Source organism: Rousettus aegyptiacus, unplaced genomic scaffold (assembly GCF_014176215.1).
Source record: "Rousettus aegyptiacus isolate mRouAeg1 unplaced genomic scaffold, mRouAeg1.p scaffold_m13_p_1, whole genome shotgun sequence".
Taxonomy (NCBI): domain Eukaryota; kingdom Metazoa; phylum Chordata; class Mammalia; order Chiroptera; family Pteropodidae; genus Rousettus; species Rousettus aegyptiacus.
Window position 1 is genome coordinate 154771492 of NW_023416284.1, and position 1104301 is coordinate 155875792.

Genomic DNA, 1104301 nt, shown 5'->3' on the forward strand with positions numbered 1-1104301 from the left:
ATGCCATGTATCTCTGTGCTTGCTGCTTCATCTGCCTGGAATGCACTTACCCACTATTTCCAGCAGTAGCAAACTTCTCATCCTTAAAGACAGTTTACATGTCTCCTCTTTAGGCATTCTCTATCACTTTTCACTTTTATCCAAGCGTAGTGGGTTTATGTCTATACACCAATACGTATCTCTATTTTTGCACCAATCACTCAGTGTTGTAATTATTTCTTGAAGATTTTTTTCTTCCCTCATATTATGACTTTGAATAAAAGCCACATTACATTTGATGTTCTGTCCCAAATCTTAATTTATGGCATGACATATGATAGATATTCAATAAATATTTGAATAAATGAATAGGTAAAGAAATCTATTATGGTTCACTTCGATCTGGCTACCTAATAGCACTGCAAATACTCTTGGCTGATAACTCTTAAAATGCCAGAGCTAAAGGAGCAGCATAGAAAGAACTTATCTGAAATACCAGGGCATGTAAAGTCAATCAATACAATAGCACATGCTGTTGTTATAAGTAAGGATCTGCAGGAAGACAGGAGTCCAGCAAGGTAAATAATGGATTAGTGATTAGATAAGCATCACAGCAGGTAGAAGGAAAGAACTAATGCAGACTATTGTAGACAACTGAACAGAATCTAGTATATCAGAATCAGGTTGCAAACAGGCTTTGTGCTAGGCCTTCTAAGAAACAAGGACTCTTAGCCTTACAAGCTTTGTTAACTTGATCTCAGTTAAATTTGGTCAACTTAAAGACTTGAAAGCCTGATTTGCCTCTTTTCTGGAAAAATCTGGTTTTGTCTTTCTTATTGTTAATTTGTATAGTGTCCAGATTTGCTTCACCTTTGTTTCATTCTCTCAACATAACTTTGTTTTATGTTTCTGAACATTTGGGAGTCTGAGGGAGTTTACTGTCAGTAGAATAGTCAGCGACGGGTCATCTGAGGACATGGCACAATGCTATGATTATCGCACAGGTGTAAAGCTGTGCAATAGTGAGAATGTGATATGATGAAGAAGTAGAGCACTTTCTGAGCCCAGTGTTTGCAACATAAATGATTCTGAAAACAGGAAACCCTGATATCATTTCATGTGCTCTCAGCAATTGATAAGATCCAGAAGTGACTCTCAGGGGGTATTATCCTCAGTGATACCTCTGCTAAGAACATGCTAAAAAAAGTTTTTGCTGGGGTGAAGGAAGTAGCTCTCATGGAAACTCCCAAACATACCTAGATTCTGCTTCTTTCTGTCATCATTTGATCCTTCTCTTTCAAATAAAATGCAGACTGCAGAAATTTGGTATTACATTTTTTAACCTGCAGCAACCCTGCGGTCCTGCAGTGGGGGAATATATAATTAATCCCTCATAATAAGATTCTCTGACCTGTAGTTACTAGGCTGGCAAAGCATGCTAAGCCAGCATTTTATAGATATCCTTATCTGGATGAGACTTTGATTCTCTGATCTATATTAGAGGTCAAAATAAGTCAAAAGATAAAGTATTTGGACAGGTAGAATATGTATTCAGGAATTAAGGCACATATAGATTTGTTTAAGTTCATATACATGTATATATGGATAAGGTTTTTTTCTTGCTCCAGCTAGCTTCAATCACATGTCAATGTGTCTGTGAGCTATGAACTGTCAGCTACTAGAAGTTTAACAATAAAAGAAATATGACCATAGGGATTTGAATTACATAGGTCGAAGCGTTTGTCAAAATTTTCCTGGAATGGAATATTTATAATCTGAGTATTTCCTTGTGTATAAATTTTACTGCTAAAAACTCAAATAGAATAAAAAATTATTGAACTCTAGTTAATGATATGCATGCTAAAATGTTTTTTGCAACTAGCTTTGAAAGGCATCAAAAATAAGATAAATTGTTGGATGCATAACAGGATATGTATGTTGCAAACTCAGTGTGGTTAAACATTAATTGTAGAATCTCAGTGGTAGAATGTTACTGTGCATTTGAGATTTTTAATAATAAAATTTAAAAAAAATTAAAAAGGACCGGCCAAGTTAAAATTGGGAGCAAAGGAGAGCTCTAATAAGATATAGCTCAATAAAATATAACTAACATAAGGAAGTTAGATACAGATTGGCAAAAAATGTTGTCATATCTATAAGGTGTATATGAAAATCAGATTTCAAGATAAAATCTGACTTTGAAACCAATAAAAGTCAACCAGAAGGCAAGGACAGGAGAAGTTCATAGGAACACTCATGGATAGAAATTACTGCTATTGGTATTTGTTTGTTTGCCTTAGACCTAATCCCTGAGAGTATGCCTTTGTAAATTTTAAATGCAAAGTCTTTTAAACCCAGTGTCTCATAAATATACTTGAACAGAATTTACCTAATTAACATATATTTTCTGATTGTATATATCATGCATTAAGGCAGGCAATCATGCTTCATGATAAGCTTCCAACTGGATAAAACTCAAAATTACATTCTAGCCATAAAAGAAGTTATTTCAATTGGGTAATAAGTGCTCACAATGAGTACTTTTTCATGATTACAAAAATAAAAAAGTTCTGATTGGGAAAATATGCTTACTACAGCAACTTCTATGTAGCAGTTACATAAATTACCCTTCATTTTTCATCCAATACTATACAAAATTGTTAGTTTTCTATACTTTTTATGTGGTCGTATTGTCATCTCTGAAGGATCACATGACCTGGATAACTCACAGCATAGTTAAACAAAGGCAGAAATAAGAGCCATCGTGAAAAGGCTGCAGGGGAAATAGTACTGAGATCAATAAACATATACTTGGTCATGGAAATAAAAGAAAAAATATGAGAAGTATGTGCAAATAAGAGCTATGATAAAGCAGGAAATGAGACAATTAAAACTCAGCGAAATTTAATTTTGTTGGAACTAATGTTAAAGATTTAAAAGAGGTATGTTCCTTTTCAACATGCTATTATCTCTTTTCTCTCCCCAAATGCTGTTACTTACTTCTTCCTCTCAATATCACATCGAACTGAACAAAGAAAAGAGCAAAAATTTAATATAATTATCTGTAGGAGTAGCAAAAACTAGAACAGTCTCTTCAACAGGCCTGAAGATTTGATTAATTTCTGGGAGATAGAAGGCTTGTCATCCTTATAAGATTATTGTGCTGTCAGCTCATTATGAAACTCGAACAAGAGCTACCTAGTGAAAAAGTGGGCAGGTTTCACCCAGTAAGGATGTGTGCTAGTCCAGGCCCTGTGAGAAGTAAGCTATAAGAGAAAATGGGAAGAAATCCAAGAGAAGCTAGGAAAACCATCACATTATGATTCAAATCTGACCCTGAGTGAAGGACAGAGGAAAGAGAAGATGCAATGTTCGGCGAAAACATCACTGACTTAAGTTTAAAGGAAAATTTGGCAAGACTGTTTGGGAGCCAAAGTTGCTATCAAAGGAGTCCAATCCAGGACAAGCCTGCCTTTGAATCTCTGCCATCATTACTCCTGGGCAAGAGCAGTCTGTGAGAAATATGTCCTCCATTAAAATGTGGCAGTGAATATCAGAACATAGCATCTGAGTTTCTCGGCGAACTTTGCTTCCTGCAGCTCCAGTCCTGAGAGGGGTACGTTCATGGCTGTTGCGGTCCACACTTTGCATCCACTACACACGTATGCAAAGGAAAGCTCCTCCATGGTTCCCAGAGTTCTCTCTTCCTGAGAGAAATTTTAAATAATATCAATAATTTGAATTTTGAATAGGGAGTTTCGCGAGAAGAACTATAGATAATCTCTGCAGCTGATCTGGGAGCTGCCATTGTTCATTCTCCCTCCTCTATTTGTTTCAGATTTCCCTCATCCTTGGCTCTCACCTCGGCAGGTCATGGTGTTCCATGGTGGTATGATCCATACCTTCTTTCTGAGGGCAGTGACTTCTTGATAATTATACCCTTCTTAGTCTGGGTTTGCTGCAAATGTCCATTTGGAGTTACAATGAGGCAATGGAACACCAAAAGGTGTCCAGGTGAATCATCGGGGTTCCGTACTTATTCTTTCCTGTCTCCAACTGGAAGAGCAACTTTACTGACTCCTAAGAGTCAGCATCAATTTCCCATACCACTGACTCCTCTTCTTGCCTGCTGGTCACTGGCAGGAAGGACTTCAGTGTGCCCTGGGAGCAGCCACAGCTTGTATGTCAGTGGTCCCCATAGTGCATACTTGCTATGGTGATGCCCTTAAAGGCACAGCTTGTCCTTACTCAGAATCCATTGCTTTTTGGTAGATGAAACAATTTCTGATGTGATAACAAGTGTTTGTGCTGTGTTATGTTTCTGATTTGCTCTTTTTAATTTGAATCTTAAAGCCATAAAATCACTTTGAAATGAAGCATATCTGTTCCCTCCTCTCAAAGCATGCGAAGATTGTTGAAAAAAGTAAATAAGATAATACATGTAAAAGAGATTAATGCAGCATTTCATACAAAGTAGGACTAAATAAATATTGAATCTTTATCCAAATCTTTCCCAATGATAAACTATAATATACTTAGAATGAACATTTTATTTCATATTGCTATTGTAGTATCTGTTTTTCATGTAACACACAATAACTGAGGACCAATCTGTGTCATGTGCAGCACTAGGCATGGGAATGATTAAGAAGAAGTTACCTTTAAGACATTTTGAGTTGAGCCCTATACTCTCTGGTTCCTCTTTTATAATCAGTCAATAAAAATGCCACAGGTGCTTATGTCTTACACAAATAATTTTACCACTTAAAAAAATATTAAAATATCCTTGAACATTTAAATATATTATTATTGAAATGATGGCCCTTTTTTTTTAGGGGAAATTACAAAAAAATATATATATATATATATCCTAGTCACTTTAATGTATTGGTATGTAGCACGGTTTTCAACTAGTTCGTAATAGATGTATGTAGTGTAAATTTGGTTCTAGAAATTATTCACAATTCAGATATTTAGTGTAGTTTACACTGTCTGATAGTAATCAGCAAGCAGAATTTATTAAGAAATAGTGAATAGCATATCTCAGTAAAGAAATCGGTATCCTTAGTAACACTAAATTTTCATTGCCCACAGGCAAAAAAAAAAAAAAAAAAAAAAAAAACACTTTTTCTTTCTTTGGTCTTTTCTTTGGTCCTGTCATAATGTATTGAATATTTTGTTTTGATTAATGTTCTATCCCGGTGCTCTGTACAATTACAGTAAAAGCTCTACACTTATCAAAAATATCAGCTTTATAGCACTGTTGAATTTACTAAAAAAGTAGACTATTTGAGCAACAAAAAAATTCCTTTAAACAATAAAATACAAGTTGAAGAAAAAATAACAAATCTTTAAATCTTTACAGTGAAAAAGTGAAGCAAATAGAGTCAACAGGAAAAAAAGATAAAAGAATGAGCAAGGGAACAAATGATAAGAAAGTTGAGAATGTAATTATAAGATATATAATGTCAGGGACATTTTCAAATAATTTTTAATCCATGTCATAGTTCAATCTTAGCACATAAATAGCAAGTTCCAAAAATGGAAATTTAAACCTTTTTTTAGGGTTTTTGTTATAGCCTAAGATTGTTCCTATTGACTTAAACGTAGAAGGGGCCAATACAAATGGTTTTTGAAGATTGACTCCAAACTTTTTGGTCACTTTTGAAATGGATGGTTTAATTATCATTACTAAAAGCAATAATCCACTCTAGTCTTCCAGAAATTCTGGAAGACTAAATTCTTTTTATTTTGCACATTGTTATTTTTCAGGATAAAAAATATTGCTCTAATTTTGTGATTAAAAAAATAAGACATTGATTTAAATGATGTTATAATGGCTTGGGGCCAGCCCTTAGGATAGAAGCAAAAGAGGGCAGGTTTTATGGGTGACCTAAAGTGAGAGGCTCTAAAATCTTACTAATGAATACATATCTCATGCCTGCTTGCCATGGAATATTACAATCCCAACAGAGTCATTGTTAAAGTTAATGATTCCAAAAGGCCTCCATAATAATGCAAATGTTTCACCAGCAGTCAAAATATTAATTTATTATTATTAATTTTAAAAATTATAAATATCTGCCTGCCATGTCTTAAAGTATGTGGATTACTAAAAAGATATGACAGAGAAATGCTGAGAGGAGGCAGAAAGAATGTATCATATCAAGTGTGGACTCAGGACACTAAAGTTGGAAGATGAGCTTCTGAAACAGGGAAGTGTAATAAATCAATGTGTTAGATATTGTCCTTTGGCACACAATGAAATGTTTCATTTTCTTCTTATTTTATGTTTCTATCACCTGTATAACAGGAGCTATGTGGCTAAAAACTACATATCCCATATACCCTTGCAACTAGTTTTCTGCAAGAGATGAGCTTCTATCAGTGAAATGCACACATTCGAGTTCAGAAAATGGAAGAGGTGGAGGTCATTTTCATTATTTAGTGGAGCAGTCCTGATAAGCAGGATGCAGTAGATGTTCCATATGCTAAGTAGAGCCAGCCTGTTTGCCCACACCAATGAAATGCATGTAGTGGGTGGTAACTGTGAAGTTGGCAGTGGTGTAAGCACTTTCCTGAACACTGGATGGCAGTAGCATTTTTTAACCTCTAACTTTTCATCCAGGAAATTTCTAAGCACCTAAATTCTGGTATTGAATTCCTTTCTGCTTAAAAACATTAAGCTATCTATTCCCTGCTTGAATACCGACAAACAATGTCCAAATATTCAGGAATTAGGAATACTAAAGAACTACCAAAGGAAGAAGGAAAATAGATGACAGGGCCTGTAAAGGGAAGATTTGCCTAAACCAAGGAATTTATATGTGCTACTTAATAGGAAAGTGGCCACTACCCATGAAATACAATCATCCTCTGGACACAGTGAGGTGTAAGAAGGCAGCTGCAAGTACATGGGGTCTGGGAAAGGCAGACTTTGTCACAGGTCTGGATCTGAAGTAATATCTCGAGGCAATAGACTAAGGTAAAACAGAGCAATAGACTGGTAGAAGGGAAAAACAAGAAAGCTTGCTTGTATAATTTGCTAAATATTAGAAAATTTTGGCATTGGGTAAGATTATTCATTCATTTAAGTCTGCTTTGACAATTTGACATTTATAGCATAGATTAATAGCAATGACAAGATTATCTTTCAAGTTTATAAATGATAAGGAGGTTTTTGTCAAGAGAAGAAAGAGAGAAAAACTTAATGAGAAATTGAGGTCTAGATGGCTCCCTACGCATTCTTGGTAAGAAGTGGTAAAAGCCTTGTAGAAGATTCTGGGGACAAGTTTTATCAACTGCCATTCAGTATTTTAGTTTAACAGATTTAGTTTAGATTCGGAAAGCCCTCAATTTAAATTTTGTTAGAGATGCTGCTATTAACCTCATTTATTATAGGACTATAGGTTTGTAGTTCCCTTTGGAAGAATGTCAGGTAATTTGCTATGCTATTGTAACTCAATTAAAATAATTAATCATTAGAATCTATAACCAAGATACAGGATTAGAGAATGAACAACACTCCAGAGTCCTGGCTTTATTCCCAGCTCAGTCAATATCTATTACAAATAAATAATCTCACCTGCCTATTTCGTTTTCTCCGTCTATAAATCAAAATGCTTAGAGCCACTTAGTTAAGCCTTCAGAGCAAGTTGCAAAGATAAAGAAGGTAATGGTTGTAAAGCTGTTTGTAAATCCTCAACTATGAATTATCATGCAAGGGTTATGATTATGCAGTTATTATTTAAGTAAACAATATATAGTTATATAATTATATTTAATTTTGGAGTAACTGGCCAGATAGAACTGCTAATATCAGATACACACACACACACACACACACACACACACACACACACACACACAAAAACACACAAATGGCTATTTATTTCTATATTTCTAAGACATATTTGAAGACTGGTACAACTGGTGATGACATCAGATGTGGTAGACCCAAGTTGTTCAGTTTTGTATTGTTCCTGGAGTCATTCCAAGAGCCCCTGCTTAAAAACTGCCAGTCAATCACATCCAACAATTTTGCAAAGCATTTAAATTCCTGTATTAAATTACATATTGTTTAAAAATCTAGAGTGGTTTCTGTTTCTAACACTAAATGCTCCCTGATTATTTTCTTTGGCTACTTTACCCAAAATACTCACTGAAATATAAAACTACAAAAATTGTAAAACAATATACTTTTTTTAAAAAGTTTCTCTCCTTCTTCATGGGTAAAGATCTTTCTTATTAAAATATCTATGTAAGGTAAAAGCGTGACATGCCGAGAGAAGTTTTAAAAGCAAGTTTTTATTGGGAGAGGGCTCTCAGGCGAGATTCACTGGTCCAGAAAGGAGAGGGGCCGGAGAGGTCACACCCTAGGACCAGGGGGCATAGTTTCTATGGGATTATGTGGGGGTAGGGTATAGAATGGGGAATGTCAGTTGAGCATCCAGATTAGGGCAGTGGTGCCAGGGCTTTAGGGTGGGGCCCTTGTCCAGATTCGGATGTCAAAAGAGGAGGTCTGAATTCTGATATCAAGCTGGGAAGCCTCCAGGTAGGCATCTGGCTGACCCTCCCACCGACCTAACAGTCTACTCATCCACAGTGTGAGTTTCTCTTTCTATACGCCCTTACCAATACCAATTTTCTTATCTTTGTCAAAAAAAAGGATGAAAAACAGCAACATTATTAGTTTATAGTAAATTTCACCTGATTCTTGTTCTGCGACTTGCTCATTTTTCTATTTTTCTATTGTTTTGCTCATGTTATTGGAAATTCTATGTCTATAATTGAGTACCACGCCCATTCTGCCCTGTATATTAAAATGTTATCACTGCATCTATCTGTCATTTTTTCACCTATTCTATGATGGCTTCACATTCTTTTATTACAGGTATAATCAAATATATTAATCTTTTTTATTTATTTTGCATTTATGTATCTTGTATTAGAAACAATATTCTCTAATATTGTCTTCTAATAAATTTAATGATTTTTGTTAAAACAAACATGGTCTTTATTATATCTGAAACTTATTTTTTTGAAATATGAGCAGTAATGATTTAGCCTTACTTTAAACATGGATGGTAAATTGTGGTAAATTGATTTATCAAATAATTCACTATTGCCTGCTAATTTTACATACCAATTTTATCATCTATATTTCCATGTATAAAAAGTACTACTTTTAATCTTTACTTATTGTGTTACATTGAATTTTTGTAACACCAGTCTTTTTACTTATTATAGATTTATAAAGTATTTGAATATCTGCAAGGAAAAATTTCCCTTTTTATATTTCTTTCAAAACTTTTGTTGACTGTTATGAATTTAATTTCTAAAAAATAATGTAGGTATACTTGGTGATTGTATTGAATTTGTAGCTTAGTTTTGGCTTCACAACATTGAGTATGGCTCCTCAATTCCATAATGCACCTCTTTATCTAAATGTCCTTCAATGTTCTTAAATATAGTTATAACATTTTTCCCATTAAAATCTTCCATAGTGCAAGATCATAATAAAGACTTAATTCTAGCTATAACTAGTAAAATCATCTTGGAAAAGTCAACATATATATTTTTAATATTAAAAATAAAGAAAGATTTATCTGCGCATAGAGATAAAAAGTTAAATGTATAGGGAAGAAAAACAGAGTAACATTAGATTTTCTTATAGCAACTCTTTATATCTAAATAAAATGATGCAACAAGTATATGAAACTTAAATGAAGAAAAATGTCAATAAAGGATTTTATATACCATCCAGTCAGTCAATCTGCAAACATAAAGATCACAGGCAAGTCTTTGTAATTGTGTAAGAATGTAGATTTTACAACCGATAAGAAACTATCAAAGTGAAATCAGAACAAAAGTCTAAAGCAAATCTTGTGCATTTAACTATGACACAGTGTAGTGAGCAAAATGAAAGCCAAAATTTTTTAAATATGTGAAAATGATTCATGAAGTCATATCATGGGATTGTATTTGGTCTACTGTTGTTGGCTCTAATTCTAAGACTATAACTTTAATCCAGGCAACCTTCCTGCAGATACAAATGTACGAGTGGTTTAAAAAAGTCTTTGCAGAAGCATGGTGCATGGGTGGTTTAGCCAAAATTCGTATACATAACTGTACAAGTAACTTATGAAACTCTCATCTTTTCTTAGAATAGTGTCTTATCTTGATCTATTAGTAGGTTCTTAATAGCTTAACAAGTGTTCATATCCAATTATTTGAATAAAGTCTAGACTAGAAAAAAATAAGTTACTTTTATTCAGAAAAGTTCAGAATAGACTAATAGATTAAATTATGTAACAATAAGTTAAAATAATATGTGAAGAATTATAATTTTAGTAATAATGGTATAATCAGGAATTATGGAAGAACAAAAAAGTCCAAACCCAATTAAGATTGTTTCTAAATATGTTGTAAACATCCTGTCAGTTTTTGTGTATCTTATTTTTATAACCTCTAAAGTGTCCAGCACTAAACCCACATTGCAACTGAAAATGTTTAACAAATTTTGATTGAAAAAGAAAGAAAAGACTTTTAGTCTATAAAATCAATGTACAAAAGAACTATCAATAAGGAAAATATAGAATATTTCTGTGGCCTTGAAATTGTGAAGAAACTAATAACTATAATAAAAAAGATTGATAAATTGAAATTCATTAAAGTTGAGGATCTTTATCTCATAATACTTAAATCAAAAAACATAATTAAAAATGAAAATCTATGCCACGAACTGTAAGAAAGCATTTAAACATATACAACCCAACATAGGTTTATTATCTATAGTATATAAGGAACTTCTACAAATAAATAAGAAAAAGACAAATAATTTACAAATAATAGAAATTTAAACAAAATATATAAAAGACATTTTATTTTATTTATTTTTTATGAAGTTTATTGGGGTAACATTGGTTAATACAATTATATAATTTTCAGGTGTACATTATAATTTGACATCTATATATTCTATTGTGTTTACCATCCAAAGTCCAGTTTTCTTCAGCTACCATATATTTGACCCCCTTTACCTTGTCTACCTTCCCCCTCCTCCCTCACCCCCTACCCTCTGGTAACCACTAGTCTTAAAAGGCATTTTAGATCAAGGAAACATGTATGGAAAATAAACATAGAGAGAGGCTTGACTTCCCTAGAGATCAGATAGATAAATACTAATATCATGAGATATCTTTTTAACTTAAATAATAAGCAATAACCAGGAACTTTGACAATATCAATTATTATAGAAGATGTGAATAAGTAGGGACATTTCTGGGAGTAGCGTGAATTGATACGACCATTTTGGGAAACAAGTTATCCTCAATTTGTAAGGCTGACATTTGTTCATTTTATAACTAGAAATAACTAGAAATTTCACATCAAGGTGTATACCATAGGAAACACTTGCTGTCGTGCATCAGGCTTCATGCACAAGAATGTTCACAGAATCACATTTGTAACAGCCACAAACTGGACATAATACAAATTTCAATATGTGATATTATTAAAATAAAGTTAAGTATAGCCTCTCAATGAAACATTCATCAGTAAAAAACAAAATGACTACTTAGATGAAATATTTTGTCATTTGAAGAAAGACATGTTTATGAAGGAAGAAATGAAGGCAGCATCTATTACCTAAAGTTAAACACCTGTTTCACCTCAGACTTAACAGGGCAGTTTTACTTGTTCTTTTTTGTATGTGAGTATAACCCATGCCCCCTGCCCTCAATACATATATACACAAGGACTTATTCAGAAATTGTTTTGGAATCCACACAGGTTTATTTATTCACAAGTAAATTTTGTTTTAAAAAATGATTAGAGTAAACATTTTAAATATTTTGGAAAAAGGGGAGTTACAGTAAACAAGGAGAGCATACACCAAAAAAAAAGACAAAGATATTCATTTGAAATAAAGTCACAGTGTTGTATTATTTCAGAATTTTTAACTAGTAGAGAAGTATGTGGCTGTTTTATTATGAAGACAATGTGTCTTAATTTTTCCACAGAAACTTTGCAGGCCAGAGGGATTGGCATAAAATATTCAAAGTGATAAAAAGTTAGGACCTAAAATCAAGATTACTCTACCTAGCAAAGCTATCATCCAGAATTAAAGGACAGATAAAGAGCGTCCCAGACAAGAAAAAACTAAAGGAGTTAATCAACACCAAAGTAGTATTATAAGCAATGTTAAAATAACTTTTTCAAGGAGAAGGAAAAAAAGATCAAAAATATAAACAATAAAGTGGCAATAACTACATGTCTACCAATGATTACTTTAAATATAAATGGATTAAATGCTTCAATCAAAAGGCAGGGTGGCTGAATGGATTACAAAACAAGACCCTCACGTATGCTGCCTACAAGAGACTCACTCCCGACTGAATGACGCACACAGACTGAAAGTAAAGAGATGAAAAAAAATATTGCATAAAAATGGAAATGATGAAAAAAAGAAACGGCTGGAGTAACGATACTTATTATACCAGACAGAATAAACTTTAAAGTAAAGTCTATAACAAGATACAAAGAAGGACCCAATAATCTCACTTCTGGGTATTTATTTGAAGAAACTCAAAATATTACTTCCAAGGGACATGCAAATACCTATGTTCTTTGCAGTATTGTGTATTATAACCAAGACATGGAAGCAACCTCGATGTCCATAAATGAATGGATAACAAAGAAGTGGTACATATATAAAATGGAATATTACTCAGCCATAAAAAGAATGAAATCTTGCCATCTGCAACAACATAGACCTAGAGGATATTGTGCTGAGTGGAATAAGTCAGACATAGATAGACAAATGCCATATGATTTTACTTATGTGTGGGATCTAAAGAACAAATAAATAAAACAGAAACAAACATAGATATAGGGAACATTTTGATGGTTGTCAGATGGGAGAGGTGTTGGGAAATTGGGTGAAAAAGGGGAAGAGATAAAGTAGTACAAATTGGTTATTACAAAATAGTCACAGGGATATAAAGTATAGCATAGGAATATAGTGGATAATATTGTTATTACTATGTATGATATCAGATCGGTATGAGATTTATCAGGGTGATCACTCTACAAGTTATATAAATCCTAATCACTATGTTTCATACCTGAAACTAATATAATATTGTATGCCAACTGTAATTAAAAAACAAAAAAATATTTAAAAATAAAAAATAAATTTAAAAAAGACAATGTGTCCTAGAAACAATATTAACTAGAAAAATCACTTCCCAGATGACTGTAAAAAAGATGATACAACTAAAAATATATATACATATATAAACATAAATGTATGATTAATTTATAACTGAGGGAGAGGTGGTCCAGATGGGGCACAGGAAAATCCTAAACTCATCTCCCATAGCTATAGCTATATATGGACAAATTTTCTCTGGGGGGGGGGGGACCTTAAAGCTGGCTGAACGGTGAACACAAATAGTGAAAGAGCCAAATTAAGGTGGGTAGGCAAGGCAGAGATATGGTCATGCCAACTTCTCCACCCCAGTACAGTGGGATCTCACAAATCTGGAGCTTGTCCCTGAGGAATGAGGGGATTGTACCCTGCATTAGGAACCTCACCTCTTGGGAGTTGTCCTGATAAGACAAACTCCCAAAATGACTGGCTTTGAAAACCAATGGGGCTCACATCCAAGAAACCCAAAATGCCATAGAGAATTGAGATACTTCCCTTAAAAAGCTCACACACAGACTCACTTACTCCAGGAACCAGTGCAAAAGGAGCAACTTGAAAAGCTGCTACACAGTCATGTGCCGCTTAATGACAGTGATATGTTCTGAAAAATACATCATTAGGCAATTCTGTCTGTGTGAAAAAATCATGGATTGCACTTACACAAGCCTAGATGGTATAACCTATTATACATCTAAGTTATATGGTATAGTCTATTGCTCCTAGGCTACAAACTTGTACAGCATGTTCCTGGACAAAATAACACCAGACTAAATCAAGCACAAGAGAAAATGATGCAATCAAGAAGTGCTGTAAACACAGATGTATGAGGCTGCTACCAGCTTAACACTGCATATTGTTCTATAGTAAAATTTTTTATAAGTAGAAAAGAGTATATTCTAAAATAATAATAAAAGTATGATAAATATATAAACCAGTAACATAACTGTTTATTATCATTATCAAGTATTATGTACTGTATATAATTGTATGCACTGTACTTCTATATAACAAGCAGCACAGTAGATTTGTTTACATCAACATCTCCACAAACATGTGAGTAATGTGTTGCATTATGATGTTACAATGGCTATGATGTCATTAGGCGAAAAATTTTTCAGCTCCATTATAATCTTATGGGACCACTATTGTATAATCAGTACATTGTTGATCAGAACATTGTTATGCAGGGTATGATTGTATGTGAAGGAGATTAATTTGTTAATCCTAAAGCATCTGCCAAAGGGCCTGTTGGGACTCTCTCTCTACATGGACAGAGGCCCTGGTGGACACCTTTTTTGCATTCTCCCACAAGCAGGCACAACTTGCCCTGTGCTCTCTCACAGCCTCACTAAAGCCAGCTGGCATCATAAGAGACTCTGATGAACAATTATATGCCAGCAAATTGGACAAACCAGAAAAAAATAAATTTCTAGAAACATACAATCTTGCAAGACTGAATTATGAAGAAATAGAAAATCTGAATATAACAATTACTAGCAAGGAGAATGATTCAGTAATCAAAGATCTCCCAACAAACCAAATTTCAGGACCATGTGGCTTCACTGGCAAATTCTAGCAAACACTTGAAAAAGGCTGAATACCTATCCTTCTCAAACTTAGTTTCTTTAACCGAAGCATAGTCTTAGAAATGAAAATCTGAGCATTAGGTTTACTATTGGTGTGTCATTGCTTCTAGGCCTTTGCAGATGAGTTATATGTATCTATACAAACCTGCGTGTGTGTGAGGATATAGATATAGATGTAGATGTAGATATAGATATAGATATAGATGATATAGATACAGATATAGGTAGACAGATATATATATAGATAGATATACACACACACATATATACATACACATATATATCTATATATATTCATATAAATAACTATCTCTATATTAAGCTAAATATGAGGTCATACTTATATGTCCAATCTGAGTTCACTATTCTTACTCCTTTATAAGTAGAATATTTTTCTCTGACTTCCTTTAAGAATTTGCCTTCCTTTTTGGTGTTCTGAAGTTTTAATATGATATTGCATAGGTTGATGAAGAAGAAGAAGAAGAAGAAGAAGAAGAAGAAGAAGAAGAAGAAGAAGAAGAAGAAGAAGAAGAAGAAGAAGAAGAAGAAGAAGAAAAGAATTGGGTATTTATTCTGTTTTTGCTGTTCTCCAAACTCTTAGATCTGTGGTTAGGTATCTGTCATTAATTGTGAAAAGTTCTTGGCCGCTTTTTCCTTTAAATATTTTTTCTTCTAAGTTTTCTCTTTGCCTTCTGGTATTTCAGTTACACATTTGTTGCATTTTTTTTTTTTTGAAATTGTCCCACCATTTTGGATGTTATGTAATGTTTCCTTAATTTTTTTCTCTCTTTATATTTTCAGTTTGAGAAGTTTCTATTTACTTATGTTCATGCTCATTGATTTGTCAGTCATGTCAAATCAACTTATGAGTTCATTAAACCATTCTTCATTTCTGTTACAGTATTTTTGATTTCAAATATTTTCTTTTGACTCTTTATTATAATTTTTTCTCTCTTCTTAAAATACTGTTATTTTTTTTCATGTTATCTGTGTTTTCCATTATACTTCTTAAAATGTTAATTATTATTATTTTAAATTCCCTATCTGATACGCTGTTGGTGGAAATGTAAAGTAGTATAGCAGCTATGGAAAATAGTCTAGAAATTTCTCAAAAAATTAAAAATAAAAACACCATATGATTCATCAATCCCACTTCTGGGTGTATATCCAAAATAATTTAAATCAAAATCACAAGGTGATATCTGTATTCTCATGTTCATTATAGTTTTATTCACAATAGCCAACACATTGAAACATATAGTTTACTGATAGATGAATGGATAAAGAAAATGTAGTATCTAAATAAAATAAAATATTATTCACCCTTTAAAAAGCAGAAAACTCTGCTATTTGCAACAACATGGTTCAATCTGGAGCACATTATACTAAGTAAGGTTAACCAGTAACAGAAAGGCAAATACTGTATGATTTCTTTTACAAGGGGTATCTAAAATAATCAAACTTATAGAAGCAGACACTAAAATAAGTAGCCGCCAGGGGCTAGGGGTGAGAAAAATACAGAGCTGATGTTGAATGGGTATGCTATTTTAATTATGTTCTGGAAATCTGCTGTACAACTTTGCACCTATAGTTAATAATACTTAACAATATTGTGTTATACACTTTAATTTTTGTTAAGATATTAGAGGTCATATTGTGTTCTTAACACAATTAAAAAAAAATTCCTGCCTAATAATTCCAACATTTATATTATATGTGAGTCTGGTTCTGGTGCTTGCTTTGTCTCTCAAGTCTATTTTTTCTTTTTTTCTTTCTTTCTTTTTTTTTTTTTGTTTGTTTGTTCTTCTTTCAGCATTTGTCATGCCTTACGATTTTATGTTAAAGGCAGATATTTTGTATATGGTAATAAGAGCTGAGGTAAGTAGTCCTCTAATCTGAAGATTTATGTTATTCTTGGTAAGATTGGGAATAAGTGCCAAAGGATCGAAGTTCCTCTAGTGTCTTTGCATTTATTTCCCTATGTTAGTTTGCTAGTGTTGTAAATTCTTGGCACAAGTCTTTTATCCCATCATGGACTGGCCACCATCAGTTTTCTGACTAGCATCTTAAAGTATAACTACTCAACTTGATATCCATCATATATTTTCTACTACTACATATGTTGTGGAAAATATAAAATGTAAATTACCAGCACATACCTCTCTCTAATGTCCTTAGTCTGATTCTGGTATAGGTTATCTCCCAAGTCATACACATAATCCTGAGAATAGCAATATTGTTACAGAGCCAACAATCACCATTCTTTTTATATGTATCCTAAGGTAATACTTTTTTCAGAACATTAAATTGCCAAAATGGACAATTTTTTCAATGACTGAGTAAGAAATTTGTGATATTATTTTATTGATAGAACTCAATGTTATATTCAATATATTTAATATTTGAAATTAAGAGTAAGCGAGGCTGTATGTTTATCAACAGTAAAAATAAATATTGAATTTATAGCACTTAAGAAACTGTGTAAAATTTTAAGTTCTTGAACTCATTAACATATTTGTGAATTATTATTAGTAAATATTATTAGTCAATATTCTTCTGCCTTTATTACCTAAGGATCTTATTAGTATATCTTCCTAGGTTGGAATCATCAAATACTTTCAAAATTCTGGAAAATTCTTTTTATGATGCCATTATATATTGCTAAAAACAATATATGCAACCAAATAAGTAAAAAATATTCTAACTTTCTAAACTAAAAATGTCTGAAAGAGTCTGGAATATTTCCCAGAAAGAATTCATTGAATGCAGGTTACCATGGTGATTAGCAAAAATGTGGAATGAAGTTCATTTCATGATAATTGCTACATATTTGCAGCTGAAGTGCATCTTTCAGTTTCAGTCTCAGACTTTGAGACCATAATAATAGCTCTGGAATCTGAGTTGTATATTTAAACCTATAATATTGTGCAGAGACATATCTAATTTGGTGATATTTTTTTGGTGGTGACTAACATGGTAATTTTTAAAAGCTTATCCCTATTTATTGAAATGTCTGTGTATAGTTAATTGAGATTATGTTTGGTTCTTAAAAAAAAACAACAGAATTTATTATGTCCACAAATCAATTTAAAGATAAAAGAAAAGAAAAGAATAAAAGGATTTATTTTAAAATCCTCCCCCTTTAAAAAGAACTTATTTTTAAGGCAATCGCATGCTTCTGCTTTGTAATTATTTCTAAAGAAGTTTATAGTCTAATGCCAACTTTCGTGAATTAATAATTTTGAAGAATGGTGCCAAATTCAGAAAGTCGATGCTTTGAAAAGCTATTTTAACTCTTTGGGGCTAAGTGAAATTTAAATATAAAAACACAAATTGCTAAAGGATTAGTATGTCATATTATAATCATATAAATAAATCCAATCAAAAATTTGTAATATTAGATACAGAATAAAGCTATGTCAAATTGCTTTATTGTGTACCGCTACTTTAAATTTTTGTAATGATTTGATTTTAGAATATTGTCTATGTTTTTTTCTTAATTCTTATGACTCTCTGAACAAAAATAATATTGAAAATAAAAATAATAGCATTCATTGAAGAATTATGATATTACAGACACTATATATACTAACTCATTTAATCCTTACAACAATATTAAGAAATAGGTCATTATCATTATTACTATCTTCATTTTATGAATGATAAAACCAAGACACAGAGAAATGAAGCAATTTGTCAGACACCATACAATTAGTATAGGCAAGAGCCAGAAATCAGATTCAGAGAGGCTGGCTCTAGCATCTACACTCTTAACCATATAATATTATACTGCTGATATGAAGTATTCTTATTCCCAATTAATAGAATCAAAATTGAAGTTTCAAAGAGCCAAGTACTGCCAATGCTACACAGTTATCAAATGGTAGAAATAGAACTGAAGTTTGTTTTCTGATTCTAAATCTAGGGAACATTCCATCACAGTTTATGGTCTCCTTTAACTTAAACATAAACTATTGTTCTTTCCTACTTGGCCAGCTGAAATTTAAAAAGGTTAGTTTAAACTCCTTGTTATAGTTATAGCCTTCAGGTTGGACTTCCCTATTTGTTGTATATATCATATGTGCCCTTTCCATATATCACTGATACATAAGGATTAAAACCCCAAATAAGCAGTTTGCTAATATTAACAACTTGTCTATCAATTAACTTTTTTAAAAAAGATTTTAATTGAAAGGAAAATAAAATGACTTTCACTATTAAGAAGCTATGGAGGCAGTCTTTACATTTTATAAGGAATTTTTAATCTGATTATAATAGTCCTTTTAAAATTAAAAAAAAAAGGAAATGAAGCATGCATAGCTTCAAAGTGCTAGCTAAGAAATGAAATTTTTCATGTGATTAGCAGGAGAAAGGAAGAATTAATTCTGAAATTTGGTCTCTAATAAATACCATAGGAGTAACCCTATCTATGAAGTGGTTCAAAGTATGTTCTGTGTGTGTGTGTATGTGTGTGTGTAATAGGAGCAATTGAAACCGATGTACACATTTTTTAAAAAATCAAAACAAAGAGAAACCTCCCCCAAAAGCCTACATCGCATCCCAATTTAGTAGGATAATCTACTATAGAAAGGCACAAAGTGTTCTGTCAGGGAAAGGAAAGCACTTAGTAGTAGGAGAATCAGAGAAATCAAACCACTGGCTAGTGACTCTCGGAAATAGCTGTTAGAAATACTTTAATACATATTTAAGGAGAGAATTTTCATACTGTTTTAAATGTTAGGTTTAAATCAATAACAATCAGATACAACTAATATTTTTTGACTCTGCAATATAGCCATAACATTAAAAAGACAAAACATTATAATAACTTCCCTTATAAGTGTCCTACCAGAGATGACATATCCAGCATTCATTTAAGGATAACTGTGTACTCTTTGTTTATGATTGTACTTGCATAGATCCTACCAGCATAATTATGTGGAAACATTTGTAAAGAAAATTAGTGTATTAGAACAAAATATAGGAAATTTTACTTAAAAAAAGAACAAAATATAATGAATGATTTTATTGATATAAAATATTTTTATAAAATTGCATTATAGCAACATGCATTAATAGTAGTAAATTTTGATAAATTAAACACTGTTTCCAAATTCTTATTCTTTACAAATAATTGCAAATGAGCACTTTTTTTTTTAGCTCTTTCATAATAAATTACCTTTGAGAGTAATATGATTGTCTTATCAGTAAAGTAGTAGACTAGCTAGTTACTAAGTGTCAAAGTCTATGAAATATTTCATGAATTAGTTCTCACTGATATAAAAGGATAAAACCCTTAAACCAAGTTTGCTACTAAATGCTCTTTTTTTTTTTTTTTTAATTGTGGTTGTTATGTCCATACAATCCTTATTGGGTTTTACAATTAGTTAAATTGTGAGGATTCTTTAGAAAGGAATGATTAAAATGAAAATGTTTCTGCTTTTATCTTGACCATTTAGCAAGGGTATATTGGTTTATTATGGTTTGAGAAGTAGAGAATACACCTGACATTGTCTGAAGAAATAATAGAGACTTTTGTTACGCCTCAAATTTGCCAATGATATTTTAATATATAATGTTCACTGTAAAACATATTAAAATACAACTGAATATGTTAAGGAATGACTTTAAATACTTAAGGATTCAATAAATACAGGGCAGAAATGATAAATTTATTAAAGTTAGTTTTCCAGCTAAAATAAAGTAGGCATTAATATATGTCTCATTCTATTGTTAGTATAGCTAGATTTAGTTACCACTTTTTTTTTTTTTTTTTTTTTTTTAAAGCACAAGAGTTATTGCTGATGTGCTGATGCCTCAGATTAAATAAAGTACAACAAATCCATGTTAGATTGTGGAGAGTTGGGAGGTCGCCAGCCTCACCCATTAGCTATATGAGTCATTTCCACATACTCCTCTCACAAGGTTGTGATTCAAATTTGTGCCTCATCGAAATTGCACGTGAGTTCACATCACAGGCCTACTATTCACAAGAATAGAAACTCCAAGTGTTAAGTTGACAAATGCCAAGTATATGTTACTAACAGAGACCGTTTCAAAAGAAAAATATCTTTTCAAAGCATAAATAATTTAGTTGGCAGAAAGAAGACTTTCGTGAAACAAAACAAACAGCCAAATTACAAAAAAAATATAGTACAAACTAAATGATTCTCTTTCTTCTATAAGAATTTTCTTAAAAATCATCTCCTCTGTTAAGTGTCCCTAACTTCTCTAAGCAAATTAATCACTTCTTCTACTCTGAATATGTTTATTAAGCATTTCTCGGTATTCGTTTCAATTTTTTTTTTCATATTGTGTCTATCTGCAGCTAGAATTTGAGAATGTGAAACAACATAGTAATGTTATCAAGTTCATTTTTGTATTTCTTAGCATATTGCCTGAAATGTATAATTGTTTATCAAATTAATTCATTCACAAGAAGCTCTATTGTGCATGGATTATTGGGCACAAATGACTATCCTGCCCCTATTTGGTTCAAGAAGGCACTTAATCAAGAGTTGTCTGGATGCAGAGCATGAGCAGTGACATTTAAGTACATTCCACACTAGTTGTCACACCCTCTGAACACTACACACACAGATACACAGAGAGAGGACATGCAAAGGTATTATGATTAGAAAGATATATGTTGATGTGGCAGTAGAAAGTTCCCTTCAAGAGAAGATGCTGATAGTTTATCTTCGTTTTCTGATTTCTCTCCAGATGAAAGATTTGCATGTTTACACTTTCACAAAAGAGAAAATATGACAGTGTATTTTACCATTCACTGTGGATTTATGTATTACATTTAATTTTCTGTCATGATTCAGACAGGGACATTTTCCCCTTTCTGTGACTTCCATATGTTAAGTTGTGATAGTAGGAAGTATTTTGATTCTCTGCTACCAGAATCAACCCCCCTCATAGGTAGCTGCTGACTGCTAAGAAAGTGATGATTTGGACCTGTTGGAACACACAGGTAAGACACACCTCTACTACGAATTCCCTGACACCAGATCTTTTATCACTAAGGATTCATTATTATGATTTAATGATGTTATCTACTTTAAAAATGAAACTACTCATCAGAGAGAAATTCTTACTATGAATGAACTGATCAGATTGCTTCCTTTCTAGATTGAAGGGATCTTAAAATTTCCTCAAAGGACTTGTTTGTTAGAGGAGTTCACGGATGGTACATTTCAGCCCTATCTTCCTGTCCTTATACTGATTAACTACGGCATTTGGTATTTTTTAAATTATCATTAAGAAGAAGAGTTCAGTGTGATTCCTTTTCAGCATAATCTTTTCTATTTACCATAGAAAGTAGCATAGTGTTATGCTAACCAAAAATATTTAATAATTACCTTTCCATCAATTAATTAATGAAATATTTGCCATTTCTCTTACAAATGTCAAAATATTTCCCCTAAAATTGTTATTGTAACAGACATGTAATTCTAGGATTTTTGTTAAGAAAGTGCGTTCATTTAAAAACTCCAGAATTTTGATGCTTCATTTACCAACTATTCAAAAACCATGCTGAGTTGGCACTTGCTTGGCAGCCTAGATTCAGTGGCACTATTGTGGAAACACTTAGCTAATTTAGAGAGTTGTACAGTCTAATTCAACATGATATTTAAACAATATAGAGGGTTTTCAGAAAAAGAAAATATGAAGATCTGAATTTGTGTCATACTAAATTATACTAAATATTGATAAACTGCCATATAAACAGAAAGACTTTTGCTATTTTTCTTGTAAACCCTCGTGAGAGTCAGTATTATCTGTCATTTCATTTTTTTAAACTATTTTCAACATGTTCTTCTTGGCTATGAAATAAAGACTAACGAGCTTTTTTTTTTTTTGATTCTAGAAGTGTTTGAATGTATTCCTTCTGTTTTTGGTTATTTTCAAAAATATTTTCTTAAAGACTTTATTTTCTTAAAGATTAATAGTAAAAAAAAAGGAAAGAAGGAACCAGAAGACAGAAGGAAGGAAGAGGAAGGAAGGATAGACAAGAGAAAGAAATAAAAAGAAGAAGAAAGAAAGAAAGAAAGAAGAAAGAAAGAAAGAACCCCATGCACGACTCCAGAACACCGACAGACAACTCACTCACCCTCCCTCCCCCCCCATCCCTCCCCTCCCGTCCCTCCCCCCCTCCCTCACTCCTAGAAGAAAGAAAAAGACGTGGACTAACAACATAATTTGGATGATGGATATTTGGATTAAGAAATCAAGTTCATACATCTGTAAAATTTAAAACATACAGACATTTTTATTTTTTGTCAATTATTGCTCATCTCAAAATTCATAACTACTTCAGTAGATCATGTAGTTTGAGATATATAGCTAGATCCATACAGTTATAGATCCAAAGTTGTATATGGATCCAGATATATAATCTTTATATAGATATATATTTGCATTTCGAATATCCAAAGTTTTATTGGCAGTGTTGAAGATAGCCAATTAGCAGGAGAAAATATTACTATTTTTTAATAGAAGCAGTAACTAAGTAAATTATTCATTTAGTTATTAAAGTTTAAAAATGTTATTTATGTTTACAACATTTAAAGGAAGATGATGTTCATTCATTCATTGAATACACAAAAACATATTAAGTGCTTACTATATACTAAGCACTGTTCTAGGTCTTGAGAATAACACGGTGAATAAAACAAAAAAATGCCTATCTTTTCACTTATATTCCTAATGAGGGGATATAAAATAAAAATAAATTAATAAAGTTAGATAAATAATTATAGAAAAAAATGAAGCACTGAAAGAGGATGACAATTTTTTTAAAAGTTAGCTGAAGTATACAAACCAGATGATAGTTAAAATATTTATATATTTGCTAATACTCTGTGTAGCTTTTTCAGAGTTTTAATGACCTAGTTGAGATAGCACATGTTTCTTCATAAACTCTGTAAACTCCAATGATAATCTTGAGACAGAATCTTTACTGTTTACCAGAGACGCCCTAATGAATAAGTATGAAAACACCTCAAGGCACAAACAGTGTGTTTTTTCTGATCTTAGAGATGATTTTAACCACTAAAAAAAAACTTTGTGCTTTTTTATTCTGAAAAACCAAGAAAATTTTTCAAGAGTTCCAATGAAGATAGCAGAGTAGGTAAACACTGTGCATGCCTCATGAGAGGAGTCTCATGACCACATAAGAATTACAACTAAACTACAGAACAGCCATCACTGAGAATCACCTGAAGTCTAGCTGAATAGTCTTATAACTAAGGACATACAAAAGAAGCCACATTGAGACTGATAAGAGGACAAGAGACACAGAACAAGCTAGTCCCACACCCATGTGTGGTGGTTAAAAATCAGGAGTGATATCTCAGGTACAGAGGTACTCCTAAGGAGCAAAAGGTCGCAGCCGCACACCAGGCTCCCTGCCTCAGGGATCTAGTAATGGGAAGAAAAATCCCTATAACTTCTGGCTATGAAAACCAGTGAGGATTATGGCTGAGTGAGATGGAGAGCAGCTGGAGTTACAAGCAATGCTCTTAAAGGGTTGCTGCATGGACTTACTTGCTGACAGACTCATTTGCTCTGGACTCCAGTGCTGGGGCAGCAGCTCAAAAGTCACCAGAGGCATATGGGAAAGAACTGAATTATCCGGTTTCAGTACAAAGGCTAGAGAGGCAGGTTTCTCCCAGACAGAAGTGATAGTAGAATCTATTGTTCCTTTATTGAGCCCTCCCCTAACCCAGAGTACAGATACAGATGGCCACCATATCTGAGACTCCTTCATACTGGCTAACACTGGTTCCCCTGCCCCCAGTAATTACCTGAGACCCCATCCAACTTACGGGCCCAACTAAGCCACTTCCAGTGGCTTTTCTATACAAGCATCCTGCCTTGGTTCATTCTATGAACTTACCTAAAATCTCTCAAAGTTGTGCAAATTCCAAACAAGCAGCATCTGGCCTCAACATGCTCTGTACCTTTTGCTAATCAGTCCCAAGCCCAGCACTAGGAGCAGTCAGCCTCAGTTCACAGCTTAGTCTCTCCCAAACACCTTCAAGACCAGAACAAGTGGAAGCCATCTGCAGATCACTTTGTAGCTCATACCAAGTAGCTCCAAGTAGAGATAGGCAACCCCTAAGCTTGGCCTACAGCAAAGCCTCTCCCAAGTGGCCTCAGAACCAAAATGCCCATGGATAGCTTCAGATTACACCTGAGCACCACTAACTACTTTCACAAAGAACATGCCCAAGGGCAGAATTGGCAGGCACCAGAGCTCTGCTAAAGTGAATCCTACTCTGTAGGATCAGCCACTTCACAACAGTTCTTCCACTGTAGTCATGGCCAGCCCTCATCACCAATCAGCCTGAGGATCAATCCTTCCCATTGATGTGCAAACAACAACCAAGCTTCAACTACAACAGGAGGGCACGCACAACCCTAGGGACACACCTAGAGTACCTGGCTCAGATGACTGGGGAGACTGCACCACTGGGTCCCACAGAACATCTACTAAATAAGGACCTCTACCAAGACTGAGAGACACAGCAGCTCTACCTAATATATAGAAGCAAACACAGCCAGGCAGCCAAGAAAAGTGAGTTGAAGAAACATGTCCCAAATTAAAGAAAGAATAAAGCTTCAGAAAAAGAAATACACAAAATAGAACAAGTAATCTACCAGATGCAACAGAATTTAAAACACTAGTATTAAGGATGCTCAATGATCTCAGTGAGAACTTCAATAAAGAGATAGAACACAGAAAAATAGAAATAGAAAACAAAAAAGAACCAGTCATAAATGAAGAATACGTTAGAAGGAGTCAAGAGTAAATTAGATGAAGCAGGTCTGCAATTTGGAAGATCAAATAGCAGAAAACACCCAATTGAAACAATGACAACAAAAAGAATCCAAAAAAAAAAAAAAGGATATTTCAAAGGGCCTCTGGGACAATATCAAGCATACAATATTCATATCATTGAAATATCAGAAGAAGAAGAGAGCAAAAAAATGAAAATCTATTTGAAAAAAATAATGATGGAAAACTTTCCTAATATGATGAAGGAAAGAGATATACAAGCCCAACACAGAGAGTCTCAAATGACATGACCCTAAACAGGCCTAAATGCATAAGATTGTCAGTTGATGTAATGTTGCAAGCCAGAAGGGATTGATATGAAATATTCAAAATGATGAAAAGCAAGGACCTACAACCAAGATAATTCTACCCAGCAAAGCTATTATTTAGAATCAAAGGACAGATAAAGAGCTTCACAGACAACAAAAAGCTAAAATAATTTATCACCAACAACCCAGTATTACAAGATATGTTAGACTTTAAGAAAAAGAAAAGAAAAAGATAAAAAATGAATAATAAAATGGCAATAATACATATCAACAATTACTTCAAATGTAAATGGATTAAACATTCCAATCAAAGATTTAGGGAGCCTGAATGGATAAGAAAACAAAACCCTTATATATGTTGCCTAAAGGCAACTCACTTCAGATCGAAAGACATATAGACTAAAAGCAAAGGAATGGAAAAAGGTATTTCATGAAAATGATAATAATAACAAAAAATCTGGGGTAGCAATACTTAGAATAGACTTTAAAACAAAGGCTATAACAAAAAAAAAAAAAACTAAAACAGGACCCAGTAATTTCACATTTGAGTATTATCCAAAAAAGCTCAAAAATGAACTCCTATTTGTTTATTTTTTGGTTTTGCTTACTTCAAAGAGACATGCATTTATATGTTCATTGCAGCATCATTTACAATAGCCAAGACATGGAGGCAACCTGGGTGTCTATCAATGGATAAATGGATAAAGAGGTAGTATGTATGTACAGTGGAATACTACTCAGCCATAAAAAAGAACAAAATGTTGGAATAAATCAGCCATAGATAAACATTGTATTATTTCATTTATATGTGGAATCTAGAGAACAAGATAAATAGATAAACAAAACAGAAATAGATTCACAGATGCTGAGAATTTTTTTTTTCTGCAAAAATATTTATCGTTTCAGTTTGGTCCAAACCATGGGAGAAGGCTCCATGGTGGTTAGAAGGCTGCCTAGTGGTTACTGAGAGAGGCTTAGGTACAAGGCCAACACTGGGAGGATGCAGAGGGGTCCCTCAAAAACCTCTGGACTCCAAAAGCTCCTAGTCATGCTTGAGGGTGAGCCTTTCGAAGAGATACTCACCGAGCCCAGCCTGGTGATCAATCTGCCTTCAGAAGTTAGTCAGATGGTCACCTATCTTCTTGATGAGTTTCACCTCCTCATCTAGGAACTGACTCTCCTGAAAATCACAGAGATGGGGGTCTGCACAGGCAAGAACCCATGGCATTCAGATCCAAAATGTCCTGGTTCAGGTTCTTCTCCATGACTATGAAAGTTTCCATGGCATCCTGAGTTTTGCCCCACTTATCTTAGGAAGGGTTCTGCAGTTCTAGAAGAGGAGGCAGGCGCCACACACTGGTTTTGCATCTTGAAGAGACTCTCAGTGCCCTCATGTTTTTCCTCAGCCAACTTGCAGAAAAAGTGGCCCTCGCCTTCCAGCGCCACATCATCATGGTCAAAATAGAAGCCCAGAGAGAGGTAGGTGCAGGAGGCCCACAAATGTAAGTTGACCAGGAAGTTGACCAAGGCCTCCACCTCCATGGAATAATTCTGACAGATTTGAGAGCTCTTGGTTTTTCAGCAATAAGCAGTTAAGCTCAAAAAACGGTGTTGGCTGGTCTTCAAGGCCAAGGATGGCTGAGAAGGTTCTGAAAGCTGCAAGTGAAAAAGAGATTAGAGGGTGGTCGAAGGCTGGAAAAAGGGGCATCCGTGGGTCTGTTATGTCCAGACACTGTTGAAGCAAGAGACAGATCTGGGGAACCACGAAGGCACTGCCTGTACAGAGAACATTTTGATAGTTGCCAGATGAGGGGAGTGAAGGAATGCATGAAGCGGGGAGGGGACTAATAAATACAAATTGGTAGTTACAAAATAGTCTTGGGTATGTAGAGTATAGCATGGGGAATATAGGCAATACTATTGCAATAACTACATATTGTGTCACATAGGTACTAGATTTATCAGGGTGTTCACTTTGTAAGTTATATAAATGTCTAATCACTGTGTTGTACACCTGAAACTAATACAATATTGTATGTCAACTGTAATTGAAAAATAAACATTTTTAAAAAGAAGAAAATCAAGACTGGTTGTGGAGATGGAGGAGGAGGCATAGAATGTTTCCTTTTCTGATATATTGAAGGTTAGAATCTGATATTTGTTTAACCACTCAATTTGATCAAAAGTAATAATTTTCCATAAGTAGTAAGATTAATCATGGGGTTTCTTTTACATTTTGAAACCTGGCTCAGTAATGATGAAGTAACATTAGCTGAAAAAGTCATTGTTTTGAAATAAAAAATTTTTATGAGGTAATAAGAGATTTATAAGTGAAAAAGGTAATAATAATGATGAAGTGCCAAAAAGATCAATGTCATGATACATGTAACAGCAAAATCTATGAGAATAAATGATTTTGTAATTTAATCTTTTATAAAAAGAAAATAAATGAGAAAACATTTAAATGCTTGTTTAATTTTTATTTGTGGTACGAAACAAGTTCGTTTTAAATTTGTCTTATCCCTCTCTTTTAACGCTATTGGGTGAGAGAAAAGCTTAAAACTAAGGTTCATATAGGACAATCTTTTATTCTGACACATCAAATTATGAGTTAACCACAAATAATAATAATTATAGTTGACATTTATTGAAGGGTTACTATGTGCTAGATGTAATCACATTGAATCCTTACAGAAACCTCATGTGGTTATTATTGTTTTATTGATGATGGAATTGAGACTCAGAGATATTGTTACTTCATCCAGATAAGATAGGAAGTAAATGACAGATAGGAATTAGAGTAAATCTACAACCCATATTCCTGAATTATGTAAATTTTACTCTTCTAAGTAATATCTTTGAATCAATCAACTGTTATAACCAAAAAAAAACAAAAAAAAAAACAAAAACAAAAAACTGAAATCATAAGATTAAAAGAGAAAACATATATATTGTAAAGATAAACATAATAAAAAATGTTTGAATGACCTTGATTATAATGGAAAATTTAAGGATTTTAAGAAAAATTGGGGTCATATCCTGGATATATATATTTTTTCAATTACAGTTAACATTCAATATTATTTTATATTAGTTTCAGATGGAACAGCATACTGGTTTGACTTTTATGTCATTTATGAAGTCATTCCCCTCAATTAATGTAGTACTCTCCTGGCACTGTATAGTTATTACAATATAATTGACTGTATTCCCCATGCTGTACTTTACACCCCCATGACTATTTTGTAACTATCTGTTTGTATTTCTTAATCTCGTCACCATTTGCACCCAGCCCCTTGACCCCCTCCCATTTGGCAACCATCGGTTTATCCTATCTATGGGTCTGTTTCTGGTTTTTTTTTGTTTGTTTATTTTGTTCTTTAGATTTCATATATAAGTCAGATCACATGGCATTTGTCTTTCTCTGTCTAGCTTATTTCACTTAGCATAATAAGAATGGTAAGATTTCATTCTTCTTCTGTGGCCAAGTAATATTCTATTATATATGTGTACCACTTCTTTATCCACTTGTCTCTTGATGAGCACTTACCTGGGCATCAGCTCCACAAATGATAATATATGCATTGAAGGTTGGTAATCATGTAAACAGAACTGTGCAGGCCACAGCATAAAATCTAATTTTATTCCACATGTGATGGGTACCATTAGCGGGTTTCAAATAGGTAGAGTGCCTTGATCTGCCTTACATTTTAAAGACAAGGATTACTCTGACTGCCTTGAGGGGGGAAAAGCTTTAGAAGAGCAAGAGTAGAAGAAAAGAAACCAGTTAGAAGATTATTTTATGGTTAGACCACTCAGGAATAAAAATGGTTTAGACTAGGGTGATAGGAAAATTGGTCATATGTAGAATATATTTTGATGGTGGGGCAAATAAGATTTTCTACTTAAATGCAAATGACATAAATATAAAAAGGAGAAAAGTAAGAGAGAGAAATATAATTCAAAGCTGATATTTTTTAGAATGAAATTAATGATGCAGTTCCCTGAAATGAGAACATTTGAGGAGGAGCATATTTGATGGAGAGGGTTTGACCATCATGAGATGAAGATGATTAAATATGCAAATGATCGTGTCAAGAAGGCAGCTAGATCTGGACTTCCAGGAAATGTGCAGTCCTGGAGATGTTCATCAGGGAGTCAGTGACATTTAAAGTCATGAGAGACATTTTAGCCAAAAAATGTAGATGAGAAGAAACTGAGGATAAAGCCTTAGGGACCACCTGAATTTAGAGAAAAACAAAAAAGATCTCGCTCAAGAGCTTGAGAAAAGGCATCAGTCCAGGAGATGAAAGACCAGAGGAGAACCTAGTCACAGGCCTCTAGATTGAAGGTTACTGACAGTCAGATGACACAAACGGGAAACAGTATTCTTGCTCTTCAGTTGTCCTCATCATCAACATTTACATTTATGGCCCATCTTCCCCATAAAAGTGAGAAGGGGATTCCTTCAGAGAAAATATTTCATTTTTCTTTTTTTTTATTTGAAATTTTCATTGAGATAAATGTAAAGTAATAGCAGTTAGAAGAAATAATACAGAGACATCCTATACATTTTACTCTTTCTCCCAGTGATAACATCTTGCAAAACTAGTACAATATCACGACCAAGATATGATAGTTCCTTTTTACCCAATTTTACCTTCGGCAGTTTCAGTTACTGGAAGTCAACAGCAGTCTGAAAATGTTAAATAAAAAATAAATCATTTGTGTTTTAAATTTAAATTGCATGGTATTCTGAATAGAGTGATGAAATTTCAAGCTATCAGCTCCCTTCCAACCCAGATGTGAAACATCCCTTTGTCCAGCATCTCCACCCTGGAAACACTCCCTCTGTTAGTCACATTGTAGACACTATCTTGGTTATGAGATCTAATGTGGTTGTATCACAATGTTTGTGTTCAACAGACCTTTCTTCTACTTAGTAACAGTCCCAAAGTGCAGGAGTAGTGATGCTGGAAATTTGGATTTTCCAAAGAGAAATCAAAAAGTGCTTTAACTAAAAATGTGAAAGTTCTCAATAAGGAAAGAAAAAAAATGTGTGCTAAGGTTGCTAAGATCTATGGTAAGAATAAATCTGCTATCTGTGAAATTGTGAAGGAAAAAGAAATTTGTGCTAGTTTTCTGTTGCACCTCAAACTTCAAAGTTACAGCCATGGTGCATGATAAGTACTTCGTTAATATGGAAAGGGTATTAAATTTGTGGGTAGAAGACATGACATGACAGAAAACATGTGATCGACGGCGATGTGTTGGGCTAGAAAACACTGAGCCTATACAAAGACGTCAGCAAGGGATGCTCTGAAACAAGGGACACCGGACCATTTACTGAAAGTTAGAGACAGTTGCACAGATTTAGGAATAGGTATGGCATTTTATCAGCTTAGATCATCACAAGAAGCAAGAATACAGTACAATAAGATACTTTGAGAGGGAGAGACTACATTCACATAACTTTTGTTACAGTATATTGTTATAATTGTTTTATTTTATTATTGCTGTTGTTAATCTCTTATTGTATTAATTTGTAAATTAAATCTTATTATAGGTATGCATGTATAGGAAAAAAACATAGTATATATAGGATTCAGTGCTTCCTGTGGTTTCAGACATCTACTGGAGGTCTCGGAACATAGTCTCTGTGGATAAGTGGGGGCTATTGTATTGACATCGATATTATCCACAAATCTGTTTAGATTTTTCAAATTTTCCTTTTTGAATTCATTAGTATCTCTCTGTATATTTAATTCAACACAGTTGCATGAGATGTAGGTTCATGTATTCACCACCAGAAATAGGATAAGAATAGCTCTATTGTTAAGAATCCCTCATGTTATTCTTTTATAACCATCCCTCCCCTTGGTTCCCAGTAATCTCTTCATTTCTAAAACTTTGTTATTTCAAAAATGTTATATAAAGGAAATCATACAATATGAAACCTTTATGATTGGATTTTTTTGCTCAGCATAATTCCCTGGGGATTCATTCAAGTTGTTGCATTTATCTATTTTATTGCTCAGTGGTATTGATGTACCACAATATGTTTAACCATTTGTTCATTGAAAAAATATTTGACCTGTTCTCAATGTTAGCTATTATGAATAAAGCTTTTATTTATCTGGAACAAGTACTCAATTGTATTATTACCTTGTCATATGCTAATTGCATTTTTAGTTTTTTATGAAACTTCCAAATTGTTTTTCAGAATGAACATATTTTTTCACATTTCCATCAACAATGTATAAGTGATCTAATTGTTTGTATCTTCACAAGCATTTATAATTGTTATTTTTTAAAATCTTAGCCAGTCTGACATATGTCTAGTGATATCACATTGTAGTATTAATTTGTATTTTCCTGAATGCAAATTAAATTTAGCAAATGTAGAAAAATATTTTTTCATATATTTATTTGTTATCTTAGTCCATTCACGCTGCTATAACAAAACTATGATTCACTGGGTCACTTCAACAAACATTTATTTTTCACAGTCTGGAAGGAACTCCAAGATCAAGGCACTAGATGATTCAGTGTCTGATGAGGGCCTACTTCCTGTTCTTAAACAGATGTCTTTTTCTTAATGTGTCCTCACATGGTGGAAGGGGCAGGAAGCAATCTGGGGTCTTTTTTTCGGGGAACTAATCCTATTCATGAGAGCTCCACCCACATGACCTAATAATTTCTCAAAGGCCCCAGCTCCAAATATCATCACATTGGGGGAATAAGTTTCAATTTATAAATTTTGGGATGCACAAATATGTTTAGTCTATAGCACTTATAAATTGTACATCTTTTTTAGTGAAATGTTTGTTCATTTCATTTGCTTATTTTCTAATTAGATTTTTTTTAATATTGAGTTTTGAGAATTCTTATTTATATTCCAGATGCTAGTCCTTTATCTGATATGTATTTTTAAAATATCGTTTCCTGACTTGTAGATTATCTTTTTACTATCTTCACCTGGCTTTACAGAAAATAAAAGTTTTAATTTTGATAAGGTCCAGTTTCTCAATTTTTTTTTTAATGGAGTCTACATTTAGTGTCAATTTTAAGAACTCCTTGTCCAACTCTAGATACAGAAGATTATTTTCTCTTCTCTTATTCTTCCAAAAATCTTAGAATTTATGTCTTACATTTAAGTATATGATCAACTTCCAACTAATCTTGTATAAGGAGTGAAGTTGATCATGTTTATGATGGTTGCTTTAAAATTCTTGTCAAATAATATCAATACCTGATTCATCTCAGTATTTGTGTCAGTTGATTTTCTTTTCTAATTCAAGTTGTAATTTTCCTTGTTGGTATGATGAATGATTTTCGATTGCATACTGGGCACTTTGTTATGGTAGGAGACTCTGGGTCCTATTTAGATCTTTTATTGTCATAGGCAGTCACTCTCTTTTGCTGTAGCATGCAGATTCTAGTCTACTTCTGTGAGCTGTGATTCCAATGACAAAAATTTCACAGTTTTATTTTTGTTCCCTTGGATTATCGTGTGGCTCTGTAGCTCCCACTTGTCCTTACTAGTGTTGGCTATGGGGGAGGAAGGGATTTCCCTAGGCTGAGGAGACCATTGTGTCTTGATGGATAAGGAAAGTCTTAGATCTACTAAGGTGTAGAATATAAACACTTTCTTGACTCCTGGCAAAATGGATCAACATATGGTGTCCCAAAATTATAGGAATATGAGCCATAAGTCAGATGAGAAGATCTTTCCTTCTGAAATATCTTTTTTCTTATTCACGCCTTTCTTTCCTCTCAATTCTTAGCTTTCTTTATTTAATTCTATTTTTACTGCGATTATACTGCTGGAATATTTAGGAGAGAATCTTACTGAGCTTCACTCCCTTTCCCACCGCTCCAAACCTCCCACCTACACAGAGCTCAGCCACGATAGAGCTACTTTGGTCTGTCACGACTTGTCCCCATACAGATGCCTAAGACTGAGTAGCTAAAGCAGAGAAGGGGGAGTTTATGCATATTTTAATTTTTGGAAATGGGGAGTTTATATTTCTTGTGTGGAATATAGAAAATAAGTACACACACAAATAATATAACTTCAGATATAGTAAGTGCTATAAGAAAAGAGACAATGGTATAAACAGTGGTGGGGAATGTGTGTGTAGCTAATTCAGCAGACTTCCAGAAAGACCTCAGAAATGCTAAGGTATGAGGTGGGTTTGAACTTGGTGAGTTTAAGAGACAAGTAAGAAAGCCAGTGGAGCTGGTGTATAACTTGCTTCAGGTCCATGGTACAAAGCAACACTAGTAATTAGTACAATCCCCTTTTTTCAAAGATCAGACTGGTTTATCTGACTTTGACAAACCAGTGCCAACTAATTTTGGATCAGCTGAAATTATCCTTTATAGCACATCTTGTAACCATAATTTTTTTTGAAGGATAGGTGAATTTCCAGTGGTTTTTAAGAGAACCGTACCACTTAGGTAGAAATAAGAACAAGCAAGACAGTGAGACAAGAAAAATGTGTTAAAAAAGAAAGAACACCTCTTAGCATCCTAGATAAACAAAATAATTCAAAGAACTGAAGGGATTGGCAATAAAAATAAGAGAGAAAAAAAGAAATTTAAGATTATAATGAATAGTCATATTTAGAATTCTGTGTATCAGGGTAGAGACAGTTACCATTCTTCCCTAACATATTCTTAGAAATAGCATCTGACAGTGGATCAGCTTTTCATCTAAGAGCATTCTAATTTAAGATTGATTATTAACCAAATATATGACATGGAGACCATCAAAAATATAACATGAAAATAATTAAATCATGCACTCCTGGATTTATTTAAAATAATTTTTTTGTGAATTTTTTATAGTTTTTATAAAATTACAATATAGCTTGCTTATACAAAGAATCAAAAAAAGTATAAGTTCATTTAAACCACGAATCTTTATTGAACACTAAGTACATACTGAACATTGCACTAATTTTATGTACTTAATTTAATTTAATCTTCACAAAATATATTTATAGTTCATATTACTATACTCATTTTTTCAGATGATGAAACTAATGCACAGTTAAAAAAGATGGCTGAGCAAGAATTTGAATGCAGGTTATTTGATCCAGAACCCATTCTCGTCATCCCCAAGGCTACATTATGTAACATTAGTTTCTGATCTCAAGGTACTCAAATTAATGGAGAAGACAGACAAATGAAAAATGACAACATATTATAAAAAATATATTCCATAGAGTGCCATAGAGGCATTTGGAAGAAATAGCTAGCTCAGCAAGGGACTTGTCAGAAAGGCTTCCTAAAGAAGAAAGTAGAATAAAAAATTGAGATTTAAACAGCAAATGGAAATGCACAATGAGAAGATCAGGTGAGAAAAGTATTTTCAGCAAGGAGTACAAAACATTTATTCCAAAAGTATGAACCTAAGAAAAAAAGCATTGAGGAAAAGGAAATATTTGAGGGGGAAGAATAAGATAGGTAAATGGGATCACATTTTAGAAGGTTTTATCCATCTTATTATGGAATTTTAAAATGCCAGTGGTTGTTTGTAAATATTAAAGAATCTCAAAGAGTAGAGTTAATAATAAATATATTTGAAAACTATGCAGAAAATAAATTGAGGATGAGAAACCAAATGTGCATAGACAATAATGAGCAACTGAATTAAGATATTGGCAATTGGGTTAGAGACATAAGAGAAGGTTCAATAGTTATTGGGAGGAAGAAACATTTTAACCTAGAAAATAAACTGATGGATAACCCCAAACAGAAGGAGGATGTAAAATCAAAGTAGTGACTTTAAGAAGGTCAAACTTTCACATAATTTTGTGCTAAAATGCAAGAAGTGCTGAAAACATGAAGCTATGAAATTTGATGTGCCTTAAGTCAAATCATGACTCTACTGTTTCGAAACCATATGATCTTATGCAAAATACTTCAATTCTACAAGCCAAAATTTCTTTATATCCACTTTTTTAGTGTCTTCAAATGCTATCACTTCTATTTCTTAAAAACAATTTGAAACTATAACTTATTGGCCTTTCTAATCCTTTGTAACTTGCTTGATCTGCAGGCTGCTCTTAACCAGTCTTGTTGGCCTCTAATATCTTCTCATTTTAGTCCATCTTACACATGGCATCTTTCAAAACAAAGAAAGATAACATTTTTCTTTAAAGAACACTGGCTTTGGTGTGGACAATGAAGGGAGTCAAGGGAGACAAGAATTGTCCAAGGAGATTAGCTGGGATTGTTACAATATTCTAGAAGTGGCTTGATGGTTCAGAAGGGAGAGACTAGAGATGTAGTATCAGAGGTGCACAATATGGATGGATTTGAAAGACTCAGTTCTAGATAGCATGGAAAGGAAGAAATATGTGAAAGATGACTCTTTGATTTCTAATTTGAGTTACTGAATGAAAAAGGGTCAAAAGAGACAGAAAGTTGAGTTTGGTTTTGGACAAATTGATGGTGAAATGATTCTCAGAGATCTAAGAGGATGTACAGAGGAAGTAACTGAGTTCAAGTCTGAGTTAGAGCTATATGTGTAAGTGTCATGAGTATGCAGATATATGTGAATTTATAGATGTGTATAAGATTGTTAAATAGTGAATATAGAATGGAAAAATCTAAAGACTATGACATTAGAATGCCAACATTTAATGGTAAGTAGAAGAGGAGGAATCTACGAGGCACATAAGTAGCCAGAAAGGTAGAAGGAAAACAAAGAGGGTATAGTGTAATGGTTGCTACCAGAAAGACTGTTTCTAGAAGGACAGAGTAGCCACAACATTTATCAATACTGAGCAGTGAAGTAAAATGATTTCTGAAAAGTTTCCCTTGGATTTAGCAAGATTAATGTCATGTAAGGGCATTAGTGGGTAGTTTACCCCTGGAGTAAGGGGTATGAAAATAAAGAGTGAGTTGAGGAATAAGTTCGAGATGAGGAAAGGAGAAAGTAAAAATAACTAAGAAGTTGAACTGAAGAAAAGATAGAGATAGAGATGAGAGAGAGAAAGAGAGAGAGATTTGTCTCTCAAGGGATATAGGTGATGTAAGAAAAGAATGCATTTAGTTGTGAAGTTCATCAGTGCCCAATAGAGCCATGTTGGTCTGAGATAAAAGCAAAATGTATGTCCCTAATACACTTATCAACATGTCCTTCCATATTTTGAACCAAGTGTTAAAAGTTAATACAATAAAAGTTTTACAATAAAATATGCTGACTACAAATAAAGCTTCTGACTACCCAGTCTGTTTGCACACCATTGTGAATCCTTGTGAACTTACACTGGGCAGGAACCTGGGGACTGCCAGATGGCAGGAATACTGTTGTGTTGCACAATAACGTAAAGTTATAAAGAAGCCTATTTTTATTTAAAATTTCACTGTTTTGTTTATTATGCATTTTTAAATAGTGCAATAAACTATCATTTATATTGATTAGAGTTTATTAACACCTCTTTAAGTTTTATACCTGAATTGGGTGGCATACTCACCTCACTTTAACAATGAACTTAATCTAAAAGCAAGACATCTGGCCAGATAATTATGTTAATAGTGGAGATAATGGGATTAGGACTATTCATCACAATTTAGGAAGTACATTAAGTCCTTAGGAAAGAGCTGTAAATAGAGATGATGTAGCTAACATGAAAGCATATATTAAAGGAACATTCATTTATTCATTCAAGCAGAAAAAATTTAAATATACAAAACACTAATTTGAATTTTAAAATCTCCATATTTACTTTTCTGATACAATTCCTTTCTAAAGAATCCTGTAGTCTAATTTTGCTTCAACACTTTGTGCGTAAGAAATCATACTTACATGAGTTGAGAAGCATCAAGTTATAACATATTCTAGAGTGAGAAAGAGGGATGACTTTTAATGTAATTTAATTAGCACTTAGACTAAGTTTGGGTGAGAAACTATAATTCAGTGTCACTTTAGTATTAATTTTGAGTCATGTCAATAAAATGCAATCTTATGAGGAGATAGGTGCTTGATTGTTTCTTCGGTGCACAAAAACACAGTAATTGTGCATATGCATTTTTTATTAGCACCTCATTTTCCATGAAGGCTGAAAATATGAAACATTTACTGAGGTCTTTTTAACAGTATCTTGAATGTTTAATCTTCATTTTGTTTATCTGTATTAAATATTCTACTAGAATAATGTTTGGTGTTTAACAAGTATATTACAAGTCAAACCCGGATCAGTGATTTTGCTACTTTATGATTCTCATTCTGAGCTCCTACTCTATCTAGGTATATAATCTGTGAAGAGAAAGTTATATGTTTAAGGAACAGGTATTCTTTTCCACTAACTATTTCATTAGTTTATAAATCCAAACTATTCAAAATTGTTTGCTTGGGTCTTCTCTTTAGTTTCTTTAAAATTTTATGTACTTTTGTTGGGTAGTTAGGCAGCCTGAGCCATAGGAGTGAAGGCCCAGCTCTGTAAGCATAGAAATGACAACACTGAGTGTCCAACCCAAAAGGCTGCTCCTAGGACCTCCCAGCGAAAACTCATTTTTCAAATAACAATACCCCTACAACCTGGAGTACGAGGAAATAAATGACCATAGCATAGCAACAAGTTTAGCTCAGCCACAAATGCTTGCCCAGTAAGGATTACGCTGGCCTTCTTTTCATTGAAGCTTCATTATACTATCATTATAATGTCATACATATGCCCAGAGAGTCATACATCTAACTATAACAGACTGAATTCTGGGTAAAGAATGCACAGTTGACAATAGGCTAAATAACAGCCAACTGTCAATTAACCTCACACATCGATCAGCTAGTACCACCCTTGTAACATCCCACCAAGGCCCAGATATATGACAGACCTCCCCACCTCTACGAGGCTACAACCCTCTCTGGTGTAGCCCATTTCTCTTTTGAAATGTGCTTCAATAAATCTTACTTTTCCTCAACTTCGTTGATCTTTAATTCTTTACCCCAGTACCATCAGGACAACGAGCTTAGATCACCAACAACAGTAACACTTTCTAGATTATAGATATGCATAATTATACATATTACCTAAAATTAAAATGTTACTTAACAGCTCAAGTGTGAGATTTTTTCAATGTACTCCCTTGTTATAGCTGACATTGTATTTTCAAGGCAATATGGCTTTGGACAGCCCAGCATATGTTCTTCCATTTGCTGGCGTTTAAGGGAGTCAATAAATAACACTCATGGCTTCTACTCTTGTGCTCAAAACTAGTTGAGAGATCAGCACAACAGTCAGACAGATGGAGATAAATATTTTAACCTTTTTTATTTTCCTGATAAATGCTTATCAGAAATATGTGTTTTTAGCTTCGCACAAAATGGACAGTGATACCCTAGAATTCAGCAGACTTAGAGGTTGTACCATAGAATTCTAAAACATCCCTGGGGTGGGGGGTCCTGCCCTACAAAATAAATGACGTGGAGAGGATCCCACTTCTTTTTTTAAGTCATCCATCAAGAAATCCATGGCTTCTCCCTGGAGTGAATAATTGGTGATACAGAGACTAGGAGGGTTTCTTTAAAGAGTAATTCTCAAAGTGTAATGAGAAGATCCCTGGGGCCTCCTTTTAAAGGTCTGCAAGGTCCTCCCTTCCAACCACATATCTGTGTGAGGCTGCACCCTCTTCAGGTACTTCATCTAAAACAATAAATGTACCTGAGTGAACGAGAAGACAATTTAAAGACCCAGCTGTCTTCTATTCAGTTAAGACATTAAAGTTTTGCCAAAAAAAAAAAAAAAAAAGTAAAATGGTGCATCTCATCTCTCTAATTTTTTGGTTGAAAAATGTAGTTATTTTATAAAACTGTTATGTATGTTAACATGTTAAAATTTATTATTTCTTTTAACTAATAATTACATATTTTTAAAAAATTTCTCAGTTTCTTATACAGCAGATATAACCCCATAGAATCAAAAGTTCTTTGGTGGCCTCAGAAATACTTGAAAATGTAAAGGTGTCCTGAGACAGAAAGTTTAAGAACTATTGTTCTAATGAAAGATCCTTTATTTAGAAACATGAGTGGAAAATAATTACTTTTGTTCTTCTAATTCTCAGCATAAGATATTAGGGATATTCGCTTCATTGCAGGCTATTTTTTGAGATGCTGATATACTAATCAAAAATATAAGTATTCATTAAACTTTTTTGAACAGATATTGGTAGTCTTCAACATTAGTTCATGGTAAATATTGATTAAAACTCTCTCCTTGACCAAATTCTAATCTCCTCTGAGCTCTCTCTTTAACTAGGACTCAGATGTGAACTTCTGTGTCTTTGCCGGACCTACACTGCCCAGTCATAGTGAGAATTCTGTTAAGTCGGTTTTTCAAGAACCCCCCTATCCTGGATATCTGATCAAGTTCCTCATCCACTACCTCTGTTGTGTAAGTCCTTAACCTGCCTTTAGCAAGAATTCTGTAAAGCCAGTTTAGCAAGGATCTTCCTACCTTTGATGTCTCATCTTAGTAATTTTTAATCCACAGTCCCCATCACCCTGCTCCATGACCATAAAGACTCACATGTCTTTGTTTTTGTACTTGAGCTTGATCTCTCTCCCTACTGCAATACTCTGTTGCAATAGTCTTGAATAAAGTCCTTCTTATCATTTTGACAAGTACTAAAATATTTTTTTCTTTAATACTATCTGGGGTAAACTTTAAATTTCATTTGCTAACCTTGCTTTTCAGTATTATGTCATTGGCTTAAACTGAGGAACATGAAAACAACAAATTGCTAAAAAAAAAAAAAAAAAGCTCGTTTCCCCTAGAAAACTTTATTTCTTTAACAATTTTCATATAAAATGTAATTTAACTTTTTCAAAAATTACAACATAGTACTATCTCTGAAAGGACTCAGGAGAAATATTTTCCAGGTCTCAGCAACAAAGAATATTGTACTTATTTTAATCCACTGACTTTTCCTTACATTGTAGAGGTAGTCAATCAAGTCCTTACCTTCAGACCTCATTTTGCTGACTGCTAGAAAGTTTAGGCCAAATTTGTAGTCCTCTATTAAATACTATTAAGTACTGCTCAGCATGAGGAAGTTATTGTATGCATGCTCATTTAGTTCCTAGCTCCAGTTTAGCTTCTTCACTCTCATTTTGTTCTCTATTTATATTAATTTACTCTGTTATCTACCCTATATTGCTTTAGTTTTTTTAAGTCATTTAAAATCTTTTCTAGAAACAGGCAAATTTTCAAGAAATGGTTTAAAAACAGTAAGCCAAGTGAATCACAGGGGCTGAAAAAGCAGTGGTTTTGAACTCATCCCATATCTACATTGTTATTACCTTCCCGTATTTCTGGGTTAGAAAACAAAGAAAGAAACAAACCTATGTAAATTTGCAAGGCTAATGTTTTTAAACTAATTAAACAAGGGGACCTCAGGGTTTTATCTGTTTTTTTTTTTCTCCCTCCATAATTAGTCTATGATGCCTCTGTCACAGAGTGCTGCCACTTTTTCATTTGGAAATTTTACAGATCAGTGATATAAATGCAAATATAAATGAAAAAACTTAAAACATCCAAATTCCTATCTTGACTCATTTACTAAAATATTCTCCCATATTATCCTTTTTCCTCCCTCTACACAAAAGGTATTTATTTCTTTATTGAAAAACTCATTACATATGCTTGTACAATGTCAATTAGCCATGTTACAACAAGAATTTTATGTTTGAGCTACAATGAATTTCTAAGAAAATCTGTTGTTTTCAAGTCTAAGGCTGCAATTGGAAAGGATCCAAATCGTTACCTAAATTTACATTCTATTGTTATGCATGAATCTTTTTACAACTTCCTATAGGGTATTTAGAAATAAACAAAAGTTTTCTTTTTTCTTTTTCCTTTCATTGTGCTAAAACCTTTTTATATAGCTAGCATTTGGGGGTAAAAATCTAAATTAGGGGGAAAAACAGAACTAAATCTCATAAGAAATTCTACATGGAAAGGAAGGAAATTGGTTGGTTGGAATTAGAGCGTCCTTGCAGCATCAGAAGAGAAATAAAAATTAAAAGTAACAGTAGAATCTATGCTTTGCTAAAAGAGTGTTTGCATTGTCTGGGAATTAATTTAGCCAGTTACATTTCTATAATTTTTGTATTTGAAATCCACTTCTTTAAAAACACTATTTATTTTATAATGAAAAATCAAGCAATTGAGAAAATACTGTGGGGAAGAGGAAAAATTCCCCTTTCTCTCCTCTGGTTCTTTTGGCTGGTCAAATAATCAGATTAACAAGAGGCAGACTGACAAGAGAAATTCAAAGTTAATCTCATGTGCACTTAAAACCTACATACCTAAGAAAGTCAGAGACTTCACATACCTAAGAGCTTCAGAGATAGAAAGGGGCACTGAGGTATGTAAGACATTCTGAGCTAGGGTTAAGGTAAAGTGCCTTGGGAGCTTTAAAATGTCTTTGCTGGATGATAAGAAAAGCAGACATTCCGTAATCAGTAGTTTGCCTGCCCTATACTTAGGTTGAAAGAAGCTATCTCTGATAATCTCTTATGGGCAAGGCCTTTAATTCAAATTATTCGAGGTGGTTAAGGGATGGGGGAAAAAGTTTCCCTTGAGCCTGAAGCCAAACTTGCCTTTAGCTCAAAGTAACCTGCATTTTACTGAGCCACATCCTGGGGTAGCTCATTCTGGACCTACAATACCATAAGGTTACTGTCTCACAGTGTATCCCCCAGAAAACAGACTCCGGGATTGCTATCTGTGTGAAGGAGGTTGATGGGGAAGTCATACCACAAAAACACTTGTAAAGGAGTGAGGGCAGCAGGATTGGAGAGAGGAAATTCTACTGAAACGCAGGCACAACAGAGGCCTCAGCCAATCCCACAGGGAGTTCAGGATCTAAATATACCTTCAGAGTTGTGACAAATTATCTCAAATTGAGGCAGGAGCCCAATTTGTAGCTCCAACATGGTCAAGTCATTAGATGAAAGCTGACTGATAGAGGGGGACATAACCTTGGGCCAAGTGGTGCTTTTCACCTGAGGGCAATTTTGGAAATAGAACTCAACTCTGAGCTGTTAGCAAGTAATGAATGATCCAGGCAGCTGAGGTGGTGGTCTTGGTCCCCAGGGGGCATCTGAGTGGCACACTGCATTTGTGAGTGCTTGGATCCACTTGTTTTGCATAAATTTATTTCATTTAGGAAAAGTTTCTTCAGGTTTCTGGTCGGTCTCTGTCCTCAAGGAGATTTGCAAGAAAAAGATTAGTAGGATAAATTATAGTCTCCACTTCCGTGGCTGGTTTTGAGGACACAAGTGATACTCATCTTTTTTCTCCTTTACTATCCATTCTAGATTTCCTCTTCCTAGTACCTCTGCTGGTCTAGATGGCTTACCTGATGGGTTAACCCTGATCCTCTTTTTGAGGTGTCTTATCTTGTTTATCAGGTCATGGCTGCTATATCTGTCTATCTTCTATCACAATTGGGCAAAAAGAATTGGGATCACTTGAATGCTAAACATTTTCTTCCTTGCCTTGTTTACCTAACAGGGACCCTACCTCCTCCCAAGGGACAGTGTTAATTCCACCTATGACAACGGTGACTCAGTTCCTTTCTTCTTGTTAGTCTCTTTGCATAAGGTGCTCAAAGAGATGGAAACCCAGCCGCAGCTAAGTGTTTTATGGGAGACTTGTCATGTTTCCTGGTGGAACCAGCACATCTAGACCTACAAAGCCTAGATCTGCAGGTGACAAAAACACACTCTCAAAGTGAATCACAGAAGTGATGGTAAGTAAGAAGGACTACTCCTATTTACTCCCTTGGGTTGTAGCTACTGTTCATTTTCAGCTTAAAAGCTAACATATACCAAGCCAACCCATCCTTAAAGAAGAGTTCAGTAATTTTCTTCCTGTCATTTGATCTCATGAGACACTCTCCTCCCTCCCCAGTATGGTTATAGATATTAGTCTGAGGAGAGGTGACAGTGTGATAATGGTGAGTGACAGGAGTTTTGCCCACTTGTTTGGGCAACTTACTTTTTCTTTGGGCCCCGCTCAAACTTGATCTTAGATGTACCGCTTATATTTTACAGTGGATAGCTTCTGGCCTGGCCTAACTTATGCCTTGACAATATCCAGCTCAAGATAGTTCTTGCCATATAGTCACTTGATATCCCCTAATCAGGTACTATATCTTAGGACCCAGTTGCAAACCAGGGTCTCTTTGGGAATGGTATATTCTCTTCTGAAAATGACATGCTTTGGTTTAGAACTCTAGGTATTTATCTTGTAATTCTTTTACTAGGATTTTCTATAACCTCCACATGACATCATTTCTCATCACAGATGCCTCTGAAACAATAGATACTACCATGTCATGTGGCTCAAATGCTAGGTCTGCTCATACTCTTGCCTGAATCTGCTATGGAGAACTTTTCTGGTCTGAGCCCCACTCAAAAGCTGGTAGATTTTCATGTCACTTGATAAGGCCAGAGAAGAATATTCCTAAATGAAGAATATGCTGCCTATAATTCCAAAGAGGCCTACCAGGCATTGTGCTTTTTTCTTAATGGTGGGAATGCAAGATGCCATACTTCGTTTTTTATTTTAAAAGTGACATCTCAGAATGCCCCCAAACACTTGACTACTAAAAAAGAAGTCTCATGTGGAAGTCCCTGGATTCTTCATAAGTTTTATCTCATTAGTGCATTTCTTTCCCTACATTTGCCCTCAATGAACCCACAGCTATCAGCCTAACACACTTAATCGCTTCCCTTGTTCTTGAAAATGTTTTCTCAGTTGGCCTCCAGGACACTCTTAATCATTTCCTGGTTTGCAGTTCATTCCTTACCAGTCTCTTTGGTGTATTCCTTCTCATCAACCTGACCTCTAAACATCAGAAGGCCCCAGGACTCCCCTCTCAAAACACTTTCCTATCTATACTTAATTCCTACATGATCTCCTCTAATTGCATGGATTTAAATACCATCAATAATATGATAACTCCCAATTTTTTAATTCTTTCAGGGAATTCTCCCCTAAACCCCAGCCTGAAATATCCAACTGCTGATTCAGCATCTCCATTTGAATATCTGAAAGACATCTCAAATTCAAAATGTTGAAAACTAAAATCTTCATTCCCCTCCTTTGTACCCCACTTCACACCCCCACAAAAAAAGTTTTCTTATCTAGTCAACTCTATCTCTACCAAAGAAATCTTCATTCTTCCAGTTGCTTAAGCCAAAGATATTTGGGCTATTCTTGAATCTTCTTTTCACTTACATTCCACATCCAACCCATTAGAAATTTCTTTGAATTCCTGCTTTGAATCATGCCTCATATGTGAATATTTCCCATATCACAAGTATTCTGGTCAATCCACCATCATCTCTTGCCTAAATTGTAACACTTCCAAACTGGTCTCTCACATTCTCCCCGCCAACCCCCCCATCCACAGTCCACCAGGTTGCCTGAAGCCGGGGTGTCTCTTTTACAATATAAACCAGATTATGCTTCTCCTCAGATCAAATTCTTAAATGGCTTTTTATATTAGGATAAGAATAAAATTTAAATGCATCAAATAGCTTACATAGCCTTACAGTATTTCTCTGCACTCCTCTCTAAACCCTCTTAGCTCGAACTACATAATTTCTCATACACTCCAAGTTCATTTCTACTGCAGGGCTTTGCTCTTGTTCCTTTTGCCTAAAATGTTCTTCCTTAAAACTTCTGAAATCTTTTAAAGTGTTCCTTTGTAAGAGGTGCCTCACCTAACTACCTTATGTAAAATAATACCTCATCACTCTCTATCCCCCTTACCCTAAGTTATTTCTCTTCATCATGACTACTTCCACTTGATGTGCATTTATTCATTTATTTACTTATTTTCTTCCTTATTTATCATTTATTGTTTCTCTTTTCTAGAATGTAAAATCCACAAAAGAACTGATCTTCTCTTTTCCGTTTACTATGGAATCATTGCACCAAAAATAGCGCCTGTCACAGAATGTTAATACATATTCATTGAATAAATGAATGAACATAATTCTATAATTATTAAAACAGTGAACTAAACATAAACTTCCTTTTAGACATGGAAATGAAATGTGTAAACTTTCACACAAGCATATTATATTATGATATGTGTTTATGATATGTACTTATTTTAGAGTATTTCTTATATTTTGATTTTATTATTTTTCATATTTTTAATCATTAAGATAATAACTGGATGAGAGTTTTAAACATTATCTTTTACAGATTTTTAAAAAAAATTTATTTATTTAAATTGGTTTCAAGAATACAGTACATTGGTTAGACATCAATATAGCTCATAAAACGATCCCTCCAATTGCTCCCTCCCTTCCCTGGCCCTTGACCTAGCCATCATATTAATGCTAACTGCATTCCCTATGCCATGCTCCCCATCCCCATGCCAAACTATCAACTACTAATTTGTACTTCTTTAACCCTTTACTCCATTCCCCTAAACCCCCAACTCCTCTCCCCTCTGTCCATCACCAAATTGTCCACTACATTTGTGAGTCTATTTTTGATTATTTTTTTCTTTTTGTTCCTTAGATTCTGCATATAAATGTCTGGCTTATTTCACTCAGCATAATAACCTCTAGGTCCATCCATGTCATTACAAATGGTAGGATTTCACTTCTTTTAAATGGCTGAGTAATATTCCATTGTATATTTGAACCATTATTTCTCAATCATCTATGGATAGGCACTTAGGTTGTTTCCATATCTTGACTATTGTAAATTGTGCTGCCATTAATATCGGAGTGCAGAGATCTTTACGAATTATTGTTTTGGTTTTCTTTGAATAAATATCTAGAAGTGCAATTGCTGGGTCAAAAGGTATATCCACTTTTAATTTTTTGAGAAACCTCCAGACTGTTTTTCATAGCGGCTGTACCAATTTGCAATGCCACCAACAATGTATGAGGGTTGCTTTTTCTTGGCATCCTCGCCAACACTTGTTCTTTGATTTATTGATGATAGCCATTCTAACAGGTGTGAGGTGATATCTCACCGTGGTTTTAATTTGCATTTCTCTGATGATTAGGGACCTTGAGCATCTTTTCATATGTCTGTTAGCCATCTGTATTTCCTCTTTGGAGAAGTATATGTTTAGGTCTTCTGCCCATTTTTTAATTGGATTGTTTGTATTTTTGTTGTTGAGTTATCTCATTTCTTTATATATTTTGGCTATTAACCCCTTATCAGATGTATCATTAACGAATATCTTCTCTCAAACAGTTGGTCGTCTTTTGTTTTGTTGATGGTTTCCTTTGTTGTACAAGAACTTTTTAGTTTGATGTAGCCCCACTTGTTTATTTTTTCTTTTGTTTCCCTTGCCTGAGGAGATAAGTTGAAAATAAATTCTTGTTAGTAATATTAGAGAGTTTACTGCTTATGTTTTTTTCTAAAAGTTTTTATGTTTTCAGGTCTTACATTTAAATCTTTAATCCATTTTGAGTCTATTCTTGTATATGGTTTAAGAAGATGGTCCAGCTGCTGCTGTTGCTGCTGCTGCTGCTGCTGCTGCTGCTGCTGCTGCTGCTGCTGCTGCTGCTGCTGCTTCTTCTTCTTCTTCCTTCTTCTTTGTTTTGCAAGTATCTGTCCAATTTTCCCAGCACCATTTACTGAAGAAACTGTCTTTACTCCATTGTATATTCTTACCTGCTCTGTCATATATTAAATGAGTGTATAGGTATGGATTTATTTCTAGGCTCTCTATTCTGTTCCATTGATCAGTGTATCTGTTTTTGTTCTAGTACCATATTATTTTGATTACTGTAGCCTTGTAGTATAGTTTGATATCAGGTAGTGTGATACCGCCAACTTTGTTCTTTCTCAAGCTTGCCCTGGCTATTTGGGGTCTTATATGGCTCCATATAAATTTTAGGATTATTTGTTCTAGCTCTCTAAAAAATGTCATTGATATTTTGATAGGGATTGCATTGAATCTATAGATTGCTTTGGGTAGTATGGCCATTTTAACGATGTTAATTCTTCCTACCCATGAACATGGTATATGCTTCCATTTATTTGTATCTTCTTCAATTTCTTGTTTCAATGACTTAGAATTTTCTGAAAACAGGGCTTCTACCTCCTTGGTTAATTTGATTCCCAGGTATTTTATAGTTTTTGACATAATTGTAAATAGGATTGTTTTCTTCATTTCTCTTTCTGAGAGTTCATCATTGGTGTATAAAAATTCCACTGACTTCTGAATATTTATTTTGTATCCTGCTACTTAATTCATTGATCAGTTCTAACAGTTTTTTGATAGAATCTAATTTGGATGCCTTTTAATTCTCTTTCTTGTCTTATTTCTGTGGCTAAGACTTCCCATACAGTATTGAAGAAGAGTGGTGAAAGTGGGCATCTTGTTCCTGATCATAAGGAAAATGCTTTTAGCCTTTCCCCATTGAGTATATGATGTTAGCTATAGATTTGTCATATATGGCTTTTATAATGTTGAGGTATATTCCCTCTATTCACACTTTGCCAAGAGTTTTTATTATAAATGGATGCTGGATTTTGTCAAATGCTTTTTCTGCATCTATTGATTTGATCGTATGGTTTTCATCTTTTGATTTGTTATTGCAGTGTATCACATTAATTGATTTGAGAATATTGAACCAACCTTGCACCCCAGGAATAAATCCAACTTGATCATGGTGTATGATATTTTTAATGTATTGCTGAATTCGGTTTGCTAATATTTTGTTGAAGATTTTTACATCAATGTTCATAAGAGATATTGATCTATAGTTTTCTTTTCTTGTAATGTTTATGCCTGGTTTTGGAATCAAGGTAATGGTGACCTCATAAAAGAAGTTAGGAAGCTTTCCCTCTTCTTGAATTTTTTGGAATAGTTTGAAAAGAATAAGTGATAATTCTTCTTTGAATGTTTGGTAAAATTCACCTATGAAGCCATCTGGTCCAGGACTTTTGTTTTTTGGGAGGTTTTTGATTACTGATTTGATTTCATTTGTAGTAATCAGTCAGTTCAGATTTTCTGTTTCTTCTTGACTCAGTCTTGGGAGATTGTATGTTTCTAGGAATGTATCCATGTCTTCTAGATTGTCCAATTTGTTGATATATGATTGCTCATATATTTTCTTATGATCCATTGTATTTCTGTGGAATCCATGGTTATTTCTAGTCTTTCATTTATGATTTAATTTTTTGAGTTCTCTCTCTTTTTTTCTTGATGAATTTTGCTAAGGGTCTGTCAATTTTGTTTATCCTTTCAAAGAACAAGCTCTTGGTTTCATTAATATTTTGTATTGTTTTTCTAGACTCTATTTAATTTATTTCCACTCTGATCTTTATTATTTCCTTCCTTCTATTCACTTTGGGCTTTGTTTGTTGTTCTTTTCTAATTCTTTTAATTGTAAGGTTAGATTGTTTATTTGAGATTTTTCTTGTTTCTAGAGGTAGGCCTGTATTGCTATAAACTTCCCTCTAGGATTGCTTTTGTGGTGTCTAATAAATTTTGAGTTGTTGTGTTTTCATCTATCTCTAGGTATCTTTTGGTTTCTTTCTTGATCTCATTAATAACCCATTCATTGTTCAGTAGCATGTTATTTAGCCTCCGTGTGCTTGTACATTCTCTAGTTTTTTTCTAGTTGATATTTAGTTTCATACTATTGTGATCGGAGAAGACGGTTGATATGATTTCAATCTTCTTAAACTTATTGATACTTGATTTGTGTCCTAACATGTGGTCTATCCTTGAAAATGTTCCATGTGCCCTTGAGATGAATGTATATTTTGCTGCTTTGGGGTAAAATACTCTGAAAATATCTATTAATTCCATCTGGTCTAGTGTGTCTTTTAGGCCCTTTGTTTCCTTGTTGATTCTTTGCCTGGAAGACCTGTCCATTGGTGTCAATGGGGTGTTAAAGACTCCTACTCTGAGTGTTTTACTGTTGATCTCTTCCTTTACATCAGTCAATAATTGCTTTATGTATGTAGATGCTTCTATGTTGGGTGTGTATATGTTTAATAGAGTTAAGTCCTCTTGATTTATCGATCCCTTTATTATTATGTAATGCCCTTTTGTCTCATATTATAGCCTTTGTTTTAAAGTCTTTTTTATCTGGTATTAGTATTGCTACTCCGGCTTTTTTTTTTTTTTTTTTCATTTTCATTTGCGTGAAATATCTTTTTCTATCCCTTTACTTTCAGTCTGTGAGTGTCATTTGATCTAAAGTGGGTCTCTTGTAGACAGCATATGTATGGGTCTTGTTTTCTTATCCATTCAGTTACCCTATGTCTTTTGATTGGAGCATTTAATCCATTTACATTTAAGGTGATTACTGATAGATGCATTGTTACTGCCATTTTATTATTCATATTTGTTATTTCCTTTTTTTTTTTTACCCCCCCCCCTTTTTTTTACAGAAGACCCTTTAACATTTCTTGTAATGCTGCCTTGTTGGTGATGAATTCTTTAAGCTTTTTCCTGTCTTGGAAGTTCTTTATCTTACCTTCCATTTTAATTGAAAGCCTTGCTGGGTAGAGTATTCATGGTTATAGAATCTTTTTTTATATATATAACTTTGAATATTTCTTGTCATTCTCTTCCAACCTGCAAAATTTCCATGGAAAAATCATTCTTATGGGAGTACCCTCGTAGGTAACCAGCTTCCTTTCTCTTGCTGATTTTAAGATTCTCTCTTTGTCTTTGACCTTTGCCAATTTAATTATGGTGTCTTTTGGTGTGAGTCTGTTTGAATTCCTCTTGTTTAGGACTCTTTGTGCTTCCTGAACTTGTATGTCTAATTCCTTTGCAGATTAGGGAAGTTTTCAGTCATCATTTCTTCAAATAGAATCTTAATCCATTGCTCTCTCTCTTCTTCTTCAAGTACTCTTATGATTTGAATGTTTTTATGCTTCATGTTGTCTCAGAGGTCTCTTAAACTATCCTCATTTTTTAAAAATTCTGTTTTCTTTTTGTTGTTCTGATTGGGTATATTCAGCTATTTTTTCTTCTAATTCACTGATTTGATCATCTACTGTCGAATTCTTCTTCATTTCAGTTATTGTATTCCTCATCTCTGTCTGGTTCTTTTTTTTATGATTTCTATGTCCTTTTTTATGCTTACTATTTCTCTGTTGAGGTTCTCATTGTGCTCATGCATTCTTCCCATAAGTTCATTGAGCATCTTGTAACTGGTATTCTGAACTCTGTCATTGATAGGTTGCTTGTCTCCATTTCATTTAGTTTATTTTTTGGAGTTTTCTCCTGTTGTTTCATTTGTAGCATGTTACTTTGTTTTCTCATTTTATTAGCCTCTCTGTTTTCATTTCTATGTGTCAGGAATATTTGTTTCATCTCTCAGCCTTGGCCAGATGGCCTAATGTGGAAGGTATTCTATGTGGCCCAATGGCATATTCTCCCTTATTCCTTGTGCCAGGAGCTCTGGACACAACCTTTGTGTGGGTTGTGTGTGATCTTCTGTTGTTGCCAAGCTCTTATTGTTATTAGTAGATCAGTGGGTGGGGTTAACATTCAGGCTGACTAATTGTGGGAATTGGCTGCACCCTCAGGATAAGAGTTGTTGTGTGGGGGCTGACCCTGCTGAGTGGGATTTGCCCTAGCAAGTTTGTGTACTTGTTTCAACCACCTTTTGTGTGTATCACTAATGGAACTAGTCAGGAGTTGCTCTGTTGTAGTCTGGTGCCAGCTGCCAGATGTGTTGGTTTTGTGGCCCCTTGAGAGGAGCTTTCCCATAGGCCATGGTCAGCTGCTGCTTTTGATTGCTCAGGGCTACCTGGTGAGAATTACAAAGCAATCCATTGATGGTTGTTGCCTATGCTAGATCTAGTCTACCATCTTGCCTGTATCCTACAGTAGATGTTTTAATTGCTTAATTGCTGGAAGTAAACTGAATCCAGGCACAGATCTTGCACATGGTCACCCTGTTATAGAAGGAAAAAAGAGGAAAGCAAATGATATAGGCAATGATAAGCGCCATGGAGAGGCTGATGAAGAAGGAGGCGTCTTTGAAGGTACCCAAGGGCAGCATGGAGAAGTCTGTAAAGATGTCCCTGCAGGTCAGCTCCCAAGAGTAGCCATTGCTGATGCAGTAGGAGAAGAGCCCAAAATAGCCAGCTTGCATGTGTCCACACTGTCACTGATCCAAGAGGGCTGGATGGAGCACATCATGTTGACGATGACAAAGTAGATGATGATGGCCCACAGCATGCTAATCTTTTTCACAGATTTTTTTTTGGCTCTCTAACCCTTTATGCAGTAAAGGTGATATCAAACTTATGTTTGATAAGTTTATCTAATTACAATAAAAAGTTTTTCTAGATAACCAGGCTATGAGACTAAAAAAACTCCATTGCTATTGATATTATCTAAATGTACTTAAATTTCCAAAGGAACAACTAGGTAAGTGTAATATATTAACAAGAATTATCTACACTACTTAACTAGTGTTTCCTTGAACTAGAAAGATGATAAAGGTAATAAAATGTGGACAGAGCATTAAGTTAAAGAATGGTAGAAAAGAGGGGAAAAATGAACAATTCATTAAATCTCAATACTAGTTAGGAATGTAGAAATTTAGATAAGCAGTAAAATAATAAATAACAGATAAATCTAAAAATCATAGCTCGGAATATTGAGCACTCACTATGTGCTAAAAATCTGTGAAATGCTATTTTAGTTTGTTTGGGCTGCTATAACAAATTGTTACAGACTGGGTGGCTTATAAACAACAGAAATTTAATTCTCACAATTCTGGAAGCTAGAAGCCAGACCAGGGTGCCAGCATGGTAGGTGAGGGCTTTCTTCCAGATTGCAGACTTCTCTCTCCATCTTCACGTGGTGGAAGGGGCTAAGGAGCTCCCCGGGGCCTCTTTTATATGGGCAAAAATCCCACTGGTGTCGCCCTCATGATTTAAGCACCTCCCAAAGGCCCTACCTCTGAATACCATCTCATTACATAGAATTCTTTGAAACTGATGATAAAAGACATTACCTGTGACTATAAAACAAGAGAGCTGAAAGTTATTTTTAATGCTATACAATAGTTTGAAACTGTTCTTCTTCTAGCTGATAATGCAGTAATACACTTTTGAGCAAATCCCTGAGTAGAAATCTTGAGTATTACCATAGTTCAAGCTGGTTAAAGAACTGCTCAGACAAAAAAGAAATACATCCATTCCTCTAAAGTTAGAAACAGCTGGGTAATGAAGTTCCAGTGGTATATGTTTCATTTAGGCATTTAAACTTCTAAATTTCCATTCAGGCATTTATTTTTAACATTTTAACCTAGAACAAGGATTGCTCCTTGAGATGAATTTAAAACATCGTTGGAATGTTTCTTCAGTATGCAGAGATTAGCACTGAGTACTTTAAGTGTCACAAAGAAACAAGATTTAATCCCAGGTCCTCAAAACACTTTATTCAAAAATATTAATCTTTGAACAATCTAACCTTCAACATACATCAAATGAATCCATACTGGTCCTTGGAAGGAATTGCTTTGTGATGAGAGGCCTTAAAAGAAATTATGTTGCATGGAATAGGCTGCACCAATCATTCATAAGGACATATGTCTTGATGTATAGCACAGACTATTCTGTTTTTCTTAGTCTAATAGTTTCAGGCTTAAAGCATTAGCCACATGAGGTCACTGTTGTTCATACATGAATTATAACTTCTGGATAAATCTTGATTCTCCTTGTTGAGTGGTCTTGGTATCTATAACTTGAATAAAGAGTGTGCGTGTGGTGAGGGGTGGATAGAAGATTGTATAGGGTATACTTTAGAACTTCATTTAACTTCTTTAAAATTCTTTTATGGGTAAATCAACGATTATTTTCAATAAATCCAGAATTTAAAAATGTTAGGGTAGTTTGATTAAGAAAAAAGATAGAAGATTTAATAATGCATACAAAAGCTGATTTTGTCTTTAGAGTAATTCTGAAATGATCTGCATATGAGACTCTTAGTCATTTAGTCTTTGCTGGTGGTTTTTCAAGAGCACGCTAAGGTTCATAGTCTTACATGCAGTCAATTATTGTGGAATATCTTTAGAAATATAAGAAATAAATTACATATTATTTAGGTAGCATATTTCAAATCCATGGGCCAAACCATTGATGTCGTTACTTTCTTATAGTCAGAGGTCCATTTCGAATTTTGAATTGAGGCTCTTCAGAGGTATTGAATTAAACCATGGACATAGAAATACTAGGCTTTCTAAATAATGGGAGATCCTAGATATAGTGTACATTTACCAGAGGACATTGTAATTGTGTGTGTGTGTTCTTATCTAGTTCTCCTACAGTGTCACCAAAGTTAACCTTGTCAAAGTCGCCAATGGCCTCCATGACACTAAGTCACATGGACCCTACTTAGTCCACTCTTTACTGGATATCTCAGGAACATTAAGCAGAACTGACTACTCCCTCATTCTTGAAGTTCTTTTTTGTCTGCTTTCTATAATGCCACCCTCTTCTAGTTTTTCTCCCACTTCAATAGCTGCTCTCTGTCTATAACACTCAATCCTTAAATATTGGTATTTTTTAGGTCTCGCTTTAATCCTCTCCTCATCTCTCTCTACTACCACCCCAAGCGATCTTATCCATTTTCAATTTTAAAATACCATTTATATCCTGATGACTACCTAATATATATCTGTAGCCCAGTTTCTTCTTTTTACCTCCAGACTAGCATATCCAAACTGCCTAGTTAATAGCTCCCTTGAGCTATTACACAGACATTGTACCTCAGCACCTAGTGCATTTCTGGCATATAGTGGCAGCATAATGGATACTTCTTGAGTGAATTAGTGTATGAGTGCACGTGTGCATCCTGTGTGCACTAGCTCATGTATAAGTTATTTGTGTTGGGGTTATCTTAATTCACTTACGTGGCTATGAGAAGAAGCATGTAAAATAAAATGCTAGCATATATGGAATAAGTCCCTAATGCTCTTCTCTGTGCCAATATTTTTTGCAGATCGTTGGTAAACCATATAAAATATGCTTTCTTATCACATAAAATATTGAGAGTCATAAGGACTGGTAACTGAATTTCTTCCCACACTTGGTCACTTTTTCACATTCCTGTCTAAATGTTCTAACATCCTTTCCCAACTCTGTTTTCTCCATTGCCTTTTAGAGTTCCACTGTGAAATAGGGTTCTTTATTCCATATACTCCCTCTCAAATATTAATGAGAAAAAGAATAAATATTGTAATAGCCTCATTAAAATACTCACATTTTTATCACAAATATTTCCATTGAATATTTGACATCTGATTATTTTTAGAATACTTTTTAAAAACAAACTCACCAACTTGATTTAGTGGAGGCATAAATGATAAGATCTTTGTAAAGATTAGATAAAGAGAAAAGAAAAAATATTTATTGATGAATATCATTCAGCATTTTAATATTAGGATCATGTGAGATAAAACTAATAGATGTATTAAATAGAATAAAATAGGTCTGGTGCTTCTTCAGGGTATTTTCAATGTTAGAGAGTCTACTTACCTATTCATTTCTCTTTTTATGATTAGTAGGTTAATTAATTTTGAAAAGCTATATTTGGCAAGCCCTTATTAAACTAGGATTATGTAGTCTTGATTGTCTCCTTTATGGGACCAGAGATGACTAATGAGTAAAATACACTAACTTCAGATTTTGTTAAAGTTTCTCACTTAATGAGTTCATTCTGGATGGTTAATTTTAAGACTTACTTCAGTCACTAACTTTTCCACTTTCCTATTACTGTAAATTATGATATATTGATATCTTTATCCCTTGATAGTCCTCCATAAGGTTCAATTTAAGCCTGTTTCTATTTATAAGTTGTAAGCATTAAATTTTCATCCGATGCAACATATGCTGAAGTCATATATCAGGGCACTTGACTGTTTTGTGTGTAAATACTCGTAAGATTGATTGACACCTCTAAGGCTTAAAAATGATAAGGACATCATTATTGCCTAGCATTTTGTGTTCTTTTTAATATTTATAATATTCCTGGATGTAGAGTGAACAATAACATATAATAAATCATTTTTTGATTTGTAAAATAACATTCTTTTCCTATTTGGTAATAAATACACTTTCTTACAAAGAGAAACATTTTTCACCTTTCAAACCAGTGCTATCAATTAGAGACAGAACATAGGACCTGGCATGACTGATAACAGCTGTCCTTCATGGCATTTTTTTTCCCCATTAGTTTCAGAAATTATTGCTAACCTAGCTGACATCCAATTAAAGACACTGGGAAGGAACAGAACTTAGAGTCTTCAGAGATTGTTGATTATTAACACGTGTGTATGTGTGTGTGCGTGTGTGTGTGTTTAATACATATCTATATCCATTGCAGGTAGAAGAAATAAGCAGATTCCAGTAGAGCTATTTTTTCTCTATGATTTCTAGATCAGAGTTGCCTGGTTTTTATTTTAATGTATAGTCAAAATTTATATACTGTGGTTGCTGTGAGATATAATATATGTGCTGTGGTAAATTCTATTATTCTCAATTTTATGTTGTCCTCACTGTAAGAGATTATACTTCCATATTCTATTGACATTGGTTTGGCCACGTGACTTGCTTTGGAAATGATGTTGCCACATCCTAGCAAAAGCTCTAAGAGCCATCGTGTGGTTTTGCCATTGATTTTTTTTTTTCTTCCAGCACACAAACAGTATTTAACATTAGTGAGCTTTATTTCAATTTAAATATTGTTGGAATTGTATTAATAATACAGTCTATCTAGATAGGGCCTGATCCTTCAGCTTAGATTTCAGGTAGCAAAAGTGTGAAGCCAGGCTGTAGCTGACCTGCACTTGAGATATAATTGAGTAAGATATAATCTTTATTGTTGTAAGCCACCAAGAGTTTCAGGTCATTTTTTAACATATAATAACTTAGTGATAGCTTACTAATATGTGTACATAAGCCTCCAGCATAGTAGGTCATAACCCAAATAAGTGCTATTCTATTTTAACAACTTAATTCTCATGACAATAAACAGATCAATTAATATACTTTATGGTTTCAAATGTTTGTTATTAAAACTGAATGTAGTTAATCTGGTAGGTAACCATTTTGTTTTTAATAAAATCTTTTATTTTTATGTATTTTTTATTTTTTAATCCTATAAGGTCTCCTTTCATGACGTAGGACCTGCCTACCTCTATAGGCTCATTGTTTTCTGTTTCTAGGTTCCTTTCTATTACATTTCAGTCACTCTCGTTGTCTTCCTGCCTTTTGGATTGATAAGTGTGTTTTCTTTTGGGACCATTATTTATTTATTCTGCCTAAAATGGTTTTCTCCCTATATATACTTTCATGATTACCACTTTCACATTTTTAGATTTCAGGTCAACTTTTATTTCCTTAGAGAGGTCTTCTCTAATCATCCTACTTAAAGAAGGATTACTCCACCCTTGGCAAAATATTTTTATTGTGTATTTACTTACCACTACCAACTACTATCCTGTGTATGTGTGCTGTATGCATATATGTGTTCAATTTACTGTTTTTTTTTTTCAGTAGTTTTATTTTTCTCTAAAGGCAGGAACTTTGTCTTTTCCATTACAGTATTCTCAATATCCAAAATATTCCTGGCACATAGTGGATGCTCAAAATATAGTTGCCGAATATATGACATTTGTTCTCTATTCTGTTCCCTAAGCTTTGCTAGTTTTCTTCATACACATGCATTCACCAAGGCGTCAATAATAGTGTAAAGAATAAAACACCAGCCCTCACCTATAGCTTTACAGGCCAAATTATCACTCTGAAGGAATAAGCAACAGAATCATGGTGTTGACCCAGGCCTAATAAATACTGTCAACTGAGAAACAATGCAATAAATAAGGCAACTTAAAGCTACTGTAACAACTTTATTACAGATAAAGTTGATATTAGAGAATGTATCTGCAGGGAAGTGAGATTCCTAATACTGAATTAGGCATGACCTAATAATCAGGGCCTCCTTAGACAGAAGGTTGTATGTAAAACTTAGGGCATAGTGTATTCTTAGAATGAGAAACAGACAGGCTGCTTAGGCTGGTTTCTCCTTTTGAATTTACTACTCAGATTAAGCCCCTTTTTCTCCCCTGCAGAGATGTGAATAAGAGGGCAGAGCTAGGCATCAGTGGTGTAATCACTGTTGCCAATAGACAGAGCATAACAAGTAGTAAAGAAGCATCCCCAAGTCTATGACTAATACTGTGCTTTTTAAAATGTATGTTTTTTTATTAGATTAATGCTCATATGTTATCTTTCCTCATTCTTAACTTTTCAAAAAAATTTTCACTAATCACATGAGTAAAAGAGGTAGACCATAATGTTTATTATTCTAGACCAAGATGTAATGGCTATAGCTTTAGGGAAAACTAGTAATTTTTAAAAGTAACTTTTATAAATGTGATCCTTGAAAATTATCATAATAAAACTAACATTCGAAATGTATTTTAAGCCAACATTTTAATTCTATAAGCACTTATGTGGAAGCTGAAATGGAGAAAATATCCATTTTTATTGAAAAATGATTGCTTATTATGACTAAATTTGGAAGCTCTACATTATTTACCCAGTGTGATAGCAGACATTAACATGACCATTACTAAAAGAAGGTCTTAGGTTCAATTTTTTCTTCTCTAAACATTACAAAATGTATTGAACATAAAGTGTTTTGAGCTCAGTGCAAACTTATGTTAATAGTACTATTTTCTTTTCAAGTTTAAAACCAAATAGTTTCAAAATGTCTTTGGAATTTTATGTTATTTTAGTTTTCAAAGGTTTTTAGCATCTCTAAATAAAGATTATCTCCTATGCAAATCATTGTAACATATGATTAATGAAGAAATTAGTACGATGTAAATTTTAGGAGTAAATGGAGAGTTTACTGAGAAGAGGGAATGACACTTTACCTCGATTTTGTCCCTAGAGAAGGATTGGTACCATCATGATGACCCTGCTCAAATGACCCTACTGGCCATTTTCTGTGTCCTACAGTCCCTCCTCAATATCTCTTTGACTTTATTTCTCCATCAGGTATCTTTTACTGAATAAATCTCATGTCATTACATTAATTAATTCTGTAATCCCTATTAGCTAAATCAGGAACTCCACTCAGTGTTTTTCACCTAGCAGATATTTGCCTCTTCCTTCCCTAAATTATTACAGGATGGTAAATTGTCTCACTCCAGGCATACGTAACACCAATTGTTCGTTTATCTTAATCCAGTATCTAACATGAGGAAAGTGTGAAACAACAGAATTACAGCAGCAGGAGCATAAACAATGCTATGGCCTCTCTGGAGACTCAGAACCATGGACAACAATGGCACCTGTCAGCAATGCAAACCCCATCAAACTGTGTGGGTTCAGAAAAACTTCAATATTTTGTCTTCGGTCCACAGTGTGTGGTAGATCTTGGTTTGAATATGACCTTCTCCACAGACTGTGAATGATATTATAAACATTTTTGCAGGATATGAGGCTATGTTCATTTGTCCATAACAAATATTGTGGTGTGATATGGTTAGCATGTTTGCAAGTAGGGAGATATCAGTTTGATGGGCTCTCAGGTGGCTCAATTATTACAGGTTTCACAGGTTTAAAAATGGTTTGTTGGCCTCAGGCATCTTAGATATAAGCTTGCATAAGATGGTCAAGTGAATTGAATCTACTGTCAAGTGCTGGAATTGTTTAGTCAGTAATAGGTCTGAGGTTAGAATTCAATGGTATAAGAGCATAAGAAAGAAAGTGGGAATTAAAAAAACTTTAAAGGGAAATATGCATTTTTCTATTATTAATTATGCAGTGTGTTTTGGTGTGTTCAAATCTAAGACCCACAGAGCCAATTGAAATTAATTATGAGCCTTTATTAGCCAGCCGGGTACTGATTCTCCCCACAGAGAATCAGCCCCGAGCTTCCAGAGGGGATAACTTAAAAAGCCCCCAAACCCCTTCCAGCAAGCAAGCAGGTTTACAGAAGCAGATGTTGGTAGTTAGTCTTGTTATCTATACTCAGGCAGCAATATTGTTTTATTGTTCTTCTTGGGAGCCTTGGGAGCTATTTTCTCCTAGGCAGCTAGTGCCTGGAGATATCACTCTCTGCCCTGTCCTTGGGGCTGACATACTGAGGAATTGAGACCGATAACCATAACATATTTTCCAAAGTAGTCATGGCCGGAATAAACAGGGGAGATGTGAACAAGGAAGATGTTATTTAAATGCACTTTTACACTGTTACAAGTGCCCAATAATAATATGCAAAGAGTTACTAAAATGAAGTTTTGGAAATATTTACATTATTTAATGTAATTTTCAGGCAATTATATAATGTAATTATTGTGTTATCATTCCCACATTACCGATAAAGTTACACAGGGTTAGAAAAATTAAATAAGTCTACAGTTGCATAAATTATAAATAGCAAAGGGGCATACTGAATGCAGGACTGGCTGACTCCAAAGCCCACGTTCTGTATATTGTTGTACCTTCACATTTGCATTATTTCCTAGAAGCTTTGTGCTAGTATTAGAAAGCTGGATCTTGAGCTCTACACTGTCTCTTCTAACTCTTTGATCTTCTTCAAGTTGCTTAATCTCTTTAAGCTTCAGTTTTCTGAACTGTAGAATGGGGATAATAGCATCTATTTCAGATTCAATTGTGAAAAATGAGTGAGAATGTATATAATTAGCATAGTGCAGGAACCCTGATAAGCACTCATTAAATAGTAGTAGAAAAAAAAAAGAACAGTAAAAATTATAAGACTTTGATGAGAGAAATTGAAAATTATACAAGTAAATTCAAGATATCTTGTGTTCATGGATTATAGAAGTTACTATTGTTAATATGTTCATACTACTCAAAACCATCTACAGACTCAATGTAATTCACATCAAAACTCCAATGGCATTTTTAACAGAAATAGAAAAAACAATATTAAAATTTTTATGGAGCTACAAAGACCACAAATAGCCAAACCAATCCTGAGAAAGAACAAAGGTAAAGACATCACACTTCTTGATCTCAAACTATACTACAAAGTCATAGTAATAAAAACAGTATAGGGTTGGTATAAAAGTAGACACAGACCAATGGAAAAAAATTAAAAGCTCAAAAATAAACCTGTGTATATGTGGTCAACTGATATTTGACAAGGGAGCCAAGAATACTCAATGGGGAAGAATAGTCTCTTCAATAAATGGTATTGCAAAAATAAGAAAACCATATGCAGAAGAATGAAATTGGATTCTTATCTTACAACACTCACAAAAATTAACTCTAAGTGCATTAAAGACTGAAGGATAAACCCTGAAACTGTAAGACTCTTAGAAGGAAACTTAGGGAAATGCTCCTTGACAGTCTTGGCAATGTTTTTTGGGGGTATGACACCAAAAGCACAAGCAACAAAAGAAAAGTTTCTATACAACAAAGGAAACATCAACAAAATTTAAAAAAGGCAATCTCCTGAATAAGAGAAACTGTTTGCAAACCATATATTTGATATGGGATTGATATATAAAATATATAAGGAACTCAAAACTCGAAAGCAAAAAAAAAAAAAAAAAAACCCACACCAAAAAAACACCAAAAAAGAGCAGAGGCACTAAATAAACATTTTCCCAAAGACATATTGGCAGTCAAGAGGTACATGAAATGGTGTTCAACAACATTAATCATCAAGGAAATGCAAATCCACAATAAGACATTACTTCACACCTGTTAGAATGGCTATCATCAAGAAAACGAGTGCTGGTGAGGCTATGGAGAAAAGCAAATCCTGGTACACTGTTGGTGGAATGTAAATTAATACAGCCCATATGGAAAACAGTATTGAAGTTCCTCAAAAATTTAAAAATAGAACTACCATACGGTCAGCAATTTCACTTCTGGGTAAATATCCAAAAAAAGAGATGGAATCGGATCTTGAAGAGACATCTACACTCCCATGTTCACTACAGCATTATTCACAAAAGCCAAGTGTCTGTTAGTGGATGAAAGAATAAAGATGTGGCATATAAGTACAATAGAATATTTATTCAGCCATGAGAAGGAAGGAAATCCCTCCTTTTGCAACAACATGCATGGATTTTGAAGGTATTATACTAAGTGATATGTCAGACAGAGAAAGACAAATAAATACTCTATGATATCTCTTACATGTGGAATCTGAAAGAGCTGAATTCATAGCGAGTAGAATGGTGGTTACCAGGGGCTGGGGCTAGAGGAAATGGGAAGATGTTGGTGAAAGTACAAATTCAGTTATACGGTGAATAAATTTTGGCCACCTAATGTACAGTATAATGATTATAGTTAACAAAAGTGTAATTTATACTTAAGAGTTGCTACGAGACTAAATCTTAAGTGTTCTCACGGCAAAAAAGAAACAGTAATTATGTGGTAATACAGGGTTTAGCTAATGCTATAGTGGTAATAGTTTTATAATATATGTGTATCAAATCATTCTGGTATATGCTTTTAACCTATGTGATATTATATGTCAATTATATTTCAATAAAGCTAGAAGAAAAAAACAAGAAACAAAGGAAGGAAGAAAGGAAGGAAGGAAGGAAGGAAGGAAGGAAGGAAGGAAGGAAGGAAGGAAGGAAGGAAGGAAGGAAAGAAGGAAGGAAGGAAAGGAGGAAGGAAGGAAGGAAAGAAGGAAGGAAGGAAAGGAGGAAGGAAGGAAGAAAAGAAGGAAGGAAGGAAAGGAGGAAGGAAGGAAGGAAAGAAAGACTGGGTATAAATTAAATGATTTGATGCTAGATTCCTACAAGGAGTTCATCACTGAGAGGAACTCTGTAGCAATATTTTTTCTAAAATGATTACTACCACCTAATTTTGACTTAAAGTCTGATTTTCACATTTTGTTTGTTTTTAGCCATGTTAATTTTCCATGTTGTTTTTACCCATTGTGGCATTATATTATTTGGACTCAGAACATGCAGGAATATGTCAAAATAGGTGTTTTTAGTGTACGAATTTTGTTGTAAATGATATATAAAATATTTAAATAGTGAATATTTGTGTGTAGGTAACTTTTTGAAAATGCTTTGTAACCTGTTGATAACTATGTACTTGTAGAATATCATTCTACTGCATTAAGTTCTTATCTATGACAATGTGGTATGATTTTTTTCTTGTTCTTGAACATCCAAAACATTTAACAGCTTATGATATTTTTCCCTTTAGCAAAGAAAAAAGAAAACTCCAAAATTTGTTTTTACTTGGTTAAAGTAAAGTTTTTCTTTAAGAGCTCTTTCTAGAAACAGCTGTAGTTAAAAAGATTTTAAGTATAAGACAATCTGACACATTTGTCACAATGCAAAATGTGAAAACTAATTAACACAAGGCATTTCACAAAAATACATGAAAATATAAATGTCACTTGGGCAATCAAATTTTGAAATTCTGTAGGAGAAAGAGGGGGTAAAAGCATTTGGCCTTACATCTTCATAGGAACCATAGGCCTATCATAATTTGATATTATGGTAATCCTGCTAGAATAAATACAAACAACTCTAAGAACCATAAACTTCCAATAATTTTTATTATATATTAATTATACAAATATTTTCCTGGCTTTATCTTTCTGCCTACATCATAAAACATTTTCTAGTGCATTATTTTAAAATGACACTCTTTATTCCCACATTGATATCTAATTACATATTGTCATTCAAATAAACATTTAATTCTTATCTTTTCATCCAAATAGTCACATTTTAATGGGAATATGTGAAAAACCTAATAACTTATGTCTAAGTATAATCACATGTCTTAATACATTTAAACAAGCCATAATGAAGTTATTAAGAGACAAAAATGTGTTCCATGTTTCGTTTAGAAATGAAGCTTATGATATATTTGAATCTGCAATACATGTGTGACTACAACAACTGAGATAAAAAAGTATATTTTTTAATTCTTAGAATTCAAATATTAAAATATTTGCTGAAAGATCTTAGAATTAAGTCCATCATATACATTTACATTGGCAAAGGGTTGAAAAACTGAGTAAACCACATTTATCTAATATGTTAGATTAAAAATTAACTTCTAGATGCCTTGGCTTTAGTATACAACATGGAGCAATGATTTCTGGCTCTCTTCCTTTCAATTCTTTTTATGCACAGCTGCTATGTAAATCTTCCTGGGGCATAGTGCTTGTTATTTTTCTGCTTAAGGACTATAATAGGTTCCTTATTGCCTGTTCAATAAAGTCCAAACTCTTCAGACTGACGTTCAGACCTGCCATTCCAACAGCGTTGCCCTCTATCCTCCTCCAGGTTCCTTCATTGCAACTAAACTGACCTATTTGCTGAGTGTGGATCTGTAATTTTTCTTTACCTCTAAGACTTGAGTCAGCTTAAATATTCTCTTTCTGATTTACCTAAATGGTAGAAACTTCCCCTTATCAGAACTGCCATAACACTTAGCTCTCACCTCAACTGCTATATATGGTTGTTTATATATATATTTGCTATGGTAACTTTTAGAATATCTCCACCCCATTCCAAATGTTAGCCCCTGAAGGCAATATCTTTTTCACTCACCTTGCAGGTATAACAATTTTGTTCCCTTTCTTCTGGCTGCTCTCTTCCTGTACTCCACTCTATTATTGTGCCCTCTTGGGACAAAAAGATATTGTTCAGTGGAGGTTGCTGACCAGGCAAGGAGAGGAGAGAAAACTCACCGTTTCCAGCCATTGGAGAGATGGTAGAAAGTGGCCAAAGTAGGAGTAGTAGACAAAGTGTAAGGTGTTTCTTCATATCTTTCCTACCTGCTGTAGTTGAGGTTGAAATTTTTGCATGGTGCATGTAGATTAAAGGCAAGGCCTGTAAGAGAATTGTCGTTGCTACATTTCCCACTACAACTCCACCATGGGGCGACACACAGCACAGCAAAATTGGACAGGGTGAGGGCCTGGGAATAGTTCTCCAGTGTGTCTCCTGGACTCCTAAGTCATGAGGACAGTATACAGACGTTTTCTATGGACCCACAAGAGAATTCTTAAGTTAAGCTGGTGGTTCTAGCTAGAGATTTACAATGACAATGTTGAGACACCCAGAGCGTTGGTTATTAGGTTGAACTGCATGATGAGTAATGATAATTTTATTGATTCAAAGTTAGAGCCTAGGTGGTCTTGCCAAAGAGGCATAAATGAAGACAAAAATACTATGAAAAGGGGGATCGTTGGCCATGCCTCCATCCCTAAGACCATTATCAAAAGATATCAAAGAAACACCCAAATTTACCACAAAGCACCTGGGTAAAGCTCCTTGGAAGTATATCAGAATCACTGTTTCTTTATGAGATAGTTTCAGGATGAGCAATGAAACCTGAATTGACTTATAAGGAAGTCACAGTTTTATATTCCAACTCACAGCAAAAGAAGGTGTCGAATGCCTTTCTGCTTCATCCACCTTCAGATTTAAAAAGGACAATTTGAATTCAGTATCCCATTAAAGAATTCACTTCTCTTTCAAAAAAGGGAAAACAAACATTTTATTAGAATACTGTATTTATATTGATTAATATCTTCACTTTAAAAATAATACAACTCTATTTAGGGATTTATTCTTCTTTCCTCTAGAAAAAAACATACCACTGTGTAAGGATTTTGAATTAATCCTACTATGAGTACACTAATCTAGTTTCCTAACATTTCTCATTGTCACTTTTTCATATTCTATTAAGTTGGTATTTATTAGAGTTGTAGAAGGATAAACTGGGGAAAGCACAGCAAATAAAGAAGTTTTACAGTAACTACATTATCTAGATAGATACTGTGAAACTATAATAAATCTTAATTATATTGAAAAAATGTAGAGTACATATTACTATTGCTCACTAAAGATGAATCATGTGTTTATTCTTATTCTATTGAATAGTTTAAATACTCTATTCCTCATCTCATAATTATAGAAAATGAATTCTAACTTTTAACTGAGCCTTGATAAGTGAAGCCATTTGAATGGATAGAATATGGATTTTCTATTTGCCTTGTTCATAATATGTGAAAATCACAGTCAAATTATTATTAATCAATTCATATTGTGGTTAATTCAGAGTAACACTTTCTTTTTTATTCAATCAGCTGTTTTCTCTGAGATTTTAGTATAAAGGTAAGTTTCTAAATGTGACATAATATCATTAATGTCTAAATTTTAATTTTTACTTATTTTAATTTTCAAGAAACAATAAGTACCCTTTAATTATGATTCAAAAGTTAAAATGGAGGTTTGAAAACATGGCCCTCTACTTCTTTGGCATTCCTTCATGTATAGGTGGGGATCTAGGTCTTCCTCTCTTTACCTTATAACTAATAAAATATGGTGGAAGTGGAGCTGGGTGACTTTTGAGGCTGGGTGATGAAAGACAGTACAGCTTCTGCCTTGTTTGCTGGCAACTTATGCTTGGAGCTCTTAGCTGCCATGTAAGAAGTCAGACCACTCTGAGACAGCCATGTTTTGAGGAAATCAAGCTGCAAAAAAGAGTAGATCACATGATTACATGTAGGTAATCAGTTTGGCAGTCCTGATCTTTAAGTTCTTCCTGTGTGTCATATGTGAGCGAATGAATCTTCAGGTAATCCCTATCTTCAGCCATGAAACCACCCCTAGCCTTGGAGCCCCAGATAGTATGGAGCAGAGACAAACTTACCTTACCGATTTCAGATTCCTGAACCACAGAATCCAGAGCCTAATAATATCATTGTTTAAAGTCATTATATTTGGAATGGGTTGTTACACAACAATAACACCTAGAACACTAGGTTTACCCTTACATTTATTTACCAATTTTTCATGTTAAAACAAAAATCAGCACAAATTAGAGGAAAATAAAACAAGATGAAAATATGGCTTTTCTAATCTCTGACAAATATTTTATTCCACGTATTGTATGTTCTATATGAGATAATTTACTAAAATAATACTTATAACTAAGAGTCTTGCATTTGTAAAATAATTGTATTAATATGCCTTAGGATATCTCATATTTAACATGACTAAAATGTTGCAAATATTCAAGTCAATGGATGTACCTGATTACCAGCAAATAAATATTGAGATTCCAGCATACTCAGGGCACTTTACTTCATATTATATAAAATTTATATAAATTACAAATTAAATTAATTTAATTTAGAAGGATATAACCCAAACAGCATTTAATACAAAAAGATGACTTGTTAGGTATTGATGAGAACCATAGCTCTCATCATCATAATGGCATGATCTGTCTACTTGGCTTATCAACATCTCTTCAAAATGTTCTCTGCATTTTGGTCAAATAGATAAATGGAAATGATCTAACATAGTCAAAAACATATCTACAAGTGTAAATGTTATAAAATTTATAATACGAAAACATTGGAAACAAATTGTATGGGTTTCCTACTGCTGCTATAACAAATTACCAGAAATTTAGTGGCTTAAAATGAAACACATATTAATTATATTATAGTTATGACATGGGTCTCAGTGGACTAAATTCAAGCTGTGAGCATGAATGCCTTCCTTCTGAAGGCTATGGAAAAGACTCTGTTTCCTTACCCTCTCTAGCTTCTAGAGCAGCAGTCCTTATCCTTTTTGGCCTCAGGGACCAGTGCTCCTATGAGAATCTAATGCCTGATAATTTCAGGTGGAGCTGAGGCATTGATGCTAGTGCTGTGGAGTGGCTGCAAATACAGATGAAGATTTGCTTGCTGGCCCGCTGCTCACCTCCTGCTGTGCGGCCCGGTTCCTAACAGGCCACGGACCGGTACTGGTCCATGGCTCTGGGGTTGAAGACCTCTATTCTAGAGGACTCCTACATTCCTTGACTCAAGGCCTCCTTCCATCTACAAATCCAGCAATGGTAGATTGTCTCTGCTCATCCTTGAATCTTCATGATCCTTCTTTTACTACTTTCATTAACCTCTCTTCTGCATCCCTCAGCTGGAAAAAGTTCTTTTGGTAAGGGTTCAGGTAATTAGATTAGTCCCATCTTGGTAATCCAGGCTACTTTCTCCATCCTAAAGTTTTTAATCACATATTCAAAGTATCTTTTGCTGTGCAAGGTAACATATTCACAGATCCCCGAGATTACACTGTGGCCAAATTAGAGGGGCCATTATTCTGCTCACCACAAAATCCGTATTTCTAAGAATAGGATATGAATTAAATAATTGGGATACACTCTTACATTGGAATGTTACGTAGTCATTAAAACTATATTGTATGCAGAATAATGGTAATTAAAAATCTTAAAATGTTAACTGTGTTGGGGACTATTCTAAAAGCTTTACATATTTTGACATTTGCTTAATTCTTCCAGCAATCTGACATATGTGCATTATTACTCCCTGAACTCTCCTTTATAGATAAGGAACCTAAAGCAAGACATCTAAGTGATTTGCCTAAGGTTACAAGGTTGCTAAACAGGAGAGCTTGGACTATGAAGTCAAGCTGGCTGCGGAGTTCATGTGCATAGTAGTTAATGAATCAGATATTATGTTATTGATCTATTGTTAAGTAAAAAAAAAACGTTTAAAATCTAGTATGCATGATATAATTCAATTTTTGTAAAAAGATGGTTTGCGCGAAAATGAGAGATTATCAGAGGAAAGATTATGAATGATTACTTTCTTTTTAAAATTTATTTTGAAAATACCATTTTTATTTTCCAAACAAGAAAACAAGTCCAAGTTAGTATAAAATATTCAATGAATTAAATGTTGATTTTGTAATTGTAAAGATAATTGCTGCCTTTATATTTTTAGACTATAATGAAGTAAAACTCAAAATGAAATGATCCATGGTGTTACAAAGTCCAGCTTGAGCTTTTGCTCTTGCTGAAGCAACTGAGTACTGAGCAGACAGCAACTCACTTTGTGGTTGTGTACCTATGGCATCCCATGAGTTGTTCTGAGAGATAAGTGAGATAAAAGGTGTCAAATAACCTTGAAAAGTACTTTAAAGCAGGATGCTAAGGTAGCCAGATGGAGATGTGTAACATGTAACACATTCTTCCCACAGAAGGAGGTTAACAATAGTTATGTTAACAAACTAGTCAAGGAAAGCCTTATGTAGCTGAATAGTATATGGCTTTATCTCTCAATGAAAGTACAAACAGTATTCCAATTTGAGGCATTTCTTTCCTTTATACACTGCTACGGGACAGTTTAGATTCTCTTTATAATATTTTCCACTAAGGCTGTAGGGTCAATAGGAAATGGAATAAAGGCACGGCTACCTTAAGGCATATAATTGAGTTCTTAACTTGGGGACCTTTATATAAATCAGGCATTGCCTATATAGCATCTAAAACATGTGGCATAAATTTAGAGATAATAAAATCTGATCTTAATAAAGCTGGGGAAAAAAGAGATAAAGTATGTGTGATTATTCTAAATATTTTAAAATCATCACTTCTCTGTGGAATTCCAAAAGAATGATGATGTATAGTAGTATAGTAAAATGAATACTAGTGTTACATACTATCATATAATACATATAGCAGGTATAATATATAATGTAAAAAAGTATATTAAAATATAAAGGACTATAGCCCAGTGGTTTGGAAAGTAGATTTTGATGTTCCACTGACAAGTTTTCACACTCTAATGCTGCCATGAACATGTGCACCTGTGATTATAGATTTATCTAAACCCCTTGGTTTCTGTATCTTTAAAATGACCAAATAACTTATCAATTTCTTGTGAATAACGAAGAAAACATAGGTATAACACGTAAGGATGTAGATGCACACAACAAATGCTCAACACTGAGCATGTATCTCATTCACTCTCTTAAAGAAAATATTGTGCCAACGGTACCAAATCAGGAATAAAAGCCATTGTGGATTGCCTTATGTTTCTCAAGTGGTAGCCCTGACAAATGTTTGAGTAAAGTGGTATATTTTGGAGGTGGGGAAGCACCGACTGGTAAAGGAGAAGAGATATGAGGCAGGAAAGAAAGAGAACTACTTAAGAGTGCGTGAATGAGCAGGTTACCACTATAGGCAACTGTGGGCTCAGTCCTGGTGGGGAAGTCAATGGGGTGTAGAGTATGTCTCATGTTCCTATCTCTGGGTTGAGAAGCTGGAGTATTTATCCACAAACACCCACCCATTACTGGGTGAGAGTTGGTCTCAGGGCTGTAACTTGACTCTTGAATCAAGTACTTACTGTGGATAGAAAAAAACCCATACACAGTCCCAAGTATTTCAGAAAGAAGGTGAGCATGTACTGAAAGGCATGTATCCGGGGGCTAGGAGCAGGACACTAAGAGTCAGCTACAGATAGCATTATGCTTCCCTTCAAACTATATAGCCCAGAGACTACTCAGACTTCTGCTGGTTATAGAGAAACTACTTCAGGATTATTGATAGAGCCACATAAATGCATTGTTGCAATTATGAATTTAAAAAGGTAATAATAGAATGCTTTTCACTATATGGCAGCAGCTTCTTCAATATTCATCATCAACTTAAGGCTTTCTTTTTGTTTGGCAATACAAATATCTGCATTCCCAGCAGCTACTAGACAGCTAATGTGTGTAAAGACAGAATAATAATGACTAACAGAAACATCTGGCACTAGATACCTCTAGCTTCAGTTTCACCAAGGGTTGTGGAGCAGCTATTACCTTCCAGGCCCGCAGTGGGTAAGAGCATGTATTGAGATCTTGTAATTTCATTAAAGTGAAAAGGATTTTTCAGAGAAAAGTATATTTACAAATGGGGAGATTGAAAGTAGGCATTGCCATTACAGTAATAAAAATATCCATATTCCACAAATTTAACAAATCAAATCCTCTTTTGGCTCTCTATGATTGACAAAATATTTCTGAAAATTCAGTGTCACGCTTCTGGTCCCTATGCCCTATCCAATTTATGTTTAGTCATTCCGATATGCCAAAATATTTATTCAAAGGAAGCAATCATTTGGGATCTTTATTTGCGGTTTCAAGCATAACCTTATCCCACACAAATGCCATTTTCTCAGTAGGGCCAAATTCCATTTGCTATGGAAAGCTCTTTGCTTGATGTGGTTTCAACTGTCTTAATCTCTTAAAGGGGTGTAGAAAGAGGCTTGCTATTTTGTGTCCTAAACCGTTCTTTTATCAATCTCGGCACCTCATTTTACTCAGTACTGCAGCAGATCTCAACATCACATCTTCACTTCCCTGGAAAGTGAGTCAGGAATGCTAGCTGCCTGGGGGATGTAAAGGAAACTGGACCCTTGGACCCTGAATACCAAGGCCCCAAGGGCCGCCACCAAGGACAGGCTGCTTCACTCTTCCGATTTCGGCCCGCAGGTGGCAGCAACGGGCTCCGAAGCTTGCCTCTGCAGGTTACAGCAACTGCTGCTGCACAGCTCCTGGCCGGTGCTCTCCAGCCGGGTCTGCATGGACCTACCGGAATCCTCACTCAGCCAGGACGGTCCGCGGGCCAAAGTATGAGTGCTAAAACTGTCTCTGATCCTTTACTTTCTTGAGTGAAAACCAGCAACAGTTCGAAGCAGCAACTGCAACTCATCGAGTCCCTACTCCCTCCCGTTCCCAATTTCCCCATCAACTCCAGCAGCAGTCCGCTCCCTTTGCCAGAACAGCGTCTGCTCCGTGCTCTCCGCGCTCCGGCCCTCGCAGTTTCAGAGGAGTCGGGCGCCGAGCAGGTGGCAGTGCGTCGGCGGCCGGGGCACCCCTTCTATTCTGCACCGACCCTCCGACACACGGGCTTTCCGTACAGTCGTACTGCCTCGGCTGCACCCCTACTTCACCACCCCACCCCCTTCCCTAACCCTCCTCTTCGTCCCTCTGCCCCAAACACACACGCACACACGCGTCTCGCTTGCCCATAGTGCTCCAGGCTCGGCTGTGGGCGCAGGACTGACACAAGCCCAGCAAGCCACAGACATGCCACCCGGACGCTTCGCCCCTCGGTCCCCAGCGCCACCACCGCCACAGCTGCCGCTTCTGCGCCGCTTCTTTTCGCCTAGACACTGGCGCCGACAGCCCCCTCGGTGGCACGCCGAGCCGTGCTGGAAGAAGTTGACGTCTTGGGAGGGAGCGGCGGGGAGCAGGTTGAAGGATTTGTTGGAGGAGGATTAACACATCTGGGCGAGGGGAGGGGCAGCGCCGCTTCCAGACGCGGCGCAGACCCCGCATCATTGCGCGCAGTAGCCGCCGCCGCCGCCGCCGCCGCCGCCGCCCGGGACCGCGGAGCCCGGACGCCCCCTCCTGGCCCGCGCCCCGCGGGGCCCCGCAGCGCCGGGCGCAGAGGAACCGCGGGCAGCCGCCCCCCGCAGCCGGCGCGCGGAGAGCGTGGGGCTAGCGCGCGCTGGGCGGCGGCCGCGCTGGGGGGCGTGGGGCGAGCCGGCGCAGGGAGCGGCTGGGGCGAAACTTCGCGGCCAGATGCCCGAGGGCGCGGCGGCGCTGCGAGGCTGCCGCTGCTGCCCCTGCGGGCCCCGGGCGCGTCTCTGCGGGCGGCGCTGCCCGCGGCGCGGCGTGTGCGGCGAGCGAGTGAAGGTATGTGTGGCGGGCGCGGCTGGAGCTACCGCCGCCGCGGCGCCAGCAGGTCCTAATGCCTGTCACTTCCCAGGACGCTGGCAGCAGCAGCCGGGAGCCCCCGAGCCCTCGGCAGGTTTGCCTGTCCTTCCCCGCGATCTGATTGGATAAAGTGGGGGCTCGACGGTGGCCGACGTGGGACAGTCTGGCAGTGGCAGGGGTCTCGGAAACCATGGGTTATTGCAATGGCAGGTGCACGCTTATCTTTATCTGTGGCATGCAACTGGTAAGTGACTCTTGGGTCCTCTTATTCTGTTATGTGCCTTTGAGATAGTGGGCAGGGGGATGCCTAAAGCTTCTGCCATTCATTAGAATGGAAGAAAAAGTAAAAGAGAAAAGGTGACAGATAAATTGCTTGTATTTAAAATGATTTCAGGGAGACGCGCTGTGGGGTATGGGAGGGGTGAGCCTTTCTGCCACTACCTATTTCTGTCCCTCTGAAGACAGTTTGGCAAGTGTGGGTTAAACTTGTCTTTAATTTCTTTAAGCAAAGCAAGATGTAGCTCTTGTTCCTTCATTCTTTGCATTCCTATAATGTAACAACGTGATAGTCACATATAATTTAATATTACAGGTGTTAAAACAGAAATATGGAATTTTCGACTTTTCTTCCAAATACTAATTTTACATTATCTTTGTTTCTTCATTGACAAGTGTTATTTTTCATGGACTGTATTGTCTTATAAGTATAATGCTCTAAAAAGCCACTATGTAGGACAGATGGTATCCTTATAGCTGTCTGATCTGTAAGCCACGTTGAGTTTTAAAAGTATGTAGATTGAAGACGTATACTTAGATGAACTCTGCCACACCATTGCCTTAGACTGACCAGTAGCCTTTAAATCACAAATATTACGAGCGGTTCTAAGGAGAACTATTGTCTTACATTATGAGTGTAATTGTTCCTGAAATGGATACTGTTGTCTGATTCCATAGGATGGAGACTTATATGTACTTTTTGAAGAATGTTGTTCAGTTGTAAAGAGGCAAGAAGCCAATAATAGAAAAACATCTTGTCTCTGAATTTAGATTCACTAAAGGCAATAGAAAGAAGGACTGAGAATACTTTAGAGATAAAAAATGTACCACTGTAAGTGGTTAATTTGAGGTCGGAGCTACTTGCTCACTCCTGTTATCAAGTAGCTTTCCCTGGAAAGTTAAATTAATCTGAAGAGCCACCTACGTTTCCAACAATTGTTTCATAAAGGCTGAAAGGACTATGAGACTGAAGGAAATTTCTGAGAACCCATTCAGTAAAGTGTTCAAAAGAGCAAGTGTTTGCTACTGAAACTGATAGAAGAAATCTTTAAGTATTCTTCATTGTTTATTAGTTGTCATGAAGCCCATGAGTGGTGGTTGCTGTTGTTTTATTTAGTTTTTAGCTAGAGTAGTGCTTTTTCTTGTATATTACCTCAGGATGTTTTTCTTTCCTAAGAGAGGTATTTTGTTTTGTGAATTACTTAGGTGCTTGGTTTAAGAAAAAGAATAGAAATATAATTTTAAGAATAATATTTTCTTGATGATGTGTAAACCACTTTATATTTCCTACCAAATGTTAATTTAAGTTTTGCAATACACGATTTTTACTCTTAATGATAAAGCTAATCAAAACAATAACAGAGCTTACTTCGTTAAACTACAGTAGGCCAAGTATGCCAAACTGCATAAATGTTTTCAAAACATTCTTAGGTTCCTATATGTTTCAGAAAAGAAGACACTTGATACACTGTGTAAAATCTTAAAACTGTCAGAATGAATAGATGGGTAAGAGCAGAGAATTCTTATGGTCTTTTCAATTTTCAGTTTTAAAAATGTGGTTTAACTTTTAATCATTTAACATAGTAGGGGTTTATTATGGCAAATGTAGGCATGTGTATGACATTTTGTATGATAAGTACAAACTTAAGAACTTAAACAATTTTAGAAAAACAAATATACAAATAGAGAAGCTAACTATACAAAGTAGCAGGAAAATGCTAAAGTTTTCTGTGTGTGTGTGTGTGTGTGTGTGTGTGTGTTCACGTACATGCATACATACAATGGTGTGTTGGAGAGATGCTACATCACTTATGAAACAGAAATTCTGAACCAAAGCTAAGTTCTCTAGCAAAACAGTTCACTGCAGTTTAAGAGTATTCAATCTAAGCAAGTATACATTTGAATCCTAAGGAATATTTTATGCTCTATAAGAATCATGAGATTTTTCCCATTCAGATTTATGTACTACCAGGATAATATAATTAGCAGCCATGTTCATGAAGATGCAGAACAAAAAGGATGAAGAATATCTCATTGGTTTGGCAGAATAAAATGATCACATTTCAAAGACCTCAGAGATTTTTTGGTAATTGTCACTTCTTAGAAATATAGTATTTTGTTTTAAATAAAATACTTCTTTTGCAAATCAATAGTTGCAAAACACTGGACAAAAAATAGGTGAATATGTAGATATATGTATATATATACATATATGTACATATATATATATATTTGCTCTTAATAGGTCTTCAAAGACTTTTTGTCTCTTTGAGCCATTAAAAGATTGTTTTATAAGTAGACAGGTTTCAAGAATAAGTTACAACTATGTACCCTGATTGACACAAAAGTTCACTCAGTTTTATTTACTTTTGAAATGTATAGTGCGCATTTTTGTAACACATGGGTGTTGTTTTTTGTAGCTGTACAGGAAAATCTTAGTTTATTAAAATTGAAGACAGAGTTTAAAATAGAAACTTTATTAAATTTCTTTAAGTAACTTTATTAAGTTTCTGGAAATATTTACCTACAATTCTGTAAGTAGAGTGTACTTTCATTGCACTTAAAGAAATATTTGTCAACATAAATTTGCAACTAATGTTAGTAGATGATGAAGTTGCTTTTGGTATTGTGGAGATGGGGAACCTTATTCATCGATTTGTGAATCAGAGCAGACATGGTGTTTTGATCCTCTTAACAAGTGAAGGGCAGAGACAAACCCTCCAGAGAAGGTTACCTGTCAAGATTCTGTAGCTTTGCTTTTAATTATGTTCAGTGAGCTTTTAGTTTAATGTTTGTCAGACTACAAGTTTGAACAAATATATTCTTTCAAAAATCAGGAAATTGGTTTATAAAACAAGAAATTAGAATTTCATACCATAGAGATTTAGTACAAAACTTACATTTTATGAAAAAGTGTCTGTTTCTATCCTAAATTAAGGTATTTGAGACATATGGTTATCCCAACTTCAGATTTTAAGGTGATTCCTTTGAAAAAGGGGTGTGATCTCTGGAAACCGACTTGCTGCATGTGTAGAATCCAGAATTTAAGCTCATAATCTGAAGAAGTTAATTTTTTTTTTATCATTGCTGTTCTTAATACTCAGAAACTCAAGATTTCAAATAGTAACAAAAATCATGGCATTTGAAGTGGTAGATATAGTGAGTATAGGACAAGAACAATTTAACTTCTTATTTACAACTTTTCAGCAGTTGTGAAAGTTTCAGCTTTTCTTTTCACTGTTTGGTTGAATGAAAAGAGTCCTTTATATAATCGTTGAAGAGTATTACTCAGATATTTCTCAGTGAAAAGTCACTCAGTTATATGAAAGAATATAACTTATTTTGGATGGAAGAGACAGCTTTGTTTTCAAGTACAGAAATTCTAAATCACCCACATTTTTGTACAGCAGGCTCCTATATATGGCACAAAGCATATGAGCCATTAACTACTGAAAGAAAGCATAGATTTACATGCAACAGATTTACACTTGAAAATGCCATTCTTGCCATGTACTCTATGACATATTCCTAACTTGGAGCAGGTGCAACTAACAATTAGGTTAGTACACATGTGTGTGCAGCTGTGTAAAGAGGCACATTTGAAACTTAATTAAGAATGATCAGTTGCTTTCTATGCACAGTTAAGCATTTTCAGAGGTACACATTTATTAGAGAAGGTCATGAGTACATAGATGGACTAAATAAAAACAAATTTATTATAATTATGGAGTATTTCAGTGTTGTCAATCGTGATTTGATGCAGCATTCATACTTACATGCTCTTTGATTACTTTGTAGAAAACAAAGCATTACATGAATTGGCTTGAAAATTGCTGGTAGAATCCTTTGATTTTCCTAGGATACTTTTGACAAGTTTGAAAGTTTTCCAGAAGTGTTGAACTTCACCTGTCACAAACCTTTCTGATCTGAGAGTTAAAAATTTTAGATTTGAATATCATTGATAATAAAATCTTGAGGTAGTAAACCAATCTGATTCATGGAGAAGACTAAAAATTTCCATATAGTATTTCAGAAATTTATAATGTAAGAAATACGCTAATAGTCTGCTAAGTTATAATGTAATTTTCTTCTTTTTAAATGTTTTTTACTTTTGCACCCCCACATTTTGTCATGCGTGTGTGTGTGTGTGTGTGTGTGTGTGTGTGTGTTTAATTTGCTCTTTCGTTGTAATTTGGCACTACTTTGCTCTAAGGTTTACCGAGAAAGATTCTCCAGTGTCCAGTTCTCTTTCTTGGTTCATAAACCAAGTGGCAGCTTTTTTTTTCTCATATACCCGAAGTTTCAGAAAGCCAATCTGTGCAGAGCTGTTTCCCTTTCTCGAATACAATAAAGGCTTGGATGGGCAGCATCCCCCATGCAGAAGGCCAAAGTCTTCCCTGGCACGGGGCCCGTATGTGGGCAATGGCCCAGAAACGCGAATGGGCAATGCCACCTCCTTTTCCCTCTAATGCTACTTTACTTTGGGGTCAAATTCTCTAATTGCCCAGTCAAGAATGGCAGCCAGAGATGCCTTAAAATTGGAAGTCTTTATTTCCTGGTCTGTTTTTTTTTGTGTGTGTGTATGTGTGTGCTTGACAAAAGGAAAACCCAAGACAAGCACATTTTAACATTTCTATATTTATACTGGAAGGAAAAATATTAAAATTATGATATCGATTGCGTTAAATATTTGTATATACTACTAATGGCTAAAATTTCAAAAGATATATTTCAGTTACTTAGTAAAACTTTAAGCAGCTCAGTGTAATTTTTCCAAAAGTAGCTTTGAAACTAATATTGCTAATAATGGAGATTACTGTTATTTCCATGCCTTATAATACACAAATGTCAGTAATTAAACACACACACAGGAAAAATATTTCTAGTCTGTTTTTTCACCTAGACAATGAACTCTTCCAATTTAGTCCCCTGACTCCTCTCAGAAACTTGATTATTATTTATTTTTAATATAATAAAATACATAAAGATATGATGTTTATCTAGGATTCTTTTTTCTCTCTAACAATAGAAATAGGTACTATTTTACACCTGCTTCATTTCTGTAAGGTGGCTATATTAGTGTATGAAACATTTGTTCTTACCAACCTCAAGAAATACTTTGTAGGCATTTTGAAAAGTTACAAATAAACTTTTATGCACATTTTGAAAAAAATAGCTTTTTAATTTTGTGTTTTTATAATTTGTTATGCTTTAAAAATCTAGCTTTGTAAAATGATAATAAAAACTTAATTTGTATTGGAAGCTTGTTCTAAGCTAAATGCTAAACATGTGTTTTTCACTGATTCCTTTCTAATAATCCCATGAGGTAGGTAAGAGATATTAGTATTCCCATTTTACAGAGGAGGAAATAGCACTCTGAAAGTTTAACCAGCTTTCTAAGTCGCTCCCAGAGGAAGTGGGAGAGCTTGCTTTCAGACCCAGGTGTGTCTGACTTTAGCCTGGCTGATTTTGTGCCACCGGGCTACGGGCTACGCTGCCTCCTAAACAACATCAGTAGCTTACATTTGTTTCACTAACAAAGGCAACTAATACCTACTAATTTCTGGTTGACACAGTAATCAACACAAGGCTAAGCAGACTCAGAGAGGGAAGGCTTATGTCAGTTTCTTATCCAAACCTGACTGGCTCGGGTGGACTTGGGTTTCAAGACAATGAGATGCGGATATATGGACAAGAAAATGAGAAGCTGCCTCCTGCAGAGTCAGCGTCCCTTGCTGATCAAGTGTGCCCTGATATTGCAAAAACACTCTTGTAGTTTTACTCTAGAGAAATAATCACTGGTAATAGGTTGTGTTTCTGTTGTTTAAGGATGAGGGAAGAAAAGGTATAGCTACTATACATTTCTGATCGGTTATTGAGAAATAGCCTCTTAGTAGTGGCTTGAACACCTTGGTATGTATGCTAAAAACAGTTTCCATGGGAAGAAATGTATTCATTTTTCTTAAATTTAAGTTCTGTTTGAAACCAATTCCCAATCTCTGATGAATGGGTAATGCAGACTAATGTCATTTGCCTTTTTTTTTTAAAGATGTCCCAAATTCTAAGTCCATCCAGACCGCTATTGGTGAGAATATTAGTTAACATTTTTGTTTTTGGCAATGACTTTGGGTAATATGTTGTTTAAAATGTGCATTGAATATCCTAGAACACTTCTAGGATTTCAATATGTATCAGAATCACCGGCAGGCCTTTTTCTTCACCAGCCAATGGGCCCTCTCCCCAGAGTATCTGATTCAGTAGGTCAAGGGCAGGGCTTAGCCCTAGAAATTCTAATCAGTTATCAGGTGACACTGATGGTGCTGGTCAGGGACCAAACTTTGAGAACTACTGGCCTAGAATAAAGGTCTCCAGTTAATGGTGTGTGAGAGCATGACTAGCTTATGAAATTCTTCAACCCAACTGGATCATTATCTCGTTTTGTCCTTTGGACCAACTATGCCTGTTTCTGACTTATAGCTTAGTCCCTATTCAGAAGTTTAAAAAGGAAAATGGAAAGTCTTTTTTACAGCATTTGTGTCTTTGTAATGAATAAAGATATAGAAAAATCTGAAAGTGATTCAGTGCCTCTAGTCTCTCTTCTTTATGCCTGGTGATGCCGGAGCAGAATTGGTTCCTTCAACTGCCTCTCTTTGCTAGCCTAGCCCTTCAGTCTAGATTTCTGGAGAGGGGGTAGGGAGAAATCGAGAGAGATGGAGTGGAGAGTGAAGAAAGATGGATACTGAAAAAACACTAGACTAAGTACAAAGGCAGATTTTCCTATGCCCAGTCTAGTGCTTTTATACTGGACAAGTATATAACCGTGACTTTGCTCTGGCCATTTATATTCCCGAGTACCATTTCCTCATTTGAAAAATAGGGCAAATAATCCTGACCTATTTACCCTATGGAACACTTGGGAGAATCTGGGGAGAAAATGTGCTTAAAGTTTACATGAAAGGCTTTATTGTTGTGTTACTTCTGATACCTAGAAAATCTTTGTAATTATTAATGGTTTAATCTTCAGAAATGTTCATCTAGTGAGAGCAGGAGTAGTTAGGGGGTGTTTATATCTCATTTGGCCCTTGGCCCTAGGTGCAAAATCTAGTTTCTTGTAGAAATTTTTTTTCTTCAACTACCATCATTTTTAGGAGGCTTTATAAATAAGATTGATATCCCCTATCAATCTTCTAAAGAACTAGTATTAGAGACACATTTCAGCAAAAATTTTACTCTAGGCTAATGATGCAGTCTAAAAGTTAATATTAAATTATCATCTAAACAATATTTAAGGGCTAAGAATTCTGTATGGAAGCTCTTAGGCAGTTAAACAAGTATCTAACAAATAGTAATATATAAAGATGTTTAAGAATATCAAATATTATGACATAATTAATTGAAGGGAGCCTTGTTTTCAGATATTTGGCTGTTATTTTTTTATCTGTGTACTTGAGTTTCTTGAAATTATGTTTCAGCCACTGAAATCACAACCCTTAACATTGAAAGTCAATCAAGTCCAATTGCTGATGTTGCAAAGAACATGACATGTTGCAGCAGATTTCCAAGGATAGTTGGGACTTCAGAACACCTGGCAGAGGGCATCTGCAGAAGCACTTTCTTTAAAAGCAGTGGGTGAGGAACAATGTCTGTATCCTACATCTAAAACAAAACTCACTTCCAGCATCATACCCTAAATGTTTTGCCTTTGCAGACCCGGTGGTGAGGAGTGAGTCCTTATACTGACTTTTGTTTTCTAATCAATGCATACATTCTAAAACAGTAGCACATTAAAAAACCCCAACAATGTTTCATTCTTTGAAAACAAATGGGTCTTAGTTTGAAATGGAGGGATCAAATCTCTCCTGTTAACAGAAGTCTTTGTATGCCTCTGTATGATGCTAATTACCCAACAGAATAAGGAGGTGTTTCAAACCCTTTAACTGACAGCTATGTGCCAAATGATGGAAGGAGCAGTGTTTTGTCTGAAATGTTCAGTGGTAGGGAATTCATATGTGTCTACACAATACGGGCTTCTAGCCATAGGAGATGTACAAGGCAGATCTCTCAGAGTATTATATTTATAAAGGACAATCTCTGATGGCACTGGGAAACAAGCAGTGGGGAGGACCTCTACAAGCCCCAGTGAAGAGAGAGCATTATAGCTTGGTGGTATGCTGCCTTCAATGGTCTTGGACCCTGGGGAATAGGTCTGCTGACTCGCCTTGGCATTGAGTACCTCCTTTTTTCTGGCACCTGCAGTGGTGTGAGGCAGCTTGCCCTTGGAGGTCACAGTTTATCCCTGTAGACACAGAGATTCTGACCTCATTCTTTTTATAAGATAGGGATCATGAACCCTGTCGGATATGGTGAATCCAGGTGCTACCTGTTTGTTTTACTTATTTACTCTGAGGTGCAAAGATGAGATTCGAGTTTGTGGATGTGCTTAACTCCAGGTATCAGGAGCAGTGAGTGAGCTACATGTATCAAAGCTTTAGAAGCTATTATGAATTTGATGCTACACAGGTGGTATATAAAGGGTCCTGGGTCTCTTTTTTCCTTTTTTCATTTTTTTAATAAAGCTTGCCCACAAATTTGATGATAGTCAACCTATAACTTATGATTTTCTAAAATATTGGAGCTATGTATAGAGTTATGTCTTTCTTACCCTTATCAACAGGAATTAATTTTTTAGCAGGAGTTTCATTTTTGTCCATCTTTCATAAAATATGGTTCCATTTTATTTGATCAAAGGATAGTAGTTAAATTATTGGCTGTTGAAAAGCATTTGTGAATGTAAGTTTTGCTTTTCTTTTGGCCTGGTATTAAAGTTTCCCTCTAATACAGTACTGGGGTCGGGTGGGAGTGACTGGTTCTTGAATGTCTATGAATTCAAAAGCAAATTACACTACTCTGCTTACAACAATGGATATTTTTTTAAAGGATATTCTTGTGAAGTCTGCGAAGTTGACTGTGAATTCATTAATAGTCTTCTTAAGAACATATTTCTGGTTTTGTGTAAAACATTCCTGGTAAGTTCCACAGGCTCTTAGATATGTGGGACAGTGCTTTTCTGGTTTACCATTTTATATTGCTAGGATTAGATTTGTTTTTGTTCCAAAAACACTGCCCTAAAAATTACGCAAAAGGCATAAGTTCAGTCTACATTTAGTAAATGTAAATCTTGTAACAACAGTGTTTGGTGACCTTTAATTATATGTCTCTTATTTTAACCCTTAAGGGAAACCGGTTGATTTTCACTTTCTTTTCATAAGAAGGAGGTAGTAGTGCTTTGAGTTTCTTCAGATAAATACCCAGGAGTGGAATTACTAGATACTGCTTTGTTTCTTGTTCTAGACTTAGTTTAAAGTCTTTTTTTGTCTGGTATAAGTATTGCTACTCCACTTTTTTTTTTCATTTCTGTTTTCATGAAACATCTTTTAATTTTCTTTCAATTTGTATGCATCTTTCAATGTGAAGTAAGTCTCTCGTAAGCAGCATATGTAAGGATCTTTATTTTTTTTTAGCCATTCAGCCACCTTATGTCTTTTGATTGGAGTGTTTAATCCATTTACATTTAAAGTAAATATTGGAGCTATGTATAGAATTATGTCTTTCTTACCCTAATCTACAGGAATTAATTTTTGTTGCTAGATATGAGTTATTACTACATAGATATGTAGTTATTGCTATTTTATTATTCATATTTTTAATCTTTTTTTCTACTTCTTAAAAAAGTCCCTTTAACATTCCTTGTAATACTGATTTCATGGTGATTAACTCCTGTTGCTTTTTCTTGCCTGGGAAGCTCTCCATGTGTTATTGTAGCATTATTTACAATAGCCAAGATATGGAGGCAACCTGAGTGTCCATTAATGGATGAATGGATAAAGAAGAAATGGTACATATATATAATGGAAAATTTCTCAGCTATCGAAAAAGAATGAAATCTTGCCATTTGCAACAATCTGGCTGGACCTAGAGGGTATTGTGCTGAGTAAAGTCAGACAGAGAAAGACAAATGTTCCATGATTTCATTTATATGTGGAATCTAAAGAACAAAATAAATGAACAAAACAAACATTTTAATAGTTATCAGATTGGAGGAGGATTTGCGGGGAAGAGTGAAAAAGGGGAAGGGATTGAGATTTGCAAATTCCAAGTTATAAAAACAGTCACAGGGATGTAAATTACAGTATAGTCAATGGTATTGTAATAATTGTGTGTGGAGTCAGATTTACTGGTAAATAGTGAAGCAGAGAATGGAAGGGGTAGGGGTGCAGTTTGTGGATGGACTTGAGCACCTATGGAGGGAGTTTAAACTTTATAGAATAGGATCTATGTTACTATAGTTGTTAATTCTTAAAGTAAATGGCCAATTCCCTATAGTAGAATAAGAAACGACTTGATGTGAGAATGAGAGTTGAGGTTTGGAGCAAGCCCCGTGAGGAATATAAGGACAAAGCAGCAACACATTAAAGGATTATCAAATTGCATCCAAGGCCTTAGTGAAACTGGGTGACATGCATTTATAGGGGAACCAGTTACTTCTTTATCGTCCCCTGACTTTCTAAGAACTGGAATGGAAAAGGAGAAAACAGAAACTCCCTTGTTCTTAGATTGAAGAAAACAGGGTTCATGAGAACATTAAGGTGCCTTGGAGAATAAAATGTCTGACAGCAAGTAGGCCTGGGTGGGAAAGAGTGATGTCAGAATGGGAAGGGGTAGTCCGGTTACTGGAATGCCATTGAAAGCATTTGAGAATAGGGAGGTGGGTTCAGCACAAGGAAGATAATAGAAAAGGTAGGAGATAAGATGCTAGTGGTGAGGGGCAACAAATGCAGTGTAGATCTTGGAGAGGCATACTTCTTGGGTGATGCAGAGGCCCTTGATTGGCCACAGAATTCAGTGGAGGGTTTAGTAGTCAAGAATGATGAGAGACAATGAGGACCAGCTGTTAGAAGAGCTGTTGTTATGTATTTAGGCTTTATTAAAATGATCTGAAATAAGGGACTGAAAAGGAACACAGCCAGGAGAGAATGAATATTGTGGGGATTGTAGAGTAGCTATGAAAATTGAGGAGAGTCTGGGTTAAGCAGGTTATTGGACTGAAAAAGAAAGATGGTTAGGGACAATCTGGAGGTCACTGACCCAGGGAGGATGAATTGGGAGGAATGGGTATGTTTAATGAGTAGATTAAATAAAGTGATAAAGGCAAGGGAGAGGTAGGCTTCAGGTGAAGCACTTTCTCAATCTCAGCAATGATGCCATTTTGGACAATTCTTTGTTGTGGGGGGTGTTTTATGCTTTTCAGGATGTTTAATAGCATTAACATCCTCTACATGTTAGTACCAGTAGCAAACTCCCAGCTGTGACAACCAAAAATGTCTGCAGACATTGCCAAATTGCAAAATAGCTCCCTTGTTGAGATTCATTGAGCTAAAGCAAGGTGCTAGAAAGAGCACTGAGAAATAACAGCAGGTGTTCTTTAGAGTTTGAATTGTCCAGAAGATAGTGGAGGCCATTGCATGAAGGCGTGGCTAGCCTTGAGCCGGGTCATGTGGATCTGTGAGAGTACTGCCCCGCTCACCGTGCCCCTGGGTTGCAATCATGGGGAGTTTTCTAATAATTCAACCCCAGCACCCCTTTACCCCAGCCCCTTGGACTATGGAAATAAAATCTTCAGGGAGGCAACCTAGCCATCTAGACATTTTGACAACTCTCTAGATGATTTTGGGTTTCCAAGCATGCAATAAATGAGGAGAGCAGGCTGGTGGATTAGTTTTCATGAAGGCATAGGGAATAGTAGGAGGAAAGCCAAAAGAGATTGGGAGGTAGGTTGAGACATACATTAGGGAAGGAGAGTGCTGAGTACGCATTTGTGGGAATATCGACTGGAGAGGCAATGTTGAATCTAGATTTATTTGAAAGCTACTTTTTATTGTTAATTATGTGCACAACCAATCCTTTATATTCTTGGCTGTTTTGCTTACTTTAGTTTGAGCCAGGTGGCTATTGTCTAAGACTTGGTGAATGTCATCTTTCCTTTGGTGCCAGCAGAGACTGTAAATAACTATTTGACACTTTTACTGTCCTCTCTCGATAGTCTGCTAAAATGTGCATATTGTGTGTGTGTATATCTTCATGACATTTCTTAAGAAAGATTTCAGATAAGGAATACATATTAATTATGAGACAGATATGTAATTATTTATATGAAGAGTGAGATGAAAAGTTTTGGGTCAAGTTATGAGTTTCTAATTCAATTAAAATTTGGATGAGTTAATAATATGACAATAAATTTAAAAATAAGCATTTTATAAGAATAAAGAATTTAGAAAGCTTTCCTCACTCTTTTGGAACACACACATGTGCACAATTATAAGCATTGACTTTCAGGAACTTACAATTAAAACTACCTAAGCAATTAATATTCTTAGGTCATCCCCCAAACCCAAGAATATTCAACAGTATTTTAATATTTGATGTCCTGATTTACCAGAAGGCCAAGTTGTTCCTAAGGAAGTATAGTAAAAGGGTAGAGATTAATTTTTTAAATTATCCTATCTTAGACTGCATAATTTCTCTTGGTCCAACTTGATTTCTTTTGGTAACTCAGACTTTTGTTGGACTTTAATTTGCATGCCTGGAGGGAGGGGAGTAAATTACAGGACTTCTTGAAGGTTCTTTCAGCTTGATTTTATGATTAAATCTTGCATTTAAAAATTGCCTTGTTCTGGGAGATGCAGGCTAGAAGGTGCTTTTCCAACTTCATGTTTGTGTAGAGATCAATTAATGATATCACCTCATATATTTTTCTTTAACACACTGCAGGGCAAAATAGTATTAACAGAGTCTACCCCCCAAAACAAATAAAAACTGTACATGATAAAACTGCATGAAGCTTTTATTTGTCGTTGTGTACCATTCTTCTAAAGATGTGTTTAGGTGTATAGAAGGAGTGTGTGTGTGTGTGTGTGTGTGTGTGTGTGTGTGTGTAGTGGGTATAGTGGGTATAGGATGGGAGGAAGGGAGAGAATAAAAAGGATGCCGTTCATACAAGTTGACTTATGTGTTCTGCATAAATGTAAGAAGAGGAATGTGGGTTTTCTTAGAATACACTACACTTCTTAGTCCATTGTTCTGGATGTGGTAGGTGTTCAGCAGTTCTCCTTAACTTAATATCTGCAGTGCTCAGGGTAAAAAGCAGGAGCCCTCATGAAACATCAGTGAAGAATGAAATAGAGACAGAGAATGGAGAAGACTACTGTATTTAGATGAAATCAGTGGAAGTTTACATACGCCAGACTGCAGTGATCCCCCACTGGAATTTAGCCAAGACACACATTAGTGCATGCTTCTTTCTGTCTAGCCTAATTAAAGGATTGTTGAGAACTAACAAAGTTGGCCGACTTGCAAAAGTCGGTGCTTGCTAAAATTTGTAAGTTAGAAGTGCTTAACGGTATGATCTGATTTTTATTCTGGGGTCATGTTATTAATTAAAGTATTCTGATCATCTAATTAGAAAACACAGTCTGAACTGAATCTGTAGAATCCCCAGTCTTACTTGCTAATTTAAAGAAAAGTGAAATGAAAAAGAACACTCAATTAAAGCAATGGAAAGCTAGATTTTGGACATGCCTTTCGAGATGCCCCAAACCAGTAATTATTTAGGATGTACTTCCAGTAGAGACATTAAAGGGACACCAGTGAGTTAGCTTTTAAACATAGAAATTGTTCCAGCCCCCAAATTAGATCATGGACTAGAATACGAGTGCACAATGGACAGCTGGAAGGCATGACCAACATTACTGATTTGACTAAGCAATTTGCTCATTGACATCTTGCCTTATGTTTTCAACTCGAATAGTACTTTGTCCAAATAGAAAGAGAAGGAAAAGTCGGATAAGATTTTAGATGATTACCTGACACTTAAAAACATCACCTTAAGGTGGGGGGAGTAGATAAAGTATTCTGGGTGTTTTCTAAAGGTAAGGTCCTGTATCCGAGATATCATATTAGTCTTTAATAGCCTGGAGTTTCATTGTTAGTTTCTTTTTATATTCACACCATACTTGGAATAGTGCTATATCAAAAATAAATAAAGAACTTTCAAAACATTTTATTAAACATCTGATATGTGCCATCTATTGTCCTAAGCAGGAGGTATTAAAAGAAGGACAGAAAGAACGTCCAGTGAAACAGAGACCTAGATCATTGGATGTCTAGCAGTTAAGTAATCACAGTTTTTCATTCTGTTTAAGTTGCCAAATTGACTCATTATTTCTCTATAGGCACTAGGAAATGAAGTATTGGTACAAAGAGATTTTTGAAAAAGAACTTACGTCTTCACAATTGAACAAAAAAGGATAGAAGGGGACTTTTAATTTTTATTGGAAATTTGAAAATAAGCTGCCTGTATTCTAAGTCGTCTTGATTAGTTATCGAGACACATGTTTGTAGATGCATTTCCCATTGATGTGGCAGCAACAGAATGCAGCATAGTGAGACATGAGCGCTTTTCGATGCTGGCCATCCAGATGCTTCACAGCTGAACAAGCCATGCCAGCATCCAGGTGGCTGTGCCAAACCAGAATCTCTCCATGACAGCCGTTTTATAGCTCCTGCCTACAGAGCATGGGTTCACCATGGGTATATTTATTTATGTGTTTTATAGCTGAATTGAATTTAAAAATTTATTACTTGCTTTGAAATTATTTGAGGTATTATTGCCAACCTTTTGCTATTTAGCAATACCATCACAACAATTTTAATTTTTTTTTAAAGCCTAGAGGAAGGTGCTACCTAACAATTTAAAAAAGTTAAAATATTACTTATACCCATTGTTCTGTGAGATTTTAAAATAATACATGTTAAATTAAAATTACAGCTTTAAGCCTCACTGAAGAAGCAATTAGAATGAATATATTACCAACCATACATGATAAAACATTCTAGATGTTTCTCAGTTGTTTGGCCTAAAAAATAAAGCAGCTGATGGTTTGTACCAACAACATTGCTCAGGAGTCACTTGGGCTGCTGCTACTGAGTTTTTAATGAGTAATAATACATGCCAGCCAGTCACATATACTTGATTATTATATAAATTGACAATTGTAGGAGTGAGGTGTTTAAGTAGCCAATGGATGGAGCTGCAGATATAGATATATAAAATCAGTTTTCAATTGAAAAATTGAAATAACCCTTTATTGAACCATGAATCCCTCATATTGTTCCTCACTGTTTTAGATCAGGCTTCTTATTTTTAGTTTAGAAGATGAGAGCAGCTGGTTCAGACGAGGTGCTGATAGTACTAATGTTGGTGTAAGATGCCGCTTAGATGGATAGTGCAAAGGGAATCATTGTTCCTCGATTTGATCATGCTGGCTCTAAAATTTATTTTTTGATCTGGCCTTTGACTTCTCATTATACTCAGAGAGTTGGAAATCACAAAGCTGTGCACCTGCAGAAGATATCTCAATACAGACCCTGTAACATTGCCTCACACACCCGGCACTCAATATTAGCGATCTTCGTCAATGGAAGATTCTGCTGTGTAATGAAAGCTGGTTATTTTTCTGGTAGCTGTAAGAGAGGCCTAACGTTTGAACTGCTGTGAGTGTGTGGAGGGGCATAACGGGTAGAGGACTGGGCCAAGGAATGGGGCTGTGGGAAGATTATGGAGCTAGCAAGTTCAAAACTCCTGTTTCCTTATAAGATCGCCTTGATCCTTGAATGTGCATATGGATAAAGTGATTTTAGAATCTGATTCAGATTTTTAATCTTGTTCTTAAAGCTGGTAAAAGAGCTGAACTGTGTGAAAACTAGGGAAAAAGAGAAGTTGGTTACTATGCATACAGTTGATTGAATTAGAATTTTTTTTTCCTGCCATACTTTTGATTCGATGATTTTTTTTTCCATTGAGAATATATGCTTGAAATAAAATAATCATTTACTTAAGATAAATTAAGTGGCTCAAAATCTTATATGGACTTAAAAAAACCTATTGCTTGGAAAGTATTACTTTGGCCCCTGTTACCACATTTAATGAGATAATTTGCCATATCCAGGGTGTGATTTACAAAAATGTCATAATTCTTTATAAAGTAATAGATGTGAAAACATTACTCTTAGGCTTCTGACAACTTATTTTTATACCTCTGTTATCTCCTGATTTCTTCTCGCTTCCTAACTTTAGACATTTCTGAAGGCCTAGTTTTCTCTTTGCCATTAAGTTTTGCTCTTGGGATTATACATTCTGGAGTTGATAAATCAGTTGGTCAATAAATATTGATTGAATATATGCCATGGGACTTGTACTAAGCTTAATGTTGTATAATATGTAGGGGAGGAAAAGGATTTTCTTCACCCTTTTAGGATTTCTGGCTGGGTCTGGAAATTAAACTGACAATACAGATTAATAGGAGAAAAGTACACAAATTTGTTTAATATAAGTTTCATGTGACATAGGAGCCTTCATAAGGAAATTAAGCCCTAAAGAAACAACTAGTATATTTATGCTAGGTTTGATGAAGAGTGGACAGTCATGTAGAAATATGATAGATTAAGGAGTATGAGGTAATTGAAGTAAACTGGGAGAAACTTGGCAAGGCCTGTTTGTTAGGATTTTTCTTGGTGTCTCTTTGTCTTCAGTGATAAGGACGCTCCTTTCCTCCCTGTGTGGACAGGGCACCTTCCACACGTATGACTTGTTCAAGGGAGAAGTGTAAAGGGAAGGTCAGAGTGACTGTGCTGCTTCTGTTTTCTCAAACTCCTTCAGCTTAAAATATCCAATATGCCAAGGTGCTACATTTTGGGAGTAGCATGTCTTGAACCCCATCAAATATAAGTAAGGAAGAGAACAATATGGAACTTTCCATCTGGTCATCAATACTAGAATGATTAGACTGTATTAGGGAAGGTTTATTGATGTATGAGTCTAGTTTAGTGTCGAAGCATGGATAAAATTTAGATGATTTAATTTCAAAGTTAAAAAGGGAGGAATGAGGCTGGGTTGATCTGAGACATGACTCCTCCATTCAGATTGAAATATTTATGTAGGTGTACTGGGGGTTATGAATGAGTAGTTAGAATTAGTTAAGATTATGGATTTTATAGTATAATGTGATTTTGAAGAGCTTAGTTGCTGGAATCAAATTCTCAAATGCTGACTCTACAATTTATGTCACTTTACACAAATTCCTGTACCTCTCTGCACCTCACTTTTTAAATCTGTACAGTGATTATAATATTTATCTCATACAGCTATTGGAAGAATTAAAATAAGTAATGCTAAATGGTTAGAATAGTCACTGGCTCCTGTTAAGCAACAAATGCAACTTTTGTTATGATTAAGAGTTTTGAAATCTGAGAAGAGTTTAAATTTTATGTGATAAATAACACACGGCTAGGATAGTTTCTTATATATTGACATGTTCAAAGTGACATTTAAGAAAAAATAGGTAGAAGATACAGGGACAATTCACATGGAAAAAGTCTCCAGCCAGGGAGACCACCTATTAATCCGTAGTAGGTAATAATCTGGTTTTAAGATAATGAGAGCCTAGGATAATAGCTACAACAAAAATGATAATGACAAAAACAAAAGCTGTGTTTTGTTTACAGAACCCTTTTGACATAACAATGTCTCTATTGCTATAACAATATCTCCAGTTCAGGTATGAAAACAATGGAAACTTGGCTCTGGCTTCCATGGGCGGGGGGGGGGGGGGGGGAGGGTAAGAGTAAACAGGGTAAAGAGCTGATAGCAGAGGATCTTTAGAAAAGTAATTGTTGATATGGAATGATAGATAGGCTAGTTGGATAGAGGGGTTGAGAGGATGCTAGGTCAAAGTTCTCAGTGAGAGAGAGGGAGAGTAGTGACCTTACTGGGAGGTAATCAAGTTGGGAGAGGGAACTGGTTAAGTGACAATGAATAGGAGCTTGTTTTGAATTCTTTTGCACTTAGTGACAGTAGTACAATGATGGAAATGTCCTTCAGACGGTAGCAGAATTATTTTAGAGGTCAAGCATAGTATCACAGTCTTGGGTCTTTTCTGAGTAGTGGGAAATAGGAATAGGGCTAGGGACTCTGTTTTTAGAAATGCCATTCATGGGATTTGAAGAGAAAAAGGAATTATTGAAGGAAAAAAGTCCATTACTTGGAGTAGCTAGACAAGGATCAGGTAGTATATCGTCAAGGGATGACGGGAGTAGGGAGAATGAGATCCAGAAGAGAAGAACATTGAAGAGAAAGTCGAAGAGAGCAGGGACATTTGGATTCAAAACTCAGGGAATTTTTGATAACACAGTTTCATTAGAATGGGGAAAATTAACTGGAGGGATTTAGGAAGAAATAAGTAGTTGGGAAAGGAGGCAGAATATATGGAACATTTCTTTAAGAAGTTAAAACTGCTTAAGTGGGAGGCAGGATTCTTGGAGTTTAGTTCTGGATTTGCCATTAACTGCATGACCTTTGACAATTTGTTACTGACAGAATTTATCTGTCCATAACTGAAAGTACTTATTTTCACATTTAGGAAGCACTTTTAACCTTTTTGATAATCTTAATGTGGATAGTAATATAATACATAAGATCCTTACACGTGAACAAGGCCCTTGAGCATCCATGCTGATTGGTGTCACAAAGTCCATACATTAAAGCCCAGACACCTTAAATATAAGCGGGAACCACAGGCCCTCACTGAATTGCCTACCCTTAGATTGAAACTAACATAATTACCTGGTATTGTAAACCACAGCAGACCATTTTTAGGGGCAAAGTAAAGAAAGGGCTTGTGGCAGGCTCACTGATGGCAGTAAAATTATATTAGTAAAATCCTAAAGGGGCAAAAGATAAGTTTAGCAAATATAAGAGTTAAAAAGTGTAGCAATATGTGGAAGTTTTGGGGGAAGATATAATCAGCTCCTACTTACTTGATTTGCCTTTGAAAGGCATTATTGTAGTTGCTTAAAGGAGTTTACAGTTGAAAAGTTACTGTCCCATAACCCAGTTAGCGAGTGACAGGTTTGCTTTCCAGGAGTAGATCTGCTGATCTGGAGTCAAGACAGCGGGCTGGATGCCTTGTGCTTTTGTGCCTAACGGATAAGTTCAGTTGCTGTGCTCTGTTTCGGAATTCAAGGAAGTGGATGATATGCTTTTTGAAAGATTTCCAGTCATTAAGACTGAACAAAATTGATTTTTAAAGCTAATCTTTCATTTTCTGGGAAATAGCAATGATCTTCAAAAGGTGTCTCTAGCTTATAATGTATTAATGATACTAGTTAATTGGTAAGGTTTATCTAAAATTCCGTTTTGCAAGTATACTAAGATACTAGTACCTATTTTTGAGTATTATATCCTAGTCCTGAAATAATGTTTTGTAGCCCAACCCCAAATCAGCCAGCTATTGCATACCATTCACAGTGGTAATCCCCCTGCCTCAGATATTATTAAAGGGGTCATTAGAGTATTTAGGATGAGTTTAAATGGAAATATTTAATTGCCCTAAAGCAAAATTTCAAGTTGAGTTTTGGTTTGAAAAATCTCTTAAACCAACTTTGTATATTTCAGTAACTTTGTTTATATCAGACGAACTTATTTTGCCTTCTATTAAAATCTCCTACTGTGCGTGTTTCAAAATTTCATTTGCTTTAAAAACAATGATGAAAACCCTTATGCAGCATTCAGACCGATATGTGTTTTCAAACAGCAGCCCATCTCATTTCAAGAGATGGAATAAGTATCATTAAAATAGTAACTCAAAATCAGTTAAAGCACTTTTCTGGAAGATTTAGATTAAAAGTGATTAAGAACTGCCGTGATTTGCCAATTGACATTATTTTGTTTTATATTAATTTCATCATTTAAAAATAGATGACGGCTTTTAGTGCTTTAGTGAAATTCAGTGTCCCCTGAAATGCATGGGTGTAGTGGGGTGATCCCATTTCATGGTGTCTTTGGCCTGAAAAGAACAGTACTGTAGAAGATATCCCAGCAAGGCTACTCTCTCAGCATCAACAGATTCACTGCAGAGACTGCAGGGAAAACAGAAATTTGTCAGCTTTTGCCTTTAGATTGGCTAGGAAAAATTTAAAGAAAGAAAGTGTAACTAAAGATGTAAAAAATAGTCGCGCATTCCCAAAATGTAATTTTGAACAAAACTGGTTAGACACTTAGTCTTGAAGAGTGTTAATAATCTTGGCAAGAGATCAGGCAAGTTGAACAAATGGATTTCCTGTCCCACATGTCTACTTTGGTTCAGACAACTCTGGAATGACTTTGCAGCTTTAATTCATTTCCTTAATTTATGCCTTTTCTGGGACATTTCTTGCTTATGTATGTACCAGATTATGTTAAAAAAAAAAAATGAAATTCAACTACCTGAGAGATTTTGTTTTTTAGTGAATTTAGTGGCAGCCAAAGAGAGTCATCAAATTTTCTACTAGATTAGATAACTGTATATTATTTCTTTATGGATCAAATCTTTTCAACAAGTCTGATTTAGAAGAATATGGAATATGTGAAATTATTAACATATGTACCCTTTAACAAATGTAGTCTTTGCATTTGAGGTTTTTTTCTTTCTTTTCTTTTTTTATGAAATGGTATTATGTTTAACAGTAAAAACTGAAATATTTAAAGATATTTTCCAAGTTCTTTCATATTTTGTAAGAGCAATGGTTAAATCTAAAGCAAAAAGATGAGAATAAAGGAAGAGAGGAGAAAAAAAAACATTGTTTATTAAATAGTTTGGGGCTGTGGAGTTAAGCTTTCAAAACATCACAGCATAGTGACGTCATGCATTTAAATTATAGGGATCTATTGGAATTGTTACTAGAAATTATGTTTAAGTTAAAAAGAGGATTAAATTGCTAATCATTTTAAGGATTTTCTCATGTTTTAAAATATTAATAGGTAACACTTAAGGGCATAATTATTTCCATATGTATTATCTCTAAACATTGGGAGAAATTTCTAGTAATAAGACTCTAAGGTAGAATGCTACAGCACCCAGGGATCACCCTCCCAGTCTGCTGGTGTTTTACCTGACAGTTCCTAAATTCTGTTATTTTTCTAGCAGGGCAGTGGAAGAGACATTGTGGGGCATAGAACTGGTAATCTGGAAGATGAGCTGGATGATGAGCTGGACATGTTCCATCAGAAATCTTTTGGGCCTGGCAGTAAAGGTCAGGATACTCCAAAGAACCCTTTGTCAGCCTTATATTCTGAACATATATTGATTCCTCAGTAGTATGCTTTGGTAATTTGCAAGATATGGAGAAATCTATGACAAAACCAAATCCCTGAAGAAGTTAACTATTCATTTAATTTAGTAGGATATCAGTTGTTGAATCACCTGCGGGAAAGGCTGGGGAATGGAAAGGAACTGACAAGAATGGAGTGCCACTCTGTGTCTGGCTCCTCCCCCACACTATTTGCTCTGAACTTCATGACAAGTACATGGAGTAGATATGTTAACTTCAGTAATTTGGATGAACTCTGAGTCGGTCCTTCATCTTTTTTTCCCCCTAAATACCTATTTAGAAAATGATTCAATCTTACATTTACTAATTAATATGATGTTGGATCTTTATTTTACATTGAAATTAAGAGGGCACAGAGGGGTGAAGAGACTTTACCAAGACAGTCTTGTTCCTTTTGTTCTTTATTATCTTATTTATAAATCAAATATAGCTACTGAAATTGATTACAATGATGGAGGTTAATTTAATAAAAAGATTAAAACACTGAAAAGTATTTTTTTAGAGCCTGCCTATGAGGCATCTTGCTGTAGCCACTATGAGGTACCAAGTAACTTACTGCACTTGGCCCTGATGCTCCCCATTGGGAAAAGTGTACAGAAAGAGGGATGCTTGCTTTTCAGCTTGAGAATGATGGCCCAGCCTCTCATTCTTAGGTTAGATTTGAATTTAGAAGCCATTAAAAAGTAATCTTCATTTTCAAACTACAACTATTACGGAATTGTCATCTGTAGATTTTACTTTTTTCTCTGAACATTTTGTGAAAAGCTTTTAAAATGTAATTTTACTAATGGTTGTTTGCATCAGGAAGCTACCATTACAAGCAGAAGTAAAGTTGTAAGTACTTTATTAGAACCTAAGTCATTTCCCCCTTTATTTCAAAATTAATTGCATTCAAATTTGTTAAATAATACTGTCACAGCAGAAAACAGTTTAGCCAATATGTAGTGTACGTGTGTTTTTTTAAATTTTTTTGATGGAGATGTTCTGTTTTTTGATGTAAGGATATTTCTGTAGAAATGTCCAAAAATCGTATGTGAACATGACTATTTAAACTATTAAATAAAAATGCTCTTTTAATGAACAAAAGGCTAAATGATTGCACAAGAGTTCTCACTTTTACCTCAGCTAATTTTTAAATTACCACTAGAAGCAGCTCAACATTTTGCTAAATGAAATCGATTGTACCTCTTCTTTGCCATCTAAAAAGAAAGACTTTATCTAATCTGCGAAGTTTAATGTTGAACTAAAAATGTGATAGGCCAGATGGGGCTCTGGGGTAAGGGTGAAGAGATAATTGTAGTATGATGTTATGATTTATAAGGGTATAAATTAAAAAACTTACAACCCCTCTTTTCTTTAATTTTTATTTAGAACAGACTGGTTCCTTTCGTAAGAAATACTGTTCAGGTAATCTCAGTGCAGCTAACCTCCTATTTAAGTAACTATTGGAAGCTTTCTCTTGCACCTGTGGAACTGAAAGAAATCTGAAAAGCAAATGTCACTAATGGCCCATAGACATCCTGTTTTCACTGACTTGTGAAGTTTAGAGGAATAGTGGTAAAATCTTTAGATGTTAACAACAGTTTAAAATCCAATCTAGAATGGGAAGACCAGCAAGAAAATCACCATTGCTGACTCTGGACAGCTCTAATGAATTTGACTTATTTTATCTTAAAAAATAATAATTAAATCAAGTCAAGGTATTTGAATAGGGGAATTAAATATCCATTATTATTTTTTTTAATCTTCTACCTTGTGAACCTTGCCCTGGAACTCTAAACTAGAGATTTGTAAAAATATATTTTACCCCTGTATTTGTCTTTACATTGAAAAAAAATGCAACTTGCTTCTCAGGCTACCTTCCAAGCTACTATAAGTGTATATTTTAGCATTATCATAATATGCTTGAATTTCTTTTATACAGTTACTCATTGTTTGAAGTAACTCTCGATGTTCTTATATCAGATTTTTTCTATCTTCCTCATCTATCACTCTTCCTTTCCCATTCAGTTTTCAGGAAAAGAGGTGAAATTATTATTTCTCTTTATTCATTGTTCTTGAGCGGCCCATTTCTCCTTCACTGATACTACTATTCTCTTGAGTAATAAAATAAAAGTTTTAAATGTAAACCTTATGTAATAAAGTCGCTTAATGCTATTTATTTAATTTTAATTCAATTAAAGAACAACTTAAAAATGTGTTCATACTCAGACACTTGTGCAATCAGGAAATCCATAGGAAATAATGACATTTTGGAGCCATTTCCTTTACAATTTGAAAAGGAACAAGATGATATCAATATCCTGTAAGGTCTGGGATTTGATATTACCCTCTTTACAGGCTAATAAGTTACCCTGTTAATGTTTCATGATTGGTATTAGAAGACATGAAATTCCTGGATCAAAGACAGGGGAATTGTTATTCATAGCACCCCAAGCACCACGAGCTATATTATGCGAATTAGATCCTCTTGTGCCCTAATTAGTCCTAAGGTGGGGATGGAGGGAGGGATGACTCCATGGACCTGGATGGCTACTACAATGCAGTAGAACTCCCTTTTCCAGGCTCACTTTTAAGTAAGGGGAGACCATGTGTCTCATTCTGGCCAATGGGCTATACACGGAAGTAATGTGACTTCCCACTAAGAAAGGGATGTGATGACAAAAACACCATGTTTTGAAGATGCAGGTAATATAATGGAGAGAAGCTAGGGGAAGAAATTGTTAGAAACTCTATTTCTAATTATTTTCATCTCTTAAAGGAAATTTCTGTTTTACATCACTTATCATTTATTCATATATTAGTGTAGTGAATGGGGATATAAATAAGCCAATTTACATGTTTATGATATGAATTCAAGTAGTTTTAACTGATAGGTTTGTGTGATAAAATCCATTTTGAAGACAATATGGACTCACAGAATATTTTTTATTAACCATATTTATTGAGTATCTACTATATGCTTAGCACCCATCTAGGTGTTTTAGTTACTTCAAGGAACAGAACAAAGATTCCTGGCTCCCTGGTGATAGAACTTACATTCTACTGGGAGAAAGGAGGGAATAAACAATAAACATAATACACACATAAAGCATATATTATGTTAGGAGTTAAGTGCTGTGTTAGAAAAAGCAGAACGAGATAAGGGAGGTGAAGTTTGCTGTGTGTGCCATTTTATGAAGGGTTATCAGTAGGTAAAATTCTTTGCCTGGACTAAAAGACCATTCTAGAATGAACTTACCTATTTAATATTTACTTTTTTATGTTTGTCATACAATTTCATTCCTCATTTGATTTTGTTTTTCTCTTTCTTTAGAATGCAGCTCTCAAGCACTATCTGTTAAAATTTTGTTTACCTTTTGTGGTTCTGCTCAAATATTATCTCTTCGAAGCCTTCCCTGAGGCCTCCAACTTCCCTCTGCTCTTATCTATTACTTAAGAACTCGTGATGCTGGCTTGTCATTATTTTTTCTCTCTCTACTTCTAAATAGTCAGCTTCTTGAGGGCAGAAAACAGGTCTTATTTGCCTTTGTATTACCTGGTCAATTCAGTGTTTGTTGATTGTACAATGTTTGAGTCTTTGGTTAAACTTAATTGATGTGCATAAAGAGGGCTCCAAAATTGTGTTGAAGTTTTGTAGAATGTGTGGTGACACTATGTTGCTGACTGAAGGGTATTTATATGGGTAATTTATATAGTGCAGTAAAAAGGAGTCTCAGACCTAGCTTCAATGGGTGTGGAAGTTTCCCCACACCTATAAGAAATGCTAAGACACCAGCAGAGTGTCCAAGAATTCAATTCAGTTCTGGCACTATCTGCCCAGAGATAGAATCCAATTCCACAAGTAGAGGGCTTAGTCTCACAAGACTGCCCTCCACTTCAGATACCAGTCGCAAGCCCTTATTGTTACCTGTACTTCTGACTGACTGGCTATAAATTAGAGATTCCCTAAGACCCCCTCCTTAATTAATTTGCTCACAGAACCCAAGAAAACCAATTTACTCTCTAGATTATCAATTTATTACAAAAGACATTAAAGGGTAGTAACCAACAGCCAGAAGAGATACATAGGGTGAGGGCCTGAACAAAGGAGCTTCTGCTGTCTTGGAGCTTAGTAGAGCCTGGCATGGTAGCACCTGGAAGTGTTTTGGTCTCCGGTATGGATGATTTTGAACAAAGGTCCAATGAGCTGTCCTCCTGGGCTTTTATGGAGGCTTTATGACATATCTATGATCGATTTACGTCTTTGGCAGATGGCAGTTAAACTCAGTCTCCAGGTCCTCTCCAGCCCCTCTCCCTTCCCTAGAGGTCAGGGTGTGTGTGTGTGTATGTGTGTGTGTGTGTGTGTGTGTGTGTGTGTGTGTGCGCGCGCGCGCGCCTGTGTGTATGTTCCAAATCTCTAATCACTAGGTTGGTGCTCCTGGCAACAGGCCTCCACCCCTGGGCAGGGTCCAAAAGTCACCTCATTAACAGAACAAAAGGCACCTTTATCACTCTCACACTTAGGAAATTCTAATGGATTCGGAGCTGTGAGCCCATACCTTTGGATGAAGATCAAATATCTTATAAATCACAATATCACAGCAGTAATACTCAAATAACAAAGGATTTTAGTTACCAATAGTTTATAAAAAGTGTTTGGCACTCTGAAAGAGTTTTCTCTTGGAAATAAAATGTGATGTTTCCATTGTTAAACAGTTCATAAAAGTCTACTTAAAATCACAAACATGAAACACAATTCTTGTGTTACTGTTCTGTGCCCTGCCTCTGCATAAAATCATCATAGTATTTCATCAAGCCCAAAACTGTTAATGTGGAACCTAAGGCTTCTTGAATGTTCTGATTCCTACTTAACTTTTGGTCCTCCTTTTCCCCTTACCACATTGTCACTAAAATGTCTCAGCCTTCTTCACAGGAGCTCATTCTGTCCCCAGCCCAGAAATGGTCTATCCAGCCACACTCACTCCAGCCAGCCTAGCTCCTACTAAGCTTTCAGGCCTCAGTTTAAAAGATTCTTGACAAAACTCTCCCTGATGAATCAATCGTAGCAATCTTTCTGAGAACTTTATAAACATCGCATTTGTGTGCCCTGAATGGTGTCTGACATATAGTAGATACTCAATAAATATTCATGGAGTAAAAATAGGAATGTAGGAAGGCTGCTTAACTGTCATTGAATAGATGATGCTTCTGGATACCAGCGTGGATGTAAGAAATGTTCAAACATGTAGAGAATTTTTATGATTTTATTTGAGCCAAACTGACAATTGCCAGGAAGCAAAAGTCTCAATAGATTGAGAAAATGCTCTTGCAGATTATTTTATACATTAGAATCAAAGAAGGAGACATAAAGATATGGAATCATTGGGGGTAGATTAAAGGGGCGAGAGAAAGCAAAGCAGAAAATCTCTAGGATTGGATGAAAAGGCAAAATAGAGAAACACATACCTTTTTTACACTGGTGGGTACAAGATAGTTAATAATTAACATTTATAGCCCACAGAGATTGTTCGGGGGAACAAGATAACAATGAGGGGGTTCTGTGGCCTCCAGTTCTGGTACAGATATAGTGCCTTAAGGGGTCTGGAAAAGATTACTCTGACATTTCAAAGGTCTATTATCTTAGATGCAAAAAGACAATAGACAGGGTCACTCAAAGTAAAGGTTGACCTTTGTCAAAGAAGCTACGGGCCTAGGACTTGAACACCTACCATGACCCACTTTTAGTCAGGAATTTTTATGTTCAGACTATCCTATGTGATTCTTTCCAGTTTCTGAGTTTGTAAGGCCCGCCATGCAGACTTTCCCTGAGCTTTCCAGGTTTAGTATGTGGCCCCTTTTTTGTCCACACTAGTAGCTATCTGCTATACCTCTACATCTGTAAGAAGAAAAAAAGCTTTATTCTTCTGTACCTGCATAAGTGAGTTCTCTACTGTTGAACTAAGAGTCTCTCCCTTTCTAAATATATTGTCTCCTTAAGCAATTTCATCCATGCCAACAGCTTTAATTATCATCCTTACCCAGCTGACTCTCAAATTAAAATCTTTGGAGTTCTTCTTTGATTTCTAGATTTATTTATCTAATCTACCTGACAGCTTCCCACGGATGTCTCAAAGGCACCTCAACCTGTAAACATTAGTTAAGTTATCACTAGCTGTTGTAACAAACATAGTCCAATATTCTGGAAAGTGGTGTAGCCTAATAAAACTTGATTTCTTCCTCACGTAACAGCCCAATTCAAGGGTTCTAGTTGTCAACCAGCCTTCTACTTAGTCATTTAGGGAAGCCGACTCCATCCTTCTTATAGCTTTATTTTAAAGCTTGTAGACTTTTACATGAGGCCAGTAGATCGGGAATGGAGGATGGAAGAAGCACTATTTACTTCTTAAGCTTCATGGCCCAGTACTATTGTCTTTACTCCATGAGAGAGAACCAACCACTTGGCTCCCACTAAATGCAAAGTAGTGTAGAGGCTTGGGAAATACAGTACTTGGTAGAGCAGCTAATTTCCATGACAATTCCCCACCATGATATGTCAAGTGTAAATCTTTGGCATACAGCTAGTTATCTTTGACATGTTTAACAAGACCAAAATACAACTAATTTCCCAAAGTAATCAAAGTAACCAACCCATCAAGCAAACGGACAGGTAAACCCTGGACTTTTTCCAGTGTTCCTTAGTTCAGATACTGCTTCATTTCTACATTAACTGGAGACATAGATACTGCTTTTGACATCCTCTTTTCCTTAGCTCTTTTATCAGAGAGGTCTGTAATTTGCCTGCTGCTTTAATTAATGACCAAAAATCTGGGAAAATAAAAAAAAAACTTTAAAGGTTAGGAAAATGGGAATCAAAAGCCTCAGAATTATCTGTCTCTTCCTTCATTCCATGTACAGTCATTACCTAGTCTTGTTGATTTTCCTTCTAAATAGATATGTTGACTATGTCTGTGTCTCTCTAGCAGCTACCCTCCTTGTTTGGACCGAGAAATAGTCTAACTGCACTTCCGCTTGTCCTCTGGGTCCCCTCTTGTCTTCTTTACACAGCAGCCAAAGTGAAGATTTAAAATGCATATCTAATCACATTATCTCCCTGCTGTTAACACTTCAAAACCATCCTATTGCTCTTGGCATAAAGGCAGAACTCCTTAATGTGATTTATAGCACAGGCTAGCCTGGCTCCTACCTTGATCACCCTCTTCTACTACATTCTCTTTTCTAGCCTCATTGTCACTTGGTATTCTCCATGCTACCTTCTGCCATAGAGGCTCATCTTCAACATTCTTTCCTCTTTTTCTCACATAGTTAACACTTACATATCCTTGATATCATCATCAGGTGTTACTTCCTCAAGAAAGCTTTTCCTGATCACTGTAATCAGGTCAGCTTCACCCATTTAAAAATTTTGAAGCAACTTGTAATTCTCTTTCTTCACACTTATGCCAGTGAAAATTTCACATTTCTTTGTGTGACTGTTGGATTACTATGTGTGTCCACTATTGGATTTTATTTTCCCAGTGGGCAGGAAATGTGTTTTCCTCACTTTTCTCTCTTCAATGTCTTTATCACAATGCTTTACAAGTGATCAATATTTACTAATTTTTTTGAATGAATTAGTGGATGACAAATGAATGAATAATTTTGTATACCAGGTTATGTTATCAACTGAGGAGTGAATGGCCATTATCTCCACAGATATGCTCCAATATCTTATAGAGATAATGATATAAGAATTTAGACAATCCCTGATATTTTTGTAGCTACATGGTTTTGTAAGTTGCATATTTAAGAGTCTTTATGGAACAGCACAAGTCTTGGAGCATAAAGGTTGGAGCATAAAGACCAGAAATGAATTTGTTCTGCTAGAGATTTACATCAGATCTTTACATGGTTGAAACTTTGTTTTTTTCTTCTTTTCACTGGGTTTCCTAGCAACATGTGTCACCCTTGTGGTACATTCCACAGATAGTGATATCCTTCATGCCATTCTGAAGTTTTGCATTTATCTATCCTGAAATAATATACTTCGCAATTACATTTTCTAAATATTTATATATATCTATATGCATATTTATGATATTTGAAAATAGTATATATTATGTATGCATGTTGTGCAAAATTTAAATCTTTTGTAATTATGAGTAAAATCTCCTTGGCAATAACATTTATTTTTAATTTCTGGAAAAAGTTATCCCACTGTCTAAATACTTAGGTTTTACTTCTTCCTCCTTGTAGGTGTTAGATTTGCTTCTCAAGTGCTCTAATCAAATATTTGGATCTGAGGTCTTCATAAAGCATATTTATATTATTTTGGCCTTTACATTTCCATGCTGCCTTTTGGACCCCATAATAAAACAAAAAATCTTTTTTTTTAGCCTGTTTAATCAATGTGAGGTTTGGAAAATTGGGATTTTCTATAGTAGTAACATATTTGGCATCTATATACTTTTTTCATTGTCCATTCATTTTTCTTTTGATACACAAAGTAAATAAAAGCATATGGAAGGTGATCAGTTACCTTTTCCCTGTTTCCAGAATTGACTTTATGTTTTCATCCTTTGATACTGAAGGAATCAATATTACACAAGAAAGCCTGGGTAGCCATTTTTATCAAAAATTTTAAAAAATCTTTTCAGCAGTTTACGGATTCAAAATGAACTACTGAGAATGAACTTATAAATTCTGTGCTTTGTTTTTAGATTTGTAAAGGTCTTTCTTTAAAGGGTATTTTATGCCATGTAGAACTACAACCTGAGTACTCCCTGTCACATCTGACTCCCAGGGTTCTGAACGACGAGCACAGAGTGTTGGTGTTACTTGCAAGACTTCCAGACCTGACACTGCTTGGTAACTGTGTAATGTTAGGGAACCCTCCTACTCACTGCATTCATAGTCAGGTGGGCCCAAGCCTGTTTACTTAAGTTAGGGAGTGAACTGAGATAGGGTTCTGAGGCAGCTGATTGTGTATATTAAGACAGTTCATGTCATAGTTTGAAAGCAATGAAATGTAAATGTATGTTAAATGTTTATTTGAGTTCTACCCATGTGACACAGACTGTTCTTAAACCAGCAGTCTGAGTGATTGCATTAACAAAAACTCATGCCTTTCGTTCATTCAAAATCCTTCACTGGTCTCCCTTATCACTCAGAATAACACCAAAGTTCTTATTGCACGCTGCCTTTTTTTTTTCTGAAATCTCCCCACCCCATTTTATTATGAATTTTAGTGTTGGATTATTTCTTAGAAGAAATCTGAGATGGTTTTTATTACCATTCCACTGAAGAACATTCTGTTTTTTGGTAAGGGATGTGAAATTTTCTTTCAGTATATTCTTTTCAATAAATCCTTGTGCATGGAAATAGTAGCACTGATTGTGGGAATTTTGTAGATGAACTTTGCTTTAATTTAAGAAAGAGGACAAGTTTATAAAAAGAAGTCATGCAACTGATGCAGGACAGGGCAGATTTCCCCGAGTGAGGCGGGGAGACCAAGCCCTGTATGGAGAGAAGAGGGTCCTTTGGTGGAGAGTGTAGACAGAATTCAACACACATGCCAAAGTTAGAGTAAAAAGGAAAGTTTATTAGAGAAGGTGTAACACTCCACAGAGTATGGTCTCCTCTCAGAGGCAGAGAGTGAGAGGGACAATAAGAGAGAGAGAGAGAGAGAGAGAGAGAGAGAGAGAGAGAGAGAGAGAGAGAAAGAAAGTAAGTAAATGCCCTGAGAGGGACCCTGAGTGTTCAGAGAATTCAGTTTATATGTCATTCTTTAGTTCTCATTTCCTTTGATATGGACATACAATGAGGAAGGGGGAAAAGTATATAGCATGAAATGGTTAGAATATGTAGCGTGAAAGGACTGTTGGCAGTTCCCAGCCTTTAATCCTAGGTTCCTTTTGATTTTAGCCAAAGGGAATGACTCTGTTGGCTCCTGTTTCCCATTCACAGGTGTGGGAAATGGGTTGTTAGCAAACCCAGGTTGTAAGCAATCCTTGCAGAAATCTTCTTTTGTTCTGAAGGTATCCTCCTGGCCTGGTTGCAGGGCTGATCAGTTTATTGCCATCTCTGATTGTGGCTTAACATTTTAATTTTCTTGCCTCCTTCCACATTACAAGTATATTTGGTCAATAGCATCTTGAGAAAGAAGCAAGACTTTGAAGCAATAGTAGATAATAGGAGGAAAAAGTTACCCTAAACAGTATTTTCCAAAAAAGATTGACAGAGTAATTAATGCAGTGTTAGAAATCAAATGCCAAAAGTTTATTTCATGAATATAAGCATGATTAAGTGATTTTTAATTTTCTTTTATCTCTGAAATAAAGAGAACTGGATTAAGGTAAATATGATATTTTAATAAATGATAAGTAGAAGCTAAAATTCTGAAATCTACCCTTTCCTTTCTAATATATATGAGAAATTAACTGAAAGGGGTTTGAATCTTACTTTATAAACTTTCCTGTTTGAATCTATATTATTTACCTTTTATTACCTTGTAAATTTTGATGGATGATTTCTTTAAGTGTCCTTGTCCTTCCATGGCTTATCAAGAGAGCACTTAAATCAGTCTGTGATAGAAAAATTATAACCTTATTCATTATGCTGTTGTCTGAATGTAGTCATTTTTTTATTCGGGTTATGCCAAATTTCTATTCTTAGGAAAGGTTTTTGATTTCATATTTGAAAAAAACACACTATAAAATTCTTTTTGATAAGAAATAACTAATATATTGATTTTATTTCCCATACAGAGTAAAAATAAATGTGCCTCAAGCCAAACAGTCTATCAACAGACACAGCAAACACAGCACATGGAGGGATCATTATGTTAAAGCAGTGTTTTTTATTGCAGTTCTACTGAAGGGGGCTAGGGACCTAGGAATCTTTTTTAAAGGGATAATTACCTTTTAAATATACATTTGAAATAAGTGTCTTTCAAAGAGTGTAAGATTTCACCCTCTGTGCCTGAAAAAGGCAATTTACCTCCCAAGGTTAGATGAGAGAATTTATTCATTCTTCCTTTGCTTGCTTAAGGATGTTGTTAGCAATGTGCTTTCTTGGATGTGGAAGAGGATCCTCTCTCATGATTTAACCTGGAGAATTGCTGCTCATACTTGGCTTTCAGGTCCAACTTTACTACAGTTAGTATTGTGTTTCAAGTCCCGGGAGCAGAGCAGCTCAGAAACTGAAGACAACCGTCCTTTCCTGCTTAGGTTTCCCCTCTGCATGACCTATTTGGTCATCTCAAGACACTGGCAGGGCAGAACATACCCTCACATTTTCAACTTGCAGGAGGCAAAAGAGTCACGAAAGGTTATAATGATCCTTCAAAACCTGAATATTCAACAAAAGAAAAAAATCGAAGAGGCCATTTCAAAGGAATTTTTCCAAGTTGTGAAATTTCTAATTAAAACAATTTTTAATGATTAAAAAACAATACAATGAAATTATTTTAAATGCTTTATAGGTTCCTCATATGTAAAAGTTCTACTTTTATTTTGACTTGATTTATTAGAGAATTTCTGCATTTAGGAAAATTGTTGTGGTGCAAACAAATTTAAGACCCACGGAGCCAATTGAGATTAATTATGAGCCTTTATTAGCCGGCTGGCGACTGACTCTCCCCTCTAGAGAATCAGCCCCAAGCCTCTAGAAGGAATAGCTTAAAAAGCCCCAAAACCCCCTCTAGCAAGAAAGTAGGTTTACAGAAGCAGAGGCTGGCCATTAACATATCTTTACACAGGATAACTACACCCTTAACATTTACATATCTTTGCAAAGAATATCTCCTGGAACTATATCCTGTTTAACATTGATTGCCATTTGAAAATCTTCCACCCTTAACAAAATGTTGATAGACAATCTTGAGATACTTAAGCGTGTCTAGAGAGGCATACACTCCAATCTTATTCTTTCTATAGTTATTCCTAAAAAATATAAAATAAGCAAATATCTTTGTTTTATCTTATATTTTAAAAAGTTTTAGAGTTTATATTTACCATTAATAGCCTATTATTTTTCTCACAAGAAAAAAAATACTAAGCATAACCCCCTTAAAAATAAATCAGCCATTCAAAAACTGTCCCAGTAATTGGATGGGATTAAAAATAAATTGGTTTGTCACATTTTTTTTTATTTTTGTTTTTTATATTTTCAATTAAATAGATGTTATTTTTGACCTAAAGTTGGGGATAATAATCACCTTTAAACCTTTTCCTTATAACCTATAGAATTCAATAAATACAACAGGAACTGTATTGAAAAATACTTTATGTGTATGTATACATTTAAGTATGTATGTTTATGTGTATTTAATTACTATTATTATCCAAAGAATACTTAGGTAAATGCTGTCTTCTTTGTATGATTATATGATATTTCTAAAAATATTTACTTTTTTAAACTGTTAAAGTTATACTAATAACACTTGCATAGAAATTAGATCTCTTGTGCCAAGAAATTATGCAACACACAGAAATGAAGCAGTTTTTTCATTCACTCAGAGATGGATATCAAGCTTGCAAACTGTAAGCAAAAATCTCAATGTATTTATGGCAAAAGTTATGTAAGTTTGAAGGTAAACTCAATTGTTTAACCTGATTATACTTTTATAATTCCAAATAATGGCTTATGTAGTTATCGTCAGTCTCAAAATAAAGAACAAAGTCATGGATGTCAAAGATCTAAAATGTATTTGGGGCACTTTTTGTTCTTTTGAAATACACATTTTAAACTTTTACAGAACTTAGAAAAATATAAATACAATATACAGATTTTTATTTTTTTTGAATATCCAAAATATACTCTTGTTACTAGAGAATAGGGTCCTCTCCAGTGCATTGTCCAGTTTCTTGATGTCTCGAACAAAGAATTGAGCAAGACACCGAAATACAGTAATAAAGAAAAGTTTTATTAGAAAGGAAAGTACACTTCCAGAAGTGGATATGGGCCTGAGCAAAAAAAGTGTGGCTCAAAAGGCCTGGTAACAAAGACTTCAGAGTTTTTATCCTTTTTTGCTGTGGGTGATTACAGAGTGGGCTTCTTTGATTGACAACTAAGATTGACAGGACTCAGTGGGTCACTATTTTGCTTTCTGCGCACGTTTGTTCCCAGAATTCAGTCTGTTATAATGATATTAATGAACTTCTGAACATATGCATCATATTGTAATGGTGGTATAAAAAGACTCGGGTGACTTGAAGGTTGTTGGGGTCTTCATGTAGGTGCGAGTGAGACTGGCTTAAACTGGTACCTAAATCTTTGCCTACTGGTTTCTTTGAATTAAAAAAATGCCTTCTGGCTTGCTTAATTGTGGGCGGTTTAGGGTGAACCCCTTCTAAGATAGGATGACCTCAGTATCTTTGCAGGCAGACCCGAAACCCCCTAACTAACTTTCCTGCTTACCTCTTTTTCTAAGAGACATGAACCCCCTTATTTTTAGTATGGATGTTGAAGGAAGGGAGGTCTCTTTTTTCGTATCCGCTTCCTGCTGAGAATGGCCGTAGTCCCTGCTTACAGGGGTTTCATGGAGCTCTTTCCCTTTCTACCTCAGTCACCAGTGGGGTCTTGGGTTTGCTGCTGAAGTGCCACCTCAGTCCCTAGACAAGGAAAAGAAAATACAAACTCGTATTTAAATCATACATCTATTAATTTCTATTATTGATTTGCCTATTAAGTGAGTAAAGGGAAACAGGCTTGATTAATACATCTCTTAAAGAGTAAAAAGAAAAGCCTTTGGTTTAACACCCCTCAACCTCATCCCAGCTCTAAGGGCCTTGCCTGGCTTGACACCATTTTTGCATAATTATGAGCTGATGACCCTTGTCAATAGCCAGAGGATCTGAGTCGCCAGGGCAGTTATCAAGATTTGAGGGAGAGGGTCTTTTTCCCAAAGAAAGGAGGGAAGAAATCTTAACTGGGTTTACTAAAAAGATTAACTCTGCAAGAGATATCCCATTTCATTTTCTGCTAAAAGATTAAGAATTTTACAAGTGATGTCCACTCTCACTCCTGTTTTACACACCAAAAGGGGAAAAAATGTATACAATACTTTATTTCATCTTCCTGAGATTTGTATGTTGGTAGAAAGGACCCCTTTATTTCTTTTATTTGGTACTTTAATAATTTATGTACCACTCTTGAGTATCTCATGTAAAACTGTTAGAAACATATTTAGAGTATGTTCTAGATAGGATTTTATAGCTTTACACAAAAGGAAAATAAATTTTATCTTTTAAACCATTAAAATTATCACTGTTCTTTCCATTTCACAACTGACTGAGGTTACAGACTAGTAGGACTTCTTCCCTTTGTTTTAGGAGCAATGGCAAATTCAGTGAAAATCCTGCAACTCTGGGCACTTTAGGCCTTATCACGATTGCTCTTTTTACACCTCCATTAAGAAAGTTACCTAGTCTGAAAATGTGAATACAGCAGTATGTGTACACAATAGAAGAAAAAGAAAAAGAAACTTAGACTTTTGTTTCTTCTTTTTTTTGGGCCATATCTTTGGGAACTTTAGTATAGTACTCTCATTGGGACCAATTTGCAGGTAAGATCATCTTGCACCAAGGTACTTTAGATATTCTTAATTAAATTCTCCTGGATACAGTCCAAAATAAACTGGCCTAATACCAAACTCTACCCTATAGTGAATGTTGTGGTAGTGAGATGTCAAAGTATAATGTGTATTTTTTAAGACACAATAATTAAATATGAACAGATAAGGCTGAAGGGAGTGACCTGCTTAATAGCACTGTATAATATGGCTCCTTTGGAAACTAAGCAGGCCTCTGCCCTTATCACTTCAGGGAAGAAGAATTCAGTTATGACAGTAATTTACACCTCAATAACTTTCTTTTATGGTATCCATCCGTCATCAACAGCAAGGTTGTACACAGTCTGAGGAGGTTTCTCAGATGCGACATTCTGGGTAGGGCTCCCATCTCCTGAAGACTAATGCCACCAAGAGCCAGGGGAACCACTTCACTTCAGCTGCTGAGACAGTCCTGCTGTGGCTTTTGAGACATTTCAATCACATTTATCAGCAAAAGGAAAACAGTGGAGCTAACAGTAGCAATAGTCAAGGGGTCTTCTGTCATCGTTAAGAGCTTGGCTTGAGCTTTCTTGGGCCAGTTATTGTGTAACCTTGTCAGTCATACATTTTTAGAAGCAGCTGTAGCATGACTTTTACAGGATGACAGATGAAGGATGAGTTCGGAAAGCCTAATTGAGAACTCAGTTTTATTTTATTTTATTTATTTATTTTTTAATTTTTTTTAAAGTTTGTTAGAGTAACATTGGTTAATGCAATTATATTAGTTTCAGGTGTACATTATAATTTGACAACTAAATATTCTATTGTGTGATTACCACCCAAAGTCCTTTCCTTCAGCTACCATATTTTTGACCCCCTTTACCCTGTCTATCTCCCCCATTCCTCCTCCACCCCCTATTCTCTGGTAACCACTAGTCTACTGTCCATGTCCCTGAGTCTCTCTTTGTCCTATTTATTTGTTGCTTTTAGGTTTATAGCCCACATATAAGTGATATCATGTTATTTTCTACTATTTCAGTTTGGCTTATTTCTCTTAGCATGATTATCTCGAAGTCCATCTATGTTGCAAATGTCAGTATTTCATCTCTTCGTATGGCTGAGTAATATTCCATTGTATATATGTACAACAAGAGCTCAATTTTATTGACCGCTAAACTGGATACCATTAGCAGATAATAGGCAATTCCATAGTAGATGACATGGAATTGGATACCATTAGCAGATAATAGGCAATTCCATAGTAGATGACATGGAATTGTTAATTAGTCCATTGTGGTTTTAGGAGGATCTGTTTAGATATGAGTAGCATTTCAGTTTTGCTCTGTTTGCCTTCCTCCAATGTGGTAAAATAATGCTGACAAGACAAACACACTTTATTCAATTTATTTTGAGACATTATACACGCACAAAAAAATAATTTTGATGTATATATTAGTCTGCTTGGTATGGGATAACAAAAATCAGACTGAGTGGGTTAAACAATAGAATTCATTTCTCACTGTTTTGAAGGTTGGAAAGTCCAAGATCAAGGTGCCAACTGTTTTGGTTCCTGGTGAGGGTTCGCTTTATGTTTTTTAAATGCTTCCTTGTCCTTGCGTCCTCTTATCATGGAGAAATAGAGAGAGTCCTGATGTCTCTTTCTCTTCTTATAAGGACACCAGCTCTGTTAGATTAGGGTCACACCATATGAACTCATTTAACCTTTATCACCTCTTCACAGGTCCTGTCTCCAAACACATTCACTTTGGAAATTAGGGCTTCAACATAAGAATTTTGGGAGGACACAAACTTATGCTTCATATAGTGTATAAAGAATTAGGTTAATATATTCTTTTGGCCTTCTTGGGAACATCACCGTTTCAGGTTCTTGGCAATGATGATTGATTTAACTCTCTTCTACAGTTTTCCTTCAAATTTAACCACCACTTAGAGAATTAATTCTGCTCCATGCTGGAGGATTATTCTTGTTCAGAAACTAGGGACATCTAAGGGCTCCTATGCTAGTAGTTTAGTGAATCTTGAAGTCTGTGTATCTGGTGTTTTTGCTACATATTTCTACTTGGGTTCCAACAATGAGCTTCCTTCCTCTTATTTGGTCTAGTCCTATATCCTAGACCTAGTAACCAGGTCCTGGTCTTGTGTATTTAGTGCCACAACAGTGTCTTGGTTTACTGGTTTCTTGGGAAGCAGATTTTCTTTTTTTTCTTTTTTTATTTTATTTTATTTTATTTTATTCCTTTCCTTCCTTTCTGTCTTCCATGCCTTTTTCTTTCTCTTTCTTTCTTTCTTTCTTTCTTTCTTTCTTTCTTTCTTTCTTTCTTTCTTTCTTTCTTTCTTTCTCTCTCTCTCTCTCTCTCTCTCTCTCTCTCTCTCTCTCTCTCTTTCTTCCCTTTCCTTCCTTTTTTTTTTTTCTTCCTTTCCTTTCCTTTCCTTTCCTTCCCTCAGATAAGAAATACTTCATTGTTTTCCTATTGGCTAGTCTGTTAAGGGCAAGAACCAAAACTGTGAATAAGAAATTTTAAAGCTTCAGGTTTCCAACCTCAATATATCTCTACTGATATAACACTAATGTGTTATCTGCCTGATAGCCAACAAGGTATTTTATTTTTCTGGTTACTATCTGACGTAGAATAGACCCAAATAAACAGGCAATTTCAATATAGTATACTAAATGTCAGAATAAGGAGAAGGTTACAGGATGATATAACAAGACAGTAGGATAGCTAAACATGACTCAGAGAGCTGGACACAGTTTCTTGAACAACCTGATAGTTATTTTAAGTCTTGAGGATGAAGAATTAGCTAAAGACTTGAGAGTGATTCTGGCAGAAGGAACTGGATATACAAGGCATTCTGAACTGAGTGTCTAGCTAAAGCACAGGTTGTTGGAATGCTGAGTTTGAATTACCATTTTTGTGGGTTTATTTCTCTCTGCTCTCTGCATATGCTGCCCAAATTTTCTTTATCTACTGGTCTCTACCAAACTTGATTACATTACTTGCCTCCCCTGAATCATTCATGGGTTGTGTGTGTGTGTGTGTGTGTGTGTGTGTATCCTACTGTCTTGTCACACACACACACACACACACACACACACATGCATATGTGTGTGTTTGATTATGAATGGCATTGTGCAAAGAAAGTAATCAATCTAGATTTGATGGCGAAGCTTACGTATTTATCAATACCACACGAGTGGCATAGGATTTTAGTACTATAAGGGAACTAAGAGATCATCTGATCCCAACCTTGCTACATAAGTCTAAGAGATATGATAATTTCTGAGATACGGTTTTGAGTTTTTTCTGCATCACCACACGGCTTCCATAATTATACAGTGTTAGTGATATACTCTTTCTTAAGGATTATTTTCAATTTGGAATCATTTAGGAGATATTTGCTATATAGGCAGTCCTATGGCTAAATCTCAATTAGTGAAGCTGAACTAGATTACTTAGTTTGAGTGACAGGGAATTTAAAAAAAATTAAACATTACCCAAGAAGAAACATGTATTAAGATGTTAATTGGAAAACAGCTTTGAATCCCAATTGAATGGATAGCTTTTGAATTTTGAGAGGTTATTTTAGGCTTTTGAGAACAAATAAATGTTGAAGTGGAATATTCTGATTACAGTTGACCCTTGACCTTTGAACAATGTAGAGTTTAGGGGTGCCAACCCCCAGTGCAATAGAAAATCTGCATATAACTTTGACTCCCCCAAAACTTAACTACTGATAGACTACTATTTATTGGAAGCCTTACTGATAACATAAATAGTTGATTAACACATATTTTGTATGTTATATTATTATATATTGTATTCTTACAATAAAGTCAGCTAGAGAAAAGAAAATACTAATAAGATCATAAGGAGGAAAAATACGTTTACAGTATTTATTGAAAAAAATCTACATATAAGTGGACCTGCATAGTTCAAACTTATGTTGTTCAATGGTCAATTGTATAGGTTTATACTTGGAATGAAATCAATAAATGTATTCTTTTTTTTCCTTTGCTGGTAGCTTGCTACATTTCTGAATTAGGTCTGAATACAAATACTACCAAATGTGATACCTTCTATAACATGCAACAATTCAATAATATAAAAAATCTTATCATCTGTGATAGTTTTAAAAAAGGCATGGAATCACTTAAAAGTCTTTTGACAGAAATAAAATGTAATAATTTTTAAACATTTCATAAGTAGACATGCAGTCATCAAAAAGAATAATACAAAAAATGACGTGAAAAGTAGAGGTTTAACAATTTTTGTCTTATATGATATATTTTCGTTTTATACTTATGACAAATGCTGTATTATTTATCTCAAGTGAATTGCACATTTTGTATATCTCTTTATTGATTTTTATTATATACGCCATATTTCTGATAGTTATAAAGAAGAGGCCATATCAGTGATGATAAAAGATTCTAAGTAAAAATATTATTTGACAAAGTTATGTAAAATTTTGGTTTCTTTTATTCAATTTATATATAAACCATTTTTTTTTCTTTTTTCTTCAGTCTCTTCTAATACTCTTTGTTCTTGTTCTATGAAAACTTTACCAGCTCTTTCTGACTCATGCTAATCTCTCTTCTTTGATTTCTGCCCACTCTAATTTTATAACTGTGCTTTTGGAAGCTTATATTTTTACTTGAATGTTTTATATGCATCTTATTTCCCTAACTAGAAAGAAACTACTTTTTTTTTTTTGCCCTCTTAATGTGCTAAATTTGGAGAACTCAATGTGTATATGCTGAGTTGGAAGCAGGCTCTCGATCCTGTTGTTTGGATTTATTTAAACCTAGAAGAGGTAGAAAAGGCTGTGAAACTGGCTTGAATGAGGGGGTTTCCTTGCTCAATTCCTCAGAGGCTAAAGCTATTGCCCTTTTCCTGCCACCCCAGCTAGAGCAGTGCTTTTGCCTAATTGCTTAAAAAGTGAGCCCAATACTTGATTCTGTTCTTATGAAAACATGGGGCCTAGTAATGGAGAAATGAATGTAGCTATGCACTGTTTTTATTTAAAATCTCTACTCCATGATCTTTCTTGAAATTATCTCGTCTAATTTGTAGACATCTGTTACATAAACTTCCAATCCTTTGTGATCTATGTTTTCCTTTTTAGCAGTGATGTTATCTCAATTGTGATAAAATAATTGGGATGTTAATAGGAATAAAAAATGATTTTTATTGCAACATTGCATCAAGGAAAGTTAGGTTGATCCATATAGGGTGTGAGAGCAGTAAATTCAGAGAAAAGGGTAGCAAGCAGTATTTGTCCATGGACTCTTTACCATTTCAGTATTTTTCAAACCCAAGCTTCTTGGTGCAAGTGTTAATGGAAAATATGGTTAGAAATCTCTTTCCTAGAGGCATACTCACTCCATTAATATACACACATGTGTGCGTGTACACATACACATACGTCTCTTGATTACTCTTTTGTTCATAGATATCTAGTTAGTGCCACTTTGTGCCAGAGACTGTACTGGAGGTGGGCTACAAGGTGGAACATGCCTCTATGGGTCATTTAGTTTAGTCCTGTGTAGTATAGTTAAGAACCGAGAGACATTGCTGACTAGGCACAAATTCTTTACCTCAGAGTTCTATACCTTGGCTAAAAGGCTAATAATTCACAGATATGCTTGCATCTCTTTCTAAATCAGCCAGGTTATCATTACTGATGCATTTGTATCCACCAAAGTGAACAAATATACCCACATAATGGAAACATACAGGCAGAAACATAGTCTACAGTCTTTGAAGGCATTTTATTGCTAGATGACTTTAGAGAATTCTCAGTATATGGATACCAATTTGCTGAAAGATGGTGGAAAGGGATTAAATCTTACAGTAATAATGATCTCTCCTCTTAGCTCACATTAAAACATTTCACCTAAGTAGAAAAAAAAAATAATGTACACAGATATTGGCACTATTCAGCAAAGGGGTCTAAAAGATGTTATTTTTTTAAATAGACAAAATTTTAGAGCTATTTTGGGTTCATAACAAAATTGAGAAGAAAGTACAGAGATTTCCCATATATAATTGATGAATCTACATTGACACATCATAAAACAAAAAGTTCATAGTTTATGTTAGGGTTCATTCTCGATGTTAAGCATTCTATGAGTTTGGACAAAAGTTATATTGCGTGTATCTACCATTACAGTTTCATATAGAATATTTCACTGCTTTCAAAATATTACATGCTCCACCTCTTCATCCTTTTCCCTCCCCTTGGATGTTAAGTTTTAAAGCATCAAACTAGGTGGTGCGTTCCTTGGTAGATGGAATTCTCTACATGAAATTAGCTGTTGTGTCCTGGTTCTACTACTTGCTATTCTACAACTTTGCATATAATACATATATTTTCTTTGAGTTAGTTTTCTTTCCTCTAAAATTATTAAAATAAATACTGCTTTTGACTCAGGGATAATAGAATATAAACTGACAGGAATTATACAAATGTATCATTGTTTTGAACTATTGTATCAACTGTCATCAAAATTCTCAATTATAATATTAAAATTGATGCATCTCAGATTCAGACCTATCAGTCTAAATAAAGTGTTGGTGTCATTGAGAACCACCTGAAGAGCTATTAAAAAATATCATTGCCTAGGTAATAAGATGGAATGGAGCCTGGGAGTCATATTATTATTATTTTTAAACTCTTGCGTGATTCCACTGTGCAGTCAGGGTGAGAATTTCTGGTTTAAATGTCAAGTCATTCAAACATGAGCAACTTTATAAATGGTCAAACAGCAACATTCCAACAGCTAAAGCAGTTAACTTCATCTGTAATCAAGAAATAAACAGCATTTTTTTTTTTTTCAGAAAGCTATTATAATGGTGGATACTGTTAGATGAAGGTGGAAATACTGCCTCAGAGTATGACTCTGTGGTCACGAAACTATATGCATCAATGCCTGGAAGTATTGTACTATTATTTTATGGTCTGGAGGTGAAACATGCTTTAGAAACCATATAGCTTGGATTGATTAATAGCCATGTGTCAGTGGGATACTAAGGAAGAAGATATAGGGCGTCAACAGACTAATGCCAACTTGCATGTGACTTCAAAGTGTGAATGTTTACACAATGCCACAGTCCATTTAAGGACTGGTGACCATTTGAAACAGAGGGGTATGTTCTCTCTTTCAGAGTTCACCTGCATTTCAGAATAGACAGAATTCTGAATGTTTGGTGCTATTTTATTAATATACTTTATACCAACATCCGTATTTGGAAAGAAAGGACTACAAAGCATAGCATCTCTGCTGATTTTGAAGAGGTCCACTTATATTACATCCATAAAGAACAGAAAAGTTTTAAGACTTAGTGATATTTTTACTGAATTACTTAAGCTAAACTTATTATTTGACATCAATGACTTTTAGGCATTGATGCACATAGTGTTGCTCTGTTATAATGTTAATGAGATGCCATAGGAACTTAACTCTTGTTTATGTCAATTAGCCTATGATAAAATTGGTTTCATTATATGTCATTTTACCACAGTTCCAAGAACCTATCGATGACATTAAATGAGGACATACTGTGCTTGCTCAGTGATCGCTTTCATTTTGGGTAACTTTTGAGAAAACTATCTCATTCATCTTTGTATTATTTTCAATCACCCTTAGTAATAATAGATATAATACTACTAATAGTTATCTGTCTCCAGAAGCTGTCCTTAAGACGGGATTCATGTGAAAGTGATATATTAGGAAGTGTTCCTGGAAAAAAAAATCCAGTAGCCAGGTGAGGAAATAGATACACATGGAATGAAAGGAAGAGAAGTGAGTGTAAGATATCCAGGAAAATTCCACAGTGGGTAGTGGTAACATGACTCTGTCTTGCAGGGTAGCTCTGGAGACAATGTGAGACATACCAGAGATGTTCTAATTAGGAGGCAAGGGGACTTGAGTATTTATATCTTTACCCCTTTAGTCATTAGCTAAGTGCTCAGAGTAGGAAGGTGACATGAACTCCCTGGTGCTTGCCCCTCTATGTGCATGTTGGCTAAAGCAGTTCTGGCACCCTTTTAGGCAGCCTTCTAACAAGAACCTGGAGGTGCTCGTGCTGAGAATACAGTTGGAGCTGGTGTGCAGGAGACTGGTAAAGGGATTCTATGGGATGTGTGCGCGCTTGCACAGGCGCTCGCTCTCTCTGTCTCTCTCTCTGTCTCTCTCTCTGTCTCTCTCTCTCTCTCTGTGTCTCTCTGTCTGTCTGTCTGTCTGTCTGTTTTTCTCTGTGTCTGTCTCTGTCTCTGTCTGTCTGTCTGTCTGTCTCTCTCACTCTCTATATTTGTGTGTGTATATATATGTGTGTGTATACACACACACACAAACGCATACACAGATACACATTTTATATATAGTGTTAAATTACTTTTTGGATTGGAAGCTCCTTGAAAGCAAATATGTTATTTCTTTTCTATCACTAACTCCTACAACACCTTATCCAAAATAGGAAAATGTACCTTCATAAATATTTATTCAGTGATTGAGTGGATGAGTCAGGGTTTATTTTTCCCTTTCATTTTCTTTCTTCAAATGCTTCCTTATATCTGTGCTGGTCCTGAACATCAAGCTGCAGAACATGTGCACTGGGAATGCTATTGGATGTGATCAGAATCTCATGGTACTCATCACAGAACACACCCTCTGAGCTCAGTCAAACAGCTAGGTTGGCAGGAATCCAGATTAGGTGTTAGTTAGGGAGCTGATTTAAGATGGCTCAGAATGAAAAGAACAAAATCACATTTCCTTACATAACTGGGATCGACCAGAAGACAATTAAAGATAATAGCACTTGCAAGTTGCCAAAATGATATATATTTGTTTGAGCTAAGAGCCAATGAGGGGTCTACAAGTTAATGTCATGACCAGGGACAAGCATTTTAAATTGAAAGGATAAGTAATCAAAGGACATTGTGCTCATGGTCATTATAGCAACAACTTTTTCACTGCTTAGCTTCTCTGACTCTTCTTTGCATGAAACACTCCCATTGTCTTTCAGTAGAAGCTCCTCTTTCCAAGAGTTCACTTTGAATATTTCTAGCCTCTTCCATACACACTGTCACAGAAAACCCCTTTAAGAATTAAATTAGATGTGGTACTCCAAGTAGGTCTTTGGAATCAAGAAAGGAACAACTTAGATGTGTGCAATGATACAGCATTAATTAAATTAAGAAGAAAAAGTTGTACCATCTTTTAGAGGTTTAGATGCTAACACCAGTCATCTGTAGGTTGGTTTCATTATCATCATGCTGAGTATTGCTGACATATCTTAAATAAGCACAGTGATCAATTTATGACCCACATTTCTTTATACTATGCACCACACTGTATGATAAATAAAATCACATATTTTAATGTGAATGGTAAAAATTTTTTTCATCAGTTTTCTGCAAATAGTTCTACTTTGAAAAAAAAAGATTTCTATTGTGATAGGGGGAATTTAGTAATTACCCCTGTTAAAAAACAGAACAAAATATTTTACTCATCTTAAGCTTACTCTACTTAAATGGGCATATGTCAAAGTTTAGTAAAGTACAGTGCTCTTTTTATGCATAATTCACAAATCGACAGTAGCGAAACAAAATGATATCTTCAGTCTGTAGGCAAAGTACATAGTAAAAAATATTTTTGAGGAAGATTTGCTCGATACTTCTCAAGTAAAGTAGTTACAAAGAAGAGAAAACCTATAAGAAATTTAATAATAATCAAAACAAAAGCAGAGAATTAGATGTGACTTTCCATTCATTCATTCCACAAACATTTATTATGCTATAGTGAAATCTTGATTATTGCATTATCAGATAAGCAGAAACCAAGTGCTATGTTAGAAACAGTAGCCTTTCCATTATATTTATGAAGACATACAGAAAAAAAAAGTAAATACAGGTGACATTCAAGTACTTAGAGTAATGACAAAAAAAGGTGAATATTCAGTAAAGAAAATTCAGACATGTAAAATAATTTATGTGATTTCTAATGTTTATCTGAAGTTTACTTTTGGATGGACTTGTAAAGGAAAATTTTTCTTTTATTATCTTCTTAGAGTTGACTTAGGGGTTTACAGGTAAACCATGAGGAGAATTTAATTTCAAAGATGTATGGGAATCAATGCTTTCGAAACAAAATTTGAAATATACTTTGCTGTGTCTTTTTATGCTATACAAAATTCATCATTTATAAAGCTACTTATTTGACAGTGCCTTTTGCAACACAGGACATAATGCAGAGCAATCAAAAGGCATTTTAATTTTTAAAATGCTCTCATCTGCTTTTCCATTGCCTTTGGTAGCTTATACAATTTTAGAACATATGCTGCATGCCAAGTTGTCTGGCTTTATCTTATCTATAGAGGAAAAAATGTCACCACAGCAGTGCTTGACTGTTTGCTGGAAATGGAGATTTTTTTTCATGGATCAAACTTATTGTGAATATTAAAATGCTAACAATTGTCATTATTAGTTAATAATCATCACTATAATTAAGTACTGTTTATGTGCCAGGCACCTTGCCAAATGCTTTATATACTCTGTCACATTTTATCTTCATAGCAACCTTACAAAGTAATCATCACCATCCACATTTTACGGGCCAGGAAGATGAGAGTGAAAGTGCACGAGTATCTTGTGCAAGGTTCATGATCTTCCCAAGTACCTGGGGAAGGCTCGTTGCCTGGAGAGGGAGTGTAACTTCCCTGTACTTTCCTGGCAGAGAATCATAAGATCATTAACGTGATTGGATCTCCAGGTCTTTCTGAGAGGGATGATGAACACTGATGCAGAGCCAAAGTAGCTTTGTTCTTCTGGACCTTTCCTTGACTGGGGCAGGACCTTAAGGACTCCTTGTGTTTGTCATCTGGCCTTAGACCTATCACTGAAACAGAAACACTCTTTACTGTTCTGGAAGCAGCGTTCATCCTTCTACTTTGTTTAGAATGTCCTTCTAGTCTAAAATCAAAGTCAGGTAGGTGGAGATCAGTTTGAGGAGTGATAAAACGAAATATTGTACTAGGAAATAGTATAAATGTGTCTCTTTACATTAGCAAATTTAATAACTTACACGAAATTTGTGTTGTCTGAAGTTCTTATTAATCACATCATTGCTGGAGGTTTTCAACTTACTGCATTTATCAGCTTTCTTAGTAGCATCTCTTTTCTAATTTTCATGAATTAAAATATTGTGAACAAATATTATTGCCCTTCTATCACAATACATATGGCTGAATCAAACCTAGTGAAAAATATTCTTAGATGTTTTAAGTCTGACATTTAGAAACTGGGTGACACATACAAAATACTGCCAAGGTGACACCATATTTCCTACTGATTCTGGAAACCGATTCAAATGGCAGACATTTAAATTTGTATTTTTATATGATGTTATTTAAGAGGTCTGTGACTATTGCAAATTAACCCAGAAGTGATGTGTGAAAAATGATACTAGTTAGCACTTATTCTTTCTGGTTAGGAGTTTCCATACTTCTCAGACCATTGTATTTCCCACCCATCCTTGTCGGACTACTGCTGATCAGCTGGGGTTACTGCAGTTTCCTGTCAGTCACCCTTATTGTGCTGTATGTGCCATGTCTGAGGATGATGGAAATGAGACAGATATGCTGGTGTTTTTGAATTAAGGCAGTTCCTGAGTGACAAGGCTATTTGTGTACGAAGTACATAAATATTGCCTAATGATGTCTGAGTTCACATGAATTCACTGTAGAAAACTTGCATAAGTGCCAGAAAATTAATTGCAGTGCTTTGACTTTCATTGAAATGATTAAAATGATGACTATATTTTGAAGAATTTGAGATTGGCCTTCTTAGTTGTACCCTTCAGGGTGTAACTGCATTTTTAGTAATCATCAGGGTTATATTGTTTTGAAGTTTTACACTTAAGTGCATTTTACCCTTCCATAATATATTTTAAGGTTCAGTAGTTTCAAATGACCTATTAATTAAAGGCCCTGATTTGGAAATAATGGTTAAAATCTTTCCTGTACCCTTGATTTCTTTAGATTTCTTACTTTTTCACTAATTATAAGGAGCTGTCAAACTTATAAGACTTATTAATTTTAGACCTGGGAATACAAATTTTCTGTTTGTTTCTGTTTGTTAGATATATAAAACTAATCGAATGTTTGAGAATTAACTAGAAATCTCAGAATTGTTCTGAAAATTTTGTGATCCTATAACCCCAACATTATAGGGGTGTAAAAAGTACTCTTATTATACTGAGGCATAGTTGGGAATACAAAATAAAATTTATTTATGTTTTTACCTTCAATCTCACAGTAACTATAAACTAAAATTAGATTATCTGGCTTTCCCTTATTCCTTTCTCATTTATTTCAGTGGATGATAGTTAATAAGATGACCTTCGAGATTATCATTTGCTATCATGAAAATTCTTGAAAGTAATATTGACATATAAGTATTTCTTATAGATATACTCTATTATAGCATCTATAACTTAGATTGCCTTTTGGAAAAAAATGCTAATAAACAGAATCTTGCCTCAGGGTGCCTGGTTTACAAATTATAGCAAGCACAAACCATTTAAGGAGAAATTTTTAATGGATTGGAAGGAATGCAGTGTTTCTCACCAGGTGTTCTGTTGACTGCTTATATCTGTATCACCGCCTGTGCTGGGTAAGCGGGGTGGTTCCTGGCTCCATCACAGTTCTGTAGAACCTCCTGAGTATAAGAAGCCCCAGGTGATTGAGCACACAAGTTTACTTAAGTTTGAGAATAGCTGATGTCCTTCAGTACCCTCCTTTCCAATATCATAAGTTTTGTCACATTGGCAACATAAATAACTGTGATTTCTGACACCTAAAGCAGAGAGTGAGAGTGAGCAAGAAAAAGAGAGATTGAGGTTCCTAATTTTTACTTTCTGGCCCCAATAATTAGATCTAGATTTAATTCTCTATCTTCTTTGTAATATTTTTATTTCTCCTAGTTGAAGCATAAAACTCTTAAAGTTTTATTTATTTATGTTTTGATGGGAGGTACGATGGATTGCTTTAACGATGTAGGAAAGGGACCTCTGTCCAGAAAAATGCATTTTTGCATATAATATCAGGAGTTTATGGAACACTTGGATCTCACCTTGATCCCTAAAATAGGAATCTCCACACCAGTAGGAGCTGGTAACAAGCCTGTGATTTAGAGGATTTACTTATTTTTTTGCATATGTGGTAATTATTGGACAGTGTAACAGAGGGTTTTTTAATGTATATATTATTTACTTATAGTCTATAATGGGTCCTAAAGAGCTATAAGTATGTAAAGTTGTAATTTTGGAATTAATAAAATCTATACAGTTCTTTAGATAGTTCATAATAGCAACAATGCATAAACATGCAATTATGTTTTTTTAAAGTTCAAGTTACTTGGTAGGCCATGGAAATTTCAAAAATTTCTTTTTCAAGTGTGCAGAAAGACTAAACTCAAAAATTTATGTTAAAGCAGAACATATTGTCAAATAGACATGGATGTACCTTATAAGACCTTATGTTAAATTTTTACATGAGAAGACATTTCTTCAGTTCTTTTGGGTATATACTGAGATGTGGGATCGCTGGATCAGATGATAATTCTGTTTTTAATTTCTTGAGGAATCCCCATACTGTTTTCCATAGCAGCTGCACCATTTCACATTTCTATCAGTTGTGAGCAAGAGTTCCAGCTTCTCTTGAAATGCCAAGGGTGTCATTTGGTACATTACTGCATTCTATTTGATAATTAAAAAAAATTCCACCTCTATATTTTCTGATTCCACATATGAAATTGATTATATATGTATATTTATATTATTATTAGATTTTGGTGTTATATTTATGCTTACTTAAAATTAATTTGAGGATATTTTGATATTTTTCTATAGCCTAGATACTTTAAATAATTTTGGGATTGCAGAATTCTTCTCTGAAAAAACTTTTTATATTCAGAGATTTATTTAATGCAGGAAAAATCACACTTATTTAGTATAGCTCTTCAGAAGGTTCAACATGCTTGATAAAGACTTGTTTAAATAACTGTTTCTTAGGAAAAAAGACCACACATATTAAAGCACACAGCTATCACTTGTATTCATCAGATACACTGCAAAGCAAATCAGAGCTTCTCCTTTCATAATTTCATTTAACCTGTCCAAAATGTAGTCTGCTGCCCCATATGTTCGTACAATCATTGTTTGAAGACTGAGAATGACACAGATTATTGGCCAGACAAGGCTAAACTGCTAAACAAAGACATATCAGATTTATCTGATGATTTGAAGAGATGTTTGGACGTGTTGTTTTGTCATTTTGAGAACAGATTATGGAGATATGAAACTGAGCAATGAAAAATATCCACTCATGAGAAGAAAGGAATTTAAATATGTTTCTACATATTAGTTACTAAATCATCCTTTCTAGCATTATCTTTTTAATTTGTTAAACTTATTTTATAGATGAGGAAATTGAGGCCAAGAGTTTTTAAGGGGAAACATAATTTGCCCAGATACATATGTATACTTATGGGGGAGGATAACATGGAGTTATAGAGGAATGCAGGCTAGATCTCATTAAAGTATAAAGCATTGCATTTAGAACTATGAAAACTGTTCTCTCCTTGGTAGTAGAACTCAAGAACCAGGCTAATGGACTTCAAGTCAGACCGTGTGGGTCAAAATCAGACCATATTGGGCCAGGATCAGAAAATAATGAGCAGGAAATGAGTTCTACACAATATCGAATATGGAGGGTTGTGGAGACAGCTGAAGTCAGTGTCATGAAATTCTGGAAAACACTGAGTGTGTTGTGCCAGAAGGTTAATTGAGAGCAAGGCCAGGTAAGCAACTTTGGTAATAGGAATGGCTCCGAGGACCTTAAAAGCTCAGATAAGCGACTCAATGTTGTTGGAAAGATTCTTACCCAAAGGGTAAGATTTTATCAATATCTGTTTATAAGCATAAGCACATATATATTATATATGTGTATATATGGATGTAAGTGTATACATATAATAATAATTATTTTTTAATTACTAGAAGGCTAATTTACTATTTTAAATGAAGAATTCCTTCATAGGACATGATGACAATTTAGTAAGAGCTCATTGTTCTTGAGTGATATAAGAAATAAAATCACAAGTAGAAGCTATTCTTTTGCATCAGTATATGAATTTACAGTCACCATGAACAGACATACAAATTCCATGTGATACGTACATTCTTTCCATATAGATAGACTTACATGAAAAACCAAATCATAATTAAAAAGCAATGTAATATCTCTTTACCTCTAATTCAATCGAACTTGGTTTTGGCTTCCTTGAGGAAGCTAACAGAAATAATAGCTAGCAGTTTTGGAGTGCCTGCTGTATTCCAGGCACATTGCCAGCTACCTTCTCAAAGACTCTACTGCTCACCCAGTATTGTTAAGTGAGTGTTCTTCACAGATGACTGATGGGGGAATAGAGGCTTTGAGAGGCCACGTAGATTCACACTGACCAGCTCCATATCTGTGTTCTTTCCATATCATGTCACCTCCTGTACCTATTAAAGTACTTGGGACAGATAATGATGTCCATGTAAGTACTCAGTGTAGAGTACTTACCACCAAAGCCCCTAAATCTTTTTATTTTTTAAATAAATACTTCTAATAAATCACAGCTAGACAAAGGAAAGTAAATGTAAACTGAGCCAGAAGTAAATGGGAGGAAGCTTATTTTATTTCAGTAACATTTCTTAGAGGTCAGGAGCACAGTTTTCTGAATATCTGTTTAGGGTCTAATATTCTATTGTATGTGTGTCCAAATGAAGTCAGTCTATAAAGGGCAATCATGTAAAATGTATTCATGTGTTTCGCATTAAAATTTATGATGTGCCACAGTATGATGTCTCATTAGTTTATTGCCCTGGTGATATACTATTGGAAGACATTTGGAAGTGATAAAATAAAGGCAGATTATGTCATTTCCTTATAGAAACAATAACGTGAAAGTCATACTGAATTTCATTGAGATTCTTTCCTTAGTAATATTAAAATAAGTATTTTTCTATCTCTAATTCTTTCATCTTAGAGGATCTAAGAAAATCTAGAAAATATGTCAAGTAATCTAATATGTAATTTGTTTCATTGTTTTTCAACAATGAACAAAGCACCAGAATATGAAATATAAGTTCTACATTTTTTTTGTGCTAGATTGTCCTCTTGAGTATTGTTAAATCACATATTTCTCTTTAAATTTTCCCTCTTTATTTTTTAAATTTATTTGATTTTGATAATTGATTTGCATCAAAACCTTTTTTGTACTATACCATTACCAATTTATTATGTATTACAGAAGTGAGGAAGATTAAATAAATAAGGTTAGTAGATTAAAAAATGTATGCATTTGATAATTTGATATCAATTATAAATTTGTATATGCGGGAAGAACCATGGAAAGCATGGTTCTATTAGTAGTAGTAGTATGACCACACATATTCTCCTAGAAGTTATGATATAATCAAACCATTTTTAATCCAGATTCTAAATTTGTCATTTACTACAGTACAAGTTGTACATCTTTTCTAAGCCTCAATTTTCTTGTATGTAAAATGAGAGGATTGTTTATTTTTTTGTTTTAGTGAGGAGTAAATGATGTATATAAAGTCCTAGGAAGTTGTGTAGTACTTCCTGATGTCACTGATGCTCAGTATCTCAGAATTGTCATTGACATGTCCGTTTCTGGTGTCCCTGTAGCCAATCCTTTGCAAATCCAGTCTTTTATTCTATCTTAATTCTATTGCTGTTGCTCATTTTGATTATCATCAGTTTATTCCAGACCTAATCACAGTTTGGCTGGACTATGGTGATTGCATCCTAATGAGACATCCTGTTTCCTCACTTCTCCGTCTCAGTTCATCCTCATTGCTGTTGGATTACTAGTCATAATAAATAAACCCAATAAAAGCCTTACCTTGTTTAAATTCTTTCTAATTCTGACTTTTGCATATTGAGTTCTTATGTAGCATTTTAACATTTGTGGCCTTCTATAATATGACCTCCCAGTCTATTTCCTACTTCCCCACTGTGTGTATCCTTTGATATAAATAAACTGAACTGCTTTCTGTTTCTACTTATTCTTCCTTATTCCTTACTTTTACTTCTACAGTTCTTTTTGCTTATGGTAGCCGTTCTTACAATCCATTCCTCGTGACTTATTTTCATATCGGATCTCACAAAAACATACAGTATTGTCTCGAATCTTAGAGTTTTTGGCTTTCCTTTCCTTACAGCATGTATTTTATCTTTTTTTCTAGTAGATATGTGTGTCTCTCCCCACCCACCACCCGCCCCCAATATACTGTAAAGGCTTTGTTGGATAAAGACTTAGTTTTATTTACCATTGAGTCTCTGGGAGCATCCAGGGCTGTACACATTGCAGTTGGCTAATGACTAAATGCTTAATGGAATAGCTGTATCTCAAAGCCGCCCCCTTTCCTGTTATCAGTTCTGCGGGTTTCTGTAGGTATACAAATCATCATCATAATACTTGGAGCAGAGTTGTTATGTTCCTTGGCATGTTCCTGGCCAGATGTTTCTCCCTGGCCTAGAAGAACACCAACACCTATGTCTATGCTCTGTGCCAAGGGCAGCAGTATAGTGTGCTGAAGGTAAAAAAACTCACCCCTAATAAATGCAGTCCTGATTTTCCTCTCCTTTCACCTTGACTTTTTCCATCTTAGCTGGGGAAAATGAACGACGCTAATTCACCAAAGCCAATTATTTATGCTTAACAGTAAAGCTATGTCATATGTCATATCATATATTTACCATGAAAGGTATACATAAGTAAAGAAGAGACAGTTCAAGATTACATTTTGTACATATATTTTTCCTTCTTGCAGCTATAAAGATTAAAATATCATAGAACATATGACAATCTTTTAAAGGCATATATTAACTCCTACAGCTTGAGTCTGTTTTCCTTTCTGTTGTTGTTGGTTTGCTTGTTTTGTTTTTCTTTTATTCCTGTTGTTGAAAGCATGAGGAAAGCAAAAAAAAAAAAAAAAGTTTTGGGATCTATCAGTCGGTGTTCCTCAGATCGCAACGGCCTGTTTAAGATACTGTAAGAACTAGGGAGACTGTAATTGGTTCCCGTGTTATGAGCTTTATATTGTAAATAAATAGACAGGACATTATGGATAACTTACAGAGTAGATTTCAATAATTCAGATTTCTCCGTTTCAAAATCAAATAAATAATTTCATCTCTGGATTCTTAAATTTATTCATAGGTATTGATTGATCGATTGATTTTTATGCACCAAGGAAGATCTGGAGATGTAGTAGTAAACAAAACTAAGTCTCTACTATTATGCAGCTATCTTAGTCCATTTGGGCTCTGTGACAAAATACCATAGATAGAGTAGCTTATAAACAACAGAAATTTGTTTTTTAAATTCTGGATGCTAAGGAGTTCCAAGTTCGAGGCTCTGGCAGATTAGATATCTGGTAAGGGCCTGCTGCCTGGTAGCTATCTTTTTGCTGTGTTCTCACATGGTAGAAGGGGCAATCTTTGCCTGGAAACTAAAAAAATATACTAGCCGAATCTCAGTTAATCTCCTAAGAATTAATAGGTTATGTAGGACAATTAGTGGAAACATTATATCAACCTTTAATATTTAAACTTTTATACAGCAATATCCTTTTTAATTATCTTTGCTTTTGTTGAGGCTTTATTGCATTTTTATAGTCATCTGTGTTCTGAGAATACTTTAACATTTTTCTCTTTTCTTTTTAATTAGGTTAAATGAACTATCTGAGAAAAGACCAAATTTTTTAGGACTCTTTTAGTCAAAAAGAGAAAAATATTTTTACAAGTTTCTTAAAATCATCAATAGGTCATACAAAGCCTCTTTTGATGTGAGCAGTCCATAGCTATTAGCAAATTAATATATAAAAGTCTATTGTATCATTTATGAAATCAGTCTCTCAGAAATTTTGGTTATTTAATCCTGATGCTTGAATTTTTTTTCAAAGCAATAAATATGGTAAAAAAAATACAGAAAGATATTAAATGTTAATAAAAAGCTGTATCTGACACTATATCAGGATAAGATATCTTTAATTTCAGTTGATTCTAAAAGAGACCTGATGAAAACATAACTCTAGGTTGGCATTCATTCTGGCAATAAACATTTTTTACACTATTTATTACGCTGTATGTATATTTCTAATTTCTTTTAACTCTATCTTATAACCATGCTTTAATTTTATGATTGATTCAAAACAAGAGTTAGAGTTAGACACATTGTGTTTCGCTTATTTTTATTATATATTATAGTCTTAGAAGAATATATTTCCAAATCTTAACTTTAATATAATTATTCTACAGTTTGCCTTTAAAAATAATAATACTAATATTCTCAAGAATGAACTTCAGAATTTCAAATGGTTTAACTTCTTTGGGCTCTCCCTGGGACTATATGATTCCGTGGTTCTGAGTCAAGTCATTAATGTACTGCAAAGGTCAACTGTGCTTGGGACAATCAAATGAAGGTAAGATTAGCTTTTTTGAATACTGAGAAAACAAAATGCATGAATCAGTATATAGTGAGGGAAAATTTAAAGGATGCAAATCACTTTAAAAACATAAGTATGCAGGACAAGGCAAGATTTTCAAAAATTTTGATTGTACAATGCACCAAAGTGTTTTATTTTTCACTTATGTTTTATTTAGACCTAGCTCTCTTTGCAAAATGGTAGAAATCTCTCAAGGGTATTTAAGAAGGATTCTGTAGGTGGTTTTTGGAGTCTGTTCTCCCTAGAATAAATGTAACAATATGATTTATTTGATAAAGCTGACTTCCTTATGGCAGATGTAGCTAGAGGGAAATTTCCCTTGATCACTCAAGGCCTTGGCTCATTCAGTTTCACCTCTCTTCTGTACCCTCAATTTCTCCCTCATACTGACACTTTTCTCTCTCCTTTCAACCTTTGTCCCCATCTGACTTTTACCTTATCTCACTCTTATCCTTAGCAGCCAAGTTTCTTAAAAGAATAATTTACGTTCATTGTTCTGTTTCTTCAAGTCCCTTTTCTTCTTCAACCTCTTGTAATCTCCTTCTATCCAGACTCTCCAAAGAAATGCTCTAAGGGAACAACTAGCATCTTAATTAGTAATCATGGGGTATGCACTTTTAGTATTTGTCTGAGCAGCATTTGACAATGGACTCATGTTAAAAGTTGCTTTTTCCCCATAGTTATTATAGCATTATATTCTTTCTCTTGATTACTTTAGCCTTTCTGGGTTGCTTCCTTTTAGCTTTCTTTTTTTAAAATCATTCCTCATCAAACACATAAATTTGGTATTCCTTCAGATTCCACTTTTAGTACCCCACTTTTTCTATTTATAAAATTCTCATACTTTTCCATAGTGACTTTTATTCCTATATGTTTTTTAATACTGTAAACATATTTCTCTCTAGATTCTTCTCCTGAGCTCTAGAGTGTATCTACTTATTACTCAAGCCAGGGCTTTAGTTGTCCCTCTCATCACTCACGCCTAATCAGCTATGAGTCTTCTTGATCCTACCTCCTGAAGATCTCTTGCCATTAGGTATTTCTCATTATTCATCTCCACTATTACCCTTGGATTTTATTTGCTCTAACTTGGAACATTATAGTAACTTTTATTTGACATGTATAATTCCTCATCTTAAAATCTGTTAATGGCTGCTTTTGCTGTTAGAGACAAGTCCATGCTTCTCAGTAGAATATTATATCATTCTTTGATTATGTCTATATTTTTTTTCTTTAGTCACTGTACTTTTATTAACCTTAAGACAGTCCAGTGTATTGGTTGATCAGTAATCTGTGAAATCAGATTACTTGAGTTCAAGTCTAAATTTTATGTGAATTGCACAAGTTTGTTTCCTTATAAAAACTATGAGACTAGAAGGATTTAATTTACAATATTGTTAAATGAATGCTTATTAGTATGTGTGGTACATGAATAGGTACTCAGAAATGTTAACTATTGTTAATTATTTGTGGTTTCCAGGTTGTTTTATACTATTTCAAATGTATAGATACCTTTGCATAAACCATTACTCATTTGAGAGTGCACTTTCTTGCCTTTATCTTATTGTCAAGATTTAGTTCAAGTATTTCTCTTCTCGCAACCTTTTCCTAAGGGCAGTCCATCCAAGCTCCTTTCCCCTGCCCCACACTGTAGTTCAAATGAGAGCTTTTGCGGTATCTGAGAATTTTTTGTTATTTGTTGTTATGCTGGGCTTTCATAGTTGTCCTATTCCACTCTTCTTGAGGTTGTGAGCTTCTCGGGGACAGGGTTATGTCACATACATCTCTTGTTCTCCAGCATTGCTCAGAATCTGCTGGTACTGAGCAGCTTCTCAATAAAGATTTGAAGAAAAAATAATGACTGGCTGATACGAGAAATGAATGAAAGTCTAGGAGATAATATTTATATATGTGTTTATATGTATATGTATCCATATAAATTAAGTTTATCAGGAACATCTATTCCTTTTCAGTTTGCTATTAGAAGTATTCTACTACTTAATCATTGACTTTTGTTAATTACCAAATTGCTTATGTTACTTTTCTAAATCCTTAAAATGAAAGTAAATCCATTCTTCCTGACTACAAATAAGATGTAGTCCCAAGTTGAGATTTTCCAGTAAAACATGAAAAGAGTTTGCTAGTAATATCATTTATTTGATTTGTCTGAACAGACAAGTAGAATGTTTTAGAAATTAATCAATTTCAAAATTATTTATAAATCTTTACTTTGTATTACATGATTATAAGGACATTGAGAAAAGTTGGCTACAAACCAAATTACCCCATTGGTTTCTTTATTTAACATCTTTCACATTTTAAGTAGACATACTTACTTCACCATATGTCCCATTATACCTTATACTAAGAACTCCAAGTAATATTAGGAAATAATAATAATAGGGTAATGATAGGAAACATCTGGTCAGTTATTTGTATTTTGAAGATAGTGAATAGTTACAAAAGCAACAAAGAATAAAAAGGGTGAAAAGGAAAGAAAGAAAACTACCTACTAATCAAGTATAATCATTTATCAGGAGAAATTTGCCTGTCTCAAACAAGTCTTTTATTCATTGTTTTTAAATCTTAAATGTTCAAAGAACTAGAAGATCTCGAAGATTACTTCTAAATCCAAAGCACTTTAAAGACAAATCAAAAACCAGGGGTATGTGCTTTCAACAAAAAAGAAAACAAAACACCTTGGGAAATAAACTTTGCTTTCAGTGGCTTTATTTGTCATTAAAGTCTGTAGCCATATCCATTAAAATATCCCAAATTTGCCCATTCCTACCCCTTAATTGACCTCCTATCAGAAAGTGCTCTGTATGTTCAAGTTAAAAAAAGTAACCTTTTGCTGAGGCCATTGCACTGACCATTAGCTATTTACAGCTGTGAAATCTGGAAAAGATTTTAGTCCAACCAACAACAGAACGAGTGAGTTGCCTTCTTCAACCCTTATATCCCCTTCCACAATGCTAAGTTCATGTAATTATGAATTGATTTGAAAGCTAAATTATTACCTCGTTAAACTTGCATCAATCCCTGGTTACAGTTTGTACACAGAAGGAGTGGGAAGAACATAATGATCCTCCTGTCATTACGTGGCAGCTGAACAAATCACATAGTTCAGCATCTGCAGGGACACTAAGTCACTCGGTTTGATTCATATTCATTTCTTGAATGACTATGTGCTTTCAGGTGCTTTCTGTGGGAAGAATTTGGGGAACACGTGAACAAATGCCTTTCTATTTAGTTCACCTGCAAAAACTTCCCCCCAACAAGGGACTTGATTTGTACTGATGGCACCCACTTCCCATAACAAGGCATTTGTTTATGGGTAGTTATCAGGAAAAGTCAATACTTCGAAAGATAACCCTGGTGAAAGCAAAGGTAAATAAAGTAACATTTAAGACAGTGTTATAAACCATTCTTTCACATAGGAAGAGGAAGTGTTGTTTTTGTGGACTAGACATACAGCCTGATTTTCCATAAAAGTGTTTTCATTCATGTTGTTTTATGATATGTTGAAAGATTTTTTTTGACAGAACTTGATAACCTCTGCACCATTTTACACTGAGTAACTAGTGTTGGCGGTATCGTAAGGTGGTGGTAAAGAGGTCAGATTCTAGATTCATGAATTTTCAAGCAAATTCAACAATTATTTTTAGACTCTATTCTGTGCCAGATGCTCATCTGAGCACTGAGGAGATGACTGACAAAACAGGCAAAAATCCTTGTTCTTATGAAGCTTACATTTAATTGATAAGACTGACAATATACAATAAAAATGAATAGACTATGTGGTATGTCAGATGGAGAAGTGTTGTGGAAAAAAGAAAGCACCCAAGGGTTAGGGTATGCTGTGTGTGTGTGTGTGTGTGTGTGTGTGTGTGTGTGTGTGTGTGTGTGTGTTGGGAGAGAGAATTGATTTCTATTAGAAATAGATACTTAAGAGAATTTTCCTAAGATGATGAGATTTGTACACAGACCTGAAGGAGGTTAGGATAGTGAGTGATATGAATTTCTGCAGAACAAGCATTCTTACTAGAGAGAACAGAAATCTCACTGCTGCCACTTTCTGCATGTGAGATTTTGAGCAAAGATTGACATTTTCTAAAAGTTAGTTTCCTCCTCCATAATTTGGGGACACTTGTCCTACCTGCCTCAAAGGAGTACTGTGAGAATTAAATAATGTATGCATTACAGACACATAATAAACACTGGATAAGTGTTACTTATTATTGCTATTTAGAAATGTTGAGTTTCTTTTCCAAATCACTTTATTCAAAGCTTTGAACTATTGATTAGTACCCTGTAGGATTCCTTGTTTGAACTAATCAACTGTAATAGAAAACATTCTACTCTTTCCAGTGAATATAAATAATATTAAATGCTCAGCTATTAGGTAAGAGAGAAATTGCTCAAAGCTCTTTTATTCTTTTTTTTAAAGTTGTGTTTTACTAGTTACATATGTACATAAATGAAAGTCTTTTTTTTGTTTCACTTCTATAGTCCCATTTCCCAGTTTATTCATAGCTACACAATTAACATCTTTTCCTTTCTTTTATGCCTTTTGCTTCCTTTAGTTAATATTTGTCTTTGTTACTGATTTGTTTCATTTGTTTAGCAATCTTCCCCCAATATTTCCTCAGAATAAATTGACTTGCAGTATGTTCCAACATTTCGGGTAGCCTCTCAGCTTATTCTTCTTGGAGGTACTTTGCTTAAAGATACATTCCCACTACTTGGCCTGGCTGCTCTGTAAGTCAGCTTCAGAGCCATTTTTTTTTTTTTTTTTTTGGTCACCATCATCTTTTGGAGACCCTTTTTGCCTCCTCTCTTGAGTTGGATCCTGTTTTTAGAATATCATATATTCCTTCTCTTTGCCTTATCTTCTTTTTTAATGGAGTACACATCTAAGAGCTTCCTGGAAAAAGGTGCATAAGAGATATAGTTTGACAATTTCCATATCTGCATGTCTATTTTGCTCACAATTAATAGTTGCCTGAGTATAGAATTATACTGTAGAAATAATTTCTTCTTAGACTTTTGAAGATTTTTTTCTCTCTTCTAGCATTGCTGTTCAAATGTCTGATACAATTCTGATTTTTAAAAAATTAAACAGTCATTTAATTTTAAACATATAAATGCTCATTCATTTGCTAGTATTTTTATTAATAAGGCAAGATCTCTTCTTTGAATATGAATTCCTGATTGATTTTCCTGGTCAAGGTCTCATGAAACACACCATTAATGTGTCATCTAAAATTTATGCTTATTTTTCTTTAAAGTGGAATGAATCCTAGATTTTTCATGTTTCCCACAATCTTCTACCATTGACGTGTTTATTCTCAATTTTATGTCTCTTTAAGCTACTCACATTATTATTATCTACGTGCTCACAGTTTTTTGCATTTGGGTAGCATCACCAACAATCCAGCTATGTTTAAAATAATTTTTTACTCATTTTTCATTTTGCTTATATTATTTTTCTTAGGTTGAATTCACTAGAAGCAGATCTAAGATGAAGATTTGTGTGACAGCAATTTATTAGGAAGCATTCTCTGGGGAAAAAAAAAATGGTAGAAAAGTAAAGAAGTGGGTCTGGAAAGGAAAAAGGGCCAAACAAGATGTGATATTGAGTGTAGTCCTACTGAGGAAGCTTTAGTGTAGGACATACCTTAGAGTTAGTCTCACCAGTGCCCAGGGAGCCAGATTGTTTATACCCGGGCACCCTTTGGTCAGAGCTTAAGGATTGATCCAGGAGGACATAAATTTCCAGGCTCTCTGCAGGCTGAGGGAAGATGAATTCCAGCTCCCTGGGGTAACTCTCCTATGAAAGACTCAAGTGGTGATGTTGGGACTGAAAGTGTGCCAGGAACTGATGTTCACAAAAAATGGTCTAGGGGTCTGAGGGGACATGGGCAAACCACTGACTGTCTGCAGCATTTGTTTATAAAAAATAGCTGATGAGAAGCATAGGTGTGACCCCAGTGCCTCTGACACATAGATGCTATTTATTAAGCATGCTGAAAGTGAGATTACTTCAATCTCAATCAGGCATTCATTGCCCTTAAATCACTTGACTCATATATTCAATTATGGAGGAATAAAACATACTAAAAGATGTTTATAAGTGCTGTCTACATTATCGAAATTGTCTGAAAGGTTAATATAACTATGGGACTCTGTAATATTTTTACCTCTCCAGGAAGTGAATCATTATTATTTCACCTAAGGTTATTAATGAACAGTCACATATTTTTCTATCATACATGTTTTCAGGAACATCTTATTCTCTCAAACATTTGTTGAGGACTTACCTTGTGCTAGGCTCTATTTTTGGTTCTGGTGTTAACACTTTCAACAAGATCCATATGGTCTGGACTCACAGGTTGCATGCATTCCAGTGGGAAGAGACAATAAATAAATAATGAGTGAAATAAAAATATCAGATAATGATAATAACTGTGAAGAAAGTAAAATGGAGTGAAGAAATAATAGAATACCAGAGAACTAATTGGATGTTCAAGAAAGACCTCTCTGAAGAGGTACTATTTAAGCTGGGGTACGAATGATAAGAATGTGCCAAACATGGGAGAATTTATTCCAGGAAGAGGGAACTCAGGTGCAGAGGGATGAGTAAGCTTGATGTGTTAGAGGATCTGAAAGATCATTACCCTCTTTTTATTAGCATTATTATTTCCTAATATTGCTCAGAGTTCTGGGTACAAGGTATAATGGGACTTATGGTGAAGTAACTATGTCTACATAAACTGGAAGTTCTTAAATGAAGAAAGCAGTGAGGGGTGATTTGGTTTATAATCAACTTTTTTCTATTTACTTATACTCATGTAATTCAAAGGAAAGGCAGAGATTTATAAATAACTTTGAAATTGATTGGAGTATTTGACCAAGCCGGAGATGAGGTTCAAAGTTATGCAGGGCTAAATCATGAAAGCTGTGGGAACAGATTTTGTGTTTTATCACTTTGTTTTAAGAGTCATAGGAAGCCACGGGAGAGTTTTAAGCAGGGCAGTGGCATGATGTGCTTTATATTTTTGAAGTTTGCACTGAAAATTTTATGGAAAATGAGGGCAAGAAGTAGAGTGAGAAAATATGTAAGATGGCATCTCTTTGGACTGAAAGATGACAATGGAGTTAGAAATAGGCATCTTCTGAAAATTATTTTGCAGTGGAGTTGATAGGCATATTGATAGGGAATAAATAAGGGGATGAGGAATGAGTAAAGTAAATAATGACTCCTAGACTGTGGCAGGAGAGACCAAGTGGATGCAAGGACCATTTTCTTACCTTTTCTTATGTCTGTATTTATCAAAGTAGAAGCGGTTATAAGCAATATTGCTTTACTCTTCATCATGCACAGATTTAACTGTAGGTAAATGCACACTATTTATCCAGATCCGCATTGTAGTTCATGACTGATGGCTTTTGCCTTTTTTCTGTTTTTAAATTTTCTTGGCTTAAAATAATTTTTAACATACAGAAGAGCAAGAAAAAATTTGCTCATATTATGCCATCTGCTCCTTTTAAATTTCTTTCAAGAAAATTCTCCGGGGGAATGTGTAGTCTTTTTCATTCAAATTTTGTTTTCAAGGACTGTTACATCCCAGGTTTTAACACTGATGTGTTGTGTAGCCATCAGCACTGGCTTACTGGATACTTCCTTTCCACCACAGAGAACATCTAGCTTATGCATCCTGCTGGGCCTTTAGGAGAGGGATACTTTCCTTCCCTCTTTTGAGGCTAAAACTTGGGCTGAATTCATAAGTCCTGGTTTTTGACATGATCGTGTTATATCTGTATCTCAGCAGACTTGTAAACTATTTCTGATTCAAAAATCACATTACAAACATTCCAGATTACCTGGTTTATCTAAGTTTATCTAATCTCTTGTCTTTAAATGCTGGACCCTGACTTCAGAATCATGTCCACCTGTCTATAGTCCTGACTGGGAAAAGGCAAGATGAAAAGAAAACAGATTGTACACCATCCATACTGAATGCATTTCAGTTACTATCTGGATTAGCATAGCTCCTAATACAGAGCCTGAAGGTACTTATTTTGGTATTATGTGAAATAATTTTTTAGAAACAAAACGGTCAATGCAACTTAAAAGTTTAACTTATTGCTCTAGAAATGTGTTTTTTAGAATTATCAATTCTCAATACGAGATACATTACACTGAAAAAGGTTTGTGAAATTAGGTGTGTAAAAATACTTTTGTTTCTTGTGATTTAAAAAAATATGTCTACTGTAGAAAGTTAGAAAAAAAATAAAATTGTTAAGAAGAAAATAAAAACTTGTAATCCACTGACAGAAGACATCTACCATAGCCATTATATGGTAATTCTTTGATCTTTTCTCTGTGTACATATATGTGTATATGCACACACATCTATATAAAATATATGAAAAATATTTATGATTATATATAGAGTTTAAGATTTGAAAACATAGTGTTTAGAGCATTTTGTATCCCACTTGTTTACAAAATGTGCCCATATAAGGTGGCAAACTTAACTGATAAATGTTGTGTTCTGACTGCTCCACTGACAGGCTGTTCCCCCATCTCTCTCCCTCTCTTTGAGCCTCCTATTCCTTGAGACACAGCAGTATTGAAATTAGGCCAATTAATAATATTATGATAGCCTCAAAGTGTCTTACATCTCTCATTTTAAATCAAAAGCTAGAAATGATTAAGCTTAGTGAGGAAGGCATGTCAAAAGCTGAGACAGGCTGAAAGCTAAGCCTCTTGTGCCAAACATTAGCTAAGCTGTGAATGCAAAGGAAAAGTTCTCGAAGGAAATTAAAAGTGCTATTCCATAGAAGACTCAAACGATAGAAAAGCAAAACAGCCGTATTTCTGATATGGAGGAAGGTTTGGTGGCCTGGATAGAAGATCATACCAGCTACAATATTCCCTTAAGCCAAAACCTAACCCAGAGCAAGGCCATAACTCTCTTTAGGTTTTTTTTGTTTTGTTTTGTTTTGTTTTGTTTTGTTTAAGGCTAAGAGAGGAGAGGAAGCTGGAGAAGAAAAGCTTGAAGTTCACAGTGGTTGGTTTAAAAGGTTTAAGGAATGAAGCTGCCTCTGTAACATAAAAGTGCAAAATGAAGCAGCAAATGCTGATGTAGGAGCTGCAGCAAGTTATCCAGAAGATCTAGCTAAGATAATTAATGAAGGTATCTAGACTGAACAGCAGATTTTCAGTGCAGACAAAGTAGACTTGCATTGGTAGAAGATGCCATTTGGACTTTCGTGGCTAGAGAGGAGAAATCAGTGCCTGGCTACAAAGCTTCGAAGGATAGGTTGACTCTCTTGTTAGTTTCTAATGTATATGGTGACTTTAAGTTTAAGCCAATGGTCATTTACTATTTCAAAAATTCCAGGGTTCGTAAGAATTATGCCAAATCTATTCTGCCTGTGATCTGTAAATAAAACAACAAAGCCAGGTGACAGCACATCTGTTTACAGCATGGTTACTGAATATTTAAAGCCCACTGTTGAGACCACTGTTGGAAAAAAGATTCCTTTCAAAACATTATTGTTCATTGTCAATGCAGCTGGTCACCCAGGAGCTCTAATGGAGATAGACAATGAGATTAATGCTGTTTTCATACTTGTTAACACAACATTCAAGGAGTATTAAGGAGTAATTTCAACTTTCAGGTCTTATTAAGAAATACGTTCCATAAGGCTATTGGTACCACTGACAGTGATTTCTCTAGTGGATCTGGGCCAACTAAATTGAAAACCTCTGGAAAGGATTCACCTTTATATATGTCATTAAGAGAATTTGTGATTCATGAGAAGACATCAAAATATCAACATTAACAGGAGTTTGGAAGAAAATGCGTCCAACCCTTATGGATGACTTTGAGGGGTTCAAGACTTCAGTGGAGGAAGAAATGCAGATGTGGTGGAAATAACGATAACTTGACTTAGAAATGGAACTTAAAGTTGTGATTGAATTGCTACAAACTCATGTTAAAACTTTAGTGGATGAGGAGTTGCTTCTTAAAGATGAGCAAAGAAGGTATTCTCTTGATGTGGAATATACTCCTGGTGAATATGCTGTGAAAATTGTTGAAATGATGATAAAGTATTTAGAATATTACATAAATTTAGTTGATAAAGCAGAGGAAGTATTTGAGAGGATTGACTCCAATTTTGAATGAAGTTTTGCTGTGAGTAAAATGCTATCAAACAGCATGGCATGCTACAAAGAAACAGCAAAAGGAAGAGACAATCGATGAGGCAACTTTATTGTTGTCTTATTTTAAGAAATTGCCACAACCTTCAGTAACCATCGTCCTGATCAGTCAGCAGTTATCAACATCAAACCAAGATCCTCTACCAGCAAAAAGTATGATTCATTGAAGGCTCACTTGATGGTTAGCATAATTTTAGTAATGAATTGCACAGTAAATAGACTATAGTATAATGTAAACATCACATTTTATATACACTGAGAGACCAAAATGTTTTGTGTGACTTGCTTTATTATGATATTTGCTTTAGTGTAGTAGTCAGGAAATGAACATGCAATATCTCTGAGGTATGCCTGTACAATAAATTGCTTCATTTTTTTTCCTATTCTAGGAAGTGTGTTTAAAATCAAGAATGCATATTAAGATTTATTAAATGTTTTTTTGATCCTATTGAATTTGTCACTTTTTCTTTGACCTGTTACTGTGCTGTATTTGATTAGTTGGTTTCTAAATGTTAAATCATCCTTGCGTTACTGGGATATTCCTTACCAGGTCATAGTAGCTACTGCTTTTCACGTATTATTGAATTCACATTGCTTGCATTTTATAAGAAATGTATTCATCTATAATCAGAATTCAATGGGCATATAGAATTTATGAGAAATAGATTTCAGGCCAACTACAATCCATTTTTAGTGGCAACAAGCATTGCTATGTTGAGAATTATTATGAGGTCGCAAGTTCAGTTTCTTGGACTCTGTAGATAGTGGTAGAATAGTGGTAGGTTGTAACTGAGTACTACTCTGTAGACGGAGGTCTGTATATTCCTTCTTTTTCTCCTTCATGTCTTACTCTTCTTCCTTCTTGTGGACCTGTAATGCCCTCCTCCATCCTCTCCCCGCCCCCTCCTGGGACACAGGCATAGGTATATCCTTGCTTACCTAGCAAACCATTACTCCAGACTTCATTTGAAATCAATTTTTCCACAGAATTTTTCAATGACCTCACTAGCAGTCATAATGCTTCTTTCTACTTTCTTCTATTGTGCTCCCCCCTTTTTCCTATTTAAGTGCTGAAATTCTTTGAGTGGCTTTTTTTTTTTTTCCTAGAAGGGTATGTTCTTTTTATCTTTTAATCTCTAAAGCTTAAAAAACAATGGTAATTTATTAAGAGATCATATTAAATGTATTTTCTAGGCATTTGCTTGATTCTTGGGAACTAAGTTGAACTGTTGGTGCTAGAAAGTCATCAGAGTTCTGCCATCAGTTCAAGGTCAAATGGAACTTGAATATATAATCTAAACTTTTTTTATGAATATGTTTCATGTCCATTGCTCAGATAGATGTATCGTCTATTTATGAAGCAATATTATCTTTTAACAAATATACAAAAACAATGAACATAGTTAATCTAAAATGCAGAATTTCATGTTTTTTCCTTCATGCTCTCTCCCACTCCATCTCATATTTGAGTGAAGGATGAGTTGCTGTAACAAAGAAACACCGAAATACAGTGCTTCAGGAATGTAGAAATTTGTATTGCTTATACAGTATTCATAAAGGGAGTGGTTCAGGTTGTTGGCACGACTCTGCTCCTTGTGGTCACTCAGGAACTCAGTTTCCTTCTGCCTTGTCCATCCACCATCACCTGATGGCATAATAACAACAGGAGCATGAGCATGTTAGTATTCTAGGAGGAATAGGAAAGGCAGAAAAGAGAGAACATTCAAGGCTCAGAAATGACACATATCACTTCTGCTTACATTTATTTAAGGAGACCTTGATATCATGAGAACACCTGCAAGGAAACTTAACAATATAGCTGGGCACCTATAGCACCCTTACTGGTGGAGGAGAGAAAGAAATTTGATGGTCCTCTAGCACCCCCTGTCCCGTAAACACATTTCTACTCAAAGTCTGCATATTTGGCTAGGACAATTTGGGCCTTGACGTACTGAAAAGAAACCTAAAAAGATGGATGCATAGAAAGTTTACCACTGCCTATGTTTTAGAACTACCAATTAGTTGGAACTTGCCATAATAAAAAAAAAAGGCTTATGTAATGTATCTTGGTATACTTTTGTTGAATCATTTGGGTACAATCAAAGGTTAAAGTGCTAGTTTTCAAAAAGTAGAACCTTGGGCAATGAAGATAGTTTTTCACATCATTTTACATCTTCAATTCCTATTTTAATGTAAAAAATTATCTTTGATGAAATAGTAAATATATTTTGAAAAACATCTAATTTGAAGTGGTTCTTTAGTCAGCTTTAGTGTGAATGACAAGAATTGCCAGATATGATTCTGCAGATTTCCTTCCATCTAAGTCACATTAAGGGATGATGGGGCTGTGAGCAAGAAAAAAGCCCAACAGGGACCACTCATAGTGTACTGCGTCGTCTGTGGGCAGGGATTTCATTCCAAAGAATGAGTCAGAAAAATAGAAACAAGTTTGTGTATGTGATGAATGGTGTCATCTCTTACCACTGAATGGGAACCCAAGGAGGGCAAAAGGAGGAGCAATAGATTATGTGAAATGAAATGAGGCTGTGTACAGTGAAACCTGATGTAGTGTATCTAGTGTCATAATTTAGATTGCTCAGCAGGAAAGTAGCTTGGCTTTAACTGTATGAAGAGATCAGCTAACAATAGCATAGCAAATACATTGTCTTTCATAAGGAACTGTTTCTAGGGTGTGTATGCCCTGTTTTGTGTGTATGCTCATTTAAAAATGTTTTCTATTTGTGCAATTCATATATAATGCTTCACTTGTGGTAATAAAAAAAATGCAGTTCAAAGCATGAAATCATATTAGGATAGTTCCCTAGTGACTAATATGACAGAAATATGGGACTGATGTTATATTCTATAAACTGCTATCATGATATATATATATATATATATATATATATATTTATTTATTTCATACACATTACATAGATGTGAAAGAAAAACATAGACATATTAGATTACATATAGACCTATCACACAAAAAGGAGGTGAATTGAGCAGGGTACTTTTAGATGATATTCTGTAGATCTTTATTAAGGTTTTACTCTTAAATTCAATGTTACTATTACTGTTATTATTCATGATATTATTATTAAAATTCAGTAGACCATATTACTAAAATAGAAGCTATATTTTAAATTTTGGATTAACTTTTATTTGATGAGATATTTGAATTTACATACAGAATGCACAGACTAAATATCTATGCAATTTTTTTGGAACTTAAATTAAAATTTTTTTTTCATATTGCTAAAATATGTAATTGGTAATTTCCACCAACTATAAAGACTGATGTCTTCATATTATTTAATGCTAACTCTTGGTTTAAGTTTTTGCATAGTGAAATATGTCAATTATATATGTTTAAAAGATAAGTTTAAATGTATAAACTGTTATTTGGGTAAACTCAGGTGCAAGGCATTCTGAGACTTAGGTCATTAATTTTGGAACAATCACTCCTTTGGATATAATGTTGAGATAGATGACATGTGTGTGTCTCTTTTACTCAATAATCAGACCAGGGTGTATGTGTATGTCTTACTTTTATGTTAACAAAAATGCAAAAATCTTCCCTCCAATAAAAAGGTCATTTTCCAATCATCTTATTGAAGTAGTTGCGTTTTTAAAATGTTTGATAACTGGAATGTTGCAGCACAAATTTGTTTTTCATTAATCATGGTGATTTACTTAATGATATTTAAAAAGAACACCCCAAAGCCTTATAAAAGTTAAAATGAAAAGAGCCACTGTTTAAAGAAAGTCAAAACAAAATATACTGGTGTAGTTGACTCTACGTGTCTGTGTCTCGTCATGTTTAGTAAATTTAAAATACACCAAAATTTTAAATATGCTGGTGAAACTGTGGCTTTTTGTTTTGTCTGATTTATGCACACATGTGTGTATGTGTGTATAAACACACAGTACATTTTTCTTCCTTTTAAAGAAGCAAACATAAGAATTAAGTAATTGTAAGGACTGAATGTAGATAATAAAAAGATTTTTTAAACCAGTTGTGTGTGTGAATGTCTGTGTACGCACACACACACACTGTATGTTATGAGCAAACAACCTTCCTGAAGGAATTTCTTACACTCTTGATTTTAGTTTAATACTCTAATGATTTGACTTGAGTAGGAGAAATTTAATAATGAAAAAGTAATGACAAAATTGATTGCTATTTTTACATTGTTGTAATTCTGAAAATCTGTCCAGATACTGCCTAGGTTTACAATTAACAGACAGTAAAAGTAACTCACTGCAAACAATTCATGCCCATTGCTCATAATATGAGCTAAAGTATTCACTCAACTCAGTGTGGAGACTGGTGAATAAGTCTGTGACTTAATGAACATGATACACTATTGTAACTCAGATTACTGTTACAGCTGAGCAACAGGCAGTGTCCTGATTATATCCTGATTATTTCAGTTGTTTTAATGATATCTGTATTTTTATGTGATTGATTGTACTAAACATACAGCTCATTTTGGTGATTATTTATCCCTGTTCTTTATGGCTATTAGATTTCTCATTATCTCAGGTGAAAATAGGAAGCAATTTTAACCAGCTCAATGCACAAGGTTCGGTCCAGTTTTAAGTGACAGACTGAAGTGATGATATAATCATGTATCATTTTTAAATACTTTATTTGATTTTATGCTTTTTAAATAGATTTATTTACATAGGAATGCATTAGCATTTTTCTTATGCATATTTACCCCTAAGTCCTGTAGTCTGTATTTCTTTCTGTCTGAACAATGTCAAAAGGTTCCAGTGTAATTTCACTTTTTAATCAGGCCTGAAGGACAGTTGGCCTCTGATAGGATTACAGGGTAGCCTTGTATTGAATTTGCTTCTGATTAGCAGTTATACAATTGGCCTCCTGCAGCTTTGGTGTTTATCTCTTATCAGTTTTTCTGATAGTATCCTCTCCAGTAGCTAGATTTTAATCATTTCTGACACATTGATAGTGAAAAGGGGAAAAAAGAAGTTTTGGTGGAAATTTTTGTTGTTGATTAAATTTGGTATGCTTTAGTTTTCAAAGAAAGTTTTTTTTTTTGAAATAGTTAATATTTAGCTTAAAAATAGTCAAATATAAATAATTCACATGATAGGAAAATAACTTTGGCTACAGAGTTTGAAGAATTTTAAGAACAATTAGCAATGAATCTAAATTCTAAATTTGAGGCAAATATATTTTCTGTGATACAATAACAGCCACTGTTCTAAATACAAAAAGAGACTTTTTTTTTCGTTGAGCTATATATTATTTTAGTTTTTATAGACTATGTTGGCTTGCCAGTCAGAGGTTCTTTTTAGTTCACCATTGCCTCTTATTTCATACAAATGTTGAATTTTGCAAACAAAGACAAAAAATCAGTACTTTTTAAAAAGTTTGTCTAGGACAACATACTTTCTTGGACTTTTTATGGTGCTGTTTCCACATCAGTTGATGAAGAGTGAAAAATCCAGCTCAGCTAGAACAATGATCAAAAGAAAAAATAAGATTCCTAGTTAAAAAAAAAAAAAATGGTAAAGATTTAGGTAGTTCAAAGAAGGGACAGTACAAATGGTAAATTAACACATGAAAAAGTTTAAATTCACTCATAATAAGACAGGCAGATAGATTCGTTTTTACCAATGAAATTAGCCAGGACAAAAACATACACTTCAGTGATGATGAAAAGCATCATATATATCAGCTGGTGAAAGTAAATGTTCACACAGAATTCAAGTTGAGAATTTGTAAAGATTAATATAATCTTCAAAAATATTCATACTTTTTGATATAAGGTGTTTTATTTTTAGAAACTTTCTGTAATGGAAAAAATACAGATGATTAGTTTATAAATATAATTTAAGAGTATTTTGTTATTTCCACATGAGAGCATATTTTGCAGTCATAAAAATATTTTGTAAGAATAGTAAAGAATTGGAATATGCTCAGTATATAATTATAAATATGAAACAAAAGACACTACATATACATACTTTAGTATCTAAAGCATGTGAAAATATATGTACATCAGAAAAGTGTAGAAGGAAATAGAGAATGCTGCTAGGTCTATGTCGTATTTGGGATTATGAATTTCCTACAACAAATGTGTTAATTATAGTGTAATAATGAAAATTGCATATAAAAGAAAATTATAAACTAAACTCAAGCAAATAAATGCTTATTTTTCTACCTAGAACATGTTGAATAGAAAAGTGGAAGTATATAAAATTAATTTTTGATGGATTGTCTACAAAAATAACCAATCAATTTAGTAAAAAGGAAAATCAATCAGCTGGTCAGTTCTTTTTAGAACAGTAAAACATTTTGTCAGTTGCTCCAATGAAATTATTCCTCAATTGACTATATCGACTAGCTTTTTTGCAGTTGTGTAGACATATTTTTGGAGAAAGTATTGCTGAAAAATACTTAGTCAGTGAAAGTTAATAACAGGACACAGTGGGAGATCATTCAAATGAATCCTCCTGCTTCATTGAGGTAACATATTGTAATGCAGACTGTATTGATTTATGGCAAATATCTGTATGAAATTGATGTTCCCTTAAAGTGAATCTACATATTGAAATCTGTATGTTATAAAAGTCAGAATGAAAGTTTGTTTGATATTGTTTTAAAGAACAACCAAGTTTGACTATTACGTAGTTAGATACTGGATCATCTTAAGATTTCTTTCTAACATTACACAGGAATTCATTAACTAATTTACATTCTCTATTTTCTATCTCTAGTGGGTACTTAGAAGAATGGTCAATTCAGTACTTGTCCTCTAAGCTGCTTGTAAAGATGGTTCTGTATTTGTGACATTTAGTGGAAATATACTACTCGTTCACAAGGTCTACACTCAGATATGGCATAGTGTAGTTCCCCATAGTTAAGAAGAAGCTTACTCTTATTTGCTTTCGTTTAAGTGCTTGGCTTATTCATACAGTTTGTTTATTTGTTTGTTTGTTTATTTATTTTGCAGTAACTCTATTTTCCACTTATCTGTACACTGAGCAGTCATTTTGAACATTAAAACCAGATGGAAAAGTCAGGAATAATTAGTGGAAAGCTATAGCAAAGGGCATTCATTCTAAAGCAGGTCATGCTGTGTCCTTGTCTATGTATTTTCAGCTCTTGGTGTCTTCAGCATTTATGTGCCAAGGTTTTTCAAACTCTGTTGCTGATATTCTTAACTACTGTAAATACATTGAAGGGCGGTAGCTCTGAATTATAGAAGTTTAGGAGAAGAGATCTTAATAAAGACCTTTCATTACCTTAATGAAAAATAAGAGGTCCAAAGAATTTATGGAAATTGCCTAAGATCTGATCTAGTGAAAAAAAATCAGAATTATACTTTTGTTCTCCTTTCTAATTATCTATCATTTCTTTCTTCTTTGAGAAGCTGTAAATGAAGCCTCTCAGTAGCACCGTGATTAACACTGTATAATCTGGAACCAGACTTTCTCGATTTGAATTTTGGCCCTTTTTGTTACTAGCTTTGTGACTATGGGAAAATTACTTAACCTTGCTGTCTATCAGTTTCCTTATTTATACAATGAGAATAAGAATACTACCCATTTAATAGGGGTAATTGTGAAGATTAAATGAACTAATATTTGTAAGGTGTATGAAATAGTGCCTGGGATAAATTAAGTACTCTATAAATATTTCTTAATAGAAATACCAAGGGGAAAAGCAAACTAGACAAAGATACATTATGCCATATGCATATATATCACTTATAATATTATAGCTAATGTTTATTTTAATAATACTAATTTAATATAAAGGAAATATAGGCACCATATAACATGAGTTGTAAAGATTAATGGTCATATATTATGGCTTTACTTAATATCTTCAGACCATACATTTTCAAACACACCCTCTTATTTTGCTGTTGCTTAGAAAATGCTGTTCAGTTGGGATTTTTTTTGAATTGATAGTCTTTAATATGCACTTTTTGATAATAAAAATAAAATATCAAGTCTTACCAAAAAATGAGTGGAGAGATCATTGTGGGCGGAAGGGGGGAATGCAGAGCTACATCTAAAACTTGATAATGCTTAAGTTTTATTTCATTATAAATTAGCATTTGGCAATATGACATTTTTAGTCTTTTGTATTTCTCTTTAGTAATCCTTGAGAGTTATTATTGACATCTTTTACTAACAATATGCAATCAATATTAAAGTTCTTATATAATACTTTAAATTTGCCTGAGAATATTTTTTTTGTTTAAATAAAAAAAAAGTGATCTTTGTTTCCTTTGGTTTGGGAACCATCTTTCTACCCAATTAGAGGCCAAATGATCCTTCTGTATTAGCTTTTTTTTTTTTTAAATGACCTCTATTTGCAGAGAATATTTTAGAAGAGAGTTTTAACTATTTCTCTTAGGGACTGTCCAAACTTGAGAAAAATAGCCTCAGGCTAAACATTTTCTGTGCATGTTTGAAATGGTAACTGCACCGTCATGCAGGCTTCACATTCTTGAGCTATTTTCAGCGGCGGCTGCTTTTTAAAACAGAGTGGAGAGCGAAACAGCAGCTACAGAAGGCCAAGCTGGATCGTGCACTTTCAAGTGTCAACCTGGCCTTAAAGTACAATCTGCGGAATGGTATTGAAAGGACAAGGCCCAGAAGAGAGATTATTTTCTCTATTTTAATGCTTTCTGAATGCCTTGAAAGTGATACCTGACCTGTATATCATAAATCCAAGCCAGAACATTTTAGAAGAGTCATTTATATCTCAGCTTTTCATGCCTCCATTGCTTCCCCTGATAATGCATATCATCATATTATTAGTTAGACTAAGTGCTTCTTAGGGGGCATGGTGAGTTGACATGTGTGAAGCTAGTCGATCTGAATGGCATATTCTAAATGAGGCTTACTGCTTAAGTGACTAAGAATGGTTTCAGGGTGACCATTATATTTTGCCCTTTCTACCCTGGAATGACCTGAAATGGAATACAACTGGGTTTATTCTGCTGAGATGAACCTCTTGCTCTGCCTAAGTTTAGGTTTCTTGGCATTTATTCCAGTACCAGAAGAGAGGATAGAAGAATTAACTGTATAGTTCATTTGCTAATGGTGACAGGAACAGGCTTTCTCCATGTGTATAAAAGATTGAGAAAATGCAAGGGAGAAAAAGAAGAAAAAATAGTTTTGGGATGATGGGGAAAAATTCTTATGTTACATCTTAAATGAGTGTACTATATACCTCAAGTAAAAAGGACTCAAAGAAGAGGCTTATTTCAGACTTCTTTGAAATAATTGTTTGCACAAAGGAGAACTGGTTACATAAAACACCGATTGAGTCATTAAGTTTAAAATAAAATTTAATCAACTCATGAATGTTGGGAATGTATTAGAGATGAGGGGGCGTATGATTTATGGCACTAACCTCCATGTTTTTGTCTCCTTTAAATGAATTTTGTTTCTTTAATTTTTAAACCCTGGACATAGAATCAATGTTCTAGATATTTTAGTTTTCTTTTAATTTTGGGGGTGATTCCTCCTATTTTTCTTCTCATGCATAAGCCACAAATATGTCATTTTTAAATGTCATATGTATGGCTTCCATTCATCTATATTCATTGATAAAAATGTGCCATTCCTCTATGGTTCAGTCCCATTTTCTTGTCCATACGTAAAGTCCCCTGCTGTGATTACAGCTGAACAATTTGGATTCTTTTGGCCTCAAATATCAGAAACCCAATCTCACAAAGGCTTTAAAAATACAGCAGTTTATTACCTCACATAAGAAGACCTGCAGAGGTAGAGTGTATTCTTTGGATGAATGATTTTGGCTTAGTACGTCATCAAGGATTCAGATTTTTTCTGTTTTTCTGCTTTGTCATCTTTGAAGTTTCAGTCTTGTCTGCAGGCTGGTTCCTCTTGTAGTTACAAGCTGACTCCAACAAAAACTAGGACAGCATGTTCTCTATTGACAGTATTGGGGGGCATGGTAAGGTGTAAAGAGAGAGAGATCACGGAGCATCTTTCAAGCTCTTTATTTTTTCTGATTGCATCCATCCTGGACTAAATTCAGTTATAGGAAATACCATGAGCCAAGTGGCTGACTAATCGACATCACCATCTAGACCTGCGAATGCAGTTGATATTTGAGTAAAATGAAATTCTTTAGAAAGGGGAAAAGAAGAAATAGATGTTGGGTAAGTAATCATCAGTACCCATCTTAATCAGAAGTATTATGTAAGAAACAGTATAACCAGTTCATACGCATTAGAATGGCCATTATCAAAAAAAGAAAGAAAGAAAGAAAGAAAGAAAGAAAGAAAGAAAGAAAGAAAGAAAGAAAGAAAGAAAGGAGAAAGAAAGAAAGAAAATAACAAGTGCCGATAAGGATTTGGAGATATTGAAACCCTCATACATGACCGATGGGAATGTGGAGTAGCCACTGTGGAACAGTTTGGTAGTTTCTCAAAAAAAGATAGACCTTGAAAAAATTATGCTAAATGAAATATGCCAGACACAAAAGGACAAAAATTGTATGATTCCACTTATATAAAGTACCTAGAATAGGCAAATTCATGGAGCAGAAAGTAGAATAGAAGTTAACAGGAGCTGGTATAGGAGAAATGGAGAGTTATTTAATGGGTACAGAGTTTCAGTTTGGGATGATGAAAACATTCTGGAAATAGTGGTGGTGATTATACAATGTCAGAGAGGTGCTTAATGCCACTGAATTGTACAAGTATAAATGATTAAAATGGTAAGTTTTATGTTATACGTGTTTGACAACATAAAAAGATCTATACAGAATAATGTTGTCATATGTTGGTCATTTCAAGAGATTGTGAATATTTCAAGGATTGAGAAATTAGTTTCTTCACTGTTTTTCCTCTCCCAGCACATCAAGATAAAGAGGAACCAAATTTGGAGTATTGATCTAATATTATTCACCAATACTCGACTCTGATTTTCAAAGATCAACTCTCAAGCCTCGGTGTTTGTTACCCATAAGAAACTTGGTTTCTATAAACTTCTAATAAACTAAGTTCAGCCTTTCTTATAAAACAAGTGTAACTACAGCGATAATCTTCAGCAATAAATGCAAGGCAAAATAAGCAACATCTTCCATGAGTTTCTATTCTTAGTATTTATTCTTAAATTTCTTAACATACTGATAAGTTAGAAGTTTACAGAGGAAAATGCCCAATCTGCCTTTCTTGCTTTATTTTCTAAATGAAAGAATAGATACAAAAATAAAGTGTAGACGAGAGTAACAGCTTTATTATTGGTTGTCAAGGACCCACTTTCCCACATAAAATAGTACTGTAATCTGTATGATATAGTGAGACTTCTACCTACAACCCAGACAGCCTTTTAGCTACTTTGGAACAGATCAGTGGGCAAGGCCAGCTTTTTAGGCCAGACTTAACCTAACTCATCCAATCAACCCAGAAAACTGGAAGAGAGAGAGGGAATGTGTTTTTTAAACAATGTGGAGGTCTTGCCCAGGTGCGCCTAAAGGGGGAAAAAATAATGAGCACCCTATTATATCTGGGCACAGGCAGGTCAAACGGCGTTATATACTACTTGACCCTAGCTACATGTGAGTGATGACCTTTCACACATGAATCCCATCTACTAAAGGAATGTAATTCAGTGACTATCATACTTTCCCCAGTTAGATTAGCTGCTACTCCTTCCTTGGGGAGGAACATGCTCTTTTTATGCTCATCGAATTGACCTGGAAACAAGTCTAGATTTTCAACTAACAGATAAAGCATGCCCTTTGGTGGAGTCATACAGATGAGCATGGCAAACCTAAGTGTATCTGGCTAGAGGGGTTTCTACCCCAATCTTAATTCTTATACAGTCTTAAATCCTAAGAGTGAGAGTTCCAGATGTCATTTACTTCAAGTTTATCTCTTGACATTGATTGAGCTCAATCTTTTAGTATTTTTTTCTGAAATAAAGTTAGGCAACAAACAGAAGGCAAAACCAACTTAAATCTTATAATGCTAAAGAGGAAATAACTGTAAATTTTGATTTTTTATATTGGATATAGGCTATCTTTATGTGCCTCTCTTTCAAACAAATTGTATGCAAAAATGTCTAGCTTTTATAGTTCTTTCACTGAAGCTTATTAGTAAATATCAATAACTTCTAAAAAGTTCTCCCAGCTCAGACTTCTTATTCTTGTTGCATTGAAAACCAAAGAAATGTATATTATAAAATCTTACAGTTGTAAGAGATGGCAAATATCTGTTCCATCCACTCATTTTTAAGGGTTAGGCAATTAATACGTACAGCTTCTAAGTGACTTGTAAGCTCAGCGTTCCACAGCTGGTTGCTGATAGGGCTAAGTCTGGGATGTGGGTTATTTGTCCCTTTTTGTTAGAATTTATTCAAATATTTAAATAAAAGTCTACAACAAAACCTTTAGAAATATGGAGCTGTAATGTATTAAGATATTGGAGAAGGTCATCAAGGAGATGTGATTGCCAGTTGACCTGTTAGCTGGACCCAGGCAATTGGAGACTACCCACCTCTTTCCTTGTCCTTGAAAGTGAAATGTGTGTTCTGCTTGCCTTTCCCTCCCAGAAGCTGCCCCAAGATCACAGCCTTAAGAAAGACATGTGGTATTGAGCCTATATGAATGGTATATGTGACTAATCCCAGGAAAGCCTCCATACAGGCTTTTAAGACTTGGCGGGAGAGTGCAGAAAGCTACTAGTTTTGTGGCTGCCCAAGACAAGCCTCGTAAGTTCCCTTTTTGTTAAAATTACCACCTACCAATCTAGAGTGGTCTGCCTCTTTCTTAGGCTTTTCCCTACTCTCAGTGTGTGGGACCAGTTTCAGACTATACACAGAAAGCTCCTGATGAAGTTGAGAATCAACATAAGATCATACCTGTCCCTTGGGTGTCATGCCAGTACCATTTCCATAAGATTTCTGGCAAGGATTATTCCAGAGGAAGGATCCCCATTTACCCAAGGGTCATAGAAAACCTAGAATTATAAATATAGATGTTTCACCTTAATTTTCTTTGGCTAAAAACAGTGGCCTTTCTGAGGAGATAAAACTCAGAACTCCAGAAAATGAGCACAAGAATATTGTCTGATGGTTTAGGTTGAAAGTGTTAATATGTTTTTAAAAATCTGTTTTGGCTTTTTTTTTTTTTTTCCTAGTTTTTGATGTTCTAGGTATCTCAAAAAATGGGAGCATTGTTGGAGTTTCTCTGGAGCCTTGAGCAGCCCTCTCCGGGCTGTTGGCCACACAGCAGCCTACAACCTACATGGCCAAGCACATGTTGCTCATTGTGGGGGAACAAGTTCTGCGTCTGATAGGGCTCACTGTCAGAAACTCCAGCTGTTCAAAGTGTGGATAATATGTAATGTTTCATGTGTTTCTCCATGGACTTTTAAGAATTTTGCAATTACATATTCATACTAACAGGAGATAATGTGTGATTTTATATAATAAAATTTTGTGTATTTTGTATTGGTAAATAAAATGGATATAGACAGGAAAAAAAAATCTGACTGTTCAAACTCTAGCCTTCTGAATCATAACAAGCTTTTAGAATTTCTCAGGACTCAATAAATGAATAAAATCTAGAAACTATTACGTTGTCTGTGAAAGAGAAGAAATCGAAATGACGATGAAGAGCACAGATTGTGAAGATTAGAGAAGGTTCTTTGGATGGAATGCAGATTGGCTGTCACGTAACCTGAGGAGCATTCAAGGAAGGGAATGAGGCAGAAGCTACCAAGAAAGGAAAAGCAGAGGAGAAAAAAAAGGAGGAAGAGCAGCAGTAAGTAGTGTAGAAAGAGAACCAATTAAAGGGGCAACAAACTGAACGTTCTGAGAGAGTAAAACCAAGGACTCCAGAAAATGAGTCATCTATACTCCAGAGTTCTATAGAAGCATATCATGTCTCTACAGTGTGATATGTGGATGGGAAGGGGGGCAGGGAATGACCTGAACTGTAAAGTGAAGCAAAACCTATGGTAACCATCGCAATTTAGCACATTATAGAAGATGAACTTGACGGAAGCATTATAAGTTGTGTTCTGACACCACTGTAATGTATCAATCAGGCTAAACTGATTGAAAAACGAAGATCCTTTTAAGTAATCTCATTAAAAAAAAAAAAGGCAGTGTATTTTAAAGAAAAACTCAGAGTGAAAGTAGAGCTTAAAAGCCCTTGGAGCTCAGAGCATCTTCAGAGATTAATGGATTTCTCCTCCTCTAGTTTAATTTTAGTCTCTGTCTGTCTGTCTGTCTGTCTCTCTCCCCTAACACACACACTGAGAGGTCTCTCAGCACTTCTGAGCTCTGTCTCTCTCTATACATCTAATTTATTCTCTCTACACTACCAGGTGACTTCATCCTTTTCCTCCTCTATCTTTTTTGGTCCCTTCAAACTTTGAATTATATGTGGCATTATTTCACCATTAGCTCACTGTTGGCTGGCACTATTTCTTGGCATTTCTCTTTATATATTTTGGAAACAAAGAATCTAAATGGCTTAGCTCACCCTTTCAGATCTACCCATAGGCTATGTTATATGCTAGAGTATGAATCAGCTGTCTATGCATCTGATGCTGATTCTTGGGGCCAGTCATCTGGGGGCAGGGCCAGGGTAGGGTCACAGTCCTGTGAAATGTGGATGTTTAGCCAGAAGAGACTAGAATTGGGATGTGGAGCTAGCCAGGAGAGATCCTTTGACATTGCTAGTGCAGGCTTAGCTCAAATGTATTGCAAGATAATGGACACAAATGCAGAACAGAGCTGTGTTGTGATGTAGAATACAGTGTGATACAACACAGATTCCAGACTTCATTTATGAAAGACAAGGTCAGAAACATAAGAAAGTGTGTTAGCTGTAAAAGAAAAACAAACGTTGGACTTGAGAGGTTGATGAATCACTATAACATTTGTTCATCTCTCTTCTATAATATCAAATCTGAAAAAGGCAGCTGTTCATGTTTTTTTTGGTGCCTGGTAAATCATCTTAAGCTGCTGCGGATTCAGTATCACGCATGTGACAAAATGAGGCAAGTCAACTGTGTGTTACATGAGTGGCTCATTTTGCCTATTATATTTGCAGCTGCATCTGCATCTCAGACATGTAACATTAAATGATGTTCATAATGATAACGTTGAGTCATTAAAGAAATGTATTATGTCTGATACAGTGTACTTGAGAAGTAAAGAGATGCAAGAAGTTAGATACAAGAAGATAGAAGAACTAAGACCTACTGAATACCTATCAAATTGCAGACACAGGAGAGATGAAGTCCTTACCCTGTTGCCTTGAGGCATTAGGATCTTGCGAGGCAGGTTCAGTTACACCTAATTTACAACCTAAAAAACATTTTCAGATAGGTTAAGTAAATCCAGAGTCAGATCAGGAATCCAAACTCTTCTTACTCCAGGACTTTCACTGTCGCCCTTACACCATGAGGTGGTTCAATTTTTTTTTTTTTAATAAAAATTTGCAAGTCAGAATTTACAGAAGTTCCTCTTAACTAGTCAAGATTAGCTAGTATGTGCCTCAGACCTGAAATATCAATAAGAAAGAAGAGAATTAACATTTGGGTGTATGACTGCTTGATTGCTTATTTTCCTGTGAGCTTCCTATTATCCTCAAGTTATGAGTTGAGAAAATTGAGATTTCTTGAGGCAAAGTGACTTGCCTCAGAGCACACACTTAGAAAACTGTGGCTTTAGTCTCCTTTGCAGGCTTCTCTTTCTCAATCCAATATTTAATTAAATGTTGGTTTTCTTAAGTGAGTTCTGACATCTGACTTTTTTTCTTCCCTTTCAATATAGTTTTGCTTAAGGTAGTTTCAAAAGTAGTAAGTCTGAAATTTATAACTTCAGACCTCACCTCTCTCTCACATTCTCTACCTTAGATACTTCCTTCTTCATATTCTATGAGACACTCAAAATCAAAATATGGGATTTGTTATTTTCATCAATCTCCAAATGAGCCTTGCATTCCACATGCTTTGTCTTAGTGAATAGCCCCAGTTTACCAAGTCAAATTCTAAGCGATATTATGCTTTTGTCAATAAATACTGACAAGTTACCCTCTGGTATTCTTGATATTCATCTTCTTCTTTCTCTTATGCTATTTCTCTAGGCCAATCCTATACCATTACAGTGGTCATTCTATTGAGTAATTTTGGTCATGTCACTTTCTGCTCACAGTTCTTCAGTGGCTCCCCAAAGCCCAAAGGTTTGCATCCATACTTCTTTGCATAGTATCTACAACTCTCATGACCTGGCCTCCATTTGCTTTTTTAATCTTACCACTTCCACTCACACTAATAATATAGTAATTTTAAGATGCTTGTGGATCACCAGACATACCAAATATTTTGCAGTTTACTGACTTTCGATGTTGTTCTCTTTACCAGCTGCGTCACCTAACTATTTGTTAAGCTTCATCTCAAATGCTATTTGATATTTAAGCCATTTCATTTTTTTTTCAGCACTGTTACTACTCTTCATTACACTTCCCATATAGTGGGTGTCATAGTATGCAGTAATTAAACTTGGACCTTTGCTCCCTTGACTGGTAATACTGAACTGAGATGCGGTTTGCCCAAACAGCATGGTCTTACTGCTGCTGTTTGTGGCAGGCATTCTTTATGATTGAACAGGCATCTCTTCTGATTAATCAGTGTTCGTGCGGATAGTTGTTAAATATTTTGAATATTAACTCCAGCTTAATATCAAGCAACGTGTGGCATACAGAGGGTGATCAGAAATACTTGTTGATTCATGAATAATGAATGATTAGATGCTTGAGTTATGGCTGGCTCCAAAGCTCCATCTTATGCTCTTCCTCTCAGGGCCTCTGGTTTTGCTGCACTGAACCAGATGAATTCCTCTAACATACCACCCTGCGTTGGTCCTGTTCTTTAGCAAAGCAAAGAACAAATGTGTTTTATGACAAGCTCGCACTTATTTGAAGAAAGTTAGCATGTCTTGTTGAGTCTTTAGTCTTAAAATAATATACTCACTTACCTTAGTTATTTCTCAAATAATTCTAAGACCTCATACTCCCCTTAGGTTAGGTATGCTCTAATCATCCAAATTTCCTTTTAAATCGCAGGAATCATAACTAAGAATAATAAGTCATCGCGGGGCGAAGTATGATGGTTGGTTCTCGTGAGCTGGAAAGGCTCTGGCTGGTATTGATGTAGGCTTGATAACACTGGCTCCCCTTGCAGCCATATCACGTTGACCGTGTGGTCACTTAAAGCCCAGGATTTTATTATGCTTTTTTTTTTTTTCCATTTGAGCTGCTATCAAGTTAGATTATTCTACTTTTATATTTGTACAATTAATTCTTGACATCTAAATGCAAAGCTTTAATGTGTTCCTTCCCATTTAAAAAACTAGACGCATGTTTCTGATGATCTTGTCCAGCATACCCCTGTGCTCTTCTTCCTGGTTTGCTATCTGCAGCAAGACAATTTTGTTTTCTATATTTTTCTTACAAATCACTGATGAAAAGACATGAACAGGAAAGTAAATCACAGAGCGCTATGTTACAGCACCACTTTTCTTTCAACTTCAGATTGATTTAATAATCAACATTGTGTGTAAAATGTTTGGATATAGATTCTTGATTCTTGGAGTGTCTTTTATTTCCCCCTGTTTTATTTCCTTACCTGATTCACAAGATATCATTGGATACTTAATTAAATGACTTGCCTTTATTAATGAGCACCAGGTCTGAAAGTTTACTTATTCTATCAATTACCTGCCCTTATTGGGAAAGAAGCAGCAGCAACAGCAGCACCACCTCTGCCGCCGCCATCATCATCATCATCATCATCATCATCATCATCATCATCATCCATCTTTTGAAATCAATTTACATATGTAATGCCTGGGCATAGTTGTTAGCTGGGCCCCAGTCCTGCATCTCAGACTGATTTTTAACTTAGATTAGGCTCCCATTCCATGGCACGTTCTCTCCAGGGTCTCTCTTGAGTTCTGAAAGAGCTCACTCATATGACCTTTTTTGCCTCTTTCTCTGCTTAGCTGCCTTTGTAAACTCAGATACAAACTAATTTCAGTAGAGTGTTCTTATTCTGCGATTTTTGTCATTGCCACAAATAATGTTTACTTATGGGTCAGAAGTAAATTTATAGTAGATATTTTCCTTCCTACCGCCTCTACGTATCAGTCATTTTTACTGCAAAGAAAGTGAAAATTTATTGAATGGCAAACTTTGAAACATCATGGAATTCTATTTCTGTGTTGTGGGCATTTTTCATGTTGTTGAATAGAGACTTTTGTTTATTCTCATATTATAAACAATGATCTGTATTATAACTGGTCTAAAGCAAGAGTTTCCAAGATACAATTAATTGATAATTTTAGAGAATTGAGAAAAAGAGAGGATAAATTGATCTTGGATACAATCCTCTCTTTATTCTGAGACTTGAAGAACTTTGATAGAAAGACTGATATTAGTTTTCTTGGTATGGTCTTAGTTATGTTAAATAACTTTTAGTCAATTGAAAGACAAATTTTAGGAAAACAAAACTGTATAGAATAGTCTATGTCTCTGTAGAAGCAGAGCCTTACATTTATAGCCTGGAAATGTAAGAGGGTGGTAGATAATTTAAAAACTGATGGACACAATTTATTAAATGGTAAGTCAAGTGCAAAAATGGCCTTGTAAAAAGATGACTCTATTAAAGGAGGAACTAAAGCATTTAGTAAAGGTGGAAACATAAAACTACAGAAGACAACCTTACTTGGGACTAGATGGATTTGATAATGAACATCAATGACCCTTAGGAATGGAAGTTTTTGTGTTTTGCTGCTTCTGTGCAACAGAAAATAGTCTTACTCAACAAAACCAAAATGAAAAATGCCACCGAATTTATTTTATTTTGCTTTAAAATAGGAATTCCTGCATGTAGTGTGAGATAGGTGCTTCAATTACATCAGTATATACATTGTTGGCATTAATATGTTGCACTACTATTTTTATATTAAATGTCATTCTAAAAAGTGACCTCCTTAATATTGATATTGAAACAGCACTATTTCCTAAAGTCATGCAATCAATCCTCATTAAACATTACCACAAAATCTGGGCTATCAGGAAGTTTTTTGGTTCAGTCTTAAAACTTATGATTGCAGAATTGATTTAATAACCCTGTTTGGGAATAATACATTCCAAAAAGAGATTTAAAGAAGCATCAATTTATTCAAAGGGGTTATATCTGCTTCATATGCATTCTTCAGTGGTATTCAGGAAACAGCTGTCAAATAAATTATAAAAATACATGATAAACAAAACCAACTCATCTTTTTAATTGATTTTAATCTAACTTCATCTAGGCAGCATAATGCTCTTCACTGATAGTAGGATGAATAATATGTGTGCAATTACTTAGCAATTCACCACGACTTAAAAATACCCAGAGCCTTCATCTATTACTAATGTCATCTAATGCCAAAGTGGCAAATTATTGGTAGGAGCTATTGAAGATCAACTGCTAATTAGTCATACTGCTTTGTTCAAGTTTAATTTCAAGAAACAAAGGAGGAGACTTGATTACTGGTAGTAATAGCAGTGACTTATGGGAAATTGCAACCAAAAAAATTATTGATTGATAGTGATTGAAAGTCATTATCTTCTGATGGCTGTTCGAACAGCTAATATGAAACAATGCAACTGATCTTGATCATGAAACCCCTGCCATATAAGCTCTTTCCTAATTGTTGCTTTTATTCCTTGCAGCTGAAAATGGAAATTATATGGAAGAGTCATGACTAAATTTGTTTTTTTGCTGATGGAGCAAGTGCTTTTCAGTTTTAAATGCCTGTCAAAATAATAGGGAATAGAATTTATTTAGTTACTTGAAGAAATATTAAATACTAAATGATGAAGCTATCATTGTTTCTGTCTCATGATGTACTTTCACATTAAAAGTTAGCACAGGCTCTTCTATAAATTGAGAGTGGCTCGTGATACTGCTATCAACCATGTAAAAAAAAGAGGAGGTGGACTCTGGCAGCTATTATCATTTATTTATCTTTCAAACTTAGCCATCTCACTACATATCAATTGGCTGGATTTCTCTTGAATTTCGTATTGCTTATCATGAGCTGTCAGGAATACAGTAAGGTTTCAGGATAGTGTTTATAGGATAGACCCAATTATCTTGAAAAATCAGATATTGGAAATATGCAGAGGATATAATCAAAGTGTAGTCATGTCATTTATCTACTTAATTTTAAACATGGCTAATAAAGACAATCTATCAATGTGATAAAAACTCATGCCTTGAAAATTATCAACCGATGACAGTTTTTGTCATTAAACTGTACAAAGCTATTCCAATCCATTATATGGAATTTTCTATAAAGACAAGAAGCACTCAATTTTATGTGTCTGATTTAGGAACTGAGTGTTGACAACTTTTCTTTTCTAATAAATTTGGTCCATAATGGAAGTTTATCAAAATATCAAACAGTTATCAGGCTGCATTGGCAGGTTATCTTTGTGTTCCTGTCATCTTCAAATTGATCAAATGCTTATTATCTACCAATTTTGTGCACAAAACTTGACCATTATCAGAAGCATAATACAGTCAGTTGGCTATTTCTCAGGTTACTCTCCTAACACCCTTGCAATGTTCAGCTTTGTTTTAATGATTTCTCATAGTGCAGAGGATACATCTTAAATATGACACTAGATATTTTTCTCCAAAAGGGTTATATATGGGATTGTCTGGGGGAAGTCTGTAATTGAGTAGTTAATAAGCTTTTCACTTAGTCAACATGTCTATAACTCTGAGAAGAGTTTGTTTTGACATATCAGAAATGATATGCTAAATGATCTCTTTCAGTTGTTGATTAGCAAGACTCCATCTAAAATTTTCAAATTTTTTACCCTCTCACTTGGATGTAAGACTAACTAGCTGAACTGGATAGGGAAAGAGAATGGGTTGGTGGGGGCAACTTGATTTGCCCTGTTTTGGGGATGTGTCCTATAAATCTTTTTTTTTTTTTAATAGTCATCCTCTTCTTTCATTATTTTATTATTTTTTTGTTTTATTTATTTATTTTAATTGAAGAAATGATATAAATTCCCCCCATCTACTTGTCCTGTAAATCTTAATCCATCTGAGCTCAAATTGCCAGTAATTATATTTTTTTTAGAAATCAGTAATCATGAAGGTATTCATATTATTTGTATATTTACAAGTAGTTCCTGAAGGGTCTAATTACTATTTTATAATCTTTAAAAAAACTAGGAAATGGAAAATTGTTACCAAAATTCATTTATTGTTTTTATGAGAGATGTTTGGGTTCCTATTAAAAAGGTAAAGGGTCTGAGAATTTTTCCTACTTTCAGATCAACGATTGAGTCTACGAGTTTCATGGCAGATTTTAGCAGGAGATATGATACTTTGGGATCGTAGACAAAGACTTTATTACTAACAGCAAAGCATGAACTCCATTATCCTTTCAAGTGCTTTGGGGAGGACATGAAGGGGACCAGGGGGATGCTGTTTACACAATGGGTTAGTGTCATAGCTGAGGAACCTTGATTTTGGAAATTCAAATCTTTTATAATGGACACTAAGTGAATCTGCCTGAACTTTATTTTGGAGAGAGCCATTATCTTGATTATACTGGACAGTAAACAAATCTGCCCTCTGTTCCATGGGAAACACTAACTCCATTTTCCAAAACAGTTTATTAAACTATAGGGCAATTAGTATTGTCTGCTCTCAATATGTACAGAAAAATGAGAAATCCATGGATATCCAGCTTCTAATGTACCTCCTATGCATTAGAGATTGTACTAGAGTATGGTAAGATCATGTCCAGGACTGACAAGACTCTTGATGAGCTTGCATATGGTATATATTTCTGAATCAGATAAAATAAAGGGAATATATAGAAATGAATGTGAGCTATTTTCACCAATAAAATGTTTTAAATAGTATACCTAAGACAAGAATAGCTATAATCTCAGGTTGAATTAATATATGCTGTCATACATCAAGTTTGAGTGCTATTAACTTTTGACTATGTATTTGAAAAAATATATTTTGATCTCATATTGTTAGTTTAACATGTATATCTCATATATACTAAATTAAGATTGTTTTGTAATTGTGTTCTGCCATTTAAAGCAATATAATATTATTTTTACCTGCTACACTTCTTTTTTCTTAAGTCTGTTAAAACTAAATACTGAAATTCACAACCCATTCTGAAAACCAGTCTAAACTATTTCTTGAATTATATAGTAATAAATATGTCTGTGTAAAATTTCCCTTGATCTCATTTTTTTCAGATTACTTAAATAAAAAATTGTTTGGCTTTCTATACCTTTACACAATTCTTCAATGACTTTGCTAAATCATAACTTAGTGAAATTTTCAGCTTAATTATCACCATCACCACATTCTTTTAACCTCATCAGACTTTTATCACCTCCCATAGTAACTGGCTGTTTTAATGAAGTTTTGTAGTCAAATTTGATATATGCCCTTTGGTAGGTTTTTATGGGAAATTTTTATCTGACGATAAGGTATTGCATCAAAGTACTTTATAATAATTTCTCATTTCCTCAAAATTGTTGGACGGTATAATATTCAGGTTAACTAAGCATTCTAGTGAACTGAAAATTATTGACACATATGTAGCACAATATATATATATAATACCATAATAAGTTTTTAAAGGACTCAAAGCCAAGTATGTTTTAAACTAAAGTTCTGATTTGATCTTTACATTGCATCCAGTCTCTTGTGAACAATTGTTATTTTTGAATAGTTTTGAAGATTTAATATATTTGGCCACATCTTTATTTACCCAGTATTTCATTTACTATTTGCTCCTTTCTCCTCTTAGTATGATCATCATCATGTTTTACTTTTAAAAGCCTGAATACAAATTTTATAGGAAAAGATACTGGTTACTTCTATTTCATGTTTATTAGCATTTCAAATGAACAGGAATTATAGTGAACCAAGTTTCTCTCTCTCTCTATATATATATATATTTAAGATAAATTTTTTTTTTAGGTACTAAAAATTAATGAAATTTATAAAACTAGTACCTTAGCAGTGATCTAGCCCAACATCTTCATTTTACAAGTGAGCAAATTGGGGCCTGATAATTTAATAGACTGACTACTGGTTTCCAAGATTATTATTTAAAGAGTTGAGACTAGAACTCTTCCATCTGCCAGTCAATTGCACTTTCATAACCATATCGATGATGTTAATTGTAAGATGTACCATCATTTCACTTATCATTAAGAAAAAAATGCTTCTGATGAATTATGACAGTTTCGTTTATGATAGTTCTATCCAACTCCTGAATTCATCATATCTGTCCCTCATTGCTTTGAAACATTTTTTTGTCTGTTCTGAGGGATTGGGCAAATTTGTCTTTTCCGTCAACTGCACCTAGTGGCATATGAGACAATTCTTTTTTGTACAAGTATCAGTAAAAGAATATAACATAGCTTCATGTAATTGTGGATATTTTTCTCATGTTTCATAGAACATGTGGTTTTTTACAGAAAACCAGAAATTGTGTTCATCCCATTAATGAATAATATTTTAACTAAGACCAAATTTATGTCTTATCCTTTGTTGCTGTGCATTTCAGAGTAAACAATAAATTTATGTTTCAGTGATGAATCATACTGTTAACATTTTGAAGATATTTTAAACATCTATTGAACTTAGCATGTATTGTACCAACAATGCACATGGCTCAGTCAGGAGAAAGACAGTTTGCTTAGCTATGACCAAGAGCAGGTAATAACACTCATGTATTGACTGTTACTTGTGTTTGATTTCCAGTATTTGAAAGATCTTATCAATTGTAAGAGGCATCTTGATCTCAGAGATGTTAAAATGTAATAATAATAATAATGATGATGATGATGATAACAGTGATGATGATGATGATGATGATAATAAAATCTGAGTCTTGGAATTGGTGAAATATGATACTTTCTGAAGATTGGCTAGAAGCATTCCTCTGAATATTTCTTCTTGAATAGTAGTTTTGCAAAATCCTATGATTATTTACCTCTAAAGGCCCTTTATCTCTCATTAGTATATCCAAACAGAAAAATACTTTGGGACTTTGGAGTTCATGCATATCTCATTATATTTTTATATTTTGCCAAATCTAATAGGTTGCTTAGTAAATGCTTCTTAATACAAATATCCAGATTTCTAACTTTGTGTTTGGTAGGATAGTCTTATTTTAGAAAATATAATTATACATAATAAATGTCATAAATGACTGGATTTTTAAAATTGAGAGTGGTTTATTCATTATTTTTTAAAATAGAAATATATTTTAAGTGAACATGATTTTAAAATCATTAAACCTCTCAAAGCATTTCCCATTTATATACTGTTTATCTGAATCATGTTGCTGAATATTCAATAAGAAACAGTTTGATTAGTTTTTTTTAAATACCTTGGTTTGGAATGTGCTGAGTCTGTATAGGCAACAGGAATTTAATTTCAAACAAGTTTTCAGACTGTTTCTCGCTCACCAAGTCATAATTACTATTTTGACAGTTATGTCTCATAGACATTTATTTTAATTGCATATGTTAGCAATTCATTTTGGCATGACAGTCTCTGCCATTGTTGTGTTGCCAAATTATGCTTACAGAAACTATGTCAGAAATTCAACATGTGGAGAACAGTAATTAACCTGAATCATCAATTAGCTTTTGTGAATACAGATGTCCTACGAACACACCCCAGTTGTTTTTTTTTTCCTTTTTAATTTAAGTTAAAATCTCACTAATCTCGACTCTCTCTCCTCACCCCCTATTTCTAACCCATTGCTAAGTCACCTTGATTTCTTTTAAAAATATGTTTTAGACCTGTCCTCTTTTATCTCCACTATCACTACCCTCTTATAGCTTAACATTAGATCTCATCTGGATTCTGCTTATGGTCTGCTGTCTCCATACACACACTCTTACCCTCCAATTCATCTTCCATCTTGCAAACAGAGGATGTTTATAAAAGTGAGTCATACCTTATCACACCTACTTGCTTGAAATGATTTCCTGGAGGGGAGTTGCTACTGCATAGAAAAAGGCTAACATCCTTAAAAGAGGCCACAAGGTTGTGCAAAATTAATTCCCTTACCCTCTCTGAGTCTTGTTGTGTGTCCTTGTCTACGCCCACTAGCCCCATTGGCCCTCATTCAGTACCCTGAAGGTGGACATTATACTTTCTCCTCTACAAGGCCCTTGCACATGCACTTAATTCTCCTGCCTAGATTAGTAATTCCACCCTACCCATCTTTTCTCAGCCAACTTGCCCAGTTTGCACATCAAGTTACTTCAGACGTTGCCTTCTCTGACCACCCAGACTAGATTAGGTCTTCTTTATGTGTTCCAATAGAAATTTGAACTTGTCCTACATCATTTTAATCACAGAGTGCGAACATATATTTTTGTGTTTATTTTAGTAGAGTGTCTATGCTGGACTACAGTGAGGTTCACAAGGATAGGAATTCTTTCTATTTACCACAGTATTCCCAGGAATTGGCACAAAAGTTGGCAGATGATCAGTGTGCAGTAGTTGCTTGTTAAACAAAATAATAACTTTAATACAGTGAAATGAGTGGTTATAAAATCTGAGCTAAAGTTAGGTTGACTTTTTTAAAAAAAAATTTGTCATGAAAAATAACATAACCAATACAGTGGTCCTTTTAAATGGCCTTTGAGGAGTTTAATAATACATTTGGAAATGCTCTTAATTAAAAATGTATCTTATCATTTTAAGTTAAACAGCTTATATATTTGATTGGTCATTGCCTCTTCCTGGCTGTGTGAAAATGAATAATTAGTTACCTTCCTGATCTACCTGCTCTAAATATTTCTTTGGCTTGTTGTAAAGAGAAAGCAGGTAAGGTGAGTTGTGAATGATAAAGCACAATTTATTAGGTTTAACTATTTAAATATGCAAAGCAGATTCGCTGGCAGCCATTGATTTGGTTTTTACAATATCTTTGAAAATAATTTCTCAAATGCCTGTAAAATGTTCTGCACTTCAGATTTTCCACAAATTAAAACTGATTTCCTTGAAAGTAGTCTAGATTCTTATGTACTTTCTTATATCATAAATATTTGTTTCATTAATCATCATTATTTTAAAGACGATACATTCAATGCATACTTTTAAATCTAGAAGTTTCAACTCACCTAAAGAAAAGCTCATAATGAATATAAAGTAGTTTTATGTTAAGGTTATTTTTTCTGCTGTCATATAAAATCCTTATTAAACATTTAGCTCTTTCTTACAGCTAATGGGTAATCATGTAAATTATAGAGGACATTATTAAAATTAATCCAGTGACTATTTTAATAGCATATATATATTCAGCTCAAATGTAGACTTTTATCTAGATTGCTATTTTTGCATTATATATATATGTACCATATGATACACATTTTTATAAATATACATTTAAGTGCAAAGGGTATGTGTAAACTATCTTTTAAAACCTTAAATACATTTGAAAACCTTTCTATTCTGACGAGGCCATGTCATGCTATTATCTTATATACAAATTTGGAGAAGAAATATTTGGAGTAGATTGGTCAAATTCTCATTAACTTTTATCTTGAGTTTTTTTTTTTTTAACCATAATAGTTTATAGCAATAAACACTGTCTTACATCTATATTGTAGTAAGATAGTGTATATCAATATCAATATCTATATCTATCCACAATGGCATATTTTCCCAACAAAGTATCAAATATTTGACATTTTAAGTTATTTAATAGTAAATTAGATATTAAGATTAACCATGCTTTTTACCTCCTAGTTGGTCTTGAATCATTAGAAATTATGATACTCTTCAGCAAAATATAGGGAGGTAGGTACTTTTCTTGGTTAGTAAACCAACTCCCATAGTTTACTTCTCTAATTATGATAAGTAAAGTATTTAAAGACCTTTTTATTGTTAAAATGAATAATGTTTTTTCGGTGTCAAAAATATTCTTGAATGAAATATAAGCCTCATGGTTGGAATTCAGATATAATTTGTAATACATAATAGTTTATGTACTTTGAAATTTGCATGTATGCAATAATATAATTTATGACACACTTTAGTAAGTCACAGTATTTAATTCTGAGTCTATTTCAATTTGAGTCGAATTATTGGCAGTGTCCAGCCTAAGTTGTATTTGAAGTATATTAGCTTTACTCCAAATAAGGTCTATTTTTGTTTTTGTTAAGATGTTGAGTTAAAATTTGTCTTTTTCAACTAATACTGTATTGACTTTTGCACATTTCCTTTTGTAAATGTCTATTGAAGAATCTATTAACTACTGTGCTTTAGCTTAAGACTCCTTATTAAAGAGGTTATGTACTTATTTATTTCTATTATCCCTAAGTTGAAACTTGTAGGCTCCTTAGACATCCCAATCAGAGCTTCTGAAACTACTTAATCCAATATTATAACACCTGCTACTGCAGGCCAGTGTGTATAGTTCTATTCACATTCAGGATTGCTAACTTCATGAAAATATTTGTGAAAATATTCTTGCAGAAACTAGGGTTTGAGAGAACCTTACATGTTAACGCAGGTTAAATTGTTCCTCAACTCACCAACATAACATCCTCATACTCCAGGGGTGATTGAAAATGGGTACATTATAGGAATTGATTAAAACCAATGAAACATGATGAAACATGAAAACTAATAGTGCCGAAAATCAACCATTTAATTCAGAAGTCATCAGAGAGACATATCTTTATTGACTATACTGGAAATTATTCAGGGAACACTTGGTTCTTTTACAAATGGTTGGACTTACTAAAAGAGAAGATAAAGAAGTTTTATTTCTCTTCTAATATTGAAATTTTTATGTGATTATATGTTAATCATCATGAAATATTAATATCAATTATTCTCATCTCCAAAATGAAGATTTTGTAAGACACATGTAGTATTAGTCAACACTTAATATTTTCTATGTGTCTGAGACCATTCTAAATGCTTTTACATGTATTATTTAATTTCACCTTTATCTTCTGAGTTAGTCTGCACTAGCTGCCATAGCAAAATACCACAGCCTGGGTGACTTCAAGAACAAAAATTGATTTTCTCACAGTTCTGGAGGCTGGAAGTCTGAGATCATAGTGCCAACATGATTGGATTCTGGCTTGTACTTGGCAGTGTTCTCATTATGCCTTCATAGGACCATTTCTTTGTGCACACATGAAGATCTTAAGCTCTGTGGTGTCTCTTCTTATAAGGACACTTAGTTTATCCAACCAGGGCCCTACAACTATGACGTCAATTACCCTTAATTACTTTCTTAGAGGCCCCATCTCTAAATACAGCCTTATTGGGGTTAGGGTTTCAACATGAACTTTTGAGGGGGGACACAGACATTTATTCTATAACACCCTCCAAAGCAGGTTCTGTTATAATCATCCCCAGTTTACAGAAGAGGCAATTGAGTTTAATGATTTGCCAGGTGTCACATAGTAGCAAGTGTTAGAGCTAGTATTCAAACCCAGGCTGTTTCACTCAAGCCTCATGCCCTTAACCATAACTCTATCCTCTGCATTAACCTGAGATCACATAGAAAAGGGAAATGGAGTAGATATAGTTTGTGATATGAATAAGAGATGAGAAATGGAACTGAGAAGATTCAGATGTCCCCCTTAAAGTAATAGAACTTGTGAAATTGCTCTAATCTGGAATGAACACATACTTGCATCTATCAACCTGTTACCTGTCAGTCTCAAATTACTGAAACTAATCAACCATCTCAGGGCTCTAAACTTAAGATATCAATGTCATAGCCCTCTCTAAAACCTTTTTAAAATTGTGACATTGCTGAGCGAAAAATGGCCTAATACCCCGATGTGTGTGAAGACAAGAGCACTGTCATAAATTAAAACGTGTTTTTATTTTTACTTTCAAATACATCCATTGGTTTCAAATTAGCAAATACTTTAAATCATTTTTATTACTGTTCTTAGAACCTCTTTTTCTGAAAACAGAGTTTGAACATTTTCTGTAAAGTTTTTTTAAGAAACAAACTCTTTAATCAATTCGATAGAAGCAAGTGAGGTTGGATTTCATTCCTTTTCATTTTCCATTAACATAAATATATTAGTAAAATTCATGTTTACCTTAGGTTGTGACAATAATGATTGCACCCTCTGTAGGCTAATATAGTTTTTTGGAAGTAGATATAAAAATATATAGTCTAAGTTCACTTTTCTCAAATTTTAGCTTGAAATCACAAACCAGAATATGTACTTTTAGGCAAAAACTCTAAATTTGAATACTATCTGAAAGTTTATAGTCAAACTCAGCAATTGAAATTTCTCAGTATTTGCATTAATGTCATAGCAATGTCTGTAACACATGAAAGGCCACTCCTAACCTAAATTCGGCACATTTTACTTCTGTGAGAGACTCCTCTTGGGTCTATTTCCTTTTCCACTTGTGTTTTATTTTCTACACCCCTTCACATGTCTTCATACTATCACTGTTCATCAAAGCCTGCCCTCAGGAAAGGAGCTATTAGGTGAGTTTATAATGAGAATTAGTTAACTGATAAGGCTGAAGTTGTTACAGGAGGAGTTGATTATATTTTATCAATGTTAATCCTTGATTTCAGGTGAATTAAGTTCTCTTTGTTAAATTCCATCCGCCAGCAATGATTAGGAAATATAAGGCTGTAGTGGCTTGCTGGAGCCAGCTTGTACCAGGTCTCAAAAACTGTTAAAATTTTTAGGAATTATGACTGGTATGATATGGCTATTATAAAAAAGTAAATCATAATGAACTAATAATTAAGCAAATCTTATTAAAAACGAAGATTCTACTCAAAGCTTTTTCATGTCCTAATTATACTACTATATTCCAATACTGTCTGTGTTCTCAAAGATATTTACTCTATTGGATCAGTGGCTTTTGTAACTACATGTCTTTGGTGAAGTGACATTATATTGGTAGCTTGAAATTGACCATGTAAGGTGTATTTACACTATGGAAATTAGCAAATACTTTAAATCAGAATTTTGCTTATTGTTTTGCCATTTGTCTAGACTTAAAAGGTCCTGAAGAAAATAATAGTGCAGATCAAACTTAAAAGTGTGGTGTATCTGTAGATTTTACATTGTTTAATACCAAAGAAATTGAGAAAAATGTTCTTTTAGTATTTTGTAAACTATTATTCAGTCCAAAAGAGGAGTTACTCCTGTCATTCTGACACAAATTTTCTTTATATCACTTTCTTAGTATTCATTAAAGTAAGAGAGAATATCAACCACCATTCATGATGAAAATACCGTTTGTCCATTGTGAACATAGGTTAGATACTGTCATGGTTAATTTTATGTGTCAAATAGGCTAGGCCATGGCACTCATATATTTGACCAAACATTATTCTAGGTGTTTCTTTGTAGTTATTCTTTAGATGAGATTAACATTTAAATTAGTATATTTTGACTAAAGCACATCACCCTCTATAATGTGAGAGGACCTCACCCAGATGAGAGTTTTACTAGAAAAAGACCTTTCTGAAAGCAGATGGAATTCTGCCAGCAGACTGAGTTCACACTGTAGCATCAGTTCTTCCCTAGGTTTCCATCCTGCTATCTAACCTTGCAGATTTTGGATTTTCCACCCTGCACAATTGTGTGAGCCAATTCCTTAACATAAGTCAGTCAGTCTCTGGCTTGCTCTCTCACTCACTCATATATCTCATTTATATATCTCAAATATCTTTCATATGTACACATACACATGAACATATATACACATACATCCATTGGTAACATTTCTCTGGAGCATCCTGACCAACATATGTATATATATATATGTGTGTGTGTGTATATATATATATATAGATATATAGATGTGTATGTGTGTATATGCATTTTTCTTTCTCAGAGATCCAAGTGTTAGATATTCTGTAGTCAACCACTGGTAAGAGTGTACATGAGTTCTCTTAATCTGTCTCTGTGTATGTGAATATTTACTAAAAATTTAGAGCTCCTTAATTTTTATTTCGCCAAATGTTTATGAAACGTATTTAATATATGAAAAGAAAACCATTGTTATCCATTACGAACATTAGTTGAAGGATGAGAAATTTTTGTTTTCTAAATGTGGAATAGCTGATAATATTCACCATATTGCCCCTTTTAATGCAACATTCCAACAGAAATTATAGTTTAATAAATATTATATTTTCACAAACAGTGCTGTTGGGATGGGATACTTCTGCAAAGGCAAAGTTCATGTATGAACTGCAGGTGGTCTGTTTTCAAAGCCTCTGAAAACACTTGAACATTGAAACCTACGGTGGTATTTTATTTCCTGAAGAGATATATAGTTTGAGTGGATTTCACGGTTGTTTGAAGTGTGTAGTTTCATAATGCTTCTGCATTTAAAATTCAAGATTTAATAATATCCTACCTACCAGATCATCAAAAGTCCTTTCATACTAAGATGATCTAGTACCGTTCATTTCAATGGCAGCCACAGGATAAAATGGTCTCAAGCCATTGATATTGGTGAGAACCTGCAGAGCATCAGGGGGAAAAATATCCAGCCTGGATTTAATATGTTTTTCCTCCTTCAAATGACAGGAGAATATTAACTTTTATTTATTCAGTTACGCTTTTTTTTTCCCCCCAACCTGCAGCATAACATAATGTGGAAAATAAAAAAGAATAGATATGCAAAATAATAGTAAGCCCTTTGTATGAACAGTGCTTCCTTAATCTTTAGTTATTGATTTTCTTTGTGTGATTTGACTTTGCAATGAATATGATGAAAAAAAAAAAGCAATGTGAAATTAAATTTACATAAGGGATGTTTTTGTGGGATACAGATTTTATACATTTCTAGAGTATGTAACTTTGTCTTTGCAAAGCAGTTTAGAAAGAAGCACATGAATCAGTAGCAATAATAATGTGACAGAAAAAGTACTTTATTTCGGGAGTGGTGGTAATACAATCCTGTTTTATAGTTGCTACTTTATAGCACTGACAGGTTTTAAAATGGGCTGATTTGGTCTGCATACTCCTTTAGCTATGTGTGGACCTTAACCCTAAACTCAGAGCCAGTTCTACTTATTCGTATACAGTGTTATGAACAAAATGTTTCCATCGATATTATTTTATTTTAGCTACAAAAAGCCAAGGATGAGGGAAAGGCTAAATAGCTGCCTCTAGACCCCATTTTATATGTGAGAATCTGGCATAGAATGATGAAATGTCAGGTTTGAAACTAAAGTTTCTTAATTCTCTGTCTTATCCCAACCACACAGTCTATGTCATCATTGTTTGCTCTGCTACATCTCAATGAAGAATTAGGAAAACAGTTTGTATTTCTTAAATATTCATATAATATCCACATTCACATTTTGGCTACATCTATTCAATTGTGACAGATAGGACCAAATTATTTAACTTTATTAACCACTTCTGTCTATCAAGATGACTATAATGAACAATAGCAGGAAATTAGCTATAGCTGTATCATTACTTGAATCATCATCTTTAGAAGTAATAAAAAATGTGCTAATATCATTGTAAAATAAACTGGAACAGAATATATATAGTGTTTGTAGCATAAGAACACTTTGGTTCTTTTTCTCACCAAGACCTGGATTGTGACTCTGTGGTGCAATGGAAAGAATAAATGGATGAGCAGCCAGAGATTTGTTCCCTTGTAATAGTACTTGCTCATACTTGAGGATGGAAATAACAATGAATTTTTAGGGCAGAAGGGAAACACCAGAAATTATTAGCTTAACTGAGAAATGAGAGCACAAAACAGAGAAGCTCAAAGAGGAAAGGAGACCACAGCGTCACAGAGATCTGTTAAAGTCAGCCAGTCTGAATGCCCATCTGTAAGCCCTACCTTCTGTAACAGCTGAGGGAAGGGGCACAGTTTTGGGGCACACTCTCCTCTTAGAGACAATCCATTCCACTGTTGGACAGCTATAATTTATCTTTTTTTTTTTTTTTTCATACATTAAAACAAAACACTGCCTTCCTATAACTTGCACCTAACTCTGTGATTCTAGAGTAATTTTCTGGCTCTGGAGATAATCAGCAAGTGATTTCCATATTAATTGATTGATCACCTCAGTCATAGAGTCAATGTTTAATGAGTATCTATAACATACTGAGCATTAGGCCAGATACTGAGTATGTCTAGCTCTTTTGAAAAAAAAAAAAAAATCCTTGAAATATTTGAAGTCCTGGAGCCCTGAACATATCCTATTTATGCCCCAGATGCCATAATTCTGTCTTTCGCTATTCTGATTTCTTCTGCTTACCTCCAATATGTCAAATAGAATGGGGAAGATGACCGCTGGAGAAATCTATTGAGAAATTTTCTTGTTAACTACGGTATGTTTTCTTATTTCAGGAGACTACATAGTGTGTATCACATACCAGAAATTCAAATTCTGGTATTGCCACTTTATGGTCATTATTCCATTAGTTTATTTTAAAAATTGCCACGTTTGATGAATTGTAGTAGTTTATAAATTATTGAGTGTTTTTGTTTCAAGGTATATGCCTGCTATTATGCAGTGTCCATCAGTTTATTTTAGGATTTCTGTCTTCATTTCAGAGACATGTCTAAATGTTTCCCTTTTTTAAGAAAAGTTAGAATGAACTTGTCCAGCAACTTAATTCTCTTTCATTTCTCAATAGATCACCTATTTGAAAAATATAAATATTCTTCGTTGATAGGCAACTTATATAAATAGTTAAACAAGTTTTCAAACTTCTCAGCCAGTCAGTATTATTTCAAATTCATGCTATTTAGATTCTAAGAAAAAATATCTATGGAAATGAGAAATGGATAGCTTATACTCAGGCTATGAAAATAAATCCTTACCTGGATTAAGTCTCATCTGTATGTATTGTACATTGTTAGGGAGTGACTGTTTTACATATAAGAATTATGTTGGGCTTTAATAACTTCTTGGTGCTTATTGATTTTTGTAGAACTCTGTCTAGACCCGAAAGCCTTATAGATAGTAAACTGTTAGACTGATATTATGAATGCCTTATAATTTTTTTCAGTCTTTTCCTTACGGGGTGCCTAGTTCTAGCATTTCCAGGTACATAGCTTCTAGTCAGTTTTGGGGCAAGGAAAGAGCAACCCAGATTTATAATAATATGCTATAGTCATAATTAATTGTGTCTGACTATTTACTGGGCTGATGAAGCCTCACTTTTCTCAATGTATATGGATTAGAGTGCATAAGAATCCAATCTGTGTTGTTAGTTCAGTATTATTTTTTAATTATTCTTTTGTTCTAAAAGTGTGTATCAGATAGAAATGGTGGTTAGGAGGTAATTAGGAAAGAATATTTTACTGAATTGGCCTCTTCTAACTTTATTGAAATACAAACCATAATTTACTTATAATATTTTGGCTTTTCACATTAAAGACATTTAGTGTACTATAGTTACAACTCAGCTCATTGTCCATACATTCCCAGTCAAGTAGTATATAATTATTTTTTGTACTACTTTGGGTTTATCCTTAGAACATGCTTAGTTTCTTTCTGTAGGTAGTGTGCGACTGGTGAGAAAGTATAGCATTGTAGCTAAATACATGGGCTCTTGAGTCAGATTACTTGATAGTCTTCCCTGCTGGGTGATTTCAGTCAAGTTTAATGCTTTTGCATTTCATTTTCCTGTTCTATAAGAACAGGGGTCTATAAGAGTAATTTATGAGATCAAAGAGTTATTGAAGGGATTAACTGAAATAATACCGTAAATAGCAATGCTAATGTTAGCTATCATTACTACTTTGAGAAAACAACTTAGTTGTACTCACTCACTTAATTTTGGTGATAGGAAAAATATAGTAGATAATTCTGGCAATTAAATAAAGCCTATGAAAGTTTTGGTTTGTATTAAAATGGACACCTGTAACATTCCACTATAAGCTTCTTATTTTTTTTACAATTTTTCCTAAATGGTTCTGAAGATGCTGTTTGCTCACTTCATAGGAAATAAATTTTGTTTTGTTTTTGGAATTCATTATATTACTGTCTCTAAAGAAAACCTTTGGCACATTTAACAGATAGTTTAGATTTTTTAATGTCCATTCATGGCAGCAGGTGGACATGTCCATATTAACCTGACTACCTCTGAGAGAAGGAATTTGTTAAAGGAGGTGACACATTAATTTTAAACATCAAACATCTTTTCTAATGTGATCCTTGTTTTAATGGTTTTAAATACATGGATGGTTAAGATTAATTGTAGTTTTGACAATTTATAATTTTTTTTGTCAAGCACCTGTTTGTTGACAACTGAATTGGAGAAATGCATTTGACAGTGATTTAGGGCATTGGGTAGATGAAAGCATTACCTGTGAGGGCAGTATGAAAGTAAGGTAGCTATCTAATGGCCAGACTTGCTTATAAAATTCAATCATGGAAGTGGTATTGCTAAGTCTTTGTACTCTGCCTGACTTTACTTCCATAGTTTTGTGATGTAAACAACCATTTTATATTTAATCTTAGATATATGTATGTAAAATAATCAGAAAAAATGCTAGATTCACTCCCTGGGTGACTGAGTAAAAATCACTTAACCATTCTGTTTTCTTATCTATAAACAAGAAACAATCTTTCCATTGTTACATTTCATAGATTTTATAGTAGAGATCAGAGCTTTATAATTTATAAGGAATGAAATGTTTATAAAATAATGTTATTCTGTGGAACTTATAATCTTCTGCAGAATTTATTTATTGCTCAAAGACTTATTTTTTGCTGTAACGGAGATTTAGCATACAATAGAAAGAGTATAGGGTTGGGATTCAGTAGGCCTTGATCATTTAGTTAAGCTTTGTGTCTCCATCTTTTCATCTGTTGAATGAATGAACTGGACTTGATACTGTCTAACTAAAGGTGCCATATAGTTCTAAACTTTAACTGCAGTGTAATTTCATGGTATCTTCTTATTTTTCTCAAGGAATTGTTTCTTGTGTAAAATCACAAAATGAAGGAAATACTTTTACTCTTTGTATATAATACAAAAATGAAAGAAACTAGGAGATAATATGTTATACTTAAAGATCATTATATATTTATAATGAATATATATGTTGTTATAATTAGGTTTGATTGATAAGTAAAATATTATAATTATTATATTATTTTATAATTGAAAAATATAACTAAAGCTAAAAGAAAACATTTTTATAAAGAGACTAAAAATATAGATCTGTTTATTTCATTAAGTATAGAATTTTCTGATTTTTCTAATTGTCTAAGTGACAATAATTTCTGTTACAGGTGCTACAATGAGTGTGTTTATTTAAAGTACTAACTTTGCATATAAGTATAATGTATATTTTTAACCAAATTATTTGATCCACAGAAGAGAGAAAATAAGTCAATTGGCTCATGTTTTTATACCTAATGAAAATTTTGAATATAAAACATTGTGTTATAATTTGTATTCAAGAAAAGGACCTCAGATTAAGACCCAAGTAAAAAAGCACTGGATCTAGAAACACTAGCAATGCTTTAGAAATATCCAAAAGCTATATAACAAAGTGGATTTGACTAGAACTGTTTTCAATTTGCACTTGCCTCCTGGGTATCTGTTCAAACCTGCTTATGAATAGACTCAGATTGATTTGTGAAGGGGGTTTAGTTTTTGTTTCAGAGCAAAGCATTCTTGTATAAGCCACACCACTTCCTTGTTTTGTTATATATTACACTACAAGTTGTCTTCTGTAAATTAAAAAAAAAGAGTCATAAAGATTAAATGCAAATTGATGTTTGTTGCTTTGGTTAGGTTCGCATATGAAATAGCTCTGAAATCATTATTGTGACTGTATTATTGAGGATTTAGGAGACATTATTTGATGAATTTCTTTCTGCTCATAGCATTTCTATGTTCTCTTCAGAACTATCCAATTGATTTACTTTTGTTCATTGATTCTTTTTTTCTGCTCTTGCATACTTTTTATCCTTCATTCTCTATGCTTCTTGTTCTGTTCTACTCAGACAAACTCATGGTTGTAGCCACAACTGTATGGTATTCCAGCCCCTTTATGGATATCCTGGAAAATATTTACAACTTTCTTTAGGGCATTTAAGTGATCTGCAATTATCTTTAAGCATTCTGTCTTGAACCTAAATCTCTCTTTACTTCCCCCAATCCCTGCTGTAGTGTTTACTATCTTGGTTTCCTAAGCTAAAACCTTGAGTGAGTTTTACCACTTTCCTTTCTCTCTTTTCACATTATCTTGAGAAATATTGCCTAAATTTTGGCATTTGTCTTTATTTTCAAGGACATTGTTTTGCTCCAGATTATGTAAATATTTTCCTTATTTAAATTAGTGGCCTTCCAAAAGCTCTCCCTACCACCAGTTTATCTCCAGTCAATCTTGGAATATACAACCAGATTGGTTATTATTCTGTTGCTTAAAAAGTTTGTTTTGTCACTTAATTTTTTAGATCCTTCATAATCTTTATCTTTAAGATCCTTCATAATCTGACCAAATTCATTTTTTATGTTCATTTTTCTCCTTCTCTATGACCTCTCATTTATTCTAATTTTGCTAGTGGTCTACCAAAATCCAATCTGTTCTTCTAGGACATAAGGCAACACTTGCAGCATTTTCGCAATTAAGGTGTGACAATGTGATTACATTTCTGGTAATGAAATGAGAGCAAATGTGATATGTACCACTTCTAGATTTATACTCTAAGACATTAGGTACAGTCTCTTTTTCCCTTTTCCTTCCTACTGGCTAGAATCTGAGGCAGCCATTTTAACCATCGAGAAGATGACAGTGGAAGGAACCTAATTACCTGAGCAAATTTTTTGGGCCTGTCCTGCCTCCACCAACTTTGATTTTCTTTCTTAGGGTGATTATATGGAAGTGGAATAGACTCTTTTTCTCTAAGCCACTAAGTTCTTTGTAGTCTGAGATCTCTAAATAGTATTTTTAATTTTTCACATAAACATTCTGTTTTGTCCCTGGGAATTCAAATTTTTGCAGAATGGAGATAATCAAAAAGCTTCACGTTAGTCAGTGAAACTGTCTCCAGGAATTGCAAATATATTTTTGTAGACACACTTATCTTATATTCCAATATAAGGAATTACCTTTATATTCATGGTGAGAGAATTGAAACTATATCCTGGCCCCTGGATTGCTGAACTATCTTAGCCATCTCCATCTCTCTCTCCCATGTGTTAGGATATCATTTAGTATGTGTGCACCTGAAGCAGGCGCATTAGGATATCATTTAAATTGTTTAACAAACCAAAAGAGAACATGGTTTAAGCAATAAAGATGCTTATTTCTAGAGTAAATATCTAAAAAATATACAGGAGACAATAGGAGCAACTCTGTTCTACAAGAGGCTTCTTCAGTCTTATTGTTCTACTATTCTTGACTATGTTGCCCTCGTTCACATGGCAAAGATCTCATGGAGGCACCTGTACATTTCCTTTTCAGTTAGAGGAGAGGAAGAAGTAGGAGAGGCCCAACCATTGTTACTGGGGCCGTGACTTGTAACTTGTAGAATAACTTCTGTCCAAATTTCATTGTTCAGAACTTAATCACATAACCACACCTACCTACACGAGAGGCTATGAAATGTAATCTTTAATTGTAAGGCCTTGAACCCAGCTAAAACTTCTATAATTAAAAAGAAAAAGATGATGAGAATTGGGGGAAAACTGGTGATACTGGACATACTGCATGCCCACATAAAATCTATAAAATTACCTACTAGATTGTTCCAAAATGGAAATCTTTTTTTTCTTAAATATTTTTCTCCTACAGTCTACATGATCTTATCAACCAGCACCAACATTCACCTATTCAACAAAATGGAAAAAAACAAACAAACAAATACTTCTTTTTCTTCATATTCATGTCTAATCCATGACACATCTTTTTGATAGTGCCTCATTAACATTGTGTTCACTTATTTCTCTTCCTCCCTTCTGCAAAGGTTGAAGTATAAGCCATCATTGCCATCTTGCTCTTTGAGTATTATAGTGGATCTTTAACTAGTGTTGGGTTTTCAATATTGTGTCTCTCTAGTCCATCCTCTAAAACTATAATGATCTTTCTGAAATCCAAGTATGATCATTTTACTCCTTTGCTAAAAGCTCTTCGATGGTTTCTTAATATTTATGAAATGAAGCCCTAAATCCTTAGCAGAGTACTTAAGGCACTCTATGGTTTTACTCCACCTTCCTCAATTTAGTTAATTAATTAATTTTTATGGTAACATTAATTAATGAATGATTTTTCTTTTTATTTTGGAATATTTTATCCTTATCACTTGTACTCTACACTTTAGCTCTCCTGTTCCAGTTTTTCTATTGGCATGCTGACAAAATTTTGATGCCTTTGTTCACACATTTTTCTTTCCTTGGAAAGTTCTTCCCCCTTTGGTATACCTGGCAGAAAACCATCTTTTAAGGCCAGTCTTAATATTGTTACTTTATGAAGGCTTTCTTGATTCTTGCATTCATCTAGGTTTAACGGCTTACTCGTTAATGCCTATAACATCTCCTATATAATCATTCAAACTAGAGTGAGTGTCGATTATGTGCATGTCATAGAGGCAGAAATATTTTAAGATTATACAGATATTTATATTATAATATCTTTAGATTGCTTTTTTTTTTTTTTTTTTTTTTTTGCAGTTTGGAAGTATACCTGTTACTTCTATTTGACTGAAAAGTCCTCAAGAGAATATTCTTGAGTCATATTTGTCCCTTAGTCATATTTTCAGGCTTAGAAATTAACAAGGTTTCTGGAATAAGTAGGTATGCAATAAACTTATTTTTAAAGATCTAAGAATATACTCTCAAATACTAATGGTGGATAAGTGAATTGGTACAGCCCATTTGTAAAACAGTCTGGCAGTGTTTACAAATGACAGTGTAGGCTGAAGTACAACCTAGTGTACTCTATGACCTAGTAATTTTATTTCTAGTCATATATTCAACATAAATGCTTGAACACATGTGCCAAGAGACATGAGCAAAAATGTCCAGAGCAGCATTGTTTCTAATAGAAAAAAAATGGGAAATAAAGCCCAGATGTCTATCAGTATCATAATGGATAAATAAATTGTGGTATATGCACACAATAGACTTTTATACAGCAAAAGAAATGGATAAACTACAGATATATGCAATACTTTGGATGACTTTCCCAAACCAAAAAAAAAAAAAAAGTAGAAACAAACAAAAATGCTTAAAGCGTATGATCCTATTTGAATGGAATTATAAAACAGAAACTACAGTGTTAGAATCAGGGTAATGGTTTCTTTGGGAGGAAAAGGGGAGGGGAGCGATGAGGAATGGAGATGTGGTTTTGATTACTGACATTGTTGTCTACCCTGGCCTAATAGTCGGTTGCATTTTCACTTTGTGGTAATTTATTGAATTGTGTGTTTTATACTTCAGTGAAACTGGAAAATGAATGACTGAATGATTGATATGCTAGAGTAAACAAAGGATCCATAATGGGTCAGATATAATTTGTTGCCATAGCTTTTTGGATGGATGTCTTGGGATAGTCCCTCTGAGTTTCACCTTCTCTCACAGAGGATAAAGAAGATTGATCATTCGTCCCTGATGTTTATTCCAGCTCTGGCATTCTGTGTAAAAATTAAAAATGAAAGGCCTCTTTCTATTTCATGTCTTTTTTTGAGACTGCCTTATGCATTCATTATTATCTCAGGCCATATTAAAAAAAAATTCCAACTTTTTGCTATAGTCATGCGTAAGTCAAGTCAGAGTTCTGAGACACATTGACGCTAGGCAGCCTAAACATTAAATCCGTTATAAAGTATTTACATTGCTATTACTTTCATTATACCGCAAATCAAATAAATTTCCCATTGGCATAGGGAAAGAGGTATGCATCCCTCTCTGTAGCATATAGAGCACACATTGTGTAGATCTTTATCATTTGTAATTTAAAAGTGGTTGCCTGGTGGGGGGGGGGTAGATTGTTTAGTGAAAATGTACTCTGAATAGGAAGCATCGCCTTTAGTAGTTTCAGTTCATCCAACATTTAAAATCAAGACCAGTGTACAACTCTCCAAAATTCAAACAAAAGTGAAATAATTGTCCCGTGCACTTGGATATTGATGCCAGTCAACATAGTTAAACAGTTTCTAAGTATCATCTCATACTTTAAAACAAAATACAAATTGAAAAAAAATGCTAATTAAGAAAATTTATTCAATTATTGTATATTTTAGAAAAATAAAATTTTGGCCAGGATTATTTGTATAATTCTTTTATTCATAACTTTTTAAAGTGTAGATTTATCTGGAGGATATTTTGATTTCAGTTATCCAGATTACATAGGTATTTAATTTTTTTGAACTTTATTTTGTCCTATGACCTATGGTAGAATTGGGGATAGAATGTATAATAATCCTGCTTCTTTGATTATACCATATTATCTTAAAGGAAAATTTTCTTTAAAATTCTTGAAAGCTAGTGAAGTGAAAAATTATTTTGACTATGAAGTCTTTATTTTGAATTACACTAACACTGCTTCTGTGGCATTTGTTTGCACAAGTCATGTAATAGATACACAATTCAGTATAATAAATCCCCTATGATAACAGAGGAGGGCTGAATCTCCCCTTTATATTTGCTTGCAATACTTCTACCTCCTCTTTCAGTTAATTAGGAAATATTTATTGCAAGTCCACTCTGCAGACACTGGAAAAGACATAGATTAAGAATAAAGTATGCCACCTGTCTTTCTTCTTTCTGAGTCTCTAGTTAGGCACAGATAAGATTTAGAATAAAAAAGAAAAATAGAGCACCGAGCAGAAGAGTGTATAGTAACATGTGGAACATACTATAAGGATAATAGAAATTCAGGAAGGAGGATGATTGTTGTGTACCATTGCAATCTTAGGTGATTTCAAGAGGAAAACAAGCTCTTAAAAATAACCAGGTGTATTCTGCCTGAGAGGAGGGGTGTGGGTGTTCCAGACAGTTTGAATAGATAGAGTCAGTTAAAAGTTCTATTGATCTTTTCTTTATAGAGGCTCTCACAGATGTTCTTACCTTCTCTCTCAGCAGGTAAGGTTAACTCTTAACTCACTGAGACCATCAACGCTTTCTGCCTTGAGTTCTCTCATCTAAAACAGTTTGATATTGCATTTTCTTCTCATTTACACAGCTCTGTAGTTTCACATGTTATTCTCTCTTTCCTGCTTGTCTTTCAGGAAGAGATCCTGGTATTTTAATTCTTGGTCCCTTTTCTTCCCTTTCTAACACCAGCCTTGAGTATCTTTTTCAATTCTTCTATTTCTTACTTTCCACCGAAATTTACATGACACTTTGGTATTTAAAAAAACAATTTGGCATCTTTCTTTATTTTATTATGACATTTACTAGATTCTGCTTTGATATTTAGTTAACAGTTGACTTGGAAATATATCCCCTACTATAAGCTTCCTGAGGGCGGCATATATATTTTCGTTCTTGTATTTCCTCATGGTATCTTGCATATAGCAGACATATTTGTTGGATAAAAAGGAGACTACACATTTGTTCATTCTTCAGTATTTTTTTCTTTTATCTTTTCTTCTATTCTTCCATCTGTCCCTTCATTATTCGAAAGATTGTAGGTGGTCTATAAAAATAATATAAAACATTAAGTTGATGATAGAAACAGAAATATATATTTAAAATGCTGGTTCATTTCCTCTGAAAAAATTTTCACTTGATTCTACTAACCCTGCTCACTTTTCTTCTATTTAACTTTATTCTTACAAATCACATTTAAAAGTGAGCAGTACAGGGGAAGGTCCAAGATGGTGGGATAGGAAGACCCTGAACTTACCTCTGCATGTACACATCATATGTGCATGTACAAATGGAGAAATTCTTTCTGAAGGACAACTGAGAGATAATTGAAGTGCTTCTGTATGATAAATGAGAGAGGTCCTGCAAAGAGAAGATTAGAAGGTTTAGAGACCTGGTAACAGCAAAAACTTTAGCCTGACAGTAGGTAGGGATGTCATTGAAGGTCCATGTAGGCAGACTTACCCATTCTGCGGCACAGTGATAGAACAGAGATTTAAAAGACACTTAAACAATACATAGAAAATCCATTTACTAAATCAAAGGCATCTGGCAAATGGGTGGGAAACTGCGGGAACTCTTAGGGATCTCCAGTATCAGTGGTGCTGGCAAACACTATTATTAATTACCCCTCTACCTAGATAGCATGAGTAGAAGCTCAGTCCATGTACTTTAGTTGCCTTGGGCCACCTCAGCTAGGGCCTGCTGCAGCCCCAGGCAAATGGCACCCTAGGCCATCACTAGAGTCCAGTGCCCCAAGCCACTTCAGTCAGGACTTGCTGTAGCCCCAGCCAGCCCACCCGCTGGGCACCCTCAGAGCTGCATGTCTTGGACCACCTTGCTAGTGCCCACTGCAGCCCTGGTTATCTTTGCTTACCAGAGCACCACGGGACCAATATGTACCTGCTTCAGCTCCAGCAGCTTGCCAAAACCACCTTGAACATGCAATCTACACAGAGGTCACTTCTATACAAGTTCACTCCTTCGGGATCAGGAGGCATAGCTGTGTTGTCAAATTCATAGAAAGAAACACAGAAAGACAAAAAAGAGAGAAGGCCAAGGAACGTGTTCCAAATGAGGGAATGAGAAACAAAACAAAACAAGGAAGCCCAAAATAAACAGAGAAAAGGAATTTGCCTGATAAAGGATTTATAGTAATAATGATCATAATGCTATGCTACAAACTTGGGAGAAGAATAAAGGAACTCAGTGATAACTTTAACAATGATTTAGAAAATGTAATAACCAATTAAAGTTGAAGAATACAATAACTGAAATAAAAAATACACTAGAGGAAATCAAAAGTAGATTAGATAATACAGAAAAACTGATAGTGACTTGGAAGACAGAGTAGTGGAAATCACCCAATCAGAACAACAAAAGGAAAAAAAAAATAAAAAAGAAAGCAAGGATACTCTAAAGGACCTTAGAGACAACATCAAATACCTTAATGTTTGCATTATAGGGACCTCAGGAGAAGAGGGAGAGAAAAGGGCAGAAAATTTATTTGAATAAATAATAGCTGAAAACTTTCCTAATCTGGGAAAGGAAACATCTAGGTCCAGGAAGCACAGAGTTTTGAAACAAATGAACCCAAAGAGCTCTTCACCAAGACATTAGAATTAAAATGGCAAAAGTTAGAGAATCTTAAGGGCAGCACAGGAAAACAACCACTCATATACGAAGGAAACCCCCTAAGGCCATTAACTGATTCCTCAACAGCAACTTTGTAGGCAAGAAGGAAGTGGAAGTATATATTTAAAGGGCTGAAAAAAAGGAATATACGACCTAGAATATTCTACCCAGCAAGGTTATCATTCAGGATTGAAGCAGAGAGAGTTTCCCAGACAAGCAAAAACTAAAGGATTTTATTACCACTAAACCACCTTTACATAAAATGTTAAAGGGTCTTCTTTAAGTGGAAAAGAATTTAAAACGGCCATAATCAGGTAAAAAAAATATATAAAGGAAAAAATTTCACAAAAAATGGCAAATATATGGTAAAGGCTGTGGATCTGTCATTTAAAAAGGTAGTACGAAGGTTAAAAGACAAAAATAACAAAATCAAATAAATATACAATAAGTAGGAGATACAGAAAACCAAAAAAATTAAAATTGATGTTAATAATATAAAATTCAGATGGGGAGTAAAAATACAGCTTTTTTAAAAGTACATTCAAATTTATATGCATGTCACTTAAAATACAATGATATGTATATATGTGAATATATATGTATATATACACATGTATATATAGATACACACACAAAACAGCCACAAGGAACAGAGAAAAAGTACAAAAACAACCAAAAACAATTAAGTTAAAATATAAGTGGACTAAATGTGCCAATCAAAAAAAGAAAATATGAGACCCATCTCTATGCTGCCTACAAGACACACACTTCAGTTCAAAAGAAACACACAGACTGAAAATGACAGGATGAAAAAGATATTTCATGCAAATGGAAGTGAAAAAAAAAGCTGACATAACAATACGTAGACAAAATAAACTTTAAAACAGACTATAGAAAGGGACAAAGGAGGGCATTGCATAATGACCTCAAGGGGTAAATTTCAGAAGAAGGTATAATACTCGTAAATTATTACCTGGCATATGAGCATCTATATATTTTAAGCAGCTATTTCAGACACAGAGAAATCTGACAGTAACAATAATACTAAGGGACGTTAATACCTGAATTATATCATCATACAGAAAATGAATAAGGAAACATTCCCATTAACACATTACAGCAAGTAGAGTTAATATAGAACACTTCATCTAAAAGCTGCACAATATATACTTTGTAAGTGAACATGGAACATTCTTCAGGGTAGATCACATGTTAGACCACAAGTCTTAATAACTTTAAGAAGATAGAAATCGTATCAAGTATTTTTCCTACAGTTACACTAATTAATTACAAAAAGAAAACTGCAAAAACCACAAACTCATGGAGACTAAACAACATGCTACTAAATAATCAATGTATTAAGAAATTGAAGAAGTGATCAAAAAGTATCTTGAGATAAATGAAGATGGAAACAGAACTATCCAAAATCTATGGGATGCAACAAAGGAAGTTCTAAGAGGAAAGTTCATAGCTATTCAGGCTTGCCTCAAGAAACAAGAAAAATCCAAAATAAACAATGTAACTTTATACTAGGAAAAAAATGCAAAATTAGTAGGAGGAAGGAAATAATAAAGATCGGAGTGAAATAAATGAAAAAAACCTAAAAGTTAAAAGATCAAAGAAACTAAGAGCTGTTCTTTGAAAGGGTAAAATTGATAAACCTTTAGCCAAACCTATCAAGATAAAAAAAGAGAAAATACCCAAATAAATAAAATCAGCAATGAAAGAGAAATTACCACCAACACCACAGAAATACAAAAGATTATAAAAGAATACAAACATATGTGAATAAATTGGACAAATTAGAAGTAGATACATTTCTAGAAACATACAGCCTTTCCAAGACAGAACCAGAAAGAAAGAGAAAATCTAAATAAACTGAATACTAGTAACAAAATTGAATTAGTAATCAAAAAATTCCCAATTAACAAATTCTAGGACCAAATGTCACAGGTAAATTCTACCAAACATTTAATGGAGCTTTAGTACCTATTCTTCTTAAACTATTCTGAAATATTCAAGAGGAAGGAATGCTACTAACTCATTCTGTGAAGCCAGCATTACCTTGATACCAAAACTAGAAAAAGATATTACGGAAAAAAAATTGTGGCCAGTTTCCCTGATAAATAATAGGTACAAAAATTCTCAACAAAATAATAGCAAACTGAATTCGATGATACATTGAAAGGATCATATAACATGATCAAGTGAGATTTATTCCAGCAATTTGAGGATGGTTCAACATTGAGAAATCAATGAACATGATACACTACATTAACAAAAGCAAGGATAAAAATTATATGATCATCTCAATAGATGCAGAAAAAGCATTTGACAAAATTCAACATCCATTTTTGATTAAAAAAAAAATCTCTTAACAAAGTAGGTATTGAGGGAACATACCTCAATATAATAGAGACTATCCTTGACAAACCTGTTATACTCAACTGTGAAAGACAAGAGGGCTTTCTCAGAGATGAGAAACTAGTAAATGATGTCCACTTTCACAACTTTTATTCATTGTCACATTGCAATTCTTAGCCACAGCGATCAGATAAGAAAAAGAAATAACAGCCATCTGAATTAGAAAGGAAGTAAAAGTGTCACTTTTTGCAAAAGAAAAGAAGTATAAGTGTCATGATACTGCGTATAGAGAACCCTAAAGACTGTCGAAAAGCTATTAGAACCAATAAATGCATTCAGTGATGTTGCAGGATACAAAATAAGCATTTTCTATACACTAAAAACAATCAGAAAGATAAATTAAGAAAACAATTCCATTTACAATTGCATCAAAAAAATACTATGGAATAAATTTAATTGAAGAGGTAAAGGACCTGTACTCTGAAAACTGTAAGACACTAATAAAAGAAATTGAATATAAAACAAATAAATGGAAGCATATACTGAACTAATAGATTGGAAGGACTAATATTGGTAAAATGTCTATACTACTCCAAACAATCTACAGATTTAATGTAATCTCTATCAAATAACCAAGAGCATTTTTCACATAACCAGAACAAGTAACCTAAAAATTATTTGGAACCAAGAATGTCCTCAAATTGCCAAAGCAATCTTGAGAAAGAAGAACAAAGTTGGAGTTACCACACTCCTTGATTTCAAGCTATGCTACAAAGCTATAGTAAACAAAACACTATGGTACTGGCACCGAAACAGACACACATAGATCAATGGAACAGAGTAGAGAGCCCAGAAATAAAACCATGTGTATAAAGACAATTATTGTACCACAAGGGGTGTGAGTATACAATGTGGAAATGACAGTTTCTTCAATAAATGGTGTTGGGAAAACTGGATAGGTATATCAAAAAAATAAAAATAAAAATAAATGTAGGACTCGAAACCGTAAAACTCCTAGAAGAAAACATAGGCAGCAAACTCTGACATTGCTCTTAGTGATATATATATATATATTTTCTGATCTATATCCTTTGGCAAGGGAAACCAAAGAAATAATAAACAAATGAGACTACATCAGACTAACAAGTTTCTGCACATCAAAAGAAACCATCAACAAAACATAAAGACAGCCTAGCAAATGGGAGAAGATATTTGCCAGTGATATATCTGATAAGGGGGTAATGTCCAAAATTTATAAAGAACCCATACAACTCAGCACCAAAAAAACAAACAATCCTATTAAAAAGTGAGTAGAAAACCTGAATAGACATTTTTCCAAAGGGGACTTACAGATGGCCAGTAGATATATTAAAAGATGTTGAACATCACTAATCATCAGAGAAGTGCAAATTAAAACCACAATGAGACATCACTTTGCACCTGTGGAAATGGCTATCATCAATAAATCAACAGATAAGTGTTGGCAAGAATGTGGAGAAAAAGGAACCCTCATGTACTGTTGATGGCTTGCAAACTGGTACAACCACAATGGAAAACAGTATGGTGTTTTCTCAAAGAATTAAAAATAGAACTGCCCATAACCCAGCAATTTCACTTCTGGGTATTTAGTTGGAAAAATCCAAAACACTAATTCAAAAATACATATGAACCCCTATGTTCACTGCAGTACTATTTACAATAGCCAAAGTATGGAAGCAACCTAAGTGCTCATCAATAGATGAATGGATAAAGAAGTGGTACATGTATACAATGGAATATTACTTGACCATAAAAAAAGAATGAAATCTTACCATTTGTGACAACAGGATGGACCTAGAAGATATTATGCTAAGTAAAATAAGTCAGACAAAGAAAAACAAATATTATATGATTTTACTTGTATGTGAAATCTAAAAAACAAAAAAAATACTCATAAAGAAAACAAATTGATGGCTGCCAGATGGGAGTAGGGAATGGGTGAAAAAGTGATGGGGAATAAGAGGTATAACCTCTGAGTTATAAATAAGTCATGATGATATAATGTACCATACAGGAAGTATAGTCAATAACATTGTTATAATTCTGTTTGGTGACAGATGGTTATTAAACTTATCATTGTGATCACATCCTAAGGTATTTAAATGTAGAATTACTATGTTGTACACCTGAAACTGATATAATTGTGTGTCAATGATACTTTAATGTATTTTTTAAATGAGTAGTACAATTGAAACCTCAATTTCATCACTGCCCACTTATTTTTAAACTCTCATGAGCCATTGTGAATACTACATATGAATGGAATGATAAGGAATGGCAGCAGATAAAAGAATGATAAAATTATTAAGAATTTTATGATGGCTACAGCAGAATATGCAAATAAGTTTGAGGCCCTTATTACCATGGGGCCCTGTGGGACTGCACAGGTTGCATGCCCATGATGTTGGCACTATATCTGTAGATTGTTTGTGAAATAGTCATAAATCCCAGCCTCTGGGAATTCACATCTCTAGAATGAATCCTCGACATGTGTGTTTGAAACTAACAATAACAATTAATAAAAACAATACCTTCACTAGTGATTTTGTGTTTATATGAAAGTTCGTATTTCCTTGGACTAGCATCGAAAGATCTTTATAATCGATTCCTTAACTACTTGCTTAATTTTATCATACTACTCCCTATGCTAAGCTCTTGTAGGTGACCCGCCCGATAGGATTATTTGATATTTCTGGTTATATTTCCTGTTTTGGTTTGTCCTGTATTGTTCACATCATTATCCGCAATTTCGGTGCTCACTCTACTAATGGAGATGGCACCATCCTCTTTCTCAAACTCATATCAAAGCCTAACTCCTCGATGAAATCGTTTTTCATTACTACAGCCCACGGTGAACTCTCCTTTTCTTCAGTTTTTGTAGCCTATGTTCTAGGCCATTGACTGAATGTGCAGTATTCTACAGTGTGCTATTACTACACTGTTAAGTGCATATTCTTTTTCCCCACACGATTCAACATGTCCCAAACATTTGCTTTTCTATTGAGGTTTAAAATGGTCTAAATTATGATTGTTCCTAGAAAATCTTAAAGTATACATAACTCTAATAAACAAGCTGATTTCTCTTTCTAAATCTGATTGGACCACAGTACTTTTCAGAAAGGAATTTCTATTCAGAATTTATTTTTGTCTGTCACCATGACAGCCCTTAAATTATTTTCTGAAATGTGATGCCTTAACTGTGCTGTCACAAGTCTCTACAAGGGTTGTTAAATTTGTTTTCTGCAATGTTTTTCTCCCTCCAAAAGACATTTGAGAAGTTTTTTAAAAATAATTTTCAAATAAAATTAAGAAATTAAGAGAAGGTCTTTTTCAATTATTAAAGAAGGTAACTTTTATCAGGCTTTTTTTCCTGTAAACTCAATTTGGAACCAGAAAGAAAGAGATATAATTCAAAGTTTTCTTTTAGTTTGTTTTTCCCCCTTGGCTGAAAATAATTAGCAATATAGAGAAATCTTATGCAGTGATGTCTTTTCTGGGGAAGAAGTGTGAAATTATAAGGCTATATCCAAGTGGCTTACAATTTCTGTATTTATTGAAAAAGCCATTATTTTATAAAGTGAATTTGAATAGTAACATGTGTTCCAAGTAACACACAGGCATGCATGTGAAATTCTTGTGATAAATTAATTAAAATCATCACATTTTTTTGGATAAACTGTCAGTATAATTTATCTAGATGATTTCTAAGCCTCCTTCCAAGTTTAAAAAAGTTATTTTATAATTCCATGTTTGTGTAAGTGTGAGTGTTTTAAAGCTTATTCCCGATGAAAATGTTTTATATGACATTAGACAAAAGAGTTTTTTAAAGATAAATATATTAATACTATATCAAATTTAGAAAAATAAGTGATAATTTGCATACCAATTATTTAATGTAATTTAATCATATAAATAAAATATCTCTGAGTTCTAGCAGAGTTAAATACAGTGTCCTCTTCTAATTCAGTTATTAAATTTAATTCTCTAACTGTGTAAATTATACTATGTTTATAATCACCTAGAACTTCCTGCAGATTCTTTTGTGTTTTTTTTTTCTTTAGGGAGACTGGTGGATAGCCATACTTTCCATTGCTATGCTTTTATTCATCCTTTCTTTGGGAGTGGGAGTGAGGAATAGACAAGAAAAAGAATAAAAAGAAATTCATCCTTGCCATGGCATTTCATGACATTTCTACTTTTGAACATCTGGAAAGCCTAGTGCGACAGTGACAACCAAATTGACAAAGCTGCTGACTGCATCCACTATCACACACACAAAAATATAGATAGGCACTAAAAGCACCACTTTAATTCTGAAAAGCGCAATACAGTGTCTTCCCATTTTGGCCTTGAAGATAGAAAGAGAAGCCACATTTATTTTGAAGATGCATTCTGAGTATTGTACATCACACACATTGGAAAACAACAGCTCCAAAGAAAGGAACATGCATTATAGGAAAAGAGAAGAGAGCAGCTGCAGAACCAGCTCTAATTGCAGATCCTGGATGGATTTGATAATCAAATGACTACTCTGCATAAACTAGGAGTAAAATAGCAAAACATTAATTACTCCTATTATTGCTTTTAGATATTGAGATGTGAGACCAAAAAAAAAAAAAATTGCCTAAAACATTTTAAGAACAGAAATCTAACGGAAAGTAAAATTTCCATATTGAAATATCTGCAATGGTGATGAAAAGATGTCATGGGAAGAAATGAGTCCTAAAATAGAATGCTGACAGAAACAAAATAAAAGTTATACATCTACAAAATGCTATTATTTCAAGAAGTTACAAAGTGAGGGGAGGTTATAATATAAAGATAATATATTAAATGTTTAAAAGAAGCAGCATTTACGGTGTCTGAGTCTGTTGGGCTGTTATAACAAAATGCCACAGACTGGGCAGCGTATATACAACAGAAATTTATTGCTCCCAGTTCTGGAAACTGAGAAGCCTAAGATCACAGTGGCAACATGATAGCCTTATGGTGAGGACCCTCTTCCTGATTCATAGTTGGCACCTTTTTATTGTCTTCAAATGGTGGAAGAGGCTAGAGAGGTCTGTGAGATCTCTTTTATAAGAGCACCAATCCGATTCTTGAGTTTTCCACTACCAATGGCCTCACTTTCTAACAGCAGACATCACATTGGGCATTAAGATTCCAATACTTGAATTTTGGTGGTTGGGGTAGGGGTGGACACAGACATTCAGACTTCAACATAGGAAATAATTTGGTTAATTGGCAGGAATTAAATAAGACTTCTGATATTAGGGCTAATTATGCTAAAGTATTGTTATTTATGTACCAATAAATTTTAGGATTTACCTCAATAAATTATGTCTGAAATTTATGGAGCTATGATTCAGTGAGCAGAGAATTGATGAATACAAAATGAATTGATATTATAGAACATGATCTTTAATATGATTATTCTAGAAGAAATAACTCCTTGATCCACCAGTTTTTCTGAAACGAAAATCTCTTCGTTAAAAATAGGCATTCTTCTGTTGTTACAAGAATCTGGAGATGAGTTCCCAGTTAAGCTCTAGAGAAATTGTAACTAGTTTAGCGACTACTATACACTACTAGCACTATAAGCGGCTAGTTCCATATGTGAAGGAGCAACAGACCACCACCACCATCGCTATCATAACTAGTACAACAGGCTTTGCTATTCTGACACTAGGTTCCTGGAGATGTCTGTTACACTGATTTTTCAACGAGGATGTTGTAACATAATGGTTATATGGACCTTGATAAACCATAAGTCCAGTCCCTGGCCCATACCTCAGGAATCGCCTCTTAAATTGTTCTAGAAAGTTAAATCGTTTTTTGAGCTGGAGCAAATTTATCATTAAATCTAACAGCTACCATTGGAACTATTTTGATTTCCTGAAAAGGTATGACTTTCAGAAAAGGCTTGATTTGTTCAGGATTTCTCTATTGGTAAGAGACACAATTCGATCTTCTATCTAGATATTCATATGTCAATCTTTCATTTACTCTTCTAATTAAATTTGAATACCTTCTTTTAGAACTGGGGTTGCAGACCACTCAGGGAATGAATTGTTCCAGTTTATATAATAAAAAAAAAAATTAAAGTATACCATTGTTTATGAGAACAAGGACAACATTTTTAAAAAATTGCTCTGTCACCGCCCAAGGGCTAAGGAATGTTTGGTGATCTCTTACATTTCACATTATAAGGACTCAGCTATTCATGAATATAGACAGAAAGTATCCACATTCCTTTAACCCATCAACTTTGTAGTTTGAGGTGGCATGTAGTTCGAGATGGTGAACTCTGTTCACTGCAGACTTAATACTCATTTCCACTGTCCTCATTCTTAATAGAACCCAGTTTGTTTTGGGTAGTAATGACACAAGAATGGATTATTTCGGTTAATTTTGACAATTCTTTTCCTAATTTGCACAGCCTTATTTGTAGTAACAAGGTGTCCATATGACCCAGTCTGGTTGCTGTAATGGTTTCTCAAGAAGTTCTTGTTTCTAGTTGAAAGGAATCAGATGTGGCTGGCACTGTCATTTCTGTTCTCCCGTGTTGTGCCTTGAGCATGGGTCCAATGGGACCCATGAGCATTGGGAAAGGCCAAAAGAATCCCAGAAATCTCAGGCCTGATATTTTTGAGTTGCTGAACTAGTAACAGAGCCATTTACCTCCACCTGGTCTTCTACAGTGAGAAAAATAAACCCTTATTTGTTTAAGCTACTGTTAGCTGGGTTTTCACTTGCTTATAGTCAAAAGCATTCCTAACTAAAATCACATAGCTTAGAATTGAATAAGCTCATTTCCAACACTAGGGGAAGAAATAAAAGCTAAAGGACAAATGCCAAGAAAACACACTCCAAAATTGTTTTGGTTTCTTAGAAGTTCATTTGAGCACTTTGTGGTTCGCTGTGATTACCTTGACAATTCCTCAGTCAAGTGCTCAGAGATGGAACAATCTGCAGCTACCATGAAACCAGGACTCATTTATAAGGGCAGCTCTTGAAAAATATATTTTCCTAAGCAGACTCAGAGAATGGCCTGCATTTAAGTATTGCAGACCTACCTGATACCAAAAAGCTGGAAGAAAGTGTCCATTTACGGAATCATGGAAAGTCAGAGTGGAAGTTGTTTTAACTCAGGCTCTGCTGAATCTATTTGGACTTACACTAGTTAGTAGTGAAGAGTGAGCATCGGCTATGTAGAACTGACACTTGTGGAGGGTTAGTTCTTAAAGGGACAGTCATTGACCTGCCTACAACATCTGAAGAACATAATAAATTCCAGCGTTGTCTTTCAGGAAATTAAATTTTGGTGGCTAGGATAAGGTAGAAGGAGGGTCCAAGAAGTAGGCAACAGTTTTAGAATGTCAGGTGGGCATTACAGCTATAGTTCGTATCCAGAGCACATCACTGGGCAGACTTTGAACATTTAAACACAATGTGATGGAAAGAAGAGTCAGAAGGATTTAAGCAAGATGTTAAGGCTTGGACCAAGAGAGTTTGGGATCTTAATAAGTCTCCAGTCTTACTGAAGTCATGGTGTACCTTCAGTAAATTGAAGAGCCCAAAGATATAATTATCTGGGGAGAGTGGTAATGCTTGCTGGTGGTGGACGGCACTTTGTACGCAGGTGCCCGTATTCCACAAAAACATAAATGATATTAGTACACAGAGAGAAACAAATTCCTGCACACTTCTCAAGCTGAGATTTGTATCCTCAGAGCCCATTTTCTGTGGGGAGTACATTTCATGAAATGGAGATGATAACTCAGTACTGCTTCTGATAGTTTATACTTAGGCTGTTGGCTTTCATATATTTTAAAATGTGACCCATGATTAGACAGCATATGACATAAATGGACATAAATTAGAAATGAAGCTAAAATTGTGTGGCCAATAGTTAACTTTACTGTGAATGACACACTGTGGTCTTTTTATTTTATTGAATTTTGTCCTGTTATTATATACATAAAAAAAGAGATTGTGATCCACAAAACTGATTTCATGACCCACTAATAGGGCTGGGCCTGTAGTTTGAAGAGTCTGGCTTAGTTCCCAGGAAGAGTCATCCTTAACATCCAATTTTCGTTACTGAAGTCAGGATTCCTTCAGCAACAGTTTCTTCCAGGTACCATTCAAGCAAGTGTTGTCCCAGACTTCCAGGCTCCAGTGGTCAGTGATGACTTCTGTAATGCCAGAAGGCTTTTGTGGATCCCGGATATCCTGAAGATCTTTACATAATGTTTTCTCAACCATTTTCTGGAAGAAACCTGGAGGCATCTTAACACAGGCATGTTGACAACCAGTATTGTGCATTCATTTGTTTTCTGCTAGCAAGTCTAGCCTATATTTGTCAGCCATTATGGGCCCGAACTGCTCATCAGAACACAAAATAAGTAGCCAAAGACGATACAACAATGAGAAGAAAATACCTCGATGAAAATATTTCACCCAGATTAAAATCGGAGAGCGCTGTTGGCTGAGAGTGCTGGCAGTCTGGTCTCATGGGCCAAAGCTTAAATTGTTCAGTCTGCCAGGTTCACCACCACTGGCAGAAATCATGCAGACAATGCTTAACGCATGAGAAACAGTCACATAAACTATGAACTGCATGAATTACATTTATACATATATCGTTTTTTTAGGATGGTATTTCAGAGACAAATGCTATTAAAATTTGCACAACGGCATTACGCAGAATGCTTATTCGATCTGTTCTGCTGTTACATAACTTCTGGAAGCAAGATCTCCAGGCATTTCTTACTGTCCTTCAGAGTTTAGAAAGGAGTCTGGATGAAGAAACACTACAAGACAGTCTCCTGTGAGTTTCTTACATCTGTCGTATTGTAGGTATGCCCCCACGAAATGTTACTGTGCGCCTCCTCATTTTTTTCCCCTGAGCCCTTCTTTGCAGATTATATTCTTGGTCTTCAGCTTCAGTTTGACTTCACTTCACTCTGTGGTTCTGGTTTCCTCTACATCAGGCCAAGATATAGCACCCTAAAACAGCTAGTTGACTTTTGCTAACGTCATCGGTTTACGGGTGTATATAAAATTAGATCATTTTATTTTTTTATATGTTACTGGTGAGTCCCTAAAATAGGTGTGTCAATGGTTTTGTAGTCTGAAATTTGTTACTGATTAGCACTTGAGAAAGTATTTTTCTATTTATGAAGTAAAACAAAAATCGAGCTTATTGGAATGGAATGTTCGCTTACTTTCTAAATCAGCGCAAAGGAAAAACCATAATAATGACTAATATTAATAGAAAAGACATAATATTAATGAAATTTAATAACTAAATGGAAACCAGTAATAGAGTTTTTCTGCACATAGTTCTAGAGAGTGAAAAATTCCTTGAAGAGCATGATAAAATAAGATTAAAATAAATATTATAAAAATATCTGTCCCTGGAGTAAAGTTCTGAATTCTACTAAGGAGATACTGTTTAGAGATTTCATATTCTAAGTTATATTCTTTGATTTTTTTTTACTGTGATGCAAGACCGAATTTTACCCTGGAGCTCAGTATTGTTTTCTGCCATGTGTTAATTTCTTGCATGAATGCCTTATTTACCATCATTTAGACTATGCTGCAGGTGGAATGTGAGCAGTACTTATTGCTGATATTTTTGTTGGCCAGAGCTGAAGGACAGCTCAGGGTCTTGCACAGCTCTAGGGTTTTATGCCTCTGAAGGCAATTTTGAGGTGTGATTTGTCATCATGGAAGAAGACTGCCTCCTTAAATATTATCCTTTGAGCCATGATTTAAATTAATAAATTTTCTCAATAGCTTCAGAACAGTCGGTGTCTGTTTTAAAGGCCTCACTTTTTATTTAAGTCTTCATTGAAACCACAATCGAGTTCATTTCTGTAGGAGTGCTTATTTATATAATAATTGAGTCAAGTATTCTAGTAAACCATTGTTAGATTTGAGCTGCTGTGTTAGAAGCTATTTTTTTTTTCTTTATTAAAGCAGCCAAGGTATTACATGTTATCCAGTCCCGTGTGCATTACAGAACATATGGCCATAAATTTTACAGTGTGGTCTTCTTTAATTCAATTTTAATTCAATTTCATTTACTTTGGTAGTTTTAATAATTAGACTTTTCCATCAGGGGTGGTTGGAAAGGACTACAGTGACAAACTACTATAATAGGTTGACATCTACTGAGCTTATAAAAGAACCTATTAGTTTTCTCTGAGCTATAATTAGTAAGTATGTACAATACATCTAGATCTTTCAGAGGTACTTATCACCTATTAAATATGACTATTATTCTTTCCTCAAATGCTTGTAAATTGGGACAATTACGTAGGGCTTGCTTTCACCTAAATAGTAAATTAGTGCTTAAAAAGGTATTTTATATGACTTGAATTATGATTTGAGTCATTCAAGAAAAATATTGATACAAAGATGTGATAAAACCATCTTTAAATATTCTAGTATTTCTCTAGAGGTGATTCTTACTTTATTCCCTTGTGGAAAGCGGACATGCTTTGGAGTTGGCAATCTTTAGCTCAATTCTTTCTATCTTCCAGCTTTATTTAGATGTTATTGACATATAACATTGTGTAAGTTTAAGGTTTTGTTTTGATACATCTATATATTGTAAAATGATTACCACTATAGCTAGAGCTAATACCTACCTACATCATGTCACATAATTACTATTTCTTTTTTGTGGTGAGAACATTTAAGATCTAATCTCTTACAGTATTATTAGCTATAATCAATATGCTGTGCATTAGATCCCTAGAACATGTTAATGTTGTAACTGCAAGTTTGTACCCTTTGACCAATATTTCTCAATTTCCCTCACCTTCAAGCCCTTGGTAATCGCTACTGCACTCTCTGTTTCTCTGGGTTTGGTTGTTTTAGATTCCAAATGTAAGCAAGATCATACAATATTTTTCTTTCTCTTCTCTGACTTATTTTAGTTAGCATAATAATGACTTCAAGGTTCATTCAAGTTGTTGCAAATGGTAGGATTTTCTTCCTCATTGCTGAAATTCCATTATATATATACACATACCACATTTTCTTTATCCATTCGTCTTTGATGGCTGCTTGCTTAGGTTGTTTCCACATCTTAGTTATCGTGAATAATGCTTCAGTGAACATGAGAGTGGAGGTATTTCTACAAGATCCTGATTTCGCATATATGTTGGGCTCAATTCTTAACTCTGCCTTTAAACTCAGCCTCAGTATTCCAGTTTGTAAAATGAAAATAATACCTGTCTCATTGGATTGCTGGGGGGATTTTAGGAGAAAAATACATAAAGTATCTGACTTACAGTAGGTACATTATAATTAGTCTTTCCCTGTGAAATGATTCAATATGACTTTAATGGTTACCTCCATGTCATTGAAAATTAGGCTTTAATATAAAAGCTTTGTTGATTATTCTATTATTCTAGATATTCAGTTGAACTGAATAGCTGAAAGAGCAATTTAGTGATACTTTATGGAAGTCAGAACACTTTAGTTCAATAATACCATTTTCATTAATTTATCGAATGCTTAACGATGTTGTAATAGGTTTAAAAAACGAAAAAACAAACACAAACAAATATTCTCTTCACAGGGCTGTGTTATTGGACCTCATTGAATTTAAGTATTTACCTGTCAAATGTCTTTGAATGACTTCTTAGATAAATATTCGTAAGCCCTAATTGATTCCAAAGGGATTCTTTGAAGTTTGCTCTATATTCCTATGGGATAACTCCATTTTCTTTCAAAATTTGCTGGGCCTGAAGCAAAAAAAAAAAAGGCAAGTGTCATTTTTTTCCTCCCTCATACTTGTTCTTCCTCTTATTTTTCATTTATGGTATGCTTTTTTTTCCCAGTTTCTGATGCAAGCGGCAAATTACCAGCCTTATCACTAGCCCCATTTCCAGCTCATCCCTACTCTGGTAGGATTTAGAATTAAATCATTCTTGCAGATGGTAGATCCTGTGGCTCAGACTGTGAGGATTATGAGATCCCGCTTTAATCCTTAATCAGACTGTAGACCTTGCCCCTCTACCTCAAAGGATAACCCCCAAGTCAACATTCTCCCGGACTCGCAGCTCTGTGATTTTGACAACCCCTCAACCCTTATGTAGTTTTATGTTTTGGTTTCTTGTTCTTCAGCTAGTTCAGGAAGTTACCTAGAATTATGTCTTTATAGTCACAAAGCCTTACTGACCAACCCTCCTTGGGGCTACTATCACCCCCATAATTGAAGCTTTACCCCATGTCCTACTCTTATTGATGCCTAATAAAGAAACATATGCCTATCTCACTTCTCTACTCAGTCTTTGTTACAAACACTTTGATAATAAAACATTAAACTTGAGAAATTAGCCTCTTTTTAAATAAGACAATTTACTTTTGGATAAAGTAAAACTTTGAAGCAATCATTTGGATTTGCTATTTATGCAGATACTGTTCGATAAATAGCAACTTCTCTCAGGATTATTTACCATACCTTGGTATCTTCAAAACTCTTTCACTGAACTTCTTAAGGTCATAGTTCATGATTTGGATAGAATTTTGCTTTACAATTTTAGGTTTATGTTTAAATTTCTGCCATCCTGATATTTAAAGGGTAAGAGCAATGTCAGTTCTGTTATAAAGTTTCAAATCACACACACAAACACACAGGTATAAATAAATTTTGTATGTTGCAAACTCAAGATTATTAACCATGTTTGTACATTTCCACAAAGTTATAAAGGAAAGGTAAAATACCAATGATTCCTAAATTAAAGATATTGTTAATGCTTAAGATGATAAAACACTCACAGTGAACTCTAGTTTTTTTTTTTTCTTCACTTATTTTGTACTGGGTTAGTATAACTGCTTTTGCGTGAAAAAGCAATGACTATGCTAAAATCCCCTGCTCTGATGGTGAGTACTCTTAAACTTACTAATAATGGTACCTATGACAAAATCCTAAAGCTAACACAGTGTAGAACTTTACAGTCAGTATCTGTAGGTTTTTGTTTCTGGGTTTACCATGGCCTCTCCGAGGTTAAGATTGCTCCAACTACTTCTGTGTTGAGTGTCTTGGTGTATTATAAAATAATGTCTAATATTCTTATGAAAATTTCAGTATATTAAGAACTTTAATAGGAGCACCTTTTTCATTCAGTTGTTTCAGTATATCTGTGACTCTGAAATAGAGATGACATCAAAGTCTAAATCCAAGGTCCTTCGGGAAGGTGAGGCCCAAACTCAGTGCCCCTCGTGTTAGACCTGGGACTCTGGCTTCTTCCACCGTGACTGTGTGACTGTGAACACATACCTTTTGGTCTCTACAATTATTCCAAAAATCTGCCTCTACCCGACTTCATGTTGGCAAATGTCCAACTGCCACCATCGCTTGGTGAACCCCGATTTAGTGTGTTAGACTCAGACCCTTTTTCTTTCTCTCTTGTGTTTCAGCAAGTAAACCTTCATGACATGTGTTGCCATGAATTATCCTTGAAAGTGAACTATTTCTGTATAATTGAATTTCTGAAATAATTAATTATGTCAAATGGAAACTTTTAATCACATATTATTCAGGTGAGAGTAAACCATATTTAGAATGTTTAACCCCGATTTTTGTTGAGTAAGTCAAAAAGAAATCCACTATGGCTGACTGAGCCTTCAGCACAATTTCACACTTAAATTATTAGACTGTAATTTATGGTAACATCTGTTTTGGATACCATATCATTTATTTAAACTGCATATTTTCCTTATGTCAGTATCAAGTTCATTCAATTTTTATGATGACATTGGAGAATAATGTATAATTAGTAACAGTTATTTCAAAATCTGTTACCACCTGTATAGTCTTATTTGCATAATAAAAAGGGAGGGTTATTAGCTGCACAATAACATTGCTGTATTCTGGTAGGTTAATGAGGAATTTGGCTGGTGAGTAAAGAAAAGTAAAGTATTTTTCTTGGAATTAAAAAGAACCTTATGTTTAAGTAATGATTTTAAGTGTGAATGCTTATAATTTCAGTGTCACACATCATTAATTTTCCTGAAATTGTATTTGTCTGTTTTTTCCTTTAATGTTGATTATATAAAATATTAAAACATGTTTCTTTGAAATACATTGCTCTGATACGCCTGTTAAGGTGGATATGCTTTAAATGAAATTCACACTTTAATTTTTAAATCTAATTTACATGGAGCTTCAAAACTCTCACTGTGTTAATGAAATTATCACCGTGGAAATTTTTCATGTTTCTCTTAAGGAACTTGAAATTCTTTTCATTATTTTCAGATGATTTGCCTTAAAAAATTATGTCACATTATGTCTAATGATTATGTCATTGATTGTATTGTGCAGAGGAAAAGCAATTGGAATTGGGGGCAACCTGCTAAATTGCTGCAAGCTCTAAAGAACAATTCTGATAGAGTAAAACATGTAAATTCTGTAAACCAAATTGTTTAGATTCCTATGACATCTTTATGCTGATTTCCCCCCCCCCCCCCCCCCCATTACTTGGTGGTGTTAAAGTGTAAAAGGAAAAGCCAGCTGAACCTTTTTTCTGGGCATCAAAGGGAGAATAGGGGGCATGTATTAAAACCATTGATTGGCAGTCCCTATTTATTGAGAAATGATCATTCAAGTGCAAACTTTGGAGGTCCTAAATGTTATTATACCCAGGAAGGAAGACCTTTTCTGTGGGAATCTTCACTAAGCTATTGCGTATCTGTTCTCTCCAAGCTTGTTTTCCTACACTGAACAGGTTGGCGTCTCAGACTGTGGGAGTCACCCTCTCTTGAACCACACTGCCTTCATGGGTCAGTGCCCCAACTGATGTGAAAAAGTGATATGGATGCATAATTCATTTATTCTAGCCCTTTGTCTTCAAGGTCAGAACTCTGATCACGGAAGCATGTTAGAGCTAATATGTCAAGGTTTACACAGCACTTTACTTTTTCTCAATCTGACTATGAGCCTGTCTGGCTTAAAGTGAGTGTGTCTATGTTTTTCTGTCAAAATCCAGGTTATAGATTTTTTGGGAATTTGGCAAAGAGATAATGGCACTTCCAAAATTATATTTGCGACGATTAACTAGTGTTCATTATTCTCAAATACTCTTTCATGTTAGTTTTTTTCCCCTCGTTTTGCACACTACCAGAATGTTACTTAGATCCTGTGTTGCAGAAAGCTTTAATCCAAGACACCATTTAGGATTTAAGAGTACATTTCTAGCATTGTCTTCTTTTAGCTATAGCCAGAGAACCAGAGAACCATGTGTGGCTGAGGGCTCTAAGAGCTCTTTATTTGCTCCCACTCATTCCCTTTCCCTGTCTGCAACAGCTGCCTGAACCCCAGAACCTCCCAGATACTGAGTCCAGGTCCTCTCTCTGGTTTGTGTTCTTCATTGGATATCAAAATGCCTTGTCCTTTTCTGATATAACATCTCAACATTTTAGGCCTTTGGTGTCCAGGAGCTGAATTTTCTGACCAGGGAACAGGGAGCAGGAGAATATGTTAAGAACGTTTACAGTAAAAGAGGCTTGAAGCAGAGAAGAAAACATATTAAGGGGAAGCTTTATCCAGGACCTGTTATCTGTGATCTGTGGGGTTGTACTGAGGAAAAAAGGTGCAGAAAGTGGGGGGAGAGCGGAGAGGAAAAAAGGGAGGGGTCAAAGAGGAAAAGATAGAGCTGATCAAACACACGATTCTGCATTTTAAAACAAACATTTATTGTATTACACATTTGTGGTTATAGGGTAGAATCATATATAGCTGACTCTCGAGGAAATATTGAAGACCTGAGTAAAAAGAAAGGCCAAAACTTAATTTGGCTATGTAAATGTAGAACTGATTATATTAATTAATGAAATCGTTTATTATTTGTTGCTAATTGTCATGATACAGACTAATGATTATGGATATCATGAATGCACTTGTTATACTAAAGTGTTCAAAAATACTTAGCCCACTTCAACTTTTATGCTTATTTGCTCAGAACTTATATAGGGCATTTTTCATGAGCACTATTCATTCTTAAAATCCTTCATTACTGAAATAACTAGGTAAAGAGTACTGATGAAAGTTGCAAAAAATCACCTATGTAATCATGTTATCCCTCTTAAAATTGCTATGGGGTTAAATATTTATATTTGAAGGCATTATTTCATTCATAACCTTGATTGTAATTAAATGTAAAATGTTGTGTGTATTTCTTTAAATATGCTTGGCTTTGAAGGGAGGAAAACCAGTTATTTGGTCCTTATTTCATGAATAACAACATCTATTGTGGAAGATTGGTGAGTTCAAACATGAGAATATCCACTCCCTTGCTGCCTCTTCATTTTAGTTCTGAATCATCAGATTCTCAGAATTTGTTTCTAACACTTTCATCCAAATTATAAGTTGAATCAGGAAAAACAAAACAATACACTTCAGATCTGATAAGGCATTTATTAATGTTTCACTCAAAAGTTAAAGCTACTCTCTCTGTGGGTCACTGCTGAAAGAATAAAAATGAATTCAACTGAAGACCTCTATGATTCTATTGTGATGTCTCTGTTTAATGCAATTACTTTTAGTACATAAAAGTTGGGGTCAAATTTGGCTGTGGAAGCACAGCATTATATACAAAAATATTATTAGGTTATAGAAAAACAGTGTGATTTTGAATACTCCACTAGTACTCAGCTTAAAAATAGACAAGTACATCATCACTATAGGAATCACTAACTCTCCTTTATATTTTCAAATGTGTCACACTAGAGATACCTTTTTAGTGCATGTCTGAGCCTTAATTTTTATATTATCAGCACCTGGTACAGGTGGTTAATCATAGAAAATCAAGACAAGCACATTGTATGTATGAATGCAATTACATGCTATATATCTGTTTTTCAATAAATAGGCTATTTTCAGTTAATGTGATATATAACAGATCTAGAACAAATTAATTAGTTTTGAAAAATTCTTTACTTATAAACAATGGTTATATGTCTATTTATTATCAAGGTTCTTCAACTCTAACATCAGTTCTTAGTTTCCTGATGTAATTTTTGTTTTTAATTTAGATGTTTACCATGTATGTCCATGTGGTATGCACTTGAATAACACAATAGGAATGATCTACTTTGTGATATAATTTGTTATTAAAGGAATTGTGTCTTTAAAATGACATTATTTAAGTTAATATACTACTGAACAAGACAACTTAGTTCTTAAAATAATTAAGAAGATTAGAAGAAATTAAAATACTATTAAAATTAAGTTTTTTTTAAATGTTAGGGTTTTTATTGTGGGTTTTTTTTTTTTTTTTTACCGAAATTCTGTCATTTAAAATACTCAATTTGGGCATATACTATTATGGTTAAGTAGGATTGACTTTAATAGAAGGAAAATATATAGGTAGTACTTGCAAAGTACAATGTGTCATGATAATGGTAATATTTTTAGGAGTGTAAGGGATATTTGCTGCTAGCATGTCTTCCCTTAATCATAGCTATTCTCTTTCCAAACTTCTGACCTTGAAAAGGCAGAAAGGAGAAAGGTTTTAGGGTCTCAGCTTCCCAGTAGTTTGGAAAGTGGGCAGTGTAGGGAGGTACACTTAGGCCCTATGAGTATCTGTTACCTGGGAAGTTGAGAGAGCTTTTATAGGATAAGAAGAATTTGTAACTCATCAGAAGACATTAGAAGAGGAAGTAGGATTACTAAATCTGAAACCATATATTAAACCTGTCCTATCTATTATCCTCATCCCTATGAAAGCTGTGGGCAACTTTAGTGAGGCCAGATGCCCCAGGAACAGTAATATCTACTCTGTTCATCTCTCTTCACGTGGAGTCATCCAGCACTCCTTGGCCATCAGTGCCCTGGTGGAGTAGTTAGTATCTGAGTCTCTCTGAATTTTAGATTTAAAATTCCTCAAGTTAGATTTAAAATTGTTTTAGAGTAACTCAGTTCTCTGTCCAGTTATCTTTCTCTTCAGACCAGCTGATGCAAGACATGACAGATTTAAATATTGACCCATATGAAATTAGATTAAATTTTCATTTTTACTATGACTTGTAAGGCTTTTCTTGTCCTGGTCTTGTCCAAGAGCTTCCCCCCTCTCCCCAATGCCACCTTCTCCAGCAGGAAATAATTAAATACAAATAGAAAACAGACTAATATATTACTTTGTACAAATTTATTTGATAACTCTACACTACCTTCATCTATTGATTAATATGTCTTATTGACTCTGTCTTCAAAATATCTAATTGGTCATACTGCTGCTTTCTGTGTGTACAGCACTTATTTCAGTCCGAACCACTCATATTGTCTCTCTCCTAGACTTCTCCAGTAGCCACTCTTTTCATGCTCACTTTCTACTGTCTGTCTTCCACAATGTAGAATGAGTGATCTTGTAAAAAATCAGATCATGTCGTGCACTTGTTGAGAACCTCTTGATGGCTTCTAATTATACATAACTCTTCTCCGTAGCCTACAAAATCCTAGAAGACTGCTTCTGTACTCTGATTTCACTTCATAATTCTCCCTGTTACTCACTCCAGTCTAGCCAGGCTCTTGGCCCTTCTTGCCATAGGAACTTTCAAATTGTTGTTTCTTTCAACTAGAATATTCTTACCTTCTACCTTTATTTTACCTCTATTCTTGACTCAAATGTCTTCTGAAGGACTGCTCAAATCACCCTATCTAAAATAGCGCCCTGTACTCACTCCATTAACCTGTATTGTCTGTCCTATTTCAGTTTTTTTTAAAGCACTTACCACTGGCTGACATATATTTCCTCATCTATGTAATTATCTTGGATATATGCTTCTGGAAAGCAGGGGTTGGGCTGAATTATTTACCTCATCCTCATGTAATTAATAAAAGAAATTCCAAATGGCTAGTAATTTCCTTGGAAGTTATTGGCCATTGTTCTTGAATATGTGGCTTACATTAAGAAGGCATTTTCTTTGAAACCAACCCCAGCAAAAGCTTTTACTTCTAGGTAACTGAAAGTTATACTAAAGTTATCAGCGTGAGTATTTGGGGGCTAGGAAATAGGAGGAGGAGATGATATAGAAAAGAAAGAGTTTATGAGAGGGAGTTTTTGTACACAGTAGGTCTGTGGGTCTAGAAAATGAGTCAGGTTTTGCCAGGTGTCTCTATAGCAAAGGGATTAGATAATGGCGTTCTTCCTTTGGGATCACTTAATATGTTGATGCTGTAAGGCCCTAAGGTTGCTTTGGCCTTAGAAGTGAACCTGTCTCTATAAATGCCTTCTTTAAGATTATTGAGACATTGTGGAGCTCTTTGCCCTATGGCACACCGTGGATTTAGAAGGCACTGAGCCAGAGGCCCTTGACTTCCTGCATGTGGTAGGCCTACACTGCCGGGAGGCCTTTGAGTGACTGGGGAAAAAAGGAAGAGAAATGAAAAACATGGATTTAATATTAGCTACCATTGTACTCACTTTACAGTGCTTATTTTGAGAATATGATTGTTGTAACAACAATTTTTATATATACTGAACATGATATTCCTTCAGTTTCTATTGCGATTGCCAAATGAGTATATGCATACTCCTTTCTAAACAAAGAAACAGATTCTTCAGCTCAATTTGTTTTGTTCTGTTGTTTGTTTGCTTCTTAAACCTATTACCTTCATACATAGGGCAGAAATATATTAACTGAACTATGAGAAAACTTGCTCAGTTTTGTAAATCAGGTTCCAAATGACTATAGTGGCTAGGGAAATAAGGTTGTCCCCCTCCCCCCAAAAGATATATTGTCTTGGTTCATGCAACTAAAAAAAAATATAAACTGAGTGTCTTATAAACAACAGAATTTATTTCTCAGAGTTCTGGAAGCTAGGAAGTCCAAGGTCAAAGTGCTCGCTGATTTGGTGTTACTTCCTGTTCACAGATGGCTGTCTTCTTGCTGTCTCCTCACATGGTAGAAGTGACAAGGGTGCTCACTGGGCTCTATTTTATAGGTGTACTAATCTCATTCACAAGGACTCCACCACCCACATGACCTAGTTACTTCCCAAAGACCCCAACTCTTAATACTGTTATTTTTGGGAATTAGGATTTCAAAAATGTAAGAGATTTGGCAGAAGGTACACAAACATTTAGCCTATAGCACTTATCTCTCTTAATTTATCTTTTTTCTTTTTCCTTTTATATTATAGGCATAAGTAAAACATAATTTGTGGTCAAGAGTTGTGGAAATCTAGGAACTGAGAACATGTGCTTTTCAAAAAGAGATAAACAGAATGAGCCACAGCTGATTATTGTCATGTGGATTTGCTGAAATGCAAGATTGTATAATATTTAAAATAAACTGAAAATATTATGTAAAAATTCTGTATTTTAATATTGACACCTATGAGCTGCAGTTGATTTATGGCTGTCGTTTTGCTCTCTCTGATTGTTCTGTCTTCACACTGCATGTGTGCCCAACAAGCCCTTGCTGTTGTCATTCCACCAATCTTCCTCTAGATTTTCTCTATTCTTTCTCCTTGAGGCACTCGGCATGATCTGTATCAGGCTTTTCTAGGAAGCTCTGACTTTCTGTCCAGTGAGTTCCTTCTCCAGAGTGCTCACCTGGATCTAGTGAACAGAAGTGGAGGCACTGCCTTTGGTGTATACCTCCTGGACCATTCTAGAAATGAGGTCTTCACATAATTTCAACTCCAAGATTCTCCTACAGTGACCTTTTGAATAGCTTTTCTCCTTTCTACCATTACCCCTTCATGTGCTCTCCTTTGTTTCAACGCCTGGGTCACAGGCATTTACCACACATTTTCATTAAGTAGAAGCAAGACCTCAGCCCTTCAAGGTGAAAATTTATATATGGTGAGAGGCCCACACTAGGCTATAGACCCTCATACTATATGAACATTCCTTAGACTTTCTTTCCATGTGAATGGGAGCCTTAATTATGGGTTTCTCTGATTAAGTGGTAGAAGGTGGAGTTAACTGTAGTCTTTGTTCTTTTTGGGGATTACCAGCCTAGGCAATAATGTCAAGGTTTTTTGGATTCAAGGCAAAGAGAAATATGTCTTCAACTCTAGTTCACAGTCAACCTCCCCCCCCCAAAAAAAACAAAAAACAAAAAAACAAAAAACAAAAACAAAAAACTGTATCATTACCTAGCTTGACTATCTTTTCCCAACACTGCACAGGTGATATTAGAGGCACATTCTGTGACAGATGCAAAGCAGATGTGTGCGTCTTTCTTCTTGTACAGTTCTGTAGCCTGCAATTGTGGCTGTTGCTCTCAGTGATTGGAAATGCACATTGGTGACTCTAAATCTGAAAGTGACATTCTCATAAAGACAAAGCTGAAGGGAAAAAAATATACACCATGCCATAAATGCAGTGAGTTTCCTCCTGCGTCCCATTTTCTCCTACAACAACAACAAAATAAGTCTTAAAACTGTACATAAAGCCTTTCTCGTCATATACTACTATTATTCTTGATTCATTAAATACTTTTGCAGCTGTAATCAAACTTGTTTAAAGCTCACGTACTCATGGGCTGGAAAAACACTTTAGAAGAAATGTGAACAATCATAGCACAATTGCCAGCATATTATTATTGGTATTTTTCAGTATAATGCAGTTACTGTTCTAGTCTACTCCCCTTTCTGCACATTTTATGTCTGTAGGCATATCCAAATACAAATCCCTAATAGAATTCTTATTATGTCAGCATTTAGACTATATTTACTTGATAGAATATTCATAATATTTGGTTCCTTGTGAAAACCTTTTTATTTTTATGGCTGAGATTGGATTGGAGAGATGATATGAATTAAGAATGACCACTGCTACTTGCCGTTTGTGGACTGATATAATCTATATCCTCTGTTTGATAATAGATAAGGGCACATTTTTAAAATTTGGTAATAAAACTTTCCCCTTTTCTATAACTTCTTAAATTATTGTGTTAATGTTGATACATGTTGAACTTCTGTAGTTAAATACTGAAATAATATTTCACAACCTTTAGCTTTACACCAACTCAAATATCAGGCACAATGAATATGACTGCAAACCATCCTTTTGTCCATACTTACCACGTGGTGTCCTATCCTATCCTATCCTATCCCATCCCATCCCATTCTCTGTACACACACTCTCTCTCTCTCGCTCTTTCTCTCTCTCTCTCTCTCTCTCTCTCTCTCTCTCTCTCTCTCTCTCTTTCTCTCTCTCTTTCTCTCACTCATACATAGGAGAGAATACCCTTGAAGATGCTGTTTCTGCAATCCTGAAGTAAACTTTCTACAATATGAATTGTTTAAGAAACTGGTTCTTATATGTTTACATTAAATCCAGGAATCCAATTTCAGTATATATTCGAAATCTTCTACACTTGTTGGAGCAGCAGGCTAACTTATTTTAAAGTTCTGCAAGTCATAACTAGTCTATTAAATGGAAATAATAATATATATTCTTTAGAGAAATGCAAAAGGACAAGGGATTTAAAGATAGGATGTGATTTCATTTTAAATGAGTAGTCAATAAAAATAATGGAAATGATCTTGATGAAAGGATGATTAGTTTTATAATCTGTTTAAAGTTATATATAACAAAATGGAGGGACCACATCGAAACATTCCTATTCCTTATAATTACATTATATCTCAGGGACAGGATGTTATAGAGTATGTGTGATTACACAGTAAACAAACCAAAAAGAAAAAATCTTTGCCTTCAATAGGTTATCCCAGGAGCTATAAGCTTTTGTCTTTATTCAGTGATATACATATTAACTATTACTCTAGTATTAAAATGAGTGGTTTAGTTATTTTTCCCCAAAATAAGAAATACTAATGCATATTTATTGTACACATGTTTATATGTATATGTAAAAAATTGTAGTCAGATCCAATATAATTCTCTTTGTTGTTAATTAGAAATTTGATGTTTTTCAGAAATTGGTTAATACAGATAATTCAATTTTATTTATGATAATATAATTGCCCAGCATTGATCATTGTATTCTCTATTACATGTACATCTAATCTATATGTAATTATTATATGTAATCGCAAAGCCATATTATACCTAATATGCATGTATGTGCATGTGATAGGTATACATATATATGTGTGTGTATATACACATAATGAGTATATGTAACTAAACAAAACATAGTTTAGGACCCCATCATTCAACCAGCATTATCCAGAACAGTTGGTGACTAGAAAATCAATTATTTTAAGAATATATCATCAGAATTTAGTATATAATTTTATAACATAGATAAATTATGCCAGTAGGAGCTTTATTGAAATCAGTACTTTAACGAGACAGGAAAAGATAAGAAAAAAACTATTTTAATATCTTCATCAAACAACTTAAATGTTCATATTTTTACTTTATCCCATTGTGTACTAGATATGAATGAAAACAACAAGATAAAATTATATGCAATCTGGTCATTTTATAATTAATCTTAAGACAACTGGAAAATAAACATCTGATTTAGTTTATCTGAATGAAAACCTCTAATACTACCACACCAACCAAAAACTTAGCATTTATTTTCAAATCTTATTTACTCTGGAAGTATATGCAGTTTTTCATTTGGACATTTTGGAACATTCATTGGTGTAATGATATATTTCATATGAAATTCCAGCACTCATCACTCTCATCTAGAATTGGGGTCTGAAGAACAGCCTCTGACGAAGGGGATTTATTAATTTGGGGAGGGTACATTTGACCATCATCATTTTAGAGTCAGATGCATTCCCATTCCTTATCTCTTCTTGCAGAGATGTTTAGAATCAATATATATATTTTTTCTGAGTCCTTTATAAGCTTATTTATATTTTCAGTTTTATTGTCTCTTAGAGGAAGAAGTACTCGAAGGTTATAATTGTGCATTATGTTGGAGAGTTCCTACTTTTATCATTTCTAATTTTTTCAATGCCCTTTATAGCTCACTGACAAATACTGAATTTCACTTTTGTCACATATATTGGCTTATTGTTATTATAAGCTTGGTGGTTGAAGCTTATAATGGAGGGTAGAAGACATTGCTTTCTTCAGGAAGACATATAAGGGGAAGACAAACAATAATTTGACTGCTGTCGTGGAAGCCCTGACACTCACAGGCTTACCATATAGCACCATCTTCATTGGGGCTGGGGACTTGTGCAGCGTAATCATCTGTGTACTAGACACACTCTATAAGTTGCCTTTTTGTGACCCATTTTTATCTTCCAGTTAATATTCAGTGTTTTTGGAGTGAGAAAATAGAAGAGGAAGAGGTGTACTACAGAACCCAAGGCAAAACTCTTCCCTTCAAATCCTCAAAGAAAAGTAGAAGTGACTTTTTGAAATGAAAAAAATCTCACCTTTGAACACAGCTCAAATGTTGTTGAAATGTTTCTACATGTTACAGGAAAGTTTTGAAAGAAAAAGCACTTGTCTGGAGAGGAGTAGTTTGGGTTCTTCTCTCTCCCTTATCAGATGTGTGACTTTAGGCAAGCTGCCTCAGCCCTCTCAGTTATAAAATAAATAATTGCACCAATATTATAGTGTTGTTATATGGATTAAATAAATTAGTACCTGTAAAATTCTTAGACGAGAACTGGCAACATAGAAAATATAGATAGGTAGGAAGGTAGGTAGATGATAGATAGATAGATAGATAGATAGATAGATAGATAGATAGATAAAGTTTAAAAAAGCAGACATTCAAGGAAACTTTCTTCATGCCTATTTTCAAGTTCCAATACTAGCCTTCTAAAATAATTTATCTGAATTCTAAGAAGGCACTCAATATTGTTGATTAAATATTTGAACTATATTTATCATAGCTAGTAGATTTACTTTTAGATAGGTCAAATTTACAAGGCAGAAAAGTCGTAATATTATGTGTGGTGTGTATGGTTTTATACTGCATTTAGGCCCTTTGTTTAATCAACATGTACTGTTCATTTATGCCCGTTTCATAGGACTAGGATTATAACGATGATATTTAAAATTATTATACAGGCCTATCGTTGTTTTATCTTTGCTTTTATAACATATTATTGATCACATTTTTGATTTATTTATAAAACAAGTCCTTATTCAGGAACCCAATATATAATTAGAAAATTATTCCTAGGGGAAAATACAAGCTGTTTTATGGTGTGATTTCCAAGAATGCATTGTGGTGTAAGGTGGAAATTACCTACATCAATTTTGTTTTATTTATTTGAAAACCATCTCTGCCTTCAAGTTTTACCTTCATTGTTCTAGTAGCCTAGAATTTAGTAAATAAGTCAGTGTTTCATCATTCTTATACAGGTGTTATTCATCCCTTGATGCTTCTGTTGCCTTTTCTTGAACTTCCTTTAGTTCCATTAGATTTAATTAGTATCAATTTCTACTGTCAGCAACATTGGATTGCTTTACAAGGCTATATGAATGGCCTCTGATGGCTTTAATGTAAATCCTAGTCATTCCAGCTCAGGTATAGAAAGACTTTGTTTAAAGTGGTCTCTGCAATAGAGAAGTAATTTCCCTCTCATCTCTATGTCATATCTCAATTTCCTCATTTCATTATTGAAAGTACATGGGGATGTAGAAAGGGCATATATGAGTTCCAAAAATGATTAAAGGTTTGAAAAATAATTCTTAAGTGAAAATGTCAAATGGATTTTGGAGTGTTGCCCAGCCACTTTTCTGAACCCACATTCATCCAGTATCCATCTAGTTCTCTTTACCCCATCTGGAAGCTCAGCTTCACTCCTGTTCCTGGAACCGGGCCAGCCCACATTGAAATCTAAATGAGCCCTGCATCCATTTCTTACCTAACAGATTCGAGCTAACCATATTTACTGGTCCTGTTATCTGGGCTCTTTTCTTATTCTTTTGCTCATATTCTTAGCTTGTACCCATAACCAAGTCTTCTGTCTTTTTTGTCTAAATTTGAATCATTTCTTAAATTTATTGACCATTTGTTTTCCTGGATTTTATTGTTTATTGTTATTGAGTTCCTGGTTTTTGTGTCAGTCTTCCTTTTATGCAGAATATCTCTGTGTTTTTAGCTTCCACTTAACTTAATATTTGGAATGTCTTGATAACATATGTGTTTTGTTTTGATTTGTCTTGAGAGAGATCTATCCACCTCTTTCTAATGGAACTTAATGTGAGATTTTCCTCAGTCCTATCCTGGTCATCTATGTAAGTTATTGAATCGGAAACATCCTAAGGTGACCAGAGATATCAACAATAAAAGTTGGACTCTTGTAATTTGGACTTGATTTTCAAGAAGTAGAGACAATAAATTTGTCAATAATAGGTGACTTTTAGTTTATAGTGAAATGCAAGATTAGAAATGTTCTTATAACATTTGGAGATTAGTTTGAGATTAGAACTGGAAATTTAGATTTCGGAATTCTTACACTTATCCTATCATGTTAAGCCCCCTTATTTCATGGTCAAAAACCTCTGTTGTCTCCCAGTGCAGCCAACATTTTGCTCGTAGTTCTCATCAAAATATTCAGGACTGTCTGTACTTGGTATTCATGCCTTTAAATCCCCACATGCTTCATTCCGCTACTCTGTGATCTAATAAAACTAAAATACTATTTTATTTCCAAAATCCCAATAGCCAGCTTGGTGGTGGTGTTCATTTTGTTGCCTGTACTTTGAACTATGAACTATCTCCTCATTTCTCTCACCAGAATACCATCTAGCTTTTGAAGGCAGATTTCAAATGCCACTTTGTCCACGATTTATTCTTTTTTCTCCAATCAGATGTGAGTTCCTCCTTTGAATTCACATAGTGATTTGTTTTGGCATTTCTTATCGAATCTATTCTTAAATTCTGTCTTATATTATTAGTATACGATAATACACAGTCTAATTAATTAGAAGGGCTCAATATCCTTAAATGCCAAAATGCTTAAAATATTAGCGCACATTATTGAGAGATTAATATGTTAAGTCCAGGCAAGTCTTAGTAGGTAGCTCTCAAGGAAAGGCGAGCAGCTATAACCACCCCATCTGGATCCCGGCTATGGTTTGGTGCCACCTGCTGGTTAGGGTCCATAAAAGCTTAAATGTCAGTGAGGATGATTCTGGGTCCTGTGGTCGTCTGGAACTTCCAGGACAATGGTGGTAATTTCAAGAATCTTCTCTTGGTTAATGCTCCTTTTGCCAGCCTTACCCAGGGAATTCTGGCTGGGAGAATCCTGGGAATTCAGGGACACTCCTCTGCTTTTTTATTTTCTGACAGTTGCTGCCTAGTCTTAGTTCTGTCTAGGCTGCTTCTTCCCCTCCATGTTTACTCAGTCATATCCTCCCACCGCCCCACACTCCCAAGAAAAGAACTTCAATTCTGACCATGACCTAACCCCATTAGTTTGATGGAGGAGCCTAGGTGAGGTGTAGGAGCCAAATGCCAATTATTTAATGTCTCAATTTGCTTTACTGCCAGTGGACCTTTGCAAAGGATTTTATTGCGTTCGTATTGTATGCTTCACCAGGGTAGACAGTTATCTTTGTGGTCCATCAGGGGGCAGGGGTGAGGTGGGCACAATGTGTTGATGAACTTTGTGCTCAGTAGTTTGTTACTTGGATTGAAGCTGCAACTGAGCTCGCCAAGCAAGGATGTAGATGGTGGATTTTCTTAGAAGTATAGGAAAAGCTAGTGATGTCAAAAAAGCAAGACACCACCGTTCATTTGTGTAGCAAAAACATCCAATATAATTGAGCAACTGAGATAATTTTGAGCCTCGAGATCATCATTAAAATGCTAATATTAATGCCTACTATAGAAGGCTATTTTTCACTTAACAAATATTTATTGGTTACCTGTCATGTGCCAAGTGCTGAGTGTTAGGAATACTTCAGTGAAAACCACAGGCATGGTTCCAGATCTCTTGACATTTTGCATTCTGAAATAGGATTATTTTATGTTTTAACTAGTAACATATTAAGGCCATGGGTTACATAAATATAATAAAAATCTCTCTAGTTCAAAAAAAAAAAAATCCTCTGGCTTTCAGGAGGGGTCATTATAGGAGTATCTATAGTTATATTCCCTTTCAGTAAGCTCCACAAGTATTTGTCCAGCTGGAAGGAACAGAAAGCTGCTCTCGTGTGTGTGCATGTATACATGTGTGTATTTAAGTCATTGCAACACTGAGAGTTTCTTTTAAAATAGAAAACACCTGCAGGGGATAAAGTACATTAAATAATAATAATTTATGAATATAATTAGTATCTCTGATTCTTCTCTTTATCGCCCCTATTTGAGATTACTGGGAAGCAAGCTAGTAATACCCTAAGCGCTGGGGCAAACGCCATTTCTGTACTTAAAAAACTTAAAAGTTACCTTCTTTTTACTCTACTACTCTCTGTTTGATATTTTGATACTTTGTCCTATCAGGGATTTCAGCTTTTCACGTGCTCATTAATGTTGAAGTATACTTGGTGAGAAATAGTGCTGGGAGAATTTTAACTATAGCTTTTCACTTCCACCTATAGAAGGAGGTATACGTAGAGCACAGAAGTTTAACGTACCCAGTGTTAAACACCATGACAAAAAGTGTTTATATGTATTTTTACATATGTATATATGTGTATATATATGTTTGTGTGTTTAATATATATGACAATATTATAAACATATGACAATATTCCTAGCATATATTTTCTACTTATAAGCACAATAGCAAAATATAGGATAAGAATTCTCTTTTTTACTATGCCAGCTCTCTGAATATGAACGAACCACCCTGAGATATTGAAAGTGCTGTGAGGAACTGGAGTGCTTGATCTCCATGGCATCACAGCACTTAACTAATTGTGCCTATAAAGTGACACTCTGAGGGCTCCTTAAGAAGAAGAGAAGAGGGTTCAGGTGCCTCTCAGGATGTAAAATGATGAATCTTGGATGCACATTTTCAACAGATGGACACGGCATTAAGAAGGCAGCCACAAAAGGCAGCAGGTGGAGGATGCAGCAGGAAAGCAACGCCACTTGCAGGAGCACTTGACATTAATTACACCTGTTGGAATTCTCGCCCAACCTTTTGTTTTCAAATATGTTCTCAGTATAATCACTGTGAGCAGAGAGGGCAAAGAAAAGAAGCTGAGAATTGTAAATAGGAAGTAGAGCACTGGTACTGCGAGAACCAGGATAAAGGGGGCGAATGGGGGTTTCTCTGGCTTATGTCCTCCAATTAATCACATGTGCAAAATGAGAAGCCAAGGGCATGATTACTTACAGTGATGCCGATGCGTCCATGTTAGAGTTGAGCAGGACATTTTAAAAACTGTGTGTTTAAAGCTGGACTACGCTCTTAGTTTTTCAGAAGTTAAACATGTTCTTCTATATCTGAAGAGATTAAATATCCACATTTTTTTTTTCGTTTTGTGTCATCTGGACATATTTAAAAATACTTTCATGTATTAGATGACTTTTTTTAAATGCTTAAGATTTTTCACTCATTTGTATCTATAGAATTGGATCCTAACGTCCCCTAGGCTGTGCTCTTGTCAACCAGCATAGCCTGTATCTCCTGCTACACTATGGCTCACACTGAGGTTCCGTTCATAATAAACTTTGACTGCCTGGGTGCTTCTTGTCTTTGCCCATGCTGTTCTCTCTCTCTGGAATGCCTTTGTCTGCCTTGCAAATTTCTGTTCATCATTAGGTGTCAACCTAAGAGTTAAATCTGCAGTGAAGATTTTAGTGATTGTCCCAGACAGCCTTCATCCTCCCCAAAGTCACAGAAACTGCACATCCATCTGTAAAGTGTCTGACACCTGGCACTGTGCTGGAGCTGGCTCCCCTTCTTCCCTGGACTGTGAATTCCACAAAGAGAATCCTATTTCTACTTTGCTGTAAGTCTCCCCCTTCCCTCCTAAGCTCTTAGTCTCACACTCAGTAATGTCTGAGTAAATGTGATTTGAATAATGATTGGATTGCCTTCATGTGTAGATATGGACCACAGAACCAAAATAATTTTAATAGTATCTCAGTGTCTTCTGAAGGAATAAGATATGGCTTTCAAAATTATCAAATATCTCTAGGTTTTGCTTACTTTTCAATGAGGCTTACCATGGCTACTATATTAAAAAATGGTAACCACCCCCGCTTTTCCTTTACTTTAAAGATTTATGCATGGTTAGAATTTTTCTTATTATGGTATGAAATTATGTGAAGCAGAACATATATTTTCATAAAGAAGAGGGAGCAGAGTTAAAATGGAGAGATCTACTGAAATGAAAGAAAGAGGTAATGGAATGGAATGAACTATAATTGCGAGGAAATGGGTATGGATTAACAATAATTCAGCTACAAATAAACAGAAGCATAACGAATGATAAAGGTTGAATTTTCTTACTAACAAGACTGGCACACATTTATGTACACATAAATCATGGCATAGCTGCACCAGCTCAATTATGTCAATGCCAGTATCTGTACATTCCCCCTGCCTCTTGGTTTCAAGACGCCTGCCAGAGCTCCAGATATTATACCCATATTCAAAAGGTAACAGAGAATAGAGAATTGCACAGGGACCTTTAACCTGTTTTTAGAAAAACAAAAGCTTTACTATAATCCACTTTACAGATAGCTGCCAATATCTAGATGGGCAGATTCGTGTCATATGGTCCACCCTAGATGCAAAGGAAACTAAAGAAAGAAGAGTTTGCTTTCCTAGGATCTGTAGTGGAGAGAAGAAATAATATAAAAGTTAAAAAAAATTTCCCAAGTAATATTTGTCAGGAATGATTTTAATTATATATGTTAATTTTAATAATTTTAATTGCACTATATTTTAATATGGGTTGCATGTGCTTCATGGGAGTTTGCTCTTTCTCATTGCACACAGTGTTTTTCCTGTCCGGTTGAGATGGACACATTCTCTTCTTTCTAGTCATTCTCCTTTTGTCAGTTTGGACAGAAACCTGTGGTTTGGTCTTTACACATTTAACATTCTAGGCTGGTGTTCCTGAAGTACTATAGTAAAAGTATCTCCATTAGGTAAGCTCGTTGTCCTCATTACATCTATATTCAACAGTCATTAGATACAGTGTCGGCCTGTATTGGGAGAGTGCAGAGGATTTTCTTATCAGTTGTCTCCTGCTTCCTGGACAAATGAAATAAATGTAATGAGATCCAGACAGGTTATATGTCCATTTTCCACTTGAAAGTTTAGCTCTTGTGTATGAAGATTAGTATGGATGAAAGCTGATATATTTCTAAAAAGGCTTTGAAAAGGTGTAAAAAAAAAGGCTTTAAATGTTAATTGTATTTTGGAATGATCTGGACAACATATTTATGTTATTATCCAGATTTGATCAATGTGAATTTTTAGTATGTCTTTGATTTTAGGTCATCACAAAACTCAAGAGGTTCTTGTGACAAATAGTATAGTTGAAGGTTAATTGCAGAATGCAAAGGTCTTAATTTACTATGAAAATTGACAGTAGGAACTAATGCTTAGCATCTGAATACCTAAGAATACTGCCGCTTAGCACAGCATGTGGAACATGGATATTAATAAATTATTGAAAGAAAAAAAAAACCCACAAAATTGAACTGTGAGACTTTTTGGATATTGGTGAAAGCGCCATAGATAGTAGAGCACAGTGTTAGTTTAGAGTAAATCCCTCTTCACCCATTAGTATTGGTATAAATTTGTTCCTACTCAGAAAATATTCATCATTGTTAAAACCCATTTTTATAAGCCTATAATATTTTCCTACTATTTATCACTACATCATTCACTATTGACTTGTAGATATTGGTTCCCTTCCTTGCTGTACAGATTATAGGACTGTAGATTTTGGTCTGTTAAACAGATATATGGTTGTTGTGAGGTCTGTGTAGGTGATAGAATACATATATAGCACTTAGAATAGTGCCTCATACATGGTAAGCACACAGTATTAATCAATGTAACATCAAATAAGCAAGGTACTTAATACTATAAAAATCAGAGATCAATATATTTTATAACTTTTATATTTGCTGCCAGATTTTCTTTGTTCCCCAGATACCAAAATAAATATCTGTTTGAAAAATCTAACATTTAAAAAATTGATCCAGGAGAGTTCTGGCTTCATCTCTAATCAGTCTTCTCTGTACTGTAGTGTAATCTGGGCGGAGGGCTGTTCTCTTCCAAATACATTATTCCTGCCGGAAACCATGAAGTCCACTTTCGCCATCAGAACTTATTGTTTTCTGTCTCTGCATGCTCATGGTAAGCGATACATACCCCTTAAAGCTAACAGCTTTTTACTGATTGTTAAAGACAGCAAGCTAAATAAAATATTCTTAAAGAATAGAAGGCTAGGATTTGCGATATGAAGTAAATTTAGAGAGGGGGAAAGTGGGGTAAGATACTAAGCAAGAGGGAAGAGACGCTATAAGGACAGGAGAAGGCATTGAACCTTATGTAGCCTACATCTTTCTTGTGTCTGGAGCAGGCCCTGGCATGCCTATGTAGAAGAGAAGAAGGGTACCAGTTACCAATAGACAATATAAGCTGAAGACTTCACATTCAAGGGTAAGAATCAGAATTTATCACCAAAGCAGGAGTACAATTTGCTTCCTGGGTTCTTATCTATTCACAACTCCAGGTTCACAGTTTCTATTCACAAAATGCTATGAGTTGTTTTTATAATATTTATGAATCCAGCTATTCCGTTAGATATTTGGCCAGAACGTTTGAAGATCTGTTAAAGGATAGAACTCTTCTTATATAACTCAGCGTCATGATAGTTTCATGGCCTTAAATATAAAGGGAAACTGTTTATAAAATAGAATCCCCTGATTTTTTTTATTTTTAAGGAAGGAGGGTTATCTTAAATATCAGTTAGGAAAGAAAAAATTTCATGGGAATTTTTCATATTATGGCTAAAAGTCATGAAACTTTTTTATTGTAAGAAAATAGAAAAGTGAAAGTAGAAGTGCTTTCAAATAAATGATGAAAATGAATCTGTAATACCTATTCATTCATCTATAGAGAATGTTATTAGATCAGAAATGAGAATATCCTAATAAGGAAAGGAAATTGAATAGGTACGTTATGAAGCATTACAGGATACAAAAAATGGTTTGGATCTTCTATAGCTGCCTGAGGTGAGTGCCATTATAACTCTCGAAATTAGTAGAACCATAATTCTTCTAAAAAGGATGTTTCTTGAAAGAATCAAGAAATAAGGTCTTTTGTTTCAGGTGAAACCGAAGGGTAGCAGTAGGCTTGATTTGTTTTTGCTGTGTTTATTTTTCCTTTAGATTAAAGCAACATATACTCATGGGGAAGTAACTATCAGTTAAAAGAAAAATTAATATGGTCCTTGCAAACATCTTCTTTGAGTGGCTTCGAGAGTGGCTGTGACATTTTTGATAGAAATCATAGCCTATGCACATAAGTTTCAGATTCTGGGAAAAATTGTAGAAAAAAACTCAGTATCAAAATATAAGTCTGCTGTATTGGCATATTGGTTTGGACATTTTCTACTTGTGCAGGCAAAAGATTGGCCATTGAATTGAGGAATGTGGGGACCCTTGAATAGGAATTGATATTATGGCAGACATTATCTTCTATTTTCTAAGTTCTAGCAGAAAATTTAATAGAACTTAGAGAAGACTAGGTTTATTACCTGCACACCCCTTATTAACATTTTGTCTTGCTCTTCAGAGAGTGTATCCTGCAGAAGGTAAGAGAAGATAAAGCACTTGTCATGCTTATAATAATGAAATGTTAGTGTGCTTGACCTCTGCAGCTACCCATCATTAAAGAATTAATTTTCTGGATCTGAATCCATTTATTTCCACATTTTAGCTTATGTTTAGTTATTAAGAGGAAGAAGAAAACTTTAAAAATGGAAGCAGAAAATGAAGTTATTAACCTCTCTTGCTAGCAACCCATTAGATGTAATAGGAAAAATACTGAACTCCTTGTTAGGTAGTCTTTCTATAATGTTAAAAGGATAAAATAAAATACTTCTAAGAAGTAACAAGTGGTGAATAGATTGAGTTTTGAAAAAATATTAGAATATATTTTTAAAAGGAATAGAAATGCTTAGGGAATCTACTAAATTTATGTTTCCCTTTCTCACCTGAATATTAAAAAAAATACAGAATTTTCTTATTTCTATGTGGATAAGAAACTGCGTAAATGAGTCACACCACAACATTCTCATGTGCAAGGAGAGCTTTCTGAAGTACTATAACTTAATTATAGATAAAAAATACCTTTTATAGAAACAATTTTTAGAAAAGTTACTGGTCTATCCACCATTTATTAGTCCAGTTTCTCCAAAGAAACAGAACTAATAGGATGCATGTATAAATATGTATAGAAAGAAATTCATAAAAAATTTGGCTTATGTGATCGTGGGGGTTGGTGAGTTCAAACTTTGCATTGTGGACTGGAAGGCTGGAGACCCAGGATAGCCAATGGTGTGCTTACAGTACACAGGCAGTTTACTGGAGAATTCTCTCTTGCTCAGAGAAGACATCCTTTTTGTTCTCTTCAGTCTTTCATCTGTTTGGATGAGACCTGCCCACATGCCTGCCCACCAAGTTAACATCTGAAATTAACCATCACACACCATATAATCACAAATAGCCAAGAATTAGGATATGCTACCTTGATTCTCAACTGCAGTGGAAGCAAAATTTTCTGCTAGAAGAATGAGTTAAATATCAAAGCGTACAAAGCATGTAAAGTTGTAAAAATTTCCCCTTTTAATCATTTCAGTGTCATTACTAATACATTTCAATATCTAAGGGTTTAGAAGAATGGATAAGAAAGGGTCCAGGGCTATGGTGATGTTCACCATCCCCCATTCAACTGATCATTTTGGTCTGACTTCTCCAGTTTAGTACAATCAAAAAAGAGGTGGAGGATGTTACTATGCCATTCATAAATGTGTTTTAACATTAACATTAATGTTGACCTAAAATCAGGACAGTCAGCTTTTTATTAGTGATTTAAAAATTGAAACTAGATCAAACTACTTAGGCTTATGCATATATAAGGGTTACGTTTTAGTCAAATGATTCTCTTTTATCAAGAGGAAGGCTGTAACTAAGTTGTAGAGTTGAGGGATATTCTCATTTAGAAAAAATATGCTAAGTAACACGTAAGACAAATTTCCTTGCTAATTACTTATATCTTATCCAAAGCTCTTTCTTCAGCAGTTAATTTAATGAATGCAGAGAATCTTTCTTTTGTAATCCTGGTCATGTTTGCACTTCAGAAATTCTTGGGCAGTCAGAGCAGGTTAGGCAGATATAGTTCTTAAATTCAGAATGTACATCCTTCTCATATAAAAAAATTACATCACTCATATTCTCTGTTAAACACTTGATTCATTTGTCTTTCTTCTATCTAAATCCCTATTAGATGAAATTGTGAATTTGTATTTGAATTTATTTGAACAAACCCTCAAATTTCAGATAGACAATATGTCATAGGGGTCTTTTCAAAAATGCAGCTCATGTGTTTTGAGGAGGCACATGCAGTACTAGATGAGCATGAGAAGCAAATACAGAAATGTGTGTACCAATTTAAAATAGTAGAACACCTCTTTTTACTTCCAAATATTTATCATTTTTTTTCTGTATTATTAAAAAAACAGCTCTCCCCTTTACTTGAATTTCCCTTATATATTCATTTGAAAAAAACTTATCTTGTAGGAATTATAGTTTTCTGTTTTTGTTTGTTTACATTAGATAAATATCAAGTGAGAGCTTTACTTGTTCAATTGCAATTGCACTCTGTTGGTTTTCTTAGATTATATTTTGATCAAAAAGGTGAAGAGTCCCAGAGGCCTGTAGGAGTCTGAAGAAATGGTTGAAATATAAATTAAACAAATAACTAATAGGTATACCATTTTCCCTCTCGAATTATGTCAGTAAAGGCATTAAAATTTGTAATTTTATAAATAATTTTAGAGTTTTCAATTGAACTTCATTCTATAAGGCAATATGTAGAGTATAGCTTGTTAATTTTTGACATGATAACATACAAATTTTAAGCATTAAAACAGTGAATGTTCGTCCTAACCACCTGTATTCGAATATAGTATCGAATATGAAACTTGTCTTTATCATAGACTCCCAGAAAATGAATGCGTTATTGAACAACATAGTTAAAAATAAAACAGAAAATAATATCGAAGGCTTTTTTTAAAAAAAAAAATTTTCTAAAGCTCAAATATTCATGTGTTTCATATGAGTAAGCACACACATTAAACATACACGTGTACATTACAAGGGCTTGTTTTTGACTGACTTGCTTCTACAGGGCAGAGTATATTGTCAATATTTCCAAGAATTCAATATTTATTATTTATTAGCTTCATGGATAAATAGGTATGGACTGACTGCCTTCTCAATCAAAGGTAACACATTTTTATTTTTTAAACTTCATCACAAAGCATATGTATATAACTGATTAGGACTTTATCCTATAGGTATTCATTATATTGAAACAAAGGTTTGAATATGGAATGAATCCTCCCTTTCCTTGGAGATATACTCAGATGAAACAAATACTATATAATTATTTATTACTCACAGGCATAAATTCTGAGTAATTATGCTTGTGACTATTGCCTAATATTACTGTGTAAAATTTCTTTTATATTCTTCTCTCTCTCTCTCTCTCTCTCTCTCTTTCTCTCCCCCCGAAGGATCAAAAATCAATTCTGATTTGAGCTGGGCAATGCACAACTCTCAGAAAAGCTTATGTATTTTTTCAAAATGTTATTAATAACAATTTAATACATTATTAGGAAACCATAAATTTCAATTATGTTTTGTAGATGCTGGCAAGGTGATGGCATTTATTATCAAATGATTGAGCTCCAGTCTTTAAGTAGTGTGTGTGTGGAGTATGGGTATACATGTATGTGCACAAACGTAATAATATTTCTAGCCTATATTATCTACTGCCATACTGGGCTGTTGCTAAGGCCTCTTGGGCTTCACCAGTGTTCTGAGAGCTTTGAAAAGCTTTAGTTCTGTTAGACACTAAATGATGTCAGAACCCAAATCCTCTGTCAGTGCAGTATATGCCATCCAACATTGAGAATTTCTCTCTCTAGCTATTTCTTTGGTTTCCATTTTAGAAGGCCAACTTACCTGAATAGGACCAAATACAAATATTATTTAAAATAAAATCTCATTATACTGCACTGCATTGTTCATTATCTCTAATGAGGGTCTTGTTGCCTCATGACTTTTGGAAAGTTAATTAGAAGAGATAGTTTATAGAATGAGATTTTAGTTTTCTGTATCTTCTTAAAATCCTTCTGAGCTCACTCTGTCTTGAATGAGTTATGGGGATAAGACAATGAAACGTGAGCAAAGGAAACCACTGTTGTTTGTGTTCATGTTTTTCTTTCTGTGTGATACTTAAATGTCATTCAATTATCTCTTGCAACGGTCTACAGAATTGTTAGTCAACATTCTGATACAGGTATTAGACAGTGATTGGTCTAATTAGTTTTGTGAACATTTGCATAGTCAGAGAGCTCTTAATAAATTGGGGGTATTTTTGAATTTGATGTCTATGTAGACTTTTTTTAACTTTTGGGATGCTTTGATAATTGCTGTTAACTTTTTGATATGTTTCATTATAGAAGCCAGAATACTTATTTCCAATAGTAACATATAGATAAATTTATTCTAGTAACACCTCCAAGAGTAAAGCAAAGTTTCTAAGCATCTCCTGAAATAAATGTCTTTTGAAGATTGGAGGCTGTGAAGCTTCTAATGAGATAGGGAAGGGGCATTTGTAAAAGAGACAAGTTATTTTAATCAGAAAGGTCATGCATGTCAGATAGCATTATTGTTTCCTAAAGTGGCTTGACTCTGCCTAAGTCAGTGAGAATTAAGATTTCAATTATACATCACTAATGGCTAGGACAGAGGGTAAGTGAGGCAGGGGTTTAAAACTTAAGCGTTGCTGAAACGTCGTCTTGATTTACTGGTGTCACTGCTCAGTACTCTGTAAATGCCAGCAGTTTATAGCATGTCACTAATATCCAAGAGTAATGCCGTATTAGAATTACAAAATAGGAGGTATTCTATAGTTTGGGCCTGCAGAGCTAACTTCCAAACAAGATTTGAATACTGAGATGCATACCATCTTTGAGAAAGAAAGGCTTTTGAACGATTAAGTCAGTTCTGTTTAATTATTTAAGTGAGGCTTAGGGGGTGCTTATTTTCTGTATAACTTCAATCACTCAATGGACTTCCATAATGCTGAATTGGTATCCAAGAAGAATAGAATAAAAGAGAGAGCCTAGGATTAAGTGATGGTGTTCTATACTATTTTAAGTTAACTTTTTTTGTTGTTGTTTGCTTACCTCCCCTTTATATCTCTGTTCATATAAATGAAGAATGCAAAAAGAACAGAGTACAGTCTTTAATAGTGACAATCTCTTTATGACATGAGTCTGATAATATGTATGCAAGTGTTTTAATTTATACAGACAGTCTAAGCAGTGCTGTAGGAATGCTGTCATCTGGTAGTAGCCAGAGTGGTCCTGATCATTTAGAGCCTTTCTGATCAGGAACAACAGGGCATTTTCTAGGTGGCCTCATGTACTTCTGCATGCCCCACGATGCAAAATTCTGGCTTAGCATAGGTCCTTGATAAAGGCAGACCTTCCTGTTGGCCACTCTCTGGTCCCAATCACTTTGGCTCCAGCAAATATGGAAATTAAATTTAACATTCTCAGGAGAGAGAGAACAAGTGTGCTCTGCTGTACAGCCTCTGGAGTTTTAGCACATATTAATTATATTTCTCTTATAGGACTGGGCTGGTGGTTCTTCTAATGGCAGAAGAGCTAAAGTCATAGGAAAGTGGAATGGTGTCCATATTACTTTATTGATAAGGATCACTGGGTGTTGAGAGACTATCGATTTAATTATGGTTAATGCCAAAACACCATAATTTTTATGAGGTGTGTGTGTGGGGGGGCCACTAAGAGAGGGAGGGAGGGAAAAAGGGAGGGGAGGAGAGGGATGAATAGATCAAGCAGACAGAGGAAACAGAAGGTCGGGAGGAGATGTGTTTTGAGTTCCAGATCAATATGCCTTACTAGGTTAGCATTTATTGAAGTTAGTCAGTTTCAGTGTGATTGAGGGGCACTGATTACAAGTATAAGGAGCACCAAAGCACCGCAATATTATGTGAAGAGATAATTTAAAACTATATAACCCTTTCAATAAGCTTGAAACATTTCCTTCAGGTCTATCAAAAATATTAATGCCACGCAACTTAATTTTTTTCTAGAAAACATTTACAGGTTACTGTCCACCAAGTAGCTTCACTGCAAAGATGCATGAGCGGCAGACCCTGGGGAAACTTCAGAGGAGCTGGCATCCTAGGGAATCCTCGAATATAAAATTATATGTTTTATTAGTCATGTTCGAAGTAAAATGAATACGGTAATATGACTTAAAATTTTGTAGACACACAAAGAGGGTGGGGTTTCTTAATTTTGAAAGTGTCAAAGATAGATTTATAGAGGTGACTTTTAGATTGACTGTTAAGGAGAGATTTAACTGTACAGGGTTTAGATGAGAAGGAATCAGGTTATGATATTTCAGTTTGTGAACACAGAATGGAAAATAGTGGCAAGAATGCTGAGTCCATTTCACTTGAGCTTCCGTATGACTTTCCTGCATATGAAAGTAGGCAAGGGTTGGGTTTGGGGCTGCCAGAAGATGGAACTATAAATACCTACTCAGAATAGGATTTTAAGGCCCCAAATTAAGCTAAGCAATTTGAACATGATTTATAAATAGTAGGGTCCATTAAATATATTTTTAAACCAGAGGTGTCCATTACTATAAAAGATACTCTCCAAGCATAATATATTTAATAGCAGAATAACATTTTAGAGAGATGAGAGAATGAAGGACAGGTAGCAGGAGACAAGTTTGAAGGCTATTGCAAAAATCCAATAAAAAAAAAATAGAAGTGCCTGACCTAGGGTCATCTATGTGGAAATAGAATAGAAACAACGCATGTGGGCTTCAATTTAACCCCCAAATTGAGAGAAACGCTCTCTTTCCCATTTTCCCTTTTTCTCCATGTCCCCCATTCTTTTTCTCCTTCCTCCATTTCTTCCTTTTTTTTTTTCTTTTTCATTTTTATATTATTACTCAGTGCCTGCTATGTACCAGGCTGTGGGAGTGGGGAAGGGAGTGGATCCAAGATAATGCCAGAAGGTCTAGCTTGGTGAAGTAGGAGGGCTGTTAAGGATGACAGGGAGCGTTTAGGAAAAGAAACAGTTTCACAGCAGGGAATAAAATGATTTCGAATGTGGAGAGATTGACTTGGAAATACCTGTGGGATTTTCTTATTGAGATGTCTGGTAAAGAGCTGAAAGAGCTCCCTGACATTACTGTGATTGTGTGGAATGAACAGTCTGCCTGGTGGGCCCTTGAACTCCTCTCACTGGAAAGGGAAGTGACTTGGTCAGGTGGCCTTAAGTCAGACGTATTACATGGAACTCTGATGTGGGGGGTGGTGGGGAGAGAGAGAACAAAACACTCATCTTGTTTTTTTCCTTGTCTGTGACCATATCTAATATCATAAGCATTATATATCTGTAGATATTTACCATATCACTTTTCTTAATTTCTTAACCTCTAAAGTGAATGATGTCTGGACGACTAAGGATATTCTAATACAAATCCCTATTTCCCTGCTGCTCACTTACTTCTTGTCTAATTAGTAGATATTTCTGATATTTGCTGTAACTCAAATATCATTTGGTACTTCCTATTCTCAAATAGTTGAGGATATATTTTCTATTCACAATATTAAATGTTAGGATATTATAAATTAAAATTGAAAAAATATGCAGTGTTATTCTTGATCATTTTTTATTTTGTTAAATTTTTGTAAATAAGGGTCAACCAATATTTTGTCAGAGACTTTTTATTCTTTAAAGTGAAAGCTCAGGTTGTATTATTATTATTATTATTATTATTTTATTATTTTTACTGTTTTAACTTCTATTAGTTCCTACTTTTTAAATAGTAATTATATTCAAAGTTTTACAAATACTTCTATGGACTTCCAAGGCTTTGGAAAATATGTGAAATTGTATGCTTTTCATAATTTCAACATACGTATAAATATAATTCACATCTTACATAAGATTCTAAAACATGAGCAATAACCTCTACTACATCAACCCTAAAAAGTGATATTGGATCTACCATCTTATTTTTAATTTGTACATGTACTGCTGAATCTCTTTGCCTCCTACACATGAAAATTAATTTTAGGTCCCGTGAGGGTTTTTTTTTTTTTATTGGATTAGGTTTGGGATAAACAAATAAATGCTTAGGAAATTTGTTACTACCATTCAGTTATCTTATGAATTTGATAGGTGAGTTAAGATTTAAAATTTTAACCTAGAGAGTTATTTTGCAGTATTCAGTTTTCATAGTTCTGTGAAATGAATCACTTTGGTCATTATTGAATACCAAAGAGATATTCAATGTAGAGGTTGGTACATGCATTGATTAAGATGAAATATAAATGGCTTTTTAATAGTAAATAAAAGAAAATGATAACAGTTGACATTTAATAAAATAAAAATATAAGCGTTAAAATAATTAACACTTAATGGAATTATAAATTAGAAAGAAAACTTTTGGAGAAAATCTGTCAAAATGTGTCAAATTTAAGGTAAAATGATAAATTTTTATACCCAATGATCCCACCTGAAGGACTAAGCAAATAAATGTATAGGTGACAAAATATGTGTGTATAGTAATCCCTCCTTATTTGTGGGGAATATGATTTCAAATTCTGAGTGGATGCCTGAAACCACAAATAGTACCCTATATATATATATTTTTCTGTACATACAAAACTTTTCTCTTAAAGGAAGCAATTTACACCTTCTCTTTGGCGAATCTAAATTGTCAGCATAACTATTCTTATGCCGTTATTAAGTAAAATAAGGGTTACTTGAACACAAGCACTGTGATGCCAAGACAGTTGATTTGATAACTGAGACAGCACAAGTAACTAATGGCTGGGTAGTCTATGCAGTGTGGATCTGCTATACAGTGTGGATAGGCCAGACAAAGGGATGGTTCACATCCTGGGCGAGACGAAGTGAGACAGAAAGGTGCTATATTTCATCACGCTACTTGGAAGCTCACAAATTAAAATTTATGAATTGCTTATTTCTGGAATTTTCCACTTAGTATTTTCAGACCATGGTTGACCATGGGTGACTGAAACTGTGAAAAGTGAAATCATGGATATAGCGAGACAACTCCACAAGGATTTTGATTAAACCATAAGTTCCACTGGTAAAAGATTATATCAAGCTAATTGGTAAATAGAGTTCAAAAACATGGAATTCTGTAAAGTTAAAGAATGAGTTAGAGCTATATGTACTAGCTTGGAAATGTTTATGACATCCTATTGAATGATAATTAAACACAACATACATGGTAAGGTCCCATTTATAGATACATTTATACGCATTCAAAGTCTGGAAAGATACACACTACACTATTTGCATTCTTTCATTCAATATTTAGTGAGTCCCCATTGTACACTAAGCACATAACAAGTGGCAAAAAGAGAGCTATTAAACAGTTAATAAAAATTCACCTTAATGGTTTGGTTATGTCCTGTTTGGTTTTAATTGAAGTCGCAAGGATTGTATACGGGAGGGAAACTCCTAGTTTAGACATTGAGAAGACACGCCTGAAAAATTGATGTTAAACTGAAACCAGAAAGGGAAGAAAGAATTAACCAGGGAAAAATTATATAAGGCAGAGGGAACAATATCTAAGAAAGCCTATAGGCCAGACAGATTTAATGTGTTCAAGTAACTGAAAAAGGTAAGTATTGATTGTAGAATGTAAAAGAGGTTTACCTTTGGGATTGGCATTATACATGCAAATTTAGTTTCTATTTTATAAATTTCTATTGTTGTTAACAAAGATGTCCCCATTAAAGCATAAATGATTAAGAAACTAGCTAAAATTATCATAAAGAAAAAGACAATAAAATGCTTTAAATAGAGTACAGAGATAAGACAAAAGTAGTTGTGAACAATTAAGTTGAAGCTAAAACAAAAAGATAACATTATATATTAAGCTGAATTGAAGGAGAGGAATACAAACAGTGATTTTAAAAGACAAATATACTTTTTTAAAGTAGGCTTAAATTGAAACATTAAATAAAGCAGCTATGTAAACCTTTTCATATTAGGCTCCTATTGTAGAAAGGCCCACAGGAATATTTATATAAACATAGCTGTGAAACATTTAGCAGACCTTTTTTTTCAGCAATTCGTCTAAGGCCTCAACTAACTAGATATATATCTTGGGGCAAAAGCAGAATCTCATAGTCTGTGTTCGTGTTTATCTTTCCCCATTGTTTCCAGTCTGGTTAATATCCCCTACAGTCCTTTCCAAAGGTAAGTTCCACTTCTAGATCAGTGCTTCTCAACTTGGCTCCATATTGGAATCACCTGGAGAGAATTTTAAAAAATTCCACACTGAGGTCCCACTTTAAGTCAATTAAACAATCACTGACATGAGACCCATGCATCAGATGTTTTAATACTACCAGCCGATTCTCACCGGGACTGAAAAATCACTGCTCTAGGAAGGTTTATCCTATTAGCATCTTCAGTGTATAAATAAAATTTCCTTGCAGCAAAGTCAGGGGACAACATCACTTTGGCAACTTCTTCGAGTCAAGAATTAAGAATGAGAGGATTCAAAATTCATTGTCTGGTTTACTGGTGAAATTGTCTGGGACATAACCTTTGAAATGTTATATGTGGAATGAAGATATGGAGTCTTTGGTGGAGATACATTTTAGCTATAAAATATAGGACAGATATGGTTGAGATAACATTAAATATATTAAAAACAAACTTTAATTCTTAGGACTCTCCATTTTCTTGTCTGTGAAATGAGAATTAACTACTTCATCACAAAGTTGTGTCAGTTAAATGAGACCGTTTATATGAGCAAAGTGTTCAGGGACAAAAAATAGAATAAGAATAGAGAGGTAGACAATCAGTCTTTTTCATATCTTATTTGTCAGATGTGTTATAGTTTCAATACTTGGTTACCATCATGTAAGTTTATTTTTCTTTTAGTGGACACCAGTGGGCTTTTGTTCAAAGTATACAGCTTAAAAGAATAGATAAATAGACATCGGACATATTACCTTGGACAGATAGCAGGGTAGTGCCCTTTTGGACATTTTGAAGGTGTTTGAATTTCCCTAATGTGTGTGTGTGTGCACATACAAGTTTTCTGTTGCTGTGTAACAAATTGCTGCAAGCATAGTGTCTGTTAGAAGAGGTCATGGAGAGAGCGGACTGCTGGTCGACCAGTGAGCTGGACCTAGTCAATCAGAGAGGCTCCTCACTTGCTCCCCCTGTTTTTGGAATATATATTCTGTCCACTTTCCCACAGAGGGAGCTGTTCCCAGGAGGTAACTGTAAGAAAGTATTGGGACCATCTGGACAGTTTACAGGACCGAACTCAGATGAGGCCTCTATGTAAATTTTTCAGATTCTGGTGAGCCAATTGGGGAATTCTACTCCTCTTGCCGCACACAAGAAAAGCTTCATACGTTAAATTCCTTCACTTGTTAACACTGCTGCCTACCAATCTGAAGTAATATGCCCTTTTTCTTAGGTCTCTCCTTGCCCTCACATACAGGGACCAATTTGCAAAACAACAGTACCTAAAAAAACTGTTTCTTAGCTTACAGTTCTGTAGGTAAGAAGACTAGGTAGGCTGCTTAGGATCTCATGAGGCTAAAATCAAGGTGTCAGCTGGTCTGTTATCATCTGCAACTCAGGGTCCTCTTCCAAGTTCATGTGCTTATGGCAGAGTTTAGTTTCTGGAAATTATAGGCCTGAGATTTTAATTTCCTTTTTGACTCTTAGCCAGGGCTGATCTCAGCTTTTAAAGGCAACCTGCATTTCTCGTCAAGTGTCCCCTTTCATCTCCAAAGCCAGCAACGGAGAATTTCTCGTGCTTCAAATCTCTCTCTCTCTCTCTCTCCCTTCCTCATGTCTGCATCTAGATTTAAAGGGCTCTTGTGGTTGGATAAGGCCCACTGAAGAGACTTGTGCTTTCTTAAAGTCAGTTGTACCAAATAACCAAATTACAGGAGTGATGACCCATCATCTTCACAGGTGTCTCTCTCATAACAAAGATAACAATGCTCCAAAAAGGTATGGGTCATTGAAGATTAACTAAGAAGGTTGCCTGCTCGTACATAAGGGTGAGTGGATGCTGGCACATGTTAAGGTGATTTTAAAGCAAGGAATGAAAAGAATATCAGTATTTTGCTTTATCAGTGAGTACCCATTTCATTTGGTATGGTGTATAAAGGTATTGGTGGGGAGGGGAGATTAGCCTTGATTTAGTTTCTGTAAGAAAAATAGGAAAAAAAAGCAGAACATTAATTCATAAATTATGTTTTTTGCATTATAGTTTTCATGCACAGCGAAAGCTATTGTACTCTCTTATTTCTTATTTTCTTCTCTTACATTATTTTAAAAATATTTTTTATTTATCAGTTACAGTTGATGTACAAATATTAAATTAGTTTCAGGTGTGAAACAGTGATTAGAAATTCATATAATTTATGAAGTGATCACTGTGATAAATCTAGTACCCATCCGACACTTTACTTAGTTATTCGATATTAACAATATTCCTTATGCTATACTTTGCATCCCCATGATTATTTTCTAACTACCAATTTGTACTCCTTAATTTTTTCCCCTTTTTACCCATTCCTCCAAACCTCCTCCCATCTAGCAACCATTAAAATGTTCTTTGTATCTATAAATTTGTTTCTGTTTTGTTTGTTCCTTTATTTTGTTCTTTAGATTCCACATATAAGCAAAATCATAAAGCATTTGTCTTCCTCTGGCTGACCATGCAGCACAATACCCTTTAGGTCAGTTTATATTGTTGCAGATGGCAAGATTTTATTCTTTTTTTATGGCTGAGTAACATTCCTTATTCATTTATCCACTGATAGACACCCAGGTTACTTCCATATCTTGGCTATTGTTAAATAATGCTGCAGTGAATATATGGCCACATTTCCCTTTGATGTAGTGCTTAAGGTTTCTTTGGATAAGTACCCAGAAATGGCATTATTGAGTCCTTCTTTGTCTCATGTTATACCTTTTGTTTTAAAGTCTATTTGCCTGGTATAAGTATTGCTACCCCAGTTTTCTTTTTTTTCTTTTTTTTTTTTTAATTTCCATTTTCATGAAATACCTTTTTCCATCCCTTTACTTTCAGTCTGTATGTGTCTTTTGATCTGAAGCGATTCTCTTGTAGGTACCAATTGTAAGGGTCTTGTTTCTTGTTCACTCAGCCTCCCTATATCTTTTAATTGGAGCATTTAACCCATTACATTCAAAGTAATTGTTGATAAATACGTAGTTATTGCCAGTTTATTATTCATATTTTTGATATTTGTTTCTTCTTGAAGAATTCCCTGTAATATTTCTTGTGATACTGATTTGGTGTTGATAAACTCCTTTATCTTTTTCCTGTCTGGGAAGCTCTTTATTTGTCCTTGGATTCTGAATAATAGCTTTGTTGGGTAGAGTAATCTTGGTTGCAGATACTTACTCTTTATCATTTTGAATATTTCCTGCAATTCCTTTTGGCCTGCAAAATTTCTACTGAGAAATCAGCTGACAGTGTTATGGGAACTCCCTTGTAGGTAACTAACTGCTTTTCTCCTTCTGGTTTTAAGATTTTGTTTTTAGCCTTTGGCATTTTAATTATGATGTGTCTTGGCATGGGCCTCTTTGGGTTCATCTCCTTTGAGACTACACTTTCTGGGCTTGTATGTCTATTTCCTTAATCAGGTAAGAGAAATTTTTCATCATTATTTTTTCAATTAGGTTTTTTATTCTTTGCTCTCTTTCTTCTCTTTCTAGTACCCATATGATGCTAATGTTGGTATGCTTGATGTTGTTCCAGAGGCCCCTTAAACTATCCTTATGTTTTTGAATTCTTTTTATCGTGTTGCTGTTCTGATTGGGTGTTTCCGCTACCTTCTAAATAGCTGATTCATCAAATTCACTGTTGCTACTTTCTAATGTATTTTTTATTTCAGTTATTGCATTCTTCATTTCTGACTTTTTAAAATGTTTTCTATCTCCATTTGTATGTTTTCTATCTCTTTGTTGAAGTTCTCACTGAGATCATTGAGCATCCTTACAACCAGCGTTTTGAACTCTGCATCTGATAGATTGCTTGTCTCCATTTTGTTTAGCTCTTTTTCTGGAACTGTGTTCTATTCTTTTCTTTGAGACATGTTTCTTTGTCTCCCCATTTTGGCTGCTTCCCTGTGTTGTTTCTGTGTATTAGGTAGAGTTGTTATGTCTCCTAGTCTTAGTAGAGTGGTCTTATACAGTAATTGTCCTTTGGAGTCCAGTAGCACAGCCTCCCTGGTCATTTGAACTGGGTGCTCCAAATGTGTCCCTTGTGTAGGTCATGTGTGCCCTCCTATTATAGTTGAAACTTGGTTGCTGTTTTCATGTTAGAGGAAGGGATTGACCCTCAAGATGATTGGTTGTGAGGACTGGCTGTGATTAGACTGGCTGTGATTACAGTAGAGGACCTATTGTGCAGGGGCTGACCTTACGGAGGAGGATTTTCTTTAGCAGGGCTCTGGCATGTCCAGTATGCCCTTGGGTGCTAAGTTTGTGGAGGTGGTTAGGTGGTGCTTTGGTGTGACCTGAAGCCAGCCACCGGGTGTGTTGGTTTCTGAGACTTCTTGGAAGGGCTCTGTTGCAGGTAAAGGTTAGCCACGGCATGTGTCCTTCCTGGAACCACTTAGTATGAGCTACGAAATGATCTGCAGATAATTGCCACTTGTGCTGGGCTTGGAGGTGCCTGGGAGAGGCTAAACTGTGAACTGAGGCCTGCTAGTGCTAGTGCTGGGTTTAGGACTGCTTAGCAAGAGGTATGAGACATGCCAAGGCCAGACACTACTTGTCTGGGGTCTTTGAACCTTTGAAAAATTTAAGGAAAGTCCATAGTATTAGCCAAGATGGGACATTTGTATGGAAAAGTCACTGGAAGTGGCTTGGGTGGGCCTGCAAGTTGGGTGGGACAGAACCTCAGGGAATCACCGGGGTGGGGTAAATAGTGTTAGCCAGGTTGATGGAAATTCAGATATGGCTCCCACTTCTGCATGTAGGCTGGGTTAGAGGAGGGCTAAAGAAAGAAACAATGGCCTCTGCCAATACTTCTATCTGGGAGAAAGCTGCCCCTCCAGCCCTGAAGCCAGACCATTCACTTCCTCCTTGTATGTCCCTGGAGTCTTGCAACCTGCTTCCTCAGCTCTGGAGCTCAGAGCAAATGAGTCTGTCAGCAAGTAAGTGTGTGCATTGTTCCTTTAAGAGCAATGCTTGAGATTCCAGCCATCCTTCATCTCACTCAGCCACAATCTTTGCTGGTTTACATGGCCAGAAGTTATGGAAACTTCTCCTTCTGGCACTGGTGCTCTGGGCTAGAGAACCTGGCGTGGGGCTGGGACACTTCACTCCTCAGTGGGGATCTGTGCAGCTGAAATAGTCACCCCTTTTTTAAAAATGCCACAGGTGAATGTGAGACCAGCCTATTTCACATCTCTGCCCTTCCTACTAATCTTGAGGTAGCCTTTTCTGTATGTCCTCAGTTATTGGACTTTTGTTCAGCTACACTTCAGGTGATTCTCAATGATGGTTGTTCTATAGTTGTAATTTTAATGTGGTCATGAGAGGAGGTAAGCATAGCATTAACTTATTCTGCTATCTTGACTAGAAGCTTCTTTTCATTCTTAATATGTAAAGTTTCTCATATAACTTAATACCATAACAAATATATACAAACCCAAAATAAACTTTTCTAAAAGAACTACATTTTATTCCACAAATAAAAATTGACATACACTCATACACTCTGTGTGTGTGTGTGTGTGTGTGTGTGTGTGTGTGTGTGTGTGTTTGAAACTGTGTTATTTGATATGAAAAACCAACAGTAGCATGTTGGTACCCTCATATACCTTGAGTGTATCTGCTTGTGTGAGTTCCAGGGATTTACCACAGTACAAGGAAAACCTTGGCTTGCAGCCTCCTAAAGTTATAAAATCGCTCAGTACTTACACTAAGTACTCAGCCACTTTTTAAATAATTCCTCATAACGCTTTAAGAAATGATGGTGTTTATAGTCAGAAACATTGTTTATGTTTGAACCAATTTTTCATTTCTCAGAACCTAACTAAGGAAGTACATCTTTTTGGTTGTTTTTATCATTAAATTAATGAGTATACTAATAATGCAATGTTTTGTTTGGTTAATACAATCTTGCTGAAGAAAATAAAGTAAACCCTGGCATTTGGGGAAAAATTTTGCATAATTTATATTAAAACTGAATAAACTGACATAAATATTTAAACCATTAATGTATGTATGTGTGCATATATAGGGAATGTGTATGTGTTTATTTGCTGATGATAATAGGAAGATATATGGGAGATCTTTTCTTCAAGGTATTTGATTCACATCTACTCTGTGCTCTATTTTTAACTTATTGGTATACTTTCAGGAGAATTCAACATACCTAAATGTAATATAAATTGTCATCTTGCTCTTGTGTAGTGGACTTTCAACTGGAGTGTGCATATCCCTGGGGCTGCATGAGGAATTTTACCATTGGGATATGACTCAGAGAGCTTTGAGGGTGACCCCCAACTCCTACCCTAACTCTCAGGAAAAAAGTGGGGAGGGAGAAGAAGAAAGATAATTTGTTTGGTTGTGGTAGTGACAGATAAAATGGCTCTGATGACTGGGTAACAAATCCATTTGAAAGACAGGTGGTTTACAATTCTCTACTTTAAGCAAAGTTGCCAAAGGGTCTAATTGAGTTGTCAGCCGATATATGATTAAAATAATTTTGATGAAAGATCACTGACTTTTGGCATTTAACTGAGAAGAAGCTCAAGGAACTGCATGGCATTGCTATAATGGAAGGAGTTTCTTTTATTTCTATCTATTTATTTGAACAAAAAATCTTCATATTATAATATTGAAAACATAATAAACTAAAAAAATGGAAGAAAATTGATTCTGGGTCCTGTCTCTTTTTCAGTAATAAGTAGTAGTTACCCATGCAATACATGAAAAAAGTGGAAAAAAGCCAAATATATCCATCTCAGTAAAATATTCCTTTTCAGTAATTATGATCTTTGACTAATAATTATTCATCTCAATTTTATGTTTATTTTGATAATGCGCTCTTCAAATAATTTTAATAAGTCAACTCTGAAAAAAATTTATTTTTACACTTAGAGTCATAAGGTCATAGGGAATTTTTAATACATATTTTTATTGCAGAGAAATATCAATAAAATGCTTTCAAGCATAAAGTTATTACATTAGGAAAAATTTAATGGGGATGGAAATATGAATTCAAAAGGAATGAAGTAAAATTTCCAACTGCAAATAAGATCTTATTATGCAGTTCTGTTGGGTATTTAGAGATTACTCTAGACTCATTAAAAAATGTGTTTTATTCCAAAATGTCAATATTTTTAATATGCTGCAACTTATATCCCTTGCTATTTGTACTTATGAAAAAATTAAATGTCGGCCTCAAATTGTGTGAGGGGTATGTAGTTTTATAAAATTATTTTTGAAGGGTCAATTGTTTGAAGACTAGGGCCATTGTGAAAGGGCTACCTATGCAACCATTGGCTTTCTCAATGCCATAATAAGGGGTTTGGTACAGGGGCTTAGGCCCCAGCTGGCTGACAGTGACAGGAGTTTCTTTTTCTGAACTCCTGCCGCTCTCACAAATCACCTCAGACAGTTGATGCTTATTGTACGCTTATTTGGTGCTTATTTATGTTTGATGTTGTTGATTCAGAAAGTTTTGGTAATATGTTAGATTGGATATTGGCTACTTTTGGGGCAAGCTCTTAATGTGCTATTAATACAATGTCACAGTTGGTGTCAATGAAAAACATTGATCAGTTGATGATTAAGTAGTAAAATAATGTTTCATTAAATGTAAATACAGTGTCTTCTAAGCCATAGAACTAAGGTAATTATGATAAATATCTTGAATGCTTTTATGTATGTACATACTTTATGTTTTAATAAGAGTGAAAATAGATGTTACAAATAATAATAAAGAAAACGCACACTTCTTCATTTTCTAAAGAAATAAAAAATTAATTTGAACTAATATTTATTTGAGGAAGGTCTATTCATTTTATTTAATACAACTTTGATTAACAGATACTTAATGGGTGAAAAAGCTTGATGCTGTGTTTCCTGAAGGGTTCTGCCCTTTAGAACAAGTTCTACCATTTGAGGTCAATGACATAGAGATGTCATTTGAAGTCATGGGTGGGAATTAGATACAGTAGGAAGAGAATGTACTGTGAGAGTAAAAGTGAGAGCCTCTGATATTAAATAATAGTGGGAGAGGAAAAGAGAGGCTTGGAAGGATCCTAAAAAGGGTAGTTAGTGAAGAAAATGTAGACATGTGGAGATTCCAAAGCAACAGAAAGAGAGTGCAATGGATTGCTTAGCAACTAAAATGAAGAATGAATCTGTCTGCTGGGTTGTTTTTTATTACCTTAAAATTTTCCACGATATTAAAAAAAAAAAAAATCAAAAGGGAGAGGGAAGAACCTCATTTTCTGTAGATTGCCTAGACTTAGAAAAAATTTGGAGTGGTCTTTTGTAGTCAGTTTTGTCCTTTCATGTCATACTTCTAGTGAGAGAAAATCAGAAAAAGATCATTTTAATAGTCTCTGGTATGTGTAGTGTCTCTGGGCTGGGGTTTGGGGACCAGAGATGAGGTGGTAGTGGAGGTAGGGGTGGAGACCTGGAAGACAGGACGGGGGGAAAAGTTAAGATACTCTCCACTGACCTTGCTTCTACATCCTTTTGTTTTTTTTCTCTCTTCTCCCAAGAGAGAGAATGATGTATGAAAGAGAAAGGAAAACATACCTTCCATAATCAAAGGAACGATAATTTTATATATCATGACAAGTTGAAGGAAGAAAGAATAGTAATAATGTGTGGCAACAGCATATGACTGGAAGAAATAATTTTTCTCTATTTTCTCATGAAAATGGATAGTTGCATTTTCTTTTGAAGTGTGAAGGAACGTCTGCTGAAAATGAGGAGAAAGGGGAGTCCCAAGTGTCAGAGGCTGATGATAGGAGAACATTTTTGAGGACATGTGCAAAGTGGGAGAAAGAATTGATCAGAAGAAAGAAGGGTGGCTGGACTTAATGGATGAAAATATTAAAATATTAACCAAAGTCTTTAGTCATTTTTGAGGAGAAAGTTAATATCAAAGCATATACTAATATTCAATCAGATCAGAATAATGAATATTTGAGTTTAAGACATTATTTAATGTAATAATTCGAAGGGACAAGATATAAAGCTACAAAAGGTACATAACAGAAAACATATAACTTAAATCAGATTAGCTATGAAACACTTAATGGCAGGCATATCTGGGACTGGAAGAAGCAAAGCTGGGATGATCCAATTAGAATAAGTCAAATGACCAAAGAAGGTGATATTTATTAGTAGGAGCTAAGCAATATTCAGTGTCCTTTGTTTCTATGATATTTTCTTGTGATATTTAAATAAAGGCCTATTATTTTCGCCTGCCTTTAAAATAAGCTATATAACAAAACTATTATGAGTCCATAATTTTAGTCATACTAACAAGGGTTGAAAGCCAGCTCTACTAACCAGTTCTGAGAACTCAGACCAGACAAAGTACATAAACTTTCTAAGCCTTTTTTTCCTATCTGGTAAAACAGTATAGTAATATACCTATGTCATAGGTGTGTTGTGAGGATTAAATAGGATAAATTACCCAACAAGGTTAGCACATAAAAATTCACTCAATTGTTGTAACATATTAACTTTATCAATAGGATTCTTAAGGCAAAAGGGTATTCACCTGTTTCTGTCCATATCATTTTTTGTATTATATTATACTAACGAATCTAGTTTATTTCATTATAATTAATAAGTGATAATACAACTGGGGTATAAAAAATTAATTTTGGTAATTATAAAGGAATCAGTATGGTAACAACTATTCAGTTCAATAGTCTGACCAGCATTAGTCGAAGATCAACAGTAGTCCATAAATTCTAAGACTTTATAAAACATTTTAATATATTTAATGTTTTATCCTTTAATATTTTGAAAAGAACACTTTTCATGTTTCAAGATATGTATGAGTATAAGGCAAAATGTCTTTCATTGGCAATAAAATATTTAAAGGTTGCCTTGCCATTGACCATACCAGTACCACAGATTGAATGAGAGCCAAACAGGTAGTTATTTTGACAATAAGTGCTTCTAGATTGATCAACATTAAGTGTACATTCTCCCTAGACTTACATTGCTTATAAGTTTTATGATTCACATAGCATTTTATGTTCTGATATTTTTCCAAAGGATATACTTTATGTCCATGTGCCTATCTTCAGCTATACTGGTAACCGTCCATTTTGTATTAAGGACCACATTTAAAATAGTTTTTATGATATTTCTGAATTATGACTCATTCCTTTTCCGATAGGACTATGCTGCAGCTGAAAGATGACTGTTCAGTAAGCTAATTGTAGAAAAAAAATTCATAATTTGAGTGACCATCTATGGTATTGGAATGGCTAATAAAACTCACTTTGTCTTGGTCAAGTGGAAATTTCAGGTATAGAGCCAGATTGCCCACATTCATATCTGCTTTTTTCCCAGAGAGAGTTTCAGATCTTTGGAAAGTTTTCTGTTAAGACCAGAATATGTTTGTCCTTGGGCAATAGTAGCTCTAAATTTGGCTATTCTGCCACAGAGCTCCCTGAAATGAATCTCAGTTTGGAGAAGGGAGAAGGACAAATAAACCAAGGTATACTTTTTTTTCCCCAGATTCTGAGAAAACATCAACCAATCTGCTTAGTGTACCTCTGGGGACCCTGAAGAGTGCATAGAAAGGCTGTTTTGTTTTTGTTTGTTTTTAAAAAATCAATCTGCTCCTAAACTTTTTCAAATATTTACTACTGTAAGTGGAAGAAAGAATTTTTTTTTTCTCTCTCTAGATTTTGCCTTGGGGAGGAAACATATCTGTTCTCTCTCTAGTCCAGAAGAGAGCAGGATTAGAGCATCTGACCTAGACATAATTTAACACTTTATTGTAGGTCATGCTCAGCTGCTGTGTAAGCAAATAGTAAAACTCCCAGGACATTTTCCCCAGGGGTGAGTAAGTTCTCCACTTAAACCAGGAAGAAAAGCATAATCCAGTTAGAACAACTGCTATACTCCTACAACCCTCTCTCTTCATCCCACCTCCAATAGACTGTACCCAAATAAACTCTAGCTGTCTTTCTCCTTTTTTTTCCTTCCTTATCTTGTCCATTGCCTTAATTAAAAATAACATGAAGTAAAAATAACATGAAGTAAGTGTTTTTTTTTAAGCATTAACTTTTGATTTATTGTTAAATGCCATTTCCTTCTACATATGTTAAAAATTCACGCACCTTTTATAAAGGTGTGTGTCCTGTATCGGTACCCATGTTATTCTTGGAGAAATAATTTCAACTGTTGAATCACATCAGTCTGCTTCGTTATAACAAGGTCTCAGGAAACTTTACATTCTGTCATGACATATTATGGCATATTTGTGTCAGGGCTAAATATTTTGAGGTAAAAACAATGTAATAACGACCAACTTGATAGAGTTCAAATACTGATTTTTAAAAAACTCTAAATAAAAAACTCAAGATGGTGAAATTTGATTAGTTCTGTTAACATCTGTTGAATGTTTACCATGTGCCAGGCACTGCTGGTAAGGCTGGGAACCCAAAGAAGAGAAAGACAATAATCTTATCCTAGAGTCCTTATAGTATGCTGGGAGAGGTGAAATTAAAAGATTTTAACAAAAGACATGATAGAGGTAGGCATCATGGACACCAAGGATGAGTAAGAGCCAGCCAGGTGACAAAAAGTAACAGGCAGTTCCAAACAGCAAGATGTTTGGAAACAAGACAGTGAAAGGACCTGGCCTTCAGAAACAGACAGAATCCCTCTCTTTACTTGACTGAACTGTGTGAGTCAGTTTCCTGATAAGTAACAATAGAGTTAATAATTCTTGCCAACCAAAAATATTTGCTGAGGGATTAGTAGAATAATTTATGTAAGGCACCAAACCAAGTATGTGGAATTGCTCAAAAAAAAAAAAAAAAAGTATATTCCCTTTTGTCTCCTTACATTAGCCTCTTAATGGTGATCTCACTGTTTTAAAGATGATGCAATTTAGGTCAGATGAATTGGCCATTTTTTGATGTAGTCGATCCATCAGATAGAAGTCCAAAATAGCTGTCTTTGTTAAAAAGTGAAGGTATTAAAACATTGCTGTTTTGTAAGTTTACATAAAGATTTTGTTTATAAGACTGCCTTGAGGATTTCTTGGTAGATGCTTGAGTAGTTACTACATACTCCAGGGGTTATTAAAAAAAAAAAGTCTCCACTATAACCAGTTGGCTGAGTATATCTCTGCCATTTACTATTATTGTTTTCATTGTTATTTTAACAAAGCATTAATACAATGTATGGTTGGAGTCAAGTACTAAACATACTCAAATTAATTTATTTTGATTTTTTGACAGATTAGCTTAAAATTTTGATAAATGGGAAGGTTTCGTTTTGGGAGGAAGATTTCATTTTTAATTACAATCCTCATGAATCAGTGTGATCTAGGTGTAAAATCTAAAACCTGTATGTTGATAATATTTGAAGCAATAGAATGCTGTATGAAAAGGGAAAACAACCTATATAGAGGATGCCTTTCACTAAATGTTCAGTTATTTTCAATATATCGTTCTTTTCATCTCCTTTCCTTCCCTCTTTCTTACTTGCATTGACTTGTATTCTTTTCTACTGAAAGATATAATAAATTCAGGTCTATTAATAAAAGTAAATAGTAAACAGTTTTTTTTTCTTTGCCTAGTAAGGTCCTCAGGACTTGTTCAGTAATATTGACTGTAGCCTACTCTTCTCAAAAATTTTCAAGTAAGTATTATGCCTTGTTCTCTTAAAAAGTAGATTTTTTTTTGAGTCAATAACATAGATTCCTTGGTAGCTGGAAATTGTTAAGTTAGCTAAGAAGCTGTAATATCTCTTATTATTATTAATGTGCAAAGAGTGGCGAACTTTATGTTCCAATTTGAATGCTTAAAGTTCAAAAGTAACATGTTCTTAAAGAATTTAAAAGTATCGACCTATAAACAAAGTTATAAATATATATTTTCTCATATTTTAGTGATAAATACCTTTGCCTTATTTACGTTTGGGGCATCTGAAAGATTATAAATTGTTTCCCTTTAAACCTAAACTTCTTGGTTATTTGAGATTAGCACATGTGAGAAATTTCTTAGTATGCGTACCTTATCAAATCTTGGAAACTCTTTCTCAGAAGATATTCTGATTGAGGTGCTTTGAGCTTCATTTTAGCACATAGCTACTTAGCTTTATTCATAATTTTACCTTACTAAAATGGTGAAATACAATTGAACTTCTTATGAATGGAAGCAACATTTTAGTTGTGAATACATTTTGATACTATCATTGGAAAGAGTTTGTGTAGAAATACAGACTTGTATTTTGTTCCAAATTTATTTTTTGTGTGTACACACACATACACACACACACACACACATACATATGTATGTATTTTTTTTCTTAAAAGGATATCAGAGAGTTGATATAATTGAGCTACATTTCAGTTTTTGGCATGTAGCAACCATTTTGTCAGTTATATTAATAAATCTAATGTGTGATCTGAAGAAAGGTATCATATTAATCCATTTGAATAAACTTCTATTAATTTTAAGCAGATGTGTTTTTAACAACTAACTCTGGCTTTATTAGAGATCATGCATTAAGTACAATTCGTTTCAAGCATTTTCTCATGTGATATTCCTGTGACTATTTTCTATGGATAAGGTCAAATGGAACTGGACTGTAAAACCTGTTTCATCTAATTTATTGCTACCCATTTATGACCACATCATGTGGTCGGAATGCAGAAACATCATGACTGCTGTTCTTGTAACATTCAAGAGACTTCCAGATGATAGGCAAGGCCAACTGTCTTGGCCCAGTGCCAATTCACTATGGTCCTGTCAGCCATTACCACTCAGCAAACTACTTTGAGGTAGTGAATGTTTTTATGTGGAACAAGAAAATATTTTGCAGTATGGATATTTTTAAGTTCTGTCTATGAACCAGGATGTGTCAGTAGCTGGAATATATTCGTTGTTGAAAGGATAATTTGCTTTTGGACCTCTAGGTTTTTTCAAGTGGAATGCTGAAAACAGTTGTATGGAGTTAGTTTTTCTAGTCCTTCTTCCCAGTTCCCTCTACACTTCATGCCAGTTAAATTTCTTTTTCACTATTTTTTGATCAAGTGCATTTTATGTTCATTAGAATTCTGCATTTCACTCATTAAATAACTCACATTTGTTTGGCTTTGGTTCTTTGACATAACAAAGACAGAGGGGGAAAAGGCAACCTGCTAAAACTATAATTTGTTGGTATAAACAAGTTATTTAATATTGAATTTCTCAGTTGTACATCTTCCTTTTACTTAGAAGAAATCCTCCAAGGGAAGAATAAGTATCTGTGTATTCTTATTGAGAATTTTTATGTACTCTATTAAATAATAAATATTAATAAGCATATATAGGCAGTGTCAAATTAAACAATGAAAAATATGTCCTTTTTTGTTGTGGATACTTTTGACTCTTGTTCTTTCCCGAAGCAGTGAGAACTGGAGAAAGCTATGTTGTGTCATATACTTTAAATTGAAAAAGCTCAACAACTTCAAAATCAGGGACAAATCTAGACCCTGAAATCAAAGATTCTTATGGGATGTTGGCATTGGCATCTATTAGCAGGAATTTTAAAGCAAAATAGTCAAATTATCTTGTCTCTGAGGAATATATGTATGTATATATATGTATAAATGAATATATGTGTATATATGTATATGTATACGTATATATACATGTGTGTGTGTGTGTGTGTATAAGACATGTAAAATATTTGTATTTTAAGGCATTTATAATCAGGGCTATAAAACTGGTAACAGATATTGTCACTGATTAAAGTCAGTTTTAAAAAGTACTGCTATCACTGACCTAAACCCTAGATCCTTTGATCAACCGTTGTTCCTGTTTGGTGTGAGGTGGCACTAGATTGCCTCCTGAACTCCATGGTGGTACTGTAATCAGACTATATTTTGGTATGGATAGAGCGATGCCATCAAAAAGATGAAATGAATGTTCTTCAGTTATTTCTTTTTATCTTGAGTTTAACTTTACTTTTTTTTTCAAAATTAAATGCTACCAATGTTTTATATTGTCATGATTTAAGATTTTATAGTTTTATTTTAATAAACTTAAGCATTTGCTTGATTTTTAGGAGTTAGGCATAGGCTTCTATGTAAATAGTTCATTAATTTTTATGTCAGCCTTGGTGCTATTTACATGCATACAAATGAAACTGAACTACCCCAGGGAACTTGTAGAGGGTCGGTTTCAAATCCATGAATTAAGGCAGATGGTAAGGTTACATCATTTGGGTATAAGCTATAAGCTTTGGAGAATGGAGAATAAGCAGTAAAGGTAGAATAACTCTAGAACCTACGTTATTTATGAAAATGAGATCCTGGCATTTATATTCTAAGGTATTGTTATAGGAGATAGAGATAGGTGTACTACACAGGTCAGTGTGTCTAGATCGGCCTGACATGCGAGCAGTGAAACTATTCTGCATCTTTATTCAGAGGGAATCCACAGGGCTTTCATTTGACCTATTAAATTTCTAATGGTTATCGCTACCACATCTGAAACCCCTACAGGTTGAGAGCAATCATATTTTATCCATTCAAAGTTGTCATCAATTCAAAGATGCATTATGTTCAATATATGACTAAGAAAGGAAATGTACTTACAATTAAAGCATGACTTTTGATACTTGAAAATCCTTCCCACTTTCAATGATGTGGAAATGTGAAAAATAAAGTCACCTTAGAATTGTTGAAATACAGTACTGCTTTTATTTTGTCAGAATTGCTTTCTAGCTTGGAGGTGAATCTTAAACATAACTTCCAGAGGGCTGTCTCTGTTAGACTGAGACATTACGTGCAGGGAATGAGAGATCAGAGACTGCAGTTCTCCCATTAGCACATTAGAGAGAGCAATGTGGGATTCGAATTTCACATCATAGGGTGCTTGGGATCTCTGCCTCTCTATCTATGTCCTCTTAGATTTTAATTATGGCCAGCGAGTTCCAGTGTGAAACAAATAGCCATAAAAACACTTCATCAGTGTTTCACATACTATTGCTAAATTAATTCAATTCTTTAATTCTAAATTCATTTAAATCGAAAGAAGCAATGTAGGCATTCTTAGTAGAATATTATATCTTTCTGGGAACTTGGTTAACAAATAAAACAAGCAAAACCCCTGATCTACTTAGCTCATCCTACTCCAAAAAGCCACTTTCTTAACAATAACAAAGTGACAACTGTTGACTTGGTAAGGATATAGTAACAAGGAATATCTTTTCTATGAAGAGACTCAAAATTTCAATTGTGCCACACTCTATTAATTAAACTAGAGGTCCACAGACAATATGTAGTGCCCGTAACTTGAATTTCAATAAATGCAAATGAACAGAATTGAGAATAATCAGCTGAAGTTCTACAATAGCATATTTGTATTTATTTTGGAATTCATCAGCTTTTATGCAGCTATAATTAATAGAAGCCTCAGGAGTGAAGATAAAAAGTATAAAATTACTCCAGGAATTTGGCATCTAAGAAATATAATCCATAAGTAGTTTGGATTTTAGTGTGCAAAACAATATACATTCCATAAAGCCAGACGAAGAAAGAAAACAACTTGTTATGTCTTTTCCATTTTATTCAATTCAATGTGTACTAGGTCCCCCACCACCACCCCACACCACACACACTCCACCATCACCATGTGTTAGGAATTTGAGTTCTTAAATTGTTTCTTAAAAAAATACTCTGTAGGATTGATAGCCTTTAAATATAAAGATGGATGGTAAGCATATTCTCACCAGGTGATGGGTTGCATCTCTGTAACCCAAACATTTCTGAATTGCCAGTAGATTTCTTTCATATTGGCAGGCTAAATCCTGTTATTTGTTGTTTTTCTTGTTCATTACAAAAGGAGTTCAAAATCACACCCAAAAGATGGTGAAATTATTGTTAGTTATTGGCATTGCATGAGGTGTCCTATCTCTCTCATAGTGAGATTCCATGGTGAATTGTCTGTCTGCTCCAGTGAATTGTAAAATCCATAAAGGTAAACAAATTGTTCATTATTGAAGTAAATACTAAATCACCAACACTTAGCACAAAGCCTGGCACATAGGTGATCAAAATATTAAAATATCACATGGCCTGGTTTCGGTAGCATTGGCATGTAATAATATATCTTTTCAGAATGATCTTAATCAGGCCAAATTCGAAATGCTATCTAGTGATGCTGAGAAACTTGTTATAACCTGTTTTGTTTCTTTATTGCTTTTAGAGTAACTTTGTTTTGTAAATTTTATTTTTTCTTCACTTCCATTCACTAAAGATAATGACTTTGAGTCTCAGATTACAAATTAGATTAGTTAAAGAAATTTTTTAATTCTGAAAACTGTGACTAACTAAAGCTATATCTACATAGAGAAAGTAAAAAAGGAAATGATCAATTATGCAGTACATTGGAGCTAGAAAGATCAATTATATGTAAAATGCAGTAGTCTAGAACTATTAATTTATTTAACTTCTGATTTTCATATATACTTTTATAATAGCAAACAGGACAAAGTAACATATTATTTCTTAAATTGACATCTGCCAACACACCAGAATCTCACATACTTCTTTTCATTTACGAAAGTTTTGTTTTCTTTAAAGAAAATCATAACGAATCAATGTATTTTCTGAAACTACTCCCGTAATGTTCAAACTAATTATATAGAGAAATACAGATAGAAGTGCCAACTAATAAGGAAGGAATGAGAATTTATTTAGCTGATGAATTGACAGATTTTAAGGAATTGTTGCATAGAAAGGTGAACAATGAGTCATGCACATAAAAGTCAGGTGAATTCTAAAAGGAATGAGTGGTATAAATTAGTATTTATACCACTTTCTAAATAGAATGTGTAAGATGTTCTGTTAGATTCTGTATGTGGAAGCATAAACGCACATTGCAAATAAGGGTTACTCAGAGGAGTGTTGCCTTGTATGATGATCATGTTGGTATTTCTACAATGAATCAAAATTCTTGTTAATTTGAGTACAATTATATGCAATTTATTCATTCGACAACATTTATATAACCCTAGGACTTCATCAGAGTGCTATATAACAGTGATAAAGAGAAAAACCCATTCCTTAGTCTAGTTTAAGAAGGATATATCTTCATATTTGACTTTCCAAAAATGTTAATATATAGCGATAATAACCAAGTTCTACCTATCATGACTTTTACATTCTGCCTCCAACGGTAAAGACACACATTTTTTAGCTCCCTCTGAGTTAGATGCTCCAGATGTATTTAATGTTTAAATGCTATGGACATTCTAAGACTATATAATTTAGATGGAGAGTAAACACTAAAAAAAATATTGATACAGTAGTCCTCTCTTATCCTTGAGTTGGCTTTCCATGGTTTCAATTATTCATGGTCACCTGTAGTCTGAAAATATTACATAGAAAATTTCAGAAATAAACAATTTATAAGTTTTAAATTGAATTTCATTCTGAATAGCATGATGTAATATCACAGTGTCCTACTTTGTCCTGCATGGAGTGAAAGATCACTTTGTCAAATGTATTGATGTAGTATACACTACTCATCTATTAACTTATTGATGTAATATATACTACTCATCCATTAACTCATCCAGTAACTTAATATCTTTCTTGGGTATTAGATTGACTTATTATAGCAGCGCTTGTGGTCAAGTGACCCTTATAGTAGCTTGATGCTATGTCACAATGCTTACCTTATGCATACTTTATCTTATTACATAGACATTGCATCATCTCGCATCACAAGAAGAATGATAAGTACAGTATAATAAGTATTTTGAGAGACCAAATTCATATAACTTTTATTACAGTATATTGGTTTTTCTTTACCATAGATATTTCTTTTACTTCCAATGCTTTTAATTTAGTTAATCCATATGTCTGTCTGATGTCATATTTCTTCTGCAGTTTTGTGTCATTTTGTCTTTTTATTTCAGGTAAAAGCACCTTTCAGTATTTCTTGTAATGCAGATCTTGTGGTAGTTAATTGCCTCAGCTACTCTTTGGAAAAGCCTTTATTTCGCCTTCATAGCTAAAGGATAACTTTGCTGGATATATTATTCTTGGCTAGTGATTTTTCTCTTTCAATATTTTAAATATTTGATTCCACTCTCTCTTAGCTTGGAAAATTTCTGCTGAAAAATCCAATGAAAATCTAGTGGGGTTTTCTTTATAGGTTATATCTTTTCCCTGACTGCCTTGAGAATTGTTTCTTTTTCATTGATATTTGACAACTTTTATATAATGTGCCTTGGAGAAGGCCTTTTTGGATTGAGATTATTAGGTATTCTATTAGCTTTTGAAATTCAAGTGTCCATTTCTTGTCAGTTATTTGTTTGTAAAACCTCTCTCCTCCTTTCTCCCTCTCTTCTCCTAGTTAACCCATTCTTATATTGCGCTTTCTAATGAAGTCAGATAGTTTTCTTAGAGCTCTTTTTTGTTTTGTTTTGTTACTCTCATTCTTCTTTCTTTTTCATCTGAGTCATTTCTAGATTTCTGTCTTTCATATCACTAATTCTTCTATCAGGTTTATTCTAAGCTCATTAGTTCATTTTTCATCTCATTTTTTGAGTTCTTCAGCTCTAGAGTTTGGTTCTTTTTTTTTTTTTTTTTGTAGTTTCAATCTCATTGGTAAGTACTTTTGTTGTACATTGATTTTTATTTCTGAGCTCATTGAAATGTTTTTCTGAGTTGTCTCATCTTGTTGAGTTTCCTCAGAAGTGCAATCTTGAATTCTCTCTCATTTAGGTCACAATCTTCTATGTCTTTAAGTTTATTTTCTGGAGATTTTTTTTCATTTCATTCTGAACTTTATTGCCTTGGTTTTTCTTGTGCTTAATGCATTATTTTTCTACCTGGGCATTTGTGGGACATAAATCCTTTTTTTTTTTTTTTTAAGTATTGGACTCAACTGTTTAGCAGATTGATAAGTAGAGTCTTTTTATTTTGTTTTTCAGTAGATGGTGCGGAATTAAAAGTGTTTTTGTTCTTTCTTGCCTGCATTACTGAGTCTTCCATGGTCTCTTTGGGTAGTATGGCCTCCACTGTGGCAAACAACATCCCTCATTCCCTAAAGAGCTCAGTGTCTTCTTTACACACAGTTGTCTTGGTCTCTGAGCACCACTCAGAGATATATGGCAGGTTGTGAGTCTTCTGGCCTATGTGTTCCTGGCACTACTTTCCTATAGCCAGAAGCTCCCAGCAGTGCTGCTCTGTCTGAGATATTCTAGCTGCCTCTACTAGGCTCTGCCACAATGGGTGGGAGAGGTAGTGGGGGAAAACGGGTTTCCAGTGGTTTTCGTTGCAATGAGTACAGACCACTTAGACTAGAAAGTTGTTTCTGCCTTTTTCAAAACCTGTCATGTGAGGATTTAACTTTCAAGTGAGCCATGGGAGGATCGAGTTCCTGCATCTGCAAGGTCTTTTGTCTGATGATGACAGTTTACGGAAGGTTGCCATCCTTTGCACTTCTTCTCTGTCCTGACTCTGGGCTTAGCCTCAATGTGTGCTGAACACCCAGGCCTGGTTGCTGCCTCTGCCCCTCTGTTTTGCCCAGTAGAGTTCACACCCCAATCTTTCACTGCTATCACATCATCTGGGGCTATAGAAAGTGCCAGACTGCATCTGCAGCTCTTGTCTCTGTCCTTCCCTGCCCTGCCCCCCACCTCCTCTGCTTACTCCCATATGCCCACCGTCAGATGTCTCAATGCACAGATCCTTCAGACATGTTTGTATGTTGAGCAGGGAATTCTTTGTTGAATTATAGCTCTTCAACTTGTTGTAACTTCAAATGGAGTGACTTGGAGGTCCTCTCATGCCATCGTGCTGTTTATGTTTAGTATATTGTTATAATTGTTCTATTGTATCATTGTTGTTAATCTATTACTGTGCCTAATTTATAAATTAAACTTTATCACATGTCTGCAACTACAGGAAAAAAAAGCATGGCATATGTAAAGGTTTAGTACTATTTGTGGTCTCAGGCATCCACTGGGTGGGTGGGACATATGGAATATTTTATAAGGCAGCATAATTTGAATCAAATGAATAATCTATTAAGAAATAGAAAAACCTTATGCTGGTGCTGGATCACTGAAGAAATTATAGAGAACCAAGTATCCTTATTAGTTTGTTTTTAAATTTATCCTCCTATCTGTCCATTCTTTTTCTTTTCCTTACCATCCACCTAATTCAGACTTTCGTTTTTTTCCTGAATCATTTTTTAAAGTATTATTCAAACATATAATCCACTCTGCATATCATCACTAAATTAGTCTTCCAATGATCTGCTTTAGCTTTAGAGTATAAGCTCTACCTGCTTTATTTTATCATTTAAGGTAGTTTAAAACTCGACTTGGCTACAGGGCTCATTTTCATTTACTTTGGCTCTATCTAGAAGAAATGACTACATTTCTTTTCTGCTTATTGAAAAAAATAAAAGATTTATAAGAGTAATCATGAAAACAATTTAGTGAGAGAGAATTGACAACCTTTGCAGAATTATACTGTATTTGAATTTTCAAATCCACTGAGAAAGAGAAAGGGCTTTGTATGGATTATAAATAGATGTTGGCAAGCTTTGAACTGCCCACACTTTGTTCTAAGCTTTGAGCAAAGCTCTGCTGGCATGCTGAACCAACTTAAGCTCTGCGTGAGTAATAAAGACGCAAGGATGAGTGGCTCCATTTGAAGCATTATGTTACCCAAGTAGGTAAAATGAATTCGCGATTAGACATTCTTTCCACATCCTTGTCATTCTTGACCTAAAGCAGACAAATTCCACTATTCTTTATGGAAATGGTGTTTTATTATTTAAAAGAACAATATGAGGCTCCAAGATTCATTTTATTGTCATCTATCAAAAAGTGCTAACATCAGGAGTATAGATAGAGATCCAGAATCATACTTTATAGACTTACTAAATGATAACCTAAGTTTTTCTAAAAAGCATTCAAGGTAGTATGGGGTGACCTTAAGTATTCTAAATTAATATTATACTTTGCCATGGTTTTATATGCATAAAGATCAAGTCAATATGTATACGACATTAAAGAACCCAAATATCACCTTCGATAGTGCCATCATCTCCTACCCGCGTTATGTTCTCGTCTCTGCTACTGCCAGACCTGTGTGGAACTTTTTGATGACATGCAATTGTTCACCACTTTTCTATGGAGTATTTAATACATCTCGTACTGTTTTACTAACTGGGTATCCTATCTCTAGGGACATTGATAAGATATGAGATTTTTGTATGCACCAAGACTGGGAAGGTGTAGCAAAGTGAGTAGGCATGACCCAAAATATACAGTAAAGGGCTAAGCAGATTCGGTGTTGGGTGAAGATAACCACCCACAGTTTCTGCCTGCTGATCGCAGAGGAACAGAGTAGTGACTAAGACAGTTTACAGAGGGCACGGTTTTGTCAGAGCAGCAGCACAGCTGCAGGGCTTCAAACGGGGCCACAGGAATCCCAGCAGGGAAATAGAGCTCAGCAATGGAAAATGCAGTGTTAGATGCTTAGATATCAGTGAGGCAGGTGATCACCTTTGGCCAGAGCTCCAGACTTCAAAGACGGCATGCAGAAACTAGGCTAGAAATGGAAATAGGAAATTCTAATACTGATTAGAGCTGAAAGTACATAGAGTGTGTCCATGTATATAATTTGTATGGACTAAAACACTAAGCTAAATCCAAAGCTCTTAATACTATCTGCCAATTATTTTTCTTAGTCTTTTGTAGGTAAATGACTTTCCAAACTTGGTACATGAGTCACTTTTAGTACCTTGAAAAGTTTAGTACCTTGAAAAGTTGTGGCCCATCTCAAGTCTCCTTGAGGACCTCTTGTAGCCATCTATAGCATAGCTGTGATATAGTTCAGTTGAATGAAGAACCGATCAGAATCACGTCCTTTTATTCTAAAATATCGGGTTATATGATTGATCTTTAGTGAAGAGAAATGAAGCTTAAGAGCAGTCAGATACATGTTTGTGAAATAAAAGAACTTATTGCATAACTGCTTGCCAGCAATAAAATTCCTAGAAAGGGAAAGGTTCAAAAGAAGAAAGACGAGGGAGAAAAGGGAAGGTAGGCAGACAAGGAAGAGGAAATGAAAGAACTGAAATTTATTAACCACTTTGTTTCAGAAATAAACGTCAAGAATGAAAGAATGTTCAGGAAAGCAGAATAACATATTACCATTACTTATCTAATTCAGAAATATAAATTCTTCCCAATATACATTTTTGTTAATGCAAAAGATATATATGGAATGATGACAATTGAGAAATATCTAAAACATATTACTATAAACAAATTCTTCTTGGAAATCAATTTAACACATGTTTAAACTATTTATATATTTATATGTATATCATATAATGTCATATATATATATGTTTTATATATGTATATGCTGTGTCATAGTCATTTAATGGAGTATGTCCCCTAGGTTGGAAATACTTATTATCTGTGTTCATGTCTCAAATATTATTGCCCTTTCATTTATTGTTTTTGTGCCAATTCTGGCAAAATGTCTACTTTATTTGAAGATAGCATAGTCATTTAAATATCAATAATAAAATTATAGTCTTATGTATTTCTCTTGCTATCTCCAAACCATTTGTTTCCTTGAACAAAATTCATAATTTAGTATCCATTAATATTTTAAATAATTTTAGTTCTGATACTCTGGCATGGTTATACCAGGCTCACAATGGGACAAGATTCAGGAGACCTAGTTTTTGCTACTATATCTTTATCAAGACATTTTAGTCACTCGGGCAATCTGTCACCAATCTTATCAGTCCCTCCTGATGCTTAGGACTGTTCCTTCTCTTTATTTTTGTCACTTTTGAGACAGTCTTTTGTCCTCTTACTGCATCTTTTTCTTCCCTGCTCATCCATACTTACACTTCAACAAGCTTAATCTGTTCAAAACACTGCTGTTATATATTGTTTGAGAAGATTTTAAGAAGGACATGCACTTTCTGCAGGGTCTTTAAGAACAAGTAGAATTTACCCAGGAACATATTGTGGGAAAAAGCAATGTCTTAAGCAGGGTTTTAACACTCTTGGCTTTTTCAAGTAATGGCGAATAAAATGAGATTGAGGTCCCAGCATCTGTGGGAAATAAAGTTGTCGAGCGGCTCTAATCTAGACTGTTTAGGGTAAGGGCTGTCATATCAAATTGGAATTTTGTTTTATAAACCTTAGAGTGCAGAATCCAGGAGAGATGCAATAATTGATACTCTTTCAGTTTCTAGTGATAGAAACACAACTCAAAATCTAGCTTAAAATGTAAAGGGGGGATTTTTATTGGCTCACATAAGTTTAAGGGGTGTACTCGCACTAGGTACTATAGAACCAAAAAGGCTTCACATTAGAAATCAAACATTGGAGCATTAGAAATTAAACTCTCTCTTTCCCTGTTTCTGTACTCCTCTGTCCTCTGTGATCCAGCAGAGTTTCACCTTAGTGTTTGCAAATCCACTGTTACTGTTTTATAATTTTTCTAGCAAAAAATCCCTCTATTTGAACCTAGTACTCCAAAGGTCCTGTACACATACCCGAAGCTGAGGGTAGGGTTAAGACATCTCAACAAAATGGACTAAGATGAGAGCAGGGCTGGGATCTCAGAAAGGAGAAAGGTCTATTATCAGAAGTGGGGTGTGGGTAGTTGAAAATAACAGAAGTCATTCTAGGTTTTTGTCAGCAGAATACTGTGAATAAAATCACTGTGGTTAACAGACCTAAGCAAATTTTGACATTTAGTAATAGATAGCTCTTCTGGTAAATTTCTATAGTCTCTATTGATTTGAGATATGTGGACTATATGCCTCTTCCCACCTCCATAACCTTGCCATTGCAACCAGTGGGCTTGCACAGTGAGATCAACATTCATATTAAATTCTGTTAAATGCACAAATATTTATTGTCAAACTATCACAAAACTGTCACATAGTTCCTTCTCATAGCTCAGGGACAGCTGCACCCTCCTCCCACAAGCACCTGGCTTGTACCCTGCACTGAAGTTTACTCTCAAAAAGGTGTTAATGATATTTTCAAGCCAGGAATAACCAACTTTCTAGTTGGGTAGGTGACAAAGTTGTTGAAGTAGAGTGACGAAGGACTAATTGGGGATCTAGATCTCAACCTGCATTAATGTTTATTATGAGGGAGTTTGCCAGTCTGATGGAAGGGCAGATCATTTTAACCAACTGCTTACATTAACACCTTTTATTTCACCAACAAAATATGATTTTTTATATCACTGACCTCTGTTGTGCACTTTGATGAAGTCCTTAATTTTACTAACCTGGAATTTATTCCTGTTTAGGCCACGTCAAATGCTAAACACCCTGAGAAGAGGAATTAAAATTAAAATGCACGCATCACAGTTTAACTCTACTTTTTAAAATTATGGTTAGTTGATCATGATATCAGTTCACTGGGTCATGACCATCTCTTAAAAAGTGAAACTGAAGAAAAGATCAAAATAGAACAGAATAGGATTTTTTTTTTTTTAGAAAAAAAACATTTAACAAGTGTAATGATATGTGAAATTAGTTTCAAGTTTAAAATCTTATTCGTTTGTCATAGAGTATATCTTTGGTGGGCTACTGTTGAAAATGTGGAAGCCATGTAGGTGTTTTATTCTCCTACATTGTTACTGGCACAGCTGCTAGGTGGAGTTTAGTAAATGTTTTTATTTTATCACAGGTATTTTACAATATATGTTTTTAAAGTAAACTTGAGTGTTTACATTGTATCAGTTGATTGTTTTTACACAAATGCATCTCTGAATTTGTCATAGAATAAATAGGAAATTTAATTTACTTAACAAAATTATTCTTAAAATCACTTTCACTGGAATGCACCTTACCTCTCTCCTCTCTCTCTTACTCAGTGTACCAATTCCTCTTTTCCTTTCCTCTCTTTCTTTCTTTACTAATAATTATTGAAGGCTAAGCATTTTCCTTGTATCATCTCATTTAATCTTCTTTCCCTTGAGGCATTTAATATTGTCTGCATTTTATAAATGAGAATATTAAGGCTTAGAACCTTTGTAGTGGCTTTCCCAAGGTCACCTGGCTGGTGTATGAACCATATGGAAGTTGAACCAGGCAGTTTGACTCTAGAGCCCATTATCTTTATTGACATTTTTTTTTCATATTCAGAAGGCCAGTTGGATCACTGTGTCAATGCCTTTTGAATCGATTGGTCCTGCACACAGGGAACGTAGGAAAATAGAGCATTGGAGTGTTTCCATTCCACTGGGCCGCACGTTGTACTCTGCCAGTTCCATAGCCTCATGTCTCTAGAGCTTTCGGTTTTGGGATTACAGGTCCAAAGGCAAAGAGATGAACAGAGAAATAAAAGATCGAAAGGCAATTGTGTTCCTGGTAACTCAATATAGAGCAACTGGACAGTGGTCTATAGGACCATGTCCTGTTTAAAATCCACCAACTCCTATTGGCCATGCTGACTCTGTGAAGACTCATGAGTCAATCCAGGGGTAGAGGGTATAGGCAGGAAGAAGAATATTGAGTTTTTTTTTTTTTTTTTTAACTTAAGCTCTCTAATAACTCTGCTTTGGTAAGATGCTGAATTTTAGTGGTGTCAAAAAGAGGAAGATGATCTTTTTTTTTACTTTAAATATATATAACTTTTATTTAAAAAATATTTAGCTAGTCAAATAGGTGTGGAGTAGTATTTATGGTTTTAATTTATACTTTTTTTAAAGATTAATGATGTAGAGTATCTTTTCATATACTTAATTTACCATCTATATATCTTCTTTGGTGGGCAAACCTTTATTTATCGGTTGTTTGTTTTCTTATTGTTGAGTTTTAAAGGTTCTTTTTTATTTTATTTATTAATTAGACTTATTGGGGTGACATTCGTTAATAAAATTATATAGGTTTCAAGTGCACAATTCAATAATACATCATATGTATATTGCATTGTGTGTTCACCATCTAAAGTTAAATTTCCTTCTGTCATCACATATTTGACCTCCTTTACCCTTTTCTATGTCCCTCTTCCCCTCTTCCCTCTGGTAACCACTAAACTGTTGTCCATGTCCATGAGTCTCTGTTTGTCTTGTTTGTTTGTTGCTTTCAGTTTTATATCCCACATATAAGTGAAATCATATGGTTTTCAACTTTTTCTGACTTATTTTACTTATTAGCATGATAATCTCAAGGTCCATAAAGGTGTCACAGATGGCAATATTTTACCTTTTCTTATGGCTGAGTAATACATTGCCGTATACCGTATCTTTATCCAGTCATCTATTGAAGGACACTTTGGTTGTTCCCATGTCTTGGCCACTGTAAATAACGCTGCTATGAACATTATGTTACACATATCTTTATGCATAAATGTTTTCAAATTTGGGAGATAAATACCCAGAAGAGGGATTGCTAGGTCATGTGGTAATTCTATTCTCAACTTTTTGAGGAACCTCCATACTGTTTTCCATAGTGGCTGCACCAATTTACACTTCTACCAGCAGTGCACAAGGGTTTCCTCTTCCTCACAACCTCTCCAACACTTGTTATTACTTGTCCTATTTATGATAGCTGCTCTAATAGTTGTGAGGTAGTATCTCATTGTGGTTTTGATTTGCATCTTCATTATAGTTAGTGAAGTTTATCAACTTTTTATATATCTGTTGGCCATTTGTATGTATTATTTGGAGAATTGTCTGTTCAGGTCCTCTGCCCTTTTTTTAAAAAAAAAAAATTGATTTCTTTTTCATTGAGTTGTATGAGTTCTTTGCATATTTTGTATATTTGCCTCTTATTGGAGGTATGTTTACAAATATCTTCTCCCATTCAGATGGTTGCCTCTTTGTCTCGTTGGAGTTCTTTTTGTTTTTTGTTTGTTTTGTTTTGTTTTGTTTTGTTTTTCTTTTTGCTGTGCAGAAGCTTTTTATTTTGCTATAGTCCCATTCACTTATTTTTACTTTTACTTCCGTTGTCTTTGAGATCAAATTTATAAAATCCTCTCTAAATCCAAGGCCTATGAGTTTAGTACTTATGTTTTCTTCTATGCAATTTATTTTTTGGGGGTCTTATATTCCAGTCTTTTATCCATTTTGAGTTACCTTTGGTGTATGGTGACAGACAGCAGTCTAATTTCATACTTTTCCATATGGCTTTGCAATTTTACCAGCACTATTTATTGAAGAGGTTTCTTTTTTTCCATTTTATGTTTTTTGGCTCCTTTGTTGAAAATTATTTGTTTATGTTTGTGGGAGTTTATTTGAGACAATCAAAACAGCATGATATTGGCAGAAAATCAGACACACAGACCAATGGAACAGAATTGAGAATATGATCTTTCATTTCACGTGTTCTTGTCTTCTACTTTGCATTCCTCCTGCCTGCTGGCCAATGGTATGTTTATAAGCATCGGTTCCCTTTTTCCCTTAACAACTAAATATTAGGACTGTTGTACAAACCAAACCAAATGTAAACACTTTTGTTCAAAGAGAACCAGTTAATCTTAGGTCATGGCTTTTATAAAAATAGAACTGTATATTATGTACATGTCTTCGTAAAATATTTGAGAACTATTAGTTCAGTGTGTGAATGTGAAATGCATTGTTGATTCTTGTATTCCCTAAAGAAATCAGTGTGCCCCGAAGCCCCTTGGGTAGGAGAGGAAATGGCAAGTGTGAAGCAGTTCCAGGGAATCAGAACAAATCCCATTATGAGGCCTTACAGAAGACCAGCTTGAAGTTTGTCATTTAGAAGTAGCAGGGACTGTGGCAAAACATATTTGCTTGGATACATGTTTATGAAAACTCGTGCTGATCCCTAGCTTCTAAAGGAGATGTTCAATAACTAGAAATTGGGTCAAGCTTTAAATTTCGTGTTTGTCATCCTGAAAAGTGACCCTGATAAATGGCTGTCTTGGCAACAGACAACATGTTAAAACTGACAATTGACTGGCCAGATCAGGTAAACTGGTTAATGCAGCCCAGGTGAACAATAGTGTTGTTGACGCACAGCTAGACCCTTTGAGGGCCTCACCAGTATATGTAACTATGAATAAATGAGTACATTGGCATACTGCCAATCGCTGTGGCTATTCTTAGACAAAAGGTAATCGACCTCTCATAAGATTTGGGCATGTGCTTTTTAAGATGGTTTTTCATAATTCTGCAAATGAAAGACAATTTTACATTACAATTAAAAAGACATAAAATAGATTACTGGGCTCTATTTAATATGTCAAAATTAATACTGATCATCGCAAATTCAAACTGAGCATTTGAAATCCTGAAATACAAAGCTTTGTTCTGCCTCTTCTCTGGTTTAATTTGAGGTGTCTATTCCTCATATTCACGCTCTCTCTCATCTCTGTCTTTCTTGCTCTCTCTCTGTTTTATTCTGTCTCTGTTTTTCTCTGTCTTTTCTCCATCTGTTTGTCTCTTCGTCTCTCTTCTCTCTGTATGTCTTTTATCTTCTCTCTTGTCTTTGCCTCTCATCTCCATCTCTCTATCTTCCTGTCTCTGCCTCTGCCTCTTTCTTCTGTCTGTATGAAGACAGTTTACTTATTTATCTAGCTATCTGTCACATATTTTCAAATGATATGAGATGATGTTGAGATATGATATTGAGAACTTATGTTTTGTAAACATAAATGGTCAGCAGTCCTCAGAGCTGATTACTGCATTCCAAGGAAGTTCTAAGTCTTGAGTAGACTGCTTTATTGCTTATCTTACTAGGAATGTGGGCTCCCTTTACAAATGCACAGAAATACAGCAGGGTGGCTGCTTAAGAGGACCGGCTGTTTCTGCCACTCCACACCTTGCAATGTCCTGTCCCTCTTACTCACTGTTGACACTTGCAGATGGTTCTTTTGCCAAAAGGATACCTCTGACTTTTACTGTTTTTATTTCCACACATATCCGAAAATATATGCCTTTACATATCTGAAAATAGAAATTAGCGTCTGGTTAGGGATAGTCACGCTATGTGCAGGCTTTTCTAATCTGAAGTTAATTGTTTGTTTTTTATAAAATAAATAATAGGAACATTATGAATGAATCAGGGCAATGCGTGGTACTGAGTAGGCTTTAAAAACTTTTCCCACTGGTTTTCAGAAAGTGTCCATTTCGTTGTCTGCGGTACCCCACTCTCTCGGTCCCTCACCCCTCTCCTCCCCCTCAAACACTCTCTCACACTTTCACTCTCACACAGGGACGATTCGCCCATGAATCTTTTGCTCCATTTTGCTAACAGCCAATGTCCAAAAAAATAAGCATATATAATTTAAGGGGATGATGTATCTTTTATATTCCTTCTCAAAATTTAAGTATTTAAGATTCTAATATTAGTACTATATAAATGTGTACTCATTTACTTGTTATTGTCTAACAGCAGCTCTCAGTGTGATTAGTGGACCTTTCAAGAAGTCAGGAAGACCTAACTGGTTTCCTGATAATACTGAGACATTATTTACCTTATTCACTTTGTTGACATTTGTGCTGGTGATGCAAAAAGTTACAGTCACCTTAGCATGAATCAAGGTGGTGGCACCAACTTCTAGTCATTGTGTTATTCACCCCTGTGTACTTGCAGTATAAAACAAGCAAGCAAACAAACAAAAACCTTCAGATCCTTGATAAAGCAGTACAAATTATTAATTTTGTTCATTCTTAACCCTTGAGTAAACATCTTAATATTCTGTGTGACAAATTGGAAGCATGCATAAAGTTCTTTTGCTGCATACTGAAGTATTATTGCTGTCTGGAAGAAAAGCTCTTGTGCATTTGACTTGAGAGCTGAACTAGATACTTTTTTTCCATCTTTAATGCCATTTTTACTTAAAAAAATTGACAGAAACTATGACTATTTATACTTGAGTTTTTTCAATATTGTCTTGAAAATGGACAAAGTGAATTTGTCACTTCAAGGAAGACAACTTGACAGTATTTTTGTCAATGATAAAATTTGAGTTTTCATTTTTTTCAGTTATAGAGAATTTGTCTCCGTCATTGTGAATTTGTCAGCTTCCCAATACTTGAAGACTTTTCTTATGCAATGGATGTTTGATATTACTGAATATTACCTTTAAATATTGTAAATGGAATTAATCGACATTTGGAAAATCTGAATGATTCAGCAAACCATTGTTTTCAAATTACTAATGCAGGATATTACAAAATTATTTCTAGGTAAAACATCCATTCAAAATGCAAGATATACCAATTGATTTTAGAGTTAAAATATATGAAAATTTTATTGATATAGTTTCAGATTAACATTGCAGCTTATATTTAAAAAAAAAGAAACACCTGACTTTCAACTTCTGGTTTAGTAGCAAAGGATATTAAAAGGTTGTTATAATAATCCTCCTCTTTCCAAATACATATCTGTGTGAAACTAGATTTTCTACATATTCTTCAACAACAATGGTATATGTGATGGAGAACCAATATGAGAATCAGACTTTCTTTCTTTAAAGCCTACAACTTTAAGATATGCAAACTATAGAAAAACACTTTTCTCATTTTTTTAAATTTTAGAAAGCAGTCATTTTTAAAATATATTTTAATATATAATGGGTCTATTTTAAAGTAAATAAATATTAAATTTGTTAATTTCTGATATGGTAATATTAATACATATAATTTACATAAACTTCTTTTTAATCTTCAGTAATTTTTGAACACTGTAAAGGAGTTCTGAGACAAATAAATTTGAGAACTGGTCTAATACATCCATATTGAAGTAATTAACTTTTTAGAACAACATACAGAATTGTAAAGGATTATAATGGAGGTTATTTAATCAGAAGACGAATTAAATTGATTAAATAGGAATATACAAAGTTGGGTAACCTTCTATAAAAAGTAATATCTTGCCATACTCCATGTGAAATCTTTTCAAAACAATTGTGTCATCATCCAAGGTAGAACCTTGTCCTCTTCACACTACTTATCTATTTTTATTCTAAAGTCAGAGTACATCAAAGAAACAAAATTGGCCTGTAAGGGATATCATGGTCTTACTTTTAAATGAATATTCCTGATTGATTTAGCTTCTTAGAAGGCCCTAACTATATAATTCACTCCTTTAAAATTTTAAGGAAGTAACAGTTTTTTTGGTGAGATACAGGTATTTCTCTTTGAATAGGGAGATTGCTGTCTAAAGAACTGAAAAAATCAAAGGGACCTTGTAAGATGACATTACTCTTCCCTGAGTATAGATCAAAGTATCTTCTGGGCATTATTTTAACTGATAAGAGTATAACCTACTCTCAATACTGGTGGTCAGTTAAAGTAAAGGGAAGTGTGTAAAGTAAAGGGAATAGTAACTGCATGATCATCACTTCAGTAAGTTCATAGCAATGGCTTTGGTGATTTTTTAACTTTTATCCCCTTCATATTTTAATGTTGTAGGTAAAAATTATTTTGTATGCTTTCATTGCAAATTCAAAAGATAATCTCAAGGACAAATTGTTGAGAAAGTTGGGTATGTCACTCTAGATTACTTTAGAAGCATATTTATACCATAATGTCATCATTAAGTGTTATCTAGGCTCAACTTTCTTTGCTGAACCTTTTCTTGCCTCAATTCCTTTACCTGTAAAATAGAGATAAAAATAGTTTGTACATAATATTGGCTCATTGAAGATTAAGGTGTGTGTTTATGTGTGTGTAAGTACTTAGAATAATGACTGAAACATATAGGATAAATCAAATAAGTAAGTATATCACTATAGTGGAACATTTATTATCATATGATTCTTTCTGTTCTTAGAAATTGTGTTTTTCTTTATTAAAAAAAAGTAGAATTTGGTCAAGACTTTTTTTTTTCTATTTTCTTCATACAGTTTTAATCTTCAGGATGATAGGTATAATTTTTCTTTACTCATAATTTTTATTCATCTATCTACCAATAATTTTAAATAGTAATCTTTAATCACTATCTCCACTTTTTTTCTTAACTCTTAATTCATTGGTTAAACCCTTTTTGTCAAGATTCTTTTCATAAAGGCATGTAGCAAATGCTCTCACCTAGTTCTTTAACTACCACCAATTTGCTGAATCTAAAAACTACTTTTACTTGCTTTTTTTAAAAACAAAAATTATTTTTCAATTAGAATTGACATTGAATATTTTATGTTAGTTTCAGGTATATAGCAGAGTGGTTAGACACTTATACAATTTACAAAACGGTCTCCCAATTAGTCTAGTACACACCTAGTACTATACGCAATTATCACTATATTATTGACTATATTCCCTATGCTATAAGTATTGCTCCGTAATCCCTTCACTTTTTAACCCAACCTCCAAACCCTTTCCCATCTGGCAATCATCAGTTTATTCTCTATATCTATGAGTCTGTTTCTGTTTTCTTTATTTTGATCTTTAGATTCCATATATGAGTAAGATCATATGGTATAAGGGTTAATATCCAATATTTATTTTAAAAAATCTCATACAACTCAACACTAAAAAAAACAATCTACTTGAAAAATAGGCAGAAGGCTCGAATAGACATTTCTCCAAAGAGGATATACAGATGGCCAATGGACGTATGAAAAGATGCCGAATGTCACTAATCATCAAAGAAATGCAAATTAAAACCACAATGAGATATCACCTCACCCCTGTGAGAATGGCAATCATAAATGAGTCAACAAACAACAGATGTTGGTGAGGATGTGTAGAAAAGAGTACCCTCATACACTGTTGGTAGGATTGCAAATTGGCACAGCCACAATAGAAAATGGGATAGAGGTTCCTCAACAAATTAAAAGTAGAACTACCTTATGACCTAGCAATTACACTTCTGGGTATTTATCTGAAGAAACTGATTCATAATCTTTTGATTTCCCTCCCTCCATTGTTAAGACATTTCCACTTTTTGTTCTCCTACGTCTCTTTGGTCTTTTTCCTTAGTGTTGGATGGAGTCTTTCCTCATTGACATCCACCCACCCTTGATGAGAGTTTCTAGAGGCCCAACTGAAATCATCTTTTCTTTTTATGTTATACACTCTGCCTGAGTGATTCTTGTATTCTTTCAATTTGAATTATCATAGTAAAAGTGTTTACTCCCCCAATCTACATTTCCTGTCCCAACTTCTTTTAAAGGTCAAGACTTATATTTCCAACTGACTGTTAGTATCCATCTGAATATCTTTCATTTATTTTACAGTTAACCTCTCCAAACATAAATCATTGTCTTCCTTCCTTAAATTTGTTTTATACCTCTGTCTTAATGGCATCATCATGTGCCGAGTCTCCCAAACTTAGTTCATTTTTTTAATCCAACACTCTCCAAATACCCTCACATTTAATAGTTCATCAATTTTTATAGACTGACTTTTTATACTGTATGGCTATATCTTAAGCCATTCTACCCCCCCCCCCCCCATTGGCCCTACTTAGCTTAGGCTTTCATCAAATTTTAATTAAAGAACTATATAATTTTTCTGACTAGTTTGTTCCTCTCACCAGACTCTTTCCATTCAAGTTCAGAATTCAGACTGCTTCTTGCTTCATGGTCTATTTCTTAGTATTCTGATCAGATCACTCCCATTTTAAAATCAATCTCAATTGGCTCCCCATTACATATAGGACAGAGTTCAAACATGCAACAAATTGTATAACAATCTGAGCCCTAGTTTACCTGTCTAGCTTCATTACCTTCTCTTCCTTCTATTCACACAGGCAATTTATCTGTCTTTCTACAATTTACTGAGGTATAATTGACATAAAATAAAATTCACATTATTAAAGTACGCTCTCTGTTAAATTTTGGCATATGTATACAGCATGGAACCATGACCAGAATCAAGATAAGGAATATGTCCATCACTTCTAAAAGTTTCTTTGTGCCCCTTTGTTTTCTACCCTCTCATCTCTCCAGTCATAACTCTGGGTAACAGCTGATATACTTTGTGCCACTACAGATTAGTTTACATTTTATAGAATTTTTTGTAAATGGAATCATAATTTTTCTTTTGTCTGACTTCTTTCACTTAGCGTAATAGTTTGAGAACCACTCTTATACTGGTATGCGTATTAATAGTTCAGTTCTTTTTATTGTGAAATAGTATTCCATTTGTGGATATACCACAATTTATCTATCCTTTCACCTTTTGATGGACATTTAGTTTCCATTTTGGAGATTTCAAAAAATAAGCTTCTCTGAGTATTTGTGTTAACATTTTGGTGTCAAACATCTTGGGTTTTTATTTTAGAGCATATATGTACATAAAAAGTTTTAGCGTGATGTTTTAACACACTATCATGAATATTTTGACATCATTTTGAAAGCCTACATACTATTATCAGACCATATAACATTTCATTGTTTAACATATATGCTAGTGGATACTTTCCCCCTTATTTTCGATACTTTAAATAATCCTGAAATCAGTAGTTTCATATATATAATTTTTGACATTTTATCTGATTATTTTCTTATGATAAATTTTTAGAGCTAAATTACCTATTCCAATGGTATATGTAATTTGAAGGTCTAGAATTCATATTACCAGATTGTCTTCAAGGAAATTTTAATTTGGATCACAAATAGCAGAGTATGAAGGGCACATGCTTGCCTGCTTAAATGCCATTCCTTCCATTTTCTTTGCCTATAGAATGTATATTACATTTGGGTTTGACAACTCCAGGGAAAATGGGTGTTTTCTCTTTCTTTGAGGACAATTCCTGAATGGTATAAGCCAACCATGGTTAATCTCCTTTTCTTTGTCAGTGAATGGTTTAGAGGTTGGACTCTAACCCAGTTTTGGCCATAACATTCTTTTAAAAAAGGTTTCTTTAATGTTAAAAAGAGATATAGTGAATGCCTCTTTTCCTCCCCAAATTACATTTATCAATATTTCAGATAGTTTTTGTAGAGTCTTAAGTTTTAATTTCTCATTTCTTATTTCTTTGACTTTTCAAATTGAGTTCTGGCTCTTTAAATCCCATCGCCATGAAGTCACATAGTGTGTCTCATGCTTGAAAGGATCTTATTGGATCATTTCATAGTTCATTAAAAGAACCACATTTTAAATGGTTCAACTGAGGATAAAAACCATCATGAGGTGCTGCAAAGCTGTTCTGTAGGTTTAGCATAACTCCTCAGGCCTCTGGTTAGTCATAAAATCATTAGCTGTGACTGGGTCATTAGTAATCATAACATTTCCTTTATATATATGTAAATCCAAAGAAGTTCTGTTCATTTTACTTTGTGCATCTCATGCGAAAGTCAGTGTTTATGAGCTCATCTCTGGAGAAAATACTGTTTCAGGTGTGCTTTTAATTATCTCCATAAGTATACTGGGGGATGTTCTGTCATCTATAGTGACCAGAATTAAAGACTGGTGTGGTTACTGGATTTCTCTCCTGCGATACACCTTGCAGACACAAAGGTCTCTCTCCCCTCCCTCCCCTGCCCCTACTCACTCTCCAATGCACATACACCTTTCTCAATGTGCAATTAATCAGTCTAAACTGCTGAAGTTCCTCTAGTCTACATCTCATATTTTTCTAGTTGTTTATAAACCTAAGAATTTTTTCTTTACATGCAGATACTTTCAATTTTGATCTGTGGATTCAGTGATAAATTTATATAACAGGTCGCACATTTCAAAAAATCTGCATGAAAACTATTTAGACTCTTCCCAATTTTTGCATATAAAATTTTATTTTAAAATGTATAGCTTAAATTTTTCTAAGGCAATAATATTACCATTTAATGAATAAAGTAAAAACTGCCAATATGAACCTCTCTTGGCAATGGTTACATGTGCAAAAAAACCAAATATTCCTTTATAATTATTAATGAAGGCCAAGGAATGATGGTTAAGATTTTGTTGTAAAACTTGCAAACTTAATTAATGAGGAAATTTGTTAAAGCCTCAAGAAGTTATACTGTCAAGAGCTAATTAATTGTAAATACAATAATCTGAATTGCTGGATTTTAAAAAATGCTTTTGCATTGATATGCAATGCTTGATGTACCTTGATTAACTTGGCAGTTTAGTGCATGCTATCCCCAAAAGCAGTGATCAGTTTTTGCTCAAAATAGATTGAACTGCTGAAAGAATTCATGCCACAGTCCACAATGCTAATCAGTTTTGAAGAAGCAGAAATTAGGTTTTCAAGTTGGCTTTGAAATATAATTTCTTGCTCAGCTTTCTTCCCTCATGTAATTTCACTTTCTCTGAGGCTACTTCCCTGGACCACAGGCCTCTTCTGTATTATCTACATAAATTAGCCACCCCAACAATAGCATCAACCATTCCTCAACTGTAGAGACAATGTATTGACCATCTATTTTGTTCCCGGCACGGATTTAAATCCTTCACATAACTTTTTCTCTTACAGTGCTAACAGCAGCTATGTGAATTTGGTTCTTTTATTATTTCTAGTTTACAAATAAAGAGAGATAATCAAAGACCAGAAGTTTTAATTAATTTGGCTGTCTAAGGTATTCTTTGGAGCCAGTGTTTGAATCCAGGTCTGAACTGCTACAAGTACCCGATGCTTGTATTAGAGTTAGGTGACACCCCCATGTCAATCTGTCTATTAAAACATCACACCTACCCACTCTGGTACAGTTTCTTTCTCTCCATGAAATATAACTAATTAGTCACATGTGCTATTTTCTTAACATTCCCACTTTAATTTACAGCTCTTAAGATAGAGTAAAGTGAGGTTGCCTGGATATTCCAGAGCATAATTCTTGCCTCCCTCACTATGGGAATGGCAAGAAAATATTTTGAAGTTAATTAAAATATTTTTCAGTATTGGGATCATGAAAAGGTCTAAAATTTTTTGTTTTACAGTCTTCGATCTTGCAGTTTAAATTGTCAGGTTTGAAAACAAAGTTTTTTTCTAAATTCTTATGAGTCTATTTTCTAGAGCAGCATTCCCCAACCATTTTGGCACCAAGGACCCGTGATCCTATGGGAATCCAATGCCTGAGGATCTGAGGTAGAGCTGAGGCAGTGATGCTATCGCTGGGGAGTGGCTACAACTACAGATGAAGCTTCACGGGCTTGCCTGCTGCTCACTTCTTGCTGTGCAGCCGGCTTCCTAATAGGCCAAAGACCGGTACTGGTCTATGGCCTAAGGGTTGGGGACTCCTAGAGTAATAAACTCATTTTGGTCACCTCTACCTAATGTCATCATTTTATAGGGGGAAAAAAGGTATCTTAGTAAAAGCTTGGTAAATAGCATGGCTAATCTTATAGGAAGGATAAAGATTTTAGATCAGTTTTAATATAAGGGTGTCTATTTGGACGGAGATGTGAATCTCAGGCATGGAAATCTAGTTATTTTGTCATCTGCATTTAGGTAAATCAATGCACTAATATTATCTGAAATTGTAAAAAATTCTTGGCATTTTTATAGTAAAAAGTCAATTATCTCTTCCTGCCCCCACCCATTGGAGATAATCACTTTTTTCTATTATAACTAAACCGACTTTATTTTTTTATATTAAAGTCATAATACCTAGAAACTCATTCTGATGAAAAACAATGTTCAATGGAAACTATTCAGATATAATTTATTAGTGGCTTTTTAAACTAGAATAATATAGGTGCTATAGAAGATAGGCATCTTATTGCTTATTTATTCATTCACGTTAGCCTGAAATAATATCATCACTTTGAGTGATCACGCTATTCCTCTTCATAATATTTGAAAAGACAAGGTAACAGGAAGCAGGGATGGCTTTTTCCCCTGAGATCCTGTAAAGTGCAAAGCTGTACCTATGCTGTCAATGTGTGTTCTTTGTATTTCCAAAAGCCAGTGTAAAATGGGTCATCCTTTCTTGGTAAAGGAGTAACATTCTTCCTGCCAAAAGAAATGGATATCATATCATTGTTCATTGTCCTTTGCATATTAATATTACAACAGAGTTTTGAGACTTTTTTATTGGATCCATTCTCTTAGCATCATTTCTCCATGTGCATGTTATCAAAAATTGGTGATCAGTGACAACACTTCCTGGTATTCTAACTTTTGTGTTTGTATCTTCAGAATAAGCTAAAGTAAAGGTAACATTAAATATGAATTTCCTGCTCCAACGTCTATATTTCAGGAAAAGAGTTGGTATATATTACATTGCTATATAAGGGCAGTATTTAATCTTTTGATGGAGGAGAAAAAAACAAAATAAGGGCATTTATATTTACCATTACATGAAATAATGAATGAAGAGTATTCATTTAGCCAATACTTGTTGATCATCTGCTAAATTCTGGATATAATTATATATCCTGAAGATATAATCCTGAAGATTAAAAAAGTCTTTTCATAAGCTTAAAGTCTAGTCAGAATTATTAACCTATATTGTTTAAATTTATTTAACATATTATATTTCCCACATTATATCTCTGAATATTTCAATATTATATCCTGTGAATATTATCCTCTTATATCATCAGAAAATTTTTCTTCTAAAAGTGACATAAATAAAGCTGAGTTTTATGTTTTTACCTTATATTTTTTATGAAATTTTGAATTACCTAATGGTTTTTATTAAAAAGGAAAATCAGGTTTTAATTATTTTACTTTATAGGTTTTTTGTATAGACGTATATTTTGTATGCCTTTGCTGAGAAATTTATCCAGGAATTCTCTTTTTTCCCTCATATCACTGCCTTTAATTGCATCATCTAGGTCTGCACGAGATTTCTTTGAAAGTTATTTGAACATGTGTAGAATCTAGTCATTTTATGATCATACCCTTTAAGTGGGTGAATATAAAAAATCGAGTTTCAATTCTAGTGGCTCTAGACATTTTGACCATATTTATTTTTGAAATAAAACAAAAGGAAGATAAATGACAACTTATTTCATTCTTTAACAGTTATAACCAAGGGTTAGACAAGCCAAATTCACTCAGCTAAAGATGAGGTATCTACAAATGAGCCAACTTGGAAACAGATTAGCAATTCAAATGACTAAGTTAACAAGATCCAATTATAGCTAATTTGCCCATCCGGGTTTTTTTTTTTTTTTTTTTTTCCTTGTCCTCCAGTAGGCTTCAGAGTGTGAGCGCCTTGCATGAATTCCTGGGAGTAGGGGTGGGGGAAGCTTGTAGTGCCAGAGAGTTTATGAAAACAGCCACATTTATTACACCGGCTGCTGCTATATGGGCTTTGCTACCCATATATACATATACATGCATACATATGTACATACATACATGCATGCACATACATTAGTTAAATACATGTATATTTACACAAACACATGTGCACATATGTGTACATACGCCTGTGTTATATGTGTGTATGTGTATATATTCTGTAATGTGTACATGTAAATATTACACAATATGTATACATGTGCGTATTATATAATGTGTGTATCTATATATGCATACACGTGTACACACTCATGCTCCAAATGATAATCATACTGCTTGTTTTCCTTTCTCACCTCTCTGGTTCATTTTTCCTAACTACTTCAATTCGCACTTTTCTCAGTTTGTTGGCATACTGCCCATTCTTTATTTTTCAATGCTTTTTCCTGCCACTGCTTTTATCTCTCAAACTCTTCCTTACCTCCCTCCTACTATCTCTTGTGTTTCTCATTCTATCTGTCGGCTGACAGCTCGTGAGCTGTCCACTCCTTAACATTCATTTTTCCTGTGAAGTCCTTGACTCACTGTGGATCTCATTCTCCACAGGTCCTCTGTACGTCTGTCTCAGGGCTTTAAGTATTTTACTCATAGTCTGAAAGACTCTTGAATCTATATTCCCTACTTTAACCTCTTCTTTGATATTAGTCTTATATATGTCAAAATTCCTGGTGGCCATATCTTCTCAGAAAACCCACAGGAAACTTATATAGAGCATTTGCCCCTCCTGTAGTCTTTTTCAGAGAATACCATCATCATCTAGTCAAACCTGCTTTGCAGGATATGCCAATGTGGCCATCTCTCTTTCACACATCTCCTTCACCTCACTGTCAAGATTCTGATGACCTCCCAGTAGTTCTTAATTCTGTTCCTTCTCTCCATTTCTCGTCACCACTGCCCTAAGTCAAGGTTTATCACCTCATAACTAGTCTCTTAACTTCTTTTACTACCACCCTTATACTCTTTACTGAAGGTTAAGAAAAATAAATATATCTTAAATGAAAATCTAACCATGCCATTTACCTAATGAAAATCTTTAAATGCCTTCTTATACCTATAGAATAAAGACCAGTCTCATTAACCTAGAACATACAGCCCCACATGATCTAGTTTTTACCTAACTATGCCTTTGGATCTTAGACTGTAATTACACTGGAAGATGTGGTGCATAAACTGTGGTGTTTCAAAGACTTGGTGTTTACTCTTAGTACACATTCTTTAGGATTCTTAACATGCTTCATCTACTCTGTAAAACCTTCATGAGGTCTCAATCTAGCCTAAAATCCTCTTCTCTGAATCTCTATAACCATTTTTTTTTTTTTTTTGGCATGCACTGGGTTGCAAAAAACTCACCTTTTACTTAAGGTGCCAGTTTCAGAATCTAACTCCCAATGAGGAGTGACATAGGACTTGACCTATAATATTCAGTGTTTAAGAGCCTAAGAATGATGTTTATTCAGTGGGGCCACAGTAGGTGACATCAGTTTGGAAAAACAAAGAAACACATATTGCTGTTTTTCAAATGCAGATATGATAAACATTTAGATTAAATCATGCAAACATTTATTGGTACTATTGTGTGCTACTTCAGTTAGATGCTTTTAAATATATTACAATGTTTTAAATCATAAAAACAAACACAATCAACGTTTGTTTGAAGAAGTGAAGTGTAATTGTAATATTTAAATAGAATTGAGTCAACATGTGGGCAAGCAGGGATTCTTTAAAATCCTCCACAATCTCCCCATTCACTTAATCGTTTAATAAGTAACAGAAAATGACTAGTCAGTTATTTCTACAAACTTGCTTTTGAGTCTTCCTTGAATCTTACTCAGCAGTTTTCACAATATTGAATGCAAAGTTATGAGGATAGTGATGGTGCATAAGATTTTAGATACTGGATTTTATGGATGATTTAAGGAATATACAAGGATAATTTTGAATCTGTGTACCAAATGTACTTTCTTTAGAAACTAATCTCATGTAAGATGGGATGCCAAATAAGATATAACTCTGTTAGCCATCAAAACTGTTTGCTTTGAGGGGCAGACAAATTCATACATATTATGTAGGATGCTCCTGGAATGCATGAAATTATTCTTACTTATTTCTGTATCCTCAGAGCCAGCTTTGTGCCTAGAATGAATTAAGTGCTCAATAAATCTGTTCAACTGAACTAAACTGGAGGTCAACACTATTAGTACCTGAAATGGAAAAGAGCCACCTGCTTCATTTTCAGGATTGTTAACCGTACAGTGATTCTTGTGCTCTTTCTAGTCCGGTAGCTCTTACTTCTCAAGAAGGTTCTCTGGTGTGTATGGTGACAAGGCTGGCAGAGGGCTGGAGTGAAAAGGAAACAGCATTTTTAAAATTACTTTTAGGAAGAAAGCAAAAACAAAAGATGAAGCTGAAACATGAATGGGGGTCGGGGTAGGTGGATTTAAAGAAAGTATCGAAGACTAAAGAAACACAAATATAATGCCAAATATTTAGGATTCTAGATGGCCAGTATTTCTATACTAATATGTATGTTTTAGTATGACAAGAACAGACCAGGAAGTAATCTTTCCACTTTGATCATTACTAATCTGTCTCTGATGTTGAGCTCATCTTTTAAAAAGTCTTTTGAAAAAAAAAAAAAAATCAATGATTATTTGCCCGTGGAGTTTTAGAAATTCATCTAATAAAAGTAATATCTTTTTATATATCTTTCCGGTTGTTGTTGTTGTCATTTTTACTATTTGATAAAAGTAAGTAGACAGGTAGGTAGATAGATAACTCATTTGTATTAGAACATTTATTAAAAGCCTAAGGGGAAAGGCACTATTAAAATCAAGAGCAGAGACTACAGAGCAATGTAAAAACTATCGGGATTGCCATGTTAATGTAATAGTAGGATTATAACATCTTTAACATCATTTGATTTTTTCCAATTAAAAAAAAATAAACAACTTAAAAAAACAACATTCAAAGGTAAGATTTTTTCTATTTATCAATTCCTTCATTGTATTGTCATAGCTGCAAACCAGTGAAGGTTGAATAGCAATAGTATAACAATATTTCCTTTCAAGTAATGTCTTTTTGCCTAGTGCTCATTTTTGTATATAATACTTTATGTGTTGGTTTGTTCTCTAGAAAAAAAAAATCAATAAAATGTCATTGATTAACAACACCCAGTCTACATGTTTTTGTAAAGTGAACCACTTTGCCTATTGCTGGCATGATAGATACTCTTTAATACAATGCTGAGCCAAAGGAAAACAAACAAGTTTCTCTTTCTTTTAGCAAAAATGTAGAGAACACAGAGGCAAATGATTCACAATATAAAAAGTTAAAAAATTGAAATTCACTTGGTGCATTAGACATTTACGGGTATGCATGCAGGAGTAGCATGTTGTCTGGTTCTCAGGGACTTGGAAAAAGACAAAATTAGTGTTCTATTATGCAGAGTTAAATGTGTTGCATTAATGCCTTAAAATAACTTGGATGATGATGCAAAAACCTGTTCTGTGTTTAAATATCTGTTAGAACATATCTCAGTAAAGATTATTTTGCCCTTCTCATATTAGTTGTAACACTTAAAAATATTTAAAATAAATTAACCACATACAATTAGGTAGAAGAAAGCCAACCATTGTGTTTTAAGTGACTGCTTATTCAGAGTCCTTGGGCATTAATTGTATCACAGTTATCAATGTACTTTCTAACTAGCATCCAGTGTAAAATAATCTGAGAATTGGTTAACAAAAATTAAATCACGTTTGGGACATTGAAAGGAAAATTAATGAACAGATTGTTGATGGGTGATTCCAGTCCCACTAAGAGAACATCCCACCAAAAGAAAGAAAGCCCTTTGTATTATTTAGAGCCTGCTCTGTAACACTGTTGGGAATTTGGTTGGGTCATGAATGCTGGCAGGTTGTCAGGGAAACAGGAATAATGCAACTGAATGAATAGTTTTCTTGCAAAATGGTTTTAGCATTGTTACTTTGGATTGTCTAATGGCTGATCTGGAATTTCTAAAAGTAACATTAATGGAGAGAAATAAATTTTCTAGTTTAATTACATACACCTCTCTGTTGATATAGTAGGAATAAAATATTTCTTTAGGTATAGAGTATCATGCTTATAAGTTAAAGGGAAAATATTTTTTCACAACAAAAGTTTGAAATTTGTGTTTTTATAACAGCATATGCTATTTATTCATTTTTGAGAATAGTATTACTGACACATTATCATGTAGTGATTGTATTTTTTTAGTAGTTTATTGAGAGTTGGTGTTAAAATCAGCAACATTCACATTCTCATAACCCTTTTTCTACTCATTACTGTTTAGAAAGAAGCCTTGGAGAATCTATGTCCAATGTATTTTCTCTGAGAAAAACTGACTTCCCGATAGCCCAATTGGACCCCCAATAGTAGCCACAAATATGTGAAGATGAACATCTAGTAATTCTTTATCACATATACTTATAATGATTCAAATCTATAGAAATGCAAAAAGGGAAAGAGATTGAGCCTCTCCTGTAAGAGACTAATGAAACCTGAAGTGTAAAAGGGCTGTTAAATCATTATTCATAAATTAGGGGTTGATCTTTCAAAATAATACCAGTAATTGGACCATAATTAAATATTTAAATTATGGGTATGAGAGCATTGGATATGAGCTAAGAAAGCCATGGCATTAAATTATAGTGCATTTTGTGGACATAGCAAATTTATCTTAAAGAATACCTTTTTTCCTCAGCTTTGCTTAAGCAAACCACCTTTAATATCCTTTAATACTTTTAGAGTAAAAATATTATCTTCATCTTATCCTGGACTGTAGGATCCTGCATCAGCTCCCCTCAAAATCATTCCCAGTTGTTCTCCTCTAGTTTCCCAGTGGTGCCTTATTTCTTCAGATACGTGACACCCTTTACTAGCTATGTCACCCAATGTGTGTTTTGGTCCAAGTCACTTCATCTTTACGTCTTTTTGTCTTGTCTGTGACTTGGTCTAAATAATAGTGGTCGATAAACAAAAATGCTTAATGACTACTAGCCAATGTTTTTATCATCATTCTCGACTGTGATTGAATCATGCTGCTTCTACCCAAAACGTCTCGCATTCCACTCACCATCATTCAAACCCTGCCATCTTTAAAGTAATAGTAGAACACTTTTATTTAATATTGTGCATAAGAAATTCAAGACACCATCACTGTAGTTTAGTACTGCTTGTGAGTTGGAAATAATGTGTGGGGTTCCTTTGTGATAGCAGAAAGGGCAGGCCAAGTGTCCCAAAGGAATTTGTCAATCAGGAGTAAAAATAACAAAGATAGAAAATAACAAGGATGCTAGAAATGTGTTTTGCAAAGTTTGCCACTATGATAAGTTAAAAAGAGTTTAGAATTACTAGGTAGTAAAAGAATAAATAAAGGATATTGTCTCCTTAAGATTGATATCATGTGGATACTATGTAATTAGGAATTTCTGTTATACCACAGCACACCTGTTATGTCCATGATATTATTGATCTGATAGCTGAATCTTCAAATAGGAAATCTTTTAGAGTATTGGTTTTGGGGACGTGATCTTAATTTGACCTATTTTACTGTTTACAAACTTGTATGGCTTTTGACTTATGTATCTTGGTTTGATAAAAAATATATTTTTGTATATTTTGTATATAGTACAAATATTTTCCTGTTATACTGAGCTTATTATATTTCCACTTGTTTTCCTCCCTCTCCCCTTTGGTAAAGATTGAGACAGTAGTTCCACTTACTTCCCATTCCCATTGCAACTTCTCTATAGTCTACTACAAATATTTTTATACTGTATTTATTTAAAAGTGAAAATGGTGCTTTTACATGAAGCCTAAGGGGATAGTTTCTTTAGAAAGAAGGAGTTTTTCATCTCTCTTTTCACTCTGAATGTAACAGATCCTCATCTGTTATTGAGGGATCTAAATGAACGGTTCATCAGCTAATCTCTCTCATATATCTATTTTGGTTCCTTTACAAACAAAATGTTTTATAGTCCCAACAACAGTAAAAGGAATTCCTGACCTCGCCTATTTTTTACAGCCTGGAAAGTTAAACTATACCCTATAACAATCAGGCTTCAGAATCATCTCTACTTTAAAAGTGTGTATGTGGTTTTTTTAAACTGCTAATGAAAGCATTACAAAGATTAGCTTTTGAAGTGGCAAGCAGCTTTCATTTATTTTCCTTCTGGTATTCCCTCTGCCTCCAGCTAAAATTTAGAACCTTAAAAATGTTCCTCTTCGTTGCTAAATTCAGTTGATGTTCTATCAAAGTGAATTTGGATTATCAAAGCCTAGTTCTTATCTTGCAGCTCAGTATTCCTGAGAGAACACTAGTCAGGTTAGAATTGACAAGGCTGTGTATCTGATATTTTCAAACCAGAATGTGCTCCTTTCGGTACTGCCGGCCCACCTACCTGTATTGGTTAACTCTTTCTCCTGATGTCATGTAGGGAGGTGGACACCCATACTGTGATGATAAAGGAGGCAGTGTCCACTGGCAAAAGGCAAAAGAGCAACTCCATTCGTTAATACAATCCAAGAGGGTCATATAGAAATTACTAGCGGGGAGAGACACATAATGACATAAGTAAATTGGTAAGATTCAGGAAATTTGGAAATTTTTTGCTCTGTTGTATTATTACATAAAGAAGGCGGCTTTACTTTTCGGTTCCTTTAGTGACTTCTGACATGAAAAAAGTTGGAGACTAATCGTAAATTAGCACCAGTGAAATTTGTTTTTATACTGTTTCCCAGATGTCATTTTTTCTTGGTGTCCCCATAAATATTGGCTTCTGCAAATCTGGATCATTTGGGATTTCCTAGCAGTTATTGCCTTCTAAAAAATTTGAACACATTAAATTTAATCATAGAATCTATGACCATGCCACCCTGAACGTACCTGTTCTCATCTGATCTTAGAAGCTAAGTAGGGTCGGGCCTGGTTACTACTTGGATGAGAGACCACCTAGGAATACCAGGTGTGGTAGGCGTTTTTAAAAAAAAAAAAAAAAAATCCTAGAAAGAAATCAGGTTAAATCAGTATTATCTCCTGTGTCCACCAAATAACACCTTGAGGCAGATTTGGAAACTGCATAATCTTACTTTGTGGCTTCGTTGATTCTTAGGTGTTACATTATTATAACATTATCCAGTGTCTAGGCTTTGGAATTCTGTAACTGTCCTGGATTATAAAATGGGCAAATTTCCTTAGAATGATGAGTGCAAAAGTCAACAATTTAATTCTGAAATAGAATGGTGTAGAAGACAGTGAAGCACTTAGCAAGAACTCTGTGTTCAATGACCTTGGTAATATATAAAAGGTCCATGATTGTGCAGAAGCTATAAAATACGGCAGGCTCAAATGAATGTACTTTAAAGTGGATCTGTTTTGTAAAAGTCAGGGTCACGTGATTTCCCTGAGTTCTCTAGTGAGGCCTGAGCCTTGGATGAGTTTATCTCCTGAAAGGACAAGAATCATGTGTTTGCTTGAATTGAGGGCAGTGAAAATGGGGTTTAAGAGAACCTTTCTCTTTACAATGTTGAAATCGACCAAGCTGACCACAAATTTCACGTTAATTTAGGTGAGGCTGAAGTATGGTGTGTAATTTAATGAGACGGCTCACAATTCAGCTAATATGAAATACTTCGTCTTCACTTGGTTGCTGCTCATTATGGATTCCAGCTTCCACCTGGAACTGACCAAGACACTTAAACTTCGTACTCTCAAAAGGAAATATGAGACTTAAGAAGGACTATATCTAAGTTTTGGCATATTTAATAACTTGATTTGATGTAAAAATACAAGAAATCACTAGTAGACATGGAATCCTAATTTTTAGCAGGATATATTGATAATGAATTTTCTACTCTCCCTCCAATCCCTCCCCCCAACCTCTCTCTTTTTCTTCTCAAACACACACATCACTTCCTATGAATTTAGTTTATCATTCCGATACTATAACTAGCTCAGATAAGAATAAATTCAAAAGCAATTATTATGATACATAACTTTAATGAAACATGCCCAAGTAGTTTTATTTTAATGGGTAGGTGTATATGTTCTTGGGAGCTTTATTTAGGACTGTGCGTACATTGGTAATTTCTAGTTTCATCAAAAGCAAATTAATAGAAAAGTTCAATATTTTATTAGTTGTTGCACCTAGAATCGAGGGTGTTTATTCAGCCGGGTCTTCCCTCCCTTGGATCTCTGACAACTCCGACAATTTTAAATGACGTCTCCTTTCAGACAAATTTTCATGGGTAATAGTTGGGAACATTTTTATTCTCATATATATATTCTGCATTTCTCATGCAAAAAGGATATTCTTTCATAAGCTTTTTTTGAACATCTGTTAAAACAGTTTTAAAATATTAATCGATGCATGCTTATTTTAAAAATACAAAAAGGTTGCTAAATATGACCAATAAAATTTTTTTAAAAATTTGAAATACCAGCATGTTTTGAGAACTCTATACATAAGCCAATATGTAGATTCTGTTGCAGTACAGGATCATACTGTTTTAAATATTGTGGTGATATGTATGCTCTTTCTTAATGTATGGTAGGGCAAGTAGCCCTTAGCAATCTTCTATTTCAAATATCAAGACTAATTTGAGTATTTTTGAAATTACAAAATAAACAATATCTGTTCGATTCCTGGGAATGTATTATACCAGAATACATTATACATTCATATATGTATGCGTGTATATATATTTATATTATATATATTTATAAAATGAAGTTGGTCATTCATTGACTCAGTTATTCTTTTACACCTTCATGTGGACTTAATGCATTCTTTTCTTTAGGTAACCTTATATATTATGTTTTTAGTTGCTATCATTAATAGAATTTTTTTTTTTTGTCTATAGTTAGTTATGTACCTATTTATCTAATTACCCTATTTTGAGTGCCTTCCAGAAATTGAGCATGTAAGTATAGAGAAGAGGCAATTCTTTCTTTAGTTTAGGAAATTGATTGCTTTTTTGTTAATTGTAAAATCTGCCCTTTAGTGAAATTATATCTTTGTAAAAATAGGCTTTTGGTTGTTTCTCTTTGGCTTTATATTTACCTACACTCAACACTTTCTACAAAAAAAAAAAAAGATATAAATTTCTCTTTTTAAAATTATCTTTTTTTTCTTTCTTTTTTTTTTTTGCCTAATTGCAATGAATGACTAAAGTTACGCAAATGACTATAATATTAGTGGATATCCTTACTTTAATAAGAATGTTTTTTATTATTAAATTTCATGACTCATCTTTTGTTTTGAGACACACACATATAGACATCTCTGTTCTTACCCTCCCTGCCAAAACATATACACATAGCACACTATATGCTTATGATCCATTTGTTCTTACATTATAAAAGTTTTTTTTTTTTTTTTTTGTCGGGAGCCTGCTGAGGGCTAACCTATTAATACATGTCGTTTATTAACATATTTCCTAATGGGGAACCATCCTTAAATTTTTAAAAGAAACCTCTCTTGATCACATTTTCTTATTCTTTTAACATATTGTGATTATATTTGCTAATTTACTTATGACTTTTATTAATATTTATAACTGTGATTTCTTTACAGTTTTCTAATTCCTTACGCTCTGTTTTTATATTTATTCTACATTCCTTCTACTTTCCTGAGGTTCATTTTGTAGTTTTTTTTTTTTTAATTCCTACATCAAATACATTGTAGTTATTTAAATTCTTATTTGTTTAATAAATGTGTATAAGGCTATGAACTTCTATTTATTACTTTATTCACATCTTGTAGGTTTTTGTATTGTAGTATTTCTTTGTTTTCCATTTTGCCAGAACTATCTTAGATCTAATTTTGATTTTGCAAACATTTTGTTTTTTGTTGTTATTGCTTTTGTTGTTTCTTGATTCTCCTCCTCCCCTTCTCCCCCTTCCCCTTACACCCCCAGTATTTATTATTATTATTATTATTATTATTATTATTATATTAGCATAAATGTACCAAGTTTCATATTCTGTTCTTAGTCTTTACTTGATGATATCATTGGATACTCATCAGACAATTATGATGTGGATGTTTTAAGATAGAGACTCTGGGACTACTTATATGGCATTTGTGGCTAAACGTGTGGCTCTATCTAGGCTAAGCTTCCTAGGTTTAAATCTTTAAAGCCATTTTACCAGCAACAAGTTATTTAACATCTTTGATATTAGTGTTCTAATCCCTAAAAAATGATGAATGCGGTACTTATTTTAAGGAGATGAAAATTAAAAAATATGATACAAGAAAGTAATTACCATAGAAACTATTAGCCATTACTACTGCTACTGCTATTGCTACTACTATTATCATTATTGTGTATTTGTCCAAGGTCCAGAGTCAATGAGTGACACAGAGGACTATAACCTGATTCCAATGTACAAAATCTTACATTCTATATTGTACTATTACTGCTGGAAACCATTCCTAGCTTGCTATTTTGTGTACTCTTATTCATTGGCTAGTTCACAAATTGGGAAGGGAATTTGTAATTATGCATTAGCAAGTCCACGTTTTAGGAAATCATGTGAATATATTTTGATTGAGCTATTATTAAAAGAATATCCTCTATTTTATTATTACAATATCTACTGTGTCTCCTTTATGCTTTTAATGATAATTTTCTGCATATTGCCTCATACTATTGTAAAGACACTGTTGTTTTAATGGGTATAGAAACTGAAATAATAGAAGAGACTTCTGACTTTTTATACTGTGTAGGATAAGCAGAAATCCTGAAAACTTCAGGCCAAATTGAGTTTGTTCAAACTAATGCAAATACTTACATTTTGTTAATTTTATCCTATTGACATTCTTTTGGATTTGTTATTCAACATTTTAGTATTGCTTTCCTGCTTCGAAATACAAACATTATTTTAAATAGATTAGTCTCATACCAATTAAAATGAAGTAAGATTTTATTACAATTCAGAGATTGAAAATCTCTGTATTTGTGACTTCACTTTGTTCGTTTTACTGTTTGCTATAAAATATTTACACTGAATAATAAAAATAACATTTTGTTGCTATTAATAAAGAAGAAATGTTGTCTCTCATATGTATACACAGTATGAATGAAAAGGGAAAGAAAATAACTTGTGAATATATTCACTTTCACAGTCTTTCAAATTGGAGTAAAGATAAAGATAAATGATTTAAAAATTATTTCAAAAAACTAGGTTAATTTTTAATTTAATTAATAGGTTTTCATCGATAGGATTCCCCCTAATGACTAATTCTTTTTCCGAAAATTGACTTTATTTTTTTGTTGTTGGTTAAATTACTTGCAAGAATAAATAAGGTATCCATGCCATTCCTCACTTGGACAAACTGAAAAAATATATTTTTGTTACTTTTCAATTTTAAATAAACTGAAATAAATGAATGGACTCCTTTGCTTTCTCCATCTGAATGATGTTTGGGAATTATGCAACAATAATGAGAGGAATTGGTTTTGATGACATTGGGCTTACTTCTAGAAAGGAAGCCTTCGATTTAAATTGCAGCTTAAAGATAGTGGGCTAGTGCGTTTGTTAAATTAACAAAAGAGCAAGTACTTCACTCGTCCCCCAATTTATTCCGTGTCCTTTCTTGTTTTATGTGCTCAGTAGCATAGGAGTCGCTGTTCACCTGCTTGCTGGCCACAGTGTTTGAAGCCAGAATAGTAAAAAGCATGTTTAGAGAAACTTACAAGGATGTCACTTGGCAGAGGTATTGATACCACTCCTGACTGGGCATATGGTTTCTAAATCTCTAGAGAATATTACAACAGAACTGCATTAATGGGTGGCTTGTCAGTACCTGGTCAGGGCTCCAAAACATCGCTGCATTAACTAGAAAATATAAACCCAGTTAACTCATATTTCTCTATCCTACTCTTTACATAACTTGGTGTATTTAAATTGTTTTCAATATTCACTTCACTCATAGTGGGGGAAAAATCCATAAACATACAAAAATCAGTAATGCTTGTATATACTAAGAACACATTTTCTGAAAGACAAATAAATTGATTCCATTTATAATAGTATCGAAACAATAAAATACCTAGGAATAAATTTAACTAAGCAGGTGAAAAATATCTACTCTGAAAACTGGAAGGTTTTGTTGAAAGAAATCAAAGAAGACACAAATAAATGGAAAGGCATGCTGTATTCATTGATTTGAAGAATTAATTTTGTTAAAATGTGAATATTTCCAAAAGCCAAATTCAAGATTACAATGGCATTTTTTACAGAAGTAGGTAAAAACACCCCTAAAATTTATATGGAACCAGGGAAGACCACATATAGCCACAGAAATCCTGAGAAAGAAGAACAAAACAGGAGTCATCATACTTCCTGATTTTGAATTACACTATAATGCTGTAATCATCAAAACAGTATGGTACTGTTATAAAAACAGACAAATAGACCCATGGATCAGAACTGAGAGCTCAGAAATAAACCTAAACCTATATGGTAAACTAATATTTGACAAGGGAGCCAAGAATACTCAATGGAGAAAAGACAATCTTTTCAATAAATGGTGCCGGGATATTGAATATTCAAATGTAAAATAATAAAACTAGACTCATGTCTTAAATAAACTCAGAATAGATTAAAGACTTAAATATATGCCTAAAACCATGAAATTCCTAGAAAGCATAGGAATAGAGCTCCTTGATGTACGTCTTGGCAATGATTTTTTAGGTATGACACTTAAACCACAGGTAACGAAATATAAAAATAAATAATTAGGACTACATCAAATTAAAAAGCTACTGCACAGCAAAAGAAACCACCAATAAAGTGAAAGGACAACCTATAGAATAAGAAAGAAACATTTGCAAATATCTGATAAGGGGTTAATATCTAATATCTATAAAGAACTCATACTTCAGTAGCGTAAGACCAAATAACTCAATTAAAAAATGGGCCAAGGACCTGGATAGGCATTTCTCCAAAGAAGATATAGAAAAGGACAAAGATACAAGAAAAGATACTTAACATCACTAGTCACTAGGGAAATACAAATTAAAACCACAATGAGATCTCACCTTATGCCTGTCAGAATGGCTGTCACCAAAAAGACAAGAGGTAGCAAATGCTCGAATGGATGTATAGAAAAAGGAACCCTTGTATACTGTTCATGGGATTATAAACTGGTATAACCATGTGGAAAACAGTATGGAGGGGCCTCAAAAAGTTAAAAATAGGACTACCATCTGATCCAGCAAGTCTACTTCTGGGAATATACCAACGGAAATGACAAAACAAACTTGAAAAGATATCTGCATCTCTATGTTCATACAGCATTATTTACAATAGTCAAGATATAGAAGCAACCTGTGTCCATTAGTGATTGAATGAATAAAGAAGTTGTGGCATGCACAAGGAAATCTTGCCATTTGCGACAGCATAGCTAGAATCTGAAGATATTATTCCAAGTGAAATAAGATAGAGAAAGACAAATACTGTATGATCTTACTTATATGCGAAATCTAAACAAAATGAGCAAAAACATAGTAAGGAGACCAGATTTGTGGTTACCAGAGGTGAAGGTTGGGGGAGGGGAAATTGAAGGAAGGTGGTCAAAATGTGCAAACTACCATCTATAAGATAAATAAGTACTAGGAATGTACAACATGGTGACTGTAGCTAACACAGATGTAAGATATATAGGAAAGTTGTTGAGAGTAAATCTTAAAGTTCTCATAACAAGGAATTTTGTTTCTTTTTTTAAAATTTTTGTTATTGTGTGTCTACATGAGGTGGATGTTAGCTAAGCCTATTGTTATAATTATTTCACATTATATGTGAATCAAACCATCATGCTGTATGCCTTAAACTTATGTGTTGATGTATCTCAATTATTTCTCAATAAAACTGGAAGGAAATTAATAAATGGAAAAAAAAAGTTTTGGAGATGAAAAAGGTCACCCCAGGAAATGGATGTGTTCATAAAATATGAAATTAATTGATTTGCTGTATCTAATATCAAGCTTTGCTTTGAGGTATAGTGTTTAAAATTAAGCAATATTGTGGCAGGGGCTGAAAAACAGATGAATGTAAAGGGATGGAAAGCTAAGAAATGTATCAACATATATCGGATTTAGTACATAACAAAATATTATTTAAAATAGGAGAGAAGGGAATAAAGTAGTCAATAAATCTTGTTGGAATAAAAAAATATTCACAGAGCTATCTTTGATGAGTACATTTACTACCTGTCCATCCTTGCAAATTTTGTGTTGCCATTATAGGCCTTGCACTAATTCTGAGACCAGAAAGCCCACAGGAAGTTGAAATTGGCAGTTTTAGCTCACAGAAATCTTGTGCATGCTGTACAGCTAGTTAGCAGGAATAAATTGTATACTCAATTTTCTAAATTTTTAAACTTTTATGACACTTGAGAATCAGAATAAATTTAAAATAGAAATCCTTAGAGTGTCCAGGTAGAAGCTAGAAAAAAAAACCTATATTTTGAAAAAGATTTTGCAGTCATATCCATGCAAATTAGCCTTTTCTTCTTGATACAATTTTTTTCATAATCTGAATGCCTGTGAAATGAAGTTAACTCCAAACAGAATGACTTGATTTAATGTATTTAGTTCATGTAATAATTTCCTTATTCGATGAAGTATTAAACATTTTAATAGAAACATCTGTTTTTTCCCCATCCCTACTAAAATAATAGGCAAATAGCTAAAGGATATTTATTGAAGGGGTGCTGATTTAGAAACCTCCCCAGCTGTCCAATATCTAAGTTCTATCCTATATGACAACTAATCTAAATTTTTAATTTTATATAGATATCAATGCTCTTTTAAGAAAGTTTAAAAAAATCCAATTTTGCTTATAAACTCACAATAAACAAAATGTCCTGTGGCCATTTGGCAGTCAAGATCCATTTGAGAATATTTAAAATGATACCTTTTAAGCAGAACATGAGCATTAAAACAGAACTTGCTTAAACACCTGTCAGACCAAACAACCAGATGGTAGATGAGATCATACGTCTTTAGATTATAGCTTTTAAATATTATGGCGTTTGAAGAAGATTTTTAGCAGATTGTCTTACATTCCTTGAATGCTCAACTCAGACAAATGTATTTGAAGTATGTCAGATGTATAGGACATTGTATTGGGCACTGATTATATAAGGAGGAATGAGGTGTCCTTTGCTTGAAGATAGTGCATTTGGAGTGTTGTAAACTATGGATCATACATGTTATTAAACATTAACATCCATAGTGAGTAGATAGCCTATAGTTATTGAAAGAGGCAGGACATAAAACGAGTTTCTGCTCATTATTATCTGGACAAGTATTCTAGATGTAAAACTCTTGTGGTGGCGCAGTGGAAAGAAACCTGAATTGGCGGTCAAAATCTTGCTTTCTGTCCTTTATCTGCTACCTATGACCTTTAGCAAATTACTTAATATTTTTCAACTTTAGTATCTTACATTACAAAGGAAGAAGATACTACCTCTAGGGCTCCTTGTAAAACATTCAGATTCTGCTTTAAAAAAAAAAAATTATGACTACATTAACCAACAGGGTTGCAACTCCTCATTATTATATAGTAGGCTTTTACAAGATGGTCCTAGTATTTTAAGGAGTCGCCATTTATGCTGAAATTAGTTTTAGATCCAAAGCAAAAGTAGTCATTTTCAACTGTAGCTAAGTTCTAAGTCTTCTGTAAGAGTCTAGTAAAATTCCCCAAATATAAAAACTGTAGAAAATGTTTCTGCCTACAGCAGGTTAGGACTATTTTGAACTAATCTCTCATTGTTTTCCCTTTCAGAAAATGTCCAATTTACCTTAGAACCATCAGAAACTGCCTTTTAAAACAGTTCTCTCTGTATTACTGCCTGCCAGTTGGATATGGACATTTATTTAGTACAGGAACTGTAGGAGACTAGTCCTGAAGACCAGAATTTCCCTGACTGCTGGCCTCATTCATCTCATTTCTGTGTCCAATGCACATCTGCTGATTTCTCATATATGGCTGGGGCCCCAGGCCCCTTTAAGGGACACTCAGTGTTCTTTCCCCCTGCTCTGTGCATTTAACAAGGTGATTCACCTAGATAAAATTTAAATGACATTTTTTTGACCTCCTACTTTTCAGGTCAATTGCTTTGGCAGAATACTAACCTTTCTTCCGAGTGCTTATCAGTTATCTGTATTTTCTGCAACATCCTCAAATTATCATTGAAAGATGTTAAGGATGGAATTTTCTTACCTGCAAAGAGAAACAATATTGGAAGAACACTTCCTTTTAATGTGTGGAGCTGAAGTTGAGTGCACATAATCGCTGTATAGAAAAGAAGTAAGTCTTTCACACTTTACTCCGCTTTGACAACCTAAAGCAGCCCATACTGGGTTCTCTGATTTTTCTGAAAGAGTAAAACTTTGCCTTTGTGTTTAGAATTATCCAGCTGAGTTAATTTTGTGGACTCTTAAAAATGCTATCTCTTCATTTATAAAACTCTCTCTTTTATGGCACCATTCAGCTTTATATATAATTATTTCTTATAAATCAAAACTTTCCTGTTAGAATATACATATATTTTGTTACAATACATAATATATATTCTGGTATTTGTTTCTGATTCATTTTTTTTATTCTCTAGTATCATCTCTTAAATTTCATTGGAGCTGAATAAATACTGGTTGAGTAGTTGGTCGGATGAATGAAAGGATGCATGCCACATAAAAATTTAAGACCTTCTTGGTTTTATATTTACAGTTAATATCAAACACATTTATGAGGAGAGGAAATCTTTACATATGTGGTTATAAATATACAGTTTTTATTTTCTTGTTTAGAAAACAATTTTTTTCCTCCCTGGTATAAGAGATTTGTGAAATCCTCAAAATTAAGCACTTGATGCTCATCAAATAGAAAACAAAGACTGTAGCCTAGTAACCTTTGTCTGCATCAGAGGATTAGAAATGAGGCTAAGTGGTGATTCATGGAGATGATGATTATGTGTTTCAGCTTATTCCAATGTATAAATGACATTTAAGCCATGTTATATAATTTGAAATTGATATATTATGGTTTTAAAAGGTTATTAACAGTAATTCTTATCAATCTCTGACCCTTTCAGTAAATAACTAATGTTTAATCTAATAGCTTAATGATCTTTTGATATAGTATTAGAGACATGCATGAGTTTAAATTGAAGTGATTATGAAATTCACAAATGTTAAGAATTGGAACTGTCCGAAAATTGAAACTTGTCTTTTGTGAATCTCTGGTTTAGCCATCAAATATAAGATAAATTAATTAGCCAGCATTCTAATAATAACTACTCAGTTCAAGAGAGAGAGAACAATGTATTTTATAATTTTTTTATGCAGGTTTTCAGGAATTTAGTTGGAATAATAGGCCCAATAAAACCTGATTTCAATTGTAGACTTAAATCTATTGGAGTGAGTTATTACTTTAAAAATTAATCGGTCTTTTTACACACATATGCAATATCCTGATACATAAATAATGTCATTCTTTTTTTTTAAGTCATTTAAAAGAAAAATTATCTGACCTAGTGTAAGTCAATCAGTTATCTGAGTTCTTGGGGAAAATGATACTATTTCACAGATTTTATTCCCAGAACATTATTATTCCACCACAAAAAGATTCCATAATGAAACAAGTTTCGAAAAAATACTATTACAGCTAGTACTTGAAGGGTTGCAGTGCACATTAAGTCATTTAGCACTCTGAGAAGTTCTCCAGTAAAGGAACTTATTTAACTTTGCTTAACCCAGAGTTTTCCAAACTCTCTTGACCACTTGACCCTTGATTCTGCATAAGTGCTTTGACATTTTTTATTACAGTAGATTTCAGAGGAGGAGAGTTTGAATTAAGTGATAAAGAGCTGATCTCGCTTAGTTTATTGTTTTCTACACATTTGGTAGAGAAAAAGTGCTCTTCAAGTATAAGAAGGGTGCTTTTTTGTGTTAAAGACTGTTTTTAGAGTGATTTTAAAACAAAACTGAAAAGGTACAAAGATTTCCCAGATACTCCTTGTCCCCTCCTCACAAGCATAGCCCCCTGTTATCAACATTCCTCACCAGTGTGTACATTTATTACAACCGATGAGCCTACATTGACACATCATAGTCATCCTAAGTTCATAGTTTATCCTCGTGTTCACTCTTGGTGTTGTGTGTTCTGTGGGTTTGGGAAAATGTATAATACCACTCATCCATCATTATAGTATCATACACTATGTTCTCACTGCCCTAAAAAGTGTATTTTTTATTCATCCTCGTGCCATGAACACAGCTTCTAGATCAAAAATATTTCATGGAAAGGGAAAGGGAAGAGAGAGAGAGAGAGAAAAAGAGGGAGGAAGGAATGGAGGTAAAGGTAATACATAGGTCAGGTAGTTAGTGAATCTCTCCATAGCAGTGCTTATTATGATATGACCCCTGGACTAGTAGCATGGGAAACATGGGAGATCTTGTTAAAAATGCAAAATACCAAACCTGCTGAATTAAAACTCTGTAAATGGTGCCCTGCGGGCTGAGTTTTAACCATTATACAGATGATCCTAATGGATGCTAAATGTTGGAGACCACTGACTCACAGGTGTAATGCTATGAGAAAATATTTGCTACCTGAGCATGGAAATGCAGACTTTGAGCTCTCAAGGCTCTCTATGTGATGAGTTGGTTCTATAACCTATTTCTGAAGTGCTTGCTGAAAAACTGTCAAAGAGTAGAGTAGGATAGTTCTGTGGTATCTGTTACGATGACAGAGGGTATAGCAAGCTATTCAAAATGCCATCCCTGCTTTATAAAAACTCATTCTATATGTCAGAGATGACAAAGCGTATATGAGCAACCTTAGGTTTGGAGCAAAAGGCCACTACCTGTTCTCCTTCTATTTCCTCATGAGATATTTTCTAGTTAACCCTTTACAATCTGATTACTAGTATGGAAAACTTTTAGACAAGTCCAGTTTGTGAGGTGGGAGGTCTTTGCATTTTCCTCATGACATACTTTTCATCCTGCAATACTTTGACTACACTGCTCAATATGGATTATCTCAGATCTCTGCCCTTTCCTAAAAACAGGCTGTATTTGCAACCAGTGACTATATATATTACCTACCAATCCCATATATTGGACTCATCATTGATAGTCAATCTATAGTTGCTTTTTGTGTACCTGCAATAATGTAGAGCAAGTAAAATATTGAGTAGAAGAAAGTGGGGCAAAATGTACTCTATAACTGTGTAGTTGAAGAGCAAGCTGCATGATTTTAAGGAGGTAAGAGAGGTGTCATAGACTACACAGTATCACACCGAGGAAAACAGTGTAGAAAATGGAGCATCTTCTCTGGCTACCAGTCTGTGTTTTAAGAGGCTCCGCTGTAAATCCAGGCAATTCATTTTTCTTCCACCCTTAAAGACTCAGTGAACGATACACTAGCTCTGGTGCCCAATATATTTTGGGTAAGGACCAATTTCTTCTTTAAACAGAGAGCAGGAACAGTGTGTAGAATACCCAACTAATTTTTGGCACTGGATTTAACAAGGATAACGAGAGAGTGAAGATCTTTGATCAGTCTGTTTTTGGCATCAAGCAATCTTTACCTTATTGCTACAGAAATAATGAAAGCAGTGGCTAGCCTACAAGACGGAGTTACTTCTTATTTTGATGGACCCCAAAACATCATCCCCATTTATCAGGATCCCAGATTTGAATCAATTAAAATACTAATTATGTCCAGCTGAACTTAACTTTGTGCTTTGAGTATACTTGAACACTTTCAGAATGATACAACCGTGGGTATCATTATCAATTATATTGCTTTAGTCTTGAGTGTCCTTGATATTTCTGTAGGATTGGACATAAGACTTTCTGACGTATGTAGTTCAGCAGCTTCCAGCGTCCTCTTCTGCCCCCATCAGAACACTTCCACACCATATATCTATGGATGCTTTTGTCTTGCTTCTGAAGGGGGATGGTTTCCAAAATACTCAAAAGAATATTAAGCCACATTCTGTAGGAATCAAAATATTTTTGTGGCCTATCCTAAGTTCTCACTTTTGCCTCTTTTATTTTCATGAACAAACCTGATGTTCAAATCACTTTTTTTTAGACTTGAAGAAAATTTATTTTCTAGATGATACTTCCATTGTCTAGAGATTACTACTATTTGGGCTATTTTTCTTTAATTTTTCTGTGTGTACACACACACACACACACATTATATATTTGATATTCATACTGCTATTCTACTTGTTTTGCTTAATATTATACTTTGTGTCATGTGTTTTCTCATATACTGAAAACTCTTGGTGAATAGACTTTTAATATATCCATAATCTCTATCACATGGATACATTTTACTGTTAATCGATATTTCTAATGTCTCTGAAATGATCTTAAAGAAGCTGATGAATCATCAAAGGAATATTAGATTATAGTTGGTAGTATTTGCATTTGTTATCTATTTCTTTTTAAAATACCAGTTCTTACATGACATTTAATTCATATGAACGGTCTAAATACCATATTTATTTATTTTTTTTAAGTTTATTGGGGTAACATTGGTTAATAAAATTACATAATTTTCAGGTGTACATTATCATTTGACATCTGTATATTCTATTGTGTGATTACCACCCAAAGTCCAGTTTCATTCAGCTACCATATATTTGATCCCCTTTATCTACTTCACCTTCTCTCAACCCCCCTATATTTGACCCTCTTTGTCCTGTCTACTTCTTTTCTCCTCCCCCACCCCCTACCCTCTGGTAACCACTAGTACATTGGGCTTATTTTGCTTAGCATGATTATCTCTCAGTCCATCCGTGTTGTCACAAATGTCAGTATTTCATCTCTTTTTATGGCTGATTAATATTCCATTGTTTATATGTACCACAGCATCTTTAGACAATTATCTATCGTAGGACACTTCAGTTGCTTCCATGTCCTGACCACTGTGGATAATGCTGCTATGAACATAGGTGCGCAGATATCAGATATGGGTTTTCAAGTCTTTGGGTTAAATACCCGGTAGAGGGATTGCTGGTTCATATGGTAGATCAATCCTTAGTTTTTTGAGGAACTTCCATATTGTTTTCCATAGTAGCTGTATCAATTTGCAGTCCCACCAGAAGTGTATGAGGGTTCCTTTTTCTTTGTATCCTCTACAATATTTGTTATTACTTGTTCTGTTGATTATAGCAATTCTAACAGGTGTGAGATGGTATCTCATTGTGTTTTTGATTTGCATTTTTCTAATAGCTAGTGATGTTGAGCATCTATTCATATATTTGTTGGCCTTTGTATGTCTTCTAGGGAGAAGTGTTTCTTCACGTCCTCTGCCCATTTTTTTATTGGATCTTGTCTTTTTGTTGTTATTGAGTCATATAAGTTCTTTGTATATTTTGGATATTAGACCCTTATCGGAGACGTTGTTTGAAAATACATTTTCCTATTCAAATGGTTGTCTATTTACTTTGTTGAAGATTTCTTTTGGTGAGCAGAAGCTTTTCAGTTTGATGTCATCCCATTAGTTTATTTTTGCTTTTACTTTCTCTTCTGTCCCGCCCCACTTCTTTGCTTTCTGCCTTGATGACTGGGCCCTGGTGCCAGCTGTGTAGAGGTCCTGGCACTTCCAGGCAGGGCTGATCAGGGAAGTTGCCCCACCTTCACCCCTCCCCCTCCTTCTGCAAGGAGCTCCGGATGCTGGGAGAGGCAGCTTCTTTATTTCTCCCATTCCACTGCCCCATCCCTGGGGTTCTGACCTGTGGTAGTTCTTATGTGCAGATCCCACGATGAGATGTGCTGGTGTGCAGTTTGGGTGTTTTTTGTTCAGTTTTAGATGTTCAGCTTATTGTTTCAAGGGGGGAGATCTGAGAACATCTCTCACTTTGGCATGTTTCCCAGAATCAGGTCCTAAGTACCATATTTATATAGCTTATTTGATAACTAAACAATACAACCATATATAATTAGAGACTTGATAGAACCGTTATTTCCTATCAGTGCTCAAGACATAATATGGATATGTGCAGGTTTGATGACTGCTTAGATTACAAATATTTAAAGGTAAACATTTAACGAAAATAATAAAGTTATTTATTTAAAATAATATTAAGTACATTTACAAATTTTGTGATTCTAGACTATAAAGTGATTTTCAATGAAGAAAATTTCTAAGGTTGATTAGAAATATTTCAAGAAAACTTTACAGAGCTAATCTTTGCACTGATTGACCTAGACAAGAAAAGAGGGCAGTCTAGAACTGTGGTATTTAGTTCACTGTTACTTTGTAGAAAAAAATGGGAGCAACTAAGTATATACAATAGATATAGATGTCTACTAATTACTTACACTCTCAACATAAGTAAGGAATTTTCATTGGGTTATAAAGACAAGAATAAATAGGAGGACATATTTAGGTAGTAGTAGGAACACAAAGATTTCTAGGTGTCTAAAACTTAACAAAGCATCAAAAGAAGAATTAGAAAAGACGTAAGAAATATTCAGATTAGATTTACATGACTTCTGTAGCTGAAGAATACAAATATTTATGTCTTTTATAGTCTATTTTAGCCAAGATAAGATTTCTAAATCCAGGAAAATATACTGTAATCGTCATTAAAAATATTGTTTAAAAATGAAATGACTTAAGTTTGAGAACTTGAGTTTTTGGTAAAAAATGGATTGACCTTGTCATTATTTATTATATATTTTTAAAATTCTAATTAGCCCAACTTCCATTACAGCTTTGTCTTCAAGCCCTTTTATCTTATGGAACTTTAAAATTCATTGAAGACCGTTGAAAGGATATGAAAAAGGAATACAAGGGAAGGGAGAAAAGAGTATAGTTTGGAATGTATCTTCTCAGATTCAGGAAAGAGAAACTGAAGAGGAAAAGAAAGCCCTGAAGCAGGATATATGATGAATGAAAACGGTTGTATAATCTGGTATCTTGACAAATATAAAAGAAAAATTGTCTATTTGAGTTACCAATTCTATCTTAATGTGATCACAGGAAGGAGATCCTCTTAGAAGAGGAAGTGACACTTAAAGGTGAAGGCGTGGTTACCAGTTGGATGGAGCGAGAGAAAACATTTCAGGAGGGGATGATGCATGAGAAAAGCAGAGTTCATAAGGACCTTGTGATTTACAGGAATTAAAGCAGTTGGGATACCTGGAGTGAGAACTATAAAGTAGGCGCAGTGATTACACCACAAAGAAATTCTGAGCTCAGATTATAAAGGCTTTCGTATGAGATAATAGGGAGTTTGGACTTTCCAATATTCAATGGGGAGACTGTGTAGGATTTTGAATAGGGAAAACATATGATCAGATTTATGTTTGGGAAAAATTACTATTATGGAATTATACAGAGAAGTGAAAGATATCTGGGCTAGAATTACTGCATTGAAAGCTTCATTATCTAATTGGTAGAAGCAACTGTTAGGGTGGTTGAGATGGTTCCATGAATATACAAAATCAGAAGAGGTCAAGACAGAGCCCTGGATGCTGCCTACTTTGTGTGTTTACAATTAAATAGGCTTTTATATAACTAGTATAAAAAGAATGAGAAAAATTTAAATATTTCAGAAAGAATTTTCTGAACTGACTACTGTTAAGACAGTATCAGTAAACATTCCTTTCTGACTGATCAATCTTTCCTTCTAATAATGGAAAATATGCCAGCATCTACACAAGACTGATGGTTACTTTGAGAATGTACAGTAGAATAAAATGTCTTCTGAGCTTTAAATTCTTGGTTATTTTTGAGTTTCTGAGATATTTATCAATTGATTGAAAACTATTTTCCCTTTGGATATAAAGAATTATTGGAAAGTTCAGCTGTCAATAGGAAAGTAAACAGGGAAAGCGGTATTTTTTTAGATATAGCTTTATTTTATTAATAGTAATTTTCCTAAGTGTATCTCTTAATCTCATTCCTCTTGTATCCCTGATTCATTGATCACTAAAAGCTGGAACACTTAACAAACTGAATATGACTTAAAGTATGAATTTATAGAGTTTTTTATCTGTTTGAAAACATATTTTATTGTGCTTAGTATTTAGACGCTAGTTCCATTTATAAGATCACATAATTTTTAAAACACTTTATTATAGTTAATAATGATGTCTAAATTGTCATAGCTTTGGAAATTTTTGAGTCAATTCTCTATATTATTTCATTTTTTTAACTATAGAAATTCCAGAATTAAAATTAGAAGGAAGGACTTTTATACATAGCTCTTTTTATGTCATATGTGTGTTTGCACATAGCCTAGCATAGTTGCTTGCATATAACAGGTGTCAAAAAATGAATATAAATGATTCTGAAAAGTAGTAGAGCCTTATGCACTCACAGCTGAAACCATATGTAGAAACATTTCCCGATATATATCCTAAAATACAAGGGAGGCTCTGGAAGTTCCTGTGACCCTTCTGTGATTGCTCCAGATCTCCCCTAGCCATTTCAGAGCTCTATTTGGCCTCTGAAGAGTACCTGGAGGCAATATCAATAAATGTAGCTACTTCATCTATCTATCCATCAAAGCCTTCATCCAGGCCTCATTCAGAATGTATTAAATACAATGCCAAACAATATATTAATTGGTAACTGTAGAGTAAAATGTTATCCTTGCCCCAGGGAGTTTATAGCTTTGTGAAGCTTTCTTACCTTGCAACAGTAAGGATGATGGGCCTTGCTGAAGAAGAAATTCTTGATGCTAGTTTACTAACGGCACATATAAGAAGAAGTTTTTGCTTAGTCTAACTGATCAGAGCACTAGGGGGGGTGTCTACCGAAGCAAAATATATAATCTTGCATTCAGTGAAGTTAATGAGAAGACCCTGGGTCCCATCCTCCAGTTGTATAATAAGCAGGGTCAATATTGGTATCACTCTTTCCAAGTTTAATATACTCATTACATTACTGAGAAAGATTAGGTCAGCAGGTTACCTTTAGCCTGACTCAGGTTTCGGTGGTTACCTTGGAAAACTGCCCGAGAAAGAGATTGGCAAATGAAGTTCATTTTGTGTTCCACAACCTGACTTTCCCAGTCAAAGGGTTTAACTAAGTTAAATTATGGTCAGTTAGTGCCCTTGCCCTCAGCACAAACAAGGCAAGCTAAATTTATTTATTTTTTATAATCATCTTTATTTCCGAGTTTAGGTAGGGCTATTTAAATAATTAAATCTAGTACTTCTTAAATATGATTCATTTTAAAGCATTTTAATTGTTCTTATATTTCTCAAGCTTGAGTATTTAAAATGATACAAAATCTAAATGTTCAGACCAGGACCGTGTAAAATCAGTTTTATCTACTGAATCAATGAGAGGTTTAGGAATTTTGCAAATGATTAAGATCTTTAAATACTTATTCTTTTGTCAATTTGTTGGGGTCAAGAGAAATACATGAGTCAAAATAACTTAGATATCAAGGAAATGCCTTTGAAATAATCTGTTTTATCAGGTTAAATTTATAGCATGTAATATTGTGAATAGAAATCCATTTTATTTTACAAGCTATTTAAATTAAAGTGAATTCCTGTGGCTAAAGGCTTGGTTTTCTATTCATTTGAACAGATAATATTTTAATGATAGTCATGGTGAACTTTATAGACATTTTTTTTGTCTTCCTAAACACCCCCTCAGAGCCTCTCTGCATGCATTAGGATTAATTAGATAATGTCTCCCAGGTGCTTAGAGCTTTTTTGGAGAAAGGAAACAAAGCATTGTGTTAAAATGATTATTACTGACTTCAAAGATAGCTATGTGAGAGTTCAAAAAGAACAATTTTTATTAATAGCAACTCAATGCCATTGAGTGGTAGCATTGTATGATGTTACAAATGGTCATTCTGTTAACAGGTCAGTCACACTTCTTTTCTTCCTTTAGTAGATATCTTACAGGAGAAACTAAGTGTTATGGTACCAAGATACAAGTTGGGATACAATGAATGAGACCAAAATGATTTGATCAAAATGGTTAAGTTAATGTAGGGGAATGAAATGACTTTAGCTTTGGCCTCCCTGGAAGCACTGGTTTAGTGGTACCTAAAAAAGACCAAAAGCAGATAAAACTTATAGAATTTAGCTTCTTACGAGGCATAGGGGAAGTGATGTCACTAAAGGAAAAAGCTTAAAACAATCCAATGTGGCACATGACAATAAGTTACCCTCAACTCCTGACTGCTTGTGGTGAATGTGGGGTGGGAGCAGACTACCAGACTAGGTGGTAGATTGTAGTATATATCTCTTTAGGTATATTCAAAATTTGGCAATAATAACAATTAATTTAAAGAATAATTTTTTTGTATATTACTTTGAATTTTATGGAATTTTCACACATATTATTTGATACTCAGAACAGCTCTGTGAGGTGGGTACTATTATGCTCATTTTAAAGATGAAGATACTGTTAAATTTGTACACCTGAAGCTTACTGGATTTGTTAACCAATGTCACCATAAAAAAAAAAAAAAGATGAATGTGAGGCTAAAATATTTTAATGATTTTTTAGATATATGTAATCTGAAAGAGACACAGGTAAGATTGGAACCCTAATTTTCTAATTCCAGTTGAGTGCTCATTCTAATACACAATTGTAGGATAGTAGGTCATGATTGTGTAAGCTAGTAAAAGTAGTAATGTGAGTCTATGGAACTAAATAGTTGATTCAGTGACACCGTTATGTTTAGTATGTGTTTATCTTTACTACCTTCTTTTTGGTAGCAGTCCCCAAACCTTTAGTTTATAAGAAATTTTTATTTTCCAAATGTAATTCAACTACTTTTGAGATATACCGACTCAGTAGTACCCCACTGTTTTATCATGCAACTTATTCATATTAAAAAAACCTATAAATTTATTGTGTTATTATTTTATTTTGAAAGTACTGTTGTGGGAATTGTTTAATTACATTTGTCATATGTCCTAACTGAATTACATGTCTTCCCTAGGTAGAAGATGCAGTCAGGTTCTCTTTGAGGTGACTATTAAATTTTCAATTCCTTTTCAATTAAAAAAAAAATATCGTTTTCCCCATCATGTATTTTTAGATGCTAAATCTTTTAAACATCTGGTGTATATTGATAATGGATAAAATGAAGTGGTATATTCTCATTTGCAGAGTTTAATTTCTTTGAATATTTTGCCCTTTAGATCAGGAAGTAATATAAGAAAAAAGACCTTTCCTTACAAGTAAAGAGATGTTTAAAAAGAGAAAACAGAATAAAATTTCACAAAGAAAATGATATGCACAGAGAAACCTATGTCATAGATGTTCACTTCATTATTGTATGTAACAGTGAAACATTAACATTCTGTGTCCATCAGTTAGTGAATGGATGGATAAAACATGGCAAAATCACATAAAATGAGATGCAAGTGTAAAAGGGATTCATGACATTCCAATTTTACCAACATGCATGGATGTTATATAAGTTTTAGTAAAAATAGTTTTCACAAGAACACATAGACTCTTAAATTCTGTGGTTTCAAAGGTATATATAAAACAAACCTACAAACACACAAAAAATACACAAAACAATAACATGCATTTTTCATAGGTAGATATAAGTACACAAAGAAGGTGGTTTGGGGAGGATATGTATTAAATACATAAAGTAATTCTCCATGGAATGTGGAATTGAGGATGGAGAGATAACAGAAACACACAAAAAATGGTCTATATTTTAGCATATGATGATACTGTGCCACTAATTGAGGTTTATACTTGATTGAATCAGTACACTCCTGTGAACATAATTTGCAGGCAGTACTCAAAATCTAAAAATTAGTATTTGATTCGTACAGGAAGGGTTTGTCTATGTAACCTACTTATTAATAACAGCTAGGATAACAATTTTTATCTTATTTTAAAACAACAGGACTTAATTAGAAAGTCACGAGTCATGGGTGTATTGATATCAGAAGAGAGAGTTAAAATTACACGCTAATACTTTTTGCCTACCTCTCATAAGATTGCTTTATTTGTGAAGTCTGAAGTTCGATAACATAAATCCAGTCCTTTTGCAAGCATTTCGTAAGTGTGAGAAAGCATGTCCTACCAAGAAAACAATGTCAAGGAGTATAGACTTTACACACACACACACACACACACACACACACACACACTTATGTATATTTTTAAGCATTTTTCTTGATTTTTTTTTAAGGTTTCCATTAGAAAGCAAAAGTCCCTGGAGAGCAGAAACTAAATTTATATAGGATTATTGTTAAATGACTAATCAAAAAATATATAATCATTGATAAAAGACAGTCTAATACAAAGGTTACAAAAATTTAAAAAATACATATTAATAAAATACTTTTACCCCAAAATACCAAAAAAAAAAAAAAAGCTTTACAAGATAAACTATACAAAACTGATAAGCTATTTGTATGCAGGACCGTAACAGATAGCATATATGGTAAGTTCCCCAAATTGTCCACCAAAAAGTATTTAGAAGCATTCAAAGCATAGTAAAGACCATTTTTAGTTAACAAAAAGATGAGAAAAATCAGGCTAAAAAGCCTTATAAAAGAAGGCACGTGTGAGATCATCCTTTCCATATGGAGCTTAAATCCATTGATACATCTCTGACTCCAATGATCTGTATGTGGGAATAGAAAAAGGTAAGCAAATAAAGACTCAAATTAGAATGGAGGCAAACTGAAAAGAAAGAAGAGTAGAAGGATGGAGGGAAAGGGAGAAGGAAATACGGGAGGTGGAGAGAGGAGGAAGGAGAGATAGGAGGAGTTGAAGAATTTGAATGAATGAAGTGGGGAAAGGAGCAAAAATAATTAACTTCTTAAGTGTAACACCTGGGGCACTGCCCAGCATGTATATGATATACAGTAAGTAGACAAAAATGCCAGACCAGAGGGAAAAGCTTAAAATGTGAAGTGGATTAATGACTGAAAGCAAGAGACCAAATATTTTAGTCATTCATGTTTGTCTCTGACGTCAGCATTTTATTTGCCATTAAACATCATCTTTTTCAGACCAGAACCCTTGGCAGTGGGCCATTGGCTATACCTTGATAGATGTAGGCAGAATCATTACATTATTAAGTTTCTGAAGTCCTTGACAAAGAATTTATGATCCTAGCAATTTCCCAAGGAGAGCAAGTGTTGTTATCTTGTTTAAACAATGCTCACTGCTTGATGCTTTGTGTACTCCTAATGGATAGTGAAGACTAGTTTTCTAGAGTGTATTCAGTTTATTGAATTACTAGATCATATTTCATTCTCCTCTCTGTGGTAAGATTTAAAATGGGTGCAGGGGTGAGCATATGAGAGTGTATCTAAAGGGCATGAAGAGAAAAACATGTTCAAGAATCATAAAATTTTAAATCTGGATTAGTCTGGCAGTTATGTGATTTTAGGAATGGTGAGATTAGTGTATTAGAATTGTTATCCTTCCAGATTACAAAGACCCTAAGGATGGAGAAAACCTCTATAAGTTTGATGCTTCCAAATGTAAGAGTATTGGAAGACAGTACAATCTGTTTATGAGAAAAGAAAGCAGTATAATAAATTGATGGTATGAATAGAAATAATTAACATTTATATTTGGTAATGCATTTTAGATGTAGTATTTGTGTCATCCTCACAGGAGCACATCAAAAAGTCAGGCTAAGAAAATCATTGGGATTTAGATACAATCACATCAGATATAGGTGGGGAGATAAGTTTCAAGATACTGATCTTCTGCATCAAAACCTTGTTTTTCCTGTAACTTTACATTGCCCCTTAACAAAAAGGTACCAAAAGAATCCATGCGGGAGATCTAGGAGTTTCTGCTATGTCATTGTACTGAGCCAGATGAAAATCCTTGATTGGAATTGGTAGGATTTGTGCCTAAGGCTATGATCACAGTAGACATCTGGAAACCACATTGAGAATTAGACCAAGAGGGCTTTGTAGTAGAGGAAGAGCATGTCCAAGCAAACAAATTTTATTCTTTAAGTTTTACTTAGACAGTAACCTAGGAAAAACAGGTGAATATATTACAAGATTATTCCTGGTTTCTAATTATGTTCATAATGTACTTGAGATAGATAATCCAGCTAGAATAGTTGGCTATAGAGATATAGAAAAAACTTGAAATATCAATATGACTCCATTAGGCCTGCTGGTATAATGTTTAGCAAATGTGTTAGGTAGTACCTTTCTCTTCCCAGAACTTCTGGGAATAGACTTTCTAAGTTTGGGAGAACTCCTTCCCTTTCCCCTCATCCTAGCCAAAGAGTCAAGTGGGAAGTTTTGTCTCTTAGCAAACCTGATTCCCTGTGACCCAGATTGCTAGTCACAGTGATTAAGGAAGGAATGGGCCCTTTATCTACGGTGGACACTTCCCGGAAACACACACACACACACACACACACACACACACACACACGCACGCACACACATGCGCACACACACACACACACAGGCTTTCCTTTAAAGCTGTGAGAAGCAGAATGGGAGACGAGGGAGGTGATCCTAACTGCATTCAGGCATCTGGGTCCTTGGTTGCAGTGGGCTGGTGCCATCACTGACCTTCTTTTTACTTGATTAGAGATGCTAATAGTTTCCAGTATGTTTTGTTGAGTTTCTGTCACTTGTGATTAAAGGTATCCTGAGATAATGAATAAAGGATTTTCTTAATGGAATGTCAATATAATTCAAAGGTAAATAATATTTATTAATTTGTCATTGGATATTAGTTTTCCACTAGAGAAAATAATTTACAAATTTGGCTTAAATTCAGGTGGAATTTTTTAAATATTATTTCACCTAGTTTATTTATGTATTGTTTATTAAAAAAGAAATCCTCCTACCTCAACAGAATTATAGTTTTCTTTCATCATAGAGAGGTGAGAGATAGCTCGTTTTCTAAATTCCAGCAAGTTTTAAGTACCCCTTTCTCTTAAATCATCACTGCATTTAGTTCCTTTCTCATGAAATCACAAAAGACAGCATAAAAAGAATGCATAATTTAAAATATAATAACACTATGGCAGTGTTGAATGGATAATATTTTCTTTTCAGATACTAGTGCCTTGGGAATCTTTTAAATAAAAAAAGAAATAATAATTGTCATAGACTAAAAAACCTATTAGTTTTCCAAGATTGAAATTAAAAATGGGCAGATGATTTGAGAATTAGGTGAAAGATACTTAGTTACTTGTTTTTTCTAATTATCTACTGCTTTTTAAAGCTCAGCAAGACAGTTCACCTTTGAATGAACTCCTTTCTTTCGTCCTTAGAGACTAGACATTTAGGAAAACTGAGAACAAGGGTCCCCTTAGTCATGTCATGGCAGCTCAGGGTGGGATGCCTAGTTACTGGATAATTGCACAACTCTAGAATGATACAGCACAGTTAATCACTATGACCTTCAAGCCCAGGAAAGATCTGAAAATTTTAGCTGAGTATGGGGCATTTTCTCTCATTTAGACTGACTTAAAAAAATCACTTTGCTATTCTTTCATTTGTGGAAATTACCAAAAATGTGCATCATTTTCATCTATTTTAGAATATAAATGAAGGAAATGGAATATTCAAAAAGAAAAGGCAATGGGAATAGCTTCAGATACCTTAAACTAGATGATCTAATATGTCAAGAATTGACTATTATGGTTGAAATTGTCTTTTCTTTTTATATCAATTCATTTTCTGGTTGATACCTTTCTCCTATCTGCATAAAGCAGAATAAATGTCTAAATATATCATTTGCTATGGTCTGATCTAGCATGTATGTCCTACTGATTTCAGGTGAGGTGATCCATTGCCCACATTTCTGCAAGTATGCCACAGATCCTATGCCTAAACACAACCTTGCAGTAGACTTGGCTAAGCAATGCAGGGTAATAAAAGTAATGAGGCCATTGAAATCCCTTCAGCTCTGTGCCGATGCCTGGAAACTGTCATTTATTGTGTAATGCCTTTAATTGAGAAGATTCTTTTTTTTTTAATTCCACACAGTAATTGGTACTATAATTTTTTTCTCATATTAAAAAACAATAAAACTATGTATCTTGTTTCTTGATCTTTAACAAGCTTTGATAGTTTGCAATTTACATAAAATTTTATATATTTTTTTATATATCACCAGAAAAATCTCAAAGATCCTCTTTGGTACAGCCAAAGAAAAGATAAAGACCATTTCTTATAATGTTTATATGCATGCAGGATTGAGCACTCAGTGTGATGTTTCTTGCCCCTTTTGCAGTACATAATACAGACTCTCTAAATATAGGTGAATAATAAATATGCATCATTAATAATTAATAGGATTATAAAAAACACAGTATCAGCATAATCCTCTAAGATACCGATGGATACACATTGCCTCTTTAAATAATGGCATAAAAAGCATCGGTGCTCTCTGATATGGATTTGCTATAGTAAATGAGTTTATGTTACTGTATATATTTTGTTCTGTATACCTAGTTATCAATAATCATCTTCATGCCTCTCAAAGGGCAGCACAAGCAGGAAAAGAATAATTGCCACTCTTCATGGAGCCAGCTTATTGATGAGATGGACACAAGTAATATTTTTAGCCTGCTGGCTGTCCATCTGTAAGCAGTTTCCTGGAGCTGTCACTTCTCCTTTCTCTGGAAACTGTTATGGCTTTGTCTGCCCAAGAAAAATAATGAGATCCATCTATCAACAAAAAATAAACAATAAACCCTATACCTTCCAATTAATTTGTTTTCACCTATGTTTACTTATGTGCATTCAGTTAACTATCCATCATGTTATATGCATGTAAAGAAGTGCATTTTTCAAAAGGTCGAATCTATTAACCCTTTTGCCAACTAAATATATAGGTACCCCTTCCAGCTAAATCAGAGACTTGTAAAAATCAATCCTTTTAGAGAGCTCATAAACATTCGCTCTCTTTCTCTTGCATGCCTGGTGTTGATAAATCTACAAGCTTAATATGAACCAGGTTGTTCTCATTTATCCCTCCAAACTAAGTGCGTGTTCTCCTTAAATGCATCTTTGATTTTAATGCCACCATAACATTTTCAGAAATTGGTGTAGAATAAGCAACTTAAATCAGCAGCTTCAACTTGATATTATTATTTTTTATTTGTTAACAACAATTTAGCAGAAAATGGTAGCCTATGTCAACAATAAAATGCATCTTTTTTCTCCTCCCTTAAAAAGTATATATTTTTCCAAATAAAAGACACTAAAAAATGACTTAGGCAGTAATTTTTTTCATAGGTTTTTGCTGACATTTATAAACTATTTGAGTTTACTGCTGCCTTGTTGCTAGTAAGAAGCTTTGACAGTGAAAGTGGCCCTGGAATTAAGTACCCTCCTCTTTTTTATCCATCTGTACTATCAAAATAGACAGCTACCATTAAATAAACACTTATAAAATGCTTTAAAACCATAAAAAAAATGTGAGACAGAATACTGAAAGCCCCCAATTTAAAAACAACCTGTGTTTCAAGAATTCATTTTTAAAGAGAGTTAAAATATAGAGCCGGTAATCCTCAATATGGTGGTAAAATTCCCAGTTTAATGCACTAGGGCTACAGCATGTCATATTTAAGAATGTGGAGTAACTTATTCAGACCTCATTTAACTTGACACCATTTCCTCAGGTATGAGGAAAGTGAGAGAGAATTAGGGATTTGTTCACAAGACAATTGCAGAGAAAACAACTGTTATACTGGTTGTTAAAAGAAAAAATATTGTGAAAGTAGATAATATGTACACTCTACTTAGAAAACTAGAGCTTAGGGAGAAAACAGATTTCACTTAAAGAATATGAGGGAAATAATTGTTTAAAAATTCTGCAGAATGATAAATATTTAGCAATTATATAAGTTAAAAGCACTGGTTCTTTATTCTCTGTAGTCTAAATTTTGGTTTGTTTCTGGACTTAGGCATGTAACTTGGTTATAATTGTAATTTTGAGGAAGAGGAAGGGAGACATGAAAAAAAAGGGAGGAAGGAAGAAAGAAAGAGACAAAAATATGCAAGAACTAGAAAAAATATCAGAAAGAGGAATGCCCTTTAGGAGGATGAGACTCAAAGGGTATTGTGATATTCTTAGCAATGTAGTTAGGAGTGTGGCTCTCCACCTAGGCTTTGTGCCACTTATTAGCGTGGAGACCTTGGGTGCGTTCCTGAAAGTCGCCTCTATTTGTGCCTCTGTTTCTTCATTGCAAAATACCATTGTTTACCACAGAGACTTGTGAGGATTGCCTGGCACATAGTGAGCTCTTAATAAATACTAGTTACCATAAGGGTCACCATCTAATTTATCATCTACATGGGAGATGAGTAAACTACAACCCATGAACCAAATCTAGCCACCTGTTTTTATATGGCCTGTAAGCTAAGAATGATTTTTATGTTTTTAAATGATTGGAAAAAAATCAAAAGAATGATATTTTGTGACACATTAAAATTATATGAATCAGTTTTGGTATCCATAAATAAAGTTTTATTGGAACACAGCCACACTCATTAGTTTACATTTTGTCTGTGGCTGCTTTTGTGCAATAGAGGCTGAGTTTAGTTGTTAGCTGGAGGGAATTGCGCTTTCCCAGACTTTTGCAAGTCAGGTCCTTCACCCTATTTAACTCTCTAACCTGACATCATCCTTTATTCCATTATTCTATTTCGTTGGCTCCTGAAAACTGCCACTATCAGAAACCTAGAACCTAAACTCTATGAGAATAGAGATTTTTTTTTTTTTTTTCCTATTTTCCTGGCCTTTGTATCTGCTCCAGTGCCCAGAACAGTTCCTGGCAGTGAGTGGAGCCTCAGTCTCTGAATGCATCCTCCTACTCTTTTGTATTGTTGCCACTCCTATGCCGAGCAAGTAAGTGGTTGCACCACTGTTCTTATCCTGTCCTTCCAACAAGTTTGGGCTCTAGATGGGCAGTCTGGCATTCACACACGTTTTAAGTCTACGTCTCTGGTCTAGGTGGACTTTCTGGACACAGAAAACCTCTTTGATTGCTTTGTCCTTCCATTTTAATATTTTGCTTGTGTTACCTGAGCTTAATTATATATAAATCTTAGCAGCTCCCTTCATATATATATATATATAATGGTGCCTCTAGGCGTCATTTATTCATCACTTACATACCTCAAAGACTAAAAGGAGACAGCAACGTGCAAAACAAATAGCTTCCCTTGAGCTTTTGCTACATTGTTTTCACTTTTTTTTGGTCTCTAAGAGATTCCAATGTTAGGGTGTAAACTACTTGTGGGCAGAGGTCATAACTTTTACACTATATTTCTTTGTATCCAGCATAGCAGGAGAGTAGGCAGGGACCATGCTCTAGGAATATACATGAGTGAAGAGTATGGTAAACTATTACTCTCCGGCTAATGGATTAAGCATTGGGAAAAACAATCATAATAGCTGATAATATTAAAATCTTTGGCTTTCAGAGACACACTTTGACCCTGCCTTCCCTAACCCTTGTGCCAGTCACAGGTTTCGCTTGTTTGCATTTTTTGTTAGGTTGATGACGGATTTGTACTCTGAGAGCTCATAGGAGCCAGCCTTATGTCATGTGAGCCTCGATGCAGTTGTTAGCAATTGACTGGATCGTCTGTTTGCAAAGCCACTCCCTCCCCCCCCCCCCCCCGCCCCCGGACAGAGAGGGTAGGGAAAGCACACACAATTAAGGCAAACCACTCCAGCCAGATTGGTAGGTGGCAGTTTTAACTAAAGTAAAAATCCACATCTGCCTGCCAGAACCTTAAAAGTTTCTATAGAGGCTTTATCTGGGTTTAGTCACGTATACAGTCCATATGGTCTCAACAACACCTTACACTATAAAGGCTACCTCCTTGAGCGTGGGGGCATGGTGGGCGGGACTGTACATTATAAAAATGTAGGGGGAGCGGTGGGCGAGGGCAAGGAGCCTCTGATTGGCTGGGCCCAGTGTCTCTCCATGACATCTTCCAACACAGTTCTACCCACCCCGCCCTCCAAATTGAGGTTAAACACACAAAAAAAGAAAAAAACAGAAAGAAATGTAGGTTGGAACAGTGAAGTCTCCTCCAACTCTTGCAGCAGCAAGAAGAAAGCCTGTGGTCAATTTTCTACACGTTTATGAATGCACCTAACTCTAGAGCTTCCAAAAGAGAACCATACACCACTCACCAGAATGTAAGTTGCATGAGAGGAAGTATGTCTGTCTTATTTATTTGTTATATGTCCAGTGCCTTGAACAGTAGGGAATCAATAAATATTTATTGCATGAAAGTATGACTTCCACCTTTACTTCCTTGCTTACTTAAACATCTAGTAAAGTTTAGCAGACTATGTAGGTAGAAAGTCAAATTTCATTTTCAATGTTTAATTGTGAATATCTTCAAAGCTTTGAAAAATAAGAAACTTAACAATAGAAGAATTAGAAAATATTCAGCATGAGGTTCTTTCTGGGATGTTGTCAAATGCTTTGGCATGAAAATATTCATCCACTAAAAACAAAATATCATCCAGCAATGGAAAAATACCATAATACAAAAAAATTGATTGAAAGAGCATTGCTATAATGATTAATGAAAATATGGCTTTTTATTATAAGTACATGCAGTTTAGGATGAAGCTTTCAGCATATAACATGTGGAAAATGAAAGTTCATGCGATTTGATCAAAGAGCTCCAACCTTTGAAAGATAGTAAATAATGCAGTATTTAGGAAATTGCTCTAAGTATTTATTTCTCTGATTGGCTAAGATTGCTCACAAATTGCTGCACATTTTAGGTATTGGAAAAACAAGTCTGAATAACACATGCATCTTGATGACAAATAGGAAGGAATCCAACACCATTTTTATGCAAAGAGTTAGGGGGAAATATTCTCTGTAGTAATGACATTCTCATAGGTGTTTATAATGTTTTTCATTAACCTTCATAGCTATTTTATGAAGAAGGTAGAAGCAAGGCATTTTTAAAAAAAAATTATAAAAATGTCTTTAATCTTTCTTTTCTCCTTTTGTCAAAAATTAGATAAATGCATGTGATTCTGTAGTGGGAATTCCATTAACTGATAGTAATGTAAAATGATGAAAACCTTCTTACACTATTAGTGTCTTTTATGAAAAGGCAAGCAGGCTTGGTATTCAAAGATAGGAAATTAGGAATTGTTCAAATAATCCTTCCTTCCCTACTCTTTGAATCCTTTCATGTTTTACTAGTTATTTTTTTTAAGATGATTTAAATATTGGGAGATACCTGGTTCCTAAGCACTGTCTACAAGCTGTTTACATTGCTCACACTACTTAGCAACCTTAGTAAGAACTATTGCCAAAGAAGAAATTTATTATGAAAATCTCGAAAGTGAGTTCAAATATAGAAAATATAAATAATTATTTTCAGACATTTTACAAATAGTCACTCAGTTAAGAAAAAAACTAGAAATGATGTCTGTAGTCAATCCCTGTCTTTTCAAAAAATGTTCTTTATTGGTTTATCAGGGTTAAGCTGAGTGAAGTGGGGCTGGAGACGAGAGTAGAGAAAATAATGGCAAGTATCACCATATGTGTGTTTCAACATAAATAGTAAAGAAACTGGAACACCTTTGGCAAGGAAATGCTCACTCTTATCATTCTACCAACCAAGTGAAACCACCATTATAATTTTAACCCATTTTCCGTTTGCCCTGAGAACATTTACTGGCAGCACTTGCGGCTGCAGTGTTTATCCCGAGAAAGCTGGCTGATTACAGCCCTGCTAACCTTACCCCCGAACTTTGCCATGAAATATCTCACTTTTATTATTACTTTCTCGTCACTCTAGTATATCGATAGTCTTTGGAAACTAATGACATTCTATTTATGGCATTCTGTTTTTAGTAGTGGTATTTCCATTTAAAAAAATATAGTAATTCCCAATTCTGAAAATGTCGAATCCTAGAAAATGCAGCATTCCTAGGCACTATGGTAAATTAATGCTGGCAGCGAGCTGCACTTTTTTTTTTTCTAAACAAGAAATGGGCTAAAACAGTTCCTTCCAATCTGTCATGCAAAGTAGCTTTATCCATCATAGTGGTATGTAAATAAAAATGCAAACTTAAACATGCATGTGAAATTTGCTAAGCTATTTTTTTTTCTAATTTAAGATTATGGCTTCAATTTTTCATATTTTACATAGTCTTTAATATAAAGACTTTAAGATCACTGTTAGTTGTAGCTTAAATTTCTAGTGAAGAAAATACACCATATTGTTATGTAATCCTCCTAGTGTTGGGCATTTCCTTTTCCCCATATTTTATTGCTATTATAAACATTGTGAAAATAGATAGATTTGTGTCCAAAATTTTGTATATTTTACTTAGAAGAGTGAGTTCCAGGAGTGGAATATTATTAATGATCTACTCTGTGGGTTTTGAAACAATTCCTGTTTATATTCCAAAATAATTTTTGTCATCAGCAATGTGGGATAGTTAACGTTTACTGGGTTCTTATTTGCTAGGTTTTCTTATGAATAAGCTTTCACATGAATTAGCATATTTAATTCTCACAACAGTCCTTAAGATATATGGTATTATTGCTCTCCTTATACAAAAAGAAATTGAAGAATTGATTGTGAAGAAATTGTACCCAAGAGTTGTTAACTAACTTGTCCAAGGATGAACAGTTAATAAGTGGGCAATAAGATAGTGGGCAAAATAATATCTTTAGTTTGTCTATCGTTTATTTGATTAATGTCAAGACAGCTATTTTTCTTTTCTTTTTTTCCCCTAGTTCTTTTTTACTACTGGATTAGTTATTTCATGAAATTGTCGTAGGGAATAAAATTAATATATGTGAAGGACTGCCAGTATCAAGCATGGTCATAACTATTCAGTGGTGGGTAGATTTAAATGTTATTTTTAGCTAGCTATTGAGATAGTCAAGAAAGAAATTCAGAACCAGGCAACTAGTTCACTGTTTCTTCTTTTGTACCACTGTTTTTCTTATTAAAAGGGACTCAGTCTTAGTACAGTATATTTATTTGATATATAATTGCTCCTAAAAGTAAGATAAACTCACATATAGCTAAATGAAATTTCTAGAATAGAATAGAATAGAGTATTGTAAACTTTTTAGATATCCCATCTCTGACAATAAAATATATTTTAGCACATACTATAAGTATATATGTAGTTTTTTATACTGTAATGACATATTAGTTACTAACTTATAAGACAAACAATTGACTTGTAAATGATTTTATATGAAATATATAAAATTTTATATGTGAAATAAACTGTAGTGGAGAGATGGTGATGCAGATTATGGAGGGACTGGGGGCCTCTGTCACCTGATGTTCTGTGGACATTTCACAGATCTAGGTTTTTTAGATGTATTACCTTGGCAGATTTTAAGCCTCAGTTTTCAAATATGCAAAAAATGGAGGTGCTTTCTCATGGAGCTGCAAGAAAATATTAAGTTATATAAGCAGATTGTTCAGAGTAGGTTCTAGTGCATAGTAAGTGCTCAATCATCGTTGTTGCTGTGGGTGGCATAATGGGGAGCCAGTCTGCCTGGGTTCATCTCTACTTCACAAAGAATACTGACGAACCTTGGACACAACACATAACTGTTCTATGCTTCATTTTTCTCACTAGGAAAAAAGGCAATAATAATGATACCTACTTTACAGGGTTGTTATAAGGGTAACATTCAACAATTACTATAATTAAGAGTGCTTAGAAGTGTCTGCTGTTCACTTAGTAAACATTTAATGTTTGCTGTTAGTATTGTTATTGTTTTAAATATTAGTCACTAGGATCTTGAAATAGCTTCCAATTCAAGAGCCTAGGAAGAAAAACACCCTCTTTTACCTGGTTTATCAGATTCTCTTCTCTCCTTCTCCCCCTCTCCCTCCCATGACATAGTATGGTATTCATGATGTTGCACCTGGAAGTTTGGTTGTTCAATTATCTTCCTGCTTTCAACCAGTTAGCTCTCTCTGGGCTTTAATATGGAGGATTGTCCTTACTTATAGTCCCTGTTTATGAATTAGTTGTTCTTTTCAATGACCAGAAAAGTGAGACAGTTTTGGAAAGTGAACCATGAAAATCCCACAGATTTACTTTTATGTGTTCTTATTTTCCATCTTCCCTTAAATAATTTCGTTCACAATCTTATACAAAGTATGGCTTTTAATTATTTCTACAAAAGTAAAGATCTTCACAGTATTTCCTTTAGCTTTCTAATCTTGTTACTCCACCTGCTTTTTCTTTTCTTCACCTCTCATCTTCGTTTCTATCAAGTGAACACACACGCACATGCACACCACACACCAGACACTTAGAAGCTGAAAAGCTCCAGTGATCTCTACTTGATTTACTGAGATTACTAGCTAACTAGCTGCCTTCCTACATACAGCTGCATGTACACAAGCTCTCCCTGACCCTGGCCTACTAATTGCTAAGCATGTATCTTCTGTCTTGCTTAGATATTATACACTGTTTTAAATTTATTAATTTGAGATTCACACATTTTAAGTTCTTAATTTCAAATGTATAACTTAGTAAAGCTTTCATAATTTCCATTAATATAATAAAGTAAATGTGTGTATATATGTGCATGTGTATATAATACATATATAATATACATACACACATATCTATACTTGTGTAACTACATTCATGTAACAGAGCATGTGTGAAAGCAAGAGTGTGAGCAAATGTCTAGATGGGAGGAATACAGTGTAGGAGTGAGGAAGAACATTACTTAAGTATCAGATGGCTAACTTTGTATAATTAGCACCATACACCATCTTGACTTTTTAACTGCCTTCTCTAGGAGTATGAAATATTTGCCCCATTGAGAACTATACAGAAGAGTATCACCTCTTACTTCATCTCTGTTATTTTATTAGAATGTTATTTTTTTTCTGAATTGCAGGTATATTTCGGGCCTACAAATTGTTATTTTACCTCTCTTTGTCCTGATCCCTGTTATCAATGTGGCACCCTTTTGCTCACCTCTGCCATCTGCCACATCCCCCTCCTTGTTTGACTATGGCTCCTGATGGCACCAGCAGGAATATGCATAGCTTTTGCTAATTAATTGCTTCGGCAGAGCAGTAAAGTGTACTTACCTAGAGTGCACTTCCAGCAGATGCTATAGATTTATTAGAAAAAAATTATGGATCCTGATTCATAGCTCATACATGCATATGCACATTAGAATTAGAATTGAATCTTTTCTTTATAAATAGTATGTTAATAACCTCTCAGCAATAACAGGACTAAGACCATTATAAATTTGAGAAGTAGAAACAGTAGAGCTTAATTTTAAAAATAAAATTATGACATATGATTTCACCATATGTGTTTATATGTAAAAAGCTTGTTATTTAGAATGGGCTTCCTTTTGCTCTGTAACCACTTTAATAAGCAAGAAATCATATAATCCTTTGAGAGCAGAACATATTGCAAGGTTCCTATCTCAAAACAGACTGATGCAACTTGAAAGTTCATTTCAACTGTTTGTGTTTAAAAGCACCAAATACTCAACCTATCAGCTTCAGTATATCTTAAATGCAATGCGCCCTTTATTTAGTCAATCTAAGTCAGCTTCCTTAGACCAGAGGAGAATATTCTCTCTCTGGCTAATCTGTGAAATGTGACAAAGGCATCTTATAATGGGCATTTTTCAGGAGCATCACATGGCAAGTTTCTTCCTATTTTTTTTAATCTGTTCTCTTTTCAGCTACTCTGCTCCTTTCAGCCTCTTCCAAGTTCTTCTCTCTAGTGTCTGAGGCAGACCGACAAAGCAGGTTGGACTTTCGTGTGACAGCTGGGCATTCTTCCTAGAACAGACTCACTGTGGATAATATTAATTTTGAATCCCATATCTCTCATGCTGAACCTTCTCTAAGAAAAGCATTGGTGTGGGTAACATGATATCTCGCCACTTTGTGAAGACCATTCTCCTAAGGCTGTCTATATTTATGTCTTCTTTTGTTCTCACTCTTCTGTTTCACTCCAGAGTCTTTCTTTTTTCAGCCACAGTTTGTTATGAGAAACCCCGATTCTCACTGTACTCCACTTGGATGTACTCATTACAGCAACAGAACAAATGCTTGAAATAGAAGTCTAAGGATGAGAAACCTAATTACCAAATTACAATGAGAATCTCTAAAATGAAACATAACATAAAAACACTTTGTACTAAATTATATTTGTTGAACATTTCCCCAAGTGAAGCAGTTGTTTTTCAATAGCTAGGCCTTATACTCAATTTCTCTGTGTGATACATGGGCTCTGTGGGAAAGCATGGATTCTTGATTTCAAATCATCATTCTGCTACTTACTAGCTGCATTTCTTCTTCCTCTTCTGAGGGGTCTTCTCTTCTTCTTCGGTAGGCGGCTTCTCTAGGAGGCGAGGAGATGAGGAGGCAGAAGCAAGAAGAAACTCCTCTCCTCCTCCTCCTCCTCTACTCTCTCCTCCTCCTCCTCCCTCCTCCTCCTCCTCCTCCTCCCCTCTTCTTCTTCTTCTTCTTCTTTTTTTCGATGTGTAACTTTGTATTAGTTTAAGATATTCAACACAATGCTCCGATATATGTATATATTGCAAAATTATCACTAGAATAAGTTTAGTTAACTTTTGTCACCTTACATAGTTACAGAAGAATTTTTTTTTCATGATGAGAACTTTTAAGATCCATTCTCTTACAACTTTCACAGATAAAATATAGTATTAATTATAGTCACCATGCTGTACACTACATTCCCAGAACTTATAACTAGAAGCTTGTGCCCTTTGACCACCTTCACCCATTTCCCCTACCTCTTACCTTCTGCTTCTGCCAACCACCGATCTGTTCTGTTTTCTATGAGTCTGTCTGACTTATTTCAGTTATCTTAAGGTCCAAATGTCAGTATTTCTATTTTTTTTTATGACCTCATAAAATTTCATTACATGTATCACATTTTCTTTATCCATTCATCTATCTATGGACACTTAGGTATTTTCCATGTCTTGGCTACTATAGATAATGCTGCAGTGAACATGGGTGCACGTATCTCTTTGAGATAGTGATTTCATTTCCTTCAGATATATACCCAGAAATGGAACTGCTAGATCATATGGTAGTCATATTGTTAATTTGTTGAAGAATCTCTATACTGTTTTCCATATGAATTTCTTTTTGAAGATGCAAATTCCTCAATTATGATACAAAATAATAACAATGATATCTACCTCAAAGAGCCAGTATGTGGATTAAATTGAATCCATTTTCTTATCCAGTTATATATTAATGCCTATTTCGTGGCAGGCATGTAAGTCCCAGAGGTAACAATCACTAACAAAACAAAATCTAGTTGAGGAAATGGACATGTGTAAAGGAACAATAGCAGCGTGTGCCACAAACTGTCTTAAAAATCTTGGTGAGTGCGAACTTTGCAATGTATATTAGAACTTTATGAAAAGAGTGTTATTATTATTCTCAATTTATATGTGAGAAAGCTGAAGCATATGGAGTTTTAGTGACTTATTCAAGGTTATACAGTTAGTAAGTGGAAGATTAAAGATACAAACCTAAAAAGTCTGGCTCCACCACCCAACCTCTTAAACACTCTATTAATAATAATTATACTAGAACAAAATAATGAGAAAGTCAGAGAAATATAGTTTCTTCCAGTAGCACTTGAGTTAGAGAAGATGATATAATTTCCAAGATACATAGTATGTATTTGAAAAATGTTTCTCTGTTTTTTCTGATTTTTTTGTAGCTTGAGTTCGAAATTACATGCAACATTTGGTATGCCAATGAAACTTAGATGTAAAATAATTAAGCCAAACCTGTCTCAGCCAATGATTGTATAACACTGTTCAATAATCAGTCTTTTCATCATACTGGTGGTCGTGTTGCTCATTTCAATAGTGTATGCCAGGCATGTGCATGTTGCATCTTTGTTAGTTTTTCTGAAGGGTGGAGTAGGGAGGGTCAGGTAGAGCATGGGAAAGCCCATTTGTGGCTAGCAGGGCATTTAGTTTGTGGATATAGGCAACATTAAAGAATATTTTTCAGCTTGAAGGGAAAAAGTTTTCTTGCCCACTGAGCTTTTGAACTTATTTTGAAGGGTAACTTAATTATAAATTTGAAGGAAATAGATCAACACAACCAAGCCATTTAGTAACATTTTCCAAGGAACAAAACATTTGGCATCCAGGGGGGAGAAAAGAGGAAGCATTTCATGAGAAAAGACCTTCTGAGAAATAGCCAGTGGAGGGCAGGCCCCTCACCGCTGCCATCTGGTCCTGTGGGCCTGGGTCATGCGACATAAGTCAGAATACCACAGAGTAGAATAACTAGTAGATTAGTCATGCTTTGCTATTACCAAGACTCCTAAAAATTATTTTAGCTCCTGTCACAAAGACCAAAACTTTTTGTTTTTTTCTGTTTCCTTTTAAACTTATGTTATTCAGGTTTTTCGATTTGCAGTTGAGGATCTGTTTATATGCAAGGCCAACTTAGTTTAGATATATGTGTTTTTTCGACTGCGCAGGCAGTCAACACTCCCAAATCCCAAGTTGTTCAAGGGTCAGCTGAATAGAGGGAGCACACTACACAGTGAGTACATTCTTGGCTACCTGTTTCTTCCATTTCAGGAATTCTGTATAATCATTCTGTAAACAAAGTTGACCACTGCATCATCTGTCACTATTTCACTGTATGGAATTTCATCTTTATCACTCAGGTTTTATTAAATTTTATTACTACTTTTTAACATTTTCTCTTAGAAATTGTTCATAGTCAGCTCATTTCCACAGAGCAATGACCTAGCGAAATTTTCACATATGGACATTTCTTCACTAGAATTATTGGCTAAAGATGTCTGAGCTTCAGGAGAGTTTTGAGGGAGAGGCTGTGATACTGGCTGACTCAGCAACCAGAGCCATCTACTTGGGCCAGCCGGCCAGTTAGTCTTGGTGCTCTAGTCACTCCAGTGAAGAGTATGTGAAATAATCCTGGATTCAAGTCATTAAGGAAAACAATATCATTCTATTTTTATAACTGGGTGTGCATTTTTAATTGTGCACTCCAGAGGAGCATGGAGGAAGACAGGCTTTAGCACTGAAGCAGCTCCTGATTGTCTAATTAGGGGAACTGCCCCACGTCCAGGTTGGTTCTGAGGCTCGATCAGTCCCTGCTTTCCTGTGATGTTACAGCTCAAATGTTGGTGAATATATGAGAGCCATGCGTAGAGGTGATGTTGCTATTTTTACTATCTGAGTCCTGCTAGCAGGGGCCACCTGCCTCAATCGAGAGCATCACTGATGGCTGTGGTAGCTCAGCAGCCAGCCAGGAGGTATCGTCCCTCTGGCACTCATAGAAAATTCCACATGGTCTCTTGTGAAACCAACCTCCAGTTTCATACTGCAACCAGTCACAGTTGTGTCTGTCATTCATGACATTTTCTACATTATTGCACATTTCCTGGTAAAAGATGGTGTTGAGTCCCATTTAGGAAACAGGAGAACAATCATTGGCTTATTATTTTATTCTAACAAATCAGTATTACTTTCATTTTACCTTTGGTCACACCACTGTCAGCCTATATCTTTTCTCCTGAAAGCCTATAACGCATTTATATCTTCTCACCTGTAGTAGCCACAGTGCTCACTGCTTTCTTTCAGCTAGGTCATTTTTGAGCTTTTGTTTTATTAATTGTCTATACATTTTAGATAACTAATGAATTTGTTTTTGTTCAGAGCATGACTTTCAGGCCTTTATCCCTTTCTGATTCTTCCAACCTGTTATCACTTTGATGTTCACCTTCTGACCATGAACCAGAAGCTGTGTATAATTCTTTATATAATGTACTGACTTCCAATCTGCCTGAAACTCCATGAACATTTTTACATCTGTTTTTTATTCCTCAAACCTAGATGTGTTTCTTCATTCTGTATCTGATTGTGCTTTGATAGAAACATCACCGACCAGTTCCTCACCCTTAGTCTGATGTTAGTCATACTAAGAATCCTTGGCATTTATGTTAGGGCCTCCTGTTCCGAATGGCAGTCCTGGAATTGATTAGAACTAGAGAAGGCTCTTGAGCCATATGCTGAGGTCTGCCTTCCCTCCTTGCCCATTCTTCAAACCCAGTCTGACTATATCACGCAAGTGTTTGAACACCAATGAATGACTTCCACGGCTTATTATAAAATTAAATTTCCTGCAGCATTCACAAGCCTCCACAATTTGGCCATTACCTTCCTTCCCAGCCATATATACACTGAGCCCCCCTCTCCCCGCCCTGCATCTGTCCTTCTAGACCGTTCACAATGGCAATATACACCCATAGCCCATTTGCTTTGTTCCCACTGTTGCTTCTGCCTGAATGGCAAAGACACACTCTGTGAAAATGTCAGCGATTTCTAAGTTTTCAAGGAATAGTCCAAAATTAACTTACTACGAGACCGCTTTTTATTCAACAAACCAAGTTTTATTTCTTTCTCCTTGAACCTGTGTATTCCTGTTGTTATACTCGCCATAGTCTACTTTGTAGGTTAATATTTATTTATTTTTTCATTGGTTTCTGGTTTCATGGGCTAGATATTCTTGCCCTATCTCTATTCCCTATTAAATTGTAAATTACTTCAAGACTAGGACAACATCAATCCATCTGTACTGTCTGTGTTAGGTCATTTTGCCCAGGAAACATACTTTGAAGTGGAGATTTCCTTGCAGGCAGATTACTGACTACTCCTCTTGGGAACAGCACTTGGGAGGGAGTGAAGAAAGCAAAATTGAGCAGAGAGAGAAGGTGAGCAGTGATGGAGTTGTAACAGAGGTTCAACCAATCCCACAGGGAGCTCTAGAGCTTGGATGATACTTTTTTCCCCCCAAATTCAGGGAAGGAGGCTGGGCTCTTCTACCCGCATCTCGGACAGTCATTGGATGAAGCAGGCGTCCAGGAAGGAGTCATAACCTTGGGGAAAGCAGCTCCATTTTGACCAGCCAGTTTCTAAGAGGAATTTAGCTCTTAGCTGTCAGCAGCCAGTAGTCCTAGCACCAGCTGGGGAACAAGTGTTTCAGTTCTGAAAAGGGGCTGGCAGAGCACACCACAGCATCCACTGCACTAGGATGGAGATTTTGGCATGGCTGATCTTAGTAAATATGTTACTAAACTGTATTTAGAGTGATTCATAAATGTCTTAACAACTGCTAAGACTTCATAAAACAAACTTCATGTACACAGTTTGGTTTTGACCTATAGAGGCCTTCAAAGACCTCATGTTGCGCTCCTCTTTCCTCTCTCAGCTGTTTTTCTACAGGAAGTATTCTATTATTTTTAATGTAATAGCAAGAGTTCCTTATTCTTACTTATGTCCAAAATCATGTGGATGTATTTACAGAAAAAAATGATACATCTTTCTACCATATATTTTGATGTTTCCAATGGCTGTCCTGCTGCATATCTCTCCAACTTAATGTCTAGTTACACATGCCACTGGCACTACTTTTCCCCACCCCATCCAACCAGAGGAGGAGCCAGATTTGATGGAACTAAAAGATTGGCCAATATGAGGGTTCCACTGTGAGAAAAGGAAAAAAAAACTACTTTACTTTTGATGAACACCTTAAAAATCATAATGTTGGGGGTCTCCAAGAACTCCCAGGTTTGATAATATGCCAGGAATATTCATAGGATATTTAATTGTACTCACAGCTTCATGGCTATGATTTATTACATGAAAGAACACAAGGCAAAATCAACAAAGGTAAAAGGTTCATTGGGCAAAGTCCAGGGGAAACCAGGTACAGACTTGCAAAAGCTCGCTCCCAGTGCATTCACACAGGACAAGCTTCAAGCAACAAATTGTGCCAAGTGTGAAATTTCCATTGGAAAAGCTCGTTAGAGATTCAGTGCCCAGAATTTTATTGGGAGCTAGTCATATAGACACTTTCTGTCCAGGATATACCAAAATTCCAAACTCCCAGAAGGAAAGCAAGTGCTCAGTATAAACCATTTTGTTTGTACAAACAGTTCAGGTGCAATGAGCCACTCATCATTTATGGAATGAAGGGGACCCTTCTGAAAACTAAGGTCCCAGATGCCAGTCGAGGGCCAACCCTGCAAGCAGGCCTTTCCAGGGATGGCAGTCTCAGTCCTGCTAGATTAACTCTTCCTGTGCCAATATAAACATTTGAACCCATTGTGAGGGCTTCTCCCTGCCCTTGGAAAAGGCTGGTGCAAGTACAGACCCCCGACACTGAAGCTTTGTTAGCTTCAGTGGTAAGTGATTCTCTGTCTCCAGCCGTGCGGAGATGGTACCTAGAATCAGTAAGTTCTTGCTCCTCTCTGGCCTTCGTGTGTGCTCATCTCTTATTCTGAACCACACTTGTTCCTTTCTTTAAACTCTTATTCTTCACTTAGCTTTCAGCTTAGATATCACATACTCCTGGAAGTCTGTAGACCCTGTGTTTCTGATTTACTTTGCCTTCCACTGTGAACCCAAAGTGAACCCAACTTTCCTTAGCAAAGCTCTCTGCACACTTACTTAATAGCCTCCCTCTATGCCCTGTGAGATTTGAGCTCCTGGAAAACAAAGCCTGGTTATTCTTCACATGCCTAGTATTGTACCTGGTATATAGTGGATTTATATTAATATTTGCAGAATGATGTAATAATGGTTAGAATTACCATAACACTGCAGTTGTTCTTCCAATGCATATTAATTTAAACATCTGAGTTAAAATTTGAGATGTGTTAAATAGTATTTATAGTGTAATGATTTGGAAGAAAACCTTCTCTATTGTCCTTATGGATCTAAACCTATTGGAAAGCTTCTAGGAAGTCTCTATTAATAACAAATAATTGAATAAAAAACAAAACAGAGTCATAAGGGAGTTATGACCTATATAGACTTGCTAATGAAAGGCTTGGGTAGATGTTCATGCAACTATGTATGCCATAAAAAGGAAGGTGCTTGAGGTTTCTTTTTTTTTTTTTTTTCAACATTTATCTATTTTTCATGTCTGTGCATATAAGCATGATATCTTAATTGACATTAATCAGAGTTAGAGTAATTTTATTAAATTTTCAGAAAGCTCTGCAACCTGTTATTAAAATAAGCATTATTAACTTTGTTGGCATAATTTTAAGATGCATTTCAAGATGTTCTATAACTCAAGCAGACCTACTGAGAATTCTCAGACACAAAGATGTGACATGCATTGCTTCTGTAAAACTCAAAGTATTGCACCTTAAAACTGCCACTTTTGGCACATTGAATACAGACACAAATGTGTGGCTGTATTTGTTCACATATGCAAAAGATAGAAGTGGAAAGAGACAATTTGTTTATTGTATATTCCACAGGCAGACTCTTTGTGGGATTAACATTAAAACTGCTGGATAAAGTTATAGGTGGGTGCCGTCTTTAAATCCCAGCATTGGCTGCCAACAGATATTAGAACTGAATCTAGTGTTTCTAGTTTTGGTTAGAAATAGTTCATTCTGAAATAACTTATAACCAAAGGAGATGATAAGATGATGAAGATTCTGCAGTAACAATAAGAAAGTTTCCCAGGAGGAGGAATAGTAAAAAGCTGGGGCAGATATTACCATCAGAGCTTGAAAAATGGCTCGATAAAGGGGGTGATAAGATGCTTGGCTGGTGAGGAATGGAAAAGAGAGTTGGGGTGATTGACATTCCCGAGGGCCCTTTTCATTTAGGTTTGTTTCAAAGGCTTTTTCTGATGGCATAGATAATTACTAGACTGAAGGTCTCTGTTTTGCTAGGCTGTTTATGAGCAGACTGCTAAACAAAAGAGAAAGTCAAGAGGAGGTGAAGGAAAGTAAATCCACTGTATGCTCCTATCTGAATATATATCTCAGACCGAAGGTGAAAAATGAATCTTTTAATATAGTCGATGTTTACAATATAGAAATAACAGAAATTTTTTCTTTACAAACATTTTTCAAATGCATTAAGATCTCTCACATATGAGACGGTAGTCAAAATAATAGTCTTCTACATTTAGGCTTAACTCTAGGAAATCTTTGTACATAGAAGCATAAATCTGGGATACAGAGATCTGGGTTCACACTCTGGCTTTACTAAAGCTTTGTGACCTCACGTAGGTTTTACGTTCTCTCACCTTTGGCTGTGTCCTTCATAAATGTGAGATTATAAACCCTATTTTAGATATGGACATGCAAAGATTCAATGAAATAAGCATTTAGTAAGCACCTTACAATTATTTATTAAATTAATGTATATCAAACACCTCCTAAGGCACTTAGTAAGTACTAAAGAATAGTCAGTTGTCATCTGACATGTTTAACAGAATATACTTGAGACATCTTAAATAACTCAAAGCCGTCATTCCGGGCATCAGTTACTGTTTTGTTCACAGTCGTGAGCCTCCTGTATGCTGGAATACATTAGAACAAGTTGTGTGTAAGCATGCACACATGACCACACATACCCAGTGGCATTCTGAATTTTTAAGTCTTTTCAATGATTATGCTTTCACATGTGCATTTACTTTTGTCAAGGTTTTTGTATCCATCTTCTCATTCTTCTATTTTGCTGCTTATAAACCACTATTAGTATGGAAACCATATAAGAGACTTGATAGAAACATAGATAAGCTCAGAATGAACAATTTCACAGGAAGAAGGTGAGTGTTTCAGTTCTGACTTAGGTGAATGATCCACAAGACATTACTTGATCTTCTCTGTGGCCTTTTCAAATGACTGATTCCCTAGTTTAAAACATTTCATCAGTACAAGAGCCAAATGAAGTAAAATTAGAAAGTTTGGTTTCTCATTGCTAGAGGAATGAATATCATATGCCAATTTTTAAAATTCTTAATCCAATTACATTTCGTGATGAAAAACTGGAAGTTTAATTCCAGAAAATACCTTAGCATTGAGGTTAATATTTCACCAGATTTGAAAATAAGATATTTATTTTACCTATGACACATTTAGTGAACAAACCAAAGATGACTGTGTGTTATTTATGTGTATACAATTATAAACCAAGTAAAATAGAGATTTTATTTATATTTAAGTAGTAGATTGCAGGTTTAACTCTTATATTTCTAATATAATTATTCTATCATTTCTTAAGTAATGACAATATTGAAGTTATTTGTGTTAGTAAGCTTAACAAAAGTGTATTTTGGGTTATTTTTCTTTTTCCTTTTTCTATCTATGTTATTATTTCCTTATTACTGGTATGTTTACCAGGCACTAGCAGTGAGGGCAAAGAAAATGATCAAACTTCAAATTAATCAATTTTAACAAAACTTAGTGGAATTAGTGAACAATTCTTCAGTATGAGGTAGATCTCACTAGTAAAAATATTTTATTTTTATTTTGAATTCTATCTTCCATGTAAAAGTGTAAATCGGAGTTTATTTTCTTTCCCCCTATGTGTTTGTATGTGTGAGAAAGAGGGATACATTTTAATTTTGAAAGTATTTGTAACCTAAGCTAATAATGTGACCACTTTAAAAAAATAATATTCTAATTTTTCATATAGCTGAAGCAAAATTTAGTTCACTGACTTACACCCATCTTCATTTTCTTTCCCCTTTTTGCTTAGAAATTCCACTAAATCGGAGTATAAATAGATACCAGGCTATGTCAGTTCAAAACTTCTTGTTCTGGGCACGCCATTTATTTTGCTAAGCCTGTAGCACTGGGGAGTATTAATAAAAGCATAATTTACCCTAAAATGACAGCCTTCTCAGACACAGGAAGCCTGCCTCTCTCCTGTCACTGAGAGGAGGAGAAAATACCCAGGCAATATTAAAGATAGTATACACAGACGAAAGAATTGATATGCACATAAACAAAAATAAAACAGAAAAAAAAAAATTGTCCTCAGAAAGAAACGGTGGCAGGAATGGGATTACAGATCTAGAAGGGAAAGGAAGCTTTAGTATCAAAGGATTAAAGAAGTGTGAAATATAAATTAATGCTCATACGAATCTGTCTGAAAGAAAAGCTGAGGCCAGAGGTTTGCTCAGTGGTCTCCTGAGAGTCAGGCCCCCAGTGTGGTTCCCTAGACTGGGCATCTTATCTGAGTCAACCTAGGCTGATGTATTTTCCCATTATCCCTTAGAGTTCCACATCTGTAAACTGAAGATACTGTAAGATTTGCCACAGGTATTTGCTAAGTTCTTCAAGATCTATCTTACTTGAAAAACTGTTTTGTTCCTAGAAGATTAGAACTGGGTTAGTTGGTACCTTACATCCTATCAATCTAAATCCACTCAAGTTACACTTTTCACTATTTTCTGTTTAAATACTTCTAATGTTTTAAAAAATTTGAATATCACTTTTTACATTTTACTAAATTCTTCTTGTGTGTCTTAAATATTTGTCTTATCAGTTTCTAATTCATATTTAATATGTAGATAGGCTGTTGATAATATTTGTAATAATCTCCCAAACAGCTATAAAATTACTTCCCTTGAGTTTATATCATGGCAAAAATCATTATAACAACTCAATTTCTCAATAAAAAAGAAAGAACAAGGAAAAAATACACTGAAGATAATTAGCACTTTATCTTAATGGCCCTCCTTGACTGGATCTAGTTTTGCACATGAGCACACACACAACTACTGGCAAAAGCATTTTCTCCTATTCCATTATAGGAGACCTTCTATATCCTTTTCCTTACTCTCTATATTTCTGTAAGCAATAATATATATATATAGAAGTAAACATTCTGGGCATAGAATTTTCAACATTTTCCTAATACTATATTGCCATATATGTCATATTGTCATATCATTTTGCCAGGGACTTCAGAGACATAGTTCTGTGTTATATTGCCAACAACTTTAGGGAAATCAAGAGGCCTTGCAAACTAAATTTATGATCGTAAGATAAATTGCCTATATCAGTCTAAATACCAGCGTAGTAGTAAAACTAGATTATGGGGTGGTTTGTTTCAAAGATTGTTTTATTCATTGGCATATGATGGTATAGGTAAAATAAAAATAAATATCCTAGTCTTAAAAAATAATCACTTAGTCTAATATTAAAAGATTTGTATTGGATATTGTTGCTTCTGTATGTAGCTTTTAATTGGTTTCTCTATTTCAAAGATATTTTTCTGCCAAGGACTTATTGAAGACTGAGGAACTTATTTTAGTTACCAACATCACTTTAAAAAAATATAAGGTTTGGTGCTTCTGTATAGTAATGAAATCAATTTTATGTGTGTTTAGTGGAATCAGACAAGACATTTTCAAACAGTTATATTACTAGTTTTCTAAGATGATCATATTTTATCCACTTGGGTTTTGTGTAACATTTGCATTTGTTTTTAAATGACATATTCTGTTTTTGCTCTTTACTAGAATTCAATGGTGTTATCCTTAGCATCTCTAAATATAGTCCTTATGTATAGAACTTGGTAATTACTTGTAAATTCTGTTTTCTAGTGCAGTTACATTTTGTAAAAGGAACTTAAGGGAAGGTGAAAATTACTTATTAGTTTTAGTAAACTATGCTGTAATTTAGTAAACTTAAGTTGAATCTTCTATCAGTCATAACATAAGGTAATTTTTCAAATATGCTGCAATAGATACTGAGAAAGGCCAGTATACAGTGTGAAACCATATACTTTCAGAACCAGAAATTACTTGGGAAAATCTAATTAAAACACTTCCTATTACAAGTAAGAAAAATAAGTCCAAAAATGCGAAGTGACATTGTAAATCAATAAATTTTCCAATTGCATTGGAAAATATGCGATCTTATTTATATTAAACATCATTAACAAGTATTACTAAGTTAATCTTACCTCTCTAGTGTCTTGCTTAGCTCTATGAGGATTGTAGCTAGGCAAATAGAACACAGCAGTAAATATGGTCCAGCTCTTGACCTTGTGGGAGAGATTTAAAGCCAATGCCAAGTGTAAGAGCGGGAAAAGTGTTTTAGGAACACAAAGAGACACTGGGGTGGCATGCTGGGAACCATGGCCATGAGTGGTGAGAGAGAGAAAGGGAAACTGGGGTTTGATTTTGGATTCCGAATTAGTAGCAAGAACTGGATCTGAATTAGCACTAGCTCTCTAACTCTGACCTCAGTGATCTTTCCACTGTATTTCTATGCTAAACATCAATAAAAATCAAAGTGTTATTACTATGTGGGATATTTACTAGATCCTTTTATTTCTAGTTACTTACATTACAAGCTTTGATCTAAGTGTACAGTTTTCTTTAATTTCAGACTCATTTGAATAGACACAGGTCCTTTTGCATGTGAGAAATTTATGTAAAAGATTTGTTAATTGATGCCTAATATGTACTTGTATACAGTTTCAGTTGATGAATTCCTGGGGTTTTGTTGGTTTGTTTTGTTTTTTCCTTATGGACTCTTTTTATTATTCATTCATTGAGAAATAGAATTGGATTAAAAGATATTTTATTAGAACTTAAAACTTTTAGAAAAATAAATTATATACCTCCTCCAAATATTTGCTTTTAGCAAATGACCAATATAAAAAGTAAGATATTCATTAAAATCTTTCTAAGTTTAGAGAGCTAGTGTCACAAGATTTTAGAATATAAAATTAAAATGAATTATTCTTATAAGTCAACCTCTCTATTAGATTTTCTCTATATTTATACATGAATAGGACCTTACAATATAGAGATCAATCTAATTTTCTTAGAATTGAAAAATTTACAGACACATCCCACATATGCAACTTCTACAGTATATATGAACAAGTAGCAGGTATTTATGCAAGTGAAGTTACTTGAGATAATTATTTAGCATTTATTGTAATAAATGATCATTAGGCCTTTCATATATGTTAACTATCTCAAAGAAAAGGTCTTTCAAATGTGAAAAGATATATATTTAGATGAAAATTAGTCTAATTTTTATTTTGATTTCTAATAAACTCATATTAGAGCATATACCTTTTTATGACTTTATATTTAAAAAGGAAGCAAGTTTTTGTATATATTATCTACATATGTATTTGTTTTGAATGATTTTAGATTATAATAAATTGAATCCAGATTTTTTATTAACTGTGTGACTTTGGGAAAATAACATCATCTCTGAACATCACTGTACTCGTTTATAAAATGACATATTTATAAAACTTATTTATAGGACTGTTTTTAAAATTAAACTAAATGATGCATGTGAAACATATAGTAGAGTGCTTGACATATAGTTTTGCTCAATAGTGTTAATTAGTCTGCCTGTCATTGTTATTGTCACCATTACTTTTTTAAACATAGATATATTATCAGAATATATTACTCATGTTATTTTTCTTTTTTTGTGGAAGATGATAATGACTATATTATTTTTCTCTATATTCTCAATTTTTCTAAATTTCGATGATTGTATTTTATATTTAGCAATGACTCTTTCATCAATACACACTGGACTTATATGTTAATAAGAATTTTTAATTGGTATTCATATGCATATATTTCAAAGAAATCTATTTATGTTTATCAAAGCCTTCCTCTTCTATGCCAAATACAAGCTAGGACCAATTCTCAGTTGTCTATAGCAAAGGACTGAGTCTCTACAATTGGAATATTTTCAAAAATGTCACATATGCTTTCTCAAATGTACTAATGGTTCTTAAATCTAAGAGTGATTGTGACAACAGTTAGGTATCTACAATTGACATGAATGTAATGGCGTTTTTATTAATGGCCCAAAGATAATAGAGAGCATGATATTCTCACCAAATTGGAAGTTTCAGTACGACTATATCCTAGAGTGAAGTGCAGGCACCAAAGAGAGGGCAGATGCAGTGTGGCCTTAGAAAACACAATAAATAAAGGTTTGACCTTGATCCTGAGAGCAACAGGGGCCAACTGAAAATTTTAAGCAATAAAGTGACGAAATTAGATTTTCCATTTAAGAAAATGGATACTGAAATAAAGGGACGAGAATCTCAGTACATAGATTATTATAATCCTCTGCACAAGCAGGGATGATGGCAAGGTTTAAAGCAGTGACCATAAAGTTGTAGGGGAGGGTGGAGACTTGCTAGCTGATTAGGATAGTTATGTCTGGAGTGATGTCGATTAAGTGAGTTTAGATGATTTTAGGTTTCCGGCTCAAGTATCATGGTGGATACGTCCTATAAAAGAGAGAAAAAGGATACGGAACAAATTGGAGTGGATGGATAAAATAAATACCCTCAGGTTTTGATATTATGCCTCTCATGTCTTGCACCCAAACTGTATATTCTCCTTTATGACTTTTGTGGATAGTATTAATCTTCTATTTCTACAGATCCTGATAATTTCCAAAGTACTTTTTTCATGTGCTGCATCATCTCATTCATGAGATAACTATAATAAAAGTAGAAAAGAATGCTCTTCATCCACTTGTGGGAATCAAGGCCAAGAGATCAAACACATACAGATTGGCATGTTTAGAACTGAAGTTGAGGGAATTGTACTGTAATCACAGAGAAACATTTTTGGGTCAAGAAGAAAGCTCACCTGAAGAGAATGTAGCAGGATTTACAAGGATCTTCTCCTGTCTTCGTAGAAAAAGAAAAGCAAAAATATCTCTATGCTAAAAATTTGCTAATCTTGCTGAGAAACCCAAAGAACATTTTTCACCAAAATGCAATGCACAGCAGGTAAATGATATGATGATATTTGCTCAAAGAGTTTAAAATTTGTTAAAAGAAGGCTCACACCAGGATGTTACATATCAATTTTCCACATGTATTTTATAAATGAATTACAAATGCTGTAAATAGTATATTTTATAGTGCGAAACTGACAGTGTTATCCTCAATGATGTGAAAGCAAACTCAGGAAAAGGTTTTTGTTTGTCTTTTTTGTTTGTTTATCAAATAGATTATGAAGGTATTTCAGCAAATTGTTACGTGTTCATCAACTGAAATTCACAAGTATATGAAGATTTTTTTTTATTCAACTGTTGAAATGAAAATTCTTAAATTTCCCAGTGGTTTATTTTTTAAAGAACTTTAAGAACTACAATTTGTGCTATAGAGAAATAAAATAACCCTGAATATGTTGCTTAACAAAACTATATTGAATAACAATTTAAACATCATGATATCAAATGATATATACAAAACATGGTGAAGTGAGAGATGTCCCCAAATTTCTCCCCTTGAAGCAACAATAAGTTGAACACCTAAAACTCAACAAAAAACACCCAAACTGCACTAACATGTCTGAATTTGGGATTTGCGAATAAGAGCTACCACAGGTCAGACTCTGAGTGTCAGGCAGTGAACTAGGAGAAACTAAGAAGCTGCCTCTTGCAGCCAGAGCTCCCTGTAGGAGGAGAGGGAAGGCGGAAGGTGTGGTGACTTCCCTGAACAGCCCTGCCTGGGGAGCTGTGAGCTCCCCATGGCTGGCCTGTGGCAGAACCCCGTCATCAGGGTAGGAGACAGAGAAGCGGGATGGAACAACAACAGTTGATTTTTACTGGCTGCAGTTGCAAAACGAAGTCTGAGCCACAGCCCCCAATGCCCAACACAGAGGGCCCTTCCCCCCTATACACTGCGGAGTCCTAGGGGAATCTGAGCCAGTGCTACAGAAACTGTTGCTAACACGGACAGGAACTGAAACTGAGGGTAGTGAGCATGATTAAATATCTATCAAAAATAAAAAAGCATTTTTAAGGCTTTATGTAAAGCAGGGATCCAAGAGGTTTAGACACCTCCTATTGGAAACCAAAAGAAGAGCACCTTTTTTGCAGAAGGCTAAAGAAAGACCTTTGTATGATAAATTTCCTTTCTGGAAAAAAAAAAAAGCAGAAACACACTTCCATTAATGCTCAGACAGAGAAATAGTCCATTAAACACCGTGAACAACCAAGGTGACAAGGCATCTCAGAAAGAAAGAAAAAAAATCTCCAGAAAATAAGCTTATAGACATAGAAATATGCAATTTAAATGACAGAGAATTCAGGATTGTATTTCTGAAAAAATTAAGTGAATTCCTAAAGGAGTCATATCAATAATCAATTGACAAAACATCTAGTCGAGCAGAGAAAAGAGATTAAAACCCTCAGAAAGAACCAAATAGAACTTCTGGAGATGAAGATCACACTGCAAGGCTTAAAAAATGAAATAGCAAGCTTGGGAGATAGAGTCGACCAAATGGAAGAAATGATCAGTGATACAGAAGACAGAAATCTATAAATCAGAAGGAAGAAGAGAGAAACCGAAGAATGAAAAATAATGAAAGAGAAATACAAGAACTAGCTGGAGAGGAAACATAAGAATAATAGGCATGATTGAAAACGAGGAAAAGGATTAGGGACTAGAAAACATTTTCAGACAAATAGTAGATGAGAATTTCCCAAATCTAAGGAATGAGCTGGAGCTTGGCATTCAAGAAATCAACCAAACACCAAATTATTTCAACCCGAAAAGGCCTTCACCAAGACCATTGTATTAAAATTATCAAAAATCAATGACAAAGACAGAAATCTCAGGGCAGCCTGGGAAAAGAAAACGGTAACTTATAAAGGAAAACCCATTATACTATTATTGGCCTTCTCAGCGCAAACCTTACAAGCCAGGGAATGAAATCAAATATTTAAACTATTAAGTAAAAAGAACTACCAGCCTAGAATATTGTTTCCAGCTAAGCTCTCCTTTAGATATGAAGAAGAAATTAAGACCTTTCCAGACATACAAAAATTGAGAGAATTCTCCACTATGAGGCCTGCACCACAGGAAATTCTGAAAGGGGTCAGTTCACCTAAAACAAGATAACAAAACAAAACAAAACCATAATTAGGAGTAAAGTGACTATCGGGCAAATAGAAGCAGAGAAGTGCAACCCTTACTAAGAACAGGATATTATAAGCTTTATATAACATTATATAGCAAGATAGTAATGAACATTCAGCATACATAGGGACAAATTGAGATAAAAATAACTGAAAAGAGGAAGATGCAAAGATCCATATTTGCAAAGAGGAATGGAGATAAGCCATGTGCAGAAGAAAATGTATGACTGTATATATGTATACATATATGCATGTATACATATACACATGCATACCTACATACATACATACACACATATATGTATACATATATGTATAACTATCCTTTTCATATTTATGATAATAGCTACACATTAAAGATTCATAACTGAAGAATATAACATAAAACAAGAAGAATCAGAGGCAAAACCCACAAAAGCCAACCAAAATAAAGAAAACAGAAACACAAGGACAATGAAGCAATGGAAATGCCGAGCTACCAGAAAGTGAAAGATAAATGGCTATTAGAAGACCTCATATTTCAGTAATCACCCTAAATGTAAATGGACTGAACTCACGAATAAAACGGCACAGAGTTGCAGAATGGATCAAAGAAAAATAATCCAACCATATTCCGCCTCCAAGAGACACATCTATCTCAGCTCCAAAGACAAATACAGACACTATCAAAGTGAAAGGGTAGAAAATGATACTTAGAGCAAATGACATTCAGAGAAAAGTGGGAGTAGAGGTACTAATATCAGATGAAATAGACTTCAAAATAAAAAAAGGTGAAGAAAGATACTGAAGAACACTTCATAATGATTAAAGAAGTCATGCATCAAGAAGACATAACACTTATCAGTATCTATGCTCCTATCAGGGAGCCCCAAAATAAGTAAAGCAATTACTAACAGAACTAAAGGGAGAAACAGACCAAAACACTATCATAGTAGGGGACCTAAATATCCCACTGTTGGATATAGACAAATCATCTAAACAGAAAATCAGTGAGGAAATAACATCCTTAAATGACATATTAGACTAACTGGACAAAATTGACATTTACAGAGCCTTCCATCCCAAAACAGCTGTTTATGCATTCTTCTCTAGTACACATGGCACGTTCTCAAGAATTAGCCACATACTGAGACACAGAGATAGTCTCAACAAATATAAGAGAGTTGAAATCATACCAACCATATTCTCTGATCATAATGCTTTGAAACTAGAGATCAACTGCAAAAAGAAATCAGGAAGAACCACAAATACATGGAGATTAAACAACATGCTACTGAAGAATAACTGAGTCAGAGAATAAAACAAGAGATCAAGAGATATATAGAAATGAATGATAATGATAATTCAACATGTCAAAACTTTTGGGACAAGGCAAAAGTGGTCATAAGAGGAAAGTTCATTGTCATTACAGGCGTACTTTCCAAAACAAGAATGAGCCCGAATAAACAACCTAATGCTTCAAATTAAAAAAAAAATAGAAAAGGAAGAACAAATGAAGCCTAAAGTCAGCAGAAGGAAAGAAATGATCAAAACTAGAGCAGAAATAAATGAAATTGGAAACAAAAAAAAATGATAGAAAAAATAAATATAACAAAGAGCTGGTTCTTTGAGAAGATTAATAAAATTGACAACCCCCTGGCTAGACTCACTAAAAAAAAAAAAAAAAAAAAAAAAGAGAGAGAACACACACAAAAAAATCAGGGATAAAAGTGGGGAAATTACGACTGATGTTGTAGAAATCCAAAGGATCATGCAAGAAAACTATGAAAAAAATATATAACACCAAATTAATAACCTAGAAGAAATGGACCAGTACTGTGAAAAATACAATCTTCCTAGACTGAATTGAGAATTGAAAAATCTAAATAGACTGATGAACAGTATGGAAATTGAAACAATCATCAGAAACCTACCAAAAAGTAAAAGTCCAGGACCAGACAGCTTCACCAGTGAAGTCTACCAAATGTTCAAAATTTCATACCTATTCCTTTCAGACTCTTTCGAAAAATCAAAAAGGAGGCAATACTTCCCAACTCACTTTATGAGGCCAATATTACTTTGATGCCAAAACCTTGTGAAGATAACACAAGAAAAGAAAACTATAGACCAACGTCTCTCATGAACACAGAGCAAAATTCCTAAATAAGATACTAGTGAATTGAATATAGCAACATATTAAAAAAATTATACACCACAATCAAGTGGGCTTCATGAACCCAGAGGCACAGTGGTGGTTCAACATATGCAAATTGAAAAAGAAGTAGAAAAATAATTCCTTTTGCAATTGCAAAAAAAGAAGAAAATACCAAGGAATAAATTTAATGAAACATGTGAGGGACCTATATAATGAAAACTACAAGACCCTGTTAAAAGAAATTGGAGAAGATACAAAGAAATGAAGGGATATTTGCAAAACAGACACATGGACCAGTGGAACAGAATCGAGAGTCTATAAGTAAACCTGTAAAATATAGAGGAGTAAGGGGAGGGTGAAGTGGATAAAGGTGATCAAATATATTGTAGCTGAAGGAAACTGGACTTTGTGTAGTAGACATACAGTAGAATATATAATTGTCAAATTGTAATGTACATCAGAAAATTATATAATTGTATTAATCAATGTTACCTCAATAAACAATAAAAAAATGATATATACAGTATACATACTTGCAAAGTATCTATATTTATCTCTATTGCAGAACTGGGTTAGGATGTAGGCAAGTTTAAAGACTAGCCAATGGGTAGCCTTTTCATTTGTCAAATGTAGACTTAAGCTCAAATCCTAGATGTGCCAGTGTTTGCCTCGGTATATTTGGCATGTGGTTCACTTTGGTTAGCTTCCATTTCTGCATGTGTAAATGGAATTGTAATATTTACTTTTGATAATTTTAAGAGGACTAAATTCAATACATTATTCATCCATGCAGCATATATATTGAGGGTCAACTGTGTATCAGGCACTACTTTAGGTACTTAAGATGCTTAAGTGAGTAAAGAAGGCTGATTGTGCTTCAGGATTTTATATATTATATCAAGAACTCCACAAAGTGTCTGGCATGAATGCTTAATAAATTTCAGTTGTGAATGAGAGATTATGAAGATTTAGCCATTCTGTGTTTACTTATATGGCGGGAAAGTTATTTTTAAAATTCTCATCCATATTTGCTAATTAAATGAATTTTGTTCTAGACAAGTACAAAACTAAAAGCATCATTTTCTTCTGGGTAGTTTGCATTCATACTAAATACTGTCATTGACGTATTAAAATATTAAAGGTAATATAACTTTCAGATCACTTGATTTTTTCAAATAGGAAAATGACTTTCATTATTAAAAGTCACTAGTGTTATATTGATCAAATCTCTACTTCAGATTTAAAGAAATATTTCATTCTCAAAATGCTCAATAAATTTTAAATTATTCATTAGTATAGGTATTTTCACAGAAGTCTTGTTTTACTTCTCTCTAATATCCAGCTCATATAAAAATTTCATGATGATAATGATTGAAATTTTTTGACTGAAATATGATTGATTACTGTACTATGGAGTCATTTGACTCAATGAACTATGTAAGTGACAGATGATATTTTCTAGATCTGTATTCATGGCTGACTCTCTGCTTTTGTTTTTTGTTGTTTGTTTGAGAAAGCACGTACTGGACATGACAATAAGGAGCTGATGTGAGCTAAATAACTTTAAAACATACTCTAAACAGTATGCCTTTTTGGTATTGATATTTGTTTTTCTTTTTTTTGTTTTGTTTCATGTGGATATTATAGCTATTTTTCTTTTTTTTCTTTTTTTTGTGGACAATAACTGATACCAACTCTGTGTAGCACAATTTAAGCTCTTCAAAATCATTTCAAGGAACACAGTTAAAATACATTTGCTGGGCAACAGTACATATCCCAGGGACATTAAAAGAATAATAAAGGGATACTGTGAATAACCTTATGCCCACAAATTTGATAACCAAGATGAAATGTTTCATACCAATCTCTTGAAATATACAATTTGCCAAAACTCACACAAGAAGAAATAGACAACCTGAATAGGTCTATATATCTATAAATGAAATAGAATTTATAATTAATAACCCTCTAAACCAGAAAGCATTATTCCCAGATTTTACCACATTTAAAAAAGAAATTATACAATTCTCTACAATCTCATTTAGAAGGCAGAAGCTGAGGGAATACTTCTTAACTCATTGTAGGAGGGCAGGAGCACTCTGTAACCAAAACCAAAGACATTACAAGAAAACTGTAGATCAGTATCTCTCATGAGCATAGATGGAAAATCCTCAATGAAATATTAGAAAATCAAATTCAATGGTATATAGAAAGAATCACACCATGACCATATAGGATTTAGCCCAATGTGTAAGACCCATTCACATTGGAAAATCAGTTAATGTAATCAATAACATTAACAGGCTAAAGAAGAAAAAAATCACATGATCATAATAGATGCAGAAAAAGCATTTGGTAAAATCCAAATTCATTTATGATAAAAACTCTAAGTAAACTAGGAATAGAGGGGAGCTTCCTCAATTTGATAAGGAACATCTAAAAATTCCTATAACTAATGTTATTTTTAATGGTGAAAAACTTGAAGCTTTTACACTTAGATCATGAACAAGTCAAAGATGTATTCTCTCACTCCAGAACATTGTGCAGGAAGTCCTACTTAATGCAATAAGATAAGGAAGACAAAAGATATACAGACTGGGAAGAAAAAAATAAAACTGCCTTTGTAGATGGCACAGCAGCCTATGTAGGAAACCAAAAGAATGGATAGAAAAAAAAGAAAAAAAACTGGAACTAATAAGCAGTTATAGAAAGATTTCAGGATACAAGGTTAATATACAAAAGTCATTCACTTTCCTATTGTATTAATGATGAACAAGTAGAATTTGAAATTAAAAACACAAGTTTACATTAGCACCCACAAAAATGAAATGCTTAGGTATAAATATAATCAAATACATATATAGATTTATATGAGTAAAACTACAGAACTGATTACAGAAATCAAAGAACCAAATAAATGGAGAAATATTTAATGTTTATGGATAGGCATACTGAATACAGTATTGTCAAGACATCAGTTTTTCCCAATATGTTCTGTAGGTTCAGTGCAATCTTATTAAGAATCCCAGCAAGTTGTTTTTTGGGTATTAACAAAGTGATTTCAAAGCTTACATGGAAAGGCAAAAGACCTGGAATAGCCAACATAATATTGAAAGAAAACAAAGCTGAAGGACTGATACTTGCTTCAAGAGTTACTATAAATTTATAATAATCAAGACAGTGTGATATTGATCAAAGAATATAGAACTAGATCAATGGAACAGAAGAGGAAGCCCAGAAATAGACCCATGTAAATATTGCAACTGATCTTCGATAAAGGAGAAAAGCCATTTCAATGGAGAAAATACATTTTTTTCAAGGGGTATTGGAACTACAAGACATCCCTACAGAAAAAAAAAAAAAAAGGATGTAGACACTGTACTTAAATCCTTCACAAAAAAGTAGCTCAAAATAGATCATAGGCCTATGTGTGAAACACAAAATTATAAAACTCCTAGAAGAAAACATAAGAAGAATCTAGATAAACTAGGAATAATGATAAATTCTTAGAAAGATTAATTAAAAAATGATTGACAAGCTAGAGTTTATTAAAGTAAAATCTTGCTCTGTGAAATACTGTGAAACAATGAGAAGATAGCTCACAGACTGTGTGAAAATATTTGAAAAACTCATATCTGATAAAGGACTGTTACCCAAAGCATAAAAGAACTCTTAAAAGTCAAAAATAAGAAAATGAAAAACCTGATTAGAAAATTGGCCAAAGATCTTAAAAGACACATTAACAAAGAAGAAAAAACTAATGGGAAATAAGCATATGCAGAGATGCTCAACATCATACATCATCAGGAAAAAGCAAATTAAAACAACAATACAATACTGCTACATACATATTAAATTGACCACAATCTGAACACTGTCAATACCAAATGCTGCTGAGGATGTGGAGCAGTAGGACTCTCACTCATTACTGGTAAGAATGCAAAATAATACAACTTTGGAAGACAAATAGGCAGTTTCTTATAAAATTAAACATATCATACTGTATAGCAATTGCACTCTTGATGTTTACCCAAAGAAATTAAAAATGTATGCCTACTCAAAAGCCTGCACATGGATATAGATAGTGGCTTTATAATTGCCAAAATTTGGAAGCAACCAAAATATCCTTCAGTAGATATATGGATAAACAATGGTATATCCAAACAACGAAATCGTATTTAATGCTAAAAAAAGATGAGCTATCAAGCCATGAAAGACATGGAGAAAACTTAAATGCATATTACTAAGTGAAAGGAGCCAATCTGAAAAGGCTACATACATACTGTGTGATTCCAACTATATGGAATCCCAGAAAAAGCAAAGTCATGGAAATAGTAAAATGATCAGTGGTTGCCAGGGGGAGAGGGAAAGGAGGGCTAAATGGATGAAGCACAGAGGATTTTGGGGGACAATGAAACTATTCTGTGTGATACATACATTTAATATGCATTAATCCAAACTATGGCTTTGGGTGATAATGTGTCAGTGTAGCTTCAGTGATTGTAATAAATGCGCCACTATGGAAATATGGGAACTCTGTATTTCAGTTCAATTTTGTTGTGAACCTAAACTGCTCTAAAAAGTCTATTAAAAACAACAACAAAAAATAAAAAAAAATATAAAGAAAACCCATTGCTTATCTAATAGTAGTGGAATAGTCCCATATAAAAATTCCATATACTGCATTTACCTGGAATATGTTAACCAAATTAGCATACCTTATTAGCAGTGGTAGACATGGATAGTTGGCATACAACTTCCTTTGGGGAGAAATGTTTTAGCTATACTCCAACAATATACACAGCTGAGAATATTGGTTAGCATTCTTTGAAGATTTTATTATAGTGGAATCCACTTAATTTTCATATCCCAGTGGAATCCAAAACTGTGCAGCTTAAGTATTTACCACATTAGACTTTATTTATATTACATTCATTCTCATTTTCTCTTACGAGATTTCTTTCAGAATTAGCATTGTATGTTAGAGTCATACATCCTTAAAATAAGTTGTAAATACAGCAAGTGAATAAAGAAGTTGCTAGAGGTCTATATAGCACAAAACTGTGTCTTCCAGAAAAATAAATTTAGTTCTTTGTAGAAGACAATCTTTCTAGGTGTCTCTGCTACAGAAATAGCAATCAAAACATTGAAAAGTTATTCAACTTCGGGAAATGGAAAATTAACATTGATCTCAGAATTATCTTTAGTTCTCACTTATAATTTGGTTACTAAAAAATTTTTCATCATTCCTAAAAAATGATTTAGGTTTTACCTGCTCGATACAGTTATCTCTAGTACCATTGCTTTTTCTAGCAACTGTGGAACCTGATCAAAGTAGACATCCAGAAAATATCCACTGAACTTAATTATTTAAGCAGAGTCCATAGGATGAAAACTATATTGGTGTATTGATTGGCTACATAAGATAGTGGTTTGATTTAAATATGGCACATTATTTATTACCATTGGTTCACATTTAGCAAAAACAGTAGGATTTATATGCTAAAATCTTCTGAACTCATGAGTAATATCCTCGAGTTTATAAATTTACAAATAGGTACCTGAACACTTTGTACATTAGCATTAGAAAACTTAATTTTCATATGACATAATCATAGTATAATAGTGGAAAATGTTGCTGTAGATATTTCCTATAGAAATTTGAAAATTCTTTAACCTTTTGAAAAATATCCTCTCCTTTCTCAACGAACATGTAAAATCATGGTGAAAATGATTTAAGTTAACTATGATATAATTATTTTGATTGAGTATAAAACAAAATCAGTGAATCACCATTGACTTCATTTATACATATCATCTATTCTAGGACTAATTTTTTTTTGGAATTGGAGACTCAGGTTAGTTACTCTCAACTTAATTGGTAATGAGCAGTATGTTTGATTAAATCAAAGGCAGCACATACTTTTAGCCTTCTCTTCAAAATGGGCTATATATGAATTGCTTGTAGACACCATTGATTGTCCATGCTAATGCAGAGGAACAGAGTTAATTTAAAAGAGCATATATTATTTCTAAGTAAAGGGCGTGCTTTTTATGTCGAATTTTAGCAGAAATATGGTTTGCTTAACTATTTGGGTAGAAAAGTTGAAATGAAAGAAATAATCTACAGGCTTTCATAAGAAATATATGAACTTTCTCCCACTTCACAGGGAGAGTACTTGAAAAAATGCTCATGGCATATACTATATGCTGATCTAATGGAAGTGTTAATTTATGTACTTATAGAATTGTGAACTTAGTGACAAAAAAAAATCGAATAAAAGCAGGCTGTTAACGTTCAGTTGTTGCCTTTAGAAGATCTTCAGCAGGAGCTATGAATTAGATTTTGGTGATTCTCGTATTTTGTTTTACCCCTTCTAATCAAAGAGCATTTACTGAGCACTTAATCTGAACAAGCTGTAATTCTACCTAGCAAATTAGTGCTAGTGGGTCTGAGAGACATGGTCATTCCCCTGAATTATTTGGCATCAAGAAACTTAGTTGATATTCACAGATCCCTACTGGCAGACATTGTTCTTTCTTTGCTTTTTCGTTTGTCTTTATAATCTATCTCTTGTCACTTCTTTCATTTACCTTTTTAACCCCGCCATTTTAACCCCAAACCCTATGCTCCGCCATATTGAGCAGCCATACTTTACCAGTGGGTCATACATTTCCATTTGTCTAATCCCTTGTACAGGTGGTTCCATCACTCTGGAATATATTTCTACTCTCTCCTCCATACAACCAAATCAAGGCATAGGACTAATCAAGGTAGAACTGTGCAAAGAATTTTCTAACACTAGCTGCCTTTCTCTTTCCCCTAGAGAATAGTTCAGCCATTCATCTGAGTTTCTATAGGACTTTATTCATATATATTTAGCACATTCCATGATGCTAAATAAAACATAATAACTAGCTATAATTATCAGTCACTACTAGCATTATCTTGGCTAATTCTCAATATCGCCTTATGCAGAAATACTTTTATCCCCATTTTATGGGTAAGAAATCTAAAGTACACAAAGTTTCTGTAAGTTTCCCAGTCTTATCCACATAGTAAAGTGGCTGAATCATCGTTCAAACCCAATAATTTTGTCCAGAATCTTCCCTCTTATCCAGCTTGCTATTGTATATCTACAGACAGTACTATAGGTAGTCGAATAAGTACGCTCATTACCCTTTCTTTCCCCTATATCAATATTTATTTTCTTAAGTTCATAGACTATATATCCCTGATATTCAAAATGCTAAACAGCATTTAATAGATACTCTGTAAATACTTGCAGAATGGTGGTCAAATAGACAAGTATGAGTATGCTGTTTTTTTATAAGAATCTGTAGTAATCCTATTTTGAGACATTTATAAAAATGTTGCTTTTGTTTTCAAAACTTCTAAACATAACCAGTTTTAGAACCTTTAGGTGAAGTAAAAGTTTTTGTACAAAGACAGAGAAAGAGGCCAGGAGATCTCTAATATGAAAGAAAATGGCTTCAGTATATTAAATCTTAACAGCAGACAAATTAGCATATGTGTGTGGTGGGGTATACACATTCTGACTACAAGAATTTTGATATAATTGAATGATAGTTATAGGAATTTCTAATATCTATTGTATAAATTAATAACAGAGCTTTTATTCTATTCTGGGTGGTCAGTAAATTATCTGTTTATAGGCAGGAGTCAGATTAAATGACAGTTGTTATAGTGGTGGAGACCAGAACTTTCAAGTCAGCATATTTCTTCTTAAATCTAAGCTCTGTTTTATATTCAGAAAGCCACTTACCTTCTTCGAGCCAGGACCTGGCACTTATTAACTATGCAAGTTACTTAACTTCTCTTCATTTCAGTGAAACCAGGATAAAGATAGAACCTATCTCGATTTTTTTTTTATTGTTAAGACTAAGTCATAGAACACTCGTAAGTTAAGATAGTGCTTGCACATATTACTGAACTATAATATTTTTTCAATGTATTTACCTATAAAATATAAAGCATAATAATAATGTATACCCCATAGAAATATTTGAAGAATTAAATGAGATAATAAACATAAGACATATAACAGTAAGCCTGGCAAGTAGTAAACTATAAATGAAAGGAAGCTATAAACCATTCTATTATTAGATAAACATCCATAAGTTCTTGTAATTGCGCACTCCTTTAAATCTAAGTCATAACAGTTTAATAGTCTATTATTTTTAAATATACTTTTGAATCGAAAATTAATATAGCACATTACTATGATCATTGCTATGGTCTATATGACTGAAACTTAAAATAAAAAGGCTAATGGATTGAATGTGAAATGAACATTAAATTGATTTTAAGTGAAGCCTAAGCAAAGCATTGTGAGATCTAAGGAAGTTGTATAAAGTATCAATACATAAAGTATTGAGACCACATTATACTCCACCAAACCAAAGGAGTAACCCAAGGCTATATATTAGGAAAATAATTAAAGCAGGCACATGAACTCCTACCTGGAAAATGTAAGATATGAGGGCAAGAATCTTCTTTTAATGACATACTCTACTTTATTCACAAGTTTTTGTCTATATGTTTATATCGAAGAATGTGAATGTTTAAGTAAGAGATGAGATTTGAGAAAAATATTATCACTATAACTATAAAGATGATGGGAAAACAATTTTGCATAGATATAATCTCTAAACATTGGTTTTTCATCAAAGACAATGAGGAATCTGAAAATATTTTTTTTCCTACAAATGGCTGAATGTTTGGAATAGAATTATCAAATTCTGAATCATTTACTGCAAACCCATCATTATGCTGTCTTAGAAAAGAACACCTGGCTGAAGCATTGCTTTCACCCTGCTAAGCAGTCTCCCACACGTTAGCCTCACTTGGATACCTGTTAAATATCAGGTTGCTGCCTCTCACAAATAACGTTTACATTATGTCGCTTCTTTTTCATGTGCATTGAAGTTTATCTTTTCTGCCTTTTGCACTGTTGCGTCCTTACTCTTTCTTTCCCTGATCACAGCCAGATCTTCCATCCCTTCTTACCCTGGACTTTTTGCTCCAGTCAGTAATTTCACATGCAAACTCATTCATAGCATCTTATTCCCTTTTACCTAACACTGTTCACATCTTTGCTTTTTAATTTTCTTAGGACCATGTGCTTCGTTAATCTTAAATTTCATCATTTTTTCCTTTTTGAATAGTTTAGTACCATATGCTCTTTCACCTCAAGTACTTTTTGAAGTCAACAAAGTATTTAAAAACTTAAAATTCTGATTGCCCATATTATATATTTTATGTCTTACCCAGGGTGTGAGAAAATTAAGAAGAACATCTTTGTGCTTGGTTTCATTTTCAGATGTAATAAGAACGTGCAGAGATCATCAGAGTTTAGAAAATATATAAGGAATAATTTTCTGTGAAAGTATTTTAATGATCATTATAATTTACCATGTTTTATAATCTCTTTGCTGCTGAGTTTCAAAAGGATTCAAGGTAATACTAAAGATTATTTTCTGCAGTTCTTTCCTTTATGGAACATTATATATTAGATATTTTTAATTATTATTTTACTATAGACTCTGACACTATATAACTATCTGACTCAAGCTAATGTTAATCAACTTTAGAGAGACTTTATGTAAGCTTAATTAACCTCTTTTGGTGTCAGTTTTTCCTAATGGGGTTGGATGATATCTACATTTCTTTCCAGCTCCCAAATTTTGAGCCTTTTGAATAAAATTTTGCATATGGAGTTCATCTCAGTTCTACTAGTCTATATATTCTTGGTTTACCAGAGTAAATTATTAAGGATTAGAACTGAAAAAAATCACCTGAATAGGGCTGATCTCGGTAGATATAAAACTATTAACCATTTCCACATCATCAGCCTCTATTGTCTTCAACACTTTCGCTTGATTAAAGATCCCCCCCCACACACACACACTGATTTTTCTCACTGTTTAATCCACTAAAATTTGCATCATTTTGTTTTCTTTTATCATCATTGCTTGCGGCTTCCTGCCAGTATGAATTTTAAAGTCTTATAGTCCCTAATTCTCATCTGCTTAAATGTTATAAATATTGTTGCAGATCTTAGCTGAGTGATTCCCTCTGGGCATTTTTTTTAAAGCTTACTTAAAACCATTGAAATCCCCCTCTCAAATCTACAAATTCAAGTTCGATTTGGTATATGTCAATAGAAACATAGATAGATGTAAGAGAAGAAATATAGACATACAGCCTCAAGTCAAGGGGAATTGATCTCTATACAGTTTCAGATGAGCAACGTATGATACTGTTAAGATAATTGGGGTAAATATAACAGCGGGAGAGTATGAACTCTAAAGCCACACTACCTAGGTTCATGTTCAGGATCCACTACTTAACTGACTGTGTGACCTTGAGCAAGATCCTTAACCTCTAACTAATAGGATCATTATTAGAGTTAAATTGATAGATGGTGAATCAGTTAAGCTAGCACCTAATACATAGCCTTCAACAAATGTCATTATTATTATTAATATATATTCGAATATATTTTAAGTGTAATCCTATAAGTAGACAGTTGAGGGAGAGGGAGATAGCATTCTTACTTTCCCAAGATTCAGAGTTATGTGAACTTCGGTATACCTATTTAATATATGAGTTTAAGTAAATGAAATTTTATATAAAATCCATAGTTGTAGCAAAATTTATAAGGTAGGAATATTGATTGTATTATTTCTCTTCGTCTCGAAGCACTCTGAAGAATAGGGCTATACAGAACTATATAAAGATTGCTGTGGCTGTTAAGATGAGAACTGCAGCCTCATTCTACTATATTACCTAAATTCTCATGGAACACATCAAGAGTAAAGAACATCAGGAAAAGGGTTGTTTTTAACATCATTTTTTTCTTGTCTAAAAGAAAGGATTTGAAATACTGAAATCAATGTTTATGTGATTTTAAGGACATGACTTTAACTGACAAAAATCAGTTAAAACAGAACTATTTTTTTTGTTATTGTTTTTATCTTTCTCATGCTTTACTCTGGACAGAGCTATAGATTATTTCATCTCATCCCAGAAAAACCATGATGCAACCCAGCCTTAAGAAATATTTGTCTACTCTTATGAATATAGATAGTACTTTTTTTTCTACTAATACTCTACCACTTAACACTCTATCAGAGAATTAGACACTTATTTTCTAGTTGTTTCAGATACTTAAGGTTTATTTCCTCATATAGATTAAAACTTATTTAAGGATCAGAGCCTTTTCTTATATCTTCTTTAAGCTTCTCATTTCTTATCCCAATTCTGGAATACTTTTTAGTTAATTTTTGATGTAGCAAAATGGCCTAGTAATTGTGTCTTTAATGTTTCTTAATCTCCAGAAATTGTCTTTGCATTGGTTCCTAGGAAAATCGTGGGGTAAAATAATATACCAAACTCTATATATTGGATGTTTTTCTTTATTGTTTGTGAAGGTCAAGAATGAGTATAGGAGGGTTAAAAATATCACAGATCAGATTTGAGAGCTTTCTCAGAATTTGAGCATTAATTTATTTAAATTAATTAATTGGGCAGGGACTGTGGAGGCAGTTTCCAATCAAATAGCCCATTCCTCTACTACATAGCAAGGTCCTCCTTTACCTGGCTGCTTTCTTGCTCTGTCACATGCTATAGAGTGGGAGAGGGAGGGGTGGGGGAGGGGAAAAGGAGGAAGATATCTGTGTGTCTCTCTTTGGTCCCCTCATCCCCTTATAGGGACATTCCCATTGTGGGGCTCCACCCTCATGACCTCATCTTGGAGGCTCCACCCTCATGACCATTCAAACGCAATTACCTCCCAAACGCCCCACCACCAGACTCCATTCTATTGGAGATGTGGGCTTCAACGTATGAATTTTAGGGAGACACATACACTCAGTCCATAGCAATAGCATTATTATTACAAATGTAGTAAAGAATTTAGAGATTGTTCTTTAAAAGTAGTTTCAGGTGATCAGTGTAATATCTATATGATGTCATGTCAACCCAGCAGTTCCATGAAAAATAATCATTGTAAAAAAATCATGTTAGTCAGATGATTTTGAACTTTTTAACCTATTTAGATAATTTTCTGACTGACGTATCAATTCATTTAATCTAGTTTTGTGAATAGTGAGTGTGTTTCTTGTTTCAAGCATATACTTGTGATTAAGTCCTGTGCAGATCACAGTTGAGCAGGGGGCCTACATAGAATCTTGTGATGCATTCTGAATTTACACCAGATGTATAGTTTGAAAGTTAAAAATTTGGATATTACTTACATGTATTTATTTTTAGTTAAATATTAATTTATATTGTTACAAAAATCTATGTATACCACCTTTCAAAAGTATACATGTATAGAATCAGTTAAGTAGAACGTGGGTTTTGCTCATTTGTGTAGCCTAATTTTAATATAATATATGTTTAAGTTATAGTCATGTATTTCCTATTCTACATAATTTTGATGGAAATACTATGTCTAGAATTTTTCTGATACTGTATTCCACTTACCTAAGTATACAACTCCCTTATGAGACAAACTCTATGAATATACATTAATTATCTCCCTGAGGCCTCCTTTTTTATTTTATTGCTTTGTAATATAATATGAAGCAATCCTATTTTCAACAAGCTGGTTTGCATTAAACATCAAGCTCACTCATTCCCCTGGGCACTGTTAAATATACTGTTATGACAGCTGTGCTAATGGTTGAAAATCTAAATCTAAAGTTGCATTGTCTTTGTATCCATGCATGCATGTGATATGTATACATGGATATCTCTGGGCCCAGGAATCTCTTTGCTGTGACTGATTTGGAAGAATTTTATTAACCTAGGAAGATCAGGCAAATTATTCCTCTGTGAGCAAGGAGCAAAGAGTGGAAAATAAAAACCGTAGGAAAACCTTGGAACAAGAAAATATTGATCTAATGAAGTGAATAATAGTTTTCATTTTAATAAGTAATTGCAGCATCTACTTGCCACTGTTTGATTGCAAGAATTGAGTGAAATATAACCACAGGATTTTCATTGCATTTTTTTATAATGTGATATTGTCTAAACTATTATCCAGAATGGCCTGACATTATCAAATGGAATTGTCAAAGAATAACCATTTCCTTGACTTCTTTTAGCTTGTTGAAATCTGTCTGGCTGTTCTGTGGCCTAATTGGAAAAGTTCTCTCTCAAAGTGATACGTATCTGGAAACCATGCCACTTTGATGTTTTAATAAACAAGTCCGTGAATTGTTCTACAGACCTCTGTGTTCTGAGATCCTCACTCCTCATGCTGAAGCTCTCCTGATTCTAATTTACTTTTAGTTACAGTTAAACATCATGCTGTCCTACAGCTTTGATGATATTATTTCTGAAAATCCTTTTTTATCTTCTTCTGAAAAATTCTTACTCATCTTGTAAGCCTTATTCCATATTCATCTTCCCTAGGAATCCTTCACTGAACTCCAGACTGGCTGTAGATACTTTTTATTTTTTTTTTTTACATTTCACTTATATTATTAAAATGATCTATTATTATGTGTTTCCTTCTTCACTAGTCTTTTTTGCCCAGCACCTACAGCAGTTTCTTACTCATAGAGTTTAAAGAAATGTTTGTTAAAATGAATATGATTTAGGAAAAAGATGAAATCCCTGACTAGTCAACTAAATAAGAAAACATATTTTATTTTATTGATAATTATACTTGAGATTCTAAAAGGCTTCAAGATCAAGGACAGCACAAGATATTTCAGTAACATTATCTTTTTTTTCTTCTAGAGTATAAGTAATAATTTAACTTAAACAAAAGCTGAAATAAATGTAAATTTTATTTTTAGATAACAAACTAAAGAGTTTTCCAAATTAGATGGACCTATAGATAATATGGAGCCTTTTTTTTTCTTCGAGTTTAAGATTATTCATAAGTGACCTGATTGCTCAGTTATTTTTTAGCTATGCACAATTGTCAAATGTATTTCCTTAAACCAGAGTTGTGGACAGTAATGGTAGGTAAGGTCAGCAGCCTGGTTATACATCAGAACAAATGAGACGTTAATAATTCTACACCTGGAAATGCTGACCCATATATAAGCCATGGCCTTGTGCTTTGGACACTAATTTTTCTAAACATTAACATATATTATTTGTACAAAATGTATGTAGAAACCTATAGAGTGAAAGAAACCTTACTGTAGAAGGAACTAACTAGTCTGATTGGCAAGGTCAGAGAAGGGTATCCTGCAGAGCTAACATTGAAGGTAAAACCTGTTGTCTTCAATATTACGTGGCATGTCTCAATCTGAATGGGATGGCCTATACTATCATTTTTTTCCTGGGGTAGTCACCTAGAAGTGAAGAATGATGTGACTGGGTTCATGAGTGACTGAGGAGAATGAGACCATGAGGATTCTCGAGCATGTTAACACATTAGCTTAATGAAAATAAAAGGAATGTTTTAGCCAAGAGGGGAGATCCTGCATTCTGGAAAAGATGACTAGGTTGCTGGTATTGTTTTTACTTTGGTTAATTATTTTCTGACAACTGTATGCATTTATTAGAGTTTCATTTTTGTAGTGCAAAGTAAGAATTACAAAGCACATTGTCCACATTATTTAATATGCAATTAGTGTAAATAAGTTCCTTGAAGACAAGGATCAAGCTATATTTGATTTTTTCATGTGTGAGAAGTGCCTCAACAAATTCAACTTTGTATGCAAAATAGAACGGGACCTGTGTGATTCCTGTCAGCATCTAATACTGAATAATATGTCACATTCCATATATAATCTAAATAATATGCATTTCATTGATTTCAAACAACTGCTTAGGAGGAATGGGTTTCAGAATGGTTTTATAAGAAATGGCAGTGCAATTAATTCTTTAGTGAGGTTAAAAAAGTTATGTCAAAAGCAAAAGAAATAAAATGCATTTTCTACTTTATTATGTTTCAAAAGAATACAGCCAGATTCTTATAGGTGAAGGATGAAATAAATGCTGAAGTTGTGCTTACCCTATTCCCTTGTTTCATCATAAAATTATACTGAATAAATATAAATTTTACTTTTTAGAGAACAGCAGGATATTCCAAATGATTTAGTCCTAGTTTAAGTATTAAAAAAAAAAAAACTAGAAGAAAAATATATGCTATTTCAAAGAAAAAACAGAACATATAATAAACGATGTTTCTATACTTTTATAGTTATAAAGATAAGATAATGGATTATCTAATATATGACATGCCCTTTAGGGATGTTATCCCATTTAATTCCTACAGTAATGCAAAATAGAGGTATTATCGTTATCTGCCTTTTTCATATGAAGACTAGAAGTGTCAGGAATTTAGTAACTTAATCACAATGACACAGCTTCTAAATGTTAAAAATGAAATTTGAATTTAAGTTGCCTGACCTCAAAACACAGATATTTCTTTAATCACCAAATTGCATTCTCTCTAGGTGGGAAGAAACCCAAATAACATCCATGGCATTACATTTGACACATTCCTTAGTTATAGATACCAATATAAAGACATCATTCAGCCTTTGCACCTTTCTATTTTTTATAAACATTAAAAGTCAAATCATTTCTTAATAAATAGCTGTATGAAGGAAATGCCAATGAGAAACTAACGAGAAGGAAATAAGATTAATGAACAGTGGTTCTAGGGGGAGGAATTTTGCCTCTCGGGGGACATTTGAAAGTGTTTGGAAACATTATGACTACCACAGTGTGTGTGTGAGAAGAAAGGGATAGGGGAGGGGTTGGAGGATGGGAAGGTGCTGCTGGCATATAGTGGGTGGTTCCCAGGGATCCTGGGATAGGCCACAAAAAGAAAGAATTATGCAATCTAAAATGTCACTAGTGTTGAGGCTGAAAACTGGGTTAAAACCTTTGTAAGGAACCTACACATTTCCCTTTCAGAAACACATCTCATTTGTTTTGATCATATTTTGTTGGGTTAGAAGATCAAATACTACCAGTACTACTGCCTTCTAGGATACTGATCATCTTCCAGAAGAGACATCTTAATTTTTAAAGACCTTCATTCTAATGATTAGATTTTAAATCAAATGCAAGTTAAAGAAATATTCTTTTACATTTTAAAATTGAACATGGTTTATTCCTTACTGCAGAAGTTTCTTCCTCATTCACTACCTGACAAAGCCACTTATTGTTTCTCATAAGATTTCCTGATTCTTGAGACATAAAGGGAAGCTTGAGTGCTTTCTTTGAATTAGCAGGTTTTTGAGAGTGTGTGCAAGACAAGTAATGAAGTTAGAAAGTAATTTAAATATAAAAAGAACACTATTAGTGAAGTTTATGTAGAAGGAAAATGGTTTGGGAGATACCATTCTTTAGAAAAAATAGTTTTATCATGTTTGAAAAGTAGATACATATATGCAAAATTTATTTTTGCCTTCCAAATATATGTAATTCCTATCATTGATTTATGTTGAATTTAACATTTATTTAATACCTAGTGTTTACAGAAACAACAAACACATATTTCCCAACATCTTCAAATGACAAAATATTAAGCAGCAAATAGAATAGTTTGTTAATGTTTATATAAATGTGTATATAAAGACACAACTCTTTTTAAGATGTGATTGTATCAGTGTGAATACAGAAAAAAAGAGGTTTTCTGTCATGCATTTACCTCATGTGCAATTCATAAAATATGAAAATAAAAATCTCTTGCTGCTATGTGGATGTTGATGTCACAACATGACAATTTAAATTAGACAGTTCTGCTTTTTTAGAAGGAACCAGTCAAATCAACTGCTGGCTTATGACAATTGTAGGATCCTAAGACTTCTGGTCCATTCCTTGTCTCATAGAATCATGTCTGTCTCTAACTGCCCTCACTAAAATCATCCTGTTCCCTCGACACACACACACACACACACACACACACACGCACACGCACACACACACACACTTTTCTGGCATATTGATTAAAACTACTGCTTTCTGCCCAGTGTCATAATCCTTCCCTGAGGCAAGGGAGCACAGAGACTGGCTGTCTTCTTGGTATTTGGGGTGGGGACAAAATACCGGAAGATGGCAAATTTATATCTGAAAGAATTTTCCTGGCATAGGCCATGTATTTATTAGTATAGTAGAATTACTAATTTTTTAAATCAGTTTTTCCCCCACTGTTATAACGAGGTCTATCCTGATGCCTTTAATTATTGTGTAATACCCCCCAAATTGATAGGAAAGCCTTTTGTATATATTTCAAAAAGCAGTGACTAGACAATGCCAAGGTGTGAGAGAACTGACCTAATAGATTTTAAGGCATTTTAGGTTTCCTACGGTGACCACCTAGATGTTAAAGTATATAGAATTGATGCAGCCATCTGGAGTCTGAAAAAAAAAATGATGATTATCACTGAAAATTGGTGATTTCTGAAGACTTGCCAAAGGAATCTGGCTTAAGCTTAGATCCAGCCAGGATATTTTGGTTACCATTTTATCTTAGGCAGTAAACAGGCTAGAGGAAAGATTATCACTTAGAGATAATGGCTCCAAAAGTAAATCCTCCAGGAAATCACAAACATCCAGCCAGCTAGATCGTTGCTGTGCACAGAATGTCAGGAGTCATCATTTCTATTAATTTCTTGTTACGGTTCTTGACAAAGCATTATTTTTTCTACCTCCTTTACTCAATTGGGAATAAAGAACCAAGTTGCCTTTCAGTTTGTTGTGCTATAGCTAAAATGTGTTTGAGTGTCATGAGGTGAGAGCACCTGAGATGGGATATAAACTAAGATGTGATTCGCTGTTTGGGGCAGTAACTTGCTGAATGTTTCAGTGTGGGTGCATGTTTCAACAGTAATGACCAACTTAGGGTGAATCAAGCCAGCCTGGGTGTAGGTCTGGTCATTGTTTAAACATGAGTCCCAAATGTGAACAAGTAAGCTGGGCAGAAACATACTCACCAAGGCAAAAAGAGGACTGAAAAGATGTGTTGGCCTAGATAGCCTTCCAATGGGTTCTGTAGGCAAAACGTCCCGAATCCCAATTCCAGAAACTGTCATTACCAATATATGGCACTAGGCAAGGAGAGTATTCAAAAGATGGCTCAGCACTCAGGATATGGGCAGGGGGGAAAATTTGTGCCTTGACAATTTTAGTATAGGATCCAGCTTCAAGGGAGAAAACTGGCAAGTGCCAGGCAGACTCACTCACTTGAGAGGAGGTATTGGATGGAGTGGAGAAGAAAGTGAGCACTCAGAACCTAGGAAATGAAGCTGCTTGGGCCAAGAATCAGAAAAATACAACATGGCATGTAGGAGTGCTGCCACTTCAGTGGTACAGACCGTGGGGTCACCAGCTTCCATGGTCCAACTGGCCTGGAAGAAGCCAGGGCCTGTGCTTTTTGCCAGTTGTCATGGCTGAGCACCTCATGCCAGAGTCTGGAAATCTAACTTCATTCCAGGCTCCAGCTGCCATCAGAAATGAAAGGACAGTTGTTAGAATGTGAAGGCTTTCAGGAGGTGTTAGCCATTTTCGAAAGCTGGGAATGATATGATCCACAAGGTGAATTTGAGGCATTAAGGAAGATAGAACCAAAAGTCAGGTGACTCTGAGTGAGTAGTGGCCAGAAGCCCCATGAGGGAAGACTGTGATTATAACACAAAGCACTTTTTTATATGAGTTGGTGGACTTATTTTTGAGATTCATCTTTGATCTATGGCGATGCTCACTTGAAGCTGGTGACTTTGTGCACAGGGCAACTCCCTGAAGCATGTCCTCTTTTGTGAAAGTATTGTCCTTCTTCAAATAACCTTTTATGACACTTCTACATCTTGTTGATTGCTCCTTAAAAAAATCCGGTAATGCAGCTGAGAAAAAGTAATCCAGCATTTGACTAGCCCTTGCTTAATAGTTTCTGTTTCAAATATGTAATTTTTGTTTTTCCAGAACATTGGTAGGAAGGGCCATTCTGTTGCTTCAGTTTTCCTTATGAGAGACCTAACAGTGCTAAACATGTGATCAAAGTATCTTTATTTATTTTTATTTTGTCAGTTGATTATCTGTAGAATTCTGCATGTTGCCTGGAAACACTTATTAAGTGTGTGATGTTGTACTCCAAAGGAAGTAGTTTGGAAATCCATGGACTTAAAGTTCTAAATCTAAAACTGTAAATTTGTGTATGACATGAACAAACAATGATTATTAGGTTACTTATCTGTAAAATAAAAATACTATAAAATGTTAGTACTTAAAATTGTTCATATATGTGAAGGGTAACAGCCTATGCCATGCTAAAATACACCATTTTTGCATATTGATTATTTTGAATTAAAAGTACTTAAGAAACAGCCACTGCAAGAAGGGCATTCTGACCCTTTTCTATCCCCCTGAAAGCAGGAAATAAATCTCCCTTGTGACAGTATCCTCTCTATACCAGGAGGGTAGGATCTGCCCTTATTGACAGAGATAGGGAATTCAAGGTTAAGAAGGCTGTATAAACAAACTTTGTTACTTAATCATTAATTTGCTACCCAAGCCCAAACCCTTTTGTTTTGTCTTCTAAAATGTAGAAAAGCTGCCTGCTGTGGTCACTTCTTTGAGTCTCATATCTTTGGGACCCCTGTGCATACACGATTAAATTTGTGTGTTTTCCTGTTAATCTGTCTTATGTTTATATAATTATTAGACCAGCCAAAGAACCTAGAAGGGAATAAGGGAAAAGTTTTTTTCCCTTACATATGGAAGATAAATTATTCAAGTACCTAGATAGACTGAAATGAGAGAAAGCCAGACTTTGCGTCTGGTCCCACTTTGAGTAATGCCACATAATATAATCTACACAGCAGTTTGATTGGATGAAAAAATATATCCTGACTCAAAATAAAAAGATTTTTTCTAAATATTACTAACATATGGGGTTTATTTTGAAGAGTTTATGCACATTCACATCACTTCTCCGGAAACAGAAACGAAAGAATGAACTGTATAATAGTCCTATGCAGTATGAACAAGCATAGCTGAATTGTCTTCCAGGGTCTATTAATTTAATACTTCATGGGATTTTACTATCAGTATATTAAGTAATATAAGCTAATTACAACTATTTGAGGGGGTGTTATTACAGAGCTAATGAATGTCTGACCCTGTAATTCATGAGATTATTTTTCTAATAATGTCTTCAAATTTATTTGAACAGGAACTATCAAAGGGAATGCTTTTAGAATTCTTTAAATTATATTATATTTTAAAACAAATATTCATTGGCAAGAGGCATAAAAATGTTTTTTCTTTATTTTTCAAACGAAGTAATAAAGTAGAAGTGACCGAAGCCACTTTCTCGAAACTTTTTTTAGTCATATCATGATTAAAAAAAACAGAATCAAAACTTTGTAACTTACTTGTTTACCCTTCCACTCTCCTCTCTTCTTCAGATGTAGTAATATGAAACATGAAAGAATGTTTTCACTCTTGCCTAAGTTTTGGATTCACTATCTTCATGGAAAAAGCTTTGAATTCGTCAAGCTCTGATATGGTCATTTCATATGACTCGAGGTTTTGAGGAATGCTCTCTTTGTGTTGCTAAGGTTGTTGTTGTTGATGTTGATGATATTTTGATGTTATAACATTTAAAATTAAATGCTCCTTTGAAAATTTTATCATCAAGAATGGGATGATTTTATGTATCTGTAGTTTTTACTCTCAAGAATGAGATAGCTTTTCAGTGATTATATATGGATTAGAAAATTATGAGTACTTTACGTTTTCTTCTTTAGGATTTATATATATGTTCTAAATTTCCACAATTTACATATATGTATATCTGAATATAATAATGTAATATACACATATATTGCATTGATATTAAAAAATAAAATTCACTTTAATTTTTTAAGAGCCTCTAAAGTTAAGGAAAGAAAATATAATATTGGTGATTCATGAACGAATACAACACTCATACTAATGATCAGCCTGAGAAATTAATTTTGCTCAAAATGAGATTATTTCTTATCTCTGCTCATTTTATAATTATTGAATGGCATTAATCTACAATAGCCAAGGGATACCACTAGCATTTTTTCCGTTGTAACAAGGTATCCCACCGGCCCTGAGCTGTGACACATGCAGCTAGTGTGTAGGGATAAGCAACGCTTCCTCTTCAGAATCCACTTAGATACACTGATTAATATGGAGACTGAGACACCACTGGCAGTGCAGGAGATATGACTTCGGTCTGCAGCCGAAGTTGAATATGTACAAACACATCCAATGAATTGTGGTTGTGAGGTATGGTGGAAAAATCAAGATTGCAGACAGACAGAGAAACATTCTCTGTACAGAATGAAGTCTGATATATAGTAAGTAGGATGGTATAGTTGTTTTTAGCCACAGGTATTATATAAGACAGGTAGAGATCTGCACTTTTGTGGGTATAGGGCTAAAATACAGCTACTGAGACCAGTGAGGGAGTCTTGGTTTGGTTAGAAGGGGGTAAAGGTGGTATCAATGTTTTTACATTACAGTGATGGAAACCTGGCAAGGACTATGGCCTCTGCTACAGGGGTTTTCTGGCATGGTGGCTGGCAGAGAACGATAAATAAGACTCTAATTAAGGCTGTAGTCTGCCCAAAGTAGTTGGACAGAAAGGGACACTTGGGAGAGGCGTGAATTTCTGAGCTCAGGAGGGGCATGGGGACTTATGTATGACAAGTTAGACTGATGGTTATTGAAAAGACAGGTAAGATATTCACAATGAAACCTCTCCAGTGTCAAAATTAACAACGAAATATTTAATTCAAGCTAAACCCAATCACATCGAGAGTTAACATAACATATACATGCATAGCATTTGTCAGTATTGTAAGAGGGAATTCATAAGGACAGAAAATATAATTGTGCTACCCTCTTTATAATCACATGTAAGTCATAATACTAGCAAATACTATAGAACACGTTAGATTCATGATCTCACTTTTGCTCTTCACAACCTATGAGGAAGGCATTTTTTATCTATATTTTATAAATGAGGAAAATAAGACAGAAGGAAGTTGAGTAACCCGCCCAAGCTCCCACAGTTAGCAAATAGTAAAAAAACATTTTGAACTCAAGTAGTGTGTAACTAACCACCATATTAAGCTCACTACTGGGAGAAATATGTATGGATATCAAATGGCATATCCCTTTTAACATTCATAATAAATATATTTTACTCCTTGAATATGTTAAAGTGATTTATTTAAATCAAAATTCCATTGGAATTTCCCTGGTATATAATTCTGATGAGAGTGACACTAGTTAACATGATTGAGTAGTTGGTGGTGTCCATTAGTGGAGGATTGATCATAATGACAACCCAAAATGTGTGGAAGAGCTGAAATTTTTCTTTGAAAAGATTTCTTTCTTTAATTTATAGTTTTCCTTTTTCTGTTGCTGTAGTTGTTGGGAGAAATTTCTATATTTATTATGGCGATATGCTTTAATTAAATACCAAATGAAACCTTAGAGTTTGTATCTAAAATATACTGAAAGACATTCACTTAATGGTATCAAAACAACAACTGATAAATGGTTTGCCTTTGTCCTGCACTGAAATTCTTACTTTGATTAAAAACAAAAAAAAAAAAAACAAAAAAACATACAATTGATTTTGTTATTCTAAGAAAGGTAGAATGATTTATGATTGACAAATAAATACAAAACAAATGTTGATTGTTTTATTTAGATTAAGGTGGAGGAAGTTCTCTGGTGTTATATTTTATGATTGTCCTTCTCTTTGTCCACTTCAATATTTTAATAAATGACAGAATGAGAGCATTGGAGATGATGATCATTTTTATAGATCCATTTATTATTATGCACTAATTTTTATTTTACTTAGTACCTCTTATATGTCAGGCACCATTGTAGGACATGGAATACAGCAGTGAACAAAATGCAAAAATGTCATTATCTACATAAATTTTTACATTAAAATGTAGTTCAAGAGCCATCAAATGGAAAAAGAACAAATAAACTATAAAGTACATTAGTGATAGGTACTATGAAAAAAATAAAGACAATATAGAAAGTGGTAAGGGTTTACAGTTTTATGTATAGTTATTAAGTGAGGCCTTGAAGAGTAGGTGACATGTGACAAAGGCTTTATATGTAAGAGGTATATTATTCACATATATGAGGGCAGAGCAGAGGGAAGAGCCAGTGGTAAGGCCTGGGGAAGGCAACATCAAGTGTGGTGGGAGCTGTGTAAGTGAGGGAATAGTCAGAAGTGAGATCAGAGAGGTATGGGGTGGAACCAGGCTTCGCAGAACTCAATGGAGGGTTTGAAACAGGAATGTTACATGTCTTGATTTGTTTTTTAAAGGGAATGTTTCTGCTCGACAGGTAAAAAACAATATAGGAATAATACCTTGTAGGAACACAGGGACCTACTGCAATAATTCGGATAAGAGGTGATGATAGCAGCAATTATGCTCAATTTCTGGATATTTGTTGGTATATTATTGGGGTAAAATTTAAATACAATGCGGTACACAATTCTTAATTATATAATTTGGTGAGTTTTGGCAAATGTGTAGTGTCATGGCAGAAACTACTCACCAAGTTATAGATTACTGTTATCACTATGTCTACAGAGTCCATTCATTCTCCATACCACCATAAGCAACCATTGTTATGATTTCTTTTCCCATGGATTAGTTTTGCCCATTCTTGTGTGTACATGCATGTGTGTGTGTGTGTGCATGTGTAGTAATACACTTTGTAGTCTCTTATGTCTGGTTTCTTGCATCATCATTTTTTTGAGATTCATTTATATTGTTGTGGATACCAGTAGCTCTATCTTTTTCTTGCTGAGTAGTAGTCCATTGCATGGATATACTACAATGTGTTTATTCATTGTTTTGTTGGTGGACATCTAGGTTGTTAACAGTTTGTGTTTACCTTGAATAAAGCCGATACAAACATTCTTATTTTTCTTATATGATTATTTTTGTGGGCATATGTTTTTCTTTCTCTTGAGCAAATACTGGGAATATAATTGCTGGCACACAGGGTAGGTATGCATTATTAAAATTTGAAGAATATTGCAGTTTTTTCAAATGTTTTAATGTCAAATTATAATGCACACCCGAAAATTATATAATTGTATTAACCAGTGTTACCCCAATAAACAATAAAAAATTAAATAAAATATTTAAAAAATAATCATGTTAACTGTTGTTGACTTGCTATTTAAAACTATTTCACAGATCTTAGGAAGGGAAAAAACAATTAGTACAGAATATGCTGAATGTATGGCATTAAATACATTATTTACAACAAAGTCATCTCCTGAGAAAAAGTAAAAAAATGTTTTGACATTTATACTCTTGCTAGTGATATAAGAGATTTCCAGTTGCTGTGTATCTTTATAAGGTGTTGCTATCTTTTTCATTTGATTGATTTTATTATGTATAGGGGAGAATTTCATTGGGGTTTCTGAATATGTTTTTGTGGAAGAATGAATAGGATTTCTTGATAGTTTGGATGTAATTATCAGAGAAAGAATGGAGTAAAATAAGACTCAGGATTTGGCCTAACTGAACATTGTATTGTCTATTAACTGAGAAGGGAAAGATTGAAATAAGAGAATATGGGAGAAGGGGAAGGAATAGAAACAAATCTAGTATGGACTATGTTAAGTTGATATTTCTATTAGATAAGTTCAAATGGAGAGGTCAAGTGGTAGATTAATTATAAGAGTTTAAGTTCAGGGGAAATGTCTGTTTGAAGGTCATCAGCATATAGATGATACCTAAAGCCATGGGATTTGATGACATCACTAAAAGAGTAAGTGTAAGTGGAAAAGAGATTAATTGTAAGTACTCAGCTTTGGAGTCCTCCACAGCTGGATCCATGAAGCAGCCAGAGAGGAAGGAGGAAACCAATGGGAGTGTGTTACTCCTAAACCTGAGAAAAGAGAGTTTTCAATAGAGAACCAATGGACTGTGCTCAATGTTGTCTAAAAGAATTATCATTGTAGTTAAGGTGTTAGGGGGACAGGAGGTGGTGGTCAGAGAATGAGATGTTTCAAAATGACAGTATACAGGTTTCCATTTATTAGTAATCTCAATATCTAAGGAATGACCATTGAGAGAATGCCGAATGCCTTTATTAAGATAAAGGACAAGATGGAACAAATGATATACCGTTTGGAAAGGTTAAATATAAATACAAACATATAAAATGTACAAGAGAAATCATGAGTTAACAATATACCAGATATATAGAACTTAATGGATTTAGTTGACTGCATAGTTAGTAAGGATTTGCCAATTAGATTATCAAAAATATTTACCAATACAGTTTTCCAGAAATAATTTTCCAAAAACATAATTAATTTTAATCTACATTAAATAATATTAACCATAATAAGAAAGACCAATTCATTTTAGCATAGGTAAGCGATATTTAAATACCAAGTTCTTTCACATATTCTTTATTCAACTATTAAAAGGAGAGAGATCAGGATCATGAGAGAATTTCAAACCATGATCAGAGTGTTGCCAGATCTGTTCATATGTTTCTATTTAAAAAAGGAAAGAAATTAGGGAAAATCTAATGAGTGGCATTTAATATTCCTTCTTTAAGAGTAGTGATGAGTAAATGTACAGATACCCCTTCTTAACAGAAGTGAAATGTTTCTATTTTAATGTTTCATAGATAGAATCAGAAATGTAAACATCGAAAAATTTTGAAAATGGATAAACTGAAATTGATTATATGGTGAAGGCATATATATTATGGATTCTAAGATACCATCAATGATAAGATATACCATTATTTTATGTAGTAAGCTGCCATTAAACCTATGACATGTATTTACTTTTAAAATCCATCCTGACTTTAGAAATGTTAAAATATGAAAACAAGTTTAGCTTATATTGATGGTACATAGTAATTAAAAATTATAGTCCCTCAATTTTTTGTTTTTAATAATGTTGGTATCTTAGTGTGCTGTGTATCTTTTAAATATCACAAACTAGCATAAAATATATATTGAAAGCACAGAATTTTCTATGGAATATCTATTTTTAAACAAAAGTTATATTTTATTAGAGTTAGAAAGATAACTGTATGTTTTCCCTAAATAATTTTTAAAAACATGTTATAGCTCTTTAAAATCAGCAACGATGTTCTTATTGGAATGATATCAGTTATTCAGACAAATTATTATTCTTCACATGTTGCACTGAAGCCTTGTTTTTTGACTATTAGTAAGAAAATGGTGATTATATAAAAGAGTATGTTAGAGACTACCATGTATCTTTAATACTCCATCTGCAGTGCCTGCAGCAAGTTTGCACTAAGGAGTCCCTCTAGCTGTGTTGTAAAGCAGTTCGTGCACTTTTTGTACCTTTTGGTTTATGGATGGATTTTGTCAGCACATTTCATCTTTATTACCAAGAGGTCTCCTTTGAGGTCATAATAGGCTATCATGGGATCAGCAAGCTTCTGAGATGTGTATGTGATGTTACTGAATATGACGTGGTATTGTAACTTATGTGGTAATAGTTCATTATCATTTAAAAATAACCGAATTACGAATATTTTCATTCTGGCTCTTTTATGAAGAATCCTAGAAACTTGGCTGTAAAAATATAGTTGAAGTAAATAACACTGTTGTGTGAATATCTAGTAGAAAGCTGGATTTGAGCCTTAAATAATTTTATTGGAGAATAAGAAAATTGTACTTCAAAAAGAAGCTGTGAAGCAGATATTTCTATCACCAAAACATGTGGCACGTTTGTAAGCTTGATGGTTTTCTAAATATTGTGTGCCAGCTCTATGTAACTGTAGCTGTTATAGATTCATGTTTAAAGACTGAACTAAATGAAAATCATAAAAAATCCAGGTATTATGTAACTTTATCAGTTACTACTTAATTATTACTTCTTATCAATGAAATAGAAAAATAATAATTTTTTTAAAACTATTTACACAAGAGAATGTAGGAACTTTATTTCTTATAGTGATTAGGTATAAAATGCTTTTTTGGCTTGAACAACTATTTACCTTTCTAATTCTTTACCTTTTCATTATGATATGGGGTAGGGGGTGGGAGAGTGAGTCAGTTGTTTTCTTTCCTACTCTAAATTAGAAGTGAATCCCATTTTGGTTAAAGTAGAAAAAACCTTTCATAGAAAAATTCTCCAGGTAGGTATAGTGGAAAACCAATATCAATGTATTTACATACCATAGTGAGGCTAACAGTTCAGAAGCACTGATAACATCTAAGCAAAAATCCAAGCAGTTCCTCCCAGGTGATCTCTCTGAGGCCTTTGCTAGCATCTCTCTCAACGCTTTGGATTGCCCAGGAAGCTAGCTGCAGCACAGAATGGTCAGCACCATACTTCATATTTTATTCGTCAGTAAGACATAGAGTTGACCTGAACATCTGCCTGTGTTCTACTTTGTTCTGATTTTTTAGTAGCGTCAATATAATTCTATGTTGGCATCATCAACCCTTCAACTTTATGTTGCATTGCCATATAAAGCTGCCATTACGGCATGTGCTCTGTCCTAAATTTCATTGGCTCTCTATATAAAAGTCTTTAAAACTATCAGGAGGAGAATACCACACCTTGGGATATGTTCTAACTAGCTTAGGGATGGGAGTGCTCTTTTTCCTCAAGATACAGCCCTGTACACAGCTGCAGATTTTTTTCAGCTGAGGTCTTTCTGGGGTCAGAATATTTTCTTTCTTTCCTATTTTCTAGAGCTTTAAACTGAACCCTGGGGATAGGGCATGATGCAATCATAGGGATAGAGTCCTGCGACAGGGACAGAAGGTGCAAGCGTCTTTTCTTTCAGGTCTTTTCCTACATAACTGATATTCTCATTTATTTATGTCCAATCTGAATTTAAAAAGATAAAGTATGGCTGAACTAATGCACACACTGGAATAACATGAAGTGGATAAAGAAATCAAGATAAAAGTCAGTAAGACAAGGAAGGTAAAATGAAAGCAAGGATGAATTCAGTAAGTTGAAATATGTGCTCAGCAATGTAAGTTAGAAAATTACACTTTTGGCTTTAAAATTTCTAGCTTCTAAAGAAAAGATAAAACAAATTATTTATAAGATTCGAAATGGCCATGCTATTAATGTTAACTAATTTCTCATGAGGACAAGAAAAAAAAACCATGTTTTTTTTTTTATATTCCAACTATAGATGCATTGTTCTCTTAGGGAGCACCATGATGAGGTTAACATCCTCAATAAAATCCCTCCAGTGAATACAATAACAATTATTGTAGGCACTTTTCTTATTATCTACATTTTATCTATATTTAATGTGAGCCTGTGGGTGACAGAAACATGGAACTCAGTAAAAAGCAATTGTCTGAGGGTCAGTAAAGAGTGATCTCTGAGGACAGAGGGCTATGATTGTCTGATTTTCTTCCCAGTATAAAAGATTAGAATATTTGGAGCAGAAGTTGGCAGACTTATCCTGTACAGGCCACAGTAAATATTTTTGTCTTGTGAGCCATATGGCCTCTATCACAACAATTCAACTCTGCTGTGGTAAGCATAAAGCAGCTATAGGTAATATATTAACAATTGGGCATAGCTATATATCAATAAAGCTTGATTTACAAAATCAGTCCATGAGCCAGATTTGGTTATGAAGCAGTTTACCAACTCCTAATCTAGAGAAATAAGGACTCTGTTCACACCAGGGTTTCTGTGTCTATAATTCCTCAGAACAAAATTTTTATAAGCAGTAGAAAGCAAGGATTAGAAATTCAAATATATTTTTCAGAGGATCTGAGACAAAAATTCTATTACCATGCAAGGTAATATATGGTACATTTCCACAAACAGAAGCCTGGGTGACATCTTCATTTAAAAAGTAAATCATTTAATGAGAGCTACCTCGTCTCTGAATAAGAGAGACTGAAGGAGTAGAAGCCATCAGTGTCAACATCTCCCCTCCCCATACCCCCGAATTCCACATCCTACAGAAGAACAGATGTATGCTCTTATGTGGGACATGGAAAGTGTACTAATACATAATGTGCACTCAGGAATGGTCAAGTATGGGCCAAGCTCTTCCACCTGCTAGTTCTGTGAATTTGAGCAAGTTACCTCACCTATGTATAAGTTGATCTCCCTATCAGGAAACAGCATAATAATTGCTTCCTCACAGTGTTGCTATGAGGCAAAACTTTTAGCCATTACCTAAATGGTTCATATGTATTAGAGATTATAGTTTGGACCTGAAATCTATGCCAGAAGTCTGAAATTGTTAGCTAGAGGACTGCATCAAGCATATAGAAGTGTTTAATTGGCCCTGGAAATATGGGTTATGTAAGCATCTGTGATGCACATATGAAAAAAAAAAATATGGTGACCATTCATATGGATGAAATTATAGATTTTATGGAAAAGAAATAGAAGATCTGGCTACCTTAGACATGCAGTATAACATAGAAATGGTCAGCGGTCCATGTTGGCAGGGCAAGCAGCCTCCAGTTTGTACAACTCCCACCAGCACGCCTTGTCTCCCTGATGCATAGCCAGGCTCTGCTGCCATTCATAATCCAGTTTGTCTTGCTGCTTTTCTTTTGCAGTGCCAGGAAGAAATGGTAATCCTTCTTCATACCATATTGGTATCTTTTCTTTCTTTTTTTTCTATACCTGTCCACTGTATATTTACATCACCTGCATGGTTCTCATTAGGACCCCAGAAAGTAGCGTCTTAGTATGTAAATCAAAAAGTTAATAGAAATTCTGTGGTAAAAGAATTCTCTAGTTAAATATGCTTAGGGCTTCTGAAAGAAGCAAAGAAACCAGGTATTTTTCCTGTGGGCCTCTCATTATCCTTTAATATAATACTATGTAGTTCCAGTCTCCAAGATGGCATGCTTTACAGCTTTCTCGATTTTAACCAAAAAATAAAAAAAATTGTTAAGAGTAATTCTTTAGTTTTAATGTTCCATGCAGTCATGGTCACTTAGCTATTGGACACATTCTTCATATAGAATATGATTTGGGAAACATTGCTTTTACCATTCCAAAAATCTTCACAGAATTCGTAATTTTGAGACAAACATCCTATGTGTATATGTCACAAATAGTATCCACTGATACTATGCCAGATAATAGTATTTACCGATTACCTGATGATTGAACCTATTTTATAACATTGCTGAATAGTAATAGTATCAAGTGCAATATAGCTAAGGTTAACTGCATACTTATAAGAAATGGGCAAATATTTTGCTGGATTATCTCATTTAATCCTCACAAAAGTCTGGTAAAGTGGTTTGTTTTATCCCTGTTCTATGATGGATGAATGTGAGGCACAGAAAGGCTAAATAACTTGATGAAAGTCACACAGTCACTAAGTAAGTCATCTAAGATCCTTAGCCCTCCTCACTCTTGTTGCTGGACTGTCTTGGGTAAATGTGGTGACAGTTGGAAGCTATCTGCCACCAATTACTAAACTAATGTAATCTTGGACCATGTTTTTTTCACTCGATCATTATGTATAAATTGCCTATTGAGAATAACTCTATTGTTTAAATATAAACCTTTAATAGAAATAAAAGAGTATATATTATCTTTCATTTTCTTTTTTCCAGACATGTATCTGGCTAATTCAATAGATATGCAGAATTGCAGTAAAATTCTAAAAGAAGAGGTCATGAAACATCACTTCTCTATGGTGCCAAAATGTTATATGATCTGATGAAATTGCTTCTAAAGACACTGATACCCATGGGCCTATTAAGGCACACATTTCTTATATCAGTCCCTGAAGGTACTGATTAGCCCTAAACTGCTCCCTATTTTGAAGCAATAAAGGCCAAGAAAGATCAATAAAAGCTACACATAATTTAATATTCCTGAATCTCTGTAAGGTGGTAAAAATTTAACAGTGCTTAATACAGAAATAGATATGCCTAGATTTCCCTTTTCCCCATTTCTTCACTATCCACCTTTCCCTGGAGCCCTGGGTGTAGTTTTTCCCTAAGAAGTACCTCTGAGTTTCTAAAGGAAAAATATGACAGAGTATTGGGAAGATGCTCACTGAGGTGCAATAGTGGTCACTAAGTTAGAAGACAATGTTATTCCATTGATGGGTTGTAAACAAATACACAAGATAATTATAATAAAGTATTATCAACCATAACATTATTAGTTCTAAGTGTACGGATACATACACGAACATAAATACACACATATATACATGCTACATTTCATTGTTACCAAAATATTAATCATAATATATATCATTGATATAATTAAAGTTTTTAACAGAAAATAACCATTGTATCAAACATACCAATTTTTGTTAGATGCATTCATATTTCAGGAAATTTAGACATTTAAGTATATCTTATAATGGCATCTGGCTGTGGTGGAAGTGTTGGATTATTGACTAATCAACTTGTAGGAGTCGATAGAATGAGGGAAAATAAGATGTTGCGGTTGATTCTAGGTGGCTGGATGATGAGCACAGATTGGTGATCTGGGAAGCAAATTGAGATTGTAGCACTCTATGAAGTTTAATTAAGAAGTTCTCAATAAGTGTCAAGTTCAAATGAATTAGTTAGGGTTGCCTTTAAATGGGTCACCCTCTAATCATGCCTTATTTGTCCCTCTGGTATATTTACAGGTACTGAAGATGGATGGGCATCATTAGGTATCTGTTATTATATTGTCCCACAAATATCTTAACCGTGAGTTTTTCAGAGTAATATTTTCCATTCATGTCTTCAGAATGTTATTTATTTCAAGAATTCATGACCATGCCTAAATATTCATGTTTCACTGATATTATTCCATTAAATAACCATGATCTTCCAGAAAAAAAAAAAAGTTTGTTTTTTCTTAAACAACTTATATTTTTCTGTTTCTGATTGTGATTCATGGTAATTGAAGACAATTTGGAAAATGTGGTATAAAAATGTGACTTCAAATGATCTATAATGGTACATCTACCTGTAACATCTTAATGTGAAATGTTTCTAGTCTCTCTGCAAATTTTCTTCATATGAAGTTGAGATTTTGTAGTATAGTTTTAATCCTTTTCCATTGAAATGGACATTGTGAATATGTCATTATTTTAAAAACAAGGTATTTCATCTGGATAGATAAGAAAGCACATATTCAGTAGTTTGAATCAATAAAATAATTGGTTATTTCACACAACTTAGTCTTATGTTCATTCATGTTATTAGACTGACTTTAGAGAGGAGAGTTTTATAACCTATAGCTTTAAGGAAAATATATCACTATATAGAATTCAGCAAGAGGAAAGAGGACCTGATTATCATACTGATAACCTTCTACTGTATTTTTTAATGTGGTAATACCATGAGCTCCAGATGCTCCAGCTATTTGCAAATTTGAACAAATTAAATCTTACAAATTACAATTGAGATAACACTTCAAAATTTATAGTATTTCAGAAAAAAATCTAGTGAGTCCCTATAATTTCAGACAATTTTCAGAAATCTCCTGAAATTTATAATTTCCAGACTATCTCTGCTCCTTACAGATCAATAAGAATATTCCAAATTAATAAAACTCTACAAGTCATACACCTCTGCCCTGGATGGAAGTTTTCATAGCATCATAATTTTTTATTCTGTTCCCCAAAGTATCTGATATCCACACTGATGTTCAAAAAAAGAAAATAAAAGAACTACATAGAAGTTTTAGAAACAAATTTAATTAAAGTGAGATAGTACTTATCATTGGACCCATGCTTTTAAACTCTATTTTGATTAGGCAACATATTTCAAAATTAGCTTCCTTTTTTTTTTTTTTTGAGCTCAACCATTTATAGTTATTACTAATATAAATGTAAATTGTTGTACACTGGCTCTCCAGGATGCCTTGAAATCCACTGCTTTCAGCCTTTGGATGAATATGTTAAAGGTTGCTTTAAAACGTGTGGTGCTGAGCAGATGGAAGTTATCTAGTGAATATATGACTGACTACCTGCTGGAAAGCTGCTGTGACAGGCTCTAAAAAGGCAGAGACCTGTAGAGTATGGGAGAGTAGAAACAGGGAGGGCTCTTAGGGCAACATGGTTACGTTGGTGAGAGAAAAAGCAGCTAAAAAAACTAGGGAGACTTAAAAAAGAGACAAAAATAGATTCCAGTATGTGAAGATTAATTTTTGTTTTTCTTAGAGAAAGTATTTTTTTTAAATGCTCTTCTTGAGATTTTCCATTTTTTGATATTATGCCCTAGACATATTACAGAAATCAAGTAATTTTTACATAGATTTGTATTTTTTGCACATTTATAACAAAATCTAAGACTGTCATTACAGAGATTAAGTATCAATCATCAAGCAATTGATGAGAAAAATTATCTAGGATCTATTTCTGAGATTGGATAGTGATACATTAAAGTGAATATCTTTTCATTTTAGTTGTGATAATGACTTTGTGGTCTTAGTTATGCTATAAGTGAAATTTGACCTCCTGGGCTATTCATTCAGGGACTGGACTCTTCAGCCTGTGTTATCTTTTTCTGGATATAGTTGGTGAATCAAAAGGACTCAAAACTGCAAAGAGATGCCATTGCATTTTAAGACAAAAGTGATTGCCTAATCAATGTTAAGGGATGTTGAGAGAGAGAAATCTGAGACTTGACTTTGGTTAATTGGATTGTCTAGTTCTCAAGATGCAGGATACGGAATCATCGATATCACCGGCCACTTAGACTGAACTGTCACAGCCCTCCATGTGCATTGCTTTATTACTGCCTTTCACGTTTGGAAGGTGCAGCTATGATGCTGCCATACTTGCTCAGCCTGAAAATGTTCACAATTTATTGATTTTTTAAAAAAGGCTGGAATCTATTAATCTCATGTTTATTTATTTCTAATTACAAGAAGGATTAATTAAAATATTACATTGGAAAAAATGCTTTTTTTATAGTTGGAAAAGAAAAGATTGGCGGCACCTCCATTTGTCTATCAATATATGCAGCTTCGTTGTCTTTTCTTCTTTTTAATAGTTACCTCAACAAATCACTCATTTTAATGTCATTTGTAAAAATTACATAAATTATTGCATTTCCAGTTACAAAGCAGTATTAATAGGAAATCGTTAATAGAAACTTGAATTATCTAAAGTCATCCAGAATTTCAAAATGACAAATCTATTATTTATTATGAATAATAGGCTTGCAGTTTAATATAGCTACATTTTTTTTTTATAAAGTGTAATCATTCAGCCTGATTCTTTGTATAGTGGAAGAGGAGATAAATTTTAACCAAGATAAGAACGTGACTTTTCAAGGATTCCTCTTCAGTTCTGCATATAGACTCATTTCTCACCTTGTGATCCATAACAAGATAGAATTGAAATATTTTTTTAGTTCGGTGTCTATCTTTGTGTCAATTTTTTTTCTTTTTAAATTCTCTTATGCATCACTGCATGGTTTAGTAAATATTGTTCTTCCGAATTAAGACATACTGGTGATATTTGGTTTGGAAGTATTATGGAGGTGGAAGTAGATGGGTCTGAGTTTTTTTAATCATTGTGTATGGTTTGCTGTTTTTTTCAGTGTCGCTATCACTTTTTTTTCCCTGGGCTGCCATCATAAATAGAGCTAATATTATAAGAGTCAACTTCTGAGCTATTCAAATAACAGATGATAGGCACTTTCTATTCATTCTATTGTGTTACTAAGACATTCTTTTTCATTCAGAGTGTTCTTTGAGACTAGGATTCTATACTTATTAAATACCACCTATAGTTAAATCATTCGATGTTTTAGCTGTAACAATGTTCTACCTACTATATTTTCAATTTTAAATATTTTTAAATATCAGCAGTTGTATAAGATGTAGTAAAAAAGATCCTTTGAATAAAGTGACAAGTTGTATACAAAAGTATATTTTAATTATTTCATAAGGGTTTTACAACAGCTTCCTATGATGGAATCACAACTCGGCTCTCTCATTCTCTCTCTCTCTGCACGTGTGAATGTATGCACACATACATGCATCCAGCTGTACACCATGCATATGGATTATTTCATTTTGCTTGCATAATAGTATTTCCTACAGTAGCTCTTTTTCAGTTCCTCTTTATTCTCTCCTGTAAATCTCAAATTAATATGTGTTAATGAAGTATCAATTTTTATTCTCTCTATATTTTAAGAAGGGAAACACAGTTAAGTCAAGATGACTAATGAGATGGTGAGAAGTATGGGCTGATAAAAATTAAATAGGGAGAAAACGATTCTTCTTCAGAGCCATCCTTTTAAAAATAGCTAGTTATTATGAATAAAAAAATAGCATTATTAAACATTTCTTTTAATTAAATTTTGTAATAGAGCTTTTCACTGTTCTTCTTCTAAGTCATATGTTACCTATAGTGTGTTTCAGCAGGGCTTAACAATTTGAGAGAACATTTGAGGTCTAGAGTCTTTCATAGAAAGATGGGAGTCTTATGTGACCTGCTTTAAAGTGTTAGACATAATTTTTACCAAAAACACGAAAGACAACTATTAGAAAAACTTTGTCTTCATCCTCTTCTTGGAACATTTTTTTTCATTTCCCTACTCTCCTCTGAGAACACTGCATTCTCAGGAGCGTTTAAATGAGGTGGCTCTTCTCTGGCCCCGACTCATGCTGCTGAGCCCCAGGTAGGTAGGGCTTGTATACTATACTACTTATTCTTCATTGCCATTGCATGTTCCAGACAATTCTCCCTCCTTCTCCATGAATGCAAACAGCTGCATATTACATAACATCATATTAAACCATCTATAATACTTCCTTTTCACCCCTAAGACATTAGCCCCCATAGACCATGCAGAGTTTAGCTCTTCAACTCAACTCTTGTCCTAATTAATGGTGATTTCAACATTCAGGTAGATGATCTACCCAATTACTCAGCTCCACAGGTAAGCCTTAATGACCTTTTCTCCAATAATCTTGTCCTTTTTCTAACTCAGGTACTCACTTGATGATCATATCTTGCAGTCATTCTGTATTCTTAATTCCAAACTGTCTAATTGCCATAATACTGTTTTTCCATCTTGCTGCCTCTAGTTCTCCATCTCTAGAATGCATAAATCACACCAGGAATCTGATTCTACCAACTTCAACTTTTCACTTCTCTTATCTTTCCCTGTCCTGACTTTGCATCAAAAATGCCACAGTTCCCTAGACCATTCCACTTTCTACTTATTCAAAAAGCTTACAGTTTTTCTGAATTTTTTTAAACCTTAGAGAAAGTCAAGGCTATCACAGATTTCCATCAGATTACACTATCATATTTAAACACCTATTTGTGGTTGAAATTTATCTACTATTAATGAATTGTCCACGATCTTATGGAAGGCCATTTCCTCCAATTGTTTACTAGAATCTATCTTTCCTACTCAAGGACTCTGCTCTAGCAGTTAATTATTGTCCAGTCCTCCATTACAATAGACAAGATCAATATAATACAATATTATTCTTTTAAATCAAGATCAGGTTACCTACTATGAAAGATGATATATGTGCTTACATTAGAGGAAAATGTATGTTATATTGAGGAGAATATATATCACATAAAGAAGTTCTTATTATGTGTTATGGACAGTTTTTAAACATTACTTATAGAGACTTATTCAGAAATAATTTCCAGAAGCTACGACTTGAGTTGAATATTTACGAATGAAGAGATTTGATTGTATGCAGAGAGAATTAAAGTGGTTGTTCCAGGTAAGAGACACAGCATGAGCAAATGTACAGAGTTGTGAATGCACATGGTGTAATCAGGGATCAGAAAGGAAGCCTGACTAAAATAAAGGCTTCATGAGAGCTCAAAAAGAGAGATGAAAGAAATAAAGAAATGGAATGTTGGATCCTGTTTAATAATGGCCTTGACTTCTAGGATGAGTTAAATACAAGATAATAGTAGAATGTCCACATGCAAATATCTCTTAATGAATTTTGTGATTTTTGAGCTGAGATTGGATAACAGGATTCATTGGGATTTATATCTTCTTTTGTTTTCTATTTAATACCTTCCAAACTGAGTTCATGTATCATATCTCAGGCTTAGGGAAAAAGACACATCGGCGGCATGTGTCTTTTGACAGGTGATTTGGTTACTAGAAGGGAGAAATCTGGCACATCAAAGTTATATTTATTAAGTGAGATACATGACTGACAGACATGAGTAGCGTAGGAGACTTTCCCAGGAAAAAGGCCCAGAATTCAAGTTCAGTTTACATGTCAGCCTATCTAGGCTTCACGGTTTCAGGAGGAAACAGCAGGCCCCATGAGACAGGTGTAGACCTTATAACTGAGCAGGTTGGTGACTGCTATTTCATCTGATGACAGCATGGAAACCTGAGTCATTTTTCACCTAACAAACCAGGTTTTCTACCTCACCTTATGTGACCCTTTCATTAGCGTACAAATCTTACAGCCTAGAGTATTGCAGTCCATTAGAACTTTTTCTGATAACAAAAATGCTTTATAATATATGTGGATATTGAGCACTTAAAATGTGGTCAGTGAAACATTCTCATTTATTTAAATTTAAATCTAAATCGTCACATGTAGCTGTTTTTTTTTTACTGGATATGTTAAGGCTACTATAGAACTAAACTTTAACTAATATTTAATGAGCATGTATCATGTGCCTGGCCTAATTTAAGAACTTCATGTGTACTAATTCATTTAATCTCCATAAAAATCATAAGGAGTAGGCATTATTATTTCTCTCATTATAGAAATGAGAGAACTGAGGCAGGGAGAGGTTTAGTCTAGAGAAGAAAGGGCAAAGATGAGATTTAAACCTAGGCAGTGTATCCACAGAGCTTAAATAACTATGTCTTCTCATCCTTGAATCCTAAATTAATCTTGCTTTTCTTCCTTTTTTGCTCACATCCACTCATTTATTTGCATATGTTATTACTGTGTCTGTTTATCCATAAAATATGTTAGTCATTTCTCTTGAGGCTTTATATTATTCTCCCTTCCTACTGCCCCTAAATAGCATAGGCTCACTTTATATGCGAATCACTGAGTAGCTTCCTGACTGTTATAGTGTGCCTCCAAAGCTTTTGAATCTTCAATGTGCACCAGAATTATCTGGAATCCAGCTGATTGTTTCTGATAGAGGTGGTCTGGGGTGGGGCCTGAGAATTTGGTTTCTACTAAGTGTTCAGGTGATGCTGATACTGGGTATTAATCTAGTGGCCACACTTGAGAACTCATTGCCCTAACCCATGCTGCAAGTCTGTTGCCAGCCTAACTGACTTTGAAATATAATTGTCAATACTCAGGTTCTTTCAGAAAAATACATAATCTCTCATCACTATTTTTTTTTGTGTGGTATTTTGCACAAAATGTACATGTATTCTCTCTTTGCCAAGAGATAAAAATCCAATGAAAAATAATAAAAGAATGAAAGAAGGCAAAAAGGAAGAAATGAAGGAAGAAAGTGGGAAGAAGAAAGGGGATACAGCAAGAAAAGTAAAGAAAGAAAAAAGAATGTCAAGTTATAGAACTGAAAGGCCAGATGTAGTTCTCTTCAAACTAAGAATCATGCCATCTGGGGCCCACCAGAACAAATTTGGCCACAAAGCTATTGCGATCAGGAAAATATTTGAAAGAAATCAGATTTATATGTTTATGGTTGGAGAATCTTCATTTTTTTTCACAAACCCCACTAATCCATTTTGTTTTATTGGCATTGCTTTACACATTTATACTGTCTCCCTGTCAGGTAAAAACTTCAAAGTTTGCTACTTCAATTTGCTACTGCAGAGAGACTTAGTCACTCCCTATATCTTGGGGGTTTTTTTCCTCAAATTTTTATTTTCACTTAGGCTGTCTTAATATGATGATGATGAGAGCTCTTGTCAGCTTCAGGTTTATATGAATTTTAGTCCCTGCAGTCTTAGTAAGCAATATCACTTTTTCCCCAACAGACCTAGCAAAGATCCATGATTAATTCTGATTGGCCCAGCTTTAGTCACTCACTCCCCTCTAACTAGGCGTTTGGGCCTGGGGAAAAGAAGTAGACCTTAGAGGGAGAGTGTGGCAAAGCTGGGCATGCAAAGTAGGATTATGATGCTGTTACCCATGCAGCAGGGGTAATATAGGATTCTGAACAAACAAATGCACCAGGTGTCCACCCACAGGTTATGAACCAAAACCATATTTTGAACTATAACTTTGATAATGTTATTCTTTTCACCTGAAATACAGTGACCATATACTTACAGTATGAGATATACATTAATGGGATATCTCAAAAACCTCATCCATAAAAACTGTTATAACCCCTGCCTGAAATTAATATTTGTTACTCCTTTAGTTATTAGGACATTCTATTAAAATAGCTCTCATGTATACAAGATATTAAAAAGACACTATATCTATATATTTCTTCTCTTTTTCCTACTATATTTCTAGGCATTTATAAAATAGAAAGTTTTTAATATATTACTACATCATATAGATATGGTAAGTGAATTTAATGTTTGCATTAATTTTTCATTTGGTTTTTGTAGTATGTTGATATCTACTCTGTCAATATAACACCTAAGATTAATCTTCCTCCCTATTTCCACTTTCTTTGAATTATTATTTGAGGGCAATAATCACCTATATTTTAGAATGATTTTTTAAAAAAGAGATTGTGATTGCATTATATAAAAATGTATAAAATAATTATATGAAGAACAGAAAACCGTTTTGAGTTCCGGTAATGGTAGGTAGAAACTGATATGTGATTTTATTTAGGATGTAAAGTCAGACAATTCCCAAACTACTAACCTAAGCTGCTTGTTCAGTTAGTGACAAAGGACACTTGTACAACACACTTACCAGTGACCTGTGTTGGCCTGATATCTCTCCAGGTTTTACTACAGTTTGCTTAAGACCATCAATACTGACAAAGGGACACCAAGAACTGTATTAGTTATTACTTTTCATGATCTTTAGAAAACCTCAGTCTTTTGAATCAGAGTTCCATTAACTTGACCCTCGACAAGAAACCCTTCTTTTAGTTATATTTTAAATTAGGTCCTTTACCATATTGTAAATTGGTAAAAGCAGGAGCTTCATAAGATAAATGTTTCCTACCTAAATCTCAGTCTATATTACTCAGTATCCTTTGTTTAAGGATTCATGTGATAAATCACTTTTAGAAATTAATAGGACTAGAAAAAAATGGGTTGTGAATAAACTGGTATAAATCTTTAATTTGAAAAATATTCCCATTGCAGTTGATGAAAATTTTTAAATTAAATTTACGTATAAAAAAATCTCCGATGATTTTTTATCAACTATTTAAGGGTCTTATTATAATTTTTTTCTGAAAATTACCTTGAATTGTTTTTATCTCATTCTTTCTTAAGTAGACTAGAATAAAGGAGAAGAATGAGGAACAGCAGTGCTTGGGAGACGCAAGGTATTTTCATTCCCTTCCCTCTCTCTTGGAAAATACAAGTTGAGTTTGCAAGTCGACTTTATTAACATAACTGTTTTATAACCAAAACATGTGGCTTAGTTTTAAGATAGATCTGTGTTTCATGAGATGATACAATTTCAAAAGTTAAGATCTCATTAATTTTCATTTTATTCACTGAAAAACAGAACCTGGGAGAATATTGTTTGTGAGCTGCAGCCAACACTTCTGGTTGATATCACAAGTAAAATTTATTGAAATAAAAATTAGAAACTTCAGAAAGAAACTGGCAATACTGAAATTTCTTAAACTGAAACTAGTTATAATAGATTATTAGAATGATGAAGCACAGAAAAGCATCACATGTTACTATTAGACATCAATCTTTACCCCCAAGATCTTCCTTTTATATAATCTATAATGTTGCCATGGTTTCAAGTACAATATCTTTATTTTGGCACCAAGAATAATGCAAAATACATGGTATGTAGTTGTAAAGTTAACAAGAGTTCTCTGAATGACTGAAAAGCATGAATTTACAATACACATCATATTTATTCATCATTTGAAATGTCGTTGACAATTCTCTTGGTGTGAGACAATTTGTTATCCATTATCAAATGTTGGTAAAAACATTAAAAAGACATGATCTATACAGTGGGTTTTAGGAGCTCAGTTGTTGAAGTGTTGCCTTTCTTTTCAAGAAAGATCCAACAGTGCGCTTCTTTTTTCACTGCACCAGTTTCTATACAGTGGGTTAACGGAAAGAACATTTAAGAATGACTGCCATCTTATTTTTACTGACTGGCAGTGTGACATTGCACCAGGATACTCTGGACCTTAAAAAACTTGTTTGTAAAATGAGGAATTTGAACCCGCTGAGAAATTCCCATCTAGCTCTAACAAAGGGTGTTTATGTCTATATTATATTTTTATTGCCTGCATAGTACACATTCATGGTAGAATTTTTTTAACTACAAAAACCCAAATTTTAAAAAGGGAGTGGTATCTGTAGTTCCATTTATTAGTATAAGATGTTTCGATTTTATCATTATCCTGTTCACTTGACCCGAACCATCAACCATTTCTGTAATCAATTCATTTCTGCAAAGCAGAAACTCATCTCTCGTTGTTAATACTTTTAATGGTATGTAGACAAGACTATGGCAGTTCAACCTGAAACCGTCAGCTTTTATAATCTTTCCTACGAAGAATAATAATTCTTCAGTTCAGACACTTTATGAGATTGCTGCCAATGTTGTACTGAGTTGACTGAGCAAGGCTCATTGGAAATGAAGACACTAGAGAAACTATCCCTAGAATTTATCATTTAAAGATATCAGGAGCCATTTACCCTTATTGAATCAGAAATTAAAAAAAAAAAAATCAAGATGTATGATTTTAGTTTCCTGGGAACAGTGAAGATTGCCATGCTTATTTCAGGGGAATTTACGAAGAAAAGCAAATATTTTCTGCTCTAAATTTCTAGGACTATTGGTTTAAAATGTTTCGGCGAGTCTAGACCAAGCAAAACAAACAATCTTCATGAAAGTTTATTTCATTTTGTGGTAGATTCAAATTTTTCACAATTATAATAAATTTAAATATATATGAAAAAAAAAACATAAAATATCATCTGTCAGGACACTCAGTTTAGCTCAAGTCTGTTTTTCTACTCTGTGGAGGAATGAGTAATCTTGCCATTGATAATAACTCAGTTGCTTCTGGTTTAAAATTCAATCAATTTTGAATTAATGTGGCCAGTTTATATTCTACTTTCTTACTTATTTTTCCTCTACCACTCCTTGCCCCCAGGGCTTCTGGGTTCTGGAGAGTTCTACTAAACAGAGTAGGTATGGGAAGTGGCTTTGCATTTGAGTCTTGCTGACATTTGTCCTGCCAGGTCAAGAATGGTTCCTTCTATTTCTGATGCTTCTACTGCTGAGATTCAATTCTCAGATTCATGGTACAGATTCATATGTACCATGTTTTCTCAGACTCATCTTTGATGTCTCTTTGGATAACTTTAGTCTCTCAACCAGTTCACAACTCTGCTGATATTTCAAAATTTTCAGCTTATCTCCCTAACATTACATTGGCGTGAACATGGCATAGTGAGGCTATCTTCAGGCCTTATCTAGGAACTTTCCTCAGACAATGATTTTTCAAAACATAGGTGTCATGTTAGTTTCAAATTCTCTGTAAGACTTGCCTTATCCCACACAGTATCCTGGACAACTCTTCTGCTCTGATATTGTCTCCAAATTGATTGATATACTGGAGGTTCAGTAGTCCTGCCTCACCTCCGCCTTGGGATTCTACAGTGGGAGCAGCCCTGGGACCTACCCCTAGAAATCATCTATAATCCTGTAAACATCACTATTCTTTTCCTGCCCATTGGTAAAATTCTTACCACTTTCTGATGAGAAAATATCTTTAGATAATCATTAGTTCCTTTCTACCCTACATTTTGAATGTGATTACCATATTTTAAGCCTTACAGGGCTCAAGAAGTAAATCAAAAACAAGACATTTGTTGCTTCTAGATCATTTCCTAAGTCCTTAAAAGAGTGGAAGAGCCCAGAGAATGATTATTCTCACTTTTTCAGCTTTTCCTGAATATAGTATAATTATTGATAGAGGATTAGGGAAGGAAAACAACTGGAAAAACTGCACAGTTGAATGTCAAAATGTTTTGCTACTACATGTAAATTTCCATATTTAATAAATGTTTGAAATATTTTTGTTTTAATTTTCATTATTTTCATAAAGAATCTATATTTTATGATTTTTATTTTCAAGAACAGAAACTCACTTTATTGTATTTGCCTAAAGGAAGAAAGAAGAATAATTAGGTCATAAATTAGGGGATACCTATATTCTAATCACAGCAAATTTTATTATTTATATAGTATTCCTTTTTTCTCAATTACTATTTTTTATTTTATGTGCATTATCCCAAAAATTATATAAAATAGATAAATTATTTTTTTCTTTAATTATAGCAATGAAAAAAATAGGAAAAAAATGGAATAAGACAAGAGGAATAAATAGGAATGGAAAAACAAGGATCCAAATCTGTGTTTCTTGGTTTCAAAATCCATACACTTAACAAATATTCTGTATTCTAAGAAAATGACTTAATCTCTTATTTTCTCTCATTACAAACTTTCTGTGAATCTTAAGAGAAGGACATCTCACAACTTTAATATCTCCACAGCACTTATTAAAGCCCTAAGCGCATAAGCTATATAAATATATATTTGAGTGGTTCTAGAAGTCAGAGTTTTTAATTTTTAAAAAAAGTACCAACAGCAATTTGTGATTACGCTAAATTCTTCTGTTAAAATAAATATGCTGACATCTACATAGATGAATCTCATAAAGAGAATATTGAGCAAAAATGCAAATCAAAAAATACATTACAATTCCCCTTCAAAAATTTTAAAACTGGCAAAACTGAACATATATTATTTATGAATACATACATATATTATTTATGAATACATACATAAACTATTGAGGAAAAAAGCAATTAATTATAAAACTCAGGTATATGCTCTGGAAAAAAGAAATGTGATTGGGGAGAAAGCAAAGAGGATTCTAAGGAACTTAATGTTCTATCTCTTCAATTAGATGATGGTTACAATGATATAAGATTTGTTTTTATTTTTTCAAATGCCAAATATGTATTACATCTATTCCTTTCTGTGAATGATATATTTCACAGTAAAAAGTACCACTGCCACCCAATTACATGTTTACTAGAAATAGCTTTTAAGATTTTGTAGGATGGTCATAGCACTTGTGACGCTCTTTGCAATACTTTAAATTGAGGTTTCTCACCCTCGGTGCTTTGGGCTGGGTATTTTTTTTTGTTTGTTTTCGAGACTATCCTGTGCATTGCAATATGCTTAGCAGCACCTTTACTATTAGATGTTAATGGCAGCCCCTTCCCGGGTCTTGAAAACCAAAAATGTCTTCAGACAGTGCCAACTATTCCTTGGTGGAAGGGGCAAGGGGCATAAATGACCTCTGGTTTAGAACACTGCTTTAAAGTCTTGTCTTTCCTGGTAATTCTTGTATTTTCACTGATTTCGGTACATTTGGTACATTTTTTTTTTTACCTCCTTCATTATGTGATAGTTTCTTATTAGCACAGGTTGGAAGATACTGGAGATTTTTAGAAAACATTCCCTCCAGCCTTTTCCAGCACACTGTATGTTCATTCAGGACACACTGAAAAGTGTGACATGAGGATCCATCATTATGAGTGTGCAGGTCATCCTCACTAACCTGAGAACAGTAAACATCAGTGATTGCATCAGTGGGTGGCTGCAGTTTCACTTTTAACCCATGGTGGTGAAAGGTCGCTTTTAGAGAACAAGCTCCGCAGTACATGAGCAAGCTGCAAATGTGGAAGTGGAAGCAAAAAAAAAAATCGACACAGAATAGTGATAAGACCCAAATTCTCTGTAGAACAAAAGAGATAAAAAGACTAAAATAAATGCTCAGATGAAAGGTTTACTTTTCCAATAAGATTCTCAAAAGAACCTTGAGAGTTGATTACACAGCCTTATATATTTTGAGATTTAATTAGGTAATGTCTGAGGGAAGAAAAAAAGCTGGGCTCCTCAAAGAAAGATGCTATCAAAGTGACTTTTTTATTAACTCTGGTAATTTTGAAACATCTTCAGCTGATGCATGTTTGCTGCTGAAGCTTGTTCATTTTACTTCTACAAGCTAGTTCTTTTAATCCTTCAGTTTAATTGGCCATTCCTTGTTCTAGTAAAGCTATCAGTAGGAAGATTTCTTGAAGTAATGTAATACTTAAATTTCAGTTGTGTTTCTCTTTCATATAAAGGGCCATGAGTATTTACATCTATAAAAAAATCCAACTTCCATCTCAGAATAAAAGCATATAGCTCTACTTACCATAGACAAAGCTTTTCCCTTCTCTGTAGTTTCTACTGCAGCTCCACTTATATTATCTAAGGTTCCAATATTTTATATAGATATTCTATAATTATTCATTTTCAATTTTTTAAAATTTTTAATTTCTGCTCTGAATGTATGAGTCACATTTTGTTTATCCATTCATCAGTTGTACATTTTGGTTCTTTCCACTTTTTAGTCAGTATGAATAATGCTGCTACGAATATTCGCATGCAAACTTTTGTATGAATATGTTGTCCTTTCTTTTGGCTCTATAAATAGGGTGGAATTGCCATGGTAACTCTGTGTTTAACGATTTGAGGAACAGCTAAACTGTTTTCCAAAGTGGCTGCACCATATTACATTCCCACCAGCAACATCAAGAATGAGGATTGCTGTTTTACTACCCCTTCTCCAGCACTTCTCATTGTTACTTTGATTATAGCTGCTCTGGTGGGTGAGAAGTGCCATCTCAGCGATATTTTGATTTGCATTTTCCTGACTATAGTCCTTTCTTGTTCATATAGTCCATTCATATATCTTCTTTGGAAAAGTGTTTATTTAGATCCTTTCCCCATTGGGAAAAAAAAATGGGTTAGTTCTTTTTTTATTCTTGAGTTCTCAAAGTTCTTCATATATTCTAGATACAAATCTTTTTTTAGATATGTGATTTACAAATATTTTCTCTATCCTGTGGGTTGTCTTTTCACTTGTTGGTATCATTTGCAGCACAAACCATTTTAACCATTGCCTAACTGAAGATCACATAGATTTGCTCTTATGCTTTCTTCTAAGAGATTATAGTTTTAACTCTTACATTTAAGTCTATGACCTGTTTCAAGTTAATTTTTTTTGTGTATGATATAAAATAAGGGTCCAAGTTCAATCTTTTTTTCAGTTCTAAAATCATTTATTAAAAGGGCTAGTCTTTCCCCATTGAGTTTTCTTCGCACCCTTGTCAAAAAACAAATTTGCCAAAAATGAAGGGTTTATATCTGGACTTTTTATTCTATTCTGTTGCTCTCTGTATGATTATCCTTATGCCATTACCACACCAGCCATAGAAAACATGCAGATATTTCTGAGACATGTATTAGAGGAATAGCAACTAGAAATTGAATTGTCTGTGAGACAGGTTGGGAGGCATGTTCAATAAGAAAAAAAAAAAGATGTATATATATATACATTTACATATATATATTTTTAGAGATGTATATATATGTATGTGTGTATGTGTCTGTGTGTATGTGTGTGTGTGTATCCCTGAGCCCAGGATGTATGTTTCTTTCTTCACCAATCACAATTATATAATCACAATTCCTCAATTACTCACTTCTGATCCAATTTCCCCTCTAGATGTTTCCGTATTTGTTCATCCACTAAACCTTACAATATTGTGAAGAAGACTTCGCATTTTTTCTAGAAGGTAGAGCAGGATTCAGTGTAACAGAAGCCTTCAGAATTTTATCTTTTAAATGTGTGCTAATTCCACTGGATGCAAACACTGGTGGATTAACATTTTATGTATTAATCATGTATTAATCATTTACTGCCCTACCTGAAGGAAACATTTGTTGATTGTGACAGGATGTGGTAAAACCACTCAGGGACACTGAAACCCAAATCTAATATTTATGGTAGTACTTATATTGTGATTGTTTTTGCCACTTCTCAGAAATGCCTGATTTTAGAGAGTTACACATGCTTGGTGAGGAGAAAATATTGATAAATTTGGGTCATATCCAGTTAAAATCTTGAACTTACCTATTGATCTCAGAATAGTGGAATCATCAAAATTGGGGAACTAAGAAACATAGGCTTTGAAGTGGCCTCAGAAACCGAAGAGCAAGAGAGTAGTTTTTCCCATCAAATTTTGTTATTTGGGTCTGTCCAATACCAAATTATGCCCATGGAAGAAAAATATTAATAAACCGGACCATGGAATACAAATGACAAGACTCTGAAGTTACAAATACTAAATAAACTAAGGCCTTGGCAGTGGGAGTGAGTTCAGTGTTCCACAGCCAGCCAGTGTGTGCCCTCTCCCTTTTTCTCTCTTACAGCTTCTTTTTTGAAGCCACCATGGAGTTGGGACTTGGCTTGGATGCTTATTCTGACTAAGCAGTGAGGCTCATTTGGCAGGGGAAAGGGGAAGGCCATAAACACTAGTTTGCATATCCCATGAGTACCATCAGGAAAAGAGTCTTCCTTCAAGATAATATACCTAGTGGGAAATCTATTCAGTTGGGTGAGGTGATCTGCAGAGGAAAAAAGGACTGAACTGTAGGGTAGGAAAAATAACCCCTCACTTTATCTACACAGCAGTCTCTTCTCTTTCACATTAAGCGCTAACAGCAGCAATCTATTCTCAATGCCATGCTCACGCTCAAGCCAAGACCCAATCACTCCCAAGTGCACTTGTGTTTTGCAAGCTATCAAGAGGGTACAAGAGTAATTCTTCCAGTAAAATATGTTCAAGTTTTCTTTTGGAAATGCTATATTTGGGAACATCTCTATTTCCCACATTAAATATGTGCATCATCTTATATTACATACCATATACATGCATTAAATTTGGACTCTATATGTCTAATTTATGTACAAGTTCAATATTCATTTAAAACCAATGTTTTTACATATATCCCAGTTAATGAAATAACTATTTAATTAAAACAAAGGACATCAATTTTATCATGTTTTCTTATATGACCAAACCTAGAAATTTCAGATTCAGGAGAAGATGATTTATGTAAGTATATATGCATGTCTATGCAAGTATTGCAAATGTTTTTACAGATATTTTGGGGGGAATATCCGAAATCCTAAATTAAAATCAAAGTACAATGAGGTTTCCGTTTTATATATAAGGAATCTGCTTTTCCATAAGAGTTCCTCATGAACAGATCAAAATTTCTTATTTTGAATTTCAAGATCTAATTATTCTCCGTAACAGTTACTCTGAGGACTTTCTTAGATATACAGTTTCTCTATATTGATTATTAATTGAACTATTTTTATTTATTGTTTCAACTTCTACTAAATGGGATTGTCTATGAAAGGACTGTTGAAAGTTGGTCCTATATTGTTACCAATTATCACATTAATAGAAAATGAATCCAGAAGCAAGCTAACTTTATCTTTTAAGTTTTTTTGTGGTGCATTTTACTGATAATACACGTGTCTTTGGAAATAGCAATGACACGAAGATTTTCTCCTTTATAAACTACAACCTCAAGTTTATAATAATCAAAATGTTAAAAGTAAGCATGCATAGGAGCATCAACTTTCAGACATATCTCTGTATTTTATATTTTTAAATTCTTTGAAGTTTAATAGAGACTCCGACCTTGTGGGAATAGCCTTCAAAAATAAAAAAAATAAAAAATATTTTGAATTTATTTTCTTATTGATGAGGTCAGAGAAAGCTGACATTACATCCCAGTTATACCCTACTTGATTTCAAGCAGGTCAAATAATTCTTTAAGCATCAATGTCCTTGACGAAATAGCGGTATTAGTATATACCTCATAGGATTATGTAGAACTTAGTTGGGGTGATATGTTAGTACTGACATACATAGTAAATATTCCATAGGCAAAGGGATAATTAGAATGGGGTGATAGAGGACTACTCCTGTCTGATTTATCATCTACTTGTAATCTAATTTTCATTTAATCTTTCTATTTTGAGGACATAAAATAGATAGCCTTTGAATGAGATTGTATTAATCTTTAATGGATTTTTATTATTTTATCCTATTAAATAGGAAAATTGGTACAGATAAGGTACAACGTAGAGGAATTGAACTATGCCTGTGTATAACAGAGAGGAGTAGAAATTATTTTAGATGTCAGCTGCAAATAAAGTCTCGCTTTCCCACAACTGCTCAGGCATTCCAGTTTCAAATGTTTATGATCCTTAGATATATAGGCTTCATTTCAAAGGAGATGAATGAATGTTCATCACAAACTCAAAATTGCTGTGGTCCAGACAGATCACATAAAGAAGAGAAAACATCCCAGTGAAAGAAACAATAGCAAATGAAGGCCAAACAGTGAGGACCAGACATTGTGACCTGTTGATTTACAACCCTGGGTGTAACATTTAGGGATATTAGTAATGTGGTACCTTCTAAGAATTCCTTATGTTTTAAAAGTTAATATGGTAATTCTTCCCAGACATGGAGTCCTTTTAGGTAAAGTTCTAATGGGTATGAATTTACTATTTAAATAAGAATATTTTTAATCTAGTAGAAATACATCTTGCCATCTAAATCTGTGTTGCAGTTGTACACTGTCTAGCTTTCAGTATCCTGGTTTTCTGACTTTAACCTTGTTACACCATTGTTTTCTAAAACATTGATCACATTTATGTCAAGCGAAGTACACTGCCTTTAATCTTCGCACTGTTAATATTGATGATGGATCAATGCTAGTTGATGCTTCAAAATCACATACTCGATACAAAATACTTAGTAATCTACGTTAATTAGAGTAAGTTAGAAATGTGACTCTGAAATATATGTAAAAGTAGCAAGCAGTTGATTTTTTTTCCTTCCCCGAGAAAAGAATGATACCATAGTTAGAAAACAAACAAATATAAGTGTAAGAGTTCCTCGTAAACATGCTCAAAGTACTAGATATAGTACCACTTGGTATTTATTTATGAATCTAAAATGTGTTCATAAGAAATGTATTAAACAGTTAAGGTTAATTTTGCAAAAGGTCAACAAGAATGATTTTTTTATTTAATATGTTTTCACCGTAGATATTTTAAAAATGTGAGAATTTTCAGAACTACACTCCTAATATGGAATCCTCCAAAATTTTCCTAAATTATTATGTGTCTAAACAAAATATTCTGACATAAGAATTTTTTATATTTATGACCTGTGTAAATAATCAGATATCTCGTTGGCTTACAAAAGTCTTTCATATCTACATTCTCTCTAAATCTCAAAAAAAGTGTTCTAAACCTCATGTGTTTTATAATTTTACTATTATATCTAATGAATTCTCTTTGAGGATCCATTGCACTGAAGAAATTTAGTGATACTGAAGGTAATCTAAAGAAGAGAAACAGATAATTAAAGGAATGAAAAGCAGAACCTGTGAGTGAAGATTAAAGGGAAATAAGGTCATTTAGTTTGGAAAAAGGCAAAAATGATTTTCAGTTATAGGACAACTTTAATATTGAAGAACAGTTAGTGCCCATTTATGCAAATGTAGATGAGGTGAAATGAATGGAAAATTGAAAGGAGACAAATGGAATGAGCAGACTATTGTAAGCAACCTTGAACTCATTTAGAATGAACTGAAATGAATTCTTCATCCTACTTCCTTTACTCAGTCACCATTGGGTGTTATTTGAAAATTTTTTTATTCCTATCAATCTGTACAGAGTAATGTAATGTAAACAGTTTTGTAAACTGTAAAGGAGTTTTGTGAGAGCTTCTCAGTAGATACAGAATTTTAGACAAGATTTTAACAGATATTTTGGTACGTGTTTACTTTTCAAGTAAACTCTTGTATTAAGTGCTATGGAAATTAGAAACCTTAGAGTAAAATAGAATGTACCTTGTTTCCGCAGTTGTGTGATGAGGCACACCAGGACACCATAGGAAACTCACAGGGCACTATGAGTTTTTTTTTTTTTTTTTAATTTTCAAGGAAAATAGTGATGCTAAACATCTCTTAGATACCACTCAATTGACCATCTCCAAATAGTTCACAGATTTGACATTAGAGCGAAATAATCCCTTTTGATGATATAGTTATAAAAGTTGGTTTTTCAGTCATTCTTGTGATAAATTTCAAGAACCATGGGGGAAATCTGTGTGGAATAGATTGTAAAGGTGATGGTATCTAAAAATGTACAGCTTCCAATAGACACATGTATACTATTAGTAATGATGGTTAATTAAAAACAAGGTAACAGTATTATTTTTTTTCCTTTCAATCATGTACATTCTTTGTTTTCAAATGGCTTCTAAGTGTTAGACTATCATTATTTGTCATGTTAGGTTGTTTGAACTTATTAAACTAAACTGTTAGTTTTTATTCTTAATATTTATGGGGTGCTGTGAAAAAATTATAAATCACAAGGATCATTGTGAAACTAGAAAATGAGAATATCCATTATTATTTTTTTAGAGCAACAGTGTCCATCTCATATTCTTCATAATATACTTGCATGGATAAAAGTATGGGTTGAGCTCAGTCATCATAAATTTGTGATAGAAAGTTAGAATTAAGGCTATAACTTAGCTTTCTATTTTAATGACTTACCTTGCCAGAAGGTGCTTTCCAGTCAGTTGTGTGGAGTTTTGGAAATATTTCTTATTAATTGTCATTATTGTCTTGCAAAATCTAGGTCCTTTGTTAAGGACAAAAATTTAAGGCCAAGAATTACATAAGTGAAAAAGAATACTTTAGTGACAGCCTGTGTCCTATGTTCATGGTTCTTTGTTTTGTTAGCATAAAGCATTTATTTAGACCTTATAAAAATTTTTAAACACATTGAAATAAAAAATATGCTTTTAGATATATTGAGGAGCTTTCCTTATTAATAGTTCTTTCAAATTATAAATGGAACGTTCCTTGAGGAAAAACTAGAATCACTAATTATAGGCTTTATAAAATGTTGCTAATAGGCAGGAATATTCAATTTTGAATTAAAATCTCCAGTAGTGAGAAAATATGAAAGGATATAATTCTGAAGTTTATTCAATTTCTTCTTTTGTTACATATTCCCAATATGCAGCGCTGTTTGAAAATGCTGTTAGTAAAATGTATCCTCCAACTCTTGAAGTCGGTTCATGTGTTTTGACTTCAGTGATGCATTACAGATGCATTTATTTTTATTTAATTAGTTGGCCTCTTTAATTTGAGTTCTGAAACACTGCAGTGTAGTGTTTATCAAACGTGTGACCATAGAGATGTACTCCTAACCATTTTCTTCTCTTTTGAGAATCCTAATCCTGTATGGTCCTCACAGAAAAATCAAGCATTTATTCTGCTTCGGTGCCAAATTACTTGCTATTGTATTAGAATCAGAGATCAAGTGTTTGAAGCAAAATTTAATTAGTATCTCTCTTGCTATAGAATATTTTGCAAATTGAACATTTAAAATTTTTAATAATAATGCATTGGATCATATTACATCATCATCAGTTTGAGTTATTACTGCCTTATATGCTGGCCATAACTCTGTAAAACCTGATAGAGTAGCTGGGGGACTAATCATCTGAAATAGGTCACTTGCAGCTGACCAATAAAGATGCTGTCAGAGTAATCATGCTTTAAATTTCTCAAATGTTTTGGCATTTGTGGATGTTGTGACTGCAATAGAATTATTTGAATTCTCATTTATTCTGGCTTAAATCATGGTTCAAAACTATATAACAGTGTAGTAGGAATACTGTTGTATATATATTGAATTTAAAAAACTTTTTTGGCTATATATGGAATATTAAAAACAGTTATAATTACGATCATCTAGGAGTTACAGATAATTTCCTCTTACATGATAAAATAAATAATAAATAATTTATGTAACAAGAGTTAAAGTCTGTTATATTTTTCTTTTAAAAAAAAAATTTGGTTGCACACTAGGAATTACATACCTATTGTAAACCGTTCTTTTAATAATATGAATTTCATAGGCATCATCTGTTTGTTGACCAATTACTGTTATGTGTATTTAGGTATTTGTGAAATTAGCCCTGATACCAAGACTTTATCTTGAAAGGAGAATCAAACAGAATAAATATAATGATTTAGTAACAACATCATGTAAATTTTATCAAGTGTGTTAAAAATAATTTCCTTAGTAGCTGTGGAGGTGGAAAAAACTTTCCTTCTACTTTCTAAGTTTTTCTGTCTGGGCTAATAATCCAATTAATGTAAGGCAACTAACAGGAGAAAATGTCTAAAATTTATTATGAATGTACATGCAGGGATGCCATAAAAATGAGACAGAAAGAGGCATTGGGCATTTGAGGTTTATATGTTATTCTGGACCTAAGGAAAGAAGGAGAGGCGTTGTGGATTAGGACTTCAAAAGGCAGGAAGGAAATTCATATGGAGATGAAAAAGCAAATGTTTGCTAAAGAACGTTTATTGGGTTATCTTTAACAATGCTACACAGAGTGGACTTTGAATAACGGGGCCTTGCCAGGTTTCTCCCTGTCTCTCACACACTAGTTTGTATTAAACTGTAGTAATCTGTGATGATATCTCCCTTCCTGAACCAGGTACTCTATCTAAAATCCTTTGAGGCAGTTAAGATGAGGGTCAAATGTTTTTCCTGCATCTTCATTTCTTAATAACCAGCTTAAAATCAATATCTCAAAAGGCATATATTGGAGCGGCAAACTCTTCTCCCTTTCATAGCCATGGGATTTAAAGGTCGAAGGGTGGAAGGACTTCCTGGAAGATTGGAAACTCAACCAAAGTAGTGCCTAAATTCAGACTTCCCTCGTTTCTTGTCCTTTACTCTAAAATTTCAACTGACTTTCTTCCTCATTGCATTCCCATCTCAGCCCAAATATGACTTTCCCTTTTCATCAAAATTTTCCACTCCCCTCTTTATACTGAGTCACTTTACACTGCCTTATTGTAGCCTCACAGCACTATTTGGAATTGTTTAAATGTCCCTTTGTTTATTTTTTATTGTGTGACTCTCCCTGATCTCTATGTTGACAGGAACTTTGTCTTGTTTAGTACACCTGGAACAGTACCTGACACTGAGTAGGATTCTAGAAATATTTGTCAAATGAGTGGTTAAATGAGAACACTCTATCTTTAGCTATTTTTTTTTTTTTTTTTTGTCCTGAGAGCTAAGTCTGTTTTTAGAAAACCACTTAATTTTTTTTTTTTCTTTGGGTTATGCTCTTTAGCATATCATTCCAACTTTAAAATTTTAGGGACTAGAGATTTTCATCTCTTCATTTTGATCATAGTAATTTGAAATGAAATGGCAAGATTTGACACGGGAATAAAATGTATATGTTAGAGAATTTCTATTATTAATTGAGATCTTTTCTAAAATAATTTTTTCTATAATATGATGGATTTAACGCAATTAGAAAACTAAAGTATTTGCCGTAACACTACTAATAAAACAATGCTAATTTTTCCTAAGATTAGACCAATTCTATTAGAGAAATTGAACAGTCTTTTATTTTGTAGAACAAGATTTTAATATTTAATGTTTTAGCTTTTGAATTCTTTAAATAATCTTTACTAGGTTTTTAAAACTGTTTTACCTACTTCATTACTAGATTTTGAAATTAATTTAATGTATCAAAATTTGTGTCTTCTTAGGTGAAATGGAATAGACTAGGATAGAATAGGACAGAACAGAACAGAAAATTGGAATAAATAGAACAGAGTATCCTGCTTACAATCTAAACTGTATTTCTTCTTATGAGTAGAAGTCAAAAAAGTTCAAAAGCCTTTAGGAATCTGTATAAGCACTTTGGATCATTGCTTAGTTTCCTTTTGGTGCATTAGATTTGCCTTGAATTCAGTCCAATTTTTTATTTTGAGATTTGAAATATATGTGTGCAAAGCAGACTGTTTTCAATTATTTGCTAGAGTTCAAGCCAATTATAAAAATCATCTTTGCTTTAGCATTCAAAAGTCAGTTTCTATTGTTAGATACACATTATGGGAATAATTCAGATACAGAAAAGGTTGGCCGAACCCTTGATTCCTTATGTTCTACCACATGAGCAAAATTACTTCTAAATATACTTTTGGAAATACATTCATATACTATCAAAACTTTTTATTTAATGGCTGAGTGACAATTATATTAGCTCAAACCATCAATTGATTTTATAACAAAGTGGAACATGATTGGGACTTATCTAACATCTCTTCTAAACCTCTCTCGGTGTAAAAATTCATTCCATTGTAGTCCTAAATAGTGACATATTTCCTGTTAATTAAATGCATGATATAAAATGCATATTAAATTATATTAAGAATCATTCTTGTTTTTATAAAAGCATGATCAACCTTTAAATATAAATTAAAAATGATTAAGTTAATCCTTAAGATGCCTTAACATCAACCTTTTTCTATGCATTTATTATAGCATACATTAATATAACATATAAATCATTCAGTAAATATACATTTGGCATGTGATATGTATTAATATACATAACATGCATTACATGTATTACTTTTAATGCCTGACTGGGATTTTTACTGGAAATGCTTTTGTCTCCTCCTCACTAGCAACTTTAAGCTACTAGTCTAGTTGCAGTTATGAAAGGAGCTAACCTGACCTACCTCAGAAACTCCTGCTTACAAAGATTAAATGTCATAAAAAAATGAGCCTTAAAGAAGCAACAAAAAATGTTATGCATACAAAATAGCAAGTCGATTCTTAGAAAAATATTCATAGGCCCTTTGGAGAAGTTTCAAATAGAACCTGAAAAAAGGCAGAAAAGGAGTTGCATATTGCTAACACTGCTACAAATCTAATTCTTTCTGAAAATATACATAATTTGATTTAAGTAAATGTTTATTTTATTGTAGCCCATAGCAAGTGTTACTTTATCTTGTTTTCTCTGAAAGTATGGGAAAAATGAGGTAATTTGAATATTTTTCCTTATGATATAATTATTATTATTATTTTAATATTTAGAGGTTAATGTAATACAGGAGAGCAAGAAATATTAGTTTTATAACTAATAGATGATTCTCATTCCTCAGTTTCCTAAATGTCATCTCAGAGTGACCTCTCGATAACCAGTTATTGGTTTTCAAGGTGATAGCTATTCTTTTGAAAATAAAAGATTAAGATTTTAAGATTGAAGTTTTTGATTCTGTTCAAATTTATTTCTGGTATGCAATAGAGATTTTGTTTATCTGACCATTTTAAGGAAAGAAGAGATATTATGTTGAAGAATTTTTTCTCTATTCCTACATTCTAATATTATTGCAGTGTACTTTGTATTACATAGAAAAAATGAGCATGGGTGTTTATAAAATTTAAAGAATATTTGATATGTGTAAAATGAAATCTGTGCTAAATAAATAAGTATAGTATGCTTAGAAAAGCTTCTATAAAACTGCCACACACACACATCCTCAACTCATGGAATGTCACCGAATCTTGACTTTGAAAGGAAACTCAGAGGTGGTCTGTCTCAACTTCACACTGCAAGCAGGTTTTAGCTCAAAGGATTAGTCATTGTTGTACTTCAAATTTCATCTACTACCTCTTTAAATCCAAGATATATTTCTAGATTCAGGAAAAACAAATTAAAAAACAAAAGATACTACCTGTCTTGCAGTAGTGCATTGGTCAGGACTCTAACTACTATGAAATGCAATTCCATAATTTCAATGACTTAATACAATCAATATTTCTCATTACACCAAAACAAGTTTAGTACTCTGCTCTGCAGAGTTGTTCTGGGATCCAGCATCTTTTTCTTTTCCACAGTACCCTATCTAATTCCTATAAGTTCTGTCCATTCAACTAAGGAAAGGAAAAAGTGAATGAGGAGAGGATTGCATTATGACATGTTTATGAGCCAAGCTTAAAAGTTAGTAGCACTTCTCACATTTGATTATTCTTATAAGATCATACCAGCTAACAAGGAAAACAGAGAAATGTAGGCAAGGTTGGTGCCCAGGAGGGAAGAAAAATGAGTTCAGTAACTAATTAATCTCTCCTACAAGGCCTTTGCTGATTATTAGTATCACTGAAACATTATCCCTCTAGCTCCTTTTTGACCACTTACATGTCATTGCTTAAGTAAGAGGGAAAAGCTATGTATGTGTGAATTTGCAATTAAATCTGAGGATTTTAATAAAAATTCCAATTAGTAGAACGATTCTCTTCTTTGCAAGTACCTCTATCAGACTTATTAAGATTGGCCATTTTTAGGTGAACCAATAAATAGGAAATTTTGTGTACATGTGTCATTGTAACATAGATTATTAAAACGTGGGTGCTGAATGGTATTAACACAATTGATTTTCTTTGCACTTTGAATTCTATTAAGAAGAAGTTATTGTATGGTTCTCATCTAATAGAGAACTCTGAAATGCTTGTATAAACCTGCAGTTCACTCTGAGTGATAAATATACACTCACGCATAATGAATGAAACCTCTGTAAAGAGACATTACCATTTATACAAAAAAAATAATATTATGCTTCATGAAAGGAATGTTATAATAGCCAAAGTCAATATTAAGACAGTCAAGATAATATTCCAAAAACAAACAAACAAAAGATTTGCTTAATTAATCTAACATAAACTTGGTCGAACTCCTTAAACATATTTAAAAGTTAAAGCAAGTGCTTAAAATATATGACAGGGACTTCACATAACACAGACTGCCTGTACCTAAAGGGAAAATGAGTATTGCATACTTTTGGGATCTGATCAGTTCATGCATTTCAGGGACCACTCACTTAGTAGATCCGTGTATTATTGTTCATATATTATTACCTTTATGCAATGAGAGGTTAATACCTCCAATCTTTCACGGTTTCTCTTTTGTTAATAGAACTCCAAACTCTAGTTTGCCATTCCAGATTTTCTTCAATATCCCCTCACTGTGTTTTCAACATTATTTTCCAATCTGCTAAATAAACTGAATGTGTTAAATAAACTCTGCAAAAACTGTTCTCCCTAGTGCCTCTGCCTCTTCTCTCTCTCTCTCTCTCTCTCTCTTTCTCATCCCCTCTCTTCCTCCCTCTCTCCCCTCTTTTCTCCCTCTCTTAAATGCACATACATTACATGTTTAGATTTACATTATCATAATCTGATTTTAATTTTTTTTTAAGTTTTAAGTTTACTACTTTTATGCTCCTCTCGCGCCAGAAATTCTGTAGTTTACAATTTGAGTTTCAGGACTAGCTTTGAATAGTGTTGCCTACTGAAATGTTTTCTTTCGTTATAGATTAAATAAAAATAAATAAATAATAGCAGCTTTATGGAAGACAGGATAAACGAAGGTTTCGAGCATGTAAAAATAAAATAATATGTGTGTCTCTGTGATATGATAGAGGAAAATGATATTGCATTATAATTTCATTAGAATTTGATTATTAGTGTTTTTAAATATTTTTATGTTTCCTGTATGTATTTTTCACACAGTTTCTCATTCATATATTTCACTATTTTTATTTCATCAATATGCAATTTTAATATTAAGACTATTACCCTTTACATATATTATATCTTATAAAAGTGTTTTCTAGTGTGGTTGATATTTTAGGTTTTTATTTAATGCTTTTCCCACATAGTTTTTAAATTCTGTAGCATAAAATTGATCTTTATTTTGTTGTCTTGGCTTCACACTCTGCTTTATAAATTCTATCTTGGTAAATAAAAAAGTAAGCAATATCAGGGTACTCTCCAAAATATTTTTGGAAATTTTAAAAACCTCAAAATCCCAATGAAAGAGAATTTTAGACTAATTGAAAGTCATAAATTGGCAGTTTCATTACAAAAAAATTCTGAACAATTTTGGTGATTCTTAGAGGTAAGTAAATTCAAGAACAGGTAGAAGAAATACAAATTGTAAATTGTAGACTTTTCCATTAAGGATAGAGGAGTAACAGTTGAGCATAAACTGGATAATTGTGAATTGAGAGTATGGAAGCTCCTGACTCAATATGATTTTATTAAGAATGACAATTCTGGTATAATCCTGCCATGATTCTGAAAATGGCTGCTATTAGCACCCTTCTTTATGGCTCGGATATTGACTTTCAGAGAAAATATTCTGAGAGAATGGGAGATACAATAAAAGTTAATCCTTGTTTAGCAATTGTTGCATATTTTTGAGCACAATGTGCTCATAAAGAAAAGATCTAATTCTGATTAAAATGCAGTGAGTGAATTCAGATTTTCAAATATGAGACAGAACTAAGACCCAGGTGTGGTGATATGTTTGGTGAGGGAATGTGCATTTGTTTCAGATATCGGTTGTTGACCTCACGCAGTTGTATATCATGCAGGTACTAACTGCAACATGATTGAAATCAGCAAAGATCAAAATAGTGTTCACTTGAAAATAAAAATAAAATAAAATAAATTTCTGGATTAGGAATTCAAAGTGAAGATGAGTAATTAAGGTGCTAAGCTGTCAGGCTATGTATACAATTTGTGCCAAACTATGATCAGATGTAAGTACAACTTAGCCAAGACCAGTGGATTTCAGAATTTTATGTATCAGAATGTGAATGGGGGGAAAAATCATTATTATAAGCTATGCAGACCTTGCCCATCTTGTTTAAAACTGAACATTTTGTCCATCTATGCCATGTTCAAGCAGTGAGGGATTTGGAATCAAAAAGAAATGAACTCAAATACAGTGTCTATAAGTTAGCTAATGTCTTAAAGTGTTATAGCACCTGTCTTATATTGGATCAAATTACATAAAAGCATGAAAAAGCAATCTACAGAAATGTAAAGCTCTATGCAATTTTAATTACTTTGGTAATTAAAGTTTAAATCAAGAACCAGAGAAGTTATAAGAGTACTGTTGAGGGGGAAATGAGGAGCAAGGAAGTAGAAAGGTGATGAATGGATAATAGATGAACCACAGCGAAAGTAGTATGGTACTGAAGGCATATTTTCTCCAGTTCACCAATTACTCCCAGGTGGGCCTTGGATAGCGGGTCTTTTATTCACAGTATTACTTTCTGAGGGTGATTGTTACTGTGGCTGTTATATTGGTTTCCTTTCCTGTGAAAAATGTGCAAACATCAAAGACATTTCCTATTAGAATCAAAGTACTCTTCAGTTGAAAACCTTCTTAAATAATGGATGGCACTTGAAGATCTTGGTTGTCATTTTAAATAATTAACTATGTCTAATTTTGGCAGTAATTGAATTTTTATTTTCTGTAAGTGCTTGACACACTACTTGATTTAGAGGAGCAAGCGATTTAAATATTGCACAGTGCTTGGAACCACATATTATGAATAAATTTCCTTCTGCTTTATATGATACTTTTTTTTTCAGGTTGATTTTTCTCTTTCATAGGTAAATAGATGGATAAATATAGGTAGGTAGATAAGTTGGTAGGTAGGTAAATGGGTCGATTTAGCTCTAGATCAATCTAAGTAAAATATAATTATCCATTTTAGCTTTATAATAATGAATCCCTATATAATTTTAAGTATTTCTAAAATCACTACTTTATTATGAAATAAGACAAATAACCTATAATTGTTTCTGTACTGTACCTTAGAAGGGGAATTCATCTTTTTTTTACCTGTTTATTATTTGAAGTTACTAATAAAATAGTTTGAGCATAGCAAGTCTTCAATAAATATTTACTTAATTAGATTGATATTATTTTGCTGTTATTATCCAAGTGATTTTAATGAAATTTAATTTACTAATATATTATATTTAGAAAATTTCAGATCTGGGTAGTTTTGCTTGATATTAAACCAATACATTACCCCTACCTTTGCTCTTTGTAAGAGCAAAGAGGAGATTTGTCTATAAACACATTTTAATATTTTGGAGTTGAAACAAATAGTCCTGCTTGAGAAAATAATTCAGATGGCAGATGGTTATTACTTTTTACTTAACAAACATTTATAATGGGCATCTATTTTAGGCACTATTCTAAGCACTTTAAAATTTTTAGGGAGAATGTAGATCAGGCAAACACATATAGGAATATGTTCACTTTATGAAAAGTATGAAAATATGCTCTATTAGTGTTTACAAAATATACCTATTATTAGAGTCTGTGTAATTTATTATGACTATGAAGCCTAGCTATATAACTAGAATCAAAATGTTAAATATGTGAAAGGGATATTTTTGTAAGATGAGGGATTAAACATTATTGTTTTATTTTAATACCAGTCAACTTATTTATGACCTTTATTTCTCTTTGAATAAATACAGATTGAGAGTTATGACTGTCTACCCTATGGGAAGTGTCAAGGTGGAATACTACTAAATAGCTTTTCACATTGGAGTGAAGCAATTCGAGATCCCGTTTTTACAGGTCTTGGCATAAAACAGGCTGAAAAGGTATATGATAATATAAGAAGAAAATAGACATCAGAACTTGCAATCATAAGTAAATTGTGAATATAGGAGTAAAGTAGTGATTACATTGCCATGATCTTTTTTAAATACCTACACACAAATATATATATTTTCATTTACATTTACTACTAATTTAGTAATTTAGCTTTTTATTTATTCTATACTTCTGTTATTACTATTAAAAGTATAGCAACAAGTTAACATAAGCTATGTTAACAAGCTTCAGAAAATGATAAGTATAAGAGTAAATTATTTGAGAAGAGGCTCTACATTGAGCTTATTACATTTGAAAACTTAAATCTTTATTATATGTTTCTTGCATGAAACAATTAGCTATTATGTTCTACAAAATAGTTTCATTATTTTCACATGATATAAATTTATATTTAGTAAACGATGAATAATCATTTCCATTATAATATTTATTAAAAATTGCTCCTAAAGTTTCTTTTCTTAAATATTACCTATTTTTTCTTCAAAACAGTTCAATTATTTCTATAGCATCTTTTGATGTTTTTCAAGAGTTCATTTATATCCTTCCTAATTAACTGTGATGCTAATTTCATCTAGAAAATTTCATGTTCTACAACTTTTTTCACATCAATGTAAAATAACAATGCGATACATTATTTCATTTGCAGATTCATGTATCTCATTAAAAAACCCTGTTATTTTTTCAAGATTGAAATTTTACACTGTCACCTTAAGTACAGAATTTTTTTAAAAAATTCATGTTTGATTGTCATTTAAAACTATAGAAATGTTGATGAATACAGACATCTGCCACCACACATACAGATTGATAATGACTTTATTTGTACTTTGGCCTAATGTGTATCTTGTCAGATATTCAAAACGAGAAAAGGAAGATCTCATCACACAATAAGAAATGGCCAGATGCTCACAGAATGATGAAAAGTTATTGTCTTTTGGGATACGATGTTCAAATTATGCAAAGGAGACACTATTTTATTATAGATTTTAAAATGAATCTAACTTATCAAACTTAACTGCTCCTTCAGGGATATGCCAAATATGTTTGTTTCAAGATCTCTGCTTCTCTTTAGTTATTATGTTCATCCTCTCCTCTTTACTGTCAGTCTTTCAACAAACCAGATATCTCTATTTTGGAACCTTAAAGATCTCAAATGCTCCCAAATCGTTTGGTAATCATCTCCCTACACTTCATTTGCTGCCCATGCTTACACATATCTGCAATAAATTCATTATTTCTAGACCATTCATTATGATTTAGTCTGTCCTATTCCTAGCATCATTTTGTTTTTATGTCATCCTGGGCCTCGTGGTCAGCCAGTTAGCTTTGTTCTCACCAACACTTGAACACTGCTTTGATCCCTTGATCTTCCACTGCTAATATTTTGGTAGAGATCTCTGAGCATCCTCCACTGTCTACACTCTCTCCTAGAAGAAAGTTGCTCTCCTAGAGTGCCGAGAGAAATAATAAGACTATATTAATGGATTTACTACAAAATGACTTATTTTCTGAATTGATTGATTTAATTTGAGGGGCTTGGTTCATACTTTTAACAGTCTAGCCTAAAAAGATGTCATTTTAATATGTGGGGAAAAATCTAAGATCAAACAAAACATTATTGTTTACTGTGAAATTTAAAGGGATTGGACAAACCTAAAGTGACTCCTTGTTAAATATGACCTTATATATTATATTTCTTCAACAACTGTTAACCATGGATGTTAATGGACAGAGCAGTAGAGTGGGGACAAGGGAATTAATTAGTAGACAATTGATTTAATTATTATACAATGGACATCTATTCCTATCATTGGTTGGAAGAACAAATGAAAGCATTCTCTTCATATTAAAATTTATGTCATACTAATTTCCATATCTTTAAATACATCATTTACTCTGTTTGTGCTCATTAGCTTCCAATATAACAGTTTAAATGTAAAACATTATGTTTGGGCTATTTGAGGGCCCTTTGACTTTGAAAATGAAATTCATGAAGATATTTAATATCTTCAACTTGAATTGAACCCTTTCACATTATGGAACTCAGATACATCATTACCCTACAATAGTTTTGTGCAAGTAAATTATTCATTTCATTAGTACTGTATCAAAAACAAAACATTTTCAATTTTCACATAATGCAATTTAGAATGATGAGTGCTGGTTCTTTAGGGGAATTCTTCAAATGGTAGAAGTCACAGAAGTACTATGTGTCAGCTACAAAGCCTTAGGTATCTTAACAGAAAAACAATCTCCCATTGAATCGTAAAGATAAATGCTGATACAAATAATATATTTTATGCTAAAAAAAATGAACTTTATATAATGAACAATAAAGGATGGTAGCTAGTATCTTTTATTTTTTTCTACACTAATTGCTGCTATAAAGAATCTGAAAAAGGCTAATCTGTGTGATTGTTCCAATGAGCACATTCGCTTGGGAAGTTATTCTAGAAATCCAGGAATATAGCAGTTATTCTTCCTTCATATATTTCAAAAACTAGGCCCTTCATCTGTGTAGATATACTTGTTATTTATATACACTATATGAAAGCTCTTAATCATAGTCCAAAGTTTTCTAGCTTCTTCTTTATATGGTTAAACATAACTGTTTATTAAGGCTCTTCTTGTTTGGAATTAAATTTTGTGAGTTCCTTGTATGACAGTATTACATATTTTACAGAAACAATACGAACATCAAATAATTTAGGAAAACAACACAAAAATGCAAATGACAAACATTTCTGCCTGGATTATAATTCTCTGATGAAAGACAAATAAAACATATTATTTAGAGCATTCATTTGTTGCCTAAAATAGGTACAGTAGAAGCTTAGAAAAAGATTGGAAATCTATATCTTTATAACGAATGTGAGTGTGTGAGGGGAGACAGTGGTGGAGAATGAGGGAATAGCAAGGCAGCATATGACACTTGACACGAGGAAAAGGGCCAGAAAGAATAAAATAATATTTTCATGTATATAGCTTGTATATGTAATGTTAAGTATATACAGAACCAAAGAAAATAAGATATAATTATTAAGGTTATGACAGTCCTTGTCAATCAAATTAAGCATTTGAAAAACACCTATCTTTAAGAAATCTAATGATCAGATATAAATGTTTGTATAAATGTACCCTATAGTATTACTTCATTGAATTTACTATGCTAAAAAAAAAAGATTTATTTAGTGCTACATTGATATGTCTCCTGTGAAGAATCCACATGTCTGTTTTAAATTAGTCATACAAAAGGTGGAAGGAGACTTCACAATAAGAAATATTTGACTTTCTGGGGAAACAATATGAAAAATGTAAGCATTAGAACCATTGAGTCAGAGACTATGCATTTCTGAACCGTTCTGCTAAATATTATTGAGGCTGATTTTTGTAATCCTTCTAAGATATGATTTTAAAAAATAATAAAAAAAGCATTTTGGCTGACAAAGAAAGCACTGGATGAAGATTTTTTTGATAGTTGTTATTGTTACTTAAACTGCATTCCATACATTTAGTGATGATGTAATGTTTTCTCAGAGCTCTTTATAGGATTTATCTATTCTATACTTTTCCATGTATCCTTATTGAGACATAGATAACTAGAAAAGCCTTCTGACTTTTTTTTTTACTTGTCATAATTTTTCCTTGTTTACTGGAGTCCTTTTTTAATCTCCTCCTTAATGTAACTTTAGCTTTACTGATAAGCCTCAGTAGCTTAATATGAATGGATTAAAGATAACTTCATGACCTGCCTTGCTATTTTATTTTATTTATTTTATTTTATACATACTAGTCAGTCATAGATGATTCAGAAAAACCAACATAATCTGCAAATGTGCCCTTTGTTACAGCTCCTCAGATATTGTGCTGTTTTTAATCTATGGCAGGGTGAAACCATCATGGCACTTCATTAAAGGTTTATTCTGTAGTTCTTTTGTTCGTCTCTACTGCCATAGTCCAAATGGGTAGACGGGGAAGTTTATGATGATACCAAAAAGTATGTTTCTAGGAAAGTAAAAAGATGTGAGAATAATGACCAAAAGCAATAATACTTGCATGAAAAAATGTCAAAAAAATAAGTGCAGTCTGCAGGCTTTTTCTTGTAACTCATATAAAAGCAGAGACTATAATGCTGTGATTCTTCAAGTATAATCACTGCACCACTTGCATAGGAATCATCAATGTCATATGTCATTTGCTTAAGAAAAGAATTTCTGAGCCCTATTCCAAGTGTATTGAATCAGAATTTCTGTAGGCCAAATGATCTTTCTCCTTTTGATCCTCCCAAGAATTTTCACTAAGTCATTTTGAAATTTTGGTTCATCAAAGAGTATCCACATATCTATATCTATTTCCCAGATTGTTCAGTTGATTCCTTTCCTTAGCCAAGACTTTATACAATAAGAATGATACCATTTGATGTGAAACATACTCAAAGTGAAATAGTGTATTCTTATATGTCCCTGTGTCTGGAACCAAGAGACGGTCATGATTTTCCTTATCTCCTCACTGCAGATTCAATAATCATATTGTTCTACCTTACTTCAAATAATATATAAATAGTATATAACCATTGAAAAAAATAGGAAATGTACCATAATTCTAGGACTAAGAGCTAAAAATATATTAAAACTCATTGATTGTACACATCGTCCTGAATTTTAGTCCTATAACCTTTTATCAGGATTCAACCAGAGAATCAAAACCAGGAGGAGAAATATATTAAAAGATGTCTTGCAAAGAACCAGCTCACCCAATTATGAGGGCTGGCTAGATAAGTCTGAAATCTATAGGGTATTCTATCAGGAAGGGTGCATTAGGACTTTGAAGCACTGGCTGAAACTTCTATCCACAGAGGAAATTTCATTTCTTCAGAAAATCCTTGGCTCCGTTTTCCAATTGATTGAATCAGGCTAACCTGAATTATCTAAAATAATCTCCCTACTCAAAGTCAACTGCTTATGGACCTTAATTACATTTACATAATACCTTCTAGGTGACACTTACATTCGTATTTGAGTAACTGGGGGACTCCAGCTTAGTTCAGTTAACACAATAAAAAGACCATCACAAGCAACATGTGAATTTTTGTTTATTTGACATAGTTAATTCTGTATTGTTGTTTATAGTAAATTTATTTCCTAAATAGAAGTTTTTATGCATTTGAGATAACTGCTTAAGTTTATCCTTTTTCTCAAAACTATGCCACGGAGAATAAATACTGTGACATGCTGGTAAGCCTATTGGTCAATAGTTGATAGAATTTATAGCTGTGTTTCCAGTCTTTTAATGGCTCTCACGAAGTCATCAAAAGCCATACTTAAATACCATATTCAATATAATTAAATGTTTAACAGTTTCAGAAAATAAAAAGTAACAGTTTGATTAAGGGAAACATAACTACTTACAAAAAACTCCAGACAAATTTTAAAAAGCATTACTTCTGGAGTATTTAGAATAATTTAGAGAAACAACTAACTAAACATTAATTTTTTTTAGTATATCGTTGAGTTACATGACCACTACATCATTTTTGCTGTCAACTAAAAACATGCACATTTAGGAATTCTTTTGCATTAAGGTGCTTGAAGAGAGGAAAACAAACAAACAAACAAACGAAACATATTTTGTACTATCAGAAATCACCCAAATAATAAACATGATATTGTTGAGAATATAATAAATTATTAATATATATGTAACATAATTTTAGTGTAATGATAGTTATTTTTGAAAGTTTGTTCTCTGAACCAGCTGTGTCCTTTGACAATTTAAATAAATAGAAACCCATAGAAATGGAACTCCATATTGGACTGAGACTCGTTTTGCTTGTTAATATGGCAAAAACAATTGCTAACTGTGCAAATGTGGTTATCCATGTTAAAAAAGAGTACAAAACACTTAATACAAAACTGTCCTGGGACAAATTAATAATGGCAAAGCGCCAAAAACAAGCATGTCTTTTCTCTTTTGTGGTAATTACTGCCCGTTTGAATGTTGCACACAGAGAGAGGAAAGCATTTTGTCATTGTTCTCCCAACTCAGACATAGTAAAACAGAATTTCAAGAACACAGTGAGCCTTCACATTATGGACACGTGGTGCTTTGATATCTGTATTATCTTTTGGAGATTATTCCTTTTACTAAAAATATTATGAATTGGAGAGTAGGTATACTAAAAGCAGTCATTATGCAAAATGTATTAACTGTTGTCTTGTTCCAAAACTCCCTGCACATGCACATAGACATGTGAACGTGTGTCTTTGATGGAAACAGTAGACAATTGAGACCTTGGCATGTAGACCCACTGTCGGTTTTTCCTGGTGGCTTTTTCTTTAAGGGGACCATCTCCATTTGCTAATGTAATGTGGAGTTAGCAGATTCACCTGTTCATTCTAAGCTTCATTTTCTTTTTCTTAGGAAAGGCTTAATTGTTAGCTATCTCAGGGTTATCCTGAGGCTCAAATGAGATGAGGTTTGTAAAGCAATTTGTGAATTATAAAGTGCAACACAAATGTTAGTAATTATATTAGATGACTTTTAACTATTCTGGTGAAAAGTGAGTAATTCAGTCTTGTATGTAGATATCTGGCATTATGTAGACAAACCATTTAAATGATTGGCTGAATTTCTTATTTTTCTTTGAAAACTTGACATAATGTAACTGTTTTAAACACACTGAAACACTTTTTTTTCAAATAGTAACTAGTCTGGCAGTTTGTTTTTTGAAGACATTTGTTGGAAGGATAAATTCTTTTTACAGTGGCTCTATAATTGACATTCTTGAATTTCCTCTTGCATTAAATATTTTTAGTATGGCAATGTTTTTTGGAGCTGCAAATTGTTAATAAGCATATACCCAGATTGTTAAAGAGCATATACAGTGGTAAGTGATTCAGTGTAAAATTCAACCAGAAAATATCCCATCTTCTCAGATGACAGGGCGTCAGACAAGAAAAATTACACGTAAGATTAAGACATCAAGAGAATTCATTTCTGACACCTCCTACCCTGCCAACTCCACTCTACTGTGTGTTAGATATGTGGTGAATTAAAATTTTGTTTTAAATAGACTTATTTTTTAGAGCAGTTTAAGTTCACAGCAAAATTGAGCAGAGAATAAAGAGATCCTATATACCCTCTTTCTCTTCCACACAAACAGCCTCCCCCACCAACATTCCACACCAGAGTGGTACATTTTTGTTACAGTTAGTGAATTTAGTGAACCAACACTCACATCATTATCACCCAAAGATCATAGTTTACATTAGTGTTCGGTCTTGGTGTTCTATATTATCTGAGATTGGATAAATGTATGCTAACATTTTCCCACCATTATAATATGATACAGAATAGTTTCACTGCCCTAGATATTCTCTGTGCTCCATTTACTCATCCCTCCCTGCCTCCCTACCCCTGGCAAACAATGATCTTTTTACTGTCTCCATAGTTCTGCCTTTTCATATAGTTGGAATGATATTAGCCTTTCAGAATCAAGTACCTTTGAGATTTGCTTTTTTTTTACTTAGTAATATTCAGTTAAGTTTTTGCAAGTCTTTTTGTGGTGTAATAGCTTATTTCTTTTTAGTACTGAATAATAATATCCCATTGTCTGTTCATACCACAGTTTATCCATTTATTTACTGAAGGACACCTTGGTTGCTTACAAGTTTTGGCAATTACAAATGAAGTTACAATAAACATCCATGTGCAGATTTTGGTGTGAGAATAAGTTTTCAATGCCTTTTGATTAATGACAGAGAGTATTATTACTGGATCATACTGGATCATATGTTTAATTTTGTAAGAAGCTGCCAAACTGGCTTTTCATGTGACCATATTGTTTTGCATTTTCACCATCAATGAATGAGAGTTCTTGTTCCTCTTCAGCATTTGGACTTGTCAGTATTAGGGCATTTTAATAGGTATGTAGCATTATCTCATTGTTTTAATTTGCATTCCCCTGATGATGTGTGATGTGGAGCATCTTTTCATATATTTATTTTTCATTTGTATATCTTTTTTGGTGAGATGTCTACTAGATTTTAGGCTCATTTTTAATTTTAGTCTTTTCTTATTATTTTTAAGAGTTATTTTTATATTTTGAAGAATAGTCTTTTATCAGATATGCCTTTTGCAAATATTTTCTCCAAGTCTGTGGCTTGTCTTTTTATTCTTAACATTCTGATGTTGTCTTTTACAGAGAAGAAATTTTTAATATCATCAATTCTGGATCATGCCTTTGGTATTGCAACTAAAAGTCATCACCAAACTTAAGGCCATATAGATTTTCTCCAATTTTATATTCTAGGAGTTTTGTAGTGCATTTACATTTAAGTCTTCAACTTATTTTGAGTAAATTTTTGTGAAGAGAGTAGAGTCTATGTATAGATCCATTTTTTTTTTTTTCTTATGGAGATCTAGTTAGTTGATCCAACACTATTTGTTAAAAAGACAATTTTTCTCCTTTGTATTGCCTGTGTTCCTTTGTCAAAGATCAGTTGACTATATTTATGTGGGTCTATTTCTGGGCTCTCTATTTTGTTCCATTGATCTATTTGTCTGTTCTTTCACCACACAGTCTTGATTGCTAAACCTCCATGGTAAGTCTTGAAATTACATAATGTCAATCCTCCAACTTTGTTTTCCTCCTTCAGTTCAATATCCCACAGTTGTGTGGGATATTCTGGGTCTTTTGCCTCTCCATATGCTGTAATTTGAATGTTTGTGATCCTCTCAAGTCCATGTGTTGAAACCTAACCCTCAAGACATTGGTGTTAGGTGGGAACCTTTGAGAGATGATTAAACCACAAGGGTGGAACCCTCATGAATGGGATTGTACCTTTGCAAAAGAAGCCTTAGAGATCCACCATGTGAAAATAGGAATAGCCTGCCACTAGTAAGAGGGACCTCATCTGGCCATGCTAGTAACTTGATCTTGGACTACTAGCCTCCAGAACTGTGAGAAATAGATTTATGTTGTTTGTAAGACACCTGATTTATGATATTTTCTTATATCAACCCAAAGGATCTGAGACACAATATAAACATTAGAATTATTTTGTCAATATCCACAAAATAACTTTCTGGTATTTTGATTGAGATTTCATTGAATCTATAGATCAAATCGTAAAGAACTGAAATATTGACAACACTTAGTCTTTCTATCCATGAATATGGAATATCTCTCCATTTATTTAGGTTTTTTTTTGATAGCTTTCATTAGAATTGTTTAGTTTTTCTCATGCTCATATTATAGCTGTGCCCATTTTGAAAGGGTGTATTAAAATTTTCAAAAATAAATTTATATCTAAGTTAAAGTCAAAATACTTAAAAGGTTATTTAACTATATAATTAGAGTTATAGATATATGTTATTTTATGAACTCTAGAGCAATATATAATATTATACCTTTCCTTGAACATTCCGATGTGTAAAATAAGCTTTTTAATCTCTTTTAGCCTGTGTGTGTATGTGTGCGTGTATGTCTGTATATGATTATGTTACATCATATTTGTTAGATGTTTTTTACCTAGTTGATTTCACCTAGTGTACTTAATCTTTTTTTTTTCCTTTATGGTTTGTGTTTTTTATGAAATTTCTAAAAATCTTTGCCTCTCTCAAGGACTCAAGCATTCTGATTAGGTTTGTAATATATTACATATATGAAATATTTAGGATTAGATGATGAAGTTCTTCTTCTCCCTCTTAATATCTCCCTCCATTGAATTACCCTGAGAATTTTACTGAAAACCAATTGACTATATATGTAGGCCTATTTATGGACTATTTATTTTTCTCCATCGATCTTATATTTGTCCTCATGCTGGTACTATACACTAGCATTGCAGTAAGTCTCAAAGTTGAAAGAATAAGTCCTCTCTGTTTTTTTTTTTTTTTTTTTAATTATTTTGTCTATTTTGGGTCCTTTGGCTTTTAATATGAATTTTAGAATCAGATTGTTGGATTACAAAAAGGGATTATAATTGGAATATATAGTCTTCTAGACCATTATCATGGCATAAATCTTCATTTCTTTAGATCTTTTAAAATTTCCATCAGCAATGTTTTGTAGTTTTCTGTGTACAGGTTTTGCAAATCTCCTGTTAAATTTATTGTAAGTATGTTTTTTGAAGTTATTATAAATTATATTTTTATTAATTTGATTTTAAATTTTATATTGCTCTTTTATACAAAGTAGACTGTTTTTCACATATTAAGTTTGTATTCTGCAATCTTGTAAACTTACTTATTAATTCTAGTTATCTTTTTTAGTACGTAGGCTCCTTTACAGAGATGGCCATGTCATCAGAGAACAGTGTTTCCTGTATTTCTTTCTAATAGTTATACTTTTTGCCATCTTGCCTTACAACTATGGCTAGGATCTCCAATACAATATTGCATAGACATTGTGAGAGCAGACATCCTTATGTTGATTCCATACATTCAGTCTCTTACCATTAATATATCTGGATTCAGTAATTCGTCATTAAGTATAAAATTAGCCTCTCGGTTTTTTAGATGGATTTTACAAAATGAGGAACTTTCTATCTCTTTATTTCTAGTTTGCTGAGATAATTTTTCAAGTATAGTTTTGAGTTTTGTCAAATATCTTTTTCTCTGAATCTATCAAAGTGATTATATTACTTTTTTTGCTTCAATGGGCTATTTTGATAAATTGGATTGATTTTGCGTGTTGAGCCAACTTTGCATTCATAGGATAAACCATATTTTGACGTGATGCATTATCCTTCCTGAGTATTGCAGGATTCTAATTGACAGTATTTTGTTGAGAATTTTTGTGTCTATTTTCATGAGAGTATTGATCTGTTCTCTTTTCTGGTAGTATCTTAACAGTTTATGGTGTTAAAATCAATCATCATGTTTCAGCCTCTATTTTCTGAAAGTGTTTGTATAAGAATGATATTGTTCTTTTCTTAAATGTTTCATAGAATTCACAAGAGAAACAATCTCTGCCATGAGTTCTTTTGTGTGTGAATTTTTCTGATTATAAATTAAATTTTTGTAATATGTAGGCATATGAGATTTCTGTTATTTCCTAGTTTCGGCAGTTTGCATTCTTTTCCCAGGTAATCTTCCATTATATCTAAGTTTTATTTTTTGGCCTAAAGTTATTAATATCCTCTTATTATCCTTTTGACATCTGTAAAATCTGAGCTAGAGTTCCTCCTTTCTTCAGATATTGGTAATTTTTGTTTCCACTCTTAATTAGTCTTGCTAGAGGTTTATCAAATGTATTATATTTTCAAAGGAGTAACTTATGTTAATTTTTCTCTTTTGTTTATCTTTTTTCTATTTCATTCAGTTCTGTGCTTAATCATTTCATTTTGTCCATTTATTTTGGGTTCTTCGTTCTTTTACTTCTAAGAGTATAAAATCATTATCGCTTTTAAATTTTTTCTACCTTTCCATTTTAAGCATTTAAATCTATATGTCCCACTAAGTACTACTTTGCAGCATCCTACAATTGTTGATATATTGTATTTTTATTTTAATTCCATTGGAAAGATATTTTAATATTTTATGAGATTACTTTATTCATTTATTACTTAACAGTATGTTATTTACAAATTATATGATGGTTTTCTAGGTATCTTTTTAATGAATTCTAATGAGTTCTATTTTGATCAAAGAACATATTCTATAAGATATCAATCTTTTAAAGTTGATTGGGAAATATTTTATGGCCAGGGATATGGTCTGTTTTGGTGGACGTTTTCTTTGTACTTGAAAAGGCTGTGTATCCTGCTGTTGTTGCATGTAATTTTCTATAAAAGTTAATTAGGTTAAGGTGATCAGTGTTGTTGTTTAGAAGTTATATATCCTTACTTTTTGTCTATGTATTCTATCAATTGTTGAGAGAAGAATTTTATTATTTCCAACTGTAATTGTGATATTGTCTATTTCATTAGTTCTACCAGTTTTTGCTTAGTGAATTTTGGAGCTCAGTGATTAGGTATGCACTCATTTAGGATTGTTGTGTCTTCTTGAGTAATGGCCATTTTTTTATTACTTATTCTTTCATAATATTTTTGTCTCGATTTTACTTAAGTATAGGTAGTCATACCATTTTCTTATGCTTACTATTTTGCATACTCTGTCTTTTTTTCTCCTATTTTCAATGTATGTGTTTCTTTATATTTAATGTACATTTCTCATTGACAGCATAGTTTTATCTTCCTTTTTTATCTAATCTGACTGTAGGTGCCTGTGATTAGTGTTACCACATTTCTATTCACTTGATAATGGTTGGATTTAAATCCATCATCTTACTATTTGATTTTCATACATTCCCTTCCCTTTTTTTTTTTTTTTTTGAGTCTCCCTTCCTCCCTTCTTTTGTGTTGATCAATATTTATTCATATTTCATTATGTCTTCTCTATGTTCTAGGTCAAAATGGCTTGAGTATTAACTGAGAGTTCCATAACACACCATGTTATCTTATGTCTTTTTGTTTCTACCTGCACTATTACTAGATTAACTCACATAACATAAGAAATGGGGCTTCCATTTTCTACATGAAGTGGAGAGGAAAGGGGAGTTAAGAATTACTTTCAAATTTTTGGTAAGTTTTCATTCCATTTACTGGAATATGGCACACTGGAGGATGAGAAGCAAGAATTTTTGGAATTAATTTTGTACATAGATAGTTTGAGATGCCTGTAAAGTATCAAAAATAGTATGTCAAGGGATACCCTATGTACAAGGCTATGGAAATTAAAGTAAAAGTTTTATGTTATTTGTCTTATAACATTATTGAACTTTTTAATTTTAAACTCTTGTAGTAATATATAATATATAATAACTTTTTATGTTCTATTATCAAATAATGTTAGATATTTATAGAATTTATAATTAATGCTAAATGACAGTAATAAAAGCTTGCTGTATTTATTGTATTCATTTGAATAGCCTTTTTAATTTTCTTTAAAAACATTTTTAAAGATAAATCAGCCTCCCAGTTCAAAAATGGCCATGAGCAAATCAGTTCCATTTTAATTGTGTCCAGTTTGGTGCAATATCATTTAAATGACATCAACTTCCATAGAATGCATCCATTCTAAAGATTATTTTGTCAGGTATAAACATAACTAGTTTTAAGAAAATAATATGTTGTTACCCAGTGAAGTGGATACAAGTTTGATTCTCTTTACAATGAGAAAGAAATTCAGTATTGTTCCCCCTGTATCATGCCCTAAACCTACAGCAAATATTCGTGCAAACACTTGCTCAGCATTTGATTAAAGAGTTACACATACAAATACATATCTTTTAAAAAGAATTCTGAAAACTTCTCATTTGTATGTGAGTACTCAGTCTCAAAGAGTTGAATGATTTTTTTCCAAAGACACTGAAGTCACTGATAGGGTGAGACTTGGGTCAAGCGATGTCTTCTCTTTTTGCCACTTCTATTTTTTTTTCACAATTTCTTAATGGAAAGGTTAATTTTGCATGATCTCAGAAAGCCGTGATGGGTCTATGAGCTATTGAATCGTAGGAGTTAATTTGTTCCTTCCTTAAATAACTTTATGCGTGTGTGTGATACTCATCTTCCTTTCCCTTCACTCTCAGCCTCATTTCTTGCTATTATGTAAATGCCGCCTCCAGGACTTACTCCCTTTTACTCTCTTCTAATTTTCTTGGAAAACATCAATATTAACACAATTTTCTCCAATATGTAATTTTTTCTTTAAATCTGTATCATAGTTTGTTCAGTCCTTAATGAAGATATATACATTTCTGTCACTAACAGATGCTTATAAATTTAAGAAGTTACAGCTAACGAAATGATTAAACCTCATTCCCTGATTTGATAATCCAATCTTGTTATATTTAAACAATTTTTGAAACATTAGCTTCCTTTCATTTATCAATGACTGTTCAAGACAAGCAAAGGGTTATCTTGAAAAAAATCAATAATTATCCAAGTGAGTGTAACTTGAATGAACGCGGAGGTCTTCTATGTTAGCAAAATGTTAAATCATAACAACAGCAACAATTAACATACATTGAATTCATTCCAGGTAGTGTGTGCTGTACTTATTCATCATAACATTATAAACAAGAAAAATACTCATTCTATAGACATGGAAACTGATGCTTGAAGAGATTTTAAAAATTACCAGTGTAACTCCTATAGTAAATGGTATAATCATCGGTTAATCAGATTTATTTTTCGTCTTCAGCCTAAGCTTGAGCTTTCAACTCCCATCCCATTTTCTACTGTCTGTTAATCCTAAAACCCGTTTCGCTTATGTTTATATACCCAACCTTTGCATCTTGAAGAAATACACTTTTATTATTTGCTTTGTACAAACATTTTACACATTTAATTTTTTTTTACTATGAAGAATGTTTTATTTTTATTTAATTTTTTAAAAAGTTTCAATTACAATGACATTCAATATTATTGTATATTAGTTTCAGGTGTATAGCAAAGTGGTTAGACATTTATATAATTTACGAAATGATTCTCTCTGATTAGTACCCACCTGGTATTATACATAGTTATTATAATATTATTGACTATATCACCTATGCTGTATTTCACATACAACATGCATGTTACATTAAATTTTACATTAAATTTTATTAAATGTATTGTCCAACTTCAAAAAGCATTCAGTCATAAATTTTGATGCTAATTATTTTTACAGACTTGATTGAACTTTCCACTAGTATAGATGATCAAACAGGGCCTGTTGTAAAATATAATATATATTTTTTCATGGTGATTTTTTGTTAATTTATTAAAACACTTATTAATATAAGTTTGATTCTTACACTAAATAACTGGACTAAAATTGTGGACTTTCCTTGTTTAGTCCTGAACTCATTGCCATAAAATATAGGCATGACTGAGAAAAATATTCAAGAATGCCTGATATAAGTAAGTAAAAGTATTAAAAAGGGTGTTACATATAATGCAAGAGAAAAAAAAGATTTATTAACTAGGTAATAGCATGTTTATTGGTATCCTAGTCAATGTTCTTTAAAGCTTTCTTTTGTAATGTGTTTGTTTAAAATGTAGGAAGTATTTGAAAATTCCTGTCTTTATACAACTCACAGCCTGTACTTAGCCTTTATTTTAAAATATTGTATTTATTTTTTGATAACTTTCTGTCCAAAATCCATAAATGTTGATATATTTCCTTTCCATCATTTATCTTTCTTTCTTTTTCCCTTTTATTGCCTCTCTTTCTCTCCCTTCTCTCATTATCTAGCTTTATGAGTACCACTTTCTTTAAATTGATTTTTAAAGTCAAATTTGTTAGCATTATTTTCATAGAATAAAAGTTACCCTTTAGGGTGTACTATTGTATATATTTTAACAATGCATACATTCATGTAAATGCAGTACAGTGAAGATAAAAATATGAATTACTATCATCCTAAAAAATGCCTTTATGCCCCTTTGTAATTAGTCCCCTCACATTTTATCACTCTAAGCAATCATTAATCAGTCTTTTGTATTTATTTTTGCCTTTTGCATAATGATACATGTAGTCTCTTGAATCTATTTTTTTTTTTTTACTTAGTACATTGCTTTTGAGATACACCATATTGCTACACTTATATATACTTCCTTGTTATTATTGATGGCATTTCATTGTATGACTGTTGAAATTCAATAGTGACTGATGTGTATTATATTTACAACTGAAAATGGGCAGCTTCAGCATCTGCCAGGCCATGAGTGTGGGGGATTCAGAGACTCTGGCCAGGAGTTGACTGGGTTTTGGTTTTGACATTGCTATGTTCCGAAAGTACACTACAAGTTCAAATTACACTAGAAATGGACTACCTTTACCTTCCGCTTAAGGTGAGAGGTGGGATAATGGAGGGCTTTTCTCAGTATTAATCCTCTACCTTCAACTTGCTACCATCCCTGCAGATCTGTGCCACCAGGAGCTGGAGGTGGATCTGTTAATATTCTTTCCCTTCTCCAATAGTACAGTGCTGTAGCTTGGTATTCCATGGCAAGCCTGTGTTGAGGGAATAGGAGTTCTCTCCTGTTTTGGTACAGCCACAGTTGTGGGGAAGTCTTACACTATGGTTTCTAGATGAGGAATTCTCAGCATTCCTGCTACTCCTCTGCTTGTCGATTAAACTTTTCCTGCCTTCTATATATTATTATTTTTGACCTTCCATGGGAGTTTTTGTTCTTCTCCCAGTGCTAGAAGATCTAGGCTTTGAGTAGGTATAGAATCTTTGATTCAAGATGGTTTCCTGCTCTCCCTATAAACCTAGTTTTTTTTCCTACCCTTTCCTCAGCTATAGTGCATCTTTATTGCTTCTCCCCTAGGTCTTAAGGCTTTTTTGCTTTTCTTAAGGGAAGAGTCCAGAGAATTGCAAGGCATTTCACACCTGTACCCACAGCTGCCGATATTCTTCAGACTGCCTGCCCCACCTCTGGTGTCTCTCTTCAGGTTCTTGCTCTGCCTTACCTTTATTACTTGGCACCGGAAGAACTCTACTGGAGAGATTTTATTACCTGCTTTTTACTTACAAATGTATTCTAAGCAACATTCTTTTATAATAATGAAGGGGGGTATCCCATAATTTGTATCATCAACATGCTCTTTTTAGACTTGCTTTTCAAAGCCTCCTACTAAAATTTTAGTTAGATGACAGGGTTATACTTTACACAAAGAGTAATAGTGACAATTCCTCTTCTGGAAACTGTCCTATTATAATAATTGTGAATTGAAAATAAATAAATAAATAAAAGAAGCAAAAATAATTATTCCATTAGTAATACATTTCCTTCCAAATGAGATGGTATGGTGTGATCTTTTAAAGAATAATGAAAGGTAAATGTAAGACCTGGCTGTGGTCCCATGTCCTTGCCCTCTGCAGTAGATTTCTTGTCTGAAATGCACATTAAGTTTTCCGCTTCAAGGATGGTCTGTGCTCAGGTTTCGCATTCATTCTCACTCCTAAATTATGTGATGCTTCCTTTCCTCGTTTGACATCTTCAAAGTGAAAAGTGTCATTGCCGGGCAAGCATGAAAATGTAGTCAGTCCCAAAGGCTGTCCTGAAAAACCTACAAAAGAGTCCGGTCTTATCAGAGTAAAACATAAATGTAAGGGGGAAAGTACTAATATGCATTCCTACTAAAGAATCTGAATTTCTTAATTGTTTAAAGATCACATTTTATAAAATTTTATATACGGCATGCCACTGAAGCATTTTGAGTGAGATAACTAGAAAATAAATGAGCTGAAAATTAACTTGATGCTTTGAATATAGTGAAGAAATAGCTCCTTTAGGTTTAATTATGGAGACATGTTTTTAGCATAATGCACCAAAACATATTCATTTCAAAATAGTAGGGATGCTTCAACCTAAGCATGGATGGACAAAATAAATATGTGTTCGAGGAGAAATATAGTCTTCAAATATTGATATTTTAAAGTCTATAAATATTATTATTTGGCATTCTAAAATGCTCTTTTAAATGATTTTAAAAATTTAAGATGGAAGATAGGAGAAAAGCTAGTTTAAAAAATCAGCACAGAAGAGACCCTATTCACACATAATAAAAATTTAAATGTCACATGTTTCATATAAGTTCTGTCAGATTTTGGTTATCCATATCTAGATGATAATAAGATCAACTGAGTTATAAAATAATTTTTCAATGAACATTCATTACCTTATTTATTTTCATTTGCCTAAGGCAGCCAGCCTATAGCTCAGAAGAAAACTTCTGAAACCATACTTACAGTTATTTTCTTGAACTCAGGACTACTTTTTAAGAGCTTAAATATTTAAATTTTTCGAGCCATTCATCTATTTTAGCAGAAATCCTGTCTATCAAAGGTATGGAGTAAGGACTAGGGAATGTACTGCTCTAGTCAAGGGATTCTAGCTCTGTTTTGTTCAGTGTCAGTACTTCAGAATAAAGCTTTCCCTGTTGGAAGTGCTGAGTTCATTATCACCAGGTATTTTTATTTAAATAAAACCCTCAACATGCTTTTCTAAAACAAGTATATATGGTATTTCTCTGCTTGTCCTTTAAACCATGCTTTATTTAGGTCATCAACCAATTGAGTGTCTTATTAGATAAATTTCATATATACATTCTCTTTTCCAAGAATTAAGAATTAAATTAGAACAGCACAATAAATTGTGCCTCATCTTTTGTCAATGAAGCTTGTCCAATTATTTGAGTGCACTGTACTTTGAAGTTCATAATCATTACTTTCTTTTTTATTCTAACTTTCAAAAGTGAGGACCTTATTATTGCCATACAACTTGTACAAATATTCTACTTTGCAATATGTGCTGCATATAAATGTGCAGTTTGTATAGTAGGGGGTAAAATGGGCAGCCTCCCTGCCATCTGTGTGCTAATTAACCAGTGTTGAACACAGACTTGTCATAGGAAAAAGTCATCTTCATTTCTACAGGGTGCAAATTATGTTGCCAAGAAGATCACAAGAACAGGGTCAAAGTTGGCTGTCAGCAATGCTTCTTGGTTTAGTTTTTACTTTGAAAAGTTATAGAAATTTTGGTATAAAACATAGACTAAACTATACTTCCATGTCTTATTTGTACATCTACATTATAAAATTATAAGCATGAAACAAAAAGTAACCAGCCTTTTCATATATGAGGATATATTTGTAACTAGATCCTTTTCTGCTATACCCCATTTACTCTAGGACTTACATATTTGGGGAGAGGTTAAATTATTATATTAAATATACATAGAAACATAATTAAAATAAGTCTTGATTAATGATCTTCTTAATTTTAAAGACTGGAAATATAAAAACTCAATGCTCTAACAGAGTTTACCTTTTAAAAAATGAGATATTTGTCATCTTAAATATAGTGACTCATAAGTTAATTTTTTGGTAAGAAAAAGACAAATCTTAAACACTTTAAGAAATATATCAATGTTAAATTCAAGTCAGCTCTAATGATTCCAATTAATAGGAATCCTAGCAGAAGGAGAAGGGAAATTAGTTACCTACTTTTTTAACTATATTTTTTAAATTTAGTAATGTTTGACAATGAATTATTAGCAAACATGAATATATGCACATGTGTATCTTGTGCTTCTCTCTGGCAATATTATTAAATACTTAAAAATATTTTGCACGTTATGTCACCATAATTTTTCACATAAGTAAAACCTTAGAAAAGTTGGAAGGATGACACTTTACTCTTATGGGAATACATAGAGATACAATACTGTTTCTCACATTCTTTTGAGTACACGATACAAAGATGGGGAAAATAAAAGAATAATCATCTAATGGAAGCGAAATGGTCTGTCTGTATTCTTAAGTGATTTCTTTTAACCATTTTTTTTTTAAATTTAGAACTAAAAATGTGCTGCCTTATTTTTTATCAAAGTAAGAAAAGGATTATTTCAAACAACAACATTTATTTCTGTACACCAATTTTCCTTTTGGTACTTTTTTGGGAACAAGTTTCCATTAATGTTTGAGCTTTTAAAAGAATATTTTATCAACAAATGTGGTTAGTTATACTTTTTAGACTACCTGTAAAAAAATATTCAAGACTGTTTTTAGACTTTGGAAGAGTTGCAGTGATATGACTGAAGAAGCACTGAAAAATATATGTTCCTGAAAAATATGACCTTTTAACTTATAGAGTCATTATTTTGACTCAAGGGGCTCTGGAACATCCCTAAAAAATAAAGATGTATTATTTCCCAATATTACACACTAATCCTTAAAGCCAATTGCACCGATCAATACATTACTTTATAAAGAGTCATTTGCAATATCAGCTACTCTGTGAAACTTCTTCCCAAGACCAGCTAAATTATGCCGTACATGTGCACCCAACTGGACTACAATCCTTAGAGGGTAGCAGTCAGGTGCAATTCTCTTTTGTAAGTACTGGACCTCATAGAGAGATGAGCATCTTAAGTATATACAATCTTGTTGAATGAGTGAATAAAGAAACATACATCCATTAACCTGTTTAAACTATCATTCTAACATAGGGCAAATTCTTGTGGAAATTGAATGTAAGGCAAGATTTGGGTGAAAGGTCTTTTCCTGAATGAAAAATGTCTAGATTATGGATTTGGATAGCTCTTGATTAGAATCCTGATTCTGTCGTTTATTAGCTGTGAAAACTTAAGTCATTGTAACTCCTCTGAATCTTAGTTTTGTCATTCCAAGGAATGGTGCTGAACGTGGTACTTTGCAAAAAATTGTGAGAATTGGACACCCTGTTCCTAAAATGCCTGATAATGCTTTCTTACATACAATAGGCGCTCAATGAATGATAGCTCTTTTTCTAATAAATGAGAACTATTTCTGGACCTAGAAAAATCACAAGAGCTTCAGATATAACTTATTGAGGTAGTTACATATAGTATTCTTATAGGCTTTATGTAGATAATTTTTAGCTGTAGATATGGAAAGAAAAAATAATTGGTAGTGATTTTAGCATCTCTGAGAAGCATAAAGTGAAAACACTATTGTGTAATCTCTAATTGAAAGCACCAATATAGGCATATGATATATTTGTTGATTCAAATTTTAAGTAAGCTTTGTCATATATTATAGTTCTATCAAGTAATGTGTCTGCTTAAGTGTTAAAACAAATTACAAAAGTAGACTTTTAGGTTTGAATTATAATTTTCCTTTCAGCTCCACTTGTCTAGTATCTTAAGAATTATTAAGATATTTCCCCTGCAGGATATGAATATTTATATTATCATGAGATTTTTATAAATTGCTAATCTGGATTGTTGAGGGAATCTCATTGTTGGAGCACTATTTGTTATTCTGGCCCTTCTATATAGGATTATCAATGATATCCAATGTCTAATTTTACAGCAGAGAATAGCTGAAGAGGGAAAAACCTGCATAGTCTTAGTAAGTTCCTGTTATTGAGAGTGCCATGTTAACACTTTTTTGTTTGTTTATTTGTTTCTTTGTTTTACTGTTTTATGGGTATATTGAAAAGACCATCACAGGCTCCAAAATGTCCTCCTGTAGTTGTATTCTTTAGGGACTAACTCTCAAGTGAGTTATTTTAATCAAATGATTCTAATTTTTTAATTTTTACTTCAGAGAATTTTAAGGCAAATTCTGCTCATCTCAGCCCGATAGATAAATTTAAATAAGTATGCACAAATAGAAAGGCCATCAGAGGATAAAGGTGGTGTGGAGTGGTCAAAGGAGTGTTTCAATTCTGATGATACATCTGGAAATTTCATATTACAGAGAATATCCAAGTTATTCCTGCTGATGGCAATGGAGCAAGTGTCTTCTGAAAAGGTCATAGTGAAAATTAGAGGATACAGTGTGCAATCTTGCCAAATTTTAAACACTCACAATAAACATTATTTTTTTTAAAATACCAGTGTAGTAGGTTTAGGCACCATGAAAAATGAGATATTCAAAAAGTAATAAATAGGGTTCATTTTTAAGATAGTAAGAACATTTAATAGATGTTTAAAACTGCTAAGTGATTTTGCTGAAAGATTGCCTCACTTTTGAGTTAATCACAAACTCATAAGCAAGCATTCAACAGGAGATCAATACTGTTTTGTGGTGTGCATACTGTTGTAGCATTCACCCCAATACAAAGATAAATTTAGTACAAACCATATATTTAACTTTTTGGCCTGGCATCCTTATCCCGAGGCTCCGATTGCATCTAAACTACAGACTTCAACAATCTCGTGTTCAATTAAAGAAAAATCGGTTGCTGATGCATGCATTATCTATATTTGTCTCAAGACAAATAAGAGCTTTAAGACTAAAACTCAAGTTCTAAAGTAAGACATTCTGCAAGTTGTAAATGTTTATTATAGTAAATCATTGAAAGTTAGTGTAGGAAAAATTGGGGAAAAACAGAAATAACTTCATATTAATGCATAGTATATTAGAGAAATTATATTGTAGAGAAGGAAATAAATCACACATAAACAAATACTACTGAAGTTTTATCTGCTTTAGTTTTTTAATATTGATAATTTTCCCTCAGCTATAAGGGAAGAGATCATATATACCCAAAAGTTACCTTAGATAGAATTTATATTAATACCTTCCAAACTTATTGGAGACCAAAGCATGGAATTGGTAGGAAAGGACAGAAATGGCAAGCAAATAAATTATTACTACTTATTGGAAAAACCCTGTTTACTAGGAATTGTAATATCAGTGTATATAATTTTTGCAACAGCCCAATTACATGGATATTATTAAGAAATATAAGGGAAAACTAAAACAAAAAAAATACAAGGTAAGTTGAAGAAACATATTTGGTTAAATATTTAAAAATATATCTGATTATATATAGCAAACAGGAACAAACAGAAAATGAAGGGTGGGTATATCAATATCAGATAACACAGAATTCAAGGATAACATCATTAACTATTACTAAGAGGATATTTTATATTGACAAAGAAACCATCTACACTGGAGAACTATTATAAATTTTTATATACTGAATAATATGGCATTGTAATATCGTATTTAAAAAGTGGGTAGAAATACAAATATAAATTCTCAGAAGCGTAACAGTAGAGGGCCTTTGACAGATCAAGTTGATAAAAAAAAGAATTAAACAAATGCTTAAACATGTTACTTTGTATTTTAAGAATGATTAGAAGAATAATCAATAGAAAAAATAAAAACATATATTTGTTAATGGCATATAAGAACACCTTAAAAGTTTCTGGAAAACAGAAATTATGTAATCAATTTACTGACAACTATATATTAAAACTAAATTTTAAAAGTAAATTTAAAATAAATTATATCTAATAATTTTATAAAAAGAACACTTTATTAACTAACTTTTATCTTTGAAAATAGTTGAAATGTAATAAAACCTCCAAGGTTAGCTTATATATTTTTATATGTTGACATGGTCAAATATTTGCAATCTTTTATGGTTTAACCTAATAATCTAATACAATCGAATTGGATGGTTACTTTTATATGAAATATTTTAAAACACAGAAATGTCCAAAAATATAACATCATCACAAACTCACCATTCCGCTTTATAGTGTGACATTTTGACAAATTTGATTTTGGTAGCTTTGTTTTTAAAAAATAAAAATTATAGATATATCTAAACCCCCTCCTTAAAATCTCTTTCTCCCTTTTTCCCCAAAGTGAAAAAAGCTGAATAATGTTGGCAACAAATAGACCAATGTAATTAATAACATCTAGAAATGAACCATTTACTCTTGGGGACCAGGGACATGGTAGATCTCTTAGGTTTTAAATTAGATAGAAACTTTTAATGACTCACTTTTACTGACAAGAGAAACATGAATCAAAAAAAGAATTTTTGAGATCATAGCACCAAAGAGATTATTGCACATTAATTTTATTAAAAGTGGACAGTAATGATCAATATGTTACGTATATGTGTTTCTAAAAGCTGACCTGCCTGATTCTTCTTTTTTTCTTTTTTTTTTTTTTTAAATTTGGACTTGTAAGTGGTAATGTAGGAATGGGACAACTGTATCCTTATAATGAGATGTAAAGATACTGTCAAGTTGCAGTTATTAATCAGGAAGTATATCCTAATATCAAACTGTGTTTAATATCACTTTGAAATTGTTCATGATTAGATTCCAAGCATATTCTAGTTATAAAGAGGAAATTTTTCTCTTACAAGGATGATCTGGAAATCATGATATCCAAATCCAGGTTTTATCTAGTACTTATCAATTTCAGCTAATGTGGAATGTGTTATAATCCTTTGGAAAAAAGAGTTCCTAAACATACCACTATAAGAATATACACTAATAGCTAAACTAGAGGAAATACTATCAAAGAGATTTTTTATGTCATTATATATACTCATATCAAGCACATCAAGCACTTATTCTCTATACCTAAACGAACAAACAAACAAACAAAAAGCAAAAATATTCCTGCATGTCAAATTTAAGGACTTTAGTTAAATTATTGTTGTTATGGTATTAATTCATTATAAATAGCAAAAATAACAAAAAGAAATATCCTAGGTAACCATTTTGCAGTTATACTCTATATTTTATTAGTCAATTCATTTGAATATTACCCAAAGGATCTATTGAGACTAGAACAGGCCAGATACCATGCTAGATAAAGGTAATTATGAAAATTAATAAATATAGGCAGTACTATGAAGGTCATAGTTTATCTGGATATGTTCTGCAATTTGCTTTTACAAGAATTTTTTAAATTGTAGCTGGATTTTCAAAAGTTGGACAACAATTATAGGCTACTCTGGATTTTTCTACATTGCCCTGGGTGCTAAGAAACAAGATCCCTTAATTGGCATCTCATTGGCAAAGTCTTACATAATTCTTGTGCAATGCTTTGACAGTTCTGTCTCATCCTTATGTATGTTACTCATGCATTTCAGAATATTATGCTTGGACCTCAACTCACTCACTTCATGTTTCTCTCCAAAAAGTGTCTCAAGAATTTTATTTCTTTTCATTCATTCTTCCATATCCTTTAACCTAATTGTTAAAATAGACTGTGCTTCTCAATTTTGGAGTCTGTATATAAACCTACAAACCAAGGAGCTGATATTCTTATTCAAATTGAGTAGCCACTGGCTTTACTTGTGACTCTTCTAAAGATATTTACATTTAACGGGGATTCTTTCTGACATCTTAACTCAAGTGCATGGATCTTACAATAGAAAGTAAAGCAGGAAAGTCATTAAGAAGATATCGTCGGTGCATTCTCTAACAATCTCTTTAAAACATAGTCCCCCTTCATGTGTGAATATATCTGTTTGCTCTACATATTTAAGTCATTTAAATACCTACTCTGATTAATAAAAAGTGTTTTTATTACCCCATATCTTTTTTTTAAAGAACAGACTTAATATTAGTTATTATATATTTTAGTATGAATGCAAAAGGATTCTACAAAGAACACAAATGTTTGCACTAGAACAAAGTATGTATTGCTTTCCTAATTATTTTCCTGGGGTAAATGGTCATATCTGGTCATAGTCCAGAAACTCTTCCGGAAACACATACACACACACGTGCATACCTACAAACTCACAATTCTTTCCCAACCACAGTAATTGACAATACATTTCCAAGTGTGTCTGAGTACTTCCAGCACTCCTATCTCTGAGAGTGTTAAGTGTACTCATTAAATGTAGTTTTCTGTTTATTATTCCCACATCTTTAAGCACAAGTCCGTGGCTAGTAGTTTATTTGTAATTTTTTTGTCTTTTTATTTTTTAAATACAGTCAACTTCGATTTCATTGTTGTAGAGAACAAAATATATGAAATAAAGATTAAGGTTATGTAGCAAGGCCGAGGTACTTTCTTACTGAGGAAACAGATAGGATTATAAACCAGAAAGCTTTCCAGATTGGCATATACCAAGTTGCAAGAATGTCAAATGTAAAGGATCGTTCAATACAATAGACTCTGCTGATATGTAGGTTTGTTGTGTTGTAGATATCTAATATACTTGGGGAAAAAAATTAAACACTATTAAGTATTATATTGTTTTTCTTTTTAGTTTCGTTATTGTCATTCTTTTTTTCTGAACTCGAATCATTTACATATCAAAAAATATTATTTACATATATTTATTATATCCTCTGCTTTTTTCTCTTCAGGGTTTGTATTGCTACATATGCTCACAATTTATATTTTTTAATTTTCATGGATTTTTAAAAGTTTTTTTTTTTTTTCCTAACATACCCTTTTAAAGATGACCTTAAAGGAGCTAAGTACAAATGAAGAAAAACAGAAATGATCCATAAAAGTAAGATTAGCCCAAGGACTAACAGTTTGGCTTCTGACCTCAAAAATAAGAGATTGGATCCTTATCTACATGATATGGTGATAATATTTCCCTTAGGCTCAAAATATGGAATTAACACTGACATTCTCTCTCTCCATTAAGAAAATATGTGAATTTGATACTGTTACTCAATGGATTGGTCAAATACATGTAGTCAGAGAGTACATTTCTAATTAAATGAAACACGTTAAATTTTACATATAACCTAGATCGCACTGGTGCCCCCAAAATGGTCTTTGAATACATGAATAAGAAATATCACTTTAAAACAATAAGGAAGTTTATTGGAAATCTATTAAATCCAATCTATTAACAAATTTTCTTCTCAAGCTATTCTTAAGTCTAAGGATACTTAAGCTTTGTTTTTAAACAAACCTAAACTTTGTTCCTCGAAAACTGGTAATTGTTTTGGGAAATAAAATGTTTCTAAACAATTTCACTCAATTACACTATATGCAGTTACTTTTATCCTTTTCAGTGTTGCCACATAATTTTTATATTTTTATTATATCTCTCATTTCATCATTTCATTTATTTTCGTAAGAGTACTTTCTGGTCTAGGGGCTGCATTTTTTATGTATTCGTTTTTATACCTGTGCAGTGTTTGACACATAATTGCGCTCTACAAATGTTATAGAGTAAATGAATGAAAAACATTGTTTTTTTTTTTCTAATTGTATGATTCACCATTTTTCAAAGACAGTGGTGAAAGGATTGTTTTACACTAAATAAAAGAAACTCTATTTTGTTTTGATCTCAGTAATGTCAATAAATATTTGTTACCAGAACAACAGTGTTATGCAACATAAGACAGTATACAGCACAAATTATCTACATGTTACTTGCCCAATTTCAGTTGTAAACAATGAAATATTAATTTATTAAATATAACAATTGTGTTATGTGCATTATAATTTCATACTGTTGTTTTCTACAGGATGACATACTGGCCAGTGAGCATTGGACTTTCCTTGGATTCTTACTTTAGGGCAACTAAATTAATTTATGGCTAAAATGCTAAAAAATTTTTGTAAAGTTTTTGTCTTAATAGTTCCTGAGTTAATTGTATAGAGTACAAGGTGGAGAATGTGAGCTCAAGTTGTACACTGTGATAGATTCAAATTCTCACTCTATTATTAGGCTGCTTGCTGTATGATGTCGGGTAGCTTATTTAGCATCTCATACTTAATGTCTTGGTGAATAGAATTTGAATATTAATAATACATACTTCATGAAGTAGTGTGGGTTCAAGATTTAGCCTAGTCTCTGGTTTGTATTACGTACCTAATGTAACTCACCTAGTATTGCCGTATTTGTTGTTAATGCATTAAACAATATTAGCAAACAAATGCCCCCATATTCTTCAGTACAAAGTTAGATTATACATATGATGCCCACTGATATAGCGAGATCTAAACAATAAAATACAAGTTTTATTTAGTGTGCCAGAAAAATGAATTATTCATAATTTAGTCTTTATATGTTGACGTGTTGTTTTGTGATCTTTTCATTTCAAGTTTTTCTAATGACGTAGTGATGTGTTTGTACATTATATATGGAAAGAATTTATAAATACAAACTAATAGATAATTAAATTACAATAGCCCAGATATATTACATTATATTATGTTTATGTTATCCTATACTATATTTTATCCTACACAAAATTTCATTAAAATATTTTTATTTTTATTATATGTTTGTGATTTTCTGAAGAATTGTATTTTAATGGAAAATCTGATATATATTATTCCTCTGAATATGTTGGGAAAATGGCTTAGAATATGATTGCATGGTGATGCCTTGGTAAATGTTATTACAGCAATAGAAATATTAGAGGCTTATTGAACTTTCCTTGACTCTATTAAAAAAAAAGTTGTTTTTTTTTTCAATAAGATTTCTCACAGGATATGATGTCCTCTCTCATGGGGAAATATGTTTTTAAAGAACTTTGAACATACTAGGTATCTATAAAATGTTATAGACCTGAAATAAATTTGATCATTCAAGTCATTACATCTCCTAACATATTGCTGTTTTCCTGACTCGACATAGTTATGTTCTGGAATAATAGAAATGATTGACATTTCAGAGCACTTCATATTTGCTGGACACTGTCACACACTGAATTTTATAGTTAATTTTAAATTAATTCCTTTAAATTTTTGGTAGAATGATCATCCTAGATTTTGGAAATGTCTAGGATGTCTTTGCCCCCTATACACATGACTAAGGGTTTCTTTGAGGTCTTGGTGCATACTGTAGCCTGTTGCCAACATGATGATTCACCAGCAAATAGTTTAAAATTTGAATTTAGATGTAAAATGTGATATTTTCAATCAGTTAAAAGAAGGGGTGACTATTACTATTTAAAACTATTATTGATCTTGAGATTTTTGTCTTCACAGTGATAAAATATTTTCATGGAAAATATAAAAAGTCAATAAATCATGAGTTTTGCTTAAATAATGCCAAATATACAAGTGTTGTAGTATTTCCAAATATCATTTTGATATATTCACTTTTCTTTGGATGATTGGTATTGTTCACATATCATGTAGTCATGCTTAAAATTTCTTGACATATGGGCATTCTTCCATTAAGGAGTATTTTGTATTAGTTTAGTCAGGTTTTCTGAGATTTATAGTTTATTGAATGAGAATAGAATATGATCATTTGTTTTTAATAAGGTTGCTTTTTAAAAGTAAGTGGAAAATCAAATGATTTTTTTAGACTAGTGCAGTTCTCTAGTGTCATTTCCAATAACTTATCTCCATCATTCATTCTAATCACTTTATGGTTTAATTCTAAGCATAGTTTTTTAAAAAATTTTCCTCACTGTTTTTGTTTAAAAAGTAATCTGTGATTCTCTTTTAAAGTCTTTAATTCTTTCAGCTGAAATTTTTAAATGGGAGAAAACAGGTGCCCTTAAAATGTGCTGAAGCCTTCATAAACAATAGTTATTATAGACAATACTAAGTATAATTTATCCAGGCTTGAATCACATCTCAGTAATATTAGTTAATACAGTGTTAGGTAGTTTTGCTTTATGGAATTCCCACTAACATCACAGTGCAGGTCCATTCAGTATCAAGGAAATGCAATTCATATCTGTAACAAGCCATTTGTATACTTTCATGGTTATCACTTTACAAAGTGATGGTTATCACTAAATCAGAAAATCTTGTCTTGTTACATTATAAATGTTCAGAATTCAAATATGTAATTTTTTAAGTTATTTTGTGGATAGTGATTTAAATTCAACATTAATTTCTCTGCCGAATCTCTTTTTCATATAAGGAGAATCATTGGACCATAAGTTAAAATTATCCTTTCAGTGTTTAAAGTTATATTTAACTTCCCAATTGGTTATTTTACTGAATTTTCATTTGATTTAGTTATTAGACTCAACATCATGAAACTTAAACTGTAGCTTTTCTTTAGAGTAGTAAAGACTTTAGGTCTAGCACCTATGGATCATAAAGGAAAGGAGAGAACAAAATTTAATTTATTAATAGCTTTCCTCTAGTCATGTTTATGAAGGAATTTGAATTACTCAATATTTAATTCACTAGAGAATCTTGCATATCTCTGTGCCTTTATTCAGACTCCTTTAAGCAGTAATGGCTTTTGACTGTAGCTCTCCTCCATATCTTAGTCCTACCTATCTTATAGATCTTAACATATCATTCTTAAGGAGATGTTTAATGATCTCCCCAGCTGTCAAAAATCACCTCTGAGTCCCTCAGAGCACGTTTTTTTGTGCCTTTATCAGCATGTATTACTTTTTATCATTTCCTCATTGTAATCTACATAGGTCCATCTTTTATTTTGGATATTTTGAGAGCAAATATACTTTGGTTATTTAATAAATATCTATCAAGTAACTGAATATGTAAACAAATGAGCTATATTAAAATTGGTTATAGGATTCTTAGTTAAATATGGCTCTAGCGAAACACTTTTTTTTATTATCCCTCACAACAGTCCATTAAAATTAAAGAAATAAGTATCCTTACATTAACATCACACCAACCAGGAGCAAGAGAATAGAATAGATGAGCAGTGAAAGCAGAGGAGAGAGGAAAACAAATTTTTGAACATGGAGTTTATAAAAATTATAATGGATTATCAGAGGGAGAAAAATTTAAAGTAAGTGCCTATATTACTATTAAATATTTAACAACTGACTCTCTAGAAATTTTATGCATGTTTATGTATGCATAAGTTTATTATCAGTACAGTTTATAAATAATAATATATAGTAATTAATAATAAAATACATAATACCCTTTTTGTAAAATCCATATAGTAATTTTATTCTTACAGAATGTTTTTGTTTATTTTTGCAAAATTGTGGTATTTATAGTCACTCTATTGTTGCTAATGATGCAACGTGAATAACGTTTCTTACATGAATGACGTTGGTTTTTCTGTTTACATGAAGAAGATGAAAGTTAAACTGAGTATATATGTGGGAGCTTAAATGTTTGAACAATGATGTGTGCAAGTTCTTTGTTGAATTGGATAATAGATTTAAATACTAGAGGAATGTTTCCTTAGTTTGTTTTACTATTCACAATGTGATTCTACAGAGATGCTAACATTTTAAGCTTAATCAGTATTGTTAATACTATCTCCATTACATTCTTAAATGCAGACAATCAGGAAAACAATCAATCAAGCCTTGGTTTGTAGTGTTTTCCAATTTCCATGTTGCACATACAATTACCATGGCCAATTTTAAGCTATTGATGTGATGTTACTTAATGTGACTTTGAAAAGCAATGTAAAGTAACTTACCATCATATAGCATTTCCCACTGCACAGATACAAAGATGTAAATAATAGTAGTAAAATGTTAGTAGCATAATTAAGACACGATGAGTTTTTAATGTGTAGTTATTTGTAATATATGTATATAATTTTTAAAACAGTAATTTTGTTTTTCATAATTTTCGTGTTTAGCAATGAAGTTGCCAAATTCCTAAAAACTTAAATTGGATCTCACAAAAGATCAAACTTGAACACATTTGACCTCACAGAAAATAGACTCAAGGATGGGAAAGAAACAGTCAAATAATTTGAAAGTCTTCTCAAAGTTTTCTGTCCCCCACCCTACTCCATACACACACAACAGCAATCAGGCATTTTTCCATTCCTTTCTTATCGGAGAAGATGGTTGCCAATGCATAAGGAGTGCAATCAATTTTCTAGTGCTTCACTTTCAAGTATAAACGTCAATCCAAACCAGGCATTTTTTAAGGATAGCCTCCTGTACATGAACAGAAACAAAAACACAAAACAAACAAACAGAAATAAAACTCACAGGTAAGAAAAAGAAGTGATAGGTCTCAGAATAGAGATGTAGGAGGTGTTTGCAAGACACAAGAGAATTATGCTCTTAAAAAAACAATAACTATACTACATAATCAAAGAACGTTTTTTATTACTAAGAAAACAGAAAAAAACACATAGGAATTTAAGTATTATGGCCAATTATTTTTTAAAGATAGACTATTTGAAAACTAAACTAAAATAAATCTTTAGAAATTTAATCAGATGAAAAGAAGATAAAAGAGTTTAAAAATTAAAAAAATTAATCAAAGAGAACCAATATCCAATTGATAGGAATTTTTAAAAAGATGAGACAAAACAAAGTGACTTCCATACAAATGATACACAAAGGAATTACGTATTTTAAGAGTCTCCAGTATGAAGAGACCAATCTCCATGTGCTGCGTATTATAAATTTAAAAAGTTTTACACATGGTACATCATTTTGTAACTTCAGAGCCACCGAATCTTAAAAATGTCTGTAAGGAAAAGCAAAGATAAAAACATAACAGATGTGATTGAGAATGAGGATAGCATATAGTTTTTCTACTGAATGCTAGAAGTCAACAAAACAAAATTTTAAACTAAAAGAAAATTATTTCAAGACAGAATTTTATACCTTGTTAACTATCATTAAGAGACTGTAATAAAGATCTTCTCACATATTTAAGGTCTGAAATGTTTACCTATAAAGTGTTCTTTCTCAGGAAGTCACTGGAGGACTCCTTAACGAATAAGGTAAAAAAATATTAGATCAAAGAAGTAGAGAAACACCCCCAGAACACACCTATAGTCCCAAGTCTAAATAGGAACATTACTCGGAGAAAAGATAGAGATGGGTTGAAAGTTTTAAAGAATTAGAGATTGAAAACCAATGACAAAAAAAGCAGTTAATTCCAGGGGGCAAACAAGTGGTGGGGAAAGTTCTTCTGGAGGAAATATAAGCACAGTCTATCCTTATGATTCACTACTTATGTAATTGCAAATTTGCCTTCCACTAAACTTTATTTGTAACCCCAAAATCAATACTGGTGGGGCATTTGCAGTCATTCATAGACATGTGCAAAATGGCAAATTTGAGGCTTCCAACAAGCACCTTCCCAGTCAAGGTCAAACTGGGGGACATTCTGCCCTCTTGTTTCTGCTCTCATAACCTTTTGCTGTCTATTTAGTGCCCCATTTGTTGATGTTTATACTGTTGTTTGTGATTTTACCATTTCAAATGGTCTTGAAATACAGTGCTAAAATGCTGTCTAGTATTCATTCCCAAGTACAAGAAGGTTGTGTTGTACCTCATGGAGAAAATGGAGGTGTCAGATAAACTTCATTCACACATGAGCTGTAGCACTGTTGGATATGACTTTAATGTTAGCAATTCAACAATAATATTAAATAAGGTGTACTTTTACATTATAATCAAAGGAGGAGACATGGAGGTTTACATGAAATCCATTGGTGATAGATTAATGGGGCAGGAGAAAGCAAAGTGGGGAAATCGCTGGGATTGGATAAAATGTAAAATAGAGAGATATGCTTCTTTTGCATTGGTGGCTTCAAGATAGTTAATAATTAACATTTACATCACATAGAGATGGTATTCAGGGGAACCACATAACAATGAAGGATTCTGTGATCTCCTGCCCTGTTGCAATGTGTGTGACCTAAAGGGTCTGAAAAAGGAAATTACTTTGACATTTTAAAGGTGTGTTATCTTAGATGCAAAAAGACAATGACAGATTTACTTAAGGTCAAGAAAGCTGCAGACTTAGGATGTGACCACCTGCCCTGACCAGTTTTTAGTTAGGGATTTTTATGTTTAGACCATCCCGTGTGCTTATTTTCAGTCTCTGAGTTTGTAAAGCCGATCATGATGGCTTCCCATGCACTTGTTAGGTTTAGTTTGTGGAGTATGTAAGTTTTTTTTTTTTTTTTTTGGTGACCCTAAAAACTATCTGTAAGATGTTACATGACTTCATTTTTATTTTATCAGAAATTAAATATTGAAAAAAATATAAACTTCTGAATTTCTTGTATTTATTTTATGTGATTACCCAGAAGTAATTAGACTTTTCCAACTGTGAAAGCATGACTACTTAAATCAACATCTCATCTTAGAATTTCAGTTTACATTCTCAACTACATGAATAAATGAATCTACTGGATTTAGTCTTCTATTGTATCACGAATTACAAGGCAATGTGGCATCTTGGGAAAAATTCTGCTGGCAGCTACATATATAAAGATCAAATTTACATTAAGGTATTCTTCTTGCCAAAAGTTTCTAAGATATACATAAAACGATATCGATTGAGCTTCATATAATAGCATTAATATTATTTCTATGGAATAAGAATATATTAATAGCTTGGTTGAAACTTCAGAGAGCTACATTTCCAGAGGAACAAAGGGAAAAAAAGGAACGCTTCTAGTAAAATATAATTGCAAAATGTTTATAAAAAATGGAAAAGGCATTATTGACTTGCAGAATGTTCTAAAAATACCTCATTTAATAAGCACATCTTGCTAGTTGACACACAATTATGTTAATGTAGCAAGAGTTGAAGAGTAATTTAAATATAATTATGGCTTAAAAGATAAATGGCATAGAACATGTTTTCCTGTTTGTGCAGTATTATTTTTTTATGAAAATAAAAAAAATAAAAAAGTAATCTTTAAATGAAAAATCCTTGCTGAATTTTCAATTTAGTTTGAGTTTATACTTGCATGGCTAATAAAGATGATGAAACAAGTGAATTCCATCATGAACCAGTCTCTAATAAGTGATATTTTTTGACATCTTTTGTAAAAAAGAATGGGAAACATTTTTTTATTCTCTTTTATGCACATTCATTTTCATGCAATGTTCAGAGCTGCATCTGTAAAACAATAAAATAAATAACTTATTAAATAAGGAAAAATTCAGTCTATCAACCACTAATAGCCAGACGGCAATATTAAAAAATCACTTTGGTTGATATATATTTTCAGTGGATTTACTGACTTTTTTATATTGTTGACTTGTTTTGACATAATCTCTAATCAATTCTAATGTCACAGAAAGATTGAATTAGTAAAATCTGTGAAAATTCATACTGTCTGACATTTTTTTCTTCAGGGTACACATAGATTAAATGTGATTCGTGTTGTTAGCTATAAACTGAGTATGCAAACTGATCCTTTTCTAGAACTCTATTTCAGATTTTAAAAATTATATTTTACTAATTTATTAACTCATTCAGTAGACATTTATTGAATATACACTATAATTCAAGAATTGAAATTATTAACTATATACATACATACACACATATATAAATACATAAGGGAAGGCATGTCAATGGTAGTGAGTACTATGGAAAAAAGTAAAACAGGGGAAAGAGTTGGAAGTATTGGGGGGGTTGGATGTAAATTTAAATTGAGTAGTCAAGGCATGCCTGCAGGAGAAGGGAACATTTGGATAAAGAACTGAAGGAGGGCAGAGAATGAGGCAAATGAACACCTAGGAGAAATGTATTACAGGCAAAGGAAATAGCAAGACCATGGGCCCAGGTCTGGAGGTCTGGTTAGACCACCCAGAACTGAGCTCTTGTTGCTCCTGCATTGAGGTCAAGTTGATGAGAGAGAACCTACTGGAGACTGATGAGAGGCCAGTAAGGTGGGAGGAGACCCAGATGAATGAGATGTACAGACAGCCAGATGAAGAGGGTGTTCAAGGCAGAAAGTCAGTATCATTTTCTAGTCATGGAGAATACAGACTGAGAATTGATCATTTGACCATTTGACAATCAATAATGACAAGAGTAATTTTTATTATATGATGCGTGTGAAAACACGACTGATAATATGTTCAAAAGAGAATAAGAAGAAAGGAATTGAAGAAAGTAAATATAGACAATTTTGGGATATTTTCTTTATAGAGAAAAAGAATAGTGGAAATTGTAGTTAGAGGGAGGAATGGAAACCAGAACAAGCTTTCTTTTGTTGTTGTTTTATTGTCGATACAGTTTTTGGGGGGAGAAATGAGGGCGTATTTGTATGCTAAGGGGAAAAATGCAGTAAAGAGGAAAACAATTGATGATGCAGAAGAAAGGGGAAGAATTGCTAAAGCAAAGTCCCAGAACAAGTGAAGGAGAATAGAATCTAGGGTGCAAATATTTCTACCAGTTGCATGTTTTTTTCCCCACCCTTTCTGTGCTCTTGGCTTCTGTCCTATTTATTCAAGACATTTCTATTATAAAGGTATGTGCAAGAATTTCATTAAGTATTTTTTTTCTGTGACTTAACTCTACTTAGGACTTGATATTGACAGATAAAGGGACTTAACACAGTTTCCTATTTAGACTACTTTGAGGGTTCTAAACTGTGTATATATATATATAGTTAACTTCAGACAAATTTATATATATATAGTTAACTTCAGACAAATTTAACTCAATATTGTGTTATTTTTGTTTGTCCCATTTAGACATTCTTTATTACTGAGATTTAGTTAGAACATTTGGTTCCAGTGAATCATCTGCTGACTTGGGATAGTTAACATTTATCACTAGATGATGATGAAATGATTGAGATCTGTAGATTAATACAGAATGAGAGTATTTACTGCCTGGGTATATTTATGTTGAGAAAATGCTTAAGATGAGATGGTATTTGGGGATGATACAGTTTTGTTAGTTTAATTTAGGCGTGATACTACAATTTTAGGAGTATGGGGTTTTGGAGTTTGTTTTTAATTGATCCTTCAATCTGTTATAGTCAAGAGTAAGAGATTGTTGGAAGGGTAATGGCTAACACTTCTGCATACACACATGCATACAAATATGTGAACACATTCACATATATATGCGCATACATATGTACATATTTGTATCTATGTTTTGAGCGAGGGACTCTTGATTATTGTTTTTAGCTGAGGTAATTAAATATAGTCCTTTGATAATTCTCAGTTCTATTCATGAAACTAGTGATATACTGAACATCTCAATTATACCAAGCCATAATCATACCTCAAATGAATTATTTGACCCCAAATTACTATAAGAATTGTTCAGCTAACATATATGAGAGACAAATCATTTAAAAATATAAAATTAATGAAGGCTTCTATTGTATCTTTTTGAAACATTGGTTTAGGTAGCCTAAGAGAATAAAATCCTCCGTCTGAGAATCACATATTTTCTCATCCTCGCATTGTTTCTGAGTGCTTGTAAGCAATCTGTAGCTCCCAGAAATAGCCTAGATACAGCTACTTGGGAAATATTGTTCTAGAAAAGAAAATCGTTGCAATTCTAATTGATTACCAGCATAACAAGCAGTCTTTCAGAGGCCTCCCTTTCAGCCTTGAATAAACATATGTAGAAAACGATTTTTATTTCCTTCTCTGTCCAAAGGTTTTAGGGATCCTGGTCTTTTCACATTATGTGAAAATTGTTTCCCTAAGACATGGATCACTGGCATTTAGGAGGCGGTATCTTTTTCACCTTTCTGAAATCTCTGTAATCCTTGAAACTTTTCTGGATATTTAGGTTTGAACAATTCCTGTTTAGTATTTGTGACTATTGGGTATAGTATTTTAGGATGTTGTCATTCCTTGGACAGGCATAAAGCTTTATTGGTAGTATAAACTGTTTTTCTCATTATACTTAGTCAAATGCTGTGGTCAAGTACTACAGTGGGGGCTGAGGTAACTCAGAAAGGGAAAACTTATCCTCTATACTAACATGCATATCCTGCAGTTAACTCTATGTAATCATTTATTCTTTCATTCTATACATGTTTATTGAGCTTTCAATATGGATTGGTTTGTGTTAAGAGATGTCTATTCATTAAAAATAGATGTGAAATATAAGATATTCAATTAAAATGTTTTCAGCCCTTCGCTTTGATCAATTTTTTCTTAAAGTTTGTAACTTTGAAATTTTTATTTCTAGGAAGTCCAACTTCTCCAAAAAATACTTGATAAATTTGCCTTAATGGTACTTTATATTTTTAAGGGTGGTATAACATGGCAATAAAATTTTAATACCATATCTTTATCTGTTTTTTTATTGATTTCATATCAATTTAAAGTTTTCCTATTCAACTGTTCTGATTATCTGAAATCATGAGACTGTTTCCATCCTACTTGATTATTACTGTTTACTTCTATTTTCTAAAATAATCCACTTAAACTTATGTTTATCTAAGATGTCCCTGCCATCCCAGAAAGTCTTTTGGAATTATTGTTAATACCATCTTGGCTTAAGGATCAAAAAGTAAATTACGTCTTTTTATAACTTATAATTTGGAAACTTTATAACATCAAAAAGTATGTGCTATTGTCAAGGATTCTGATAATGTTTTGAAATAAAATTGAATATGAAAAATGTGCATATAAATATATAATATTAAGATATTCTTTTTTTGGTTATTTTCAAATATGTATCATATCCCTATAAAAAATATAAGTATATACTAGTTTGTAGAATTATTTTTTCCATTTCAGTTGAAGAATTTGTTGTCCAGATATAAAAATATCTCTGAGACACAGGAAGTGTCTTGTCACATCATCCAGAAAATTCTTATCAAAATAAATGTCTGTTTCCTGGTGGCATGAGGTATATGGTATGATGATTGGTTCTATTTTGCTGTTGATGCACTGGTCATTCTAGCAGAGGCTATTTATTAAGGAAACAGATGGATAAACATCAGTTATATTTTATACCTTCAGTTTACTATAAAATGCTGGGAGACTTGGAAAGGAGTACTAAAGTAATTGAAGGAATCAGAGAGTAAGACAGGCATGATTGGAGAGAATGGATATTCACAATTCCAGTAGAAGAAGATTTTATTTTTACTACTAAAAGCTTTGGAATGCCCTTTAATTTGTATTTTTTTCCTAGGTAAACTATTAGGTCACTGGATATATTGTAAAATTTTTTAAAATTATTTTTTTTTATGAGTTTGACAGTTGACATTCTAGGAGATTGTTGAATATACTGGCAGGTTGTAAAAGAACCACAAATGTCTTTGAATAGTAAATCAGTGGAATTTGACATTCTTTATAATCAGTCTTTTTTGTTGTTCATAAAAGTTTATATAATATACAAATTTATAAGAAGTACAGTTTCTTTAAAAGAAGTTTCTTTTTTACAAAAGTGTTATAATTTTTATATGGTTGAACATTTCTTCTTGCAAATTTTCAAGACCTGCGTCCCCCTCGTAAGTGTTCTACTGCTGAATCTTAATAGCAGATAATATGTCACTACTGTTGTCAAAGGCACAGTTTCCCCCCTAGAGATTAGTTTTAATTACTGGCCCCACTGTTTTGAACCTCTGACTGTTTTCTCTTCTTCCTCCCTCCTCTTCATCTTCATATTTTATTTTGTTTTATTATTCTTCAACTTGAAATTTTTTTGCATCTCTTTACTTGACAAATGGTTGTAATAGAGTTCAGACTTTGGTGGAGCATAGGGCCACTCTCTTTACTTTGTTGATAACTAGATTGTGTGGTATCTGCTTTTAACAAATAAGAATTTTTTTCAGTAATGCTAATAAATCTTCCAGGTAAGATTTTAGGAGGTATTTGGGGAGGTATTTCAATTTTATTTATTGTGTTTTACTTATGATGAATTTAGCACTTACACACGAGTCTTTTTTGTAAGAAGCACTTTACAAATATCTTTGAGTTCTCCCACTGACCCTATAAGAAATAGAAATAGAGTATTTATAACCTCCATTTCACAGGTGAAGCTGCTGAAACCACACAATTTTATTTTTATATTTTAGCTCTTTGAGAAAAATGTCTCTTCAAGTTTGGAAGATTCACCATTGCTATGCTCCCGAAGGCCAAAAAACAAAGTCTAATAATACTCTGAATCTTGTGGCCTGAAGTCAAACCTCCTTATTGATGTATTTATGGTTCTTAAAGGAACTTAATCACACATTTCTGTTTGGATCCTTTTTGTGTTGATTATGGACTGACATTCCCTGCATTTTAGATTTAAATAGCTGAAGCCTTTTCTATGAGATGGTTCATGTGTTTGATTTAAAAGAAAGTAGAGTTATAACTTTGCTGTTCTGCAAAACCATTCTAATATTGAAGCTGGCATTTACATTTACACACATTTCTCTACGGATTTCAGTGCCTGTGTGTTTCTGTAAGCCTTGTGACTATTTTATCGTTTAATCTTTTTTTTATTGTAAAGCATTTAGAATATTTGCAGATCCAAATACCCTTAAATTAAAGGAGTGATATTAATATTAACATTATAACTTTAGACTTAGAGAGCATTCTTACCTCTCACAAATAGTCATAAACCACCCAATTTTCCAAAGATGTCACAAAGGTTATTTGTATTTTTTATTAATAACTTGCGTTTTGGTATAGAGTAGACTTTGTTTCCCATATACTTTTCCCAGTTCATCTCTGTAGTGACCAACTCAAACTCAGTTATGACCTCTTTGATCATAGAAGGGGATGCCTCAGATTTGAAGGAAGATGGATCTTCTGGGCCAACATGGAACACACAAGTAATCCCTGTGGTGGTGGAGACAAATAAAATAGATCTATGAAATGAATGAGATTAACCATGATAGTGGTCAGTTACCTGGTTCCCACTTATTTCAATCTGTTCTCTAATCTTTTATAAGCCTGCTGTAAACTCAACAGTACAATTGAGTGTGAGTTCCTGCATTCTAGAAAGCAATTTTTTTACCCACTTACCTGTGTGTTTACTATAGGTCTGTTGCCAGCCCTTACTTTATTTTACTGAAATTATTCTTTAATATGAACAAATTAGTTTTAACATTAAATCATATTTTAAAATTATTCACCAATACAAAGTAACATACAACAGAAAAAATATACATAGTGTTTGTTGTCTAATATCATTCATTCTACCATGGACAGTTTTTTACACAAAAAATATTGGAAAGACATTCTAATATGCAGACCTTTAAATTACAAGTTGAGAGATCATATAATAAAACATAATTGAAGATGTGTTTCTTAAATCATGGTGGGTACAAAGTTAGGGAAAAAAATGTAGTGATAAGGAGAACATTTAAAACTGTTTTCTACATTAGCCTAGCTGAAATGAGAGTATTTAAAGATAGGAATCTTCTGACTGGCAGAGAAGATGGAAGGAAAATAACAAAAGGTAAAAGAAATGGGGGAATGCAAGCATGACACAAGTTAACTCATAAATAAAGATGAATTTATGTGACTGTGGCAGGAAGCTATTCAAAATCAAGTAAGTCCAAACAAACTAAAGATTCACTTTACCTAGTCTTCATAATATAGGGACTACCTGTCAGATAATTTCTAGTCTGAGCCTTAATTCTAAATATGTCATGAAGGAATTATCTCATAATACATAAAATCAAAAAAAAATTGTTTTCTAATTGTATATTAGGTCACATTATTTCCAAAGACACATACAAATAAATAAGCGTATTTCTGGAAAGAATATTAAAAAATATACAAAGACATTTATTCATTCTTAATTAGACCCTACCTTCTCTGTCTTCCCTCTTTTATCCTCCATAATTTGTTAAAATATTTTGTAGGGAAATGTGATTTAGACAACAGCTCCCAAACTTCTTTAAATCTGTCAACATTCAAATATTTTCTTCCCTTCCCTGCCTAATTTCTCGATTTATTATTAGACATGTAACCTTGGAGACTTCCAATTTCCCCACCTCTTCCAAGCAGACTAGAAACCCAGCTCTTCCTCCGAGTATGACTTCGGTGGGCAAATAGCCCAAGGGTATTTCATTCATAGGTTTCTCACTGAACTATAAAATGACCTGGTTGGAAAAGATTGGTTGAATGAACTAGAAAATGCCAAGGGAATGAAGTGGTTATTAGTGGGAATTGAGGTTGAAAGGAAATATATAGAGAAGAGCTATAATAGACCATAAGCAATGAAAAATCATGGCAAGCCTAAGTGCTAAGGAAGACAGAACTACAAATAAACAGAATCTTTGAGGGAAATAAAAAATTATATAAATTCAGTGGAAAGAACAAGCCAATTGGAAATGAGAAATGAGCAGGTCCTTAGAGAAAAGATGAGACACAATACAAAATAAACTATTTATGCTTAAAAGAAGAGACAGTGATCCTTAATCCAAGTCTATGTTTGTCCTTACATAGATAGCTCTCTAAGTCTAAATATATCCAAGTCTGTATTTCCCATTTTTTTTCTGATTAAATCTATATATTTTTCTCTGAAATGTGCTACATAAAATATTCTCCAACTATCACTGCTTATAATAGCATGAATGACATGATTTTTAAGGAAAAATAATTCTGTTTTGAAGAGACTGGAACCTCTATTTTCCAGTATGTTCTGTTTCTCACAGTACTTCTCTCAGTCTACTTGTTGTACAAACTAAGAAGCCATATTGACCCCCAACCTTATAACTAATTTATGACACTTTATGTTGTTGAATAGAAATGAGATTACAGTCCTTCCATACTGATTCTTTAGAGAAGGAAAACACAAGAAATAGATTTGGTGGTAGCTTTAAACATGAAAGGAAAGGCAAGAAGTCTGAGTTGCTAGGGGCCCTTGGGAGCCAGTCTGGGCCTGAGAAAGAACGATTCGGTCTTAACAGTTGGACGATATATAGCTCCCATAATGTTAGCATGTGCATTCACATATCAGAATTTTTATTATACATTGCCTGTTAGGCTGTAATATTGGTCCTGTAAATAATCCTTCTTGAGATAATCTTCGAAGACGAAGATGCCTTCTAAAGAGAAAACAGAAAAATTTCCCTATATATCTAAATTTTAATTTTGAGATTCTACACAAACCAGCATATGTCCCATCATAACATTTTCTGCAATAGCATTGGAGCACAATTGGCTGGATCCATTGCCTCCTTGACAAAGTGATGGATTTTGCTCTCTCCCAACTGTGTGTCCTAACTCTTTTGTTCTGCCTGATGGTATGATGCTGCCAACTCAGGTTGAGTGAAATCCCGCCTATGACCCATCTTCCCATTCCAAGGCTTTGGAAATGCATTAGGAATATGCTTGTTTCCTTTCCTTTGTCACTCTTTCTTCAGAATTCACACTTATATGTGAGAAAACATAGTGAAAATGGGCCCAAACAAGCCATCTTTACTATCTTCAACTTTTAAGATATGATCTACTTTGATTCTGTATAGATTTTATTCTCCATGCCCCCAGAAACTTTGCAACTTATGACTTTGTTATTTTTATGTGATGTCTAACCTAAATACCCAGGAAAAGTATAAGTTTCTCCAGAAAATCTGAAATAACTTAAATGAGATCTAAAACCTACTCATTTATATGCTAAATTATAATTTCTCATTTTACTATATGAACATCCTCAAATCTTTCAAGTTGAATCACGGCTTATTTTTAAATTATTTTCCTCAATTATTAGTTAACACAAGCTTTGCTTTGAATAGTCAGTTCTTAACATCATTAACATTTTCCTCTGGGCCTTAAGCTTTATAGATCATTGTCTTCTTCAAAGTTATCCTAGAATTTAGATCATGTCTGAATGCACCCCCAAACTTCATCAAGCCAACCTAACTCTCCCACTTTCTCTAACTCTTCTTCTTATCTGTTTTTCCCTCTCAGGAGTCTTTGCACACTGACTTTTCAGCATCAGATTTTTCTAACCATTTCTGTCTCTAAAGCATCATTGAACCTGAACATGACACTCCAATGATATAGTTACCCAAATATTATTTATTCTTCCCTTTATACAAATCTTTCCTAAAATACTTTTCAATTGAAAGTCCTTTTTTTTTTAGTGAAGTAAGAATTCATTTCAACATGAACTTTATTAATCGTCTATTTGGATTCGGCACAATGTTACCTGTGCCCTTAAAATCATCGATATTTATTTAATAAGCAGGAGGTCTGATAGGTAAAAAGGAATAATTCCAAATAAAACAACTAGATAGCTCAATTAGAAGTACATTATTAAGTACTAAATTCTACTGTGCATATTATGTATTCCTTAGAAAGGTAGATACTATACCTCCTTTATCTCTTCCTATTTACTCAATTTCTTATCATGACTCTAGCCTTACAGCCGCTACACAATATGGATGCAATGCATGTTTCTGTAGATACTGATAAAATGTTCACCGTTTCACGTAATTATGTTCAATTTTGTTAAAAATTTTTCTTCATCCTCCATCAGTATTGTCTGCCTGAGGTAATAAGCTTATATAAACTCTGTAAGTTTTACTAACTGCACATTTAGCTCAGTGGCTGCTTACAAGTTAGAAATCATATAACTAAGAAGAAAGTTATAAACATTTTATACTTTATTGAGTAAATGAATAATGCTGGACTGCCAAGTTTTCATTGCAAGTACAGTCAATATTTTTAAGCTTTAAGTATCATTAACTTCAAGAACAGTGGTTCTCCAGTAGTGCCAGTCTTTCCATTATGCTACTTAATAAGGTAGAGTTGTAATGCTGGCTACCATTCAGATGGTGGCAGGTGGCAGATAAAGCACACAATGGAATTTTCCATCTGTTCTCTACTTTCTATCCAAGGCTTAAAGGGCAGAGTGCATTTTGTTATACTCTTCAAAGACTTATTTTCCATCTAAAAACCACTTTAAAAAAATTGTACTTTAGCTTACAGGAGGCTTACAAATCTTGAAGGCCAAAACCACGTGCTCATCTCGCCTCACCTTTTTGAGAAAGCACACTGGTTTATTCCTTATGAACAGCAGATTTCTGGCTTGGGCTTTTACACGTCTATGGAAATTACCCCACCTTCTAACAGCTTTACAACAAGTGGAATGTATGTATCTATAAAAAGCAACACACACACACACACACACACACATACATATATATATTTAGTATATTTCATACTCATCAAATTGTCAGATGCATTAAAAACAGCCTCACTTTGGTATTATTAATAGTTTTGCATGCCTTAGACTTTGATGGCACTGATTATGGGAGCAAAATTATAATACTGATAAAGAATGTAACGATAGGTGAAGGACTGCCAGATTTAAATTTTGCATGCAAGGGAAAAATATATTTTGGATGGAAGTGCTGAGTTTTCAATTAAAATTTTAGGTTTTTTTAATTTAATTTTTAATGAGTCATTTTCCGATAGCCTGTTCTGTGCCATTATAATGCAGGAACATTTAAGAACCATAAAAGAGGCAAAAATATGTGGTTATGCAGGGAAACGGCCCTCTTTTTCCTGAGTACTTGAGAAGTATTTATGGATGGCAAATAGCAAAGACTATATTTTAATATGTTTGATGGTAAGTGACTTCATCTGAGTGAATGTGTTAAATCTAGCAATTCTATTTTACTTCAATAATTATGAAATATTTGATATATCCAAGGCAACATGCTATCTGCCATATAATGTTCAAAGTTAAATATGTCTGTCTGTGAGGAGCTCATAGAGTTTCTAGAATGAAGGAGTGCATAAAAATAATAATTCATAAGGTGGGAAATATAAATTAAACTATGTCTCAGTGGTTCCCAAACCTGGATGCCTTGATAATCATTTGGGGAACTTATTAAGCATTTAGACATCTCGGTTCAGTCAAACTCAACTCTAATCCTAAAAGTCGGGGTTGGGTGTAGTTAGCTAAAAGGTGACACAGCTGGTGCTAAACAAAGGTCTATATAAAAGGTTTTGAGAGATTCTGAACGCTAGGGTAAGAAATGAAAAACCTGTGCTTGGTTTGGTAAGTGATGTGAAGACACTAAAAGTTTTCGAAAAAATAAATAATATATTAACAGAAGAATGCTTTTAGAGGATCCTTCTAGTGTGAAGAAAGATAAGTTGTGTCACTGAAAATGTAGTAGAGAAGAGAGACATGTGGAATAAATATTGATAGGACAAGTTGCATTTTTAGGGCTTCGCAAGAAGTTGAGTGTGTGGGACCAAGAAAAATTAGAGTATTGTTAACAACAGTGTCTACTGGAAAAATGGAGGTGCTGGAATGGGCAATGGATTAACAAGCACAGATGTTTAATTGGCAACAAGATTTGACCTAGAACATAAAATTGACTTTGCACGTGTTGAATTTAAGGTTCTAAAGTCCATCTGGACAGACACATCTATCGGATACTTGTGATCACAGCTCTGACATTCAAAAGAGAGAAAGATTTGGATGATCCACATAAGTAGTATAGTTTAAAACATAGAATGATGATCTTTGAGAGATACTACAGAAACAGAAAAAATTTGAATGACAAACTTTGACACTATTAATATTATGAAGTAGACGAGAGTAATCTTTGAAGAAAAAGATGTTAAGATAGTTGACCAGAAAGGAATTTTGTGGCGGAGGTAACTCATGGAATTTAGGAAACAAAGTGTAACTGGCAATGTGAAACACTGCAGAACAATTGAGAGTGAGACTTAGAAAGTTCAGATTTGCAGTGCTGGAAGTTGGTAATAAGTAGAAGGACATTTATTGTTCGATAGCTTAAAACCAAACAAATTTCAGTTGGTTAAGGAATGAGTAACTAGCTAACAAGTGGAGGTAGAGCTTGGAAACTCTATCTTTTGTTTTATTTTGTTGTAGAACGAGAAATTTAAAAAATGCTCATGAGAGAAATATAACTGAAAGAACTATACTCGAGAAGGCTAGATGTGTGTGATTGTGTGTGTGTGTGTGTGTGTGTGTGTGTGTGTGTGTGTGTGTAACATTCGTGCATGTATTTAAGGACATCTTTCCAATGGGATATAATATGGAGATGTGGTTTTTTCATAGAAACATCAGTGACTAAGGAAAGGAAATAAAAATACTTGGAAAGTGTGGCTAAAACACTTTAAACATTATCAGACTTGACTGACAATATAGCAATATTGTGACTATATGGAGCAAAGAGAATCCTTAGGTAATGCTCATATTTTGAGCTTGATAAGTAACAGATAGTGCTATTATAAGGGCAAGGAGCACAGAAGGAGGATTGCATTGAGGAGAAAAATGATGGTGATTGGCTTCGATGGTGGGCTTTTTGAGGCGCCATGAAGGCTTCTATAAGATATGTCCAGCAAACAATTAATGTATAGCTCATGGGAACCAACATGCTTGCAGAGACTTATTTAACAGTCATTTGCAAAGAGGTATGAGTTGAAGCTGAGGAATATGATTAAATAAAACAAATGACAGAGTAGGGAACAAGAGAAATGGGGAAAAAAGTTCAGTAGCACCTCGTTTTCTGATATTCAAGGACTAAATCAATGAAGGTTAGAGAAGAAACTAGAACGGGGGAGCAATTGTGAAATGAGGAAATCCTGGAGATACACAAGACAACTAATAGGGAGAGATTTCAAAGAGATGACAGTTTTTAATTATAACAAACATAGCTGAGGCGGTAAGAATACAGGAAAATTAAAAAATATATAATCTCATAGTTTTTAATGTTTTTGGGTGTCTTCATGAAAGCTATTTTAATTAAGTAGGATAAAAAAAGAAAATGAGACTAAACTAGGTCACAGGTCAGTGAGTGTCAGGCAAATAGTGTGTGTGGAAGCCAATAAATATAGACAATTTTTTGAAATTTTGATTTTAGAAAATAGAGGGTGAAATAAAATAGAAAGTTTTAAAATATAAAAAATATATATGTGTTAAAATAAAGTTTAGAATATAGAGAAAAATCTCCAAATCCTTCTACCACAATGCCATCTTTCATCACTATTAAATGTTATATTTCCTTGTATAATATGCATTTTCATTTTTATTATGGTCGTTTTTTTATAGATGACATTAATAGATTTCACAAAGGAAGATGTCTTACAATGAGAAATTTATAGTAATTTCACCCATAGAAAGCTTTTTTCAAGAATAGGAAATATGAAAAGGAAAAACAGAGGGAAAAAAGGAAGATAAAAGTGAGGAAAGGGACAAAGTTCTGAGAAGAGATATAATAAAAGAGATACAAGGACAGGAGTGGGAGAAATGGGCTTGCTAATGACTGGGGGCATGTTCTGAAAAGGAGGTAAAGAGGAGAAAATGGAGAGGAAGTTGCTGGAATTGAGAAATGAGGAATTTGGCGGGCAGGATATTAGGAATGTTGTTCACATGGATCTTGAAATCACCAAGATTATTGGCACCATGGCCTTCCATGAATGTTGCTATTGTTTTATAATAGTTGTATGTGAAAAACTACATGAGTCCTCCAAACTCTCAGCATTCATTGATTTGGCTGTTCCTGCAATTACTCTGCTACAGAAGAACAGAATTCTAGATTATTGGATAAGATTGAAGCTTTCAGCAATTTTAGCTTGGCTTATTATTATTTTTTTTAATCTATAGTAGTCTTTGTCCACTGTGTAACCAAATCATATACATGGAATTTTAAAATCATATGCTACATTTTACTCCCAAAGTATTATTTTTTTCTCAAAATATTATTAAGCATCTTTTGTGAAAATCAACATATCTTGTTATTTACGATGGTGATAATATGAAAATAGTTTTAGTATGCCGTAAACATATCCATCACCTTCAAAAGTTCCCTCTCATTCTCTTTATTTATTATTTTTGTTAAGATTTTTAACAGATTTACCCTCTTAGCAAATTTCTAAATATTTAATACAATATTGTTGACCATAGGCTTTAGGCAGTATGGTAGATCTCTGGGACTTACTTATCTTTTATAACTGAAACCTTTTGACCCTTGGCTAATACATTCCCATTTTCTCTTTGCCCCCAGCTCATAGTAATCACCCTTATTCTCTCTGGTTCTGTGAGTTTATAACATTGGCCCTTCTGTGTTCGGCTTATTTTATTTAGCATAATGTCCTCCAGTCTCATCCATGTAGTGCAAATGGGGAGATTTCCTTCCTTTTTTAAGAGTGAATAATAATTTTCCCTTGATGGATAAAGAAAATGATATACCACATTAATACATAATGAATAAAGAAAATGATATACCACATTTTCTTTATTCGTTATCTATTGATAGATCTTTAGGTTGCTTCCATGTTTTGACTATTGTAAATAATACTGCAGTGAACATGGTAGTGCATATCTCTTTTTGATTTCAATTCTTTAAGTATATAGCCATAAATATTGCATACGGATCAATGGAATAGAATACGGAGCCCAGAAAGAAATCCATGCATTAATGGTCAACTAATCTCTTCCAAGGATGCCAAAATACACAATGGAGAAAGAAAAGTCTCTCCAATAAATGGTACTGGGAAGACTGTATATCCACATGCAGAAAAATGAAATTGGGCCTTTATCATACACCATACACAAAAATCACTTTATTTTACACCATACACTCAAAATTGATTAAAGACTTAATTGTAAGACCTGAAACTATAAAAATTCAAGAAGAAAACATAGGAAGAAAGGGCCTTGACATTAGTTTTGGCAGCGATTGCTTGGATATGAAACCAAAAGCACAGACAACAAGTGGGACTGTATCAAATTTAAAAGCTTCTGCACAGCAGAGGAAACCATCGACAACGTGAAAAGACAACATCTGGAATGGGAGAAAATAATTGCTAACCATATATCTAATAAAGGGTAATATCCAAAATGTGTAAAAAATATCCTGCAATTCAGTAGCAAAAAACAAAACCAACAAAAACTAATTTAAAATGTGCAAAAGAAATGAATAGACAGTTCTCTAAAGAAGATATACAAATAACCATAGATTCTATGAAAACATGCTCAACGTCACTAATTATCAGGAAAATGCACGTCAAAACATTAATATTACTTTATACCTGTTATGATGGCTGTTGTCAAACACACACACACACACACACACACACACACATACACACACACACACACACACACACACAGTGTTGGCCAGGGTGTTGAGAAAAGGAAACGCTTGTGCACTTTTGGTGGGGACATTAATTGCATTAATTGGTAGCAGCTGCCATGGAAAACAGTATGGTGGTTTCTCAAAAATCTTAGAAGCATGACTGCTCAGAATTTATTAATCTTCAACTCAACCGGTCTATATCTATCTCTGCCATATGTTGGCTACATCCTCTAAATATACTTTAATTAATGTTCTACTACTTTATTCCATTACTTGCATGGAGATAAGCTTAACAAATTTTTAGTTCAGACACATGTCTCAAGCTATTTCTCCAATGTTTGCTGTTAGTCAATTTTAGTAATATTCTCTTATGGTCTTTTTTTCATCTAAGTGTTTTCCTGTTAGTTTTTAAACCGGATAGTATTTTGAGAGATATTTAATCCATGTGATTTATTATCTAGCTCTTACACATCCCCATTTTATTACTTCACTATATTGTAGAAGTTCTTTGATCCAAAAATTTGACAATTTATGCCAATTCCATGATTTTAACATTTTGACTTAATTTAGCACAGAATCCGGAATCCACAGGAGTGGTATATATGTATTTTTAGTTTTATTAGCTTCAGATTTTATAGTTTCGCTATTACAAGTTGCCAGGGTATTTTATTTGCTAAGAATAAAGAAATTCTTATTATTCTCCACCTTGAATTTGTATTTGTCTCCAGTTGCTAGATTAACCAGAGTAAAATATATTTGATGCTTCAGTGACCAATGTTACGAGAAATCTAAAGCTTTGCCAAAGTGTAATACAATATTGTGTGAGAAACTGGAAGAACATGTCTACAATTTAATAGTTGAGACTCTCAACTCAGATAGCTCTGAGTCCGAATCCAGTCTTTGCTTCACTAGCTTTGTGATCATTAGCATACTTTGTACCCTTTCTGCACTTCATTACAAGATCTGAGAAAGGGGTATATTAAGAGTCCCTATCTCATAAATATGTTGTAAAGTTATATGAGATAATACATTTACTTAAACCAGAGTCCCAGAACATAGTGCTTAAGGAATACTAAATACTAATGGAATTTATGTAAACTGCATAAAGAATATTGGGTAAATGCTCACAAAAGGCTAATTGGATGACATTTCCCCCACTGTATTCTGCATCGAACACTTTTTCTCAAACTGGTTTTTGCAGTTTGGTTTGGTTTGGTTTTATTTGGTATCTCAAAACTACCATTTCCTCTACTTTAGCCATAGTTTTAGTTTTCATTGCAGTTCATTGAAACAAATAATATAGTGTCACAATAGTTTGGGGTTTCTTATTTATGATGTCTGTTCTTACTGCAATTTTTTCTCAATAGTGCCACTAGGTTAATTGTTTTAGTGCATATGCTTGATAAGCCACATTCTTGTTCAGAAGCCATTTATGCCTCACCATTGTTTGTTGAATATAGCATATATGTTCACCATGGCCTTCAGTATCACTCAAACTGCCTCGCGTCAGCATCACCTACCTGACTCCCTTCCCCCTACCTGGCTTCTTAAGGGCCAGTGACACTGAATCTCCAGTTATTCCCCAAACAAGATGATTTTTCACACCTGTGGGACAATATGTAGCCTACCTGCACAACCCATGACTCACTCGTCTTCATATCACGTTTTACAACCTCATTGACTTAATACTTTCTGACCTGGTATTTTGGGAGTAGTCTAAACAAGTCAGTATGACTTTGATACTTCTCACAGAAAGAGATGTAGTGGATCAGGTCTGGTTTTAGGAGGCAGGACCTTTCATTCTAATGCCACTACACATTAGCAAATATACCTTTGGGAATATTTCCCAACAATTTCAGCACTAGTTCTTTCAAATATTAGAGAGTCACCACCTGTTTTCTCTCACCTCACAAGGTTGTTCTGAGGCTCAGGTGCTGTATTAACTTTTTCTTGCTGCTATAACAAATTACCACAAACTTAATGGCTTAACATAACACAAATTTATCTTATAGTTCTGCAGGTCAGAAGTTCAACCAGGGTCTCACCAGGCTAAAATCAAGGGGTCAGCAGGATTACATTCTTTTCGTGACTATTAAGGGAAAAATCCATTTCTTTGTCTTTTTCAACTTCTAAAGTCCTCTCTGAGGTTCTTGCACATAGCCCGTATGTTTCAGAACCAGAAAGAATGGATCATTGTTTCCTTTTCATGCTGCCAAACTTTCTGACCACAGATGCGACAGTTTTCCCACTTTTAAGGACAATGTGATTAGATTGGGCCCAACCAGAACCCAAAATAATCACCCCATCTTGATGTTAATTTATATCTTTAATAATAATTATACTTTCAAAGTTTCTTTTGCAGTGTATTCACAAGTGCCAAGGATTACAACATGACATCTTTGGGAGCCATTATTATAGCTACTGTAAATGCAAAGTGATGTATCAACACCAGCAAATATTAATGACACAGTGAAGGGCCAGAATGTCCTTGAGAGTAACATTTGTTTATCCTTTCAAATATTTGGTGCTTCTTGACACCTCCCATTTTCTCTTTTTCTTATGAAGAATATGAAATTTCAGAATTGTTTGTGTTTGCAAGTTTACACTTAAATATTAAAAAATTTTTCTTTGAAAACAACCAAAAGATATTAACTGATAAGAAATGATAACAAAGCTAAAAAGCTGTTTAATTTTTTTCTACAACTTTTTTTCAATCTCATAAACTATAGAGTTTAGTTTGGTTCCATTAACATGAAATAATTTAAGTGGTCACATGCTCAGATCTTTATGATGCTCATAAGTCGTTGTGTGGAAACCCTTGGGGTTGTACTCATGTCAAAGGAAGATTCTCCTGAAGGCATGCAGATGGTGAGTAAAAGATGATTGCTCTTTGTGTAGGAGCAGCAAGAGCGGGCTGTTTCTATTATGTTTATAATCTAAAATGTACACTCGTGTGGTGCATCTGCTACTCCCCTTGCCTTTGTGGATTAAATTATATATTAATGGAAAGCTAACATATATATGTTTTATATTTTTTCAGTAGACTGAATTCTATCAGTTTTCCCTTGCTATAATGCAGGCTTCCTCTAGTAAGGATTTACTATACTATTAATTTGATTTCCTACCAAAATGTAGGAAAACTTCTAAGATAAATTAAAGAAGTGTGAGATGTTATAATTGAAGTAATCAATGTACATAACACTTTAATAAAAGTTTACTCTTCTTATGATACCATTCTTTCTAAAATTGTAGCGTTTGCTTCATTAGTGTTAACTTCCTGTGAATATATGTAAGAGAGGAAAAGAATAAACTTGCTCCAGGATACATTTTATCACTGACCATTATGTTAACAAAATCCTAAAAGGATTTATTTTCTTATAATTTTAGTGGTGAAATGATAGATTTGGGCTCAGGTAACATTTTCCTATTAATCTTCTGTTGGCCTTAGTTTCTTCATCTTTAAAATGGAATAATCAGAAAGTAAATGGTTTTGAATTGCCATTTAGATGTAATGTCTTGATACTTGGGCAGTGCTCACTTAGAGCAATTCTTGTATGTGAATGTTCACTACTGTTAAGTTGTTAATCAGTAGCCTGTCTTTTTATTAAGGAGTCTTTTTTCCCTCTTTTATCTCATAAGTAGTTTGCTCATACAGTTATAGTTCAAATGTAAGCCAAGTAATTATACTTGTTATTTATTAAGAACCAAGGATTTTTTAAAAACTTCTAAGACATGTCTTTATGCTTCAAAAACCATCACAAATTCTCTAGTCTCTGCTGTACATTTATAATTAACCAAAAGAAAGCTAGTTTATTTAGCTATAATTTTATACATGTAAATGTCATTTGCCTATAGTAGGGGTAAAATTATATTTTTGATATCCTAGTATAATGCTGTGAAACGTCTAATAAGCACATCCTAAATCCTGATTGACAACACAATGCTTGGCCATACACAGCACGTATCTTGTCATATGAAGCTAAATCTAGAGATAGATTAATGAACCGAGACTGTTTACAGACATCAATGGGATAACACTGGATGAGGAAAGGGAAAAAATATAGAAAACTTCCTCTTTTGCTCAGCATTGAATAACTTCAGAGCATAAGTATCCCTGTTGAGTATCATATTCTATATACAGATGTTAGAAAATAAAGAGAATAATGGCAAATAGATTAAATGCTTCAAGGACAATATGAGGTACAAACTCAGTTTCTACATTTCAATAATTACTGAAAGGAGAACTGATTGGTCTAGTTCTTAAGGCAAGGTATCGTGAAATATATAAATAAAGCCAAAGCCCTTTAGCTACAGTTTTTGTATATCTACTGGGTGGTTCTAAGACATCTATAAAATAATTAGTCTAATCTGAGAAAAGTGTTTTTTACCCATGGAAAGAGAGTACCAGTTTATAAGATTTACCTGATATCAAAATACCTGCCCTTTCCTCTTTCAAAGTAAATTAGATGCTACAAAACAGAGGTCATTACAATCAAATGATGTTCTCGATACTCAGGGCAGAAGAGACTGCCGATGAGACTCATTTTAGGGAGAGGTATGGGGGTTTAGTCATATGAATCCCATTATGCTGGATCATTAATGCAAATATTTTGTGCTTGTCCATTCATGTTCCGGGTTTTCTCACTAAGAAGATAGGATGAAGCTTCCTGTTTCTACTGGTATGGTGGATTAGATATCCTGAGTAACTCTTCTTATCCAAATAATAAGATTATAATTAAAAACATTTTTAATAAATATTTTTATTTATTAAAATAAAAATTTTTATTTATCTGTTCAAATGCACTGCTGGGAACACCACCCACACACACACGCACACACATGCACACACACACACACACACACACACAAAAGGATCCAAGAGTACTGAAATAAAATGAGACTTGAAACTATGGGAGTTGAGTGAGCACCAAGATTGTTTTCATCCTGAAGTCTTATGCTAAAATCTTATAACCTAGAGTTTCTGCTTTAGAGGCTACCTGAGACACAGTGGACAGAGATTAAAAACCTAGAGCTATCCAAATGTAGGGGATCTAATATGAGATCTCAACAAAAAGCTGTAAACCCAAAAGACTGCCTCCTTATATAATGGTTATGAGGACCATGGCCTCTCAAATAGAAGGAAAGAGCAAAGACACTTTCTTGTTTCAGACTTGATGCAGGATAATGAAAATGGGTGCACTTTGAGAATCATAGCCACAAATTTTGTGTGACTGAGAATTTATAATCACACAAAGCTTTATGTCAGTTTTAATCCAAATAGCATTACCTGTTTGAGGGGGGTGATAAATCTCAGGAGCAAATTTAATTTAATGTTATTCTTGGTTTGTTATTTTTCCAGCCAACAAGAATACATCATACAATTTCTTTTGTATGGGTTCAACTTTACCCAGCAAGTTACTTAGTTTCTCTGTGCTTCAACATCTTTATATCTAAATTAGGGATCATAATTCCCAATCCATGAGCTCATTATTATGATTACATGATTTCATATTTTGTAAAGCACTGAAGACAATACCCAACACAGAGCAATATGTATATGAGTTAAACAAATGTATGAAGGTAAACCCCTTTTTCTTCCTTCTTGCAATAATATATTTACTTCTCAGAATTATGTAAGATAGCAAAGATGGCAAATACCAACAGATGTTTTTATTGGTTTTGCATTGAATTTAAAATCAATGCAGGAAGAATTGTGTTTTGCAGTTCATGAACATGACCTATCCCTGTATTTATATAGATTGGTCATTTCTCTTAGTCATGTTAATGAATTTCATTGTAGAGGTCTTACACATTTTCCATTAAATGTATTTCTAATTATTTGGTAAAAAAAAAAAAAAAAACATTGCTATTGAGAATATATCTTTTTATCAAAATGTCATTTAAAAATGTTTCTTGTTGCTGAATATAAATACTATTTGCTTTTGTATACAGCAAATTTGCTTCCCTCATATTCTAATTCTAGTAATTATCTGTAGATTTTTTTTTTAATTTTCTGCATAGGATATCATATCTTCTGCAAGTAGTGATAATGTTATTTTTTTTCCAAATAAAGGACTGAAAAAACAGAGAAAGTAGTTATATCTTTAGAGAATTCCTTGCAGAATATATAATATTAGCACATCTAGGGTAATTTGTGAATTTGGAGGCTGGTTTAATTCCTCTTTAATAGTACTCCACTTCTTATGTTGAGAGGGTGTGTGTGTGTGTGGGACTAAATCATTACTATTATTTACTCTGAATATCAGAAGTTTGCCTTCTTTACTCCATAATAGTACGTATTGTAAAATGTGTGTGAAGAATCATAGATGCTATTTCAAAGAATGCAATAGCAAACCTGGTTTCTTCTAGTATATGTTAACTCTGTGACTCTAAAATTGTTTCTTTCTATATCATCTTTTCTTTAGTATTTGTTTTTTATGTGTAGCTGTTATTTTATTAAGTGCTCTACTATTTTCAATTGAAGTAATTTTCCCAATCTAGCAATTTCTTACTCTTGCTGTTTTATATAGCTATTTGAGGGCATCCTTATGAAACAAACATCTGCCAAATATTGTACTTTGTTTCGTAAAGAGACTGCTTTTAAGAAATGGTGAATTGCTTTCTTTTTATCTTTTAAGGAACTGGAGAGTGTAGTAGTGCTGTATATATTGATTTGTACTTCTTTTCTTCTGTGGTGGGTTAATTCGTTTCATTGTAAAAGTGAAATAATGGGAATTTTCCAAAAATCAGAAGCTATGATAAATATAATGCAACCCAATATAATAATTTTGAATATGAAGACATCCTACATAAAGGGCTTGGAAGTCTCATGACATTACTTCATCATTAAAAGGATACCACATTTTGATAGTTTCCTGCAAAGCACTGCATCTCCATCATTAATTTTAAACATAGATATCAGAAAGATTAAAAGTAGATGGTGAAACACTTTAACAAAAAAAAAAAATTGCATTACAAACAATAGGGCAACTTAACGTAGGCCTCATCTCTTCATGAACATCTAATTATTACTCTAATGTAATCACCTCTATTTATAGTCATCTTTTTATTGTGCATAATAGGCTTTCTTCTTAAATCCTCCAACTGCGTTAGTCCTCAAACTGAATGGAATTCTCCTAAAATTGAAGCCAGGTGATAAATTTGGCCCCTTGGCCAATAGTGAACTCGTAGAGTCCGGTTGTCTAAATAGCTATTCCCGTTAAATTGCATCATTGTGTTTCCCTCCAGGGTGATAATTGCTCAGACCACATTGTGGCTTATTTCTTTATAATACCCATAACAGTGCTTTTTCAAAGGAAGGAATTGCATATTTTAGTGATGTGATAAAATGCAAGATGGCATGCAGCTGTAATGTGGTTGGCCCCGTCTTGCGTACAGCTATTTGTATTTATGACAGCCATTTCACACTTGTATGTTTGGGAAATAGTGAAATGTTTATGTGCTCATACACCAGAATTTTTTATTTCGTTTATATTCTACTAAGAATAAAGAACCCTTGTCTAATTTCAAACATTTGTTTGCACAGTGTCAACCTAGGGAGAAAAGGCAAAGTTGTAGTCTATAGCCTCATTCTGTATAGAAAATATACATGTTAATTTATGCCGATATTTTGAATGAGATGCAGCTGCTGGATGACTATGTGATCCTTCTATCTCACAGAGGGCACTGCCTTTTCATGCGGCCAGTCATGGAGCAACAGAAGGAAAGCTTCCATTTTGTAAATTTCTTACGAACAGAAAATAATAGAAAGGGAGGCTCACCTGTTAGTAACAAATGAGAGAGCACATCATGGTCAGTGGTGAGAATGCTCTGTTCTTTGTGTTGCTCATTAATACCCAAACCCTATGGAACTCTATTTGTTAAAACCATAATTGAAATGATCACCATAGTCAGTTCTGGCATGCTTGTTTTAAAACATACTCTCATGTATTCTTTAGTTTAGAAATTCCAGTTTCTGTTCTGTTTTGCCTTTATGTACCCAAGTCATAGACGCTCTGTGGTGCCAGTGTCTCCTGGTGTACTGTTTCCTTGCTCAGTCTGCTGCTCTTCAAAACCTTTCATTGCAAAGAAGTAGCATCGCCTTTCTTTGGAAGCTCCTCTGCCTTAACAAATGGATTTGGAATAGAAAGTTCGTTTTAAGTATCTCATTTAAATCACCTTTTACAAGGAGAATTACCCCTTGAGTGTTGACATGCTCCTTTATTCCCAAACATTCATTTGGAAAAAAAGAAACTTTAATCCTTGGGTTCTGAGATTATCATCTAGGCAAAATACATCAAACATAGGAATATGTTGTTGCAGCAAAAACTCAAAAGGTTTTCACCCACAGATATAGGTCCCAGATTTGTCATAGGAAAACTGCATTGGTTTCTGATGACAGGTGATTTTCTTTCACTTGTTTCTGTGAAAAATAAGATACTACACAGAGTCCGTACATGCCTATGTATAATTCATGACCTTGTTAAAGAATGTGAGGCAGTCTGATCAATCTTAAATGTAACCACCCACCTTTGCCATTTCAGAGCCCATAGAAAGGTAACCCAGGAACTCTATGGGAACTGACAATCATTAATCTTCCTATGTAACTTCAACACCACTACCAGAAAAAGAGAAAAGGGGAAAGCTAACAGCCCTATACCACAAATATTTCCCCCAATACCTTAGCGTGACTACTAAGAGTACATAGTCTTGGAATTCAGAAAATCTTAGTTTCAGAATTTCCATCTAATGTTTAGTCTTGTGCAATTTACTTAAAATGTCTGCGCCTCAATTTCTTTATCTATGCAACAATATAACTTACGATTCTTGAGGAAGTAAGATATTCCAAGTCCCTATTATATTATCATATGTATTATAAGCACCAATAAACATTAGCAAATAGAATTTATGTGCGGATGTGTCAAGAGGATAAAATTCACCTTCACATTCTTTTTCCATAGTGTCTTTTCTCCTGGAATAAACAGTGTCTCAGTTAACATCCCTTTCTTGATAAAAAGTTATGTGATCACTTCTCTGCCTTTTGGCTAAGATCAAATGTAAAAAGTTAGATAAGAAACAATACACAGCAACATACAAGAGCAACGCAATCTTTTAGCAGTGACAAATAAATAAAAGCTTGTGCCTGTGATTGCCAGTGCCTTTCTACTTGTCTATGCGACTGAATGGATTTCTTTATTCAGGACCAGTTTTCATGTTCCTCATCAGATTGGTCATCCAAAAATCCATCCCATTGTCAAGAATGGATGAAACCAGATAACCAACGAAATATGAGTTAAAATTTCTTTTTGGTTTGATTTTTTGTTTGTTTTTTTCAATCACCTCCATTATCCTATAGTCAACTAAACAAAGGGTAAAACACTCTCTGCGAATCTCTACCGTTAAGCCTTGGTTGCTCTTGTATGTTTCTTTTAAAGGTGCTCCACTGACAGAAATCCCTAACTGATGGAGCTGGGTTCCGGGTCTGTGGCTTAAGATTTGCTTTAGGGATCAGGCTGCCCTAACTTCTTACAACTCTTATAGGCTCAGAGTATGGAATTTGTCCTACGCATCACCTAGAACTAATTGATTCATCCAGTACTTTCAGAACAGTGAATTTTCTCTTGGAATATACCATATTTTAATTGGAGTCTTCATGATTAGAAACAGAAATTATTAGTGTAAAAAAAAAACTCTTTAGCTTTTCTTGACCATTTATGGAAGTCCATTTGAAATACAACATGACAAAATGTGACTTACAAAAGACCCACTAACTTCTACCCTTATTTACCAAATATGAGAGAAAATGACAGTTTGAAACAGTGTCTGCTTTAAAACCTAGACAAAACTTGAAAGCACTCACTTGGTGCCAACACTCCTCTATGCACTGCCATATGTTAACTTATTTAATTCTCAAACTGTCATATGAACTAGGTGATACTCTTTTTAAAGATTAAAAAAAAAAATGAAGAATAGAAGAATCAAATTTGTCAGTCACACAGTTGCTAAGCAGCAAAGCTAGCTTTGGAATTCAGGAACATAGCCACAGATTCTGCCCTTAACACAATCTGTACATTTGTATCTTTACATTATTTGCTTGTTTTATTATTCCCTACTTCAAAAGGAAATGAAGGATCAGAACTTACATTATAGAGGAGATTTTTATTCATTTATTTTTTCCCCATTTTTTGGTGCAAGCATTAAGGTCAATGGAAAAAAAAAATCCACTGGTCAAAGTCATAAATTTGCAAAAGGCTTTATTTTCTTAGCTGCTTGTTTCAGTACATCTAGTAAACCATGGAAAGCAAAATACTAACTCAAAACTATGTAATATATAATAGTATTAAATTGACAAGACTTGAAACTGTATGATGCAGAGATTAAGAATATTGGAACGAGTCAGACCATCAGGCAAGTTACTTAACCTCTCTGGGCACCAATTTTTTCTACTGTAAACTATGAGAAACAATCATTTCTCCTATACAGAATTGTTTCAAAGAGAAAATAAAATAGTGCATATGTAGCAGATATGAATCTCAGGTGGGCAAGGGATACATTCTTCACTTTCTACAAAAAAAAAAAAAAAAGACCCTGAATATCTGTTTTAAACTTTCATTCTGGTGGAAAATTTACCCTTAGTCATACAGGGAGTTCTCCCTTCCATGCATTTTTGTCAAGGTTGCAGTAATTGTGTAGTATTGAGGCATTGTGAGAGCAGTGGGAGACTCTCTAATAATATTTATCATAAGATTAAGATAATTGGATAATTTAGGTTTTTCTCTGTCATCCACAAAGTACTTTGCAAGCCTAGATTAAAGATCATATATGCCTGAGGTGGTATGTTCTCTCTGGACACTTGTCTTCTTCCCTTTTATAATTCTTCAAGGTTATACACAAAAATAAAGTTTCGTAGATTCATTCTGTGAATAAGATATCTTTAATGCTAAAGGACTTATGTCTTCTAGCAAAGTAAAAGATAAGATTAATGACTAATATTCTTTATTGATTCTCCCTAGTATGATTTTGTTGAAGATAGTGAACCAACTTTAGTAATGATCATATAACTAAAGTTAGAATAACATCTATAAATCATTGTAGTACCAAGCAAGTACCCTTCCTAATTTTTAACACTTGTCATTAAAAAAAATATTTTATTATCACTATTGTGATTTATTTAGACCTTCAACCATATACATTGAGTACCTGCAATATGTCAAGCACTGGTCTAGGCACTGAGTATATTAGTAAAGCAAAAAGAAAGCTCCTAGCCCTCATGGAGCTCATGTTCTAGTGGGAAAGACAGGAAATAAATAAGAAGGTAATATACATCGTATATTAGAGAATGGTCTAAGGAGAAATAATAAACCAAAAGCGGGAGGTTTGAAATAGGTGATGGTGGTAAGATTATAAATTTAGATAAGTCAACTAGAAAGATTTTAATGAGAAGATAAATTTTGAGTAAAAGACTGAAGGAAATAAGGAGGTGGGCCACACAGATATCTTGGGAAAGACTTTTCCAGGCAGAGAAGACAGAACCTGTAAAAGCATTGAGACAAGAGGATGCCTACTGTGTTCAAGAATCAGCGAGGAGCCCCGTATGGCTATAGTGACGAGAGTTCAGGGAGAATTACAAAAGATGAAGTCAAATAGGTGGTGAGGCACGTAATGGAGAGTTCAGGGCCTTACATTTGTTCTGAGATGGAAAGCCATTGGAGAATTTTAAGCAGAGAGATGACTAGATCTGAGGATATTTTAAGAGGATCACACTGGCTTTTGTCTTGAAAATAGACTGCAAGGAACAAGGGCATGTAGATGTTCTCTAATTTATGAGCTATTATAGAGAAAAATTTAATGTAGACAAGACCCACTGAATTCTAATTCTATAAATTCTCTTTTTATTTTACTGCAATCTAGGAATTGCAAAATGAAATTCTAACTTTTACTTTTATAGTTATATCCACTCACCATTGAGTAACATGTGTGAGATATACATCCTTGCATGGATGGCAATACCTCGATGAACCAGAGACAGCTGCTTTCAAGAAATTCATATTTCAGAAGCCACAATAGAACATGTAAATTTGTAGGCTTCTAGAACATTGATTAAGAAGGAAAACAAAGGATTGGCTCTAGTGTTGTGGTTGTTCAGGTCTCTGACAAAAACTCTCAGGATAAAATATCATATACAACTATTTCAGATATGAAAAATAACCAAGTAAATCTGTGGCCCAATAGGGTCTTGTTTTATTTCTCCTTTCTTTTCTTTTTTTCTTCTTTCTTTCCTTTTTTTATTATGAAGGGAAACTAAGCATGTTAACATCTGTTATTGACAGCATTAATTGATGAGTTTGCTAGATCTCTCAATTTGCAAACAACTAGCCATTTTCCATTTTGGATTATCAGGAGATGGATGCTCCATCAGGACTAGTTATAACTGCTTTACATCTTTGGATCCCTCAGATCATGATGGAACTGGCTAAGTGACAACCTAGCTGACTATCATAGTTATCAAGATTTGGGTGGATTTTTTGCTAAATGAAAAGCATTCTATTTCATTAGTAATTGAGGTTTAAATGGCAATTTGAGGGGATACAGCCTTGATATCCATGCTCTCCACTCCTCAGGCTGGGCTATTTGTCCCTGTTCTGTGCTCACCTAACATCCCCTGCATAATCATTTTAGTGGAATGTATCAGAATTAACTGGGAATGTGCCAGTGCCACTCTGCCACCTCTTTGAGGGTGGGGCCATGTGTAATTCACATTTGTTCATACCTGCCACAGAGCCCGAAAGCCATTAGTGTTCCACAAATGTTTATTGAATTAAACTGTTGAACTGGCTGCTAATATGGTACTTAAATGATTTTCATATGTAAAACAAGTAGACAATGAATAAACACTTTGGAAGGCCAGATATTTGCCAGTACCAGGCGCTTATCACCCAAGGCTATATCAAACTCCATTCTCATCCTGGGGGACTTCACAGTTCAGTGAAGGAGAGAGACCTGAAAACTTCTCATTGCAACCCAGTAGGATGTGACTATAACAAGTTTAATCCAAGAGACAGGCAGGCAGCCTAGATAGAGGAGGCTACTCTACTCTCTCTTGAAACTATTGCAGAATTCACTGGAGAAGTTTGATCAGAATCTTGAAGAGTGGGTATTGTTTGTCAAGTAAAGAATAGGAACTTCATTCCAGGAAGTGTAGACTGGATATAGGAAGCTGTAGAAGTATGAGAGAAAATGTGTTGTTAATTTTAAGATAAAAGTTTAGGCTATGTTTGCAAGCTTACTGGATGTGTAGATTTAGAACGTCATCCAGAAGCTAAAGGGTATTTTCAGATGAAAGAACGAAATTTTAATGTATGAATTTAGTGAAAACACATTGACTGTTATAAAGAAATAATAGGTTATGATTATATTTTAGAAAGGTGATTTTGATGGTATATGGAGGATAAATTAGAAAAGGAAAAGACTGAAGACTGGGTGGCTAGTCAAGTTAATAACGAGCTACCATGAGATATCACACAGTGCAGGATTTTGGTTGGAAATGTGTCCTCTCAATCCAGACTGTCTGGATTTAACTTCTGAAGTCTCCATGACCTTGTGCAAGTTACTTAACTACTTGGTGCTTCAATTTCCTCATCTCTACAATGGGCATAATAATGAAGCATTCATATAAGGTGTTATAAGTATTAGGTAATGCATATAAAATACATGGAATATAGTAACCTCTTAATAAATGTGTATCATTAATATCTCATTCAAACAGCATAAACATCCTGTAAGAGAAATGGACTATTTATAGCCATTTTATAGGCCTGAATACTAAGGCTTCTAGGGTTTAAGTAAATATGGTGAATCACTGCATTTCATATATTTGCATATTAAATACACATGCAACAGGTCATAAAACAATGGGTGAAATAAAAGTTTACTATTGATTAATATCTATTATTGGATTTTGAATTTACTAGACTTATTAAAATCATGCAATTGTGAAGCTCCCATTTTCTTAAATTTTGCTATGAATCAGAAGATTGGGAACTGAAGCAACCAAATGGCATATATAGAAAATAACGTTTGGCACTATAAAGCTGAAAAGTATAGGCTTTAAATGATACCTTGTCACTTGCCTTGCTCTGCAGAAACAACTCTCATTTGCCTGACTCTCTACCTATATTTCACCTGTCAATTGAAGAGGCACTCTGTAGACACTTAGTTTTACAATATGGTCATCTTCATACATTTTAATTGCATTTCTTGTCAAGAAGAAAATAAAATTCATCATGTAGTTAATTCCTAGCCTTCTGTCAAACTAACAGCCCAGATAAGGTCAGTATTACAACTGGTTTATAAATCATATCTATCCTGAAATGTCTGTTTGTTTTTCATTTGTTTATAATAACAGGTGATAATATTATATACCAGCTTAGCATATGTTGTATGTGCTCCATGATTTTTTAAGACATGTAGCTCTTTGTCATACTCCTCTTCAGATGTGCACAGCATCACTTGGTCAGTAACGAAGTTTGAATTTGAGAGGTATCATGCCTTATCCAGTTGTTCATGGTGGGTGAGCTTGGTCACTTCTGATGTGCACGCAATGGAAAATGGCAGTTTTGAAGCCACTATCAGATGCATTTTCAAAATGTTAAGAAGAGGCTGACAAAAACTTTTCTTTGTACTAGGTTAAGGAAATAGATCACCATTGATAGGACTTGACTACCTCTTAATATTTCTCCTAGCCTGTGAAGTTCTAAGTTCAATGCATTGCATTTTCCTAGCTCAGGTGTGTTCAAGACAAGACAGCTTCACAGAGTAAATATTTCTTATAACTTTTAGAATATCAAGTTATGTTTATAGCAGAGGAAGTAGAATGCGAAGCTATTCAAAATTGGAGAATTATATTTAAAAATCGCACATTATTTATTAGAAACTTGTTGAAAGTCCTCTTTTGCACTATAGATTTTGTAGCTTCTAGTATGCAGATGCCTCATCTTAGCAGCCACTTCTGTATCACCCAGACCAAGGCTCGATTTGGGAGGTCTCTTATGTAGGTCAAGCTCTAAAACATGACTTGGCAGTGTATAAAAAGATAAGCCAGTGGGAAAATAAACATCAAACTTTTAAAATTGATTAGAGAATATTAACTTTTTTCTTTATACATTTACAATTCTTAGTTTGATTTATTAGGATAATCATAAGTTACTTTTTCTAATTAAAAAGAAATCTAATAAAGAATCTATGGTAAGTTATTCCAACCAGCCAGTTATTCTTGATGAAACTATGCTATATAATAGATGTAAAGTATTCCATATCACTAAATCTCAGTTACAGTATGGAATTTGAAAAGTCACATTATTCAGTAACCTTATAATGAGATCGAACTTCTGATGAGAATATACACTGAATTGCAGGTCGGAATGCCTTATCATTTTTGTACTATTGAGTATTGGTACATTCTTATTTTTAATTTTTTTCCAGCCTCATTGGTGTATTATTGACAAAAAAATTGTATATCTTTAAAGTGAACAATGTGATATTTTGATATAAGTATGCCTTGTGTAATGATTACCATAGTCGAGATAATGAACATATTCATTGCCTCAAATAGTTACCATTTCACCTCTCAGAGTTTACCATTCATAAATTCTTGAATAGATCCAGTATCAAAGGATAGTTTTCATATTTCAGTTGATATTTTTAAATGTATATCTTCTATAGTATTCTCTAATATTTAATATCGATAATATTTGGACTTTTCGTGTGCTGGCTATAGAAAGTGATGAATAAAACAATCTTTAATATGTACAAATCATGTCATAATTTATACCTTATAATTTGCATGATCTGTTTGTTGATAGAAGTCACTGCATAAATGACACAATTTTATACAGACCCACATTCAAAATAAATGGACAAATAAACGGCATGAATATTAAAAATAAAGATAGATATAAACCTTGACATAAATATAAACATGTAGATAATAGAAACCGATTTAGATATATACACATAAATTTCCATAATTCATAGAAACCTATAGTGTTTGGTTTCTTTCTACTCCTTTCATTCCAATATGCTAAAATTAATAGAAAGATAGCTTATAGAATCTTTATTGTTAGCTAAAATTTAAATTGTCTATGTTTTAGGTGCAGGTTTTTGAATTATCAAGAAATAACTTGATAATTATTTCCAAAATACAAAAAAAAATACTTTGGAACATTATAACTTTAAAATTATCATAGTCCTAAACATATTAGAATATAAATATATTATTTTCTTTAGTTTATTTTCACTACTATTATATACAAAATTAATTAAAATGAGTTTAATACAGGATTTCTAGCACATATCATTTTTGTAAAATTAACCAATTTTTAGACTTAGAACTTTCAGAATGGATACATTTAAACAGCCTAAAGTTACCAACTTATTTCACAATAAGATAACAGAAGGGAGTTCAGGCAATTTTCTTTGCCTTTTGTCAAAGGACCCATGGTTATTTTCTTCCAGAAAAACCATCAGTGGAAGTAATTATTAGATCATGCTTTACTGACCAGGCTGATTTCTAATTCCCACCATGATGTTGCTTGTTTCTCTATGCATTTACAGGACCATAATCACATACAAGGGTTTAGATTTTGCTGGGCCAGCAAGGCGTCCAACCCTATTGGAACACCTGGGAATGGGAAAGTGGCAGGAGGGTACAACACCTTGGTGATATCAAGCCAGTAAAAGCTGCCTGACTAATGGTGGACTTGGCAGAACTCAGCTGGAGCCTGGGGATTGGGGTCTGAGACTGACATTGTTTCCTTCAAAGTGAAATGTGAAATGTGATTATCGATGAAGCAAGTAAAACCTGTCAGAGAGTAAGTAATAAAGAAACTAACAATAGCCAACAGCAAACCCTGAAATTAAGAAGGCAAAGCTGGAAACACCATTATTTTGAGACTTGGTTACAACATTTATTTTGTCGATTTAATTGTTCATACGTGAAACAAAATATATTCTGCCTAATTTGATATATTATTTTCTTAATCTGTCATAACTTTTGACCCATAATACAATGCTCATAATGATACTTTATATAAAGAAAAAGTTTAAAGATTTTAATTGACAAATAATTTCTTAAATTTTCTCTAGGATTGTTGAGTTATCTGTTAGGTAAAACTATGTATACAGCTGAAATGTGGCTGGCTTCTCACTGTATTTATATAAAGAATGCTCTATCTGTATCTGTAGCTATATCTATATCTATATCTATTTATATTTATATCCAAATCTGTTTCTCTCTATGCAGTTGTACACACACACACACACACACACACACACACACACACACACACTTTTTTTCAACTTACCCTGATATATTTCTCCTAACTCTGTTAATTAGATGGATATCTTTAGACTGTTTTCCAGGTCTTAAAATATACAACATATTTAATTCATTTTTTTTTTGCCAGTGACATTTTACTACTTTTAACCTCTCTCCAAGACATGTAACAGGTTTAAAAAAGAGATAGAAGATATCTTCAAGGTATCAAAACTTTTATACAGACCCAAGTTACTTAGACAGTGCTTAGCATAATTAGAGGATATGCCATAAAGGAGAGTGTTTCGGCTACATTCCTCAGATGTAGCTTCAAAACCTTTTATCTGCTACTTATTGTTTTTAAGCAAGTTGTTTGATCTTCAGATTAATCAGTTACTCATCCATCAGATGGGAATTATAATATCTACCTCGCATGATTGGACAATTAAATGACATACCAACTAATGGTATCTGACAGAAGATGTGTATGTATATACATATATATTTGTATGCATATATATACACCCATGTGCACAATTCTTGGCCTTAATTATCATATCTTTAAGATACAAGAGAAAGGACAAATTAATCAACCTTTTCAAGCTTTTCTTTCACTTCTATGATTAGAGCACTCGAAGAATTAAGGAACTTCAACTTAATTGTAAGGGAATTACCTAAAGAGAGCATGGACACTTAAGCATTCTTTGAAACTCCCAACTCTAGCAAAAGAAGATGTTAAATCTCAAGAAGCCTTGTCAACAAATGAGTCTTAACGATATATTTTGAAAAGGTCAGAATTATTGTCAGAACTTCAAAAATCAATATAGCTCTAGGGCCAATACTTTTTTCTGCTGAGATTGTCAAGCACAGAGCAAATAGAAATGGACTCCTGATTATGTAGTTACCTATGGACCCAAGAAAAAAGAATTGATAACTTTTAAAAAGGTAAAACCACTTTCATGAAGTCAGCATGCTGTAACCACTCTTCTGGCTTCTGTTTGCTCTAAGGTATCAAATATTGATCAGAATTTATCTTTCCTAAACAACATCATGAATTAGGATGTATGGAACCATTTGAATGCTTTAGATTATGATATAATGTAGTGAATATGTTACTTATTTTTTATACAAAATTACAAGAAATATGTTGGGTACCAAAATAACAAATGGTACAATACAACTTTCACTTTTTACATTGAGTCAGTTAATTCATTGGATCAGTTCCACATTAGGGAACACTGATGATGGTAATGACATTATTAATTCACCGCCTCAAATTGGAGAGGAGGGCAGGAGCATTGGAGTGGCATTTTACCTCATTTTGAATTCACAAAATAAAAATCCATACAAAGATATATATTTATTAAGAACAAAACTTAAAGCTACCTTGACATTACTTCTCTAATAATGATACATAAATCAAGTTTTTAGACTCTTTATCAGCTTTTTAGAAAAAAAAAAGGTTATATCTGCATTTTAATGTAGTAGACAAATTTCAGGTTTCCAAGATGACAGCTCTAATATGTTTAATAATCTTTTTAAGGTAGTACATTATAAAAGTGATACATATATACCTGACACATTTTATTTTAGCCAAAACTATAAAAGACTATTCTGTTGATGTAGGACTCAGGACTCTTTGTATGTGAAATCACTGGCTGGTGTTTGACATTTTCTTTTTTTCATTAAAAAATTATAATTTATTGTCTGTGGATGTTTATGTGTTGGTTTCTTTACAGTGGAATAAGAATTTAAAGATTTGTAAAATCGTTTGAGATTTTTATCAATATTTTCCCAACTATCTTTTAGAAACCCACCTTTATGCCTTATATATTCTCTTAAGTATGTAAATTATATTTCTTTAATTGTATTTTTACACTCATGTTAATTGTATATGTAATAATTAAATCATGTAGTGATCCATGTTATGAGTACAACTGACAAAATGAGGTATGAATTTGTGTATACAGCAAGCACTGTATAAGCAAGATTTGAGTGATGGGATATAGTAGTTCAGTGCTTTGGACAACTCATAAGTAAATCAGACCACTTAAAGATAGTTAGCATTCTAAATTTCTCTCAGATAGTCACATAACTTCAGATATATCATCTAATTAATTCCCTATTGCCAGTGGAATGTAATTGCATATCATTGAGAGATACATAACTGAAACTCCATTACTTAAAAAAAAAATAGGTGATGTTTTGTGTGGTTTCATCAACTTATTATTGAAACTACTGAAAAGAAATTGTATAATTAGTTCACAAAATTTAAAAGAGAAAATCATTCTTGGAATGAATTATAATGAAATATGTATTTATACATTTGTATCTGTAATAGCACATATATAATATATATATACACATATATTCTATATATGCATGTATTGTAATTATGCATGTGTATTTTTCATATCACCTGGGAGATATGATTGTTGTTCAAAGCTCGAACTCTAGACAAATCATCTTTACTAATTAACAGCCCCATAACCTGGGGCAATTAATCTCTGCCTTAGCTTTCTCATCTTTAAAATGGCGATAATATTTCCCATTGCATTGAATAAGCTCATATCTATAAAATGCTTAGAATGTTGCTATGAATACTAATAGAAGTATATAAGATATGGGCGCGCATGGACAGAAGAACCATGTATATGATTTAGGAGTGCTTATAACGCTTTGAATTTTCAAGCTTAAGGTATGAAATGCATTTCATAGCTTGACAGAATTTACCATTTTGAGCCTGTACCAGTTATCTATGCTACATTAGTGGACTCTATGGTAGAACTTGTAAAGCTGATAGAGAACATCATCTCTTATAGCATTCACACATGAACAGCCAGATACCTTTTGTCAAAGGGAAAACAAGTATTATGACTGCCTCTTTTTCAGAACAGCATCTCCATATCTGTGTTAAATTCAATATTATGGTTACTTTAAACAGCACAGGAGGCATGGTATTTACCACGCCAAAAACAGCATACCTTGAGACAAATTCTAAAATGTTTCTGTAGCCATCTGAAATGGTATTCTCTTGTATTCCTGGTTGCAGTTTCTGATATACCCCACTGCCACAGCGACTGCTAGCACATGGTAGTGATCTTGATAACATTTCTACTTTCATTTCAACTCTTGATTGGCCTTTAGCAGCCAGAGTAAGTGAAGCTGTCATCTTATCTCCCATCCTTATGAAATTGAATTTTAGGAAAGAGACATAACCTAGAGTTTGAGAGATTTGATTGACATCTTCCATATGTCTGCCTCGCTTTAGTCAAAGAAACAGTGCCCTAAGACTCCTGTTGGTACCTTTATTTAAATAGGGAAAGAGCAGGGGGCAGGTAAAGAAGATGAGGAAAACACCAGAGTGCAGGACACTATGAGATCCACTTGCGTTGCCCGTGACAGTATGCACACTTCCATCTCCAATCCTGCTGAATATATAGTGTTTGCTAACCAGGAAACACTGATGATGGTAATTACATTATTAATTCATTGCCACAAATTGGAGGGAGGGCAGGAGTATTGGAGTAGCATTTTACCTCATTTCGAATTTACAAAATAAAGATCCATACGAAGATACACAAATATTTATTAAGACCAAAACCGAAAGCTACTTAGACATTGCTTCTCTGATAATGATATATGAGTCACGTGTTTGGACTCTTTATCAGCTTTTCAGAAAAAAAAAAAAAAGGTTATATCTACATTTTTACCTAGTTGACAAATTTCAAATTTTCCAGATGGCAGCTTTAATATGTTTAATATGATTGTGCTGTTAAAAAATAGCAATAGAGTTATCTCTACAGAAAGTTATTTGCTGAAAGAAAGCAATGCCATATGATACATAAAAATTAGAATATTGCAAGCTATTTTTGTTATTTGGCTTTAACTGAGCTCTCAATGAATAAAAAGTCAATGCTGAACAATTAGATAGGCTGATAACAAGCTTAGCAACTTATTCCACCCGATTCCTAAAGTTTCTAATTAAATATGGTCAACCTCATCTACTTTTCCATGTGTTGGTAATATTAGCCACATCATGATGTTTTTGTTTGTATATACTTGCTACATGAATAGTAAAAGGTTTGAAAGTGAATCAGAACCAGATATATAGATCTATAGTAAGGGTGAAATTTGAACAGCTACACCTGGGCCCTCTTGATAGTTTTAAGAATTTATACCCTAAGAATTATTTCAAATATTAGCAATCTCATAGTATAAGATTAATTCTGCCAGGTAAAATGAAGATTATCTGATTCATCTTGTCACCCGTTCCAAACGCCTTATACTCCTAGTGTCTCAGAGAGTACTTTGCATTGCTCAACACTTACAGTACACCATCAGCGCTTGTAGAATCCATGATTAAAAAATCTAGGGCCGTGGTCTTCTGAACATTAGAAATTTCTTCCTGTGTTATAAATATTTAACCTATTTGGGTGTTAACTTGATCTTGAATCAGTTGATAATTTATTATGGAGAGTCTGGAATTTCAAGGTCAAAGGGATACATTAAACTTTGTACCTTGTGCCCGTCATGTGCATTGAGTGAGCTATAAAAACTACCTAGAACAGCTTCATTTTGATGTGTTCTGATTCTTCTGGGAAGTTTGGTTTCCACTGAGAAAAATTATAGAACCTATGGAAAAATCTAAACAATGATTTGTGTATCAAGAGGACCAGGGCTGTGATCTTTTTAGCTCATTTCTTATAAGTATAGGGAGGCTCTAAATTTAATAAATGAGAGTTTGACTGTCAAGATATGAAACCATTTAATGCACAACTCTTGATAAATGTCATTTTGTTGTGACTTTGCAGGATTATTATTATCAACTGCATCAATATTATAAACTTTATTTTATTTTCAAAAAGGTTCTGTAACTGTAAATGTGTCCGTAGAGTGACTTGAAAAATTCTTAGTAATAATTATTATAATAATGATTATTTTATGGAGTTATTACAATGATTAAGTGTTTGCTAAGCATAGAGCTATGTATAAAAATAGTAATTAATATATCTTTTTGATATCTTTTTCTTGTACTGAGAACAAAGAACTTCTTATGTTTACTTGCTTTTGAATTAATGGAATATTTGGTAATAAAGTCTAATTTGTACCTTTAAAATTTTTGAAAGAAGCGCCATAAGATCTTACTAGTAAGTTAGTTGTAATTGGTTTGTGATTAAAAACGTGGGCATTGAAGTTAGAATTACTAGTGTTTAATCTCAGCTCTACAATCATAATCTTGATCATGGCATCAATTTTCTTATCTGTACAATTAGGGTAATGGTAGAAAATCCTTATAGAATGTATGATTTAAAAGTTAGCATTAACTTAACCTTTTAAAGTGCTTAACATAGTGCCTAGGATATAATAAGTACTTTATCTTTAATAATGATTATATCAATATAGACTCACTATTCAGGGGACAGATATTTGTCTTATGATAAAGAAATATTAAGTTGTTTTTGTTTAAATCTCTACTACTAAAAATCAAATAACATTGTGTTAAGACACACACATACACACAAACACAATTTGGCATATGGACACACAGACCAAAAAAATCATATGACTACTAGATAGTTCAGTTCAACATCATTTAAGCAATATTTTTATTTGAGTTCTATTCTTAACTCATTGTGCTACCTTTTTAAAAGATAATTTTCTATTTTTAAAATCTAGTATAATATGCTCGTCATCAACTTGTCTTTTGATAGCATGGGTGTGAACTACGAAATATTTATAAATTGCTATGCAGAATGAACAGCTGTGAGAAGTAATAAATGATTCAGATATCACAACAGCCAGAATATTAGCTGGTATATTTAGAATTATATATAACTGGTATTAATACACAAAATAGTAGGAACATTCCTAAAATATACTATTTGACTCTTATGTGGGTCAGTTCAATAACCCTATTAATTCAACCTCAGAAATCTGCGACTGATTCCATATTTCAGTAACAGCCTGTTAAGAAATACCACGTACCGTGTTGCAGTAATGCAGCTTATACCAAAATGTATTTTTGTAAGAAACGTAAATACTCAGTTTTATTCAATTTCTTTGAGTTTATACTAAATCTTCCATAGTATTTTCTTGAAAATCTTCACTGTGCTTAACTATATGGAGATGGAGTTTTTAAAATAAATATTGATTTTTACCACATTTGAAAGATGGGGAAAGTGAAGGAAAGATGCACAGGAAATAATGTTTTAAACCGGTTCTTTTACCATGGCGCTACAACAAATTAGATGCATAGGCTGTTGAATCAAGCAAGAAAATATTCATTAAGAAACACCCCCACTGAATAATTGAAGTTGCTCACATCTACCATGTTATTATTTACATTTGTGACCAATAGAATCAGAAATGGTTGATGTCTCTAACCAAAATATTCTGGCAAGAGTATCAATTTAATATGGTATTTGTACTAAAATGCCAATGTCTGAACTTGTTATGCATTGTTGAAATATGAATTAATGATAGCGTCATCTTAGGTTGCAGTCTAAGCATTTAAATACATACTCTACATACATTATTTCTTTAATATTTATGAAAATTTTAGGGGCTATGTACTACAGTATCCCCATTACATAGATGAAGAAACCAAGATTTGTAGAGATTATGTGATATCCTGTGGTCACATAGTGAATTAGAATGCAAACATGATTTTCTAATTCTAAAACTTGAGTTCTCATCCACTATGATATGTTGATTTACATTATAATAAGAGCCATTAGGGCCAGATCTCTTTTTAGCAGTTTTTTGTTATTTGTTGTTGTGGTTTATTTTTTTGTTTTGCTTTAAAAAAAAAAAAAAGAAATTATATGAAGAAAGACAGAAAATCCTTGGTTCGATTGAATTAGGATTAATTATTATCTATGACTAATATTTACCAAAAACCTTATTATTTTATTTTATTCCCTTTAGTAAATAAACATATACATCACATACACGCAAGCATGCACATGTTAATGCTCACCCACGCACACATATACACACGTACTTGAATAACTCCAGGTATTCAAGAGAAACTAAAAAATAAAAATCTCTGTGCTTGGCTTTATTTATACCTTACATGTATAATCATTGCAGATCGAATTTATGTTTGTTTCATATATGAATCGGGACTCTTGGTAAGAAGATGGGGGAAAAAATGTGTCTCTAGTATATTTCCTTCATGTAATGTTTAAAAGGCATATATATTCTGATTTATTTTGTCCACTCTGAACAACACAAAGAATCTAAGGAGGGACATCATCGATCACATTTATACAGTTTGCTTTGTGATATTTTAGACAATATCATACAGACCTCAACAATATCGCGCAAACCCAGAATAACACTAAAGTTTAAAGTTTTTACAGCTTTTCTGGGGATCGGCTTAAAAATCAGAGACAGCAACACGATACATCCTTTCTGATTCTGGAGCAGACAGATCCAGAACATGCTCAAGATTATATAGTTCATTGTAGGAGACTGCAGAGGAGGGTAGGTAACAAGCATATGGGTGTGATCTAGCATGATGAGGTTCAGCAAAGGGATAGAATAAACACAGACCTAGACCTAGCAGCTTTGCCAGTTCTAGTGAGCAGACAACAAAGAAACAGAAAATTCTGCAGGAAAACCTGAAGCCAAGGCAAGACCGCAGGGCTAGAGCATCTCACTAAAGGAAGAGTCCTATGCGGATTAAGGAAACAGTACCAGAATTGATTTCTTATCTTTTTTCAGTATTATTTAAGTTTATCTATGGGCCAGGAAATGAGGAGTAGGTACAACTAGGAACAATAAATTGACCATACTTGACCAAATGTATGAAAAGAAGGTCAGCAGTAATTTTTATTGACAAAATTCTGACAAACAGATGGCCATACCGTGTGTCTGCCTGGAAGTTATCTAAACTTTCAAGGTCCCTATTGATGAAATAATAATTTCAGACACATTCTGGGAACTGTTATGCTCATTTCAATTTTCATCTCAACTTTCTCTAGTATTTCCTACTCTTTATGCTGTAACAAATGTAATTTTACTTGTTAAATAAGTAATCTGCAAACAATTTAAATGCAAATCTGTCATTGATTCCTGAAATTCTACAATATATAGTTTATTAATTCTTGACAAGCTTTGTCATTTCCTAGATGTCCACTTGGACAATGCATATGGACTTTAAATAGGAGTACTCCGATTGCCTGGCATCTGAATCTGAGTCTATCTTTGTTCCTCAGAGACATGAATGTTGTTGAGACAATCTGAAAGTTCAAGTTCCTGAGAGTGGAGACACTGAAAAGGGGGAGGTACATGAGTGAAACAAGGGTGCCCATAGATAAGTTCAATTTCAATTTATAATTTAGCACTACAATCTTAAATTAGTTCCTCACTCATATTTTTTAAATCAAGAAATCCATGGTCCACCATGATAGAATAAAAAGCCTATTTTTTTTTTTCTCTCAAAGGCCATGCATAAGTTTTAGTTTGTAGTTAGGAGGAAATTTATTAAGAAATTACTTATTATTAGCAAAATGCAGTGTCTCAGGGAAACCAATTCCAGATCCCAGCTACAAAAGTGCTAGCTATAAAAGTACTATTTGACTTAAAAAAGAGAACATTTTAACATTTTTATGTACATGTGATTTCCTTGTTAATAATGTTAAATGGCAATAGTTACCTAGGAAATACTAAGGTATCCCATTTGCCATATAAACATTTGAAGCAAATCTGTTTCAGACTGAATACTCTCCTATTATGACATCAAACTTATTTTAACAATGATTAACTTAATCAGTTTCCTCAGGTGTAGAGTGAGGCGTTTGTAGTCTCAATTTGAAAAATTAATACATTTATTTGTCTTGAAGACATTTCATAAGAGCTTTTTGTGAAATTTGTTGTCATTTAAAATAAGCTGAACTTTGTTTAATGGTACTTATCAGAAAAGTTTTTGAAAGCTTTTTAAGTTTAAGTATACCCTAGATGAACAATAACTATTAGAATCCACATATACTATAATGCTGAAGAGAAGTGTAATTTTCATGAATGACCACTATATATATATTTCAAAGAAGAATTAATAACAGTTGTTATAATATTTAAGATTATGCAAACAGAATTTGACCAAACTTTTCTACTTTGTAGAATTTAGCCTGTGGTTACATCAACATCCATATGCAAAGTTGTTTATTGCACTGTGTTTTATAGTCAAAAATTGGAAACAAATATCTGTTAAAAATTGAATGTTTAAATAAAGGTATCATGTGGGATGCCTAATGTAAGGAAACCTTCACAATACATCACTACGTGAGAAGTTTAAGACGAAAAACCATATCAACATTGCAGTCCTATTTATGTAAATAAAATGAGGTAAAAAGAATTTAGAGATACATTTTTTTTACATATTTGCATATGCCTACATGCTGGAGTCTACACTCAATATTTTTTTTTTTTTAAGTTATGCACTTAACAGTGCTTCCCCAAATTGGCACAGGTTGCTTTTGGAGAAAGAGAATAGGACTGAATAGTTTCTCCAAAGTTTGTTAAGTGTTTAATTAAATGTTATTCCTTACTTATGTTTTAAGGCTGGTGCAATCTTTGTAACAGAGCCAGAGAAAGAGAAAAAGAAAATTTAATTATAGATTAGTTTATTAATACAAAACTGTCAAATAAAATTTTACTTAACCCCAACTGAAACTATGATAAAAATATTTCATTTTAAGTAGAAATTTTTTCAGGAAGAAAATGATAATTGAACATGACAAAACTAACAATATAATCAATCACATTAATGTTCTAAAAGAAGAGAATAAATTGATTATCTCAGTAGATGCAAAATGCTAATTGATAAGGATTAGCCCCTATGTATATTAAAAAAATAAAAACTTTATAAATGATAGTACTAGAAGGGAACATAATTCTTTGTGGAAAGCAACATGTTATGCATTTATAATAGGCTGCCATGCAGAAGACAAACACAAAGAACCAAAATTTAGATAGAGTAAAATAGATAAGCATGAAAGAGACTTATTTCTTAAGACTTTTTATATGAAAATGACACACACACATACATGACTTGAAAAATAGTATGAATGCCCAGCATATATTAAGTGTTTTAACAAATATTTGTTCTTCTTCCTGCCACCCTGCAGCCCCCAGTAATATCATCCTTAATGCATGTCCTGTTGGAAGAAATTCTTAAGAAAGACTGTAAATATTTCTATAAGTTGTTATTCCCTTGATACACACTGAATTTTTTAGAAAATTTTTCATTTTTCAGTCTGAACTCTAAATTATAGAACCTGTGATGATGCTACTTCTGATGGCTAATAGGGCCAATCAAAAATATGGGAAAAGGCAGAAATATTATACATGAAGAATTGCATATTAACTTTTTCAGTCTGTATAACCTTCTAAGTAATATTCGATGAAACTATTAGTTCTGTCATAAGAAAGGCTGATAAACATTGATATAACTTCATTTTATCTTGCAGTTATAGCAAATGTATTATCATTATGCATTTTCATAATTAACAATGGTACTGTTATTTTCTTCCATAATTGGAACATTTATTGAGAGATTGCCCACTCTTTGACAGATGTGCTTCATCCTCTATCCTTTTGCCTGCTGTGTCCCATAGTTATGATGCTCAAAATTTATAGTTTATATTTTTCTTGCTGCTGCTTTACATTCCTACTTACTGTTTATTCATGGGATAAGGGTAAGAGAGTGAGCTTTTACATATATTATTAGTAATGGTGCTCTGAGAATAACCACCTAATTTTTTGATACCATTGACAAATTCCAACAAGATATGTGTAATACTGCCTAATATCACAAGTGGGTCTCCTTTATTGAAGTATTGACTGCATGGTGACAGTTAAAGGAATGTTTCATCAGAAGGCAATTCAAGGTTTATGAGGCTGAGATTATGTGCAAGTTCAACGCCAGCCTGTTTATTAATCAATCAGAATATTTCATTCAATTGTTGGCACTCTGTTGGGAATTGTGGGTTTAGATTATGCAGAGTGTAGAATAGACCTAGATTCTCTCTCATTTTTGATCACTGCCATGACTAAGTGAAAATGAATATTTGACTAGGCAAGACTGTTGCTATTCTAGCTGTTGCATGGTACCCAGTGTGACTTAGGAAATGGAGATGTTATGCAGAGTTGTCATGAGTTTATTTTCCCTTTCAATGTCTGATGGGAAAATGTGCTGCTCAGCTAAAGAAGTGCTATGGGAATAATGATTATTTTAAAAATCTTCAAAATAAACTACAGGTATTTAATTTAAAAGCACACTGTCTGTTTTAAGAGTTAGTATGTCCTTCTGACAAGAAATGCCTTTAAACCATAGTGTTGTTAGTAACTTATAGGCTTTAAAATAATTTTCCATTAAAGCCTAATTGGAAAAAAAAAATTATTGAATCTCTGCTTGGAACATCAGGTCTTTTCACAATGTTTAACTCTGAACAGACAGTTTATTACCATTCCCACCTGAGGGCAGGCAGGAAGATTAAAACTGGGTCTAACTCATACCATCTCCCTTGGCTTCATCAGATCTGAAGAGAGGCTTGCCAGGTTTCACTTTTCAATATAAAATGGCACTTCTGGACTGTGGACCAGTCTTCATTTTCTTTATTTTTCCCTTGTTTCATTGCTTAGTTGGTAGGTTGATTGGTTTTCTTTTTCTCCTTTCACTGCTTAGATTTTTACATATGTATTAATTTTAAAATTGTAAGCAAGATGAATGCAAGAGAATTTGAAATTGCTTAAGTTCCATGCTGTTATAATGGTGAAGCTTATTTTTATTTTTGTTTCCATTGGAATGGAAATTTAATTCCATTAAATTTTACTTCATTAAATTTCCATTTGAATTTTTTTAGAGCCCCTCTTTTACCTGGTTTCTATAGCTAAATGAGTATTACAAAAAGCCATGTTTGATTTATACTCCAATATTATTAGGGTTAAAAGAACCCTAGATATTAGTTGAAGTCCTGCATTTACCAATGAGGAATTAGACCCCCAGATAAGGGAAATGTCTTACCTAGGGTACTATAGCTGCTTAGTAGCAGATCTACATCAAGAATCTGGGTCACTTGACTTACTGAGTAGTTTTTCTTTCAGTATTAATCCCTATTTTTCTATTATCTTATATAATGACATTTGAGCAGATCCTAAAAACAAACCCTTGCTGTGGATTTCATGAATGTTCTGGTCGATGAGGTCAAGTGTTTGACAGTGACTATGACAATATAACTTGTCCTGTGACTGCACAGATGACATCCTATAAATACTACTTGATTTGATGCCTCCACAAAATCATCCATGGAAGGACTGTAGTGTCTATGGATCCACAGTTTCCATAGCTTTCATTTGAAATATACCTGAAAATGTCATTCTCACTGTTAAAGACAAATGCCAGATATGGTAACACAGTTAAAATTGCTAATTATAGTGTCTCTATGGTCCTTTTATTTTCTCTCATCAGTGTGTTTATCTGTATATCCTGTTTTGCTATTCTAGGTTTGTGTGCTGGAGAGGCAAATATTTGACTTCCTAGGATATCAGTGGGCACCTATCCTGGCAAATTTTGTACATATTATTATCGTCATTCTTGGTTTATTTGGAACTATTCAATACAGACCTCGTTACATAAAAGGAGTAAGTACCTTTCCTGCCTTTTAAAAATGTTATTGAAATAGAGGAAGATATGAAAATGGAAAATGTCTCAAAAATTAAATGTATACCCTTTCTCTTAAAGTACCATGTGTTGGTTTTCATAGATTCAGATTACATCTACAGTTTAAAGCACTTGACAGTGAATGCAATCAGATTGTATTTTCATAAATTGTACTTTCAGCAAATATTCTCTGTAATTAAAAGCAGAATTATGCCCCCTGTATTTCCAAATGATGAAGCCATAGCCTCCAATTTAATAGATTTAGTGGGAATTTTTCCCATTTTTAATAATCATTTTAAAATTAAATATAATTTAAAATTAATGCAAATGAACTTACAGTTTCAGTGTGAAAACATTAATACATATTAGAGTTAGTATTTGACATGCTTGAAAGTCATAAGAGTCTGGACCATAGTCTCTATGTTTTTCATGATTTTTGTTTGGCTCAGAGGAAGTATTTTGCATTCCCACTCAAGTTGAACTTACTTAACATTAAAGTAAAATCCAACTGTGTTACAGTTGCTATGGGAACCATAACTTAGGATTTTTTACTTTTTGTATGTGCCTCAGATCTCCGCTATAGCTCTTCATTAATGTAGATTTTTCAGTTTCATCATTTTTTTTCTATTTCGTCTATTTTTGACAAAGAAAAAGTCTATAGGCATTTATTTCAAATTGTAAGGCAAGTTTGTGGTGAAGGCATACATAGAAGATAGTGCAGGTAAAGCTCTGCCTTATTCAACATAAACCAGCAGGTTGTCTTGGGTTTCAGAAAGGCTTCGCTCACATAAAAGATGCTTTCCAATGACCTGTTCTCTTTGTCATCTGGAACCCACGTAAATCTCATTGATTTAGAAACAGAGAATATGATGGCAGTGGGGACCAGGGATCCACTGTCTGGCTAAGGATGAGTGAAAAGTGCATAGTTTTCTCCTCTAAGTACACACCCAGAAATGAGTGCATGTCATCTCTAAAGGTATTTAGCCATGTAAATCTTTTACAAAGCAGGATGTGTTCTGTTGCAGAGTGAAGTTTCAGTTTACAAAATATGATAGTGTGGTTCCTTTTCTTTTTCTGTTTTTGTTTCACATTGTTTTATTGTTTTATATATATGTATTTTTTTAAATTTTATTATTAGTTTCACGCATACAGTACGTTGGTTAGACTTTTACATAGTTTATGAAATGATCCCCATGATTACTCTATCTTTCCTCTGGCTCTCCACAAAGCCATTACCTTACTGCTGACTGCATTCCCTATGCCATGCTCTCCATCTCCGTGACCATCTATCAGCTACTAATATTTACTTCTTGAAAATTCTTCACTGCTTTCTCACTTTCTTATAAAAAATGTAATTTGTTCCATTATAGGCAAGGTAGTATAGGGTTGGGGAGTAGGTCTTCTGAAGCCATGTGCCAGGGTTGAAATCTTGCATATGCCAGATTCTGTGACTGTAGACAGAATAACCTCACTGACCCCTAGTTTTCCTACCTTTAAAATGAAAGCATATGCTTTAATTAATTGGTGCTTTATAAGCCATTATATGAAAGATTCTTAATTTCACTTTCATTAGATTTGAAGCTTTTCCATGACTTTATTCTTATAAATAATGCTGCTCTGATCATCACACAAATATGTCATCTGTATTTCTGATGAACTTCTTCAGATACAAATCTAGAAGTGGATCAAAATGTTTAAACAGTTTAAAAACTCAGAGGTTTGTTTTGAGGAATAAATGAGATATTCTATAAAATATCCTTAGCACAATGTTTGGAGTTTAGGAAGTGCTCAACAAATGTTAGCTATATCATTTTTCTCCTCGTTGTTGTTGTTGTTATTTGAAAATAATACTCAACCATATAAACTAGCAATAGGCTGATAGGAAATTTAAAATAGAGTAAGGCGTTTCAAGTTACTAGATGAACTATTTATGTTCTTTTTATTCCAAGCTGCTGCAACTCTTTAAAAAATTTTGCTTGATTTCTGTGTATCAAATTATAATTCCATCCCTTTAGATAAAATACATACCCACAAATCTTTTTGAGACAGGCTGCTTTCCTAGCTTGAGGTAAGAGATTGCCATGCGATACTTTTCAGACTGTTAGAACTTGTATGTATCTAAGAAAGTATCTGAAGTCTTTCTGATTTGATCATTACTCACAGATAGCACTCTGAATTTTTCTTTTCCTTGAGATGGTATTTTACTTAGAAAATAGTTTGGCAGCTGGAGTTACTGTGAATGTGAAATTTTTATTTTTCAAATCAGCAAAACCTAAGTTAGAAATAAATCATCTAATTATGCTTGAAAAATGAATTGTTCCTTCTTGATTGTTATTTTGTTAATTTTATTGGGGTGACATTGGTTAATAAAAATATATAGGTTTCAAGTGTACAATTCTATAATACATCATCAGTATTTGTGTTAACCATCCAAAGTCAAATTTGTGTTTACCACCCAAAGTAAAATCTTCCCACATGATATGTTTGACCCCCTTTACCTTTTTCTACCTCTTTCCTACACCTTTTTTCCCTCTGGTAACTACCATACTGATGACTGTGTCTATGAGTTTTTGTTTATTTGTCTTTTTGTTTATTTGTTGCTTTCAGTTTTATATCCCACATATGAGTGAAATCATATGGTTCTTGACTATTCTGACTTTTTCACTTAGTGTGATATTCTCAAGATTCATCAGTGTTGCAAAAGCAGTTTTTCATCTTTTCTTATGTCAGAGTAGTATGTCATTGTATGTATCTGTCACATCTTCTTTATCCAATCATCTGACAAAGGACACTTTGGTTGTTTCCATGTCTTGGCCACTATGAATATTGCTGCAATGAACATAGGGTACATATATCATTATGAATAAATGTTTCAAATTTTTCAAATGGATACCCAAAGAGGGATTTCTGGGTCATATTGTAACTCTATTCTTAATTTTTCGAGGAACCTCCATACTGTTTTCCATAGTGGCTGTACCAATTTACATTCCCACCAACAATGTGTGAGAGTTTCTTTTTCTCTACAACCTCTCTAACACTTGTTATTACTTGTCTTATAGATAATAGCCATTCTGACAGGTATCAGGTGGTATCTTATTATGTTTTGGTATACATTTCCCTAATAGCTAGTGAAATTGAGCACACCTATATATCTATTTGCTGTGTGTATTTCTTTTGGGGAGAGCAGTGTCTGTTCAGGTCCTGTGCCCATTTTTTAAATTGGATTGTTCGTTTTTGGGACTCATCTTTTTCTTAAAATATTGTGTTATATGTGGCAAAAGGTAACAACTGACACTGTTAGTTGTTTGCTTGGAAATCCCCTTAGCCAGATCCATAAACTTGAGGTATATTTTCAATCTCCCCAGTTATTGCAGGCTATAACAGGCTAATTTTTCTGATAATAATTATCGTGACTCCTTTTTCCTCCTGCCATCAAAATCAACATCCTTACTGTTCCTCCTTTCTCCACTGTTAGTCTCTTGCTGCCCTTTTGCCCTCCACCTATCATCTTGTCTCAAAACTAATGCAGTGTGTTATGGGTTTATTTTAAAGTATCACTAAAGGTTTAGTATGGATTTCTGTTCTAGTTATCTATTTTGGAATGATTTCTGAATAACAAACCATTTTTGTGTAATCAAATTCATGGAATATAGTGGTTGTGATGCCGTGTTGAAGGTCAAAAGCGGTTTCAAGAAAATAGATAATTTTCCGTAAAAAAGTAATTAAGGTTTTTCAGTTTACCGAAAGATGTCAAAAAAAAAAAATTACAATTGAAAGAAAATTGAATGATATTGTAGATAACATAAATTCTGGTTAATGAGGAATCTGAGTTTAATAGAAAAATGCATAAGTGGGGACAAGATATAACTAAAATAATGTATTGCTGGGGTTAAGAAATTTCCACAGACTCTCTGTACACTGGAGGCTTAATATTAACATTAAAAATTGTTTTCCTCTCCCCTAAAATGTCGGCCTTTATGATCTCTATATTTGCCATTTATATTTTTGCATTTTAAAATAATTCAGTCTAAAACTAGAGATAAGCAATTTCATAATGAAAATTATTATTGTTTTCCACATGTCTTTCACTATATGCAAATGAAACATGTTTGTTATATCTTCAATTATTCTTAAATTCTTTATTTAATGCTGTATCAAACAATTTTGAAATTCATATGACTATTACATTGCTCATTTAACCTTTTACACACTATCACACATTATGCTGTATAACAATATACTACATATATTATGATATATTGTATTTTACATATTATGCTATTTCCATGTGTTTATAATAAAAAATCTTCATAAAATATCCTCATCTTTATTTGTGATTTAATTTCTTAGGAGGAATTTTCTAGGTATAATTAAATAATATGGCCAATTTCAAGGCTCTAACTACATAATCGACAGTTACCTATCCCAAATTATTTTACTGAATTATCCTCTCACCCATGTACAGCAGAGTCTATTTCGTTGCACTTTTGCTAACCCCAAATATTATCTATTCTCATTTTTGTTAATCTTATTAGAGAAAAATATCATTTTTAAATTGCATTTCTTATTTTTACTGAATTAGACTTTTTCATATGTTAACCATTTTTATTTCCTTTTGGGGGGATTGCCTTTTGGTTTTTATTGTTTGTTTTCCCCCTGAGTCTTAGTGTTTATCATAACAATTTTTATATGTATTATATAGTAGAGATATTTACTGTTTAAATATTATAAAATTTCATTTTGATGTTTATTATTTTTCTCATTAAAATTAACTCTCTCTTTGTGGTATCTTCTCTTGCTTTAAAAATTATAAAATTTAAATGTCATTTGAAAAGTATAATGTTGTCTACATTTATTAAAACAAAAAGACAGATGCCCTGAAATAAAGTCTAAGGAAAAAGTGTCTCTTTTCACATTTGCTGTTTGTAAAGAGTTTCATTTATTGAAGGGACATTTTATTCTATTTAATTTAAAAAATCCCCTCCCCCTGAAAAAGAGCTAGTGGACATCTTCCAAAATACTGAGCACAGTAGCAACAAATAAAATTTAGAGTATTAGTATGTTTTCTTTACTAATCTTTTTCATAAGAGTAAAGAAAATTTTTAAAACTTAAAACAGAAAATTGGAACAAGAACTCATACCCTTTGAGGGCTTCTAGCTTTCAAGGAGTATAATATATTGAAGGAAAATGAAATAGAAGATTTAATTCTAAGCAAAGAAAATCTGCAGCCAGAATTCATAGAAAGCATTTCTGTTGTATAATTCTCAACAGCATCAATCCCTCCCCAGAAAGGAGCCAGATGACTCTAGTAGAATAATTCATAAATAAATATATACAGTGGGCCCCATGAAAGCATTGCTTTATGTCATAAGCGGAACTGTCCAGTGCATCTTCATTTGAGCTAAAGAGAAGCAGAATGTGGTTTGGAATAGCCAATTTTTATTAGTTAATGACAAGAAAATGTTAATGAGTTACACTATTTTAAATTTTTGAAAATAATCTAAGGAATATGTAGGTCCCTAAGTGTTAAAGGCATAGCAATTTTCTTGGTAATATTGCCAGAGTAGATGTTACCATAATGCTCAAAAACATTTTTCTTCCTTTTTCCTTCCTGCCTTCCTGCCTTTCGTTTCTTCTTTCTCCCTCCTTTCTTCCTTCCTCCCTTCCTTTGCTTCTTTCTTTTTAAATCAATTATTTTGAAAGAAAAAAGAATAGCTTATCAAGCTTCACCCACTAGTCTGATTGAAGAAACCTAGTCTAAAAACTAGACGTAACTTCAAAATAGGTAAGAATTTATTACTCAGTTTATAAAAACAGAGTACAACATACCAAAATCACAGTAATATTTATAAGAATCATATTTTTTTCTTACCGCTTTTATCACTCTCCACAGATTTGCCCAGATACCTTTCTCTACAAATTCTATAAACTCCACATTTAGTCGAAAAACTTTTGTCCAAAAACACATGACTAGGAAATAGCAGAGTTAAGATGTAGACCCATGTCCTGCTAAATGCCAAACCCATGCTCTTAAACACTGTACTGAACTACCTCTTAGGAACACAGTTCAGAGGCACAATCTAGCAGTCAAATGAAAACAGCTTTTATTAAGTTGCTGGCAAATTAAAAATCTATAGCATTGCAGTTTGGAATGTATTTAGATTTTAAATTGTGGACTCTCACAATTTAAAGATTATGGTTTTAGCTCCGTATTTGATGAGGAAATGACCTTGTGTCTCAAATATTAAGAACAGAAAATCCTTAATGATCTATATTTTACTGTTGAGAAAGAATGATATCACAGAGTAGCCTTAATTTTCAGAAATTAATGAGTTAGAATTTTTTTCTTATAGCAATCAGCAGCTTGATGATGATAATTCATATATATGCCTGTATGTAATTTATATCTAATGTAATTATATATTAAGGACAAAGTATTCTTTCCACATTTGTTATTTGTAAAGAGCTTCAAATAATTGATGGGAGAATTTGTTTTTATGTAACTGAAAAAATATCATATTATATGCCAAATAAATGTGTATGTGTATTATCATATTTAATACAGAGTCTTTCCATGAGATAAATCCGTTTATACTACAATAACTCTTAAATCAAATGAATGGGAAAGATTGGGATGGTTCTCTGTTTTGCTACTGAAAAAATCAAGAGATTAAAATCATATGGTTAAAGTTAATTTGATGAAGCAGGGCTGTGATGGTTAGAAAAGGAGCCCACATTCATGAATTTTAATTTCCTTGGGTTTTAAGAGCAATAAACTGTTAGATTATGTTATTATCTTTCTACTCGTTCTTCCAAAAAAAATAAAGAAAAAAAAAACGAATACTCTTTTTAGTTCATATGTTGAAGTTTTAAATGATAGTTTCTGATTATTGTTGAGCACTAAACTTCGGTTCCTCAACTTGGACCATAATGTTGTTGTTGTTGTTGTTGTTGTTGTTGTTTTTCTAAACACACACACACATAAATATTTTAAGGTATTACATATGCTTGTCAATGAGTGTTTATTTGTTAATCGACTCATCCTTCTCCCCAGAGAGGAAGAGCACAGGATAGAAAGACAATGAGGCAGTTCAGACAAAACACCACCTACTTTGACTTCCTTAGTTTTGCTTTTCTTTGAGCCAACATGATGAAGAAAAGGCTCCCCACTTCCGTCCTTTATAAGGATTGGGGACCATGTGGTGAATGGAACACTAAAAGACAAAGTTAAGACCCATTTAAAAAAAATATTTGATATGACAGTTTGGGAAATGTATAGACACCTCAGAGGGTCTGAAAAAGCAAATAGTCATATACTTGATATGTGCATTAAAATAACTTCCTTAAGTTTCTGGAATTTATTATTTATTGAAGATTGCCCATAATCTGAATTTTAATTGTTAATGGAGCTCAGATCCCATGGACAATATAACCAGTAGTGATAAATGAGGAACACTTCCTAAGTCCTATTTCCATGTCATATGCTTCTTTCATTCTAATAATGTTACCTCCCTTAAAATTTGTGCACTCCTTTTGGCCATTTCTAGGAAGTTATTTATCTATTTTCAAGAAGTTGTTTTGTCTATTTTAGGTAATTTCTAGGAGAAAAAAATATACAAAAGAAAACGTATTGTGGCTAAAGCATTAAAAGTACACACTCTCTGTGTTCAGGACAGGAAATCAATGTAGATTAGAGATGAAGAGACTTGAAATAGCAGTAAATTAACAATGCTTCTAATGACTTAGTGTAGTTGTGAAAATGTCTTTTTTCCATAAGCCTGGGGAACAAAAATCATTATAAGTTTCATGGATTTAGCCTGTAGTATTAAAATAAATATAATAATGCAATACGGTGAATACAGTTAATTCTCAAAACTATATTTTTTCTTGGGGAAATATAGGCCTTTTATTCTACAAGAAGATACTTTGTGCTCACATTCCGATGTTAGACTGTGACTAAAGATTTATAGAATGTGATAAATATAAGTAACTACATTCTGACAGTCTAAATATTTGTTTGTAAATCATCTAATTACTTTTTGAGAAAAATTTGAAGAAATGTGATATTTGTATATGTATAAAGTAAAAAAGTAGTTCACGTAGATACTTTTAAAAATCAGAAAGTAAAACTTGACATAAAATAAAATGAAAGTCCTTTAGCCCTCTCCAACTGGTCGTAATTTTTTATAGCTCTTCTGGGGTACATATGCATACACTTCAGAGATCTGTAATAGCAAAATTATTTTTGTCTAATTTATTTTTGTATGACACTTTGTTTATATAGCACCCCTCATGCCCTGCCTTCACTGGAGTTCCTATTTGTCTTTCTTTTACTCTTATAAGAGAGAAGACAGATATCTTTTTTAAAAAATACATATATTCTAAATATATTTCCATTTCTTTACTCATTCTGTCTATTGATTGATATTCACTCTATACTTATTTTGGAAACTCACTGCTTTCCTCTTTGAATTTAGACCATTTCTTTATATGTGACCATGATTTTATCTTTAGCTTTTTGTTTTAATGGTAGCTGTTATTCTCTGGAGATTTATTTCTTGCACAGTATTCTATCCATTTGCTCCTATCGAAATTGATTGCTCTCTATGCCTATTAGACATCTGTCTTCCCTGCTCTATTCTCCTGGGTTAGATTCATACTTGCTTAGATTCTATGAATTTTATTTCTGATATTCTTCACATAACTTTCAGAAAAAGCATTTGCGAGGTAAACTTTCTGAGTTTATTCTGCCTTTACACTTGAAAAATAGTTTTGCTAGATGCAGAATTCAGAGTGAGCATTACAGTTTCTTAGAGCAAGACAGTAATTGTTCAATTGCATTCTAGGAAGCCTAATATCATTCTGTTCTTCATTCAATTGCAGATCACTTAAAAATAAAGTTCTTGAAATACTCACTTTATACTTGTTTTAACATTTCAAAATGAGGTGTATATATGTGTGCCTGATTAAAAATTTTGTAGGTCCTCTGGATTTGAAAATATGAATGCCTTCAACTCTGGACTTTGTGTCATTTTGATTCTCTGTACTTTTGAACATTTGTCTTTGTTATTCCCCATATAATTTATTATGTATTCTGGCCATTTGCTTGTTTATTTACTTACTTAAACATTTTTTATTTTTCTCCATAGAGTTAAACGTTGCTGGCTGTAAAATTGACAAAGGGTTTATCCCTGTTTTCCGGCCCACTTTTTTCCCTCCTTTGTTTGCATTTCTTCCTTAAGTCTCCAGAGTATACACAGTTCTGCCCAGCAGTTCAGCTTCCTTTGTGTCTGTTGCCCCTCTACATGTATTGTAGACTGTTAGTTGTTCCACTCTACTTAGTAATCAATATTTATATGTCTGGTCTTCCTTTTCCAGCAATTGACTGCAATATCTCTGCTGTTAATGTTTTACTGCTAATAGCTGTAGGACTGAAGTCGTAGCATGCTCAGTTTGATTTTTTAATCAAAAGTGGAACAATAATTACCAAAGTACATTAAACATGTTTTGCATTCATTTCCTTTCTTCAATGAGATACAAATGAGATTGTTATACAAAGATGTGAAAATCCAATGACTATTAGAATCTCTTCACCCTTTGAAAAGTCATTAATTGGTCACCTATCGTATGGTAAGCACTGTGGTTTGCACGAGGTATACCGTACTATAAAAGCCTCCAATTTTTTTACATTTTAACACAGAGGGAAACAATATATAGCCAAGTAAATGCCATACTTTTTGTAATGACTAAGAGAGAAGTATAGGATATAACATGATTCAGAAAACAGGTTGAACAAGTCAATCTGGGGTCTAGGAAGTTTCAGGAGATGCTTCATAGAGGAAATGGCACATATGCTAAGACTTGGAGAATGAATAGTATATCACTGGAAAGACAGGAGAGGGGAGAATTCTAAGAAGAGATAACAACAGAAGCACAAACATGGAGGTATTTAAAAATATCATTGTATTTTTAGTAATTATTATTAGATCCACATGTATTTTTAGTAATTATTATTAGATCCACATGGCTGCTACACAAGGGCTGGTTGAAAGTAAGGGTAAATGTATAGACAGGGAACAGATTGTGAAGAAAACATTTGGCAATGCCAAACTTTTTATAGGACATTATTCTTTAGATAATTAGTGTTTTATATGAACGGTATCCCTAAGCAGCTAGCAACACGAAGGGGAAAGAAAGATGAAAAGACAGATATGTTTTTGTATATCTTTGAGAGGAGATTGGGTAATGGTAGAGCTTCTTGACAAGGCAAGGATTAAAACAAGGACAATTTTGGGGAAAACTTTAAGAATTCAGTTTTTCCAAGTTCTTATTAATTAATATAAATATGATCAGATAGTAATGTGCCCTAGACCTTTGGTAGACTGTTTTCTAATAGCTTGATATTACTCTTAGATAAAAATAGTATACATTCTCTTATATGTAGCTGACATAATTTTATCATCTGAAACAGAGTTTCTTTATTACACACCTGGTATGTTACAAAGTTAGCACCAAAAAAATATAATAGCATAATTTTATTTTTCTAAAATGACAATCAGCATTTGGGTGAGAAAGCCTCCAAACATTTCACTAGCCTATATTTAGTTACCCTGTGCACAGAGTTATATAATACAATCACTTAGGTGTGCATTTTGCAACCAGTTTTTCTTTTTTTATAAGATACATGAAACATTGTCTTGGCATTCTGATTTTTTATGACTAAAGAAGGTTGAGTACATGCACCCAAAACAAATTCTAGTTTAAAAGCAATTGAAGCAAATTTTGACAGTGTAGATATTGTAGGATATAGATTGTCCCTTTTTTGTTAAGGATAAACCCTATATTTTATGTAAAAAAGAATCATGATTCTACTGTTGTCCTGCATTAGCCTGCCTATGTGCCAAGGTGGATGATTTTTTTTTTTTTTTAGATGGGTGTTGGGCTTTTGTTTGTTTGTTTACTTTGATCATGTGCAAGCCTTATCTGACTCCTCAGCTCTCTGGTATCTTCTAGCTCAGGTAACCTCTGATTGACTGCCAGCTAAAGCCCATGGGCATCCAGTTAACCAATATTACAGACTGTCTGCAATTTTAACACTTTTTAGTAAAACCTCAAAATCATACCAAATGCATACCAAGTTTACTTTAAAAAAGATAATATTTATGGAGAATTAGCTAAATGATACGTGATCCATATATTCTCCCACAGCCTAATTTATCCTACACAAATAGTACTTCATATCTGTATGTTATCAATTTAGTTCTTGCAAGATATGTTTACCCTTGAATTACATTTTAGCAATGTGTCAATTAACCTACATGAAGAGATTTTATAAGAAACAGACTTATTATACAGATTTTGTTGAAAGCATTACTTTAATCATACTCATAAGAAAAATCTCTTGTCTCAAACCTAGGAATAATAATATTTTCCTTCTGCATTAGACTGTTTTATCTTGAAAGCCCAGCGAGTTTACACATTAGCTACTAATAATCTTAAGGCTGAATATTTGACCTTTCAAAGGTTTTCAGAACAAATAAGCAAACGAACAAATAAACAAACAAAAAAGTGCTTTGTATATTTGGTTTTTAATAAAAGTAATATTTAATTTTTGGACTAAATATTTATTTAGCAGTTACTTTGTGCTAGATACTCTTCTAGACCTAGTATCGTGAATTCAGCTTTGAAAAAAAATAGTCATATGACGTATTATTGAATTATACACTTGAATCCTATATAATTTTAATAATCAATATTACTCCAGTAAATTTAATAAGACATATATTCTTACAAATTAAAAAAAAAAAAAGTCCAAGCTCTTATGGGGAAAGCAGACAACATATAGACAAAAAATATTTAATAGGTCACAGGATGATGGTTCAATATTAAAATTCTTTATACTCTCTTTGATACTTTACATATGTATTGTTATCTTTATTGAGCTGACATTTGTTCTGCTTTTACACTTGAATGATAGGAACCAATAGAATATAATTGTCAGTAACTAACCTGGGAAATACTGAAAAAAGATAAGGGCATTTAGTACAGAGAAGAAATTGAGAAAGTTACAAAAATGAAACTAAAACATTAGAATCCTAATAACCAGACATAATTGCATTGTTATCATTTAAAAAATTGTATCTTATTCAATGTCCACACATACATATTATTTTATTTTTTAACTAGTATCACGTAATACTAATATTTTGCTGACTGTTTTTTTACTATTAACTTTAATTTTCTATTGGCAGATTGCTCTCTGAATAAGTTGAATCAATTTATAATCTGTAAAATGTAAATCTTTGCCCATTTTTGAGGTATTTATCTTTTTCTTATTAGTTTGTATTTATATACAGTAACCTGCTTTGATATTTGATTAACCTATCATCCTTCAATATGTATTGAAAATTTCTCCAAAATTATTTATGTGTTTTTATTTTGGTTACTTCAGCCAAAATAATTTTTTATTTTAATTTTTATCTATTAAAATATTTATAGTTTCTGAGTTTCCTGTATACTTTTAATTTCCTACATTTTCTTCTAAGATATTTATTATTTAATTTTTTATGGTAAAATTTTAACTCATCTGGAATGTATTTTACTCTTTAGTAGGGCACTAACACTATTTTCTTCCATATGGGTAATTATTTGTGGCACCATTTATTTTCCCAATTGAAATATCTTATTCCTTTATATTAAATTATCACATATACTGTTTTTCCTCAATTATCTGTTCTGTTCTACCAATTCATTTCTATCCAATGTCACTACCTAATTGATGATTACAATGAATTTATAGTATTTTCTGACAGATGATGAAACAACTCTGCTTACTTAATATTTCATTTGCTCATACTTTCCTTGTATTCCCCAACATTCTTTATTGTTAATTTTACAATTATTATATTCCATTAAAAACAACAAAACTTATTAAGATTATAATTGAAACTGCTATTTTAAAGTTAATTTGATTAAAGTGATATTTTTATGAGGTTTAGGCTCCCCTCCCAAGAACTTGGTATATCACTTCATTTTAATCCCTCATTTTTATTTTGATCTTCAATAGACTTTATTATAGATTTTATCATATAGATTTTGTACTTTTCTTTTTAAATTTATTCCTATATGTTTTGTTGGTTTTATAATAATTGTGAATGGGAAAATTTTTCCTTTCTAAGTGCTTATTATTAAAATGGAGAAAATATGTAGTTTTGGCAAACTTATCATGTTGGAATTCTCTTATAAAGTTTTTCTAGTGTCCCTTTGTTTTTTTCAGGTGTTATCCTTACACAGAAACTTCGTCATTTATGTCTAAAAATATTATTTATTTTATAGTCTTATTGTATGTATTCCAAAGATTCTCCAAGAATATGTTAAAAATAAATGGCTCAATAAAAGTTTTATAAAAGTAAATGGCAATAGCAAAAATCTCAGTCAAATTATGAATTTAAATATCATGGTTTTAGCATTTTTGTTATTTATTGTGTAATTGCTATTCGTATTTAGTAAATCTTTACTGTATCTAAGTAGTTTCCTTCACTTATCAGGAATAACAATATTTTATTAAATACTTTTGAACCTATATTAATATGATAATATGATTTCTTTGTAAAATTTTAGATATATTCAATTAGGTTGATAAATATTCTGATATTAATAACCTTCCTTTAGTAGACTGTACCTTATTTTTGGTAATATATTAATTATTGTTTCAATTACTATATTCTACTAATATTTTTATTTCCAACATTTTACCTTTATTTAAAAATGAGATTCATTCATTGCTTTTCACTTGTGCTATTTTGCAGATTATACAGACTTCTTTAAATAAATTAGGGAGATTTCCTTCTGTGATCTAATATAGTTCATCTAGGATCTGAGCTATTAATGCTTGCTAGAACTCACCTATGAAATCATCTAGTCCAATACTTTCATGCATGGTAGCTATTTAAACATCTTTTCAATTCATTCTATAGTAGTCATTGGCCTTTTCAAGTTTTTTACTCCTCGCATTATTTTGGTAACATAAATTATAACCAACAATTAGTTTCTGGGGCTTTTATGTTTTCGTCACAGTTACAGTATTATTTGATTTATTTTTAAGATCTCTTCTTTAGCCCTGATTTGGTCACTTTTCTCGTTCCTTTTTTTTTTTTTTTATTCCATGTATTATTATATTTGCCCTCTTTCCTCATTCTACGGTTCTACAGTAATTGGAAGAGGTAGGATCTTGATATAGCATGGACACCACCTATAGGATACTTGCTAATTTTTATAGCAATGGATGCAGCAAATTAATGATGTAGATTTCTGATTTTACTTGGCTTAGATTTTCTTAGCATACTCTGTGTGTCAAATAACAATTATAAACAATCATTTAACAAGAAAAAAAGGTTCTGACTGAAAAAAGAATTCCAACGTCAAGTTGTTTAATTCTGAAATTCATTAACAATTTTCATTTTAGAATTTGAGCCAAATTTACACTAAATGAAGAATGGCCTTTGGGAGTAGTAATTATTATAAAATTACTCTAGTATAATATCTCTATACTATTTATTTCAAAATAAATCTATCTTTGCAACAATATCACAAAATACTCTGAATTTGACCCTTCAGATGACTTGTGAACAGTTTTCGTTGCAGTATGCCTTTTTATTGCCCAGCTGTCTCCTTAATGGAATAGTTGTCATTTTCCTGGCCATCTCTGTGTTTATTTGTAGACATCTTGTCAGTGGTTTTTAGAAATGTTGACTCATCTGGGAACTCCAAGCACGAAAACATGTTATCTAAACTCCGCAGTTAAACCTCCGTCTGCCTATACCTGTCACTTTCTGGAACAATGGAATCAATTTCCTCTCTTTCACTCCCTCCCTCTTTTTTTTTTTTTTTTTTTCTTTTAGAGATGCCACTTATGTTTAAGGAATTTCGTAAAAGAGATGTTTTACTGCATGTATTGAACTCATTTAGTCTAGAACTTATTTATTTTTTGTCGGGGGGAGTCGTGCTCGTAAGAAGATGCCCCTTGTAAGTGCAGCTGCTGTTTTCTTAATTTCATTTCATGGCACAGTAAAATTGGACCCAGGAGATGTCTTATTTTAATTCTCTTGTCATTAGTTTTTGATGGAGGGCTTAAATACTTACATTTACATTCAAAGTTACACTTTCAGAATAGTGTGTGTCTAAAATATTGTGATGAGGCAAAAATATAATCTGGCACAGTTTTTATTCTCTATTCTAAAATCGTTGTTTCTTTTTCTTTCTCATTCTCTTTTTCTTCTTACCAATATTACTATTTTATTATTATTACTTTAATACAGGGCATTTAATCAAAATCATGGGAAGATGTTTGGGCTTTTTGAGGGGTTTCTAACATGGTGATTTCAGCTGACAAGTTAATGAAATTAAGATAAACTTAGCCCTATAACTTTAGGTCAGTCTAGAACAATGAGTTGGTCGTGTTTTTTTGAATTGCTGTGTACGCCAATATAGAGTGAATGAGAATGAGATTCACTGATAAAGAGGTTAAAAAATTATCAGTTTTAACAAGTTTAATTTTACTGAGGAGAAATAGTGATATATGTAATGTTTTTTTGTGCCCCCACTACTTTCAATGTATGGGGGTTGAAAGTAAATGAATTTTAGTAAACCAGAGATAATGCTTGCTTTTGGAGGTCTGCCACTAATTCCTATTCCCAAGGCATAATATAATTATGGCTTTTCTGAACTAGAAAATAGCTAATAATCTTGTAAAAGTTTTCAAAAATGTTATCCATTTTTCACCAAAGGCAATTGTCCAGTTTGAACTCACTTGCACTCTTCGTAATAACATGACAAAAATAAACAAGACCTCAGGGAATATTTGTTATTTATCTGGTGATGACTTTTCTCAGGTACTATTGCCACCTCCTTTATTATGGCAAAAAGACTATTCATAATTATACTACTCCACCTTATTTTTAATATGTAACATCACTGTTATTATGCAAAAAATAATTCTTTTTTAAAATTTTAAAATGAAAAAAAAATTAGCTTTTTAGTATTACTTAGGATAAGTATCATTCCCCTGAAATTGCTTTTTTCTTTCACACTGATCACCTTGGACTCAAATTCATTCATGGAAATCACTCAGTTTTCATTTCTTAGTGCTAGTTTGCTTTCAGCCATAAAAAATACACAGAATAGAATATAAATTTTCAATCTCTAAAGCAAGAAATAGTGACATAAATGGAGTTCCTAGACCAAAATATCTTTAGTTATTTCACCTTTTAAAACATATTTGATTATTTTATTTTACTTGATAGTTCTTTAAAAAAATTTATATTATTGCTTCTAGTGTTTTTCTCATTTTACCATTTCATGCAGCTAGGTGTATATAAATAAATACCCAAACATAAATTATTCATATTTTAACTTGGTTTATAGGCATGTTTAAGAGTTTATATAGTCTCATGAAATATGCAAGAATTCCATAAAACAAGTGATGCAAAAATTATATAACTAAAAATTGTATTAAAATCAGGGTATACAAAAGTTGGGGAAAGGTATACAAAACAATTGTATAATTTAAAAATTAAAGTCATAATAAAGTTTCATTGTGTTCCTTTTAATGTTCTTTTTTACTTTTGTTATTTCATCTTTATGGAAAAATTGCCTTAAAGCAAATTAGTTATGAAGCAAAAATATTTGCAGCAAAAATAGATGTTTAGGACAAAGAAGCTTACAGCAAAAATACCTAGAACCGAAGAGAACAATACCCTGCTGAGTATTGCCCCATTACTTAGAAATGTTTTATTTTCTGTGTCTTATTGTTCAATAATATCAGTAGCAATAACTGTGGTTAAAATATTTTGCCTTCTTCCTTTTAGAATTTTACTGATTCATGTACACTTAAGTATGGTTATACTTGGGCTGTTACTTTAATTTCTTTGAGTTTTCTGATCTATTTGATGGGGATGCTAATGGTTACTGTATCTATCAGAAGAAGGTAGAAAAAAGATTTATAAAGCATAAAGCACAAATATTTATAATGATAACCCTCATATACCATTTACCCTTTATACTTCTATTCTGGATAGCCTATTCTTTTCATTGCTTATCTTCATTTATATCACACTAATGTATCTGATTTTACAGTTTATTTATAGTGCTTCTGCAGCCTATTAATAATTGGAATGTTATATAGGATTTTGGTAATTAAATACTTACTTGGAGAAGAATAATTTTTAAAAGTACATCTTACAAGTTCTTCAATAGAGATGTATAGGAATATAAGGATCATATTCATCAATGCATTTAAAATTTGGGAAATAATTATATTGATAATAACTTGGTTATTCACATATTAGCATATTTACAGTTACCACTCACTTTTTCCTGATCTCCTCTAGAATGTGAGTTTAGTAGGGTCAGAACATCAATCACTATTCTTAAACCCAGCAATGCTGATTTCCTAAGCCCTAGTGTGACACTTATGTCACTAGTCCATCTTTTTTTTTTTATGTTGAGATTCCTCACAAGACCCCTGTTTTTCTTTCCTGTATTCCCTGGGACTACCCCACAAATTAGACATATCCAAATAATGTTTATTCTCAAATGGAAAGAAAATGGGTTTAGAGCCTTTCAATCCCCATTCTCACAGGAACTGTTTTAGTCTGTGTCAATGGAGAGATTCTTACAAATTCCTAAGGGGGGGCGATATTGAGTAATTTGCAGGCCAGCCAACAACATGTAAGTACTCGACTTTGCCTGACCAAATTAGATATTACAGTTGTCCTTTCTCCACTGACCTTAAGTGAACTTAATGGGTGCTTGCCTTATATAACTAAAAGACAGTGTTAGCAGAACTAATGGAGTATCTCCATTGGTGGTTCTAAGAGAGACCTCCCCTCCATGCAAATAGCAGTTTTCATTCTTCAACAGTTTTAATGCCTAGCCTCCCCAGAAGATATCCAGCAGAATACATGAACTCTAACCACACACCTACTGAATAGAATTTTATTGGTTAGTAATCACTTTGTCCCCATTATTATATGGGACAACATTGAATATTTGGTTGGAAATCACCAGTTGCTTATAACTTGATATGATTCTTTTTTCTCTAAAAGTCATAAAATTTGGTAATAGTCAAGGTTCTAGAATCTGAGGATAAGGATATGGCTCTATTATTTCTGATATGTGTTGACCCACCTGCTCTTATTCAAGTCAAATATACTCTTTAAATTATCTTCCTCACACCAGTTATCAGTTGTGAGTATACATTAAAAGATTAATATAAAATATTAATAATGACATAATAATAATGATATAAGTAGGCTCTCAGATGCTCATCCATTACATAGCAAAAATTTACTTTTTTGTTTCCAACATAATCCTTAGACAGATTTTACTGAGACTTAGTAGCAAAGACATAACGTCCAGGAGTCAAAAAAGTTTCTGAACTAAGAATAATCCAAATTATTTAAGTCCTCTTCTGGGTTCCAGCATTTTTTTACTAGAACTTTATTTAAAATTGTTCTTTATGCATCTCTTTGTCATAAGATATAACAAATTTTTTTAGTAGAAATAGACCTGCATTCCTCCGCCTCTTTATCTCTTTTCATTTTTAATGTTTCCAACATGATTTCCAACTTTCAGACCTCAGCAGAAAAAGGGGCACTACTTTTTCAAACCTCGCTCATTGTCGTGAGAACTATTACCAGGAATGAAACATTTTCAATCTGACACTAAAAAGCAAGATAAATAGCATGCATGGTTGTAAGCTGCCACACTAAAGATGTTTCAAAATTCCCATTGCTCACTATTTCCATAATTCACCTGTCAACAGCTCTATTTATTTGGGAATTGTTTTTATGGGATATTGTCTATACAGAGGCATAGATGATAAGGCCACACACATTCACCTGGGATAAACAGAACTATAAATTATATATAATTTTAAATGTAAAATTATAAAGATCCCAGAAAAGCAACTTCTCATATTTTGTGAACTCAGCAGATAATACATGAATTGGTAATGCTCAAATGTATCTAAGTCCATGGTACAGTGTACCTGTTATCAGTAGAGATGCTTTCATTAAACTGTTTCAGAAGAGCACTGCAAACTGTTTCCTGTAATGCTGTGGTAAGGGCTGCCACAGGAATTTTGTGAAGTCCTCAGAGAATAATGTGGTTTTAGCATGCTCAGGGCTAATGATATATCAAAGGTCTCTCCAGAGTAATCATGTGTGGTAGCTTATGGATGGGCCTTGCGATCAGTATAGAAATAATCTTCTCAGTTGCTAAATTCAATGAATGAGCATCTTAGTTCACTTGAATGTTTTTAGACTTCATTGATTCTGAAGGTGTGGGAGTCCGCTGCCATGCCAGGCATGAGGAGGTGCTGGCACTCTGTTACATTTGGAAAATGCCTACAGAGTCTGCTACCACTTGGAGAATACAAATCTTTTTTGTACAGAGCTTTGATTATATTAATGGTAATAAGAATAATAAAAAAAGACCTCGGAGTATCAGTTCCTAGAAGACATAAATGAAGACATTAGGGAAACACAATTGTAAACTCAATTCTAAAATTTCCTTTGGGAATCACAGATTTTTATGGATTGTTTATCACCTTTAATTTGGGTATTGAAACCAATAAAACATAGACCTTTATATTATTACTAGATTCTAGAGTATCAGTTTTCTCTCTATATATTTTTCCTACATTTTTCTTTAAATCAGATTATTGCTCTGAAAAGAAAAATGACATTTTTAAAAGGATGAATTGTTAAATGCAGTATTTCTAAGGATAATTCATGATATACATTGTGTTTTGACAATACTGAAGAAAGCAAATTTGTTTGAAATAACAATGAAAGCATTATATTTATGTTATAAAAACAAGGTTATCATGTATATCAGTGTGAATATATTCAAAATTTCATGACTCTTCTTAAACGTTTCCCCCACAAGCATACATTACTGTTTATATTTTAGTTCTGCTCCTCTTTTCTATTATCCCCTATTTTTCTCTTCTGAAAAAGGACTGAAGTCAATTGAGTTCAATTTACTTAATGACTGAAAGGTTTCTTAAAGTTGACTACTACAAGCTATGAGAAATGTATAATTTGAAAATATAACTCAGCAATTAAGTGTGTTGTACTTTGTTGATTGATTTGTTTCACATTTCTTTCACAGTAAGTGTGATATTTCATGTTATTTCACACTAGAGAGAGTTCAAAACCTTTTCTGATGCTACTCTTTGCATGACTGTGGTATTTCTCACATCAAGGGACCAGCATTGTCTGGCTGTTCACTTGGCAGAAATGCAAGATAGAGTTTACATACTGGCAGGATGGTTGAAGAGATGATATTAAATATTTCTTTCAGCCCCAAATACTCTGATTCCTAGATTTCTAGACTTTAAGATTTGTGCAAGTATTGAAAATTTTCTTCCATGACAGAGACAATAATTTGTCAGTATTTTAATGAAGACTTGTCTGTAATTATTTCACATTGTTTTCATAATTTTTGAACATGTTAACATGTCAATACATGTGATTTTTTTCAAAAAAAGTTGTCTTATACAAAGAGTAACCATTTCATTCAAACTAAGAAACTCTTTGATTTTTGTATATTCAGTCTCTACTGTTATCAGGTGAAAATTCATTAAAGCAAAACAACAACAAAAAGAATATCTACTATATTCCAGGCACTTATTTTATTATATACATCTTAGACAATATCGAAATATTATTTTCAACTTCAAGGGACTCATACAACAAATAAATTGTAATGTTATGTATCATATTAGAGAAACATAAGAAGAAACATCCATATCTGTTTGAGGGAGTTAACAAAGACTATAGAGAAGGTAAATTTGGGCTGGAACTAGGAGAACACAGGGTTTTGCCAGCAGAAAATAATCTAAGAAGGAGATCAGAATATGCAGAGGCAAAGAGGCATGACAGAGCTTATCACATGCACAAGACTTAAAAGGTTTCCTACCCAGGGCTTATGAATTAAAGTAGCAGGAGTTCTGCTGACTCTTTTTCTCTCTCCTCCTTCCTGCCCTTTCTTCTTATTATCTCTTCAGTAATCTTTGGCTTTCTGTTTTATGTTTAGTTTCTCCCAACTGCCCATGCTCTTCAAGGTAGTAATAAATGATTTCTAGCATTCCTACACTCATCATCACCACCACCACCGCCACCACTAACAATTCCAGATTAGTTTGCTCGATTTTCACAATTAGAATCCACGTGTTTATTGAGCAGAAGCATTTTTAAAATAGATTATAATATGTTTTCAGGAAGGAGGTCTCTTTAGGCTTCTAATATGGTAAATTATTCTTTATAGCTAAAGAGTTGATAGGCAGGAAATTTAGCTAGGGAGCCTGTAAAAAATAAATGTGGTTGCTGCCAAGTTTCAATTTCCACACACCCAGGAAATACTAGGTGACTAGGTAGCATTTCAATTGGTCTTCATAATTGTAAACTGCAAATAGACTTAATAATTTACTTCAGTGTGAGGATATATATTTGATCCATGTAGGAAAAGCATTGTGAAAATGATGCAAGAATCTTTTACTATCTAAAAAATAAAATGGACCGTAACTCTTCATGCATAAAGTGTTTCAATCCAAGCAACTGATCATTAAAGAAAACCAAGTTTGCCATGACTCAGCAATTTTATTAATCAATATAGTAGCCTGCCTTTGAAATTTATATGCTGAAGATTTAAATGTGCAAATGAAATAGGTACCAAATAACTCTAATGCCCAGCTGTGATATATGAATTCTTTATTATTATTATTATTATTTATTATTATTATCACAACTTCCATTTATCTCATGTCCAACAAGTGTCAGGAGTATCACATAGACCATGCTTATCTTTTTAATATAATGCTAAGTGAATTCTGTTTCCACAGTGAGGAAACATGTTCCTTAATCTTAAATAACTAGTTCAAAGTTACAGGACTGACAAGTACCGATTATGATTATAAAACTGGAACAAGTAATTGTTTTTCTCAAGATATTCGTAGAAATGAGGAGGCCTATGACATTGTTTAAATAAGGGTTTGCCTAGGTCCAGGGGACTTGATGGCCACATGAGATGATTTGGAGTCCCTTGATATAAATGAGTGCACTCAGATCTCAACCCAAGGCCAAGTCCATGTCCTGATATATATGAACTTTTATAGGAAGTACTTTTTATTCTTGTCTTATACATCTTTGGATATCAATTTATATTTAAAACACATATGAGTAAATAAATTATATACATTAGTATATGAGTATATGTACACTCCTAGTAATATACATATATGTGTGTATGTCAAACTTCTGCTATAAAACTAATTGAATCTTTTCTTTGTCATTAAATAGAAAATAAAAGTCAGTAATTTGTGTTTTGTTCTAAGATATTTAACATATCTAAAGGTCTAACATATGAAGAGCCTCTATATGAAAATTGTTTTACTGATAAAATTTCAGTGTGTATATATTAGTTAATATGAATAAGATTATTCTTCTGATAGCAAATTATATAGAGGATGGTAGAAAAGGCAAATAAGTAAGTTCTTCCCATGTTTATTTTAAGGAAGCCAGCATTTATTTTAGCAGTTCACTGATAGAAGAAAGCTGTTAAATGCTCTGGCTAATAAAGGTGAAAAAGCAATATAATTTGTTAACAGCCCAGTCATATCATGGTATGTAAAGTAATTAATATGTACTTAAATTATTGTTCATCAGTGTCTTATTCCACAAGGAACTCTTTCAAGAAACCTCTGGGGAGGAGTGGTAGGTGGGTAAGAATGGGTTTGGATGTTGTAAATAGTTGTTTAACAATTTGAAGGTTTGATGAGTTCAGGTTGAAATATTTATATTTACGGGAGAAGAAATCATTAATCCATCCTGTACAAGTAGCTTACAATCGATAGCCATGTGTATCCTGTGGTAGTCACTGATGGAAGTGGAAAGCTTTTAATATACATAAAAGTTGACAATTGCAATTAAATATCTTACTCTTTATTACCATAATCCAAAGGAAAGTATCATCTTAAAGTAATATAAGTTACTGTATCTTGGAAATATTTATTAAAATATGCTAGTTTTGTTGTACTTTAAAAACGAATGCATTTGATAAATTATTCAAAAGGGGCATGTCTCAGACATGTCGTATTAGTCCTTAACAAATTTAACAAATTTGTTGGAACTAAATATAGATTTTCTTTCTAAGGATAATAATAAATTGCCAAAATTTGTCATTTAAACATACAAAATGTGAAGCATGGTGGAAAATGTATTTATAACTCTACATGAAAACTATAAGCAACTCACTCACCAAAACATTAGTTATACACCATTGTGTTACTTGATAGATGATTGACCAAACTCCATAACCACAATTTTTAGATACATAAGGATTTACATTTATTTTATCTGCTAAGGATAAGCCAAGTTTACATGAGATCTAAACATAATAAAAATTAATATTTAGTAAACAGATAAAAAAGTTCAAAGCTGAAATGTTTCCTGAATAATTAGTGACTTGAGTTTTTTCCCCCCTCAAAGAGTAAAATTTGGAATGAAAAATGAAGTCTTATTTTACTTAATTTAGAGATTTAATTCTAATTATTTAATATCAGCCCTTTCTAGCCTACTTTAACAAAATTTATCTACATTCTCTTCTTAAATATTTTCACCTATTTTATTATCATGTCTAGGTATTAGAGTGATCTGGCACCTATTTCATTTGCATATTTAAACTAATTTACAGATGGGATGGTGGAAAATGAATTCAGAGCCAAAATCTTCTGACAAGGAAAGGACCACACTTAAGTTTTCGATTCAAACCACAAGGGATTTAACATATGCTTCTGTTAAACTCATTATACCAATGAGTATTTAAAACATATATGAGTGAATAAATTATATACATTAGTAGATGAGTATATGTACACTCCTAGTAATATGCATATCTGTGTGTATGTCCAACTTCAGCTACAAAATTAATTGAATCTTTTCTTTGTCATTAAAGAGAAAATAAAAATCAGTAATTTGTATGCTGGGTCATAAGGTAGTTCTATTTTTAATTATTGTGCTGCTGTCACTTTGTTCTCACATACTTCCAGTGTGGATATACTTCTTAGCTGCTGTGGGACTGTTTATGTAACCACTGCCATCATGGAAAATTATAGATTTTTTTTTCACGTTTTAAAAGTAAGGATTCACAGATTAGCCAGTTGCCAAAGACCACATCTACAGCATTAACTTACAAGAAATCAAATGTAAAAGGGAAGCAAGAAGCAAATAAAAAGAAAAAAGGGCCACTATGGAGTTAATAAAGTGTCAATCATGTTTTCTTACTGGATTTTTATTTGGAGAGTTGAGCAACAGAAAGACAATTACAAAATAACAATACCTTTTGACTTAAAAAATGGATGAGATTAGAGAAATTTAGAAAAGGCACCCTATATGTTATATTTTAGCTTAGAAGTTTGACTTTTCTTTCTGGAAAGAAGAAATGTATTAAATTTGGAAGAACCTGAAGCTTACTTATATAGTAATTTAACTTATAGTAAGTTAGAGTAGACAGGGAGTTTAATGGTCCTCTAATTTAAACTCTTAATTTTAGATGAATTACTAGAGGCTCACAAAGGGTTAATTGTTTCCTGAAAACTGTACAGCTCTTGTAAAAGACTCAAGCCTAAAATTTGGTGCCTGGTAATTTTTCAATCACATCATGCTATTTGAAGTTATAAGTCACACCGAGAGCATTTTCTAAATTAAAAACCTGTTTTGGCTAATTTATCGATTTGAAATAAGAGCTATGTATATCTTTGGTAAAGCTGCCATTCTAACGAGTAATGAAATTATGGCTATGTTGTAGACATTTCTCTTACTGCAGTTTTAAAAAGTCTATACGTGCTAATTTTTAAATTTTATTAAGAATTCCAACTATCATTTTGACAGCTTGCTTTTGTACATTTATTTAAATAATTCACTTTTATTTGCAACTCCTCTTTATATTTCTTGATTTTTTAGCTCAGAACCGTGGACCACACAACAGGAGTTTAGAGTTTACAGCTCTGCCACTTAATGACCTATGACCTCAGGCAAGACAACTCTTCTCAGGATCTATGTTGCTTCAATTGTGAACAGATGGAGTTGGACAGTGTAATACTATAGATTCGTTCCAGTGGCAATATTCTACACAATATTCTATCATCTTTGGTATTTTTATTGGACCTTTTTAATGATAATCACCAAATTTCCTTGATCCATATATTTCACCTTAGAATTTTGATTAAAAAACATCCTTTTTTTCTGACTTTTTGTCTTTTATTTCTTCTTTCCCCTCTTCATAACTTTATTTCGGTTCCTCTTATTGCCTTTGTTCTCACTCTTGGGATTTACAATCTCAAACAACAGTGAAAGAGATCAATCTACTTAGTTAAGCGTATTTAGATACATGTGTCAGACTTAAAATATATGTGCTTTATAGTTATTTAAGTTCTTTCAGATAAATAGCACTTGATGGAAAAACATATTACCAGTGCGTTTATTACAGAAGCATGAAGCCAGTTAACCACTAAGGTGAAGGAGGTAAAATGCATTGAAAAGCACATATTTGGATTCACTAGTGTTCCCATGGGAATAGAAGGCGCTATACATAATTAAGTCAACACTTTCACTTACGTAGATAATTTTTGTTGTGATTTTAATTTTATCATTTGTACAGCTGCGTTGGAAATTCCTTGAATTGCCATCCCTGGTTATAATGGCATTGCTGACACATCACGTGACAAGACTTTTTATTGCATGTGGCAAATATTTATACTCTTTCTGAAATTGTGATTAGAAATTTAATATTTGAAGTACATGTGATGTTTTAACAAACAGAATATGGGCAATCTTTTTTGTTGTTGTTGTTATATTACAACTCACGAAATCACCAAATATATCTCTCTGAGTTATGATTTGTTAGGATTGACTGCAAATATTATTGTCTCTTAGAAGGCAATGTGAACTTACAGTGCAACTGGAACATAGCCATATAATTGTCATAGGAACATAGCCATATAATTCTCATAGGATGAGTAGATTCATTAGGAAATTAACTGAAAACTGAAAGTAGCTGTTCTACCAAATATAACCAAAATCTCCACTGAAATCAGAAGTAATGTTATTGAGCAACTGCAATCTTGACTCCTAGATTTTCCAGACACACTTCTCAATTATTTTGACCAGGAATATTCAGAATCTCAGGCCTTAGACGTTAGTAATACTAACAAAGAAGTTAGCAGCAACAGGGAGGCAGTGTTTAAGTGGCAACACACTGACCTGAGATTGAAAGGCTTTGGTGTTGGTTATATCACAATGTTTAGAACTGAATTCTTTGAACAAATCACTCATTCATAATCAGAAACTAATTGTGCTTTCTTATTTGTAAAATAAAGTTGTTTAGTAATAACACTTCAGATTTTCTTTCACAAAAGTTTGAACAGTTGATTCCCTTTGTCTTTTAAATGAAATCTTAACACATAGAGCCAAGAAAAAGTGGAAATACTCAAGTGAAAACAGAGGGAGGGGACAAGAGCCCTCTCCACCACTGTGATTTCCACTGTTCCCCCATCAATCCATAGTAATAGCAGAGCTTAGCACCTCTGCAGACTGAGAATACTGGGAAGCCCTCATTTTGGAATGGTCCCATGCCAAACTCACAGACAAATAAACCTATATCCAGCTTGAGAAAATATACAGAGAAAAAAAAAATGCCACAAACTCCCTTTAGAAATCCATTTTAATGATAAAAGCTTCAGCCAAAAGATTTCCCACTTGTACAACGGTGTTGCTGTCACTTTGTTCTCGCATACTTCCAGTGTGGATATACTTCTTGGCTGCTGTGGGACTGTTTATGTAACCACTGCCATCATGGAAAATTATAGATTTTTTTTTTTTTCACATTTTAAAAGTAAGGATTCACAGATTAGCCAGTTGCCAAAGACCACATCTACGACATTAACTTACAAGAAATCAAATGTAAAAAGGAAGCAAGAAGCAAATAAAAAGAAAAAAAGGCCACTATGGAGTTAATAAAGTGTCAATCATGTTTTCTTATTGGATTTTATTTATATGCTCAATAGAGCCCATTCTTTACATATATATGTATATATTTTGTATATGTATATACATGTATGTATATAGCTATCTCATACTAATCTTTTTTTTTTCAATTACAGTTGACATTCAGTATTATTTTATATTAGTTTTAGGTGCATGAAACAGTGGCCAGATATCCATATAATCGACAAAGTTATCCCCCGATAAGTTCAGCACCCAGCTGGCACCATATATAGTTATTACAATATTATTGACTATATCTCCTATGCTGTACTTCACATCTCCATGATTACGGTATAATTACCAATTTATACTTCTTAACTCCTTCATCTTTTTCATCTAGCCTCCGAAATACCCTCCCATCTGGCAACTGTCAGCTTGTTTTCTGTATGAGTCTGTTTCTGTTCTGTTTGTTCATTTATTTTATTCTATACATTCCACATATAAATAAAATCATATAGTATTTGTCTTTCTCTGCCTGACTTGTTCCACTTAGCATAATACCCTCTAGGTCTACCTATGTTGTCACAAATGGTAAAATTTCATTCTTCTTTATAGCTGAGTAATACTCCATTGTATTTACATACTATATCTGTTTTTATCAAATTGTCTGTTGATGGACACTTAAGTCACTTGTGTATTTTGGCTATTGTAAATGATACTATAATGAACATAGGAATGCATATATCTTTTTAAATTAGTATTTTTAGATTTCTTCAGATAAATACCGAGAAGTAGAATTTCTGGGTCATTAGGTAGTTCTGTTTTTAATTTTTGAGGAACCTCCTACTGTTTTCCACAGTTGCTGCACAAATTTGCAAGCCCACCAACAACACTCAAGGGTTGTCTTTTCTCCACATCCTTGTCAATACTTATTTGTTGATTTATTGGTGATAGATATTCTGATGGGTATGAGGTGATATCTTATTATGGCTTTAATTTGCATTTCTCAAAAGAGACCATTCTTAATTGGTATCTTTAGTGATTATAAAGTCGCGACATGTTCATTAATCTTTGAAGAGACCCGTATGCAGAAAAGAGACCATTAATCTAATTCTTTAACTTTATTTTCCTATTTTTTAAAAAATATACAGTTTTCTACTTTAAAGAGCTAAATGTACATGCTATAAAAATTGCAAACAATACAAATAAAGCAAAGGTTTAGTCTCCCTTCCCTCCCAAGCAATACCACTAACCACTGTTAAGCACTATTAACCTCTAGTTTTAAATATTAGAGAGAAGGAGATATAGAGAATATACACCAATATATAATTATGTACTTTTAATTGCATAAGTGAGATGATTATTTCTTTGTGGATTTCTCTTTTTCATTCAGTATAGGACTACAATCATGCTTCTTTTCATGTAATTATATGAAATTTTTGAAATTAAAATAAAGATGCATAGCAGAAAGTTATTTGGTAAACATAAAATTTATCCTTCAGTTAGTGTATCTCATTGTATAGAACAGTAGATGCTTTTAATTTAATCAGTTGTCCTCAAAAAAGTTGGCTAATATTTCTACCATATTTACAGAAATGAAATGTAACCAGCTCCTGAACTTCCTTACCTCAGTGAGTGGACACATGATTAGTTTTCTCCAATCATTGCCTTTGTGCTGTCTGATTCCTACATCCCATTCCTTAAAAACACCTGAGGCAGATTTCATAGATTCCCAGTCTCTTTCAGATATTAATATTTCTGTTTAGTCATTTGAAACTTCGATCACTTATCCAATTTATCACTTATTCTTCCCATCAGTCCGCCTTCCTGATTCAGGTACCTGCACTGGAAAGAGGCCACAGCTTATTTTTCTAAGCTTTCTTTATGCTTCTGCTCTTTCCCTCATCTTCAGGGATTTTTTTTTTTTTTCTCCTGCAGTGTATTGGTGACCAGAGGAGAGATGGGGAAAAGGGATAAATATCTATTATTTAATTTATGGTATAAAGTTTTCCCATGTTGATTAAAAATTTTTTAGTTATACCCTCTGTGTGGCTGGTGCCTTTGTGCTGGCTCTTTATGAAAGAGTGTGTGTCTTTTCTTTGAAGGATTCTTCAGCAAAAGATTGATTGGCAAAATCAATTTTCAGTGCAGAACATTCACTCTGTCTCAACATCTTTTAACCTCTCCCACCCCTGACCCCAGCTTCCAGGAACTGAGAGCCCCGCAGCAAGTGTGCTACCAAAATATCCCACTGAATGAGATGCCAGCCTCTCTTCTTTGTGATTATCTTAGATCTCAAGGGATTCTCTTAGCACTCCTGGGGAAGGTGGAAATTTGGGAAAACTATGGCTGTCTCTAACTAGACCACAGTTTGCTATTCAGACATGTCAATTTCTGCTTAACTAGGCTGGAATGGGAGGGCTGCAGTGAAGTTCATTGGCTATCAGGGGTGTAGAAAGCCATTGCTTTTACTTACCTTTTTTAAAAGGCGAGGTACTTTTCTGTGTCATTGTTTCCTAGCAGTTTTAAACAATTTAGACTATTAGAAAAGTCTTCCTCAACATTCATTCCATAAGCAGAAACTAAAGAAAATCAGAGAGCTTTGCTTTACTTTTTAAATAAAACAAATTATTAATAGAAAATGGACAGAACAGTCAGGACTTGTTTTTTGGCACTTAGTGTTTGGTGCTCTCTTTGAACTAATTTCCTAAATATTTCTCCTATGAAGTTTTGTAAATGAAAAGATTTAGAAATTTTCTTATTGGGAAGTGCTCCGGAGATGCATCTACGGGAAAATGAGGGAGGCTGGATGTGGCAGAGGAAGAATCTGCAATGCTATTGCAAGTGGAGCCTCAGTTCAGCCTACAAGGATTTCTGGAGCAGGCATAGCCCTTCAGAGTTGTTCCAGGCAATGCTAATGTCAGGGCATTTTTCTCCCCACATCAACCAGTCTGTAGCTGAACCTTGTCCTCTAGAAAGGGATGCAGCTGTGGGCAAGACAATTCCCTGAGGCCAAGGGCATTGCCCAGTGAGAAATTCAGCTGTGAGCCCTCAACAGCGAATCTTTGCAGCAGCGAGAGGTGGGTGCCTCCACCTAAAGGGAGGATTTGGAAGACCACCACTGCATATCTATTCCAGAAAGCATATGAATTTATTCTAATAGGATATTAGAATAAGTTTCTTCTGTATGAACATATGTTAATCAAAATAGTCTATCTCAGGAATGCTTGGCACATAGTGTGAATATTTCTATTTCTATAATGAGGACTTGCCTCATTTTCTCTAATCGTAAAATGAAAATTCTAATGTAAAATATTTAATATAATAATCATGTAAATTCTTTATGTAGTAGGTGACTAATATAGACCTGAAGTAGTAGTGTATATAATGCATTGTTTTCAACATATCATTATAAAGTATAATAATATTTTCTGTATACGTTAATATTCAGTATATTATTCTCTAGAACTTCTGTTTCGAGAAAAGCTACATTTTTTTCTTATAGATGATGAGGTGGATGCATCTACATTTGTAAGATCCTTCGGGCATCCAGAACCAACCTGTCTGGCATCTTGTGGTTGTGAACTAATCAACAAAGCCAGCCAAGCTTCCCAGACACGTAGCTACAAAGTGATAGGAATTCAAGATAAAGGTGTAAGTGTTTTCCAGTAGGATATTACAAAAATCAATGAGCATATATCATTTGTAGAAAAATATTTACAATGTCAGAGAAGATAATGAAAGCACTAAAAAGCAATTTCTCTCAGGATAGCAGCTCAAAAAGAAAACCTCATAAAACTGAAGAAACTTACAATTTTGGAAGCAATTGACATGTGTAAAATTATTCCTGGATCAAAAGTTGCTAAGAACCTAAAATCTTTTCTAGTTTCTAGAGAATCAACATGTTGAAGACATGACTTCAATTGTAAGGACTTAACATATGAATCGAATTGGCAGAGGATTAATGTTCCAAAGTGTTGAAACTTCAAATATAAATTACACTATATTCGTTCTTTGTTCACTGAATGAAGAGTAGAAAAGACACTATTCTGCCAGATGTCCTTGCTTTTGCCTCCTAAAATACACATTTAGAACAATGTCCAGTCCTTTTTGTATTCCAGTGAGAAACGCAGATACATTACCATTAATTCTTGTTTGCTTATATCTCTTCTTATTTGAAACAGATCTTATTTTCCTGTTAAAATAAAAACAGCTATTAGAAACTCAGAGAATTGATGCGATCGACTTAAAATATTTCTCTTACAAGATGGGTGATTTTTCCCCTACAATATTGCATCCAGGAGGCTCAGAATCATGAAAGCAATATCAACAGAGTGAATTGTAATCAAATAGTCATTAAATTTCTTATTCACACTCATAACTATATGTATGTCTGTGTGAGACAGAAATGAACATCAACATATAGAAAGAGATGAATGATGGATGTATAAATATGCTCAGTGTAATCAGTGTAAATAAAGCAGACTATGATATATACCATCTGTCTCATAAACATACACAATAATTTGCATAGTCATGTTTTATATACTGAGTCTCTGAAAGTCATAAGGTTAGAGAAATACTAGAGCAAAATGTTTTTTGACTTATTTTGATCATCAAACTACTGGATTATTCACAACTTGTGGAACTTTAGTTGAAGAATTTTGCCAACATTCTGCTCATGATGAGATTCAGTATTTTTATAACTTCACCAAATATACCTACTATGTAGACCCATTTCTTATAGCACTAGTAAATAGTGCCTTTTACTTTTCTTGTAACTTTCTTGGCTAATGAAGTTTGGTGGTTGGATTTGTTCTGATCATCCTTAAATCCTTCCATGCTGACAGTTTTAATTAAAAGAAAAATTCCAATCATTTCCCTAATGCCAGAGAAATGCTAAGTACAAATAATTTCTATTCAGAATTTCAATACTGTCTCCTCTGCTAAAGCTTCATGAAATAGTTTTGGCATTTATAGAGTTTTTCATAGATTGCATAGTAAATGTGAGCAATACTAGGTACTTCTTATAAAAATAATATTATACAGGGCCTAAAGAGATTACAAACGTAGTTTAACTTAATACTGATGTTTTACTATTATATTCTTATTATAGTTTTAGCCTATTCACCAGTTTTGAAATTTTGTCAGATTTACCATGCTTTCTCTTAGAAATTCAAATGAGTCTTCATTTTGTTTTTTGAGTTTTATGTCTGTTTCTGACATGCACTCTAAATTATCTTTGGAAAAAATAAAGCAAATTATTGATTTTCATTTTAGCGGCATTTTATTTCTCTACCAATAAATTATTATTGATCATTATTAAGGTAAGGATGAACTCTTGATAGGCTTTTGAGTGTTTTAACTCAAATAATTCAGATAATATAATATGAAAATAGTACATATAATTATGAAAATAGTACATAGAAGAGAACATATTTATACGAAGATCTAACTTCTATTTCCAGTCATAGCCAATATTTTAGCACATTCCATTTTGGTATTCAAATTATGATTTCATACCCACTTTGCCCCCAAAAATATAGGGACATGTTTTATCAGCTAAAAATTCAGTGGTCTAGTTAACTCTATTTAGAAATAGAAAATTCTGTAGATTTTGAAGACATGTAGAGACTCCTTAAGACATTTCTTTGGTGATTGGGTGATTTTTATTAGGTGATATATTTAGTGCTTCCTGAAGTACAGTACAGCAATATAATTAACTATGCCATTATCTTTGTTATAAATGTTCTTATTACTTAGCAAATTATTCTATTATTTTTGAATTCCAGGTATTTTTTGTTTGTTTTCTGTGACCTCTAACAACTGAAAGTGCTGAAATGTTATTATGCATGCCGGGCAAATAAATATGTCCATTCATTTTAAGTATCTTGCCCTTTAATTTCATTGAGTTTGTCCCCTCAGTCTCTTATTATGCATCAGGGTACAAGAGCTGAACAAATTCATTTTTATTCTGCCTTTTGTTATTTTGAAAAACCAAAGTCACTTCTTTTATCTTCTATTTTTCTAGAGTGATAATTCTATATTTTTCATATTTCATTTGTAAAAAATTTAATTAGTAACAGCCAGATCATCAGGTGGAGAAATCAGCAGCCACAAATTAAACCACAGTTTAAAAATGTGCTTTAACAATATATTAAAGGGTGCCCAGATAGAATATGTTGCACTTTCACTGTGGGCTCTGTGGAAGATCCATTTGGCTCATGATCCTTCTGCCCTTGAACTGAAATCTGGGTTAATTGAGGTAAAGCTGAACTTGCTCTTTTGTGAAACATGTAGAAGCTACTGCTCTTTTAATTGCTAAAATTATCAGTACTGTCTTGACACTTGGATATATTCCCATTTCATTTAAAGTATCAGCTGTTTACTCTCGTATATAGTTGCTTTTAACCCTATCGGGTTTTTTAATTTTAATTTTTATCCAAAATGACATTCATCTCTAATGTTATAAGAAATGCATCCTTGTAACTGCAGTTCTGTTCCACAAAACCAAGAGCTCAGCTGAAAAGAGGACATTTTTAAAATGCATTTCCTCTTTGGAAGATCTTTAAAATAAAGAGAGATGAAAAGTAGTTGAATAATGACATTCTGCAACCCTCCAAGAGTTCCCAAGGATAAGATTTATCCTAAACAGAGAGCTACTCCCTGTATTCCCCATAACATGTTTCCACATAAGACAATCCTTCATTCCCTTGCCCATCTTCCCAGTGGACTGAGCTCTTTAAAGGCAAAATGCTTATTATTTATTGCTTTATCTGCAGTTCTCAGCTGAGTTTATGGGCTCAATATATGTTTGTTATGAGAATAAATATTTAGCCAGAATGGTGAGAATATAGCAAAAGTAGTTGACCATTTTGATTTAAAACATTTCACCCATGATATTCAATGAGTACCCCAAGGTATAATGATTGCCTTATCCATTGTTTGAAGTGGTGTAGTTGACGGAGCTGTGAAGAATTTTAGGGTGCTTGTGGGTTCTCGAACAGCTAATAGTTTCTTCTATAAACCTTAACTGCTTTTGTACAGAGGATGACAAATGAGGACATTAAAGGCAGCTTTAGCTAGGAAACACATAGAAATTTGTTGGCTCATTCATTTTTGAGGCTACCTGAGTGAATCTCCTCCGGCAGCAAGGGAAAGTTAGGGCCCTGCTAAGTGTTCTCAGTACCCCCTGGGAACTACTAATTTAAATTACCACATTAATTACTAAATAATCTGTAACCAGTCATTGTTTTCGTGCCTTGTGTTGACTGCAAGCCAGTGAGAGAAGACAGTGTATGGGTTTTCATCTCAAAGTTAGTACTCATCAAAGTGCCTAACAGAACTAAGTGTTTAATAATTAATATTTCTTGGGCACTTCACGAAGTATAAAATGGTTGGAATAGATATTTCCCCTGAGGTCATCCAAATCATGTCAGTCTTGCCTTCTTTTTATCACTTTTTCATCTCTCCTTTCACTGCTTACTTTAAATTTCCCATAATACTTTTATTCTTTACCTAAGAAACATATAAATCTGCCTTGCTACTCTCATAAACATTTGGATAAATAGGTGTACTTTAAAGAGTTTTGTTAAAATCATAAATAAAGCATTCTACTTACTAGGTAAGTAATTAATGGGAGAAACCTTTTTGATATGTATAGTATCTTAAGTTTACAAAAGAATACATTTCTGCTAGCTCTCAGTACTTTGGCAGATATTATTTATGTTTACAACAAACAGCACTGAAACGCCAGGCTAGAGTTTGTCATATTGCCTTCACTCTATAAAGGAATGACATAAACTTTAATATTTACTCATGGGCATGCAGCTCATCACTGGACTACAGTATCCCTCCTTGCAAGTTCTGCAATTCAGAAGTGATGAAAATATTGGCATAGCTGCTCAGAAAATGTTGGGCTGAAATCTTATAAGCAAATCAGTTCATATGAAATTATCCATATGGATTTAACATTTTAACAACTACTACTTGAAATGGAAACAGACAATGTATAGGAATGCAATATATTTTGCTTTTAAATGTTGATTTTAATATCTACTTGTACATTATAGGAGTTCTATAATTTTTAGCACACGAAGGTCTACAGTAATCTAAACTATCTCGTGATAAAATAGTTTTTCATATTGAGCCACATATTAATAATTACAACCAAGAGATAAGCACCTTATATATGGACAAAGTGCACTAAAAAACTTTGTAAATCAATTTTATTAGAATATACTTGTCTCTTTACTTAATTAGATGAAAATATTTATTTAAAAAAATTATAAAGCATTATACTTGAGGGTGCTCATTTTAAAAAAAATAACTAGCATAATGAGTAAGAATCAATGACTTATTTAAAAAATAATTAAGTAGATTTAGCTTTATACTTTGAATAATTATAGATTTCAAGAAGTTGCAAAAATAGTCCAGGGATTTCTTCCACCCTTCACCTATTTCCTCTAATGGTTATGGCCTACAAAACTATAGTACATTTTACTATGCTATTACTACAAAACTATGCCATTTTATTTCATGTGCAAATTTGTATAACCATCACTGTAATCAAGATTCAGAACCATTCTATCACCATAAAAATCTTCCTACTGCTACAATTTATGGTCATATCCACCCATCTGTCTCCACCACTAGCAATCACTAATTGGTTATCTCTATAATTGTGTCATTTCTAGAATATTTCATAAATAATATCATACAATGTGTTGCCTTTTGATATTGACTTTTGTTTTCACTTTGCATAATGCTTTTGAGATCAAACCAGGTAGTTGTGTGTATCGGTGATTTGTTCTTTTTGTATTGGTAAGCAGGATTCTGTGGTATGTATGTACCACAGTTTATTTAACCATTCACCCATTGTAGGGCATTTACTTTGGTTCCAGTTTCAGGGGGTTTACAAATAAAGTTGCTATGAACAATTGTATACAGATTTGTGTGTGGACATAATTCTTATTTCCCCAGATTAGAGAACCAGGAGTGTGATCGTTATATAATGTGTTAAGCAGTTTAGTTTTTATTTGTGTTTTTTAAGAACTGCCAAGCTACTTTCCATAGTGGCTGTACAATTCTACATCTTCACCAGCAGTATTTGAGAAATCCATTTCTTCTATATTTTCACCACCATTTGCTGTGGATGAGATTTTTGTTTGTTTGTTTGTTTGTTTGTTTTTAATTATCTGTTCTAATAGCTATGTAGTGACATCTCATGTTCTTAATTTGTAATTACCTAATGTCTGGTGATGTTGGAATTCTTATCCATGTGCTTATTTGTTATCTGTATATCCTCTTTGATGAAATATCACTTCATGTGCTATTTTGCCCATTTTCTCATTGTATTGTTAGGTTTTTTAAAAAATGTTTTTTTGAAGATTGTTCATATGTCTTAACTATGAGTTCGTCGTCAGATATGTGGCTTATAAATACTTTTTCTTACTTTGCATTGTCTCCTTTCATTTTTCTGGTGGGTCTTTCGCAGAACAAAATATCTAATTCTGATGAAGTTCAGTTTTTTTGTATTGCCGTTTTATTGATTATACTTTTGATGTCATCTAAGAACTCTTTTCTAAGTCGACATTTATGAAGATTTTCTCTTATATAATATCTTCTCAAAGTTTTATAGAAGTTAAGCTGTGATTCATTTTGAATTTATTTTTGTATAATGTATTGAATTTAAGTCAAGGTTTATTTTTTGCTATGTATATTCAATTGTTCCCATAACGTTTGTTGAAAAGATGTTCCCTTTCCCCAATTTAGTTATTTTTGTACTTTTGTCAAAAATCAGATGGACATATTTGTGTGGGACTAATTCTGAGTTCACTATTATGATCCATTAATCTATGTGTCTTATCTCTCTGACAATACTTCACTGTCTTGATTACTGTAACTATAATGTTGGTAAACATTTCTCTCACTTAATTTTTCTTTTTCAAGATTGGTTTAGCTATTTTAATTAATTTACCATTTTATACCATGTTTAGAATTATCTTTATATCTACAGAAAATCTTGCTGGGATTTGGATAGTAATGACTTTAAACTTGTATTTCGATTTGGGAATAATTGGCATCTTTACTAGATTGAGTCTTCTAATTTAGGTACCTAGTATGTCTCTTCATTTATTTAGATCATTTTTTATTTCTTTCATCAGCATTTTGTAGTTTTTGCCATAAAAATTCCATATGTTTTTCTAGGTTTACACCTGAGTATTTTGGGGTCTTTTTTTGAGTGATTATAAATGGGATTATATTTTTAATTTCTGTGTTTATTGCTAGCATACAGAAATACAATATGTTGATCTTTTAGTCTGTAACCTACCTTAACTCACTTATTAACTCTAGAAGGATTTTTGTAGATTCCTTGTGAGTCCCGCATAGACAGTCATGCCATCTACAAATAGAGATGATTGTCGGCATTCCTTTCTAATCTGTATACCTTTTCTTTATTGTCTTATATTATTTTGTTGACTAGAACTCCCACTATTATGTTTAATAGAAATGGTGGAAACAAACATTCTTGCCATATCCCCAATTTTAGGGGGAAAGATTCAGCCTTTCACTATTAAATAGGATTTTAGCTGTGGGTATTTTTTATATCTTCTTTAGCACATCGAGGAAATTCACCTTTATTTTTATTTTAGCATTTTTTAAAAAATCATAAGTTAGCATTGAATTTTCTCAAATGCTTTTCTATATTAATATAATCATGTGATTATTTTATATTTAGTCTATTTCTTGATGTACTCGATGACCCAACAATCCCACTTCTAAGTATTTAACCAAGATAAATTGAAACTTTAAGTGCATAGTATGCCCTACATAAATGGTAATAGCAGCTTTATTCATAATGGTCAGAAAGCAGAAAAAAATGAAATGTCCATAATGGGTGAATAGGTAAACATATTGGGCATTTATACAATGTAATGCAGTCAAAAAGAACGAACTACTGACTCATTCAACAACATTGATTAATCTGAGAAACACTATATGAAGTGAAAGAAACCAGACACTGTACACTTTATGTTTCCACTTACACTGAGTTCTAGAAAAGGAAAAAATTAAGGTATATTGATAAAATCAAAACAATAGTCACCTTAGGTTGAGAGTTATTATTGGGGGTGCTAGATATGTTCAATATCTTTATCCGAATGCTGCTTACATGGGTTTATACAATAAAAACTAATACAACAGACTTAAAATGTATGCATTTTACATATAAGTTATACTTTGGTTTTAAAAAACAATACTTTTATTGGCATATGATTTTGCTTTATAATACATAGAACTGAGTTCTCTTTTATTTCAAGAATTTTTTATTAAATATTGGAGTTTGAATATTTTTCTGTTTCATTTTTTTATTTTATTCTTTGGCAACTCCTGTTTCCTGTGTGTGTATGTATATGTTCTATATTTTCTTGATCCCTTTTACCTTTTTCCTTATTTTTATTTTATCCTTTATACTTTTATATGCACCATTTATTTACCTTACAGTTTATTTTGTTTTGGTTATGTGCCTTTTCATTCAATCATCATTTCTCAATATTTGTTTTTTTTTCTAAATATTTCTTGAGGACCATCAGGTTTTGTTTCACATCTTCTAATTGGCTAATCATCTTATTTCTGAGTTTGTCTATTTCTTTTGTTATAGTTGTTATTTCAGTGGTCTGTTTTCTTTATTTTAGCTCATTTTGAAATAGAGTTTTCATCTTTTGTGGCCACTTTTTTTGTGATGATTTTATTTTCATCTCTTTTCTCCTAGTTCAGATAAAACAGAATTCCCAGAATTTTAGGAAGAAATTATTATGGGAAAAGCAGAAATTCATCAAATTAGCTTTCACATCATCAATACAGGGCGCCTCCTATGATGTTTCTTGAATGCCTCTATTTACAGCCTTTCTGTGTAGCCATGTCTCTGTTTCTCAGAGCCAAGCCTAATTCAGTAGACTTATATCCTCAAGTCTGTTTCAAGACATTGCTCTCATCTCTAGATGGTACTGTTTTACAGTTACAGGGTTTTCTGGGATCTGATGTCTCTGGACCCATTCCCTCTAGTGTTTATCTCTCCCTTACCCAGTGTTTTTGCTCTGCTCATTCTTGTTTGACTTCCAGTAGTATTCCTCCAGTGTGAGGCTCTATACTTCTAGATATTTCTGAGATCTCATAGAGTTGCCAGATAAAATATAAACACCTGGTATAATTAGTATTTTTAGTAAACAACAAATATATATATTTTAGTGTCAATATGTCATATATAATATTTTTATTTGCTGAGTTGAGTAATCCTGTGAGGAGGACATATATAACCATATCTGTGTCCATATTCTCTATCTGCTCCCCTAACCTCAGCCACTTAGTTCTCGCAACTACACATAACTCTCCTATTTTTATTGTTCTTTCCAAGAACCCGAATCCAAGGATACTGTTAACTGGAAGATCTTTGCCTTCTAGAGTTGATTTATTTATGATTTAGAGGTTCTGTGGCTCAGGGAACTCATCAGAAATCCGTTTTCATTTCCTTTAACTTCCACTGCTCAGTTCTGCTAGTGTTTAGCCCACATCCACCCATATTCTACAGTTTATATATGGTGATTCCTTGTTAACAACTATTGGTGAAAATGTTTTGTATTTTCTTTCCCTACCTTGGCCAATATATTTTGTTTCGAAAGAAATTTTGGAGATGATAAAAATCTTACATGGCTACATCTCAAATGTAAGCCAGAAGCCCCAGAACTAATAGCTTTTAAAATGACATTTTCTATTTTTCCTTGACTATAGGAATACAATTGATTTTACATATTGATCATTCTTCATCGTCAAACTTTTAATTAGTTCTAATAATTTATCTGCCAATTCTCTTGCAAATAATGGTATCATCTATGAATAACAGAAGTTTAATTTCTTCCTTTTCAACTTCTTAATTATCTTTTACATTCTCCTCTGCTGCCTAGGATATCTAATATAACATTGAACAGAAGAAATGAAAGCAAGCATTCTGGTCTTGTGTCTATTCATCAAATTTTGTAATGGGAATAATAGTACTTATTTGATAGCATTGTTTGAGGATAAAATGAGGCAACGATTTAAAATTACTTTAGCAATATTTAGTACATCTTGAATTGGTAATAAATGATAACTTATTTTTAAATGTCAATAAAATCATATGTTATATTCATAGAAGTATGACTTGGCAGAAATAAATTAAATAACATAAGAAATAATAATTAGAATATGACTATATGTACTTTCAAAATAATCATATTACTTTGAGCTACTCTTCACTGAGAGAATATGTTTAGAATAAAAATTATATATATATAGGGATTTATTTCATGAGTTATGGTTTTCCATATTCTTGTTAAAAATAAAGAGACTAGTCACATTTAAATATTTAAAATAATAACTTATTTGTAAAGCAGAGGATATCATCACTACCTTTTTGTATGGGAAAATCAGAGGATTTTGCAGGTGAGCATAGGGAGTGAAAGAACAGGAAAAGAGAAAAGGAATCTAAATAGAAGGGAGGACCCAGCTGAAGAAGCCAGAAATGAATGTAAGAATATATTATTTAGGGATAGTCTCTGTGTACTACACTCTTGTAGCCAGCTTTATTGAGATTGTGGTACAGACATTATTAATATATTGTTGGATATTTGGACTAAATGATCTTGAAAATAGTCATAACTTATGTGATTTAAAAATTTCTGTAATGTACTTAAAACATAATAGAGTGTTTCAGATATTGATCCTGGGTTCCACGTGTCATTGAGCCCTGTTCTTGCTTATTTCTCATGATGATGTTAATATTTTCTTTATGGTTATATTAATTGCATCAAAATTAGTTACAAAATCTCTCTTTTTTGTTGTTGTTGTTTTTTTTTTTTTTTTTGCTGAGGGAATTCAGAGGTATTTCTCTGTGATATATTGTATAGTAATTTTGGCACATAGTAAGCTTTCTTGGAATACCAATTCTGAGAAAGATTTACATGCACCAGCTTATTAGAGTGTGTTCTCAAGAGAAAAAAAAAAAAAACAATATTGGGAAGATGAAAAATTAGAATTGCAATGCAATTGCAATGCCATCACCATTTGGTGTTACAGTGCTCACTAAAGCCATGATAATCTTCCATATATGCCCAAAACTGGGAGTATGATGATGAGCAGGTCTTTATTTTCCCCTGTGGACCTATTATTGGATCTAGACTTCCTGTAGGAGGGAGACATGACCTTGAGAGAAGCAACTCCCTTTGACCAGGGGGCAATTCCTTGAGAGGTACTCAACTGTGAGATAGTAACAGGCCACCCTGGAAGAACAAGTGATTAATGCTAAAGGGAGAATCTGGGTGCATATCACAGGATAATATAAAGTTCATACTTTGCACTCCACCGTCCACTTGCTTCAGATAATACTGTCACCCCATCTGGAAACAGCTCCTACAGGTTGGTTGTTGGTTTCTTTTCCAAGGCGAACTTACAAGATAAGTGGGACGAACCATATTATCTTCATCCTTTACTATTCATTCTATCTATATTCTCTGGAATGCTTTATTTGAATTCTATTTCTTTCAAGAACATGTTTGTTATCCTAAAATTTTGTATAGAATTAAGTTTATGTGAAGTAAATTAACATAGTTTCTCAATTTCCATGTGGAATCTATTACAAAAATATAATATTTATATAAACATGACACTATTATTGTCTCAGCAATAAATAGGGTGCATGATTTTATAAATTGGTGGAATGAATTTTTATTATTCTTCACATTCATATACCTTGTAGTCTTATATTTGCAACACATATCTCTGCTAAGACTTATATTCTATAGACAATAAGCTTGACAAATCTTAAGGAGCCTACATGGGTATCTAATCCAAGACTATGGCCTCATCAATAGAGTACTCTAAACACTTGGGCTAAATAGTCATAGACTTGAAGAGTGATTTGATGAAGATACAATAACTATTTTTAGAATCAAGTATAAAACTTGATTTCTTATGCTGATTTGGACTAAGCATAATTTTACTCTTGAGGGAGAGAAAACATTTTTAAGAGGAAGATAATTTTTAAACTTTATATCCTTGATTCCTATGTTTAAGTTGAGAATTAGTAATTATAGCCTTAGAATGATTAAAGAAACAAAAGATTGGAAGGAACTAATGTGTGTAATGAGACATAACTCTTATTGGTGGTGCTTGCAGGTTGTCATTACTTCACTGTTTTTTTCATCCTTTGGAAAAATTAATATATAGTAAGCGCTCAATCAAAGGTCATTTAAGCTCTAAATGTACATTAAAATTTACACATTTTTAGGCATAATTTTAATATATTCTCCAAGGCCCTATCTACTGACAGTACCACATTTGATCAAATAGTATCAGTCTTGCAAATAATGTGACTACTTGATGGCCATTAAAAGGTCTGATAGATTTTCTCAAGACATGTTCCTTAAGAAATAGTGAATATATTCTTTATAAAAGAGTTTTCATGTAATGATACAAAAAGTTATTGCCAGTGCCAATACTTTTGGGTGATATCACTCTGCAATCATTATTTCCAATAAAAATGATTGACTGTCTAAGGGGCTGACATAAGAAGTGAAACATTCTGTTTATTGCTATCGTCATTACTGGACTAGCCCATAGGCACTGTAACTAAGGCTTGTTATGTGAGAAAAGATACACTTCTCCAGAAAAATCACACTAAAAATCACTTTGCATTCATCCAGGAATATTAGTTTCAAAAGTAGGTACTAATAAGAATATTTTCAGATTATAGAGATAGATACATTAGGGAGTTAGGATTTAAACCCAGGTCTCCCTACTTCTAGATATGTATTTCTACTAAATAATCAATTTAAATAAATAATATTAATAATTATATTTATAGAAATCTGTATAAGAAAATGAATGTAATACATCAAAATGTCTTAGAATTCAAAAGTTCCAAAAGTCAGCCTGAAAGATTCTATTAAATCTAGTCTACTTAATATATAGTGTATTTATACCACTTGGCTCTTATGGGAAATTACTTGACAGTTAAAGATATTTTATAAAAAATTGAAAACCTCCATATCAGTATATTAGTTCCTATTGTTGCATAACCAGTTTTCACAAATTTAGAGATTTAAAATAACACCCATTTATTCTCTTATGGTTCTATATGTCGGAAGTATAAGTGGGCTTGGCTAAGTACTGTGCTTAGGGTCTAATGAGAGAGAAATCAAGATAGTGACTGTCCTGGGCTCTTGTCTGGGGCCCTGGGGGTGGGGGTGGGGGACAGACCATTGACTTTCAGCTCATTCAGGTTGTTAACAGAAATCAGTTTCATTTAATTATGGGACTGAGGTCCTCATTTCCATGCTATCTGTTAGTCTGAAATTGTTTTCAGCTACATGCACTTCATATCTCTCTGACTTCCCCTTCTGTCACCAGCCAGAAAAAGTTATCTGCTTTAAAAGACTCATGTGATTAAATTAGTCCCACCTAGATAATCCCCCTGTTTTAGGTCAACCTGGATAATCTTCTGGTTTTGTGTCTATGGCATAAGACAGTCACAGGAGTGACTGCTTACTATATTCACAGGTTCCAGGGATTAGTATGGGACACATTTATGGGGAAGTCATTCTGCCTACCACAATTAAAATAAGAAACAAAATTAAGTGAATTTAAGAAAACTACTAATTTGATTATTTAAAACACTGGTTGATTAATATCTCATTTATGAATCAATGTTTGCTCTTAAAACCAAAGGCCTTCATTAAGCCTATAACTTTACAGTTTTTCCCAAAAAACTTTATGAAATCAAAAGAGAATTTTTATTAAATAGTATCACTATTTTTAGAATATCTTTTGCATAACCAAAAGATATAAAATTTCAAACTTATTTATGCTCTGCATTAGACCAGTAGCTTGTAAGAGATTTTTCCCTTTTAAATCAATTGATTAAAAAAATAGAAGTTCTTATGTTCCATGATTATTTATTTTAGTTCTTTCGAGACTAAACTTTTTATAGTCAGTGTTTCTGTCTTATTAGTATGCATCTGAATATAGATATTTAATTAATTAAGTCTGGTAATTTCAAGTTTTCCTGTCTAACATTGAGATAACATCTAGATTTGAATATATAGTTATATCTCTAAGAGGTTTCACTTCTCTGGGCTTCTTAGCACATCAGAACACTTGAGACCACAATATATTACAGCTACCAGTATTCACCAGATAAGGTATGACTAAGCTTTTACTGTTGACAGTGCTCAACCAAGAAGACAGATATTCAGAAGACATATGTCACATGAAATATTGATAAATGTCTATACTGTCACATATGGAGACAGAAAAGAAATTCATCGGTAAAAATTTTATGGAAATCTTATCCAAAAGCACGTTAGAAAATTGTCTCATTATAGCAATTATAAATGTTTGAGAGAACTTTATACTCAGCTCACACAACAATCTAATGTTATGAAAAGGACCCAAGAAAAATGAGATTTACTTAATATGTCAGTCTAAAACCAGGCCCCCCAAAAATGCATTTTGACCTGCATCTACATGTGGGTGTTTTTAAACCAAACACAGCAAGTAAACATTTTTAAAGGTCATGTTTATAGGTTCACCATATCCCCTAATTAGGATAATTTATGTATTTTAGAAGGCTTTTTACCTATTAGAATTACTTTGAATCTAATATGAAAGCTAGGAGGATAGAAGAGCTAAGAAGAAATTAAAACCTTTCTTACAAGGAGATCAGTTAATTCCAAAAGGAAAAAAATAGACTATGAATACTCAAAATTCTCAACCACCACACATCTACCATATTTTAGTGAAGCATATTTATTTAATTTTGAAAATGTCATTGGTAACTTTCTACTTTGACCCTTTAAAATCCTCATTTTTCTTATTTTAATATTTTAAATATTTTTATATAATTTTTCCCTCTTATAAAGACAGATTATTTTTACATTTCCAATGAGACATCTAACATTATGTATATATTTTTTTGTCTTTTTATCTTCCTTCAGTTGAATCTTACAGACTGTAAAACACTTCATCTGATTCATGCTCTTCCTCCATGGATCATATGAATCTTTTATTTACTTTGTATATAATACTAAATTACTTTTTTATGTAATTGAATGTGTAGTCTTAGTGAAGCAAAGGGATTGGGTATTTCTCTAGAAAAAAGAGAGAAACTCACAGAAATGTTGAATAGCAATTATTCACATTTACATATTAAAGAAAACAAAAGATTAGGATCTGCAGAGGTTTCAGGGGCAGAAGGCCTTGCTCCCCACTCCACCCTGCTCCCCACCCCACCCTACCACCATCATTGATTTTCCATATTAGCTACAACTGCTTCTTTCAATGAAACCCCCCTAGCCTTCGGGCCATAGAGCTATAACTATCTTAGTATGTATGAAGTATTTTGCATGAGCTAAAAGACATTAGAGATAGAAGGAAGGTAGAGTCACTCATCTGGGGCCCTGTGTGATAGAGTGTGGACCTTATGCTTATAGTTTGGAAAATTAGACCTCTGAGCCTTAACTTCTACTCACAAGCAATATGTTATAGAACCATTCATAGAACTGTGATTTCTTCCTGAGTCATATTTGTTTGGAACCCTGCAGGTGACTGGTGAGAACATTTCTGAAAGTGGTAAAGGCTTTTTTTTTTTTTTTTTTCCGTAGGACCCAGTAGTTGGTTCATGTAGTCATAGAGGCTGAAAAGTCAAAAGATCTGCAGACAGCAAGCTGAAGACCTGGGAGAGCTGATGATATAGTTCTAGTCCTAGTCTGGATTTGATGGCAGGGGAAGATGGATGTCCCTTCTCCAGGATAGATATGCTTAGTTTGAAGAAATGGATTCATTTCTTGGAAGGAAAAAAATTCTTGTTTAGTTTTTCACTTTTTTTTTTTTTTTTTTTTTTTTAATGTATGAGATTTTTACTAACTTTGGACCAGATACTTGCTAGGAAGAATGTAAGTTTCTCCTGTCATAATTATGTAAGAAGAGAGTAAGGAAACAATTTATACCCTCAGGAATATATAACCTATACCTCACAGAAAAGGTGTTAAGTCATTTTAACTGATAGGAGACAGTAATTATGTGAAGTACATACTATTTAAAATTAACAAACAAAGATTTCCAGTCAAGATGGTGGAGTAGGTAAACTCTGTGCTTGCCTCCTCTCAGGACCACATTAAAATTACAACTAAACTATAGAACAATCTTCATTGAGAATCACCTGAATTCTAGCCAAAGCAAAGTCCTACAACTAAGCACATTCGAAAGAAGACACCTTGAGACTGGTAGGAGGGGCAGATACATTGAACAGGCTGATTGCCATACCCGTGTGTGGCAGTTAAAAGTTTGGAAGGATATCTCAACTGCAGAAGTCCCTCCTGAGGAGCAAGAGGTCCCAGCCCCACACCAGGCACCCCAGCTCAGAGTTCCAGTGCCAGGAATAGAAGTTCCTACAACTTCCGCCTATGAGAACAGGCAGAAATTGTGGCTGAGTGAGAAGGAGGGCTATTGGAGTATCAGACATCCATCTTAAAGGGCACGTGCATGGACTTACTCACTGACGAACTCACTAGTTATCAGCTCCACTGCTGGGGCAGCTGCTTGAAAAGCATCAGGGACATACAGGGAGGAAATGAATTGTGTGGCTTCAGGGCAAGCTCTAGAAGGGCAGCTTTCTCCCAGACAGAAGTGATGTCAGAATCCGTTGTTTCTTTGTTGTGCCCTTCTCTGTTCTGGCATGCAGACATAAGCAGCCACCATATCTAAGTCTCTTTCAACTGGGCTAACAGTGTGCCCCATGCTGCTGTTTCCCACCCAACTCGTGAGTCCACTCAAGCCACTTCCAGTAGCTTTTCCATACAAGTGGCCTGTCTGAGCTTATGCTGTGAACTTTCTTAAAATCTATTAGAAGTCTGCAAGCTCAAACAAGCAGCATCTGACCGCCACATGTCCCATACCTCTTGGTGAGCAGCAGCAAGCCTGGCACTATAAGCAACTGACCTCAGTTCACGGCTTTGTCTTCCCAGGCACCTCCAAATCTAGAGGTGGCAGCCATCTGTGGATTTTTTCGTGGCTCATGCCAGGTGGCCCCAGGCCAGGCACAAGCTGCAACTGAACTTAGTCTGTCATAGAGCATCTCCCAGGAGACCCTGAGGCTGGCATGCCCAGTGGCCAGCTTTCTACTGAGCCAAAGCATCACCTGGGCCACATCCAAGAAATCACTTTCAAAGAGCAGACTGGGGAGGGACAAGAGCTCTGCTAAAGCAAATCCTACTCCATAGTATCAGTCCTACACAACAGCCTCTCTACTGTAGTGATGGCCAATCTTGATGACCAATCAGCCTGACAGTCAATGCCTCCCCTTCACTTATAAGCAGCAACCTATGCTAAACTACAACAGGAGGGCACATACAACCCATACAAGGGACACATCTGGAACACCCAGTTCCAATGACCGTGGAGACTACGCACTGAGCCATACAAGGTACCTACTACATAAGACCACTCTACTAATACCGAGAGATAATAGCAGCCCTACCTAATACATAGAAACAAATGCAGGGAGGCAGCCAAAATGGGGAGAAGAAGAAACATGTCTCAAAGAAAAGAACAAAGCTCCAGAAAAAGAACTAAAGAAAATGGAGCCAAACAATCTACTGGATACAGAGTCCAAAACACTGGTTATAAGGATGCTCGATGAACTTAGGGGAAGAATAGATGATCTCAGTGAGAACTTTGACAGAGAAATAGGAAGCATAAAAAAGAACATAGAAAACATAAAAAGGTACCAGTCAGAAATGAAGAATACAATAACCGAAATGAAAAACACATTAAAGGGAATGAACAGTAGATTAGATGAGGCAAAAGCTCAAATCAGCAATTTAGAAGGTAAGGTAGCAGAAAACACCCAATCAGAGTATCAACAAGAAAAAAGAATCCAAAATAATCAGATTAGTTTAAGGGGCCTCTGGGACAACATCAAGCATACCAACATCCTCATCATAGGAATACCAGAAGGAGAAGAGAGAGAGCAGGGAATTTAAAATCTATTTGAAAGAAAAAATGACTGAAAACTTTCCTAATCTGGCAAAGAAAATAGATGTACAATCCTAATAAGTTCAGAGTCCCAAACAAGATGAACCCAAAGAAGCCCACACCAAAACACATCATAATTAAAATGACAAAAGTTAAACACAAAGAGAGAATCTTAAGAGCAGAAACAGTTATCTGCAATGAAAGCCCATAAGCTGATTTATCAATAGGAACTTTGCAGGTCAGGAGGGACTGGTATAAAATATTCAAAGTGATAAAGAACAAGACCTACAACCAAGATTACTCTACCTAGCAAAGCAATTATTTAGAATCAAAGGACAGATGAAAAGGTTCCCAGACCAGAAAAAAAAAAAAAAACTAAAGGAGTTCATCACCACCAAACTAGTATTACAAGAAATATTAAAGGGACTTCTTTAAGAAGAGAAAAAAAGATCAAAAATACAAATAATTTAATGGCAATAACTACATTTTTATCAATAATTACTTTAAATGTAAATGGATTAACCATGCTCTAATCAAAAGACATAGGATGGCTGAATGAATAAAGAAAATAAGACCTTTACATATGATACCTATAAGAGACTCACTTTAGATTGAGATTGAACGACACACACACAGACTAAAAGTAATGAAATGCAAAAATATTTCATTTTTTTCACACTTTATGTGTAAATGAAAAAAAAAAAAATGCTAGGGTGGCAATACTTATACCAGACAAAATAGACTTTAAAACTAAGGCTATAATAAGAAACAAAAAAGGATCCAGTAATCCCACTTCTGGATATCCTAAGAAACACAAAACCCTACTTCAAAGGGACATATGAATCAATATGTTCATTCCAGCATTGTTTACAATAGCCAAGATATGTAGACAACTGGGGTATTCATCAATGGATGAAAGGATAAAGAGGTGGCACATATATGCAATGGACTATTGCTTAGACTTTAAAAAGAATAAAATCTTGCCATCTGAAGCATGGGTATACCTAGAGAGTATTATGCTGAATGGGGTAAGTCAGAGAAAGACAAATGCCATATAATTTTGCTTACATGTGGAACCTGAAGAACAAAATGAAAAAAAAAAAAAAAAGAGAGAGAGAGAGAGAGAAACAAACTCAGAAACAGAGAACATTTTGATGGTTGCCAGTTGGGAGGGCGTTTAGCAGGGTGAAAAAAGGGAAGACATTAAGAAATACTAATTAGTAGTTACAAAATAGTCATGGGGATGTATAAGGAGTATAGTCAATAATATCGTAATAACTATGATGATCACTTCATAAGTTATATAAATGTCTAATCACTATGTTGTACACCTGAAAGTAATGTTGTATGCCAACTGTAATTGAAAAATTTAAAAAATATTATTAAAAAAAGAAATTAGTCATATACAGGCGTCTTCATGATGAATGAGTATCATTGTTTTTTCAATCAAAGGGAATTGTTTTCTACTTTTAGCTTCAAGAGGAAAAAATACCTTTGGGGATGCTGTTTTTATGTAGAGTTGCATAAAATTTAATAGCTATGTTTATATGTTCATTAAAATCAATCCCGTTGAATAGTCTAACATTTATAGTCTGTCTTAGAAATAATTTGTTTAAGCATACTATTTTCAGGTATGATTTAATATGTCAAACTAAACCAAGCATTCTAAAGCATAATCCACATATCTTGGAATTGTTCCAAACACAACAATAAAAAAAGCACAAGAAAGTTAAATGATAGAGCATTGGTTGAATAACTCATAGTGCATCACTGAATTGACATACATGTTGCAGAATATTCAAGATTTTTTGATCAAGTAAAAAGATCAGGTAAAATATGAGCAAGATTTCTATTTAATTTAAACACATATGATTGATACATATGTTCATAAAAAAAGAACGAAAACATATACACTAAAATAATACTGGTGACTATATTTAAGAATGGTATTTTCCCAGTTTCCCTTTTCTGATGTTAAAAATTTTAAATATTTTCTATTAGATATTACTGTTATTGGGAGAAAACAATGAAACTGATTTTAAAGTGAACTAACTATTAGGCGATCTTTACAATATCTAAGTAAATATAAAATCACAAGGAAAATTGAGAATTTGATAACAGCACTGGTAAAAATGAGAAGGTAGAAATCTACTTTCATCTATGATCTGTAGCATGAGTTATGATTAGAATCAAATTTCTATCAGATTCTGGCTGATTACCTAATCAGATTATCACTGGTCAAATTAGAAGTTGTAATAGTGTATTTTTATGTAAGTATTTCTCTTAAGGGCCAAGTTTTTGTAGCATGAAGTATACGTAACAGGATTTATGAATTAAGAGACAGGATTTAAATCTTAAGGCCGACTGTCACTGGTCATAAAATGGTCAAGAATTAGGAAATAAGCTGCTTTATTTGGGCTACTTTCCTTTTTTTTTTTAATCATAGAATGGTTGAGAAAGCAATGAGACTACCTAAACTGATTAAATGATACTGCTGTTGAAGCTGAGAAAATTAAGCTAAAATATAATTAACTTTCAGCAAAAGATGAATGTGGTCCAATCACTTTAACCAGGAATATTTGTTTTATGGGTATACATTTATATCTATTAAAACACGTTCATCATTAATGTTAAAACACCTGGTTGTTAATAGTTCTAAAGTGTTGCTTAAGGGAGTTGTTTTTAACACACACACACACACACACACACACACACACACACACTGTTCTAAGGGCAACTCTGTTTTTTCCTGAAATTGATTTTAGAATCATTATGAATTAGTGAGAAAGATAGGAAAATGCATTTTTCTTAAAGGATAGCCTTCTTTTTCCAGATTTTTTTTCTAGAAGAAATTATTTTGGTAATACAATGCCATATAAATTTGAGTTTCTCCCAAATTCATTTGTTAATTGATTTCAATTCAAATAAAAAAAAGTCGTGTCTGTGTATTTATGTACATAAAAACTTTAAAAAAGGATGCTAAGATTCATGTGTTTTGTGTGTTAGATATACTTTTAATTTAAAAAATATATGGACTTTAATTTTTGTCAGCTTTATTGTAAGAGAAAGCAATGGAAAAGCACTGGCAGTGTTATTAAGGTGTGACTCATTATTTTCCAATAAAATGTTTATCAGCCTTTTAGTCTAAGGCTCTACCTCTCTAGTTGTTATGTAACCATGACATTTAATATCATTGTGACTCTAGATCTGGCCAATATTTTAGCCTATCATGACTGACAGCCTTAACTAATTTTTATCTTACACAGCTAATTGGATTTCATCATTAGAGTCACAAATAACAACAGGGAAACCATGATGATTTTATTTAATGTTAATGATAATGTTAACCATTTAGCTGAAGACTCAAGTTAAATCAGCCTCTCAAATAGTCCACTTAGCCTTGTAGAAATAACTCTTAAAGAATGAATTTTATCATACAATGGGATTTGTCTATCATTATGGATAATCTCATAATTATTACCTGAAACATAAAATATAAGATTGTTTTGGTAGGAAAAGATGAGGCCAAAGAAAAAATTGTTTTATAGCAGAAACCATAGTTAGGTGCTATCTGGCAAATGTGATACTTTGTTATCCTGTTAGGTTATCTCTCCTAGGCAGGACATCATTTTCAATTTCATTCAAGCTGAGCAATTGTCAGTTACATCACATCAACTAGCCATTGAAACTAGGGAGTTAGTGCATATCCTTACACTCTTAAATAATGATAATGAGTAATTTTTTGAATAGTCTAAAAATAGGGTTTATTGACAAAAATCATTCATAGGTCAAATTAGAAGGGAATGCAAATCTTCAATATTTAGGCAACTAGGTAAAATCCAGTTAGTGATTTGATTTTAATAAATGCCAGCTACTAACATGAGAAAGGTAAGTATAAAAAAAAGAATAATAAAAAGAAAAGAGGAGAATGAAGAAAGAAAGTATAAGAAAGTCAAATAAGAGGAAATTAATGAGATACAGTTCAATTAGGTTAAGCCCTGCTTTAGGATAAGGATGCAAATACAAGATTACCCTCTGTAGCACTGAGTGTTTGTGTTTATTAAAATTGCCACCCCACTAAAGTTGTGATAATTCTCACAGATCTTTAATGAAGTAGAGTGTAGATGAGCTAACTGGTTTGTAATGAAGCATACCATAAAATAAAGTTATTCACCTGGATGACTCTGAAAGAAAAGGGATAAAAAGAGAATGAAGTTATTACTAATAAATACTGTAAAAGAGCAACTCATAGAATATGATATAGAAAATAGTTTATAATTATGTAGCATGATAAGTCAGATATAATAAATTATTGTTTAATTAAACCAAATGAAGAAAGGTTTGTTTTATAAAATGTGATCTGTTAGTATTGGCATTATTGTATCACAAAAGAAAACTTATTCTAGGGAAGAATATGTTGCATTAGGGAAACAAAAGAAATAAGCCTAGACCAAGTTCAATTAGTGGAAGAATGTTTTACATAAGTTTATGTAGAAAGTATATTTTTTAATATCCTAAGGAGATAAAAGTTTGGAGAGTATTGCTGTATTATTTACATAAGGAGAGGTTATGATGTACCATAATTGGCATAATCAAATGGCAACCCACAGTGAGAACTCAAATATTGATTACTTTTCTATCATTCTATCCTCCTATAAATCATGTCAGTTTACTACTATTGCTAAGACTATTTTACATTTGAGTAAACTGAAGTGTAGTAAGACCATGTCTTGAGTATATCTACAGAGATCCTAATTAAGCCAAACTTTAGGTCTCAAGTCCTTTATCTCTGTATGCTATTTAATTGCATGTGACCATTCCCTTACTGTGAACCTTCCATAAAAATATCAATTTTGATGACTGAGACAAAACTTTCAGCTTATTTTTTTTAACTAAGTATAATTTATATTTACACATGAATATAAGTAACTGTGATATCTGAATGAATTTGGATGAAGTTTCCAGATTCTCATATATTTAATATATAATATTGAAGTAGTGATTATACCATGTTTGCCACATAGATGCAGATAACATTTTTTGGCATTTTATGAGCTTAAAATATAGTTTCAGTTGTGAAATAGAAAAGCTGCAGCACTGACATTTTTTTGCGCCATTAGGAAGCATGCCTACCAATAATAAATTTTCAGGAATATTTAGTCAATGTAATAAAGTGTGTTTCATCAGCTCTTACCAGACATTTTACTTATCGTGTTTTTGGACTTTTAGTAAATAGTGCTTATTTAGCTCTCCAATGTAAGTAAGGTGGGGAAAGCATGTTAGCATGAACAAAGGATGTGATCAAATGCTTTGTTCGGATATTCATTCTTTCATTCTTTCTAAGTCAATTAAACCAAGCTGCTGGAACCACTAGGCACTTTGTATTTGTTCTCGCTTTGTTACTCTTAAAGTAGGACCCAGCATTTCACTATGCTTCTAAGAGTAAAATCCAGATCTGCAAAGCAGTCAAAAAAAGTCTAGATTTTAGCTTTAAAAAACATTTTGTGAGATGACTTTATACTTAACAGTACTGAGCAAACTTAGATATCTCATTATGTCTTACAATGGAGATCTTTGATGCAGCCTGCTCAGCTTCCTTACCCTATTACTAGTCCCCAGCCCTTAAGTCAAACAGCCTCTCAAACTCCCCTTTTTTTGTCTTGAACCATTTAGTTGGCCTTTTCTTTTGCATCACCAAGCATTGCACCTATTCAGCAATTAGATGAACCCATTACCTGGAAAACAGCTGTCATCATTTATTACATCAATTCATCATATAGGGCTCTCAGTCCTCACGCTACATGAAATGATCATAGTATGCTCACCAATACCAGACCTAAGAAGGGAGAAGAGATTCTGCATCTGAAAATACTAAGATTTTCTCCATATCACTCCTTATTCATTCATTGATTTACAAATTGTTATCTTAGTACCTATTTTGTGTAAAATACTAAGTCAACAATTTAGAGACACAAACATAATTTTTTAAACAGTGCCTTCTCAAGGGTCTTATGCAAATAGATATAAGACATTAGGAATGAAATTAGGGCAAGCAAGATATTTTACTGGAGTTTACTGGAGAACTAATCAGTGCTAAGACATTTGCAATTGGATATCACTGAGGAGGTGATATTTAAATTGACCTTTGAAGAAAAATAGATTATTAATAGGTAAGAAAAATATTATTACAGGAATAACACAAAAAGTTGGGAAGTAGCTTTCCACTTACATGGAACAGCAAGTAATCAAGTGTGTATGGAATTTGCACACATGGAGGGACTTGAGTGATGGACTGAAACATGAGACCGAAAAAACTAACATGGTGCAAGAGCATTTTATTTCAAAGTCCTTGAAATAAAAATTAAAATAAAATAAAAATTCTGGAACTCATCATATAAAGAATGAGAGCAATTGATGTTTATTGGGCAGAGTAATTACTTGATATCCTCTTTTTTCATGTTTAAAAATTCTCATCTGGTGTTTCTTTGTTCACAGCACCCTCCCATCATACCCCTTCCAGTTCCCACTCTTCTATTTGGTAACAGGCGTAATTTAGCTTGATTCACCTCTTATGGAAAGTGTTTCATCTCCTCTGTTAAGCTTTGCAGGACCACTTTTTCTCAGACAAGTTATATACTTCTCCCATATTTCTTGCTTGGGTTCAGACTATTTTATAATGATTTTTGTATAATAATCATCTCTTTTTAATTTTTTTTTTTAAATCTACCTCTCTTCACTTGAATTCAGAAGAGAATTTATCATTGGTCTTTGTATCCTCAGTGTCTTTCTAGCATGTTGCCTTCTATGTGCTTAATAAATTTTAGTTGACTGAGAGATCAGAACTATGTCCTGGTAAGAAAAATTTATCCTCTGTTAGAGGACACAATGAGAAGATGAAGAGGGGGTGGGGGGAGACCAAAGAGAGAAAGCTGAGCTTATGGGATAGATGCATGAGCACTAATTTGAAGCTGGCTCTAAGTAACTTGCAGAAAGGTTATATGTTATCATATATGGGTTGATTTTGCTAAAAGAATACATTCTTTTTTTGATTGGCTGTATGTGAGATATAGATAGATAGATAGATAGATAGATAGATAGATAGATAGATGTATGCATTCAGTTTTTTAAAGATATTTAGAAACCATGATCATTCCTCCTTAAAACAGAAATTTCTTTTGTCTAAAAACTTAAAAATTACCCTTAAACATATTTGAGCTATATGCTAGTAGAGTACATAATAGTGAGAAAAAAATCAAGACATAAATGTACATCTCATTCTTTTCCATAAAAAGAAGCAATATCTGATATTTCACACTAAGCTTAAGATTAGTTATGTTCAAAAGTTCAAGTTCTATTTAAATCTTAGTTGATCCAAAATTAATTATGTGTTATTTCTCTCTTGCTTTTCTACAGTATGCTGTCTGGCTAGTCCTCTGGGTTACGTGGAATGTGTTTGTTATCTGCTTCTATTTGGAGGCTGGGGACCTCTCAAAGGTAATTTGCTATCTGATTTGCCTGAGTTATCAGTGGTGTGTTAATAAGCCTCTTCCTAAGTAAGGCAGAGTCTCACCCTACTCCTCTCAAAAGGTGTCCTCTCTATATATCTGCATTTCTACCATTAAAAAATAATATGTTCTAGTGTGTCAAAGTTTTCATGTTTTTAAGCAAAAACTAGTGTGAAATATTCATTATCACAGTGACCATGCTATAGACTTTTAAAACATTGACTGATGAGAGATTTCTAAGCAGAATAGGAATTTTTTCAAGATAAAATCTTGAAGATTTTTAAATCACTGAATTTGCTTATTGCTCTATTAAAGATTTTCCCTGATTGGGCTCAAATAGCAGTGCAATAATTCAAACAATTAATGGGTTTTAGTTGAGAAAAATTGTACAAGAAGGATATAATTTATTATATAATTGAATAAGATAAACATTTTACTCTAAAATAGTCTAGGAAAGACAAAAATCTGTGCTTTTTCATTAGGTTTTTCTATTTTGCGCTGTCCTCTTTTGAGTGTGTATATGTTTCTGTCTGAGTTTGTGTGGTGCTATTTTATTTCTACCCCGAATGCCTTTACTATTGAAATAATGTAGCTTTTAGATTTTTAAAACCAGCTTCCTTCTTCCATTGGAATGCAATTAACAGCAAATAAGTCAAATGAGATAATCTATTCAAAGAAATAGATTGGGATACTTGAGAGATTTGCAAACTTATACTTCACAGTAACTTTAAGACAGATTGTAAAATGTTCTTTTACCTAACCCTTATTAGACGAGAAAGACTGCAAAGATGTTGACATTTTTAAAAACCTAGGGATGATAACTTGCATTAAAAGGCAAAAAAAAAAAAAAAAAAAAAAAGAGAGAGAGCTACAAAGTCACCAGAAATTATGTTTTCAAGGCTCTATATTTTAGGGGGTGAGGGATGGGAGTAGTAGCAATACTTGTTTATAATCTAGCATATAGGAGTTTCACATTTGCAAGAATGTTTATTTATTATATTAAGTATAAATAACCTTGATTCATTTTGTTCTATGGTGAACAATGAAGGATAAATTAAGAAGGTGATATTATGGTATAAGGCATAATCAAGGCTTCTGGAACCTGTGATTTTATGATCAGATTTGGGAGAAGTCCTCGCTGTGGCCTTCTGCAAAATCTGACCTGGTAAAGGCATTTTTGTGATTCTTGTAGCTCATTGTCCTCCACACTTTTGGCAGCAGGCAGTACCTTCTAAGGTGCTGTGACCAATGAAAAGGAATTGTTCAGCTGTCTGTAGGAAGGACACAGACAAGACTGCTACTTAAAACTGACATTCCCTTCATGCCAGAAAAGCAACACATACTTTCCTTACCCAATTTATTTATCCCCACTGCCTTATAATACACTTAATTCAAAGAAATTCTTCACAAGAATAACTTTTAATAATATTCTCAATTTTAAATAACTACTTTAAAAATTGGAAGGCATTTCTTCAGGCATATTATCTGAGTAAAATTTCTTCAGGCGTATTGTCTGAGTAATCTAGCAACAGATTAGAGTTTGTTTAATATGAGACACGGGGGCGGGGGAAGAGAGGTAGAGAGAGAGAGAGAGAGAGAGAGAGAGAGAGAGAGAGAGAGAGAGAGAGAGAGAGAGAGAGAGAGAGAGAGAGAGAGAGAGAGAGAGAGGAAGAATGAATGAGATCTGAGCCAAACTGGCTGCACAAATGTTCTGTAATTGTGTTCGCTGCTCTACATGTTAACTGCAGGCACAAAACAAAGCTTGTGATCTCATGACCTTGGACATGGGCATTGAAATCACAGCAAGGACACATCCTAAAACATTACAGTTTAATACAGTTGCAACCCAAATGACTAAGAATTCTTTTAATGCACACATACAGGTAGTGACTATCCCTTAGTAATGAAACAGTTAATATTCCCTTTCATCTTATAAACCAGTGCTAGGCTGTGCAGAGCACATGAAAATTTAATATTTTTTAACAAATAATCTAAAAGAAAACCATAAAGGTCAAAGTTATATAGTTATCTGTACCAGCTTTTTCCTCCCTTTTCTATGGAGTTTGAGAAAGGAGTATTTATACCATTTAATTCTTTAGCTTCTGCAACTGCCTCACATTCTTCAGGTAATACAATGACAGAAGGAAGCAATGGTGATTGAAAAATGTACAGATATATGAAAACTCAAGAATGGGACTCCTGAAACTGCTGATAATACTTAGATTACAGAATATAAACCATTTTTTTTCTCAACCCACCAAAAAATAAAAATAAAATGGTTTGGCCATATGAATGGGTCAATTTGTTTGAGGCTGAGGGAGAAATATGGGAAATTGAATAGGGGAAGAAATTCTATGGTCTTATTTATGTAAAAGAAGCCTATTTATTTCCATTAAATATTTCATAAATTGAGATTCCATCATAATGACTATTCGCAAAAAGTGATAAAAATATGAAGGCAAACTGTTAAGAGTTTAGAATGTTGTGGTCATTTTCTACAGTGTCTTTTCTGCTTTTTCTACTAAACCAACTGCCATGTACTAATGAGCAAAACAGAGATTAGAGTCATTAACCAAACCAGTGTGTACATTCAGTAATAAAATGGCTTAATTACAATAATATGATACACAGGTCTGACCTGTTTGACCTTCAGTTTTTTTGTACCCATAGTGGTATAGTTAATATATTTTCTTCATTGAAAAATCTGTCTAAATCTAACATTATTAAAAGATCAATGAATATATTTATTGTCCTCATAAGATTTAAGAAAAAAATAAAACTATACCACTAGAGAAACTGCTTTAAAATGTTTTGTCTCAGTTAAATTAAAATGATAGGAACATAGTATAAAACAATGATAGCAATAGATGAAAGTGACAAATAAAAATACATTCTATAATAATTATTTCCAAGTTATTTACATTAATTGTTTAGATATCAATTTTGTATCTATTTATCCTAAAGCAGCATACAGTATGTTACAACTTGGGTTGATATTTTAATAGATGTCCAGTTAAGGAAACAGAGATGACGATCAGTTTGTAACCCAAAGTGTTTGCTAACTTTGTAAGCAATTGCCTTTGAATATTTAGTGTCCTGGACTATTGGATTTATAGTTTTGAGAACTACTCATATAAATAGTCTTATCATTTTGTTGTGTTATTCTGGGCAGTTATGATTTTCTTGCTCACATATCAAATAGAAAGAAATAGAAACTAATCCTAGCTATCAACTGAATTGAGTTATTCTGAAGAGAGGAGATCTGCTGTTTGTTCTGTAGTAATTTTTAACTTCAAAATGCATAACAGTTAGAAAGAAAAGATATATAATGTGATAATTCACCTATTAGGTTCATCACCTGGGAAAATGAAGTTTATGAAACAAAATTTTTATTAGTAATATACAAGAAAAGATTTAATGGTCTTCTGGTTATCTGTAAAAGCCTGTATTCTGTTGGATGTCATGTAATTGTATATTACTCATGCTGAAATTATAACATTTTCTTTATATGACTGTTTGAGATCTCAGTTTATACTTTTTTAATTTATAAGACACCATTAGTGAATGATGCACCTATATTCAGACGTAAAACAAAAGCCTTAGAGAGCATGAAAGGGTAACCAAGGGATCATTTTATACTTAAAACAACCTAACTTTTTTTCTTTAACACTTTGAGACTAGGGATGTAGGCACATAACTGTCAGCCTTTATTATATTATCAGAAACTTACCTATTTAAACATAGCCTAAAGCAATTACTTATACCTAGTGATATATATATTTCAGGATGAACACATTTAATAACAACTTCTAGAAAACTGACATATTTGAATAATTTTGATAGTTGCTTCTGAGATCTAGATATAAATTTTTATTTTAAAAACTTGATATATAATAAATATAAGAATGTGGCATATTTAATCTTTGGGGAATAGAATTGTACTTGCAAACATAAGAGACAGGAAAAAAGATAAAACCTGTCATACACTGTAGGCAGTAGTGTACAGATCCTTAAAACCAGATGTGAGTGCTGTGTGGAATAATGTACCATTGAAACAATCCCAGTTTTATTCCTTCTATTTACAAAATTATTTATTTAAAGAGATATTTGATATTTGGTATTTGGTATGGAGAGAAAGCTATTATCATTTTTTAAAATTTGAATTAGTGTTGTTCTTTAAGAAATAAAAATATTTATGCAATTACTAATGAACAAAGAATTTTTCTGATAATTGATTTAAGACTAAATTAAACAAATATCGAGAGGATAATTTATTATTTGTTTCTCTTTTTTTTTTGCTTTTCTTACTGTAAAATATATATAGTCTAGGAAAATTTCAATTAACTGTTACTAAACTAATTAGAAAATTTTCATTTCCCAACCATCAAAGTTGATGTTGCTTTAGGGTATAGAATAAAATGTTCTATGTGTTATTAAGAATTAAATATGTAATTTTCCTCCAAATAGAAATTAACCAACCTATTATAATTTCATCAGTCACTGCCTATCTTCTCTTGTTTTCTTTAATAGTGGATTGAATTAAAGTGCTTATTTTTTTACTTCTTCAATTTTTTTCTTTGCTTAATTTTCCTACTTTCTTTTAATGCCCCTAAAGTGGGGAATAGGGTCATTGAAACTTTCTACTTCTCCATCTACATTTTCTTACTTGAAAATGCCATCTACTGTCATAATTTAAACTACCATCTCTACACCTATGTTTACTTTATTTATAGCTTTAGTCCTGACCTTGTTGCTAAGTTGAAGTCCCACATTTCCAACTTTCTGCTCTGTCATGTCAATTCTATTGTCACCTTAAATTCAACATGTCTAAGAGAATTTGTCATCTCCAAAGAATCCAACTTTTGTAACTCACTTTTTACTCAGAAAATAAAAAAAAAGGCAAACTTTAGTTTGAAGAATTAATAAAAGAGGAAAAAGAGTCATGGGAATACAGAAATCATTATAGATTGACCATAAGGTGAAGCAATAAATCAATGTTTTTTTAAATATAGTGTTTGCGCATATCATAAATGTAAGACATCAACACATCAAAACAGTACAGATCTGCTGAAGTAATAATACTCTGGAAAGGTAAATACCCTAAGGAGATGAGCTAACCACTCGAGGAGACTACATCCTGTGGGCATTTACTGATTCGGGTTGGGGCAGGAGGCTAATAATCCAGGCTTTGAACCCATAGAAGGCTATTTCTGGGATATGTATAAATTAGCATAGCTTTGAGGGAGAGAGTCTCAAGCACGTGGATAATTTTCTTTTTAGAATATTTGGTAAATTCTGTATATGGCTAAAAATATAAATGGAAAGACTAAAAAGCAGTGTAAAAAGGTTTGGCAGTCTTACAAAGTGGAGACTGTAGGTAGGAGAGAAGCTCTACAGAATAAACTAGACTTAAGAGTTGAGAAACCTGGAGATTGAGCTAGGGGCAAAGGAGATGCACAATAAATATTACCAGATCTAAAATCCAGGCTCAACTCAGCACAGTTCTTACTTGAAATAAGTTGGTCAATCATTGCTTTTTCTGTCTAGTTGAGGAAAAAGAAAACCTTCTCAAGAGAAATATAGCATTCTGCTAGTCTTTTACAATTTATTTTTATGCACGACATTAGGCGATTAAAAATTCCTACTCATGCTAAAGAGTGAACCTTATTACTAAAAGTGAAGAAAAAATAGATGATTGAGACAGACCAACACATGATTCAGATATTGTAAGTAGCTGATAAAGGCTTTAAAAAACAATATGTTGAAGAAAATAATGGGAAAACTGGAGATAATATATTGAAAGATGAGGAATTTACCCTTAGAAAGTTAGGATCTATATAATGAATCGAGTGGAAATTCCAGAACTGAAAAATATATTTAAAAGTAAAAACTTATTAGGTATGTTTGGTAGTAGATTTTAAAGATTAGATAAGAAGATTGGTGAGCTAGAGGACAAGTCAATAGAAAATATCCAAACTGAAGCAGAGGAGTTAACAACAACAACAAAAAAAAAGGATAAAAATATAAAAGAGATTGTCAGAAATATATAAGTCTCTGTTAAAGGTTCAATATACAAATAATTGAATTCCTAGGAGAAGAGAGATAGAATTGGACAGAAGCAATATCTAACTAAAGTGATAATAACAGAGAATCTTTCAAAACCAATTACATGTATCAACCTACAGATTCAAGATGTCTTTCAGATCTCAAGTGGAATAAATACCAAGAAAACCACATTCAGGTATAAAACTGGTAGCACTTTTGAAAATCAAAATCAAAGAGAAAATCTTAAAAGCCATCAAAGATAAAAGACACCTTGCCTTTAAAGAAACAATAAAAAGACTGACAATTGACCTTGTAATGGAAACAATGAATCTCGAAGACAATTGAATGGCACCTTTAAAGTGTTCTCAAAGTGTCAACCTAGACAGAAAGGAGTTAGTGTTCTAAGTTTATAGCATCAGGGAAATGGTAAAGATAAAATTTATATTAGATTATATATTTAAAGAATTAATGTTTTCTTGTGTAATGATAAAAAGAAACCATATCTACTAAAAACCAGCTATACATAAAAAATTATGTAATAGAAATATTTGAATAATCCAAGCAAAGCTAAGACAGGAGAAAAACTAAGAAAAAATAGATCAACAAAAAAAAAAATACAAAAATGGATGCTATAATCCAGAATATATCAATAATTACATTAAATCTAAATAAACTAAATACTCTAGTTAAAAGACTAAGATTGTCTGTCTAGATAAATATACAACACCCAAATATATATTGTATATAAGATATATACCTAAAATACAAGGATTAATATCAGACAAGGTAGTGTTTAAAGCAAGCAGAATTACTAAAGATAAACAGGGTATATCATAATGATAAAAAGGTCTATCCATATGAGGATATTGAAGTCAGCATTATCTGAATAAAATATTATAGCTTCAAAATATATAAAGTAAAAATGGATAAAATTAAAAGGAGAAATAGTCATATCCAAAATCACAGTGAGAGATTTTTAACATTCCTCTCTGAATACATCAATCAGATAAAAATTCAAAAAGGATATAGAATGTCTATATAATATAGTTAACAAACTTAACCTAACTGACATATATAGAACCCTACACCAGACAATAAAAAATACATATTATTTCAAAGGCATATAGAACATTTAACTATAAAATGATTCTAAACATAAAATGCTCAAAATATAGAATGATTTGCAATTATTCATCAAGTATTCTCTGACCAATATGAAGTTAATAAATTGGAATGGAGATTAAAAAATATTTTGAACTGATAAAATCTTAGGGCATGAATCTAAAGAGGTGTTAGAGTAAAATACATGACTTTGTATAAAGATATTAAAAGAGAAGAAATGCTGAAAAATAAATGATCTAAATTTCCATATCCATAAGCTAGTAAAGAAATAGCAAATGAAGCCTCCAGAAGTAGGACTGAAATAATGAAGATAATTGCAGAACTTAATGAACATACAGCAGAAAAAAAAATCAAATCAAATTATTTCTTTTAAAATGTTAATTTTTAAAATGCTATCAAGATAGATCAAGGGGAAAAAAAAAGTAAAAACACATTCTGTTAATATCACAAAGGATCCTACAGATTACATAGCCAGACAGTATGTGATGAACAAGGTTAAGACTATATGTTTGAAAACCAGGATGAAATGGACAAATTCCTTGGAAAATACAGCTTGAAATAAATTAAAAACCTGAACGCTCTTTTATCCATTAAAGGAATTGAATTATTTATCAAAACTGACAGAAGAAAAGTCCAAAACTTTTTGTCCACCTAACTTTACTAGTGAATTCTTAAAAACATTTAAGAATGTTGTAATACTGATTTTACATATTTTTTTTCAAAGAATAAAGTGGGAATGCCATCTATCTCAACTTATAAGGCCAGTATAAATTACTTATTTGATATAGGTATGAGTATCAAATGGCCTATACATTACTGATTTAAAATGTAATATAAATAAGAATAACAAGAAATGATAAATATCTCCTTATAACTTTACAAATAATTGTCTATTATTTTCCACACTGTATTATATTTACTTACATTTTCATACCTCCTACTAAACTTGAACTTTCTAAAAGACCATATATTATCATCATTGTTCAGGAGAATGTCTGCCCCTAAGCTCCCACATAACAGTGAGGAATTATAGAATCAATTAAGAGCATTTTAGATGTTTATATATAAGCCTGTTTGATATATAAAACAAATTCAACAAGTTACTTTTATCAGTATATTTTAATTATTTCTTTACTTAACTGTCCTATCTTCTATGTAGGTATTGTGTTTTATTTCATCCCTGTGACCAAAGGCAATGCCAGATATATGAACAATGTTCATTGGAATAAAATTAAGTCATAATAGAATGGACTTCAGTAACTGCCTAGCTCCCCTAATAAAGCCGCTGGAGGCAAACTCTTCTGGTTCACCATTGCAGGATAATGGAATCAGCATCTCTCAGGGCTGGCCCAGTGCTCTGTGATAGTAGCAAGCAGAAGGAAAATAATCTGAGCACCTGGCCACCAAAATCAGTGTTTTTCAAGGTTAACAATCATAAGAATCACCTGGATTTTTTTTTAAATTACAGATTCCAATTTCTTTGGAGTGAGGCCTGAGTAATTTCACCCCTAACCAACTCTTACAAGATGACATTTTTATTTGTCCATTAAACATACTTTGACTTGTAAGGATTATATTACCTGAAACCTTTAAGTGGGACCCAAGGAAAGTTCTTTGATTTCTGGCTGTCCTTTGATGCAAGAATTCCAGTGTAGATCTTGATACTTGTGCATATGCAAATTTATTATCTGATGTATTATTTAATACTGACTCTAACTAAAGTGCTAAGTGAAGCAACAAAATAGATTACTCAGAACTCTGGGGAGAACTTATGCTTAAGTTCATCTTTTAATACCCAAGTCATATGTATTATTTTTTTGTATGGTAAAATCCTTTCCAGAAATCTCCCCATACTTTTCTCTATAGTGGCGCTAACTAGACCAAGAATGGTCATACTTCTAACTTTACCTTATTTGCATATTTTTTTATTAAAGTTAAATTTCTAGAAGCTGAGGACCTCTATACCCAGATAACAAAGCTATCATATGCCCTGTGCAACTCTTATTGAGAACTACAGCTATACCTGAGAATTTTCACTTAGATTTTGTCTTTTTTTTTTTTTTTAACTCATGTGGTTAAAACAATGTAAACCATTTCACAATCCAGCCGTTGCCTCTCATGACTGAGTTGCATTCTCTTTCCCCAAGAACTAGATGGCATATACAGTTTCTATGTATCTAGTAAATTAACTGCTTTGATTTGTCTTTCTTACTTTGATGTCTTTCCTCTCTTGCTGATTCCCTCCAAATGCCCTGCGGGTGTCAAAAACTTTATTTTTTGTGGGCTTAAAAGTGTCTTGGGTAAAGACTTTCTACATAGAAGAGTCCCCATGAGTTCTAGCAAAGACTTGTGTCATGAGCAAGAGTTATTATTTCTGCTAGTAATTCATAGACATCATGTATGTAAAATGTTATTAAAAGGTCCTCCCAGAGTGCAATGAGAACAGGCAACTTGGACATCTTCCTAGAATGGAAGAATACTTGCCAGGTGTTGACTTGGTTCCCCTGAGTCTCCATGCTGTTGGTGAAGTTCAATGTGACAGCCTCAGAATGCTGGCTCAGTTGCTCTCTACAGTGTCCAGGATCTGCTAATCATTCAAAGGTACAGTCTGTTCCACTATTCCAACTCTTACTCCATTCTCTCTAGGAATGGGCTTCATGACCTTATCTGTTCTCTTTCTAATCTGTTGTTAAGAAATATACTGTGTAGTTTTTCTTATTTAAATTTTCTCTTTTGTGTGTCCCTTTATTTTGCTTATAAATTAAAAGCTTTGGTTTCAAAGCTATTATTTCTGATGTGGGCTTTGAGAGTCTCTTTAGGAAGTCAAAAAAAAAAAAAAAAAAAAAAGCACTAACCATTTCTTTCTTTTTGACTTCCTACCCAAACAATGGAAATTCTTTTGAGGTAGTGAGGATGTCATTGACTCACTAGGAAAAGTTTGCAAAAGTATAAAAGTAAAAGCGCAGAGATTAATGCTCCATGATAATACCCTGCTTGAAATAAAAGAAAACAAATACAAATGTGGTCTAAGCAATTGCCATCTTCATTTGTATCCAAAGCCCAGCTTATAGAGATCATTCTAGAACAGAAAATTTTATGACAAAAATTTAAAAAGCTATCCTTTTATAGATTTATTATTTACAGAGCTATGTGAAAATATAAGAATATGTTTGGATTAAGAATCCCATAGCTTTAAACTTAGGAATCTTTGATTTTTTTTTTTTAATTGAAAACTACTACTTTTTTTTTTTTAATCTTGGAATATTTAGTCTGTAAAATGATTTCATATTAAGTGGATCCTTAATCCTGAAGTAGTTGCAGAATTTACTTGAAATGATGTCTAATTCACCATGGACCACCCCAGCCTCTAGTGTGTTCTCAGCCTGTGATAACCTTATCAAAATCACCCCCTTCCCTGTAAACCATCATCCTAACATGACCCCCGGAATTCATTTGGAAACTAAATTGAGATTGGCAGTTACCAAATTAGCTTTGGAGGGCAAAATGTCAATTTCTGTGTCTGCAGATTCACTTAGGGACAATTGATGCTTTGATGAACTGTGGGAAATTATACAAAAATACAACTCAAGGGATTTCGAATAGAGAAGTAAATCAATTTTTTTCTGCTTCTAGCATCCAGCATTATTTATCCAGGAAGAGCAAATAAGCGACTATTTTCCATGCCTTTCATATGGTAACAAGCCTATTCTATTCTGGCCTGTAGTTAAAATTTACATTGAAAATACAGTTGCACTTTGGATTAGTAGTTCAGTGTACTATAGGTAACAAGGGAGCAATGTTCAGTAAATACTGTTATTAGATATAAAGCAAAACAAAAAAAAAATGAGAGTATTTAAATCTCTTTCCTGATTGAGAATTCTATGGAGAAATTTTGAAATACTTAAGATGTTTTACATTCCAACATTGCGCTTACGTTGTTACTTCCCCTCTTTGTCTTTAAAGATTTATTTTTGACATTTTATAAAGCAAAATGTGTATACGGCCTGATGCAATCAGAAAAGCAGCATAGAAGGGTAAAGAGAAAAGGATGACTCATTAATAAACAGCCATTTAGAGAATTATAATGAGTTTTTTTTTTTTTTCTTCATTAGCACGTGCAGCCTGCTAGAGGAATGAGTCTAACGGTAATTGCAGGACTCCGGGGTTTCACACTCACAGGTAGAATAATATATAAAACTGAAGTAATTAGGAGATATTTCAAGAATTGTCATCTTTTTCATAGTGTAAAAACTAGGTATTTTGTAGCAAAGTAGCTGCCTTGACACCAGTGGGACTCTTTGGCCCTTTTCCACTCTGACAGAAAAATCTCTAGTGACAGGTCCTCAAATCTTTTATTTGAATCACAAGCGAGAATGAGTTTGGTGCTCTCAATTAGTCCCGAGAGGGGAACTAATATCACACAATTTGGCACACTTTGCAATTGCTCCTGAAGAGATCTGTAGCTAGCTAGACACTCGGAAGGGCTGTGACTCTCCTGGGGGTACATTCGATACACTAGATTCATCAGGCAGCCTGCAAAATGGATGAACTCAAGCTTTTGCACTCTGATTTTATGAGCACTAAAATTAATCCATTAAGCATTTTGTATACCCAGACCTCCCATTACTTACTTTTTAACGCATTTATATAGTATGTTAACTGTGGCATCATAGTGTGCGGCATAATGAGTTTAATTCTTCTTGTCTTTTTGCTTCCTGTTTCCTTCTTAGTGAAATGAAGAAAGAAAAAAAAAAGATAGCTAAGTTTAAGATCGCCAAATAGCCAAATAATTAGTACTGCTAGATAGTTTTTCCTTTTTTTTCCCTCAGAAGTATAAAGCCAGAAGCACCGTTCTGAAATAAAGGTAGCAGAATATTATCTAATAAATAGAATGGATGTGAATGTACAGTGCAAAAACCATAAAGTATTAATTGCTTATGAAATAATGTCAAAGGAGTATTTCACTCCATTCTTCTAACTCTGCAAAGTTTGGCCCTCGGTCTGTGACTAATTTCATTGTTTATTAAGAATGTAAACTGTAGCACCTTTATGAGTTTCTTTTAGAAAATTGAAAAAAAACACAATATAAATGTGATTTCTAAGGGTTATAACATTTTTTAGGTTTAGACCACTTTCCTAGTGATAAGCTTTTTATTTTCAGAATTATTCCATTCTCTTGAGTATTTCATAAGATCAAAATCTCTCTGCAGGGGCACAAGTGACATAATCCCATTTGGAAAACATCAAACAGTTCAAGCTAAAATGCAAATGAGACACGAACCCTAGTATTTTCCCTGACAACTGTGGAATTACACAATCTGAAGACATAACAAGATTTGTAAAGGGGGCGGGGCAGAGGGGAATAAAATAATTACCTACTCAGAAAAAAGGAGACACTGGAAAGGTTTCAATGATAAATTTATTGGCACAACAAAAAACTCTCATGACAAATTAATGTAAATAGTCATACAAAGTATTATTAAAGAAAGAAATATACCTTCATAATTGTATATTCTCAAAGAATATTTTGTGATCTAAATCATGATTTGACCACGTGTGGGTCAAATTTCAAGTTATGTTCTCCCAGAATGTGTTAAGAGAAAAACAACATGGGAAGACAACACTTTGAGTAACACATGCAAGCAGTCTGTCTGTAACATCTATCACCCCTTCACATCTCTAGGGGCTGTTCCATCTGTGTTTATTTTTCCTGAAGCTGTCCACTCGATGGAGAAGATGCCCTTCCCAGGGAGAGGAAAGCCAGTTTTTCAAACTCACTAGAATTGCTGTCCTCGGGAATTTTAATGATTTTTTGTTTGTTTGTCTTAATTGATAAACTTCCTCATAAGAGAGAAACTCAAGTTTATTTTAAGCTGAAATGTTCTCTTTAGCAAAACATACTTACACATTTTTGGAAATGTTAAAAAAATATGTTAACTTGAATTAAAAAATCACCATATGTGGTGACTTTATGTTGCATTTTTCTCTGTTTTCAGAGTATAACCTCACTTTATGTGTCAAAATAAAGTTTAAATCACCGGCATATAGAAGTCTTCATAATTATTTTAATCCTTGATCAGTTTTTAATTTCTATATTTTATTAATACACTTTACTAAAAAACTAAATAATAGATTTTTGTTAAAAATGTCTGTACATTATAGGTTAATATTCAAGTTAGAATGAACTTAAACCAATGTAAAATAACTCCTAATTTTCCTCAGTTTTCTGAAAATCCATGGAATTTGGATGTTATGCTAATAATGATGAGGCTTTGATGAGAGTAAGAATGATATGATCTAAATTCTTTTTATAAAATATAACCATGACTATTGTGAAAATATTTCATAGGAGAGGCAGGGGTAAGTAGTAAGAGGACAATCAGTTTGGGTACTTTACATTAAGTTATAGATGCTTTTGGGTTGGTTTAAAGATATAGAAAAAGTATGTATGTAGGGGCCATTTAAGATTATGTATAGTTATATTCTTGATATCGGATGAGGTTAGGGCAACAGGATTTGTTAATGTCCTCGACGCAGCATGTAGGAAGAGAATGGTCAGGGTTGACTTATAGGCTTGTAGCCTGAGCCATTAGCCTGAGAATTAGGTGTTTCCATTCATCGAGCTGGGGGCAGACAAGGGTCAGATTTGGAAAAGGACAGGGCGTATGTATACAGAACCAGTTGCTCTGTTTGATCCGAGCTGCATATTAGACTTCTCAAGCAATGTTGTCAAGTAAACAATATGATATGTTAGTCTTGCATTTAGAAGAGGTTTTTAACAGTAAACATAAATTTGAGTCATCAGTATGTAAATAGAATATAGATACACAAAAGAATAAGACCTCTTAGGGAAGACACATAGAAAAATGAAGACAGTTAAGAACTGTGGATTGGAGCTCTACATCCTATAGGTCTGGAAGAAGAGGATCCAGGAAAGGCTACTGTGAAGCAGGAAAAAAGCAAGGCTACTAGTGTCCTACAAGTTAGATTAAAAAAAAGAAGAAGAAGATGGAAGGATGGTGAATTGTGATAAGACAAAGATTAAAAACTTAATGTCACATGTGGCAAAATGGAAGTTATTGCCCAATGTGGAAGTGATTTTAATGGAGAAATAGAGAAAGCTTTATTAATTGAGCTGAAGTGAGAGAATTCAGACCGTGAATAAATTCAGCTTTTTAAGGACTGTTGCTGTACCAAAGAGAAACAGGAGGGGTTAATGCAGTCTAGGCAGGTTTAATTGTTTTTATATGTTTGTTGAATACAGAGTCTGGAGCATGTTTTTATGCTGATGGAAAAATCTAGTGAAAGGGAGAAACTAATGGTATAGGAGCAAATTTCTTAAGTAGCTGAGAGAAGACAGTGCTGAAATCGAGGGTTTGACCTTCGATAGGAACAAAACAGGAATGGGGCATCTATTACAAGAAGAAAATGCAGAGCTGATGGATATAGATGCAGGCAGACTGGTAGATTTAGTAGTAAGACAATTAAAACATTCTCTTTTAATTACTTCTCTGTGCTTCAGTAAAATCAGGGATAAAAATCATCAATTTAAGTGATAAAGGGGTAAGGAGTCAGTGTTTTGAAAAAAAAAGGGAAAGTGTATATGAGTAGAGTGAACTTCAAGAAAGGACTTAACATTGATTTTTCTAATAATAATGATACGGATGTGCTGAGCCATCACCATGGTTGCCAAGTGCTACTTGTGACCTTTGATACCCATAGATACCTATGTTTTGGGGTGAGCAGAAGTACTATGAGCCAACACAACCATTTGCCATTACCTGTTATAATATTAGCATCATGCTCTTTTGAATCAATTAAGGAAATACGACTCAGAAAACTGACTAGTGGATAAGATTATTTATCAATTTTCTCTACTGATCCCATACATACAAGATTTAAGTGTTGCTCGTTTTTAAAAAATGTATTTGTAATCAAGACAACTTTAAAGTGTTATGTTTCAGATAAAATTGGAAGTTAGAACAAAGTGTTATGTGCAAAGGTGTAAAAGCATTGTATATATTGGGAAGAGTATCTGGTAATGACTGAAATATCCAGCAGTAAGACAATGGTTAAATACGTTGTGATATATCCATATGCAGCTTATTCTATAGGTCTTTTAAAAACAGAAACTTTATTCTAAAACTATAATAATAAAGATAATTCTGTAGGAAAGCATTTAGCACAATGGCATGCAAAGGCACTGTCTAGAACAACTTCTGCCAGGCTCCCAGCTCCTTCCTGCCCCTCTTCACCTTCCAGACTCCTTTCCAGCATGCTTCCTTCTGCTATTTCTCTGAGCACATTTTTGTCTCAGTTCCTTATTTTGTGTTATTTCTTCTACCCAGAGCCTTGTTCTTCAGACCTTCTTCGGCCCCACAACATTTTCTCTTCGCATAGGTCTCCATTAAGTGTCACCTCTCCAAAAAAATCTTCTCAGACTATTCTGTCTAAAATAGCTGTTCCAGCTCTCGCTCTTATTACCCATGTTTACTTGTAATCATGGCATTTATCATTGTCTGGAATTACTTTTTACATTTATTTGTTTCTGTATGTAATATCAGTTGTTTCTGTGAAAACAGGGCTTTGCTTTCTCATCCTAAGCACTGAGAACAGTGCCGGTAGGTACTCACTATATTTGTGTTACCTAAACAGATTAAAAAAAATGATTAATTCTATGAATCGATAAATGAACATTTTTATTTAAATGAATTAATGAATAATAACATTTTAATAAACTTTATAAAGATATAGCTGTGCTTTGAGATCAGCTCTTCCTCATCTAGAAAGATTTGACTTCATTTAGGTATCTGTAACTACCCATAAAGAATCAGCACAGACTCTACACAGTAGATAAAGAATTAAACCAGAAAAAATATTCGGGTAGAACAGATGAAAATTGGAAAAGTTGTTTCCCATTCAGCCAGAGCAATTATATTCTCTTTTAAAAAGCTCTAACTATAAGTTCATAAGATGTGGCTGATACTATTATCTTCTCCAGGAAGTGAAAAGAATACAGAATTCAGAAAGAAAGAAGAGAAGGACATTTTCTAAATAAAGCAGATAAATTTCTAGTCAGAATAAACATCTCTATCAACAGAGTATGACTCCCAGACTTCCATCAAGAACCTAATGGCTTAGAAATTCTAACCTAGTGCTTTCTTAACACTTAATCTCTAGGTTAAGCCTTTGCTCTTGGTTCACATATAGACACCCAAGAGATATAACATCTGAGGGTACTTAGCTTATGCTGAAGTATGAATGTAGAACATAAGGGAATATTCTGATTGTAGGTAGAAGGAAAGGTCAGAGGAGCAATGAACAGTTTTGAAATTTGAAATGTGTGTGTGTGGGTAGGAAGCTGCAGAGGAATTGAGATTTTGGAACCCTCTAACTGGATATATACTGCTACTTAAAGGAAAAAAGTTAAAAAATCACAACTCCAACTAAAACTGACCCTGCTAAATCATGTACCATATCCACTTTCATTTAGCCACATGCACACAAGCAAAGACATAGAAAATGATTTTTTTTTATTCAAGTGTGATTAAATGAGATTTAGAAAATGGCTGCTTGGTTAGATTATTATAGTACACTTGAATCGATTATACTTACAATAAAGAACATAGTTTTGATCTAGTGTTTATTTTTCAGTTTGAATAATGAAAAATATTTTTATTTACAAAATGGGCGAGTGCTAAACAGACAGAACCTGATAATATGAAATACATTATTACATTAAAAAATGCATTAGATATCTCCTATTGAGAATTTGCCCTGCATATATACACTGTATATTTCCCCAAAGCAAATTTAATTTGATCCATATTTTCAAATTTAAAAGTTTTCTTTCTTTATTAAATCAGAGAACATATGACAGGAATAAACATTCTTATATCAATGCCTTTGTATACCCCACACTTAAATGCCCCCTTCACATCCAGCCCCAATCTCCCCAAAATACAAGACGGAATAATGTGATGCTTCAAAAACCATGTATTTAAAAAAATATATTTTTCTAATATTGGTAACCACATTTGTTTTACTTTGATTTTCAGTCCTTTATGGGAAAGTGACATAGAAATCTATTATAGTCATCATGTTTGTTTTAATCTAGAGGTCTTCTAATTTAGAAAAGATTTGTTGCCTTTAAAATGAATCTCTAGTTTAAATTTGACCATATTTTCCTACAAATTAACTTCTTGAACACCAAATTATTCTCAGTGAAGAAACTTTGGTATTGTCAGTACTACTGATGGATGCTTGGTAAACAACATTATATTATGCCATGTATTTATTATGGGTTTTGGATTACAAATAAAGTTTTCTGACCAATGGAGCCACCAAAATGTTGCTTTATTGAGGAATTTAATATCGTGCCTGCTAGATGGAAGAAATAGAGCATGACCAAAAACAAGTAAGCATTCGACGGCATTGTAGTCTTTAATATTGGATACTTAGAAACATTATTTCAAAAATCTTCAGATCTTATTATTTACCAAAATTCTGTCATTGCAGTCCTTCCTTTCTCCCTTTCTTCTTTTCTTCTTCTTTTTCAATAGAGATATTTGAACATCAGTTATGTGTTCTGGGCCCAAAGGTCATGGCAGTGAACAAGCCAGACCCAGGTCTCTTGCTCATATTTTCTAAAGTCTAACAAAGAAGACAGGTGACAAAATGTAATTGAACTGATGTGTGATGAGTATAATAACAGAGCGTGTACAAGACAGAAATAGGTTGAAGTCAGGAAAGGACTCTAAGATTTCCTTCCATGAGACTCTAGCCTCCTCTCTTTTACATATCTGAGGTCTCCAGTGCCTTCTAGCATCTCAAGAGAGAAGAAATGGGATTTCTTAAACCATGCCACATGTGTCAACTGTGCTGGCTAATAGATATGATCTAAATCCCAAAAGCTGAGTGAAATCTCCTGTCCCTTTGGACACTATCAGTGCCAATGTGACTTTGTGCTCCAGTTTCAGGTACACTTAGTATAAAGGGCACCCAGCCACACTGGTCAGACCCTTTACAATAATTTTTAGTTCATAACCAAGCTTCTTAAAACCAGCACTGGCCCTCTCTAGGATAGTGGGGCTGGAAATCATGAGGCAGTTACAATTTTGACTGTGGTGTCAAAAATCTGTGGGGTTTTAAAGTTCCATTCAGTTAAAGATGAGGAAACAATGAGCCTCTCTAACCAGGAGTGCAGGTTGTAGGGAATTAAGCCCTTTTTCGTAAGAGGGAATATAAGTCCTCACCTGGCAAGTGTGAAACCCTTCATGAACCCAGCTGCAGCTAGATCACTCTGATTTATTGTAAGTTCAGGGAAGGAATGTGTTACCCAGTCTGACAGAGCTACATACACCCATAGTCAATACTGGAGTGTATCGGGGAAGGCTGAGGCCTCTGGTCTGGCTGTAAGCATGGATGCAGGAGCAGACACTGATTCTACGGGGAAAGCAATATCTTAGCCATGCTAGGTGGAAATTCCCCATATTCTAATAGGCCAGTGCCCAAACAACATAGCATCTACCAAATATTTTTGCTAGTGCAGGCTGGACTCAGAAGGAGGTCTAGATTCCACTGTCTCTATTGCTCAGGTTCACTTCCTCTCTCTATATATTTTTTCCTACTTTGTGTCCTCTCTTTCAAGCCTTGTGGAATTTTACATCAATGGGCCTGTACCCTTTGCTGACCACTGGTCATTGACTAGATTCATGCTGGTCTCCCCTGACAGCTTTCCTATTATCAAGTATATGGGAACTAGGAATAGGACCCTGGTGCATTAATGCTCTGCTCTAAATCTCAAGGGAGCTGACCATTCAGATTCTGTGTCATTTGGCTTCTCTCTAAGTTTAGCCAATGACAGATATTCTTAGGACTGATGGAAAACTGTCAAAAAGAAATGAGAATCTAGATATTTCTTTTCCTCTTTCCATGTGACAGAGAGCCCAACTATGACATCTGCTCTGCATCCTGTTGACCACATGTGTGGTGGCTCCAGATTCTAACAGTCTCCAGTTGGGGTCTCCATTAGCCCATTCTCTATCTGTAGCCTAGGATTCCGAATAGCTTTCTGCTGCTGCTAGCCTCTGTTTTCCCTCAACATCCTCAGTTCAGCTTCTCAATTCTTTAATCATATGTGTTGTCAATTCACCTTCCAATTTCTAAAGTGCTTTCTGTGTTTCTGTTTAGACCCTAATTGACACAGATTCCATATACAGTAAAAATAATGGTACGACAGTTCTGTGTAGGAAAAAAAAAAGCAGGATATTACTTGTAGGCTTAGAAAAAGTCTATAGAAGTTTAATTCTCTGATTGTAGCATCAGTACTGTACTTGATTATTATAATGAGAAAATACCTCTACTAGAAGAATGCATGTCAGATATCCTCTTGAAAAAGATCAACAAGAAGTCCAGCATTATAGCTCCAGTATCACCTGCTCATTGGGAGAAACATTATGAAACGAACTTGGCTTATCTATTTATGAAATATTATGGTAGCCCCGTTATCTTATAAATTCCCACTTTCCCTTACCAGTGTAATTTCTCTTTTAGTCTGACATTTTTTTTTTTTTTTTCATTTTAAAGAGGTAAATAAAAATTTTGGAAGAAAATGCCAGAATTTTCAGAGTTTACCAAGAGGAAAAAGTAGGGGATCAGGTACTATAAGGGAGGGAGAATTTTACTTTTCAGTTTTTGTGTCCTTTGAAGCTATTTTTACACATGTTTACTCTATGCACTTATTACTTTTATAATACATTTACAAGAAAGAAACCCTGAGAAATCTGTTCCATTGTCAGGCAAATAATGCAAAGATAAACTGAAACGCGGGGCAGCTACTGTGGATCCTTGTGTTCCAGTGGTTCAGTGATGCAGCTGAATTATGGCTGCACCTCATTTGCACAGACCTTTCTTCTTTTTGTTCTCCCATGTTAAGAAATTCCTCAAGAAGGAACTATGGGCTTGTGAAGGAGCTGAGGTTAAAAGAATCTCTCCTGCAGCCCAGCACATATACAGTTATGATATGAGAGCATTTTAGCAACAAGATTTTCCAAGGAGCTACATTTCCTGCTCCTTCCTCTTTTAAGAATCATGTGTGCAATCTACTTCTACTGGCTAACATGGACAAAATGATGGTATCTTAAAGAGGATAGTGAAGCCACAGGCTAGACAGAGCCAGGGTCTCTGAATCATCATACAGAGGTGGTGCATTACATATCATTTGGGGACTTCTGAGGGTCACAGAGACCTTTCAGGAGGTCTATGAACTCAAAACTATTTTCATACTAATACTGAAGGAAACATCAGTGATATTAGTAAATGTGACTTTTTGATATTGTATAATAAAATAAGTTAACATTTGGGAGATCTGCATAACTTAGCATACCAATTATTTCCAAATGACCCACACATGATGTTACAAATCGTCCAGGAGTAAAAAGGTCTGTTCAAAGTGCAAGAAACACAAATGGATTTTAATATAAAAGTATGGAAGTTAATTGAGATGGTCCAGATTTCACATGGCAACTAACCTTTAAAAACTACTGCTTGTCAAGTTTGGGTAGAATACCAAAGAATATACACTATTATTTGAAATATTTACAAATATCTGAAAGGGCTATGAAATTTCTCTTCCTTTTGCTTAGTACATTTCACTATGAGACTATATTTTAAAAAATATATTGCAACCAAAACATGTCACAAGAGATTAAATGAAGTGAATATGAAACTCAGCTGTCTTCTATTAAACCAGACATTAAAGAGAGTCACAAGAATGTAAAACAATGTCACTCTTTTCTCTAAATTTTTGTTTGGGAAAATATGTTACATTTCCTAAAAATATATATTATTTCTGTTAATACATAGTGGATTTATTATTACTTTAAAATGAATTAATACATATTTTAAATTTCTCAGTTTTAATTTTTAAATCTATAAATATTGATAGATATAAAAATATCACATGTAAACAAAAGCTCTTAATCTGGAACGCTTTAACTCCTTTCTGCCTTTTGTGTGAACAGGTCTTAAGGTAAAATATTTGGAGAACCACTGTTGGGGAAGAAAGCTACCTGCTGATCAGGAGCCGTTATGGTGCAAGAAATGAACTCTATATATAGAGTTTGACGCATTATGTTTTGGAGGTCTACGTGTTACATCACTTAACCATTTTCTAACTAGTGCACACCTCATGGATCTCTACCCCATATCCACGAGTGAGATGTTATATATTTAACTGAACTTTTCTGTAGCATCCAGTTGATACAGACTTGAATATATTCACATCTACCATTAAGGACCATAGAATGATGATACCGCATGATAAAGATCAGCCAAACTAAAAGGTTTTGAAAACTTTTAAAAATGCTAGTTGCCCGTATTCTTTAGGGACAAAAATAATTGAATTTCTGCTTAACACAGGTCAGGAATCTTCATCTGTAAATGTTACTTTTAAGCCATAGATGAGTATTTGCATACTTTAACATTTGCATTATTTGATTCCAAGCTTTTCAGTGCTTGAGTATGAAAGCACACATTTTGTGCTTATTGCCTAACTGTGAGGCAATGAAAATATGTCTTCTCTTTGTTTTCAGGCACATCAAATTAATTGATCACTTTATTTACAATAATAAACGGTGTGATCGAAATAGTGTATTTGAATTTAGAAGTACCTTGGATTGTAGGAATCATATTTCCTTTTCTCTCATTGTCAGATTTTTGATTGAGGCAATGCAGTAACCTAATTTCTTTGCATTTATATAAAAGATATAAGACAAATGCTTTACTGTAACCCTATATCCAATCAATGTATTATTTAAAAGAATACTGACTGTGAGAAAAAGAAAGTGCAGTTTATATCTGTGATGCACGCTTCCTGTTCAGGAGGGGAAAAAATGGAAAATTAATTTATGTACAATCTATATTATATTCATTTTCCAACTTTTCTCTTTCCGTCAGTTGTAACTGAAATCATCAACAGACAGGCACCTACCCAAATTGAAACAAATGTGAGCTAAAATTCTATGCTCTCTGATGAGTCCAGCCCCATTCTGGTTTAGTTTTGTATAACGTGCTCATGGCTTGAAAGATTTATCCTAAGGATATTCTTTGATAGATCTTTTCAAGTCTGTTCAAGCTACATAATTGAGGTAGTTCATGCCATGATTCCCTGTCAGAAGCTCATAGCTGATGGCAGAGATTGTAAAGCAGGGAAGTTTGTTAGGGCTACGAGATTTCTCTGTCTTTAACTACATACCACATACCGAGGAAACAAAAGAAAACAATCACATAATATCTTTTAAAGGGACTAAAACATCCTATATGATGCAATGTCCTAAGGAGAGCAACAGCATTTATTTCCTATTATAAATTTCAGTTTTCTCTATTTAAATTCATATTGCAAACTTCATTTTATTTGGGGTAATAACTCAATCATGAATGTGTTATCTTTAACTATTGTGAAAGAGAGAGTGAGCAACAAAATTATGTAAAATCTGTTGCCTGTGGCATTAAAATAGTTTTTCTGGCATGTGTCCAGAATTATCTTATATGACTTAGATATTTTATAATCCATTAGTCCACACCACAGGCAGTGAGGTAAATACGCTTTTCCTCCTCATTTTGCAGATGAGGAAACTGAAGCATCGTAGATAGCAATTTGCCTGATCTTCACTCAGAGTTCTGTTCCTCAAATAGTATCTCCATTCAACCAGTCCCTGAGGAAAATTGAGGAATCCACTCTGACTTCTCCCTCAAGCTCCTTTTTCCTTCACAACCACCAAGTCATATTAATTTTGCCTTTCTAATATCAATCCTGGAGATACTATCTATCCCCACCATTACTGGCTGACATAAATCATCAACTCTTGACCGACCCACAGATAAACTTTCCCAATCATTTTCCAGGCTTCCTGTCTGACTCTCTCTCCAATCCATTTTTGACACTGGCAACAGAGTGATCTTTCTAAAAGGGCAAATCATATAAGGTCATACACCTGCTCGAACACTTCAGTACTTCCCTGTTAGCTACCAAATAAAATCAAACTCTCTAGCATGGTATACAAGGCCCTCCACAATTTGACCTCTGCCTATCTCTGCTTTTATTACTCCCATCCTCCCTCCCCTACTGCAGCTCCTTATACTTACACTCCTTTCACACTGGATCCGATGGGCATGCTTTTGCCACCACACACATGCTGTTCCCTCTGCCTGTAGTACCCCTTCATCCTTACTTCTCTTGGCTAAACTCTATTTAACCACACTCTTGGCTCCAATGCCAGTCTCTGGAAAAGCTTTTCTGATTCTTCTCTCATATGTTTCCAGCATAGTTTATTTCTATACTTCTGGCACTTATAATATACTTATCCTTTAATTATTTTGTTTTTATCTCTCCATCTGTCATACTCAGTCATGCTGATGGTCCAGATTCCCCATGCATGCCCAAGTATGAAAGATGGAGAGATAAATCTTCTCTTTGCTACCTGAATGACCTTAAGCAAGTAACTTTATTTCTCTGACTCTTAGTCTTTCCATTAGTAAAATAGGAATGTTAATTATACTAACTAGAAAGTTAATGTAAATATGAAGAGATTTTATAGGAATAATAGTCTTAGTTATGTCTCATACAGTGAGAGTACTTAATAAACATGAATTGTCAGTGTTAGGTATTCCTGAGCACATAATAGAAATGCTTATTTTTTTCCCGCCTATGAGTTATCTTCATAGTACTTATTCTCAGAATTTGTCTTGTTCATACGTATCTCTCCAGGCCTATAAATGAAAATTCTTGAGAAAAGTGAACTTGGCAAACTTGTTCACTATTTTAATTTATAGCCTAATGTGTCATTGGCAATAAATATATGTTATTTGAAAAAACAAACAAACAAAAAGAAGTAGAATATGGCAGCAATCTAAAAAAGCTGAAATGAGCTGGGAATTGAGACGTTTCCAAGAAGGATTCAAGACACATTCAAAAGAGTTCAAAGGAGACAGTGGTTGGAAAACATTACATCATGGTGCCAAATATTTGGTCAGGTGAGACTTGGGTTTTTTTGTAGCCAGCTAAGAGGTGTAAAAGGTTCTGTTGGACATTTTTAAAGGCCAGCTGTAGGACAAGGCCATCAACAGGACTAGGCCTGTCAGGGAGATGGACGAGGTACTGTGAGAAGCTGTTAAAGGAGAAATAGGAGTCCCTTTGCTGCTGACAGCCCTCTCACGATTCCGTGAGTCTGTTTATTGACCTGCCGGGAGGCTTCCTCCTCTAATGTTGCTCTGTACCAGTGCAGCCAGACTCTGTCTCAGCAATGCACAATTATAACTACTCTTAGCTCTTTTTAAACATAAAGATTTTCAGGCTTCTGGCCATACTCACTACAATATTATCTCCTTAAATGATGAATTTGGAGTTTTAATTTTCTCTAGCTAAAGTAATCATAACTTCTTGTTTGTTTAGATTAGTCTTGATCTATCTTTGTTATTTTACTGTAGTTCACTCTTAAAATGTTCTATTTTGGACAATCAGTTATATGTTCACTCTTTGTACAGGTAAATCTGTTGAGAGGCCAAGATATCAAGACCTCCTCTAAACTACTGTTTTCTCATATTTATGGAGTTCTTGCTAAAACTTCCTTTGATAAATATATATATCCACACACACACACTATGTATGTAAGTATATGTGTACAAATACATACATACACACACACACATACATATACTTTTTACGCATATATCATATACACACACATATACTTTTTAGACTTAGATTTCACAGTAGAGAAATGATAAGCAATCAGCGACATCTTGGGTCTTCAGTCTTGACTTCTGTAAAATGAAGCTTTGGCTTAATTAATATTTTCTTGAATACTGCAATTCTTGTAGAATATATGAAATGACTCCCTGGCTTGCTTGTATGAGGCTGAACTGCTTCGGAGTGTTTAGCACCTGCCCTTAGTCATTTAAACAATGTATCAGACCCAGAGGCAAAGAGATAGTTTGCCAGTGTCTGGCTGATTACTTCCAGTCTTATTCACCCATTGCTTTGTGTTCAGTGCTAATAAGCATTAGATGAAGCTTGAAATGACAAAATGGACCACACAGAAAACAAAGTATATCTGTAATGAAGTTCTGGTCTAACATTTGTGGACAGCTCTGTGGTTTTAAAATTGGATTTTTCTCACATCCAGAATGTCAACAACTAAATCTATAGGTTGATGGCTTAATCTATATAAAATCAGAATAAGGATGCTTAATTCCCACCTTTTAAAGATGGGTTGATTTGTTTGCAAAATTTAAGACCTCAGAAAAAAGTCAGTGTAAACTGTACCGTTTATCTTTGCATTTCTAGCCCAAGCTCAGTCTGAAACCTAATTGATTGTTAATAAATAATAGCCTGACTAAGCTCAACAAATTAATAAACAAATAAAAAGAGCACTGCTGTAGGTCAGTAGTTCTCAACCGGGGGCAATTTTGCCTCCTAGGGGACATTTGGAAATATCTGGAGACATTTTTCACTGTTATGACTGAGGAGATGTGTGACTACAAGCTAGCGAGTGACTCCTGGGATCCTGGTAAATATCCTACAACACACAGAACACCCTGACAACACAAAAATCTCCAGCCCAAGATGTCAATAGTGCTGAGATTGAAAGATCCTACTCTAGGCCATCACTCTAAATCTGGATTATTTTCAATTTTTTTTAACCTTAGTGATAAATTTTACAAACTTATTTTTCTCCTATAAAGAAAAACAATGTTCACTTTCTTATTAGTATTGGGTAAAGACCATTTTTATTGACTTGACCATCAGGACACTAGCAAATTGTATTATACTCTACCAACCTACCTCTCCTTATTTCCTATTATTACTCTCTAGCTGGCACCATCTGCAGTGATGGTTCTCTCTATCCCAGTCGCCTGGATGGTTTGTTAAAGCACAAATTACTGAGTCCTTTCCCCAGAGGCTTTGACTTAGCATGTCTGGGATGGGACCCAAGAATTTGGATTTGTGATGATGCTTCTGATCTAGGTACCACACTTTGACAAACACTGATTCTATAGCAATGTGATTCATCTTTTCATAAATTCCCCAAATTATTGTGCTCATTTCCCTCTCACAGGTTATTTTTAAGAAAGATTGCCTACTTCCCTTTATAAATACGATCAACCTTCATTATTAATGGTTCCATGTTTTCAAATTTGCCTGCTTGCTAAAATTTCTTTATAACCCCAAAATCAATATTCATAGTACTTTCCTAGTCATTTATGTACATGTGCAGAACAACAAAATGTTTGAGTCACCCAGTGTACATGTTCTTAGCTGAGGTTGAATAAGAAGTCTCTGACTTCTTGTTTTGGTTCTTATGCTATAAACGAGTGCCCTTTTTCCAGTCTACTTAGTCCCACGTTCCCTGCATTTTGTGTGTTTTCGGTTGCTGATTTTGCTGGTCAAATGCCCTCCAGACATAGTGCTGAAATGCTGACTAGTGTCTGTAAGCACAAAAAGGCTGCGATATCCCTTATGGAGAAAATGCATGTGTTATATAACCTTCCTTTAGTTATAGTGATGTACACCATGAGTTCAATGTTAATGAATAAAAGATATATATTACATAAGGTGTTTTAAACAGAAACATACATAAAACAAGATTGCATATTGATGGGTTGATGAAAATGTTGTAACTAGAAACTCACAGGTACCTAATCCTATTTTTCCTGTTGAAGCAATGATTCAGTACTCACTAAATCAGTGTTTGCTGCAACTTTAAAGAATGTAACTACAGCCAATAAGAATCGACTGTAAATAATTCTTCCTGACCCTACTTCCCTACTACTCTTCCCAACTGCCCATGTACACAGAGAGCTTATTTTCTTTGCATTCAAATAGCTCCTATCTGCAGGACAATTTAAACAGTTAAAACAAAACAAAATAAAACTCTGGGGCAACAACTCTGCTATTATGTTGTACTGCCCTACTGGGTTGGGTTTGTATTTTATATTCATTTGGTATCTCCTTTGTTAAGTATAGTTCTGAGCATCTAATATATATTTACTAAATTAATACAAATGCAAATATGTTGTCTCTATGGAGGGACATTGCAATGTTAGCCTGGGTTAGCTTGCTCATTCCCTGGCACCTAATAAAGCCCTAAGGAAAGAGGCCACCTCACAAGTCATTTTAAGGAAGATAAGTTACAGAATGACTTTTTGTGGGGATAAAAGGAGAAATCCATCACATTCTCTTTCTCTGTGTATGTGTGTGTATCTATGGGTTTGAATCAATTATTATGGTTCAACTGAATTAAGTGTTTTTGAACCAGTGACCCTAAAAAGGAAAATAAAAGCCCACTTATTGGCATGTCAGAAAAGGGGGAAAAATTGACCTGACACTAAATACCAAATACTGCATCCATTTCTATTCCCTATTCATTTCTAGATTATGGACTCTGTTGGAGCCTCATTGTTGGCACCAAAGTAGAAAACTCTAGTAGGTGGATATTGCTTACAGAAGTGGTCATGGTAATGGATATTTCCGGACTGTGGACAAGCTACATGTGAGTCCCCATTTTTCATCCACTGAAGACATTGAAGCCTTAGGTTCTGTTGATAGTATCAGACTAATTAGGATGATTGTAAAACCAACTGGTAGAGATCCCAAAGCTCTGTAAATGTACAATGTTCTTTCATCTTTGCCACCAGCGCAAAGTTTTTTTCCTCCCCTAATTCTTTTCCCTAAAGTACTTTCTCTATAAGAATATTGAAAACTCAGAGGTGAATGACTAAAGAATTATCTTTCATTAGCTTATCCTCACCTGAGGCTGAAACAGGGGATTTTAATGAATTTTTCTGACGTGGGATAGAGTTAATATTCAAAACACATAAACATGTATATTGCTTGAGCTCAAGAAAGTCAGAACTGAAGCCAGCCATAGGATGAGCAGCATCCTAGAAGCTCTCTGTTGTGCTAAGTGTGAAATTGTAGTTGCTGGGTCGTTAGAAGGATGGGGAGAAGGCATCTTGCAAGATGAGCCAGGATAGTAGTGCAGCACTCAGGAGCTTGGGACAATGCTCCTTACTAACTATTCAGAAATATTTTAATATCATAGCAATTAGATAGTCTGAAGCTAGCAGGCTGGATATGGCAAGTTTACTGAACCAGAACAGTATTCTTTCTGAGAAGTGCTATCCATTAGAAGACTGACTTTTACTTTTTAAGATGCTATCTGAACATTAGATTTGACTACATTCTTTCCCAGAGAGAGAAATACCATCTGCAGATGAAAAGTTTCTAATATAGACAGAAACCTACTTGATATTTTCCATCCCAACCCCGAAATTTGATATCTATATATACAGAACTTAATAAATATTCACTGCAGAGTAGATCAGAAAAGGCTCAGTACTATAATTTGCAAGCAAAGTGAACATATTAAAATCATTTAAGGAACTTTTTCATCTTACCTTCCTCAGAAGATGAAGATGTGCATCTCTATCTGTTTCAGGGCCTGTTGACTGGTGGAAAGGGTCACATCCACTGGGCTGAGGGAGTGGAAGAAAGCATGCGTGCTTCAAATCCAAAATTTAAGTCTAGAGAGTAAGGAAAAGACTAGTCTAGTCCTCAGTCAAGAAAGCCAAGGGATGTGGCAAGGTCATTGTGGGTATTGCGAGGAACTAGGAAAAGAAAAAATAAAGGAGCATCTGCAAAATTTATTAAAAGGCCAAGATCCTGGGAATGTTTGAGTATATTGAAGGAAATTCTTCTTAGCTGATAACAGTATATTTGATGGAAATTTTCACTTTCTTTTTCTGGTTTCCATGAAATAAATAACTATATTATAGTAACTCAGCATTGTGCTGTGCACTCAGCATTGTGCTGTGCACAGGTATAGATGATCAATAAATGCACATTGAGTGATTAAAGTCTTGCTATCCAGGTTAAAACAATTCAAACATAAATGCTTACTGAGTAGTAGCAGTTAAAGCTCTAAGTTAGAAATAGACTGCAATGAGGGTTTACATTGTGAAAATTATTCTTGTCACAAACACACCTGTCAGCTGATGATGTGATATTTATATGTGTGGGCAAAAGGGGTTAGCAGGTATCTGTAATCATTCTGTCCTTTTGGACTTTTGTTTTCTTAATCTGTCAATGGTGATTTGGTATGATGTGACCTTTTAAAGCCTGGGACTGTGCCTGTCTTGTTCACCAGGCCCTGACACAGAGTAGCTCCTCAATAAATATTTGTTCAGTGAATGAGGAGGCCTTTAACAGTTGGGAACATATACCTCTGCAGAGCAATAGACTAAACCCATTCTAAAATCACTTCTATTACTCGTCTCTTCACATCCAAAAGAGTCAGAATACACAGAAGGAACTCTCCATCAAGTAAAAATCACCCAGCGACTATAAAGTCTAAGGTTAAATATAATTTTTTCAAGTTGCCTTCTAGGATTCAGAGTTCTTAGTTTCAACTCACTGATCTTAGAGGAAGCTCAAAGAACAGGAAAAAAATGTGAAAAGACTTAGTCTATTTATAAATTATTTTTGTTCCTGCATGGAACATGGTCAAAACTTGAACTTCTTGTGATCTTATGAACCCTCCAACTTCCTGATCCTCAACCCCCACGATCCTTTTTCTTACCTAAGTTCAGAGAGTGGGTTTAATGGATTTGGTTGGTTACTAATCTCTATTTAGCAATAATGTTCTTGTGGTTCTTTCTATGAAACTAGACTTACTGGGTAAAAAGTAATAGACCTGGTTCCTTGATGCCAAACAACCAATTCACCTCATATATGGAGTTCATTGAATATCTGTGCTTCTTTATATATACAGGCAGAACCCAGGCATTGAGTGTATTGTATGAAAGCTATTTATGTCACCTTTTCTTATATCACTATTGCTTTTTCCCCCTGAATTGAAACTATATTAAAGACTGGAACATTTATTTTTTAAATAATTAAATTTCATTCAGGACAACTGAATTCTTAGAATTATAGTTCACATGGACTGTTAGTTTTGAGAGGCCCTTGTTTTACTACAGTATCCAACACCTAATATAATGCTGTGTGCATAGTAGATACTCAATAAATATTTGCTAAATTAACAACATAATGCCCTGTGTGATGCTTTTTGTTTCCTCCATTACTTCTTAGCTATAGATACAGAAAAATAAATTGGCCAGAAATGACTCTTAAAGTCTCTTACAGTTTTGAAATCATAAGCAAAGCAGATTGATATTTCAATCTTATAATGATTAGCTAAGAACTTTTCCAGCAGAGGGCATAGCGAGAAATACTTCTTTTCCCCAGAGCTGAAGAGTTTTAGGGATGTGCTTGCTTGTAGCAATCACTGTTGGAAAAGCTGTTGAAGCATGCTCATTGTAGTTAGTTATTTCATGGCTTTGTTCCAATCACATAGAAAACGTCTATTTATGATAGAGGAAAATACAATTCTTCCTTCTATTGATTTTTGAAGAGTAGAACAATTTAAAAGATGCTACACTTGACAGAAATGTAAGAAACTTAGAAGAATTTTTAAATTACTCACCTAAAGCCTGGAGGTCTTATCACATGTAAAATAAGTTCTTTTGTCTATGGTCAGTCACCTAAGAACTATGATCCGACTCTTTCTTTATTTCCTCCTTCTCTAAAACGTTTGATCTGTGTACCTTTTCTTTTAGTCCTTGCTTCCTGTCAAATTGTCAGTAAATAAAACCGAAGAGTTGGAAATAGCTGTGGCTTAGTAGAATGTCATTGGGGCTAAAAGTAACGAAATCTAGGTTTAGTTTGACTTAATTGAGCAATAGGAAAAACTTAAATAAATTAAAGCATGTGGAATTAACATACTTATAAATTATTTTATACCTATAAAGCACTGTACAGATATTTATTAGCATCATTGTTACACAATGGTCTGATATATGGGATGCAATTGTGAACTGATGAGAATAATTCATATTGCTTATGAATATCTTTTATTTCTTTATGGAAATATCTCATGTAATTACGCTTAACTGTCATATATATTAAATGACTGTGAGTAGTAGGAATAGTTGGAATCATACCGGGTTTCTAATCTCAACTATACCATTTGCTAGGTTTATGATATGGACAAGTAATTTTCTTTTCTAAATTTACAGACTCACTTATAAAATTAAGACAAAATAATACTCAAAGCATTGCTGAAATTTTAAATTTGAAACTGAGTAATGGTTTAAAAGAATTCTATTACTAAGTAATTAAAAGAATGAATCATAATGAAATGCCACATACTTGCAGAGACTGGTGAGAATTCAAGTCTCCAAACCTCACTCCACTGCAAATATTCCAAACCCAGCAAGGAGCTCCTGTAAGGTCCACTTGGAGTCCAATGTTAGTCACACATACATAATGATCTCCAGAATTATTTGAAATAAATTTCTGTTGGGTATAAGTCACCTAGACTATGATATTCTCTTAGATTAACCCAAGCAGACTGAGTTATAATTACTTTCATATATAGAATGACGTATGGAATGTAGAAGTATTTGGATAAACAGTTACTGAGCTTGCATCCTAGGGGAATAAGTAAAGTTACACTTTATGTTGAGAATATTGTCATATGTACTGAACATAGTCTCCGCATAGTAAATATAGACCAATCATGTGGGGATATAGTTAATGATTTATTCATTTAGTGTTTTCAGCAAATACATATTGAGTGACTACTATATACTAAGCCTCTAAGCTCTGAAACTATATCAGTGAACAAAATAAATAAAAACTCTGCCCCAAAGAGTTTATGTTCTGATGTAGCTTTCATGTCACTTTATATTTACATACATCTCCAAGTGCTCCTAGTCCAGGCAGAAGGTACTACTGTTTTGCTCACTACAACTTTATCTTCAAAAGGTTAGTGCCATTTTATCATTCTATAGGAAACAATGTATATCTCACAATACTTTGTAAGAAATGCCATAAGCACCATGTAGGGGCAAGAGGAATATTAAAAATAAATTGTGAATACTAGAATGAAATGTGAGGAAAAGAAAAATACTAACATAGGGAAAATATTTTTGGAGCAAAGAGTGAAAATTGAAAAAGGAACTGGAGAAAAATGATGCAATAAAATACAATGAGATTTGGATAAGGTTTGTTATATGAATTTGGTGGAAGGGTGTTAGCTGACTAGTGGAGAGATTTAAGGGTAATAGTTTTAATGAAATACAGTAATGAATCAGGAATGTGATTTCAGTTATGTCATTTTGGCTTAATTAGAGGGGAGAAGGTTTAGACGCAGAGCTGCTAATAAGGAATATGTTTTGAGATTCAGGCCAGAGGTTATTAAGAATTATAGAGATGGAAAGGAAGAAATAACTATTAGAGGTGTTGTTAAATTAGAGTTATATGTGGGAGGAGTATGAGAACCCAAAGTTAACTTAGAAAGTTGTCCTCCTTAGGGACATGATAGATGGTGGCATCTCTCACATTGATAGAAACGTTACATAGAAAAGAAAGGAATTTAATTTTTTGAAATTTATGTTTAAGACAGTGAGGCATCATTTAGGTTTCCCTATAGAGAAGTATTAGTTGTCATTAGAATTTTATGATTTTAATAAGTTGTGGTGAAAATAATAAAATATATTCGAATAATTTCATTCCTAATCCAGAACAGGAGCAGTTGACCATATAGTATGTGTTGATACTTCAATAGATCTAGTAAAATAAGCATGATCCTTTACTTTTTTTATTCATGTCTCTGGGATAATGATGTAACATATCCCTCAATATAATTCTAATAGATATAATCCCTCAATATAATTCTAATTCTAATAGACTGTTACTGTCTGTTTTATGGATCGAGGTAGTGAGTCATAGACAGGTTATTTTGTGTGACTAGGTTTGCATTGGAACCAGGTTTTGAACCAAAAGATTTAAACCGTTATATTATTTAATACTACGCTAGATGCTGAAATGGGGAAAAAAAGAAATTAAAAAAAAAAAAAACTAGAGTTATATACATTTCAAATTGTTTTCTCAAAAAACTTTTTATTGATCAATATAACAAATATGTCAGCTAGGCAGGTGTTATCTCTCTTTCAAACCAGAAAACTTGGCTCAGGATGATTAATGAGTTGTCAAAGTCAACTTTGTTTTAAAGTGGCAGAGTCAGAATTTTAACAATTTATTTTTTGTTTTACATCGCAATAGCTTTATTGGAAGAAGAAAGACCTGAACTTCTCTAAAAGCTAAGTTTTCAGAATTTATTTTATTTAAAAATTACCTGGGGATTTTCTTGAAAATGAAGATACCTGAGCCCACATTCCAGGTGATGTTGATGAAGGTGGGTCTCCACCTAGCATTCAACAGAATAGCACCTTAGACTTAAAACTTAAGTGGGTTGAGGTGAAGGGAGGATTTGACCGAAGCCCTCAAAGTGAAAAACCTAAAGTTAGTTAGGCAGAAATCATGCAAGTTAATAGAGATTGTGCAGAGATGAAAATGAAAGGTAAGATGGAAAATAAGCTGGAGTGAGTTTATGCATATCCAGATCGCAAGCTTATATTCATATTTCAAGTGTCTATACTTCATTCTTGGGTTTGAAAAGGTCTTAAAGGGTTTTGAGCATACAGATGTGTTACAACAATCAAAACTGGCTGTGGGAAGAAAAGCTTACAGAGGTAATTTTAAATTGTGCAGATTTAAGTGAGATGTTATGAACATGAATTATGGTGTTTTAAATGGTAATGAATGGAATGGAAAAGATGTAATCAAGGCTACTAGTTAACTAATCAGAAATAAAGTACAGAAAAAGTGAAAAGATAAATATAATGGGCTTTTAAGTCTGTATAACTTACTCTGCTACTGAGGGGGAGACATGTAAAAATTATCTTGGCACATTGTCTCAAATTTTTGAAAAACATCAACAACAGCTATTTTGACTTTATTGGAAAATATATTGTTTTATGTTGTGCTTGACTTTAAGTGTATGATGTTTGTGAAGCTCGGCAGATCTCTATTTTGGCATGGATTGGGATTCACCTTGTGGTTTTGTAATCTCTAAGAGTTAAAGGTCAATTACTTGGGATTCTTGGATCTTCATTACTGTATTGTCTTCCACTAGGGCCTACTGGCATTATCTAGACCTATAGGATAAAATAAGAAATATGAGTCGTAGAGTTTGCAAAGGGTTACAACAACACATAGAGCCTTTTTGTGAAATTAAACTTGGGTGAAACAATTTAACTTTCAGATGGATGGAAGCACTCATGAGGATCTCGAGACAGATATTCAGGGGGCAGAGTAAGGATTTGGGGTCTTGGGAGAAGGTCAGGCAAGCACAGCATTCTAGAAACACTTTGCAAATCTTGGCAAACCTTGCCCATCATAGTATCTATCTGAGGAAATCCAACCAGCAGGTGGGTATTCCTTACTGAATCAGAGGGCAGAATTAGAGGAAGAACAGAAGGATTTGGCCAAGGATTCAGTTCAATTAATGGTTTCCTTTTTATAAAAACTACTCCTGACAATGCAAGTGAATGAGACAGCTCACTAGGAAGATTCAAGTAAACTGCTGGGGCCAAAGCAATAAGAATTTCTGGCATGGTACAGTTAATTCTTTTCTTTCTTTCTTTTTTTATTATACTATTTCTATAAATGAATGAATACATCATAAATTTCCAGAAAAGAAAGAAATAAAGATTTATTTTAATTTGTAAACTTTCAAAAATGGCCTCATATTTGATAAAAATAATCTAGAGGCTGTGTGAGATAAATTTGCCCTTCCTAGAGTCATTATTTTTTTTTTTTTCTTAATGACTACACTGAGGCAAGTTAAACATTTCCAACTTAATTATGCATACTTTTGAAGGGGTCATCAGAGGTCATTGGTTCTCAAAAACCGCTGTCCCTCTTTAGAATCTCCTGGGGAACTTTAAGAACACCTGGGCCACACCCTGAGAGAGACAGATTTAATTAGTCTGAGCTAGATTTAGGCCATGGGTTTTTTACTCCTTAAATTGTCAGCCGATTTTAAAATGCCATCAGGGCTGAGAACCACGGAGAGAGGAACTTCAGGGCTTACCTGGTACAAGACTATTTTTCATAAAACCAGGGACTCTTGCAAGTATTGACTAAAATGCATAGTAAGGATGGGAAAACTGGGAAAACGAACTGCAATATATATTTTTTTACATGTAAGATCTGTTACTTGGCTTGATATAATCACAAGAGGAGAGAAATACTTGACATGGCTATGAATTTGACCTGGCTGCAGCACTCAGTATCCTTTAGGAGAGGGAACTTAGAAATTCCGGTGTCTGTTAACCCGTCTGCCTTGCATGGGTATTCATTTCTTTCTCTTATTCTAAAATAAAAAAGACTCTAAAACGTCAGTAAATTGTTTTTAAAAACTATTTTTATTTTAAAATGTAACATTCAAACAAAAATGTGCATATGTGCATGAAACAAAGCAAATTCTTGGGTAAAAGCCATTTACGTCAAGATAAAGAATATAGACAGCATCTCAAAACCTTTCTTAGATGCCTTCTCCCAGTCTTATACCAATATCCTGACTTTTATGGTAATACTTATTTTTTTTTACTAATGTTTTTATATAAACTAAGCATTACTGAACACTGTTGTTTTACTAAATACATTAAATTTATGTATAATCTTTTAAATATAAAAGACAGGTTTTTGATGACATCTTATGAAAAATTAAATCAAAGAGTACAGTATGTATTCTTATCTCTCTGGCTTCTCCTACATATTATGCTCATTTAATCAACTCATTGGTCCATTTTCTTTTTGTTGTATTTTATTTTCAATGTACATAACCCTTCTACTGTCAGATATGTGAGATATTTCTGTTCCTTTTTATTATCAAAAATAGGGCCAATAACTTATCGTACCTATCTCTGAGTACATTTGATTGCATTTCTGAGGAATATATAAACTAAGAGTGAAATTGCTGAGAAGGCATGGGTAATTTAACAGAACTAATTTTAGAAGATAATGACAAAATGTTTTTCAAATTTCTTGTACCACTTTATATCTCCATAAGTAACAAATGAGCATTTCTTTTTATCTCCTTTAGAAGTCTGCAAACTGTGGCTCACTGGCCAAATCTGGCCTGCCACCAATATTATAAAATAAATTTTTTTTGGAACACAGGAATGCCCGTTTACCTGTTGTCTTCTGTGGCTGCTTTTGTGGTACAACAGCAGAGTTGAGTACTTTGTGACAGTAATCACATAACCTGCTATTTACTATTCATCTCTTTACAGTAAAAGTTTGCTACCCACTGTCTACATACTTGGTCATTCTTCATATTGTCTGGAGTTTCCGTTTTGCCATTTCTGGTGGAGGTGTTGTAGAATTTCCTTTTGACTTATTTACATTTTCCTGATTACTAGTGATTCCGAACACTTTTTTATATCTTTCTTAGTCATTCGGATATCTTTATTTTGTGAAGTTGAGATCATTTTTCTATTAAATGTTTGCCATTATCTTACTGAGTTCTTTATAAAGTATGAGTATGAGTGCCTTGCTGGTTAGATTTGTTGTTTTTTTCTCCTATTCACTGGTTCATCCACTTACTCCCCTGTGATATCTTGTGATGAACAGAATCTCTTATATTTGTAGTGACAAATTTACTGGTTTTTACTTTGGGTTAGAGCATTTAATGCTCTGTTTAGGAAGTTTTACTTTATCCTAAATAATAACTGTTCTTCTACATTATCTACTGGAACAGTAGTTCTCAACTGAAAGCAATTTTGTACCAGCGGACCTTTGTTAATATCTAAAGATATTTTTGGTTATCTCAACTGAGAGTGTTTGGCATCCAATGTATAGAGGTCAGGGATGGTGCTAAGCATACCACAATGTACAAACAAAGAATTTTCTGGCCTAAATGACAAAAGTGCTGTTATTGAGACACAGAATCCTAAAGAAATATATTGATTTATTCTTCACATTAAATTCTATAATCTAATTGGGAGTTGATTTTTATGAATTGGTTTTATTAAGTAGGACTCTAGTTTTACTGTTTTTCATATGCATATCTGATTGCCCATTTACTAGAATAACTGTCCATTCCCGTCAAATCAACTTTGTAATAATCAGGTACTTCATTCTGTGTATATTTTTCCATTTTAACTTTTAGTTTACTAATTTTCATTTCCATTGTGTGTAATCTGCTGTTAAATATATCCTTTGAGTTATTAAGTTTGATAACTCTAATTCTCACTTTCAGAATTTGAATTTGCTTCTTTTCAAATTTATTCTTTTTTTTATATTTTCCATTTCTTTGTCAAAATTCTTAATCTTGTATTTTATTCCTTGACTTATTTTAAAGTATATGTAACTTAACATCAATATCTAGAGCAACGGTGCGTATATTTTTATATTCTGTTATTTATATTAATTTATGTTTATTTCTCTATATATTTGTGGTTTATTCAATCATTTTTATTTAGACTTTACTTTTTTAGAGCAGTTTTAGGTTCACAGAAAAATTAAGGAGAAAGTACAGAGATTCCCCATATACCTCCTTCCCTCAAAAATGCACACCCTCCCCGATTACCAGCAGTCCCCACCAAACTGGTACATTTATTAAAATTGATGAACCACATTGACGCATCATAATTACTCAACATCCATAATTTACATTATGGTTTACTCTTTGTATGCATACTGTGGGTTTGGATAAATGTATAATCACATGTAAACATCATTGTGGTATTACATCTGGCTGTTTTTTAAATATGTACCAGACATTGTATCTAAAAATATTTTGTAGAAATAAATTAGCATCTAAGATGAGATTGTCATCCTCCATAAAGAATTTACTTTCTGTTAATTGCCTGAGCACTAGCAATTCTGGATCATCACCTTTATCCATTTTCAGGAGTGGAGATGATTGGAAGGTAAGTTGCTATACCTAGCAGGATTTTTCTACTTCGGGTTAAATTTTATCTCTGGAAGGGGATTCTCTGAGGTCCAATCCAAAGAGTAGAAGGTTCACCAGAGAATACTTTTTAGTGATTCCTGAACATCATCACTGTGCCCTGGCCAAGAGAGGCTGGCAGAATTTTCTCAGCAACTCTGTCAGGAATCAGCAACTCATCCAGAGGAATAGAGAGAGGCAACATCTCCCTGAGTCATATTTTTTTCTTCTCCAGATTCTGACCCAGTAATCTTTTCCTATCTTGTCAGATCTGTAACTCCTTTAGATGCTTTTACAATTTGTTCTATATATCTAGATGTACTCAGTAGGAAAGATGGTCAGAATTACCTAGTTCACTGTTACTGGAAGGGAAGTCTTCAAGAATTATTTGTTTATGTGAAAGACTAAAGAGTAATAGAATTAACTTTGCTCAAAAGACTTAATTTTTAATATTTTATATATATATTCAAAAGTTATAAATTAATGCGCATATACATATTTTAAACCTTGTAAAATTTACATTGACTTAAATTGGAGTTTAAGAAATGTTTGCTATATAATTAAAATGTAAATCCTGTATCTTCAATTTATCAAGTGTCTTTTCATTAATTTAATTCCCAAATGAAATATAATTAGTACAGAAAAATTATTTCATGTATATCCTCCCATTGCAAAGTTAACACTGTGAAGCTCAAGATAATATCTTGTTGATCCTTTTGCCCCAGTACATAGTGAAATTCCTGGTCTGTATTGGAAATGCAAGTAAATATTGGTTGAAAAAATGAATGCCGGATTCGAACTACCTGTTTCTATAATCATTCCCATTGCGATACTTTTGACAGGTTGCATGCCCAATAAAAATGGTTGATGATCATCCTGGAAGAATTTTCTAACATAAATTATAGAAATTATAGATTAAGTATAACTTTATTTTCATTTTTTACTGGGTTCCAAATTTATGCAAATATATCCTTTTTAGCCTAAGTTTTATAAGGTATCATAAAAAACACAGATGATCTTAATAATACTTGAATTATCAGTAGAAAATAATAAAAATGTTTCCAGAAAATGTATCAATACTCATCATGAACCTAAGGAACCTAGGGTAATGGGAAACAATATTGTAGGACAATTTTCAGACCTTAGAATTCTTCTTCATCCCGATATGTTGGAAGGAATATTTATTTTTAAAGCTTCAGGAACTGTTTCTGTTGGCAGTATTTTAAAGGTATAAATCCACACTATCAAAATAAATATAGAAAAATTTTATTCTAAAATTTTAGGAACCCTAGGTTAGTTTTCTCACTTATGAAAGAATATACAATCTCCCTTAAAATATTATTGTAACACAAACAGCATGGAGGTCGATATATTTCACAGTGCCAAGACTCAGAATTCTAAGTTTACAAAGTAAAACAAAGCAACAACAGAAGAAAATACAGTAACATTACTTCGTTGTTAGGGCTTTAAAGGAAGTTCTAGCTGTCTAAAATTAGTATTTTTCTTAAATTAAATTTAAAGTAGGCTGGCCCTCAAACTAGCTGGATTCATTATAAACCTGTACTCTTTACCCCATTCACTCATTACTGCCACAGTGTGTGTATGTATGTGTTTGTGTAAGTGTAAGAAGTTCTATATAAATAGTTTAGTTTTTATTAAAGATTTAGGCATAATTAACATGCAATAAACTGCCATATTTAAAGTGTAAAATTTGATGTTTTTATATATGTGTAGACTTGACAAACCATCACCATAATCAAGATAATAGATACATCCATCACCACTGGAAAGCTTTTGCATACCCCTTTGTAATCCTTCACTCTGTTCCTCCTCACACTATCTGAGTTGTCTCAGAGTAATCATTAATCTTTTTCCTGTCACTGTAAATTAGTTTGCATTTTGTATAATATTACATAAATTGAATCATATAGTATGTACTCTTATTTTCCCTGGCTTCGTTGATTCAGCATATTTATTTGAGATTTTTCCATGTCGAAGCATGTACCAATAGTTAATTTCTTTTTTATATCTCACTAGAATTTTGCCATATGTCTGAATAACAATTGGTTTATTCACCTATTGATGGACTTTTGGGTAGTTTCCATGTAGAAAGTATAAGTCCATGCAAAGCCTTGAATACAAAGTTGTTAAAAATGTGTACACATTTTTGTATGGACATATGTTTTGATTTCTTTTGGCTTAATTCCTAGGAATGGAATGGCTAGATTATATGAATCATTTGATGAAACTGCCACATATATTTTTTAAAATAAATTTATTTATTTAAATTAGTTTCAAGTACACAGTACATTGGTTAGACATCTATAATGTTCATAAAATGATCCCCCCATTTGCTCCTTCCCTCCCCTGGCCCTTCACTTAGCCATCATATTAATGCTAAGTACATTCCCTCTTCCATGTTCTCCATGCCCAGTTCTCAACTACTATTTTGCACTTATTTAACCCTTCACCCCATTCTCCCAGCCTCCCAACCCCATTCCCCTCTGTCTGTCACCAAATTGTCCACTGTATTTGTAAGTCTGTTTTTAATTAATTTGTTCTTTTTGGTCCTTAGATGCCACAAATAAGTGAAATCACATGGTATCTATCTTTCTCTGTTTGACTTATTTTACTCAGCATAATAACTTCTAGGTCCATCCATGTCATTGCAAATGGTAGAATTTCATTTTTTTTAATGGCTGAGTCATAGTCCATTGAATATATGAACCGTAATTTCTTTATCCAATCATCTGTTGATGGGCATTTAGGTTGCTTCCATATCTTGGCTATTGCAAATTGTGCTGCCAAGAATATTGGGGTACATAGATCTTTATGAATTATTGATTTGGATTTCTTTAGATAAATACCCAGAAGTGCAATTGCTGAGTCAAAAGGTATATCCATTTTTAATTTTTTGAGGAACCTCCATACTGTTTTCCACAGCAGCTGCACCAATTTGCAACCCCACCAACGATGTATGAGGGTACTCTTTTCTCCGCATCCTCGCCAACACTTGCTGTTTTTTGATTTATTGATGATAGCCATTCTGATAAGTATGAGGTTACATTTCATTGTGGTTTTAATTTACATTTCTCTGGTGATTAACGACCTTGTGCATCTTTTCATATGTCTGTTAGCCATCTGTATTTCCTCTTTGGGGAAGTATCTATTAGGATCTTCTGCCCATTTTTTAATTGTTTGTTTTGTGTTGTTGAGTTGTATACGTTCTTTATAAATTTTGGATATTAACCCCTTATCAGATGAATCATTAGTGAATATCTTCTCCCAAATAGTCAGTTATCTTTTTGTTTTGTTGATGGTTTCCTTTGCTGTACAAAAACTTTTTAGTTTGATGTAGTCCCATTTTTTTTTGTTTGTTTGTTTCCCTTGCCCAACGAGATATATCTGAAAAGAAATTTCTGTTAGTTATATCAGAAAGTTTACAGCCTATGCTTTCTTCTAAAAGTTTTATAGTTTCAGGTCTTACATTTAACTCTTTAATCTATTTTGAGTCTATTCTTGTATACGGTGTGAGAAGATGGTCCAACTTCTTTTTTTACATGTATCTGTCTAATTTTCCCAACATCATTTACTGAAGAGACTGTCTTTACCCCATTATATATTCTTACCTCCTTTGTCATATATGGAGTAAGCATATAGGCGTGAATTTATTTCTGGGCTCTTATTCTATTCCATTGATCAATATATCTGTTTTTATGCCAGTACCATGCTGTTTTGATTACGGTAGCCTTGTAGTATAGTTTGATATCAAGTAATGTAATACTTCCAACTTTGTACTTCTTTCTCAAGATTGCCGTGGCTATTTAGGGCTTTTTATGGTTCCATATAAATTTTAGAATTATTTTTTCTAGCTCTCTGAAAAATGCCATTGGTATTTTAATTGACATTGCATTGAATCTATAGATTGCTTTGGGTGGTATGGCCATTTTAACAATGTTGATTCTTCCTACCCATGAACATAGTATGGCCATTTTAACAATGTTAATTCTTCCTACCCATGAACAATGTTGATTCTTTCTACTCATGAACATGTGTCAATGACTTAGAATTTTATGAAAATAGGTCTTCTACCTCCTTGGTTAATTTGATTCACAGGTATTTTATAGTTTTCGAAGCAATTGTAAATGGGATTGTTTTCTTAATTTCTCTTTCTAAAAGTACATCATTGTGTATAAAATGCCACTGACTTCTGAATATTTATTTTGTAACCTACTGCTCTACTGAATTCATTGATCAGTTCTAACAGATTTTTGGTGGAATCTTTAGGGTTCTGTATATATATAATATCATATCATTGGCAAATAACGAGTCTTACTTCTTCCTTTCTAATTTGGTTGTCTTTAATTTCTCTTTCTTGTTTTATTGCTGAGGCTAAGACTTCCAATACAATGCTAAAGAGGAGTGGTGAAAGTGGGCATCCTTGTCTTGGTCCTGATCTTAAGGAAAATGCTTTTAGCCTTTCCCCATTGAGTATGATGTTAACTGTAGGTTTGTCATATATGGCCTTTATTATGTTGAGGTATGTTCCCTCTACTCCCACTTTGCTGAGAGTTCTTATCATAAATGAATGCTGGATTTTGTCGAATGCTTTTTCTGCATCTATTGATACGATCATATGGTTTTTTTTCTTTCGATTTGTTAATGTGGTGTATCACATTAATTGATTTGCAGATATTGAACCAACCTTGCATCCCAGGAATAAATCCAACTTGATCATGGTGTATGATATTTTTAATGTATTGCTGAATTTGGTTTGCTAATATTTTGTTGAGGATTTTTGCATCAATGTTCACAAGAGGTATCGTCGGCCTTGTAATGTCTTTGCCTGGTTTTGGAATCAAGGTAATGGTGAAACTGCCAAATAGTTTTGCAAAAACATTTTTACCAGTAAATTTTCTCTATGTCCTTTCTTCTGTTATACTTGCTATGGTCAGTCTTTTTTTACATTCTCTTAATCATTCCCTCCTAAAATGGTAGTCGGGCATTAAAAGACATTCAGATAGACAACAGCCCAATTTCCTTTCATTAATCTCAGTTGTTTTTGGAGGAAATACAAAATGCTAGTTAAGGCAATGAGATGCAGAATCAGTCAGGGTTTAAATTCCACCACTGCTACTTCCTAATTGTGTGACATTGGACAAGATACTTAACTGCTTGCTTATGACTCCGTCTCCTCATATATAGCAATTTAGGAAAGTGAGAAATATACTAGCCATTTCATGAATGTCAGTTCCATTTTCTGATTTATGAATTTAAAAAATGTTATGAACATGAAGAGCCAAAGTATGTTGTAACAAAACAAGATTGAAACCAAGTTAACGCAAAATGCTATAAGGGAATTATTTTATCGTTTTTCTTTCTTTGAATATGAAATAATACTTTATTATGAAAAAAAATAGGACCTTCCAAGGCTAGTTTTATACTCCAATATCATTGGACTCAGAATTATAGAGCATTTTGTTAGAGTAACTGAACCTATTACTAGAGTTTTAGCTTTTTGTTACAGTAACTTTCAAATGGGAATACATGTATTACTACATAGTTAACTTTAGCATATAATATACAACAAAGTAGAAATATTATGTAATCCATGCCAATATTAACTTTTGCTTTCTCCTCATTCAGAAATTGAAAAGATTTTTATCCCTATGTCCAAGATAATGAGGTGTTCTGTTCCTTTGTGCTCCCCCTAACAATGTGTTATCCCATAGCTGACCATTGATGAGCCCTTAGCACTTTTATCCCGTTTTGTCCTGGGCTAGAATGATGGATTATTTGATTTGGTTCTCTAACTGATTCTTAATCTTTTGCATATGTCAATGATTCACATTTCACACAGTCTACATTGACTGATTTCTGACAAGGCTTTATATCTTTTTTATAAACTTTACAAAATTCTTACTCTGTATTTTTGTTTTAACCAAGGAATGATTCTTTCTGAAATGAGAATTTATTATCTATGCATCTGCCTTCCATTCTATGAGTAATATTCACTCTGCCCATTTTACTCTTTTCTCTCAGACAAACTGGGGCAAAATAAATTTAATCTCCCACTTTTGAAAGCAGCTGAAGGAATACAACCAATCCTAACTCACCTCCCCCGACTCTCTCTCTTCTCAGCTTTTCACCATGCATCTACTTTATTCTTTTTCATCTCTCTGCATACTCCAATGTTCATTGCTCTGTATTATCTTTCAAGTTACCTCTATTAAGCTACCTTTATTAAAAGTTCCCTCTATTAGAACGATTGCTGGTATATAAACTATGACTCTCAAGTGACATCTGATTACCTACCATTCTATTTTACACCTCTAATGCCACATCAATGCCAGGAGAAAAAAACTATTCCTCTACTTTCTTATAATCTGAATGAAGGAGCATGCAAATTGAACTAATAAAAGAAGAAAGTGCACATAATTTTTATTAATGTTTATATGCATGAGAGCTCACAGAAAATAAGTGGCACTCAAATGATTAGACTGAGGGCTTACATACTCTTTTAACAAGGAAAAGAGAGGCTGAGCTCCCAGGAAGAATAAATTGTGGTGAAGTCAATAAGAAGTATATGAGAGAACAAAAGGTAGATAAGAGCTATTTTGTAAGTTATTTTTATGCAAACTCATCTTGGTGTCAACTCCCTGTCTTCAGTAGGGGTCAGTCTTTTCTCCCTGGTACAATGTGGGACACCATTCTCAAAGGAAAATGTATGCTCTGCTTTTAGGCAGATGATAAAAATGTAGAGAATTCTTTCTGCATCTATTGATTCTCAGTTGCCTTCAGCTCAGACAAAGTGGCATATTTTGGGGTAGCATATTCTTATCTCCTTCATTAATCCTGACAAGTTCCCTAAAATTTCAGTATGAAATGAAACTCAATAGCTAAGAGACACTGTTGTTCATTGTAGTTTGGCATGACTGTTAGAACCAAGGAACTCTGAATGCTCCTGGGGAGACAACTGTGTCTGAGTCGCTTAAACAAACATTGAACATTGCAAGTACAGTATTGCCTCAGACCGAGGCAACTGAATTTCAAATGATGTGCCAGAAAAAAATGAACATGTAGTTTGGGTAAGGAGACTTCTATCTCTTTCTATGATCCAGATGAACTATTACTATTATTTAGAAAACAACAAATCCATAGTACTGAAATGATCTATTTATTCAACTACAGTAGAGGACATAAGATAATAGTTTATTGCAAATAGTGATCTACATTCCCTACTTGTTCCTTCCTGAATTACTTCCCAAGTCAGACAATGCTTTAATGTTTCTGTAGTACAAGTTAGTATTAAAAAGTTCATTATCTTGCTATGAAGAGGAGCAAAAAATTACCTTGTCATCTTCCTGTATTGCAAATACAAAATTTGGAAGCACTGCTAATAGTGTGAAAAGGGAACATACTGTCTACTTAGTAAAATTTTTCTTTTTTTGTCCTGATTATTCTGGAATACCATCATTTAAACCAAGTGTCACTATGGAAGATTAATTGATGGAGAAAAATTAGAAAAACACTTCTATTAATTTAGCCAAGGTGAATTAAAGACCATTAAACTTGGCAGTACACTATTTTTAAAAAAGGAAGAGAAAAATCAAGCAATAACTTCAGAAAAATACTTATTTGAAAAGATAGGCTATTGATGACAGCTAATGAAAAATTAAATCAAATATGCTACAAGTTCTGTGGCCATTAATGCACTATGAAGAAATCTCTTTTGTTCTAACAGTAGGAGTAAGGAACCATTGCTTTTGTCTTGGCCTTAGTTGTTGTTTAGAAACCCAGTTTCCTAGAGGCATTTATTTGACCATCAAAATGCAGTAAAAGTAATACATTTGGTTTTCAGATGGAGATGATTAGAAAGAGGTAGAATGAGAGTAGGTTTAAAAAACAAGATTTTTGTTTATTTTTATGTAGAGTTTAAAATTACTCACAGTTACTGAGTACAAATACAGAAGAACTGAGTAGAATTACAAAGTAGAATAAAGCTTTAGGGTAATTTCTTTAAGAGAACAAAAAATATGTTTCTCAGTAGTTAAAATTGTTAAAGGAACCATGTGTAGAAGCTCATTATCTGCACAGTAAAACAATTAACAATTGACTGTGTGCCAAGCACTTTCCCTTTGAATGTTCTGACATTGCCCCAGTTTGGTTCAGATTGGTCAACTGTATTGCTAATCCAGTTGCTTTGTGGAGTCACAACAAAGACACCCACAAATTATGGACAAATGATGAGGTTATGTTTGTTTGTGGATTATCTTATTTCTGCTGTTTGGCTTTCATATAGCTTTATCTTTTTTTTTTTTCCCCCAGTAATATAGAATTACTAATAAAGCACTGTGAAAATTAAATTGTAGGTACAAATTTTGCTGTCTAGGATTTGCAAATGGAAAAAAAAAGTAGATGCATACAATTATTTCACCACATTACGTATAGACATAACATTGTATTTGCTTTCTGTATTCATCTCACATTTGAGGATTACATTTTTTTTTTTGAAATAAAAATTCTTTGTTTTCTTTGAAATAGACAATGGACAAGATACTGGCTGCCATTGTCAACTCAAAAAGACATACTGTCTTTCAATTGGTGCCCTTATTCTTGTAAAAATATCCTGAGTGGTTAGTTGGCATTGGTTTTCTCTTCAGAAACTACAGGTTTGCCTACTTCTTTCAACTAGATTGCTGCTCCCATTGTTTACTCTTGAGGACTCTTTCTGTGCTGGCAACCAAAATAATAATGACCAAAAGAAAAAACTTGTAACTGCACTCAAAATTTCAGAAGGGAAGATGGTTTTTACTTCTCACAAATGCTATGTATTAAGATCCAAGTAGGCCGTTAGTAATGCTTGAACATACAGAATCACTTCCGAGAGTTACCTAAAGTCTGTCTATATGAAAGTGCTTCTAGGGGACATTTCTTTGTATAGGCATCTATGCATGGCAGACATAATCTAGTTTCTCTTAAAATTCTTTGCATTGAATCTAACTGCATCTATCATAGTAACACTGACGAGGACTTAACTATAGAATTTTTTATAGGCGTGGCAGTAAAATGGTTTGCTATTATCAAATGTAAAATGGTCACTGTTTTGTACTAGTAGGTTTAATCATTTATAATTCCGTGTTGTGACGTATATCAGTTAAAGATGTACCACAAATGTGCAAGATAAGTTCACTTTATATGGACTATCACTCATCGTCCTTCACACAGACCTCTTTCATTTTGTAATATGAAGTCTTAGCTATCATCTGTTATGAGATATACTCACCAAAGCAAATTGATTAAACACAAGCCACTCAGAAGACATTTCCCTAGTTACAGGGGTGGATTTGTTAGATCAAAAGATAACATGCTACAATAATAGTCGGAGAGGATTGTTTACTGTATAATGAGAACTATGAATTTTCACTAACACAATGCCTGGTATTTAATAGTAAATTATTTTAAATGAATGAATGAATTGAATTAGGGAGAAAGGTTGAAGCAAGATGCAAATGAAATAGCCTGTAGAGTAACAGGAAAAACAAAAGTGTGATTTGATATGGTAGGAGTGAATAGTTCATAATATGAAATGTTAAATAATATTACTGTGATTTATTATTAAATAACTTCCTTTGACTATGTTATTTGGCCCAAGATACTCATTTAAATTAAACTTTTATATAATGACAGCCAAATATGAAATACTGATGATCAGCTTCTTTTCGAGCTGTCTTAAAATTATTTTAGAAAATTGAAAGACAACAATAAATAATTCATGCACTTGTAATGGCCAAAATAGAAGGGTTATGAAAACTTGGGATACATTTCTAAAGAAAGAATGTGTAAAGAAAAATGTATATCATCACCTGCATGGCCTAATCAGGGTTAGCTTCTTCAGCAATTAATCAATTAATTTACTTGTTCAAATCATTGCTGTGTGCCACCTTAGAAAGACAAATTTTCTTTCTTTTTTTCTTTTTGTTGGTTTTTGATTTAAATTTATAAATGAAGTGAACACACTCAAATTTAACTTAATAGTTTATTCACATTAAACTAATGAATGAACTGGAGTTTATCTTTGGCCTTTTCCTGCAAAGAAAACCAAAAAGAAAAAAGAAAAAAAATCAACAACAACAAAAAATCCCAAACAACAGTAATGACAAAAAATAAAAAAATAACATCAACAACAGTAAAGCAGCTCACTTGCAACCTGGGTCAAATATCCTCTTTATTTTACTATTCTCAGCAGGGTTAGAATTGCACTGAGCCAAGACATAGCAGTGCTATGTTGAAGCTGTTTGTCTTTTAAGGTTCAATGAAAATCCTGTGAGGTTCTGACCTTTCCTACAGATAGTATGTGTTTGGGGCTGTTTCACTATTTGCTGTGTGTTCCTCAGGATCCTATTATAAATGGTTGAATAAATCCTCAAGCTCTCAACTTCCTGACATACAAAAGAAAATTATTTTCAAAATAATAAATAATCCCCAAGGTAAACATAATAAAACACACATTTTAATTTAGCAAACTAGTCAAGAAAAATAGTTGTAAATGTATTATTTTTTGTGCAAGTCTAAATAGTTTAAACATTTCTTTTGCTAATGTTTGTGGTCAAGTACAAATACATACCTGAGCTTTTTTCTGTATACGAAGTGATGTAGCAGTGCTGGAAATGGATTTTTTTATTACTGTTTTAGTTTTTTGGTCACTAAAACAATTAACTGCTTAAATAAACTATTACTATGAATATTAGCTAATAAATAACAAAAAGGAGGAGAATTTACAAGCATTGATCTTACAGTCAGTTAAGCATTGTGGGAAAAGTAGGAGCTCTGATGTCAGAAAGACCTAGACTCAGAAATGAGCTGTTATTAGTTGTGTGAATTTGGCCAATGTATATAACTTTTGTGAGATTCAGGCTCCCCATATGTAAAATGTACAAAATAGTACCTACCTCACAAAGTTTTCAAAGAAGGACATATATAAGTGCCTAGTACAAGATAGGGACTCAAAAATGGCATTTATCTCAATATTACAATAAAAACAAAAAATTAAACTCTGTAGTGTGTATTCTGTTGTAAAGATTTTGACTAATGATTCACAACGTGTCCTCATGCTTTTATAATTTTTTTTCATTTTTATATAATCAAAAATATTATTATTTTTGTTTATATATTTTGGTAACTAACAAGGACAGAATTGCTCAGACCAAATATGCCAATGACTACTTAATGGACAAATACAATTATCAGGTTTCAATGTTCTTCTAACCTAAGCACTCTGTACTAATGAGCACTCGTGACTTTTTTCTTTTTTCTTTTTAAACATGTCTTCTCCCTTGGACTATGTGGCAGATTGTATTTTCCAAAGATTGTTTTAGTTATAGCTCCCATCCCTCATGCCTTTTTTATACTATGACTTTGTATTTTTGCATGGAAAGGTAGTGTCTATTCCCCTGCCCTTGAAATGGAGAGGGCTATTGTAATTATTTTGATCAATAGAGTATAACGGTATACTCTATATGATTTCCAATATATATGTCTACCTTCCTCTATGGAATAAATGATCTTAAAGCTATCAGCTAAGATTTATGCCATGACTTATCTAAAACTTTTATGCTATGCAGAAATTCAAACTAGCCCATGTGGAGAAACTATGTGAAGAGGATCTGAAATTAGTTGAAAAGACTAGGCTGGCCCTCGCTACTTCAATTCCCAGCTCTGCAAGCTCCAGCTACTGTCCCACTGCAGCCTCATGAGAGATGCTAAACTAGAAAGAACCACACGTCATTCTTTTGTAAATTCCTGAACCACAGAAACTATAAAAGATTATAAAATAATTTTGTCGTTTTAAGCCACTAAGTTTGGATTGATTTCTTTTATAAATATAGATAAGCAAACAATTTACTATAAAGCTCTTGTGCTCCCCTTGTGTCTGGCATTCCTCCTTCACCATAAGCTACATTTCCTCCTGCTGCCCTTTAAATATTCACTCATATTATGTTTTTATTCATAGCCTTCATCCTTCTACTTTCTACATATTCTTCTGCAGATATTTTGTTTGCTGTCATGACTGCAAATGTTACCTGAATTTATTGAGTAACATATAAGGAGGAGAAACAGCAGTCAGAAAAATTATTTGAATAAATCATGGCAGAAAAATTTCCAACTTTGATGAAAACTGTAAGCCCACAGATCCACCAAGTTCAATGACATGAAACATGAAGCAAAGGAACCTGAATACAACTGTACCGAAATACATCATAATAAAATTGGGTAAAATCAATGTTAAAAAGAAAATCTTTGAAGTAGTCACAGACAAAAGGCACTTTCGACACAGAGAAGCAAAAATAAGTGTGACAGCAGAATCCTCATTGGAAACCATGCAAGCAAGGGGTGGAGAACCACCTTTAAAATACAAGAAGAAAATAACCTGACAACCTAGATTCTCCACCCAGTGAAAATATCTTTCAAAATTGATGGCAAATTAAGCATTAAGAAATTAGAAAGCTGAAAGAATTATTTACTTAGAAGACTTGCACTGCAAAAAATGTTAAAGGAAGCCCTTTTGGCCAAACTAAAATTATTTCAGATGGAAATCTGGATCTACACAAAGGACAAAAGAGTACCAGAAATGTTAACTGCGTGGCTAATTGCAAAATGTTTTTCTGGATATTTAAATCTCTTAAAAAGATAAGTGACTATTTAAAGCGTAAATAATAATAGCATTTTGTGGAGTTTATTGCATACTGGAAGTAAAAAGTTTGACAACTCTAACACAAAGGCTGGAAGTTACCCTGGTATGATGTATATACTTATAGCTCATGTGAAATATATAATATCTTGTGAAGACAGAATCTGATAGGTTAAAGATTTATACTAAAACTGTAAAGCAAGCTGTAGGGGCAATACTAATATTTGTCCAAGTTCATTTGAGATCAAAAAAATATTGCCAGGAATAAAGAGGGGCATTTCATAATGATAAAGAGATCAATTCAGTAAGAGAATCTAAAAATTATGAATATCAATAGATTCAATAACGAAGTTTCAAAATATATAAAGGAAAAACAAAATTGAAATGAAAAAAAATACGAATACACAAACATAGTCTTATTTCAACATCAATAACTTATTAGTATAAAGAACCTCAGTAATGACCTAGAAGACGTGAACAACCCTGTCACGCAATTAATATTTCACCCAATTAATATTTATGTAAATATCGACCAGCAATAGCAAGATACAAATTAATCCTAGGTACACATGAAACAGTTATCAATATAGACCATTTATAAACCAGAAAATTTTTAAATAAATTTAAAAACATTCAAATCATACAGAGTGTATTTATTGTCGAGGATTCTGAGTATGATGGAATTAAATTTGATATAAATATCAGAGATATTTGGAAAAATCTCAAATATTTGAAACCTAAATAGTGCATTTCAGGAACAGATAAAGATCATCTATATTAAAAAAAAAAAAAAACTGCAACTAACAGCGTATTTATTATAAAAGACTGATTGCTTTCCCACTAAGATCAAGAACAAGGCACAGATGCCTGGTGCTACCACATCTAAACAATATGGTATTAGAAGTTCTAGACAATACAGTCTGGATCTACATAAAGGTCTGAAGAGCACCAGAAATGGTAACTACATTAGGCAAGACTTTTTTTTTTTTTTTAATTCAGTTAGCAGAGAAAGCAGTGAAACTATGTACATTTACATATGACATATTTTCTGTATACAAAGTCTTATAGAATCTACAAAAAACTACTAAAACTAATGACAATGTTTAGCAAGGTTGTAGGATACAGGAGCAGTCTACATAATCAAAAGGATGTTGTATACTAACAACAACCAGGAAATGAAGATTTTAAAATAATACTATGTAAAATAACTGAAAATATAAAATAATGTGAAAATATGAAATAAGATTAATCACAAAATATGATAAATATTTGTGTGCTAAAAAACAAAAACTATTCCTGTGAGACATTAAAAATAATTTGATAAATATATAATGTTTATGATTCTGAATATAAACTATGTTAAAATGTCAGTTCTCCCCAAATTTCTCTTTAGATATAACACAGTTCAAATCAAAATCTCAGCAAATTTTTTTTTAAGAAATTGAGAAGCTGCTTCTAAAGTGTATATGGAAATTCAAAAGACCTAGAAAACAAAACAATTTTGAGAAGATTGAAGCTTAATGAATTTCACTTCCAGACTTTAAGCCTCATTATAAAGCTACAGTAATCAGGAGGAGCATGGTATTATCATGAAAAGGGGCAAATAGATTATTAGAAGAGAATATACAATCCAGAATAGACCCAACCACATACAGTCAATATATATATTTTTTTTAATGTATAGGCAATTCAGCGTAGTAGAGTTCACTTTTTCAATAAATAGTACTGGGATAATTAATATCCATATTTTTTAAAAAAAATCCCTTCAATTTGTACCTCATATTTCATATAAAATTATTTTAAAATGGATCTGAGATTAAATATAACACCTGAAACTTTTAGAAGAAAACATGGGAGAAACTCTTGTGATGTTAAATTAGGGAAAAAATTTTGACGACACTAAAAGCATGGTCCACACAAAAAGGAACTGATAAATCTGGCCTTATTAATATTAAAACTTCTGTTCTTCAAAAGAGAGTGTTATTAGAATGAAAATATAATCTACAGAATGAGAGAAAATATTTGCCAATCATATATCAAAATGGCTTGTATAAATAAAGAACTCTCAAAATTCAAGAATTAAAGAAAAAATAAAATAAGAACACAAGCAAGAGATTTGAACACACTCTCTGCCAAAGAAGATATACAGATGAAAAATAAGAACTCAAATTAGTCATTAGGAAAATGCAACTAAAATCTACAGGGAGATGCCAGTACACATGGCTGAAATGAAAAAACAAAAAAATGATCACGCCAAGTGTTGGCAAAGATGTTAAAGAACTGGGACTATCATATACTTCTGGTGAGACTATAAAATGTTACAACCATTTCAGAAAACAATTTGTTAGTTTTTTAAACAGTAAATATACACCTATGTTATAACACAGCTATTCCACTCCTGTATATTTACCCAAGAGAAACAAAAATCTAGGTCAATACAAAGAATCGTACATGAATGTTCATAGCATTCTATTGGAAATGACCAAACAGATGAATGGACAAGCAAATTGTGATATATTCACATGCTAGAATACTATTCAATAATAAAAAGAATGAATGATGCACACAACAACATGGATAATCTCAAAATAATTACCCTTTGTCAAATAAGCTAGGCAAAAAATGAGTACAAACTGCATTATTTTATTTGTACAATATTCCAGGAAATTCAAATAAATCTAATGGCCAAAAGCAAAACAGTGGTTGCCTGGAGACAAGGATATAGAAGAATTACAGTGGGGTACAGAAGTCCACAAGTAACCTTTTTGGGGTGATGAATATGTTCATTATCTTGATTATGATGATAATTTCCTACTTGTATATATCACTCAAAACTTACCAAGCTGTGTATTTTAAATATGAGCAGTGTTGTCAATTATACCCCAGTCAATGTTTTAAAAATTAAAGCACTAAATTCTTAGAGAATCTCATTCTGATACTGTACTTAACTGTTTATTCCAGCAATTTATTTAATCTATGTCCCTCTGTCTCCTTACCTATAAATTTAGATAATTATAGTGTCAACATAGTTTGTTGTGTGTTTCTGTATTTATCAAATGAGCTAATGTCTATAAACCTCAATTTTGTAACAATTGAGAGTGTCTGGAATATAATATATGAATTAGTTGCTAACTAGGCTTAATATGTTGGAAAAGGCAACACGTTCTCACTGGTCTTCTGGACCACATCTTTTCTGATTTAGTGGAAGTCTATTTTTTCCTCCGATCCCACAGAACAAAGGAAAGGAATCTTAAAAAATCTTGGGCTACCGAAATTTGTATCCAGTATAGTTACATGCTTGCAATTTAAGAATATATTTAGAATGTATGTTATTTAGGTTTTACCTACAGAGAATCGAACACTAAGGATAGATTTTGCTAATCCTTCTGAAAGTTTTCTATATATTTTCTCTATATATTTTCTCTTTGGATTCTATGCTAGTATAGTGCTTTTTATCTCAACAGTATGCCTCTTCTGTATCCCTACCAGTAATAGATCCAGCAGATTTTCCATTGCTGATTTTTACTCAGCAATTTTATTGTTTTGAAGAATCTTTTATTCCTTAATTCTTTCTACTCCTACCATCTCCTAAGTACCATAAACTAACTTTGTACACATAAATTTCCTTGAAGTGAGTTCTTCTTACAGAACAAAATATAGCATCAAAATATACCCCAGATTGGTGGCAATAACTAGGATTCTTCTATACCATACACATCTCTTTATTAACTGTATCATGGGGCTGAGATGCCACGCCTGAGAGACCAAACTAAGTATGCTTGTTTTTTTATTTAGTCAAACTGAAAGCAGCTGCATTTCTGTTTGAATTGCTCCCTGAGCTCTCCTGCAAATATATAAAAGGATGTTATAAATAAGTTAAGAGTTGATGATTCTCATTTGTCAGTGAGGGCAGCCTAAGTGAAAACTGCAGCAAGAAAGAATAGAGGCAAAATAGTAGGAAATCCTTCATAATTGTACAGTGAGTTAATCATTCAGAGGGTATTCTCAGGGAACCTGAAGAGATATTTAAGGCTATGAATAATATCTTTTCTTTCATAGAGATAGTAGGAAGGAGGTATATCTTTTCCAAGATTAGATGCAGGATTTTATAACTTGAATATTACTGAATTAGTTTTAACAGTAAATGATACTTTTAGCCTAAAAATATGTGCATCTGTGAGTGTGCATGTGTGTATCCATGTGACCATATGGTATTGTATATTGTATAAAAGTAGAGAATATGCATTGCATACCAAGGCTTTTGCCATTTAGCTTTTACCTGTTTTCCTTGAATATGTCTCTCAGACGGCCCTTCAGCTGCAGTAGAACCGGCTACTTTATATTTCCTGAGTATGAACCTTGACTTTCACCTTGTTCTCATGCATGTGAACTCATATTTCTCTTTGAATTTTTTGTTGTTGTTGTTGTTAATTATTAGTTCCATTGTTACATTATCTGAGACATCTTCTCCAGTCTTCCTAGGCTGACATGGGAACTCTCTCCTGTGTGTTCTCATAGTGCTTTGGGCATACTTTTGTTGTGACCGGCCATTTATCAAAATCACTGGGGTTGGCTCTTTCCAGAAAGAAGCTTTTGAGAACACTGGTCACATTTTATTTTTCTTTGTATCATTGATGCTAAGCCAGGATTTAGCATTGTAGTTGGCATTCTTTATGGGCTTGGGAAATGAATGACTAAATAAATGAACAATCCTAGGACCTCAAGAGGAAGTAAACAAGTGCATTACTCTAGGGGGCTTTAATGAGCTGGCACTGGTGACACAGACATTGGTTTAGTGGATTGGTCTCTGGTAGCTACTACTTACCCTTGCTGCCAGGGCCCCTTGTGTCCCTCGGCCAGTCCTGAGTTATTGCGGAGTCTAGCTGGACAGCATTTAAAAATGTTAAAAATATTTTTTGAAAAGTGCTTGATGCTTGGAAGAATTAGTAACAGGGACACAGCTGAAATAAGATGATTTACATGGTAAAAGAAATCTTAAAATCAAGTAGATGAAATAAGGCAATGAAAAATTCCAGGAGAAAAAAAATTTATGAAAGATTTCAAAGGAAAAAACTGCAATAAAGATAAAATATTTCACTATTTTGTAAAATGTGAGATAAAATATATATTATGTTACTAATTTTGATTATTTTTAAGGATAATAAACTATTAGAAAAATTCTATAATGAAATCTATTATATAGAGAATTAATTTAGTCAAGCAAAAAAAAAAAGGCTTTATGCTATAATATTCCAGAAAATAGCTCCTTATTTTGAAAAAGAAAAAAAGTTTCTCTAAAAATATTACGAACCTCATGGAATCATTCTCAATTGGTAGGTGATATCACATATTTTTATTATCTATCCCTGTATAACAAATTATCCTTAAATTCAATAACTTTGTGATTTACTAAACAACAATCATTTTATCATTATCTCTTACTCAAGTTGACCTGATCCAGCTAGGCTGACCTCACTTGGGTCTTTCGCGTGCTTATAGTTAGAAGGTGGCTGGGACTGCAATCTTCTAAGGCCCACTCACTCACATCTGGCACCGGGGCTAGTAAGAAACAGCTGAAGGATCTAACAATGAGGGCCCTCCTGCATCTTTCTTCCTTTTTATGGTTTCTCCCTATGGTTTCTCCAGCATGGTGGCTCAGAGCTCCAAAATTGTATATCCCCCAAAAAAGTGCAAGTGTGTTTCCTTTATGACCTCAGAAATCATGCAATGTCACTTCCACCACATCTATTTATCAAGACTGTCACAAGGACTCTCAGGTTTAAGTGACATCAATTCCACCTTTTGATGGGTAGGCGTTTTAAACCATTATACACGTTTTCAAGAACAGGTTAACACTCTCTCTCTCTCTCTCTCTCTCTCTCTCTCTCTCTCTCTCTCTCTCTCTCTCTCACACACACACACACACACAATTTGTTACAAGCTTTTAGTTACTTGAGTATCATTAATTTTCAGTATGCTTTTAGAACTGTTCATGTCTCACTAATATGCATGACCTCCATAGACAAACTTAAATGGAACTTTATTGAGTGAAAATTGCAATAAATTAGAATGAGATAATAACTTCTCCACTGCCTATTTTTAGAGAGACTAATTCCTAGAGAGATTTTATAAAGTACATATGATTGCAATGGGACTGAGATACTTATTCTGACACTCTATCACAGGAAAAAGTTGCTTGGGAAACAGAAACTGTGAATGTTTTTGCATCCAGGGGCTTGTTTGACGGGATAACTGATGTTTTTTCTTGGTCCCTGCTTTCTGTTTACTCACTGCAATATCTCTGGCCAGATTCTAACATGTAGATTTTCAATTTATGCCTTATTTCCTTTCTCTTCAGAAAGATGACTGAAGCTACTATCACTGCACTTTAAATCAAAATAAAAGCATAAAAGCCAAAGCAGTCACCAACACTACTTTATTTAAAAACATTTAAAAAATAACTACTCACTATTTATTGATACCACTACAGATACCCTATGGCAGTGTTTTCAACCTGTTTTTCTTTTCATTATTGTCTCCTAAGGATTCCTCCCTTATGAAGTCAAATACCATAGATATATTTTATATCTGTTCATATTATATAAATAGTTTATATTGTATAGATATAGCTATATTTCAGACATAAAAAGAATAATATTTTTCATTTCCTAAGACCTAATTTTTCCTCCTTGAAGGTGATGTCACCGCTGTTGAAATGCATGATATATATATATATATATATATATATATATATATATATATATTCTAATGATTTAATTAATCAAACAGCAAATCAGAGGTACCACTGCTATTCTGAGAGATGCACATTTAAATATTGGCATCTTCAAAGTATTTGTATCTAACACATCTATATAATTGTGTTCATGTATCAAAATGTCTATGTATAACACCGAGATATTTCTACTGCTAACCAAAGAAAACAAAAGGACTAACAGGTCAGTTTATGTGATTTAGACACTGAAATATATCAACAAAGTTCAGAATCAATTTTCAGAAAGGGAACTTTGAGAAATATGGAAATAAAAAGCCATTGTTTGGACATTAGAACACAACTTCTTTAAATGTTCTTCCTAATCTTAATAGTGATCTTTGAGAAGAACAAATTTCAAAAAGGATATCTAGGAGTTTTCATAGCTTTGTACAGATCTTGAACATTAAAATGGTGTATTTACTTCCATGCCTTGGATCTAACCATGCTGTAGTCGTGTGGGGCTGCATTCCAGGTCAGATGGTCAATGAGTTCCCAAGTCAGAACGTTTATGAGGATGAGGAGTTTAATCTAGGCTTTCCCTCTCATGCAAAGAATGTGAATTCTGGCATGTGATTGTCAAACCATATGTGTATAATATTTTCTCTTCCATAAATACAATGTTCAGATGTGTGATATTATAGATCCTTGGTGTATAAATATATGTATGTTCCGTCTTAGGTTTCCTGAGCATTTTTGGTGGGCTCTATTTAAAATTATGAAGTGTGAGTGAACCATTGAGTGTGAATGAAACATAGAGAAAGAAATGTTTAGATTAAAATGGTGAAATGAACTAGACTTCCAGCCTCTATGGCCACCACTAGAAGAGTCATTGATCGATCCACTTGTTAAAAACAGAATTATTTTCTGAAATGGGACTTCATAGTTAGCTCCTTTGAGAGGTCTCTCCTGATCCCACCCTATCTCACCTCAATAATCAGCCACCCTCTTCTCTGTGTCTCAAATGTGCCAATGTCCTATGCATGCAGCTACTGTAGGAACCATCTTCCTTATGGGTGTGGGCATATCAGTTGTTTTTGTATCCCTAGTTGGCAGCAGAGTGATGCACTTGTATTTTGGAAGCAAAGGAAGTCATGCTGGCAGGTTATTCTAAATTGATTTAACAGATTTTCTTCAGAGCCAACCAGGTAGAACCTTAATATCAGCTGCTAACAGCGACCATTCCCACTCAGAAGACACCAGCACTGATACTAAATAGTAGAAGCTTTAAAATGGACTGGACAACTTTCCCTTGCTTGTTAGAACAAAGGCATAATTGTATTCTGTAACTCTATAACTCTGTTCTCTCTCTGCCACGGGGAAAACTCTGGAGAAAAGAAAGCCGATGGGATGTCTGTCAAAGGGGAGAGAATTTGTATGTAGTCGAGTCTCAATTGTATTTTTATGGTCGTATTAATGCCTTTGGAGGGGCAGTCCTCCTCAGCTACAGGATAGAACTTGTCTCATTTTCTATCACCAGCCCCTATGACTTCATATAGAATTCCAGAATTCTGATAAACTGTCATGTGGAAAAATGATAAAGTGATTTATGCTCAATTTTGCTGGAAGGGAGAAATGCAAGGGCTGTCAGTCTGGGTCTTGAGAACAAATGAGTTACAGTTCATGAGGCAGCTCAATAAGGCTATCATTTCCCATCAGCTCCCATCACTGACAGCCAAGATTTACTGTCTGGGGAATGGGAAAGGGGCTGAGATTTGGTGCCAGGTGAATCGGCACTATTATTCTATCAACCAGGCTCATGCAGACAAGAGGCTACTATGAATATTTGATAGAAGCATCTTCCCAGAAATGCTTGTGAAACATAGCATTACTTTTCTTCCATTTGCTAGAAGCCTTGCCACTCTATTCACGTGCAGGTGCATCTCTTTGAAAAATGACCACTTGTAAACCACAAAGGCATTTGGTATTATTTGTTTTTGCTGTTCCATTTGATGGTGGATTCCTCTTGGCAGTCTGTGCATGCGCTACACTAATTCATTGTCCTCAGTCCTCGTAGGATGAACTGAAAAGCCCCTTGTCTACCAAGATGCTGTATACATTACATCTGTCATTATCCATCTGACACAGTGGCAGTGAGCGGACAGCCTCAAGCCCCCTATGTGCTCTGAGAAAACAGACTTTGATCTATGGCATTTGCTGTGTTCTCCAGGCAAACAAAAGGTGGAGAGGTGGGGATGGATTTAGATTAGACCTAAAAATAGTTCCTGTTGATTTTTTTTGAAATAGAAATAATAACTTTATAAATTCTAAACCATTATAGGCCTCTTTTTCTTGAGACATTAATTTTCAGTGGGAGGCAGGCTTACTTCAATACATTTCATATGGGTTGGGGTATTTTTAAAAGAAATCACATTTAACCTCTACTCTCTGGAGCTAGGGAAATGTAAAATCTAAAATTTTCTAAAATCTCTAGAAGGAAGTTTTAGTGTGTGTTTCATATTTAAAATAAACTCAAAATGATTTCAGATCAGCTTTATGTATTTAATCATTTCCCAATTGTAATCTTTGGTGTTCTAGTTCAAAAAGATAATAGATATTTTATGAACATATAAGGGATTGGGGCCGTACAAGATCGGGAAAATTTTTGAGCTGCTAGATATTTTGTTTGCCTTTCTATTGGCACTATATGGGTAGATTACTTCATTTAATCATGAAAATTTAACTTCTCAGTTAATTATCTAAACATTAAGTCTAGTGGAATATTGCACAAAATATGTTCCTCTATGAATATGATGCCTGTTGCTGAACACCAGTCTTTCTGCATTGTGAGTTCTTTAACCTATTAGCAGTATAGATTTGAGGCTGCCCAAGACAGGCGCTTCCGTGGGGCAGTGGTGTGAGTATATGAAACAGCACATACTATCAAGTATGCAAAGCATGGACAGAACATTTGAAGCTAATGAAATCAAAAATTAGAGTTTTAACTTACTTGTTCATTGATTCAGCAAATATATACGGGCACTGTTCTTGCTACTCTAAATAGAGTTTTGGGCTCCCTTGTAGCTTGCAAGTTAATTAAGAGAGATGGAAATAAAAATAAATTATTAAGAAAAGTTTCAGAAAGTTATAAATTATTTGAGAGAACTGACCAGAGTGTGATAAAAGAGAGTGACTGGTTATTGATTTTAGTTTGGGAGGCAAGGACTTTTCTCTGAGCCAATGAATTTTAAAATATTGAATGACTAGAAGGAATATGGCATTCACAGAAGAAGCGTTCCTAGGGAAGGAAATACCTAGTGTAGTAGTCCTAGGATAGGAACTGGTTAACATGTTTGAGAAGTGAAAAGAAAACCAGAGGTCACACCATAGATGTCTTGGTAAGCCTTTAAATTGACTAAAGCAAAAACCCCTAAGTTCTGAGTTCTTTTTCTGGCTTCAGAGAATCAGATACACATAATAAGGTTCTTTGAAAAGAGAAAAAGGAATGTTATGTTGATGAGTATTCTTAACATCCATTATGGCTAAATGAGTGTTTATTATGTATCAAACATGGTTCTAAGTGTTATATATATTAAATCTTTTTAATTCACACAATAGCCCTGTATGATCAATATTTTTATCAACCCTCTTACTGTCGTTAAAAAACAAAATCCAACGAAGTACATTTAGAGATCCAGTTACCTTTATTAAGCGATTCATGAATCAGGCAGCATCCCCTTGAGCAACTAGAAGGGCATTGAAAGGGATTGTACAAAACAGAACATTTTTATAGAAAGAAGAGGGAGACAAGATAGCTATTAACAAGATAAAAGGAAGGATTGTTTTGGGGCCGGAACAAGAGGAAGGGTTTTTATCACACAGATTACGTCTTCTTTCTATGGGGGATGGTGAGGGCCCATATGACACATTACCTAACTGTGCTTGACCAGAAAATTCCAGACTGGTTGATTAAGATTACATTTCTGGGAGAGTTTGAAAATGCAATTAGATCAGGTATTAAATCTAGTTTTGATATCACAGGCTTTTAGCATGAGTGATACCATTTTGGGCCTGTGGTTTTCTCTTTAACACAGTATGGGAGGAAAGAGAATCAAGAGTTTAAATGCCCTTCTCAAGGTCTCACAGCAAGTGGCTGAGCTGGGATTTGACCCAAGTGGTTTGACTCCAGAGCCTATGTTTTTACCAGGAGACTTGTCACAGACTCGGGAAATCTCTCCTGGACATTTTTTCTGAAATGCATGTGAATGTAAATTTTATGCCACTGGTATCAAGCCGTTAACAAAGCATTATGTTTTCTTCTCAAATTCTTTTGTCATAGACTTAAAAAAGCCTTTATATAAAAAAGTTTCAAAGCTTAACATTCTTTAGTCCAGAGAAATCAAGTATCATTTGATTCTTATATATTTAGTCGTCAGAAATACAAATTCTGGGGGAAAAAAAATAAATGTAAGCGGTTTCTTCCTAATTTTTGAATTCTAAATCCCCAATGTAAAGTTTTCTGTAAAAAAAAAAAATGCTCATTTTTTCCCCATGCTTTAAACTTAATCTATCCACAATATCAAGTCAAATAATAGGCACTGAACATCCAATTTTTATTGTAAACCATATAGTTTTGTCTACTTTATCAACAGCTAAAATATTTTATGCCTTATGCTTTCATTTAGCACATTGATAGAAATTGTATGCTGAGTATTATGCGATTCATATATAGCCTACACACTTTAATTTAATGACAAAGTTTCATTTATTAAAACATTCCCCCCAAAAGAGCTTCTATCATATCAATTTTTTCTTCCCATAAGATTAATTTAGATGCCTTTCTCAACCTCTTCTTCTAAAGGTAAAGTAAAAAAAAAAAAAATCTAAAATGAGGATTTTTCCAATTAAAGAAAGTCTTCCAAGTTCACAAATGTTTATTTCTCTGCCATTATAATATTATACAATAAGTATGTTTTTTATTCATTAAATTTAGTACTGATCTAATTCATGGTAGCGAATAGGTGGGAATTAAAAGGGTTTCAGGTTTGTGTTTATTCACATAAAACATGAGCACTTTTCAGAAACTTAGAAACATAGCTGAATAACCTTCATCTCCAGAATAGGGATTCAGTAGAAGTGAGATTTCTCTTGGTGCTTTTTCTCCCACAGCTCACTTCAGTAAACCTCAGACTATATACAGAATCCCACCACTTCTCACGCTTTCACTGCTATCACCCTGGTCCAGGCCACCGTTGTCTTCTGTCTAGCCTCTCACTGGACCCTGCTTCTATTCTCGGTGCAGCAGCCAAAGTGATCCTCTGCTAAACACCCTCAAAATAGCTTCCATCTCTCCAAAATAAAAGTCTACAGTGGCTGCATGGCTCTCTACGATCTGCTGCATCTCCCCATCACCATAATTGCCTTTTTCTCTTATTCTTTCCCCTATATTGGGATTTGAGTATTTTCTATTTCTAGCAGATTAAACATTTGACAGTGACTGTAGCTAACTAAGTCTTTGTGAATAAGAGCCTGGGCTCATGTATAGATTCTACTCTTGCCACCAAGACCATTCCATCTATGTATATAAGACCAGCACTCGGGATGCTGATGCTGAGTCATTCTGTCTACTTAGCAGACACGCTCTCTGGTGGTGTTGATGTCAATACAAAGATCTTTACACGCTGTGTCTATTTCCATATATCCATTCACATGCCTCTATCCTTAACTACCTCATCTCTCACCATCCATTTTTTTTCCTTTCAGATCCTTAATCAACCAGCCAAGACATTTGCCACCGTTAATGAGTCAGTATATGTTCTCATCTCAAGCCACTTTTATTTCCAAACCAAGTGGACAACCCTGCATATTGCAGTTTGATGATTGGCAGATTTCCCCTTATAATTTTATTTTCCAGACAGCCCTTAGTGGGGCTTTAAGGGCTTTATTTTGCATTCACATACTGAGCTGATCCATTCATGATCCAAAGTTAGCCTTTCCCATCTTCTATCAGATGATTATGAGGGACCACCCATTCAGTCATATGAACTGTGAGGTACTGGTGCAATGATGGTGAATGGCACCAGGATCTGGGATACCTCTTATGCATCGTACTTGTAACCTCTGGTCTTACTAATGCCCAATGCCTGAAATACCACTTCTGTCTGACAATGTATTGTTACTGGGCCCACTGAACTAAAGACTTAATGGCCCCAACAGAACCTAAATCATGATAGGCATTTCTGACAGCACAGTAACTTTATGTCCTATGTTCAGGCATTTGATTTCTACCAGGTTCCAATAGCATGCCAGAGGCTTTATTTTGGCATGATCTTGTAGACATCTAGACAGTTCAGTTCCCTCCATACTATAAGCTGACAAAGGGAGAAGGCATAATTATGGAGTAAGGCCACAAATATATGCTGTTTCTGATTCTCATTTCTGACTAGGATAGAAAAGAATGCATATGACATTCCAGAGGTAATGCCAACCTGTTCCACCAAAGATATCGCATCTGCTATGGTGGCTGCAAATAGGGATTCCACTTGTTTCAGTTTTAAATAATCTACTGCCCTCCTTCAGCTTCTATCTGCCTTTGGTAGGAGCCACACTCATGAATCATATGAGGATATGGTTGGGATATCTTAAGGTTGACTCTAATCTCTGCTATTACCTACAGGGAATGGTATTGTTTTTCACTTACTGTCTTCATAGAGGCTTCCACATGGAGTTCTACAGTACACACATCAAGGAACATGTTGGGAAACTTCCAACTACAAAGTATATCTATTCCAGGTGTACATTGAGGGACTGGGTAAAGGACGATGGCTGAGAACTTTACCCTTACAATGTCTTTGCAGGTGCTATTTTCTCCCAATGGATGCTGTCCATTTCCTTTTTTGCTTTCTTAACTCTTATTTATACTTTAAATCTCAGTTCATAGAAACCTTCCTGGGTGGTAACTCTCACATCATAAGTTTTCATATGACCTATAGCTCTCCTATTAGATAAAGAGGAGTTTCAATTTTATAATTTTTACAAGCTTATTTAAGTAATCTTTGTTTTCCTGACTAAATTGTAACTTCCATGAAATGGAGGGAGAATATTGTATTTACAGATTTGTATTTACCATAGTTCCTAGCATGTAGTAGATATTTAATAAATTTTATATATTTTATGTAGCACAAATACATGAACACATTAATGAACTAGGGATGCACTAGAATTTTGATTAGAGACGTCATATTCTATATTATAAAATTAGTTTAACAGGGACCTTAAAATGAAGAAAAGTTAATTAGTAGCTGGTACATAGTATTAATTGACTAAATTATTTGACATATTTTTGGCTGAATGGTGTCCCTGTTTGAAATATTCCACATATTTTTGGTAAATTTATGTCTAACTGGCTTGAATAGCTCAAAACCACTTAATGTGCCTAACTTGGATGGTTGTACTGTAATGATTAATGCTTTTAAGCTATCTTTAGCCATAAGACACCCATATAAGAACAATTAAGGGAAATCAGACTAACCATGTTACATATGCTTTAAATCATTCATTAGGTCAGTGTGTTTATTTTTGTTCAGTGTTACCTATTCTAATCTAAACTACTAAACGTTTCTTATATTGAACATTATATTCTTGAGTTAGGCCTTCATTGTCTACATTCATCTCTCAGTGTCCATGGGGATTGGTTCCAGTAACCCCTGCCCCCCATGGATACCGAAATCCAAGCATGGTTCTCTTAAGATCAATTTATGTGGATCTTAAGAGATGGAAATACTTTGGATACTTTCTGAAATTGAAGAAATTTCATGCTAAGAATGAATCTTATAAATATTTTATAGAACTTTTAAGGATGTATGTATAAAATTTATAGGGTAGAATTATGTATATACAAACTGAAAATCTGCAACTCTCTATAAAAGGGAATTATTAAAAACAAATAATACTTTTATGCAATAGAGTATATACAACACTTTGCATTATGCATGCATTTTGCAAACCATAAGGTCATCGTAAAAAATACAGTGGATGTAGGAGTTATAATATGGATAATTTTACATGTTTTTAAGTAAACAAAGCAAGATATAGAGCAACATGATATAAAATTGTCCCTTCCCTGTGAATAAAACTTTCTGAAAGGTTATACAAAAATATTGTTAATACTTCCCAGAGAAAGAAATTGGGAGTTGGAGAGGAGAGGATATCATTCATTTTTTTTTATTTTCTGCCTTTCTTTATTGTTTGAGCTTTTATGTTGTAGATATATTGTTTTTATTATAAAAATAAATTTAATTAAAAATATTTTTTTATTATGCCATTACATCAGTAAATAAAAATTTTAGTATAAACACTCATATATATATATATATATATATATATATATATAAGGGATGAGATTCTAAAATGATATCTAAAAATACTTTTTATTTTATATTTTATTTCTCTAGTCATTAGATATTTGATCTCCTTTGGAAGATTAACTTTCCAAAAGAATCAATAAGACCCCACCGTTATTTCACGATTGAACACACAACCAAAATTTCCCTAATTCTCATACTACTGTTGGATCAGGTTTTAGAATCTTATTCAATAACATTCTGCTGGCGATTAACACCTATAGTGTTTTACTGTAGCAACAATGATATAATAAATGCTGAAGGAAGCATTGACTGAAAACCAAATATTATTGCCAAGTGAAAGGACAAAAAAAAAAGAAGAAGAAGAAGAAGGAAGGAAGGAAGGAAGGAAGGAAGGAAGGAAGGAAGGAAGGAAGGAAGGAAGGAAGGAAAGAAGGAAGGAAGAGAGGGAAGGAGGGAGGGAGGGAGAAAGAAAGAGAGAAAGAGAGAAAAAGAAAAAGGAAAGATTCCCCAGGCTTGACTCCCCATGAAAGACTGTTATGTGCCCCCTTCACCGCCTTTGCAAAAAACATGTATAAGAATGCCCATGGGCATTTTGCTTGGCTAATTTTTTTTTTCTTTGTAAGAGTTTATCAAAATAAATACAAAGGAATGTCATTTTCATTCAACTTTACATGCATTCAAAATGAGGTGGGGGAGAAAAACTTGCGCAATATAATTACTTACCTAATTATGGAATAACTGCACAGTATTGGTCTTGCTGGGTGTCTTGCTTTGCCAGTGTGCTGCTCACTGAGACGTGGCAGGATGCACATGCTGTTTATTATTTTACTCCCATTGTCTTGAAAGTAATCAGTATGTTATTCTCTTGTTCTTTATTTTGTTTTCTTGTTTCTCCATGTTGCCTCTATAAGAGTGTTGCATACATGAGGAATACTCAATAATTACAACTGTTCCTAGTGATTCATATTAGTTTAGGAATTTGGATCCCCTTTTAAAGGGGCAAAGCTTAAGCCTCTCTCCAAAAATGGATATATTTAAAATATAAAAGTATTATAAAATTTATGAAATATCAGGGAACACACACACACACACACACACACACACACACACACACACATTTGTACCCCAAAGGCAATGACATCTTGGCATCTCAGAATATGTGGAATAACATAAATTCTTTGATGATATCGCATCTACTAACTGTCCATTGATTTTCAGCTAAGGTTGATTCTGCCCACCGGAGACATATGGAAAGTTCTAGAGATATTTTTATTCTCATGACTGTGGCAGTGACGGTAGGGAATGTGTGCTACTGGTATCTAGTGGGTGACATCAGGGACTCTGCTAAATATCTATGAGAAACGCACAGTACAGTTTCAACAACATAATAATCAGGTCCAAAATGTCAATAGTACCACGGTTGAGATATCCTAGACTACTTTTAACTTCTGCTACTTTCCATATCTCAATCTCTTTTCCACAAAAAACTACTTGCCGTTCCCATGAAAATTTCCTCTCTCTACAACACCCTTCCCTCTTGACCACATGGTCATTTATTTTAAAGTTTTTACTTTTTGGTGACTCCTTATCAGTTTTTTACCTAGAACTCTGCTGTGAATGCCTTCATTGTGATATTTCATTATAATATTTACTAGCATTTATATCTTGCCCAACAGACCATAAGTTCCTTCAAGGCTACTGAAACACTAGTGCCTAGTACATGGTAGCTACTCAGTAACTATTTGTTGATTGCTAACTGAATAAAGACAAATTTTAAAGGTTAAAATATGTTTGAATTGTATTCGATGTTTTCATGACAAAAAGATTAAAACCAGTTGTATTCATAATGGATCCAGGAGGTTGATATTATGAAATTGGGGAGGAAATGACCTATTATAGGAAATAAAATTTCAATCACAACAAAGAAGTACTCTATTTGGGTGTTAAATCAGAACGATGCAGTTGCAGGTGTTTTCATTATGCAGTAGATGTAAAATACAGTGATTGAATGCTGCTTTAGTAGCACAGAGATGATACAACAACAAGTCGTAGAATCTTAATTGCCTTCATCTCTTTTAAGCATTCTACTATCCTATAGTCATTACAGCTTGACTTCTGCTTAATTGTCTCCCATCTCTGCAGGGCACAGTAACTCTGGGAGCTTCTCTAGGTCTGAAAGTTTTTAAATTCCACTGAATTTGGGGAGGTATAACTGAAACTCATTCTCTCTATTCCTCTCCTCACGGCACAGTATGGCCTTCTGTTTCCATATTGCTCTGTGAAGTGCCATCACGCCCTCAGGCCATTTTGTTGCCTTGCTCTTTGCATCAGAAGTGTAAAGTGATGCAATGTATCACACCCTCCAGTTTCTCTAGTTCAAGGTTCTATTTTCAGTTTCCATTGCAATACTGTGCACATTGGACTTGCGAGAACACTTGCCTTAGTTCAGGCTCTCCTTTTGGTTAATTTAATGGCTCTTTACATATCCTTCGCTACCCTGGGCTTCAATTTCTTTAAGTTTCTGTAAAATGAGGCATTAGAATAAGTGATCTCTAAGTTTACTCATAGGTCTAACCTACTTTAATTCTATGATTAGTATTGGTAAAGGAAATCTCTGGTCAGATTTTATATGTGCATATAATGGTTTGATCATGGAATGACTGTAAGCCTAATTGATCTTTTTTATTATTAAATTTATTTGGGTGACATTGGTTAATAAAATTATATCAGTTTCAAGTGTGCGGTTCAATAATATGCCGTATGTGTATTGTATTGTGCGTTCACCACTCAAGGTTAAGTTTCCTTACGTCACCTTATATTTGACCCCCTTTACCCTTATCTACTTTCCTCCATCCCCTCTTCCCCTCTGGTAACCACTAAACTGATGTCTGTGTCCGTGAGTTTGTCTTGTTTATTTGTTGCTTTCTGTTTTATATCCCACATATGAGCGAAATCATAGGGTTCTCAACTTTTTCTGTCTGATGTATTTCGCTTAGCAACTCCTATGGAAAACAGTATGAATATTCCTCAAAAAATTAAAAATAGAGTAACCATAATACTCAGCAATCCCTCTTCTGGATATGTACCCCCAAAATTTGAAAACATTTATCCCTAGTTGATCTTTAAACAACTCAACATCTGACCTTTCTACCAACAAGGCTAATTTCTTTTTAATAACTTTTTGTTGTTGAATGAATTTACACATAATGTTAAAGCTATCCCTTTCTATTTGAAGGACTATTTGGCCACCCAAATGAATTTGCACTCAGATAGTGATTCACACCAAGAGACACTTGTCAGGTTCCTTTGATAACCAATAAAAAAAAAAAATGCTTTTCTTTTATTTAGAAGGAACTTCCTCCTCTTTGCCTTATATCTAGCCCCTACAATCCACGTTCAGAGAGACGGGCTAACTAACGAAAGGACACTGCCCTCCTTTGTCTGGCTAGTTAATACATTCAATATCCATATAAGCCTATTTTTGGCTTTAGTTATACTTCTATAGCATAAAGTCAGGAAATATTAAGCCCAATAAATATAGGGCTACACATTTCCCATGTTGTAATGTTATTAATGCATGATTAAGCATTTATTCTCTACTGGCCATCCTGACTTAAGGAAGCAATGAACTCTGGGAACAGAATTGGATCTCTTGGCATAGAGTCTAACCTGAAGTTGATTTTCTTTTTTAAGTAAATACCTGTTAATCATCTCTATTGACTAGAATTCATGATCAGAATTTAAAACATCCATCCTCGTACCTACCTGCTCTATTGACTTGTATAAAAAGACATTTGGCCTCTTTAAATTTAAAAACTAATTGATGGTTTATGCCTTAAATTGTGCCTGGTAAAGCTTTTTATATATACACATATCTACATATACATATATAACCACTTTTCAGGGAGAAGAAATTATTAAATAGTATCTTAAATAATTAAAAATAAGTACATAAGACTATTTTACTGAATATGTCTTATAATATGTACTCAAAGGCAGCCACATAAATATTTAAGGATCTCTTTTAAGGAATAGTATTACATTTAGGTCAAGCCCCTTTAAAAGCTCATAAGAATTCAGGTAAGAGACTTAGTTTTAATATGAAAAATGTTAGTGTTTTTTTTTTTTAGTCATTATTTGTATTTGTAGCTATCTAGCCATTTATAATGGCTATATTTTGAAAAAGAACTACTTGAGACATAAAGCCATATTAAGAAGGAATGAGAAGGGATCCTTAGGGTTGAACCATGTGCACCAGGCAGAGCCTAGGATATCTTCCAGAGATAACCACCCAATACTGTGAACAACTAGAAAGCAATAGAGACCATGCACCATTTCTACACATGACAAAAATAGATGACAAATAGATGACAAATCTAAAAATCAAAAAGTCAGCAGGTCATCTTTCAAGCCAAGCAGAGGATGCCCACAAATTAGTGCTGAGGTGGATTAAGTATCGTAGGGATAGGAAGGAAAATTTTATGCTTAGACCTGTGAGCAATGCACCCCTCAATTTCAAGTAAATTTTACATGTGCACTTATGCATCGAATTTTGAAATCGTGAATCATTATGAAATTTTATTAAAGATATTCGATGTAACTAAAAGAGCTGTTGGTATAATCATGATAATTTGGAATACTTATATGACCAAATATGTGGAACTGTAGATGAAATCAAGAAATGCTGTTGGGATCTGGGCTGTAAATTATCCATTAGTACCATATTAATTTTATGACTCTACTTTTTGGTTAATTGTTTTATTTGCTTTTTTTTTTTTTAATTTAGAATAGATAAAGACTGAAGTAAATTATGTTGAAAAAATTTGACTTTATAAGTACATTCAATAAGTTATAATTTCCAGAATGAATTTTGAGCTTGCAATGCTAATTTTAGATATTCTTATTATAACTGAAGGGTTAAGAGTTGCATCTTCAAATGGGAAGAAACAGATATTTTCCAGTATCAACTGTATAGTTAGTTGTAATTGTTTTCTTCCTTTCATGTTTATCCTCATTATCACATCTCAAAATATGGCATTTTATTTTTATGATCCACTAAACTAGCTAATTAGACTACAAATATTAATAGAACAAATTTTTGACCTAATTTTCTTTTTTATATTATCCTATATCGCATGGAAAACTTTAGAATGTGTGTGTATGTGTATACAATTTTATGTTTTCTAAATGTTAGAAGTAATGCATTTAAAATTCTTAAAACTTTGTTTATTTTAACCTTAAAACTCCCTTTTTGTGTGGATATGATAAATTTTTGATATCTAAGTTTTGTGTGATGAAAAGTACAGTAACCTTTAATTAATTAACTAAACATTAATAATCTACATCAACACTGCCATATAACAAGACATTCTCATTAATAATGTGAGCTTAAAGTTATAATTTTAACTCAGTTCTGTAAGGATGATGATTTTTTTCATAGCAAAAATAAATTCTTCACAAGAAAGCAAAGGAAGAGACACTTTAATTTAATAGACTGCATATATCGATAAGAATATTAACTAATCTGAGATTAGTTAAACATTTAAATACAGTGGAAATATCAAGTTATCAATTTACTCCTCACATTTGAACCTGAGATTATTAGATGATTGTTTTTTTTACAAAGCATTGTTTTAATATATGTTAATTTTGACTAAAATCATTCACAGAAAGGTTTTTTGTTCAAATTCTACCAATCGCTTATGTAATTTAAAACTTTAAACAGATATGATTCGAATTACTTAAGGTATGTACATTTGCTACATAGGAATATAATATAAAAATCAGTAATGAACCATAAAAAATATTTAATCCAGCTGCACAGGAATAAAAAAAAAACAAAAACAAAAAAATGGCTTAAACATACATCAGTGAAACCAGAAATGGAAAGAATCAGTTAAAATAATGGAACCTGGCCTAAAGCCCAAACACACTTTCTGTAAAGTAATTTTATCATGATTATTCTAGGTTTCTCCATGTGAAATAACTTATCTATATTCATCAAAAGAAAAGTCAACTGCATTATCTGTAGGGCCCTAATGGATTCGTATTTATTTTTCCATTTTATTTTAGGTCCATTGAATTTTTGTTCCTTGCAAGTATGTGTGCTATTTTTTAAATAACATACCACAGCAGATGTTTAAAACACAACATTACAATGTAATGAGTTTGCTGTTTGCCTTTAAAACTCATGAAGACAAGTAATTATATTTTCGAAGAAAAACTTCATTTAATTTAGCTATACAAAATGAGTTATTGATCAATGGCGATTATACTCCTTCTCTAACTCCAGAGTGGTCAGACCCAACTAGAGTGTTGCTAGCGTTTCTCAGTTTTCCATTTTCAGATAGATATTCACAAGCTAGGGCTGCTCAGATTTAAAAAGAGAGGGAGAGCAATTGTGGCTTAGGAAACATACCTCATAAAGGATGGTTGAAGTAAGTGAATATGTACAACTTGGAGACAGTATCAATAAGAGGAGTCTCAGATTCCTTCAAATATGTGAAAGGCTGCTATGGAAAAGAGAAAAAGGATTTGTTTCTTTGTATATGAGCAAACCTATTATCACTAAATGAACATAGATTAGTATAATGATGACAGTCCTAACAATGGTTTCCAACAAGAAGGTTGCTTCAGGGAAAATGATAGATTTATCTTTGTTTGCTTATGTCTTTTCGCCAGCTTTATTGAGATATAATTGACAAATAAAAATTGTATATATTTACTGTGTACAATATAATGTTTTGATATATGTATACACTGTGCAATGATTATTCCACTGAATTAATTAACATAGCATGTGTGTGTGTATTAAGAATATTTAACATCTCTCAGCAAATTTCATGTATATAATAAAATATTTTTATACCGAATTTCTATCTGGATATGGTAAAAGAGATTTCTTGGATAAACACTTAAAATCCTTCTGGCTTTTAATTTTATACATCTGAAATTGTATTGAAATAAAAAAAAAAAGTATGTACCAAATTGCTCCTTTTGCAAGCCTAACTTTGTTGACCAAAGTATTAATCTACAAAGAGAAGTAAGCCCACCCCATAGGGTGTACAAAAAACCCTCTGGGATAAAACAAGAAAGCATTAAAACTCCTACTGGGATTTATTTTACCTACTTTTACACTGTCATATATATTAATGGTCAATATAATATTAGTACAGCTATGCACAATTATGATCTATGAATGTTTAAAATTTATAAATGTCAAAAATAAATACAAATATAAAATGTTTCTATTAATAAGAGTATAATGTAAAAGAAAACATTTGGGACCACTGAAATGAAGATATGGTATGGAGGAAAGTTAGTTTAGAATAATTGCACTGAAATTTCATCTATCTGTGACAAAAATAGAGTACAACTCAAAAACAACTTAACCTTAGGATTTTTATGTTTTTCAGGTTTATGCCAATGAGGATATGCTAAGATTAAAAACTTAGAGTATCTTGGAAAGACATGGCTTGTTAGCCATATTAATGTTAATAAATTTATACATTGTCACAAAATTAATTTTGCGTGTAAATAAGGATGCAATAATAATGGCATCATAGATGAAGCACTACCTTCTCACATCTAAGGTTATTCTACATCTAATCTAAGGTTTTAACCACAGTTATTTTTTTGGTTTGAGCTTATTACCTGCTAGGCAGCAGTCCTCTATTAGAATAAATGTAAAGCACATGATTTATCACAATTAGGCTTAATTGGCTATCTTAGTCCCTATTCAGTAGATGCCAAGAACAGAGACAGCACAGATAACAATTCTCATCTCAGTACCAGAAAAGGACACTTTTAGGTCATTTCCTGACAAATTCTGTGATAGATTTGATCAAATTTCACTCTCAAGTACTCAAAGGACATCCATATTGTACAATACCATATTTTATTTTGTCTTACTAAGAGTTATTTATTGTTTCTAACAACTCTGCCAAGAGCACTCAATATTAAAAACTAAAATGATTGTTTTTTCTCTCTTTTAATAGTCTAGATGAAGATTCTAAATATTGGAAAGGGTGTTTTGCAAACATTTAGCTAAAAATGTTCATTATTCTTTTATCCTCATCATATATAAATTCTTTCAGTATTTAATATAACGGCAGGAGTGACATTTGTTTATTTAAATTGTGGATCGCACTATTACAGTCATATTTCTCTTCTTGCATGTCCATTGCTTGATTTAAGTCTCCTGATTGACATCAGAATGTGTGTGTGTGTGTGTGTGTGTGTGTGTGTGTGTGTGTGTGTGTGAAAGAGAGAAGGAGAGGAAGAGCCATTTGGGAAAGGGAAGGGGGGGAGAGAGAGAGAGAGAGAGAGAGAGAGAGAGAGAGAGAGAGAGAGAGAGAGAGAATGAGAGAATGAGAATGAATGCTACTGAAGAGGATGAGGGAGAAAAGAAGCTGGTGGGGGAAAAAAATACTGTGATCCAAGTGAAAATGATGCTGAAATTTTGCATCATCTTTATGATTAGCAAGTGTTTCTAGAGAAACTTAAAATGAAGACAAAACAAACAAACAAACAAAAGATGAGAACAATGGGATTTCCTTAGCTACAGGGAGACATTTTTTTTTTGTTACACATTGATTAATATATCTAGCACCATTTTAATTGAAGAAAGTGTTGATTTCTCCTTCAAGCATATGTGAGACAAAATAGTAATATTAAGTGTATAAAAGTAAATCTATTGTTAATAAACAGGAAAGGGTAAAATAAGTTCAAAGCCAGAAAATCGGGATCAATACCATCCAGTAAATAAGTTATTCATTGGCTATGACAAAGATTGTTTATAAACCAGAAGAATTATGTGAAAATACTTAGCTCCTCCATATTGCTTTTTACTTGTTTATTTGCTAACTTTCATGGGTACATGTAGACTAGACAATGACATAGAACTAGAATATATTGAGCTCGTGCATAGAGAGGATAGTGATTGTATGTATTTTTCATCATAAAAATATTTTTTATTCACTTGTAATCTTAATTTAGACAAATCCTCTGATATAAATATGACAGTAACATAAAATTATAGTGGGTGAATTGGCAAATGCAATGTCTTATACAGAAGGTGCCATTGCAAGTACTAAGTTTTCCTGTGATTGTGATATAAAATAAAAACATGTAAAAGTTTCTATTTAAAATATGATATAAATGATAATTTTTACATTACTTAAGGTGAATGACATGACATTGGTAAACAAAGTACCAATAGCTTAAAAGCTGAAAATCTTTTGATGTAAAATGAATGGTCTCCTTTTTAAAAATGAAGACCTTATGAATGGTAAACATGTTTCTGTTAAGTAAAAATCATTGTAGTGAGAATCTTATTTTCTGAAAACATGCTCAAAGAATTATGGAATTACTGTTATTGAGTTGTTCTTCTAGTAGGGCTAATGATCATGTGAGTGGAAGCGGGGGTGCTTTATCACGCATGAGTTGAAATGTTTATGAGTAAAAGTGAGAATTTTATTATCATTTATTTTCTTTCTGGACTGCTTACAAGCATTTAGAACAAATTGTATTCCCTTTAGTTATTGGATATTGCATTTAACTATCTATAAATATAACCACCCAATCTTGACAACCCTCAAGTTAAGAGAAGAGAATGAAATGCACACAATACAATTTTGTCTTTTGTATCAATTTGTCTTTGTCTACCAATCTGTAACTATCTAGATTGTTTTCAGTATTGAAATCAATCATACATGGTCATCTAAGCACTATCAAATGTGTTGAAATAAGGTTTATAAAGTTTTGAGTTTCACCTCTCTAAGTTATTCAGTCACGTTCTGAAACATGAACACACGATATTCATGTTGGACATCCTTGAGAAACAATAAATGTTTAATTTTACTAAGTATGAATATCTTTATTGTCTGGAAACAGTCATTATGTTCAGTGCCTGCAAACAGACTTGACCTTCAGCTTGAGCTGCCCAGCACTCACCTATGTGTATGGCACTTGTCAGTTAAAAATGAGAATTTGAGATGAAACACTTGAAACAAAGATACTCCCAGCTGAAGTGTAAACACATTTAGGAAGTATGAATGGCATTGTTCTAGTTTTTAAAATTATATTGAACACTTAGAGAAAATGACTAAGTGGAAAATGAATAGTTTATACTTCAGAGAAGCCTTGACAATTATAAACAGTGTTCATCAAGAAAATACATCAATGGAAAACCACTATGTTGATGTTAGAGAAAAGCCCCAGAGTTCCTTTTTTATATTTTTGGGTTTATTTCTCTTATAAATTAGCAGCATTTCTCTTAATTACAAAAGCAATGTTCTCTATTTTTAAAGAGAGAGAGAGAGAGAGAGAGAGAGAGAGAGAGAACCTGCTAATTCCAGTCCTCAGAATTAAGCATGTTAAATTGGTCTGTATTCTCACAGACATTTGTATATGTCTGTATAAATATATATGCAAACATGTAAATAAGCATACAATATAATCCCTTTAGCCTGATTGGCCCCATGGCTAAAAGCCTTCTGAAATTGCCTTAAAAATCTAAAAATAAAATTAAAACTCTGTCTCCTGCAATACTATCTCAACAGACTCCTTACCAAATTTTCTTTTCTTTTCACTCCTTTTCTTTTTTCTTTTTTCTCTTTTCTAAGTGAGGTGCAGCATGGCAGAGTGGTGGAGAGTGGTAAAGGAGTGGAGATGTTATAACAGAAGCAGCGTCAGGGATTATTTTAATTAACAAGTGTTTTTTATTTTCTTTTAGGTATACCCATGCACATGCATGCAAGTCCCACCAGATACACACAAACACACACACACACACACACACACACACACACACACACACAAACACACACTTTTAAAATAATAGTGCATGTATATTTTTGCTTTTTTGCTTATTACCTTTAATACTTTTTGGACAGTTTTAACATCAGTATATATAAACTCTGTCTCACCAATGTATGTATTCCATTTGCCTTAATGTGCTAAAATTTACTTTAACTTTTCCTTTTTGGTGATCATTCCATTATTCCTGAGTTTTTGTTATTGAATACAACTTTGGGGCGATCTATTTTCATATGAATATTAGTTATAGCTCTTTATCAACTCTTTCTCATAGTTCTACAGTGTAGATTTCTAATGTAAGATTTGACCGTTATGGAGTATGCACAATTTAAATTTTTTAAGTATGAAAAGTACCATTTCTGTGTGCGCCTGCCAACTCTAGATTTTATCGATTTGGTTGAGCTAATAATACATGGATGTTTTTGTTTCACTCTAGAATCCTCAGTGAACAACTTTGCATATGGTTATCGAACATATATCTACTTGTATTTTTTTTTGTCCATTTTTCCTATAGGTTGTCTCTTTCATTGTTTTATAATAGTATTTTATGCATTGTTCATATTGGACTTTTGATTCTAAATGTTGTTGATTTTCACGTCAGTATTTTTATTATAAATTTTGTTACATGTTAAATATTTACATTTAGAAATGTCCTCTCCACTTAAATATTATAGAAACATTTCTCTGTTTTTATAGTACTTAATTGGTTTGTTGGTTACTTCTTCATTGGTTACTTAGATCTTCCATTTGTTTTATTTACCGTGGTGTATGATATAAAAAGGACTTTACTTGGTCAATACATTTAATATAGTAAAGTACCTGGAACATTGGAAGCTCTTAGGAAATTATTTTAAATTTATATTATTTACCTTTCGGATTTGGTTAAGCTGTAACTTCTTGTAGCACCCACTCTGTGTAGACCACCTCCACTGGAAAGTAGGCTATACATTAGGATAAACAGTGACTAAAAATAAGCACCTAGATTCTAGATTTTCATCAGTCAGCTGCTAGCTAATTGGTAACCTTGCTAAAGTAACTTCCTATTTTGGCCCTCAGTGTCCTGCCTGAGAAGCCAAGAATCGATCGCCACGTCATTTCTCAAATTGTCTTTTCCTAAGTACTGGTTGTGTGAGGTATTAATTTTAAGAAAATGAAAGCGAAAAAAGTTTCTGAAATGCTAAAGAAAGACAGACAAGTGGTGTGTGTGAGAGTTTTGTTTTGCTTTCACCACAAGCCATGTCGAAGCCATTATGATTATATTTGTTATGAATCTACGTGTATTGTACAATGTTCTCTTATTTAACTTATGTAACCACATACTCTTTTCTTTAGGGAATCTCACAAAAAAAAATGTTTAATTTGTGAAAAGCTGGGTTCGATGATTTCTGATCCTCTTTCTTTTCTAATGTTTTAGAAAAGTCAGCTATTCTAAGGCTAAGTCGTTCTATGTGAGATCTTGATTTCTACTTATTCCAGAGGGTACACACTATTAACACCCACTCTGAACAATGATTGTGTTTCTTGCTATAGCCCTACATACTATGCAGTATTTAATAGTGTTAACTACTTCCATTGACAAATGACAAGCATGATGATGAGATACATAAGACCTGGTACCCTTTTTACAGCCCCTAGTACCTACCTCTGCAATGTGTAGGGAGCACAATTCATTTCTTAATTTCGGAACCAAGTCCTCTTTGTTAAATCAGTTATTCAGTAACCTGTATGCATGAAAAATGCATAATTTTTTATTATTGCAAGAAGCTAAAGAGATTGAGTCTGTCGCTTTTTAGAAAATTACTTTTTCGGTATAAGAAGTATTTATGCTTTGTCTCTTGATAGCCTTTAAATTGGGATGTAAGTTGCTTTTCTGTCATATTTGCTTAAAAGAATTCTATCTTCAGAGCTCTGTATTTAGTACAACTTATGTAGATTTATTGCATACATTTCTAAGAAAATTTATTGCAAAAATAAAACATGCAATTTATTGAAATATTACAGTAATTTAAAAAGTAAATAAGCCATATGATCAAGAAGCCATTCTGTAGAGCTATCCTATGACTTAAGCATTTTAAGATAGAATATAAAATAACCAAAACAAATCTAAATAAATTGGTGCAGCAGGTTTAATATTCTTTTTGACTGAAACTCTAGCAGAGTATTTAACAATTGTAGGAATGGAAAAGTGGAAGCTGAAGCAATGTATTGGATTGAAGAGTAGCTGTAGGACTACAGCTTCCAATCTGCTATGAGATCTTTATGTCATTAATTACAAATGAAATGACTCATTGAAAGAATACTGTACATATCTGTACATATATATACCATACCCATTATCATTAATGGGACTTAAGTGTGCTTACATTAAAATAATCTACTCTGCAAGAAGAAAAATGAAAAAAAAATACAATCTAGAATTCTGGTATTGTAAGGTAACATGAGAAAAACTTGGAATTATAATATTTTATGGTGATCTCCTTTTAAGACTATATCTAGATATCACAATATCTTTCACAACTGGAGATTTGCATGGGGCCTGGTCTTCCCACCCTCAAAGCTGAAGACTAGACATAAATATATTAACTTGACATTCACAGCTGTCTATGGGGAACATGTTTTAAAATCTGAGCAGGAAAGGACCCAAGCAGACCCTCGACCCTGCCATAAGGTTCCAACCATAACAGGGCCTGAGTGAGCTCCTTCCACTAGTTTTTGTTACTTCTGACTCAGATCTCTGGGTCAGGCCACCATACTAAGAAATTTAATGAACTGTATTGAATGTTGACGTACTTACTAGTTTTTGATCATCAAAGGCAAGTATAATATGGATAAATTAATATCCCTTTGCTAATACATTTTTTAAAGCTTATTCTAAACATTATTGCTTTCTAAGCCACTGGAATGAAAAGAAAGGAGTTCCCAGAGACAAATAAAGAATAAATCAACCTAAACCTTAGGAGACTGATTGGCTCATAAAGTCTTATGTTTCTGACTTCGATAGCCAGAACAAATTCCACAAAAAAGTCAGTGCCTGGTTCTATGGCTTACATGTGTCCTTGAACAAAGCAACTTGCTGATGCATTGTAAGGTGAATAGCATTAGCATATTCACATTAAAATGTGACATATCAAAAGATTATAAGATTGTAAATCTTTGGCATACTATCTGGCAAAAAAGGGGATAAATGTCATGTTAAAAATCTTGTTCTGTCATGATTATAAGTAGAACAGTAATTGCAAATGACACTTTAAAGAGGATAGAAAAAAACATCTTGACACCTAAGTGATGATAATGTTATCTACATTCTGAATAATTTTACTTACAACAGGTATTGCTCTGTAAATTTTTTTATGCTTCATATTTTCATTATGAAGACATAAGAAGAGGTAAATTTTCTGTTTCTTAAATTTTATTTACTTTCGTATTAATTTTGCTTCATCAGCTTTTATACAATTGGAATAACAGAATTTATTTTCATCTTTTGAATGTAAAATTCCCTAGATCATTTTGCTAAAGTGTGTCATCTACAAATAATATGTAGCTGGATTTTATGTTATTATTATTTTGAAGAGTCTCTACCTTTCAATAGGTGTGTTTGGAAACTGTATTCTATTTCTAGTCTTTCTCGGTTTACTCCTAACATGTTTACTTACTTAACAGAACTGTAGTAGATTCATATCTCTGTGTTTCTACCAAATAATATGAGAAACTTAGAGTTCTCAAACCTTAACTTTCACACATCCAACCTTGTGTTATCGTTATTTAGTTTTCTAATTTTAATTTTTAAAACCTCTCTGTAGTAGTCAGTTTGATAATATATGTTTATTTACATTAACCAATAAATTGAATGATTTAATTGCTCACACTCGCTTTATACATCCTAGCCCTTTATTCTGATTTCGGTTTTGTCTTACTAAAATGCATCCTTTAAAAGTTCCTTAAGCAAGGGGTCTGTAAATGGTAACATATTTTTGTTTTTCAAAATGTCTTTAGTTAACTCTCATTTTTTTTTTTTTCCAGTGCTAGTTGTGCAGGCTATGCATGTCAAAATTGATAGGTTAAAAACTTTTTGGTGGAAACTATTAAGACAGTATTTCACTGCATTATTATTGCTGATGAGAAATATGCTATCAATTTGTTCTTTATTTCTTTATAGAGGATATGCCTTTCCTTTTCTGTTACTTTTAAGGCTTTTCCTTTTGTGTTCTAAAATTTCACCATGATTCTCTAAAAGTGGTTTATTTTTTAGATTGCTTGAAACTTAGCATTCTCCGTCAACTTGAAGATTCATATCTTTCTTCAGCTCTTGAAAATAATTAATCATCATCTGTATGATTACTTCCTTCCTCACATTCTACCTTTTCTCACAGTTTAAAATTCCTGTTAGATGTATATTTGACTTATTTTATGCTTCTTTTCAACTTACCCATACTTTCTTATTTTCCCTCTCTTTAATTTTTCTTGCTGCATTCTAGGTAGTTATCTTTGATTTCTAGTACCTAGAACTTTCCCTTTCTGTTTCGGCAATGTATGTGTATGTGTTTCAGTTTTTTACAGTGAAATTGTATTTAAAATTTCTGGTAACTGGTAACAGGAAAGGATTGGTGTGCAGATGCATGCATGTATATAGAAAGTTTTATTTCCTTCTAAACTCCCAGTCGATGGAGGAGATACATATTATGCTGCTCTTTCTTACTAGTTCTCTCTTATGTATATTTTACTTTCCGCTAACTTTAGATTCGAAGCTGTTAATTTAATATTAGACTATCTCCTTATTTAAAAAACCCTTGAGAATACCTTGAAATTTCATTGTAATATTGATAATAATTAATTGGCCAATGCACTTACTAAAGGAGGGCATATTTTCACTAAAATGTTTTACCGAGAGCTGTGGGAGAGATAAAAGATAAATTTGATGTGCCACCTGGCACCTAGTCTTTAATAAGCCAATAAGAAGTGAATATTAAAAATAAAGCAGGTAGTTTAAAATCAAATTAAGGGAAAAATTATAAGAGATCATCAACTCTTACTCACTTAGAAAATGCTCATAAGTCCCCTTCAATTTTACAGAGTATTTCTTGTTGCTTCTTTATCCCTCATTGACCTGAGTCATTTCAATTCAAGACTTTTTGAGGTTTTCATTCTCTTTATTTTTTTTTTATGTTGTTTTGTCTAGCTGCTGGTATCACAGCAATATTAGATTATATAAAAAAGGCATTCTATTTCAGCTGTGGTATAAATTTTGAAGGTTTTCAATATGCTCATTGGGATAGATCTGTCACTTACAATTTTAGTTCTCCGAGAAGATACATTCTGACATCTAAAAAATTATTTATTTTTAAAGTTTGTAACATAATAAGAAATTGAGAGAAAAGTATAAGGGAAAAGAAGAAAGGAGAGAATATATGTGATGAGAGAAAACAATATATTGTTCAAAGAGACTAAAAGCAACGTACTTCAAAAAACTGCATTCTTATCATTTTAGCTTTATAGAGAGTATTCTTTTCTGTGGTAAGTTGAATTTTTAATAACTATTTTAATAACTATTTTAATAACTATTTAAATTAGTAATTTACTAATTTAAATATTAGCGCTTAGCAAAAAAAAATTTAATTGGCTAGATTCATTCACCTCAAGATATAAAGCTCTCACCCTTTTCTCAGGTACAAACCTTTCTCATAAGACAAAATGCATCACATTCCCCATGTAAGTTCCCTATTTTTTTATCTCTTGTTCATAGCTTTATGTTAGAGCTTCCAAATCTGAAAACAATTACAAACATACGAAACAGAATACTACTTTTATACAACTCAGATTAACTGAGTCCAGTAATCTAGAACAAGCATTGACAATATTGACAATTCAATATTATAATCTTCCTTTCATATCAAATTTTTGAACTATTTCTTTAACTTTGTACTACTGTATGCTTATTTAGGACCCTAGAGAAGAGGGCTCTATTTACAAAATGTTCCTTAAGAAAAGGTTGCTATATTTTAATATGTATTTCTATATATACATCTTACGTATATCTCTACTGAGTATTACACCGGAGAAAATATAGAATGTGATTATGATTTGCATGGATCACAAAATACTCTGAGTTATAGTTAAAATCTGCCTAAGTGAATTAAAGTAAATCTTAAGAAAATCTTGAGCATTTATTCCACAGCTCTGCAAAACTGTTTCATGTTTAACCTCTGACCTAAAAGTGTGAGAAAATAAAGTGATCGAAACTTGCTACCTAAGAAAATCAGCCAGTAAAGTGGTGATTCCCCCACACACACAAAGGAATTGAATCAAATATCTAGACTGAATTAAACCTAAATCAGTTACCATCCAAAAGGATGAAATTTTGGAATAAAACTCAGATATAAACGCATATAATAAAAATAACCGTATATGTGCATGTGTGTGTGTGTTTCATTTGTTTACCAGAAAACCTAAATTTAACCCTTCTCATGTTTAGAAAAATAGTGCAGCTAGCTGCCAGAGTTAATTTGACATCATGCACAGCAGTGCTGTGTTTTCTAGGATTTGACATTTCGACGATCAAAAATTACTATATTTTGTAAATGGGAATACCACTACTAAAAACAAAATGCTATAGTAGAATGATGTCATTTGTTTCCAAAGACTATCGATATACTAGAGCGATGAAAAAATAATAATAAAAGCAAGATATTTTATGGCAAACTTTGGGGGTAAGGTTAGGACTGTTATCGACAAATTATCGCAGGATGCATGCTGGAGCCACAAGCACCGCGGTGAGTATTCTTGGGGCAAATGGAAAACGGGTTAAGGTATAACTCACTGAGTAATATAAAGTAGGCCAATGAAATACAAGAAAAGAGAATGTGTAATTATCACTACTCCTGAATCGAAATGTTGCAATTTATTTCTACCATTTCTGTGTACATACATATATACATTTTGTTATAGCAAGCTAGGTCTTGTTTTGTTTGTTTTGTGTTGTTTTTGTTGTTTTTGTTTTTGTTTTTATTCTCTAATGCTTCCAAGATAAATTCTAAACCTCTTAACCTGAAAATAATATTGTCCCATTAGCCCTATTGTCCATGTGGTCCTCTTGCACCACTCCTACCATGTATTCTGCTTATTTCCTACCACATAAAACCTGCTCCAGCCACCATTCTTTCCAACCTGTTCCTTAAACTTTCTATCTCCATGTGCTGTGCACCCCTACTCCCAATCACCTCTGGCAAACCCTTCATTCCTAAGCATTTATCTGTATCTTTCGAATTCTGTGAAGAGACAACTTTGTGTTATCTCTGCCATGATGCCTTCCTTAGCCTCTTCTGCCCCAAATTAACACTCCTTTTTATCAATTCCCACAGTAATTAACTCTAATATGTATGCATGTATAGACTATTATATGTATTATTTAAAGAACGTTGTCTGTTTCAGTTGCCGTTTAGAATGTTTTTGCTTTTCCAAGTCATTTAAACATTGTACTTATTTTTATTGTGGTTGAATCATGCATGAGAGGTTTCAGTTTAAAATACGATCTTTAGAAATATGTAAAATATCTATTTGGCTATTTGTAACGTCTAAAGATAGTAAGGTTTGTACAGGAAATTATTTGAATGGTATCTTTAACTAGACAATCTCAAAGAGCTTACAAAATAAAATCTTGAATTTTTTAATATACTCTAGAATGGTGTTAAGAAGTCATTATTGCCATTCTTCTACTTTAATGACAAAAATAGCGATAAACTATAAGCTTTTTTTAAAAAAAAACTAAACTGTTACTTAAAGAAAGTGTAAGTAATGACCCTTAATTTATTTCTCACTTCCTACTGAGGCATAATTATCCCCAAATTAGTTTAATGCCCATTGTATACATTCCACTTTTATTAGATTATTAATTTAAATTAGTTTAATGTTCATTGTATATATCCCATCTTTATTAGATTATTAACATATTACCTAATAAGAGTAGTTTGAATGTTGTATAAAATACTTATTCTCAGAAATTTGTTTGACATTGATGCTTTTCAGTTTCCTTCTTCAAACAAGATTGTGCTGTAGAAACTGCATGGTCACATCCATTTCCAAATTTCCATAATGCCATTAATTCGATAAACTCCATAGCATTAAGGAGGCATTTGCCTAACTATGAAAAGGTTATATGTAAAAAAAAGACAATATATTGCATCAATAGTTAGATTATTTTACACTCATAGGAAATGATTTTGTGCAAATAGTATTTATAATTTTGTACATAGATGAAATTCTAAATATGTGAAGATTTGCTGAAAACTATGTCATCTGCCCTCCTGTCCAGGAAAGACTTCCTTGAAAACATACTCACAGATAAAGACACATATCAACATTTTTTGTACATTTTCTTTATGTTTAAATCATAAATTAAACTTCTTTAATAGTTTTGGAATCTTTATTGATGGGATTAATGTTATGTTTTACATAATGTTTGACAGTAATTGGCAATTGTATTAAGACTCTCAATTCAAGCACAAATCCTTGGATGGCACCAGGAATTCTTGATCCTTTTTGATCTAAGACAAATATAATCTCCGGATTTCATAAAAAGGGATCACTTATAGCTAATCATGACACTATAGTACTGATGTTATGGTGCTCAATGAGAGAACAAGCTACTCTATGTACCAAAAGGTTGAAAACTGAAATATTTTATGTAAAATGCAAGTTACTTTTAGTATGCAGTCACAAGGAGCTTGAAAAATAATTCAGTAATTCAACTTTAAAATTGTAGCGTTTTGTTGTTAAAAGGTCACCTGCCCTTGGCCTCATTTCTACTTAATTGGGACAGGTTAACTTTTCTGTTTTTCTTTCAGTTTAGAATGAAACTGGGATCTTTGTTAGTGTTCTTCATCCATCAAATCCTGTGACCTTGAAAGAAGACGGCAGCTCTCCTTCTCAGGAGAGAGCCTGAAAATGAGAATTAAAATAGGTCTTCTCAGTGGAGACCCACAACAACATGTAATAAGACATGTTAAAAAAGATCCTATCACTGCAGGCATTCTGTAATATTTCTCAATGTAACATATGGAGTCAAAAAGAGAATTCATTTAAGCTCAGATTTAAAAAAAAAAAAAAGCAGTAAAAGATATTAAATCTTCTAAAAATCATCTGTGAAAAATTTTAGTAGAAGTCAACACTTGTATAATTTGTTTCCTTGCAATGCTAATGAAAAACTCCACACTTCAAAGTATGAAACATTTTTAATGGTGACTTTCTAGAAAGAATCCCCAAAGACTAGCAATAATTGCAAAAGGTATGGATAACAATGTAACTTTTCATTATTATAAAAATATATTTTTATTTACAAAAATGAGAAGACATTTTTAAGTAACCAAAGGGTAGGCTGCTTTTATGATAGATGCAAAATTAAGATGAATATATAATGAGCACTGCTATATTAGCAATATTCATTATCCAAGAGTCAACATTATTCCACTATTTTCAAAGTATTATGAAAAGTTTATGAAAGTATCAGATATAATGCTTCTTTTTAATTTCATAGTCAGCAACCTGTATAAGAACACATACAAATTACCAGGTAAATTTCCATTCTTATTCCAGAATTATCCAAGAAGACTATATCAGAAATAATAAGTTTTAAGTAATAAGCATGCCCACATCTCCAAGTTCAGTGTTATCTATTTACAAGTTGCTCCATTTTCAAGAAAAAGCCAGACAATGGTCTCTAAAAATAACTCTAGGTTCAGAAATATTTAATGATCACCCATTACAAAATTTTTTTATTCACATTAATATTTAGGATAACCAATCTCGTATGCACTAATTTATTACTAACTATAAAATTATCTTTGAAAAATAAGTAGATTTTTAACATTGGATACAAATTAATCATCAAAAAGATAGTGAATGTAACATTTCATGTTTTATTCATTTTAAAAGAAAATGTTTACTGTAAAATATTACTGGAAATTTTATAATCAAAGCTCAGGATGAGTCAACTCAGAAAGACTCCATGTTCCAATTTTCTTACTTACTGGTTGGCAGCCATGGGGAAATTATTTAAACTCTTAAAGCTTCAGTTTCCTCATGTGTAAGCTTGGGAAAATAGCACCTACTCATCATCAGGCTGTTGTAACAATTAAATGAGAGATATTACTTGTTTAATATAAATAATATGGTGCTAGATACACAGTAAATATTCAACAAATATAATTTTAAAATTTCCCAATTTTATTTTGACACTTGCATGAAATAACATGAGTATTTCTTATAAATCCAATAAACAGATTTTACATCTTTCAATATTGATAAAGAAAGATATCTATTTTATACTATGTAGTCTCAATAGAATTTTCAAGATATATTTGAGCAGGATGACATAGTTTTTCTGAGTGATCTCATTGCCCAGCCTAATTAAAGGTAAATATCAACCAAAGGAAATAAAAGGCTAGCAAAATTTTGAAATCTTGATTTAAAAAGTCCCACAACTAGCTATGATGGTAAAAGAAAATGAGAAGGGAGGGCAATCATGAACATTAGAAATCCAAATTAAGGAAAAGATAACAAAAATATGAATAAATGAATGTATTGAGCAAATTGTACTAAGTTCCAGGAATTATGCTAACTACTTTACACATTACTCTTTAATTAAAAAGAAAATTACTTTAGAGATTTAGATTATATTTCTCAAGGAGAATTCTTTTTTTAAATGAAGGTATATTTGACATACAACATTGTGTAAACTTAAGGTATACAACATGTTAATATGATACATTTATATTATTAATATGATTGCTGCTATAGTGATAATTAGCACTTCTATCATGTTACATAATTTTTTTAGTGGTTAAAGTCTAGTGTTTTGCAAGTTTGAGTATTATAATACAATATGTTGTCTATATTCACTATACTCTGCATTAGATTTCTATGGCTTATTTACTTTTTGTGGCAAGTTTGTACTCTTAAACTTAACATCTGTCCTATTGCCTCTCCCCACCCCTCCTCACCGTTCCCTGGTAACCCCCATTTTACTCTCTGTTTTTTATAAACTTGGCTTTTCAGATATAAATGATATTTTATAGTACTTGTCTTTTCTCTGACTTATCTCACTTAGCACAATGTGCTCAAGGTCCATCCATGTTGTTGCAAATGGCAGAATGTCTTTCTTTCTTATGGTGATATAATTTTCCATTGTATAAAAGCTTCTTCACAGCAAAAGAAACAATTTACAAAATAAAAAGACAATCTAAAACATGGGAGAAAATGTTTGCAAACCATATGTTAGATAAGAAGTTAATATTCAAAGTATGTAAAAAAAATCATACAATTGAATAACAGAAAAAAATAATAATTCAATTAAAAAAATGGCAAGGGAACTAAATAGACACTTTTCCAAAGAAGACATCCAAAAGACCAACAGGTGCATGAAAAGATATTGACCATCACTAATCATTGGGGAAATGCAAATTAAAATCACAATGAGAAATCACTTCACACTTGTTAGAATAGCTATCATCAAGAAGACAAAGGATAAGTGTTGACAATGATGTGGAGAAAAGAGAACTCTTGTACATTGTTAATGGGGACATAAATTAGTTCAGCCATTTTTGGGAAACAATATGGAGATTGCTCAAAAATTAAAATAGATCTACCATATATGATCAACTTCTGGATGTATACCCAAAGGAAACGAAAATGGGATATCGAAGAGATATATATTCTCCCATATTTGTTGGGAGAATATATTTGTTGTCATATTCACAATAACCAAGATATTGAAACAACACATGGAGAATTCTTATACTGATTCTTATACTGATTAACAAACATTTATTGAGAGCCTAATATATGCCAGATACCCAGTTCAATGTTAAAAGGAGTCCATGTCAGTACTGATCCAGGTAGCACTAACTATCCAACCCTCAATATTGATGTCTGTAGTATTGTTTACCTTAGCTAACATCTGCAATTTAAACTCTTTTTGTCTTACAGATTCACTTCTCCAAATTCATGGTGAAATATGATGAGGGAGTAGAATATCTTTACCTAAATTGTTTTAGCTCAAATTGCATAAAATTTTCATCACACACAGTTATTACTCAATACTTTTTATCTCTGTATGTTTATTGGATGCACATATATTTAGACTTTTGCTCCACTGATTTTACGAGTTGATAGAAAAAAAGTATGATAGCTCTATTAATTATTTACATTCTGCATTTAGTTCTACTAGATGCTAAACATTGATCAATGAAACTTATGTGAACAAAGTTGCTGTTGGAGAGTGGAGCTTGCATCTTGAGGCAGAGAGTATGACTGTACTGTGGCAAACAAGTACACTGACATTTTGATGCAAACTAAAAATGAGACCAGAGAACGTTATGACATAGGAGCAGATAGTTTTAGTAAAGTTTCTGTGAAAGGCGACTTATTTTTCTTTCAATAATCTAATTTTTATATTGTAATTCTGTGAAAGTTCAAGATAAAACTCTTGTATTTCACAATGTTGATCTAATAATAATTCGGCCCTTCAGGAGCACTCATATTGGACAAATATTCCCAGACTCTACCGTGTAAAGTTGTCCCTAGGACTGCTCGTTGCAGCAGCTCTGCTGATATCCAGGTGATCTGAATACTTGATTGAATTGTTTCCATCATGTATAGTCTTCATTATTTCTCAGAGTAACCATCGTTTACAAAGCATTTCCTTATGTGATTTTTTAAATTTCCTTTTCTTTATTTTTTATTTTTATTTATTTATTTTTTTGTTTGGGCAGTGTGCAGTTTTGGTGTTACAAAGCTATAATATTTTGGCAATAAATTTTAGAACAAAAATATAAAACAACCAAAAACTCAACTAGCCTATGAAAAATAATTCTGCTCAGCAAGGTTTGCTTTTTCAAGATATCCAACATCTTAATGGAATGGATGTATTAATAGACCATGGTCAGTATAATTATATGACCCTTTAAAGAAATCAAATTATCTCTTTCAGATAGTTCATTTTAATTGATTCATACATTTTCCTCCTTGCATGTTTGGACACTTTACTCAAAGACCAGATGGTGAACTTTGCAATTGCTGCCAAAATATAAGATGCTTGAGAGAGTGTGTATGTGAATATATTCAATATGTACATATTCTGGAAATGAAAAATAATCTTTTGCTTCTAATCTATGTCCGTTTTATCCAGTGTTATCTTGATAATCACTGCACATAACAAAGTCCTGTTATAGTTATTTTTTATATTTTTGTCTCCTGTAAACAATGGTAATTTAAAGTTATAACCTGCTTATAAATGTGTTTAAAACTGAGCAGTGTTTTATTTAAAAACAGAAAAATCATGCTCCATTCAAACTCCCTACAAAGCCCTCCTTTTTTGTCAGTTTTCTTAATTGAATTTATTGAGATAACAGTGGTTAATAACATATAATTATCAGATGTACACTTCTATAATATATCATCTGTATATTGCATCGTGTGCCTACCACTCAAAGTCTAGTTTCCTACCATCACCGTAATTTTGAGCCGCTTTACCCTCATCATCCCCTCACCCTCTTCCCCTCTGGTAAACACCGTACTGTTATCTATGTCTATGAGTTTGTTCTGTTTGTTCGTTTGTTGCTTTCTGTTTTATATCCCATATTTGAATGAAAGTGTATAATTCTTGTTCTTTTCCATCTGACTCATTTCGCTTAGCATAATACTCTCAAAATTCATTCATGTTGTCCCAAATGGCAGTATTTCATTCTTTTTTATGGCTAAATAGTATTCTATTGTATATATGTACCACATCTTTTTATCCAGTCATCCACCAAGGACATTTAAGTTATTTCTGTGTCTTGGCTACTGTAAACAACGCTGCAATGAATACAAGAGTACATATATCTTTACAAATAAATGCTTTCAAATCCCAGAAGAGGGATTGCTGAGTCATATGGTAGCTCTAATTTTAATTTGTTGAGGAATCTTCATACCAACTTACATGCCCTCCTGTAGTGTCTGAGGGTTCCTTTTCCTCTATAACCTTAGAGATGGCAGGTTTTATTTTTATATCATATAGTTATGATTTTTTTCTCTCAGCACAATAAAATGTTAGCCGTCAATGTAATGGCCATTTGGTTTTTCATGCCTACTGTTTTTTTCTTGAAAACTATTTTGTCCTTTATAAGTAGGGCTATGCCTGCTTTTCTTTGAATGTCATTTGCTTGGAATATCATCTTCTACCCCTTCAATTGAGTCTATGTTTGTCTTTGTAGCTGAATTATTTTTAATCTGTCCTCCTACTCTGTCCCTTTTATGGTGAGTTCAGTACATTTACATTTAGGGTTATTATTGATATATTAGGACTTCCTATAGCCATTTTATCTTTTGCTTTCCGGTTTCTCTGAATCACCATTGTTTTTTGCCCCCCACCCCCGCCATCCCCCCGCCCCCCGTTTGTGTCTGCTATTTCAGTTTGGCGGTATTCTATGATGTTTTTATTATGTTACATGTTTTAGTTCTAGATTTTCGTTTTGTAGTTACCATTATGTTTATAGGGGGAAAGTTTCATTCATACAATAGTCCTTTTTCTTCTGATTGCATTTCTGTCCCTTCACCTGTGTGAGTTTGGTCCTTTTCCCCGCCTTTTATTTTTTGTCACAGTGTATCCCTATTTATGCTATGTGTTCATTTCTAACTTGCAGAAGTTATAGTTTTACCCTCTTTAACCTTTATGTTATATTTAAGTGTTTAATACACTGTTATGAAAAAGAATTACGATTTCTTCTGTCTGTCTGTATGTCATCTTATTCAGTTTTATATTCATTTGTCTTTTTCTTTCAGGCAGAAGAGCTTATTTCAACAGTTCTTATAGTACAGGTCTTATGGTGGTAAATTTCCTCAACTCTTGTTTGTCTGAAAAAAACTTTATTTCTTCTTCATATTTAAAGGATAACTTTTCTGGATATATTAATTTTGGCTAGTGATTTCCCACTTTCAATATTTTGAATATTTGATTTCACTCTCCCCTAGCATATAGGATTTCTGCTGAATAATCTGATGATAATCTCATAGAGTTTCCTTAACAGTTTACAGTGCTCTTTTCCTTGGCTGCCATGTGAATTCTTTCTTTGTCATTTACTTTTGACAGCTTTCATATGATGTGACTTGGAGAAGGTCTTTTTGCATTGATATAACGAGATGTTGTTAGCTTCTTGGATTTGAGGATCTAACTTTTTCTTAGGTTTGGGAAATTCTCATCGATTATTTGTTCGAATAGGTTCTCTGTTCACTTCCCCCTCTGTTATACCCCTTATTAAATTGCTCTTTTATTTATTTTTATTAAATTTATTGGGGTGACATTGGTTAATAAAATTATATAGCTTTTGAGTGTACAATTCAATAATATATCATTTGTACATTGCATTGTGTGCTCATCATCCTACGTTAAATTTCCTCTGTCAGCATATATTTGAACCCCTTTACTCTTGCCTACTTCTCCGTCCCCCTTTTCCTCTGGTAACCACTAATAGATTGTGCTTTCTTATAGAGTTTTTATTTTTTACTCTCAAATTTCTTCTTCACCTGAGTCATTTCTAGATTTTTATCTTCACGATCACTGATTCTCTCATCCATGTGGTCTGCTGCATTTCCTAAACTCTGTGATTAATCCTTTATCATACTTTTATTTCAGTTTTTTTTTTTTTAACTCCAGAATGTCTGTTTGGTTGTTCTTTATAGTTTATCTCTTTAGTAAAGTACTCCTTTTCCCATCTTGGCCAGGAAGAATAGCGGAAGCTTCACGAAGAATATTACCTTCTATAATAACATTATATTATGTTATAATATGTAATAATTTCTATATTAAAAGGAACGAATTTAAGCAGAGTTGTTCTGCCTTTTGCAAGTAACACTGGAGATGCAGTGTTCAGAAAGGATGGGGGTTGAGTTCTAATAAGGGGGCTTTGCAGGAGGCCAGACAAGAGATGGTGGAGATGAAACAGCAAGAGTTCTTTAGGAAGTAAATCAATAGGACTGGACTCCATAAAAGGAATGAAGAGTGTGTCAAGAATAACTCCCAGGTTTTATTGTAATTACAATAAGGAGAGATAATTATATACATGTAGAAAAATAGGAAACCTTTCCTCTGATTAAAGAATGCTCATGCAGATGATCATTATATCTGTAATTAGGAGAATATAAACTTGGCAAGTCCCAAAGTTTAAAGAAAGTAATGGTGTTTTCTGTACAATATAGCAAATATTCTGATAATTTTAAATTGTTAGGATAATATAAGTCTAATGGAGAAACAGGTGATTTTGTCATTATAAAATACTATCCCTCAAGTCAATTTAAGCTCACTCATTTACTTTTACTAAACTAATATTTTTCTGTCATTTATATCTCTCTTTTATTTAAAACAGGGCTTGGTGAAATATAGCCCAAGGATGAGATCTGATCCTCAATCTTATTTTATAAATAAAGTTTTATTGGAACACAGCCACATCCATTCCCTTACCTTTTGTCTATGGCTTTGCTTAAGCTACAGGGCAAAATGGAATAGTTGCAGCAGAAATTGTATGACATACAAAATCTAAAATATTTGAATTTGCTCATGGGGTCTCAAAACACAAAATTCTAAATACAGAGTAACCAAAAGTATTTTTGAAAAACTATATTTTCTGACATGAATTTCTTATTTCTTTAGAAAAAAAATAATTATATATGAAATTTAGGGGGCTCTGGAATAAGTATCATTCTACTTCACCACTCTTAAATTATGCTTTCTGTTGTTTTTCTCTTTTTCTAAAATATATCTTTTAGTCAATCTCTGGCATATTCAAAGGCAGACATAGTCCCATGACAATTACATGTATAACTCTCAATTTTTATTGCATACGTTTTATATCAGTGCATCGACTGCTATATTAAAATATTTGGAAAATATTTATATGCTAAAATGTGTGCTGAGTTTAAATACCTCACTGAGGAATATGTAAAAGGTTTTATCTCAAAAGTATTAATAAGCATTGATATTCTTCAGAGCCTAATCTCTTATACAAAGTATTCTGATATTCTATAGATCTAAGAAACTTAAAGAATTTTGATTCAATAATTTAAGTACAATTATTTAGATAGAGATAAACTCATATATATCTTTTGTATCATTTTTGTGTCATATTTTTATACAATTACTTTTATAAGTCAATAGTGAGTTACCAGAAAAAAAGTAACCAAAATAAAACATTATTTTCCATTTTTGAGAATTTTAATGAATATATATAGTTACTACTTTTTTAAATTATTCTCCCTACCTAAAATGTTTAATGATCAAATAGTTTATAAAATATATTTTACTATGTAGAACAACCAGTAGACAATAACAATGATCACTTCTTTTCACCATTTTGATATTTTTATTTAAATGAACAGGCAATTAGACTAGAGGATCATTCTCTTATACAAACGCTCAACAAAGACACTATTCATTGCCACATTTAATCCACTTATACTATATATGATTTACTAATAGCATGCCAAAATGTATATAATGGATACTAAGAATCACTTAAGCTCTAAAAATTAAAAAAAAAAAAAAAAACGGAAAGGTCTTACTCATTCACAAATGATTTGTTTAGCACCTAATTCGAATAAGGGATAGTGATGGTATCCGAAACATTAGAGTATAAAGATATAATCCTGTCCTCAAGCACACATGATAAATGAGAGCAAATAATTTAGGCTTAAGAAATAGTTATGGGATGAATGAAAACAATTACAACACAATATAAAGAATGCTACAAAGCATCTGTACACAAGATACTTGCTTACAGTGTATAACACAGCATAGACAGGGAGCATGAGGGAAGAACTCAGGAAGCTGAGACTCAGAGGATCAGGAATTTTCCCATGCAAACAAAGATTTGGATCAAAAACAGGGAATAGCATAATCAGCAGCACAGGCCTGAGCAAACATAAAAGGTTTACAAAGGGCATCGTTCATTATGATTATTGTGGGAGAGGAAGAGGGAGAAGATAGGTAGATAAAAAGACTAGATTATAAAGCATTTTTTAAAAACTAAGTTTTTTAAGATTACTTTTATTTTACATTTTTAGATTGCATTATCGAGTGTAATAGATATACATATATACACATATATGTATATTTATATGAGAGAGAGAATGAATGAATGAATGAATGTGTGTGTGACCTAGATGCACAAATAAAACTCTTTAAAATGGAGCTGTATGGTGAATTGGGAGAGTTGAGCTTGGGATTCCATGTCTTTTGTTTCCTCTTCCTGTTGCAGCCCTTGCTAGAGAACAGCAGGACTCACCCGTGATGCTCCTATATACTCCCAATAACATGACACATTCTGAAAAAGGCAGAAGTCCTCCGTTAGAGAACCCACCAGTTGAAACACCCAATTTTGAATTATGGTATTAAAATAACTAATTTTTGTTAGCACAAGATGATGAAACAATTGGTACTAAAAAGGTCCAGGGATTATTGATTAACTGTGAATTCAGTTTTATTTTTGGAGGTCATCTTTCTAAAACCCTAACAGTGTATTTCAGTGGTTCTCACTGGAATTCTCTGGTTTAATAACAGTGATGGGAGGGTAGATAAAATGAAGGGAGAGAAGGGTGAGGTGGCCCGGCTTCCACTAGAGCAGTTCCCACATACAAAACAGTAGAAGTAAGGTTCTTAGTAAGATTGACTTAGAATTAGGTAGCTCTTCTTAAAAAGACACTGTAAACCTTATGTCTGAGGCTGCATGACTTGTAAAATACTGATCCACCCTCATTCTTATATCCAGCCATCCATCTGGTACTCATTGAATGTGCTGGTTCCGTATCAGTTCTGCTAAACCATGTTTCAAAACCTGAGGCAAAATAAATAAAAAAATCCTCAAGATGCAGTGTGCAAATAGAGCCATTAAAAACAGCAATGGTAGCCACAAAAACAACAATCTCCAGTACTAACCAAAAATTGTTATTTTCAATGAAATGCATATATAAATAAGCAAATATCAAAGTCAACATTATTATCTTCTAATACAGATTACTGTGGCATATCACTGGGGGGGGGGAGTATAATATCAGTAAATATATATACTTTAGATTTATTAGAGTTATATTTAAAGGGAAAAAATATCCACGTGTTCAAGGTGGTATCTGCCAGATGTCATCATTTTAGAGATGGCCTTTCCTCTTTGTAAGATATTTCATATTTTTTTTTCCACTAAGAAGGAAAAGGAAATAAACAGAAATTAGACAAAATCGACACAGTCTAATATTAAAACAAACACCCCCTGAAGCTTGCTTCTACTGGGGATTCTACTGGGATTTAGCTATGGTCTCCATGAACATGCCATACATGCTGATTAATGCATCTCTTGCCCCATTGGGGAAAACGAAGTGATTCTTCAGAGTCACTCCAACATTTAAAAATGCCTCTAATAATTGTGCTCAGGATGTTTATTCCAGCAGTATGTGTGTGTGTGTGTGTGTGTGTGTGTGTGTGTGTGTGTGTGTGTGGATGCAAGCACTCTTTAAATACACATATAGATTTTCTGTTAAAAATGAAAAACAGTATTTCAAGAAGTTAAAAAGAATGCCATAACTAGCACATATTAAGTATTAAATATTTGATAAGTTTTATAAATTTAGAAGTAACTTTCTTTTCTTTGACATAACTTTTGTCAGTCGCTATGCCTACAAATTATAAGCAATGAAACTAGTTTGGGGCCTCTCTGAAATATGTGTTTCCTATACCTATTTAGAAAATTTTATTATCCCTGTACACATATATAATTTGCTCAAGAATAGTTCCATGGTTCTTATGATCCAGTTCAACATCGAGCAATACATTGCTCTAGACTAGAACATTCTAGAGCTATTACAAAATAAGTTATTGAAGTCTGTGGACAGATTTCTCAAGCCATAAGGAGTGGTTTGAGACTTGTTAGACATGAAACTCAGCTGATTTTGCTATGACCAGAAATCACCAAAATTAGAAGATGGCTTTCTGTTAGCATATGCATCTCTCTTTGTGGGCCAGAGCTGGGTGAGCTGGGTGGCTTCACTTTACCTGTCTCTCATTATGAGTCATTTTCAAAACCAGAAATTTAGAGCACATATATCTGGTGTCTCCAAAAATCAGTCTAATAGTCAATACTTCAGTACTTATGCTATAGCATATTATCACTTTCTAAAAACAACGCAACATTTTTTTAACCCAAACAAAATGATTAAGCTTGAAAATCTAACAAAACATAAAGATAGAAAATGTAAAAGACCTGTAGATTTTCTTCCTTGAATAGATGTAAATGCTAACGAAGTGATCTTTAAAACACATTTAAATTAAACCACGAGCTACCTTCAGTGATTACTCAGAGGTTCAAAAAGGATTGAAAATGTAACTGCAATTATAAGACAGAGTACGATGCGCTGATGGGCCACATTCACACCACTGTAACTAGGCTGAAGGTAGTTTTCCTTTTCCTGCATATTAATAATGACAGGTGGTGCTGGAGATAATTTTAACCAGATTATGGTGAGCTGCAGTTCTGATTCAAAGACTTTTTCACTGCTTTGCTTGAATAGAGTATGACTGAACACACTTTAAAATTCATTTATTTCCCAAAAGCATTTGAAGATTTTTGTGAGGGAACTGATGAGGTACTTGCTTTTCTCAGAAATAAATAAATAAATCTTTGAAAAACTTAAAGTGCTGATTTTTTAAAGGGCTTCTCAGACATTTATGTGAGGATGCTTTTCCTAATTCTCGAATATGACGATGCCTGTTCATAGAGCTTCCAAACGTTAAAGTGTGTGTGTATGTAAAGAATGCACAGAAAAAGAATTTCTCATCTTTGAACTTTAAAACAAAGTTCCTTCTAATTGGCAAGATATGGAAATCATTTCGACCAGGAAGTAAACACTTATGTTTCTTTGGTGTTTATATCTTAAAAGAAAAAAAAAAAAAATCTATGTAAGCTAAGTAAGCTAGCATTTGCTTTTTGTCAAATTCTGAGGCATTTGGATCTCATCAAAAAGTTTGAAGGTAGCTTTAAACTTTAAACTTCAGTGAAATCTGTTTCTTTCACTGAATTCAGGGGTGTGTGTGTGTGTGTGTGTGTGTGAACATAAGAAAAATATATACTCTTCTGATTTTTGGCAGACGTTTAAAAGTATAGTTTCATTTGCTAAAGCAGTAGGGAAGCAAAAGATATAATCAAAATTCTCAGATGCCAGGTTTAGAAACTAATAAAATATAGTCAGTGTTGAGCCTTCAAATTGCTTAGACAAGAGTTTCCTTTTCTAAAGCATCACTATATGCATTGAGATAATGAGGGAAATGTATCTGAAGATACCAAATTATTATAGCACAAATAATTTAACGATCACCAATATCTCACTTAATATATTCTACCTCGTTGCAAATCACTTATGCCCTTAACAATACTATGAGGTAGGAATCTGTGTACTTTAACCATCATATTCAACAATCTTAATCACAATGTCACATTTTGAACTGAAAGCACTTTATAAATGTTGGATCTTGAACTTCTAACCACAATCAGATAATCCTGAGGAGAAAGCTATACCACTCTGCTTTAATTCTCTCTTTCAGATATACCAAATACTTAAAAGGCATCCCTTAAAATAATGTTTTTTTTCGGGGGGTAGTGCATTTGCTCTAATCTTTAACCAAAGTAAAGAGACATAAGAAGTATGGTGGGTATGAATCTTAGTCCACAAATGCAAATTAGCTAGAAATATACATAGGTGTTCTATAGCTCAACTTAGTTTGTAACTCTGAGCTTCCCTTTATAGCCCACATCAGGTTTCTGCCCTATCCCTAGTCCTCCACAATGTCGGGATAATGGGGAAGCAGAAGGAGATGGGCCATCTGCTCTAAGTCAGTGGTACATACAGGTTACCAATGCAATGCCTATTTTTTTTCCATTTCTGAAGCCCTCTTCAAATCATCAGCTTTTTGTACTTTGTGCTACCTGTGAGAGCCAAGACTCTTACAAGGTTCATATAAACCTGTCTGCTTAAATCTACCTGTATAGAACTTCTGTGGTCCTGCTACCCAGGCCTAATCCTGCAAAATAATCTTCGACTCTCTCTCTCTCCCCCCTTCTCCCTCACCCCCTCCACCAGGATCTGGTCAAAACTCCTTATAAATTTCAACAAAGATCCTTTAACAGAGAGCTTCAATGCTTTGAACACAAACGCAGGGAGACTCGAAGGTTATTTTGAGTTTCTGCCCTGCCACATTTTTCTTTTGAGACAATGAGCACAAAGCCAATTATCTGCTAGTGTGGGGGAAAGGTTAAGAGGAAAATTCTAACCCAGGTACATAAGTTTTCTCTTATAAATACTATGCTGAGCTCAGGTTAATTGTACTTTTAGGAATTAAGCTAAATATATTCTATACTAACAGATATAAGGAAAGGGCTTTTAAAAGAGTATTTATGTTAATATTAGCCATGCTGTCGGATCAGAAAATATGTTTAAAATCACTGCTGTATTTATCAAGTGAAAATTAACTGATACATTCAGCATGCAAATATATGTTTTTTAAATGCTATTCTCAACTAAAGGGAACCAGGGTTCCTTGGAGAAGTGACTGCTTCTAGGACTATGGCAGGCAATATTCGAGATGAGCCTAGTACATCTTGTAGCACTAGAAAGTAAGAAAGTGATAAAACACACACAGAATCAATGATCGGGTTATGTCAAAGGGACATGGGAGCCAACAGAAAGAACTCCAAATAGCAAAATCTGGAACAATTTGAGCAACAAGATAAATTACATAGTATTGCATTATAACCAAAAGTATGAAGTAAATATTTATGTGGATATTAATAAATGATTACATAGATAGATCAGAGAGAATAAACATCTGTGCAGAAGAATTCCAAATACCACTTGTAGATACTCTGCCCTCAAGGAAGTGGAGCATAACTATTCCTTCCTTAAATGTGGGCTGCCCACAGTGACTATCTTCCAGAGAAAACAGTGTGGAAATGGGGGAGAAAGTAACTTTACAGTGGAGAAAACTGACAAACACCATCTCAGTCAGTTGATCAAGGTTAATGTCAGCAGTGATATATCATGTCGATAGCATGTGCCCCTTGATATAATGTGATGAGGGTGACACTTTCTCTCTGTTGTCTTCCTCCTTAAACAAACATTAAACATTATCCCAGTCTAGTCATAAGGAAAATAGACAAACAAAAGATGAGAGACATTCTACAAAATGTTTGACTAGTACTCCTCAAAACTGTCAAGGCCATAAAAAACAAGGAAAGTCTGAGATACTGTCACAGTGTAAAATCTAGACTAAATGTAATGTATCTTGAATAGGAACAGATAAAGAGATATTAGATAAAAACTAAAAACAGCTGAGGTATGCATATTAATGATAATGCATTGATATTCATTCATTATTGTGACAAATGTACCATATAAATGTAAGGTGTTAATAATATACTGGTTGAGGGTGTGGTATATGGGAACTCAGTTATCTTCAAAACCTTTCTGTAAATCTAAAGCTTTTCTTAAATGAAAAGTTTATCTTAAGAATTTGAATAGTAATCAAACAGTTTGTGGGATGGGATGAGTCATTTCATTGAGTTTTTCCTGCCATGTTTTCTCGGCAAAAGCAAGTGCCCTGTGCAGGCCTTTACACAGTGGTGTGAAAAACGATGGCATAAAAGAGGGGTAAAAGTTGAAAACATCAAATTTTAAAGTTTCTTATTGAATTATTCGTTTGCTCAAATCAATATATAGGAATACATTTAAAAAGGAAATCTAGAAAGAGCATATTTTTTAAATAGTAATTTTGCTTCTTTATTTTTTTGTTTGAAAGTTGATAGCATACAACTTGAGAGCTTATGGAGAAATTGTAACTATAGTTAATGCATTCTTTCAGTTCGGGGATATAAAGAGATACTAGTATGCAATTATTTTAAAAAAGAAAGAAAACAAAAACAAAAAAGAAAAATCGGTAGCATACTGAATTTAGGTAAAGGTACCAAACCCAATTAGAAAGAATATTCAAACACAAAAACAAAAACAACACACACACACACACACACACACATGCGCGCACACACACACATATACACACACAAAACAGAAAAACAAAAAGACAAAAAAAAACACATGAGATAGAGCTTCACTCTCCTTAGATGGAATCACAGCTGTGCAATGCTGAGACACTAATGCATTCTACATCAAACAGATTGTAGAGGGAAAAGCACTCTTATTTTGGATGCAGTTCAGATTTGGCACCATTTCCCAGCTTCTGAGGTCATTTGCTTTTCTGTTCATTATAACGCATAGAGGTTGCTCATACCTTGTTAAATGCAGATTCAGTGTATCATTGTAAGTGAGGTAATGAAGTTCTTTTTTTGAATGTCTGTACAACATATTGAGAGGCTTTTCATTTCAAGGATTAAAATATTTAGTGAGCAGGTGGCTTACTGCCAGCTATGACTTACCACTCATCAGCTATAAAGAGAAAAAACTGTAACGAGTTCAACATCGGCTACTCTTACAGCCCCTTCAGGTCGAGGTTAGTAGGTTTGCAAGTACATTAGGAAAAGCCCACGGTTTGTGAAAAGAAAAAAAAATGTATGAAGCATGAAGAAGCAGATATTGTTATGATATGCACCGATATTTAACTTTTTGGCTCATAATTTTACTTTTATTGATAGTCAGTAGAAATATTGTTTTCTAACTTCAAATGCAGCTCTAGACTTGCTTTACTTCCAAACTGTTACCGTATCATTGCTATTATTATTATTAGTTTTTTTTTAATTATTGGCTTTAGTAGGAATTGGACTTAGGTGTCTTCAATTTGAATTCGCTTTGAAAAATTGACTCAAGATATTTTTATTCTTAAGATTTTTTTGACATTTTTCTACTTATTGCTGATCTGTTAATAGAAAGATAATTTATGAAATTGCTTTATAGTGTGTAAAATGGTTATCAATAATACACTTCTGAAACCCAGAAACTGACAAGAATGAAGCTTTATGTTCCCCTATAAATGATCAATTGAACATGTCAAAGAAGAGACTTTACAACCCAAAGATGCTTGTAAGTTCTTATTAGAATTGACACCAGATACTTAGAAGATGTCATCTTCATCTCGAAACAAACTCAGATTTCTGAATTTCATTCCATGTTATATTGAAAAGCCATGTTCAAGAAATGGGGAGAAACTATCTTAAAATAACATCTTAATAAGCTGTTTATTTGTAATTTATTCCCTGGCAGGTTAGAGTTACTGACCTTTTGGACAGTGGGGCACCCCAAAGGAAAGAAACTGTCTTAAGAATTATGACAAATACTCTGAGCTGGAAAGAAGAAAGTCCTATTCTTGGTGTTGAGCTGGCATTAAATGATTCTGGTAATAACATTGGGTCTCAAATTCTGTAGCATTTTAAAAGAATCGGCGAAGAATGGGCTACACGATCTCTTCTAGCTCTAAAATTATCTTATCTGACAAACGCAGATATTCTTATTCTCTATAAAATAATCAGTACTATATATCATTTTGTAAAAGTCTGTCAAAGAGTAGTTTAATCACCATCTGCCATTATCAAGTAGAAAATTGTAATTCGCTTTAATCTGTGACAGAATTATTATAATCAACCTGGTAATAAATCAATTGTCCTTAATTCTATTTTCCAAAACTTTGATATAGACTATTATCAGTATTGGAATTAGTTACGAAATCCTTTCTGTTTCAAAGATTTCATGAAATAAAGGTTCTTTATATCAAAGCAAGTCATAACTGAATTTGCATTCTTATATAATATGCTCTCACTTTGAGAAATTTCATTACATAATGATTAAAATATATAGAAATTTTGAAATCTCTGGATCCCAAGAGACCTGTAGTGTTTCTATAGATTATGCATTTTCAAGGGGTGTGATATTTTCTCCCAAAGGAGTAAAGACTGTTTTTTTTTTTTTTGGAGAGATGAAAACGTTTAGCTTATTACAATGGTTTGGAGCCTTCCAAAGAGTCTTTGTACATCAAAAAATATATCTGTGGTTTTAAAATTTTATGGAGGGTGATTAGGAAAAAAAAAAAATGTCCAAATCAGTTTCATAGGGGGCAAAAATAAAGATCAAATCACTGAAAAGTCAAAGCAATTTATATGAGTATATTTTTAAACTCTCAAAAATGTATCTAGGTTAGAAAGCGAAGTGCCAAGTCTCTTCCCCAAGCAAATTAAACTGACTGAGTTATAAACCTTTCAAAAATTAGACTTATAATGAGCATGCAGACAGATTTTTAAATACAATGATTTCTTCAAGGACTAGTCTACTGTAACATTCTTCATGAGCCTAATTGAAACTGATTATGGTTGGCACCTCATAATAGACTTTAGTTTAAATTATTTGGGGGGGGGCACTAAAAATAATTTTGGTACCATGTATTTCTAAAATGCAGAATAAAATTTCTTTATAACTTAATATAGATAAGGTATCTAAAATGTTGAATTTCTAAAAATATGTCCAACTGCCTTTTAAAGACAAACATGAACTAAACCAAAGTGTAGGCCATGCTAATCATGCTTCTTCATCTTCGCTCTGTGCTTGTGTGGACTAGTGCACTCCGAGGAGTTTTTCTTTCTGAGAAGCTAAGTCTTTGAGAGGGTCTTTAAAAGCAAAACCTAGGAGAAAGTACCAGTTGCTGTTCTCAAAAATGACTTATTTTTTGTAAGTTTGTTCAAGAAAATTAAGAATTTTCCTATAAGTCAGAATTGGCTTCTGAAATCCGTAATTACCTAAGAAGAGGCATACCTTTGATATATTTGATTCTGTTGAAAATGCATGTGTATGGTGTATGATCAAATAGTTTCATATAGCAGCAGTTTACTTTTCTGTTGTTTAGAAATTTTGCTAATAACAATGGTAATCAGCTATATAAGAAAGGCAGAATGCAAATTACAATAGCAATCATACAAAGTACAGATTATAACTGCATAATTGTAAAATGCATTCATTGCAGTAGGTCTGTCAAGTTCAGATCATGTAAAATTTTGCCAACATCACTTCATATATCATAGTCATGAAAGCATAAAAGGAAAAAAAAATATTTTTCATCTATGTGTCATGCATTTCACTAAGAGATAATCACATCTAAGAAATGTGGGGATTGAGTCACAAAACAATGCAGGTAATAGAGCAAATCACACTAGGAAAAAATGGTGAAAATAGTATTGCAGTTTATCTTTGCAACTCTAAGCATTAAGACCTATATCTTAATACTCATATTTCTAGTTTAAGTGAGAGAAAATGTAGTTTGATCATCTGATATCTTAATCCAGATCTTGAGAAAAAGAGGAATCTATTTAGTCTGTGTTCATAGCTAGAAAAAATGGCATGCAATAGAATAAAGAAAATAAAAATGAATAATTAGATAAACTATGATAAAAATATAGACTCTATATTCTATCACAGTTCATAAAATTGGGTATTAAATCAATGTAAGGACAGAGCTAGAAACCATATGGAATCTCCATTCTTTACAATCTCCAAGGAAATTAAAATTGTTTACAGCAGCAAAAAATATATATGACAGCTGACATTACAAATAAATGATTTTATGAAATATTTTAAGTACTATTTTACATAAATCAATTAAAATTAGGTAAGGTGACTTTGTAATAGCTTAACCAATAGCCATGATTGAAAAAGTAAAATAGTGATTAATAACTGCGGACAGTTCCCCAGCAATCTGTTATAAAATCTTCAGCAGCTCAACAGCTTAGCACGGGTTATAACAATTTTAGGTCAGAAATCAACACGGGGAAAGTCAAGAGTACTAGACAAGAGTCTCTGGGCATGGCGTACATATACTTATTAACTTCCTGAGTGAGTACCTGGGTACGACTCCCTTCCTTCCTTCCTTCCTTCCTTCCTTCCTTCCTTCCTTCCTTCCTTCCTTCCTTCCTTCCTTCCTTCCTTCCTTCCTTCCTTCCCTCCCTCCCTCTCTCCTTCGCCCCTCCCTCCCTTCCTTCCTCCCTTATTTCTTTTCTTCTTTCCAAGGGGTAATTGAATTGAATGAGTTTCTGAAAATTTTAGATCATGGCCAACCTTGAGAAAATGATAAAAACTATTGAATAGCTCTTCAAAATAATCCACATGTTCCAAAATATTTCCATTTCAGGAACATTCTGCATGTCCTTGGAGCCACTTTGGATTTCAGCCATTACTCATGCCTTGAGCTGGGCATCAAAAAGTTTCTGCTAGACATGAAGTTGTTCTTACTCTGGTTCTTGCTATGCCCTATACCAGGAATTCTCAAAGGATAGGCCCAAAACCAGCAGCAGCAGCAGCAGCACTTGGAGACTTGCCAAAATTCACAGTCTTAGGCTCTGCCCTGACCTACTGAATCAGAAACTCTTAGAAGGTCCCAGAAATCTGTGTTTAACCAACCCTCCAGTTGATTCAGACACTTGCTAAAGTTTGAGAACCACTGACTACACTACATCCCACTCCCCATTTCACCAAGTGGTAAGTAGTTAGTGAGAGCAGACGCCTTCCTGTTTCTCTTCCCATTCCTCCTCCTCCCTATACTCTCAACCAAAGATAATTTACCATGACATGCTGAAGAAATGTGAGGACACTCATGCATTATAAACAGTAGAAAGTGTTCTCAGCCTATGTTATGCATGTTATTTCTTCTAAATATTACATCTTCTACTGACTACATCAGATTAATATCAGGTTATGCTTTCATGAGGTTCACTCAGTTGACCTCCTTTTCCTGTGTTTTCTATTTGCCTCCGGTTGAGCCCTCCTATTATAAAGCCTCACCTGTCAATGGGTCAAGTTACTCAAATCCCCAAATATAGAGTGAAACATTTGCGTGGAACTTTATCTTCAAGTTGATGTCACAGCTCTTCTTACATAATGTGGTATCCTATGAGTTGTACAGGCAACTAACTAGGTTAATGCCATAAAGACCCACAAGAGGTGTAATCACCTGAACGATGACTCTAACGATAAGTTCTAAGACTATATAGTTAGAGTCATCATCCAGGTGACTTCATAAAGCTGAGTGGAAGCCTATTGCCTTAGTTACTGACTCTGACCCATCTTTATCCTTAACAAATTGACTGTAAAGTTTTCTGGGTTTCCATTTTCATTCTTGATGTTAGCTCTTGACTCAGGATTCTTTTCACTCACGCCTCAGTTTTTGTAAGGAATAGAGAAAAATAAGAAAGTGTAGACTTCAGTTATACAAAATGAAATAGATTGAAACACAAGGAGTATGCTGAATATTTCCCAAAACTCTTTTGCTAATCGGATGAAAGAAATATGAGGCTTGTCTCCTCAACATCAGAGTATTACAACAGCAGAATTTCATAAGAACTCATTTATGAAATATTTTGTCTGATAAGAAGGGATAGTTTATAAAATAGAAATGGGAAGTAGATAAATGTTCCCAATAGAAAAATAATGAAAAAAAATTTTTTTTTTATTTTGAGTGTGTGTGATGTATATGGTTTTATTTGTTTTTAGGAATTTTTTTTTTTTTTTTTACATTATCTGCTCTTCTCTTGTATGTTGGAATATTGATCTTGGCTTTATCAAGTCTTTCTATAGCTTTATACTGAAATAACGTTCTTAAAAACCTGGCAATACAATGAAGTGAGCTACAAATCTATAGGTTCAGAGTAGTCCATTTCTAATATTTTCTAACATTCTAGAAATTTCTGATGCTTTTTATTACTATAGTCAGTAAACTTCTGTTTGAAAGTACTTGAAGACCTGTCCTTTATACAATGTGAGAAAGGAAAGTTTATTCTTAGCTTCGTCATCTTTCCTATTTCCCTCTGTGCCCATTCTCTTCATGCTCTTCCTTAGTTCCTCAGAGAACCAGTTGGGACTCCACACTGGATACGGCCTGCAAGTCCAACCCTCACTCCACCCACTATCTGAAGCTACCATTTTCTTATCCTATGTGTATTTCTTCACAAATTTTATTTCTGACTACTATGATAATCTAAGGTTAGATGGTGATTAAAATGTATTGGTTTTCCCAGTAGGTTAAGCATTAAGTCAGCTTAAGAGTGGAATCAGAGTAAACACAAGCAGGTTTACTAGGCACCTCCAAGTAACTTTCAAAGAGTATATCTTATAACTTGGGAAATAAAGGAATTGATGCTAAATTATTTAATAGAATAAATCATCATAGAAAAAAATATGGTTCCTTCCCATTAATAAACAATTATTAATGAGTGTTCCCAGAGGTGTTTAAATTTCTTACTTAGATTTTTGATATATTTAGATGCTCTTGCAATAAAGAAGATCCCTTTGATGCATGAAAACCATAACATCATGCAAGAAGATACCAATCTGAGCCTTTATTTGATTATGGAGACTCAGCCATTTGATCCAAGAAAATCCTCCTTCTATAAAATTTCTGAACTATGTAAATATTCTCACTCTTAAAATTCTATCAGTTTATTAAAAACTAAAATATTAATCTTCTCAAATGACATGACCTTTTAACAAGGAATTTCAAAGGAGTGACTAACGTGAGAATTAGAGACCATGTGGCAAGTTTACGAGGAATATCTATTTGAATAGTTGGATTAATCATTTTCTAACACTCCTAGCAGTAATCGTTAGAAATTTAATATAATTTTTTATAAAAGAGAGATAGTATCCTCACATATCAGAGATCATACTCTTCTCACCATTATCTTTCTATTTCATATTTAGAAACAAGTGAGAGATTACTTTCATAAGTTGCTGCCCTTGTGTTATCTGGAGTAATAAGACTAAGAGTGAACTATGGGAATATCTGTTCCAAGGCTATTAAATCCCAGAAAGTGTACTTGCCCAAGGTTACAGAAGAAATTAGGACTGTGCATAGAACCTCTCACTATGCCCAGTTCTCTCCTCTTTACACTGTGACACTTTTCATGTTTTATGTATAAAATGAAAAGACAAGTAATTTTGTTTTTCTGTCTTCCAGGAGTTATTTAGAGTGATGTTTGTTTATATTCTTGGTGTTAATGACAGTGTCAGCTAATACACTGGAAACATCCTCGAGTAACATGACAGCTATATATGTGCCATTATACATCACTTAAATTGAGAGAAAAGTATGACTAATGCAGCATGCATCAAAATTAATTCTGTCACGAACTACTCTCTATGAGTCATAGAAGCCACAATACTGTATTAGGAATAATAAGACAAGGAAAAATGGCATCCTAACATTTAATGAGGTAGTTTAGTTTAAATGTACATTGTTAGTTTTTGTCAACCTACTGCCCATTGCAAGCAGCACATTTTTTTTTAACAACCTTGTGCAATGGGGCTGTAAATTACTATAATTAAATTAAGCCGTAACCTTATCCAGGCAATATGAGGTATTTGTACTTTGTTTCTGTAATTCCATTATCTGCTCAGAACAGACACCACAGTGGAAAAAAAAAATCAACAGCACAAAAGATCATGTCATTTGTAAATTTTCAAATGGAAAATAAGGCTACTTGGGATTATCTACCCATTTTCCAGGCATGTCCATCACAAATCCCTTGATTTCAGTAATTAACCATTTAATGCATCTGTGTTAACTGATTGATAAACTTGAAAGCAGAGCAGAGTGTAGGACAAAAAAGGTTGCTTTAAATAAGCATATCCACCTACCTTTAGGGTTGTTTCCAATCTCATTTTAAGATGGTAGGAAGTTGGAGAGAGATTACTCGTTCGATATCATGGAATGGTAGAAATTCTGATAGAGACAACCAGGAATCCTGGAAGCTTTGGGGGATTATTACCCTATTATGGTTTTCATAGAATCTGTGTTGTGCTGGGATGATTTTGTATAGATTATTTTATGGGGTATGTAACAGTTTCCCCTGGGCGTGGTAACTTAAATTAGAAGGAGGTGCTTGTTAACGAATGGGAAGAGGAGTTAATCATTTGCTCTCTCCATTCTTTCAATCATTTGCAATATCCGATAGCACTCCTGATATATGGTAACCAATATTGTTTTCAGGACTGACTTCCCACTAGACAATAAGTTCTTTGAAGTTACAACTCTGATTTTATTCCAAGCTGTACCAAGTGCCTAGCATATAGTTCATGGTACAAAATAGGTAATCAATAAAATTTTATGAAAAGAATAAAAAATTAAAGAAATGAGATGTGTTTTGTTCACATGTTATGGTTTATAAACTCTAAACTTTTTTTCCCCACTTTTAAGTTCCCTGAAAACTTCCTTGTATGGGTTATAAGGCTGGCTGGTGGGAAATGAGCAGTCATGAAAGATGTCATATCATTTGTAGCTTCCACAACCAATTTTACTGTTAAGAAAATTTGGACTTCAAATTATTTCTTTCAAGTTCTGGTTTCTGACTTCATCACTGTTTCTTTGTCAATTTCTCATAGCCCCCAAAGTATTGAAAAAGTGTGGATGGAGGAGTCACCAAATATATTCATAACATATTCGTGCTTCTTCATCATAGGATACAATTGTGATAATTACCATATTGTGTTCCTGGCTCTCTTTCTGTCTGAGAGATACCAAATAGGGCACAGGTCAGGTCTTTCATGACCTCACTGTCATTATACTCACCCTTTAAAGCTACAAGCAGTATTACAATCATATAAGAACTAGAATTGAAAAAGTAAAATAGAAGGCGACAGATATTTCTAGAAACATGTTAAATGTGCATATCTCAGATTGTGAGGTTCTTTTGGTCAGTTAATATATACTGCTCTCAAAGCCAAGGATAGATTGCCTTTGTTACTTGGCTCTGGCTACACTTTGATCTTGTTCAGTAGAACTTCAAATGTGTAGTATTGGTTGTTTTAAAAAAAAAAAAAAAAATCAGCCAGAATGTTTAAAAGTCAATCAAGTTCCTGAGAATTTCCTGTAAAAAAGAAAGAAAGAAAAGAATACAAACCAGTTTCCAATAGAATTTGAGTTGATACGTCATCATTACCAATGAAAGAGAGTGATGCCAAGTGAGTAGTTTCTAAATGGAATCACGCATGTGGTAAGGGATCGCAGAATTTCCCTTAAAGGAAAAAGAAAATAGATTTGTTTTTTAATAACTTGCTCATTGTTTACTATTTTTTGTTATCACATTAATAGTTAATGGTTTAAAATGTGAAAAAAAAAATCTCATGTCAATACAAATAATCAACCATTCAGTAGTAGTTTCATTTTTCTATGCAATATCCTCCTATGTGGTAAAATAGCAAATAGTAATACCATTAATTTCAGTCTTGTGAGTTTAAATAAATCATGATGTGCTAATTATTTATCTTGTTACTAAGTGTGTCAGGCAGGAGGCTAATTAGTTTGAAAATCTCATTTAGAGTATTTTCAACTTTATAATCCTTGAGCATAGAATCAGCAGTAGTTAGTATAAGAGAATTCAGTGCAATAGCATTTTTTTAAAATGTGTTCTTTCTTTTTACTTTTGTGCACTTTAATGTTCTTCTCCCATCACATTTAATATAAAATAACACCCTAAATTAAACACACAAAAAAATGTGTTCTTATATTTATCTTCCAAAAAGTGAGAGTAAAGGGCTAAAGTCCATCTTGTCCAGTTGTTGTATTACTCAAAATTTAATGTTTTCTTAGTCCTGAAGATCACATCTGATATTTAGCCAAAGCTCTAGGATTAAAAATATTTTCTAGAAAGTATTCATTTATTTGAAGAGCAACTTACTTATTTTCTGTTGTTATCATTAGGTATTTGCCAAGTTGCAATACATAATTTGCTATATTTAGAAATTCTGGTTGCAATGTTGAGATTAAAATTCTTTCAAATTAATATCTTTAGAGAAAATAAATATCCATTTTTAGAAAATGATAAGCCCTCATTAGTCAGTCAAACACTTGATAAATGCTACACGTTACTTATTCATTTTTTAAAATAATATTTAAATGGTTACATTATACTAGTTCTACTGAGGAGGGGGTCCAAGTCACATGCCAGAATGTGGTAGAGAAGGGATTAGAACTCAGTATAAATCAAAAGCTTGAGCTGTGCTGTATTGTAATTTAGCCCTGAGTTCTTCGTTTTGTCCTAAATTTTCTACTAATTTATTCACGGAACAATAATTAACCTTCATGAATTCCAATTATGTGATTGCTAAAACAAATATTTTAACTCTTGCCACTTCAGAAAATAGATGATATTAAATGTTGTTGAGAATACTATGATAGAGATACTATCATGTACTACATTTGCAAAGGGGCACAGCTCTTTTAAGAGCAATTTGGAAATATGAATCAAGGGCCTTAAAAGTTTTTGTGTCCCTTTTTTTTTTTTTTTTTAACCTTGTGCTTCAATAGCTAGTAATGTATCCAGAAGGAATACATGGATAATGATTTATATCTAGCCTATAACCATCTTGGAAGAGAATGTTGAACAATACGATAAATTTAAAACTTACAAATTACTAGATAAGTTGACACAAAAGTTCTCAATTCCAAACATGCCAAGTAGTAAAGTCTGTAATTGAGGTCAGCGACAACATATGACAAACAAAAACTATTGAATATATCAATTGATTGTATTCAGTAAACATGTCTTGTTACTTTAAAGAACAAAAACAAGAGTACCATTTGCACAAGGGCACGCTCACATTTGCTTGAGAAAATCCTCTAGAATAGCAGTCTCCAACCCTTTTGGCACCAGGGACCAAATGATAATCTACTGCTTGATGATCTGCAATGGAGCTGAGGCGGTGATGCTAGTGCTGGGGAGCAGCTGCAAATACAGATGAAGCTTTGCTCTCTCACCCGCTGCTCACCTCCTGCTATGCAGCCCTTTTTCTAACAGTCCACAGACCAGTACCTGTTAGGCGACCCCTGCTCTAGAATTTAAATTAAATTAACAATAGAGAAGTAGTAGCCAAGAGATTCTAGTGTCTGGGGACCATGGAAGTCAATGACAGTGATGGATTAAAAAAAAAGATAAGATTTGTATCTGGAAAACTATAAGAGAATAAAGGTGAAGGAAAACGCTTTGGATCTGGTTGTAAGAGCTAAGCTGTTACTGACATTTATAGCTTCCAAAATATTTTAATACATTTTCATGATCTCCACACAACTTTGTGCATTGGTATTATCTCAATGAGAATGGTTTCATTAGAGTAATTGGAGCAGAAGTCAGATTTTTAAGAACTAAGTAGATAATTTTAATTGGTAAGTAATATTTTCTTTCACATATCTTACTATTATGCTTTAGTCTGTATCATAGCTTTTAAATTAAAGTATTGTATATAATTCTTTTAATCCTTACAATGGGTTATTCTTACAACCTATTTGGTATTTAATGTAAAATAATCTATTTCACAGATACCTGATTCAAATAGTTTAAGAAATATTTTTCACACACACACACATCAAATGTAACTTGTAACTTTGAAAAAGATCAGCTTGAATAAAAGCAAACACTGAAAATTTTTGCAACTGGTTTTCTGGGAACATTATACCATAGTGGTCAAGAAACAGACTTGAATACCAGGCAGAAGAGTTCAGACAAGACTATTTCTTCAAGAATAAAATGAAATTAATTATGTACCTATTTATAAGGTTATGCAGTGATTAAATTAGAAAATAAATATAAAGAATTTAGCACTATACCTAACACTCAGTGAGAATACGTATATTAAATGTTATTATTATTATTGAGACTATTTGAGGGAGAATTGAATCAATCACATTATTTTATTACAGTGGGGATTTATTAAAGCATAATGAGCTAAATCAGAAATACATAAAAACATATTTAGTCTAAGTACAATGCCTGGTACATATTAAGCCTTTAGATGAATTAAATAAGTTAGTGAATATGACAACTTTAACATATAGAAATGTCATAGAGTTATTTTTGCATTATAGAAATGATAATAAGAAGAATTGCACTTTGAACATTATCTCAGTTGGGAAATACTCCTGTGGATTTGGAGTAATATAAATTGAAATAGGTTTTGTCATGAACATCCAAATCATATTAGACGTGCTATCATGTAATTGACTGATAATGATCAAGAAGCATATCCTCTGGGTTTAACCTGCTAACATTACATGAACAAATTTCTGTAGTTAATAGCTAATTGTCAGTTGGAACAATCTTTTCTTTGTACTTCTTGGAAATCCTTTGACCACTACATATAGAGACTATTATTTCATATCTCTGCATCCCTCTATCTTATACTATCTCCTATGTTAGATGTGTCTTCTTAACCCTCACTAACCCACTACCAATGATTGGTTGACATAGCCCCTTGCTTCAGGGTGAACCAACACAAGAGCCTCCCTGGAGACCAGGCTAAAACTTCTTCATCGTAGACCATATCCATACTTTACTGTCTCCTACTCTGTTTTCCCCATTCCCCATCACCTGAGCACACTCTAGAAATCACTTTCTCAAGAATCTCTGTCTCAAGCTCTGCTTCTAGAAAATCCAACCCATGACGACTTTCTTGATTTCTCTAGACCAGTTCTCAGAGCACAGCCTCCATCATGAATATACCTATTCTCTTACCACTGTGATAAAACAGAACCCATGGTATTACATTAGTTTAGCTGTTGTTCTTCCCCAAAAGACTGAACTCCTTGAGAGAAAAAATATTATTTTACTGTCTTTGGGTTCTTAAAACTTTGCATGGTGCCTGGCACATATTAGCTGCTAAATAAATGTTTATTGAGTGAATTATTCAAAATATACTCCTTTGTATTAGCACTAGTATTGAATCTTTTTTAATGTACTCATTCAAATGCACAAGACTATTCACAGAAAAGGTGATTTTAGTGTAACAGCACTATTTTATGTATAATAAGATTCTAATATTTTAAAAAACATCTTACACTGCATCTTAAAATCAGAACACTTGGCTTTTATTAAACTTGTGACCTTTTTTACTAAGGATTTTCATGAACTTAGTATAATTCTTAATGAGAGAATACCAATTTTATAAACTCTAACATGTAAAGTTTTGTAAATATATCTAAAATAATAACATAAATCATAATGAAGTGAATTAAGTGAATTAGGTCTAAACACAGTGAAGAAACTAAAATACATTTAATTTTTATTTGAATGTCAACACAAACAATGTTAGTCCCCAGAAGTCATTTTTTTTTTTTTTTTATATGCCTACAGCACCAGGTTTTCCTAGGTGGTCTCCCATCCAAGTACTAACCAGGCCCAACCCGGTTAGCTTCCGAGATCAGATGAAATCGAGCATGTTCAGGGTGGCATGACCGTAAACCAACCTAAAAGTCATTTGATTGTCACTTTTAAATATTTTAAGTGAACATATATTTATTTTTCCCCCTCCTTAATTCCAACCCCTTCACTTCCACTCCTGGCCTATGGATGTGCCGTCTCCCCTTAAGAACTGGATTTCTAAAAGCAGGGCATCTCCTCCCACCCACTCATGGTTGCACCTGGGGGCTGACGCACCTGGGGTATGGTCTGTGGCTCTACCTGGGTTGCAAACCCAGGACCTTCTGCCTATAAAGCAGATATGCTAACCACTACATTATGGAGCCACCCACAGCATATATTTATTTTTATGAGTGTTGCTTTGATTGAGGAAAAACCTGATTTTTCAATTCATGTTTAAACCTTTTCAGAAAAAAATAAAAGTAGCATTAGTGTTAGTAAAATAGGAGAGTGAGAAATTCATCTGAATATTTTTTCAAAGCCATTTTGTTCTTATAAATATTATGCAAAATACTGATCTTAGGACTATCGTTGCAATGGAATTGGCATTTTATAATCATTAGTTAATTTTATGCTTTATGATAATGTAAAAATAAATGACTATTAACTCTAACTGATTAGAAAAGAACAGACAGCTAGCATGTCTAATGACTAATTTGGGTGTTCTGAGCAGGTACTTATATATTTTTAGTTATTCTGAATCCATATGACAACTTTTTGAAAAAGAGATGAAGTACATTGATTGTCACAAGCAGTACCTTAGGGTAGGGGGTTTATTTCTTTTTTTGTTTTCATCTTCGTTATACAGCTTTATTTTCTTTAGTTTTTAAAGTTATTTTAAATTAAAAATATTAGATGAATTGAATTGAAAATTTTGCTTCTATATTTGTAAAACCTTTAATTGCAATAAGGTACGAAAATCTCCTGCCTTAGACCAGTGCCTCTCAAAGTCTAATGGGAGTAAGAATCACATAGGATCTTGTTAAAATGCAGGCTCTTACTGAGTAAATGTGCAGGGTGGCCTGAGAGTCTGTATTTCTAAGTAGCCCTTGGTCTGCACTCCACACTTCAAGAAGCAAGGTCTAAATTCCTTATTTTTTGTGATCTCAGACTTACATTAGTTCTTTCTACATAGAGGAAGTTTTGAATGATTCCCAGAAATGATTTCCTTGCAGTTACTAGCCTAGACCTTCATGCTCGACAGTCAGCATCGGCGTTCAGAATTCATCTCTGATTCCTTAGACTTTCTACCAGGGATGGTACCAACCACGGATGACTTCAGTAGTGACTCTAACACGTTGGTCCACCGCGGTGGCTTTAATCAAACTTTGGTGAAATTTTTTGGCTACCAAAAAAATGGAGTTAGCACAACATATAGAAACTTTGCTCTGACAAGAGGGCAAGATAGTTACTGGCAGTTTGACAAGTCTCTCCATGTGAAAACAAATTAAGATGCCTTGACAGCTCTGAAAACCTGTTCTCTTTGGCATTTTACTTCTTTTAGTGTTCTCTGAGCATGTTATCTCAATTTCTTGTAAAACTACACTTATAGCCAAGAAATTTATTTAGTAGCCAAGTCACACCTCAGAGTTTTGTTAGTTGTGAATAACCCTCAAGGATTTTTATTCTCTTGTCAAATGTGCTTGTAGAGTTTCCAGCCATCAGGCCTTGCATTTCAGTAAAACTTATTTTCCCAAAGCTTTTACATCTCTGATCTTATATCATCTTCTCTTCCTACTGAATAAAATAATATAGGTAACCTTTTTTTGGTATTCATTGGCACAATAAACATTAATTAAATTCCTGCTATAGGCAAGGCTATGGTAGGTACCAAGGAAGATATAAAGATTAATGTCATGACACTGCCCTCAGAGAACCTATACTGTCACAGAGAGATAAAAGCATGTCCATGAATTGTGAGGTAGGAAGGAATAAGTGCTTCATTGAGTAATAGATCAAATTGGGAGAATTTATCAAAGCATGTGACGTTTTCCAGCCCAGAGTCGTGTGTGATAGGTACAGAAGGCACCATAGCACAGTCGCTCCATAGCTGGACTTTGAAAATGAATAGAATTTAGAGGTCCAGTTGGGAACAATAGTAGCATATCATGGAGTTGGGAAACTAGGGATGCTGCTTGGGGAGTAGATGGTATACCATCTCTTTTGTTGGGGTTGTGACTATTGTTCTTAGTGTGTAGAAAGTAGATTAATGCTAGAATATGGGCAGGCAATATTGGAAAAATAAGGGTTTATATTTGTACATGCATCCCTAAAAGTCTTCTTTAACAGATAAATAAAATAAGGTACACGGAGAGATGACTCATAGGGTCAGAAAGCTTGGAAATGGCGATTGTGTTTTCAACCTACTATCTGGGCTCCCATTTCTACCCTCACAGTTAATGACATGTTGGGAGCCCATATCCACCCTTTTATTGCAGCCAGAAGGCCCCTAGCTACTCCTAGGGGCTCAGAGGGAGGCAGAATCACTTCATACCTCAGGGACAAGAAGGTAAATGGCAACATATTTTTATCTGGAAAAAAGATAAAAGGTATCATTATTGCTCATTTTCTTTTGCTTTAGGACTTTTTTGTACTAAAATATCTGGATTTTTATGCCATTCTTTTTGATGTATTTTTATTTTTGTAAAACCACAACTTTTTTCTCTACTCATGCTTCAGGTGCATTCCTTTCTGCAAGATATATGACTTGCCACCAAAAAACATAAATGTGTAAATTGCATTTGGCTAGCCATCATATTTAATTTTTTTTTCTTAAACTGTGTTATTACCTCCTAGGCACTTTCTGCAGCGCATTTGTTCAAAATAGATAATATATTATCATGGCTTTTCAGTGAAGAAGGGGATTTTAATGAAAATGCCACTTTTAATAAGAAACTTCAATAATATGTGGTCTTGGTTGTTCCAGCTGAGATATTAATGGCTAGGACTGTTTTTCTAGATTTTAGTAACAAAAAGGTGGAAAGAGTTTGTTTTGAAATGCAATGCTAAAGAAGTTGGGAAAATAAGTGTCTTGAGATAGGATATATAGTGTATATAAAGTAAAATTCTCAGCATTTACTTCATGCTATATAGTATTTCTTCTAAGTGTTTTATTTTCTTACTGCTACCAAGCCGGAAAGAAAGAAACCAAAATTGTCATCGAATCAGGCAAATTTTAATGAGCATATTTCTACTTTTTCAAATTTCTTGGATTTGTTTCTGGAAAAGGAGAAAAACATAGACAAAATATTTTGAAATCTTCAGTGTTCTGTTCTAAAGAAATTTGCCCCCATACTATAGAAAATCTGAGCATCTTTAAATTTACATATAAAAAATTCTCAGAATGTGTATTTCCATATTCTTTTCTCCCCAACCCCACCAAGTGGTCATATTAACTCTTCAGAGATAATACATATAGTTGACAAGGACAGGATGGGTAATACACCCTCCATTTTTAAAAAGTCCGAACAAGGAAGAATAGCAAGAACATTTGAGGTAGAAGAAATTTAAAAAAAAAAAAAAGTCACTTATTCATTCGTACAATATTAAGCGTGTTGAGTAACAATACTGTGTGTCAGGTGAAGTGTGACAGAGTGATGAGGTGGAAGGATTGGCAGAGGCCATACATGAAGGACCTTGTAGCCAAGCAAGCAGATTAAACGGTATTCTCAGTCTAGAACCCTCAGAGTACAGAAATGCTGTTGACTATTTGTGAAGAAAAGGATCTGGCAAAAAAGGATGGGGCAGATGTAAGCAGGGACATGCCGTAAAAACTAGCAAAACTTAAGCACAGAGCTCAGTGAGTTCTTAACATGCTAATTGTTGGCCTACAGAAAGATTGTGGGTTTCACAGGATAGAGGCTGTGTTTGTTTTATTCACTGTTGTTCTGTTCTCAAGGAAGCATGCGGAAGTCTGGCATTCAGTGGGCACTCTTTATTTATTGACCGCTACAACTCTCAATTTAATAATTATCTAATAATTATCCTGAAACTTTTCACAAACTTTTTACAAAAACTTTTTGAATTCCTTTTTAAACATGCTTTGAGCTGCATTTGATGATGGTTACTACCAATTTTTAACAAGTTACACTAATTTCTACTGAATTATACCAATGAAAACAAAAAACGGGCAAAAGCTTTTAAAAGAAGAAAGCAAGTAGAAGTCTAGTAGTATGTCCTATAAGTCACACATCATAAATTCTTAAAACCATACCTTTCTTAGAAGGGCAGAATTAAAATTGTTTCGAATAAAAGAACTTCTAAGCATCTCAACATTATAACCCAGAAAAAAGAATAATTATATTGGCTGGAATATGATAAAACCCTCAAGAGTGCATAGAACCAGATATATAGATAGTGAAACATAGATCACTATTATATTAGTGTTGTAATGGTGAAATATACATTTTTCATCAAGATAAAATTCAAAGAAAATCTGAATGTCTCCTTGGGGAAAGATTTTTCTATCATCCATTCTTATACTCTGTTTTTCACTGTATGTAGTATTCGTGATCAGAGAACCTTGTATTTTACATGCTGTGTATAGTAGTACTTAGGACATCTTTTGGTAATTAATATCTATTTTAAAATTATTTTTTCATCAGTTAAACTACTGCCCAGTTTGTTATTTAAAGAACATGGTAGAAACAGCAAGGGGAAAAAGACTTGTACCTATCTTGTCCACTAGTTTGGCATATCATTAAGTAAAATCTTCGTATGAAGAAGATTGGATTAGATGATTCTCCAAGTCTTTTTAGATGTAACATTTCTGTAACCTTAGTCATAAGTAGATTCACTGTATTTCTCAAATCTTTTAAAATTTTTGGCTTTCCATTTTTGTAGGTAGATATAGTCCTCTAATTCTTGTAGACAGGCCTTACTGGAAACTCTGAATCTGATAGCTCATGCAAAGATAAAACAACAACAAAAAAATAATCACAAGTTTTTTAAGTTCCATATTGTAAACAGTCTTTCTGGGCTCAAGAAAAGTCAAAAGTTGATGAATTCTTACATTATCAAGTCATTGAAATTATTTTTTTCCTTATTGGTATCCCAGCTATATGATTCTTCTTACATTTCTGTCTGAAATGAAGACTACATTATCTTCTGGATCATTCATCTCAGATAGGCCAACTCACACCTATTAGAGACAATAGTTTCTATAAGTAAAAGGTAGACAGCTCAGCTAAGGCCCACAGAAAACCTTTGTGCCCTCTTCACAAAGCTTTTGAGATCCTAGAGGATAAAAAAAAGGTTAAAAAATGGAAGCATTTAGACTTATGAGTCTTTGTGATCATCTCCAAATCTCGAGAAAGGATTTATATGGCGTTATATATGAGGAAGGAAGAAAGACTCTCTGAGCTAAGAATTCCCAGTACTGCAGTTTATTTAAAGATACAGTATTCTTTCAAGGTTGGGGGCAATAATGATTCTCTACACGCTACTTAATTGGGAATGGATAGAAAAAGAGTATGCAAATAGAAATCATAATCTGAGTGTCTTTGCAAATGTATCTGGATGAACTTTTTCCAAGCCCTCTGTCTGAAAGTAGAAGTACACTAAGAAATATGAACAATACTAAATAAGATGATGCATGATAAAGCCTTAATATGGTATCAGAAGTATGGTTTATGCACAATAAATGTTACTAATCTTTATTGTTATTGTTATATTGTGCTTTTAAAAAGGTGAAGATGCTTTATGGTAAAACTAAATATAGTTTAGTCTATCTTCCACTTCATTATTAGCACTTGAAAGTTTCTGAAAAACCTGTTTAAATTGTTCACTTTTTTTTCTAAATGTAAACGGATCTGTTTTCTTGGAATAAGTAGACAGTCAGGTTTGGGAAATATCAACCTAATAATAGTTTATGAGTAGAGACATTTCAATTAAATGTATGTACTGACTTACTACTGCATGTTCAGTATCCATGTTGCACTCAGGCTGTAGAGAATACAAAAAAAAAAAAAAAAAATAGATGGATATTCTAATTAAAAAAAAAATCTGAAATTAGAAGATGGGATCAATGCATACAAAATAAGCAAAATAACTATATTATTACATCCTAGAATGTTTCATATGAAATACAGTAGTTGGTGGAAGATGAAAGAAATGATTTTAGATTAAAAGTCTAATATTCATGATTTCATGAAAAAGGGGGCTTTGTAGGATGGGTTGAATTTGAGTGGAGGCTGAATCTTCCCAGTGCCCACATCTTTGCCTCAGGCCCATCATAAGCAAAGATATGGACATAGGAAAGATGCTAAGTAACTAAAGAAAACTTTAGTGACGAGCGATAGGGAGCCACTCTACAATACCAAGCAGAGAAGCTGCAAGGTGATGAAAGCAGTGCTTTATGCAGATAACTTTGGAAGGAGTGTGGTTGTTTGGGTTAAAATCAGAAGTCATGGTCACCAGAGAACACTGTCAAGCTGGGATGACAGAAGTCCTGGCCTGCAGAGAACCGCTGTAGCACCACTGCAGCTCAGTGGCAGAGAGCAGTGGTTTTGGACCCAAGTGAAAGTCCCGCTTTCATCACTTACTGTGTGAACTTGAGCATATTGTTGAACCTTCAATGACAGTTTTATGTTCATCAAATGGGGATAAGAATATTTTTTATGTCATGAGGCTTTTTGAGATATACATGAAGTACGTAAAACTGTTATAACAGTGTGCGCCACATAATGAGTATGCAGTAAATAAGGTAGCTCTAATCAGCTGTGATGGAAGGAAAAAAAGGAAAAACATTTCAATATGTTAATGAAACAGACTCTGTAACCTATTATAGTATGGGAGATAGTCTAGTCCCCCACCCAGCAGCCTCTTATGGCCTCTGATATTGCCACATTTCTATTCCCTCCATACGGTCAGTTTTCTACACTGCAAGCAGCGTTATCTTTCTAAAATGCAAGTCAGAAGACTACATTCTCCTTCTCAGTAACTCTCTACATCTCTCAGGGTCAAGTGCAACACATTTGCCATAGATTACACATATAGTCCTATCTGTCCTGACTCACTTCTCTAGCTTTTTCTCTCACTACTACCTTCCCCAAAACTATACTCCTGAAAGTGCTATGATCTTTCACCTTTGAGACAGCTCACATGTAGTTATATTCTCCTTTCCTTTTTTGCCTGCTTATAGATATTAGCATAGGATGTATAATATAAATTTAAAGATGTGGAAAACTTTGTAGTTGTGTGCAAAGACAACAAGAAGCAACTCAAAAGAAGGTGGAGCATAGCAGTGTGCCAAGAAGAAAGTTATTTTTTCAGACTTAGATTGTCTTGGATATACTGCACATTAAAAGTGCGATAATTTTAGGCTATTTCAGGGCTTTATGTGTATTTTCCCTTATGTTACATTCATCTTAAAGAATAAGTGATATATATTGAAAGAATAAATGGATGCATGGTGAAAAGTATCCCTGCTACCTGTTGAGTGTCCTGCAGCCACTCATTATTGGTTTATTGTGAATTATTCCGGATTTACTTTGTGCCATTTGAGAGAACTATATGCATATTCAAATTCCTCACTAACAGAAATGTGTAAGTTTTACGCTATCAAATTTGTCAATGTTTTCTGCATTATGTTTTATGCTTGTACTTTAAAATTATAGGCAAAAATCCTTATATCAGTTGGTTCCTTTATGGTTTATTTTTTATATTTAAATTTTTGATACTTAATGTATAAGATATTAAATGTTGATCTAACCTAATTTTTTCAAAGGATTTTTTATTTCTCTAATAATCACCATTTTGCTACTGATTTGAAATGCTCTCTGAATCTCCAACTTTCATCTTACATGGACTTTATTTGGTCTGACTTTGATCTGTTTGTCTATTTATTTGCATCATCATTCTCTTAATAGTTTATTCATTATAAAATGTTTGCATATTTGCTAGGGTATTATTCCTTATTGCTAACTTTTTTCCAAAATTGTCCTGGCAATTCTTGCTTTTTATTTTTCTTTAAATTTTAGAATCCTCTTTCCTGGATTAGAAAAAAAAAAAATCATACTGCAATATTAGAATGACATGGATTAATTTGGGGACACTCAACACCTTTATAATTAATGTTAAGTAGTCCTATATAAGAAAATAGTATATCTTCCTAGTTTTTTCAGTGTTCATTTAAAGATTTATACATATAGATGTTGTACATTCCTACACAGTTTGTTGTATTACTGATTTTAATGAGGCATTTAATCAATTCTAACTTTTAACATAGTGTTTGTATATTACATTGAATTCTCTAACCTGGGCCAAAAAGCAGCAAGTCCAGCAAAGCCTAAAAGGAAAATTAAAGAGATTCAATTCGATTCAAGACTACCACTTTTAGAAATTACTTTGGAAAAATCTCCTCCAGATACATTTATAGAGATCCTCAAGCTATGGTATCTGTTTGGCACACTCTTTTTTTCATAATTTAAATAAGAGTGATAAAGTCACATGTGTTTAGGTGCAGATACCCCAAAACTACCCCAAAATATTTCCTACTTACACTATACTGAGTCATGCAAGAATTTTCATGAAATAAGGATGGGATAAATAAAGTAGTCTGCATGGATAGAAATATTAATAGGTAGGAAGAGGTACTAATATTCAAATGTCCTCCCTTAGAGGCTATGCCAATCAGAAATTCCCCTTATCCTTGCAGAAATTGATAATTCCTCACTAATGAAGTACTCATCAAATGATCACTTTCCTATGTGCTAAAGACACAAAAATAAATTTGATTCAGCTATTCTAAGGAAAATTTCATATTCTTAAGAACAGTAGTCTATATCTTGGAAATTAGAATAAAAAATTTATGTATGCCTTTTCAACATCGTAGTAGATTGTTCTGACTGAGGAAAATTTTAATACTCTAAATTGGAAGAAAATTTTGTTTGATTTACTATTTACTACTGGTTGGAGCATAGACTATAAGTTACATATTAATTTGAGATGATTAATAAATAGTGATTTCTAATAGAATCATAGAGGTTGTGATTTATGAGTCTGTAGAACATTAATCTGTTTTGTATATAACATCAAACTTATCCCAGCATTCTTTATTTTCCACTTAATATGTATATACATACACATAATATACCATATATAAAAATATATTTATATAAATATATACATTTATACATATGTATATAAACAATATATACCAATATACCAGATGTTACTAGTTTCTCTTACCCTCCTCTGGGCCAGCTTTGTCATTCTACTCTTTGCCTCATTAATAAACTACATACAGTGACATGCTCTCACTATATTTTTATGTGAGAATAATGTTTTTAAATTTATTAAAATTATACTTGGACAATATTGATAAAGCCTCATTATTTTTCCTATTTATACTTGGGGTGATTTTCAGTGCCATTGTGAGAGAATGATGGAACTTTGTTTTTTAAAAATGATTTTAGGTTTGGCTTTATAATAATTATAAAAATTCTTTAAATTTTTTTTTCACTGCTTTTGAATATGAATAGATCGTAGAAGGATAATTCATCAGCAGCATACTCATCCTATTGTTTCTTAATACTGAATCGTAAATTTTAAACCAAGAACATTTTAAATTATTTTGAGAACAAGCTAGTCATTTTTTAAATAATCAACTATGCCTCATCCTATTAGAATAGAAAAAATAGAAGTGAATTGAATTAAAAGTATCAGCAGGCACTGCACACAGCAAGAATAAGGATATATGTCTACAGATCTTTTTACACTTGGGTTGCAATCAAGAGTTTGAAAACCGGTGGTTTAAACATCCTTTGCTCCAGGCAATTGCAAGATAATTGATTTTAGGCATATGAGTTGACTCTGGAAAGTATGAACTAAATGATCACCCCTAGTTTAATATCAGAGTACTCAGAGGAACCAGATGTTTGAAATAGCAGCTGAGACAATTGTACTTTTGCTTACATCCTGTGTGTTCTTTATGTAGATATATTTCACTACAGGATGAACATATTACTGAAGGACTTATCCACCCACTCTGCTTTCTAACTCTGGTAGTTACAATGCATTGTTCACCAAAATGGAAGGCTTTATAAATCCATCTATAAATCATATCATTAGGTATCAGAATACAATGCATACAACATGACAATTAGATCTAAACTGAAAATTAAACCTATGTCAAAGGCTTCTGAAATATGAATTAGAGAATATTAACTGAAAGAAATTTCATTTCATATTTGAGTTTAAAAAAGTGCTTGTGCTTATCTATATGGTATATTTAATGAGTGAATGTAATGTGAGATACTCTACCATATATTATTTTCCTAATGTATCCTTAAAGTTCAAGTAGCATCTGGCCCTCCTCAATGTGGAGAGCTCTGTGTAGCTAGTCTAACAAAGTAAATGTATTTAAATGGAAATATATTATAAAGCCGACCAGGAAAAAAACATCACATGTATTTTAACATCAGAATTCCTTCCATCAAATTACCATTTATAATTGTGGCACAGAATTTTAGTTTTGTGTAAAACATAAAAAGTTTTTGCTGAAATAATTTTAAGCTGAGCCATCTCTTTAATTAGCAACTTCTAGTACGCTAGAAAATGGCTCAAAGGCCAAGACAAGGTTCAGATGGTAAATCACCCGCCTTTTTGTGACTAAGTTTTATCATCCTATTAAAGCTGTGAAACATTTTAAATCCAAAAAAGAGGGTCATAATTTTCGTTGCTCTTTTAACACAAAATACTATTTTATTTCTGTTGTCAGTCTCTGGTATAGGATTCTGGACCCACAGGAAAGTAGTGTGGGTGAAAGTGGGTGGAGCACATGTCCAAATCACATGAGGTATTTTTAAAATTATTTTGGCTTTCCCCCAGAGTTTCTGCAGGCTCTTCCTTTAACTAACTGTCTGGCCCTGACATGCAACACCTCTAAGGACAGCCATAGTGAGTCACTATGGAGATTGTTACCCTCAGGTATGTTTAGGAATAAAACAGTCAGAACCTTTCATTTCTATAGCATAGAAAGTGTTGTATTCAAAAGTTATTCTTGCTTTAATATTGCCTTATATCCTTTTAAAGCTCAAATTTGGAGGTGGTCAGAGGAGCTATTCTATGAAGCTTTGCTGTTCGGCGTGTAGAGCAGGAAGGTCTGATCAAGTGTGCCTTAATGCACAGTCTCTCCACAGGAGTGATAGTTGATGTGGCTTATCCCAAAAGGGTCAGTGAATTGAAGAGCTATTAAATTTGCCAGATGGCCCCAATTGAGCTTTTCATATCTTTCTCCTCTCTCAGACAGTAGAGTTTAACTCAATGATGAGAGCCAGGTTTAAGAATGTTCTTAGGGCAATTGCAAGTGGAAACATTCCCAGGGCAAAGAAATAATGAGCTCTGGAGCCCAAGAGACGTTGTTTTAGTGGAACTATTTTCTCTGTAAACTACTGATATTAAAGTTTCATGTGGGAGAAAGAAAGAGGGAAAAGGTTAAGAAATAAATGTACTTCACTAGCTATTTAGAATTCATATATATGTGTCTGAAGATGTAACTTGGGCCTTTGCAGGACATTTTTGGCAATGATCTAAAATGCATTGCTACTTAAGATGTGAACCCCCCCCCCACCTTCCCAACTAAATGCGTAGGCATCATCTGGGAGCTAGACAGAAATGTACATCTTGCGCCCCACCCCAAGGCTCCTGAATTAGAATCTGCAATCTTAACAATACTCTAGGTGACTCATGGGTACATTAAATCTGGGAAGCAGTGGTTGAAGTGACAATGCTCATTTGCTATTAGAATACTCGCTAAAATTAATAGCGCCAAAGAAATAATTGAAGAAAAGCATTTTAAAAGTTGTTTGCCCACATGACCAGATCGTACCTTAAGAAAGTCTTGCTGATTTTTGTTTGCACCAGCAGATTATTAAAGAATCTGTTTCATTTATACTCTTGTCATGATTGGGCATTATTATTTTTTAAACTGTGAAATTTGCATTTTTATTCCATAGGATGTAGTATAAGGTAAGAATCTAGCTTTCATATTTTTAAACAATTAACTGGTTTTCCCAGAATTAATGAATGAATAAATTATCTTTATGTATTGAATTTAAATGCTACCTTCATTTTTTATGTCTATTACAGAGATTTTGGACTTTGTAGTTTTTCCATTGGTATTTCTTTCTATTCTGACATTATTTCCATCGTATTTTAATGATGGTGGCTTTATGCTAGATTTAAATATATGCTTTTGGTAACTATCTTATCCATCTTGAACTGTGTCTAAGCTTTTCTATCACATTCTCAACCATAATATAAATTCCTATAACATTCTATGTATATTTTCATAACAAATATAAAAATAAAAGAAGTTCAGCTTTCCATATCAGTTATTTTATAAGATATGTAGTAAAGAAAGAGGACTTGATCTTAACACTCAAAATATTACCATTTTTATGTCATGCTACTACATGCCAATTTCTCTTTACCACATTTGCAATATGGGGTTCATTAAGACAACAAAATCCATCAAATCCCTGCATTCATTGTGATATCAAGCTGACTGGCATGGTAAAAGGGATTTTGAAGTGAGGAAAAATTAAGGAAATAGAATTCATTGGCCTCATTCTTAGGAAGATAACAATATAACTGAGAATTTAAGTTAGAATTTAGGAATTTAAGTCAGACTCAGATATATGTAAAAGTACCCAATTAGAGAAAATTAAATGAACTTGTATTAGATTTCTAGGGCTTTGATAACAAAGGATCAGAAATTTAAACAACAGAAAATTATTCTTGCATGGTTCTAGAAACTAGAATCCTAGAAGTCAAGGTGTGGGGAGAGCCCTGTTCACTCTCTTAGTGTGTGGGTGTTACAAGCAACCCTTGGTGTTCTTTGGCTTGTAGCTGTACAACTCCTATCTCTACCTCTGTCATCACGTAACTATCTTCTATCTGCATGCTTGTGTCCTCAAGGGATGTTCTCCTCTCTATGTCTCTTCTCTATTTATAAGGACACTAGGCCTGTTTGATTAAGGGCCCACCCTGCTCAAGTATGATCTCATCTTAACTAATTATATCTATAATGACTATTTTTCTAAGTAAGGACACATTCCCAGGTACTAGGAGTTTGTACTTAAACATATCTTTTGGGGAGAAACAGTTCAACCCATGACCTAGCTCTTTAAGGCAAAGGGATGACTCACGTGGGATTGAAATTGGTAGACACTTTCCTTAATAGGACAATCACCATACCCCTACTACTGGTAAATAATACAAAGGAAACAGTATAAAAAGGATTTCCATATCTTTCCCCACCCTAGCTAATAAGTACACACTCAACTTAATGATAGAGGAAGTATCTTTCACTGGGTGATCAGTTTTGAGATAGTTCCATTAGTGACTAAGATCCAAGAGAATATGCTGTTATTCACAGGAGCTAGAAATGGTGAAGGAAGGAAAAAGTTCATGAATAACTGTGAAGTTTATGATCCTGGAAAGCTGAAAGAAGAGTATGCCAACTATGTGGATGAGTAGTAAACTTTACCCAGGACTTTGCTGGATATATGTTTTGTTTTTCTATCAGTATAATTAACAGGCTGCTTTATTATAGGTCATTGTTAAGCTATTGTTAATTATTTCCCTGTGGTTTATTTTGCTGGTTAAAACTCTATTTTGTTTCACTACAACACTTAGATTTCTGAACAAAAGTGTTTTCTGAGCCCATGATGCATCTAACCATCTGCTATTCACTCTGGAAATGACTGCATTTACACATATACCCACTCAGCAATTTGTGAACAAGAAACCAAGGTGTTTGATTAACATAATTAATTTTCTCACATTATCCTTAAAATGAGCAACATGCAGATCCAGGTGGTTTGGCTGATGTCTTCTAAGTCTACCCTCACTGATTTTGTTTATTTTCACCATGTGATTGAACACAGTTCTAAAATGCAGCATTTTACAAAGGCTACATAAAAAATAAAAAAAAAAAATAGACTTTGAGAGGATATAGTCAAATAAATATAAATGTAAGTTTTATGCTCATTTCAAAATGAAGATCCAAGTAAATGGAGATTTAGGATTTGAAATCATTTTTTAGAACAGATGTCAGAGGGAACATTACCTAACTACTGAGACATACACAAAAGGATGTTATTCTAAATCTATGCAAACACAAGCCTCTTCAACACTTGAACAATTCATTTAATCTGCCATATTCCCATTGTCCCCACTAGGGACAATGTCCTCAGAAGAATAATTACTATGATTTTCGTAAGTTGGTAAAGTCCTCTTTGGTGAAAGAAATAATATTTATAATTGTATGGAATTTTGGATCTCATACAACTTTAGAAATGGCCAAGTCTAACACTTACTTTTTAAAATTGTGAGACCAATTTTAATTTATCTTAAAAAATTGAATTTCACTTGTTATCTAGGGGAATTTGAATAGGATCTTGTTTTCAGTGCTATTTTAAATTACTTTGAGATGTCATTTGAGTCTTTAACCAAGACCTTTAACATTATGGTGGAATCTAAGGAATGACATTTTGACATTCACATAATTGATCTGAGGGGTCCAGTGTAATTCTTAAATGTATGCTTCCTCATAAATGTTAGTAAGTGACTTAATTTTCCCAAATGTTAAAGTCTGCATGCTATCTTTATAAAGTTAAAAGATTCATGCTGTCCTTTATGCAGTTGATATTTACAGTTGAAAGGCCTGTATTCTAAGCAATCTGGTTCACAGTTAGGTGTTAAACTTGACATTTTATAAAGCATGGACATTTGAGTTCTCAATTCTTTCAGCTTGTTTTGAACTAATTGTAAATTAAATGGTGGCTGTGGAGGCTATGCATGATATTTTAATTAACACTTCTTCTTGTCATAATTCTTTTTACCAGACTATTTAAACAATGCATTTTATTGGACAACATTTATATTTTTACCCACATGTAGAAAATATTTCAGGTAATTCCTTCCCATGAAATATCAAGGGTGAATTCTAGCTGTTTTTTTTTTTTTTAAATACAAATTTTTGTGTAATGATAAAGTGGTAACTTCATCTCAACATACATATAACGTGTTCTTGGAAGATCTGGGAGCAAACTACTGTATATATTTTGATAAATATGTGCTGCCAAGGACAGAACTGACAGTACTATTTTCAAATGAGTCACCCAGCAGTGATAAGATTCAAAAAACAGAAACCAGTTATTTATCCTAAATCCTCAGAAAGAAAGGCGTAGTTGACTTATAGGTAATCTCAGACCAGAGATTGTTTAAAAATCTGAAAATTTATATTTATAACATATCTTGAGTATCTTAGTTCACAGATTTCAAACACTAGAGTAAATAGAAAAACAGGCTAAAGCCATTTTTTAACCTTAAGTCTAGTAAAAACTTGATGAGTTCTACCTTCAAGCAATTCTGAGTGCCCTGAGTTCAGAATGTTTTTCTTCAAATAAGAATGAAAATCATAGGTCACTTTGTGCCTTCTTACAGAAATTGCCCACACATGAGACCTCGAGGCAATTAAAAATAGAAGATTATTTCCTCCATCCATTTAATGTGAATTTATTCTCTTTTTTACACATATCTAACCCTTCCCCAGTCAAACCTGAATTTACATTTTCTTTAGCTACCATTTTTCCAAAAACTGTTCTCAGAAATTATCTGACAAAACAATTAAAAACTAATAATAATACCAACTAAATAACAACAATTCAAAGTAATATGTAAATAAGTCATCATTTTTCTAGGTAGTACTTTAGTAAGAATAAATCCTTTGAGTCTTCAGAGATTTTAGGAATTATTCCAATTAAGAAAATATTTTGCATGATTAAGGGTTTCTCCTTGTGTTCCTTAGTTCCCGCTAAGTCAATTTACTTGTCAAAAAAAAAAAAAAAAAAAAAAAAAAGGCAAGGAATTAGTCACCAAATCTCACCTTTCCATACAGTCTTTTCAAGCTTCTGTCCCTCATAACCCAACAGCCATGTATGATTAAAGTAGAGGTGAAAAATCATTTCCTCATTTGGCAAACCCAGCATGTTAGCACTTGCACCCTAGCTGACCCTCAAAAGGGCTCACGACTTTTGAAATAATTTTTTGAATATATTTATAAAACCATTCACACATATGAAAAAGCAATAGAGTTTAAAAATAGGGTTTTTTTTGCTCTCCCCACTGATTTTATTTCTGAATTTGCTCTAGAGATGATTTATGCCAAATTCTACTTTAATTTAAAGGGGCCCTAGGTGATCCCTTGGCTAACACAGCTATGTAAAAACATTTTGTATACAGATCCATTACAGTAGTCATCCTTTGGAGAATAATAGAAAAGCTATATATTTGACAACATTCACAAGTCATGTCACATATTGAAGCTCCACAGGAAGCAGAATTGCCCCTAAATACATCATGGGGTGATGATCTTCCTATTTCTCTCCTAGAGGCTCCGTTTCCCTTCCAAAGATTTTTCAAATCTGTCTCTCGGCAGATCAGGGAAGAATTTAACCAAGAGTGCACATCCTTGATGTTCCACTAAGACTAAAAAGAAATATAAATGGATGAGAGGTGAGGCCTGTATAAACTCATATTGAAGGACTCCCAGTTGCTTAAATTATCTGAACTTTAGAAAGTAGTCAGAAAGAACAGGAAGCCAGCAATGAGTCACAGAGAAGTAGCCATGGAGAAAATTAAAATAGCTCTAAGAACATAAATAGTAGAAGAGCATCCTCCCAGCAAGTAACAGGTGCAGGACTCAATACAGAGAAGTCAGCCTGTTGCCATATGGCCTCCCTCTAGAGCCACAGCCTGTCTGACTGGCAGCCTTGCCACACAGTGCACAGCCATCTGCATCCGACCTCTACAAGAAAATGTGGTTTGTGTCCCATTTTATATTTTGGTGGGAGAGTGGTAAAAATCTGTGGGAGGACTGTCGACAAAGAGATGAAAGTTGGTGGGCTACTTTGAGAATTTGCTGCAGTTTGTATGTCGCTATGTTGTTCTTACTGGCAGGAGAGACAATTAGAAGTGCAGATAAATGGTAGTTCTAGAGTAGTAAATTTACAAGAAATTTTAAAAAATAAAGATATTATAAAAGAAAGAAAGAAAATATTTATGGCATCCTAAGTCTGCTAAGATAATCATCAAATGTCAAGTGTTTTTCCAGCCACGTTTTATCACCTGAGAATGCAGAAATGTCCTCCAGGAGACAAAAGCAATGTGAATTAGTGGAAAAGAATTGTGGACTCTTTAATGTGACACTGGGCCACATAAACTGCTTGTCAATAACCAAAGTATTATGAAAAACGTTAAACTGTGATGATATGAAAAGTTTCTATGAGTAAAGTTATATTGGTTTACATTTATACAAATATATGGTATTAATATTGCATGCATTTCCTATTATTGGAAAATATTATAAATTTTACTGGACAAATTTCTCTTCTGATTTTTTTCCCTTTCAACATACCTATGTAAGAAAGTGCCTAATTTGGCAAATGCGAAAAATACATAAGTAACAAAACCTCACTGTTGTACACACTATAATTTAGTAGCAATATAATATAAAGAGACTATTTTATTCATGTCACTGGGAAATTCTTTTAGCTCCGTCGTTTAGCCCCAGGTAAATATTCCTTTATTTTTCTTTTTGTTGTTGTTGTTTTTTTTTTTTCTGTTTAAAGTAGTGGTCTTGTTTAAGACTATTCCAATGTTAAGCAGAAATGTCATCCTATAAGGGTCATCAGACCGAAAACCATGCTTAACAATAATGTATTTGGCCAAACCACTTTGTACCCACACACGATATTTTTATGTACGTTAGATTAGGTTCTAAAGGCAATAAAGGAAATATCTAATAGGAATAGATTCACAGTTAATCTGAGAGGTATGTGAAAATCTTAGAACCATTTTTGAGTTGGTGAGCTATTGAGCTGATTGAATAAATAGTTATTTTTTTTAACCAGTGCTAGTTCTATATCCATTTACTTCAACCACTTCCACATGGAATAACAACCCAAAATGTAGGAACTGTGGACATTGCCATGAAGAATTCTATAGATATATGTAAAATGTACTTAATGTGTGCTTGATGTTCTGCTAAGTGAGATTTTAAGATGAATATGGCAGGCCCTGCTCCAAGCAATACAGAATCTAGCAAGGGTGAGAGATAGTAACTATGCTGTATTTGCGAAGTGCTTAAAGAGAGATATTTGTGAGCAAAATGTTCTTGAAACAGACAGAGGACAGTGATCAGAGACATATCATAGAAAGTTGGAAACTCATCACACAAGTACTTGTTACTGAATGGGAGAATGGCTCTATTGGTAACACAAAGGGATTGTAGACTTTTCTAGCCTATGGTTTTTTCGAAGCATCCATATTAGACTTGGGCCATCCTTGAAAATATTGAGTTACCTAGGATTTCGATAAATCAGTTGTTGAGGTTCACTGGAGATCCAGAGTAAGTTTGCAGTGGAGATACAATAATAACCCCATTAGATTTTCCCCAGGGCCATTCTAGCAGGTCTGATGAGCTCTACCCCAAAATAATCTTTCTCTAGGGCAATGACTTTCAAACTTTGGTTTGTAGATGAATCACCTGGAAGCTCATTAGAAAGAAAATTTTCAGGCCCCATCCTAGATCTACTGAATCAGAATCTCTATGGGTGAGGCACAGGACTCTACATTTTAATAAGCTTTCCAGGTGGTTCTAAATTACGTTAGAGACACACTGCTAGTGTTTGCGCTTACAACCTCAGTTTGGGGTAGATAGCTAATTATCCCCCAAGTTCACAAAATTCCTTAGTAAATGGAATTTCAAGAATTTACACTTTTATGCAATAAGTTAAACAATGGGGAATTTTCATTAGTTGTTAAACTTGGCTACATATTAGAATCACCTGGGAGGCTTACACAAAAACACTCATGCCTGGACCTTACCCCTAGAGTTATCATTTAAATTGTCAGGCTCCCAGATCATTCTGATCTACCGTCAGGCTGGAAACTACTGCATCAGAAAGCAGTTCACCAACCTTTACCCACTAAGAGTCCAAGGAAGCTAGTAAAAGAAATAATTTTGACAGCAAAAACAAAACAAAACAAAAACAAAAAAAGGAGATACATTTTTTAAAATGTATTAAACTTGGTTCTTGAGTTACATAGCATTTTTGAGACTGCTGTATAGAAAGACATTTTTAAAGAATTTTACTCTATCGTGACTGAGTAGCATAATTTCAAGGAGATTAAAGTCAGAATCTATAATCATTATTCACATCATATTTAAGTATACAAAAACCTTGAAGTAGTTAATTAAACTGTTATCTTTTTTCTTCAAGTCATTGCTGCTCATTCTTTTCTTCACTTTTCATTTTATTCATTTGTTTCCATTTTCCAACACCTAATTGTTTCCCACTTCACCTTCAGCACCTGATAACTTTCTCTAAACATCACAAAATGATTTCATTTAGAGTCCGCAATATTCAATTATTGCACTTTTAAATATTTACTGAACAATTCTTTTGAGAGTTATAGCAGTTTTCGTACTTATGTGATAAAAACTTCAAATTTCTTCAAAAAAAATTTTTTTTTGCATTTTTACTACGTTCTAGGTACTGTTCTGAATACTTGGGACACATCAGGAAGCAAAACATCTAAAAATCTTACCTTTGGAGGATTTTATTTCTAGTGGGCCAAGCAATAAGCAACAAGCAATGTACTTGACAGTATGCTAGAAAGTACAGACAATGATAATATCAAAAGAGAAATCAATAGTACAAGGGTGGTGAATAATAATTTTAAACAGGGTGGTTAAGGAAAGTCTCCTAGAGAAAACTAAAATAATATTGTATATCAACTATACTTTAAAAAAGACTTGAGGGAGGCACAATTATAAAAGGTAGAACATATCTGGCAATATGCTTCATGAAATATTAGACATGAAATTTTTGTTTTGTTTTTACAGTAATGAACTAAAAAAATTCCTAAGCACTCTGACTGCTCTACTTCCATCCTTCAACCTGTTCCATGTTAATTGATTTTTTAAGCTTATTATTAATATCTACCTTAGGATATTCATTTTTGTTCATTTTTCTGTGAAAGATTATGAAATCTCAAAATTAACATGGTCATTATATTGTCATTGGCAGTATCTTGGGAAATTTACATTTGCCTTTTACCAAACACATTTGCCTTTGACCATATACACACATATAATATTCAACCTCCTAAGGTTGTGTGTGTGTGTGTGTGTGTGTGTTAGTCACACACACTGCTGTGGATCCCAATGAAACCAATTAGACATCTGTAGCACAGTTGCACAATATCCCCAAATGTTCTTTTTCTCTGCTCTTTAAAGAGTTCAAATCACCTTACATCAAATCAACTCAATTTTTGACTAGCATCTCAGGGTTGAGTGTGGGCTTTACTCTATGGCCTAAACTAATTTTTGTTAATGTTGGGTGCATAATAACATCTTCAGACTAAATCAAATTAATTATTCCCACATATATGTATTGAATTTACTCTGTGAGGGGCATTTTTCTAGATTTTGCGAGCACACAGGGTACAATCTGAGTTAGAGTTACATGACAAGTACTCTAAAGAACAGCTTCTACCCTCAGTTTTAGATGTATCTTGGGAGGCTTATTGTGATTAGATTTTCACATTAGATTTTTCTGGTAATTATATGTTAAAGCCCTTAAGTTCAAGCAAAATTCACAGAAGTCACAGGTGATACAGCCAAATTATTGGTCATGAGTGTATATGTAACATTCAAAATAAATCTTGTTACATCTTCAGTAATTATAAGTGGTTCTTCAGGGAGTCACTCCAAAACTAAAGAGGGAGCAATAATATAAAACCATCTTTAGAGCAGAAAAACATAGTTTAATTTATAGTTTGTTTGTTTTAATTTGATATAGTAACAGATGAGCTCCAAATATCATCACTAAAAAAAAGAAAAAAAAAAAATCTGGTCTTTATTGCCAGAACTGACTTTTTTTGTTTCCCAGATTTATCTCCAAAGTACTCCAAACAGTGACTGCCATAGTAATGTCCTCCACTGACGGTGCTCGTCACTTTTATTATTCAGGCTTTGAGGGGACCGAGCGGAGCACACAGGAAGAACAAGGCCTAGGCTCTGTGCCTCCTCGCAGCCATCCTGGTATTTGCATTCTAGACAGGCATAACTTATTTTGCAGTATTCGCTCAAAGAAATCATATATCTATAAATTTCGATAAAACAAATATTCAGGAGAAAAATAATTATTTTGTATTTAATTCTGGATTTTAAATACAATGTTAAATTTATTCTGCTTTACAGTGTTCTGTTGTATTTATTAAATGGAAGATAATATTTACTATCTTCCATTTCAAAGCTTTTACTTTATAGAAAACTTTCTAAGAAATGCAAATAACACCTGATTTGAAATAATTTAAATTTTTCTTGTCAAATCAACCAGATTTTTATGCTGTTAAATATGTTAAGGGAGGAAAGTAGAGACAGACTGACAAAATTTATTTTAGATTTTCAATAAATATGATTTAAAATGCAGTTAGATTTTTCTTCACAAAATTTTATTGTATCATGAAAAGTAAGTTTTTTTGTTAAGGAGCTATTTATTTTATTATAATATTACATTTATCACACTGTGAAATCTGAAAATAATTCTCTCTGCCTGTTTTGTTGAGCTGACCATATTTATATAATTGGCAATGTAAGAATTCATAAAGCCTAGATCATGACTATACTAATCAATATACACTCTAGTAAAGAAAAGAAAAAAGAAAAAAAGAAGCCTAAAAAGAAGCCTAATATTTTGGATTTTAATGTATATGAAACTGAAATTGTCTCCAGTAGTCGTATAAATGTGTGCTTCTTTCTATCACTAATCATCTTGACAGTATTGATTCATTTGAAGGGGGAGAAAAAGACTGAGAAGCCATTGAGAGATTATCACTTGTCTTAATAGATATAATGATATGCACATCTTTGTGATTTTAGCCACTTTAGAACATGTTTTTTTTATAGAACGCCATTCATTCAACAAATATGTAGGAATTCCTAAAAGAAATTGAACTCTTATACCCAAAGGAAGTGGGAAGAAGTCATGAAGACAGATGTGGACAGGCAATTGGTTGGAAATTAAGCTGGGAAATACAGAGCAGAGAGTGAGTGAAATCGGGGTACGGTTTGTGAGATCAGTGTAACAAAATCGGAAAACTAATTCAATTTCTTGATAAGGTAGAGATGGCACAGAAACAAACAAAACACAGCAAAGAAAGGGCAACAATCAAAAACAGGAATGTAAAAGAAGCAGAACCAGACTAAGAAACAGGTATGGAAAAGAACCATAATAAATACAAGAGTGATCATAAGATTATGGGTGCATGACAAGAAAGAGAACTTGACCACAATATTTCTTATAGGACCTGGTTCCAGCTGGCAATCAAGGGGAACTTACTATGAATTGATGGAAATTTGTGTGGGTTTAATAATTGGAGTTAGGATTCCAGGATAATGAAAATAGCATACAAGAATTACACTGTTAGAATTTGTGAGATTCGTAGGTGTTAAAACTCTGAGTCAGAATCTCATATTTGAGATGTAGAAATAACCTTATTTTCTCCAGCATACTTAAAAACAAGGTTACTGTAGCTAAGCAACACAAAATTTCCAAGTAAGCAGAAACATCCCTAAAGATTTTGAAAGCCTAATGCAAGTTTCAAGGGTCTGATTTAAATTAAGTGGTTATAATGTTGAAGAATTAATAAGTGCCTATACATAAAATGAGTTTCATACCTATAAATAGAGTGTTTAAGAATTTTGAAAGAACTTAAGTAACAAATTTGAAACTCATAAATTCTAGTTTACGCAAGTTGTATAAGAACAGATCTATATTTATACTTAAATATTTACATATCTTACTAATATATAGACCATCAAAAGAGGAGAAATAATATATTAAATATTTTGAGCTTTTATTATGTACCCAGTACTGTACCAGGCTCTTTGAGGGCATGATCTTATTTAATCTACAACAACTCTGTTGGGGTAACTGCTACTACACATTTTAGAGATGAGAAAAATGAGGCTACAGTGTGAAAGAAAGTCACAAGCTAGTAAGTGTCAGGGCACAGATACAAGCCTGTCTGGTTGGCTGTAGAATTTAGGTTTTCAACTATTACATTAAACTGTCTAGCCAGTCAGTAAAAACAAAGGCCAACAAGAAGAGGAACCTTCTCAAATATATTTCCAAAATAAGCAATTTAGTTTCTAGGAAGGAATGGAAAAAGAGGCTAAAAGGTAGAGTGAGCCCTTATTTTTGTTTGTTTTTCCTTAGTGATGCTTGCGATCTCATTAATAGCACACTTGATTAAGGTGTTTGTTTGAATGTGGTTTGTGTTCAATGAAAGATAAATTTCCTCCCATTGACTTTTGTGAGGCTCTCAAAAGTTACTGCTCAGAGAATTTTCTTATTAAGAATTATGAGTAACTATTAATAATTTCTAATAATTATAGAATTGTTTAACATTTATAACTCTGAGAATTTTATTTTAAAATTTCAACACTTTTATCATGCTAACAACCAATTTCACAATTACTTTTCAAAGATGACAGTGTAGAAAAAGATTTAAAATGTGTTGTGTAGTGGAACTTGTCCATCGGAATATATGCCAATGTTAACTAGGACCATAAGGGGAAATGTCTCTAAAAAGACAGAAATTCAAAAAAGACAAAATCGTAGTCTAGGTTCTGGCAGTAGTTTTGTGGGTATACTAAGTCATTTTTCCTTTCTGAATTCTTATTCATTATTTACATAAATGGAAATCCCTTGCTGCACCAATTCTTGTGACTTGGCTATCATATTTCCACAAAGAGGAAAATAAAAATTACATGGTCTGATCAGTGAAGATACACTCTTTGTTGATTTGGTTTTAACAAAATCACTTCAAAAAATCAGGAGATAAGTGGATTCTTTAAACCCAACACTTAAATATACAATTTCTATTTATTGCTAGCACATAGAAAAACCATCGATTTTTTAATATTAAATGCGTATTCTTACTCAACTAATTGTTTATTTCCGGTAGCCTTTTTTGCAGGTTTTGGGGGATTTTGTACATAGATAAGTCATGGAGTCCACAAGTATAGTTTCATTTCTCTGTTTCCAATTTCTATGACTTTCATTTCTTTTTCTTATCTTATTGTACTGGCTAGGAACACTAGTACAACTCAAGAAGGAGTGGTGAGAGCAGACCTTTTCTCATTCTTGAGCCTATCCTTGCCTTGCTCCTTATCTTAAGAGAAAAACAGTGTTTTACCATTAAATTTGTTGGCTGTAGGTTTCTTCTAGATATTCTTTATTTGGTTAAGGAAGTTTCTTTTTATTCCTAGTTTACAGTGATTTTCTTTTTATGAAAGATGTGAATTTTGTCAATCAAATGCTTTCTTCTGCATTTATTGAGAATGATCATATGATTTTAATTCTTTAGTCATCTCATTGAATTTTAATCATTCATTTTCATTTATCTCTCGAAATAATTCTTTGTCATCTACCTGGTATTTGGCACAATGCCTGGAAGACAGCAGGTGATTAATAAATATCTATTCAATGACTAATATATGAATGCTAGACACTTTTCTAGGTGCTCAGAATTCTCTCAATTATATGCTTTGCTTCCCATCTCTGTAAGTATGGTTCGTTTCTGCCATGCATTTTAGGTTGCAAATAAAAAGGATTAATTATGCTCATGAGTAATTAATTGATGGTATGATTTTCTCCTGATAACATTGAAATCAAGGCTAGATAAAATACTTTATACGTGGGCCCAATTATCTCCTGAAAATGTTTAATTAGAATAGATGAATTATGGACGCCATATATATTCCATACTAAAAACTATATAAGCAAATCAATTATTTAGAAGTATATGCATACGTATGTGTCTCAATGTGTCTATTTACATTTTCTTATCCTTAAAATCATTTTTACCCTCTTCAATGAGCCACCTTATTTAGTTTCCTAATCACTAACAGAAAATGAAAACATATCTTACATAGTGATCCTTTTTCAATACTAATCGTACCAGTTATTTCAACTGCTTCTTGGCCTTCTGCTCTCTATTTTTCCCTCTACCATACAACTCACTTGCTTATGGTGACTTTTACTAAGAATAAAGGATTGTTTTGTAGAATTGCTTTAAACCATTAAAGGATATTTTTCTGACCCAAAGTTGAGTACATAAAGTAACTATCATATATAATGGAGTATACATAAAGTTATGTTATATTATCTAATAAGAATGGTCTTAAAGTAATAATAATAATATAGAATATAAGATATTTCTACTAAATCACACATATAGTCTTCATTATACATAGCATAACATTTATATGAAGTAATATATCTCTTGCAATGGTGGACATTCTTTTCGGGGTAGAAGTAATAATGATGTGGTTTTGGATGAAGCTGCACATAGGGATAAATATAAAATGCTTCAATGAATGGAGTGTTGCTATTGAGTTTGTTCTCCAGCTGGGTACTATGATTTTCTCTTCAGTTTATAGTGTCACCTATTTAAGTGACAGAAAACCTATGGTTTCCTCTTATTTTCTATCACAAATAGAAAACTAGAAAGACACAAACTATCCATCTCTAATGTACTGTACCTGTAACATTGTAAGCCATCCAAGATAATCATCTGGTTATTAATGGATTAATTTCTCAAGTCATATACTGTCTAGAATTAATGGGATAAATACAATTGTGTGTATTGAAAGTCTGAGAATGACATGCTTTGTTTGAAATGTTACATAAATTATTACGTATTTAAAAGAGCTTAATATTTTTATGCTCAGCAGTTACTACTTTTTCAGATGTTGTGTGTGGAAGAACTAAAAGTTGGTCCTGACAATGTGGTATTGATCCAGATGAAACAAAATCAATGAGTATTATAGTTACTAAGTGACTAGGTTATTAGAAAAATAAATTTAGAATTATCTTACTGGCAGATAAGCACAAATTTTATAAGAAATGCTTAAATTGGTTTATATATTATAGTGTTTTTATTATTTCTTTGCAATTACAAATAAGCCTTCACTAATATGAATTTTATTTATCAAATGCTAGAATTATGTATTTACCTTGAGAAATTTCACTGTTCTAAACAAGAAACTTTATATAATTAATTTATTATAGCAGCACTGTTTAACATATCAATTGTCATTTAAACAAAAATAATGAAAACAGTAATGTATTAATACTACCTTTTTATGTAAAGCTTACCATACATTTGTTTCTATCTATAAATACATGTTTTTCTGATATTTTTACATTCATTATTGATTTATGCCCCAGAAAAAACTTTAAGAAAAAATAGAGCATATGTTGTTAGCCCCTTGTTTGATAAGTACATTTGGATGACAGAAATTCAAGGGAATTTCTCAAAATTGTAGAGCCAGTTCATGACAGAATTAGACTTCTGATTCAATTTCTTAAATTTGCATATGCTCCTCAGACTTGCTAGCTTTTAACATATCCCTTTTACCCAAGATAATTCTTCATGCTTAATTGAATAAGTATACTTATTTCACATAGTGATTACTGTAGGCAATTTTGACATTACTACAGGTAGTCTGCAGTGTAAGATGTGAAGGAACTAGAGTTCGAGTCTCCAATGATGAGGAACTTTCAAAGGGATTATGCCTACCCCCAATCTACCACACATATTCTGTACAGGACACCAGATAAAATCCCCACAGAAGCAAAATTACACTAGTGAACACTGACGCAGCCGCCAAACATTTTCAGAGTGGAATATGCAAGCTTTCTAGATGTGGTAGGTGAGAACTGCAGTTAAGTGATTCAATTGGTTTCTGAAGGAAAAGACAGCTTCTTTTCAAGCTCTATGGGCACCTTCTGTACCCTAGAAAACCACTGATAGAAAATGAGACAAGAATTTAGAGACAGAAAGGAGAATGTGAAGGAAATATTTGAAAGGTCACCAACAGGACCTTATACTTTATATACGTGTCTCTCTCTGGACTCAGAATTGATTTTTTCATTAATTGGAATTGTCTATCTCATATAGGCAGTGGGAGTTTAAACTCTTTTTCTTATATGATGTAAAAAACTACAAATGAGATATTTTTTGATAAAATTCTTATCTATTTTATAATAGTAGAAAAAGTTTATGAGTTTCTTTTTTCATATAACATAGTAAATAAGAGTAGAATCTAGCCAGAAAGTAAAATTAGCTACTTGTACAATTTTTAATTTAGCGATTATAGCAACTTCATATGAGTCATAATGATATGGTGAGAAGCAGAAAGAGCAATGGAAAGAAACTCATGTAGCTCAGGACATTCTCCTGTATATTATAGTTTTTAAAACATGGATTAAGATGTTATCGTCTGTCATAATAATGTATGACTAGGGGGTCATTTTCATTTCTTTAACATAATGTAATGTAAAGAAGGAATACAACTCAGCTTTTACTGTTATTTTCTTTAAAAATATTAATTTACATATTCAGGAAATACAGGGTTAAGAGTAAGGACTTAAGAAAACGCTACATTATTGGAAGTGTTCTGAGGGTAAAAGATACTAAGATCCTGGTATCTGTGGCTCCAAACCTGAGGAACTTTCAAAAAAGGTATAATTGGGAAGACAAAATAAATGAACAGGAAATGGCTTAAGAAAACTTACAAGTTTCATATCAACAAATGCAAGTCAGCATAGCACAAACGAGTTCCAGGGTGCTCAGAACATGCAGAGATACGGCAGCTAACAGAACAAAAAAGATTGATGATAGGTGGATCAGGCTTACTGGAGACATAAATTTCAATTCAAATTTTGAGGTAGGTTATGCATAGGCAGTGGAATGTGTAGTGGGTGTCTTCTAGATAGAAGAATCGATAATACATATAAAGATGCAAAGTATGTATAAAGGTGCAAAAACAGGACATGGTAAGGAACATGAATGAGATCATCACTCCTGGTTGGGGGAGTAGTTCTGAGAAAGGTTAAAAGTCCATAAAGCAGGAAGGAGATGTGCAGAATAGCAGCAGATAGCAGACTAGATTAGCTAAGGAGTTTAGAGTTAATATAATAGGCAAAAGAGAGCCCTTGAAAAGAGTTGAACATGACAATTTCATGGGTTAAATATATCTTACAGGTTAAAAAGAAAAGTACCAGAGAAACTGAGGACCACATGAGGTTATTTCTTTCTGCCAAATGGAAGTGACGAATGCCTCCAGGCCTTTTACATAATAATTGCTGCTGGGGTATCAGAAGGCTCAAAAGAAATAAAAAGAGATGTATCCCAGAGACATTCTCAGGAAAAAGAAAATGGAATTTAATAATCAGTTATCTCTGATGGGGTAGGAGAAAAGAGAACAGTTAAAAAATGTATACATGATTTTTGAGCCCAGGGAATTAAGAGGAAGCTACAACTGAAAATGACTCTCTCAACAAATCAGTTTTTATTGATCATCATCTTTTAGAAGGCACAGTTCTAATCATTATGCATGAGTCAGAGAAAGGTAGGGGCAAGTCTCATTTTCTTGCATGACTATTAGGTAGTAGCAGAGGGGTGGTGCGTATGATGAGTTTATATGTTAATATGTAATACTAAACTGTCAGTACAATACCCAAAAAGATTTATCTCCATGACCAATCTTCTGGTCTGATTTTTTCTAAATCCTTATTAACTTCAGCTATTTTAGGAATAGGTTTTCTGTACTTTCCGTCTTGGATTAAGTACCGCTTAACTACCATGTTTCCTAGAAATATGGAAACTAATAGTATATCCTGCCTTTCTTTAGAAAACTAGAAATAAGTACCCTACTCAGAGCTATTTATTATATAACCTACACTTTAATGTAATTAGAACAAATAGGCAAGTCAATACAGGGTCCTATATTTATAGAATCACTAGATGCATAGTCAATACAGTTCCATGTGGAAAAAGGACAGGCCACAATGACTTTTTTGTTGGATTTTTTTAAATAACAACTTATTATTTTTTGTGTGCTTACTGTGCCAAAAACATCACATAACATTTAAGAATGTCATAAAAATATGATTTTCTGCTTGCTATTGTATTCTTATTCTAAGCCCTGTTCAAACAACTGCTCTGAAATAACTGAAATGTCTGAAGCATCTAAAGTGTCACTAGCTCTACTTTTAGCAACCTAGTATACCTTTCCTGAACTTCTCTAAATGGCAAACATTTCTGAAGGTATATCTGAAGGTAAGACTAAAATTTGTTCTGGACTTTTGTTTCACATTATATACTTCTTTATCGTGGGTGTCAAAATGATGGATTTTGCATTCATCTATTCTATGAACAACTTCATAGGTAAAGATAAAACTATTCATTTATTCATTAATTTAGCTAACGATTGTCGAGCACATACAATAACACATAATACACAGTCATGTGGTCATGCAGGAAAGCAAACAAGATAGAGCACGATAAATATTATGATTGGGATCTATAGAGAGCTATTGGGACACTTCAGAGATACAAATCACCAAGTCTAAGTGTGTATGGGGCAGGGGTTAGGAATATGCCAGGAAAACCTTAACACACCCCAAAATGGGGCCATCCCAGATGAGTAGAGGTCACAGAGATGGCAGGAGTTGGAAAGACTTTACAGGCAAATCGTGAAGTTAGAGAGTTCAACAGCCACCAGATTATTAACTACATTGCATCCCATGCCAAGGAATTTAAACTCCACCCGAAGGGTCTTGGTAAGGAAGAATGTGATATGATTAGCTTCACACCAGGGAGGATCAGCAGCAATGTGAGATTTGCTTGGAGGGAATAAAGGCTGGAATAGCGAGATCCATTAAGAGGCTGTTAAGGCAACCCATAGAGAGATGCTGATAGCCTGAAAAAAGATAGTACCAATGTGATGGAGACAGAAAGATGTACTCGACAGCTGTGAAGAAATGAGAATCAAAGAGAATCTGGATGTTTCTGCTATGCAAGCATTAAGTTCTTCATTTTACCTCAGCATTTTGTTTTACTTTCTATTTACTTGAGATTCTTTTACATATGCTGATAGACACAATTTTTTTTGTTTGTTTTGCTTTGTTTTTATTAAACAATGGGTCAAATAACATGGTTTAGTATTTTATCTTTTTAAATAAACATTCACAAGAGGTTTTACACCTTGTACAAATGTGTTAAATATTTGCTTATCCAAGGCAGTTTCTTAAATATAATTGACTGGCATTGCATCATTATAGTCCATTGTTCTAAAAAATCTGCTACCCTTTAATAGTTTCAATAACTGAGATTACCACATACAGAGAAACGTTATCAAGTCCTGGTCTAGTAATTTTCTTCAAAATCCAGTGCCTAGGGGAATATGAAACTATCTAATTTTTGGAGGATTAATGACTTTCTGTATCCTTTAAAGAAACCAAGTATGTAGAAATCCTCAAAGGGAACCAATAAATTAGAAAAAATATCTTTTCAACTATACCTACCACTTAATCAAGTAAAAAGATAAGCTATTTTTCACTGTGCAGAGCCTAGCAATAGAAATTAACAGCCAACAAATATTATTTTTTTTTAAATTAAGAGATGCCGTACAGAATAAAGTAAGTTTACAGATTTATGGACTTTTAGAGTTAGAAGGGACAAGCAAAATCAAGTTTTCATATAGAAATATATAGGTACGAATAAAGCTAGAGCTTGTTTGAATTTAAAGGTTCAGCCAACTTAGAAAGCATATGTCTCTATGCTCAAGAAAGTGTTTTGGGGCATATTTCATTGTGAAATTATATTTACATTTGATTTGACTCAATATAAATGATTGATTATCATGGCAATAGTAAAATACATGTTTCTTTTGGGTAAAGAAATCATCTCCTGAACCTTAGTACTAACCTTAGTGCCTAGCATCAGCTTAGCCTTAACATTTGCTATTAATATAGATGTAATAGAAAATCGAATTATGATGAGCAACTAAACAAAATTAGGGGCAGGGCAGTGGATGGAATTCTAATGTTACAAAAGTGTCCGGGCCCAACTAAATCTAGGATCTGAAAGAACATCACCAAGATTCACCTCTCTACTCTATCTCTCTACACTGGCTTCATTCTCAGGCAGGTTTTCCCTTCGGTTAACCAGCTGAATAACTCAGCAAATAGAAACCAGCTTCTCTTACTCAGTTGTAACAGAAAACACTAGTAATTAGGTGTCACTGGACCACCTGGGGACACTAGAGTCAGATTGTTTCCTTTTAGCCCTCTGCCTAACCCACTCTGCATAATGGTGCTGTGTCTAAGGGTAGAAAAACTCTGATTGGCCAGGCCTGGATCACCACATGAACTGATACCTGAGAGAAGGTGATTTTCTAAGGGAAAACAGTGATGATCTTAGCAGAAAAAGGAGCGATGGATAATGATCAATTGAAACATTAGAGGTTCTCCACATTGCGATTTTGTGATTCTTTCTTCCTTATCTTTACCATTCAAATAACAATTTTTCCTTGTCTCTGTGCCAACTCATATCAAACTAAGCCTAAAAATAAGCTTTTATTGGTATGGCCTTGTTTTCTAACCAAAACATATTCCTTATGAGGAACTATCCTTCTTATCCTAATCCAAATATGTGTTCCTATTTTGTTCTACATGCAGTCCCCACATAGCTGGGTAGCCAGATTTGGAGATGATTAGGCAAGGGATGAAAGAATGTGGAGACATCATGAGATGATAGCCAGTGCACCTAGTTCAAATTCCAGAGACCAGAATGTTCTCCATGTGTTTCCTCTTCCCCAAGTAAGGAGGCTGGGAGTCCAATATCTCTTCTATCTCTGATGCTTCATGATTCCTGCAGAGACGATAGGTGCGATTCTCTAATGTAAGAGTTAGAATCGTGTTAGGATTCTTTCCTCATGTAAGTATCCCTTACTCGTGGCCTGACTGCTCCCCTTATACTTCACCCTCTCTTCTGTAGTCTCTTCTTGCTTGGTGTTCAGCCTTGGTCACTTCAAAAGCAGAAAATGGATAGAGACTCCCATGCAGGTATTTATTTGGTAAGCAACCCCAGGGGGCAGAAATGAGGGACCAGGAAAATGAAAGAAAGAAGGAGGAAAGTTAATAACGGGGTGAACTTTTGAGATTACAGGGCACTCTGGGCTAGATTTCACCAGGACCTTCTGAGCAATCTATAGAAAGCCTAAAAATGACAGGGAGACATATGTCCCTGTGAGACTTATCATCATTAGAGAGGATTTTCCTTTGGGATGCAGATATTCCTGCTCACCCAAAGACCTCAAGCCAGAAAGCAAAAGACAATAATGTATATTTAAGACAAGATAATGTTAGCACACAGCAAAGCCTTATTGGAGCTGTCTGTTGCAGCTTGAGCTGGAATCAGAAATGAGACCAAGAGAATGTAGAGACAAGAGTTGTCTGGTATACCTGCATTGCTGCCTGATTTTCACCAAGTTCTCCCTCAAATGCATGAAGATCTAATGCACATTGTGTGCTATGCTTCAACATATCTCTGATCCTGGACACTTAGCTCTTTAGTGACTGGCCCACCTCAGGCTCTATTGCTTTGTCTTGCTATCTTTTTATAGTTTCCCCTGGCTTAGCCGATCCCTTGCACTTAAAATTTGATGTTGCTCTTGAAACGAGTGACTTGACCCAAGCGAACAAATCCCCTCTACTTTGATTAGTCTGGAGTACTTGCACTCTACCAATAAATGATTATTCTAATAAAATGTCACATGAACATTATATGCTCATATCCTCTCTGCTTCTATTGGTCTTTCCACTTAAATACCCGTCTCTGTCTACTTCCCAAATTATCTACATTCTTTAAAGCTTAAGTCATCTAAGTTTTTTGTTGCCTATTGGAAAACCCCATTGCTTCTCTCAGAGTTTCTTTAAACTCTCTTTCTTACAACCATTACTAACATATATGTATCACTAGCTTTTCCACGTGTTCATTTTACCTTGAGTAAATTATTAGTGGCCTGACATGTAGTATGGCATAATGTATTTCATATTAAATTAGACCACCTAGATTAGTGTTGGGCAGATAATGGCAATTTAAAAGTTCCTGCTGATTAGTTGGTTTACCATCCATGAGTGGAGAGAGGGGATTAATGGCTCAGATTTCTACCTTCTTCTACCACTCAGTATCTGTATGCCACCTATCAGTAAGTTCTTTATCTGTAAATGGATTTAATAAGAGTACCTAACTCAGAGTGTAAAGAATAAATACAGTATGTGAAGTACTTAGCCCCACATTCAGCAGGAAGATGCTCAGTCCTGCATTTACGGGCTATTATAACTGCCCTTAAATAATCACGGTCATCATTGCTTCTTTGGTACATGTGCGTTTTTGTTTTTTTCCCAACTGATTAACTTGAAATTAGCCATGTGTTTCATGGAGATCAATAGCTGATTACTAAGTGCATGTGCTACCAAAAGTTGATATCTCTTTTTGAGAAAGATCAATAGTTGTTTGAGAATATCTTAGTGTTTTGTCCAAGGAAGTAGACTTGGGGATATGTAAGAAAGTCTCTTGGACTTCATTCGCATTATTACATCTGCACGTTATTACCCAGTATCCCTTACTTTCTCTCTTTCACTTTTCCCATTTTACCAACTCTTTAGTAGTTTCGTCCTTTTGGAAGCTCCCTCTTCTCCACAGCCCACAATGATACCTCTTAAGTCTCATTGTATTCAAAAATTGTCCATAACATTGGTTCTTTCTCTCCAAAGCTTTACCTGCACTGATTATATCTTCCCAACTAGATTTTAAGCTGCCTCAGGGAAAGGGTCACATGCAGTCCATTCTTTTCTAGGACAATAGTTCCCACACTGCTGAGTTTACAAGAGGCTCTGAGAAAAGACTGGTTGATTGGTTTACTAATTAAATCACATTGACTTTCTAAATTTGTAGTTCAATTTACTAGTTTATTTCTAGTCAGTACTTGAGTTAGAAGTTATAATTTGCAATGCTATACCACTGGCCTTTAAAGCATGACAGTTATATTACAGAATGTCAGTTGAGGTGTGGAATCTCTGTATTGTTTATTGTAGTGAAAAGTAAACAGAGCCAATGACTTTCTTTAATTAGAAAGCCTTTGAAATTATGTTGTATGAATTACCAGGTTGCCCTTAAGAGATACTGGATTTTTCCTGTTTAAATGCTCCAAAACCAATATTTCATAGAGTTACTGCCACTTGCATGTGCCTGTTTACCCTGAAGAATCCAATGATAACACCAGTGACCTGAAATAATTGCCATGTTAGTTTGCTTCTGATGAAAGTTCAATTTTTTCTGAAAGATGCCTGGAGCTCACACTGCTATACTGACAGCAGCCTGCTTTTTCTGGTCTAGTAAAGACGGAGCAGGAGCAGTTTGAGAAGATGCTTGTGAATTCCCTCCCTTCCTCCTCACTGCTTTCCCCAGGCATGAAGCCACAGTTCTGACTTAAGGAAGAAATGAACCCTTATTTTTCTTTCATGATGAGGCATAGGATGCTGATGCACAACCTACTGAAGGGCAGATGGTCAGGCCAGGTCAGAGAGCAGGCCGGGGAGACTGCCCTTCCACAGAGCGCTGCAGCACAGAGCAACAGTGGACTTTGAAAGTGGAAGAGAACTACTGAACTAGAAATCACTCAATAAAAAATTCAAACTCCCAAGTAATGACTATCGAACGCAAGAAACACATAAGAAACCAGAGAAATGAGAAAAAATTGTGAAACTGTAGACATGAAACGGTTTCTCTTTAGCAAGGCTTCTGAAATATTTTCTGCCCTGGAGCTCTGCATCTTTATTATATATGATTTATTTATTTGTTTACACCTTCAGCAGGACAGTCCTGGGCAAAACTTCTGAAGTAGAAATCATTGCCTCCACTGCCCTCCCCGAGCTGGACACAAACTTAAGCCTCCTCAGTGATCTTGTGCTGCCCACTAAATGGCCAAGTCATGCCTGGGGATGTGCCAAAGGTGTGTCAGGTGTCTCATGCCCTGAACAGCCCCTGCCTCTTGCCCCCTTCCAAGCATGTTGGCCCTATTCCTTTTGAACCTTACTCGAATTGGTTAGAACTCTCCCTATTGCTACTAACAGAAAAATGCATGAGCTAGCTAACCCAAAAGGGGAATTTATCATAAGGAGACAGGGGTGTTTCATGCACTTCAAGGGCTGGGAAGCTGCTAGGCTTCAAAGATTGGAATTGCAGATTGTCAGGCTCTCTCTCGGATTCCTTTGCTGCTTCTTGTGGGACTTTAGCTTTATTTTTTTTCTCTTTCTCTATGAAATATCTTCCTCTATGGGATCCATGTGGCAAACAAACAAACAAATACACAAAAAGGCAAAACAAATGCAAAACAAAAGGAAATAAACGTGACTCACAGCGAAGTATGCATTTCATAGTTAGCACACAGAGTTGAGAGTCACTTATTTCGAAATTCAGCTTCTTGAGAAAAGAGACTGCTCTTTGGCCAAGCTTTAATCATAATGGCTGCCCCTGCCCCAGCTAATGTAAGTGCAGCTGCCACCTCTGTAACCAGAGAAAGAGGAGAAACAATTCCTATAAAATGGGAACAAAAAGCTAATAGGTGTTCACCTTTGTCTACGAAGCCACTGTGCTGTTCTCACCCCAGGCATAGACTCTACCAGCTCACAGCTGCTTTTTTCCTGTTAACAAAACGTTTCTTAGAAGGAACATTGGAAAACTCTCCTAAATTGAGAATTATAACTGATGGAAGAGGAAAATAAAGTTCCTCAAATCCTAGCAAGTAGCTAGTGTGTTCATCTGTTGACTCAGTGATCTAGGTTGTTCTACATGTGAAAAAATTCATTTAAATAATAAACATAAGAAACTCACCATTGTTCTCTCCTTGGACAAATCTGATGTTAGTGTCCCAGGTTACAACTCCACAAGTTTTGTTTTTTTCATGAACCCTGTTGCTTGCTTTAGTAAATGTTTTATTTATGCTTTTAAAAGTACATATTTTCACTTTATCAGGCTTAATAATTTTATACGCACACACGTGTGTGTGTGTGTGCGTATGTGTGTGTGTGTGTATTTGTGGGTGTTGAAAATATGTTTGTTGTTCAAATCTCTATGTTTACTGTCTTTCGTGTGCTAAATTTTCAGTTTCTGATGCTATAATTGTGGATTTTTCAATTGCTTTGTCAAATTCTGCTGGATTCTTTCTTCATTCTCTCTCTCCCCACCTCTCCCTCCTCCTCTCCCTCTCTGTATCTCTCTCTCTCCTTTTTCTCTCAGCTCTCTTCATCTGTTAGGCTACTTATTGGATAAGAGTTTGTGATTATTTTACCTGCCTTGTAAATATTTCCTTTTATTCATATGTGCTGTTTCTTTTTATCTCTATTGATGCTTTTTGCTCAAATTCTAAATTGACAGAATAATATTGCTACATTTAGTGGTAGCTATCTTTCTTGTTATTAGTATTTACTGGGTAAATTTTTAAAATTATTTTTAATATTTTATATATATTCTAAATAGTAAGAATGGAATAATAAATAACACTTTATTCACTTTTATAATATCTGACCTTAAATATGAGATGTCTACTTATATTTATTGTCATTGTGGATATGTTTTCACTTATTTCAAGTAGTTTATTTAATACTATTTTTCCAATCCTTTTACAGACCATAGTTAACAGGTTATTATATAAGTTTAATTTTACATGAATATTTTTTCTTATAGTTCTCTTGTATGTGTCTACTTCTCTTCTTAATAAGTTAATCTTTTATTAACTCCTCCCTGCCCCCACCCAGGGAAGTGTCTATAGGGGTGACTACCTTAATTACTTTCTAAAATGACCTTATTGTACCATCATTCCAATGATAGTTTAGCTGGGTAAAAATGTCTAGGTTACTTAGTAGTATAAAGATATTACTGTTTTCTTCTAGCATCCATTGTTGCATGTGAAACAAATCTGGTTTTAGCCTGATTAATGTCTCTTTAGAAATAATCTTCCATTTTCTTCTTATAGCTTTGTGTTTTTTTTGTTGTGTTGTTTCGTTTTTATACTGAAGGTCACTATGATATATTTAGATGTGGCATCCATCTAATTTTTGAGAAACATTTCAATTTAAGAACCTATTCACTTGGAAAATTATCAGATACTGTTTCTCTGCCATTTCCTCCATTTTCTTCATTGGAAACTCATTTTTGCCTTTGAAAAAACTCTCAAGGTTGTTAATTGTGTCTCTTAACTGCTTTGTAGTACAATTTTAATGATTGTATCTTCTCATGCTGTGTTCTGCATATGCTGCAATATAGCAGTTCTGTAGTGCTATATATTTTAATATATTTATTTTTTTAATTAGCTCAGTTAAACTAGACATCCATTTTTAGTCCATTTTTATTCAATGACTATATTTATCACTTTTTAAATATTTAAACGCAGACTTTGATCAGTTTTTCTTGTTTTATTTCTGTTTTTTTTTTTTTTTGCTTTATAGTATTACTATCTTTTAAAATAAATCAAATTTCTATTTATCATATAGAAACATACTTTTATTTAATCTCTGTCAGACTTTTTCTTGAAATTCATTTCATTTGGAATTAATGATAAGGGTCATAATTAAAGATATTTATTCATTGAGAGTTAAGAGAATACATAGTTCACTACTACTCTTCAATGATTAGAGAACTGAAACTCAGGGTTATCTTATCACTTCTCTCAGTTAAATTAATACTCTGGGTCAGAGCCATAAATGAAGCAAATAGCTCTTCCACTGCCTCTATTTTATTGTGCCTCAAAATACTATTTTTTCACTTTATCATTTCTTTTTTCATTTATTCATGTATGCTTCCATTCATTGTTAGGATTTTCCTTTTGTAAGTATGCTAACTAATCAAATTAAATATAGAATAAATTTTCCACACAGGATCATATTTTATAACTTAAATCTAGATTATGTGCTTATTACTTTAAAATAAATATCTTGTTACAATTTAGCAAAAACAATTGAATTATGTTTCAATTAATTTATTCAATTACTTTAATAAAGATATTTAATAATGAAGGAAAGAAAATGGCAAGATCAGATTTTCAAGCCATATTCTAGTCAAACTTAAAATTTGTTATTTAAACACCAGGATTTTAAAATGTTTATGTATTAAATATGCTCAGTGCCTTCTGTAGCAGAAAGGATGTGGATTTTACATTTGATTTCTAAGCAAATTAATGATGTAGTTGGGAAATGTAGCAGGATATAGTGGGCTATAAAGAAACCAATTTAAGTAATGTGTGCAAATACTTAAATGTTTTATGGATTATATTTCCTATGACAAAGCAAGTTCCTAACAGAGCACAACTCCAGTCATACTGATGTACAGATAGGCAATTTAAAAATTCAGATTAAGAAATTAAGGCTCATGAGTCTAAATCAGCTGATTTTTTAATTTACTTTTTGTCTTTGAAAACAGTTTCCTTCAATTATATATGCCAGCACTTATAAAGCTATCTTCTTCTCTTCCTGTTACACTGAAAATTTTTGTACGTCTTAAATGATCCATATTCTTTTCTTTTAAGGAAATATAGTATACTAGAGTGGTTGCGAACAAAAGTATTTCAGTCAAACAGACCTAGGTTTCAATCTTAACCATGCATTAGTTCTGCAATGACATGTAAGTTATACTGTTCCTTTAAGCCTCAGTTTACATATCTATGAGATTGGGATAAGAATATATACTCCATAGTGTTTTTATGAAGAGAAAATGAGATAATATGTTATATTTACTACTATTAAATGTTACCTAGCTGTTTCTAGATGTATTTCTACTTTTACACACACACACACACCACCTTGTTTTAACCTATATTTCTTAAATATGTACACTCTTAGTGTGATGATTTAAAATATTTTATTTTATTGACCCCTTTAAATTCTCTCTAGAGAACTACGCAACATTTTAGCCTGGGTAAACATCTTGACTTTTCTGTCAGACACATAAGGGTAAGATAGGGCAGGATGAGCAACTTACTTAACTTCTCTAAGCCTCAATTTTCTTCTTCTTAACGATGAAAAAGAATACAGAACTATCGAAGTTGCTGAGTGGATTAATTAATATAAAGGGTTACCCCAGTGTATGGAACATATTAAGTAGTCAGTTAACATAACCTTATATAATAATAAATATTATTAAAAAATATATTTGGGAAATGTACATAGAAAGATGCACTTGAGAGAAAGTGTGTGTTTTTATTGGTGTTAGAGCTAATACATTGGCAAATGTCTTTAACACTGTGGCATTCAACTGTGAAAACCAATTATTACACAATTAGAAACCTCCTCAATTAGGAAAAGATTAGGTCATGTTTTTAAAACACCCACTAATATTTTCTGCCAGTTCCATCTGTGGCACGAATTAAAGAGACCCCAGTTAACAGTTGTTTAAGTCATTTTTCTAATACTGGCATCCATCTCCTTGAGACTCGTGTTAACATCTTTCAAGTTGCATCTGGATAGGACCAATATTTGATCAGCCCATTGCTACATTTCATTGACAGAAAATATAGCATATGCTTTTCATTCTATTTTAAATTTGTTTGTAATAAATGGCTGTTTAATGAGATATATGCCTGTTTTTAAAAAAATGCTGTAACCATAAGATCTGAGCATGTTGATTATCTAGAATGGAGACCACTGTATATTTAGTAATTTATCTTCTGGGTATAAGAAATTTATTTAAAAATTAAAATTTCTATGTAAGTAAAAGGGAGTATAAATAACAAGAAAAATAAATAACTGTAATGTAAATTTAAACTAAAAGACAAATGGGATACTTTATAAAAAATATTACCTGTCTTTTAGGAGCAGCCTTATTTTTATAATTGAAATATATAGCATGCTATAGCTATGCTATTTATTTTGGGTTAAATAAAACAAATTTAAAGCTCAAAATACTCTATATTTTTCTTATTATGTCTTAGGTTCAAAGAAGAGAAAGTATGATGGTATGAGTGGGAAAAATAAAAATACTTAACACCATTTTTTAGTTTTCGTATAAGTTATTTCCTGTCTCTGAAAGTTTGGTATATTTAGCATCATTTAAATGAAGAAACAGAGACTCAGGTATCCTGGCCAACTGGTAAAAGGTAGAAGAAAAACACACACTCAGGTCTTCTGATACTAAGTTTTATTTGAAGATCTTCACAACTGATTAACAAAAAAATTAAAAACAAGATACAGACTGTGAGTTTAGATTAGATAAAAGTGCTTCTGTCTTAAAATCTTTAGTGCAATAACAACATTGCTTGTCTAACATGCGAAAGGCGGGAGAAGAAATCGAATTAACCTGGAAAGGTTCTTTACAGACCCAAGATCAAATATAGTAGTTCCTCACCTTCAGCTTTTATTTTTATAAGTTCATGGTCATTAATATAAGGTATTAGTTATTAAAATTCTTATCTCAACTAATCAATAAAGAAAAACAGGCCATAAAAACATACTTATAATATTCAAACTTTAAAAAAATGAGATGAGTAATAAAGAAAGAAAAATACGTGTTCACCAAATAGTTTGATTAATAGATGGTCTGAATTTCTAAATATGATAATACTAGATTGGTCCCCTTTAAGTACTTCACAGCATTTGATAAACATTAAATTAGCTTTGCTCAGCATGGCTGGTTGGTGAATATTAAATAATAATAAAAATAATCAAAACACCACTGTGAAGTCAAAGGAACATTTCTTTTTACTTGATATTGTCCCCCATGCTTACAGCTTTGATAGAATGTAAGTGTTATATACTATGCTCACCAACTGTTCCAAATATTAAGAAATGTGGTTGATGTTTTGTCATCTTAATCACAATTTGTATTCCATTTACCTTGGGAAACTACATGCTGTTATACAACTAATCCTTTCAATACCTACCCAAATAATTAATACCTTTACAAGCACATCATAAAATATAGATTAGTAAATAACTCATTATGCACTTAATTTTAATACTAATTGCCTACAGATTTAATGAGCTCTTTATTGTAATAAGAAAACTGATGTTTATTTTTATTAGATGTAACTTCAAAACAAAACATACTTTATCAATTTATGACCCAATTTGATTTTTAATAAAAATTCTTAAGGGGAAAGTCTTGTCATTGTCACCAAAACACAAAAGAGGCTGAATTCTAAAATGATATGACTATATATAGAATTTACAAAAGTAGTACAAAACCTCTAGTCCACATTAATTGGATAGAGGATGAGATTTTGAGAGTTGAGAGAAGGCAGTGAAGGGGATTTTAGCAGAGAGCTACAGGTAGGAGAAAAGTCCTACCTGTAGGGAAGGGGCGTGATACTCCTAAAGACAAGAAAAGTCTTCAGCTTGGCTGTGAGCTATGAGCTGTGAGCTCTCCAATTAGTGAACATGTTGGACTATTAGTATCTGACCCCTGCCTAGAAATCCATAAGGCAAAGATAAGCCTGGTAAGTGCTGAGCAAAGAGTGAGAAGCATGGCTATTACATGAGATCAGTCTGTTCCCAGCATTTGTTGAGGTAAAAGGACATGCTTGTTTTCTAGGGCAGAGATGGAGGTCACCCCTAAGAAGGAAAGCTAACAGATTAGATTCTGTCTGAGGCCTTCTAGAGGTTAACAGTTCTGGGTAGGGAAGGAATTACAAGTAGCCCATCAGAATCCTGGGGTGGATAGAGTGCATTTGCACTGGTCAAGTAAACTATATTGTGAGAAACCCACCTTGAATTGTGGGCCTTACAAAAACCTGAGACTTTGTCAGCTCCAAATAGCTATCAGGCAGGGAGGGCAAGGAACCAGCCAGAGATAACTACAGTCAAGAAAAAGGCTTTTCAGCTTCTCTGCTTCTTATCTTCCCACCCATCACCTCCCAACTAGACATCTAACCTTAGAGGGGTCAAAAATCTGTTTGCAAAATGGAGAATAAAAAGCTGTGAAATACAGAGTGACCAGTCCCGACTCCTCCACCTTACAAGCCCAGAGGTTCTCTCTTTTAGCAGTGACAGCGAGGAAAGTGTAAGCAACAGTACTTTTGGATAAATATGAAGCTTTTGAAAATTCTATGGAACTGGGCCTTCATGTTTTTCCACTTAGAGTGAGCTTTTTAGTAACTAACAGAGCAGAAATGTCATAGAACAACCTGTGTTATAATCCAGGGTAAATTTAAAATGACAGTAGGAGAGGATACGAACTAGATGGTATCTGATTAAATTCAATGAGTCCTGGCTTTTTAACATACCAATCACAATGTTATATTTAAATTAAAGATAAGTTACTGATAACTTCAAAAGTCCCTGAAACTCAAGATCTCTAGCTTTTAAATCAAAGAATCAAGGACTATGAGGTGATAGAACTAAAATTTTTAAGTGTTGAAATCCTAGTACCCTCCAAAAGTTCTTTTGTGTAGTTTTAGATGAAGCTGAAAAGAATTTGATCACAAAATGTTGCATAGATTGACACCTTTAAATTTGTAATTGATAAATCAAGCAAAGCATGAAAGAATCAGTAATTCTCCTTCCATAGGCAGTGACTTAAAACTTTTCTATAGAAAGGGGTAAAGCCTTCTCTCTTCATTTAAAAGGAGAGGGGAAAGTATTCAAATTTTGCATCAACTGAAATGCCTCCAGACATTTAGGACTGATTCTGCTTATCAAGGCACATCTTGTATATGCAGAATTGAACTAAAGCCTACCCTGAACATAGCTTAACTTTGAGTCCCTTGCTCTTTAAATGGAAGCTGGAAGCTCTTTGACTCAAAAATAATCTCAAACACTTAGGAAGGGGAGCTAGCTTCCTTTCATTAAAAATAATGAAAAATAATTTAAGAATGCCAGTCTCTTCTCCCTGCTAAAACTATAACTCCTTCCAATCAAGTCAAGCAATAAATTAAATCCATGCAAAAGATAAGATCACTGGTGGGGTAGCATCAAATGCACATCAGCAACACAGCTAGTTTATATTAGCTAAATCTTATGATGAGATTCTTGAGATGACAGAGACCATTTATATAGCACAATTTATTCTGCTCTTTCTAAGTGTTTATTACTTGACAAACATAATTTTAAATCAACTTATTTAACTATTATTTTCTTCATTTTCAAGTTGAAAATAAATAATCTGGAAAGAATACATCTCTAGAAGGTATGTATGTGTGTAGATATACAAATGCACGCACACACACACACACACACACATAAAATAACTTATTTTTTACCTCTGTGTACACCCATCAAATCCTAACTACTTTACTTGATGACACTGATACAGTTGTTTATGTGTAATGTACTAAATGATGGTAATATAATTGGCAAAATTGACTTTCACTTACCCGCAAAACAACTACAAAATGAAATGACACAAACATTAGTCTCAGGAATTCTGCCATGAAATTTGATTATTTGATTCTGTGTTAGTGACAGATACTGTATACTCTAATGACACATTAGAGGTAAATAGCAGCATTCAACAACTGCTTCTCCTTTTCAACTATTTTTAATGTTCTATTTTGAACAAGCTCTCCCAGAAAAAAATAGCAATAAAGAAAAACACCAATTTCTTGCTTTCTGATTTCTTTTTAATCCCCATTTCTGGTAAAAGATCTGGAATTGTATATACAGATGAAAGAGTAGGATAAGTACAGAATATTACATGGATCAAGGTGCAAGTGATATTGTGAAACTCATACACATCAAATTTCTGATTTATTGAGACAAGAATACAGAACTTAATAGAAACAAGGTTAATAGATCGAACAGAAGCATATTAATGTGGCTTTATTCCTTTAGTTTGTCCCCTTAATGCCCGACATCATTGCTTAGTTCCCAAACATGACAAGCAGTTACTAGTGATATTCTTTATACAGGTATTGTCCGTCTAGAGTTAAGAAAATTGCTGAGAACTTGAGTAACTGCTTTTTGTGTATCACCAGCAAAGCAATATCCTCAAAGTCAATATTCAGTGTTTCTGAATAAGAATCTCAACTTATTTAGGAGATATGTATATATTTATCTCATCTCACCTAGTAAAATCTGCGTTTGTCTTTATTTATTGAAAGAAGTAGATTAAATATGAGTCCACCCTGTTTTAGTTCAGGCTGCTATAACATACACACACACATACATATATATACATACATATATAATTAGACTGTGTGGCTTAACAAACATTTATATTTCACAGCTATAGAATTAAAAATGTTCAAAATCCAGGTGCTGATAGATCTAGTGTCTGGTAAGAACCTACTTTCTGGTTTTCAATGTCAGTCTTCTCCTGTGTCAATTGGCAGAGAGCAGAGAAAGTAGAATCAAGCTCTTTGGTGTCTCTTCTTATAAAAGGCACTGATTTTTGAGAATTCCACCCTCAAGACCTAATCACCTCCCTAAGACCCCACTTCCAAATACTATCACATTGGAGATTAGCTTCACTATATGAAATTTGGAGGGACACATTCAATCCATAGTACACCTTTAAGACATTTGTAGCCTAATTGAATAAAATCTTATAGGAGAATAGAGGACTATATTGAGAATTCAAGTAAGTCACAAATGAACAGGAGATATTTAAACTCGGATTTCAATAAGTAAAGCTTGGTTGCCAAAGAAGAAATGGAGACAGGGAAGGCAATAAATAGTGAGTAGGAGAAAAACATTTCAGATGGAAAAGTGAGCAAAGAAAACATAGATGACTCATTTCAGAAACATCTAAAGGCATCATAGTTCTGATATGTGGAGCCCTGAGATTTCTAAATGCAAAATGCACAACACCCTTTCCTTTACTAATGGACAAGTCAGATAATAGCACACAGAACATCTGAATATCAATGCATCTCCGGCAAGTCATAAAACTATTGTATATGAACATGTACAGAAAAAGTATTTTTTAAATATATTTTAGAGAGAAACAAAGTAAGAAATGGTTATTTTGAATGATATAAGAGAAAATTAAATAGTTATTAAATTTGGACAAAGATACCATAAATTGTTAAAACACGATCAGTTTTTTTCTTTGCTAAAATCTTAGATTTGTTAGTGGTTTAAGTAAAGTAGGAAGAGGACATTCTATTGCTTTTTGATAGGACTGCCTAATATACATGAACTAATTGAATGGTATGAAGTATTCAGGATCTCTAAATTATGTTTTACCATGACATTTTAGGCATGTAACAACATTTACAAGACTTGACTATTCAATTATAAATACATGCAGAAATTACCTTAACGTTTAGAACATTAAAAAACAATTATTTTTACATTTATTCAGCCAGTACCTTTAGAAGAAACCAATTTGGAACAGCTGGAGCCTACAACTGACATTTGCAATACACAGAGGCAGTAGTTTAAAAAACTGTACTTAAAGAAACCCCAGTAATGTACTTTTTCTTTTTTTATCAACTGTCCTGTTATATGTTTTTATCTCTTGAAAATATGTTCTGGTATATATATATTTTTTTAATTTAGTAGTTTAAGTACAATCAGACTGTACAAGTAAGTCTAATGCAGGTACGGCATCTGTCTCTTTCTTTTCATTTACAGTACTACTAATCTAACATTATTGCCTAAACTAAAATATAGTTTCTTAGCTAATTGCTTCCATTTCCTTCCCACCCCTAACCCCCTTTCTTCACATACCCCAACACAAGCAAACTAATAGCCATTCAGGTCAGTGAAAAATCATGATTTTTTTTTTTAATGATGTTACATATCTTCTAATGTTTCTTGGATTCAACATTATTATTATATGAAATTTGCAGTGAAATCTCAAAAATGAATCCTCAAAGGCCATGGTGCTAACCATGTGATATTTGTTCTTTCTATAGAAGTGGAGGATATTAACATATTGACACGTTTTCTAAGCAAAAAAATGCCAAGGGATTGATTCAGTCCAGTCTATATTATATCTGTAAATCTTCACTTGGGGAGTAAAATATAAATAATCTAATCCCTGAAATATAAATTCATTTGGATAACAATTCTACTAACTTGTGCTTTTAGTACATGTGGCCATTTACATATATTAGGAAATAAATTATTTCTTTGAATTATAAATGAAGTGACAGGAAGTAATAATAGAATTAGATTGGGCAGTGACTGTAATTACGTTTTCTCAATGGCATATAATATTTACCCTTGAAAATACTGAAAGGATCAGCTCTTCCCTTCCCTTTCACTGTTGAATATTCCAGAAATAGAACCAGAAATAGGTCTCATTGCTAGAGAAAACAGACAAGATCCTTTAGGGAATCACCTTCAGATAGGAAGAGGAAAGGTCAGGGCTCAAGATATAGGCAGGTTTATAGCTTTTCAAGCCATGTGACAGAATAAATAATAGAGGGAGAGAGTGCAGAGAAGAAAAGAAAGCCAAGGACTAAATTTTGGAGACTCTTGCATTTACAGAGGAGGAGAATGAATCAGAAAAAAAAAAAAATGGAGAAGGAATACATAGTAAATCACATAGGAAACCAGGAAAGTGTGGTGACTTGAAAGCCAAGAGAGCACAATATTTCAAGGAAGAGGATATAGCCAACTTTGTGAACTACTCCAGCTGAGAGATGGAGGCAGATTAGAGTAGAAAAAGCACCATCAGTTTGGCCAAGATGGAACTATAGGTGACAGTTTTAGTCAATTGGTTCATCTAAAGCCTGATTGAACTGGTGTGGAAAATGAAAGGCAACGAGATAAAATCAGGAGCCACAGACCACTCTCTCAAAAGCTTTGCTATTTGGTAGCTGAGAGGAGATATTAATTAGGTCAAGAGTGTCTTTAAATTTGTGTGTGTGTGTGTGTGTGTGTGTGTGATAATTTTAGACATATAGAAGAATCACAAAAATATTACAGTTTCTCTATACCATTCACCCATCTTCCTCTTATGTTAATATTGGATATAACCATAGAGCATTTATCAAAACTAAAAAAATTACCTTTGGTACAATACTATTAACTAAAGTATAGTACTTATTTAGTGTTTTCACTAATGTCTTTTTTTCTGTTTCAGGATCAAATTCAGGATCCCACATTACATTTACTTGTCACACCTCCTTAGTCTTCAATAGGTGACAGACACTTCCTCAGTCTTTCCTTGACTTTCATGACCTTAACACTTTTGAATAGAACAAGTTATTTATTTTGTAGAATGTTCTTCAATTTTGTTTCGTTTTATTTTGTTTTTGACTTTTTCTCATGATTAGATTGAGGGTATGTAATATTTAAAAGGGTACCACAGAGGTGACGTATCCTTCTCAGCGCTTCGAATCAGGGAATATATAATGTCTAACTGTATTCTTGGTTATGTTGAACATGATTGTTTGGCTAAGTTGGTGTCTTCCATGATTTTCTTTGTAAAGTTACTATTTTTTCCTTTGCAGTTACTAAATGTTTTGAGAGAGACACTTTGAGATATTGCAAAGATCTTGTTTCTCCTTCAACTTTTGCTCATAAATTTTAGCTCCATCTGTGGATCTTGCCTGTGGTAAATATTACTGAAGAAACGACACTTCTTCCCCATTTATTTAGATAGCTTGTTAGTTATTCAGTTATTTATTTATATCAATACAAACTCTTGGGTGTTCAGCTTGAGTATTTAAATATTTAATCATTGGAAGCTCTTCGGGGTTGCCTCTTATGACCTATTTATATGCCCAATTCTTTCATTTTTATTTTTTAATTTCTTTTATTTTTTGTGCGTTTTTGTGTATTTGTACATGTGCACATTTCCTTGCTTTCTGGCACCACTAGATTCTCATCATATATTTTTCCTACCTCAGCCCTGGAATCAACCAGTTCTCCATGAAGCCATTTCTTTTATTGGAGAATGGTATTTAGAAACTGCCATCTGCGCTTTGGTGTGCTCAGTATTACCATAGTATCTTTGCTTCTAGACTCGAAGGTGACTTTTAAGATGAAAGATAAAAGAGTTTTTGTATATATCTTTTGGATCCAAAAGAAAGTGAGAAATTACGCAGGTATAGCATTACTTTTAGGAACAAAGTTCTTGAGAAGGAAATGATAATGAGCTACAGAGCACAAGTGGAGGAGCTGGCCTTTCTTAGAAAGCGGGATATGTTCACTGTGAAAGAATAATGAGAAAGTATGGGTTCAGATTCAAATAGATTTAGATTTCAGAAGAAAATGAGAAAGTCTCTATTTGTTTCCTTGGTGTTAATAATGGATTAGGCAAGATCAATAGCTAAGAGTGGAAGAAAGTGATGGAATTTTGAAGAGATGGAAGACGTCAGAGTGCATTAAAGTAGAATTGTGGAACATCGTGGATTACCATTTTGGGGTTTGTGGTCACAAATATAAAATGTCACACAGCATTATTATCTGATGCAGGCATGGAGAAAGTAAATTTGGTTAACCTAAAATTGAGGGTTTTTTCCTAATGACTATAATTGAGAAGTGGGCAAGGGAGGTAAAGGTATTAAGTCAGCTCTTCAGTGTTGGAATGGTGAGCCACAGAATTATAGTAGATAAAGGTATTAAATGGATAAAATGGTCCCTTGTCATAGGAAAAATATTCAATTTGTTTATAACTATAAATTAGTTTTCATAATCTAGTTGAGGATGTATATCTAAAATTGAGAAATGTAGAGAATTTGTACCAAGTTCTTTCATTTCCCTTTAAATAGAGTCCACGCCAGCAGCATTACCATCTTCTCTAAGCATTCATCCATTGACCTTGTTAGTGGACCTCCTATCTCTTATATGCCTTAGTCTCTGATACTCCTTTCTCTCATCACCAATTTCTACCAAATCTCAATATTGCAGTATCATTTCTCAGGTGAAAACATTATTATTTCCTGAACAGTCGAAGCAAGCAAATAAATAAATAAATAAATAAATAAATAAATAAATAAATAACATTACCGCTTTCAAAGTCACAGGCATCTCACCCAAGCTCTTGTCAGGTAAAGGTGATATTTAGCTTGGGGGTTATGGTGTTATGGTGAGCTTCTGCAAGGTCACTGGAATAACAAGTTTGAGAATCACTGACAGTATCATTACCAACATTCTGTCTAAAAACATTTCCTCTATCCCAATCAAGGTCATATAAATGAAGCCAAAAAAAAGTAAAAATAAAACCTATTCTGTAGGAGACTCCATTAACTGATCTGAAAACAAATTGATGAGAGGATGTGGTTTAATTTTTCACTGGTCAGAGTCATTACTTTGTGAGACATGTTTGGTCACCTTTGATGTGTCAGCTAAATGGCTGTTTCTAAAATTACCTTGACCATTATTCATGAGAGTGTTAGTAATTACTCAGTGGTTAATGAAGTTGGTTTCCAGTTGATGATCGTTAGAAATTGAGCGTGACCCGTTCTACAACAGCATACTGAGCAAAGTCTCACATTTTCCCACCCTGTGCTCACTGGACTTGGTTCTGACCTGAAAACACTATTAATAGCCCTGAAAAGAGAACATTTTCTAAAAGAAACATTTCTTGACATGCAGAAACCCCAGTTTCAATTATCTACTAGTGATACTAGTATTATTCTCATATTCTCTCTGTGCTATAACTAAATTATATATGTACTTTAGGGTCTGCATTCGTTTTATATCTGCCTCTCTCAACTAACCTTCAAAATCCATGAGGTTGGAGACTGTTTGCCTTGAATTTCCACAGTCTGGCAAATGCTGGATGCACAGCAGGCACTCAAATCAGAATGCAGTCAAGCACTTCTCCGATATCCAGATTTAGAGAAATTAGAGCATTCTTTTAGTTCATGTCCTTTTTAATCTAAATTGCCAACACAGATCACTTCTTTCTATACACCATTCAGTCTTCGAAGATTCATAGTATTTTAGATGTGGAAGAAACATTTAAAACCACATAATCTGGAATATTCTTTTGCATAAATAAAAAAAAGAATGATCCAAAAGTGTTAAATGAATTTCCCAATATTACATAGATAGTATAGCCAAGTCAGTGAAGCCACTGAGTTGAATATTTAGGGTGCAAAAAATCTTGATGCTCACTTGGCCAACAGAAGGAAGCAGTATCTCCAAATCAGGATCTAAGGGTTTAGCCATTTGCTTCATGAAATATATATATATATATATATATATATATATATCACTCATTTCCCTGTCACTTCCTACTCATTTCTCAGATCAGAGTCTGAGCATCTCAGTGGTTTACATTTAGGTATAATACTTGGTCCCCAAATATATTTATGCAGCTGGGAACTTAAAAAATTTGAAAGAAATACTACTCTGGTGCCATTATTTGAATAATTTTATACCTCACTGTCATTTACTTCAAATTAATCTATTATAGACTACTTTAGAAGGCAAACAGAAAGATTTTTTAAAAATCCAATTCTTTTCCTCTACTTGACTGAAAGACAAAAGCAAACACTTTGTTCTGGAATTTTTTAACTACATGGAACTACCTGTATAGTTCCTAGTTCTTTCTTTGTGCTCAGAAATGTTTAATAACAGTTGGAGGAGAAATTTTAAAATCAGAGTTCCTTTGGCAAAATGTTTTGGAATTCAACAATGAGTCCTTATTAGGCGGAATGTCAGCTTCAGATTTGTTGTCAGAATTTTGGCCAAGATTATGTTATGATCCCTAGGTTATACAGGGAACAAAACTAACATACATTGAATATCAACTATGTGCCAAACACTTAGGAGTTTTACATATTTATCTCATTTGATCTTCACAGAAATCCTAGGAAGTATATATTTTTGAAACATTAGTCCCATTTTTTCAGCTGTATTTATATCAGAGAAGTAACTTGCCCAGTGTCATACAGCAGGATTTAATTTAATCTCTAGTTTGTCCAACTCCAAAGGTTTACCCGTATCTAGTAGAAGGTATATAGATATAGCAAACATTGTTTTCCTGGGGTTGAGGGGGAGGGGCATACAATGATTGGTACTTCCTAACACATTATTTATTCCGTTAAATCACCAGAAGCCCATCTTCTCTTCATTCATCACTTACTTAATAAATTATATATATATATATATATATATATATATATATATATATATATATATATTTAATGGGACTGGACTGGAGTGTGCCCTCTTACAAAAGGAAAATGCAGAGATAAATGTTCCCCTTATGCCAATGACAGAGTTTCATTATCATAAACCAAGAGCATGTTCCAGAGGCAGTTAGTTGATATTTGAATATAGGTACAGAGGGAAAGACTAGCTCAACTTTAATTATGTCAAAACTAAAGTTATTGTCTTTGCTAAACTTTCTTCAAAATTCAATTGGTCAGTTCCAAATAACTCTCTCAAGCAAGTGGACTCATTCCCTTTCCCGGGGGTGCATGTCACAGCTAACTACTCCTGGCAGACTCAGTAAGAATCAATGCTGCTCTAACTCAGGCATTATGTAGAAGCCCCGCTGCAGCTTTTCCACTGCCAGTGTGGGGGACTGTTCTCCCAGTGTGAAGCGGTTTTAAGCCAAAGCTGTTTCTGCTGTGTTTTCTAGTGTGAGTGTAAAGTTACAGTCAAATGTTTGTCTAAGAGCCCAAACTGATCTAAACTTCCTCTGGAGAAGAACCTTAGGCTGCCTTCAAGTAGCCCGGTTATATGCTCACCCACAGATGAGGACCAGGACCAAGAAACCACTGTTTCATCTTCTTGAGTTCTCTGACTCGCTATTTTATCCACACAACCTACATGTTGTAAGACAATGTAAATTTATTATTTTCCATAACCAAGGCTAGTTTTTTTTTTTTTTCTCATGAGTCCGACCACAATGAAAAGGAAAATCACTTCATTTAAAATGGACAGTTAAGGGTGTCTCATTTTTGGTTAAAAGTAGTTTAGATTTGGTATAATTTGTATCAATCCAAAATTCAACTCAGGATGAGCACTGTTTCCTCTTTCTTCTTTCTTCTTCCCAAGATGGCTCCTGAACTTTAGAGAGGGTCGGTGCAGGCTTCTTAGGCAATCAGCCAGAAAGTGGGGCGTCTGATTTTGCCCTGGTCTACGTGCTGGTCTCATCTTCAAGGCGAGGTATGGTCTTTCTGTGCATCCTGTCACCATGTGCTGCTGAATCACTCTTGCTGGTATTACTCAGAGCCTAGTCTCTGCCTTCAGGGACATTCAGATGCCCCTGACTTCAGATGCCCCTGGGTCTGATTTTTATTAGGTCCCTTGGACAGAAGCAGTGAAACGTTCAGACCCAGTACTACCTCTTTTATGGGGCCCCTGGCACAGTTCCCACCTAGAATCCCAGCTTTTTTCTAGGCCCCTTTTGGACTACAGAGAAACTTCTAGATAATTTCCATGCTGTGCACAGGCCGTTGGCGCAAGGCTACCACAGGTGAGGTGTCATTTGTCCCTGGATACCAAACAGAGAACATGGCAAAAGTTCCCTGCTTTTAGCTTTCTATTAAGCCTATCAAATACCTGTTGCCTCTGAGACTCTGAACATGGTGACAGCCTGTCTCTCCTGCCTATGTTTCACAATCTCCAGAGCTGAAGAAATGGACTTTATCTTCTATACTATGTGACAAGGGCTTACCAAAATTCTCTTTACCTCTGACAGGCAGTAAAATTCTATGATGTACTCCCTACCTCTGCCATGTAAAATGCTTTGATATACTTGGCAAGGCCTGGCTTTTAATATAGCAACAGATGATTTTTAAAAAATAGAATATCATATTCTCTTTCCCTAAAGCAAAGATTTCAAGACTATGTATTCCCGTGACTCAAGAATTCTCTTTTGTGTATCAAACTCTTATGACGCTTTGTTCTTCATTGTGTTTCTGCTTCAAATATCCTAATTTTCCCAAAGGCAAATGGATAATCCTGTTTGAATATAAAGAAGTAAGTCAAAAGATTAAAAAATTATTAAGATATTAAAAATATATTATACTTGATAATCCAGACAACCCTATCTAACCTGGTTTCTAAATTATACTAATTATATGGACCAATCTGCTCTCACTAAAATACTAAAAAGAACTCAAGGAACAAAAATTATCTTCTGTTTAGCTCTTGTCAAAACCAGACTGAGAAAGGAACTCTATCAAAGTGAAAGTTTATGTCACCATGCCTCTAGTATTTTATCTATGTGTAAAGTCACCAGCAAATTGAAACACATACAGTTTGACCTTTATTAGTTTAAATGATATCCTGGGCTTTTATCAATAGGAAAGTAATATAAAAATCTTTTACAATTTTTCATCAATTATTTTTCCATTATATTATTGAGTTTTCTATGTGAAAATATAGAACCTAATAATGAGAAAATATCTGTATCTTTTGAGAAATTAGCCTACTTTTAGATGACTTTCTCCTCATTCTGTTAATCTGTATATTTCTTTCTATTTCTACTTTTAGTTGACTTGAAGGAAACTCAAAGACCAATGTGATACTTAATCATTTCCATTTTTCTTTCTTAGGAAGACCTATTAATATTATTCTATGTTCTTAACCACTGCAAACTCTTGAGGTACGGATCAATTATAATTAACATAAAATTAATCTCTTCAAAATTCCATGAGTTAGGTATTTTTCGCATTTGTTTTACAGATGAGAAAACTAAAATTCATAAATCTTCATAATTTGTTAAGGTCTTGTAGCTGAAAATTTGAAAGATGGTGTTAAGAATCCAGATTTCAGACTCTATATCAACTACCCCTTCCTCTCCAACAAGAACGTTTTCATTTTAAAGCAAACAAAAATTCCTATTTAATCACTAAAACCTCAATTCAATTTGTAATTTAAAAAATATGATTGAGAAATAATTTTGAATATATGCTTACATATGATTGAAAAATAATATTCATTTTTATTTACCTTTATTTCAAAGCATTTTATGTGATGTAACATTGTATAAACCAATGCAGTTAATAATAGGGTTTGATAAAAACCAGAACAAAGATTTGGCCACTGTTGCTTCAGACACTGATACCACATGCTTATTATTGCAACAATAAGAAGCAGAAGATTCACCCATAATATAAATTTAGGCAAATATTGATGACTTTTCTTGTGTTCTTATAGATTAGCTTCAATAAATCGTGGTGAAAACAGTCCCATGAGGGAGAAATGCCTCTATTCTTGATTCATCAAACAGTACTTAATGGAAATAGATTTTAACATTTGAATATTTAATACTCAGGATACCAAGAAGTAGAAATGTTTCTAAAGATGACTTAAATTCCAGTAAAACAAAAACACCTCTTTGAGTTATATTTTGCTTTATAACTTCATACTACAAAGGCACAATTTTCCTTTAGCAAGATAATCCTATTTTTCCAGTTGTCTTTGTGGACAAAGACTTACTTTTGATTCAAATAATTATGCTGATTAAGGAAACAAAACAACAAAACAAAAGCCCCAAACTACTATAACTGAGTTTTTAAAGAATTAGTACTGTCCCTGTAAACAGCAGGAACACTGATGGGAAAATAAAGAGGCATTTAGTAGCACTATCAGTGACTTTTTTCTACCTTGAGACTTTCTGCAGGATTCTGTGTAATCTGAGCCTTTCAATGTTTATTTTGCTTCTCCTCTGAGATAATCCTGATCTATTTGAGGTCAGACAGGAAGCATAATTTATGACGCCTGGCTGCTTTAAGAAAACTCAAGCTTCCTACATCGTTCTTTTATGTACAATTGGTACAATTCTTATTAGAAAAGCTCTTCTCCGTTATTAACCCTGTATCACTTCGACTTAATACTATTAGATTTCTAAAGTGACTCATCCTAATGAAAAATAAAGATGCTGTGATTTTAAATTATCATAGAAATGTGAGTTTAAATATTAGCAATTACCCCCAAGTTTGCACATAATGTGGTAACCCATGTATTACATAGCACAGAATGTGTTGCTTTATAAATCAAACAAAAAAGACATTGTGTTACTCTTTATGTTTCAAAATCCATTAACTCTTCTCTCGCAGGAGAACATAATCTAAATTGGGAACCTTTCTCTATTGAGTTTATGATGGTGATGGGAAGTGGATGGGAGAAAGGCAACATGTTTTGGTGCTATTTAAAGAAGGACAGACATAGTGCTTTTATTTCTTTGCATCAGGTTCAGTCTTGTTCCTGATTTGTGTGTAGTGCCCACAGTTCTCACGAAGGTATTCAGACCAGTGGGCATATGAAATACACAATCAAGGCATAATCGAAGATCGTTAGCTAATAGGTGGATATAAACAGGCTTATGACAACATTCATAAATTTCAAATTAGTCATTTCATCTCCAGACTCTTGTTATTACTCCATTTTTTTAAAACAGTCCTTCCTTCCCTTGCCCTTAAAGAGACTAGCTGTATGACTTTCTAAGTCCTAGTCTCTATCAAACCAAGAAAAGAATCACTTTGATTATAATTCATATTGATAAGGTAATTCTCCTAAATATTTGCATTTGTATTCCTTTAAGCTCTATTTATGGAATAAAAAACCTGGTCTCCAGTTCAAAATGCCCTAATGGGTAATGGGCAGAAAGGAGAGAACCTTCTCTTTGCCTTAAAAAATTATGCTAGGGTTTAGACTGGTTGACTGAGAGGGTAGAATGAGTCTATTTAATCATTTAAGGTACTTAAGTGAACCTGACTCAAAAAGTCAGTGTGTGTCCAGTACACATTCTTTTTTTGTTTGTTTGTTTACTCTTCCTGGCTTAATACATATTTATTGGCTTAATACTTGTTGGGATGATTCAAATCTTGAACTATTAGGGTAGGGTGGAGGATGGTTGAATACAGCAATGACCAATACAGATTCATTCTCTGCCTTCATGGAGCTTTATAAAATCTTGTAAGAAGAGAGTAAATAATGACAAATATGATGGTCTATATATGTTTACGTATATCTTATTTTGTATCTTCTGTGCACATGAGAGAACTGTACTTCCTCCTCAGAGTTAAGTGGGGGTAATGTGATTCTCTTAAGCCAATAAAATGTGAGGGAAAATGATATACATTACCTCCAAGGAGAAGCTTTAATGGCTGGCAAATACTTTGTCGCATTCTTTCTTCTACCAACAATGTTACCGTGGAATGGACGTTAATTCCTGAGTCATCTTGAATTCTAGTCTGTGGACGGTGGCAATGTGGAGCACAGTCCCTAGCTAGCCTATGGTGGACATGGAACATGAATAAGAGATAAATCTAGCTTTAATCATTAAGATAATAGGGCTATTTGTTACCACAGCATTGCCTAACCTATTCAGACTGATACGTATACCCACACTTCAGTTTGTACTCTCAAGTCCTCCAGAATGACATTAGAACAACCATTCAAAGATATTTAGGTTAGAAAATGAGACTAGTGACTGTGTATGGTACTACAAATGTAGCATTATGTTTTTAATTATTGTATTATTTATTGGCGAGGCAGTATAACATCATAATTAAAAGTGCGTTCTCTTTGCTGGCCTGAGTTTGAATCCTAAATCCTGCACTTATTAGCTGTGTGGTCTTGGTAAAGTCTTCTAATTTTTCTGTCTCAGTTCCCTCATGTTTAAAATGAATATAACAATGAGGCTACCCCATGTGTATGTTTTAAAGATTAAATGAGAACAGTGTCTGGTGCATGGCATCACTATATAAGGATTAGCTATTGGTTTTATAACGCTAAATTCTACATGGAAAAACTCTACCTTCAAACTAATAAATATAAAATATAGTAATGGTGTCAAATATATGGTAGCTGAAGGAAACCGGACTTTGAGTGGTAAACACACAATAGAATATACAGATGTTAAATTATAATGTACACCTACAAATTATAATAATTGTATTAATCAATGTTACTCCAATAAATTTAATTTTAAAAAAAGAAAAAATAATAAAAATATGATGCCTGATATCATATGGACAATTAACATTTGCTCGATAAACATTTATTAATATTGCTATGTATTTTTCAATTTGTAAAAGTGATCTCAATGAAATTTTACCAGGATCTATTTGAAATAAACCATGCTTAAAGAAATAATAATAAAAAGCAGCTTTCAAAGCTTAAAAATTTTTTATGTATATATAGTAATGATTTTCATTCCTTATCCTATTATTTCAGAGGAAAAAATGAAATATTTTCTGAATGTTATTTGTTTAAGTCGAGAAATAAAAAATGACAAAGAGTAAGTACACCATTTAATGACAAGATTATTTGAATACTTCCACATTCCGAATGCGATGACTTCCTGGAAGATATTTCAAAAACACATGATTAAGGTATCAGGCATTCTAAACAACCCTGGCAACCTTCTAGACCAAAAGGTGGTAGGAAAGCGAGACTTTCTTGGCAGGTCACCTAGAAGCAAAGCCTAAGTTGTCTGCAGTGCCTACATCAGCCTTGATATGAGTCCCTGTCTTGCTTCAGGGCACATAGCAACATAGATGCAAAAAGAGTGATTACTGAAGACAGGTCTGGAGCAAGAGAAACTATGCTACCCTAGGATGCCTTAAGATTTCAGATGCCTACAATACAAAAAGCCACTTGTAGTCCAAATTCATAACTGAAATAATTGGTTTTAACATATCCTTCAAGCAGTTTAGCCAATGTATCTATATAGTATATATAAATATCCCACAGCAATTCATCTCTTTCCTTTGACATTTGCTGTCTCATGTTATATACAGCCAGCTATTATGTTAAATATGGCCAATTTCGCATTTAGGTGTCATTGTGAAGTGCCATAGCATTTGATAGAATGGCAAGGTTGTAAATTGCAATCTGGTACGTAGGAAAAAATTATTTAAAAAACTAAATTCATTTTTGTTGCTTAGCTGACTTTCTCCCTCTCTGTTTCTCTCAGTCTCTCTCAGTCTCTCTCTCTGTCTGTCTCTCTCCCTCCCACCCCCAACCCCTCTTCTCCTCCCTCATTCTCTCCCTCTCTCTGAGTACCATTCTCTATATGACAAGATTTAATGACAAAACATCAAGGTGGATAAAATGTACTATTTTGTATTTTTCTTAATCTCTGATTGATAAAAGATTAATGAATTTACTCTACAAACTGGAGCAGGTGGGAGAGTTTTTTGCATAATTCTACTGCATTATTTTAGTGGTAAATATGTCCTAAAAAGAGATAAGTCATACTATTTTCTGCTGAAATAGCCTATGTTTTTAAAATACAGTGGGTACCTCCTTTGCATTTTGGACTGTGAACAACAAGAAGATCCATTCACAGCTGTCAGCTCTCTGGATAGCAGTCAACAAATGCATGGCCATGAGTTCTTCGCATAATAAGTCAAAGCATGCACACCATGCCTTACATTCAAGTGAACTGACTTCAATCTGGGCAGATCTCATATTTTATCTCTATGCTGTTTTAGTGTCTGTCATCATGGAGACATTTACCATTAAGATTTAAGTCTCTGGGATCTGGTGCCCTTGCTGAGTTTTCTGAAAGCTTAGTTCATAGTCATGTAAATGTATGGTGACTTTTCAAGTTACTTCTGAGAATCTAACAATCAACATAAATTCCTTCAAATTTCAGCACTTGGAAATTCGCATAATATTGTAAAATGGATGCTGGATATACCAAGTCATCAAAAAGAGAAATTTACCATTGTAAAAAGAGTGAAAAGGTTTCTCCCTCCATGGTAGTGCCATTGATACACCATCTCATTCAAATAAAAAATATAATGCAAATTCACCAGTACCTTCAAACCCTCTTAAATTAACAGTCTCATAGCTAAGGCACACACATAACACTTATTTTTTTTTTCTCCATGGTTTAATTTTTTTCAGATAGAAGAAAATAAATGGATTGTGTTGGATATTGAAAGCTTTGTTTGACTGGGCTGGAGGTTCTCAAACTATTTTGGTCTCAAGACCGCTTTACTATTAAAAATTATTGAGAACTGCAAAGAGCTTTGGTTTATATAGGTATTAATGAGCACATTAACAAAACTAAAAGTCTTTACGAATTTATATCTATCAATTTATTTAAAAAGAACATAAATAAATCCATTAGAGTATACTATAAGCAACATTTTTATGAAAAATAATTATTTTATAAAACAAAAAAATTCATGAAAATAAGTGACATTTTACTTTTGCAAATCTTTAGTATCTGGTTTAATAGAAGATTGTTGATTTTAAGATTGTTGCATTTACTCTGTTGCAATATCATGTATCAGGTAGTTTCATGAAGATTACTGTACTCTCAGGAGAGAACGAAAAAAAGCAAATGAAGTCTTAGTATTATTATGAAAATAGTTTTTCAGAAAGGGTCCTTGGATCACACTTTAAAACCTCTGCACTAGACTCTACAGAGATTTCCAAAAAGATTTGAACCTGTGGATAATTTGTGAGCATTAATATTAGTCTCACTAATCATGTTCCTTGAAATATTTTATTCCAAGGTAATCTTTCTATTTTTAGAATAAATTTGCAATTAGATTTCCACTGCTACTGTCATAGTAATTCCCCTGTCTGAACCTCTTTGCAGATTGTATTCTCTCTGGTTCCTATCCTCCTCTTACCCTTTTCAGGATGAAAGTGAGGTTGGTGTGTTTCTAATTACCAAATAGTTGCAAAACAGCAAGACAAGAGTCTTCTTAGAGACTGGTTCTCTACTTTAAATATATGTGAAGTAAATAGGACCCAAATATTTCCACTTCACGTACTGCTTCCTCCCACCCCAATTTTCTCAGACTGACTTTCATTGCTTAGCAGATTATACAAACTTCTCCCATTTTGTCAACCCCAACCTCACCATTTTCTATAAAAGCTTCTACATTTCCCATTTTTCTAACTCTTGCCATTAGAGCAAGAGATTTGTCTGGGATTGGGGTGGTGTGGGGGGTGTCAGTGAACTCAGGGAGAGTCTCACAGAGCAATGGAGGGACCGTAACCAAGGTTCTGACCTCTGCTTCACATGTACAGAAACTTAATTCTTTGAGTGCAGGTAGAATTGACCAGACTCAATGAATGTTTGATATTAACCTCCCCTAAGAGATTGAACATAAATGAGAATGCCAATGCATTACATTCTGCTGAGTAATATGATTTCCAAAAAGACTTGAATAATTGTATTAACTGGTTAGCACATTTGTTCACCTTAATACAATCTATATGAGAAACCAACATATAATCAAAGCAAAGGAAATCAGTGGGATTGTCTGAATGGGTGTTTTATTAGGCTACTGTAACCTGATGTGTCTATTTCCATTCTAAGAAGATATTTATCTCAGTATGTGATTAAGATCCAATTTTCCCTGGATAATGCTAGAAACTTAATCTCTCTCTTTTTGGATTGATTTCCCCCTTCTTTCTGTGTGAAACTTTGCATTCCTTGCATTTATAGTGCTGTTTCATGTCTCTACATCTTTACAAAATTTGTTAGGCACTAACCCCACCCACATGGTTTGGCTTTGTATAGGTTTCTTTTTGGTGGGTTTGGTAGTGGATAAAGAAGCTTGCGGTGAGTGAGACAGGAAATATCTCTAGCAATGGCTAGATACAGGATTTCTATGGGAAGATGTTGGAAGCTTGATTCCAAAGGATAAATACTTCAGATCTTAGCACAAAATGATGGGGGATATCTACAACATATTTTAGCTAATCTTGAATGCAATGAATTTTACCAATGAAAGCCTTTACTCACATTCTTCATGATAAATAAAAACCACTCAAATCTACAATAAAAACATACTCGCTATGCTAAGCAGTAGGCTCTGGGTCTTCATCAAGAGCTGGATAATAGAAGAATGGTAGTACCACCTCTGGAGTATAGCTTTTCCAATAAAGCATTAGGCACTGCTGGGGTGAGCTCACCAATCCTGATTGCCCCCAGAATTAAAATTTAAATCAATTAGCAATTAGTATTACCCCATCTGCGTTCAAGTATTTTAAAGTAAATTACAGGTGTGGTAGTCCAATCGAAGTTTTACCTCAATAAGGCATTTTCTTATCCTTCATTCAGCCCTACCATGCCCAACCACGAAGTCCTATAGAGATGCAGGTCGTCTTCCTGAAGAGAATTCAGCACAGGCCTTTATTAGTATTCCCATTCCCTGTGGCACTTCTTCATTTTGTTAGTTTGTGTCTCTGTCTCTCTACTTGGATTGTGGGTGGAAGCAATGTTGTATTCCTTTTGTCCTCCATTGACTATTATGTAACAGGGGCTCAGAAAATGTCCCATACATGACTCAGTGAGTGAACTGCTCTGAGGCTCCTCTTTTCAACTTTGTGAATCCTCTCTTCTTCCTGTTAACATACTATTTCTTCAGATACATTAATTCAATTGATTAGCTGACACCATTGTTAACTAAAATGTTTTCTTCGGCAGGATATTTAATAGGCATTAAGTAATAAATGACTTGGTAGGCAAAAAAGTCTGTGAAATGCTGAGTTAATAAAGTTTTACAAGACTTTACTGTATGACTTCCTAACATTAATATACTAATATCTATTTTAAATCTCTGAGAATTAAACTAAGGTGAACTCTTAAGGAAGCATAATTAAATATTTGTAAAAAACCATAATTAAGTACTTTACATGCAAACAAATTTTTTCCAAGAAATATTGTCCTGTAATATTCAGAAATAAAGGAAGAAAAAAAGAGAGGAAGGAATGAGGAGAGGAGAGAGAGAGGGAGGTAGAAAGGGGGAGAGGAGAGGGAAAAGAGAATTTTAATAACTAAGTGTATTTGTATAACTTGTGTTCCACAGCCATCAGTGCAAACCTGTGCACCGACTATAAACTCTTACTCTTTTGGCTTCATTATAAAGCATACTCATGCAACCTCTTCTTTAAATTCTTTAGTACCGTCAAGCCATGACCTCTTAACATTTTCCCAATCTACCAGCCCTCTTCTTGGGGCTTGGATTCCATTTTCATTTCAATAACTCTTTACAATACACCAAGTTCTTGTACTTTCTGGCTCTGTTATCACACTGTGGTTGTAAATCCCAATCCTAGAGGACATCAATAACGTGCTTTAGACCATTTACCTCCTCCCAACAAATAGCTGGACAAAGAGACACAGGACAGATGGGTGTCTCCCTAATTTCATGATTATCAATTTGTTGGGCCTTCAATGCTATTCAGCAATCCTACTATGCATTTCTATTCATTTCACTCTCAATTTGCTTCAGTGACTTTTACAAAGACCCTCTTTCCATTTTCAAACCTCCAATCTCCAATATTTCCGTTCATAACATTTATCCCAATTTGTATTTGTGTATTTGTTCTTGTCATTATTCAATAGTTCTCTGTCTCCCTAACCAAAATGTGAGCTTCATGAGGATAGGGACTGTGTATGTTTTCATTTTTGTCACTTAGCTTTTGTCACAATAACACTGCAAAAACATTACAAACATTTACATTTACTCGACTAGCAGTTGGCAGGGGCAGCTCTGCTGATCTCAGTGGAGATCACCCATGGATTGATAGTTGGCTGAGTGTTGGTGATCTAAACCAAGGGTCAGCAAACTTTTTATTTTTAGAGGTCAGATAGTAAATATCTTAGACTTTGCAATACACTTATGGTCTCTATATCACATATATTTTTTAAAAGAATTCTTTAAAAATGCACTAACGATTCTTAGGTTTTGAGTCATTCAAAAACAAGCCATAGGCTGCTTTTGACCCTTGGCCATAGTTTTCCTTCCCCTGATCTAGACTGTATTTGACTAAGTACATCTGCTTTACACTGTGTGTCTAGTTGAGCTTAACCGTTTGCTGTAGGTGGGGCTCTGTCTGGTCAGCTTCACAGATGTGCATTCTGCAGGTCAGGTTAAAAGTGGAAGGGAGCAAGTAAAAATGCATAATGCCTCTTAAGGCCTAGACTTGGAACTGGCTCACTGAGACTTAATCCCACAACCAGCTAGCCAAAGCAGGTCACTTGGCTGACCCCAAAGTCTCAGTGTGGGGAAGTTCCCTTTGCCTTTAGTAAAAGGATGGAAAAACACATAGCAAAAGGTATGGATACAGGGTGTGGTAAAAAATTGGGGCCAATAATTCAATCCCCCAGATCATCGTTTATTGAGTATTTAGAATAGTGATTGACACATAGTAGGCCCTAAATAAGTATTTAACAGATGAAGGAATTAATTCCACAATAAATACAAAATTAACCATGGACAAGATACAAAGAACATGTACTTAGTTCCAGGAGCCGTATTAAACATTTTACATATGTTATCTTTTCCAATATTTATGACGGCTGTTCAGAATAACTAATATTATTTCCACTTACAGGTGAAAAATTGATTCTCATAGAGGTTAAGTAACTTTCTTAGGATAAATTAATATTACGTTAGACATGTTAACTTTCCAAAATCTAGGTTTAGTTATTCTATACACTAATATGTTGAATTTATACCAAATTTATCTTCGTCAATATACATCCATTCTATCATTTCTAGATGGCCACCATGAAATCAATCTGTATAGCCCATTACGAATGCAAGGTGTTTATCTAGTGGTAAAAAAGAGATTCCATAGGCTATTTACTAAGGAAAAAAAAAAAAAAGAAGAAGGAAAAAAAAGATCTTTGTTGAGCTTTTGTTTCCTAACATAATGGCCAAAAACATATTGTGAGAAAAAAGAAGGTACTACCTGACAAGTCCATATTAAAATAAACCCACATATACTTAAATATTTTTAAAAGGGTGAATAAACACCCAGCACTCAGTGTTTCTGACCACATGATCTTAATTTGTTTCTTCTTCCATTACCTAACAGTTACACAGTTTTCCATTTTGGCCTTAATCCCGTCTTTGTCAAGTCCGGAATCCAGCTTCATCCTGTCAGTACTGTTCTCACATGCAGTCTACCATCTCACAGTCATTTGATCATCCTTGTCAGTTCACACTATACTGCTCAGAATGACAGTGTTGGAGAATTTCGATAAACCGTATCTGAGACCACAAATAATTCATACTACCTACTTTCTCATTGCTGCTTTTTACCTTATACTTCTTTTCTCATTGATTTCTTATAATCCTCCCTCCTTGCTGTTCTAAACTCTGTTCCTCGGCCCCCGGTTCTACCTCAACAATGCCATTCTAGGAGATGGCCTTGCCCCTAATTTACTGAGATAGATGCCGTGTGATTCCAGGTCTCACAGATTTCTTTCTACGTAAAGACTAGGAGAAAGTTTCTACTTCCCTATTTGTCTTTATTTTGACTTTCAAAAAACTCTCCTTCTTCCCTATGAGAATGTAGTGTATTTTCCTTTCACATTCTGTTCTCCCTCTCATTACATTTGTTTAATCTCATCTCCTCCTTTCCAGTTCTATCACTTTTTATCTACTATCCATTTTTGGTGTTCCATTCTCTCTCTCCATTGCCTCCTTTTCTTTTGCCTGTAAACATACACATGTATTCTTAATGTAGAACAAAATATTTCTCAACCTCATAACCTCCACAATTTGATTCAGAATTTCTCTTCTCACCTATCTATGTCTCAAAGATAATGTATCAACTTCCTGTTTCTCTCTTCTTCTTCCACTCACACTGCCCTTGCAATTTGGTTTCTGTCTCTATGACTCTGATCTGCTGCTTTGAAAGTGATCCATGTCCATCCCTATTACCAAGTCTTGTGAAATTTTCCTAGTCCTCATCTTCCTATTCATTATTTCTCTCTGGATTTTCAGCTGAAACCCTTTTCATCTCTTGATTCTTGTACTATGCTGGTGCTTCTGTTACTTTCAGGACTCTTTGCTCTATATTTGATGGCTGTTCTTCTTTCTCCCAATATACAAGTATTTTCGCCTATCTTCTCTCTGCATGCTCTCTCTCAGTAATGCACAGTGATTTTCAATATGGCATCATTTGTTGAGGACCTGCTTTGTGCCACAATGGTGAATCAATGACCCCAACCCTGGCAAACCCACAGTCTGGCAAGAGTGATGGAAAAGTAAACAATTACTAAATTCCACTTGGTAACTGCAGTAAAGGAATACGTAACACACAAAATATGGAGAAAGTACAGAGAAGTAACAACTCATCTGTCATCTCTAGGGGATGGGAGTAGCAGGGGTAGGAAGGGAGTAGTTTGAAGTGAAGAATGTCTAGAGAAATTTTCCTAAGAGATGGTCAAGAAATGAATCAAAGACAAGACCCGCTAAAGTGGCTGTGTGGAAGAAATGGATTCTAAAATATAACTCTATTTGTCTGCCCTGTTCCAGAGTCTTGAGTGACAGTCAGTCATTCCTTCCCCAAGCATGTGCCAGAAAGAGGTATTCCTACCTGAGGTATTTACCCAGTAGGTTCTCCTTATTTACCCTTGTGGCCTACACTTTCTGTGGCCTCTCTGGATGTGCAGCTCACTCCAAGGCCACTGATTCAAAGGGACTCCTACACTGCTAATGGGAATCCTGGCTTCTGCCAGCCTAGGACTGCAGTGACCAGGCAAGTCTTTCACACACTCTTCCATCCTTCCCACTGGGATAAGGCATCTTAGAATCAGATTTCAAATAAGTAAAGCACCCCATGATCTCACAAAGCCTAAACTATTGCTCTGAATGTGAAAAAGGAAAAAAAAAAAGTAGTCAATGAAACCTAGAAAGTGAAATTTAATTTTTAAATAGGGTTTCAGATCCCAAAATAAATGAATGCCAGAATAAAGAAATAGAATAGGGAAGGCAAAATAGTTAAAATTTTCATCTTCCGTAAATGGAATGCCTAAGTGATTGTTTGTTTGTTTGTTTGTTTTCAAGTTTTGGAATTAAATGAATATTGATTTAATGACAATGATTAACATAAGTTAACAGCTAGTAATTTTTAAGACTATCTTCCAAATCATTACAGAACAAATAAGAAGTTATATTATATAAACATCTAAATATTTAACATTATATAAAGCATAAAACAAAAATTGGAAAGTCAAATTGAGTTTCACATTTTTACAATAAATACAAGCAATTTAAAGTTCCTTATCGAGGAATAAAAAATATTTTGTATTTAATTCAATCAATTCTTTGCAAGAATTATAATTAGTAAAAATTGTTTTAGAATGCTACAATCATAGAAAATTGTATTTCAATAAAAATGAATAAAAATGCTAGCAATAGTTTTATCAAAGAAAGACAAATTTAAGACTTGAAGAACTGGATTTTTTAACTTGAAAAGATATAATTTTATGAAATAAATTAACTAAGTTAATATAAGAGGAAGTAGAGTGAGCAACAATTAAATAAGAAATTTAAAAAAATGATTCAAGAAATAGTCAGAAAACATCTGGCCTTACTGGTAAATTATTTCTTACTTTCAAAGATCACCTAAGGTCAATTTCTTTTATGAAGACAGTTTAAATACCCAAAATGACAAAAATGGCACATATAAAAAGATAAACTTATGAATCAATGCACTAAAAATGTCTATAAGGTCCTACCAACTATAACCTAATTATTTTAAAAGAATTCATAATTTATCATGATTATATAATGTTTATCCCAATGAGGTTAGATCAAATATCAGGGTATTTTATGAGCTTCAATTACCTAATTTAATCAATTAATTCTATAAAAATATTTGTTAAGATTTAATACCCATTTCTGCAAATATCTGTGTAACCCCTTAGATACAAAAATATAGGACAATACATTGTGTATCATTTCTGTTAGGTTGTTTGGGATGTTCTGGCCCCAGCACATGTTCCTTCAATATTTCCTCTTGGAGCTGGCAGAACAAAGAGCTAAAAGACCAGGAAGTCTTATTTAATTATTTCTTCCATGTGCTGAGAGCTGTTGCTTTCCCCTCTCCTCTTTCTCACTATTCCTTTCCCTCCTACCTTCTTGTGGAACTGTTGTGGACCCTCTTTTTCTGGGCTCTAGAAATTGTCTTCTTGCTACTAGCCCTGTTACCATCTAATTATTATTTTAAGTTAACAAGATGATACCTCTAAAATGCAAACCTGTTCATATTTTTTTTTCTTTTTAAAAATCTTTTTATAGTTTCACACCAAAAGAATTTAAGGGTCATTTTAAGGCAGAACGACTCAGCGTGATCCCCCTCTCAGCCCTGAAGCCGTGTCTTGGCATAATATGTAGAGAACCCAGCATAGTATAATATATACTAAATGTATGAATGACGTACAGCACAGTATATGATATAGAGAAAGTGTTGCACCCATGTTAAATTCTCTTTCTAGGAAAAATTCTCCACTCGAATCCTTCTGACAGTGCAACAAATTTTATTCAGAGCCAAGCTAGGTGGAAAAGCCACTTGTGTATTCCAGTTTGGATAACAAAGGGGTAGAGGCTTATTTGCTCTGCTAACAGAGGCTTTCCACTCATGTGCAAGTTAGAGCTTTAAACGGTAGATATAACCAGAAGCAGTTCCTTCAGCTTGGTTGTAAATTGGAAAAGCTCCATGCATTGGCATGAACAATCTTAGGCACTAGGGGAAATTTAAGAGAAAAAAAAAAGAGAGAGAGAGAGAGAGAGAGAGAAGCAGAAAAAGCAAGTAGCAGATGTTAAACTAGAGAAGGCTTGTAGTGTAGGCAGCTGCAGGGCAGCTGTTTTCTATCTGGAGAGCCCTTTGGAAGTGCTTTTGAATTTCTTCAAATATTTGATTAGAATTTCATGGATGCTGATGCTATACGAGGAACTTTAACATTTTAATGTTCTGCTTAAACTTTTATTATTTCTTTAAATTTCTGCTAAAAAAAAAATTGAAATCCTGGTGAAAATGAAAAATTTCTGGGCTTTTGAGTCTGACAGACCTGGGTTTAGTTCCAGGCTTCAATGTCTACTTAACCTCTCTAAGCCTGAGTTTTCTCATATACAAAATCAACACATTTCATGAAGTTATTGAAGTTACTTATTTATTTTTTAAGTTCACATAATAAAGGGTGAATTAAGGCTAGTTTTTACTACACTTCAACCTGCCTCTGTTATAAGACATACTGAATTACAAATTTATTCAGAGTGTCTCTCAGGGCATAAAAATTAGGATTTCTTCTGTGAACACCACAGTATTGGAATACCTCAATATCAGTGAATAAAAATCCGCCATAGTTCTGTATTAAAGCACAAGGTATAAATGCTAAAATATTTACATGCTTAACTTATCTTGAATGAAACTGCAAAGTTGTTTTTCTGAAAAGAATGAAAGCAACCTACTTCTTTTTGTAAGCCTGTTGTTTAAAACTAGACTCCTAAACCTTAGAGAAGATGGTAACACTGAATTTGTCCTGGCCTCCACCTCCATGACTGAGAGACCTCTGCGGTACTGGGAAGGCCTAAACCCAACCTTTCTAGCATATATATATAAAATATATATATTATATATGTATAAAATATATATATAATATATATTATATATATTAGATACACGCACACACATACAGACAGACACACACACACACACACACACACACACATATATATGAAAATTCCATCCCCTTTTCATTACTTTGTTATTTTAGATGTGTACACTCATCATACCTTGGACAAAGAAAAATTAATCCAGCCATGCAAAGTGTCTTCTCTTTTAGAGTGGCAATTGCAAAATTGCTGCCTTGGTGCAATGTTTAGAAACCAGGAATGGTGGGAGCCTTAGCACTCAGGCTGTTTTGAAGGTGTTTGTCTTGCCTTCTGAAACCTCCTGACTTTCCATTTCCCCTCTGAGCCATAACTTTCTGGCACCCTGTTTCTGCACTGAGTGTGTGCTCTGTCTGGTGATATAGCTCTGCTATCTCTGAGAAGCAGGCATTTTCAGTCTCTTTCTACCTGGTCTGTTTCCTGTGCCTCCTGCTAGAGAATTGCTTATGCTTGTGAAAATTGCCTTCTGAGGGAGATTCTTTCTTCATCTATGTTTGTTTTAATGGAAGTCTGAAATGAAGCTTCAGTTGATGTTTCTAAAGTGAGTGCTGCTTCTCTCTTAATCTTGCATTTTCAATATCCTAGGCCAGTAGTTCTCAAAGTGTGGTCCATGAACCCCTGGGAGTCCCTGAGACTCTCTTAGGGGACACATGAAGTAAAAAAGTATATATTTTTTTTCTTTATAATGCTGTCATTATTTACCTTCTTTACAGTGTCGACAAGTGCACTGAGGGTACAAAAGCAATGGTAAATCAAATTGAAGGCACCTTAACCCAAATAGACCGTAGCATTAAACTGTACCAGCAGAAATTGTGTTCTTTACCAATACACACTCACAGGAGAGAAAAAGAAAGCCAATTTCACTTAGTAGCATTCTTGAACAAGCATTCCAAATTATTTTTTTTAATTATTAATTTTATTACATTTAACCCCTGATGGCACGGCTTTTTAATAGTCTATGGGATGAAATGGGAAGTATACATACAATACTTCTATTGCATACCAAAGTGTGATGGCTGTCTGGAAGGAAAAGCATCTGTGTGATTAAGCTGCAAATTGAACTAGCCACTTTTTCATAAAATATAACATCTACTTTAAAGAACAACTGACAGATAAAATATCTTTTTACAAACTTAGATATTTGGCAGACATTTTTTTGAAAATGAACAAATGCACCTTAAATTTGACATTAATGATAACATTTAAACTTTCAAGCAAAAATTAGAATTTTTGAAACATATCAACCACAGTGAACTTAACAGCTTGGAAATACATAAAGATATTTTTGAAGAGATACTTGGTAATATTAAAATACATGACTTTTTTTTTTATATTTTGTAATGAAGTGTATCACCATTTGGAAAATTGACATGGCTTAGTGAGCAAATATTTTCCACATGAACAATATATGATTTCATAAAATCATGCATGAGTAAGAGATTCACGTAAAATATACCAAAAAATTTTATCGTGACAATGAAATGTTCATTAATGGGGTTGCAAATATTTGTAGATTGCAAATAACCTCTAAGAAACTAGTTTTTATTGAGTTTAGTATTGAATCAAAGAAGATCTGTTCCTCGAAGCATAAAAAAGTTAAGTAAAAATGGATTATAGACCTTAATGTAAAACCTAAATTATAAAACTGCTGGAAGAAATATAGGTGAAAAGTTTTGTGACCTTTGGTTATATGAAGATTTCTCAGCTATGACACCAAAAGCCCATCCAAACAAACAAACAAAAAACCAAGAAGCAAAAAAAAACCAAATGGGTACGTGAGAAGAGAAATATTTGCAAATTATATATTTTATAAAGGACTTATAGCCAGGCTATGTCAAGAATTCTTAAAATTAAAAATAAAACAAATACCAAGTTAAAAAAAATGATTAGAAGCTTGATCCAAGAAAATATATACATGTGGCAAGTTAGCATATGAAAGATGTCCAAAATTATAAATCATTAGAAAACACAATTTAATAATAGCACAGTGAGCTATCACTATATACTTATTAAAATGGCTAAAATGTTTAAAATAAGAAAAAAAAACAATAATATTAAGTACTGGCAAGTATACAAAGTGAATGGAACTCTCACACATTGCTGGTCAGGATGCAAATTGGTACTTTGGAACACAGTTTGGCAATTTCTAATAAAGTACAATATACAGTTACCATATGACCCAGCAATTTCACTCCTAGATGTTTACCTCAGTAAAATAAAAACCGATGTTCACACAAAAATATGTATGTAAATGTTCATAGCAGTTTTATTCATAATTAACAAAACCTGAAAAAAACATATTTTCTTTCATTGGTGAATGGATAAACTGTGATACTGCCATACAATGGAATACTACTCCGCAATAAAATGGGACAAACTACTGATACATGCAACAACATGGGTGACTCTCAAATGTATTTTGTGGAGTGAAAGAAGCCACTCTAAAAAGGGTACAATTTTATTCATTCAATTCCATTTGCATGACATTCTGGAAAAAGCACAACTGCAGAGGCAGAAGGATCTGTGGTTTCCACGGCTATGTGAGAGGAAGAGTTGACAACAAAGGGGCACAGGTGAATTTGGAGTGGGGGATGATGGAATTCTTCTATCTACTGACTTGACTACAGCATACACCTGTCAAAACTCACAGAATTGTAACTCGAAAAGGGCAGGTTTTTACGTATGTACTTATATCTAAATTTTGCCACTATCATCATCATCATCATCATCATCATCATCATCATCATCACCATCATCACCATAAAAGGGAGCAACAATAACAAAAAGTGGCTACCAGAGAATGAAGTATTCATCACTGGGTAAGTTACCGAAGTCACAGGCTGTGGCCAATGAGAGCGGGACTCATGGCCAGGCCAGGCCACCAAGCCTAGGCTCACTGAACGGCTAAGGCCAGTCAGAACATCTGCGGTCTGCAGGTGGACCCTAAAGAGAAGGATGGGGCAGAAGCTGAGATTCAAGTGCCCTGGTTCTCTTCTCAACCTCCCTTCTGGCAACTCACTCCACCTCCATTGTAAGGTTAGGGGGTGGGGAAACGGGCTGAATTGGTTTACAAAAAAATTTCCCCTTGTAGAAAACAGAAATGGGAAAGACAACTGTTCTGCTCACATCTCCAATCAACTTTTCTTTAATAAAAATTGTAAACATATTGGAACCTAACGAAGCATAACTAGTAGGGCTTAGAAAAATAAATAAATAAATAAAACTTTTATAGCAAGTGCTCAATCTCCTTAATAGCAGTCTCTGAAAGACTCCTTTTCTTGCAAGAAATAACTAAATGAACATATCCCTTTGCTTATACATGGCCCAAGTAAATTATGTAGGTTTCATTGCACTGTCAACTTGACTACATGTCATTTAAGTCTCAGTGATTTCTCAACAGTAAAAATTTTATAGCAGCCAGGGATCATGTCTGTTTAATTACCAATGAATTGTGTAGTATCTAACATAGCAACATGAAGAGATAATTAAAAAATATTTCCATTAAAATTATATATATCTAAAGCTGTAAGTATAAATTTCCTGTAATTTAGTTTTATTCACTGATCACATTGATCTGCTTCCGGGAATTTGCAAAGATTCTTTACTAAGATTCTCATAATTTAAAAAAATATTTTATTTTAAAAATAGTCATGGCCAACAAAAACTTAGAAAAATTGACTGTAAACACTTAAAAAGCTGAGGTCTATTTAATTATTGTTAGAGTAATCACCATACATTTGTTCACTGAACATGTTTTCTTTCGATACACTATCTTTGAAATTTTGCCACCATTTTAATGATATATCAGTTTCTAAAATAAAACAGTAGGATGGGTCAGCTCCATAAATGAAATTCACTCTCAATTTTGTATGCTAATAATTGGGCAAGCTACGGTAAGTTATTTGAGACTTTGAGCCCATATTTTTTTCTTAAGAAAGTGAGCCCAGAGATACTCAGAGGTGCTACCAATTTGGAATTGTAATGGAGCTCTTGATTCTATTACAAGCATCACAGACTTTCTAGTGTATACCCAGCTGAAAGCTCCTTCAAAATAAGCCTCAGGGACCATAGAGAGATTGATCATTTATCTGAAATAATGTTATTTTTGTGGTTTAGTCTGTTTGTGCAACCTCTGGAAAATATTTTCTATCTTGACTTATAATAAAAAAAGTATGGTTCACAATTGGGGGAATCTACTTCAGTGACCTATTTTGGGTATTTTCTCATTATGGGAAATAACCTATTATACTTTTTAATGTCTTATAATAATGCTGTGTGCTTTATTCATCTGTATGTGGAATAGATACATCTCATAGTATATAATAATATAAAAGCAAAAAAGCAAAAGATAAACTTATGACTCAGAGAAATATATATTTATGTAGTTAAATATAACATGTTAATCTTTTATAAATCAATACGAAAGGAACAGAAGTTGTCTATGCAAAATTGCTTTTACAGAATATAGGTTGTTTTGCTGACTGTTTTTTTTTTCACTTGTTAAAAGGTAACAAATGCTGAAACATTAGGCTTTTTTTTTTTTTTCAGTATAGACCCAGAAGAGTAAAGACTTTATTCTTGCTCAACTTTGATGAGGATGAAGAAGCCACTCTAATGAAAATATCCTCATTTTTCTGCTACTGCTGGGGAATTCAATATGTGAATTTTCTAGATAACTGAACTGTAATTTTAATATTCTTCAATACTACTTATTTAACCTCTTTTCCTCTGTGAGTAATTTTCTAATATTTATTAAATATTAGAAGATCTTCATAAGTAAAACCTTTGAATACAATTTAAACTTTTCTTAAAAATTTAGGGTCACTATTAATATCACATTTCCTCCATTGTAAGGCTTCTTCTATTATGAAGTCCCATTGCTGCAAAAACAAGTCTTCTAGGGAAAACAAAGTAAATATTAAATATTCTCATTGACAAGATACATGTGTATCAATTTCAAAACATTAAAATATGTGGAGGAAATTACATCTTTGATTGCAGAAACTACTAATTCTTAAAATATCTCCCAATATGCAGCAAAATATTCATATTTCTGGTCCTCTCTGCACTACTCACCAGATTCTCAGTTGTCATTTCTCACCTACGTTCCCCCTGGTATAACCTCTCATGTTCATTTCCTTCTATTTTGCTGCTGCCCTGAACTGTTGGCTGTGAATTAGGAAACCCGGACAGCAAACTAGTAAATAATTATGTGCTAAATTGTAGCAGTCAGTTCCTTTCCCGTGGACCTAAAGCCCTATTTCAGTGCTGACATTTTGTGACAGTTGCTTCTATGCTCAGAGGTTTTGCATCATATCCAGTGGCAGAACTATGTTCCAATGAACTAGAATTGGAACTTGCACTTTAGAAGAATGGCATGTAAACTGAATTAGAGATTTTGCAATGCATTTATATAGACTGCTGAAGCCTGCACGATCCTGTGCTCTCATTTCTTAAAAGAAATATATGAAATGTTGGCACTATATACCTTCATTTCAGAACTGACTCTGTCAGGAGATACACAGGGGATCTCAGGGACAGGACATGTGGGAAACAAGAACTTGGGAGCAGGTTCCTGTTCCCCCTATGCCTTGTTCTAAAGACCAGTGGTTTTTAGCTCCCCACCCCTACCCCAGAGTTCCTTATATCTATGGCAAGCATGATGGTATTTTCAGGAGATGGGGGAGAGTGAGGAATTAGGTCAGAGGGGAAACACAAGTCTTGGATGATTCTCAAAGGCATGAAGCAAGCACTGGCATGGGTTCTTCATAACAGGACTTCAGTCAGTGGCTTCATAGGAAGTTTGAGAAAGGAGGGAATAACTTTCGTTAGCTCAAGAGAAGTAAATAACAAAGATGGCTAAGGTCTTCAAGCTTCAGAGAGGCAAGCTGGCTTCTATTTAGGTGGCTAGATTCCAGCTGATAATTAGAGTGAAGGGAAACTGGAAACACCCAGATTTTCCAACTGGATCAACAAGATACGAGTAGAAAATACAATTACTAAAGAGATACATAGCGTTTGGATTTCTCCCTTCCATGAGAGAGATGCCAGGTATATCAGCAACAAAGAGCAATCCCAGCCTTCATCAATGGAGGAGAGGGTATAGGACCCCTAATTTACTCTTTGTTAGAAATATGGTGAGTCTGAGCCTGAAGGTCATGGTCACTTGTGCCAGCTTCCCTTGTGAGAACTTGAAAAATTCTAGAGAAGTCAAGAAATGACAAGCACATGATTGCTTTCGATCTATGGTGTCGCACATTAGAATGTACCATAATTGTAAGGAAAAACATAAATTTAGCCAAGAGTCTATTTATAAGTCAATTATTTACAACACTAGACTCCTCTGGCTTGGAATAAGAAACTTGAGAGAAGGAGAACAGAAATGCTCATATGACAGACAGGAAAACAACGAATCTGACTAGGGGTGAGGAGTGGAGAAGAAAACTTTAAGGAGAATATAAGATTGAATTTGGAGAAGGTAGAAAGATGAAGGAGTAAAAAAAAAATGTGAGAGCCAAGCCTTCAGGCCAATATGTGCTTTTGGGGATGTTTCACTGCCTTGAGCAATTTCTAGCCACACTCTGCCTTTTCTCCCCCTGAGGTTGGTTTATTTGCTCCCTTTTCCTATTGATATTTGCCACTGTCCACTGTTCATACATTTTTCTGCCTCTCTTCTGTTACCAAAGCAATTTGAAAAGGTTTTGTTGTTTTTGATACCATTGTGTTAAGGATATCAGTAAAAATCCTAATGAACCAGATAGGTAATAAATATTTTCTTCTTTACCTTCCCTCATCATTGTATACTCCACTCTTATTTCACATATTCTATGAATAAGGAACTCTGCAAAGCTCTGAGGCTAAAAAAATAGAAAAATAACTACAGTGTGCTCTTGGACCATACAGTCTAGAGGAAAAACATGCATGGAATCGGAATCACTATGAAAATGTGTAGTTGTTACAATATTCAGTCTATTTCAAGTACATCAGATATCTGTAAGAAAGAGCACTGGTCAAGGGCAGGGAATAAGCAAAGTGTTCACAGAAAAGGAAATTCCTAGCTGAAAACCAAACTGATAAACAGATGTCCCCATCACCACCATCACCAACACCAACAAATAAGTGGGAGTGTAGTAAGTGTCTTAGGTTCATTTCTTGAAAGTAGAATCTAGGACAAGAATTTGATGTGTGGGATTTATTGGGGGAGTACACTTCAAGAAAAACCTGTCACAAAGAATGTGAAGCAGAAGAGGGAAAGATAAAGAACTGAGCAAGGGTATGGTCTCAGGTAAGATACTAACCACTCTAGAGATGGTTATAGCTTCAAATGTTAGTAAATTTCCTAAGGTCATAGAGTTAATAAAGAAGAAAGATAAAGTTAGGTCTTGATAAATAAAAAATCCATATACTTTTCACTATATCAGCCTTCCTTGTACGGAAATTAGGCCCAAAAGAGTCAAGACTATTCCTGCTTAACTTCGATGAGGATGAAGAAGGCACTCTAATGAAAATATCTTTGACTAGAGAGTTTGGGTTAAATTTGGAGTTTATATGCATTAGTTTTGAGGCCGAAACAAAACAAAAATAATTTTGGCATTGGTCAGTTTTCAGAATTTTAGATAGCTGTTTTTATATGATCATATTCTAATATACATAATATTTTCTTCACTGGTGTCTGTTACCTGAAAGAAAATGTTTCAGCGAAGGTTTACATTAATATATGGATAGTGTCTGTGAAATGCAGGAATCGAAGAACCTCTTAACCCTGGAAATATACAAGTAACTATTTAAACTATAATAGAGTCATTTTTCATAATCGTTTGTATAATTATTTTGGTTCCTAACACTTAATTCTCAAAAGGGCATAAACTAACTATGAGGAGAGCTAAAGTTTACCTGAGCTATAAAGCTTTGGAAACCTTTCTTTGTAGACTTTTAAAGACATTGAATTCACCTTCTCTTTTCACCCAGAGTTAAGTTCCAGAAGCAAAGAAAATATTTGTTCACCAATACTCGGGTCCAGACTATACTAGCAAGATGCTTACCTTATGATGCAGTTCTCTTTTCATGTGGTGTTAAAGTTTGCACCTGAAGTTGCCGCTGTGTAGCTGTGTAATTTTAGGCATGTTTCTTTGCTTTAGTTTTCTCATTTGTAAAATGAAAACAGAATATTTCATGTAAGGTGCTTAGACAAGTGCTGAGCAAGTAGTAATAACTACAAATTATTAGATAACAATTAAACTTTAGGCTAGCTATTCTTCCAACAGAGTCTAACTGAAAATTTCTCTAAAGATCTCTACTTTATTATATTCTATGAGCAAACCATCATATTCTTCCCTCTGCTAACATCCTCTTCACATCTTATTCCCTGTGCTCTCTGGACCTTCACTTCCATTGTAAATAAGCTCTTCTAAATCTTGGTCTCTTCCAAGAACAATTCTACTTCAGCATCTTAATTATAATTTAGCTTTACTCTAATGCCAATGTTTTCTATTCTGCCATCCAAAGGAGAAGATAATGTGTGTTTTTGTTTTGTTTTTGGGTTTTTTTTTTTTTTTTTTGGTACTTCACCTATCAATAGACCAAAAGGGTGAAGAAAGATTAAAGGATTTCCAGCATTCTTCTTATTCTTCATGATATGCTTTCATTCTCTTGCCTAAAAGGCTTTGTTTTCCCCAAGACTTAAGTATCTGGCTGCTCTACTCGGCATATATCCTAATTGTCAGCTTTTACTGATCATCTCCCCAGTTTTACCAATTTGTCTGAGATGCAGACAGGAGGGTGTGGCAAGGGAAGTAGGAGGCAGAAGCTCCCTTTACATCACCTAACAAAAGGCTGAAGTTCATAGTGTACTGACCCCTAGGGAAGCAGAAAGAATGAGAGGTATTTCTTTTCAAAGTGAGAAAATTGCCAGAAAACAAAAAATAGGTAAATTCATGAAGAGTTTTCTAAGTTGAGGAATTTGAATTTTATTTTAAAAGCTATTCAAGAATTTTTAACATTATGGTGAATAATCAAATTGGAATTTTAGATCACTGTGACTACATTGTGAAAGTTGTTCGAGAAGCTATTGCTATGCGTGACTTAAGGCTGTACCCAATTATACTGGAGATAAAGAGAGAATTTGAGAGATGTTATAGAAGTACATCAACTAGGATTTGGGAAATGTTTAGGGTATTGTGGGAGGGGAGCCTGGGGTGAACTCCAGGTTTCTGTTTTGAGTAAGTAGGTAAATACTGATACTATTATGTTTTGTCATAAGTAGCGTTTCTAATGCACAGGGTTATTGTAAAGATTAAATTAGTTAGGATATTTAAATTTCTTTACACAATCCTGGCATGAAGTCTTTTATTGCAAAGATACTGACTCTACAGAGGAAATTAAAGTTCAAGAGAGAAGAGATGAGCACACATCATAAGCTGAATTTTGGACTTGAGTTAGAAATGGGTCTCTATTTGGTCAGATATACAGAACTCAACACTCAACTAAACACATTTAAGATCATGAATTTAAATAATTAAATCTACTCAATGATTTATTTAGTAAATAAACTAGGTAGAGTGAAATAGTGATTGAACCAAGAACAAAGCCCTGAGTAAATTAACATTTAAGGAGAAGGCAGAGAGAGAGAGGAGCCTAAGAAAGATGAAATATGACACACAGAAATTCAAACGCTAACCACGGATATTTAAGAGAAAAGATGTGAAAAGAGAGAGAGAATGTCAGCACTGCAAATGTTGCAGGAAGTTCAGTTAGAATAAGAACTGAAGGATGGGTAATGGATTAGGTCTAAAAGAGAATGTTGATCAAAGTGCCTATGAATAGAGTAGTAGGATTTGCTACCCGATTTATATGTTGAGGTCTGCAAAAGGAAATAAAAGAATGAAACTCCTTTTTCCAAATTTTGATTGGGAGAGAAATAAGAGAGATGTGTATGGCAAGAGGGAAATATGAAATTTTGTTTGTTTGTTTGTTTGTTTTAACTAGAAGGATTATTTGTAGAGGAGCGAGAGAGAGGTGAGTGGGGAAGGCTGGAGATGGAAGGAAGGACAGAAACTCAGAGAGAAGGATGGATACCTTAAATGGAAAGAAGACTGCCTGCTCCCCCATCATAGGAGGGAAGGTAAAAAGACAAGGACAGACATTGATATTAACATTGTTGTTAACAGAGAAAATCAAGATGCTTTTCTCCTGATGCATTCCATGAAGTGAAAGAATCCTCTACTGAGAAGTGAAAAGTAGTTGTGTTGGAAATTTGAAGACAAACTTTAAAGTGTGAAATAAAAGCAGAAGAAGAGAAGAGATGTCTAGTTTATGTAAGATGATTTGGGGGCCTCTCTAAAGACCCAACTGAAATTAGAAATCATTCATTTGTGGTTGCTTCTTTTCACAAGGTTAGTTGCTATTCTGTATGAATCTTTGTTTTTGCTGCTGAAGCCCCATGATTATCGCTCAGACTCCTTACCTAGGTTTTCATCTTCATGCTTCTCCACTCTACCTGGACCATCCAACTTTGACCCCAGTCTTAAGTCTTCACTCTTCTTCAACACTAGTGCTTCAAATTGGTACTCCAGACTCCTTACCTGGCCTTGTCCAGAGACTTTGTCTGTTTCTTCCTGGTTATGATAACATTACAGAACCTGACTTCTGACCCACCTGATGTTCTAACAACTGAAAGAAAATTCTTGCTTGGTAGCCAGACCCCCAGCCTAGCCCCACTTGAAGATCTGAAAGAACAACTAAGTTCTTTCAACAAGTAATCAACACTGGTTTGGAAAAACCCCAGGTATCTCTAGATATCTCAGAGAACTTCTTGATATTATTATTTTTTTTCCCCAATACAATGTTAAACTCACTTTAACATATACACTTTGGGAAAAGGGAAGTGAAAGTAAAAACAAAGTTAAACATTAATATGAAATTCAAATTCCTATAAAATATAGCCTCTTTTTAGCAATGAGATGTTATATGTTACTTATTAATACCTAGATGAGATAATGAGTAGTACAGAGATTACAGTAAAACTTTGAGAATGATGATGTTTTTGAGTTCTCTGGGGCCAATTTCATATAAGGCCTATTTCTCAATGTATAATTAGTTACCAGGCTTCCCAACAACTAGAAAGACCAAACTAATTTGGCAGCCTGATGACACAGATTTAAAGGTGGGAAGTGAGGGGTAAGAGATGAAAGAAGAGGGAGGAGAGTGGGAAAAGTTCTACATTCGGGAGAGTTAAATATACATGAAAATTGGCTATTCTCTCATATGACCTTCCAGAGGCTAATTGTTCTCCTTGGAGAAAGAAAAAAAAAAGTGAATGGGAACCCCAACAGAATTAAGCATATTTAGTGTCTACAGAAAGGAAAGATGAATGCCTTCGTCTTCCAGCTGATCCTCTGCCTTAATGACTTGCTCAGGTACTATCTGAATCTGAGGAGGAACGTTGGAAAGGTAGGGAGAGGGCAACAAACATGATGCCCCAGAGTGTCCAGTACCCAAAGTGTATGTGAAGAAAATATTGCTATGTTTGCCCAGAATTGACTCCTACAATGTGAATGAGATGAGGAGTAGCAGACTTCAGGTTGGGGAGAAAGGCTTACACATCAGGGGACTGGCGTATGAGACCACCAGGTGGCAGTCAACTGCAAGTTGTGGCGAGGATCAGAAGAGACAGTCTGTGCTTAAGACCGAGTCCTCCCAACAGCAGTGCATGCAGAGGTCTTGACCCACCCACAGCCAAGTCCATATACAATAAATGAGACCAGTGGAGCCGATCAACCAAGGAAATAGCAACTTTTCTATAGTCAGTTACATAAAGAGTGGGTATTTCTTCTTTCTTCTTCCTATTTGTATTAGTCAGGGTTCTCTGCAGACACAGAACCAATAGAATGTTAGTAAATGAAGAGATTTATTATAAGAAATTGGCTCACATAAACATGGAGACTGAGAAGTTTAGACCCAGGAGAACCATCGATGATATAGTTTCAATCTGAGTCCAAAGGCCTGAAAATGAGGAGAGACAGTGTTGTAAATTCCAGACCAAGTCTGAGATTGATGATCTAGCTTATCGTCAGTCAGGTATAGAGAAAAAACTCTCCTTTACTCAGTCTTTTTGTTCTATTCAGGCCTTCAACAGATTAGATGAAGCCCAGTCACATTGGGGAAGGCAATCTGATTTACTCACTGTGCTGATTCAAATGCTACCCACGAACACTCCCACAGAGACACCCAGAAATAATATTTAAACAAATATATCGGCATCCTGAGGCCCAGTCAAAATGACACATAGAATTAACCATCATACTTTCCTAGTATCATAAGTTTAAAAATGAACAGAATTTTTCTTCACATTAGATTAAGATTCTTTGAATAGCTGGTAATGACTAAAAACCTATTTAATCAGACCAAGATGTTAATTAAGGGAGCTATGCAATATTTGGGGCATATAATACTAAAATACTATTTATTGTTTATCTAAAACTCAAATTTACATAGGCATCCTCTGTTTTATCTGGCAACCCTATTACCATTTTCTGTACCTAAATGAGTAATAATCTGAGTTAGGAAATTAGACAGACACATTCATTTTACTCATTTGACACCATATATATAAAACATAAATTGTACTTGTTTCATTTGTTGCAGTGGAAATGCGTCAAGAATAGCAGCAATAATGCATGTTGTTGATGGGTTAACATGAAAGGGAAATTATAAGATTATTTAATTTTCGCCTCAGAGCCACTCCCAGAATTTTAAAGGACTTTTGATATTGAAACTTCAGTTAATAGTGAAATAACAGAAATTCTGGCTTTTGTTAACCCTGAAAAAATGATTTGAGCGCATAAAAGCATAGTATTTTAGAGCTATAAGGGATATTAGGGATCATCATTTGATTAAAACTACTCTTGTGCTTTTAAATGAAAAATTTCTGGTTTTAAAGAAGAGAAGTTGTTCGGATGATCTTTCAGCTCAGCTGCCTGACATTCAATAAAGCAGAATTTCTAAGTCTTACTATCAAACAGCTATAACCATGCTGTCAAGTACGACTTTTTAAACCTGTCAAACAGTCATTAGTTCTCCCTTCTTAAAACATCTAATTTTGAAGCTGTCTAACCTTTTCTGAGAAAATTCAAAGCATAAGATCATTTAATGAAAAATCACCTAGATAGAGTGACTTCTTCCTTAAAAAGTGCTTCTGAGAAACGACAGTTGAAATGACTTTACTTATTACATTTCCAGGAAAAACTAGTTGTGGAGCTTGTGGATTAGAATGTTTGTTAGTTATACCTCCCTAAATAATTGAATGTTAAAAATTATAATTAACTTTCTTTTTCATAAGGAATCAAGAACATAAAACTTTTTTGGCTTTATTATGATTTACAAAAGTGTCAGCTCTACCTTACTTCATGATTTAATAATTGCCCAAACTACCAGTAGGCTTAAAACTTGTGAAACAAATGGGATTTGTTGGCATCTTTTCTCTGCATGGTTAATATTCCATTACTGGGATATATGGTTGTTGATGCAGAGGAAAAGGGAGTAATGGCAAAACCAAGGATTTGTCATAAAGTTTCTGCTTGGATGTGGTGTATGACACTTCCAATCACAGCCCATTGCCCAAAGAAATGGGTACAGCCAAGCCTGACAGCAATATGGTATACTGCTTCTGCAGGGAGGAGCACCAAGGATGGCTCTGTAAGGACGAGCCAAATGGAAAAGTGCAGTGAATATTTTATTACACACACACACACACAATTTTAACACAAGATGCTAAAGCCCAAAGCACTTAAGAGACTAACCCACGTGACCACGTTCACAGATTGGTTCTTAACAAAACATGATGGATACGTGGCCTCCTAATGAACTGTTCATAGATTTTATGGTTATTTATATATGAACCCCTCCTATGGATATATGCTTACATGCTCCTAAATATAATAGCTTCTTAAATTCCTTTCTTAGAGATTTTACACTCTTCTATGTTCAGAAAAAAAATGAATTGAATATTTCTAGAATCACTTTGAGGGGACTGATTTACATTCAAATTCAAATTCATAGACCAGTAAAGGAAATAAGTTTCACAAATATGTTTTCTCTCTTACAACCTAATGTCCCACTGTAGTTCTTTCAAGAACCTAAAATGTCATCAGAGGGAGTACAAATAGCTTTTTGTTAACCATTGATCTCTTCTTGGAAAACCTAATTATTACTTCCTATCTTTGCCTCTCACCAAACCTCTATAGTTTTGGAAGTTTCATCTTACATTTTTATCTTAATACAGATTATATTGAAAAATAACAAGGAAAAAAGATGATGAAGAGTAAGAAAAATCAAGGGCAAATCAGGTAAAGTAATTTGGCATATGAAAGATAAGAACTGATTTTGAAACATGGAGATTCTTTATAAAAAATTATCTGTTTATAGCTTGAAGTTAGTGTGTATTTTAGCAAAACATTTTTAATTGGAGCAAGACATTACAGTCCCATCTAGTCTTTTCTCTTTCCCTTACTATGAAACTCCACAGAAATTGCCTGCTGAAAAAGAACATGTTACTGTAGCTCAAAATAGTCAGAAATTACTTTTAATCTACGTATGAGGGCAAAGATACAGCCATGAACTTTTACCCTGAGTACCCTACAAAACTTAGTATCTCTTAAGATGGTGGATAGTTCTTGAGTGAGGGCTAGAAATAAGAACAGAGTAGTTGAAATGTCATTTTACAAAAGGTGACCTTTGCTCTTCTTTGAATATCACTGGATGACTAAGAAATGGTTCAGAATGTGTCAAGTTGCTTTCTTTTGCAACCAAAAGGGAGCCTAGCTGTGAATAGCAGAGCACATCTACCTCTCCTCTTCTTTCAGCTCTGCATGACCAAAGGTGATGACAAGTGACATCCTTGGGATATGGTAAAATAGAACACAAGTCCCTGGAATATATGAGGCATATTCTGTTTGTGTCAGAGGCTCTGTCGAAATCAAAAGTGTTACAGAGCAGTAAAATCCCCTGTTAAAGGGTCTAGCAGCGTGGCTTCTCAAATCCAATCTGGTTAAGGTTTCTAGGGCTCCCAAATAGATTTCATGATCATGGGGAATACATGTGAAAGGAGAAAGATCAAGCCACCGTTTGAGTGAGAACCGTGTTACATTGAGTAAAAGAGAGTGTTAATAATATTCACTTCAATCCACCCAGCAGCTGCGATGTGACTGCACGCCATCATTGTTGTTATGGGTGTTGTTTGTAGGGGGATGATATAAGTGACTGTTTATGGACATCCACAGATATATTGAACATTTAGAGGTTAGTATCCGGCTAAGTTCTAACTGCCATCCACATGTGTGGCTTTTTCAAGTGGAAACAACTATTTTTCATGGCAACTCATAAAAGCATCTAAAACCAAAGGTATATTTATGTGCTCTTATAAAATCAGTCAACCCGATGGAAAATAAATTTTATTTTTACAAAGGAAATTTATTTTTGAATCATGATTTATGTCATTTTAAATATTTTATGTGACAATAGCTGCCCCAGAACCTACTAAAAATATTTATTTTCAGGAATCTATGTTTATAATTTATTTTTTTGTATTTTCATATTTATGTTTAATCCTTTAAAAAAGATCATTTGAAATTATTTTAGTATTTGAGGAATCCATAGGTAGTAGCAAATAGAATCCAAAGAGTTCAGTTTATCTAGTATATATTTGATATTTGACTTTTTTACAATTGACAATATTTTAATTAACCCTCTTTATTTTAATCTGTCAAAGAAAAAAAACTTATGCAAGCCTTCTGTGCATAATAATTCAGTTACACTTTTTAGAAAGTGAATATTTTCATGGGTAGAAGAGTAGAAGGTATTCTCTCAATTTTGACCAGAAATATTTTTTTTTTTCAGTACATAATAGTACCTCACACATAAAAGGTCTTCTCTATATTTTTATTATATTAATTGATGAGGGAGAACCGCCAGATACAATAAATAAAATCTCCCAAATGGCATTACTACTGGTGTATGACTCATACAGTGAAAGTATTGACCTCCTGCTATCACTTTGAAAGTCCAAATCCTTATCCTATAGGTAGGAAGATAATATGGTACTCAGTTTACACAAGAGGAAAGAGGAGAAATTTAAGTCACTCTGATCAATTCAAGCTCTATGCATAATGCTCTGTCAATAGACGCACCATGAGGCAGCTCCAGTTGAATGCTAATCCTTCCATTTTAAAAAGGTTACATGGCATGTTAGCTTTATGACTTCCATTAAAGCCAATGGGAGTTATACCGTCACCATGCTTTGGAAAGAATGCCCTCTAATGCTATTGATTTTGATCTTTTGAACTCAAGCTCTGATGCCTGTGTCCACTGACAACTACCCTGCACAGTTCTTACTGAACTATGTGCTATTGAAGTGCTGGATTAGCAAGTAAGCTTCTTTTTCAAATTAATCAGCTTGTCTATCTGAGACAAATGTTTTTATCTTAATACTCAGAAATGCTACATATCAAGCTTATTTCCCATAGCTAGAGTTACAGAAGTGCCAATCATCAAACAGAAGGCCCTGCTCAGGAAGACAAGAGCTATTGTAGCATGGTCAGAATTTTATTGTAGGAAGTGCAGTGTGTCTTATGAGTAGCTATTTGATTAGGAAATGTGGGTGACAGGGCAAGACAGAAAGCAGAGGTATCAGTTAGAAGGCTGCTGAAGATATCCAGCCTGCAGATAATGACAGTCTGGACTCGGATATGGGCCATGGAAGCATAGGAGAAATGAAGGAATACCAGTGATAATTAAGTTTTAGAATTGACATGGGTCAAGCTCGTGAAGGAAGAGTGAAAATAGTATCATTAGCACTCAGATATATGCGTTTTATCCATAAATTTGGGCTATGTGGTAACCTGAAGACTCCACCCAATGGAGACAGCAGCAACTCAGATCCATCCATTTGTTCTCAAGCAGGGGTTTAAAAAAAAAAAAAAAAGTGCATTTAGATATTGATGTGACTCTTCCAATTTTTAGGTATTAGGACCATCGTATAGCCATCATAAAACATGTCTGGAGGCTAAATATACCCACGGGCTGCCGTTTAGGACCCTCTAACTTTGTCCCTAGCACAAAGGTAGTGGAGTCATGATTGAGACTCAATAAATCTGGATCGTTGTTGGAGAAATGAGTGAATAAACAAATGGAGTAGAGTGGCTCTAAGGTTTTATGTGGTCTCAGGTATTTATTTTAAAACTGAGCTTATATCAATACATGTTTCATACTAACTGCATTAGAGAAAAATTCCTATTGATAATGTGAAAGTGAAATAGTCTTAAAGCTTTCTTTGCATAAAGTTTGTATTTATATTTTATATTTAACATATGTTTATTCTGGTTCATTAATGCAGTTTTCTGTTTGTAACAGATATAAATGATAATGACTTAACAGCTAATACCAGAGTTCTCTTAGCAATACTTTTTTTTTGATAATTTTAGATAAATTTTGAGGATTAAAATAAAGGCATAAGCAAAAGAGAAAGGAAGACTGTATCTGAGAAGGAAAAAGGGGGAAAAAAAGCCAAGCAAAAAGCCAAGCAAAAAGCCAGAAACTGTGATGGTGAAGGATTTTTGTTGTTGGTGTTGCTTTTATTTTCTTCAGAATTACACTTTTGTTCTTTATCTACTTTTAACTTCCTACTTTGGAATTCAGGCATTGTTGATCCACATTTCTTTCTCTAATATATGTATTTGAGGATAAAATTTTTCTCTGTACTTTGCCTGTATCAACCACATTCTAGTATGTAGAACTTTTATTGTTCATAAGCTCCATGAGATAAATCTCTTGTATCTCCTGTATGTCTAGTGTCCTTTTATATAATAATTGTTTGCTGCTAATTATATTTTATCTGAAATCAGGACACCTAAAAAGAAACTTTAACTACTGTCATACTTCATTAAAGGGTCTCATCTAGAGACAAAAACAATGAACAATGGATATAATAGAGCATAAAGCTGAGACAGAGTCATACATTATAACCAGAATTATAGATCATTTATAATATATGCTACTTTATTTCACCTTTATAATTTAATCATCGCAACCCTGTCAGGAGATATGATCCCCATTACAGAAGAAGAGAAGGATAATCACAAAGATTAAATGAACCCAAACCAACAAAAGCCACATACATTTATTCTGCAAAATCTAATAATTCCATGTATCTTGATATTTTCCTTCTTCTCTGCTACCGAAAATGATTCTGCATGTTAATGTGTCACATCTGTCTTCACAGCAAAATGGTACTCTTTCATACTTTTTTTTGGTTAACAATGTTTAATTCTCTTCAGAATTGTTTCAACTGCTTCATGGATATAAAATTAAATTATTTCATTGATTTAACTCATTTTGTGTCTGAATGTCAGATCAAAATTATTAGTTATAAAATGATAGGATATTTGATTAAGCTGCATCAAAATTTAGTAGTCCTCACTGAGTTCTGTAACTTAGGATTTTTATATTTCAGTTACCTATTCCTTTCTATTATAGATACATAGGGTGAGCATATAATTTATTGCCCAATGAGAGTGATAGAAGTAAGAAAATTAGACAACAGTGCAAAACGGATTGTCCTAGGAAAACCGAGGTGTGTGGGCACTGTAAAGTGAAGTCATATTAGATCAAATGAATATGATCATTTCTCCATATCTAAATTCAAAAGGATCAGTCCAAGGTCTCAGTGATGTTGGTCTCAGGAGATGAAGTGTCACAAAACTGTACCTTCATGGAAGTTCAGACACCTTCTCAAGACAGTCTCAGCTATTTGGGTTTTGCTGTCATTGTGGAGGACGGCAATACCACAACTGTAGTTCTGAGATACAAAGAGTGTAAAGGACACATTTTTCTTTGAGTGTCAAGATGATAGCTTTCACCCGTGGTAGTTCTTTATTTCTCATAGCTGAGGACCACTGGATGTTTTCGAGACCCCAGACCCACCAAATTAGAAATGCCAGAACAAGGCTTAAGAACATGAAATTTTAACCGAATCTGAAAATTATTCATATTTGTAGCACATTTTGAGAACCACTGATTTAAATTAAATACAAACACTAGAACAAGGTGATGTAATCCCAAACTGCTACCTTCTTAGCCTTTTCCTTGGCTTATTTGCTGTCTTAACAAGTGTCAGAACCTTTCACAAATTTGCATTTTATCCATAAATTTGGGTTGAATTAAAGCATTTTCAGGCTTTCTAAAATTCTTTCCCAATGTCTCTGTTTCTCCTTTCTCCCTTCTTTTCTCTTCTTTTCTTTTTCTATCTTCCTCTTCTTCTCATGAGAAATAGATAGATCATCACTATATCTTTCTCTTCATACCCGATAATTTTTTCTCAATATATCACTGAAAAATTATAAAATGTGTTTTAATAAATGTTAATAGTTAATTCTTTTAATAAATATATAAAATGGAAAATTGATAACATATACTCCTTTCCCAAATAAAAGATACTCCTTGAGCATTTTATCTGAGTTGAAAATGAAATCTGCTGTACCAGTTACCTTATTCATTTGCATGTAATGCTGTAGGGAATCTGTCCATTACAGATTTCAGGGCTCTAGGCTCAGTGGCCTTACCACCTGGCTTTGACAGTATTCTTTGCAACAAAGCATCATAAGACTTGAGGGCAAGATCTCTGCTGATTCATTGTTGTATCCAGAATAGCTCCTAGCAGAATGTCTTGTACAGGAAAGATACCCATTAATATTTGTCAAATGAATGAACAAAGGAAAAAGAAAATCCTGGCATCCTCTTAACTTGTCACACTGGGCTCATGAGTGAATCAAACACATAAAGAGACCCTTTCATGAGAATAATAACTCTTGCTCTGTGTGACTTTGTAACAATATTTTAACAACTAAGTTCAATCTTTGTACCTGTTATGACTGAAAATAAAAGGGAACATTTTGTAGGAACAAATAATTTGAAACATGGCCAGGAAACTTATGGACTGGTTATTACTTTTCTCCCTGAGTCTGTGAGAACATTGGTGGTATAGTTAGGGAACTTCGAGAGACATGATTAACAAGCATTTATTGAACCCTACTGTTTGCAAGGTACATTTCAAAATGGTATAGCTGATTTAAAAGAGATAAATTACATGACATATTTACTTCTTCTGTAGTATGCATCCTTGATGGAAGGCAAGATTCAAAGCACAATTAAAGAACAATATAAGACTGTGTACAACAAAGTTCTAAATTGAATATAATTAAGCACATTTTCCATGAATAATTTCAAACTACAAGAAGTCATAGGGGAAAGATTGATGTTGACTGCCAGTATAATGAAGCATGCCAAAATTAATTGAAGATGGAATATACAGTATTTCAAATTCTATTATGTGGAATATCATGGGGGTATTTCCCTAACAGACTTCGTAGCTCAATTTTTTTTTTTTTAAATGATGAGAGAATTTGATTTTATATCAGACTTTTTCTTCTTAAATTATTTCAAAGAACTCTCAATTTTATGACTTTAGTACAGGCTACCATAACTACCTAAAAGAAAAAAAAAACGAATATTTTACAATGTAATTTTCTTTAAAAATGTCTGTTTTCTCATAGTGTTTGTACCGAATCCCTTTAATTGGAAGATATTACAGACAGGGGCCGTCTTAGTGGAGCTGCTGTAGCTGGGAGTACAAGGTGACTTGTGTCTTCAGTGGCTTTGTTTCAGCACAATGTTTCTAATGTCCACATCTTTTCCTGCAATTCTTTGGATACACAAGCTTTGAAAGAAGATGTGGGGATCTTGAAAATAATTTTTTAAAGTAAAGATCTCAAGTTAGTTTGGTGCTATTTTTCATCATTTACACATCATACAGATTTAAATTTTCCATTTGGCTGTATTTTAAATCCTCCCAAAGTGATAGTACTGCTCTTTGCCTCCCACACTATGTATTCATAAATATTCTATTTTTTGGAAATACCTTGATTTCAAAGCAAAGAAAAGTAGATAGCATCCCAGGACTGACTTTTCCCAGAAGACTTATGCTTTTTATTTTTTTTCTTCATGTCATTCACATTTTCTGTACAAAGTACTTATTTTTTTTCTTCATGTCATTCACATTTTCTGTACAAAGTACTTATTTTTTAGAGAGGAAAAGAACAGTAGCAAAAGATTGAATAAGTTCAAAATCACATGTCTACTTGCTCTTTCTATTTAATTAGTAATATCTCAGTGCTATAGTCTTCACACTGTAGATTTTTAAAAATTTTGTTTTATTGTTAGTTTCAAGTTTACAGTACATTGGCTAGACATTTATATAGTTTGTAAAATGACCACCTTAATTGTTCTTTCTCTTCTCTGGCTTTCCACCCAGCCATTACATTAATGCTAACTATATTCCCTATACCGTCCTCCCTATCCCCATGACCATCTATCAACTATTAATTTGTATTTGTTTAACCCTTCACCCCATTCTCCCAGCCTCCCAACCCCTCTCCCCTCTGGCTATCACCAGATTGTCTTTTATATTTGTGAGTCTGTTTTTGATTAGTTCATTCTTTTTGTTCATTAGATTCTACATATAAATGAAATCATGTGGTATTTATCTTTCTCTGTCTGACTTATTTCATTCACCATAATAACCTCTAGGTACATCCATGTCATTGCAAATGGTAGGATTTCATTTTCTTTAATGACTGAGTAATATTCCTTTAAATATATGAAACATAACTTCCTATCCAATTGTCTGTTGATGGGCGTTTTGGTTGCTTCCATATTTTGGCTATTGTAAATTGTGCTGCCATAAATATAGAGGTGCATAAATCTTCATGAATTATTTTTTTGGTTTTCTTTGGGTAAATACCCAGAAGTACAATTGGTGGGTCAAAAGTTATATCCACTTTTAATTTTTTGAGAAACCTCCAGACTGTTTTCCATAGAGGCTGTACCAATTTGCAGTCCCACCAATAGTGTATGAAAGTTCCCCTTTCTCCACATCCTCACCAATACTTGTCATTCTTTGATTTATTGATCATAGCCATTCTGATGGGTGTGAGATAATATCTCATTGTGGTTTTAATTTGAATTTTTCTGATGATTAGTGACCTTGAACATCTTTTCATATATACATTGGCCATCTGTATTTCCTCTTTGGAGAAATATCTGTTCAGACCATCTGCTTATTTTTTAATTGGATTGTTTGGTTTTTGGTGTTGTTGAGTTGTATGAATTCATTATATATATTGGATATTGACCTCTTATCAGATGTATCATAAGCAAATATCTTCTCCCATTCAGTTGGTTGTCTTTTTGTTTTGTTGATGGTTTCTTTTGCTGTACAAAAACTTTTTAGTTTTGTTGATGGTTTCTTTTGATGTACAAAACCTTTTTAGTTTGATGTAGTCCCATTTATTTATTTTTTCTTTTGTTTCTCTTGCCTGAGGAGATATATTTGAAAAGAAATTACTGTTAGCAATATCAGAGAGTTTACTGCCTATGTTTTCTTCTAGAAGTTTTATGGTTTTGGGTCTTACATTTAAGTCTTTAATTCATTTTGAGTCTTGTATATGTTATTAGATGGTCCAGCTTCTTCTTCTTCTTCTTTTTTTTTTTGCACGTATCTGTTCAATTTTTCTAGCATCATTTATTGCAGAGACTGCCTTTACCCCATTGTATATTCTTGCCTCCTTTGTTATATATTAAGTGAGCGTATAAGCATGGATTTATTTCTGAGCTCTCTATTCTGTTCCATTGATCAGTGTATCTGTTTATATGCCAGTACCATGTTCTTTTGATTACTGTAACCTTGTGGTATAGTTTGATGTCAGGTGGTGTGATACCTCTAACTTTGTTCTTCTTTCTCAAGATTGCTGTGGCTATTTGAGGTCTTTTATTATTCCATTTATGTTTTAGGATTATTTGTTCTAGTTCTCTGAAAAATGCCTTTGGTATTTCAATAGGGATTGCATTGAATAGATTGCTTTGGGTAGAATGGCTATTTTAATGATATTAATTCTTCCTACCCATGAGCATGATGTATGCTTCCACTTATTTGTATCTTCTTTAATTTTTTTTATTGATGACGATAATTTTATAAGAACAGATCTTTTTGTAGATTTTTTAAAATACAACTATTAAGAGAGTTTTATATTGAAGTGTTGAACAGCTTTATAAAATTTATTGACAACCTCTTTAATTGTATGCCTATTAGCAATATATAAATGGAAGAGAACTTTTCATTGAGGAAGAAAATTTAAATTTCACAATGTTTGCATTTAAGCGATATGTGCATAATAATAGAAATAATATATCCTTCAACAAACACTATAGTCATAAGATGGAGTGAGGAGAAGTGCAGAAGTAATAGGAAAGAAAACTTAGGACAGTTTTATCCCTCATGAAGTAAGTGAGGAATAGTAATAGTAAATCAGTTATAGTGATAGTAAATAGCAATAGTAATGGTAAATCAGTGACTATTGTCATCAGTGTCATTCTGTTTTCATCACTAGCTCCATATGGCTCCTTCCAAAGAAGGGGCTTAGAATCTGTACTTATAATTTTGAACTGCATTTCAACCAAGTATGCTTATTAAATTTGTTAACAAATAAGACACCAGTTGGTTCACATAAATGGGGAGCTAACAGTCATTTCTATGTGACTAAGCAGATGGCACTGTCTGGTCATTCATCCATTGGTGTGAGTAGGATGAACTGTCAGCAACAGAAGAAAGTGAAATCATGGAGGGAAAGTTTGGAGTTCGTTGGACTTAGAGTTGTTTCTGGAAAACACAGATGAAAAGGAATAGAGAGAAATGAACTTAGAATGCTATAAAGACCTATTATAACTTAACTTTTATATTATTTTTAGAATAACTTATTTAATGTCTGTAAATACATTAGTCTTGAATGCTCATTTTAATGTTGATAAAGTATGATTTTACTATATATCTACAATCTTCAACTTAGTCCTGCTCCACTGTACTATAAAACTTCATTTTGTTATACACATGTATATATACATATGAGTGTGTGTGTGTGTGTGTGTATACACACACACACAAACAAATTACCCATTTATCTATATCCATATCTATACATCTATCTATATACATCTATTGATTGATCAATCAATAGACATATAGATACAAATATCTCACACACATAAGCTAAAAAGGGAAGTGCTTATGATAAAATTTATGTTTTCATCACGAAATGAATCAAAATTTTTGGCTTACCATGATCTCTTGTCAGTGTCGTTTTTCTTCTGCCATTAGTCTACAGCTTTTAAATGTAAGAGTACAGTTTACTCATGTGGATCCACCCCCCACTACCACCAGCACAGCCAGAAACCAGGGACTCAGTAAGTGTTCCATAAATGGCACTGAATCATCTTCTTGTCTTTCTCTTCTGCAAGATAGTGGTAATAAATGGTAATATACTTGGAGGGGAGGGAAGTATTACCATCTGAAATGGCAGGAGCAACAGAGGACAATAATTCAAATATCTGTTAGAGCCAGGCAGACAACCTGGTCTTGAAAGGGGCGGGGGGTAGTGGTGAGTGCAATGAGTGTGCCCTCCTGATTTCTTACTGAACACCTTGTTGCCAAACCCTCCAGTTTTCCAAAGAAGCTTGACATTTCAATATTTATATAGAAACCTCTGGTTTTTAAACGTTGGCAATTTGAAATACTTTTGAGAACACTGCCCCTGACAAACAAAATATTTCCATGGCTCACATTAGGCCTGAGGCTGACAGTTTTCACCTCACTCGGGGCGATGGAAAGCTGACCAAGAGGGTCAGATGTTGATTAGGCAGTGCTGCTGGACACAGACAGGTGCCCGTAGACTGCAGTTCTTCACCTCACTGTCACCTATCTACAGGGCTGTAGTGTTAACGACATCTGAGCAAGGAAATACATATGTCCATGAGCATTTGTCAGTCGCTGTTTCGTTCTCATAATGACTGAAAATCAGCTGCCTTATTTGTTGTCGTTTGTGTGACGAGACTTGGTTTGGGAGTGTTGATGGTTTAAGAACTTGGAAACCTCAATGTAAGTGAAATATGAATGTGCAGGGAAGAGATATATGGGTGAGTCTGAAACCAGAATACCAAATTAAATTTCAATTGTCTGGTGAATGCAAAAATGCTTCTAGTTACCTGACTAGTATTTCCCCTCAATTTACATGATTTGAAGAAGAGGAATAAATACTGTTTCTCATAGTTCAAATAGAAGGTAAAAATCCTGTCATGGCTGTATTTGGAAAGTAATTTAAAAAAAAAAAAAGAAAGAAAGAAAAGACAGCCAAAATAATTATTACAAAGCTTGAGGCTAAAGTCAGTTCTACTTTATTCTTTCATCATTCACCCTAGAATGGTTTTATAGGATGTTTTGAAAGATTCTAAGATGAAGAGAAATCTTAGAATCTCCAAATGTTAGAAATTGTTTAATAGAATATTTCTAAAACAAATTTGATTGTTGCCCCCCAGCAGTCATGACATATGGGAACTTTAAAAAGACATCTGGAACATTTGGCGTGAGGGGATCAGAGGATGACACGACGATGACCTGAGTCTTCGGTTCTGTCTCCTGCAGGCCTCCTGCCTCTCTCACGAATGTGCGTGCAGCCTCCAGCAGCCCCACGTTTCTCACTTTTTAACTCACACCACATTTTTTTTTTTCAGCTCACAGGGTTTGTATCCACGTGTCCAAGATGCTTCTCTATCTGGAAACTCCTTTCTTCATCTTTCAAAACCCATCCCCTAAAGGCATTGAACAGTGACAGAATAGGGTAGTGGTTGAGGGCTCAGAATCTGAGGTCAGACTGCCTGGGGTTTTTTTCTCTATCGCCACCTCTGACTACCTGTGTGACCTTGTGCCTCAGCTTCACATCTTTACAATAGAGACAATAGAGTAGTACCTAACTTAAGGGGAGGTTTGAAGTTTAAATTCATTAGTGGATATAAAGAACTTGGAAGACTTCTAGCCATGTAATAAGCACGGTACAGTGCTTTGCTGTTATTATGTCTCATATCTCCTTCTCCGTGACACTGCCCTGCTCCCTAGGCCAAAAGAGATGTACAGCACTGTCAGGCACCTGCTCTCTAGAACAAACCATTCTATTTGAACTTTCACTAACAAATACTTAAGACAGTGTACTATGATATCTACTTATACATCTTAAACTGTGGGCTACGCAGGGCACAAACAATATTATATTCTTTTATTGTATTATCTAAAACTTAACCCCAAGCCCAACACATAGCAGCACTCAATATATGTCAGTTTGTTGAATGAGTAAGTATAAGCGTGGGAGTCTGATTCTCACACCTGATTTTATGCCTTGTATTTAGATTAAATACTGTGTTTTGTGGTTTTGTTTAGATATCTGTCATACCACAGTGTCCTCCAATATATTTTCCAGAGAGATATTCTCTGTACTGAGTAAAATGTTGTTTTCTGTCACTACTTTACCTACTACCATTAGTAAACTCTCCCAATTGTAAATACATTATCCCCAATTTGCTATAAATCAATAATATTACTGTGTTTGACACTAGTTTTCCAGAGTACAAGAGTATCATTAAGGCCTTATCCCCCAAACACAAATGCCTGAATTTGTACTGAAAGAGGAAGCAAATAGCAACTTTACTTACTTCACTGCCATGAGATCAGTAAATTTGACCACATGGTAGATGAACTAAATAAATAAATAAAATAAAATAAAATAAAAATTCTAAGTGGCAATGTATTTTTTTAACTTTTTTAATAAAAGGTACTTGACCATCAAATAAGATAGTTATAATTCAGAAAAGCTGACTCAGAACAAGTTCTATTATAAACTTATGCATCATCATTGGCCTATTTTAATAAGTATATGCATAAGGGATATTATTTTCTTACCACTCTTGAATTCCTGACTTCAATCTAAAAGCTTCGTATTTGTACTGCACCAAAGGCCACTTAGTAAAATTTAGAAAACACTGTTTCATGCCATAAAGAGTTTAACCAAGCATCTATAACTCTAGTTTGCTATTGTTTTTATTAGTTTGCTCTTTTTTTTTTTTTTTTTTTTTTTAGTGACATTGGGCATCAGGGTTAAAGAGTTGGAAATTTGGTGTAAGACATTAGTGAAAGAAATAGGAATTATTTCCCATGCAGAAGAAAGAGAAAAAAACAATATTAAAAATGAGTTAACAGGTGAACAGTCTGTTTTAAATTATACACAGAATAGGTAGTACACAATAAAATAGAGGTGTGTGTCTGTGTGTGTGTGTGTGTAAACAAATTATATGTAGACATATATACTAAAATATATTTTGGTCTCCTTTCTGCTGGATGTTTATGATATAATGAGTTCACTGAGATTCCTTAAGTGTGACTATCTTGAGGTATATGTGTGGGCTAAAGGAGACCTGCCGATCTCTCTTGAAGTCCTCAAAATGTCACAAGGACTAAAGATGGAGGCAGTTTTGAATGTTTCACAGTCAGTACAATTAGAAGATAAATTATTTCTTTCATCAAATTTAAATTTTACAGTATATATAGGCACCAGTTGAGTTTCAGTTTTACTTGCAGCTGGAGAAACAAGTTATGGGTATTTCCACTGTTTTATTTTTTAATTTATTTTTCTTAAAACTACCATTAATTCTCAAAGTTTTTATAATGATCGACATTTAAATTTACAATAAATATTCACCTTCTTCCCATAATTTATAGGTATTTTGGTTTGATCATGTAATTTGCACTGTTTTTATTAGAATAAATCCATGTTTTTGGAATACATGAAAGTCTTATGTATAGGAACACAGATTTTATGTGATCAATGTAGAGAAAAGAACAGAATTAAGTAACACAGATCTCTTTGCATTAATTAAAAGAGAAATTCTCCCATTCCTTATTATTTGTGATACAGCGGCAATTTATTTTAGATCAATTAAATTCACGTAACTAACAGTAGTATCGACTAGCTTGAACTTATTTCTTTTATGTGCTTACCCTACAGTAAAGGTTTTAAAAAAAAAAACAAAAATATTCAAAAGATGAAGTTACCAGCCTAAAGAATGCAGGGGAAATCTCTGTGGAAATATAATTCTTGAATTCTTATGCCCTTAAGGCATCAGAGAACAGAGAAAAGAGGCTGAAAGTCAGTGGACTGTGACCTTAGTTTCTACTATGTAGAGCTTACATATTCTATGGCTTAAAAATCTCCGGAGTGGCACCTTTCCCTCCTATAAAGGGAAACTATTGAATCAGATGATCTCAAAGATCACTTTTAAGCTTTATGAATATATGGATCAAAAGGCAAAGAAAAGAATTCCAGGCAAGATATAATTACAATGCCCCAAAATAAGTAGAAGTCTTAAAGAGCATATAGCTTCAAATTATCTCCAACTATGTAACTCTGATGATGATTATTGATGTGGTTATTATCTATTATTTGTGTGCAAGAGTGTAGAGGAACATCTGACTTTTGAGGTAACACGCTACAAAAATGAGGAAAATAGGATAATCTTTTGGGGGTTACACTGTCAAATAGACATGTTTAAGAGCCGAGAAATACAAAGTCACCTAAAAGAAAGCAGATAACCTTCGTGCCAGGAGGGCTGGAATATAACTTTTTGAAAGTTTCAGTATAACCGAAGCATGAATGTTCATTAGTGGTATTAATCAGCGTGGAAGAATAAAAATGATGCACAAATGGTGGCAGGGCCCATGGAAGCAGAGTTTAGCGGGAAGCGAGAATGAAAGCTTTAAGTATTTCGACATCAATAGCAAGACAATTGAAAGACAAATACATCAGGTTATCTTACCCTGATTAGGTGAGACCTTTCATTCATCTGATCCCCTTGTTCTAACTGCCTGTTCACCAAGCTACCTTCTGATTATAATCCAGCATTTCATGGAAGTCTGCCTACTGGGAGAAGGTACACTGAGGATGCACATTTTAAATATTTCCTGTCCCTAAAACAGTGACTTCTTATGGAAAATTAAAATGGGTTTGTGATTATGATTTGGCTTTCTATGTACTTGATCACAGGGCAGAGATCATGCCAGTGTGACTATTCTAGTACATATAATTATATTTTATTATAAATGAATAAACGCTTTAATTTTATATGATATTTTAAATGATATTTATTAACATAAATTGATTCTCAGGAAATGAAAACCCATGGATGCCAAAAATATCTGGTCATTCAAACGAGAGGACTAGATTTTCAGATGAGGCAGTTAATCAAGGCAATACTCAGTGAGTTTTTACATAACACTCCATTCATTAACCTATTTCTAAATGAAGAAAAATTCCAAGAGAATCTAAATAATCTTGTTTTATATAGGTCAGTGCCCAGTTAATTTTGGAGTAGGAGGATGGCTAAATATGGCACATGGAGTATTTTGAAAGCTATACTGACCCAGAATGTGTAAGGACTTCAAACAGAATTACTAAATAATAAGTATCCCATTTTTTTCCTCATAAGAATATAAGAATCAAAAAGACAGTAACAGTTTCATTCATCATTTTTTGTCCAGTACTTAGTACAGTGCCTGAAACATAAACGGTGCTGTTAAATGCATGTGGAATAAATATTCACACTTGATAGCACTCAATTTTTCAACTTCATTGCTGTGCTAATTTTAAGCAGATAACCTCAATTTCATTGTTTCTGATGAAAAGTATGTCATGGGAAATCTCTTTAACTTTGCTTTTTAGCAACTTATCTATAAAGTGCTTAGATATGGTTCTTATTGTATTTATCCTGCTTGAATTTGTCTGTCTTTCCCCAGATTTAAGAAGTTTCAGCCATAATTTTCTCAAATATATATAAATTTTTTCCTGACACAGTCTCTTTTTACTCTCCTTTTAGGATTGCACTTACATGTATATTACCTTTGGATATGTAATACAAATATACCATTCTGGTCATTTTTCTATTTTAATTCTTTCTGTTCAGATTAGATCCTTTTAATTGTTTTGCATTCATGTTCACTGAGTCATTCTTCTGCCATCTTTAATCTGCTATCATTAAGCCTGTCCAGTGGTATTTTTTCCCCACGTATTTTATATACGTGTATGTATATATGTCTCTGGTGAGATTTCCTATTTTTTTTTCATTTATTATGAGCATATTTTTATTTCTATCATTAATTATGGTTAAAAGCTGCTTTAAAATCCTGTCCACTAATTAAAAAATCTGAGTTACTGAAGAGTTAGTTTCAGTTTATTGCTTCTTCAGGAGGAGTAATATTTTCTTGAATTTTCATATGTGGGTTTATTATGGACTTTAACCTGGATATTGCCTTTTTTATAGTGTATATATTCAGCATTCTGTTATCTTACTCTGAAGACTGTTGATTTTTCATTTATTAATAGTTTTAGCAGTCAGTTACCTTCACTGACTTCAAACCGTGAATCAAATTCTGTTCCTTGAACAATAGCTCAAATCTCCATGTGGTTCTTCGGTTCATTCCAGTGCTTAGAGTCTGCCCTGTATGTGTGTGGTTCAGGGCACAGCCATAGATTCTGGCAGATTTATACATAGGCTTTGGGGCTATTCCTCTCTGGTTTTCTCCATTTTCGTGTTCTCTTCTCCTCTGATTTTTTTGGCCAGTAACTTTGTATTTTTATTAGAATTTTATATACTGCTTCCAATATGCCATCCCCTTCTTCTAAGTGTTAACTCTTCTCCACTTTTGACTACATTTTTTCACTCTCCATTATTTTCAGGCTTTTTGTACTTTTTCTAAAGTATATGGATGTTATTTGCAGGAGTATTGGTCTGGCAGGAACTTACTTGGTTATATAAGAAACCACAATCTACCTCTGTCATTTTAATTGAAAGCATTCAATAAGTAAGTGATCTTCTTTCCTTGTAAATTTTTCAGCATAATTTTATATTCCTTATGTACCTTTCAGCTTCTAGCTCATATTATAGAATTTTATAAGCATTTATTGACTGCCTTATTTGCTAAATTATCAGCTCCTTCGGTGCAAGGACTTATGTCCAGTATGTTTGCAAGGGAATGAATAAATAGGATATGTGCTTCTTATAAAAATCATGACTGGGATTGTGAATTCTAAAACCTTATTGTTATCACACAAATAAGAACTATGATAACACTCTATGATTTGAGTGCCATGTATTAGAATTATATTGAGGAGGCATATTAATAACTATGAGCTTAATAAAATATCAAATTTTCTTCATATGGATGATTCAAAAATACAGCTGAATCTAGGCATTCAAATAGGAGGAGTCTAAGGGATACTAAAGCTTAAAGAACAGTCTAATTAAGACAACGCTGGAGTGAGGAAGGCAGGGGATAAAGGATTTGTTTCTTGCAGTTGGACAAATGAATGCAAAAGCAAATATTTTATTTAAAAATATTGCACAGAAAAGAGCCAATAAATCTGAAATCCTCTTAATGATGAACCTAAGTTTTGCAAGAAACAACACATACTATAATTCCAAAGGATAAGGGTATATAGAGAAGGGGAAAAGATAGTGGTAGGAAAAGCAATTCATAAGATTATTTTAATGCCTTCATGAGTGGAGAGGAAAAAAAAAAACAACTAATGAAAAGATGGTTTTGAGACTGTGGCATGTCAAAATTGTAGGCCCATTAAGAGTGAAGTAAGCAGAGTGAAAATGGTTCATATATTCATAAACCATTTTTTCAGATATTGTTAATGTGTTAATCATCTTTGGGGCCTCGTGTTTCTGTGTGAGTTTAAATGAAAAAACTGGTTTCCTTTGGATGAATTTACAATAAGAAGGCAGTATATGTAAGATTTCTACATTTTTCTTTTTAAATAGAAAAAAATTCCTCTCCTAAAAGTTTCTGGAAAGGTTTCCACATTAATCATTACATTAAAAGAAGAGAGTTATATTGCATAATTAGAACATGGAAACCAAATTATTTTCAATTTTGATTCATTACCTGAGCATCGAATAGACTAATAGGTACCTGAGCTGGGGGTGGTGAGAGGGGAAGATTTCTTTAGGTTTGCAAAGATTCTTAGCCTGTGCCATGTTAGCATTATAATTCTATTCTCATTAAAATGGAAGAGGTGGTTTTCTACCAAAGAAATTACTTTTCTATACTTCTTGGAAGTGAATAGGACTATTTGGAGATTGTGGAGAAAGAAATGGTTTTAACTAATTTTAAGATAAGTTTTTTCCATTTCTGAAAATTTCTAAGCCTCGAATATCTTTGTTGTGAAATTGAGATAATAAAATATTTCATTTTCACAGTATAGTCTCCAAAACAAATTTAATAGATATTTTGACCTGGTAATTCCTCTTCATTTGAGGGGGAAAAAATCCAAAATTCCTAAAAGAAGTATTTGTACTCAGAATCTAGAATGCATACATTTTGTAAACCCCTGTCCTTTGAGAGGCTGGTGTCACTGCAACGTTGGTGATCAGAGCATAAAAGTGCTAAGGTGACAAACTAAAACCTGATAAATGGTTCCGCTAGGGGAACGAGAAATCTGGACCAGCCCATTTTTTTTTTTTTTTTTTTGCGTTGAATTGTACCTTTAACTTACACTATAAAAAATAATTGGTAGGTAAAAGTATGATAATTGACAGTGTTTCCTATCCAGTTTTACATGAAAAACTGCCTTTCTGCTAGAACTGGGAATCGCTATGACATCATCGCAAACAAATAACTATGGAATTAGACCTGGTTTTAAATTCCAATTTTGCCATTTTCTTGCAATATAGCATTACATTTCTAAACGTCCCTGGACCTTGGCTTCCTCACCTGCTTGCTATGAGGATTAAGTGAGACAGTGCCTGGTACACATCAGGTACTCAACTAAATAATGTTAAACTAATAAACCATGTTATAAAACTGCCTGGCTCATAATAAATGCCTACAAATATCATAGTCTTTTTCCCTTTGATGTGACTGACATTGAACAGAAACAAATGAGACCCAGATGTTTTCTGCAGGGTTCCGATTCTTCTCTGATCTATGAGGCACAACTTGGATAAGTACTAATACTTTAGTACTTATTGAAATATTTTTAATCTTTAAATCAGAGAAGCAAGATGCACATGTTTTGTAATTCTAACTTATATTTTATTTTTATTTTTGGTTTACCAACCTCACCCATGCAAATAACTGTAGTTTATTTATTCTGTAAGATTTATAGGTGAAATTTATTTGCTTAGTTTTAAAAATAAGAAAAAACTAAAACTCAGAATGGCAAACGCAGCTACACAGTGGTAGAAAGATGTGTTTTATGACTCTAAATCTAGGCTCTTCCTTTACCACATGCTAGCTTTAAATTCCCACTGTTCTAGACATTTCCAAGGCTTATCATAAGTGATGTTCAGTATTATATGCTCATAGAGGCTGAGACCTAAAAAATCCATAATTTACACACAATTTAACAGCAGCTATTAATGTAATACTAATATCTTTTATAAGCTAAGCTGAAGGATTTAAAGATAACACAGTCTGTTAGCCTGTCTCATATGGAATACTAAGCTTTTTAGCACTGTGTATGGTCAAGTCAAATTTATTAGTCCCTAATAAAATAACAAGCTCAAAAAGTTAGAGGGGTTTTTAAAGAATAAAAATAAATGAGCGTAGCCTACTGAGGCTAAAAAGATATTCTCTTAACTCCTGCTAAAGAAAACTAGCAACAATTTGCCAGAGGGAACACAAACAAGATTAGAAGCTGTCTCCACAGAAGTAGTGAACTTCAAAATTTTGACAGAATAAATAGACAATACTTAGAGTTGCTACTTAAAAGTAAAAGCCTTCTTCTTCTTCTTCTTTTTTTTTTTTCTTTCTCTACAAATCCTATTTGTGGGTTAACTGTAAAACAGTGGTTCTCAGCTTTGGCTGCACAGCAAAGTCACCTGGGCATCTTTAAGAACACAGTGAACCCTAAATCTCGCTCCTGGAAACCCTAATTTAATCCGTATGGAATGCTGCTGGACACTGCAAGGTCTTAAAAGCTGTTTGAGTGATTCTAGTGTGCAGCCACAGTGGAAACCACTACTATAAGGCAAGGTCTTTGGAATTACATTAGTAGAATTCCAGTCTAATAGGGTGCTAATATTTATAACGTATATGTTACATTTCAGGAATTATGTTAAGTGGCTTTACATAGTTTATCCACACTCTTTGGATGAAGTATCTTGGAAAAATGTAATTTCTTAGGTACTGTAACTTAAAAGGCTGGGGTATACAGCAGAGCTGAGTTCGAAATCTTAAATCACATAACCAATGCCTCACTCCTCTCCCAATCTCGATGTCAATTTTTCTGATTGTCTCCATTCTAAGACTAGATGTCCCTGCATAGTCAAAAGATAAATCAGCAAATCCTGACACTGCATTCTTCTCACATTTGAATTCATAATAGGAGAGCAAGTGTTTCTTTCTCAGACTCTGATCAGAAGTTTCATTTTCCGATTGGATCAGAGACTGTACAGGATCCCAGAGCTGAGGCTGAAGCTGTAATTTGCACTCAGCTCTGTCTAATTATAGTTTCATGTACCTTTTAGTATATACTGCTGCCTCAAAAAATACTACCAGTTTGATTGGAAGAAAATATTTTCTCCTAATGAAGAATTTGTGAAATAAAAAGATCCCTAAATAAGGCTTTGTTTATATTCGAAAACTTCTAATTCTGTGACTGGAGACACTTCTCTCTCCTCTCTGCTTTGCATCTACTTGCCTTTCCTACTTCTTGCTCTAGAGCTGATTTTGTCCAAGAGCAGGCTAGGGCTTTGTTCCACGCTGGGAATCTCAGTGAGAGAATAACAACCTGTACATTCTTTGGTTCTAAAATAATTGATCTTCTCATTTTTTCATAATGACTGAATTCTCTTCTTGTTGGTTCTCCCCCCCCCACACACACACACAAATAAAATTACCACAAACAAAAGAAATGTATTCTCTCATAGTCCTGGAGGTCAGAAGTCTGCAATCAAGGGATGGGCAGAACTATGCTCCCTTTGGGGACTCTGAGGAATAATCTTGCCTTGCCTCTTTCAGTTCTGGTGGCTCTAGAAATTCCTTGGATTGTAAAGGCATAACTCCAAACTGTCTCCATCTTCCCATGGACTTCTCCTCTGTGCTCGTGTTTTCTCTTCTCTTTTGGCACTGAAAAGGACATCTACCATTGGATTAAAGCATATTCAAATAACCCAGAATGATCTCATCTCAAGATCCTTAATTACATCTGCAAAGATCTCTTTTTCCAAATGAGGCCCCATTCACAGGTCTGGGAGTTCAGACATGGATACACTTTTGGTGGGGGCTACAACAATGCTCACTGCTAGTTTATTCTGAGGGGTATAACATGTTTTAGGTTTTCACTTTAGAACTGTTCTGTAGCTAGTCACACCCACGAGTGGGCTGTAAGGGAAGGAATACAATGGACATGCCATCTGTAGAGAAAGGGGACACTCAATTGTGAGTATCAGAAGCTACCTAAGCACGTCAGGCTTATCAGTGGAAGACCGAAAGCAGTTCTTCAGGGCACGGCACACATTATTGAACTTTAAAATATAAATAGAAAAGGAAGCACAAATGAAGAGGCATAATTTTTTAGATCTGAAAGTTGTAGAAAATGATGACTATGTAAGAATAAGTCCAGGTAGCTGTGGAAAATTTAAGCATGCCAATAAAGAATATTGTTATATTAAAATTCTCTAAACCCAGTGGCCAGATCCAAACTCAAGCTGGTTTTAAGAGAAAAAGAGTGAAAGTAATGGCTTGTGAACTGGAAAGTTTAAGGAGGGGTGCTAACTTCGGGTTCACCGAATCAAAGCGTGCAAGAAATGTGAGTCCATCAGGACATTGTCTTTCCTTTTCTTCATTGCTTTTGTTATTTGTTTTCTTCTGTGTTATCGCCTTGCTCCCAGACATGCCTCCTAACATGGCAGGAGAGATGGTATGAGGCCTCCGCAGGCTTTCTCAGTTTTTTAGTGTATTTACGCTCAGAAAGAGAGGTGCTCTGTTCTAAGGTGCATTTCAGCCCCCCAAAATGGACTTTAGTGGTCTCTACTTGAAACAGAGTCTTTCCCTTTTACAAATCGGTGTGCTTAGGAAGATGAATTACTGTGATTGGTCAGCTTACCATCATGTGGAAAGGGAGTTCCCCAAACAAAGTAATAATCCTGTTATCAGAAGAAGGAATAGCAGATGTCAGACAGGTAATAATAATTCATACACAGTTACTGTTGTTAAAGAGAGAAAATCACCTGAACCTTTATGTTAAGTGAAGACATCAGCCTAAAGGATCAATAGAAGTAATTAGCATACTTACAAATAACAAATTCTAGATATGAAAGAAAGGAAACGAAAATGGAGGGCATTTGATCTCTGTAAGTATGCTCATCGCTTAAAAGCAGAAATAATTTCTGAGGTCCTTTTGGCTTTAAGTTCCTAAATATTATATAAATCAGAGACAATGGAAATTAAGTGAGCTCAGTTCTAATGCTTAAATACCAATTTTCTTATCCTATCATGAGATGGCAGGGTGGTTTGAAGTAAAAAATATGAATTTAGCAAAAATCTTCTCATAGATGTACCTCATTTCTTTTTTCTTTCTTTTTTTTTTTTTTTTTTTTTCCAAATCCCAACTCTGAGGAAGCCTTATAAATTATGGCCAAAATAGTACTTATTTTATGTACTTTACCAAAAGCAAGCAACATACTTACACTTTTTTAAGATAGGACTTTTAATTCTGACAATATGTTATGCTCAAGAAGTCAGAGTCTATTTGTGTTGTGTATTTGTCTTGAATCAGATTATGTACCTGTTAAAATTAGAGGTTTGAATCTGAAAATATTACTTGAGCAAATAGTTATGTTATTAAATAAAAAAATGAAATTCATCACAGTATTTTCTCATTAGTTCTTTTAAATAAACTAAAATAGCTCATTTGTAATGCTAGTTTCTTAAAACTTTCCATCTTCTAGCTTTCTCAATCCAACTTTTCTATATTTGTTTTGTTCTAAACTAAGAAAATTTAATCACTAAGATGCATCATTCACATATCAAAAGTACCTAGTAGGAAGAAAAGCCATTTCCTTGAGCATCCTCCACAATATTGATTTGTGTTTGCCTCCTCTATCTTCCTGACACTAGAATTTCCTTCATTCCACTTACACACTAAACACAAAAATCAAAGAGTCTAAACACAAATCGCAAAGCCATAGTTGAGCATATTTTTTCTTTCCCTGAGACATATCTTTCCTTAAAAATCTAATTTTTAAACTGCACAGGCAGCAGTTGGAAGGAAGACTTGACTACCTGTCAGTTTCTTAAGTGATGGTTCCTTAACTGTCACAGCAGGGGAGCTGGGTGCCCAGAGCATATGCTGCTCTGTAACCCACAAGACTTCGATCCTAGTGCCCAAGGAAGGAAAATGCTAGATCTTATGATTGAGGAATGTGAAATCATAGTCCTTTGTTTTCTTTTATTATCTGGTGAGAAGTCATTTCTTGAAATGATAGCAAACAAGAAATATCTGGTTAGTTCGATAATACCAAATAGTTGGATCTGAGCCAGTCGTACATCAAAATAATTTTTAAAATTTCTTGAATAGCTTTTCTCACTTCACTATTTACAATTTAAAGTTATAATGAAAGGAGGAAAGAAATTATTTTCATTGAGAACTTACTTTGTACTGCAGATGCTTTATGTTTTTGGATCTCGCAGAAGAATTTAAACGTATTATCTACATTTTAAAGAGAATGACAGAAAGGTTAATTAACTTGGCTAAGGTTACATAGTTAGAAACTGTCAAATGCCAGATTCAAAGTATGTCTTTTTCCAAAGTTCCTACACTTTCTACTGTAACTCATTGTCTTAAAACAAACAAACAAACAAAAAACTAGATTTACTTAATTTGTGTTACCACTTGAAAATGGGGGAAAAAAGCATATTTTTTTATCCTTGCATAAATATCTAAATTGGAAGTAATTGCCAGGGTCTGAGATAAAATGAATACAGTGAATGGGGTATTAAAAAGTAAAAGCAGAGGTGAGGCCCAAATTCTAAAAGTCCCATTCAAAAAGCTCTCTCCTTAGTTTGTGGTAAGGTTGAGATCAGCTCTGAACTGATGAAATTCTGAAACTTCTGAAAAAATATGTAGTAAATAAATCCATGGAATCAAGATGTAATTGTATCAAGGGGCAGTTCTAGGATACCAGAGCTGTTATCATCAACTTTATACAATATAGATTCATGTACCAAAGAAGCAGCATTAAGATACCTAAGTATGTAAATCCATCTATTTAACATTCATTTAAAGATGTGTTAAACATCCAGGAAATCCATTCTGTGAAATAACTCATGCCTCATTAAATGCCTTCCATATGCACATAGTAGTCTAAAAAAGGAATTCACAAGATACCAAAACAATTGACAGGCCTCTCTTATTCTGTATAATGCAATATTTCCAAAAGCAGGCTAGACTTATATATAAGGGGGTACCTGGCAAAGCATTTTTTTAAAAAAAATGAATAAGTATATTTAGGGCTACTACATACAGCTATGCAGGTTGTGCTCTGCCCCGAGTCACCGGCCTGAAGGTGTAAGTAGAAGCCGAAACACAATCTTAGTTTTGTTGTATGATTTAGTCAGAGCTAAGCTGGGCCAGAGTCCTTGAGGGACTAGGGGGTGGCTTTTTATTACAAAAGATACCTGATGTGCTAGCTAGAAGATGCCATGTTATACAAATATTTTCAATTTGTATTGGAAATGCATAACCAGCACATTGAATAGTAATATGAATTTCTTTTTCAAAATAAATTAAATTATAAGTGTAAGTTAATTATAAACTACAATGCTAAGAAACTTGTACAGTGGTAATAAGGCAAGCTAAGGAGGATATTATGAAAATAATTAAAATTGAGATATCACTGGTACAGGGGAGGAACCATGAACTTTGGAGTAAGACAAATATGAGATCAATCCAGGTCCTAGTTGTCTTTTAGCAAATCATTTAGTTGTTTAGCTTCAGTTTTCTCTATGTAAGAATATTCTTTCCAAAGGAGTAGTGAGAATGGAATAGATAATGTCTATAAAGTGTCAACATATGCTAATTTCCATCCATCACCTTTCTTTAAGCATGCAAGTCTAAATCCTCAATGACCCAAGCTGCCTTTCTAGCTTGTATAAACTCAGAGTCAGAATACTTGTGGGTATCATACTCGAAAGGGTGCTCCATTGATCCCAAGGTGCCCAGGAGTCTTTGCTGTTTGCTTTAATGACCCGTGATTCTCATCTTTCCTATAGTACACCACATGTGCTAACTCATTAGTCCCACAGTGACTGTCCCAGGGGACATGTGCATACATACGCTCACATCTATATACTCACTTGCACACCCTAACTTACATACATTTACACACACCACTCATTGATGTTCACACATAAACTCACACACCTTTACACACTTGTGCTTGTGCACACACACATATTTATACACTCCTGCTGACACAAACTCACATACTCATGCACATTCACATACATACACTCACATACAAAAGCAAACCACTGTAGTCCCATAGACCAACTCACCATTTCTTAATTATTTCCTTTCTAAATTCTTTTGTTCACGTTGTACCTTTACCCACATTTTCCTCTTACATCTCTTTCTACTAAAATTTTCTCTGCTTTTTAAAGCCTAGTTAAAATATCAACTTTAATTAAGCCTTCCATGATAACTCAACAGGATATGACCTTTACTTCAAAAGTGTTTTTTTTTTGTCTTTTCTAAGGCTTTAGCCATGTTCTACCTTATGATTACATGTGTTATTTGACAGCATATCAGATTGTACAGTCTTTGAAGGCCAAATCATGTCTTATTTATATTTTATCCTTCACAGTAACAGCCTTCCTTTTCTCAAAGAACTAGAATTTTAGTTAATTTTTATGAAATAAGCCCTTCCCGATTCTCTTTTCATGTTTCAGATTTTAAACTGACATATTTAGAATGCCTTAAATGACTTGTAGATGAATATTTTAATGATACACAGCTAATTTTATCTGAATGGACCACATTCAACTTAGGCAAGAGGCAGAACCTGTGGTTCTGTTGATCTTTGTCTACATAAAGTTTACGTTTATTATCCAATTATCTGTGGACGGGGATTTTGGATCACAAACTCGGCATTCTTCAAAGTAGACTGCCAGTACGTCAGGTCCTTTGAGTGTTACAGACTTCTCTCCAGAACTTTTCTTGGGCCTCCTGTTGCTGTGGCCCATTCTCCATTTCAGAATCAGTCAGCTTCCATGGATACATTCGGTTGAGTTGCATATTTTTATGAAGGATAACTATATAAAATATGAACATATCTTTATAAAATATTCACATGAATAGTACTAAAAAAAAGATACAGCATGTGCCTTTGATTTCACCCTGTGGAGTTATAAGATTTTGTGCATTCTGCAGATAGGCTGGCTCTAAATAAGGGGAGAAGTCTAACAGAGCTGAGCATTTCCAAACTTATTCAGCAAATATGTCACTCTTCATGGAGGTGGTTGATCTAAAAGAAAGGAAAAAAGAGACATGGGAGGTATATGTCTCCTATCCTTTTCCCTGAGGAGGAATGAAATAATTCTTTTTCATGTCTGAAAACCTGAAAAGTGGGTAATGCTTTTCTCCTAATCTATTGAGACTAAGAAATAAGCCTCAGGGATATGCAGAAGGGAGAGGATTGGAAGTCAACCAGAACAGTCCTCTCACTTTCAAGGGACATTTGCCCTCAAAACCGAACTGTTGAAATTTTAGGTGTTTTCCTCAGGCACTGATAGGAAGTTTGTCTTTTGCCTCTACAAGGTTCTGAAATGGTTTCTATCAGATTCCACTATATCCAAAATTTATACTCAATCCTATTTCCCATCTCAAATTGTGGACCCCAAAACTAGTGTATCATGATATTTTTTTTTCTTACTTATTTTTGCCTATGGGAAGGAATCATTTACCCATGTGCACAAGAAAAATATTGTTTCCTGGAGCTTAAAAGAAGCAAGGCTATACCTGCTTGTGATTATTAATCTAATTGAACACAAGTTTCTTATTAATTTACTTTAGCCTCTTTGTTTATAGTTTAAATCTGGTAAACATCATAACCTTTTTCAACATTGGAAAAAAGTTACATACTTTCCAGAAATCCATTTTAGTCTAATAGAAAAGTTAAACCATTATAAAGAGACAGAACTCACATGACCACAATATATTTACTAAAAGTACATGAAAGCTATTGATTCAATAAATGTCAATTCAGAAACTATACTAGATATTTGTCATATCTAAGAGATACATATGCCAGTAATTAATTACTGGGTATATTTAGACCGTAGTTTCTATGCTGATGTGCATTGGGTTCTTGGAAAGCATTCGGTACAGAAAGACTATAAGACCCAGGATCTGAATTCAAACCATGCTGGCAGGAAGTTACAGACAGGAATACAGCTAGCATAGTTAGAGGTGCCCCATAGGTGCTGTGAATTCAGGTACAAAGTCTGGTGTGTTAGGTTAAAGTGGAGAGAGGAAGGTTTAGACAGGGTAGGCAAGCCAATATTGTGTTTAGACATATACAAAGGTAAATGTAGGCTTCTTACACTTAGAGGTCAAAATAAGGGGTGGAAGGAAGTATTGTGGACAAACCGATGAAGTAGAGTAGCCAGGGAACAAGATCTGGGCATTAATAGGGCTCTAATACTATGAAAGCATATCAAGACTATTCTCTGCTATAGAGGAAAATGTCTTAAAGAGATGAGAAAAGGTTCTCAGCCACATGCTAATCTCCCAGTTAAAGGCAGGATTCTTCCGATGAAAATGGTTAATTATTACAAATTGTCAAAAATCTCATTATGCCAATATCCTACAGAGCTTTACCGAAAAGACCAAATTCATCCTCATTTGAGGTAACAATTCCCATTATACTTCTCTGGTACTCAATTACCTGGAAAGAGATGGTTATTATCTCCTCTGTAATACAGAACGAGAAAGCAATATAGAGAATGATGCCCATGGTCATGAGCGCATCTTCTCTTTCACAGTGTTATACCTTTCCCCCCAGCCCTACTATCTTAGTTTTCACTGATAAACAGAGCAGAAAAATTACATAATTACTTGGAATATTTAGACCAGGAAAAAAAAAAAAAAGATTGCTATTAATTACATGAGCTCTTTCAAAACCTTCCTGAACATGAAATATTTTCGGTCTTCCCTTTTCTCTTATTCTCAGTGATCTCAACAGGCACATACATCTCTCTCTCTTTATGAAGAATGATTAACATGGACTCAACTAGGGAGAAATTAAATTATGCAGTTAATAAAAACTAAAGCTTCAGTCTGTGCTAAGTGACAGTATAGCACCAAGGAAAATTAATTACTGCATTTTAGAGTGGAAGGAGTCAGACATGTAAGGTTTGAATTTAGCCATAGGATCTACATTAACTCTCAGTTCTTTCATGACTGACTTTTTTAAAGTACAGTCAGGCACCACATAACCACGTTTTAGTCAATGACCAGCCAAATATATGACAGTGGTTCCATAAGATTAAAATGGAGATGCAAAATTTCTATCAAGTAGTGATATCATAAATGTTGTAATGTCATAGCAAAATGCATTTCTCACATGTCTGTGTTGATGCTGGTGTGAACAAACTTACTGTACTATCAGTTGTATACAAGTATAGCATATACAATTAAGTACAGTAGCTTATACTTGAGAATAATAATAAATGACTATGTTATTGGATTACGTATTTACTATGCTGTATTTTTTATCTTTATTTAAGAATGTACTTTTTCTACTTATAAAAAACATATGCTGGAAAGCAGTGTGTTGTGTTATGCTGATGGCAACCTCACACATCTTGCATTTACCACGTCATTCAGTGAATGACTACATTGTCATTTTCTTTTGTGCTTGATTTAATCTCTTGTGGTTTTATATAGTAACATACTGTACAGATTTGTAGCCTAGGAGCAATAGGCTATGCCATAGAGCCTATGAATGTACTAGGCTATACCACCTGGGTTTATGTAATGAACTTTATAATATTCATGCAAGGATGAAATTGCCTAATGATGCATTTCTCAAATGTACCCCTGCCATTTAGAGGGCATGATTGTACAAAGTTACTCAAAATCATGTAGCCATATTCTATAAAAGTAACCTTTTAATATTCTAAGTAGATTAAATTCTTAAACTACTTAAATTTTTGTAGGAATATTTTCAGATTCATTGTGTAAATTCAAGTCATTCTCTTGGCTCTAGCGATGAACAATCTGTGATTGGTGAAAATTTGTTAAAATTGTTCCTTTTTCACAAGAGTGTTTAAGTGATTTTGATACCCCTAAGGAGATACTCTAAGTGCCCCAATGCTGAGAATTTATATATAATCATTGTTAAATATAGCATAGGATAGTATTTAATAGCTAAAGTGAGTAGTTATCAGTGGAAGCAGGTTTTTAACAATTCAGCATAAACTGGTGATTCGTAGAGTTTAGATTATAGAGTATTTTTCTGTTATTTCATATCACTTGATAGGGCGATATCCTCAGAAGTTTACATTACCCTGTCTATTCAAGTGGCATTGACTAAACCTACAACAAAAAAATCCTATCATATGTGATCTTTAGTCTCTCTCTAGTCCTGTAATAACAGAATCATTTCGAGGGAAGAGATTACAAGTTTTAAGTACAGACTTCACTCTTACGTGACCATCGAACCTTTAAGTGTTGAATACCACTAGCTACAGGAATTCGTTATTCAGAACACCACCCATTCTTTTGAGCACACTTCTAATCCTTTGAGGCTGGTCTGCCTAACCTTTCAGATACCTCCTTCCTGGAGTTAACTGTATCAGTTAACTGAAGATCAATCCCTCTGAATTTTGGATTTTAAATATTTGAAAGCACTTAATGAGAGTCCTTTTTATTTTGTTATTTTCCAGACAATTCAACTCGAATTATCACAAGAGCCTCATATGCCATGGTTTTTAGACCCCACAACTACCCGGACACACATTCAGGATGCAATTTTATCACTGTCTGTTAAACACAAAACAAACAGTCTGACTAGAAGACTGTAAGATCCCTTAGGTATAAGAGAAGATTATATGTCATGTAATTTCTATGTCCACTTAAGGAAAATAACTGGTTACTTTATTATTCCTTTATTGAAGTAGCTTAACAAAGTCCATCTATAACAAATTATACCACTGTGTTTTTCTCAATGAGATTTTCAATTTTATATTGGATGTATTAATGTGTATGGTATGAACTCAAGTGGCTCCTTGGCTTATAGCTATGAACAATCACTTTGATGAGGAATTATGCTATTCCTTTTATAAGACTTATAAAGAAATTTCTGATAGTCTTAAAAAGAGAATCATCAATAAATAGAAAAGAGCATTTTGATGGATAATGGTGCCTTTCTATAGGCAAAATGAATAGGGAAAAAAGAGCTGGAGGAAAGCACACTTTTAAATAAAAAAGGTTAAGTTGTGGCTGCTGCTGCTGCAATATCAGCACCATTTCTAGAATGAACTGTTATCTTGCCCAGCACCCCACTCTACCCTCATTTTTCTACCACTGCAACATGATTGAATTATGTCTTTCTTTCTTGTATTTGTGCCCCCAACTTATACTTATGTTTTGCCGTGTACTTCTAGGGAGAATATTCCCTCTTCCTAACGGAGACTAAAGAACTAAGTGTTCTGTCAATATAAAAGTGATGATGAGTATTTTTCTGTTTTTTAATGTTTTCTTCTAGACAGTGACTTTTCCACCAGTAGCCTCTTGGCCTTGTGTGTTCTGAAAGCTGCAAAGAGCTCTTTGGAAGCAATCCAAATGAAATAGATACATATACTTAAAGGTGTTTTATTTAGACTTAGAGGTTTATTTATATTTGTCTCCATAAATTCTAAGCAGTATTGATCTATGTACTTGCTAGGATAAAACAAGACAAGAGACAAATCTGACCACTTATAAAAAATTCTCTCATGAGAATAAAGTACAACTAAAATATCTTTAAAAGCTTCTTCATCTAAATGCATGACAAATATAACTCTACTGTAAATGCAGGGTACAATGAGTTTTAGATTAGAGTTACCAAACCATCTAAGAAAATATGTCAAGGTCTTTAACGCTGAGGAGGTTTCTGAATAGGATTTGGAGATTTCTGAAATAGTATGAATTATATGTCCACCATTATTTTTATTTTAGTATATTCTTCTAAAGAATACTTAATATGGTATTTTGGGAATGATTGGGTGGCCAAGATAATTTTTTAAAAGGCAACAAGGTCCAGTGGGAAGGCTTAAAGTCGGACGAAAATAAGTTTGAAACTTAATTTCATCCTTAATAAAAATAACTTGATGCAGTTATTTATCCACGCTCGGCCTAATTTTTTATTTTATTCAATCAGGACAGTAATCCCTAATTCTAAATTTTGTTGTAGCATCTACTAAGTAATGAATACATAAATTTTATTTCCTTTCTTTTTTGAAGTATATATTGCTTCAAATTTAACGATGTTTTAGAATTTATCATGCACCAGGAGATACACTTAGCTTCAAAATGAAAGGTTTACAGAGATTTTTACAGAGAACTTCTGTTAATTAGCACTTCATTTTCTCTCTGATTATGGCCATTCTCAATAACTGAAAAAAGGACTATGAAGTCCATCAGTAACATTAACACTAGGCTCATCTCTATATTGCTTCCATTTTTTAGTCATTTTTCCGTGGATTTTTCTCTTTCAGAGAATGAGTGAAGAAAGGACATAAAGCTTTATCAATGTCTCTAGTAATAAATTAAACCAATATACATTTGAACTATGGATCAAAATTAGATGATTGGACTCACGATTTAATTCTGTTGACAAGTTGAAATCCTTGGAGACAAGAACAAATGCTATCCGAGTCAGAATTTCTGACTTTGAGGAAATGAAGATGTCAGTGCTTGAGGTGGGCTACACACATAGGTGGAATGATGACTGGCAGCAATGGTGGGGAACTATTGAGGAGGATGCTCTGGTGCTCCTTAAATGTCTGTAAGCCTTTGCTATTGTCAGTACCTCTGTGTCTCCATGCCAATTAAAAATCCACATAAATGTGCTTTAAAAACAAATGAAATCATTGTCTTTAGGTGAGTGCTAAAATGGCAGTAACATCTTGAAATAGCTAACATTTTCTTTGCCTCCCCAAGCCACTAGAGTGAATGCAGATCACTTTTTAAAACTCTTAGACAGGAAATGAACACTCAGAAGATGGAAAGAATAACCTGCAGGGAGGGAACAAACAGGAAAGTGAGAAAACAGCAGGAAAAGCTGCCTGAAGAAGTTTCAGTACGTCGAAAACTATAAAGTCAGTGAGAAGTTGATCTTTCATTATTATAACCAGCTGAGAAAATTCTGCCTCTAGCATCTGCTAGTAAGGGTGTGACAGAGAGGAAAGAAGACTCATTTTGCGAAACTTAGATCCCACTTACAGCTGATGGGTACTATGGTTAGAAGTAAAAAGGAAGGAAGGAAGGAAGGAAGGAAGGAAGGAAGGAAGGAAGGAAGGAAGGAAGGAAGGAAGGAAGGAAGGAAGGAAGGAAGGAAGGAAGGAAGGAAGGAAAGAAGGAAAGAAGGAAAGAAGGAAAGAAGGAAAGAAGGAAAGAAGGAAGGAAAGAAATAGATTCTGGAGGTTCAGTTAACTTTAACATAACATGGAGCCTTTCTTATTGAATTCTTTTTTTCTTTTCCTTTCCTTCTGTCCTCTTCCCCCACTCCCTCTTTTTCTTCTTTCTTTCCTATTTTATTCTCTTCCTTCCCTCCTTTCTTCTCTTTTTTATTTTAGAATATTACAAGGATCATCTTTAAAAAAATTTTTAGATTCCAAATGGAGACTTTCTTTCCACTTGAGAGTTAATATGCATTTCTTGAGCAGGAACAGTGACTATACTGGGGCTTAACATTCTCTTTTACCCATAAGAAGAAAGCGCACACACACACACACACACACACGTACATATATATACACATATATATGTATATGTATATACATATACATACATATATATATATAACATGTTGTAACATTGAAAAAGGAATGAAATTAATCAGAAATGCTTCTTAGACAGAGTAGCCCAAAGTATTAATTTAAATGCAGAGGGATATATGGGATGTTAATAAGGAGATATTGAAGATGATTTCATAAAAATGTGATTTTCACAATAATGCTCAGGATTCGGATGGTACATATCAATTGTGGAATAATATAAAATATGTATCTAGACTAAGAAGGTAGTCAGGATAGGATTTAGAAAAGTGAAATACTGCCCGTTTTTGAACACAGACATGAGGAACCTGTTTTCAGGCTAAAAACATTGAAAATATAAAATATCAGTATACTTTAAATATTTCACTAAATCTTTAGTGAATCTTTCTTCCCAGGGGGAAGAAACACATTTTGTTTTTAAAATTCTAGCTTTTAGAAATCTATATACCATCAGACTTTCTTCACTGTTTTTAAAATGATCTCTGCAGTGTTTTCCATAGTTATCGAAATTCTCCCTTAAATCTTTTTTTGAATAACTAATAGGAGCCAGAAACTAGTGTTAACATTAGCTATGGTGTCATATTGAATTATGATCTATAATCAGCCAAATCCCAAAGTTACCCATAGTCAAAGATTCTAGAAGAAAGTAAAGGCATAAAAGTATATTTGATGCTTCATCAACTTCTCTTAAGTTCACGATATAGTAGGATAAATAACATCTTTTGATTTTAGAGCTGTTAGATATGAACCTTCATATGTTCTGGGCTGCATTCCTATATATGCAACATTCATTCAACCTGTTAAAGTGCATTTGTAATTTTGCTTATCTTCTCAAAACCATATTTTCTCAGCTCCTTCTTCTTGGCATCTTGAACAATATGATTTGCTTTCACTGATTCTCATATGTTACCAGGATAAATTTAGCAATGGGGTTTTTATATGTATAAGCAGGTTTGCATAGCTCTACGAATATATTAACAGAAAAAAACACCTTTATTTAAGATTAGAATATTAAGTTTCACCAGCCAGAAATAAGCCATGAATGATGAAATTTTAAAGAACTTTTCAGGGTTTCCTATGAATTAGTACCCATATGTAGGTATTAGCAATGAGATATATTACAATGCTTTCTGATGATATTTTAAACTTTAATTCAATATATGTTTGTTGTAAATAAATTCAAGTTCATTAAAAACAACAACAACAACATGAATCTTGGTGTCAAATACAGCCTTTCCCACTATCCCAATTCCTGTCTCCTTAGCTAACTACAGAACGTCATTCAATCACAGGGTTTCCTCACTACTCATCTCAGTCCTATATATATGTTTTATTAATATATATATTTTTACCTCCCAGAGTATTTTTGTTGTTGTTACAAGGTGCTTCTATGCATTAAATGTGCTTGCTAGGCATTCCTGTAATGTCATTACCAGAACTCTGTTTTAAGGTAAGGATAATGCTGACTTGTTCCCATTCTTACTCTGAGCATATTGAAAGCAGTGGTCCTTGCCCCAATCTCCCTGGACCCTGATGGAACTCAGCAGAATAGTCTGGTATGATTAAGGCCAAGCATTTGGATTTTATACCATTTATGTCATCTCATCTATAATGACTGTTGTTTAATAAAGCACCTGTACTAGACTCACCACATATTTCCTGCACTATTCACCCCAGTCCTACAGGAGACTTGATTATGTTTATTATAATAACTTTTGGTTCACGTTTGGCAGTGCCAGTGTCCTGTCACTGATAAGAATTTTTCAACAAGCTAGGATACTTGGTTTAATATTTAAGTCCCTCCCTAGTTTATTCCCAACTTATCTTTTGAAGCTATTTTATTCCTTTTCACAAACTCTCATCTCATAAAAGTAAGGCTACTTACTGGTCCATAAATATATCAGTAGTCTTTGCTCTACAATTTTGATTATTTGATCTATATGCTTAAAAAAAAAAAAAAACTTTCCCCCAGGCTGTGGGCCTATCTAAGCCTGCCCCTTCTTCCACGACCCAGCTAGAGTGCCCATCTCTAGGAGGCTATTTCACCAGAGTCCATAAGCATCACACTCTTTGAGTACCTGCGCATAGATGGTCCACACCTCTCATTAGGTTCTTATCAACTGCCTCCTTGTATTGTTACATTTTATCTTTATATCTTGTCCCCCAAAAGAGACAATAAACCCCAAAATATTAGGGATCATTTTATATACCTTTATATCATTATGGCCTGGTAGAATGCTTTGTAAATGGTATATGAATAATTGAAATTTGTTAGTAACTGAACTGTGTTGTTAGCTATAACCTAACTGCCATTTAGTAAGTAGTGCAGTTTCAAGCTTTTCAGATAGTAACTAAGCAGTCTAGATATGGAAATGTACAAATTTCAGTATTATTATTCTAAAAGAAGAACTAAGTATTAGGAAATTCCAGAAATCAAAGAAAATATTTCAGATTTTTAAAACTGTAACTCGATCTCTGCAATATAGCCTCCATTGCTTACTGTCAGAAATAGATATATGCCTGTATGCTCTTCTTCAAATGTCATAAACTCTGAAAATAAATTTTGGCTTCTAATTGAAATTCTGAGATGTTACTAGTATTTTCTCATTTGCTTGTCAACTTCTTTTTTAATCAGATGCTTATTATTTGTTGAGCAATTAGGCTTCTTGCAGTGACCTGAATACATACACCTCCTTGTCAGAAACAACATTTTAGTGCTAATAAGAGCTTTCACATAACATATCAGACCCTGTTATTTTAAAAAATGACACAACCAAAAATAGAGTCCTTTAACTGAACTTTTTGAAGACTTACTAAGGGAGATAAATAAATATTTTGACACAATGATTTTTTTTTTGGTCGCTATACTGATCAGAATACATAATTATGAAACTTTTCTTTAGATATAAAAGTTTTCAAATTTCGTAAGTCTGAGCCCATTTTGTATGTTTTTCAATATACGTCTACACAGAATACACAGGATTTGGTCTTTGATTTTCTGCCTTATTATGTGCTAATGAAACTAGCTCTTTGTCTCAAAAATCTTTATAATTTTGAACTCAAAATTGAAAATACATCAGAATTAAATAAGCTATTGATTATGCATGGAGCAGGTCACACTCAGTAATTTCCATTTCATTTAAAAGGGACTTCAAGGAGACCTTTCTATTGTCTGTTTTACAACCAGGAGTTTTTACTCTGTGGTTAAAATAATGCATACATGCATACATACACAGAGACTTTTTGTTTAAACATCTGCATGAAATAAATGAAAATATAAGATTATGCCAGGAATCAACCAGTTAATGATTGCTGGTTGAAGATGCACTTACTTACATTTCATTCTGAAACTGTACCAAATGATATTAAAGAATAAAAAAAGGTTAAACACACAGTAAAAAGGAAATATGAAAAGGAATAAATGGGCAAGAAATGTCAACAGTTTTTAGAAAATAGAAAGTAGATGGAGAATTGCCAATGACTCAGCAGTGTGAAAAAACTAAAACCTATAGACATTCAGAGGAGGATTCCAAGGTGCAGATTTGACCCATGAAACCTTTGGAAAGTCAGGACTTAAGAATGGAAGGAGTATGTGAGGCAGAGGACCAGGAATGGACTGAATAATCTATTCAAGGAATGGTTAGACTGCCCCAGGCCCTTCTTTTAGTCTGCATAACTAGGCTTCTTCTCTGGACAGGTGAGGCTCTTGAAGCACGGGTAGGCATGGCTAAGTATCTGAAAACATGAGGATTTAATTAAAGATGAAATACTGAAAAAAAAAAAAATCTGCACATTATGTACCAAGACCACCATCTCCTTCTCAGTTCCGCCCAAGGATGCTGTGGTCTGGTGTCTACCCTATAAGTAAACTGGAAGACCCAGAACAAAGTTGTACAGATTCCCACAGATCTAGCATTTAAAAGGCACTGCATTTAGAAGGATACCAGCTGACCAGCTCAGCCCACTAGTACATAACAAACTGCCAGTCAAGTTTTAGTTTATCTTTTTTGATATGAAGGACAACCAACAATCACCAGACTTTTAAGGAAAGGTTCCAACAAGAAAGTCAGAGACAAAAACAAACATCAAAGAAAATTTTCAGGGCAATCCTACTGGCTGTTTGATCTGCTAGGATTGCTCTTTGCCATGTTTGCTCCCTTCACTTCTACACTTTATTCAGAACTCTGTTCAAATACAAATTAATAAGAGATGTATTTTCTTACCACTACATCTAAAATAGTGTCACACTCTCCCCAATTCTTTATCATTCTATTTCTTCACTTGAATTTATTTTTCTCCATATATTAATCACTCCGTACATATTGTAAGATTTTTATACATATATTTTTGTCTATTTCCCCCTCTTATAAGGGTAGGAGCATTGCTTTTGGCACGTAGTAGATTCTTGATAATTATTTTTAATATTATTTATTTATCTACTTATTTATGTACTAAAAATAAGTAACTTAAAAAAGCAAAAACAATATAGAAAACAAAATTTAAAAACAATAACCAGGGAACTAAGAAAAATTGTAGCCAAGAAACAACTTAAAAATATTAGCTATATACAAGCAAAAATTAAAGAATAATTATCTCTTAAAAGTTTAAAATGTTAAAAATTAAGACTATAGTTCAATGTCAGATTGGGAAGACTTGGTAAAGAAAATCTCCAAGAGAGTAAATAGAAGTATAAGATATGAAAATAGAAAGAAAAAATAAAAATATAAGAGATAATCATGGAAGTCAAATGTGTGACTTACAGGAGCTCTTTTAATAATAATTAAAAAAAAAGTAAAGGAGAGGGAACAATTAAGGATATAATGCAGGATGTTTTCTAGAATGGAAGGAAAGTACTCCTGGATGGAAAGGCCCTCCAGATGCTCTATAAAGTAATGAAAACAAAAACAAAAACAAAAACAAAACAAAACAAAAAAACATCAAGGTACTCTCATATAGAATTTCAGAAGATAAAGCTAAAAAAGGTTTTCTATACAGATAATCTTAAATTATAATATGAAAATAAAATAAATTATGGAATATATACAGATTTTGAAACCTAAAAAACAATACTTTATATTATTGACTATGTAAATATTCAGTAAATCTACAAAAAAACTTTCGTGAGAGTAATAATACTAAAATAATAACAGTAAATATCTGTTGAGAGGGAGAGAGATAGGGAAATAATATTTAAACTTACAGAGGTGACATCATTTCTATGTATCAAATTTTATTTAAAAAATTATTGCAAGCAAACATAAAATGTAATGAGTCTGAGTGATGGGTATAGCCTCTACAGCTTTTGATGTTTTTTTGAAATATACCACTACTTAAAACAAAAATATGCAAGAGAGCAAGAAAAAACAGGTTACATAAAAAATTGTAGCAAACAAAATACATTGTTTAATTGTAATAATGGAAACTAGAAGATAATAGAGAAATGTTCACCCAGTTATGAGTGAAAATAATTTTCAACTAAGAAGATATACCCAGCTACAGTAGCAGTTAATATAAAAGTAAGATGAAAACTCTCGAGACTTTAAATCATTCATCTGTTCTTAAGAAACTAGTTAATTATGTACTCTGTGAAACAAGAGAGCAAACTAGGTAAAAAAAAAAAAAAAAGGCATGAGAGTTGTTAAAAAAAAAATGGCACTGGTTAAAAATGGCAAGATAGATTTTATTTTAACTACTGAAGGAGGAAAGAGAGACTTCAGTGTAGAACTGAGTTCAATTCCAAGTTAAACAGGCAAGGACTTTGTTGAAGACTATTTCAACACAGAAAAGAGATTAAGCTCTACTCCACTGAAACAAAAGTTGGGATGAGTTTTTAATGCCTGAGTGAGCTAATGTAAATGGATAGAGGACTTTAGGGGGAAAGTTATTTTTGTTATTAGGCCATCTGTGTTTGTTAATTGTCACTTATCAAAGGTAAGTATCCATTCACAGAGACCATGATATAAGTGTGCTTTCTTCTTTGACAATTACATTTCAAAGAGGTGGCTCCCCAGGCCTTGAGAAAGACATTCTTATGCTTTAGAAAATTTACATCTTGAATGAGCAGGGAAATAATTTACAATTGCAAGTTTTCTAAAGAAAATGTTCTAAAGAGATTGAGTTGAGAGGCCAAAACTCAGGAAGAAATCTATTTAATCAAGCTGAGGGGAATATTAAGTCATCTTAATCAGATCCAGGAACCTGAGGATCCAACATAAGAGAGAAATAATGTTAAGTGAAGACCCATGTCCAATTCTATACATTATGCCCAGAGTCTGATGAGATCAGAAGTTTGTAGAATGCTAGGTCAAAAGTCTCCAGCAAAATAACGAATAAAGAATTATTGATTCTGAAGTATTAGACCATGTAGAAATTAATATTGAATGAATCCTTACAGTTCTATTAGTCTAAAAAGAATTAGTGATGGATATGCTATGAACAGATAGTGAAAAATATGTCGCAAAATGTAAAGGAATCAATAACAAAGATAGCTAGAATATCTCCAAATATTTGGAGATTAAACAACACATTTCTAAATAACACATAGGTCAAAGATCTCTCAAAAGAAGCTAAAAATTATTTTGAACGAAATGAAAATGAAAATACAACATGTCAAACTTTGTGGGATATAGTGAAAGCAGTGCTTAGAAGGAAATTTATAGACTTAAGTGCATATTAGAAAAGAACGATCTAAAATCAGTAACCCAAGCTTCACTCAAAGATACTAGAATAAGAAGAATGTATTAAATTCAGAGTAAGCATAACAAAAGAAATAATAAAAATTACAGCAGAAATAATAGAAATTGAAAACAGGAAATCAATAAAGAAAGTCAATTAAATCAAAAGCTCTTTCTTTGAAACATTAATAAAATTCATAAGCTTTTAACCTGGGTAAGAAAAAATTAGGGAAAACACAAATTTCTAATATCAGAATAAAAGAGGGATCATCACTATAGACCCCATGGGCATTGAAAAGATAGTGAAGAAATATTATTAACAACTCTGTGCCCACAAATTGGATAACATAAATGAAACAAGTTTCTTTAAAGACACAATCACCCAAATCCTACAGAAGAAAAAACAGTTTGAATAGAGCTATATCAATTAAAGAAATAGAATCAATAATTAATAGCTTTCAAAAAGCACCAGGCCCAGATGGGTTTTCTGGTGAATTCTACCATACATTTAAGAAAGAACTTACATCAATTTTTTACAGTCACATTTAAGAGATTGAAGCAGATGGAAAATGTCCTAACTCATTCTACGCGGCAAGCATTAACCTAATGCTAAAATCAGACAAATACGTTACAGGAATCGAAAACTATGAATAAATACCTCTATGAATATAGGTGCGAATATCCTCAATAAAATATTCTCAAAATGAATCCAACAATATGCAAAAAGATTAAATACATACCAAGTTGGATTTATCTCAGGTATATAAGATTGGTTCAGTAATCAAAAATCAATTAATGTAATCAAAAGCATAGATAGTTTTTGTGGTACTTCAAGGTCACAAAACCTTATTTGTTATATTTTCTATGCCAGATCTACCTAGTCAATCCAACACTTCATTTTGGAGTGAGAGTAGTTGGCATCTATTATCTTGCAGCTCTGTCACTGAGACTGAAATAATTCTTTTTTCTCACCACTGACACTCTCTGTTAGAATTCATCTTTCCTGAAGACTTGGCAGATAATAAAATGTGTTCCATTCATTCTTTTAGCCATTCTCTTCTGGGAAGATAACATTTGTCCATGTGTTATTGATAACTCTATGTTTATGTATGCGATTACAAGCTCTCTATGTAGAAACTCTACCATTATTCCATTTATAGCTACACATCAGGCTAACATGCTGAACCTCACTTTGTTGACTTATTATCTCGACTCCGCAAGAATTTGTTAATGATATTTTCTAATAAATGTTATGACAAGTTTTACAGTACCAGTTGACAAGATTGAAAAGACCCTGATATAATTGTATAATAATAGTAAGGATAAAAAACAAATAGTATTATGTTCTATTAAATAAAGGTCTTACACATTTTAGTATTAACTACATTATGTTAAATTTTGCTGAATTGAAGTACAACTTTGATATTTAAAACAGGCAAAATGCATATAGTCTGAGGGAGAGGAAAATAGCAGATTTAATAAATGATGAACTGCACTTGATAAAATAGTTTAAATTGCTCCTTTGAAATATTTACAAGTCCTAAAAATAAGGACTCCGGTATTACAATTAATGTAAGTCATTGATAATTTTACTAATATTTTTATTTATATTATTGTAATCAGGTAAATCTATATAAGTAGAATCCATAGATACATAATTTTCAGGTAAAACTGATAGTTTTACTTTAGATGGCTTTTTTTCTACCTATAAAATGCAGTAAGAGGAGGAAGGAAACCCACATTTTCAAATGGGAAACCTAGAACAAGTCAGCCCCCAAAATCTTTTATAAAATAATTCTCATCCTTATAAATTGCCTTCTTACAGGAAACAGACCTTATCCTGACTTTTAATATTTCAATGCACCGATCTTGGTGGATGGAGAATGGACCAGGATGTACGGTGACATCAGTGACACCTGCCCCAGACTGGGCCCCAGAAGACCATCGCTACATCACGGTCTCAGGGTGTTTTCTGGAGTACCAGTACATAGAAGTGGCTCATAGTTCCCTCCAGATTGTCCTCGCAGTAAGTGTTGACAGCCAACCACTCTTTCTAGTGCTTCTGGACTTGTGTTATTTCTGTGCAATCTCAGTGCGCACAATGGAATATGCAGGTAAAATGTGGCTATTTTCTATTTCCTAATTAATGCCACTTTTAATAAGGATTTGTGAGATTAAACCAAGCCGTGCCCTGGACTGAGTGTGCCAGTTTTTTTCAGCAATCACTAAAAAACATTGGCATCTTTAGCACTTTATATAAGAAATCCAACCAGTCAAGGTTTGATTATTTGGCTTTTGGTGGACTTTTCCAAAGAATCTGAAGGGAAAATCATAGAGTTTTCATAACTAATATGCTGCAATACCCAAATTTATAAGATTTCAATAGGTATTCTGCCCCCCACACACTGTTTCTTTTTGGCTGTGCTATTAGTCTTGGGAATTCTCTTCTTCATTTGCCCTTATCTTCTTCCCAGATGTCCCCAGGTACCATCCATCACCCTTTGTCCCTCTCCCCTTCAATACAATTCAGCATTTCAAATTAATTCTACTTCTAGGATTTATGCCCTCATTTTTCTCCCAGTATTATGCTGATGATGAGCCTTCCCTCTACCAGGAAGTAATAGGAGTTATCAGTTACTCCTTTGTATTCGTATATTTGTAGAACATGTTTTTGTAATATATGCCTACGTTATATAAAATATGTTATTTTACACTGCCTCACTACGACGAAGAGATAAATAAGATAAATAACATACCCCCTTTCAAGAAAAACTTTTTTAAGGCTAAATAAATAATTTTGTGGGATTTATAAAGTTTAGGCAACTTTATTATAGATGTCTCCCTTTATTTATGACAAATCTACATGTGCTAGTCCACATGTTTTTTTCTGACTCCATGTAGATCTCCAATTATTGTGCATAGTCTTAAAATTAACAACAAATAATGCAAGTAGAATCTTGCATTCGATTATCTTAAAATAAAGATTAGTTATATTTGATAGGATGGAAGTAGTCATTTAATTATTTAAAATCCATTTAGCTGAAGTATTCATTCTCATGTGGCACATGTAAAAATATTTCTGGTTTTGGAGGACAAATAAACATCTTCATATGCATGTTAGAGAGAGGTTGTAGATAAAATATTCCTTTGTTGGAACTCTGTTCTATACTGTACCCAAACATTTTGGAAAACTTCCATTTATATGTCAAAGATGCTATAAAGATACAGCTTGCTTATATGCATGGATAGTTATATGTGACTATTTTAGAGAGTTAGTTGAAGTTATGTATAAACTGTATTCACTGATTTATTAAACCCCACATAAAATTTTGGCACACAAGTAATTTTCTAAAAAATACATTTGGACATGGAAACATATGCTGAGTCCGACATACTACCAAAAGAAAATATATTTTATGTAAGTAAAAAACATCTGTAAAAGCAAAATGTCTAGAGTGAAAAGATGGATGGAGTGTCCCTACGACCAGTCGTGACTGATATTTCAAGCTATTGGCTCTCAAGTTGTTTACGTTGCCCCCAGTTGAGTGGAAAAATAGTTTGAGCAAACTATCACAGGATGTGACAACTTTACCTCTCCCCTTTTCCACCCATTCTATTCAGGAGCTATTCATTTGCAATGTCGACTATGGATCCCCTGAAAATAAGTTAGTAACAGCGTACCCAAGCCAACTGCTTGGAGAATATTCAGCAGCCTTTCAGTGTTTAGACATGCTGTTGTCTAGCCAGCCTTGGGCTGAAAGCATCCGCTGTACATAAAACTTAGCAAATCTTAACTAGAGTTTTAGAAAGCAAATTAAAATTGAGCTTATCTTGAACAATTTGTTCCACTTAGTTAATGGAAGCCTTCCAACTACATTTTTCTATAGTCATTCTGATCCCTTCTACTGCCATGAGTAAAAGATGAAATAATGTCTTGAATCTCTGCTCCTCCCATTGTCACATTACCCAAGTCATCCCCCTGACATGAAATGTTCAGTTCAATCCAGTCCAGTGAACACTATCTGAGTGCTTGGCCCCTGTTTGCATCTAGAGAAACAAATGACAAGATCCCTGACCTTGCAGATGTCACAATCAAAAATGGAGTGATGTTCCTAAGGGTACCAACCATGTGCAAACAGGCACATTTCAGGGCTGTGATAGACCGAGAACACAGTTTGTGCAGTTTACAGCATTATCTTGGCTCTTGGTTCCATCCTGCTTTTTGTAAAGTCAGCTAAACCCTCGCTCTTCTCATTGTTTTCACCAGTCTTTGAAGCTGCCCTCTCTTCCAGGATATGTGGCTTAGATCTGCTTTCATAAACTGCTGTTCTTCCAGCTACTGCTCTTGATTAACTCCAAATCTCTCTAGTTCTTTTTCTCCACCTTCACTAAGCCTTTCTTTCACAGATTCCTGACCCCTGGCACGCCTGTCACCCCGTTGTTCGGTTTTCTGCCAATCAACTTTGAGCTGATTTTGAAATTAGCATTCACAAAGCCCACATTTGCATTGCACATACATAAGATATCTCCTGTCTGCAGCCAAAGGAAGATGAGTATAATATCCATGTAATTGGGAAGAGGAGCTATTAATCACACAGTTTCCAGCCGAGCAGAAAGGACTGCCAGAATGCCATAATGATGAGCCAGGTGTGAGATTTCGTGCTTTCTCCTCCTCCAGCAGCGGCGTTTTCTTTTAGTTAGTAGCAGATATCACGTTCAAAAGGAATGCAGGTGTGCACAATTTTAATAAAACCAAAAATAAAAAATAGCCTACACTTATAAAATAGATCAAATAAATATGTATGGGGAGAGCCAAGGAGGCGGTCAACTAGAGAGATGATGCTGTTCACGTTGCAAAAGAATTAAGCCAATTTCTTCAAATATGTGATTACAATTGCACCATTTACAAAATGTCTTCACAGGAATTAAATATTTTGACTTGTGTAACAGTCCTGTGAGGGCAGCAGAACAGGTTAAAAGCCTTTCCTGAGACTTCTTAGCTGGTAAATAGGGAAGATGGACATGCTGACCTGTATTTCTCTTTGGTACCAAGGATAAGAAATAGGCTTCACCCTGCATGCCAGCACCAGCTGATGAGTAATGGATTCCTGAAGCCCCCAAATTCAGAGTTCTTATGGCAAAGAATGTCATAATTAATTAGCTATGTCAGCCATGGGTGTTTGTGCCTCATATTTGTTATGCACATTATACCTCACTCGCGTAACTAATACAATGAAAAGGGAGGGCGTTTCACAAAGAGATGCACATACGAAGCTTAAGGAGAAACATGTATGGCCAGAACTGAAGTAACTTTATATTTTAAAATACACGTTAAGATTTTAAATAATTTATTGGAGGAAGAAAACAAAAATAAATATTTAATTTTTCTTTTCTCTAGCTTACTACCACTGAACCAATATCTCTACATTTTATATACATTCCTACAACCACAATTTCTGGACATTGTTTCCCTTTAGTCCCTTTATTTTTTACTTCTGACACACTTCTAAGTTTGTAGCAATTGACTATTAATATTTTTAGGAGACCAATAAAGGATATTGCTGAAAGGTAAATAAGCTTAATATTTTTGCAGATATTAAAATTGACTTGGAAACCATCTATGAATTAGCAGAGAAGTCATAGAAGACTTTAGGATAGATTAAAAAATCTGGTGCTGTTCATAGGTTCACTTCCAAGTTCATCCTTCAGTTATAGCCTTTTTCCTATTTAGAAAACTTTTAGCTTTGTAGAGTGCATTAAATGATGGAAGTCATTGTTCAACAGATTGTGTTAAAAAAAAATTGAAGATAAACTATATGTCTTCAGATGGATGGAGTCACAGCTGTTTCCAATTACTCTCAGTTAATGATAAATATTTGCCATTCAGCTTGCTAAGACTTGCCTGGAAATAACATTGGTGAAGAAATTTTCAAAACCTTAAATGCCTTCCTTTATCCAAGCTGATTTGGGGTTGTGCTGGGAATGGCATATGACTATTTCTTTGGATATTGATGACTTGCATGGTTCATGGATGAGAGGGAAGGGCTTACTGCTCAGGCTACATTTTAACTCCTTTAATCTGGAAATCCTTATTCACAGACAAAGAGTGGATTGTCAAAGATTTGGGTCCTGATTTTCATGTAGCCTAGAATATTGTTATTAAAGTGGTAAATAGTAAATTTGTGTTGTGAACTTTAGTAGTTTTAAAAGGGTAAGTGAGAAAATGGTATGACTGATACTCAGCTACTACTGCATTCAAAAGTAAAATAGTTGCCATGTGTATATTCTTCATTACATTTGTTTGAATTGAAAAAATTAAGACAGATTTTCTTAAGAAACAAAATAAGTTCGATTTTTAGTTTATTTGTTTCACAGTGAAACATGAATTAGCCATGTAATCTATGTTATTGTGTTTGCTATTTTTTATAAATTAAATTAGCCATATCTGTATCTCTATGGTTTGATAAAAATATGCTCAAATCACATAATTTCTAAATATTTCAGTATTCAGTATCCCACACACATGTTTTTATATACATCAGAATAATCTAGGTGCCTCTAAGAGAAAGAGTTAGAAACATAATTAATAGTTGTTTATTATGTCTTGGTAGTGTTTTTGGTATATTTCCCAGAAATCGCTGATGCATATTGGGCAATTTCCATTTTTTTGCCATCATTAAAATTGAAGAAAAACCTAATAGATCTGTCAGTAGGTATATTATTTGAAATAATTTTTATTTAGATAATCATGTAAATTATTTATACCTAAACCAGAAGTTGTAGGAGTTGAATGAGTCATTGTAACAAATGTCTCTAATACTTCTCTTATAATAAGACTTTTTGTGCTTAAACCTAAAAAAAAAAAAATGAAATTCATACTAAATTCTGCCTTATTCTAGTACTAATAAGAAATGATTTTCAAACAAAATTTTATTTTTGTACCTAATTTTGATCAACATTTGTAAATGACTGTTGATTTGATCAATTTTATAAAATCATAATTGTCATGATAGCCCAAATAATAATATATTTTTATTTTCTCAACAACAAAAAAAAAGATAACTATGTGAAGTGATAGATGTGTTAATTAACTAGATGGTGGGAATCCTTTCACAATGCATCTGTATATCAGATCACCACAATGTACATTTTAAATATCTTACAATTTTATTTTCCAATTATACTGCAGTAAAGCTAAAAAAATTTTAAATGTCAAGAAAAAGAATACATTTCTAACACTTAATGCCCTATAGATATGGGAAAGAAAAAAATCAAATGTAAATTTATATGCATTTAATTTAACACAAATTTATGTTATATGCGTATCTAGTTGGTGCAGAGAAGTATGATAGTGTGATAGATATAAGAGACTTTAAAATAAATAAACATTACATTAGAAAAAGTTCTGTAGATGGAGTGGTATGGAAATACAAGTTCAAAAGAAAAGGAAATACATAAAATTTATGATTATTAGAGAAGAATATGCACATGTGTTTTTAAATGGAAGAAGATGAATTTCAAATCACAGTGACATTCAAATTTTATTGGAGATATATATGTGCATTTATTTATTAAAATTAAGTTTATTGGGGTAACATTGGTTAATACAAACTAATTTTAGAACCCCTGCTGGATTTATCCCTAAATAGGAAGAAATAATCGAGACCTATTCATATTTCTGAAATAATCAAGACCTATTAATACTTCCGAACCCCTTTACCCTATCTTCCTCCCCCCTCCATGTCCATGAGTCTCTGTTTGTTTGTCCTGTTCATTTGTTGCTTTTAGGTTTATATCCCACATATAAGTGAGATCATGTAATTTTCAACTTTTTCTGTCTGGCTTATTTTGCTTAGCATGATTATTTTGAGGTCCATCCAGGTTGTCACAAATGGTAGTATTTCATCTCTTCTTATGGCTGAGTAATATTTCATTGGATATATTTAAAAGAGTAACTAATGTCTCTTTAAAACTTACTATTAATATTTATGATATACCAATATAAATAACCCTTTTTCAGCCATTTAAAGTAATGATGAAAAATATCAAACATCAATTTCAAATGTACACAGTTTTTAAACAAATTTCTAAAAATTCTTTCTTAAAGTCCATTACTCTAAAGCAGTGGTTTTTAATGCTGCCTGAGACTAGAAATTAGTTACTCATTTTTTTAAAGGATTACTATGAACATTACTTACTTCTAGAAATTTTGTCTCCTTAGGCCTGAGGTAGGGTCTATGTGAGTGTAATTTTCAAAATTTTCACCAGAAATATTAGTGTCTTCCCTTTCTTTTCACTACTGATCTCTCTGTTGTCCTGAATTGCTCAGGAATATGTGGTGTTTGGTCAGAAAGATGACTCTATGATACCAAAAATGGTACCCCAGCTCCAGTTGCTTATCAACTCCTTTCTGGGCTTTGAGAGTCATTTCCCTTCCAATATTGCAGGGTCAGGCCCATGACATAATTAGTCTGTCGTCAAATACTGAATGTGTGTATCTGTGCCAGGTCTGCTATATCTCCACACTAAAGAATGAGGTGGTATAGAGCTGGAACTAAAAATTGAGTCTTCTGATTCCTAGTCCAGTTTCCAAGACTGGACAACGGTTTTCTACTTAGGAAAAAACTACTTGCTGCCTGTAATGGAAACGGACAAAATGACAAGCACTTGGCTTCTTCCCTAGCTCCTGTGATGCTTCAATAGCTTTACGGCTTGGCTTCAAATATTTTACATACTGCTCCAAACTCTAGTTCTCCTGGGTACTGAGATACACAGACATACTTGTCAAAGGATAGTAACCCAGTAAATGATATCATATCATATATACATATATGATACATATCATACAATTATACATATATTTATAAAAATTTGAGAAGAACCAAATCGCAATTGTGAACAGGGTATTTTTCTAATGAAAAAGTTCCTGAAATAAGAGAACGAAAGTGGTAAATAGAATTAGGAAAGGACATTTCTTAGCACATGTAAACAATGTTCTACAAACTAATTTTAGAACCCCTGCTGGATTTATCCCTAAATAGGAAGAAATAATCAAGACCTATTAATACTTCTGAAATGGCACATGCTTTAACATTATAACCATTCTCAATTTATCTTGCCAATAACAAAGTTGTTAGAACACTATCCTTTCAGAACCTAATACCCTGATGTTTTATCCACAGACGTCAGTCAAGTTTGGTAAAAATAAACCCTGAAGGTCAGTTATTATGTACTTTATTTTATTATGCTTTATTCCTGAAATGTGCCCTTATAAATTGGTGAGTGGTTTTGTGAGTTCCTGAACACAAGAACTTGAACAGCCTCTAAAGTCAAATTGTCTAAGTTTTTTTCTTTTTCTTTTTTTTTTTTTCTTTTAATGTTTTCTGGTATTCCCTACATGCGAATTCAGAAATAAAGGTAAAATATTCTCAGTCTGGGAATAACAATCCTTAAATCTTACACAAAGCTGCATAAGAAACTATTTTATAATTATGAACTAAATGAGATAATGTTTAAAAAATTGCCTTGAAAACAATAAAGATGGTGTTATTTATTTTTTCCTTAGCTCAGTTTTTCCCACTGCTCCTTGAGAATACTATTATTTTTTCAAACTAACAGTGATGTTCAAAAAGGAACAAAGCCCAACTCGGTGTACTACTCAAACAGAACTGTGATTCTTAAACCAGTGTAATACTATTTAGTGTACCAAACACTAGACTACACAAAGGCAAGTTTTATCCCATATCAATCATTGTCATCAGTGTGCAATATCTGGTTCTATGTATATGTAATATTTGAAGCACTTGCTTACCTCCTAGAGTATGTCACTTAATCTATGAGACTAGCTAGAAACATTATGGAATAAGAATACCAATACATTTAAGATGGTAGTAAGGATTCTAGGTAGTAAAGATGATTTATAATGACAGCTAAGGATTCTACAACAAATCACCAATAATTAGGTTTCAATATGAGATATTTTCTTCAATAACATGAAATTGCGTACATAGAGTATTGTGCAATGAACCATGTACAGTTTCATTTCTTATATTTAAATTTATAATTATAAATTTGTTTCAGAATAAAATAGTAAAGTATATTAAATCATAAGTCATTTTGGAAAGAAATAGAGTACTTAGTATATATAAATAGAATATTCAGCATATACTAAAAGAGTATTTTGTGAAAAACATAAGTTTTTGGCCTTGAAAAAAGGTTACCATCTTACTTTGTAATATATAATATCATTGTATTTTAAGATGTCTTTTCAGTCATGATCAATTATTATGATAAACATTTATAAGAAATGTCTTTGTTGGCAATCTCCTTTTTACAAGAACTTCTAAACACAGTGGTAACATAATAGCAGAATGTGTTAGCCTTTTCAAATAACAGCAAGGCATTCTCAAAAGAAAAATGTAAAGATGATTTATAATGACAGCTATAATATGAGGGATAATTTATTGTTTAGTATGTCATACTTGAGTGAAAAAGAATTAAAATATGAGCAAATACACTTAAGCTAAATAGTGTTTACACAGTAGAAGAAGAGCCATCTGTAATATTCCTTCTGTACCTTTTGCTTGTATCAATCCTATAAATAGTATTTTAAACTCTACTATTTTCTACCCACACATTCTTCTGTACAGCGAGCGCGGTTTATAATTCCTAGTCCTTATTATCCTCTTTCCTATTCCTGTCCTGTGGCATCATGGCTGAATTCATCCTGACTCTGCCGTTTATTCCTCTGACCTTTGTTTTGACTCCCACACATTGTGAAATTACTTTCAAGTAGTAACCCTGAGAGTCAAGGCTACATCTTTTTACACACATATGTTTATCACATAACATTCTCTGAATTTAATTTAAAATATTATATTTTATTTTACTTAAAGAGGCAGTTATTTGTCACATGATTATTTTGGTTAATGGTAATTGCAAATATGGCAGAATAAGGTAAAAAAGCTACCAAAGGGTGATCAAGGAAAGTAACTCTGATAGGTTTTTTGAGCCTCTTTCTGAGTATAATGAGAGCTGGACCATGTAGATGTTTGGGAGAAGAGCATTCTAGGTAAAAGATAGGTAAGGGCAGTGACCTCCACTCATGAGGGTGTATCTACAGCTCTGATCATGTATAACTAGCCACCAATCTCCAGTCAGTAATTATAGGTCACATTCTCAAAAGTAAGCTTAGCTGTATCACTCATCTTTCCTCTCTCTGCCTTCAGTCCATTTAAATTCTCCTCTTTCTTTAAAATACTAAACACTTTCATTCCAAATGTGGTCATTCTCCCACTCTATTTCCCACATTTGAATCATTCTTAAATTTATTTTTTAAACTTTTTAAAATTCATTTTGCCTTCTTTGATTTATCTGCTTCTGCCTGCCTGTCAAGCCTGATGGTGAGGTTACTACTCCCCTTCTAAAGCCCTCCAACTGTCTGTCCTTCTCTCTATCATTGTCATGATAAACAGCATCATCTTTATTCTGAAGGTTGGAATCGTGACATCATCTTCACTCTTCTGGTGCCATCTCTCCTCTCATGTTAATAATCCAAAGGTGTTTCTATGGAACTAAATTTTACAGAAACATCAGTGATTTGCTGGCTGGAAGCCAATATTTTTCAGTTTTTCTAGAAAATATCTTCTAGTGTTACATTTTATTTTATTTTTTTTTTCATCTATTAAATGATAAAATCTATTCATCACAATCCCAGTAATGTTAAGTAAAATTTTTATAGTAAACAATGCCTTGCAAAAGGTTGGTGGGCATGACATTATTGTCAGTGATCAATCTGTACCAATTAGTTCATATAAACCTTGAAATTTGGGAAATTGTTTTTTAAGATTCATTCATCGAAAAAAATCTAGGATAATAATAACGAAAATATAATTTTGTATATCATTATTTTAACTATAGTGTATAAAACTTTCACACATGAGTTATTGTGTTGTTTAACAACTCTGTGAGGTGAATAGGGTTAACTCTGAGGGACCTGCCGATGTGGCTAGAAAAATTATTTGATCATTTACATTTTGAATTTTAAAAAATCCCTGAAAGCTCTATTTAAATATATCTGCATGAACATGTACCTGAGATTAATCTTCACTTTACTTTCTTTTGTGATCCATTTTGAGTTCTTTTTTCCTTTAAATCCCATATGCTTACAGATGTTAATCCCCAGAGAGCATAATGATTCTCCCAACAGAGGCGGTTTGTTGCTTGGCTTTGCTTTGCTGAAACCCAGTTAGAGGCTCTGATGACAGATAGTCTGCTTGTCAGCTTTGCCACATGAATCCAAAGAAAATGGAACTTATCAGGAGCTGAGCCTCAAGCACTACCTGTGCCTCTTATTTGGGCCATTTCATGCTAGGTTTGGCGGAGGTCTTAGTCTTTCATCATTTAGTTCACTGACAGAAAGAAAAGGGAGCTGTTGCACTTTTAGGTACCACTCTGCAGACGGCTATATTGCAAAATAAACAAACAATATATTTTTAGGGCACCACCTGCAGCAAGCAGCTGTACCAAACAGAGCAGAACCACGAAGGATGTGATTTGTTCCATTTAACATGAAGTCTTGAGGTTTGAGAAGAGAGGGAGGAGAAGGTTCTATGTATATACAACCCACACATCCACAATTTAAACTGAAGCTGATTTTCTTTCTTTTTTAGATTGGAATTGAGGTATCATTATATCTTTCCTCCTTTCCCACCCCACAACCTCTGGTTGAAAACAATTCTATTATTGGGGTTATAACTGTTAACTGAGAAAATCATTTTTCTCTGCCAGTAAACTTCCTCTTCCATTCAAGGGCAATTTTCTCTCATAGCAACCTATACTTAAATGCCAACATCTGCTATATCTAAGCTGCATATAAAATGGTGTCTGGCATTTACACGATGCCAGTGACATAATTAGAGAAACTGGTACACTTGGCTTATATAGAACTTTCTTATCTTATAGCTTTCATCAATTTCAGTCCTTCGGGATCTATCTGCCTCTCTAAATGTGCCACACAACTCTAAAATACTTTGAAAGCTGAATTTTTAGCTATTATTCTGATTGACAGTCTGTCTTGCATTAACTTCGACCCTTCTAGACATTAAAGATGTATAATGCATCGTGATAAATTATATCATATCTGCATTGTCTGAGTACCTAGAATTTTGAGACTGATGCAAGAGATATTTTAAGTACTTGCTTTTTTTCTCCTAGATTTAAAAATCTCATTCTCTTAATAGCTATTGATTCTAACCTCACAAACCAAAGTCACTATTTCATTTTAAGTTCTTCTAGGTGAACTGGGATAAATATAATTAAGTTATAGATGAATCTGGAGGCAATCCAAGTAGTTATAAATTGAGGTCATTTTAAGTACAGAGAGGGACAGTTACCTTTAATCTTAGATTGGCCACCAAGAACATACGATATTTTGCTTTTCCTTGACAATGAACATTTTAGAAAGAGAGAGGAAAATGGTTTAATGTTTAGGAAATGAACTATAATATCGTTCTTAACTCCTATACCACTGACTAGATTTTTAGTCTAAAGGAAAAAAGTCCTTTGACTGTCTTTTTTATACCTCATTAAAACTTTTTGGTGGGACTTGTTCATGTTACTCTAAGACTCAGAGAGCTGAGATGAAGGAATTACAAATCTGCATTGTTGCATGCCTCCAACTAATAGAGAAAATCAAATTCTGTGAGCCAGGAAACTCAGTTTCCTCCAGTATTTTCATCTTCATCATTAAGATGATAATTTTTAAGAATATTGGGCACAAAATAAATTTCTGCCAAAGTAGTCTCCAGAAGTACTGAATGTGAGAACTGCTTCCATCTCTTTCACCTTTCTAACGTTTACTGGAAAAAGCTCCCAGACTGGGTTTTGCTAAATTATCTGCTTCTGAATCCTTGTCAGTCTGTCAAGTCCCTACTTTGTGACTCTGTGACAATGCATTTTAACTGTATGTTATTGAAACTTTGGAAGGAAAGGAAATATCTTTAGTTCTGAAGGACAAAAGAAGACCTTTAGTGGGAGCCTCAGGTTCCACAAGAATCTCTTACATGATCGTTAATGATTAATGATAGTATACCAAATATTCTTCAGGACTCTCTGGGGAATAATAAAAGGAAAGAGAGAGTCTTTGACCGTGAGTGTGGAATGAGGGAGAGGGCTGAGTGAGTGAATAACGTATATTTAAAAAAAGTGGGCAATGAAAAAGAAGATTCAGCATTACAGATGATTGAACGTGTGTGTAAAAGGTACAGAGACAAGCATTAGTCATCTTCTTGAAGCCTCAGTTTCCTCATCTAGAATAGGCATAACAATAGTATCTACCTAATTTTTGCATATCTGTGATAAAACACATCACATGAAATTTACCCTCTTACCAAATTTTTAATTGTACAACACAATATTTTTAACTATGTGTATATGCATTTACAGCAGATCTCCAACACTTTTTCATCTTGCTTGACTAAAACACTATACCTTCTGGACAGCAACTTTCAATTTTCTCCTCTGTTCAGCCCCTCAAAATACCATTATACTTTCTGCTTCTATAAGTTTGACTATTTTCGACACCTCATATAAGTGAAATCATGCAGTGTCTTTCTGTGACTAGCTTATATCACGTAGTGTAATGTCTTTACGTTTTATCCATGTTGCCACATTTTTTTTAAGCTGAAATGTGTATACCACCTTTTCATTATCCATTAATTCATCTGTGTGTATATCCATTGCATGTTCATACCACATATTCATTATCCATTAATCTATCAATTAATTTCCACCTCTTGGCTGTTTGAGCATAGAATAGCACATATCTTTTCAAAATCCTGTTTTAAATTTTTTGAATGAAATACCCAGAAGTGGAATTTCTGGATCATGTAATGGTAAGTTTTATTTTTAATTTTCAAGAAATTTCCATGCTGTTTACCATCATAGCTATAGCATTTTACATTTTCAACAACAGAGAGCAAAGGTTCCAATATATCCACTTCTTTACCAACACTTGATTTTTTAATTAACCATTTTTTTTATTTATGTTTATAATAGCCATCCTGACACTTGTGAAGTGATATCACATTCTGGTTTGGATTTACATTTCTTTGATGATTAGTGATATTGAGGATTATTTTTCATCTTCCTGTTAACCATCCGTATGTCTTCTTTGAGGAAATGTCTATTTAATATTTTATCCATATTTTTAATTGGGTTATTATTTTTTGGCTATTGAGTTTTAGGTACTCCTTATATATTTTAGAGATTAACCCCTCATCAAATAATATGATTTGCAAATATTTTCTCCAATTCTGTGCTTCTTTTTTTAATTCTGTTGACTGTTTCCTTTGTTGTGCAGAAGTTTTTTAGTTTGATGTAATTCCATTTGTCGATTTTTGTTTTCATTGACTGTGCTTTCAATATCATTTCCAAGAAACTGTTGTCAAATCAATGTTATAAAGTGTTTACCCTACGTTTTCTTTTAGGAGTTTTATAGTTTCAGGTCTTATGTTTAAGTTTTTAATTCATTTTGAGTTTTCTTTCTTTTTTTATTTTTTTTTACTTTTTTTAACTACTTCATTTTAATTTTTTAAATTTTAAATTCATTTTTATTTTATATTTGTAGGAAGTCATATTTTTTTAGTGATTAGCACTGCATTTTACTCTACATCCTTAACAAAGCTGTGTATAATCAGTATGTTTAGCATCCTCCTGAATAATACAGAACACTTAGAACACTCTAAGTTCCTCTAATTTTCTATATCCCTGATTCATTGTCTATTATTTTATGTTTATAACTCTTAATTTACTGTTACTTTTATATTTTTAATTTCTTTTTATGTTTTCTCCATGTTTTGAAGTTTTTGTCTTCTGTTGCTTCTTAGTATTTTAGTCTTTATTTTATCATCAATTCTTTTGTTACTAGCAAATCATTTTAATAAGCTTCTGGTAATGAATATTTAGTTTTCCTATATGAAAACCAATATTTATTTTATCCTCATCTCTTAATGATAATTTATTTGGTATAGAATTCTATGTTGGTATCTAGTTTTTCTAATCATTTTGAAACTGTTCTATTGTCTTCTGGCATTCGTCGTTCCTCAGAAGTTGGCTCTGAGTGTGCTTATTATTGCACTGTAAGTAATGTATCTGTCTATTTCCCTTAGAAGCTTTAAAAATTCTGTCTTTATCTTTGATATCCTGAAATATCATTGAAGGACATAATTAGATGTGTTTTTAAATATTATTTCTTACTTGACACTCAGAACTTCTTTAATTCAGGAAAGTGATTCACCATTTTCTTTTTAAATATTATTTTATTTTTGCCTCCTGGAATATCAGTTGTGTTTTGGAGCTTCTTGTTCTTAACTATTATTTCATATTTTTCTTTTTTTTCTCTTTGTGATAGACTTTTAAAATTTTAATGGATGTAGTTTTTGTAATTTCTATTTAGCTTTTAAAAAGTCAGCTCCATTTCTCAAATATTTTTTCTTTCAGTTTTTATTTATCTTTTTTTGTATGTTTAAAACATATTGGTTTTAAAGCATAATTTAGTTGATCTATTATTCACAGTTTCTGGACTAGGGATCTTTATTATATTCACTTTTTATACCACAGCTGGGGGTACCTTCTACACTTTGTAATTATTTGCTATGTGCATCTTCTTTCAGGAGTTGTTCAAACTACGGCTCTATAATTGCCCTAAGATGGGAAGGCAGTTTTGCATTTACCTAGCCTAACATCCTACAGCCATGCATGCAAGTCAAATCTAGATCTCACTTTCATCCATAGCTCAAGCATAATTTTCATGGGGACTGGCTCCATCCATGAATGATCCAGGACCACTCCATAGGCCAGTCTCTGTCCATGATCAAAACTGCCATTTCCTTTCTTCTTCTTCTTCTTCTTCTTCTTCTTCTTCTTCTTCTTCTTCTTCTTCTTCTTCTTCTTCTTCTTCTTCTTCTTCTTCTTCTTCTTCTTCTTCTTTTTTTGAAGAAAGCACACTTCCATCTCCTTATTATACCTGGGTAGTTTGATGCCAGTTGCAATTTATAGTAAAACTCTTCTTCCTAGGGTGCATATTTAATCTTCATACACACAAAGATTACAATCTTAGCTCCATTCCTTGTCTTGGCTTTAAAATCTCTTTTTGTTTATTGGACACGAAGCTTTCCTTTCTCTTATTTTAAACTTAGCTATGACTTGCATTTCACTTATATTTTACCTGAGACAATATCTGTATACATTCTGTTCACCATATTGACTAGAAGTCTCATAAGCGACTGTAATGATTTTGGTAGGAAGTGTTCTAAAACATTTTATATATTTTCATGATTTATTAAAAAAAATGGGTATAAATATATCTTTTAAAAAATTTTATTTTCAAGCCAGATATAGGAGAAAGAAAGCTATTCTGAGGTCCAGCTCTGCCACTTGGCTCTTGCCACTTAAGCAGATATCTGTAGAATTATAATTTCTCCATCTGCAAAATGAATGTTATAATGTTTACTTTAAATACATTAGATACCATTACAAATATTATTTTAAAGATCTTTAAAAAGTTGTTTTAAAAAATAAAGTGGTACCTATTAAACAATATATTATACAATACACCTTTATTAAAGATATCAGTTATTTAATGAACCATATGAAATATAACAGCACATTCAAGACCTATTGAAAATGTGTTGGAATGTTTTTCTGAAATCACACAAATCTATAGATAGTTAGGAATTTTGTCTCTTTTTATATACTACCTATATTTTTATCTGTTTTTTTTTTTAACCAGTTGATCATAAGTCACTTTTTGTCATTTGAGTTGTGTCTGCCTCATTTGACCAAAATTGCCTTTTTCCTCTTTTCTGGCTTCTATGTCCTCTATTTTTAGTCTTCTATGGACATAAAAACTAACATTATTAGAATTATAAAAATAACAATAATTCACCATTGAGTCATAGACTGAGGGCCTCCTCTATGAATAAAATACATAGAGTTGGTGAAATATTTGAGGTGCTCGTAATGTTTTCACACATTTCTTGACTAGTGACCATTTTCTAGTGAATGTCTTTGGTTAAGAAGTAATTTACGAGTGAGGTGTTTATATATAGAATAAAACCCCAGGAGTACATATTTCCCTTTACATATTGATTTTAAAAACCTCATTTTTCTGGGCTATTGATTAGTGATTGAAACCGAAGTAGAACCCAGTCCTATTCTATAGCCCTATATTCTTTCCAAATCCTTATATTGATTCTAGTTACATACCATTTTGTTAACACTGTGAGAAATATGACCTAGAACTCTATTTATATGTTATTTATTTTCAAAGCCAACTAAAAAGCAGTAATTTTCAAAGTAATTTTTCTAGCCTTCCTACCAGCCAATAAGGATAACAGCTAGTTTGATATAGGTCATACCATTTAACTGTCTTCTACAACTTTTGGGGGGGGAAATGTTATTTAAAAAAAAAAAAACACCTCTTTTGGTATATTGTATTGGCATTTTTCAGATAAATGTCTTTGTGGCCTTTGACATATGCTTGCTTGTAGAATATATACATTTCAAAGGTAGTAATTTTGTTGTTGTTCCTTTCTGGTTATTTTGCATCTGGCCAAAGCATAGCATGTGTGCTCTGTTTCAATAGATAGTAATAAAGAATGGAGATTGAGAAATATGAGGACAGAGAGAATGAATGCTTGGAAAACCTGTAATTGAATATAATTTAGGATCTTGCAGTTTTCCTTTACATGTGAAAAAGCACCTTCACCTATAAACAGGTGAGAAACCAGAAATAGAAATAAAGGCTTGAGAGAGCATTTAAATTCAGACTTTGTATCTTGAGCATCAGTGAAGCAGACATACAGAAAAGAGAAACTAGTGAAAGAAAGGAACAGAGAAAGAAGAATAATGACAAAGCAAAGGCAAAGGAGGTGTCAGAGAGTAAAGCGGAGAGCAAACACCAGAAAAAAAAATGCGGTATGCATGTCCTTCAGAGAAGCTAAGATTTACTTCAAATTTCAAAATATATTTAGATATATAAAGTCTAACTCTTTTTTCAGGAATAAAAGTTATCAGTGACACACCTAAAAGAAATGGTGAACAGTCAGAGGACAAATTATTATGAAATGGCTAATCATTAAAAGGCTAGAGAACTATGATGACTAGTGTCATTAAAGAGCCAGATACTTAATGACCAGTATCTAGTGCAAGATGGAAAACATTATAGTCATAAATTAGAAAACTTCAAACGGCTGTTTGAAAAAAAGTAGTCACAGTATTAACCTGTTTATGATCTATAAAAAGGTCACAATGTTTGACTAGGGGCATAAACATTGAAAATCTTTATTAGCTAAAATTTTAACTTTTAGATTATGTGACATGAAGTACATAGAGGCCAATATCTTTTAAGAACTCACAACCATAAGATATTATTATGTCAACTTTGTATTAAGTCTCAAGAAGAATTATGTAAGCAAAATAATATTGATAGTCACTGCAGTCATAAAAATACTCTCGATATCTGTGATAAAATACAAACAAAATTTTGCTGACTTTGATAAAATGTTTCCTCTTGATCTACATTTTAAGGACAGTATAAACCAATGTTCATTAATATCAAGATTGATATATTCCCACTTAAAATTATGACCATCAGAACCTAGATAAACTGGATAAAGCAATGCTTTTTATTTTAATTTTATGGGGTGAGATTATTAAAACCCCCAAGTCACCACACACATGGAAGGCCTAGCTAAAAGGATTACCTCTGCCTTAGTCAGGTCCTTGTACTTGGCATATCAAACTGCATCTGCTAAGGAAGTGGCTTCTACAGAGCTATCCTGTCAAGCTTCCGAAGTTGTGGGTGGTGATAAGTTTTGACTGTGCAGCCAGCATATGTCATGTTAAATTTTCAAGTCTCTAAGTAACGAGAACACACATTGTTCTCTGTTCGAGATTAGGCTTGATTTTCCACCCACCCTCTTCTTCAAATGCATTTTGGAACAAACATAAGTAAATACTTGACAGGTGAAATACCACCCATGTCATTCATAGAAACATAATGAACCATAAGTAAAGTGTTAATTCACTACTACAGTCACATCCCATTAGCAGAAAAAGGATCATGTGTTCTCATCCCTTTCAATGTAGCCACGGAGAACAGGAGCTCCTGTTCTGGTGGGCAGCAAGAGAAGTCTGGATATTTCAGTGTGGGCCCAGTGGGTACTTTTTAATGAGACTTCTATATGTCTTCATGTGCTCTCTATTGGCTATGTTTAACTAAATTATCTCTTTATCCAGACTTGAATCCCTTTGTCATTTCTGTACTACCCACATATCAATATATCTCCTACACTCAAGGGAAGCTGCTTTTCTCACATAGAGTTTATTGGGGGAAAGGGAGTTTGGTAATGCAAAGTGGATTCTCCACAAAAGTCTCAGAGAGGTAAGAGCCCCATATAGAGAGCAGTCTGTGAGGGCTGAGCAGCAGCACATCACATATTGTAATCAGCCTCACGGGTGGGTGTTTGACCAGTGTGCGCGAACCAAATTTGATCTCCTCCTGCTTTTGTACTTGAAGAGCCAACACCAGCTTCTATTCAATCACTCAAGCATATGCACTGGCTTCAAAAGTAGAGACAAAAGGGGCAGCTGTTCTTATTCACAGCAAGTAGGAAAAACAGTAACTTTGCAGAGAGATCTAGGACTTGGCAGGAAATGATGAAGCCCACATGGTTCTGGCTCATGTACATGGGATTCTGACAGTATTGTGGAAAGTCTGGGCTCCCCGTAATCCAGTAAAAATCACAGCATTTCTAAAGGAGAATGGCTTCTTTACAGGTGAGTCCAGGTAAAAAACCATTAAGTTTCAAAACAATAAAAGCATAAAATCCAACAAATTAGGCATGAGTCTTTATATCATAAAATATTTTTCTCCCTTGAGTATCCAACTAACATTGTGTTTTCTTAGTTATGCAAAATGGAATTCAACATATGAATAAAATTTTAAGAATGTACCAATTCCATACAATTGGTTACACCTGTAATCTGACATCAAGAAAAGCAATAAAAATAACTATATGTCTGCTTGAAATTTTGTGTTTGCATGAATCTGTTAAATATTTTACATTTTAAAAATTTCAGAATAGCTGTCAGTGGCCTCACTACTTGTAGTGGAGATTCCTTAGCACTAGGCTTCTCAAAGTGTGGTACCTGGACCAGGAGCATCAGCAGCATCTGGGAACTTGTTACAAATGCAGATTCTTGGGCCACACCCCAGTCTAATAAATCAGAAACTTTGCAATGGGGCCCAGCGATCTGTTTCAACAACTCCTCCAGATTTCGATGCATGCTAAAGTTTGACACTCATTGCCTTGATTAGCAAAAGAAAAATGTTGATAACAGCTCCCATCAAATATTATTTTTTTTAAATGGGGCAAAAGATGGATAGAGGCATTTTATAGAACAAAAGAGAAGATAAAGAACTCACTGAAGAGAATCTAGAGTGAAAATCTGGCATATTTAACCATCGCAATGGGTTTCTTCTGGCAAAAAGATAGAAATATAAGTTCCTTAATCTGATACACAGGCTCATCACAATATGTTCCTCCTCTATGTTTCCAGTCTTGTTCATTAGTGATCTAGTCAGTCAATATTTACTGAGCTGCTGCTACATTTGAACATGAGTAGGAAATAAAGACCAATATGATATCCAACTGCCATAGCCCCAAAGGACATAAGATCCGCCACATGTGTCCCAGTCCCTGTTCCTTGGTGATTCTGAAGCTCAAACATGCTTTTTCTTATTCTAAAACATTATTGCACTACCACTCTTCCTTCTCCATCAAGCAAACTCTTAACCATCCTATAAAAGCCAGCTCAGAAACATGAAGTCTTTCCTGACTTCCTCAATTAGGGTTGGTTACTGGTTATTTTCTGTCCTGGGCTCTCACAGAAATGTTTACTTTACTTTTTTGTTTTGTCGCTTTTTTTTTTTTTTTTTCGCTCTTATAACATGATATTGAGGGGGATTTTGAGAAAGAAAAACTGACAAATTAAGTAAATAATTTAGTACTTGGGATATTTCTCATTTTTCACACAAAGTGACTTGAAGTAAATATATGGAAGGCTACTATAAAGACCTGAGCAACATAAAGATTCTTCCTATTTTAGTTCCTGTGGTGACTACTTTACACAAAGAAGGTAAAGAATCATTATAATTAATAGTATAAGATACATTAAAGATGAAATGTGATTGTTTAATGATTTCTCAATTTGATTCTTTTGTCATTGTTCAAAACTGAACATAAAAAATTGCAAACCATGTTATATATGAGATCGTTTGCAAGAAGTTGTGCAAAGCAAATCATTCTAGTCATGCTACAAACTCACAATGTAGAAACTGGTCAACCCACTATGAAAGTGAGGTGACTTCAAAAAAGATGCTTTTCAAGGAAAAAAAAAAAAAAAACCAAAGCCAAAATAAGAAGGACAAACCCTAGACTGAGATGATATAGTTATTAGATTATTGACCAAAGAGACTAGAAACTGGTATAGAAGATACATGTATGATTTTATATATTTATGTCCTTCTACTCTGTCTTTAGGTTTAAGGTATCTTTTTGAGCCACATCTTTTTCTTTTTCCTCAGGCCTTTTTAAACTTAAGAGAACCTTTTCCCTATGTTCTTATGTTTCATTTGAGCTCCTCTTACCTATTCTTATTCTACCTGCATCTCAGGTTGAGCCTTCCTCCCTATTGCCATCGTTTCTGTCTCATAACAGCTCCCCTAGGTGGTTATAGCAGCTTTCTTTTCAAAATTACTGATTTTGTTTTCTCCTTCGTCTGATTTGTTGTTCTATACATTTATAGTCACATTTTTCCTCCTAAGCACTGTGTTCATATTGTCATATACCTTCCTTTTCCTGTCATTTCAGAATCAAATATTTAAGATCCCTTATCCATTCTCCTCATCCTGCTCTCCCAAATTTTCACTGTACCTGGAGTAGGTTTTTAACCTGATTTGAAGGGAGGGAGGGAGGGAGGAAGGAAGGAAAAAAGAGAGGGAAGGGAATAAGGGGAGAAGAAAGAAAGGGGCTGGGAAGAAAGGAAAGGAAAAAGATAAAAGAAAGACAACGGATTAAACTGTGACTTTATATTTTTCTTTAAATTCTTCCCTTTCCAAAATCCACTATAGAAAACACTACTTTTATTCAAAGGATGGAATTAATTTTGTCTTTACATCCATATTTTCTTATGCTATATTCAGATTGTCCAAAAATCCCGATCACTTCCATGAAAAGGTCTCTGGAACTCACCTCTTCATTCCCATCGACCAGACAGTGATCTCTGCTCTCATCACTATACTCCTGGACACTTGAGCTTGATTTCCATTTAACCCCGCTGCTCTCAATCATTCTCCTTTCCAATCAGCACAGGGTACTGCTGCCAAAACCACCTCTACTGCCTGCCAGTCCCCAAACTCTGTGTTTGCTCCTTGTCACCCCTGTGTAAAATTCAAATTCTTCACAATTGATTTTTCTGGCCCTTCAGATGAGTGTCTTTGCTGGTAGTTCAGGCAAACTGAGGTCCATAGCTTCTTATGCTGTTTCCACCCTTTCCCCTTATTTTCAGGTTGTATAGCTACTGGTTCCTGTGTCAATTCACAATTTTATATTTCTCTCTTTTCTTCTGAATTAGCTAAGCTTAATTTTCATATTTACTCATTCAGGTAGTCCACCTCGATCAAATAAGGATGGGGGAAAGTCATATACCCAGCAGTATCCAGAGAAGAGTTGGACCTATTTGGTTTTTTCAACTCTAAGATATTCACCGCATTGATAACAGATAAGTTTTCCCTTAGGCCACTTCTTATGTAACACCGAACAAGCACAGTCAGGAAACACACAATAGAAAAAAGCACATGGTAACAAATTCGAATGTGCTTTATAGTTTCTCTTTTAAATATAGATCTTAAAGGACTCAGATCACTGCTTTCTAACCTCTTCCCTGTGACTACTATGATTGCCTTGTAATCATCAGATGTTCAAAATGTAATCAGTTGTATGTTGATACTTAATGGTACAAAATAAAACTACAATGTGATATTTGGATAAAACTGAGTATTTAGTGATCTTTCATCCAAGGGACTTAAAACCACCTCTATTGTAAAATGTACTACTACATTTACTAATGCATTTTGCCTTTCTTTAAAATACTACTTTAACTTCTATTGTAACTAATCAGATATAATTCACTAATGGATCAGAAAACTAATATTCAATGCTAGGTTTACTTTTTGATATTTTCATGAGGCCTAAAAGTAGGGTGGAAGAAATAAACAAAAATATCTTTGCTATTTTTTTCAGAGCTCTATGTAAATGACTCTAAGGTTTGTAGATGACATAATAGTCATTGAGTTAAAGTATTCATATTTCATGAAGGTACTATTTGCTCCTTCTCCATATCATAGCCTAAAAATAAACATAAAATTAAGTGGGCATGAAATCATTTTTAAAAGCTACAGTGGTTATTACTCTCATAGATACTCAGATTTTTTTTGTATGATTATGATAGAGACTCTTGGGATCCCCAATATAATCACTTACTGTGAAAGAGTTAGTTATGTGGTATAGACACTAGTATTACAAGATAAACTATGAATTTGATATGAGAACCATATTGTTTTATGACTTCAAATACCTACCCATTGGAGCAATCAGGTGTTAGGTAACTCATTGGAATGATCAACCTATGTCACAATACAGGTATTAGGGAATCCTGATCTAAACTTTACGATAATGTACTCTTCACATCTTTCTCATGTCATATTCTTAGAATAGTAACCATTTGGAACTCTTCTAAGTTAGGAAAGCATCGTCTTGTACACAAATTTCCTGCCCTCGGGAGTATATTCCAGGTTGAAGACTAATACACATTACAAGATGATATGAGAAGCAGTATTGAAGAAAGAAAGCCCAGATGATAGGGGAACTCAGATAAGGAACATTTAATCTACGTGGGGAGATTAGGAAAGCAAGGTGGAAGTGAAGTACCCCCGACTCAATCTTGAAAGAGGAGGAGTTATCCAGGAGCAGTAAGTGAAAGGGAAAAGGGAAAGGTCAGGAGTTTGAGTGGCCGGAACATAGGGAGTGCACTGAGGGAAGCATGCGAGGAGAAGCCAAAGAGGTCCAGAGACCCTGGATGTGGACACGGGAGCTTGCCATTCCTTATAACCATGTTAATTATATACTTCCTATCTAAAGACCTGTGAGGAAAGTACACTAAGAATCCAAAGGGAACTTGTGTGAGAAATAAAGTCCCCTGAGTTACATCTATGTCAATCCTTATCTACTTGCTTGTAAACTGTAAGAAGAATAAAGGTATGTTTTTTAAAATAATTTTTAAAACACGATGTTTCTAAAAAGGAAAAAGAGATACCATTAGACAAAATCAGTCACCAAAAGTGAATTCTGTAAATCTGCATCTCATACATACCATTCCATCAAGTGTTCTGGTATTTGCTTAAAAGCACTTCTGTTTGCATATATTAACACTTAATATATGGCATGTAGTTAAACAAGTGTGTGTGTGTGTGTGTGTGTGTGTGTGTATCTTTATTAAGCATTATCTTTAGTAAAAAATAATGGAATGTTCTGCATCCTGATATGTACAATTCTGGTATCCTGGCACACAATTATGAGTAGGAATAATAGTCAAGGCTCACTTGTGCAATCTTTTTAATGAAATCACCTTAATCAACCACTCTGCAAGGCAGTATTCTCTCAGTATTGTCCATTAAATGCCTCTCTTATCCCTTTTAACTTTGCGTAAGTTACATAGGCAGTGTTATTTACCTACTGGAACTGACAGCATTAAATTAGCACCAGCTAATTACTAGACTTTTGCCCGGTGAACTTGATGTTAACTCATTGAATCTGTTTATTGTTGCTGTTCCTGCTTTGGAACATGACTTCCCTAGAAAGCATTTCTTCATTCATCCTCTGCTGGAAACAGACAACGGCTTGAAGCCAGCAGCTGCTCTTGAACAAAGCAGGTAGAGAGGCAAGAAAAGCTGCTGAAGCCATAACAATAAGCACATCATGATATAATTATAGTAAATCTGCAGAGTGACCTGCACACATTCAATACCATATGGTTATTTTTGGTGCTAGAAACAAGGAGTCGAGAGCTATAGTTTAATCCAGCCTCTTGCCACAGTATTGCTGCTAGCATGAAATTGATTTTTTTATCCAGAAAATTAACATGAATATTTATCAACAGAAGTGAAGACTATATTTGCACAGTCAGCTAAGTGTGCCAGTAGATTTACTAAAAATATTTAAATTTTGAATTTTGTTTTACCTGAAATATATGGATAGGTAAATAGAAGTTTTGTTTTCTTTTGTATGTGTGTGGAGTTGGATTTTTTGTTTGTTTATATTTTACTCTAGATATACTTTTATAATATGCAATATATGCCTTTCAACCTCCTCCTTCCCCACCCCCAATTTTCAGACACTTTTTTTCTGTGCTGTGTGGAAGGACTGTTCTCTCTTTCTCTTAATCTGTTCATTTGACTTTGACCAGGTTAATAAGATTTACTGCTACTGTAGCCTGGCCAGGAAAAACATGTTGTCAATATGGATAGCAGCCTGTGGTCTACTGGGAATTAATAAAGTGCCTCTCTATCTCTGCTTCTGAAAATAGTTTATTCTATAGGAGATTTCAATACAAATATATGTCAGAGAGGTGTACCAGCTCAGAACCCCAGCCTCCTAAACTCACTGAGGGGTTTCTCAGGGCAAGTCTAATCTTACCTGGACATTGGAATGAATCTCAAATAAATATAGTTATGACATCACTCCCTTGTAAATATTTTTGGTGCAGTCCCACTTATTTTTGAGACTTTAAGATGTTAAATGTGGTTGTGGGCATTCACGAAGTTCAGTATTTTCATCTTGATAACTGTCACCCAAATAACTAAACCCTAGTCCATATCTACCCTCAACCAAGAGTTTCTGGAGGATGTTGGGCAGCCTTCCTTGTAATTTGAGAGGGAACTTATTTCCAGAAGATTATGATCCAAAAGAATTCTCCATTTTAGAATCACATTAAATGAAAAAGAAAATAGAAGACAAATTCTGCTAAAGTGGAAAGGCTCATAGAACATATAGGTTCATGTAGGAATGGGGGCCAAATACAAACTGGTTTCATGTCATGGTTTTCTCCATGTCCTATGTCCTAGCCACGAGCTACCCTCAGTGCCCTGAGACCTGTGGGATTGAAAATACCCTCCCAAATTTGATGTCTTCTGGGATAAATACTAGGAGCTCGCCCTCTCTTTCCTGATAGTACTCTATAGCAAGACTTTCTTATCACTGGAAGCCAAATAAATCCCCAGTAACAGAAACAAACATTTAACTCTGTGTCACCCCAACAAATTAAATTGCTGAAACCGTAGCCACTTCTAGGTCTCCTCTTGAGAATCAAAGAAACTGACATGTTATCTCATCGGCTTGATTATATATGTGTACAAAAAAATAAAAGAATTTCTTTTATGCAGGAAAATAACTAGCAGTAGTGGTATAGGTCAAGAAGACTGAAACAGACCAATTTAGGGAACTTGTTCAGCAGCTGGCAGAACCAGGACTTATTTAAGCCATTGTTATTTCTTTGTCACTTTTATGAATGTGGGTTACAAATGAGCTCACTTGGGACTTAGTAAGTGCCTCAGTAAGCAAAGAAGGCTACATAAAAAAATAAAAAGTAAAAAAAAAAAAAAAGGGATCTTTTCTATTGACTCGCTATACAACCATCAGTGAGTTATTTTCACACCCCCTCTGTCACCTCCATTATGAACTAGAAATCATAATATTAGTCAGTTTTCTCCCAGGATTTCCTTAAGTCTTAAAAAACTTTTTAAAATTAAAGTGCAGTAAAATCACTACAAGACTAATAGTCAGAAGACATTACCCGAGCTTCTACAGAATCCCTAGGCCTTACAGTGCCCAAAACAAATCAACTAGACTTACAGAATGCAAAGGCAACTGGTCAAAGGCAAGAAATATGATAAAAATAGTGGCCAAATTAGGTGTGAGAATCAGATGAAAAATAAGAGGGAAAATGGTTTTGTGCATAAATATAATTAAATTAATTAGATAGTGTTTCTGGTTTAATCCTTGGTTACTCAATAAATTTTTAACATAGTGGCTCATTAAGCACCTAATTTCTAACATAGATCTTGAGTTTTTAGCTCATAATTTGTGCCATCATACGAAATATTTACTTTTTATACTGCAGTTTAAGTATACTTATGTGTCTTTTTTACACTAATACTCCTCTAAATGATAAACATGACACATTATATAATACTAACTCTGAATAAGCAGTGCTTTTGTGAACTCCAGGAAAAGGCGGAATTTCAGGCCCGCAAAATAAATGCAGTGTAATAGGCATTTGTTATTTATAGCAATGAAGCTAACTTTATCTACCTATATTTTTTTATCCCAAATTGCTAAATTTTATTGTCCCTATAAAGCATACTGATAGGAGTGTTTCTATTGTATAATAACAGAGATCGATAAAATATGATTTCAAAAACACTTCCCCTAGGAAAAACTCAGGCCTTCATTTAAGCCTACCCTTATAATTCCTGTGTCTCGCACACTGACAGTACATGGACTTGTAACCTAACTCTGCAGCTGGTCAATCTAAATGAACCAGAAATGATATATGGGTGTCCTATGCTCAGAAGTCTTAGCTTGGCATGGTTGTGCCATCTCTGACTTGATTAAAAGTACACCTGTGACCAAACAAGTGATGAAACATGGAGTAATTATAGAGACAGATGGATTGTCCATCATAATTGTAGTTTTACTCGATTATAATTTTCACAGGCTCCAGGTGACTTTTTTTTACAGTTCCAGTCATCTCAGGAAGTCCCAGTGGACCCTGAAAGCGAAGAGAGAGAGGCATCTGGTTTTTGTCTAGGCCAGTTTACAATGTGGGCACTTCAGAGAGTTGTGCTATAAAGAAGCAATTAGCTTCTTGAGTCGAGGGTACCATTTAGAATATCTAAACTACTGTGCTTCATCATAATATCGACCTTTTTAATTTTTTATGTCTGAAATTTCCACTAAAATTATTAGCATAAAAAAAATTATAGCTCCAGGAAAAATATGGGAAGGAGTCATGAAAAGCTATGCTACCCTGAAGGACTCATCTCCACTTGGATATAATAAGTACCATGTCATGGAGTAAACTGTGCTTAATTTTTAAATAATTGGTATCATTAAGTAACATAACAATGACATAGCAACACCAGATCTGTATAAGTAGGCAGGCAGTATATCTTAGATTTATAGTCAACTTACAATCATGCAGGATAATTGCTTTGCTCTCTAGAAAAGAGGTCCTTTTCTCATTATTTTTGACTGTCATTCCTATGCTGTAATCATCTTAATGTGATAGTAATTTATGTACGGTATTTTTAAAAGCTGTATCAGATGTGCCATTTTAATTTCTCCATCTAACTCCAATGTTTCAGCAGAAAAATAAAAGTAATGTCATCACCAATAAAAAAAAAGAAAGGAAAGTTATTTAGAACGAGAAGAATTGCTACAGAAGGTCATATAGGTCATTCATGCAGTCCACGGTTCTGTCACTGCCAATAACAACACAGCATGTTGTCTAGAAAGGTGTAGGGGTTGCATGAGATAAAGGTTCAGAGTTAAGTTACCTACATTCCACTCCCATCAATTCCCATTTATTAGCCATATGACATTAGGCAAATTTTTTGACCTTGTGGTACTTCAGCATTCCTTTCTGTAAAATGGGAATGCAATCTCTTTAGTTGTATATCAACCCCAAAGTCAATATTAAAGCAATAATTTATTATCTCTCAGGGTTCTGTTGGTCAACCAACCTTAACTAGGTGGTTCTGGCTTAGGGAATTCGGTCAGATGATAAGTGGCCTAAAACTGAAGTCATCTGACCTGGGCATCACAGGCGGCTCGTTCCTCAAGAGGTGGGAAATTGATGCTAACTATCACTAAGGGCACAGCTGGGAGGTGAACCAGAGTGTCTACTTATAGCCTTTTCCTGTACCTTGGATTTCTTATGGCATGGTAGCTTAGTTTTGAGGGGGAGCATATTTCAAGATAGTGCCTTCTTAGGGACCCAAGAGGACACCGAAAAGCTTTTATGACCTAGACTTGGAAATCCCAGATTCATGGAGTAAAGAATTAGTCTCTACATCCTGACGGAGGAGATTTGCAAGATCACATTGTGGAAGAACATGTGTAATGGTAGAGATCATTGAATATGATGGTAGAGATAATTGTAAACATATTTGGAAAATAAAATCTGCCCTAGGCTAACAATAATAGTATCTACCCTCATAAGGTTTGGGGGGAGAATATATGAGTTAGCAATGCTAGGCAAATATTTAAAATAGTACCTGGCATATCTCGAGTTCTCAATCTACGCTGGCTATTATTATCCTCAAGAACCTGGAATATGCTGCATTGTATCTTTTTATCCTTTCTGCTGTTTGTAACTGTGATCTTTTTATTTTTTTCTCAGCATTTCAAAATTAACATTTCAACCTGTATCTAATCTTGTGAACAGGGGAAAAGAAATATCTACTGATTTTTCAGGCTTAGACAACTATGTAATTATTTACTCTGTTCATGTTTTTCATAGTTTATAGGTTGTGAATTTTTTCTGCTAAGGAGTTTTCCATATACTTTCTTTCTGTACCCTTTACTCACTACCCCGTCGCCTCTACGTCTGATGACAGGTCGTGGCATGTGGAATCTCTAGTCTGTAACAGGTCAGTTCCAGTGATGTATAAAATCTTACATAAGTGATGAAAAGATGATCATATTTTAAAAAATTAAAACAGCTCTTGAGCCAAAACATAGTAATTTACATTACCGGAAAAATGACTCAGTTTAATAAGCAAATTCATATTGTTACAACCAAAAATCCTGCAAGAAATTAATAATGATTAACAATGTACAGCTCTATTGGTATTATATCTAAAAACAACTGGAACAAAAGTTAAGTTTTATTTTTCTTGCACTGTGCTAGTTAAATAGGATTTAGATTCTAACAGAATTTTTCACTCATAACAAATACTAAAAGAAATATGTGTTTATAAAGATGATTCGTCGGTATCTTTTTAATTTCACATTTTGATGACTTCCAACACACCTCACTCCTAATATTCAGAATAACTTTTTTTACTCTTTAAGTGTGTGACTCTGGTCATTGTTCTACAGTTGAACACTATGGGAATTAGATGAAAAACTCAAGGCAAAATCATGGAAGTCACAAGGGAAAAGAACCCATGCATTAAATATTTTAATAGGATCTCACCAAAATGTGGGAAAGACATTTAAAAATATACTTCTCTCTGAATTGATTCATATTACTTTTGTTCACTTGAAATCTCACTAATAAAACCCAAGGCATTGAGTTACATCAATAAGTCTCTGCCAAATGCAAGGGGTTCATCACAACTGAGAAATTAAATTATAATCACAAGGCAAAAGTTTTTCTGTCCAAAATCTAGTCCAGCCCCTTATGAATGTCAGATAACTGACTTGGGCCTCAGTTTGTAAATGGATACCATAATTTTATTTTTACCAAACTTCTTCAAAGATGAATTGATAATTAAACTAAATGATAGCAGCCATCACTGACCAAAGATGTAAGTATGCCCCCCAAGATGATTACTGATCAGCTTAGTGATGCTTACCTTGACATTGGCTTACAGACAGTTAGAGAAAGCAAGACATAAAATACTTGACAGAAACAAAATGAGAGAGAACAATACACCTAAAAAAAACAACAACAACAACAACAAAAAAACTGGATGCCCTAACACGGAGCTCATTTTTTATCTTCAGACAACAGAATATTAGGGTGTTTTCCTTGTATTCCCCACCCACCCCACCCCCACCTTCCAAAAGAGGAATTTACTAGATCAAGGTCTACCTATAGAAATCATCTCTTTTATGATTTATAAATACTGAAATTAGAACATTTTTAAAATAATGTTGAGAATTTTGAAACTTTGCAGACTAAGGCCTATAAAGATTTCGTAACTAAGTTTATTGTAAATTATTTCATTTACTCATGAAATAATGTCTAGAATTTTTAGAATACAAAATAAAATCTTGGTAGAGAAAACTAAAGATATATAAACCAGACCACATATATATTACAAAAAAAAAAAAAAATTGAGCCTCAAGTTTGGAATTTTGCTGTTTTTTTAATGTCTTATCATTTTTTCTTTGTTTACTTTTGTTGCAGTACTATAACTATGAGAAAAGACATTAAACTATGCAATCTTATAAAGTCTTTCTTAGGAACAATTTATTGACTGTGACTTTGAGATGCTTAACCTCAAATATCTGTTCATATGAATTTTAGACATATTATTGAAAAATACTCATATTAGTTTTGCATATATTTATTTATGACTTTTTCTTTACTAAAAATTTTTACCAGTTTTATAAAATTTAAACATGACACAATATATTATCAGAAAATGAACAGAAAGCTATGTATTGAAGGAAGCAGAGAAGTAAATGGATGTAATTAATTAACTGGAATCTATTACCTATAACACTGAATAGTAGTTTTTCAGGGGGAAAAACATGATAATAACTGTAAACAATTTTTTTATTATTCTAATTAACAGTAACATACATTTCCATATATTGCTTTTCTTTCTATCATTACCAAATGTCAAGTTTTTGTACTTTTTACATTAGGACTCTATAAGCTTCTGAAATTGCTTTTGGCTATCATCAGTTCTGCCTTGATGACCAATCATTTAGTTTTATATATTTATCAGGATTATTGCATAGCCTAATAGAATACTTCTTAATAAAGATGTCGTGCTGTTTTAGGATTTGGGAAGGGGATTAGCTCTGTCTCCCCATTGCAAATTGTGCTAGGGATTCGTACTGGCCTCCAGAATGACAGTGAACCTGCATATGACTTCTACAGAGATTCAGAGGCCTTGGACATAGCTACAGTTTGATCCATTTGTGTGTTTAAAATGTTCTTTTTCAGAGAATACTTTAAAATCAGGTTATATTTAACTGACAGATACAAATAAATGCAAGTACTGCGATACGTACAAATTTAGCTATATACCAAATCTACATGATGAAAATGGCATAAAATATGAGAAACGGACACACAAAGCCTTCTGAACTACTTTGGAAACCTTTTGAATATTTAATATTCATTTTCTGTATGGATAAATATATTTTGAATATCAGGGAAATCTCCACCTTATAAATCATAGATATGAAAGTTCAACCTTTGAAATTGTGACATATTTGCACTTAAATGTATAAGTATAAACAACAAAAAGACCATTTGTGTTGACTTGAATGATTATTGCAAGCATTGTGGATTGTCTTCATGAATCTCATATCTGGTTAACATGAACAGCCAACAAATTCTTGCCAACATTGTTTTCATTTTCTTTCACAATGGGGCTTCTTTAGATACATTACAGAGTCTAAGTAAAGTGTCAGAAAAGGTAATTTGTAGCCAAAAAAAAATGTGAATGATAGTGAGAAAAAAAATAGACTCATGATGCTTCTTTCCAACTTTGATATTCATCACACTCCTGGTCTGCCTGCCTTAATGCTGGTATTGTCCTTTTCCTGTTAAGTTGACAGTGCTTATTAGCTTTCTGGGAGCAGCAGAATGTAAAATTACTAAAGCTAAACTGACAGTACAATGCCTACCATTGGGCATTATATCTCCATGCTCCAAAGACAGAGTCTATTTAGTCATTAAAAATGCAAACATGGCATTGAAAATACAGAGAAATTATTTCAATGCTATGTGGGTAATTTTCCAAATCAAATATGTCCATTAAATGTATGGTTTCATGAAGTTAAATCTGGCTCACTGCTTTACTTACATGATAACATTTTTATTTAAAAACAAATTAAAAATAAGCTCTGTAGGCTTAGAAGTCATATTGAGCTCATGTGCCGAATAGAGTAAATGTTGCATGCAAGAAAAGGGCATTACTGCTTGTTTCCATCATTCTACTGGGTGTATTTAAATTCAGATCCAGCCAGTTCTGTGTCTTTCAGAAAGTGTAAACCTTTCACAAATGTATTGTCACCAGAAGACAAAAACTGCCATCTGGAACAAACCAATGATCCCTGAAGACCACCTCTGACTTCCTTACTGGAGGAACCTTAAAAGTTTGATATAATACACTCTCCAAAGTGAAAATGACTAAAAAAGAAAGAAGAAAAAAAATTGCCGTGTGAAAATGTCTTCCAGACCTCAGAAAATGAGCATAATCATTGAAGCTTGAGCACTGATTATTTACCATACTTTCCTTTCCTGGGTAACTTTGGAAGTCATTTGCCTATGATGACTTTGTATAGCAGAATATTCTATTTTGTTGGGTTATTTAATCCACACATTTCTTTCATTTTCATTTGATACTTAAAAACTAAATTAATTCATGCATTGATTGTACCTGATCTGTGATACTATAAGCAAGAGGGGAAAAGAAATAGAAGACTGCAGTTACGGCAAGTGTGTGGAAAATATTTGTTAGTCCCAGGAGCACAAGGCTAGTCGTGAGGGTTAGTGCCTTTAGCTGAGGAGTAAGGAAGTGACCCTACGCTAGCTCTGGCATGCCTATTAGGAGACAAGCTATCTTGTCAGAATACAAATGTGAGACATAATTGAGAATCTGCCAAAAAACATAAAATTCACTAACAAATACTTCCTTTGAATAGTTTGTGGGAGAATCTGAAACAGGCCTGAAGAGATTTGGATATATGGTTAGTAAATTCATTGTCATATAGGAAGCAAAAAAGGCTTTGGAGTACATATTGTGCAATTTTTATCTCTACCATTTGAAAGTAGTGTCTCTGGACAATAAATAAATAGATGATGATAGATAATGACAGATGATAGATAGATAGACAGATAGATATAAAGAACAAACTGACTATGTGTATGGTGTTGGAGTGAAGCATTGTTTTTCTGGACTATGATAGCAGATACCAAAATGGTGTTCCTGGAAAATATTGCTATAGATCATAAGGATGGCCCAAAGAGCATTTATAATGATGAAAAGACTATTGTGACACTAGACTCACTAAAGCATTGAAGAGAAGTTGAGAGAGAAAAATGCATCCCCTCCCTCAAGTAAAACCAATGAGAAATATGTCAGAGATTGAAGCTTAAAAAATAATATATTCATTCAAACATTTAAAAAAATAATTCTATATAGCAGATACTGTTAGGAACTTCTTAGGAAAACATTAGGGGAAAAATCAGAAGACTGTAAAAAGAAATTAAAAGCATTGGTGGCAAATGCTATGACTACAATATCTATATTCCAATTTATGGAAATTAAACAATGTAAATTAAAATTTAAATACAGAATTGCAGATATAATCTCTAGGTATACCCAAGGTTGATCGGAATGGCTTATGACTTATGGCAATGAAAGGCAAACTTGTTCCCCCAAAATATCATAATGGAAAAGTAAGAGCATATGTAACAACATATATAATTATACATTCTACTGTGGGAAAATAATGGATAACATTTGATTGATAACAAAAGGCAAGAGTGACAATGAAAGAGAGAGAAGAGAAAATGACTCAGTGATGACAGTAGATTACAATTCTCCTGGATAAATGGTTAAATTTTCTTAAGACCAGTTATGAGACACAATATCTTAATTCTTTCATCACCTGAACAGCTCATATGATTCATAGCCTGATAGAACCATAGCTTCTAATAAATTCTCTACTTAGATTCTTGATGATATTACCTCTCAGCAGGAAGATGAAGCAACAAGGGGAGTATTTTCTTCACTTAGTTCTAACCACCCAAGAAGAAACAATTAACAGTAAAATGGAAGCAAAGAAGCACTCTGTGAATGTGATAATATTATCTTCATGTTTATAATAGCCATGGAAGATATGCTTGATTTAGTCACAAATATGTCCTCTGCTCTTTAAAAAGTTTTTGTTAAAAGATATGAGTGAATGACCAAAGCCCTTAAAAGGAATATCACTCAGAAAGAAACTAGGTGCACCCCAGAACAAATTTCTGATCATACAAAGAAGAATTTATTATGCCAGGAAGAGAGTTTTCTGAGCTCTCATTGAAAAGGAATACATATAAAAGATTAAAAGTCCTTCAGTTATTAAGTAGAGCAAGCCGAGGCCTTTGAAGAATAAAATAGAATAATAAAAATGATTTTTTTTCTGATATGCTCAGAACAAGATACAAATATGAAAGAATGAGTATGCTACTAAGATAGTTGGCAATAGTATCAGATGACATGTAAATATGTAAAAAAAATATGTAAAAAAATACCTTATTAAAAATGCCTTATTATTCTTATTAAAAATACCTTATTTTGAGCCTTAGTAATCACCATCCCCATCAGGTGTTCAAAGTTCCAGATTTAATGGTATATCTTATGGTTTTACTGTCTCTGAAAAGTTTATTTGCCTTCATTTTTACTTCAGAAATCTTTTGTTAGCTTCAGAAAATCAGTACATAATTTGCCTATTTCTAGTCTCCCTATGCCTACAACTTTATAATTCCCCAAATGTTACTGATAGCATCTCAGCATTCTTATTCACAAATTTTTCAATACCCTAGGATACAATTTTTACTAAGCAAGAGACTGTAATCCTTATAGAATTTCTAGGTACTCCTCTACCACTGCATCTAACTATACAAGAAGAGAAATCGAGTTTCATAGCAGGTAGTGAAAAAAAGACTTACGTCTTAAATTATGGGCTTTGTTTTGTTTTATTTTGTTATATCTCAGTTATATTCAACATGCTTACCTCTGCCTTACATAAACACTTAGAGATGGAAGGAGAAAAAACCAATGTGATGCATGACAGAGTGAACATTTACAATAATAACTACAGAGTGCATTTATAAAACGTTTCCTGTATGTCATGTACTTCAAAGAAACAGTTTATAAAGCTCAGTTAATCCTCACAGAAATCCTATGATATAGGTGTTATTATGATTCTGTTATATTGATGAAGAAATTGAGGTTCAGCAAGATTAATTTCCTTGTTTCTAGTAGTGGCTATTAAGTAAAATAACAAACTTTCAAATTAGACAACACTTCTCTAACTGCCATAATAAACTGGCTTTAAGCTTGGTTCCTTCTTAAGAAAGCCTGTTAGAATAGCTTCAATAGAGCACAGGGCAAGGTATATGGTTTAGTCACAAGAGGTCACAAGGAAAAGCTTCAGAGAATTTTAGTTGACATCCAGCCCAATATGAGTCAGCAATGTGCTAAAGCTTTCAAATAAAGACAAAACAGGCTTAAGTTACCTTAAAAAAATCTCAGAATCTCAAATAATAGAGGTAGGTAGAGCTCACTCCTCCACATTTGGAGTATTGTAGTTGCTTCTAGACACCACATGTTAGGTGAAACTAGGAAATGAAAATGCATCCAAAAAAATGGAGACATGGAAGAGATTTTTTTTAGAGCCATTGTGTATGAAAAATCATATCTTTGAGGATATCAGGGTGCTGTTTTTGCATATTAAAAAGACTGTCACCTGGAAGAGGTGCAAGGTTTACTCTATATAGTTCATGGCAGGGAGTGTGGGAGAGGTAAAAATTTTAAAGTGAATAAGAAATAATTCTAATAATCAGAACCATTCAAAAATATAATGGAACTGAGCACTCCGCCAATACAGTCACACACCACTTAACGGCAAGGACAGGTTCTGAAAAATTATCATTAGATGATTTTGTCATTTTGCAAACATTGTATAGTGCACTTACATAAGCCTAGATGGTATAGCCTATTGTACACCTAGGTTATATGGTATGGTCTATTGCTCCTAGGCTGCAAACCTGTACAGAATGTTACTGTACAAAAGAACACGAGATTAAATCAAGCACAAGAGAAAATGATGCAATCAAGAGAAGCTGTGAACATGAGATGCATGAGGCTGCTGCCAGCTTAACACAGCATACTTAACACGGTTTTACAGTAAACTTTTTTTTTAATAAGTAGAAAGAATACTCTAAAATAACAATGAAAAGTATAGTAAAAGCATAAACCAGTAACATAGTTGTTTATTATCATTATCAAGTATTATATACTGTACATAATTGTACATGCCGTACTTTTAAACAACTGAATGCACAGTAGATTTGTTTACACCAGCATCACCCCAAACTCATGAGTAATGCATTGCCCTAGGACATTATGATAGCTACGACGTCACAAGGTGGTAAGAATTTTTTAACCCATCATAATCTTATGTCACCTTTGTGGTATATGCACTGGTGGTCTCATAAGATTATGTCGTTATGCAATGCATGACTATATAAGGATTCAAGGAATGTTGTCTGGTTACCTGTCAGAGATGCTATATGGAGAATGAGTAAGTGACCCTGAGTAACTGATGTTTCTATGAAGTCTCTTAGCTCACATAGCAACTTTTAAATTGGCTTCAATAAGGTCTACCTGCTTCTGAGACCCAACTGTACTGTCCTCAAGATGGTCTCCTAAATATGTCCTTTCTGTCAATGTAAATTCTTCCCCAGAAGAATGTATACCTGACCCTGACATGTTGTTTCCAGCCCTTTTAAATATCTGCTTTGTGAACTCCTTTTATTGCTGTAGTGGCTCTAACTTCAAGAGATTGAGATATAATCTATATAGCTACTGAAACTGAGGGATCTAAATTAAGCTAAAGCCTCTTGGTTTCCTTTAAAAATTAGACCGGAGTTCTGAATAGAGCCATAAGCACAGTCATGAGTTATTCAACCAGAGGTAGCACTTTGATTGATAAATCAATTTGCAGGAATATATTAAATGATTAATGAATCTGTCATATCAACTAGGACACTTGCTAATTGTTTTCAAGGTTCCAATAAATGTAATGGCAATTAATTGCACCTGCTATAATCCACTTCATGCTTGCAGCTGACGTGTAAGTTTAACTTTCATTTTTTACTGGTGAAAAGCCTTTTGTCTATTCTGGGGCTTTCTCCACACCTGCTTGATAAAGCAAAACAACATTTGTGTTAGGAAGAATTCTGCTTATTAATGGCTATAAATTTAAAGCCCTTACAGTCCTCTCTGCAAACAAAGGTTAGAAGAACTTTTGCAGCGCACCCAGAGAAGAAAGTAGTGTACTTACAAATCTAATTTTCATCTAACTATAGTATATCGTGGTTCCCTGAGGCGGGCCTTGATATCACAAAAGCAATTTCTGGCAGATTGGAAGGACTATTCCCTTCTGGGTTTCCAGCACCTGACAGGAGATCAGAGTAGAGGTCCTACTCTCGGGGGACTGGCAGCTTCACGAAGCAGATGGGACCTGACAGGCTATTTCTAAGAAACGGAGGCTCTGAAGCAGAAAGCAGGTATGCCTGGCTGAGGAATGGGAGCCTCCTCATTTAAACTGGGAGAATCTGAGCCCAGTGGCATGAAACGGCATTTATTCATGTGTGAGGAGCATTGCCAGCTATCCCAGGAACCATGAGAGACAGAATAATTCAGACTTCACGCAGGCTGCAGAATTCATTACACAGTTTAACACTATTAATACTGTCAACTTTTTGAAAATTCTGTGAAAAAGTAGATTTTGTTTCATTTTATTCTGTGGCTCTTCATCCCTGGAACCCTCAAGAGGGCATTTTCCATTTTCTCTTCTAGCCAGATCGCACTTTCTACTTTCCTTAAGCCGCTAAGAATGAGAATTGGCTATAGAATCTTACTCCACACTCCAGAACAAGGCGTGACACAACTTGGTGGTGGGGTTGCATAGCCTACCACCCCAAATGTGGATGCTTGCTCACCTCCTTGAGGAAGGGGGTAGAAGATGTGAAAGGGCTGCTTCCCCTAGTTGCCTGCTCTCGTTCTGCCCTATTATCTTCATGTCCCCTCCTCCTCTCCCCTCCCTGTGCTGCCAATGCTGGAGGGTCTATTGCCATGAGCCCACGACTCCTACCTTAACATACCACTGATCACTCCACAGGCAGATCTAGAAAGAACCCAGAAGAAGCCTAGGCTTATGGCCTTGACTATGCCCCTTCTGAAAGCAGGCTGTTTTGACACCATTAGGCAGCCCCACCTAAGGCAGTCAGCAGTGTGACCAGGTAGGAGTCATTGAGGGCCACCAGTTGAAAGAATTGTCACAATGTGTATTCCTAGTGGCCTATGCAAACTACAGCCCATCCCCATCAACTCCTTCCCCTTGCCATTGCTTCTGCCAGACATCCCAAAACTGCCGCCTGGTTTCCTTTCCTCTCTCTCTTCTGCCTTCCTCGCTCTTCTCCCACCCCCGACCCTCAACATACACCAAAGGGAAAGTATAACACCTAGATTCTGGCTAAAGCTATTACTAGTGATATGTATTTGGCTTGAGTTAAAGAAATGTGGTTGTTGGAGAGAAGGTGCATGCTGTAATAATTTCACTGCACTTCCCTTGTCCCCCAGAAAAAGAGCAATATCTACAAGTAAGGCCTTTTGGGGGGACAATTCTTAGTATTTTTCTATCAGTTTGGTAATGTTAATTTCTGGCCCCTCTTTTCATGGCATTAGGCCCTGAAACCAGGGATCTGAGGTCTGTTGGCAAACAAATTACTGAAACACACACACAGATAATATAAGTTGCTAAAGAATCTGGAAACCTATGTAATTAAGCTCTCATCTGGCTTTGTGATCAGGGTTCAAGGTTCAAGACATAATTTTTAGATAATGGACGCTCTTCTGACTTCTCCTGATTTCTACTGCACCTACCAGATATAGGAATTACAAGATAATTTCCACCTTATGTTCCAAGCCTGAGAATTTCCGTGTGGTCATAGAGTAATGAGATAGATCGCTAGGAAACATGTTCTTGTCTCACTTTAGTCGAAACCCAGCAGGACAGTGATCCTTTTAAAATATGAGTTTCATTACATCACTCCTCTTCTTAAAAGCCTACAATGGCTCTCCATATCACTTAATTAAAGCCAAATTCAGTATACTGTCTACATCTCCTTTATCATCTGGTCCCTGTTATCTCCATGACCATTTCTTCAATGTGCCAAGAGGGTTTCAATTTTAAAGCTTAACAACGGCTACTTCCTCTGCCCAGAACTCTCTTCCCTCATTATCTTACATGGCTTTCTTCTCACCTCTTGCTTTTTTTTTTTCTCCATAGCACTTACACAATTTCAAATACAATATAGCTTGCTTATCTGTCTTGTTTATGGTCATCTTCCTCCCTAGAGGATAAACTACATGAGGGCAGTGACATTTATATGTTCTTGTTCTTTGCTGTATTACTAGCACCTAGAATAGTGCCTGGCTTATAGCTAGCTACTGGCCTTCAACAAATATTTTTGAATGAATAAATGAATGAATGAATGAATGAATACTATTATGTATGTATAGATGTAACTAAACTTGTGTTGTCTGATAAAATCATAGTGCAAGAAGACATTCTAATTTAGAAGAATTATCCAGAACTATTCTATGAACATCTAGTTCTGAGCCCTGCTCTATCACTTACTATTTCTGTGATTTTCTCACATTCTATAAATACAAAAATTTTTTAAATCTTGCAGAGTTTTTAAAGGATTTTTTAAATCCTTTAAATTATGGAAAATCATTTAATAAATTGTAGAGATGATAAATGTCCATTACTCTTCTCTTCATTGACGCCACTTTATACAGCCATCTTATATTTTCCTAGTGGCTATGGGAATCATTAATACCCAATAATTATGTGTAAAGCATCAAATGAATTATATAGCAATTACTCAAAATAATTTGAAATTCTTCTTTTGGAGAAGCCAGATAAATAGTGATATTTGAATCCCTAAGGTATTACTTTATGTGATTACTGGTCATATTCTTTCGCTTTGAGTTCAAAATAACTCAAAAATATCTCAGAAATATCTCAGAAATAAAATTCATCTCCAAAGAATTAGAGATAGTCTCCAAACTTTCTAAAGCAATTTCAGTGACATTAACAACCGTTATAATAATAATAACATTTAAGTTAATAGACATATATTTGTAATATGTAGAGGCCCGCCTTGCTAAATACTATGGAAAGAGTAATGCTAATTAAGCCACATTGTATTAAAAATTACATGTCTCCCACCAAGATTTCTGGAATTCTACCACTAAAGGCCTATTTCTATGAATTGATTGCATGTTCTGGTGATTCATAAACATGAGACGTTCTCTTCTGACATTGGTGGGGCACTCTGCCTGCTCTCCTGCAGGAAGGTCAACCTTGGATTTTTTTTCTATAACACGAGAGTAAAGGGGAATGAGGACTGATGCTGGTTTTTCAGAATTGTAATGAGGGTGTGATTCTGAGGAGTATTTACGACTGACCTCTGATTTACATGATTTCATCTCTGAGGGCCTATCTACTTAATATTGTAAAATGAAGAAAAAATATGGGATCATTGTGACATTTAATGACTGAATTATCTTTTTTAGTATTGAGGTATAATTCACCTACCATAAAATTTATCCATTAAAGGATATAATGATTTTTAGTATAATCACAGTTGTGTAACCATCACAATCTAAGTTTAGAACATTTTAATCACTCTGAAAGAAAACACCATGTTTATGAGCAGTTACTCGTCATCCCGAAGTCTACTTTCTATCTCTAGAAGATTCGCCGATCTGGACATTTCATATAAGTGTGATTATACAATATCTTGTCATTTGTGACTAACCTCTTTTACTTTGAATAATATTTTTGGGGTTCACCCATCTTGTAGCATGCATCAGTATTTCATTCATTTTTATTGTCAAATAAGTTCCATTGTATGAATGTGCCACATTCGTTTATCAACTTATCGGCTGATGGATATTTGGGTGTTCCCACTTTGGGGCTACTATGAATAATGTGACTATGAACATTTGTGTCCAACTTTTTGCTTATTATCTTTTATATGTCAAGTACTATGGGAAAATTCACAAATTTTATAACTCCACAGTCTAGACTCAAACCCTAATTTGCTATGTGATTATGTATGTATGTTTAACTTCTCTGATCCTCTCTTTTCTAATATGCAACATATCCTAGCAGAAAATAAATACTCAAAAGTGATGTTTATACAGAAAACTTAAAAAACCTTCAAACATTCCCTCATGTCTGTGTTCATGACTACTTTACAAGTTGGCTGGTTGGGAAGTGCTCCCTCTCTAAGTCAATTTAAATAATCTAAATTTTGCAGGTAAAATTTGAGGAATTAAAAATAATAAGCTGCAATATATAACATTTGTTAATAAAAGAAGAATTCAATTTAGCACCCCATTTTTGATGAGTAAAAGTGACTGAGAGGTAAAAAAGGTTTAAATAGTACTTATGAGTTGAAATGCAATTTTACTGAGCTTTCTGTGTATGCCGCTGTATCAATATAGAAGGAAAAAAGAGAAATAATAGTATGCTTTATCATCAATCATTAGTCATACAGACTATTTTTTTTTCAATAACATTCTTAGTATAAATTGCTAATTTCCATTTTGTGTAAAAATCCATTTTTATGTAATGGTCTTGGTCTCAACCTATTCCATAAAACTGGAATTTACTGTATTCAAGTGCGGCCAATGGTTCACATTTTATTAGGAGAATATATGGAGAGTATTTTTTTTTCTGACTATGGTACATTACATCTCCAGAGGGGGCAAATGTTTAACAACATGTTACTTATCACTATGTGACTATATTAGAATCTATCTCAGAAATGTCTTTTGCAATCAGCAATGACTTCCTGAATTACTCGTAGCAGGTGGTCCTGAGCAAATTCTTTACCTTCAGAGACAATCTGTACACAAATAGTTTTCTTTATTTATGCTTTGCTTTCCTAGGATAAAATCAACCCAAGAGTACCGTTATTACTTTTCCGAAGACATCTTCACTTTTTTTTTTTTAATACCGTAAACAGCTTTCTCTTCCTAGAAAGCAAAACACATTTGACCCATAACCAGATATTTCTGTCAGTTAAACCTATCCTGCTAATCAAAAGAAATAGGGAAGTTTGTGTCCACAGGCATAGTATTAATGGTGGTTACTGATTTCTGCTCATTCGTATTCTAATGAAATTTTTCCCCTAAGGTTCATTCATCACTTTAAAAAATTAAGCCAATTTAGAAATATAATTTGAATGTATAATTGAATTTGTCAGTTGATCTTAGCCTTTACAAGTTAATCAAATAACAGAGACTTAAGGAAGTTTCCCACACATGCTCCCGTTTGTGGGCAGCTAATCATCCCCTAAAGAGAATGTCAAGTTCTTTCAGGAATTTTTGTTGATTAGATCCTCATTCTTCCTTTAGAGGACAGAATCATTTTTTTCTTTCCCAACAATCAAGATTCATGCTATCAGTCAAACTGAAAGGAAGAAAATGGCATAATTTTAGCTAAAATATAGAAAATGACAAATAAGTGAAATATGTTAACTGGAGTGGAAAAGAAATGTGTAATTAAGCAGCACAAAGACCAGATGTCAGATCCTTCTTTGGTAATAGGTGGGATAAGGGTTTAGACTTTGCAAAGACCAACATAGCTGTCAGGAAATTTGAGCCCTCTTTATGATTCACTGGACTCATTGGGGACATCTCACTTCAACAACTGACAAGTTAGTTTTTGGAGATCATTCTGTTACTTTTGTTGTTTTTCATTGCATATAGAAGGGTAGATCAATGACTTATAAGCTATGACAAAGTAAGTGGAACAAATTATAATAGGAAAAAGATATATTCATGGTTTAAATAATTTAAATGCATGCAAAAAAATAGGTTTATTTGGAATCTTGAAATATCTGAATTGCTACCTTTCAAATCCTCCATAGCATTGTGTCAAGAATATTTTGAAATTTTTAATGAAAATGTGTGCCGCACTTAAAATAGCATCTGCTTTGCAATATTCCAGTAGTGATCTATGCATAGAACTCTCTTTAGATTTTCTCTAGAAAGCTAGGTGACTGGATATTCAGATTACGGAGAAACACCTCAGCACCAGGTTGCCCTTACCTCCCTAAAGCCAAGAGAAGCCCATCTGGAGGAAAGAATGACTGGATATATACGCTTCAATGTGAGAATATTTCTAAACTCTAAAGGAGACATAATTAAATCTAGCCCCCAATATTGAATTTGTGTTCCTTATCCTCAGCAATATAGTGGGATTGCCAAAATTATTATGTTATGATATACTAGTCCCATTTTGTTCATAGAATCAATATCATTAACTCATTTTATGAATAGGAGTGTGCAGTGCAAGAATTATGAAGTGAACCTCCTTCTACATTTAACATTTCTGAAACTGATAATAAACATTGGCATTTCAATGTCAGCATGGTTCAATCAGATAAGTAGAAAGGACTTTTAACTGTGGCACCTACCCACTTTCACTTATATTTTGGAAATGTGAGAAGTTAGAGTCCCGTATATATTTCACCTAATTCACTTTCCAGTGCAAATTATACATGGAAGGATTAAAGATATTGAGAGCCTACTAGGTCTCAAGTTTTACTTGTGAATTACAAATGTATTTCACATGTTTAATTCCCTTGCATTGTCAATATTTCTTTCCTTCAATTTACAGCCCTTTTCAAGACTCCCTATGAATAAAATAAATCTTTTTATTTTTGTTCTCTTTCAACTTACTGCCCATCCTACTTTTTCTTCACAGCCAACGTAATACAAAATTTAATGTCTTAACCACTTTTAAGTGTACAGTTTGCAAATGTAACTAAGTCTTTGAGCCACGCCATGTCACTTACTTCTCTCTCTCTCTCTCTCTCTCTCTCTCTCTCTCTCTCTCTCTCTCTCTCTCTCTCTCTCTCTCTCTCTCTTTCTGTGTGTGTGTGTGTGTGTGAGAGAGAGAGAGAGAGAGAGAGAGAGAGAGAGAGAGAGAGAAAGAGAGAGAGAGAGAGAAGAGAATGATCTCTTACTGCTGTTGTACTGGCAAACATTTTTATTTTTATCCATTTCCCTTCCTTTAAGCACAAAAGTCAGTGTTAAAATTTTGGTCCTTAATGACTATTTGAGTCCTTCACACTGACTTTTGTACTAGGCACTGTTTATTTTCTACAAACAGAGTAGACAGTGCCTTAAACCTTAGCAATTTGGAAAGGTGCTTGTTTATTCTGAGAGAAGACCTTTGGGACAAAAATGAAATTGTGTCCAAGATGACAGTGGATAGGAACATTAGCTGAACAGGAATAAAATTAGTTTTCACTGAAAATGAAGAACAAGTTAAAAGATGCTTAATGTCAAGATTTGGACTAAGAAACTTTAGTTTATGCCAAATAATTTTTTAAAATTTAAACTACTTGTACTGATTTTGAAACAACAAAATTACATTTACAAAATTATGTATATGCAGACCCTTTACTTCCAAAGTACTGGTCATCTTTCCATACCTAGTCTTCAGATTAATTGTGTTTCTACAGTTTTTGTACTGGCATTTTGTGCTTCTGAAACCCTGGTGCCTTCAGCAGTTAATAAAAATATTATGGGTTTTGATTTGCAACACTGCAGCATATGAACTAAATTACTTTTCATCTGCAGATTTAAAGCAGAATCAAACCCTTTGTGATAAAGTTTCATACTGTTCAGATATGAGTCGCTGAACCATGGAGTCCAATGAGCGAACACCAAGGCAGCCGGGGAGAGTGGCTGCATTTTTTTTTTTTCCAGTTTATATCATTTCAGTTCAACAATCTGCTGTTCTAGGATGTTTCAAATGCTAAGTCCCTATGTGACTTTTAGAAATTAATGAGTGATTTTCTAACCAAAGCAGCCACTGAGCTAAACCAGAGCACAGTATGGGATGGCAGCCCTACTTGTCCAACAGGTTTAACAATTGCCATTGCCAATTCAGTGCAGAAAACTTCGCTCTCAGATGTATTTAAAGAACAGATATTATAAGTGATTACATCCTTACTAGAATGTATTTCACATTCACTGTTCAGTGCCTCTACCCAAGGGTAAAATAAAAGTCATTTCTCCTATTGATACTATTGATTACTCTGTTTGTCCCTGTCATTGTTTCTTCCCTTTACTTTAGTTCAGTCCACTGTGTAAGTATAGCTTACATAGATAGTGTATGTAATTATTTTTTTTACTCTCAGTGGTTAGCACAGTTTGTTGCATGTAATAAAGAATCAAACAATAAATGCATGAATTAAGCAAAGTTTGCTGGGTTAGTTTTGTCTAGGTATAAATATTCCCCTTTTGTCCATAAATCTTTCTACAGACCTTGGCCTTAGCTTTCTTATTCTCCTGGTTAATCTACTCTAAATTCTCCCAGTCCCGTGTTGAGTTACTCTCTTTTAATAACTATTTTATTCTCTTAGGGTAGGTGGAAGATTTCTTATAAAACTTCGGTGACTTTTTTTGTGCACTTCTCTTACCAAATTTGCTACAATTTACCTGGTCTATTAGGAATTCTGTTTTCTCCCTTTTTTCTTTCTACCGCTTTTGACTTAGATCTACTTTCTGGTACATTCATTTTTTTTTTCCAAATGAACCGTTATGTTAAATATTAATCATGAAATACCCAGAGTGTCCTCCCAGCCCCACAACCATTCCCCCCTCCTACGTCAGTTACAATTTGGATACTGGAAAAACTGGCTTTTGCCTTCTTATTAAGCTATTTGAGAGCTTTCCCTTACATGGGTGTCATCATCCTAGAATATTTCTGTTCCCTATTCTATTTCTAGTTTCCTTTTTTAAAAAAGAATTAATTTTTTCTGTCTTCCTCTTGATATCATATGCCAAGCTATTTTTCCTTTATTACCCAAACCTAGCTATTACATTTCTTTTAAAGTAGGGGTATTCCATGGGGTACAGTAGGGTCATAGTCTGAAAGTTTAATCAGGTATTTAAACCCCAGAACAGTATTCTGAATAAAAACTAAGATAGAAGCTTCATGAGGACAGGCAATTTTTTACTCACATTATTATCATTATTGCTAATCATCTGCCTGCCTTTCTTTTAAGTAACTATCTTGAATCACTTAGTTTACTCTAAGCCTATATAACAATCAATATAACAATATATAGTGTCTATATAACTCTAAGCAGTGTCTACATAAATGTCTATAACATTCATATAAAATGAACATACAATAAGTACTAAATTATCATTTTTTTTTGTTAGAATGAATATAATAAATGAATCTCAGGTGACAGTTTAAAAGCCTACTTAGCCCACATGGGAATGAATTATTCTAATAGTATACTATTATATGATCTAACTTCCATTTATCAAAGCATTTCTCATGAAAATTCTATAGAACTTCAAAATAGGGAAGAGAGAAACTCTTCTTTCTTTGCTGCGAATTTAGCACAATGAAAGCCTACCTTCTCCAGCCCTCTCTTTGCCTTTTGAGTGGGAATAGCCTCCCTGAATTCTAGTTCATCTCTGGGGGTTCCAGAAAGGAGAGGACCATTGGAACATATTAGGTGCCACAGAAAAAGAGTGGGGAGTGGAGATTTAGGCTTTTGCAGGGAGATAAGGAAAAAGACAGAGTTTAGTGAAATGAAAAATAGTAAGGAACTTAAGCACAAGGCTAAAGCTAAGAGAGAAATAAGAGCAGATGACTGGGTCATGATGATGAATGGAACAAGGGATATTTGAACGGGTCACTATGTGCCAAGAACTATGTAAGCATGCTACATTGTTACATGATTAACTCATTTAATCCTTACAAGAGCCTAGTAAAGTTTGTTATTACTTCTCATTTTATAGATGAGGAGTCTGAAACTCAAGTTTTTCATTCTCCTGTAGTTTTCCATTAAAATAATAATAATAATGACACAAATGAGTATGAATAAAACTGTTGAAATCTGAAGTGGATCAGTAAATTCTATCAATGTCATTATCCTGGTTGTGATATTTTATTATACTTTTGCAAGATGTTACCTACGGGGGAAACTACAAAAAGTACACCTTCAATTTTTAGGAATTATTTATATTACAAATATTAGCCCTTTGTCTGCTACATATGTTGTAAATATTTTCACCTCATTTTTCACTTTTCTTTTCTCTTTGTGGTGATTTTGGTTATAGAAGAAAATGTGATTTTTGTGTAGCCACAGGTATTAATCTGCTTTTATTTTTACTTCTGAAATTTTGAGTCATAGAAAGTCTTTCCTTATAACCCATATTAAAAAGCAATTTGCCCATGTTTTCTTCCAGTACCTGTATGATTTCATTTATTACATTTAGATACCTAAATCCATTCTCAGGCTGTAGTGCAAGTTTGGTCTCTTAGGAAAACTGCTGAGAGGTTTCAAGATGACATTTTTTACTCATTAGTCATGAAAGGTTTTCTTAACACATTGATCTACACACATTTTTTCCCTGCATGATAAGTACCCGATAACTAATGGTATTTGATTATTGCTCTTGCAGTACTTCCACAGAAAGAATGCAATCAGGAACAAACTTTCAACGAAGAGCAAAAGTATCAGTTCCCTAGACTCTGGGGATTTTTATCAGAACTGTCTGTGTTAGAGAGGATTTTAAATTCACATGAATTTCTAATGCAGACAAAGAGGTTATCAGCTGAGTTTTTTAAAAAAAATCTTAAGGAATTTTTACACTAGCGTATGGATTATACTATTTTGGGCTGTTTTCAGTGCTTGCCTCGATATTATGGAGAAGACAATAGTTGTGGCAAAGTATACCATCACATCAAGAGTTTTGTGGATACCTTGTAAGTGGCTCACCTTGGATGACAAGTCAGCATTTTGCTAGCTACTTCTTACCCTAATCATTGATTTCTACTCTATGTATATTACCACTCTATAGCATTTATTTTTTTAAAGATTTCTCATTATTTACCACCACTTCTAGATGTTGTGGAACAACACTTAGTAGTTAGGGCAATAGGTCCAGGCAATCCACACATTGTTAGCAAACTGCTATTGTTTAAATCATACCTCCCTCAGAAAGAACGGCAATGTAATGTGGTAGAGATGAGAGACTGAGCTGAAGTGGAAATAAAACACCATAAATAACAACATAAGTTAAAAATCAATTTCAATTGTTAATGAACGATCTGAGATCTTCTAACTTTAGTATTTAATATTCTTTTCCAAGTAAGTAGAGCTAAATACAAAGAAATAGTACTAACATTATTTTGTTCTGCTCTTTGAAGATTGCATTGTATAACAATGAAAATTGTTATATAAGGAATATTATTTTCATTTAAAATATACATATTTATATCATATTCCACAGAATCTTAAATTTTCATAACCCTAAATTTTAATAATAAAGTGGTGATGAATTATTGAGGCAAAACACTTCTACGTATATTTCTATAATTAAAACAGTACCATGTAAAATTATTTTTTGATAAATAGCTCTTAAAAGTCATTTAAAATTTTTTTAAATTTTATTTTCATAAGAAATCCAATATAGCCAACTCCTGCTTTTTGCATAGTGTAGTATCTTTGGAAGCTCTTTAACCCAAGGTAGTTTCTGCAACCATGGCATCTCCTCCTCCTATTAATCAATGTGTAGAAAGAATGTTAAAAAACTACTTTAATTGTACCTGAACTTGAGGCTACACCATGCTGGATCAAAAAGTTAAAAATAAAAGTAGTAAAATAAATTAAATCAATTATAAAAATTTAGTATACATTAGTATAGATTAATATAGATTAATATCGATTAGTATGTATTAAGAAACTCATAATAAAATTTTACCCCTTCCTACCCAGGCATTTTAGCAATATATAACTATGACTCTTAATTACAATAATAATGCATTCAAATGACAAATACAATTCATGTTTAGAATATTTCCCTTTGGATTTTGTATACTACCTGTTCCCTACATAAGTGTGTTTAATCAATGTGTATATTTTTAAACATTGTTGCTAACTTGTTTTTATTACAAAAAGGAGACGTGGAGCTAGTTTACAAAATCTTGAAAACTACTGGATTTAATTGAAAGTGCTGTAAAATTAAATGTATTAATGATGACTTTCAACTTAGAAAATGCCCCCAAATCTGATTAATTGAACTATAAAGACTTTGACAGCCTTTAAAATAAGTATTCTGTTTCTATTTATTATAACTATTCATAAAGTTAAAATAACTTTTTAACTGTATAACACACCTAGGAGAATAGCTAAAATCCAAAAAAAGAATTGTAAAAACAGACTATATGAAATGCTGTTATGAATGTGAAGAAACAGAGAATCTTATTTATTGCGGATGGGAATGCAAACTGGTACACACTACTTTGGTACACACTACTGACAAACCTAAACATAGTCTTGTCATATCATCCAACAATCATTCCATTAGTTATTTACCCAAATCATTTGAAAAAAAAATGAAAGTAACCAGATGTCCTTCAATAAGGAATGGACAAACAAACTGTGGTACATCCAAACAATGGGATATTTTTATCACTAAAAGAAAATTAGTTACAAAAAACATGGATGGAGATTAAATGCATATATGGAATAAAAGAAGCCAGTTAGGGAAGCTATTTATTGTATGATTCCAATGGCATTCTGGAAAAGCCAAAACAATAACACAGTAAATATCAGTGATTGTCAGGAGAAAGGTGCACAAGAGATAAGATTGAATAGGTAAAGTATAGTGAATTATTTAGGTTGATAAAACTAGTCTTTATGGTATTGTAATGGTGGATACATGAAACTATGCATTTGTCAAAACTCTTAGAATATTACATCATAAAAAGTAAAACTTAATGCATGAATTTTTTTTTTAATCATTTAGGAGTTTCAGAGATCCCAGGAAGGAATGCAGACTATGACAAGAGAATCTAACTGTATTATAAATGTGTGAAACAACTTTACTAAAAAGGATGAGGGGAATGGTACTGACCTAAGTAACTTTGGAGATGAGTAACTTTGGAAATGAGCCTGTAAGACTGAAAGAAAAAGAAACTGCAAATAAACACTGTGCTCTAGCTGATAAAGTTGTTTTCCATAGGGCCACAGAGTAATAATTCTGATACTGCTACACGTATGCACTGGAATCGAACAATTACATAAGTGAATGGTGGATGATGAGAGCCAGATTTCTCACTACTGTAGTGGGAGGTTGCAGATAAACAAGGCGAGAAGTCTAAAGTGATCCATGTGATAATGGATTAGAATTGGAGACATCGACATGAACTCAAATTTAGCTTAATATAGATACATATAGTTACATATGAATTATATATATATATATACACACATACACATACAGTTAAACATACAAACCACACACACACATACACACACACACACACACACATCTACAGGTTAGTATATACACATATATTCCTTTGCTCTGTTAGGTGACATGGCCCAAAACAAAGACAACCCAGAGAAATAAGCACAGCTAATGCCCAGATATTGGCTTCTAATAGTCTTCTCCAATAAAAAGAAATCAGGCTTCTTAGAAAAATAAATAATATTAAGATGAGCCCGGAGTATCTTATAATACCAGAAAGTATGGAAATATACTTTTTCAAAACCTACAACATTGGGAATATGTAATAAAAATAAACAACAACAAAACAGTAGTCAACTACCAATAGCCAAAGGTGGAACAATTTATGCAATAAAATAGAATAGTTGTATTAGTCTCTTCTGGCTGTCATAACAAAATAACCATAGACTAGATGGTTTAAACAACAGAAACTAACTTTCTCACAGTTCTAGAGGCTGAAAGTTCAAGATCAGGTGCCAGGTTCTGATGATAGATCTTTTCTGGTTTGAAGACAGCTGCCTTCTTGCTGTGTGCTCACATGACCTTTCCTTAATGAATACTTACAAAGAGAGAGCAAGTTCTCTGCTGTCTCTTTTTACAAGGTACTAATCCCATCAGATCAGGTTCCCACCCTCATGACCTCATCTAACCCTAGTTACTTACCAAAAGCCTTACCTTCAAATATTATGGCTTGAGAGTTTGAGCTTCAACATATGAATGCAATGGGAGAGGGTACACAGACATTCATTCCATACCATTAGTGTTGCATTATAACCCTCATCTACCATATCCAACAGGTATGTCAATTCCACTCTACATATATATCTCTTAGATCTTGGCTCTATTTGCTATTATTTCTTTCGAGTTTTATTACCTCTCCCTGAATTACTATCACAGCCTCTGCCTTTAGCCTTGTCTATAGTTCACTGTACTTTACAAAGTTTTTGAGTATAGCTTTCACCATGCTTTGCCTTTGCTTAAAATCCTTAAATTCTTTAGTGTGGCCCTGTATAATCTCACTTCAGATTATGTTATCAGTGTTTTTCACCATTTCTCCCTAACAGAACCCAGACATTGTATAAAGCATGACAAAAACAGTATATAGCCAAAGAAAACTTTCAGAAGAGGCTTTCTACTGTTAGGTAGTGGAAAAAATTGAAGGAAGGCGGTGGAATGTCAAGAAAATTAGAAGCAAACAAATAATGGATACTACCTAGTTCACAACACAGAGTAAATAGGTAATGTTCTATAAACATTTACAGAATAGAACTGAAATCAGTCCCAAAAAGGCAAATAAGGGATACAGGTCAGTACTGCTTGTCACCATTCATAGGAAAGAGTAATAATAATGTATATTACACATAATATGTGCTTTATACATTTTACATTGAAATTCTTTTTCAAACTTTTGAAAACACATGATGTATTTAGAATCTCTGTGAAGTTTCCTTTTTTCTTATTCTTCTTGGCTTCTCTACTGCCCTAGAAAGGCTGAATGGCAAAACTATTACAGCATGGAATTTAATCTCATGGACCACACTTATAGTTTTTTGGCTACCACAATGTTTAAGTAACAAAAAATTTGAGCCACATTTTAATAAAATAGAGAATTCACATTTAAATCTGGGTTTCTGTCTTCCCTTGAAAAATAGTAAGAGTTGGGGCTCAGAGACTTCATTTCTGCACAGCAACACTCATTGAGAACACAGAGCTACTCGCAGCTGAGCAAATCCACTCAAATACTTCCCCCTTCCACCTCCATGGGCATTTGAGTTTGAGTCAGGCAAATTTTTAAGAATCTTGATTTTCCCATTGCTGACAGGGTGGATATTATATAAACTCTCTGTACGCCACTATCCTCAGCTATACAGTTGGGATAATAATAATCTCTTAATAATAGTGAATAATAAATGAAATAATTTCTATAAAACATTTTAGCATATAATAATCACTCTAGAAATTTTAATTCTCTAAAAATAATACCATTGCCCTTTTCTTTTGTTACACAAAGATACAGAGTTAAAATTAAAGTAATGGAATGCTACAAGAAGCAAACAGCAGATCAGTGTTTCTAGGGAGCATAATTTTCCTGTTAATATTAGATGTAAGTTAGGAATAAAAGACAGAAAGCCTAAATCATCCTCTTTCTTATGAAAACTTTTTTCTTATGATTTCCTTCTTGATAATTTTAACATCCTGGTTCCAATACCTGTGTAGGCATTTCCTTGTCTCATTTGATGAGACATTTCCTCCACATGTGCCCTAGATATGAATATACCGCAACATTGGTGTGCTGGAACCAGTTGATAACAACTCACAGTCAATTGTTCAATTATTAATTTCGCAAGCCAGTAGATATCATGTAGCTACCTTTAAGTTACCCATCCTAGGAATATTTACATTGTGAAAATCAGCAAATGCTACAAATTAGGGATTTTTAAATGTTTTTCTTGGAAAGAGTTGTTAAACATTTATTAGCACACCACTGACCCAAGCCTTGACTCTGGTTCTATGTAAGCTTTCTCCTTTAAGAAACTCATCCATTCTCATTCTCTCAGTTAAAATCAAACTTCTCTTACATGTCAAACTAAAAAAAGCTTCTTCACATCAAAGGATACAATCAACGAAATGAAAAGATAACTCTGAAATGGAAGAAAATATTTGCAAATCATATATCTGATAAGGGGTAAATATCCAAAATATATAAGGAACTCATACACCTTAATAACAAAATAATAGTAATAATAATAATAACAACTCAATTAAAAAATGGGCAAAGGACCTGAATAAACATTTTTCTAAAGAAGACACACAAATGGCCAAGAAGTATATAAAAAGGTACTCAGCATTCATCAGGGAAATGCAAATCAAAACCATAATGAGATGCTATCTCATATTTATTAGGATGGCTTTTATTAAAAAAAAAAAAGAAAAAGAAAGGTAACAAGTGTTAGCAAGGATGTGGAGAAAAGGGAACCTTTTATACTGTTGGGGGAAATGTTAAGTGCTATAGCCATTATGGAGAGCGATATGGAGATTCCTTTAAAAATTAAAAATAGAACTACCATATGATCTAGTAATTCCACTTCAGGGTATATAAAGAGGAACTGAAATCAGGATCTCAAAGAGATACCTGGACTTTCATGTTTACTGCAGCATTATTCACAATAGCTGCATATGAGACAACCCAAATCTCTACAATGGAAGAATGAATTTAAAAAGTGGTGTACACACACACACACACACACACACACACACACACACACACACTGGAATATTATTCATCCTTAAAAAAAAAAAAAAAGAAGGAAATTCTGCCATTAGCAACAACATAGATGGACCTGGAAGACATTATGCTAAGTCAAGGAAGCCAGACGCAGAAAGACAAATGCTGCATGATCTCATTTATTCGTGGAATCTAAAATTGTCAAATTCAAGAAAGCAGAGAATAGAATGATGGTTACCAGCAACAGAAAGGGAGAGGTAATTCTGAGATGAAGATCAAAGGATACAAATTTTCAGTTATGCCCAATAAATAAGTTCTGGAGATCTATTACACAGTATAATGCCTATAGCTTACAATACTATATTGTATACCTAAAATATTCTAAGAAGATAGATCTTATGCTAAGTGTGTTTACCACATGCACATGCAAGAAAATAGTAGTAATAATTAATAATAATAATGGGAATTGGAGGAAACTTTGGCAAGTGATAGATATGTCTGTGGTCTTGATGGTGCATGTCATGAAGTGGTTTAAAAAAATTCTAGCTTTAAACCCATTTCTTAACTCAATTAGTGTCATTAATTACTGGTAAATACTTTTTTACGATCATCTTGCTATGATCTCAGGCTTGGCATTACTGTATTAGTTTCTTTGGGCTTCCATAACAAAGTGCACAAACTGGGATGGCTTAAAACAACAACAACAAAATGTATTTCCCCACAATTCTAGAGACCAGAAGTCTGAAGTCAAAGAATCAGTATGGCTGTGCTCCCTCTGAAATCTGTAAAAGAGGATCCTTCCTTGCCTCTTCCTAGCTCTGGTAGTGACTGGCACTCCTTTACATTCCTTGGTTTACAACTCCATCACTCCAATAACTTCATCACATAGCTTCCTCATCTCTGTGTCCAAATTTCCTTCTTCTTTTAAGGACATCAATCATGTTGGATTAGATCCCATCCCAGTGATCTCATCTTGACTTGATTACATATGCAAAACCCATTTTTTAATAAAGTTACAATCATAAATATTAGGAGTTAGGACTTCAACATATCTTTTGAAATTCACAATTCAACCTGTAACAATTAGTGAAACTAAACTTTCAATCAATCCCTTTCCCAAAATTTACCTGTTCTTTCAGATAAGAATTGTTAGTGACATTTCTGAAATCTGATTATTCCTGATTCTCCCTTGTTTACATCCATTCATCAGATTCTTTACAGTATGCACTTTATGCTTGTCTTTTAATTATTGTAACAATTTCATAAGGGTCTGTTTATCTACTGTAGTCTATCTTTCCATCCAAGCCAAATGTTGCATTGGATTTTTCCACCATATTCAAAAATTTGTATTGCCCTCTGTTGCCCAGAGTGAAAAATTTAAATGCCATAGCCTGTTTTTAATAGCTCTCGACACCAATGTTTTGGTTTATGTTTACTTAGTCATGTTTTTTCAGGTTCATTCAAAATATCTCACTTCTCAGTAGAAAATGTCAGACTCTCTCCATGAAGCTTCACCAATATCTGGAAACCTCTTTCTTTGAATATGTGTAGCACTTGTTTTCCAACTCATTCATGTGGCTCACGCACCATACAACAATTTCATTATTTATTTTTATTGTTTATTCTCCCTTTCCTCACGCAAAACTATAGGAGCTTTAAGGCGTGAACTTCGTTCCTCTACCCTGGCATACTTCCTTTCTGTTGATAGTCATTTCACAGATGCTTATTGAGTCTGATAGCAAGATTTTGTCAAGGACAGTGTTAGTGGGAGATTAAAGAGGTGAAATTAAGATAAAAAAAGTTAAGTGACCATATATTACAACTAGTGCAAAATGACAAATTTGAGTACTGCTAAAATGCCATAATGTAAGTAATTTTTCAAAGATAAGATTAAATAGATAATCCTAGCCAGTCATTCATCATTCATTCATAAAATCTTTATTTTTCCTGCTGTATGCCTGGTACTATATTAAGTAACAGGAATATGGCATATAATATTCTCTCAATTACCTGTTGCTGGAGAAGAATTTACATATGCATGGATATATCTACGTGTAGGTATTATATATAAAATTTATATATACACACAGGAGAGGAATAGAGACATTTCGTTATTAATTTTTCAAGAAAAAAAAATAGATGTACTTCTCTCCTTTATATAATCAATGCAGTTGTTATATAGCACTCTGAAATATATGCAAATAAAATTTCACAGAGAATCAAATCAGATAGAAGTTGCATTGTTGAGTAGCATTGCAACTTTGAACAGATTCATGAGATTCATATTCTGTTTCCTTCTCTAGGAAAAATACACAAACATTTTATTGTACTTCAGAGAAAAATATTCCATTTATGATGAAAATGGTCTAAATTCACAAACAAAATGAAAGTAAAGCATGAGATTCCTTTGTAATAGCTCAAGAAAAACTCTTAAAGCACAATAGTAACATATTTTAGAGGGCATAATTCAGAATAGAACTGCAGAGAAGTTATTAAAAGTGAACAAAAATATTATAAAAGTGCAAATGTACTGTACAAGAAGTATTCACAGAGCATAAAATATACATTGCTACAGAAACGTAACTGTGTAAATGTGGAGGTTATATACTGCATTATATTAAACAAAAATCCTAGGCTACCAAAGTCAAAACAGAACATAGATCTGCAACCTACAACCTTCCAACAACCATTGGCTTTGTACATAAATTAAAGGAGAGAGTAGACCAACACTGGGAGGAACATGAGCCCAGGAGCCAAGCTCATATTCTTTTACTACACGACAGAAGTTAGATAGGTTAGCCTTAAGCTTACAGCTTTCCGTACATCCTGCAGTGAAATTCTGATTTTTAACAATACCCACATTTTGAAAGAGACTAGATTACTAATTTCTTCTCCTCAGAGGAAAAGAAAAACTTTGCATGTATAAAGAACCTAGCATATCTCATTTAATTAACTCATAATATAGGTGAGGAAACCAAAAACTAGGAAAATCAGGTGGCTTGCCTAAAATCACAGACAGAGGGAGAACTGGGTTATCTTTATCTGCATATATGGATATATATATATATACGTATGTATACGTATATATATATACATATATATAGTAAACAAATATGTCTATAAGAAAACAAATGTAAATAACAGAATGAATATACAATTATGTAATATGGGTTATACGTTTTTTGCAGAAAAACATAGTGACAAAATATATTGTTCTTTCTAAGTACCAGTCTTTTATTTTACCTCCGTAGTTCTTTCTCACTTATTCTTTTGTGTCTTGTATACATAGCATGTCATCCTACATTAAAATAATTACTTTCTTGAAACTTAGATTTTATTTTAATTGCCCAGCATTTTCTGTTCTACCTTCTGTGATGGCTCAGAGTTGAAGGCATGAAGTAAAAGTTCTTACCCAACTGTGTTTGAATAATTCTGGTTATCTCTTCTCATTAAATGTTGTTGATATTTGTACAGATGCTTGACTGTGCAGAGTATACTCTGAAAAATGCTTGACACCTATTTCAGTCTGGAAAGCCTTCTCGGGAGGTTCTGTGTCTGCTCTCTCTGCTTTCTCATTTCTATTCGGTCTTGCTCTGACCTGCAAGGGGGACCAGATGCATAATTTGTGGAGCCCTGTGAATAGTGCAAATGTGAAGTTCCTTGTCCAAAAATTATTAAGAATTTCGAGATGAGGACAGCAGCACATTAAGCCAAGTACTGAGCCCTTCAGAGAATGAGGCCATGTGTGGCTGCACAGATCTCATACCCTTGAAGTCAGCTCTGCCTGCAAGGGTAAATGAAAGTATTTGAGTGTTGTTACGGCTTTTGGCAGGAATAGTACTGCTTCCAAGCTAAATACAGACTACTGAGCAGAAGTCATTGACTGAACGATGCTTCCTGTCTCGCCCTATTGCACATCCCCCCTGGCTGCCCTGCCATCTGGGTACTGCTCTTTAACTGTTTCCTCTGCATTTGTACATAGACTTCTTAGAGACTAGAGGTTGCTTGAATAATTCCAAGGGCTTTTCAACTCTATTACTTTTCTCCTGATTTTTGTTGACTTTGAAGCAGTATCTGTGAATGTCTCTACCAGTCTTTGGAATTAAACAGACACTTAATAAGACATTTCTCTTAAAATACATACAGACTCATAGACAGAACTTAAAGGGACCTAAACAAACCTCCTCATTTTTCCTAAAACAGAGCTAAATCACAGATAAAGTTGCTCAAGACCACAAAAAGTCCCTGGCACAGCCCCTTCAGTTCTCTTTTCTTTCGCCAAATGCCCACCTTCTGAGAATTTTGTCCTTGTTGATGCTATGCTGGCAGTTTTCTTAACCAAATTATAAACCCATTCTCTTTAGAAGTATGAGATATTAATTTTCTTTTCCATTGTTACTTGACTCTCTTAAACATAAGAAAAAGCAAACATTCGACAAGTGGTAACTAAGCAATTACTAAGCACTGTGCTAAGAAATGACATAAGTACATGAAAAATATAAAAAGGGTTCATGATCTTCAGAAGCATAATCTAGACATGAAGCAGCTAAGTAACTCTGGAAGGCAGGTGATAATTACATGCCAAATGCTTTTTAGAGAAAATTACAGGGGTTCATTGATGGGGAGATCAGATGGTGTGAGATTGACTGGGGAAGACCTTATGGGCTCCCCTAAACCAAGAAGTATATGTCAAAGTGAAGAAGGAGATGATAGTTACATGACTAGAGATCTAGAGAGCAGAATTAGCGTGATTTTTCCATTGACAGTGAAGCTGTTTAGTATTTTTTCTCTCATTAGGCTTAAATGTACTTTGCAAACAAGTGCAGTAAAGCACTGAAATAAATCAAAATCTTTTGAAGAAAGCAGAATTATAAAACATTCAATAAAAAAAGGATTCCATAACATATGCTTCTAATTTCCGAGTCCTAAGAAATTGCTACTTGCCAGTCTTGATGAAAGTTAACCAAACACATCATTAACCCCGGCAAGAAGCATACAAAACTGTATATCAACACTCTCACAACTATCTTTTCTCAAAAATTCAAGTATTGTTAGAACTCTGTGAAAATGTTTAAGAAAAAGCAGGTAAGAGGAACCCTCCTGAGAAAAGAATTCTTACTTTCACCTATAACTCACATTTAAAACAGCAGCAGACCAATTGTTTGAGCTTAACAGCATGATACATCCTCAGTTATAGTTATCTACATGCATCAGCCAATATAATTTCTCCATCAGATAGTATCTTCCAACCTAAATTAGCTAGAAAGTGATTATAATGTGTGATCTTGTCATGGTTAAAAATAAACCCTTGAAATTTAAAACTTTATAGTTTTTCAGATATATTTAATTGAGTTAAAGAAGCCATTCCACAGTTCAAATCCCAATGGCATTATGATAACATAATAAACAATATGCACAAACATAGAGGAAGTGCATGGTAATGGAAGTATACGAGATCATATATATACTTCAAGGCGAAATAATAATAGTAAAATAAAATGTGATTTAAGATTTAAATAGTCTATGAGGTCTAGTGAAAATGTTTAGATCCTATAGAAGAATAATCCTGGCTTCCATATTTACACCCAACTATGTTCTATTCGATATTGGCATTAGATCAATTAGCACCAAACATTGAATAATAAAAAAGTAGCAATAATATTGGCTAGAATAAACAGCAAGCTCGACCAATTTTTTTTGTACATTTTTGCTATGTTTGGCAAAATGCCTGCCATTTAAAAGTTGTTACAAAAACAATCTAAATAAGCCAAGATAGTATAAACTTAGTTCTCCCTTGTATAATAAAATATAACAAGGAAAAGAAGAAAAGTAACTTTAAAAATAAAATAATTTTTAAATATTCAAGGCGTAATTCCATAATATATAGCTTTTTAAAAATATATTATTCTTATTCCATAAAGCAAAATTGTATTACCTTTTAAAGGCAATATTTTTATATCTAAAAGTGAAAAAATAATGGAAATTATTCTATATCATTCAGCAATATTTTATACCATTTTTAATTATCAATCATGAATTGTTTAGCATGCATGCAACTTCTCTTCACCTAGACTGCGCAGCTATGAAGAGCAATTACCAGATGACCTTGGTTAGGGTCCAGTTTCTGAGTCATTTGGAGATAATCACTTAATCTCTTTCAATCTCATTTTCTGCATCATAAAATAGAGCTCCAAATCTTTGTTATAGCATTGTTATAAGAGCTAAAAGATAAAGCATATGAGAAAATGATGTGTAACTTGTATTATATACATTAATGATTATTGATATTTCTTTATTTTTAATAAATTATTTCCCTCAATGATTCCCAATGAGTTCTAAGTCAAAACTATGTTTATGCTGGTTTTCTATCTAGTTTACTTAATACCTTCTCTTAAATTTTTATTTCTTCATAATGCTTATAATTACCAAAAACAATTATTGAAAAAATAATGATCACATTTCCAGATTCGTATTCTTGAGGAAATGGCAGCCAAGACTAGCATAAGCAAAATTCGGTCATAGGCAGGTTAGAGACTATTTTCTTCCCTGTGTGTGTGTGCCTCTGTGCATCTTCCTTCACTTACAGTGATGGCTTATGAGACATTGCAGCCAGTGGCCCTTCCAATCTGTCATCACGGAGAGACATTACTGGTAATGGTTGGGGCCAGCTTAGGACTACACATTCTTTTGTCACCAAAGCATGTCTTCAGGGTCATAGGAGGAAGGCATGTAGTCTAGTTGTCTGTGTTGAGAGCATGAAAAGAGATCAAGAGGCACAATACGCATCTTGAAGGTGGGTTCGGCTTATGATATTTTCAAAGGTCGTAAATGTAATCAAAGAGTGAGCACTTCAAGCAACCTGCTGCCAAAGGCGGCAAAAAACTTCATGATTCAAAAACGAGCCTATATGTTCCTGTTGCCTGTATACAAGACGGTTAGGTCTCTCCTAAAGAAACCTCAGGATGTCTGAGTAGCTCTCTCAAAATCAGCATGGTCTGGCAGGGGAAAAGTGGATAGAAGAGAGATTGTTCAGGGTGGCAAGGAAAGCATGGGGAAGATATAAGTCCTCCGTGGTCTTAGGGACACCCTACCAGATTTGTTTAGTCTGAGTCAGAGGAGCTTAGAGAGGTACTTGGTTAATGGCTGGTGCTTCCATTTGTGCATGGAAGTCAATTGCAGCTCCTCTAGTCTCCCCTTAAAAGTTCCCATCCAAAAAAAAAGGATTGGTTGCTCTCTTTTTTTCCTTTCCATCATCTCATTCTTGTGACTGAAATGTGCAATTTAAGTATTATAATAACTAAGAAAGGAAGAGTAATGGTAAGGAGCCAATAGTGAAGACACAGTTAATTCATAACCCACATAATCTACACCCAGACAATTTATGTATCTATTTATTTATTTCAAGAAATATTTGCTGAGTGCCTACTAAGTATCAATCACTGCTTGTGGTCCAGAGAATATATTAGAGAACAACACAGACAAAGACTTTACCCTCCTTGGAGCCCACATTCCAATGAAGGAAACAGAAAATAAACATATTTATAATATAATGTCAGGTAGGACAGGTACTATGAAGAAAAATAGAGCAATGTATAGAAACAGAAGAAAAATTCTGTATGTGTAGGGAGGGGGCCTATTTAGATCTGAATGGGCAGGGAAAGCATGTCTGATGACATCTGAGCAGGGAACTGAATGAAGTGACAAGGCGAACCATGTTAATATCGATGGAAAGAAAATTCTAAGCTAAAGGGAAACCAAGAGTAAAGTCGTAAGGTGGCAACAAGTTTTGCCGTTCTCAAGAAACTGCAAGTGTCTGTGAAGAGGAGTGAGTGAGAAGGGACTTAGTAGAAGATGAATTTGAAGAAGCCAGATCCAGTGGAACAGTGAAGGCTGTGATAAAGGCTTTGGATTTGATCTAATTATGCAATAGGAAGATTTTTAAAGATTTTGAACCAAAGTGCAAAGAATTGATTGTTAGAAGTCAAGAGTGGAATTCTATAGAGAGACCGGTTTGGATGCAATTAAAGTAATTTAGCTGAGGGGAAAAAAAACAAAAACAAAAACAAACAACAATAACAAAAAAAAAAAAAAAAAAAAAAACAAAAATCTTTAGACCAGGGTAGTAGAACAGAAGAGGTGGCAAAAAATGTACAGATTCTGGATATATTTTGGGATCTGCCAAAAATATCCACAGGAAAAAGGGAACAGTCACGAATAACTCCTAAATGGATAATAGTTGAATAATGATGCTATTTATTGAGATGGGAAAGATAAGAAGGAGCAGATTCAAAAGAAGAAAATCATAATTCTGTTGTGAACATATTAAGCTAGATGTCTGCTATACAACCAAGCAGAGATACTGAGCAGGCAGGTGGACACATTAATCTGAGCTCAGTGGAGAGATAAGTACTGGAAATAGAAATCTGGGATTCATCAGCATTTAGATATTATTTAGATCCATGAGATTGAATATTAAAAGATAAGGACTCAATTTTTTTCCATTAAAATTTATTTGAAACTAGAAATCTAGTAGAAATCGTTTCCTGATTTTATAAGAACTATAACTCAGGATTTGTATCTATTAGAAATGAATACTGAAAACAATTCCAGTGTGAATCACAAATACAACACTACGCAGGCTCTGCCTATTCTGCTATCAAAATATGAGGCCCTTCAGACAGAAGGACATGCTTATATCTAACCAGAAACACAGTCAGGTAGGAATAGAAAATAAGAAGTTGAACTTCCACTGAACCTCAGGGAAAAAGCAACTGAAGACAGCAATTGTTATTATTTACTGTGATTATAATTCTGTATTATACCCTTATTTTGTAATTTGCAAAGGCAAATGGCTTTATAATTAATTTTACTAATCCATTAGAGCCTACTCTATTTATGTGCCTTTTGGTCTTTTTTATTGTCCTAGCTCACATGTATTTTAACATGTAAGCCACTTTGATCCTCCTTAGAATACAAATTATAAAAACAAATGTTTTATAATAAGCAAGTTGAGTCAGTTAATAGGTAACTGGTACAAGTTTAACTTTATCAGGGAAGAGCAGAGACCTAAAGAAATTCATTGACTTGTCTGGTGTCATCCAGCAAGTCAACATTAAAGGAAGGATGCTCATACTCCCACAGGGTCAATGTCAAGGCTGAGATGTTGCCCTCATTGACTCCTCACTTCTCATACTCCAGGCTATAGCTACCTAATAAAATACAGCAAACAATACCTTCTCTGGGTCACATGTACCTCTTGTTCTAATATTATGATTTAGGTAGATTCCTTTAACCTGATTTTTTCTATCACAAACACACTGTTTAGGAAACTCCTTTGCTAGCACCTTTCACTGAAGATCCCTAGCGAGTGCCTTTCACCCACTCCACCCTCAGCCAGGACAGCACCCCAGCCCAGGCGTTGTATGTGAGGGAGCTGTGCTTTCTGGAAGGGGGTCAGATTTTAAAACCACAGGGCTATTCCTTTCAAAAACTACGATGGAGATTTTATCACATAACATGATCAAAACATTAAAATTATAATTCATTCAAAAATTATTTCCTTCAGAATTCAGAAATATTAGACTGAGCCCCCAAGAGAAGAGATCTTGTCAGTCCTGTTTGCTGCTTCATGGTTGGCATCTGGCATTGTGCCCGGTGCACTATAGGCCATCAATAAATGGACACTGTGGCACACAGAGGCAGAGCATAGTGGCTCAAAGTATAGACTCTGGTGTCAGATCCACTGGGACAAACCATGGCTCTGCCCCTTACTAGCTATGTGACCTTGACAAATTATTTAACCTGTCTAATTTAACCCTGATATGTGAAAACAGATAGTACCTACCAAGAAGATTTTTGTGAGGTTTGATAAACCACTACACAAGTAGAACTTAGAATTTCACAAGTCCTCAGTGTTTATTAGATATTGATGATAAATTATTTAAGAGTTGAGAATGTTACGTGTGTGATGAGTTAAAATCTCTGCCTCTGCATTTATTTCATCATTTGAAATGGTGTATATGTGTAAAGATTTAGGCAGCTGCTTCTTCCCTCTTTCTTGTTTCTCCCACTCTATAAAGTCCATGACCCTTAGAGGCTGTCCCGCCCGCGGGACCGGTTATTTGGTGGGAGAACCGAGGAGAACCCAACCTAAAGAAAAGAGGGGTAACACGGACGAGAGAAAAGAGTGGAGGCAAGACAGTATTCTGATCAAGCCTCAAATTTTATTTTACAAAGCAGCTATATTTATACAGCAAAAACAAAGGGGGGCAAGCAAAAGGGACTTGTCACAATATAATTGGTCTTCAGCTGGTGCTATGGGGACAAGGGGCAGTGGAAGGAAAGAAGAGGAAAGGGGGTACTGGTCATGTACTGATCGGTCAAGCACAGGTGGTGTAAAACAAAGGAAGTTCTCAGAGTTCTCTGTACAAACATGTTGGTGTCACGGGCTGCTGAGCTGCTATTTGTCTTCTGTTCTTGTGAAGCCCAAGCCCAGCATGTTTTATCCTTAACCCTTAAGGGCCCGTTTAGGTTGTGGCGCCCCTAACATCTCCTCCCTTTCTGTTTTTAGAAAGGCGGGCCTTAACCGAGTGGGGGAACATTGACCTGGTTCCTCCCGTGGGCTATATACGCCCATCTATTGTTGGCTCTTGGTATCTTTTGGGGAGGAGAGGCAGAGCCGGTTTTAAATTGTGATTTGGATACCAACCTCTATGCAAACCAGGTATGTTCTCAGGGAAGGACAGAGGGGACCCTCTAGTGGGTCTTCCCTTGCAGTAGCTTTGCATCTGCACCCATCTCGATGCCCATACCTTCCCTTGGTCTATCAAAGGTGAAGGTAGACATTTCTCTGTCCCTTATGTCGTCCCCGTAGGGAGAGGGGTATTTACCACCAACCAAACCTGCTATACCAAGGTCGAGGTCCCTCTTGGGCCAAGGTGGAGAAATTTAGGGCTGCGCCGACTTCTTCCGAGGGCTCTGTCATTGTGATTTGTTGGTAGTATACCGTAGGTCCTTTGGATAGCGCCGAGTCAACCTGTCTTTTAATTAGATCTGTTATTCTCCTGAATGCCCAGGGGCCAAAAGTGAGTAATAAGAGCAAGCCTATGAAAGGTCCTAATAGACTAGGGAGCAGTGTTGAAAAGAGTGGGGAAGTGGAAAACCAATTTTTATACCAGGCTTCATCTTTTTCTCTCTGTTTCTGCCTGGCCTCTAGGCTTTTTCTGACTTTATCTATGCTGTCCTGGACAAGTGTAAAGAACAGCAATCCTAATCTGTGGGTAAGGGGAATATTAGAGTCAGTGCAGAGGAGGACGAGAAACAGGAGGAAGGGCAAAATTCCCGTGAGGAGGAGAGGGGCTGGAGACCATCCTCTGCAATGCTTCTCCGGAGGACGAGGCGGTTATCTGTAAGAGAACAGAGGGGAAGCGAGGTCTCAGGGCTGTGGATCCCTGGACGGATTATAGAGTTTCAGTAGTCGGTCAGGTAACCACCGGGCGTTTTGAGCCTGATTGTCATAGATGCAAGCGTGTCCCTTTCCCCAGATAAGGACGGGGTCAGGACCATTCCATTTTGATGTCAGAGGATCTTTCCACAGGGCTTGTGCATAAGAGTCTGCAGTAGTAGGGTGCCAAAATCGGTCGGCTGCAGACTTTCCATCATTGTCGAGTGTCAGAAAATTAAGGACAAAAAGGGCATGATTTAGCAAGGTCTTATTATTGTTGTGTGGGGGGTATAGGATACCTTTGGAGTGTTGAAGTTTTGTAAGCATATTCTTCAGAGTCTGGTGTGCTCTTTCAACAATGCCCTGGCCCTGGGGGTTGTACGGAATACCTGTAATATGTTTGATATTTAGTTGAGCACAAAATTGTTTAAAGGAAGTACTGGTGTAGCCTGGGCCGTTATCAGTCTTGAGAGTTTTAGGTAATGGTAGAAAGGCAAGGCATGAAATCATGTGACTGATAACATGTTTGGTGGCTTCTCCAGACTGTAGGGTTGCACAGAGAAAGCCACTGAAGGTATCTATAGAAACATGTATATATTTCAGTTTACCAAAAGGGCTGAAATGAGTAACATCCATTTGCCACAGTTCTCCAGGAGTAAGGCCGCGAGGATTGACGCCAAGATGGGGTTCAGGTAGTAGAGTAAGACACCCCTGACATTGGCGCACTATTTGGCGTGCCAGTTCCCTAGTAATGGAGAATAAAAGGCGAAGAGTCCGGGCATTTAGGTGGTGTATCTGATGAGCCTGTTGAGCTTGTTGAATGGGGTCAGTAGAAGATATAGCCATAACAAGGTTGGAAACTTCTCGAGAGGCTCTATCAACAAGATCATTGCCAGTACTTAGGGGGCCGGGGAGACCTGAGTGAGCACGGATGTGCCCTATAAAAAAGGGATGAGATCTGGCGAGGATGAGGTTTTGGTGGAGCTACTGGCTAATATCTTTATCTCCCCGGAATAATCACTGTCAACAATAGAGGGAAAAATGGTGATGCCCTGCAAGGTAGAGGAGGCCCTTCCAAGGAAAAGAAAAAATGTTTTAGGAGGAGGGGGCCCAAAAACGCCTGTGGGGATCACCTGAGTCCCGCTATCGGGCTCTAATATGATGTCGGAGGAGGCACAGAGGTCCAGTCCTGCGCTTCCTGGGGTGGCCCTGTAAAGGGAATGGACTGATTTTGGGGAAAGGTGGGTAGGGGCTGAGTTTGTTCTATCTGGCTGTTCCCCGAGGCCCTGAGAAAAGGGATTGGCTGAGGGGCCCGGGGCTGGCCCCTCTGTCCGTTTCCCTGCTGGCGAGTGATGGGGTTACCGAGTATGTCGGTGGTGGAGCGGCAGTCTCTAGCCCAGTGTCGGCCCTTTTTGCAAATGGGGCAAGGTGTCGAGGGAGGAGAAGATCCTTTATTATAAGGGCCCTGAACCCTGGGTTTGTCATGGGAACCGTGGCATTGACGGGCAAAGTGTCCTGGCTGACCGCATTTGAAACAATTTTTCTGTTGGCCAGGGTTGGCCTGGATTGCAGCACCAACCGCTAGATGAATGGCCTGAGATACCTTGGAAGTAAATGGATCAACGTCTCGGCACAAGCGAAGCATTTCATCGAGCGTCTTGTCTCGGGTCTTACCCCTGAGGACGGCTCGGCAGGAGGCGTTAGCATTTTCAAAAGCCAATTGTTTGACCAATCTATCATTAGCGGCGTCGCTTCCTAGAGCGCGCTCAGCAGCCTCTAGGAGGCGACTGACAAATTCACTGTAATCTTCCTGGGGACCTTGGATAACCTTGGTGAGTGGCGTGGTGGGTGTGCCAGAACTAGGAAGAGTCCTCCAGGCCCCGAGAGCGGCATTATGTGTCTGAGAGAGGAGTCCAATAGGGAGATTTTGTTGCCGCTCCTCAGTGGCATATGTCCCCTGACCAGTAAGTTTTTCAAAGGTCCAAGAATGAGAGCGGGGATTTTTAAGATTATTAGCGGCTATAGTCTGGCAGCGGTCACAGAAATCAGCCCGCCAAGTTAGATATTGGCCACGGGTGAGGACAGCCTGGACTATGCGGAGCCATTCACAAGGGAGAAGGTGTCCCCCTCGAGACAGTGTTTCGAGGACAGATAAGGTGTAAGGAGCATTAGGTCCATAAGTCCTGACAGCTGTATTTAGTTCTTTTAAGTTTTTGAACTGTAATTTATGGAACTCTTTACGCTCCGGGGCGGGGGGAGGGAGTTCGTCGTCACTGCTTTCTTCCTCATCATTATTGTTAGCAGTATCCTCTCCACCTTCAGGGGCATCAGGGGGATCAGCGGTGTTAGAGGTGGGAGATTCAGGTCGCTGGGATCGGGTGATGACAGGGAAAGTGAGGGTTTTTGGTTTGGGGTTTTTGGAAGGTTTATAGGCAAGCGTTGGGCGGTAAGAACAGTCTCTTGTAAAGCAGCCTGAAGGGAGGCCAGTTTGCTCTCTATCTCGGCCATCTGTGCAGCAAGCTTATCTTTGGTTTGTGAAGCGTTATTGCCGTTGGAGGCGGGGAATGGCAGAACAGGCGCACGGAACTGTGGATTGTAGGGTGGGGGCCAAGTAGAAGGCCAATCTGGGTTACGATATCGTACGGCCTCATCTTCTAAGGTGGCGGCATCACCAGGATCTAAGGGGTCATTGAGTGGTCTTTTAGTCAATAAGGGATTGGTAAGAGGACCTTTAGGAGAAGGGGAATGTCCTGTGGGCAAAGAGGGGTATATGCCTTTAGTTGGAGAGGGATCGCTCATGTCTATAACGACTGAGGGACATCTAGAGGGGGGCTTTTCAGTGGGAAGAGAAGCAACGGATGCTGAGCGAGACAGCGGTTTAAGGCAGTACTCCGCTACTGACAAGAGTTGTCGTTTTTCGGGGTCATCGGAGGCGGTTTCTACAATGTCTCGAATTAGTCCCCAATAAGAGAAAGCAGAGACGGGGACGGCATCAGGACCTTCCTTTTGTAACTTATAGTTTAAATCTCTGCCTACCTTTTGCCATTTTTTTGGATGGATTTCAGGGCCATTTACTATGAACCAGGGACAGACTTCATCAATGAAGAGAAAAAATTTGACTAAATCCTTCTTTTTTACTCGGATTCCTCGCTCCTTGAATGAGCATTTTAAGTCTTTTATGAATTGTGCTTCTCTGGACAAGGTTTGTCCCATTTTTTTTTTTTTTTTTTTTATTTATCTAAAAAGAAAGAGGGATAGGAACTGAGGAAGTGAACATAGGTATCAAGGCAAAAAGGAGGAGAAGGGAACTTAACTTCTCTCCCGCGTGGGCAGCCGGTTAGTACAATCCGCTAACACGGACCCCCTGGGGTGCGATGCCTACGGACGTCCCGCCGGCTGTGCCTTTGGGCATAGACAAGGCTCTTTTACAGAGGCGGCAGAGGAGGGATTATATCAGAGGTCTCGACGTGGGCAGTCGGTTGGTATAATCCGCCAACACGGCTCTCAAGAGGCGAATCGCAGACCTACCGCTCTCTCCAGGGCGGAGGGAGAGGTCTACGACCGGGATGCCCTCTGAGTGGACGACTTCTGCCTTAAAGTCGACTGACACACTGTATTTTCCCAACTCAGAAAAAGCAGCCTCTAACCTCAGGGGTGGACGGCTTGTGCCGAGAAGCGGGCTAGAGAGAAAAGTCCCAAATCCTTTGAAAAAAAGGAAAAGACAAGAGGACCTAGAGAAGACAGAGGGAGTTTATGCTCAACTCTTTTCTCCGTTTAAAATTTGTTACTTATGATCCTAGCAGTCCGTGCTGAAACTAAACTAAGGCGGATGAACACTCACCGAAGACGGCGATCTCCGGTGAGCCGAAGACGAGGACCTTCCATGAGCGGTGAAAGGCAGTCTTCTCTGAAAAACTTCTCCTTAATGAGCTGCAGCCTCTGTTATTTCGTAGTCCGCCTGGGTAAGGGTTCTGCACTCGGGCCCCACGTTGGGCGCCACCTGTCCCGCCCGCGGGACCGGTTATTTGGTGGGAGAACCGAGGAGAACCCAACCTCAAGAAAAAAGGGGTAACACGGACGAGAGAAAAGAGTGGAGGCAAGACAGTATTCTGATCAAGCCTCAAATTTTATTTTACAAAGCAGCTATATTTATACAGCAAGAACAAAGGGGGGCAGGCAAAAGGGACTTGTCACAATATAATTGGTCTTCAGCTGGTGCTCTGGGGACAAGGGGCAGTGGAAGGAAAGAAGAGGAAAGGGGGTACTGGTCATGTACTGATCGGTCAAGCACAGGTGGTGTAAAACAAAGGAAGTTCTCAGAGTTCTCTGTACAAACATGTTGGTGTCACGGGCTGCTGAGCTGCTATTTGTCTTCTGTTCTTGTGAAGCCCAAGCCCAGCATGTTTTATCCTTAACCCTTAAGGGCCCGTTTAGGTTGTGGCGCCCCTAACAAGAGGCAGTGTTGAAATTATAGAAGTTAGAAGTATTGTTGCTTAGTTCACTGCCCCTCAACCCAAATAAGGGATATCATCTGTTATCATCACAATCCACCTTTTTGTTCACCTTCAATGTTCCCAGACATCCAAGTTTGCCGGAGAAAATCAGGGCCAGGAGACTCATTAAATTTATTGACATAGACAACAGCCAAAGAGTTTGTTGCAGAACCAATAGTACTATATTATTTTATAAAAATGTTCATAGCGACTGATATATTAATTTATAATGAAAAGTAAAACTACCCAGCAGATAAGATAATAGTAAGCAATTGGTTTTATCAGAAAAAATATTAGAAGAATCTACGCTAAAAAGCAAATAACAATAAGAACAAATTTCTTTGCTTTGTTTTCCTTGAGGATGAGATTGGAAACAGAAACAATGGTTATTTTGATTAATGGCTTATAGGCTTAAAACAGGGTAGCCTGAAATGACTCTCACTACTGTAGGGATAAATCAGAATAATATTTTTGTTCCACTGCACATAACTTCTTCTGATTTATGGGCTTATGTACTGGAGGAACACAGATGAGTCCTTACTCTCTGACCTTTTATTTATTTGGTAGGGAGTAGGGAGGATCTGGATTACAAGAAGACCATTCGAGTCACTTAGGGTTGTGATTATGTATAACTTTTCTGATTACTCACATTATAATAATGCCTCCTTCATATTTCATTCAAATATCGTTGAACCTGTGACTTCCCAAATTTTCTCTGCTACTCTGACAAAAAAAAAAAATTAATAAGTCTGCATTTATTTATTTTCTATTTTCTCTCAAAGTTGAAGGTGAGGCACACTTTACTTGATACCCATATAGTCATCATCAGGCATTTCCAGAAAGCTTATAATTTGGAAATTAATTCCCAACCACTTTGAATTTAAGTAACATTACATCTATTTGATTTTGTGCATTTGGGGTCACATAGGAGCCCCATCTATTGATTAAATGATGAAGCAAATCCTTTCTACAAAATTAACAATGGTCATGATTGTGAAATACACTGATTTAGCAGAGATGTTTTCCAACACATCTATCAGCACTTTCTTATCAGCACTAAAGAGATAGATGCTATCCATTTAGAAGCATAAAACTAAAATGTTTTCCAAGAAGTGACCTTAAGATGGTAAAGTTCAAACAGGGAGATGTCATCCTTGGCTACATGACTCCATTTTCCAGTAAAGGGCAAATGTCTCACACAATTAACAGATTCTGCCAGCCCGTAAATTGCTTGGCTTGATTCTTTTCTGATTTTTTCCTAATTAATTTTATTCAGCCACCTAATACTATAGTGGAGAAGATAAATTAGTCTAATGCAGGATACTGTAAAATGTTCAGTTACTGCAAAAGCTATGGCCAGTTCCCAAAGGAAGATATTTAACCGAAACTAGATCAAAATGGGAAAGTGAATGACAGAATATGTAAATATCCTCACATACTTAAAGTTAAAGATGATTCTACAAAAAGGCTTAATAAATGAATGTATCAGAGTAGATGTACAAACACTTAGAGGCATTCAATTTGTCCATCACCTGGTGAGATTTTAACATTTAATGTGACAGAATCTGAGATAATTAAAGAAGAACCTAATAGTGAAGATATTTCCCATTACTAGAAATTTTATGGGTACTGGAATTTTTCTAAAATCTTATATTTTGAAATATGAATCTATAATAATTTTTAAATTATCTTTATTTTTCAAAACAAAAGTTACTATAGAATAAAACATCTGATAATATTACAAATTTTCGAAAATTTTGCACATCCTTTTTTAGACATTATTTTCATAAATGTTTATTGAGATATGTGACTAAATATCAAATTTTGAATAGTCATAGATACTGAAATAAGAAAAACATCATGTCTTATATTCTGTATATTCTTTATCTAGACATTGCTGTGTTCCAAAGGTCAGACAAATAATTAGTGCACAAATTCTTGTAAATATTCTTTCTTTAAGACTGCCCAGTTATCAAAATAATAATAATAAATATATTATTAAGTTTTTCACTAATCTTAAGTCATCTTATGGTGTAAATGAAAAAAAAAATGTCAAGAGTTATTAACTGAATGCCAATCTCAAGATTGAACAGTATGGGGATGTTTTCGGTTCCAGATATCAAAATGAAAAGTCGAAGATATGAAATACTGATTTACTAGCTACTCCTTGTCAGAGTGGTTTACCAGTTATATTGTAAAACTCTCATTAGCTGTGTAATAATTTGAGTATACGCCCTACTTTTTAGATCTCGGGCATACAGAAAAGCAGTGCGATGTAGTTAGAAAGAGCTAGATTTTGATATGACACACTTGTTTGTCAATGACAGGTCTGTCTCTTACCCTTGTGTGATCTCGACTAGTTATTTAACTCATAATACAGCCGTAATGAGAGCTAAAATTCAAAATGATGACCCTGAATCATAATAAAAATTAAGATGTTCTAATACTTTATTTATGAAGGTAGAGAAAAGAGAATTAGTGTTAATAGGTAAAGGACATTTATGGATCACTCAGAAAGAATGATATCATCAAAAAATGGGAAAAATAGGCAAAGGAAAAAAAAAAACAGTTATTTAAAAAGTACGAGGAGCTAAAAGTTTCCCCTTCACCAACTGACCAAAGATACTCATACATACTAGACCACACCAGCAAATAATATTACTCAATTATTTAAAAAACAGCCTAGAAAAATTTTTTATGCAAAAAAGGCTTTTGACATAATGTTGAATAAAAGTGGAAGATACCAAACTATCCAATTAAATCCCAATTTTAGAAAGAAAGTGTGTATCTATATCTGTATACGGTGAGACATTATTAAGAATGCTTATCTCTGAATAGTGGAACTATGCAGGATTTTAATTTATTTTTATACCTTTTGCATGTCCCAAGTTTTCTGCAATGAGTATTTATTACTTTTATAATCACACAAAGAAAATTTTCAAGGCCAAGAAATAGGAAAATTTTTAGACTTGGTTCTACCATTAATAAGCTGTCATTTAATCTCATTGAGTCTCAGCTTTCTTATCCATAAGATTTTCTCATTTATAACAAAAAAAATATTAAACTAGATCACCTCCTAAATTCACTTTCACTTTTGTAATTCTATGAAGCTACAATGTATCACTAACCATGTGATATCCAAAGAAAACAAACACAACTTGAAGTATCAGCATCAAAAAAAGTTATCACATATACATAAAGCCTAATAGGCATTTTTAGCAAACTACAACCCACTGGCCATTTTCCTCTATAAATAATACCTTATGTCTATTTATAATAATATTAAATTTAAAAGATAGTATTCTTTTTTTAAAGTAAGAGGCCCATAAGATTTGTAGGACAAAAGTAAAGAGATGCTGCATAGGGTCAGAGCTGGAGGAATACATGTTCCCTGATCTCTGACCTCCATTGGGCCTTTCTCACTTCTTAGAATCCCATCAGGTCGTGTGCCGCATTTTCATTGTGCCATTTTCATAACCAGTTAATCAGAAAAAAACTATTTTTCTGTGATTTGGGGGATTCTCCCAGTAATGACTTTGCTGCTATAATTAAGAAATATGTTAAGCCTTTTGTCAATTAACTTAACTGATGTGAAAACCTGACTGATCCAGAGAGCGGTAGATTTCCCCAGCTGCACCTTATCAGAGAACAGCTTAGTGTGAAGGATAGAAGTTATGCTGAAGCTAGAGCTGTAAAAGTGCCAGGAAAATTAGCACGAGCTCCTAGCACAGAGGGCAAAGAAGAAAACATGCTCACAGCTAGTGTGTGGGTGCTGCTGAAACAGGAATCATTTCACCATCTTTAATTGTTAGGATGAATAGCTGCATAAATTTTTGCCATATGAAAAGTTCCTTCAAAGAACTGGGCCAACAGGAAAAATAAAGGAAGAAGGGGAGGGGCTATGTACAAACAGAGGAGAGGCATCGCTTCTGCAAAACCATTCCTTATATATTCCCTAATGTGACCTCGTGAAAATATAAAGAGTTCAGGCCAAAGCAGTAGCTGAGACAGAACACCCTTGGCTTCCCTCCTTTCCCCCTATTTCCACCCAGTCTAGTCTTGGCACCTCTTTTAAGCGTTAGACCAGTGCTTCTCAAACTGGCTTTTTTTGTCTCCCCTAATCCATCACAGTGTATTTTTTATAAAGTATAGGAAAAATAAATTACTACAAAAAATAAATTTAAAAAAAATAAAAATAAGCCCATTTTGGTATTAGATTCAACAGACATAAAATTATTCTCAATTTACTATACAGCTTATTAACATTTAATTCTGCATATTATCATCACAATTAACACACGACTTCCAGGCAGGTACTTTGGAAAAGCACTGTGGTCAACAGTCATCCTGTAAACACTTATCTCAGCTTTTTCCGTACTGTAACTATTTATAGTTCTACACACGCCCATTTAACTGGGAGTTCTGTAAGGGTCAGCCAGCACCTGACATTCAGAGATGCTCAGCAAGTATTCATTAAATGAATGAGTGAATGAATGAGTGAATAAATGAATGAAGCACAAAGGAACAGAAGCATTTCTGCTAACATCTATGGGCACCCTTCTAACACCTAGAGTAGCTTCCATTCTCTTCTCTCTTCCTTTTAAAGATTCCCGAATAAAGCATAGACATAGCCTCTAGGTTCCTGCTATTCAGATATCATCAAAGTCATGGGATCCTGTATCTTAATTTTGGGTTTCTCTATTTTCCCCATTTGGACCTCTGTGAAAATATTTATTAAATCTTTTCTTGGTGCCACTTGCTGCTTACTTCAGCTCTGACATTAGTGTACAGGGTATTACTTTTCTATTACTGCTGGAACAAATTACCATACATGTAATGGTTTTAAAGCAACAAAAATATATTATCTCACAACTTCTGCAGTTCAGAAATCCAACACAGTCTCACTGAGCTGAAATCATAGTGTTGTTGGGACTGCATTCTTTTCTTGAGGTTCTAGGGGAGAATTTATGTCTTTTCTCATCCAGGTTTTTGGAACAATTCACTTCTTTGAGGTTGCATGACTGAGGTCCTCATTTCCTTGTCCCCGGCTTCTAAAGGCCACTAATTCTCTTGGCTTGAGACTTCCTTCCTCCATCTTCAAATCCAGCAATGGTGGGTGGAATCCTCATGTGACACCTTTCTGACCCTCACTTAGAAAGGTTTTCTGCTTTCAAGGGCTCGTGTGATTAAAACTGGCCCCATCACAATAATACAGGCTACTTTCCCCATCTCAAGATCTGTAACTTTAATCAAAAGTTACATCGAAAGTTTAATCAAAGTTCCTTTAGGCATGTAACATGTTCACTGATTCTAGGGGATACAAAGTGGCATATTCGGGAGCCTGACTCTTCCTCCTACAACAAAAAGATTCATGAATTTGTGCTGAATAAAAAAGAAAATTAAAAATTTATGTCATTAACTTTACATCCTTGGATAAGAGTTTCATTATACAAGGATTCTCAATAAGGTTCTAGGGACCTTTATGGTGGACTCTTTGCTGTGTTCATCTTTGTACACTTGAGGTGCTGGATGGTTTTCTAGATACTCTTCCAGTTCCAATGCAGACACCAGATAGCTACCAAAATTAACTCAAACCCTTGTCCTCTGCCCAAGATTCTTTACTGTAGATCCAATTTCACACTATAAAATCCAATTTATTTTGTCTGGCAAATCTGATTCTTCATAATTTAGGCACACCCTACTGTACAGCCCCATTCCTCACTATTTCCTACTCATCATCTACAATGTACCAAAATGTTTATAAAATTCTGTGTCATTTTAAACTTCTCTTTTCACATGCTCTTCTTTCTACCTGAATGAAACTTTCTCTGCCCTTCTCTTTGGGGACATGTGGTATAATAGAAATAGAATAAAGTTGAAAGCCGCTTTGATTTGAATTTGAATTAGTCACTCTGCCACTCACTAACCTGAAGCTGCCAGATGCCTCCTTGGCCTGGAGAGTAAATGGGACTAGTAAAACCTACTTTGCAGGAATGTTTTGAGGCTTTGAAATAATATACATAAAAGCATATAACATAATGTCTGTCATATAATAGACCTTAACCAAAAGTTATTTTTTTGCCCTAGAGAACCTCATTATTCCTTTAGGCCTTAGCTCACTACCTCTGCTTTCAAGTCATCCTTAACCAGTCATTATAGTTAAGCTCAAGTCTTGGCTCTTCTATGATAGTGTTTATATGGTACTACCAGAGTTTAGAGGTAATGTCACTCATCTGTGCCCTCTAGTACATTATGAACTTCTTGAGTACAAGAATGTCCTATTTATTATTTTGCCTATTACCACTTAATACAAAGTATGGATTAGTCATTTATAAAAGTTTTGAATGGATACAAAGATGGATGGATGGAAGAATTAATGTAGAACCCCCAGAGTAACTAATACATAGTAAATACTTAATAAATATATGCTGAATTTAAATTAAATATACTTATCTGGTAAGCATACAATTCTGACTGTGGATCATTTTATCTCTACCTCTTTAGCTATCTTGCCTACTAAATGGCAATGTCTGTGTGTTCACATTCATTCAGGCAAGTCTCTGTGTTCAATACATAGTGGGTGTTCAGTGCAGTTTGACAGTGATCAAAAAGATACTATGATTTAAAAAAAATCTAATAGTTCAAGTTTCTAGATAGACGGGACTGATTCTTAGAAAACCAAATGCTTACGCAGGAAAGTTTCAACCACTGACATAACACTGTGAGAAGTATTTAGATACTTGATAGTGTCAAAGGCACTTGTGTTTGCTAATTGGTCTCGCCCAAAAGAAAAATGAACCTTCTAGTATCTTCCTGACAGAAGATAGTTTTACAATTTGGAGGAAGGTTCCTAAAAAGTTAAGCAACTATCTTCCCTCAGAAACTAGGAGATAGGGCTCTTTTCTTCCTTGATGATTACATTTCAAAGGGATGGCTCTCAGGACCTTAAGAAAGGCATACCTAGATTGTAAAACTGGCAAGAAGTTTTTAAAAAGATTTACATCCCAAAGGACAGAGAAAGAATTTACAAATATAAGCTTTCTAAAGTAAGTGCTCTAAGGAAAGAGAGGTCAAGGGTAAAGAGTCCAGGAGAAATGTGTCTAAAGTTGAGTCAAGCCACAGAGAACTTTAAAGCCCTCTTGGTCAGTGGGAAGGAACCTAAGTATAAATTTCAGGAAGGATGAGTTAGAAAAGTTTCTTGAAAAACAGAATAGGCATGCATGGGTGAATTCCTTCATGGGATCTATCCATCATAGTGCACCACAGCTGGTCTATTGACATTGTTAATTGAACCTAGCAAGCCTTTGGCTAAGGTAGAGTAGATAGATATATGCCCAAATCTTTAGGTGTAAAGGAATATTTGGATTAAAAAATAGAGATTTAAATTTGGCCTCATGAACATATATGCTGAAGTGTCTATATTTCAGAAAAAATTATCGCTTCTGCAAATGTTGTATAAGCTTTGTTTTTCAACTCCCATTTTTCAATTAAAAGACAGTAGAGGTCACAACCCCACTAAATGGTCCACATCTTCACTTCTCTTCTAATTACAGAGGGAATGTAGAAGGGGAAGCTCAGATATCACTTTTGGCAGAGTGTTGTGATTAACCTCACCTGAATTTATTATTCCGGATATTTATTAAATCTTAATATTTTAGACATATTTTACTTTTTGCTCTGTGCGTTTATCCAAAACTCTTAATTCTCCAATTCTCTAAAACATACTCCAGACATTAAGTAAAAAGTGGAAAGTAATGGGAGAAAAGTTATTTGCTTCTTTCTTCCCAGCATATTTTCTTTCCTTCAGGTTTTCTTTTATTTTTATCTTCATTCTTAGTCTCATCTACCCCTTATTATTTTCTCCATTCTGAAGATGTTCAAACTTTCTGGTTATCATAATGACATATTGATATGTGTGTGCATTCATGTGTATAGGCATACCTGCTTGTATATTTGGGGAGTATAAGGATTTATAACAATTTTATAGGGAAACAATCTCACAATTATTTGACTACTACTTAATGACTGCTTGACAGAGCTTGTCTGTAGTTCTGGTGAGGTCCGTGGAGCACATCCACACGTTTCCTATGCTATTTATACAACAAGAAGTTAAACAAAGAATACACATCTAAGCACATATTCTATGAAGGTAGAAATGAATTCTGCTCATGAAATGAATTGATTCTATTTGTGAAATAAATTATATTTATTAAAATGTACTTATGAAATAAATTCTGAAATATGCTAAAATATTTCAAGTATCACATAGATGATGCATAATCAAAATAAACAAGAATATCCAAATTTTTTATTACTCTTCTCTCTAGTTCTTGTCTTCTTGGCTCTTAATGCCCATGTTTAGCCATAATTTTTAAAGCCTTTCTTTAGTCAGTTTTCACTGAAGAGGTCAGGTGAGGTGAGGGTCTTTACAGGAAGACATATTCTATCTGTGTGAAATTCTGTTGAACTCATCATTTCCCAGTTAATTAAGCTGGATATCTCCTAGGAGATCTTTCTTGTATGAAATTGGAAACCAGCTTCATGTTAGTGATTGTACCAAAATGGGCTTTAGAATGTAAAAGTCTCTAATCCTCTTTTAAAAAGGCAAGTGTTTCATGTCACCTTGTCTATAGAGCAAAATCTCTTTCTGAATGAAGGATGCAGCTTTGCTAAACTGTACACTCTGATTATAAATCAACCAGTACAATAACAGTACTGCAGACACAACCTCCTAAAATAATCTCTTTAGCACAAAATTGTATCAGAAAGATGAAAATCCTAACAAGAATGTGATTTCTGTCGGTTTAACTCTTCATGCATGCCATTTACGCCAAGGTTTTTTTCACACTTCTATTACCAGTTCAACCTGGAGAAAAATGGCTTATTATATGATCAGAATTTGTGTGCATGAACCACAGTGAATGTAAAGCATATGAGGATTTATATCGAGTCATAATTCCTAGAGATTAGAAGATATTCAAAGAAAGAAAATAAAAGTGATTAGAAGGCCACAACTGGCTCGTGAACAGAGTAAAGGAGCCTAGGTGCACAGCTGGACTTCGTATATCATGCCAGGAAGGAATGAGGAATCTCTGAAGAATACAACTTCAGAGAAGAAGCTGAAATTGTTTATCGTTGCCCCAGGGAGGTGTAATTGGGGTTAATGGGGTGAAATTAAGCAAAGAAAAATTCAGAATGTATATCAGGAAACACATCTTAATAATGAGGTCTTTTATAATATTGTCCCAATGGAAGTATTAGAAACCCTTTTGTTCGAGTCATTCAAACTTCAGGTAGGAAAATATATGGAAAAATAGACTGTAAAAGACAATCGCATACCAGCCCTCAAGGGATGAATTACATAGCACAATCAGATCTTTCTGAGCTCTAATTTCCATGACTCTTTCAGTAACGTCCTCAAAGGCTTAATTTTCAAAACGCTTGTTCAATTGTTTCTACTATGCACCTGCATCACTAGCAGGTTTCAATTAACTGAGTTTGCAGTTGCATGCTGCAACAAGTCAGAGGTTTGCCTGAAAACCTTGGAAACATGAAATCATTTGGGATGACCTCAGTAAATATTTATGGTTGTAAACGTAGTTAATATAAAACAGTATAATAAACACAGTTCTGAAGAATGCTACCAGCAAACTGAACTAATTGCTACACTAAATTCCTTGTCTCATTTTATTGTTATCACATTCTTTATTTTATTAAAATAGAATTTATTCAAAATCTCTTAAGTCCTGGTCGCTAAGTAAATGGTGGGGATAAAAAAATGAAAATATTAAACAAGGTTTGATCTTCCATCCTTTTTGAAATGCATTCTGGCTAAAAATTGTGTCTTTTCTGCCATTTCATGCCCTGATACCTCAGCCAATGTCTGGCACATATATATTTATTGAATGAATGAATGAATGAATGAATGAATGAATATCCACTCTCAATGCTAACACATTTGGTAGATTAAACTCATTTTGTGCCTTTCCTTCAATGTACTCATTACAAAAGATATATTTTTAAATAAAATTAATTAATTGACTTATCGACTAATAAGCAAAGAAGCAAAGAAAGTTATGGTTTAGGCATGTTACCCAAGAATTTCCACTTTGTTTTATCCCAAAGGTCCTGGATAAACCCAAAATAACTGAAAGCCAGGCCTAGTCGCCTGAGGTCACTTCTTCACTCCTATGTGTGAGACTGGGGCAGTAGTTTGAGGAAAGGTATCTTCTGTTTTTAACATGACTTTTTTAAAGAAGCCGGAATAAATTCATTTGTGCTGTCTTTTGAAAAGGGGAGAAAGATTACTATTTAGGATTTTTCTTTCCCACTATGATCAGCTTCTGTAGATGCCCAAACAAGAGTACTAGTCCTCTATATCAGTGACCACTAAAAGAATATTTAAATGGAGGAAAGGCAATTTATAGTAAAGAAAATCAAGAGGTAGACTGATAGAATTCATAGTAGATTATAGAGAGGTGGCATTGATTAAACCATGAGCACTGTTGATATTCAGATATTGAAAACCTTTCCTTATTTTTCTTCATCTTTGGTTCCTTTCATATCATAAAAATAAATCTTACTTATTTTATTTCTTTGATCTTTGGCTGCTAAACATGTTTACATGTTTTAAAATATTTACTTTTTTACTATTTAATATGGCTCTCATATAGTTTTCAGTCTTTCTCCACACATGTTCAAAATTATTTGCTTCATTTTTTTCCTACTTTGCATCTATAGTTTATATAATACCAGTATGAAGAAAATTTTTGTGACTTTTTTTTAAGAATTATACATTTTCATTTGTAGCCTTTTAAAAAATATTCCTTCTGCCCTCTTCCTTTTTATTAGCAAAGAACAACTCTGCTGCTAATAAATTGTAATTTTGTATTAGAGGTCATTTCATCTCTTACTAGCTTTAAAATCTGTATTTGAAACATCATTTATTTATCTGGCCTCCAAAGTGATCTTCCTCTCATTTTCCACATATGTTGTTCCTGCATTTCATTTTGTTGAACAGAGTATAGACTCATCTGGTCATTTAGAGGCTTAAATTGCCTTATTATTATTTTACTCTGAAAACCTCAACATTCCTGACACAATCATAAATTGATTTATATTGTCATGTGCTGGTATCCCTGTTCCCATTTTTTTCCCCACATTTCCAAGATGCATGTACCATGTGAAAGATTCACAAAATACCATTTACATTTTATTAAACTAAACATGATCAGAAATTAAACCAGGTATATCCTAGTTTAGAAAATGTAGTTCATCTGTGACAAGAGTATATCAGAGATAGGATGTTTCATCTAAGTTTAGACCAACCTATACATTGATGGATGTCTGTAGAATTAAAACAGGCTTCTCTAGGACACGTTACATTTTCCAAAGCAGTAAAGCATGACAGAGTATAGTCATTAAAAGATAATTATTCCCATGGAGGTGGAGCATCCTGGGGCATACAAATTTATCTAGGATTATCCAGAAGTGAGCTAATCTGATGAGGACTGATGTGTTATCTGGGAAATATAAAATTTGCCAGCACACTAAATTAAACAGGACCAAATAATTTTAAACAACATGAGATTAAATTTAAATGTGATTGAGATTAAGCATAAAATAACCCACACTTCAATATGATTGTCAATACTGTATTTATTGTTTTTAACAAATAAGGTATTGTTGCTTTATGAGATCCTATTAAGGGAAGATAGAAAAATATAAAAGAAAACACAATGTGAATACCTACAGCCTCTGAATTTCTTATTGTTCTAGGCATTCCAGTTCAATAAATTGAACTGGTAAAGGAACATTCCAAAATTTCATTTGTTGTGTTACCAGTGTGTTGTAACAAGGCTGATTTTTTTTTTTTTTTTTTTTTTTTTATGTTTTGTAAAATAACTCAGCTCTAGACTCCAGTTCTAACTGCTAAGCATCCAAATGGCTGTCAGCGGTTCCACCCAACACATGCTCCCTCTCTACCATTGCATGCTGGCCTCCCTTCTGACGTTCTGGCTACCGACAAAGGCTTCCAGAAGCTATCCCTTAATTAGGCTCCAGTACCTCCCTCACACCCATGGAAGAGGCTCACTGATTAATCTCTCTGTCCCCTGCAGCAGCCAACCTGACAAAGAATTCTGCTTAAATTACAGCTCAGTTGGCTTATTTTCCTCTCTTTTCAAAAATGTTGACTAGCTCCCCATTTCTTTTCAATTAACTATAAATGCCTCAACCCAGAATTCAAAGACTTGTGTAAAATGGCTCAAACCTGTTTTCTCAGTTTATCATTTTCTATTCTCTAACTCAAACTCTTTATTTCAGTAAAATTGAACATCTTGTATTTCCTCATATTTTCTAGTATTTTCTCCACTCCAGGGTACTGTGTTTATTGTCCTGTGTCAGGAGAGTATGCCTAATATGATTTGAAATGTTAACTACCATAAAAACAACTTTTCTAATTTTTAAGTTATATGTTATATCCCACTCCCTTAACACAGTGATCTTTTTTTTTTTCCCCTCTTGTACCGTGCCTTGCATCACGGTTGCTTTTTATTTGCCATACCCTGGTGTTAGTCATTCTCATCTGGGAGAGAATGTACAGTATCTCACTCCTAGAAGATGTCTCTGCAGCAACCAGGGAAGAGCTGGGCACACAGTGGCTGGTCATCTATTCACTCATATATTCAAGAAGGGCTTATCAAGTAGTCAATGTATGTCTAACACAGTGCCACTGATGTTACAATAGAGTTTCATAAATAAGGTCAGAAAAATTCTGCCAATTTTTTTGTACCCCCAATTTCTACCAAAAGTTTATAAAATTATTTCCACTTCAAAAAATTTGGTGAAAACTCTAGTCAATAAATATGTGACATAAAATATCAATTTAATATTTAGTATTTCAAATGATCTGTTCCTGGAATGTTCATTCTTCTCACTGAAATTCCCTTAGTTCTCTTTTGACTTCCTTCAGGTCTTTGCCCAAATGACACTTTTTCAATGTGGTCTGCCCTAAACACCCTATCGACTATTGCCACACACACACACACACACACACACACACACAAACACACACATCTCCTGTATCTCCTTTATTTTCCTCCTTAGCACTTATCACTATTTAACATACATTTTATTTATGTATGTTTTAATTTTTTTATTTACCATAATAGAATGTAAATTCCATGAGAGCAATTTCATTTGAAGAGTATGTGAATATTTACACACCTAGTGCACCACAGGAAAGGTAAAATAATGCTTATCGAAGAGATTTACAAGCAGAGAAGTGATAAAATACACATGATCTCATCTCTGAGCCCTCATTAGCTCACTGAAAGGCAAGTGAATCTAGATTGGGTGCATGGACTGAAAAAGGACACTGCCCTTGAGCTATTTTACATAATCTCGGGAAAAAGAAGAGGGAACAGGGAACACTTACTTGATTCTGCTAACAGTGAGACCTTCCTGTTAGAAACAGGCAGCTTTCACTGGGGCAGATTTCTACTACTTTACTGAAAAGATGAGCCTTCAAGATCGTCCAAATTGGACTGGAGTCTGCAGGAGCTCAGTGTATACAAGTCTGTTAATTGACTGTGACTGACACTAAATTGTACCATTGTTTAGGAATTGGGTGTTAATATATATCCTCTATAGCTGGATCAGGTAAAGAATGATATGCCCAATATTACAGTGAGTTCATATTAAGAGCCACTGCTTAGGACAATCTTAGAAAGGTGTTTGAGGCTACCTCTCCACATTGGCAATAGAAAAAAAAAAAAAACGTTCAAATCACCCCAGCCACCCCAAAATCTTCATTCACTTCCCAAGATTGTATGAAGCTCAATCAAATGAGGGCTATCAACATATGTTGTGAATGAGCCAAATTTTTTTCTCTGCCTTTTTTGCTGTTATCCAAGTACTTAAGATGGTTCCTAGCATAGAGTAGGCACTCAATAGTCACTGCATGCATGAATGAATGAAACATTGCCAATCAATGAAGTGCCTTGCCCTCAGTTGTTTCTCTCATGTCTGTAGTATCAGTAAAGATAAAAGAGTTGCACAGTACAAGAGGGTTTTTTTTTTCTAATTTAACCCGTTATATATGTCTAATCATGAGAAAAGCTGATAACAATAGCAAAATTTCTTATAATAACCAACTTTCAATTACCTCATCCTGAGTTTCTTCTTAGCTTCTTATTATGTCTAAGGTGCTCTGCCACTATGAGAAAGATGCCACTAATCTGTTTTCTAATAACCTCTTTCTGACCCTCATCCAGAGGCTTTTACTCATTAGCTTTCACAGACTGTTTTATGCATAATATTACATATTTCTATACCACTTACCTTGTATCTTTCATTTCCTTTTATGTCAAATAGTCCCTTAATTCTCGTACATATTACCTTCAGAGAATAATTTTTTAAACATTTTAACACTCCCTTACTTCAATTTCTTTAATTGAAATTCTCTAACATAATCTCTTTTTATTGTAGCATTTTCATTTATAAATGCAATATACTTTAATCAAAGTAGCATGATGCAACATCTATCTTTGTTATGATAATCACATAAGATCCATTAGCAATACAAATGGGAAAAATCTGAAGGGAGTTAAAATTTTACATTAATCAAGTCTATAGCATTTCTTATTATAAATCCATTTGACTAAGGCATCATGAATTCTGGAACAACAGAAATGGGAAGGGAGTATATTTCTGAAAAATGTACAGATATACACCTTCTTATCTCAACTTCAGGGTTATTTAACTCATCTCTCTCTCTCTCTCTCTCTCTCTCTCTCTCTCTCTCTCTCTCTCTCTCTCTCTCTCTGTTTATATGTGTATGTGTCTTTATACTTAGAAAGTTCATAGTTTGTATTAGTTTATTGAGGCTGCCATAACAAAATGCTACAGACTGAGTAGCTTAAACAACAGAAATTTATTTTCTCACAGTTCTGGAGTCCAGAAGTTCAAGATCAAAGTGTCAGCAGATTTGGTTTCTCCTGAGGCCTCTCCTTGGCTTACAGATGGCTGCCTTCTCGCTATGTCCATACATAATCTTTACTCTGTTCACTTACACCCCTGGTGTCTCTTTGTGTGGCCACATTTTGTCTTCTTATGACACCAGTCAGATTGGATTAGGGCCCATCCTAAAGCCCTCAGTTTAACTTAATCATCTATATAAGGTCCCTAATTCCAAATACATTCAAATTCTGATGTACTAGGGTAGTACTTCAACATATAAATTTTGGGAGGACACAATACAACTCATAACATAGCTCATGATAGAGAAAAATATACAATCATAAAAGCATATGATAAAAAGTAATTTATGATAAATATGGTGAATTCCAAAGGAAGATTATGATAAATGTGGTAAATAGTAAATATGGTACTTTTTTGGCTTAGTTGGTTAGATGTTTGGTTGTTTTATATTTAAGAGAAGTGGGATATGAGCTATATCACAAAAAGATACAATTTTGTTTCAAAGGATGGGACTCGTGCAGTAGAATTGGAGAACAGATGAAGGGGATAAATTGTACATATCCCCAATGGCAGGAAAATATTGGATAAAGAATAAAAAAATCAATCTGTCTGGAACATTAAGTATTGAAGAAGGGTGATTTGCAAAAGCATGAGTAGTGGGTACCCTTTGGGTAAGCAAAAGTGTAGATAGGTATGACTTGAAAACCTAGGTAAGACTTCACTATCTTGCTGAGGAATTTGGATTTGGCTCCATTAGTAATAGAAAAGTATTATGGTCAAAGTCCTCTTCACGATTCTAATATTTACATGTATCATCTATTTTTTTTAAATCTATATTTTAACAAAAATCCAAATTATAAAACATATGACTTCCTTGAATGAGCACTTCCTATTATATAACAGTATGCCAAATTCAGTTGAAATTGTTATACACTAATCTTTAGGAGGCCAGATCAGTGAATTGCTTTAGTCACATGATCACCCTTCACAAATTCTAACACCCTTGGGCTCTTTATGTAAGTGTCTCTCTTTTTTTCATAAACTATAGCCTTTGATTCCCTAGACATCCACGGATTTATTTTCAGGAGTTGAGGAAAATAATTTTTTAATTTACAAGTTCTTAATGTGGGGGTTCTTGAAGACAGATGAGAAAATAATTATATATCTTTACTGACTTCTAACTGAGATATAATATTTCTTTCTAAAATGAATGTAGTCATGTGTCACCTAACGAAAGTGATATGTTTTGAGACATGCCTTGGTAGGTGATTTTGCTGTTATGCGAACATCATAGAGGACACTTGCACAAATTTACATAGTATAGCTACTACATACATCTAGGTTCTATGGTATAGCCCAGTGCTACTATGCTACAAACCTGTATAGAACGTTACTGTACTGAATACTGCAGGTAATTATAGCGCATTGGTAAGCATTTGTGTATCTAAATATATCTAAGCATTTTAAAGGAACAGTAAAAAATACAATATAAAGAAAAAAATGGTACGCTTGTATAGGGCACCTACCCTGAATGAAGCTTGTAGAACTAGAATTGCTGTGGGTGGGTGAGTCAGTGAGTGAGTGCTGAGTGAATGTGAAGGCCTAAGACATTAGTGTACACTAATGTAGACTCCATGAACACTGTACAGTTAGACTACTCTAAATTTATTTTAAAAACTCAAGATTAAATTAAGCACAAGAAAAAATGATGCAATAAACACTAGATATAGGAGGCCACTGCCTACATAATACATACAACACACTGTTTCACAGTGAACAATTTTAATAAGTAGAAAGAGTACACTCGGAAATAACAATAAAAAGTATAGTACAGTAAATACAGAAACTCGTAACACAGTCACTTGTTATCATTATTAAGCATTATGTGCTGTACACATTGTATATGTGGTACTTTTACATGACTGACAGTGCAGTAGGTTTGCTTACACCAGCATCACCACAAAGAAGTGAGTAATGCGTTGCACTATGACATTACAATAGCTATGACATTAGTAGACAGCAGGAATTTTTCATCTCAATATTATAATTTTATGGGACCATCATTCATATATGCAGCCCATAGTTGACCACAACATTGTTATGCAGCACATGACAGGCAGATATTTTAGAAGTTCTCAATCTGATGCAAGATCTTATTATTTACTGTGTTAATAAAGATGCGCCTATACTAAATATTATGATTTTTAAATAGTTTGATTACTGTAATTGCATATAATTGATTTTCTCTCTAAGCCTCTGAGCTTGATTTTTATGCATTTAAAAATATTATTCTGAGGAAAGGCTATAAGCTACACCATACTGCCAAAGTAGTCTTGAGGGATAAAAATGGTTAAGAATCCATGCTTCAGAAGGAGTCTATATATTACTCAAATACGGGAAGGGAGGGAGAACTGCCTCGCTTTATTGCTCATTGCTGTAAGAAACCTGTATTTAGGTTTTTGCTTTGACTACTAAACCATCTATTTCTGTATTTATCAGACTTCTTTGAGTCAATACCTCTGAGCCTTCCTAGACAGCTTCTTATCACTTGAAAGTTGACTGTAAATGGATTCTTTTATTTAGTTTACCCTGGAGTCAGAACGGGCAGGAAGAAATCAAGTTGAAAGGAGTAAAGCATACTAAAGAAAATTCTATCAATTAAGTGTTAATGCAAAAAAAAATTTTTTTTTATTTTTATAACTTTACAGTGAAATTCAGCATATTGAATGAACTTATCGCTAGTTTACATAAATGCTTGCAACATGTTGGCATATTCACCAAGTTCCACTAGGGATAAAATGTAAATGTATAGTTTCCACTTAACCAATCTCCAGATAAGATTTTAAAAAGTAATGAAATAAAGTCTAAGCTCCTCAGATGGAAGCTGCTCTATAAGTACAAACTACAATCCTTATTATTTTTTATAAATATTGGATATTCGGATCCTACTGAAACATTTAACGTTCTTTTCAAATGACCTGCACATAGGAAAATGCAGTCAAAGCATGTTGCACTAGAAATACCTGCTCCTCTCCCTTCCTATGAGGAGAGTCTCAATGAATAACTTGCTGAGACCCCCGCCAGTTTTGTCCAACAATATTTAAAGCCTCCCTTAGTGATTTCACTGCATTTACAGGAGGACTCCACAATTGAGAAGGAAATGTGTGTTTTGCTGTTTCTTGGCTCACATTAGTGCCTGGTTTTATCAAGCTGCTGCACAGCACTTCTGTCCTGAAAGACGTCTGTGTGACTTGGATACCATTTCATAGAGTCACACTGGATCCTCTTATGTCTCGCCAATTAAATTATCTTTCCAGCCTTTATTCCCGCCAAAGAGGTTCAAGCTGAGATTAGGTCACAGTCCTCTTAATTTGTTCTTTGAAATAGTGTGGAAGGCCTTGTGGAGAATATGAGCATGCACAAGCATTAATGCCTAGTCTTCCCCAGCCTCCGTAGTAGATAACTGAATTACTTTGCAGAAGTTCCTCCTGTTGTGTACCACCACCCAGATCTCTAAAAACTGAAGAGTTCCTTTTAATCTTCTTAAATTAAATTATAGCACTACCAAAATCTTGTGGTAAATGTGGAATTTAACTATCGCTGTGCCAATTGCATTCTAGATCAGGCATTATAGGACCTGAAAGGGGGTTCTTAAAGTGGTCTTTTTAGGAGGCTCTGAGAACCAAAAAATTGATTCTATCTTGAGTTTTTAAAAAACTGTCTCAATCCTGCTCCTCATCTTAAAAAAATAAATAAATAAATTTTTATGAGCTATTTAGGTATTTACTATTTTGTGTACTTTGCATTCTACACTTTGCCTCAACTTTTTCTTTCCTGGCCAGAATGTTTTATAAGATACAACTAAGATAATGGACATTTATTTTTTTAAAAAAATTAGATATAAAATTGAGCTCTAGTCTACAGCCATGCTACCTTGAACATTCCCAATCTTGTTTGATCTTGGAAGCTAAGCAGGGTCAGGCCTGGTTAGTACTTGGATGGGAGACCATCTAGGAAGACCAGGAGCTGTAGGTGTAAAAATATGTGTGTATATATATATGAGAGAGAGAGAGTTCTTAGTGGATTTTATATTATCACCAAAATACCAGCTTTCCATAAAGAGCCAGCTGCAACCTTAGACTCTAGACTTGCAGGAGACTATAGAGCCTTCTCTAAAACACTTGTTTAATGTACCTCTTAGTACTGCCAAGGTTGTCAGGATGAATCTCACTTTTTTTCCCAAAATGAGAGGAAGAGGACCTAAAGTTTCTTTGTAAAAGTGGGCACAAGGACGAGAAGTCCTGGGGGTGTGGTGTCCAGTTCTACTCATGAACATATAACCTCTGAAACCTAATCATCCTCAGCAACTTATCCTTCCCACACATTCTCTAACTAACAAAATCATAGTCATGTATTTTCTAAGTGCCTACATAACTAACTGTTTCTGCTAAAAGATTCCTTCAGATCCTCAGTGCTCAGGTTCCCCTACACCTTCAGGTGATTTCGTACTTAGAGAACATATTGCCCGTATTGCAGAGACTGAAAAAGCACAGGCAGCCCTTGCTTAACTATTTGCCGACACAGTTGCTGGCATGGTAGAATATTAACATGAGGAAAACCTAAGCGTAGATGATATCCTTTTCCAAAATCAATTCTTTTTATTAAGTATTCTCAATTCAAAAAAAAAGTATTTAAACAGATTTAACAGAATGAGGGGTTAAAAATTGGGGGGCAATTAGACTTATTGGGGTGATCACTTTGTAAGCTATATAAATATCTAATTATTATGTTGTATACCTAAAACTCCTATAATGTTGGATGTCAACTATAGTTGGAAATTAATTTAAAATATTTTTAAATTAAAATTTTAAAAAGTTCAGGCTAAAGAATTGAAAACAGAGATGATTGAGAACACTTCATCTTTGAGGATTGTCCTTTGAGGTGTATTTTATTTGAAGGATAAAACTCTCTTTGTGTTTCACATGTCTCAAGCTTTATGCCAACATCCTACGTTACTTCAGGTATTAACAAGGCAGAAGGAAAAGAAAAAGAAGCAACAGTTCATTATCCTTTTTAAAAAATTTTTTTTTTATGTTTTACTTACAGTTGACATACAATATAGCAGCCACAGGTGTACAACATAGTGATTAGGCATTTATATAACTTACAAGGTAATCATTGCAATAAGTCTAGTACCCATCTGACACCATATGTAGCTATTACGATATTATTAACTATAGTCCCTATGTTGCACTTGACGTCCCTATGTCTGTTTTATAACTATCAATTTGTACTTCTTAATCCTTTCACCTTTTTCTCCCAGCCCCTCAATCCCCCTGTCATCTCACAACCATCAAAACGTTCTCTGTATCCAAGAGTTTGTTTCTGTTTTGTTTGTTCATTTATTTTGTTTTTGTTTTTGTTTTTTTTAGATTCCACATATAAGTGAAATTGTATGGTATTTGTATGTCTTGACTCACTTCACTTAACATAATACCCTCTAGGTCCATCTATGTTGTCACAAATTGCAAGACTCCATTCTTTTTATGGTTGAGTAATATTCCATTGTATATATGTACCACCTCTTCTTTATCTATTTGTCTATAGATGGACACTTAGGTTCCTTTCATATCTTAGCTATTGTAAATAATGCTGCAATGAGCATAGGATGCATATATCTTTTTGAATTATTGTTTTGAGTTTCTTCATCTAAATACCCAGAAGTGTGGAATTGCTGAGTCCTTTGTCTCTCATTATCATTTTTGTTTTAAAGTCTATTTTGTCTGATACAAGTACTTTTACTCTTCCTACATCAGCTTTTTTTTGATTTCCATTTTCATGAAATACATTTTAAATTCTTTTACTTTCAGTATGTGTATATCTTTTGATCTGAAGTGGGTCTCTTGTAGGCACTACATATATGGGGCTTGTTCCCTTATTCATTCGACCACTCTGCATCTTTGATTGGAGTATTTAGTCCATTTCCATTTAAAGTAATTATTAATAGGTATATAATCATTGCCATTTTATTATTCCTACTTTTGATCTTATTTTCTTTTTCTTAAAGAAGTCTTTTAACATTTCTTGTAATACCAGTTTGATGGTGATGAATTCCTTTAGTTTTCTTTGGGTTTTTTTTCTGTCACTTTTCTGTTTTTTGACAATACTGTTCCAAAACACTTTTCTCTGTAAAATAGATTTTACTTTGTGATTCCATAGGTTCTTATCCTCCAAAGAAGGATTCACGGTGAGAAGACAACGGAATGTGTGCTCTTGTTTTCATGATTGAGGACTTTGTCACATTCAAATTCCACATGAATATTTCTTTATTTTATTTTTAAATATTAGAGGAAGGGTATGTAAGATCTCAAGTGCTCAAAGATGCTTCTTTTTTTTCCCTTGCCAATCCACACACATACACACATCCTCTCACTCTCTATCTCACATGCACATACGCCACTTGTAAAAGATTTCGCATTGCTTTTCTTTCCACCCAGTTCTTCTCAAGTCTCAAATTTTTGCCATCTCAGTTAAGTTCTTTCCTCTCCATCAAGACATCGGTCTAATCTGTCATCTCAGCAGCACTCACTGGTCGTTCTGTGAAGCAGCCTTCTATCTTAGCCATTTGAGAGCCCAGGCTCCTAACCTCCACTATCAGAAAACGACAAATCAAATGGTCTTGCTTTGACAGTGCTTCTTAAGCTAAAAAGCAATATCAAAACTTTTATATACAAGACTTTTGAGTAACTATAAACAAGATGTCAATCAGCAAATACACCTCAATCATTTTCTGGATATAGGAATTGTCTAATTACCCATACTTCAAAATTTTCCTACCTAGAGGGGAAAAAAAACCTATTTGATTTTCTCTGCCTTATTTGTAGTATTTTAATAACTGGTGTGATATATGAATAAAAATTTATACTTTGTCTTTTATTGGGTTGTGCTTCTTTCCAGAGATAGAGATGTTGTAGCAAATGTCATTTTAATACCCATTTTATAGTATCACATTTACAGAGATGTTTGGATCGTCACAATCATTGGAATTCACTTACCCTCTAGAAAATATTTTATTCTGTTCATAACATCACATTTTTTCTCTCATACAAAACGAACAATCTATAGTCATATGTTGTTTCTTTCTTTAAGTCACAGCTCCTAAATTGGGTGTCTAACATTTATAATGAACTGCCTCATTTAATTCAGATTGACTTTAAATGCTAGGCATTCATGTGGTGGGCTGTGAGTAGCCTGTGGTTTTGTTAGATCCACAGCATAAAGAAACAATTTTTCTTATCCTGATCCTATAGCTATCTGGGAAAGTGACACATGGTGAGACATAATGATAAGGAAGGCTATAGTTGCCCTAAGCTGTCAGATACCAAAGCCAGATGATTAAACCATTTTGTGGCATTCCCCAAAGGAAAAACGGGGCCGGGTGGGTTGGGAATGTTTAAAATGCTTAACATTAAACAAACAAACAAACAAACTCCAGAGCAGAACTCAAACCTGCTGTATGTGTTTTTGTCCCTCAGCCTGTAGAGTTCCTCCTTAATAAAGAATTAAGAAAGGAAAGAATGATCATTTTTAAAAGGTCTATTTACTGAGAATTATTTTTTTCAGCTGTTATATGGAAATATCAACTACTTTAACTTTTAAAAAATTATAAAAGGGCTTAAAATTTTCCACATTTCCCCATGAGAAAGATTGTTTTCTCTCTTTCAAGCAACAGACCTAAAAGACACAGTCATTCATAGTAATCATTTTACTTATTTCTTGTTATAATTCAAATACACTAAACAGTAAAGGAACTGAAATATATTTGGGACCCTTGAGATTGCTAAATTAATTACAAGTGATTGATGGGTTTACCTGGCAACCTCAAGACCTATTTGCTTTTGAAAAGCAAACCCTTAATTCTAAATCTAGCACAAAGATTCATAATTTGGGAAATTGTTTTTAGGTCTTTGGAGCACACTCCATACTGATACTCTTGTTTTAGGTAGAAGAGTGGGGAAGAAAGAGGAGTGGTGTATATAGTTTTATACCTCACCCTCTGGAAATTCAGGAGTTAATTCCTTTTCTTTATTATCTTCAACTCTGTGGAAGGCAGGTAGCAGCCCTCTCTAGAGACGGATTCTGTCAGCACTTCAATAGCTCCCTCAAATGAAACTAGTCACATTCAATAGCGGTTAGAGAAAATAGAGGACATATTTGCTTTAACAGGAGAAGACGAAAACATTAACAAACTAAACATGTTATTTTAAATCTATGAAAGTATCACATTTTAAAAGTACGAATGCCTGGCTAAACCTCGCAATGTGATGTCCGTGTCACCTGTACCAAGGCACAGCTCCAGCCTTTCTGCTGGGCTCAGCTTCTCTCATGCGGGACCGTCTTCCCCTTGGGAATTTTCTGTTTTCTGCCTCTTGGTCTCCATTCACACCCGCAAACTCATTTTACTCTTCCTGAGAAAGGAAGTGATAAAACTTCACTAATCTCTTAGCAAAATTCTAGCTGTGTATCTATGAACAGTGTACTGATAAACACCTTAAAATCCCATCCCATTTCCCTACAGAATTGGACCTCCCGAAGTGAGGTATTAAGGGGTTTGGTTTCCATTTGTCAGGATCACAATATCTTTTATTGTAACTGCCTCTGCGTGTCATTCACTTCAAAAGGTCATTGTGTAATTTACACATTTTAATTTTTTCAATCTTTTTTTTTATTTCTCCCCTTTTATTTTTCAACCTAGTCTGCCTTCTCTTGTTAACTGCTCAGTGACTCATTATCTCACCTCTTATCATTTGACTGTTTTAAGTCCAGCAAAGACTGCTTAAAAGACTATTAAACTTCCAGAGGACTGATTGGTACTCTCTCATTAGCTCAGTGATTCTTACTTGTTTTCTCTCTGATACCCTCATTAAGGCTTTCTTTCCAAGCATACACGACATTATCCCTATTATGAAAATAATACCAAAAAAAAAAGAGAGAGAGAAAGAAAAGAAAAGAAAAACCTCTTCAGAGAACCATTAAATTGTGAAGAAAAGAGAACAATAGAAAATCTAGAAATGGCTATTCTCACCATTTTAACAGCCACTTTAAGTTTCTGTTTTTAAAATTTTTCAGAACCCCCTATGACTCCTCTGAAAATAATGACTCCATGGGCATCTTGCCAGTTCAACAGCCCTGGCTCCTAATTTAATCAATAACTGAAAGAAAAATGATTATTGTCTAAGATAGTTTTTTCCTCTATAATGCATTTCAGAGAACCTATACTTATGAAGAAGTTCAAAAATGTTATGATATGTTTTATCTAGTTTAGGCTATGTTTAAAATAGAGTTTGAAACTGTTTATAGGAGGATTAAAGGAAATCATGCAAAAGATATAATATTTATTAAAGTGCCCATGATAGCAATCCCATTCTGAATATGTTCTGAACAAATAATTTGGTAATTTAACCAACATGTATGTTTTAATGGGATGTCTCTAATAGAAAAAAAAATTGAAGCTACCTGAAAATAAGGGATTGAGTGACTTATAATTTAATATATATAACCATTATAAAAAATTGAGAGTTCTGTTTATTTGAAAGATTTTTATGATATTTTGCTAAGGGAAAAAGAGTAAGTTTTAAACAGAATATATAATATGATGCTATTTAACATTGTTACAAAATATGTATTTTCTAGATACATTTTACTAGATATATAAATGATAGGATGGACAACAGTATGTTAACAGAGATTAAGTGGCAGAATTATGAGTAATTTTTGTTTCTAGTTTTTTATGTTTCGAGCTTAATTTTGAACTCAGCAAAATTTAAATCCAATTTTAAAAAGAAGGATTTGTCTCACAGAATAAGGACCCTAAAAAAGGAATGAGGAGGTGATATCTAATATAAGTTTTGAAAAAACAGGAAGTTTTCAAGGTGAAGAAACAGGAAGAGTTCTCGAGGTGAATACAATAGTTCCCTTTCAGGCAGAAGGAATAGAGGGGTCAAAGGCTGTGAGAGGTTGGGGGATTTATTAGCGAGAATGGCATTTACGAACAATGGCAAGTAGTTCAGTGTGGCTAGAACATTCAGTACAATGGAAATAAAGTTGGTGTGACAGGCAGGAGACAAATCTCGAAATACCACATATGCCAGGTGAAAGAGTTTGAATTTTGTTCTGAAGGAATGTGAAGGAATTTTTTTTTTTTAAACTGACATGATAGGATTGCATTTTTAGAAAGATCACTCTGGTAGCACTGTGGAAAATAAATTGGCAACCTATTACAGTAAACTCTGCAAGAAACGGCAGGATCCCAGACAAGAGCAGTGGTAATATGTTTGGAAAAAAGAAAACCGAGTTTGTAGATCCTTAGTAAGTAGAAACTTGAGACTTTGTAGGTTGGAGGCAAGAGTGCAAGTGTCAATGGTAACCTCTGGGATTTGGGCTAATACAATGGAATAGATAACTGCTATTCACTGAGACAGGGAGCAGGAAAGGAGGGCCAGGGTTGAGGACAAGAAGACTCAGTGCCTAACAGGGTGAATCTGAAACACTCCCAGCTCATCCGAGTGATGATGCCCATGGGCATCTGCACATTAAAGTCTATAATATTGGAGGGACATTTGGATAGCAGATGTGAATTTAGGAGTCTTCTTCCATTTGCAGACAGGTTTTTGAAGGATTAATCTATACTCACTCATCATGTGACTTTCATTCCATAACCCAGAGCATTGAGGCTTCTATCTTCTCTCTGTAACATTGTTCTTCTTAAAATTATATCTAATGCACATGGACTATAGACTAGTGGTAACCAGTGGGGATGGGGGAAGTGGGGGAAGGTAAACGGGGCAAAGGGGGTCAAAAAAGGGGTTAGGGGGAGGGTGAAGCAGGTAAAGGGAATCAAATATATGGTAGCTGAAAGAAACTGAACTTTGGATGGAAAACACACAATAGAATATACAGATGTCAAATTATAATGTACACCTGAAAATTATATAATTGTATTAAATAATGTTACCCCAATAAATTTAATTTTTAAAAAGTTAAAAAAATAAAATAATATCCAATGGTATTTAGGATGCTAAGTCCATTCACAGTGCCAGTTGTGAAAATAAATACAGAAGTATGTGAAGTGAGAAATGAGGAAGGCTCAGGAAACAATTTTGAAATCACAATTATTTAATGTTCTGTTAAAGGAATAAGAACTCAGAAAGAACGGAAATTTATCCATAGATAGGAGAAAAACCAGAAGAGACTACTGTCACCAAGGGTAAGGGATGTGAGGATTTCAAGATGTTGTGGGTTTTTCAATAGTATTGGAACTGAAGCCATGATCAGTAAAATAAGATCTGAATATTGTCCATGGACTTAGCATCCTGAAAGTCATCAGATATCTTAGTGAGAACAGTTTTAATATAGAAGAAGAAAAGTGAAAACCTGATTGGGTTGTGCAATGAAAGACATAACAAAGAAATGTGTAGAATAATCCTTCAAAAAATCTGACTGCAAATGGGTTGGGGAAAGAAAGAGAGAGGCTGCTGTCGATGGAGAGCTTTTTAATATTTCAGTGTTTTTTTTGCTGAGGGGAAAAGAACAGTAGAGTAGGAACATTTAAGGGTAGAGGCAGAAGTAAAGGTAGTTGACAAAGAAAGGAAAAAGGAAGATGCAGCATCTAAATCATAGTAAAGGTATCAACTCTGACCCGGAGGATATAGACCTCGCCCTAAGAAATAGAATTATAAACCTTCATGATGAATAGGGATGAAGATAATTTTGAATGTGGAAGACGTGTTGAGGGATTTTCTCAAGTAGCATTCCAGGATCAAATTACAATTTACATTCAGTGTTCCCTAAAGGGACCAGACCTAGCAATTTCTATCCAGACAGATTATTGGTGGCAAAATAACTCAGATTAACCGCACAATTAACTTTAGAAGTGAAATAAAAAGGGCTTGCTCACGAATCAGATGAAATTACTATGGAAAACAATAGAGCAGAGTTAGAGGTACTGAGAGTGCCAAGGAAAGTGCAGTTTAGAATAGGGCAGTCCAGATAAGCCTCATTGAGAAGGGAACATTTTGACAAAACCTGGAAGAAGTACAAAAAGACTATTCAATACCTACAAGTTGCCAGTGTCCTGTTCAAATAATAACAGGAGAGCTCATGGTGGCTAAAGAAGAGTGAGCAAGGGGAAAAGGAAGAAGGGATTAGGTTAGAAGGATAGTGGAGGCAGATTATGTCACATTTGGGGGTATTAAAATAACTGCCCTTTATGCTGAGTAAACTGGAGAGTCAAGAGGATTTTGAACAAGGGAACGACATGATCTGACTTCCATTCTTAAATGATCACTCTGGCTGCTATATTGCAAGTAGGTTATCTATGAAAGGGAACAGTTGAAAATTGGGAAATGAGATTGGTTCTATGGTGTGACAGAACAGGCTAGAATGAGTCCATGGGCTTTGGGATTTAATATCTGGAAGAATGACATTGTCATAACCTGAAAGAGAAAGGCTATAGGTACGCTAAGGGAGAAGAGCAAGGGGTTAGCTTGGGGCATAGTAAGTTCATGAGCTTTACTAAGACATCCAAGAGGAGAAGCCTGGTGGGCAGTTGGAAACACAAGTACCGAACTTGAGAGATAATATCTAGGAATTTGATGATTATTCTCAAAAATAAACTTGTCAATTCTAAAAGGAGCAGAAGAGAAAGGTTTTATTTCCTGACCCCTTAATCCTTGGTTCCTCTACTATATTTGTTCAAGGGATCAGTCAATATTTGATAATCAAGTAATTTAAGCACATTCTTTCCTATCATGAAAGAAAAATGCTTCATCTCTTCTAGCCACAAGATTTTGGAATATTAAGCATTCAGTGGATTGAATGGTAAAGGCAAGAGCAGGTATTCAGGCAATTTTTGAGACAGGCAAAAACAGAACTCAGAAGTGAGTTCTGCATTTGCAAGTTTCCCAGAAAACTAATTGGGCCAAGTCATTCTGAAACTTTCTGTGCAGCACTTTTGTGATGAAGCCAGGCTTTAATCTCCCCAAAGGAATTTCTATTTCCACCAGTTGGATTCAGGGTTTTACCTAAGATAAGAAGAAAAACAACAACAACAAAAAAAGAAAAACGAAACAAAAAACCCTATATTGTAAATTGACATAATCTCCAAACAATATATTTAAGTTCTAAATTATTTAGGAAACTTTGATCATAACATCATTTCTTATTTGCTTAATTTTATTGTATTTTCACCCAAAATCTTTTTAAATAGGATGTAGTTGTATACAGGTAAGACTTTGCACTCTATTATCAGAAAATGTATTATATTTCCACATGAACATAAAGAGAACATTATCTATGAAGTGAAAAAAATAACGCCCATAGCTTCAATCTTTCATTCAACTTCAGCAGTAACCTGCAATCTTAGGTATGATAACACTGTGCGGAAACCAAAGTGTATCAGTCAGGATTATTGCACTGGGCAGCTTCAGGACCCTCTTGACACTGGTTTAATTAAAATAAAGATTTTTTTCTTTTACTATCTTGAACACTTCTGTTCTTTTAGTGAGGTCAGGCTGCTAAAGTACCAATAGTATCCAAAGTGTCAGGGCCAAGGGACCAAAAAAAAATTTGAAGTGGTCCAGCCTGGGCGGATTCTGTAATGTAAAATTGGCCCACTTGTGCTGGCTTCAATACTCCATTCCTTTTGACTGAGGCTAGTATCTCTTTCCAAAAGAAAATCAAACCTATTCTTCCTGAGTCTATTTGCAGTTTGGTTTGGGGGAATTTTTGTTTTGAAACAATATGCAGAGGTCTCTGTTCACACTCAGGCTATTCTGTGAGAAATGATTAAACCTTATTTGCCTTGATTGTTTATTAAGGCTCCACAGATGTCTTTACATAACTATAGACTTTATATTTCTACCCAATAGAATAGCATTGGATTTTCTCCAATAATACCAGAGCTCACGGGTTTACTGTACCCTACACTCGATTTTTACTGAAGGCATCATACTTGGGATTGACATTATTGAGTTTGAAAAAACGCAGAAATTCTAGGCTAGAAGACCTGAGAATAGAAAGTGGATTGTTTCACCTCTCTTTTTCATCTTTTTCATCTGCCCTCCCATCACTCAGAACACCCTCTGACAGTGGGAAAAGGAATTGTAGTCACAAAAAAGTTAATAAAAAAGTGCACCGTCATCCAGTTCTTTATTCCATCTGATTCAAATATTATGTTACGCACACTCGTGTGTGTGCTCGCGCGCGCGCGCATCCCTTGACCCCCAAATAGTATAAGCTCCTGAAGGTGGGACTACTATCTTATTTCTATGATAGTATTGTATTGTTCTGAACTTCTAATTTAACATAGCTCAAACTATATTATTGTACATCTTAATTTTTATATCTTTCTACTATGCTATGTTTTCTAAGAAACAAAACTAGTTTATTTTTTTTAATTTCTCCAACAATAGCTGAGTACCCAGCTTCAAATTAAAGGAGCTCTATATTGACAAGTATCCATATATTTTTGCCAAGTGATTTTTTTCTCAGTTACTTTGCACTTAGGATAATTAAAATTTCATTTTTTTCTACTTCTGGGTGTCTATATTTTATCTTTCTTGCAGGCATACAGACTTAGATATTCCATTAATTGTCACTAGTAAATAGAAATAGTTGATGTGAGCCTAAAATGTTTACCTCTGCAAAATAAAATGTAATCAAAGAAATATATTATCATGCAATCAGATTTTTCAAAATTGCCTAATGATTTTAAATAAAAGAATTGATTATCCATAATTCAAGTTTTAATAAATAAATAATGGTAAAGCCCATAAGGAAAGTTATACTTTTGGTATTATTTATATTTACTTTTCTAAACATCTTTAAGAGAGAATTTTTAGTTCATATGATAGATATTCTAAAAAAAAAAAAAAAAACCACAGTGCTGTTTGGGTCTTAGGTTGGGCTAGCAGCATCTGTAAAGAGTGCATAAGCATAATCATTATACCAATGCCATAAATTGATTGTGAAGAGTAAAAGAATTTAAGTATGTGCCTGACACAGAGTGAATAACTAGATGAATGTTAATGATTATTATTATTTGCTAATCGTCTGATTGAATATCTAATATTCTCAGAGGTGGAGAACAGCAGTGTCTACCTGCTTTTCAGGAAGCTGTGTAGACTGAATGTGGCATGTGACAGTGATAGTGAAGTTGCAAGTAGTTGAGAATCAGAAGAAAGGGATTTATTTAGAAGGAATCACGTGTAGTCACAAATTCTAGATAAGGACTTTGCAGTGAAAGGGGAAGTTATGTTTAGAAAAAGCATCTCTTAAACTATCTTAATTTTAGAAAATTGATCTGCAGAAGCAGATCAGGGCTAATTTTAGAACTCAGTCAACCTTCGTAAAAGATTGTGAAGATCAACAGAGTGTCATCTCTTACTCAGTATTTCTTGCTCCCTTAGACTCACATTCAACACACACACACACATACACATATGCACACACATGGGCATAGCAATGACATTCAGTAATACGGTTCCAATAGTTTTGAAGTCATTAAGGTAAAGTGAGGAGATAGATTGTTATCAAGCCTCACTTTTCTGGGAGAACAGCTGATAATGACAGCATCTATCTTTCTCTCTGAGTTCTGATGCTGTGGCTGTGAAGAACATGCTCCCTTGCATCTTTTCAAATGTAATTTAAAAATATATAACTGAATAGAGAACATGTTTTCCAGAAATTAGGAAGGGGAAGATACAAGTCAACATCAATACTTATATGCTGAATTAAAAGAATGACAACTCGATTCTTATAGCATCTGGATCACAATTTTTAAAATAAAGAAAAAAAAATTTAATCTCTGCATAGGATACATTCTCAGTAGCCTTTTTCTCCCCTTATCACTACAAATTTATCAAATTCTTTTATTTTCTCCTCCCTTCTTGCTTCTTTTATGGGGTCATCGATGTTGTACTTCCCTTGACAATTTTTGATAACTATACAATGAGAAAAACATTCAATGCTATAATAATAAGAGGAAAAAAATAAACACAGATAATCTGCATAGAATTAGTTTGACATAAATATAGGAAGAGTAAGATCTCAGATATATGAATAATATTTCTAATAAAGAATGTATAAATAGTTTTAAAGAACTTTTATGATTTTGGAGTAAGAGAAAATTCTAAAATCCATGTTTTTAAACTTCACTTTTAGGTGTTCGTATAAAAATCTCTAAATTAGCTGACAGTTCTCCACTCTACACTGTGAAAGGGAAAAAAATAGAAAGTGAGAGAACCACTTAAGCAAATCATACATGTTGGGGACAAAAAAGAATTTAAAAACTGCTTTTCATCTTGTGTGGATGGCTGAATAGCCTGAATCTGATGACTCTTTAGTAGGAAGGAGAATTATTGCAACACATGGTGTTTCTTCAAGGAGTTCAAACTGCATTCATAGTTATGATTTCATTGATCTTCATGTTGATCTGTAAACGATATGAAACATAATCTCCTGTGTCACTATTTAATCATGAAACCTTAAAGTATAATTATTTAAATGAATTAGCCTAGGATATAAGATTGAAACTAGCTGAAAATAGGAACCAATTAATCCTTGAGAGCCTACTAAGTGTTAGGCATTATGATTATTTATTTGCCAGTGAAAGCCTTCCATCTACTTGGATCAGCTCATTCTCTGGGACTAAAAAAAAAAAATAGTCAAAATTTCCATCCCATGTACAGTGAATGTATTCTGAAATATCACTGGGGAATTATTGGAGCCTTTCTTAATACCCTTAACTCCACTCTTTCAACTGCATTCTCAATTGTGTCTTTACATCTCATCCTGTACATTGTCACCTTGACTCCTTCAGTTCCCCAAAGTACTGCTCATATAAGCATGCAGAACAAACCTCTACTGAAGTTTAGAGTATAATGAGATGTATAAATATAGCAAAAAAATTAAAAATAAAAATAAAATTTTGATAATAGCAATACATTCTTGAAGAATCCATGGTTTATTCTCTCTGCTAATTATTTTCAAGGTCCAGACCACTTCCATCCAGCCAGAATCCTACCCTGCAATGACCCAGCAATTTCTCTAGTAGGTATTTCTTTAAAAGAAATGAAGATACATGTTCCCAAAAAGATCCGTAGAAACTGTTTAGGGCAGCATTATTCATAGAACCCCAAATCTGGTGGTAACTTTAATGTTCTTCAACAGATAAATGGAAAAATAAATTATGGTGTCATGGCAGTCTTTTGCTGTAATAGCCATCCAATCATTCTAACACTGGGATGATAGCAAAAATAAGACAAACAGAGACTTGAAAAGTTCAGCCAACTATTATTGCTCTTGGAACCTGACACATCAATGTGAACAAGCCAGACTGCCCTGATAGATGATTAAATATGTGAGACCACAAATATGTGGTTCATTTGTTCTCATCACCTCAACTAACAATCAGCCAACGCTGAGGAAAAGAGCTGCCTAGATGATTGACAACAAACCACAGATGCATGAGAAAAGTCAACCATGTCTAGCAAAAGAATTGCCCATCTGAACTCAGCCCAAATTGCCAATCCTCAGAACAATGGGCAAAAAATGAATGGTTGTTGTTGTTTCAAACGCTAAATTTTGGAGTGGTTTGTTATGTAGCAAAAGTTAACTGATATATGAATATTCATACAATGGAATGTCAGTTGAAAATAAAACAGAATGAATTACCAATAGTACATACAATATCTTGAATTATTCTCAAAAAGAGTGCTCGATGAAAGAAGACAGACACAAAACAGTATGGTTCTATTTGTACAAATTTCAAGATCTAGCGAAATTGATCTATGGTTATTGACATCAGAACAGTTCCCTGTTGGATGGGATGAGAATAGGAGGAATAGTGACAAGAAAGGGTAAAGTGGAAGCTTTCTGAGATAATGGAGATATTCTTGGGCAGTCTTGAGAATGCTCATTTCCCAGTTTAAGAGTTAATATGAATTACAATAAAATGAATTAAGTTGTATAATATAGGCATTTAAAAGGGTGCTGTATAAGCACAGAGCGAGGAGTATCTTTTGGCATTTAAGAAATATTTCCCTGAAAAGTAGTCTAGAAGTAGTCCATGTTGCATGCAGGCACTCACTATACGGTGTTAAATTGTGTTTCTTAGGGAAATGCCACATTCAAAAGCATGAAGGTATAGCATATATATTGGGGGGGACTGTCCAAAGATTAAATATAGAAAAGTAAAGGGGAGCCGCAAGAGTTAGAGTTAGAAGGATAGAATTGGAGCAAATCATGTATGTTCTTGAGTGCTTTGCTAACAGCCCTTTATTTTATGAGCAAGGAGAGCTATTGATTAGATGTTCAGGCCCTTAGAACCCTACCACTCCTATGACTATTCGCCTAACGTCAGGCTCGCCTTGCTCACCAGCAGTAAACCGAAGGTAATTAGTGGCTTGACAATATATATCTAACATCAGAAGCCCACTCTGGTGTGTAGAGCATACATAAACAATTCAGCGGAGGACTATAAAATTATGATGAGTTGGAACCACCGAAAGAGAACTGAAATGGTAATTAAATGAGGAGGGGGAACACTCCAGTACTCGTTTGTACTCCAGGTTTCCCGCCGGCGGCATTAGGCTCCTCTGTGGTTTGGTAGCTGAACAAGTTTGTTTGTTCGTTGCCAATTTCCAAGATCTGCTAATCCAAAGTGCCATACTCTCCTCTGTATCCAAATTATTAACTTGGAAAACTAAGTAAACTTAATTTTAGGAATATTATCTGAATGCAAATTTATACTGATTTTTAAAATTTTATAATCCGTTCATTTGAGAGTGTTGTCAGGTTGACCTGTTGGAGAAGTTAACAATACTGTGTAAGAGTGAAAAACATAGGATTTCAGGTTTGTAGACAAAATTCATGTCTTCTCCTGACTCTATCTTAATCTTGGGGCACCACCTAATTTCACTAAGCCTGTTTTCTCATTTATGAATGATGAGTTATGATAAAAATTCTTTTTTGGTTCTGGAAAGAATAGATAAAACAATAATTGTAAAGATATTAGTATATGCTCAGAAAATAGTGGGCACTCCAACACTACTAGCCATTACCTTGAATATTAATCATTAAGCACTAGCTTTTCCTTGTCTACTTCCCAGCAGTTATCAAGATATGAAGGGTTAGTTTAATAGTTGGTTATTTTGAAGTTTAAACATTGGAAAGTAAAACATACAAATGCAGTCGCAGCTTTTCCTAGTTTATATATTCCTAAGTGGTAATAATTGTTACCAGTAATTAATTAAGTCCTTTCATTATAAGGTAGTTGACACAGTGTCTTTTACCCTCATATTGACCGTAAGTTATGTGGACAGAAGATAATCTAGGATTTATGTTGGAAACAGGGTAACTCAGATAGAAAAGAAGAAAGAGTTCATGAAGAGCACCAGTCATAACCAAGTTCTGACTCCAAAGTTATTCAGTCCAATTAGTTTATACTACTACACATAGATTGAGTCAACGAACCTTTTAAGTGACACTTTGACTCAGTTTTGTGCCTTTTAAAATTGCTTTGGGAAAAAACTGCTCTTCAAATTTGTGTCTTCCTCAATTCATATCTTATTCTTCTCGGAAGTTCTTCTGTTACTACTTTCCCTCCCATTCATCTTCCTCTGCCATAAATTGCAGCAAGGACTTTGCTTTAGAAGTAAGCTTCATCGAATGCTACCTAAAATAACTTTTCATAGAGCATAAAACTTATTCTCACAGATGTCATGGTAAAGAGACCAATTACTGTAAGGATTCCATTTACCTTTATTTTTAAAACTCTCATAATACATCTAGAGTTTACTATAAAGTTCTGAAGCAACTTTTATCTCTAGCTGGTATGTCCTGATGTTTAATTTGTATTTAGGTTTTTTCTTCTTTAGCACAATGAGAGCACTGTTCTTATTGATACCATTTTTATATAATATTAATCAATAAATTATTTTTGATAATAGTGAGTTTGTCATTTAATACCTCTTCTGGTACTTATTATCTGCCAAAAAAATGCCTTATGAAGATTTATGAAAGTTGAGCAGCATTAATTTTTATATCCAACCATATAACCAATGGGCCAGACTATGGGCTAAGAGAGGATAGCCTGTATTTCTAAGCTATAAAGACATCCCAGCTGGCTATCCCAAAACATCTATAAGCCCAGCAAAGAGTTGGGAATCGACGAGTAGTTTGCTTAATGAGATTTGTGATTCTCAGCTGTATTTCTTGACTCAGCCCCCATTTCTGTAAAGAAGTCAACTTTTAGTCAAGAAGATAACTGGTCAATTCCAGAAAGGTCTCTAGTGGAAACTTGTCTACTTAGTATCCTCGCTTGAAACTGGAGGAATGATTGCTGCCTAAACAGAGACCTTGTGCCTACATGTATACATCTGTGCTATTCTAGGGATTCTAGAAGGCTCTAGATTCCCCTAGAAATGTGAACAAGATAATCTTAGACATGGAAGATGATGTCTTATTCATCATACCCAAAGTATCAAATGGTTTGCTATATTCCATCACAGCAACTTTAATATGGAAGAATACAGGATATTCATTTATCTGACATAGGTAGAGCTGTTCACTTTGTCCTGCGAGCAAAGCTAATTTAACAGATTATTTATATTGAATGGGACTTATGATTTCTAAATTTCAATTTTAAGCAATGATAATTTATTCATTTCTTATAATATTTAAAATTTCTGAGGTGAAATGATCACAGAGGTCATCTGGTTTTCAGTGATGTTCCCAGGAAGCAATCAACCATTAGTTTGCAGAAAGGAATTCTCCTCCATCTTCACTGTTGCCATTATCATTATGATGATGATCATCATCATCGCAATGATTATTGAGAACCCTCTATGAGTTGGGAAGTTTACTCATCACATCTCATTCATCTGTCTCTCTTCACAGTGCGATTACAATTATGTTTACACGTTTCCCTTTAACTGTGGTACCAGCACTGAACAATCATAACATTTTGACCAACAAGACAGAAGCAAAGTGGGGCTATTCACCTCTCTTCTACTAGATACAGTAATTCTCGTCACATAACTTAGGACCACACTGCTTGTTTAGGCATCCTCTGCATATTAAAAATTTGATCATCAGATCACTGTTTACTTTTTCAAGAAGCTTAAAATGTCAGACACAAGAAGACTTACGGTGAGACACCTAAAGCTTGCCCATTGAAACTACCCTCCAATTCTATACGGATCTCTTCATCATTTCTCTTTTCAGGATCCAGATCTAGTGTATAGTCTTCATGCATATTTTATACAAATACATATTCTTGTGATATCACCTCATTTATGATTTCTTGAAATATGATATTATAATACATGCTGCAGGATAAGATACATTATATATTCTACATTTTTCCTTATCTCCTAAACTAGCACCACTTGGGGGAAAAAAAAGAATATAGTTTAAGCATTTTTTTTAATATTAGTTATTTTTGCAACTAGTATTTCAGTACAATTCTCCTATTCTCTCCAGAAGAAACTGGTCTTATAGTCCCATTGTCATCTTTGGAACGGCATACTCCCTCTAATGAAATACATGAAATGTTTAGCCATGTCAGTTAATGTCAACATACTTAAAATGGACTAATTTAATTTTTATATGTCTTACTTGTACAATTAATTTTGCTCTAGTTTTTCTATTACCTCTGGGCAAAACTATGCTACTTTTATCATTTTCTCACAAAGGAATTGTGTACTTATTTTGTTGAAAATTTCTGGCCAGCAGTATTGATTTGTTTACATCTACAGAATATTTTTTAATTGCACTTTCTTTCTCAAATGCTTCATTATATCAATGTCTAATCACTATGTTATATACATGAAACTAAGATAATATTATACAACTGTAATTAAAACAGAAAAAAAAATTTAATAAATAAATACATGAGGGTCTCTATTATATGTGATTATACACACACACACACACACACACACACACACACACATATATGTATATAGTTTTAATCCTAAAATAGTAAGATGTTGTTGAAAGCATACTTTTCACATTTTCCATTTTTAATAGAGATCTAATTCACATATAACATTATATTAGTTTTAGGTGTACAACATAATACCAATTATTTTCATTGAACAGTTTGGTTAAGAACTCCTATTACAGCTTCTAACCTCAAAACTGAAGGTCTTGGGAAAGTTCTGTTGCACTTTTTTTTTTTTTTTTTTTTATCATTTCCCAACTGCCATATGTATAGAATGGTCGAATTACTGCTCTCAATGCAGTTTTTAAAACTAATCTGATATTTAAACTCTGAAAGAGGTATTAGCCATGGTGACATTTGAATTTTATTAGTTCTCTTTCATCCTGCCTCAATATCTTCTGCTCTGCCAACTTTACTTAAACATTAAACTCATTTGAACTCAGGTAACTTTCTAGTAAGTTTACCCTGAAGAAATCTACCAGTTTCCAGAAGCTGATTTATAATAGGAATTATTGGTTAAGCCAGTGTTGGCATTTGGATCAGTCCATTTCCTAGCCTTAAGTAGATAATACAAATTTGTGTGTGTGTCTACTTTTATTTAATCTTTTAAAAGTGTTTAATACAGTCATGCTTGATGATGCAGCGCAGTACCTAAAGGCTGGTATTAAGATATGTTTCTGATCCTCTGAAAAACTTTTCTGACTCAGTAGACTGTGAACGTTCACAATAGCCCTAAAGTCAATCCTCCATGAGTTATTGTAAATTGATAACTGCACCTGGATTATTTGTAGCAAAGATAATTTGCAACATGCTCCCTAACAGTCCAGCCAGTGGAATAGTATAAGATAAGGATCATCTGGGGGACAACAGAGATGATATACCAGTCCACATTAAAAAAAAAATTCATATAAAAGACCTTCATTAATAACATTGATATAATCATACTGGAGTCCTTTACTAAAGCAATCTCATTATATAAATGGAATAAGATGCAAAACAGCAAGTAAGATATTTGCACTGAAAAAATATATTCAGTGAGGGCATAATATCCTTCAATTCAAATTTATATTACAAAAGACATGGGTTTATAGCATCTGAATTAGGAATTCAGAACAAAAATAAATGATTTAATTTAAATGACGCATAGAACTAATTTGAGAAGGAGATAATTGCAGATAAAAAACAGTGTTTGCCTGGCCCAATCTCCACTCCCAGTCAAAAAAAAAAAAAAAAAAGTGTTGCATAATGATGTTACATTATATCAGCATCAAAAACTATAGTGGATTTCTACTTGGCTTAAGGGCTCAAAATTAAAATGTGTCTTTGTGCTTAAGAAAACAAGTATATCCACCTTGTTTACATATATTTGAAAGTAATTAAATTATAACACAAAAGGTTTCTAACATAAATAATAGTACCCTAAAATGTATTATTTTTAAAATGAAGTTATCTGAGATAATTGGGAATTGGAAACAATTGTAGAAAATAATACATAAAGATCTCAAGTACCCTGTATCCAGTTACCCCGAGTGGAAAGTGTCGATATCAAGATACTGACATTGATGCAGTCAAGGTGCAGAACAGCTCCATCACCCCAAGGGTCTCTCCTGTTGCCTTTTTTACAGTCACATCCACTTCCTTGTGACCCCTACCCTTCTTTGTCCCTGGCAACCATTAATCTGTTTTTTATCTTCAATTTTATCATGGCAAGAATGTTATATAAATGGAAGCATTACAGTATATAACTTTTGGGGATTGGCTTTTTCCCACTCAGCATAATTCCATGGAACTTCATGCAGGTCATTGCATGTATCAATAGTCCCTTCCTTTTATTGCTCAATCGGATTCCATGATATGGATATACCACTGTTTGTTAATCATTCACCCACTGGAGTACATCTGGCTTGTGTCTAGCTTTTTGCTATTATGGACAAAGCTGCTATAAACATCAGTGTATGTGTTTTTGTGTGACCATGTCTTTACTTTGCTGAGATAAATGGCCAGCAGTGCTATTGCTGGATCTTATTGTACTTGTGTTTAGTTTTTAAGAAACCTCTCAACTGATTTTCTGAGTTTTACTCTTTCTGCTTTCAACATTTATGTTTCTGATTTTTAGAATTTGACTATCATGAATCTTGGTATGAATTCCTTTGGGTTTTTCTTGTTCGAGCTTCACTCAACTTCTTGAATATATGTAAGTTTAGGTCTTCTGTCAAATTTGGGAAGTTTTCATTTCCTTCCAGTACTTTTTCGGTCCTGCTCTTTTTCCTTTCCTTTCAGTACTCCAGTGACACAAATGTTAGAGTTTTTATTATAGTATCATGAATCCCTGAGGATCTGTGTTTAACTTTTTTTATCTACTTTTTTTTCTTTTTTGTCCTCTTGGGTTATTTCTATTGTTCTCTTGACAAGTTCACTGATTCTTTCTTCTGTCTCTTCCATTCTGCGGTTTAGTTTGGTTTGATTTGGTTTGGTTTGGTTTGGTTTGGTTATTGCATTTTATTTTGACTTCTAAATTTTCAGTTTGGTTCTTTATATCTTTTACTTCTTTGCTGAGATATTATTTTTTAATTAATTTCATATGTGTTTGTAATTGCTTATTGAAGCATTTTTATGATAGCTACTTCACAATATTTAAGATAATTCTAACATCTCTGTCATTTGGCTCTCTGCGTTAGCTTCCATTGATTATCTTTTTTCATTCAGATTGAGATCCTCATTGTTAATGATATGACCAGTGATTTTAAATAAAACATGGATATTTTGAGTATTATGTTATGAAACTCTAGGTCTTTCATAAGCTTTCTGTTTTAGCTGGTTTTCTCTGATACCATGCTGACAGAGGAAGAAGGGATGTTGACTCATTACTGTCAAGTGGAAGTTAAAAGTCCAGATACCCAGACTATTGAAACCAGAAGAAGGAAGGACTTCTCATTAAGGCCAGGAAGCAGTGGAAGTTTCTGCTCCCTACTCAGCCTTCTTGTCTAGGAGGAGCAGAAGGTCCTTGTTATTGCTTTCAGGTGGCTTTATCTGACACCACAGGGGCAGGGGATTGGCCTTGTTACTGTGGGGCATTGGTGAAAGTTGTAATTTTCTTCTAGACCCCCTCTTACACCACTCCGGTTGGGAAGGGAGAGGTGCCTCCTTACTACAGAGTGAGGCTAGATGTCGAAATTTTCAATGTGGACTCTACCAACATTAAGGAGGAGGACTTCCTCCTTCCTGGCAGGAATGAGAGTCTGGGATACCTGTCTGACTTCTCAGACACCTAAGCCTGGCCAGGGGAAAAGTCTTGGCTCCCAACTCTTTACTGCTATGGTTGGAGAGTAGGGCAACAGGATCTTTGTTTGTTTGCTTGCTTTTTCTGTGATACTGGCCAAGGAAGAGCTATTATTGTCTTAATTTTTTTTTTTTTTTTTGTCTTGCTAGGCTGTAGCCTTCCTAGTCCTTTGGCTGGAGAGAGTAGGCTTTTGCTGGGGATTTATTGTCTATATCCATTGGCATTTCTGGATAATGTGCTTCTTTAGCTCCAAGCCTGGTATATATGAGGCGACAGAAAATGAGAGTACTCATTCCCATGTTCTTCCTTGGGTCCCAAGCTTCCTAGCCAGTCTACCTTCCTTCTACCTTTCATAGTCTTCATGATTGTTGCATATATATTGTCCAGGGGGTTAAATTAAACATATTGGGAGGGTGATGAAAAAGTACATCTACTCCAACTTCCTGGAAACAGAAGTCCAAAAGACAGTATTTTAAACACTAAGATTGTTGCACTTTAAATTACTACAATTGAATCTTTTTAACTTACCAAAAGTCTTTGATTTCCTCTTATCTATTAGCTTATAAGTGAATTTCTGGGATATACTACCATAATTTGGTTTGTACATATAAAAAAGAATTTTAATCTGATTTAGTTATAGAGAGAAAATACAATTTTCTTTTAGCCAGTAATTATATCAAGATAATATGTAATTCCCTATCAGGTGAATTAGAAGTGAACAAATCATATTAGATGTATCAAGGTGAAAAGATGAATAAAAATAAACAGATTTAGGCTCAGCTTTGCTTTGAATGCCAAACACTAAGACAACTAGAATATTTTGGGCTTTTACAGGTGAATAATTGTATGTTTGCCTACAATAGTACCACTGGTATCTTTCAATATCATTCTAGCCATCTTTAAATAAAGAACAAAATAAAATAATCATATTTTAATTCCAGATACTCACATCTACTATGACAATATAAGTCACTTGTCCCTGCTCGGGCACCATCACCCCCTCACATTGTCCGGCTCCCCCCTGAGTATAATTTACATCTTTCCAAAGACTTTCGGAGTTCTGTTTGGAACATATTCTCTCCTTCCCCATCATTGTTTCCTCTCTAAACTTTTTCATCTCTCAAGGTTTATTTCCAAAGTGACAACCTACAACTCACCCTGGGCATGAATTGCCATTTCTTGGGTGAGACAGACTCATTTAATAGATGAGTTAGAATTACTCAAAGGTGCAAGACTGAGCAGAGAGGGAAAGGAGGAGGAATAGGGCATTTGCATGCTTTGTTGGCAAAATGGGTTGAGTTAAAGAACAAGGAAAATCACCTGATATATTTCAGCAAACCACAACTGCTTACTGCTACTGTCAATTCTAAGACTAGCAGTGGTGGAAAATGAGGCTAGAAAGGGAGCTAAACATCACATTAGGAAAGATTTGTACTTCATGAAAAATTTGTTCTTTTTAGTAGTTACTTAATAGACATTCAGATTTTTATTTGTCACTTAGGAGACATTCAGTTTTGTTTCTTCTTTCTGACATTCATCTTAATCTTCAAATTACAATTACATGTGTACTTATGTTCTAAGATTGCAAATTTTTTCAGGATAGGATTGTATCTAAAACAGTAGCTCTAACTGAGGCAATTTTGCCCTTTAAAGGACATTTGCAATGTCTGCTGACATTTTTTGATTGCCTCAATTGTTGACTGTCTCGATGGTAAGATGTTACTAGTTAAACATCCTAAAATGCACAACAGACCCCACATACACACACAAAAGATTGTTCAATCCAAAATGTCAATGGTGCCAAGGTTGAGAAACCCTGACTGAGTTAATCTTTGCAACCCAAGTAGCAATTAGCAGAGTTGCACATTACAGGAGGCATTCAGTTGTTAGAAATGATTCAAAATCCATTTTCTGTAGGTAAATTTTATAAACTGCTATGAGGGAATAAAAATTAAATTAGAAATTTATATGGTGTAGGAAAATTAGAAGATAATAGAGGTTTACGAATCTTGATTAATTTGCGGAAAACAAATTTTCATGTGTATTTAGAAGTGACCAATTTAAGAGCTGAAGTTCTTTTAATCAGCAAGCTTTGGTAATGAAATGCAGCAGGATTTACTTTTACATCAAAGGAGCTCCCCTGATAATTAAAAGAATGCAACCAAAGACAATTAAAAGATCACTGGTAAGCAGAATCCAGTGCCTTGGCTGCATTCTGGGAGAGTAGTGCAGTTAATAATCTATAATCCAATGACCCCTCAATGAGAACTGTAAACTTATTGGCCCCAAACCTCAGAATTTATTAATGCTCTTTACCTAGATTTTTATTTCCAAAATAATGAAGTGATGAGTAAGAAAAGTTTGCAATTGGGTAAAAAAAAAAAAAAAAAAAATGCTTTATAGGTAATTTAAGTAACAAGTATTAAAACCAAAAAGAAGAGATGAACTATTGATAAATCTATAGCATTTAGCCATGGATGGTAAGGACTTCATGTGGAGGAAGGAAAGAAACTATAGATATTACCCCAGGGGATTTTAACGAACTCCTTGCCTGTTTACCTAGCCACAGCCAGATCCAAGTACATGGCAGTGTACTTGGGACAAACTGGGTCACTCAGTGATTAGAGCAATTTCATTGGTCTTGGTAGATGAGAGAGTAAGAAGCATCCATAGTCTCTTTTTCCAGTACCCATGAAGATGCTCAAGTCACCATGTCATTTTGTTTAGTCCAATCAAAATCTTTGCTAAAGCCAAATAGGAGACACTGGTTTTTAATTAGTGCCTTGTAGTCTAAGAACCCTGAAGATTCTATTTTATAAAGAAAAGTTCTTACTAACACTATTTTATTGCCAAGAGCAACATATAATTCCAAAAGAAAAATGCTGATTTGATGATTTTTCTAAGATAGGTATGTTTTAAAAAGAAAACTAATCCTGCTAATACAGCATCAGTGATGCCTTTATTTAATGTTGTATTATGTGTATTGGTTCAGATACTACTGAGGATGAGAGGCCAGGGGGTACACATTCCCTCTCATCCAGGATCTGACAACAAAAGCTCTCAAAAAAACATGTTTCGCAGGTCCTCTTCCCCATCCGTTCCTTCCCTGAGCAGGGTCATGACTTCTGTGCCAGGATAACCACTGTTTCATCCCATCACAGTTTTCTTTAGAAGAGAGCTAGAATCTGCTAGGACATACTTTCTCCCTCAAACCCAAATTTGAGATTTTCTAAAGTTCCTTTTAACTAACCCCCCCAACCTCACCCTTTGTCTCATAATAGTTCTGAGCTCATTAAATACCTATTCGTGTCCCCTCTGACTTAAAATGTTCCACTCTTGCCTTCCGGAAGGATCGCTGTTAGCTAATGAAAAACAGTATCTCGGCAGCTACTTTCTGCCTTGTTTCTTGGCTTCCCAGTGGAAGGCTGCAGCCTTTCCTAACTGTCTCTTACCCACATCAGATACTGTCTTATAGGATCACCACTCTGCCAGGTTAATACCTTTCTGAAATGTCGTCATAATAATCTTCATCACTGTTCTTAGGACATACTTTTAAAGCTCCCCTCCAAACTAGATTATTTGGGGGAATAACTTTTCCCGTTGTCAGGAAATTACATTAGTTTGCTTCCTTCCAGCAGCACTCATAATCTGACTAATGAATATTATACTGATACCAAGGAATATAAACCACTCTATCTGAAGGTATAGATATCTGAGGGGGGAGGTACCTGTGTTCTTTACAGGTACCAATTTCAGTGAGTGAAAACCTTCCTGACCACAGGAAGGTTTCCACCTAATGGCTTCTCTGTAAAATTAATCCTAATTATACTTGGTATGCCACGGTTCCTATTACAGGTCTAAATAAGAGGTCTTTTTGCTTGCAAAGTGTTTATGTAACATGCCATGGAATCTTCTTAATATTTTCTTCTCAAAACATTTTTATGATGGTCAGTTGCTGATAAAGTAAATTAGAAGTTAATTGGCACAAATGCAAATGTTATTGCATTAATGAATGGCTATAATTCTTTTTTTCTTTTCCTATACCTAAAATAACATGTTTTAGATTGCCTGGCAATTTATAAATCTTCCACATAAATTCAAGTCAAAGGAAAACATTTATTTATAAGGTAGATAAACATCACTTGAATCAGGAGTCCACAATGGAGTCAAGATCCAGTCTGATGAACCATTTTGGAACACTGAATCTAGTCATAAACCACCTGCCTTTGAAAAGTTAAAGATTCAGTTCTGTTGTCTCTGCCTCATGTCTAAAGCATCTTTGTTTTGTTTCAGCTGGCAGGGTTCATCTACTCCTGTTATGTTGTGAAATGTATAACTGAAGAAGAGGACAGCTGTAAGTATTAAAGCTCTGTTCTGTTTCTTTCAAGTTCAAAGCATCTTCTTTACTGCCTCCTACCCAGCCTTCTTAGTTCTCAGACAATATCCCCCAACACATCATTAGAACAGGGAATGAAGTTTTTTCATAAAAGTATACAGCATATTGAAAAGATATCTCTTTCTTTTCATTGAAAGGTGCTTTTAAGATCTATTCCTCTTATAACAATTCTAATAAGGGGTGTAGGGAGGAAACAGGTGATGGAAGTGATTTTTAAATGTGGTTAACTTGACCGTTCTCTTTTTATAAACCATTTATTAGGTATTTATAAGAAATAAGTTTTACCCAGGACTACGAATCTTAATTAACAATTTGCAATAGTTCCCAAAATTCTAACAAGAACAGACAGGATTAATTCAAGAAATATGTCTTCAGGAAACCTTTTTCATATGTCCTTTTTGTTGCTAAGCTTTGATACAAACAGCTAGAACTCTGTGTTAGAGTCTCAGGATTGATCTCTATTGCTTGGTTCATATTGAGAAGGTGGTACCCTCTTACAATCCTCTAAGTGGCTCCATTGTCCTCTGCTCTTTTAAAAATGGCAGGCAGAAGGTTTCATTTCTTCCTTGCATCCTAAGGATCTGAAATAGGAGGATTGGGGAAAGTAATCCTATTCTCTCTGAGTACTGTCTTGGATACTTGCCCATATAGCTACATTTACTCTGAAGGAAAATCAGAATTAGGAATCATTTGTTTTGTTTCCAAAAATATGCATGTCGATTGGAGTTTTGAAAAAAATGGGGGAAAAGATGAGAGACCACTCCTCTGTTATAAGATGATTTGAGAAAAAATCCCAAAAGAAATATGTGTTTCTTCTTCGCTTTCCAATCATACCAGAAAAGGGGAGGCAGTATCAGGTGGTTAATCTAGAGGAGGCACTTTTTTAATCATACTACTATGTGATGTAAAAGTAGGAATACAGAATACATACTTACATTATTCTGTATGCAAAAGAAAATGATGATTCTTTCTCAAAAAAAAAAAAAAAAGCATTTGTAAAACACGTTTCTATGTATTAAGTGCTCTATCTGGCTTTGGAGATTTTAAGATTAGTAACACACGATCTTTTACCTCTAGGAACTTACCATCTAGTAGGGAAAAACAAACACATAGACATATAAGTATAATAAAACTCTCTAGAGTATATAGTGCAGAGAGGTAGGAAAGGGACCAGGAAAGGTTTCATAGAGAAGGACACTCTTAACCTTGGACTTGGATGATGAATAGATGAAAGATGAATAGGGTAACTGATGATCCCGGCTACCCTAGGTGATCTCGGGCAAAAGATGAAAAAGCACAAAGGCATATTATAGCTGCCTGTGTTGAGGGCAGAGCAAGCCAGATTAATATGACTGAATTGTATCCTGTGCTAGAGGTAGATACCCAGAAAAGACTGGAAAAGAGAACATGAATGAGACAGTAGAAAAATGTGAAACAGACTAAGGAGTGTGGACTTTATTTTGTATAACATGATAGCAAATCAATTAGCAGGTAGTTTAAAAATTAGAACATAATCAGAAATATACTTTAGAAAAGTCACATTGGTATCAATATGAAGAAAAGACTTCAGGGCCAGGGAAAGCAGATTAGGGAAAGTGAGACTGGTTAGACACCATGAAAATGACTGATCTATGAAAAGATAAAGGTCTGGACTAGGACCAGTATTAGAGATGGAGAGGATGAATATGGTATGAGACATGTTAAAAACAAAGTGATTAATGGGCTGTGGATGAACACTGTGTAAGGGACAAGGAAAAGATTGATAGATTCCTGGGGTTCTGTTATAAGTGAATGGGTAAATGGAAATGTCACTTGAGGAAAGTACAATGGGGAAGTGACAGTTGGTTTACTTTGAACAGGTTGAGGTTGAGGTACATAATGAATATATAAGAGAAGACATCCAGTAAGCACTTGTCTTATGCACAAAGTATTTATTCAAAGATTAGGAAGAGTAATAGATGATGGATTTTAAAATACACGGACCCCACAAACTATGTGAGTTCACTCAAATATTACCATTCAGTGTTTTTGTGCCAAATCCTTGAAGAAAGGAAAAGTCTATGGGTTAAATTTCATATGGGAAGTAACCTTTCCTTAGGCTACAGTGACTGATTTTATTTCATAATGATGCCAGTGCATTTTCATCATCAGAAAATACTGACTCACCAAGTCTCCTAGACAATCAGTATCTCTCCAGAATAATGCCTACCAAAGTTGATCACAGAAATGCTAATTCCATAAGCTATACTGCTCAAAAAAGATCCCAAAGCCAAGTAAGTTTTGACATAGAAAATTTAAAATGCACATTTATATATTGACATCTCTGAGAGTACCGCAATAAAAAAGTATGTTTGATTTTTCCTAATCTACAGTTTTGTTTTAAACATATTATTTTGGGTGAGGTATAGAGAGTCCAAAGGCAGATCAAAGAGAGGAACCAAAAATAATTTTGTGGTTTTATTTTACTCACAGTTTCTCAGGGAGAGTATTTCATGCCACACAGGGCCACTCAGGAAGCATCAGGTCGGTCAGCAGAGAGGGAGAGAACAGAACTGTAGACAAGCACCTTTACTGTGGTTTCTTTCCATCTAAATAAATGGATAATGCAGGGTAAGCGGGTTTAGTATTCACTAGCTAAGTTTGAAAATGGCACCCTGTGAAATTCATGTTCACGGTGACTGTTAGAGAATATGATTTGGGGCTATCAAAAGTCTCCAGATATTTTAAGCGAGCTAAGGTTTACTTGGGAACAGTCAGTGGTCATTTTGTAAATGTTGAGGCATCTATTATAGAAATTAAAAGCATAGTCAATATCCAAACATTTGACCATAAAACTCTTTTTCATAAGCAATCTTACTATTCCAGAGAATTAGAATTCTAGAGAACTTATTTTAGGGAATTTTGCCCTAAGATCAAGTTTTGACCAAAGTCTTGTCAATCCAAGGAGATAAGAAGTCACAAATATCTTTTAAAAGATCTGGTTTATCTTTCAAGCATATAATAAACTATATTCCCAGTCTTTCAAATATAATGTCTTTGTCTTTGTATGTGTTTTGACCATAACACATTATTTGCCTTTATTAATCCCAAACATAAGCTGACTTCTCATAGGCAAGTTTTGTAATTTTAGCCTTTTTGCTCAGTGGGCAAGACATAAATTTTTATAACCAAGTAAATTGATGTTTATCTTAGACTTATATGGGACTGAAAGCCTGGAGGAGATGTTCATTTGGGCCAGTTCTACTTTCAGCTAGGTTCATTTACTTGCGGTCATTCACACTCACACAGACAATTAATGAGTATTTCTTGAGTACAATCCTTTGGATTAATATTTCCCATATATTATAATTGTCTTGAGTCACTTCTCTGTATGTTTACCTCCTGACACTGACTAGAACACACGACTTCCAGTGCTCAAGGATAAAAAAGTTTTAAAATTTCTGGCTAATTTTTGGTAATTATTTCATAAAGAAAATTATTTCAATCCTTTGAAAGCATAATGACTTGATGAAAGTAAAACACACACACACACACACACACACACACACACACACACACACACTCTTACACACACAAATGCTCTCGGAAAGTAAGCGCTGACATATCCAAAAAGTTTAATGTCTATGTCAACAGGGAACAGATCTCTGTGCATCTATTCTTACCTGCTGTGGATTTGAATGAAGCATCCTGATAGGAGAATTGTGCAGGAGGAAGTGCTAACAGCCTGCCTGCCAAATTAGTTTATTTTATACTCCTAAGAGCCTCGCGAGGAACAGAGGGCAGTTTTGGCTCTTTAACTGTTCTGAGAAGGAACTGCAGAGATAAGAGCCCAACTATGGCAACTGGAAGATTAAAGTATTCTTGGCATCGATATGAAGCTGACCAGCTATATGTTCAGTTTTGGCACTTCAGGCCTCAGCAGCAAATGTAGCCTGGCAGAAACCTCTGGGAGCGATGGAGAAGGTTCAGGCTCCGGGAGCAAAGACTCAAACTTAGACTCCACGAAATAGGAGTGAATCATTGTTGAACTAAAGGGAGTTAAACAGCAGGCACATCAGATGCCTGAAACTGTTTATCTTATTTCTCCTTTTAAACAGTATCTCATTTGCTTTTCTAGAGCCCTGCGCGATTAATATTTATATTGACATTTTAATGCAAAGTTGTTGTTGTTGTTTCCTATGAAGAAGCCTAGACCTCGAACTTCACATCTCTGACCCTTTTGTTATCTGAGCCAGAGGCGAAGCCTGACAGGCTGGCCTGCCTGGCCGTGCCAACTCACAGGACGCCACTGCCATCTGCTGCGCCTCCCAGGAGATAACAACCAGGCTGGGCGCGCTGGTGTCAAGCAGGAAGATGCAGACACTCCCTCCCCCATTTATTAGTCTCCTGGATCTATAATAACAAAATACGACAACTGGGTGGCTTACACAGAGATTTATTTTCACACAATTCTTAAGGCTAGAAGTCCAAGATCAAGGTGTTGGCAGGTTTGGTTTCTTCTGAAACCTCTTTCCTTGGCTTGCAGATGGCTGACTTCTGGCTTTCCTCACATGGCCTTTCTGCTCTGTGTGCACATCCCCTTGGTGTCCCTTTTTCTTCTAAAAAGGACACCAGACTTATTGAATTAGGGCCCCGCCCTAATGGTCTCATTTAACATCAATTACCTCTTGAAAGGCCCCTTCTCTGAATGAAAAGACAAGAGAGAAGTTAGATCTCCAACATACAGATTTTGAGAGAACACAGTTTAGTCCATAACATCCAATATCCAAACACACACACACACACACACACACACACACACACACACACACACACCATGTGGCTCCTGAATATTTAAAAATACCTGTGGGGCACAGAGTGGGGCTAGCTTTGGCTCACAGGCCCATCAAACGCTTGTGAGTAAGAGGCTCCAGAATATAATGCTACCAGCCTCCGGCTAGGTGCCCACTGCTTCCAGGCAAGAGTAGCGGTCAACACCTCCTGCTGAGGGGCAGAGTAATCTGCCTTCCGATGGGTAGCTCCTCACCAGAACAAAAGCTGGGCCCCTGCTCCAGAGGCTGTGTCTTGACACCTGAACCTTATTTTAGTGGGACAGCCATCACAACATACTTTTATATTTGTTCATGAAAAAGCAGCAATGTGTCTTAGGAGAAAAGGCTTTCTCCAGGAGAGCGCGCATCCCTTGCTGAGCTGTCTTTGTGGCCGGCTCTTCACTGTACCATCTGTTGCCAGCCGTGCTGAGTTTTCCTTATGACCTCCAGTCTTTTCTATTCCCCTCTACTTGTTCTCTCTTACAATATTCTATGAAAGAAAGAAAATGTTCCGAGATTCCTGGTCTGTTGTGCCTTTTATTACATGTGTAGCTCTTCTCTCATTTAATCCTCAGTTCTTCTGCATCACAGTCAGATGTCTACTTGCAGTAAAAGAACTAAGAATTTGTGTCTCTGCTTCATTAGAATTGTTACAAGTGACAGTTAGAAGGAAGACAGGCAGCCGTGGGAAATATCACTAATTGATAAAGGAAAAAAAATTGCCATATGATTTCTCAACTTTTATTATGTTTCCCATCTTTTGCTTAATAGTTAAGCTAAAATTAAACATCAATCTTCTAAAAATTGTGTCCATTTTTCTAAGTAGACAGTATCTTTTGTAAAAGAGATTTGATGTATTTCTAAGTATTAAATATTCAAATAACCTGGAGAAAGTTATGAAATGTCATTTAAAAATGTATACATCCTAGGGGACTTATTTTGAAAAATATTAAAAAATGAGTTCTAGATGTTTAAACTTGTAGATGCACATATGCACAAACCCACCAACTAAGCACAAGTTTATCAAAAACTGTCTTGAGTTCTTCAAAATCAACTGTCCTTTGGATAAAAGTCACAATCGATTTATAGAATCTTTCATTTGAAAAGCAAACCACAGGAAATTATTTACTTCTCTAAGGCTAATAATTTTCTGTTATTTTTGTTTGATTTTTCTTCTAAGGCCTGCTGGCCTGTGCTTCTGTGTATTGAGTTCTATTCTGTGTTTGATCATTTTTCCAGTCTGTCAGGACCATTGAGTCTGGATGCAATTCTTTGAGCACAATCATATACTCCTACCTATGGAGGAGGCTGGCGGAGGGAGTAGGGAGGAGTACTTTCTATTAAATATTTGTTTCTTCCTGTTTGTAAAGGAATGTACAATGCAGAATGTATCAAAAAATATAAACTAAGAAAAAAAAAAAAAAAGCAGAATAACCCCACAGTTCTGAATTCTGGTTCTTAATGAACATTTTGGCATAGTATGTGTCTCCTAGTGTCCCTTCTTTTCTTCTTTTCTTCCTTCTTTCCTGCCTTCCTATCAGCATCATCTGTCTGTCTGTCTGTCTGTCTATCATCTATCAATCATCTGTCTGACATCTATCTATCTATCTATCTATCTATCTATCTATCTAAACTAAACTATCTATCGTTCTGTCTGGGTTTTAGGGACATACTATACATCTATTTGGTAACCTGAGCTTTCTTTCCTGTTATTTATAAATCACTCTACAAATATAACCTTGGAGGCAGGTAATTAACAGTCCAAACAAGGTGCAGAGATCTTGGGTGTCAAGTTGACAGGTAGTATTCTGAGAATGATGTGTCTATTTCACTTTACAAGTATCATACTCAAGCAATCAAATCAAAGAGTAGTGTATTATTGTTTTATCATCTCTTTATAACATTTGTTTTGTATTTCTAAAATTAACTGAGCGAAATAATCTTGTCTATATCTACCAGCCTCCCACACAAACAAAACTTGCCATTACTTTCCCCATCTTTGAACAGAATCTTGTAATATTAGAACCTTGAGCCCCAGACTTTGAATGCCACTAATCTCTATCCATACTCTGCATAACCATGGTGGGATTAAGGTAGAAGGTGTCACCCTGCTCCTTCCTCAATTCCCCAAACCACAGGAGCTCTGCATTTATTTAATTGTACAACTTTTCATTCTGCTTACAATTTCTTTTGAACTCAGAATACTGAAGCGTTTAAAATGGTGGAAAACTACTGCCTACAGCTCTATTTCAACACCTTAATTTTATAGACCCATAAAGATTAAATGATGTGCCCAAGATCACTGAGCTCATTCATGAACTTTTGACACCAATACAGCACATATTGACTCCTTCAGGATAAGAGAGTATTAGAGTATTAAAGGCTGCCATTGGGGACCACACCTGTCTTGACCACTGTATCCTCAGCATCTAACATATTCCCAGCCTTGAGCAAGCTCAATAAGTATCTGGGAAATAAATGAGTGAATCTGTCAGCTCTCCACAAACATTTCCTGAACTATAAGGAAACTGCTAAGGAAATGTAACATTTTCTTAGATCCCAGTTTATTTTAAGTAAATGAATAACCAATTAAAATATAGCACCTTTTGTCATTTTCTAAGCAAATAAAAAGAAAAACAAAAAAAAAACAAAAATGTGGCACCCTATGTAAAAGATTAATGGTCAACACCTGAAATAAATGCCTACATATGCATATGCCTCCTGTCAATCACGTGCAAGTTTCTATCAGTGACAACAGCATTCCCTAACAGCGAGACCTGTCTCCCAAAATTAGCCCTGATTTCTTTTTCAGCTTACTGTTAAATTGCTCCCTCTTGTGGTCACTGAAGAGAAAAATATAAAAACTTTAATTTTTAAATTCGAGTGATTCTTCAACAATTACTTATTTTCTCTTTTCTCATGATGCCTCTTCTATTTACTATACTGCTTTTCATGCACACACACACACACATTCACACATACACGTGCATACTGTGAACATCTTTTTAATAAATCTTATGTTCCCAGTTCTAAAAATGGGGAAAAGAAATTGATTCATTCTCTGTCCTTTGTTGATTCAAAACAATCAAGACTTTGTTTCTAATTTTAGTATACGTGCTGCCAGAGTGAGCATGAGGACCTTGTTCTAAAGAATCGATGTTGATGTGACAATCCTCAGACTAGCAAAGGAACACCTTTAATTGATGTAATAAAGAAAGTGTTTTATACAGAACACTGAAGTTATCTATTAGAGGAATAATATTTAAGTTGTTTTAATCATCCTTTTTCAATAGAAAAGAAAACCAGGACATGGGAACGGAAGAAGTGGTGACATTTACAAAAACGATTTAAAAAAAAAATCTTCCAAGTCTGCGATACCCAGTCTACCTGTAATGAGGGTTCTATACTTGTTTCCATCTCTCTATTCTCACGTTGATAATGACACGAGAAAGAAAGCAGCTAAGTGGCAGGAAAATAGGATGCTTTTAGCACCAGAATGTAGGTATACATGCTCACAAAACAAAGTTGCCATGTCCCTTCATCCCATCTTGAAAGAACAAATGACAACAAGACAAAGGGCTGGCACAGGACACAAAACTCTTAAAGCCCTTGGAAGCTGAGACACGCTAAGAAAGAAGTCTAGTCTCTCAAAGTTAGTCTTTTGATAAATGATACTCGCAGGGGTGCCAACTTCATTATGTCCAGTTGTGCTTTAGCTTTGGAAGTGCCATGTAATGGAAACAGAAGGCTGGGTTTAGCTATTTCCTTCTTAACAGCAGGAAGACTAAAGAACACTGCCTCTCTAAGGATGGCCACCAGGTATGCGGAACGAAAACATCTGAGCATAGCAGCCTTACACGCTGCGCTAAAAGAGCGCCTTGTAAATAAGCAAGTGTAGGGCAAACTCTCAATCCTGTGTGACATTTAAATGAAGCTTTTCTAGCAGCAGAGACTCAGGGAGGTCTCCACTAGGATTGGTTGGCATTGTGTGGCAGGGAATGAAGGAGAAACAAACTTGAAGCTCACAGGAGGTGAGGTTTGTTTAAATAATAGAAAGTAATTAGGCTGGAGACAAAAATCAGCAATGGCATTTTATAATTACAATTAATTTAAAGGTTAATTTCCTTTGGTGCTAAAATCTTATTTAAAACATTTACCAGGAAAGGAAATTAGGATGTTACTATCAGGAGGCATAGAGTGCTTCTGGGAATCCGTGCCTATTATCACTTGAAATTAGGTTAGGTCCAAAGTGGGAATTTTAGTTCGTTTTCTGTATGTGATAGATGGTGGCCAGGGCTCAGAGTCAGCAGGGTTGGCTGGGGCAGGCAGTGCAAAATTTGCATTTTCGGTTTGTTGGTTTATAGGATTAATTGCAAATGTTTCCAACAAAGAAGACTGGTTTATACATGAACAATTCTGACACAAAAAGAAAATTGGATATGGATTGCTGCCTTTGTAACTAATGAAGTTGATGTTAAAGAAATTCCCAAGAGCAGAGAGGCAAAGGGAAACACACAGTCGCACATCCATACACCTACGTCAGTGAACTAAATCGAACAGGTGACAATATTTCTGTTGGCTCCAAGCCCATCAATCCTATTCCCCTCTCCCAGGCCTCACCTTTTCCATCACCCTGTTTCCAACTGGGAATTGTCCCATCTTAGTTTTCAAATGTCAAAAATATGTATATATCCTATTCAGCAGACCGTTTCCCTGCAAACCTGACTTGTAAAATCAGTGCATAAAATCAGTGTAAAATCAGTGCATAACAGCCAGAGGGAAATAACTCTTTAGTACTAATTTCTCTCATTCACTATGCCTTTGCAGATTTGCTCATTTTAAATATTTTATCAATACCATTGGTATGTAAACAAATCCCAGAAGTAAGGAATTGTGCTGAATCATAGCGCTATGAACATTAGCAATCACCTACTTTAATCCCCTGATTTTACAGTTGTGGTTAGGAGTGCTCCAAATGACTTGCTCCAAATCAGACAGTCATGTAGAGGCAGAACTGGGAGCAGAACTTAAGTTTCCTGATCCTAAGTCTACTTTCCACATCACTTCACTGTGATACTCAAGATACATTCTTTCGACACCTATTTCTCAAGTAACCACTCTGGTGGTCACTAGGGACGAGGCAGTGAACCAGACAGATACCGTCTTTGCCTTAATGGTGCTTACATTCCAGCATACAGTTCACACAAGGAATTACACTAAAGCATAATGCGAGTTCGGACAAGGGGAGTAGGCGGTGCTGTGGAAATGCACCCCAGAGGCATCTTGTCTACCTGAGAAGACTAGGGAACTCTTTCCTGAGGAAGTGATATTTCAGCTGAAACCTAAAAGATAAATCAGAGGGATATGTAGAATTGAGCAAAAAAAAAAAAAAAAAAAAAAAGTATACCTTTTTAAAAGAGGACTGCGTTTTTTATCTATATTGACCAAATGTGCAACATAATTCACATGGGAGTAATCATGTTTTGAATGAGCTTGATACAGCAAATCTAGTTTTGATTTTCACAAATATCAATAAAAATATCAGAGCAACCACTGGACATTCTTTTTCTTGAAATTATGACTGTGATACTGAAAACATGATTAATTTTGCCATAGGAGATTTGTGATTTTCCTTTCTGGAGGCTGTAAAATGATGCAAAAATTATTTTAGCAAAAATTTCAAGGCAAGGAATATTTCTCTATTGAATTATTATAGCGTACATGCTTTATTTTTTATTTGCCTAACATGCATACATTAATGTGCCCATAGTCAATTAAAATCACTGCATTAAATGGACTATGCATTCTAAATATATTCTGGATGTCAGCTGAGAAGGTAAGCCCAATCATGTCTAACTAGCTCACCTATAGCTTGTGATAACTACTCTCAATTTTAGATGAAAGGTATGTCATATATAATTGAAAGCAATTCTAACAGGGGAGAACAAGACAAACACTGATGAATCTAATCCATCCGAATGGCAGGGCACAAAGTGAGCCCAGGCATCTTTAAGGTGAAATTTGCTTAGTTATTTCATCGTATTCTACATGCTTCTCCACATCTATCAGAAGTATTAAAGATACCTGGATACATAATTTTCTGATTAATTTTACAAATTATTGACGTTCTCAGCTCTTACCACCCTCATCACCACTTACTTCATTTACTTCCTTGATTTCCTTCATCAAGGAGGCTAATTTGGATCACCTTCATTATGGATAAAGGAGGTTTCTCCAAAATCACCAATTCCAAAATTCTCTGCCTATCTGAAAGCTCCTATCTTTCCTCTCACCTTGTTCTCTGGCCTTCCTCCTGGAGAAATTTTTCTTTTTCCTTAATTAGAAGGTTCCTGCCACAGAAACTTTTGTTTTTCTCGTTCTTCGGCTCTTTCTAGTCATCATCTAGTCCAGAGTTGGTAATAGCAGTGATGCTCTCACTAGCACCTTTGGTATTCTTCCTTGCTCGCACTTCCACCGTGCTTGGATTTTCGTACCTGATGAAGCACAGATTCACATACTCCACCTCTAATCCTCAGTTGCTGCTGTACATTGCTGGAGAAAGTCACTAAACACGGCTGGATGCTGCCTCCTGCTCAACAACGCTCTCACTATTCTACTGTGGACAATGCTTTCAGGACCTGCCACAAACCTTTCTGAGCTCCTTAAGCCAAGTACTCAAACCTGAGGATATCAATGTTATCAAACGTAAAATCCTTTATCCCCCACCTCACACACACACATACACCTGAAACTCAACAGCTCTCTATACTAGCAATTATTCTTTTGTCTCCTTGCAACCCTGCCTGAATCTAAGATGAAAAGTTAGGCTTTTCCTTTCCAAAGTAATCCTTCCACCAAGCGTTGACCTCATCGCCTCTTCCTAAACCAGGAAGATGAGCTCTCAGTGTCCTTATTCTTGCCCACCCCACTGGATACTTCCTTTGCCTACATATGTGGCAAAACCTCATAGACCACAAACCAGGCTGGTCCCAGGCTCTCTCTATCCTTCCAGATAACATGCAGGGTTATTTCCGAAAATATTTAAAACATGGAAACTAAGTTTTATGTAGTTTTTTTATGTATACAACATTTTTTCTTTGTTGTGCATTACGTCACACAAGCTACTCCTGTTGCTTGTCAGATCACATTTAACCAACTAGGCGAGCAGTTGAAGGGTTTCTATAGACTTACCTCAGCTCTCCTCAGCTTCTGCTGATGACTTCTATACTTATGTTATTATACGCAAAACTAGTAAATTCTAACACAAAGTTCTCATCCTCTCAGTAAAGAGCATAAATGTGCATTTTCAAGCATAATCCAAAACATTCTCTTTGTATAAATCCTTTTCAAAAAGAGATGAGATCCCAAATCTATCTATAGTGTACCTTTAATAAACATACCTCTAAGTATTACACATGATTCTCTCAATAACCCTATGAAGTTGGAATTCTGTTATCATCCCTACCTTATGGAAGATGAAATCTGTGACCTGCCTATGGATAAGATGCTGGTAAGAAACAAAGGCAGAACCTGAGCCCAGGTCTTACGACTCCAAAGCCCTCAATCTTTGTGCTACTTCACAGCTTCCCTGTGATGTATCCAGCAGTGTCTTATAATATTAGAAGACTATTATACAGCAAGATCCTGGTATCAGCAGAAAACCAGCATGTGTTTCTTCAAATCTCACTGAGAACTGGCAGAAATAGGCCAGAACAAAAAGACAAAAACTTATATTTCATTTTTTATTGAGTTTTTAGAACCAAAAGCTTAAAGTGATTATTTCTAAATAAATATTTTATTTTTATACTATTATAATGATTGCTTTTCACTTTCATTTTTAGCATATATAAATATGTTACCAAGTTTAAAATACTGACAATCTGATTCTGATATAACTAAGAAAGAAACATGGAAAACAGGACCCTAAGATACTGAGAAAATATATTTGCTGAACAAGGTTAGAAAGGGAAGCATCTACAGTGGTTTATCAACAAGTCTCATTTCATTCAATGCGTGTGTGCTTCACCTACCAGAAGCTCTTTGTGGCATAACACTCTAGTGAACTTTCAGGCAACAACAGCATAAAGTACCCCTACAAAGGGTTGTTTTCCTAATCGGAAAAAAAGAGCTCGGATTCCACACAGGGATTTTAGCCCAGACCCCAAACCTCAAGTGCACATAGAAAGCTGAAAAGCCTCCATCAAGTAAGTCTGCGTGGGAGAAAGGTGGTTCTTTTGAAGTTGGCCTTTGGTTGGTTATGGTCTAAATTTTTTGTGCAACTGGAGATAAGTACCCTTTAAGTCCTTACCTGCAGAGATAATGGATATACATTCTATTTTCATAAGCCCACACAAATACTTTAATGTCTTTCAATGTGTTCTCTAAATATTTAGGCTTAGCTTTCTGTGAACTGCCTTTTAAAATTTCCCTTCATAGTCTTTCCTAGTTCTTTCTCCCAAAGAAAGTATGTTGACTAGTGGCTTTGTCATTAATAACCAAAGTACAATTTTATATTACAATACCTCCCTGCCAACATATATTTAAAAAGGCAGTTTTAAGTTTGCTGAACTCAGTGTTCATAGTTAAAAGGTTTGAATAAAAAAGAAGCTCACAACAGGGAATATATTTTAGCAAAGAATAGTTATTCAAAAACCATTTTCTCTTCCTCAGTAATTTCTAAGTTCCACTATTATTAATGCTATTAAGTCATACTTATTAAACTGATATGGCACTTTACTAATTTAAAATAATTGGACCTCCCTGTGCCTCTATAGATCAGGTATAAACATACCCATATTGCAGATAGGAAAAGTAAGGCAAAGAGAAAAATCTGTAGTAATTGCAAAGAAAATAACAATTCTGAGGACACAAGGACAATTGCCCCAATGAGGTGAAAAGTAAGCATGTACAAATTTTATTTTCTCACCTTCTCCCCTGTTGGGTACTTTCGTTTAGGATACTATAACCTGGCAAGAAAGAGAAGAATGTTTTTTCCACCAATTCTCAACACTTGTAATACTGAATAGCATTCATTAATGAATAACCCGTTCACCCTAGTCATTCTAATACTGAAGGATATCCTAGCCTCTTTCATTCCACTCCTCTAAGCCAAAGAGTACCCATTGGTATCCAAAAAGGTTTCTTTAATCTCACAGGACCCAGACAACAACTCATGTTCTAGGTCTTCTATAAAAGATATTCTCTTTATTATCATTCAAGGCTTCAAGAAGGAAAGGGTAAAAGTACTCAGTCTAATTGCACTTAGAAATTTGACCAACATTTTCCATGCTCCAATTGATTGCTTTATTTTTCTTTACAGCCTAGAGAGTCTAAACAATTTGTTCAGTAAATATATACTGAGGGTCTTCCGTGAGCCAGACTATGTTCTGGGTTCTAGAGCTACTGTAATAAACAGTAGTAAACAGTACATCTCACATAGCTTACATTATAGTGATGAAATTGACAGCAACAACAACAAAAACAACAACAAAGTAGATTTATAATATGTCAGGTGAAGACAGGTTGCAATGAAGCAAAATAAAGCCAAGTGAAGAGAAAGACATTTATTTCTAAAATCCCAGCAAGTCCCCAATTCACCTTGCATTATTTTTATAGTTACATTCCCTTTTTTTCCAAATGCTTCTTGGTCCTTACTATCTATCTATCTATCTATCTATCTATCTATCTGTCTGTCTGTCTGTCTGTCTGTCTATCTATCTATCTATCTATATAAATATATTTATATGCCACTTATAATTTAAATACTACATTTCCAAAGGAAGCTAAACACCAACTCACTCTTGACATTTTTTTTATTGTTCTATTAAAGGCAGCAACATTATCCTAGTAAGCTAATTCCGCTGAGTCGACTTCGAATCTCGTCTTTCCCTCCTCTTCCCCAATATTCAAAAAAGGCATGTCCTAGCCTTTCTACCTCTTTCTCCATTTATCTTGTACTCATTGTCATCTTTCCTTTCTTATTCCCCTAATTCTAATTTAAGCCTTCAATAATTCCTCTATCATATTTTCTGATAAGCCTTGAAATAACATAGATAGTACTCCAAGTGGCTATAAGGAAAACATCCATCCTTACTGAAAAACATTACTGTAATCAGAGTTACACAAAATGAGGCTAAGAATATAAATAATTTCCAGAAGAAAGGCATGCATAAGTGTGTATATGATGTCTGCACACGTTACCAGACACAAAGGAAAGGAGCTAAACCTTTAATTGCCTCTTAAAATGTATTATAGAAAATCAAAACATCTTATTTATACCATCACTGGTGAATCTAGCACAAGTTGTTTTTGCTTTGGTTATTCATCACATCTTGGTTATAATAAGATCCTCTTCTCTTCAATCTTGGTTCTGAATCACCTTCTGATGGAAACCTCTTCCATGGCCTTGGCTGAAACAAAGAATAAGAACATTTGCAATCCTTCCATCAGAGCTTTCGTGGTCTCCTTAATCAGGTAGCTGTAAGCCAGCTCTACCTACCTACACACTGGCCAGATCACGGCTAAGAGCAAGCCCCATCAACTCAAGCTCCAGCTGCAAAGCTGAGGACACATCTCATTTCCCTTCAGTTTTTTCTCAAGTCTTTACTCCAAGCTCAAGCTTTGTTTCCCACTTTTGGTCCTAATTCTATCCACTGGGCTTGAAGCTTCTTCTTAGTTTTTTCAAGTTATCTTTTGTTTCACTCCATGATCTTTGGCTTATAATTACCCACTGGCTTTTTCTGCTATCCATTTGAAACCACTGAAAACAAGCTAAGGGAATATTTCAAAACAACAACACTAACAAATCTGAGCTTGACTTAGATCTCAATATCAGTGGAGGAGACCATACTGTTTACATCTGCCTTGATCTCAATCTACTCTAATCCACTATACCCTCCAGCACCAGGAAGGAAACCTGAAAGGAACCTCAGAACAAGAAAACAAATGCTGTGAATATCTTTCAGCAAATTAGTCCTTAATTAAGTCTCAGTGTTGACAAGAGTGAACCCAAATGAACAAGAATTGAAACAGTATCTTTAGAGCAAATCTCCAGTCATGGACAATAATTTCTCAAAATACCTCTTGTATAGCTCTTCTGGTATGTTTATATTAGCTAATGTACAAATGTGGGCAATTCCGAGAACAAAAGGTTCATTCTCTTTATATTCATCTTCTGTAAAATACTTGGTGTAGTTCGATAGTCATCCCAAATTAAACATTAGTCTGTCTTTCTCCTACACTGCAGAGGCTTAGAAGAGTCCTGAATTTTTTCAAGGGCTTTTATTTTTTTCTTCCATACCATATGTCTCACTCGGGGCTCTTCATTCTTTACTTTATTTTACCCTCATACTAATTGCATGAAATAGGTATTATAATCTCTCTTTAAGAGGGTTTAAGTGATTGGTCCAAGAGCAGATGGATGGCATGTGATCAATCCTTCTACCATCAGGGTCTGTGTTTCTTCATTATACTAGTCTACTTTTGACAAAGAAAGAAATTCTGCCTTGGGAAAAGGGTTTTCACAATAAACAGAAATGAGATGTTAAACTTAAGAAGACATGGAGGCACCTTAAGTACATATTACTAAGTGAAAGAAGACAATCTGAAAAAGCCTCCACACAGTATGAGTTCAACTATATGACATTCTGAAAAAGGCAAAACTATGGAGACGATTAAAAGATCAGTGGTTGCTAGAGATTAGGGGAGAAGCAGGGATAAAAAGGCAGAGAACAGTTTTTTAGGGCAATGAAACTATTCTGAATGATACTAAAATTGTAGATACATATCCTTATACATTTGTCAAAACTCATAGGATATAAAACACCAAGAGTGAACCCTAATGTAAATTCTGGACTCTGGATGATAACGATGTGTTAGTGTGGATTCATCAATTGCAACAAATGCACAAGTCTGGTGGGATGTTGATAGTAGGGGAGGTTGTACATGTTTAGGGACAAGAAGTATATAAGGACTCTGTACTTTCTGTTCAATATTGCCATAAACCTAAAACTTCTCTAAAAAAAAAAAAAATCTATTAACAACAACAACAAAAGATTTCACTACCAGACAATAAACAATAGACATAAAGGACTTTATAGTACTTCACACCTTGCTCTAATTCCTACCGGTAACACTTAAGATATTATAGAGAAAACAAACTAAATCAGTAAAAACTACGCCAATAGAATAAGATACTTGAAAAAGTAGATACCCTAGGGCATCTCGTTCAGTCTCTATTTCCCTTTCTCCTTCCTGTCATCTATTCATCAGCCTTTTTGTTGTTTTGCCTGTTTTGTCCCCATCATACAACCTCTATATACAGGATTAGAAAAGGGAAAACAAAACTTTTTCACAGTACTTTTAGTATTTATTGTTCCAGTTACTATTGCTGCCAAAATGTACTGTTGTAAATCAACTATTTATTATGCTCATGGATTCTGTGAGTTAAGAATTCAGACAGGGCACAATAAGGATGACTTGTCTGTGATTCTTAATATTAGAGGCCTCAGCTGGGAAGACTCAAAGACTGGGCTTACTCAACGGCCAGAGGCTGGAACCATTTGGAGGCATTTTAATTCACATACCTGGGTGTTGATGTTGGATATCGACTGGAACCTCAGCCATCTGGGCAGCCATATGGGTTCTCCAGTGGTTTCTCCATGTGGGCTAGTTTGGGCTTCCAAGTTTGGGCATGGTAACTGTGTTCCAAGAGGGAGCATCCCAAAAGAAGAAGAAAGAAGTGCATAACACTGTTGTGATCTGGCCTTGGAAGTCACATAGTGTCACTTCTACCATATTCTATTAATCTAAGCAGCCACAAAGTTCTACCCAGGTCAAAGAGAAAGGGACATGGACCCAAACCACTGCATTAGAGATGTGCCAAGGTCTCATTGTAAGCACATGTGGAAAGGAGATGTCATTATAGCCATTAGAGAAAATACAATCTACCACAGTAACTCCTGTTGTATCTTATTGCATCTTAAGTACCTAAGTAGGTATTGAATTTGAATGCTTAGACATTGTTCCACATCTTTATTTGTATCTATCTATTTCAGATTATAAACCACAAGATGGCAGAGATAGCTATGTTGAGATAATTTTTATGAGCTCCACCACAGCACCTTGTACCTGACAATCACAGTCTATATTACTATTACTAGTGCTGCAATTGCTGGTAGATACTTGCACTTGAGACACCATTATTTTTTACATTTAGAATGTATTGCAGAAAATCTCCACTCTAACCAAAAAGACATATAGCATATTTAATACGCAAGTTAATTTTATTTCTACAATTAGGTTTTGGTAACTCAGGATCATATCGATTCTTCTCCTACTTGTAAAGCAAAAATTGAATCTCACAATCGAGGGGGAAAAATCACTACCTTGAGGGAACTATATCTTTTGTTTTCTTCCACAATTAGTCACTTTTGGTTTGTTAGATTATTAAAAGGTTTGTATTATGAATCTGTATGAGACCGTGATCATGACTGTTTATCTATTCTGAAAAGTTAATTAAGGCTATTGTCCCTTTTCAGTTGATTTCATAGGTGGCTTTGATTCTTATGGTTATCAAGGGCCTCAGAAGACATCTCATTTACAACTACAGCCTATGTACATGTAAGTACTTTACTTGGGAGGTATTCTTCTGGGATACTAAAAGATGGTTAAGTAAACATTCTTATGTTTACTTATAACATAGATGGCATGCAATATTCCTTCAGTTATATACTTTTAATATTTTGTGTTCATATTGTTTCAACTAGGATAATTCTAAAAACATTTTCTTTATAATTTTTTAAAAATTTAATTTATCAGAAATGCCATATTTAAAGTTACCTTTAGTCCTATATAAGTATCAACTACATGACTAAAAAAAAAAATCTATATAATATGCTACTCTTTTGAATTACCCAAAAGTTGTATATTTTGAAAAAGATATAACACCGTAGGTAGTTATATGTAACTATATGTAAACCATATGTTTTGGTTTTCCCAGGATAGTCTCAGTTTACATGGGTTGTCCTGGTGTAATTATTATCAGCAACCCCTATTATTCTCAAAAGTGTTCTCATTTGGATAATAAATGGCAGGTTATCACTCTAGTTTGTTAAAAAAAAAAATCAAAAACTAAATAATACTCTTTATCATTTTTCTGATATCAAAAGTGAAAATGAAACCAGAATATTAACACTGAAACTTATCAGACTCTTAACTCTAGCACTCAAAAGAGCAGACATACAATCAGAGCCTGATTTTTATATCTGTGTTTAGGCAAATTCCCTTGGATAACAACTGATAACAAATTCTATATATCAGCATCAAGTGATATGCTGAATTGCAAGCGAAGATCAAAATAGAAAGTAAGATTCCAATTCATTTTGAAATGTGAGCTTCTCTCTTTGAAGATATGTGTTTGTCGTCATTGTCCTCCACCATTGAATCATTTTACCTTTTATTATTGTTAGTGTGTAGGATAGTGAATGGAATATTGGAGTATTTCTCTAGAGAGATTAAAATATCTTTATACAGACCTGTTAAGCTTCCTTTTAGAAAGGAAATGATCTGTGCATCATGCCTGCATTTTTCTCTGTATCTCTTGGAGATCCCTGGAAGCATCTGGTAACACCACTCATAAAAAAGACTTTATCAGTTCAGATATCAGGCTGTACCACCTGTCATTCAGAGCACTCCCTCTGTAAACACTATATCACACATCCCCTCTTTTACATTTACAACCACTGCCCTAATTCTCACATTTGTGATCTTTCCATTCTCTTTCTTACTTTAAAACTCCTAACCCATCTTCCATATGGCTACATAATTAATCTTCTTAAAGTACCACTCGGATAATTTTACTCCCCTGACCTCAAACTATCAGCAATACCTATTACCTACTGAACAAAGTCAAAAGCTCCTTACCGTACCCTGAAAGTCTACTCTGATATGGCCCCAATGTTTTGTTAAAATATTATCTCTTCTCATATGCAGATGATGCTAGGACAGTCTACAAAAATGTAATGATGAATAAGAACTGGCCCCTGTTTTCCAAAAGCTTATAATCTATTGAAGGCATAAAAAGTTTGATATTTTCCCTTAGGTCCCATTTTTCAGCCAAACTAGAACTCTTGCCTTCTGCAAATATGTCCTGTATTTTTCCAATTGTTCATGCCGTTCTCTTGACATAAATATCTTTTCTTCCAAATTCCACTCTTTGAACCTTCACTAACTTTCAAATTATATCTTAAAATATATTTCCTATATTTATGAAATATTTCTTAATCTCCTTTCCTCTGTTAATTCTTTTTTTCTTTTGCCCTGTACTACAGTTGTTTTCTATTTCCACCATAACTTTCTTATCTTCTCAGAATGACTCAATAGCTTAAACCAAAAAAAATGATAAATCTTTTAACTGTTTTACCATTCTTCTCAATATTGTATCATAGCCTTATGTAAAATATTCTATTAACAAATAAAGGCAAGTAGTAAGGAATAGTGGTTAAGAAGACCTATTGAAGACAGATGGCCTGAGATAAAATTTCTTATGGCCTAGGACATGTAACTTTATTTGAATAACTTTATTTATTCTCATGAAGCCTGAATTTCCTTGCCTAAAAAATAAAGATAACATACATACTTCATATAGTTGTCCTGACTGAATTTCCTTGCCTAAAAAATAAAGATAACATACATACTTCATATAGTTGTCCTGAATATATATGAAATAATGCATGTAAAATATATAAAACATAGGACATGTCACGTAAGTGCTTAATAAACATCTTACTAGTAATAGAGACAATGCTTATGTTAACCAATATTACTCATGAAAAGACTTTATCAAGTCAGAAATCATCATTATATATCAGAAACATACTGTATTTTATTCCCAAAGAATTTCCTCAGTAAATAATATATCTAAGATAATAGAAGCCCGAGTAACATGTAACAATATGTTTGTGCTCAAGTGTAAACCAGGACAAGTACAATCACTTGCTTCTGACAGTATCACATAACATTTTTATCATACAGCATTTCATTGTGTTAATCAATAGGAATCATCGATAAATATGATCAAGCTATACAATAAATTGGAGGCAACCACTTATGTAAGGATTGGCTATAATAATAACATAAGAATGCCACTTATATATAATCTAGTATATTTTTTCAAATCAGGCATTTATAATTCTAATGCTGTCTTTAAAGAGAAGACTCTGCAGATTTAGTATCCAGCATTAAATTCCTTGAGGACAAAACTTCCTGTGATTTTATTAAATAGAATATTTTAAATACTAAACCAAAAGCAATAAAAATATTGTTTTCTTTTTTACTGCCAAGGAATGGTAAAATTACATAAGAGCTTCTAAGTCTCACTGCTAAAGAAATGAGTTAAACATTTAATGGAATTCAAATTTAAGAAGTTAAAAATATTTAGGATATATAACAAATCATCAGTCAAAATATGACTACCACCCCTCCCACAAAACCTCCCTTAGGAGCCTCAAATACTAAAACACAACGATTTTATTTTACAGATGAAAACACTGAGTCAAGAGAAAGGAAAAAAAGGTCATATGACTTGTCGGTTGTACAGCGCCAATTATCAACCCATTTTCCTGACCACTTAGTTCACTGTTCTTTCTAAATTCTTAGACAGACTTAGTAAACAATGAGTTTGCTCTACCATTACATTCCCTGATTCTTAATTTACATATTTGTACTTCTTCACACTAACTTAGCTGCCATGCTTCCATTCATGCCTGCACCCCGCCCCCTTTTCTGCATTTTTTTAAAATTCCCTATTGATTTCACATTATGCAGTGTTGAAGGAAGAAGGGCTTTTTCAACTTTGTAGACTTCAAAATCAATTACTGGAGAGCCGCTGCCTACTCAAATCCCATGAAAAAACGAAACCGATTCTCACATAAACCTCTTCCCCTGCTGAGCTGCGGAGACCTGAGCATCTCCTATATCTTTGTACTTCAAGGTGTACCTTCTGTCAACCTACCATAAATAAGTCTCATAAAGTAAGAGTAATTTAACATCATGGGCCAGTTCAAGCACTCTAATGATATTGTATAGCAACTGGAAGTAAAAGCTGTTCCTTAGAAGGAGAGCAAATGCTTGAAAGCAATGTGCAGTTTTAGCCGTGGGAATTCCATTATCACCAGCGAAGCTTCTGTAGCAGAGAGCCAGGTCAGAGCTTTGAAAACTGCCTAACCGACATTCATTCACAGCCGTGTTTCTGCTCCCAGTCAGTAACTAGAAAGTCCTTTTTTTTTTTTTTTTTTTTAGGTACATTTGGTAAACGTTCTTTCCTATAATTCTTCAGATTATCTATAATCCATCTAAAAAGGAAAAGTTTTCATTAATTTTTTTCTTATAGTTTGGTAAACCTCCTTGAAACCAACAATAGCTATGAAGTTACTGCACAAAAATATTCCCATTTCCTAAAAAAGTAGCTACTTTGACTACCAGTGACCTCTGTGCCATAATAAGTAGAGATCTGGTCGGGGTCCCTGCAGTACAAACTGTGAGAATGTCCCATGGTCTGTTAGACAACATTGGAAAACATCGCCCTCTTTCTGGCAGCCTAATTGTACAGCAATACCTATTCATTTCATTTGTCCTTAGAAATGGATTTTAAATTACCATAAGTGGCCTTTCTATCCGGGAGGTTGCACTGAGAAAAAAAGAAAAGGAGAAGAAAATTGTCTATTTAAAGCACAACTGGGCTTGGATGTCTTTTTTTTTTTTTTTTTTTTTTTTTGCTTGCTCTCGTGCTTATAGAGAAAAGGTGCTGAGCTTTCCCCCTTTGATTAAAAACATCTTTTCTCTCTCTCTCTCTCAGGTCGAAATGATACAGATGATACAGATGGCTTTAGTATGTCAGCTCCTGGACCTTACAAAAAACTTGTTTTGCAGTAGCCTCCTGCATTTTATGAAGAGCAAGAAGCAACTAAGTTTAAATGTCTATACATATTAACAAAACAAACACAAAACCTCCACATACATTGGGACACACACACACACACACACACACACACTCACCAATTTTACTTGGCCTCATTTTTCTAACTGAAACAAACAAATATGCAGGACACACCCAACTTGGATTTTCTAAAAAGCAGGCTTCTTTCTCCCAGGCCTTTGGAAAGTTTAAAGGAGACGTGTGAGTGCCCTCTACTGGCCATCACTAACTCCTCTGTAACCCAGCCGGTGGGCTTCTGCAAGCTGCAGAGTCATCCAGGGCACAGTAGCTTGAGAGTCCTGTCTTCTGCACACCATAGTCTTGATAGCACCACGGCTATGTAGGCAACGTAATTACAAAAACAAACAAACAAACAAACAAAACATCCATGATGACCTTGAAACTGAACTCTGAAATGGCAGGTTGTTTGCCCTAACGGCTGTACCGTACATACTTGCCTTAACCCACCTAAGTTGTGTGCCCAAGAATCTCAGTGCAGACAACCCTAAGTCACTTCCTTTAGGCTAACACGCTGCTAATAATTCTGAATGAGTTCGAGTCTGTGTGTTTTAAGTCAAGAAATAAGACTGAATAACCCAGCAGCTCCAGTGTGTCTGTGTACGAAAACTGCCAGCTGTCAGCAAAGTGCTTTACCATTGAGCCTCCACGGTGGCCAAAAGAGACAAGTTACAATAATAACAATAATAATTGTCATCTTTATAATTCTTAAATATGGTCTTCTGATGGGGTTGTGTGAGACAAAGTCAAACTTAATAACTAAACTCATTAATCTACTGGAAGCGGAAAGCAGAAATGGCATAACTCACTGATTTTATTTATTGCACTCTAGGTGCTTTTATAAGTATCTACAAATGTCTTTTACTAACACAAACAGCTGTGGATTTCTATCAACAGAGGCCAACTGAATATGTATTAGCTATGTTTACTCTTTTATAACTGATTCAAATTGAAGACCCTATGTAGGTGAACTTTTTTTCCTAACTTCAGCATATGAGATTAATTTTTGGGTGGGTGGGGGGGAGCAATAGTTACCTTGGTGAAATATTTGAGATCTCTTTGTGGTAATTGGGGGATCTGTTGTGTGTTAGAGTGTATTTTAATCCTCCTGTATTATCGTGGCAGAAAAACTGTGCTGTTAATGTAGTTGGCAACAAGATGCCTTTGGAAACTTAATAGTAGGTCAATGTGTTTATGGAATATTCAGAATTCCTAGGAAATTTTGTTCTATATATTCAAGCATTATTTGATTTTCATTAGTGAACAACAGAATTAGCTCAGGCTGGTCAGGAACTCAAATGAGTCATTTTTTTCTTAGATCCATCTGAGACACTAAAATCAATTAAAAAAAAAATACACCATCTTTAAGTGCAGTGAAATTCAGACTTGAAAAGTTATAAATTGGCATGGAACAACTTTTTCTCTTAGTTTCTATGAAGTTTCAGTTATTGGGTTAACCTACTTCAGACCTTAACGCATTCAGATCTACATAAACCAGTCCCATTACTGTGTTGCATGGATGTCTATAATATACATGCATATACATTTGAAAATAATAAAGGAACCAAGGTTACTACTGGAACATAAAAGACAAAAAAAGATTCCAGCACTTGTGCTTGAATTTTCTCGGTAGCTTGTACACGTTTGTCCATACATACATGTATAAAACATACAAATATAAATATGTCAGTGAAACCTCATCTAATGATTTTATAGTGACATGCATGTTCAATGTATGAGAAAAATATTTACCAATGTATTGTCCTTTGATTCTTAAAATATAAATACTATACATGCCAGAAGCTATTCTAATGTAACTATTAATGTGACTATTAAAATGAGGTTTCACTGTACATTCATACTATGGTCAGATTCCACCTTCTAGGACATGTATATGGATAAAGATTGAAATGCACAGAGAATAAGTCCTCATATTCTTGCTTTAAGTTGCAGCCAAGTTACCACTTATTCACTACTATCATCACCACCAAAATTTTCAGAAAACAGTTGTTGACTACTAAAAAGTAATCAGTGGACAGGTCTTTTTCTTGGAGCAGTGAGCACAGTAATGTGATTATATCTGGAAGAACATCTAAGTTGTACAGCTGTATCCTCCTCAAAATCCGGTGAAGAATGCTATTTTTCTAGGCTGAGCTTTTGTTATAAACCTAATATTCGGAAGGCAAGAGTTACAATCCCGATGTGTCTTTTTTCTTTTTTTTGCATTTGTTAATTATGAATGTATTTTTAACAGAGTGATTTTTTTGACTTACTAGTGTAATTTGCATTTTAAAAATAAATGGCAAAACAATGAAGTTTCTGAGCCATCCCTGAAAGCTGCTAAATCTTTCTCACAGTGTACTTGATTATGTCATTGACAGGAAAATCTTATTAAATTTACATGAAGGCAATTCTGAAGTCCCATGCCACTTAGAGATGTGTCAGCAATAAAAAGAAAATGCCAGGTCATGGCACCATTTTAGCTCAGTCATATAGGTAACACATACTTTCATTATCTCCTGACACTAAGAATTTTTTGTTGTTGTTTTACAAGACTGCCTGGAATAGACTTACTGTCATTTGGAGAGATTTTTTTTTCCACCTCTATCTGGAATTTAGTGTTAGCTTCAGGCTAATAGCTGACAGAGGTGTTAGGGCACTATATTAAAAATCTTCGGTTAACGTAGGTAGAGTTTTTCATTTTTGGTACACCAAATTATTTAAAATATAATAAAATGCTCATTTATTGCCCCTTTGATGACATAGTGTTTGATGGTAACTAGAGTGAAGCATGTTGTGGTAAGGTAAGCAAATAGAAAAGATTAACTCCTGGCATTTGTGATTGTTTAACCATAATTTCAGCTGAGGTTCACTATGGACCAGAGAGATAGAAAGCAGCAGACCTGAGCTGCTAGAGGAGTTGTAGCCTTTCTCTCACTGTACACAGATACACACCAGTCCTCAGGAGCCGAAATGCCACAATGGATGAAAACAAGGAGGTCTTTGAGGCAGCATTCCAAGAAGCTGAAGATCAACTTGCAGTACTTGACTTCCTGGCCACATGGTGAAATCCTTATAAAGAACCAAGCCTGTTTTTGCTTTGTCCCCCTGCGTGAAAAGTATGCTGAAGCAGGTTCATCTAAAGTATGGATAACTGTCAGGTTGTTGCTTCACACTGGGAGGGCAAATGCACACAACATCTCAGTTGAACCTAAAGAAACAAAAGTTAATAGAGCAATACATACATACATACATACATATACATACGTATCTATATATATATAGATAGATATGTATCTATCTATATATATATAGATACGTATGTATATGTATGTATGTATATGAAAGAAAAGATTCCTTCTTCTGGAGTTCTCAATTAAATAATGTTTGCATTTGGTAAATAACAGTACCAAGATCTTCATTTGGTAACTATTAAAAAATAAACTCTGATAAATAGAAGCAGATACCTAATGATCCACTGTTCTATAACGAGTGGACAATTTAAACTCAGAAATACAAATTCATTTTAAATAGGCACATTGTAGGATAGACTTTTGAGAGCCAACCCTTTTATTACAGAGACAGTAAACTAAGGCCCATATAGGCAAGAAATTACTCAAGATTACCATATGTTCAGAAAATGCAAAAAACTCAATATTCTACAACAAATTCTAGTATGTGTACTATGGTCAGAATAGAATAAAATTAATCCCAGACACAATCAACTAACCCTGGACTGTATATTGTACATTAGGTTTAGCATAATGTCAATGTTAAATGTGTTTATGTTATACTTTTTCAAAAACCAATAACTCATATCCATATGCAAACATATATATACATATATATACACATATATACATATGTACATGTTCTATATTACTCAACTATATTCAGATTCAAGGTTAGAAAATTTTCTGTTATTTCTTTTATAACGCATTTATGAATAGCTAATATTAGAGAGATTAAGTTAACCTAAACTGACCCTCTTGAATACTTCCTATGATTGTCAAGATGATCTTTCTTCAGACATTTTTTCTGTCTTTGGTAAAATGTTGGCACTCAACACTTATACTAGGGAAGATCCTTACATTGTGAAAAAATGAAGGCCCAGCTATTCTCATCACATGTGTATCTCTGCTTAGGATTTATATTCAATTCTCTTTCTGTTGTATTACATCTACCTTCCACCTACTCTCAAGAATGGAAAGAACAAAATCTGTGATTGATAGATTACGTACATTTTTAAACAGACTGGTATCTTGAAGCAATCACTTTTGATAGCTTTAGAAACAAAATCTCTAAGACATCTATGTACCCTATACCTTTTAATTCAACAAAAATGTGAACAGATAGTACATTCAAGGTTCTCGTTTACCACTGAAATCTGCACAAGTATCATGAGTTATGATATCCAGTGACAACAAAGAAAACAAAGTTGTGTTCTTTCTGAAAGGAATAAAAGCAGATCTCTTATATTCTCTAGAAATATAAAGGTTTTTTTTTTTAATCCTTAAACATTATAGATTTTAGAAACAAATGAGCTTAAATTTTTGATGGGTAATGAAAGTTTGATTTCTGTAAGATAAATTTAGAGAGGAAAAATTATTTTATACCCACATGTGGATGCTCTGACATAATCTAAATTATTCTGAAAATTAATGTAAGCTTTTTCTATAATGAGAGTACAGAATTTTGGCACTTTAATAATAAAACAGGTATATTTTTTAACCTCTCATTCTACCCTCATATGAATTTAAGCTGTAACAGCAAGGGAATAAAACAACTCCCAAAAAAGATTGCAAATTGATGCTGTCACCCCAAGGATGATAGATTGATTCAATTAATCAGTAAGTCTTTTCTAAGAGTCCTTCAGGGAGTTATTTACCAGAGGCATACCCTGTTTATTCTCCTCCCGTGTGCCTGTCATTTTTCTTCATTATTCTTCTAGTTTTACTCATTATATCCTTTGGGGATATGTTGATCTCCATGTGCAGAGAGGTTTTACACACAGCTGTCTAGACATAAATCTTCCAAGCCTCAATCTGGAGGCCACCAGAACACCTATGCCTCTTGTCATTGTCATCTCAGGCTGAGCAAGACTCAGGGTGAAGTCAGGCAAATGGACGCTGAGTTACAAATGATAAGTCACTGAGAAAGCATCAAACTGAGTGAAGGGTATGAAAAATCCTCCACTGGTAAGGATGTAACAACCTCGTGCTACACACGCCATGGAACTAGCCTTCCAATCCCCAAAAGCAGGTAGGTAGTAGGGAAGAGCCAGAGGGCTGAGAGGTTGGGAAAACAAAATGCATTTGGCAATTACATTTTTTTGAGTGCTGCAAGGTAAATAGTTTTAAAAATGGGATATTTCTATTTCTAAATTTATCTGTCAGTTCAATTTGTAAAGAGTAAAGATTCAAGAAGACGACGTTTGGAGAACCTCAAGATTAAATCCTGCTATTGGGGTTAGCTACATAGCTTGTGCGGCCTAGTGCAAAATGACAGTGTGAGGCCCCTTGTTCAAAGAGTAGGAAAGAAGTGCTATTAACGATACTAAATATAAAAATTCATTAAAAATATTTATCTTTAATCAATATAAATGAATGCAACATCAGCCACTCTTGGCAAATAGATCACAACTGATTTTTTATAATTTTTTATTTTGAGAAGCATCTTCCTGCCTATGTAACTGTTACTGGAGCTATGAAAAATATTTTCTAAATGGTGAAAACATTGGGATAAATTTCTCGATAAATTATTTTGAAATATAAGTAAATTTCTCTCATTTGAGTTAATAGTTCACGGAATTATTTTTCTTAAAAAATTGAACTCTTCATAAAATCAGTTTCATGTAAGTCTAAATTTAATTTTAAATAAAAATTATACAATAGCATTTTAGTGTTTTCTCTGCCATTTCCTGCAACTTATGGAGGTTTTTCAAGAGGCCAAAAATGGCTTTATCATTTCTATACAATTGAAAACATCTACATTCGTAGCCTATTGCTGTGTCTTCAATTACAAAAAAAAATAATTTAAAAATTGTCTTTCTCAATAATTTGTTCATCGGAAGCATCATATGAAAATAGAGTTCTTTTCAGTCTGCTAATAATGCTATGGTCTTTAATTTCTATTTGTAAGCCTGTGGACATTTGTTTTACAATGTCGCAGTAGTTTTAAAAACCAGAGACTCTAAACTCTTTGAAGAATTCTATTAACTCTAATAACTCTTATATTCTCTATTGTAATGTCTGTGTAGGCTTTTATCTTGTAGTAATTTACTGACAAAGTTTATTGCCTGAGCACCAGCAATTCCTGTCCCAACACTTAGCCAGAGTTAATATTTGTTCAGAAGCTTCAGGGACTGGCTCCTTTGAAGAATTAATAGATAGGCTGGTGCCCCACAGTTCTCAGGGCTGAGGAGTCGCCCTGCTCCTCCCTCACCCCCGCCCCCGGGAACAGCTGCCACTTCTGCTGCTGCTGCTGCTGCTGCTGCCGCTGTCCTCACTGCCAGTCTGATGCCGGGTCTCTCAGTCAGCCCAGTGGTTTCTCCAATTGCCCTGAGGCAAGCCAGGCCAATTGTTCTGCACACTGCACGCTGTGCCCAAGGGCCTCAGACAGTGTCACTGGGTACATGCTAAATAACAAACATTCTCGAGGGCTGTCACTCCAGGGCATCTTCTCTTCTCACCACATGCTCGAAAATGATATATTAAGATTTTCATGAAGAAGATTGTAAAACCTTAAACCAAGCACCAAACTCCTCTTAGTGTAGAGACTATTGTGCAATGGCACATGTCACATGCCCACAACGCTAGCCCTGCTTTCTATAGAAGCCAAGAGTAAAATATTCTTCTATATCTACCCTCACTGCAAACTTACTCTCATTCTTACCGAAATAAACAGAATTAGGACATATTTCACTTTTTATTAAAAATAATCCTGGGATTTTTTTTCTAAAAATGAAAGAATAATTATGTTTCAAAAAATAAATAAATAAAACACAAAAAAGAATAGATTGGATACCTTGGATACCCAAGCTAGTGAGTATTTTCAGACCTTCCAATGAATTGGATCAAATATATGCTAATATGCATAATCAGTCGGGTTTTTATTATACTTCTATTAAAGAAGACTTTTATTGGCCTACTGAAATCCATCATGGTGCATGGGCACTAACATTTTATAGCTATAATTCAATCTGCAAACCCAAGTTTAAGAATAAATTTCAAGAATAACAGCAAGGGTTGTTACCCAATCCCTCCCACTAAATTTCTAAATCAAGAATTGCTGAGGTTAGTGATAGTATATATCCAACACAGTTAAAATAAGATAGATGTATTGTTAAAATGCATTTACACACTAAAAATACATCTAATTATAATGCATTGTGAGTCAAGACACCGTGCATCAAAAGAGTAAATTGAAATTATTATACTTTACTTAATTTAGGCATATTTTTCCTTCCTTTATATTTCTCTATGTGGGTGTATATTGGAAGCAGTAGAGTAGCTTTCTCTATTTTTCAACATTCTGCAATGTAAGATAATATTAAGTTATCATAAGTGCCACACAATATTCTACATGATCACAGTATCTAAGTAAAAGATCCAAATCTCAAACACAGTCTGTTCACAGAGCCCAGAGTTCTAACTTCTAATAAAGTCTCCAGAGAGAAGTATATAGATGTAAGTAACTATGTTTTCCTTTAAGGTCAAAAATCTGTCTCTCTGATTATAGTCAATTCTTATTTATTTGTTCACAGAATATGTAGTTCTGACTCTATTCAAGGACTTCCTTCCATCTACCCCAAACACATTTTATTAAGGCATAAAACAAGATTTCTTGACAATAGATGCCATTAGGCGGAGGGTGGACTTCAGGGTAAGGCTCTGGAATTATCCTTCCCATGGCTTAAATATTGTCCTATGCTAATTATAGGATCTCTCTCGCCAACATTCTTTCCCGGTCTGTTAAGGGAGAAGTAAAAGCACAGTAAATATTGGTAAACACAGTCAATTCTGAAGGAAAACAACACATTTATAATATATTGTGTTTATAAATTCTCTTCTTTATAAGTCCCACTTTGATGGTGTTTGACATTTAAAACTAAAACTAATAGAGACGTTTGGAGCCAGAGTAAAAAAAAGATGTGGATGGGCATTCTGCATTCTTTGTCAGTGTCATTTATTCTTACAGACAGGATTTAATATTACTACAAAAAAGTCACATCTTCTTAAAGAACTATTTTCATTAGAAGGCTAGATGAAAACTGAAGCAATATTCTACAGGTTTTTCCACCATTCATCCCAAATGTAATGGTATTCCCTTATTTATGGTCTTATCAAATATCTACTGGCAATTTCTCCTTTTTAAGTAGTGTACATTTACAGTTAAAAGCCAGGCATCTGAAGAAAAAATATGTTTTTTCTAAAAAAAAAAACATACCTACTAACTTATCTTTTCTTATATTTTGTCTATAAAAATCGATAGCATTTTATATGTATTACTGATTGTTCATGAGTGTTCACAAGTTTTCTTCAGGCTTGCTTCGGTTGACAATTTCTATTTGTATTAAGGGAGATGGAAACACATAAAATTGATGTGGCCCTCAAATTTCAATTCTAGATATAAATCACTGCATTAGTTTCCTATTGATGCTGTAACAAATTACCACAACTTGGTGATTGAAAACAACATAAACTTATTAAGATACCCTTCTGGAGATCAGAAGTCCAAAACGGGTTTCACTGGGCTACAACCGAGGTGTCTATAGGATTTTGTTCCTTCTAGAGGCTCAGGAGAATATTTCTTTGCCTTTTCCAGATTCTAGAGGCTGCCTACAGTGCTTGGCTAGAGGCCCTTTTGTTCGTCTTCAAAGTCAGAAGTGTAACATCTGCAAATCTCTCTCTGACTCCTTCATCCTCACATCGTCCTCTCTGACACTGACCCTCCTGCTTCCCTCTTATAAGTACTCTGTGATTACGTTGGATAATCCAGGAAACTCTTTCCATTTCAAAATCCTTAATCATATCTGCAAAGGGATATCTTACATAACAAAGGGAGATGGAAACACATAAAATATGTAAGATATTCCTAATTGCTGATATATAATATGATGTAGAACATTTGAAAAATCTGTAAAGACTTCCCACAACTGCTTAAACTAACATCAAGTTTTCTGCTTTCTAGCAACAGTCGAAGCTAGGAATTCTAAGGTAGGATCAGATCTTAAAGATGAGCTAGACACCTTCTCCTTTTAACAAAGGAAGTTTCTATGTCTTAGGTTGAAGATCCCACAGCGGAAAAGCCACAGTGAAATTCTCAGACCACTGCTATTTCTGCTGCATCATATTATTGTTAATAATTTGTAAAATCCAACTCATTTTTAGTAAATCATTTCTAAAGACTGAGGGTGACTGAAAAAAAGGAAAAGTAAGTCTTTAGAATGGATTAGCTGCCATCTATCTACTTGTGAAATTTTTACAGTTTCCTTTAACATATAACTCATTCATTTGGATTCACATCAATTCAGGAAAATATAAAATATGATATGCAGCATTTTTCACAAAAGCATAATATAAATTGACTTTTAAGTAGTCATTAACCAAAATAATATATGCACACATTTAAAATGTAATTACTACAGAAATGTATAAAATGACAGATAAAAGTCACTCACCCATTCATTCACACATTTCCCTTCCCTAAGGGTAATCCCTATTCATCATTTCATTCGTATCATTCCAGAAAGGAACACTGGCATATAGAATGGCATATGCACATTATGTTCTTTGTGTGATCTTTAAAGATGTCCAGAAATGAAACTAACTGCACATACTGCACTTTGCTTTTGTTTGCTTATTAATGTATCTATATCTCTCCACCTCATACTTCTACAACAGGCAGAGTATGATTCATCATATGGAGCTCCACGGTTTACCTAACTAATCACCTATTGACAAACATTTGATGTTTCAAAGGTTTTGTGCGTGCATATTTTTAGCCACAAAGGGCTCTTTAAACTTTATTATTTTTATTTATTTCAGAATAGGTAACATATGTACCTGGTTCAAAATCAAAAAGGTCTCTCTCATATCCCTGTCCTTTAACGCCCAATTTCTCTTTTTGAAGGCAGCCATATTTACACATTTTGTGGATACACTGTGCTTTTTTTTTTTTTTTTTTTTTTTTTGCTTAGCAAGATATCGTGACGATCTTTCCATAGCAAACTATTATCAGCTCTGGAAAGAACTGAGGCCTTTTAAAAAAGGACTTTTTGGTGGGAATTTTTGGATTTTTTCTTATTATTTTCAAAATATGAAAAATGTACATTTGTTTTCAATAATTCGGGTCTTACTAAGACAGGCAAAGTTTATTAATAAAAATCTATTCCAAGGCCAACCTACCACCTACATCACTCAACAATATTCACTACAAAGAAACTGTTACTTGTGTCTGTTCTGAGTGCACTCTCCGGCAATGTAAGCATATTGACAATTGCTTTGTCATCAGTGAAGACAGAATTGCTGCTTATCACTCCAAAAAGAGTGATAAAATTTTTTTTTAAATCTCTATGTGGGTTTTCACTTGTTTCTTAATATTTCAAAATGACCCCCATCTTTAATACAGTGTGTCAGAAAGTGAAACATTTACATTCAGAAAAAAAGGCAAAGAAAATCATACATGAGTACTTTCTAAAATTGGACACACAGAAGACAAATATAGTTACTGACAAATGAAATGTATATAATATATATATATTACATATATATATATAAATCATGGTGAACAAAGGAGACAAGAACTGCTCTGTCTTCATTAGTAAGAAGAAATTAATAACCAAGTGTCTCTAGAGAGTATGTATGTATGTAAACTGCAATAAAGATTGTAGTCAAACACCATATTGATTCCAAAAAAAGAATGTATAACATATTTTTTTCTCAAACTTTAGAAAATATTAGATAATTCAAATCTTACAAAGACAAGCTTTGAAATATATTATTATTATTTGTAAATTTCTCATTGCATAAATACTACTCACTGCTTCAATGAACATAAATAATTAATAATGCATGCTAAATATGCAGTGTGTGACAGATGTGAGTGCCAATTGGAACCCCTTATGGCTAAAACAAACAGCCTAAATTTCAATGATTTATTTCTTATGCTAGGCCAATAAGACTGAATAATCTTAGTGAGGAAAAATAAAACACTTCTGATGATGATAGACACTTATACTATGAAAAAAAAACACACACACACACACAAACAAACAGATTGTTCATAATCTGGTATGGTTAAAGACAAAGTGGTCAACTGCAGAAAATGAAAAACTCATTTGCTCTGCTCTCATTTTTTCTTCTATCCCATCTTACCTTCTCTCTTCTAAGCTTACTACAAAAAGAGAGAGCAGGAGAGATGCCAAAATAATTTGCAATTATGCAAAGGTTTTCTATCATTTTGCATTGTATTTTCTTAGTTGCAAAAGAGTCAAATAATTGGAAACTCCTATCCTGGTTCTAGTTGTATAGTGCTAAAGAATTTGACACAAGCATGTGTTATCTAACCAGTCCTAGAAGATTTACAACAAGGGAGCTTAAAACTAAAAATGAAAAGAAATATTTCCTATTTCAAGTATCAGGCCTCCAGCTGTCAGAGAAAGTCAGCCTACTTTCAGAGGAAGAAAAAGAGATCCACAACCCTGCTTGCTTTCAGAGGCCCAAAACTGAGCTACAGTGGGGTGAGAGAGGGAGCAAGGAAGGGGCAATTCTTTTGCCATCGGGAAATTTCAAGGGGCAGGCACCAAAAGGCAGAGGGGAGACAGTGTGGATAGGGTAGGTAGGGGGCACTGCCATGTATCTCAGGCCAGGTTCATGTCATCGTTGCCTTGTTCCTCTTGGCATTGGGTGTAGCAAATGAACTATAACCATGCTCTGTGCAAATACACATGAGCGCTTTGAGGAAAATCCCTCCAGAGCCTGCATGCTCTATGGATATATAAAGCAAGGAGTAAAATCTTTAACCTTTACAAATTTTGACCTTTCCTCCTTTGGCTTCCAGGGAAACCATAAGGGAGGGCTTCTTTGTGATGGCTGGAGCTAGTGTCCTGCCCTGTCACAGCCATCATTAGTGGCCTGACAGCTAAAAGACAAAGGGAGTTTCGTTTACCATGACCTCATCCCTTAATCCTCAGTCTTGTACTCTCCATTCCGGTCACACTGGCTTCTTTGTTATTCCTTAAATATGTCAGGCATCTTCTCTCTGTTTATTATTGTGTTTTCTGCCTAGAATGTTCTTCCATAAACCCACATGGCTGTCTTTCATACTTTCTTCATGTCTTTATACAAAAGTCATTTCGGTGAAATCTTCCTTCGACACTTCATATCTTCTTACCATACTCATTTTTTTTTTTTTTTTAGCACATGTAACTATCACTATAGGTCTTTTTATCTTGTTTCTTATCTATTCCCCCAACTAGAATGTAAACTCCTTTAAGGCAGAGATCTTTATTTATGTTGCTTATTACTTTATCTCTAAAGCCTAGAACAGTGGCCTGGCATATCATTGGTGATAAATTAAATATTTGTTAAATGAATAAACAAACCCTGTATCATTAAATTATTCCTCTTGATTTAATTATAATAACATTAAAAATGAGAATGCATGTTCTGGACTCTTTATTTCCCTTCAAATATTAAATAAGTAAATTTAATATAATTTGAAACATAACATAGATAGAGTCAGGGAAACTAGTTAAAATACTCAGTACCACACAAATGTGAGGTAATTTCGATTTAGACCAAGATGCTGGCAAAGAGATTAGAACAGAAGGGGATAACTTCGATTCACTGTGGGCGATGATGAGATGGTACCGAAGAAGGAAGGCAGAGTCAGGACTGAGATAACACTTCGAATTCTAGTTACTAAGGAAATGACCAAATTAGGAGATTCCTAAGTGGCGAAGAAGTTGAGTTGGTATATCCTAGCAGGTGTTTAAATTTGTGGAACTGAAACTAAGGCAAAATACATAGCAGAAATGAGAAGTTGAAGATTATTTTCATAGGGATACAGGATGAAATCATTAAATGAAAAGCTCTTTAGAGATCAGAGGAATGAGAAAAACATAAGACCAGCCAAGGGGCCTGTAATATATTTTTAGGAGGAAAGAAGAAGGGAACAAATGGGATATAGGTAAGGACCATCCATGAGGTGGATAGAGATAACCAAGCTGCAATATTAAAGAAGCAAAGAAAGTGTTTTAAGAAGGTGGAGATGGTCAATGGTAATAAGGGTTTAGGGAGATCATAAATAATCAGGTCTAAGACAGCTTGTTGGGTTTTTCAATTTAATGTTCGGGAGCCAATTTTTAGAATATTAAGATATATAAAAGATATATATACAAATACATACATGTGTATATATGTATATATACAGACTATACTACAATCTGTGTCATCTTTTATTGCATTTACAAATACACATAAATGTATAACACACTAGTTCATTAACATTATAGGAAAAGGTACATATTGTGTTAATGTACTAATGGTTTCGCTATTAATACATCGCCTCTTTTAAGGGAGATGAAGCAACTTTATTCCTTTGCAACAGAACAAAGTGAAATCAATTGAATTATTTCAGGGTTTACATCAATTCTGTTAAGAGAAGTTAATCCTGATTCCAAACCAAACTGGACAAAGAGAAACAAAATTGCTAAAATACTCTACCTCCTTTTCTTCTTTCTGTGGAATAGCTCTGCTATCTAATGAGGTTTATATGCTCCAAGAGAACACTAACCTCTCAGACACTGAAAAAGTGATAGCACCGAAACAGAAATTTTAGTAGTTTTCTCATTCCCTACATATTTTTAAAAAGAAAAGGATTTTGGACACTCCGTTCCTATCATCTGGCTATTGAACTACCACCAAGATTTAGACAAGGGGTCAGCAACACATTTTTTTAAAAAAATTAGAAATAGTAAAGATTTTAGGCTTGTTTCCTATACAGTCTCTATCGTAACTTTGCTATTGTAGCTTAAAAACTACCATAGACATGGTAAAAATGAATACGTATAGCTGTTTTTCAATAACACTTTATTTATAAAAACAGGCAGCTAACTTGGTTTAGACTATGGGCTGTGTTCTGCTGACTCCCGATAGAGACTAAAAATATGCTAGAAGAGAGAACTATGACCTTGTAATATTGTCTATGTTGAGATAGAATCATGATTTCTTATAAACAAAGAACGCCCTCCTTTATTTTCTCCAAGAGTCTCTGGTTGTTGCATATTTTATTTTAAATATAAGCATATACCTAAGCCCAACATATTAAAGAGTTCAAATAAACAGGCAGAGAAAAACATACACAGTGACCCTCAGATCAAACAATGCTTATGCATTCATTAATTTATTTTACATCTATTTGTAGGTTACCTATGACATATCACACTGTGCTTGATACAATATGGAATGCAAATATGGGTAAGATTTAGACTCTTTCATCAGAAAGTCAACAGCCCAATAGGGAAAATAACACATATTCATAAATATGTATAATAGAAGGTAACCAAGGAAATCTGTCATAGAAAAAAATAAAGATCCATTTTTTTAGATGAGGGGGAAATTACTCTTGACTGGCTTAAGAAAATGTGGAGATTTGGGAGAAAGATCAGAGTCCTTTTTGTGAAGATTATGCAGACCTCGGCAAGTAGAAATTAGAAGGGCCATAAAAAATAAAGAGAACAACATAAACAAAAATATAATAGTTTTTTATTTTTTAAGTATAAACTCTGGAAGAAAAATGAATAATTACTTTTTATAGGAATACAAGATTAAAGGCTGAACATAGATAAAGTCAGGGAGTTCAGTAGGAGCAAGGCATTGTGTGTTTCATGCCATTGAGTTGGCTCTGACTCTTGGCGACCCTATGAATGAGTGATGTCCTCAAAGCCCCATCTTTAACAGCACTGCTCAGCTCCTGTAGACACATGCCTATAACTTCTTTTATAGAGTCAGTTCATCTCATGTTTGCTCTTCCTCTTTTACTATTGCCTTCTATTTTTCGTACCATTAGTGTCCTTTTCAAAAATCCCTGCCTTCTGATGATGTGCTCAAAGTAGGACACAGGCATTAGCAGGAATCAAAAGAGGTTGAGGCAAGGTGGATCCAGGTCCGAGTTTGTGCAGTCCAAAGCTTACATGAATTTTTGGAGCTTTATTTAAGAAAAAAATATATAAAATTTACGTATGAAATCAATATGTATTTGGAATGAGAAAAGAAGTCAGAAAAAATCAGAAATTTTTAAAAGCAGACAAATACTACAAATACCGCAAGATCCAGAAACACAGGGAACTCTTGGATTATGTTACTCTCTGACTCACCCCTCCCTGTTGACTGATCACACTCTTCAATCACATCTCTGTATGACGAGAATAACTTAGCCTGTCTTCTAGCACAACTGAACTAAATTTGTTTATTATCAATAGTATACAAAAGTTTCTTTCCATTTCACAAAATATTATTGATGACGAGTCAATTTTTAGGACGGCTATCAAATTTAGAGAACCTTTTAAATTGGGAGATTTCAGGGCATATCAAAGTATTCCGTGCAGTGACTAATTATTAATATTCCTTAGATCAAAGAGAAATCAGTCATGAGTCACTGATGGCGTCAGATATTGGCATACCATTAGTCTTATGTTATCTTTGCAGGGGGAAGTATTATGTGTCAAGAATTTAAATGCTTTATCAATGTGTTCGACTGATTCATCTCTCAATCAGATTATCAAACATTCAAGAAGCTATTCATTATTTCCTTTTACAATATACTTCTTAGTGAACTTAAAGGGGGCAACCTCAGATAATAAAGAAGCCTTCTGTAAGGCAATATCTGTGGGTCACCGAAATGACAATTTCAGTAATTTTAATTATGAATTATGTATTTCTATTTCTAAAGTTTGGTAATCTTACTACCTACTTCAATAATCAATTGTACTAGTACCACTCACAAATTGTTTTAAATGTTTAAAAATTGTAAGCAAGAAATGTACCGTCTTGTGAAGTCATAACATTATTATTGCTTTTTCCTGATGAAAAATAGAATGATATATTTTTAGTGCCATCTAGTGTTTAAAAGACTTCATAGATATTATAAATAAACAAACAATTTAACTTTAATTTTTGTCAACATATATTCTCTGGTTCTACATCCCAGTGGTTCCTTCTAAGATTTTATATTAAACATTGGTAATAAAATAGTTAATTGCAGGGCCATATGAGCTTCTAGAAATCAAATTATATTAACGTCGATGCAATAAGAGGAATTAAACTATTCCTTCACTATCCTGACAGGAGATGTCTTATGGGACCTCAGCTACCATAAGATGAAGAGACTAGGTTTATTAAAATGCAGTCAGAATTTTTTAATAGATTTCTAGGCCTAGAAAAATATGTTTGATTCAAATCAAGATGAATTTAAGCTATATATGATATCTTTTTTAAAAAATTCTTTTATTATTGATTATATCTGTATAATAAGTAAAAAGATTATTTTACAAATCAATAGATTTTTTATCATCACCACCAAAACCAGATGTTTAAGTTATTTAATTTTATCAAAATAGTGAAGCTTGGTTGGTTTTGGTTTTGCTATGTTTAATCTATAACAAACAATACTAAGTTAAATGAACAAAAGTTTATTTAAACTATTTTATTGTCATATGTGAATATAACACTAAAACTGGAAAAATTTTGCAAAGTCAACATGGGAAACAACAAGAATACACAACATATTCTTTCTCCCTTTACTATTAATTCATTGATTATAAAAGACACGTTTACATGCTATTAAACTTATATTTTTCTTACATTCAGAGAATTTAGACTATGAAACAAGGTCAAAACTACAAATAAAAAAAAATTCATACTACGAACGTCATAAAATCCTGAAAATATAATATTTTTACATCTTTTTATCTTAGGCTAATTTTTTAAAATTTCAAGTAGCAAACTACATTCTCTTTAGCTCACAAAGGCATTTATAAGAACGCAGCAATGCCACACAGTGGGGACTCTCAGTAAACATTAGTTCTTCTAAGTAGAAGTGGTTGCTCACTCTTCCATTTTTAGGTAACTCAGCCACACAGTCACCCACCTCTCAGTTCGCCTGTCTCTGCAGGAGCAACCACTGCCAAACTGCTCAGTCTAGTCCCGACCTGCACAGGCCTGGAGCCACTCTAGCAGGTATCATAGAACTAACTTTTTATGGTTCACTAGGAAGTTATGGAAATATAAATAAGTTATTTCAAGAAGTTAATTCTTATTAACTTCTGTATCCTAGTCAATCCCAGGGAAGGAGAAAGGGCCGAGTGAGTCAGGCAAGTGAGTCATGCCTGACTGGAAATGCCCTTGATTAAAACTGAACTTTAGATAACATCAGTAGCATAGATGAGTGAGGGTGTACGTGAGAATCCATGTATATTGTGACAAGCAACACAGATAGATAGGCCTCTCTGACTAGCAGCCCAATACAGTACATTCTGCTGTGAATTCATCTTTGATCCATAAACGTATATTACTATTTTGCTACACTTCCAGGCATAGTAAATACACTCTGAGTGATTTCTCCCTTTAAAAAGAGCTAGGGCAAATGAGAAAATGTTTTGTATCTAGAGAAGAAGAAATTTTTATCTCAGTTTCTGCTTAATACAGGCTCTATTAAATTCCACCTGATTAATTAGAGTTGCAATGTTAAAAGAGCTCCCCCAAACTATTTCTTGAATCATTTACCTGTAACCCTAAAATTGATTCTGGTTTTGGTGTATGTTGAATCTGAGCTGCCGATTTTTACTTATAATCAACTAGAACACTAGCCCTCAAGCAAACTATAGAGAAAATTAAAAAAAAAAATCATAAATTTGATTTTCTGTTGTGTTTTGGTTACAATTTTTTTTTTCTTTAAACATTCTGTTAAAAATTGCTTCAAATGTGACATAATGGTATGGTATAGTCAAAACTTTGATCGTTACAACATTTTGAAATCTCATGTTATATGTATATTTTTTATTTTCCCAAAAATAAATTTGTAGGAAAGTCACATATTAACTATATTTTCACTTTTAAACATTATTTTTATTTAATCCATCTAGTCTATTTTCTTTTCCATATTGAATTACATTTAAGTAGTCTTAGGGAGATAAAAAGTTATTTTTAAAGAATTGTCTAAAAAGTCCCAATCACAACTACCTTCATTAAGCCTTTCCAATTATATTTCACAATTTTCTCTGTACAAAAATTCTTTCTAATAAATAATTATTCTATTCTTGAGTACTTATAATAAATACCCAAGGTCATTTGTTGAGGTTTTGTGTTAAAAAAAAAAAAATCTATATTAGTGTATTGCTCCTTTTCATGTGCATGAAAAACATCTTCAAAGATGCCTCATGAAGCTTTACTGTATGAGATAAATAATTGTTTCTTTTTTCTAGGTCTTCACTATACACTCTCTAAGGCAAAGTAGTTTATCTACTTCAATATTCATTTATTTATTCATTTAATGTTGAAGAGTTTTCTTGATTACAAAAAAATAAATAAATAAACCTGAGGCATTTTACAGATTTAAAGGACAAATTTTAGAATGAAGCAGAAAAGAAGGCAAAGACAATACATAAATATTAAATAAATAAGTGTCATTATAAGAGAAGAAGCAAATGTCTTTAAATGTGAGACAGTGAATCATTTATTTTATCATTCACAATAAGCCACTATGGTGAAAGTATTAACTGACGTACCCGAACATAAAGATAACCACACGATTCTCTAAGTTCCCCACACTACTTCAGCTGACTCTTGAGAAGCAGACTGCAATTGGGTAGTGCTGCAACACGACACATCTAGTACTACTTAGGGAGCACAGGAGAGGGGTCAGCAGGGCCTTTTTGTTTAAAAGACCAAGTAGCATCATGGGAAAAAAATCACTTTGGAGAACCAGAGTCAAGGTCCACATGTTGAAACTAAGCACCACAGGTTCTGCACAGGGAGCAGGAAGTATGCACTGCTTCAGCGAGGCAACAACATATAATGTGACAGGAGGTGGCATTTTATGGGCCAAGTGAGCAACGGAAGATGAGCACAGTGGCCTGGCAAGCAAATCAAACCAGCTCACTTGGGTGGTGACTGTGAATGGAAAAAGTTGGGAACAGCAGTGTCACAGGATGTCCTGGACGAAAGAACCTTTTTTGTATGCTTCACGTCCAAATGGTACCCCAAATCTGACTGTCGTCAGTATCTCTGCCTCCATCATTTTTTCCAAGCCACTATGTTTCCCTTTCTAGTTCACTGCAGTAATATCCTAACTAGCTTCCTTAAGCCTACTCTCGATTCCTTCTAGATCGTTCTCACACAGCAGCCAGATGGATCTTTTTAAAACACAATTTGGATCATATCGCTCTTTTACCAAAAACTTCTTGATAGCTTCCTATTACACTTAGAACAAAATTAACTCTTTTTACTATGACTTAATATGCCTTCCGTGAACTAGTCCTGGATACATCTGCAACCTCTTTTCCTACCACTTTCCCTTTAGTCATACCTGCCCCTTTGACCTTTCTCAGATATATCAGAAAGACATCGAGTTCAGGCTTTCACAGTTGGTTTTCCCTTCGCCTCCTCTTCTCCCCACAGACAGTTGCATGTTGGCACTGTCACTTCAATCAAGGTTCAGACATTTGGCTGAGGAGCCAATGAGGCAAAGCCTCTACAATGTTTTACGAAAACAGGCAAGTACTACATTTAAAAACAAGCCTATTTTTTTTTCTTTTTTTGTGAAGAAACAAGTAACACGTTTCTTCCCACATCCCCCAAATAACCTCGGTCACACTCCCAGCCACCACGGCCTATCTATCGCTCTGAGCCCTTTGGGGGAAGAGGAGTTGAGTATGGACAACGGCAGAGGAAGAAAAGGGGAGGGTGGGAGAAATGAGCACTCTGAGAATGGCAAAGGTAGAACAAGATTAAAAATAGAGTAGGTCTCCTTCTCTCAGGTTCTCTTATTTCAAGTGTGTGAGTAAAAAATAAACAAACAAATGAAAAGTAAGGATACCAGTGAGAGAAAAGGAGGGCAATGATAAAATAGGAGATGGGAGCCAGAGATAAAGGAGGAAAAGAAAGACATCTATTGGCCATTCCTTTGTGCCTGTATCGGTTTTCTATTGCTGCCATACAAATTACCACAAATTTAGCTGCTGAAACAGCATACATTTATTATCTCGTGGTTTTGGACAACATTAAGTCCTACAGGCTCAGTCTCTCTGGGTCCTACAACATTTGAATCAAGGGGCTAGCGGGGCTGCATTTCCTTCTGGAGGCTCTGGAGAGAAGTCTGCTTTCGAGTCCACACAGGTTGTTTGATGGACTTCGTGTCCCTGCCAGCATAGGACAACAGTACCTGTTTCCAGGATAGCTGTTGTCCAAGGATTGTTCTCAGCTTCCCAGAGCTCACCTACATTTTATTTTATATGTTTTTTTGGCTCCCAGCAACATTGAATCTAGTCTTCCTCATGCTTCAAATACCTCTGACTTCTCCTTCCGCCACATCTCTCTGATTAATGTTTCTGTCTCCTCTTCTGCTCTTACGGGCTAAAATGACTGCAGTGGGCCCAACCAGATAACCCAGGACAAGCTCTCCATTTTAGGGTCAGCTGATCAACCTTGATTACCTCTGTATAGCCAATTCGCAGCAATGTTCAGATTAGTGTTTGATTGAGTAATGAGGGGATGGGAATCAGGGAGACAGCTTCAAAAATCCTAACTACAGTGTTCAATGCCCTGCTGAATGCTTTACGTATATCATAGTATTTAATTATTTTGTAATAATATAACCACGGGATAAGTACTGTTATCACTAATAACCGTAGCAATAACAACAAAAATATTTTTTGTACCCAAACCTGCCACCTAGCGCTATCAGGCTACTTTAACAAATCTGTAACAGGATTTTATTTGTTAAACTTATATGTAAAAAAATAAACTCTTTAAAGGACACTTTTGTTGCATAAGGAAGGGACAAGTATTACAAGTTATTTTGAGTCCTTTTAAAGAAAATCCCACTTTTCCTTCTCTCTATTCTCATTTCCATAGTGTGCCCCAAAATCCTAATGCTGAATCAGTAATCATGGTATTTCCATGGCAACGCATCAGGGTGCCTCCAGCATAAGGCCTTCTTCATTTAACTGTAGCACAAACCATTCACCTGATTATGGGCTATTAAGAGGCTCGACACAAAGACATGTGAGTAGAAAAAAAAAAGGGGGAAGCGCTTGTAATGTACATTGGAATATGTTTTGGCAGTCCCTAATAAGCTAAAAGGAGAAAGAAGATGCTGATAAAATGGTAAAGAATTCTTCCAACTGGATTTTGCAAAACTTGGACAGGTTTTCAGCTAGCCGACTTTGTAGGAATGCCTTTGCAAGATTCAAGATGGTTTTTCTCTGTGCAAAGTGCAGATTTTAAAATGTTTTTCTCCCTTTCTCCCTCATTATCCGCACACAAAAAAAATCCTTTTCTCACACATTCAACACAGAAGTGTTTCTCACACTAAAGTGAGAAAGTTTATTATATACTTGTATTATATATTGTATATATTATTTCCAGCCAAGAAAGAGAAGAAAGAAGTGTATAATTTGGATTTCTATGTCAGGAGCAAAACCCAGAAAGAGAAAAGCTTTGTAAAATCATCATTCACAATGTTTAAGTCCACCTAAATGTATAGTGGTATTCCAAGAGGTACCCTAACCAATCACCAGAGTAGATAGCTTTCACCTCCAAATTGAACTTTCCAAGCAGATCCCTCACTGACATACTCGCATAGCTTCATCTGGGCTGCCAAACAATGCTGAGATTTCTGTCTACCATTAAGCTTTTTCATATTTAAGTATTTTTGGAAAAAGAAGTGTGTTAAGTCACATTAAAGTCAGTGACTCTTATCAAATGTAACATCTTACTATCTGGCTGTTCAGAGCCCCCCCATGATCTTAAGTAAAAGCATATTCAACGGGTTCCCTTTAGGTACATACCTTCTATATGTCCCTAAGGCGGCCTTTCTGTAAGGTCTTCCTTCAAGGGTGCCCTTACTTTGTATTTCATATTTGAGTTCCAAACCACTCTCTACCCTCCACCTATGACTCTATCTATGTTCGTGCAGCATGTTTCACCTGTGGACAGCTTTTCTGAAGATGAGTTTCAAGGGCCTATACATCTGATGACTCTGGCATTGAAAGTTCTAATGCAAAGAACTCTCTCCTCTCTGACAAGGATACAATTCTACCAACACTCATTAGTAATATTATTATTTAACAAGGTTAACACTTTGATCTGATAGAGCACCACAGAAAGAGCAGAATATTAAATAAAAATAATACAGCCTTTCAGTGTCATAAAAACTTTTTAATATAACCAAGTAAAGCACTGTATGGTTATCGCTCTACAAATCAACTGAATGGAATTTTATATAATGTGTACAGCTTAATTGCAGTTATGACTTTGCCTGTAAAACCTGTAAGCAATAAATCATATGCCTCGGTAGGCAAGGGAGTGTCAAAAAGCCCTGAAAACATTCTGAAGATGTTGTGACAGATGCAACTATGGCAGAGCTTTAAGGTCAGGCAGAATTATCTCCCCGTCCTTGCTTGGCAACTTACAAACTGGTTACCTCGGGCTCATTGCTTTACTTTGCTGGGACTCTGTTTCCACAAGTATAAAACATGGATTATTAGAAGGACATATAATATACATAATTGGGATATTTTGAAGAGTAAAAGGGGGTGCTATTAATAATATCCATGGATGACAGACGTTAACCAAGACTCTCTAGATGCCAGGAAGTATGTTTATCCTATCAGGATAATTAAAATCTATGCCTAACACCCCAAGATTGTTGGGATAATTAATAAAAAATAAATAAAATAAAATAAAACACTTAACATGTAAAAAAAAAAACAGGTAAAAAACAGTGTCTTTCCATCCTTTCCTCCTCTTTTTTACCCCCTCCTCTGGGGGGACAAGGAAAACACAATATTCAGTGTTTAAAATAAGGGGTGGGGAGGATAAAAAGGACACAATTTGTTAGTGTTTACTACTTTGTAATAAAGCTATTATTTGACATCTAACAGTATTTATGCACTACCTGCCCACTAAAATATTATAAATTGAAATATAACTTATTTTAACAATATATACTCTCTAATCTACAAATCTAATCATGCTTGTTAAAGGAGTACTTGAATAAATAAGTCACAAACTCTTATCTGTCATACATCACTCTTTTCTGCTTGTCTCTACCATTTATCATGAGTTGATGGAGAAAGGACAGGAGTTGGAATTGAAAAGACCTTGATGCCTGGCCCTACCAGTTATGTGATCTTGGGAAAGTCACTTAAACTCTTTGTACTTCAATTCCCTTTTTGTTAAACCATCAAGCACTGGACTCTTAAAGATGATGGCTAGGGAGTATCTAGTACTTCACTTGACAAATAGTAAGGGCCGAATTACATCAGTTTTCTTCCTTCTTTCTTTTGCTTCTCTTATGGTATTCCCATTTGACCCCTAAGATACAAGGCATCGTTGCTCCCAGATGTAAACTTCTTAAAGGTTCCCAGTGTATATGAATGGTTTCTGATCATCATACACGGCATTTAAGGTAAAATTGTCAATCACTAACTATCAAAACTATTGATCTACAGTCACATTTCAGAAATTTAATTATAAAAATATGGAAAGGAATTCTGACACAAATCTTGGAACCCACTGATAAAATTCAGAATTTCTCAAACCTACCAATAACCAGACGAGGGAGCTCTAAGATTGAAATAAAATTCAGCCTTTCTCGAAGCTAAAACTATCAAGTTTTCAATATAAGTGAATTCTGAACAGAATTACCTAAATTATATAATACATCCAGAAAGACAGCAAAAAAAAAAAATCTGTCTTTATCCAAAGATTTAAATAGATAATTTATCTTTTGTTCTAAATGTGATATAAATTCTAATTTTATTAATATAAAGTGCTTTCTCTCAGTGCCATTTATACAACAGCATTTTGACTTACATCTCTGAATAAATACAGATATTTTAAAGGTTTCCCAGTGTGTTACAATATGTCATTTTTAATGTTTAAAAACATTTGAAAGTTAAGGAGAGTGGGGTCATTTTCCCCTCTGTTATATCTTTCTTCTAGTTTAATTTCTCCTGGTTGCTAAAGTTTCAAAACTCATTCTCAAGCCTTTACAAATGTCCAAGTTCTGTGCTTCTCAGCAAAATTAGTCTTTTATCCATGTACAGTCAAGCCTAACTGGCTTTTGTTTTTTCCTACTAGCTGTATCTATCTATCTATCCATCCATCTATCTAACCATAATTTCATCAGCCATACCTCGTAACTTATATATTGGCAACTTATCAGAGAACCAGCAACTATAAACCATAATTACTTTATAACCCATTTCCAGCATAGTTACGTACACAACAGCAGGAAAGATCGGGTCATGAACTGCTTCAATCAGTTACACTAGCTAAAACATCAAAAAGAGGAATTAATATTATGGAATAACCATATCTTCTACATGAAAGTAAAAATAGGAGATTGGGCGATTTGAATATGGTTCTACCACTAATTGTCTGTAGGTCTCTGGAACAGGATTTTTCTTATGACAATTCTGAAATGAAAAGAATAATTACCATTGTACACAGCTATTGTGCAGACTAAATGAGATAATGCATGTGAAAGTTCCTTGCACGGTACCTGTAACACAGAAGGTCAGTGTAAATGGTTTTCTTCTGTTCTAATTTTACAAGACCTCCATCATCAAAGTTTTCATTTTTATACCAACCACATAGAGAAAATTCTATTAATCAGATTTTCATATCAATGCTTTCTCATATACAGAATTGATAACTGATTATATTATGGTAGCACCAATGCAAAGTCAAACTCTAATAAATACTAACACTTTTTTGAACAGTTTATCAGATGTGGTACATCACAAATTGGAATTATTTCACTCATTAGAATCTTTTGAGCTAGATCCTCTTACTGTCATCCTTTTACCCATGAAGGCATAAAGAAGCTACGTAATAAACTCAAAACCACATAACTAATGACGAACAATTGGGCCACAAAAGTCAGAATTTTTAGCCATTGCCTTTTACTGCTCAAGTATTTTCTGAAATAGAAAGTTTACTTAAACATTATTTACAGGAGCGTTTCAACTCTCAATATAATATAACAAATTGATTAACTGATTGATCGTATGTATGTGCTCAGGGCCACTTGATGGGAGCTACAAAGTGATGGTTGCTGTTTATGGAAGTAAGTGGTAGAGACAAAATTGCAAACTGTGGTCCAGTTATCCTAGTACCAAGCCTAGAGCAGTTTAGCAAAAGGTCTAGTGCACCTCAAGGCCTGAAGATGCCTGCCAATTGCCCATAAGACTCCACGGATGGAAGAGCCTTTGGGTGGTATATGAGTTGGGAGGTGCAAGGACCCAGGGAGTCACCAGGGTATAGTGAGCAGATTTCCCCCGGCCACTATAGTATCAGTTTGTGTGCCAGTACTGTGTCTGTGGCATCCTATAAAAGTCTCACATTGCAGCAAGGCCAGTTGCTACCCACCTCAGGCCTGCTGACACCTGAGATCTGTTCAAGGAATACTGTGATCAGGGTAGGGTTTGTGGCCTGTCATCAAAAGTCTCTCCTGGAATGCACAGGCCTTGCATGGGCAGCAGAAGCTGATTGCTATTGCTCGCTGTCAAATTCTCAACCCAAGGAAAAGCACACGTTGGGGCTGGCTGCCTGGGAACAGGCTTGCCACTGGTAATTTGTAGATTGGATGGAGTAGAGCCTCAGAGAGACACGGGACCATCAGGTCAATAGAGCAACAGATTTGCTGCCAGTTCTGCATCTGTTGGCTCCCGCAAAAGTCACAGATCACAGCAAGGCCGGCTGTCATCTGAATCAGGCCACAGAACCCCACGAGCCGCCCATGAGCTGCCCACAAGTTACTGCAGCTCATGCTGGCAGCAGTGGTCTGCTACTAAATGCCTCCCCCAAAATGTGCACACTGCATGAGCTGCTCACAGCACATGCAAGCCGAAATCTGTTGCCTGCGTAAAATGAACAGACCCAGGAGAGGGCAGGGTGGGGGCGGATACCAGGCAACAGGCCCACTATAACGGCCTGTTAAATGAGGTGGAGTCTCAGAGAGACTCGGGGCCATTAGGCCAATATGGCATCAGATTTGCCAGCAGTTCTGCATCCACGGACTTCCACAAAAGTCACAGATCACAGCAAGATCATCTGCCACCTGCATTGGGCCCTCAGAACCCTGCAATCTGCCCAAGAGTACCGCAGCTCATGCTGGCAGCAGTGGTCCACTCCAAATGTCTACCCTGAAATGTGTGCACCACGGGAGCCGAGGTCCTGCCTGTGCAGAATGTGTGGCCCCAGAGAAGGGCAGGGTAAGGTGGGGCTGCCTAGCAATGCCTCCACTGCAGGCAATTTGTGGGTTAGATGGGGTCTTAAGGAGACAAGGGGCCATCAGGTCAATACAACATCAGATTTGCTGCCAGTTAGGTGTTCATGGCACAAAAGTCACAGATCATAGCAAAGCCAGCAGCTGTCTATGTTGGGCCTACACCAAAGTTCTGCAATTTCCCCAAGAGATACTGCCATCTGCATTGGGCCCTCAGAACCCTGCAAGGGACCACCACAAAATGTCTTCCTCAAAACGTCTTTCTCAAAATGTGAATGCCACACAAGCCAGGGTTCATTTCCTGCGTGGAATGTGCAGCCCCAAGAGTGCAGTTTCTGGGCAATGGGCGTACCACCGGCAATTTGTAGGTTGGGCGTGGCGGGTGATCACACTGGGCCAACGCAGCGCCAGGATTGGCCCTCGTCTGCAGGCTGCCCTAAAGGAGAGCCTGATGAAAGAACAATGGCAGCTGTTCCTCCAGCCTTCGCTCAGGTGCCACACAACTCCATCTTTTCCTATATGCCTCTTGCACCTTCCAAGTTGCTGACCCTCTGCTGGAGCCCAGGATGTATGTCTGCGAGCGAGTGAGTCTGCGCACGGGCCCTTTAAGGAGGGGCGTCTGAGTTTTCAGGTTCCTTCCATCTCACTTGAATGGCCAGGTTCCCCACTGATTTTTATAGTCATATTTTGTGGGAACCTCTCTTCCCAGGGCTGGGACTCCAAACGGGGGAGCCCCTGTGTGGAACTAGGACCCCTCTCTCCTCTGGGGGGGAATCCGAAGCTGTGCTCTTCCTCTCAGTGCTCCACCAGCACGCATTGGTGCGGGGCCGTCCCGTTTCACATCTCCCCCCACCTATCGATCTCGATGTGACTTTTTATTTGTATGTGTTATGATCAGTTAGATTTCAGGTGGTCCTCCCTGATGATTATTTTATAGTTTGATAGTCATTTTAATGCAGTCCTGAGAGGAGGCGAACCCTGCTTTTACTTAGCCCACCATTTTGACTCCCTCATCCCAAATTCACTTATGTTTTAAGAAACATTGTTGTTTTATTTGGTCGTCTCTATGTTTTGAACCAGAGAAATGTTCTTCTGCATTACCGAAGTCAACTAAAATGACTACCAGTCACAGACCAGATCCTCCCTTGCTCCATTGGAAAGCCTCTCACGTGGGATGCCATTCTATTCACATTTAACTTTATATTATTATTTCACCAATACCTATTTATAACACTTACTATGTGCCAGGTACTATTCTAATTATAGGCTGACTCATTTAAAACTCACGGTAACTTTGTGAGGTATATATTTTTGCTATCTCTAACTTATATCTTGAAAAACTGAGGCACAGAGTGCAGTAATTTGCCCTAAACTAGTAAATAAGCTATAAATTTGTAAATAGTAAAGGCAAGATTTTTAAACCCAGCCTAGCTCTAGACTTCATCTTTTTAACCATTATGCTATCATGCATACTACCTCCCAAGATAATTTCCTAAAACACAGATCTAATTACTAAAAATTAAATAAAATTTCTTGGCTTGACATACAAGTTCCTCTGCAATCTGTCTTCAAGAGACTTTTCCCACTTCTTTAACCACCACTGCCTCACCTCTACTCCATCTGAACCCTCATCAAAGGTCTGATCACTATGAACCTCTATGCATGACTATACTATACATCAAGTCTTTGCAAATCTGTTTCTACTGACTTAAATTACCCTTTTAATTTTATTTGACTGAAACACTTATACCTAGTCTTCAAGTCTGAAGTCAAATTCCCCTTCTCTAGGAAGCCTTCCTGGGGTATCCTTGATGAAGTAAATCCGTATGTTCCTAATTATTTATTACTATGGCACAGTTGTATTATGATTCATTTACTTAAGTGTTGGGTCTATTGCTGCATGAGAGTAAAGTCAATATATTTTTCATTTTAGGGTCTCTTTCACCTATGCAGCATATTAATTCCACACAACACTAATTGGCAACTTTGAGCAGAGTACTTACAACATGCAGCAATTTTGGTATTTTTATATGAATTCTCATGAATACTACTTCAAAAGGTAAATATTATCCCCATTTTATACATGATAAAACTGAAATTCAGAAAAAGACACATAACATATAATAATTATAGGAAAAAGTTACTACTGTCTGTATAAAAGAAGTTCAGTGATAAGGAACTTTTGAGAATGTCGTAAGCATCCCTACTTAACAGAAAGTAATCAAAAAGCTATTTATACTAGCTGGAAATATTATTGTAACTGTGTTTGAAAATATGCTTTCGAAATATAATTATTCAGTTCAACAATAATACTAATAGAACACCAAGTATGTATAAGGAATTAAAGTTGAAGGAAACTCCTAAATGAAAAACAATGATGTAAACAAGTAAGTTCATGTCCTCTGAATCTTGGGAACAGCATAAGAGAGCCCTTACCAGGGAATATTGGTATATCTCTAACATTAGAAGGCCTGAGGACTTGAAGCTAGCCACCAGAATCAGTATCTGTTATGAAAATGACTTGAGGACAGAGAGCTTATCTTAGCCTCTCTCATGCATGCAATATACATTTATGTTATTAAGGGTGAGGAAAAAAGAAATGGCTGGGAGAGATGGCCCAGTCTTCTTCCTTCTTCTACCCAGAATAGCATCAATAGCTCATCCTGAAAGTCTGTGATTTATTTCATTTGCATATTCATTCATCCAAGCTTTTCTTCAATAAATACTATATAGTCCCTACTTCATGCCAGGCACTGTTCTATGTGTCTGAAATACAGGGATAACAAGGTAAACAACATCCTTGTTTATGTAACATGCCTGTGTTTTCTTCCTTAGAGGTAAAATCTCCTTTGGTGGGAGTTCATAGCATTAGGACTTTAGTTTCTCCTGCTTTTGTTTTTGCTTAATGAGAATTCTCATTAGTTGATCGAAGAAGTCAACTGAGTTCCAAAAGTATCAAATACCACTTACGTGGACGGTTAGGATACTTGGTCAATAGAACAAGGAAGAAGTAAGGCCTTTAAAACCTTGAGCTCTGTGATATAATCTTAAATTGTCATGCTCACATTTTCTAAAGTGACAAAAATAGCAAACTTGGGTAAATAGGATAGAAAGAGAGAATCGATCCGGGGAATACAAAGTTTGCCTTCTTTACAAAGAAAAGGAATTTGAGCGTGAGTCTGATTTGAATCCTCAATAACCAGCAGAGACAAATATATATAATATAAAATTCATGATTTTCTGTCTCTGAATTACAATAATAGTGCTTCCTTCCAAATAAAATAAAAATTTTCTAATGCAATTGATTTAACTTTCTAATTCTTCCTTTCCAGGTGGTCATAAATGGCCCCTATCCTTCCCCAAAATAAAATATGTTATAGGTAGAATACATGGTTGAAAGTTATTAGAGAATAGATGTGCCTCTAGATCACCATTTATGGAACTGACTCACTGTGTATCCTTAGACATACTGGGTAGTTTCTGTATTTATAACGTGAGGTTCACAGATCTTGTTAGTAAGAATGTGTGAACTCTCAAATAAAATTTAGTACATGGCGCCTCGTGCTCAGAGTTATCACATTATTACCCAAATTGGAATTGGCTTTGTGACAGATTTCAAATACCAGAATCCTGCAAAACAACTGCAACAAGTCTGTACATTCCTAGCAAACCTGAAAGCACATTCAAAATATTGCTGCATCTGGTTTTCCCTAAGGCGGCAGCTGCAGCTGCTCACGTTGCTGTGGAATCTGAAGTGACAGCCCGCTCCTGGCTGGCAGAGTTACTGTCACTCAGGAGAGAGATCACAGAGCCTATATCCTTTCTGCTTTTGACGTGCAACTTACAGAGGTCAGTGGGAGACCTGATGGTGTATCAGGGAAGAGATTAGAAACCTGCAAAGCAGGAATGCCTTCTCCTGCTCATAGAGATTCAACCATCCCTCTTGGACTGGGCAGACCCAAGAATGAGAGAAAAATGCATCTGAAATCTCCACCTTCTTAGGTTTTCATTAACAGCAGACAAGCAAACCCAGAAATGTGAGCCTTGGTACTGACACGTATGATTTAAGGCTGAGGGCTGGGGATCAGAGGATTTTACTTTAATTGGCTTCAGGGGTGGGGTAGGAGAAGTTTGAGGAAACGTAAGCAGACTACATTTTTTCCCTCCTTTTTCAGCAACTTTTTTTACACAGGATTTCCTGGTCACATCATGAGGAACTATGTAAATATACCCCCTTTGACTTAGTGGCAAGAATCAATTCCTGTCAGGTTCTATCAAGGAAGATAAAAAGGCCCCCCAAACAGCTAAAAATAGAAAATGACAAACTGTCATATAAAATTCAATCAGGAAAGATTTTTCAAGACAAGAATTATTCTATAATTCATTCTTAGTTGTTTTTGTTTTGTATTGGTGAGTTTCTTTTTTTTTTTTCTTTTTCTTTTTTTTTATTTTGGTCAAATATACTACTATATTGTGAAATACATTGGTATTTCCATTTTGTAATCATTGCTCAAAATAAATTTCACTTCTTGAAAGGTTTAGGCCTTATATCAAGCCCAGGGTGATTTATTCTCAAAAATGCTTCCTCTTTCTCTCCATTCTCATCCCACTTTGTTTTGTTTATTGTGAAAGTAGGAAATCTTCAGTTAACACAATTTAAGAAAGAAAAATATTCTAAAAATGTTTTTCCATACCAGAACAGGAAAAAACAAACAAAGTCATGGAACTAGATGGATCATTTGCCTTCTAATCTAAATGATTCTTTCTCAGCCTCATTCTCTTGCTCTCACTCTTTGTCTCTAACTGACAATATTTAATATTTTCATGTCAGTGTTATTCAAACCCTTTGAACAGTAAGTAGCCTTAAAATCTTAGCTGTTTTTGCCTACTTGAAAAGTTCTTGGTATATTTCTAGGTCAAAAATGTCTAACAATTGTTTGGTTGTTCACTGCTTGTCTAGGCAAATGGTATTTGTGCGGTCTCTCTCTCTCTCTCTCTCTCTCTCTCTCTCTCTCTCTCTCTCAATATATTTAGATGGTACTATGGTTTAATGAAACACTGTTTGGGAAATGCTGTTCTACATTAGGAGCTTTATAAGAATTTAGTTCGCTATAAATACACCATGTTTTATACTAGTTATAACATTTTGTTGCAAGTAAATGTGTCTTTAAACACTAAATATATAGACTTTAGCTTCTCAGTTTTGCTATTGAGGCCAAGACTGATTATAGTTCAAAGGATATCATTTTAAAATCTGACAGAATGATATAATGTCAGCTTGCTTACATCTTTTGTTTATCTTTTTTTATTTTAAATCAGGGGAAGACAGAGGAGTAAATGCCTCTAATATTTATACCCAAAGAGCATCAACATAAGAGAGAGCATCCATATAAGATGTTCGAGTGTTAGGGTCTGAATATTTATGTACCCACAAAATTTACATATTGAAATTCTAATCCCCAGAGATGATGGTATTAGGAAGTGGGGACTTGAGAGCTTAGGTCCTAAGAGTGGAACCCTCATGAATGTGATTAGTGCCTTACCAAAGAGGCTCCAGATATATTCTCAGCCCTTTCGGTCATGCATAGCGAGAAGGTGCAGGCTATTTATCAGGAAGAGAGCCCTGACTAGAATGCAACCATGCTGGCTCCTTGATCTTAGACTTTCGAGCTTCCAAACTGTGAGAAATAAAATTCTGTTGTTTATAAATCACCTAGTCTGTGGTATTTGTTACAGCAGCCAATTGGAGTAAGATATCAAGTCACAGTTAAAGAAAGCAAGAGAGAGAGAGAGTTCTGTTACGAAGAAAATTTGAAACTATACCACATACATGTTTTGGAAATTTACAATGCATCAAATATTAAAAACAATAGAAGAAAAACTACTTTCATTCATTTTAATCCAATGTTTTTCAAAATTTATAATGAAGTTTTAAGGTGTTGCATACATAGTCCTAGGGCACTTAGAGTCAATGTAGCAAAATTTGAGGGTGCTTAAAAAAAATAATAAAAAAGAAAGAAAGAAAAACAATCTGGTGGAACCTGGCTGTCTTTGGAAAGGAAACACTACAAAGTCATTCAGTGCAGCCCTAGGAATGTGGATAGAAAAACTAAAGGGCCACAAAAGATAGAACTGACCATTGCAAGCAATCTTCTTATCTCAGTTACTTCATTATTCCTGCATGAAAATGGAGTGAGAGTAATGGCTTCTTTACAGGATGCATATTGGAGCTTAAATAAGATAATACGCTCAAGAAAAGCACTCTGGAAACAATACAGCGTTTTATAAGTTTTAGTCGTTTTTACTGAGTGACTGTAAACATAGTCTCAGCTCTTTTAAACACTGGCTTATAGAACAATATCCCCTCTGCTGCTACCCCATGAATCAATGTGAATATCCTCCTTGCAAATGAAAACCCCTGATTCCACAATTTTCTATGTGGTCCATCATAGCCTAGGCCCAAGGCATTTTCTTGTTATATTCAAGCACTATGAGGAAGGTTTTCAACGATGTAATTATAGGTTAAGGTCTATTCATTTTCTATTTCAGTCTCAAAGTTTTTTTTTCTACCTGTGGTTCTCTATGTTGTTCTTTTCCCCTAAGATCTTCCTACAGGCTTGCACAGCCATTCTCCTGCACTCTCCACCTTTGTTGACTTGTGTCTTACGCATTCCTTTGGGCATCGCTTTTCCTTCCTCTCACTGAGCAGAGTGCCCTCCAAACAGGACTTGCTGGTTATTTTCTTCCTTCCTTGAGAAAGCCCATCTGCTTCAGGTCTTTAGTCATCATTTTTTTGTGTGTGAATGATTTACCCACTGATCCCTGACCCCATCAAGTCCCACATTTCTTCCTGTTTTCTGATGGTGATACCCTCTGATCACTCTTTCAACTGAAAAGAATAAATACTAAAGTCTTCATTTCCTCCCAAGATTTGTCCATTCTCACAAATAGGACCCTTCTCAATTTTACTAATTCCATAAAACCATCTCCCCATTCTCTTCAGTCCCCAAGGAGCTTTTTTCCCCATGTCACACTTAACCATTTCCCAGATTCTGCTATTTCCTCTGTATTATCTTAGAGATCTGCTCCTTCCTCTTAATGAAACAGACAGATAGTAGAATCAGATTTTCTTGCCTGACTAAATTGGCTCTCATTATCCTATGTGCTACAGTTTTAATTTTCAAAGTCTTGATTTTTTTTTTTAAATTATCAGTTAGTATCACTTTTTCCACCCACTTATTTGTTCACATTTTCCTCCAGATCCTTTTTCACTTGCCCTCAGTTCTATATCATTTGTACTTGGTTTTAAGAACTTCATCTAAAGTAGTCTGCAAACATTCTCTTCTTTATATTTCTTTTCCATACAACTCAATTGAGAAAACTTACAATATGTCATAACTCACTTGATATGTAGTCTGCACATAGCATCAATTTCTGTACTTCCAGGGCTCAGATTGGCCTAGATCAGTACTGTCCAAGAGAACTTTCTATCATGATGGAAATGTTTTGTACCTGCATTCTTTAATATAGTAGGCTCTCATATGACACTATGAGAGTTCAGCCCATTAAAACACAATAAGCTTTTCAAGGATCTAGGGAAATATATAAGACCCCCCAAAAATATCATTATAAAATAACAACTAATTTCAAAATCAAAATTAATAAATGTTTAATGTTACAAAACATATTTTGTCATTTAAGAGCTTGAAAAATTCCATTGTTTCCAAATAATTTGTTTATATTTTTGTTCTTCACAAGAATCCCAAATGTACATTATTGCCAAAAAAATCAAATCACAGCGAGTTATAAATTAAATTAATTTTTCATGGCTAAATCCTATCAATAACAAATCTATAAAAATCCCTACATATTTTATAGTAAAATTTAATATTTAATGTGTGACTTTTTGATATTTTTGATATGATATGAGATGCGGCCTTTATAAGAATGCCTAGTCTATGTTCAGGTATAACTTACTGATCTACCTAACTAAATGTAGGTTCCAAATCACACACTCAGTATCTCTTTCCCTTTACTCAGTCCCATCTTTGACACTCACAGGAGAAAGCAGAGCATAAATGGGGCTCCCTGCCCTGGGTGTGGAGAATTCTAGGATTGCCAATTTGGGGCGGCCATGACCCTTGACCCTAGGGACTCCTAGAAGTATAGGGACCCTAGAAGTATAACTGGAATGCCATTGTGGGGTCCTTTATTTTGGGCCTGGGTAGCAATGCTTTTACTTTCCTATACTTCCATCATAGAATTTAACACTATCCTCACTGTAACACACTCAGTTAAAAACTGCTAATTTCTCTTAAGAACGTTGTTGCTGAAACAGTAAAAATGTTCATTTTATTAAATCTCAACCGTAAGTATACATCTTTTCAATATTCTCTGTGATAATATAAGAATATTGAGGTAAAATTTTGTCTCAAGGAAAATTCTTGTGCAATTGAGCTACAAGATAAACTATATGCTTTTTAAATGACATACCATATTCACTCAAAAGGGTAACTGAGAAACTATTGTTATTCGGACTAGCATATTTGGCCACCACTTTCTGGAATATGAATAAGGTGAGCATATATTATCATTGCCATTATAAAATTTAAGATTTCAAGCAAAAACTGGAATTTTTGAAAACTTATATCCACCATTATGAGCTTAACAACTTCCCAACACTTAATGACTTTTCTGATGAGATGAATGGTGATATTACTAAAAGCAATATTTTCTACTATGTAATAGATTATATAAACATTTGGAAAATCTTTATGACACGGTAAACCAATATTTTCCAAATGACTCATGCGTGCTATTCCAGATTCATGCAAAGGTAAAAGAGCAATTCAAAATGGAAGCCAAGGGAACAAATTTTAATGAAAATATCCTAAAAGTTCATTGACACGTTGTGTGTGTGTGTGTGTAATAATTATATATATAATTGTAATTATGCACACACATATACAGTGGAATATTATGCAGCAATAAAAAAGAATGAAGTCTTGCCATTTGTGACAACATGGATGGACCGAGAGGGTATTATGCTATGTGAAATAAGTCAGACAAAGACAAACAGTGTATGGTTTCACTCATAAGTGGAATCCAAAAAAAACAAAACAGACAAAGAAACAAACAAGATAAAAACAAGCTTATAGAAACAAAGGCAGAAAAGATGGTTACCAGAGGGGAAGGGGCAGGGGGATAGATGAAAAATTGAAGAGGAATAGAGTCAATACTATTGTGATAAATTTGTACAGTGAAAGATGACTACTAAAATTGGTGGGTGATTACATTCTAAGGTATAAAAACGTCAAATCACTATATCGTACACCTGAAACTAATATAACTAACATAATATGGTACACCAACTACACTTAAATTTAAAAATAATAAAATAAAAAAGACAAACTCATAAGAAACATAGCTTATTGACACAGTTTCAGATTGCATGATGCAAAAAACCTTTAAGAAACTACCACTCACTGAATTTTGGTATAGCAACCAAGAATGTCCACCATTACCTTCAAAAGGCTATTAAAATGCTCTTCTTTTTTAACTACATATCTGTGTAAGACCAGACTTTCTTCATATTCTTCAATTAAAATAACATATCTCAACAGACTGAACAGAGAAACAGGTATGAGAATCTAGCTGTTTTATACACTAAAGGGATTTGTGAAAATGTAAAACAATGCCTCTTTTCACTAATTTTTGCAAGGATTTTCATTAAAAATAAGTTATGTTAACAGAAAATGAGTTTACATGTCATTTGTAGATATATTTTTAGCTATCTATTGTAATTTACAATTTGGTAAATATGGTAAATATCAATATGTATAAAGCACATTTTAAAAAAGCATTTTAGGATCTTTAATAATCTTTGAGAGTATAAAGAAAAAGTTCCTGAGACCAAAATGTTTGAGAAACACTGACTTAATAAATTTTGATCAGCATTTTAAAATGAAATAGTATGTAAAATAATAATGTATTTTTATACCACTAAAATGGCATTTTACATTAATGTTATGTTTTGTATGATGAGGGTAAATATAGTTTCTTGCAACTTTTGTTTCAGTTATACAGTTATATGTGCATACATACTGGGTCAAAGATAAAATTTACTTTTTACTGTTGCTGTCAAAAGATTTGAAAAAGCAATGTACTAGTTCATCTGCTTCTTAAGAGCAGGGACTATTCTTTTTTATCTTTCTAAGCCAAGATACTTTGCACAATGTCTGAGACATATATTGATTCAATAAATATAAAATGGATCCACTTTCAATTTCTACATCCTATGTATCAACAAATTCTGTTTGCTCTGCTTTCAAAAGCTGCCTGGTACCTGATCACTCGCCACTAAATCCATGCCACTCTCATTTCTACTCTGGATTAGTGTAATGGTCTCCTACCTGTTCGTCCTTGATTCATCTTTTTTGTCTATAGTCTATTCTTAACACAGACCCTAGAATGATCCTGCTACCTATCTGTGATGTTGGCTCCTGTTATTCCTCCCGTTCATTCATCCTCCCTGACCCACACACTCCACCCTTTCACCTCAGCTACCCTGGCCTCTTTCTTGTTTCTAGAGGAAGTCCTATCGCTAGGACTTAGATTTCATCATCATAAAGTCTCCATTTGTATCAAGGCAATCAATTAGCACCCCTTCCATGGTTGTCTTTTGCCACTTGCTTCCTTATATCACATTTTCCACATCATTGGATGAGTTTTTCCACTATTTTCTAGAACCCTACATTGCCAATCAGACTCATCTTCTTAAATTATGAGTAAATTATAATGCCCATGCTTCTCACTGAATCACCTTAACTAAATGCTAATGAAAGCTTGGCAGAAAGAAGTTGAGAAATTAGCAGCCTTTGCATCTCGATATTGTCCTTAAATCAGATGTCAATACATATTAAAAGGGAAACTTAACTGATGTCATTTGAAATTCAGCAACAACTAAAATAACATTTTCTGGAATAAAAAGCAAAATTCTTCATATGAACCAGTTCTAAAATAGACAGTAGGAAAACTGGAAGATAGAAATGTGGACTGACATTTTAAGAAAATAATTTCAGTAAATTAATCCATGTCTGAATTAAGAGGGTTATGAGTTTATTGATAAAGTGGTGTTAGAGAAAGACATGTGACAGAGGTCACAGAGGTGCTGACTCTCTACACTTTCATTTACATCATTCGAATGCTTAAAGTTATTCTTTTAAAAGTGACTTAGAGTTTAGATATTAACTTGTTTGACCAACTAGGATTTTAGAAATTTTCTATCCTTTTATATTCTCTGAACATTTGTTTATCCTTCTATCAAATGATGATAATCACATTTCCTAGAAGAAGTATACAATTATAATTCTTTTCTTGGGAAAGTAACAAGAGAAACAGAGAAGAGAGGATATAACAGTGATTCTCAGACAGAAGCAAACAAATTCTTTCCTATATATGATATCTGCTGATCCTACTCCAGCTCCAAAACAATTGTAAATCACATCAGATTTCTGCAACATTTCTTTCACAAAATAATTCTACTTTGTGAATATTTTATAGGGTTTGAGGGACATAAAATAATACTAGAAGAAGTTTTTTAGTTGTTTGTTTGTTTGTTTGTTTGTTTGTTTTTAATCGTATTTATAATAAGGGAAATGACCAAAAGCAGAAAGTAAGGGGCAAAAGAAAAAATAACAATAAGACAAATATAAATTAATGTAAAAAAGTGTGCCAATTAAAATTACTAAAGATAAAAAGAAAGTAAGTTCACAGTAGAAAGAAAGCCAATTGGCAGCTTTTTCAACCCAGTCCCCACAGGACACTCACAGATGTCACCTTAACCCTGACAGCTACTTCTCCATTCTTAGTAAATAGATTGTTTTGACTCAGTCTGGGGTGTCCCCAAGCTGCTCCTTTCTTCAATCTCTGGGATGACCCAAAGGTTCTTAATCAACACCAGATACAGGATTGTGGCTAGGATCAATCTGTACCCCTAAAACAGAGATTTTGAGCCTGGAGTTAAGAAATACCTAGCATTATGGCATTATTTTTTCATGAAAGAACTTAATCAAAATAATAGTATGTAAATGATGAATAAGAATTATATGATAGAAAAAATAATTAAGGCAATATCGATGTTAATAAACAATGAACAGGCAATTTGTTATTTCTCTATTCATTTTTTTATTTATTTGACCACTCAACAATCATCTATTATGTGCCAACTACTACTAAAGAAGCATAGATAAGGCAATGTTCTTTTCCTTAAAAATCTTACAGTCTACTATCTGTTCCTGCCAACCTCAAGGTACCATATCTAATAAGACTCTAATAAGCATAAATAATTATGAATGTTTGCTATTTAATATTTAAGTATTTAAAATACTGTAGAGAATATCTAAGAATAATGTCTCTTACCACAATTTTTTAGATATTTGAGGCAGCAATTTGATGAACAGAGACATAAATAAGAAAGAAAAAATAGAGATTATAGCACATTAACTTTATAGTTTTAAAATTGTGATATCATAGCCTTTTTATAAATTCAGGTTGCTTCATTATTTAGAATAAAAGCATCAGAAATAATAAGAGGGTTATCCATAGAAACTGGCTCTGAAGAAGGCAAATTTAATTCCATTTGTAGTTTAGCATATAACTATGAGAATGACTACTTTGAAAACCTGATTTCCTGAAATTTCACTCCTCTTCAACATATTATTTGTTTTTCTATAGAGGATGCCAACAAAACCCTTCAAATGAAAAGGCCCTGAGTGACAACTAAGAAAAAGGGATTTGAGAGATGATGTGTTTTTTGCAAGGCTGACCCAGGGGAGAAAGGAGCCACAGAGTCTTGACAGTGGTGAAGGGAAGGAATCTGCTGATGCCTGAGGTTGTCCTGAAGTCGCAGAAAAAAAGATAAAGAGTCGATTTAAAGGAGACCCCTGCAGCTTTACTCAGTGTTCTAATTCCTGCGCGCTTGGATTTTCCCCTTTAAATATGTCTCAGCCTGGCCTTCCAGGGAAAACTATTGCACATGTTTATGTTTTCATGAATTTATGAAAACCATTAAAACAAGAAATTTCATTCTTTCCTTCTGGAATAGATAACTTCACCTTCTTCGTAGCAAAGGTTAATGTTGATGGAGTATTTATTTCATGCCAGACATTCTTATAGGCACTGTTTCCTTTAATCTCATAGCAGGTCTTTGATAGATACCCTTTGATTAAACTCAGTCTGCAGCAGAAGGAACTGAGCAGGTTAGTGTCCTTGGTCATGCAACTACTAAATGCTGTGACTGGGGATCAAGGGCTCTGAAATTTTAAAACATATTGCCTGAGGCTTCTGTAAAGCCTTTTTTAATCCTGTTTTTCCAATGGCTATTTTGTTTACAGAACTTGTTAAGACTTTGTTTTAGCGGCTAATATGATTTGCACCGCAAGTAATACATAGCCTATAAATCTCCTGGCTTCTACTAAAGCAATAATATCAATGGACCCATAGCATCAGAGAGCAGCTGTGTTATCTCCTGAAGTCACAAAATCCATCCATGTCTCACCATCTTTGCCTTAAAACTCAGGAGTTAGATTGGATTATCTTTGAGCTCAAGGATTCTGTTGTTGATTTTCCATTCCAGGAAATATTAAAGACATCACAGTTGCTTCCAAACTATAATTCATTAAATCTCACTAGATCACTTTTGTTCAAGAATAAGATCTGGAAATGTTAATGAGCATAAAAATAAGGAGAAAAAAGATTCTCTTTATTTCTCATCAAATCTACTTTTTGACAGTTAGGAAAATAAAAAAAAAGGCTGAACAGAAGATTAATTAATTTTTGTGGCAAAATACACATAACATAAAATTTATATTTTAACTGTTTTTAAATGTATAGTTTGGTGGCATTAGGTACATTCACGTTGTTGTGCAATCATCACCACCATCCATCTTCTTCCATCTTATCCCCCAGCAGAAACCGTACCCATTAAACAGTAACTTCTCATTTCTACTTTCACCAGCCCTTGGAAACCACCATTCTACTTTCTGTTTCTGTGAATTTGACCACTCTAGGAACCTCATGTATGTGAACCATACAGTATTTGTCTTTTTATGATTGGCTTTATCACTCATCACAAGTTTTTCAAAGTACATTCATGTAGAATGTGTCAGAATTCCCTTCCATTTTAAGATTGAACAATATTCTATTTTGTGTATATACCACATTTTGTTTATCTGTTCATCTGTTGATAGATACTTAGGTTGCTTCTACCTTTTAGCTGTTATGAGTAATAGTGCTAGGAATACAAGTGTACAAATACCAGTTCAAGTCCCTGCTTTAACCTCTTTGGAGTATATACCCAGAAGTGTAATTGCTGGATCATATAATAATTTTGTTTAATTTGTTGAAAACTGCTATACTGTTTTCCATAGCAGGTACACCATATTATATTCACACCAGCAATAAGCAAAGGTTCTAATTTCTCCGTATCCTGTCCAATACTTGTTACTTTTATTTATTTATTTTTTCTGTAATAGCTATCCTAATGGGTGTAAAATGGTATTCATGGTGGTTTTGATTTGCATGTCACTAATTACTAGTGATGTTGAGCATCTTTTCATGGGCCCGTTGGCTATTTGTATACCTTCTTGGAGAAATGTCTATTCAAGTCCTTTGCCCATTTTTTAATCAGGTTCGTTTTTTTGTTGTTGAGTTGTAGGAGTTCTTTATATATTCTGGATAACAATCCTTTATCAGCTATAGGATTTGAAAATTTATTTTCCATTCCATGGATTTTGTTTTCATCCTATTGCTAGTGTCTTTTGATACACAAAAGTTTTTAATTTTGACGAGGCCCAACATATCTTTTTTTTTCTTTTGTTTCCTATGTTTTTTGTGTCATATACAAGAAATTATTGCTAAATCCAATGTTATAAAGACTTTTTCTTGTTTTCTTTTAGGAGTTTTGTAATTTTAGGTGTTATATTTAGATCTTTAATCCAAATCGAGTTAATTTTTGTATATAGTATAAGGTAGGAGTCTAATTTCATTTTTTTTTGCATGTATATATCCAGTTTTCCTAACATTGTTTGTTAAAAAGACTGTTTTTCCAATTAAGTGATTTGGGCTCTTTTGTAGAAAATCTTTTGAACATATACATAAGGGATTATTTCTGGGCTCTCTATTCTAATCATTGGTCTGTGTGTCTATCTTTATGCCACTACCAAACTGTTTTTATTACAATAGCTATGTAGTAAATTTTGAAATGAGGAACTGTGAGGCTTACAACTTTGCTCTTCTCTTTAGAGATTATTTTGGCTATTCAAGAAAACAAACTTTTTAATGCAGAAGTAAATGCTCTTAAAGTAAGATTAAGATGGACATAGAATAAAATACTCTATTTATGAAAGAGAACTTATTCTCATGGAGCTAGTTCTCAAGGTGGGGGAGATGTGTTCTAAATTAGATACAAATTAAAAGTGTAATGAAAGAAACTAATAACTAAGCAGATTTCAGAGAAGTGAGAAATTATTTCTGGTGAGAGTTAACAAGGTAGATTTCCTTGAGGAAGTGCAATTTGCACTAGATCTAAAAAAACAGACCAAGATGAAGAAGGGTATATTTGTTGACTGATTCTTCTATCTTCTATTTCTACCCTTGGTTCTATGTGTGATGTAGGATATTTCCAACCTGCTCTTATATTATTTAAAAAGATGTGCTTAAAAAAGAATACTCAAATAACTGCTTAGATGATAATAACTGCTTACATTCTTTGTCTCATTAGGTACTTTCCCAACTTTTAAGAAAAACTGAAAAAAATATACTTCAACATGCTTTTGGAATTAATGATTTTTTTAAAAAGTGTTATTTAGAAAGGTCTGTCTTTCACTTATCCCTCCAAACCCTCTTTCATCTGGCAACCATCCACTTGTCCTCTGAGTGAAAAAGGAGAGAGATTAAAATCTATAAATTGATAGTTATAAAAACAGTCATGGGGATGTAAAGTAAAGCACAGAAACAATAGCCAATAATATTGTAGTAATTATATATGGCGTCAGAGGAATCCTCGACTTATCAGGGTGACCCCTTGATAAGTTATATAAGTGTCTAATCATTATGTTGTATACCTGAAACTAATATATTGTATGTCAACTATAATTGAAAATTTTTTAAAAAAATTAAAAATTAAAAGGTCTTTTTAAATACATTATCATATAAGATACATAGATAACAAATAAGCATATGAAAAGATGCCCCACATTATATGTCATTAGGGAAATGTAAATTTAAACAACAAGGTACCACTACATGCCTATTAGAATGGCCAAAATCCCAAACACTGGCAATACAAAATGTTGGCGAGGATATGAAGCAACAGGAACTCTCACTCATTGCCTACAAGAATATAAAATAGTACAGCTGCTTTGGAAGCTGATTTGTCAGCTTTATACAAGGCTAAACATCTTCTTACTATATAATTCAGCAATCATGCTCCTTGGTATTTACCCAAAGAAGCTAAAAACATATGTCCACACAAAACCCATGTTTTATAAACATGGGTGTTTATAAAAACTTAATTCATAATTACCAAAATTTGGAAACAATCAGAATGTCCTCAAGTAGGTGAATGGATAAATAAACTGTGGTAAATCAAGACAATGGAATATTATTCAGCACTAAAAAGAAATGAGCTGTCATGTCCTGAAAATACATGGAGGAAACTTAAATCATTTAGTGTATTACTAGGTAAAAAATTATCATATATATTTTTATATAAAATTATATATATGTATATATCTAAAATAATAAAAATTATATACATTTTACTTAGTAATATACTAGTTTAAATCTAAAAATGCTATATACTGTGTAATTCCAACTATGTGACATTAAGGAAAAGGCAAACCTACAAAGACAGTAAAAAGATCAGTGGTTGCCAGTGATTAGTCAGAGGAAGGAATAAATAGGCAGAGAACAGAGGGTTTTTAGGGCAGTGAAAATACTCTGTGTGATACCATAATGGTGAATGCGTGTCGTTATACTTTTGTCCAAAACCATGAATTTTCAGCACCTAGAGTAAACTTTAATGTAAACTATGGACTCTGGGTAATAATAATGTGTCAATGTAAGTTCATCAATTGTAAAAACGGTACCTCTTTGGTGGGGGATGTTGATAATGGAAAGGGCTCCGCATGAGTGGGGGATGTAGGTATGTGAGAAATTCTATAGCTTTTGCTATAAACCTAAAACGGCTCTATAAAATAAAGATTTTTTTAAAGGTCCATTCAGAGTTTGTTTGAGATGATAGAAAAGCTCTGGAAATAAATAGTGGTGATAATTATACAGTATAATAAATGTTCTTGATACCACTGAACTCTACACTTAAAAATGATTAAAACAGTAAATTTTGTTATGTATATTTTACTACTGTTTTTTAAAGGCCTGTCTATTCCCTCAGATATAATAATATTTTACTAAATGAAAACTTCTACAGATGTTAATCAGAATAAAAAATATTATATGTAACTATATGCCCATGGGAAATATGGGTACTATGATAGGGGACCTAGAAACGTTGGTAATTGCTACTTGCACAAGTAGATTTATGCTCCAGGGTAGGTAAACTGACAATGTGACATTATAAAGAAACAAGAGGGCTTCCAGGAAATTCTGGAAAGTCAACTGGAAGATTTTAACTTAAATAATGTGTTTAAAACCAATGAAAGAGGGAGATGATTATCTAATTCCTCAGGATGTGTTCTAGTAGATATAGGCCTGAACCGGAAAGTTGTTAATAAAGCAATTTTTGACATGAAAATAAGAGACGATACCATTGTTCAGTCAAGACTTTTTTCTGTACAGTCAAGACTTTTCTCCAGGAATATGGAGGAGAAGAGGAGAGAGCTCACTCCAAACATGGGGACTAACCTGAAAGGACCCCAGAGACCTTTGGATTTTTCTCAACTATAAAGAATCCTCTCTTTTTGTGTGGCTTCTCTCAAAAATGAGTCATACATCTAAGAGTCAGCTCCCTCTTCCTTAGTAGTCCCCAAACATTCTAGATCTAAAGTTTTATAAGAAACTAGAAAGAATATGTGGTATTTTAAAATGATGGCAGCTTGCCTGAGAGATATGAGTCAGTAAGGATCTCATTCTATTCCAGAGTGGACCTCCGAAATATGCTCCTTCAGATTCCTTCCCACTGAAGTAAAGATGAGCTCTGTGCTGAACCACATAAGGAACATACCTACATGTTTACCAAGTATTGGTTAAGATCCATTTTGTGTAATGAAGGGCAGGATACAGATAAGACAAGGAATTCACTATCTTTCAGGCGCTTTCAACATAAAAGTAATTTGACAGATTCAATCTTTACAAAGCAGCTCAATGTATATTAGACTTACTGTGTATTTACTTAGTAATCCCTGGTTAATCACCTTCCATGAGCTGTGATAAGGTTCTAGGATTCAAGATGATATAGATGAGTACCATGAGCTTGTGTCACCATGGAACCCTGGAAGTGAGGTGCAACCGAAGAAGAAAAAAGTGAGCAAGATCTTTAGATAACATTCAGCATTTATTGAGTCTTTTCCATATTTTTATACTTTCTGCCAAGGACTTTGTTTTTGTTAGCTCATTGAATCCTCATCAAACTACTTTGAAATAGAAATTAATATTTTCATTTTAAAGTTGAGAATGCTAAGGCTTAGAGAGGTCAAGTAATTCACTCATATAATTATATAATTTTTAGTAAAAGTATTTCTCAGATAAATAAAACTCCTTTTTTGTTAATAAAATAGCACCTACATGACCATACATACATACATACATACACGTGTGTGTGTGTGTGTGTGTGTGTGTGTGTGTGTGTATGAATAGAAAAAGGTCCCTATGGACATATTGTATTAAATACAGTTTCCTCTGGGCAGTAAGACTAAAGAAGGAAAAAAATCAGTTTTCAGTCTATCTTTGTTAGATGTGGTTTGTGGTTTGAATATTTTCATTACAACTGTCATGTATTATTTTCTAGCAAAAAATGTTTTTCTTAAAAAAAAAAAAAAAGAGTTCTCTAAGGTCACACAAGAGTAATTCCAACCCTGAGTTTTACTGCAAATGTTATACCCGCAGGCATCATATTGTTTTGTATCCCTGCTCCAGTACAAAATATGTTGAAGTTTTTATACTCTCAACCCCCTTTCAGACAAAGTTCTTAGCCCCTGTTTGACTATAATGAAACTCTGTTTATTGAAAGAAAAGTAAAAAGTTTATGGCTGTATGAAAACATCTTCAAATGCTCCTACTGAGCCTTTCCGAGACTGGTGCTAGTGGTCCCTCTGGGGCCCTGGGTTGCATGGGAAGATCTTGCCTCGTGACAGACAACAGTTGGGAAATTATGCTCTGAGAGTGCAGAAACAGAAGGTTTGCATAGATTTTTTGTTATTTGTTTCTTTTTGGTTTTATTTTCTTGACAGTTGGAAGCAGATCATCTATATAATTCTCTGGGAATTATTTATTAACACTTCAGTAATAAAAGAGGCCTAGAAATATGAAAGCAAATATGGCAAGTCTACATGGCAGAATTATTTTCTCTGTACAAAAATAGAAGGCTATTTCTTTCAGCTAAGCTAGGTTAGAATTATCTTCCCTTATAAATCAAAATATTGGGAAAAATTAAATAATTGACATACAATTAAAGAAAAAAACAGATACATGAATATTAAATTTGTGAAGCCCATTCACAGGTCCAACTATAAAGTCATCCTTTTTCTGTATTTAGTTGTCAAAAGAGGGATTTTTGTTGGACACACATAAAAACTCTTTTTAACAGAAAGAGCCAACTAAAGGTTTCAGGGAACTGGGACATGACTCCAATATAGCAGTAATAATAGTTCTTAAATGGTAAACTTTGTAATACATTCATATACTTTGAATTAGAATATTTAAGTCTAACTTCCCTTGAGTGTCCTTGCTCTGCTTAAGTAAAAGCTGGCATCACCAGATCCAGTTTCCTTTTCCCCTAAGCTTGCCTTCCCTAATTAAAAGAGATAGTAATGACACTTAGGTTTTATCTAATCTGGCCTTAGGTAATTATGGTTCATTGTAGCAATTACAAGTTACTTTTATAATGAACAGCAAAGGGAAAAAACTTTCAGATTCAGTTTATTAGACTTTGAAAACCTGCCACAGAATGAGCAGTCAAGATATATTTACTGTGCAATCGAATCCTTTAGTGAGAATGTCAAATCAAGTCTATAAAGAATTCATGCCAAATGCTCTCTTTAAACTATAACTCTAAACCCATTTTCCCCACAGTCCTCTTTGAATTTACCCCAGAATAACACTGCTGTTTGAATGCTTCCTCAGGATTGTATAGATAGCTCACAATGTTAATTTGCATTATCCATAAAATATGACTCTTACAATATTTCATGGAATTTTTTTTCTGTGTGTATAGTTTTTCATTTATATGTAAGTTCTAGGAGGACAGAAATCCCCATTTCTACTTCTTTTGATTCTTTTTGCAGCCTCTGTTCAGTCTTCTCTTCTCCACATCTCTCGCTTAAACTCCTTCAGTGGGAGGGTTCTTCGGTCATCTCAAGATCCAACTGGAACCCTAATTCTTTTCAGAAGTTCTTCCTGACCATTCTAAAACTAGATATCCCTTCTGTTGATCCTCTACAATATTTTCCTCTTTTATGTTTAGTTGACCCCTACAGTATATTGTCTCCTATTAGTAAGACATTAGTTCCTTAAAAATAAAAAAAAAAAATTATATTATCTGTCTGTCATGTATTACTAAATGCATGCATTGAAAGAGTAATTATTAATTTTGTTTTTTAAAAAATTACCATACAGAACAGTAGTTGTTATAAGTGTATTTATCTAAATACTGCCACTTTTTAGATAATTGATATTTGCATATCTTCAAATTTTCTATCTGTAGATGGAAAATTAATTGTATGTGAATAATTTTTTGCTAAGTCTTCTCTAAGTCTTGATATTTTAAATAAATATTTGAGTCATGATTGTAAACTCTAAGTGAAGCATGCATTAATAGAAATTCCTCTGAATGTTTCTCCTATTATTTTTCAAATGCCTCTTACAATTGATATGACACCTTTAAATTTGTTCCACTGAATTTATTCTTCTAGATATGTAAGTCATTGTTGTACTATCATGAGAAAGTATAATTTAGTAAATTCTACCTCTGGTATATGTCCTCTTGCCAAGATATTCTGTTTGTCTGATTTTAAAGTTATGTAACCTTTAAGGAACAGTGTATTAGGTCCCAACTGTTTGGGGGAAAAGTCTGGCTATAATCTTGGAATTTGAAAATAAGGTAATTATTCTATTTTTCTACCCTCACATGCCAAGGACTCACCAAAATCTTTTCTTGATATAAAGGGTCTCACAAATTTTCAAAGATGTTAACTTAATACCTAAATATAGTCATACTATAGCAGCTTGTTATAAAGCTAAATTGTATATTTCTAAATAATAAAACAGTAGTCTCTTAATCATGCTGACCATTAAATTCTTGTAATGTGTCCACCTTTTGGGAGAAATTACTTAAAAATCAGATTAATTTTTTGATACATCTGTATAGTACCGTCTTGGATAGGGTGGAGATTGAGTGGAGTAAGGACAAAGTCTATTCTGTACAAGGAATGTCATCGCAAGGTCCTAATATCTTTTAGAAATACAATGTTGGGTTTAGGACAGTCTCCATGCTAGCCGTACTCATGGCCTTGCTAAGGGAATCTGCCTGGCTAGCAGCTCCTACTGTTAAGGCAACTTAAGGCCAGCCATGTTTTTGCTATGTTTGGCTTCCCTCCACACATACCTTTAAATGTGATATTTTCATTCTCATTTCATATATTCTTTTGTATGTTTAGGGTGCTGCAGACACAATCCCAGCAACTTAACAAACGAAACAAAACTTTCACATATATTTGATTCTCTACTCATTTGGGCTCTAAAGCAAGTTAATAGTATGAAGTATTTTACAAGCAGATCAGAAAGAACATTTTTCTTTTCAAATTCTAAGTAGAGTCTCCCACTCAAGTCCTGTTCGAGAAGAAAAATTTGTAGCAACGAACAACGTTAGCTTGTTCTTTTTACTTAGATTTTTTTACTATGAAATTAGTGCTTCAAACACTAAATATTTGGGTTTGAAAATAGCTTGATGGTTTTAGATGAAGATGGTGATGTAAGAGGATCACCTCCTCCATGGGTACACTGAATTTACAGCTATATGGGAAAGATTTTTTTTTCTTGAAACAAACAAACAAAAAAATCCCAACTAAAAACTGAAAAAGCAACCCATCACATTGGTAAATGAGAAGGAAACCACACTGAAAGCAGCTGCTGCCAGGGGACACCTCTAGATGTTGATTGAGACCCTCTCCTGTGGGACACTGTCGGGTATTGGCACACCCTCAAAAACTGGGAGCTATTAAAAATAACATAGGCTGTTTAGACGATCACAACAATTTGGGGGATAACCAAGAGCCAGGGCTGGGTTGAATAATAAGTTTATGTCTTACACAGGCTGACCTTTCAAGACTGGGAGAGATTTTTACCTAACGCATAGAAACCAACACAGAGATTCAAGAAATATGAAGAAACAAAGGAATGTGCTCCAAATGAAATAACAAGATAAAATCTCAGGAAAAAAATCTTAATTAAACAGAGATAAGTTATTTACCTAATAAAGAGTTCAAAGTAATGGTCATGAACATGTTCACCAAACTTAGAAGGATGGATGAACACAGTGAGAACTTCAACAAAAAGATAGAGAATATAGAAAACACAAACAGAAGTCAGAGAGGTAAAGAAAGTAATACTGAATTGAAAAGTACACCAGAGAAGTTCAACAGCAGGCTAGATGAAGCAGAAGAGGACTGTGAACCCAAAAAAGGACACAGGAATCACCCATATAGACCAGACAAAAAGAGAAGAAAACGAAAAAAAAAAAAAAGTGAAGATAACTTCAGGGACTATGGGACAACATAAGGCAAATTAACATTCACAATATGAGTCCCAGAAGGAGAAAAGAGAAAGGAATTCTAACTTATTTGAAAAAAATAATGGCTGATAATTTTCTTAACCTAGGGACAGAAACAAATATACAGATCTAGGAAACCCAGAGAATTCCACCCAAAATAAACCCAGAGAGATCTGTAATTGTGTAAATCTTCACTTCTTTAAAATGACTTTTTCTCTTCTCTTTCTCCTTGATTCAAAATGGTCTTGGGCTCATCTGCTTCTTTTCTTTTCTTATCTTTCTGTATACTGTACGACCACTCCCTTAATTATTAAGCCCCTAGGTCAGCATCAAACAGTCTTAGAAACAAAGCCTCACTTCTGTTAACCACAGAAACAAGAGTTTAGGTCAAACTAAAGATAACATCTTGCAGCTCCACTCCCATGAAGGTAGAACAACCCTACCAGCATCTCCTGAAAACAGAACAATGCCATGACTGACATCAGGACCTGACGCAATGATCACCTGCCTCCTTCCCTCGCCCTGACCAATTAGTAGAGCCCATGACCCCAACTTCCTCAGCTACTAATGAGTTTTCCCCTATATAATCTGTCCCTTAGAGGCCATTGGGGAGCCAGGTCTTTGAGTGCTGACTAATCCGTGTCTCTGGGATTGGCGCCATTTCCTTAAATAAACCTCTTTTCTTTGCTATAAACTCCTGTCTCTGTCCCCTTGGCTTTGACGCATGCAGGCAAAACAAACCCCTTGAGTTCAGTAACAGATCCACCCCAGGACACAATATAATTAAAATGTCAAAAGTTAAAAGCAATAAGAGAAAAATGTTGCATACAAATGAATCCCTGTAAGACTCAGCAGATTTTCAGCAGAAATGCTGCAGGCCAAAGTAGTGGCATGATTGATACATTAAATTGCTAAAAGGAAAAAATTTTTAACCAAGAATAATCTATGTGAAAAAGTTATCATTCAGAAATAAAGGCAAGATAAAAAGTTTTCTACACAAGCAAAAGCTAATGGAATTCACCACCACTAAGCCAGCCTTACAAGAAATGCTAAACAGATATTAAGCTGAAAAGAAAGGGTGCTAATTAATAGCAAGAAAACATGGAAGTCTCAATATCACTGGTAATAGTAAATATATAGTGAAGCTAGCAGATTAATCACTTATGGAGATACTATAAAAGTTAAAAGATAAGAGTAATAAAAATAAATACAATAATTAACAATACATACAATAAAGAGATATAAAATGTGATATCAAAAACATAAAACTTGAGGGAAAGAATAAAAATATAGAGCTTTAGAATATGTTCAAACATAAGTTGTTATCAACTTAAAATAGACTCTTACAAATATAAGTTGTTATCTGTAAGCCTCATAGTAACCATAAAACAAAAATCTGTTACAAATCCATGAAAGAAAATGAGAAAGGAATCTAAGCATACCACTAAAGAAAATCATCAAATCACAAGGGAAAAGAGCAAGAGAGAAAAAAAGAACAGAGGAACCATAAAACATCCAGAAGACAATTAACAAAATGTCAATAAATACATACCTATCAATACTTACTTTAAATGTAAATGGACTAAATTCTCCAATCAAAAGACAGAATGGCTGAATGGATGAAAAAAAAAAGACCATCTACGTGCTGTCTTCAAGAGAGTCACTGCAGACATAAGGACATACAGACTGAAAGTGAAGGGATGGATAAAGGTATTCTATACAAATGGAAACCGAAAGAAAGTTTGACAACATCGGACAAAATAGACTTTAAAACAAAGACTGTAATAAGAGACAGAGAAGGGTATTGCATAATAATAAAGGAGTCAATTCAACAAGAGAATATAATATTTGTAAATACTTATGTACTCAACACAAAAACACCTAAATCTATAAAGCAAGTATTAACAGACCTAAAGGAAGAAATAGATGGTAATGCAATATAGTAGGGGGCTTTAATATACCACTTACATCAATGAGTACATCATTAAGACAGAACATCAATAAGGAAACATCAGCCTTAAATGAGACCTTAGACCAGATAGCTTGATTTGTAATATCAAAAGGCAGAAGCAGAACTGCGAGGGATTACTAATCATGGAGCTCCTAAAGAGAAACATGAGCATATCTTATCCCATAAACTCCAACAATGCAGTAATTGTGGTAATGGTCTGGAACTGTGGTTCTTAGATAACTCCAATAGGACTCACTAGTTAAGCAATTTATGTTATAGGACAAAAATAAGTGACTTTAATAAATGACACATTCTTTAAAGCGTTTAATTGTGAAATTTAAGTCTTAAAACAGTAAAATTATAACCAAAAATAAATGACAAGTTTGCTCACCCTTCTGCTTTGAAAAACATAAAATAGTTGAATCATACCTATCTCACACAATAATGCTTTCTGTTTCTCATCTTTCAACCTAAAATCCTTCAGGTTTAGAATTAAGAGAAATTATTCCAAGAGAACTAAAGATATTTCTCCAATAACTATAATTTCACTTACAACAGTGCTAGTAGTGTTGAGAATCATTTATTATAGGCCCGATTCTGGTCCTACAGGCAGCGTCACTAAGTTGAAGGATTTGGCTCAGTCTTAACCATCCCATTCTTTTCTTTTTCCCTAATGTTCCACATGAATTAAGGCTGTGGGAGTAAGCATTCGTCATTCTTTGCTCTCACATGCACCTTGCTGGATATTGGCACACATTCCATTCTGGAAGACACTCCAGTTTCTATAAAACCCCATCTTATCTAACTTAGGACACACTAGATAATATACCTAAATATTCATTTAAATCCATTGGATTTATGACTTCATTTAAAAGCAACAGATTTAAGAACTTTAAAACAAAGTATGCTTACAGTAAACACTGTAAAAGAAAAAGAAATGGATCACACACTTAATTGACTGAATACTACATGTAGAACAGTGAAGGAGAGCATTTCTTACAGTGCTGAGGTATGGAAAAGCTCACAATATGGTTTCTTTTGAAAATGTGTGGGCTGCTTCTTGCTCTGGTCTCTAAATATCCTGCAGAAGGTCAGGATTTACTTTGCCAGCCGTCCGTTGCAGGGTAATTTGAAGCACGCTTCTTATAATTCTTCCCTTCTCAATATGATGAAATTTAGCACATAGAGCATATTTCCACGAGAAAGAGACATCTGTAGTTCTGCCATTACACAGGCGTCACTTCAGCATTCCTTTCTACCTACCAAGAACTTTTTAAAAAAGAGATTACTTTAATCTCCTTTTTAATGTGACCCAATATGCTTTCACAAATGGGAGATTTTCTCAAATGTGGCATTCATAACAGTCTGCATGAGTTTATGTGGCATGAGTAAATCAAACAGGAAACCTCACCATTTTGACAGTCTGATTTAACTGGACCATTTTTAAGCACTTGTGAACAGCAAGAGCGAATACAGACAAGCCAACCAAGGAATTTTTTAAGCTGGTCCGATTGAACCGCATGTTTATTCAAACAGACAACCTCAATCACCTGGAAACTCTGAATTTAATTATATTCCATGCTTTTAGGGATTTCATTAGAGATTTTTAAAGACAAGAATTAGTCTATGTCTTACAAAAAATTTTTTTGTGGTTAACAGATATGTGCCTACATGGTCTAGCTTCATCACTCCCACTCTCAATCGCTGCATCATCCATCCAAAAATCCCTGAGAACATGTTTGGACCAGTACTAGGGATAATTTTTTTTATTAATTCCATAGGAAGCCTGATTCATTGATGTTAATTTGAGCCATTCTACACTTGGTTTTCTCTTTAAACATCAAAAGGCAAATAAGTCAGTTGTGTTTCATGTAGAACAATTAGTTTATAATCTGTGCCTTTAAGCAGAAGACTGACTTTGAGAAACTAGCTTTGACCCGATTAATTCAATCAAAATGAATACAACTTCTATCCAAATTCTATATTTTGGTGCTACACTCTTTGCGTTTCCAGGATTTAGTCTTCTGAAGGCATACTCCAGGACACCTATGGATCCCAAAGGAACAAACAACATGCTCATTCCAGAAATCAGTTAGCAATTTCACAGCTGCTTCAGAGAAAAGAGAAATACTCTTATATCTTGCAGCCAGTTTTAAAGCTTCATGGTGTATATAAAGAGAGGAATTGGTTACTGAGCAATCAAAGTGTCTCTTTATGGATAGTAGAACTGGATGGAAGTTCTACTAGATAGAAGGCCATCTATAACCAAGATGAATTATGATGAAGAAACACAGATCTTTTGTTCTTCCAACTCCACAAAATACTCACCAAAAGAAAGAAACTGTTCCAAAAAAATTGCGTACAGGTTAAAAAAGGAAATAATTTATTTGATGAAAAGAAAGATAAAAAAGTTCACTCCAGGAATATTTAATTTATGAAGAAGGTGTCTCTGATATTTTAGGTATTAGCCTCAATGACACAGAAAGCCAGGTCATGAGATCTTAAAACATCATCACTTCTAAGAATCCATAATTCTACATTTAAATATGGTGGTATAACTAACAAGAACATGAAAAAATTTTTTGCATCACATAAGAAAACATTTTTAAGAACTTATTATTTTTTTGTTGTTTGTGTAAAAATCTTCTTTGTGATTCTACTCCTTGAGGGTCACTATACCAACATTCTGCTTTAGCATTATTGTTTTGTATATATAAGAGTGATCGTGTTACTTTTCTGCCTTGAAATCCCATTTCTCATTGTTTTCAGCTAAAATCTAAAGCAAAAAATATCCAAGTTCAAATCCTGTCCCAAATAGTTACTATCTAATATGACGTAAGTTAAAATTTTTAATGTCTACAAGCTTCACTCCCTACCTTGTAAGTTATGATAATAATAGTATTTTTTCTAATAAAGTTATTATGAAGATAAAATGAGAAAATAAATGTAAAGCACTTATAATGCAGGGATTATACTAAATGAGAAAGGAATCTTACTATTCTCATATTAGTGAAAGCATATATGTTCTCATAAGGTATTAGTTTCTACTTTTATAGAGGTTATATTCTCATGGGAGAAACAGACAATAGATAACTTAATTTTAGGTAGCGATAAGTGCTGGGCAGTAAAATAAAACAAGATAAAGATGTCAGTGATAGAGTTGTGTGGGAAGGATGTTCTAGATAGGGAAGTCTGCTCTGCAAGGGTGACCTCTGCATAGAGACCTAACTGGCCTGTAAGAGTCAGCCATGTGGATATCTGGGGTCAAAGCACAAAAGACAATGGGAAGAGAAGCACATAGGCCCCAAAGAGGAAATGACTTTGGAGATAAAGAGCAAAGGTGTCTACAGTAGAGTAGGAGGAGAGAAAGGTTATCTTAGAGGAAGCAGAGGGCTTGTCCTCATTAGTATAGCGATGAGTATCCCCTCCTGTCACGCTAGAGGAAGTAGGCTGGCCTCGTAGGCCATGGTAAGGACTTTTGTTTTACCTGTCTTCAGAAAACCAATGACCAGTTTTGACCAAAGGTAAGATTTGATCTGATTTGTTTTTAAAAATCACTCAGTTCCTTCTTTCAACTACTTGATTACAAAAGATAACCACATAATTTTGTTTTCTTTCTATGTTTCCTATGCCTTTATGCTCCTTTTTCCAAGCACCTATTTTCTTTGCAAAAAGGCTTCTGTTTTTGTCTCAAAATACTTTCAAGAGAAAATAAACTCATATTTCTGATAAGAAGATAATCTGAGTTTCAATATGTCTTGGGATAAAATGGCACTTTTTTGCAATTGAATATATTACATTAAAATTTTAAAATAATAATTATTTTAGTTATGCCAATAAAATTATGTTTCCTCCATATTATCAATATGTACAAATTTTCTCTAATATTCATATCAGTATATTTATTAGGATGTTATTGGAGCTATTTACTTTATTCATACATGTAAAAATATGTTCTCTAATCAAATACTGCAAATTTTTTAATTTGCAGTTTGACATTATTGTTTAACGTTATTGATTAAAGAATTTGTTTTTTTAATATATAATTTGTTTACTATCTGGTCTACTTAGCATTAATCCTAGCCAAGAAACCAGCTGTGTGACAGCAAGCAAATCTCTTACCCACTTACGATCTGAATTTTCTTATTTACAAAATGAGGATTCTAGATAAAAAAAAAAAATGATAGTTTTTCCTCTATGAATGTTGTATCTACTTGTAAATATTCAATTAAGTATTTATGTAGCATGTAATTTACTCATTTAGTTTTTTTTTTTATTTAGTCTGACTATTCAATATATCTCTTGACTTATTGACTTCTTAATTTTTTATATGGAATCTTCTTTAATAGGTAGCACCTGACTAGCCACGTTTAGAGTAAAAATAAATTTTAAAAATTAATATTATTTATTTATTAATTTTTATTATATAGTCCTAAAATTAATATTTCTTGATTTTTCTATATGATAGTGTATTTCTTTTAAATTCTCAATAGACTATTACATATTGAACAAGATCCTTAGAAATGATATAATAATATATATTACATCACCATTGAATAAACAAACTTGTTCTGAACTTAAAAATTTCTTTATGTGCCGTATTATATATCCCAGCCAAAGTGTTTCTTACTTTAAACTGCAAAAGGGCTTGTAATTCAAAAAGTTTTAAAACTTATTTTAACTACTTGTATTATAAACAAATATCGAACATCTAAATAACACGTCTTGAAATCTTATGCCTGGAAAATTCTTACTGTCTAAATTTTTTCTCCTGGAAATCTGGCCTCGATTTGCGTTGAATTTCAATGACTTCCTTAAGCAAACACCTGGAGGTCCGCCAGTCTAATGGAAATGTGGGTCCACAGACACAATTCTGCAAAAACACTGAACTCTTTGGCAGTTTTAGAAAGGTTAAAGGTTGGCCATTGTCCAGACCTCAAGCTGTTCACACTGTGATTTCAGACAGGTCATGCAAGCAAGGTACGATATTTCCCTTGCTTGAGAGAAGGGTTAGAGCCCAGAAACTGCTGAAAACTGGTATTTTTACAGTGGAAGAGTTTCATTGTCACAATGAGTCATGTTCGTGACTCGAGAGGCTCCTAAACACTGTGGTTTTGGACATCTGCCATGTATCCCAGCCCCAAAACTGCACTCCCTCCAGAGCCATGTGGATGGTCTAAGATTCTAGACTATGTCAAGAATGGAAGAGATCATATCCCAAACACTGCTGTTTCTCTGTCCTATCTAGGAGTCTGGATTCAAGGATTTCTTAATTTCTCTTTTATTATAAACCAAATTCAAAAGTTGGAGCGAGTCCAAAGAAAAGTAATCATTAGTAGTGGATTTAGAAAAAGAAGAATTAAAAAGGCTAATGGCTCAACAGCAACTGAAGAAGAGGAAATAAAGCAAAGGTTACTACATATCTAGAAAATATTACATGATGTAGAACAAGAGGAAATTTAGAGTGTAAAAGCATGAATCAGGAGAAAAGGAAATGAATATATAAGCAGATCAGATTCTAGAAGAGTGCTTCTCAACCATGACATACTTTGTTTCAGTGTTCTTGGGAAATTCAAAGTACTTTGTGGACTGTACTGCAAAATTTTTATAGTGTGGAAAAATTGTTTCTGTTAGAAATGAAGCTATATAATATTATACTGTAAACATTTAGATGAGTAGATTTGACAAGATGAGATAGAGCTGGCTCTAAGGAAAATATAAGAAAGTACATTATAGTGTCCAATTGGTGTTAAAGAAAAATAATGTATCTATAAGAATAATTGAGAAATTTGTTTTGTGAATATGTAACAGAACTTAAAGCAGTAAAGAGTTTTTCTCTAAGGCATAATTTAAAAATTCATCAAATAAATAATGTTTCATAGATGCTTTTCTAAACTCTGTGATAGGCACAGAATGTTTTTATTTGTAAATTTTGCTGATTTGTTTTGAACCATTTAATTGCTCCATATTTTTAACATTTTTTTTTGTATATAAACAATATTTTAATACAAAAAGTCTGTGAAACAATGACTTAGAAAGGTAATTTTAATTTGGGTTAGGAGAGATGAGCATCACCCCGGCTCCAGTTTCTGATACATCCTCCAGTGGACCAGGTCACCAAGACCCTCCCCCAGAATTGTTTACACTTGCTGAAGCAAAAACAAACAAACAAACAAAAAAGGTTTGAGGATAATGTGACCTAAAAATTATTTCTAACATTGTGATTAATCATTGAATTATTGAATTGTTTAAAATGAAATATTAATGACCTACAGATTGTATGTCCTGGTAATTAAGCTATTTATAAGAAATAGGAGTAGGTCCATAAACTACATTTTTTTCCCCTTCTTATTCAAAGACAATTTAATTTTTGGATTTAGTTATTTCACATGAGTCATTAATTTTCAATTTATTGAAATTTAACTGCTAACTCATTATTTGAAGATGCATACTATAACAGAAAGGTTTTGCAGAATCAAATGAATTTTTTTATAAAATAAATTATATGAAGTCAGATGATAAAATTTTATTTCAACTGTTTATTGAACTATAAATTTTTCTTTTAATCTAATTCTAAAATTTTTGCCTGAAGGAGATGATAAATATAATTAAGTAGCAAATTTGAGCCATCTCATGTATCCATACAGATTGATCATTTTTAATCAATCAATTTGATTATTTTCTAGAATACTGTTAAGTTAATATTGTAAAACTCATATTCTGAACAATGAAATAGTTTTGTAATATTAGGCAATCAGAATTCTGGTAACGTTACTACTCCAAATGAATTTTTTACAAACGTTTCGTATTTGATAAGGTTTCAAGTAAAAATAAATAAATAAAAGGAAATGATAAACCATTCTGCTGAGAATTATACATAATCTAATTTGGATAATACAGTGACTTAGTCTTGATTTATTCCAACATGCACTTGTATGTTAGAATAAACAGTTGGTTAATTTAATACTTTCTGTTATTATTTATTTGCTTCTGGGTTATAATTTTCTAGTTTTCATCTGCCTGTTGTTTTTTTGCATAAAACTATAGAAATATTTAATTCTTAATTTTAATGTAACATAAAAAAACTATTACCGAGTGTTTCCCTCTTTATAAAAGAAACAAAAAAAATGTTCTTAGTTTGTGGGTTCTTCTCATATGATTGTAGCTCTCAGTAAATTATTTTAGATTTCTCCAAACACTTTTCAAACAACATAAAATTAGGCAAAGTATTAATTCTAATACCACAATTCTAGTTCTAAAACCATGCTTTCATTTAACTGAACTGTTTTTGTAGTGACATAAAGTCAAGGCAACCCATCTGTAATAATTTCTTCTACTTCTTTGTTTTTATTCCCCAAAATTGTTTCTCTCTCTCTTATTTTTTAAAAAAAATTTCAAGTCCTTTTTTAAATACTGGCACTTTTAATACTTCTAAATTTTTGAAAAATAAAGTCCTACTGGAAAGCATACACAGAGTAAATATAACACATCAAACATGATTATTTTGGAAGGAGTCATGAGGTATACAGGAGCAGTAGAGGCCAGTTTACTGGATTACCAATGAAAGCACTGTGCTATAATTCTATTGGTCCAATTTAGTAATAGGAGACTCCGAAAACTATTGTTTATTAGAAAGCACAGATGAGAACTTCAAAATATTTCCTACTACTACTGACTTACAGGCTGGTATAAGATTTGTTGCACCAATAAAATCATGTGTACCTCTAAGAAACAATTGTTGAATAAAATAAAATGTGATTGGCTATCATGATATTGCTAATCTACACACAAAAAAAATAATATATCTATAGTGGACATGGATTAGTATCAATAAATAGAAAAATGGCCAAAGATTATGATAAGAGAACTACAAATAGTGAATAGACATATATTGAGCTATTCAATGTTATTAGTAATCAAAGAATTGGAAGCTACCTGGGAAAAGAGAGATTTAGTGAATTAAAAAGGCAGAACATTCTCTCATGGTTTATGGGCCTAAACAGAAAATACATGTATCTTTCCATACCATGTCACATTATTCATGGAAATCTTTTTACTTCTATCCTTATAAGAACCAAAATCATTACCTCAACTCTTTATTTTGTTTTGACTGTGAAGATTTGGTCTTAATAATAAATACAACTTAGAAATAAAGTGAGTTGGGGACTTTTAATTTGACATTTATCTTCTATAGTTTTTGAGGATTCTTCTTAATGTGTTATGTGTTTTGTTTATCTAGCAGTAAAGAGAAAAAATAAAATTTCTCAATGAAAACAATAGAGAAATTAAAAATTGATTAAGGGACATAGAAATATGAAAACTTACAAAAAGAAAGATTGTTAAGTAGACTTCATATCCACAAAGAAAACCTAACAGACTAATATTTTCATTTATTCATTTTTATTATTTGTTCATCATATTCAAACTTTCTTCTCCTAGAAATGAGAGAACATTATGATCTCACTGAGGTCACCTAGTCAAACTTATTTTCACTCAGACATGAGAAATGAGACAAGAAAGCTAAATAATTTTTCTAAATCATATGAACAATTAATGACAGATTTGGCACTAGAATACCTTGGTCTTTCCACTAAACTCCAACTTGATTGGATTGACAAATTAATTGCTTCGAAAAAAAGTACAATTCTATGTGATTTTTTTCACTCTCATTCCAAGGGTCTCACATTCCTGGAAAGCTTTGCTCTCCTCCCAGTCACTTATGTGTATCGATAGTCCTTTTTAAATTTTTTTATTATTTATAGTATATAAATATACCATAAATGTTTAAATACTATACTATATTTATACTTTTGGCTATTATGAATAAAACTTTTTTGATTACTCTTGTACTAGTCTTTTTGTAGAGATATGATTTTGTTTCTTTTGGTTAAATACCTAGGATTGGAATTACTGGGTCATAGGATAGATATATGTTTAGTTTTACAATAAATTGTTAGAACTTTCTTTGTAATAGTTATACCTTTTTATATTAGCAGCAAGTATGTATGAGAATTCCATTTGCTTGACTTCCTTACTAACATCTGGTATTATTAGTTTTTTAATTAGAGCCATTCTGACAGTTGTATACAAGTATCCCCTTGAGATTTTAAAATGTATTTTCCTGACGACTAATTGTGCACACTTTTTCTTATGCTTATTAGTCACTTATAGATCTTTTTTGAAATTTTGTCTTCAAATTCTTTGCCCACTTTTTATTAAATTGTTTGACTTTTTTTTTATCAAGTCATAGGAGTTATTTACACAACTTGGATACCAGTCTTTTATTATAAGATACATGTTTTAAAAATATTTTCTCCTAGACTTCGGTTTGATTGTTTGTGAAACTCTTTTGATGAGCAGTTTTAAAATTTGGTAAATTGATCATTTATAATTTGTTTTTTATGGTTATGTTTATAATCTAAGAAACCTTTGCCTATGCTCAAGTCAAAAAATATTTTCCTATGATTTCTTTAAAAGCCCAATGGTTAAGACTTTTACATTTAGGCCTAAGCGCCATCTCCAATTAATTATAATGTCTGGTATGAGTAAGGGCGAAAGCTATTATATCAGGGAGAGTCAGCGTACTAGAAACTTATATGGCTATTGAAGCAGAACCTATTGTTAGTTTTTAAAATTTAAAAAACATATAAAATTGTTGAGTCTAGGAAAAAATGTTCAATTATGGTGTGTAACATGTCAAGAGAAGTAGATATGTATTTTTAAAAGGTGTAATTTTTGTTGAACTAGATCCTAGTTTACTTTCATAGCCTTCAGGAGAGGCAAAGTCATGATACAACTTCTTGCAACATTTTATTGTCTTAACTGTTGGTATATTTTGGACCTGTAAGAATGTAATTATCTATAATTTAGTGATGACATTTCAGACTTATAGCCCTTAGAAATGGAATACATAAACTCTCTAATTTTGCAGGTGAGAACATTAAAGATCAAATAATTATGTGATTTACAAATTAACACAAATGGGAATTATCCAGTTTCCTGATGTTGCATTCCAATAACAGCTATGTGGACCAAATCCTAGGAATTTGACTTCTGTAGTATATCACTACATATTACTAACTCTGTCCCCTCTACCTTTTGTTGGATGTCTTTAGGGACATATTATTTTGTGAGCTGCCAAGAATCACAGGAGAAGTAACTCAGATAATGTATATGAAAGCACATCCTAGAGTTCTCGGTACAAAATAAGCATCCAGTAAGTACTTGTTCTTCCTCTTCTTCCTACTTCTCATTCTTATTATTAATTGTTTATACTCTGAGGACACATTTGAATTCGATGACAGCAAGAGAAAGTAGCATTTCTGTTCTTTTTTGGAACCTTTTATTCATATTCTTCTATGATAATGCAACTCTCTATACTCCATCCTTTATCTCCTCTTGTCTTATTTATCTTTACTATTCCATTGCCTTCTCCCTACTACAGCTGCAAAGAGACACAAGTAAGCAGAGTGGGGTCAGCAGGGTCTCAGACTATGGTTAATGAGAAGAAAGCAATTATTTTTGTTTCTTTCTAAGGAAAAGAAGGAGAGAGAGACAGGCTGACAGACAGATAGACAGACAGACAGAGACAGAGAGAGACAGAGAGAGACACAGAGAGAGAGAGAGAGGAAAGTAATTCAGAAATAAGGGAACTTATTCTGTAAAGTGGCAGATAGTAAAAATTTTAGATTTTGCAGGAGACATTCTCTTTCATAGTCTTCTTTTATATAACTCCTTAAAAACACAAAACCCATTCTTATCTTGAAGACTGTACAAAAAGAGCTGGTGACCTGTAGTTTTCTAGTTTCTGTATATCAGACATTTGTATTATATAATGTTGAATAATGATATGAGAAATGCATGTGAAAACTTATTATAAATCATGCTATAGATATGTGTGGTATTATAGATGTTAATATTTACCCCTTTTCATTTGGAGGGCAACAAAAAGGCCTGAAGGAACTGGATATGGGTAAGGTAAGTTTTGATAGAGGGAACAGTGAAGGAAAATGCTGAGTCTTGCCGGATTAATATTGTGGGCAACACTGTTTTCCAAGTAGCAGCATAAAGTCCCAACATTTATACCATGAGCAGCAAGGTAGAGGAAACCCTAATACACACATTGTTTACTTCACAATAGTTTTGCAAAGCTACATAAGAAAAAAAATCTGGCTGCTTTGGAATTAGAGAAAAATGGCATAAAACCAACAATCATAATTCTCCCTAGCCAGGAAAAGGCCATAATTTGACTTTTTAAATAATTTGGTTATAACATAATTTTTCAATAAACAATTTCTCCCTAAGTTCCTCTTTTTAACTTTGTCTTAATAGTCTTTAAAATGATTTGTAATTAAAGAAAAAATAAATAAATGGCCCCTGAGTCCTCATTGCTGCATTTTAATGAACGTAAAAGGTAAGCATTATAGCTATACTTGAAAATATTTTATCAATCATATGTTTCGAAGGAAATGAAGATGACAGTTTTCTCAAAAGTCAAGTCTTGTTTGTTCAAATTCGTTGACAATTATTTATCAGTGGTGACATTAAAAATTATTTTGATTTTACTACTTTATTTTCCCTATGAATTTAAAAGGACTATTCTTAAAATAATAACATAAACACTCTCTAGAGCATAAGGTCTATGAGATTTTGCAGATCTGTGCATGGCTCATTATGACAATTGGAGGTTAGATTCCTTGTGCCCCCATATGCCTGCAGAATTTCACCCACGGACGCCATCATCCACGGACGCCACTCTGAGAAATGCTGGCACCATGCTGAACTGTTTCTTAGGTGTGGGAAGGCCTGTGCCATAGAGCATTGTTGAGTTGTAATTTCACAATGTGTCTTAGTCATGCATAAAATTGGAAGCAAGTAATTAAATAATAAATATCATGCATTACAGAACAAGCTGAATGATCATGTTAAACACATTGACTAATTCTATAACTTAACTGTTTGTTGTAAAAATGGAAACATTGCATCAACTGATGAGGCACAGGCATAAGACTGTTCCATGAAGTTAAGAGAAAACGGGGAAAAAAGCTGTAGAGCTCCCAGCCACAACCCACAGACAGAACAGTATCAATAGAATCTGCTAATAGAATAATAGAATGTAATCAGAGGCATGATCTTAAAAATGTGTTTAAGTCACAACCTACTCACATTTCTCATAGAAAATTATTGATTTCTATGACTAACATTAGGATTTTAAAAATGACATTAGAAATTTTTTTTAAAAAAGACTTTTTTTTTTTTTGAAATGTAAAATGCAAAAATAACCAAACTGGGTAAGCAAAACTTGTTTTAGAAAAACATAGAAATTACTTACATAAAATCAAGTTTACCTAAGAGGAAAAAAAAAAACTCATGGAACCATATTTAATTCCTTTTATGTCACCATTTTCACTACATTACATCTATTATCCTGTCCCACAGATTTAATCTTAAATGATGCTTACCATCAAGTAAATGTTATTGAACACCTACTATGTGCAAGGCACAGTTATACCTGAAGACAAAATAGCAAATGAAAAAAAAAAAAACTATTCTCATGGAACTTAAAATCTAAGAGGGAGGGGGAAACAATTAACAAATAAAGAAATAGTCATGTGGTGAGTACTATGAGGAAAAATAAAATAGAATAAAGGGCTAGAGATGACTGGGGAATAGGTGGTGATATTTTATTGAGGTTGGTTAAGGAAGGCCTCTAAGACAAATATTTTGAGCAGAGACCAGAAGAAAGTGAGAGAGAGTCATGCATATGAAAATGCACCAGAACATGCAAGACAGAGTGAACATGGCTCAAGTCTCTGGAGTAAGATTATGATTGAGACATTTGAGGAATATCAAAGAGCCAGCAAGAGTTTATGCAATGAGTGTGGGGGAAGCAAGAGGTGAGAAGAAGGGGAAGCTTATGAAAGGCCTGTAGGAAGACTTTAGATTTTATTCTGGGATACAGAAAACCATTGATGTCCCTTCCCACTTTCAACCCCATCACATCTCAACATGACAACATAATATAATAGGCCAGTACCTTATATCTTGCCTTCTGTGTCTCTTTCCTCTAATGCATATTTTACTTTTCCTCTGTATATATTGTTCTTAAGCCCAGAACTGGTCATTAGTCTCCTATTAAATATATTCCACTATCTAAAACAAAACACAAAACATCAAAACACCTAGTCAAATATATATAATCAGAATCTCTGAAGAAAACAGATGATACAAACAAACTGGTTAGCTTAGGAGAGCTTAGTAATGGGACCAATTACAAAGGTATGGACAGGGTTTAACTTGTATAAGAAGTAGTGCAGTACTCTGGGATTAGTAATTGGAGAGAAACTTACCTTCTGTTATGAGTTGTGTTTCCCCAAAAGATATGTGAAGTACTAACCCCCAGTGCTTCAGAATATTATCTTTTTTGGAAATAGGAGCATTGCAGATGTATGTACCAATAATAGATAATCCCAGAGTAGGGTGGGCCCTTAATCCATTATGATTGTTGTCCATATAAGAAGAGAAGAGATATAGAGACAGACACACAGAGAGAAGATGGCCACATGATGACAGAGGCAAAGAGTAGAGTTATGCTTCTGTAAGCTAAGGAATGCCAAGGATTGCTAGCAAACAAAAAACTGGAAGAGGTAAGGAAGATTTCTCCCCTACAGATTTCAGAATGAACATGGCCCTGCTGACACTGATTTGCTATTTCTAGCCTCTAGAACTATAGGACAATAATTTTTTGTTGTTGTTGTTTTAAGCAATCTAGTTCATAGTATTTTATTACAGCAGCCCTAAGAAACTAATATACATCCCTTTGGCCTGAAGAGAGGAGGGACTCTCAAAACCCAGAGATGATAGTACCCATGGCCTTTGATGGGGGGACACAGACAACATACAGGAACCTGGCAATTAAGAACCAGAAAAATAATGACTCCGACCTCTGATCACCTGCCAGTGCCTTCCCTGGGTTGAACCGCATTGGAAGGCAGAGGACGACTGCAGCATTGATGCTTGCCCCTATTGGTCAGCCTGCAGGGGCACAGAGGGTAGACAAAAGCAGAAAGGGGATCTGGAAGGGCAAATAGAACCATCCAGCACAAAGTCTCTAAACAATTTTGAGTCAGCTTATCTTTCCTGCCTCATGTCCTGTCCTTTCTCTACACACTGCATGTGATCAGACACCCAAGTCCACTAGCTGCCAGCCAAGGCATCATATATGATCTGAGTTTGCTCATAGAATTCCCCTATTGAAATATTTCCAATACCGCCTTCTCCATCTGTAGAAATCTAGCTCAACTTCAAGCTCTCCATGAAACTTTTTGTGATCCACTTAGACAGAAATCCTCTTTTCATTGCAACTCACATAGTCCTGGGTTATAGCATCCATCAAAACCTCTGATTCTCTAGTTAGGCATCTGTCTTCTTTATTTAATTGTAAGATTCCTCAGGGCACAGATTGAGTTATATTCACTATTTATGAGCTCTATGCATTTCACAATGGGTGCAAAGTACAGATTAATATCTATTGGTTAAATTGAAAATGATTATTTTAATATTGAAATTAAAAGTCATCCAGCTCAATCTTCTCATTTCACAGAAGTAAAAATTGAGGCCCTGAGAAGTTCAGGCAAATAGACAATTAATGACAAAACAGGACAAAAGCCTAGCCTGGTCCTTTTCCCATTGTACAATTATGTAATAAAGGATCATTCTGAGAAAGCTCATAATAGCAGTGCCAATGTCTTCTAAAACCAAGAAAAAATAAAATGTAAATGAGTTATGAACATGTGAATAAAAATTCCTTTAAGATGCTTCTATTATGAGAAATTTTTTTTAAGTATTTGAAAAAATATTTTGAGCTTTATTGATTCCACAGTGTTTAAGAGCAGCTTGTGGTATTTAACATCTCCCAAAGGCAGCTGGGTTCTCCCAGTCTAACTTGGTAACAGTGTGTTAAGAGATAAATAGATAAAGTTGTTTGCCATAATTCTAAAATAAATATAACTCAATAGCTTAAGCTATCAGTCTAGAAATTTTCAAAATCATTTAATCCTCTTCCTAGATTTTGTTAAGCAAAATGTTAAAATCAATTTCAAGCAACCTGTATAACCAAAAAGCCAGTTACTTCTTTTTGTTATTTAAGAAAATCAACTTTCTTATGTGACAAGAAAAAGGTAATACATTTTCTCTTATTCTCCTTTAGTATTAAACTTGTCTTATTCTTGGATTAGTGGATACAATACCTTCTCAATGATATCTTTTGCTTGGGAAAACAAAGAAAATGAAAACCTAACAAAGTTAATAAACGTTCATTTTTCCAGTGTTGTAGTTCAGGAAGTTCCCAAGACTATCTCTAGTTTTAATGATTCTCTAGAAAGACTTTTAAAACTCAGCAAAGCTGTTTACTCACAGTTATGGTTTATTACAGTGAAAGAATACAGATTAAAATCAGCAACAGGTAAAGTGAGACATGGGGCAGGGGCCAGGAGAGACAAGGTATGAAGCCACAAGTTGTCCTTTCCCAGTGAAGTTGTGAGGACAGCACATATTTCTTGCAGCAACGATGTGTGACAATAGGCATGGAACATTATCAACCCCAGAAGCGCATCAGGCATTAGTGTCCAGGGTTTTCATTAGAAGTCAGTCAGGTAGACACGGCTAACCTAAATTCCCAACCCCTCCAGAGGTCAAGCTAGTACCACATGACTCAAGACGCCAACATAAGTCAGATTGTTAGCATAGAGTAAATGATGGTCTAAGGACCCCAGGTAAACAGAGACTCACTAATTAGGCCATTCCTGCAGTCAGGGCCTGGGGGTTACCTCCCAGAAGCTGGGGGCAAGGACCAGAACTTTCTTTAGGTAAGGTTGATAATTTGCTACACAAATTTCTGTTGTAAATTTTAAATATAAATTTCAAGACATCAGGGTCTCTGTCCTGCTGTTTCTGGTCTACATCTCAGGTTTCCAACCCAAGGTTCCAAACTTTCTTGGTTTATGGAGCGCCGTCTCTCAGTTATTTCTCATGCAGCCCACTAGGCCAAAAGAAATTCCTAATAACTTAACAACAGTGGCTTACATGATGTCCAAAAGGTAGTGCTGCAAGTCCCTGAAGAATTTTAAATATTTCATGTACCTCCTAGAGTTTGCTGCTGTGCCTGAGGGTACCTTGGCATACAATTTGAGAACCATAGTTCTATTTGATGCTTAAGTCATTAGAGAGGACCATTCTTTTTTCTTTAAAAATTTTTAGTTGAGAACTATGTGCAGAATTCTAAGAACTGGGTTTCTGTATATAGGTAGACTATGCTCTGAACAGTTTGAAGTATTTCATTGATACTATAAATTAATTTTTAAAATATTAGGGGAAAAGAATTATTATCTCCATTGAACAAATTAGTAAACTGAATTTTCCACACTTAACATAGGATATAATAATGGACAATCAAGATATGTTTGTTGAATTGAGTTGTAACACAAATAGGACTTAACCTACCTACCTGTCACAAGCGTGCATGCAAATAACATCTGTTAACACCAAGCCTATTTCTCTGTTCATTAGATAAAACGGTTTTATTTTTTCAAAAAGCTCTTTTTTTCTCTCTTTTATATGTTGTTATAAAAGCAACTTAATGTTTTGGAAGTTTTAGAAAGTAGATAAGAAAATCATAACCATGTCATCCTTACATAATAACCACTATTACCTCTGTCTTTATTTTATCGTATACACACTACACAGTTGTAATCATGTTATACATTACATTTTTCTTGCCTTTTTCACTTAACGTAATTTTGTAAGTATTCTCCATTGTTTTAAATAAATCTTGTCCAAATTACCTTTTACTTCTTCCCAATTTTGAAGAGATTTACTTTTCCTTTTGCTAAGAAAACCTCCACTTTTTTTCAGAACCAGAAGTATTGTTTTGTACAAGTGAATCTTTGGTTCTGTTACTTTGATGCTTGATTAACCTTTAGTTTGGGCAAAATGATTTCCTTCACTGTGACTTACCCAGCTACAATGGTATGAAGTGCTATATAAGAAGAGATTTATCTTGCTCTTTCTGATCCAGCCGAGGAGGCATTCCCAAATTAGGGCCAGGGAGGAATCAGGCTGTAAATTTTTCTGACTCCTGCTGTAAATAAAGCCTGGAGGAGGCTGTGACTTTACACCCCTTTCAGAAAGGGAAGCTGAGGAACAGAGAGAACTGCCTTTTTCTTCATGTGACTAAGTGCTGTGGGAAGAGGAGACTGGGGATTTCTAGATGCAGAGCCAGGGCTGATAGCTTTCTGGTAAACAAAAACCACAGTAGTGGAAACTTTGAGTTGCTTTTAAAATGCAAGATCTTAGTATCTCCACTGTCCCCGTAGTGACTCCTTAGTGACTCAGGAGAGAACTGGTTCTTTCAGGTTAGGAAGGGTTGGTTTTGCTGTTAGTGAACCTCTTCTTGTTTATTTTGGGTGGCGGGTAACAGAGTTCTTCCCATTTCCTTCCTTCTTTCCTTCCTTCCTTTTTAACTCTCTTCTTCCTCCTGCTTATTCTTGGTTTTCTCTGTTTTCCAAGCTTTGGGGCTTTCATTTTGTAATTTGAAGGAATACATTGTTGTGTTCTGTTTTTAACATTATCTCATAAAAGTCAGCTAGTTGGATTTTCCTTAGGGAATTTAGGTGGGAAAAGAAAGTGAAAAAATTGTGTTCTTGTTTCTATTTGATGCCCCTTTCCTCCTAATAATTCCAAGGTCTCTTCCTCCATGGGTAAAAAGGGGAGAAAATAGGAAAGAGGACCAACTGTGCCTTTCAGGAAAAGATCTAGAAAGCTATTCCCCATTGTTCATTCCTCTTCAGGAATTTTTTTTTTTAATAAATGATTTCTATTTATTTTTACCTGTTTTGAAAGTTGAAGAGTGGTAGAAAAACAAATCAGGTATTTGCTGTATAATTATTTCATGACATTTAAACATTATGTATTTCTTCTCTGCAACAGTTAGGAAGAAATTTGTTTTACCTTTAATATGTAAAACGTAAATGATTCACAGCTTTTCTGATAGCTCATAACACTTTTCTAACAAGTTAATAAATGTAGGCTCTTTAATTTTCTAATTAATGTCTGAATAAAATTTTAAAGGGAACCCAAACAACTCATGTTTAAAGCTCCGGATAAAAAAAGTGGTAATAGAAAAAATAATGTTCCATAATGACCAAAAGCAGTTGCCAATGTCAATTCTTAAACTTGACTCTGTCTTGTAATATTGAAGTCTTGGGTTTAGAGAAGGTGCACAGGTCATTAAGAAATATTGAAACTGGCAGTAGCGGATAGTACTTACGTTGTACTAACAACTGTATGTAGCCTGATGTAGATCAGATGGTCTGAGTTTCAAGAATATTAAGCTTATAGTAGATACATGAAATTTATTTTATGGTAACTACATTTTCAAACTATCCTTTTATAAAAATGAATCCTATGTGCACAATCAACATAGTAGCTTCATTCGTTTCTTTTTAAGGGAAACTGATGGTAGAACTAGTATTTTAACTTTGCATTTCAACTCATTTCCATACTGCTGGTATCTCACGGATCTCAGATTGAATACCAGGAGATGCTGGGCCCATGATCCAGGCAAGTCTGGGTCTGTCTGGAGGGTAGAGATACAGCATGCCATGGTTCTACTTTCACAAAGGGCAGATGAATCCTGTAGGGAGGAAGTCATGACAGTAAGAAGGGCGGAGAGCTATGGGCCACTTTCAGGAATCCCAGCAGTGACTTCATCTGGTTCAGAGTCAAGGAAAACCACTGCCAGTGAACTGAAACCTGAGGGATAATGAACAAAATGGTGGGCACTGCAATTAACAAATTCTTGGAACATCTATGACAAATGATTGTGAGGGAGGGGGTCTCAAAACTATGGGAAGACCTTGAGGGCTTTGATTGCTACAGACTGTGGAGATAAACTCTTTTGTATTCATTATTGTTACTCTGGTCTTATTCTGGGACTGTTGTCACCTGTAAAACACAGATTATTTTTTAAAGCCCCATTTGAAAGAATAGAAAAGTAGTTATCAGGTGGCATACACAAAAGGCACATGTATGTGGGCTTCTCGTTGATGCCTTTAAAACGATAAACACTAGAGGTATCATTTGGAGAAAAGAGCAGTTATCAGGAAATCAATTAGCCAAGATGAAAAAACAAAAAAATCCCTGAATAGTATTTAATCTTCCAAATAAGAATTCTTTATTCCTGGATCAGACTGATAAATGAGGTGGCATTTAGACTGACAGATTGGATTTATCCCTTTGAGGTACAACTGAGCATCCAACACAAACGATAGAAATGTTCTTTGGTGTCACCTTTCTAATATTTGTATCTGATTTTGAAAATATTTTAGGACAACCCAGTAACAACGGTCACGGTTAAAAAAAAAAAAAAACTTTATACACTTCACAGCTCCTTCCTATTACATGAATGTGTAAATTGAGTTCTCTCTCAAGATGAAAAAACAAGGGTTGGCTTCCCAAAAATGTTTTCATTGGCTTTAGGGAACTAAAACACACCAGTCTGGGTGACTAATACTTCCTGTAAAATAAAGATGGATCAACACATAATTAAGTTCTGGCTCAAATATAATTGTTGTCTTGGAAACAGTTTGGGAATAAATATGGTTATGCTAATGAAACCTGATGTTTCCCACCCATGATCCAGTTTATAATTAAGGTCAGGCTATCTTACTACCTTTGTGCTACCCATTTTGAAAGATCTAAAGGGTTAAAAATAGTTCCTGAAAGGACAACGAAGAGGAGGAAAAGAGGGGTAAATCTTAAAATTACTTAGTTATCAGCTCTCATGAGTATTCTAGTTGGAGGAGTAGGTTATTTTGGCTTATTTGTGGGTTTCGAAGATCCTTCTTACCCTATTAGGTAGAAAACAGAGGTGTATATACTGCATACTTTTTTGAACTAATAATTCCTAGCGTTATTCCTCTGAACTCCTCGTCGGAGTATTTAAAATTGGATGGATCCAAGAGAAACAAATCGAATCCTCTGCAGCCAGTATTCTCTGGTTCCAGCTCTGAGGATACAGTAGTTTTGTAGGAACTTCTACTAAATGCGTAGCTCGAAGGGCAGCCTCCCTGCTCGGAAAGGTTTCGTTGAGGCCGAGTGTGAACTCTGAGCGCGAGAGCGCATCGCGACTTAGATCACACCCACTCCGGGTGTGCGTGTGAGTGAGCGCGCGGGTGCCTGCGCGCGTGTGTACGTGTGGGGAGGTGTGCGCCAAAGGGGTGGGGTGAGGGGCAGCGAGGACGGCGCTAGGTGAAGCAGGAGCAGAGAAAGGTCGCCCACTCCGGCCTCTCGCCCAGGGGCCCCGGCGGCTCGCTCGCGCTCCGACCGCACTTCCCGTGCGCGCCGCCGCACAGGCCCCTCGACCCTCGGACCACCGCCCTCTGGCCGCTCGTCCCGCGTGGCCCGCAGCGGGGACCGGCGATGGCGTGGGACTGACGGCCGCCTCCCTCCGGACCCCTCTGCCCCTCCCGGGGTGCGCTGGGGCCCCGGCGCCGCCCCGCTCTGCATGTGGGGCGGGCGCGTGCGGCCCTTGGCGCCCCCGAGGCGGTGCCCGACCGCGCCGGAGGACGGGGAGGAGGAGCAGCGGGCCGGGCCGGGCTGCCGGCGCGCCGCGGCCCGGGAGCACGGGCTCCCCGGAGGGAGCTCGGGGCGCCCCAGCCCCGGAGGAGGGACCCGGAAGCAGAAGCGGAGCCGCGAGTCGAGCCGAGCCGGTGCCCCCGCTGCCCGCCGGCGCCGGGTGGGGGTCCCGGCGGCTGGATGGGCAGCGGCGGCGCGGGCCGCGGGCGGCGATGGGCGAGGAGCAGAGCACCGTGAGCGGCGGCGGGCCCCAAGACGCGGGGGACCCCGCCGGAGGTGCCACGGGCCGTCCCGAGCCTCTGAGGCCGCGAGGGGACAGCGCTGGGTCTCCCGGGCCGCACGCTGCCTCCGCGGAGCCGAGCGACTCGCGCTGCGTGGACACGAGCTCCCGGGAGCCCGCGAGGAGCTGGGGAGCCCCGGGCTGGACGAAGAGCCAAGCACCTGGGCATCCCGCGGGACTGGCACTCACCGGACCCCTCAACCCCCAAACTTTGCAACAGCAGCTGGAAGAGGAGGAGAAAGCTGGGGACCGAAACGAAGGAGGGGATGAACAGCAGAAGGCGCCCCCCAGAGAGGAGCCGGAGCCCAGGACCCGTGTCGGGGCCCGCGAAGGACTGGTCCTGGACGTGCTGGGTCAGTGGCGCTCGCCCCCTGCCAAGAGACAAGTCTTCTGCTCCGTCTACTGCCTGGAGAACGACCTGCCCCAGCACCCCACAGCGGAGCAGCCCTCGCCGCCCGCGTCGCCACCTCGGGCTCCTCCAGTGACGGACCCTCCCAGCACCCCCTCCTCCTTTCCCAGACCCCGGCTCCCCCTCCCAACGGACCCCCTGTCTCCCGATGGCGGCAGCATCGAGCTGGAGTTCTACCTGGCGCCAGAACCGTTCTCCGTGCCCAGCCTGCTTGGAGCTCCACCCTACTCTGGCTTGGGTGGGGTAGGGGATCCCTATGCGCCCCTCATGGTGCTGATGTGCCGGGTGTGCCTGGAAGACAAGCCCATCAAGCCCTTGCCCTGCTGCAAGAAAGCCGTGTGCGAGGAGTGCCTCAAAGTCTACCTGAGCTCCCAGGTAACTTCAGCCCCTCTGCCCCCTCCTCTGTGCCCCATTCAGCATGCCTAATCGCTGGCCAGGAAGTCCAGCTAGCCAGCTCCCTGCTCACAGGAAGAGGTGCTGAGACACCCTTACCGAGGACCTCTATCAGTTTCTCACATCTCAGTTGTTGTAATGTTATTATTTAAGTGTGTTTTGTCGTCACTGGTTAACTTGACTGGAATTTACCTCTGCTCTGAGCTTCAGGCTTTTTGGTTGGCAACCGCGGAAGGAACAGGGTACAGTGAATTGCCTTCTGTTTCTTTTACTAGATTGCAAGCGAGAGCTTGCTCAAACAGGAGGGCTGTGATAGTGCCTCGTAGGCCTGGTATCCCAGAAACTAACAGATAGTGGGCATAAAATATGTATAGACTGAATTGGTGAAGAGGAAGGTTGGAATTAATATTTCCTGTTCATGATACCTGATTTTTTAAAATTTTGCTCCATTTATATATTCCAAAAGAGTATAATTCATTTATTACTTGGCCCTTCCCCACATTTCACTTTTCTTTTTCCACAGTAATGTTGAAGTATTTTTCCTAACCAAAGTTTTATGCCAGCACAGTACCTTATTTCTTTAAGAAGGAGCAAAACAGAAAGAGTGAAGCAAAGAAGCTAAGAGGTCGAACAAAACACACACTGGCGAAACTTTCTTCCTGAGCTTCTTATTTGAAGGCTTGTTTTTTTTCTTGGAAAGCTTAAGAGTGCAACAAACCAGCTTTCCTTCACTGATGCCCTGAATGCATTCTTCCAGCAGTTTTCTATCTGTCATGTTTCTGCCAATGTTTTGCACAATTCAGAATGACCTTTGATCCCATGTCACATTGTCCTAGGCCTGTTCATCTTTCAAAACCCTGGCTGTTCAGGTGCCAACTTTTCTGTGAAGCCTTACCTTATTCTCTAGGCCACTGCTTAAACACTTTTAAAATATGTCTGCATGTTTATATGTACTGGAGTTGTTACTTATGTGTCTGTCTTGCTAGATTGTATGGACAACATTTTATAGACCCTGTATCGGGTAGTTTCATGTGGAGTCCCTTTCCTATAATAGTGTTTAATAACATTGGCAGAAGCAAACTGAACGGGGTTCCGTACAGTGAGATTCCTTTGTGTTTCGTGGCTAATCCATGCTTGTGTCTACACTGAAAATGTGTACTGTGCCCAACTGAAAAGGCGAAAGGAAATTTAGACAGAGCTGAATGTTACACAAACAGTAACTTGGCCAAGACAGTTGAGATTATCCAGATGCCTGTAAGAGATTATGATGTTTCTTTCATGCTTTATCCACAAACAGATATTTAAAACAGGAGGAATGTCTGCTGCCCATTGTGGTAGTTTCTATGACATCATCATCAAATAGATATTGATACCATCCATGGGCAAAGCCATATGGTGGGATTCAGATATTCCCAAAACATGGGCCCTGCTCCAGGGAAGTCACTGAGAGTAAATGCGTACACAACAATACAAGGTAGCAAATAATGAGACATAAACAGAGTAACAATACCAGGTAGCACTTAATGTTAAAAGCTGAATACAAATACAGTGGGTCTACAAGTTCAAGGGGGATGGTCATTGGGGTTTGGGTACTCTGCATTGCAGTTCGATTTCCTTAACATGGGCCCTTTCCCCAAAGCAGATTTTTTTCAAACTTCTGTGAGTTACTCTTAGGAAGTCAATATTTTGATCTGTTGTGGAGGAAAGAAATGGGGAATGGGAGGGTGACTATTGCAATATCCAACATTAAAAACTCCTCTGAAGTAACATAGTCTCTGAAGGTTGTCTGTAGTGTTTATGACGGTTCAGTTCATATGTTCCTGACCTTCTTTCAAAATGTTTGACGGAACTTTCAATAAAGAAATGTATACTTTATTTAAAATAACAAACAACAACAGAAAGATGAGTCATACAGGCCAGGCATGCTTCTACTTCGGGGCTTTTGCACTTGTTCCTTGTCTCTGGAACATCTCTGATGCCATTCCCTTTGCTCGTTTACTCCTCCCCCTTCTCTCTTCTAGGTCTGTATGCAAATATCAACCTTAAGGCCTTCACTAACCACCCTTTTTAATGTTGAACCTCACCTCACATTCCCAATCTCCTTTCCTGCTTTTTATTTTCTCTATAGCACTAACACTCAATCTTATACTTTAGTAATTAATTTCCATGAAGGTAAGAGTTTTCACATGATTTGTTCACTGCTGTATCTTTAGCACCTAGAACGTCATCTCACATATAACAAATAGTCAACTAATAGTTATTGAATTTAGGAAGAGATGAGCGACAAAGAAAGGATGAGATTAGCTTCCTGATGTTTAAAACAAAAGACGAAGACTTAAAGCAGACAAAACTAATAGGTTTGCTAAGTTTGTTTTTAAACAGAATTACAGAGTTTTTAGACAAACTTTAGGCTTATACAAAAATGGCACTTTTTCAGTTGGATAAAAATATGAGCTTGTGGTTATAGTATTTTTGATCTGTGTTAATTACAACGTCCCTTCTAATCAAAGGGTCTCTGTTTCCGTGTCACTCATCCTCTCTGTGCCTTAATTTCCTCATCAATGAAATGGAACTGCAGACCATGATCTGTAATGACACACTATTTCTAAAGCAAAACAACATCAAACTGCAGAGTCGTTTTGTTTGCCTTACTAAACTGGATCAAAATGGCATAGTGAGTGCTTTCTTTCTCATTTTATAAAGTTTCTTGGGTTTGACAGAAGCAAATTTGTCAAGTCTGAACTTGCAGGGCTCTTAAGACCTTTTAAAATAAAATGATATATTTGAAATTAAAAGTTATTAGTGACTTTCTCCACCAGGTTTTGAAAATGTGCCAAGTGCATTATTTAACATCACTTAAGAAAATAAAGCAGAGTCCCTATTAAGTATTTTATATAAACATTAAAAATCCATACTAAATGTGAGTTGGACTATTGCCTGGTTAAATTAACTTTCTCCTAAAAGGAGAATGCTGAGTTCTTTGAAAGAAGGTACGAATATGGATGTGGATGATAGGAACATGGAGTTTTAGATGATAAGTCTTATTTCCATTAGTGCCATGGACTGAATATGTAGTAAAGGTCAATGAGCAGATGTAGTCATTATTGCAGTACAGATGTTAACAGATTAGATAGTGATTTAAATACTACCATACTGTCATTTAAAAATAATAGGTTTAATTTTCAAAACATAATTCTTCAGTTATTCCTGTGACTGAGGCTGCGGGGAACTTTTTTCAGTGGAATGATTTTATAGTACAATAGATACCATCCAGTTACCAGTCGCCATGGTGAAGGGTCGAACTTGATAAATTATAATCTTTGGTACTACATAGGTGTTAACTTAGAGGCCCTAGAGCACCGTGAAAGAGAGAATGGGAGTTACTGGTTTATATTGCCTGGGTACGTGAATCTGTGGCACATAAAATTTAGAAGTGCATTTCTCAGTGACCTATGTATGCATGTATGGTGAAAACACAGAGTCCCAGGGATATCTGCAGTCTCCTACCAGTCACTAAACCATTACAAATGTTGACCTTCTCAGTCGGTTTGGCCTTTACCATATTTTCCTAGGAGGAAAGGTTGTTGCCTTCTTTATTTCATAGAATGATACTGCACTCATTTCAGAAGTTCTCAACAAATATCTATCTTTTATGATTTTGATTTTAGACAATAAAATCTGTTCTATGAAGTATTAATATTTAGTGCTTTTAGATAAAGAGAGAATTGGGCATGTTAAGGGCTTTCTAAAGGTGACAGCTGTCATCGCGCTGCTTCAAAGTGGTCGATACTGGCAGATGCATATGAGTTGGAATGTATACACCTGTCAGATGAATATTAATAGAGACATGCAGCACATTTCTCTTACAGATTGTGAACAAAGCAGCTGCTAGATGGTAACGTCCTAAAATGACTGTCTATTATGATCACCCTAGAATCAGTGACCTAGGGGTGAAAGCTTATGTATCCTATTATTAAACACTGAGTCACCCAGACCTTTATGGGTAAAAGTGTAACCTACTTTTTTCCTTAAACCTTAAAGCAACTTACATATTTTTAGAAACTATCACATTCGCTGTGGAGTTTGAATGCAGCCATCTTCACACAGGTGAATTTACAGTTCCTGCCATTCCAGGTGTGATTTTGATAGTCTGAAAATGTGAAGAATCATATGAGACTGAAATCTGTTAAATCACTCTACAAATTTAAAAAGTGAAAAGTAAGGCATATGTAAGCTTATTCTTTTGTCTACAGAAGTTTTGTGTGTGTGTGTGTGTGCGCGCGCGCGCGCACGCATGTGTATATGTGTGTGTGTGTGGGGGGTGCGGTAACATTTGCTATCACACCTTACTGACTCATGCCCTTACTTTCCTCTTCTGTCTCTTTCATAATTTCTTTCTCTTTAATAATTTATTTCTTTTTTCCTCTTCCTGTTCAAAATCTGATTTTCACTGGCATTTGATTTCTGTAGAGGAAACCCCTATTGAGGGTTGCGCTCTGGGCCAGCAGGACCTGGTCCCGGGATGCCTAGGTGTCTCCCCTCTCTTGCAGCTATCTGGACGTGAATGAAGCAACATAGAGAAACCCTGCATTGCACTCCACTGCCTGAGAGATCTCAAATAACATGATTAGTACTACTTACCTAAGGCAGCAACTCAAACCTTTAGAGTGGTGATATTTTTGACGCATAGAGTAGAGCTCAGCTTTCTCCTTACTCCTCATACAAGAGACAAAAAAGAAGATAATGTTAAAACTTGAGCTCCCAGCTTTGTATTAAGAGTTTGTGATGGCCAGTGTGGACATACCTGAGTGGTGATTCTTATAATTAACTTATTCATTTATTAGTGCCCCACTTATGCACATAACGAATATTTATTGGATACCTTTATGCCAAGTACCATGAGAGAATCTAAAAATGTACTTAATGACCCCCAAGGAGCCCTCTTAAAACCTTGTTGGCAGTATTTCTTCTCAGCTTTAGCTGATGGCATAACTAAGCTTTCCTTTAAGTTCCCAGAGAGTTGTGGGTCTCTTTTTCCCTTCTGTTTCCTTTCTGGGAGGATTTTATTAAACCAGTTCTGGAACACCAGCTAACCTTTTAGTAATAAACACATTACAATCCCTCCTATTATGTTTAATCTAAAGTAATAAATCCATTCATTACTTATTTCTCAATATATATATTTCTTAGATCTCTTTTTAATTTTTGGAGATAAGAGTATTAGTAAATATCTTGCTCCTTTCAAAATATTTATTTCCTTTACTTAAAACATAATTTTATTAATTTTGTTTTGGATCATTCATGATAATATGGCAAACTTTTAAAGTTAAAATACTCTTTTTTTAAAAAAATTGTTTTTTAAAGTTCAAAATCACTTAGTCAGAGTGTCTTATATGATAAACTAAATGAAACTTCCATATCAAGTTCTGTGTCTAAATTAAAAATTCAGTATCTGGAGGAAAATAATTTCTAGAATATAGCATCCTCTTTTAATTTTACCAATACTATTTGCCCTATCAATTTTGGGGGTAATTAACACTTGAGTTTTTAAGTTTCAGCAAATAATAAGAGCAATCCTTTGTTGGACATTTATATTCTAAACATATTTATACATGTTATTTAATTTTAATTCACTTACATCTTAAATACCTACTACTTACCAGGAACTGTTGGAAGCACTGTTGTACGGTATAGAGAACAAAAACAGATATAGTCCCTGGCTTCATGGAGTTTATATGTTAGTTTGGTCGGGGGTGAGGGGAGACTGACAATAAAATAAGTAAATTATATATAAGGTCTGTGGGGAAGGAGAAGAGAAGGGTGATAAGAAATATTGGTGAGGGAGACTTTATATATTTATAGTGTTGAGGGAGTTATCAGGGATGGCTTATTTTACAAGGGGACTTTTGAGCATAGATCTTCATAATGGCAGTGAAAGAGCGGAGCACAAGGATATCTCAGGGAATAGCAAGTATAAAGTTCCAGAGACAGGAGCATGCTTGGGGGTGTTCCAGGAATGGCAAACAGATCTATGTGGCTGAAGCATAGGGAATGAGGTAAAGAGTGATAAGAAGGAAACAACAGGAGAAGTGAGGAAAGCCAGGCAGATAGGGTTTTAAGGCCATAGAGAATTTGCATTTCCTTTGAGTGAGATGGGAAGCTAAGGTATAAGAATGATTTGAGCTAACCAGATATGACTTCGCCTTTAAAAGAGATTAGTCTGGCTCGTTGTGAAGAATATACTACTGTGGGAGGCAAGAATGTCAGCAAAGACATCAGTTAGAAGACTATGGCAATCATCCAGAGGAGAGATGATATTCAGATTAGGATGATAGAGTCAAATATGGTTTGAACTGGTTGAATTTTGAATATATCCTGAAGATAGAGATGACAGAAGTATGATGGTTGGACGTGGGATGAGAGAAAAAGAGTCAAGGATGACTCAGCTTTTGCATGCAAGCAATTAGAAGAATGGAGATACCATTTAATAGGATGAGAAATACTATAGGAGGACTTAGGTTTAGGGAGAACTGGGAGTTCATGCTAAATTTGAAAAGCTGTGTAGACATTCATGAAGGGATGTTGAGTAGGCACTTGGCGTCTGATATTCAGAAGAGAGAGCTGAACAGAATTTACAAATTTGAACATTTTTGGCATATAGGAGATATTTAAAGCTAAAGACTAGATGAGGTCACCTGGGGAGGGATAGTAGGTAGAAAAGGATAATCGAGGATTAAATTCGGGCATACCAGTGTTCACAAATATGGAGCCTAGGACATATGAAAGAACCAGCAAGGAATCTGAAAGGGAAGTGGGCTAGTTGGGTCAGAAGATAATCAAGGTAGAGTGGTTACTCAGAATCCAAACAAAGATGGTATTTTAAAAAGGAAGAAGTAATTAATCATCTTTGCCTAATGCTTCTGATAGTTTCAGCAGGATAAGGATTGAAATTTACCATTAGATTTCCCAACAAGGAAATTATTTGTAACTATGACCATTGCTGTTTTCGTTGGCACTGATAGGATTTGGCTTTGTGATTGAAGTCGGTTCAAGAAAACAGGAACAGCTCTATTTCTGTGCTGTAGGTAGTAGTATGTTATATGAGGAAACTCAAGGTTATAGAGAATAAATAACTTGTCCCATAGCTGGGAAATGACAAAGGTGGAATTTCAGTTCAGATCCATTTGGCTCTAAAACCCATGACATTTTTACAGATTTTAAGTTTGTTATTATATTTATAAGTTAAATATATTTTTCCTTTAAGTTTATATCTGTGTTATACAAAATCACAAGTCTTCCAGTCCAAGAAGAGGAAACTTAATTACATGTTTTGAGGAAGTGGAAGGCTCTCACCCAAATTTAGATCCAGAGAAAGATTTCTACCAAACAGCCTCATTTTCATGTAAAGAAGTCAAGAGAAAATGACTTTAGAAAAGCTATGATTTGACTTGCTGTTAAGTTTTAATGGCAGCGGACTTTCCTGTTTTCTTCCTCACTCTGGCCATTCCTTTTGTTTCCATTTGCGCTTTCTTATTTTACCATCTCTTAACGTTGGTGTCTGTATGGTCCCATCCTTAACCCTCTTTCTTCTCACGTTGTACACTATTAAGTGGGACCATCTCATCCACTCCCATGGTTTCAAGTAACACCTATATGCTGTTGATTTCCAAATCTCGATCTCTAGCCCAGTTCACTCTTCTCACCTTCACTACCATATAGCTGTCTCTCTCCTCGACATTTCCACTTGCATGTTTTACCCAAAGACACTATAAACATCTCAGAACAAAATTTCCCTTTCATCCTCTTCTTTCCCACACCCCTAAAGCCTTGCTCTCCCTTGGGAGTTTCCAGTTTCTATCAGTTATACCTGGGTCAGAAACTTGGCTGTCATCATTGAGTTCTTCTCCTGCCACATTGAATCAATCACCAAGTCCTTTCAATTCTAAAAAATATTTCTATCTTCTTTACTTTTCTTCATCTCTACTGGCATTTCCCTTGCTCAGGCCTCCACCATTTCTTTCCTGGTTTTCAACTATTGCTTCCTACTTGGTTCCACTGCTCCAACCTGTTCTCTAGACCACAGCCAGATGGTTCTCCATAAGATGAAAGACTGGTCTTGACATTTCCTTTATCTGCCTCTTGCTTTCAGAATAGAATCTAAACATGGTTTACATGTACCTGAGTGAGCTAACTCCTGCTTACTACTCCTAACTTTGTTTCTAATCAAGCAGCCCCCTAAAGCCTATAGCCATATTAAACTTTTTGTTCCTTGAGTACTCTGTGACTCTCTTAATTATGAGCCTTTGATTTAGTGACATGAGGTTATGTCTTCTGGGGGATGCACTTTTTTTCCTTTCTCCCCAACTCTAGTTGGCCTCTTTCACATTTACCCATTCTTCTAGTATCAGCTTAGACATTTTTTCCTTTGAGAATCTTCTTGACCCCTTGACCCCTTATATCTGGATTAAGCATTCTTCCTGTACTTTCACTACATTTTTATACTCACTGTAAAATTCTTCTTATTTCACTATATTTAAAATAATCTGTTTTCTGCCCTATGCTCAAATTTTTTTTTTTTTTTTTGCTGTTTAATTTCTTAGCTCTTGGCACATTGTAGGCATGAAATGAATATTTGTATAGCAAACTTATTTATTTAGGCCATAAGCTGGAGGCTGGTGTTGTCAGTGTATAAATTACTGAACTAGATAGCTAAAATGATGTTTAAAATGAAAATCTCAACATTTCATTATTTCTCTTACAAACCTGTAAGACCTTCCGTCACTCTATATAAAGATCCCAGTTCATAACACTGCTGATGAAGTTTGGCCTTCGCTCTCCTCTTCATTCCCTAATGTTTATGCTTTTAGAGGCCTTTTCGCTCTGCTGCCATTGTAGTTTATCTCCTTTTGGAATTGTATGTTTGTGTGATGATTTGAAGTTTGATTGATTATCTGTACTCCAACTATTCTTTGAGCTGCTTTTGTAGCGAGCACTTATTATAGAGCCTAGAATAGAGTAGATTGCTTAATAAGTATATCTTAGACTGAGTAAATGATTAAAAGTAAATTATAATATGTTTAGGTTGGTAGAAAAAGTAAGGTAGATATTTGGACCTGAATTTTTGATGTCTTATTATACAATGTATTTAAAATTTTAATGCAATGGAATGCTATGGCCCGAGACTTTATCCTGGCATCCCATTTATCACTGAGGTGCTTTTTAAATTATAAAACCTATTTTGGTTTCTGTATCTCCTGCTTAACAAATTCCTTCAGAACCTGGGGGCTTAAGACAACCATTTTATTTTGATCATAACATGTGGGTCAGGAATTTGGGAAAGGCTCAGCTGGTCAGTTCACACTGGGGTTTCTCATGGGGTTGTAGTCAGATGTCAGCTCACTCACTTGGCTGGCAGCTGATGCTGGCTGTTGTCAAGATGCTCATCTTCGTCTGTCTACAGCAGTGCCTATATGTGACCTTGCCAGCATGGTAGTTACAGGGCAGCAGACTTCTTACATGAAGCCTGGCTTCCTCCAGGTCCAGAGTCTCAAGGGATCCATGCGGAAGGTGCATAATCTTTTCTGTCCTAACTTTGAAAGCCACTCAGCATCACTTGGGCAAAACAGTCACAAGTTGGCATAGATTCAGAGGGAAGGGACTTAGACCCCAGCTTTTTGTGTGTAAAAGTGTCAAAGAATTGAGGCCATATTTTTAAACTACCACACTACTTCAGACAAAAATCAAAGATGATGTAAATTTGGGCAGTAAAGCTTTTGAACGATTTCAATTTATTTTTTTTCTAAATATTTTTTGTCTTGTCAATCATTAATTAAATATTTCCAACTCATATCATTATTTGTTAATGTACTTTGTTCAGTGTTGTGTTTTTTTGTGCTTTATCATTGAATAATTTAATAATAAAGCCTTATTTAATTTTAAGTAATGCTTACATAAAAGTCATTCTCTTTTAACATGAAATATTTAAAATAATTTCATTGTAACTGAACTATCTCAAGGTTGGGGCCTGCTTCTAATTTTTCTGATTATTAATGTGACCTAAATTATTCTATATAGCATAATTTTCTTTCAACTATATCAAAATTTTAGCTTCATTAGTGATTAAAATATTACTTGAAAAGTTGAGTACCTTTCTGAATTAAAAGAGTTACTGTAACATATATTTTGGTAGTCCAGAAATATTCTATACAGAAATAATATATCTAATGACACCTTAGAATGAACCACCCTAGTTGATCTTTGTTTAGTTGGCCTGTTGTTGGATTTTTGTTGTTTCTAGTATTCTAGTTAATTCTGGGTGATTTTATCATTTGGTTAGGTCCCCTCAACTAGGTAACCATTTAATTTCCAGAACCATAATCATTTAAATTTCCTGGTTGAGTCTGTGCACCCTGAAACTGATGGGGTCTATCGCTTTTATGATGTGTTCCTCCCCCTTCCGCAGCTCAGGTAGCTAAATTCTGGCCTTATTCATTCATGTGAATGACTAATCCCTTTTTAAATCTTCCTAAGCTATTTGCCTCAATAATACTCCCCACTGTAAGATTCAGAGGCTAATTATAGGCTACCTAGCACATTACTTCCTTTTTTTGTGGTGTTGATTCTTGCCTTATTTCCTCACATGATTATTGGCCATACTCAGTATTCCTGAAGTTCATTAGCTCCGAGTTATATGTGGCAAGTTAAATCACTGCAGCCTTTTCCTCTGGTCGCTTAACAATTTAAAACAGCAGGTAAAAAAAAAAAAAAAACAATTAATTGCTCACAATATTTCACTAGAATTTCATTTCCTTTGATAATGACATTTATCTCTCATGTTGTTTTAATGACTTTTTTTTTCTCTCACATTTACAGTTTCGTTTATTATTAGATAATGTCTATGTAGAGAGGTTGGGTCAAATCATAAGTGACTTTGATATGGCTTGTTCTTAGTGTACCTTTTTATGTGAACATAGGACCTTTGTGGGGAAAATAAATTTTTCTCTATAGCTCTATAGAGAGGAGTGAGTTTTAATTCTCCTACCAAATATGCCCGTGGTGAGAAATAACAGGTGAATCCCAACTATGGTCATTTCTAGACAAATTCATGGATTTCAGATGTAGCTTGAATCAACCAAAAAATCGATATTCCTTGGGTTTACCTTTTTTTGTTGTTAGTCAAAAAATCGATATTCCTTGGGTTTACCTTTTTTGTTGCTAGGTAGCCTATAATTAGCCTCTGAATCTTACAGTGGGGAGTATTACACACTTTGTAAATCACTGAGGCTTCACTCCTAAGATGAAGGTAGAGCTTAGGAATGCTTGGAAAGACAATATTTGAAATTATAGTAATTTTTTCCCCCAACAATTTTGATTTTTTTTAGTTTTCAGGATTTTTGAAAAAATACTGTTTGTTCAAATATGCTTTTCTCTTTAAAAATCTCTACAAACTTTAAAAACTTATAAACAGTTTTTTTATCATGTTAAATATCACTCAAATGAATTGCTTTAGAGAGTTTTTAAATCATTTGTTTCAAAATTTAGTAGTTTATGATTAGCTGCAAGAATAGTTGTAAATTTGGAAGATATAAATGTACTAGCTGAATCTCATCAACAGTTTTTGAATAGTTGGTAGATGAGACACTAAAGTAAGTATAACTTAGTAAGCACAGGTAATAATGCACTTTTTTTTTTTTTTTTTTTGCATTTCTGTGTCTGTGTGAGGTGTTTTTGTTGTAACAGTCATTAAAACAATGTATCAAAATAACTTGAACATGGACCTGAGAGACTCAGTATCACTAAATGCTGAACAAAGATTTTCAAAAATAAGGAAGCCAGTTCTAACACATTGCTTTCATAATTATTAATAATTTTATTAGTGACCATAAAAGGTTTTATGTCATTAATAAAAGTAAGTTAAGATATTTTTAAAAATCACAAACTTTTAGATTATTTTGTTCTAATGTCCTTTTGGCTTGTTATAATCTACACGGAATCTGCTTGGTTTGCTCAGGCTGCTTAATGACATACTGATCTGTGGCCATAAACGACCCTTAACCTTATACAGTCATAAAGTGTCTGCTTCTGATCATAAGACTGTAGCTGAGACAAGCTGGAAGAATTGCTATTAATCCCATTGCCACTTCTTAAAGGACAAAATGAAGCACATGTTCTAAAAGATAATTAGTCGAGTTGTAGAGATATTTACATAGAGAAATCTTTTCCAGTAGCCAAAACTTCTTTCACTTTGGGCAAGCTCTAGAATATCTGTTCTGTGGTATAGTAAGTCCTCACTTAGTGGTCATTGATAGGTTCTATGACTTTAAGGGAAATGACATAACGAAACCAGTTTTATAATGGGCTGATTGATACAAACGAAAGTTAAATTCCTGTGGCATCTCTTTAATGTTAAAAAGAAATGGTGCTGAATGAAATGACGTTATTTGAAGACCTTCCATTTTCCTTTAGTTTAAGGGAATTAAAAGGAGAGGGGGAACTAGAGTATTCTTATTCTGTTGTAAACATTAACTGAACACAGAATATTTGCTTAGCACTGTGCTTATCACTGTGAGAAGAAGAGACAGTATATGTAGTTCCTGATCCATCCTCTTAGCAAGTTTAGAAACTCTATAGGTGAAAAATAAGCTGTCTAGGCAAAGATTAGGGAATGTTTAATGACTAAATTGGTCAGTGATGCTCATTGTCGATTTAAGCGGTTGTAGGAAGAGACAGCTGTGCTTATGGGAGAAGAATTTAGAACTTGGTTGTTGTCTAAAAGAATGGTTGTCGATGCACAGGGAGAGCAGGAGAAGGGAGTTAGGGATGGGGCGTCTCTCCAAGTGAGGTGGAGTGAAGAAGCACACATACACACTCAAAAACACATTTGTGGAAATAGGAGAGGGTGTGCAGATGACCGTGACTAGAGAGGGGCTCAGATGGACAGTAAGGCCAATACATGCGGAGAGGCGAGAGGTGAGCAGTAGTCAGTGGAACAGAGACTTCAGCACAGAGCAAAGCATCACAAGCAGAACCATTCCTCTGTAAAGGTGGGATCACAGATATCCTGTTTTTCAGGAACAGGGCACAGAGAAGAATCTGGTCAGAGATGGCTCATGAAGGGAGATGTGGTCCAGGTCACATAGAGCTGTGTTGCTTCTTTATAGAATTGATACTTTGTTCCAAATGTAATAGAAAGTCATTGGAAAGTTTAGAAGAATTGTAAAATGATAACGTTTTAAAAAGATTCTGGCTTCAGAGTGAAGAATAAATTGGGTTTGAGGGGTGAGTAGGAAAATAGAAGCAGAAAAATGGATTAGGAGGCAATTGCAGTACAGTTGGTTATCTCCCGCTGAAAGTTCGCCTTATGCCACTTTGATTTTATGACCTACAAACCGAAAGAAATCTGAAGATTTTTACTTTTAAGAAAAGAAATGAAAGGGAAAATACCATTTAATTTTGGTTTTGCAGCAAGCTGTTACAGAAGCAGCGGCACCCCAGCAGGGAGAGTGGCCCTGCCAAGCTCCTTCCCTGGGAACTACACTCAGTATCCCAGAATCAAGTTGCCATAGCCTTGAACTCAGTCTGTGAGCATCCGTGCTTTATCTCAATTTATTTTGTGCATTCGTTAGCAAGATGTTTCCTAATGTAATTGCTTTACTGTATGCCATTTCAGTTTACAAAAATTTTCATAGGAAACCGGTAAACTAGAGCAGAGATGACACTGGTTTGCACTACGGGTGTGCATATAGTGGAGGTGGTTCTGTTTCCCGTGCTATTACTCCCTGGAGTTTGGGTTTAAAAGGTGTTGGGAGTGCCAGCAGGATATCTTGCCAATTTGTAGCCTTTCCTGTTCAGAGGCCCCAGGTTGTTCTAACTGTGTGTACCAACTGTAGTCTTTTTTTTTTTTTTTTTTTTTTTCCAAGCAACATAAGATTAACCTCTGTTCAGTTTGATCCCTCTTATGTTTTACTTGTCTGGGATGGTTTTGTTTGTTCGGTTTTAATTGTCTGGTTCCAGAGACACTATGTAAAAAAGTCACCGACTGAAAAATATGAAGACATTTTTTGAATAGGTGTTCGTAGCTGTTATTTTACTGATTGTCAGAATTAACTTATTGAATGAATTGAAATATCCTCTACTAATTTTTTGAAATTTGCTGTTTCTAAGTCTTTGCTCAACTTATGTGCAACAGTTTGCTTCCATCATTATTTGAAACAAATAGGAACTCCCACCCTTCCCGTCTCACTGATAACAGAAGTCTTACTGGTCAACTTTCAGTCTGAGAGGAAGTTATAAGAATTTTTTGGTAATTCTCCTTAGTTCTTATCCTTACTTTCTAAAATTGTTTTTGGATGACTGTCATTTGCTTTCTCAATTAATTCCTATGTATTTACACATATTTATCTCCTACTTTTAATTCTTGTTTTTAATTCTCTTCTGCTGTCAGTTCCACTTCCTATACCTTTAATGGGAAAGGCCCCGGGATCATGGCTTGAGGTACAATGGCTGTTTTATTTTGATTGTGACTGGCCTTTTCTTTGTTTTTAGTTAGAGTACACTGATAAAATAACTACTTCAACAAAGATTTGCTTTGTCAACTTTATGCTGAGTGACTTCCCTGTCCCTCCCTACTTTCATTTGGTTATTTCAGAGCCTTGAAGTATTTCCTCCACTTACATTCTACTATTGATCATAAAACTAGTAATATTTCTGTTGGAGGTAATAAAATATCATTTTTTTCAAATATTTATGAGAAAATCTCAAGTATGTATCTTTAAAATAGGTTTGTTTTATGTATGGGCTTTCCCACCATGCAACACTTATCAGTGGATAAAAGAAATTTAAGGAACAGTAATATTTACTAAATTTAAAATATTTTCAAATTAGATAATGTGAGCAATCACAGATACTTGTTCTAGGAGTACTTCAATGTTTATAAACAATTTGAGAAAAGTAATTTAAAATTGGACTTTATGTTTTATGTTTAGAGCATTCATCAACTTTGTAATGTCTCATTTCAGTTCTTTGCAAGGAATTTAACTTTTTCCCCTGTTTAAATCTTCCTGAATGAGATTTAAGTTTTAGATCTTAAGACTTTAACATTTTCTTCAGGAGTAAACTATTATGGAAAATAAAAATTGGTTCATAAGGTAATACCAGGATATTTTTTCAATGTTTTCTCACTGCATAGATATTATTTTTTCTATGGCAAAAATGTAATTATGCCTCATAAAAAATTCCACTCTCTAAATGACATCTCCAATCACCAGAAAAAAGTATTCCTGCATTGTATTTTGCAAAAATAGCACATTTTACATAATAAGATAGAACCATCACCATCTTGTAGACTATCATTAATAATATACTTAATAAGATGCTATGGTAGATTCTACCTGAAAACAAATTAAACAATTGTTTTACCAAAGTACCTAATCTCTAAAGGCTTTTACAAATTTCAACATGATATGCAAACACTTGTTTCTCAAGCCACCTTGATAACTTTATGAAGGAAAAATGTCAAAATTCAATGACTTTGTTTTATGTAAAATTCAGTTTATGGTAAGAAGAATGGAAATGGGTGCATTACTCAAATGTTTCCTTTGAATAAGATTGAAAAACTAGAAGGGAAGTCATTCATCTTTCCTTGATTAGCAGGTTTACTTTGGGGTGAGAAAAAGGAAGAAACGTGTCATTTTCCTAGTAGAAGGACCACTTTATAGAGTACTTTATTTTAAAGGAAAAGAAAAGCTTTCTATATATTTCCTGTTCATCATTACGTCAGCAACCCCCACCCCAGGAATTCTTAACTTGGTAGTCTTATCAGTTCATCCATTGTTTTCAGAGAGTTATATAAATGCCCTGAAATCTTACGCGAAATCCATTTTCTTGTGAGTAATATTTATTGAGTTTTCAGTTCATTACTCAAAAAAGGTTTATAGCCACTAACCAAAAGATTTTCTTGTCTTGAGAGCTACAGAAAATCAAATTCTGGTGATTATTTGGTTTTCACGATAACCAAGGTGTGGCTAGAGCTCTGAATATTTAGTCTCTTTAGTATATAGAGGAAGATACAAAAATTTAAAGATTGAAGTAGTGAATGAAATATGACCAGGATGAGTGTAAATTTAGAGCCCAAGTGGTGATTTATTTGGATTTATGTCCTAACTTCACTGCTGGAAAGGACCTTGGAGGTCATCTATTTCAAGGTACATATCACTGTATCAAAGCTACTTTCTTTGCAGTAATACACTTACGAGAACAGAGATGACCAGTAAGAAATATTAATATCGGTTAATATATTTTATTGTCTGTGGTAACCCAAACTTTTTTTAGGGGGAAGGTGCATAATAGTGACCTTTCGTGCCTTGTAAAATTAATTAATTAATTAATTAGTTAATTGATTAATTTTCTATAGTGCTTTGTGGATATATCTCCAATGTAATGCTTCAAAGTTAGTGTGCCCTATTATCAATATTAATTGAAAATATTCATCAGTCAGTGCTGATCCGTTTTGAGATTTTACATATTTCATCTTTAAAATGTGTTTTCACACAGATAGGTGTTGCCAAACACTGATATCAACCTACTAACGTACATCATTCATCATTTGGAAGTCCTTTATAGTAGGAGTCTCCAACTCCAGGGCTGCAGACCAGTATTGGTCTATGGCCTCTTAGGAACCAGGCATCACAGTAGGAGGTGAGCCAGGTGGGCTAGCAAAGCTTTGTTGGTATTTGCAGCCCCTCCCCAGTTAGCCTCACAGTCTCAGCTCCACCTCAATCATCAGGCATTAGATTCTCATAGGGACACCAGCCCCTGGTGCCAGAAGGTTGGGGACCGCTGCTTTATAGGATTCGTTAGATTTTCTCTAAAAGGATATTTGCCTTTTAGAATGCCATTACGTTGCAAATGAATTACTTTCAACTGAAGGTTAAGTGGAAGCTCCTCAATTGCACTATTAAATGAATTTTTAAAAACATCTTTATTGAAATGTATTTCACATCATATAGTTTATCTATGTAAACTGTGTAAATAAATGTTATTTAGTATATTCAAAAGGTTATGAAACCATTACCACTAATTTTAGAACTTTTTAGTTCCCTCTTAAAGAAACTCCATGCCCTTTAGCATTCACTTCCCCCTCCCCACCTTCATCCTAAGGAACTGCTGATCTGCTTTCTGTCTGTATAGATTTGCTTATTCTGGACATTTCACATAAATAGAATTATGTAATATATAGTCCTTTGTTACTAACTTAAATGGATTTTGAAATATGAAATTTCCATTGTACTGCATCATGGCCTAAAATTGCTGTTGGAATGGTAGTTTGAGCTTAGAAAATATATTTGCTACAAATTTGTGTGCGAATGGAGATCTTGCTTCTTATTTTAATTTTTGACAGTGCGGGAAGTTTACAAAGCACCTTGACCTTGACCTTATTTGTGATTCAAAAATTATATTAGTTGTCAAAATGATTTTATTACATTATAACTTTTGCATCTAAGTTCCATAATTCCTGTAATTTTAGGTCAAATTTATTAATAAACAATATGGTTCTTATCCTTCAAAAGAATTTCAACCTGACCCTGAGCTCAAAAAATTGCAAGTAAATTTTATCACTGCTAGCCCATAAAACTACTGTGTGGTAATGCAAGTCAAAATATTTAGCTTCCATTTCTGAAAAAATTCACAGAGCTAATCATAGTTCAGTTTCTGAGGGCAAGTAAATTTCACTGGTGACACTACTGGTTCAATAACATGATTTCAATATTTTTCACAGAATACCTGCTGGTGAATAATACAGTGAATAATCATAGCCTTTAAATACTTTAAATTTTCGCTAGCTTTGCAAATTTGTCAAACTAAGCCTTTTTCTGTTCTACACGTATATTTACCACAATCCGTTGTAACACATCTTAGTAGATTCTACTTCAGATTGTACTGAATTTGTGTTTTCTCGACTTCTTAAAAAATACCCTTTCCTGTAGTTATTCCATACAGACTGTACATAGACTAATTTTTCTATCATTTCAAGCCTAGTATTGACTTCTCAAAAGAAAAGAAAGAAGAAAAGAAACAGCAATTAAGCAGCAGTGTCTGTACATCTATCGACCCATAAAGAGCCAAGGAAAATGATTTGAAATCATTTTCAATCAACTGTTGATGTTGCTTCCAATTTCTCCACCTCTCTGTCAGCAGTGTTCTCACCAGAAGGCTAATAGACAACTCTTGCAAAAACTAGACTGTCAGGTGAATAGAGAAAACAAATACTAGCTACAAGGGAACATGGGGCCACACAGGCTTTTTATCTTTATTTATTTTCTCTAGAAACATATCATTGACATAGGCAATATAATATAATTTAATAAACTTACAATTGATAAATAGCTTTTATTGCTTCTCTAACAAATATGGCATTAAAAACTTGGTGCAGCCTCATTTTGGTTTTTTACATTTTATTCAGAAATTCTGCTATGAAATTCTGCTATTTTAAATTTTCTGATTTTTATGACCATTGCTTTCCTATGAGTTGGGACTATTTCGATGAGTGCTTATGCTGGTAATGTTGACATATATTCTTTTAACATAGCTATAGTGTCAAAACATAACAAATAAAATGCTTTGCCATCTAGTTCAGTAACAAAATAATCCACACTCCACTGCGTCTTCAAAACATGACATTTGAAGTCATTTTATCTCCTTTTGATATATGCATTGGTAATAAAAAAAAAAGTGTCACAGTATGACAACGTGCATGACACTTGAAATGCTGTCAAATTATAGAACTATCACTGATTCACAGTACACTGTGCAGCAGTGAGAATCAATAAAATGTCACCTATGATCTCTTATCACAGAAACTCAACTCTGCCATTGTTGAACAAAAGCAACCACAGACAATGCATAAATGATGAGCCCAGCTTTGTTCCAATAAAGCTTTATTTGTGAACACTGAAATTTGAATTCAGCATAATTTTCATATGTCATGAAGAATCATGCTTCTTTTGATTTTCCTTTTCAATAATTTCTAAAAGTGGAAATCACTCTAAGCTTATGGACTGTATATAATAGTTAACAGGCCAGATATGATCTCTGGGGCAAGTGGTTTCCTGAACTTTGTCCTATATTACTGATTTTTCCCTTTATTGGGTTGTTCTCATCAGCTGCTATTGCTATTAAAAAAAAAAAAAAAAGCAACACAATAAAGATAAAAAGCCTGTGTGGCCCCATGTTCCCTTGTAGCTAGTATTTGTTTTCTCTATTCACCTGACAGTCTAGTTTTTGCAAGAGTTGTCTATACTCCCTGTCTCTTATTTCCCTTATTTTCATTGTCTTTTGAATACACTTTAGTCAAGCTTTGCTTCTACCTCTCTACAGTGACTCCTCTTGTAAAGGTCACCATTGGCTTTCACATTGTTTAATCTGATGGTCATTTTTTTTTCTCTTATATTACTTGATTTCTCAGTATTTAATACAATAGACCACTCCTTCCATTTGAAAGATTTTCTTCACCTTGCTTAAGGACACCTGTAGTCCTCTGATTTCTTCCATACTGGATATTTCTTTTATGATTCTTTGTTAATTCCTCCCCTTGTGAGTTAAAAGTCCTCTTTGTTTATGCTCACTGCTCTTTTCATCTTATCCAATTTCTGGCAAATATTCTCTATATGCCATTGATTCTCTAATTTATATCTCCACCATAGGCTGTTCCATTGAACTCCAGACTGGTTTGTCCTTCTGTGTGATACATCTCCGCTTGATTGTGTAACAGACATCTCAATTTTAACATATCAAAATTTCAGCTCTTTCAGACCCCTCTATACCTGCTTCGCCCATAGTTCTCCCCATCTCAGTTGAGGGCCATTCCATTTTTCCAGTTGCTTAGACAAAAACCGTGGAATCTGCTTGACCTTTCTTTCTCTCACACTACATTTCTACATTTCATTCAGTATCATTAACTGTACCTTTATAATTTACCTAAAATCCAGCCTCTTCTCTCCATTTCCACTGCTACCAGTAGGAACCAAGCCACTATCATTTCTGATTGGGAATCCAGCAGTAATATCCTAACTATTCCCCCAGCTTTTGCCCTGGTGCTTCTGTAGAATGATTTCAGTGAAGCCAGAGGGATCATTTAAAAATTTAAGATTTGAAGTGTTTCTTTTTTACAATAGATCCTCAGATAAAGGTCAAAGATTCGTAGTAGCCTGAGGCCATACTCGATCCTTGACCCTCTGCTCCTTTGCTGTTCCTTCCTGATTGTCTGCCTCTCCCATTACTCCCGCTGTGGCTCACCCAGATCCGGCTTCCTGGGACTCTTTGTTGTTCCTCATTCACATCAGAGCCTTACTCAGTTATGACCTTTGCAGTAGCTCTTTACTCTCTCTGGGTGCTCTCTTCCTCCTAGTCTTTACGTGGCTAACTCCTATCTGCTTCCAGGCCTTGCTCAAATGTCAGCTTCTCCGGGTGGCCCTGTGGAGAAATGCTACCAGCCCTCCCTCATCCCCGCACCTGCTTTTTTCATTCTTTCTTAATCCTCTTCATTTTTCCATAGCCTTATTATCTTCCACTAATGTTACATTTTATTTATTTATTTTTTATTTATTTTTATTGTCTTTCTCTTTCTGTGAGAGTGTAAACTGTGAAGACAAGAATTTTGGTCTGTTTTGTTTATTGATGAAGCCTGAGTGGTTGACACATAGTAGGTCCTCAGCAGATATGTGTTTTAAATACAGTCCGAAATATGATTTTGAAAAATCATTTTTCTGGATCTAGATTTTAAAGAAGGAAGAGATTTTATATTATCACTATTTTCTAGATCTGCACTCTCTAATAGCCATATGGTGCTATTTAAATATAAATTTAATTAAAATTAAATTAAAGACTTATTTCTCAGTCTCAGTAGCAACTTTCAAATACTCATGTATCCACTGGCTACTGTGCTTGACAGCCCAGGTATAGAACTTTTCCATCATCACAGAAAATCCTATTGAGCTGTACTGTTCCGAGCTCTTCGAGTCAGGTAGATTTCCCAAGGTCACACAGGTCATTAGTCCAGAAGTGGGATTTAATCTGGGAGAGCCAAATGATATATGAAGATTATGAATCAGTGCTTCTCAAATTAAGGCCCTGGGGATCTTGTTAACTTTGCCATTCCTGATTCAGTAGTTCTGGGATGAGGCCCAAGTTCCGCATTTCTACCAAGCTCAAGGTGATGCCAGTGCTGCTCGTCTAGGGCAGCACACTTTGAATAGTAAGGCTGGAGAGCACTCAGCAAATGCTAAGGAATACTTCCATTTGATGTTATTTTAGTAGGACATTTATTCATCGTTATCACAAAGCGGTAATTTTATAACATTTTCTAAATAGAACTAGCTGGTATCTTTAATACTGGTCTCATACTCAGCTACATATATTAAAATGTGTTCCCTCTTTTCAGATGAAAGCTTCATAAATAATACATAGTCAAGCAGAAGAAAGCAAGAAACGGAGAGGCTGTACAACATTCATTTTAAGAATGTTCCCGACATAGGATACTTTGAGATGCTTTATGTTTCTAGTGATGTGTCAGTGTAATATAATGTCTACTCAGCTGATTCCTAGGGTGAAATAATCGATTATGTTAGCTCATTCTGGTTTATGTAATGAAAGTTTAGAATAATGGGAGGAGGAGAAGCTTTTCTGGGTCAAATTGGCTTTGTCATTGTTCAGAATTTGCATTAGGTCTTGGAAAGTATAAAGTTAACTTTTGAATGATAAGATTACATTCAGGATTTCTATTCCAAAACTTTGTGAATAATATTTATTCAGCAAGCTATAATATACTTTGATATTAAATTCTAACTTTAAAGTACTTGAAAGTTTAATAAGTTTATTATTACTTACTAGCTAAGAAAGCTGACCAACCTCTTTTACCTGAAATGAGTTTCTGTGATGACATCATAGTTAGATATTGGAAAAAGACATTGCTGCGAAGAATTCTAAATTCTCCAATTTAACAGAATACTTGTCTATTTTATAGGCTGAAAAAACAGTATCATTGATTCTGCCTACACTATGATTATTTTTGAATTCACAGAACATTATAAAATGTTAAATATTATACAACAATGACTTAAAAATGAAAAATGTACATGAAATCATATGAACTTTCTTTTTCTCTGTACTGCTAGGCCAGTTATTCCGAAAGCTGACTTAACATCAGAAATGCATGAGGTGCCTATTAAAAATAGATTCCTGGGCCCTGCCTTAAGAAATTCTAATTCAGTAATTCTGGGATGGGGTCCAGGAATTTGTATTTTTAACAAGCATCGGGTTTTCTGGTTAAATGAATTAATAGAAATAGAATAACAAAGGGGAGGTAGTAAGCACTAATAAATATTAAGTCTTCTCTCCCTCTGTACTATTATTATTAAAATTGTCATTAGCCCATTTATTGATGAAAAGGCTGAGGAAACATGAGAGAACAAGATTACTTTCTAATTGAACGAATGTTCACTGAGTGCTTTCTAGATGCTCCATGCAGTATTCCAGGTCCTGGAGATAAAGGTGAACATAACATGTTTTTAAATCAAGGAGTTACAGGCTAGACAGGTCGGTATATAAGTAAAAGTACTTGTCTTGCTGTGTAGTAGGTGCTGGAGTAAAGGTGCATGCAGGTGCTGGGAGGAAGGGTAGGTATGTGTTTGACAAGGAGGGTTTTGTGAGGAATAGTATGGTCTCAGGTGAAATTAGAGAGTAAGTAGAAATTAGCCAGGTATAGAAGGAACTGAGTAAGGAGTGTTCCTGGCCTGAGAAAACCACAGCTGAATGAATATAACTCTTTCATTGAATTGAAGTGGCTCAATTAAAGCAGGAGATACTCTGGAAAAGTGAGTAGGAACCACTCACAAAATGCCCTGGAATCCAGGGGAAGGAATTTGGGCCATGAGAAGTCCTTGAAAGTTATTGAAACAACAGTGTTTTGCATTTTAGAAGAGAAATCATTCTCTTCGGAGTGTGGAAAAAGAATTGGAGAAAGGGAGGGTGTCATGGTAGGAGAAGGAGAGGAAATGCAAAGATAGAAGAAAAGGTAATTTTTAAGTGTTAGCCTGAAATCTTCACAACCAAACCTGACAAGGCTATGACTGTTTTAATCAGGGTGGGCTAGGTTATGCTGCAGCAACAAACAACCCCAAATCTCAGTGGCTTTAGAGGACAGAGATTTATTTCTTGCTTGTACTGCATGCATCATGGTTCCATTGCTGCTGTTGGTGGTGGTGGTGGTGGTGGTAGTGAGTTTGGGGAGCGGTTCTGTCATCACTCTCACTCCCGGGGACCTAGATGACAGAGCAGCCATTATACCCAAGGGAAAAGAGAGAGAGAGAGCACTTTAGAAAGTGTGGCACTGACGTCTCACTGCTTGGCCTAGAAGGACACACATCACTTCTGTTCCCATCATTGGCCAAAAACAGTCACATGACTTCATTCACTCACAGGTGCACCAGAAGTGCCATCTTATGACATGTCCAACTATTTCTGTAATTTGCAGATAAGAAAACGGCAGCTCAGAGATGAATGGTATAACAATACTACTAAAAATAAATTGTAGTTATTGAGTACTCACTATGTAAAAAAAAAACGTTAGCCTAAAGCAAAATATATAAGGCAGGGGGGTATGTGAGTGTGTGTATGTGTGTGTGTCTGTGTGTGTGTAATAAATGTGTGTAGGTTTCTCTTTATTATGGAAAATTTAAATATATAAAAAGTGGACAGATCAATGTAATCCCCATGTACCCATCACCCAACTAAAACAACTAGTGGCTCATGACCAGTTTTGTTCCATCTCTATTCCCACTCACTTCCCCTCCCTTTATTATTTGGAAACAAATTCCTGACATAATTTTATCTACAAATATTTCAATATGTATCTTTATAAAGTAAGGACTCTTTAACATAACCATGATGTATTATTATATCAAAACAATTTCTTAATGTTATAAGTCTAATCAGTGCTCAAATTTCCAGTTGCCTCATAAGTGCAATAATTCATAAACTTGTAAGTGAAATAATTAAGATTGTCCAACTTCTGACTCCAAATCTCCAATTCTGATGTGGTTGCATTTGCTGCTTCAAGTATGGATAAAAAAGTTATTTACTAGCATGACTTTATAAAGGTGGCAGGACACTTTTAAATATGTCTTGAAACTAATGTATCCTCAGGTCCTCGGTGTGTTCTTCAGTGCTAGTAATCCTACAGTGGGCAGTTGTATGGCATTATATTTCCAGTTATGCTTTTTATCTTATTAGGAGTAAGAATACTTGAAAATTTACACCTGTTACTTGACTCTGAATTCATAGCTCTCTGACTGTTGGCAGCCTCGGGGATATGGAGCTCACTATCTGAAAGAGATAGTAGTGATACAGTTAAGGATATTGTATAAGAATTTTTGATGATCTAAGAATATACAATATAATTTGTAAATCCAGGCTGCCAGTATTAGGCAAAAGTGGGATATTAGGAACTCAGATATTACCTCAGGAAAACTTATATTTCTATTAAGAAAGAATTAAACAAGATTATTGCTAGTTCTTAATTGTATGTATAACCCTGAATAGGGAGATAGTTGTTATATGTACCTTCACCTTCTTGACCCATATGTGTGTGTGTGTGTGTGTGTGTGTGTATATATACACATATATATTTAAAATTAGTATACTTTTATTGCCTTTCTCTAAACTCTTACAAATTTCATTTTGTAAGATATTATACATATAAAGAAATGTTTATAACATATGGTTGCAGTTTAAAAAACAATAGTAAATTCATGCTCACATACTCACCACTATGCATAAGAAATAGAACCACAACAGTATTTTTGTTCCATTCAGTTCATTGTGGTGCCCCTCAAAAACACAGTATGAGCTCTTTGCTCGAGAGGTAATCAATATTCTGTATTTTACTGAATCATTTATTAATATCATTTCACCACAGATGTACACATCCCTAAACGGTATTGTTTATTTTGCCTGATTTTACTTTTATATAATGGAAAACATACATTCTATATTTTTATGCCATGCTTTTTAAATTCAGAGTTGAATTTCTGAGATTCATCCATATTGAAGTGTGTGACAGCAGTTTGCTCATTCTCATCGCAATTTATAGTTCATTTTATGACTATACACCCTGATTTACTTTGATATTATACTAGTGATAAGCGTTTGAATTGTTTCTGTTGCTGGTTGTTGTTTCTATTAGTCAGTACACGTGTACAGGAATCTCTCCAGGGCTTATATCTGGGAAAGGTAAATTGATGCTTCATAAGAATGTGCATCTTTAGCTTGGTTTGGTATTGCCAAATTGTATTCCAAATTGGTTGTGCCAGTTTACACTTGCTCTCAAAGCTGATGAAATTTCCTGTTACAGTACTTTGTAGTGTCATAGTGTCTTTTGCCAGTCTGATTGGTGGGTATGATATATGCATTTCCCTCACTTATAGTGAGGTTTAACAATGTTTTTTGGATGGTTCATTTATGTTTCCTTTGAAGTGCTTTTTCAAGTCTATAATGCATTTTTCCAATTCTCTTGGGTTGTCTCTTCCATATAAATTTACAGAAATTCTATTTTTATACTAATAGACTACTATAGAATATAAATCCTTTATTAGTTATGTGTGTTGCAAATATCTTCTCTCAGTTTGCAGTTTTCTTTTTGTATAATTTTTTTATGACGTTCTTTTTATGAAGAGTTTTAATTCTCTTTAATCCATTGCCCTCAGCATTCTACTGATGCTTTCTTAAGGATAATAACAGAGGTAGTTCCAGGTTTTTGTGAAATCCGAAACATATACAATGTGATTGTACTCTTTAAGAAAGAACACTAACTTGCGAATATAAAATTAGACACAAAAGAAAAGAAAAAAAAATAAAACAAATTAGAATTTTAAAAAGCTAACAAATTCAAAATCACACAATTTTAAAATATATTTGTATTAACTGACATATCTTCACATAATTTTTTTCACTGCATACAGTTTGATTACTTTTGTATGGCAAAATTTGCAATTTAATTTTGGAAGATAGACTATAAATATGATCCATATTTTCCTCAAGTATTTAATTGTAAAATTTTTTAGTATTGATAGTTGGAATGCATAAAACATATACCTTCTCATGCGGACTTGTCATCTGTAGTATTATAAATTTGTATCCTACAGACACAAACATCCTGATAAATTCTATTTTAAATCATTTCTATCAAAAAAGAAGAAAAATTATAGTGCATTTTTAATTGTTAAACTGATTGAAGAGAACTTTTGTTTGACTTAGGCATAGAGAGAAAAATCCCTGTTTAAAATGCTTTATGTTCGATTATTAGAATGACTTTCCTACAGATAAATTTATGTTTCTTTGTATGTCAAACTTTGTTTTTCTTCCACTATACACATATTTTCCGCTCTGGGCTCTGTAGGACTTGATCATGTGATAAGTCCTTGTAGCTTAATGTCATGACTTCAGTTGAGCCTGTACAGATATTCCTGGAAGTTATTTCTACCCTGGCGCCCTACCAGTTAGTTAACTATATTCAGAAGTGTCTGAAAATCCCATGGACATATCCCAAAAACTGAGACTTATTATATCTCTCACACAAGTTCTCCTTAGGTAAATTCGAAAAATGTTCACTTGTAGCTGTAATTATGGCAACAGACGCAGTGATGGAGGGGAAGTCAGAGTAGAAAGTGACAGTGGTGTTAACCAATTGCAGTTAAAATATCTTATTTCTGTAAAAACATACAACCATATGCATACTCTCCTAGGTCTTTGGAGGAAGCTTATGCAAGTGAGAGACCCTGACGTTAGTATCAGGAATGCTCTCTCCTATCTGCTCACCCTCTCTACCCTGAATGCTGCTGTCCTTGCTCTTTACATTCTCTTCACCTTTGGTTTTATTGCTGTCTCGATGGCTTCTCTTTGTCCTATCTTCTCAGTTAATGCATTTCAGACATTCCTGTGACCTCAGTGACTCCATCACTTCAGCTGTGTCCTCATGCAGGGATGACTCCAGAATTTCCACGTTTTACCCTGATCTGTCTTGCAAGGTCCAGAGCCCCTTTTCTGATTGTGGATTGGGGGCATCTCCTAAGAGACATTCCTCCTCACTTGTCTCAAATTAAATGTGCCTAGAAGGAAAGTTTTATATTTTCTCCAGAACATTCACCACTTCATCTTCCTGTATTCCTTTCTCAGTTACCGTCATCTCCATCCTCCTACTTTCTTAGTCTCAAATCTTGGTCATCTCTGGCAGATACCTCATTTTTCCATAGTTCACTTACTCCATTTTGCTCCTCCATTAACAACACTATATGTGTTATTCACATCTGCCTTTTTTCCTTCAACTCCTTTCTCCTGTTTCAGACTCATTAACAGATACAAACTGCCATGGGATGGACAAGGGGAAGTGAAGACTAATTCAGCTAAAGTTTTCTTAGTAAATCCATAAGCTTGCCTAGATTATTATTTTGGCCAACATCTCAAAATTCAGAAATCCCTAAATACCAGTTTCCTATACACATTATTTTTATATTAGTTATAGTCCTTATCAAATATATAATGATTATCTGTCAATGTAAGATTATAAGCACCTAGAAGATTATAAGCTTATAGTCGGTGAGGAGTCAATATTCCCACTTTGGTCAAGAACAGTGCCTTACTATAATAAGCACTGAATAAATACATGTTTAATTGAGTCTTGCAAAAGTGCCTTTTGCTGCCACTTTTTGTTTTCAAGTGTAAATAAGTATGTTTATACCTTTACATATGGTCTAAAACCTGTAGTTGATAATAACAATATTTGATATCAAACAACTTCTTGTCTCAAGGTGACTTACACCCTCTAATGAGGATACAAGGAAAAACATACTGCATATTTGTGAGAACAGGCAGGACCTGCTGGCTCCGGTTAGCTCTGGTTTTAAGTCTCCTAGTCAAGTCCTGAGAGTGGTTCGTTGGTCTGAGGATATTGTATTGTCAATTTTCTCTTGTACGAGCACCATTCCATTTTTAACCTGCTCGTGACATCAGTGGCTAACCGCAGGTGCATGGGGCTGTTGGCCCTTGGAGCTGGCAGGGATTCATTGCTTCCTCAGCTGACATGCCCAGATCTCTCATCTGGTTTCACTGGATGCCTTCTGCCTTGTGAATACCATTTCTTTTAGTAAAACAGCAAATGCAAATGGTCTTTTCTTTTTTCTTTTCCCAAGTTTTAAAATGGTAGTTCAAACTCACTGATATGGTTAGTATGACATTATAGAAAGAACACTGTACTTAGCCGGAGTCTAAAGTATAACTACGGGCAGAGCAGGTAACCTGGCTGTGTGCCACATTTGCCAAATATTCAAAATGGAGGTGAGCCCTGCAGGGCTGCTCTGCAGGTCAGATGAAATGATAAAGACTTCTTTGCAAATTATGGAGCAGGATTTCTTAAAATTGAGAAATATTCAGAACACCCTTAAAGAAAAAAGTTGTCATGACTCCCTGCTCTGTAGACTTTATAATACACACAAACGTCCAGTTATGCTTTTCACACACTTTATTCTTATTCCTCTCAACACCGTTCTACAGTTAAACTGAAACAAATTGTAATACAGTAATACAGATCCCAACACAGTTACATAACCAATGGACATTTTTTTTTCTTCCAGAAACTAAATCAGTGTAGATGAATATTGTCCTAATTTCTTTTTTTTCCCTTTGATCAGGTTTCTATTCAAAATTAGCTGTCCTAAAGTCATTTGACTTTTATGGAATAAACTAATTTCAGTTTATACCACGGGCTTCTTTTCTTCTGTGGCAGGTTTCTTTTCCACAGGCTTCTTCCCAGCTGCTGATTTCTTGGTAGCGGCAGCCTTTTTTCTCACCAAAGGCTTCTTCTGCTTCACATCACCAACAGCCTTCTTTCCTTTCCTCCCTACCACAGGCTTCTTGCCTGGAACCCCCTTCTTTTCATCTGATTTAGCTTCTAGTGGTGCTGCTGCTTTATCTACCCGGAACTTGTGATTCTTGGCCTAGTGAAGAATGGTGTTCTGGCACATGGTCTTCGCATGTGGGTTTGGCTTCAACATGATTCTCAGGTTTTTCAGTGGTTTCTTCTTTGGGACTCTGTGATAAATCTTCCTGTGTGGTGCTCAGAGGGTTGTTCTCTGGGTGTCTGGACTTTTCAAGATTCTGCTAAGGTCTGTACCGAGCATTTCGTGCATTAGAAGGTTGTAGTTACTCTTGAGAAAGGCAGCTTTACACCAGATGCCACGCAGATCGTCTAACCTACGGAAAGCTCTTTCCATCCAAAGGCAGAAACGGTCTGCATGCCCACCAGGAGCAAGTTTCAAAATGTTCAGTTTGCTTATATTAAGCAGAGTAATTCCAGGGATATTTCTGAAGGCTTTGATGGTGCCATTGTCCTCATTCTAGATGATGCAAAGTCCCCTGCACTGGATATGACGACAGTTTCTCATTTTGCTCTTGGCAGCTCTCATTCGCTGAGAGGTATACATCTTTTTTATATCATTCTAGGCCTTCAGTTTCTTAAAAAGCCAGACAGCCTCCTTGATCTTCTTGTAGCCTTCAACTTTATCTTCAACCACCAAAGGAAGTTCAGGAACTTCCTCAATATGATGACCTTTAGACATGATCAGTGCTGGTAAGGCCGAGGCGGCCAGGACAGAGCAGATGGCCTTTTGCTTCTGTGTTGCGTTCACTTTGTGGTGCCAGTGGCGCCAGGTTTTGTTTGGTGCAAACATGCGGCCCCCATGGCACATACTGCCAAAAGCACCCTGGCCAGGATGATGGGTCCCATCACCTCGAACTCTGGGAATTTGAGCCACAGCTCTGCCAGTACCCCATGACTCAGCACTGGTTTGATAACCTGCTAGTTCAGTGACAGCATAGGGCTGTCTGTTCCTTTTGCACAAGTTGATGTGAACAGAGTTTGCAATATCTGATCGAATGGGAGGCTTGAACACAGCTGGCGCAGTGACATTTTTGCCAGATGATTCTCCTTTTTTGGAGTGCACCACTATCAGTGGACAAGCACATGCCGTGGCGGGGAGAGGAGAAGGCCACCCTTCTCTCAACCCAGTGGCTCCCACGGGGAAAGGAAAAAGCTCCAGCCTTTCTTCATTTGGACTACTGATAAATCCTGGTTTATATAATGGAATCTCATCATTTTATATTTACTTTCTGCATTTACATCTGTTTATTTCCTTTTAGCCCTTGGCAATTAGGAGTACAAAATTTGCCATGTTGTATCATCATTATCTTGATCTTAAATTAGTATTTTAATTTAAGAATCTAGACGCTATAGACATATTCTATTTAAGTGGTGTAAGACAAATAATCACTTGAAAAGTTTTGTCTTTAAATTTTTTTTTTTTTAATCTGTAAGTACAGTGGTGGTCACTGTATATTGGATTACAGTTTAAGAAACACTAACACATAATGTTATAATATATGATGTGTTATGTATAATATAATATATAAATGCAACTGGAGGTATTAGAAATGTCAGACAAGAGCTATAATTTGTCCTCTGTCATTTTTATATGAATATAAATGCTGTAAAGAAAACTTTTTATTATTTTTTGAAACCCATAAGAGTTGAACTTTTCACCCTAGAATATTATTTTTTCATGATTTCCTAAGGAAATTTTTGTCCTTACATTATTCACGTATTCTAGGGAAACATGGAACATTTCAGATCTGTATGTATATTAGAGAAAGACATGTTAGAATATACTTTATCTAAATATATTGACTGAAATATGGGACTATCTGCATGTTTTAAAGAGAGTGGAAATAATTTCATGACCTAATACATTTTGAGGAAGTTTTCCATGTTCCAGTTTAAATCAAGCTTTAAGGTCCAGTAGCATGCTTCAGTAAGCGGAGAAAATAATCCTAACTGGATTAATTTAGTAAAAAGATTATTTAAATATAGAGTAAGCTCGAATCTTATGTTTGAAGAATAACATATTTATGTCAAAAATTTTTGTTCTTCTTTTTATTTTCAAAATTATAGAAGTATAATGTGTGAGAATTATCTTTCAATCGCACGTAATTTAAAAATTCCAAAATAACCATGGAATATAGTCTCAGATTTTCAATTATTCACTCAGAGATTACCTTTTACTTATTGATTTAGCATTTTGCAGAATATTAATTTTTTAAATGGTTCTTCGATTTTCTTATTAACTAATAATCACCTACTGTTGATTTCTGAGATTTTTTTCATAAGGGAAATAAAAGAAGGCAAAAGTATTCTGAGGATTAGAGTTGTATTAGGGAATACTAAATTCAATATTTATGTAAAGTTCTTTATAAATTGTCTTATATTCTTATTATGTTTTTTTCTTGTTATCAATCTGTGTGTTTTTCTTTCCCCACACTTCACTCCTGCTCCATTTACTTTGCCTTTGAGGTCTGTGATAAATGGAGGTGTGCTTTTAGGCCTGTTGGACTTAATTTGAGAACTGTTGAAGAAAAGATATAGTGAAGATTGAGCACATAGAACTCCATATTAATTTTACCATCTATAAGTATCTTATGACAGATAAAAATGTAGTGATGCATTTTCGTCAACTAATAATTAAAATATGACAATAGAAATAAATTGGAATAATTTAGTTAATCCTCAATAATTCTCATTAATATGCTCTTTTAAGTACTAAAATGTAAAGTTGAACTTTGAATCATTGTAGTTAAAATTAGCAATTATTGCTTACTAGTCCAGAATTCAACACACTTGTCTTGATTTTCCCCTTTAAGTTTACAATTACGACAAGGTATAAGATTTCTTCTTGTATGATAGGAATACATTGCAATGAAATCCTCCATGCATCACTGCATGGATTTGTATTTTTTGTGCTGAGAGAGGGAAACAAATGATTATCTTTTACTGCTGAGTGGTGTGATTCAAAGCAATGATAAGGCAAAAAATGCACAGCAGCTGGAGAACAAATGTTACACCCATCAGTTACCTCTGACAGATGAGGGAGTATTCTGAGGCAGACCTCTAGAATTACTGTGTTTCCATCCAGGCAGGGTGTACTAATTTAATTTTTGCAGGTATATCTTAAATGTTGTTGTATTCTAAGTATGAAATAGGATCTTTAATTACAGAAATTTTTATGAACTTCAAAATCCTAGTGGGTGGTGTACATTAAGTTATTTTGGTATTGTTAAAGAGTAAAATACTGGAAAGAATTATAATCTCCAAAGTGGCCTACTTTGGTTCTCCCAGTTGGGACATCTTTGTGTAGTTGTTAGCTTCTAAATGAAGTGTCTGTCTGGTCTGGTCTGTTGCTATTGAGTGTGAGGAAGCTTGTTTGGCTGCTGAGGAATTTAGCTGCCACTTTCCAGGCACTGGAACAATGTGCTCACTTGTGGATTAAGTAAACCGTGACCTCAAGTCTTCTACTGCTCCTCGTCACAAGCTTTATGGTCTCTAACTGGCCCAAGTCGCTTTGAATTACTGTCCTACTTTTGCTCCCATCTCAGTATCTCAGTGCTCTCTTGGCCGCCCCTCATTTCCCCATGGGGCTTAGAAGAATTGCTTGCTTCTCAGGGCTTTCTATTGGTTTCATTTGCTCATTTACTTTCCATCTGGATACTTTCCCTGATTTTTATCCCCAAAGTTATTATTACTTTTGACCCTGTTATTTACTCCTGCCACTCCTACCTATTTTCCTCTGTCGTTTACCATTGTCAGCTTAACTCTGGCCCTGTGCTTTCCTGCTGGAAGTCTCCCCGAGTCCTTCCTCCTCTTCTCTGCTTTCTGCCAGTGTCTGCATGACTTTTGTGCTGGCTCATGAAACTTCATATCCCTCACTAAAGTGGAATCTCCCCTCTTGTGTTATTTTCCTAACTAAGAACTTAATGTATATTATAGAACCTTTTTAGTTCTATTAATTGTAGATGAAAGAGAGAGGCTTGCAGACTCTGTTATTCAGAGGAGGCTGCTTTTTGTATTGTGATAGTATCCGATGTATCAGATACGTAAGAACTACCAGGATACTATGGAGTCTGGAAACCTTATTGTAGAATAAGGAGAAAGTAAAAAAAAAAAAAAAAAAAAAAAAAAAAAATTGGTTGTGTATTGAAAATATCAACTTAGTAACAGCGGTGGCCACAGATTGAATGGCCTACTTTAGTAAGTAGCGAGCTTGCTGTCATTATATTTACACACACACACACACACACACACACACACACACACAAGCATATACACATACATAAATATGCACGCTCATGCTCAGCCATGTAAAGATGGCTAAGAAGCAGATATGTGAGTGTAGTAGATAAGATTTAAAGTTCTGACTTCCAGTACTATGGTTTAGTGATTAGCATTTAATCTAAAATGCACTGACTGAAATAAAGCAGAATTCTCATTTTTCAATTTTTGCCCTCAGTTAAATATTTTTTGTATTTGTTACCAGAGTGTGACCTACATAGTTGTGATTGGCAATCTAGGATTTGTACTTTTTAAGTCAATCTAAGATACATTGTTATACATGATAGGTTTATTCAGGTTCGGGCCAGTAAGAAGCAGAATGGAGAGGCTTCATGTTTCTATCATAACTGATAAGAGAGGGGAGTAAGTATATGGTGGTGGGAAAGAGCGCTTGCTCTGGAATCAGATGGATATGGATTAAACTCCCACCACTGCTGATTGTTGACTTGTGACCTTGGAAAAGTTAACTTCCCCAGGCTTCAGGGTCCTCATGTGATAATGGAGAATCAGTAACGAGTACATAATAACACTCAAAAATTGATAAACAGCAAGATTATCGTCACCAAAAGGGAATTGTAGCAAAGGAAAAACCAACTATTTGTTGAGTGTCTGTAAGTAGCTATTGTCATAGTTCATACTGTGCCCTTTCATTTATGCTGTCCTTTGGTCCTCAAATTCTCCTTGTGAGATAAATGGCTTTTACAGAAGAAACTGAGTTTCAAAGAAGTTAGCAGAGTGGTGGGAACATGGAACTAAGTGATCCCAACATCTATGTTTAGTCTCATTTTCCAGGAGCCAAGTTCTTTAAAATTCTGCACTTGGAATCCATATTGTTTAATTAGGTTTTTGCCTCTGATCTCTTTTTCTTAGTCGTAAGTCAAAGTTTTTGTTTGTTTGTTTGTTTGTTTGTTTTGTTTTTAATCTTCTTAAAATTTAGCAATCAAATAAAGTTGCATTTCTCAGAGGTAGTTTTGGGAAAAAAATCCAGTAGGAAAGTTTTAGGTAAAAGTATAAATAATAGCTCCAAAAGTAATTATTAAAAGAAACAAGGCATCCAGTGACAATTATATATTTTGACTCAGGGCCTGCACCCAGTTGCAACCCCATTACTGAAGGACAGTGCAGCTGTGGACCTCAGAGTAGGCAGGTGGCTGGCACGGGAACGTTCGTCACCACGCCGCAGTTCCTCTTCTCTGCGCTCAGCCTTCCAGCTCTAAGTGCTTTTTCCTCTGCCTGGCACCCTCAAACTGCACTGCCAGCTTCTAGCCAGGATAGTTTTCCTGTGGCTGATGAATCACATGCGAGAGGGATGGGGGTGGAAGTAGAATGGAGATGAGTAGAGCAGTGAAGGCCCTAGTCCGAAGGAGAATAAATGTCCAGCAAATTCAAGATAATGAGAATGATGTTCTTTCCTGGTGAGAAAATTGTCCCCAAAGGCAGGTTTAGAAGTATTCTGAGCCATGATAACATCGTTGGAAGAAGAACAAGGCTCTTGGTGAGGTTCCGTGAGGATCTGAAGCTTTTTAAATGATCCTCTGTTGTGTTCATTACAAGCCTTTTGTGCAGAGGGAGAGATAAAATTATAAATGCATAAATACATACAAAATGGACAAGGGCTACCACTTCTGGTGAAATATTAATTTTGATTTGTTTCTTAGTCTCACTACTTTATAGTCACACAAATATTCGGATTTTTTTCAGTGGTTGACAAATGGGGTAATGAATGGTGGGGGAGGTATTTTCTAAAGTCCTGTATATAAGATTTATAGTTGGGATGGAAAGAACTGATTCTGTAATCTCAGCCTCAAACATGGTGCCTCAGGTCACTTAAGGAAGTGTCTGAAGTTTCTTGACATTGAAATAACAGCACAATGAGTCATCAAAGGATAAAAAATGTCAACTCTACAATTTAAAGACAGATATATCTTGCATAACATAAGGGTACAAGGTGAAACTTCTTAATGATGATGAGAAAGCAGAAAGAGTTTCTGTTTTGCAGGCAACAGAATGAGAAACTTGATCTCTACAGGAAAATTTTTGTGATAAAGCAGATATCTGAATTGAGTTTTCAGTCATCAAGTGGTCATCACGTAAGCTTGCTATCACAGATCTTCAAAGCTTCCTTTGAAAATCTTTTGAAAGAATGTTTTTCTTAAATCCAAACCTTTAAAACCTTGAAGAAACACTTAATCTTTATGAATTTTTAAGATGTAATGCTAGAAATTCACATACCATGTTACATTATAAATATGAATTTATGTTATTCTCTTTGAATTATATGCAGTAGCTTTTAAGAATAGACTGCTAATTAAATATAGTTTTCTAGAGAACATAAGTCATTCAAGCATAATTAAGAATTAGGGAAATTATTTATGTGGCAAATTCAGGCTTTATATCACACTTTCTAGAACAATGGAGTTCAAGTAAAGATAATTTGTGCTGTATTCTATAGCTTTGAGAAATAGATAAGAAAAGGTGTCCATTTATAAGAATCCAGGAATGGGCTATTAATTCACTAAACATTTTTTGAGCACTCTGCCAGGTCCAGGGAAGTGCTGTCAAAGTCTGCATCATCTCCATCAGCTCCTGCAAGTGACCAGAGGCCTGAGAATGCTTCCTCAGAGAGGGCTTTTGCCCATAATGGTGTCATTTAAGCAGCCATTCCCAAACTTTTTGGCACCAAGGAACAATGCTCCTATGAGAAATTAATGCCTGATGATCTGAGGTGGAGCTGAAACCGTAATGCTAGTGGCTGCAAATACAGATGAAGCTTCGCTCACTAATCTGCCACTCACCTCCCACTGTGTGGCTCAGTTCCTAACAGGCCACGGAATGGTACTGGCCCATGGGCTAGGGGTTGGGAACCTCTGATTTAAAGTGTTAATGAAGAGTAGAGCCTAGAAGTAAAGTATCCCTTTACAGTGGAGTCGTTTAAGTTGTATTTAATAAAGAGAAGATACTTGAACTTCTTTTCTTTAGCTTCCAAAATTTACATTATAACTGTGATATGGGAGTTGAGAAATTTCAGTTAGAGGTATTATCTAATGTAGATGGTTAGTAATACTCAGCCTCTAACTACAGGGCCACAGAAAAGGAAAAAAAAAAATTATATAACCCCATTTCCCTAGCCTAGTCACTGGGATGTTGTCATCAGCTGAATTATTTTCACCTATAATTTCTATTTCTTTTTTACCTTTTTTTTTTTTGTCTTTCATGTAGCAGCCTTATTCTTGTTTAATAGTTCGTATTCTTTCTTTTATCAATTTGAATATTTTAAACCTCCTTAAAGTCTTTTTCCATGTGTTCTACTGTTTCCAGTGCTTAGGGTGCAAAAATCTCTTGTTTGTGGTGACTAATGCTCCTGCATGTTTCTTTGTTCTTAACCTTGTACTTTCTTACTGTTATAAACATCTTTACCAGGATTGTTTTTCACAGACATCCTTGTGCTTCAGATTAGGGGACTGCATTTGCAATGAAGTTAAGCATTAACCACTCTCAGACCAGTCATTACATCTAGTTTCCATTTGGGGCCCACGAATCACAGGGGTACCACGAGTCTGGACATGCCAGCTCTGAGCACAGTCTGGGCCTCGGTTTCCCACTTCTTGGGCTGCCTCTCTTCTTACCCTCAGTGAAAGCTCATGGGAAACCTCTTGCCCTTGGTGATGTATCGATGAGCCCTGCGAATGGAGCAGCCCTCTATGGCTCTGTGCATTTCAAGATCTTGTGACTGGATCCTTTCCCTTCCTTTGATTGCCCATAGTTATCGGCTGTATCTGGCCCCTGCCTTCTGGTCCCTCTTTCTTCTGGAGCCTGGAGATTTCACTCTCTTGGTTTCAAGCTTAGGTTGTAAAAATGTTTAACTTTATTCAGTACTTTTATGTTTTTGTGTTTGGTGGAGAGATTTTTTCCTATCAACTCAGATCATTATATTGAACCAAAGTCACTAAATTACTTTTTGAAAAAGATTTATAATTTACTATGCCACTAGCAATATGTTAAAGTATTAGTTTCTTCATACTAACATTAGCATTTTGGTATTATTATTTAAAATGTTTTTTCCTCATTTAATAGTTGAAAATGATACTTTATTATATTTATTTTTATACCACATTATGTATAACTTTATAAAACTAATTCACAGAGGAAAAAGAAGTAGGTAGAGCAGGCTTCCTTGAACAGAGGTAGAAAAATGTATATATAAAACAGTATTTGTTCTTTGACCTTGCACCCTTTTCCCCCATATTCATGGGTCTGTTGTTGGAACTTGGATGAAGACATAGGATAGGAAAATCAACTGGTTTAACTGTGTTTTTTTTTTTTTTTTCTTTCTCTTCTCATCCACACTTAAAAGCCAGTTCAAGAAAGGGATGAAGGTAGGGTATGTATGTAAACAAAGAGGGAACCATTTATTTGTGCTGTACTTTCAAGCCCTCTGAGAGAGATGGTACCTGGACAGTAGACTGTACTTTCTTAGAAGTGGAAGTGATTCTTTTTCAGATGATGCCATCTCTTTCTAGGAAGACTAAGAAGGAGAGTTATATCCACATAATGATACGTAAAGATGCCATAGGACTTTGGTTCCTGGCCCCTGACTATTCTTGGCATTATAATTATATATATATATATATATATATATATATATATATATATATATATATATATATACTGTCTTTCCCTTTTCTCTTCTCTTCTTTTTCATTCTTTCCTTCCTTCTTCCCTATCTTTCTCCCTCCCTTCTATCTGAAACACGTAGACATGCCTTTATCAAGTACCAAAGCCTTTGCTTTCCTAGCTAGTATCAGAGATAAATAGCTGACAAGCAGCATTGCCTCTTCATGCACATTCATTGGGACAAATTTCTGCAAAAAATGTTTAGATCCTTGCAATTTTATTCCAGTTGACCTTACCCATATTATATTATATAATTTAAAAAAAAATGTTGTATTCTCATATTGTTTCAATTATTTTAGATTAATTTAGATTTTTAGACTAAATAGATTTTTTGGTTCATGCTTGATTTCCTCCACCTCCTTTTGCTAATTCAAAGACAGCTCGGCATTCTTTTTTACTAAATCTAAGAATTAGACAGGTTTTCTGACTGGTAATTTTGGCTTTCGCAGAATAAAGAAAAGACAGCAGTTGGCTGGCCACCCTCAGGGTGTACTGTTTGTCTTCTTTGCATCTCATCCGTTTCACATAATTGAAATGAGCAATGTTTTCTTCAATTATTCTCCTTGAGTATTTGCTCTAAAGGAATGAGGATGGTGATATTAAGTAGCAGATACAAAGCTGTGAGTATGACTATAAATTATTTCTTCTGCCAGAACATAATGCTTCACTGTTTTGTTTATTTTATTTTTAGTTTATTAGTGATCAAATATGTTCAACTTCAGTTTCATTTTAGTTTTCTTGTTGTAATGTGTTATTTAAAGTATTAACTATTTTCATGTCAAAAAGTTATAATATAACTTTACAATTCTGCATTACTATAATTGTCTTCTAAATAAGCAGTTCAAGAAGTAGCTCAAGGGAGCGTTGTGTTTTGGAGATTTAAATGCCTGTACCAATTTCTGTTCTGCTGATGCAAACTATTTCATGTTGACTCTCTAGGAAATTTTTTTTTAATGCTTCAATTGAGATTTTTAAATTTAATTCAAATAGTTGTGTAGAAAATAGTGGACTGTTAGAATTTGCGAAAAAAAGAAACCACTTTTGCTTAAGTGTATACTGGACCTTAGATCCAGCTATTTAATGCTTAAACAAAATTTATAGAAAGCTTCTTTGCTCATAGTGACCTGGTTACATCACAAGTTAAATCAGGGACTCTGGGGTTCTGGCGCCTTTAGTAGTCTCCTTAATGCTACTGCGCTTGGATGCAGCAGACTAGAGATCTGGGAAATGATCTAAAATCTGCCAACTCCAAAGTCCAACCCTCCCTGGTCTACACTGGTACCCATCTCCAAAAAGACCGAGTGAAATTCAGTTTTAACATGGGAAGGTTCGCACACTAAGCTATTGGCGTGCCATAGCACATACTCCTTGGAAGCAAATCACTTTGGAAAGCAGTAATATTGAAGGTAGCATTTGTTTTATGTTTTATTAAATTTTATTAAAAGCCTAGATAGTGGTGATAAAGAGAACTGAGATTTCTAGAGATGAGTTGGTGATGTTAAAAGGAAAGGAAGCAGAATACCAAAGACAAATTTTTATTAAAGTTTTGTCTAGCGCTTACTTCACAAAAAATTGTAATCTTCAGAGATAGTAGAAAGGTAAAGACTAAAAGCAAATGCTGAATGTAATTGGGCTCTCATCTTTAATGACAAAGATCATAATAATAGCCACTATTTATTTAGTATCTGCTGTGCATTAGTCAGGTGCCATTGTCTGTGGTGTTCAGTTTCTTAATCTGATTATTTTAGCCTTAACAATTTTCTTCATGTAATTACTAAAAAATCATGTAGTTAGGTAATGTCTTAGAGAACCTGCTAACATTTATTAGTGTGGATGTATCTTTCATTGAATTAGAGCCAGAAGTTTTACATTAGAGAACAAGGAAATGTTAAATTCTGAAAAAGTCACTTTCGTTTCAAAAATGATTGCTTAATAGGAACCACATATTCCTTTAATGGTGTTTTTCTATACAGTTCTCTCTTTGCCACTGTATTTTTTTTTTCTTTCATTTACTCTTCCTCTTCTTTATCCACGCACATCAGCTGTGGGATTTAAAGAAATTCTTCCTGGTAGGATATTAACTGCCAGTCCTAGTTTTGGTGCTGAGTCCTTGTTTTTAATACAATATACCAATTGTATTAACACTGTATATACCCATTATGTGGTTCACAATTGTATATACTGCTTTTGGGCTTCTATTTAAAATATATTTTGATAGTGACTATAATTTACCATGAGCTTTATTGATAAAGGTGGATTTATAACTAGGGTATTTTATATATTCTAAGAAAGCATTTGTTTTGTGTTTTACAGAATGTTATTGTATTCAAAATTTTCCATGAATTTTTTTCCCATGTTTTCTCCTGGTACTCCTTAGCATAATATGGCAGCAGAGAGCCTGTGGGATTAAAGTTATATCTTACTTTTATTAGGTGCTTGAGTCATCAATATTTTAATAAATTAAAAGTAATGATTTTGATTGATTTGAATTGGGGCTTTATTGGCTGATCTGTGATCAAATTTGAATTTCTTATTCATATGCACTATATTTTGACAACTATTCCACCTCCTTTTCAAATACCTACTTCATAACTCCTTAAATTGAAGGTATCATTTTGAACTTTGAGTAAATTATCTTTGAATAATGCATTTGTCATGAGTGATTTTTTCAGATATGTAATATTAAAGGTTTCCTGAAAATTAGCATTTCTAAAATATTTTTTAATGGCCCGTAGGGGGAAAAAAATAGAAAGATATGTTAAATAATTGATATTTAATTTTTATTTTTTCTTTGCCTCAGCATATATTTATTGAGCACCTACTATATATAACGTAAACTGTTCATTTTACTAAGGATATAGCAGTTAACTCAACTGAGTCCCTTCTTAGTTTTTAGAACTTATATTCTAGTGGGAAAAAGCAGATAATAAGCAAATACATATAACAGGACAATGTTGATAATGGTTATTGACAGAAAAACAAAACCGAGGTAAGAAGAAGGGTAGGAACAGATAAAGTGGGCGCATGTGTGTGTGTCCATGTGCTGCTTTTGAGTGTATGGTCGTGGAAGGTTTCATGGATGATGACTTGGTTCAGAAGAGTCCTGAGTGAGGCAAGGGAGGGAATGAGGCCTGGGAACACTCACTCCAAGGAGGACGCTTCAAGGAGAAAGGTCAGCAGACACACAAGTGTTGAGGCCAGAGTGTGCTCAGGCCAAAAAAAAACGTTTGAAAGTTTTGGCTATTTTTTAGTGCAGATTTATTTATTAGACAGTTCTTACTTATCTATAAGATAAATGATATATGACACCACCAATAGGTAAAAGCAGTTTTTACTTATTGCTATAAAATAGGAAATTAAGAAAATTAATTTATGAAATCCTAGAAATATGATGTCCTCCAGGCTACATATGCAAGTTATAACCAATCTCTGTTTACAAAAAGAATTATATTTAAGAATCTTACTTGTCACCTTGTTATTCTCTAAATGGGAACTGTCTCTGGACAAAATTCAGGGCTGCTATGTTACACAATTCAAAAGTCGCCATCTGTGTAGACAGCCCCAGGTAGTACCATTCATATTGCATACTCTGGATTTGGGCAGAATGGATGCCCCTGACTAAGCTAGGTGTTCCAGAATATATTGGGAGGTCCTCTGTGCTTCCATCAAAGCACTACTATAGAATAGATAGAAAGAGACTGCATAATAATAAAAGAAATAACTAATACTTACTAAGTTTGTGCAGCATTCCGGGCTTTACTCTAAATGTCTTGCCTGGATTAGCTCACTGAACCCTTAGGAAAGCTCTACAAGGTACATACCGAGGCTCAGATAGAAAAATCAATTTATAATTGGTGTACAGCTTGCTCTGCTTTCCCTTATTTAATATTATGACTAAATTATTTGATTCAACTGTTAAATGAACAGTATCCTTTCTGATGGTGGAAATAGGATTTGACTGCTTCTCTGTACTGATTACATCTTCCCGACTGTAGATAGCCTCAAGAGATAACTGAATCGTTCAGCCAATTTTTTCTTGTTGGTTAGATGCTTGGCATTCTGATAGGCAATGATAAAGACTTCCGTTCCTCTAGTAACTCTCTCATTTATCTGTGGTATAATTTTCTGAAGAATCCATTTTCACAATACAATACTATTGCAGATCCATATCATCTGTTAAATGATTTATAGTATAGTATTGATGAGGACTTAGTCATTTACTTGATTGAACTTTTGAGTAAATCCAAAGCTGCTTCCTGATGAACCATGTTGACCTCACTGACATACTGATTAAGGTACCTGTGCCCTAAGATGTATTGGTTCTGCAACTGTATACATTTATTTGTCATGTGTTTTTATTTTCACAGAAAGCACCAACATTGCCATTTAAATACTTAGTATGTGAAGCATATAGACTTCCACCTAATACTTAGCATCCACTTAACAGTTTTCTTGTTATTAGTGTGTATACTAGTTTTAATTAGAAGGTCATGAAATATTGTTGGTATTCCGGAAAAGAAAGCTACGGGATACATCGTGTCCTGTTTGAAGTCACATCTTCAGAAAGCTACAAACTTGGACTGCATTACTTTACATCTTTGTAAAATATTTTTCAGAGAATTAGTAGTTTTGATTTTCAAAGTAGCCATGTATTAGATGTATCAGACATCTTAAAAAGTTCATACTTTTAAAATTAGCAATTTTATGAGTTTTCCTAAGAAAATAATCAGAAGTGCACACACACACACACACACACACATTCATCACTAGGATATTCATCACTATATTATAAAATAGAGAGCATATGGAAAACTCTAAATGCTAAATGGTAGACATTGGTTAAAGAAATAACGAGACACCCATATATGCAGACACTTTAAAATATTTTAGAAAGGAAGTATGGTTATGCTATAATAAGCATGGATACAAATTATAATAGAGAATATAGTATGATCCCTTTTTATTTTTATTATATTTTATTTAAATTATACATTTATAATCATAGATATAGTTAAATGTGGATACTATATGTAGTTATATTTTCTGTACTTTTTTATTTTCAGATTATCTTAAAGAAAACAGTAATATAAAAAACAGACGTAGTTCCCCCAAGACTCAAGAATTTTACTTCTGGAGATACTCACTCACACATGTCTGTAACATGTACAGGGACTCTCACTGCTAAACTATTTCTAAGAACTAACATTTGGAAACAACCTCAAAGTCTACAAAAAGCAGATTGAATTAATAAAATATGACATATTCATATGATGAGATATTACATAGCATTTCGATAAAAAAAAATACATATTTACCAAGATAAATAGGTCTCAAAAAATGTTAAGTGAAAAAAGGCATTTTACAAAACAACAAAAGTTGACCATATATTCCAAATGATACACTTGTACATAAAAATATAAAGAGGACTTGAAGGCCTGCCAGTCTAATGACAGTGGATGCCACCGGATGAAAAAATAAGAAAATGAGAGTAATGGAGTTGGTTAAAGGAGACTTCAGTATTTATATTATTTTATTTCTTAAATAAAAAAATAAATATGTACATGGAAGTCTAAATATAACATTATTAGATGGCAGTAATATGTCTCATTATTCTTTATATATTCTAGATTTTAAAAATTTTCTTAAAAAAATTAAATACCTAGTTGGCAATGAGAAAGTAAAGATTAAATGTAGAGCACTCTGACAAATTTTACAATGAAAGAGCAGAGAAAAAAATCAGAAACTTTAGAAGAATATGGTGCCATTAGAAGGATTCTTTGTTTAAGATGGGATACATTAAAACTTTTTTCAGACCGAGTCATGACTTATGAATGGGTTGTGAAATCAATTTAGGGACCCATTAGTGCATTGTTTTAATAGAATCTGTACAGAAAAGAGTTTAACATCCATAGAAAGTCCTACTTGCTAGTTGGCTCCTTGGCTGACATGAGAACTTGAGTAGTAAGCATTTTTCTACACTGATGTAAAACTTTCTATAAATGATAAAAGTGGATTTCTGCCCCTAAACTATTTGTGCACACAAAATAGTTTATCCTGAACACCTGCCTTTCTCCTAGGGGTCTGATACATGCTAGGCAGAGGGAGCTTATGTGAGCATTCCCCAGTAAAAACCTGGGAGACAGAGTATCTAATGAAGCAGAGTACTTCACACCTTGTCTGCTGGTGCTGGAAGAATTATGTGTGTTCTGTGTGACCCCACTGGGAGAGCACTTTTGGTACCTTGCACCTGGTTTTTTGGGGCCTCACCCCATCCACCTTTCCCTTTGCTTATTTTCCTTTTTGCTGTCAGAAATCTTAGCTGTGAATGCAAGTAAAAAGAAAAAAGACATGACTATATGAAAACATCTTTTGAAAACTACTTTTGATAACACTGCCTTTCATGATATTCAGTGTCATTTACATGAAGAGTCATGCAAATTTTCTTAGAATTTAAATTATATAATACATACATGATATAGAAAAAAACTGTTTCTTATGCTTTTCTCTATTGGACAATAACAGCTGTTTACCCCATTGTTTCCTCATTTGGGAAACAGAGTTAAATTTGGGATTTAATTGGAGTTGTCCTGAGCAAAGTTTTTAATCAACAATATTAGCTATTTAATCAACTGGTAGATGTTTTTTTTACCCGTATTTGCAGCTTTATTATATTTGTCTGTCTCTCATAAGCTGCTCTGGGGTTCTATGGAATTTGGTATAAAAAAACAGGTACATGAATACGTAAAATGACAAAAACAACCTATCATGGAGTAAAAAGTTCTGGATAGGTCATGTTTTGGGGGGAAGTATACACATCATTTCTCTTCCCTTGATACTAAGATCATGTGTTTTATAGGCTTTTAAGGTCAAACATATGTATAATTCTATTATTAAAATAGGGATTAAATTCCTTCCTTAATTATGTATATTAAAATGCCATTGACTTTTTAGGAAGTTACTATCAAATTTTAGCTGAGTATATATCTTTACAGTATGGGCACAAATCACTTTAATCTTTCTATTCAAGTTGTGTTCAGTAGTTACACTGGCACAAGCATATCATTATAAAAGGATTAACACATTCCATGGTAAAAGGTTAAAACAGAACATATAAAATTACAAATCTTAAAGAGAAGCATTTATTCAGTTAACAAAAGAGGTTACCACATAGTTCCCTTAATCAGAATTTCTATTTGCACTATCAATAAAATTGGAGTTTTTATAATTACAGCCAGTAGCTTTATAATGTTGGCTATTCAAGAGTTCCTAATAGGGTAACATATAAGCATTAAAGAGAGCCTTTATGGTCTTTACACAGAGACATGGTAAGAGGGCTCCTTGCTTTGCTATTAGCATCGATTAATGAAGTACAGAACCAAGAAGTGCTGCTGCTTTGTCTGTATTTTGTACAATATTTTAAATGATTTTCTTAGTTAAGCCTTCCACCTTACTTTTGAAGAAAGTTACAGTTATCATTATTTTCGTAAGATCAAGTGACTTCCTGGAAATCTGAAGAGCACTGGTATTTAATAAAACAATTATTTACAGTTTTTTTCAGCACTCAGCTTAATTCATGCCTCATTTTGATACAACAGAATGAGCTCATTGTATTACTTCAAGGACAAACCTTGAGTACAAGAATTTTCATTGAAAACATAACATCTTGTTTGTTTTAGTTGAAGGCTTTCCAAACACATTAGCATTCACAAAATTTGGAATTCAGCTCACAAGGACAATGATAACAAGGGAAAATTCAAGAGTGGACCAGAAATCCAGACCTCTTTTTAGAAGGAGTAAATGGATAGAGGGATAACTGACTTAACAGAGCTATTTGATACTTAGATGATTTTTAAAAAGAAGGGGTGGCAGCCAGCAATGTTAGTGTGCATCAGTGAATTTCAGAAATTCCCTGGAGTAGGAGGCACCAGAATATTTAGAAGATGATAGCGAGTTGTGTAGCTGAAAGTGGTAGGATTAATTGAAAAACTGAATAAGGAAGATTCCACTGCCTCACCTTTCTGGACCTGGACAGCTAGGTGGCAACCCTTTCACAGAGTAAATCAGGTAATTGAAAGTTTAGCAGGGATGCTGCAGGCCCAGTTTGAAGCACAGGCACTACATTGAAAATAAAGATGTGTGGGCAAGTCTACAAAAAGGCCAAGGACCCCTCAGCCCACATTTGGCCACATGCTCCAGCATTGGCAACTGGACATATACCTTCAGACATAAAACTAGAGGATTCTTCTATAGCGAGTGCATAGTCCCAGGGGAAACACCTCAGATTGCTGACACTTGGTGATTTTCAGCAAAAAAAAAAAAAGAAAAAAAAGCCAACTTGCCAGTAAGGCTGGCTCACAGATCTTACTGATGACTCATTTTGAAATCAGTGTATTGCACGACACCTCCATAAAGATGTTTCCCACCAAAACAGGGGAAATGAAGCAAGATAGCAGGTAACACGTAATCCAGGAAGCTGTGGGCTCCAACATAGAAGCAAAGTAGCAGGCTCATCACCGGTCCACATGGGAACTGGAGGGACAGGGCTCCAGAAAATGTGCTCTAAGAAAGAAGAAGTGGAACTTGAACTGGTTGTTCTGATTATGTGGAAAATAATCTTAAGGGGGAGTTTATAATTCAGTTGGAAAGTTTTAGAAAAGATTAATAATTGGAATATAGAAAGCTAGAAAAAAATACCAAGTCCTAGGAATGCAATAGTTACATAAAAAATAAAATGGCGCTATAATATACTATTAGCCATGTGTTAGATGTTGTCGTAAATAGGAAATATTATATAGTCACATTCTAAATATGTCTAAATATAGTCATTCTAAATATGAATTAATAATTAACAAAAACTTGTGCTGTAATGCTATTGGGAGGATAGAAATAAGGAAAATGGTGAGGAAGATATGCGTTATAAATTCTAATAAAGGAGCATAAGCATATTCTCTAGGAACAAAAATAATAAAAATAGAGAAGAGTTGAAATTTTTTTTCTCTTCAAATGATGGTTAGAATTGGACCTCTGTTTTATTTATCTATTTTGTAAGAATCATTTGACTTTTTAAAGTAGCACACATGTACAATATTGATAAAAGTAAAGTGGGTAATCACATATAGAAGACTTACCTAACTCTAACTTTTAAGTTGCATAGACAGTATTGTATTGCTCTGTGACCCTGGGAAAGTTATCTCACTTTTGAAAAGCCTTAGTTTCATCATTTGCGAAATGGGAATAATGACGGTAATTATAACAATAAAAATAGCCTCACATGAATGTTATGAGGAGAGAACAGAATGATGAATACAAAGCATTTGGTATAGTGCTCAGTATATATTATTAATGTTAGATATTATTAGTACTATTTTAATATTTTACTACAAATATGTTTGACTCTAATCCACTAAGTTTTCAATAGGTTATGGGAAATCAGATTGCATCTAAATAGCACTTTGGCTTTTACTTATTTACCTTTAAATCCAGAAATGGTCATGTCTGGGTATTCGATCAATTTCCAGCTAAAGGTCATAGCACTAATAAAGTTTTTCCTGCTAAGTCCAGTTAGAGTTATTTATTAGAACTTTTTGGTTTAAGTTTCCTATTTTGAAGTGAAGTATTAGCTCGTATACTCAATGAGCTTTTAGCTTATATCTACTTCTGTTGCTAAACAGTTAAAAATTCTAAAGTGCATTTTCATGATTTCCAGTATCTTAACATATAATGATAACTTTTCCTTCTTTTTGAGTGTATAGTACATTCTTTGAGCTCATTCGATGGTTAGGAATGAATGCAAATAGTAACTAGCTTGCTTCAGCTAGTTGTGAAGATTCTGGTTTTACTGTATTATATATTTGGTAATGTAAACAAAACTTTGTATGTTTATGTCTTTTTTAATTCTGTGCATGATTAGTTTGATTATCAAAATTCGTCTCTGAATACCTCTTACAGATAAACTAAAGAAGACTATTTAGTACTACTGCATGTATTTTCTGGACTTTTGTCATCAATATTCTGTCTTTCACTCTTTACTTAACTGTCTGGAAATGCTTTAGTTGTTCAACTAGATTAGCAGTAACTTTAGGGAAAAATATGAATATATAAATGTTTTTGCTTTCTTTTTCTTTTACAGAAAGAAACATAGGAAAGATACACTAGAAAGTGTGAAATGGTTACCTGTAGAAGTGGGTGTGTGGGGAGTGGAAGGTAGAGTAAGAGTAAAAATATTGAGTATAGTATAGTTTTTATGTAGTTTTGACTTTTGAACAATTACTATTTTAATTCTCGAAAATAAAATTAAATCAAAAATGATTCTTTTAAAAGCAATCCTGAAAGAATATGAACAGAAACAAAGGAGCTAATATTTATCAAATTGAGTGCATAAAGACAGAGAAGAATTAATTTAGACAACTTTAAACACAGTGCCCTGACTCTATGCTTAGCAAGCTATATTCTGAGTAGAAAGAGAATTTCAAATTAATCTTGATCTTTATGTAGTTGTTTGCTGTTGCTAGTTTATTTGTATAGTAGTTAGGAAACTTATGTATGTATTGAAAGATAAAACAAAGAAATAAATACACCGATATCAGTTTTTTTTTTTTCACCTTGGGGAAAAACGTTATAAATATGGAGTGAGGAGAGGTGAGAAAGAACCCTTGTAGCATTGACTTAGAATTGGAGGCATCGATATGAAATGCTGGTTTAAAATTAAAGGAAAAATATATTTTAAAATATATTTAAATATATATTTAATTTATATAATATATAATTATATATATAAACTTGTCATATATATATTTAATAACTCTGATGACTGAAAAGGCCTAGAGGCAATGTTACTCCAGTATAAATAAGAATATCAGAAGCTTGGATCTTGGTTTCAGAATAGCATTCATTCCCCTTTAAAAGAAATAGGGTTCTTTGGAGAATCAGCTGATTCCAGCTTTAGGACAAGGAATTATTCAAGACCAAAGCAGAACTAGCAGGATACTGACTTAAAGTGGTCCCCAGTGGCCAAATTTGGGACAGTTTAAATGATGGTAATGGATTTTAACACAATGAATAAAAAGGGAAATGCTGAGTCTATTGTGACATATTTTTAAAATGTGATGCCAAAAATGCTATTTAAAAATAATGTAGAACTAGAAAGATCACCATTTTTCAACCCCTAGTGCAATATCTGATTCAGATAAGGATCATCGGTGAATGGTAAAACCATTGGATAAAATGTTGTTGGGGAACAAAATATAGTCACATGGTTTAGTATCAGTTCCAGATTGCATATGAATAACAAGGAAGAAAAGTGCTTTTACAATAAAGGTATCTGGAAGACATTATCATAACCAAGTGATCAAACTTGTCATCAGAATAATAGAGTAAACTGAAAGTATGTGCTTCTTAATCTGACACCGTGGAAAATACACATCACCAAAAATGTTTAAGTCAAATTTGATTATGGGGAAATGAACAATATCAGATTGTGAGGCATTCTACAAAATAATTGGCCTGAACTTCTAAAAATGTTAACAATGTTTTAGAGGATTAAAACAGACGAGAGAGAAATGACAACTAAATAGACTGTATGATCTTTGATTGGATCCTGAATAATTTTTAAAAATCAGCAATAGGGACAGTTGGGGAAATATGAATATAGAATGTGTGTTAGGTAGAAATATTTTGTCTGTGCTAAGTTTTCTGGTAAGATGGTTATATTGTGATTATGTAAAAGTATGCCCCTATTCTTTTACATGATTAAGCAAAAAAAAGAAAAAACAAAAGATGTGTGTGTGTATGTGAGAGAGAGAGAGAGTAAGGAAGGAGAGAGGAGGAGGGAAGAAATGGAGAGATGGGGAGAGAGTGAGAAAGAAAGATTTGAAATGTTTTAAAAGTGAAAGCTGGAAAGAAATAATTTGAAGGACAGGATATGCCATGCATTCTTTTTTTAAAAAAAACATACTTTAGCAAATTCTTTGCCAATACAGGAACTTAGTGAAGATTTCAATTAAAAAAAAAATGGGGAATTGAAGGCAATCCACATGTTTCCTAAAATGTAGGATAAGTCTTAGTTAAATGTTTGAAAATATACAACCAAATAGTACTGAGACATTAAAATGAAAATCTCTCTAGGTTGCTGATTCAGGTGGATACCTCTCTCTTTTCCTTTGAGAATTTCCTGTCACCATCTGTTTATTGGAAAAACGAATAATCCCTGGCTAAAGTAATATGCATTAAAATGTAATGTATTGCCAATTTTGCATATAAAATTGAAGTCACAGTTTGCCTCATATCTCAGTCAGTTTTATGAAAAACAGCACAGCAAACCTCGGCAAGGACCATACGTGCTGTGAAGGCACTCCACCTGCCTCAGAGGCCAAGTGCTATTTTCTCTAATGTTGCTCTTCGCAGGCAGCAAGGCTGGTGTTTTTCCTGTGTCAGACTTCCCACCAGGACTTTAGACAGAGCTGTTTAATCATAATGATAAACAACTGCCTGTGCAATTAAGAGACACCCTCTGGCTTGAGGTCGGACATCTGCCAAGGTTTTGATTATTCTGTTTCAATCTAGTACAATAAACAAATACTAAGTGCTTACTGTATGCAAGGCAAGGTCATGGTGTTTCCTAGGATACCAAGATAAATAAAATGTGGTATGTGCCTATAAGAAGTATACAGTCTAGGGAAAAAGAGCTTGAGACAGTTACATCATTATCTGTTATTAAAAGGTAGAAAATGAGAAGTGATTTAAGAAGCAGACACACAATACCCTAAGAGCATTTGGTATTCAGACGTCCCCTGTTTTGGGTACTGTCATACAGGTCTTTCTCAAAATGGAGAATTAGATCCCAGTCATCCAGATGGTTTGAGACATTTACAGAACCATGATTCATAATGTGAGATCTGCTTGTATTTTTTTTTTAATTGCTCTGCTTTCTGATGTTAATTATTGTAACTAGGCTGCCAAGCAAACATCTGTTCAGGGTTGGATTCTGGATACAAGCTTGTTGCTTTGGCTTGTCTTGCTGGAAACTATTCTGACTTCACATGGAATATTATGTAATCTCCGTGAATACTGCATAGTATGTATAGAGCATCAAGCTATTACAGGTCTGCACATGACTGGAAGATTCGCAGAAAAGGATAAATCAACGAATAAATATGCTGATATATATTAAACCTTACAATATTAAAAAAATTAAAAACACTCATGTTAAAGGAATAATATTGCCACTTTTGCTTATCACATTAAAGGCAAAAGTTTTGGAGGTTTTGTATTGTTTTAGTTTGTATGCTTTTTCTTTGTTTTTTTAATGATGACACTCATATTGAGCAAGGTGTATAATAGTTACTATCATGTACTATAAAGAAATATGGCTTTTGGAAACCAATTTAGCAATATGTGTCAAGAGTCTCATAATAGTCATATACTCTGACCCTATGATTCCAATTCTGGGACTTCATCCTAAGGAAATAATCTGAAATACAGAAAAAGCCTTATGTATAAAGTTATTCATTACGACATTATTTATATTAGCATAAAATTGGAAACAGCCTCCACAGGTTAACTGTGGCTCATCTACTTTCTGAAATATTATAAAATATTCAGAAATGATGATTATAGATGGTAATAACATGGAAAATGCACGTGTTATGTTATGGAAGGGTAAGATACCAAATTGAATTTAGAGTGCATGCAGAAGAAATATAGTATATACTAAAAGGAAATATATGAAAATGTTAATATTAATCATGATTGGGTAATAAAACAAAGCTAATTTTTCTCCTTTTTCTGTTTTTCAAATTGCCTTTTACAAATCGTTTATCAGCTGCACAAACACAAGAGCTCCTCAAGACTGTCATTAAATACTTCCTTATACTCCAGGCCATCAGTGTAACTGCTATCTGTTTCCCTACTAGTTTTAGAAAGTAAGCCCCAAATCAGATCTCTTTGGTTTAGGAAAGAAAAATATTTTTCTATTCTCCCTGAAAAATGATGAGATTATTCAGAAGTTAGATAAAATTTATATAGTTTTATTACGTTAGAGTAGGGATCCAGTGGAATTTTGGACAGCCCGTAACAATTTTTGCAACTGGCACATTAAAACAAAAACAAAAGCAAAATTAATATCCATTACTCAGAGCAGCCTAGGAATACTTTAGAGGAGTTGCACTGGAAGAATGGGCTGATCAGTACAAAGGGCCAGAAGCATTTTCTTTCTTATGTCCCAGCTTTTTTTCTTTCAGCTAGCTCGTTGGGTGAAACAACTGAGCCTATAGCCAGCCAAGGATGTCTTCCCCTTAAGGGAGGCTTTGTGGGCTTCTGGCCTGTGTGAGTTCTCTGTCCTGGTAGTTATTACTGGTCATTTTTATCTTCTTAGAACTACTGATCAAGGCCAATTTGGCTCTTGTCACCCTTCCTTACTCCCAGAACCCCTTTAAAATAGTCCAGAATAAGACATTGATTAATCTACTTACAAGGCAATTTTATACACTAGCAAAACCAAAATCACATAAAATCACTTTTCCTCCTTTATAATGCTACACTTGGCCTCTTGGTTGTCTATATCTCAACTCCCTGCTTGACCCTTAGCCTTCTGTGCCTGGAGACCCATTACCTGATCAACACTAGTTATATTAACCTCTTTTTGAAAGTAAACAAATATTTATAAGCACCTACTCTGTGCCAGGTGGTGAGTGAGGTATTTGAGATGCAAGAATAAACAAGATAAAGTTCATAATGGGAAAAATAAGCCCTCTAGAGTGGAATAAACAAAATGCAGGAATAAGCACATGCTGCTACAGGTGATTAAGGATCACTTGATACAGTTTTGAGAGATTAGAACAGCCTTCCTAAAGGATTTGCCATCTAAGCTAAAACCTGCAGGATTTAGGCAACAAAAATGGGTGTGGAGAATGCCCCAGGTAGAAGGAACAGTGTGTTCCAGAGGCAAACCAATGTGACTGAGGCATAGTGTGCAATGAATTGGGATGGCAATAGAGAATCCAGGAAAGCAGTCATATCCTGAATAGGGTTTTTATTTCACATGCTAGGGAGTTTTCACTTACTCCTGAGCACAGAGGTATTATTGAAGTATTTTAATTAGTGGACTATCACGATTAGATTTGTGTTTTAGACAGCGTACTCCAGAGCCTGGACTGACTGAGTGACAGTGGAGATCAAAAGTTGTAAATGGTTCTTTGGAGAGTGAGTAAAGTAGAATTTTGTTGATTTCTTGGTTGAAGGAGAGATGAGGCAGAAGAAAAGGATATTATACTTTGTTTTCTGGTTGCTGTGCCATTTCCAGTGCTAAGGACCATGAAGGAAAGTGAGGAAGAGTCAGGAAGAGACAGGAAGGTGGTGAGTTCAATTTTGAAGTATTTGACTGAAACATTGAGTAGAGAATCTCTTGTATGTGTCAGAAGCTTAGAAGAGAGATCTAAATTGGAGTTTACATGGAGAAGCCTTTAGCATAGGTGTAGAGTTGAAACCCTGGTGGATAACATTGCAAAAGGTTACTCAATGCGAATAATCCATTCTAAACGGAACCTTGGACACTCAGGAAGTTTTAAGGAATAGACACTGGAAGACTCCACAAAGGGAATAGAAGGAAGTTCTGAGGACCAAGAGAATGCGATGTATTAGGGATCAAGAAAGAAGCAGATGTCAGTAGAGTAAGCTAAGGATTCAGAAGGCCATTTACTAATGAGAGGGTCATTGCTCATTTTGTAGAGAGTAACTTAAAGTGGAGGAATGACACAAATAGTAGTGGGTTTTTAAATGTGGATACAGAGACAAGAACATTAAGTAAGTTTTTCAGTTAGCTTGACTGAAAATGAAAGGACAATCAAGATGTAGAGACTGAGGCAGAGTCTTAGTAAGTTTTTGTTTTGTTTTGTTTTTATGATGAGAAAAGCTCAAGCATGTTTATATGCTTGATTGTCTGAAATCACTAGAGAAAGTTGATCCCTAACAAGGCAGGTGGAATTTTTCATTTTGGGATGCTTGGAAATTCCCACTTTACATTAAAGAAGAAGGAAAAAAAATGTACCCCTTATGTGTGGGGAACAGAAAGTGAAGGGGTTCTCATCTAACCACATGAGGTTTTACCTGTCAAGTGGGAGGTGAGGTTGTTGACTGCACGTGTATCAAGTAGCTGAAAGGGAAGGTTAAAGGTGAAGCTTTGAGGAGGGAGGTGAAAATTAGAAATGGTTCCTGGGTGATGAAGGGGGTAACACAGAGAATGACTGCTGCTCAGTGATGACAGCCCAGACGAGCTTGGAGACCATCTGCTTGTCTACAGGACAGCACCTAGGAGAGGGAAGTAAAGGTTAGACTGTTTATGGTTGGTTATCAAAGCATCACATGTAGAGTGGCATCTAGTGCTTTGGATGAAGCATTTAAGAGTTCTCGGTCATCCGTAGCAACGTGGCATTATTATTCCAAGAGGCTAATTTTGCCAGGTCTGGGTAGGCATCTGAACGAACATAGTGACAATGTGTCCAGGCTTGGGCATTCTCTAGGTCTGCATTACAGTTCAGTATTTTCTTTTTGTGCGACCTTGGGCTAATTACTTATTCATTTGTGCTTTGGGATCCTCGTAGGATCTTTATCAGGAAAAAAATGGAGTGATTGATAGAAAGTGCTTAGAACAGTGCCTGGCTATTTATACATTTAATAAATGTTAGCTGCTGCTATTATCATCATCATTATTCAATTCACTGTGACAATACCAGAAGTTGCAGGAAGGTTTAAAATTTAAGTCTTTACTGTAGAGCACAAACATGTCATCAATATTCCATTTTTCTGTGATAGAAAGGGAAAAAGGCACTGTGCATTTCTGTTTTAAAAGGATAAAATTAAAACAAATGTTAAAAACCTTTCTCTGAAAAAAAAAATAGAGAATCAAAGTTAGATGTTTATCAAGTCAGTCTTTTTAGTAGGCAAGTTTCCCTATTTAGTCCCAAACCTCTCCATTAATTATACTGCTTTCCTGAGTAATGCTTGACCCCATGGAAACCAAGTGGGTGTGTGAATGACGCAACTGCCTAGCTCTGTCTCCCTTACAGGATGAAAAATAATAATAATAATAATAATAATAGTAATAATTAAAGCAAATACAAAGCACCATGATATACTAATAGTACAGTAGCATTATTTTCATATGCAAAGAATAATAGTGCCTGGTACATAGTATTTATTAAATGAATTGTTGAGCAAGCATGACATCATTTTTACTATTGTTAATACAATTTACAGTTTGCTTATTTATCTTAACCCCCCCTTTTTTGGTCTAGCACTAGTTTAGGTATATGATCAAATGTAGGGGTCTCTGCCCCTAACAATACATAAGTGAGGAACACACAAAAGATAATTTCCCTGATATATAAACACTCTGTGTAGTTTCAAAAGGATTTAATTTCTAGAATATGTATTGTGGCAAAATTAATTGTAATACACACACACACACACACACACATATATATAAAAGAGATAAGAACATATAATAAAACTGGGAAAAATACTAATGAAAAATAGTATTCATATATATGAAGTATTTTTATATTCCATAAATACTGTATGAAGTATTTATGTTGTCATTATTCTCCCTTTATACTTTTGCCTATGTATTGCCCATAAGAGGAAGGTATAAGAGTTTTTATAAACAACTTGATTTTCAGTTTTACTTATGATTATTTACTCTGTTAAAATACTGTAATGTGTTCTATTTCTTTATAGCCCCCAGGCTTCTGATATGGTCTCTATCTTACTGTGTTTCTATATACTTTATCTTAGCTAGTTTTCTTAAGTGAATTATTTAAATAAAAAACCTCACATTTGAGCTATCTCAGTTTGAACATATAAGCAATATTTACCTTTTTGGCCAGTAGAAAAGTCAAGAGATTTTCATTGTTGTATTATAGCAACTTAAAAAAGCTTAGTTGAAGCAGAGCATGATTTTCTAAAATGTACTTGCAGTAAATTGAAATATTAACACTGTATTCCAGTCCTTTTTCAATCTAGTCACAGAACTTTTCAGGAAGGGTTTATAGTATATACATTGACCATGCAAATCTTTTTTTTTTTCTTTTTTTGACACTTCTCTGTCCTAGTCATATTTTAAAAAGATAATTGCTATACTCCTAGAATAAGATTTCTCCCTAATTTGGAAGTATAAAATTCAGACATCAGAAGAGAAGACTTAAAAAAAAAAAAAACCATAAATTAAATACACTTTAACTTTGTTTCTGGGTGATCTGAAAGAAAATTTGTTCACTTTACTTTAAACAGTATTTTATATCTGGAAATAATGAATAGAAGCCAAGAAGGAGGGAATTACATTTTTCCTTATTGAATCTAAAAACTCCAGGTAATGAACAGACTATTCCTAGAACTGGGTAGATGGTATACAAAGATACTTTGTTTTGGCATAAAAAGGCTCTATTGAAATTGCCTTTTTTAAGTTAAAAAACGACGTTAACTTGGTTTGATGTTTAGGAAATCATTGAATCTTGCCAATACTGAAAGACCAAAACCTGTGGGGATGAGGGGAGCATTTAAATCATTCTAAGTAAAAATATAGAGCATGTGTTTTTTAAAAGTGTCAAACTTGAATTACCTTCAAGTTTATAAGTAGTACCGTAAGGATTGATTTTGTTCTATTTGCTAAACAATTTTCCATAAGAAAGGTCTGAGGATTTAAAAAAAAAAATGTATTTTGACATCAGCTCCATAAAAAGAACATTGCTTTCTATGAATTAGCAGAGATGACGGCAGCACCGTGTGATGGGATTCCCAAAGGCTTAGTTTACTTAGGACATAACTGCGTTCTCTGCTGCACACTTCAGAGGGTTAGGACAAAGACCATTAGTGCAGTGGCATAGGACATAAACTGAAATCATCAGCTGCATTCGGAAACAAACTTAAGTGCTGTTCATAATTCAGTTTAGATAGGGAGAATCCTACACCCAAATTCTCAGTATCCTGTCTTGTTTTCAAGACCAATGCAAAGATTTGGTCACTGGTTTTGCTACCAATTCTGGATCTGTCATCTACTAGGGTTCAGAAAACACAGGCAAAATTAAATATAATGCTATATGATCAAAATTTTAATAAAATATTAGAACTCTAGGAAAAAAATAATTTCACAGTCTGAAAAATCAATTTTTAGTAATTCTTTCCTCTCAGTTTGTTTTTCATATATACTTTTACAAACTTACAATATATAAATAAAATGTTTAGTATGTTTTCTTATCTAACATATGTGTCTTTTGTATTATTTTTATATATTTTTAAGAAATGAAACATAGCCAAATCTATTGTGATCCTTTTCATTATTCATAGTTTAGCTAAAATAATTCCTTCTCCATGAACAGTCAAAACCAGTCTACTTTGTGCTTCTCTGCAAAAACTGTGGTTATTTATTCCCATGTCTGTCTCTCCTGATAAACTGGAAGTTACTTGAGGATAGCAGTTTATTCATCTTTAAATTCCTCCTAGTAGCTAGTAGAGTGCCTTGCCCATGGTAGGCACTGAAAAAATATTTGGGCATTAAATTGAAACTAATATATAGACTCATTTACAGCAAAGCGATTTAAAAAGAAGTTGAGGTGAGACAAGTCATAGAAATAAAATGCCAATTAAAAAAGGAGAGAAGTGGCAGTATTTACATACTTTTTTTGATGAGGTAGAGGTAGAATTTAAATGTAAAACCACCAAATAGGGAGAAGACTATTAACAAACATATGTCATAAGCCTGTGCATCAACATCGCTACAGTCAAATATATAAACCAAAAATACATAAATTAAAAGTGTAACAATAATTTGAAAAAATTATAGTAAACAATTTCAATATTCGTCTTTCAGGATTAAATCGAGTAGATAAATAACTAATGTTCTGATAGAGGAATTGACTTAAAACATCAAACTGTGATTTAATAGAAAGCTATATAGAATCTTACATCTCTTGATTAGAGCAAAAAATTTGAATGCCCAAGAAACATTTTAAAAGATTATTTAATGAACTAGAATAAAACCTTACTATTTTTAGATTAAGATTTTACAGTCCTCTTACTCTATTCATAATCAAATAGAGTTGAAAATAAACATTAGGAAAAAAGTCACCAACTGCAGAGAAATTAAAAAACACAAAAAGAGGAAGTAAAAGCAGAACATTTTATGCCAAGATTTTGGAATGTAGCAAAAACTGTTTTCATTACTAACGAGTAAAAGCAGAAAACAAAGAGACTAAAGAATCATCTTAAACTAGGAAATGAATAACAAAATGAAATAAAAGCAGGAAGAGGATAATACTAAACATTAATAAAAAAGAGAATGAAAAAGAAGCAATATAAAGGATAAGCAAGCCCAAAAGCTAGTTATTTTAAGAAAAAAATAAAAGATTAATTGTTTTAAGATTCTGGCTTAAGGGTCAAAGAAAGTAAAAGTAAACGAGATGATAGAGGGACAGGTGAGAGGAATAGACAAGATGAAAAAAAGATATAAAAGAGAAAGCGGGAGAACATAAGAGAATGTTCAGTTGCAGCAGAGAGGAAAGCCTAGGCGGTAAGTACTTTCCAACAGGAAGACATGCTCTAATGCAGCGGTTCCCACCCCCAGTCCATGGCCTGTTAGGAACCAGCCCTCAAAGCAGGAGGCAAACAGCAGGTGAGCAGAAGCTTCATCAGTGTTTTGCAGCCGCTCATCAGCATCACCGTCTCAGCTCCACCTCAGATCATTCAGCATTAGTTTCTCATAGGACCGCTGGTCCCTGGTGCCAGAAAGGCTGGGGACCACTGCCCTAATGTCTTCTATTATAATTGACCATTCATTTTTTCCACTTCTTGGATTCATTTTGGTAATTTATAATTCCTGGGAACTTTTATTTCTTTTCCTTTCTTTCAGTCACTCAGTAATTTGCTATGAAAATTCCTTTCATAGTAATATTCCTTAGGAACTGGTTAGAATATGAGAGTTATCTTCTTAAAGAATGAAGATAAGCTATTAAATCCTAAAAAAAAAAAAATTGCTTAATTTCCAATGTTACAGTTCAGTGTGCTTTTCAAGGAGAAAAATTGGATTAGGTTTATAATTCTTTCCAAAAATTAAGGAGACAATAATTTTACTCTTTTGATTCCTAAATCTGAATGTACAATTCACCTATTTGATGACGCTTTATCGTAAGCTTCACAAATTATTCCTTTTGTGCCTCATTGTTGCATCTTGAGGATTTAAATCTGTCTGTACATTTGAAAGCAAATTGAGACCGTTCATTCAAAATATAAGCATGTTCCCTTTGATCAAGCAATTCTAATCTCAGAATTTATCTTACTAATAGACTTAAACACATGTGAAAAATTTATATATAAGATTTGTCATTGTGGCATTATTTGCCATAGCAAAATGTATGGTACAAGCAATCTAAATGTCCATCAATATGGTAAATAAGACTGGTCATAGTACAGTGGAATACTAGGAAGTTTTTTTAATTAAAGACAAAATACAAGGAAATTTCATATGTGATTTGAAAATATTTGCACAATATATTGTCAAGTAAAGAAAGCAATGTGGATACTATTTGTTAAAGATTTGGGTAAAAAAAGGGACAAATACTTATATTTGCATTTCTTGTATATGCTTAAAAAGTTTCATGAAGGAAACAGCAACCATTGGTGGGATAGATGGGAAGAAAAGAATTCAGTTGCAAGAGGGAGACTTGCTAACTTATATCTACTTTGTATTTTTTGGTTTTTGAGCTATGAGAGTTTATAACTTTATTCAAAAAACTGAATTAAAATTTTCAAAATTTAGTTAAGTGGATGAGGGAACATGAAAGTTCTGGTAGAGAGGAAAGAGGGAAAAGTTTAAGTACTACGAAGGGGTGATTGTTTATAGAAAAATACATTTGGCATGATTAAATAGAAAACTAATACTGCATTAATTGTATAGTTATTCTTTTAGCTATTTAAACATTACTTTGTTAAATCTTAAAGTGCTATGAGAACTCCATTAATTTCTTTAAAATTGCATGTTATTGTGGTTTTAATGTTTATTTCCCTGACACTTCATGAAGTTGAACACACTTTTTATATGTCTTTGGTTATCCTCTTTTATGATGTATTTTACTAGTTTTCTATTGGGTTGCTTGTCTGCCTTTTTTCTTATTGATTTGGATGGGTTCTTTATATATTCTGGATCAACAAACTCTTATTCTTTATATAGTACAAATATCTTCTCCCACTCTAGTTTGCATTTTCACTCTCTTAATAGCATTTGTTGTTTAACAGGTTTAAATTTTATTCCAATTTATCATTTTTTTTATGGTGAATGTTTTTAATGTCATGTGTAGGAAATCTTTTCCCTCCCTAAGATCATGAAGATATTCTTCTTGATCATTTCTGTAAGCTTTATTGTTTCATTTTTTATAATTATAGCTACAGTCTACCTGGTTTCAGGTAGAAGTCAAGACAGATTTTTTTTTAACTTTTTAAAAATTAAGCTTATTGAGGTAACATTGATTAATACAATTACATAATTTTAAGGTGTACATTATAATTTGACATCTATATATTCTGCTGTGTGTTTACCATCCCACGTCCAGTTTCCTTCAGCTATCAGATAATATATTTGACCTCCTTTACCCCATCTACCTTCCGTCTCCTCCTCTACCCCCTGCCCTCTGGTAACCACTAGTCTAGTCTATATCCATGAGTCTCTGTTCGCTTGTCCTGTTCCTTCCGCTTAGCATGATTATCTCAAGGTCCATCCATGTAAGACAGATTTTTAAATGGATATTTAAGTAACCCAGCTCCAAATTTTGAAAAAAATCCATCCTTTCCACTGCTGTACAATGTCAATACATCTAGCGTCTATGTGTAAATGGTTCTTTCTATACTCTTTTCTGTTCTGTTGTTCTATTATCTATCCCTCTGTATTCTTGAGTCAGTGTGACACTATTATAAATACTGTAGTTTTATAATTCAGCTTATGTCTGGTAGAACAAGTCTTTCTATTTTGTTTTTCTAGATCATGAATATCATGACTATGCATATATAATTTAGAATCAGCTTGTAATTTTGAACCCATATTTCCCTTAAAAAAAAAGAAAGAAAAAAAGAAAACTACTGAACATTTTATTGAAATGGCCTTGAATCTATAGATCAAAATGGACTGAATTTACATCTTTGCCTAATTGAATCTTTCAAGAACCTAATATATTTCTTCATTCATTTTCTTTTTTTATTTTCTGAAAATTATTTTAAATATTTCTGTGTACAGATATTGTACAAATTTTTAGATTTATTCATACTCGTTATTTTTATATTGCTATAAATGATATTATTTCTTAAATATTATTTTCAAATTGCTTGTTACTAGTGTATAGAAATGCATTTGATTTTTGTATATCAACCTAGTCAGCAAACTCACAAAATTCATTTATTAATTCTAATAGTTTATCTGTAGATTATTTTGGATTTTCTGCATATCCAATTATGCAATCTGTAAGAAATGGAGCATTTTATATCCTCACTTCCAACTGTTTTATTTTCATTTCACTTCTCTTCTGTCATTGGCTATGAGCTCTACTCAATGTTAGATGATGGTGGTTAGTGCATATTTGCCCCATTTCCAATCTCAAGAAGAAAGCTTTCAATATTTCACCATTGAATATGACATTTACTATAAGTTTTCTTGTATGTAACTCTTTATTAAACTAAGGAAGTGTCCATCTCTTCCTAGTTTTTAAGATTTTAACATGAATAAATATTGAATTTATCAAATACTTTTTTATGAGATAATCATAAGATTTTTCTCCTTTATTTTCTTAATGTGTGAGTTATATTCATCAATTTTTAAATTTTAAGCCAACTTTGTATTCTTGGAATAAACCCACTCTGATCATAACATGTTGTCCTTTGCCTGTATTGTTTGGTTTGGTTTGCTAATATTTTGTTTAGGATTTTTATGTTTATGAAGTGATCAGTCAGTAATTTTCCTTCCTTGTAGTGTCCTTATCAGGTTTTGGTATCAGGATTATGCTGGCCTCAAAACAACTTGAACAGTGATTCAACCCCCCCCCCTTTTTTCCTATTCTCTAATTGTAATTGTGTAATGTGGTTGTTATTTCATTCTTAAATTCTCAGTAGAACGTACCCACAAGGTACCTGGTGCTGAAATTTTCTTTGCAGGAATGTCTCTTTCCCTTGTTGAGAGAACTTCTGGGATATTTGGCTTGTTGTTTTTCATTAGTATTTCGAAAAATTTAAAGGCATCTAGCACAGTGCTGTGTAATAGCTAATGAGAAAACAAAAAATCATATTTATCAGTAAAGCAGCCACCTTCCTATAATCGCTGATGATAAAGTTATAGTAAACCCATGAACCTGAAAATGCATCTGTCTGTGGTGCTCTACAAAGTAATAAATGTACAGAAAGTGATTAGAACAGTGCTTGGCACATAGGAGGTGACATATACAGTTCATGATTGTTGTTACTGCTTTTGTAGTGGTATTCTCTTCTCCTATGCCACATTAACATTTTCAATTTTTAAGGAAAAGGAAATCTGAAATCCCCTGGTATCAAGTGAACAAAAGGTCAAGGTACTGTGTAAACGCTCTTGACCAACACTCAAAACCAAGATCAGAATTATAAACCAAACATTTGATAAATTAGGCTTCAAAGTCCAAGGTTTATAGTTTCTCTGTTCTTTTCTTTGGAGGATTCAGTTAATTAATTTGTGACTTCTCTAGAGCTCTCTCTCACCTGTGTCACTAAATTACTTTGGAATCCTCCCAGGTGGCAAATTAACCATCAAGCTTGAACGTTAAGTAAAAAAAAGTGTCTTTTACTGAACACCCTTGGAGATTGTTTTAGAGTTAACTAATTTCGCATTACAAGAATAGGCATGTTTTTGTCCAGAAAACATGGGTTGGAGGGCATATTTTTTTAGTGATATAAATAGTGATATTAGCATTAACACAATATAAATTTAAAATATCTATGTTGTAAGTATATTAAGTACATAAAATCCTATAAACAGAAGTGAGATGACATTTGAATCAAACTGTTACATTGATATTGAAGAATTATTGTCATTTTGGAAGATATTTGACATCATTGTTATGTTTTTTAAAAGACATTATTTTCTTTAGAACCATACAGAAATATTTATGAATGAAATGACATGACGTCTGGTATTTACTTCAAAATAATATGAGAGAGCTATATGGTTCAGGGCATAGAAAAGGCAATATTGGCCAAGAGTTGACTATTGTCAAAGCTGGAGGAGTACTTAAGGGTCTATAATACCAATCTTCCAACTTCTGCATATGTTTATGATTCTCCCTAATTAAAAATTTTAATATATTGGGTGAAATATTAAATGAATTAGGACCATCAAATTCCAAGTTGCTAGATGAGTCTGTCAGCACAAATTTAATTGCTATATCTTCAGATTCCATGAAGACAATACTTCACATCTTGGACCTTTATATCCTTTACCTATAATATTATAGGAACGTAATATAATAACATGTTTTTGGATAGATTCGTGATCTTTATTTTTGTTACTGTAATAAATTTGCAGTGAATCATTTCTAGAAAATATCACATGTCTAGGTAAACTATATTTTTTAAAAACGTCTCAGGAAGTGGTGTCCTCCCCTGTTATCAGATCATTTCAAGCCAAAAACCTAGTGTCATCCTTGATTTCTTCCTTTATTTAATTTGTACCTGGTCAACCATCAAATCCCATGGGTTCCACTTCCAGAATGCACTCCATATCTACTTACCTCATGCTGCCTAGTTCAGTCGTTTATCATCTACTGCCTGGACAACTGCCACAGTCAGATGCCACTGATAGGAAGACCAGGAACGACCCAGAATCCTCCTGTTCTCCCAGTCTCCACTTTTGTCTACAGTCCATTCTCCAGGAAAAACCTGAATTATTTTTTAATATAAATTGGAGTATGTCACTCCTCATAAAACTGGTCAATAATTCGCATTGAATTTAGAATCCAATCCACACTTCTTATCGCAGCCAACAAAGCCTATGGGTTGTGGCTCACTTAGTGTTTCAGTCCTTCAGTTCTGTTCTCTGAACATAGGCACCTCAGGCACCTTCTGCCCTGGGGCCGCCATCCTTGTTTCCCTTGCCTGTAGTCTATTCCCCAAGTTTCCTGGATGACATCGACCCTTTAGTTCTTAGTTCAAGTTGTCACCTACTCAGAATATCTTCCTTAATGTTTAGCTCCTTCATAACACTTATTATAATCTGGTTTATTCAGTTGTTTATCATACTTTTCCTCCATTAGAAGCCCTGTGTCTCTCTTCTCATCTCTCAGAGTCCATCACAGTGCCTAACCTATAAAGACCACATTTTCTTGAAATCTAAGACATGATCAACTGTAGGATGCTGTATTATATTGTGAACGACGAAGAAATTAAAAGCACTGCAAATTAAACTATGACACAGTGTAAGAAAATCTTGACTTTAGAGATACTAAATTGTTGAAAAAAGGGCATGTTTGAATTGATGAAATACTTATCTTTTGAATAAATGAATGAGTGTACTTTGCTTAATCATGATTACTTGTTTGATAGTGATCTTTTCAGGAAATTATTCTGGAAAAAATAGACATGTAGAGACCAAGAGATTGCATAGACCATGAGTAGCATTTTATCATTAAAAGGGAGATACCGCTAGTATGAAGAAGTATGAGTAACTGTCCCCAACTGCCAATGACTAGCTTACCAGCAATGATTAAAATTTTATAGGTCCTGGACGTGCCAGGAAACTTCAATTCTCGATGAATACTTAAAGAGACTCGTGCAGTTGTCTTGGAAATAGATTCGGGCCCTAGAGTGTAAAAGGAAAGAAGACAGAAAAGATCGGGACAGACGGGGATTGGTAGGGTTAGTAGTGGGAAGATGAAGGAATATGATCATAGTGTTTCCATCTGTTTAATAATATATGAGATCATTTGGCTCAGTGTAGTGGGTTAGGGATTTTAGAGCTTTCAGAAAGAAGGAATGGACTAGGCAAAGTGCAGAGTGTGTGAAAGCATAAGGAAAGTGTGTGTTTTATGGAAGTGAAATAGATTTGCAGGCACATTTGAGAAACACTGAAGAAGAAAAGTACTTGGTTGGATGTTAGATGGAAGGATCCAAATGTGTGATGGTAATGAACGCCCCTGCTGAGGAGTAGCAAGATAACCTGCTCCCTTAAGCTGCCTTGCATTGTTCTGGTTCCTAAACAGCATTCCATATCTATAGGCCTGACTGTTCCTGCGTGGCCGCGAAATTACTACTGTCATTGCTATCACTTATATAGTTAGAATAAATAAACTTAAAGGTGAGGGGGGCCAGATGAAAACATTGACATAAGATTAAAAAATTTTGTCTCTTACTAAAGTATGCTGTCGCCCAATAAACAAGAGTCACTCTCAATGGCCCAGGTGAGATTCTTCTGTGTGGAATGAAAAGAAATTCTTTCACATGCTGAAAAACTGAATTTTTCTATTTTAATGGAAAAACATTGACTTGTGAGCTGGCTCCACATTCCGCCCTTCTGCTCTGATCCCAGTTCATCTCTATACTCACACTTTGTGGTCCAGTCTTACTGTTCATCCTTCAGTCCCTCTAAAGCTTCATCTTTAAGTTAGGATGCATGTATCTGTACCTGAGGGCAGTATACATTTGATCTAATTGTGATGTAGGAAAAATAGGGGATCCCTACAGTAGTGTGTTATATGTTCCTTTACTTACAGGCCTTTACCTGTGTCATATCTTCTGTCTTGAAACAACTTCACTCTTGTTTGGCTAAGTCATACAAATCTTAAGATCTCACTTGAAACCTCACTTCTTCCAAGAAGTCTCCTCTTAACCTCCCCAGCATGAGGTTACTGAGCCTGCCCCATATCCTTCCTGACACCGTGTACTCACCCTGTCAAGCACATTTATCACTTTGTATTGTGATTGCTGCTTTACTGACGGACACTTGCAAAGCTTCAGTGACTAACCCAGTACCTGGCTCAGAGTCAAGCTTGATAAATGTCGACAGAATGTTAAAAAGGGAAATGTATTAATTTTTAAAATGTCTGACATACTTCATTAAACCAGTTTCCTGTAATTTGAAACATGGTTTTTGTCTATTTAAAGTCTTCAGAGGACCTTTGTCTTGAGCTATAACTAAAAATAATTTATTATAAAACATAATTTCGGGTATAATAACTTTATCATAACTCTGTAACAAGTGTACTAATAAAATCTGATTGTAACTATAGAAAGACTCATCCAAAAAAGAAGTAAAAATTACTTTGGGCAAATATTCAAAAAAAAGCTCTCTGGACAATACTTTGTACAATAATAGCATAAAATTATGTACCAATTTACACTTTCAATGGGTGAGCACTATTCAGGAGGTTTATTCAAAAGCAGACTCTCTTATTACCTTTCCTCAAGTCTTCGAGTAGACCGCAAAGTTGAAAGTTACTATGAGTTTAAGGTTTTTTAGTTTTTGTTTTTTTAATTTTAATTGCTTTAGGTGGTGATGCTTTTCCCAGGCCTGGTAGCTTTTACCCATTCATCCTCAGTCTTCACAATAGGTATTTTTTATTAAGTTCGATGTGTTTTGCCTGCTTAGAATGTCAGGGTCACCCAAGTGAAAAAGAATGGGTTAGCGTCATTTGCCATTTGGAGCCGTCACTGCCTCTGTTTGCTCCATTAGATGGACAAAAGAGATTATGATGCCATGGATATAAAGAGTTCTTGCTCACAACTTATGGAGAACATTCTAGGTGCTCCTTATTTTAAAGTAGTTTATTGTCTTTATCTTTTAAAATTTAGTTGTGTCTACACTTTATGCTTTGACCTTATACTGTAATCTTTAATGTTAGCCATATCTGAATCCCACACCAAATGCTAAATGTAGCATTCCAATGTATCCTTCTCCTCTCCTAATCTGTGTCCTTGGAAGAAATTCGTTTTATAGATTACTGAAGTAATAGCCGAATCTCATTAAGATTTTTTTTTTACACTTCTGTGATTGGCTTAATTTTTGTACTTGTTCCTGTGATTAACAATCACTGTATGTTCTTTATATGGAAGAGGCAGCAAAAATAGAGTTGTTTTTGGCAAAGATTTTTAAATTACTAGATGTCGTGTGTGTGTGTGTGTGTGTATGTATATATATATATGTATATATATATATTTTTTTTTTTTTCAAAATCTCTCTTTTGTCCCTTTGAAGTAGTTAAATGTGACCTAAGTTTAGTCCTGATGTACTTGGTAGTACGATTGAAAAATCTGAAAGACCTTGTCATTCTAGCTGTTTCTTTAGTTGGCACATTTTTTGAATGCTGTCTCACCCTGACATTTACAGAGGATGAGATGATAATTTGCTTCTTTGGTGATCCTGTGGATTAGATTCATTTAAGTTCACAAATGTAATGATAAGGAAGGCTTAAACATGCTATAACTCATTTGGGAGACATAATATAGTGATTAATTATTTTGGTACTGCTTAATATGGGTACCAAAGTGATTACCATTTATTACGTTAGAAATTATGAAAAATGACAGGTAATTATTTACTATAATCCTTAAATAAAGAATACTATACCAAAAAAAAAAAAAAAACAGACATAATAACCAGTGCCTTTTCGTTTTTCTCCCCTCTGCTCTTTGACACAGGTACAAGTTGGCCAAGTAGAAATCAAATGCCCTATCACAGAATGTTTTGAATTCCTGGAAGAAACAACAGTTATCTATAACTTAACGCACGAAGACTCCATCAAATATAAGTACTTCTTGGAACTTGGCCGTATTGATTCCAGCACCAAGCCATGTCCTCAGTGCAAGCACTTTACAACCTTCAAGAAAAAAGGACATATTCCCACTCCTTCCAGATCAGAAAACAAATACAAAGTAAGCATGTTCACCAGAGTTATGGGTTAGATGTCACATGAAGGGAGCAGCCAAATTAGGCCAACTTGTGGTGGGCAATCAGTGGGCTTCCTTCCCTTACTGGAGTCTAAAGGTGAGTATAAGTCGGCTACGATTCTGAAAATGTATGGTTTGGGGACCCTGATGAGAGGACAAGCGTGCTTGAAGATTAATTGAAGTTTTTCTTTGACTTTAACCATGTTTCACAGTCACCTCTTAACCCAACTGGAAGGCTAATCTTTAAAGTAATTGTCATTACTATAATTAAATATTAAATAAATACTAAGACTTTTTAAATTTTGTATAAGCTTGAATTTTAGTATAAGCTTGTGAGCTCCCTCAGGCTCTGTCTGTCATAAGTGAAAACAGTGTAAAATGCCATTCATTCATTTATTCAGCAAATACAAAATGCCAGTATGTGCAAGATAGGTGCTAAGTTTGGGGGACATGGAGGCAAATGTAACATAGTTCTCACTCCAAAAATGTCTAATGAAGGTGAGAAAGACATATGTTCTAAAATGCCTATTCGTTATGATTAGTCAAAAACAAAAACAAACTAAAACACAAAACCAGTACACTTGTGCTCTGAGAACACTGAAAGAAGAGTGAGAGCTAGGATGTCAGGAAAGACTTCATAGTCAAGATGCATTTTTCCAGTGGAGAGCATTTCAGAGCAAGAGACGAGTCAGTGCATGTTGAAAACAAGTGCTTGGTAAAGCTAGTGGGGAGAGAAGAGGCTTCAGGTATTTAAGAGCAGATTGTGTTGTCTTTTATACTGTGCTCAGAAGCGTGAATTTCATTCTGTAGGCATTACAGAAAGATAATTCTTGCAGCATTAATAGAGGATGTCACAGGAGGGTAAGGCTAAAGGCAGGGAAACCTAAAGGCAGCATCTATGGGAGCAAATCATTGATTCACAGTCCTGACTGTACACTGGAATCACCTGGAGAGCTCACACCAATGTCCCAGGCCCACTCCAGATCAATCGTCTGGCAAAGTTCTAAGCCTAATGAGGCAACTCTAATATGCAACAGAATTGAGGACCTTGGCAGTAAATGAAGTAGAAAAATGATGAGGCCTGTGGCAGTAGTTTTCATCCTTGTCATTACAACAGAATGGCAGGATGAAGTGGTATCAAAGGCTGTTGGAAGTTATCTCCATTTAAGGTAAGTTTTTAACCCTGTTCTGTGTCTTGGAAGCAGTGGTTGCTGCATTATTCATTCTGTAGTTTTGAGGACCATGGGTTAGCAAGTAGTTTCCTTTATTGTAGCAGTGATGAGCTAGATTAGGTTAATCAAAGCCCCTCAATGTGTAATTGGTCTTCAAAACTGCTTGACACTCGTAATTATTTTATTTACTGTTTTTATGCAGGCTAGTCTCTTTAACACATAACAATCAGGAAAAAACTGTTTTGTTCCTTCCCTAAGGTGTGCATTTTGGAAGTTACAAAATTGTATAACTAAAATAATACCCTCACAGTGATTTTGAATGCCGACAGCAATAGGATACTTTTATTTGACTTTGTATATTCTCAGGTTATTTTAAGTAATTTTTATTCCAATTATATATTATTAATGTTATCAGTTTTAGAAGGACTTATTATTCCATGACTTAGGTATTTGATTTTTTTCTAAATGATGTTTAGAATTATATAAGTATACTTTATGTTATATATGTTTTTATAATTTATATATTAACAACATGTATTTATAATATATACATAAACTCAGACTATATTATTTTGGAATTTTGTTTTAATTAAAACATATATATATAATTGAGTCAAATTGAACTATATTGTTTTTATGAAGTGAATAAAATGAGTTGTAATTTAAGATGCAGTTATAGCAATGGTAAAATGTTATAGGTCTCATTTCATCTAAAATCACCAAAGTATGTTGTGTTGAGTATAATTTATCACAATCCACATGTATTAAGAGTGAAATACAGAAAATTTGAAAAATATAACATCTTGTATTTGTGTAACTCTGAGTGAACCAAGTGCAGATAACATTTCCCAATGTCAGACTTCCTCCAGGGTCTACCAGGTGGATTATAGGTAAAACGAGATGTAGTGGGCAAATAGATCAAGGTCTCAAATCTAATAAGCTTGGTTTTTTACTTTCGGTGAGCAAAGGAGAAGGAAATTTGCTTTGGGGAGAGGAGGAATTCAATATAAAATAAATGTTATTGATTTATGAAGCAGTTAAAATCCACTGGAATGAGTGAGAGATTAAAATCTCAAAGTGAAACTATTTAGGAGCTTTTAAGAAAAAGTTACCACAGAATTGGTGGATGACTTTAATTGTTAGTCTTCTTTACTCTTGTAGAATAGAAGATCTATAACAGAAAAGGTAAATAATCCCTCCGTTCTATATCTTACAAAGTTCTAGGGATAATTCAAAGAATTCCTGAGGCAAAGATTTTTATTACCTACTATAATGTTTATATAGCATTTTTCATCAGTAAACTCCAAGCTCTTACATTAACGTTAACCGCCTGATTTACATGCACGTACCTGTCTAGAAATTATGAGTAAGGACACTGATACACCAGCAAACCAACTATGACATATGATTACAGCAGCACCCTGAACTTGGACTAATATCTTTATTCTTTGCAGTGAACCAATGACTATATTTTAGGTTTGCTGTATTTTTTTAAATACTATTTCCCCAATAACAAAATTCACTTCCAAATTGGTGTCGTTTTTCATAACTTACTAAGAGTGGTAAATTTAGTACTCAAATGAAATAAATTGAGTCATAGGAAACAGAAACAGAAAAAGAATTACTAATGTGTAACATGTCTGAACAATTTAAAATCTTTTTATAATGTTGTTTACAGCCTAAAGTGGGTTTTGTATCTATTGGTAAACCCTTGTAATGTATATTTAAATATTCATTTTTGAGTTGTTGAGTTACAATATTTTGATCTACGATGTCAGTCTTTGAGCATTTATTATTGCTTTTGCTGTCAGTTCAGAAGCACTTAACATACAAGGTTAAAATTGCTTGAAAATATTACAGCTATTTTATAGCAAGAAATACATTCGTGGGCATCTCATGAAATTTTAGATCTAAAATATCATATTTTGAAATATCATTTGAATTGAATAAGTTTTTGTAAATACAATTTATTAATTTTTTTTGTACTCAGCAGATGTAAAAGGGGTAAACAGTATATTAACAAGCAGTAACAAGAACTCTAAAGAGCCCATTTATTCTTTCAGGCCCTCATTCAACATGGCCCTTCTAGCAAAACTTTGAGCAAATAGAACTTTTCATTATGTTTTGAAGTCTGTCAAACTCATACTATATCAAACAGAACAAGTACATTCCTGAATTGAGAGATTTATATTGAGACAGTCTTGCCTTTGGTCAAACCCAGTCTTTTTCATTTATAATATTTGTCTTCTTGCCCCTAGAGCTCTTGTCATAAGGCCAAAAAGTTGTACCGTTCCATTTCTACAAGGTTGATTCCAGCTTCCAATTTGAAATCTAATCTCTAACCTAAATAGTTCTTGTAATTTAGTAATACAATTCCAACTGTACATCAATACAGAGAACAAGTTAGTGGTGGGAAAATAAAAATATTAAAATTGCTTTAGTGGCATTCATGTGATGCCTGGAAACAGACACATCACCAGCACCTAAAGTTTTTCTCCATGGCAATTATCATCTTGGATTTTATGGTGTATTTGTACTTTTTGTTTGTTTGTTTGTTTCAACTCACTTTCCCTTTGGTTTCTAGGAGGCCAGGTCCAGGGTTGCTTCTTGCTGATAACCTGTATCAAGTACTATGTCTGACAGAGTATGCTCTCAAATATATTTGTCGAAGGAACTAATAAATAGGCCAATGCATAAATAATGATGTGGAATGTAACAAATCTGGGTGGAAAATACTGAGAGCATAGAAGACAAACGGATAGGAGATTGGGAAGACTTCATTAAAGAATAGGCATATTAAACTAAGCCTTGAAATGTTGAATTTGCTGGAAAAGGGAGGTCAAAGCACTGGCCTCCAACTAGATTTAAACTGAGCCTGCCGCATTCTGACTCTGTAGCTTTGGGTACAGTTTCCACATCTTTTAGTGATAACTGAGGGTAGTAGTAGTACCTGTCACAAGACTGTAGTAAGAATTAAATGAGGTCACACATATCAAATGCTTAGCACCATGTCTGACACATCCTAAGTGCTCAGCACATGCTAGAAATTATTATGTTTATTCTCATTTTTGGCAAAGGCAGCAGAATGAGCAACCCTGGGTTATTGGGAAGGGGATAAAGAAGTCAAAAAGAATAGAAATAGAATAAAAGCCTGAGTGACAGATGGTAGGAGTCAAGGAGGGGTGAGACTGACTTTCTTGAGGAAGGGGTATGGTTTTGGGGAATGGAAAACTAGTTTAAAATGTGTTGATAATGTCAAGATTGAAGACTGTTTCAGGCATCAAAGAGATTTTCAGGAAATGTGTATTGTATGCTAAATAGTGATCTGATGGAAAGCATTAGTATTTGAGGGGCGGGTAGTCATTGAATTCACAGAAATAAAAAAGTACGTTTGGGGAAGTAAGGAAAGTTATGTTTTTTTCATGGAAGAGAGGAGGGAATCGAAAATGATTAAGTGTAGTTATTTTGCTCCCAGGTATCTTATTGAGGTAGGGCCAAGTTCTGGGTTTCCTTCTAATTTCTGAGTGTAGACCAAGAAATGATCCCCCTTTCATGTCAATTGGAGAAAGTTGAAGGGCATCCATAAATCAACACTGGGAACATGCTAGAGGTAATTCTCTTTATGGTTTCCTTGAAGCAAAGCTTATGACAATCCTTCTTCCTACAAATATTAAGCAAAACCTTAATAACTAATAGAATGGTGTTTTCACTTATCATAAAGTAAAAGGAAAAATCCAATAAAATGTCCTGGAGAAACTTCATCTTACTTATATATTTAGCCTTTTTCTCTCTCTCTCTCTCTTGTAATTAGAAACCCTTCGGATGGAAACCACATTTTATAAAACTGAGCAAATACATTATTTTCTCATGTGGTAAAAGAACTTTTCTAAGGTCATCAAGGAAATAATCAAATCAATGTGTTTGTTATTCCTAATTGTTGTACTTTAAAATATGCTTCATTGAAAGGCTGGAATTTAAGTAATATTCAATTTACCCTCTTTCCATGTCTATTATCGAACCATCTCTGACTTATCCTATACTCCAGAAAGCTTCTCCTTGGGACTGCTTTTCCAGACTCCTTACCATCTCAGTTTCTGTTTGGGTTCAACCAAGGGTTTGTATTGACAGAAGATAGGAGGATGGAAGGGGAGAATAGGAGATGTATTACTTCTTCACTCTCTTCCCAATTCAGTGCAAAGCCCTGGCAGTAGCTGTGGCCTTCCTTGATGATAGCTTCCCCTCGGTGGTTCCTCCCCATGTTTCTAATTCTCCAGAAATTTCTTTCTTCTTTTGTTTTTAGGGGTGGCAATACCTTCTCGATATTTCTGTTTCTGGGGGCCTTTTAATCCTTTCTTTGTTCAAATCCCAGCTGCACCTGGTTTGAGAATTTTTTCCATACATAAAAATGTTAAAGCTTCTCCATGAAAGCATAATTTGTATGCTTGTTTGCTCTTTAGTTTTTGTCTGACTTCATCACTTTAAGTTGACAGCATTGATAAATTGAGAATCAGAGTTTGCATTAGCCCTACAAGATCAGTTTAGTTTATGACGCACACTGTTTTCTCTTGGCATTAATACATCATTGATGTCAGAGGCTGATAGAAAAGCAAGTGTAGTTTCTTAAATGATTGCTACTAGCATAGATTTGTGAGGGAGAAAAAGATGAAGTTGTCTAGCCCTCTAGCCCACCTTAAACAAAGGGTGTGTTATATATGTTACCTTTGAAAAAATGTATAAAACTCAGCTGTAATGCAGGCCTACTAAATTTTATCAGGATGCATTTCTCCCTCTAGATACTAATAATATGTTTTGCCAACATTGTCCCGTATTGCTTTTTGATGCATAAATTAACCATAATATTTTATAGAATCTTAACTCCTGCTTGAACTTCTAACAAAAAAAAAAGCCAAAATTGGAATTCAGTTGATATTTTAGCCTACATTTGACGGTTAAACCACACTAATTGTCATAATCAAGGCTCACAACTATCGCAAAATGACCGACAATGGACTGAGAACTGTTTGTTTTTTTTCACTTCATCACATCCTCCCTTGGATCTTCACACAAGAGATAAGTGAAGAATCATTTTTCTCTGCTGATCTGCCGAATAGTGGGTAAAAGTAAGTCTGGTGCTCATTATAAAGTGGTCTGAAAGATGTTAGGACTGCCTTTCTCACCAACCACACTCTGTATTCTTACCTTGCCATATTTACCCTCTCAGATCTGTCAGGGAACCTAATGCAGTAGTTGACACGTGTGTGAATCCTCCCTCCCTACAGAAGGGCTTCCAGGCGACGTCCAGACACTGGTTGAACACTCCCCCTGTTAAGGCACTTGCTACTTAACAGAATCATTCTGTTCCGTTTTAAAAGAATTCGTTGTTACATTTAGGCTGAGATCTAGCTTTTTCCTGCTTTCACCTAATGGTCACAAAGAATACTCCTGTTTCCTCATGTGACTGTCATTAGATGGCCCTCCTGCTACTTTATGGAGATATCTCTGTGAGATTTTAGCCTTGCTGTGTTGTGTTCAGAATAGAGTGTCCTGTTGAAAGCAGGATGATGCCATACTTCTCTGGCTAGTGAGTTGAGGCTACACAGACCATGAAAGAATCTTTCAGTGTCCTGTATATTCAGCTATGAAGAGGTAAGTCCTCAGACAAGAAATAGATTCAGATAGATATTTCTCTGGTCCTTGCTTTCAAGATTTAGAGGAAGAGTCTAGAAATACTTATGGTGTTTCCAGGTGGTAGAAGCAAGATGGTTGATATGAAACTGATTTTCAAATTGATGAGAGATGACTCTTTTCAAAGGATGAAACCCCCATTTCTCAAGTTTTGACATGCTACCCTAAAAAAGCATGCCTTCTCAGTTGAATATTAAGGGAAGGATTATTTGGATACATTTATCAAGGAGCATGGCTTCATAAAGCCCATGCATTACTAGCACTGCATTCAGGGATCTCCAAGTAGATAAGAGCATAGGGAATAAGAATCAAGACAAAACACAAAGCAAAAACTAACTCATAGATACAGAGAACACATTGGTGTTACCCGAGGGAAAGTGGGTTGGGAGTCATCAGGGGAGGGAGTTGCAAAATGATGACTAGTGTCAGTTGTATGGTGAAGGATGCTAACTAGACTTTTGATGGTGATCACTTTGTAGTGTATACAGATGCCGAATGGCAGTGTTGTACACCTGAAACATACCAATTTTACCTCAATAAAAAAATTCAAGGCAAGAAGTCAAACTATGTTTTCCCATGTGGAGAAAACCTCCACTGCCATTCTTGCTTTGGGATTTGATCTCCTATGGGAGGAGAGAGAGTGCTTTCTTGAAAGTATTTGAAGCCATCCATCAGAGACTTCTTTTCTCAGCTCTGTAATACCTTACGTTTCTTCAGAATCTTCTCCTCTTTAAGAAAACCATCTTAAGTCATTAAAAAACTTTTTTAGAAATATGAAATCTCCCTACTATTTACATATTGACCAGTTTCTTCAGGACACATCTTAATCTGACAGCCACAAGTTTTGCATGTTTCATATAAGGAGTCACTGGACCACAGGGTATTTTGAGAGACACATCAAGAGTGTAGGAACATTAATGCAAGATTAATTGGACCCAGTTTTGGGGCACTTCAGCGAGGCTCAGTGTTGAGCCAGCTGAAATGACATCTTTGTTCAGGCCACACTAAACACCTGCTATTCCCCAGTGCACCATGCGCTCCCAGACCTCTGTGGTGTCTCAGGCTGGGACCTCTTCCTGAAATGTTACCCAATCGCATGACATTCCCCTCGTACTCCAAGGCTATATTCTCTCTGAACACTGCCCTTCAGCCTTCCCTGAAGCCCCTTTCCCATGGCATCCACTGTCTACGCTTCGACTGTTATTTTTTACATGATTTTATACATCTCGAGGTTTATATCTATCTGCCTTTAATAAATTCTTTGAGGATAAGTATTTTTATTCTTTTTTATGTACCTAAAATTATTGCACTCAATACCTGCTACATAATAAATATTTATTGAATGAACAAAAGAATTATTGAATCTATCTTATTATTGAATATTGGTCTTAACCTGAAGTTCTAATAAAGCAAAGTGTTCTTGAAAAACTGAGTTAACTTATATTTGCAGTACTACATTTGTACATGGATATTGGCTAATATTTTGAATTTGATAATGATTTTATAATTTTTTAAAAAATAATTATATAATTGTATATTGAATTTAGACAAGAAAAGACTTATCTGGGGTGCTCTTTGGTTTTGAACTCTTTATTTTGTGGGTTATTTCTTTATTTGGAGTGATGAACTGTCAAGAGACAATACCATTTGCTTAGGAAAAGTGGGTTGGTTTAACTTGTCATCTGAGTATTATTGTCACCCAGATTTCTGGAAAACTAAAGGAATCCAAAAGTTAAAAATAATATAAAGTTCTTTCATCTTTCATGGATTCTGAGGCAAGTTAATCAAGATTCCTAACGCTGATAACTTTATTCCTGAAACATTTGCAGCCCTGCCTTTTGTAGAAGACTGTGCACATTAATCATGATGCTTGGTAAAATGTCATGTGAGTGAAATATTTAGTAAACATCATCTGCTAATTTAAAAAGTAATGATTATCATCTCAGTCACTGGTTATAAATTAGATATGTTGACTTTTCCTTAAACTTATTTATGAGCCAGTATGTAATATTTCCTATGTGCAAAATAATTCATTTTACAAATAATTTAACTTACCATGTGCCAGAAGTTTTTCATTACTTAGCCCAAGAACTACAAGATGAATGAGACACAGACTTTGCCCTCAGTGAACTTGTAGCCTGTTAGGGAGATTAGACATCTACACATTCTGTAAGACAGATACTGAATCTGTTTGAGAGGAACAGGCAAGACATCTTGAAACAAGTAGCATTTGATCTGGATAAGATTTCAGTAGACAGATCGTGTTAATTGGATTTTCTCCAATTACAAGAAGCAGAGATGTGCTTTCTCTCGGGCTCTCTCAGTGAAGGAGGTTTACTGTATGGCTCCCCAGGCCTAGGAAGGGCAGGGAGGCAGTCTCAGCAGCCACGCCAACAGGCCTCGCAGAGAACCGGACACTAACCGTAGCATGAGAGCCCCTTTGTTGTCTCACTAGACGCGAATGTCTGCTGTTCCCTTCTCTTGTGATCTGCAGTATGGCCATTCAGCTGTCCTCTGTCTTTGCCTCCACAGCAAAGGTAGAGTTATGTATCCCTGTTTCATTCCTCAAGAGACAAAGTTTGACTCTGCTAATCTCTATTCAACAGTAAGCACCCTGCTGTACAAAGCTCATGCCAGCGACCTTGTAGGATAGATATATGTTTTTGGCTTGGTGTAAACAAGTTGTGGCCAGGGAGATGGGGTCCCATAGTATAGAGCAATGCTTCTTAAACTTCAGCACACTTATCAATCACCTGAGGACCTTGTGAAAATGCAGACTCTGATTCAGTAGATCTGGGATTTGACATAAATTCTTTGTTTTCTACGAGCTCTCGGGTGATGCTGATGTTGCTGCCCCTGCCCACACTTTGAGTATCAAGGATAGAGCATGGTGACCTCTGTGTGAATATAATTACTCAGAAGGCAGACACTCCGTGTGGGAGGTCTGTGGTGGTGAGATGGCATCTCATGTGAAGGAGTAAGTATAAATAAGAGTGGAGGAAGACGCAACATTGATGTCTATATGTGTTTTATATGGGGACAATTTTGAATATGATTAAGGTCTGGATAAATAAGGCATCTTCAGACCAAAAGGTTTGTATTTAAACAATTCAAGTGCAGTCTCTGAATAACAATGTTGTTGTTTAATGTTTTTAGTGAGAGACAGTAAGCAGTTGAGTCTGAATTTAAATTATTCATCTTCACTTGAGAGTTTGCTGCAAAACTCTTTTCACAGTTTGCCACCAAATCTGTGTCGACAGTGAGGATTGGCAGGAGATCTGCAGTGAGGCTTAGCTGTTTATTATGAGAAGTTGAGAGCCAGAGTCCCTGGTGTGGACACCAAATATCAGATTTTTTTTTTTTTTTTTTTTGTCATCATTCTGCTACTTTAGGAGAACCACACATTTCTAAATGTTTTCATTACAGGCTTGTAGATGTGATAATTCAGCGCTTGGTCACAAAGGTCCTTGAACCATTACAGTGTCTGACATCCATAGAGTTAATACCAATTTCAAAGCCCCATTACATACATTCTTCTATTTATTTCATAACTATAATCTAAGACTGACTGATTAAAAACCGAAGAGTTTTTTGACAATGCTAGGGTCTAGTGATTTAGAACTATGAGTAATGTCTAAAGGAAGAGAACTGAATTAAGTATTCAGACCCTCTGACATAATGGCAGATGCGTGAGGAAAAGCAGTCTTCTGACATCTTTCCAATTTCATTCATTACATTTGAAAATTACATTTGTTTAGTCTCCATGTAATATTACATCTATTCTTCATGCATCAAAACACAGGAGAATGACCATTTTATATTCATTTAATATCTTGAGCTCACTCACTTTAACTCAGTCTTCTTTAAAAATGACTTATTTTCACTTTAATGATCTGAAAAAGCAAAAATGGTTAGATGACTGACTAGTAATGTCCCTTAAAAAAACAACAACAACAACAAGGATTGTCCTAATTTATGTGAGTTAAGTCTTGAGAAAGATTTTCAGAGTTCACCTTCTGTTGGTAATCACGTAAAATTCCAACTTATTGGATAGTTTATCCACATGAGCTTCTTTGACGTCTACATTTTGGTTTTCAATCGTCAAAACAATGCTATTTAGTATGAGGAAGGTTTTTTTGCACAATGAAAAGAATGCTGGCCTTGGAGCGACAAACTTTGTTTAAATTTCTTCTTAACACATACTTGCTATGGTACTTTGGACAAGTTATTTAATCTCTATGAGCCTTAGTTTTCTCATCTGTAAACTTGTGATGTTTATACCTAGTTTGTAACATCATTTTGTTGATAAGACTAATGCATGTAACACAGCAGTATAAACATTGCCATATAAAACAGTTTTAACAAATACATAAACATGAAGATTTAAAAAGTTTTATGACAAAATATTTTGTTTTGATATAAATTAAAAGCAAAAGTACTTTTGTTACTACATATCTGCGTAGGAAGGATATTATTATCTATTTATGACATAAGTGAAAACTGCTTTTGGTTATAAATGGAAAAGCTGTGGTTGTAATTGCCACGCAGTTAATGTATATATTGAAACCACCATTGTCAAAAAAAATAGTTTTCCAAAAAAAGTGGTATTGTGTAGTTTACCACACTTTAACCAATCTTCAAAATGTAATCAGTAAATTCACTCATGCTACCGTGAAGTAATATGGAGGAGTACAGAGAATAATCAGTTATCAGTGCTGTTCACAGTGAGACATTTTATTAATTCACTTTAACAAAACAAGGCTAGGAAAGTCAAGTTATACCCATATGTTTTAAGAGAGTGAGGACTAGAAATACTGCATGAGAATGGAGTACTCCACTGTCATTCAAAATAAAAGAAGTCAGATAAAATGTCTCTCGAGTCAAGTGAAGACCGATATGTTCAACGAACATACACACAGACTCTCACACCACCACACAGAGAAAATACAAAGACATCTTTCTGATGGTTTCCTAGGTGCAGGCCATAGAACCATGTGCTGACATATTTCTAACAATTCTTGGTATTATTTTTTATAATTAATCTGCCTTAGATTAATTGAAAACCAGGGATATCCATTATTTTAGGTGGTGCTTCCTGGCAAATGCTGGTATAGCAGTTTTTTTGTCAGTGTGTTTTTATTTGATGAAGTATCTGTGCAGCTTTGATTTTATAAAAGTGAGTGAAGCCATTGATAAGATCGATGGAAATGCCTGGGAAATTGGTTCAAGGGAAAGGCGAATTTAAGGACAGGAGCCCTGAGTGTGTGGATTTGGGTCATTGTGAGCCTCCAGGTTTTACTCTGTGTTTCAATCTTGGAGATTTTCTCAAAGTCAAATTGATTTGCAGAGTGCCCCAAGTGTTTAGTTCTATTGTAGTCTACAAATAGCCAAATCATCCATGCTAAAGCAGTTTTTTCCTCCATTAATAATAGAATAGTCATGCTTTTTACAGTTTAGGTCTTATAGAGGGGGCAATATTTTGAATCTGGACAAGTTATAATCTTTCAGCTAATTTCCCCCAAGTATCACCATTTTTATCCTTTAGACACTTTCAATATTTCTTCAAGTATGGAAGTACTTAATATTACTTTTTTTTCCCCACAGATCCAGTGCCCCACTTGCCAATTTGTCTGGTGTTTTAAGTGCCACTCTCCTTGGCATGAAGGTGTTAACTGCAAGGAGTACAAAAAAGGAGACAAATTGTTGCGTCACTGGGCCAGCGAAATTGAGCATGGGCAGAGGAATGCCCAAAAGTGTCCAAAGTGCAAGGTAAGGTAAGCTTTAGGACACCAGGACAGAAATGTATGCATCTCGATATCGTTGAACAATAATACGACAATATTGAAGTAAATTAAATGTAAACCTTAATCCAAATGTGGAGAAAAAGAATGTTTACTATTTCATTTTAGAAGAGTAATTATGTTCTGTAACTAAATTAAAGATTTTATATATAACCAATGCATATCTGTATGCGCATTGCTTTTCAAAATATAAGGAGGCTACATATAAATACTGATTTTAGACTTCCAAATTCTTATTTTCCATTTAAAAATAGAGATGTGTGCATGGGGAAAAGCGAGTTTGAAAATGATATACAAGTATTATTTCCAGTTTGCCACGTGTACTGTAATCACTTCTCCCTCAGGCAGGCTCTGAATCCTTAAATCCTTTGCTTTTCTCTCCTGCCATTGCTTATCACTTTAGAATTACACTAAACTGATCATTCGCTTTCTGTAAATCTGGTGACGTAGAAGCTAACAGCTAAAATCGGGACTTAGGAATTTTTTAAATTCCATTTTTCATTTTTCTGATAATCATGTGAGTAATTAAAGAGTTAGTAGGCATTTGAGCTTCAACCTAGATGCTGAAAGTCAACCATGCAGATAGCCCAGGAAGAGTCTCTATAGTGAAGTCAGAAAGTCAGTCCAGCCAGAAACTTTGGATTTGATGTTTACAGAATATAAATTGTTGAAACAGGAAGTTTTTTTTAAAACTCACTTTAGAAAGTAATATGTGTATATATGTATATGTGCACTCTACCATATATGGTTTCCACTTTTTGCCAGATTTATTTTTGGAAATCTTGTCTAAATTGGGCCTTATTTTCTTTCAAGAGCAATTCTGCAATTCCTTCCTGGAGACTTAGCACCAGAGAAACGAAATTTGAATTATCAGGAAATTGTTACAATTAATCATTATAAATCCCACTTGAAGTAATACAAGTATATCTGAATCTTATTAATGAGCATAAATATAATCCACAAATTCACTATGCCAAATTTTTATACACACACACACACACACACACACACACGCACGCACACACACGCACATATATAAAATGAAAGTGTTCCTGAAATAATATGCTACATTCTTAATGATTGGAAAAAAATTTGAAATAATTTAGATGAACTGCCTCTTTTAAGTGAGGTCTAAAGATGTTTTCACTAAAGCTTTCTTTGTTTAACTTGTAGAAGGCAAATTGATCTGCAATTATCCCTTTGATTTTAAGGCTCTGCTTCAGATCACTGCATTCAATCGCTCGGTACACATTTATTCTTCATCCACTGATGAACAATGAGAAAATAAGTCCTTTTCCCCTTTCTATTGCCTTTTCAGTTTATTCAAAGCTATTACTTGGTTTCAAACTAAAGAAAGGCCCAAAATCCCAGTGGGAACTTAGGAGTGCTGTTAAGTCATTCTATCTAACACTGTGTACATAAGTACACCTTATATCTTGCTGGAAAGCTGTGAAAACAGTTACCAGTTAGCCTGGCTGTAAGACTGTATACTCAATGAGCAATACCGCAGCTTTATACATTGGGGACATTCTGAATGAATTGAAATACTACATAATAGCACATTTGTTAGTATAATCCCTCCATCTAATATTAAAATGGACTCTTGATATAGAGGGGAGAAAAAGCAACCAACTATAAGGACTTTACTGAATGCACTAAAAACTTCCTCCAGTTTTAACAGATATAAACAATTAAGAGAAAACATACATGCTGGTTGCCTTTTCAAGTAATAGCTAAAATTTGGGGCTTTAAAAGGAATTGCCTTTTAAATAGTTTAAAGGAAAAGAGCCAAGGAAGATGGAATCAGTTTACATGACTTTCTTGTAGCAGAGAACTTTCTGGTGAGATTCAAATTCCATAAAATTTATGTCAGTTTAAGTCATATTTTATGACTTGTTTTGAATACAAATGTTTTGGGTTTTTTTAAGCATATAGCTTTAAAGCTGTGAATTTTCTTTATTGTGATTTTTTTCCCCATGACCTTAAAGTTATATTTTCCTCAAGCCATTTCGATTCTTATAATAGAAATCCATGAGGAGATATTACTCAATGAATTAATATTTATTTTATACTTCAAGGCTTTATTTTCATAAATATTCCTTTTTAGTTTACAAATATAAGAAAGGAAAATCCTGGGAGTTTTGTGAAAAAGAAACGCTTCTAGGTGAACAAAATGATGTTTGTATATTTTCATATGAATATGTTTTCAATAATGATAATCAAATGTATTTAAAATTGTATTGTGACCAAAGTATATTTTATTTTTATTCCCTAGGTATATTTGTTCAGATGAATTAATAATTTTAATAATTTTGATTTTTAAATGGTTTTCTTTACAAAGGTCATATAACATGATAGAAATTTGGAAAAGAGAGGGAAAAAACTTATCCAGAATCTTGCCACTCTGGTATTCTCACTCACTATTAATATATCACTGTGCCTTCTCTATATTCCCCTACTTAAATAACTTTTTAAAAAGTTTTAATTGTACCATACAAACAATTTTATATGCTTTGAATGTCCACTTAATATGTCAAACTTTTCTCATGTTACTAAGTTTTCATAACCTGATAATTGAGGCAAGCCAGTTTAAAGCAAGCAGAAAGTTAAACAATTATATAAAGAAGGCAGCAGATAAAGGAACCATTGTCTCTTCAAAAATATTTCTGAAGCAAATATTGAATATGTTAACATTATTAAATGTGGATGGTGAATCCATGTATGTCAATACCATTGTTATCTCTAATTTGTAAAATGTTTGAAATTAATGATTAAAAAAATTTTTTTAATCTAATGAGGGAACAGAAATACTAACATTATAGCTTTCTGGAGCTGCTTAAACATCTCTATTTGTTCACACAATCTCTAAGGATTTGGCTGTTACATATTTTTTCCTTCCTCAGGTAAAAGTTAAATATTGCTCAGAATATTGGACTGAAACAAAGTCGAGTTAATATTTCTCAAAAGGGTTAGTTTTTTTTTTTAATTTGAAAGATTAAAGGGGAATTTCTTAAACAGCTCTTTCTCAAATTTCCTTCTTCCTTAATGTCAGGTAAGAACTATTTATATAAATGTTTATATAATGTGGTATAAATACAGTCACGGTTGACTAGATTACATGTACCTCACCACCTTAATTTTCCTCTTATATAAATAACCTCATATCTCTATTTAGAACATTTTATAAGACAATGAATAGAGATAATTAACTAGGATATTATACATTTTCATTTATATAAGTAATGTGATTTATGAATTAATGAGTAATTAAGTCACTTATTTTATTTCAGGGTCAACATACATCTTTCCTATTTCTAGGTGACAGGATAGTCACTTTAAAAAAAAAAAAAAGAAATGCCAACATATGAAGAGAGTGCTGAGTTCTGATATGCCATCTTTATTTTATTCACGAAAGTACCATTATACAATGCTCTCTTTCTTTGTTGTGTTAGCACAGTTATAATAGTAATAATAATAATGATAATAATAATAATAATAATAATAATAATATCTAACATATATTTACTGTGTCAGTCTCCATTTTTGTTTTATATATGTGTTCTCAGCCAATCTTTTGATGTGACACTAAGATACTAAATTTCAATGTGCCATCCAGATCTTAATTATTAAGTACCTTTTGGTAAAACCGTAAGGTTTTATACATTGATAAATTGATAGGCTCAGTAGTAAGTTAGGTTTGTTGTCTCATTTAATTCTGAAAAGCAAGTTGTGAAAAAGGGGTGATTACCACCATTTTAAAATGTAGTAACAGTTTCAGACAGGTTAAGTAACTGGAGCCTAAAGGCAGGGGAAAATGAATTATGTTCATGCATAATTTATTGTGAATTTGGAATTAAGGGAATTTACTTGTCATGATATTTCCCTTCAGATATTTTATTCTCTTAAATCCTGTAATAGGATTTTTGAGCAAAAATGTATTTTCAGAGATAATAATTAATTTGCTCCCACTCACAAAAAAATTAGCACAAAAGCCATGTCTGTAGGCTCTTATATCTGAGCTTTAGCTACATTGTCTGTGGTTGCTGAAGAAAGAACTTGGAGTATTAATGTTGGATCTCATAGATAATTCTGCAATTCTCTAGCACTTTACTCACCACTAGAAAAGCATATTCAGGGGCCAATGCCTGCTTTCAAATAGTGCTCATTCAGAAAATAAAATTGCTTCTCCTTGACTCCTGATTACCTATTTTAACTCTCCAGATTACTTGAAATCACTAAATTTGGAGCAGTAGTTATTACTGCTACTGTTTGCTTGGTGTAGCAAAGTCTAGACCTTATTTGTGAGGAGTCTGATCATTTGATGGCAGATACTTTCTACAATATAAACTGTATTGCATCCAATGTCCGTTTTTATGCAAAATAATTGTAATATTTGTTTACTTTCTTGAGATTAAATTTATAATGTAACTTCATATAACATATCATTAAAAAATCAATATATTGCCCTAATTATAATATAAAATAGAAATAAGTGAAAATATTATAATGAAATAACATGTATTTCAACATATAAATGCTCAGGTACCATGACATTAAAAGACATAAAGAAGCAGTCAAATTTTCTAACCTATTTATAATGAATAAGTTAAGATTTAAGAAAAATTTGGATTTAAGAAATGAATATTAATGTGAAACAAATATTATCAATACCTATTCTTTATATTTGACATTTTAAAATGAGGACAAAATAAGTATATATGTATGTATATTTATATATGTGTGTGAATATATACCTGTTTTTACATGTAGATATATTGCTAGAAAATTCAATGTACATTAAAACCGTGCAAACATATTTTGGGCTTACATACAAAATGGAGTTAGATTCTGAATACAATCAATCTTTTCTCAATTTATACAGTAGTTACATAACTAAAAATCTATTATATATTAAATTCAAGATAACATTATTTTGCATTTATATGTAAAATAGAGTAAGGTTCTACGTACAGATATTTTTAAACAGAGTTTCATCTTTATTTCTAATGCATTAGAAGTCTTTATGGACACAACCTAACTCTCTACTGTGCAGGATTGTAGGACAGCCATAAATGTCAGCATCAGCCTACCAAATAACCCCCTTCAAAAAAAAATAACAGTAATAAGACAGAAAAGAAAGGAAAACTCTGAAGCATTTCCGAGGTGCCGAGGGCCCCTATTGAGAGCCTTTGTTTTAGATAAAGACTCCTGAGAGGAGTAAAGTCCAGTGAGTTGAGTAGACAGGGGAATGTGAGTAAAAAACTGCCCACTTTCCTTGCAAATACAGATGGGGCCAGTTTTGCTAAAGAATCTAAAGCTTTCTTAGGTGATTCCTTTATTTTCATTTTCAATTCTTTTTAACTTTTAAGAGTTGCTAGTGGCAGCAATCGATAGGCAGAACATTAAGGTTTGGGGGAACTATGAGAAAGGTATATATGCAAATGCCTGCTAAATGTCTTCACTTGCCTTAATGGACTTCTCCAACACAGTATATTCTCTCCCTAAGATGGTTCTACTCAGTTTTCCCATATCGGTAAATGGCAACTCCAGCCTTCTAGCTGCTGAGGTCAGGTCAAGAATTTGTATCATCCCAAACTCTTCCTCTCACACCCCATATCCATCAGTCAGTAAGTTATGTAGGTTGTACCATTGAAATATATTCAGAACTCGACCACATCTTAGCACCCCCACTGTCACTAATCTGGTGCAAGACATCACTGTCTTTCTCTTTCTGAGATTTCTGCAATGGCCTCCTGACTGGTTTCTTACTTTCTCTCCTTTCACAGTATTCTTAACTCAGCAACCAGAACGATGTTGTTAAAAAGGCAGATTATATCACCCTCTGCTCAAAGTCTTCCATGAATCCTGTCTCATGCAGATGAAAAGCTAGTTATTATAATGACCATAATACCCATGGTACTGTGGACACACCTTGACCCCATTATTCCTCTGATCTCATCTTCAACTTCCTTCACCCTCCCCTAGCCACGCTGCCCTGCCCTCCTTGCTGTGCTTCAGAAACATCAGACGTGTTCCCATCTCAGGGCTTCTATAATTGCTCTTCCCATTTTCTGGAGTATTCTTTCCAGAAAAGAGTTGCTTGGTCAACTCTCCCCACTTCATGTCTTTGAGCAAAATTCAGCTTCTCCTAACTCAATAGGGAATATGCCCCTTATGTGCTTTATTTTTTCTCCATAGCACCATATTTCTCATCACCATTTAAAGTAGTATATATATATTGCAGCATTAGAGCAGGGATTTTGATCTATTTTGATCCTTAAAGTACCTTTAGCATTTAGAACAGTTCTGGGCATCATGTAGCACTAAATAGAAAATCGTTGAATGAATGAATGAATGAATGCCATTTTTCTTTCCTTTTTATATGGACTTGTAATAAGAATCCATTATAAGCTCTGTGAAACATGGTCCTTTTTTTCATAGATCTCATGGAAGGAAGGACACAGTTGTTATACTGACAATGATAAAACACTGTTTCACTTCAGTAAGGCTTCTCATAGAGTATTATAAGAGGGTTCATGGTGAAAGAGACATCTCATTCATTTGGGGAATCCAGGGAGACCTAGGTCGTTGAAGATTATTGTATGGATTTTGGCATGATGAAAGGTATTCAAGAGTGGCAGTATTACAATTAAAAATATAAGGGCACAGAACCAGGAAATGTGTGTTGTGTACAAGAGCCACAAGCACTTTGTGGTTCCCTTAGAGTTAAGTTTCACAGAAGGAAGTGGTGAAAAGTGTGGTTATAGAAGCAAACAGAAGCCTGGGCTTTGCAAGCAACACTGAGAAACTTGGATATTTATTCTCCAGACTGAAAAGTTGTAAGCAGGAGAATGGTGGTATCAGGTTTATGTTTTAGGCTGGTCATTGTTGATTATATGGAGGTAGTTGTAGACAGCCAGAGGAAATGATGGCAGTGTGAAAGAGACGTGCTGCATCAGGGCTAAGTCAGATTACTTCTTATTTCATTGAATACAAGGCCATGAATATACCTTGCTGGGGATGCTCTTCCTGAATCTGAGGTCTGTTAACTACCGAACTGCTACTTGACATTCATTTCTAAGATCAAATGTCACTTCCTTAGAAAAGCTTCTTTTGATTCTTAGACCGAATCAAGTCCACTTTATACCTTGTCCTTTCCTTCATAGCGCTTGTCATAGTTTATGAGTGTATATTTATTTGTACAATTGATAATGTCTGTCTATAGCTTAGATAATAAGCTCTTTAAGGGAAGGGACCATATCAGATTTTATCAATGGATAAATAAATATCGATCAAATGCATGAATGAATCAATGTTTCCTAGAGAAAGATTAGCTGATCTACATATTTTAGTGACATCAGGTTGCAGTCAGCTGAGGTGGAATTGATAGATGAGTAAAGAAAAGCAGTGAGTATAGATTATTCTTTTTAAAAGTAAAATCAGAAGGGTGAGGGTAATTACTGGCTAGAAGGTCATGTGGAACTAAAGGAAAGATTTATTAGGATGGGGAGATACCTGAACTATTGGCAGGCTACGTGGTGTACAGTTGCGGAGAAGAGGTGAAGATGAATGTGAAGGATGGTAAGACTGACATCTGAAGATTTCTGAGAATATGCGACATGTGGTCAAGAGAAGTTTGGTAAAGAAAAAGGAAGAAAAGTAGGGGCTAAATTGTGGTAAGCTCTACCCTGGGAAATAAGAATAGGACAGTACTCTCTACTCTTCAAAGAATTTCTGTTATCAAACACCAATCATAACACTTAACTTGAAATATGTGTGAAATTTCCTATAACAAAGAAAACTAGTACATTGGAGGACAATTAAAGTTATCAGAGTATTGTATTTAAAAAGTTGATAAAGCAGAGGACACCAACTAATTTTGGCATCAACATCTTATTTATTTTTTATAATATAGTCTACCATAATAAAGGCAACCATTTTTAGTCTGACATGAGAAATGAGGGTTTATTTTACTTATCTATTTTCTTCCTTTCTTCTGCTTCCAATTTTTAATGGTTATTATTTTAATTCTTCTTGTGATTATCTTTTACCTTTAAATAATGTACTTAATCTTTTATTCAATATTTTAACAATTTTAGTTGGTATGTGAGGATTTAGCTCTTCTACAATTTTTTTGCTTCTTCCCATTTCCCGTATTCTGTAAACTATAACTTTGTTTTTATATTGTCAAATTTAATAACATTCATATTCTATTCTAACATACTATCTAACACTTTTCAAAAGGATGATTTTAATGTTTAAAAATTAATTGGGTGTTTACATAATCAAGAGCACGTAATGATGGAACTAGAATTACGTTCCCTTTTCTAAGATCACATCTTCTGGGAAAAATGCCCCCAGCATCCATGTTTCCTACCAGTAATGCCATATTTTATTACACCTCAAATTTGAAACTTATGTGCATTTTTGTTTAGTTGTTCCTGAAAATTCTCATTGTTTTTCTTTTTTCCTTCCTGAGAGTAGACATACCCACTTTATCATGTTAATACTTAATTCCCGAGGAATTTTATTGCTTGGTATATATTCCTTTATTTTTGGAAGACATTCTTGAAATGAACTGACTTCCTGTTCTAAATTGAACTGATCATTTCTAGCTTTTTCCCTGAGATGTCTTACATCAGTTTTTGTATGTGCTAGCATCATCTTTCTTTGAATTTTACATTCACTAAATGAAGTGCTTCCTTGAGTCATGGCCCCAGGAAAGGCGCAGAGGAGTCTTAGCATCTCTGGAATGGTTTTATTTTTGCCCTCGTATATTAATCTTATAGTTGGACAAGAATTTTAGGTTCATAATATTTTTTACCAGATCTTTGAAGGCTTTGTGTGTATGTTTACATTTTTAAATTCCTTATGCTATGGAGACTTGGTATAGTGAGCTAAGTGAGGAACTGAGCATTACTCCTGAGACTTTTTTTTTTTATTGCTTCTAATCAATTATTCCAGAGGCAAAAGCTACTGAGGCAAACATGTATATAAAAATACTTTAAACATAAAGTAAATTATTTGTTGGTGACAGTAATATATAATAGTTAACTTAGTTACCATTTCCTGCTTAAAGACTAAAATAACTATAGACAAGAGTGGTTGGTTACCAAGGGCAGAGGGTGGTTGAGGGGGAAGGTAGACAGGGTAAAGGGGGTCTAATATAAGAGGGTAAGGGGAGGGTGAAATGGGTAATGGGGATCATATATATGGTAGCTGAAGGAAACTGGACTTTGGGTGGTAAACATGCAATAGAATAAATATACAGATGTCAAATTATAATGTTCACTTAAAAATTATATAATTGCATTAACCAATGTTACCCCAATAAGCTTAAAAAAAAGAATAAAATAAGTTTGCATTTCTTGGTGAAAGTGGAAATAAATACTTGTGGGTAGTTATGTACTGATGTAATTATAAAATGGGTTGGGTATTGAGCAGTTCATTTTTATTCTTTCACCTTATGATTAAGTAGAATCTGTATGAGTATAAAAGACTGAATTCTAGTTCTATATTTAGATACTTTTTGTAGGTATTTTACTAAACTAAATGTAAACAACTTAGAGGGCAAGTACTAAAAATATATATGATTTTTATGAATAATCTCTTATTACAAATGTTGATATGTCCTAGGCAGAAGAGCACAGGCTCAAAAACAGTTCATGTTATTTCTGTCACTACAATGTAGACTTAATATCAAAACTCTTATTAAAGAAATATCTGGTATATTCATCTCATGACTTATAAATATAGAGAGATATAAGCAACATTAGTGTTTAAAGGTTCAACTCCTTAAGTCATCCTTATTTATTGTAGATGGAGAAAAGAAACCCTGTGAATAATAAACCAAATGATGGTTGAGGTTTGTGAGTAGTCAGTTTAATCCAGTGGATTAGGAATATCTCATCTGTCCTACTATCTCTATCTCTTAAGTAAAAACAGAATACTGATTCTAATATAGTCACTTGAGTGATTCATTTGTTTTTTAGCAGAGCTAAACTGATATTTTGAAGCTATAATAAAAAATCAAAACAGCTTATTTGATAGATAATATGAAATTTATTTAAATGTAATTTAAACCTACATTTTAAGACTTTGTTTTAAAAATAAACAAAGATGGCATTGTTAGAATTTGATCTTAAATTATGTACACAGGGAACTCATTTAGTATATGAAATTTATTATCCCCTGGGTGTTTTCGGAGCTCAAAATTACAACTTGCTTAGCAAATCCGAAAAGTAATGTCTCCTGTTACACGTTAACTTCCATGTGCCAGTTCATTTCTCTGTTAATACCAAGTTATAATATATTCATATATAATCAAGATGTATTTGCAGTAGTATTAAAGGAAGCACTGTGTATTCGACGATTGGTAAATTATGAAATCATCTTTTCATGATTAAATCATTGCCTTTATGTGTGTCAGGTATTCAAATTAATCTATAGAAGTGCATAATTCTGCCATGTACGAGGTTACTATAGAATATTGTCAGAGCCTGGAATTTGATCACTTCTTGTGCAGAAATATTATTATACCAATAATATTTTAGTTGCCTTGTGTGTTCATAATATTATTTTAGAATAAGGAAAGACTATTAAGAGAGACTATAGATTTTAGTCTTCACAATTAAATGAAAAAAATAAATTTTCACTCATAAAGATTTTAGAACCCAATGAAACAATATTACAGACATATAAAATGACAGTGAACATTGTATGTGAAATTTGGGTGCAAATGAAATGTCGGTAACAAATTTAATTTGTTGGAACAACCTTCTTGCAGGAAAAAAAATGTTTTGATACTATTTTAAAGGAAGAACATGAACTGGCCCAGAGAACAGCAAAATCAAGCAAAAAAAGCTCAGAGATGGTTTGTGTGGGAGAGCAGACATGTTTGCCTGACTAGTGCAAAGATTGTGCTGTCAACAATAAATATGATCGACTCTCTGCTTTTTTTTTATTTAAGTTTATAATAAAAGTCTGCTTAGCATAATTAAGAAACAGATGTGAATCAAAACCCTTTCTCCATTCACTCAAGCAGATTACTTTCCTGAGCTCTGGTTATGAGTAAGAATGCCAATCTCATGGTGCAGTTATGAGGTTTAAAGGTGCTAATCTATGTACAATACTTGGCACATAATGGGCACTAAACAAATATTAGTCTTTTTTCTTTATAGGTCAAATACAACACTATGCTATATGACCAGAAAATGTTAAATTTTCTTGTCTCCATTATAAGATCCAATGCAATATACAAAATACAATATACAAAAATACAATATACAGTACAATATACAAAAATACAATATACAGTACAATATACAAAAATGTATGATAGAGTAACCTTTATTTTGGGTGCTCAGCAGTTCTCTCTCAACATGTTTTCTCCTAGTGCTCAGGTGATTTAAAGAAGGATCAGAAATAGTTCCAGGGTCTAGTAGGGCCTTTGGCCTACATTACTCCTGAACACCATCTACTATGCTAAATGGATGTGGGCAGAGTAATCGGTCTTCAGAATTGTTCTGAAGGGGGATCATGCTGGACTAGAGGTGGATTTACCAGGAAGCTACAGAGCTTAAGCTTCAGTGACCCTCATCTATACAAGTCCTTTCTTAGACCTGTCTTTATTGTGTTCGGAATTTACATTCATCCCCTTAATGATGACCCCTAAAATTAAATAACCTTTGGGTCCCACAACCTGGATCTGCTCTGATTAGACTGTCAGGTAAGGGGAAAAAATTTCAAAGTAATATTTAAAAGATGGGTTGGCCAATAGCAAGAAAATTAAGTTTTCCCTTTATTGTCAAAATAACAATTCATTAGCAACCCTTGACTCCAGGTGCTCAGTGCACTTGCCCTCTAGCCTGCCCTTGCCTGTCTAGGAAGGTACTCTCTGGTCTAGCATCTGCCTAAGAATTACCCATATGAAGAAATGAGAAAGGGACTGTACAGTTACATTGTACAGGGAATGTACAGTTACATTGCCCAGGTATTTGATTTCTCACATTTTTAGGTGAGTAAAAAGGAAGGGATAGATAGGAACTAATATTATATTCATCTGATTCAGTGTGTTCCAAATGATAAGTTAGGTACTCTGCGTGTATTATCACATTTTTATTCTCACATAGGTAATATTGTCTAAATTGATGCTTGAGAGAGGTCAAATGACTTCATTTTATACAGCGAGTGGAGGCAGAATTTAAACACAAGGCTTTTTAAAGTCAAAGCCCAGGTTCTTTCAACCTCCCTATGTGGCCAACGCTTGCCTGCCAAGAATCAGCCACTGGGAGGGACTGGCATTTAACCTACAATCAACCTACAACCTTGAATGCCTAATACCCTGCCAGACACTTAGTAAACTTTTCTTTCTTGATTCATTTACTTATCATATATTAAGTACCTGCTGTGTGCCAGTCATTGTGTTGCCTGTAATGTGCTGCCCTCTGCTTCAATATTGTCACCATCACCTAGAAGCTTTCTAGATAGGTAGACAGGCAGGCAGGAAGGCAGATAAACAGACAGACAGACTGACTGACAGGATAGATAAAAGAAAGAAAGAGAGGGAGGGAGGGAGGGAGGGAGGGAGAGAAGAAGGAAGGAAGGAAGGAAGGAAGGAAGGAAGGAAGGAAGGAAGGAAGGAAGGAAGGAAGGAAGGAAGGAAGGAAGGAAGGATAGATACATAGATAGATATGTAAATAGATAAGCAGGCAGGTGGATGGTTTCATAAACATGTATTGCTCACATAACTTTCACCATTATTATGATTAATATCTTTTGTTATTTTAAAAGCAGCCTCAGAAATCCTTAAAATTCATTTTAAACAAAATTTAAAATTTTAGTTATTTAATCACTAAAACTGAAATACTACATTGATTTGGAATTAGCAAATTAAAATCTTTTATTCTCAAAACCTGTAAAATAAGATTATATTTTGAAATAGTTTTCTTTCTCTCTCAAACTTTTAATTTATCTTTTTACATTAAAGATCTTTTTCCTGGATCATTTTATCCCATTTCCATAATCGTTGTACAGTTTTTTAAAAAAATACTTAAAACTGCACTACTGCAAAAGTTCAGGGAGCCACACTGTGTGTCACGGAAGGAAAGCATGATTTCAAAAGAAATACATCAAGCTGTGGACTGTGGCCAATGTCTACTGAAAAGAGCCAAGTCACCCCTGGAGGATTGGACTCATGCATTAATTGTGAAGTTCCCAGTTGCATTAAAACAGTCACTGACACATTCGTCCCAACAACATCATGAGTAGAAATTCTCAGTAGCCAACTGGTATTTGGAACATTTAAATAAATTTTCTAAACAAAGATCTTATATATATCATATGTATTATATATGATAAAAGTATATATATGATCAAGAGAAGTGAGATGTGACTTAAACATAGCAAGTGCCTACTCTGTAATGAGATGAGAAGACTGTTTTTATTTGGTCCTGTTTTGATCACGTGAGTTTGTCAGTGTAACCAAATCTTTTCTTTAGCAAATGTGTTTTCTTGCATAAGTGCTCACTTAACAAACAAATCATGCACATACTTGAATGAAATATGGCTCCAGTTCATGAGTATCTTTGAGGATTCTGAATCACGTATCCAATTATATCTCAAAGAGTAGAACCTTGACTATAATACAGCCTCAGTGCTTGAGACAGTGACTGTCACATTGGGTATATGGTGGGCTATTCAAGAGTAAAATCTTTGTTATGGTATGGGAGAAACTATATTTACATGTTACTTGACTGCTGCAATAGAGAGGAAGATACTTAGGCTGCACAGATGGCAGGGTGCAAACAGTTTCATAAACATATTTGCAAATGATATTAGAGTTGGAAACTAAAATGGCATTGTGAATACACTTATAACTGTTATCATTTCCTGCCACAAAAGAGTTTTCTATTCCTCAATGTTTATTCACAAGAAGTTTCATACAATCCTTGCTTTTAAGGAATACTCTGTAATTCCACTTATTCCCCAAGCCATCTTGTTCTTTATGATTATAGCATAAACAAAATATACTTTCACAGCATTTTAAATTACCTTCTAACCATCGAGCTAGGTGTATGTCTAGAAAGATATGTGAGTTTTCTTTAGAATGTGTTTGTATGTTGATCAAAATCAGCCAACAGCACGAGTGCCTGAAATGTTATTGAGTGTTGCACACGTGAAGTATTTGATACAAATATCATCTTGGATAATGTGATTTTAAGCAAATTGACAGCCTCAGAAATGCTATGTAAGCTTTCATTTTGGAGACGCTTTCAGTGTTGTTCCATAACATTGGGTAGATTTTACTTTTTAAAATTCTAATAACCTTTTCTTCCTTTTCCCTTGTTTGCCGATCCAGATTCACATCCAGAGAACTGAAGGATGTGACCATATGACCTGTTCACAATGTAACACTAATTTTTGTTATCGATGTGGGGAGAGATACCGCCAGCTCCGTTTCTTTGGAGACCACACGTCAAACCTCAGTATATTTGGATGCAAATATCGCTACCTCCCAGAGAGACCTCATCTAAGGAGATTAGTGCGAGGATCGGTCTGTGGTGAGTATCCAACTGACTAGAACTTGGAAATGTAATAGCCATGGCAATTTCTGAGCACCTATGAGGTATTCTTAGTGGAGCTTTTACCCCCAAACAGGAGGAAGATGTTTGGGTTTAAAATTTAAAATTTAAGTTTGTTAGCAGGACCTTTTATGAGCAAGCAGATTTTGTTTAAAAAACAAATTATTAATTATACTGCAGACATGTGAAGTCATTAGTCTTTTAACTTTCTGAAATTCTATTGTCAGCCACTTGATGAGAGAAAATGTATATTTATTTTTATATTGATATCCTCCATTTATTCAGGAAGCATATGCAGTACAATTAAAAATATCCTTATGTTTCAGAATCCCCATAATAGAGTTCCGTTGTATCTGTATAGTTGATGTCATTGTATATATTTTTTCTATTGTATTAATGTTAATACTAATAGCTAACAGTTAACTAAATGAGTATCAAATGCCCTCACTGCACATAAACCCATGTTTAAATATCCAAGTGCTGTGCTTTTATGGATTGACATTTTTACCTCCCTCTTCATCCTCAGCAACACACAGTCTCATACATAACTATACAGATATAAGCACAGATTCCTGCTGTAGCCCAAGGCCACCACCTTTCTGGGATGAAGTGTTCTCCTCACTTAATAGTTCTTCCAATAGCACCCTATTCCTCTAGAATGTATGTACTGTAAGATTTCTTCCTCTCTTTTCATCATAAAGAATTCCATTCTTTCTTTCTCTGGCAGTGTTTCCTATGCACATGCAGTACTTTTTAACATCTTCCACATTTCCCCCTTTCTACCTACTTTTGCCTAGTTACTTCATGAAAATCTCTTTATATCTCTCTCTAGCCCTGCATCACTTCATTGTTATTGCAAACCAATTCCCTCTCTAGAATCATATGATGGTTTATCAGAACGAAGCTGGTGCTCATGATAATAGTTCTTTCAGGTAAAAACTAGAACATACATATTTTTAATTCACTTATGGAAACCAGTGCTGTCATTTTCTAAAATCTGTATGATCTCCATAAAAATATCCTTACTGAACTTTAAACAAAATTTTCCATAGCCAACAGCATTTAATAGAGTCAAGATTGGTTTTAATGATTTGCAGTGTTTTTCTGCTCATTTGTTTGATATGCTACATATTATAATTATAAAACCAATATCTGCTTATTAGTTAAATAGACTGTAGAGGGACAGCTAGAGAGTCTAGCTCCTATTTGTAACAGTACTACCATGAGAAAACGAACTCCGAATTAAGTTTTGAACTATAACCTATTCATAAGTCTATACAAACAGAGAACAACCTAAAAACACAAAATTCTCAATTTTATGCACTGTTCTTTTCTTTCCTACTTCAATGCCATTTTGGCAAGATATGGCAAGATGTTTCCTTCTATTTTTTAAGTACTATTTTATTTGACCATTATTTATTTCCTTTTTGTTTTTCTGTTTAGTCATTCTTAAATATGGGAAGTTGTTTTCTGTCCTATTTGTCTAATAATATTTTGGATGCATTTTCTTTGGGTCCTCTCACCACTTAACTAGATGCCATTAGAGTCTTCCTCTCAGGTCATAAAAGTCGAGTTATGTAACAGCCTGTAGAATGGATGGCCCATAGACATTGTCTGTAGGGAAGTATTTTCTCTGTAAGGTCTTTCTGTTTTTATTTTAAAATTATATGGTCGGCTTTTTATAGTTTGCTTTTCGGCCTGTTTTCTACTCAGTGTGTGTACACGTGTGTGTCAGACAAACCTGACAAAGTAGGGAGCAGTTAGCTTTAAGATAAGCTAGCCTTCCCACACATATTTTTCCACTTCTAGCACAGCTGCCTCTAACTCCTTTCAGACCGTAACTCCCAGTGGAGTGATTCCCACCTCTCTCATCTGCACATAAGGCTGGAAAAAGGGGTTACTCTGTACATCACAAACTTACCTTCTTCTGCCGTATAAGAGAGTTAGTTGTTAGATTATAGCCAAGCCCTCCTGCTTTCTGTCCTTTTGTGATGTAACCCAGTTTGCTCCCTCAGTTTGGGACTGCGGCCACCAAATGTGCTTGGACAAAGGCAGAGAAAGGGCCTGCTCTTCTCTCACAGCTAGAAGATGGGAAACGTGGTATAAATGCCATGTGGCCATGCGCCCAGCTACAGATTCTGCTCCCAGAGAATAAGAGAGACCAGAGATTTAAAGATGAACAGCAGCCTCTGACATGGAGACATCTCCCTAATAAGAACTAGGCAGATTATTCAATGAATGGTGTTTCAAATAAAAGTGACTGAGGAAAAATGCTTCATTTTCATTATTGGTAGTTTTCTCTAACAATAGTACTGAAATATACCAGTTGTAGTTCAGTTTATTAGGTGTTCATATTGTTAGTTTTCTTTGCACTCAGGAAGTAAATTCATTTTTTCGGATGTCGGTTTGGGCAGAAGCCCTCTGTAGCACTTACTAGTTCTCCATAGTTAGTTTGTGAGCTAACTATATTTTCGAGACACAACTCAGAATGTGCCACTCCTTTCTTAATCTTTCAGAATACTGAAAATTGAAAATGGAAGAAATCTAAAGGAAAAGCACAAAGATGAATGGTCCTAGTAGAATAAAGTGATCCAGTAGCTCTGGTTTTTCTTGCTTATAATCACTGCTCAATAAATGAGATTTATGTGACCGATGTGTCCAGTACTTCAATAAACTTACTAAACTTACATATGTATATTAGTTCTATACCTGATATGTTTTTTTAGAGAAATACTGCCTTAATTGTAATCAGACTTAAAAAAAAAATTGCTGAAATTATTGGGTAAATTCATTTTAAGTCTCTTTAAATGGTTTTACCTTTTTTTTTTTTTTTTTTTCCAGCTGGAAAATTATTTGTTGCACCTCTAATCCTGGTCTTGGGATTAGCACTAGGGGCCATAGCAGTTGTAATCGGTAAGAAATCCTTAACATATCTGAGATTAGAATCCTTTGAGTGCCATGGAGAGAGTATGAACATAAATGTAATAATGTGAGTTTGTTATTAAGTGGGCATGATATCTGTTCCATGCTTGCTTTAGGTAGACAATTGGCATATGATTTCAGATTCAGAGGTGCATGTGTCACAGAGAATGTATATGGGTGAGACATTTTCAATCTATGGACACTTTGATCCATATATCTTATGAATCATTATTAACCCCCTTTTGATACCAATATTAATAAAACTAGAATGTTAGTAATAGAGTCTGGTGGACTAGAACCCAGATTTTTCAGGTGGAAGCATCAAAGAAAAAAGATTCCGGTACACCTTGAGTGAAAAGGCGCCCTGGGTGAAAAAGAGACCAATGTGTGTAGGAACATATATGCAACACATACTTGAGCACTGACAAATAGAAAATGTATCAGTGATTTGTATAGTTTCAGCCATACAAGTATATTAAAATATATACTTTAAAGCAGTGGTTCTTAGACTCTAGCATGCTTTAGAATAAACCAAAGAGTTGTTTAAAGCATGGGTTGGTGATTCCTCCCCACAGTTTCTGATTCAGTATAAGGGTCCATGGATTTCTAGTTCTAAAAATTTTCCAGGTAATACTGATGCTGCTAGTCCAGAGACCACACATGGAGAACCATTGCTTTAGAGAACATTAAATTAAATGTTATAGATGTTATACTTTGATGATTGTTCCACGTAGTAGATGGAATTTAATTTTTTTTCCTTAATAAAAGTATTTTGCACATGTTAAATTCTGTTTAGCAAGTAATTTTCATGTGTACGATAGAATTATAAAGTAACTGATCTGTAAGTCTCTAAAATGAGTTGGAATTTATGAAGTAGATACTATTACTATTTGCATTTTACAATTGAGAAAATTAAGGCTTCCCAGGCCCTCATAAGTGGTAGGACTAGGAGTTGAACCTGATATTTGGCTCCACAGCCCACGTTGTTAGGTAACAGATAGCTGCGCCTGAAACTGAGGTGTGACTATTATAGTGTGCAAATGATGTGACTAGAGATAATGAGACTTAAACCTAAGGTTTGACATTTTGATAGAAAACATTATTCCATATTCAAACTGGTATTGCAGAGACTGTTAAAAAGAGGTGAAGGCTAAAGAAAAATAGTACAAAATGAAATTTTATAGAAGTAAATACTTTTCGTAGTATAGGTATCTTCCCTCTTTTCATTTTCATGTGTTGCTAAATAATGATTATTTGTAAATCATTTGCAAAATGGAAATTTTTCAGCTATATAAGCCTAAATGTTTCTCCTAATTAGCATTTTTTTTTGACTCCTAGGTTTATTTGTATTTCCTATCTATTGCCTTTGTAAAAAACAGAGAAAACGATCACGGACAGGTATGCACTGGTGAAACGCGGGTGATTTCATCTTACTAAACTGGTCCGTGAAGGAGTTATACAGAATGGCGCACCATCTGTGAGTCACGTCTTGAAAAACATGGAGAGGAACCTTGACCATCTCATCTCACTGTGGTTCTCTACAGACCACAAAGGCTAGCTCCGGTGCACTCCCAACATGGTATCCTGTCCTTTTCTTATACAGATTGCTGCTTTTAAAAAATGGTCACTTTCATACACTATAAACATCTGTATCATAACTCTGACCTTCTTAATGGGTCTTAGAAGAAAATATTTTAATTAAGAACCAGTTATCCTCAGAATTGTCTGAGCATACCTCTCCTGAGCATTGCTTGGACTGTCTTTGTATCTGAATCCTCCTCCAGCCCATCTTATGAGACTTGGTGTGAATAGCTGAAGTCCCACCTGTACCAACAAAAAAGGCCACTTTTTAGAAAATAAAGGCTCACCCATCATATACCCCTGTTTTCCTCTGTGGCCCAAGCAGTGTAATTCCTTCATTCTTCAGATGCTATAATTGTTAAAAATCTCAGTGTCCAAAGGGAAATAATGAAACTAAATGAGAAAAATCATGAGCTACTGAAGTGTATGTGTAGGGGTGTGAATGTGTGTGTGTAAATATCTGTATTAAAACTTGACCCAATAACCTTGTGCTTATCAAGTCCCATGCCTCTACACTATTTTTCCACATTTTCATAGACATATTTAAAGATGATGGTTCTTTTGTGGGCATAATTTGGTAACGTAGAAATAAAAAGCAGTGTAGACAATAGGCTACTTCTATGTTGACCTATTCGTTTGGACTTCTTGCTATCTTTGTCACACACACACACACACACACACACACACACACACAGAAAGAGAAATGTGTGCAATGTTACCACAAGGATCATCAAACTTTATAAACTGACAAAATAGACTGATTTTAGGAAACTCTCAAGGCCTAAACATTCATTCTTTTCAGATTTCTTATATTTTGGCATACATAAAATGATACAAGAAAAAGGGATGCTTTACTATGTATATAAACCCTTCAGGCAAATTAGTTAATTTAAATAGGAAATTTGCTATAGAGAAAATTGCTTAAGCCTTACAAATAAAAAATAAAAATAAAACCCCTATTCGGCTAATTTTTTAACGAAGTTGTAATTACAGATAATTCTACTCTCCTTCCAGGTGTGATGTTCTTTAGTACCCTACCCTCTCACCTCTCCTCTTTCTTTCTCTCTCCTTTTAATTCGTCCTCAAGTTTTTTTATAAAAAAGTTTTTGAAGGATTTTTCTTATGTTTACTGCTCATATGCAAAATAATGTGCTTTATCTTCTCATGGTGGGGTAATTTGAAAACAAAACTTTTGTGTTTGTGGGTTTACCTAACATATAAACTGCTTTTAAAGATAGAAACAAAAAATAAAAATGAAGGAAATATTTTCAGGAATTTTTACCAAGCTGAGAAGTCTTTAAAAATAAGAAAAAAACAAGTAAACTTGTTTCTAAATCCTTATATTAGCTATCTTCAGAGATGTAGCATTTATTTGACAGCAACCTTGAGTGAATTGAAATAGATTATGTAATAAAACATGCATTAACGTGGATAGTGTATTTTGTTGGGCTGCAGAGTATAAGAACATTTATCATTTGTATTTGACCTAAAAAGTACACGATAGTGAGGTTTACTTGTGTGGATAACAAGCCCACATACTTGCATTCTTTCTGAATACCACTCAGAATAGCTGTACTATAGTTTCTAGACTGAACTACTTCCAGTTAGAGGAGGCTATGGTTCTGTAATGGCATATTTCTAAAGCATAAAATGGTACAAGAAAAAGAGATGTGCTCTAGTTTCACAAAATCAACTTTCTATTCATCCATCCATACATCCATTCATTCAGCAAATATTTATTCAGTGCCTATTCCACATGCTCTAGTATTGAAACTGAGAGAATGGGAAATTCTAGCCTAAATCCAAGTAATTCTGTCATAAAGTGCTTAATTTTTGTAAATTCGTCTTTCCCAGACATAGCTGTTAGTTTGGTGATATGTGAATACGATGATTCTAAATCTAGTGGATATGTTTATGTATACTATCATATTATGTATGTATACATAATATTTCCATAGAAATATTATACATGTATACAGAATTCATGCATTTATGTATAATATATATACATATATAATACTTCTATTAATGTATATGAATATATATGCCATAAACATATATACCAACTGGCTAAATAATACACTCTCTGGTCTATTAGATGTTCTATTTTCTTAGGTTATTGTATCTGTTGTCTTTGGCCTACTCAGGGATTTTTATTCTTTTTTTGAATAACTTATCTTTGGGAGATATTTTTATATTATTTGGAAATGTTCCAGTTTTCAAATTACAAAGTGATATCTGTTTCATCAATGCTTAAGCTAGCATGCACTGTGTTGCACAGAATTTTTTTTTTCTACAGCATAGATTTTTTAAAATTAATGTATGCATTTTTTTTCTTTAAAAGTCGCTATATATTAGGTCTTTCCCCATTAGTAACTTCATTATTTGTGATTTTTTTTTTTAACTAAGTGGCATCAAGATCTTAAAAAGAGAAGGAAATAAAAAGGATTATTTATATGTTAGTGCCAACATTGAAGATAAAACCAGAGTAACTTCTGGGATGAATTCTAAAAACTAGAGAAAGAAGCATACACATAAAATAAATATCTATCCAACCCTGTCATTTTTAAATGCTTTTATTGTAAATTTAATATATCCTTATTTTTAAAAAATCAAACCATATAGAATTAGAAAATGAAAATTTCTCTGCTTAACCCACCCCTTATTTTCTAGGGGTAACCACTGTTAATGATTTGGTATGTGTCCTTCCACACACTTTCTACAAATATACAAATAAGTGTTTGTGCGTGTATGTGTCTATGTGTGTCAGTTTAAAAAAATAGAATAATAATATTCTTACTGTCCTGTGATTATTTTTCATTTTATTATTTATTGGTAGACATCTTTTCTTAACAGTTTAAATAGGTTTACCTCATTCTTTGCTAAAATACTACATATCCCATTGTGGGGCTATACTTTAATTTATTTAATTAGTCCTCTCTGGAGTGGACATCGAGATTCTTACTGCTTCTCTAATATAAAGCATCAGTGAAGATCCTTTAAATATGTGGTTGTCACTTTGTGTTAACATTCCCATAAGTTTTTAAATTTGGTTTTCATAAAATATTTGTAATAAAATTTTAATACATTTTCAGTAAATGGTATCATAGAGGTAGTACATTTGAGACCTTTATCTTAGAGAAAAAGAAAGACTATGTAGAAGTGCATAATTTTTAACGAAAAGCATCTCTTGCAGGATAATTTTCCCCCTGTTTGCTTAGCCAAATAAATACCTTGCCAAGATGCATACAAGAAAGTCTTATTCCAATAAAAATAAAATGTAATGAGATCTCTATAAGATATCCGAGAAAGAGGCATTGATATTTGGATTGCCTAGTTGTAAAACTTGAGGAATTAAATAAAATAGCCAAATTGATCATGTTTATCACATTTTTTTTAACGCTATCCATGTTCATGCATGTTGCTCCACAAAGGAACTTAAATATGGCATTGTGAAAAATAGGAGGCAATATGTTGGCAATTAGGAATGACCACAGTTGTCTACAGAAAAATATATTAGACTGTATGTGAGGTTTGATGGTTTGTTGGGATGCTTTATAAATTGTAGAATAACATGAATCATTCATTTTACAGTGACTCCCAGCAATTCCCTTAGAACTTCTGTGTGTGACATTAACAAGAGAGGGGTCAGACCTTTTGGTACAAGCAGCATCCTGTCGCCACCACCTTGATTTTCTGATAGGTGCTATTGTATCCTTAATGTAGAACAGACAGGAAAACAATCAAAGATAATTAAACACCAGTCAGGTTACAACCTGATACCTGTAATTGTACTTTCTCTGCTGTGGTATCAGGATTCAGTGGTGCCTGTCGGGAGATTTCCTGTTCTGTGCCACCCCCATCTCTTGAGTCCTAAGGCCCCAGATGAGCCTTTATCTTTCAGTCCTACCACTCAAATAGATGGCCCATGGATCCCTTAAAATACTCTCAAATCACTGTAATCTCTCCCAGTCCCTGGTGGCCCTCCCCAACCTCATTTTTCTCTACTCCTCTGATACTCTAGCTTCTCTTCACTAAAAGAGAGGGAGAGAGACAGGAGAGGGTGAAAACTCACTCTGACATGTGCAAAGCATCAGCATTCCCTCCCGACCTTTGTCAAATTAGAGTACATCTGCCAACACCGATCCAGCTTCTTCCTCATTAAACAAATACAGTCATTTTTAACATTAGGCTTTTATCCTGCCTGTTAAATTCATAATTAAAAAAAGTTAGTGGCCTAAATAATATTAGTTGATGTACTTCATTAAGTACCAAAATTTTAAAAATTCATGCCAAAAGCCATTTTAGATTTTAATTTTATAAACGAGCTGCACACATGCCTTAATGTGAGTCTTCCTATTGGATCATGCTTATTCTTTCATATTTGTTGTGCCTGAAATCTATCCCAATATTGAAAATTAAGTTTTCCTGTGGTCAGCTCTATTGTTTTGTGTTAATATCTATCATAAATAGAGCCTTAAAATTCAATAATGCACTTTAAAATATTTGTGCCATTTAACTAATTTGATAGAATTAAAAAAAACTGATTACATATATTTTGATGGAGACAGAATAACAGTGTTAGCAAATATATGTCACCTCTTTAAATTTGGAAGGGAAGAGGGGTGGGATCTAAAACTGAAAATTTAAAACAAGTAAAATATACCTGAAAAAATGCAGCCAAGTTTCTGAAATTATAGTAATCCTAGAAATTGGTATCAGAAGCTAAAACACAGCTAGTAAATTAGTAAACATTACCTAATAAGCTAGTTGGAATGTTTGTTAAAAATATTTTACTGTAAATTTAACTGCATTTTTGTATTTTATGAAATCTATAAAAGAAATTCCACTGACTAGAAACAAAGTAAATCAAAACTACCACCAATAGCCAGTTTGAGCATATTTGTTTTTCAAATATTTGTAGCTTAATTATGACATTTTCCTCCTCCTATGGAAAATAAGTTCCAAAATCTCATTTTTCATATGTATATCCACAATTTTTACTTTAATAAAACTTAAATAATTTTACAGAAGCATTAAGATGTCATCAGAACAAAATCAAAGTTCCAAAATTTGGGGAGTATTCGAAATTGTGAAATGTTAGCTTTTGGATGCAAACCAATGATGCAAATCTTTAAAAGAGATATGTAGTGGAACTCTTTTGTAACTGTAGTTTTAAGGATAGAACTAGTACTCATTTCATAACCAAGAAGCAGGAAGTTCTTTTGGAGCATTAGCTGAAACCTTTCTATATCACATACCTTATAGATCCCCATGTATAGTGCCAATTTTAGAAGCATGTGATTATATATATTATAAACTTTATTTTTTTTTGACTAAAGAAATGACTGTTGAGAATAACAATATGGTCTTAAAATGCAATAACTTATTTTTTTAAAACACAAAAGATTGCCACTGCTTTTTTTGTTTCCATTTCCTTTTAACTTATAAAAAAATTATTAGGTGTATTTAACTCTGCATCACTTAGGTTATACAGACTTATTGGCATAGAAAATATTGTTTTAGGACTGTCCCACTTTTTTGTCACTCTGTTGCATCATTAATATTAAATGGCTTTCTTCCCTTGTGAAGTGATATTTTCATACTTCAATAGCAAGTGGCTGTTTTCTTTTAGATTTCCTGGTTAATTTGCTCCTCCCCTCTTCAGTCTCCTTCCTATCTTGGCTAAATGTGGAATTAATTCTGTCTCACCATTAACTCTTTTGACTCTAATGAAATTAAATTCAAGCACTGAAAGAACTCCATAATTTAGCAATGATAGTGGACATAATTTACCTTGGTTTATTTTATCTGTAAATTGAAATGTATCAGGAGTACCCGGAACACTGTCCCTCTACTTAATAGGAGCTGGAGAACTCTGCTAGCTCTTTGACAAGAAGTAAAATGAATGAGAACACATCAGTTGGATTATAGAGCCTAAGATACTCTGAATCCAAGCTTCAGAAATTGCTTCATGGATATTGTAAGGTCACTGTTGTGTTTGCATATTATTTGGACAAAAAACACATGTGGACATTTATTCAATGTGATTTCAAGTCACTCATGGTTCATCCAAAATGGCCAAAAAGATGGTTTATCATCTATGTTTCAGCAAAAAGTTTGACAGCTTGGGCTAGGGGCTAGATTTATATAGTGTTATATTTGTATATAAAGACTCGACCACAGATTCATACCTTGTGAACATATTAGACTTTTTGATAATCTAAAGTAGATCATATTGACTATAACTGGCATTAGCCCTATCTAAAGAAACCATTTGTCATTTGCAAATATTCAACTTTTTCATTGATATGATTTCGATATAAGCCATACTCAAGATATATTTAACATAGGTTTAGTACATAATATAGGAAAGTTCAAGAGAGAGTCAAACAGGTGTTACAGGGCCCCCAAAATTACAAAAATCATGTCACTTCGAGTTCTTCCTTATAGCTAGCAAACTGTGCTGCCAGTCATTGGTTCCCTACAAAGTTTTCAGGTGTTCACCTTATGCCCCAGCTCGAGAAATAGTCTCAATAATCCAGTAAGTTCTTAAAATAACATTTTCATTAACATAATATATCCTCAGTGTTCACATGTACTTTCATGGTTCCTTTCAAGTAAATACTACCTAATATTTGATATAAATATCATGTTATATGTTCCTTTATAAAAAAATTCCAGATAAAGTATCATGATTTTTTAGCAGCTGGCTATAAACTCTCTTTCTAAGACACATTTTTTTTTTAAGTTCCATATGGTAACAGCTTACTTTTGGTATTTGATCATTTTTATCATAATTAAAATTTTTTAGATGGCATTGAAAAAAGTAAATCAACCTTATAATTCATATGAAACCTAGAACAATAATTGATATATATGTATACATATATATATATTCATTTATCTTGACATGGACAGTCTGTTACAGATTTTTAATATGAAAATTAATTGACAATCTTGTTGCTTATGAAAGCAATTATTCAATAGTAAATTTTGAGAGGTCACAGAAATAATTTTGTGTAGAAAGAATACAAAAACAGTAGTGTTAAAGTTAGGTATGTTAACACATTATTTATTAAGAGGCCACAACAGTTAGTTGTTTTCTGTTTTAAACAAAATTGATTATAAGACATAATTATGAGACAGATATATTTATGTATAGGTATAGCTATTGCAAAACTGTGGGACAATTAAATTATTCACATTCTCTTTTTCACAAAGAGTAAGTTGCTAAAAAAAAGGTTTGGATGTTTAATCTGTTATAACTGTATATTTAGAAATTACAGTTTTATGGAATAATTCTCATCTCTTATTTGAATTGTCAGACCATATCTCATTTTAATTAAATTCTCATGAACAGTAGCAAATGAAAAGTGATTTTTTAAATTTTAAGATGAATGACTTTCATTAGTAGTTTGTACCAGTTCTTGTCCATCATTTCATTATATTGCTTATTTTTCATTTTTTGTAAAATTTGTAGTCACTTTCCAAATAATGTCATAATATTTTTATTTTTAAAATGAGTCTAGTTGAAAAGAGATTTTCTTTACTCTTTCAATGATATTAGAAAATATTTATGTAATTTTATTTTTAAACTTTTTTTACATTTCATTAGCCATGTTATTAATTTTGGTATAAAACTAAGTAGAAGGAAACATTATGAATTTATTTTTTAAAAGAAGCAGGTAGAAATAAATAAGAAAATAGATGATATGAGTATCATGTAGAAATCCCTGAAAGAAAATTGGAAGTGAAAAAAAAATTCTGTTGAGATGAAAATGTTGGAAAATAAGGAGCAAAAGACAGACCTTAATTTCCTACATTGTTATAGTAATCAACTTCTTATTTCCAAATGAGTAGTCTATGCTGTTAGTTCCATGAATTGTGCTTTTAGCATAATATAGAATTTCCCCCACTTTAGTGTTTATGTATTCATTACTTAAAAGAAAGGGAGAAATTGGTGAATAAAAGCCAGAGAAACTGGTTTTATTACCATTTTCCAATAGCACTAATGTATAGTCCCTCTAACCTTTCATATGGTGCTTTGTGTGATGAGAGTATATAACATTTATATATGTTATTAGTGCCTTATTTTTTTCACTTGGCTTTATTTCTTATCTAAAGAGCCATATATTTTTTGTGAGTGTTCCTTGGTCCCTCTATTTAAAGTCCTGATGAGACAGCGTATCTTTAGAGATGTATATAGGCTGCATTTGCTATCTTAATCCACTGTATTGTAGAATTGCAGGTTAGCCGATGTATTTTTCTTAAATCTGTTGTTCATTTTTAAGCTAAAATATAAAACATATTAAACAATAAATTAAAGCCATTATAATTGAAATATGTTTTTAAACCACAAAAGAACAATGATTACTAAAATTTAAAACAGAAGTTGGAATGGTTGTCAGTCTTTGTATCTATAGCTCCAATTAGGATAAAACTACGAAGAGCATTAAAAAAGAAATGTAATTATGTGATACTTCAGGAATTTGAGCAGCTCTCTACAACTCGTCTTTGGAAATATGGGATCTGTAATCTACTTCTACACAGACGCTGAAGAACCATGGTTTTGCTATTTACATATAGTTATTCATTTACAGTGATCTGTATCAACACCAAAACACTTTGTACAATATATTATTTTGTTCTTCTTTGTCTTTGCCTTTTGTGTTAGCTTTATACAAAAATTTATTTTTGTTCTATTCTTTATGTACCATAATATATAATTCAACTTTTCCTGATGAATGTATGATGAATAATTAAAATAAATCATATGCTTAGAATAGACAAAGACACAGGCTGTATATGCAAATATGTGTAAATATTAGACAAAGAAAAAAAAAGAAAAAGAATCTTCCTGCCAACAGATATGTCCTGCTGGACAGGACCTGGAAATTAACGGATTTTTTTTTTAAGTAGTGAAATTTAAAAATCTATTACCTCAAGAATTTTCAGTGGGTATGTATCAGTGTACTGCTCCTTCTTATTAAATGCAGTCTCGCTTGCTACCGGCAACCCAGTATAGGCAACCCAAGTGTCAGATCCAACGAATTTTAGGGGCAAGTCTTTCAAAATAGATACTTTGAAATATTTTGGCATCTAATTTTAGACTTTCACTAATGTCCTTATGGCCTTCTGTTGTGATTGGGCTTTCTTTTTTATTGTTTTTGATCGGTTGTTTTAGAATGGAAGGTTAATCTTAATTATGAGATCAGATCTCGCAGAAGGATGTAATGACTCTCACTCTACTTGGATGAAAATATAATGGGAATCAACTATTTTGATTGTCACTGTATGAAGTGTTTGTTGTATGGTTCCTGTGGAGTGCTGTTTACTCCCATGATGTGTGCAATACACCGTGCAACATCATCTAGCAATGCCTAATAAAAGTTTTTAAAAGAGAAGAATCTTGTCTTTTTTTTCTAATAGATTTGTAATTTAAAGCAATTAAAAGGTAAAATTTGACAGTGTCAAAATTCATGTGCATAAGTAAATTTAGAAAGAGTTATTGAAGTCATGTCTGCACTAGATTCTAAAAAAGGAGAAGCAGGAATGAACAAATTCATGAGTGTGCTTTCTGGAAGGTGGGTCATCTTGGGTTGCTGTGGAGTGATTTGAGGAAAGCACAGAAGACGGTGAAAATCACCTGAACATTCTTTATAGGCTGTGATAAAGAAGCAAATGCTGTGGAAGTGAGAGTGTGACTTTTAGGGTGGTGACTGCTCCTTAGACGGGCTGGATGGGACACCCCCAACATTAAGCAGAAGAATTTCATTTCACCATCTCTATCTCCAACAAATTGATTGTTTTGCTTGTATTGCGTATGAGGCTTTCTAGGAAGATTATGAATTCCCTGAGGTCAGGGATCATGTTCCGCTCATTTTGTGTCCCTTGGGGCCACTGTAGCAACTAGTAGGTACATCACAGCCTCTGAAATTCTTGTACAATAAATGCCAAAACTATTTAGAAGTTGAGATTTTTCCAAGATTTTTCAACTCCAGGAATGATGAAGCCAGGGATTCAAAATGGACTGTCCTACTCCAGATGGGTGAGCACACTGGATTTTAATTAACAGAGCAGCAGAAGATGGGAAGAACACTAGACAGGAAATGGGAAGCCTAAGCTCCAACCTTGGCTTCTCATCCTCTAGCTTGTGTGCTTAGTTATGTCACCTTTTTGCGCCTTCTAATTCTCTTCTATCTTAAATTGGAGGGGTTGTTTTAGATGATTTCAGAAGAAATATTTATCTAGTGCCTGCTATGTGTTCGTATAGTATATTTGTTTACATAGTATGTTCACATGCATTCTTATGTAAGTCTTACGTTCCCCTTGTAGTGTTATTGCTATCCTCATTTTACAAAGTTTACAAACTAAACAAAACTAAAAATAAAAGTTAAGCGAGTTTGAAAGTCACACAGCAAAAGCTTAATTTAAACTCAGAGCTGCTGCCTGCCAATATTCACTTCCCTCCCCTGGGAAAATTCTAACATCTTCTGAGAAAAAATAATGAGGGAGATATCCTTTTACAATTTCAACATCCTTTGCCCAAATCTCTAATTCCCATCATCAGCAAAATAAAACAAAAATAAGTATTACCTTTTTCCAGAGTAGACCGGGCTCCCAGGGCAGCGGCCCTCCATGCAGATGCCCAGGCTAGGCACAGCCAGTCCAGCGGAGGAGACTCCTGGACCACTGCAGTGCTTAGATCCAGGGCTGCAAATGCCTTCCTTTGGGGGAAGCAGGCTGGTGTACAGAAGCATCTTTGTCCCAAGTAACCCTGGCATAAGGCTGTGGGAAGCCTGGAGAGCATGGGCACTCAGGCTGGCTATGGGCTGTGACTGCCCTGGAGCTAGGTGTCTGGCAGGAAGATGGCTGTTCAGGGAGAGGTGCCAACTGTGGGGTGCGTGTTGCCCATGCACTGCTAGCCGCCTCCCTCCCCCAACCCCCACCCCTGTGACCCCCCACTGCACCCAACCCCTTCACTCCCACCCCCCTCACCTCTACTGTTGCCCCCCTGCCGTGACCGGGGGGAGCGGGTCTCCTTCAGGAGACAGCATCTGAGTATTTGGGAGCAACAGGCCTCGAGGCTGTCTCTTTTACTTGCGTGTTGAAAGCTAAACCTAGCTGATAAACTTTCTACATGTCTGAATCCTTTGACAAATCTGTTTTGTGATGTTGGATTAGCCACATAACCTTTCCAGACTTCAATCTAAAATGAGGAGTGCAATGGCAATCTCTAAGATCTCTTTCAGCAATTAAATTCAGATCTTTGCAAACTGTTTTTAAAGTTAGTTCAAAGACTTCAGTTACTAGCATTTCTCGAGACAGGCCGTGGCAAAGCCTCTGTGCCTTTGCACAGGCTGGTTCCCTGCCTCGTCCTGCTCTACCAAACTTCCACTTCTCCATAGTCCTTGGACCCAGCATCTTCTTTTGCCAGAGGCCAGCCTGCTGGTACCACTCAAGACACAGCACCATGGCCTCCCCCTGCAAATCACTACTAAGCAAGGCAGTTATATTCGTTTCCTAGCGCTGCTGTAGCAAAGTACCACATGGATGACAGAAATGTATTTTCTCTCTGTTCTGGAGGCCAGAAGTTCAAAATCAAAGTGTCAGCAAGAGTGGTTTCTTCTGGAGGTTCTGAGGGAGAATCCTTTTCATGCCTCATTCCTAATGAATGGTGGTTGCCAGGAATTATTGGCACTCCTTAACTTTAGTATTATTATTCAACAGAAAGATTTTCTCCACCTGGCATTAGGAAAGCCAAACACTAAACACTGAGAATTACAGTGGAAAAGGATTGGCTATTTTATTATAAATGGTGCCACCCAAAAGAACAGGGGAAGCTAATGTTCAAAACTCAACTCCCCGATGGCAAGTAGGTTAAGATTACATAGGGCAAAATCACAAGATTTCATGGGTTAGGGGTTCAAGGTCATGCAGGGAGCTGATTGGTCAAAGACGAGGTAATAAGCCATTTATTCCTGTCTTACGGACAGTACTGAGGTCTGTTCCAGCATCCCGCTGTCTGGTTTCATGGGAAAGCAGCCAGGGAGTCATTCTACCTTAGGGGTCAGGAGCTGAAATGTAACAGGTAAAGATGTTATCTTTAGCCTTCCAGAGGTCCAGACCCTGTGACCATTAATTAGGTCTGGGCTACTGTCTTCCTCTGCTTCAGCGTTTGCTGATGGGTAGGTGGGGAGCCAAATCTCCTGGGGGATAGGTAGATGGATAAATAGATGATGATAGATAGATGATGATGATAGATAGATGATAATGATAGGTAGATAGATAGATAGATAGATAGATAGATAGATAGATAGATGATAGATAGATAATAAATAGATGATAGATGATGATAGATGAAAGATATAGATAGATGATGATTCTTAGATAAACGATAGCTAGGTGATTGACAGATGATAGATGATAGGTAGATAGCTAGGATGATTTCTAGAGCTGGGGTTTAAAGCTAAATTTAGTCAAGGTCATAAAGACTCTTGATTTCAGTATCTTCTCTTCAGTCATTGGATTTCGGGCCCACTCTCATCCAGTATGATCTTGTAATGGGCTAAATTGTGAACCCACCATGCATATGTTAGAGTTCTAACCCCCAGAACTTTAGAATGTGACTCTATTTGGAGATAGGTTCTTTAAAGAGGTCATTAAGGTAAAATGAGTTCATATCGGTGGGTCCTAATCCATTATGAGAAAAAATTGGAGCAACATGATAACATCCTGTTGCCTCCTTGCTGGCTATAAGGAGACTGCCCCGCTAGAGTTACCACACTTAATTCAGTTCATTCAGTTAAATTTTAACTTTAAATAAACACCCAGTAATTTTAGTATAACTATGTCTCAATAATGTTATTTATAGAATATATATAAATAAATAAAATCAGCCATGATAGAAATAACACAGACATACATTGGACCCAGACAGACAAGATTACAAATCTAACCTCTGCTGTTTAGGTCAGGGAACTAAGGGACAAGTTACTTAACTTCTCTGTACCTCAAGTTCCTTATCTGTAGAAGCAGAATCCACTTACCCGGAAGGGTGGTTGTGGGATTAAATGTTTGTTATGTCATGCCTCAGTAACTAGAACGCTAATACTACATAGCGATCAAAGGCTCAAGAAATATTTTTGAAGGAATCAAAGTACGCTTTTCTCTTCCCTATATAGAATTCTCTGCAGGACTGGGACCATTTCTGGCTATCCCTAAAACAAGACTCAAGACGGGCCGTAGCTCAATCTAGGGAGCACTCCTGGCTTCCATTGGAAAATTCACTCCACATCCTCTGTTCCCCAGAATGGCCTAGTTCTAGGAGCAGTGGAATCTTTAAAAGGTACAGCCAATTTGACGCCAGCAGAATAGGTATGATTGCTTGTTACAATATTATGGTAGCAACATCTTACATTAACGTAAAGTAACCTAACCCGTCAGGGCCTGTTTCTTGTGTTGCATTGAAATTAGAAGCACCCTCCTACTTGTGAAGGTGACCTAACTAATTTAAATGAGTCTAAACAGTTATTACATAGCAATGTAATTCGCTCCCGTTTTATTAGAAAATTATTTGAGTGACACATTTATTTCCTAGAGCTAGGATCGAATTTCTGTTTCCTTTTACAGAATGCATCTTTATATAGTCAGTTGGTAATAGTAAAAAATACCTAAAAAGTGTATAATTTATAAACATAAAACTATTTCTGTTCAGATATAAAAATCACTGTAAAAGAAATTTTTCTTTTCTTAATGCTACTTTTGTACCTAGAAATTTTGCTCTTGATTTGCATTCCTAATTAAGAAATTTATATCACATAAATATGATGGTCTGGGGTAGTGAAATGAGCATTGACTCATGAGTCTAAAGGTCTGGATTCTATTGCCTGTTCATAGGTGCTCTGGCATTGAACCAGATGTTCCATCTCTCTATAGCTAAGTTTCCTTCCCTTGAATATAGGGAAACTAGCTCTCTAACATATTATAATATTAGAATATAATGTTACATAGAATAGAACTATAGTATGAACAGAAATATGTAATAAAATCAAAGCACAGCAATTAAAAACCCCTTTCACAATTTTATAAAGTTAAATTTTGATTTAACAGCAGCACAATGGGAATAAATATATTGTGGATATTCCTCATACAGGAGGCCCAAAGTAGTATTCAGTGAATGGAAACTCCCTTCTCCCTTCGCTTAAGTAAACACTCTTGACCCAGAGAATGTTATTAACAATCGCTGAGTTGTAATTATGACCCCCCGATTAATATGCTTCTTAGTCTGGTCATTAATTTAACATTGAACTAACACATATTGGCTTGCCACATTAGAATTTTGGTTTGCCAAATTAGACATGATTGAATACTTTAAGACATTTTAAGGCTTGTTCCTCTTAGCTAATCTATTATAGAAATTGGTTACAAGAAGTGCCAGTATCAAGGGGACAGCCCTGAGAAATCTAGGCATTCCATGAGGGAAGTTGAATGATTTCCCCCTCGACTAGCAGCACAGAGGCCCTTTCAACACCCAGAAATAGATCTCCCATTGAGCTTCTGTTTATCTCCTCTGACCATAAAAAGCAGCTGGCCCCACAGGAAAGGCTGGCGGCAGCAATTAACTCCAGGAGGCCATAATCCGGAATCCTGAGCAATGAGAATAAAGGCTGCTCAAAGAACTTGTGGAGTCATGTTGATAGCTCATTGCTAGTACCAGTCACTCCTCAGGGGGAAATCTGTGAACTAAACATCACATACCTCACTGCAAAATTGCCTGTAACCACCGGAGGCATTCAGAATCATTCCATTATTCTCAGAATTGCTTCATGATGACTATTTATCAAGTATCTGCGCCAAATATATATATATATATATATATATATATATATATATATATATATATATATATATATAAATGTTGAGGGTGTTTTGTTAAATAAAAAGTGTTTAGAAAAGGATTGATTGATACAAGTGTTCTCATCTTGCATTCCTTTATATTCAAACTTTGTTCAGTATTAGACTAACAGTAATAATAAAAACAGAAAGGAGAATCAGTTTTTTTAAAGGCTACCACAGGCATTATGAGGTTTCTATTGAGACACTTCACACATCTTTGCTGAACAGTTACCAGGTCATTAGGAAACAGCTTCAAACATCTTTCCTATCTTTACTAAGAGCCCTTAAGAAGACTATTCTTGTTGCTTATCTTCTCTACAAATGCATTAATGAAAGCCTGGAAAATTGCAATAATCTAATTCATTAGGCATGAGTCCAGGAGCAGAACTGGGAAGTATCAAATTCAACCAAATGACCATATGAAACCTATTTCCAGATGGCCATTTCAATTCACTTTGGTACTATTACTCTTCAATAAACCAAAAAACACTCCAAATATATTTTTTAACTTTTTAAATTAAATTTATTGGGGTAACATCTTAATACAATTATATAATTTTCAGGTGTACATTATAATTTGACATCTATATATTCTATTGTGTTTTTACCACCCAAAGTCCAGTTGCCTTCAGCTACCATATGTTTGATCCCCTTTACCCACTTCAGCCTACCCCTATCCCCCTATATTTGATTCCCTTTACCCCGTCTACCTCTCCTCTCCTCCCCCACCATCTACCCTCTGATAACCACTAGTCCATTGATCATGTCCCTGAGTCTGTTTGTTTGTCCTGTTCATTTGTTACTTTTAGGTTTATATCCCACATATAAGTGATATCATGTGATTTTCAACTTTTTCTGTCTGGCTTATTTCACTTAGCATGATTATCTCAAGGTCCATCTGTGTTGTTGCAAATGGCAGCATTTCATTTCTTCTTATGGCTGAGTAATATTCCATTGTATATATGTACCACAGCTTCTTGAGCCAATCATCATCTATCGTAGGACACTTTGGTTGTTTCCATGTTCTGCACACTGTGAATAATGCTGCTATGAACATTGTTGTGTAAATATCTTTTTCGGATACGGGTTTTCAAGTCTTTAGGGTAAATAACCAGTAGAGGGATTGCTAGATCATATGGTAGATCAATTCTTAGTTTCTCCTGGCACCTCCATACTGTTTTCCATAGTGACTGTACTAATTTGCAGTCCCACCAGCAGTATATGAGGGTTCCTTTTTCTCCATATCCTCTCCATCATTTGTTATTACTTGTTCTGTTGATTATCGCTATTCTAACAGGTGCGAAATGGTATCTCATTGTGGTTGTGATTTGCATTTCCCTAATAGCTAGCAATGTTGAGCATCTTTTAATATATTTGTTGGCTATTTGTATGTCCTCTAGGGAGAAGTGTCTGTTCAGGTCCTCTGCCCATTTTTTGATTGAATCATTTGGTTTTTTGTTATTGAGTCATATGAGGTCTTCGTATATTTTGGATATTAGGACTTATTGGAGGTGTAGCTTGCAAATATATTTTCCCATTCAGATGATTGTCTCTTTACCTTGTTGATGATTTCTTTTGTTGAACGGAAGCTTTTTAGCTTTATGTAGTCCCATTCATTTATTTTTGCTTTTACTTCCCTTGCCTTTGAGGTCAAATTCCTAATATCCTCTTTAAGTCCATTGTCCTTGAGTTTAGTTCCTATGTTTTCTTCTATGCATTTTATTGTTTCAGGTCTTATATTCAGGTCCTTAATCAATTTTGAGTTAATTTTGGTATGTGGTGATAGATAACAGGCTAGTTTCATTCTTTTTCAAGTGGCCTTCCAATTTTCCCAGCACCATTTATTGAAGAGGTTTTCCTTTCTCCACTGTGTATTTTTCGCCTTTTTGTTGAAAACTGCCCATAAAATATGAGCTTACTTCTGGACTCTCAATTCTGTTCCACTGATTCTTGTGTCTGTTTTTCTACCAATACCATGCTGTTTGATTACTGTCGCTTTGTAGTATAATTTGAAGCCAGGCAGAGTGATGCCTCCAGCTTCATTCTTTTTTCTCAGGATGGCTTTGTCAATTCAAGGTCTTTTGTGCTTCTATACAAATCTGATGATTTTTTGTTCTATTTTTTTTTTTAAATGCTGATGGGATTTTGATGGAGATTGCATTAAATCTGTATAATGCTTTAGGTAATATAATCATTTTAACTATGTTGATTCTTCCAATCCAAAAACATGAAACATCTTTCCATTTCTTTGCATCTTCTTTGATTTCTCTTAATAGTCTTGTAGTTTTTATTATATAGGTACTTCACATGTTTCGTCAAATTTATTCCCAGGTATTTTATTCTTTTTGTTGCAATTGCAAAAGAAATTATTTTTTCCACTTCTTTTTCTGATGCTTCATTATTAAAGTATAAGAATGCTATAAATTTTTGAACGTTGATTTTGTATCCAGTGACTTTACTGTATTTGCTTATTGTTTCTGCAGTGTTCTTATGGAGTTTTTATGGTTTTTTATATAGAGAATCATGTCACCTGAAAATAGTGACTGTTTGACTTCTTCATTTCCTATTTGGATGCCTTTTATATCTTTCTCTTGCCTGATTGCACTTGCTAGCAGCTCCAATGTTATATTGAATAACAGTGGTGATAGTGGACAACCTTGCCTTATTCCTGATCTTAGAGGGAAGGTTTTTAGTTTTTTACCATTAAGTATAATGCTGGTTGAGGGTTTGTCATATATGTATGGGCTTTATTATGTTAAAGTACTTTCCTTCTATACCAATTTTGTTAAGTGTTTTAATCATAAATGGATGCTGTATCTTGTCGTAGGCTTTTTCTACATCTACTGATATGCTCATTTGATTCTTATCTTTTAATTTGTTTATGTGATGTATCACATTTATCGATTTGCCTATGTTGAACCATCCCTGTGCCTCTGGGATGAAGCCCACTGGATCATGGTGTATAATCTTTTAATATGTTACTGTATTTGGTTCACTAGTATCTTATTTAGGATTTTTGCATCTGTGTTCATGAGAAATATTGGTCTGTCATTTTCTTTTTTCGTGTTATCCGTCCCAAATCTTTAACCCGGAAACTTCTTTGGGGCTAAACAAATATGTTCAAAGCTATAGATAGCCAATTTTATTATAAATATCTAGCTCTTTGCATAATACTTTTATTTAATCTGAAATTTGTTTTATAACATGAAGATGAATGTTTTTGAGGAGTTCGGGTTTTGCCGTGGTGATATAAACCCCCTTTAGCTGATCTCATTGCACTGCCTACAATAGCAACAACAACAACAAACAACAACAACAACAAACCACCACCTAAAAAGTCTGAGAATAAACAAGACCAGGCAGAATGTGGTGGGGAGTTAAAACACACAGAAGTGCCCCTTCTGTGGAGGTAAGGGTCTTAGTTGTTTTCCTGGAATGATTTTGCCCCAAAGGCACAGTTTTAGAGGGTACAGCTGCTAAAATTCCAGTAGAAAACTCTGCCATCTTACTGGCCTTCCAAACCACAGAAAGAACAAAAGGAGAGTCATGGAAGAGAGAAGGCTGGAGAAGGGAAAGTAAATGAAAAGAGAAAATCTCTATGAATAAATAGAAACTATTTTTAAAAAGAACTAAAAAAAAAAATGTAGCGTCAAAAAAATGTAATATATGGAAAACCTTGCTGGAGGAGTTCAAGAGTCTAATGTAGATAACAGACTGGAGTCATTAAACTTGAAGATAGATTAATAAAAATTATTTTATCTGAAGAACAGGAAGAAAAAAGATTGAAGAAAAATACTTACAATCTTAAGGATCCATGGGGCAAGAACAAAAGCTGCAATGTATGCCCTGGGAATACCGGGCAGAGAGAAGAACGTGGTTGGAGGATGGATTACAAAGGGACTTAAGGAAACGTCCTAGAAAATGTTCATTAACTTAATTGTGGTAATGATTTATACATATGGAATGTGGAAATGCATTTAATTATACATGTTTAATTTAAACTTAGGTGTTTAATGTCAATTGTACTTCAATAAAATTACTTAAAATTTGTTTTAATTTACATACATACAAAAAAGGAAAAAAAATAAATGTTTTTATACCTGAAATTGAGGATTCTTATGACTTTGATTAAATTTAGCTAGGTGGTCTCCCATCCAAGTATTAACCAGGCCCAACCTTGCTTAGCTTCCATAATCAGATGGGATCAGGCTTATTCAAGGTGGCATGGCCATAGATTGGGGTGGGGGGAGTGGTGAAGAGAGAAAGAGAGAGAGAGAGAGATTAGATAGAAAGGTAGATAGATGGATAGATAGATGGATAGATATAGATAGATAGATAGATAGATAGATAGATAGATAGATGATAGATATACCCCTCAGAGATCTAGCCTTTTCTCAGATAATCAGCAACCCCAGAAGGCAGCAGAAGACAGTAGCTCAGACTTGACTAATAGACCTCTGTCAGGCTAAAGATAACATCTTGATCTAAAGTATGTTCCTGAGCCCTAAAGTGGATTTTCCCACCAGATCAGGCAGAAGGATGCTGGAACAGACCTCAGAACTGTCCTCAAGACCTTAAGGAATGATTTATTATCCTTACTTCATCTCCTACCAATCAGCCACAACCCTGAACTCCTAATACACAAGGTCATGTGATTTTGCCCTATATAATCTATAGGGAATCTGTTTTTTAGCATTACTTTCCTGTCTCTCAATTAGCCAATCTGATATTAAACTTTGTTTTCTTTCTATACTACAAATTCCTGCTTGTGTATTTCTTTGGGCCAACGCATGCAGGAAGGTGGGCTCAAAAGCACTGGAGTCCCGGTAATACACCCAAATAAGATTAGAGTAATTTTTGTTTTCTCCTCTACTTTTTTCTTTCTGTATTTTCTAAATTCGTGTTATGTACATGTCTTTCTTTGTTTAAATTCTATGTTTTAAAATTGGGAAAAATTAAACTTTTTCATAAATAAGCAACTAGATTAAATATAGTCTTATTTATTGGGTTATGTACTAGAGTATTTTTTATTAAAGTTTTAAAAACCATTTAAATTTTATATTTGTTTTACCTATTTGATATGCTGTGTGTTTGAAGTATTTCTTGTTTTATTTTATTTGAATTTGCATGATTCAATATTAAGTTTTTGATTTCTGGCAATCTGAAAGAGAAGAAAAACACAAAAACACATTATTCAGAAATAGCTGTCTTTCCATACATACTTAAATAGCTAAAATCTAATCCAAAAATAATTTGACCCTATCTGTAACCCAGAATGATTATGGGTTAAAACTATTTTCTGAGTTGATTAATAACATATATTTTTTTACAGATGTGAAAATCAACTTAATCACAGTTTTGCTATTTTAATATTACGATAATTGTTTCCATCACCATTTTAAAAACTACATAAGAATTCTGTGTCTTTTTAAACATATTACTTCTAGTATGTGGCAATAATTCGTTTTATGCAAATGTGGGCAGAAGAAAAAGATAGCTTACTGGGTAAATGTATATTTATTTGTCTTTGATAATTGGCTGATATATAAACCGTAAGTAGAAGAAACCCAAGGCAATTGATTTTATAGACCATTATATTGCAAGTATTTTCTCCTTTTTGTAAGGCCCATTTGGATTTTATCACATAGCTATCGTTTTTCTTTATTAGAAATCACAGTCTAAGCTAAATAGCCTTAATATGTAGTTTAACTAAAAAGAAAGAAAATTAAGTATTTCGTAGACAAAAATTTAATAACCTACTCAGTGTTGTTCGTGGTGATTGCATTTCATCAAATCGCTATCATCATATAGCCTTGCCAATTAGCCTAGAACTTCAGGCCATGCCCTTCAAAAAAGGAAAGGCCCAAATTAGATCTTTCTTGAAGGTAATAGTTTATTTTGGGATGTCAATCCCCAAAACAGAAGTGAATGGCTGGGAGAATGAAACAGAAAAGGAAGAAAAGCTTATCCATAGATACGTTATCAAGACACAATTGTCTCTGTGGGTGTCGCTCCCCAATCCTGCAGGACCATCTGAAGAGCCATGCAGACTGTGCTTGGGAGTTGACCACCCCACAAACAGAAAGAGATGTAGATCCACCCACTCTGATCCCTGTGTGTCAAGTGCTATGCTGTGGGACAATAACTTAGTCGTGCTTCTGTGTTTGCCCATGAATCTTAAGGGCTCAGCAGCCTCCACAGGGCATCCAGCAAAGTAGAGGCAGAGAACTCCCAAGGTGGAAACCTGAGGAAGGCGCTGGTAGGCTACACTTGCTATCAATCGATGGCCTCTGTACGGCTGAAGTGAAAGGATGGACTAAGGAGAAGTGAGAGCACAAGAGCTCCCAATACACTGTTGTAGAGATAAATATACCAACAAAGAAGAGAATAGGACGCTCTATTAGGCATTTTAGGCAAGAAAAATTGCATTAGCCTCTAACACACACATGCACACACACGGAGGCATATTCAGTGTGTGTGTGTGTGTGTGTGTGTGTGTGTGTGTGTGTGTGTGCGCGCGCGCGCGCGCCGTGGAGCTGGTTTCCATCAGCTTTTGAGAGTCAGTTATGTTTATCTCTTCCAGACTCCATGTTCAGTAACACCAGGTTGGTATTTTAAAACTGGCAAAAATGGGACTGTTTACACTACAGAAATTGGCAAACTCTACGAACCAGAACATTGTGGAGAAAGAGGAAGACGGGGCAGAGAGCTGGTTTATCAGCACACCACTTATGTATGTATGTATGTATGTGTATGTGGGTGTGTGTGTGTGTGCACGTGCGTGTGTGTGCACGTATGTGCATATACACAGGCACATGTGAAAAGGTATAATTTATTTGTAAATTGTATTTTTGTAAAATAATAAAAAATAAATGAAGTTTAAAAAAATTTCTTCGTTCTAAAATAGTAACTATCCATAGGGGGCTTTCTGTGATGCGATAGTCTCGAGAATATATGTAAAATGTTACTGCCACCACCTACCAACACACAGATTAAACAGGGAAGGAAAAAAAAGAGTAGCTCAGGTAATAGTCATATGACGATCTGTTATAGCCTCACTGGTATACTCATGACATTTACCAGACATTTAAGAATGGGCTACACAGTACAAGCAGCCCTCCGATCCTTTCAAAGTTTCTCATTCAAGTGTGTCAATACCCTGCCCAGAAAACTTGTATATATTGGCAGTGATTCTTTGTTTAACCAAACTTTATTCAGGCTCCTAAACCTTCTCCTAGCTCCATCTGTATACTTCCTTGTAAAATTTAGTTTTAGCAAGAAGCCTGCTACATCAGTTTAACCAAAACCCTCAACCCTTAACACCTGATCAGATTATTCATCCTCCACCCACCCCAAAGTGATGTGTGATCATCTTGACTGGTCTTCACCCTGAATCCTGTCAGGTTCATTTAGCCAGACCCCTAACCCCCTTGCCTCTGAAGTTTCCTCTTAGTTATTTTCCATCCATTCCTACTCCTTGGCTACAAATTCCTACTTGTTCATGCTGTATTCTGAGTGGAATCCAACCTTTCTCCTCCACTGTGAAAACCCATTGCAGTAGTCTCTACACTTATGGTCCTGAATAAAGTTTGCCTTGCCATCTTAAAAAAAAAAAAATTGTGTTTCACAATTCAAACATAACCATTTTGGGTATAAATTCAAACTATTGAAATCATTACATTACTTATAACTTCTTGCAATTTGCAAAATCTTACTTATAACTTAGGGTCCACAAGCTTCAAGCAACTTAGAGGACAATCTAGTGATGAAGGGTAGAAAGGCTTGTCACAGAGAAGCATTTGTTTAAAAGACCAGAACACACAAAAGGTAGAAACCTCTGCAAAGGCCATAATTATTTTTGCTGTCAGGAACCAGGGCTACTCTATTTATGCTTTTGCCAGGTGATTTATTAGTTAAGTAAATATTCTAACGTAGGACTATCACATTTTAAGTTTCACAATTTAAATTCTTTCTTGATGTTTCCACTCTAATATAAACAAAAATGAAAGTTTCTTGTGAATACTCTAGGCTATAGTGAAATGCCCTTAGCAGCATAAATATCAGCTGAATCAAGACATGGTTATTAAAGCCATAATAATTATCAACTTGGAATCTCTCTTTGGCTCCCTCTCTTTCTTGATATTGATACAAAGGTGTTAATTTCTTGCATTTGTAAAACGACGCAGTAGTATCCCATATACAAAAATAGCTTTAGGTTTGAATGAACCGTTTGCTTCTTTTTTTCTGATAAATATACGTAAGAATAATATATGAACTTCTAACACTTGAACGAACATCGTTATGATTTGTATGATGATTGTTTTTAAAACTTAAACGTAACATCACACTATGTGCCTTTATAATTAATGTTAAATGCTATGTATTTAATGCATATGAAGAGGAGCAGGAAGAGATGAAGAGAATTTAATTTGAGATCCTTGAGAAACTGACTTCGTGAAATCAGAGGCTTTAGATTCTGTCAGACTTGTCTCCTCCACCAATAACTGCCTCACCATGTAATCTTGGGCAAATTAATCTCTCTAAGCTTCAGTTTCTTCATTTACAAACAAGAAATGCAAATATAATCTACTCACAGGGTTACTGCAAATTATAATTTAGAAAATCTATATCAAAGCCTTAACTCAGTGCGTGGAATAATGTTATATTCAAAAGATCAAATGAAACAAGACAATAACATTGTTATATCTATAAAATTAAGATAATAACAGCTAATTTCAAGAGATATTGTGAGAAATAAATGAGTTTATGCATGTAAATTGCCCAGCAAAATGTTTAAAACAAAATAATCAAAAAATTATGGATTTGTTGCCAGTGAAATGTCATCTTTTACATGCTTATGTTTTAAAATGCTTAGATTTTGGAGCCCTCTGGTGTACCTATTGGGCACTGCGATTTTCTATCGGAAGATTTAAGCTTAGATCAGTACTTCCTCATGGTATTATCATTTACATATTATTTTGCCATATTCAAATGAGTTGTTACTTATTTAATATTTTTATTTAAACAAACTTATTTCTTATGATAAAATAACTATATTTCCAAATCAGCTTTCCATCATTATGGTAAATGGAAAGCCCATATGTTTTTAACAAACATTAAAATAAATACATAACTATTAACATAGAAAAATTTGAGTACCAACCAGAATTATATTTCATATGACACTTAGAAAAATTTATTTTATGTCAACAGATTTCATGATATGACTGGTAAAGGAAGACTTCACAAAGGAAGCAATTTTTAAAAGTTGAATCTTTATTATGAGATGAGTTTAATGGACAAAAGGACAAAAATAAATATATGTAAATAAATAAATATATGTAAATACAAAGAGCTGTGGAGGCACTTGCCTTAAACTGCAAGACATTACGAATGGCTGGAGCCCAGAATGCAAGTGAGTAATTGGTGGGAGGTGGGCAGTACATGAAGAGAAGTGGGCACAGCCACATTGAAAAAGGCTCCCTGTGTCTTGTGGAAGACTGTTAATTTGTTTCATGCAGAGTCATAGTCTTCCCAAGAATAGAGTTCCATGAGATTTTAGGAAACAATTCCCCTTACTTCCCAAAATATGTGTATTGGGGCGGGAGTGAGGAGAGGGTGTCAAGTTTGAGAAATGCTGAGTTAAGCCAATTAAATTATTTTTTATTGCATAAATTGTCACGGTGCTATAAAATTCCAAGAGAGAGTTATAATATGCAGATTTCCCAAAGTGTTAGACCTTGCAGTAGTTTTTTTTAAAATGTTGTCTTACTTGGTTTTATTTATTTTAGAAAATGCATATAGAATATCAGGTAGAATAAATTTTAAGAAATCCCCTTATCCCCTTGTGTTATGGAGATATATATATATATATATATATATATATATATATATATACACACACACACACACATATATGTGTGTATATATATATATGGTAATAACATGATTAGATATGTGTTTTAGAAAGATCATTGGTAACAGTATAAGAGTATGGTGGCTGACTTGAAGGAAAAAACAAAATTCAAAAAACTAGAATCTGCCAAATAAGTTAAATGATGGCTAAATCACTCATAGTTCACATGCAGAAACATAACACAATCACTGCATGTGTCATTTTATATATATATATAAAATAAAGTAGAAAGCAAAATTCCTTGAAAGTATAAGAGAAGTAAAAAAAGAAGAAATCTTTTTTTATTTTCTACAGGACATTGAATTATTCAGCAGTCTGATGAATCCTGTTTGCTCTCAGATTGATTCTATTCACCAACAGTTATATGGCTGCTGTACTCATTTGATAGTCATGGGGAATAATTATGCATTGTCCTTACTAAACTGGTTTGAAATGTCACATTGCTTGAGAGTTCCTGCCATTCCTCAGGTTGTGTTAATTTTCTTTGTTTTCCATCGATGCCTTAAACTGTTGACCTGGCTCATGAATAGAACAGCCCTTTTCTTCCTCCTCTGAAAAAAACAGGTGATTAGTTAATGAATGTCATTAGACACACAGAAAGTGAAGCATCCTGGTACAGATGTAGGTCAATATGTTTAAGAGAATGCCAATATATATTTTCTTTTTTCAAAAATTTCCATTAATATTATGCAATATTAATTTCAGATGAATTTAGTCCACTAAACTTGGTTTTTAATTTATATTTTCACTGCTTATTCCCTGATATTATTACTAAATTAACTGTGATAGTAATTGTTTTACTGTTCCCAGGAATGGAGAGAAAGAAAATTAGAAGTTGGAGGCAGGCTGTTATCTGCGTTAAGAACAGGTTGAGAAATTTAGACTGGGTGCATATTTCAATTCCATTATTATTAGCTGTCTGACCCAATTCAGTTAAATAATCTATGATTCTGTTTCTTTGTCTGTAATATGGGAATAATAATACCTTCAGGAAGATTTTATGCACACATGTGTGCACACACACACACACACAGAGTGAGGTGGTTAGCGGGAAGAAGGAAGGGTTTTCTAAGGAGATGAAAAAAGCATGGGGACAAGAACAAGGACAGTACAGGTGGAAGAAAGCAGGTCAATAAGAGATCAGTCCCACTGAAATGGAAGGTTAATTCTTGAAATTAGTTACAAATAAAGTTGGATAGGTACGTGGAACCCAAGGTGAATGCCGGATGGTTTCATTAGCTATACTATTATAGGTCATGTTTTTATCTTCATTTTGAAGAAAAAACTCAACCTAGAAATATTGATTTAAGTGTTTATTAACAATTTTATTTTGGACTGTGCCAGAATAATAAAATAATCACACACACCAACACACCCCTAACTTTAGACTTTCCTAACTACGCATGTTAAAATATGAAGATAATCACTAAAAGAATAGAATTACCGTGTATATATTGAAACAATTACAGGGAAATAAGTAAAATAAGAAAAAAAGGCAAGATTCAAAATAAAAATTAGAAAGAGTAAAATTTATACAATAAGATGGTAGAAAAATGAATACATAGGAGGTAATTACATCAATGCTAAAGGAACGAATTGTCAGATTACAAAAAAGAAAGTGTACTTTTCACAAGAGACGACAATCAAAATATAAATAAAGACAAACAATTAAGTTTACTGGAAGGATGAAACACTTCTAAATAGGAGACATTAACAGCTACATTATAGTGGAAATTCTTAATCCACAGCTCTCAGTAATTGAATGTTGAGAAAAAAATCATAAGGATGTAGAAGATTTTCACAACTTAATGAACAAGTTTGATCTAAAAGACATGTAGATATTCATGAATATATGTGTAGATATTTATGAATTTACATATAGCTTTAAACATAAATAAAAAAATTTAAATTGATTATATATTAGACAATATAGTATGTCGCAACAAATTTCAGAGGTAATGTCATAAGACCACATTTGTTAAACACAGTATAATTAAATTTGAAATTAAAAGAAGACATCTTATTAAGTTAGATATTAAAATCATAACCCTAAAAAAATCCGTAGGTCAAAAAATTTTTTAAATTAGAGTTGAATACTAAAACACTACATGGCAAAATTTTGAGCTAGCAAGTTTCCTGAGAAGAAAATATAAAACCCTATACGCACATGTTAGAGAAAAAAGACAAACATGAAAAAGCTAGTCATCTAAGTTAAGAAGTCAGAAACATAACAGAAAATAATCCAAAGAAAGGCATTAACAATAAAAACAGGAATTAATAAAGAGAAAAAAAAAAGATACAATAGAAATGACTGACCAGGCCAAAAATATGTTCCTTAAGAAGTTTAATAAAGTCATTAAGCCTCTTGCAATGCATATCAAAAACAAACAAATGAACAAACAAACACACTAGAGAAAGCACACTAATTCATATTAGTAACAAAAAAAGAAAGAGTAGGTATGAAAATATTTGGGACAATTTTATGTCAATAAATTTTAAAGCTTCAACGAAATAGATAAATTCTTAGAAAATATAGCCCAATGAAACTTACTCTTAAAAACATGAAGATAGTCCTATAAACAAATAAGAAATTGAATAAAAGTAGTTAAGTCTTTCTACAAGAAAACACCTGACCCAAATGATATTACGCATGCATTCTACCACAATCAATAAGATAATTCCAAACTCATAAACCATGCTGGTGTATATAAATAGGAAATCCTCTGCAGCCAATTCTATGAGACTAACTTAACTTTGACATTGTCTTTTACTGACAAAACGAAGTATTTTTACTGAAAAAAGAAATGATTAAAAATACATACGGTGTTTTGAATGAACATCGCATATTGTTTTTTTACATTTATGCAAATATATTTTTTATATTGCAAGTGCTGAAAAAATAAAAATTAGACTCCATTACCATCAGGGTTCTAGATGTGATTTAGGTTCCCAAATGAAATACTCTCACATGACATTTAGCAGATGCAAGAGAGATAGAAGCCATCTTTTTGCAGTTGTAGCTATTTCTACTGGTTAGCAAGGTCCCATACACTACAGAAGCATTGGGTATATGTTCTCCAGCTTTTGATGGCTGGCTACAGGCTGCTTCATCTGTGGTAACTGCTGCTCCAGATTTAGTTAGCTCCAGCGACGGTATCAAGGGTCTAGCACCTTTAGTGAGGCACTTCCCTTTTCTTTGGAGAGTCATTCCAAGATGCTCAGGTAGACCCTGATATTTTGATATTACCAAAAATTTTGTAAGGTCCTAATTTTCTATGTCAAATCCATTCCTACTTTAAAGTCTTAGACTGGTTTCTTTTCTCTATACTAAACTCTGTTTATATCCAGACCACTCTCACTAACAAGTATAGATGCAAATATTCTAAACAAAATATTGACAAATAAGTTGGTTTTATCCCAAAGGTAGATTTATATTAGAGAGTGCATTAATATAATTCCCTATTTTACAGGAGTAGAGAAAAACTATATTTATCTAACTGCATGTAGAAAAATCACTGGAACCTCACATAAGAGAGAGTCGGAGGCCCTGCATACATGAGAGGTTCAGAGACAGAAAGGGAAAATTAGGTATATATGACATTCTGAGTCAGTGATGAGGTAAAACACCTTAGAGATTCACAAGGCCATTCCAGGATAAGAAAGGCAGATGTTCAGTAATTGGTAGTTTGTCCTCACATACAGATAGGTCAAAAGGGATTATTTCTGAGAATCTCTCATTATGGGCAAGGCCCCTCGTTCAAATTCTTCTAAGTAGTTAAGGGTTTGGGAGGGTAGGAGTTTATCTTGAGCCCACAGGGTCTTGGTTGCCTTTAGCTCAAAACAATCTCCATATCACAGAGGCATATATTGGGGTGACTCATTCTGAACCCCTACAGCCTCATGCTGCACTCCTCTGATGTTCAGCTCTTGGGTCTCTACTTCAGTGGCCATGGCAAGGCTGCAGACCACTAACCATCCCTGGTCGCCATGGCCAACTCTCTGGCTGGTGGACTTGAATAGGAACCACGTTCCGGTCCCCCTGAGGACTGGGAAGTTTGTGGAGTTCGAGAGAAGGCAGTTCTGGTCTCCCCTTTGAGCAATACTTCACCAAACTCTCCCCATTTCCTTTTGCCCTGCTGTGTAGTGTGATGTGGGTGATACCAGAATGTCCTCAGGCTAGGCAGAGGTCCCACACAGACACTATCTTTCCCTTTGTACAGCGCCTCTTAACTTCCTGAGTGGTTCTGCTGTACCCCGTCCCTCCCTTGGCTTTAGGAAGTAGAGGCTGTCTTTCTCCAGTCTCCTGGGAACGTTGGCTCACTAGCTGGTTCTTGCTCCTAACTCCCATACCCCATGTGGGGCTCAAGGGAACTCCTAGATGTTTTCCTACACCAGCTGAAAAGGTGGGGAATTCAAAATGACACTCACTCTGTCCTTAACATTTCACACAACAATCTGATCATCAGAATTTCCAATGGACTGTCAAGGCAAGGTCCTTTTTGCTGTGATGAGGGTCATGAAGGAAAGGATAAGGTACACAGACAGATGCATGGCTAAGCTCTCCTTTAAACTTCTCTTCCCTCCACAATTCCCCTGGAAGCAGGGGCAAAAACGGCCTTACTCTGTCCACTGATATTTTTCCCCCATGATTTTCTTTTTACCTGGGTGGCAACTTTTTAAATTTAAAAACTGAGGTTTTAGTATCTTTCATCTTCACCGTGGACAGTTTCTAAAACGGTCATTTTCAATCTTGGAAGCATATCAATATTACTTAGAAAGCTTTCAAAAACCAAATCAAAGCAGACTATCTGGGGAGTGGAGAGAATATTCTGCCACATGATACAGAAACTCAGGCACAGAAACTTGCTTTAGGTTACACGACTAGTAATTATTAGTGTGAGACTCCAACAGAGCCCTAAAGCACATGTCCTCCTTCCATGTAATAAGGTTCTTGCATCAAAGCAACATACTTTATCTGTCTTTCCTATTCCTTCTTCTCATTCCTGTGCCCTGCCACCTCCTAAGGGCACCCTGAGCACCTTATGTTACAAGTGACCTGGAACTGGATTAAGCAAGGACTGTTGAATACATCTTTCCTTTGGACATTTATGATGTCCACTACATCCTCGCCTCTGCAGAAAGATCAATTCTGGAGTAGCGAATCAGTATTTCATTGACTTAATCAAATACTTACCCTTCATTTTCCATGTGGAGTAGCTACAAAGATGAAGAACGAGATGGTGTAGGTGGCTGTTTTACTAAGCTGTAAAGAAATTAAGGAAACTCACCATTGTATGTTATGAAGCAAAGGAAGGACATAACAATAGTTTCTCTTGGCTAAATCATTATTCGGGGGCTATACAACATACCTGGTTAATTCCTTCATCCTTCAAGACTCAGTGAGGCACACATCTTCAAAGAAACATTCCCTTATCTCTTCAGCAGTCTGGATTAGAAGACCTCCCGCATTGCTTACGTGCACCCTGAACTTACTCTGGCACAGCACATACAGTACGGCCCTGCTTTATAAAGCATCTGTGTAGCCCTCCTTCTCACCAGATCACAAACTCCTTGGTTAAAAAGGAATGTCCCTTTACTTGTATCCTGAGCATCTAGCACAGTCTCTGACACAGAGAGCATTCAATAAATATTTCTGAATTAATATCAATATTTTATTTTTATAAACAATGGTAAAAGACAGTCAGATGGTAGTAGCTTAAAATTTTATAAATCTGAAAAATGAGTCAGAGTGTAGATGAAGGTTAGCTGTCTCAAGTTGGAAAGTCATTAACTATTTTTAGCTCCTTTTAATGGCTGGGAGTCATCCCGGTGTTTAATTTCCACTGTAGAGGGAAAAGAGCAACTGAATAGGCTCACTGATTCTGATTCGTCACTTGGATCATCCATGGTCATTCTCACCAAAAGCCTTGGTGTTCTACAGAACAATTTAATATCAATGATTCCAAGTCTGGGATATCTTCAACATAATAAATACTGACATGTTTATACATGTGCCAAGAAATTGAGTGTTCCCTTTTTCAAGCAAAAATGTAAGACTCCATTAATGTTTATTAGTCTATACTTTGACAATAACTTGGGCATGGATAAAATAGAACCTAATGGTTAGTTAATCATTTATTTGATAAATCTTCTTTGAGCTATGAATTTGTATAAGGTACTTTGGCAGGAAATATAAGGGACTCAATATGGGACTCGCCCTTGATCCTGACAGATTTTTACCATCTATTTTAGGAAAGAAACAAAAAACTAAAAAAATAAAAAGGCCAAATGTAGATAAATACATTTCATTTTAGATGAAGATTGCATAGATGTGGGGAAAAAAAATGGAAGAGAGCTGTAACAGCCACAAATCTGAGCAGGTGAGACATGGGCTGATGGTTCTAAGTCTCTGCCATGCTTTTCAGTCACATTGCCAGGTCAGGCTTGGAACAGAACTGTTTCTAGTTTTTTCTCTAAAATCGTGACT

At 34.1% G+C, this 1104301-nt stretch overlaps 3 protein-coding genes, 1 long non-coding RNA gene and 4 pseudogenes across 14 annotated transcripts; 4 read left to right on the forward strand and 4 right to left on the reverse strand.

The window, feature by feature from the left end:
- Positions 1–26938: 26938 nt before the first annotated feature.
- On the reverse strand, positions 26939–29562 carry LOC107515588 (annotated as a pseudogene).
- A 42749-nt stretch (positions 29563–72311) lies between these two features.
- Positions 72312–903436, forward strand: NKAIN2 (sodium/potassium transporting ATPase interacting 2). Of its 11 annotated transcripts, none has more exons than XR_004951018.1 (8): positions 72443–72692; positions 469712–469849; positions 525396–525476; positions 763104–763304; positions 877290–877350; positions 895742–895823; positions 896478–896566; positions 900058–901189. XR_004951018.1 is itself a non-coding variant. In XM_036221459.1 (7 exons), the coding sequence occupies exons 1-7, from the start codon at positions 72639–72641 to the stop codon at positions 900065–900067; spliced, it is 627 nt and encodes a 208-aa protein (XP_036077352.1). In that variant the 5' UTR covers positions 72312–72638; the 3' UTR covers positions 900068–903436. The 11 variants fall into 11 exon arrangements, 4 of the variants coding, with proteins under 4 accessions (XP_036077352.1, XP_036077359.1, XP_036077344.1 ...); XR_004951016.1 differs by lacking the exon at positions 72443–72692 and adding an exon at positions 90472–93907; XR_004951017.1 differs by lacking the exon at positions 72443–72692 and adding an exon at positions 304329–304846.
- LOC118605008 lies at positions 275554–275672 on the forward strand (annotated as a pseudogene).
- LOC118606398 lies at positions 639322–639439 on the reverse strand (annotated as a pseudogene).
- Positions 851627–851745, forward strand: LOC118606532 (annotated as a pseudogene).
- On the reverse strand, positions 890094–895096 carry LOC118602935. Its single transcript, XR_004951025.1, has 3 exons — positions 894788–895096; positions 892482–892612; positions 890094–891169 (listed from the first exon to the last, which is right to left on the reverse strand). It is a non-coding gene; the product is annotated as an uncharacterized LOC118602935 (long non-coding RNA).
- A 68959-nt stretch (positions 903437–972395) lies between the features above and the next one.
- On the forward strand, positions 972396–1082404 carry RNF217 (ring finger protein 217). Its single transcript, XM_016161340.2, has 6 exons — positions 972396–973369; positions 1041006–1041239; positions 1053716–1053880; positions 1068272–1068473; positions 1071336–1071407; positions 1072755–1082404. Exons 1-6 carry the CDS (start codon positions 972518–972520, stop codon positions 1072826–1072828), a joined length of 1599 nt encoding a protein of 532 aa, XP_016016826.2. The 5' UTR covers positions 972396–972517; the 3' UTR covers positions 1072829–1082404.
- LOC107519076 (60S ribosomal protein L4-like) lies at positions 1002187–1020852 on the reverse strand. Its single transcript, XM_036220905.1, is given in 2 exon segments — positions 1002187–1003559; positions 1020795–1020852. Coding segments are annotated over 2 exon segments (1431 nt in total).
- Positions 1082405–1104301: the final 21897 nt, after the last annotated feature.

Bases quoted from the DNA above. Each gene is read 5' to 3' on its own strand.
- NKAIN2 (XM_036221451.1), top strand. From the start codon at position 93,848: ATGAGCTGGATGATGAGCTGGACATGTTCCATCAGAAATCTTTTGGGC. The intron at 93,908-469,711 runs GTCAGGATACTC...TTGCTATTCTAG, and splicing joins TTTTGGGCCTGGCAGTAAAG to GTTTGTGTGCTGGAGAGGCA. The intron at 525,477-763,103 runs GTAATTTGCTAT...GCCTTCTTACAG, and splicing joins AGGCTGGGGACCTCTCAAAG to GAAACAGACCTTATCCTGAC.
- RNF217 (XM_016161340.2), top strand. From the start codon at position 972,518: ATGGGCGAGGAGCAGAGCACCGTGAGCGGCGGCGGGCCCCAAGACGCG. The intron at 973,370-1,041,005 runs GTAACTTCAGCC...TCTTTGACACAG, and splicing joins AAGTCTACCTGAGCTCCCAG to GTACAAGTTGGCCAAGTAGA. The intron at 1,053,881-1,068,271 runs GTAAGGTAAGCT...TTGCCGATCCAG, and splicing joins AAAAGTGTCCAAAGTGCAAG to ATTCACATCCAGAGAACTGA.